The sequence below is a fragment of the Schistocerca nitens genome, chromosome 2 (genome assembly GCF_023898315.1).
Source record: "Schistocerca nitens isolate TAMUIC-IGC-003100 chromosome 2, iqSchNite1.1, whole genome shotgun sequence".
Taxonomy (NCBI): Eukaryota; Metazoa; Arthropoda; class Insecta; order Orthoptera; family Acrididae; genus Schistocerca; species Schistocerca nitens.
The window spans coordinates 862,267,109-863,420,541 of NC_064615.1; the positions used below are offsets into that span (position 1 = coordinate 862,267,109).

Sequence of the window (1,153,433 nt, forward strand, 5' to 3'; positions counted from 1 at the left end):
TTCAGTAGGACCAGGTGACGCAGTCCATTCCGTGTAAAAACAAAAAAAAAAATGGCTCTGAGCACTATGGGACTCAACGGCTGTGGTTATCAGTCCCCTAGAACTTAGAACTACTTAAACCTAACTAACCTAAGGACATCACACACATCCATGCCCGAGGCAGGATTCGAACCTGCGACCGTAGCAGTCGCACGGTTCCGGACTGCGCGCCTAGAACCGCGAGACCACCGCGGCCGGCCGTGTAAAAACAGCTCACACCTTTATGGAGCAAATGGTTCAAATGGTTCAAATGGCTCTGAGCACTATGGGACTTAACATCTGTGGTCATCAGTCCCCTAGAACTTAGAACTACTTAAACCTAACTAACCTAAGGACATCACACACATCCATGCCCGAGGCAGGATTCGAACCTGCGACCGTAGCAGTCGCGCGGTTCCGGACTGAGCGCCTAGAACCGCTAGACCACCGCGGCCGGCTTTATGGAGCCACCAGCAGTTTGCACAGTGTCTTGTTGACAATTTGGTTCCATGGTTTCGTATTGTCTGTGCCATATTCGACCCATACTATCAGTTCTTACCAGCTAAAATAGGGACTCATCTGACAAGGGCACAATTTTCCAGTCTTCTATGATCCAACCAATATGGTCACGAGCACAGGAGAGGCGCTGCAGGTGATGTCGTGCTGTTAGCAAAGGCACCCTCGTCGGTCGTCTGCTGCCACAGCCCATTAACACCAGATTTCGCCGCACTGTCCTAACGAATAAGTTCGTTTTTCGTCCGACATTGATTTCTGTGCCTATTTCACGCAGTGTTTCATGTCTATTAATAGCGACAACCCTACGCAACCGTCGCTGCTCTCGATCGATAAATGAAGGCCGTCGGCTACAGCGTTGTTCGAGGTGAGAGATAATGCGTGAAATTTGGTATTATGGGCACACTCTTGACACTGTGGACCTCCGAGTATTGAATTCACCAACGATTTCGAAAATGGAATATCCCATGCGTATAGATCCAACTACCTCTCCGCCTTGGTGCACGTCTTATTACATTCGACACCACATTGGGCCACCTGCGCGCCGGATGGGGATGACATGATGATGATGAAAACACAACACGCAGTCCCTGAGCGGAGAAATATCGAACCCGGGTCCGTAGGACGGAAATCCGGCACGCTGACCACTTCTCTCTTTTTTTGTTCGTTGTATCTGCTCGGGGCGGACGTTGCAAGACACCCGTTTCAGTTCGTCGTTGACCCATTAACTCAGTTTTTTTTTTATTACAGAGGGCAGCTAACCCTCTAACCGAACACGCTGAGTTACCGCGCCGGCAAGACCACTCAGCTATCGAGGCGGACCATTCCGTGTTAAAGTGTGTTAATTGCCGTCGTGCGGCCATAATCACGTCGGAAACCCTTTCACGCGAATCGCCTTAGTATCAATGACAGCTCCGCGAATGCACTGCCCTTTATACCTCGAGTATACAGTACTACCGCCATCTGTATATGTGCATATTGCTATCCCATGACTCTTGTCGAAGTGTATACATTTCTGTAACAGTGCGACAGCTCCTTGAAGTCTGTTTCAGTGCGGATGCGCTAATATCGTCCGAAAGCCTACAGAAATCAATAATTCGCGAATAGGGGATTAACAAATGAGGGGCCAGCCGGAGTGGCCGTGAGGTTCTAGGCGCTACAGTCTGGAGCCGAGCGACCGCTACGGCCGCAGGTTCGAATCCGCAATATATGCGTTGCAAGTTTTAGGTCATTCGCGATGCATATGTCATACGGTTGGTTCTGTTAAGCCGTTCGGAGTGTCCGCGCGGTTAGAGGTACCATGTAACGGATTGCGCGGCCCCTTCCGCCGGAGGTTCGAGTTCTCTCTTTGGCATGTGTGTGTGTGTGTGTGTGTGTGTGTGTGTGTGTGTGTGTGTGTGTGTGTGTGTTCTTAGCATAAGTTAGTTTAAGTAGTGTGTAAGTCTAGGGAGCGATGACCTCAGCAGTTTGGTCCCTTAGGAATTCACACACATTTGTACAAAATGGCTCTGAGCACTATGGGACTCAACTGCTGTGGTCATCAGTCCCCTAGAACTTAGAACTACTTAAACCTAACTAACCTAAGGACATCACACACATCCATGCCCGAGGCAGGATTCGAACCTGCGACCGTAGCAGTCGCACGGTTCCGGACTGCGCGCCTAGACATTTGTACATTTTTGACTGTGTTAACGCAGTTATGTTGAAATGGATAGCTGACAAGCAACAGAAATGATAAAATTGCCTCAAATTAACCTTAAAGTCATGTCTGAAACATGAGGCTCAGGGACACAGTACATATAAATTTCATTTTCTCGTAGATGTAGAAATATTAGAGGGCAAAGTTATAACGGCGGCAAGTTTTCCGTTTGGAGTGACTATTCTCAGTGCCAAATGACGTAAATAAATGGGGAAACCAGACACAAACCAGGAAACCATGTTATCAAACGAGGATATGAGCGCGTATTAACGTTTATGTCGTAAACCCAGACAAGGAAAGTAACTGGACACCGAGTGACACTTCATCAAATAATTGCCTTAAAATAATCGCCATGCAGCTGCAGCGTTAGCAGCTAGTTTGAGCAAAGTGGTACCCGAAGCGTACCCACTTTCACTTCTCCTGTTCTTGTTAGCGAGGCGTAGCAGCCAAAAATAACCAGATTTCCGCCGTCGTCTACCCAGTCTATTTCAGTTCTGTTTCAATTCTGATGCTGGCATGCGGCCAAGTGCAGTAATGTTAGCCTTTTACCTTCGTTGGTTATCTGGTAATCGGACGTAACAGAAAAACTTCTTGATTCAATTTTTTGAAATTCTTCATTTTCGTCCTGAAGTTTCCAGTTTGCGAAAACTATTTCTGCTGATGCTTTGCTCAGCATGGATCTTTTGAGGCCAGAGATCCTTCCTGACGTCGCAGCTTCACTTCAGTAACAGGTCAGGAACGTCATACACTCAACAATATACGGAACGTGGAAATTCTGTTCGCTGTGTTTCACATTTTGCTGTTTGTAGGTTTTATGTTACTCTAACGGAGAAGTGGAACCAATCGGTCACTTCTCTGAAAATTTGTAGTTAGTCGCCTAAGAACCACAATTCCAACGATCATTATTCCAGCAAAAACTGACGTTAATCCAGCGAGCAGATTGGATTGTTATCTGGCTCGCTTCCTTGCCTTACATATTGGCGCTGTACGCTCGCTGAGACAAGCAACACAGTTTTTTAAGTAAAGGGACACTAGCTTGTAAATGAGCGACGTAAGTATCAATAAAACCAAAAAAAGATAACGTGTCACTTATCAAGCGCACAGAAAACCGAAAGTCAAACGCAATAACGACAATTAGCAGTTGTCGGTAGGTAGGCCACATGTCAGTAAAATTAAAATCTAAGCATTCGATGATCTTTACCACAGTCTTCATTGACTAACTATAAAATATTACTGCTAGTTACCATTGTCTAGACCCGACTACATTCACAGAAGTCCTTGCTATCAGCCGTTCTTAAACATCGCTGAAATGCCACTGTTCAAACATCTTGTGTACATCTTTACACTGGCTGCTATACAACAACTCCTAAGTATAAACACACAGTACTTAAGGGCGAAAGTAACTTTAGCATGATGTGTCGCTTAACACAGCTCTACGAAACATGGACCATATATAGAAAGAGCTAGTACAGTATAGTACAGAAGTTAACTTGAAGAATTACGCAATCATACGAACAGAAATGACACTTTGTATCAAAGACAATAATTACACTGAAGTCATCTTCTGGACATTACAAAAGACAGAGCACGGATCTTACGGGGGGGCAGGACGTCAAACACGCCGACTTGGAGCAGGAGAGGCACCACAAAACATTTCAATTTCCACTGTCTATACTCTTACAAATGAATTCGAAAAACTTTGTCAGCATGACCAGGAAGTATTCAGGATTCACACTCATAGCAGTGGAAGTTCATAAACATATCAAAATAATTTTTTTAAATGTGAAATTTCATCGTTTTTTCACTTACTATTGGTTGCATTTGTTGATACAGATACATTTTTCTTCATAAGTAAGAGAGATTCTACCATAAATTTTGCACAGTATATAAATCGTACTTACAGGTGTATGAAACTCTAGAATATATTTAATTATTAAAAAAATGAATGAGGTATTACAGTTTAAACTTCATGTTTAGAAAAAAACTCAAATTCAATAGTTAATTATCTCAATTTTTACAACCGTTTTAATGGGTTTGGAAAATAATAGAGTTTTTCATTAAGGAGTTTGTGTTTAATAATCATACCAAGTTTGACAGTACACTACTAGCCATTAAAACTGCTACACCACGAAGATGATGTGCTACAGACGCGAAATTTAATCGACAGGTAAAAGATGCTGTGATACGCAAATGATTGACTTTTCAGAGCATGCCGGTGGCGACACCTACAACGTTCTGACATGAGGAAAGTTTCCGACCGATTTCTCATAAACAAACAGCAGTTGACCGGCGTTGCCTGGTGAAACGTTGTTGTGATGCCTCGTATAAGGAGGAGAAATGCGTACTATCACGTTTCCGACTTTGATAAAGGTCGGATTGTAGCCTATCACGATAGCGGCTTATCTTATCGCGACACTGCTGCTCGCGTTGGTCGAGATCCAATGACTGTTAGCGGAATATGGAATCGGTGGGTTCAGGACGGTAATACGGAACGCCGTGTTGGATCCCGACGGCCTCGCAGTCGAGATGACAGGAATCTTACCCGCATGGCTCTGAGTCAACAGATGGGGACGTTTGCAAGACAACAACCATCTGCACGAACAGTTCGACGACGTTTGTAGCAGCATGGACTATCAGCTCGGAGACCATGGCTGCGGTTACCCTTGACGCTGCATCACAGACAGGAGCGCCTGCGATGGTGTACTCAACGACGAACCTGGGTGCACGAATGGCAAAACGTCATTTTTTTCGGATGAATCCAGGTTTTGTTTACAGCATTATGATGGCCGCATCCGCGTTTGACGACATCACGGTGAACGCACATTGGAAGCGTGTATTCGTCATCGCCATACTGGCGTATCACCCGGCGTGATGATAAGGGGTGCCATTGGTTACACGTCTCGGTCACCTCTTGTTCGCATTGACGGCACTTTGAACAGTGGACGTTACATTTCAGATGTGTTACGACCCGTGGCTCTATCCTTTATTCGATATCTGCGAAACCCTACATTTCAGCAGGATAATGCACGACGGCATGTTGCAGGTCCTGTACGGGTCTTTCTGGATACAGAAAATGTTCGACTGCTTCCCTGCCAGCATATTCTCCAGATCTCTCACCAACTGAAAACGTCTGGTCAATGGTGGCCGAGCAACTGGCTCATCACAATTCGCCAGTCACTACTCTTAACTGTGGTGTCGTGTTGAAGCTGCATGGGCAGCTGTACCTGTACACGGAATCCAAGCTCTGTTCGACTCAATGCCCAGGCGTATTAAGGCCGTTATTACGGCCAGAGGTGGTTGTTCTGGGTACTGATTTCTCAGGATCTATGCACCCAAATTGCGTGAAAATGTAATCACATGTCAGTTTTAGTATAATATATTTGTCCAATGAATACCCGTTTATCATCTGCATTTCTTCTTGGTGTAGCAATTTTAATGGCCAGTAGTGTACATCACAACCGCGACGTCGCTGATAAATTGTGAACAATGGGACTCATCACAGTCCATGTCCTTTGCTGTTGTCAAGGAATAAATTTCGAGCGCGTATCACATACAAACATGTCATATGTACAAGAACATCACGAGCGTATCTGCCATTGAGTATGAGTCCTCAGCGAACTGACAAGATCAAAAGTTGATTTCTGTTTACTTTGTTAGTACAAATATAAACGCTGTGTGCAAAAGGCTCATACACCATTATATCAGAAATATAGACCACAGGCAGGTGAGAATTCTGGAAACGTGCCGAGATTTGCTCAACACACCACACTTGATTTGCTATATCTGCTTGAGACCATTATTTATCTGTCTCTTACACAGAAAAGTCTACTCAAACGGTTCTAAGCGCTGCAGTTTGGAACCGCGAGACCGCTACGGTCGCAGGTTCGAATCCTGCCTTGGGCATGGATGTGTGTGATGTCCTTAGGTTAGTTAGGTTTAACTAGTTCTAAGTTCTAGGGGACTAATGACCTCAGAAGTTGAGTCCCATAGTGCTCAGAGCCATTTGAATTTTTGAAGAAAGAAATTTCAGGGCACTTGAGGTTGACTTTCCATGGCTTAACCGTTAATCCGCCTCGCCCGGCCTACCCAGTACCTGACAGAGGTCTTCCAAATGCTTGGGAGACATTTTACTATATACCACAACGACGTCCAGATAATTGTAGATGAACTGGAACTTTAGGTCACCCAAAATAGAATCCAACAACCTAGATAGGACGGTTGCGCCGGTAGAAATACCAAAGGGTACCCGGCTAAATTCAGACAAGTTCCAGCCCGTCGACGGATTTGGTTTCCTCCGCCAGTGGCATCTGGTAATACGCTGATTCTTATCAAGTACGTAAAGTACTGGGCACCAGTGAACCAGTTGAAGCGCTGGAGGAGGTCAGGAAGAAGAACGGATTCAAGAACCACCTTCCGATTCAAGGCGCGATAATCCAGTACAGAACGGAAACCGCCCCCATTTGCCTTTTTGACCAAAAATGTGGGCGACGCAGAGGGGGAATTCGAAGGAGAAATCACTCCATCTGATAACATTTTGCTAACTACCTGTCTTAACGCTTTAATCTCAGACGGTAAAAGTGTTATTTACCGAATATTTTGTGTAAATCGTTTGAGAAAGATTGCAGGGGGTGCGCCTCGATTCCGTCATCACCATAAGGTGACAAACGCTTTTGGTCCCCCCTTCCGAACAAACACATGAACTCGCCCAGCGCTGTGGACGAAAACTGGCCACTGCGCATCGGTCACCGTATCCTGCGCGGACTCTACCTAGAGCTTCGTAGCCAAAACAGACCCCCAGCGACCTCTTTCAATGGCAACACCAGAAATCTCTCCCCGCGCGCTACCCTAGCCTGCTCTGTCTAAGCAAACCAATAGGAGCCTCACATCGCAATACCACAGACATACTCGCGAGTGGGACGCGATGTATCGACCTTGTAGCACGGTTCATGGATGGGGATTTCGCTGGCCAAGGGAGTACCTCAACATCACGAAGACAGGTCGCAGAGAAACGTACCGTGTGTGGACGAGAATTGTCCTGTAGATCAATGACACTATGATACTGTCGCATGAGAGGTAACACTTGAGAACAAAGCATGTCTGTGACATACCACTGTGTCGCCAGAGGTCCCTCAATCTCTACTGGCCGTGGTCTGGTATCATTCTCGATGGTTCCCCACTCCATGACGCCAGAAGTAACACTGCTGTGCCCCTCCAAAACATTGGAACAATGGGAACTCTCTTTCAAGATCGCCGCCATACTTGTCGGCGATGATCATCAAGGCTAGTTCAGAACCTTGATTCAACACTGATCACAAAGTGATGCTATTCATCAGGAGACCTGGCTGCTGCTAGTTCCCAACCAGTGGTGCAGGCTGAAACAGATTGTTGCTGAGAGACCAATAGTTGTTCTCAGATGACAGGCGCACATGTGCATGTGTTAGATGTGCCTAGTGCACTATACGGTGATCCTCCCGTGTAATAGTCAGTGGGCCAATCACTTACGAATGCCCCGCATACAGTGGCATGCCAAATTAATATAGTCACCATGTAGTGAAGTTTGGTTTGGAAGTACTAAAGAATTCTTCATGAGTCGTAGTGTTTCTGCAGAATTGTAGAACAGTAAAGAAGCTTATATCGTTTGTTTGACAATAATTTATGGCAAATCAATAATTTATTCAAACTGTTACCTCAATACTTGCCGAGATGTTCAACAGTTGTGGTTGTCAGAACTATCTTTGTGAAGTAAAACATGGCCTGTATTACATCCAGAGGACCAGTGAGTTTTTCAGTTATGATCGAACTTTCAGTCATTCATTACTTTTTTATGCAATTTATTCCATGTTTTACCCCTTAATGAATTCCTCAATTCTGAATATGTTCCAACGCGGCTGTTTTCAGATATGGGTACAGGTACTTACCCCACTCCACGGAAAAATGACAGAATATCGACTCTTTTGTCACACTGCCATGATAGTCAAGGAGATATTGCTCGTATGGAAGGAATTTCACAGTCCACAGTTCGAAATACAAGCAATAAACTGAAAAATGATTAAAGTCTCGAAAGGCAGCGGAAAGATAATTGCGGTCGAAAACGAACATCCCCTAGAACAAACAGAGAAATAAGACGAATGGTAGTGTAAAACCGAAGAAAACAGATATGGGTGATTAAGAAGATGTTAGAAGATGGTGGAATGCTGATATCTATTCTGATATTCTGCAGCGAAGGTTCAGTGAAATGTGGCTGCGATGCTGTCGTCCTGCCAAGAACGGGAACTTAAGCCAATGACGAAAAGAAGAAAAACGAATAGAATGTCCCAAGAAGCATAAGTACTAGCAGTAGATGGCTGGAATAAGGTAAATAAACTATAATAAATTATCATCCTACTCCTTCTTTTATGACAAGTGATTTCATTTCAAGTTTGCTTCTCTGATGAAACAAGTATTCAAATTCTGCAAGGCGAAACGGGATTTGTGAAACACGGGAGCCACGAAAAATTTCACGAAGATTGCACAGTTCAACGAGTCAAACATACTCTTTCAGTAATGGTTTCGTCTGTAATAACTAGCTACGAAAATTGACGTCTTTGTATTGTGAAAGGGACGATGCGTCAAGATCAGTGTAGGCCAGTAACAAAAACTCGGCTCCTTCTCCAGGGGAAGGAATGGTTTCCAGACAGTTGCATGTTTATGCACGATTCTGCACCATGCTACAAGCAAAAATCTTTGTCTAATTATTTGAATGAGACCGGAATTCATGTTTTGGAGTGGCTAGGGACACAGACATGAACCCAATTGAAAACGTCTGGCAAGGACTGAAGAGGGAAAATTCAAGGAAAAATATACCCACAAACGAGATCAGCCTACTGGAAAAACTTGTCATAGCTAGGCACAGGACACCTGAACTGGAGAATGTGTCGAATAAATGCAATATGAGAGAGACGTGATATGCTTCATTTTTAAAAAGTATCAGTTAGTAAATATGAACTTACATACCGAAAATTTTTGTACTGGACTAAGACTCTTAGCCAGCAAATATTGTTCCCGTTAACAAACCACGAAAGATGTTAAATGCAATTTCATTCACAAGTAACGTAAAGTGACGTAAAGTTTTATGCTGGGCTGCGAATCGAACCCAGATCCTATTCGAGTTATGAAATAAGCACAATCAAATGTCAGATACCGAATTTTCTCAACAGTAATGTTTGAAACTGAAATAACAAGACAAACGAATAATTTCTGACTTCCACAGATTCGATCCCAGCACCTATCGCCATACCGCGAATAGACCTTAAATATAGGTTTCTTTCAACAGTAGCGAGATGTGCACAAGTGTCAACTAGAAAGAGTTCAGTGGTGACTGGGAATCGAATGCCTCAACGTCGTCTTTGACTATATATGAAGATACGTTAAATATCTAATTGTTTTTCACCATCAGCTAGGAGAGTATGTTTGAACTTGACATGATGTAACGAAGAGTTCTGTGTCTCAGTGGGAGTCGAAACCGTCACATATCTTTATTTTTGTCAACGAATGGAGGGACAAAAATCAAAATTAATTTCCGTCAGCTGTTAGGTGTGCTTATGCTAGTGCTTGTAAAGATACGATGAAAACTTCTGTCGGACCAGGATTCGAATACAGACACGCTTCTTACGTGGAGGTCATGAGAAGGTTGAAATCTTGTGTCAAACAACGAACTGATGGAACTGTACCATCAGGAAGGGATCAAATCTCTTTAATGGGAAAATCCGATTTCGAATCCCATTCGAGAACCAGTGTATTCAACAACTCAAGATCAAATAAAAGAAGAAATGTGTCTTGTGATGTTACATGGCGTTTTGTTCAATACTAAAGCAGAACTACTCCTGTAAGATAGGTTACTGGTGACATGCCGCCACTTCTGCCTTTGTCGTGGCCCAAACTAACCTCTTGTCGGTAGCGACAAGCCATCAGAATTAATGTGAATTTGAAACCATGGCGCAATCGTACGTTTTTCACTTCGCGCAACCAGAGGGAACAGGATTTGTTGGTGCCTATTAAAAACCATTGCTTGATGTGGGAATCGAACTTAGACCTTGAGGGATATCGACCTAACATGAATCCACCAGACCACTGCATACCTAGAGCGCCAGGCTCCATGAGAATTCTGACTGACTGGTGTGGATTACAGTTTATTCAATACAGTAAACTTGCTAGATTGAGTCGCCATTAACCAGGTTCTTTGGCTGCCCAAAGCATACACCCGACTTGATTTTGTAAACACTGAAATAAAATCAAATAACGGCCATCTACAAAAACTGCCAGCGCTGTTAAGTTTCTACAGTATGTGTCCTGCCATTGAGACACTCTCCTGAGTAACCTGTTCGCGGTAAACATCGCGCAGAGCAAAGGAAAAGTTGAGTTACCGAACCCGACTTTTCCGTAATTTAATAAATCGCACCTCGCCTCTCTGCTAACAGCATCAATCTGTTAGAAGCTCAGAGATAATTTGCTTCATTTTCTAACCTGCCAATAATAGCAAAACCCTGGAAAAACATTTCCGCTAAAGAGCACGCAGATACCTGTGCTAATCTGAACAATTTCTGCTCGACCGGCATATGGCCTCTTGACGCTATCCAGCGTCAGCCCAGGTGATAACGACGTATTGCGCCTTGAGCGCCTACAACTGACGTTTTTGCACTCACAGTTGCAAGCATAAGATTGTTTACTATTGTAGTTTGGTTTTCTGTGTGAAATTTTTTCGATAAACCGAGTATATGCCATGCAGTAACAAGAATGTTGTAACCAGCGCTCATGCAGCGTATGACGTGGGAAGTACTAAGTATGTAATCTACCATTAGAAGCAATATTGTTGTTGCATAAATTAGTGGCAATTTTCTCTGTCTTGTTGGTACGCGGATTGCTGTGACTGTCATTATCAATTGTCATTTTTTATTGGAGGTTCTAGCATTGAACTTGCGATGGCAGCTTGAACAATGCATATCTGAAGGTGAGAAAACGGAGCATTAAAGGGAAAAGAAGTTTAACATTTGTGACATTTTGTTCTCTTTGAATTTACTAAAGGGACGCAGAAAGTAGAGCAACTTCGAATATTTGTGCCGTGTATGGGGTGATTGCTATCGAAGAAATGACGTCAGAAAACTGTTTTCTCGCTTCATGTAGGATCGTTTTGACATGAATTATTCACGGCATCTAGAAATCCCAACGGCTGTAGCTCTCTCATGTAAGAAGAAAAACGCTGGTAACCCACGAGATTGGAATGCAAAACCAACGCAGCCAAGGCTTCACACCACAATCACATTTCCACAGATTTAGTGAGCAACTGTGGTATGCGGTGCTCCCTCATTATCCTGGTGATAGCTAAGAGAGATGATTTGCAACTAAAAGACGAAATTAGTTGTAGTTTCTGTGTGAAATGACCTTCCTGGACTAAAAACGTGCAATTGATAGATGACACGCCATAAGCAAAAATCGTTTAGAATGTTTATTTGGAACACCGAGAAAATATCGAGTGAATTTAGCAGGATAATTCTGTGGCACTCCAATAAGTAACCCAATTATCACAAGTTTGCCAAAGAAATTCTATAATTTGCCAAGTCACAATCATCCTTGCAGCAGGGAAGAATACGTTCCCATAGCTGATGTGATTTTTGAGCGGGCAAGCAATACAGGAGTATAGCTTGCGCTTCAAAGACGCAGGGAAAAAGTTGGCAAATTGTCACGTACCTGAAATGCCGTAGGTGTACACAAATGTGCACAAGCCAACCGAAACACTATAAATTAAGATCAGATGAAATAATTTGGACGGCCCACCTCGTCTTCGTTGTCATTATTTTAGTTTTAATTTTTTGGTTATCAGCATATTCATATCAGAATTGTCGAGGAGTAATTGTTAGAATTAACTGCTTCACTAAAAGTAAGTTAGAAAATAACATAGGGCTGATTATAATGAAAGCCTCAATGTCAGTATGTCCTCAAATAAAAAGAAATTAAGAAATGTATCCTGTACTGACATTTACACACAGCGATCTGTAGCAACATCTGGGGATACGAACACGAGGGTATAGAATTGCAGACAATGCTGGAACGTGTGGAGAACATCCATATGCTATTGCTGATCATTAACTCAAATTACCATGATGCTTTAAGATGTTGCAAAATGTCTGACATATTTGTTAACTCTTTCCAGTTGACGACTAACACTCACAGAAAAATGACAAAAATGTTTAAAGCAAAAAGCTGCGCTGTTGCAATTATTTTTTTGCTCTGTCAACACCAAAGGTGGTATGTCGTGTTTCTGTCAGTATGAGATTTCCAGTTAAAGATCTTTTCTGTCAGGTTTCCCGCTCTTTAAAAATATTTGTATGGTAATATTAAGGTAATTACCAATAAAATAAATCTACTCATTAAGCATGTCAGTTTATTCATACAGGCGAGTGTAAGCAAAATTCATATCCCTCCAAGGGATCAAGATTCTACCCCTTGACTCCTCTGTCTAGAATGTTGCGTTTACCTTTCATGTCACTTAGTGAAAGTGTCGCACTGTGCATGTCACTTAGTGAAAGTGTCGCACTGTGCATATGGGTAGCTGCTGCTGATTCGTCGAAATGAATCAGGTGAAATATGTCCTTATGTTCTTTGAACCGTGTGTAGAAATTTCTATTTGTTTTTGGAACATAATTTAGGTATGTCACTTTTTTTATTTTCCTTTTATCTTATTTTATGGTATCGATCAACTAGTTGTTCACGTAGAAATAAATATTGAACTCAAATTTCCAGGAAAAATCCACATTTTCTTACCGTGTTTTTAGCTTATGTATATTGACATATGTCTTGGACTTTCTTTGCTTGTTTTGCTATATTTGAAAATCTTCTAAATATTTGTACTTATTGTATCATTCAGTTTGACTGAATAACTATTTTTGCATTGAATTTGATTAAGTAACACATTTTTAAAGTTTCCGTTTTGAATATTACGAACCACATTCAGCGGTTATGGAAAGACTACAAGAGCAAATAGTGTTTCATCAGAGCACGTTTAACGATGTTTGCTTGGTTAGAGCCCGGTGCTTTCTCAAGAAGGGAGATGCCTACCTATTCAGAAAGAAAAATAAAATAAAATACGAGTTATAACAACAAGTAATAAAATCTAATAGGACACTAGCAGTTTCTGAGGAACTAGCGAGATACTGCTTGAAGAATTCTCTCTGAGTCTTACAAGAGAGTTCTTTTTGCATTAAAGAACAATGTGCTTCCAGTTATTTTTAGGTCCTGAACAACCTTCACATTTTTGCAATAATATGGGACGCATCGTTTACCATTTTACATTGCGCTATTGGTGACGGTGTCTGGAATTTATTAGCATGCACAGAAACAAAGGACTTTTCTACAATCATAGTATTATCAGTCCCAGAACGTCATAAGAAGACAAATTACCAATGAAACCTTCATTACAATATTTTATGAATTTGATATAAACACTTTACTGCTGTTTTCGGGCTGGACTACAAGGATTACACGGTTCTTATCTCTGGAGATCTATCTTGTTTGCCCAGTAAGACTTTACCCTAGTCCTATGAGTGACTTTACTTCATTTTATCTATTTCCTTCTGAGTTCAGTGGGCGATGTAAAGTTGACAGTACATGAAGAGGTTTAAAAGTTTATCTGGTATGAATAAAAATGTAGTTCTTTCCCTGGAACTAGAAGAAAGCCACTGTTTATGAAATCACTTGAATACTGAAACTTGTATGAAAATAAAATACAGAAGAACGAAGTCTTACTAGAACTCCTAGCTCCATTTAGCTGTCGGGAAGAAAATATAGTAATCTTCTATAATATAGTACGTTATCAAGAGTCTCCTAACCTGCGGATTGAAATCAAGGTTTCGCTCCATATAGTCTTCCTGAACTAGACGAAGATCTTTATCGATAGCTTGAAGGCCACAGACGGAAACAAAGTAGGATGCGCAAAATACAACCCTGCAGAAAATTATCGAGCCCTATTTTCCTTACCTAAGGAGGCAACAATTTGCTACGCGGAAATAATCGCAATTATGGAAACAGTAAAGTACATCTGATCATGCACACGAAGCTGTACGGTGAAACTAACCAATTCGCAAGTGCACTAAAGAGCCTCAAAACACAAAATGAAACTAAAGCGTGTCGCCTATATTTGTAAACATTATTAAGGTAGTGGCTACCAATAAGCTAGCAAGATTAGTAACAAATTCCTTATGAATCGCAGGGCACAGTGGCATGCTTCATAACAAAATAGTAGACAGATCATCGAAGTGAGCAACTAACTTAGGCGAAATCCTAAATGATAGACTTTCTTACCAAGAGATACTGAGATTACCCTGCGAAAAAGCGACAAACGGCTGGCAGACGCAATGGGATTCGACCAAGATTTCAAAAGGACGACATTATGGTCAGCTGCAACCTATATTACCAAATGGTACGGAAGCAGACGATTCGTAACAACATGTGCTTAAATAATTGCAAATTTACAGCCTGTTTGTTCCGAATAGAACTGATAGAATCTCCATTATGTGACTTATGCTATGAAGAAGGAGACGTTTTCTTACCAAGAGATACTGAGCTTACCCTTATGTGACTTATGCTATGAAGAAGGAGAAACTTTTTTTATCCTGGCATTGGTTTACGCAAATGTTACCCTTCCAACATGGGCTGCAGTGTTGTTGTCGACGCAAAAGGATGAACTATTATTAAATGTTATGTTCAACCACTTAAATATGTGTTATTTAACTCTCTAGATACACTATGAACATGATGCGTGGATACTTTGTATGAAGCTATGTCCTTATTTTATTATTATGGCACAATTACTTCATGAGTAGTTTCTAGTGATGTCGTTCATGTACAGTCGTTTGTTCAGAGCCTAATTCTTTTGTAAATAGCAATTAACATAATACATAGTAGATTAACCATTAGGAATGATACTATGTAAACGTAATGGATGCCAATAAAGAAAAAAACTGTTATAAGTTTTTACACTTTCATATCATCGTTTTTTTCCTCTGGACACAATGTTATAGGTTCCTGAAGTGCACTGTTATTCCTCTGGTCATTTTATTGATTACTCTTGACGTGGGTTTTAGGCTGTCCATCCGAAGTGTTCACTGAATATTGCTCTCTTTTTTTCGTAGCTGTTGTGATGCTCTCTGTTTGCGCTACTGTTCTTTGTTTTATCTAAGTCTATACTGGTCTCTTTCCTAATGGAAAGACTATTTTATTGTACGAAGCAGTATTTATTTGGACCATGGCATGTCGAATATTCCGATTACCTTTAAGGACTGGCTACTGGTCCCTGATCTGCAGTTCTGTAGTAGACACAGACTTTTCAGAGGAACGCTGTGATAGGTTCCATCATCAAATGAAGACTGCTTGCCAGAGGCCAAACGAGGTGACGAAATTAGCCAAGAGGCGATCACCGCGCAATTACGTGCAGTGGCGCTGAAGTGGAAACGCCTCGAGGAAATTGGTCGCGTAACGAAGAAAATAAGATTGAATATGATCGTGACAGCAATTACAGGGACTTGCTTGGGGCAGTACAGGCCACAGATACATCCCCCCTTCTTCCTCTCAGGTTCTTCGCAAGTGTCGATCTTGAGGTATAACTTATCAAAATGAGAGCATCAGTTTTGATGGTTCTGAAAGTTGCAGTGATAGCAATCGAAAATTAATTCATCATCTCCTCATTCATGGTTTGGTATAATCCTGATTTAGGTGGGATACTTTACCTTTTTCCTAAACTACACAAACATTTATTTATTTCTCTTTTAATTTTAATAGACTTCTCTGGTGGATTTAGTATCTCCTTAGGCATTTTTAATTACCTCTTCAGCTATTTTCGGATGTTGAACAACTCTTCGGTTAATTTTTAGTTTTTACTTAGCGAATCTGAAGAAATCTTTAACAGTATTTTACTTACGTGGAAGACTACATTTCCTGTTTGGCTCATGTCAGTCATCTAGATTCACGTTTCGCTCACATGGGAAGACAAAGGCATGCTATATCAAATAGTCCAGATTTGTCACTCAAGCACTTCTGCACCCTCTTGCTAATAATATCATGTATCTTCGTTCCCATTGTTCGTGGTTACCTCATCTTGTGTGCTTTGTGTACTGTCCTCTGCTGTATGCCCATTACCGTTGCACCACTGACATATCAGAACAAAATAATTCACAGAACAGGAAACATTACGAAAAAAACAAGAAATACAAGTAGCATGTGCAACAAACAATACACTACAGAAAACATTACAAAAACACAACAGAACAGGTAAGTTCAACAAATAGTAGCAACAGTCTGAAAAGCTTTAAGGTTGTTGTAGAGCATGTTTTGCTGACAAATAGATGTTAACCAAAAAAATTCAATATGCAGAACCGTTTCCGAGTTAATTAGCACTAAAGTTAGCCGATCAGGCCGTTGCACAGGCAAGTTCAAGTGGTCCGCCAGGGACAATTAGAGTCAGTTACTCTCAATGCGTGGACGATAGCGCACAAGACTGTTAAGCCTTCCGCTCGGATTCCATCCTTACTACCGTCCCATCTCCAATATTTGTATCGCTTTCTTGCTTTAGGAAACCAAGCGAAGAACACTTTTGGCGACACCGTCTCTGGCGAGCCACTTGAATTTACGCGCGCAAAGACCTGATTAACTTGGAAACGGCTACGATTTATTAACACTAGAAGGAAACTTCACCTACTAAATAGCTACGATTTATTAACACTAGAAGTAAACTTCACCTACTAAATAGTTACACACACATACACACTGTGACGTACCCACTACAAATATGTAACGTACCTACAACAAAAATAGCCAATGTTCGTCTGTAAAAATGGACTCGATAAGCAATCTGAGCTACAGTAAACGGAACCTAACCTCCAAAACACTGTGTACGTGTTGTATGAGTGTGAGTTTCACTGTCATTTAAGCCCTCAACAGATCGTTACATGAAAAACTGAAAACTAACATTTGGATAAGATATCTGACTGCGTATTTCAATATGAAAAACTACAGGAACAAATGAACTTGTAACAACGATACCTAAGCGGTCTAACTGCGTATTTGAATAAGAATTTACAAGTGATACAGATTCTGGCATGTGCAACGGAATTTACTGGATTAAAGTACATGGTCAGTGTCAGTGTGGTGTGTCAGTGTCTCTGTTTTGGCCCTAAGTATTGCACTCACCTCTTTAGACGACTGTATTTTTCCAAGTGGTTTCCAGCAGTTCGCAAATGCACGCATCAGCAGCGGCTAAAGCTTATTGTTGCCAAAATGGATTTAATAAAAAGGAGTTTTCTTGGGTCCTGTTAACTACTAAATAACATGTAACAAGGGATTCCATAACTTAAGTCTATTTAAAGGCTTCAGATATCTTCATGAGCAATAACAGTTTGACAAGCATTAATAACAGCGAAATGCCTGTCAATGACCTTGTACGTATCAATAATGGCTGAGTGCCAGATTAACATATTATTTCAATTTCAAAGTTACATTAACATTTAGTAACCACAGCATATTTATGAATTAGATGTGAAGAATAATAATTACTATTATTTGGAGGATAAAGAGGCTTCTTTAACTGAAAGACAAAACATGGGATAATTGCAAACTCGGGATAACAATCACGGGCCTAACCCTGCAATTGGCTTTACGCTGTGCTTGCGGATTTTACCCCGAATTCCATCTTCAAGCGTAGTTGAGCCATCTAAATCTCTCCTGGCTATATGAATGACATCATGCCTTGCGTGTGGTAAGATCTGCCATCACCAACGTGAGGGCAGCGTGTCACGTCTTCTTTCTCCGAGCTCTCGACCAACACTACTGACTCGTCTCACAACAATGCTTAGAATAGCGCTCCCATGTTTCGCCCTCAGATTGTTACTATCGAGATCCGAGTGCTTATTTATTTTCAATCTTCCCCAATGCAAAGAATAGCCTTAAGTTGGCTATATTGTTTTCTATACTCAATGTGACATTTAATCAATGTAATGGAGAGTTCTGACACACTCCTTGCATAGCCTCCCTGTCGCTTCTTTAAGAATTTTAACGGGAAAAAAATAAGGCCAAAACAGAGACACTGACACACCGCAACATGTCATGTACTCTCATCCAGTAAATTCCACTGCACAAGCCAGATTCTGTATCGCTTGTAAATTCTTATTCAACTATGCAGTCGGATAGCTTAGGTATTCATTGTGACAGGTTCATTTGTTTCTGTAGTTTTTCATACTGAAATACGCAGTCAGATAACTTATCCAAATGTTAGTTTTAAGTTTTTCATGTAATGATCTGTTGAGAGCTTAAATGACAGTGAAATTGACACTCATATAATACGCACACAGTGATATGCAGGTTAGATTCCGATTACTGATAGCTCAGGTATATTTGTTGTAGGTACGTTACATATTTGTTGTAGGTACGTTGCAACACACATACAAGCTGAGCTGAAAATACAAGTGAACAATTTCAAAGCAGCGAAATAGTGTGTCCGTTATATAAATATGCATTGAAATAACAATTAGATTCCACCAATGGGTACAAGAAAACGTTGCGTGAATGCTGTTACAAACCAACAACATAGCTTGTAAAGAACATCATACGAGCTAACGGAATTTTACTGACGTCCACAGGCCGCTTTAAACAAGAAAGTACTAACGGCAACTCATTTATAAGCCAGATGCTAATGAAGTATAGATGGGAACTGTATCTACATCCACACTCCGCAAGCCACCTTGCGGCGCGTGGCAGAGGGTAGTTTGAGAACCTCAGTCATTCCCCCCAATTCCTGTTGCAGTCGCAAATTGTTCGCATACTCTATGTAGAGTCGTATTCGTATCCTATCAAGTCCAGTGCCCTTTGTGAGCGACTTCTGTTGCTTTCCATCTCATGGTCACTTGTTTTGATATCTTTTTGACTCACGTGCGACGGTTTTAGGAAGGAACTACAGTGCTACGTTCCTCAGTGAAAATAGTTTTGAAAAAGATATTTAGTATTTCGGTCTTTGAAGTTGCAACATAAAGTCGCGTAGGAATCCTGCAACCACTATGTAAGTCGAGATCACTTCATATATCACTGATGAATAGGTTACCTGAGATGAATAGATCACTTAGCTTTCAACAAATTATGTCTGACACGTTACGGGCGTAACCCGTCTTCAGCATGTCTGCCAACGAAATACAAAGTCATGAGAGCACAAGCATACTGTACAATAATCATTAAGAGTAAAAATATTAAAAGTGTAACAGAAACTTTCAAAATGAAAAATACACGGCATACAAAATGAATTCATACAAAGTGATTCAGATGGTTCTGAGCACTATGGGACTTAACTTCTGAAGTCATCAGTCTACTTAAACCTAACTAACCTAGGCAGGATTCGAACCTGCGACTGTAGCGGTCGCGCGGTTCCAGACTGTAGCGCCTAGAACTGCTCGGCCACCCCGGCCGGCATTCATACGAAGTGTAGCGTCGCAAATGTACATCCTCACTATGAGTGCTCAACTGACGGTGAGTCGCCGTTACGAAACGTAAATACCGAGACATACCATCAGGTGGAGTGACTGTATGACAGTTGTGGCGTTAATAGTATTCACAAAGGTAAATGAATAGAATGAAACAAAAATGGAATTTGAAAATTATAAGGAAAGTAAGGACGAAGACCTACATGCAAAACAATATGCAATTATTCAATTTGCACACGCAAAACACAAATCAAATCGAATAATTCATTTGAAGTGCGGTGGGGCAGAGGATGAAAGAACAGGATGGAGAATGTCAGGGAGGGAAGCAGTCCGCATAATGTGGTGGTAATGAACCAGTCATGATTCATGCGAATAAGGATCAATAATGTAAAGCTCAAAAGAGTTATATACGAAACATACAAACACCGAGTGGACATAGGGAGAAGAGGAGACATGAGGGACGGGAGAAGCATCTTCATTGGTGCCACTGCGCTAACAACATATTCAATAAAACTATGAAATATCTCAGAACATGTCCTAGATATTTCGTAGTTGTATTGAATATGTTGTTAGCGCAGTGGCACCAATGAAGATGCTTCTCCTGTCATTGGAGGGCAGCGTGGAGGGTAAAAATCGTAGAGGGAGACCAAGAGGTGAATACACTAAGCAGATTCAGAAGGGTGTAGGTTGCAGTAAGTACTGGGAGATGAAGAAGCTTGCACAGAATAGGGTAGCATGGAGAGCTGCATCAAACCAGTCTCAGGACTGAAGACCACAACAACAACAACATGAAATATCTGCGAATTTAGGTCCATGGAATTACAAGTGTCATTAAATATAGTTGCACCATTGAAGCAAAATACAGTATACGAACTAAAATATATTTACAAATGTGTTTAAAAATTATGAAGCAGTAACGAAATCACAAAGTATCAGAAAGCCTCATGCTAAAGAGTAGATGAATGCAGAGACAACGACTTTATATATTCGTGTAATTTAAAAAAGCATGGTAATACTGGAAGCTGTAACAGGTTAAGCTGTTATACGTGAACAAGAATATGACAACGTAACGGAATAACTAGGATGATCAAGTGAAGCTAACAAAGTTAAGAACTTCATATAAACTTAAAAGCATTTACACACTTGTTTACAAGAAGCTAACCTTTAGGGGAGAGCCATGCAGTATCGACCGGCTTACTGTACCGACCACTGATTTCTCTTTCCGTCTCCAAATAGCAGAAATGTAAAGCAAGCACAGTAAGCGTTGGAGTCGGGTATCTTCTTCCTCTCTTCAGTGCTTTGTCTGTTCCGAGCGCTGTATGATGCTGCTGCAGCTCTTAGCGCACAGAAAATATTTTGAGGCATGTGGTGCCCGTTTTTAGGAAAGTGATTAATTTCTTTCCTATTTTTCGATTATCTATGTTATGTAAGGAATGACATCTAACAAGCGCTTCATAATAATTTCTACAAAAGAACGTACAATATGACTACATCCTACTGCGTGTTTCTCGTATAGAACCGACCACCCGATTGTCTTTCAGTATCGGCTAAAAGTAATTTCAGTTTTTAAATTATTTCCTTTTCTTACTTCTTCTTAGATTCAAATGGCGCAAAACGAGGAAAAAAGTGAGAGAAAAATAGAATGAAGGTTGCATGAAAATGGCTGTGAACACGGTTATGTCTAATGAAATGACCGTAACGGAGGCAGCTGAAGCGTTTTCAACTATTTGGAAAAAAAAAAATATTGCCACCAAAGAGAAGAGACTAAAAGCGAAAAAAATAAAAGCTGAAGGAGAGTTGAAGAAAGATGTACTTAAATCGGGTGTTCCAAAATAAAATCAACTCGCAAAGGGTGGCCACCCAAAGCCAATTACAAAGCGGTGAAGAAAACTGGAATTTACTGGAAATAATGGGTCAGTAGAAGAGACTGAGAAATACATTAAGTGTTTAGAGTCATTTGGAGAAGACTGGGCGCTGTGTACCGAGTGTAGAGACTGGGCGCATGTTGGTTGTGTCTATCAGGAAAATATTTTGTTATTTGTTCGCCATTTCTGTAAACTGTGAGCTAAACATTGGTGAGCAGTGCATTATCATTAACAACGGACATTATCACAGAAAAGACAATGGTCGATACTGCAAGACACTTTCTACAAGCCTTGTAATTGTGGCTCTTTTACTTTCGATGTAGTTAAGTAGTATAAATATCAAATAAAATCATTACACTCCACTATTCATAGAATATGTCTTCAGGTAAGAGAATAGTGTATTAATATTCCGATTAACCACCACGGTTATACAGTAAAGACGAAAAAAATTAAGCAGGCCGATACTGCAAGACTCTCGCCTAATGGAAAGGATGATGTATACCTATCCTTATGCTGTGAAATAAATATAGACAGAGAAGTCATAAGCGTTGAAGAAGTTTAACATCATGCTTAAATTAAAAACAACCCAGGTCCTACTGAGTGCACAACCACATTTAACCAGTAATCTAAAAAGGCTGAGAGACGATAGATGCTTTGGTGTCAATATATTCATTTTCATGTGTGAACTTTATTAACGCCACTACTGTCATACAACCACGCCAGCTGGTGACATATTTCGATAGTTGTTTTCTGTAACGGAGAATCACCATTAGTTGAAATCTGATAGCGAAGATGTACTTACGTGATTCTGTATTTTGTAAAAATAATTTTGTATGGTATGTGTATTTTATATTGAAAGTTTTTGTACCACTTTTATCTTGACTCTTAACGGTTATTGTACGGTATGCTTGTGGTCTCATGACTTTGAATTTCGCTTCACAGATACTCTGAAAATATGCTACGCCGGAAACGCGTCAAATGTACTTTGTTGAATAACAAGTGATCTGTTCCTTGTAAGCGGCTTCGCAACTAAAGGGATATAAAGCCGCATGCATTTTCTTATGGTATGCAATATGGGCAAGCGAGATGTCGGGCTTACAGTGAACTAGGACGTCGAGAAAAGGAAGTTTGCAATCTTTCTTTATTTCCATGGTAAGCTGGAGGTTTCCGTGGACACCACAATGCATCCAGCTGCCACTATCCCTAGCAGAAGAGCAGTGGGCTCAGTACTCTAATAACAGGACATACTCCATTTCAGACGAACAAAGTCTGACAGCAGAGCTGCGGCACCTGGAATCCTGCTTCCACGAGAATGGATACAGCAGCCGACAGATTCGGACGGCCCTGAAACGCAAGAGCACCAAGAACGACAAGAATGCCGAAAATATGGAAGAAGGCGGTAAGCAGACCGCTTTCATATAGTTTTCCGACAATGTATCCAAAAAATTGTCAGGCTACTGCAAAAACGCCACATAACGCCAGTTATCGGCCTACCAGCCAAAATACGATGTTTTTAGGGACAATGAAAGGCGATTTAAGTCTCAAAAAAGTGTATATCAAGTTCCGTGTCAAACGATCCACACAATCGTGATATATGTAACATGAGTATCACACCCGTTTACTGCGACCCAATGGGTCTGCACTAACAGAACACATTGAGAAGGAGCGTGAAATGAATTACCGCCAAACGAAAGCCCTGGCTACAACCGATAAATTTTGGGACCCCATTTTCAAAGAAACGACTGAAATCCATGGGACTGATAATCTGATCAACAGGGATACGGGCTTCCAACTGGGCAAGGCATGGCAGCCAATACCAAGCTCCATCAAAGCAGAACACGACTTCTGGACGAGAATGCGCCCCCCCCCCCCCCCCGCTACTTCCGCTGCCCTCCCCCCACCCCCGCCACCCAGCATCGTAAGGACCGGCGAGGCTCGAATTCTGGACCAGCAGGCATAAATACCGCCAGCACATAGCAGACACATCATTCCATCAGCACTGCCTGATGATGGCGGAACTGTTACTCATACAAATATCACGGACCTTCGCCTATTGGATCCGGCAATACATCCGACAGTCTTGGAAGCACTACTATAATTATGTAAATTGTAGATGGTTGGGGGGGGGGGGTTGTTCTGATCGAGGACGGGTGGTCAACGAGAGTCAAAAGTTCGACGGCTGTAGAATCCCTTTATTACTACAGTAGTTCGGATGACTAGCTGAAGTTCACATCAGACGGTGCTAGAAGGTAGGCCTCGACCCACGGAACCGGGGCCGAAGTACTGTAGTAGATCACCAGCAGCTTCTATGCTCAGCGCAGCCAGGGCGTGATGCAATCTTGGTTAGTCAACATTTCCGTCCGGTGGCCGAACTGCGCCACCGCTGATGTTACAGGCTGACAGGCCTGCCAAGTACGAGATCGCTGGCTGGCAGCGACCAACGCTGGCAAGCGCTTCAGAGACTCGGTGGTTACGAGGGCCCTAGTTCGCCTCTCGGACCATCAGGTGGCAGCTTGGACCACCTCACACCGCCTTGTCAAAACGACGGTGAACCAGGGTGACTTCATGGGGGAATCCAACGCTGTGTCGGGCACTGACTCATAGCTCGACGATTTTGTGACCTGCCTGGCCGAATGGGTGATATTTATATGCGTCAGAGTGTCCCTGGTTTCGGCAACTATCCTGGTACGGGAGATGGACAGCAGCGCCCAGCAAGTGCCGTGGTGCAATGCTGTGTCAGCTTACTGTTGTAAGTAGCCCTCTTGCCTAGGCCTTCCTTCTTCTTCTTTCTTCCTTATCGTCGCCTTGTCCCACGTCACGTAGGGTCGGCCTTGCTCTTCTGGATCCTTCTCCTCCATAGTACTCTATCCATTGCCTCTTCCTTTTTCCATCCTTTCTCCCTTAGGTCCCCGGATATCTTATCCTTCCACCTCATCTTCGGTCTTCCTCTCCTTCTCGCTCCTTCAATCTTTATATCTTCAACTCTGTTTCCGATATACTCTTCCCCTTTTCTCTGTAAGTGTCCGTACCACCTTAGTCTGCTCTCTTGTATCTTTTTCCCCATGGGTCCCATTTTCACAGCTCATCTAACAAATTCATTTCTAATCCTGTCCTTCCTTGTTACCCCACACATCCACCTCAGCATCCTCATTGCCGCCACTTCCATCTTCCTTTTCTGGGCTACTGTGATTGGCCATGTCTCTGCCCTCTTGCCTAGTCCTTTGCCATTATAAAATTAATAAAATTGGTTTTTGCACTAAAGACTGAGTTCATGCCCTTTGCTACCTAAACTCAGCGGCAAAATTCGCAGGGAAGGATTGATCCATTTAAAGATGTGACATGTGTGTTGGCCGAATGTTCAGTTAGATGCGATGTATGTGGCGAGTCGACATAATATACTTGAGCACTCTGCTACTGGCAGGTGTGTAATGAACATGGAAGCATGTCATACGTTTACCAACGTCGAACGTGGGGTGATGATCACTGCAACACGCAAGGACCATAAAGTGTCAGAGATTACACAATAATGTGATTTTCACAGGTCAACAGCGTCTACGGTGGGTCTTTAGTATTTCAGAGACAATGTTTTGACACTCGTAAACCACCGCACGGGAAAAGCACAAGTGTTTCGCAGAGCCTAAGGTGTGATCGGCGGCGTACTGTATCAGATCTCCGGCGGTTTGAATGTAGGGCATCAGGAATCCATTTGTGCGAGCATTGTATGGTTGTACATGAATCGCATTTCATCAGCAGACGACCCACATCATAACCGTTGCTTTCCCATGACTTTCAGCAACTCATTGTAATATGCAACTGTAATAAGAAACCAAACGACACCAGCTCATCAGTCTGTAACATAATAAATGCAAAAAATTGATTGTAGGTGTGGACAATAGACTGGAGGATTTCGTCCCCAAGCTATACATACTTCGAGTTACTCTCAAAAGCGATAAAAGTTTTTGTAGTTTAAAGATGATGGCATTCTCTTATAGTCCTCTTATAGTCCACTCAACAGGAAGTTTTTGTCGGGGAAAAGAATCTACCTTTCTACGGGAAGGGGAACTGAATGTTATATCCCTTAATCGGGAGGGTAGGTAAGAAAATTTGAAAAGAGAAATGGGTAGCTTTAATTTAGATATAGTGGAATAACTGAAAAACGAGAATAGCAAGAACATGGTTTGTGTCATGTAGGGACAGAGATATCAACACAAATTCACAGATTATGCAGGAGCAGGTCTATCAATGCATATGAAAATAGGAATGCTAGTTAATTACCACGAACAGCACAGTGAACGTATTATTGTAGCCACGATAGACACAAATCCGAAATCCACTTCAGCAGTACAAGTAGGTATTAATGAATATTCAAAATGGATGATGCAGTTAAAGAAATGCTTCATTCTGTTAAGGAAGACAAAAATATTAATTGTGATGGACGCTTGGAATTCTGCAGTACTAAAAGGGAAGACTAGGAAAAAATAATAGGAGAACGTGGAATAGCGTAAACGATTGAAAGGATGAGCCAGTTGATGTAATTTTGTAGAGAGCACAATTTAATCATAGCAAATCTTGGTTTACGAATCATAAATTAAGAATCATAAACAAGGGAAGTAGGCTGTTTAGGTTTTTATGTTGGTAACGCCACGTAGCGCTCTATATGAAAATCACTGACTGTGCTGCGTGCAGTCTGTGGCTGGTTGGATTCATTGTTGGAATATTCGCTTGTGTAGTGTTGGGCAGTTGGATGTGAACAGCGCGTAGCGTTGTGCAGTTGGAGGTGAGCCGCCAGCAGTGGTGGATGTGGGGAGAGAGATGCCGGAATTTTGAGAGCGGACGATCTGGAAGTGTGTCCGTCAGAAAATATATATATATATATATATATATATATATATATATATATATATATATATATATATAAGGTAGGGCCAAACTTTCAGGAAACATTCCTCACACACAAATAAAGAAAAGATGTTATGTGGTCATGTGTCCGGAAACGCTTAATTTCCATGTTAGAGCTCATTTTAGTTTCGTCAGTATGTACTGTACTTCCTCGATTCACCGCCAGTTGGCCCAATTGAAGGAAGGTAATGTTGACTTCGGTGCTTGTGTTGACATGCGACTCATTGCTCTACAGTACTAGCATCAAGCACATCAGTACGTAGCATCAACAGGTTAGTGTTCATCACGAACGTGGTTTTGCAGTCAGTGCAATGTTTACAAATGCGGAGTTGGCAGATGCCCATTTGATGTATGGATTAGCACGGGGCAATAGCCGTGGCGCGGTACGTTTGTATCAAGACAGATTTCCAGAACGAAGGTGTCCCGACAGGAAGACGTTCAAAGCAATTGATCGGCGTCTTAAAGGAGCACGAAACATTCCAGCCTATGACTCGCGACTGGAGAAGACCTAGAACGACGAGGACACCTGCGATGGACGAGGCAATTCTTCGTGCAGTTGACGATAACCCTAATGTCAGCGTCAGGGAAGTTGCTGCTGTACAAGGTAACGTTGACCACGTCACTGTATCGAGAGTGCTACGGGAGAACCAGCGTGTGCAGGTACCATCAGCAGCTGATTGGCCTCCACAGGTACACTTCTGCGAATGGTTCATCCAACAATGTGTCAATCCTCATTTCAGTGCAAATGTTCTCTTTACGGATGAGGCTTCATTCCAACGTGATGAAATTGTATATTTTCACAATCAACATGTGTGGGCTGACGAGAATCCGCAAGCAATTGTGCAATCACGTCATCAACACAAATTTTCTGTGAACGTTTGGGTAGTCATTGTTGGTGATGTCTTGATTGGGCCACTTGTTCTTCCACCTACGCTCAATGGAGCACGTTATCATGATTTCATACGGGATACTCTACCTGTGCTGCTAGAACATGTGCCTTTACGAGTACGACACAACATGTGGTTCATGCACGATGGAGCTCCTGCACATTTCAGTCGAAGTGTTCGTACACTTCTCAACACCGCTACGGTCGCAGGTTCGAATCCTGCCTCGGGCATGGATGTGTTTGATGTCCTTAGATTAGTTAGGTTTAACTAGTTCTAAGTTCTAGGGGACTAATGACCTCAGCAGTTGAGTCCCATAGTGCTCAGAGCCATTTGAACCATTTGAACTTCTCAACAACAGATTCGGTGACCGATGGATTGGTGGAGGCGGACCAATTCCATGGCCTCCACGCTCTCCTGACCTCAACCCTCTTGACTTTCATTTATGGGGGCATTTGCAAGCTCTTGTCTACGCAACCCCGGCACCAAATGTAGAGACTCTTCGTGCTCGAACTGTGGACGGCTATGCTACAATACGCCATTCTCCAGGGCTGCATCAGCGCATCAGGGATTCCATGCGACGGAGGGTGGATGCATGTATCCTCGCTAACGGAGGACATTTTGAACATTTCCTGTAACAAAGTGTTTGAAGTCACGCTGGTACGTTCTGTTGCTGTGTGTTTCCATTCCATGATTAATGTGATTTGAAGAGAAGTAGTAAAATGAGCTCTAACATGGAAAGTCAGCGTTTCCGGACACATATCCATATAACATATTTCATCTACATCTACATCAACATTTATACTCCGCAAGCCACCCAACGGTGTGTGGCAGAGGGCACTTTACGTGCCACTGTCATTACCTCCCTTTCCTGTTCCAGTCGCGTATGGTTCGCGGGAAGAACGACTGTCTGAAAGCCCCCGTGCGCGCTCTAATCTCTCTAATTTTACATTCGTGATCTCCTCGGGAGGTATAAGTAGGGGTAAGCAATATATTCGATACCTCATCCAGAAACGCACCCTCTCGAAACCTGGCGAGCAAGCTACACCGCGATGCAGAGCGCCTCTCTTGCAGAGTCTGCCACTTGAGTTTATTAAACATCTCCGCAACGCTATCACGGTTACCAAATAACCCTGTGATGAAACGCGCCGCTCTTCTTTGGATCTTCTCTATCTCCTCCGTCAACCCAATCTGGTACGCATCCCACACTGATGAGCAATACTCAAGTATAGGTCGAACGAGTGTTTTGTAAGCCACCTCCTTTGTTGATGGACTACATTTTCTAAGCACTCTCCCAATGAATCTCAACCTGGTACCCGCCTTACCAACAATTAATTTTATATGATCATTCAAAAATGGTTCAAATGGCTCTGAGCACTATGGGACTTAACATCTGTGGTCATCAGTCCCCTAGAACTTAGAACTACTTAAACCTAACTAACGTAAGGACATCACACACATCCATGCCCGAGGCAGGATTCGAACCTGCGACCGTAGCAGTCAAGCGGTTCCGGACTGAGCGCCTGAACCGCGAGACCACCGCGGACGGCTATGATCATTCCACTTCAAATCGGTCCGCACGCATACTCCCAGATATTTTACAGAAGTAACTGCTACCAGTGTTTGTTCCGCTATCATATAATCATACAATAAAGGATCCTTCTTTCTATGTATTCGCAATACATTACATTTGTCTATGTTAAGGGACAGTTGCCACTCCCTGCACCAAGTGCCTATCCGCTGCAGATCTTCCTGCATTTCGCTACAATTTTCTAATGCTGCAACTTCTCTGTATACTACAGCATCATCCGCGAAAAGCCGCATGGGACTTCCGACACTATCTACTAGGTCATTTATATATATTGTGAAAAGCAATGGTCCCATAACACTCCCCTGTGGCACGCCAGAGGTTAATTTAACGTCTGTAGATGTCTCTCCATTGAGAACAACATGCTGTGTTCTGTTTGCTAAAAAGTCTTCAATCCAGCCACACAGCTGGTCTGATATGCCGCAGGCTCTTACTTTGTTTATCAGGCGACAGTGCGGAACTGTATCGAACGCCTTCCGGAAGTCAAGAAAAATGGCCTCGACCTGGGAGCCTGTATCTAATATTTTCTGGGTCTCATGAACAAATAACGCGAGTTGGGTCTCACACGATCGCTGTTTCCGGAATCCATGTTGATTCCTACATAGTAGATTCTGGGTTTCCAAAAACGACATGATACTCGAGCAAAAAACATGTTCTAAAATTCTACAACAGATCGACGTCAGAGATAGAGGTCTATAGTTTTGCGCATCTGCTCGACGACCCTTCTTGAAGACTGGGACTACCTGTGCTCTTTTCCAATCATTTGGAACCCTCCGTTCCTCTAGAGACTTGCGGTACACGGCTGTTAGAAGGGGGGCAAGTTCTTTCGCGTACTCTGTGTAGAATCGAATTTGTATCCCGTCAGGTCCAGTGGACTTTCCTCTGTTGAGTGATTCCAGTTGCTTTTCTATTCCTTGGACACTTATTTCGATGTCAGCCATTTTTTCGTTTGTGCGAGGATTTAGAGAAGGAACTGCAGTGCGGTCTTCCTCTGTGAAACAGCTTTGGAAAAAGGTGTTTAGTATTTCAGCTTTACGCGTGTCATCCTCTGTTTCAATGCCATCATCATCCCGGAGTGTCTGGATATGCTGTTTCGAGCCACTTACTGATTTAACGTAAGACCAGAACTTCCTAGGATTTTCTGTCAAGTCGCTACATAGAATTTTACTTTCGAATTCACTGAACGCTTCACGCATAGCCCTCCTTACGCTAACTTTGACATCGCTTAGCTTCTGTTTGTCTGAGAGGTTTTGGCTGCGTTTAAACTTGGAGTGAAGCTCTCTTTGCTTTCGCAGTAGTTTCCTAACTTGGTTGTTGTACCACGGTGGGTTTTTCCCGTCCCTCACAGTTTTACTCGGCACGTGCCTGTCTAAAACGCATTTTACGATTGCCTTGAACTTTTTCCATAAACACTCAACATTGTCAGTGTCGGAACAGAAATTTTTGTTTTGATCTGTTAGGTAGTCTGAAATCTGCCTTCTATTACTCTTGCTAAACAGATAAACCTTCCTCCCTTTTTTTATATTCCTATTAACTTCCATATTCAGGGATGCTGCAACGGCCTTATGATCACTGATTCCCTGTTCTGCACTTACAGAGTCGAAAAGTTCCTTTCTCTGTGTGTGAGGAATGTTTCCTGAAAGTTTGGCCGTACCTTATATATATATATATATATATATATATATATATATATATATATATATATATATATATATATATATATATATAAAATGACTTCTGGACACTATTAAGATATATACATTGCTTGTTCTCTATCAAAATCTTTCATTTGCTAACTATGACTATCAGTAGTTAGTGCCTTGAGTAGTTAGAATCTTTTATTTAGCTGTCAGTATTGGCGCTCGCTGTATTGCAGTAGTTCAAGTAACGAAGATTTTAGTTAGGTAAGTGATCCATGAAAGGTACACGTTATTGTTAGTCAGGGCCATTCTTTTGTAGGGATTATTGAAAGTCAGACTACGTTGCGCTAAAAATATTGCGTGCCAGTTTAGTGATGGTCAGAATTAGTAAAGAGAAAACTGTTTGAGTACGTTGAGTTTTACTGAGCTGTCTTTGTATCAAATAATGTAGAAGTTTACCATCAGAGTAATTCATAATTTTTCTTAGGGAACGTTTCAACATGATGGCCGAAAGCGGGTTTGAATCGTCATCCTCCCGAACGCGAGACCAGTGTGCTAGCAGAGACTCAATAACGCTGAGATCTGGTGATTGCAGTGGCCTGGGGAGATGTGACAAGTCATCCTCGTACCAATCCCGGACGATGCGAGCTGTGGGAACAAGAAAGCTGACCTCTTGGAACACAGCATCATCAGTGGGTAACAAATATTGTACTATGGGGTGGACCTGGTCACCCAAAATGTTCACCTAATCCTCGGCAGTAATGCGATCTTGAAGAGTAACTATGTGGCCCATGGAATACCACGATACGGCTGCCCAAATCATTACATGTTTCACTTTTGGCAGCAGGCAGTTTGCACTGTACACTTGGCAAGGAATACACCACACGTAAACTCGGCCAGAAACTGGAAACAATGCTCCGTAACCCGTGTTTTAAGGCTTCGGCACTACGTTTTGCTGTCGCGGGAACTTGCATCACTGGTGTGTGGTTTTGAAATTCCAGCTCGCCCTGCGATTACCAGATTATAGCTCTCCTTCGTGTTATTTTGGTGTTGGCAGGATTCACGAGCGAGGCTTTCAGTTCTGTACTGATTTTGCAGCTGTTATCGTCCTATTTTTCGTCACAATCCTCTTCAATAACCGTCTGTCGCGATCACGCAAGACACATTTACGTCCACGTTGTGATTTAGCGGATGATAGTTTCCCGCTTGCTCCTTATGTAGTGTACATCTTCGATATGGTGCCTCTTGAAACATCCAACACTTCGGCTCTTTTGGTTACGGAAGCACCCATCACACGAAAACAACAGTTTGTCACGTTCGAATTCATTTAGCTCCGACATAATTCACTCACAATTATACAGAAACTATTCTTACCACGAATGACACTTGCCACGTACTGAGGGAATTGCACAGGTGGTCAAATACAACAGCGCCACTGCAAGCATGTCTGGCATCTGCATTTACGTTCAAGCATGCATTTCCTGCGGTATTTCCTTATTTCTGCCCAGTAGTAGTATACATTTTGTTTACATTTGCTATATGTGGCTTCTGTACTACATTCCAACAGTGTACCGTTGAGTGGGTGGTATAAATTCAACAAATATTCTACACTGAAAAGCCAAAGAAACTGGTACATCTGCATAATATCGTGTAGGGCCCCGTGAGCACACAGAAGTGCCGCAACGGGACGTGGCATGGGTTCGATTAATGTCTGAAGTAGTGCTGGAGGGAGCTGAAACCATGAATCCTACAGGGCTGTCCATAAATCCGTAAGAGTACGAAGTGGTGGAGATCTCTTCTGAATAGCATGTTGTCAGCCATCCCAGATATACTCAATAATGTTCATGTCTGGAGAGTTTGGTGGCCAGCGGAAGTGTTTAAACTCAGAAGAGAGTTCCTGGACCCACTCTGTAACAATTCTGGACTGGACGTGTGGGGTGTCACATTGTCCTGCTGGAATTGTCCGAGTCCGTAGGAATGCACAATGGACATGAACGGATCTATGTGATCAGACAGGATCCTTACGTATGTGTCACCTGTCAGAGTCGTATCAGGCGGCCCATATTACTCCAACGGCACACGCCTACCATTACAGAGCTTCCACCAGTTTCAACAGGGTCCATGGATTCATGAGCATGTCTCCATACCAGTACACGTCCATCCGCTCGATACAATTTGAAACGAGACTCGTCCGACTAGGCAACATGTTTCCAGTCATGAATAGTCCAGTGTCGGTGTTGAGGGGTCCAGACGAGACGTAAAGCTTTATGTCGAGCAGTTATCAAGGGTATGCGAGTGGGCCTTCGGCTCCGAAAGCCCATGTCGATGATATTTCGTTGAATGGTTCGCACGATAACACTTGTTGATGAAATCTGGAGCAAATTGTGGAAGGGTTGCACTTTTGTCGCGTTGAACGATTCTCTTTAGTCCTCGTTGGTCCCGTTCTTGCAGGATCTTTTTCCGTCCGCAGCGATGTCGGATATTTGATGTTTTACGGGATTCTTGATATTCACTGTACACTCGTGAAATGATCATACAGAAAATCTCCACTTCATCGCTACCTCGGAGATGCTGTGTCCCGTCGCTCGTGCGCTGACCATAACACCACTTTCAAACTCACTTGAAATTGATGACCTGCCATCGTAGCAGCAACAACTGATCTAACAACAGCGCCGGACACTTGTTGTCGTGTATAGGCATTGTCGAACGCAGCACCTTATTCTGTTTTTTACATATCTCTGTATTTCTGTATTTGAAAATGTATGCCTTACCGGTTTCTTTGGAGCTTCAGTGTAGCACACAGCAGTAGCATAACTGCTATAAGGTATCGCATTGACAGTATGCCATATGTGCTCTACAAAATAGTTGTAGGCTCTATTAAACGAAACTCGTCTATGAGGAGGCGGTCACATCAAGGTTCAAATTATAGCAACAGTGGCCTTTCCACGGCAGAAAATTACCTTGGATGGAAACTTCAGCAACGCCATTCATCAGACCATTTGTGGCTAACGAGTGACGTTGGCAGGGGCGAGAAGCTGACCAAAGATGAAAAAGCCGATGATGGAAGCGTCGTATTTTTTAATAGGCGCTGGCCGCGAAGTTGCAGCTACAAATACGGATGCCTTCACGAGCCTGCAACTTCCTAATGAGTACATCCGCCGATCTCAAGCAAGCTTACGAAAGATCTCACATACTTCACCTCCCCTCTCCCCCCCCCACCCTCTCTCTCTCTATCTCTCTCTCCCCTTCCCTCTCTCTCTCTCCCTCTCCCTCTCCCTCTCCCTTGCTCTTACCTTTCCTTTCATTGCGCCCAGCTTGATGATGTGTGGTAGTTCATAATCAGTTTACTCTCTTTCCATGATTCAACACTCTTCTACAGACATGTCACGATGTAACGGTCACGTTACTGTGCTACAGATAATATTTCTTAGAATTTAGTCGGGGGACCGGAAACGCACGCCTTAGTTGTTTTTGTGTCGTGAACCGAAGCAGGAAGGGGCGAACATCCTCTGCAACAAACGAGAGGGGTGGAGAGGGAACGAGGCGAATTCAGCGAGCACTTCTCTGTAAAGTTAAATTTAAGACCGAAAAATTGTAGATACTTACCACAGACTGTAAATGCTAACTATACGCAATTTTCTGAACCATGCAAGGAATCCATACATTAATATAACAAGGAGGACGAAAACCGACCAAAGGGAGCGGCACTTGGTGGGGGAAGGCATAGAGGATGCGACGTTACTGTGAATCGCTAATGAGGAGATATATTCGGAAGGTTGCCTGAGACTGTAGCACGGTACAAGGTGAACGATCTGGAACGGCAAAGACATGATCGAGAGCCACAACCTCTCTCAGCTACTGACAACGTGGTCGAACACGCCATCTCCTATTGACATTATCGGGGAGACAGCTGCCATTCTGTGGGAGTCTGGCTAAGATTATGAGGTAAGGCTGCTTGTAAGATCTAGGAATTTAGTACGAGGGTGCAACTGTATTGGGGAACAGACTATGAATATTTGAATGATATTACCATCAAAAATGGTTCAAATGGCTCTGAGCATTATGGGACAACTTCTGAGGCCATCAGTCCCCTAGATCTTAGAACTACTTAAACCTAACTAACCATGCCCGAGGCAGGATTCGAACCTGCGACCGTTGCGGTCCCGCGGTTCCAGACTGTAGCTCCTAGAACCGCTCGGCCAGATATTACCATCATTTGACGGTACAAACTACTATATTTTATATTAGTGACATGATTTCGGCCTTAAACCATTATCAAGTACAGCCGCGAAGGGTAGCCGTGCTGTCTAGGGCGCCTTGCCACGGTTCGCGCGGCTTCCCCCGTCGGAGGGTCGACTCCTCCCTTGGGCAAGGGTGTGTGTGTGTGTGTGTTGTTCTTAGCGTAAGTTAGTTTAAGTTAGATTAAGTAGTGTGTAAGCCTAGGGATCGATGACCTCAGCAGTTTGGTCCCATAGAACTTACCACAACTTTTCAACTTACCAGGTCAACAATGTTGGGTTTAGCTAGACTTCATTAAGTGAAGTCACCGTCTACTGAACTGGGTGCCCCAGAGTGTAGATCAGTACAAAATTGCCGCAATGTGTAGTAGACAGGTAGCAAAGATGTTTTCCAGCCATAGAACAACTGAGCCACAGTATCAACAGAAATACGGTCGTATAGTGAACGTGGCCTGAAAATGCATAGGCTTGCGGGTCACGATCTAGTAGCGGTCGTTAACTGTGTAACGCTGGTTCAGAAGTGTTTCTGATGATTCACTTGGATATAACGTTGGTAACTGTTTTCTGAACTACTAACTTTTCTTTCCTCAATTTCTTAAAAATTACAAGCCACAAGCGTCACCACCTGTCTTATCAAACTCTTTGAAACGCGCAAGATAAGAGCAAGTAGGACACGGCTTCATATCATCACCTCGAGAGCAGTAACGTGAAAAATATCAATACCTATAAATATAGTCAAATGGTTCAAATGGCTCTGAGCACTATGGGACTTAACATCTATGGTCATCAGTCCCCTAGAACTTAGAACTACTTAAACCTAACTAACCTAAGGACACCACACAACACCAAGTCATCACGGGGCAGAGATAAATATAGTCATCGTCATTCACTTGAACTGTTGTTCTTCTGGTCTGCCTAGTCGCTGGAGCCACATTTATGCAAATGAGGACTAGAGCTCTTGGAGGAAGTCGAAAATTGTCTTTCGGTATTGCTGCTCTGTCAGCTTCACGCAGAGCTTGAGTTGAATGGGACATAGTGTACATAAAATGTTATGTACACTATGTTGTGCTATAGCGAATGGCTAGCCCTGAACGCCGAAACTGCGTGGTGCAGCTACGAAAATTGGAAATTTCGGCCCCCTGACTGAATTTTGGCTCATAGCGTAGTTGTTCTTTTTTGGCACGAGCGTGGCGCTGTTTGGTATCAGCTCTATGTTAACAAATAGTGAAATTCACACAGAGAGATGGCGTGGCGGGGGCGCGTCGCTTCGTCGTCCGCGCCGAGTCCGTTTGTCGTCAAGAGTGCCACGCCGAAGGGACGCGTGGTGGAGACGTCCAAGTGGCGTGCTGCACTTTTCATTAATTTGAAGTCATCCGATGTGCCTAAAATATTGTTTTGTAGATGAAGCAAAGCCTCATCCGTCTCTGTAGATAGTTTCTCAGTATAATTTCACTTTCCACGAAAAGAATTAGGAAACAACTGTTTTAGAATTCGCGTATGTTCTCCGCTAAGCAGCTTCTTTCATTCGATTTTGATGAAATTCTATGGCAAAAATAGTTCATTTTCATTATTGTCCATATTTATTGTGATGCTTCCCAAATAAGTAAACCACCAGACATATTTTGATAAGTTTGCAGCGAAGAATGTAATCGCTGAAACTTCCTGGCAGATTAAAACTGTGTGCCGGACCGAGACTCGAACTCGGGACCTTTGCCTTTCGCGGGCAAGTGCTCTACCAACTGAGATACCCAAGCAAGACTCACGCGTCGTCCTCACAGCTTTACTTCCGCCTGTACCCTGTATCCTACCTTCGAAACTTAACAGAAGCTTTCCTGCGAATCGTACAGAACTAGCACTCCTGAAAGAAAGGATATTGCGGAGACATGGATTAACCACGGCCTAGGGGATGTTTCCAGAATGAGATTTTCACTCTGCAGCGGAGTGTGCGCTGATATGAAACTTCCTGGCAGGCTAAAACTGTGTGCCGGACCGAGACTCGAACTCAGTTGGTAGAGCACTTGCCCGCGAAAGGCAAAGGTCCCGAGTTCGAGTCTCGGTCCGGTACACAGTTTTAATCTGCCAGGAAGTTTCATATCAGCGCACACTCCGCTGCAGAGTGAAAATCTCATTCTGGAATGTAGTCGCTGTCTACCTTTGGTGGGTTTTAGGACGTAGGTTACAGCGTACGAATTATACCTGTTGTGTTGTTGTGGTCTTCAGTCCTGTGACTGGTTTGATGCAGCTTTCCATGTTACTCTATCCTGTGCAAGGTTCTTCATCTCCCAGTACCTACTGCAACCTACATCCTTCTGAATCTGCTTAGTGTATTGATCTCTTGGTCTCCCTCTACGATTTGTACCCTCCACGCTGCCCTCCAATGCTAAATTTGTGATCCCTTGATGCCTCAAAACATGTCCTACCAACCGATCCCTTCTTCTAGTCAAGTTGTGCCACAAACTTCTCTTCTCCCCAATCCTATTCAATACCTCCTCATTAGTTACGTGATCTACGTGATCTATACATAACATATCTAATTTGTTTTCGACGGTAGAAGGAGAACGATGCCTCTTTTTAGTCCCAAGTAAATGAGTGATATATTTTGACATTTGGCAGTGACGAGATACAAAGCGCAACACTCGATGTCATGGCCGTGCCCTAAGCGATTTGTGGCTCTTGTTTCTCTATCGTACGTGCTTTATGATGACTTCAATTTCAATCACATTTTAAATTAATATTGCATTGAGAGTGATTTTCATTTTAAAACTAGAGGCAGACAATCACAGATCCAGCGGCAGAGTTAGCTATACTGTATAGCGTATACGTAAATTTTTCATGTCTACACTAGCAGTTTCATGCACGAAATATTCAACAACTGTTTTCGTTCACGTATTGTCGAACAAATGGCTTGTGTTCCAGCGAGCAATGAATGAGGAATGAGATTTCGCTATGACATAACTAAAGTATTCTATGTTCTGGATGTTTTATGCTTACCTATTTGTTTAATTGCATAATTATTTAAGTCATCTTTGAAAAAAAAATAGCACATTTTATTTTCCAACATCGTTGAATCTGTGCAAGTGCTGCTAAAACAGTCTGATGTTCCTGCGTTACTTACTGCAGAAATAAAAACCATATTTTGAGAAAGTACAAAAAATGGCTCTGAGCACTATGGGACTCAACATCTCAGGTCATAAGTCCCCTAGAACTTAGAACTACTTAAACCTAACTAACCTAAGGACATCACACACACCCATGCCCGAGGCAGGATTCGAACCTGCGACCGTAGCAGTCCCGCGGTTCCGGACTGCAGCGCCAGAACCGCTAGACCACCGCGGCCGGCCGAGAAAGTACAACACAGGTCAAAACACACAATGTTTACTGCAGTACACATCTGTGGAAGCAACAGCAGAAGATAAAAAATTTAACACCGATCCTGTTGTAATTACACTGAACATGAACAGACAGTATTACATTTTCTGTCCTCAATCAATGGTTTTGCTCGGGCTTGGATATGCTGTCACATGTCAAGTAAGCCTTTCTTCTTTGCACTTATTACTGACAGAATTTTATCAAATAAGATAGGAAAAACTGTAACGTTATCTAGCTGCAGATTTCTTTTCCTAGCTCCTCTCGGTTTCTTTGCAATGCTTTGACAAATCCACAGTTCAAAAAATGGTTCAAGTGGCTCTGAGCACTATGGGACTCAACTGCTGTGGTCATCAGTCCCCTAGAACTCAGAACTACTTAAACCTAACTAACCTAAGGACATCACACACATCCATGCCCGAGGCAGGATTCGAACCTGCGACCGTAGCAGTCGCACGGTTCCGGACTGCGCGCCTAGAACAAATCCACAGTTGCTGGACTTTTTCTTCCCCTTACTGTAGTAATACTGTCAGGTGAGACGTGCAGCTAGGCATAGTTATCTTGAATAATTCTCTGTGCAAGTTATGATCTAATGCTGTAAGATTCCTAGCAGAGAAGGAATCCGTTGTTCTTGGCGTTGGCAATGACAGGACTCCAGTTGTCTGGGTAAAGGATATTTTGTTTCTGTCTACAAGGGCAAAATCTGTGTACCGAGGAATTTCTGGTATACAGCAATGGAATGTCCACGGATGATAAGATTTCGGAAAGTACCGTAATATTTTGAACATGTCCCAGAAAATCAGCAATGTTTAGGCTTACGTTCAAATGAAAAACATGTGAAAAATAAAAAAATAATGATCAAAACATTCCAATTTCGTTGCTTTTCTAATGCAATATATATAATCACTTTTGAGACATTCTATTAAAAATGCTGCAGGGGTTCGGGATACATATTCCGTTCTTTAATTACGTCGAATGTATCATGTTTCTTCCCTTTTCTCCACCGTAACGAATGAACGCAATATCTTCTTCGCTGTTCAACATTTATGAGCTACAAAGGATCCAGTGCACTAATATCTTCGTCGGATGAAGAGAGGTATTCTGACCCATTTGTAGCACGACCGTTCCGCTTCTCTCTAACAGCGCCACATCGGTGCGAATTGATCGCGACCCATCCGCGCCAGCCGCGCGGTCTGGGGCGCCTTGTCACGAGCCGTGCGGCTTCCCCCGTCGTAGGTTCGAGTCCTCCCTCGGATGTGGGTGTATGACTTGTCCTTCGCATAAGTTATTTTAAGTTAGATTAAGTAGTGTGTAAGCTTAGGGACCGATGACCTCAGTAGATTGGTCCCATAAGACCTTACCACAAATTTCCATCCGCGCCAAAGTGTATCTGCTAGTAACTGAAAGTACTGTATTCTACGTATCATAATCTTTACCAGTGGCAGAGAGTAATGCAGCACTTCATGGTCTTACTACACTACTGGCCATTAAAATTGCTACACTAAGAAGAAATGCAGATGATAAACGGGTATTCATTGGACAAATATATCATACTAGAACTGACATGTGACTACATTTTTACGCAATTTGGGTGCTTAGATCCTGAGAAATCAGTACCCAGAACAACTACCTCTGGCCGTAATAACGGCCTTGATACGCCTGGGCATTGAGTCAAACAGAGCTTGGTGGCGTGTATAGGTGCAGCTGCACATGCAGCTTTAGCACGATACCACAGTTCATCAAGAGTAGTGACTGGCGTATTGTGACGAGCCAGTTGCTCGTCCACCATTGACCAGATATTTTCAATTGGTGAGAGATCTGGAGAATGTGCTGCCCAGGTCAGCAGTCGAACATTTTCTGTATCCAGAAAGGCCCGAACAGGATCTGCAACATGCGGTCGTGCATTATCCTGCTGAAAAGTAGGGTTTCACAGGGATCGAATGAAGGGTAGAGCCACGGGTCGTAACACATCTGTAATGTAACGTCCACTGTTCTAAGTGCCGTCAATGCGAACAAGAGGTGACCGAGACGTGTAACCAATGGCACCCCATACCATCACGCCGGGTGATACGCCAGTATGGCGATGACGAATACACGCTTCCAATGAGCGTTCACTGCGATGTCGCCAAACACGGATGCGACCATCATGATGCTGTAAACAGAAGCTGGATTCATCCGAAAAAATGACGTTTTGCCATTCCCGCACCCAGCTTCGTCGCTGAGTACACCATCGCAGGCGCTCCTGTCTGTGATACAGCGTCAAGGGTAACCGCAGCCATGGTTTCCGAGCTGATAGTCCATGCTGCTGCAAACGTCGTCGAACTGTTCGTGCAGATGGTTGTTGTCTTGCAAAAGTCCTCATCTATTGACTCAGGGATCGAGACGTGGCTGCACGATCCGTTACAGCCATGCGAATAAGATGCCTGTCACCTCGACTGCTAGTGATACGAGGCCGTTGGGATCCAGCACGGCGTTCCGTATTACCCTCCTGAACCCACCGATTCCATATTCTGCTTACAGTCACTGGATCTCGACCAATGGGAGCAGCAACGTCGCGATACGATAAACCGCAATCACGATAGGCTACAATCCGACCTTTATCAAAGTCGGAAACGTGATGGTACGCATTTCTCCTCCTTACACGAGGCATCGCAACAACGTTTCACAGGGCAACGCCGGTCAACTGCTGTCTGTGTATGAGAAATCAGTTGGAAACTATCCTCAATTCAGCACGTTGTAGGTGTCGCCTCCGGCGCCAACCTTGTCTGAATGCTCTGAAAAGCTAATCATTTGCATATCTTAGCATTTTCTTCCTGTCGGTTAAATGTCGCGTCTGTAGCACGTCATCTTCGTGGTGTAGCAATTTTAATGGCCAGTAGTGTATTACTGTAGCCAATAGGAAACGAGTGAAGGCATGTTGAGGCTGGATGTTATGTATTTTCCTTCCCCTTAGTGTAGTACGTCTACTGTATGGAAAGTGTTGCTAGACACCTCAGTTGTTTTGAAAGATCCCATGCATTAGAGACGGGCGCGTTAAAAAGGTCAAGTGACAGGGAGCGTCTCCAGTAGAGAATGAAAACAGGTCTTTAATTGTGTCAAAACATTTCAAGTAAAGAACCAACTCGGTTAGGGAAACTGATACAGTTCTTGGTGATAAGCCACCATGATTTGATCATCAAAAAATGGTTCCAATGGCTCTGAGCACTATGGGACTAAACATCTATGGTCATCAGTCCCCTAGAGCTACTTAAACCTAACTAATCTAAGGACATCACACAACACCCAGTCATCACGAGGCAGAGAAAATCCCTGACCCCGCTGGAATCGAACCCGTGAACCCGGGCGTGGGAAGCGAGAACGCTACCGCACGACCACGAGCTGCGGACTACGATTTGATCATCAGCCAAGATGAAATACAAAGTTTCATTGTATATACACTCCTGGAAATGGAAAAAAGAACACATTGACACCGGTGTGTCAGACCCACCATACTTGCTCCGGACACTGCGAGAGGGCTGTGCAAGCAATGATCACACGCACGGCACAGCGGACACACCAGCAACCGCGGTGTTGGCCGTCGAATGGCGCTAGCTGCGCAGCATTTGTGCACCGCCGCCGTCAGTGTCAGCCAGTTTGCCGTGGCATACGGAGCTCCATCGCAGTCTTTAACACTGGTAGCATGCCGCAACAGCGTGGACGTGAACCGTATGTGCAGTTGACGGACTTTGAGCGAGGGCGTATAGTGGGCATGCGGGAGGCCGGGTGGACGTACCGCCGAATTGCTCAACACGTGGGGCGTGAGGTCTCCACAGTACATCGATGTTGTCGCCAGTGGTCGGCGGAAGGTGCACGTGCCGGTCGACCTGGGACCGGACCGCAGCGACGCACGGATGCACGCCAAGACCGTAGGATCCTACGCAGTGCCGTAGGGGACCGCACCGCCACTTCCCAGCAAATTAGGGACACTGTTGCTCCTGGGGTATCAGGCGAGGACCATTCGCAACCGTCTCCATGAAGCTGGGCTACGGTCCCGCACACCGTTAGGCCGTCTTCCGCTCACGCCCCAACATCGTGCAGCCCGCCTCCAGTGGTGTCGCGACAGGCGTGAATGGAGTGACGAATGGAGACGTGTCGTCTTCAGCGATGAGAGTCGCTTCTGCCTTGGTGCCAATGATGGTCGTATGCGTGTTTGGCGCCGTGCAGGTGAGCGCCACAATCAGGACTGCATACGACCGAGGCACACAGGGCCAACACCCGGCATCATGGTGTGGGGAGCGATCTCCTACACTGGCCGTACACCACTGGTGATCGTCGAGGGGACACTGAATAGTGCACGGTACATCCAAACCGTCATCGAACCCATCGTTCTACCATTCCTAGACCGGCAAGGGAACTTGCTGTTCCAACAGGACAATGCACGTCCGCATGTATCCCGTGCCACCCAACGTGCTCTAGAAGGTGTAAGTCAAGTACCCTGGCCAGCAAGATCTCCGGATCTGTCCCCCATTGAGCATGTTTGGGACTGGATGAAGCGTCGTCTCACGCGGTCTGCACGTCCAGCACGAACGCTGGTCCAACTGAGGCGCCAGGTGGAAATGGCATGGCAAGCCGTTCCACAGGACTACATCCAGCATCTCTACGATCGTCTCCATGGGAGAATAGCAGCCTGCATTGCTGCGAAAGGTGGATATACACTGTACTAGTGCCGACATTGTGCATGCTCTGTTGCCTGTGTCTATGTGCCTGTGGTTCTGTCAGTGTGATCATGTGATGTATCTGACCCCAGGAATGTGTCAATAAAGATTCCCCTTCCTGGGACAATGAATTCACGGTGTTCTTATTTCAATTTCCAGGAGTGTATATATATATATATATATATATATATATATAGTGATGGAATCTTGGCTTAAATAACCGTAAATACACAAACCAATTAAGTCTGAAGCCTGATAGCAGAAATGTGGAGCAGTTATGGCAAGTGGCAACTTGCATGACAGGACGGTTTAATACTTATACTGTTTAACTGTATCACCAAAATTTTTGGATTAAAATTGTATAATGTCAAAATGAGGAACGAGTGGTAACTTGTCAACCAAGGGAAGTGTAAGCGAAGTAGAAGAGACTGTAGGTACAGGAGAAATCAAAGATGGATGGGATTGTCTAGATGAAAGTCAGACTGTAGTAATTCGATACTGCCAGACCAGAAGTTTTAACTGAAGAACATGCTGGCCGTGAAAGTCTACATTGTATGATTAGGTATAAGAAGTGTTGCAAAGCTATTTATATCTTTTAAAAGTCACTATTGCAGCTATAGGTCCGTTGGAAGCCAGGGTGACAACAGAAATGCAATTGAACTCAAAATCTCTTACGTTCATGGGAAACAAAAATGCAAGAAAATTCAGGATTTCTGAGGCCATAAATAGTTAATTGGAATCAAAAATGACCACAGAAATGCTAGAAAAGGCAGAATCTCTTACATCTCTAGATGCGTTGGAATCGAAAATGGCAACATAAACGTAAGTTATTTCACAAGCTCTGCGAACAGAAAAGAAAGCAGACAACGGGGCCTTGAGATTAGAAATTGCGGAATCTATGAACACAGACGTAGTGTTGTTGAGGAAGTAATTGTGTGTTATGAAACCGGATTTTGAAGTAAAAATCGAAGTAGTTGGTAAGGTTTGAATCAGTTAAAAAGAAGTGTAATGAATGAATAGAGGCGACTAAAATTAGTTCAGTGAGTACAGATAGGCGAGGTAGTAGGTAAATAACCATCGAAATCAAGAACCTTAGGAAAAAATGAAAGAAAATCTTGAAAAACAGATGTCAGAAACTCCTTCTGAAATGACTGAGAAGTAGATGAAATGAAAGAAGAGGCTAGTATTCTGGAGGGAACTATAAAGCAGGTGGACAGAAGTTTCGCGAACTGGTAGAACAACTGTAGATAGATACTACCGGAATCTGGGGAAAAGTAGTCACCAGAAAAAAACTAACAATAAGGGGCAGATCTTTCTCCTATCACTAGCGCGTCATAAGGCTGTTAATTATGATAGGAATTATATCCTAAAGATAATGTGCACACAGTGGTACTCATAAATAAATGGAATGTTTGTACGCAATGAGCACTGAGTAACCGTATAAAAGCGGAAAAATTTCGCTTTGTGGACCGTGTCTTGTAGGAAACGCCTGAGGAAGGGCAATTAAAGTACTGGAATGACGTGACACTTTCGAAGAATTAATTAAGTGGTTCAAAGTTAATTATTGTTCGAAAGATGTGCAAAGGGACAACGCATACGGTTCCATGAATTCCAAGATTATCGGCGTAATTTTAACATTTCCATGAAGGACTATACTGTAAAAGGTTGTCTAGAATTTACCCATAAATATGTGAGGAAGATTTAATCTAGTCCATACATCGGAGATTACCGAGAGAACTGCAAACGAACATTGATTTTGTTCAGCTCTTGGGTCAAGTCAACCAGGTGAATACATGGTACAGTGGATAAGAGTGCCCATGTAATAATGAAGGCCCAGAGACGGGAGATAGGGTAATGGTTGTGGAATGAGATCGGTTCAAGTGAATAGAGAACGTGGAATAGGAAAGAATGGAGGAAGAGACAAGATATTACAGAGGTCGATATAACCAGAGCGATCGGCAATACAAAATGAAAACGATTCTCCATCTAAGTAAGGGTATAAACTGGGGCGGAAAATGCAGAGTGGCCCAATAACGTTTACAAACAATTATGAGGGAACAAACACTTATCGGTTTGTCTAATGTGTCGAGCGAGATACTGATTTTTCTCCGACGTTCAGCCAAGGTCAAAACGGCAACGCTTAAAATATGCCGCGAACACAGCGAACAAAGAGATTACACAATAATCTTATGTGAAATTAAATGTTCGAATATATTTAAAAAAACTTGACCGTATTGTGCAGAAATGAACCAATAATGTCAGTTAGTTTACACAATTTCAACTTTTACGAAATTTTAAAAGCACGTACTATTGAAGTTAGGAAGTTATACCTTCAGATTTATACCAAATAAATTAATGAAATGTGGTGATGATGCCCCATGGTACTCAAAAAAGGTAAGAACACTGTTGCAGAAGTAACAAAAAAAGTATCCCAAATTTAAAACAACACAAATTTCAAAGATTGGCGATGTTTTACTGAAGCTCGAAACTTAGTGTGGACTTCAGTGTAAAATGCTTTTAACAGTTTCCACTATGAAACTCCGTCTAGAAATCTGACAGAAAACCCAAAGAGATTCTGGACGTATGTAAAGTACACCAGTGGCAAGACACAATCAATATCTTCATTGTGCGATTCCAGTGGTAATATAACCGAGACAGAGGCACTAAAGCAGAGTTATTTAATACAGTTTTCCGAAATTACTTCATAGAAGACGACGAAGTAAATATTCCAGAATCCGAATTGAGAACAACTACCAAAATGAGTGACTTAAAACTAGATACCCTCGGTGTAACGAGGCAGCTTAAAGCACTTAATAAATGTACGTCCCCATACCCAGGTACCATACCAATACAGTTCCTTTCAAAGTATGCTCCTACAATAGCCCCGTCCTTAGCAATCATATAAAACCGCTCGCTTGACGATAAGATCCGTACCAAAAGGCTGGGAAACTGCACAGGTCACATCAGTACTCAAAGAAAGGAAATAGGAGTAACACGCTAACTTATTGGCCCATATCACTACTGTTGATTTGCTGTAGGATTTTGGAACATATGCTTTGTTTTGACATTTTGAATTAAGTGAAGGTAACGGTCTATTGAAATATAACACAGATTCAGTGCACATCGTTCTCGCGATTCGCAGTTAGCTCTTTATTCGCATGAAGTAATGAGTGCTATTGACAGGGGACCTCAAATTGATTTCTAGGTTTCCGGAAGACCTTTGACACCGTTCACGACAAGAGACTTGTAATGAAATTGAGCGCTTCCGATATATCGCTTCATTTGTGCGACTGGATCCGAGGTTTCCTCTCAGAAGGTCATGTTGTTGTTGTTGTGGTCTTCAGTCCTGAGACTGGTTTGATGCAGCTCTCCATGCTACTCTATCCTGTGCAAGCTTCTTCATCTCCCAGTACCTACTGCAACCTACATCCTTCTGAATCTGCTTAGTGTATTGATCTCTTGGTCTCCCTCTACGATTTTTACCCTCCACGCTGCCCTCCAATGCTAAATTTGTGATCCCTTGATGCCTCAAAACATGTCCTACCAACCGATCCCTTCTTCTAGTCAAGTTGTACCACAAACTTCTCTTCTCCCCAAGCCTATTCAATACCTCCTCATTAGTTACGTGATCTACCCACCTTATCTTCAGCATTCCTCTGTAGCACCACATTTCGAAAGCTTCTATTCTCTTCTTGTCCAAACTGGTTATCGTCCATGTTTCACTTCCATACATGGCTACACTCCATACAAATACTTTCAGAAACGACTTCCTGACACTTAAATCTATACTCGATGTTAACAAATTTCTCTTCTTCAGAAACGAAAAAAAAAATGGTTCAAATGGCTCTGAGCACTATGGGACTCAATTGCTGTGGTCATCAGTCCCCTAGAACTTAGAACTACTTAAACCTAACTAACCTAAGGACATCACACACATCCATGCCCGAGGCAGGATTCGAACCTGCGACCGTAGCAGTCGCACAGTTCCTGACTGCGCGCCTAGAACCGCGAGACCACCGCGGCCGGCTCTTCAGAAACGATTTCCTTGCCATTGCCAGTCTACATTTTATATCCTCTCTACTTCGACCATCATCAGTTATTTTGCTCCCTAAATAGCAAAACTCCTTTACTACTTTAAGTGTCTCATTTCCTAATCTAATCCCCTAAGCATCACCCGATTTAATTTGACTACATTCCATTATCCTCGTTTTGCTTTTGTTGATGTTCATCTTATATCCTCCTTTCAAGACACTGTCCATTCCGTTCAACTGCTCTTCCAAGTCCTTTGTTGTCTCTCACAGAATTACAATGTCATCGGCGAACCTCAAAGTTTTTATTTCTTCTCCATGAATTTTAATACCTACTCCAAATTTTTCTTTTGTTTCCTTTACTGCTTGCTCAATATACAGATTGAATAACATCGGGGAGAGGCTACAACCCTGTCTCACTCCTTTCCCAACCACTGCTTCCCTTCCATGCCCCTCGACTCTTATAACTGCCATCTGGTTTCTGTACAAATTGTAAATGGCCTTTCGCTCCCTGTATTTTACCCCTGCCACCTTCAGAATTTGAAAGAGAGTATTCCAGTTAACGTTGTCAAAAGCTTTCTCTAAGTCTACAAATGCTAGAAACGTAGGTTTGCCTTTTCTTAATCTTTCTTCTAAGATAAGTCGTAAGGTTAGTATTGCCTCACGTGTTCCAACATTTCTACGGAATCCAAACTGATCTTCCCCGAGGTCCGCTTCTACCAGTTTTTCCATTCGTCTGTAGAGAATTCGCGTTAGTATTTTGCAGCTGTGACTTATTAAACTGATAGTTCGGTAATTTTCACATCTGTCAACACCTGCTTTCTTTGGGATTGGAATTATTATATTCTTCTTGAAGTCTGTGGGTATTTCGCCTGTCTCATACATCTTGCTCACCAGATGGTAGAGGTTTGTCATGACTGGCTCTCCCAAGGCCATCAGTACTTCTAATGGAATGTTGTCTACTCCCGGGGCCTTGTTTCGACTCAGGTCTTTCAGTGCTCTGTCAAACTCTTCACGCAGTATCTTATCTCCCATTTCATCTTCATCTACATCCTCTTCCATTTCCATAATATTGTCCTCAAGTACATCGCCCTTGTATAAACCCTCTATATACTCCTTCCACCTTTCTGCCTTCCCTTCTTTGCTTAGAACTGGGTTGCCATCTGAGCTCTTGATATTCATACAAGTGGTTCTCTTCTCTCCAAAGGTCTCTTTAATTTTCCTGTAGGCAGTATCTATCTTACCCCTAGTGAGACAAGCCTCTACATCCTTACATTTGTCCTCTAGCCATCCCTGCTTAGTCATTTTGCACTTCCTGTCGATCTCATTAGAAGATCATAGTACGTAGTAATTGACGGAAAATCCTCGAGTGAAACAGAAGTGACATCCGGCGTTCCCAAAGGAAGTGTTACAGGACCTCTGCTGTTCCCAATCTGCATAAACGGTTTAGTAGATAATCTGAGTAGCCTTCTTAGATTTTTTGCAGATGATGCTGTCATTTACAGTCTAGTAAAGTCATCAAAAAATCAAAACCAATCGCAAAATAACTTATACGCGATATTGGAAAGGTGCGAAAAGTGGCAGTTATCTCTAAGGAAAAATAGGTCATCCAAATAGGTACAAAAAGAAATCAGTTAAATTCAGAGTACACGAGGTGCCTCACAGATTCAGAGACTTTCAATTCGATTAAATTCCTAGGAATTACGATCACACAGGTAATGTGATGTGGAAGGAAAACCAAAGGCTGCGTTTTATTGGCAGAACACTTAGAAGATAAAACAGGTCTACTAAAGAAACTGCCCATAGTACGGTTGTGCGTCCTCTGCTATAGTAATGCTGTGCTGTATCGCATCCTTATCATGTAGGGTTGACGGAGGACAACGAAAAAGTTCAAAGAAGGGCAGCTAGTTCTATTTTATCGCCAAATAGGGCAGAGAGTGCCACGGATATGTAAGCGAGCTGCAGTGTCAGTTATTAAAACAAAGGCGTTTTCCGTCGCGGTGAGATCTTTTCATACAACTACAATCGCCCGCTTTCTCCTCTGAATGTGAAAATATTTTACTGTCGCCAACCTATATAGGGAGAAAACATCATCATAATAAAATAAGAGAAATCAGAGGTCGTAGAAAATGATTTAAGTGTTCATTTTTTCCACGCGAAGTTAGAGAGTTGAACGGTAGATAAATAGTCTGAAGGTAGTTCAAAGACTCTTCTATGAAGCACTTAAGTTTGAATTACAGAGTAGTCATGTAGATTTAGATATAGTAGATGGAATTAGATTAGATTTATCATAAAACAACATGCGGTTGAAGTTTTTGGGAAGTTACCTCCTTTACTTTTTGCATTGTTAAGTAAAAACCAGTTTTCGTGCCACAAACTATAAAAACGAGTTCGATTGACTTACCTTAGTAATTAAGAAAATGGCTCTGGGCACTATGGGACTTAACATCTGAGGTCATCAGTCCCCTAGAACTTAGAACTGCTTAAACCTAACTAACCTAAGAACATCACATACATCCATGCCCGAGGCAGGATTGGAACCTGCGACCGTAGCAATCGCGCGGTTCCGGACTGACGCGCCTAGAACCGCTAGACCACCAGGTCCGGTCAGTAATTAAGAAACAACGGTCATGAAACTGTACCAACTTTCATGACGATATTGTATATAAATAAAGGCACAGAAACTAGAAAGAGACAGCTCAGCGAGCACTAACTAGCGGGCGCTATCTACCATCTGTTATGTTTGATAAATTCTGAAGGTTAAAGTTTAAAAGTTATTGAGCTGGGAATTTTATGCAGTATAAACAGAGTAAAGATTGACCTAGAGAAAATTTGGGATTGTTATCCGTCTTTAAATAAGAACAATGTAAATAATTTTGTACTCAAAAAGGGTGCTGGACTAGCGCGGCTGCCGATGCTGGAAGCAATTTTGGAGCGAGTGTTTTATTCGCTGTACGCACTGCGAGTATATAAGGACTGCCGGGTCTGAACTAGGCATGTTTTTCGATCGGCGTCAGTCATACGGAATCTGTTAAGCTCCGCTAAAGAACGTGTTATCCGTGTTCGCTAGCCTGTGATGGGATTAATGACGACTGACATGATTGTTTTCTCGACCGAAAGAGACGTTGCATTTATCTTTATGTAAAAGTGAAATTGGATTAATAATTTAACTGAAAAGCCCCTGTTTCGGTTTTCGATGTTCTGTTCCGTGTGCTGCCTGCTATATTATAGGAAATCGCATGGCAAGTGATTTTCAAGGCGAGGAAGTAGCTTTACGTAATTAGGAAGAAAGAGTAGAAATCGTCTCTGAACCGTGTGGCATGCTGAGGATTTTCAAAACTAATTCTTGTGCTTGTGAACTTTTGCCAGAATATACTGCTCAATTAAACGACAGTAGACTTTTATTTATTGTCGTAGTTCCTGACTTCTCTGCATTACTCTTAGAGGGTCAGAACATTTTGTTTCAGTTTCAGTGGTCTGAATTGAGGACCTGTGGACTAAAGATTATTGACCAGCACGTTCTCCATCGCTTTCTGGCTATGTACACAATTAGTTATTAGACCCTTATGTAAGGTTGCGGCATTCAAAAATCGCACAAGACAACCAAACCCATAAATAATTTTTACCCGCGACCCCACATATGGTGCGAATCAGTCCGAGCAACTAAACAGTGAATGTGACCGGTAGAAAAAGTGAATTCGGTGGGCACACATTGGACACAGAAACGGAACGTACGGAGGCAGGATCCAGCGAAGCAAACAGTGAGAACAATGTTATTCACGAGTATAAAGCCGGAATAGTGAATGCTATCTACGTCGAGTTTGAACGTGACGGGAGGAAGAAAAAACCGCACGGCTGTGCGGCCACCATAGGCGCTGAGGACAGAGGGAGGCGGCGCGTCATCGCGGAGTTGCGTGGCTCTACGAGTTGCTGATGCGCTGGCTCATCGGTGCCAACACCCCCGGCCCCCACCATCCCACCCTCGCCATTGCGAAAGAAGCTAGACTCACCTCTATAACACTTCTCCGTGACGTTACTATGACATTACAGCACAGTCTAACATAACAGTCGCGACACTTCGCCTCGATTTTGTTGCCTGCCGCGCCAGCAGCGCCCCAAGCGGCCAGTAATTTAAACTGTGAGTTCGACGCGATCGTGAAAGCGAATAGTGGTTGTTTATTTTTATTTCTACAATGGTTTTTACAAGCGGGAGCGTTTGTAGCGCAATAAATTGCAGTGACAACGGGAAGAAGACACCAAAAATGTCTTTTTTTAGGTTTCCTAAGGATCCTGAGCGGTATAAACCATCATGTTACTAAACTGTATCGTCAAGATTTACTTGCAAACTACATGTGTTTTAATGATTAATGTTTCGTTTTAGGAGCAGAAAATGGCTAGTTAATAGCAGACGAGAAGACCTTTTGAAAAAAGATCCAGTTTACCTGTATAATAATATTAGGTTTTGTTCGCTGCATTTCGAACAAAACCCGTTCATGAACGCAGACAATAATAAACTCGCGTGGAATGCAGTACCCACACTGTTTGACATCCCAAATAACCCACCTCAACTGACGATGAAGAGGAAACTGCCACAAAGATTCGACACTCCATCTAAAGCTGTAAAACAGTCCTATGACAGAGAAGCAGCCAGTTCAGCTCTCCATGCATCAGTGCCAGATTCGTGTGAATCGTCAACACAGACCTGCTTTGACGATGAAGTGTTTAGATTAAGTGCAGTTATTCGTGTCTTACAAAAGCGTAATGTTTGGTATGTATCTCATTCACTTCTGTTGTCAGTCACTTAATTTTCCTTGCTTCCTTCGTGTGATGACATTATTTGTAAAACAGTCCTATGACACAGAAGCAGCCAATTCAGCTCTCCATGTATCAGTGCCAGATTCGTGTGAATCGTGAACACAGACCTGCTTTGACGATGAAGTGGTTAGATTAAGTGCAGTTATTTGTGTCTTACAAAAGCGTAATGTTTGGTATTTATTTCATTCACTTCTGTTGTTAGTCACTAATTTTCCTTGCTTCCTTCGTGTGGTGACATTATTTTGTTAGCACCTTGTTCACTGACGTATTGTTTGAAAATTATTCAAATATTTGGTTTTGGGTGAAATGTAATGTAATCAGCTCCTCATAATGTTTTCAACATATTTCACCCACTATTTGGCAGTTTCTTGTCCCACTTAAAATAATAGAAAGATGAAGGTCGTACTTGTGGCAACAGGCGACAATGACAAACACAGTCGGCCTACAGAACAATAAACGAGCAGTCGATCGCTTTTGCATGTAGAGGTACATGTCTGTGCTTCTTACTTGTGAATCTGTATGTTTATATTCTTTTGATATCAACGAGGTAAGGTGCAAATCTATCCAACGTCACAAATGTTTCTTCACGAATGTGTTGTAGCTTGCTACTCAATTCATGGTTTTTGTCCATGCTTGCGCTTATTTTACAATCATTTTAGAAACATATATGCCTTCTGATACTACACAAACCTTTCGAGGCAAGAAAATAGCACAAATATTTCGTAAATTACGTAGGAAATAGATGCAAAACAAACATTATGCTTACGACGCGTCTGCCGTTCATCTTACTCGCCGCTTGGAGCGCTAGTGTCGCTCCATCTGTCAAACGGTAACAAGTTTTACAGCAGTGAGTGTTACATGCTCAGTTTCGACCGTCAGGGACGTCAATCGACTTTCGAGACCGTTTCGAGTTCTGAGAAGTGGGAGAAGCCATATTGGATTTCGTCACTTAGTTGACTCTCGTATTTGATAAGCTTCAAATTATGGAGTATGTACTACGAATATATGCTGCTTCAAATATCTGGGCTCTCTCGAAAACGGATAGTTATTGATACGATTTGTTATAACGAAATGCATGGTAAAAATATATCAGCGGTTAAAAAACAATAACAGAGACCAGTTACCAAAAGTCCACAATGGCATAGTGCGTAGGGATATTTAGTTGAAATGTAGAATGCGTATTGTACGGTGGTTCGAATCTTGCTCCAGCTAAAAGGATTTTCGCTTTTCTAAAGGACTTTGAGACCTTCTTATTAATTTAAGAAAAGTATGTTCTGTAATATTCGATGGTTTGTACATATAAAAACGCTCTTCCCCAAGAGTTAGTTGTCATTGTCAATAATTTACAAATTAAGCATGAAACACTCAAATGCCAACAGATATTAGAAACACGATGATCGTCTTGTAAAACAAGCTAGATACCACTCAGAATAAAAAGCATAGAAAAGACTGATACATTTGAAAAATAACTGAAAAGTAACTTAGTCTTCACCGTCTGTAAAGTACAAAAGAAAATTTACAAGCTGCTTACTTTAGGAGGCTTCTTTTCCAAACAAGAACATCTTCAATTGAAATACATATGCAGACGAAGAGCATATGCAGAGCTTGGATGGCGTGTAGAGGTACAGCTGCCCATGCAGCTTCAACACGATACCACAGTTCATCAAGAGTAGTGACTGGCGTATTGTGACGAGCCAGTTCCTCGTCCACCATTGACCAGACGTTTTCAATTGGTGAGAGATCTGGAGAATGTGCTGGCCAGGGGAGCAGTCGAACATTTTCTGTATCCAGAAAGGCCAGTACAGGATCTGCATCACGCGGTCGTGCATTATCCTACTGAAATGTAGGGTTTATCAGGGATCGAATGAAGGGTAGAGCCGCGGGTCGTAACATATCTGAAATGTAACGTCCACTGTTCAAAGTGCCGTCAATGCGAACAAGAGGTGACCGAGACGTGTAACCATTGGCACGCCCCACCATCACGCCGGGTGATCCGCCAGTATGGCGATGACGAATATACGCTTCCAATGTGCGTTCACCGCGATGTTGCCAAACACGGATGCGACCATCATGATGCTGTAAACAGAACCTGGATACATCCGAAAAAATGACGTTTTGCCACTCGTGCACCCAGGTTCGCTGTTGAGTACACCATCACAGGCGCTCTTGTCTGTGATGCAGCGTCAAGGGTAACCGCAGCCATGGTCTCCGAGTTGATAGTCCATGCTGCTGCAAACGTCGTCGAACTGTTCGTGCAGATGGTCGTTGTCTTGCAAACGTCCCCATCTCTTGACTCAGGGATCGAAAAGTGGCTGCACGATCCGTTACAGCCATGCGGATAAGATGAATGTCATCTCGACTGCTCGTAATACGAGGCCGTTGGGATCCTGCACGGCGTTCCGTATTACCCTCATGAACCCACCGTTTCCGTATTCTGCTAACAGTCATTGGATCTCGACCAACGCGAGCAGCAATGTCGCGGTACGATAAACCGCAATCGCGATAGGCTACAATCCGGCCTTTATCAAAGCCGGAAACGTGATGGTACGCATTTCTCCTCCTTACACGAGGCATCACAACAAGGCAACGCCGGTCAACTGTTGTTTGTGTATGAGAAATCGGTTGGAAACTTTCCTCATGTCAGCACGTTGTAGGTGTCGCCACCGGCGCTAACCTTGTGTGAATGCTCTGAAAAGCTAATCATTTGCATATCACAGCATCTTCTTCCTGTCGGTTAAATTTCGCGTCTGTAGCACGTCATCTTCGTGGTGTAGCAATTTTAATGGCCAGTAGTGTACAAAGAGTTTTGGACGCACTAGAAAAATGGTATAAGATTGCAAATGAAAACATTACAAATCGTAGGAAAAATCAAACTAATTCATTTGTAACAAGTAGTAACGAATATGACGCTAGTGCTTATATTTATGATAATGACGAAAATCTGCAGGCCTAGATTCCTCTGTAGGAAGTAGACTCAGTATCACAAAATTAAGAAGTGAAAGGGGTAGCAAACGTAATAAGGTTGAGGAACCTATGAGCTATGATAACTTGTCGAAAGAGGCAGAAGCAGATGATAATTTATATGGCAATGATGCGAGGGAACGCAGTAGCTCAAAAATTTTAGCTGACGTGCAATAAACAGAGGTAGAATAGGTCGCAAATGCTTTGATCTGAAACTGCTGAACGGGTTATAAAAGGTAGTTGAATATGTAATTATTGATGGCCCTGTTAATCTAAGTGTAAAGGTCTTACAGTAAAATCACTTGCATCAAATAAATTAACTTCGACAACTTACGTGTAAAAACTTATCGGAAAGTTTGAAGTCATTTTCGTGCTGATTTTGTCAAGACTCGTGCTGGTGTCGTGATATACTGTGTAGTATTAAAACGCCAATTGGAAACATAACCGATGTTTTTCAGGAGCGTTTTCCATTGTGTAGTGTTCTATCGTCAGTTGTAGGTTTAACTGCGCTCTTCGAAAACCCTGACCACAATTTCCTCATTCATAACTAACAGTTCCCAAATTTCTTTATATACTTACGTGAGAAAGCTATATGTTGAGAAGTTTCGGATGTTTGCAAAGCGAGTGTTTTGTATAACCTATTTCCTAATAGACCGGTGTTTGTGATTTACAATTACTGGGAATAAGTAACATACCGTGTCACTAGTTCTCTCTTTTAACAGGAGTGTATATAGTCCACATTTATGTTAAGTAAAGGCAGCTGTCGACTTGTACTAAGTTTTCTGTAGTGGTAATAGATATCTCGTTTTTGCCTGCAAATTATTTAAATTCCAAGAGCCTAACGACAATATCTGTAGCTTATCAAACTCATAAATTAAAAGACATCAGCAAGCTTATTGTGAAGTTATCTGTTAACTATTCTTTAAAATACTGCGCCAGAAATAAATTGTTTACTGTTCTGCAAAGTATTGCGCCAGGTATAATGCAGTCCCACTGCGTTAGCTGTTCTCAGACAGGAGATGAGTTCATTGCTATTTGTATGCAGCTGGAAATCACCCTGACTGGTGTCAAGCGACTGGAAGCTGCTGCAAATGGGTGTGTTGGAGAGAGGGGGGGAGGAGGGCTACCAAGCGCTGTGTACCAGAGGCACTAAAGCTACCTTAGGTACTACCCCCTCCTGTCGACACTGTCTCTCCTGTAGGAAACACAAACTCCATCATTACCTGTCCACTTGACTGTGAGTGGCATGTCAGGTAGACAGGAACCAAGGACAGCTCAGAGTATTACGGGGGTTGAAATTCAATAGTGGCAACTATTTATTTACAGCTTCTTTCAAAGTTTTACTGACCTTCAAAGTAGTCACCAGTATTGTGTATAACCCGTTGCCAGCGATGTGGAAGTCGTAGAACACTCTTAGCAGTGCCAGTTGTGTTGACAGTTCGAGCGGCGCGGTCTATTGCTTGACGAATTTGTAGCAGTTCTGAAGCGAATACCGTGAAGTGTTTCCTTCAGTTTAGAAATCGAGTTCACTGTACGTGCTTGAGCATTGTTCTGCAAAATGATGGTCAAGTCCTGCAGAAAGTGTCATCACTTCTGTCTCTATACTGTTCATAACCTACGACCAGCTTAGAGACAAAAGTGATGACACTTTCTACAGGACCTGTCCATCATTTTGCAGGACAATGCTCAAGCACGCACAGTGCAAGCTGTTCCTGATTTGTCTGACTTATGGGGCTGCTAAGTGCTATACCACCTGCTGCACTCCCCTGACTTAAGCCCTCGTAAGTTCAACTCTATTTCTAAACTGAAGGAAACACTTCACAGCATTCGCTTCAGAACTGCTACAAATTCGTCGGGCAATAGACCGCGCCGCTCGAACTGTCAACGTAACTGGCACTGCTTCGAGTATCCTACGACTTCCACATCTCTGGCAACGGGTTATACACAATGATGGTGACTACTTTGAAGGTCATTAAAACTTTGAAACTCGTATCTATTTTGTTAGAGCTGTAAATAAATAGTTGCCACTATTAAAGTTCCAACCCTCGTATATCGAGGCCTCTAGCAAACAAGTTTGAGGTGTTGTCTTCCACTGAAACTTAAACTGAGCCAGTGCGGCTCACTTCACCTGCTTTATCCCGAGTCAAGGGGAGGTAAATGCATATTAATCTATCAATCGTCGGCAGTTCAAACTACGGCAAATAATGGTACCCCTTATGGAGATGGGAGCAAGGGACGGACAGGAACAGACCGATGACCGTTGCAGTCTGGTTCCTTTAATCCCACAAACCACGGACAGGAACAACAAGTACACGCAGTGTGCTTGCCTGGAGGTCTCATTCAGCATGCTGAAGAGGCTATTCAGGCAGCCATTGGGGGAACAGGGTGCAACCAACTACACATGTGGCGCACGTTGTAATAAACGATGCCTGTCGTCTGTCCTACGAAGTCATACTTGAGCAGAGAAAGTTAGGAATAACAGCCTTGCTCACAGAGTTTCAATGAAGCTCACAACGTGCATCATTGATCCTACAAAAGATGTGGCCCCCTGTTTCAGAGTCGAATGGAAGACTTCAACCAGAGACTTAGAGTGTTCTGTCACAAGCTAGACCGTGTTGAAGATAAGGTTTGTGAACGCATGAAGCTAAGCTGTGACTTCGTAGAATTGCGCCATAGGGTTGAGAGCTGTAGGGTGCCCAATCTAGATAACGCCAGCTGCGGGAAACCCGAAGCATCAGTTTAAGATCCAAAGCAATGCTTCTCAAAGATGAGAGTATCAAAATCCTAGTGGTTAAATACCAAAGCTTTCACAACCAAGTACCTGAGTTTGAAACGCCTATAAAAATACCTGAAGCTCACGTAATATTAGGCCCAGAAAGCTGATTAAACCTGAAGTTGCAGTAGTGAGACATTTAGGAAAAATTTAAGTGTATACCGAAAGGACAGGGAAACAGGAAATGGAGTTGGTGTATTTGTCACAGCAGACAAAAAAACTTAAATCCACCGAGACAGAAATTGAAGCTGCATGTGAGACTGTTTGGGCAAGATTCAGCATCAAGAGTAGGCACAAAATTATAATAGGATCCTTCCACTGACCACCAGATTCTCCTCCAGAGGTAACCGAATGCTTCAGTTCTCTTGTACATAATTTCCGTAACCATGCTATAGCCACTGGAGGAGACTTTAACCAAGAAAAAGTCAATTGGGACAATTATAGTTTTGTTAGTGGTCTAGGGGCGTTGGCTCATAGCCGTGACACGAGGCAGACCTACTCGGCGCTCCAAGCGGCGCTCCGCGGGCGTGTTTTTTCTTTTTACCTGTTAGTACGCGGTGCTATGTCGTCATCTTCGATCAAGATCTGATCTGCAGTTGCGTTATCTTATCGCTGTGCGTCTATAAAGATCACCTTTCAAGCAGAACTTGCGCGATCTCAAGCGCACAATGTGGGACAGTTCATATGTGACGCATCTCGAGATGTAGGAATTCACATCTCCATTGTGAGCAACGTCATGTTCAAAAACTGCACCCGACGTTTCACCCAGGGACTAAAATTCAGACAACCTGAGATCATGTTGGAGCCGTTTCAGTTTATCATGCAGGGCTTGTTCTCCACACCATGAGTGTTCTCGAACATCCTTTTGAGGTACCACATGACGTGGTCGTATGTGCCTTTCACGTTATGGAAATGTCAACAATCACATCGCAGAAAATGGCAGACTTTTGAGATCTACCACTTCTTAAATGGCATAGGTCAGATGAAACTTGAACTGATCTGTATGTGCCTTCTTATTTGATGATTGGCAGTGTGCGAGCGATGGTGATGTAATATGGCTAGCCGCTGACTTGTGGGGGCTGTGGCCAGGAAGGCAACATCCAGTTAGACTGCTGATTCAGGCGTCGGTAGGAGATGTCGCGCCACCCGTGATTTCTACAGTCCTTCCTATCACCTGCACTACTGTTATGAAGGTGTTGGATCGACCGACCCTGATCCCTTCCGATCTTCGATTGTTGCTGGACATTGATGGAGGGACGGGTCTTTAAATTCCCTCTCCATCACCTTTGCTGTAAAAGGTACTCTGGCACGCCTGTCAAAAACTGAGAAGTGACGGTACAGTAGGGATGCATGTCGAGTTGGGCATCGTACCAATCGCTGTTTTGTTTCCGGTTGGGGCAGCCTCGGATGACGGCTGATTCCACTCCGATACGGAACAACACATTCACAAGCACACGTCGCCGAGGATGGGCAAGTAACATATTTGTATACAATCCTCAGAATGGACACATGGGTCAACGAACAGAAGTCGGATGATGCATTGATTTTGGAAGGCATGGTGTTGAGCATGCCTCCTTTCCTATCTACCGTAGTGGTTTGTTCTCCGCTGCCTTCCTTTCTGCTGCATGCACCACCCTCTGTTGACAAGCTCTTTCTGGAAGTCGTCCCCATCTGTGGGATGGTCCTGAGGTGTTGGTGTTGAAAGACATAGGGTAGATTGCCGGCCGTGGTGGCCGAGCGGTTCTAGGCACTACAGTCTGGAACCGCGCGAATGCTGCGGTCGCAGGTTCGAATCCTGCCTCGAGCTTTGATGTGTGTTCAAAAAAATGGTTCAAATGGCTCTGAGCACTATGGGACTCAACTGCTGAGGTCATTAGTCCCCTAGAACTTAGAACTAGTTAAACCTAACTAACCTAAGGACATCACACACATCCATGCCCGAGGCAGGATTCGAACCTGCGACCGTAGCGGTCTCGCGGTTCCAGACTGCAGCGCCAGAACCGCGCGGCCACTTCGGCCGGCTTTGATGTGTGTGATGTCCTTAGGTTAGTTAGGTTTAAGTAGTTCTAAGTTGTAGGGGCCTGATGACCGCTGAAGTTAAGTCCCATAGTGCTCAGAGCCATTTGAATTTTTGAACATAGGGTAGTTTATTTTTCTGTATTTTGAGTGTTAACTTACTAGGAATTGGTGCGAAAAGCTCATCTTTCTCTGCTGTTTATTTACCTTTGGAAGTTGCAAGTGTTATCTACCTGTCGAAAAAGTAATTAAATACGCAAACAGACCGCTTTTTTTCCTTTCACACATGTAATACAGCCACAAAACTGGCGTCAATATCGACATAAACACTCACCAGATCGCAATCGTAGCACTAAATATAGTGAATCCAGACGTATCTGGAAAAAAGAGGTCTTTTTGGCGGTAAATCATACATATCGCGAAAAAACAGGTAGTTGGAAACGTCGTCGCAGGTAAAATAATCAGGAAAATCCACGGGAAACTAACTTGGCGCCACTTTACAAGAATCACAAACGTAGAAATTGGTGGGAAATCATATATATCTCGAGAAAATGGTAGTTAAAAACGTCATCACACGTAAAAATAATCACAAAAAATTGCGGGAAACTGAACTGACACAGCCTTAGACAGATCATGCGCGTAGAAATTGATGATAATTTTTTTATATTGCGAATAAACGATAGTTAAAAAACTTCGCAACACACAGCCCTAAAGATGGCAGAAGAAAAAACGTAATTACAGACATTGTGGAACACTTGCATCTTCCATGGGAACCGAGTGCTCCCTGTGTGTTGTAAAACACGCACTGAACTCGTAAATCCTGCGGAAGCGCCGAACTTTAGCGCGCTGCCACTCTGCGTCTGCTTATGTCGGAGTCAAGTTGGCTAATGAGGTAGTTGCGCACCTGCATGTTGTTATGTGCCTTTCCCAGAACAAGACGTTCACTCAGTCGGCGACAGTTTCAATGTTCTTCCTGGAAAGACGATATCGGTCTGTTTGCAGCGGCAGCGACCACTCTTTGTGGACTATTTTTTTCCCCCTACTCAGAGAGCCGATAGAAGAAGCAGCTCACCTTTGCCGGCGTATTGTGGCCGTTGTCTCGGTCTCACTTTGACGCAGTATGTTGGCTTGTAACAGTTGCATCAAAGGCATTTCCTGGAAGGAGTGCTCATTTAACAATGTAGTTGCTGAGTTCTTTCTGAAAGACGCCCTTCCCTTGTTTTACTCACCCCATCCGCCACCGTTTTTGAGCCAGCAAACCTATAGCAGCAGCTTCCTAGACAGACCGACAAAGAACGGTGCGTTTCCTGTAATCAGACACAAGCACCTGCTTCAGAGTCATCTGAATAAGTTGTATGGCAAACACCAGGATCCTGACCTTGGCTTTGAAGTAGCCAACAACGCGCCTTCTGGTGTGGACTGGTGGACACCGACGAAGATATTCCTGGAACGTTGATCTTGTGAGCGATATCCATCCCCAAGGATTTCACACCAGCTTGATGTAGCCGACAACAGTTGATTTTTTTTTTTTTTTTTGAGTGGACTGTTGAACAGTGAAAAGATATTACTAAAGGAAGGAGAACTGGTTGCTGTTGCTCCTGGAGGAAGAACTGGTTGCTGTTGCAGCTGCATCCTGTGGGACAACACCACCTAAAGTGTCTGAACCTGCTGACGAAGGTATGCTATCTGTAAAAGCATTCCTATTAGTTCAGATAGGTGGATGGAGCTTGAGCCTATATAACCCCCCTCACCCCCCCCCCACCACAGTCCTCATTCTGCTTTAGTCTGTGTGTCAAGCTGTCGATATTGTGTCTAACACCATGAAGCGATCAGCACCTTCAAGCAGCATCAGCAGCATCAGTGGCAATGGGAAATGTCCGACACAGTACTTGGAAGAATTCCCATCTAAGTATATATATTCGTAGCAAGTATTGATTAAATTAGAATTTGTTCATTGCTCTGAGTCTTCAGATTTCAAAGTATATTTTCGTTATTTCATAGCATGAGTTTATCAATTCAGTAGTATATTTTCGCTAGTAAAAAGTTTCCTTGTGGGTACAGCATTCATTTCTTAAATGTTGGCTGACCTCCATCGGCAGCTAGATGCTGAGAGGATGCAGGCAGACAAGCCTGTACAACCCCCGGAGCAGCCTCCAGCGGTGATTCTACCATGGAAGTACATATTATCGTTAATTTTTTCCATAAAGCTGTAATTTGTGAATGTATATAAGCTTCTTAATCGATATGTTCTTGCTGTTGTAGTTGATTTCGAGGAGATCGACGGTAGTATTACACTCTCCCCGATAGTCGTAGCACAGATGTTGCCTAAGTACATATCCTTTCTATTAAATTAATTTTTTGTAGTGTTGTAATTTGTTTTTTATAATTATTTAGTTGTTGCTGTAGGCGATATCAGTGAGCTGAACTGGTAGCTCCATGCCAGTCCAGATGAGAAGATGCCATAGTAGATAGAAGAAATGGGCCAGGAGCTTCGGCTCTATGAATTCCAGTCGCTAAGCATGACTGGGTGGAGGCGGTCCACAATGACGATGTCTGGGATGTGGTGTCATCGTGGAGGCAGGATGACATTGGCACTGCTTCAGGTAATTTCTATACCCATCCTTATTTTTTGTAGCACATAGTGTTCTTCCTTTCTTTCAGTAGCAGCAGGCGACTTTATAATATGTGTACATATTTTTCGGGATGCAATCCACTACATCATCCCCACAGCATGCTGTGGCACGGGTGCCATGGCAAGTGCAGACGGCATCTCCAAGTAGCGGTCCTGTGTGGCACGCCTCGCCTTGCAGGACGAGGCTCACGCATGCATGAACCACAGCTGCCTCAGTCGTCACCGTCTCCGTCGCTGTCCGCCCACAGCCTCCACCACGGCCTCTGCCGCCATGGCACCACTCTGACTGCCATAAGCTTCAACCCTCCGACTGCCAGGGCACTGCCACTGCAGGCAACTGAGCTGCAAGTTGCGGGCAGCTCAGTGAAGCCATCCCCGCAGTTCGCGTGCTCCTCCTGGCCCGAATCAGCATCTACTCTTCGTCGTCCAAATTGGTATTCTTGTAACACTGTGGCACGATGGCACATACCTCACCACTCCACCTCATAGCCGGCTTCACCCACTGGGCAGTCACAGTCCTCGGCTTCTAGTCATAGTGGTAGTAATAGTGATCCTGTGGCTAGTCGCATTTTCCTCTCCGACCCTTTTATAGACGGACACTAGGTTAGTAATGTGATGCCACAGTTGAACTATTAGGTGACTGAGAATGCAAGTGAGAAGTACATCTCAGTTTCTTGTGTAGAGAACCTGGCAGGAAGGCACAGAGACCCGATCGATGCTCTCAATGCGTGTCTTCCTGTTCTGGAAGCAGAGCTCCCCAGAATCATTAATGATCTGCAGTACTCCACCATTAAATGCAGCACTGGGCTGTGTTGTGAACTCACGCATTCCTCAAAACAGGACTCAGGCGTTGAGGAGGCGAGTATCGTATATATTTGAGTGGGCGGGTGGCTGGAGTGGGGAATGGGGTGGTACTGCGGAGCACCTCAAGTGGTTTCATAATTCCACCTTGAGTGTTATACAAGCCAAGTTTTCCGAGATGTAAGTTAGAGTTTCAGATAAAGCATTCAGTTGAGTACTACGCTTTGACATCCATACACATGTCTTCGATCCGATAAATGGGGGTTCAAGCTATGTAGAGCTTGCTAAAGATATGGTGGGCAAGTAGGCATGTATTAACGTCCACAATAAAAAACATAACTACTGTTTTGCATGGTCATCCTGGCTTGTGTACATCTCGATGCAGCAGAGATAGAGCTGTTCACGGGTTTTAAACTATCAAGGTATCAAGTTCCCCATTAAAATCCAGGACATTCCTAAATTTGAGGTACAGAACATCAGTATAGTGGTTCATGTTTATAGCCTGAAGGAGAATTTGACAGAATGCTTCATTTCTTTGAATTTGCCGCTCAGCATAAGATGCATGTAAATATGCTGCTATTTACCAAAGGAGTCGTTTATCACTATGTATGGATGAAAGATATGTCCCGACTCCTTTCATCCCAGTTGTGTAAATACAGGCATAAACAGTATATTTACCTAAGGTGCCTCAGTGGCTTTTCCACAAGTGACTTATTAGCAAATATTCTTGTAGATTGCTATACCGGAAAACTATCACATGTTATCATTCCCACTGAGGAAAAGAAAATATCAAAGTTTGAGAATGCCCACCTTCAGGAGAGTTGTTCTTTTGTAGTGTATGCTTACTTTGAGTGTATCCTCACTCCTGTGACACACTGTGGAGGTGACCCTACATGCTCACATACTATCTTCACGGAAAAACACGTAAAATATGCAGCAGCATACCAGGCTGTATGTTCGTATAATTCGAGTCTTAGCTGCCACAAATCACATGTCAGGAATAGTCCTGCGATTTGCATGCTCACTGAGATGGAAAAACTTCCATGAGAGGCTAATAAACTTCAGAGCACCAATATCCCCATAACAAGTTAAAGGAGAATGATAATTTGTAGAAAAAGGTGATTGTAATAACTGTGGGCAGCAATTAGGGACAACTTTCACCCAATGGGGAAGTTCTGCAGTGCCGCCCCTAAAATATGCAACCTGAAGTACAAATTGCCACGACACATACCTGTCTTTTTCCATATTTGGAGCGAGTACAATGCTGACTTTATCACTGAGCACTTGGCTGATTTCGGTATGGAGAATGATGAGGTCAGTGTCCAGCCTGACAGCGTTGAGAAATATATTTCATTCTCCAAATGAATGACGCCGAGAATTTGCTCCGCTTTCTGGACTCCTTACATTTCATGCAGCCACCACTTCAGAAACATGTTAAAACTCTTGCTCAGAAGGATATGCACATTACTTGAGGTGCGTATTCTGATGACACTAAGTTTCAACTTGTGACAAAGAAGCGGGTTTTCCCATGTGAGTATCTGGACAGTATGGGAAAGCTCAACGAAATGTGACTATCCGACAACTGTATTCACCGTTAACCTTACAGGCGATGCCATATTGGATGCAGAGGATGAGTATGCTGTGAATGTTTGGCAGGAGTTCAACATCCTAAATTTAGGGGAGTATGCGGAATTTTATATGGACACATACGTGCTTTTGCTAGGGGATGTTTTTGAGATATTCCGTAGTATATGCGTGACTACATATGCTCTATATCCCGCCTCTTATTACACAGCTCCTGGGTTGTCTTGGGACATTATTCTCAAGAAAAAGAAAGTCGACATTGAACTATTGACCGATGTTGACATGCTTCTTTTCTTTGAGCACAGCATCTGTGAAGGACTTTGCTAACGTGTCCATATGGATACTGAAGCAAATAACCCACAGATGGATGAGGTGTTCAGTGCACCCCTTGATTCAAGCTGCATCATGTACCTGGATTGAATAACTTATACAGGTACGCCATGCAACAATCGCTACTAATCGGCGACTTTCGATGACGGTTCAGAAACTAATGCAGGGGATTAGGTGGAAATATCCATAGTGCAGCGGCTGATTCTGGTGTAGGGTATGTTGTGGAGGTATGCCTCAAATACCCTATTAGTTTGCAAGATGTGCACAGCGATTTGCTGCTATGTCCAGAGCAACTAGTTCCATGAGGAGACTCCAGCCTCAGACTGATGACAATGATGGGGAGCAAGCAGAGATATGTCATGCATTACAGTAACCTCCAGTAGTATCTCAGATTAGAGGTGGAACTGTTTAGGGTCACCCATGCTATCTCCTTCAAGTAGTTAACCTGGTTGAAGGAGTACATTGACTTAAATTCCTAGAATAAGGCTTCTGCGAAGAATGATTTTTTAAAAATTAATGAATAACTCATTTTTCGGCAAGACAACGAAAAATTTGAGAAAACGCCGCAAAATTCTTATTAGGACGCAATAGGATGGGCGTTGGAGCGTAAGGAAATGTATCGAAAGACCAAATTTTAAACAGGTCACTGTCTTGAATAAAATGTTGTTGCTGTGAAGATGGCGAAGACTATAGTAGTGTTTATGAAACGTGTCTATGTCGGGATGTGAATATTAGACCTGTCCAAACACATCATGAACCGATTCCTGCGAAAATTCATTTCGCTGATCCGTAGTTACTTTACATGGATACAGATAACGTCATCTATTGGGTGAATGGCTGCTATTCATATGAAGTAATGAGGTGCCAAGCCAATGCATTCGACATACCTTTCTAAGCGGCCGATGCAGCTGGGATTCTGTTTTACATCTCCAGCCCAGACACTGAAATATTCGAGTCTCCAATACTTCAATCAATTGGTGGGAAGTCATTCGCATGTAATACTGGCGATCGTTCTTTTAAAGTAAGAGCATATGATATTGCACCTAAGCTCAACTGGTGAGTGGCTGCTTCATGCACCTCCTTATGTATCCTTCTTTGTGAATGTCAGGAGGAACGTGATGCGTATATGACCACACAGGTAAGTATCAAAGAACTGGTAGCGTCGAAAGTTGTAGGATCCTTATCTTCTGCTGGTGAAGTAATTGTAATTCTTCCAGGGGTTGCAGTTCACCAGATGACTCGAAACAGTAGACGTCATTTATATTTTTTTTAACTTACACCATCCAGTGGGTTCCAGGTCCTCCAGCAGTATCTAAACTCACAATTCCACATTCTCTGGGTTTCCACGTAGTCTTCCCACAATAACACATCACGGAATCTTTGAATGTTAAATTTTTTCTGACAAACTTAAGCATATCTGTATTTGTTAGCGTTGTCCGGTAGAATGGCTAAGGGGTATTTTCTTATTTATAAAGAGACCTAGCCCCTTCTTGTATGGTTTCAGGTATAATATTTTCCTTATGGCTTCTTCTTCCGTCATGTGGCTGTGTCTTTTTGTTTCCTCTAGTTGCTCATGGCAGTTCTGTGCGTTCTTGACCGTTGTGGTAATAGCTGCTGTACTGTCCAGAGTCCTACGAGGCCCAGAATGAGGGCATGAATAATTCCTCCTGACGTTTTGGGTATTGGCAGAACCTTTATGCTTCAGAGCGCTGCCAGGATACTGTTTTTTTAAACACCCTTGCTCTTCATCGTCACCTTCTTCTTCTTCCTCCTCTTCTTCTTCTTCTTCTTTAGTGCAAAACGTGCTGCATTCATAACTTTCTCGAAATTCATTCCCAAACTAAACCTAAATTTACCAAGCATGGTTTTTTCAACTGCAAATGCCGCAAGGCGTTCACCTATGCCAGTATTGCTTCTAGTATGCATTGCCTTGGCTTTATCAGTTAAAATTTGATCAGTAGCATGACGTCCTGGAAGATCTTTATTTTCTGCATATGCAATGTCATGTTCCACACACCCTCGTTAGGCAGATTATTCCCCTTATCACGATGTGCCAACCGTTTTTGAAGTTTTGTTCTAGGTCCACAGTAGTTATATCCAGGAATGTGTAATTCGATTGGCAGTTTTATCGAGAATACCACCACTGCCTTAAATATGCCTATTATCACGCATGTTTTACTACTGTGATGGTTGTAGGCTATGCACCATATTATCCATATTATATAGCAAATCGTCAGCATCAATCCAACTGTTCTGTGTTGCAGGAAAACCAAGCCATTGAACTAGTACTCTATTCCCTCCACGTCTTATGACCCCCTCTATTAGAAACACATCAGGTTCTTAGCTTTTTGCATTTCCTGTGTGTAAAAGCATCCTGCAATATCAGTCTCAATGCCATCCTTTAAGATATAAAATATAGGATCCCTTCTTTGCGTCTTGGAAACAGTAAATATCTCAGTTGACCAGTTTGGTAAGTATGACTTTTCAAATACTGTCTTGCGTTTTGAAATACATACTAAATCACCCATATTAAACGTTTGTCTGCGTGGAACCAGCAATTTAAGGCGATTGTATACTGTATCTGGGAGACCATTATCACGAACATCGATTGGTCTCATACGTTTGGTTCGACTGTATAGTGCATTTATTTGTGGGAGGTTATCTATCGATCTGTATGAACCACGAAGATTAAAATGCATCCATATTTCATCTAAAAATACCTATTCAGATCTTGCATTATACTCTCCTTCAGGAGGGTGACCGTTGAGTAGGAGTTATTCCATAGAGCCCCATCATAATCTTGAAATACCTACCGTAAAACTTACCATGATCTTTTGAAGGTTGTCCCGACATCGTTCCTGACTGTAACAAATGCTGAAGCAGCTCTGCATCATCGCTCCCCACTTTTTGTTTTCATAGAGAATTACCAGGAAGATTTAGAGTTTGTATCAAGCACCATCAAAATATACTAGGAACCATTATTCATACATGAATATTCTCTCACATCTACAAGATTAGCCTGCCTTTGGTCGTGAAAACCTTAAAAAAATGGTTCAAATGGCTCTGAGCACTATGGGACTCAACTGCTGTGGTCATAAGTCCCCTAGAACTTAGAACTACTTAGACCTAACTAACCTAACGACAGCACACAACACCCAGCCATTACGAGGCAGAGAAAACCCCTGACCCCGCCGGGAATCGAACCCGGGAACCCGGGCGTGGGAAGCGAGAACGCTACCGCACGACCACGAGATGCGGGCAAAAACCTTAAACCTTAGCGTGTTTCCGAGGGTATGTTTCCCATGTTATTTTGTGCAGTTCTCAAACTACTGTCTCCATACTTCTTTGATTTCTCTCTCTAAGCTCTGAAATTATTGAAACAACCTTATTTGAATGAGCTATATTACTAGCGGCAGTTGGTGTCATGAGCAATTGTAGCCGGTCTATTAGCTCATTGGGATCATCATAATATATATACTGTGGGAATCGATTGTTCACTCTTTTATGCTGAATGTCAATACCAACACCGCTGCTATTGTCACCATCTAATATAGGTTTTATAATGATTTTGTATTTCATGGTGCTTTGGCTTTCTAGTACTGCATTTGTTTTCTTATGTAGATGAGTCAAATGCAATATTTCACCACGTACTTCCAGATCTTTACCTGAATAATTTTGGGTTTTCGAAAATCTTGAAATAAGGTTAAGCAGACCTACTGTTTCTTGAAATTCTCTATCACTTAAACTTATAAGCCGTATGCCCAGCTTGTCTTGTTTTACCCCGGCGATGCCATATATTCTGTCTATGCTAGCATCGCTGATATAGTTAATGAAATCAGCAATATCATCATCATCTCATAATTTTACCGAGAGAAAGATTCCTCTTATTGTCTGATTCCACTCCAAAAGTCCTAACCTTGGCAGCTATAATTTCTCTCAAACAGCCTTCTGTGCCTCGAAGACTTTATGCTTAGTCAACATCTTGTTAGATACGAGGGCTATTCGGATAGTAAGGAAACGATAGGTCGCGAAATGGAAACTACATTGAAAATCAAAACTGTTTTATTTGCAACGGTTAGCTACACCTTCCAGTTACTTCTCTACACAGGCGCCGCTCAGACTTAGATATCTGTCGTAGCGTTGTACAAACTTTTTAGTTCCCTCATTATAGAAGACAGCCGTCAGTGCTTTTCGACAATTTTCTTCTCTGGACATCAGCTCATTGTCTGTGTCAAAATATTTTCTTCATAGCCAGCGATTCATTTGAGCAGAGATGAACCTCAGTTGTAGCCAATTAAGGGATGTTTTGTGGGTAATCAAGCACTTCCGATCGAAAACGCTGCAGGAGCATCTTCATTGCCCTGCAGAGTGCGGCCGGGAATTGGCATGTAGAACGAACCGTATAACAGTTATGTTATGTGGAGCTTCAGGTAAACTCTTTCTCCAGGCCCTGATACTTGGTGGAAGACGCTAATTTCTAGCCATCTTTACGTTCTCACTGTGAGCTTAGAACTGAAAAGAGCGACAGATGCGATTGACGGGCGCACTAGACACAGTGCCCAACGCATCTGTGCAAAGCTTCATCAGATTTTCACTGCATTTTCGATTTTGCGACCGATCGTTCCTTACTTTCCGAATAACCCTCGTGCTAACAAGGGAACCTCCCCATCGCACCCCCCTCAGATTTAGATATAAGTTGGCACACTGGATAGGCCTTGAAAAACTGAACACAGATCAATCGAGAAAACAGGAAGAAGTTGTGTGGAACTATGAAAAAATAAGCAAAATATACAAACTGAGTAGTCCATGCGTAAGATATGCAACTTCAAGGCGAACGCGAAATCTGGAGCGCTGTGGTCCCGTGGTTAGCGTGAGCAGATGCGGAACAAGAGATCCTCGGTTCAATTCTTACCTCCATTGAAAATTTTAATTTCTTTATTTTCGCAAAGTTATGATCTGTCCGTTCGTTCATTAACGTCTCTGTTCACTGTAATAAGTTTATTGTCTGTTTTTTGCGACCGCACCGGTAAACCGTGCGATTAGTGGACGAAAGGACGTGCCTCTCCAATGGGAACCGAAAACATTTGATCGCAAGGTCATAGGTCAACCGATTCCTCCACAGGAAAACGAGTCTAATATATTCTATACGACACTGGTGACGGCATGTGCGTCACATGACAGGAATATGTTGTCGACCCACCTAACTTGTACACTTGGCGAATGGGTAAAATTGATTCTCCTACCGTACCCGATTTCGGTTTTCTTGTGGATGTGATAATCACTCCCAAAAAAGTGATGAATACATAAGAGTTTGTCACATAAACTGAAAAATAAAATTAAAGTTTTCACTGGAGGGAAGACTCGAACCAAGGACCTCTCGCTCGGCAGTTGCTCATGCTAACCACGGGACCACGGCGCTCCTGTGCTTACATCATCCGTGATGTTGCCTATCTTACTCATGGACTACTCAGTTCGTATATTTTGCTTATTTTTTCGTAGTTCCACACAACTTCTTCCTGTTTTCTCGATTGATCTGTGTTCAGTTTTTCAAGGCCTATCCACTGTGCCAACGTATAACTAAATCTGAGGGGGGTGCGATGGGGAGGTTCCCTTGTAAGTAGTGCCCTGCATGGGGTACTTCTTACATACATCCTTTTTTTACTGCGTCAACCTTTACTGTTAAGTCATTTACATTTGTTTCAATAACATTAACCCTATCATTTAATTTCATGCTGGATCTCATAAGAGTCTGACAGTACATCACTAGAGCCTGAATTTTTCCACCTATGTACAAGCAACTGTTCTTTCTGGGTATACCAATCCTCTCACGTTGAGTGGTCGTCATGCATACTGACGTGTCCATGTAGCGATGTATACTGATGCAGTCACCTGTTTTTCAAAGCTATAAACATATGTATAAAAGCTCATGAAAGTTTCGTCTAGACCTCCACAATTCACTTTTCTTGTTTTACCAATAACAAGAAACCGATACTGAGTGTGATTCCAGCAATCTCCTGCCGGCCGCTGTGGCCGAGCCGTTCTAGGCGCCTACCTCGGGAATGGATGTGTGTGATGTCCTTAGGTTAGTTAGGTTTAAGTAGTTCTAAGTTCAAGGGGACTGATGACCTCCGATATTAAGTCCTATAGTGCTCCGAGCCATTTGAACCGTTTGAAGCAGCAATCTCCATACATCTTTACAAATTCATTGAATGACATCTTAGTTCCTACATGTGCTTGGTAAATGTGCTTTAATTCGAATTGCTTGTTTGAATGTTGTAATGAGTTTTCATTATCCCTCACCAAGTGTTTTGGGATTCTGGAACATGTTTGCCTGAAACAAAATATGTCCAACACCCATACGACGCCAAAACAGAAATACCTTCCAATCTGATCCTGGTTTTCTACGGCAACATCATCGAATATGAACAAGTGTCTGGCTTTACTTTTCTGGTGGGGGGACATCACTGATTTCAGTGAATGTTCTGTATGTCACACCATCGACACCTTGCGATGTCTCCTGTAATAGTTAGTATATGGGTTGAATCAGTATTTTTGAGAACACACATACATGCTCAAAGCGGACTCCATCTGGGTGTGTTAGCAGCGACATGAGAACACTTGCCGTCCCACAATTGGGTGGACCTACAATTATAACTCATATATAATCGGGAAGGAGTATTCCATACTTCTTCTTCTTCTGGTCTTCTGTCATAAGACCAACTTCTTACAACAAAGTCCCTTGATGAGGATGCTTTACCCACCCTGGGATGATACCAACGATATCAGATATTACATATGTTTTTGGATGGGATCCGCCTTTAGCAAAACGCAATTTTGTTTTTTATCCCAAACATGTTCCACTGCAGTTGCAGCATCATCAGTGGGTTTTTTATTTTATGGCTGTTAAACGCGAAGAATGTTCTTTACTGTTTATATACATGTAAATATTAGTTTTTAAATCGTAATTACAGATTTTTGAAGAGCACATAAAATTATGTATTCATAACCTTTTAACCACATGGTGTGCTTTTTCTGCTGTATTAATACGTATTAATTGTAATTACGATTTAAAACCTAATATCTACATGTATATAAACAGTAAAGAACATTGTTTATGTTTAACAGCCATAAAATAAAAAACTCACTGACGATGCTGCAACTGCAACGAAACATGTTTGGGATAAAAAACAAAGGCGGACCCCATCCAAAAAACATACGTATTGTTAAAGCAAACACAGACAAAAGAGCTTCGACCTCAAGATGATTACATCAGATATTAGCGTGCGGTGAGCTTTTACAGAAAATAGCACTTGTAATAATAATAATATATGTAGCTACTATAGCGCAATCACGTTACTGAATGAGCCACAATGACTACATTGTAAATGGCTCTGAGCACTATGAGACTTAATTTCTGAGGTCATCAGTCCCCTAGAACTTAGAACTACTTAAACCTAACTAACCTAAGGACATCACACACATCCATGCCCGAGGCAGGATTCGAACCTGCGACAGTTGCGGTCGCGCGGTTCCAGACTGTAGCGCCTAGAACCGCTCGGCCACTCCGGCCGGCTTGACTACATTATAATGAGAGTATTAATAAGTAAGAAGTGACATACAATTTGTTATAATACGTACATATTTTATTTACACTTCAGCAATGATACATAGGAGGCATTACATCAATTACAAAATCCACTGGTTCACTTGTCATAGTATTTGCGTTCTTGTGTGCACTAAATTCTGCACCTATTTCCCTCCAGCTGATGGGAGATCACAAAACTCTGGTATTTCATCTACAAATTTAGTGTGGATGGACTCCATAGCTACTGAAGTCGACTTTGACACTGCACTAATACACGAAATAAAGCACTGTTCTAAATCATTTATGTATACACTACATATTTGGAGATAGTTCACAATGTCATTGTACACAGCTTGAATATACAGTAGCCATATTTCCACTCTCTCTAACACAGGATATATCACCATCCTTAATTCAAATAAGATCGCTGCAGTGGGGTGCTGTAAATAAATGAATCAGTCCTCAGATTTAACCATGAGCACTGTGTCATCGTACATTGATGTGATAGGTAGTGTCTGGTCAACACAGTAAATGTCTGGGGAGACAGAAATGAGTATACTCTGTAGTCATCTGAGCATGAATGTAGGTATTTCACGACATAGTTCTTCCCATTTGAGCTCAGTAAACTGTACTTTAACACTCTTCGTTGCATTTTTGCTCTCCATCACCACAATCCATTCACTGTCTGTTGCTTCGATGCCTATATTCAAACACTTCGGCCCACTAGCGGTTCCATTATATGTGGAAGTCAATAGTAGTAGTGCACAGGGAGAACTGGCGTCTTCTCATCCTCTACATTCACACTCTGACAAGAATGTTACACAGTTCAATAGACGGTGCATATGTTGGAGCCCAGTACTGACCTGCATCATGCTATCTGAAACCCCCAGTGCACTTCTGTGAGTCAGGGGCAGGCTGGGTGTCTTTACTGATGAGTAACACAGACTACAGTAGCTCCTTATTCTGCTCCAACATACCAACCAGGTGTACTACATGATCCCACATCTGGCTGCCATTGCAGGTCATGACAAACTGGAGGTCGCTGCAAGTCCTAACAAGACAGAGACCGTTGCTGCTGCTGTAGGTCCAGACATGCTTGAGGTCACCTCAGCTGTCGAACAAAGGAGAAAAAGAACCGTTACATGTGGCACAATGAAATGGAGCTGGACGAAGAAGAAGAAGCAGTAGCAAGTACATGTAATGAATACTTACTTTTCCACTTCTTGTTATTCTGCTCGCAGGTTGCGGATGAACTCAGCTGCTGTTCTTGTTTACATCTCATGATTTTTCCAATGACTGAGGCCAGTAAGCTGCCACGCTCGCCTTATATCCCTGATATCACACTTGTGCGATTGGATGCGGCATTGTCATTGGTTGCTAGCAGTTTTTTCTCCCATGATGTCACAGTTTTGAGTGCACTCTGGTTGCGGTATTGTGAGCTAGATCAGTCGGTCTGAGGATGTAGAAAAGGCCAGCCTCTTAGGTATATTCACTGGGCATTTTAGAAAAGGTAGATAATTCCAACACAAGAATCCATCAGTATGAGTAGGGAACTGCATCTTCAAACCCTCTTGCTGCATCACCATTATGTCCTGAAAAATATTCTTCTTATACGGTCCTTCATTATCTTTACTTTCCAACCCTCATGTAGGGCGCTATGGATACAGTCCTCAGTTGTATGCTTACAGGTACTACGTACTTTTATTAACCCTTCTCTGTCGGATACCAACATTTCGTCAACTGACACACTGCGAACATTTCCCACCAATTTAAAACAGGATAACAGACAATGGTTTGATGTTGATCACCACGAATTCCTCTCTTGTAACAGTCCCTTCATCTCAGAGTGGCACTTGCAACCTACATCCTCAATTATTTTCTGAATGTATTCCAATCTCTGTCTTCCTCTACAATTTTTCCCTCTACAGATCCCTCTAGTACCATGGAAGTCATTCCCTGATTTCTTAACAGATGTCCTATCATCCTGTCCCTTCTCCTTGTCAGTGTTTTACCTTATCAGTCCACCTAAATTTCAACATTCGTCTGTAACACCACCTGCTTCGATTCTCTTCCGTTCCGTGTTTCCCACAGTTCATGCTCCAGACGGACATTCTCAGAAATTTCTTCCTCGATTTAAGGCCTATGTTTGATACTATAGACTTCTCTTGGCCAGAAATGCCCTTTTTGTCAGGGCTAGTCTGCTTTTGATGTCCTGCTTGCTCTGTCCGTCAGTGGTTATTTTGCTGCCTAGGTTGCAGAATTCCTTAACTTCATCTACTTCGTGATCATCAATCCTGATGTTAAGTTTCCCGCTGTTCTCATTTCTTGTACTTCTCATTACTTTCGTCTTTGTTCGATTTACTCTCAATCCATATTCTGTACTCGTTAGACTGTTCATTCCATTCAGCAGATCAAGTAATTCTTCTTCACTTTCACTCAGGATAGCAATGTCATCAGCGAATCATATCTTTGATATCCTTTCACCTTTAATTTTAATCCCATTCCTGAATCTTTCTCTCATTTCCATCATTGCTTTTTCGAAGTACAGGTTGAACAGTAGGGGCGAAAGACTACATCCTTGTCTTACACCCTTTTTAATCCGAGCACTTCGTTCGTGGTCGTCCACTCTCATTATTCCCTCTTGACTGTTGAACATGTTGTATATTACCCGTCTCTCCCTATAGCTTACCCCTAATTTTCTCAGTATTTCGAACATTTTGCACCAATTTACACTATCGAACGCTTTGTCCAGGTCGACAAATCCTATGAACGAGTATTGATTTTTCTTTAGTCTTGCTTCCATTATCAACCGCAACGTCAGAATTGCCTCTATGTTGCTTTTCCTTTCCTAAAAGCAAACTGATCGTCATCTAATACATCCACAATTTTCTTTCCCATTGTTCTGCATATTACTCTTGTAAGTAACTTGGCTGCATGAGCTGTTAAACTGGCTGTGGGGCTATTTTCGCATTTGTCAGCTCTTGCAGTCTTCGGGATTGTGTGGATGATATTTTTCCGAAAGTCAGATGGTATGTAGCCAGACTCACCCATCCTACATACGAACGTGAATAGTCGTTTTGTAGCCACTTCCCCCAATGATTTTAGAAATTCTCCTGGAATATCTATCCCTTCAGCCTTATTTCATCTTAAATCCTCCTAAGGTCTCTTGAATTCTGATTCTAATACTGGATTCCCTATCTCTTCTAAATCGACTTCTGTTTCTGCTTCTATCACATGAGACATATCTTCCCCCTCATAGAGGCCCTCAGTGTACTCTTTCCACATATCCGCTCTCTCATCTGATTTGGCAGTGTAATTCCCGTTGCACTCTTAATGTTACCACCCTTGCTTTTAATTTCACTGAAGGTTGTTTTGACTTTCCTAAATGCTGAGTCAGACCTTCCGATCGTCACTTCTTTTTCGATTTCTTCACATTTTTCATGCAACCATTCCATCTTAGCTTCCCTGCAGCTCCTGTTTATTTTATTCCTCAGTGACTTGTATTTATGTATTCATGAATTTCCCTGAACATTTTTGTGCTTCCTTCTTTCATCGATCAACTGACGTATCTCTTCTATTAGCCATGGTTTCTTCTTCTGCAGTCAGCTTTTTGTACCAATGTTTTTCTGTCCAACTTCTGTAATTGCTATTTTTAGATATGTTCATTCCTCTTGCTGTACTGCCTACTGATCTATTCCTTATTGAAGTATCTACAGCCTTAGAGAACCTCAAGCGTATCTCGACATTTCTTAGTGCCTCCGTATCCCACTTTTTTGCGTGTTGTTTCGTACTGGCTAATCTCTAAAACTGCAGCATTCTCTTCATCACTACGATATTGTGATATGAGTCTACATGTGCTCCTCGGTATGCCTAACAATCCAGTACCTGATTTCAGAATCTCTGTCTCACCATGATGTAATCTAACTGAAATCTTCCCGGGCTCCTCTCTCATACCTTGTCCCACTGCCAGATTCTTCTGTAACCTTTTCTTCTACTCCTTCCCCTAAAAATGCATTCCAGTCCCTCATGACTATTAGATTTCATCTCCCGTCACGTACGGTATTACCCATTCAGTATCCTCATATACTTTCTCTGTCTCTTCATCTTTAGCTTGCGATGTCAGCATCTCTACGTGAACCTTCATGGTCGATTCTGATAGAAACAACCCTATCACTGAACTGTTCACAGTAGCACACTCTTTGCCCTACCTTCCTATTCATAATGAATCCTACTCCCATTATACCATTTGCTGCTGCTGTCGATGTTACCCTGTACGCATCTGATCGGAAATCGTTGCCTTCTTTTCACTTCACTTCACTGACCCCTATTATATGTAGCTTGAGCGTTTGCATTATCCTTTTCAGATTTTCTAGCTTCCCTATCACGTTCAAGCTCCTGACTTCACACCCCGACTCGTAGAATGTTATCCTTTCGTTGGTTATTCATGCTCTTTCTTATGGTCACCTCCCTCTTGGCAGTCTCCTCCCATAGATTCGAAAGGGGTACTATTCCAGAATCTTTTTCCAATGGAGAGATCATCATGACACTTTTTCAATTACAGACCACATGTCCTGTGGATACACGTTATATGCCTTTAATGCAGTGGTTCCCATTAGCTTCTGAATCCTCATGCCGTTGACCATTGCTGATTCTTCCGCCTTTAGGTGCAGTTTCCCACCCCAAGGACAAGAGTGTGCCCTGAACCTCCGTCTGCTCCTCCGACCTCTTTGACAAGGCCGTTGGCAGAATGAGGTTGACTTCTTATTCCGGAAGTCTTCGGCCGCCAATGCTGATACTAATCAAAATTTAAGCGGTGGCTCCCATATCAGCTTTATTCCCCTACTATCGGCGTCCCTCATAAATTGGTTATGCACCACGATACATTTCGTTTGGTGGACTTAGATGTGGCTCTCTTACAAAAAATGCATATCAATGATTCTCTTAATCCAGTTGGGTATCATCCTTGTAGAGTCACCACCCGATGACATCGAATATCTTCCAGATCAGGATGGCAAATGGGATACTCCGTCTTCTTTGTGGTGGCAGCCTTACCTCTTTTCATGGGGTAGCAAGATGAATTGTTGCTTGATGGTGATCTTAATTCCACCCTTCGCCCCAAAGATCAGTTGCAACGTCATTCGCCTTGCACAGAGCTTGCCACAATTGTCGTTCATCTGCAACTTATGGACACAAGGGAATTCGTTCATGGCGACTGCCCTGGTTTCACACACTGCATCACACATTCTTCCAGTTGACTTGATCGCTTTTATATCTCATGCTCGCCGGTGGGACAAACGTGACTGGCTGAGATTTGGCCTGTCACTTTTTCCGACCATGCGACGTAAGCCCGCACTATCACCCTCGACTGACAGAGGGTCATGCATAGAAGGGGTGTTTGGAAGCCGAACGTGGCCCTACTGATTTCTTCCAACTGTCAGCAGTGACTTGCGACTGATGTCTCCGCCGTCATGGCACTTACCCGTCTACATTGTCGTTGTGGCTGTCTGCACAAAACCTGCCATCCACTGCGCCATGATGGCATACTGCAGAGACTCTGGGACTTGGAGGAGGCAGTCATTGAACTTTTATTACCAAATGTTGAGGCAATGCTCTATGATGCCTCTTTCTCCTGGACAATGTACAATAGGAACCACGCAAAGGCACAGGCCACAGCCCTCACACATCGCCACCTTGAAGGGATGGTGGTGCGAGCCTGTGCTTGTGGCCATATAGTTTCCTTTGATGTACCACATTCAGGCAGACAGCCGACGACGGCACTGGTCCCTGATTCAAACCATCACTGCTGACCATGGCAGGTAACATGACACCCAATGTAGCATTGGACACACCCTGCACTTCTACATTGAAAGTTCTACCATTCCACGTCCCGACTCTTAGAACGTTGTGCTTTCATTGACTATTCAATCTTTTCGCATGGTCTCCTCCGAATGGGGAACTAGACTGGAATATTTTGCCAATGCAGAGATCATCGGACACTTTTTCAGTTACAGGCCACGTGTCCTGGGGATACACGATACACATTATGTGTCTTTAATGCAGTGGTGTCCATTGCCTTCTGAATTCTCATGCCGTTGATCATTGCTGATGCTTTCACCTTTTAAGGGTAATTCCCAACCCAAGCGGCAAGAGAGTACCCTGGAAATAAGTCCGCTCTTCCACCCTCTTTGTCAAGGCCACTAGCAGAACGTGGGTGTCTTCTTATGCCGGAAGTCTTCGGCTGCCATTGCTCATGATTTTTATTCAACATTTAAGCAGTATCGAGGCTCGAACCCAGGACCTAAGACGTTTTGATTGCTAGTCAAAGACTTTATTCCCCTTTCTTTTAATGCAACGTTTTTTTAATGTCCTAGCAGTCCACTTTTATTTTCATATTTTTTTACTTACTTTTTCCTGGTTTTTCTCCCTCGCTTTCATAATTATAAATTTATTTATTTGCCGCCGTCAATTAGACCTAAAAAGAACCCAGATCACTTCAGGCGTTATCTTCTAATTAGCCATATCCCAACAGCTCCACCTAAACTAAGAAAGTAGGAATGGAAAGCGGGGAGGGGGGGGTGTCAAACGTATGTAACAGAGACGAAGTTTTTTTTTTTTTTTCCTCGGACCTATGGAGTGAAGACCACGAAAGCCGCCTGTAGCCATGAAAAAATCCACGCACGTCTTCTCGAAATAAAGGCATGTACCATTGTGGACCATTGTATAAAAAATAGTGCATCAGATCAACTGCAGAGACATTCCAACTACGCAGCTGGTCGCAGAAAGCACTTAAAAGGTAGTATATGTCACCTGGGGACAACATCGTGTGTGTTTTTATTCGATCATGAGTGACACATGTGAAGGAGGCCATAATTCGTAGATCCAAGGGCCACAAAAGAAGTGATGATCATCTGTGTCTCGAACCCCACACGTGACACGAAGTGGGGAGTCAGCGAGATGAACTTGGTGGAGACGAGAGAGACTTGGTTGTTTCTCGTTGTTGGTGGCATACCACACAGAATGTGCAGTAGTGTCAAGAAAATGGGGGCTCACTGCCTGCCATATATTGTGTGCCACCTGTACTGCGGGTGTTTCTGTTCTGTCACAATACGGGCATGGACCTTTGTCGATAACAGGCGCACAGACAGCAAAGAGGCAGGAAGATAACTGTGCTACAGAAAAGAGAGTCCGTTGTGATAGAAGGGGATGTCTGACAACGTCAACGGAGGGCGAACGCTGCCAGGACAGGTCCAACAAGTAGTAAAATGGTAACGCATGTCAGTGGGGTGCCGCCGGATGATCGACTGAGTTGTGCTAGGCTATACACTAACCACACTCATTCACCATCTGTCCCTGAAGAAGTCTCTCGGCTCACATTCAGCACGATACCAGATGACACTGCGGCATCAATAGCAGAAGACGAAGTACTCGATGCTATATGAACCGGGGCTGCTAACACATCATCTGGCCCTGACAGCATTCCCCTGTTATTTTTTCGTACTTCATGACATCTCTTAGTGCCCACGTGGACAGTTATACTTGGTGAATTGATGTCCCCCGTGTTGAGGGTCCCCAATACCTTTCTAGAGGGCCTAGTTATCCCTAATCACAAGCCCTACAGGGATCCGCAGTGAATATTGCCCCTTGACCCTGATAAACATCAACATGAGCATCTTTACAAAACTTTTGCCTGTGGAGAGTGCTGACGCGCTTAAGCTGTCTTGATATCCATTTCACGGCTGACCTGCGGCGCTCTGCAACTCTCAACTGCAGATGGCTGTTAACAATGGATCAGGTTTGGACTCGCTGAATATTGCCTTCACTCCCTTGATCTACCGCAACGTACATGCTACATTAATACCCACAAATCATTTCGAATCCCTGGTGCAAACTCCTCCGTTCCCACACATCCTGGCTGGCCACATGTTAGCTGCGATGGATTCCTTTGCTAGCCAGAGGATGATCTTTAAAGTCCGCTAATGAGTTCCTCACCCTTCCCCAGGCACGACGGGATGTAGGTCTTTAACATGTTCCAGACAGAGCTCCGGTCGTTTTTGTCAGCTCGCAGTCGACAGTGTGGCGGCATCCCCCCCAATGTGCCATACCATCTTACTTACCGGCCTCGTTCGCCCTCCGCTGACGTTATCGGACATCCCCTTCTATCACAACGGACTCTCTATTATGGAGCACAATTATCTTTCTGCTTATTTGCTGCCTGTGCATCTGTTGTCAACGAAGGCGGTCTACAGTGAGATGCAGCTGTGTCAGAACAGAAGCAAACGCACTACAGTGGCGCAATATATGGCAGGCAGTGAGCCCCCCCTTTTCTTGACACTGCTGCACACACTGTGTGGTGCAGCACCGACAATGGGAAACAACCAAGTCTTTCTCGTCTCCACCAGTTTCACCTCGCCGACTCCCCACTGCTTGTCAGGTGTGGGATGGGGGACACAGATGATCATCACTCCTTTTGTGGCCTGGCAGTAGACATCTGGCCTTCTTCACACGTGCCACTCATGATCGAATAACAACACACATGATGTTGTCCCCAGATGATGTAAACTACCTGCAGATAAAGACTCACACTGTGAACTAGTTCTGCGGCCTTGTTGTTCGATTTGTTTTGCCACTGGCGAGAAGAGTATCCTCGATTTCTGGGCTTAAGCGAATGAACGACAATGCGCCATTGCCCGTAATCCGAAATGCTGGTAGTACTTTCCCAACTTCCTTTGGAGTGCTTTCTAGGACCCGCTGCATAGTTGGAATGCAATGAGCAGTTGATCTAGTGCACAATTTTTGATACAATGATCCGCAACGGTACATCCCTTTATTTCGAGAAGACGTGCGTGGATTTTTCCACGGCTACAGGCGCCTTTCATTGATTTCACTCCATAGGTCCCAGGAAAAAATAAATTCGTCTCTGTTACATACATTTGATGCCCTCCGCCGCTTTCCATTCCTACTTTCTTAGTTTAGGTAGAACTGTTAGGATAGGCCTAGTTAGAAGAGCACGCCTGAAGTGGTCTACATTTTTTTAGGTCTAAGTGACGGTAGCAAATAAATAAATTCATAATCAGGAAAGCGAGGGTTAAAAAATAGGAGTAAATAACAAAACAAAAAAAGAAAATGAGACTTCTAGGACTTTCAAAAAAGGTAGCATTAATAAAAGGGGAGTAAAGTCTTTGACTGTTAATCAAAACGTCCTAGGTCTGGGTTCGAGCCTCGATACTGCTTAAATATTGAATAAAAGTCATGAGCAATGGCAGCCGAAGGCTGTCGATATAAGAAGTGCCTCGTTCTGCTAGTGGCCTTGTCAAAGAGGGTGGAAGAACTGACATATTTCAAGGGTCCTTTTGCCGCTTGGGCTGGGAAATTCCCCTTTAAAAGGTGGAAGAATATCAATGATCAACGGCATAAGGATTCAGAAGGCAATGGAAACCACTGCATTAAAGACAAATAATGTGTATCCCCAGGACACGTGGCCTGTAATTGAAATAGTGTCATGATTATCTCTGCATTGGCAAAAGATTCAAGTTTAGTTCCCCATTCAGATCTCTGGGAGGGAACCACCAAGTGGAAGGTGACCATGTGAAAAGGTTGAATAAACAATGAAAGGACAATGTTCTACAAGTCGGAGCGAGGAATGTAAGAAGTTTGAACGTGGTAGGGAAATCCTTTCACGTTAAATTTTAATCTCAATCTTGAAGCTTTCTTTTATTTCCTTTTTCGCTTCTTCGACGTATAGATTTAACTGTAGGGGAGAACGACTGCATCACGATCTTACACCCTTCTTAACTTCGTTCTTGGTCTTCCAGTCTTATTGTTCCCTCTTGTTTATGTAAATAATGTATAATATCCTTATTTTTCTATAACTTACTCCTATTTTTCTCAGAATTTCGAACAGCTTGCATTGCACCATTTTATATTGTCAAAAGCTTTCCCAAGCTCGACATATCCGATGAACTTGTTGATTTTACTTCAACCTTGCTTCCATTATCAACCGCAAGATCAGAACTGCCCCTCTTGTGCCTTTAACTTTCCTAAAGATAAACTGATCGTCATCCAACATATCCTCAATTCTTTTCAGTTTTCTTTTTTGCATTCTTTTGTATATTATTCTTGTCAGCAACTTGACTGCATGAACTGTTAAACAAACTGTGCTATAATTCTCGTACTTGTCGGCTATTGCAAACTTGGAAATTGTGTAGATGATGTTTGTGCTAAGGCCTGATGGTTTATAGCCGTTCTCATATAATCATATAATCAGCAACGTGAATAGTCCTTCTGTTACACTTCTCCCAATATTTTAGAAATTCCAATGGAATGTTATCGACCCCTTCTGACAAATTTGATCTTAAATCTCCAAAACTCTTTTAAATTCTCACTCTAATAATGGGTTCTCTATCTCTTCCCTTGCAACTCCTGTTTCTTCTCCTATCACGTCATCAGACAAGTCTTCCCCTTCATAGAGGCCTTCAGTGTACTCTTTCCACCTATCCACTCTCTCCTCTACATTTTGCAGTGCAACTTCAATTTTAATGTTACCATCCTTGCTTTCAATTTCACCGAATGTGGTTTCGACTTTTCTACATGCTGAGTCAGTCTTTCCAACAATAGCTTTCTTCACATTTTTCATGCAGCTATTTCGTCTTAGCTTCCCTTCACCTCCTATTTATTTCATTTATAAGTAACTTGTATTTCCGTACTTCTGAATTTCTCTGCACATTTTTGTATTTGCTTCTTTCGTCGATCAGTTAAAGTTACCCATCGTATCTTCGCAGTTACCTTCCTTGCCCCTATATTTTTCTTTCCAACTTCCGTGATTACCCTTTTTGGAGATGTGCATTCCTCTTCAACTGCAGGGTGTATAACCTCAGATAGCATATCTCTTCGGTCATTAGTACTTGCATATTCCACATCTTTGCGCATTGATTCTTCCTGAATAGGCTCTTAAACTTCAGCCTACTCTTTCTCATTACTAAATTTTGAACTGAGTCTATATCTGCTCCTGGGTACGTCTTACAATCCAGTATCATATTTCTGAATCGCTGCTTCAACATCACGTAGTCTAACTAAAATCTTCCCGTATCTTCCGGTCTTTTCCAAGTATACCTCCTCCTCTTGTGATTCTTGAACAGAGTATTCGCTATCACTATCTGATATTTATTGCAGAACACAATTAGTCTTTATCCACTCTCATTCCTAACGCCAAGCCCAGTATTCTCCCGTAACCCTTTCTTCTATTTCTTCCCTTATAACCGCTTTCCAGTCCCCCCTGACTGTTAAATTTCCATTTCTCTTTACGCATTGAATTACCCATTCATATACCTTCTCTACCTTTTCATCTTTAGCTTGCGACGTCGCCATGTTTACCTAAACTATCATTATAGGTATAGGTCTGCTGTTGATTCTGATGAGAACAACCCTATCACTACATTGTTCACAGTAATACACTTTCTGTCCTACTTTCTTCTTCATAACGAATCCAATCCCATTATACCATTTGCTGCTGCCGTTGATATTACCCTATACTCATCCGACCAGAAATCCTCTTTTCTTTCCATTTCACTTCACTGACCCCCACTATATCTAGACTGAGCCTTTGCATTATCCTTCTCAGTCCCCTAGAACTTAGAATTTCTTAAACCTAACTACTCTAAGGACATCACACACATCCATGCCCGAGGCAGGATTCGAACCTGCGACCGTAGCGGTCGCGCGGTTCCAGACTGAAGCGCCTAGAACCGCTCGGCCACACCGTCCGGCATTACTTCGCAATTGCTAAATATGTATGGTAGTTGGATATTATACGTTTTAATCTGGGGTATTCCTAGACTCAAATTTTGGCTCCTCTTTGCAATTTTGCCCATTTTGAATCTATGGAACTCGAAATTATAATAAATCATAGAGAATATGAATGAAAGAGGATCCTTTGTTTTCGTGTATGGTTTTTAATCTTTTTAAGATTTTTAAATTTTTTATACACAATACAATTACAAAACTTCAGAACATACAATATTTTTCTTTCTTTGGATACTATATGGTGAGAGTATGAAACGGTTTCCTGAGCTACCAGTTTCTGAAATTCCAACATAAATTGGTGATGCCAGAAATCTAGTTGTTTAAATGCTCAGCAATCGTAACTGAAACCAACTGCGAGGAGGAAAACAAGGCTGCTAATTTTTACACCAAATCTAATATATATATATATATATATATATATATATATATATATATATATATATATATATATTTATATATATATTTATATATATATTTATATATATATATATATATATATATATATATATATATATACTCCTGGAAATTGAAATAAGAACACCGTGAATTCATTGTCCCAGGAAGGGGAAACTTTATTGACACATTCCTGGGGTCAGATACATCACATGATCACACTGACAGAACCACAGGCACATAGACACAGGCAACAGAGCATGCACAATGTCGGCACTAGTACAGTGTATATCCACCTTTCGCAGCAATGCAGGCTGCTATTCTCCCATGGAGACGATCGTAGAGATGCTGGATGTAGTCCTGTGGAACGGCTTGCCATGCCATTTCCACCTGGCGCCTCAGTTGGACCAGCGTTCGTGCTGGACGTGCAGACCGCGTGAGACGACGCTTCATCCAGTCCCAAACATGCTCAATGGGGGACAGATCCGGAGATCTTGCTGGCCAGGGTAGTTGACTTACACCTTCTAGAGCACGTTGGGTGGCACGGGATACATGCGGACGTGCATTGTCCTGTTGGAACAGCAAGTTCCCTTGCCGGTCTAGGAATGGTAGAACGATGGGTTCGATGACGGTTTGGATGTACCGTGCACTATTCAGTGTCCCCTCGACGATCACCAGTGGTGTACGGCCAGTGTAGGAGATCGCTCCCCACACCATGATGCCGGGTGTTGGCCCTGTGTGCCTCGGTCGTATGCAGTCCTGATTGTGGCGCTCACCTGCACGGCGCCAAACACGCATACGACCACATTGGCACCAAGGCAGAAGCGACTCTCATCGCTGAAGACGACACGTCTCCATTCGTCCCTCCATTCACGCCTGTCGCGACACCACTGGAGGCGGGCTGCACGATGTTGGGGCGTGAGCGGAAGACGGCCTAACGGTGTGCGGGACCGTAGCCCAGCTTCATGGAGACGGTTGCGAATGGTCCTCGCCGATACCCCAGGAGCAACAGTGTCCCTAATTTGCTGGGAAGTGGCGGTGCGGTCCCCTACGGCACTGCGTAGGATCCTACGGTCTTGGCGTGCATCCGTGCGTCGCTGCGGTCCAGTCCCAGGTCGACGGGCACGTGCACCTTCCGCCGACCACTGGCGACAACATCGATGTACTGTGGAGACCTCACGCCCCACGTGTTGAGCAATTCGGCGGTACGTCCACCCGGCCTCCCGCATGCCCACTATACGCCCTCGCTCAAAGTCCGTCAACTGCACATACGGTTCACGTCCACGCTGTCGCGGCATGCTACCAGTGTTAAAGACTGCGATGGAGCTCCGTATGCCACGGCAAACTGGCTGCCACTGACGGCGGCGGTGCACAAATGCTGCGCAGCTAGCGCCATTCGACGGCCAACACCGCGGTTCCTGGTGTGTCCGCTGTGCCGTGCGTGTGATCATTGCTTGTACAGCCCTCTCGCAGTGTCCGGAGCAAGTATGGTGGGTCTGACACACCGGTGTCAATGTGTTCTTTTTTCCATTTCCAGGAGTATATATATATATATATATATATATATATATATATATATATATATATATATATATATTGCTGGGTATACAGTTGTTCTTTAAAAAGTATGTAGGCTATGTGCCGTAGTTTCTGTGATACTGTGTGGTAAGAGTTTTTGAAAGGACAAATACAAGTAGGGTTGCCATATCCCTCGTCGGGACACTCTGAGATGGGTTGTAGAAACAAAGTAAAAAATTTGTTTACTAGAATTGCTTTTTATTGTGAACACCATTACATGGAACTTGTTGTGGCAGAAGTAGTTGGTACACCATATTTTTCGAAAGTCTTTTTTCCCTATTATGTATTAACAAAACTCCAAGCAAGTCAGTTTGTAGTTAAACTGGCACTGTAAAATTGATTCCACAGTCCCTGGCAGCAGTTGATTTGTTCCATCTATCCACTTGGCCGACATCAGCGGAAACATTCTTTCCACAGTGGCGTTCTGTGCGTGAATAGGAAACAAATACGCGTATAATTTTAGCAGTTGGCATTTGCGTCCAGGAGTTTCTTTTTCCTTAAGAAAGTAAACCCACCTTTCCTTCCATGGAGTGTTCAAACTTCCATTCTTTCGAGTCACGCTTAGTTTCTAAAAAGCTCTTCGGATACGTACATTCGTGAAAACAGTTGACACCTGGAATCTTCACACCATTTTTAGTCAGGACACCATCCAATCAAATACTTGATATTTATTAAAAGAAATAGCAAATTTCTCTCAGTAATCAAATGCTATGGTATAGAATGCCATTGTCCCTTCCACAAATTTCAAAATAAAATAAATTATTTCTTGGTTAGGGTTCTCATTCTTTAATTTGTTCAAATTCCTCTTGGTCTGAATGCTCTTCCTTTCTTGTGAATTAAGATATTTCTTATTTTTCAATTATATAGACTTTATTCTTCTCCACTATTTACACACACACACACACACACACACACACACACACATATATATATATATATATATATATATATAATTCTTTTTTATTTTCAAACGGAGTCAAGTTTGACTGCAGACTGCAGAAACATGAAGTAAATTTCAATGATCGGACTGCCGAAAAAGAAATCTGAAATTATTTTAGATGGCCTGTCTTCGGCGTCAAAAAATTGTCTTAATGGAATCCAAAGCATAAGAATTGTCCCAACTGCTGGTATTAACGACAGCCGTCTTGTTTTTGAATGAGATAGAAGATTCTGATGACTCACATCAACGTGTAAGCAGAACTCATTCAGCTTCTCTGTCCTTACCTTGTACATTGAAAAATAATTACATATTTTCATGACGATTATTTCAATATCGACAGTTAAGCCTCCATCAGCGCTTGACATAGTATTGTGGAGAATATGGCGAGGCATCCAATTCCTTCTACTTTTTTCCAAGTTCTTCTTTAATTTGGTGAAACATATTCCGCTGGCCGCGTCGTTGAAGCCCTCCGAAGTTGGTATTGTCTCCACAAAAATGCTATTAATTTATCTAATGGAATTTTCAGTTGTCTTAAAGTGTCTAGACAAAACTTGGCAATTGTCTCCGATGTTTCGTTACTCAGCAAATCAAATTTCAGTAGCTTCTGTTGGTTTCCGTCAATTTCAGTAAAGTATTGAACCACTAAAAGAAACATCTTTTGAGCCTTGTGGTTCGATGCATCTGTGCCTATGCCATAAAATGAAACTTCTTGCAAATGTTTTATTTATTCGGACACGGAGTGTGGTGCGAGAATTTTTTTAATAATCGCTGTAGGTTTGGTCCTGGCTATAGACCGCTTTGTGGCGACTTTGGAGTCAGGATACATTGCGGCATTCAGTTTTACGGTACAGTCAAGAGAACTGAAGGGCTGATGATGCTTGACTTCATTATCTGTTATTAGTTCTGCAGCAGCAACAACTCTTCCTGTGTATTTTCTTTAATCATGAACAAAGAAATAGGCTTGTTGTCGATGCTGTCGCGAACCTATTTGTATAATTCTTCGTAGAAACGTGATGTCTCACATCTGCCTTACCTCAGTGAGTTACTGAGATGAAATAGCTACAAATCACGCACAACGCTTCCTGATCCGTACGTCCTTTCTTGACTAAAGATCACTCTTCTGCATAATCATCCGAAAAGTGACACTTTTTCTTTCCATCCTCAGGCATTTTTGTAAGCTGTGATAAGTTTATTGCACGGTAAACAGTCGACAGTAACACTTTAGTCATCACAGTACAGGTCACTATACACTTCACGCCCAATATATCATCAGCAAACACTTCAAACATGAATGATAATTAATTGAAACCCTTAGCTGCCGACAGGTGTTGTTGATATACCGCGATGGGGACAGCTGAAAATGTGTGCCCCGACCGGGACTCGAACCCGGGATCACCTGCTTACCCATCTTTATTTCAACTCGTTTTTTTTCTGCAAGACGCCCCCTTCAGTTCGTGGTTGATCTATTACCTCAGTTTTTTTATTACAGAGGGCAGCTAACCCTCTGACCGAACACGGTAAGCTACCGTGCCGGCTATGCATCTGAGCCACCGAGGACACCGATGAATAGCACGACTGCAGGGACTTATCCCTTGCACGCTTCCCAACTGTCCCCAATCTACATACGTTATATTTGTTGTTCTTATTACGTTTAGAAATAATCGTATTATCAGATCGCTACTCATATGGGAACTGCCTGATTCTTCCTTGCTGCGCTGTTCAAACACTTATACCTTTGTGCTACCGGTACTGGAGAAGTCTGGTATTTTCTCGAATTATGGCGCTAGATCTAGAAGGATCTTGCATCGTCGATACAGGATACGCAACATGCAATGCCATCTGTGAGATGACCTTGTCAACATAAACTTGTTGACATGAATAAGGCTAGGTTGCATTTACATGTTGCGCTAGCAGATGGCGTTACTTCAGTACTTGAGCCAACTCATAATAGTATCTTGCAAAATCGGGACAAAAATGGATCTTGCGATTTCGGGACAAGGAAGTCCAGAACGGTGACGGTCCCGATATATCGGGACGGTTGGTAACCCTACATACAATTGACCATGGAAAAACCCTCTGCTTGTAAAGCGATTCCAACGTATTTGAATGCTCGAGCCTGAGCCTTCCTTATTGTTACTGTAAACGAAACCTTGATTCGCTTACATTGAACGTGTAAACCGATCGAGATCACTAGAACAGGGGCTATGAGAGAGACGTACCAACATCTGAATCTGTGAGGATCATAGCTTCAATGACATTGCTTCGCATCGTTTTAATCTGTGAATGGGCAGCATTACAAAGTTTCGGACCGCTCAGACTGTGTAGTAGCATTCTAATCATAATCCGATAAACCATACATACAATTGTGCTAGTACGCAGGTTTTTTGTTAAAGCTGACTGCGAGGAATAAAATAAAACAGCTCATTGTTATGCTTCAATTTTTGTTTAAAATTTTATATGCAGAGAAGCGATATACATGGTAAAAACGATTTGTCTAATGGTTTTAAGCCTTGTTATCGCAATTAAAACTGACTGCGGAAAGAAAACGAAATCGCACATATTCGTAGCAGAGCACTGTATTTACCGAGCGAGGTGGCGCAGTGGTTACCACACTGGCTTCGCATTCGGGAGGACGACGGGTCAAACCCGAGTCCTGTCATTCTTATTTAGGCTTTCCGTGATTTCCCTAAATCGCATTAGGCAAATGCCGGGATAGTTCCTTTGAAAGGGCACGGCGACTTCCTTCCCCATCCTTCCCTAACCCGATGGGACCGATGTCCTTGTTGTTTGGTCCCCTCCCCCAAATCAATCAACCAACCACTGTATTTTCTATCTCGTAGTCTGTTTTAACAGAAAACCTGTGCATTATTGTTTACAAAAATGTATAGCTGATGCAGATGCGAATGTTTATTCGAGTATTGTATAAAAATTTAAAGTAAATCGGTCAAGAACTTTTCGGGATTTTTACTAACAACGTTTCTCCTTTATATTGATCTATTTATACATTATATTGATCAAAATATATAGCGTATGTATGTCCAAGGGCTGTGTAAAACTCTGTACTAATCGGCCAATAAGTTTTAGAAATTTTTGGAATCAACCTTTCCCATGTATATGTTACAATAGATTATCTAGTAGATATTATCGGGAGCTCCTTGGGGATATTTGCAGACTATTCTTTTATCTTTAGGAATGTTTTAACAACAGAAGACTGCTGCTGAATACAGTCGGAGGTCACACGGGAGTTTATCGACAGTTACTCTGCCCACGCGCCGTTTGCGAATTTAACGGAATCGATGGCCGGCGCAGAGATTGGCAGTTGACCTGCATTCAGCGAATAATCTCTGTGGCTTTAGGTCCTCCGTAACAGGCGAAATCAATCACTCTCCTCATTTCTTCCTTTGTGTTTGACAACAACGAGGCACTGACATCAACATTCTCTGAAATCGCTATGAACAGAGCTCTACACTGAACCAAATGGAGATAACGCACAAGAACAACACTGAGGTTAACGCGCGTCACTGTTGAACCAAAGTTGTGTAACTGTGACACAAGTAAAAAACTGCCTTCACTTACTGACTTGTCATCAGGCGATTTTATTCATCACTGCACAGTAGCTGCGACAGAGTGTAAGCAAATGGGCTACTCGGTTCCCATAATTCCGAGAATATCAAGATGCAACGTAAATAATAGACATAAGCAGATCAGGCAAGACATTTCGGTTATCCTAAAACCGAATACTGTACTCTAGTCTTCAGAAATGAGTTAAAATGCGATAATAGAAATCCACCGTCAAACCAGCTAGTGCTTTAGAAATGGATCACTTGAGAATTTTCTGACTCGATAGCGTAAAAAAAATTAGGAAATAACAGAAAGAACGCAGATCCATTATGTGAAGGTTATTTTTAAAAAAAAAAAAAAAAGAAAAGAAAAGAAACTTCCGATCGGTCGCTAAAGTAAAACCCCAGTGAAAATCCGCTGAAGCTCTGAGCAAATGAGTTGGCCCGCATCTCTAGTACTCCCGTCTATCGCTTTTCGTCACACTTTTCAGTTCCGAGTGCAATGCGAGGACGTAGAGATGTCTACAACAACAGCATTTTCCGCCAAGTGCGAAGAGCGTGCTGAAGGATTTCACGCAACCCACATAACGTAACCGTCATATGGTTTATTCTTCATGACAGTTCTGGGCTACACACTGCAGCTGCAACGAAGATGCTCCTGTAGCAATTTCGATGAGAAGTGTGTGATCACCGACCATATAGCCTGGATTTGATTTCCTCTGATGATCATCTGTTTGCTCACATGAACTACTGACGATGAGGACACCATTTTGGCACAAACAACGAGCTGCAGACCACCGCCGAGAATAGGCTGAAAGCACAGCAACCGCTTTCTACGATGATGATTTTGGAAAGTTGCTACAACGCAACGAGAAATACGAGGGTTGTCCAGAAAGTAAGTTCCGATCGGTCACTAAATGGAAACCACAGTGAAAACCAGAAACATTTTATTTGCAAGAGTTAGCCACACTTTCCAGATACTTCTCTACATAGTCGCCGCTCCGAGTTAGACATTTGTCGGAGCGCCATACCAAATTTCCAACACCATCGTCATAGAAGGCAGCCGCCTGTGCTTTCCGATAATTCTCTACGCTGGTCTATACCGAGTAGCCTGCGCCCGAGTGTTGTCTTCGTATTCAGCGTTTCATGTGAACAGAGATGATACACAGGACGAGCCAATTAGGGCTGTGTTGTGGATGATTGAACACTTCCCATCGAAAAGGCTGCAGAAGCGTCTTCACTGCCCCTGCAGAGTGCGGCTGAAAATTGCCATGAAGAAGGAAGTGCGTGGCAGTTGTGTTAGGTGGGCTGCATTCATTAAGGCGAATCCTCTCAGCGGGCCCTCCTACTTGGCGGGAGACATCGTTGTTCTAGGCACCTTTACTCGCTCACAGTGCACTCACAACTGAATAGAGCGTCTTGATGCGATCGACGGTCAAACTAGAGACATTACCAAATACATCTGTGCAAAGCTTCATCGGGTTTTCACTGTGGTGTCCATTTTGCGATCGATCGGAACTTACTTTCTGGACAACCTTCATATCTAAGTCGCAGAGGCAACTATGTACAGAAGTGGCTGGAAGGTGTAGCTAACTGTTACAAATAAAACATTATTGATTTTCTCTGTGGTTTCCATTTCGCGATCGCTCTGAGGCTGAAAAAAACATGTAGTATTATGGACACATTAGAATAATGCAGCTTGGAGGTTTAGAGCATGTCAAAAAATTGGAAGAAGGTGAGCACTTTCGTGGCAACTTCCTTGAAGGTGAATAAGTGGCAAACCACGAAGAGGGTGGCTGAGGGGTATCGAGGATCTGATGGAGAGAAGAAGAAGAGGATGAGAAAAAATGGCAAGATCGAAGCATTTGACGACAGAAAAGCGGGATGTGGTGACAGCTGCAGGGCTCCCGCTACTTTTAAAAAATGAAGGTACTTTACTGCAACGAGTGCTTGGGTACACAGTTTCCTCGTACGCAATTTCTTCCGCCGTGATAAGGAGGCAGCTACTATGATCATGTCACGACAACTCTTCTGTCAGTGTGGCGAGTGTACATTGCATCGTTATGTGCGCTTGTGCAATAATAACAGCGACGTCCTATGTGCATATCAGCTGGCTCATTATTACTGACGTGTGGATCCACTGGGGTCATAACTAGCCCATGAACAACAGTTTGTAGAGGCTTTGTTCTCTTACGAGGGTTGCAACTTAAATAGTGACAACTATTTATTTACAGCTAGTACAAAATAGATGTGTGTTTCAGAGTTTTACTGACCTTCAATGTAGTTACCAGCATTACATATAATCCGTTGCCAGCGATGTGGAAGTCTTAGGATACTCTTAGCAGTGCAAATGTGTTGACAATTCGAGCGGCGCATTCTATTGTCCGAAGAATTTGCATCAGTTCTGAAGCGAATGCCATGAAGCGTTTCCTTCAGTCGAGTTGAACTTACGAGGGCTTAAGTCAGGGGAGTGCAATAGGTGGCATAACACTTAGCAACCCCATCAGTCAAACAAATCAGTCACAAAAAAAAATGGCTCTGAGCGCTATGGGATTTAACTTCTGAGATCATCAGTCCCCTAGAACTTAGAACTACTGAAACCTAACTAACCTAAGGACATCACACACATCCATACCCGAGGCAGGATTCGATGGATCAAACGGCACTGAGCACTATGGGACTTAACTTCTAAGGTCATCAGTCCCCTAGAACCTAGAACTAATTAAACCTAACTTAACCTAAGGATATCACACACATCCATGCCCGAGGCAGGATTCGAACCTGCGACCGTAGTGGACGCGCGGTTCCAGACTGTAGCGCCTAGAACCGCTCGGCCACACCGGCCGGCGCAGGATTCGAACCTGCGACCGTAGCGGTCGCGCGGCTTCAGATTGAAGCGCCTAGAACCGCTCAACCACACCGGCCGGCACGTAAGTTCAACTGGATTTATAAATTGAAGGAACCACTTCACGGCATTCGCTTCAGAACTGCTACAAATTCGTCCGGCAATAGACCGCGCCACTCGATCTGTCAACACAACTGGCACTGCTAAGAGTATCCTACGACTTCCACATTGCTGGCAACGGGTTATACACAATGCTGGTGACTACTTTAAAGGTCAGTAAAACTTTGAAACACGTATCTATTTTGTACGATCTATAAATAAATAGTTGCCACTATTTAAGTTCCAACCCTCGTATGTACATCAATTTTCAAATTTTTTCAGCCAGTTTTCGGAGCGCTTGGTAGCATCAAAACTGTGAGTCTTGAAAACAGCAATACTGAAAAAATATTTTGTGCAACACAATTAAAGGATCAGTTTTTCGAAACCCTATAATTCCTACCCAATGCGACGCATAAGTTTCACATTTGGCTGAAAGGTGTGTACAGCCTCCTCCGTAGAGGTGCAGAAGTATGGTTCCTTGCGACCTCACCCTCGGGCTGGACGACGCTTCAAACATCAAGGTGTCAACACTTACAAAAAAAGGTCATGGCTTAGAAGTTTATGTGAATTGTAAGATGAGTTAATGATGTCACATTGGCACCAGATTTCACCACAATTTTGTCCAGTGCCATCGTGGACGTGTCAGACAATCGGCAGGTCATCACGCCCTCTCTCACCTACATTTCGCCTCTTCTTTTGACGCCTCTGCGATAGAGGTCAGAACCGAGACGCCCAGCATTGAAGTCACGTGGTTTTCTTATGGGTGGTCGAGGAAAACATTCGAGACCCATCGCCGCTCAGAATGGACACTAAAAGGCCGTATCAAGTGGCATAAATGGGTCAATGAAACCACCCCTTACTCTGTGCCGTTGATTCCGACACTTTCGCGGTCGAAAACGAAGTTTGCAGCGCGATGAGCAACAAGAATACGTTCTTTACAACTTGTATTCTCCAACAGTTTATTGAACGTAACTTCTTCTACAATACAATAGCTGGCTGTACAATAGGTGTAGACGTCCGTCGATTTAGCCGGAGATGTGGTTCCTCTCGGTCGGCGGGTACTTCGATCGGCGGTGCAGTACAGCGGCTTCGGTTATATCTTCTCGAAGACTCTGCTATAGCGGTTGCCATGAGCCGTGGACGAAGACTGGTCTGCCATTCGACTATATACTGAGCTGGAGCCAATAGAAACCCGGCGTAGGAATCCGTGGCCGGATATGTCGCGGCGACCTCTGCAAGGAAAGGTTCCTGTTAATCGACTGGAATCTTCGGCGTGTTTACCTGATGTCTTCGCCTGTTTGGCTGCTGGTTGTTTCCTTCATAGCTGGCTGTTATGCGGTGCTGCCTGCCATTTAGGGAACCCGATGGCAGACAGTACAACAACATTTGACACTGCTGACACCATCGGGCCCTCCGCCACGCGCCTTACGGTGGACTGCGGAGTATCACATAGATATAAATGTAGATATAGAAGTGCATCTGATAACTGCAGGTGATTGTAATGGGTGCGTGCGTGTGTGTGTGTGTGTGTGTGTGTGTGTGTGTGTGTGTGTGAGTGTGCATGTCATGTTTGTGATGGGAGAAGGGAGAGGGTGAAACCCGATGCCAACACATAGCCTACTCTTCTCTGATAGCACCAAGGGTGGTGCCGAGCTCAACGTCCCCACCCGGGGGACGGATCACCATCAACAGTCACATGCCCTCAGTTCACTAGACGTTCCGCCCCTTTAGCTGAACGGTCAGCGCGTTGGATTACCACTCACGGGGGCCCGGGTTCGATTCCCGGCAGGGAGATTTTCTCCCCTCAGGGGCTGGGTGTTGTGCTGTCCTCATCGTCATTTCATCCCCATTGTCGACGCCCAAGGTGGCGTCGCACTCAGTAAGACTTGCACTTGGTGGCCGAACTTCCCGCCTGGGGGACTGATGGCCTCAGATGTTAAAGTCTCAAAGTGCTGAGAGCCATTTGAACCATTTTTGAACTGACGCCATAAGATAATTTCCATTTCCAGTTCACGAGACACTGAGGAGAGGTTTGGAATTTAATTCAGAATACTGGCGTAAAGCGTAGTTATCAGGAACTTCAAGCAACCACCTCTCCTCCTCTTTGCCGCATGAGATGTTGCATACCCCGGCAATTACCCATCCCGACGTAGCTTAACTTCGGCGATCTGAAGAGAATCACTGCAGTCAAAGAGGCAAAGCCGTTGGCGTTTTTTGTGCTGATTCCATGATGTTCTGTACCCCTTCTTGAATTTGAGGCTCTTTCTAAATTTACTGTCTATTTCAGATGATACTGTAATATATCCGAGATATTTAAAAGAAGACACTTACAAAATTGTAATCTAATTATTACCATTTTTGAGCCATGCGCGGCTGGTGTTCATGCCGTTTATTGCTAGGCATCTTGTCATTGCGGTTTTGGCATCTCGTTTCTTATTCGATTTACTGGCGTCACTAAGTTGCTGGCTTGCTGCCCGTGAGTGGCAGCAGCAGCCTTCATCGATACGAGTACTGTGATACTATCTTTGGAGTGACACCTAGTATTTCCGGGTCGCGTTGTGTGGAGTGAGGAATTGCGAACGAACATCAGTTCGGTCGGGGCGCAGCAGCGAGCAGGTCCGTGCAGCACGATGGCAAGCCGGATCGAGGAGGGGTAGCTGCGAGAGCGACGACTTCGTTGCACACCGAACCCTGGACGTTTAAGCTGAGTGAAGAGTTAAGTGCTAATACAACCTCGACTATTCTGAGATCTCGCCTTTGGTCGGCGGCTTGTTGATCCCAGGGCGGCTGAGCCTGGTGGCAACGAGTGAAGTGTTTCGAGGGGGTGAAATATTGCAGCCGTCTTCCTCTATTTGTTATTCATCATTGAATTTAGTATTATTCTTATTAGTGAGTGCAACCAGCGGTATTTTCTGCCTTGTGGCCGCTAACGCCCCAGTTACCTGCCCTGGAGGTTAGCGTACTTTTCCGGCAGTGTACCTTTCCTCGTCGTGTTGATGCTGTCCGACATGGTGTGCAGTTCGATAGCTTCTTGTATTGTACTGTGCATATTTTTTGGGAGGTCTACCTTGTTTCTAATGTTTCCTTCGGCCTTGGGTGTTTTCTGAAGACGTAGTGCTGTCTGTCTCTTCGCCCTTGCCTAAAAATATTCCAGTGTTGTACCTGTGATCGGACGTTAGGCGGATTGGTTAGTCGGTCTGTCGGCGCTTAAGCTGTCCCTAGTTTGAGTTGCCAGCCAGTTACGTGAGTACAACTCTTTTCTGCCTGTCTCTCCTTACCTTGTGTTTGAGTTATCTTCCCAGGCCGACCCTAGGAACACTTGCTGAGAACCGCTTGTCCTGGTTTCTTACATTGTGATGTTTGTTTTAATGATATTTGTAATTGTCTAATTATTGTTGGTGTGGCCTTCAGAAGAGCAATAATTTCACTTCTTTCGTGATAAGGCCTTCAGCCGTGTTACAGCAAGTTTTTTTTTTTAAGCAAACTTGTTTTAAAAGCATGATATTTATTTTAAAAGTGCTATTTGGAATTGTTTTCCTGACTTGTAATTCAGGACTCCAGCCGTTTGTTATTTGAAATTGTTTGTGGCCTTCAGTTGAGTAATAATTTCACTTCTTTTATAATAAGGCCTTCAGCCGTGTTACAGTTTGTTTTAAACGAGGTATTTATTTTAATATGTGCTATTTGGAATTGTTCTTCTGATTTCTAATTCAGGTCGTCTGGCGTTTGTTGTTGAGGTTATTGTTCGTGGCCTTCGTCCCCCAAATTGTGGAATTTTTTTCTGTGATAAGACCTTCAGCCGTCATACAGTCAATTTAGTATTTTTTAAGAGATTGTTTTAAAATTTTAATTTCTTTAAACGAAGTTTACCTATTTGTTGTGCAACCGAGAGTAACTGATTACGGCCCCGTCCACAATCGTAACCTTATCCTGCCACATCCCGAGAAACCAGCTCTCAATTTTTGTTGCAATAAAATATATTACTATTGTGATCTTGGGCATTCACCTCGATAGTGAAGTGGCCAACGCGACGGAATGCCATGCAAAGGGGCCCGGGTTCGATTCCCGGCTGGGTCGGCGATTTTCTCCGCTCAGGGACTCGGTGTTGTCTTGTCATCATCATCTCCTCATCGACACACAAGTCGCCGATGGGGCGTGAAGTAAAATTACTTGCACCAGGCGACCGGTCTACCCGACGGAAAGCCCTAGCCACACGACATCTCATTTTTTCATCTTGGACATTTGTGACTCCTTTAAAATGGTGGTGATAGCAAATTATGTTTCAGAGAGGCGATAGGGGACTATAAGAACCTGCGACCCCCTCCCCTCCAAGAATCGAACCCTAGATGCGAGTCTTTAGTGTGGTAAATGGACCAACTTTCGGAGCCAGGTGACATGCTTGAAAGCTGCTGAGACTTCTGCATACAGAATCAGATTATGACCACTTCGTTGTTCCAGATTATTCCACTCGTCCCAGGCTACCAAGTGCACAAAGGAGGTGGCAATGAAGGAGACACACGTGAGCAGAGAAGAGTTCCCGCACTTTGCTCGGGGTTCACCGACTGCGCGGTCTGCCCACAGGCTAACTAGCGTGGACAGCGCAGGGCTCGTCCCTGCCGTGCCCGCCGCCCTTCGGCTGACGCCCTTCCGCTGCGCAGGGCCCGCCCACGCCTGCCTCGGCGGAAGCCGCCAATCGCCACGTGGGCCACACACGAGACTGCTGCTGCGCGGCCCCCACGCGTACACGGCAGGTGAATCTGCGGGAGTCCGACTGGACGGCGGCTCGTCTGAGGCGACGCTGGTGGTCCTGCGGTGTGGCCTACAGCGACGAGACTGTCGAGCACAGGACGTGCAAGCAATATTTAAATTGGCGGAGACAACGCAGACAACCAGAGGCCTGTTCTCGGCCTCAGTTGCGCAGCTGACAACCACGAAATAAACCGCGTTCTATGCTGTTATTGTTTCCTTGGTGTGTGGACCAGAAAGGGTACCACTGAGCTTGCTTCGTGACAACTGAGGAAATGCATGGAAGATAATTGGCGATTCTGGCTTTGAAATCATCAACGGCCGGATATGTGCTAGCCTAACCATGTTCCCCTTCTGTCGGTCTAGACATTTTGACGGCCGTGACCTTTTCGAAGGAATCATCCCAGCTGTGGGGTGAGTGGAAGACGGGTAGACGGGTTAGGGGTTTGCATACTCTAGTAAACGGTTCACAGAAGTTCGTGTTGGCACTTGTGGGCTCACTTTAATTGCTCTTATCTGTGCTGTGCAAGCTGTACCATCTGTCACTGCTGCCTATACAGTACGACGGGCGTCTGTGGTGGGTGGAAGTCCAGAACCTGGTCTACGAGCGTGAGAATGCTTCGTGTCCTCTGTTGCTACCATCGCTGTACACCTGACGTGGCACGTCCTCCTTCTGTAGCAGTTCTTCGAAACGATTATCCCGTGGCTCGAGAGGCGACAGTTTCACCCCTTTCAAACTTACTAATGGCTGCAGGAAGTGTGAGAGCGTCTCAGTGACACGGTGCCTCCTTGCTCTACACGTCTGCACCCCATTGAGCCTGGCGGCTACGCGCATTCCCTTTTAAAGGACAGACACAGATGGCGCTTTGGGAGCTACGCCACTAAGCCCTCTGTTGGTGGGTGAGACTCAAAGCATGATCAGAACATTTACCATCATTCCGTCGTTGTATCAAAACTGGTGTCGTTTTCCAAGGTATTCTAATTTTTTCTCAGCAGTGTGTACATAGTTTTAAAAAAATTTACAAGACCGTCGCTGTGTTTTCGTGAGGCAGCATGCCGTCAGAGTCTAGAAAAGTTTGACATCCTAAAAGAGCTAAAGTATGATTTCCAAAATAATTTTCTCTACAGTTTTCCTTTAGATCAGTCGTTTACGCTAAAATGCTATCAATTTAGTATTTTTTTAGAGATTTCGACATCACACTGCTTACAAATACTTACTCAAATTATGAATTGGATGTTCAATAATAATCTGCTTTTCCTTACAATATTAACGCCTCCTCTGCTTAAATTATAACTTGCTTTTTATTTATAGCTTTTGTAAACTTACTTTCGGTTTTCCATAGTTTCATTGATATAAATAGCAAAGGGACTAAATGACATCACACTCATAGCACTGCTTTGTTTACCCGTCTATCTTATACCTGCGTTTCAAACGATTTTCAACTTTTTCAAGTTGCCGGAATTCCATTATTTTTCATTGTTGCGGAAAGATTATTTATGTTTACATTATCAAATACTTTCACGTGGTCTATAAAGGCTATGTGTGTTTCTAATCTAATTTCTCATATGTTCCCTATGGCTTGTAGACGAGTCTGTAGCTGATTATTTTTACCTAAATCCAGTCTATATTTCATCAATCAGTATTTCTGAAGTCGGTCGAAGTGTGCTGCGTATTATTCATGTGTATACAGGATGAGTCACTAACTATTGCCACCTAGAATAATTCCGAAAGTATGATAGTAGCTGAAAAGTCTGTGGGACAAATGTTGCATGGGACAACGGGGGTCATAATACGACGTTGGTTTTTTGCTGCTAGGTGGGGTCGCGTCGGAGATATGAAAATCAACTATGTTTTTTTTCAATGGGATGCTATAGTTTGGTACTTATTTTGTGATAGCGACGATCGAGACGAGTCCAATGATGTGTAACAGTAAGGCCTTTGAAGGTCAGCGAAGGTCAAAAAGATGGCATGAACGGCGAACGCTACGGTCGTAGGTTCGTATCCTGCCTCGGGTATGGATGTGTGTGATGTCCTTAGGTGAGTTAGGCTTAAGTAGTTCTAACTTCTAGGGGACTGATGACCTCAGAAGTTAAGTCCCATAGTGCTCAGAGCCATTTGAACCATTTTGGCATGAACGTCCATTTACAGAAGGTGTTCGAAGTGATGACCATTGGTATCAATGCAGTGCTGCAATCTTTTTATCATGGATTGAGTGGTATTCCTTATCACGTCGGAACTTATCGAAGCACAGGCTCTGACAATTATCTCTCTTATATCGTGCAAATAGTAAATATTCACCGAATACGGCGCATCCATCTAACCTGCCATTGCCATGTAAACACCATTCGACGGTTTCACAATACAACATTAATAGGAACGGTAAGACTAGTATCGTTGAACCAATAGAATGTGAATGATGTATTCCTTCGAAGAAGAAGTCTATATGCTTCTCATTTACGGAGAATGCCAACAGAATTCAGTGAGAGCTAGAGACTTATACGCTGAAAGATATCCTCAACGTACTCACCGTACACGTCGTACATTTAAATATGTGTATGATAATTGAGAACAAATGGCTCGTTCGCAAGACTTGACGCCTCTGGATTTTTTCTTGTGGGGATTCGTAAAAGATATTTTGTAAAGACATTCCAACTACACCTGAAGATATGCGAGAGAGAATTGTCAGAGCATGTGCTTCGGTAAGTGCTGATGTGATAGGGAATACCACCCAATCCATGATAAGAAGATTGCAGCACTGCATTGATACCAATGGTCATCACTTCGAACACCTTCTGTAAAATGACGTTCATGCCCCCTTTGTGACCTTCGCTGACCTTCGAAGACCTTACTGTTACACATCATTGGATTCGTCTCGATAGCCGCTATCAGAAAATAAGTATCAAACTATTGCATCCCATATAGAAAAAAAAGTTGACCTTCATATCTCTGAAGCGACCCCATCTAGCAACAAAAAACCAACGTCATATTATGGTCCCCGTTGTCCCATGCAGCTTTTGTCCCACAAGCTTTCCAGCTCCTAACATACTTTCGGAGTTATTCTTGGTGACAATAGTTAGTGTCCCACCCTGTATAAGGCATGTGTCCCTACAATTTTGTTTAATTTTTGCAGTGACTTTCATGAGCAAATATACATTAGATCTGCTGTTTCCACTGCATAAAATATTTTGTTTATTTCCCAGCTTTGCATTCCCTGTAAACTTTAATAATTCTTCGTTTATTTCGCATGAACCTATTGCTTCTCCGTTCATAACTTCTGCGAATTTTTTAAGTCCTTCAATTTAAAGGGAACAAATTCATTAAGTTCGTCAATCTGTTCTTGTGACAGGTTTTTCTATTCTCTTTGCTAGCACCGAAGATCTTTGTGAAATTTTAGCTATCACTTCTGTTCTTCTTGTATCCTTATCTAAAAATGGTTCAAATGGCTCTGAGCACTATGGGACTCAACTGCTGAGGTCATAAGTCCCCTAGAACTTAGAACTAGTTAAACCTAACTAACCTAAGGATAACACACACATCCATGCCCGAGGCAGGATTCGAACCTGCGACCGTAGCGGTCGCGCGGTTCCAGACTGTAGCGCCTAGAACCGCTCGGCCACCAGCGGCCGGCAGTATCCTTCTCTCCCTACTGCATATGTTTTAAAATTTTATATGCGTAATTTTTCCCTCCTTGAAGACTATTGTCTATTTGATTCATTAAATTGTCCAAATGTGCTGCTTCTTTTTTTTATTTACTTCTTTAGTATACCCCAACTTTGCTGTGGATGATTTAAGTGAATAACGCGTTCATTTTTGGTACATTCTTCAGCTTCACCGTTTTATACCCTCGGATCTCCCATACGTTTTAATTTCTTGGTTTCTCGAGTGCTTCAATCACAGAACAGCGAACATTCTACCACTTTGTCTCCAAATCTTTTCTTTTACTCTTTTTTTGAAATATTTTATACTTTCATATTATTATTAGAGCATTCTGTACACTTCAACTAAATTGCAGTACTTTTGGATGTTATAATTTTGTTGGATGTTGTAATTTTTTCATTAGTCACACTTTCCTGTCAGACCCAAATTTATACAGAATCATTACAGATTTTGACCTTGCTAATTCGAACTAAAAGGACAGAGAAAGTCGACTGTAGCCTCAAAGAAGGACCGATCCCTTGCATTTTCTTGTGGTGATTAACGTAAAGACTTGAAAATTCTAATTACGGTACGCTCAGAGGAGCTTGAAGTCCTTCCCGAGTAATTACAATTATACTTCGCTCTCCGTCATCTGATAAAAACGATGTTCCGTTTCATATACATAATAAGAAATTTCGAAGAGAAGAAAGAGATATTCCAACATCTGTCAAAGAGGTCTTATGCACAGCAGCTCCCTCCACATAAGTTTAAAGAACACTTATTCGTTGCTCAAGGAGGATACTCATCTTCCATGTATTTTTTAGACTCTTAATTGTTAATTTACACCATTTTCTGATAACCGTAACTCTCCACCATCTATTCTACGTCACATGTCATTAAAAACCTTTATTTTTCCTCCCCCCTCCCCAACGTGATTTTTCGAAATGTTTCTGATGAGTAACATTACATTGGTGATGAATTACTGGCATCGTTTTGCATTGGCAAAGGGAAGAGTGAAATAAACAGCATATATATTTTGTAAGAACCAGATGTGTACCTATCGGTAATCGAGGAAGTAAAAAGGTCTGGGATGGTACAAGTAAATGGCCATAGCAAGATGTGTTAGTATATACCATATCCATATTTTGCAACTTTTAGACTTTCCTTCTGTAGAACCCAAATTTCATTAGCATTAAGTTATTGTCGAGGCAAGTCGCTAGCAGTAGACTTCGAGATATGATGCATGAGCGTATTTGGTATATTGTTTGGTTTTGCATTTGATTTCGAGTACTAGATGTTTCGAAAAGATTCATCCAATTTCACAAGAGTATATTTTCTGCGTGCAGGGAAATAGAAACTAGGAATAAATATACGCAACGTAGTTAACAGTTTACCTTGTCGTCAGCTGTAGCTCGTCAGTTCGTGTGGTTGCCAACAGAGGTATCGCTCGTGCAGTTAGCTCGGCCGCCCGCTAGATCTACATATGTGTGTCGAATCGAGATGGCAATAACACAGTAAAAAAGGCGGTTTGCTTTCTACGTTTCAGCAGCGGAAAATCGGTTCCAAATGTGCGATTCGATTTCTGTTGATAGTACTGTACTGTACATCATGTAGTTCAAAGCACTCGAAGATGGTACTATTAGTTTCAAGACAATGGTTGTTTAAGTAAGATGACATACACAGGTAGCTACAGCGTGATCGTGGAGTTCGCAGACAGAAAAGCAAAATTTTTGACATTTTACAAATAAATCCTACAATGTACTTCACTTTTTCCTGCACAAAATGGTTTATAACTTATACTTGTTTGACGTTTAGAGGTATTTAAATTTTTAATCTTACTTGCGTATCTCCGAAACTACTTAATTTCGGAGAAACATCTCTTTGTATGCGATTTCATAAATGTGTAGTTGAATCAAATCCATAGGAAAATGTGCAGATAAAGAAACTGGAATGTGTTGGACATGTACTAAAGAGGATGGGCACACTCTTCAGAAAATTGAAACAAACGCTTCGCACCACCATATTATCAGATGGTAACCCATTGAAGAGTCGACTGACTGATAAAATAATAGATAAGCTTCAGCAGTGTTATGGAATTGCCCTCAGGAATAACAGAAATTATTTATAAAGTATGAAGAAAGCAGTCTTGGCCTCGTAATTCCACAAAGTCTCAACTGATAGAAAACCGATACATTCACTTTGCCCACGTGGACCTGAATCATGGTGTTAAATTCCGCAAGGCTGAAGTTTCAGGAGTGTATTTTGAACAAAACAACTCCACTCGTGACGCTGTTATGGAAGCCATCAAGCGAATTTATAGGAACCTAGCTCACCGAGACATCCTTTGAAAGTGTCTAAATGGGTGGATTAAAAATCCCAGTGAATCTTTCAGTAATATTGTCTTGACGAGAGTGCCCAAAAATGTGTTCACGGGGTCAAATACACAGATACGGGGAGTTAGTTAAGTATTAATATTTAATTATGAGAACATGGGGAGAATAAGAGTTCTAGCACACATTGACATCACCCCAAGCTGTCATACTGTTAAGAGATTGTAAATATTAGCAAGTCCAGACATTCTGAGGTACAGCGTGCAGCGGAGTTCACCACCAAAGGAGCAAGGTCAGCCAGAAGGAAGAAGCTATTAGAAAAAGAAGGTGGCAAGGAAGACTATTCTGACTATTTTTCTGCTACCTTTGGGCCTTAATTTACAAATATGAGCGAGTTTTTATATTTCATATACTTATATACCAAATTGCGACACAGATAGGAGTACCGCGGGTGCACCTACAACGGAGGGGATCTGTTGAAGGCCAGACAAACGTGTGGTTCCTGAAGAGGGACAGGAGCCCTTCTAGTAGTTACAAGAGCAACAGTCTGGATGATTCACTGATCTGGCCTTGTAACTTCGACCAAACGGCCTTGCTGTAGAGGCACTGCGAACGGCTGAAAGCAAGGGGAAACTACAGCCGTAATCTTTCCCGAGGGCATGCAGCTGTAGTGTGTGGTTAAATGATGATGGCATCCTCTTGGGTAAAGTATTCCGGAGGTAAAATAGTCCTCCGGGAGGATGTCGTTATCAGGAGAAACAAAACTGATGTTCCGCGGATCGGAGCGTGGAATGAGACGAAGAAGTTTGCACACGATAGAGTTGCATGGAGAGCTGCATCAAACCAGTCTTCGGACTGAAGACAACAACAACAACAACACATCAAAAACTACTTGTTTTAGCTATATGAAACTTTGTGACCTGTTTCATTATAACATACTGTACCTACTGAAGCACAATCATGCTAGTGATTTGAATAGGTATCAATCTAGGAATTAACATGTACAAATATCCTCAAGAAAAATTGCATATTTTTTTTTTAAATTTGTCTCTCTGATTTTTTGTGTCCTATTTCTGAATCCCGCTTCAGTAGACATAAATAACATGGATAAGTTACCTGTAAAATTTGTAGTTTGTTATCTATATACGGTATATTGACTTGGCTTATTTAACAAGAACAGGATAGGCCCTGCAAACTCGCCTTAAGACTTAGAGCGCCTGCAAAAACGTTATCCACGTAGTCTGCAGACGTTTACTCCTCCTACCAGCCGAGAGTTGACCATACCTCACTTTTCTATCTGCCCTGTTTTGCGACAACCTTCGTATTTGACACCACACTATACTCAAGATGCCATAAGCCATTCATGACGACGAAAAACAACAACGGGTTGAGTTCGGTGAATTTATTCTGGCCGTGAAGCCGAAACGTAACAATCTTCTTTCATGTTGAGTGATGAGGCTAAGTTCCATTTAAATGGAAAAGTGAACCTACACAACGTAATATAGAGAACACGTACCGTTATCGAACACGAGACAGATTCTTCAAAGCTTTATGTATTTTGTGCTATTACCTGAGAATTATAGCCCCTTGCTCTTTTGTGGAAAAGATTACTGCAAGGAATCTCGTATATGCTGGATATGTTGCAAATCTAACTTTTTGGTCAACTGCGACAATACTCCGAAAATTTCATTTTTGAACAGCGTGGAGGACCATCACACGGGCATCAGCAAGTATGAACATTACATGTCAGTGAGCTGCTTCAATGAATCGCCCGTAAGAGCTGTCCAGGTCTTGCCTTGCACCATTGGTTACCACAGTCAGCAGATCTCAAGGTATGAGATTTTTTGTGGGGGATTGTGAAAGAACACGTCTGTGTGCCTCTCTTTCAAGCAAATGTATCTGACCCTGCGGCGTCGCATAGTTAACAGCAGCGAATGCAATTACTCAAGACATGCTTGTAAAAGTATGGGACCAGTTTGACCATCGCCTGGATGTTTTTCGTGTGGCCGAGAAGAACATATAATTGTGTACGGTGAATAAAAAGGATGATTCTAAACGAAATTCGGCAACGGCCTTGCCACAGTGGATACACCGAAGTTAAGCGCTGTCTGGCGTGGCCGGCGCTTGGATGGGTGACCATCCAGGCCGCCATGCGTTGTTGCCATTTTTCGGGGTGCACTCAGCCTCTTGATGCCAATTGAGGAGCTACTCGACCGAATAGTAGCGGCTCCGGTCAAAGAAAACCATCATCACGACCAGGAGAGCAGTGTGTTGACCACATGCCCCTCCTATCCGCATCCTCAACTGAGGATGACACGGAGGTCGGATGGTCCCGATGGGCCATTTGTGGCCTGAAGACGGGGTGCTGCGTTTTTTTAAACGAAATTCAGAAGGCATCTCAAGCTTGCATGAGCATCCATGCAACAAATATACCTTTGTAAAATCGATAGGTTCTTCTGAAAATACATACTTTGTAATCATATTTATAAGCTAAAATTAACCCCAAGTTCTTGTCTTCATTTACATAAAAGATATAGTGATGGAAAATCGGACGAATCTTTTTGAAGCACCCTGCATTTCTCGATTGTGAGTTCTGTGTTCAACTGTTCTGTGTCACTTGAATTGTCTCGACGATGCATTCTAGCATTGTCTCGATGTTGTTGGCTGGTTTTGTGAGAAACTAAGGTGAGTTTTTCCTTTACTTAATTCTTAGTCTCCTCACTCCGGGGCTTAGATTTTGCGAATGTAAAATTCATTTTGGAGGTCAATGCATTGTCATGAGACAAAATAAAACTAAAATACCAAGTGATGTGATGTGTTTTACCAAAATTTAAGGACATGTTCAGGAAGAATGCTATTTGTGTTAGAAAATAACTGAAATGTGTGAAATATTCAGAAAACTCAATGTCAAGCAACGAAAAATTATGGAAAGAATAATACTGGTATGTGAAACTGCAGGTCCTTGCCGAATGTAGACCCAGTGCCCAGTGCTGTATAAAAAAAAAATATGTCGCTATATTGTGATGAAATAAACACTAATTCAATAGATTAGATATATATTGCAACTGAAACGTCCCCTTTGGAAAATTAGGAATCACTGTGCTGATAAAACCTCTTACGTTATTTGATTTTCAAACAGCTGAGCAAAACTGAACGTACTCAGACATTTCTCTCTTTACTTATTCTGATCAACAGTAAACTGACACACAATATTTTTAGCGCAACGCAATCTGACTTTCAATAATCCCCACAAAAGAATGGCCCTGACTAACAATAACCTATACCTCTCATGAATCACTTACCTCACAAAAATCTTCGTTACTCGAACTACTGCAATACAGCGAGCGCCAATACTGGCAGCTAAATAAAAGATTCTAACTACTGAAGGCACTAACTACTGATAGACATGAAAGATTTTGATGGAGAACAAAGAATGTATTTACCTTAATAGTGTTCAAAAGTCATAATATATATATCAGTTCATGACATCCAGTCCTACAAATTTCCTTTTTCTAACGGACACACGTCCAGATTGTCCGCTCTCAAAATTCTGCCATCTCCCTCCCCACATCCAACACTGCTGTCTCTCTCCCCACATCCGCCACTGCTGGCGGCTAACCTCCAACTGCTCAACACTACAATAGCAAATATTACAACAATGCAAATCAGCCACAGATTGCACACATCACAGTCAGTGATTTTCATACAGAGCGCTACGTGGCGTTACGAACATAAAAAACCTGAACAGTCTACTTTCACAACTCATTCTAAACACATTTTAGTCGAAAATTACTAGAAACAGACAGAAACTCACTCTGTTTTTCGAAGACATACTGACTACACTATAAACAGCTTTCTTTAAGCAGATGCTACCACCTACTTGGAACATGCAGAAACAAAAACAAATGATTCACAGAGGCTACATCGTATAAAGTACATACTGCAATCGGGCTCAGCGAGTTTAGTTTACTCCTGGGCTAGATAAAAGTAAAAGATGTAGCATATGTGCTACATAACGTTTGAGGAGGGAGGGGTGGGTAACAAAATTAAAATCTGAATATTATTCATAACTTGGAGGCATCTGATTCCTGTGCAGACAGTTGCAAGGATCTACGTGCCGGTAAATCGTGCTTTATGATTATGTTGTAACTTGAAATCACATGTGTACACACATAGAGCAACGCCATTTGTCATTCGTAGAAAGAAGCAAGAAACCCGACAATAATTTTTGGAGTTATTAATTTTTATCTGTAACTTTTGGATTCGCATACGTGAACATTATCTACAAAATGTCTTGCGTTCACGCCAAAGCTGGTAAATAGAGCAAATTGTTCATGTTATTTTTCAGGTGTTTCAGTAGCTGTTCAAGTGGTGCGCCATGCTGCTCCTCTTCTGTTTGGCTAGGAAGACTTCCACACGCTTTGAGTTAGCTGCACGAGATAACCCGTTGCGTCATTTTTTTGGCAAGAGCCGAGTGCCAAGGTTAGGTGATAAACCTCATCCGCTGAAAAGGCTCGAGACGAGCAACTCAGGGAAAGGAATAGCTCCTGCTTGAGAATGAGGCAACAGCGTGAACTGACGTCTCGATAACTACATAGCAAATGAACCGTCATTCATCAAAAATGTTCGGAATTGCCTTAAAAGTCTTTATCTTTCGTGCTAAGAGGCAACAATTTATAAAAAAGTTTTAATGATTTGACATATCCAAAAAGTGCACTTAAAACGAATGTGGACTAACATTAATCCTCCGCTCTTGTTGATAACTGATAGCAAAAGAGCTAGTGATGATTGTTTGGTAGCTAGTTTCTGAACTTCTACCATTTCATTAAAATGTTTTGTAGATTGTAGCCGGCCGGTGTGGCCGTGCGGTTCTAGGAGCTTCAGTATGGAACCGCGTGACCGCTACGGTCGCCGGTTCGAATCCTGCCTCGGGCATGGATGTGTGTGATGTCCTTAGGTTAGTTAGGTGTACGTAGTTCTAAGTTCTAGGGGACTGATGACCACAGATGTTAAGTCCCGTAGTGCTCAGAGCCATTTGAACCACTTTTTTGTAGATTGTATTCCTTTTCTCAGTCGTAAACCCAGAGTCGAAAACTCGGCGGTATTCAGTACTTTTTCGTTATATCCGAATATAAAGGGCGAATATTAAATTTTCCGGAAAGCAAAAGGAACAAAAACGATCATTTTGTCACATTTCCGGAAATAGACGGTGAGTCTGCGAGAATGTAATTAGTTCTAGTAAATTACATGATATTAATTTATTATTGAATTATTGATGAACAACATTGCTCTCAGTGTTGCAGGTTGTATGATGTCTGCTACATCGAATCACAAGAGTGCGCCATTCATTCCAGGAACAAGCCAAGGTGTTTTGGCATACTCTCAAGTATTTGGAAACGGTCGAGATGCTGCTCAAATATGTCTAGCCACTGAAATGAAATGATCATATGGCGTTGCAGTCCAAGAGACCTAGTTGGCCGCCTTCTGCAAGTCTTCCTATTTGACGCTCCGGCAAACGGTATTTCTTTGTGATGATAAGATGAAATCATTAGAACAGCACAAACACCCATTCCCTGAGGGAATAAAATCTTTGCACCTGCGGGGGATCGAATTCGGGACCTCACGATCTAGAGGTAGCAACGCTCTCTCTCTCTCTCTCTCTCTCTCTCTCTTTCTCTCTCTCTTTTAAAAAAAAGATCTGTTGGGAATCAGTGTATCCACCCTTTTTTCTTGTAGCGGCAGGAAAGAACGGACACAGCTTCAGGCTGGCAAGGTGGGCATAGATCGAACCTAGAGGCCTAACCACGATGTCTCCCTCCCGCCTGTCACTGTGCTGGTCCCTCACATGGTAGTAGCCTTTTTTTAATTTTTATTTTTATTTTCTTTATATTTTTATTTATTTAATTTTTCTTTGAAACCATACAGCGTGCTACTCAAAAAAAGATAGAAACAAAATCGGATTGAATCCCACATGGTTTCTGCCACTGGTGTCCGCCCCCCGGTAGATGAGTGGTAGCCAGCACGGTAGCTCAGCGTGTTCGGTCAGAGAGCTGGTTGGCCTCTGTAGTAAAAAACTGAATAGAAGGATCAACAAACGAACTTGAACAGATGTCATGTGACGTCCGCAACGACCAAACACAACGATCAACAATATAAAAAAAAGTGGTCAGCGCGAGAGAATGTCAATCCTAAGGGCCCGGGTTCGCTAACCGGCTGGGTCGGAGATTTTCTCTGCTCAGGGACTGCGTGTTGTGTTGTCCTAATCATCATCATTTCATCCCCATCGACGCGTAAGTCGCCGAAGTGGCATCAAATCGAAAGACTTGCACCCGGCGAACGGTCTACCCGACGGGAGGCCCTAGTCACACGACATTTTTTTCCGCCACTGGAAAAGAAAAAAAATCATTTCCAGTCGTTGCCTGCAAGCAAGACAAACAGGGCCACAAAAATGAATTAACTGTGCAACAATACACCTGAGAAGGGACTATGACTAAAATAGCGCGAAGACTGGTTAATTCACTTTTTTTAATATATGTGACCAAAAGCAAGGCAAAAAGCGCACGATTGCGGAGCATCCTTTGCCACATCCAGTGGGCAGTGAACATATACTGGTAAAATGCACAAGGATCTGGGTCATACACGTTCCCGACCACGTAATGAATATAATGCACGACAAGCCACATAACTTTATTGTTCTTCGTGCTGGAAAAGAAGGTTGAATCGTGAAGCAGGAGAATCTCGCCGGAGCTCGCCTCTTCCGTCGTCCTGGCAAGAAAGGCCAATTGACGGTGGAGCCAATTTCAATGTCCGTGTGCACAGGCGACTAAGTGATGACGTTATGTATCTGTTTCGTGGTATGGACTGCATCGGTCTGAAGCCAATGCAAAAAAGTCGAACGCTCGTGAAGGCAAGACTACAAATGGCTTGGTACTATGAGAACGACATTGCCATCAGAAAAATAGGTAGGCTGACATTCGACCGAACAACCTTCCAATCTGTCTCTGCCGACAGGAACTCCCCAAAGGAAACGCGATTTGGAACGTCGCGCGGAATGGCCGCGCGGTTTGTGGCGCCATGTCACGGACTGCGCGGCCCCTCCCTTCGGAGGTTCGAGTACTCCCTCGGGCATGGTTGTGTGTGTCGTTCTTAGCGTAAGTTAGTCTAAGTTAGTTTAAGGGGCTCCGGAACGCCCTATACTTGCAATGTTAAAATAACGCTTATAAATTACATCTTTCCTCACAAAGTATTTGAGGTAGGAAGTTGAACTTTTTACAGATTATTTATTGGAATATGGGCTACAACTTAACACAGGGATTTTACAAAATTTTAGTTCAGTTATTAAAGATGATTTTTTTTCAATTGCAATGAAAATTCACAACATTTTTTTGCAATTTTTTATTTATATATTCAAAAATATACAGTTTTTTGGAAAAAGGCTGTGTTAAATTATGCAGAAGGTACTGTGTAACATTTACTGAAAGTCTGAAACAAATATGTTTGGAAGATCCTTAGAAAACATGTAATTAGTATGAGAAAATAAAAGTTTTGGGAATCGAGCGACAAATATTGGATTAACTTTTTAGTGCATTCCAGGTCCATAGGATGGATTATCTTCATCCTCTGCAAACTCCTCCTCCAGCTTCCTCTTGTTCCTCCTCCTGTTTACTCTTGCTTGTATTTCTAGACTCTTTACAGCCCTGTCTGCAGCCCGAAGGCGTTCCTTGTCTAAAGCAAGCATCGCTCGTACCATGTTAGAACCTATCTTCATTCCCATATTTCTAAATACCTTGCACCTTACAATTTTGCCATCATTGAAAGTCGCAACAGCATCATACACACCAAAGTGAAGTGTTTCTATTCCAACAAATACAGTCTTGGGGATTCTCGACCATATAACACTATTTACACTTTCGTTGGGGTTTTGAGTTTTTCCGTGAATACACTTTTTCAACAGTTCAGGTGCTGCTAAGTCTCTGAAAATAGGTTTTATCACCTCCATTATTGCATGAGGCAGACTATGCTTATGAGTGTACACTTCACCAGTTAGCAATCCTTTGTTATATTTACACCAACTGTCTTCTTCTTTGGGACACAAGCTATGTTGGGGATTTTCATCGTCTTTATTGTTTACAGTAATAACACATACCTTTGGCTTTCCAACATTTCTCCTTTTCTTAAAAGCCTTCAGAGGATTTCTAATAACTTTACTTTTACTCATTATTATACTTCAACAAAACAGAGACTCAAGAAACAGAATTAATTACGAATATTTTCGAGATAACGACAGAGTAAATAAACATGAAACAATCGACAATCACACCAGCGATATATATTGAACCATCACAGGTTATCTACAACACATACTTTATCTCACATCACTAAAATGTACCTGATGAACACGGACGTTAATAATAACACCATTTGGCAGCAGTTTAACAGCGCCACAGTGGGTCACGCCCATGTAGAACACATTTCAAAAAAAATTTAAAAATAGTTGTAGTCTTCGGAATTGAATAAATTATATATCTATTAAAAGGTAATAGTCTGCAGATTCAGAAAACGCAAAAAAGTAAAAATTGAACTTTTCATGATTTTGAGCCTTTCCGGAGCCCCTTAAGTAGTGAGACCGATGACTTCGGCAGTTTGGTCCCTTAGGTATTCACACGCACATTTGGAACGTCCAGCAACATACCAGCATTTTTACAGAGAGATGCGACTGAGGAAGAATAGCAACCACAAGATACCTGACATCAGTAAAAAATTCCCGAAATGCCTTAGTTTGCTATTTATCCTACAAACACCTACTGAATGTGTTAAGCTCGCAGATCAGAGACAGGCAAAAAGGCAAGCTGTAAGTCTGTTAGATTAAGAGCTGCATACGCTAGGCCAGTTACCATAGTGGACAGCAACACACCACTCACACAAATTTGGCGTCAATGTTTCGAGGTTTGTGTGGAAGTGAGCCCTAATAATGGTTGTGGGATATTCGCACACCAGCTGCGGAAAATAGGTGCTATACTTTACTGCGATCAACGCCACTACTAGCTCCAGGCACGTCGCCCACGAGCATGAAGTAAGCCGAAGTCACGTATCCCACATGAAAACGGACATTGCAAGTTTCTGTCAGGCGAGCGCTGTTCTTTATTTCAAACTGACTAGTTTCGGGCAATGTCGCCCCTCTTCGGACGGCATGTCGTAGTTTCACAGTAACCTGTATTAACGTAACTATCAGTTTCAGTGTCACGCACTAAACTGATCGTTCCGTGAAGACTGGCCTCTCTCTAACTACGACTTACTACCTGAAGGTGGGCAACATTGCTGGAAATCGGTCATTTTAAAATAAATACAGCGATCGACAAACAGAAAATAAACGTATTTTGTATGAATAATGATCGCGGATAGGTCCCTGTGGCAAAACTGACCAGTGTACCGCACAGCGTCGCTCCTCGACTTCCTTGGAGGCTGCGTCGGCAGATGCAACATCTGAGGGGGACGCCGGGAGCCGTTAGTACGGGACGTAGGAGGCCCTGCAGTAGCCATTGCCCCGGCGCCGCCTCCTGCGTTCCGGGTACAGTCAGTATCCGCGAGCGTCCCTCCGTATCATTCAGAGCCTGCTCCTACTTCGACTACAGCAGGCGCAGCGTCTGAAGAAGACGCCAGGCGGCGTTGGTGGGGGGATGTTTCTTCCTATTTGCGACTTCTTGGCCTCGTAAGGGTAACAGTACTTGCCTCGGGTCCTTTTGCAGATGCAGACGCCTCCGTCGACGATGTCGCAGGCGCCTACACTGGTGCCCACTGTTGACAAGGGGCAGGCTGCAGACGCTGCCAACCGATTCGGCTAGTATTTGGCAGGTCGCTTGTGTACAACCTGAAATGAAACACCCTAAGATATTTTGGCTCAACTTCCCCCACTCCCCTTTTTTTTAGAAAACAACCCCTAAAATTCATGACTCACTATCGACTCAAAATTGCCGGGATCGGTGTGTAATTAAAAGTCACATGTTGTGTTCCAAGAAATCGAGGAAAGGGAAATTTTTGCCAGCCGCTTTTTCATCCTTAAGATAAACACCGTGCCGCACCGCTGGAATAGCTACCAGGGCATCATTCTGGATAGCAGAAAACCTGTGTTCGACTTCCAAGTACAAACTTTTATTCTCCTTTATCTGTTCTACGTTTTAAAAGTGATAGGTATGGGTTAACCCTATCAATACCAATTCATAATGCGCGTTACCAAATGGGGGTACTTTATGCTCACCTTCAAAAAATTGAGGAAAAATACATCTCTTCCATCGTGTTCAAAGTGATGTTGAATAAACACATCTTAATGCGTTTCAAACTTAAGTTTCGAACTAAGGAGTGAGTAGAATGATAACCGGTAGTTCTGAACTTCATTGTAACGCTGGGTCAAACAGTACATCGATGATAAGTATGAAGTATGACGCATTTCACTTATTCCCATGTGTTGTCTTCAGTCGGAAGGCTGGTCTGACGTAGCTTTGTATCCTCTCCATCTCTGCATGACTACTGTTGCCCCAAACGAAAAAAACTCGTAATTATTGTTTTGCAATAACAACATACTTTTTAAAGATGTAGAGATACGTTAGAGGTGTCCTGAACATGAAAATACCTTTTAGTACTTACTAAGCAGCATCAACGCACTTTCAATAACGTGTGCTATCAAGGTCAATTTATGGCCACACTAAAAATACATTAGAATTGCAAATTTCTTTAGTTGTTGTTGACTCTTCCGTACTGTGTATTGAACCGGGGACCTAGTACCGATGGAGAGGTTTCGTCCCGCCGTAGCCCACAACGGTTCACAACCCTACAACAGGCCACAGCAGTCCACCCACCCCACCGCCGTCCCACACCGAACCCAGGGTTATTGAGCTGTTTGGCCCCCAGTGGATACCCCCCCGGGAACGTCTCATACCAAACGAGTGCAACCACAAATGTTCGCATGGTAATTATGGTGTACGCATACGTGTAGACAGTGTTTGCACAGCAATCGCCGACATCGTGTAACTGAGACGGAATAAGGGAAACCAGCCCACATTCGCAGAGGCAGATGGAAAACCACATTAAAAGCCATCCACAAGCTGGCCGACACACCGGACCTCGACACTAATCCGCCGAGCGGATTCGTGCCGGGGACCAACACCCCTTCCCGCTCGGGAAGCAGCGCTTTAGACCGCGCGGCTAGCAGGGCGGGCTGTGGACTCTTACTCACAACATACTTTTTAAAGAGATATTCACGTGTAAGTAAGATCATGAACCTGAAAATACTGAATATGAGATTTGTTGGGAAAAGTGACATGTACGACTAATTTTGGGTTACTTTGATTGAAAAATTCATAATATTTATGGAATCTGGTAGAAGAATTCATAAAAGACAATGTTTTTTTTCAGAATTTTAAAATATAAAGTAACTAACTGGATTACAATATTTTCAAAATATGGGCACAAAGTACACCCTCCGCCTTTGATACTGCAAGGATTAATAAGGTAAGTAAATCAAAAGGGAATATTAAAAATAAATTTCTTAAACTACCTTATCAAAAAATTTAAAATGTACTCGTTATTCAACAACGGCTCTTTCACTCACTGTGTTACATGTGCTCGATTTCTTTCGAACTAGATGGATGGTAATTATCGTATAAACATTAGAAGCAAGCATATTCGCGCCACCAAAACATCTAATGAATGCAATCTTCGCTCAGTTACATCGCTACTTTCGAACATTTGGCGGAAAACAGACGTGTTTTACTTTTAACAATATTTCTTTTCCAGAAATTAATTTTGATGCATAAGTTCCTTACGAAATCATTTCCTGAAAAATCGATGTTGAAAGTTGATTATGAAATGTAAGTTGATTATGAATTATGCTCTGAATCGTTACTAAATCCGCGAGTTTATGCATTTCTCGCTGGGCTTATAGAAGCAGACTGCAATTCTGAAGCCTCGAAATAAGGCTTATAATTTGAATATTAAAATAAACATCACTTGGCTGGCACACAGATCTGCAATTTGGCGGTGTTACTTCTACCGTGTAAGTCGGTTGACCCTCGCCATCTGTAAATATGCTATTACATACCACGGTATTACTTTTCCGATTCCATGAATCCAATATCAGACAAAACATACTATCACGAAAGTATGGTTTTAAATGTTCTCAAGATATGTTTTGTAAATTTAATTTGTCACTTTACCAGGTTTGGTGCAAGTGACGTAAACATTTCTTACCGAGTCAGTTAAACGGCTGGCATCTTCTATTGCCCGAGAACCAAATGAATCATTAGATTCTTATAAGAAAAAAAATATGTGTAATTTTGTGGGACTTAACTGCTAAGGTCATCAGTACCTAAGGTTACAGACTACTTAACCCCGAGGGAGGACTCGAACCCCCGCCGAGGTCAGCCGCACAGTCCATCACTGCAGCGCCTTGGAACGCTCGGCTAATCCTGCGCGGCTCTTATAAGAACAGGAAGACTTTAGGCAACAGTTTTCCACTCACTGTGATGAAACACCGCGCCGTGTACTGATACGTTATTTTATGTGTATTACTAACTGCAACAAAGGTTCATTTTTCTCCTTGGTGCGATAACGTGTATAGAATTCTCAATAAAAAAATTCTACTCGGAACCGTTTTCATGCAACGAGGATCAAAATTTTAGTTTCACGCTAGACCAAGAGACTTGAGAAACTTCTTTGCTTACCTTGTTATTATTCCTTACTGATTTACTGTCAATTACGAAAAGGAAAAAATTACAAATGGAAAGGGAAGAATTTATTCGGGAAACGTAGACAGGTTCTCTGTGTAAGTAGGCTGTTTATGTTTTCTTATTGGCAACGTTACGTAGCGCTCTGTATGAAAATCACTGGCTGTGCTGTGTGCAGTCTGTGGCTAGTTTGCATTGTTGTCTGCCATTGTAGTGTTGGGCAGCGTCAGCTGGCTGTTAACAGCGCGTAGCGTTGCGCAGTTGGAGGTGAGCCGCCAGCAGTGGTGGATGTGGCGAGAGAGATGGCGGAGTTTTGAAATTTGTAATACTGGATATCATGAACTGCTATGTATATTATGATTTTTCAACACTATTAAATACATTGCTATGTATATTATGATTTTTCAACACTATTAAATACATTGTTTGTTCTCTATCAAAATATTTCATTTGCTAACTATGCCTATCAGTAGTTAGTGCCTTCAGTAGTTTGAATCTTTTATTTAGCTGGCAGTAGTGGCGCTCGCTGTATTGCAGTAGTTCGAGCAACGAAGATTTTGGTGAGGTAAGTGATTTGTGAAAGGTATAGTTTAATGTTAGTCAGGGCCATTCTTTTGTAGGGATTATTGAAAGTCAGATTGCGTTGCGCTAAAAATATTGTCTGTCAGTTCAAACACAGTCATGTAAAATTTTTCTAAGGGGACGTTTCGTCTGCTTCCTAGCCAGATGGTTTGGCCGCTACTACATAAGCGGCAGTCGAAAAATTTTCTTTCCTTGATTTCTAGGAAAATGTGCTTTGCGAACCCCATATATGATCATGAGAAATGCTCAATTTTCAATTATCTGCCGATCTCGTCAATTTTGAATCGATTGCACGTCAAGAATTTTACGATGGTTTTCTGAAAAAAGGGATGTGTTGAGTCAAAATATCTTATAGTCTTTTATTTTATGCTGTGCACAATCGACCTGACAAATATGACCGAATCTGTTGGCTGTGTCTGAAGCCTTCCCCTTGTGAGTAGTGGGTTCTTTAATTACGCTCTATTAATGCGCTTATAAATGTCACGAAAAAAAGTATCTGTTAATATTTATACTCAACGTGTCTTTCTTTAATTGCAATTTACCAAAATAAAGTTCACCTCAACGGGAGTTTATTTTAGAAGAAATATGAAGAATAACAAAAGTGAGAAATTGATGTAAAAATGTTACAAATGCACCGCGATAGCGGTAGCAATATCTGCAATGGGCCAGATTTTTTACTACAGGCATGTGACATTCCACATGAACCTGCCTCGCGTATAAAAGTGACAGTAACGAAGCGCCTAAGCTGTCGGATTCTTGTTTACTGGAGGAGAAGAAAATGGTTCAAATGGCACTGAGCACTATGGGACTTAACTTCTGAGGTCATCAGTCCCCTAGAACTTAGAACTACTTAAACCTAAATAAACTAAGGACATCACACACATCCATGCCGAAGCGGGATTCGAACCTGCGACCGTAGCGGTCGCGCGGTTCAAGACTGTAGCTCCTAGAACCGCTCGGCCACTCCGGCCGGCGCTGGAGGAGACTTTGTTATTGTACGAGAGGTGAAGCAATACGTGATGTGTCCTACATTTTTACTGCTCGTCTTGTGTGCATCGTATAAAAGAATTCTAGATATTCCCAATACATTATATCTGACAGTAACCTAACACTCTCTCATCAAGACTGTTCAAGTCGACAATGAATAGCCTAAATCCAAGATCCTACGCTTCTACTTTCCTTAGATTTGACGTATCAGAAACTGGACTAACGTTCCAAAAGTCATACATAGACTTCCACTGGCCACCACGGACGTTAACTTCAAATGGTTCAAATGGCTCTGAGCACTATGGGACTCAACTGCTGAGGTCATTAGTCCCCTAGAACTTAGAACTAGTTAAACCTAACTAACCTAAGGACATCACAAACATCTATGCCCGAGGCAGGATTCGAATCTGCGACCGTAGCGGTCTTGCGGTTCCAGACTGCAGCGCCTTTAACCGCACGGCCACTTCGGCCGGCGGACGTTAACTCCTCGAGGAGTTTAATCCGAGGAATACATTTCAAATTCATATATTCACACGCTACCTGTTACCTCCGTGCCGGTTTCTGATGTCCATCGGGTCCGCCTTGTCGGCTTGGCATCAGCCTGAGCTCTGTAACACGCACACTGTGATGTTAGGCACATCGGGAAAATCGCACAACGATAACATGCATAGGACACAGAAATACACCGTCGGCCGTTGATGAGTTGATGTCCTGAGAGACAAAGTGAGGACAGGAGACCGCGTCCAGCAAGGTCATCCAGTGACGCTAAAAGCATTGAAATTAAAGGCCATCCCTTCCGCACAGTCTGAACACCTTCAGTGCCATCAAGTCAGTTGCTTGCATTTTTGCATGCATTCCATCAAATGCAGTCCCACCTTTGTTGCCGAAAGGCCAGGCTAGCGGCAGGCGCTTTCCCTGTAATTTCGATGCGCAGTAGCGTCATCAGATGACGTTACTGGATAGGCTCCTGTCACCAATTTGTCTCTCAAGACATCACCTACGGCTCCTCGAAGTAAGTATGACTTTTTTACACCTTGTAAGCGCCTCTCACAACGTTTAGGCTGATTCGAAACATGTACTACTGTTTATTTGTGCCATATGTGTATGATATCCTGTTTGTTACGAAAATAAGTCTGCATGATGGTTCAAAATGGTTCAAATGGCTCTGAGCACTATGGGACTTAACATCTGAGGTCATCAGTCCCCTAGAACTTAGAACTACTTAAACCTAACTAACCTAAGGACAGCACACACATCCATGGGCGAGGCAGGATTCGAACCCGTGACCGTAGCAGCAGCGCGGTTCCGGACTGACGCGCCTAGAACAGCTCGGCCACAACGGCCCGCTCTGCATGATTGCTGTTTGAGCTTCTGACTCTGTCGTTGGGAGCGCGACCATCTGTTAAAAGGAAAAATGGCTGCATCAGGGCAGGGGCAGGAAAAGCCGCAACGTGTTCTGTAACTGGCTGAGGCGAAATCTCCAATCAAGGGGCAACGAAGGTTCACGATAACTTACGATAAACTGCCCCAAAATACCAAAGCGGTTAAGGAATAGGTACAAGCATTTTTAGATGCGAGTACTGAAAGGTGGCTACACTGAGCCACAGCGCCAGAGATCGCTAGAGAGCATTGTTCGCCCGCCTCCACTGGCAGAGTGATTATTGAGATGTCGTAGTAGTCAGTGCTTGTCCAGGACTCGTAGTAGTCAGTTCGTGTTGAGATGTGCTAGTAGGGAGTGCTTGCTGAGATGTGATACTGAAAAATTCTTGTTGAGATGTTGTAATAGCGAGTCGGTGTGGAGATATATTGTAATAATTTGAGTGCTTGTCATCAATATATGAAGGTAACGAAACTTGATTTATTTTTCATTATTTCCATGTTTTAAATAATGCGTCATTACAGGTTCAGTCAACAAAGCATCTGGCTTGTGTTCTTGGATTAGAGTGTAATTGTGGTTCTCTTGAGTAATTATGGTATTTTTATTTCCTTTAATTAATTCAGTATAAATGTTATTTAAAAATTCTTGTGTTGTTGAAGAAGAACCGTGCCAGATGCGTACGTTGAGTCACACTCCCACACACAGAACAGTTACTCTTGTGCTTGTTGTTGCGTTGGTTTTATAGTTGCTGGGGACTTAATTAATTAATTGTGTTAATGAAAATTTCCATTTCATTCATTGTTATTGTTCAATGCAGTCAGATTGCGTAATAATACGAGTCAGGGCCAACCGTTTACGAGACTTCGTAATCGGACAGACAGCTGCTAAAGCAAGAAATCAAAATCATTTTCATTACATTTAATTAAGCCCCCATGCAGTACTATTGAAAAGTAGAATTGTCGAACACATCTGGATAGTATTTACACAATCATCATGCAAATCAGACATACAATCCTCACATCATCTACATGTACCATAGACCACGGTAAACTGACTGTCATGCAATGGTCGCAACTGTACCTTTTCGAAATTGAGATTTTGCGAGAACTGCAATGACCAGGCTATGACAACGAGAACAAATTCCATTTTTAAGAGAATGAATATTAATGGCGCGCTTCTGGGTGTTCTGCCGAGTTGCTGTTTCCATTTTATACAGAATAATTCGAGGACTTGCAGTGGATCCTGATTCAGTTTGGAATTCCTGTGTGATGCTCTGGATAGATGTCTGCGTATTAACATTACGACCCTCATCAACTGTCAGTGGTCTCTGTCAGTCAACAGACGAGGTCAGCCTGTACGCTTTTGTGCTGTATGTGTCCCTTCACGTTTCCACTTCACGACCACATTGGAAACAGTAGACCTAGGGATGTTTAGGAGTGTGGAAATATCGCGTATAGTCGCATGTCACAAGTGACACCCAATCACCTGACCACGGTCGAGGCCCGTGAGTTCCGTTGAGAGCCCCATTCTGCTCTCTCAAGATGTCTAATGACTACGGAGGTCGCTGATATGGAGTACCTGGCAGTAGGTGGCAGCACAATGCACCTAATATGAAAAACGTATGTTTTGGGGATGTCCGGATACTTTTTATCACATAGTGTACAAAAAGTTGCAAGCTACCTTCTCTTCTGTGTGCAGGAATTCTGCGTGAATATGAATATTGTTATAAAGAGCACTTACTTCGCATCTTGCTGGTCAAGGATTCACCGGTGCTGATCGACATCTATTCTCATGTTTGAGTGGCCTTGATTTTGAGCGCATCAGTTATTAACAAACCTACATCTTTCATAACTCAATCCGGATAAAGCTCCTACGTGCGATAAAGGCATAATACAGCGTTTTGATCGGAGAAATAACAAGCATTCTGTAGATTTAAATGAAAGTTTTTTCTACTTTTTTTTATTTTTATCAACGTAGCAACAGTAGCTGGGATCCATCTCAGATATCTTTAATAATTCCACCAGTAGTTTCAAACTAAGTTGGTAGTAAATGTCTGGTTCTTTTAAATTAAGTTAAACATAAAATAAATAAAATAAAAAATAATTCGACTGGAACCAGATAAATACAAATAATTATTCAACACAGTCATGATTCCTAAACTTAGCCAGTGTGGCTACAATTAAAGACTAATTGTGGTGTCGTAAGCACAGCACGCACCACCAGGCAGCATCACAAGCGTCAATAGATCGACGATCCATTCAAGAGATGGCGTATAGCCTAGTGATTGTCGCAGCGGTAGCACCGCGAGAGAAGCGATTTGCACCAGAGCCACAGCAGTACGGACAGTTCCTTACCTGGAACTTCTCGACTACTTCGCGCAGCATTATCTGCTTCTAGCGAGTCCACACCAGCCCACCTTCAGTGAACATTCTAGTGGGTCAAGAACTGTTTAGTATCCAGCATTAGCTTCTGAAAAAGTAATTGAACTTCAGGATATCCCGCCTGAGCTGATTTGTACAAAGTTGAGTATTCGTCAATAAATGTGTGTGTACTCGCCATTAATTGTTATTAGTGTTTCAGTGTTCTCGTTCTCCCCTCATTGTGTTTCCCTCAGTGCACTATAAATAGTTGAGGGTGGTGACGAGTAAAATCTCGAGTGGTTGTATCAAAAGTACGATACAACATTAATGACTCTTGTTTAACGTCTGCAAGGCGACCCTTCAATAATAACTGTACTGTGTTGGTAAGTACAGTCCTGTTCCAGTTTGAAAATTATTCTTTTGTTGTGCTATTTCATACTGTTCACTCCATGAACCAAATTTGATACCTCTTGTTTCCTTGTAATGTGTCAAAATGTTGCCCATCTTCGCTGGCAGTCATTTCAACAGCTGCTAGCAAATCCTTGATTTTGATTGCCTTCAGAAATGCTAAACCTTCTTGACAGTATATATTCTAGAAACTAGGATCGAAAATCATTGATAAGCTAATATGGTAACCTGTTCAGTTGGTAGTAATGGCTTTTTGTGTGGTGTCACTGTCAGACACCACACTTGCTAGGTGGTAGCTTAAATCGGCCGCGGTCCATTAGTACATGTCGGACCCGCGTGTCGCCACTGTGTGATCGCAGACCGAGCGCCACCACACGGCAGGTCTCGAGAGACGTACGAGAACTCGCCCCCAGTTGTACGACGACGTTGCTAGCGACTATACGGACGAAGCCATTTCTCTCATTAGCCGAGAGACAGTTAGAATAGCCTTCAGCTAAGTTAATGGCTACGACTTAGCAAGGCGCCATTAGCCTTAGATAGCTTGTATATAAAGAGTCACTTGTATCGCCACAATCTCCAGATGTCTCATCAAGAACGATGTATACAAGGACGGATTAAAAGTTAAGTAGTCCAGAAGCTACGTACTTTTCTTTATAGCATTCATTAAGTCTCCTGTTTCAGACCTCACTCCATCCTTCGTGAGGTAGCGCGTGCATCTTGGCCGCCTCTTTCAATTAGTGTGCGTAGTGTTGGCAAGTCTGCCGACACTACATTTTGATTTCTGTTATGATTTTACTCTTCAGATTTTCCCCAGTAGAGCAAGTGTACTGGTTCCTTACCAGATATTTTAACGTTCTGAATTACTTTACTGGTTGCAACATACTTTCCTATGCCAATTGCACTAGTAGTCACTTTTATACGCTACATAATGCCACAGTCATCTGCCAGATCTACAATATCTGTGGGCGTTATCTTGACAGTTAATGATATTATTAATCACTGACTGCAGCTGTGACGATCCTTTAATCATATATTACTTTGAATTTCTTCTAGTGGATACTACCTGAATTAGTTAGAGTCTGATTCTTTTCTTAGTTCATCACATGCTACTACAATTTGTTTAAACCACGTTACATACTTTTCAGAACAGTAATCAACTCAGCCAGTTAGTCAGGCTTTACCATGAAGTGGGCTAAATACAGTGTGACTTTTTTCTTCTAAGTGCTATTTCTACTCATTTAATCTCGGTAATGGTGTCATTACGAGATGTGTTGGAAAGAAGCTTAGTTTAAATGACGAAAAATTATTACATAAAACGGAAACAGTGGCAAGCACGCCGCCGTGAAGACAACAACGAGAGCTTTCAAACTGTGAGACCTCCAAGAACGCCATCCGGTGGCAACGCACTGAAGCAGAAGTTTTAAAGAGAGGGCTGCAGTAAGTTCGATGCTGCAGCCTCATCGAAGCCGGCGGATAAGCCTACACATCGGTAACGTAGCTCGCACAAGATGTGCATGCGCCCAACCATTCAGCAGTTTTTACCATAACTTCTATTAATTTTACTTAGACAATTCAACATTTCAAATTTTTGCAATGGGAATGGTTTGACACAGTAATGGCATTAAAGGAACAATGAAAGATAAAAAACCTAAACATGTAAATTAGTAACTAACCAACAAACAGAAGTATTTAGATTTCACTCATGAGAAGTCTTTCAAGTTCCACTTTCATCGACAGCAACCTTTTCGACAAATCCAGACCAGAGTCCGCATCAACACCCAATGACCGCACAGAGATTCCTTCTACACTCGGCTGCACCCGACAGTACTACGTGCAGGAGAGCTACTGAGCACCCTCAGCTCCAGAGAGAGAAGACTGCAAAGAAACTATACTGCACTGACAGAGGCAACCCACTCAAGAATACCACTGAGGCAAAATTTCCGCAGTAACAGTGGAATACCGTTTGAGATAACGTCTCGGTGCGTTTCTTATCACCAGAAATCGGCAGCGTTTAGTACAAGGTTGTTAACTGGAAGATATGGACCACTGAAAACCTGGTAGGTGTACATCATATACGGACAGATGCATCTGACACGTGCATTGAGCCTGACACTCTGGAGCACGGGATTTTGTGTCGAACTGTCGTACCTGTTTTTCAGACTAGCAAACAAATACTCAGCCTGACCAACAGAATCGCACCGAACCAGCTTGAAGCAGAACAACCACAGCACTACACTGAAAGCCATTCCCTGCCTGTAAGAAATTTTATTTATTTATTCGTGCCAGAAGCATTTACGATGTATAAAATAATGTAAAATATTTCCATGTCGTGTGTATATATATTTACAAGACAATTATTTACACTTTTGCCGCCCAGAAGTTAGCGACCTATATTGCATTTGGCGTTGCCTGTAGCAGATCTTCTGTTGTGCATGCTGCTGGACATTGGGTACACTGGAGCAGGTGGAAGGTCGTCTGCGTTGCTCCACACTCACAGAGTGCCGGCTCCTCTAGGAAACCCCATTTAGTCAGATTGCTCTTACATTTCGTGATACCCGAGCGTAGTCTGTTGAGGGATCTCCATGTACTCCAATTCTCTGTGTAGCCGGGTGGTAACCTTTCGCTTGGTGTAATCCATCCCACAGTACTGGTAAGCCTTGCACGCCATAGTTCGATTCGGCATTGCTGTGGTGCCCCAACTAGAGCCTCGGTAGGTATGAGGAAGCTCTTTCTGGATTTTAGTCGTGGGTTTTGCTGGTTGATAACCATACAGGGTGTGCCTGTAAGAGATGAGCGACCACATGCTCAGTCGCCCACACAGCGCACTCCATGTGTCACCTACGACGCACCGAGAGTCCGCGGCTTGTAACTTATGTATTGGATCAACATGAAAAAGCAAAGCAAACACCAAAATACAAAGAAATTTTCAAAAACAAGCTTATTAAGCATTCAAAAAATAGTAACAAAAGTCAGAAAAGACACCGGCCAACAAACGGTTTAAGAACAACACCAAACTGACGGCTGTTGTGATCATCAAGACGCAGCAATATGGCGCGTCAAGACCTGAGAAGAAAGCCGCAGTAGGCGGACGAACGAGGCACCTCTCTACGCAGGATCGGCTTCTAGGGAATGCCCAGCCACGACGAATCTACAGCTGTGGATAGCATAAGTGGACAAGGATCATGAATACGTAAATTGAAGAGGATATTTCTGAGAATGTACATTTGGAAGCGGATCATGGACTGTGAGAAAACCGGGAAAGAAGAGAATCGAAACATGATAAGATATTTCACCAACTGCGACATAATCGCTTGTACAAACAGTGATCCAATATTTTAAAATGCTTTTTTCTGATCACAAATGAATTCTTTAGACGTTGACCGGTTTCAGTCTGTTATGACCATCCTCAGATCTTTTTTGCACCATGTCCTAGCTCCTAACTAGTTTGCAATAATCACAATGTGGACGATGTGGCCTATTCTACACCATATTTTAAATCTATGTGACGATGCTATGCTGATTATATTTATATGTTTTGACGATGCCATTATGCCCGTATCACTTTAGGACATTGTGTAAAAAATATCTGGGGATCGTCATAACAGACTGAAACCGGTCATCGTCTAAAGAATTCGTTTGTGATCAGAGACTGGAATAAAAAAGCATGATAAGATGTGGTTCCACAGAAGGAATTTGAAAACGGTGCGTCTTGAATTTAAAGACAAGACTAGATTTTCCAAGGACATCTTTTGCGCAAGAGAATACGTAAGATATTTTCTTTGGTCAACTAATGTATCTCTTATGTGGTGTGTTGTCAATAAGGAATGGTGATTATAAATACATCGTGACTTCGGAACACTCGGTTGTGCTAAAAGCCAGCATTTACTGGCGAATACATAACTGCCTTTTCACTATCCTCAACAAAGTAAGTATATGGCAGTTCCAGGTAACTGGGTATTTTCATGTGTCTTATTATAAGACAACGCTTCAGTTGATATTTCGTACCAAATCTTAATTCATTTTTCATTAGAGTGCTGCTGTGAGGCCCGTAATACTGATCTAAGAGTCTGGTGCGAATGACGTAGTAAACATTAATATGAACCCTGTAAACCGTATAGGGACCTGTAAGTCTTCATGTCGATTTTTGTTAATGCAGAGGTGCTTTCAAGAAATCGTTTCCAGCTAAACCGATCCTCCCAGATGTTACGTAATTTATCACACACCACACGCTCAGCTCGACGTCCGTAATCTTCCTCAGCACCGTAACCTTGAAGACATATTTTTGTGATATCTTCGTCCTCTGCAGCTGATGCCAACACTAGCGGCTCTCTAAACAGCTACCAGATTGATACAAGCAAATGTTTCAGTCTGACGTCTCGGACAATAAATTTTCACTGTAAAAACGATGCTCTATAATATTTAGTACCAAATCATAAAACAAAAAGTCCGCAGCTGGTAGTCTAGTGGATAGCGCTGCTGCCTGTGGATCACGGGATCCCGGGTTCGATTTCCGGCCGTGTTGGGAATTTTCTCTGCCCGTGTACTGGGTGTTGTCCTCATCATTTCATCACCATTCCTGACAGTTGCTAGATTGGATTGTACAAAAATTGGACTGTGTAAAAATTATGACTTTGTACAGGCGCTGATGACCGCGCAGTTGAGCTCCCCACGAACCAAACATCATCATCATAAAACAGAAAGACACCTTTCTTATGACTTGTAACTAAATCTCTTACAAAATGTATCAATTCTTCTCTTCGCTTACTTCACAGATTTATGTTCATTATCAAAAATGGTGAAGCTTAATTTATTTTTATTTACTTATTTTTTGTAGCAAGATTGGGGCCATAAAGCAATCTCTTGCATCTAAAGAGACATTTTACATTATATTCATTATGAGAAGCATAAGAGACATGTACTATATAGTTCAACATTTAGAAATTACTAAGGCACAAATAGTTCTGAAAAAGCAGTTTATAATCGCCCCTGATGAGTACAATGACAAAGACAAATTACAGGCAAGCAGATATAAGTTAGGAGCGCTAGCAGTTGGTACGGAGAAGGGGTGGAAGAAGAGGAGACTGAGAGAGCTGTTAAAACAAGTAATAAATATAGAGGGAAAGGAAGTGGTGTGATTGACTGAGAAATGAGAAGCGAAAGATGCGCATCTGGAAACATATGGGAGAATTTGCCAAACTATTTGACAGAGGGAATCTGGCCATACTCGTAGCCGTTAATTTTTGGGAAAAACTATTAGGATGATACAAGGAAGTGCTTTACCCATTTCGTAAATGCAACAGGACATCCAATTGTACATAGTGTGCAAGGTAGATTGTTCGAGAGGTTAACAGTAGCAACAGAGGAGTTTGCGAATGTTTTTGTTTTTTTGGTGGACTCGGGCAGTATACTAGATGAGTGAGGCCTTGTGTTGCGATTATGTCGATAAGATAGGTACTTGAGATCCGGTACGAGGTACTTGGGTGCTGTGCACTCAGGAGCCGATGAAGTGGACATAGCCTATGGTAGCCACGTAAACGTGCGTGACTGCAAACGACTTAACTGGGCGTGTGGAACACTGCTAACATGGTCCAATAGACGGATGTTGCAGATGTAACACACACAAGCGTTCACGGTTCGTTCTAACAGAGTAGAGTTCACGACGCGTACCGTTTATATTAAATCGCGATAGTGGAGGGACTGCCCAATTCTCGTTTCACATCCTATAGAAATATGCTCCTAAACTTCTGGAGAGCATAGTGGCAGGTGAAAGGCTTTCTGCGTTTGACGACAGTACTTCCCGCCAAGTTGAGGGGCTCATCCAAACTTACACACCAGTTCTTCACTCTTTTCTGATAAAGTGCTAGGATGCCGTCAAGAAGAATAGGAACAATTTTTCGCGAATGCAGAGCTAACTAATTAAATTTTGACCGGCTACTAAAATTAGTTGGCAATTTTTCGCATTTCCTAGATTTTACGCCCACGTGCTCGATGACAGTGTTAGTACCTTCAGATAGAGATGGTGGTTATCGCTGAAAAAAAACTGATTTCGGTTACAACGGTTCCGGTTCTTTTTGTCTCCAGTTTAACGTGACTTAAAACCGCTCGAAAATAACCGGTTTCCGAAATAAACTATTTTAGGTTTTTATTGGTATTACTTCCAGCAATAAGCGTAGACTTCGAACAAAGATTGAAAAATTGTAATAAAAGATAAGGAGTAGGAGATCACGATCGATATGGGACAGAGGCTGCGGCAGAAATCGGTCTCACTGTCTCCAGCAATGTTTGTGAAGGTGAAGAGATGGGCGCGGCAACAGCGAGAGCGAAAGGTCACAAGTTGATGACCTTTCTGCATTGTCACTTTTGCATGGTACCAACATTTCACCCTCAAGCAAACAGAAAATTAAGGGATCGCTTTATCACCCCAAGTTTATGGCGCGTCAATAACCCATTCTGTAGTACAACTGATGTCCGAGGATAATACCGAGGAACTACCTATCTGAGAGCATTACCACTGAGTGTAATCACATATTGTTTAGTACCCCTCCCCCCCCCCCCCCCCCACCCTCCCATCACCATCAGCGTTAGGGGCTAACTAAACTGCAGAACATAAAACAATTTTTGATCAGTTTTACTTTTAAAATGACGAAAGATAAATGACTTTTAGATTTTGTAGGTGAAGTGTCGGCAGAAGTGCCAACACCGTGTTGTTTGAGGAAGCCGAAATGCACGCTATAAGCTCACGCAGGATGGCGTGAGGTCTGAAACAGGATACTTAATGAATGCTATAAAGAAAAGTACGTAGCTGCTGGAATACTTAACTTTAATCCACATTTGGTGAACATTGATCTTGTTACTGTACATGCTTCATTAGATACATAGCAAAGGAGAAATGGCGCCTTGCTAGGTCGTAGCAATGGACTTAGCTGAAGGCTATGCTAACTATCGTCTCGGCAAATGAGAGCGTAATTCTCAGTGAACCTTTCCTAGCAACGTCGGCTGTACAACTGGGGCGAGTGCTAGTAAGTCTCTCTAGACCTGCCGTGTGGCGGCGCTCGGTCTGCAATTACTGACAGTGGCGACACGCGGGTCCGACGTATACTAATAGACCGCGGCCGATTTAAAAGCTACCACCTAGCAAGTGTGGTGTCTGGCGGTGACACCACAGTAGGTGTATATTGAATCACGAGCTATTGAGACAGTCGGTACTACTACTTATTTCTAACAAATTTTTACAGAATTTGCCGCGGAGGTAACACCGGCTTCCGTCAGATCACCGAAGTTAAGCGCTGTCGGGCAGGGCTAGCACTTCGATGGGAGACCATCCGGTCTGTCGAGCGCTGTTGGCGAATGGGGTGCACTCTGTCCATGTGAGGCAAACTGAGGAGCTACGTGATTGAGAAATGGAGGCTCCCGTCTCGTAAGCTGACAAAACGGCCGGGAGAGCGGTGTGCTGACCACATGCCCCTCCATATCCAGTGGCGCCTGTAGGCTGACGATGACACGGCGGCCGGTCGGTACCATTGGGTCTTCATTGCGTGTTCGGGCGGAGTTTTTTTTAGGTTTTACAGAAAGATGAAGCAATTCTCAATGTATTGCAAATGCTAAGTACAAAATCTTTTCAGAAAGAAAGCTAACTGTCAACATTGAGGGTAGACCTTCAATGCAAAACATGTTTCCTCTGCACCACTCGTCTCCCTAACACAACTTCTTTCGCAGACTCCTTACTTCTGAACAGACAGAAATTGAAGACTTAGAGCTCGTAATGTTTTGTGTCCCACTACTGGCACTAATAATAATAATAATAATAACAATAACAATAATGCCGCGCGGGATTAGCCAGTCATGGACTGTGTGGCTGATCCCGGCGGAGGTTCGAGTCCTCCCTCGGTCATGGGTGTGTGTGTCTGTCCTTAGGATAATTTAGGTTAAGTAGTGTGTAAGCTTAGGGACTGATGACCTTAGCAGTTAAGTCCCATAAGATTTCACACACACACGATAATAACAATAATAGTAATAAATAATAATACTGTGTAGGTCCTACATCAGTGCGGTAGCCGTTACACAATTACTGTTGCGTTGTGCTGTCCATTAGTTTATTTATCTGTTGTGAAGTGAGTAATGAAGCAATTTCTGGTCTATTGCAGAAAATACCTACAATTCTGAGAGGACATATCTGTTTGATATTTAAACATACATCGCATATATTTCTCAGGTTTATTGTCGTAGATTCATGGTACAAAGTTCAAAGTATGCATGTAGAGATTGGGCTGCGTGAGGAAGATGTTGTTCTTAAATTCGTTTCACAGGCTGTAGCCTCCAACGTATTGGCCATGCGTTAACGTTAGTATGTGGAAGATATGTAATTATTGGTAACTTATGTACTCAGTATTACATTCTTATGAAATAATGATAAACAGGGAGTCCGCGCGAAACTTTGCAATTTTATAGTTTTATGATGAGAGTGTTTGGAATAAGGGTAGTCGTTGCGATAAGGATAGATGTGAGAATGAAGCGAAAACCTCTTTAGAAATGAACCGAACGACGTGAAATAATAATCATGAACTTATGATGCATTCTTGTATACTAGGTGTCTTTCCTTAGAGAGGTGCATTTACTCTGGTGTTTCGGCAGATGTTTGCAGTTTAGTTTTTGCATTGTGTAGCTAGAGACAGCCCAAACAAATAGTGCTCGTCACGTCTTCCAGTGTCGATTTATTTCCCATTACAAACAAATTTATTTTTGAATCGCAATTTTACGTGACCATTCGATAGGTCTGTCGAAGATTAGTCTAGTGCCACATTTGTTTTATCGATATGTGTTAACAGAGACAGTAACACACGAAAAATAAACAGCAGTCCTGCAGCGACTCAATAGCGCTTCATGCTTGCGGGTAGCAGTCAGCGCGGGCCAGTGTATTGCTGCCACTGCTGGTTTACTGATTATTCATCGTGTGTTACTGTCCCTGATAACACATGTCGATGAAACAAATGTCGCACTAGACTAATCTTCGACAGACCTGTCGAATGGTCACTTAAAATTCCGATTCGAAAATAAATTTGGAACGGGATACAAACCGACGCTTTCTATTGACACTGCACGTTCGATGGAAGATTTGACGAGCACAATTTGCTTGGGCAGAACTTAGCTACACAATGCAAAAACCACATTGCAAATATCTGCTCAAACACCTGAAAAAATGCGCCTGACAACTCTTAGGAGAGACAGCCTGTATACATTTCCATGAACATAATTTTGAACGAAATTCTTTATAGAGAAATACAATACCTCGGCGTAAACAATACCTCACGTAAGAATGTAATCTTCCTGTACTTTTCGTTTTTCATTTTCTTTAAGGGGTGCAAAAATGTTATTTGATTAAGTTAGCCTTGTCCGTGAGTAAAGATGGGGTATGGTAAATAATACAATCCTGATCTTTGAAGCGCACGTCCCTGTGACATGTTTATAGTGATCGCAAAATCAATTTCAATAAGCAACTGTCTTCCTATCAATTGAAAAGGCATGCTTAGATCATATGGTGTTAAGATTATACGTGGTATTACAACAGTTTTCCCGGTGTCAATCAGCTGAGAATTAGTTGTAAATAGGTGACCAGTACTAAACTTTCGCACTTTTATAGTTGTAAATAATGATAACATTTGGAACAAGTGTAGTCTTTGGGATAAGGGTAGTTGGCGTCAATGACAAATATATTTATCGTTTCGGAAAGTATATTCGTTTAAAAAAATTAGTTTGCACTAAGGGCAGAGATAAGTATATTCGTTAAGAAAAATTTAGTTTGCACTAAGGGCAGAGATAATGGACTACCGCAGTGATGACATTTATTATCTGTGACAACGCTATGCACAAATTTACAATTAATAAGTACTTTAGAACAAATAAGATCATATTTCTAATAAGTTAATATGAAAAGGAAGTCTCTTATTCGTGATTAATAAGGTAGCTTCGTAAAATATAGGTATGAAGCTCGGCAACTATGATGCCTTTTCGCCTATGATACTTAAAAGTCTCTTATTTTAAAATTTTCCACAAATTGTAAGTTTTAGCGCAAAGTCGGTATGCAAAGTCAGAAGCTGGTTAAAAAAGCTTTCTGAAGATACCCCATACATCTCTGTATGATTTGTATGTGTTGAGAAAAAGGGATGTTAACTCGAGAAATGATATGATAGTGATGGCCTTTTAAAAATAGTTCCGTGACCGAAACACAATCGAATCCTTTCGTTTCTAACCCTCAGAAAACTTCAGTTTATACCTCAGAGGGTAATTACCACACGTTTGGAATCACTGTTCTGTACGGTATAGACTATGTGGGGGCAGGTCTTGCACAATGCACGTACACACGTGACGTCTAAAAGGCCACGTCACACGGCAACAGGTACCTTTATTGTCTCTGCGATGATGTACCGATTCTTATGTCATGTGTTTATTGCTATGGTTGAAAGCAATGGAAATTTTACGAATAAACGATACTCGTCTTTGAAATAGTTTTATTTAAAAACCAAAAATTTTAGCACTGCTGCCTCGGCAAATTAATACACCGACTTTTTACCCGGTTATTAGTAAAAAACGAACGAAACTGCAACTATCGAGACCCAACAATTACCAAAAAATACCGGTTATTCAGAACTAAAATACCGGTGTCTGTTTTAACTGGTCTGTTTTTCCCATCCCCATTTTCAGATCTGGCACTTAGCTACAGATGGAGATCGTCGGCATGGAAATGATATTTACAGGAAGGCAGAACCGATGAGATGTGTTTGACATAAGAGGAGAACAATAGTTGGCCCTGGGCCGATCTCTGTGGCACTCTTGAGAGAACATGCATTCTGAAAAACTTTTAATTTCCACAGGAAGTACGTCGCTGTTTGTTTTTCAGTTAGCTTTCAAACCATTTCGAAGAAAAATCCGACAATTGTAGCTGGCGCGTTTTTATGAGCAGTACCTATCACAAATCTGACGGTATGAAATCCTTTGCTGCAGTCTAGTCACTAGCGTGATCTCCTGGTTTTCTACAGCTTATTTCAGGTCATCGCTTACCTTAATCAGTGCGGTGTTTGTGCTATGGTATTTACGAAAACTGGACTAATATTTTTCGACTAAGTTAAATTTGCGTAAGTATAAACTGAGTCGATTGCGAGCAATATAGTCTAGGACTTTGGATGCAGCCGGTAACATGCTGATTGGTCGGTATAGTAGTAAGGGTGGCTTTCGTTCTTAGGAGTAAATAGGTCTGTTTATTGTTTTTCATTTTAAGGGTCTGGGATGGAGGTTATTACATTTTAAGAGTAAAAATTGGTAGCACTCAGCTGTTTTATGTTCTTCACACAACTCAACAACTTGTTTCGAGAGACATTCCTGTCATCATCAGGTTGCCAAAGACATCTCATGAGGTTAAAACACTAAAATGTCCATTTACACATTTGGAGCATTCATAAAATAAAATAAAAATACATAAGACTGTGGTTCTTCGTCTTACTTAAAAAAATCGTTAATTTCTGTCAGTACTCGTCCCGTCTTGCACCGCACCGCGCACTTGGCCGCCTTCACCTAATCACCTGTGCGCTAGAAAGGTGGCAAGTCGACGTTTCTCCAGGTGTCAGGAGTTATAGACAATAGTTCAGTGTGTCGAAAGACATTTTAAAGTGTTCAGCAACCTTTGTAACCGATAAACCTTTAGTAACATATTGTTTTGCTTTTTTTCAAATCTTCTGTAGTCCATTGACCTTTCTCTTTCTTATATACAGTTTTAACCATGAGAAACATAAGAAAGTGTAAGCAAATAGATACTACAGGAGGCAATGACGGTTAGTCTTCAGGGTACTATCGTTAACCCTCCTGATACGATTTGGTGGGGATAAGATGGTCAGTTTGCATGGTGACTGCCGTTACCCTCAAATACCATTGAGTGGGACGAAATGATGGTCAATTTACATGGTGAGTCATTAATAGTCAATTAACAAGATGACTGCTATTACAGTTACCCCACATATTATTCTGTGATGGGCAGTTTATAGGGTTACTGTCATTGCTCTATGCACTTAAAATCCTTAATAACCAATTATGTGATATAAAATAGGGCTTCCGTTGATATGTAATCATTAGTTGTTAGGAGAAGCAGAGAAACAGATAATTAATTGTAAACTGTGCTATGGCTTTGCTTATAACAAACATTTTTATCTCGCTCAGCATTTAATCTGAAACTTCCAAGATGGCCTACACTACGTCTCTTAAACTGAGAAAACTTCTACGGAGCTGAGCACACCATCGTGAATGATAGTTAATTTACAGTGTGACCATAAAAAATGATTCAAATAACTCTGAGCACTATGGGACTTAACATCTGAGGTCATCAGTCCCCTAGACTTAGAACCACTTAAACCTAACTAACCTAAGAACATCACACACATCCATGCCCGAGGCAGGATTCAAACCTGCGACCGTAGCAGCAGCGCGGTTCCGGACTGAAGCGCCTACAACCGCTCGGCCACGGCGGCCGGCGTGCCCATCATTACCCCCGGAAAAGAACAAAATTATTTATTCATTTTCCCCAAACACGCTACTACTAATACTAGTAATAGTAGTAGTAGTTTATCTTTCTTTTCGTAAATCCTTGGTCTTTAACCAGTAACATTGCATCCTGAAATCCTTGTTGCTGAAATTATTTGTGCAATATCTGGGTACCTCTGATGTTTTCGAACACTTTGCGGTTTGTATTCGTATCCAACACATTTCCTCTAATAAATAAATGTCGATGTTATACGTCACCTTCTCTTCGACCTTAAGTCTTCTAACTGAGGTTTGATGTGATAACACGATTTCCTCTGCATTAGTTTTCCGTAACGTGAAATTTAATGCATACACTGCATAAAGTATTATATGAAAATAGCTTTCCACATAAGCTAATCAGAAAGGACACTAAACGGCTTTGTTAAAAACTATGGATCACTACAGGCGTTAAAGTATCTTGTGAAAGGAAAAAGGAAAGCTATATTTAGGCAGGAACAAGTAGGGATTGCGCAGTAGTTGTACACAACAAAAACCACTCAAAACTGCTAAGAAAGGTTATTAAAAATTAAGAAGCATGCACATAATGTCAGAAATCAGTAATTCCGACAACAGACTTAAGGCTATATGGAATGTAGTGAAACGAGAGACAGGACAACCAGCCACAGAATAGGATAACATCATCCTTGAACTGCTTAGAAGAGATGTAAATAATGAGTCATAGGTAGCAATTGTACTTCATAATCACTTCTTAAATACAGTAAAAAGCATAGGGACAAACAGTTCAAGAAGAAAATCATCATTTTTCCCGAGGGCATGCAGCTTTACTCTATGGTTAAATGATAATGGCGTCCTCTTGGGTAAAATATGCCGGAGGTAAAATAGTCCCCCGTTCGGATCTCCGGGAGGAAGTCGTCATCAGGAGAAAGAAAACTGGCGTTCTACGGATCGGAGCGTGGAATGTCAGATCCCTTAATCGGGCAGGTAGGTTAGAAAATTTAAAAAGAGAAATGGATAGGTTGAAGTTAGATATAGTGGGAATTAGTGAAGTTCGGTGGCAGGAGGAACAAGACTTTTTGTCAGGTGAATACAGGGTTATAAATACAAAATCAAATAGGGGTAATGCAGGAGTAGGTTTAATAATGAATAAAAAAATAGGAGTAAGGGTAAGCTACTACCAACAGTATAGTGAACGCATTATTGTGGCCAAGATAGACACGAAGCCCATGCCTACTACAGTAGTACAACTTTATATGCCAACTAGCACTGCAGATGATGAAGAAATTGATGAAATGTATGATGAGATAAAAGAAATTATTCAGGTAGTGAAGGGAGACGAAAATTTAATAGTCATGGGTGACTGGAATTCGAGAGTAGGAAAAGGGAGAGAAGGAAACATAGTGGGTGAATATGGACTGGGGGAGATAAATGAAAGAGGAAGCCGTCTGGTAGAATTTTGCACAGAGCATAACTTAATCATAGCTAACACTTGGTTCAAGAATCATAAAAGAAGGTTGTATGCATGGAAGAATCCTGGAGATACTAGAAGGTATCAGATAGATTATAATATGGTAAGACAGAGATTTAGGAACCAGGTTTTAAATCGTAAGACATTTCCAGGGGCAGATGTGGACTCAGACCACAATCTATTGGTTATGAACTGTAGATTAAAACTGAAAAAACTGCAAACAGGTGGGAATTTAAGGAGATGAGACCTGCATAAACTGACTAAACCAGAGGTTGTACAGAGTTTCAGGGAGAGCATAAGGGAACAATTGACAGGAAAGGGGGAAAGAAATACAGTAGAAGAAGAATGGGTAGCTTTGAGGGATGAAGTAGTGAAGGCAGCAGAGGATCAAGTAGGTAAAAAGACGAGGGCTAGTAGAAATTCTTGGGTAACAGAAGAAATATTGAATTTAATTGATGAAAGGAGAAAATATAAAAAAGCGGTAAATGAAGCAGGCAAAAAGGAATACAAACGTCTCAAAAATGAGATCGACAGGAAGTGCAAAATGGCTAAGCAGGGGTGGCTAGAGGACAAATGTAAGGATGTACAGGCTTATCTCACGAGGGGTAAGATAGATACTGCCTACAGGAAAATTAAAGAGACCTTTGGAGAAAAGACAACCACTTGTATGAATATCAAGAGCCCAGATGGAAACCCAGTTCTAAGCTAAGAAGGGAAAGCAGAAAGGTGGAAGGAGTATATAGAGGGTCTATACAAGGGCGATGTACTTGAGGACAATATTATGGAAATGGAAGAGGATGTAGATGAAGATGAAATGGAAGATACAATACTGCGTGAAGAGTTTGACAGAGCACTGAAAGACCTAAGTCCAAACAAGGCCCCAGGAACAGACAATATTCCATTAGAACTACTGACAGCCTTCGAAGAGCCAGTCCTGACAAAACTCTACCATCCGGTGGGCAAGATGTATGAGACAGGTGAAATACCCTCAGACTTCAAGAAGAATATAATAATTCCCATCCCAAAGAAAGCAGGTGTTGACAGATGTGAAAATTACCGAACTATCAGTTTAATAAGTCACAGCTGCAAAATACTAACGCGAATTCTTTACAGACGAATGGAAAAACTGGTAGAAGCCGACCTCGGCGAGGATCAGTTTGGATTCCGCAGAAATGTTGGAACACGTGAGGCAATACTGACCCTACGACTTATCTTAGAAAATAGATTAAGGAAAGGCAAACCTACATTTCTAGCATTTGTAGACTTAGAGAGAGCTTTTGACAATGTTGACTGGAATACTCTCTTTCAAATTCTGAAGGTGGCAGGGGTAAAATACAGGGAGCGAAAGGCTATTTACGATTTGTACAGAAACCAGATGGCAGTTATAAGAGTCGAGGGGCATGAAAGGAAGCAGTGGTTGGGAAGGGAGTGAGACAGGGTTGTAGCCTGTCCCCGATGTTATTCAATCTGTATATTGAGCAAGTAGTAAAGGAAACAAAAGAGAAATTCGGAGTAGGTATTAAAGTCCATGGAGAAGAAAAAAAAACGTTGAGGTTCGCCGATTACATTGTAATTCTGTGAGAGACAGCAAAGGACTTGGAAGAGCAGTTGAACGGAATGGACAGTGTCTTGAAAGGAGGATATAAAAAATGGTTCAAATGGCTCTGAGCACTATGGGACTCAACTGCTAAGGTCATTAGTCCCCTAGAACTTAGAACTAGTTAAACCTAACTAACCTAAGGACATCACAAACATCCATGCCCGAGGCAGGATTCGAACCTGCGACCGTAGCGGTCTTGCGGTTCCAGACTGCAGTGGGAGGATATAAGATGAACATCAACAAAAGCAAAACGAGGATAATGGAATGTAGTCGAATTAAGTCGGGTGATGATGAGGGAATTAGATTAGGAAATGAGACACTTAAAGTAGTAAAGGAGTTTTGCTATTTGGGGAGCAAAATAACTGAGGATGGTCGAAGTAGAGAGGATATAAAATGTAGACTGGCAATGGCAAGGAAAGCGTTTCTGAAGAGGAGAAATTTGTTAACATCGAGTATAGATTTAAGTATCAGGAAGTCGTTTCTGAAAGTATTTGTATGGAGTGTAGCCATATATGGAAGTGAAACATGGACGATAAATATTTTATACCAAAAGAGAATAGAAGCTTTCGAAATGTGGTGCTACAGAAGAATGCTGAAGATTATATGGGTAGACCACATAACTAATGAGGAAGTATTGAATAGAATTGGGGAGAAGAGAAGTTTGTGGCACAACTTGACAAGAAGAAGGGACCGGTTGGTAGGACATGTTCTGAGGCATCAAGGTATCACCAATTTAGTACTGGAGGGCAGCGTGGAGGGTAAAAATCGTAGAGGGAGACTAAGAGATGAATAAGCAGATTCAGAAGGATGTAGGCTGCAGTAGGTACTGGGAGATGAAGAAGCTTGCACAGGATAGAGTAGCATGGAGAGCTGCATCAAACCAGTCTCAGGACTGAAGACAACAACAACGACAACAATATGTTGAAAAAGTGACTCTCATAAAATTCAGTCCTTCTGAAATGAAAAAATTTATATATTCTCTCAAAAGTGAAAGCTCCGTTGGTTTTGATGGTGTTTCCAATAGAGTACCAAAGATTTTTTCCCATATAATAAGCCCGGTGTTAGCTGAAATATATAATGCATCAACTCAACGTGTTTTTCCAGAGAGACTGAAATATACCGTCGTTAAATCCATCTTCAAGAAAGATGATAAAAGAGATGTCCATAGTTATCGACCTGTTTTACTGCTGACATCATTTTCAGAATTTTTGAGAAGGTGAAGTATCCTGCAGTAGTAACTCACTTCAGAACAATAATATCCTCAGCAAATCGCAGTTTGGATCTCAGAAGGGTTGCTCTAGTAAGAACGCCTTTACATATTCATTGATTAGATTTTTCAAGCATTAAATAATAAAATAGCGCAGGTTAGTAATTTCTGCGACATTTCTAAGGCATTTGAAAGTGTAAATCACAGTATTCTCATAGATAAATTGAAGTTTTATGGAACCGATGATGCTGTAAACCATTCGACAATGTCATATCTAACCAAAAGAATGTAGAAAGTTGTAATCGGCAATTCAACCAATATAGTGGGGATGTAATTCTGACTGGGGAGAAATCGCGTATGGGGTTCCCCAAGGCTCAGTCTTAGGTCCACTACTATTCCTCATAATATACAATAAGCAGAATTTTTGCATATGGCAGAGTATTGTAATGAACCCAAGCATGCATACAGAAGCAGAAGAAATGGTAAACAAATTTCTTAAGAGTATCATTGACTGGTTTTCTGCGAATAATCTCACCCTCAATTTTAAAAAGACACACCACATGAGATTCTGCACATCTACAGGTACTACACCAATGATAAGTGTAACACATAGCGAGGAAATAATAAATAGGGTGTAAACTTCAAAATTGTTAGATATCCATATTGATGAGAATTTGAACTGGGAAAAGCAAATTTTTTAACTCCTAAAAGAACTTTGTTTAGCCACATTTGCACTTAGAATCATTGCAAATCTTGGGGAGGGACTAATCAGTATGCTGACATATTTTGAATATTTTCATTCAATATTCTTATAAGGAATAATGCTCTGAGTTAGCTCATCTTTAAGAAAGAAAGTCTTCATTACGCAAAAACGTGCTGTAAGAATAATATGTGGCACTTACCTAAGATCATCTTCCGCATATCTGTTTAAGAAGTTGGGCATTCTGACTACTGCTTCATAGTATACTCATTCCCTCGTGAAGTTTGTTGTAAACAATCCACTAAAGTTCAAAAGGAAAATTGATGTACATAATTATAACATCAGAAGGAAAAATTACGTTCATTAATCCACAGTTAAGTTGTCTTTAGCACGAAATTAGGTACATATTGCTCCAACAAAAATGTTTAATCACTTACCCAGTGATATAAAACGTCTGACACACCAGCAGAGTAAAACCCGCAAAAAAAAAGAAAAACTTTCTCTTTGAGAATACCTTCTGTTCCGTAGAAGAATTTCTATTACTATAAAGTGTAAAAGGTGGTGGGTAGGAGTTACTAACACACAACATTTGTATATCTTCCTTTCTTTTTGAAAAAAAAAAAACTTAGAGATGGTCAGCATGTAACCATATGCACAAATTAATCTGCGATGTGAATGTAAAATGACTCGTTCCACATCATTACACTCTATCGTACGAAATCACTGGCGGAACATGAAACTAACTATCACGCTGTCTCTGAGATTTCACTCAAACTGGAAGCAGGTGTGGGTAGCCGTACCTTGGCAAGCAGCAGCTGAGTGCGACAAAACGCTCCTATCAGAGCTTGCAAATTGCACTGTGAAATTATAATCACTGCCAGCCAATGTAATCCATGCAGCACAGGGATGAGGAAGCCAAACCTGCATTTGAGTTCCTTGAATCTGTATTTTTCCTGTTCTTTGATATACAAAATTGAAATATGATGACAACTTTGACTGAGTATGTGTATTTGAGACTGCGTTGTAGTTTCTTTGATTATGAGTCTCTCGAGGATACACTTGTCTTACAGATTATGTTTCCTGGAAATGTGGAAAGAAATCTGACATACATATGGACAAGACAGGGCTTGTCGCTTTTTTGCCTGTTGAAACACCCCTGGAACAGGTGGGAACTAGCTGATTAGGCGTTTCACACAAGATAAGAAATTCTGGGGAATCCTCTCCCCACTATTTGCTGATTCAGCAGGAAGAACTGAAGCTACTCAGAAGTATTCGGATTATTTTGTTGACTCAGAAAGGAGGTGGGTAATAAAAGTTGAGCTCCCGCTGGAGGTAAAGTATTGATGTTCAAAAAATGGCTCTGAGCACTATGGGACTTATCTACTGAGGTCATCAGTCCCCTAGAACTGAGAACTACTTAAACCTAACTAACCTAAGGACATCACACACATCCATGCCCGAGGCAGGATTCGAACCTGCGACCGTATCGGTCACGCGGTTCCAAACTAACGCGCTTAGAACCGCACGGCCACACCGGCCGGCAAAGTATTGATGTCATGTCATCATAAACGCCAACGTTATTTACCTGTTTTTCGTTCCAAGACACATGTGCAACCAAGAAATGTAATTCTGACACATACATATTACTACAAACAATCTTTGACCTATTGATTGCTTTTTGTAACTCAAGTAGGCTTTTTTATCATTCATTGTTGCAGATCCTGAATGCAGCTGGAGAGAGCAATGAATATCTGGCATCTTCCAGACAAATAATCCAATTATGACGAACTTCAACACACGTGGAAACTCTCTTCATAATAATTTAAGTCTTCTTCTTCCTGAAACGTATCTGCTTATGCAGGCATTCGTTTTACATGTTTCTGATTCTGAATTGCATTTATTTTGACAGGCGTTTGTTTTACATGTTTCTGATTCTGAATTGCATTATTTTTGGCAGTTTTCTCTACTCAAACGTTACAATGTCTATGCATGTGACTAAGATGTTTGCGAAATTCAATTCATACTACTATAATAAGTTTATACCTCTCACCTTTGATTACTCACTTTGATTTGTCACTCACGCATGCTTTTACCGCATTCAGTGTTGCAGGTTCTACAAGAATTTGGAGGGAGCAGTGACTGTTAGTCGTATCCTGAAAAAATACACCTAATGGCAACAAAATTTGACGCACGTGGCAGCTCTCTACAAAAAAAGTGTAAGCCTGCTTCTTCTTCTTGAAACATTTCTGCCTACGCAATCTATCATTCAGTAATTTGTTTTGTTCGTTTCTAAGTTGCATTACTATCATATCTAAGATTGCAACCAAATTCGCCTACTTGCTGTAGGCTAACTCAGACATGTTTTTCATTAAATATGGCAGAATCTGCAATTTGTACAGATATGATAGCTAACAGGTTGGTTTCTACAAGGCTATATATTTCTTGGATGCCTGTTATTACGTGCTTGAGAACACAGTTCATCTAACTAACAAACCTCTTAGAATCAATTTTTTGCTGTGTGGAAATTTCTCTTGTCCAAATCAGGTGAAGAGCAGCAAATATATCTGAATACAAAGAATACACGTTTTATGGCGTCTGAAATTAGTTTGGCACTCGACTAATGTCACTCATAAGCTGTTAAATAAACTTAAGACTTTCCCAGAAAGAGGTTCTGGCTGGGCATTGAAGGAAATGTACTCTAAGACAAACCAGGAAGGAATCATCGGAAGAGAATGGAAATCGGTAGACGAGATGTGCAAGTGCAGACAAACAAATGATTGCAATTTTAGAAAATCTGGGTGATTTATTCAAGAAAAGAGCTTCACAAATTGAGCAAGTCAGTAGCGCATTGGCCCACTTCTGGCCCTTATGCACTTGACATTGATTGACAGACTTGCTGGATGTCCTCCTGAGGGACAGCGTGAAAAATTAATTCCAACTTGCGCGGTAGTCAAAATGGCTGAAATGGCCATAACGCTCCAAACTTTCTCAATTGGGGAGAGATCCAGCGACATTGCTGGGCAAGGTAGGGTTTGGCAAACACGAAGACAAGCAGTAGAAACTCTGGGCGTGTGCGGGCGGCATTATCTTGCTGAAACATAAGCTTGCCATGATCGGCAACAAAACAGGGGATAGAATATCGTCGACGTACCGCTGTGCTGTAAGGGGGCCTCGGATGACAACTACAGGAGTTTTGCTATGAAATGAAATGCCATCCCAAACCATCACGCCTGCTCGTCGGGTCGTACGGCGGACTAATGTCATGCTGGTACCTCACCGACGTCTGGGGCGTCACAAGACATGTCTTCGGCCTGGAATCACACTGACTGGAATAGAACTGTCTTCCGTCACGAGCCCCGTATCGATTTGAGCCCTTATGAACAGAGTGTAGTTCCTTTGTGAGCTAATGTAAACATCGAAACTGCCCAAGTTAATAGCAGATAAACACGCAGCAATAAACATTCATTCAAAGGACAATGCTTGCAACTGACGTGAATACGCATACTCATACAGAATTACCCTTTTCTGATTGACTATATTAAACTCGTCATTAGCTGATGACGCATAGTACTCATGTTGGGGCTCTCCCAGAGGTGCGAGCCCAAACCTCTGTTCCCAACGGGAAGCGGTCGACGATTAGGATGGCATGGGCATCTTCAAGACCTCAGGTTATCCCAGGGGGACCCCATGCGGCAGCTCTGTCGCAGTGCGTCCCTGTATCGGTGTGGTGGTCCTTCTTCTAAAATATTTCTTCTGTTTCATTATCGCGGCTGACAGCACAGCGGCTGCCGCAGACCTTAACGGTGTGGACGAGACTTTTGGATTCACCATTGCAGACTGGGTGGAACGGCACTGTTGTTAGGTGCGTAATGCCATCCCGAAAACAGAAATCCTGATTATACTGAATAAAAATTGAGGGTCATGGCCCGAAAATATCTGTCCTTTCTACCTTATTAGATAGCTAGTCTTCCATAGCTCTATTAATCTCTGACCTATACTGGATCGTGTATGTCCTCCATATCGGCTTCCATTTCTTTCCCAACCACACCTTCAGACAAGTCCTCCATCCAGGCAGACAGCGAAGTTACTTTCAAGTAGGAGACGTTATCGTGAGATTAAATGGGGCCTCCGAAAAGACTGCAGTAGTCTCGTGCCAACGAACGGTACCTGAACCTACTGGGTGATCATGTGTATGCGGTTGTTCACCCAGAGCATCTCGCACGCAAGCTATTCATACGGTAGAACGATACGTGACACGTAAGCCTGCAGGCTTTCGTGCCCATTGTAACTGAAGTCAAAATCTTCTGGGTTGTTAGGCCGCGTCATATTTCTTCAAACAATCGACGTTTCGACCCCTCTTCGGGGATCTTCTTCAGGACATTGTCATGTACACTGTAGAGTGAGCGTACACTTGTAAAGGGGAGTTTCCCCGCGCTTTCGCTGGATTGGATTGGATCGGATTGATTTGGGGATGAGACCAAACAGCGAGGTCATCGGTCTCATCGGATTAAAGAAGGATGGGGATGGAAGTCGGCCGTGCCGTGTCAAAGGAACCATCCCGGCATTTACCTGAAGCGATGTAGGGAAATCATGGAAAACCTAAACCAGGATGCCAGGACGCGGGATTGAACCGTCGTCCTCCCGAATGCGAGTCCAGTGTGCTAAACACTGCGCCATCTAGGTCGGTCTTGTGCCGGAGAAATTAGATTACTGGGTAAAAAACCTATGGGCTACCATTGGTATACCATCTCATTTAACGGTAAGAGTACTTTTCTCGTGCTAATGCCGAAGAAGGGGGCTACTGGGGAAAACTCCTGTTGATATCATTGGCTGGCCAACGTCATTGGTTAGAAAGGGGTTTTTCCCGTACTTACAATGGAGATGAGTAACTGCTTAAAATTTCTCCTACTGCTATTGATCGACCCACGTCATTGGCTAGAAGCGAAACGGGCGGAATTTGAGAGCGGGAATATTTATGCAAAACATTATTGTTCGCAGAGGTGTCTTCCAGGGTGTTGTTTGTATTGCTCGCACGCCGCGGCTGCGTATTCACTTCCTTGATGGCAGGGAGTCACGATGCTGGAAGCTTATGGCCGTCTTCTCTATTGAAGTCACATGCGTTCTTAGAATTTTTAGTCATTTCTCGGAATTTTCTTCTATAAATGTTGGTTTCCTTAGCCAGCACACTTAGGTTACTGAAATCGCTGTCAAGGCCACAGTTCTCGTAATGTTCCGTTACCACCGATTTCATATTTCTTTCAACCGCGTCGGGTGTTCGTATCCCTTAAAACATTCTTTAACAGTCCTTTCCGTTTTGCCGAAATACAGTTTGCCGCAACCACACGTCATTTCATAGACGCCCACAGTGTGCAAGGAATCAAATGCACCCGTATTCCATCGGAAAAAGTTATTTTACTTTGTTTTTACTGAAGAAAGTGGTCTGAATACCATTTTTCCTTAGAATTCTGCTCATGTGGTCAGTAACCCCTGATACAGACGGTAACTTAACAGAGTAAGAATGCGGTTCTCCGTCTTTCCTATTAGCATAGTTACACTGAAGCACCAAAGAAATTGATATAGGCATGCGTATTCAAATACAGAGATAATGTAAACAGGCAGAAGACGGCACTGCGCTTGGCAACGCCTACATAAGGCAACAAGCGTCTGGCGCAGTCGTTAGATCGGTTACTGCGGAAACAATGGCAGGTTATCAAGATTTAAGTGAGTTTGAACGTGGTGTCACAGTCGGCACACGAGCGATGGGACACAGCATCTCTGAGGTAGCGAGGAAGTGGGGATTTTCACGTACGACCATTTTACTAGTGTACCATGAATATCAGGAACCAGGTAAAACATCAAATCTGCGACATCGCTGCGGCCGGAAAAGGATCCTGAAAGAACGGGACCAACGACGACTGTCGAGAATCGTTCAACGTGACAGAAGTGCATTGGACTGTCGAAGACTGGAAACATGTTGCCCGGTCGTACGAGTAACATTTCAAATTGTATCGAGTGGATGGACGTATACGGGTATGGAAACAACCTCATGAATCCATGTCAGCAGGGGACTGTTCAAGCAGGTGGAGGTTCTGCAATGGTGTTGGGCGTGTGCAATTGGAGTGATATGGGACCTCTGATACGTCTAGATACGACTCTGATAGGTGACACGTACTTAAGCATCCTGTTTGATCACCTGCATCTATCCATGTCCATTGTGCATTTCGACGGATTTGGGCAATTGCAGCAGGATCCCACATGTCCAGAATTGCTACAGAGTGTCTCCAGGAACACTCTTCTGAGTTTAAACACTTCCCCTGGCCACCAGTCTCCCCAGATAAGAACATTATTGAGCATATTTGGAATGCCTTGCAAAGTGCTGTTCAGATGAGGTCTCCACCCCACTACACTCTTACGGATTTATGGACGGCCCTATAGGATACATGGGTCAATTCCCTCCAGCTGTAGTTCAGAGGTTAGTTGGGTCCATGCCACGTCGTGCTGCGGCACTTCTGCTTGCTCGCGAGGGCAGTACACGGCAGGTGTACCAGATTCTTTGGTTCTTCAGTGTAACATTTCACTTAAAAGCCCTGTCGATGAACACACTGACATAATTGTTGGCATTCACTGTCTTTTTTAAAAAAAAATCCAACTCAGATTCCAAGCTGTTGTCATCGCTGATACGGAAGGCACGTGTTGCTTCTGGGCTGGGTGGCGGTGCGAAGTTGCACCTAAATACCTACACTACTGGCCATTAAAATTGCTATACCAAGAAGAAATGCAGATGATAAACAGGTATTCATTGGACAAATATATTATACTAGAACTGACATGTGATTACATTTTCACGCAATTTGAGTGCACAGGTCCTGAGAAATCAGTACCCAGAACAACCACCTCTGGCCGTAATAACGGCCTTGATACGCCTGGACATTGAGTCAAACAGAGCTTGGATGGCGTGTACAGGTACAGCTGCCTATGCAGCTTCAATACGATACCATAGTTCATCAAGAGTAGTGACTGGCGTATTGTGACGGGCCAGTTGCTCGACCACCATTGACCAGACGTTTTTAATCGGTGAGAGATCTGGAGAATGTGCTGGTCAGGGCAGCAGTCAAACATTTTCTGTATCCAGAAAGGCCCGTACAGGACCTGCAACATGCGGTCGTGCATTATCCTGCTGAAAAGTAGGGTTTTGCAGGGATCGAATGAAGGGTAGAGCCACGGGTCGTAACACATCTGAAATGTAACGTCCACTGTTCAAAATGCCGTCAATGCGAACAAGAGGTGACCGAGACGTGTAGCCAATGGCACTCCTTACCATCACGCCGAGTGATACGCCAGTATGGCGATTGACGAATACACGCTTCCAATGTGCGTTCACCGCGATGTCGCCAAACACGGATGCGACCGTCATGATGCTGTAAACAGAACCTGGATTCATCCGAAAAAATGACGTTTTGCCATTCGTGCACCTAGGTTCGTCGTTGAGTACACCATCGCAGGCGCTCCTGTCTGTGATGCAGCGTCAAGGGTAACCGCAGCCATGATCACCGAGCTGATAGTCCATGTTGCTGCAAACGTCGTCGAACTGTTCGTGCAGATGGTTGTTGTCTTGCAAACGTCTCCCCCTGTTGACTCAGGGATCGAGACGTGGCTGCACGATCCGTTACAGCCATGCGGGTGAGATGTCTGTCATTTCGACTGCTAGTGATACGAGGTCGTCGGGATCCAGCACGGCGCTACGTATTACCCTCCTGAACCCACCGATTCCATATTCTGCTAACAGTCATTGTATCTCGACCAACGCGAGCAGCAATGTCGCGATACGATAAACCGCTATCGCGATAGGCTACAATCCGACCTTTATCAAAGTCGGAAACGCGATGGTACGCATTTCTCCTCCTTACACGAGGCATCACAACGTTTCACCAGGCAACGCCGGTCAAGTGCTGTTTGTGTATAAGAAATCGGTTGGAAACTTTCCTCATATCAGCAGGTTGTAGGTGTCGCCACCGGCGCCAACCTTATGTGAATGCTCTGAAAAGCTAATGATTTGCATATCACAGCATCTTCTTCCTGTCTGTTAAATTTCGTGTCTGTAGCACGTCATCTTCTTGGTGTAGCAATTTTAATGGCCAGTAGTGTATTTGTGTTACTAGGCTTTCTATACACTCAGCGCCCCATAGTGTTGTCGGATGTTGTATACACCAACACATCCCTCAACTTCCAAGGTAAAGTTGATTTTGGGGTTTATACCATTTAAGAAATTGTGAAACCTATGATACGTGGCACACCACCTGCGAATATCGCTAGAACCGTAACACCATGACGCCTCCGTAGCCACCTGAACTAACAGGGGGAGGCCGCCAATTGTGAAATTCAGATTCGATTCATACTGCGCGTAATAAAAGCTCATGGCCAGAGGTGTAATGTGGCAAAGCACCAAGATGCACTTCTCAACCGTTGTCGAGAAAATCGACAGTTAAAAGAAACCGTTGCGGTGAAATACTCTCTACGATTAATAATTTTACGCAGCGTTGTGGCGCAGCGGTAAGCGCTCGGGTTCATAATCCGAAGGTCACCGGATCGAATCTCACGCCATACAACCTTTTTTTTTTAGTATTGGTTTTTTGTAATTCAAATGTGTGTACACACACACACACACACACACATATACAGGGTGAGTCACCTAACGTTACCGCTGGATATATATCGTAAACCACATCAAATACTGACGAACCGATTCCACAGACCGAACGTGAGGAGAGGGTCTACTGTAATTGTTTAATACAAACCATACAAAAATGCACAGAAGTATGTTTTTTAACACAAACCTATGTTTTTTTTAAATGGAGCCGCGTTAGTTTCGTTAGCACATCTGAACATATAAACAAATACGTAATCAGTGCCGTTTGTTGCATTGTAAAATGTTAATTACACCCGGAGATATTGTAACCTAAAGTTGACGCTTGAGTACCACTCCTCCGCTGTTCGATCGTGTGTATCGGAGAGCACCGAATTACGTAGGGATCCAAAGGGAACGGTGATGGACCTTAGGTACAGAAGAGACTGGAACAGCACATTACGTCCACATGCTAACACCTTTTTATTGGTCTTTTTCACTGACGCACATGTACATTACCATGAGGCGTGAGGTACACGTACACACGTGGTTTCCGTTTTCAATTACGGAGTGGAATAGAGTGTGTCCCGACATGTCAGCCCAATAGATGTTCAATGTGGTGGCCATCATTTACTGCACACAATTGCAATCTCTGGCGTAATGTATGTCGTACACGCCGCAGTACATCTGGTGTAATGTCGCCGCAGGCTGCCACAATACGTTGTTTCATATCCTCTGGGGCCAGCCCGTTCTCCTGATCTTACACCTCTGGACTTCTTTCTGTGGGGTACGTTAAAGGAGAATGTGTACCGTGATGTGCCTACAACCCCAGAGGATATGAAACAACGTATTGTGGCAGCCTGCGGCGACATTACACCAGGTGTACTGCGGCGTGTACGACATTCATTACGCCAGAGATTGCAATTGTGTGCAGCAGATGATGGCCACCACATTGAACATCTATTGGGCTGACATGTCGGGACACACTCTATTCCACTCCGTAATTGAAAACGGAAACCACGTGTGTACGTGTACCTCACCCCTCATGGTAATGTACATGTGCGTCAGTGAAAAAGACCAATAAAAAGGTGTTAGCATGTGGACGTAAAGTGCTGTTCCAGTCTCTTCTGTACCTAAGGTCCATCACCGTTCCCTTTGGATCCCTACGTAATTCGGTGCTCTCCGATACACACGATCGAACAGCGGAGGAGTGGTACTCAAGCGTCAACTTTAGGTTACAATATCTCCGGATGTAATTAACATTTTACAATGCAACAAACGGCACTGATTACGTATTTGTTTATATGTTCAGATGTGCTAACAAAACTAACGGGGTTCCATTTAAAAAAACGTAGGTTTGTGTTAAAAAACATACTTCTGTGCATTTTTGTATGGTTTGTATTGACCAATTACACTAGCCCCTCTCCTCACGTTCGGTCTGTGGAATCGATTCGTCAGTATTTGATGTGGTTTACGAAATATATCCAGCGGTAATGTTAGGTGACTCACCCTATATATATATATATATATATATATATATATATATATATATATATAATTCCCGGCAATCAGTTGCAACAATTATGCATATAATAAGTTGTTGAAAGTCGTTTGTCGTGGAAAAACTGGCGACTTCAAACATCATTATGTTTTCCGCAAACAAAGTTGTATTTCACAAATGTTATTAATTGTCTTCATAATGTTAACCATGTATAGTTAACGGAAGACATAGAAACGATATCCCGAAACGAATACGTATAGCGTAAGTTAAACGTTCGAATTAGATAGAGACCCCACGAACACAAATTTGCTGTGGCAGGTATGAAATATAAACACCGTTACTCGCTCGTTACACTTGAAGGACAGATGTTGAATGGGCCGAAACGAGCCGCCGCATAACAGCGTAGTTGCCTGCTAACTTCGAAAGAAGGCAGATGCGGTCCCTAGCGCAACTTATAACATCGACGAAAATCAGTGCGGACGTGAGAGCTTTGGTACAGCCTGTTAAACAAACGGAAAAATGGAGGCGGTACAATTGGAGAGCGATACGCCTTCACCAACATGCATAAGCAATTCATTAATAGTTTATATATATATATATATATATATATATATATATGAATTACAAAAAACTAATAATAAAAAAAATTGTATGGCGCGAGATTCGATCCGGCGACCTTCGGATTAAAAACCCGAGCGCTTACCGCTGCGCCACAACGCTGCGTAAAATTATTAATCGTAGAGAGTACTTCACCGCAACGGTTTCTTTTAACTGTCGATTTTCTCGAGAACGGTTGAGAAGTGCATCTTGGTGCTTTGCCACATTACACCTTTGGCCATGAGCTTTTATTATGCGCAGTATGAATCGAATCTGAATTTCACAATTGGCGGCCTCCCCTTGTAAGCCCTACTGTATGTGTGCGGGACGCCATCGACCGAGGGCTCGGCGAGCCAGTTCACGTCACGACGTGTCGCCGCTCGCGCCTGTAGGTGTGTATAATTCAGTTGCTCATGGGCGTAGCTCTCCGTGTGCACCTAAATGTTCGATACAGTTTTGTTGTTGTTGCTCCGGAATTTATTTCAGACCCTAAATGAATATTGCTTCTATTATGGCTTACCTCTTCTGAAATAATCTTCCTGGATGAAATGTGTGTAGGTATGCAAATCATATTCGCTCCTACTTGATGCCGTTACCATCTACGACACACAAAGGGAGATACAGAGACAAATGCAGTTAATACGTGGATTCTATCCGTTTTAAATCTGCTGTTGTTATGGTCGCATCCTTTCGCTTCGTTTTTCAGCAGTTGTGTGAGCCATGAGCGTTTACAGTGTAAAACACAAAAAAATCTGGACTAATGGGCAACATTATCCCGGATATAATCACACATATTATTTCTCAAGTCAACATCCCTTTTTCTCAACATATGCCAGTCGTGCAGGGATGAATAAGATATTGTTAGAAAGTTTTTTTAATCGGCTGCTGACACTGCATACCGATTTTGAGCTAAAACCTACTATTCGTGGAAAATTTTAACATGAGAGTTTAACTATCATAGGCAAAATGGAATCACGGATGCCCTGCTTGATACCTATACATCACGAAGCTATACTTATTAATCATGAAAGAGAGACTCCTTTTACATATTAGCCTGCCGGTCTGGCCGAGCGGTTCTAGGCGCTTCAGTCTGGAACCGCGCGACCGCTACGGTCGCACGTTCGAATCCTGCCTCGGGCATGGATGTGTGTGATGACCTTAGGTTAGTTAGGTTTAAGTAGTTCGAAGTTCTACGGGACTGATGACCGCAGATGTTAAGTCCCATAGTGCTTTGAGCCATTAGAACCATTTTGAACCTTTACAGATTATCTTATTAAAATACCATTTTATTTGTTTCAACGTACATATTAACTGAATCATTTGTGCACAGCATTATCAAAGGCAATAATCGTGACTACAGTGGTATTCCAATATCTTTGCCCGTCGTACGAGTTGATTTTTCTAAACGAAAATAATTTCCGAAGCAACAAACATATTTGTCATTGTCGCCTTGAATTTGGCTCACCTCATAATTAAAACTGTATAAATACGATGCTTTGCACGGTCTCCTGGTTAAAAATAGTTTCAACGGAAGATTCCGGCAAAGATCACTGGCTACGACCTTAATTATTCGTTGCACGGATTTCTCTTACGGTCTTTCCCTGCAGGTTCTCCATCTTCAACTCCCTCAACTACCTTGAAAGTTGTTCCCTGATGTCTTATCGCAAGTCATACCATCCTGTCCCTTCTTCTTGTCACTGTTTTCCACACATTTCTACTTCCGCTGACTCATTTCTTATCGATAATTTTTATCTCGGTTGGAGCCACAGAAATGGTAAGCTTTTTGAATGATTCCGCCGCCATTTGACTGTAATAGTTTGTATTTTGTTGTTATAGAATCCAGATTTCGGCCTTGGGCCGTTTTCAAGTACAAGAACTTATTTATATGTCAAGAGACATCAGACTGGGCTGAAATACAAGTCCTCGTCAGAAAAGCATATCTGGTCATAAGGTCCAGATCTGTCAATAGTAAAAGTGAGAACATCTCTAAAACGCATAAATAAATTGCAGATTTTCATTCCTGGATCTTATAGGACAGCTAACCAATAAGCAGGTAAACGCTACTCTATTATGTCTGAACAACAAATCGAATGAACCCGGGACCCAGAAATGAGATCTGGAGTATATGACCACATATGCTTTTCTGACAAGGCCGAAATATACAAGCTATTACAGTCAAATGGCGGCAGCATCATTAAAAAAATCATTTCTTATCGATTCAATCACTTTTCAACAATCTTCTGTAGCACCACATCTGAGAAGGTTCGATTCTCGTTTTCTCACCTTCCCCCATAGTCCGTGATGTATTCCTATCAATGTTGTGTTTCAGACGTACATTCTCAGAAATTTCTTCCTGAAGTTGTGGCAAACATTTGATACTAGTAGGCAATTGTGGCCAGGAATGCCTTCTTTGCCTGTGCTAATTTGCTTTCTTTGTCCTCTTTGCTTTGTCAGTCATATTTTGTTTTGCTTCCAAGGTAGCAGAATTTCTTAAGTTTGTCTTTTTCGTGGTCCACAATTGCAGTATTTTATCACTAATCTCTTGTCTGCTCTTCCTCATCATTTGCATCTTTCTTTGATTTACTCTCATTCCAAATTCGTTGCTCAGTACACTGTCCATTTCGTTCAGTACGTCCCATAATTCTTCCCCGATTCCACTGCGGATAGATTATCAGGTTCCTTAGCCTAATCAAGGAATAATTGGTTCAAATAGTTCAAATGGCTCTGAGCACTATGGGACTCAACTTCTCAGGTCATCAGTCCCCTAGACTTAGAACTACTTAAACCTAAGGACATCACAAACAACCATGCCCAAGGCAGGATTCGAACCTGCGACCGTAGCAGCAGCGCGGTTCCGGACTGGAGCGCCTAGAAGCGCTCGGCCACCACGGCCGGCTAAGGAATAATTCTTTATGAATTCTTGTTGTTGAGGATAAGATATTCCGGATGATTAGATCACGTCACGTTACGTAACACTGAGAGTCCATACACCTAGGAAGTTGATAATGCTCGTAAATATTACAAGCATAGGAGAAAATACAACGATAGCAACACTGGTCTCGATTCCTCGTTGTCTTATTCTCCCTGTTGTGGGAATCCAAGTATTGTTGCGAGCTTTTAAGTGATGAATTTAATTTAGTGGACTACGATATAAGAATGTAGACAGTGTGACATACGGAAGTTTGTGTCAGTCCGCCGAGCGTGAACGGGAGGCTGAAGTTGTTAATACGACCTCTCGTGATAAGTGGGAAACCCAGGTTCGAGTCACGGTCCGGTACAAAATTTTCATGTGTTACAGTTGGATGGTAGATCAATACCTAATACAGATAACGTCGAGTCAGCGAATAAATTTCGAAATATTTCATACAGTTGCGGATTGCCAACAGAGTCAGTTCTTTCAGAAATGCATGTAAAAAATTAATACCAGTTATCAAAAATCAGTTGCAAGGTAAAAACGTGTGAAATATTTGATTAGTGGGGAAGTTCATTGCGTTTATGATTTGCATGTTGGTATTCCGGTTGCTATGGGTTTATCTGTACTTAGTCGTTGCTATTTGAGTTTACATATTGTTATTTTGTCATTAGGATATAGTGAGTGGAGCTGGGGATGGTAGAAAATGGAGTGCGAAGTGGAGAGATCGGAAATTTCCGACATATTCTTCTGTTTAGAGGTGTGGCAACAGCGGAGACAGCCAGAAATTTTTGTGTCATGTAGGAAAATTCTTTTATAGTTTTAAGGAAGATCGTCAGGCAGCTGCAGCCGGCCAAGTCACAGGCAGCAACAGGGAAGTAACCGATTTTGTGACATTTTATGAGTTCCTAACCAGGAACGAACTGTATAGTTTCTCGATGCTTTGGAAGTATAGTTTCTTGAATTTTCACATGTAAATTTAATAGTTGTATTTAATAGACATAGTTCTCGCGTTTTCGTTTGCGTCGGAAAGAAAACCGATTTCGTGACTTATTAGATGTCTTAATCAGGAGCGAATTATTTAGTCTCGCCTGAGTGCTTTGGTACGTGATTTAGTTTTTGAATCTCTAATTTATTAGACACTGTTCTTACGTGTAATGTAGTTCTCCACGGCCTTTAGTATGGATAGGGACTGTCATTGCTGGATGCGGATATGAGCCAAGTTGGTGACACTTTGCTCTCAGCTCCAGGCTATAATGGCTTCAGTTACACGGCTTGGAGCTGCAGTGGATGGGCATCACTGTTGTGGGCCAGCTGTGGGGATCCAACGGGCGTCCAGCACATCTGAGTCCGGCGATCGGTCCACACCCATGGCCAGCCCATTCACTGCTGCACTGAGGTTGACCCCTCCCTGACCCTCGAGTGGGGGCCGCCCCGGGGCGAAGCAGGCGGCGAAAGGCTTCCCAGGGAACCTAACGTATAACCTCCATGGTTAGTCTGACAAACAGGTTCCAGGTGCTGTCTGTGGCTGACACTGTCCATCAGCCAGATGTAGTCGCTTGTCCTGTTTCAGAGGAAACCTTTCAGCCTGCAAGATCTGGGCAGTCACAGAGGGTGGAATTATATGCAATTTGGAGTTCCAATGTTAGCCACATTATGAGGCTCCTTAGGGACATGGCTACCATGGATGGGAAGGAAGCCAATATGCACTTCGTGTGCATACCAGGTGAAGTCATTTCGGACGTGGAATGGGTCCTTCTGGATGCCATTACGCAACCAACTGCAGGTGGTAGCTCACATCGTTACCAATGATGTGTGTCGCTTTGGATTTGAAGATATTTTCTCTGGTTTTGAGAGGCTAACGGAAGTGGTAAAGACTGCCAGTCTTGCTTGCGAGATGAAAGCAGAGCTCGCCATTTGCAGCATAGTCAACAGGACCGATTGCGGACCTCTGGTACAGAGCGAAGTGGAGGGCCTGCATCAGATGCTCAGACGGTTCTGCGACCGTGTAGGCTGCAGACTCCTCGACTTGCGACATAGGGTGGTTGGGTTTGGGTTCTGCTAAATAGGTTGGGAGTCCACTACATACAGGAGGTGGCTACACGGGTAGCAGGGGCTGTGTGGCCTGAATTGGACGGTTTTTTAGGTTAGAGGATTTTGGGGGAAACACAAAAATGGCTTCAGTTTCAGAGAGTGCAGCTCGAACACAGGAAGACCGTAGATCCAGGGACTATCGTATAACAGTTGAAAATTGTCGTAACGTTGGAAAAGTATAAGAGCTCCAAGCGCTAATAGAAAGCAATGATGTTCAAATCGCTATAGGCAGTGAAAACTGGCTAAAGCCGGGGATAAGTTCAGCCGAAATTTTTGCGAAGGATCTAACGGTGTTCAGGAAGGATAAGCTAAATACAGTTTTCAGTGACGTTCTTGTTGCTGTTAGGAGCAGTTTCTCATGCAGCGAAATTGAAGTAGGTAGTTTCTGTGAGTAAGTATGGGTAGAGGTCATTCTCGGCAACTGGAATAAAATAATAATTGTATCGTTTTACCGTCCTCCCAATTCAGATAATTCAGCTGCTGAAAGGTTCAAATAAAACTTCAGTTTAATTTCAAATACGTACCCGACTCATACAATTATGTTGGTGGTGACTTCAATTTGCCCCTGATATGTTGGCGAAAATATATGTTTAAATCCGCAGGTACGCATAAAATATCGTCAGAAATTGTGCTAAACGCATAAGCATGATCTGAAAATTCTTTCGAGCAGTTAGCTCATGAGCCCACACGAATAGTAAACGTTTGTGAACGCACATCGCATTGCGTTAGGTCGGGTGAATGTGGAGGCCATGCAGAGCGAACCCTGTCATTGGGCTATAGATTGTCATTGGCTATAGACTTGATGTGTGCCGTGTGACAAATGATGCTCACATTGGACATTTATAAGGTTCTTGGTAAAACTGTTTGAGTTGCTCTTTCATTTGACATACCTTTTATAACTGTAAGTGTAATATAATAAATATTATAAAGCGCTAAAACCCCGGTATTCATTTATAAACACCCTGTATTGTAACTCCCAAATCCTCCAACGATAAATATACCTATTCAAAAAGTCAGATAAAATTTCACTAGACGCCTTTTTGAGAGACAATCTCCACTCCCTTCAAATTAACACTGTAAGTGTAGACCAGATGTGGCCTGAATTAATAGAAATAGTATCGACAGCAATTGAGAGATTTATACCAAGTAAATTAACAAACGACGGTGCTGATTCCCTTTGGTGCACAAAACGGATCAGAACACTGTTTCAGAAACAACGAAAAAAGCATGCCAAATTTAAGCGAAAGCAAAATCTCAAAGATGAAGTTGATATCCTCGGAGTAGTGAAGCAACTTAAATTACTTAATAAAAGGAAGGTTTTCCGTCCAGACTGTTTACTAATTAGGTTCCTTTCAGAGTATGCTGATCCAATAGCTCCATAGTTATATCATACACAACCGCTCGCTCGACGAAAGATCCATACCCAAAGACTGGAAACTGGCAGAGGTCACACCAATATTCAAGAAAAGGCTGTAGGCTTAATCCATGAATTACCTCGAAAAGATGCGATCAGTACGGATATAGAAAACGTCGTTCTAGTGAAACACAACTAGTTCTTTACTCACACAAAGTGTTGATTGCTATTGAAAAGGGATTTCAGATTTATTCCACGTTTCAGGATTTTCAGAAGGTATTTGACTCTGTATCTCACACGCAGCTTGCAGCAAAATATCATACTCATTGAATATCGTCTTAGTTATGTGAAGTTTTCCTGATTTGTTGTGAGTCACCGGTCGTAGTAACTGAAGGAAAGTCATCGAGTGAAATAGAAGTGATTTCTGGCGCTCCCCAAGATAGTGTATAGGCCCTCTGCTGCTTCTTATCTACACTCCTGGAAATGGAAAAAAGAACACATTGACACCGGTGTGTCAGACCCACCATACTTGCTCCGGACACTGCGAGAGGGCTGTACAAGCAATGATCACACGCACGGCACAGCGGACACACCAGGAACCGCGGTGTTGGCCGTCGAATGGCGCTAGCTGTGCAGCATTTGTGCACCGCCGCCGTCAGTGTCAGCCAGTTTGCCGTGGCATACGGAGCTCCATCGCAGTCTTTAACACTGGTAGCATGCCGCGACAGCGTGGACGTGAACCGTATGTGCAGTTGACGGACTTTGAGCGAGGGCGTATAGTGGGCATGCGGGAGGCCGGGTGGACGTACCGCCGAATTGCTCAACACGTGGGGCGTGAGGTCTCCACAGTACATCGATGTTGTCGCCAGTGGTCGGCGGACGGTGCACGTGCTCGTCGACCTGGGACCGGACCGCAGCGACGCACGGATGCACGCCAAGACCGTAGGATCCTACGCAGTGCCGTAGGGGACCGCACCGCCACTTCCCAGCAAATTAGGTACACTGTTGCTCCTGGGGTATCGGCGAGGACCATTCGCAACCGTCTCCATGAAGCTGGGCTACGGTCCCGCACACCGTTAGGCCGTCTTCCGCTCACGCCCCAACATCGTGCAGCCCGCCTCCAGTGGTGTCGCGACAGGCGTGAATGGAGGGACGAATGGAGACGTGTCGTCTTCAGCGATGAGAGTCGCTTCTGCCTTGGTGCCAATGATGGTCGTATGCGTGTTTGGCGCCGTGCAGGTGAGCGCCACAATCAGGACTGCATACGACCGAGGCACACAGGGCCAACACCCGGCATCATGGTGTGGGGAGCGATCTCCTACACTGGCCGTACACCACTGGTGATCGTCGAGGGGACACTGAATAGTGCACGGTACATCCAAACCGTCATCGAACCCATCGTTCTACCTTTCCTAGACCGGCAAGGGAACTTGCTGTTCCAACAGGACAATGCACGTCCGCATGTATCCCGTGCCACCCAACGTGCTCTAGAAGGTGTAAGTCAACTACCCTGGCCAGCAAGATCTCCGGATCTGTCCCCCATTGAGCATGTTTGGGACTGGATGAAGCGTCGTCTCACGCGGTCTGCACGTCCAGCACGAACGCTGCTCCAACTGAGGCGCCAGGTGGTAATGGCATGGCAAGCCGTTCCACAGGACTACATCCAGCATCTGTACGATCGTCTCCATGGGAGAATAGCGGCCTGCATTGCTGCGAAAGGTGGATATACACTGTACTAGTGCCGACATTGTGCATGCTCTGTTGCCTGTGTCTATGTGCCTGTGGTTCTGTCAGTGTGATCATGTGATGTGTCTGACCCCAGGAATGTGTCAATAAAGTTTCCCATTCCTGGGACAATGAATTCACGGTGTTCTTATTTCAATTTCCAGGAGTGTATATGAAAGATTTAGAAGACAATCTGAGCAGCCGTCTTAGGTTGTTTCCAGATGATGCTGTCGCATATCCCCTAGTAAAGTCATCAGAAGATAAAAACAAATTGAAAAACGATTTAAAAATGATTTCTGTATGGTGCTGAAATTGGCAATTATTCCTAAATAACGAAAAGCGTGAGGTCATCCACATGAGTGCTAAAAGAAATCCGCTAAACTTCGGTTACAAGATAAACCGGTCAAATCTAACGGCCGTAAATTCAACTAAATACCTAGGAATTACAGTTACGAGCAATTTAAACTCAGAAGATCACGCAGAAAATGTTGTGAGGAAGGTGAACCAAAGACTGCATTTTATTGCCAGAACACTCAGAAGAAGCAACAGATTTACTAAAGAGACTGTCTACACTACGCTTGCCCGTCCTCTACTGGAGTACTGCTGCGCGGTGTGGGACCCTTACCAGATAAGATTAACGGAGTACATCGAGAAAGTTCAAAGAAGAGCAGCACGATTTGTACTGCTGCGCGGTGTGGAACACTTACCAGATAGGATTAGAGAGTACATCGAGAAAGTTCAAAGAAGAGCAGCACGATTTGTACTATCGAGAAATAGGGGAGAGAGTGGTACTGACATGATACGGGATTTGAGATGGGCTTCGTTAAAAAAAAAAAAAAAAGCAGCTTTCGTTGCGGTGGAATCTTCTCACAAAATTTCAGTCACCAACTTTCTCCTCCGAATGCGAAAATATTTTGTTGACGCTGACCTACATTGAGAGAAACAATTATCATAACAAGATAAGAACAATCAGAGCTACCACAGAAGGATGTAGGTGTTTGTTTTTTCCGCGCGTTTTTCGAGATTGGAATAACAGAGAATTGTTGTGAAGGTGGTTTGATGAAACGTCTGCCAGGCACTTGAATGTAATTTGCAGTGTGTCCATGTAGATGTAGATGTTTTGAAATTAATGACACTCCACCTTCAGAGGACACCGCCTTAACGTAGCACTATCCATGTGGGCGAAGAGGTTTGTGGGGAGGAGCTAGACAGGTGTGTCCCACAACGGCCTATCGCTCTCCCTTTCCTATCCCAAACCTGTCCTCACCATGTCCTTTTCCTGTCATTTCCTGTTATATGTATAAGACATCAACGGCAGCGACAGCGGAGAAAGTCTTTCGTAATGGTGAACCTGGCGGAAGAGGCACCTTTTCTCTTTGGGTACAAAAAAAGTACAAGTAGTGACAGTACCCCAGAGGGGCGGCTACAGACAGCGTCTCACTCATAGTGAGCGGCTGATATTAGGCTGCACAACCTACTGCCTGTGTGGAAAGTAACAGGAAACTACCACATTTCATTCCCAAGCAGTACATCGTATGTCTCTCCATGTGAAAGATTCCGGAGTTAAAACTTCCCCTCATTCGGATCTCCGGGAGGGGAACACATTGAGAGTACACATATTTGAAAGGAAGAAAGAGACAGTGAAGGAAGGAAAGATAAGGATTGGAACATCGAATGTGAGGACACTGCTGCAAGCAGGAAAGCTAGAGAATGTAAAACAGGAGATGAACAGGAACAGATTAGATGCCCTCGGTTTGTGTAATGAGATGGGGAGAGAATGGGAAGATAGAAAGTGGAGATTAAAAGCTCTTTTACTCAGGGGAAATCAAGAGTGGTGATAACGGAGTAGTAGTATTGATAGGACAAAAACTGAAAAATAAGGTAACGAAGGTACAATATATTGATGGAATACTGATGATCATACAACTGAAGGGTAGTTCAAAAGATTTGGTGTTAATACATGTATATATGCCAACCAGCCAGCATAGAGATGAGGAAGTGGAAGAATATTATGAGAAAATGCAAGAACTCATCGAGATAGAAAATAGAAATGCCTGCATTATCATCATGGGGGACTGGAATGCAGCGCTGGGTGAAGGAACAGATGAAGATACAGTAGGAAAATTTGGATTAGGAATAAGAAATGAGAGAGGTGAACGACTAATTAGCTTCTGTAAAGAAAATTCATTAGCTGTGGGTAACACATTATTTGAACACCACAAAAGGAGACGTTATACATGGATATCAAATTTGAATAGGGAAAGATATCAGTTGGACTACATCCTGATACAAAAAAAGATTTAGGAACTGTTTGAAGAATGCCAAAGCTCATTCAGGAGCGGATATAAATTCAGACCACAACCTAGTAGTGGGAGAAATACAAGTGAAGTTGAAAAAAGTCTGGAGAGGTAAAGCAAAAGAAAGACTAAACATAGAAAGACTCAAAGAGGTAGGAAAGGCATCAGATTTGGAGAACACATTTATGGAAAAATGGGAAAGAGGTAGTGTCGATGAAAGTGTTAATGACAAATTTATAAAAATGAGGGAAGGATTCATGGACTCTGCCATAGAAGTAATAGGAATTAGAGTATCCCAAAGTACCAGGAAAGAATGGATAACAGAAAACATGTTGAAAAAGATGGAAGAGAGGAGAAAGTGGAAAAATGTAGAAACTGAAGAAAGCAAGAAGAGGTACAGGAAACTGAATAATATTAAGAGGAGAAACTGAAGAAGCAAGGCAAAATGGATAAACAGAAATGCGAAGAAATAGAGAAAATGGAGGAAGAGGGAAAGTATGAAATGATGTATAGAGTGGCTAGTGAGATAGTTTTTGAACGTAAAAGAAGAGGAATAACATGGTAATAGAAAGAGCGGATGGTACTCTAGCAGAAGATCCACAGGAGGGTTTGAACAGATGGCAAGAATATATTGAATGTCTGTATAAGGGGGATGAAATACAAAGCGAAAGTAAGGTTGAAGAGGAGCAATACGTGCCGGAAGATGGAAAGGGATTCACCATCTTGGAAGTAGAAGTAGAAAAGGCGCTGAAGGAGATGAAGAATAGGAAGGCATGTAGAATTGATGATTTGCCAGCAGAACTGTTGAAGAGTCTGGGAAACAAGGCAAGAAAAGAAATAGTCTACCTGTGCAACAAGATATATGACAAAGGGGAATGGCCTGAGGACTTCCATTCAACAGTTATGAAAAAGAGAAACACTAAAAAATGTGAAAAGCATAGGACCATTAGTCTAATTTCTCATGCAGCTAAACTTTTGCTTAGAGTGTTGAACAGAAGGCTATATGGCAAGCTGGATAGAGGGATTGCAGAGCAGTCGTTCGACTTTAGAAGAGGAAAAGGAACAAGAGATGCTATTGGCCTATTAAGAACTATAGGGGAAAGATATATGGAAAAAGGCAGAGAAATCTTTCCTGTTTTTATAGATTTAGAAAAGGCTTTTGACAGAGTCAGTGGAGCTAGCTGATGGATATTTTGAAGAGGACAGGAGTGGATTGGAAAGAGAGACGACTGATAAAGAATCTATATTTACACCAGAAAATAAGGATAAGGATTGGAAATGAAATGTCAGAAGGAAGCAGCATTGGACGAGGTGTTAGACAAGGTTGTTACCTTTCTCCGCTGTTATTTAACGTATACCTTGAAGAGATTATTGAGAAAGGCTTAGATGGGAAAAGAGGAATATGTATTGGTGGAAAGAGAATAGAATGTATATGATTTGCTGATGACATGATATTAGTGACAGAAAGTGAGCGGACAGTGAATAACATGCTGAAAGATCTGAATGAAGCTTGTATGGAATATGGGATGCAAATAAACACAGCAAAAACAAAGAGTATGGTCAGTACAACTCTCTACACATCAAAAACTTTTGTTTTTGCCGGGCTCCACCGCCTCCAAATGCTTAATAAAGGTAAAAAAGGTCCGTAGCAGGCTGCAATGTAGACTATCGTTACTAAAATAGTCTACATTGCAGCCTAATACGGACTATGTTTTCTTTCATTAACCTTTCCACATCTCTGACGTCGGCCATCAACGCCATAACACACAAATCAAACAAAAGCTTTTATAGAGTGATTGTCAGTATTTGCGCTTTAGAAGCACAGCAGCTACGCTGCAGAGTATCGGATATCTGTGAACATCAGCCAATAGCCTTCGGCGTAGCGCATGACGCGAGCAGGTCCGGGGCAAATCGATAAGCAGGACAATGCAATATAGGGTCATTACATCGCGCTGGGATTGGCTCTACAGACGCCGCCCAACACCAATATTCTGGATGGTCGAACAGGGACATATGAGCTTAGAGATGAACTGTTCCTAGCAGGAATAGTTACCGACCGACTCGCACTCTTTTAGGATGAGTTTTGGAGACGTTAAACACCAATTCACATGTTTCACAAGTTACGCACAACAACTGTGTGGATGAGCTGCATGACTATTTGAAAAATCGTGTCGTCAATATTCACCCCTGGTGTTTCAACCACTAAAACTGTGGAGCTACTGTTAAAATTTGTAACAAAAAGGCACCAAACGCTATTTGTGCGGGATGTGCCTTTACAGTAATGATTTAGCATCGCTGTTTGTCTTGAAAATAAGAATGATTGTTGCCCCAGTCTTGCATCTGAATTTTCTGAATTTTTTCTGCTAAAATTTGTTTCATGTAACTGTTTAAGGCATTTTAAGTGGGTTTTTTAATCTCTTTTTTTTTACATCTATTGTCACTTCTAGCTTCAAGCATCTTCGGGTAATTGTTTTCACAGAACTGAAGAAAAATCGTTTGGTGCCTCTTCTTGTGCAAACTTTTCCGTCGACACTGTACCTAAACTACTTATGCGGATTTTTTGTATGGATTATTTTATGATTCTATTTAATGTTGAATTCGTGTCCCGTTAAAAATTCCAATCTTCTTACCAAATTCGTAAACCTTGACAAACTATGCATATGGAAAAATTTCTAACACAAAGACAATTTCGTTCCCAGAAAATACAGTAGTCCCTAACTGAGAACAAGCTAATTGTGCTGAAATATCTATCTAGATAACTTTGAACCATTCTTGTATTTTCAAACGTCTATTCAGCTAAAACCGAAGCTAGGAAATAATATATAGAGACTGCAGTCAGTACCACCGGCCAAAAAGAGATGTGGACGTGGAAAGACAACTAATAGGAGAATCTCTCGTCAGAATCCAACGGTGAGTATAAAATTTGTCTCTCAACAGTGTAGTCTCCTTCTATTCTTTTGCTGAAAGTGTGCTAATTGCTGTCATTAATACGCTTTAACAGAAGAAAAATTTGATGATGAGTGCCTTAAATCATGCAGGTGATGCACATGTGAAACTCACCATATATTATTCAAATCTCTATAGGCCTGCTAATACCAATCTGCTTCTAGATTTGCATACACTCTACAAAACTTCCAGATATTCATTGTGTTTTAATTTCATCCTTTCGTGAGTGAAAATGAAAAATGACTCCGCAGCAGAGTTATATTTCGCTCAAGTCAGCATGTACTCGAGTACAAAAGATAAAAAAAAAAAGAAACTAAACCGATTGTGTCGTATCGCGGACGCGCGAGATGTACGATATTCGAAAAAGTAATCCACTCAAGAGCAACCGCACACTCAAGTGCAAACAATTTACTCAGCAATCGCTGTTTGGATTCCAGAAGGGTGGCACGATTTAGAATTCTGTTTACACATTCACTCATCAAATAGTACAAACCTCAAGTAATAATAGATGCCAGTTGGTTTTTTTGAGCTTTCCAGGTGTTTGATTGTTTAGATCATAATACTCCCTTAGAACAATTCAGGTTTTATGGAATTGATAGTTTTACATACAGCTGGTTTGAATCATAATTGACAAACAGAATGCAAAAGGTTCTACTGAATAATACAGACAAAGTAGAAAATTTTAGTGACTGGGGGAGAGGGGAGGGGGGAGGAGTCACAAATTGAGCCTCACAGTGTTCTATTCCTTATACATGTGGAAGACCTTCCACTTAACACTCAGCAATTAAAATGGGTGCTTTCTGCAGACGATTTTAGTGTTATATTAAATATCATTAGAGAGGAAGCAACAGATGAGCTGGTCGATGATATTTTCCAAAGGGCTCTTAAGCGGTTCTCTGAAAGAGGGCTCTCCCTAAATTTTGAAAAACACACTACATTCATTTCTGTAAAAGAAATAGTCATACCAACAATTGATGTAGCACATGAGCAGAAGTCACTAAGTAGCGTAGAATGCCCCAAATTTTTTGGTGTTCATATTGATGAAAACTTGAACTGGAAGAAGCATATTATGAGCTTCTCAAACAGTGAAGTCAGCTACTTTTGCTCTTTGTAATCAAGAATCATATTAAACGGAAGACCACACATTCTGAAGCAAAAAAAAAAAAAAAACTATAGCCGTTATATTTCCCGAGAGTATGCAACTCTACGATGCGATTAATTGACGATGACGTCATTTTGAGTAAAACATTCCGGAGGTAAAATAGCCCCCATTGGATCTCCGGACGGGGACTACTCAGGAGGAAGTCGTCATCAGCAGAAACAAAACTGGCATTATACGGCTCAGAGCATGGAATGTTAGGTCGGAGAGGCAGAACAGAATATGTAAAAAGGGAAATGAATAGGCTGAAGCTAGATATTGAAGTGGTGATGATGTTCAGCGGCAAGAGAAACAGGACTTCTGGTCAGGTGAGTAACGGCTTACAAATACAAAATCAAGTAGCGATAGTGCAGAAGTATGACTAATAATGAATAAAGAAATATCACGCAGGTAACATACTAAGGATGAATAGTGAAAGCACTATCATAGCAAAGATAGACACGAAGCATCACAGTAGTGTAGGAAGTAGTTTGGTCCCTTACTCTTCCAAACCAACCAACCAACCAACCACAGTCGTACAAGTTTACATGCCGACTAGTTCTGCAGATGACGAGATAGAATAAATGTATGATGGGATAAAAGAAATTATTCCGAGAGTTAAGGGAAATAAAAATTTAATTTTCATGGGAGACTAGATATCGATAGTAGGAAAAGGAAGAGAAGGAAAAATAGTGTGTGAATATGGACGGGCGGTAGAGAGACAAATGAAAGAGGAAGCCGTCTTGTAGAATTTTGCAAAGAGTATAATTTAATCATCGCTGAAACTTGGTATAAAAAAAACATGAAAGAAGGTTGTATACTTGTAATAGACCTAAACACACCGGAAGGTTTCAGATTGATTATGTAGTTGTAAGAGAGAGATTTCTAAACCATATTTTAGACTGTAAGATATTTCCAGGGGCAGATATGGACTTGGACAAAAATTTAATGGTTATGAACTGTAGATTAAAGCTGAAGAAAATGCAAAAAAGGTAGGAAATTAAGGAGATGGGACACGGATAAGGTGAAAGTAGCAGAGGTTGTTGACACTTTCAGGCAACTGTTGATGAAATCAGGAGAACGAATACAGTAGGAGACGAATGGGCAGCTTTGAGAGATGAAACAGTGAAGGCACCAAAGGTCAAATAGGTAAAAAGATAAGACCTACTAGAAATCCTTGGTTATCACAGGAGATATTTAATTTAGTTCATGAAAGAAGAAACTATAAAAATTCAGCAAATAAAGCAGGCAATAGAGAACACAGACGTTTAAAAACTGAGATTGACTCAAAGTGCAGAATGCTTAAGCAGGAATGATTAGAGGACAAATGTAAGGATTTAGAATCACATTTCACTAGGGGAAAGATACAACTACAAATAAAGAGGCCTTTGGAGAAAAAAGAATATGAAGAGCTCAGACGGAAAACCAGTCCTAAGCAAAGAAGGGAAATCTGCAAGGTGGAAGGAGTACATTGGGGGGCTACACAAGTGAACTGAACTTGAACCAGTGTTGTAGAAAGGGAAGAGGAAATAGATGAGATATAAGATGCAAGAAGAATTTTGACAGAGAACTAGAAGACCTAAGTCGAAACAAGGCCCCTGGAATAGACATCATTCCCTCAGAACTACTGATACCCTCTAGAGAGCCATCAATGACAAAACTATTCCACCTGGTGTGCACGAGGTATGAGGCAGGCGATATATCCTCAGACTTCAAGAAAAATGCAATAATTCCAATTCCAAAGAAAACAGGGTCTGATAGATGTGGATATAACCGGACTACTAGTTTAATAAGTCATGGCTGCAAAATACTGACACGAATTATTTACAGTTGAAAGGAAAAAAACTGATAGAAGCCAACCCCAGAGAAGATCGGTTTGGACACCGGAGAAATGCAGGAACACATGAAGCAAAACTGACCCAATGACTTATCTCAGAAGGTAACTGACGGAAAGACAAACCCACGTTTATAGCATTTGTAGACTTAAAGAAAGATTTTGACAATGTTGCTGGAATGCACTCTTTGATATTCTGAAATACAGAGAGCGAAAGGATTATACAGTTTGTGTAGAAAGCAGACGTCTCTCTTGAGAGTCAAAGGACATGAAAGGGAAGCAGTGGTTGAGAAGGGCTTGAGACAGTGTTGTAGCCTATCCCTGATGTTATTCAATCTGGACATTGAACAAGCAGTAAAGGAAGCCAAAGAAAAATTTGGAGAAGGAATTAAAGTTCATGGGCCAGAACTGAAAATTTGAGGTTTGCAGATGACGTTGTAATTCTGTTAGAGACAACAAAGGACTTGGAAGAGCAAGAGCAGTTGAACGGAATGAATAGTGTCTTGAAAGAAGGATATAAGATGAACATCAACAAAAGCAAAACGAGGGTGATTGGAATGTAGGCCTACTCAAATTAAATCGGGCAATGCCCCGGGAATTGGAATATGGAACGAGACACTAAAAGTAGTGGTAGAGTTTTGCTACTTGGGCGGTAAAACAACTGATGACGCTCGAAGTAGAGACGGTATGGAATGTAGACTTTCAATGTCAAGAAAAGCGTTTATGAAGAAGAGAACTTTGTTAACATGGGACATAGATTTAAGTGTTAGGAAGTCTTTTGTGAAGGTATCTGCCTAGAGTATAGCCCTGTATGGAAGTGAAATTTGACAATAAACAGTTCAGAGAAGAAGAAAGTAGAAGCTTATTGAGATGTGGTGCTACAGAAGAATGCTGAAGATTAGACAGGTAGATCACGTAGCTAATCAGAAGATACTGAGTAGAAATTGATTGAGAAAAGTAATTTGTGGAGCAACTTGACTAACCGAAGGGATCGGTTGACAGGACACATTCTGAGACTCAAGATGATCCCCAATTTAGTGCTGGAGGAGGGAGACCAAGAGATGAATACAGTAAGCAGGTTCAAAAGGCTGTAGGTTGCAACAGTCATTCGGAGATGAAGAGGCCTGCACAGGACAGAGAAGCGGGGGGAGCTGTATGAAATCAGTCTTCGGACAGAAGACCACAACAATAACGATCAGTAAAACATTGAAAATTATTCCAAGTCAGATCTTAAGACGTGCAACGTTAAATAAACTTACTTTACAAAACAATTCAACAGTGGCACTTTATGCGTAATGCAGGTTTTACAATTTAAGACAGTCCAGTTTCGTCGCAGTTCCAGATGTTGAAGAAAGCTGAAACGATTTCCTCCAACGCTTTACACTAGAGAAAATGGTCTCTAGAAAAATAGTCATAAGGGCCATCAGTTACAAGAGAAATCAAGTCTTCATATACTGCGAAATTATATCACTTAGTGATTCTCTCCTCTTGATAAAGTTGACTGAGACATGTACATAATGTTCTACAGACCAGCGGACACACTTTCAAAGAAATGTATCAGGCATTTCACCCCGGCAGCGATTTGGAAGCATATAGAGCTACAGAGAAATGCTGAATTGACAAACTTCTTCATAAATGTAGATCAAGAACTGTATTGAAACCGACAACAAAATTAAACAGCCACTCATCTCTGCGATGATGGATCGATAGGACTCACTTCCATACAGCAGGTGCCTGCAAATTTTAGTGTAGTTGTGGTTTCTTATATGCGTGTACTGGAATTACGAAGAGAAGTGTCAACAACATGTAAGCAAAAACCGAAGGCAATGTAAACTTCCGTTTCAAAATACAAGAATGTGCACGACGGACGATGTATAGCTCAAACGTGCACACTTTATGCAACTAGTTTTAAAGATATACTGCATTTTTCTAACCATAAAATTCTGTAACTGAAGGAATAACAATATCTTGTAATACGACAGCTGTCCAGAAAGCAGTGCACAGCATTAGTTTTCTCAGCCGAAAACATTACAACTATTGCGAAACATTACATACACTCCTGGAAATTGAAATAAAAACACCGTGAATTCATTGTCCCAGGAAGGGGAAACTTTATTGACACATTCCTGGGGTCAGATACATCACATGATCACACTGACAGAACCACAGGCACATAGACACAGGCAACAGAGCATGCACAATGTCGGCACTAGTACAGTGTATATCCACCTTTCGCAGCAATGCAGGCTGCTATTCTCCCATGGAGACGATCGTACAGATGCTGGATGTAGTCCTGTGGAACGGCTTGCCATGCCATTTCCACCTGACGCCTCAGTTGGACCAGCGTTCGTGCTGGACGTGCAGACCGCGTGAGACGACGCTTCATCCAGTCCCAAACATGCTCAATGGGGGACAGATCCGGAGATCTTGCTGGCCAGGGTAGTTGACTTACACCTTCTAGAGCACGTTGGGTGGCACGGGATACATGCGGACGTGCATTGTCCTGTTGGAACAGCAAGTTCCCTTGCCGGTCTAGGAATGGTAGAACGATGGGTTCGATGACGGTTTGGATGTACCGTGCACTATTCAGTGTCCCCTTGACGATCACCAGTGGTGTACGGCCAGTGTAGGAGATCGCTCCCCACACCATGATGCCGGGTGTTGGCCCTGTGTGCCTCGGTCGTATGCAGTCCTGATTGTGGCGCTCACCTGCACGGCGCCAAACACGCATACGACCATCATTGGCACCAAGGCAGAAGCGACTCTCATCGCTGAAGACGACACGTCTCCATTCGTCCCTCCATTCACGCCTGTCGCGACACCACTGGAGGCGGGCTGCACGATGTTGGGGCGTGAGCGGAAGACGGCCTAACGGTGTGCGGGACCGTAGCCCAGCTTCATGGAGACGGTTGCGAATGGTCCTCGCCGATACCCCAGGAGCAACAGTGTCCCTAATTTGCTGGGAAGTGGCGGTGCGGTCCCCTACGGCACTGCGTAGGATCCTACGGTCTTGGCGTGCATCCGTGCGTCGCTGCGGTCCGGTCCCAGGTCGACGGGCACGTGCACCTTCCGCCGACCACTGGCGACAACATCGATGTACTGTGGAGACCTCACGCCCCACGTGTTGATCAATTCGGCGGTACGTCCACCCGGCCTCCCGCATGCCCACTATACGCCCTCGCTCAAAGTCCGTCAACTGCACATACGGTTCACGTCCACGCTGTCGCGGCATGCTACCAGTGTTGAAGACTGCGATGGAGCTCCGTATGCCACGGCAAACTGGCTGACACTGACGGCGGCGGTGCACAAATGCTGCGCAGCTAGCGCCATTCGACGGCCAACACCGCGGTTCCTGGTGTGTCCGCTGTGCCGTGCGTGTGATCATTGCTTGTACAGCCCTCTCGCAGTGTCCGGAGCAAGTATGGTGGGTCTGACACACCGGTGTCAATGTGTTCTTTTTTCCATTTCCAGGAGTGTATATATTATTTGGACTCTCCTGATTAAGCGCGCCAAGCTTCCATCACATCCGACTGATAGCGTAGCTGTAGGACAGTTTGAAAATGGCGTCTGTAGGTGATGTACGTTACAAGAAACGTGCCGTCATTCAATTCCCACTGCAGAGAAAGAAACTGTGGGGAGTATTCAAAAGCGCTTGCGTAAATGCTATGGAGCATCTGCTGTCAACAGAAGTACAGTTAGTCCCTAGGAGCGGAAGGTGAGGTCATCGGAAGGCGGTTCGGCGGAGCTCCACGATTTGCAGCGATCGGGGAGGCCATCCACGGCTGTCACACCAGACATGTTGCGGCGCACTAATGTTCTCATTCGCCATTAAATGATGACATTCGCGAAAGACATTTTGAGGACGATGAAGAGGCGATTCAACACGGTGAAGCACTAGCTCCGACAGGGCATACGGCCCTTGTTGTGCGCTGGAAAACGTGGAAAAATAGGATGTGTAGGTAAAACACCATTGTTTCGAGTGTGTAATTCTCATTATGTTCAATAAAGAATTGTTTAAGAAAAAAATGCTGCGCGTTACTTTCTGGGCAATCCTCGTATGTTATAAAGCACTTAAATTAGTAGTATCTATAATATTTACAAACTCTACACAAAACACAACCTCATGTCTCACAACAACAAAAAAAGCAGGAAATTCTGGAAGCTGCTTATGACAGTTTCTAGTACGCATTTCTTCGTCTGATTCTAATGCCAGTCACAAGATTGAAACACTGACCAGAAAACCTCATTTGTTCCTAGGTACACTATCCTGCAGCTATAACGCTTTCCCCCTACTGGAAAACAACGATCCCTGCACAATACATCTCCTGTCCGTGATCCAAGGCATTTTGAGCTGTTTCATTTCGTCATTTGTGTTGGTAGTAGCTCCAGTTTCGGCGTGAAGAATGCGTGTTTTGGGTACGTACCCCATTCCCAGTAACCCGTAAATGTCTGTTACGAGAGGTTAAATTAAACGGAGGGAAGTCAGACATGAACTTGAACCAGTAGCTCAAGATGACCTCTCAGCCAGAAGAGAGGAAATTCTGACACGGACGACCTCGTTCAGCTGGATGAGCGCTCCTGGAATTCGCCGTAGTTATTTAATTAGTTAGTTACATGCTCCATTGATCATTTGAACGATTCTTTTATCGAAATGAGGTGGAACGAGTTAGTTTACGGGATATGTATACATGATTAATATTAACATTAATGAACAGATTACTATTTTTAGTCCTTCTCAAACAGGTACGCTTATTTTTTTTTTTATTCGCTACCACTTATAAGTACAAATTCATCAATGGAATAGAAGAAGTTGTTCAAGGGTTAAAACCTGATTCGCTACCTGTCAGACATATTATGTTATTGGGCAAATGATCAAAGATTTTTATTGCTGCACATTGAACTCCTTTCTGAGCCACTGACAGGTTTAACATTGAGTAATGAAGCTCATTTTCCGCTCTAGTGTTGTAGGTATGGACATCACTGCTCTACTCATACTGTGGTGGATTATTTATGACGAATTTCATTTACGAATTTATCGTGGGTGAACACCACATATCACTCTTACTGCTCGCTTTTGTGCAATCGGTACCTGGTTTCTAAGTGATGAGTCACCCAAGAAAATTATTCCATACATTACTCAGTTGAAATATGTGCATTGCCCATTGGTACAACGATAAACACAAACAATTGACAGCTGCAATCATTTAAACAATTCATCGTATCTGCAGACCCAGTCTTAATGAAGAATGTTATACGTTAGATTGTTTATTTATTCTAAACAGTAACGGTCCTAAAACGCTCCTTTTAAACACTCTGTCCGTTTCGTCACATTAAGAACAACGAAATGAGTTCTACTTCCAAGGAAATCACAAATCTTGTCCGATAGCGGTAATCTCATTTTTACTCAAATGGTTCAAATGGCTCTGAGCACTATGCGACTTAACTTCTGAGGTCATCAGTCGCCTAGAACTTAGAACTAATTAAACCTAACTTAACCTAAGGACATCACACACATCCATGCCCGAGGCAGCATTCGAACCTGCGACCGTAGCGGTCGCTCGGTTCCAGACTGCATTTTTACTCAGTAAGTGACTGTGGAAGTGCATCGAATGTCTACCGGAAGCTAAGTTAACACATTAACGTGAGCGCCGTTGTCTTCGATAGTCGAACAGAGCGAGCTGAAAAGATAAGGAAAGCTAGAGGAGATTTATTTTGTACGATTACTCTTAAGTCTAGGACACCGTCAACTGAGAAACCTACTCAAACCTAATACTTATATAAAAAAAGAGAAATATTGAATACGTGCAATTGACAAAAAATATGCGCTAGACTGTATAAACAGTGAGTGAGCTATTAATAAAGAGCCTAACGATAGCAGAACATGATGTACAATACAATGAGTGCGAATGGTGATCCGTTAGCACATTTCGCACTTCAGCGTTTGTTTAACTTCGTAGTAAAGCATTTTCACCAGCAAAAGTCGTGCTCTCTTTCTAATGACCTTCCAACTTTGAGGAGAAAACCTGATAGGTTATATATTTAGATATGAACACCGTGAAGAAATTAATTTGTCTCAAAACTGTGGTACGTTATAACCACATTCTCTCTGTTATTTCTGGTTTGAACGACGAGCTGTGCGAACGACGAGCTGTGCGTAAACGTTTTGAATCTTTTTCATTTCCCTGCTTTTTCGCATTACGTTTATGTCTGATCCTGAAACGTGCTTTGGTTCCGCATCATAATTTCAGAGCTCAATAATTTCCTAAAAACTGATATCACACAACAATTTTTATGTGACGCACACTGAATGTGATGATAATAAACGCTGAAAGATTATTGCAGTGAGAATTTCTCCTTTATGCTTACTGTTGATGGACCGTCTTAGACTTATTATACTCAGCGAATTAGCTCCGTTTGCGTGGAATACATCAGTAGATGGTTCAGTGACTTCTGATGAGGACAGAAAATCGGTGATTTGCCTTACTTCAGTCATATGTGAGTTGACTTCCATGAAATAATAATAAAAATTTCACACCATATCGATTCGGAACACAGATCTATTCGTATTTTTTTATCAGAAATTACGTAAAAAGTTAAGGCTTTTTTAACATGGCTGTCAATCAGCGACTGTTGTATAATACAAAATTTTGAAAAACACAGCCCTCAGTCAAGAACACAATTAATTTGTGACCTAGGATTCGGTGTCACAAGGTGACTGTAGTAGAGGACACATGGCAGCCCCTAGCGGCTTGCACCTCTGTTGCATTTTATTTTAATTCTGACTATCTAACGCTGTCAGGTATGACCGCAGCTTTCGTATTTTGTAAGACACTATGCTGTAACATCTAGTTTTAATTTTGTCCGAAGAAGGTGTCCCTTGCGGCACCGAAACCTAGGTCACAAATTGTGTTCGCGACTGAGGGCTGTGTTTTTCAAAATTGTGTACGTAAAAAGTTATTTAAAATGCAGTGCTGCGTGATTGGGCGATTGACACAACAATATTCATCAAATTGCCCTTTCAGATGGCGCCAGTTAACCCATTTGGAGTTCCCTGAACTTAACAACAAATATCCATTGAATCTGATACACAATAATATCTATATAACAGTTGCATGAACTTTAGTATTGATACAGTTTGCATTATCATATGTTGCAATTATAAAAATAGTACTTTCTGATCTAATTACGCGTGTCTGATAAATAGAAAAACTGTGCATTATGAATTAAATCATAGCCAAATGATGGACTAACGTGAATAACTTCTACAACAGAATACGAAGGAAAAACTAATCTGATCATTAAATCAAAATGTGTGTCTAATACTAAAATTGATGTGACTGTCGTAAAAATATTATTGCGTAGCAGATTCAATGAATATTTTTGTTAAGTTTAGGGAACTCCACATTGGCTGACATCTGAAAAGCTAATTTGACGAGTGCACAACTATACTCATTTAAATCGTGTTTCGTAATGTGACATTGAATGTTTACATTTGAAAGACTATCTGTCTTTTTATAATTATAAAGAGAAAAAAGGGAAAAACATATATGAAATAAAAGATGAATGCAGCGTTCTCCACATTAGCACCACTGTTCTGCTAGAACTTACACATTTGTACAATTTTTTGAGCCAAGCTATTAGTTAATGCACCCATAAGGGGTACGTTTTTAGTACTGACATCGAATCTTGTTTCGCAAGCTCTTTAGGTGGATGTGCCTTTAAATATATTTTTTAGCTTTATAGCATTTAATCTATTGAAGTTTTCTGTTGTATTACAAACGCCTGTCGCCCTTGATGTTCCTTGAATCTTAACTGCAGACATCTGATGATTGCCATAGCCGAAAGATCTAATAAGTAAGAAATTTTAATAAGTGATCTAGACAGTTTTATTCACAAATATAGAAGCATTTGATGTAAGCATGCTTCAACACCAACAGTTTGAACTGCACAACCTGATCGAGGCTAAACTGATATCCCATTCTGTTGTCCTGCGGAATTTGTTTAGTTAGTTTCATGTTCCAAGAATCATTTGCACGATACATAGTAATGGTGTGGAACGAGTTATCTTACATTCACATCACACGTTTTTTGTAAATGTGCCTACATGCTGATCATTTACAAATGTTGAAGAAAAGACGTACAAATGTGGGTTGGTACCTGTAATTCCAATTCACCATCGTTTACACATAACAATAATTGAAATTCTTCTGTGTGACAGGAGTTGTCAAGAAGAAACTTTTCAGTTTATTTTCAAATTTCACTCTGCTGTCTGTCAGACATCTTATATCGCTGAGTGTGAGTGAACAGTTATCTACAAGATGACCATAAGTGAGCACCACACATTATTCTTATAACACGTTTTTGAACAATGAAGACTTTCTTTCTTAAACATGGGATACCCTATAACATACTCCTAAGACATTGCTGAATGAAAATATGCAAAATATTTCAACCTACTGACTTTTCTCTCCTCAAGATTTGCAACGATTCTAAGCGCAAATGTGGCTGAACGAAGTTGGAGTAGGAGTTCCAAAATTTGCTTTTTACAATTTAAGGTCTCATCAGTATGGATATCTAACAATATTTAAGTTTCTACTTAATTTATTATTATCTCACGATTTGTCATACTTTTCATTAGTGTAGTATCCATAGATATGTAGAACTGAGTATATCATGTCTTTAAAATTTAGAATGAGATCATCCACAGAAAATTAGTCAATGATAGTTTTCAGAACATTGTTTAGCATTTTTTCTCTTGTTGTATGTGTGTTAGTACTGAGTATAACACTAGTATCATCAGCGAAAAAAGACTAATTCAGCTTGTTGTGTATTAAAAGGAGGATCGTTTACATAACTGAGGAACAGCAGCAGACCGAAGATTGAGCGTTGTGGAACTCCATAGGTAATTTCCACTCAGTCAGAATAATGAATGTCCTGAGACTACATTTGATGACTTACTATGTACAGCTTTCTGCAATCTATTGGTTATATATGACTTTATCCTTTGATTGACTATAGCATTAGTTCCAGAATATATTAGTTTATCTAGGAGAATACTATGATTCACACAGTGAAATGCCTTAAATAGGTCGCAGAAATTACCAGCCGGTCCTATTTTGCCACTTACTGCTTGCAGAGATTGGTGACAACACGTAAATGCATTCTCAATAGAGAAACTCTTATCAAAACTGTGATTTACGAAGGATATTATTGTCACTCAATTGAGATATTACTCTAGAATGCATCACCTTCTCAAAGATTTTGGAAATTATGTCAGTAGTGAAACAGGTCGGTATTCATTGACGTCTCTTCTATCATATTTCCTAAAGAGGGATTTGACAACACCATATTTCAGAATCTCTGGAAAAATGGCCTGAGTTAGTTATGTATTAAATATTTCAGGCAAGACAGGGCTTATTATATAGGAGCAAATCTTTAGTTGTACTGGAAACACCATAAAATCCAGATAAGCTTTTTTGAGAGAATATATGATTTTTCTCAGCTTCAGAAGTAGAAGCTGATGATACATTCACATAATTGAATTTTGTGAGACACTCTTTTTCAGTATATTGCTGTGATTTTTCTCTCGAATTGTTTGTCCCTGTAATTTCTATTATATTTAAAATACGATATTTAAATATATTTGCGACCAATGGCTCATCATTTATAGCCCTTCCATTTAATTCAGTAGTGGCATCGTCTTTTTCTGTAGTTGGATGTTCTGTCTCTCGTTTCACTACATTCCATATAGCCTTAAGTCTCCTGTCCAAATTACTGATGTCTGACATAATGTGCATATTCCTTCATTCGTAACAACTTTTCTTAGTTATGTGAAAGTATTTTTGTATGTTTGCACTAAATTCTTGATCAAGCAATTTCTAGTATACATCCACTGCAGGATCTCTGCCTGTTCTTAGTAAAAAGATGCTTGAGTACCTTCACTAACTTTGCGCAAGTTTATTCAGATATTTAGTTTATTCGAGTGTAAGAAAACTAGGCTTGTCTCCAGATCATTATGTCGAAAGCTTATCATGAGGAAGTAAAGAATAATACTGTATACGGTCTACTTTTATAAAGTTATGTAGCAACTGACCCTGCTGTACAGATGCTACAAAAGACACAGAAGAAGCTTGGAATGCATGCAGTCATTGTCATGTGAGTTACGTCTGCGTGAATGTGTGTGTTTGCTTTGTAATTCTGTCGAAGGCCTCACCGATCGAAAGCTATTTCTTGTGGCAGGCTTTTTGTTGTGTCTATCTGCGACTGAGCATCTCCGCTATACGGTGAGTAGCAACTTTCCTTTTCACGACATTGAAACGTCTATGAAGTACATTTGAAGTCTTGTATTTACTTCCTGTCGTCAGAAGTATCAATGTTACTGTCGGTTTCCTGTTTGATGTTGCAACTTTAGTCCAAGCACTTACAGTTGCCAGAACGTTCAAATATGGTTTTCGTTCATCCTGAGAAAAGCTAACCGTGTGGATATAACATTAACTGAGTTCGTTAACATGAGAATAAGTTTTTGTTTTTACATCATACATCGTGTTTTCTCCCTTCTTTTATTCTCATCACAATACCGAACCTAGAGCATCGATGCAGCCCGAGCTACAGATTGAGGAACAATCCTGGACTGTGTGAAGGTGAAAGTATTTTTGTATGTTTGCACTAAATTCTTGATCAAGCAATTCACATTTGACAAATCTTCTTAAACGTCTGAGTCTAAACCCTGTAACTTTCCGTTACGAACAATAACAGACAATAGAAAAGAAAATGTGAAAAACTGACTTATTTTTCCTATTTTCATTCACTAATCTCTTATGTCAATATATATGGGGTAACTCATCACTGACGAAAAACGTTTTTGCTCTACAGAAGCGTTGAGACAACTCTTTAAACAGCTGGGCATGCTGACAAGTTTATAAGGTGTGTCGATGACTATTAGTTGCTGTTTGAAAACAAAAGTACATTCGTAAATATAATAGCAGAAGGTGAAATGTTTAACACTATTCATCGCTCAACTTTAGTTTGACACAGCAAGGAGTGAAGTATTCAGCTGTAAAACATCTTTGATCATATACCCAGGGATGTAAAAAATTTAATAGATAATGAAATTAATTTCAAACAGAAATTGAAATTATAGAAGAATATCGTAATGCGTACTGATACGATATTTGTGTGTGTACGTGTATGTGTGTGTGTTTAGGAGAGGAAGAGTATAGTTAACTACACGTCACTGTTTGCATGTGAGTAGGAAATAAACGTAAATTACGACGTTAAGTAAATTATCAGCATATTGCCACATTTTTCGCTGAGCAAGCGTTCTGTAATTATAATGTTGACTCGTTCCATAGCGAGTGGCTGCAGTTGTGATCCACGAAATACGCAAATAACTATCTAACTGGTTAACCTACTGCTAAGTTCACAGTTACTTGGGTTGCTACCTTAATGTTAGTACTGACTAGCGTAAGGGGACACTTAGACTTGAGTTCATCCAAAACGTCACAGATTAACCTTTATTTGTATATTCATCGAGTAGAATACGTTTCCGTTATATTTGTGAACTTTTCCTGCTGACTCATGACTCTCATTCTCGCAATGACACTTCTTATCCATAAAATTACCGCGTAAAGCGAAGCGTAATTGCTCTTAAGTCTATGCGTCCTTAATAGCTGTTTTCTTCAGACAAATACTTACACCTTATTTTCACGCAGTTGGTGGAAAATTAGCTTGAGCTGCTGGAGAACCCTTTGTCGGAAGAGAATCCAGGTTGTTCAGCGGAACACCTTGTTTGTTTCAGTTTTAAAAATGCGAAAAAACTTTTGTTATTCAGTGATTTCTACCATTTTAAATCACAACTAATAACACAGAAATTAACGCTGAAATCATAACAATTTTTTTAAAAAAATAATTCACATTCTCAAAATTTCGAGAAAAACGCCACGTGATTAACAGTTTTTTTTTGCGGAGCACTTATTTAGTTCCCGCAGAACACGAGTATCCCGAGGAACACAGTTTGGAACCCTGCTCTACATGTATATCCACGTTCAATCGTCTGGAGATGAGGGTTTATCCAGTAGCAACCGAGTATACGTTTTAAATAATCAACAAGAAACAAACTTTCAAATCAGAACACACTCAACTGCAGAGTGAAAATTCATTCCGGAACAATCCTCCATGCTGTGGCTAAGCGATGTCACGTAATATCGTTTCTTCCAGGAGTGCTAGTCCCGCAAAGTATGTGGGAAAACTACTGTGAATTTAGGAAGATGGCAGATGAGGTACTGGCGGACGTAAAGCTGTTAGACATGTCGTGAGTTGTGCTTCGATAGTACAGTCGCTAGAGCACTTGCTCGTGAAAGGTAAATGTCCCAGCTTCGAATCCCGGTCAGGCACACAGGACGTTTCAAATCAGAGCACACTCCGGAAATTTATTCGAGAAACAAAAGTGACTGGTTTTGGTTATTACGGTATCTAAAATAATCAAATCATCCGAAATATCATGCATCTTTGAAATCCGTTAATATCCCAAACACATCAGAATATTTGTCAGTAAAACATCATAAAAATGAAGTAAAACGTGCTGTAGTCACAGGTGCATTTCCTTCCCACCAGTGCTCTCAAAATGCTCTAATGAAGCCCCGGAGCATGCATATAGTTTGTTATCATGTTCGTAATGTGGCTTCAGCGAAATATCATAATCAGAATACGAAATTTCATTGATTTTGTTTCCCAGATAATTGCAGAAATAACTGAGAAATTTTTTGATTTAACAGCATCGCGCTGTACACTTGTTTAAGGTGAAGCATTATGTAGCATTATTGAAGCTCGTATAATGCTAGGTACATAAAGCTGGCTGAAACCTGAAACTGATCGTAGTGAGATTTTTGGGGAAAATTTAAGTGTATATCGAAAGGATAGGCAAATGGGAAATGGAGGTGGTGTATTTGTCGCAGCTGACAAAAAACTTAAATTCACCGAGATAGAAACTGAAGGTGGGCAAGACGCGTTATCGGGGACGTGTGTAAAATGATAATTGAATCCTTCTATCGCCCACAAGACTCATCTCCTGATGTAACCGAAAACTTTAGAGAAAATCTCAATCCACTTGTACGTAAGTTCACCAAAGAAACTGTAATCAGCGGTGGAGACTTTAATCATCCAACAGTTAATTGAGAAAATTACAGTTTCGTTAGTGGTGGGCGCGATAAGACATCTTGTGAAACTTTACTAAATTCCTTCTCTGAAAACTAGCTAGAACAGATACGAACTCCACTCACGACGGAAACGTATTGGATATAATGGCAACAAATAGACCTGACCTCTTAGAGGATGTCCACTTCGAAACTGATATCGGTGACCCTGACGTGATTGAGGCAACAATGATTACCAAAGTACAAAGGACAACTAAAACAAGCAGAAAGATCTATATGTTCAGTAAAGTGAATAAAAAATCAGTAATGCCGTATCTCAGTGAGGAATTTAAAACTTTCAGCACAGGTCAGGAGCAAGTAGAGGAACTCTGGCTTAAGTTTAAAAGAATAATCGACCACGCACTGGATAGGTATGTACCCAGTAGAACAGCTCATAATGGGAGGTAGCCTCCATGGGATACAGTCACTGTAAAGAAACTTCTAAAGAAAAAGAGATTCCTCTATAATAGGAGTAGAACAAAGTTTAGGGCTATAGATAGAGAGATCTGAATGAAACGCGTTTGTTTGTCAAGAGAACAATGCGTGATGCCTTCAATGACTACCTTAGAAAAGCACGGTGAGATGATATTTTACAAAACGTAAAGAAATTCTGGTCGTGTGTAAAGGCTGTTGGTGGCACCAAAGTTAGTGTTCAGTCCCCAAATGAGACAGGAATTGAAATTGAGGGTAGCAAAGCAAAAGCTGAAATGCTGAACTCCGTTTTCAAACGCCCCAGATCGATTCTCGTACCACTGAAAAGATGAATGGAATAACTATTTGCGTCAGTGGTGTTGAGAAACAGCTGGAATCGTTAAAATTGAGCAAAGCTCCAGAGCCCGACGGAATCACTATCAGATACTATACTCAATTTGTGGCTGAGTTAGTCCCTCTTCTAACTATAATCTACCATAGATCCCTTGAACAAAAAATCGTGCCTGGTTCTTGGAAAAAAGCACAGGTCACACCTGTCTACAAGAAGGATAGAAGAACTGATCCACAGAACTAACGTCCAACATCCTTGCCATCGATTTTAATCTTAGAACATATTCTAAGGTCAAACATAATGATGTATCTTGGACAGAATGACCTCCTCAATGCCAACCAGCATCGATTTCGAAAACATCGATCATATGAAAAGCAACTCGCATTTATCTCACATGACATACTGAAAGCTTTGGATCAAGGCACCGAGGTAGATGCAGTCTTTCTTGATTTCCGAATAGCGTTTGACACAATACCACACCTACGCTTATTGTCAAAAGTACGATCATATGGGGTGTCAAGTGGAATTTGTGTCTGGATTAAGTACTTTTTGGTTGGGAGGGCACAGCATTTTATCTTGGATGGAGAGTCATCATCAAATGTAGAAATAACTTCGGGTGTATGCCAGAAAAGTGTGTTGGAACCCTTGCTGCTCATGTTGTATGTTTATGATCTTGCCGACAATATGAATAGTAAAATCAGGCTTTTTGCAGATCATGCAGTTACCTATAACGAAGTACTATCTGAGAGAAGCTGCATAAATACTCAGTCAGATCTTGATAACGTTTTGCAAAGATTGGCAACTTGCTCTAAATGTTCAGAAATGTAAAATTTTGCACTACACAAAACGAAAAAATATAGTATCGACTATAACTTCAATGAGTCACTGTCGGAATCGGCCAACTCACACAAATACCTGGATTTAACACTTTGTAGGGATATGAAATGGAAGATTACATAGGTTCAATCGTGGGCAAAGCAAGTTGTAGTAGTTGTTGTTGTTGTTGTCTTCAGTCCTGAGACTGGTTTGATGCAGCTCTCCATGCTACTCTATCCTGTGCAAGCTTCTTCATCTCCCAGTACTTACTGCAACCTACATCCTTCTGAATCTGCTAAGTGTATTCATCTCTTCGTCTCCCTCTAGGATTTTTACCCACCACGCTGCCCTCCAATGCTAAATTTGTGATCCCTTGATGCCTCAGAACATGTCCTACCAACCGGTCCCTTCTTCATGTCAAGTTGTGCCACAAACTCCTCTTCTCCCCAATTCTATTCAATACCTCCTCATTAGTTACGTGATCTACCCATCGAATCTTCAGCATTCTTCTGTAGCACCACATTTCAAAAGCTTCTATTCTCTTCTTGTCCAAACTATTTATCGTCCATGTTTCACTTCCATACATGGCTACACTCCATACAAATACTTTCAGAAACGACTTCCTGACACTTAAATCTATACTCGATGTTAACAAATTTCTCTTCTTCAGAAACGCTTTCCTTGCCATTGCCAGTCTACATTTTATATCCTCTCTACTTCGACCATCATCAGTTATTTTGCTCCCCAAATAGCAAAACTCCATTACTACTTTAAGTGTCTCATTTCCTAATCTAATTCCCTCAGCATCACCCGACTTAATTCGACTACATTCCATTATCCTCGTTTTGCTTTTGTTGATGTTCATCTTATCCTCCTTTCAAGACACTGTCCATTCCGTTCAACTGCTCTTCCAAGTCCTTTGCTGTCTCTCACAGAATTACAATGTAATCGGCGAACCTCAACGTTTTTATTTTTTCTCCATGGACTTTAATACCTACTCCGAATTTTTCTTTTGTTTCCTTTACTGCTTGCTCAATATACAGGTTGAATAACATTGGGGACAGGCTACAACCCTGTCTCACTCCCTTCCCAACCACTGCTTCCCTTTCATGTCCCTCGACTCTTATAACTGCCATCTGGTTTCTGTACAAATTGTATATAGCCTTTCGCTCCCTGTAGTTTACCCCTGCCACCATCAGAATTTGAAAGAGAGTATTCCAGTCAACATTGTCAAAAGCTCTCTCTAAGTCTACAAATGCTAGAAATGTAGGTTTGCCTTTCCTTAATCTATTTTCTAAGATAAGTCGTAGGGTCAGTATTGCCTCACGTGTTCCAACATTCCTGCGGAATCCAAACTGATCCTCGCCGAGGTCGGCTTCTACTAGTTTTTCCATTCGTCTGTAAAGAATTCGCGTTAGTATTTTGCAACTGTGACTTATTAAACTGATAGTTCGGTAATTTTCACATCTGTCAACACCTGCTTTCTTTGGGATGGGAATTATTATATTCTTCTTGAAGTCTGAGGGTATTTCACCTGTCTCATACATCTTGCTCACTGAATGGTAGAGTTTTGTCAGGACTGGCTCTCCCAAGGCTGTCAGTAGTTCTAATGGAATATTGTCTACTCCCGGGGCCTTGTTTCCAGTTAGGTCTTTCAGTGCTCTGTCAAACTCTTCACGCAGTATTGTATCTTCCATTTCATCTTCATTTACATCCTCTTCCATTTCCATAATATTGTCCTCAAGTACATCGCCCTTGTATAGACCTTCTATATACTCCTTCCACCTTTCTGCTTTCCCTTCTTTGCTTAGAACTGGGTTTCCATCTGAGCTCTTGATATTCATACAAGTGGCTCTCTTTTCTCCAAAGGTCTCTTTAATTTTCCTGTAGCCAGTATCTATCTTACCCCTAGTAAGATAAGCCTCTACATCCTTACATTTGTCCTCTAGCCATCCCTGCTTAGCCATTTTGCACTTCCTGTCGATCTCATTTTTGAGACGTTTGCATCCCTTTTTGCCTGCTTCATTTACCGCGTTTTTATATTTTCTCCTTTCATCAATTAAATTCAATATTTCTTCTGTTACCCAAGGATTTCTACTTAGTAGACTCCAGTTTATTGGTAGAATACTGGAGATGTGCAGTCAGTCTACGTAAGACATTGCTTACAAGTCACTCTTGCGACCCATCATAGAACTTGTTCAAGTGTGTGGAATCTGTGCCAGATAGGACCAACAGGAGATATTGACTATCAGAATAAGTAAAGAGAGAAATGTCTGAGTACGTTCAGTTTTGCTCAGCTGTTTGGAAATCAAATAACGTAAAGGGTTTACCAGCACAGTAATTCATAATTTTTTTCCACGGGAGGTTTCAAAAGTCATTTGATCGGATGAGTCTTATTGCACACTGTTTCCAAATTCTAGCCGAGTTCACCGCCCAGCAGTGAAATATGGCGGGGGTTAAGTGATAATTTGGGCAGCTATATTGTGGTATTCCATGGTACCCATTATTAAGTGGAAGGTCGAATTACTACCAAGAATTATATGACAATTTTGACTTATTTCGTCCATCCTATGGTACAACGTTTATTTCCCAGTGGTGATGCTGCCTTCCAACAAGACAAAGCCTCTGTTCACACAGTTCACATCGTCCAGGACTGGTTTCGTGAGCACAAAGATGAATTGCCTCAACCTCTCTGGCCGCCACCACAGCCATCAGACTACCTACGTTGGAGAGAGAATGGTGCGTGGTCGCTCTCCACCTCCATCATCGTTAACTGAACTTGCCACTATTTTGCAGGAAGAATGGTATAAGAATCCCTTGAAAAACAATACAGACCCTGCATTTATTCACTAAGAAACGACTGGAAGCTGTTTTCAATGCCAAAGATTTTCCTACTGCTTATCAGGCACGGTAATGTGTTGTGTTTACGGTGTCTCCATTTTCTATCCACCTCAGATAAATGTGTTTTGACTAGTTTGATAATGGATTAGCTTTGACTCAAAGCTTCAGACAGTTCCGTTGGAAAAGAGTCTTAATTCATTTAGTCCACAAAAAAAGGAGATAAACTCACCTTACCAATTAAAATTTTCCAAAAGCATTACAAAAGAGGCTGGAAAGCCAACTGGAGCACCAATAGGAGAGTACTGAGGAGGGTTTTGAAAAGGACGATTTTGTGTGGAACAAGTTTAAATATGAAATTTTTAATCATATCTAGAAGAATGATATCCAAAATCATTATTATTATTATTATTTTCGATTATTCACATTTAAGAGAGCGTTTGAACTTGAATTCCTTTATGATGATTGTTTATGTTTTTTCTGAGCCCAAATTTTCTTCATGTGTTCACTGTGTTGTTTCTTTCGCTCCACTGTCCATTTGCATCCTGGTCTCTTCTGTGTTGTGGTGTCAAATTTATGTTTTTTGATGATGTTCCTGAATTCAGTTCTATTTTCTGCATCGTTGACTGTTATGTGTGCTTGTCTGAGGTCCTCTTCAACTTCTTTTATCCATTTTGTTTTTTCCCTGCCTGAGTTGATGACTTTAAGAATTCGCTTTGAAATTCCGTTTTCATTCATCCTGTGGATATGTCCGTAGAACTGCATTCTTCTTTTCCTTATTGTATCCGTAATCTTGTCTGTGTATTTATATAATTCTGATGTTGGTCTCTTCTTCCAGATTCCTTGCTCTTGTATCGGGTCAAAAATTTTCCTGAGGATTTTCCTTTCTTGTTTCTTTATTTCTTTGATTTTAGTTTGCCCAGCTATTTGTGTTGTTTCAGATGCATAAAGTGCCTCCTGAAGTACGACAGTGTTGTAGTGCCTCAATTTTGCGTTAATGGATATGGACTTTTTGTTATAATAGTCCCTCGTGAGCTTATATGCTTTCTGTAGATTTTTTATTCTTTCCTCATTGGCCTTTAGGTTGATCCCTGATGGCTGGATGATTTCTCCGAGGTACTTAAAATGTGGTACTTGTACGATTTTCCCATGGGTTGTGGCACTCTTTCTATGTACTGGGTTTTCTCATATGAGATTTGCAGGCCAGTTCTTTGTGCAACTTCGTGTAACTTCTCTATGGCGTTAGTGGCTTCTTTTCTATTATTTGTGAGGATTGCAAGGTCATCCGCAAAAGCTAAACACTTCACATTGAATCTATTATCTTTTCTAATGCCAATTTGGATTCCTTTGACTTCTTTTTCCCAAGTCCTGATAACTTTTTCAAGAATGATATTAAAGAGTAATGGTGAAAGTCCGTCACCCTGTCGTACTCCAGTTTGGATTTCAAATGGTTCAGAGATATCCCCCATAAATTTAACCTTGGAGACTGTCAGTTAATGTTTGCCGAATGATTTCTCTTGTCTTTCTGTCACTGCTGAATTCTTCCGTCTTGCAGAGCGCTACTCTGCCTATTGAGTCGTAGGCCTTTTTAAAATCTACAAAAGTGACCACTGTGTTTCGGGTGTTTCTCATCTGGAGAATCATTTTCAGATTCCAGATCTGCTCTATGCATGATCGTCCCTTGCGAAAACCAGCCTGGTATTCTCCTATTTGTGGGTCAGCTTGTTCTTCTAATCTATTCATGAGAACTTTTGATAGGATTTTATATGTGACCGGTACGAGTGAGATACCCCTGTAATTATTTGGTTCAGTTTTGTCCCCTTTTTTGTGGAGTGGATAGATGAGTGCGCATTTCCATTCAGAAGGGATCTGTTCTGTTTCCCAAATGTTTAATATGATTTTGTGAATTTTTCCTGTTAATCTTTCATCATTTAGTTTCCATAGTTCTGCAATAATTCCGTCTTCTCCTGGGGCTCTATTGTTTTTCAGTGTCTTGATAATTTTTACTATTTCGTTGTTGGTTGGCGGTTTAGCGTCAGGATTTGTTGCAGACGTCTGGTAGTGAATATCCTCTGTAGGTCTTTCGCAGTTGAGAAGTTTGTTGAAATATTCTGCGAGGATTTGGCAGTTATTCTTCGTGTTGGTTTCTAGTGAACCATCCGGTTTCTTGAAGCAAAGATTGGGTTGCTGGTATCCTGCAATATGTTCTTTAAACGTCTTATAAAAATTCCTGGTGCTGTTCTTCTTAAAGTCTTGTTCTATCTCATCTAGTCGCCGTTTGTCATAATTTGTTTTTTCCCTCCGGATAATTTTCGATGTTTGTTTTCAGATTACTAGAAATTGTTGCCATTTTTCTGATGTTTTGTGACTATTGAAGTTTTTCCAGGCGTTGGTCCTTTCTTCTATTGCTTGGTCACATATTATATTCCACCACCTGTGTTTCCTCCTTCTCGGGGGTCGACCCAATTTCATCGTGGATTTGAGGACATCCACAAGTTCTGCCCAGTTTGTGGTGTTTGTCTGACTAATTTCCTGTAAGGTTTTTTCCTTGTTGAGTTTTATATATTCGGGGTCTGGTCTCAGCACTTTGTTTAGTTTTGGCTTTTTTCTATTGGGTTGTAATCTGGTCTTTATCTGTAGAAGATGGTGGTCTGAGTCAAAAAATCCTCTTTTCGTTTTCACATTCAGAATTTCTGCTGTGTTACTCTTGGAGATGGCCACATGGTCTGTCTGGGATTCACCCAACATTGTGTTGGGCGACTTCCAAGTATACAGTTTCTTGTTGGGTTTTTTGAATTGTGTTGACATAATTACGAGGCCGAAATTTTCGCAAAAGCTTATCAATCTTTCCCCATTCTTGTTAGTTCTCTTGTGAGCTGTATGGATTCCGGTGATTTTCCTGTATTTTTTCTCGTTGCCTATTTGTGCGTTTAAGTAGCCTAACAAGATTATTACATGGTGTTTGACAATTTTGTAGAAATGATTAATGTAATATTTGTAATTTTCAAAAAATCATATGATTTGATTAACAGAGAAACCTTAAACAACACCTTAAAAGAGACTGGATGTGACAACAAATCAGCTGCATTTGTAAAAGACACACAAACAGATTCAAAATGCAGAATTAAATTTTTTGAAACCTCCAAAGCTTTTGAGGTCAAAATTAATGTAAGATTGTCCCTACTGCTGGTCAACTGTGTACCATAAAAGGTAATCAGGAAAAGGAAGTAAACAGCAGAAGAAGAGATAAACTTAACATAACTGGGAGAGAGAGGGTTAATCTGAGAAATGATCGTCTGGCTTTTGCAGACGATGTTGCCATCTTAGCTAATCTTATAGAAGACGCAACAATACAGATAAATCTCATGCATCAAAGTGCATGATAAATGCATAGGAGGCTCCGAAATACAATACATGGAAACCGGTTATGGATGAATAAAAAGGCTACAAAATTTAGATATCTAGGTGAAAAAAATGCAACCGAATGCTGTGGACAAAGAAGCTAACTTAGCAAGCGCAAGAAAACATAAATGGAAAACTCTGGTACTACAACACTGTCATTAGACCAGAATACCTTATACTTCAGAATGCCTTTCCTCAAATAGAAACATTTAGGTGAAATAGAAAAGAAGGAGGGGAAAATAGTCAGGAAGACGTCGGGACCAAAATATGACAATGGTAAATGGAAAATAAGAAGTAATAAAGTAGTTTATGAAAGAATATAATGAATGTTAGACACAATGAGGAAGAGATCTGTATCTTATGGACACCAAAAAGGCTAGATCGGGAAGGCAGAATAAAAAAGTTTTTTAACTTTTTTGACGGAAACCCTAAAACATCAATGACGTGGATCAAAGAAGTGAAAGCAGATCTGAGTCAAATGGAAATAACACAGGGGGAAATAGGAAAAAAAGAATAGTTCAGAGCAAAGGTAAAAAGTTTCAAGAGCTTCTAGGGGGAAAAAAGACAGGAGCAACATGGACAGAAGACAGAAGAGAACAACACAGGGAAAGAATGGAAAGCTACTGGAAAGAAAGAAAGGAAAAAAGAAGAAGACATAAATTATTTCATAATACAATAAAATCATACATTTGAGTGTGCTTCATAATTTTGAGTTTTTCTGCTGCTCTGTGCATTTTAGGCAAGAATCTTTTCTACATCGTCATGTACATCTACAGCCATAGACTGCAAACCACTGGGAATCGCATGGCAGAGGTTACTTCGAATTGTATCTCTTATTGGGGTTCCTGGGTGTTCGATTCGCGTAGGGAGCACGTGAAGAATAACTGTTAACTGCCACTGCGAGCTCTAGAACCAGTGTAATCTCGTCCTAGCGGTCCTACCCGCGGCGATACGTGGAAGACTGCAGATTTACTGCACAGCAGTTCCAAGATGACATCTGAGTTGGTGAGTTTGCTGGATGCACTCCTTGACAACTGCGTTGAGATAGCGCACGGTCACAGTCTGCATTGAAACTGAGTACTTACCTCTCGCAGATGGACGCTCAGGTTAATTACTATAAATCTGAAAGGAAAGTCTAGCACACAACAGACCGATGAAACACTAAATAACCGCGTGATATCAATTTTCTTTCTGATGAAAGCCTTTTCGTGTGCTCCGTGTTCCACGCTAAACAAACTGGCGTTAAACAAACTGGCTCATGGATCAGTTTACGTACGTGTTAAACCTCGCCATACGTGCACAAACAACCGTTCCTACAGCGTTCACCCCCCAAGCATTACATAGATATTAATGAATTGTTGCTTATTGTTGCGGGTGCTGACATACATCTAAATCACGGCTGCTAAGTCTACTTTTACCATGGAAGAACGGATCGAAGTGAGCACGTGGGCTCACGAACGATCTCATATAGGAAAATCAATGAGAGATATTCGTCATGTTTCACTGCAAGGTTTCAGAAACCTTCCCCGCCAAAACTAACAACTTCACGGTGGTAGAAAAAGCTCTTTGAAACTGGCTACACGAAAAATATGCCCCGCTCAGAACGACCACCAACACGACCGGAATCGTTTGTGGAGGCAGCAGCGTCTGTCGAACAAAAAAGTCCATTCAGTCACAGGAACTGTGAGCTCCATTTTAGAAATTACAAAAACACATAAAGAATGATTTGAAGTTAAAGGCATTTCAGCCTGTCTGTAAACGAATAGAGTGATGATAATATGAAAAAACGTCATCAGGCCTGTGGGCGAATGCTCGATGTCTTTACCAGTCTTCCTTCAAGAGGGAAAGTGTTTTTCTCAGACGAGTGCCCAATATATCGCAGTGCAAAAGCGCGAAACTTTTATTTCTGGAGTAAAGAAAACCAACATGTTTATGAAGAATTTGAACATGATCTGGGCTGCAATATCTGCAGTACCGTACATAGCGGAAAACATACGGATGCTAAACAAAATGTTGGAAACACCTCAACTGCCAGCGCTAATATGGTGCCCTGTAATAATATTTTACTTTCTTTGTAACTGCGAACTGTAGGGATATGGATTCTGAGGCAAAGGGCATACGGCGGCAGCCCTACTGCAGGGAATGCAAATAACAGTTTATAAAGCCATTTCTGTGTCTAGCATTCTAAACTTTTAAGATTGTAATTCGTTTTTCATCTTTGTTCGATTTATTATTTGCGTAATTAGGACTTCAACCGATCTCAGCCAATACAACTGAACCCACTTTGATATAGTAAGCATCATCATATTATAATTATAAGGAATACAGGTCATTTTTCATTGCCATCTCTAAAGGTGGAGATTCGTTCGGCCGATAACCGTCGAAAAATCAGTGACGTTTCAGCCAAATGCCAGGTGATCAGTTATTGGGTGCAAGGATCCCAACTGGGTATATAGCGGACCGTGTCCTATTCTCAGCATTTATATTGTTCTCACTGTAGATCCCGCCACGACAGCGAAGCGATTTATCGGTTGTGTCCTGGTTCTCTAGTCTTTGCTTGATTGTCATTTCGTCACTGGGTCGTTTAGTTGGCGGGAGAACGTTACGGAGATGCTAAACAAACTCCACAGGCAGACGTTACAAGAGAGGCGTTGTGCATCACGGAGAGATTTGCTATTGAAATTTCGGGACAGCACCTTTCAGGAGGAGTCGGACAATATTACTTCCCCCCACATGCTTCTTGTGAGGAGAAAATACAAGAAATTATAGCCAGAGGCTTACCGACAATCATTCTTCCCACGCACCATCCGCGAGTGGAACAAGGTTGGAGGGATGAGATAGTAGTACCGAAAGTACCCTCCGCCAAACACCATTAGGTGGCTTACGGAGTGTATTGTAGATGTAGATGTTGTCTTTTATAAAGCATTCTGCTGCGCACAGACAAGTCGTGTACTGTCTAAATGAGCTATTTGTGGAGACTACTGTGCGTCATCTACGTGTGATTTGCGTAACGTATATTTATACTGATTTTTGAAACTTTGTGGGGCTTAAATCACGCCAGGAAAATTCTGGCACGATTTTCAAGCAATCCGTAGATGTTTCTCTTCCTTTACACTCTCTCAAATGAGTTTGTGTCTTCTTTGAAACTATCGTTAAGTCGATGAAATAAAAATGTCGCTGAGGCATCTTGGCAATACTGTGGTTCAGGTTCAAACGTAGCTCGTTAATTCTTTTTCGTGTTTTGTTAATTCTTTTGTTCATTACGTTTCTAACTGATACTCCGTAATCCGCATAGTGACCTTATCACTCCAAGTAGCTCCAGTTCGTATAGTCTTACGAATCCTGATAGGTAAATAAATAAGTTACATAAATATCACAATTTAAACATGATGGACAGCAACGACCGTAAATAAACTTTCAATAAATGATGTATACAGTCAATCAGTTGTGTAAAGTTTATTGTACTTAGCCTTGACCAGGTTTAATTGGCGTTAATTTGATACAAGCCTTTTAGCTCATAATGTATGCCCATAATTTTTAGTGTAACGTAAGATATGTGACTTAATTCCTTCTGAAGAAGATACCCCTAGTGGTATTGAAACCTGGTTAAGGATTATTACACTGAACTTTGTGCAACCGATTGGCTGTATACACCATTTATTGAAATAACTGTCTGAAGTGAAAGAAGTGAAAAACCTCATATTATAGCATGAAGACACACAAATAACATAGAATTTCATATGAAATGACTACAGAATAAGCCAGTTTCTTCTTTAAATCGAGGAGTTTAGCTCATAATGTATGCTCATAATTTTTAATGTAACGTAAGATATGTGACTTTATTCCTTCTGAAGAAGATATCCTTAGTGGTATTGAAACCTGGCCAAGGCTTATTACACTGTACTTTACGCAACCGATTGGCTATTAACACCATTTATTTAAATAAATGTAAGAAGCGGAAGAAGAGAAAGACCACATATTCTAACATGAAGGCACACAGATAAAATAGAATTTCATATGAGGAGACTGCAGAATCGTCGATTAAATCGAGGGGTCGGGAACAAGAAAGAGAAGTAGTTGTGAAGAAAGTGAGACATGGTTGTATTCTATTTTCCATGTTATTCAATCTTTGCATTGAGCAGGCAGTAAAGGAAGACAAAGAAAAATTTAGAGAATAAATTAAAGTTCAGGGAGAAGAAATAAAAATGTTGAAGTTTGCCGATGGCATCACAGTTCTAACGGAGACAGCAAAGAATATGAAAGAGCAGTTGAACAGAATGGACAGAGGTCAGCCGGTGTAGCCGAGCGGTTCTAGGCGCTTCAGTCTGGAACCGCGCGACCGCTACGGTCGCAGGTTCGAATCCTGCCTCAGGCATGGATGTGTGTGATGTCCTTAGGTTAGTTAGGTTTAAGTAGTTCTGATGATTTCAGATGTTAAGTCCCATAGTGCTCAGAGCCATTTGAACCATTTTTGAAGAAAGGACAGACTCTTGAAAGGAGGGTACAAAACAAACATCAAAAAAGCAAAACAGTGGTAACGGGATGCGGTAGAATTAAATCAGGCGATGCTGAGGGTATTAGATCAGGGAAGAAGACACTGAAACTAGTAGAAGAGGTTTGCTAGTTGGGCAGAAAAATGACTGAAGATGGGCAAAGTAAGGAGGATATAAAATACAGAATGACATCGGCAAGAAAAGTGTTTCTGGTGGAGAGGAATTTGTTATCATCTAACATAGATTTAAGTGTTAAAAAATCTTTTCTGAAGGCGTCTACCTGACGTATAGCCCCGTATGGAACTGAGATGTAACGGTGTACAGTTCAGGCAAGAAGAGGAAAGAAACTTGTTGAAATGTGGTTCTACAGAATAATGCTGAAAAATTTGATGGGCGAATCGCGTAATTGTAGAGGAGATACCGAATATAATTGGGGAGACAAGAAATTTATGGCATAACTTGACTAAAAGAAGGGATCGGTTGATAGGAGCCGGCCGTGGTGGCCGAGCGGTTCTAGGCACTACAGTCTGGAACCGCGCGACCGCTACGGTCCCAGGTTCGAGTTCTGCCTCGGGCATGGATGCGTGTGATGTCCTTAGATTAGTTAGGTTTAAGTAGTTCTAAGTTCTGGTGGACTGATGACCTCAGAAGTTAAGTCCCATAGTGCTCAGAGCCATTTGAACTTTTTTTTTTTTTTTCGGTTGATAGGACACATTCTGAGACATTAAGGCGTCGTGAATTTTGTATTGGAGGCAAGTTGGGAGGGCTAAGAATCCTAGTGAGAGACTAAGAGATGAAAACTGTAAGCTGATTCAGAAGGGTGTGGTTTGTAGTAGTTATTCAGAGATGAAGTACTTTGGACGAGATAGAGTAGCATGTAGAGCTGCAGCAGAACAACCTTCGCTCTGCACAACACAACAACAACACATGTGTCATATGTACATTATGATACACTGTATATGAAAATTGTAATTTCCCTGGGAGTCAGGCCTTTTTTATTAATTTTCAAAATATTGCATTGCATTTTTCAAGATTTTATGCAGAGTGAAAATTACGAAGAAATTCTCGTGCACTGATCCATATGTCATGTATAACATATTTCAAGTCCATGTAATTTACTACATTGTTGATGTGGCTTTCTTTAGTTCGAAAATAATGTAAGTATACATGTCAGTATATTGTTAGCTGATCTCCAGTAAATATCTACGTTGTTGGAAAACATGCTCTCAGGAAAAAATCCGATGAATAGTTGTAACTTCTGAGGATCTATTCCCATCCGATTGCGACCTTTCATCTACCGATACACACAATTCACGGTATTCTGTTTTACTCAGTTTTAATTCCCCAGCTGCAGAGACATACGTGATATAATATTTCTTGCAACATCTGCAGGCTGTACCAACTGTGCCGGATATCGACTTACGGTACAGCAATATTTCTTGCTGTCACGCAGTTGGCGAGACTGTTGCGCTACGCCATATTTCATTGTCGGAAGAGGAGGCCCTTTGTAGGACCGCCCGCGCGCGATATTTTGCCCAGCATCGGCTGCCAAGTTTCGTGGAAGCCATTTACACGCTTCGACGCTGGTTAGGTATGCATCCGCGAGAAAACACACTGGTAGGAGAGCCATGGGAGGAACAAAAAACGTCGGTTTCTTAGTATTAGGCGCAGCGCTCTATGTTTCTAAGGTTGTGGCTCTGTAAACAACAGCTGTTTCATTGCGTCGCGACGTAATTGGAGCTGTGGTTCTCCGCTTGGGCACTGGGCGTTGCGTAGTCCTTACATTCGTATCGTCATAATTGACATTACTATTGAGATGGGTGAATAGGCACGCCCTGAAAGCCAATAAATTAAAAAAAAGCAATGATAACTGAAGATGTGCGACGATCTGTGAATCAGGACACTTACATTGTTCTTCTGGCGGACTCCCATATTCACGCGACAGGATCTAGTTCAAGTCGATGAAAACAGTAGAAGTATATACGTAGTTTTCCGGTCACTCCGAATGTTTATCTCACTGGAAAAAAGTTTCTATACATTTCCCGTACCACCATTTCTCATGGATCCTTATAACCCTCTGTTTCATTTTTCTACAAGTACCATCAACATAAACGAGGATGCAAAACTCTGTTCACATTAAAATGCACGACCTTCGGAGGAAAACAGAGTTCATCCTGTGCTGTGTTCTAGCTAGTGTTAGCGAATAACAAAGTGCCTGGTGTGTACCGATAACAGAAATGGAAAAAAACACTCAGTCAATGCAATGTGTTGGGTCATTCGTTATCCAGTAAAGAAATAAAAATTATTACGTCGTGAAATGTGCTATTGGAGTTCAGAAAGAGTTTTTAGCTGCACCTGGCGCTGTAAGTATATGGCTGGCCGGTGTGGCCGAGCGGTTCTAGGCGCTACAATCTGGAACCGCGCGACCGCTACGGTCCCAAGTACGAATCCTGCCTCGGGCATGGATGTGTGTGATGTCCTTAGGTTAGTTAGGTTTAAGTAGTTCTAAATTCTAGGGGACTGATGACCTCAGAAGTTAAGTCCCATAGTGCTCAGAGCCATTTGAACCATTTCTTTTGTAAGTATATCGTCTTACAAACAAATATGAATTAATCTGAGACGCTTCTTGCTTGTTAATAAATTGCTATCGCGGCCACTAATATTGATTTCACCATGTGCACCCAATGGGCTTGGGTTTTCCTTCCAATGCATATCGCAGTAGGGCAATGTTTGAAGTTATGTTTGTTAACACTTTCACTGCGATGCTACCGCATATTCAAATTCAGGTGGGTGTTTTTCGGCCATTCACACACAAACGCGCGCGCGAGTACGCAGTGTAACCGGCGGAGGGGGGTAAAGTGCACCACGGTTTGGGCATTTCCTGATATTTCACTACGAGAAATTCCTGAACAAATTTCTTTTGTGTTATAAAAATAAAAACCTTGTATAACCCTTTGAATGTTAAGGTCGTCCAATTCATATTAGTACAGGATGTATGGCTGAAATCGGGATTCGGAGTGCGTGTAATATCTGCTCAGCTATTCTCTGCAGTAGCTTTCACTAAATGTCATCAGTCGAAAGCTGTATTCGTTACGATGACTCGAAGTGTAAGAAGGGAAAATATTCCCTACGGCGTAAACTAATTAATTACCGCTGATGCAATCGATCTTTTCCTTTTCGAGGAAGATGTTCTTGTTATCGCTTTAAAGCTCCCTTAGCCTCTAGCAATATAAAAACAGCTTTTTCTTATCCTCACCAGAACTGGAGAACAAAACGAAAACTGTAATGTTTTAGATTCTTTTATGCACAGTGTGTGGGCTTGGCTCGCTGAGTCTGGAGGATTTAGCATTTCAATGGCACGATAATGAACTGGAGGGCCACGATGACATATTTATTTTTATTGCTGTTTTGTCCGGCTAGAACTCTTGCTACAACGGTACTAATCGATGCATAAAAGAGACAATATTGCATATGAGACATTTATCGTTAAAAAACAAAGAGCCGGCCACGGTGGCTGAGCGGTTCTAGGCGCTTCAGTCCGGAACCGCGCGACTGCTACGGTCGCTGGTTCGAATCTTGCCTCGGGCATGGATGTGTGTGATGTCCTTAGGTTAGTTAGGTTTAAGTAGTTTTAAGTTCTAGGGGACTGATGACCTCAGATAAGTCCCAAAGTGCTCAGAGCCATTTGAACCATTTTTGAACCCAAAAAACAGAGAACTTTTCCTTATGGTAATCGAGTATCACCATACCAGGCGAAATATCCTGTCCAGTACAATAACCACATTTAAACATTAGGATTTTTCTAGGGCTCTCGCTTGCAACGTAGTTCCACTATGTCTCCAGCGTTTTAGTGAATCCAACAGCACCTCTCCTGATGTTTTCTTCAACCCCAACAAAAGAATGCGATTTCTTTACATAACCTAAATCTGACTCAAATGACGTTCAACTTAGTACTATAGTGTCACCTTTAACTGTGATGACCTGTCAGCGTGTTCCTGCGACAGGTCGTGTCTGATGATGAAAATCCACATCAAATGAAAAATCTGTAAACGTTCTCCAGTAATTACCTGAATGTCATACACCTATCACCCGCAATGAAGTTGGCAGCTAAATTCGAATTACATATTTTACTATTCCCGTTTTACTGCTTCCGTTATTTCTAAAAGGTAGCGCTCTTATTGATGGGTCAACTGATAAAATTTTGTGTTTAGAAATGCTCTCATGATTTGTTGAATGAGAGAGCGTCTGAGGAGAGCGGGTACCTTTCACTACGGGGTGTACAGTAGGAAACTCGATTTCGAGAAAGTTACCATTGCCAGAGACTGCTCCCATGGGCAAAATCGGCGGGGGTCGCCGTCGACTGCTGCAAACAGAAAAGTCACAGTGCAGTAAGTTAAGGCTTCGTTAGGGGGCACAGAACCCAGGGTCTCACAGATTGGGTAGGTTAACCGCAGGCCAGAAAGGAAGAAAGAAAGTTAGAGTTTAACGTCTCATCCAGGACGAATTCATTAGAGATGGAGCACAAATTCGAAATGTGAAAAGTGAAATGGCAGATAGCACAGAACTGGGAGTGGTAAGATGTTGAACCCAACATACCCAGAAAAAAATAACTATTTTTACATTTATTCGCCTTCGGCATTCAAAGAGCACTGACAATAACGAACGATTAAATTACTAAGAGAGATAATATTCCATTTAACACAGAATTATTTTGCTTTCTTCCAAAATAAGCGTTTTAAGAGCCACTGTAAAGTTATTAATAAATCACACAATCAAGCTATTCAAGCTATTCTTTTAAATATTTAAAGAAAATATTAGAATTTTGCACACGCTTGTTTTAAATCCTTTAACCAGTCAGAGAATCAGTATTAACAGAATTTAAAAATTTAATTTCACAACAACTTGACGTTATTCAAGAGGTGAGATAATAAAATGCCAAATTCATACGTAAACAAGAAAGCATTAACAGTATTTAATCACAATTCAAAGAGCTGAAAACAAATAAAGTTAGAACAGTCAGATGATGACATAAGATGACCACCTTGGGCTTAGTACAGACATTGCTCGGTCCCTTCATTCATCTCATTAGGTAATCTGAAACACACATAGAGTAAAAATTACGAGTAAAAACTAGCAACAAGGTGACCACAACAAAAATTAATTACAGATCGTACGTTGGAAGATCTCATAAGGTCTTCTGACACCTTAACTATGAACAATTTTAGATTTTATTTTTCGTCTCAGTAATCTTGAATGAAATAAAATAACTATGGTCGTTTAACACAAGAGTGTTTAAAAAGGATTAAACAACTCAAAAGATTAATTTCTCAAGACAGTATTAACACATGGGCTTTTAGAACGGAAACAAACAATTTCAATATGTTTAAGTCTTTTTATACCCAGCCGTGATCGCAGCAAATAGTAAAAGAATTCCTGTAATATTAAAAAGGAAACCACTTCCAAATGTTCTGCAACATTATATTTATTTGGTCATGAACCGGCTTTCGGCTTCTCAGGCCATCTTCAGGTGATAACTGAATATCGCAAACACAGATAAATATGATGTACAACTTACGCAGATATTATTTGTACACAAGTTACAAAAATGACAAAGTACTTACGTAGGAAAACATTACAATAATTACTTTAGCTAAAAAGAGATAAACGAAGTTGTTGTGTGGAGATACATTTAGCAGATGATGCGAAATAAGACGAATTTACAGTCTGAATATAGTATTTGTAATGAAATCTTAAATTAACAAAGGGAAAAATGGAAACTGAGTTTGGTGATTTAATACTAGGCTCACATTCCGTTGTTGTTGTTGTTGTGGTCTTCAGCCCTGAGACTGGTTTGATGCAGCTCTCCATGCTACTCTATCCTGTGCAAGCTTCTTCGTCTTCCAGTACCTACTGCAACCTACATCCTTCTGAATCTGCTTAGTGTATACATCTCTTGGTCTCCCTCTACGATTTTTACCCTCCACGCTGCCCTCCAATGCTAAATTTGTGATCCCTTAATGCCTCAAAACATGTCCTACCAACCGATCCCTTCTTCTAGTCAAGTTGTGCCACAAACTTCTCTTCTCCCCAATCCTATTCAATACCTCCTCATTAGTTACGTGATCTACCCACCTTATCTTCAGCATTCTTCTGTAGCACCACATTTCGAAAGCTTCTATTCTCTTCTTGTCCAAACTAGTTATCGTCCATGTTTCACTTCCATACATGGCTGCACTCCATACAAATACTTTCAGAAACGACTTCCTGACACTTAAATCTATACTCGACGATAACAAATTTCTCTTCTTCAGAAACGATTTCCTTGCCATTGCCAGTCTACATTTTATATCCTCTCTACTTCGACCATCATCAGTTATTTTACTCCCTAAATAGCAAAACTCCTTTACTACTTTAAGTGTCTCATTTCCTAATCTAATTCCCTCAGCATCACCCGATTTAATTTGACTACATTCCATTATCCTCGTTTTGCTTTTGTTGATGTTCATCTTATATCCTCCTTTCAAGACACTGTCCATTCCGTTCAACTGCTCTTCCAAGTCCTTTGCTGTCTCTCACAGAATTACAATGTCATCGGCGAACCTCAAAGTTTTTACTTCTTCTCCATGAATTTTAATACCTACTCCGAATTTTTCTTTTGTTTCCTTTACTGCTTGCTCAAAATACAGATTGAACAACATCGGGGAGAGGCTACAACCCTGTCTCACTCCTTTCCCAACCACTGCTTCCCTTTCATGCCCCTCGACTCTTATAACTGCCACCTGGTTTCTGTACAAATTGTAAATAGCCTTTCGCTCCCTGTATTTTACCCCTGCCACCTTCAGAATTTGAAAGAGAGTATTCCAGTTAACATTGTCAAAAGCTTTCTCTAAGTCTACAAATGCTAGAAACGTAGGTTTGCCTTTTCTTAATCTTTATTCTAAGATAAGTCGTAAGGTTAGTATTGCCTCACGTGTTCCAACATCTCTACGGAATCCAAATTGATCTTCCCCGAGGTCCGCTTCTACCAGTTTTTCCATTCGTCAGTAAAGAATTCGCGTTAGTATTTTGCAGCCATGACTTATTAAACTGATAGTTCGGTAATTTTCACATCTGTCAACACCTGCTTTCTTTGGGATTGGAATTATTATATTCTTCTTGAAGTCTGAGGGTATTTCGCCTGTCTCATACATCTTGCTCACCAGATGGTAGAGTTTTGTCAGGACTGGCTCTCCCAAGGCTGTCAGTAGTTCTAATGGAATGTTGTCTACTCCTGGGGCCTTGTTTCGACTCAGATCTTTCAGTGCTCTGTCAAACTCTTCACGCAGTATCTTATCTCCCATTTCGTCTTCATCTACATCCGCTTCCATTTCCATAATATTGTCCTCAAGTACATCGCCCTTGTATAAACCCTCTATATACTCCTTCCACCTTTCTGCCTTCCCTTCTTTGCTTAGAACTGGGTTGGCGTCTGAGCTCTTAATATTCATACAAGTGGCTCTCTTTTCTCCAAAGGTCTCTTTAATTTTCCTGTAGGCAGTATCTATCTTACCCCTAGTGAGACAAGCCTCTACATCCTTGCATTTGTCCTCTAGCCATCCCTGCTTAGCCATTTTGCACTTCCTGTCAATCTCATTTTTGAGACGTTTGTATTCCTTTTTGCCTGCTTCATTTACTGCATTTTTATATTTTGTCCTTTCATCAATTAAATTCAATATTTCTTCTGTTACCCAAGGATTTCTACTAGCCCTCGTCTTTTTACCTACTTGATCGTCTGCTGCCTTCACTACTTCATCCCTCAGAGCTACCCATTCTTCTTCTACTGTATTTCTTTCCCCCATTCCTGTCAATTCTTCCCTTATGCTCTCCCTGAAACTCTGTACAACCTCTGGTTCTTTTAGTTTATCCAGGTCCCATCTCCTTAAATTCCCACCTTTTTGCAGTTTCTTCAGTTTCAATCTGCAGTTCATAACTAATAGATTGTGGTCAGAATCCACATCTGCCCCTGGAAATGTCTTACAATTGAAAACCTGGTTCCTAAATCTCTGTCTTACCATTATATAATCTATCTGATACCTTTTAGTATCTCCAGGATTCTTCCAGGTATACAACCTTCTTTTATGATTCTTGAACCAAGTGTTAGCTATGATTAAGTTATGCTCTGTGCAAAATTCTACAAGGCGGCTTCCTCTTTCATTTCTTCCCCCCAATCCATATTCACCTACTATGTTTCCTTCTCTTCCTTTTCCTACTGATGATTTCCAGTCACCCATGACTATTAAATTTTCGTCTCCCTTCACTACCTGAATAATTTCTTTTATCTCGTCATACATTTCATCTATTTCTTCGTCATCTGCAGAGCTAGTTGGCATATAAACTTGTACTACTGTAGTAGGCATGGGCTTTGTGTCTATCTTGGCCACAATAATGCGTTCACTATGCTGTTTGTAGTAGCTAACCCGCACTCCTATTTTTTTTATTCATTATTAAACCTACTCCTGCATTACCCCTATTTGATTTTGTATTTATAACCCTGTATTCACCTGACCAAAAGTCTTGTTCCTCCTGCCACCGAAGTTCACTAATTGCCACTATATCTAACTTTAACCTATCCATTTCCCTTTTTAAATTTTCTAACCTACCTGCCCGATTAAGGGATCTGGCATTCCACGCTCCGATCCGTAGAACGCCAGTTTTCTTTCTTCTGATAACAACATCCTCTTGAGTAGTCCCCGCCCGGAGATCCGAATGGGGAACTATTTTGCCTCCGGAATATTTTACCCAAGAGGACGCCATCATCATTTAATCATACAGTAAAGCTGCATGTCCTCGGGAAAAATTACGGCTGTAGTTTCCCCTTGCTTTCAGCCGTTCGCAGTACCAGCACAGCAAGGCCGTTTAGGTTAATGTTACAAGGCCAGATCAGTCAGTCATCCAGACTGTTGCCCCTGCAACTACTGAAAAGGCTGCTGCCCCTCTTCAGGAACCACATGTTTGTCTGGCCTCTCAACAGATACCCCTCCGTTGTGGTTGCACCTACGGTACGGCCATCTGTATCGCTGAGGCACGCAAGCCTCCCCACCAATGGCAAGGTCCATGGTTCATCCGTGTCATGTGTTTATTGATGTCCAGTGTTTCCAGTAGGGTCATCTTTCTGACTTTCTTGGCAGAATGTTAAACTTCACATTCTACATCATGTGAATGGTTTCTGTTAAAACATGATCAGCAAATGTGCAATCTTTCTTCCTTAACCGCCAGTTTTTCTTATGTTCACGTAGCCTAACTGCGACAGCTCTGCCTGACTAGCCAATATACACTTTTTCACACTGCTTTCAAGTGATTTTATGTACATCACTCTGTGCTAAAAGCTGCAATTTGTCTTTATTATTGAATCAAAATGTTGATGTGTTACTGATACAATAAAATGCAGGTCTGTAGTTGCGAGATTTCAAGTTTTTGCAGGATTGTCTGAAATGTTGCCAATATTTGGAATTTTGTACCGGATTTTGAAACAAACTGAACTATTTCTGTTGGCCAGCGCACAGAAGTGGTGTAATTTTATTCATTTTATTCCCGTAGAATATTATCGGTCAGGGCAAAGCTATAGCCATTGCTGGAAGCGATTTGTTTGATGGTTTGTGATTCTGTTTGAAAGGCCAATTTGTGTAATGGAACAGATACCAGGCGATCCACCACTGAATAGAAATCTGCATATTTGTATCTGTGTGGATGCTGGGAGCTTGCAGGGATTACCGTAACAGTAGCTATATTTTTTATAGTAAATGCTAAATATGTGTTTTCTTGTACAGATATCTATATTAAGGTCCAAGAAATTTATAGAGGAGCCTCCCAGCTCCATTGTAAAATGAATTTTCTTATGTTGTGGGTTTAAGTGCTGTAGTATTGTATCTAATTGTTTAGTGTTATCGGTCCACAAATACAGCATATCATCGACACATCTGAACCAGTACGTTATTTTACAATTCAATGACTCTTTCTGTAATAAAGTTTGTTCGAAACTGTCCATGAAAATTTCAGATAGTATAGAACTAAGAGGTGAACCCATAACTAGCCATCAGACTGACATTAACACTTATTTTGAAACTGAAAGTAATTCTGATTTACACACATTTGAGTAGCGTCGATTATGTCATGTAATTCTACAGGATTTACTTTGGATTTATGCAAAAGCTTTGTTAATATATTTATATATTCAGTATGAACATTTGTAACTAAGGTAGTGACATCCCTTTAGAAATAGGTGGGATTTGCAAATATTTAACTTGGTCAACAAGAGCCATAGAATTTTTGATACCAAACTTAGGTCTAATGCTGGTTTTCTTCTTAATGATATAATCAACCATTTTCGCTAGCAGGTGACATGGAGCAGAAAAGGATGACAATACTGAACGTAATGCAACATCATCTTCATGTAATTTTGATAGGCCATGTAATCTAGAAGCCACGGGATTTATAGTAATTAGCATACGGCTGTTGGTTTCAGATATAACAACACGATGTAGAATATACACTCCTGAGCCTCTGCCCACGTCCGCGAGAAAGATAGACTTCCCCAAATGGTTGCATGGTGTTTGCTTGTAGAAGTTTTCGACGTACACATCGGCGGCCATCTGTCCGACGGAGCACAGGACGTGATTCATCTGAAAAGGCCACCTGTCGCCGGCCGCTCAGTGGACATCCAGCTGCGTTATTGGCGTGCAAATTCCAGCCTTCGTCGCCGATTAATAGCAGTGAGCCTTGGGTTTATGAACCAGGTGCCTGCTGCGGAGACCCATACGCAGCGACGTTCCCTGAACGGTCGTTGAGGAGACACTGACCCTTGGTTGATCTGGGTGGTCAGTTCACCCCTGTTATCTATGGCCTGTGACGCACCACAATTGTCTCGGTGCAGGTTTTGGATAGCGCCATTTTGCCGTGTACGGTATACTTTAACCACGGTACCACGCGAACAGTTTACAAACATAGGCGCTTCGAAAACGCTTCCACCTTTGGCCCGAAAGCCAATGATCCTGTCCTGACGCCAGATAATTCGCTCCGTTTCCACATTACGACGTCACGTTTCATATACCCTCCACTGCTCGTGCTGCCACATGCCATGTGTGAGTGATTATTGCACGTTGGCATCGAACGTAGGCAGTGGTCTCATTAATGTGACTGGATCGTATGTAATACAAACAGAAAAATGATATATTACTTCCATCAGAGTATCCTCCCTTTCACTTAATGACAGGCTTGCGATAAATAGGTCTTTGTAGGACTTGGGAGTCTACACCTCCTTAACGACGTTCCAGAGATTTTCCTTGCTTGTTATCTGAACTTTCCGGATACGTCTTGTGGTGTCACAGCCAGACACCACACGTGCTAGGTGGTAGCTTAAATCGGCCGCGGTCCTGTAGTACATGTCGGACCCGCGTCTCGCCACTGTGTGATCGCAAACCTAGCGCCACCACAAGGCAGGTCTCGAGAGACTGACTCGAACTCAGCCCAGTTGTACGGACGACAGAGCTAGCGACTAGACGTACGAAGCCTTTCTCTCTCATTAGCCGAGAGACAGAATAGCCTTCAGCTAAGTTAATGGCTACGAACTAGCAAGTCGCCATTAGCCTTACAGTGATTGTAATCAGAGTCTCACTTGTGTTCACCATAGAGATGTACAAGAAGACATTAAAGATAAGTATATGAGAAGCTCCGTTCTTTTCTTCATAGCATTAATTACGTATCCTGTTCCAGTACTTCACGCCCGTCTGCGTTAGTCTAGCGTGCATTAAGCCACCTCTATCTACAAGGTGTTGGCCCAGCTGCCGACACATCACACGTCTGTCCACTTCATTCCAGATCATTTCAGTAGGATTACAATCAGGGTTTGGAACGTCCACATCATATCTTTCAGTATTTCTGCTTCTCCCTTTGACCGATTGTACTTCTTAAAAATTCCCGAGCGATATTTTGGCTCATTATCCCGTTGTAATGTGAACCCTTTCCCTGTCAAACGCGATCCATGTGGTATCGCATGATACCGAAGTATGTGGTGGTAGTTCTTCTGGTCCACACACCCTTCTATTTTCCCAAAATGGCTCTGAGCACTATGCGACTTAACTTCTGAGGTCATCAGTCGCCTAGAACTTAGAACTAATTAAACCTAACTAACCTAAGGACATCACACACATCCATGCCCGAGGCAGGATTCGAACCTGCGACCGTAGCGGTCACGCGGTTCCAGACTGAAGCGCCTTTAACCGCACGGCCACACCGGCCGGCTCTCTATTTTCCCAATGCCATCAATTCTTTCACCTGTATAACACCAGCAAACCATAATACAACCCCCACAGTGTTTTAATTGTAGATAGAATGCAATGCTGGGCCACTCTTTCTCTTTCAGATCGACGAACAAAAGTTCTCACAGTACCAAAAATGTTGAATTTCGATTAATCTATGAATAACACTTTCTTCCGCTCTTCATGTGTCTACTTACTATGTTTCCTAGGGCATTCGAGTCTCGTCTTTTTATTTACGGGCTTCAGAATGGGTTTCCGCGTCGCCACACATCCTTTCAAGTAGGCATCAATCAGTTTCCTTTTTACTCTTGTAACAGATATATTTTCTTGTTAATTCTGTGCTGTTTTGAACCTATTTTGATCAATTTCTCATCACTTTCAGTTGCTATACGAGATTATTCTAGTCTAGGTATTTATTGCTGCCTGTTGTCTTCTGGGGTTGAAGAGTGTATTACACTGCCGCTTGGAGTGGCCGCGCGGCTTGAGGCGCCATGTCACGGATTGCGACGCCCCTCCCGCCGGAGGTTCGATTGCTCCCTCGGGAATGGGTGTGTGTGTTGTTCTTAGTATAAGTTAGTTTAAGTAGTGTGTAAGTCTAGGGACCGATCACCTCAGTAGTTTGGTCCCTTAGGAATTCACACACATTTGAACATTTTTTTGTGTGTATTACACTGCCCCTCTCGGCTTGTCACATCGTTTCGTAATTTGGGAGATATATAAACCGGCTTGTCTGAGTACTACAATTGCAGCACTTTGTCTGTGGCTATGTCCACTTCCAATGGTTCCAATGGCTCTAAGCACTATAGGACTTAATATACGACGTCATCAGTCCCCTAGACTTAGAACTACTTGAACCTAACTTAACTAAGCACATCACACACATCCATGCCCGAGGCAGGATTCGAACCTGTGACCGTAGCAGCAGCGCCTAGAACCGCTCGCACACAACGGCCGGCTACGTCCACTCTTGGAGCCCCAATGACGATGTGCATCCTGTCAACCGTCACTAACAAACTGAAGTGCAGCAACCATGCAATATTTACTGTAGCACTACTTGAAGTTAATGAAGCAAGGAACAACAGGGCAGTATGGAATAGGCACTAATTCGTCACACAGGTAAACAACTATTTTGTACGTACACAACACTCTCCATGATAATACTGCACGTTAATGAAAACAAACACATGAACCTGAGAGATTCACGAATGTTGTTCTATTCCTTTGCTTTGCCAACCGTAGCCACGTTGTTATATGGTATACATGGTGTCTACAGGGAATTATATCTCATTTATCAGGTTTATTGAAATTAATGAACGGTAATGTACTTCGCCTTCAAATTGTGAACGTGGACAGAAATTCACCAGAGACCAGATCAGCAAATATCAGAGAACTTTTCCTCTTTACTAATTCAGCAAGACTATTCATAGTCGAAGACTCTATCCAGAGTGGTAGCCACATTTAAATATGAGCATTTTTCAGAAGCTCACATGTTCAAAATTGTTTGTGTGTGTCCAGCCTTGTGGCAGGAGGTCTGGGGGACTACGATCGATCACTATTATAAGAATATGAAATATCTACAGCCGCCCTTCTGATGGCATTTATTGTGTAACTACCAGTTTCGGCACTTGAGTGCACTAAACCTTAGGCCTTAGTTGATGCTGAAGGGGTTATCACGATCCATATACGGGGTGTTACAAAAAGGTACGGCCAAACGTTCAGGAAACATTCCTCACACACAAAGAAAGAAAACATGTTATGTGGACATGTGTCCGGAAACGCTTACTTTCCATTTAGAGCTCATTTTATTACTTCCCTTCAAATCACATTAATCATGGAATGGAACACACATAGCAACAGAACGTACCAGCGTGACTTCAAACACTTTGTTACAGGAAATGTTCAAAATGTCTTCCGTTAGCGAGGATACATGCATCCACCCTCCGTCGCATGGAATCCCTGATGCGCTGATGCAGCCCTGGAGAATTGCGTATTGTATCACAGCCGTCCACAATACGAGCACGAAGAGTCTCTACATTTGGTACCGGGGTTGCGTAAACAAGAGCTTTCAAATGCCCCCATAAATGAAAGTCAAGAGGTTTGAGGTCAGGAGAGCGTGGAGGCCATGGAATTGGTCCGCGCCCGCATCTCGTGGTCGTGCGGTAGCGTTCTCGCTTCCCACGCCCGGGTTCCCGGGTTCGATTCCCGGCGGGGTCAGGGATTTTCTCTGCCTCGTGATGGCTGGGTGTTGTGTGCTGTCCTTAGGTTAGTTAGGTTTAAGTAGTTCTAAGTTCTAGGGGACTTATGACCACAGCAGTTGAGTCCCATAGTGCTCAGAGCCATTTGAACCAATTGGTCCGCCTCTACCAATCCATCGGTCACCGAATCTGTTGTTGAGAAGCGTACGAACACTTCGACTGAAATGTGCAGGAGCTAAATCGTGCATGAACCACATGTTGTGTCGTACTTGTAAAGGCACATGTTCTAGCAGCACAGGTAGAATATCCCGTATGAAATCATTTTACCGTGGTCCATTGAGCGTAGGTGGAAGAACATGGGGCAAGACATCACCAACAAGTCCTGCCCAAACGTTCACAGAAAATCTGTGTTGATGATGTGATTGCACAATTGCGTGCGGATTCTCGTCAGCCCACACATGTTGATTGTGAAAATTTACAATTTGATCACGTTGGAATGAAGCCTCATCCGTAAAGAGAACATTTGCACTGAAATGAGGATTGACACATTGTTGGATGAACCATTCGCAGAAGTGTAGCCGTGGAGGCCAATCAGCTGCTGATAGTGCCTGCACACGCTGTACATGGTACGGAAACAACTGGTTCTCCCGTAGCACTCTCCATACAGTGACGTTGTCAACGTTACCATGTACAGCAGCAACTTCCCTGACGCTGGCATTAGAGTTATCGTCAACTGCACGAAGAATTGCCTCGTCCATTGCAGGTGTCCTCGTCGTTCTAGATCATCCCCAGTCGCGAGTCATAGGCTTCAAGCCTATGTTCCGTGCTCCCTAAGACGCCGATCAATTGCTTCGAACGTCTTCCTGTCGGGACACCTTCGTTCTGGAAATCTGTCTCGATACAAACATACCGCGCCACGGCTATTGTCCCGTGCTAATCCATACATCAAATGGGCATCCGCCAACTCCGCATTTGTAAACATTGCAGTGACTGCAAAACCGCGTTCGTGATGAACACTAACCTGTTGATGCTACGTACTGATGTGCTTGATGCTAGTACTGTAGAGCAATGAGTCGCATGTCAACACAAGCACCGAAGTCAACATTACCTTCCTTCAATTGGGCCAACTGGCGGTGAATCGAGGAAGTACAGTACATACTGATGAAACTAAAATGAGCTCTAACATGGAAATTAAGCGTTTCCGGACACATATCCACATAACATCTTTTTTTTATTTGTGTATGAGGAATGTTTCCTGAACGTTTGGTCGTACCATTTTGTAACACCCTGTATACGATGCATCATTAGCCAAAAACTGGTTTACGCAAACTACCTGTAACTGTGATGTCATCTCATGACATCACAGTTAAAGGTAGTCAGCGTAAAACAGTTGTTGGCCACTGATGCATCATATATATGGATCGTGATAACCCATTCAGCATCAACAAAGACCTGAAGATGGTGCATTGAAAACCCGAAACTGGTAGCTACACAATAAATGCCATCAGAAGGACGGCTGTAGATGTTTTTATTTTCTTACAAAAATGTTCAAAATACCTCTAATATGTTTCGAGTGTTGCTTGCAGCTTGCTACTACAAAGTCATCTTTATGGTGTCGTGATAGGCCGTGCCTGATGAAAAGATCGTTCAAATGACACGTAGTTAAACATTTTCCAACTTTCCACACGTAGTGAACACGACGGTAATTTTCCTCGAGTGTTCAGGGCGGTCGTAGTGGCGGCGACCTGGCACTGGAGCTGCAGGTAATGGATCGATACAGCGCGAGCTATTTTCATCCTCCAGCGTGGGATGCATCTAGCAGTTGGTATGGCGTTCGTGGGATTGCTTGGAGTACGGTCCACGCTGTGTCTTTACACGTGGATGGGAATTAAAGGTATGAAAACACTATGAAATGAACACAAGAGTGTCTTATTTCTGGAAATTTTTCAATCTTAATCGTGATCTGCAGTAGCTGCAAGAGTTCTGTTTTAACAAGAAACTACGAAAGAACGGTATTGTCAGTAGAGCTTGTGCATAATAACTTTTAGCGTAACTGCAGACTGTAGAAATAAGTTTATTTCATACAGAAATTAGACGAACAGCTGAACTGTAACACACACTATGAGCGTCTTCATTTTTCATTCTACCTTCGAATACTGTCTCGATAAAACATGACTGCAAACTATAACTTTTTGTTTACTAGCGCAATAACAATCTCTTTCCAAGAGCCGGTTCTTTGCAATTTGGAGATATTCCACAGATACACAGTGATAAGGCTACATCGTGTATTGCAACAATTGTATCTTTATGCCTAATTACAAAAAAATCTGTGTAGTGCTAAAATATGCGATTAAGAATGTACAGCGCATACCTCATGTGAAAAAACATGTAACGCAACGTTTATATTTGGAAATATTGCTCGAGGCTGCACCGCTAAACAGGGATGTACAGGGTGTTAGAAAAAGGTACGGCCAAACTTACAGGAAACATTCCTCACACACAAAGAAAGAAAATATGTTATGTGGACATGTGTCCGGAAACGCTTACTTCCCATGTTAGACTTCATTTTATTACTTCTCTTCAAATCACATTAATCATGGAATGGAAACACACAGCAACAGAACGTACCAGTGTGACTTCAAACACTTTGTTACAGTAAATGTTCAAAATGTCCTCCGTTAGCGAGGATACATGCATCCACCCTCCGTCGCATGGAATCCCTGATGCGCTGATGCAGCCCTGGAGAATTGCGTATTGTATCACAGCCGTCCACAATACGAGCACGAAGAGTCTCTACATTTGGTACCGGGGTTGCGTAGACAAGAGCTTTCAAATGCCCCCATAAATGAAAGTCAAGAGGGTTGAAGTCAGGAGAGCGTGGAGCCATGAAATTGGTCCGCCTCTACCAATCCATCGGTCACCGAATCTGTTGTTGAGAAGCGTACGAACACTTCGACTGAAATGTGCAGGAGCTAAATCGTGCATGAACCACATGTTGTGTCGTACTTGTAAAGGCACATGTTCTAGCAGCACAGGTAGAGTATCCCGTATGAAATTATGATAACGTGCTCCATTGAACGTAGGTGGAAGAACATGGGGCAAGACATCACCAACAAGTCCTGCCCAAACGTTCACAGAAAATCTGTGTTGATGATGTGATTGCACAATTGCGTGCGGATTCTCGTCAGCCCACACATGTTGATTGTGAAAATTTACAATTTGATCACGTTGGAATGAAGCCTCATCCGTAAAGAGAACATTTGCACTGAAATGAGGATTGACACATTGTTGGATGAACCATTCGCAGAAGTGTAGCCGTGGAGGCCAATCAGCTGCTGATAATGCCTACACACGCTGTATATGGTACGGAAACAACTGGTTCTCCCGTAGCACTCTCCATACAGTGACGTTGTCAACGTTACCATGTACAGCAGCAACTTCCCTGACGCTGGCATTAGAGTTATCGTCAAGTGCACGAAGAATTGCCTCGTCCATTGCAGGTGTCCTCGTCGTTCTAGATCATCCCCAGTCGCGAGTCATAGGCTTGAATGTTCCGTGCTCCCTAAGACGCCGATCAATTGCTTCGAACGTCTTCCTGTCGGGACACCTTCGTTCTGGAAATCTGTCTCGATACAAACATACCGCGCCACGGCTATTGCCCCGTGCTAATCCATACGTCAAATGGGCATCCGCCAACTCCGCATTTGTAAACATTGCACTGACTGCAAAACCGCGTTCGTGATGAACACTAACCTGTTGATGCTACGTACTGATGTGCTTGATGCTAGTACTGTAGAGCAATGAGTCGCATGTCAACACAAGCACCGAAGTCAACATTACCTTCCTTCAATTGGGCCAACTGGCGGTGAATCGAGGAAGTACAGCACATACTGACGAAACTAAAATGAGCTCTAACATGGAAATTAAGCATTTCCGGACACATGTCCACATAACATCTTTTTTTTATTTGTGTGTGAGGAATGTTTCCTGAAAGTTTGGCCGTACCTTTTTGTAACACCCTGTATAAAGTGTAGGCATTATTTGCTCCCAGGAAAACGTTTGATGCTAATACTTGGTAATCTTTGGGTATTGTGAGTAGATTTTTTCATATTGTAGCTGACGTTCGGAAATCGTTTCTTCCGGTGTGCTTCCCGTACGCTAACGACACTGCCCTTCTCATCGTCCCTTTGCCCCAACGATCCTTCCAACTTCACAGCAACAAGGCCACCTCCTGGTGTAACCAATGGTACCTATCGGTCAACCCTGCGAAACCCAGGAAAAATCATACTGTTCCCTAACCCGTGACAACCTGTCTACACATTGCCCCCCCCCCCTCTACCTCACTAAAATAACTGAGCCTAAGACCCGATGAAAACTAACTTGGTATCCCCACCTACAAACCATTAAAAAGGAAGCCCACAATGGACTAAAACTACTAACTAGTTGAACACTGGAACTAAATCCCATTATCATTATACATACATACAAAACACTCATCTGTCCCATCCTCACCTAGAAATATGCTGTTTCGGCCTCCATTTCTCCCATGTTTTGTCATTTCCTTCAAAGTCTGGAAATACGCACACACAGCCTTGTTTCCTGTATCCAATTACGCCTTCCCATGCACATCTAGTACTACACAACGAAGTTCACGCTTCTGCTCGAACACCTTGGATACCCTCGCCTGTCCTACTCATCCCACAAACTTAGATTCTAGCACCACACTGTATCTGTCATTGCTGAAAACGCTGGGCAGCAACCTTCTCTACCGAATCCCATCTTCTCACTATCTCCAAACCACAGCCGTTGCTAGGGTAATTTTTAGCAACACCTTTTTGCTGCGGTGTACGGTAACGTGTTTAAGTTGAGTGGCAATAGGAAGATACAAGACAACTTAGACAAAATTTCTAGTTGGTGTGATGAATGGCAGCTAGCTCTAAATGTGGAAAAATGTAAGTTAATGCAGACGAGTAGGAAGAACCAAACTTTACATAGTCAAATCGTTTAAATATCTGGGCTTACCGTTGCAAAGCGATATGAAATGGGACGAACATGTAAGAACGCTAAACGTCGACTTCGCTTTGTTGGAAGAATTTTAGGAAACAGTGGTTCAATTGTAAAGAGACCGCATTTAGGACGCTGGTGCGACCTATTCTTGAGTACTGCTCAAGTGTTTTGGATCCGTGCCAAGTCGAATCGAAGGAAGATATCGAAGAAATTCAAAGGACGGTTGCTTAAGTGTTACGGAGATGATTCGGGAACTCAAATGGGAATCCCTGGAGGGAAGGCGACGTTCTCTTCGAGAAACACCACTGAGAAAATATAGAGAACCGGCATCTGAAGCTGATTGTCAAACGATTCTGCTGCCGTCAACATACATTGCGCATGAAGACCGCCAAGATATGATAAGAGAAATTAAGGCCCATACGGAAACATACAGACGGGCGTTTTTGCCTCGCTCTGTTTGCGAGGGAAGGAAATGAGTACTAGTGATACAGGGTACCCTCCGCCATGCACCGAACGGTGGCTCGCGGAGCATCTATGTAGATGTAGATATAGATGTAGATGTAGATACTGTCATCTCTGGATTTATCCATCCTATCAACCACAACGTTCTGTACCCCTTTCCTTCTCACGTGAAGACACCGATACGAATCCTTCTACCGAATTAGAATTCTGCTCACTATCCAATATCTATATTTCACCTACGGGATCCTTGCCCCCGTAAACACACAATTTTAAACTTCTTTCAGTCCTATAAGTATTCAAATCCATAACCCACTGTTACGAGGATTATGACGGTTAACCAAAATTATCATCACTGATTGTCCAACCACAATCATCGTATTTATCATAACGAGCGCTCTATTCAGTTTTTTCATCGTACCAGTGTTGTGGATGCATGCGAACTGTCTTCTTCAGTGACTCAAAATGGAACCCTGGCCGCTGCCAGCGCTCTTCCTCTTGGGAATGCAAGTTGGTGATACATGAAAAATTTCGTTATGAATCAAAGAACATACTGATACACATGTATCTGTGAGACAGAGCATACCTTTAAGGCTTTGTTACTTTAAATACCGTGAACATGAAGTGATGTCATGAACCGCAAATTCATTGTTCTGCTTGGACGCAGTAAAAAGCCGGAATTTTTGTGTAAATTCTTTACTAATGTCTTGCATGAAGACAACTTTTTATGACTCCAGGCAAAAAGCCTCTAAGGAAATCTGCGACCAAACTGATCCATATATATGATGCATCAGTGGTCAACAACTGTTTTACGCTGACTACCTTTAACTGTGATGTCATCTCTCCAATCATCAAGTTGATGGTTGGAGAGACGACATCACAGTTACAGGTAGTTTGCGTAAACCAGTTTTTGGCTACTGATGCATCGTATACAGGGTGTTACAAAATGGTACGGCCAAACGTTCAGGAAACATTCCTCACACACAAATAAAAAAAAGATGTTATGTGGACATGTGTCCGGAAACGCTTAATTTCCATGTTAGAGCTTATTTTAGTTTCATCAGTATGTACTGTACTTCCTCGATTCACCGCCAGTGGTAAACCACTTTTCTTGATCGTCAACGTAATTGTATTTTATCATCTCATGACCAATTTTGGGAGAGCCTCATCATCATATCTGCGGCTTAAAACGTAATATATAAGACAATGTATTAAAAGCATGATATAACAACTACGGAGTAAAGCTGAGGATATACCTATTAAAATTACTAAAGAGTATCGTGTCACTGTGTACTTCATGTTACCATCATTGCCACCTGACATAGGCAGCTTGACCTCGTCCGAAGTAAACCATTCACCCAAGAATTGTTAATAAAGGAATTAAACTAATACTAACCAGGCCGCAGCTACAACATTCCAAAAATGCTACAATTTGAACACAGGAGAGTGGCACAAATCGCAATAACTCATTATAAAAATTGCAACTAAAATGTTTATAGGCAGTAGTAAGAACCTGGAGATACTAAAAGGTTTCAGATAGATTATATAATTGTAAGACAGAGATTTAGGAACCAGGTTTTAAATTGTAAGACATTTCCAGGGGCAGATGTGGACTCTGACCACAATCTATTGGTTATGAACTGTAGATTAAAACCGAAGAAACTGCAAAAAGGTGGGAATTTAAGGAGATGGGACCTGGATAAACTGAAAGAACCAGAGGTTGTACAGAGTTTCATGGAGAGCATAAGGGAACGATTGACAGGAATGGGGGAAAGAAACACAGTAGAAGAAGAATGGGTAGCTTTGAGGAATGAAATAGTGAAGGCAGCAGAGGATCAAGTAGGTAAAAATACGAGGGCTGGTAGAAATCCTTGGATAACAGAAGAGATACTGAATTTAATTGATGAAAGGAGAAAATTCAAAAATGCAGTAAGTGAAGCAGGCAAAAAGGAACACAAAAGTCTCAAAAATGAGATCGACAGGAAGTGCAAAATGGCTAAGCAGGGATGGGTAGAGGACAAATGTAAGGATGTAGAGGCTTATCTCACGAGGGGTAAGACAGATACTGCCTTTAGAAAAATTAAAGAGACCTTTGGAGAAAAGAGAACCACTTTTATGAATATCAAGAGCTCAGATGGAAACCCAGTTCTAAGCTAAGAAAGGAAAGCAGAAAGGTGGAAGGAGTATATAGAGGGTCTATACAGGGGCGATGTTCTTGAGGACAATATTATGGAAATGCAAGAGGATGTAGATGAAGATGAAATGGGAGATACAATACTGCGTGAAGAGTTTGACAGAGCACTGAAAGACCTGAGTCGAAACAAGGCCCCTGGAGTAGACAACATTCCATTAGAACTACTGACAGCCTTGGGAGAGCCAGTCCTGACAAAACTCGACCATCTAGTGAGCAAGATGTATGAGACAGGCGAAATTCCCTCAGACTTCAAGAAGAATATAATTATTCCAATCCCAAAGAAAGCAGGTGTTGACAGATGCGAAAATTACCGAACTATCAGTTCAATAAGTCACAGCTGCAAAATACTAACGCGAATTCTTTACAGACGAATGGAAAAACTGGTAGAAGCCGACCTCGGCGAGGATCAGTTTGGATTCCTTAGAAATGTTGTAACACGTGAGGCAATACTGACCCTACGACTTATCTTAGAAGAAAGATTAAGGAAAGGCAAACCTACGTTTCTAGCATTTGTAGACTTAGAGAAAGCTTTTGACAATGTTGACTGGAATACTCTCTTTCAAATTCTGAAGGTGGCAGGGGTAAAATACAGGGAGCGAAAGGGTATTTACAATTTGTACAGAAACCAGATGGCAGTTATAAGAGTCGAGGGACATGAAAGGGAAGCAGTGGGTGGGAAGGGAGTGAGACAGGATTGTAGCCTCTCCCCGATGCTATTCAATCTATGTATTGAGAAAGCAGTAAAGGAAACAAAACAAAAGTTCGGAGTAGGTATTAAAATCCATGGAGAAGATATAAAAACTTTGAGGTTCGCCGATGACATTGTAATTCTGTCAGAAACAGCAAAGGACTTGGAAGAGCAGTTGAAGGGAATGGACAGTGTCTTGAAAGGAGGGTATAACATGAACATCAACAAAAGCAAAACAAGGATAATGGAATGTAGTCGAATTAAGTCGGGTGATGCTGAGGGAATTAGATTAGGAAATGAGACACTTAAAGCAGTAAAGGAGTTTTGTTATTTGGGGAGCAAAATAACTGATGATGGTCGAAGTAGAGAGGACATAAAATGTACACTGCCAATGGCAAGGAAAGCGTTTCTGAAGATGAGAAATTTGTTAACATCGCGTATTGATTTAAGTGTTAGGAAGTCGTTTCTGAAAGTATTTGTATGGAGTGTAGCCATGTATGGAAGTAAAACGTGGACGATAAATAGTTTAGACAAAAAGAGTATAGAAGCATTCGAAATGTGGTGCTACAGAAGAATGCTGAAGATTAGATGGGTAGATCACATAACTAATGTGGAGGTATTGAATAGAATTGGGGAGAAGAGGAGTTTGTGGCACAGCTTGACTAGAAGAAGGGAGCGGTTGGTAGGACATGTTCTGAGGCATCAAGGGATCACCAATTTAGTACTGGAGGGCAGCGTGGAGGGTAAAAATCGTAGAGGGAGACCAAGAGATGAGTACACTAAGCAGATTCAGAAGGATATAGGTTGCAGTAGGTACTGGGAGATGAAGAAGCTTGCACAGGATAGAGTAGCATGGAGAGCTGCATCAAACCAGTCTCAGGACTGAAGACCAAAACAACAACAACAACAGTAAATGGCAAAATCAAACTCATAAATAGATTAATAAATGTTAAACTTCTAAAATGTGGAAACAAGAGAGTTTTTCCAAAAAGCGTCGTAAGATGACAATATACAACTGACGATCAAGACAAGGGTTTCGGCATTTAGAAGATAACGTTGTTAATTAACGTACACTGAGGTGATAAAAGTCATGGGATACCTCCTAACTTCGTGTCGGACCTCGTTTTGCTCGGCGTAGTGCAGCAGCTCAACAATACGTCGGAAGTCCCCTGCAGAAATACTGAGCCATACTGCCTCTATAGCCATCCATAACTGCAAAAGTGTTGCCGGTGCAGGATTTTGTACACAAAGTGATCTCTCGATTATGTCCCATAAATGTTCGATGGGATTCATGCTGGGCGATCTGGGTAGCCAAGTCACTCGACTAAACTGTCCAGAATGTTCTTCAAACCAGTCGCGAAAAACTATGGCCTGGTGGCACGTCGCGTTGTCATCCATAAAAATTCCATCACTGTTTGGGAACATGAAGTTCATGAATGGCTGAAATGGTCTCCAAATAGCAGAGCATAACCATTTCCAGTCATTGATCGATTCAGCTGGACAAGAGAAGGCACTCCATTCCATTCCAACACCATTATGGAGCGAAATCATCTTGCACGGTGCCTTGTTGTCAACCTGGGCGATGGCTTCGTGGGGTCTGCGCCACACTCGAACCTTACCATCAGCTCTTACCAACTGAAATCGGGACTCATCTGAGCAGGCCGCGCTTTTCCAATCGTCTAGGATCCAACCGAGATGATCACGAGCCCAGGAGAGGCGCTGCAGGCAAAGTCGTGCTGTTAGAAAAGGCACTCGCGTCGATCGTCTGTTGCACAGTCCATTAGCGCCAAATTTCGCCGCACTGCCCTAACGGGTGCGTTCGTTGTACGTCCCACGTCGATTTCCGTGTTTATTTCACGCAGTGTTGCTTGTCTTTGCCGGCCGTGGTGGTCTAGCGGTTCTAGGCGCTCAGTCCGGAACCGCGCGACTGTTACGGTCGCAGGTTCGAATCCTGCCTCGGGCATGGATGTGTGTGATGTCCTTAGGTTAGTTAGGTTTAAGTAGTTCTCAGTTCTAGGGCACTGATGACCACAGCTGTTAAGTCCCATAGTGCTCAGAGCCATTTGAACCATTTTGCTTGTCTGTTAGCACCGAAAACTCTACGCGAACGCCGGTGCTATCTGTCGTTCAGTGAAGTGTTGTCCTTGATGAGTGGTAATGCCTGAAATTTGATATTGCGGCACATTCTTGACACTGCAGATCTCGGGAGTATTCAATTCCCTAACGATTTCCGACATGGAATGTCCTATGCATCTAGCTCCAACCAACGTTTCGCATTCAAAGTCTGTTAATCCCATTGTGCGGCCATAATCATGTCGGAAACCGTTTCACATGAGTCACCTGAATACAAATGAGAGCTCCGCCAATGCACTGGCCTTTTATACCTTATGTACTAGATACTACCGCTATATGCATATGTGTATATAGCTATCCCAGGCTTTTGTCGCCTCATTGTATACAAGTAAGTATTCAGCATTGTTGAAGGTGTCGTTTATTGCTCTATGTATGAAATGGTTGCTCGTAATACAAATCATTCTCTGACAGACTGATTTTGTAACGTTGGGCCTACCTGGTGATAAACTCCGTTTTCGAAACGTGGAAAGATTTACAAAATCAGTTATAGCTTCTCTGCCTTTTTGAGGATTGTAGTAGGCGTGTTAGCATCTAATCTCATCTTGTAAACACAACACAATTGAGATAATTTTTGAGGACTGTCAGTTTCATTCGTCACTAAATCTGGATTCTGACTGAATGTACAGGGTGGCGCACGAAATGTATTACCAATAGTTTCTTTCACAATTTACGACGCACATTAGATATCCCGCTGGGATCTCTACAGCAGTACCAGCAGAGCTTGGAAAAACAAATGAGTTACGAAATGACGTGTAATTCACGATACTGCCGCTAAGAGACTAGTAAGCAGCAATGGCTGACTATGCGAGACTGACGACACAGCAACGATCGGCAGTTGTGTTACTTTTTCATGAAACGAAAAGCCTTGTTGTGACTCAGAGGCGCTTTCGACAACAGTTTAACACACGATGGGACCCTTGCAAGAAGACCATCCACAGGTTGTACGATAAATTTGTACAGGAAGGAACAGTATTGGAAGCGAAGCGACCTCAGCCCAAGCCTGTTTGTTCGCCGGAGAATACTGAAGCGGTACGAGTTACTGTACAGAGAAGTCCTGGGAAATCGTGTAGAAAGGCCGCAGTGTAACTGGGAATATCCAGACGCTCCGTTCAACACATTCTTAAAAGTGACCTCCATATGTACCCAACAAGATGACCTGTGCACAGAAGCTCACTGAAGAACACAAGCAGCAGAGACTATTGTTTGCTCAGTGGGCGGAGGATAGGGAAGAAACTCTCAACAACGTTTGGTTTTCGGACGAGGCGCATTTTCATTTAGACGGTGTGGTTAACAAACAAAATGTACGCTTTTGGGCCACTGAAAACCCACAAGTGCTTCATGAACGACAACATTATGCTCCGAGGATTACAGCGTGGGCAGCAATTTCCAGTCACGGACTTATTGGACCCTTTTTCTTTGAAGAAATGGTGGACATATTGAGCATGTACTGAGTTAGAACAAATCTCCATGGACGGCTCTTCAATGTAGTATATGTTCATTTCAGATTGTATTGACAATAAAGTTTATATTCAAAAACAAAATGGTAACACATTTCGTGCGCCACCCTGTATATTACGACAATTGCACAGCTTTATTGTACCGCAGCGATAGGCCTTAGAACTCGATGTCGAAACCGAGAAACAGCAAAAGCAAACATTTTTTTCTTTCTAGTTTCTGTCTTTTGATGTACGCGAAATGTGTTTTCTGTAAGGCTAGTGGTCAAACCGCAGATTGATGTAGTGTAATTCTTTTCTGTTTCTTATTTTTTTGTACGATTAAAATGGCTTGGAACTGCGTTATCTATAAAGAATAACGCAACCACTGGAAACGCTTATCTCGTCGGCCAGATCTGCGTGAAGTGCTCATCGGCTCACGTTCTTTTTGTCTTATTTATTGCATGCATTTAGGGAAATTGATATTTGTAGTTATATGAACTGTGACTCTTCGTTTTGATCGCTAATGTACAGCGAAGAAGATACTATTGAAATTATTCACGCGTGTTTCCACGTTGTAATAGATAAGGGACGGATTCGAAATCAATTAAGCTCACTGATTCACATTCTAAGGACCATAAATTGTCCATCTCACCCCTCCTACCAACATCCAACAGATTTCTTCCACCATCAGTACTCGAACTGGACGCCCGTGGACCGCGTTCCATCGCGTGAGCGCTGTTTAGCGACCTCGACCGCGGAGGCGGCTGCACGTTCCTTGGAAGCAGTAAATTTAGTTTTTTAGTTGCCCCTCTGCGTACTCCAAAACTGTGCTGGCCACATGTTTCTTCTCGATATGGAAGTTACTGTCTTCTTATTATTGCGACCATGCAGCGTTTAATTATGTAGGTAAAAGGCTTGCCAAGTTCTTAGCCCAAAAGTTACACTGATCGGATTTTTTTACAGCCTGCCAAACGCTTCACACGTCGTCGTTTGTAAGTACGACTAAATCGCTATCTAACACATAGATAAAGAAGATAAGGCTTGATTCTGCTATACATGTGTCAGGGTCTTCAGGCGCACTTTCTCTGTCATTCTGGCAGATATTTGCAATTTCTATTTTGCATTGTGTAGCTGGAATCAGCCCAAACAGATGATGCTCATTAAGTCTTTCATGCGACGTCCAGTATCGACGGAAAGCGTCGTTTTGTTTCCCCTTACAAATACAATGGTGAGTAAGATGTATGAGACAGGCGAAATTCCCTCAGACTTCAAGATGAATATAATAATTCCAATCCCAAAGAAAGCAAGTGTTCACAGATGTGAAAGTTACCGAACTATCAGTTTAACAAGTCACAGCTGCAAAATACTAACGCGAATTCTTCACAAACGAATGAAAAAACTGGTAGAAGCCGAACTCGGGGAAGATCAGTTTGGATTCCGCAGAAATGTTGGAACACGTGAGGCAATACTGACCTTACGACTCATCTTTGAAGAAAGATTAAGGAAAGGCAAACCTACATTTCTAGCATTTGTAGACTTAGAGAAAGCTTTTGACAATGTTGACTGGAATACTCTCTTTCAAATTCTGAAGGTGGCAGGGTAAAATACAGGGAGCGAAAGGCTATTTACAATTTGTACAGAAACCAGGTGGCAGTTATAAGAGTCGAGGGGCATGAAAGGGAAGCAGTGGTTGGGAAAGGAGTGAGACAGTGTTGTAGCCTCTCCCCGACGCTATTCAATCTGTATATTGAGCAAGCAGTAAAGGAAACAAAACAAAAGTTCGGAGTAGGTATTAAAATCCATGGAGAAGAAATAAAAACTTTGAGGTTCACCGATGACATTGTAATTCTGTCAGAGAGAGCAAAGGACATGGAAGAGCAGCTGAACGGAATGGACAGTGTCTTGAAAGGAGGGTATAACATGAACATCAACAAAAGCAAAACGAGGATAATGGAATGTAGTCGAATTAAGTCGGGTGATGCTGAGGGAATTAGATTAGGAAATGAGACACTTAAAGCAGTAAAGGAGTTTTGTTATTTGGGGAGCAAAATAACTGATGATGGTCGAAGTAGAGAGGACATAAAATGTACACTGCCAATGGCAAGGAAAGCGTTTCTGAAGATGAGAAATTTGTTAACATCGCGTATTGATTTAAGTGTTAGGAAGTCGTTTCTGAAAGTATTTGTATGGAGTGTAGCCATGTATGGAAGTAAAACGTGGACGATAAATAGTTTAGACAAAAAGAGTATAGAAGCATTCGAAATGTGGTGCTACAGAAGAATGCTGAAGATTAGATGGGTAGATCACATAACTAATGTGGAGGTATTGAATAGAATTGGGGAGAAGAGGAGTTTGTGGCACAGCTTGACTAGAAGAAGGGAGCGGTTGGTAGGACATGTTCTGAGGCATCAAGGGATCACCAATTTAGTACTGGAGGGCAGCGTGGAGGGTAAAATGCGTAGAGGGAGACCAAGAGATGGATACACTAAGCAGATTCAGAAGGATGTAAGCTGCAGTAAGTACTGGGAGATGAAGAAGCTTGCACAGGATAGAGTAACATGGAGAGCTGCATCAAACCAGTCTCAGGACTGAAGACGACAACAACAACAACAACACAAATAAAATGATCTTTAAAGCGGAATTTCACATCCTCTTTCGATAAAGCTGTCCCAGATTAGTCTCGTGCGATATTGTATTAATAGGGACAGCGAAACTCGAAAAATAAGCAACACTCCTGCAGCGGCCTTGCCCGCGCTGTCTGCTACCGCCAGACATGTGGAGCTTGTAAGTCGCTGCTGATTGCCTGTTTGCTAGCGTTTTACTGTCCCTAATAACACATATCGATAAAACAAATATCACACTAGACTAATCCGGGAGCGCTCTCTCGATTGGGCATGTGAAACCTCCATTTAAAAATAATTATTGTTGTAATTGGAAACGAACCGACGCTTTCTGTTGACACGGGGCACCGCTTGAAAGGCATGACGAGCAGGAATTGTTTAGGCTGGCTCCAGTTACACATTCCAAAAACAGAATTGGAAATACTCGCCGCAACAACAGAAAAAAATGTGCCTGGCGCCTCTTAGCAGAGACACCTGATATATGCATAGCAACAACATGAAAAATGGTTTTATTTATAAAACACTGAAGCGAATTTTTCATTCTAAAGCGGAGTGTGCGTTGTTTGGAACTTCCTGGCAGAGTAAAACTGTGCGTTGGCCGATTGAAACACTTCTAACTCGCCCTTTGTCATTTTTCAAGGTCTGAGTGAAAGTCTGTGAACTCGGAGAATATTTCGTCAGTATGCAACAAAACTTCCTGAGTTCATCAGTTCCAGTGAACTAACAAATTTACAGAATGTTCTTCGCATTACAACCATCCTAGTTTCCGGGTAAACTAAAGTGAGCCGAATCCTTACAGTTTCTGTTAACCAGCGATACTCACGGTACGAGGAATTACGTCTTGTATCGAACACAACTCAGGATGCCACACATGAATCTGTACCAAGAAATCAGTCAGCTGAAGTAATGGCATGCTTCGAATGTCACACACTCTATCTGCGCCTCATATGCAACTTCTCAAACACTCACTCAACGAACAAAACCGAACAAAATATTAATCGCCTCATTACGCTGGTCGCTTAGGAACTCTGTAAACGGTGTAGGAACTTGAAGATGGTGTAGAATAGCAGAAATAAAACAGAGGTTCAAGAGTGGAATTAAAAATGAAGTTGAAAGGATTTCGTTAATAAGATTCGCTGATGGATATTGCTTCATCAGTGAAACTGAAGAAGAATTCAAGAATCTGTTAAATGAAATGAACATCCAATGAGTACAGAATATCGACTGAGAGTACATCGAAGAAAGACGAAAGTAATGAGAAGTGGTAGAAATGAGGACCGTGAGAAACTTAACATCAGGACTGGTGATCACGGAGTAGGTGAAGTTAATTAATTCTGCTGCCTTGCCACTTGATGGACCGAGCAAAGAGGACACAAAAATCAGGCTAGCAACAGCAAAGAAGGCATTACTGGGCAACAGAACCTACTAGTATCAAACATAGGCCTCAATTTAAGAAAGAAGTTTCTGAGAATGTATATTTGGAATGTAGTCGAATTAAGTCGGGTGACGCTGAGGGAATTAAAGTAGGAAATGAGACATTTAAAGTAGTTAATGTTACTGTGCGCGTGAACCAAAATGTCTATTTCTTCATTCTCGGTGACCCAAGTGTTGCTCTTTCTTCACGCTGAGTTAACTGTGGACGCTATCACCTTCCAAGATGACAACGACTGTGTTCATAGGGCCGTACACGATCTTTTCTGGTCTGACAGACACTCAGGTACATTATCGTATCTCGACTAACCGCGTTTAACCATTCGATGTTAATTTCCTACAAAATGCCTCGGACGATTTGGAACGTCAGGTGAAACGTAGTAAACAACTATCCCTGAGTACAGTAGCTGTACAACTTTGAACATGGCTGACGTTTGCAGCAACCGTATACACAAATTTGAAAATTATGTAAAAATCTGCCAACCGGTTGCATAGGTTTTCTATATACCTTGACCAGGTTTCGTCACCTCTAAGGTTGACTTCATCAGAAGGTAAGGTAATTACCTAAAAATGAGTATGTCAAATTAAATATCTTACCTAATAAAAGTTTACATTATTGTAAACGAGAGTAAAACAAATAGTACTTACATGAAGAGCATATCGTCAAAGATGTACATCAGTTCATTAAAGGACAAAACTTTGAAAAGAAAGCTTGCATAACTAGGGCACAGAAGTCATCTGGTGTGTTAGTAATGAGCGTAACTTAACAGAGGTAAAATAATGTTTCTGAAAGGGAGGAGAGAACCTGGATTATAAGTATCATAAAACTGAGAGCACTGGTTTTAAAGCATTAAAGAAATGTCTATTTTTCAACTGTACTCGTTCATTCAACATGTCATCTTTATTTGCTGTGTGCCTGAAAATTTCAAGTTCTTCCAAGACATCAAGTTTTCTCCCTTTCTTTTCTCTATGCAAAATGGTCATTTCGTTTAATTCTTTGGGGTTATGCTCTGTTATGAAAAAATGTTCTGCAAATGTTGAATTGTGCACATTAGTGCCTTTTTTGCCTAAAAGATGTTCTTTGTATCTTACGTTGAAACCTCTGCCTGCCTGTCCAATATAAAACGCTGGACATGTATTACAGGAAATTTTTTATACCCCTGAGCCACGTAATGGTTCGTTTGAAGCTTTTAGATTATGAATTAAAATTTTTTGTAAAATTTTTATATGTGGAGAAAGCAACCTTGCAGCCGTATTTTTTAGTTAACAGACGCTGAATCCTATACGATCCTGGCTCTGAGACATTAGGCATCACATTATATTTTAGCCCTTTCTCCAGGAGAGTACTTTCTTCCCTGGTAAATTGTATTTCCGTTTTGTTTATCACTCTAGGAAAAAATTTATGGTCAGACATTTTAGACACTGTAACATCACGTTTTTCTACTTTGGGTACAAAACTTTTTAATTTACCTAGCTTCTTTTCGTGTCTAGCAGATATTACATTTTTACAATCGTTTAGCCATTCAGTGATAAAGATCCAGAATTGATCTATTTGAAAATTAAATTGTAAACGGAACACTTTAGTTAACTCTAAAACCAGATAATATGCCTCTTCATTTAAACTTTCATTCTTTATATGCAAAGCATTAATTCTGTCTGAAATGATTTTCTGCACTAAAGTTTTGAACATCTTGAGTTCCTTCGCACATTGCTTGCTGTTAAGAAAGGATTTTATGTAGCTCGCACTTCTTATTAAACGATCCAGCGACTTTGATGGCCAAGGTGGGTTTGGTAAGCACGAGGACAGGGGTAGAAATTCTCGCTGTGTGAGGGCGGGCATTATCTTGCTGAAATATAAACCCAAGATGGCTTGCCATGAAGCGCAACAAACGGGGCGCACAATATCGTCGACGTCAGCTGTGCTGTAAGGGTGCCGCGGATGACAATCAAAGGGGTCCTGCTATGAAAAGAAATGGAACTTCAGACCATCACTGCAGATTGTCGGGCCGTATGGCAGGCTTCAGTCAGGTTTGTATCCCACCGCTATACGGGGCGCCTCCAGACACGTCTTCGGCCTGAAATCTCATTGATTCGAGTAGCATTGTCTTGAGTGATGAGTTCCGCTTCGAAATGAGTTCTGACGGCCAGTGAAGGCGTGTCTGGAGATGTCCCGAACGGTGATGGGATATCAACCTGACTTTCGGCCGCCATACGGCGTGACAACCAGGACTGGTGGTCTGAGGTGCCATTTCTTTTCATAGCAGGATCGCTTTGGTTGTCATTCGCGACACCCTTACAGCGATATGTCGGTGATTTTGTTACCGTTCATAGCAGCCCATCCTGCGCTTACATTTCAGCAAGATACTGCCCGCGCGCACATGATGACACTTTCTGCTGCATGTCTTCGTGCTTCCCAAAACCCTACCTTGGCCAACAAGGTCGCCGGATCTCTTCCTAATTGAGAACGTGAGGAGCATTATCGACAGGACTCTCCAGGTGGCTCGGGAGTTTTTGACAGTCTAACGCGTTTCTTGGACAAAATTTGGTACAATATCTCTCAGAAAAACACTCAACAATTCTGTCAATCAACGCCAAGGGGCAGAGTTGAGCCAACACGTTATTTACTTGCTCAATTTGTGAAAATCTTTCTCTTGAATAAATCATCCAATTTTTTTGAAACTGTATGATTTGTTTGTCTGTCCTTGTACACCACATCTACCGATTTCCGTCCCATTCGAATAATTCCTTCGTGGTGCAACTTACTCCTTTTTTTCCTTAGAGTGCAGTTTGTACCATCCCAACTATATTTGTTTCTGTCTTTACCTCCCACTCTATGAAAACCTACGTATTACCAAAGCTGTGTTCTCACAAACTGTTGTCCAACTTAAACTCGTTTGCTAGCCTTTGACTAAACAGAAGCTAATTTGAACTGAACTGTATCTGATCTGAATGCAACTTGTCTTTTCATAACGTGTAGGCTCTCGCGGCCGGCGTCTTCATTAGTTAAAACTTCCGGACTGAGAGGAAGAAGTTCTACAGATCGACCATGGCCTCTCAGCCCGGAAGTTTTAATTAATGAGCAACTTGTCTTGATTAAATGGTAACTGAAGTAAAACAATTATCTGGCCCAAATCAAAATTTCCACTTACCTCGCGTCTTGACAACATTGTTGCAGATTTCTCGAAAGTACAACAGCAAGCAGGCAGCGGCTGAGCTAGATTTCTATTTCTAAATACATATTCAAACTGTTTCATGTGGTAATATGTAATGATAAACAGTGGGATGTGGAGAGTAACTGTTCCTATGAAATGGTATTCCAATACAACGATTTTAGAATGAAGTTTGTTTTAAAGAAAGAGTAGAACTTTGCATGGTCTTCACACATAACATTGGTCTGAACAATACTATGCTTAACACAAAGTGAACAATGCTTTAAAAAGGGTACAATGTTAACAGAGAATTTCTATATAAACCAAACAGCTTAATCAATTAATATGTTAATGCATGTCTCAGGAAAATGGGGTAGTCTTTCTCTCAGCTCTGAGTAAGTCAAGTAGCTGGTAATAATCATCCCTAGCTGCGCAGTGCTGCAGTCTTAGCTCAAACTTCTTCTCTTCAAAAATAATGACATTATTCTAAATACACATTCTCTTCGCTTTCTAATATATTCCTCTTCTCCGTCCTTGCTATCCTTTACAATCAATCTTTCTTCATCTAACAAAATGTTCAAATGAGTGTGAATTCCAAAGGGACCAAACTGCTGAAGTCATCGGTCCCTAGACTTACACACTACTTAAACTAACTTACGCTAAAGGACAAAACACATACACACACCCACACCCATGCCCGAGGGAGGAGTCGAACCTCCAGCGGGAAGGGCCGCCTCGTGATGACTGGGTGTTGTGTGCTGTCCTTAGGTTAGTTAGGTTTAAGTAGTTCTAAGTTCTAGGGGACTGATGACCAAAGATGTTAAGTCCCCTAGTGCTCAGAGCCATTTGAACCATTTGGAAGGGCCGCGCAATTCGTGACATGGCGCCTCTAACCGCGCGGCCTTCAGCTAACAGATACGATCACAAGTCAACACAGCACTACAGAATACGTCCATCGCCTACCACACATCATCTACGAAAGTATCAGACTGCGCAGAGGCAAAGACTGCACCACGATAAGACCAAAGATTGTTTAGCGCATCGATGACATATAAAAAAATGGTTCAAATGGCTCTGAGCACTATGGGACTCAACTGCGGTGGTCATAAGTCGCCTAGAACTTAGAACTACTTAAACCTAACTAACCTAAGGACAGCACACAACACCCAGCCATCACGAGGCAGAGAAAATCCCTGACCCCGCCGGGAATCGAACCCGGGAACCCGGGCGTGGGAAGCGAGAACGCTACCGCACGACCACGAGATGCGGGCGATGACATATAAAAATCAAAACGACATGATCACCTTACAAGGTTACTTATACAGGGTGACTTATAATGCAAATAGAAATATCGCCACCAAAAAGCATAGGCAATTTGCAGATTAAAATTTCTCTTACATTTTTTTGGTTGCTAAACGTTTTAGCCAATAACCAGTAACCCCCACCCTGACTTTTTAAAGAATCGAGCTCCTATGTACAAAACAGCTCCGATAGCTCCATTTTAACAGACGCCAGTTTTGCACGCAGCTCAATGTTTATGACGTCATATCTCCTGAGCTGTGTGCCGTACAATGGTGTAATGTTGCAGGTAAACGCGGGGGTATATGTGGATGCTGTGTTGCGAATAGACTTCGTGGTTAAGAATTGATAAGTGAAAAAGTCATATCTGGCGCTCAGTTTTCACTGCCGAAAACGAAATTAGGTGTTAAGTTTGTTGGAAGTGCTCTCTCATTCCCAAATTCTGGATGAATATAGCCTCAGTAATTTGCGCTCTTTGAATTAAGTCACCTGAAGATATATATACAGTTTTTAACTTACTTGACATACTTTAACATAAGATCATATTATTAATTAGATCATGACAGCATCTTAAAATTTTAAATTCAGTCAATAATTGTGTGAAATGTTGAAAATCAAATTTTCGTTGCCCCTGGACAGCATTAGATAGGCAACCTGCACCGTCCATCGTTTTATCCGCTTAGTAATACAGATTATCATCAAAGTTTATGTTTACTGAAACTACTTTTGCAAACCGCCAGTAGACGAAACACACTTACCCTGTCAATCCAAAAACTTTCGAGACTGGATTGCTGAAAAATACAGAAACATTAAGACGGTGTTTTCAGTGCCTCAAGTGTTGTAGACTGTCTCACTTCACTTTAGTACAACGCACAGAACATTCATAAAACCTTTTCAAACTGTCAGACATGTCCTTCTTCGGCTTGAATGGCGGCTATGCTGTCATAATGTCGATCCTACAAGTGAATTTCAGCACTTTGTCATTTTGTGGTAGGTTCGTATTGATAACACCAAATATCATCAACAGTGATGATTTTCTTCAGAAAATAATTATCCGCGTTTTGAATTTCATTCAATTCGGGGCATGCGTCCACGCGTCGTTTTTGTTCGGGAGTCAAGGTATGAGGCACAAACGTTGTACGCAGCTTTCTGTCCTTCATTGGAGAATGTATTGAACAATTGATTTAGAGACGTTGACCCATAGTGAGCTGTGATAAAACAACGTTGACATACTTCGGTCGCACGTCCAGTTCTTAACACTTCCTGCTCACAACTGAGAATTCGAATGCACACCTGTCGTTTGCAAATGTTAGTTCCAGCTGCCACCGTAGTTACTGAGCTGACGTCACTTTTTTTGAGTTATCAGTCTTCTGAGTGGTTTAATGCGGCCCACTACGAATTCCTCTTCTGCGCTAACTTCATCTCAGAGTAGCTCTTGCACCCTACGGGCTCAATTATTCGTCTTCCGTCACAGTTTTTACCCTCTACAACTCCCTCTAGTACTATGGAGATTATTCCCTGACGTCATAACAAATGACATATCGTCCTGCTCCTTCTTGTCTCTGTTTTCCATATGTTCATTTCTTCGCCGATTCTGCGAGGGAACCTCCACATTCCTGGTCTTATCGGTCCACCTGATTTTCAACATTCTTCTGTAGCATCTCACCCCAAAAGCTTCGATCTCTTCTGTTCCGGTTTTCCCAATGTCCATGATTGACTGCCATACAATGTTGTGGTCCAAACGCACATTCTCAGAAATTTCTTCGGAAAATGGGGATTATGTTTGATACCATTAGACTTCTCTTGGCCACGAACGCCCTCTTTCCCTTTTCTGGTCTGTTTTTACGTACATCTTACTCCGTCCGTCATGGCTTATTTTGCTGTCTAGGTAACAAAATTCCCTACTTCGTGATCACCCATTATGATATTAAGTTTCTTGTTACTCTCATCCCTGTTACTTCTCGTTCTTTGGCCTTTTTCCGATTTACTCTCAATCCATATTCTGTACTCATTAGACTGTTCATTCCATCAAACAGATCCTGTAATTCTTCTTTACTTCCACCCAGGATAGCAATGTCATCAGCGAATCTTATCATTGATATCATTTCACCTTAAATTTTAATCCCACTCTTGACCCTTTCTTTTATTTCCGTCATTGCTTCTTCGAAGTATGAACAGTAGGGGTGAAAGACTACACCTCTATATTGTTGTTGTTGTTGTTGTGGTCTTCAGTCCTGAGACTGGTTTGATGCAGCTCTCCATGCTACTTTATCCTACGCAAGCTTCTTCATCTCCCAATACCTACTGCAACCTACTTCCTTCTGAATCTGTTTAGTGTATTCATCTCTTGGTCTCCCTCTACGATTTTTACCCTCCACACTGCCCTCCAATACTAAGCTGGTGATCCCTTGACGCCTCAGAATATGCCCTACCAACCTATCCCTTCTTCTAGTCAAGTTGTGCCACAAATTTCTCTTCTCTCCAATTCTATTCAATACCTCCTCGTTAGTTATGCGATCTACCCATCTAATCTTCAGCATTCTTCTTACACCCTTTTTAATCCGAGCATTTCGTTCTTCATCTACTAGTCGTGTTTTTCCACATTCTGTATGTTACCTCTCTTTCCTTACAAATTACCTCTATTTTTCTTAGAATTTCGTACATCTTGTACCATTTTACATTGTCGAACGGTTTTTATCGGTCGACAAATCCTATGAGCGTGTCTTGATTTTTCTTCAGCCTTGTTTCTGTTATCAACCGCGACTTCAGAACTAACGCTCTGGTCCCTTTACCTGTCCTAAATCTGTCACCCAATAGACCTTCAGTTTTGTTTTCCATTTTTCTGTACATTATTATTCTCAGCAGTTTGGATGCGTGAGCTGTTAAGCTGATTGTACGATAATTCTCGAACTTATCTGCCCTTGCTACCTTCAGAATCATATGGAAGATATGTTTCTGAAAGCCTCATAGTATGTCGACAGTCTCACACAGTGTATACACCAACTTGAACAGTGTTTTTTTTCGTACATCCATAGTTGAAATGGATTACAGTGGGGCGTCAGCTGATATAAATTTATATTAAAAATGAAGAAATTCGTCCAGTTGTAATTAAGGTGTCGATTTTATTTTGCAACTAGGTTCAATGTTGTAACAACGTCACCTTCAGGCCCATACACTTGTTGACGTCAACTGCGTGCGGCTGATACTAGAAGTCAAACAGTGTTTGGTTGCCACTTCTCCAAATGAGCTTAGACATTCCGAGGGAATGTTATCTACACTTCCTGTGTTATTTGATCTCAAGGATACTTATAGGCCAGGAATAAAACCAGTCCCAGAACTTTTTGGACGGGCGGTGACAAGCAAGAGGCTTCTGGTTCGAGCTGACTAACTGGCAGACAAGGATAAGTGTGCCACATTTGATCGACGACATACCCCATGCAGCTCTGCCTCGGTAAGCCCGGACGACGTATGTTGCTTCCACAGTTAGGAGTTTTATCTGAAATACTCAGAAAATATCCGTATCCGTGAACAACTTCAGAAATTGTTTCAGTCTATATTGTGAATAGTAATGCTCCTACAACTTTCAGTCAGAATACACCTGCAGCTACATTTTTTTCTCAGACAGTTTGCGTGAAAAAGTGCTGAATTTGTTGTGGAACATGGTGGAACATTCCCACTTCAGCCTCTATAGTTTCATGAAGTTCCGATAGGTGGCGTAATCCTCAAAATTGCGTCTACAACGGAGGTGCGTTTCAGGCAGAGAGCTTTCATTGTGTTTCATTTGTTAAAAAGTCACAGCATCGCAGATATTCATAGGTGCTTGCGGAATATCTACGGAGACCTGGTGGTGAGTCGTTGGGCGCTGTGTCCGTCTTCATCGCAACAAGGTCGCGAAAACCTATTCGAACACCCGCATGTGGGCCGGCTGTGACTCCTGCAGTGTTGGAACGCGCTGACATTCTCATTCGACGTGATCGAAGCATCACAACCAAACACCTTGTTGCACTTGACGTCTGTGTTGGCAATGCCGACAAACTCATCCACCAGCTGAGGTACTCAGAGGTTCAAATGGTTCAAATGGCTCTAAGCACTATGGGACTTAACATCTGAGGTCATCAGTCCCTTTACTCAGAGGTGTGTGCCCGCTCGCTTCCTCGTCGCATAACAGAAGACCATAAAGAGCCACGAATTTACGGGATGGCCTGCGAGTTGAGATGCTGAGCGTGGCATCTTTTGTCGAAAATCGTCACGGGCGACGAAACATGGATTCACCACTTCTAACCGGAAACGTAACGGCAATCCATGGAGTAGCACCACACCACCTCTCCTCCAAAGAAAAAGTTCAAAGCTGCACCCTCAGCCGGTATATTCATGGTGACGGTCTTCTGAGACTCTGAAGGGGTTATTCTTTTTTATTTCCTCTGTCATGGTGCAATGATCAACTCTGAAGTGTGTTGTTCTATCCCTAGGAAACTGTCTAAACAACTTCAGCGTACACGTAGCCACAAAAGTGCAAACGACCTTCACCTTATTCCTGACAACGCAAGGCCACACTAGTCTGGTCACAAAACTTCATTGGAATGTTCCTCCTCATCCATCCTCCAGCCCGCATCTCTCACCTGCGACTTCCATCTGTTTGGCCCAATGAAGGATGCACTCTACTGGAAGCAGTACGTGACTCCACTGGAAGCAGTACGAGGATGATGGGGAGGTTATTGATGCAGCAAGACGCTGGCTCCGACGTCGACCAGTAGAGTGGTACCATGCGGGCATACAGGCCCTCCCAGTGAGGTGGCGTAAGGCCGTTGCGTTGAACGGAGATTATGTTGAAAAACAGGATTTTGTATTCAAAAGAGTGGGGAATAATATAGTGTATTGGAATCTTAAATAAATTCAGTCAAGTTTCAGGAAAAAAATGTGTTCCATCACTTATCGACCGCCCCTCGTACATTTACATCTGAGGATAGGCGTCAGGTTTCGTGTCGCATATTGTGAACAATATTGGTCCTATAACACAAGTTAACCCTGTGGTGCATGAATTTCACTGCAGTGGACAACTTATAATGGTCAGTTTTCTGGCGTTTTCAATCAATCATGTGGCTGCAAATGCATGCAGGACACAACACCAATAGGGGGTGCCCATTGCAGTGAACTGTGTGCATTTGCAGCCTCAGGAGTGGTTGAAAATGCCAAAGAAGCGAACATTAACAGCTGTCCACTGTAGTGGACGCTATGCCCCACAGGGTTAAGCTAAAAGCTATTCTTCAGTTGAAACCCGGGCTGAGAGGCCGTGGTCGATGTATAAAATTTCCACGAAACGTTTCGTCTCCATCTGCGGGAGACATCTTCTGAGGCTGTCCGGCTACTGCCACTGAGGCTCCAGATACTCTCGCATTTATAGAACGCATAGAGGGCGCCACTGTTCGTCACGTGATGCTGACGGTGTGCCTATCTTTGGAAGGCGTCATCAGTCTCAATTAAGAGTAATCGATTGTCATTCTGCTGGCGCAATGTCGACATCCATATTTTGTCCAACTTTAAAACTTCCTCGTTTCTATTAAAATTATTATAGTGTTAGTGAATCTCTATTGCTTCTCTATACAAGCGCGCATGATAATGGGATGTTCGTGCTAGAACGCTCGCCTCATTAAATTTATTTCTGCATGTGTTTCGAGATGGGAACCACGGGTTGGTAGGTCATGTACACTGTCTGATCAAAAGGAATCCGGACACACCGATGTAATGCGGACCTGACCACTTGATTTCACGTCAGGCGGGCCCTCGTGGGAGTTAGTATTGTGTAGTCAGCAGAGAAGCAGAAACAACAGAATAAAGCGGTCAGGAGAGCTTAGTGACTTCAAATGTCAACTAATCATTGGATGTCACCTGAGTAACAAATCTGTCACGAACATTTCGATCGTTCTAAAGCTGCCTGAGTCGATTATTGGTGACGTTATTGAGAAGTGGAAATGTGAAGGAACAACCACTTCTAAACCACGACCAGGCAGACCTAATGTACTGACGGACAGGGACATGGCGGAGGGTGATTGTACAAAATCGCATGAAATCAGTGGATGAAATCACTCATGAGTTACAAAGTGCTACCATCAGTTCAGCTAGCAGAATGACTATGCTAGGGAGTTAAAAAGAACGGGGTAATGTGGTCGAGCAGCTCCTCATAAGCCACATATTTCAGTAATCAACGCTGAGCGATCTTTGAGGTGATGTAACAGCTACTTTTCTGGACAGTGGATTACTGTACAGGAGTGATTTGCGGTGGTGCGTCACGCTATTCCCTGTGACAGACCCGTCGAAGGGCTTGGGTTTGACGTTGCCTGGACAACGATACCTGCCAGGTGCCAACAGTGAAGTACGTAGGAGGTGGCATTACTGTATGGGGGTGTTCTTCTTGGTTAGGGTTTAGGACCCTTTTTTACGCTTAAGAGAACGCTAAGTGAGAAAGAATATGGAAATATTTTACAGCATAGGGTACTGTGTACAGTAGAGAAACAGCTCAGAGACGATGGTCGCTTGTATCAGCATGACAACGCATCCTGTCACAAAGTAGCACCTGTGAGTCGATGGTTTATGGGCAATAACATTTCTGAAATGGACAGGCCTGACCAGGACCCCGACCTGAATTCAGTACAATAGCTTTGGGATGAGTTAGAACGTAGACTTACTTCCAGACCGCAGTGTACAGCTTCAGTACAATCTCTGGTTTCGACTCTTCAGGTAGAATGGGCTGCCATTCCCGCCCATTGATAGGTGTCCCTATAACTTTGAAATAGGGGTACCCGTGGTCTAGGGATAGCGTCTTTGATTCATAATCAAAATGTCTTCGGTCCCGGGTTCTATCCCCGCCACTGCCTAAATTTTGATAAATAATCAGCATTGGCGGCCGTAGACTTCCGGCATAAGAAGCCAGCCTCATTCTGCCAACGGCCTTGTCAAAGAGGGCGGAGGAGCGGATAGAGGTTCAGGGCACTCTCTTGTCCTAGGGGTGGGAAATTGCCCCTAAAGGCGGAGGAATCAGCAATGATCAACGACATGACGGTGCAGAAGGCAATGGAAACCACTGCATTAAAGACACGTAAGGTGTATCCACAGGACATGTGGCCTGTAATTGAAGAAGTGTCATGATGATCTCTCCATTGGCAAAAGATTCCGGAATAGTCCCCCATTCGGATCTCCGGGAGGGGACTGCCAAGGGGGAGGTTACCATGAGAAAAAGATTGAATAATCAACGAAAGGATAACGTTCTACGAGTCGGGGCGTGAAATGTCAGAAGCTTGAACGTGGTAGGGAAACTAGAAAATCGGAAAAGGGAAATACAAAAGCTCAATCTAGATATAGTAGGGGTCAGTGAAGTGAAGTGGAAGGAAGACAAGGATTTCTGGTCAGATGAGTATCGGGTAATATCAACAGCAGCAGAGAATGGTATAACAGGTGTAGGATTCGTTATGAATAGGAAGGTAGGGCAGAGGGTGCGTTACTGTGAACAGTTCAGTGACCGGGTTGTTCTAATCAGAATCGACAGCAGACCAACACCGACAACGATAGTTCAGGTATACATGCCGACGTCGCAAGCTGAAGATGAACAGATAGAGAAAGCGTATGAGGATATTGAAAGGGTAATGCAGTATGTAAAGGGGGACGAAAATCTAATAGTCATGGGCGACTGGAATGCAGTTGTAGGGGAAGGAGTAGAAGAAAAGGTTACAGGAGAATATGGACTTGGGACAAGGAATGAAAGAGGAGAAAGACTAATTGAGTTCTGTAACAAGTTTCAGCTAGTAATAGCGAATACCCTGTTCAAGAATCACAAGAGGAGGAGGTATACTTGGAAAAGGCCGGTAGATACGAGAAGATTTCAATTAGATTACATCATGGTCAGACAGAGATTCTGAAATCAGATACTGGACTGTAAGGCGTACCCAGGAGCAGATATAGACTCAGATCACAATATAGTTGTGATGAAGAGTAGGCTGAAGTTCAAGACATTAGTCAGGAAGAATCAATACGCAAAGAAGTGGTATACGGAAGTACTAAGGAATGATGAGATACGTTTGAAGTTCTCTAACGCTATAGATACAGCAATAAGGAATAGCGCAGTAGGCAGTACAGTTGAAGAGGAATGGACATCTCTAAAAAGGGCCATCACAGAAGTTGGGAAGGAAAACATAGGTACAAAGAAGGTAGCTGCGAGGAAACAATGGGTAACAGAAGAAATACTTCAGTTGATTGATGAAAGGAAGAAGTACAAACATGTTCCGGGAAAATCAGGAATACAGAAATACAAGTCGCTGAGGAATGAAATAAATAGGAATTGCAGGGAAGCTAAGACGAAATGGCTGCAGGAAAAATGTGAAGACATCGAAAAAGATATGATTGTCGGAAGGACAGACTCAGCATACAGGAAAGTCAAAAAAACCTTTGGTGACATTAAAAGCAACGGTGGTAACATTAAGAGTGCAACGGGAATTCCACTGTTAAATGCAGAGGAGAGAGCAGATAGGTGGAAAGAATACATTGAAAGCCTCTATGAGGGTGAAGATTTGTCTGATGTGATAGAAGAAGAAACATGAGTCGATTTAGAAGAGATAGGGGATCCAGTATTAGAATCGGAATTTAAAAGAGCTTTGGAGCACTTACGGTCAAATAAGGCAGAAGGGATAGATAACATTCCATCAGAATTTCTAAAATCATTGGGGGAAGTGGCAACAAAACGACTATTCACGTTGGTGTGTAGAATATATGAGTCTGGCGACATACCATCTGACTTTCGGAAAAGCATCATCCACACAATTCCGAAGACGGCAAGAGCTGACAAGTGCGAGAATTATCGCACAATCAGCTTAACAGCTCATGCATCGAAGCTGCTTACAAGAATAATATACAGAAGAATGGAAAAGAAAATTGAGAATGCGCTAGGTGACGATAAGTTTGGCTTTAGGAAAAGTAAAGGGACGAGAGAGGCAATTCTGACGTTACGGCTAATAATGGAAGCAAGGCTAAAGAAAAATCAAGACACTTTCATAGGATTTGTAGACCTGGAAAAAGCGTTCGACAATATAAAATGGTGCAAGCTGTTCGAGATTCTGAAAAAAGTAGGGGTAAGCTATAGAGAGAGACGGGTCGTATACAATATATACAACAACCAAGAGGGAATAATAAGAGTGGATGATCAAGAACGAAGTGCTCGTATTAAGAAGGGTGTAAGACAAGGCTGCAGCCTTTCGCCCCTACTCTTCAATCTGTACATCCAGGAAGCAATGATGAAAATAAAAGAAAGGTTCAGGAGTGGAATTAAAATACAAGGTGAAAGGATATCAATGATACGATTCGCTGATGACATTGCTATCCTGAGTGAAAGTGAAGAAGAATTAAATGATCTGCTGAACGGAATGAACAGTCTAATGAGTACACAGTATGGTTTGAGAGTAAATCGGAGAAAGACGAAGGTAATGAGAAGTAGTAGAAATGAGAACAGCGAGAAACTTAACATCAGGATTGATGGTCACGAAGTCAATGAAGTTAAGGAATTCTGCTACCTAGGCAGTAAAATAACCAATGACGGACGGAGCAAGGAGGACATCGAAAGCAGACTCGCTATGGCAAAAAAGGCATTTCTGGCCAAAAGAAGTCTACTAATATCAAATATCGGTCTTAATTTGAGGAAGAAATTTCTGAGGATGTACATCTGGAGTACAGCATTGTATGGTAGTGAAACATGGACTGTGGGAAAACCGGAACAGAAGAGAATCGAAGCATTTGAGATGTGGTGCTATAGACGAATGTTGAAAATTAGGTGGACTGATAAGGTAAGGAATGAGGAGGTTCTATGCAGAATCGGAGAGGAAAGAAATATGTGGAAAACACTGATAAGGAGAAGGGACAGGATGATAGGACATCTGCTAAGACATGAGGGAATGACTTCCATGGTACTAGAGGGAGCTGTAGAGGGCAAAAACTGTAGAGGAAGACAGAGATTGGAATACGTCAAGCAAATAATTGAGGACGTAGATTGCAAGTGCTACTCTGAGATGAAGAGGTTAGCACAGGAAAGGAATTCGTGGCGGGCCGCATCAAACCAGTCAGTAGACTCATGACCAAAATAAAAAAAATAATTTTGACCAGATGGTGTATTAAAAGGCCACGGTGTAACTTCCACGGCATCAGAGGGAGCTATAGAGTGTAAAGACCGTAGAGGAAGACAGAGATTCGAAAATATCCAAAAATAAATGAGGAAGTAGGTCGCAATTGCTACTTTGAGATGAAAAGTGGCACAGGAGGCGAATTCGTTGTGTGCCGCATCAAACCAGTCGGAGGACTAATGACTTAAAAACTCCCTTAGGTCCACCCAACCTAATTTTCGCCTGGAGAACGGTATCTGTTCACAAAAGTTAGGTATCTGGGTGTGTGTATTAAACTCGGGACCTAGTGTGATTAAAATCCATGGTAAAAACCTACCACCAGTAATATTCGCTTATGCCATTTCCATGTTCACTGAAAGTGAGGAAGAACTGAAGGGCCTATTGAATGTTATGGACTGTGTAATGAGCAAACACTACAGGGTGGTCTATTGATAGTGACCGGGCCAAATACCTCACGAAATAAGCATCAAACGAAAAAACTACAAAGCACGAAACTCGTCTAGCTTGAAGGGGTGTAAGTAGACTGTTCAGGTTTTTATGTTGGTAAGGCCACGTAGCTCTCTGTATGAAAATCACTGACTGTGCTGCGTGCAGTCTGAGGCTGGATTGCATTGTTGGAATATTTGCTATTGTAGTGTTGAGCAGTTGGATGTGAACAGCGCGTAGCGTTGCGCAGTTGGAGATGAGCCGCCAGCAGTGGTGGATGTGGGGAGTAGTTAGTGCCTTCAGTAGTTAGAGTCTTTTATTCAGCTGGCAGTATTGGCGCACGCTGTTGTGCAGTAATTTGAGTAACGAAGATTTTTGTGAGGTAAGTGATTCATGAAAGGTATAGGTTATTGTTAGTCAGGGCCATTCTTTTGTAGGGATTATTGAAAGTCAGATTGTGTTACGCTAGAAAAAAATATTGTGCGTCAGTTTAGTGAATGTCTGAGTACGTGCAGTTTTGCTCAGCTGTTTGAAAATCAGATAACGTAAGGGGTTTACCAGCACAGTAATTCATAAATTTTTCTAAGGGGAGGTTTCAGGGGGAAACCAGATGGCGCTATGGTTGACCCGCTAGATGGCGTTGCCATAGGTCAAACGGATATCAACTGCATTTTTTTTAAATAGGAACCCCTATTTTTTATTACAAATTCTGTAGTACGTAAAGAACTATGAATGTTTTAGTTGGACAACTTTTTTCTCTTTGTGATAGATGGCGCTGTAATAGAAATGTATAAGTACGTGGTATCACGTAACATTCTGCCAGTGCGGACGGTATTTGCTTCGTGATACGTTACCCGCGTTAAAATGGACCGTTTACCAATTGCGGAAAAGGTCGATATCGTGTTGATGTGTGGCTATTGTGATCAAAATGCCCAACGGGCGTGTGCTTTGTATATTGCTCTGTATCCTGGACGACATCATCCAAGTGTCCGGACCGTTCGCCGGATAGTTAAGTTATTTAAGGAAACAGGAAGTGTTCTGCCACATGTGAAACGTCAACCACGACCTGCAACAAATGATGATGCCCAGGTAGGTGTTTTAGCTGCTGTCGCGGCTAATCCGCAAATCAGTAGCAGACAAATTGCGCGAGAATCGGGGAGCTCATAAACGTCGGTGTTGAGAATGCTACATCACATCGATTGCGCCCGTACCATATTTCTATGCACCAGAAATTGCATGGCGACGACTTTGAACGTCGTGTACAGTTCTGCCACTGGGCACGAGGGAAATTATGGGACGATGACAGATTTTTTGCACGCATTCTATTTAGCGACGAAGCGTCATTCACTAACAGCGGTAACGTAAACTGGCATAATTTGCACTATTGGGCAACGGAAAATCCACGATGGCTGCGACAAGTGGAACATCAGCGACCTTGTCGGATTAATGTATGGTGCGGCATTATGGGAGGAAGGATAATTGGCCCCCATTTTATCGATGGCAATCTAAATGATGCTGATGTCCTACGTAATGGTTCAAATGGCTCTGAGCACTACGGGACTCAACTGCTGAGGTCATCAGTCCCCTAGAACTTAGGACTACTTAAACCTAACTAAACTAAGGACATCACACACATCCATGCCCGAGGCAGAATTCGAACCTGTGACCGTAGCGATCGCGCTGCTCCAGACTGTAGCGCCTAGAACCGCGCGGCCATTCCGGCCGTCTCCTACGTAATGTTCTACCGATGTTACTACAAGATGTTTCACGGCATGACAGAATGGCGATTTACTTCCAACATGATGGATGTCCGGCACATAGTTCTCGTGCGATTGAAGCCGTATTGAATAGCATATTTCATGACAGGTGGATTGGTCGCCGAAGCACCATACCATGGCCCGCACGTTCACCGGATCTGACGTCCCCGGATTTCTTATTGTGGGGAAAGTTGAAGGATATTTGCTATCGTGATCCACCGACAACGCCTGACAACATGCGTCAGCACATTGTCAATGCATGTGCGAACATTACGGAAGGCGAACTACTCGCTGTTGAGAGGAACGTCGTTACACGTATTGCCAAATGCACTGAGGTTGAGGGACATCATTTTGAGCATTTATTGCATTAATGTGGTATTTACAGATAATCACGCTGTAACAGCATGCGTTCTCAGAAATGGTAAGTTCACAGAGGTACATGTATCACATTGGAACAACCGAAATAAAATGTTCAAACGTACTTACGTTCTGTATTTTAATTTAAAAAACCTACCTGTTACCAACTGTTCGTCTAAAACTGTGAGCCATATGTTTGTGAGTATTAAAGCGCCATCTATCACAAAGCGAAAAAAGTGGTCCAACTAAAACATTCATATTTCTTTACGTACTACACGAATATGTAATAAAAAATAGGGGTTCCTATTTTAAAAAAAACGCAGTAGATATCCCTTTGACCTATGGCAGCACCATCTAGCGAGCCAACCATAGCGCCATCTGTTTCCCCCTTCAAGCTAGACAAGTTTCGTTCTTTGTAGTTTTTTCGTTTGACGCTTATTTCGTGGGATATTTGGCCCGGTCACGATCAATAGACCACCCTGTTTAAACTGAGTATCCGAAAAAAACGAAGGTAATGAGGAGTAGCAGAAATGAGGTTATTTACAAACTTAACATAAAAATTGGGGACCGCAATGTAGACAAAGTAAAGGGATTCCACAACCTTGGAAGTAAAATACCACACGAAGCGAAGAAGACTTAAAAGGGAAGACCAGCAAAGGCATAATTCGTTGGTTTTAATTTGAAGAAGACGTTTCTGAGAATGTACATTTGGATCAGAGATTTTGTAAGGAAGTAAATCGCGGATTGTGGGATCGAAGCATTTGAGATGTCGTTCCGCAGAAATATATTGAAAGCTAGGTGGACTGATAAGAAATGGGGAGGTTCCCTGGAGAATCAGCGAGGAGAGAAACGCGTGGAACACACTGACAAGAAGGAACATCATGATATGATATCTGTTAAGTCATCAAGGCGTAATCCATTGAAGCTGAGAGAGCTATATAGGGTAAAAACCGTAGAAGACACCGAAGATTGGAATATTTCAAACAAATAACTGAGGTCGTTGGGTGGTTTTGAGAAGAAGCAGTTGGCACAGGGGAGGAATTGGTGGTGGGCCACATCAATGCGGTCATAACGCAGGTGACTGAAGAGAAACACTACCTTGTATTATCTTCTTTCCGTCCAGAGACCCTGTCGCTAAACGGCCGGCCGCCGCGTCATCCTCTGCCAATGGCGACACTGGATGCGATATAAAGGGCCATGGGTTTTGCTTACCGCCTCCCAGTCGCCCTCAGTTTTCGTGACGTGGAACCGCTACTCCTCAATCAAATAGCTCACTATTTGGTATGAGGAGGCCGAGTGCACCCCTATTCCAGTGCCTGCACCAAGGAAAACACCTTGGCAGTGTCGGGAATCGAACTCAGGTCCTCCGCATGGCAGTCAGCCGTGCTGACTACTCCGCTACCGAGGCGGACGCCTTGTGATATACCCGAGGCTAACTTATCGACTGAAGTACCATACCTACCATCAGAGGTAAGGAGCTTGGTTCATAAGCAGTACTGGACCTAAAACAGTCCCTTGAGGTATCCTGAAAGCTAATTTCACGTCTGAAGGATACCTGTTCAGGAAAGGTAGAATTGTTGGACCTTTAATAATTGGCAACCAATGCTGTAAAATCGCAATAAAGTTGTGAGATGTTCAATTGACTCTTTTATTAGAATATGTTACGCGTTTCGGAAATACATCCATCTTCAAATATCACAAACTTCAACTCCTTCCTAACCAACCAGGCGTACACGTTCTTTAAGTTGTCAACGGTGTATGCGTGGTTGGTGATGTCAGAAGATGGGTGTAATCCTGAAACGCGTAACATGTTCTAATAAAAGAGTCAGTTGAACATCTCACGACTTTATTGCGATTGTACAGCATTGGTTGCCAATTATTAAGATAAAAACGATCTCAGGCCTCAGACAGGATTCTATGTCATGTATTTCATTGTTGGGCTGGACTTGACTCGTTCTGCTCTAATGTACGAGGATAGTTCCAGCAACACCTTGGTCTGTACGAACTACACTGAGGGAAAGAGAATCACAGCACCAAGAAGAAATTGTGCAGCATAACCGAAAGTTGGTAGGCGTGTTTCTACGTCTGCAGGATGACGTGTATACAAGTTTCGCGCCAGTCGCATAAGGGAGGCGTTAAATACACGACGTTAACGTTAGTTATTTTTTATACTGGACTTCGTGAGTTGATGTTAGCCAAGAATGCCGTAAGGGCGACAAATACGTCATTATCGAAATCTCACTCATTTTGAACAATGCCGTGTCATAGGACTACGAGAAGCTGGATGTTCCTTCGGCGTTACTGCAGAAAGACTTGGCAATAATGTAGCCATTGTACGTGATTATTGGCAGCGATGGTCACGGGAATGTACGGATGCTAGAAGACCGAACTGAGGACGACCACGTGGCGCTATCGAGAGAGACCATCGTGTTCGGGGTACGGTTCTGGTGCGTCGTATTGCATCTGCAGCAGTAATTTGAGCTCTGTTTGGCAGCACAGTGACACAGCAAACCGTTAAAAATCGGTTATTCCAAGGACAGCTCTAAGCCAGTGGCCCTGTAGCGTGAATTCCACTGATTCCATACCCCGCCATTTGCATCTTCAATGGTGTCTACATCTACATCTACATTCCGCAAGCCACCCAACGGTGTGTGGCGGTGGGCACTTTACGTGCCACTGTCATTACCTCCCTTTCCTGTTCCAGTCGCGTATGTTTCGCGGGAAGAACGACTGTCGGAAAGCCTCCGTGCGTGCTCGAATCTCTCTAATTTTTACATTCGTGATCTCCTCGGGAGGTATAAGCAGGGGGAAGCAATATATTCGATACCTCATCCAGGAACGTACCCTCTCGATACCTGGACAGCAAGCTACACTGCGATGCAAAGCGCCTCTCTTGCAGAGTCTGCCACTCGAGTTTGCTAAACATCTCCGTGACGATATCACGGTTACCAAATAGCCCTGTGACGAAACGCGCCGCTCTTCTTTGTATCTTCTCTATCTCCTCCGTCAACCCGATCTGGTACGGATCCCACACTGATGAGCACTACTCAAGTATAGGTCGAACGAGTGTTTTGTAAGCCACCTCCTTTGTTGATGGACTACATTTTCTAAGGACACTCCGAATGAATCTCAACCTGGCACCCGCCTTACCAACAATTAATTTTATATGATCTTTCCTCTTCAAATCGTTCTGCTCACATATTCCCAGATATTTTACAGAAGTAACTGCTACCAGTTTTGTTCCTCTATCGTATAATCATACAATAAAGGATCCTTCTTTCTATGTATTCGCAATACGTTACATTTGTCTATGTTAAGGGTCAGTTGCCACTCCCTGCACCAAGTGCCTATCCGCTGCAGATCTTCCTGCATTTCGCTGCAATTTTCTAATGCTGCAACTTCTCAGTATAATACAGCATCATCCGCGAAAAGCCGCATGGAGCGAGAGTTTTTGGAGGCCAGCGTGGAAATCAGTTGTGTTTTCTGATGGAAGCTGGTTCTGCCTCAGTGCCAGTGGTGGCCGTGTGGTGGTCAGAAGGAGGCCAGTTGAGGGCCTGCAACGGACGTGTCTGTGTACTAAATACGCCCGACCTAATCCTGGAGTGGTTTCATATAACAGTAGGAGCGCTCTCGTGATTATCCCACGCACCCTTCCTACGAAACTGCACCTCAGTCTGGTGATTCGACCTATTGTGCAGCCATTCACGAACAGCATTCCGGGGAGTATTTTCCAACAGGATAGCGCTTGTACAGAAGCTCTCCTGCGAACCTTGCAGAACTAGCACTCCTGAAAGAAAGGATATTGCGGAGACATGGCTTAGCCACAGCCTGGGGTATGTTTCCAAACTGAGATTTTCACTCTGTATCGGAGTGTGCGCTGATATGAAACTTCTGCAAGGTTCGCAGGAGACCTTCTGTAAAGTTTGGAAGGTAGGAGACGAGATATTGGCAGAAGTAAAGCTGTGAGGACGGGTCGTGAGTCGTGCTTGGGTAGCTCAGTTGGTAGAGCACTTGCCCGCGAAAGGCAAAGGTCCCGAGTTCGAGTCTCGGTCCGGCACACAGTTTTAATCTGCCAGGAAGTTTCATATGAGCGCACACTCCGCTGCAGAGTGAAAATCTCATTCTGGAAACATCCCAGCTGCGTTCAACATTCTGGCTGTTACGCTAGTTATTAATGTACCAGTATTTTACATTTGCAACGACTTATCTTTCATTAACCTGTCATTTTGCAATATTAATCACGTCAGTATGTGGCCTAGACAACGTATCCCCGAAATTTCATTACTCTACATTAATTATTTTTTGATGTTGGGATTTTTTCCGTCAGTGTATATTGCGGGGGCGCGGCCGAGATGTGAAGATGAGATCGTCGACCCCCGTGGGAGCGCAGCACGAGGCAGCGCGCTTCGCGGAAGGACGGCCGGTCGGTTCGCCGGGCCGGGCGCCGGCTGCGACTGCAGGTCGATATATAAAGGGCCGCGGCGAACGGCACCGCATCCGCCATGGAGCCCCAGCCGCGCTCTCTCTGCTCGGGACTGCTCGTCCTGCTTCTGCTGCCGCTGCTGGCCGCTGTCGACCCTGTTCCAGCCGACACCTTCGTCACTGAGGGATGCGTGCCCTACAAGCCGACGGGCACACCCGCGGACAGCGCGGTAAGTCGCAGCTGAGCTCGAGGCGCCTGCCGACACGCCCTCCTCTCGCACCGTGGGCTAACACAGTTGCTCAAGTTCCTCTACCCTCGTGTCTGCGCTCACGCATTTGTCTCAAGTGAGCACGCGCCGTCTGCAGTGTGTGTGTGTGTGTGTGTGTGTGTGTGTGTGTGTGTGTGTCGTTCTTAAGGAGGGCAGGTAGGGGGCGGAAGAGTTGGTCTTGTGGGGGCTGGGGGGGGGGGGATAGTTGTGGAGCAAACGGGATTTTAACTGAAGTGTTCGATACCACTTAGCCGACTCACCAACCTAGCTGCCGTCTTTGAACCTAACCTAGACCTCAGGCTACGATACAAATCAGTCTATCACTACATCTCACCTTATGTGGCTTATTCGTTGACATAGTTAACCCACAACCAAACTGTCACCTTCCACCCTAACATACACCTCGGGTACAGATCAGTCTATCACCACAATACACATTCTAGAAACTAAAATAGAAATTTTGTCAAAGCTACGCTCCCTTTCTGTCTGCACAAACACATATGGCGTCACGTAACCCACCATCGATACTTTATGGGATGAAGCCGACATCTAGTATCGGTAGGTTCAGTTGTCTCTTAAGCGAGTATATGTAATGGGAGAAGGGGCACAGAGGGACACTTAAGGAAAGAAGTATTGAAAATTCATGGCACATTAAAACTTTCTGCATTACTGAGACTCGAACCGGAACCTCGCCTTGAAAGCAATTCGTTTACGGACTGAGATGTCCATTCACGCCTCACCACTCACCTTCACACCCCTACTTCCGCACCTCTCTGCTAGTGAAATTTAAAGAGCTGCAACCGAAGCTCAACAGAAGCAGTCTTATTGTGGCATTGCCTTGTCGACTATTGTGGTAGAAATTTTTCAAGTGTCAAGAGTCCCAGTCCAGAAACAGTTTTAATTTTCCAGAAAGTTTCAAAGCACTGCCTGCTCCGCTGCACTGTGAAAGAAACATTCTGGAAGTAAATGTTGTTGGGTCGAAACGGGAAATAAAACTGAGGGTAAAAATTTTATACTGTCTGCTGTTTTAAAACACTATTGCTATGTGTCTACCTTCCCCCCCCCCCCCCTTTCCAAAGAATCATACTGTTCCTCCCTAGATTCTGCCATTCTGCAAATATTTTATGTTTATATTCATAAATGTCTGAAAGAGAATAAACAGGTAAAGAATAGAGAAATAACTAACATACGAGACATACTTTCCTTATTTCGAAATTAAAAAGCATTTGGTGTATATTAGTGTACATTTTGCTTCATTTGGGATGTTTATACCTTTATGTTCACGTATGTAATTGTGTCATGGGATGTGCATCTGATTCTGTGTCTACCTTGCTTCTGTAAGTAAGGGCGTCGTATACGAGAATATGAAATCGAATTTCTTCAGTGATACTCTACATTTGTTTGTGTTCCTCTGAGTACAATAAGAGGAAGGGTGTGTTTGTCTATGTGTGTCTGCGTGTGTGTGTGCGCGCGCTGTGTGTGGGGGTGTGTGGGGGAGGGGAAGGTGGCCAGGGCGGGATAGGCGTCAGCGGAAGTAAAGAAAAATAAACATTGAGATGAGTATAAAAGGATAATTGCGGACAAAACCTGTTACCTGCTCTTAACTTTCTTTTTAACACATTAAGTTACATACTTGCAGAGGTCAAGTGCCGCTATATGTGCTAACGTTGTTTTTATCTAACGTTGTTTTTATATACCGGATGATTTATCTATACTGTTAACCTAAATTTTTCCCAACCGTTGAAGATAACGCAACAAGGAATTCGATTAGTTATGGAACGCGTGTAAAATTTTCTCCTCCGAGATACTGAGGCAGATATATTAACTCAGTTCAGTTTTTTAGTATCGAATAGTGTATTTTAACGGCTCGAGAGGTCCACGGATATGTAAAATAAAGTGACGTAAAGAGTTTCCTCAAGGAGAGGCGGGAAAATGTGCTAAGTATGATGACAAGACTGCCAGAACCGCGCGGGTCCCGCGGCATTACACAATGTTTACTTGGAAAAGTAGCTGAAACCACGCAGTACATGACAGTCTTGTTCCTCACATTTAATATGTACCTCATTTTCCATCTCCTCCAACCCCCCCCCCCCCCCAAATCGCCTACTATCTTTGGTTTTTACTGCAATCGAAAGCCTTGAAAAAAGAAGAGAAGAGTAATATGATGCTTGTAATAGGTTGGAGAGCAACTATGTAACAGCGCTCTCCAAACTATAACAAGTGTCATATTACTCTCCTCTTCGTTTTCAAAGTTGTCAATTAGAGCAAAAGCCAAAGATAGTTGCTACAATATCTTGGTTATTGCCACTGACCACAAAGCACCTTTTTATCAACTGCCGAAAACGTCATTTCAGTAACAGTAGATTCCACTTAACGCTCATGGAGAATTTATCAAAAATTCGAGCAGGTATACTTTAGTTAAATCCTACATTCATTTCTCATTATGCAGAAACAGCTTTGCTCATACGTGTAAAAGAGAGAGGGGGGGGGGGAGGGAGGGAGATTTATTTGTGTGTTTGTTTTTAACACATAGTAACAGCTAAAATTAATCAGCTGACAGGTCACGGGGAAACAAGAGAAAGAAAATCATCAGTAAAGCATAATTCTCTGTGTTTTCGGCGCACATTAAATGATAGTTTACATCCCGCAGCAGTGTTTAACTTTTTGTCTAATTGATTACTAAAATATTAGTTTAATTTAAATGTACCGGACACAAAATGGCGGAATGGTATATATAAAGAAAAGCACGTATTTCAAACAAAATAACTTTGTGCGCTTAATATTTAATAAATACCTGGTGAGCTCAGTTTTTGTTTTGCTCCTTAAGGATTATTTTCTGTTCTAGGAGTTCTATCGCTAGTATAAAATACAGATGAATCAACAAATGACTATGGACTTTGTTAAAGAATCGTACTGCCACTACTCCGAAGCAACAGAGAACTCGAAGATATACCAGTTATGTTTGTAAGTGTGCTTTCAAGATGGTAAGGAGGGGCAGATTTCAAGATTTTTCTCCTCCTGAAACTAACATGGACGCTTAATGACGTACTGTTGATAATATACAATCACCTAAACTTTTACTAGAAACGAAATTAAAAACTTAAGTAACTATTGTCAAAAAATATTGAGCTTTAAATGCGTGCACTTTTCCGTTACTGTAGTTTCTTGGCCCACAATGTCTTTTCGTGTCCATTTTTAAAATTATGTTGTAATGTATGTTACCTAGAGTGCAAAAAATATTCACCCGCATAGTTTTTCCTATAATCGTGGCGTTATGTGTGGACGCCTTTGCGGAATATTTATAAGCAAGAAAACCGTGCCTAATGCTAACCTGACCACTAAACACAAAAACCTGACTTTTTTTGGTTGTTTGGTCGCCTTAAGATCAGTGTAATAACAAAGGCCTGTTTCAGCTCAGTATCTGCGTCTCAGGAATGAGGCTTTCCTGTCGGCCAATCATTTGCATTCCACACGTTACTCCACTCACGCCATCATTTCTGCACCCTGATGTCATTTCCTTAAAGTCGAAGCGCAACAAAGGAACGAAGTGCGCTCAGGCACATTTCCAGGATGCCGAAATCTTCGCACAGAAAGAGCTCTTTCAGAATGAAAGACGCATAGAGGAATGCTGATTTTTTCCCCATGTCGTTTTACCTTACTCTTGCGTGTACATTACTCTGAGACTTGGGCTTATGCTTCCACACGATCATTCGGCAGGTAAAAGTAAGTCAATCCTCAGGTTCCAGTGACATCGATTGCGCCGTGATGCTAGGCTAGCGCACGCCGCCGGCATCTGTCTCGTTTATTGATCCCACCTGTCTGCTTCCAGTAACAACGCACGTGCCCCACCGACCTCCCCTGCTGGGTCATACCAAACGTGTCTTACGCTTCGCGCAATATACTCGTTATCATTCGTTCTGTTACACACTGCACGTCCTGTCAATAACGGATTCGCTACAGACGTGATGGCGGAGGACAAGTTCTGGAACTGTATTTATGCTCTCCTATTCATTATAAAAAGCACGGCAGAGGCTAATTACTCTACCACATATAAGGAACAAACTGAAGGTATCAAAGCGAAAGGAGGAACGCTGAACTCGGTTTTCCAATATTCCTTTACAAATAAAAATCCAGTAGTATTACCCCAATTTAATCCTCGCAGCAATGCAAAGATGAATGATACAGATATTCATGAAATGTAATCGCAGTTGCGAATACGAACAACCATCAACTGTACAACGGAAGGACGACAATGAAAATCTGTGACGGACCGGGGCTCGAACCCGGATTCCCGCTTTACGCGAGCGGTTGCCTTAACTGCTTTGCTGTCCGTGCACGACTCACAGCCAGTCTTAAACTTCCGGGACGTGTCACAACCTGTTGTCTTACGCACGTTATGTAATCCCCGTACAGGTGAGAACACTTCAATAGGAAGTTGCTGCCCGGTATCGGCAAGAACTGCGACAATCGTGTGAGTGGTGTTGACAACGGGCTGAAATCGCTAAAACCGAACAAAACTTCGTGACTCATGGAATCCTCTGTCAGATTAGATTCTATATTGACTTTCCAGATGAGTTGGCACCTCTTTTAGCCATAATCTACTGAAGATCAAATGGTTCAAATGGCTCTGAGCACTATGGGACTTAACTGTTGTGGTCATCAGTCTCCTAGAACTTAGAACTACTTAAACCTAACTAACCTAAGGACATCACACACATCCATGCCCGAGGCAGGATTCGAACCTGCGACCGGAGCGGTCGCGCGGTTCCAGACTGTAGCGCCTAGAACCGCTCGGCCACTCCGGCCGGCTACTGTCGATCGCTCGAAAAAAAACTGTGCCCAATGACTGGAAGAAAGCACATCTCTCACCCGTCTATAAGACAGGTAGCAGAAGTTATCCACAAAATTACCGTCGTATCCCATTGACGTACGTTTGTTGTATAATCTTCGAACACATTCTGAGCTCAAATATACTGAAGAGCCAAAGAAACTCGTACACCTGCCTAATATCGTATAGGGTCCCCGCGAACACACATAAGTGCGCAACACGACCTGGCATGGATTCCACTAATGTCTGAAGTAGTGCTGGAGGGAATTGACACCATGAATCCCGCAGGGCTATCCATAAATCCGTAAGAGTACGAGGGGGCGGCGATTTCTTCTGAACAGCACGTCGCAATGCATCCCAGATATGATCAATAATGTTCATGTCTGGGGAGTTTGGTGGCCAGCGGTAGTGTTTAATCTCAGAAGAGAGTTCCTGGAGCCACTCTGTAGCAATTCCGGACGTGTGAGGTGTCGCACTGTCCTGCTTGAATTCACCAAGTTCGTCGGAATGCACACTGAAGAAACTGGCTGCAGGTGATCAGACATGATGCTTACATACGTGTCACTTGTCAAAGTCGTATCTAGACGTATCAAGGGTCCCATTTCACTCCAACTGCACACTACCGCCGGCCGGAGTGGCCGAGCGGTTCTAGGCGCTACAGTCTGGAACCGCGAGACCGATACGGTCGCAGGTTCGAATCCTGCCTCGGGCATGGATGTGTGTGAGGTCCTTAGGTCAGTTAGGTTTAAGTAGTTCTGAGTTCTAGGGGACTGATGACCTCAGAAGTTAAGTCCCATAGTGCTCAGAGCCATTTGAACAATTTTTGCACACTACCCACACCATTACAGAGCCCCCACCAGCTTTAACAGTCCCCTACTGACATTAAGGGTCCCTGGATTCATGAGGTTGTCTCCATACCTGTACACGTCCGTCCGCTCGATACAATTTGAAACATGTTTCCAGTCCTCAACAGTCACGGTTCGCACACTGATACTTGTTGATGGGCCAGCACTGAAATCTCCAACGATTTGCGGAAGGGTTGCACTTCTGTCACGTTGAACGATTCTCTTCAGTCGTCTTTGGCCCGCTCTTGCAGGTTCTTTTTCCGGCCGCAGTGATATCGGAGATTCGATGTTTTACCGGATTCCTGATATTCACGGTAAGCTCGTGAAATGGTTGTACGGGATGATGCCCACTTCATGGCTACCTAGGAGATTCCGTGTCCCATCGCTCAGCGCGGAATATAACACCACGTTCAAAATCACTTCAGTCTTGATAAGCTGCCATTAGCAGCAGTAACGGATCTAATAACTGCGCCGTCTCATGCGCGGCCTCACGGTAATTGCGCCAGGCACTTGTCTTATATAGGCGCTGCCGACCGCAGCGCCGTATTCTGCCTGTTTACATATTTCTGTATTTGAATATGCTTGCCTGTACCAGTATCTTTGGTGCTTCAGTGTACAATGAGATCTCCGGAGCAGAGTGACCATGTCCGTGGCAACTAGCACGGTTTTCGAAAACGGTCTTTTTTCACACGGATACTGAACGGTATGAATCAAGGCAACCAGGTGGATGCAGTATTTCTTGACTTCCGAAACATCTGACTCCGTACCACACCAACGGTTGCTAACAAAAGTACCGTTACACGGGGTATCAAACACAATCTCTGACATGATCAATGATTTCTTTGTAGGGAGGACGTAGCAGGTTACTTTGGATGGATGGTCATCGACAGAAGTAGACCTTCAGACGTGCTCCATGGAAGCGCTTTAGTACCCCTGTTGCTGTTATTTTATATTAATGACTTGGCAGGCAATATTATTAATAGCCGTAAATTTTTTGCAGATGATGCAGTTCTCTATAATGCAGTAGTATTTCAACAAAGTTGCACAAATATTCAGTCATCTTGATAAGATTTCAAAATGGTACAAAGATTGTCAACCTGTTTTAAATCAAAGACGTATAAACGTGCTTTTAACAAACAGCAGAACACTAATATTCTTTGCCTACAACATACGTAAATGAGTCATAATTGGAATCCATTAACTAATACAATTACACTGCCGGTAAAAAATGTAACGGAAAAGGTATTTTTTTTTTTTACTTTTTCGACTAATGAACTGAAATCATTCTAGGATTATGACAACAATTATTATTACAATATTATTATATATATTATTACATATATATAATAATATTAACAATCATTATTATTATTCTATGATTATAACAAATAAGGCCAAATGAAACATGTTTGTCTGGCTGCATACGATCATGCAGGTGGCGAATGGCGTCCTGCGATAAGATGTCCTCAGGATCTTGGAATTTCTGTTGTGATTCGATAATGCTTGTTGCAGGCTCTGGATAGTGAGTAAGCCCCACTTCATGGTGTTCCATGTGTGTTCATCGTGTACCATGTGCGTTCATCGTGTTCAATGTGTGTCCAATTGGCGTAAGACCAGGTGGTCTTGCTAGCCAGGACAGTTGTTGTACACCATAAAGAGCATGTGAACGTGCACTATGCTGCTGCAGAGGTACATCATCTTCCAGTCGAAGAAATGGCAGTAGCACGAGGATAACAGCGAGTGAAATGCAGAGGTCACTGGTTACTTTACCGTGCATAAGCACCAAATGTGACCCTGACTTGTAACTGCTGTCCCTCCACACCATGAAGCCTGCTGTAGGACCTATGTGTTGTGGGCGAATGCATTCTAGAATAGGTAGCTCTCCAGGTATACGCCATACACTTTATCGTCCATCATTCGCACACGGACAGAGCCTGTTCTCTTCACTGAAGACAGTCCAGTCATCTCTTTGACGAGACCAGAGTAGCTGTGCTTGGTGGTGTCTTGGTGTCAGCGGTAGCCTGCCCAGAAGCACACGTGGTCTTAATCCTGCTGCATGCAGACAGTTCCCAATGGTAACATGTGCCCGGATTTCGTCTCTGGATGATGTTCGTTCGCCACCGCTGCTCGCACAAAGCTTCGAACTCGACGTCCGTCTGTAGTACGTAGACTTCCAGAACCTGGTCTACAGGTGTATGAATGTTCCACAGACCACTCTTGAAAGCTGCGACATACCACCTATACGTTGTGCCCAATGTGGTTCCTTCGATACGTGCTTCCAGCTTCCCACCGCCCACTATGCGACCCCGTTAACCCTTTCAGGGGCAAAATAAAAAAAATTAATTTTTAATTTTTCCTTGTTTTTATTGTATTAATTTTCATACAGTGAGACAGAAAAATGTAAAAATTAAATTAAATATACATAAACTGAACACATACAGGGTGGTTTCAAGTGGAACCACCACAACATTCACTGAAATAAATGCATTATTTTGGTTATTATTACAGTACATATAGTATTAATGTAAACAGAACAGTATTCTGCATTTAATACATGCATAAAAGTTACCTAATACAGAAGAATACAGTCACAATTTGAGAACAAAGACGTTCGCTCACAGTTTACAAAAATGGCTATCAAACTCGCCTCACTGCTTGCTAATATTTACAGATTTGGAAGCGGTTCCAGTGACAGCCGCTAGAGGGCAGCACCAACTAGGCTGCTGAATGGTGTCCCAAAAGTAGCCACTGCCCTTTTGCCACAAAATGAGAAAATTGTAGGTGGTTTCAAACGGAACCACTTCCCCTGAAAGGGTTAAAAATGGCTAGAGCCCCACTGGACAATGTAACTTACCGGTCGGTCATGGTCGTACACTAGAATGATTGTTGCAAACACTCTTCACCCCTAAACTTAGCAACGTTATTGCCTGCCGAAGCAAAACGGAGGGTGCACACATATTATACCCTGGTGGCACTGAACACTGTCCTTGAGTGTGTTGCATTTTTTTTTTCCGACGGTGTTCATTGGTGTACCAATTCGTAAGGATCTGAAATGGGATAATCATATAGTCTCAGTCGTAGGTAAGACGGGTGGAAGACTTCGGTCCATTGGCAGGATACCGGGAAAATGCAGCCAGTCTACAAAGGAGCCTGCGTACAAACCGATTGTGCATTGCGTCTTATAATATTGCTCATGTGTAAGACCATATCAAATCAGACTACAGGAGATGTTGAAAGTATTTAAAGAAGCACACTGTGAGTGTTCACAGGTTTGTTTGACTCACAGGCGAGCGTTGCGAAAATATTGTAAAACCTCAATTGGTACGCCGGCCGCGGTGGTCTCGCGGTTCTAGGCGCGCAGTCCGGAACCGTGCGACTGCTACGGTCGCAGGTTCGAATCCTGCCTCGGGCATGGATGTGTGTGATGTCCTTAGGTTAGTTAGGTTTAAGTAGTTCTAAGTTCTAGGGGACTGATGACCACAGCAGTTGAGTCCCATAGTGCTCAGAGCCATTTGAACCATTTTCTGAATTGGTAAACTCTTGAAGATAGAAGCCAACAATCGCGTGACCGAGCGAGGTGGTGCAGTGGTTATCACACTTGATTCGCATTCTGGAGGACGATGGTTCAAATCCGTATCCGGACATCGTGATTTAGGTTTTCAGTAATCGCTTCAGGCAAATGTCGGGATGGGTCCTTTTGAAAGGACACATGGCCGAATTCCTTCCCCATCCTTCCCTAGTCCGATGGGATCGACGACCTCACTGTTTGGTCCCTCCCGCCAACCAACCAACCAATAATCGCGTGGAAACTCACATACAAAGTTTCAACAACCAGTATTAAGTGAAGAATTCAGAGATGAATATCCCGCTACTTTTCGCTGCCGTAGGGATCGGACCATACGATTTAGACTAACTATAGCACGCACAGACGCATTTAAGCAGTCATTCTTTCTGTGCTCCACAGGAGATGGAACGGGAAGAAATCCTAAGAGGCGATACCATACTAAGTACCCACTGCCGTACACTTCACAGTTGTTTGCAGAGTATGTACGTCGATGTAACTGAAGACTTATTCTGTTTACAAACGGACCATGTTAACTATAATTCCATAAGCCTCCGTGCCCGCTAAAGAAAGAATGATTAGGATTTAACGGTCCCCTACAAGCAGATCATTATCAGTTCTAGATCTAGTTAACAACAACGCTTGTCTTTCAGATCTATACATTTCACTAAGTGGCCATGGTGCTCTCATTGTAAATACCTAATATACTTAAAATGTGTAATTGAATAAAAACTGATTGTGTGATTAAAATAACAACCATATTGACGGAGCACAAGCTCGTACTGGAGAAGGATGAGGGAAATCGGCCCTTAAACTATAGACAATACTTGGCAAATTTATGTGCCAGTTCGTTCAGCCCTTCCAACAAAAACCGTCGCTACCACAGACATTGGCTGAAATAAATACTAGCAGTGACACGAACACACCGACTGCTCCACGAGCTACACACTTTGCATACATCATGTTTTAATCAACATCTACGCAGCTGATGCAGGTTCTGTTATAGGTCTGGCTCATGACGCCAGGACTCCACCGCCAAGCGAGTTACACATAGGTGATAGAAGGCGTGGGATGCCGATATGTACATATACAGATGGTGGTAGTATCGCGTACACAAGTACAAGGACAGTGCATTGGCGGAGCAGTCATTTGTACTCAGGTGACTCATGTGAAAAGGTTTCCGAAGTGATTATGACCGGACGACGGGAATCACCAGACTCTGAACGCGGAATGGTAGTTGCAGCTAGAGACATGGGACATCTCATTTCTGAGATCGTTAGGGAATTCAATATTCCGAGATCTACATTATCAAGAATGAGCCCAGGTAACCAAATGGTTCAAATGGCTCTGAGTACTATGGGACTTAACTTCTGAGGTCATCAGTCCCCTACAACTTAGAACTACTTAAACCTAACTAACCTAAGGACATCACACACAACCATGCCCGAGGCAGGATTCGAACCTGCGACTGTAGCGCCTAGAACCGCTCGACCACTCCGGCCGGCCAGGTCACCAAATGTCAGGCATTGCGTCTCACTACGTAAAGTGCAGGGCCTGCACTTAATGACTGAGAGCAGCGGCGATTGCGTAGAGTTATCAGCGTTAACAGATAAGCAACACTAGGCGAAATAACCTCATAAACCAATGTGGTATGTACGAGGAACGTATCCGCCATGAGAGTGCGGTGAAATGTGGCGTTAATTGGTTATGGCAGCAGACGATCGACGTGAGTGCGTTCGCTAACAGCACGACTTCGCCTGCAGCGCACTTCCTGGGCTCGTGACCATATCGGTTGGAACCTAGATGGCTGGAAAACTGTGGCCTGGTCAGATGACTGCCGATTTCAGTTGGTAAGAGCTGATGGTAAGGTTCGAGTGTGACGCAGGCTCCACGAAGCCATGAACCCTAGTTGTCAACAAGGCATTTTGCAAGCTGGTGGCGGCTTCATCATGGTGTAGGTTGTACTTACGTGGAATGGACTGGGTCCTCTAGTCCAACTGAAGCAATCATTGACTGGAAATGGATATGTTCAGACTTCATGTCCCAAACAACAATGGAATTTTCACGGATGACAATGAGCCATGTCACCTGACCACAATTGTCTGCGATTGGTTTGAAGACATTCTGGACAGTTTCAGTGAATGGTGTGGCCACCCACATCTACCAACATGAACCCCATCGAACATTTGTGAGACATAATTGAGAGGTCATTTCATGCAGAAAATACTGCACTGACAACCCTTTTATAATTATGGACAGCTATAGAGGCAGCATGGCTCAGTATTTCTGCAGGGGACTTCCAACGGCTTGTTGAGTCCGTGCCACGTCGAGTTGCTGCACTATGCCGGAGAAAATAAGGTCCGACACGATTTTAGGAGGTACCCCATGACTTTTCTCACCTTAGTGTACATCACAATGACGACATGACTCCTTACTCGATTAATACAGACTGTATCGTTGCTTCGGATTGGACGATAATATTGTTGTGGTATGCCGGTCCGATGACTGATTTAATGCAGCTTACCACGCTAGTCTATCCTGTGTACTCTTTCCTTGCATTCATATCAATTTTGATATATCAGATAACAGTCACGTTTTACTGAAATTTGTGAGCGATACTGTGTATCATGCAACTGTGATGTCTTGCAGGGACATCATTTTCGTTTCTCTACCAGTTTATAACAGCTTCCAGCAAAACCGACCTCCCTCGATTAGTCGTAAATCCTCTGTAACTGTGTCTGTTGCCCCGCAGGCTGAAGGCCGTTGGCTGGTGCTGATGGGCTTTTCGGCGTCCAACACAGTGCGCGCCTACTGCCAGAAGGTGACCGCCAAGGCAGGGTCGCGCCCGGGGCTGCTGCGTCTCTACTGGGAGCTCAGCAAGACAGAGGGTGAGTAAGGCCTCCTGCTGCAGCACGTCGCACGACACGAGCACGTCACTTCTGTTTCAGATCCAACGTGCAGCTGAAGGTTGTCACTTACATTTACTCCTAGCAATACCAGCGAATTTTCTGTAATGCGCCTTACGAAAGGGGTGTGGGTGGCGGAAGCGGGGATGGTGGGGGTAGGGGGGACGTAACGTTAGCGACAGCCCCGGACGGTGTACAAGTCCCGCCCAATCACCCCCCTCCACACCAATCCATATCCTAAGCTCCGTCCATGGTCTGCCGCATGTTCCAACATCAAAGTTGTTCGTATCACAGATATGCCGGTCATAACAAGGGAGAAAATCAGTAGTTAGTACGAAATACAGTTTTTCCGGTACCATTGTGAAAAGAATTAGAAATATGTTCATTGAATATGCGAGTTGAAAAATCATCAATAAGAAAGAAAAAGAAAAATGGTATCCACACTGTCTTTTTTATTTCATGAGCTTTCATCTGCACTATATCAAAAAATCTGATATTTGTTAACTGCAGTGAGCGCAAATTTCCGTCACTTCGCGTAGTGTAAGAAATTCTGTTGGGAAATATTAATTGGTAGTATCGCCAAGGATGCTGTCCATTATCTCGATTGTCTAAAGTCAATGTTGTGCATAAACAAGGCAAAGTCGATGTCTTGGTTTGTTTCTGATTACCTCATTAAGACTAAAGAATATAAGAGTGGGATAATGTAGAAATGCGTAATGCAAGCAGTCAGATATTTATACAGTGACATTCTTCATTAATATTTGCCTGTGTAATGGGTGAATTTTTACTTGTGAACTCTTATGACTTCTTGCTTATAGCAGACACGAGATTACTTTGATTTCTTCTTCAGTGTTTGAGAGCTTTAGAGCTGCCTATTCTTAAACGTATGTACATAATTTCGTCAGTGTCATTCCAACACATCTTATCGTACTTTAATGTCTGTTAGGTATCAGTTTTGACAGCAGTTGGCCACAACAGTCAAGATTAGGTACCTTGTGTATGATAACTTTATTGAGAGTGCATTACTATGCTTCATTTTGATAGTATTACACAAACTGCTAAGAAGTACTAACAGCACAACACTGCTAGTATGAACAACCGCGATAAAACAAAAAACGACGAACAAAAACACGACAGCGACGAGGACTACCAAAGATCATATTGATGCGCTCTTGGTTGGTGTGGAGGTGGGTAAATGGGTGGGGCTTGTGCAAATGTCCGGGGCTGTCGCTAACGTTTCCTGTAGGGGGGGGGGGGGGCCGTACCTTATGGCTTACCATAAAAAAATCGTTAATTGTGTTGACTTATATAAAAACTATACTTTTTAAAGAGACACTGATTTGTAAGTAGCGGGGATGATGGGGGTGGGCGGGGCGTACCTTATGCCTTCCATAAAAAAATCGTTAATTGTGTTGACTTATATAAAAACTATACTTTTTAAAGAGACACTGATTTGTAAGTAGGGTCCAGAACCCGAGAATCTTTTAGCTCACTCGTTTCAATATCGGCGCACTTTCAGTAACGTTTGCTACCGACAGGGGGAGGGGAGGGAGGTACTTTGTGCCTACCGCAAAATTTTTTTTAAAATTGAAAATTTGTTACTTGCTGTTTTTTACTCACAACATTTTTCTTAAAGAGATCCTGACGTGTAAGTAACGTCCTGAAACTTAAAAATAAATTGTAGTTGACATTCATTATGGAAAGTGACATTTATACAAAGTCTTAAATCTATTGGTTGAGTTTAACTGAAAAATTTAAAACATTTAAAAAATCTGGCAGAATTCCTTAAAAACTATTAATACTTTTTTTCAAAATTTTAATGTATAAATTAACTGACTACATTATATTTGCAAAAGACGGGCACAAAGTACCCCCCCCCCCCTCCCAGCTTTAGTATTGCGAGGGTTAAACTGCAAATACGTGTAACTTGTTTCGGCAGAATGTTACCAACATCATTTGCCTCTTCTTGACTTCTATTAGTACTCTGTATCAAAACGTACACATTATGTTGCGTCAGTAGTTTAGATTACGTCAGAATAGAATAAGGTAAAGGAAACACATTTTACGCATTACAGATCACTGAGAAAATGCTACAGGTCTAATGAAGAGAGTGCCTATACTGCGCTCTTCTGGAGTACTGCAGTGCGGTGTGGCATCCACGTCACACAGAATCAACGGAAGACATCGAAAAGGATCAAAGGAGGACTGCTCGCCTTGCACTGCTACTAAATAGGGGAGAGGCCGTAACGGGTGTGATACGTGAATTGCGGCTGCAATCATTAAAACAAAAGAGTTTTTCGACACGGCAGGATCTTCTCATGAAATTACAGTCACCAATTTTATCTTCAGAGCGTGAAAATATTTTGTCGGCGTCCACCCACATAGGGAGGAATGATCATCAAAATAAAATAAGAGAACTCAGAGCTAGCACAGGAAGACTTAAAAAAAAAAAGCACTCCGTCTTCAGGTCACGAGTGGCCTACCGGGACCATCCGACCGCCGTGTCATCCTCCGAGGAGGCTGCGGATAGGAGGAGTGTGAGGCCAGCACAGAGCTCTCCCGGTCATAATGATGGTATTCCTGACCGAAGCCGCTACTATTCGGTCGAGTAGCTCCTCAATTGACATCACGAGGCTGAGTGCACCCCGAAAAATGGCATCAGCGCATGGTGGCTGGATGGTCACCCATCTAAGTGCCGGCCACGCCCAACAGCGCTTAACTTCAGTGATCTCACGGGAACCGGTGTATCCACTGCGGCAAGGCCGTTGACACAGGAAGACTTAAGTGTTCGTTTTTCCTGCGAGCTGTCGGAGAGTAGAAGGGTAGAGAAATAGCTTGAAGGTGGTTCGTTGAACACTCTGCCAGACCCTTAACTGTGAATTGCAGAGTAACAATATAGATGTAGATGAATTTTTAGTCATCAGTTTTCCGACTTTTTTTTACGTAAGAGGGACCATCTGTTACAAAGTATACCATTAGTATGTTCAGGCCTTCCCTTTCTACCTCTGATAAAATATAACGCTATGTACCAGCAACCTTTCTGTAGCGACATTCATCCTCTAGGCCACCGTTTCTTAACTGTCGTGTTGCGACACACTGGTGTGTCGCGAATACATGTCAGGTGTGCCGCGAGAATTGTAATGTCTCCTAACCTTCCCCAGATAAAATATCTAGAACTTAAAAAAAATTATCATTAAATCATTTCTTGGAATAGCCCAATTTGCAAAAAACTGATCATCATTGTACGTGATTATACGCATCATACGAACGAATTTTTACAAATTCACCGACTTGGGGAAGCTCTGCGTGGCGAGCCGCTGGGTTAGCAGTTCATGGATTCGGGATGCGAGGTGATTTGATTCAATCCGCCGGAAATCTTGAAAATGGTTTCTCATTTTCAGTTTAAGCAAATGCCGGTGGTTGGCTCGTCACAACCAGTTTCTTCCAAAAACTTTTCTTTCCTGATGACAGATTCCAGTTCCCTTAAATATGCATCCCTTCTATTTAAATGAAAGAAACTGTATCGAAGGCGAGCCAAGCATCTCTTCGGAAACTCCCGGCATGAAAAGCCGTATGATAAATAAATAAATAATAATCAGAATTCCCCTGATTTAGACTCGTGCATTTGTCTGTCGGGACATTCTTTAATGCAGAAAATGATCTTTCTTACATTGCAAAAAGTGAGAGATGTATACATAAATGAGGTTGGATAATTTCAGATAGTTCGTATTTTCGCTACCAAAAATTGATGTAGCTTCTGTGTTGAACAAAGATCTCTTTAGTCCAAAAGATACTCACTGTGTCCCAATAGATTAGGGTTCGTCCATTCCTGATCACTTCCTAAGCTCAAATCAAGACTCAAAGATGAAGAGTGTACAATGACTTTGGTGGGTGAAAGGAGACTGAAGCATGACTGCTTCTTAGTGGTTTGCCAAAATGTAGCACTCCTAAGTAGCGATATTACACCTCCGCTTGGTGATAACGATCACATTAATATAAAATGGTTTATTGTTCTTTATAAAAATGTCCAGAATAAACGAAAAATATATATTTTTAAGGTCCTCTTTAACAAATCGGAACCTCCCTCCCCTTTTGAAAAAGTCTTGGCTACGTCTTCGTGTCGTGGCGACGGTTTCAGCGTTCTTTTGCAATCTTAGAGGATGTAAACCTTTAAAGAACATTGCCGAAATAGAGTTCCGAATCGTGTCTACGACACTTCCTTACATAATCCTTAATGAGGTATAGTTAGGGACAGTTCCAGCATCCAGCACAGAATAAACATCGCTGTGTTATATCTGCCGACAACTGTCCCAAGTTTCTAAAGAACTTCCCCTAAACTTGCGAACATCTTAACCTCAATAATATGTTTGCATTTGACCCGTCAAGGTTTGCTGGGACTTCATTTAGTTTTAAACGGTAGAGTGATTGTAGTATGTGTGTATTGTAGTATGAAAAACACAATCATGTTATGCTGTAAACGTATTCACCTATAATTCATCTACGGGTCCAAACAGACAAAAAATACAAAGTTTTGCACTCGAGGACAGGAAAAAATGGCTAAATATCAAGATTGGAAAGGCGTTTGGACCTTCTTAACTACAAGGTTCCTAAACAATATGTGGAATGTGACACTGCGTGACATCCAGCCATAGAGTTATAAGTTCTGTAGTCTCGCTGCCGTGTCTATACAATAACGTACCAAACCAGGGAGACAGACAATTTTGGTTGAGTCCTAGGCTGTTACGAGTTGATTCTGCCGACTAGTTTGGTGTTTTTCGAAGGTTTCCTACAGCCACACTCATTTTAATATTATGAAAAAACATGCAGAGGGGTCCAAAAAAATTTATCCGCTGTTTAAAAGTCCACAACTGGCAAACTAATTGACGGAGTTGTCTCATCTTCGGTAGTGTAATAGTTTGCAGTTCCGGCAATCACCACACAAGCGCTGTATTGCGTTGTTTTGTTTTGTCAGATGACAGTCGCCAGATAGTCAGTGTTTTGTTCTTAGTTACACCTAGTTACTCGAGTAAACATGGCTGGCGCAATGCTTACGTTCGATGAAAGGAAGTCAGTTTTGAAGTGATATTTTAAATACGAAAACATTAATGAGCTTCAACGGCAGTGGCGAAATGAGTACCAAACAGAGCCACCGACACATTTAACGATTCGTCGCATGCGAGACAAATTTGAAGCCGAAGGCTGTGTTAAAGATGTACACAAACAACGATCTGGACGACCTGTAACAGTAACAAGTCCAGCTAACTCCCGTCGTGTGTTACAACAATCCACTCGCTCACCACAGGAGTCTGTGAGATAGTGTGCCCGTGAAACTGGAGTGAATCGCTCAAGTGTTCGGCGAATTTTGAAGACAGCAAAGTGGAAGTGCTACATCCCACGATTGCTACACGCAATGAACGAGGACGACCCAGATCGTAGAACGGAGTACTGCGAGTGGTTTACTAACATGGTGCACAACGGTGAAGAGTTTGCAGAGATGATTGCGTGGTCTGATGAGGCACAGTTCAAACTTAATGGTACAGTAAATCGCCACAATTGCATCTACTTGGTCGCCGAAAATCCGACCGTCCATGTAGATAAAGCCGTGAATTTGCCAGGAGTAAATGTGTGGTGTGGGTTGTCTTATCGGGGCTTGATTGAGCCATTCTTCTTTGACGGCACAGTTACCGGTGAGGTGTACCTTCAGAAGCTTCAGACATCTATTTTACCTGCCATCCGAGACTTGTAAGGGGACGGAAGAGTTTACTTTCAACCAGATGGTGCCCCAGCCCACTACCAAAGTCGTGTTAGGGCGTGTCTCGACGAAAATCTACCAGGAAGATGGATAGGCCGTAGAGGTGCTGCGGAGTATCCACCACGTTCCCCAGACCAAACTCCTCTGGACTTTTACCTGTGGAGAACACTAAAGGACGTCGTTTATCGTCAAAATCCACACACATTGGATGAACTTCGAGAATCCATCGTACATTCATGTGCAAATATCCAACTGAACACGTTGAAGTCAGTAGTTCGTGCTACAGTTCGTTGGCATCGTTTGTGTGTGGATGTTAATGGTGACCATTTCGAACACCTGCAGTGATATATTTATGTTGGACTTTAAGCTACACTTTCACCAAAAATGAGACAATTCCGTCGATTAGTTTGCAAGTTATGGACTTTTAAACAGTGGATACATTTTTGGAACCCTCTGTATTTTGGATATACCAATGTAATATGCCTACCGTTAAGGTATAGCAGTGATCCACCTCCAAAATATGTTGAATGGGTAATTATGAAATGATCAAGATACAATCGCCTCGTGTACTTCCTCTCAAATTTATTTCTTGGGGCACGTTCTCAAGCTCAACTAACCAGTTGCATAAAAAATGAAACTTTTGGAATCTTGCCCGCACTTGGATAAATGTCTACGGACCCCCATGAGCAGAGTCCAGAAAAAATCACAAACTAGGCCTTTATATTTTTGTCTAGGAAATTCAGTCCCAGAATGAAATTACAAACAGCTTCAGATCCCCTGTTCCGAACAAGGTTTTTGAGAACTTTCCTAGGTTTTCAGGCAAATTCCGAAATTGGTAATCCCCTCCTAAGCACAGCCAATTGCGAACGCCTCCGTCGCACTACCATTTCGTTGTAATCCGGCTGAAAACAATAGCTGTCTGTAGTTTTTGTTGTTTTTTTTTAGTACTCTAAAGTGTTTATACACTTTCGAACCATCTTAACTAACCATTTTTCTTTATTCATGATACCACTGTAAATTCAAAAACAATTTTGGGACATTTTTTCCAGTAGAAATTATAACGTATTTTGGAATTCGTTTACTGTAGCATTCTCTGGAGGGACGTAGAAAGGAAAAGTGAATGATCTGCGTCGATTTGCAGCCATTAAAATGAGACAAGAAGATCTGCACCGAAAACCAGTTCGAATATTTCTGTGAAGAATGAACACGCCACATTTTCCACGGAAATCAAGGCTTAAAAACTATTCGAAAAATTACAACGTAACGGAAGAATAAAAGGAAACGTCTGCTGAAGCTGATTCTGTTGTACGGTACCGAAAGTTGTTTGGATATTAAAAAACTTGCTAGAAATTCTGTGCTTTGAAAGAAAGCGGACTACCACTATTTATGAATGTAATATTCAGCAAGTGCGGGAAATATTTTTTTGTATGACGAACAGCTTACATAAATCAGCGACACGTTCTCTTCCATTACCCCAGCCTCCCTCCAATCGTTTCATTAGTTTCTAGACCCTACGTGTGAAGAAACCTACTTGTTTGTAATGGAGGAAGTCATTAAGCTCAGAATGAAAAACGTCATTACCGTGGATTGTTAGATGACGAACGGAAATGTGAAATTCTGATGTAGCAAGATCGGAAGAATGTGGAGGACGTAGAATCGCTTTCTAACAAAATTCTTGGGTAGCTGCTTTCGTAATTTCTGAGGTGTAGGCTTACAGGATTGTTTTCTGTTGCTGCTGCCGCAGCAGCACTTAATACAGCTTCTTGGCCGTTTTCCTTCGACTGCAGCTACAGGGCGCTTAATCTGTTGACAATAAATGACAGCACTTACGAGATGGAATTCACACTACACGAAACTCTTATACCACCAGCCATATGCCATCTTCTGAAACGTTTTTATGAGATCTTGCTTTTGGTTCGGTATTCAGGAACATAATTCCCTTTTGTAAGAGTGCATAGCACCTCTTTTCTTGGCTACAAGTGGGCGAAATCGTTTAACCACTTATGAAAGAGACGCTAGCACAAATACGCTTATAGTGGTTGTGGACTCCAGATTTTTTCCTAAAAGTGCTCGCTACCTATACTTTTTCTTTCTTTTCACTCGTCAGCCTGAAAATTTGCGAACTGCACACCTTATTAACTGCAGTAGGACTACGTCTATACACTGTGAGGCACAATCGTAGCAGAAGATAGCTTTGCCCCAATTTTACCTACTCCCCTTCATTGTTCCATTCCCATAGGGAAGGGAGGGAGCAGAAAACCTGATTGTATATATGAAATTAAATGAGCGTATGGCATCGTTGGCCGGGAGGCCCCATTCGGGGAAGTTCGGCCGCTAACTGCAAGCCTTATTTCAGTCGACGCCACATTGGGCGACTTGCGCGCCGGTGATGAGGATGAAATGATGATGAGGACAACACAACACCCAGTCCCCGACCGGAGAAAATCTCCAGCCCGGTCGGGAATCGAACCCGGGCCTGCTTGCATGGGAGGCGAGCACTTTACCACTCAGCTAAACGGGCGGACATTGTATATACACTATGTGATCAAAGGTATCCGGGCACCTGGCTGAAAATGACTTACAAGTTCGTGGCGCCCTCCATCGGTAATGCTGGAATTCAATATGGTGTTCGCTCACCCTTAGCCTTGATGACAGCCTCCACTCTCGCAGGCATACGTTCAATCAGGTGCTGGAGGATTTCATGGCGAATGGCATGGAGTGCTGCACTGAGGAGAGGTATAGATGTCGATCGGTGAGGCATGGCACGAAGTCGGCGTTCCAAAACATCCCAAAGGCGTTCTATAGGATTCAGGTCAGGACTCTGTGCAGGTCAGTCCATTACAGGAATACTGTTGTCATGTAATCACTCCGCCACAGGCCGTCCATTATGAACAGGGCCGGCCGAAGTGGCCGTGCGGTTAAAGGCGCTGCAGTCTGGAACCGCAAGACCGCTACGGTCGCAGGTTCGAATCCTGCCTCGGGCATGGTTGTTTGTGATGTCCTTAGGTTAGTTAGGTTTAATTAGTTCTAAGTTCTAGGGGACTAATGACCTCAGCAGTTGAGTCCCATAGTGCTCAGAGCCATTTGAACCATTTTCATGAACAGGTGATCGATCGTGTTGAAAGACGCAATCGCCATCCCTGAATCTCTCTTTAACAGTGGGAAGCAAGAAGGTGCTTAAAACGTCAATGTAGGCCTGTGCTGTTATAGTGCCACACAAAACAACAAGGTGTGCAAGCCCCCTCCATGAAAAATACGACCACACCATAACACCACCGCCTCCGAATTTTACCGTTGGCACTGCACAGGCTGGCAGATGACGTTCACCGAGGATTCGCCATACCCACACCCTGCCATCGGATTGCCACATTGTGTACCGTGACTCGTCACTCCACACGACGTTTTTCCACCGTTCAGTCGACCAATGTTTACGCTTCTTACACCAAGCGAGGCGTCATTTGGCATTTACCGGCTTGATGTGTGGCTTATGAGCAGCCGCTCGATCATGAAATCAAAGTTCTCTCACCTCCCGCCTAACTGTCATAGTACTTGCAGTGGAACCTGATGCAGTTTGGAATTCCTGTGTGATGGTTTGGATAGATGTCTGCCCATTACACATTACGACCCTCTTCAACTGTTGGCGGTCTCTGTCAGTCAACAGACGAGGTCGGCCTGTACGCTTTTGTGCTGTACGTGTCCCTTCACGTTTCCTCTTCACTAACACATCGGAAACAGTGGACCTAGGGATGTATACGAGTGTGGAAATCTCGCATACAGAAGTATGACACAAGTGACACCCGATCACTTACCACGTTCAAAGTCCATGAGTTCCGCGGAGCGCCCCATTCTGCTCTCACGGTGTCTGACTACTGAGGTCGCTGATATGGAGTACCTGGCAACAGGTCGCAGCACAGTGCACCTAATATGAAAAAGTATGCTTCTGGGGGTGTCCGGATACTTTTGATCACACAGTGTATGTATCCCTACAATACCCAATTTCTCATATCTTATTTCATGATCATGATCTGACTATGAAGTCAGTAGAAGTTTTGCACTTTGCGGGAACATTACTACCTGTCTTTCACCGATACCCTTGCAACGTCCCTGGACATCTCTGATATTCTTAGACATCTCCTCTCTGGCCCGTCAGAGAAGAACGACAGGCACTGAAGCAATTCTCTGAAACATTTATTTATTTAACCTGCTCTGATTAGGACCATCAGGCCCTCTCTTGCATAGTACAATAGTTTCACACTTCAGTACATTTATTATATATTAAATTTACCTAATAAATAACAATTTTAATGACAGAGAGTATAAAAAATTATCTGACTGTCTCAAATGCCAGAGTGAGTAAACAATACTGACTAATGAAGTTAATACTGGTAGTACCTGTTCTACTGCAGCTGCTGCCACTAACAGTCATGGCAGTGATAATAATAATAACAATAATAACGACAGTAACAAAGAATGTTATAACAATAATAATAATGGTATATACATGAAGAATTTATATGTGTACAAATTGATGTTTTCTGATATAGCCTGTTCTGAGGAAAGGAAATTTAAGGAGACTGCATCGACTGAGAATACTGGGAAATGAAGCAGATCAGGTCAGAAAGAGGAATGTATAGGGTAACCGGTGGGTACAGGGACAATGGTAATCCTAACTGTTGCTTTAGTAGATATGCCATTAATGGTAATGAGTGCGTACAGGGACAATGATAAACATTATTGTTGCTTGAGTAGATATGTTATGACCTGACTTCTAAAGCTGGAGATATTATTTTGTTCTCTAGTATAAAACGAAGATTGCAATCATCGACAGTCAGATCAGGGTCGAGTCGGTAGGAAAATAGAACTTGTCTCATCTTTTTTGTCGACCCGACTGTTTTGTAGGTCGTGTGCTTGCCTCTATTACAATACATGATGTCTATTACAATCAACAAAATAGCCGGAGACCGACAGCCGATCGTGTGTGCCGTCCACAGTACCGCATTCTATTCTGCTCTGTCCACCGATGTCATATCGCCCTGCTACCACTGTCAGTTGCAGACGATGCTTGCGACCGGTAACTTAACACCTGTGATTCGTCTTTGTTGTTTGCATTGTTTATCTGTGCGGCGTGTCTATTTTACTTGACGTAATGCACTAAATTGCAGGAAAATGAGAAGACTACTATTACCCGGCGAAGCAAACCGATACTGTACGATAACGACCAGCATATTTAGAACGGAAATGCCCAGGTGTTGCTGCAATAGCCATATTGTGTGCGCTGACAAACTCACATCGCCCCTCCATAACCCGCTGCCATTCACGTTGTTATTTTGATCAGGGTATAGGTAACATCCTTGCCGTTCAATCTTATCTCACTCTTTAAGGACGGCCATCCTTGCATCATCCAGCGTCAACCTACATCATATTAGGCATGGTGATGTGTTGTGTTTTTCTTGTTTCCCTATTTTTGTCCTCCCCATACACATCGCTTACATAGAAGTCGATTACTGAAGTGATCAATACCCACTGGTGTCGAAGGGTTCCTAATATGCACCAAGCTTGATTATAACACTAGGTAGGTTGTAGCAGTTACGCAGAGATGAAAACTCCTACAGGGACGGACTAGCTTCGAGAGCTGCATCAAACCAGTGTCTGAACTGAAGACCACAGCAGTAGGCCAATAACAGCAGCAACAGCAGATAGTAAAATTAGGTCACTGGGGTTCCGTGCCTCAGTCTCTAAAACACACAACTTTTATACGATCGCTTTGTGGACCGTGTGTCTGACCGTTAATACACCTTTTCCTCAGTAACGGGTAGGCGTATCAAGTTCAAACTTACGTCGCATATTAAGGTCCAAGGTCCCTTGGCAGTACAAAAATCTGTAGCTTCTAAGTTAATGCAGTCAAAAAATTCAGACATTTATCACATATTTTGATACTGAAGAACTCACTCATCAAAACCTACAAAACTTGGCAAGGAGCAAGGTTTCGCATTAAAGGAAAGAAAATAAAATGCGAAAATTGTTAACTTGTAATTACATAAAACGAACAAATATTTTGACATTTTTCGTCCATCTCTTTGTTTGTGTCTGCCCGTGTCCTAATACCCCTTTTCTCTATAGCCGGTTGCCGTATCAAATTCAAATTTATGTCGCTTACTAAGGTCTAAACCCTTTGGAAGTGTAAAAATTGTAAGCTTCTATGTTAGTGCAATCAAAAGAAAAAGCCATTTATATCACATATTTTGATACTCGAAAACAACTCCCGTGCTTTCCGCTGCCCTAGCATCATGAAATTTAGCAAGAAGCAAAGTTTCACAGTACAAGTAAGGAAAAAATCCGAAAATTATTAATTTGTAATTACATGACACAAAAAAATATTTTTTGTCTTTTTATCCGTTTGTGTGTCAGTCTGTAAACAGGGTGGCTTATAAAATTCAAATTTATGTCACTTACTAAGTCCACGGTCCTTTGGCAATGTAAAAGATTCAAGATTCTAAATCAGTACAATCAAAATGTGCTTCCATTTATGTCATATATTTTAACACTCGCAAACTCACTCATCAAGACCTATAGGGTACTGCCCGTTGACGTTGAATTATGAAATTTGGCAAGAAGCAAGGTTTCACCGTACTAGTAAAGTAAAAAAAACTGGAAATTGTTATTTTGTAGTTACATCATATAAAAAATACCTTTTCGCCATTAGAACATTGCGTTCATCATTCATCAAAAACATGGTAGACGATCGTTACTGCATGGAAACATAAAGTGTAAGTTGTAGTCAAGTTTTAGTAAGTAAATAAGTGTTTTATTAAATCTTCTATATCTATATACGAGGGTAATCCCAAAAGTAAGGTCTCCTATTGTTTTATAAGTACAGAACTCTGTGTGACAGCTGGTCACACTGTTATGAAGAGTGCTTCATGCGCTGTGTGTAAACATGCGCACATCGCACTGAGGCGCTCAGCCTTGGCTTGGCAGCTGTTGTTGAGCTCCCGTTGAATGTTACCACCAAGTGCGAACTGCGCGCAGTTATTCGGTTTTTGAACACAAAGGGCACTGCGCCGACTGAAATCCATCGCCAATTGACGGAAGTGTATGGTGAGCCATGCATGGATGTCAAAAATGTTTGTAAGTGGTGTAGAGAGTTTGCAGCTGGTCGGAACGAAATTCACGACGAACAGCATGGCGGCGAGCTGGTATGACATGGGCACACAAAAACTGCCACAGCGTCTACAAAAATGCATCGACAGAAATGGTGATTATGTCGAAAAATAGCTAAATGTTCAAGCTGTAAACTGATGTAAACCATTGTAGAAATAAACAGGTCTATGTATTTACAAAAAAATAGGAGATGTTACTTGGGATTACCCTCGTATATAAACTGAAGTCCTCTGCTCGCTTCTTTCTGTATGTACGGACTAGTCTGACGAATTACTGTAGATATTTTGATACGATTTTAGAATTCTTGGGACCAATATCTTCCCAGTGTCTATAAGAAAACATGCAAAAATCTTGGAGAGTCTTATATATATATATATATATATATATATATATATATATATATATATATATATATATATATATATATATATATATATAATAGTCTGCGAACCGAGAATCTCCAAGATTATATACATAATAGTCTGCGAACCGAGACTCTCCAAGATTTTTGCCTGTTATACTCTACTGGCCATTGAAATTGCTACACCACGAAGATAACGTGCTACAGACGCGACACTAACCGACAGGAAGAAGATGCTGTGATATGCAAATGATTAGCTTTTCAGAGCATTCACACAAGGCTGGCACCGGTGGCGACATCTACAACGTGCTCAAATATGGTTCAAATGGCTCTGAGCACTATGGGACTTAACTTCTGAGGACATCATTCCCCTAGAACTTAGATCTACTTAAACGTAACTAACCTAAGGACATCACACATCCATGCCCGAGGCAGGATTCGAAACTTCGACCGTAGCGGTCGCGCGATTCCAGACTGTAGCGCCTACAACGTGCTGACATGAGGAAAGTTTCCATCCGATTTCTCATACACAAACAGCAGTTTACCAGCTTTGCCTGGTGAAACGTTGTTGTGATGCCTCGTGTAAGGAGGAGAAATGCGTACCATCACGTTTCCGACTTTGATAAAGGTCGGATTGTAGCCTATCACTATTGCGGTTTATCGTATCGCGACATTGTTGCTCGCGTTGGTCGAGATGGTTCAGGAGTGTAATACGGAACACCGTGCTGCATCCCTACGGCCTTGTATCACTAGCAGTCGAGATGACAGGCATCTTATCCGCATGGCTGTAACGGATCGTGCAGCCACGTCTCGATCCCTGAGTCAACAGATGGGGACGTTTGCAAGACAGCAACCATCTGCTCGAACAGTTCGACGACGTTTGTAGTAGCACGGACTATCAGCTCGGAGACGATGGCTGCGGTTACCCTTGACGCTGCATCAGAGACAAGAGCGCCTGCGATGGCGTACTCAACGACGAACCTGGGTGCACGACTGGGAAAACGTCATTTTTCGGATGAATCCAGGTGCTGTTTACAGCATCATGATGGTCGCATCCGTGTTTGGCGACAACGCGGTGAACGGACATTGGAAGCGTGTATTCGTCATCGCCATACTGGCGTATCACCCGGCGTGATAGTATGGGGTGTCATTGGTTACAAGTCTCGGTCACCTCTTGTTCGCATTGACGGCACTTTGAACAGTGGACGTTACATTTCAGATGTGTTATGACTCGTGGCTCTACCCTTCATTCGATCCCTGCGAAACCCTACATTTCAGCAGGATAATGCACGACCGCATGTGCAGGTCCTGTACGGGCCTTTCTGGATACAGAAAATGTTCGACTGCTGCCCTGGCCAGCACATTCTCCAGATCTATCACCAATTGAAAACGTGTGGTCAATGGTGGTCGAGCAACTGGCTCGTCGCAATACGCCAGTCACTACTCTTGATGAACTGTGTTATCGTGTTGAAGCTGCATGGGCACCTGTACCTGTTCACACCATGCGAGCTCTGTTTGACTCAGTGCCCAGGCGTATCAAATCCGTTATTACGGCCAAAGGTGGTTGTTCTGGGCACTGATTTCTCACGATCTAAGCACCCAAATTGCGTGAAAATGTAATCACACGTCAGTTCTAGTATAATATCTTTGTCCAATGAATACCCGTTTGTCTGCATTTCTTCTTGGCGTAGCAATTTTAATGGCCAGTAGTGTATGCAGTTAGGCCTGCACGTAAACCTGAGTACGCGAGCTCTACTCCCACTTGGCCGATTTTCCAGATGTTACAGTTTGTGTCCAGCAGCGTATATCTACATGGTAATACGATTTTCATTTGCTAGTGCTGAAGTTTGTCCGTGAGAGTGGGGCGTGTGGTGTTGCAGACGAGGTGCCGGCGTGGCTGATCCGCGAGAAGCGCGTGCTGGCGGTGAGCATCTGCAAGCCGGACGCGCCGCCGCACCTGCTGCTGCTGGGCCGCAAGCCCGAGTACCCGCTGACCGTGGCGGCGCGCCTCGGCCGCTCCATCACGGGCGCGCGCTTCCGCTCCGGCTTCCTCTGCACCGCCACCGTGCGCTTCACCTGAGGCCGCCGGCGCCGCCGCCGTCGCCGTCGCTGCACCCCATCCCCACCCCGCACCGTCCCACTCTCCCATCGCACCGTCTAACATGTAAAACTCGCCAATAAAACTTTTTTTACCCTACTTCTTTGTAGTTTATTACGAGCGAGCACTAAATCCTTCACTGAAATTAATCCGTGCAAATTATAAAAACGGGTGCACGTATATGTGTATACTCTGTAAACTCAAGAGCGAGCAGCGCTTTTGGTTGGGGAAGTGGCCTTTCCCAGAAGAACGCTGCCACTGGCCTACAGGGGCGCCCAAAATCAGTTGCCATTACCTGTCTAGCGGTGTAGATCGGCGTGCAGTGATATACGTCGTTTCTGTTCGTGGGATCTTAGTTGCCAGTGTCAGTTAACTGATATACTTCGATATCCGGAAGTGATGGATAATCGTCTAGCATTGCAAGAAAATGTGCAGAAGAAGAAGAGGAGGTATTTGCGGAGTAACGAGCGTTCGATCGTCTCTAATGTTAGTACAGCGTATGTTAAAGAGGCGACGCAAAAAGAACTGTTGGCTAATATTACCACTTCCAACCAAACGGCTGCAATTTACGCAAACGTCAGCCTCGACCAATAGGATGCATAAAGAAGGAACGCGGAAATAAGTCGCATGGTTTACTGGAATTGCCACGAAGGAAAACTAATAATTTTGTGAGGAAACCCTCGTTATAGACAGTTTCAAAATCACGTAAAGCCTTTGATGCTGACTAAATCTCTATCTCGGTCACTATTCACCCGATTCTAAGACATATTGCGTAAAACATGTGCGCAATAGCTGTTCTAAACACTGCTGAAATTTCCTTCGAAACACATACCCCGATTCTGGACTTCTAAGCAGAAAACTTGACATACGAGATGCGCTTACATAGTAACTTTTATTTTTTTGTAAGAACTTTATTTGTTGTCTACAGCAATGTTATACTCTTCAAAATATTCCCCATTACGTACTATACACTTATGCCAGTGCTTTTTCCAATTCCCGAAACACTTTAGGAACTATTTCTTCGGGATAGCTTATATAGGTCTTCTAACTGCGCATTTTTAATCTCATCCATACTTGTAAAACTTCTCTCCCTTAAGACCCACTTTGAAATGTTTATACCACTTGTATGCACTTCGTTTACTCATAACAGGCTCACCAAAAGCAATATTCAACATTTCTACAAATTTCGTACATTTTATTCCATTCTTGCAACAAAATTTAATACAGATTCTCTAATCTATTTTTTATACAAAACAAATAATCGTTGATACTACCAAAACACATGTAAACTTTTTGACAACAGACAAAATAGCCAATATGCATAACATTGTACACATACTTTTGAGACATGTTTACGAAGACAGTGACAAAAAAGTAGTGCAAATCGGACTAACACACAAAGTTATAAATTTCTGCTTACTTTTTAAACACTCTTCATGTTGCAAGAATTGTTCAGTTTCAATATAGTCCTTCAAGGAAAACTACCTTTCAGTAGAAACACAAAGTAAGAACAAGCCTTAAATTCTACAGATTGATTGCATTATGTGCGGTTCGTTTTACGAATAGCAATAGAGGAACATATATTCACGTGAACAGGCATTCGGTTCTATGTTTGTAGTAGAATCCTGACTTCCGTTCTTATACTAATACTATTTACTCTACTGATGTGTTTTTAAGAAGCTATAGTTTTTTTGCATTCCTTATGGTCTTAATGGATTTGTCTAAAAATAAACACAGCCGAGACGTATCTGTGCACGGCGTCGCCACAGATTTAAATTGCGCGCCGCGGCAGGGCCGGTACTACGTTGTGAAACAGCCTGTAGAAGCGCCTCGTGACGTAGCTGGGTTGGCAGAGTGGGGACTCGCTCACTCGCTCTTCAGTTTACCGACAGACTATATGAATGAAAGTATGTATGTATGCTCCACATCTCCTCCTAAACCACTGGACTGATTTCAACCAAACTTGGTACACATATCATCTACTGGAAAGGATCACTGTTGGGGTAAGAACCACCCACCTTTCAAAAGGGTGGGGGTAGGGGTGAAAAAGTAGTATAGTCTATGACGCGTGAATACCCATACTTTAGTTATCCAGTATTTAAGAGTGAGAGCACTTAAAGACTTGCAAAAAAATTTACATACAATTTCAAACCTGAACGAAATTTCTCTCGCGGAAAAGACTCACAAAATAACAAAAGGAAAAAAGTTTGTCGCTTACACCTTCGCTGTTCATGCAGTAAAACTGCTAGACTACAAGAAACATGACGTTTTAATTTGTTACTTCTTTACTGATACCTCTATTCGCAACACATTTCGCATACGGCATCCACATGTATCGTTGAAAGTACCTAGATAAATGTCGTCATAAACACTGAGATGTGTGAGAAGCTGCTGGAGCATGAATGACTTTAATTCATTACTTCTTTACTACTAACTCTCTTTGAATCGTGAATTTACTTTCAAAATCCTTTCTTAAAAAATTCACTTTATTTACTGGCGATTCATCAAGAACATTAACACACTATGTGAGCGTGGAAGTAGTTGCCAAGGAGTAACTGATGTAAAGAAATTACATTTCAACCAATGGAAATTTTATTCATAAAAGCCTTTTCAAAAACAGATTTAAAATGTATAAGCAGAAAAGCACCCTCGAAATATCAAGTTACAATTTAACAAATGTGAATTTTATTCCTAAGAGCTTTTTCAAAACAGTTTTAAAATTATAAGCAGGAAAGCACCCTCGAAATATCAAGTTACAATTATTCAGAGACAGAATAATTTATTTATTTATTTTTTATTACAGTAGGAGCCTTCGGGCTGAGAAGCTTCCGCCCCCTTTCAACACGGCCGTTGTCTCGACCGCTCACAACGACCTCTGAAAAACTACACTGGTGCAAATCTGCAACACAACAAATTACTTTAAACTAAAAATTTAACAACTCACACAAAAACATTAACTATGCACCCCGTAAGAGGGATGGAAACGGTACAAACACTCACACTAAGAACTTATTTTCCACCAAAAGTGCAATTTGTTTTTAAAAGGGCTCTTACGATGGAAGGGTGTCAACTTCATAAAAATGACTATTTAAATAAAACCTATGAAATTCAGATTTACATAAAGTGTACAACATGCTCTACATTACACATATACCGCTTCGAAAGATGATAGGCAAGATAAAAACATATTTCAGGAATTCGGCCCCTACCTTAACTCTATAAATTTGTTAACACCGAATTCGACAAACATGACAGAGGCAGCTATTAACGTACGGAAGACCGACAGATACACAGATAGACACTAACAGCCTAACAAATGCAGCCGAGAGACAGACGAGCAAGCTGGGGGACGAGAGACTGGCCAAGAAACAAGTAGAAGTTAACAAGTAAATGAAACAACATATCACAAATCACTTAACTTATAATAAACTGCGATGTGTGACGAAGACCTGGCGCAGCACCCTCAAAACGCTCACCCGAACAGTCCGCTACCAGCCGCTTCAACGGACGCAGGAAGGCGCTCCGATCTCACGGCGTCGCAGCTCGCCCCGGCCAGACCGATGTCGTGGGCTGGTTGGCTCCTGTTGCTCTCGTGTCGGCCGTGAAGCCACTGCCCCTCGCTATACGGCGCGGGCCACTGGACTGACGTGGCGACCTCACATGCGCCGATGCTCAAGACGGACAAGTCGTCTTGTGTCCCAGTGCGCGACCGACCAACAGATCGATCCAACCGCCAATGCCCATTGCCTGAACAAACTCGAGCAGACTGGCGGCCTAACACATACTAGCACTCCGGACGACCGACAGACACTAACCGCCTCACCAATGCGGACGAGAGACAGACCCAGACTAACTTGGCTAACCAACTGACCTGCGATTGCCACAGCGGCGCCACCGCCAGAAACGGAGGGCGACTGCTTAACACAACGCGCTGCGGCGCGCTCTTCAAAACAGCAAATTTTACTACGGCTCACTGTTCAAAATACATTTCGGAGACAGTACACACATATACCACTGCACGTACCTCCAAAATCATATCATTGCACAGCACATAGTTCAGGAAATTTGACGCCGTAGACATTAAGGTGCGTGAAAATGAAACTGCAGGGCGAATTTCGCTATACATACAGGTGAAACATGTGTGCAAATATGTTAAATATGTACGAAATACATTTGACATGTGCGTATCCCAGCAAAGTCACAGGTAGAAACCTCATCCTACACCCTGGGACGATTTCAGTCAAATTTGGTACATATATTAGTTGCAATCTGGAAAGAATTACTTTAGCCATAAGAACCACCAACCTCCAACTTGGGTGAGTACGATAACGTGAAGAGAGAAGCGAAGACGACGATATGGACAGGCAGCGAGGGAGAAGAAGGAGATAGGCACATATAGGAGGACATGGAGATGGACAGAGATAGGGGAGGGTGAAATGGACAGACAGATGGGACAGGACGAAATGGACAGAGAAAAGAAAGAGGAGGAGATCGGCAGACAGGGGCAGGAAGAGACAGGGAGAAAAATGAGGCAGGACGAGATGGACAGAGGGGAGGAGGAAATGGAAAGACAAAGAGAAGAGGAGGAGATGGAGGCAGAAAGGAAAGAGAAGGAGATGGACAGACGAGGAGGGAAGATGAGATGGACAGAGGAAAAGAGTAAAGAGGAGACTGACAAAGAAAGGGGAAGGAGGAGACTGACAAAGGGTGGGGGAGGAGGAGATGGAATTAGAGGGAGAGGAGGAGATAGACGGAGAGGGCAGGACCATATGGACAGAGGGATAGGAGCAGACCGACAGAAACAGGGGAGAGGAGGACAAGGACAGAGGGAGGTACAGGAGGAGGTGGACAGAGTGGGAGTGAAGGAGATGGACAGGGACAGGGAGCATAGATAGAGAGTTGGAGGACAGGTGGATAAGGAGAGGGGTGGATAGAGAGAGGGGGAAGAAGGAGATGGACAGAGAGTGGGTGCAGGAGGAGATGGATGGAGAGAGAGGGAAGGAACAGATCTAGAGCGACAGAGAGGAGGGAGGAGGGGATGGACTAATAGAAGACTGGTATAAATAAATACCCAGGTAACACTGGCATTCTTAGCCAGTAGAATTATACAGAAGCTCATATGGTGTTGATGGATTATGAAACAGATTTCTGAAAAGTCGTTCCACCTTAATACGTCATGTCCTTAGTTACAGGTACATATGTAATGCATCACGCACAGGGAATTTTTTCAGACTGGAACAACACATGCAGCTATTAATTGTCTTTGTAAGAAAGATGACAAGTAACACTTAAACCGTTATCGTCCAGTTTTCTTGGTGATATCTTTTCTCAGGATATTCGAAGAGTAATCTCACATTGAATTACAAACAATTTATTCACTGTACCACAGTTTGGATTCCAGAAGGGTTGCTCAACTGAGAATGCTGTTTACACATTCAACCACGAAATGCAGGGTGACGCACAGAAAGCCGGCCCTGAGCAGTGTTGCCAACTCTCCAAAAAGAAATACACTAAATGTTTATACAAGAAAAAACCAAAAAGAAAGCTGAAATAAAACAAGTTGCATTAGTGCGCTTTTTTATTTTTGCAATAATTATATTTTGTTACAGATTAGCCTGAATTTACATTTGTTTTCAAATTGTCGAATCTACTGGGTTAAAAAAATGGTTCAAATGGCTCTGAGCACTATGGGACTTAACATCTATGGTCATCAGTCCCCTAGAACATAGAACTACTTAAACCTAACTAACCTAAGGACAGCACACAACACCCAGCCATCACCAGGCGGAGAAAATCCCTGACCCCGCCGGGAATCGAACCCGGGCGTGGGAAGCGAGAACGCTACCGCACGACCACGAGATGCGGGCGAATCTACTGGGCATTACAGTAATACAAACAATTAACTGCGAGTGTGTAGCATTATTTGAATTACATATGCTTGCTAAGGTGGAAACAATAGATTTGCATTGTGAAAAGTTCAAAACAGATTATATGTGGCACTATACATATTAATTTAAACACTAATTTTTATCCATGAAACATACATTTAGAGAGAACGAGTTACTCTCGCTATTCTCCATATTCAAGGATACAATTTAACTTTGATTTTACACCCAAGACATTTTTGTGAGTTGAGTTATCGGCATGAGCAGACATTGATGGGAGCATGTATGTTGTTCATGTATGTGGGATCTTTACGGTGGTTCTCCTTCGAATAGTATTTTCTGGGGTAGAGAACAAGCAGGCAGTTTGGTCACTTAGTAATAAATCTTGCAGTGGACGTTTGGGGCTTGAAAGCCACGTGTAGGTATTAGGGAAAGGAACATCTCAAAGCACTTACCGGGGACAGAATGCTGGGCCCAAGAATTTCTTACACTGGTGTGCAGACAATGCATTCGTTCAAAGAGGCCAAAAAACTGTCTAGCTGGACCTATCTGTTAGATGCCTCTTGCCACAGCGGGGGCAGGGGCGTAAGAGGAAACTCGAAAATTTGCGAGTTTCCTTATTCACCATGGGCGGGACACTATAGGGGGAACCATCAGATGGTGTCATCCCTCTACCTACAGAGCTTTTTAGGAAGGCTCAGGCCTTCAAAACAATTTTAGATGGAACACAACATTGATGGAAGTTCTGAAATGATCTGTGTTGGGCTACAGAAACACTTCTCTTAGTTTAGCATAGGCCCCTGATGAGACATGCGGTGGAGGTTACACTCAACAACCGAGCTGGGTTAATAATTGGCTCCTTTTACCGACCTCCCGACTCAGCAGCGTTAGTGGCAGAACAACTGAGAGAAAATTTGGAATACATTTCGCGTAAATTTCCTCAGCATGTTATAGTCTTAGGTGGAGATTTCAATTTACCAGATATAGACTGGGACACTCAGATGTTTAGGACGGGTGGTAGGGACAGAGCATCGAGTGACATTATACTGAGTGCACTATCCGAAAATTACCTCGAGCAATTAAACAGAGAACCGACTCGTGGAGATAACATCTTGGACCTACTGATAACAAACAGACCCGAACTTTTCGACTCTGTAAGTGCAGAACAGGGAATCAGTGATCATAAGGCCGTTGTAGCATCCCTGAATATGGAAGTTAATAGGAATATAAAAAAAGGGAGGAAGGTTTATCTGTTTAGCAAGAGTAATAGAAGGCAGATTTCAGACCACCTAACAGATCAAAACGAAAATTTCTGTTCCGACACTGACAATGTTGAGTGTTTATGGAAAAAGTTCAAGGCAATCGTAAAATGCGTTTTAGACAGGTACGTGCCGAGTAAAACTGTGAGGGACGGGAAAAACCCACCGTGGTACAACAACAAAGTTAGGAAACTACTGCGAAAGCAAAGAGAGCTTCACTCCAAGTTTAAACGCAGCCAAAACCTCTCAGACAAACAGAAGCTAAGCGATGTCAAAGTCAGCGTAAGGAGGGCTATGCGACAAGCGTTCAGTGAATTCGAAAGTAAAATTCTATGTACAGACTTGACAGAAAATCCTAGGAAGTTCTGGTCTTACGTTAAATCAGTAAGTGGCTCGAAACAGCATATCCAGACACTCCGGGATGATGATGGCATTGAAACAGAGGATGACACGCGTAAAGCTGAGATACTAAACACCTTTTTCCAAAGCTGTTTCACAGAGGAAGACCGCACTGCAGTTCCTTCTCTAAATCCTCGCACAAACGAAAAAATGGCTGACATCGAAATAAGTGTCCAAGGAATAGAAAAGCAACTGGAATCACTCAACAGAGGAAAGTCCACTGGACCTGACGGGATACCAATTAGATTCTACACAGAGTACGCGAAAGAACTTGCCCCCCTTCTAACAGCCGTGTACCGCAAGTCTCTAGAGGAACGGAGGGTTCCAAATGATTGGAAAAGAGCACAGGTAGTCCCAGTCTTCAAGAAGGGTCGTCGAGCAGATGCGCAAAACTATAGACCTATATCTCTGACGTCGATCTGTTGTAGAATTTTAGAACATGTTTTTTGCTCGAGTATCATGTCGTTTTTGGAAACCCAGAATCTACTATGTAGGAATCAACATGGATTCCGGAAACAGCGATCGTGTGAGACCCAACTCGCGTTATTTGTTCATGAGACCCAGAAAATATTAGATACAGGCTCCCAGGTAGATGCTATTTTTCTTGACTTCCGGAAGGCGTTCGATACAGTTCCGCACTGTCGCCTGATAAACAAAGTAAGAGCCTACGGAATATCAGACCAGCTGTGTGGCTGGATTGAAGATTTTTTAGCAAACAGAACACAGCATGTTGTTATCAATGGAGAGACGTCTACAGACGTTAAGGTAACCTCTGGCGTGCCACAGGGGAGTGTTATGGGACCATTGCTTTTCACAATATATATAAATGACCTAGTAGATAGTGTCGGAAGTTCCATGCGGCTTTTCGCGGATGATGCTGTAGTATACAGAGAAGTTGCAGCATTAGAAAATTGTAGCGAAATGCAGGAAGATCTGCAGCGGATAGGCACTTGGTGCAGGGAGTGGCAACTGTCCCTTAACATAGACAAATGTAATGTATTGCGAATACATAGAAAGAAGGATCCTTTATTGTATGATTATATGATAGCGGAACAAACACTGGTAGCAGTTACTTCTGTAAAATATCTGGGAGTATGCGTGCGGAACGATTTGAAGTGGAATGATCATATAAAATTAATTGTTGGTAAGGCGGGTACCAGGTTGAGATTCATTGGGAGAGTGCTTAGAAAATGTAGTCCAGCAACAAAGGAGGTGGCTTACAAAACACTCGTTCGACCTATACTTGAGTATTGCTCATCAGTGTGGGATCCGTACCAGATCGGGTTGACGGAGGAGATAGAGAAGATCCAAAGAAGAGCGGCGCGTTTCGTGACAGGGTTATTTGGTAACCGTGATAGCGTTACGGAGATGTTTAATAAACTCAAGTGGCAGACTCTACAAGAGAGGCGCTCTGCATCGCGGTGTAGCTTGCTCGCCAGGTTTCGAGAGGGTGCGTTTCTGGATGAGGTATCGAATATATTGCTTCCCCCTACTTATACCTCCCGAGAAGATCACGAATGTAAAATTAGAGAGATTAGAGCGCACACGGAGGCTTTCAGACAGTCGTTCTTCCCGCGAACCATACGCGACTGGAACAGGAAAGGGAGGTAATGACAGTGGCACGTAAAGTGCCCTCCGCCACACACCGTTGGGTGGCTTGCGGAGTATGAATGTAGATGTAGATGTAGATGTAGATGTAGATGTAGAATCTTTGGAGCGTCCGGATAATGATCTCCATGATACATGTGTTGTTCAGAGTTTTATGGAAACTGAAAAAATGCTGTATAAAGTGGCCGTGGGGAAAAACAAGTTGGGTGTACAATGTCTCCTCCTCTCTGTGAAGGACTTTGCGAGTCAGAGATTGGCTGCTTCTCCTGAAAAGAGAATAATATTAACTTTAATTAGGATTGGCAGTGGAGTAAAGCAGATATGTTAGAGGGGAGACATAGAGTTCGTGAACTCTTGTAATTGGCACAAAACCCTTGTGGGGGAGGCTGCAGCAGTGCTTTTGTGGAGTTTACTGAGATCTGATGGAAAGTGAGGAGAGGAAAAACTTGGTCTTACGATTCAGACAATAGTCTGGAGTGGGTCTTGTGATTCAGACTAAGGTCTGGATACGATTCTGGTCTTGACTTTTGTTATGAGTGGACTGTACTTGGGACACTTGTCCTGAACCGTTACTTCGCGCTAGCACTGGTCTTGACTAGGGAGCCTGGGGTGAGTACTTAGCTGTACCGACAGTTCTGGCCTCAGTCATCTCGAAAAATTCGCTCTGTTGAGGGCAATCTTATTCGTGACAGGTCTGCCGCCTTGACGTTTGGTCTCCTTGTGTGCACTGCCGTATAAGTGAGTCAAATTGGTTCATGGTATGACCAGCGAACGGGAGTGTCACACTCTGGATCCTGACGAGGTTTCAGGACCCCATTAGAGAGTAATTGCGGAATTACACGCGCCGCACATCGCTGCTCTGCAGACACTACAACCACGACCGTCACCGGAGACAGCGCCACACATCAAGAAAACGGGTAAGTTTTTTAAGTGTAGGGACACCAACAGGACTGAAAGTGTCAAATGTTAAAACTAATTATGTGCAGCGTACACCTGTGAACTCACTCGTTCCACATCATTTGGATAAAAGAATCGTTCAAATGATCTACGGAACATATAATTAACTAATCACGTCGAAGCAAAGACAATGCGACGACTCGAAAAATTAAAACTGATTAAAGGGACCATTAGTGGCACTTCAAAGGAAACATTAGTTCACACACACTACCTTATTTAGACCAATTCTCGAATATGCAGCGCCTGCCCAGATGGCTAATCCGAATCAAAGACAGAGAGAAGTCTAAGAACAGTAACAATACATGGTATAATACGGCAAACAACACCACATACGAAATAGCCAAAATATATATACCTTTAAAATACCGACTCATCGAACTTTCTGGTAAATGCTAAAACCGGACTGCACAGATTAAGCACTAGTATGGTTACGGCAAAGTTATTTCATTTCAGTTACCTGTTACATACAACAGCCCATTACACGAAGAAAACATACGAAGTCTACAACTAAATAGAACTGAAAACAGGACTAGTCAGCGACATCAACAATACAGAAACGTTTTACACAGACTGCGTAACAATAACAAAGTTTCGTTGACTTACTAAAACTATTTAATGTGTGTGTGTGTGTGTGTGTGTGTGTGTGTGTGTAAATTCCTAAGGGACCAAACTGCTCAGGTCATCGGTCCCTAGACTTACACACAATTTAAAATAGGTTGTGCCAAGAACAACACACACACACACACACACACACATGCACGAGGGAGGACTCTAACCTCCGGTGGAAGTGACCGCACAATCCGTGACATGGCGCCTCAAACCGCGGGGTCACTCCGCGCGGCACTATTTTATGAAGCAACTTCTATCGAAGCACAAACCTCATCTTCAAGTTACAATGACAATACAAAAAATATTTAAGACATAGATATTAAAATTATAGTCTGGCCATGTCTGTGGTCATCCTGCGGAGAAAGAGAAGAAGAAACTATTTCGACGGAATATCCACTTCGTTTGTTGGTCTCCTGTTCACACAAAATAATTTTAAATAATCACTGAAGTCGTTCATATGAAAAAAGCTGTCTTCTTGTGGTGTGTTCAGTTACCACCACTGCTATGGTTCCTTGCAGGGCGGCCCAGGATACGGTGACCGATGCACATGATCAATTTTCGTCCGAAGTGCTGGGCGAGTTCATTAGTTAGTTCAGAAGGGGGGGGGGGTGGTTAGTGTTTAACGTCCCGTCGACAACGAGGTCATTAGAGACGGAGCGCAAGCTCGGGTTAGGGAAGGATTGGGAAGGAAGTCGGCCGTGCCCTTTCAAAGGAACCATCCCGGTATTTGCCTGAAACGATTTAGGGAAATCACGGAAAACCTAAATCAGGATGGCCGGAGACGGGATTGAACCGTCGTCCTCCCGAATGCGAGTCCTGTGTGCTAACCACTGCGCCACCTCGCTCGGTGAAGTTCAGAAGGGGAGGCCATTGTTTGCCCGACTTCGGCCGGTTGGCAAGGCGCTGCGATGACAGAGGCGCACGGCCTGCAGCCTTTCACGAAACTTTTATACAGAAACCATTCGGTACAAAAAAATCGTTTTTGCGTTATTTATACCTCTATCTGTCAATTTCATGATGACATGGCCATCATTTATTAATGGTCATAGTTACTGTGATTCTTGTATTTAAGTAAGATACTGCGCGAACTTCGAAATGGTTTGCAATCACAAATAGATGTCATGGTCATTATTATTGTGTTACTTGCATTTAAGTAAGATACTGTACGAACTTCGAAAAAGTTTGCAATCACAAACAGGTGTCACTATGATTTTACGTGTGGTGCGTATTGCGTAATATGTCGCTGTGTAAGAAATTTAGCTAAGATATTTAATTTCTCTTTAGACTTGGGTGGAGGTCTCTTGTCACCAATTTCAAAAAAAAAAAAAAAAAAAAAAAAAATCTTCTATGGCGCACTCATTTGTGATCATGCATGTCAGCGATAAATCCAGAATGAAATATCAGAAACAATTCTCATATTTCATAAACGATATGAGATATCGAAAAGAGCTTTTCGCAAATGATAGCACGCAAAGAGGAGAGTTCACAGGCGCTACAGTCTGGAACCGATCGACCGCTACGGTCGCAGGTTCGAATCCTGCCTCGGGCATGGATGTGTGTGATGTCCTTAGGTTAGTTAGGTTTAATTAGTTCTAAGTTCTAGGCGACTGATGACCTCAGAAGTTAAGTCGCATAGTGCTCAGAGCCATTTGAACCATTTTTTTGAAAAAGAGTTCACATGGCTCTGAGCACTATGGGACTTAACTTCTGAGGTCATCAGGCGCCTAGAACTTAGAACTACTTAAACCTAACTAACCTAAGGACACCACACACATCCATGCCCGAGGCAGGATTCGAACCTGCGACCGTAGCGATCGCACGGTCCCAAACGGTAGCTCCTAGAACCGCTCGGCCAAACCAGCCGGCAAGAGGAGAGTATTTGGCTATATTCTTATTATCCCATCTTCATTATCTACTGTATGATTCCATTAACCAAAAACTTTTCGTTGAAATACTTTAATTTTTAAGGCCTCATCGTCTCCAAACAGCTACTGCAACATGCATACTTCTTAAGTAGTTCTAAGTTGTAGGGGACTGATGACCTCAGAAGTTAAGTCCCATAGTGCTCAGAGCCATTTCAACCACTTGCTTTCGTTGATGTCCATTTTATACACACCTCTCAATACACTCTTCATTCCGTTCAACTGCTCTTCCAAGTCCTGTCTCTGACAATTACAGTGTCAGAGGCATATCTCAAAGGTTTTATTTCTTTTCCCGCGACTTTAATTCCTGCTCCAAATTTTCCTATCCTTTCTTTTACTGTTTGCTCACTGAACAGATTGAATATCATCAGGGATAGGCTACAACACTGTCTCACTTTCTTCTCAATCACTGTTTCCTTTTCATTTCACTTGTCTCTTATAACTGCCGTCTGGTTTTTGTACAAGTTGTAAACAGCTTTCGCTATTTGTATTTTACCGCTGTTACCTTCAGAATTTCAGAGTATTCCAGTCAACATTGTCAAAGGCTTTCTCTAAGTCTACAAATGCTACAGACGCATGTTTGCCTTTCCTTAACCCATCTTCTAAGATAATTCGTAGTACTCATTATATTAAGGTTTGAAGCTCCTCTTTTCGTTCTTCCGTGTTTGCGATTTAAAAACTGGGTTGTTTTGGAAGCCAGCCTTATGCAAACACAATTAGTTTATTTTTATATTTACCCAGACATGTCTCGACACCAATGTATCATCTTCTGTGAGTCAAATTTTTATTTCTGTAAAGTACAATATCTCATTTGTAATAATTTAACTGTTATAGGCCTAAGAAATAGAATATTTGCAATTTGCTTCTTTTTGTTTAGTCACTCACCTTAAAATTACATCGCTAACTGAACAGTACTTTTTTTATATCATGTCATCTGCAAACTAGCCTGTGCGACTGCTACGGTCGCAGGTTCGAATCCTGCCTCGGGCATGGATGTGTGTGATGTCCTTAGGTTAGTTAGGTTTAAGTAGTTCTAAGTTCTGGGGGACTTACGACCACAGCAGTTGAGTCCCATAGTGCTCAGAGCCATTTGAACCATTTTTTGCAAACTAGCCACGAAGAAAATTATTGCGTATTCGTGAAGAGATGCTTCGAGGGTAGAGGTTATGTACGTTTCTGTACTTACATTTTTAGTCCTGTTTCGTGTCCCTGGTTGGTGTCTTAATCAACTGCTATTTAGTGTATCTTTTTCAGTCATTTTTCTACTAAATTCCGCTCACCTCACACGCACTTACAGAAAATGTGGCGAAATGTGATCTAAGCAGACACTTCTGACAAAACACTCAGTGAGAGTAGGATCAGAATTGTACTGTGTTGTATTGTATGGAACTGGGGACGTAGAAACGTCGGAGAGGCTTCGTCCCCGCCGTAGCCCTCATAGGTTTACAACTCCACTACAGGCTACAGCACTCCACGCACCCCACCGCCGCCCCACAACGAACCCAGGGTGATTGTGCGGGATTGTGCGGTTCGGCCCCCAGTTTCCCTTTCCTTAATCTTTCTTCTAAGATAAGTCATAAGGTCAGTATTGCCTCACGTGTTCCAACATTTCTACGGAATCCAAACTGATCTTCCCCAAGGTTGTCTTCTACTAGCTTTTCCCTTCGTCTGTAAAGAATTCGCGTTAGTATTTTGCAGCTGTGGCTTATTAAACTGATTGTTCGGTAATTTTCACATATGTCAACACCTGCTTTCTTTGGGATTGGAAAGGACTTAAGTCCGGGGAATATGGTGGATGGTACAGTACTTCCCAGTCCCAACGACCAAACAGAGCAGCCACAGCTTGCGCTGTATGCGCAGGAAGTGTCGTCGCTTCTTTCGCAAAGCTGGTCGCAGGTGATGTTCCAAAAACGAACAGTACTACTGTGCACTGAAGGTCTGCCGTGGAGGAACGTAATGTGTTAGGATAACACCATCACAGTCGTACGCGAGAATCACCATAACTTTCACCTTACTGGGACTCTGACACACTTTTGTCTTTCGCGTCGACCCATAATGACGCCATTCGTTGCATTGGTGTTTCAAATGGTTCAAATGGCTCAGAGCACTATGGGACGTAACATCTCAGGTCTTCAGTCCCCTAAAACTTAGAACTACTTAAACCTAACTAACCTAAGGACATCACACACATCCATGCCCGAGGCAGGATTCGAACCTGAGACCGTAGCGGTCGCGCGGGTCCAGACTGAAGCACATAGAACCGCTCGGCCACAGCGGCCGGCTTAGTGTTTCAGTTTTGGCTCGTACGATGTGGCCCATGTCTCATCCAGTGTTACGATACGGCGTAAGAAAGCCTCTCCTTCGCGCTCATAGCGCTCCAAGTGCGTCTGAGCAGCGGCGTAACGCATCCATTGCGGCATTTCCGTCAAGTCATGCGAAACCCATCGTAATTTTTCGCATGCCCAGGCGTTCCTTCAGGATGCGAAGCACAGTCGTATGCGCTAATCCGGTGTCGTGGGCGAGCTCACGAATCGTATGGCGTCGATCACTGTCCACTAACGCGGCAACAGCATGCACTTCTTCCGAGACGCTAGGACGACCTGCCCGATTCATGTCTGCCACAGTTTGCCGACCTTCGTTGAAGGATTTTACCCAACATGCCACTGTTCTGTGCGGCAATGCCGAAATCCCCGCACGCCTCTTGAAGACCTTGATGACACTGCCGTGCTGTACGACCTCTGGCACATTCAATCTTGATCCAACTCCGTTGTTCCTGTTTCGAAAACATAGTGACACCGTTACGTTAGACCGCTCGCTCACAGGTGACTGTTTCCCTCGATTGTGCGCACGCCGGTGACGTGGGACGGGCGAGCCCATTTGCTCGGAGGTAAGGTAGGTATGTCAAAAACGTGTACTGTCAGCAACAATAGTAGATTCCATTGTATGATGCCTCCACAGCAGTGTTGCCACTATTTAAGTTCCAAGCTACGTATATTTACACAGCTGCTTCTCTATTCTCCAAAGTCCCCTTTAATTATCCTGTTGGCAGTATCTGTTATTCCCTTAGTGATATATGCCTCTAAATCCTTACATTTGTTCTCTTGCCATTCAGCTTAGCCATTTTGCACTTCCTGTAAGTCTCATGTTTCAGACTTTGTATTCCCTTTCGCCTGCTTCAGTTTATGTTTTCTCTTTTCGCCAGTTAAATTCATTATCTCTTCAGTTACCGAAGAATTTTTACTAGGCCTTGTTTCTTTACCTATTTGATCCTCTGCTGCTGTCACTGTTTCATCTCTTAAAGCTACCCATTCGTCTTCTATTGTATTCCTTTCCCCTGTTCTAGTTAATCATTGCTCAATGTTTTCTCTGAAGCTCGGTACAACCTCTGTTTCTTTCAACTTATCCAGGTTCCGTTTCCTTAATTTCCTACCTTTTTCCAGTTTCTTCAGTTCAGTTCATAACCAATAAAATGTAGCCAGAGTCATCATCTGCCCCTGGAAATGTGTTACAATTTAAAATCTGGTTTCAGCACAGCAAGGCCGTTTTGATTGATGTTACAAGGCCAGATCACCAGTGATCCAGTCTGTTTCCCGGGTTGCATGGGAGAACATAAGCGAACATTACATGTTTATTTTTGTACTGAGAATGTGCTTTTTCGTAATCGTTGACACGATTCCTCACTACCTCATTAATAAACTTAATAATCCACTGTTTCAGAATTCTCCCGCATTTGCGTCTGAGCAACATTTTGCTGAAGTGACATTGTGTAAACTCCATTGTGTTTTGACAAAAAAAGCAAATTTTAAAATGGCAACAAGAGGAATGTAAGTTATATTAAAAATTCGCCACTCACGACGCTCTCTGAAAATTACAAATGGTTAACAAGCCAAGCGAAAGTAAATCGCTTCTTTTCTTGCTTTTTCAGAGGAATTCTTTTTAGAAACTAACCAGAGCAGAGGCGACATTATATCTTTTTCAATGGTCACTACGCAAGTGTAAGTATGGAGGGGCTCCACACAATATTTAGAAAAGAAAGTTAACGGAGAATTCAGTTAAGAACGGCACTTCCCCTCCAGCGTTTGGCATTTTCCCTACAGCGCCCGCCCACAACCCCCACCACTAACGCTGTCTCCATAACGTGCTCTGCCGGTTGTGCTTCTATGTGCCACGTTATTTTGTGCACAGTTTTATATTGCTAATCATAGTAACAGACGCGCCACAAGAAGACAGCCATTTCATATTAACAACATGAATGATTATCTAAAATTTTTTGTGCAAACAGTAGACCAACAAACGAAGTAAATATTCCTTCAGCTTAGGCTACCCTTCTCTTACTCGACAGGACAACATTAGCACATGCCAAAACTATAAATAACACCTTAAATACTTTTGTTATATGTATTTCTATTGCCATTGTAGCCTGAATATGAGGTTTGTGCCTCAAAACATGTTCCTTCTTCAAATAATTTAAGAAAGTCAGCAAAATTTTGTGTGTCATAGCGATCTCAGTAAACCTTTTCATATTTTTGAAAGCAAGGGGAAACTGCAGCCGTAATTTTTCCCGAGGGCATGCAGCTTTACTGTATGATTAAATGATGATGGCATCCTCTTGGGTAAAATATTCCGGAGGTAAAATAGTCCCCCATTCGGATCTCCTGGCGGGGACTACTCACGAGGACGTCGTTATCAGGAGAAAGAAAACTGGCGTTCTACTGATCGGAGCGTGCAATGTCAGATGCCTTAATCGGGCAGGTAGGTTAGAAAATTTAAAAAGGAAATGGATAGGTTAAAGTTAGATATAGTGGAAATTAGTGAAGTTCGGTGGCAGGAGGAACAAGACTTTTGGTCAGGTGAATACAGGGTTGTAAGTACAAAATCAAATAGGGGTGATGCAGGAGAGGTTTAATAACGAATAAAAAAATAGGAGTGCGGGTAAGCTACTACAATCAGCATAGTGAACGCATTATTGTGGCCAATATAGACACGAAGCCCACGCCTACTACAGTAGTACAAGTTCATATGCCAACTAGCTCTTCAGATGATGAAGAAATTGATGAAATGTATGATGAGATAAAAGAAATTGTACAGGTAGTGAAGGGAGACGAAAATTTAATAGTCATGGGTGACTGAAATTCAACAGTAGGAAAAGGAAGAGAAGGAAACATAGTTGGAGAATATGGATTACGGCTAAGAAATGAAAGAGGAAGCCGCCTGGTAGAATTTTGCACAGAGCATAACTTAATCATAGCTAACACTTGGTTCAAGAATAATGAAAAAACGTTGTACACATGGAAGAACCCTGGAGGTACTAGAAGGTATCAGAGAGATTATTTAATGGTAAGACAGAGATTTAGGAACCAGGTTTTAAATTGTAAGACATTTCCAGGGGCAGATATGGACTCTGACCACAATCTATTGGTTATGAACTGTAGATTAAAAGTGAAGAAACTGCAAAAAGGTGGGAATTTAAGGAGACGGGACCTGGATAAACTGAAAGAACCAGAGGTTGTACAGAGTTTCAGGGAGAGCATAATGGAACAATTGACAGGAATTGGGGAAGAAATACAGTAGAAGAAGAATGGGTAGCTTTGAGGGATGAAATAGTGAAGGCAGCAGAGGATCAAGTAGGTAAAAAGACGAGGGCTAGTAGAAATCCTTGGGTAACAGAAGAGATACTGAATTTAATTGATGAAAGGAGAAAATACAAAAATGCAGAAAATGAAGCAAGCAAAAAGGAATACAAACGTCTAAAAAATGAGATCGACAGGAAGTGCAAAATGGCTAAGCAGGCACGGCGAGAGGACAAATGTAAGGATGTAGAGGCTAATCTCACTAGGGGTAAGATAGATACTGCCTACAGGAAAATTAAAGAGACCTTCGGAGAAAAGAGAACCACTTGCATGAATATCAAGAGCTCAGATGGAAACCCAGTTCTAAGCAAAGAAGGGAAAGCAGAAAGGTGGAAGGAGTATATAGAGGGTCTATACAGGGGCGATGTTCTTGAGGACAATATTATGGAAATGGAAGAGGATGTAGATGAAGATGAAATGGGGGATATGATACTGCGTGAAGAGTTTGACAGAGCATTGAAAGACCTAAGTCGAAACAAGGCCCGGGAGTAGACAACATTCTATTAGAACTACTGACAGCCTTGGGAGAGCCAGTCCTGACAAAACTCTACCATCTGGTGATGATGTAATGATGAACAGATGTATGAGACAGACGAAATTCCCTCAGACTTCAAGAAGAATATAATAATTCCAATACCAAAGAAAGCAGGTGTTGACAGATGTGAAAATTACCGAACTATCAGTTTAATAAGCCACAGCTGCAAAATACTAACGCGAATTCCTTACAGACGAATGGAAAAACTGGTAGAAGCCGACCTCGGGGAAGATCAGTTTGCATTCCGTAGAAATGTTGGAACACGTGAGGCAATACTGACCTTATGACTTATCTTAGAAGAAAGATTAAGGAAAGGGAAACTTACGTTTCTAGCATTTTTAGACTTAGAGAAAGCTTTTGACAATGTTGACGGGAATACTCTCTTTCAAATTCTGAAGGTGGCAGGGGTAAAATACAGGGATCGAAAGGCTATTTACAATTTGTACAGAAACCAGATGGGAATTATAAGAGTTGAGGGGCACAAAAGGGAAGCAGTGGTTGGGAAGGGAGTGAGACAGGGTTATAGCCTCTCCCCGATGCTATTCAATCTGCATATTGAGCAAGCAGTAAAGGAAACAAAAGAAAAGTTTGGAGTAGGCATTAAAATCCATGGAGAAGAAATAAAAACTTTGAGGTTCGCCGATGACGGAATTCTGTCAGAGATAGCAAAGGACTTGGAAGAGCAGTTGAACGGAATGGACAGTGTCTTGAAAGGAGGGCATAAGATGATTATCAACAAAAGCAAAACGAGGATAATGGAATGTAGTCGGATTAAGTCGGGTGAGGCTGAGGGAATTAGATTAGGAAATGAGACACTAAAAGTAGTAAAGGAGTTTTGCTATTTGGAGAGCAAAATAACTGATGATGGTCGAAGTAGAGAGGATATAAAATGTAGATCGGCAATGGCAAGAAAAGCGTTCCTGAAGCAGAGAATTTGTTAACAATCGGGTATTGATTTAAGTGTTAGGAAGTCGTTTCTGAAAGTATTTGTATGGAGTGTAGCCATTAATGGAAGTGAAACATGGACGATAAATAGTTTAGACAAGAAGAGAATAGAAGCTTTCGAAATGTGGTGCTACAGAAGAATGCTGAAGATTAGATGGGTGGATCGCATAACTAATGAGGAGGTATTGAACAGAATTGGGGAGAAGAGGAGTTTGTGGCACAACTTGACTAGAAGAAGGGATCGGTTGGTAAGACATGTTCTGGGGCATCAAGGGATCACCAATTTAGTACTGGAGGGCAGCGTGGAGGGTAAAAATCGTAGAGGGAGACCAAGAGATGAATACACTAAGCAGATTCAGAAGGATGTGGGTTGCAGTAGGTACTGGGAGATGAAGAAGCTTGCACAGGATAGAGTAGCATGGAGAGCTGCATCAAACCAGTCTCAGGACTGAAGACCACGAATACATTTTTGAAGCAATCACAGTCGATTAAACATCGATATGGCTTAAGCAAGAACAATCTGTTATAAGAAAGTCAAGGAAGGAAAACTAGGAAAATAAAAATCAAACCTAAGGAGCGCAACATAATCTTGTGCAAGGTTTCAGAAATGATACCTTCATCTGCAATGCGAATGTCGGCATTGTACCACATCCCCCACAATAACCAAAATCAAAATCAGTATCAGAAGCAGAAGCAAAGAACATGAAGTAAACTGATTATTCTGCGTTCTTTCCATTTACAAATAAACGGAGTCTAAAAATAACAACCAAACCCATGGCTGAAAAGGGCTATCAGCCCACTCTCTTCCTTCAGAAGAGAGAATGGAAATAAAAAAGCTACAACGTCCTCATTCCACTTCCAGGAACGATTATTTAATGCATAGCGACACATTGCAAACACCCACAGAGAATGTAAATGGCTCCACACACGAGCGACGGATCGCAACAGTTCGTCGCCAGGTCGCGCGATCTGTCTGTAGTTTCCAGGTGTGTGAGCAAATCGAAAGTCGTGCAGCGATATGGCCGATTGGTTGCAGCCGTTTGTCTAATAATTAAGCGCGGTTGTGTAATTTTGTTTCGTTTTGCTTAGTTCATATGGAGTAAGAACTTTTCGTTCGAAATGATAGTTATTCACATACTTAGATTTTGCAATGATTCGCATTTGAAGCTTGTGATCTACGTAGAAGCAGAAACTGAAGGGTAGTTCATAATAATATTAACGGTATATTAGGCTCCATCTGGTGAATTTGAGTTATTTAGAAAACAGCTAGACACGTTACTAAAGTTACCAACTTCCAAATAGATTGAGATAACATTAAGTGGAAGTTTTAATTTAAAGATTTACGACATACCTGCTCTACACTCTAAACTCAAGTCCCCTGTAATTTCATGTAATCTAACTCTCCCTCACACAATTTATACAACAGTTATGGAAACGAAGAGCGCCGCTATTCACAACATTTCTATAGACATATCAAGATTTCCAAAACATTGTGTAAATACTTGCAGTTACTCTACAAGACTAATAAATGAAAAATAATTGAGGAATGATAAATGAAACTGAATTGTATTAGCACATTGCAAAGAGGAGTATAAGCCACTTGGCTTCAATGAATTGTGTAATACGTTCTGTAAGATAGCCTACAGTTTCAAGGAAAGTGTTTCAGAACAAAATTATAATTTCAATTAGTGTTTTTTATTTGTTTATCTTTTCCAAGTATTGGTGGATATACGTAAATCAACTGCTGCTGCTGCTTAACATAGCATTTCATTTTCCAATTGCTTGGTAGATCACTCGTGTGCGGAGGGCTCAAGCCAGTAACAGATTGCAGGCAGTATCGCTGGCGAACGTCACTCGTGTGGCGACTCTTAAAAGAAAGTTCAAAATTTCGATCGTTGCGCAGTGAGAATGCGGCGCATGCGCATGCACGGTGATTTAGAAGCGAAAAGCTTCGTGTCATCAGCCAAAATGGCGGATCCTGTACAGAAAGCATTGTGTGTATAACATTTTAACAATGTTGTCGTTGTCCGGCCCCTGTAGCTGAGTGGTCAGCGTGACGGAATGTCAATCCTAAGGTCCCGGGTTCGATTCCCGGCTGAGTCGGCGACTTTCTCCGCTGTGGGACTGGGTGTTGTGTTGTCCTCTTCATCATTTCATCCCCATCGACGCGCAGGTCGCCGAAGTGGCGTCAACTTGAATGACCTGCACCAGGCGAACGGTCTACCCGGCGGGAGGTCCTAGCCACACGACATTTCATTTTTCAATGTTGTCGTTCTGTCAAAATTTAATCATATTTCACCAAGATGAAGCACACCCCCATATTGGTGCATGGAAGTTCGCACATTTTTAAATTAATATCTTCAAACCGCGTAGGTCGTACTGGACGTGAATACGCTGGTTTCTGCTCTTGACCACCTAGATCACCAGACCTGACAGCCATGAGAGACTCTTTTTATGGGGTTATGTGAAATATCTCGTGTATATTCCTCCTTTACTGAAGGCAGTTCCAGAATTCAAAACGCGCATTTCTAATGCGCTTGCGTCACTGAAATCACATATCCTTCAGATTGCATGGCATAAAACGGAAAACGGATTAGCGCTTAATTGTAGCCTGCGTGAACAAGGGGAGGCTCGTAAAGCACCTATAACGTATGTAAAAAATAAAAAAATCCTTTGAACTTTCTTTCAAGTTCTCTGTCATTCTTATAGATGCATCGCTCTGCGTTAAATAGTTATACCCTTATTTAATCGTTGTATTCCTCTTGAACTTCCCTGAGCTATAAGAAACATTTGAAAAGGAAGACCTGCCCTGTCATTACTACACTAGCGGGTCATAAAATGGTGAAAAAAAAGTTTTGCGTCACCTGCATATGTCCGTGTGTGGCCTTAGATTCGTGAGGGGAGAAAATGAAAGACCATGTCTTATGGAACTAAAAAAAGGAACTTTTCGTGTGAAATAAGAACAGAGCAATAGACACATGAAAGGCTGTCAGATCGAAAAAGCACATCTCAGAAATAAAAATCTGCACCTAGGTAAAATTCAGTGTGTGTTGGTCCACCCTATGCTCTGAGGTGTTCTGCATCACGGTGAGGTTTTCTTCTAGAATCCCGAGAGCATACGCCCATAGAAGAATCAACCAATACATTGCTCCCTCCTCCGTACATCTCGCGAAAAGACTGTGAACGTGAAATTAGAGAAATTCAAGCTCAGATGTGTGCTTACCAGCAATCGTTCTTGAAGATAACTATTCGCGACTAGATCAGGAAAAAGGTAAATGGCAGTGTTTCAGGAAGCACCCCCCCCCCCCCTCCCTACACACAAAGACCGTAAGGTAAGGTGGCTTGCGGAATATGGTCGTAGATATAGACTGGAACATGCTCAGATCCTCCTTGACAAGCTATCCACAAGGTGGTAGTAGCGCTACAGCCCATACAAGTCATCAACTGAGGTTTCCTGTGACGATGCACACTGAAGCAAGTTGTTGACTACGGGGACATGGTGTGCTGGTGCATCACTCTCTCAACGAACCCATCGCCGAAGTGATAACTGTCTGGGCTCGACAAAGAGGGCCTGACAGTACACCACCAGTATGTCTGCGAGCTTCGGTGCAGCTAGTTTTAAGACGAGCAAGAAATGCAAGAGCAGAGTTTATGAAATTAAAGCTTTTATGTAGTGTGAAATAAAAACAGCATAATAATCAAAACGAAGGCAGTCTGTGAAAGTGCAAATTGTGATATCAAATTCTGCAGCTGGAGAAAACCCAGTACTGCTAAAATACTCTTGGGCTTCCATCCGTGTCAAGTGGATTAAAATCCACGAGCTTTCTACCGAGAACTCCTCGGTCATTGTCAGATGGTGACTGACGTGTGGTTGTTGCTTTTATGACGCTATCCCAGAAACCATCAGTCCTTTTAGTAATAAACATTTCGTCGAATAAAATTCGATGTCCTTTTTTTCAGAACAAACTCTGCTGATGGGTACTGTAGGCGGAAACACCTTTCATGTCCCATACAACGCTGTTCAACAGTGCCCACATAACTATCCTCAGCATAACTATCCTCACCCATACAGTATTCTGTAATTACCCGCCGTTCTGAGATCTATATCATCTTTGGCAAAAGTCATGAGTTGCCGAAGTTCTGCTGGAGGCTTGCAGGATGAATAGATTTCGTGTTTCACTTCTTTTCGTGCCTTCTATAAAAATTCGACAACTACCCACGCAGATAACATAGCGTGTTAAAGCGCCGCTTCCAGGTTGTGGAGGTCACCGGTCGGATTAACGACAAGGATCCGTGTGCTCACCTGTCTAAATGTGCTTTCTAGGCGGTTTCCCATGTCCCAGTAGGTGAACACCACGCTAGTACCAAAGTCCTGCGTCAGTTACACGTTGCATAAACAATAAAAAAACGTCCCTCACTGCCACATGAGTAACACTACTTCCTGGGGAAGGGGAGCGGTAACAGGATGGCGGCCACCCCTTAAATTAACCACACCAAATCCGTTCGTAACAATGGTGGCGCTGGGCCGATGGGGAACAAAGGCACAGGAAAATGAAGAAGGAGGACAAAAATTCGAAAACTCATGAGGCCTGTGAAAGATGATGTAGTCCTCAGGACGCCGGGAATATTCAGAATGCAGCGTGCTTGTGGACAGTTTTATATTGAAGAAACTTTGCGCACTGTTGAACAGCGCCGTATACAACATGAGATCTGTTTTCCCTACAGTATCCTGAGAAATGAGCAATAGCAGAGCTTTCTCTGGAAAAAGGTCACCAAATTCTGTTTGACGAAACATTTATTACTAAACTTACAAAAAATGTCTGGGATAGTGTCATAAAAGAAGAAATCGAGATAAACATTTCTGAACACGCCCTCAACAAATACTGCAGTCCGCAATTAAGCACAGCTTAGGACCCGGCCATCGGAAGGATGAAGCCGCCACTGTAGTCGCACGATCAAAACATTGCCTTATGTATTGTTGGACGGGGGACCAATGAGGTCGTAAGTGGTGGCGCCACAATATAATAACGGCAGCAGCAAACACGCGTCATACACTCCAGAAATCCCAACAATCCCTCCAAATCCACCTCAATCAGTTTACTTCCTGGTATAAAAAATGTCTCCTCGAGATCAACCCCTCCAAAAACAAGGTAATAATTATAGGACGCACCCCATCTGCACCTCCCATCTCCATGACTTCTAGTTGCCATTTATGACTGTCCTATCCAGCTAATACAGTAAAATATCTTGGACTAACAATTGACTGGCAGCTAACTTGGAAACCTCACCTAATAGTTGTTGGAAAAGGAGGTTGGGGAAAGAAAGGCAGATGTGGAGAAAAGGAGATTAAGGACATGTGAGGAGGGGAAGAAGAGGAAGCCCTGATAAGGTGGACTGCGTGGGGTAGACCTGTAGCTGGTAAGATGGGTAAATGAAGGGTAGAGTTCCTGTGGAGGAGGAGATGGTTGAAATTTCTTTGGGAGAGAGTGTGAAGGGTGTGTAGGTGTAGGGTTGGTGTAATGTGTTGGTAAAGGCGCAGCAACATTTGAGAATTGAAAAGTAGAGGGAAATGATAGGATTATTGCAGTTTGCAGATGGTGTAGATTGTTCAGAGGTGTTCAATGTGAGTGAGGAAAGGCGGGAATTTGATGAGTTGGTGAAGAATCATTGTGGAGGGGGGGGGGGGGGGGAGAGATAAACGGGTGTGGAAAGCCGAGTGGAGTGCAAGAAAAAAAACCGCATGTCAGTCACCACTTGACAAAGGTCAAGGGGCACTCAGCCAAAAGCTCGTGGATTTTAAACCGCTTGACACAGCTGGAAGCCTGACAGCATTTCATCTACATTGAATGTTATCCATCTGTGTAATGATAACAGCGAGAGCAACTTTCATAATCGGAACACCATATTGGTGCAAATTGTATTTAACACTAAACTTCATGCAGCATAAATATTAATCTGTAGCACATTCAATGAATGCTTGTCGCTGAGTTGAGGTGATCTCCACATAGATTAACTGCCACCATCTGAAAAGCTAATTTTATGAGTATGCAACTACATTCATTTAAACCGTGTTTATAATTTTACTTTCAATGTTCGTAATTTAAAGCGTGTCTGCCTTTTTGTATCTATGAAGGGGAAAAAATAAATAGAACGAAATAAAATTCTAAGGCGATGTCCCTGACAATAGAGCCACCTGTCGCCTAGAACTTTCATATTCGTATAATTTTTTGAGGCAAAGTGTTATTAAGCGGCCCGATTAGCTGTATCTTTTTAGTACTGATACCGAATCTTGCGTATCAAGTTCTGTGCTTGGTAAATGAACTTTTTAAACATATTTTTAAGCTTTTAATTTTTCATGTTTTGTAGCTTCATATGTACACTGAGGTGGCAAAAATCATGTACAGATGAATGTAGTACCGTGTGCACAAGGTATAAAGGGGCAGTGCATTGTTAGAGCTGTCATTGGTACTCGGGTGGTTCTTATGAAAAGGTTTCCGACGTGGTCGTGGCCGCACGTCGTAATTAACAGACTCTAAACTCGGAATGGTAGCGGGAGCTAGACGGATGGGACATTTTCGTGTATCTTCAGGGAATTCATTATTCCGAGAGCCGCAGTGTCAAGAATGTGTCGCGAATACCAAATTCCAGGTCAGTGCTAAGAGACAAGCAACGTGAAATAATCACAGAAATCAATGTGGGACGTACAACAAGTGATCTTTGACGCTCCTTGAACCATATTTTCATTTTCCTTTTTTTCGCTTGCAGCAAAGTAGAGCAATTATCACGACAGCAGAATCTATCGTCCAACACTGCGAACCACAATATTATTGTGCTATTGTGCAATGTTGTTGCACAATACCTCTGATCAGTCTCGTGAGAAGTGACCGTCCAGGGGGCACTTTATATTTTTCTGGTAATTATACACATCAAAAGAAGTTATGCATTACCCAGTTCCCAGAACTCCTGAAGATAGACGTTGACTGTGGATATTGTATCACAGACACAGTCCCTTTGACTGTTCAGCGATGTCACTAAACCCGCCCAAAGATGTAAACAAACATGCATGAGCAGCGCCTATTAGACGGAGGGAGTCCACAGTCGATCTGTTCCAGTTATTCCACCATGAAGGAGGTACAAGGCTCGTGTTGTCTGTAGTTCAACGATTCCTAGACAGTCAGTAATGCGGTTCGATCGCGCCCATATTTTTACTTTGTGCCAGGAAGGGCCCTCAGCAAGGGAAGTGTTCAGGCCTCTTCGGTTGAACCAAAGTGATGTTGTTCGGACATGGAGGAGATACAGAGAGACAGGAACTGTCGATGTCATGCCTCGCTCAGGCCGCCCAAGGGCTACTATTGCAGTGGATGAGCCCTACCTTCGGATTATGGCTCGGAGGAACCCTGACAGCAACGCCACCATGTTCAATAATGCATTTCGTGCAGCCACAAGACGTCGTGTTACGACTCAAACTGTGCGCAATAGGCTGCATGATGCGTAACTTCATTCCCGACGTCCATGGCGAGGTCAATCTTTGCAACCACGACACCATGCAGCGCGGTACAGATGGGCCCAACAACATGCCGAATGGACCGCTCAGGATTGGCATCAGGTTCTCTTCATCGATGAGTGTCGCATATGCCTTCAACCAGACAATCGTCGGAGACGTGTTTGGAGGCAACTCGGTCAGACTGAACGCCTTAGACACACTGTCTAGCGAGAGCAGCAAAGTGGAGGTTCCCTGCTGTTTTGGGGTGGTATTATGTGGGGCCGACGTGCGCCGCTGGTGCTCATGGAAGGCACCGTAACGGCTGTACGATACGTGAATGCCATCCTCCGACCGATAGTACAACCATATCGGCAGCAAACTGGCGAGGCATTCGTCTTCATGGACGACAATTCGCGCCCCCATCCTGCACATCTTGTGAATGACTTCCTTCAGGATAACGACATCGCTCGACTAGAGTGGCCAGCATGTTCTCCAGACGTGAACCCTATCGAACATGCCTGGGATAGATTGAAAAGGGCTGTTTATGGACGACGTGACCCACCAACCACTCTGAGGGATCTACGCCGAATCATCGTTGAGGAGTGGTACAGTCTGGACCAACAGTGCCTTGCTGAACTTATGGATAGTATATGGATAGTATGCCAGGACGAATACAGGCATGCATCAATGCAAGAGGACGTGCTACTGGGTATTAGAGGTACCGGTGTGTACAGCAATCTGGACCACTGCCTCTGAAGGTCTCGCTGTATGGTGGTACAACGCGCAATGTGTGGTTTTCATGAGCAATGAAAATGGCAGAAATTATGTTTATGTTGATCTCTAATCCAATTTATGTACAGGTTCCGGAACTCTCGGAACCTAGGTGATGCAAAACATTTTTTTATGTGTGTATTAAGAATCTTTCCATACATGGGTCACTACGCAAGTATAGTAGTTATTGTAAGTGGTGCTACTTATGATTCAGTTACTGCGTTTACATGCAACACGTCTTCCGGAAGATGAAAAACGAATATCGGAAACGCTTTTTCCCTGTCGTGTTTACGTGCTAAAGTCTGAAGCGGATTTGCAAGCCCAGTTAAATATGGCGCCTGGCAAACAGTTGTTCCTGTTTCTGATTTAGTCAGCAAATCGCTATTTCTCTTCACTTAAATATTAGGTAGACAGCTTAACGCTCAATCTAATAACACAGGATTGTTCTAAACGATGGACCCATTTTCAAAACTTCGTATTTATTCAAGAGCAAATCCAAAATGAACAAGCTTTATACCAATGAAAAGAGAAAGTTTCAAAGTTTTTGCTCATATATCAAGTTAATAATTTGTAATTAATTAGTTTTTAATAATTATTTAGTTCCTTCGCGCACACTCACAGTCTGTTTAAATTGCTTAAACCAACGGCTAATGATTTGCGAGTTGGTGGTTGAATACCGAATTTGGTACGAAATGCCCGCTGCACTGCAATTAGCGACTCACTTTCCGCGAACTCAAGAACGCAGAAAACCTTATGCTCCACAGTCGGCAACCCACTCACAACTGACAGTGAAACGGAATGACGGCCCTATTGCCGCTCGAACTCTACCGGCCGCTTCAGAAACCATCACCACCCACCCACCGCCGCCTGCCAAAAACTTTGAAACTTCCTCTTTTCATTGTTATAAGGCTTGTTCATATTTGGATTTGTACTTCAATACATACGGATTTTTGGAAATGGGTCCATCATTTCGAATAACCCTGTATTTCTGCTTCTCCACTCCACAATAAGTCAGTCTGTCCATATTCGCAGAATATTTTGAAAACAAGATGTGACCTGAGAACCAAAGAGCATTTAAAAAACGGTTGAGCGTTTACTTCGGAGCAAAAATCGGTTTGCAATTCGAAAACCGACAGCTAGAAACGGATTTCCAGAATCGATTTTGAAGTGTTTACATGACCAACCAGAAACGCTATTGTGAAATCGGTTTATAAAATCCGGTTTTGGGAGCCACATGTAAACATAGTGACTAATTAAAAAGGAAAAAATTTTATCGCCTGCAATTTGTGATTACCATTTCCTTAAAGTCGTCCATGATTTACTCAAAAAAACAAAAAAGAAAAGAACACGGCTTGCTGTTTCAGTCACATTCGTGTGCATCCCTAGATAAAATAACGTTATGAACTTCTGCAGTTCACCGCATTTTTCAGGCGTGGGACTTCGGCGTAGCTATTCCTTAGTTCACATCTTCTTTAGAACGATAGTTATATGTTCATCAACTGCTCTGAAATTTGTCCTTAGAAATACAGTTTACAGTCGCTCCAGAAGTGAACACATACCGCTTGCATTCTCTGAACGATCTATGTAAAGCAAACGTATGTTGCAGATCGACCAGAAATCATTTAGCATAAGGTAAGTGTATAGATTAATTATAACGAGGGTTAAAAAACTATTTTACTGTACTTTTCTCACACGAATCAAAACCGTGATTAATCATAAAGTAATTTACTAAACGCTAAATTTCTCCTCCCCCAGGGATTAACTAGGACCAAAGACATATCTGAAAAAAAGATGTGGCCTGACTGACTGTGAGCTGCATTTCAAAGAGATCATTTTCTCTGAAAAGGAGAAAGTAAAAATGTGAAGTTAATCTAACAAGGAAGTTTTATGGGTATGATACCGTATCATATTGTAAATAATTGATGGTTTCATTAATATATAAACAGCCGACAACAGAATTAATTCATAAAATATACTTCTTCTTTGTTAGAATAACTGTCACTGATGATTTCTTATGACATGGTACGAGGCCCAGTAAGCTTTCGTGTTAAACTGTCTCTGGCCCGGAAAACTACGCAACTGATCTAATTTATTCAGGTAACATAATAATCCTTGAAAGGGCAGTGATGTGCAGCGATTAATGATAACGTTCCTTGAAAGTATCTTTGTAGTTTTAACGGAGAAGGGAATGCCGCATTTGCGTCGATATGCTACGAGTTGGTCTCTGGCAGTAAGTAGTAGTTTGTAGACACTAAAACGGATTCAATAGGCACTAGTTTCAACTTTTCACATACTACTTATGTCCCTTAGTTCAGAGATAAAGACTTTCAAAAACGTAAAAATGAAGTAAAAGATGGATCAAGCATATACAACAATGCTTCTGGAGCAGGTTTAAACTTCTACAAAAAATAAAGCACTACTACGGTGCTGGTGTACTGTCAATGCAGTTTATTCTGTTATAATAACGTAAACATAAACTCTGTTTAATTTTAGTTACTTTTAGCCAACCATTACCTCCTTTAAGATTCAAGATTCGAATATTTTACAGGAAAAGCGTTGTCTGTGTAATGTGTAAATGCTTAGCTTTGATGGAAGTAGAAAGTGCAGGACTGTTAAAGGTACGTCGCGTTGATAAGTTCTCTTTTGGTTAGTCAGCAAATTAGATGATTACGACTGCAGCAACGTGTCTAGATCAAAATTATTACTTTATGATAAGAAATTATGCATTGTAACAGTTCTACATTACACTATTTCTTTGTTCCGTTCAGACATAATGAGCTAAAGATTGCCTCGAAAACATTTTTTCCTTATGTTTAAATCGGCATAGAAAGTGTTTTTGATAGAAACCGATGTTCGGCGACGTTCTCTGGCAAATGAAAAAAAAAATAATGAAATGTTTCAGTGTCATGCTTTTACTGTTACATTAAGAGCCCTATACACGCACCAATTTATCAGCCGATCAACCGACCGATCAATTTCATGGCAGCTTAGTCACTGACCAATGAACTGCACTCAGCGGCTATAGTGCTGCCCTATACCCATCGCTGGTCGCTAATAGTTTCTCCTACGATCGTCAGGTTATGTTCTACGACATACCACTTAGTACTTGGTATTACACTGAGACAAAAATTGTGATTTGCCAAAGCCGTTCAAGAACTAAAAAGGCCAATAAAAAAAGAGAAATCTGTAGACAAAAAAAATGACTAATGTAACGGAAGGAATTCACTTTCGCTCTGTTACTTAAAGAGCTAGGAGCCGATGATGTTTGTTAATATTTAACAATAGATCAGTCATGCTTTTCCGGAGCTGCTAAACGTGAGCAAACCATACTTGACGAAAAGCAATACAGTCGTGAGAGAAACCGTTAAGTTGCAAGGAGAGACTGTTAACTACATGTCTAGCCACTGGCAGAAAAGGCCTAATTCAGTCAGTTGTATCCCCAAAATTACTATCTCAAATGGTTCTTGAAACTTGCGACGTGATTTATTGCCTTAGTAAATACGTCATGGTAAAGCAGAACAAATTAAAGGCATGAAGTTCGTGAAAACTTTATGAATTTATTTATGTAAGCAGCATTAAACTTGTCCCCTATAAGTTTAAGAAACTAATTTCAGATTAGAATAAGGACTACAAATGGTGGTGATGCACATCAGTATATATTATAAAAATGGATGTATGTTTCACATCTCCTTCTAAGCTACTGGATCGATTTCACCAAATTTGGTACAAATATCACTGTCTGGAAAAACCACTGTGGGGATGAGGCTGAAAAAGAAGCGAAGCTCACGACGCACAAACAGCCATACTATACTCATCCGGTATTTAAGAACCTGGCAATTTACAACAAATTTTACACATAATTTTAAGTCTTTACAGGACTTTTTCTCGCTGACAGTCCTCCCCTCCCTCCCCCACACACGCCCACAAAATTATGAAAGGAAAAAAGTTTATCGCTTACCAAATTTTCGCATTCACGCAGTAAAACTGCCCCTTCAAATATGGCCTTTTAATGTATTACTTTATTATTACTAATTCTATTTGCAACACATTATGCAGCCAGTATTCGCACATACCATTAAATATACTTGCATAAATATACCATTGTGCGACGCATATTTAAGTAGGTACGACGTGACAAACAATGAAATACGTGAAAAACTGCCACATCAGCAATGACTTCTTTACTACTAACTCTGTTCACAACGCACTTTGCAGACGGTAACCACATATACCACCGGATGTCTCCGCAAAATATTGGCATTGTACGATACATAGTTCCGCTGATATGACGTCATAAACATTGAGGTGTTTGAAAACGAAACTGCAGCGCGAGATTCGTTAGAGATGTAGGTGAAATATGTGTATAAATACGTGAGAAATATTTTAAATCTGTGTGACATGTGCGTACGTGGGCAAAGCCGAGTGTAAAAAGCTCCTCCTAACCCCTGAATCGATTTCAACCAAACGAGATACTGTGCGTGTAAGAACCTTTCACCTCCTAGATCACTGGTTCGCAACCTTTCTTGGACCATTACCCCTGAGTGCAATCAAATATTAGCTAGTACCCCAGCCCTCTCCTCCCCCCCCCCCCTGCCATCTGTTGCCACACTCCCTCCCCCTCCCCCATATTATCACCAACTTTCCCACCTAACTAAGCTGTGGAAAGAAAGACTTTTCTTGGAATACTTTTATTTTTAAAATAATGAAAGATGAATGATATTTTGTGTGTGCGTCCGTTTCTATCTCTCTCTCTCTCTCTCTCTCTCTCTCTCTCTCTCTCTCTGTGTGTGTGTGTGTGTGTGTGTGTGTGTGTGCTAGAATGAATGATGAAGGAATTCGTAGTGCATCGTAAGTACAACTCCTTCTCAGATAAGAAAGCTAACTATCCACAGTGAGGGTAGACAATTGTTACAAAATCGTTGCTCCTCTCCATTGCGGCATTTTCTTGACCTGAACACTGCAACACCATTTGAAGTCAAACAGGTTCAGATGAGTGCACTATGCTTACTGTCAGTAAATCACTTGATTCCTGGACTCCTTACTTCTGAACTGGCAGAAATTGGATGATTTCGCCGGCCGCGGTGGCCGAGCGGTTCTAGGCGTTTCAGTCCGGAAGCGCGCGACTGCTACGGTCCCAGGTTCGAATCCTGCCTCGGGCATGGATGTGTGTGATGTCCTTAGGTTAGTTACGTTTAAGTAGTTCTAAGTTCTAGTGGACTGATGACCTCAGATGTTAAGTCCCATAGTGCTCAGAGCCATTTGAACCATTTTTTGGATGATTTCAGTATGTTAATGCTTTGTGTCTAACGATCCTAACAATAATAATGATAATTCTGTGTACAGAACTATAGTAGCTTTTATGTAGTTACTGCTGTGTTGTGCTGTCAATTCATTTATCTGTCTCGACGCAAGTAATGAAGCAATTTCTGGACTACTGCAGTTACTATATGCAACTTGAAGAAGACATTCTCTTGAGATATTTAGCATCTGTTACGTACATGTCTCACTTTTGTCACCAGCGATATATGGGACAAAGCACAACATATGTATGTAAGGGGTGGACTCCGTGAGGAACCTGTAACTTTCACCGCATTAATGCTGCTAACTGAGAAAAGTAATTATTGACAACTTGTATAATCAATACTAGAGCCTTACAAAATTGTGATAATAGTAACGATCATTTGAAAATAATTTAGTTTCGTAACTGAAACAGAATCGAATCGCTTAGTTTTTATCCCTCAGAAAATTTCATTTTATCCCTCAGTGGGTAATTACCCCCAGGTTCGGATTCATTGTCTTAGATTAAAGAGTGAATGAAGAAGAGACGAATATTTAGCGCTCTCCCCACTTACTGCAACCCCCTCACAGTGCGCCAAGTTACTGTTCGTGAGTAGTAGCCTCACTGCGCAGGGGTGATAACGTGGAGAGGGAAGGTGGAAGGAGGGGATAGACGGACAGAAAGGCAGGAGGAGGAGACGGATAGGGGGAGAAGGAGATGGACAGAGAAAGGACGAGGAGACAGACAGAGAAAAACAGGAAGAGTAGATGGACAGAGATATGGGGAATGAAGAGATGGACAGGCAGAGGGAGGAGCAGGAGATGGACACACAGAGAGGGAGAAGGAGATGGAGAGAGAGAGAGGGTGGAGGAGGAGATGAACAGATAGTGAGGAGGAGATAGAATCGAGAGTCTGAAATTGACATAGAACGTGGTGGACGAAATGGACAGAAGGGGAAAGAACGTATGGACAGAGAGGGAATGAGCAGATAAACGAAGAGAGGGGGAAGAGCAGATGGACGGAGAGAGTGGCATTAGGAGATGCACAGAGAGTCGGGGACGTAGATGGTGGGCAGAGAAACGGGGTCGAGGAGATGGACAGAGCGAGGAAGGAGCATATGGACTAATAGAATTGGAATAGATATATACCCCGGCAACGCCGGGTACTCAGCTACTCATGTAATAAATACAGCAACAGCACTCAAGAAGTGATGCGTACAAATGTCGGGTGGTCGGACGATAAATTGGTGCGTGTGTAGGATCCCTTAGTCCTCACATAAATTACAGTAAAGAGGTCCTACGTTTTGGTCTTCAAAGAAAAAGACGTGGTAATACGCTGCATTTCTGTAATACTTCGAACAACGAAGCAAGTACACTATGTGATCAAAAGTGTCTGGACACCTGACTGAAAATGACTTACAAGTTCGTGGCGCCCTCCATCGGTAATGCTGGAATTCAATACGGTGTTGGCCCACCCTTAGCCTTGATGACAGCTTCCACTCTCGCAGGCAGGTGCTGGTAGGTTTCTTGGAGAATGGCAGGCCATTCTTCAAGGAGTGCTGTACTGAGTAGAGGTATCGATGTCTGTCGGTGAGGTCTGGCACGAAGTCGGCGTTCCAAAACTTCCCAAAGGCGTTTTATAGGATTCAGGTTAGGAGTTTGTGCAGGCCAGTCCACTACAGAGATTTTATTGTCGTGTAACTACTCTGCCACAGGCCGTGCATTATGAACAGGTATTCGATCGTGTTGAAAGATGGAATCGCCATCCCCGAATTGCTCTTCAACAGAGAGAAGCAGGAAGGTGCTTAAAACATCAATGTAGGCCTGTGATGTGATAGATCCAAGGAAAACAACAAGGAGGTGCAATCCCCCTCCATGAAAAACACTATCACACCGTAACACCACCGCCTCCGAATTTTACTGTTGGTACTACACACGCTGGCAGATGATGTTCACCGGGCATTCGCCATACCCAAACCCTGCCATCGGATCGCCACATCGTGTACCGTGATTCGTCACTGACACAACGTTTTTCCACTGTTCAATCGTCCAATGTTTACGCTCCTTACACCAAGCGAGGCGTCGTTTCGTATTTACCAGTATTACCAGCGTGATGTGTGGCTTATGAGCAGCCGCTCGACCATGAAATCCAAGTTCTCTCACCTCCCGACTAACTGTCATAGTACTTGCAGTGGATCCTGATGCAGTTTGGAATTCCTGTGTGATGGTCTGGATAGATGTCTGCCTATTACACATTACGACCCTATTCAACTGTCGGCGTTCTCTCTCAGTCAACAGACGAGGTGGGCCTGTACGCTTTTCTGCTGTACATGTCCCTTCAGGTTTCCACTTCACTATCACACCGGAAACAGTGGACGTGGGGATATTGTTTAGGAGTGTAAAAATCTCGCGTACAGACGTATAACACAAGTGACACCCAATCACCTGACCACGTTCGAAGTCCGTGAGTTCCGCGGAGCGCCCCATTCTGCTCTCTCGCGATGTCTAATGACGATTGAGGTCGCTGATATGGAGTACCTGGCAGTAGGTGGCAACACAATGCACCTAATATGAAAAACGTATGTCTTTGGGGGGGGGGGGGTGTTCACATACTTTTGATCATATAGTTTATATTTTATGAATAAAAGTTCGACGACTGTCAGTATTTCTGTTTTTATGTTTTATTTCCGACACGTATCAGAAATGAAACCTAAACATCTAATCTGGCGGTATTTCGGTTTTTCGGTTTTATTTCCTATGCTTATCGGAAATGAAATCTAAAAACCGATATAGAGACAGATTAGATTTCAGATTTATCGGAAATGAAATCTAAAGACCGACGTCGACGGACTTTTATTCGTGAAAATACATAAATTTTTTAAAGTATCTGTGTGCCACCCGAAACGATTATGGATTCGTTAAAGAAAGAAACAAGTGCTTCGTTTCTTGCGTCTGTATTGTTGTACTCCTCGCACGTTCCACAAACATCTGCAGTCTTTATACTTCTCCAAAGACCCTGCATCCAAATATTGTCTGCTTCGCATTCTGTCATGTTAGCCATATTTGATTAGCATTTAAGCCAGTGCGCAGTGACAGAAGAGGACTTTTGTTGGGCGGTTGGCACGGCAGCGGTACACACGCCAAAATTTCTTGAGTGAAATGGTAGGAGTGTCGACGACAAGAAAAATCGGTCTTTCGGCCAGACAACAAGCGTACACACGTACAATTTGTCAGACGGTCGGCAGATAAATTGGTGCATGTGTAGGGCCCATTAGTTCTCACATACCTGTACCTGGTTATGAAGTAAAACCATAAAATAGGAAAATCTAAGGAGTGAGCATAGTGAGTGTACTGCACATGTCGCCAACATCAAAACGCGATTGTCACACGACCTCAATATAAAGCCGATTGTTTACACGTTCCGCTAAGAACGGAACTTGGATATTACACTTACCTGTCCTTTTTTTATACACATTTATTTATTAGTAACAGCAACAGTGAATATTTGTGGCAGCTACAAATTTAGATCGAAATATAATGAGGGATAAAAAATCACTTTTCACAGATACGTACCAAAAGATGTAAGTAAACTAATCGTACTAGCAATAGGCGCTCTATGTGTTGGAAAATATCGATACACACTGTAATAAGGAGTTATATCGCATTTATGTGACTGTCCGGTTATATACGTATTCATGAGACAGTTGTTAGTTTTACAGTTTTTGAAGTTTTACCGTTTTGTAAATGGTGGGCGTGACATGACGTTTTGCGAAACATTACTAAATGCGTTCTCTGAGTACTAACTCGAACAGATTGTTCAGAATCGAGATATATTGTATCTAATAGTAATAAATAGACCTGACCTATCTGAGGAAGTCCACATAGAAAATGGAATCAGTGTCCATGAGGCAGTTGTATGATCAAAAACCTACAAAGAGCAACTAAAAGAGGTTGAAAGATTTATATTTTCAGCAAATTTGATAAAAATGTGATACTGTCGCATCTCAATACGGAACTCGAAACATTTAGTTCTGGAGAAGGGCAAGTAGTACAACTGCGGCTGAGATTTAGAAGAATAGTTGACCATGAACTTTATATACAATGTACGAAGAGTTTGTCAAGGAAGGGACCTTCCATCGTATACAGTCACTGTAAAGAAACTTCTAAAGAAATACAGGTTACTGTATAATAGGTATAAAACAAAGCAGAGAGCTAGAGATAGGAAAAAGCTGAATGAAACGATGTTTGGCTATCAGGAGGGCAATGTATTAAGCCTTCAACGATTTCCACAGCAGAATATTACCGAAAGATCTCTCATCAACGTGAAACCCAAAGAAATTCTCGACATATGTAAAGACTGTTAATGGTGCAAAAGTTAGTGCACACACTCTCATGCACGAGACAGAAAGCCGGCCGCACAGTGGGTCAGAATCCCAAACAGCTGGTCAAAATATAAGTAGTTGTTCAATTTGTACCAAACTTAGTATGTAAGGGTTTACGGAGTTTCTGATTAAGAATATGATATCAAAAAGTGAAAAAAACAAAATGGCGGACCCTACTATCATTTTTTACGTATAAAAGTGATTTTTAGGGAATTATCGACGTTACTGATGATGACAGAGTTCAAAAAATTTAAAAATGGTGGATCCAAGATGGCGGTCAAAATCTATGTCTTTTTATTTATTTATATTTATATATTTTTATTCATATAAAAGTCAGTATTAGGGGTTATTGTAGTTAATGCTTAAAAAATAAACCAAAAAAGTGGAAAACTCGAAGAAAGGACCAAATATAGGTTACAAGATGGTGTAAAATATTACAAAAAATTATTTCATTTTAATTACAATTATTTATTTTGTAAATTTTTTATAACTTTAATTTACAAGTTTTCATTTTCTTATTCTTTTTCATCTTCTGCTTCAACTGAATCGTCATCATCCTCAAACACTGTTTCCTCATTATCAGCATCTGCATCTGAATCTTCATAGTCTTCCGCCACAGGAACTAAGAGGGCAACGGCTTCTGGCGACAAACTCTTCAGTTTCTTCGGCGAAGATTTGCGTAAGGAAGAAACGTAGGGGTCTGTCGTTGCCAACAATCTCCTGAACACGTCTTCCATAGTCTTAACTCTTGAAAACTTTCGAGAAAAACTCAGGCGATATTGCTTTATCAAGTTATTGGTTGATTCCTGAGCATCCTCCAATAGTTGACCGATGGGTAAAATGGCCGAAGAAATAATGTCTGGACCGTGAATCAACAATCTATGGACTGCTGTTGGCATGTTGTACCAGGGGTATTCTTTCACGTAGTGCCTGGCAGTTACCAAGGCGTATGCTCGAAACTTTTCAACGTCGATCTGACGTCCGCTCGAAATCGTCTGCAAAATTGTATGGAAACGGTGGATTAGTTCTTCGGAAACTCCAGTTATCAGCGCTGATGTTGGAGTGTTTTCAAAAAAACGTCGAGCGGTGTTTCCGTCATTCGTACTGCCAAACCCTTGTTTCGGCATGTCAATTACAATTCCAAGCTGGTCTTTGAAAGCTGGAGTTGTTTGATCTGTTTGTCGTAATACGCTTTCTCATTTAAAGACGTTTGCTCTGTTTGCTTTGTAAATTCTAACTTCAGTGGTCTGCAAAAGAGGGTTGAAGACGGCTTCGGATTAATCCATAAGATCTTTTCTTCTTTAGTTTCTTCATTTACACCTACAAGTTTCAGTGGAACAAGCGAAGTGAAAAATAAAGTTGCATCTGAAATACTCGAATCTGAAAACTTCATTTTATACATGCTTTGCCCGGAGGTTCCGTCAAAGCCCCACTTACAAATAAGGGCCATATTAGACATTTCCGAATCACTCATATGTAAAATATCGTCTCGTTTCGGCAGTAGAACACGTTGTACAGTGTGGTCTAACAAAGCTTGCAACCGTACCTCAGCTTTTGATTCGGTAAAAGTGAGGGTTACGTCTGGAGGGCAGCAAGCTGTTTTTGCTACCAAAACAGCTGAATACGGTGGATATAGTGTGTTTAAGCCTTTTCCTTTAGCCCCATTTCTCAAATGCTGGTAAGATTCTTTTGACAATTTCAAGTCGAAAAGGAGTGCTAGACCTTCATTTGCATCATATGAGGATGGCGATGATGTTGAAAATCGCAAGCCTGCCTTGTATTTTTTCACCTTGGACGGACTTGAGAGTGTGACGTCTTTCACAATCTTCGCAGCATCTGGGTGCCCCGAAGATCGAAGACGCATTTGCGCGGCGAACGATAATTCGACAGGACTGAACTTCGTACGAATCTCCTCAGTTCTCCTTCTTTTAGACCTATCAGATAATGTTTCAAATTTTGTGGCGGGTCGGCCTGTTGATTTAGTCACACTTGCAGGTTTCGAATCAATCGGAATATATACTATTGTATTTAACCAGGTTTCGTTCTTCTTGAAAAAATATCCTTGTCGCCGAGTTGCTTCCTTATACTTGCTTCTTAACTTTGTTAACAAAATCGAAATGGTAGGCCTCATATCATAGGGAATTTTAATTGTATGTCCCTTTTTTCTGTCAACGACCTTTCCAAATGTTCTATACCCCTTCCAAATCATTTGACAAATACTCTTTTGTTATTAGAAAAATATCTTTCCTCGAAAATCCGATTTTGGAATACGCTGGATCAGATGAAACTGAAATTAAAAAAAAAAAAAATCTGTGTTACACTTATTCTTTACAATGCTTCTACGTGTCGATTGTAATTTAAATTGTACAAATAAAACTCTTAATTAATTGATTCTACTGTCATTTTTGAAGATGTCTGAACAATGACATTTTGCAAGTGTCGCTTAAAACGTGGCTCAAAGCCAGAGTCGCAACTAGTCGCAGGATTTGAAGCTTAATTTACAAAGGTAATAATATATACTTGCGTACACAGCGCAAAAGAAAGCGGAATGTCGTGGAATTCGTAACTTATCTCTATTTTTTAAGCGCATTTTACGATTTTGTCATTCATTTCCCTGTAGTACGTTAATTGAAATGTAAACGTGCATAATTGATGATTTAATAGTGATATAAGTGTTTTTCCACTAGTACATACCTCCTGGAATACATTCCATATTGAAAGTATTGGTTTCACTTGCACAAAACATAAATAACTTCCTTCAACAACACGACTGTTTTTGTAGCCTGGCCAGCTGCGCGCACGCTAACAATGAACTGCCGCATTTGACCTGAGATATTACCGAACAAATGAACATCTGGTCGTCCGCACAGCCGGCATTCAGTTGTCCCAGCATTGCTGCTGCCAACCTGATAGTCCAAAATCCCCATCTTTAAACTTTTTTTTTCCTTTTTGGCCACGTTTTCAAGATTCTGGCCCACTGTGGACCGGTGTGGCCGTGCGGTCTAGGCGCTTCAGTCTGGAACCGCGCGACCGCTCCGGTCGCAGGTTCGAATCCTGCCTCGGGCATGGATGTGTGTGATGTCCTAAGGTTAGTTAGGTTTAAGTAGTTCTAAGTTCTAGGGGACTCATGACCTAAGATGTTAAGTCCCATAGTGCTCAGAGCCACGAGACAGAAACTACAGCTGAGGGTCTCAAAGCAAAATCAGAAACGCTGAACTCAGTTTTCAAATGTACGTTTACAAATAAAATGCAGAGGTACTGTCCCAATTTAGTTCTCGCATCACAGCAAAGATGATTGACTAGTATATACACACTCATGGACCAAACATGAACTGCAGCTGAGAGAAACAAAGCAAAGGCAGAAGCACTGAACTCGTTTTCAAATGATCGTTTGCAAATAAAATCCATGGGTACTCTTCCAATTTAATTCTCACATTACTGCAAAGATTATCGATATAGTTAAAGGTATCAGTGGTGTTGAGGAAGAACTGAACTCACTAAAACTGAACTAAGACAAGGACCCGATGAAATCCCTGTCAGATTCTGTACCGAATCTGCAGGCTGACTAACTCGCATTCTTCTTAGATGACATCTTGAAAGCCATGGATCAAAGCAGTCAGGTAGATCAGTATTTCTCGATTTCCGAAAATCATTTGGCTCAGTACCATATCTACGTTTATTGTTATCAAATGTACGATCGTTTGGAGCATCAAGCGAAATTTGTGACTGGATTGAGGGTTGTTTGGTAGGGAGGACACAACATGTTATGTTGGGTGATGTTGATAGATGTGGACATAACTTCAGGTGTGCCCCAGGGAACTGTGTTGAGACCCTTGCTGTTCATGTTATGTGTTCATGACCGTGCAGACAACATTAACAGTAACCTCAGTGTTTTTGCAGTTGATACAGTTATCTATAATTCAGTACTGTGTGAAAAAAATGCAGTCAGATCTCGATAAGGTTTTAAAACTGTGCAAAGATTAGAAACTTGATTTAAATGTTCAGAAATATAAATTGTGCACTTTACAAAACATAAAAACGTAGATATATTATAACTACGTTATGACGAGTCACAGTAGAATCGGTCACCTTATAAAAATACCTGGGTGTAACACTTCGTAGGGACATGGAATGAAACAATCACATAGGCTCAGTGGTGGGTAAAGCAGGTAGCAGACTTAGTTTTTTTGGTAGAAAACTTGGGAAATGCAATCAGTCCACAAAGGAGATGGCTTACTGATGACTCGTGAAATCCATCCTACAATTTTGCTCTTTCCTTAGCGCAATTTTCTTTAAGTAGTGTCTAAGCCTAGGAACCATAACCTCAGCAGTTTGATCCCATAAGAACTTACCACAAATTTTTTCCATACAAACATAGATTAAATATCTTTTGTTGAGCAGTTCTTTTTAAAATGAGCAGAATTGTTCGGAGATCAGCATAACCTGGAGGTAACGACTCAGACTGTTACATATAAAACTTAATTACCGGCGAAAACAGCACGAAATGTGTGTAAATTCAACGGACTGTCTGGCAGCTCACTCCCATGCTACCGAATATGTCTAAATCTGCACCTACATCTAAAGCTACATTCGTACTCTGTAAACCACTATGAAGAGAATGGCAGAGGGTACTTCCTAGTGTTCCAGTTATTAGGATTTCTCTCCGTTCCATGTAAGTACGAACTGCAGGAAGAATGACCGTTTAAATGACTCTGTACGCTCTGTAATTAATTTGCCTGAGAAACTCTGCGTACAAAGTTCCAAAAACCGGTTTTAAGTGATGGTTCTAGGAATGTAGTACACACCCTATGTATCGACCACTTACGGATCGTGTGAAAAATATCACATTAATTAGAGAGCGCACAGAGGCATTTAAACGGTCATTCTTCCTGCAGTACGTACTTACATGGAACGGAGAGAAATCCTAATAACTGGAACACTAGGAAGTACCTTCTGCCATTCTCTTCATAGTGGTTTACAAAGTACGGATGTAGCGTTCGATGTAGGTGCAGATTTAGATATATTCGGTAGCATGGAAGTGTGCTGCCACACAGTCCGTTGAATTTACACACATTTCGTGCTGTTTTCACCGGCAGTTAAGATTTATATGTAACAGTCTGAGTCATTACCTCCAGATTATGCTGATCGCCAAACAATTGTGCTCATTTTAAAAAGAACTGCTCATCAAAAGATATTTAATCTACGTTTGTATGGAAAAAATTAAACAGCAGTCGGGGTAAATAAACAGAAAGTAGATGTATCATCACCAACAGGTTCAAATGTCGAAATCCAAAGAGGCGGCCCGCCATGAAGTTTATGAATTGTACTTAAAGAAGGTGAAGTAAACCAAAGTACTTCTAGGCAGCGTATTTCTGGCGAACGTCTGTCATTTTCCGCCTGGTTAACTGGTAATATCTCCGGGAAGACGTATTCGATAGGTCTCGCCGATGTTCCACGATGCGTAAAACTTGTACGTGGCGCTTTCACTTGTGGGTGAGTCGTAATTTTCGCTATTCCTCTTTATCAATGGACTTTTACAAGAGTACTTCTTTGTAGTTGATGACACGTGGCGCTTAGAATCGGGGGGATATATTTAAGGAGTTACTTGACAGTATTTTGAGTGTTGATTCTGCAACGTTTTCTGACGAGCGGATACACTTCATATACCCACACAAACACGTTGAAAAACATGACAGAGTACATTTAGCGACAATTACAGTACTGCTGGAAAAGAAAATTGATATCTAGTAGGCAGCGATCAGTTTGGTTTTAGGAAACGTAAAGCCACCAGAGGAGCAGTTGTGAAGTCACGGTTCATAATGGAAAGATTTTAGTGAATGAGGAAATCATCATAGTATTTGCCGCCTTACAAAGAGCATTGGACACTGTAATTTGTGCCAGATGTTCAAAATTCCCCCCATAAAACGTATAAGGTATGTGGAAACATGGGTACAGTACAACTTGGCCGGCCGAGGTGGCCGAGCGGTTCTAGGCGCTACAGTCTGAAACCGCACGACCGCTACGGTCGCAGGTTCGAATCCTGCCTCGGGCATGGATGTGTGTGATGTCCTTAGGTTAGTTAGGTTTCAGTAGTTATAAGTTCTAGGGGACTGATGACCTAAGAAGTTTAGTCCCATAGTGCTCAGAGGCATTTGAACCAGTACAACCTGCGAGAAAATGCTCCTGTCCGAGCACAAAAACGGCGAATATGATCCTGTTTAAAAGGTTCTTACGGAAAATTGGGGTACCAGCTGCCTCAGTCCACCTTCCTCAGCACTCTTAACATCTTCCTAAAAGTTTTGGCATGCGAACATATTCGCGCTCTTCTTAACATGCAACTCACTTCTCGTTCCTCAAGCTTCCTCAAGTGTCAGTCGCTCACACCAACCAGTCCATCGCTGGAAGACTCTCATATCCATCCACTCCCACTTGCCCATTCTCACTCACTCACTTAGCCCAACTCATTGTCATTATCTCTTTGTGTCTCTCTATCACTGTCTCCTGTATCACAGCCACAGTCTTCGTTATGTGCTACTACTACTGTCTCCTCTTCCTGTCACTGCACCCCTCTTGCTCTCTCTTACTGCCAGTGTCTCATTCATTGCTTCCCGCTGCTTCCTCCTTCTCATTGTCATAGACTCTCATTATCACTGGCTCTCACCCACTTCCTCTTTCTCCTTCTGTTTATTGCTGTCGCTCTGGCACTGTCTCATTCAATCTTTTCCCATCACTGTTCTCTCACTGCCAACTATGTACGAGGGTGGTTTGTAAAGTTCTCGGAATCACCACGAGAGGTCAGCGCTAGCGCAACGAGTTGTTCGCGTGACATTAATTGAACTGTTGCCTGTAAACACATCAGTGCTCTTGGAAGAGAGCTGTGTCGGTGACGTGCTCTGTTGTTCCCGCGTAGTGATTTGCGAAGGTGGAAAAAATCGAGATTCGAGCAGTGATTAAGTACATCGTGAAGAAAGGTATGAAAGCAAAGGACATTCATGACGATTTCCAGAACACACTGGGGGACTCTGCTACTTCATATTCAACTGTTGCCAAGTGGACAAAAGAATTTAAATTTGGTCGGGAGAGCTTAGATGATGATCCGCGCAGTGGTCGGCCAAGATGTGTAACTACTCCAGAAAACATTGCAAAAATAGTTATGAAAGTGCGTGAAATTTCCAGATGTCATTCGAAAGGGTACATCACATTTTAATTGAAGAATTAGAAATGAAAAATACTATCTGCAAGATGGGTGCCGCGGCAAGACAACGCGCGCCCGCAAACACGTGCCGTCGCCATGGCAAAATTACACGAACTAAGGTATGAATTGTTGCCACACCCGCCTTATTCACCTGATATGGCTCCGTCAGACTTCCATCTCTTCCCAAAACTGAAAATCTTTCTTGGTGGGCAAAGATTCACTTCAAACGAAGAATTGATAGCCGGAGTTGACATATATTTTGCAGGCCTGGAGGAAACACTTTTTCGAGATGGGATCAAGGCACTGGAACATCGTTGGACCATGTGCATTAATCTACAAGGAGACTACATGGAAAAATATTTAAAAAATGGTTTCAGTGATGTAAGTACTTTTTTTCTATTCCCTTCCGAGAACTTTACAAACCACCCTCGTATCACTGCCACTGTGGCCGTCTCTTTCCCTCACACTACCATTATCTATTCCTTTCTTTGTATGTCTAATATCTTCTGTCGCTTTCCTACTGCCACTGTCTTCTATTCCTCAATATTATAAATGCGAATTTGTTCACATGCCAAAATTTTTGGAAAAATTTTTAAACATGCTTAGGAAAGTAGAACGAGGCAGCTGGTATCCCACTTTTCGGTCAAAATCTATTAAACAGGAGCATATTCGACTTTTTGTGCTCGGATAGGAGCATTTTTCCCAGAACCCTTCCGATAATAACGGAGACACTTTACAGCATTTTAGGCTCGATTTTGTTACGAAAAAATGGTAAAAGAAGCCTTCTTTGTGGTTTTCTAAGGAACCGCCCATGAACTAATACAGATTTTTTTGATCTGAAAGATTTCGCTTTTAGATAAATGCCTAGAGAATACATGTTTAAAATTTGAGGAATTTGCTGTGGTTATTTGTTATTTACATTTCTCCTCTTACTGGATTTTAGGTGCGCATTTTACGTGTACTCTCACCTCTGTACCTTGGAAACGGATAAAAATAGCAAGAAAATTTTCAAGGTTGTTCGAGACGAGGATCTTAGGAATATATCGTAAAAATATTAGACATTTGTTGTGTTGGAATTCCCGGCTTGGTTTTGGTACGAAAAAATGGTAAAAAATAATTTTTGGAGTTTTCTAAGGAATCGCCCAATGGTGCCTCCATAAGCCTCTTGAGGCCCACCGTAGACTACTTATGAAAAAGGGACCAACCGATTTGCTCCTTTGCCTAATCAGAAGGAAGTGTGTAATATTCATACTTTGCCCCCATATTGTAGGATAGTGACACTAAAACGATCCTTCTGTTGGGTACACAAATGGTTCCTAGCCAAAGAGCTGTCCAAAACACTTGATCCTACCTTTCTCTCACCATCAGAACCCGAGGTATGAGCGCTGGAAGAATACCGTTGTTATGCGCGACATTTTGGAATATATAAGGTAATAAATGCCGTCCCATGGGTACCAACATGCATAAGAACCAAAAAAGAATAATCAGAATGGAAGACCAAAACGAAGTACTCCGATTAAAAATGTCGTAAAAATGGATGCAGTCTATCTCCCATGCTATTCAATACAAAATGATGATGATCTCCCAGAATCGCAGAGGGTAGGAATACGCAGAAAAAACTGACAAGAAGAAGGGACAGGATAATACGAAATGTGTTAAGGCATCTAAGAACAACTTTCATGGTAATAGAGGAAGCTGTAGAGGGTTAAAATAAAGTAGGATATTAGGTGCAAGTGCTGCTCTGAGGTGAAGAGGTTGGCACAGGAGAGGAAGTCGTTGCGGACGCATCAAACCAGTCAGATGACTGATGTAAAAAAACTTTAATAAAACAGCGGTTATAAGGGTTGAGGGGAATGAAAGGGAAATAGTGGTTGAGAAGGGAGTGAGACATGGTTGTAGCCTATCCGCTGCTTGTCAACGTACCAGCAAATTTTCCAAGTCCTCGCCTATAGATTCAGAGCAAGATGTACGCTGCAGGTTTGCTTTTAGCTTAAATAAGTCCTTTACGTTTTAGTGACTGTTGTTATTGTACTCTTCAGTCTGAAGACTGGTTTGATGCACCACTCCATGCTAGTCTATCCTGTGCAAGCTTCTTCATCTCCGAACAACTACTGCTACTTGCATCCTTCTGAATCTGCTTACTATATTCATCTCTTAGTCTCCCTCCACAGTTTTTACCCACCATACTTCCATCCAATACTATCTTAGTGATCTCTTCATGTCTCAGAATGTGCCCTACCAATCGATCAATTCTTTCAGTCAAGTTGTGCTACAAATTTATTTTCTCCCCAGTTATATTCAGCTCCTTCTCGTTATTTATGTGATCTACCCACCCGTCAAAAGGTTCTATTCTCTTCCTGTATAAACTTTTTATCGTCCATATTTCACTTGGATGCGTGGCTACACTCCATACAAATATTTCCAGAAAAGACTACCTAACACTTAAATCTATTTTCGATGTTAACAAGTTTCTCTTTTTTAGAAACGTTTTCCTTGACTTGCCAGTTTACATTTTATATCCTCTATACTTGGACCACCATCAGTTATTCTTCCGCCCAAATAACAAAACACGTCTACTACTTTAAGTGTCTACTACTTTAAGTGTTATTTTGCTCCCCAAATAGCAAAACTCCTTTACTACTTTAAGCGTCTCATTTCCTAATCTAATTCCCGCAGCATCACCCGATTTAATTCGACTACATTCCATTATCCTTATGTTGCATTTGTTGATGTTCATCTTCTATCCTAATTTCAAGACACTATTCCGTTCAAGTGCTTTTCCAAGTGCATTGCTGTCTCTGACAGAATTACAATGTCATCGGCAAAACCTCAAACTTTTTATTTCTTCTCCCTGAACTTCGATTCTTAAAACAAATTGTTCTTTTGTTTCCTTTACTACTTGCTCAATATCCAGTTTGAATAACACTGCGGATAGGCTACAACCCTGTCTCACTCCCTTCTCAACCACTATTTCCCTTTCATTCCCCTCAACCCTTATAACCGCCGTCTGGTTTCTGTACAAATTGTAAATGAATTTTTGCTGTCTGTGTGTCATCCCTATTACCTTCAGAATTTAAAAAAGAGTGTTCCAGTCAACATTGTCAAAAGCTTTCTCCAAGTCTACAAAAGCTATAAACGTAGGTTTGCCTTCCCTTGACCTTCCTTCTAAGATAAGTCGTACAGTCATTATTACGTCGCACGTTCCTATATTTCTACAAAAATTAAATTGATTTCCCGGAGGTCGGCTTCTACGTTTTTCCTTTCTTCTATAAATAATTCGTGTTAGTATTTTGTAATCTTGACTTATTAAATTGACAGTCGGTAATATTCACACCTGTTAGCACTTACTTTTTTTGGAATTGGAATTATTAAATTCTTTTTGAAGTCAAAGGGTATTTCGCCTGTCTCATACATTTGCATACATTTTATCATGGCTGGCTCTCCCAAGACTATCAGTAGTTCCGACGAAATGTCGTTTACTCCCTGGGCCGGCCTGGGTGGCCGAGCGGTTCTAGGCGCTACAGTCTGTCACCGCGCGACCGCCACGGTCGCAGGTTCGAATCCTGCCTCGGGCATGGATGTGTGTGATGTCCTTAGGTTAGTTAGGTTTAAGTAGTTCTAAGTTCTAGGGGACTGATGACCGTAGAAGTTAAGTCCCATAGTGCTCAGAGCCATTTGAACCATTTTACTCCCTGGGCCGAACTAGAACAGTAATTTACGATGTCCTATTGGAGTAAGAGAAAGATAAAATATGTCTTTGAAAACGGGTTTACTAGAACTTAGATTGTGGCACAATGTCTTCATTAAAATTAGTGATCGCAGTATCGAGCACCTGTCAAGGCAATGCAACAACACAGAGTTAGCCCCCACATGCATAGTGTGGATCATGGTTGACCTGCTCTCGAATATTTAATCTGTTTGAGGTTAATAAAAATAAAACTTGTCTTGCACAAACCTTTCCGATTTCATTGCTCCAACACTTTAAATACACTGGTACACACCAAGAGGTGGAACCAGCCAAGTACTCAGTTCTGCAACGGAATATCAAACAACCTACACGGGACGGAAAGCGGCGATCTAATTTCGGCACAGACCTACCTTCAGATAATGCGTCCTTTATCTCCAGACGCACAACCTCGACCTGTTAAGCCAACCTGCCTTTACCTATGGTACAAGAAAGATGGAAGATTGGGTTAACGCCCCGTCGACATCGAGGTCATTACAGACACAGGTCATTACAGACACAGCGCAAGCTCGGATTGTGTCAAGGATGGGGAAGGTAATCGACAGTGCCCCTTCAAAGGAATCATACCGGCATTTGCCTGGAGCGATTTTCGGAAATCACGGAAAACCTAAATCTGTATGGCCGGACGGGGGTTTGAACCGTCGTCCTCCCGAAAGCGAGGCCATTGTGCTAATCACTGCACCACCTCGTTCAGTACCTATGGTACAGCTGCGGTTGTGTTCCGCTCCCGTCTGTGCACGTAAATAAATCTTGCAGAACTACAATAAGACTCGGAAAAGCGTTGGTACACTACAAATCAACCTGGTAAAATCAACTACATTACCGAGGCCCTTTGTCCTCCATTTAATTTGGTGTACACATTCTCCAGCGTTTATGCAAAGTACACAGCAGCACTGATCAAAATTAGGAAACTTGCAATACTGAAACCAATACCGATTGATAAAACAATTCCGTCCTGCCGAATTTAGTTACTCACACATAACAGTACCGGCAATAAGGGACACTAATTATTCTAAACCCCCGCCCCCAATCTCATCCACATGGCCATCTTCGACAATCTATAGCAACACTGGGTCAATATAAACTGAATTATTAGCCTCGTCCCATTTACCAAACGTTCTTTTTGTGACGACGTTTGACGCGCCATAACATTTGTTCAGTTAAACTACCATGTAAGTCTCTAGATACCGTCAGTATCAAAAGTGTGCTTTAAAACATCATTTAAAATAACTGTTTATTTAATTGCAGATATTCAGATTTATTTAACATGAAGTGAACAATCTCAAAGCTTATGGCGTAATTAAGGTGGAGTGATATAGGTCGACCCTCAGCCAAGTCTTACGCGTTCTCCCCTACACAATGGTCTGTCGATCCTACTTATAACTAAATCAATTCCTTCAGTGGGAACTCTTTAGGAACACTCCCTGAAATAATTTTCGCTTCATTCTTTTTCTTATAAAATGCCTTATTCTGATAGACTATTATTCATTCCTGAGCCGTCCATCCTGAGTGAAAGTGAAGAAGAATTACATGATATACTGAATGGAATGAACAATTTAATGAACGCAGAATATGAATTGAGAATAAATCGAAGAAAGACGAAAGTGATGAGAAGTAGCAGAAATAAGAACAGAGAGAAACTTAACACCAGGATTGATGGTCACGAAGCAGATGAAGTTATGGAATTCTGCTACCTAAGCAGCAAAATAACCAATGACGGACAGGATATAAAAAGCAGACTAGCACTAGCAAAAAGGGCATTCCTGGCCAAGAGAAGTCTACCAGCATCAAATACAGGCCTTAATGTGAAGAAGAAATTTGTGAGAATATGCGTATGGAGCACAGCACTGTATGGCAGTGAAACAGGGACTGTGGGAAAACCGGAACAGAAGAGAATCGAAACATTTGAGATGTGGAGCTACAGACGAATGTTGAAAATTAAGTGGACTGATAGGGCAAGGAATAAGGAGGTTCTGCGCCGGATTGGAGAGGAAAGAAATGTATGGAAAACACTGGAGAAGGAACAGGATGATAGGACATCTGTTAAGACATCAGGGAATGGCACCATGGTACTAGAGGGAGCTGCAGAGGGCAAAAACTGTAGAGGAAGACAGAGATTGGAATACATTCAGCAAATAGTTGAGGACGTACGTTGCAAATGCTATTCTGAGGTGAAGAGGTTGGCACAGGGGAAGAATGTGTGCGGGCCACATCAAACCAGTCAGAAGACCGATGACTCAAAAAAAAAAAAAGTCAATTCCTTGGACTCGTCCATATGCTGGTTGCAAGAGGTGTCTGCCATCGGAAGTTGCGTCTTACTTTTAGTTTGCGACTTTTCGTAACATGAATCTTTCAATAAACACGCTCTGAAGTCTGCTGTGATGACACGGCGTCCTTGGTCGCACTGCTGCAATGCCAAGGCGACAATGATAGCTTCCTGCCTTTACGCAGCCTCAAGAATTCTGATTTCAATGTTTAATTAAAACAGATGCTGTTTTTACTAAACTTTCTCCAATAAAATTCTTTGTAGGTATACAGGCTGTACATAAATTCCGGGAACACTTTCAATTATTTATTGCACAAGAACTAAACATCGTACAGATGTCATACATATTGCATTTTGAAGAGAAACTCTGGAGGTTTTTTTTAAATAAACATTTGATATACGAACCATGAGCGACCCAGCAGACGTCAATACGGTAATCGAATTCTTGCCATACCCGTCCAAGTATGGCATCGTCGAATGTGGCACTCGCTTCCCGTATTCTCTCCGGAGCTCTGCTACATCACATGGTAGAGGCGATACATACACCAGATCTTTACTGTGTCCCTATAGAAAAAAAAGTGACACAGAGTGAGATCTGGCGATCGGAGAGGCCATTTCATGAAACAGCTGCCCCCTTCTGTAGCACGGCCGATCCATCGATGCGGAAACTTCACGATGAATATGGGGTGGAGTTCCATCCTGCTGTAAGATGAACGGAGACTGTGATTGCATTTGAGGCATCAGCCATTGCTGCAACATGTCCAAGTAGCAATATCCGGTGACAGTGCTCTCGGCGAAGAAGAATGGCCTGTACAGTTTTCGACATGACAAGGCACAAAAAACATTTACCTTTGGGGAATCAAGCTCAAATTCAATGCATTCGTGCGGATGCTTTCTACCTCAGATTCGACAATTATGCCTGTTCAGTTTCCCATTAGTGTGAAAAGTGGCTTTGTCGCTAAAAATTAAGCGGTCAACAATGCCATCCCCATCCTCATCCAACTGTTGCAACTGTGAACAAAACTCAAAATGCTTGTCTTTTGTCGTCGTCATTGAGCTTCTGCACTAGCTCCAATTTGAATGGTTTCAGAGGCAGCTTCTGTCACAGGACTTCCACACTATCATTGGAACCATTTCGAGTTCACGTGATGCACGATGCACTGATTTCTTTGGACTCCTAATAAATGTCTCTCGTACATTCTCCACATTCACTTCACTCACACTGGGATGTCCGCTTCTCTTTACCGGGCACAAGCTACCTGTCATAAGGAATTTGTTGTGCCAGTAGTAAATGGCCTTCGTTGTTGGTGGCTTCTTACCATACTTGGTTCTAAACATCCTTGGAACAGCTGCAGCACACTTGTTTTTGTCGAACTCCAACACACAGAAAGCTCGCTCCGCACCTTAACTCGCCATGTTTGCGACTAGCGCTGACTATCGGCAAATAACGAAACTATGCTGTAGTGGTATGCATGAAAAACAAAACTTCCAGGGTTTCTCTTCAGAATGACATATGCATGATATCTGTACAATGTTTGGTTCTTGTGCAGTAAATATTTGAAAATGTTCCTGGGCTTCATGTACACCCTGTACATATAATTGAACTTGATTAGCTAGTTCCTTTATTATTTTAATTTATTAACTTATTAACTAGGAGAGTGATGAAGATGCACAGTGGGCCACTGCCAAATCCCATCCTGCCCCATTGTTTTTAAAACCTCCATGAGTTTTGAATAACAATATAATAAACTCTTCTTTCTGCTATTTCTTCACCATGTAGGTACTGTATATTTCATTTTTACCCAATTTCTCCAAACAAAATATTTCGCTATATTTGACAGCCTTTGATTCTGACTTTCACTTTCTTTATATGGCATACCAATTTTTTAGAAGTCACTCCCATACTTAACACTAGTGATTTTAAGAAAACAATCGCTGATACTTAATAATACCAGTTCCTTTCCATATAAAATTTATGTAATCTAAATTTAATTCTAACACATCAAATTACATGAAGGCCATACATTTATATGATGTATGTAATGTTCCACATTTGCTTTGTTGCACTACCTAACACTTTACATCCTACTTCACCACACAGTTTCACATGCTAGTGTTAGTGTTATAACAGAAAAAAAATGGGGTGGGAAGGAGGGGGGGGGAGGAGTTACTCTAATTCTTCCCATAGGCATGGGACAAAGGCAGATACTGCTGCATACAGCATCTGCAGTGACATCGCCTTCTTCCTCATGAATGCTCCCATCTGCTCCAGTCCCTGCTCTTGCTATCTTTTTCACCTTAGAACTACTTCACAGATCTTAGGATATTGGTCTTACAGTGGTACCTGAAAGCCACCAATTGCCTTACCACATAACAAAGTTTGTTTTCGACTTACACCCAGGTTCGTTTGTTACATCACTTTTTCTAAACATTTTGAAATACCGTTACTCATGATTGGGAAATCGCCAGGATCTTACCATTATTACTCATCATAGTTTACTCTGACTGAGGACTACCACTCGTGACTCAATAGACTTTGTCTGCCCATTACTGAACTTTCCTATTTTTTTTTTTAGACAGAATGTCACATTTTCTTGATTGCGTTCGCCACATTTACTTAATCACTAGATCTTTATGTATGTATACCATATAGTCCACCTTTTCTGGGGCTTATGGCTGTTTAGTCTTTATTTCAATTTGTCAGACTTAGAATTATGCACATTGAAAACTTAAATCTACTCTGGCGCTTGATGCATAATTTAGCAAAAAAGTGACATTGCTCATCTCTTCCATATCACATTATTCTGGTACTCCACGCTTCTCAATTTCTCTTTACTTATCTTACTAAATAATATTCACAGATTACTCAGTTGTTTGTAAAACAAATCATTCATCTGCTTGACACAAAGCCCTCGCCCTTGTACATATTATATATTTTATACTGTTACCTTAGTTCCAAACTACATTTCCTCTACAGTTAGTCCATTTTTAACCTCTTTAACTTAAAACTACAGAAATTCGTACATAAATATCTTGGAGTGTTGCTTCCAATATCCTGGTTTACCCAGAGTTATGCCTCATTTTCATCTCCCTCGACCCCGTTATTTTCCTTATGTTTCAAAACTGTATTCACATTGATCTGCCTTTGGGACTTTACATATCTCTTGCTACCCTCACAATATTCCATATCCACCTTTTTGCTTCCTTGGGTTTTTTCTTGCAATTTCAATAACTTCTCTAACAAATACTCCAGGAAAAACTCTCTGAGGCCTTTATACACATTTGCAATACCACAAACTACAGATTAAACATGAGAGAAAGAGAATAGAGCAGGAAAAGAAGAATTTTGTCTACCCAGCTTGAGTCCACATGGTCACTTTATTGTGAAGTTTCCTAACGCAGAAACCTACTCCTGGTTCCCTTTCTGGAAGATAGTGCCTACATTCTCTTTCTGCTTCCCTTTGAAGTCTAAACCATATAAACTTATACTTTATTCGTCTGTTCCATTATTGATTTCCGCCGTGCTCTGAAGTTCAGAGGGTCCACTAGCTGGCATCCACTAATTGGATCCTCTAACTGCAAAAATGGTATCACTACCACCCTCGCTCAACAAACACTTTTATGTAACATAATTAAAGCATTTACGTCTCAGAAATACAAATTCATAAAATCTACAACTACAATCATGTTAACAGTGAATTTCGAAATGACCAGACATGTGTGCTCTATGACAACATCCTTGAATTACACAGGTTGCGTAACTCCCCATCGGATTGCTTTGAAGACCTATCTTGTAGCACCCAAACATTTAACACTGGAGGTTGACAGTCCTGTCCATTTTGCTTGACAAGCCTGTATAATATTCTTGCAAAATCACTGAACTTTAAGAATCACTATCGACTAATAATTCATTCTCCAAACCGCCAGATTGACATTGGCTGGAGAGTGTACCAGCCCTTCTTCATATAACATGATTTTAATTACGGCTTTTCCATCAAACTCTGGCCTATCCATCTAATTTTTCGTCTTTAATCTTCCTACAAGGAGATATTTAAACTTTCTAGGCTTTCTGCCAGTAAGTGATGATGATTTTCATATTCTGCATTGTCATCACAGTGATTCTTACTCTGTCGCCTGTTGTATGAGTCTAGCGTGCAGCCCTGGCTGCGTAAGATGCACTGGCCTTTCACCATCGTGTGTACACTGCTGTATGTTCTGTTGCTCGCAATAATCACCGTGCAAGGTGTTTGACTCTTTCTAGGAATGGTACATAATCATTGTAATTATTGCATGGCGCTACACCTCATTCCCTCCGAATATACAACAAAAACGTATGTTCCATACCCGCAGGAAACGGTTCAGCAACCTCAAAGTACTAGAATCATTTCCAGCTGTACTCATAGGATTTTTTCATTGTGCCACAATCTGGTTAATGCAACTTTTGGCCTATAATCCGTTCATCATAAGAATAAACCTGTTGTAAACATTGCACAATGTATTCTTCCGCGTTTTCTTGAACCTCGTTGGATTTCCGTTTCACGTGGGACTGCTGCCAAGCTGTCTCGAGTACTGTCAAGTACGATAATAAGGGTGCGTTTTGTGTTGCGCGTTACGCGCACATCGACTTAGCGATAATACGGGTCAAAAGCTTTACCTGAGCATTTAACTTGGACAACACTGGTCAGCTGGTACAGCTAGCCTGCAGTGACGTGGCCAGCTGCAGTTCACATGTAAAAACAGACGAGCAGAGGATCAATACTTCTTCGAACGTCATTTGATTTTGAAGCAGAATGAAATAATGAACTGCTGATCTCCCACTATACTCTCCTTAGATGACTAGACGAAAACCGCAACATGTTATCGTTTTTAGCTAACGTACTATTGACTTAACCACAGGGTAAGCTGTGTGTAACGTAACAGAGTACTGAAGGATTTCACCGTATAGTTAAATATTGAAGCCACTTAGCTCCTTTCTTAACCGAACTCGAGAAATACATTTCAGTTCTGGAAGTTTCAGCTGCCAAGTTGATAGCGAGCCTATCAACAACAGAATCCATGAAGCCAACCCGGCGCAGCATATTTCTCTTCTTCTTTTATGAAGAGCCGCTCTATATCCCGTCAGCGTTCGACAGTGGCATGTGAAAAAGCTGCATGCATTAGTTGCAGTACGTCTTGCAGCTTAACAATCTAGTTACTTCTCGGACCAAATCCCGCAGCTTGGCTCCAGATCAGTTCTGAGGGTTCATATTATCATGGTACAACAGCAAATGTAAAAATGCGCCATTTGTATGATGTGCTGCTGTGAAAATGATTGTTTTTCATGTTTCTACGAAACCTCTGTGGTATAAAACGATGGACATAGTCCTAATAAAAAGGAATTGGTCTTTCATTCTTGCCTTAAAAAATTAAACTTATATTTTCTTAATTCAAACAACTTTTATGAACAGTCTTTCATAAAACATCAATAACTAAGAATTTGTATTTGAAATGGAAACAGGAATTTCGCGCCCAATATGTAATTAGAAACAAGAATACGTGCATTATTCATAAAAAATGATGATGATTTTTTTATAATTATGAGATGTAGATATTTCAAACTGAACGAGGAAAAAAATCTTATTGTGGAGATCTGAACCAACGTACGAATACCCGCATTTTGTTCACATTCCATTACACTACAGACTACGCCAAATGTTCAGTGAGGTTTACCACTATCGACTATATTTATATACACTACTGGGAAAACTTCAAAGCCGATTATCTCCGTAAATATATGAAAAACATTAAGAACAGCCTATTTCTCGGCACTTTTTAACCGTGTTCCACACGCGTGTTTCACTGCGGTACAGAAAACAGCCTCAGCCATTTTCATACTGTGCATTAACAGCGCGACGATCAGAGCACAACGCTGCAGAGGCTGTGACTGTACACGAGTTTTGAAAAAAAAATAAAAAAAAACAACTATATAGCTAAAGCGTGATTAATAAAAACGTTGATGGCTGTTAATACATTTGAATTTCTTAGAGTTTCATTTAACGTAACTTAGTAATAAGATATCTAATACAGAAATAGGACCCACTTCAAGAGCGTAACAACACCAGTGTACGTGTGCTACGGCTTCTGACCAATCATCACGCTTGTGTTTGTTTACATCAGGTTCATTCTTATGATGAACGGATTATAGAACTCCTGTAAATCTTTACAGTCTTTGGCCACATCATTCGCCCACCGAGCAACACCACCCCTGGGATGTCTTTCTACAAAAGAAATTCGTTCTGGAGCAGACCAGGATACCGATAACACATCCCATAATTATTCCTGTGTGAATAGTTCCGGATGATCATTTCTGAGCGGATTTAAATAACTAAAATGCCGACAATAAACAAAAGCAGCTTCCGTTGAAGTAACAAGTGAATGCTGAAACACAGTTCTCGACAACTTACATGTCTCCTTGTCAGTTTTATCCAGTTTCTCGTCAACTAATGTATTATGCGCCATTTGCTCTGTGTGGAATGAGTCATGTGCTATTCCCTCAGCGCCCTGCATGCGACCCTTCTCGGTTATGTGTTTCTGAAACTTCGGTGCTTTGATCAAGCATCAATCACTGACATTACTTAATTGTTGGATCACTGCCTGCTCATGATCTGAATTCTTTTGCTCAACTTGGTGAGTGAATGTGCAATATACAACTTTATTAGCTTTCAATCTTTTCAATATCTTCCCTTCAAATTCCTTAGCTTATGCCTTGCCACTTTTGGGCACCTCATTAAGATCTTTTGGAACTATCTTCTTCAATTTTGCATCAACCTGATGCTATAATTGTACTCATCCATGTCACACTTTACCTCCAGTTTTAGCTTCATCATGAAAACTGACCACTTCATTACACTTACTTATTTCTGTTTGCAACTCTGTCTTGAGATTACCTGACGTTTCAATTAGTGACAACAGTAAAACATTTTGGCAATCCAATTTATAATTTTCAGTGGTTCCACTTTCACTGGTTCTAATGACAAAGTACTTGGAGATTCTAACCCCCTTTCCTCTTCATACAAAACTCTTGTCGAATCCATATCAGGACTGACAGCTTCTATGTTGCTTAGCCCCCTCTTAATTCTATACATGTCAGTTACACGTGCTATTTTACCTTGTGAAGTAGTATCTACTCTGTCTTAAATACTACATACTTGGTTAGCAACTATACCTCATCATTCCATGCCCTTTAATGGCTAATGAACCGTTTTGAAACATGGTTGTCCTTCTCTCGGCTGTTTAATGAATATGGGCTATAAATCTGGGGTTAATAAAAATAAAACTTGCATCACACAAACCTTCCCGAATAATTTGCTCCAGCACTTTAAATTTACAAAAGAAGAAAAACCAGCCTTACCATCAGTTCTGCAAAGTAATATCGAACAACCTGCATGTGACCATAAGTGGCAATCTAACAGGATTGGCAGGTCTTAATTTCGACACAGAACTGTCTTCAGATACTACGTGCTTTAAGTCTAGCCACACAATCTCGACATATTAAACTTACCAGTCCTTATCTGTGATGCAGTTGCGGTCATGCTGTGCTCTCATCTGGGCACTTAAATGAATCTTGCATAACTACAATAATATTCGGAAAGGGATTGCTACCATTAAAGAAAGAACAAACCAATCTGGTAAAATCAGCTATATTATTGAGGCTCTTCGCTCTTCAGTTAAGATGATGTACAGAACATACAGGAACTGTGCAAAGTAGACAATAGCACACATCAGAATTCAGGGACCTTGCGAGACTCAAATTAATCCAACTGTCATAACAATTGCGACCTACCGAATTTAACTATTCGCACATAATATTACCATTACTTTGCTGCTGTGCTATGCTGGACTTAAAACATGAACCAGCAGTATCACAAAAGATATCTACAAATATTAGTTAGTTTTTCAATCGTTTTATTTTGTCTCGAATGAACACACTTTGTCTCGAATGAAAACACTTATTCAAAGCTAAGATGAGCCACTAAACCTCGTAAACAGAACCTTTCTCTTCTTTCAGCTTCTTCCTTTCCTTTTTCTCTTTTCCTTACGCGATCGGCATGGTGTTATGGATGTTTGCAATGTTAGCGACAGCTGTGGCTGGCTGCCCTTCCTAACACCACCGCTTTCCAGGGAGCAAATTTGTGTACCACATCTGTCTGCATCCAGAGTAAACCTCATGTTCAAGTGTGAGGGTTTTCTAAAAGTTAGCATAGCATGTATCTGAGCAAGACGTGTGACCAGCCCTATTTTTACCTAGAAGGGCGTACGAAATCGTCCAAAAACCATGTCCAGGCTGGCCAGCTGACAATTCCTTGTCATTAATCCACGAGGCGGATTCGATACGGGGCAGGCTCGCCTACCCGAATCCCTGAAATGGCGCATTAACATGTTCGTCTATCCATATGAGTAAACCTCGTAAACATGTTAATAACATAAAACGTTGGTAGGTCTTTCATTCAAGCATACTAGGTACATTATTTCAGATCAATCAGTTGCTTTGCTGACTGGGTAATCCGTGGACAGATACTCTCGTTTTGTCAGTTACTACAGATTTCCTCCTATACCAATCATGTTATTCAATGATAATTTTAGAAGTAAGTAATCGTAATCCAAACTCATGCCTCTCCGAAAATTGCCTTGACATCAAATTGCATTACTCTTTTTGTGGCTTGAGCAGTATCAAAAAATGGTTCAAATGGCTCTGAGCACTATGGGACTTAACATCTATGGTCATCAGTCCCCTGGAACTTAGAACTACTTAAACCTAACTAACCTAAGGACAGCACACAACACCCAGCCATCACGAGGCAGAGAAAATCCCTGACCCCGCCGGGAATCGAACCCGGGAACCCGGGCGTGGGAAGCGAGAACGCTACCGCACGACCACGAGATGCGGGCTGAGCAGTATCGTTGGAACCACAAACGATGGCGGTCGAGTTTAGGCTTATCCTGTGCACCTACGTCACATATTCTCCAACAGCCAATGGGCAATCAGGAGTGTTCTGAGCGCTCTGCTGTGAAGGTCGTACCTACTGGAAGCATTAAATGCGAGTGTAGCGAATTATATAGTAAATCCTTATTCCATCGGTTGCGAGTTTCCATAGCTGATGGTGCTGGTAAGTGACAAATTCTACATAAGGAAGTGATATAAGCTTTCATCAAGTGCGAAGCAAGAGTGTGTGCGTACCGCAACGTCTCTTGGACCCGGCAACAATGCAATCCTCGTCCTTTATCGAGCTGCGCGAACCGTCATCTTTCGTGGTTTGGGCTAGAGTGCCTTCTCAGGTGGCAGCTAGACGATAAGCGTCCTTGAGAAAATTATTCATAAACGCTTCTCAGACAGTCAGTTAAAACGATAAGAAGAAAGACGCAGAGATTTATTCTCCTGTCAATGACGAAATCCTTGTGATCGACAGCAGCTTGGATCGGGCCTTTCACAGGAACCTCCCTAGCATTTGTCTGAAGCGATTACATGGAAACCATACGAGGCCTATGTTGAATCGTGGTACACAGTTCATTTATTAAACCCAATATGCTGGTTACACAGAAAACAAGTAAAGTGGTATTCATCTATGGGCTGTAAGTGAGAATCTGTCTGGCATAGTAAAACTCGAAAAGTCCAATCCCTTTGCAGTGGTCACTGCATAAATAACAGCCAGCTGTACGGCATAGTAAAACTCGAAAAGTCCAATCCCGTTGCAGTGGTCACTGCATAAATAACAGCTAGATAACTGGGTCTGACCACTGATCGAGAGCAACAGGCAATTGGTCCTCCGCTAGGCGTGTTGGCACCTGTATTCCGACTCACTGAAAGTTACTGCGTCACGTGATTCTACATGACGCTGGGAGGCATGTTCCTAGCTTGTAGAGCACCTTTCAATGATCTGTGTGCAGCTGGTGGGACAGCGCGAACCAGATCACATCTCTCTATGTCCGAATAGCTGGATACAGAAGCATATACAGGGTGTTTATTTTAACTTGAGACAACTAAATATCTCGGTGGTTCATGGTGTGGGTTCCTGTAGTCATGTCCTAGTTCATGAACCACGGGCAACGTATGAGTGGCCAAGTAAGTGGTCCCGACAGTCGGGATACCAGTTACTTTGGAATAAGGCAGGGCATCTCGGACATATTCTGAGTCGTGGTCACCTTTGTGCTCACACGGCAAAAACTACCAAATCCACCGGTTAGTCCCTCAACCGTTAGGGGTAAAACCCAATGGGACTTGGGGCAAGTAAGACTAGCAACCTGCTTCCCTGGTACTTTAAATATAATGCTGGCAACAAACAGAGCAAAATGCCTCGGAACTTTGGAAGTGACGGAGTCCCACCTCTAACTGACAAACCAGGCACTCCTAAGATACGACTTGGCAAACAAATGGTAATGAGATGGGGATCTATTAATATCAATGGGGGCTACTCTGGGAAGAAGGTAGAGCTGGTAGAGGCTGCAAGTACGATGGGGTTGGACGTTTTAGCTGTTACTTTCGGGTAAGGGGTGAGAAAGAAAAGGAAGTGGGAGAATACAAGGTCTACCTGTCAGGAGTCAAAGCAGGAATAGCACAATGGGGTGTAGGGCTTTACATCAGGAAAGAAATGGGACCCAGCGTAGTTGCAATAAGGTATGTAAACGAACGACTGATGTGGATAGATTTGACAGTGTCTAGCAAGAAAATTAGGATTGTGTCAGTATTATACGCATTGTGAAGGGACAGATCAAGATAAGATGGATAGTTTTTATGAGGCACTCAGTGATGTAGTTGTTAGAGTAAATGACAAGGACAGTGTTCTGCTCATGGGTGATTTTAACGCCAGGATTGGAAATCGAACAGAAGGGTATGAAAAGGTTACGGGTAAATTTGGAGAGGATATGGAGGCCAACAGGAACGGGAAAAAACTCTTGGATTTCTGTGCCAGTATGGGCTTAGTAATCACAAACTCCTTTTTTAAACATAAGAACATTCACTGGTATACTTGGGAAGGCAGGGGAACCAGATCTGTCATTGACTATATAATAACAGATCAGGAATTCAGGAAGGCTGTGAGGGACGCACGTGTATTCAGGGGATGCTTTGATGACACTGATCATTATTTAATCTGCAGTGAAATTGGGATTGTGAGGCCGAAAGTGCAGGAGGTCAGGTCCACATGTAGGAGGATAAGAGTGGAGAAACTTCAGGATATGGAAATCGGGCACAAGTGCATAACAGCGATCTCAGAAAGGTACCAGTTAGTTGAATGTAGTCAATTACAGTCATTGGAAAAGGAATGGACAAGGTACAGGGACACAGTACTACAAGTGGCTAAAGAACGTCTTGGAACAGTAGTGTGTAAAAGTAGGATGAAGTAAACAGCTTGGTGGAATGACACAGTCAAGGCAGCCTGTAAAAGGAAAAAGAAGGCATATCAAAAATTTCTACATACTAGAACTCAGACAGAGAAAGTTATGTTGAAGAAAGAAACAAAGCCAAACAGATAATTGCAGCATCCAAGAAGAAATCTTGGGAAGACTTTGGAAACAGGTTGGAGACTATGGGTCAAGCTGCTGGAAAACCATTCTGGAGTGTAGTTAGCAGTCCTCGAAAGGGAGGTAAGAAGGAAATGACAAGTATTTTGGACAGGTCAGGAAAACTGCTGGTGAACCCTGTGGATGCCTTGGGCAGATGGAGGGAATATTTTGAAGAGTTGCTCAATGTAGGTGAAAATACGATCAGTAATGTTTCAGATTTCGAGGTAGAATGGGATAGGAATGATGATGGAAATAGGATCACATTTGAGGAAGTGGAGGAAATGGTCAATAGAGTGCAGTGCAATAAAGCAGTTGGGGTAGTTGAAATTAAGTCGGAAATCATCAAATACAGTGGAATGTCAGGTCTTAAATGGCTACACAGGATAATTGAAATGGCCTGGGAGTCGGGACAGGTTCCATCAGACTGGACAAAAGCTGTAATCACACCAATCTTTAAACATGGAAACAGAAAAGATTGTAACAACTACAGAGGTATCTCTTTAATCAGCGTTGTGGGTAAAATCGTCTCAGGTATTGTTGAAAGGAAAGTGCGAGTATTAGTTGAGGACCAATTGGATGAAAATCAGTGTGGGTTTAGGCCTCTTAGAGGTTGTCAGGACCAGATCTTTAGCTTACGGCAAATAATGGAGAAGTGTTAAGAGTGGAACAGGGAATTGTATCTATGCTTTATAGATCTAGAAAAGGCATATGAATGGGTTCCTAGGAGGAAGTTATTGTCTGTTCTACGAGATTAGGCATTGGAGGCAAACTTTTGCAAGCAATTAAAGGTCTTTACATGGATAGTCAGACAGCAGTTAGAGTTGACGGTAAATTGAGTTCATGGTTCAGAGTAGTTTCAGGGGTAAGTCAAGGCTGCAACCTGTCTCCACTGTTGTTCATATTATTTATGGATCATATGTCGAAAACAATAGACTGGCTGGGTGAGATTAAGATATGTGAACACAAAATAAGCAGTCTTGCATATGCGGATGACTTAGTTGTGAAGGCAGATTCGATTGAAAGTTTGCAAAGTAATATTTCAGAGCTAGATCAGAAATGTAAGGACTATGGTATAAAGATTAGCATCTCCAAAACGAAAGTAATGTCAGTGGGAAAGAAATATAAACGGATTGAGTGCCAAATAGGAGGAACAAAGTTAGAACAGGTGGACAGTTTCAAGTACTTAGGATGCATATTCTCACAGGACGGCAACATAGTGAAAGAACTGGAAGCGAGGTGTAGCAAAGCTAATGCAGTGAGCGCTCAGCTACGATCTACTCTCTTCTGCAAGAACGAAGTCAGTTATCTATGCATCGTTCAATCTTTCGACCAACTTTGTTGTATGGAAGCGAAAGCTAGGTGGATTCAGGTTACCTTATCAACAATGTTGGGGTTACGGATATGAAAGTAGCTAGGATGATTGCAGGTACTAGTAGATGGGAACAATGGCAGGAGGATGTCCACAATGAGGAAATCAAAGAAAAACTGGGAATGAACTCTATAGATGTAGCAGTCAGGGCGAACAGGCTTAGATGGTGGGGTCATGTTACACGCATGGGAGAAGCAAGGTTACCCAAGAGACTCATGGAGGAATTTTATAAGGGGGCTATGCTCCAGACTGAACGCTGAAAGGCATAATCAGTCTTAAATGATGATGATGAACTAAATATCTCGAAAATGTTCTAGGTGAAAAGTGCTGCAACTTTTCACCTCCTAACCACCCCTTCTGTGTGGGTGGGGTCAACTTTGTGTTTTAAAACGGGAACTTCCGATTTTTATTGAATATTTGGCTTCTACACCAAAACATTCATACAGATTACTCAAACCACTGTTTCCCATTCGTGGTAGATGGCACTGTAATCGACAGATGTCAGGTGCGCGTCTTTTTGCAGATAGGAATCGAAACATTTGATTCTGTATTTCATTTATGATGTAAATGTAGATCTTTGTGTTTTAACAGTAGATATTTATGTTCGAAATTTACTGTGTTGCAGATTTGATGGTGTAGTTGTTGTTGATGTTGTGGTCTTCAGTCCAAATCCTGGTTTGATGCAGCTCACCATGCTACTCTATCCTGTGCTAGCCTCTTCATCTTCGACTAACTACTGCAACCTACATCCTTCTGAATCTGCTTAGTGTATCCATCTCTTGGTCTCCCTCTACGGATTTTACCCTCCACGCTGCCCTCCAGTACTAAATTGGTGATCCCTTGCCTCAGAACATGTCCTACCAACCGATCCCTTCTTCTGGTCAAGTTGTGCCACAAACTCCTCTTCTCCCCTATTCTATTCAATACCTCCTCATTAGTTATGTGATCTACCCATCTAATCTTCAGCATTCTTCTGCAGCACCACATTTCAAAAACTTCTATTCTCTGCTTGTCTAAACTATTTATCGTCCGTGTTTCACTTCCGTAAATGGCTACACTACACACAAATACTTTCAGAAACGACTTCCTGACATTTATATCTATACTCGATGTTAACAAATTTCTCTTTTTCAGAAATACTTTCCTTGCCATTGGCAGTCTACATTTTATATCCTCTCTACTTTGGCCATGATCAACTATTTTGCTGTCCAAACAGCAGAAGTCATCTACTACTTTAAGTGTCTCATCTCGTTTCCTAATCTAATTCCCTCGTCATCACCTGACTTAATTCGACTACATTCCATTATCCTTCTTTTGCTTTTGTTGGTGTTCATCTTATATCTTCCTTTCAAGACACTGTCCATTCTGCACAACTGCTTCTCCAGGTCCTTTGCTGTCTCAGAGAGAATTACAATGTCATTGGCAAATGTCAAAGTTTTTATTTCTTCTTCCTGGACTTTAATTCCTACTCCAAATTTTTCTTTTGTTTTCTTTACCACTTGCTCAATGTCCAGATTGAATAACATTGAGGATAGGCCACAACCCTGTCTCACTCCATTCTCAACCACTGCTTCCCCTTCATACCCATCAACCTTTATACCCATCGTGTGATTTCTGTGCAAGTTGTAAATAGCCTTTATATCTCTGTATTTTACCTGTGCTACCCATAGAATTTCAATGAGAGTAAGTCATAGAATCAGTATTGCCTTGCATGCTCCTACATTATCTGGAATCCAAACAGATCTTACAAGTTTTTACATTCTTATGTAATGAATTCGTGTTAGTATTTTGCAGCCATGACTTATTAGACTAATAGTTCGGTGATATTCACACTTGTCAGCTCCTGATTTCTTTGGAAGTGGAAGTACTATATTATTTTTGAAATCTGGGAGTATTTCGACAGTTTGATTCATCTTGCTCACCAGATGGAAGAATTTTGTCATGCCTGTCTTTCCCGAAGCTATAAGTAGACAGAATGTCATCTACTACCGGGGCTTTGTTTCGACTTATGTTTTTTTGGTGCTCTGTCAAATTCTTCTCGCAGTATCATATCTCGCCTCTCATCTTCATCTATGTCCTCAGCCATGTCTATAATACTGCCCTCAAGTACTTCTCCCTTGTATAGACTCTTTATGTACTCATATTCTTTCCACATTACAGCTTACTCTTCTTTACTTAAGACTGGGTTTCCACATGAGCTCTTGGTAGTCACTCTTTTCTCCAATGGCCTCTTTAATTTTGCTGTAGGCTATTTCTACCTTTCACCTAGTGATTCATGCTTCCAAATCATTATATTTGTCCACTAGACATTCCTGCCTAGCCATTTTGCTCTTCCTGTCAACTCATTTTTCGACACTTGTATTCCCTTTTGTCTGTTTCATTTACTGCATTTTTATATTTTCTCCTTTCATGAGTTTCAATATCTCTTGTCTTTTTATCTATTTGATCCTCTGCTGCCTTCACTATTTGATCTTTCAAAATTACCCATCCTTCTTCTACAATATTCCTTTCTGCCATTCTTGTCAATCATTCCCTAACGCTCCCACTGAAACTCTCCACAACCTCTGGTTCTTTCAGTTTATCCAGGTCCCATCTTGTACCTTTTTGCAAGTTCCACAGTTTTAATCTACAGTTTATAACCAATAAATTGTGGCCAGAGTCCACATCTGCCTCTGGAAACGTCTTACAATTTAAAATCTGGCTCCAAAATCTCTATCTTACCATTATATAATCAATCCCAAGTCTTCCAGTGTCCCCAGGTCTTTTCCACATGTACACTCTTCTATCATTATTCTTAAACCAAGTGTTAGCGATGATGAAAGTATGCTCTGTGCAAAATTCTATCAGATGGCTTCCCCTTTCATTCCTTTCCCCCAGTCCATGTTCACCTACTTCTTTTCCTTCTCTTCCTTTCCCTACTATCGAATTCCAGTCCCCCTTCACTATTAAATTTTCGCGTCCCTTAACTACCTAAACAATTCCTTCTATCCTTTGTCTATGATGACAAAAATCCTGGCTCCATTTGCAAACATTCTTGTTACAAGTCAGAAAGTTACCAATGTAGGATTCCTTTTATGGTGTTACCCTATCTGTGAATAATGAAACAGTATAGATAACATATAACCGCAATTTACTCAGAAAATACACTTTGACAGAGACACCAGTAACATGAGCTAATTACAAAATACATCAGAAAGGTAAAATATCACTTTGCACCATACTGCACAATGCACTTTGATCAGTCAGTCTCATGGTAGCCACACATCCTGATTGGTCCAGGTACCGTAATCATTTAGTTCATTTTGCTGTAGGATAAGTCAGTGTATATCAAAATATAATACTATAATACTGTATGATTCAAATGTACATTAATTACACTATTTTTTACATTAAATTATAATATTCTAGCATATATGGGACATCTGTTGTACAGGTAGACTGATACTTGTATTACAGTAACATTTACGTGGTGGAGCATTAATGTACTTAAGGACTACTAACATGTATATAACATATCACTGAGGCACAGGCACATCTATTTAGTGTACTTTCTGAAGAAACTTTTGCAGACATCCTGAATTGGGTATTCCGTGGTATTCCAAATTTTCTAAGACGAATGCCACACTGACTGATTCCATTGATTAGATCATGTACAATTTCCTGCCCTATCCTCACCGAATCCTATCATCTTTTGTTTGTGTTCTCTATGTGTATATAATTTCTTTATCGTCTATGGCATGTCCGATACTGTTGCACTGAATTGTCCAAGTACGAATAAGTAAATAAAAAATAATAACAATACATCCACAACAATTAGACATACAAACTGTAATGAGAAACTGGAAACATCTTTGCCTGTGATCTAAACTGCGCTGTTATAAAGTAGATAATTTCCTAAACAGGTGAATGGCACAGACTCAAGCATTAATTGATTCCAGAGAGTTAGATCAAGATTAATGTACATGCCACGTAATTTTCCTCTTCGTGTCAAATAAATAACGTCAGTTAATTTTGATTTAGAATCACGCTGAAGACAACTCGCACTCCACAGCTTATTTTTTCTCTTCCTGTTTTGCTCTACAAGTCCTGTTTTAAAAGTTTGGGATTACTAGTGCTTCTTGGTTCAACGACATCTGTAATGAAAGCTGTAAATTTATTCAATGATTAACCAGAGCTGAGTATTCAGACAGTTTAGCTCAACACCACCATCACTTAGCTATTTAACGCAATGATAGCGTGTACGATATAAAAAATTTGCTGATCATGATCCTTCACAGATATTAATATACAATTTTAGTTGATTAGTCTGGGACTTTATCGGAAACGTGTGAATCGCTGCAATACGGGCGATTCGAGTAGTGCTGCGCTATAATATCACTGGTTCGCGGGGTTGGGTTTGTTGTTTGGCGTGTGCTGTGTTGTGCGTGATAAATATACGAAGGTAACAGTAGGCTTTAATTCATGTTTGTTTTATTGAGTGGAGACGGTAAACAGATCTTGTTTACTTTTTCAGATGCCAGAACTAATTGAGGTATCGAGTAATCGTTGTTTCGGCGGGTATCAGAAAGTATTTTCTCATGAGAGGTAAGACGTTTTATTTAAGCGAGTGGCATGCGTAATATTTATCGTGTTTGATCACTGTGATTTTATGTGATAGTTCCGAGCTGCGATGTCAAATGAACTTTGCGGTTTACCTACCACCTCAATCGGAAGAACGTAGCCTGCCAGTCATATATTGGTTATCTGGTCTGACCTGTACGGAGCAGAACTTCATTCAGAAGGCCGGTGCTCAGAGATACGCAGCTGCACATGGAGTAATAATAGTTTGTCCAGACACTAGCCCTCGTAAGCTGCCTTCCAGATCTGCACAACATGTTTTATGTAAATTAATTGTTGACTGACACATAATATTTTATTACAGGGGGCGTGAATTTGCCCGGAGAAGGTGACAGTTGGGATTTTGGTAGTGGAGCTGGATTTTATGTTGACTCCGTGACGGATCCATGGCAAAAACACTACCGAATGTATTCTTATGTCACAAAGGAACTCCCAGATATAATAAATACTAACTTCCCTGTGCTTGCAGATAAAGTGTCTATAATGGGTCACAGGTAATAAACACAATGACTTTTATATGTATCTCAGAAGAGAACTCGCATATATCATACATGCCCTGTGCTTGAAAAACACAATTAAATAATTGGACACAGACAGTAAAGAGAGAGAGAGAGAGAGTGTGTGTGTAGGACTAAATGTAGTTGTTGAGTTCTATTGGACAATATGCCTTTTGATGTAAGCCTTGGAAATAATGCTTTTTGATTGCTTTATTACTAGATCTGCATCATTTACCAGTCATGACTGGATGTATGGATTCAAGATTACGTACATAGGCTTTTTTATGTGAAAATGAGGAAAGTTTTCACTATGAAGACATATATAACAGATGAAAGCATTATTTTGTCTAATCACGTTATTCACTTTCGAACAATTCCTCAATACAGGTGGAGAACATGTGCAGCATTTTTTTCTTTGGCAAAAATGGTGGCGTCATCAGCAAATTGTAAATGGTTGTTACAGCATATATCACTGACATAAATAAGAAACAGGAGAGGTCCAGTGATAGATCCCTGGGAGAATGCTCCATAGGCTGATACCATCTGTCTTCTGTTTTCAGGATCAGATTCAAGCAACTTCCTGGCAGATTAAAACTATCTGCCGGACCAAGACTCGTACTCAGGACCTTTGCCTTTCGCGGGCAACTGCTCTACCAGTTCTGAGCCACCCAAGCATGACTTGCGCCCCGTCCTTGCAACTTCAGTTCTGCCAGTACCTCATCTCCTACCTTCCAAACTTCACAGAAGCTCTCCTGCGAAACTTGAAGAACTAACACTCCTAGAAGAAAAGATATTGTGGAGACATGGCTTTGCCACAGCCTGGGGGATGTTTTCAGAATGAAATTTTCACTCTGTAGTGAAGTGTGCGCTGATACGAAACTTCCTGGTGCCCGCGAAAGGCAAAGCTCCTGAGTTCCAGTCTCAGTCCGGCACACAGTTTTAATGTGCCAGGAAGTTTCATATCGGTGCACACTTCACTGCAGAGTGAAAATTTCATTCTGGAAACACCCCCACGGTGTGGAACAGCCATGTCTCCGCAATATCCTTTCTTCCAGGAGTGGTAGTTCTGCAAGTTTCGCAGGAAAACTTCTGTGAAGTTTGGAATGTAGGAGATGAGGTAATGGTGGAATTGAAGCTGCGAGGACGGGGAGTGAGTCGTGCCTGGGTACCTCAGTCGGTAGAGCACTTGCCCACGAAAGGCAAAGGTACCGAGTTCGAGTCTCGCTCTGGCACACAGTTTTAATCTGCCAGGAGATTTCATATCAGTTCACACTCTGCTGCAGAGTGAAAATTTGGGATCAGAGTAAAGAGTTGCCAGAACACCACTTCCAGTACTATAACAACACTTGCGAGATGCAGTCAGATGTCTTGCTGAGGTGACAGAGTTTGAGTGCCACAGTTTCTCTGTCCTCGAACCACTGTGATTACATCCAGTGCTGTATAGTTGACTTCTATTTGTGAAAGCCATGCTGTGTGTCCAGGGAAAGTTTATTGTCCTCAAAGTAACTTGATATCTGCCCCATAACTAGCTAAAATTGGGATTTTGAAATTGATCTAAAACTGGACATTTCACATTGTTCACTTCTTTTTTGTAGAATAATGCAACTGTAAGATCTAAGCCTGATTCTGGAATATTACCCGTAGTACTTGTCTGTGGCCTAACAGAATACTGAATGAAGACATCAGGACTGGAATTTAAGGCAGAAGTAGATTTCTGCCTGTGCACATTTACCAGATTTCAAAATGCTATGTGTTGCGTTTTCTACAGCCCGAAGTTCTTTTCAAACGTTTTAAAACGCATTTTGGCAGGATCTGGCTGTAGGAGTGTGTGGGGAGAGTCAGAAAATACACCATATTATATAAACTAGTTTTGTCCAGCAGTGAGCATTAATCATTTTCAGAAGTTGCTCCTCAAATCAAGATGTATCATAAGGGTTTCAGTAAGAGAGTAGGCTTTAGTAAATGTCTCTCTTTTAAATATAAATTATTGAGTTCCATTTCTTGTGCAACCCATAATTCCAGTGTGGCATGTACTGAGAGAAGTATGCGTCTCGGTTAATGGTGCAGTCAGTTGGCTCTCTGTCAGAAGCTTTATGCTTTGTTTCATATCGTTTATGTATTAGTCAGTTTCTTTACAGCCGATTTATGGTATGGAGGGTTGCTGTCATCATGAGTAGTTATCTTAGGTACAGATCCTTACTGTGCTTGGTCTACTATGTTTAAACTTGAGCATGTTCAAACCAGAACTAACATTTTCAAGTTCTCCAGTCAGACATGATACTACCGCCTCTTTATCTAGTTAATTTTAATACGGACATCATGAAAGAGATCAGGTCTGTTTTTGCCATTAGCTGTAATATTTTTCCATCATGAGTAGGCTTCTGAACTATCTCTTGTAGTTAGTTTTCAGATAATGCATTTAGTATTATTCCACAGTTATCAGCTGTATGGCACAAGACAAGATAGTCACAGCTTAGCTTGTCACAGAACCTTTGAAGTCTCTGGTTCAGATCATCCACTTGGCTCAGAGGCAGGGTCTGTAATCTGTTCTGAGGACAGTGCTGCAGATCGTGAACTGTGTTGAAATTCTGTGAGCAGAGTTAGTCTTCACAACCTTCTTTGCTAGTCACTGAAATGAAAAAAGTTTGACCTCGGACACGGACAGTTTGTTCTACTGTGTTCAAAATGCACCGTCTTCACACACTCAACACTCAGAATACTATTATCAAAAAGGGTACCTTGAGGCATGTAGGAATATATCAACATTTTAAGAAACACCTTATAACAGAGAAAAGCAACCCAAGAGAAAGATATTTGAAGTATAAAAAAAATCAAACAGTGGAAAATCCATGATGGAATAATGACAATATTACGAAAAAGGTGGATTGATAATCACCATATAGTGGAGATATTGAGTCATAGAGAGGCACAATAGAAAGGCTACTAAACACGTGAGCTTTCATCCAGAAAGTCTTCAAGAAAATAGACAAAACGTGCAACCCCCCCTCCCCCCCCCCCCCCCACACACACACATATACTCGCGCAAATGCAGCTCACACACACATGACCATTCTCTCTGGCTGTGGAGACCAGATTGTGAGCAACTGTGCATGTTGGGAGAAGCAATCTGGGCGGTGTGGGTGAGGAGGAGGCAGGGAAGGGAAGTTAGAGCAAGAGACAGCTGGGAGACAGTGAAGTGCTGTTTGTGGGCTCATTTCATTTAAAATCACCCAAAATAAAAAATCTCGATGCCATCATGTCACAGATATTTGTGAAAATTTGGTGTAAGAAATTACATAAATAGAAAGTGATAAAATATTTTTTTTTATTTTTATTTTTTTTTTAATAGCAAAACTGTAGTCAGGGGCCATTTTGAAATGTCTAGTATTTTCTCCATCTGGTGTCAGTACGAAAGGTAGGTTGAAAGTTTTTAACTACTACAACTCCTTTATTTATAAATCAATTTTATTCAATTTGGTGTCATTAGAAAGATAAAAGGACCAACTGTATCACTAAACTATAAAAATGCTGCAACTGTGCATATAAATATGTGCAAATCTGTAATTTTTAAAAACTTCATGAATTTTTTTCGTCAAAATCACAAGTTTCACCATTGTAATTTTGTCTCAAAGAATTCCTATTGTCATACATTTCAGAAGGGTTTTTGTCCTGTTTAATCATTTAAAACAGAAAGAACATAAATAATAATATACACACTTCATTTTGTGACTTATCTAGTGGTCACAAACGGTGATCAGTTCTCATAAAACACATTCATAAAATTGTAAAAAGCATTCATTCTTTCAAACAAGTTTTCAATGGACAATAGTATGTCTGATTCAAAAGTATATAAATTACCAGTACTTGTGCTTGCACTAGGAGCAAGCAAAGTCATTAAAATGTTTTCATAAGGTATCCAGCAAACATCAGTGTGAAGTGGCCATGAATAACTTGAGGAAGGGCCGCTTGGGCTCATGAACTTGACTTTTGCATCTGTGTTCTTCACTTATCTCTAGAATTTTTCCAAGCCACCACTGGTTATCTTGGATAGCTGCGACAAATCTTTCTTCTTTAATTGTGTTAGAGGCAGTTTTTTTTAATTCTGAGATGATGAAAACACGCTCTATCAGCAATTTGTTTTCATTCAGTGGTTTGAAAAAAATGATTCACTCTTGTCCCAGGAATGGTAGAACAAGTCTCATATCCTTTTTGTAACATGTTTGTGGACTTTGTTATCTTCTCTGTTATAACATAAAAGGTTTCTATTCCTGGAACATGAGTTTTCGCAAATGTAAACATCTTTTGGGCTTAAAATGTGACTGTCATATGGACACTGTAAACTTGCTCTTGTTGTTAAACATTTTAATAGTACCACCAACTCCATCACATGCAGTTTTGCCATGGCTAGTGGCAAAAAAATGTCATTCTGCAGTTACTCCTTAATCTTGCTTGTGATGGCACAAATTTAAAAAATTCTGAAATTTTTTATATTGTGCAGAACTGCCATCACTGAAGTACATAACGTGCTGGATGTGTGGTGTTCCAATACATAAGTGCGAGCAGTTTTCCGGAAAACATAGAATGTGTTTGTATCATGCTGCAAACAGTCACTTATACAACGCAATGACATTGACTTAATGCAATCATGTTTTAAAGTACACCACAAAAGGATGAAGGGTGACTTGAATGTTCTGCCACTGAAATTCTTGTGCAGCATCCTGAAGCAAACAGGTATAGCTCTCTGCAAAATCCACTACATCATATGATGATGCATGTAGTATCAGGGAGGGTTTCTTTGGTTGATTTGAAGTGGTGACTCTGAGATTTTGACACATGATGATGATGTGTTAAGTTTTGAAGTTTTTGCATGAGATACTCAACAAATTCATCAGTCATCTTCATTAGTGTCTCCGGTGTAGTCGATCAGTTTGCATCCATTGTGTGAATACAACATTTTCACAATCTTGTAAGGACTCCAGCTTCATTAAAAAATTGTGCAGTTCATATTCATCAGGACACCGAGAACAGCGATGTAGCATGCACTCATCGTTTGCCAGATTGCACACAAGTTTCTGTAGAAGTTCAGTATACGGTTCTTTCACATGTGCAGCATGCATTAAGTTTTACATTTTGGTGATACGTGCATACACATACGTTATGCATTCCATGACTGTTTACAGTAACACATTCTTTTGGCCTAAGTTCACAAAATTTAGTAGGCCTAAACTAATCTCTGAAAGCTAAGTATACATCTTTAAGATTATGTAAAATTAGTGTTTTTGTCTTATACAATCTTTTGCCGTTTTCGGAAGGGACAGACAGACAGTCGGTCTTTTTTATTAGCAGAAATGCGACTTATATCATGTTCACAGTAAAAATTGTGGACGTTTTTCCACATCCTTACCTATTCAGTTTCCCACTTTATAACCCCCTTTTGACAAAATACCATCTTCTTTTAGCAATACCCTCGATTTCTTTACCATGTATTCGGTGGTGTTTAGAAACATTTGCATTTTTTCTGTACTCCATGAAGCTGGTGCTAAGGTAAGTATTTGTAGTTTTTCTTCAACAGAACTTCTGCTGAATTTCTGTTTAAGTTTTTGCATTAAAATATTACAATCTGTACATTCAGCACTGCCAGTTTCTTCAGACACATTTTTCACTGGAGCATGTAGCACCTCTGATACTGTTTGCCGGAATTTTAAAGCTAAGCGAGAAGACTTAGATCGAATGTCTTCTAGATGCCTGTCTTGTGCTCTCTTGTTAACCTTAAATGGTGAAATTTCAAGTAATTCACAACTTTCATTAAGTTTTTGAAGAGCTGTAGACGGCTCTGGTGTATATTCTTGATCTTCAACTTCACATTCATCCATTCCTGGAAGGTTATCCCCCATAGGAGATAAAATGTCCTTACGGCATGTTATGCACAGCTTGGTACCTGGGATAAGTCCAAGGGTTTTAAATTTCCTTGCCATGGGTAAAGAAATAGGTTTCGAAGATTTCTTAGCAGTCATTTTACCATGCTTCTTAAAAGGGTCACAGCAAATTCTTTGTCTGTCATCATATGTTCCCAAATAGAGCCTTTTGTGAGAAGAACAAACACTCTCAATACTTTCACAGGTGCTTCTTAGCTTCAATAATTCAATATTAGCTTGATTCAGGCTTGACATATCTAGTAAATCAAGCTCTTCACTGTTACTACTTTTCTTATGACACAAAACCTAAAGAACATTTGCTTTCCATTGTGATTGTTAATCAACTGTGTATGTTGCAAAAAAGAACTGGATGGTTTGAAACTTTTTCTTGTTCTCTAATTACCAGACAGAATGGCTACTTACGTAAGAAGCACAAAATCAAGATGACAAAAGTCCTTCAGATATATAAAGTGCACAGACACACAAAAACCTAATACACACACAGCCTGTGTTGCATATGAGTGTTGCTGCTAGACTGAATTTTTCATTGTTGTTTCATGTATTGTTGATTAGCTATTTGAAGCAATTAATTATTACAGCATTATTGAAAAAGTATAAGATCTAACAATAGAGGACAAACACCCTTCTGATTTTTTTATGTTGAAAAGTATGACAGTAGGAATTATTTGAAACAAAAATTCAGATGGTGAAACTTGTGATTCTGCTGGAAAAAAAAAATCCTTAAATTTGGAAAAAAAATGGTGACAAAATAACATTAATTACAAATTTTCAAACATTTGTTGCTTAGACACAGCACTTTAATATTTTTTTTATATTATAACTCTGTTCTTTTACTTTCCAATGACACCAAATTGAATAAAATTGATTCATAAATAAAAAAGTTATAGTGGTTACAAACTTACAAGACACTTCGTTTCTCAACGCCTGTTGGTAGAAGAGGCCCACATTTCAAAATGGTCTCCTAATTAAAATTTTCGTCAAAAAAGTCCAGAAGAAACATTTTAACCCTAATTCATTATGTACATTCTTACACCAAATTTTTAGAAAAATCTGTGACATAAGGGCAACGGCCACTGGGTGATTTCACAAGAAATTACCCATACAGGAACAAGTCTGAGAGAGTTTAGGACAGCTAGGCGCAGTCGGGAGGTTATATATATATATATATATATGGGGGGGGGGGCATCTGGAAAAGAAGAGACGTGAAAAGACTGTGAGTAAACTTGGGAATAGAAGGCTGTGTAGTGCTGAAGTGGAAACAGAGAAGGGATTGGTGAGTGCAGGACAATGACTAACAAAGATTGAGGCTTGGAGGGTTATGTGAAGATAAGATATATTACAGGGAGAGTTCACATCTGCACAGTTCAGAAAAATTAGTGTTGGTAGGAAGGATCCAGATGGTGCAAATTGTGAAGCAGTCATTAAAATGAAGAACATAATTTTTAGCACTGTTGTCAGCAACTGGGTGGGCCACCTGTTTCTTGGCCAAGATTTGTTGGCGGCCATTCATGCGGACACTCAGATTGTTGCTTGCAATGCCCTTGTAGTAACCCACAAGCTCAGCTGCAACCACTGTGCTCTGTTCTATGTGGACGTGATAACCAACAGGCTGTCTGTCCATTTGAATAGCCACCGACAAACTGTAGCCAAGAAACAGCTGGGCCTCCCGGCTGTTGAGCACGCTGCCCAACACAATGCATTTTATTTTAATGATTGCTTAACAGCCTATGCCATCTGGATCCTTCCTACCAACACCAGCTTTTCTGATTTCCACAAGTGAGAACTCTCCCTGCAATGTATCCTATATTCACATAATCCTCCTGGCCTCAACCTATGTTAGTCATTGTCATTCACCCACCTACCCCCTTTACTGTTCCACTCCGGCACTACACAGCCTTCTATTCCACAAATGCACCCACAATCGTTTTACCCTTCGTGTGTGTGTGTGTGTGTGTGTGTGTGTGTGTGTGTGTGTGTGTGTGTGTAGGCTGTATATTCCAAAAGAAGGTCTTTTGGCCCAAAGCTTGTGTGCTTAGTAGTCTTTTTGTTGTGCCTGTCTGTGAATCAAGATCTCTGCTCTATGGTGAGTAGCAACTATCCATTTCATAATATTGTCATATTATGAAAAGCATAGATTGCTAATCACCATCTAGCGGAGATGCTGAGGCACAGGCACAACAAAAAGACTGTCAAACAAAGCCTTCAGCTTCAGCCAAACAGGCCTTCATCAGAATTATATAACAAACACACTCTTACATGCATGTGTGTGTGCAAATGCAACTATTGTCATATTTGAAGTACAGGTAGTTATGTTTTAGGTGATTGAAATTCACATGTATTCAGAGAAGTGATATGATGTACTAGAGAAGTCTACTTATGAAAATAGATTAATGGATCAGAGTATCAGCGACTCAAAAGAATAACACTGCAGCTACGTACCCTGTAACTGTTCACAAGAGCAGAAAAAGAGGAAAACTATTGAATAAGAAAGAACTTATATTTTGAGAATGACTATATATTAACACATGTTCATTTATTGCCATGTTGATTTTGTGTTGAGGAGAGCAGAAAAATGTGGAAAACTACTAACATAGTGCTTGTATATTGAGAATGATGATGTATTAACACCAATTCTTTTATTGTCATGTTAAGCTTAGGTTGGAATGAACAATACAAACAAATCACTGATGGATTTAACTTAAAATTATCCAGTGTTACATTATTATCTATATGGGGCAGTGATATTGTGTATTATGGAGGTTTTTACTGTTATCTTTAATACTTTTAGTTGAAGATTAGTCATCAGATACTAATTAATCTATTGTGCTTTGTGTCTGCTGTCAGTTTTGATGCTGAACAATTTTTATTTATTGTGGGAAGGTTTGGACCGCTCACAGTATTGTAACTTTTTTCTTAACAGTCTGATCACATAAATCGTCAAAGAATTGTAATAGTGTTGTCTGTTTTGTGAAGAGCAAAAGTCGAAGATATACAAAATGTGTTCACACTTCTGATAATGGAGATTGTGTTACCTGCATATTCTCCTGTATTAACTTTAGCCAAAGCATAACAAGCCTTTACAGTAAAGATAATGCAGGCTTTATATCTGTGTTGAGCTGTAAGAAGGAATGTAATTTAAAATATTTTGAAATCATCTACAATAGCTTTGATACAAAGTCTTGCAGCTGACTAATATTCCCTGACAAAAAATAAAGTCTCTATATCTTTTTTGTTCGGTTAAAACTGAACTGTGGTTAGTCACTAATAAGTGCGATGGCCATGAGCTCTAGTAAAGCAAAGCTTGCTGTCACATAAAACAAAAATGGGAATCGTAGGAGAAACTTTTTGGGGGGAATAAAATAATCATCCGACATTTTGTTCAATATATTCTGTACATAATTTACATGACATACTCATTTTTACTTTGCAGCATGGGTGGTCATGGGGCACTGATTTGTGCCCTGAAGAATCCTGGTAAATACCGCTCTGTATCTGCATTTGCACCCATTTGCAACCCAATAAATTGTCCCTGGGGAAAGAAAGCATTCACCGGCTATTTGGGAGTGGGTAACATTCTTGAGTGGCAAAGATGGGATGCAACTGAGCTAGTCAAAAACTATGATGGACCACCCCTTGACATTCTAATTGACCAGGTCAGTACATGTAGATATTTTTGTCTGTTATTTTGGCATGTGTAAATTTGGAAACCTTATTTTGCTATTTGTTGGCAGTAGTAGCAATTAACTATTTCTGTTTTGTTTTGGTAGGGTGTGGAGGACCAGTTCCTGAAAGAAAAACAGCTGCTGCCTGAAAATTTTGTTGCTGCTTGTCAGGAATCACACACACCTGTAGTGCTCCAAATGTGTGATGGTTATGATCATAGTTACTACTTCATTGCTTCTTTCATTGGTAGACACATTGAATTCCATATGAAACACCTCAATGCAACATCCACTCTTCTGTGATTGTGATTTGTTATAAATACATTGTCCTGCTTGGCAAGCTCAATTGGGAAACTTACACCAAGTATATCATACTTATTTTGCAGCATGTGTGTGTATTATTTGGGCTGTATACTGGTGATTGCAACAAGTACAAGTACTATTTTCTTTTCATACTGCTCCTTTTCTTCCGTTATCAACCTGCATCCAATCTCCACTCATCTTCTCACAGTACGCCAGTCTAAATTGAGGGCTGACCTCAGTAGTTATTGATAGTAGAAACAGCTATTCAATTACTAAATAAGTGCTGTGTCTTCCTCCCTGGTTTCCATTGTTAATGTTTTCCCATTTATTTTGTACAGTGATTTGTATGCTCTGCCTAAGAGATCCCAAATACAGGATTTCTGATTCAATACTAGTGAGCAATGAGTGTCGTCAGTAACTATTTTGTTGTACTGCATTTATGGTCTTGAGGGGCATTTATAGTCGAACAATAAACACTGTAAGGTTAGGCTGTTACAACAAAATTCTTCTTACTGTATGAAATAGTGTGTTCAAATGACGTTTGTGTAAGAGAAGACAATTTTCCTCTTCCATTTGTATATTTTGTGGTAAAAACAATAAAGAGATTTAACTGCATATGACAATGATGATGTTCAAGAAGAGAACCTATCTCTTTTATAAGGCTATTTTATGTGCTACATGTATAAACTGTTAAAAACAGTATGTATAGTTACAGAGTTTTGTTAGTCTGAAATAGTTGCTTTGTTCATGGTAAATAAAATGTTTCTGGCATATAAATGGTTCATAAATGTACCCTATATATCACTAATAAGTCTTAAATTTCATACAGGTACCTGAACACCAAAGTAGAAGTTAGAATTGGTATTCTGTATTTAGACATCCTGAATACGTAGCCTGATACACACTATATTGCTACTATTGGTAAATGATACCACTTGTGAAAGTGAAAAATGTGTTACTAGCAATTTTATTCCTACAGTTAAGCTGAACACACGTTGGTGTTTACATTTTTATTGTCAATGATGATTACCTGTCATATCACAGAATATTCCGTAGACCTTCGAGATCAAAGTATAAATATCAACTTCTGAACTGAACAGGTAAAAAATATTCTTAATAAACTATGCACAAAATCTAAAGTGTAGGCCTACATAAAATATCGCTTTCCATTGGCTACTTCCTACAAGCCCTAAAGAATGAGTGGCACACTATTATCTGCCTTTTAATTCCTAATGTCACATATTTGCTGGATTCAGAAGTCAGTCAACATTTGCTGTAGAGTTGCAGAGTAAACTTGTGGCCATTGCATCAGCAAGACAGGTGATAAAACCCAGATTTCATTAATTAGTGATAAACTTGCAAAAAGAAAGCAGAAAAGATTGACCACAGTCATGCTGTACAAAACTACCAAATAGTAATCAGTGTCTTGTACATGGCACACCTTTTTTTAGAGTTGAACTGTAGTTGTTGAGAGAGAGGGGGAGGATGGGTAGGATGGAGGGAAAGGGGGGGGGGGTTGTTTCAAGTAGGTTGAATGCACCCAAGGCATGGAATGTTGGATGAAGTGCAGTGGAGAACATTAAGCACACTAAAATTTTGTAGATGGTATTGTCTTACTCTGTCTTATTACTGTACTTCAGACTGACTACACTGTGGGGGACAGACTAGCAACAGTTCACAGCTGCAAATGAATCATTTGAAGCTCTGATGAAAGAAGGTATAGGGCTGTGATGTGTGTCCATCACCAGTGTGTGTGTGTGTGTGTGTGTGTGTGTGTGTGTTTTGTAGTACATTAAATTAATGTGGCTACAGTATCAGACCAAATATTATATTCTTGGCCCATCCTCTATCACCACAATATCTACTGTTGTGTTGCAGCCATACATTTTTTAGTACATGTCATATTTTCTCAAGTACTTCATTTCTTTTGTAATCTTAACATGTGTTATGCAGCAAAAGCTGCAGTTCATGCCAAATTTTCCAACTCTCTTATTCCAAACAACATTTTCCATCACTTCATAAATGTACTATGCAGGACATCCAACAATCAGTTGGGAAAATTACAGCTTGGTTAGTAGTGATAAGATATCCTGTGAAACAGTACTAAATGACTTCTCTGAAAACTATGTAGAACAGATAGCTAGGAACCCCACTCATGATAAAAATATACTGGATCTAATAACAACAAATAAAACTGACGTCTTTACGGATGCCCACATCGAAACTGGTATCAGTGACCAAGACACACGTGGCAACAATGATTACCATCGATCATTTGAAACCCAACTTGCACTTCCTCATTTAACATACTGAAAGCTTTGGATCAAGGCAACCAGGTAGATGAAGTATTTCTTGATTTTCAAAAGGCATTTGACTCAGTACTGCATCAAAGCTTATTGTCAAAAGTTCGATCCTATGGCACATCAAGTGAAATTTGTGACTGGATTGAGAAATTTTTGGTAGGGAGGACACAGCATGAGGAGTCATCATCAAATGAAGTAACTTCAGGTGTGCCCCAGTGAAGTGTGTTGGAACCCATGCTGTTCCTGTTGTATATTAATGGCCTAGCAGACAGTGTTATTTTACTATTAGGGCTTCTTGCAGATGATGCAGTTATCCATAATGAAGTACTATCTGGGAGATAACTTCAAAAATATTCAGTCAGATCTTGATAACCTGGTAAAGAGATTGACTACCTGTTCTAAATGTTCAAAAATGTAAAACTTTGCACTTTGCAAAATGAAAAGAACCTAGTATCCTATGACTATAATATCAATGAGTCACTGTTGAAATCGGACAACTCATACAAATATCTGGGTGTAACACTTTGTAGGAATATGAAGTGGAATGATCATATAGGTTCAGTTGCATGTAAAGCAGATGATAGACTTCAGTTTATTGGTAGAATACTGGGGAAATGCAAACAATCCACAAAGGAAATCACTCGTGCGACCGGTTCTAGAATATTGCTCAAGTGTGTGTGGGCCCCATACCAGGTAGAACTAACAATGGATATTGAATGTATATAGAGGACAGGACGAATGGTCACAGGTTTGTTTAATCTGCGAGAGAGTGTTACAGAGATACTGAAGGAACTGAACTGGAAGGCTCTTGTAGATAGATGTAGACAATCCCAAGATAGTATGTTAACAAAATTTCAAGAACGCTTTAAATGATTACGAATATATTACAACCCCCTACGTATTGATCACCTTGGGAACATGCAGGTAAGATTATAATAATTACTGCACGCACAAAGGCATTCAATTACTCATTCTTCCTGCACTCCATATGTGAATGTAACGGGAAGAACTCCTAATAATTGGTCCCTCATGATAGTTTGCAGAGTACAGATGTAGATATATACTGCTCTTCAGTTTCTCCTTTCTTGAGAGGTAAATCAAAGTTTCTTTTGCTTCTGATGATACAAAACACTATTCCCAACTGACTGTTCTAACCACCACAGTGGAAAGTGGGTGTAGTCCCCACTGATAAGACTTTACACACTGCACAGTGTCTGAGACTTTGAACATAATTTTAAGTGTTACACATGCATATGTGTCGATAGATTGGTATAGGGAGTTCTCTCTTGCTACCCTCATGTAGCCATTGTTTTACTTTGCATGCAAGTGTTGCTAATTCACTTTGTACTTTACACAGCAAACACAAACATATCATGCTAAGTGTGAAAAGAATTTGGTGGTACAGTTCTGTTAGCATATAACCTCAACAGGTGAAATTTAGAGTGAATCATGCTGCTTATGGACAGTGTGTAGTGCATGAAGGGGCTCACATACTGGAAGAATTTTGAAATGTAAGAACAAGTATTCATAATTATGAATCTGTAGTCAATAATAAACACATTCAGAAAGTTACTGGAAAATTTAACTGTTTTGCACAAAGTCATCAATGGAAATTAAAAGCATGGAAGTTCATTACAAAAATATTAAGAAGATGTTGTTTTAAGATGTGATTAATAAAATTTCTCCATCTATGTGGTTATGTACAGCGAAATGTGGTTACTGTGAATAGATGATGATTGGTTTGTAGGGTGCTCAACTGCTCAGTTATCAGCGCCTGTACAAATTCCCTACCTTTGCTCAGTCCAATCTCGCCACTTTCATGAATGATGATGAAATGATGAGAACAACACAAACTCATCTCAAGGCAGGTGAAAATCCCTGACCCCACTGGGAATCGAACCCAGAACCCCGTGCTTGGGAAGTGAGAACATGACCGTGAGCTGCGGACGTTACTGTGAATAGGTCATCATAGGTATATGTCCTGTTAGATCATATTAGTATCTTCTTATGACATAGTGAAGTGAAACAATAGTCCCTAGTTACAGGTAGTAACTAACAACCAAACCTATGTCAGTCAGTTGGATCGGTACCAAATGTTGTATTTCAATAGAGTATAACTAGGACTCCAATAAAGATTGTGCTATGTGCTGTCGTCCAGGAGAGCTCACATACAAGGCAAGGAATAAGTAACACTTGACCTACGGACCGGAAGAAAAACTTAACTGTGAGCACTTGGGGTGTAGAGCTCCTCAGTACAGGTGGGCACTCCCTGGGCAACGTTGCACATTAGCAGTGGCTGATTCTTCCACCACTGGTCAACACAGAAGTAGTGATCTTCCTTAAGGGTCTTTTTTAAGACCACTTGTTACGATCTTGATAAATATTTAGGGATTTTTGTGTGCCAAAGAGTCCTTACTGGCTGATTTATGTGCGCAATATAAATGTGACATCCTTTTAGTACAAGAGACTCACCGAGGCTACAATAGCTGCCAGCCCAGAATTGCAGGCAGGAACTTGTTCTGGAACGGCCCCATGGTAAATATGGTAGTGCCTTGGTGATTACAACTGCAGAAGCACATGATGGGGATACCCAAATTGAGAAACTAATCATGAAAAACCTGAGACCTGGGCAGAGTCTCATGATCTTCAGCTAATTCATGATCCAAAGCTGCCAGCATCCTTCAACAGTGGTCAGTGGAGGAGAGGCTACAACCCTGATAATATATTCATGTCATCAAAAGTTACTGGGAGCTGTGTCAAGATGATGGGTACGCCCATCCCATCCACGGAACATAGACCTGTAATCTGCAAAGAGAATGCCATTGTAATGCCAGAGGAGGTGCCTTTCATATGAAAATTTAATTTCCAGATGGCCAACTGGGAAAGATTCACAAACTAGCTCAACACAGAGATTGCCAAGATTCCGCCGCAACCTGAGATGTACAATGCACTTGTCAAATGCGTCCTGACAGTTTCAAGAAGGACCATCCCAAGAGGCTGTAAAACAAGTTACATACCAGGACTGACTGATGACAGCAAACAACTAATGAACTGCTACACAGACCGTTTCAAGGTAGGCCAATTTGCTGATGACACTTTCTAGGTTGGTGAGGAATTGCTGCAAACTATCTCAGCAAATCGTAAAGCTAAGTGGACCTTGTTGGTAGAGAAACTTGACATGAAATTAAATAGTAGGCGGGCTTGGAATCTCTTGAAAAACCTGAGCGGTGACCCAATGAAATCTAGAAACGTCACCGCAATAACAGCAGACTACTAACGAATGGGAAGACTAAAGGTTGGAGTACACGGGAGCAACTGGAACAAACCCCAGGGTGTGAGAACCATAACCTCCGAGAACCATTCACCTTGGATGAACCAGACTCTGCCATCTCCACCCTGAAATTGAACAAAGCTGCTGGCATCAATGACATCAAAGTGGAACAGATCAAGAAGTTCGACCTACCACTCTGCAATGGCTGCTTAAAATGTTTAATGAAAGTGTATCAAGGTTATAAATTCCAAAGCTCTGGAGGAAAGCTTGTGTGGTTGCACTACTTAAGCCTGGTAAGGAGCCAAACAACCCTAAAACCTTTCGCCCAGTAACACTGTTACGCCACTGTTTCAACGTCTTCGAGCATCTTATCCTTAACCAAATTAGAGGCATCCTTGAAGAATCTTTCATCCCTCAACAAACTGGCTTTCGACCTGGAAAGTCACGCTGCAGTCAGATACTGAACTTCACTCAACACTCGAAGATGGTTTTGAACAGGGTAAGATAACAGGAGTTGCCTTTGTTGACCTAACAGCTGCATACGACACCATCAACCACAGGAAGTTGCTGAGGAAAATTTACCAACTCGCTAAGGATTACCAACTAACATCCCTTATTGGTACTCTCCTGCAGAACAGAAGATTTCAAGTCTCTCTCCATGGTGAGAAGAGCAGATGGCGCATACAAAAGAATGGCTTACCTCAAGGCAGTGTGCTCATCCCTGTGCTCTTCAAAGTTTACACTAATGACCAGCCCATAATGGAAAATTCCAGCCTTTTCATCTTTGCTGACAATACTGCAGTGGCTGCTCAAGGAAAGACTGAAGAAGTAGAGGAAAAGTTGGCTTCTGCACTAGATACGCTTGGCTCCTACTACAAAGCCAATTGCCTAAAGCCAAATCCCAACAAGCCTCAGGTGTGTGCATTTCACTTGAAGAACAATCCAGCTCAGCGGGAACTGGATGTTACATGGAAGGCAAACGACTGGAGCATTGCTCAACACCAGTATATCTAGGTGTTACCCTTGACCGAACTCTGTCCTTCAAGAAACATTGCCATAACACCAGGCTGAAAGTTAGTTCATGGAATAACATGTTGAGGAAGCTCGCATCCACCACCTGGGGAGCAAGTTCTCTTGTCCTGAGAATTTCGGCTTTTGCTTTGTGTGTGTCTGCTGCACAGTATGCTCCACCTGTGTGGAGTGCATCCACTCTCACCAAAAAGGTTGATATTGCAATCAATGAGACCGTCTGAATCTTGTCAGGATGTATGAAGCCAACTCCAGTCAATAAAATCTACACGATTGTTGGAATAGCTCCCCCTACTATTAGAAGGTGTGTTGCTGCTGATGTAGAGAGGACTAAGCAAACTTATGATCCCTGACACCCACTGCATGATCATCAGGCTGTAGTCCGTTGACTGAAGTCAAGAAAGAGTGTCATCACCTGGACTCAGCCACTAGAGGGAACACCAGAGTCTAACCGCATCACCAGGTGGAACAGTAAGCTGCCACCTGATATCCCTGTAAAGGAAGTCCAGGAAATGACTTGCCCTACCCAATTTGGAGATCGCTCAAGCGTCTTAGGCTGGGCATTCCCCTTTGCAAGACCAACATGTGAAAATGGGGCATTCTTCCAGCTGATGGAGATGCATCCTGCGAGTGCGGAACAAAACGAGACCCATCCTACCTGCTAATTTGTCCTCAACTTGAACAACCCTGCACAACACAGGACCTGATAGAGGGAAACAACAAGGGCAGAATTGCTACCTTATGGAAATGCTGACCGGACATAGAAATGAATGAATGAATGGGGAAGTCGGTACAGTGCTAGTTAGTAGTACCAAGGGTCCTGGGTTCAAGAGCTAGTCATGCCAGTTTTTGTACTGCAGCAAATGTGAAAATATTATTTGGGACAACATGTTAATGACACGTAAAAGGACTGTAATTAGGAGTTTATAGCAATGTTCTATTAGCTGTCTGCTTTCACTTCATTTATTTGAAAGTAACAAATCCATAGAGAATGTTTGCAGTTTCAAGAACAATCAATCAGAACATAAGAATAAAGAAGCAAATGAGTCACGTGTGTGGAAGCATTAATATTATTATTAAGTGCATAACGTTGAGGAATTGAAACAAACACCACCACCACCACCACCATACAAGCAAAGTGTTGTTCATTCAGAAATAAAGGTTTCAAGATAGTGGTTGATTAAAAGTGTGTGAAGCACCTTTGCATACCAAGCACATTTGATGAATCCCATATTTGCACATCCAACCTGTATGTAGACTGCAGAATGGAAGCATGTGTCTGAAGCAGAACTCTTTCAAAGCGTTTGGGTTCATAAATAAGTTTGTGTATTGTATATTAAACTGGGGACCTAGAAACGACGGAGAGATTTCATCCCGCCTTAGCCCTCAGTGGCTCACAAACCCCATAACAGGCCACAGCAGTTCACCCACCTCACCGCCACCCCACACCAAATCCAGGGTTATTGTGCGGTTCGGCCCCTAATGGACCACCCCTCCCCCTCCAGTAAAATCTCATACCAGACAAGTGTAACCTCAAATGTTTGCGTGGTAGAGTAATTATGGTGTACTCGTACGTGGAGACAATGTTTGCGCAGGCCGACATAGTGTAACTGAGGCGGAATAAGGGGAACCAGCCCACATTCACCTGAACAGTTCTTTGGTCACTTTGCTGAAGAAGTGAGAGCAGATGATTAAATATGATGCTATGTACATGGACTGTGTATATATGTCTCTTGAAGGGCTAAACACAGCTGTGGAGCAAGTCTGCCTGTCTGTGAAAGCAGTGGAATAATTGTGTACATATGGACTCTCATGTGAACGGATTCTACAGTCCCTACAATTTCTGTAGAACATCTAGCTGCAGAAGCCCACAGACATCTTGTTGAATCCACTTTTGTCAGTGTCGGAGATATTTGTATCTGTGTAGGCCATCAGTGCACAAGTTGCATTTTACCTGTCCTATAACATTTCTGTTCTAGTGGGTTTTCACCATAACAAAATATTTGATTTTATGGCGTATAGTATTGTTTTTACGCTTCCAGCACAAGACCCAACTGTTGCCTGTGTCAAAGTTTGGGAAATTTACTGTCTTGCTTTGGTTTTGTCCACAATTCGATGTCTACGTCATGAACACACCGACCCTTCAGGTGACACTGTTTGAAGGTCTCCATCAAATGCATTGTAATATGTTTGTACTTCTTTCACAGACATTAACTCTCCACTTTCCAACCACTGTTCCCATTGATACAACATACATCATGCAGGACTTCTAGCATGAAATCTGTTTTTTTGTTGCAGACATCGTGCAATGTGTGAATGTTTGCGTTGACTTTGGATGATTTTTGACATTAAGCCAATATTTGAGCTTTTTGATTTTCTTATTTCTGGAGTAAAGCACTTCCCTTTTCTCCTCTCATAGAATTTCATCATTTCCATCACTTGAGGACCTTCTGGTGCTGTATCAAAGATATTTGACCCTTTTTTTGCACTTGTGTCACAAATGAATGATTCTGCTCCATCTGGTGCATGCATGTTGATATCTAATGGTGACATTCGACACCGTCCACTGGTCAGTAATGTCCAGTAGGAATACTGCATGCTTTCTCTCATCTTAATTCATTTCTGTTGTTGTAGGTACACAACTGTCGCTATGCAACAATTTGACAAGAATATTGGTAACATTCCATGGATTCATATTTCAAAACATCACTGTCAGCTGCAGCAATACTAGTAGTGTGCAGACTGTACAGAAAGTTGAAAAAGAGAGAGCGGGAGAGATATACGTGCGTATAATCCCCTTCCCTCAAAAACATTTCTCTCCTTCATACCTCCTCTGTGTTACCACAGATGAGGTGTCACTGATCTTGATTATACTAAGATTGCAGTACACGCAAGGTGCCTATTTGCTTCCACTGCCCTGAGTGGAATGCATAAGTTCTAATAAAAGTACACCAACCTGCACAGAAAACAGCATGTAAGTCATGAATCCGCAATATTGAGGCTGTAAGAAACTCTTTGTGAGGAACTGTTATTTTAGAAATAATTAACTTTCCACTCAGTTTGTTTATACAGGATCCACTCACTTTTTATTAGCAGAACATGAGAAACTGCACAATTAAATTTCACTTGAGAGTCATGAATGATTTCTATTTTTCAACAAATTAATGAACGGCATATTTCTGTAATTAGTATCACACTGTTCTCAACTATATGTCCAAATAATCACAAATTGTTGATAAAGTTTTAACTACCACTGTCTGCAGCAGACAAGGCTTGCCAACCAGCTCTATATCTTTACAAACCATGGATTACTAATGAAATCTTGACTCACACTGACTGCGGCAGACAACATGTCTGTCCTCCGACACTTGCCAGCCTTGTTTTTACAAACTAGACATTACAAATGAAGTCTTAACTGATACCACAGTGGACAACACGTCCGTCCTCTGAGACTGCCAAACCAGCTCTGATCTTATAGCCGAACCACTTCACCCGCCATACAAGTTATGTGCAATCCGGAGATCACTGAAGTGCTTCATCTGCCTTTTTGTTTTGCAGTTGTTTATTACTCTGCTGCTTATTAATACTTGTGAAATAATGGAATGACAGCATGCTATTGAGGGATGCTTTAAATATGACATGCAAGTAAATATGATGTGTAGTTTGTTTAATATTAATAACAGAAGATTACTGTTTTGGCGTGCAACTTCCAAATGCAGCAGCCAATCACGGAAAAGGACCACAATTTAGGTGGTCTTTCTCACGGTACCCATACTGAACAAACAATCTGTCATCGGTACCTAATGCCACATTATGTTACCTTGCCACAGCTGCCTTCTCAACTGCTCTAAAAAGAGCTTCTTGTAGCCGAATATGATGGCTGCAAAGCCAGAAATATTACAACTGGACAACAATTTCAGACCCTATTGTTCATGTGTGCACAGACATGAGACTAACCACAACATACACATCTGATGGATGGCAGTGCTGCCATTAGCATTCAATTATTATTATTATCTGTTCTTTTTGGTGTTACTATTAATACTTCTGCACATATTGTTTCTTTATTCTTCTGTTCGGATGATTTGCTTATTCCATAAAACTACAAATGTACTCTATAGGTTTGCTACTTTCAAATAAATGAAGCATAAGTAGACTGTGATTAAAACATTGCTATAAACTTCGAACAATCCTTTTACGTCAGGAATATGTTGGTCCACGCAACACTTTCACATGTACTACAGTACGAAAACTAGCATGACCAGGGCTTGAACTTGGGATGCTTGGTCCAACAAACTGCTCTACTGACTTTCCCATATGAGCTCTACAAGACAGAGGCTCACGGTTACGCCTTTCCAGTGCTCCACAGGTCAGGTGTTACTTATTAATTACTGTTTGTGCATATTTATTGGACATATAGCACAAATTGTATCAGAGGTTTGGTTAATACTCTGTCAATATACAATGTTTGGTACCAATATGACTGAAATATGGAGGTTTGGATGTAATTCCTCATTTCCCAATTGGTATGTCGCCTCAATGTCATTCATGAGCAGTTTTACATTACGGAAGATTTATGCTCACCCTTTCATGTTCCCTTGATGCAGTGGACCTGCTCTGCAGTACCACTTCTTGTACCATGTCACTTTGTCTCCAGTTGCAGGGGTTTGAGGGCTATAAAAGATTTCATATCTATGCCAACTCACTACAAAACTATGTAACTGCCTTCTTTAGACACTGCTTCTGTATTTGGTTGCTCTCTTATTTAACATATACAACAGTAGGTGACAAATCTCTTGTTCAGAACAACATATCTGAAGTTAATCTCAGAACAGCACATAAGAGAATAACATTTCTCCATGGATTCCTGTCATTTTGTGGGTGTTTACATTGTCAGCAGAGGTGCTTGCTGTGTGCCTTCCAAAACACAAACAAGATGCGACACCAAAGTATAAGGGTCACCTCCAGAACAAGTAGAGACTCTCGACAGCATCGTGCCTCGATGTACTCGTGCTTCTCACATCGTCTCCATGCAAACCAAATCTGAAGCTTGCACAGTGGAGATTCTCTACATGCTAATGACCTAAATTCATGAGGAAGAGGTGGAACAAGCTGTTACACCACAGCAGAATATTTCTTTGAGTGCCAAACATCTGCCAGCAATTTGTTCTGTTTTGCTTTGCCACCTGGCTCTTTTATCTTCATACAAATATATCTACTCTTCAGCTTCTTCTGATATTGATGATCAAACAGTACAAACAGCTTCAGTAACATTTCTGTGTGCAATGGTTTCATTGTGCTCCTTTTGAGCATCTGGTATGAAAATGAGTGATGATGAAATTCCTGACATCACAGGTATAACTTATAACTCTTCTTTGTAGAAGAAATGTTAGCTATGATTAAATTTAAAGAAATAGCATTTGTTATTCTTGGATATCTGTTATTACTGGTCTCAAGTTTTCAGTATAAAGCATGCATTACTAAATGAACAAGGTGGAGTGAACTCTCCACTTCTTGTGGCTGTTACAATACAGAGAAACCCACTTTCACACTCCGATGTCATCTGAATTTATTAGTGAAGCAACACAACATTGATAAATAGAATGCACTAACTGTTCTTGAAATTTTTTAATCATGTGTTTCAAATTATTTTATATTGTCCAACTACACTGATCAGCAAGCACATTATGACCACCTACCTAGCTGGTATGGCCACCTTTCGCACAGATAACAGCGGTGACGCATTATGCAGGAAGCAATTAGGCATTGGTAGATTGGGAGCTGGCAACACATCTGCACACACAACTCATCTAATTCCAGGGAGGGGGCAATGAGGTCTGGTGCCACTTTCAATTGCATATCAGATGTGTTCGATCGGGTTCAGATCTGGTGAGTTGAGGGGCCAGCATGTCAATTGGAACTTGTCATTGTGTTCCTCAAACCACTACATTACACTCCTGGCCTCGTGATGTGGTGCATTATCTTATTGAAAAATGCCACTGGGAAACATGATGATCATGAAGGGGTGTACATGGTCTACAAACAGAGTACGATACTCCTTGGTCATCATGGGGCATTGCACGAGCTCCACTGGACCCATGGATGCCCATGTGAATATTCCCCAGAGCATAATGGAGCCACCACCAGCTTTTCTCTATCCCACAGTACAGGTTTCAAGGAGCTTTTCCCATGGAAGATGAAGGATTTACAACCTCCCATTTGCATGATGAAGATGATATTGGGATTCATCACACCATGCAACGCTCTGCCACTGTGCCAATGTACATTGTTACGAGTGTTCGGTGCACTGAGTGTTCAGACACCCTTCTGCTGTGCGCCCAGCATCAAAATCTGTATTAGTTCCATCACAGTTCACCAACTGTCCGGTTTTACCAGTCTGCCCAACCCAAGACATCCAACATGTATAATGAGGGGTGCCCCCCAAGCCACCCCAACCCAACCCACGCTGTTTGGACATGGCTTCACCTTGGTTTCATCACTTGTTGCAGACCCTCACTCAGCACTCCTCAAACACCTAAGTTCCGCAGTTTCTGAAATGCTCATGCCGAGCCTATGGGCCATCACAATCTGCCCTTAGTCAAACTCAAGATACACTGTGTGATCAAAAGTATCCGGACACCTGGCTGAAAATGACTTACAAGTTCATGGCGCCCTCCATCGGTAATGCTGGAATTTAATCTGGTGTTGGCCCACCCTTAGCATTGATGATGACTTCCACCCTCGCACGCATATGTTCTATCAGGTGCTGGAAGGTTTCATGTGGAATGGCAGCCCATTCTTCACGGAGGGCTGCACTGAGGGGAGGTATTGTTGTCGGTCGGTGAGGCCTGGCACGAAGCCGGCGTTCCAAAACATGCCAAACATGTTCTGTACGATTCAGGTCAGGATTCTGTGCAGGCCAGTCAATTACAGGGATGTTTCCAGAATGAGATTTTCACTCTGCAGCGGAGTGTGCGCTTATACGAAACTTCCTGGCAGATTAAAACTGTGTGCCCGACCGAGACTCGAACTCAGGATCTTTGCCTTTCGCGGGCAAGTGCTCTACCATCTGAGCTACCGAAGCACGACTCACGCCCGGTACTCACAGCTTTACTTCTGCCAGTATCTTGTCTCCTACCTTCCAAGGGTCGCAGGAGAGCTTCTGTAAAGTTTGGAAGGTAGGAGACGAAATCCAAGTTCTCTCACCTCTTGCCTAACTGTCATAGTACTTGCAGTGGATCCTGATTCAGTTTGGAATTCCTGTGTGATGCTCTGGAAAGATTTCTGCCTATTACACATTACGACCCTTTTCAATTGTCGGCAGTCTGTGTCAGTCAACATACACAGTCGGCCTGTACACTTTTTGCTGTACATGTCCCTTCCTGTTTCCACTTCACTATCACATCAGAAACAGTTGACCAAGGGATATTTAGGAGTGTGGAAATCTCGTGTACAGACATATGACACAAGTGACACCCAGTCACCTGACTGCGTTCTGTGGAGCACCCCATTCTGCTCTCTCACGATACCTAATAACTACTGAGGTCACTGATATGGAGTACCTGCCAGTAGGTGGCAGCACAGTGCATCGAATATGAAACGCACATTTTTAGTGGTGTCCAGATATTTTTGATCGCATAGTGTAGATAGCACACCTTCTGCATACTACATGTGGACTGCACACACACATATTACAAGCACCATGCATGTGTCTGATTAGCAGTCATTTCTGCCTGGTGACGCTGCTACCGCCTGTATGGGTTTATATTGATAATAGGTCAGTGGTCATAAAGTTCTGACTGGTCAACATTTGAAAGTAGAGAAATAGAAAACCTATTCCAGATTTCAGTAGCAGTTGGGATCAGAAGGGAAGGAGTGAAAGAGAACAGATAAAATGGTTCAAATGGCTCTGAGCACTATGGGACTCAACTGCTGAGGTCATTAGTCCCCTAGAACTTAGAACTAGTTAAACCTAACTAACCTAAGGACATCACAAACAACCATGCCCGAGGCAGGATTCGAACCTGCGGCTGTAGCGGTCTTGCGGTTCCAGACTGCAGCGCCTTTAACCGCACGGCCACTTCGGCCGGCAAAGAGAGAACAGATACAATGGAATCATAATGGACAGTGCAACATGTGAGAAAACAAAAGAAAAGTAGCAAGAAGTGGGTCCCAGTGGGTGGCAAGTGTTAATTACAGGTCTGAGATGAAATGAACATCTTTAAAAGTCAAGAATCTTGGAATCCAGAGGATGAAACAAAATTACCCATAATACAACACAAAAACTGCCATCTACAATAGGGGTTTAAGTGATTCATTTGCTACTTTGAATGTTTGAAGAGAATAAAATAAAGCTCTTATGAAATAAGCAGTCGATAAACACCACTGGGTTGCAGTAAAATATTATGTGACTTTAATGTTTGGCTGATCATCTTGCTCAAGAAGAAAACTGTTTCCACAAGTGATGTTAGAGGGATAAGACTACAACCATTAAAATCTTTGTCATCTGCAGATTCTTATGGTATGAAGGAGGAATTACTTGATGAGGAAAACTTCAAAATTAAGATACTGTTCTGTGTCAGCGTGTTTGATTTGAGCATGGGAAGAGGAACACTGGTGCCCAATGTTTGGAGTTACCTACTTACCTCTGGCCACTTCTCAATCCTATATTGAGTCTTAAGCACTCGTTCTGGCTCTCTTAAGGAAGGGGGACACAAAGGTCACAATGAAAATGTTACTTCTTGATAAAAGGAAGTCAAAATTGTGATATTTAATGCCTAAATTACATATTAAAACAATGTGTTACACTCAGAAAATATAATTCACATTTTTCCAGATTTACATATTTAGGCGTCTGGACTATCCACACGAAAACATTGGGAGCTGGAAAGTATATTGAGATACAGCTTTCAGTCTGCATCTTACTTCTTTGGTGGACCACGTAGAGCATGCCACCACTGGAGTAATGGTTCTCTATTTTTCCAAATGTAGGTGTTTCCCCAGTAGCACCAGAAACTGGAAGAGAATTTTGTTTAAAACCATACAGTTTAAAAGAATCAAAGGACAAGCAGAGGAAAATTATAAATGTACAGATGCCAGCACAAAGCCTTGTCAAAAATTTATTATTATTGCAAGGTTTTGAAGAGCTATGCCGTTTTCATTAGGAATTACATGTGGCTTGCATACTGGGAATAGTATACTGATTGTTATTATGAAAAAGTTTGAAGTAGAACATACATTACATTTAATATACTATGGTTAAGTTTTACTGCACATTTTTTAAAAACTATGGTAACATTACATGTCTTTTTTTTAGTTATTATTCTGCATTTGTAGCGCATTGCTATCACATTTGCAAATGTGAGCAATCTCCATTGAGAAAACACATTCTATATTGTAATAGACTAGCGCTACAGGAAATTTTGGTTATGATTGTTTTCTAGAAATTACTGAAGCAACAGTGAAGTGCTGTAGAAGTACACATTGCTATAATGCAGACATCAACCAAAGAAAATCATGTCCTTACAGGAAACAACATTTTTACCACTGCTTCTGAAAGGCTTCCATCTAACTTTGAGAGGCAGAACAGAACACTGCATGCCATACTCTGCTTGGAATAATTTGTTGGTTTAGTTCTGTACCTCAAAATTACAAGCAAACAGAAATGGACAAAAAAAAGAGTGCAGCTATACTGTTACAGGGTGTATACATGGGCGAGAACAAAAAATTCCAGATTTCCCAGTTAAAAATACACTTTTTCCTAGGTGAAAATAAACTGTTCCCTGTGTGAAAATACAATACATCCCAGTTAAAAGTACATTAATTTTTCCATGTTAAATGACAATACAATTTCCCCTCAGAGCTGTAAAACACATAGATCCTTTGAACGATAAAGATTTTACAGACCACCCTAGAACTTCCTGCCACTTTTGGAAATGAAACCCAGCAAAGAACAATGCATTTTAGAAAGACTTTTGATGCGCAGCAATGTGTACAATTCATATTTTCATATTTTGAAAGTACAAATATGAATTCCACCAGACAGTAGCTTCTGAAGCACTGAAAAAAGAGACTGTGATGCACATTTTGTCAGCCAGCCACTGCCTACATCATATAATCTCACCAGCCATTCAGAGCATAGGACGTGATGTAGTCAGCCAATAGCAAATCACTGACAAGTAGCGTGAACACACAAATAGGAAAATTTATTGGTTTAAAGTACTATACATATCGTACAGTTACTAGAAAAGCAAAGTTTTCACATATAATGTTGATCATCAAAATTTTTTTGCTGTTTTTTCTGAGAGTGTGGTTAGGCAGGATCCTAAGAGCACAGCTTAAATTGCAGTAGCTGAATATTTGTGACAAGCATGTTGTGAATTTCACTGAAGTGCATTACACATTTCATGGATTACCTCGCTTAATAAATGTTCTGCCAAGTGCCTTGACTTTTTCACAGAAAAGCTAATTATGTGTGGAACTGCTCAACAACGCGCCTTATCCTTTTTTTGAAGGTTTAATTATACTTTTTGCCACTGTAACTTCATAATTTGTAATCTACAAAAGAACTAAAGTAAATATGAAAAACTAACCTGAAGCTTCTTCTTTTAAGATACATCAAACATAAAAGTGTCAGCAAAATTTTAAATAATGACATAAATGGCTGGTCTTCTGGGCCTGAAATATTTCTAAGTGGCTGGACCTCAAAGTGTTAAGTTTTGAATGACATTCAAATGTTCTGTGCTTTAAAAAATTCATCACACATTCTCACATGTAATATAATTCATCTTGTGTAACAGGAAATTTACTATGAGAGTAATGCTTCTCAAACCATCATTTGAAATATTTTCCCCCGACCTATTAGAAATGTAAACAGTTGTGGCGTCATGCTCATCAAAAGGAGTTTGTTGTTATGTAGTATTGCACTGTGTTTTGTTTTTGAAACTGGTGTTATTCTCTCATTTATGTTTTATTGCCGAGGTATTACTCTGCAGTAGCAGTCTAAAGTAAAATTCTTTGTTAGAATATCATTTCTTAGCAGTCAAAATTACAAAAATTAACTGAAAACTAGAAGTAATAAAAATTTCCCTGAGTTCTAAAAAATTCCCAGATTTTTTCCAGATGAAAAAATTCCTGGGTTTTTCCCAGTTGTCCTGGAGCGAGTTAACTCGGGTTAAACTGTTTAGCCGGAAAATATTATTATGAGGTATCTTAGCTCCTGAATTTTGCATGCCCCTGCACCAGCTTCTCAATTACAATCTTTGTAGTTCCTTCTACTGCTACTAGTTGGTACCAGCATACGTATTGTAATCATTGCAATTGCTTCTGCTGCCGCTATTTAGTGTTTTTTTGCAATTTTGTTTCAGTGTATTGATACTGGCTTGTGCACATGAAGCCTTTAGGAGGATTAGGAGTTGAGGGATGTATTTCCAACAAGAAAAACTTGCATCAATAGAGTTTCTATAGTCATTGGTATTGCATCATTACCGTGTCCTTTAGTACCAACTTTGGTGCTGTTGTTGCAGTATTATGTCTGCTTGCGGTCTTCTGAAATGAACAGTGATTATTCCAATGACGTAGAGAAGTGGGGAGGCACCTCTGTTTCAGAATCTGATGATGACTCTCTTGAACGTTCATTAAATGAGGCAGACACAGATATAGATCGGTATCAGATGAGAGCATGGCATTTTGTTGATCCAAATACTGATTGCTCTGCTCCAAGATACCTGTTTTCTGTTGATCCTTACTGTACAACTCCTTTTGCCAATGATGAACTTGAAATATTTGAACACTTTTTTGACAGAGATTTGCTGGAAATTATACAGCTGGAAACAGCAATGTATATCAGCCAATGTGTTTTGATCCCAGCTGTAATGTTTTGCCCGTGATACGAAGAACCTAAAATTTTCTTTGTTCTAACCATTTTGCAATGTGTTGTTCATAAACCAGAATTGTAGATGTAATGGTTGCAGCTGGCAAGCATGTGAACTCCATTTTTCAATAACGTAATATCTTACAAGAGGTTCTGCCAAACAAAAAGGTATCTTCACTTTTCTGATAATGCAGTGTAGCAACTCACCCAAATCCTAAGCTGAACAAAATCTGGCCAATTTACCAGCATCTTGAAAGTAAATTTAAAACTTCTTATTTTTGAACAGGTCATTACGGTAGATGAAAGTCTACTTTTGTACAAGAGCCGATTGGGTTAGGAACAGTATATCCTGATGAAAAGGGCAAGATTTGGAATAAAATTTACACATCCCTGTACTTAGCAGATTTCCTACTTTTGACGTCCACTGATAGTTACGGAATGGTAAAAATAACTCAGAAATAGTTGTAACAATCTCCCTGAAATAAGCAATTACAAAAGGGAGAAATGCAGCTGACAGATGATGAAATGCGTCGAATGGACAAGAATGACATGGTACTTCTTTCAGCTATCCACTCTATGGATATGGTGAAGACTGAGAAAAGGTCAAAAAAAATAATAAAGCCAAAGCTTGTGATTGATTACAATGACACAATTCGAGGAGAGGATCAAGCCAATCAGAGAATGTCATCATATCCAATACCCAGAAAGCAAAGCAAAAAGTATTACAAGAAAATCTTTTTCCATTTGCTGGAAATTTCTGTGTGGAATTTATTTATTTTGTATGGCAAATTTGGAGAGAAAAAGGACTCACTGGAATTTATGTTGAACCTCTTGGAAAAAATACTTGGGGAGTACAAAGGGAGCATCTTTTCTCCTAAGCCAGGCCAACCAGGATACATGCCCCATCCTCTTTGGTTGATGGAAAAACATTTCCTAGAATTCATTGGGCCAACAGAGAAGAAGAGAAATTCATCACAAGTGTGCGTAGTTTGCTCCAAGAAGTAATATACACATGGGACGCATGTCCAGACAGAGAGACAATGCCCCAGTGTCAGGGCCCTTGTGCATCACATCATACTTCAGAACCTATCACACATAAACTGATTTCTAATATCATTCTAGTGTGTGTGTGTCTCACATGTATATCTCCTCTACCATCTTATTTGTACATCTGAATCAAGAAATTAATCTTTGTAATAAATAACATGTTTTAATGAATATCTGCAGAGATTTTTGTCAACCCGGGGCTATCTCGGGATAAGAACTTTCATCCACTCCCATCTTCAATATGTCCTTAGATTTTCCAGATAAAGGTAAAAATGAATTATTGGGAGAATGGAAATTCACACACAAGTGCGGGCGGGCACGCACGCCCACACGCACACGCAGGGACACTCGCGCGCGCGCGCGCGCGCGCGCGCGCGCGCACACACACACACACACACACACACACACACACACACACACACACGTGCGCGCGCACACACACACACACACACACACACACACATACACACACACACACACACACAAATCATGAAGGTGAAAGTGCAACCTAGTTGTTTCAACTACAGTCTCTACTAACAGTGAGGGGGAGAAAAAAACCTGTGAACTTCAACGCACGTAAAAATTGGTAATGAATACCATAAGTAAACTGTACCACACATTCACAAGCAAAAACCATTTTTTATCTATAAGTGGCAAAATGGATCTGGACTATAACATTCTAAAATTGCAGTACATTTATGACATTTAAAAATAACAAACAACCTGGGAAGTAACTCTGAAGATGGAAAGAATTAGTGAAATACATGTTGGGAAGAAAGGAAACAACTTAGAAATCAAGTGTTTAGTTTTTGTCAATGACCTGAAACCAGAAAAGTGCACAAAGAAGACTGGAGATTTTGGATGAAATTGCTGAAAAAATGGGTCTCAAAGTCTCATATGAAAAGAACTAATATATGGAACACAGACTCCAAGGAGAGAAATATTTAGAGGTAAAATATAGAAAGATTAGAAGGCCAAATAAATTCAAATACTTAGGAGAATGGATCCAGCTCAATGGACAGGATAAAGAGGCAGTCAAGACTTTGCCTACAAACTAACACAGACAAAAAACAACAAAGGAGCGATATCCTACAAGGCCAAAATCAGACACTATAATTGTTACAAAACTAAAAGGGACTCTACACTTTACAGTGCAAAGGGGACGGTTGGAAGAACTTGAAAGGAAGATTTCCTGGTAAATTCTGGGACCTCCTAAGACTACTCATGGAACTTGGAAGAATAGGAAAAATGAGGAGCTCTAGAACTACATCAAGAAATTAATGGACACAATGTGGAAACAACAGTTGAAATTTTATGGACAACTAGCAAGAATGGATGAACACCGACTGAGCAAAAAGATCTTCAGTTACATCACATCATTAAAGTGAAAAGGGACGCACAGAAACTGGTCTAGAGATGACCCAAAACAAAGAAGAATTCAGAAGCAAAGTCAACACCATAAAATCATTTGAAAAGAAACCACTAACAAGAAGGTCCACACATTACATTTTCAAGGAGGAGAGAAAGAAAAGAAATGAAAGAATGCAGATGTCCTGGGAAGAGAGGAAAAAAGGCCAAAAAACCTTAAGTTCTACACAGTCCATAGTTGGCCAAATTCAGAAGGGGGAAAATAGTAATAATGATAGAAGTAGTAGTAGTAGTAGTAGTAGTAGTAGTAGTAGTAGTAGTAACTGATTGGTAACATCTACTGTGGAGGACATTTTCGAGGAGGAGAGGAAGAAATGAAATGAAAGAATGCAGATGTCCTGGGAAGAGAGGGAAAAAAGGCCAAGAAAGGGGAAAATAGTAATAATGATAGTAGTAGTAGTAGTAGTAGTAGTAACTGATAGGTAACATCTACTGTGGAATAGGCCATTCAAACAAACATACTCAATAATTTAGCTTCTATATTGACTTAGAAATTTATCTGAAGTACATCAAGGTTAATTCTGTAGCTATAGTATTCTGCTTTGCTACACTCCCATTTGTGATTAGAAGTATCTGAACTGCCTCAAAATGAGTTTACATTAAAGTACAGCGAGGTTATAATTAAAGTTTCACTACATGAGATGGCCCCTATGAAAAACGAGTGATTGTGGGGCAATGAAATTTTGTGGAAACATTTATAAGGACACACAGAAGAGAAATTACCAATAAACCATTGGAAGACACACATTAATTTCCAATTGAGAGGGTAACATTTTTTAACTGCAAACTATGTTTACGTTCCAGGTTACAAACGTTGCTCAAGATGACAATCATCTGCATCTGCAAGAGTGTGGAGCTGCATTAGGGACACCATTTCACAATGATTCACAGCACTTTTTGAACAGTGGACCTTGGAATGTTCAGCTATCATGACACAGCTCGTGCACCTACTTGAAGATCGCATATTGTGTCCAGCATTCTCAGCCTTCTTCGACAATTTGGCACAACTGGTCATCGAGTGCGGAGACTGGACCTCTCCGTATTCCTTTAATGCACGGATACACTGATATTCATGAAGACCAGCAGCAGTACTGGTGTCGTTTTGATAAAACAGCTTTATGAGTAAAGCCCTGCTCACATTATCCAGATCCATGTTGAATGTCTGCAACTGTAATGCACACTGATGCTTGCGTTTCAACCCTGTTTCATCATACCAGTACTTGTGCATAACAGCAAGTCATGACACTTAACACTACTACTAACAACACAATCCTGCAGAGCACAGTGTGAACATCATTCAAGTTGAGTACTTATGCGGTAAATAGTTTTCTGTCTACATTGGCACAAATAGCAAAAGCTTAATTATCAGTAACCTGCATTTGTGATAATATGAAAAAGCATTTTCTAAGGCAGGTTTACAAAAAGCATAAATTTTCACTGAAAGCATGCCTTACTCACATTGACAAATGACAGAAATCAGTCTTTGCTTGAAACTAAATGTAATAAATTCCTCTTGTTCCAAGTACAAGGGGAAACTTGGAAGGGCGTAACATCCAAAGTCAATAACAGAGAGGGAAAAAGAACCTGGAGAGAGTGCAAACAAAAACCTTAACTCAATCTGCACAATTAAGCTGCAATAAAAAAATTCCTTTGTTGGGTATTTTCTAACTAGGTTCAAGCACAAAGAATTATTATTATTATTATTATTATTATTATTATTATTATTATTATGTAGTATTCTGCCTAGTGGCAGGTCCATGTCTTCGTACGGAGAATTTCTGATTCCACAGCTCCTTGTCTTCAGCTTCTTCCTTCAGTCTGTTGTATCTCCTTCCATCATTCATGTCATCCAGATGTTGAATTCTTCTTCTTCCTCATCCTGCGTTTCCTCTGAGTTTCCCTTCGATGACATCATGTACGAGTCCCTCGTGTCTTAAGTACATGTCCAATCCTGTTGGCCTTTCCCTGAAGAATTGTATGCAGAATACTTCTCTTCTCTCCTACTCTTCGCAGTAATCATCTTTTTTATGCGATCTGTCTACTTGATTCTCCTCCAGCACCACATTTCAAAGCTCTCTAAGTATTTATTTTCCTCCTTTCTCATGATGCATGTCTCTGCTCCATACAGTGCAATGCTCCAAATGTAGCACTTTACCAGTGTTTTCCTCAATGACAAACTCAACTTGCTGGTCAGCAGAGTCCTCTTCTTGTTGAGAGCAGCTTTGGCCATGGCGATTCTTGCTCAGATTTCGTTGGTGCAGTGGGCATCCTTTGTGATAAAACTTCCCAGGTACTTGAACTGATTCACGTTTTCCAGTTCCTGATTGTCAACAGTTATCTTCAATTGTTTCTCACGTTTTGATATGTGCATCACTTTTGATTTTTCGATGTTGATTTCCATGCCGTATTTTTTTCCCATTTCCACTAAATTGTTCATCATGTCTTGCAGCTGTCTCTGATTTTTGGCGAGCACTACCAGGTTGTCTGCATACTTAATGGTGTTGATGAGACGTCCTCCTACTTTGAAGTTTCCGCATCCTTTCAGCGCTTCTCTCGCCAGCATTTCTCCATACAGGTTGAAGAGACTTGGCGATAGACAACATCCTTGTCTCACTCCCCTTCCTATTTCCACACTGTTCGTTTCTCCATAGTTCAGTCGTACCTTTACCCTTTGTCCCAGGTACAGGTGCCTTATAAGTCTCCGATCTCTCCAGTTGATTCCTATTTCCTTAAGGGTACAAATAGTCGAGGGAGACCAAGAGATGAATACAATAAACAGATTCAGAAGGATGTAGGTTGCAGTAGGTACTGGGAGATGAAGAAGCTTGCACAGAATAGAGTAGCATGGAGAGCTGCATCAAACCAGTCTCTGGACTGAAGACCACAACAACAACAACAACAACAACAACAACAACAACAAGGATGTTCATCAATATATTCCAATTGACTCTGTCGAAAGCCTTCTGCCAGTCTATAAAACAAGTGCAAACTGACAATATCCTCATCATGCCAATGGCGTCGCTAGTCCCTTTTCCTTTCCTGAAGCCAAACTGGTCTTCTCCCATCACTTCTTCAATTTTGTTTTCCAACCGACTATTTAGTATTCTTGCAATGATCTTTGCCACATGCGATATCAGACTAATTGTTCTATAATCACTACACTTCTTGGCTTGCTTTTTCTTCTAAAGAGTAACCATTGTGACGTCCAAAAAGTCTTCAGGCCATTCTCCAGTTTCATAGATTTTGTTTATGAGTTGTGTCAGAACTTTCAAACTTTCATTTCCAATTTCTTTAAGCACATCCACTGGTATGTCATCATCCCCTGTAGCTTTCCTACTCTTCATGTCCTTTGTTGCCTTCTCTACTTCCCTTGTCAGTATACTGGGCCCTTTTTCATCTTCATCGATAGCTTCCTCTGGCTATATGTCAATGTCATTTGGGCAATGTTCTGTATCATAGTCATCTGGGCAATGTTCTGTATCATATAGTTTCCTTATAAATTCTTCCCATGTTTTCAGCACTTCCACTTGTTCAGTAACCACTTGTTCTCTAGAATCTTCTATTCCAAACGTCCTTACACTTTTGTTCCCTCCTCCTCCCAGTTTCTTCGTTTTCTGGTACATGAGGTCGTACCTTCCTCTTCTTTGTAGTTCTTCTATTTCGTCACACATTTCTTCTAAGTACTTTTTCTTCGCTTTGTCTTTTTCCCTCCTGAGGACATTGTTAAGTCTTCTGTATTCTTCTTCATTAACATTTTTACACTTCCTACTTTCCTCTATCTTCTCCAGCATCTCATTGGTGATCCAGGGTTCTCTCTCTCTCTCTCTTTCTGTTTCCCTACCAACTTCACTCTTCAGAGTATTGAACAAAACCATTTTAACATTTTGCCACTGATCTTCCGCACTTGCACTTGTATTTTGTGTCTCACTTCATTAAATTTTTTCTCTAACGATTCTCTTACTGCCACGTTATTCTATCATAGCTTTTCCAAGTCCCATCTCTGTTTTCTCCTCCCATGTTGTCAGATCTTCTTCAGCCTTGTGCTGATATCTGCAACCAAAAGGTTGTGATCCGAGTCGATGTCAGCAGCTGGCATAGTCTTGGTGTCCTTCACAATGCCCCTAAACCTCTGTTTGACGAGTATGTAGTCTATTTGATATCTTTTCATATCTCCTGGGCTCTTCCATGTGTACAGTTTACTCTTCCTTTTCTTGAACCAAGTGTTCCTCACCACCAAATTATTTAGGTGACAGAATTCCACAAGCATTCCTCCTCTGTTGTTTCTTTTTCCTAATCCATATTGTCCAACAATGTTTGCTTCATTGCTTTGTCCAACCACACAATTCCAGTCACCCATGATTTTCCTGTTCCTTCAGACTGAATGATGTCTTCTATTTCATCATACATTTTCTCCGCTTCTTCGTATTTGTGATCTGATGTTGGCATGTACATTTGGATTACTAGAATGTCTACTGGCTTTGCACTTATTTTCACTAACATTAAACGGTCACTATGACACACGACTTTATTCACACTTTGCACTAATTCATTTCCCATCACTATTGCTATGCCACGCTCAAAACTTTTACCACCAGAATAAAACATTGTGTAATTACCTGGTACTATTTCACCACTATCTGTCCACCTCACTTCACTTAAACCCATTATGTTCACTTTACATTTGTCCATTTCTCTCTTCAGATTTTCCAGTTTTCCTGCTCATTGAAGTGTTCTCACGTTCCATGTTCCAATCCTGAAATACTCCCCACCCGGAGATCCGAATGGGGGAGTAGTTTATCTCCGGAATATTTTACTCCAGGAAACACCATCATTATCCTCAGTCTTCCAACGTTCAGGAAATATAATAATGTGGTAGTCTTTCCATTTCCTTTCCACATCGCAGTATCATAGCCGAAGAACCAGACTATGGTTGGTTTCGCCCATGAGTCTTCGATCTTGATCCATCTGAAGCATCATTTGCTCTGTGCATCAATTCGATACTGGTGCCCACTGCTGCCTGGTACCAAAGGAAGTATAGGCTCGGGAAAAGAAAGACCCCTAGCCCTCGAAATCTAATAGCGTCGGGGTCGGGAAAAAAAAAGAGAGTTGGCTGAGGATGTAAATAATTTTGCCGTTTTTATCCGTACTCCGAAATTATTTACATTCTTCCAGGATTTCCTATTATCATTACATACATATGATGATTTTCCTGGTCTCTTTTTAGAGCTGCTCAGATTATTGTATCACAAACAATTAGGATACAATAATCTGAGCAGCTCTAAAAAGAGAACAGGAAAATCATCATAAGTATGTAATGATAATAGGAAATCCTGGAAGAATGTAAATAATTTCAGAGTACAGATAAAAACTCACTAATTAGTGGAGTCCTCACCCAGGAAAACTTTACTATTTTTTGGACGAATCCTTTATTGAGCTGGTCTCCGCAGTAAAGGTGGGGATGACTCAACCTCTACTACTCGATGAGTTGTTACCTTTACTCCTAAATCATGTATACGTGCTATGAATATATACTCACATTCCACAAAGTGCTCCTCCCAGGTGAGCAGCATGGTCAAAAAACTTCCAGCCAAGTAGAACACCTGTTGCATCTAAGGCCATTATTACTTTGATAGCCTGTAATATTAAAGAAACAATACAAGTTTTTGGAATACAGAGTTACAGACTGTGCTTATACACAAAGAAAATAAAAATTTGACTGCAATGTTACAAAAATTATATCTGCAGTAATTACCAGCCAGTACTATGTTCTACATTCTATTTACATTACATCTATGTCTACATCTACATAGATGCTCCGAAAGCCACTGTGCAGTGCGTGGCGGTGGGTACCCTGTATCACTACATGTCATTTCCTTTCCTGTTCCACTCGTAAATAACGCAAGGGGAAAACGACTGTCTATATGTCTCTGTATGAGCCCTTATTTCATGTATCTTATCTTTGTGGTCCTTAATGTGCAATGGATGTTGACGGCAATAAAATCATTTGGCAGTCAGCTTCAAATGCCGATTCTCTAAATTTTCTCAATAGTGTTTCTCGAAAAAAATGTCACCTTCCCTCCAGGGATTCCCATTTGAGATCCCGAAGCATCTCCATAATACTTACATGTTGTTTGACCCTACCAGTAACTAATCTAGTAGCCTGCCTCTGAATTGCTTCACAGTCTTCCTATGATCCAACCTGGAATGGACACCAAACACTCTAGCAGTACTCAAGAATAGGTTGCTCCAATGTCCTATATGCAGCCTCCTTTACAGGTGAACCACTCTTTCCTAAAATTCTCCCAATAAACCGAAGTCAACCATTCGCCTTGCTTATCACTGTTCTCATACGTTCGTTCTGCCTCACATTGCTTTGCAACGTTATGCACAGATTTTTAAATGACTTGACTGTGTCAAGAAGGACACTAGTAATACCGTATCCGAACATTACAGTTTTGATCTTCCTACTCATCTGCACTAACTTACAGTTTTCCACTTTTAGAGCTAGCTGCCATTCATCACACCAACTGGAAATTTTGTCCAAGTTGTCTTGGATCTTCCTACAGTCACTCAACTTTGACACATTACCTACACCACAACCTCATCACCAAACAACTGCATACTGCTGCCCAATTCTTTTAAACATGTTAAACAGGTGCCTCCCTTACACAACAATGTCGGCCAATGAAAAGTAATACCTCATGATTTGTTCTTACTAGCACTCAGTATTATAAAGATCATAAAAATATTAAACTGTCAGGGACAGGTTCCCAGACATGAGATCAACTTTGAAACCAATTACACAACTGTGATCTCAGGCATCACTCTCTACAGCCGTTCACATTGGTGGGCCTTGTTTGTGAATAGTTGGTAAACAAGAATAGGAAGAAATTAAATCAGAGTAAATAAAAAAATCACATGGTCAAATATTCCAAATGAAAAAAAGAATGAAGGGAAACAACGAGACTGAATAAAACAGTTAACATGAGGATTAAAATGAAGTGTAAAAGGATTAACAATAAAGAAAATATATTTCAGCCAATTAATTGAATAAAAGTAATGATGACAGTGATTTTGATAAAGATGTAAAAAACAAAATACTTGGTGCCTGAAGGGACTTGAATCAACAACATTCAGCACACCAGCCAGATAACTTAACTGCTCTGATATGATGGTGTTTCAAAAATTATCATTATTTTCAAGGCCAAACCACCATGAAGAATGACTTCCTATCTTCACAACTATATATGTAGTGTCAAAAAATTGATCCCACCCCTAGGGACCTTTCCATGAGAGCTCTGTGAGGTATGGGAGTAATGGTTAGATTATTTTGTTACTTTTTTAATCGACATAAACAACTTACACCTTGTACACAACAATTAACATTAATAGCAATTGTTCAAACAGACAACTGCCAGTCTCAATTCATACGTTACAATAGCACCTAAATTTTTGCCACACACTCGTCTACAACAATGTCATTAGTTGGACAATGCAACAGGCTGCTTGGACCTTACCAAGTAGGTTCTCTTCAGCTACTGATACTACTAGGGTTTCTTAGACTAACAACTTCTGCCCATAGAAAAAATTCTGCCATGGTCAAATTGGTGTCACATGTGTATTGTTTTTGAAGATAGTACCACCAACTTCGACACGAAAACATAACCAGATAAGAAAAGCATGACACACACTCTGCTCATTGAAGACCATACACCTGCTGAAATATTTCCAGTATAACAATCTACAGTCACATGATATTCAAGCTTATCTCCCTTTCTTGGGCTAATGCCTCAAACTATAGAACCAAAAACACAAAAAAGAATTCAAAATAGGCTTCCTGCTTTCTAGGTGTATATTTAATCATAATTTTTCCTTCATCTACAAAAGAATCTTTGTATTTCTTAAACTGCAAAACAAACTTCCAAAAACTGCACATTCCCTTGTTACTCGTATAGTAGCAATTGTCTGCAGCCTCTTTTTATTTCTATCTTTCACGCTATTAATTAAATGAAGTACTTAGTGTGTTGATGCAGAGAAACTACTTTTTTTTCTCTTTCTTCCCTATCACACCATCTACATCTACATCTACACTGTGCAAAACCTCCGTGAAGTGCATTGTGGACGGTATATTCCATTATACCAGTTATTAGGGTTTCTCTCCGTTCCATTCACCTACGGAGCATGGGAAGAATGATCATTTGAAGCCTCTGTGTGTGCTGTAATTATTCTCATCTTGTCCTCAAGATTCCTATGTGAACGATACACAGGGGGTCGTTAGTATATTCCTAGAGTCATCATTTTAAGCTGGTTCTTGAAATCTTGTTAGTAGACTTTCTCGGGATTGGTTGTGTCTGTCTTCAGGAGTCTACCAGTTACGTTTCTACAGGATCACTGTAACACTCTCACATGGGTCAAACAAACCATTGTGCTGCCCTTCTCTGTATACCTACAACATCCCCTGTTAGTCCTATTTCGTACAAGTCCCAAACACTTGGACAATGGAAAATCCAGGATGGAATAATGACAGTATTATATAAAGGACACACACACACACACACACACACACACACACACACACACACTACTCCAAATGCAAATCACACACATGACCACAGTCTCTGGCTGCCAAGGACACAACACAAAGTGAACACTGCAAAAACAGACGTATTACTTTGTCACATACATGCTATTTAGCTTTGTGAACTAATGTGGGTTCAATACATTTACACTTACTAAAATTCAAAACAAAATATGTAGTTGTTAGTTTCATACAGTGGCGTGAATGCACAATTACTCGTTTCGCTCGACTGGCTGGTGCTGGTGGTGCGCAGGTGGCAATTGTTGTTGCATTTGGCATTTTTTTGATTGACATTATTACTTTGATTTCAGTTTTGAATATTCTGAATAATTAGACCTTTATTAATAAAACAGATGTGCACTGCCAGGAGAAGACACTCAGTATGCACATGAGCTGCGAGTTGCTGACTGTGTTCTAGAGTACAGTTACCATGTTTGGAGTTCTTGGGAATTTTTGGAAGAAAGGCAACTTTATTGTTGTCAGATAAATTTGGAGAAAAGGTATTCCAGCACCAGGGTGTTCCATGTACAACACAATTGGTACGTTTTGGCATTATGCAAGAACCAATAACAGGGAGGCGATCTCCAATTGCCCTAAACACTCCAGCCCTATTGCAATTAACATACAATAGTTACTGTCATCAAAAACAAATCATAATACTGTTACAGACCCTTTGATGGTGTACGCTCTTGCATTGTCCTGCATGAAATAACGGAATGTCCTTTAATTAACTGCAAGTTCTCTGAAAAAAAGGTTGCAGTATATTGTTTACATATCTAACACAGTTATGGTTTGTTGGAAAAAGATGGGTCCAATAATCAATGTTGCACTATAACTTTTGGTATACAAAAAATTAACTAAAAACACAAAATTTATGTCTTTATTTAAGAAATAACTTTCTGACATGGTAATATGTTTTGTGTGGGTTTCAGTGAAGAATGTTAACTAAATACCTGATCTTTAAGTAACAGAGTACACAACATTTTGATGAAAACACTAAAAATCTACTGATAATTTCAGTTTCAGATTGTTGTTATAATTTCTACTGGACAATATTATTTGTTGTGTTGCCTGAGTAAATGAGGGAATGAATGAGATATGTATGTGAAGTATGAGTCACTGAAATTGTGAATAAGTGTAGGAATCAGATTCAGCAGCTTTGATGTGAGTCACATACAAAGGGGAAAATGATAATTGTGAAACAACCAGATTTTCGTATTTCAAAAATGTAAAATTTACTTAATTCCATCAGCTGATTTAAGATGGAGTGTTTTTATTTGTTTTTTGGAAATGTGCTGTTTTGTAATTTCACACAAATTGATTTCTGAATCAGGATTGGTTCAATGAAGAAGAGTATCAGGTTAAGTGAACTGCAATATGAAGCTGACAGGCAACTGTACTGTTCAGTTAATCCGAGACTCTTGCATACTCTGTTACTGCTAAAGGAATTTCTTGCAAGAGTTGGGAAGAGTACGTGGCCAGCTCTTGTGATGAGAAGTCATGTAGCTCAATGCATTTGCATTAAAATTGAGTAGTAGTAGTAGTAGTAGTAGTAGTAGTAGTAGTACTAGTTCTTTTGAGAATATCATTTATCAGTGAAATTTTACGATCTTTCATGGATGAAGGGTGCAAAAATTTGGGACCTTTCAGAGTCCAAAACAATAATCTGCGTAGTATTTTAGAAACTGTTTATTAACTGATGAAAAGTGTGATTCTATCAGTAACAAGTCTGAGTTAAAACCTTAAACTGGCTAATAGAAAGAGTAAGTGTATAAGGAATAGAGAAAACTGTTCTCACTTTTGTTCATTAATTTCTGGAACTGTATGCTAGAATGCACATGGAAGCAAATCTGTATACAAAAAGTTGCAATACAGAATAGATATTTTAATGTAAGGACTTTTCTTCATTTAGACCCAATGAAATTAACTAACTTTCTCAGCATAAAACAGTTAAACAAATCTGTCCATCCTGGCAACATATGTAGTGCAGCTAATTTTTTATAGCTTTTCTTAGCTGAAGAACATTGTATATCACTCAGAGCAGGCCAGATTTCTGCAGAACTAACTTTTAAAGTTGGTAGGAAGGCAGAACACAAATGACACAGTGTCAAACTGATAAGTATATTCAGAACTCCAAAACTGATTGTTTTGCGAGTTCATGTACTTCAATAATTGCAGCCATGCTTCATCAGAGGGGGGGGGGGGGGGGGGGGAGGAACAAAAAACACTTCAAGATCAATCTAGCAATCATGCATAGATTGCTGTAGCCAGTTACAGTACTGACATCACGAAACAATATCTGAATTGGTCAGTCAGTGCACTGCCATTAGTTTATAAGATTTCAGCCTGAGTTTGCAAACAGCTCTGTGAGAAGATGCTATTGACAGACCGGACCTCTCCGATTTCTTTTTAAGATCACCACTAACCTGTCTAGCTCATCTGAATCGGACACACCAACTGCGAGGAATCTGTTGAGGAATAGGATCTAGTATATGCAGCAGTGGGAGACTGCCTCCCTGGTATTGTTTCTCAGGCAATGCCAAACACATAACTTGCATTATGCATGGAACATCTCCATATCACATATTGGAGCCACAAAAATATGGTAAGAGATATTAGGGTATGTATGAAAGAATACAGACAGTCAGATTCCCCTCACTGCATGAACAGAATAGGAAAGAAACTGGCTAATAAAAGTATATAGTATTCTTTCTCATTCACTCTTTAGTGACTTTCATAGATATATATGAAGATGGCATGATGAACAATACCTTGCCCTAAACATAAGAAAATGTAATGTTAGTTAAGATGAGTAGTAAAACAATCCTGTAGTCTTCAAAAATAGTAATGGTGATGTGCTGCTTAACACAGCCACATCTATTAGACTTATATGTGAAACGCTGCAAAGCAATGTGAAATGGAATGAGGATGCAAGGCCAATTGTAGGGAAAGCAAAAGGTCAACTTTGATTTATTTCAGGAATTCTAGGAAAGTTTAGTTCAAATACAGAACACTTGTGAGACACAATCTCAAACACTGATCAAGAGCTTGGAATCTGCACCAGGTTGGATTAAAGGAATACATCAAAGCAATTTAGAGGCAGGCTCCTAGATTTGTTACCAGCACATTAAATCAAGAAAGGGAAAAAAGGCACTTTTCGTGAACACTGGTATTTATGACAGACTGCAGAATTATCCAACTGCCACCAACATACACTGTATCTCACATAAGGGCCATGAAGACAAGGTTGGAAAATCAGGGCTCATACAGGTACATTTTTCCCTCCCTACATTTGCAAGTGGCACAGAATAGGGAATGAGTAACAATTGCACAGAGTATCCTCTGTCATGCATTATATGGTGGCTTGCAAAGTACTCATTTATGTAGATGTAAATGGTAGTCAGCATTCAATCCTTTTGTCTCAGAATGCAATAATGATTCTAGCTGTGACTAAATATTAGCTTGTTTGGGAGATTTACAGCTTTAAAAAGCCTACTCGTAAATGGGGTCGACAGCCTCCCCTTTTCCATCATCTTCTCTATTTTGCACTCTTGTATTTTGTTTATCGTACTCTCATCTCACACTCTACTATTTCACATATCACACTTTCTTACAATAATTACTTATTTCCTACAAGCTCATCACATCTGTCTAATCTGCACAATTTTCATTTGCAGTTCTCTATTGTTATTCTGGTTTTTGGATCCCATTATTCTAACATCTTTTTCAGCACTTCTGCTGTAAATTGTTCTCTTGTGACCTGTGAATCTATCATGACATATAGTTCCTGTTATAAGTTCTGCCCTTTTTTTCTCTAAATCCCTCCAATTCTCCCATATCCCTTCTACTACCAAAGAATGTATCCTGGCTAGTTTGTGGCTCAAGACTCAACATCATATTTGCATGTTATGAGTGCTGCTGCTTGCTCATTACAACTTTGGGAGAATAATTATATGTGTATCCAATACTATGTACAACATTTTATTGTAATACAATTATCATTTGTTATCAATACAGGTCATTTGGTAGCTAATAAGTAAAACTAGGTGAATGGCTGAAATATTTTGTGCAAAAAAAGCTATCATCAAACCAGCTCCACTGTCTAGAACATGTATCTTTAGTCCACCAAAAACAATGGGAAAACTTCACAAATTACAATTTAAAATTTACTCTGTTGATGAGATTCAGAGCCTCAAATCCTTCTACTGAAAAATACAGAAAATAAAATAGATTACCTATTTTCAGACTGTGTTATGCATTATAAAACTGAGATTTTTACAGAAGGGCGATGTATCCAGCACAAATAATAATTAGACAATATGAAGGAAGTAAGATGCAAGATACTACAAAAAACTTGATGCATTGCAGAAATTTACAAACCATAATTGGATGTATCAGTAGCAAGATAGTTATCAAACTTTAGAGCTGTGAATGACTGTGAGGAAGTTTCATTATCTCAGTTTCAAATCACTAACTACACACAGTACTTGTTTTATTTTTATAACCAATGTATGTTAACAAGTGAGCTATGGAGTGCTACGAAGAGTTTAGCGGAACTTAGGTAACAGATATGGCAGCAGACTGTGGCACATAAATGGTCACTATTAAGTCATGTGTACTTTAGAGACTAGCATAAACTGGAGACATGTATTACTGCTATAACATTAGCCACATAAATGCAGATGCTGAGGTGGCTGATACATTAAAAATGGGAAGAAGAGAGATGAGAAACACATCATCAAATCTATCTGACAGTGCAAAAATCAGGTCTTTAAGGACATCAAGAAAGAATGAATCAGTTCAGAAAGCAACTGCATTCTCATAATTTCAAAGAAAACTGTTCACAAAGCTATATCATCAACTGGTTGCTGCCTCAATACCAAGTTTTATCTAGCAGCTGTACATTACATAGTCTTAACCACAAAAACTTCAGAGTTCAGGTACATTTCAGTAATAAGAAATCAAATAATTCTACGTACAAAAAAGAAGACACGAGACTTACCGAACCAGCAGTGAATGTGAAGAATGGCAAGAAAATTATACTGAGCCTAGTTTCCGGGTACTGCGTACATACAAAACTGAGGATTGCCATTATTGCCCCAGACTGCAAAATAAGAGAAACAAAGAAAATGTAGGCTGATGAGAACATTATACCTACATTCAATTATTTAAATACATCTGTATTTAACCAGAATAATATCTTCTAGAATTTTAGATCTTCACAACACACAGTTTCAGAAATGCTACTGAAGTTGCCCCACAGAGTAACAGCAGTAGGGCTTCGAATGCATAGAGGTTCTATAAAGAATCCAGTTCCTTCTGTCAACAAAACCACACAAAATGTAAGATATAGTACTTTTTGTAACAAACATTTTTAACAAAAAGATCTAGTGCCAATACTTGGAAACAGCCACACAGACCAATGCATATAGATTTATTTCCAACTTTGTCTACTTATGACACAATACCAAATAAACATGAAGGAAGGGAACCGCTCATCTACAGATGCGTGCATATGAAATTTCACAAAAATTTGGCATGTTTTTGAGTTATCATTTTTTTTTCATCCACTAGTGCAAATGCAATATCTCACACATGCAACCACAAGGAGAGTCAAACACAGTTGTGGAATAGAGGGTTTAGGAGTCATGCGTGCATCAGTGCATGTGTACATACATAAGAGAAGAGCAGTAATTTCAAAGCTAGTTAAATTTCTATTCGGTTATGTCTTCATGCAACACATCAACCATCTACAGATGTGTGGTTGCCTTCCATCATTTTTCTTTTTTCTTTTTATTCTGAAATTTCTGTTACTGTTTTGTGTTAAAAGTATTTTTCATTACAAATCAGATATAAGCCGGGTAGCATACAAAGACACGAAGCAATAAAGTGAAAAAGTACAGTTGATCACTATAAATATTATTCATAAATAAGTAAAGGACTAAAGGCAACAACTCATCATATAGTTGAAGTGTTGAGTCACCTACAGATACATAAATAAGATTAACAATATTGCTAAGCCTTTGGATGACTCCTTCTTCAAAGCTAAGAGAATACAGAAACACCTGCACGTCTACACTGTGCTGAGTAGATGTGTTAGCTGCAGTGGGTGAAAGGAAAAAGGAGGCAGGGGGAGAGAGGGAGACATGGAGAAGGGTGTCTGGCAGCGAAAAGCAGCAGGCACATGGGATAGGACCGTTACATCAGTGACCTTGATCTTGTGATAGGCAGGGGGAGTTTTATGTAGTGTACTGTGAAGTGTAGGAGTTGATTGGTAGGGGGAGACAGAACACAGGAAGAAGACTGTAGAGATGAAGGTATGAGTGGCCGTAGGTTTTGTTCCAAAAATGAACAGCATAGAGACAGAAGTGATGACACTTTCTGCAGAGCCTGACCATCATTTTGCAGGACAATGCTCAAGCATGTACTGTGCAGATGTTACTGATTTGTTTGACTGATGGGGCTGCTAAGTGCTATACCACCTACTGCATTCCCCTGACTTAAGCCCTCCTGAGTTCAACTCGATTTCTAAATTGAAGGAAACACTTCACGGCATTCGCTTCAGAACTGCTACAAGTTCTTTGGGCAACAGACCGCGCCGCTCGAACTTTCAACACAACTGGCACTGCTAAGAGTATCCTAAGATTCCCACATCGCTGGCAACGGGTTATACACAATGCTGGTGACTACTTTGAAGATCAGAAAAACTTTGAAACACGTATCTTTTTTGCATGAGCTGTAAATAAATAGTTGCCACTATTAAAGTTCCAACCTTCGTATATTGTCCAGGAAAGAATGATTTTGTCTCAATTAGAAGTCCTAATGGAACAAAACAGAAATGTCTTTTTCTTGTAAATTTGAAAGAGTTGTTTATTCAATATTGAAAATAAAACACAGAGCGAGAAATTGGGTTTCTTAAATTTTGTGATCTGCAACCAAAATGGTGCATTACCACTGGTGCAGCTGGAACACATTCAGCATGTGTTTGCACAATCCATCAAAATGTGAAGCTAATGTTTAACACAAGCCCTATTAACACTGACTACAAAGCCCTTCTTGACAAGATTGTCTGCAGTTTAGATATGAAGTTCATGTTTTGGTGATGTGAAAACTGCCCAGGAAGAATGGACTTAGAGGAATATTTAACAGAAGAGTTTTAAAAACTGTGATTTTGTCAATGTAACAGAATTAAAACAATGGACCCACACTATTGCGATACACTGTATACAAAGCAGATATCTATTGAAGAATTTCATGAAAATTTGATTGCCAAAATTTTGAAGCTTCCTATTCATGACTGTTATGAAACACCTCACTTACACTTGAAGAAAATCAAAGAAAATTTGAAGCCCAGTGAACTAGTCATTCTAATACATCTTACAGAAAATTATTCTTCCATCAGCCAATATTTGTTCAAGGATATCACTGAGACAACAGTCAAGCAACACTGCACCTGTTTGCTGTATACTATAAAGCTCTTCAGCGTATTAGCTTATGCGTTATCAGTGATGGTCTTAGACATAACACTACTGCCATCCACACATTTCTGGCCAAACTGATCAACAATTTGAAAAGCATGATGGAAGAAGCAGTACACAATCACTATTTCAGTGATCATTCCACTGCTCAATACAAGAACCACAAAAATTTTATCAGCCTGTGCTACCACGAAAAGGACTTTGGTATAACTGCTGAATGGATTTGTTTGGGCACAAGCCATGTTAAATCTCTGTGCAATGGAATTGTTGGAATGGGTACCAGCATGAGCACGCCTGCAACGAACTACAGATGATCAAGTTTTAACCCCAGAAGATTTATTCAAATTTTTGTTACAAGTCTAGAAATAGAAGATGAGGGAAAGCTACAAGAAGAACAATTTGCATGTGGCTATACTTTAGCTGGAACATTTTTTGGCGATGGATCTGAACCACATTCAAGTTAGCCAGGTTTCAAGTGATACAACTTGTTTTGTGGCTTTGGTTTATCAATCAACTGACACCAATGTGGCTTTTGTGACAGTTTTAAACCATATTCCTGGCCAATACATTGCCTGCATCTCCAACAATCACTGGTGGGTTGGTGACATGTGTGAAGTTAACAATGAAGAACATGATGCACTGGCAAATTCAAGTGCCCTCTTAGTCTAACTTGCTCATTCTATTGGTGTGAAAGATAAGATAAATGCTGGAATCCTGAATAGCAGATCATCATGAATACTGCATGATCTTCAGCAAGTAGAATAGGACAGTCGAATAATTTTTGAGAAGCTATGTTGAACATTTTTGAAGAAAAATTAACGTCTGTGAAGCACTAATTTTAAATAGCACCATCTTGGGGACCAACGTGAACCATACTTTCAGCTTTGGAACCATGGCAAGAAATCCAACTGAGGCTTTGGAACTTCTATGAAGAAACTACCAACACAGCTTGGGCACCAAGGCGAAAAACACAAATGAAACTTTGTAACATTGATGAAGAAACCAACAAACACAGCCATCTATACGTAACAGAATAAGCATGTTTCATGACAACATCACACTCCTCTTGCCTCGACCACACATGGCCACTATCACGATAGGTACAGAAACTGACTCAACTAATGGTTTTGAACTGGCTGAGTCCATGGTTTTCATGAGTAGCTGAAACACCAGCATTAATCTACGAGTTGTCTTTCTTGCTAGTCTTGAAGTTACAGATTCAGCAACATGCACCGTGTTGCAATCTTAACACACTACGCATGACTTTTGTTGAAGTTCAACCTCATATTTTGTACCTTTGCTGAGATGACTCTAAGATCTAACATGATGTGCAGAAAATTGTCCTCTTTCCAATGGTTTTGGAAAGAAGAATTTCTGGAATGGTCCTTTTGCAATATTTATAGCTGAACTTGCCTCATTTATTGCAATTTTACATTTGATGCCATATTTGTAACTGAAAATAATTGGCAAAGAAGGAAGATATGTAATAGAATCATATCCCAGTCTTTGCCAACAAAGATGTAGTTCCTTTGCATTTTTCCTTCTGGAGATATCTGACCCCAAAGGGGATAAAAAAATCTGTGCACCTTTCTCCACAGGTTTTTTGAGCCACTTTCATGCATTATAATGGTTCACAAAATGCTTCACATCCTGTTGCACTATATTTTTCTGATTCATAGCTGAAAGTTACCCAAGACGTGAAAGTAAGTGTTTCCTACTTTCATTTAAAATTTTGCAGTGGTTCATTTCTAGGATTGGTCTACACCCACAGCAAATTTCAGGAAAATCGAAGCTCAAGGAGCAGGAGGCCCAAGATCAGTTGTGATGGAATGACCCTTATGTGGAATAGTTAAATTATTTATTCTGACAGTGCTAAATAAAATGTTAACAAATGATATCTGCTGGCTCCCCATATCAGTTCATTCCTATTGACAATTAACGGTTTGTAGGCTAACATAGAAGGCTCAGTATTGGCTACACACAGTACACTATATCTCAGAGGAACCCAAGGTAACTCCTCTTTTCATTAAGTACAGACATGTACGAGCATGAAATGTAACTCAAGAATAGACAGTTGAAAGAACATATAGAATCTTCACTGGCATTTTATGATTTTAGGAGAGTGGCTGGGAATAACATGAGGACTTCAAAAAGTAAGTTACACATTTCATCCCACACTAAGACCATAGCGCAACAAGAGTGGTGCACTGTCAGAAGAAACTACGTTCTGGAGAGACAGTCCTGCTGCAGTGTGTATGATAGGTTCATCACAGTACACAAGTGAAATGGAGGGACAACTGGATACGTAGGAAGTACTTGGTACAGTACAATTCTTATGGGCAGAACACCTAAATAACACAGAGATTCACAGCAAAATTTTGGCAGTGTAATACTGCCAGTCAACGAAGATCAAAGAAAGACAAGTGGGGAGAAAATTTGTGTAGTTGTACATTTTATTACATTGAAAGGGGGAAGTGTCATGAGTAATATACTAAAAATCCTGACTAGTGTGGTGCGAGCATGGCGTTTGAGGAGGGGAGGGGAGGGGGAGAAAGGGTGTGTAAAGGTCCCTTTTCTATGTTTTTCTTGAATGTCCCTAAAACTATGGCATCTAGTGAAAAAGTTTCCCAGTACAAAATTAAACTACTCTGAATTTCCCACATAAAAGGTCCTATTCATTTTGTCTCTAGGATTAATAGTTTCTGCATTGCAGGGGATGGAAAATCACAGAGTATTAAAAATAGACTTTCTAATGAGCAATAATAATAATAATTATGTGGTATGGCACACAGGCCTGGTGCAAGTCTTTCAATTGGACACCCTTTTGGCAACTTGCGTGCCCTTCAGACAACGGCACCTGGTTTTCCTCAGACAGTCACCCATCCAAATACTGAAGGATGTCTGATGCTGCTTAACTTTGGTCATCAGGTGGGAACCAGTGTTACCAACATGATGAGGCTATTGGCTTAATGGAATAAAATTGATGTTTATTGTTAAATGAACTGGCTTAAGAACAAATATTAAATGTTTGCACCACGTCCATGTGCATTAGAACTGTATTAAGCGATAAATTGTGTTCTGGAGCTGTAACAGGGTGGAAAGGTGCGGACAGAGATTAGAAATAAGGTAGGTCACTAGATTGTGAACATGCACTTCCCTCCTTCACAGGTCTGCAAAATGAAGATCCAGCAGGCAATTTTCCCATTCTCTGCCATGCTATGCCACAAAAAGTAGCAACAGGCAGTTTCACAAAGTTATATCAACCCTTTCACAGCTCGCCATGTAAATCACTGATGATACAGTGTGCAGATATGTCCAGAAGTGTTTATTTTTCATGAAGTGTGTTAACACTATATGGAATACAGATATTACTTACTAATAACCGTAACACAAGAAATACACATGGACGGAATCTACATAAATCTCAGCACAATGTTGTACAATGCTAGAGGGAAATTTATTTTAGTCATCCTGTATGGGAGCCATAGCATTCTTCCGGAAAAGGCAACATCCTCCACCATGAGCACCAACTGTTTTTCAGTTTACAAGCGGAGTATATCTCCCTAGCATTTCTTATTGAGTTATGTGAGTAGACAAAATAACTTCACTGAGCTCACGATTATGTAGTAAAGTTATTTTCAGCTTATTAAGGGAATTCTTATTTGCCGTTATTAAGTGAGTTTTTATTTAAAGTACTTTCCTATAAAAATGGCTGAGAAGTGCTTAATCTGTAAGTGTCCTGTTGCCTGTGACCTACATAATGTTGGTGAGAAAGGGTTGGATTGGTAAATGTGGCATCCTGCTGCTATCTGTCACTTACAGCATATTGTAAAGCCATATAACAGTACTGCAGTCATTGGAAAGCCATGTAACGGTGTTGTAGCCACTTGGTAGTAAATTAATGAACGACCAGAAAGCTACTGCACTTCTCCCACCACTCATTGTGTTACTGGTAGATTGCACTAATCTCTCATAGTCAGGAATTGCTCGCATTTGTAGAGCCGATTGCACTGAATCAAGCCACTTACCCCTCTTACCAATTGTATCTTACAATGTATGTGTCAATACGCATGTTAGAATAGGACTGTTCATGTTCAAAACAAGAAAAGTAATCTGCTGTCTGCACTGCCTGACCTGTGCTGAAATCTCTGGAGTTCCATAACAGAGGGAGCCAATTTAAGCCTCTGGGCCTCTTCAAATGTTGCGAGAACTCAGGTACAGGGATGCACTTGATACCCTCATGCTGTGAAAAATATTCCAGCCATTAGTAGGAGAGACACACCGTGGTGGGGCTGGCTCTTCAGTGTGCTGGACAACTAACAGCCCCAGCTGTTGAGCTTTTTTTTACATAACAGCTTTTCTAACAACTGCAAATAAATACTCACTTAATGAACTGAAAATAACTCCACTAAATAAACACGAGCTCAGTGGAGTTATTTTGTCTACTCACATGAGAGAACTGGACAGGAAATGCTCAGGAGGTATGGTCTGTAAACTGAAAAGCAAAGCATCACTCGTGATGGAGGAGGTTGCCTTTCCCGGCAAAATGCAACACCTGCCATATAGGATGACTAAGAATCAATTTCCCTCTAGCAGTGTAGAAGCGTGCAGAGATTTACACATATTCTTTCCATATGTATGTCTTTCGTTAGTGTTATTAGTAATTCATATCCATATTCCATGAAGTGTGTATGCACTTTGTGAAAATAAACACCCCTGGACTTGTCTGCACACTGGATTGCCAGTGATTCATAAAGCAAGCTGCGGATGGGTCGGTATAGCTTTCTGAAGCACCCTGTAGTTGCTTTCTGTGACGCAGTGTTGTAGATACAATGGGAATTGCCTGCTCACTCTTCATTTTGCAGGCCTAAGAAGGAGGGATGTGCATGGCCATAATTTGGCGAACTACCTTCTCACACACACTTCTAGCCTTCTAACCTCCACCCATCCCCCCTCCCCCTTTTACACCCCGTTACATCCTCAAAACACAATTTATTGCTTAATATAGTTCTACTGGACTTAGATGTTGTGCAAACATTTAATATTTGTGTTTAACCCTCATTCTTTAGCAATATGAGTTATTTTTATGCCATTAAACTAATGTTTTTAATAATCTGTGATTTTTCCACCCCTTGAAGGCACAAACTACAGAAAAATGGAATAGGACCTTTTTTGTAGGAATTGTAAGGCAGTTTGACTTTTTACTGAGTAACATTTCCACTAGAAGCCCCAATTTTTGAGATGGTAAAGAAAGATTAAAAAAGTGGCCTTTAAACGCCCCCCCCCCCCCCCCCCCCATGCCTCACTCCCCACTGGTCAGGATTTTTAGTATGTTACTCACTACACTCTCCCCTACCACAGTACAAAAAATTTGTGAGTACACTTATTTTTCTATTAATTTTCCTTCGCTGAGTGGACTATATGAGCCAAATGCAACAGTGTGTGTGCAGCCGTAATGAAATGGTGCCAACAATTTGACCAAGGCTGCACTGATGTGGGTGATGTCAATCAGGAAAGAAGACCATCAAAATCAAGCATAGACAACAATGTCTAGACAATCAAGGAGACGAGTCATGCCGATTGATGATTTTCTGATGGTAAGCACTGAGCCATGCACATATTAGAATAGATTTCTGTTGCCCGTTAAACATCTCTGCTTTTCATATCCTAGTGACGAGTTACTCGATATCTTCCAAGAGGAAGCGTAGTTGCTTGCCGAGCTCACTTAACCAAATGCACGCTCCTCCCTGGCCTCAATGTTTGGTGGTGTTCTGTTTAGTAACTGATGTCACTGACTGAGGTTGGAGTTCCAGCTCATCATGTTATGGATGGCTGTGAAAAGGGTGCTTACGACACTTGAAAAATTACCCCTTCCTCTGCCTCGGTAGTCATGAGTTTGCATCTTTGGTGTCACAACATTTCTCATTTTAGTTGTCTTTGTTGTGGATGCCATGGTGTGGTATTTACTTGCAGGCAAAAATTATTGAACAAAAGAAATGGTGTGCATATGACAGTTGAAGAACTACTGTTTCCCTCTGCCTTCATGGTGATGGGTTTGAGCCTTCAGAGTGAGCACATTTCGCATTTCGGTTGTCTTGGTTGTGACTGCTGTACTGTCAGTAACTTACAGCAAAGATAGGTGTAACAAGAAAGATGGATAAGGTGATGTGGGAAATCAGCTTGTGCACATACTAATGACATGATTTTGAGAACTTACTGCAGTGATAATCCAGGATGTATGTTGCAGACAAACTCAATAAAAGAACAAAAACATTCACTATGCAAACCAAATCTCTGGATAAAGGGCTTCTGAAGTGAAGTGAGTGGCAACTGTCAATATAAATAAAAACAATGTTTTTATACATGGACGTTTGCACTTACGGTAGTCAATCAACCTATTTTTTATTTATGGTGATCGTAGTTCTCAAGTACAAATGTCTACACAGGCATAAATACAGCCTTACATTCAAACATCAAGCATCTACAAATGGTGTCTAACTCATAACATAAATATATCTAAAAACAAAGATGATAAATAAATAGTCACAAAACCAGATAAAGACCACTAAATAGTTGCCTTTAGTCAAGAATGAACGGAAGCAAGCACAAGCGAATCCTCATTTGCAGGCAATTTGCAGGTGTTCACTGTCATTCGCTTGTATCTGTGAACAAGTGTTTACACTAGAGGGAACAGAAGATAATACGAGATATCAAACGTAGCCTATGAATGCTGTGGTGTTGTTTTTGGTACTAATAATAGATACTACATTGATGGTAGGCAATGAAAATCTTATAATTCCAATTTGTTAAATATAGAGGAGAAGCAAAAACTGTTTCTTAAAAAATAATAACAAAGTGATACAGATAAAGCTGCTAAAGTTTAGCTACATAGTAAAGCCTAGTTATTGACAGATTAGAGAAATCCATGCATTTTCAAATCTCTGTTCAATAATGGAGTTACTGGTTACTGGAATTACTAGGTTTTCACATAGAGATAGAGTTATGAGGGTTTCAATGCCTACCATTGAATAGTTACAGCCACAATGCAAAATTTTGATATTCATAGATGATTATTTTGCATGGCGACCATACTCTTTTTGTTGATGTAAGGAAAATGGTGTAGGAAAGGAAGAATTTGGGTGCCTCAACTCGTATGTAAATAACTGAAAAGCACCTCTTTGCTTTTGTTCTACAGTATATGTATATGTAAAAAGTTGGTAAGCAGCACACTTAATGCTGAACTGCAGCTTTAGCTTTCCTGAACATTAGCCCAAAACTTTGCACATGTCAGGTTGACACTTTTCACTGGGTTCTCACTACAACTGTGAAGCAAATTTAAAAGCTGAACACTAATTACTGATGACCACCATAATCTGAAGAAATGCTAGAATTTATATTCTGGTTATTAGAAACTGGAGGCATTTACATTACTGTGGTGATTTTTCTGCATTTCAACTGCTGTTTGGATTCCGTGAACACGTGAGGCAATACTGACCCTACGACTTATCTTAGAAGCTAGATTAAGGAAAGGCAAACCTACATTTCTAGCATTTGTAGACTTAGAGAAAGCTTTTGACAATGTTGACTGGAATACTCTCTTTCAAATTCTAAAGGTGGCAGGGGTAAAATACAGGGAGCGAAAGGCTATTTACAATTTGTATAGAAACCAAATGGCAGTTATAAGAGTCGAGGGGCATGAAAGGGAAGCAGTGGTTGGGAAGGGAGTGAGACAGGGTTGTAGCCTATCACCGATGTTATTCAATCTGTATATTGAGCAAGCAGTAAAGGAAACAAAAGAAAAATTCGGAGTAGGCATTAAAATTCATGGAGAAGAAGTAAAAACTTTGAGGTTCACCGATGACATTGTAATTCTGTCAGAGACAGCAAAGGACTTGGAAGAGCAGTTGAACGGAATGGACAGTGTCTTGAAAGGAGGATATAAGATGAACATCAACAAAAGCAAAATGAGGATAATGGAATGTAGTGGAATTAAGTTGGGTGATGCTGAGGGTATTAGATTAGGAAATGAGAGACTTAAAGTAGTAAAGGAGTTTTAGTATTTGGAGAGCAAAATAACTGATGATGGTCGAAGTAGAGAGGATATAAAATGTAGACTGGCAAAGGCAAGGAAAGCGTTTCTGAAGAAGAGAAATTTGCTAACATTGAGTATAGATTTAAGTGTCAGGAAGTCATTTCTGAAAGTATTTGTATGGAGTGTAGCCATGTATGGAAGTAAAACATGGACGATAAATAGTTTAGACAAGAACAGAATAGAAGCTTTTGAAATGTGGTGCTACAGAAGAATGCTGAAGATTAGATGGGTAGATCACATAACTAATGAGGAGGTATTGAATAGGATTGGGGAGAAGAGGAGTTTGTGGCACAACTTGACTAGAAGAAGGGATCGATTGGTAGGACATGTTCTGAGGCATCAAGGGATCACCAATTTAGTATTGGAGGGCAGCGTGGAGGGTAAAAATCGTAGAGGGAGACCAAGAAATGAATACACCAAGCAGATTCAGAAGGATGTAGGCTGCAGTAGGTACTGGGAGATGAAGAAGCTTGCATAGGATAGAGTAGCATGGAAAGCTGCATCAAACCAGTCTCAGGACTGAAGACCACAACAACAACACAACTGCTGTTATATATCAAATGATGGAAAATTCAGGATGGAATAACAACAGTATAAAAGGATGGACAGATACTCACCACACAGTGGAGGCACTGAGTGGCAGACAGGCACAAAGGACTTAATCTGATATCTAAACGATATATAGCAGTATTTTTACTGTGCCTGTCTATCATCAACACCTCCTCTCTCTGTGGCGAGTACCTATTTATCTTTTCATATTGCTGCTCTATAGCACATTGTTTCTGATGTCTGCAATCACATATGTAGGTCACTTTCAGCATTTTATTAAAGTATGTACAAGGAAGATAATGTCAATAAAATATGAGTAATGAAATGTGAAACACACATACAATCTGTCACACAGGCTACTTGATAAAATTTGATATGTAGTTTGTTAGTGGGCAGATAGCATGATACTGGATAAATAATTTTTATCACCAAACATCTCTAACAGTGATACATCAGCCATGGAATTACAGATATCATAAACTTAAGAAATAAGATTAGTAAGGTCTTTCGCATATTTTTAGTTTTAATCAGCGCAATAGATACATATTTTCATTTGTTTATTTTCAAGGAATTTACTGTTCTTTACCTTCTTATTAAAAAGTATTACAAAGCTTGTGCTTATTCACTGTATTCCCACCTGATGCAAGCATCTAATGAATTTATTATCTTTCTCGCGTCCCCAGTTGGACCTTTGAGTCTTTTGGCAATTTTCTACCAATCATATTTCTTTTTCTATGGCACTTGTGCTGTGGATCTTTTAGATACCAGAAGCACATATGATGTCTGTATTCTTCTATCAGCAACTTACATTCTCTTTGGACCACTGCATCATGTCCACTCACACACACCTAGCATTTACATCAGAGAGAATGCTCATTCACTGTTGTATGTTTGCTTCAGAACAATGGGGACTTAACATCTTTTTAGCGTTTGTATGGCTCCCTTGACTGTTGGGTAACAACTGTTGCTGTGATGCCCTTTTATAAGCAACTATCAGACTGTTATTTGCTGATCTACTCATCATGTCACCATGCTGCAGAAAGTCATGTCGTGTCAGTGATACAGGAGTGTTAATGATGGCACAGATTCAAATCAATAGTGGTGTGAATGGAAAGAAGATGAGGATTTATGGTCAGACAAATGTAGGGTAATATGAACATCAGCAGAAAGTGGTATAATGGGAACAGGATTTACTATGAATAAGAAGACAGGCGGAGGTACCTGAAATGTTCAGTGACAGGATTGTTCCACTCAGAATGGACAGCAAACTGACACTAGTTCATGTATACATACCGACATCACAAGTGGAAGATAAAGAGGTAGAGAAAGTATATGATGATACTGAATTGGTAATTCAGTAAGTAAGGGAGATGAAAATCTAATAATCATGGTGGAATGGAACACGGTAGTTGGAGAACGAATAGATGAAAGAAACTTGAGAATTTGGGCTTAAAACTAGGAATGAAAGAGGAGAAAGATTAATTGAGTTATGCAATAAATTTCAGCTAGTGACAGCGAATACAGTACACAGTTCGAAAATCACAGGAGGAAGAGACGTACTTGAAAAAAGTCCAAAGACACGGAAAGATTAGCTGGATTACATCATGGTACGACAGAACACTGAAATCAAATATTGGATTGCAAGGTGCACCCAGGCGCAGATATACACTCAGATCACAATTTAGTAATACTGAAGGCTAAACTGAAGTTCAAGGGAATTGTCGGGAAGAATCCATGTGGAAAGAAGTGGGATACTGAAGTACTAAATATGAAACACTCCAAGGCTGTAGCTACTGCAGTAATGAATGCCACAGTACAATACCATAGTATTCAGTTCAATTGAAGAGGAATGAACATCTTTAAAAAGGTCAATTACAGAAGTTGAACAGACCAAGGTAAGTACAAGGAAGGCAATGCTGGAGAAACCTTGGGTAACAGAAGAAATGCTTCAACTGATCAACAAAAGAAGGAAAAATGAGAATACAGCTATATAAGTTACTTAGGAATTAAATACACTCCTGGAAATGGAAAAAAGAACACATTGACACCGGTGTGTCAGACCCACCATACTTGCTCCGGACACTGCGAGAGGGCTGTACAAGCAATGATCACACGCACGGCACAGCGGACACACCAGGAACCGCGGTGTTGGCCGTCGAATGGCGCTAGCTGCGCAGCATTTGTGCACCGCCGCCGTCAGTGTCAGCCAGTTTGCCGTGGCATACGGAGCTCCATCGCAGTCTTTAACACTGGTAGCATGCCGCGACAGCGTGGACGTGAACCGTATGTGCAGTTGACGGACTTTGAGCGAGGGCGTATAGTGGGCATGCGGGAGGCCGGGTGGACGTACCGCCGAATTGCTCAACACGTGGGGCGTGAGGTCTCCACAGTACATCGATGTTGTCGCCAGTGGTCGGCGGAAGGTGCACGTGCCCGTCGACCTGGGACCGGACCACAGCGACGCACGGATGCACGCCAAGACCGTAGGATCCTACGCAGTGCCGTAGGGGACCGCACCGCCACTTCCCAGCAAATTAGGGACACTGTTGCTCCTGGGGTATCGGCGAGGACCATTCGCAACCGTCTCCATGAAGCTGGGCTACGGTCCCGCACACCGTTAGGCCGTCTTCCGCTCACGCCCCAACATCGTGCAGCCCGCCTCCAGTGGTGTCGCGACAGGCGTGAATGGAGGGACGAATGGAGACGTGTCGTCTTCAGCGATGAGAGTCGCTTCTGCCTTGGTGCCAATGATGGTCGTATGCGTGTTTGGCGCCGTGCAGGTGAGCGCCACAATCAGGACTGCATACGACCGAGGCACACAGGGCCAACACCCGGCATCATGGTGTGGGGAGCGATCTCCTACACTGGCCGTACACCACTGGTGATCGTCGACGGGACACTGAATAGTGCACGGTACAACCAAACCGTCATCGAACCCATCGTTCTACCATTCCTAGACCAGCAAGGGAACTTGCTGTTCCAACAGGACAATGCACGTCCGCATGTATCCCGTGCCACCCAACGTGCTCTAGAAGGTGTAAGTCAACTACCCTGGCCAGCAAGATCTCCGGATCTGTCCCCCATTGAGCATGTTTGGGACTGGATGAAGCGTCGTCTCACGCGGCCTGTACGTCCGCCACGAACGCTGGTCCAACTGAGGCGCCAGGTGGAAATGGCATGGCAAGCCGTTCCACAGGACTACATCCAGCATCTCTACGATCGTCTCCATGGGAGAATAGCAGCCTGCATTGCTGCGAAAGGTGGATATACACTGTACTAGTGCCGACATTGTGCATGCTCTGTTGCCTGTGTCTATGTGCCTGTGGTTCTGTCAGTGTGTTCATGTGATGTATCTGACCCCAGGAATGTGTCAATAAAGTTTCCCCTTCCTGGGACAATGAATTCACGGTGTTCTTATTTCAATTTCCAGGAGTGTAGGACAGATAAGTGCAAGAACTACTGCATAATCAGCTTAACAGCTCATGCATCCTAGCTGCTTACAAGAACAATTTACAGAAATGTGGATAAGAAAATTGAGGATCTGTCTGATGATGATCAGTTCAGCTTTTAGAAAGGTAAAGGCACCAGTGAGCAGTTCTGACGTTGTACTTCATAATGGAAACAAGACTTCAGGAAAATCAAGAAACGTTTCACTTAGAAAAAGCATTTGACCATTTAAGATGGTGCAAGATGTTCAGCATCCTAAGAGAAATAGCAATAAGCTAGAGGAATAGATGAGTAATATACAATATGTACAAGAACCAATGGAAACAATGAGAATGGAAGACTAAGAACAAAGTGCTCGGATTACAAAGAGTGTAAGATAAGGATGCGGTCTTTCATTCTTACTGTTCAATTTATACATCGAAGAAGAAGTGATGGAAATAAAGAAAGGCTCAAGAGTGGGATTAAAATTCAAAATGAAAGGATATCAATGATAATGATTTACTGATGACACTGTTGCCCTCAGTGAAAGTGAAGAAAAATTACAGGAACTGTTGAATGGAATGAATGCTCAAATGATTACAGAATATAAATTGAAAGTAAACTGAAGAAACACAAGAGTAATGAAGAGTAACAAAGAGATTACTGATAGACTAAGCAACAAAACACACGCTTGGAAGATGAAACAAAGTAATTCTGCTACCTTGGAAGCAAAGTAACTATGATGGATGAATCGAGGAGGACATAAAAAGCAGACGAGCACTGGCAAAGAATGAGTAGTGTACGGGAAAAGTTCTAAGAGACAATAACAGGAATATGTAAAACAGATAATGGCGCATATTGGCTGCAGCACTTGTAAAAAGAGATTAGCGCAAAGAAAAAACTTAAAATCAGAACACTGGAAGCACCCAAGAAATCTCTGATTGATGTCAAGTAGGGCACCACCATGTGGACAAATTAAAGATTTTCTTTTGATCTTTTCACAGTACAGCAGACTATATGAAGGTTAGTATCTAATGTGTGTACATCATTTTTCTTACCGCTCCTAATGAAAGTCCCGGTTGACTGGTAACTGCTTTATAAATATAGCTTGCCATTGACGAGATGACTCCTGCACTCAAATAGAGACCTAAGAATTGCTCTTTTCCGAGTGCTGCAACAGCTCCTAAAAGAGGGAAAAATAATGACTGTTTTAAATAAAGTAAAAACATCTTCAGAATGCAAATTATTGAGCAGTGAACTTTGATAATTGATTTGGATGAATAGACATAAACTGTTAATTATGTAATACATGGCATAAATTTAAAACTGTATATTTGATAGAAATACTAGTATATAAAACACAAGTGCATAAGATGACATAGGATACACATCTCTTCCACCTTTGATATCAAGTCTTTATTACCTGGTAGAAATTGTAGTACGGGGTACAGAACATCAACACAGTATTTTTTGTAGAATTATTCAGATTGGTTAAAGCAGTAACAATACCAATAATGTTAAAAGAAGATGAGTAGATTTAGCTGTTACAGAATTATGAGTCCAGCATCCCACACTCCCCTTGATCTGTGCTTTAGTCAGCAGATACAGTATTCTGTCTACCACACCAGTTCTCAATGAAGTGATTCTGTGACACTTAGGAATCCAAAATCATCATGACAGATGGGTTCTGTAATTTATAATTCTTGGCTGATGGTGGTCTAGGATTGTAAATTCATAATGTGGTCTATGGAAGATAACATAAGACTGATAGGTACCAAACAAAGGTACCCTGGTGTGAAGAATGTCTGATAGTACAGTGATAGATACACAGTCTGCAAGGAGATGGATAGCCAGACAGCAGCAACATTTATGAGACCAGAACTTTCTACGTCACAGTGTGAAAGAGCACTGATGATCTGTTCCTGCTGCAGGTGAGAAGCCATAATGGTAAATCTTACGTAAAACTATGGAAATAAAATTTTGTCAACAGAAGACAAATCAAGCACTCCATGTTCCAACAAAACTATGAAAAATCAAATACATCAAAATGATCATGTCAATAAGATCACTTCATTGGCACAAACATTAAGGAAGTTATAACAGTTTACATAAATCAATTATAACACAATATTTATGAAAATTAAATGCACACAGATGCATATAGCCACAGTCACAAATGAGGTGCCAAATGGAAGCTGAGTGTCAGGTGTTACCACTGACTACTGTGTATATAAATTTTACAGTACATTTTATTACTGCTAATTATGTAAATGCGTCAGCCTGAGCTCCCAGTTGGTGCACATCGACAACGCAGAAAGATACGTATATAGCTTCTTTTCTGTGTTTACTTCGTAAATTCTTACTTAAATTGCATGTGAGTTTCGTATAGGAGGTGTGATTTCGAGTTTTAGTTACTGTAATCGTGAATTCGGGCAGATTTTAGCGCAGTTGTTAGGCATTTGTACAGGTTAGTTCACACATTCTTTGCGTGTTTCCCTTGCGTTATCTAGGCACGGACTCGTGTTTCAGTAACTGTTGTTCAACATCAATTAGAATGGACAGGGACTGTGATTGCTGTGTTCGGATGAGGGCCGAGCTGGCATCCCTTCGCTCACAGCTGCAGGCGGCGCTGACTCGGTCACGCAGCTTGAGGCTGTTGCCAATGGGCACCACCGTGGGGAGCCGGACTTGAGTATCGAGGGGATGTCAACCTCGTCCCGTCTGTCCCCAGATTGGTCTGCCGCTGTGGTTGCCCCGGTTACTGCCCACAGTGGGGCTCAGCCCTCACCTGTGGTTGATTGGGAGGTCGTTCCAAGGCGTGGCAGGCAGCGAAAGACGTCCCCGGAGGCTGATCAGAAAGCCTCCCCGGTGCGTCTGACAAACAGGTTTCTGGCTGAGCCAGATGCAGCTGTCTGCCCTGTTTCTGAGGATGATTCTCAGCCTTCAAGGTCCGGGCAGTCGCAGAGGGTGGGCTTACTGGTAATTGGGAGGTCCAATGTTAGGCGCGTAATGGGGCCCCTTAGGGATATGGCGGCTAAGGAGGGGAAGAAATCCAGTGTGCACTCCGTGTGCATTCCAGGTGGAGTCATTCCTCATGTGGAAAGGGTCCTTCCGGATGCCATGAAGAGCACAGGGTGCAGCCAGCTGCAGATGGTGGCACATGTCGGCACTAATGACGTGTGTCACTTTGGATCTGAGGAAATTCTCTCCGGATTGGGCTTACAAGATGAAGGCAGAGCTCACCATCTGCAGCATCGTTGACAGAACCGACTGAGGACCTTTGGTGCAGAGCCGGGTGGTGGGGTTTCAGGTTCCGCTGAATAGGTCAGGAGTTCACTACACTCAGCTGGCGGCTACACGGGTAGCGGAGGCTGTGTGGCGTGGACTGGGCGGTTTTTTAGGTTAGAAGGCCTCGGGAAAGTACGGGGTGGGCTGCAATCTCAAAGGGTGCATGGCAAATACAGGACGTGCTTGGATCAAGGAACAGTCGGAATTGTAGTTGTAAATAGAAAGCACAGAAGCTGAAATCATTATAGGTACAGAAAGCTGGCTAAAGCCTGAAATAAGTTCTGCAGAAATTTTTACGAAGTCTCAGACGGTGTTCAGGAAAGATAGATTTGGCAGAATTGCTGGTGGAGTGTTTGTGTCTGTCAGTAGTGGTTTATCTTGTAGTGAAGTTGAAGTAGATACTCCATGCGAATTGGTATGGGTGGAGGTTATACTTAACAGCCGAACTAAGTTAAATTGGCTGCTTCTACTGACCCCCAGACTCTGATGATATAGTTGCTGAACAGTTCAAAGAAAATTTGAGTCTCGTAACAAATAAATACCCCACTCATACGGTTATAGTTGGTGGGGACTTCAACCTTCCCTCAATATGTTGGCAAAAATACTTGTTCAAAACCGGTGGTAGGCAGAAAACATCTTCCGAGATTGTCCTAAATGCTTTCTCCGAAAATTATTTCGAGCAGTTAGTCCACCAACCCACGCGAATTGTAAATGGTTGCGAAAACACACTTGACCTCTTAGCCACAAACAATCCAGAGCTAATAGAGAGCATCATGACTGATACAGGGATTAGTGATCACAAGGTCGTTGTAGCTAGGCTCAATACCGTTTCTTCCAAATCCACCAGAAACAAACGCAAACTAATTTTATTTATAAAAGCGGATAAAGTGTCACTAGAAGCCTTCCTAAGAGACAATCTCCATTCCTTCCGAACTGACTATGCAAATGTAGACGAGATGTGGCTCAAATTCAAAGATATAGTAGCAACAGTAATTGAGAGATTCATACCTCATAAATTGGTAAGAAATGGAACTGATCCCCCATGGTACACAAAACAGGTCCGAACGCTGTTGCAGAGGCAACGGAAAAAGCACGCGAAGTTCAGAAGAACGCGAAATCCCAAAGATTGGCTAGAATTTACAGACGCGTGAAATTTGGCACGGACTTCAATGCGAGATGCCTTTAATAGGTTCCACAACGAAACATTGTCGAAATTTGGTAGAAAATCCGAAGAAATTCTGGTGGTATGTAAAGTACACAAGCGGCAAGACGCACTCAATACCTTCGCTGCGCAATGCCGATGGTACTGTTAGCAACGACTGTGCCGCTAAAGCAGAGTTATTGAACGCAGTTTTCCGAAATTCCTTCACCAGGGAAGACGAATGGAATATTCCAGAGTTTGAAACACGAACAGCTGCTAGCATGAGTTTCTTAGAAGTAGATACCTTAGGGGTTGCGAAGCAACTCAAATCGCTTGATACGGGCAAGTCTTCAGGTCCAGATTGTATACCGATTAGGTTCCTTTCAGATTACGCTGATACAATAGCTCCCTACTTAGCAATCATATACAACCACTCGCTCACCGATAGATCTGTACCTACAGATTGGAAAATTGTGCAGGTCGCACCAGTGTTTAAGAAGGGTAGTAGGAGTAATCCATCGAACTACAGAACTACATCATTGACGTCCGTTTGCAGTAGGGTTTTGGAGCATATACTGTATTCAAACATTATGAATCACCTCGAAGGGCACGATCTATTGATACGTAATCAGCATGGTTTCAGAAAACATCGTTCTTGTGCAATGCAGCTAGCTCTTTATTCGCACGAAGTAATGGCCGCTATCGACAGGGGATCTCAAGTTGATTCCGTATTTCTAGATTTCCGGAAAGCTTTTGACACTGTTCTTCACAAGCGACTTCTAATCAAGCTGTGGGCCTATGGGGTATCGTCTCAGTTGTGCGACTGGATTCATGATTTCCTGTCAGGAAGGTCGCAGTTCGTAGTAACAGACGGCAAATAATTGAGTAAAACTGAAGTGATATCAGGTGTTCCCCAGGGAAGCGTCCTGGGACCTTTACTGTTCCTGATCTATATAAATGACCTGGGTGACAATCTGAGCAGTTCTCTTAGGTTGTTCGCAGATGATGCTGTAATTTACCATCTAGTAAGGTCATCTGAAGACCAGTATCAGTTGCAAAGAGATCTAGAAAAGATTGCTGTTTGGTGTGGCAGGTGGCAGTTGACGCTAAATAATGAAAAGTGTGAGGTGATCCACATGAGTTCCAAAAGAAATCTGTTGGAATTCGATTACTCGATAAATAGTACAATTCTCAAGGCTGTCAATTCAACTAAGTACCTGGGTGTTAAAATTATGAACAACTTCAGTTGGAAAGACCACATAGATAATATTGTGGGGAAGGCGAGGCAAAGGACACTTAGAAGATGCTACAAGTCCACTAAAGAGACAGCTTACACTACACTTGTTCGTCCTCTGTTAGAATATTGCTGCGCGGTGTGGGATCCTTACCAGGTGGGATTGACGGAGGACATCGAAAGGGTGCAAAAAAGGGCAGCTCGTTTTGTATTATCACGTAATAGGGGAGAGAATGTGGCAGATATGATACGCGAGTTGGGATGGAAGTCATTAAAGCAAAGACGTTCTTCGTCGCGGACGAAATTTCAGTCACCAACTTTCGCTTCCGAATGCGAAAATATTTTGTTGAACCCAACCTACATAGGTAGGAATGATCATCAAAATAAAATAAGAGAAATCAGAGCTTGAACAGAAAGGTTTAGGTGTTCGTTTTTCCCGTGCACTGTTCGGGAGTTGAATGGTAGAGAGATAGTATGATTGTGGTTCGATGAACCCTCTGCCAAGCACTTAAATGTGAATTGCAGAGTAATCATGTAGATGTAGATGTAGAACTCAGAAATTCTCCATACACAGCAGCATGAGTGCAGAACTGTGTAGTTCTACTCAATTCCTTTTGCCTGATAGGTCAATTTTTTTTAGATTTAAGATGTGCATAATTCCCGTGAACCATGGACTTTGCTGTGCCGTCGATGGGGTGGCTCCTATGCCTCAGCGATACAGATAGCCGTACTGTAGGCGCAACGAGAACAGAATGGTTTCTGTGGAGAGGTCAGACAAACATACAGTTCTTGAAGAAGGGCAGCAGCCTTTTCAGTAGTTACAGGGACAACAGTCTGGATTATTGACTGATCTGCCCTTGTAACATCAAACAAAATGGCCTTGACGGGCTGGTACTGCAAATGGCTGAACACAAAAGGGAAACTATAGCCGTAATTTTTCCTGAGGGTATGCAGCTCTACTGTATGGTTAAATGATGGTGATGTCCTCTTGCATAAAATTGTCCCCCTTTCGGATCTCTGGGTGGGGACTACTCAGATGGATGTCTTCATTAGGAGAAACAAAACTGGTGTTCTACACATTAGATCATGGAATGTTAGATCCATTAATTGTGCAGGTAGGTTAGAAAATTTAAAAAGGGAAATGAATTGGTTATAGTTAGATACAGTGGGAATTAGTGAAGTTCGGTGGTAGGAGGAACACAACTTCTACTCAGGTGAAAAAAGGGTTATAAATACAAAATCAAATAACAGTGATGCAGGAGTAGGTTTAATAATGAACAATAAAATAGGAATGCGGCTAAGCTACTATGAACCACATAGTCTATACATTATCGTAGCCAAGATAGACACGAAGCTCGCATCTACCACAGTGGTACAAGTTTATATGCCAACTAGCTTTCCATACAATGAAGAGATTGAAGAAGTGTATGACGAGATAAAAGAAATTATTCAGATAGTTAAGGGAGATAAAAATTTAATTGTGATGGGGGACAAAAGGAAGAGGAGAAAAAATAATAGCTGAATATGGACTGGGGGAAAGGAATGAAAGAGGAAGCTGCCTGGCAGAATTTTGCGCACAGAATGATTTAATCATTGCTAACACTTGGTTTAAGGACCATGAAAGGAGGTTTTATATACATGGAAGAGACATGGAGACACTGGAAGGTTTCAGATTGATTATATAATGGTATGACGGAGACTTCAGAACCTGATATCAGACTGTAAGACATTTGCAGGGGAACGTGTGGACTCTGACCACAATTATTGGTTATGAACTGTAGATTAAAACTAAAGGAATTGTAAAAAGGTAGGAAATTAATGATACAGGATCTGGATAAGCTGAAAGAATCAGACGTTGTTTTGAGTTTCAGAGGGAGCACTGGACGACAATGGGTTAGAATAAGGGAAAGGATTACAGAAGAAAATGAATGTGTAGCTTAAAGAGAAGAAATAGTTAAGGCAGAAGAGGATCAAACAGGACAACACCTAATAGAAACCCTTGGATAACACAGGATATATCTAAAAAATGAGATTGACAGGCAGTGCAAAATGGCTTAGCGGAATGGCTAGACAGCAAATGTAAGGATTTAGAAGCACATATCACTAGGGGAAAGATAGACAATGTCTACAGGAAAATTAAAGAGGACTTTGGAGAACAGAGAAGCAGCTGTATAAATATATCAAGAGCTGAGATGGAAAACAAGTCCTAAGCAAAGAAGGGAAAGATGAAATGTGGAAGGAGTATATAGAGGGTATATACAAGGGAGATGAACTTGAGGCAATATTACAGAAATTGAAAAGAATGTAGATGAAGACGAGATGGGATGTATGATACTTTGAGAAGAATTTGACAGGGCACTGAAAGACTTCAGCTGAAATAAGGCCCTGGCAGCAGATGTCATTCCATAAGAACTACTGATAGCCTAGGAAGAGCCAGCCATGACAGAACTCTTCCATCCTTTGCAGTTGAATGTAAAAAATGGTACATCCAACCTCTGGGAAAATTAGTTTTGTTTCAGAAGAAATGTACCAACACGCAAGGTAATACTGACCCTATGAATTATCTCAGAAGATAGGTCAAGGAAAGGCAAATCTGTGTTTACAGCATTTGTAGACTTACAGAAAGCTACTGACAAAGGTGACGGGAAAACTCCCTCTGAAATTCTGAAGGTGTCAGGGATAAAATACAGGGAGGAAAAGGCTATCTGCAACTTACACAGAAACCAGATGGCCATTATAAGAGTCGAGCAGCAGGAAAGGGTAACAATGTTGAGAAGGGAGTGAGACAGTGTTTTAGCCTACCCCTGATGTTATTCAATCTGTACCCCGAGCAAGCAGTAAAAGAAATCACAGAAAAACTTAGAACAAGAATTTAAGTTTAGGGAGAAGAAACAAAAACTTTGATGTTTGCCAATGAGATTGTAACTGTGTCAGAGATAGCAAAGGATTTGGAACTGAATGGACAGTATCTTAAAAGGAGGATATGATGAACATCGACAACAGTAAGATAAGGATATCTGAATGTAGTCACATTAAATCAGGTGATGCTGAGGGAATTAGATTAGGAAACAAGACACTTAAAGTAGTAGATGACTTCTGCTGTTTGGACAGCAAAATAATTAATGATGGCTGAAGTAGAGAGGATGTAAAATGTAGACTGGCAATGACAAGAAAAACATTTCTGAAGAAGAGAAATTTGTCACCATTGAATAGAGACTGAAGCAATAGGAAGTCTTTTCTGAAAGTATTTGTATGGAGTGTAGCCATGTATGGAAGTCAAACACGGATGATAAAACGGTTTAGGCAAGAAGAGATCAGAAGCTTTTGAAATGGGGTGCTGTAGAAGAATGTTGAAGATAAGCTGGGTAGATCATGTAATTATTGAGGAGGTACTCAACAGAATTGGGAAGACAAGCAATTTGTGGCACAATTTGACCACAAGAAGGTATCAGCTGATAGGACACATTGTGAGACGTCAAGGTATCATCAATTTAGTACTGGAGGTAAGTGGGGCGGGTAAAAATCATAGAGAGAGACCAAGAGATGAATACAGTAAGCAGCTTCTGAAGGATGTAGGTTGCAGTAGTTATTTGGAGATGTGGAGGCTTGCGCAGTGTAGAGTAGTGTGGAGAGCTGCAGCTAACCAGTCTTCAGACTGAAGACCATAACAACAACAATATAATAAATAATTTAGTAATTATTTATTTTTGCTGATAACATCTGATATCATTTCAATATGATGTAACAACCCATTCAGTTTCTGGAAGCACCAATGAAAAGACCTGAAAGACACTCAATTTAAATAGACTATGCTAATTCATATGATAAGATTTAATTATATGTAGTTTAAAATACCAAGCACTTCTACACAAAATATGTATTTTTTAATTTATTAAGGAACTATTAGACACAGGATGAAGTGTGAGGTAAAAGAAGACCAGTGAAATGTAGCACTCCTCCCAATGTGTTTGCTACACATCAATCTTACAGTAATTATGAAATGTGGTCCATTTTATTAATATTCAACTGAAGCAAGGCTTTGTGCAGCCACACATATGGGTGAGCACTGGGGTCTTCTGCAGTATGTCACTCAGGATCTATGACAGTCTGTATAACACTTAGGTAATAGTTCTAAGCAGCTAAGAAGTCATGTTGGTTTCATATATTACAATTTGGTGAGTGTTAGTCTCTGAAAATCAATTTGAGACTTAAGGCCAACGTAAAAATGTGTGTGACAAAAACACTCTTATCTAGCTAACAGGTTTGTGAAGCAAGTCCATACACATTCAAACAATGCTTGTGTGCTTAACCTCACTCTGCAACAGATGCTATTCATGTTCGTGTGCATTGTGATAGTAGTGAGAACAGCCACACATGCAGACAAAGCTGCCCTGGCGTTGCCTTCGGCACTGCGTTTAAAGAAGAAGAAGAAGAAAACAAGACTTTGGTCCAAGGAATAGCTTAAAATGAGAGATTTATCCATGAAAATATCCTAAAGAAAAGACTACTCTTAGAACCCGATGATTACATTGACTTTCTTAGAATGGACAAAGAAACTTTTTAAAACTTGTTAAGGCCCTCCTGAAAGATCAAACATATCTGTCAAGTCATGGGTGTGTCAAACAAGCTAGTGCGCATACTAAGAAAGATTGTCAATTTAACCTTACTTTTGATGCAGACACTTTTCATGCATGCATGCATACATACAGAGGGACGGAGGACTGGAAAGCGAAATACAACAACGAATAAATTGCGGTTGAAACAACTGGAGGAAAATGAGTGGAGTGTTGTGTGACAAGAAGGTGAGCACTGGGTTGAAAAGGTAAGTACAAGTTGGTGGTAAGGCCTGCTATTATATACGGGGCAGAGACATGGCCAATCACAGTAGCCCAGAAAAGAAAGATGGAAGTGGCAGAAATGAGGATACTGAGGTGGATGTGTGGGGTAACAAGAAAGGACAGAATTAGAAATGAATTTGTTAGTGGAGCTGTGAAAGTGGGAGCCCTGGGGAAGAAAGAGACAAGAGAGTAGACTAAGGTGGTATGGACACTTACAGAGAAAAGGGGAAGAGTATATCGGAAACAGAGTTGAAAATATAAAGATTGAAGGAGCGAGGAGGAGAGGAAGACTGAAGACGAGGTGGAAGGTTAAAATATCTGGGGACCTAAGGGAGAAAAGATGAAAGAAGGAAGAGGCAATGGATAGATTACTATGGAGGAGAAGGATCCAGAAGAGCAACGCCGACCCTACGTGACGTGGGACAAGGTGACGATGAAGAAGAAGAAGAAGGAGAAGAAGAAGACACAGAACCACAGGAAGGGGAGACTTATCATACAAGATGAGAAGGAAAGACTGACTGTTGCACGAAACATATAGCCCACATCATCCATGGCAGAACTGGAGAACTTCGATTTCTTTTGTTTCATTCCACTCTGCTTGTATGTCATTGTATGCATAAAATACTGATTTTGTTCATAACCTCTGCATGTGCAATATATGACTGGGACAGACGTGGTACTCTATCATTTTGGTAATTGTCAGTGCTATTTTGTTTTTATACTTGGTCTTAGTTTTCATAGTAGTGTAAACTCGCAATACAGAGAGATGAACTGTAATAAAACAATTTTTCACTAAACATACACAGTGAGACATCAACAAAAACGTCTGCCATCTTGTCAACCTTTATGTCAATCAAAATTTCTCACAAACATGTCAAACACTATCATGCTTGACAAACACATCAAACTGCACCTTATCCGGCCAAATATTTGGCAACCATAGTCAAGATTGGCAAAATGTTTCATCGTTTATGAGGGCTTTTACAAAAGACAACAGTTATTCCATGACTGAATTTGGTTGAATGCAATGCTTTGACTTTCTGTGAATGACAGACCCCAGGATGAGAAACACCCAAGTGTAGTGAGGAGCAGGGGAAATATAAATGATATGAAAACCTGCCCCTCCTTTCTAACATGTCTTTATCTATTCTTCTTTCATGCCTGAGGAAGGAACCAATAGTTCAAATAGCTACAAACATTTTCTCTTTTTTTAACTGTGCGCACACGCACTACAGGAATTTCACCTGCCGAAGGTAAGTAACGGCATGTCATTCTGTCACTTTGTAATATTATAAATAACTTGATTCCATTTATATCCACGCATTTGGTGTTGGCTACCACTGTCCATCATCTTACTTAATCTGCAAGAGTAGCACTCCATTTTTTTGAAATATGATCACTTGTTAAACCTATTGCTAATTCAGCTACAATGCTGGTAGGGTACAAATGAAGTAATTTGTGCGCCTCCCCTAAGATCTCCTCTTTCCATTAAAAAACCTAAAACAGGTAAAAAATTAGTAGATGAAATGGCTTACTTGTTAAAAGAAGACAAACAAAATAAATAAAAAATTTGGTTTTCTTCTTTTACATTTTAAAATGTTTTAGATGCTCTCAGATGTTTTAAAAGAATAAAACCAATCTGCACTACTTGTAATATTGCTTTGTAATATACTTTGTAATATTGCCGATTATGTGTAACGTGCTCACAGAATTAGTTTGAAGTTTACTCACCTGTAGAGAAGCTGTGTAGTACATACATATTTGCAAGAAGATGAAATGCAGAATAGTGGCTGAAGGTTGATAAAAACATTGGCCAGCATAGTGCACCTGAAATTGATATGATCAGTTAAAAACTGACACAGTGAAACATGACAAAAGATAATGTGTCTATGTCCGTACTCTGCAAATCCATTTACAGTGTGCACACAATTATATGAAAATAGAATATGTCGTTACTGAAATTATACACTGAACAGGATGTGTTCTTGCCTTCTGACTGTCACTGATACACACCAAACTTCTTTCAAGACTTTCTCTCTCTCTCTCTCTCTCTCTCTCTCTCTCTCTCTCCCTCTCTCTATCGCGTTCGCCCCCTCCCCCCCACACCCCTTCCTTCTGAGCTCAATACATGTTCATGTATGCCCTGATTAACAGTTCTCCTTTCACAAAATTATAATAGAAGGAGTAAAGGATAAGGATGACTTAGAGAGAATTTCTGTTTCGTGTGATGAATGGCAGCTTGCTCTAAATATAGAAAAAATGTATGTTAATGGTGATTATGAGCATGAAAATAAATCCTGTGACATTCCAATATGCTATTAGTGGAGTGCTACTTGACAGAGTCATGCCAATTAAAAAACAGGGTGTAATGTTGCAAAGAAATGCGAAATGGATGGAGCACATAAGGACAGTAGCTGAGAAGGTTAACTGTTGACTTCAGTTTATTGAGAGAATTTGAGAAAGTGTAGTTCATCTATAATAAAGGCTGCTTACAGCACACTAGTGCAACCAGTTCTTGAGCATTGTTCAAGTGTTTGGGATCCTCACCAGGTTCAATTAAAGAAGGAAGTCAAAGCAATTTGAAGGTGGGCTGTTAGACTTGTCACCAGTAGATTCAGTCAACACATGAGCGTCAGGGAGATTCTTTGTAAACTCGAACTTGGAGAGAAGGCAGTATTCTTTTTATGAAACACTATTGAGAAAATTTAGACAACAAGCATATGCAGCTCAGTGCAGAACGGTTTTACTGTCACCAACATACATTTCACCTAAGGACTGCTAACACAAGACAAGAGAAGGTAGGGCTCGTTTAGAGGCATATAGATAAGTCATTTTTCTCCTGCTTCGTTTGCAAGTGGAAGACAAAAGAAAAGACTGATAATGGTACATGTTACCCTCTGCCATATACCACACTATGGTTTGCAGAGTACATAAGTAGATGCAGATGAATGCCCATGGATTTTGAACAGCCACTAAAGTTAAAAATGATTGTTCAGCAGTATGTCCTGCCATGGGCAGTCAACTTTGCTCTTGCCAGTGGCATTAATGTGGATGGACAAATGGTTGGAGGCAGTGTGCAAAATCCTCAAGGGGGGAGGGGGCTCTCGACACCCCCCCCCCCCCCGCCCGCCAATTTATTTTATCCCAAGAATTTCTCCCCACTAAAATACCCGGAGGGGAAGGGAGAGAGTTAATTATAATTAGACAAAACGCACAACATATACAATTAAAATATTTCCATTTCAAGAACAATTTTTTGTTAGATAATTAATAATAATGCATTAAACTTTATGAATATAATTTACATGTTTAAAATATCAGCAACAAAGTAGGGGATACATTAAATTCACTCTGATAATGTTATACAGAGTGACGGTTGAGATCATACGCTTGGCATCTATGCACGGAGCAGTGACAGAAATTGTAAATGATTGCTGGCACTCTATCTATTGAAACAGAGGAGGGAACACTGAAAATGGATGCAATGAAATGTACAAAACGTGGATTAAGTACCAGTTATTTAAACGTTATAACGTTAATATTAGTACTGATATACCACGATCCTCACGATTCAATATGTGAAACTGTGCGGGAAAATTTAAGTAAAATACCTAGAAGTCGCAAAGTGATCTCAGAAGTGGAATACTTCTCTTTCAATGAAGACAGAAATAAAGTTTTAAGTCATGGCAAAGGTGAACACACGTAATCAAAGAGTGACAGTGCAATAGAAAATAACTTGTCAATGTCCTGGCAGAAAAATCAACTATGGTTAATATTTAATAAAACTAATGAAAAAGATGGACTAAAGATGTTGCGCAGTGCTGGTTTTGAACATTCTCAGCAAGTGTGTAAAACAATTACAGCTTCATCTAACGATCTGCCTTGGTCAAGAGATGATGTAGCAAAGAAGAATAAAAAATAAGAACATTGACACCATATACAGACATGAAAGAAGTGTTATTTATTTGGACTGCATGTGGCATGAATAAGTATACAAAAAGCAGATTCTAGAAACTCATACAGTAAATGCTCAAGAGCTATATTTAAAAAAAAAAATGAAATGCAGCTGTTAAGGCATTAAGATTAAGGTGTTAAGATCAGTTTATGTGGCCACAAAAAGAGAGTGGAGTTTTCGTGGCCATCCAGAACTTAACAGTTACAAATTGTGAATGGCGTAGATACACGTACACATCTTCACACAGATAAGACTGCAGCAAGAATGACTAATTTTATTATGGAACAATTACTTTTAAAACTAGTTAATTTTTTGAAACTGGCTGACTTTTTCCATTTCTCTGGATGAGTCAGCCAACAGGTTTTCTGAAAAACACTTGGATTTCATACATTACGTATGTGAATGAACAAAACACAAGCTGCTCTTTCTATCAACTAGTAGCAGTGAAAAAAACCATAGTTGTGGAAATGCTTAAAGAAAAGCTTGTAAGATTTGGCTCAGATGGAACAGCAATGTTTACTGATAAAAAAGAAGATATTGCAGGTAGAATTAGGAAAACATGTCTCCACACCTGATTAGTGTACATTGTATGGCTCACAGGATGGGCCTCTTATGAGCAAGTTTTTAGTGACATAAATGCTGTTCATAACTTTTGAATGTTTGTTAGATGACCTTTACAAAATTTACAGTAAACCACATACAGCTGCGAAACTTAAAAACAATGTCACAGCTATACGTATCAAGGGTTGTCTGACAGTTAAGGAGCTGATATGAAACTTTCTGACAGATTAAAACTATGTGCCAGACTGAGACTCAAACTTGGGATCTTTGAATTTTACAGGCACTGCTCTACCAACGAGCTATCTAAGCACAACTCTTAACCCATCCTCAGAGCTTCACTTCTGTGAAGTTTGGAAGGTAGGAGACAAGGTACTGTCAGAAGTGAAACTGTGAGGACGGGTCACAAGTCGTGCTTTGGTAGCCCAGTTGTTAAATCAGTTATCTGCAAAAGGCAAAGGTCCCACGTTTGAGTCTCAATCCGGCACACAGCTTTAATGTGCTAGGAAGTTTCATACCAGCACACGTCCTGCTGCAGAGTGAACATTTCAATTTGGAGTTAAAAAGTCATTTCATAGTCTCTTGTGAGACGGATGCTTTGTTGGCAGTAATGAAAAGTTTTCATTGTATCATGCAGTTGCTAAACTTAAGATCTGAAAGCACTGAATTATTAATTAAGGATCATTGTAAATCAGCAAGGTTTTATAAGCTTTCGCTAAGAAAAAAATGTTCTATTGCCGTATTTCTTGTTAGATATATCACGTGCTCTGTCTCTAATTGCTAGAAAAGTTCAAAAAGTGGGTGTTTCTTGCAGTGAAATAAAAAATAAAATTAATTTTGCAACACAAACTCTTAAAGAAACACATGTTAAGGATGATATTTATTTCAGTCTTTGCAAAGAAAATTACTTAACATACTGTAAACTTCAACCTGAACAGGAAGATGAAAACAGGGAGTATGACAAAATAAGGACAAATAATTCAAGGCTTAACACATAAATTTGAAAATAGGTTTCTTTCAAGTGAAATGATAAAGTGTTTCTCAGCTTTTGAAGAAAATAAAATCAACAGTAAAAGTAGTTTGTACGGTAATTCTGACACATCTAAAGCAGCTGAGTTGCTTGGTTTGGATGGTGACATTGCTGTGTCACAATGGAGAGAAAACAAGTAAGGCTCTCTAACCTTAAATGCTTTGCGTTCAGTGCCTCTGTAAACTGGTGTGTTAAGCCAGCTTTCAGTGTGACTCACAGCATCAGAACTACAGAAAGAAATTGTTTCTTTGTGCAAAACTTTAGTCTCTAACAAACTTAAACTTAATGGGCAGACAATGAATTTATGGAATGCCTTTACTATTACAGATAGATGGGTCACCTCTGTACATCATTCGGCAGACAGTCTTACTTGCTAAAGGAAAGGAGAAGGGAGCAGGAGCAGCATGAACACAAAATTTTTGTATAAGGTACGTTTACTTTCATTGGGCATCTACCTTTCTTTTAAAATGGCAATGTTACATTGCATACATTTAAAAACCTAACGTACTTGTAACTTCCCAAACCATTATACATAATGCAGTAAAGATAAATGAACCCCCTGAACCACACCAGCTTTTAACGATTTTGCACACTAGTTGGCAGTCAATCTCACATAAAAAAGACTGATCAGAATTAACAGCAGAGTTGGTGTATGACATGATGGCTCTCAGATGTGGCCCAACTACACTCAATCCCTTGCAACAAGAGTTGTCTCTCTGTGGAAGACTCAGCTGCAAAACCTGTCCTACATACCCACTCAGCACATGTTATTGCAGTCTGGTCACAGATATATTCTTCCTTATCAGAGGTAGGGCCACCAGTGAAGGCAGTCATGTCACCTACCATCTACAACCGATGCACCATAAAGGAATTATCTGAATGTAATGGAAATCAGTAGATGCGATGTACATACACAGACAAGCAAATGATTACAATTTCAGAAAAATTCGATGATATTCTAGGGACAGAGCTTCACAAACTGAACAAGTCAATAACGTATTAGTCCATCTCTGGCCCTTATGCAAGCAGTTATTTGGCTCGGCATTGACAGAAAGAGCTGGATGTCCTCCTGACAGATATTGTGTCAAGTTCCGTCCAATTGACTTGCTAGATCATCAAAATCCTGAGCTGGTTGGATGTCCTGCCAGTAATGCTCCAAACGTTCTCACTTGTGGTGCGACACGATGACCTCACTGGACAAGGTAGAGTTTGATGAGCACAGAGACAAGCACTAGTAACTCTTGCCGTGTGATGGTGGGCATTATCAAGGATGGCTTCCCATGAACAGCAACAAAATAGAGCATAGAGTATTGTTAACATACTAATGTGCTGTAATGGTGCCACAGATGACAACCAAAGGGCCCTTCTATGAAAAAGTAAAGTCACCACATACCATCAGTCCTGACTGTATGGCCACATAGTGAGTGACAATCAGGCTGCTATCCCATCATTGTCTGGAGCATCTCTAGAACACATGTTTGGCCTGGAATCTCATTGACTGGAGTATAATTGTCTTCAGTGATGAGTCCTGCTTTGAACTGAGCCCCAACAACTAGCAAAGATGTGTATGGAAATCCCGCAGACAGCAGTGGGATACTAGCCTAACTGTCGTCTGCCATACGGTCCAACAACCAGGACTGATGGTCTGGGTTGCCATTTCTTTTCATTGCAGGACCTCTTTTGTCATCCGCAGCACCCTTACAGCACAGTGGACACTGACAATATTCTGTGCCCTGTTTCATTGCCCTTCATGACAAGCCTTCCTGGGCTTATATTTCAGTAATATAATGCACACCTGCACACAAACAAAGTGTCTAGTGCTTGTTTTCGTGCTTGCCAAATGCTATCTTGCCCAGTAACGTCATCGGATCTTTCCCCAAGTGAGAACATTTGGAACATTATGGACAGGACCCTCCCTTGGAGGGATTTTGATGACATAACATGCCAATCCCCCCCATGAACCATGGACCTTGCCGTTGGTGGGGAGGCTTGCGTGCCTCAGCGATACAGATGGCCGTACCGTAGGTGCAACCACAACGGAGGGGTATCTGTTGAGAGGCCAGACAAACATGTGGTTCCTGAAGAGGGGCAGCAGCCTTTTCAGTAGTTGCAGGGGCAACAGTCTGGATGATTGACTGATCTGGCCTTGTAACATTAACCAAAACGGCCTTGCTGTGCTGGTACTGCGAACGGCTGAAAGCAAGGGGAAACTACAACCGTAATTTTTCCCGAGGACTTGCAGCTTTACTATATGATTAAATGATGATGGCGTCCTCTTGGGTAAAATATTCCGGAGGTAAAATAGTCCCCCATTCGGATCTCCGGACGGGGACTACTCAAGAGGACGTCGTTATCAGGAGAAAGAAAACTGGCGTTCTACGGATCGGAGTGTGGAATGTCAGATCCCTTAATCGGGCAGGTAGGTTAGAAAATTTAAAAAGGGAAATGGATAGGTTAAAGTTAGATATAGTGGGAATTAGTGAAGTTCGGTGGCAGGAAGAAGAAGACTTTTGGTCAGGTGAATACAGGGTTATAAATACAAAATCAAATCGAGGTAATGCAGGAGTAGGTTTAATAATGAATAAAAAATAGGAGTGCGGGTTAGCTACTACAAACAGCATAGTGAACGCATTATTGTGGCCAAGATAGACACAAAGACCACACCTGCTACAGTAGTACAAGTTTATATGCCAACTAGCTCTGCAGATGATGAAGAAATTGGTGAAATGTAAGACGAGATAAAAGAAATTATTCAGGTAGTGAAGGGAGATGAAAATTTAATAGTTATGGGTGACTGGAATTCGCCAGTAGGAAAAGGGAGAGAAGGAAACATAGTAGGTGAATATGGATTGGGGGGAAGAAATGAAAGAGGAAGCCGCCTTGTAGAATTTTGCACAGAGCATAACCTAATCATAGCTAACACTTGGTTCAAGAATCATAAAAGAAGGTTGTATACCTGGAAGAATGCTGGAGATACTAAAAGGTATCAGATAGATTATATAATGGTAAGACAGAGATTTAGGAACCAGGTTTTAAATTGTAAGACATTTCCAGGGGCAGATGTGGATTCTGACCACAATCTATTGGTTATGATCTGCAGATTGAAACTGAAGAAACTGCAAAAAGGTGGGAATTTAAGGATATGGGACCTGGATAAACTGAAAGAACGAGAGGTTGTAAAGTGTTTCAGGGAGAGCATAAGGGAACAATTGACAGGAATGGTGTTGTGACAGTGCCACGACATTCAAAAGTGCTGCTACGTTAGTACGCGAACACGGCGATAGAAGCGCTCCGCAGCTCGGCCGAGCGCGGGAGCGCCACCTGGCTACGAACGGCGCCAGCCGCATGTCACGGCACGGCAGTCGAATGACGGATACGGAGTTAGTAGTATGTAAGCCGCTAGAGTTTCTACTTTTGCAGATCCACGCAATTTATTAGTGATTAAAGGTAATAACATTTTGGCAACGAGGTCGGATATTTTTTTTCCTGCGTCGTGGAATTGTGTGTTCATGTCGGGGCAGACATGGAACAGCTTATGCAAGCGCTCATTGAACAACAAACACAGCTGACGGCTGCTATTCAGGCACAACAAACACAGCTGACGGCTGCTATTCAGGCGTTGTCGACGTCGCTTACTCATCGTCTGTCTTCCTCTTCTCCGCCTCCGTTCCCTCCTTACGACGAGGCCGCTGAAGACTGGGAGGATTATGAGAAGCGTTTGCGGCAACACTTCTTGGCTTTCGGCGTTGTCGACGCTCCTATGTGTAAGTCGTTATTTCTATCTTGGATTTCCCCATGGATCTATCAGCTGCTATCTCAGTTAGCCCCTCTGCGGGAACCTGCCTCTCTGTACTTCCAAGAAATGTGTGAATTATTGTCTAACTATTACCGAAAAAACACCCACGTCGTTGCCGCCCGCATGGCGTTCTACCGGTGTCGTAAACAGCCCCATCAATCTTACCGGGCTTGGGCGGCGGAACTGCACGGTCTGAGTAGGAAATGTCAGTTTGCCATGGACACTCATCATGAGTCTTATGCTGATTCAATGGTTCGGGACGCTATTCTACGGCTTGCTCCTGATAAAGAAGTTCGGCAACGTGCCTTACAACTGCCAAACCCATCGTTGTTGGAAGTTCTCAGCATCGCTCAATCTTTTGAAGTGTCTCACGCTGCTGGTGCGCAAATAGACGCGTGGTGTGATGTGGGCGCTGTACAGACCACTTTCGACGCGGACAATTTGCCTGTTTCACAGGGGAACGACGATGTGGCGGCGGTTCACTCGCGTCAACAACGTCGCGTTGGGCCACCACGCTCGCAGCGAAAACAGCAACCACAGAAGCAGGTTCGTTCTGCACTTCCTTCTTGTCCACGTTGTTTCGTACAGCATGACAGGGCCGCGTGTCCAAAACGTTGGGCCACGTGTAATTCATGTAGGAAAAAAGGCCACATTGCTTCTGTGTGTCAGTCCCCTAAAGTTCCTGTCGACGAGGACGAGGCATCGGACATGGACGTTAACTGTGTGCTTTCTCAAACAGATAAGTTGTTTGTTACTGTTCGTGTTCTGGATAAAGACATTCGCATGCAAGTGGACACGGGCTCTGCAGTAACTCTCATTAATTCTCGCACGTATTTGGAGTTGGGCTCCCCTCCCTTGTCTCCCGTTACGCGAAATCTGCGAACTTATAATAAGCAGAAAATTCCTATCGTTGGCCAGTTTGATGCTTCCACTGCCTACAAGTCTGTTGTTAGGCCCCTCACATTTTATGTGGTGGATCATGCGGGAACGGAAAACCTGTTCGGTTATGATGCTTTCCAATTGTTCAGGTTCTCCATTGATGATGATGTGCACCTCATATCTGAGGATATTCCGTATCAACAACTGGATGGATTGTGTTCTGAATTCTCGTCCGTGTTCTCTGCTGGTCTGGGTAAGGCCAAGGATTTTGAAGCCCACATTACTCTTAAACCTACAGCTCGCTCTAAGTTTTTCCGGGCAAGCCCTATTCCGATGGCGTTGCGTGCGCCTGTCAAGGCTGAGATCGACAGGTTAACAGCTTCAGGGATTCTCCTTCCTGTTACCTCCAGCGAATGGGCATCGCCCATCGTGGTGGTTTCTAAGCCAAACGGGAGTCTGCGATTGGGCGGTGATTTTAAAGCCACTGTCAACGCTCAGAGCCTCATTGACACTTATCCTCTTCCCCGTCCTGAGGAGTTATTTACCAAGCTCACTGGGGGCCAGTTCTTTTCCAAACTTGACTTATCGGAGGCGTACTATCAGTTGCCATTGGATGCATCTTCCAAGGAATTTCTCGTCATCAACACTCCTTGTGGGTTGTATCAGTACCAGCGGTTACCATTTGGCGTCGCTCGCGCGCCGGCCATTTTTCAGCGGTTTTTGGAACAGCTCACGGCTTCCGTTCCCGGCTGCATCAACTACCTGGATGACATTGTTGTCACGGGGACCTCCACTGAGGAGCACCTTCGCAATTTGCGTTCACTGTTTCGGGTCCTGCATTCAGCTGGGTTGAAGTGCAATCTGGACAAGTCACAGTTTTTCCAACCCTCCATTGTGTATCTTGGTTTCCACTTGTCCCGTGAGGGTATACGTCCTCTATGACAGCACGTTGCGGCCATTACCGCTCTACCCCGGCCGTCTACGGTCAAAGAACTTCAGGCGTTTCTCGGCAAGGTTGCTTATTATCACAAATTCATTCCATCCGCGGCGGCAGTGGCTCATCCTCTACATCAGCTGTTACGCAAAAACGTTCCTTTCTGTTGGTCCGACGAGTGTGAGCACGCTTTTGTCCGCCTGAAGGCTCATTTGCAGTCGGCGCCTTATCTTGCCACATTCCGTCCGGGTCAGCACTTGGTTCTGGCGACTGACGCGTCACAGTATGGCCTAGGGGCTGTTCTCGCCCATCGGTATGAGGATGGGTCGGAACGACCCATCGCCTACGCTTCCAAGACCCTCAACGATGCCCAACGGCGTTACTCCCAAATCGAAAAGGAGGCCTTCGCTATCATTTATGCTCTCAAAAAGTTCAGCGTTTTTTTGTATGGTTCTAAGTTTCACCTCATCACCGACCACAAGCCGCTGGTCTCTCTGTTCAGCCCCTCGGTGTTGCTTCCGGTTAAGGCAGCTCACCGCCTGCAACGTTGGGCCTTATACTTGTCTCGTTTTCACTATGAGATTCACTATCGCCCCACGGCCCAGCACGCCAACGCTGACGCGTTGTCGCGTTTGCCGATGGGCCCCGACCCGGTTTTCGATCGAGATGAACTACTCTGTTTCCACATTGATGAGGAAGAACGTCGTGTGGTCGAGGGTTTTCCACTTACAGGTTCGCAGGTCGCGTCGGCTACTGCGCGGGACCCGGTCCTGCGTCAGGTGATCGGTTTTGTTCAACGGGGTTGGCCGGACAGGACCAAGGGCCGGGCATCGGATCCCCTTCGCAACTACCATGCCTTGCGCCTTCGTCTGTCTGTTCGTGAGGGTGTTGTTCTTCTGGCCACGGATGGCGCATCTCCACGGGTCGTGGTGCCAGCCTCTCTTCGCAAAGCTGTTCTCAAACTATTGCATGAGGACCATTGGGGGATTTCTCGGACTAAGTCCCTGGCCCGCAGGCACGTTTATTGGCCCGGTATTGATTCGGACATCGCACACATGGTCGCTGCGTGTGATCAGTGTGTTCAACAACTGGCTGCGCCTCGTACTATGCCCTCTCCGTGGCCTGATCCGGCGCAGCCGTGGGAACGGGTGCACGCTGACTTTGCCGGCCCCTTCCTCGGCACTTATTGGCTACTGTTGATTGACGCCTTCTCGAAGTTTCCGTTTGTTGTTCGTGTCCGTCGCCCACCACTGCGGCGACGACGCTGGCTTTGTCCAAAATCTTTGCGCTAGAAGGTCTTCCATCCACGATTGTCACGGACAATGGTCCTCAGTTCTCTTCGCAGGCCTTCCGTGATTTTTGTACTGGACAAGGGATTCATCATGTTACAGCACTGCCCTTCCATCCGCAATCGAATGGGGAGGTCGAGCACCTTGTCCGCACTTTCATAAGCCAAATGAAAAAATTCCTTAGTGATTTTTCCACAGATGACGCTCTGTTGCAATTTCTGAGTTCTTATCGCTTCACGCCTCTGGGTGATCGCAGCCCTGCTGAACTCTTGCATGGCCGCCAACCGCGCACTCTACTGCACCTGCTTCACCCTGTCAGGCCTTGTACTGTGCCCCCTCGGGCGGGAAAATACCCGGTGGGCGCCGCCGTGTGGGCACGGGGGTATGGATCTCGCCCTAAATGGATTCCAGGAGTGGTCCAGGCTCTTCGCAGCCGCCGGCTTTGTGAAATACGTACGGATGACGGCATGGTTGTTCACCATTACGACCAGATGCGCCCACGAGTGGTGGCCACACCGGTGCCACCGCCCCTTCTTTCGTCTCCACCAGCTCGAGAAGCCAGTCCTGTCGCTGCTGCCGATCTTCCGGGCGTGTTGCTGCCGCCGCCATCGCTACCGCTTCCGAGTACGCCGGAACTGGCCCCAGTCGCGACGCCGCCTTCTCCGGGACCCATCTCGCTGGAGCACACCCCGAGGTCCACGACATCTATGGATGCTGCTCCGGAGTTTTCACCCATCATCTCGTCCAGGAGGCACGTTCCACGCGCAAGCTTCCGTCCTGGACATTTTCGACCATACTCTCGTGTTTCTCCGCGGGATCTTCTCGGGGCCTCCCAAGAGGCCATGGATGTCTCCGCACTGTCCGTGTCTCCAAGGAATGAGTGTTTTTTTTTTTCAAGGGGGGAAAAGTGTTGTGACAGTGCCACAACATTCAAAAGTGCCGCTACGTTAGTACGCTAACACGGCGATAGAGGCGCTCCGCAGCTCGGCCGAGCGCGGGAGCGCCACCTGGCTATGAACGGCGCCGGCCGCATGTCACGGCACGGCAGTCGAATGACGGATATGGAGTTAGTAGTATGTAAGCCGCTAGAGTTTCTACTTTTGCAGATCCACGCAATTTATTAGTGATTAAAGGTTATAACAAATGGGGGAAAGAAATACAGTAGAAGAAGAATGGGTAGCTCTGAGGGATGAAGTAGTGAAGGCAGCAGAGGATCAAGTAGGTAAAAAGACGAGGGCTAATAGAAATCCTTGGGTAACAGAAGAAATATTGAATTTAATTGATGAAAGGAGAAAATATAAAAATGCAGTAAATGAAGCAGGCAAAAAGGAATACAAACGTCTCAAAAATGAAATCGACAGGAAGTGCAAAATGGCAAAGCAGGGATGGCTAGAGGACAAATGTAAGAATGTAGAGGCTTGTCTCACTAGGGGTAAGATAGATACTGCCTACAGGAAAATTAAAGAGACCTTTGGAGAAAAGAGAACCACTTGTATGAATATCAAGATCTCAGATGGCAACCCAGTTCTAAGCAAAGAAGGGAAGGCAGAAAGGTGGAAATAGTATATAGAGGGTTTATACAAGGGCGAAGTACTTGAGGACAATATTATGGAAATGGAAGAGGATGTAGATGAAGACGAAACGGGAGATAAGATACTGCGTGAAGAGTTTGACAGAGCACTGAAAGACCTGAGTCGAAACAAGGCCCCGGGAGTAGACAACATTCCATTAGAACTACTGATGGCCATGGGAGAGCCAGTCATGACAAAACTCTACCATCTGGTGAGCAAGATGTATGAGACAGGCGAAATACCCACAGACTTCAAGAAGAATATAATAATTCCAATCCCAAAGAAAGCAGGTGTTGACAGATTTGAAAATTACCGAACTATCAGTTTAATAAGTCACAGCTGCAAAATACTAACGCAAATTCTTTACAGGCGAATGGAAAACCTGGTAGAAGCAGACCTCGGGGAAGATCAGTTTGGATTCCGTAGAAATGTTGGAACACGTGAGGCAATACTAACCTTACGACTTATCTTAGAAGAAAGATTAAGAAAAGGCAAACCTACATTTCTAGCATTTGTAGACTTAGAGAAAGCTTTTGACAATGTTGACTGGAATACTCTCTTTCAAATTCTGAAGGTGGCAGGGGTAAAATACAGGGAGCGAAAGGCTATTTACAATTTGTACAGAAACCAGATGGCAGTTGTAAGAGTCAAGGGACATGGAATGGAAGCAGTGGTTGGGAAAGGAGTGAGACAGGGTTGTAGCCTCTCCCCGATGTTATTCAATCTGTATATTGAGCAAGCAATAAAGGAAACAAAAGAAAAATTCGGAGTAGGCATTAAAATTCATAGAGAAGAAGTAAAAACTTTGAGGTTCGCCGATGACATTGTAATTCTGTCAGAGACAGCAAAAGACTTGGAAGAGCAGTTGAACGGAATGGACAGTGTCTTGAAAGGAGGATATAAGATGAACATCAACAAAAGCAAAACGAGGATAATGGAATGTAGTCAAATTAAATCGGGTGATGCTGAGGGAATTAGATTAGGAAATGAGACACTTAAAGTAGTAAAGGAGTTTTGGTATTTGGAGAGCAAAATAACTGATGATGGTCGAAGTAGAGAGGATATAAAATGTAGACTGGCAATGGCAAGGAAATCGTTTCTGAAGAAGAGAAATTTGTTAACATCGAGTATAGATTTAAATGTCAGGAAGTCGTTTCTTAAAGTATTTGTATGGAGTGTAGTCATGTATGGAAGTGAAACATGGATGATAACTAGTGTGGACAAGAAGAGAATAGAAGCTTTCGAAATGTGGTGCTACAGAAGAATGCTGAAGATTAGATGGGTAGATCACGTAACTAATGAGGGGGTATTGAATAGGATTGGGGAGAAGAGAAGTTTGTGGCACAACTTGACTAGAAGAAGGGATCGGTTGGTAGGACATGTTTTGAGGCATCAAGGGATCACAAATTTAGCATTGGAGGGCAGCGTGGAGGGTAAAACTCGTAGAGGGAGACCAAGAGATGAATACACTAAGCAGATTCAGAAGGATGTAGGTTGCAGTAGGTACTGGGAGATGAAGAAGCTTGCACAGGATAGAGTAGCATGGAGAGCTGCATCAAACCAGTCTCAGGACTGAAGACCACAACAACAACAACAACAACAACAACAACATGCCAATTGCATAGAATTTTGCACAATCTCCCTCAGGAAGGCATCCAACAACTCTATCAACCAATGCCAAGTTGAATAACAGCTCACACAGGGGCCAGAGGTGGATCAAAGGATTACTGACTTGCACAATTTATGAAGCTCTTTCTCTTGAATAAATCATCCAATTTTTCCAAAACTGTAATCATTTTTTTTTGTCTGTATGTGTACATCACATTTACAAATTTCCTTTCCATTTCCTTTGTTGGTTGGTTGGTTGGTTGATTGATTTGGGGTTGGGGAAGGGGACCAACAACGAGGTCATCGGTTTAGGGAAGGATGGGGAAGGAAGTCGGCCATGACCTTTCAAAGGAACCATCCTGGCATTTGCCTGAAGTGATTTAGGGAAATCACTGAAAACCTAAATCAGGATGGTTTGAACTGTCGTCCTCCCGAATGTGAGTCCAGTGCGCTAACTACTGCACCATCTCCCTTTTCTTTGTCTTAGGAAGTATATCTACGTGACTACTCTGCAGTTTCCACTTAAATGTTTGGCAGAGGATGTACAGAATCACCTTCAGACTATTATAAGAAAATGAAACATCTACAGCCATCCTTAAGATGTCATTTATTGTGTAGCTACCAGTTTTGGCACTTCAGATCTTAGTTGATGCCGAAGAGGTTAACATGATCCATATAAATGAGACATTAGGTTTAGGCAGACTAGCTGTAACTGTGATGTCGTCTCTCCAGCCATCAACTGTTCCACTCCTGAACACCATGTGGGAAAAATATACCTTAAATCTATCCACGCAAGCTCTGACTTGTATTGTTTTATCATGATGGTTAATGTATGTGGGAGTCACAAAATGTTTTGGCATTCGGAGGAGAAAGTCGGTGACTGAAATTCCTTTGAAAGTTCTCGCTGCAACAAAAAACAACTCTGTTTTAATGACTGCCATCACAACCTGCTTCTCATATCTGTGACACACACGACCTTATTTCATGATGATAAACTTTTTCAATGTCCTCTGCCTGTCCTGTATAGTCCCACATTCTTGTAGCAATACTTAAAAACCAAACAGACAAGCATAATGTAGGCTGTCTATTTAGTAGATTTGTTGCAGCTTCTAAATGTTTTGTCAATAAAATAATTTCTGTTTCACCTTTGTCACAACATTTTCTTTGTGATGGTTCCAATTTAAGTTGTTTGTAATTGTGCAATCTCTATATATCTAGCTGAATTGACAACATTCCAGTTTTTATGATTTATAATGTACCCAAAATTTAGCAGAATTTGTTTAGTTCTCATGTGGAGAACCTCGCATTTCTTATTCTTCCAGATCAATTGCCACTTTCTGCACCAGGCAGATATTTTGGCTAAATCATGTTGTAATTCATTTTGATCTTCTGATGAAATTGCTACAAGGTAAATGATGGCCTCATCCACAAACCGTCTAAGAGTGCTGCTTAGTTTGTCTCCTAAATTGGCTATACAGATTAAGAACAAAAGAAGACCTATAATGCTTCCTTGGGGAACACCAGATATAACTTTTTCACACGAAATCACAAATTCAGTTGTACAGCAGACACAATAGTATATCCACAGACAATTTGGTCAGAAGCTGCTTGCGAGGAATGGTGTCAAAAGCACTTTGGAAATCTGGAAATATGGTGTCAATCTGAGACCCCCTGTCAATGGCACTCATTATTTCATGCAAATAAGGAGCCAGTTGTTCTTCACAAGAACAATATTTTCTGAATCTATGCTGGGTATTTGTTATTCTCTTTGTGGAGCACCAACTCTGCTGTAACTTTTGCACAATCACTCAATCAGATATGTCCACCAACCAGTTACCCAGTCGAATGACTGGTCACCAGCAAACTAAGGCAATGAGCAAAGCTGACCACACAGTGGCAGAACATGCTGTTGAGTACAACGTGCTTGACTTCAATGGCCACTTTTCACAACTCATATTATCTGGTTCCTCCGCTTTGATATCAACTTCTCAGAATTGCATAGATGGAAACTGTTCTTACAACACAACCTTCAGTCATATAATCCTCCTCGCCTCAATCTCTGCTAGCTCTTGCCACATACCCATCTCCACACTTGTCCCCAAGTGAATCTTTTAATTTACACTCACATTTTCTCTCTAGATAATTCCTCTTTCTGTGATCTACACCCTAACCTCTTTCCAACCTCTCCAACAGCACAACTCTGCTCCACTGTGTACCATGCCTATACCAGCAGAGCTACTCACTGGTTTTAAATTCCAGGGCTTAATTTCAGCTGGGACACTGTCCCTGCACACACACACACATATATATATATATATATATATATATATATATATATATATATATATATATATATATATATATATTTATTTTAACCCGCTAGAACAAGATAGCACCAGAGATTGAAAATAGTACACCTCAATCACTAAATGCTTTATTAATTAATACTGGACACACATTCATCGAGCAGCTACAATCCAACTGTTTGAACATTACGGCTGGCAGCAGCTGAAAACTAGACATCATAGTCACAAACACTACTGACTTGTCCTGATATGTACCGTACAGAACTAGGAGCAAAGTGCCACTTTATATTAAATCTTGAGGTTTTACTGCTTTGATTAAAAGAATTTATGTTTTAAAAATCTGAATTTCAGAACAGTATTTTGTAAAAAATGATTTCTCGTTGTCAGTTTTATCACAAAGATGGTGTGGTTGAAGATGTGTGTTACAGCACCTAAAATTTGAGAGATTATGCACTGCACATTACTATCCAGTTCACCTCTCCTTCCCAGCTGCCAGCCTCCTTTCCCTCCCCACTAATTTGTTAATTTCACCCACTCCACCAAACAGAGCCATACTGGAAATCCCAGACTGAGACTCCTATTTCTTAAACTAACTATAAATTTATTTTTACTTGCTCCTTTAAAGACCTGATAATGCATATTGATGATGCAACAATGCCAGATACTTTTTCAGAAATAAATTTAGTTATGGCATAATTATGTGTGTACTGAAAGCAGATAATGTCCAGAACAGAAAGAATCTGAATCTTAATAACGATGAAAACTTGGTTAGCTTTCTGAGGAAAGTCTATTTTGAAGGTAGGTGTGTGTGTGTGTGTGTGTGTGTGTGTGTGTGAGAGAGAGAGAGAGAGAGAGAGAGAGAGAGAGAGAGAGAGATATATATGAGGGATGAATGGAAAGAATCTTGAGTGTTGATACAACAGAGAACTTGACTACTGGTCCATTTTAATTCTGGTGAAACACAGAAATGAAAGTAGTAGTACTAAGTATGGTAATGGAAAGTCATCATGGAACGGCAATAATTTAAGGAGTACAGGTAACCACTCATCGCATATTGGATGCGTTGAGTCACTGAAAACATTATAAACAAGACCGAAAACTTTACTAGTTTTCCAATCAGTATTTCTTCAACATACAGAGTTCAACATATACCGCTGCATTATTCCATCCGACTTCACTGTACTGGCCCTGAGCTGCAATGCTGATGCAAGTGTGTGTGTGTGTGTGTGTGTGTGTGTGTGTGTGTGTGTGAAGAAGGGACTGAATGCACGCATGAATGAATCTGAGTCTTAATAACATTGGGCTGGCTTTCTGAGGAGTATCTATTTGGAATTAGAGAGAGCGAGAGGGGGAGAAAGAGAGAGAGAGAGAGAGAGAGAGAAAATGGATGGCTAGCCAAGTTCTCAGTGTTATAAAAATTCCTGTTCTTTCCGTCCATTCGAAAATTCTTTCTGTCAGTCGATCCGTGTCTCTCTCTCTCATTCCAAGTAGACATTCCTCAGAAAGCTAGCCAACAAGTTCTCTGTATTATTAAGACTCAGATTCATTCATTCATTCATTCATTCAGTCAGTCAGTCAGTCAGTCAGTCCCTCGCACCCCCCCCCCCCCCCCCACACACACACTTGTGCCAGCCCATCCAATATTCAATGAGTGGTTATCTTTACTCCTTAAATCTTTTACATTCCACCATGATCTTCCATTACCATATTTATCAAAATTTCACTTGTATATTTAGTACCAATACTTTTCATTTCTGTGTTTCACCACAATTAAGATCCAAAGTTTTTATGTCCTTAAAATTCTATATTCTGAACATTTGAATCCACAGGTTATATTCCCAGCAATCTTCAGCAGTCATAACACACACGCTCTTAAAACCCAAAAATCAATACAGTCATTACTGTTCTCTACACTAAAAGAAACATGTTTCACCTCAGAAAGCCATGCAACTTACAGGAAAAATTAAAACCTATGAGTTCAACTACTAAAACAGCCACTGTGATTACTGTTTTGCAAATGAAGGTTATTTTATAAATAAAACACCATTACGAAGAGATTGATGCCATAAGAACTAAAAGAATAAATCAAACCATTTGCAGCTACATATTCAAGAACCAACATACCCTCTCACGATTTCCTTAATGTATGTCGTTTGGATGCCGAAAGTTCCCCCTTCCCCCACCTATACACTCATTCCCCAACTGTCTGCCTCTGGCAAACAGTGCATGATCACAGATGTACACATTTAGAAAACATTTATATAAGAGTAAGACTTCCAAAGCTAATGTGGTTCTCTGATGATTCAGGTGGTACTATGTTAAATACGAGGGTTGGAACTTTAAAAGTGACTAAAGCCCTCATTAGTTCAACTCAAATTCTAAACTGAAGGAAACAATTCATGGCTTCACTTCAGAACTGTTACAAATTTGTCGGGCAATAGACCACGCCACTCGAACTGTCAACACAACTGGCACTGCTAAGAGTATCCTATGACTTCCATATTGGTGGCAACGGGTTATACACAATGCTGGTGACTACTTTGTTGAAGGTCAATAAAACTTTGAAACATATCTATTTTGTACAAGCTGTAAATAAATAGTTGCCACTATTAAAGTTCCAACCCTTGTATTTTTGGAATACTGTAGTTAGAAACTCATCATCTGTTTCAGTTCTACACTAAAAATTTGTATGAATGGAGAAACAAAATCTGCCAATTTCCAAAGTAAATCGTACTCATAAAACATAGATTTTTCTCCTTAACAGCAATGTACTAAAGTACAAAAGAGTTTCTTCAACAAAAGTAAACTGATGTGTTCATAATGTTCTGGAACTACTTTGTGTTGCATGACCTCACTCTCTATCACCAGGGTTATTCCGTCCCAGAAAACACTGACTTAAAGGCAAGTAAATTCTGCTACACACTCAGTTCTGGTTCTAAGAGGAAATCCATCCACTTACATGATTTCGTATTCCAATACATTAACAGATGTCTGATTATATTAACACTTTACTTCCTTTTTCTGCAATGTTTGAAACAGAAATCTGTGGCTGGTTTTCTTCTCTGAACAAGATGCTGAAAGTTTATTTGGGAAACCCGAATATCATATTTTCATTTTCCATTTTGTATCAATCTGATAAAGCAGTAAATGAACTGATGATTTCAAATCACTGAGGAATTTTATACGGAAACAGAATTCGATAACAGTTGCTGAGGAGTATTCAAATGAAAGATGTGTGTATTTTTCTTCTTCCCCTTCTGTTTGCTACAATTCATTAAAGTAGTATTTGCTTTGTCTCTGGCTTCCGATTTCTTCTGGTGCTTTGATGAGTTTGGTTTCCCATAAATTTTTAATCTTGCTTTTGAATCACAGATGATATTTATTAATTATAATATCAGAAATTCCACGATGGAATTTATTTAGCATATTTAGTGATTTAGAGGAGCAATGTCTGTTGTTAACTACTAGCTGTATTATCTGTGTTATTCTTCTTTATGTATTGGCATGTCACTTGTCACCAGCTGTGACGTCTCACTGTTACTGAATCAATTTTTTTTTTTTTTTTTTTGTTATACAGCACAACAGCAACCAAACTGGTTTCATCCTTTTCAGTGATCTGACATCTCTGCTACTTTGAATGAGTGGCTGCCTGATTTTTACTTATTTTCCTTCACATATACTGTTATCAGTTTCAGAAAAAGGAGTTTTGTGGTCTATAGAGATTGTAATTGACAAAACTCATTGTAAATTTCTCTGAATAAAAACATCCTTTTCCTGACTTAAAAATTCAATCTGATGGTTTTTGTTAGTTATTTGTAGCAATTTGTCAGTAAATTTCTTTAACTACACAACATACGTTACAAATTTTTCAGTCTCCTTGAAGACACTCCAGTTTTTCAATGTGTGTGTGGAAATAATGCCATCCAGTTCAGTAGTTTGTAAACTGTATCATAGTTACTGAGATTTTACATCATATTTTTATAGCTAACGTCTTTAACTATTATAAATTTTGTGACTGTATAGCAATAAAAGCAGAAAGCTACTAGAGCCAAAAGTCAATACAATATTTTATAGTTGTTAAAGATTTTTCAATTTCATTATCCCACATTTTTTGTGGGAGTTCTTAATCACAATTATTCTCAATGTTCCATTGTATAGATATAGGAGCTCAATTCACAACTAACAAAGAACATCAACACAGAAGTCTTACAGACAAGATTAACTCACGAGATGCTGGATTGGAGCAAAAGTAGCGCACCATTGTGCCCTGGAACTGAGGTATCCTCCATGCACAAAAGACCAACACATTAGCAAAGCAGATGGGAACAAACAGCTTTTCCCCCTGCGAGAGTCTATTCCACCAATCGTTTAGCTCCTGTCGCCATCGGAACTATAAATCAAATAAGTACATTAAGAAATTTCATATTTTACACCAGGAATTTCAAACTGTAATTAAAATGTTTCTCAAGTATTACAAGAAATGATATTAACTCTTGTGCTTGTTTGTATTTTATATTTGTGTTCCAGTTTCCTCATATGGTTTAACCTTACAAAATTATTCATACAGAAGGCTGAACTTCCACTATACATGCAACATTGTGCAGGTGCATAAACATTGCTTGGCAATTGTTGCTGTAAGATTTCCACATCTATCACTCGTTTCAGTGATGTATTCGCATGAAGTTGCTAGTAAAGAAGACAAGTGGCATCTCTGAAAGGGTTCACACAATAACCACATTTTAGTTCACTTACCAGGGAAAATCTCTCCTTTCCGTAAATTGTAAATCGTTACATTACTGAAAGTGGACACAATAAGTTTTGGTGTGATATTTCTAGACACAGTGAATAACTTTGACAGAAGATACCCACAAAGTGTTATATGAGCAGTCATGATCATGGAAGACAAGTGATTCCAAAAACTGTTGTTAAAAAAATATAGTTTGTGCATGTGCATCAAGAATGTCTTCAAAGATGTGCAACAGTTACTGAAGACCACTGAATAGTGAAACAGATAAAGGATATAGCTTTACTATTTCTAGACAAATTCTTTCTTATCTTCGAGGCATTTCAGATATATATGTTCCCTCACGGAAAGATTTCATGGTGAACTGTGCAGTACTGGGCAGCTCAGAACTGTGTGGCAATTTCAGTGATTTACACTCATGATCATCAAAATTGCCAGCATGAAATTCCCAGATGAATCTTAGTAAACTGGTATACAAGCCAATGGGCCAAGAACCAGGAAAGTGTGAGTACACAAAAAACATACTGGAACATGGCAATATAGAGTTACTATTTTCATACTCATCAAAGCTCATCTCCACAGATCTCACGTTGGAGCACTGAAAAATGGGGTCACTGAACAAATGGAATGGCCCATATAAAATGTTAACCACACAGACCATGAGTGGTACATTGTAGAGACATCTCTTGCACACACTGTTTCCATCTTTAATCCCATGGGATCTTCAGTTCATACTCAGGAAGAATGAGGGAGAATAATTATAAAACTTATGATCCATTTACTAGAGAATGTGCCAAATGGGCACACGCAGTGAGTGAATTGCTGTCCATGTAGGCAATCTCCTTACTGGAATGTGTATGATAATACCTGTTCTCGTCACTGGAAGATAATGTTCCAAGTGCAGCATTACTATTTTATTCAAAATACATCTCAGTGGTTCAAATAATATACTACAATAGTAAAAATGAAGTTTTCAGCCTCTTGACTGGACAGTGTCTGAACTCTTAAAATTACAACAGTTATCTGAACAACTGGACATCTTCCAACCTAGGGTAACAGTTGCCAATCTATAAGGTTGCTTAGATCATGGGCCAAGATTTTCCTCTCTTCTACACAAGCGGAGATTTTGCCATAACAAAGCACAGCTACAAAGCAGAATGAGCACCTAAGGCGGGTAGTATGGAAGGCAAATGGTCGACTTCAGTTTGTTGGAAGCAGTGTAGCTAAGAGTAGCTCACCTATAAAGGAGACTGTGTATACAACATTAATGTGACCATTTCTTGAGTACAGCTGCCAAACTGTTGGGGATTCCCACCCGGAAGGAAGACACAGAAGCAATTCATGAGTACTACTAGATTTGTTACCGCTAGATTCAGTCGACACACATATATTACAGAACTGCTCTGTGAACTCAAATGGAAATTGCTAGTGTGAAGACAATGTTCTTTTCTTGAAACAACACTGAGAAGATTTAGAGAGTCGGCATTTGAAGCTGAATTCTTACTCATTCTTACAACCAATGTTCCTTAATCATTCTACTACGACCAATGTACATTTTGTCTAAGGACTAAAAAACAAGATAAGAAAGATTAGGGCTTGTACAAAGACATTTGGACAGTCACTTTTTCCTCACACCATTTTTGAGTGGAATAGGAATGATTACTAGAGGTAAAAGGTCTCCTCTATCATACACTGTATGGTGTCTTGTGGAGCATGTATGTACATGTAGATGAACAAGGACTTTTCTTCTAAATGACAAGTTTTTGTCATGTTGTATGTTGGACAGACCAGATCCAACAGTTGCTGAGTCTGGAAGTATTCTGATTCCATCCATGCCTTCAACAAGTAGCAGTTCTAGAATTGTTTCACTGTAGGAAATTAGATCTTCCCTTACCAAGGAAGGAATCTTCAAGAACAAGGAAGAAAGCTAATTCCACTATTATAACTGCCACACCAAAAGGGGAGGCCACGGAGCTGCAAAGATCATATTTACAGGTTAGGAAAAAAAAGCAATCATCATCATCATTTAAGACTGATTATGCCTTTCAGTGTTCAGTCTGGAGCATAGTCCCCCTTATAAAATTCCTCCATGATCCCCTATTCAGTGCTAACATTGGTGCCTCTTCTGATGTTAAGCCTATTACTTCAAAACCATTCTTAACCGAATCCAGGTACCTTCTCCTTGGTCTACCCCGACTCCTCCTACCCTCTACTGCTGAACCCATGAGTCTCTTGGGTAACCTTGCTTCTCCCATGCGTGTAACATGACCCCACCATCTAAGCCTGTTCGCCCTGACTGCTACACCTACAGAGTTCATTCCCAGTTTTTCTTTGATTTCCTCATTGTGGACACCCTCCTGCCATAGTTCCCATCTACTAGTGCCTGCAATCATCCTAGCTACTTTCATATCCGTAACCTCAACCTTATTGATAAGGTAACCTGAATCCACCCAGCTTTCGCTCCCATGCAAGAAAGTTGGTCGAAAGATTGAACAGTGCACAGATAACTTAGTCTTGGTACTGACTTCCTTCTTGCAGAAGAGAGTAGATCGTAGCTGAGCACTCACTGCATTAGCTTTGCTACACCTTGCTTCCAGTTCTTTCACTATGTTGCCATCCTGTGAGAATATACATCCTAAGTACTTGAAACCATCCACCTGTTCTAACTTTGTTCCTCCTATTTGGCACTCAATTAGTTTATATTTCTTTCCCCACTGACATTACTTTCGTTTTGGAGATGCTAATCTTCATACCATAGTCCTTACATTTCTGATCTAGCTCCGAAATATTACTTTGCAAACTTTCAATCGAATCTGCCATCACAATTAAGTCATCCGCGTATGCGAGACTGCTTATTTTGTGTTCACATATCTTAATCTCACCCAGCTAGTCTATTGTTTTCAACATATGATCCATAAATAATATGAACAACAGTGGAGACAGGTTGCAGCCTTGACTTACCCCTGAAACTACTCTGAACCATGAACTCAATTTACCGTCTACTCTACATCTACATGACTACTCTGCAATTCACATTTAAGTGCTTGGCAGAGGGTTCATCGAACCACAATCATACTATCTCTCTACCATTCAACTCCCGAACAGCGCGCGGGAAAAACGAACACCTAAACCTTTCTGTTCGAGCTCTGATTTCTCTTATTTTATTTTGATGAGCATTCCTACCTATGTAGGTTGGGCTCAACAAAATATTTTCGCATTCGGAAGAGAAAGTTGGTGACTGAAATTTCGTAAATAGATCTCGCCGTGACGAAAAACGTCTTTGCTTTAATGACTTCCATCCCAGTTTGCGTATCATATCTGCCACACTCTCTCCCCTATTACATGATAATACAAAACGAGCTGCCCTTTTTTGTACCCTTTCGATGTCCTCCGTCAATCCCACCTGGTAAGGATCCCACACCGTGCAGCAATATTCCAACACAGGATGAACGAGTGTAGTGTAAGCTGTCTCTTTAGTGGACTTGTTGCATCTTCTAAGTGTCCTGACAATGAAACGCAACCTTTGGCTCGACTTCCCCACAATATTATCTATGTGGTCTTTCCAACTGACGTTGTTCATAATTTTAACACCCAGGTACTTAGTTGAATTGACAGCCTTGAGAATTGTACTATTTATTGAGTAACCAAATTCCAACGGATTTCTTTTGGAACTCATGTGGATCACCTCACACTTTTCGTTATTTAGCGTCAACTGCCACCTGCCACACCATACAGTAATCTTTTCTAAATCGCTTTGCAACTGATACTGGTCTTCAGATGACCTTACTAGACGGAACATTACAGCATCATCTGCGAACAACCTAAGAGAACTGCTCAGATTGTCACCCAGGTCATTTATATAGATCAGGAACAGCAGAGGTCACAGGACGCTTCCTTGGGGAACACCTGATACCACTTCAGTTTTACTCAATTATTTGCCGTCTATTACTACGAACTGCGACCTTCCTGACAGGAAATCACGAATCCAGTCGCTCTAACTGCTGCCTGACTATCTATGTAAAGACCTGTAATTGCTTGCAAAAGTTTGCCTCCTATTCCATAATCTCATAGAACAGACAATAACTTCCTCCTAGGAACCCGGTCATATGCCTTTTCTAGACCTATAAAGCATAGATACAATTGCCTGTTCCACTCGTAACACTTCTCCATTATTTGCCGTAAGCTAAAGATCTGGTCCTGACAACCTCTAAGAGGCCTAAACCCACACTGATTTTCATCCAATTTGTCCTCAACTAATACTCGCATTTTCCTTTCAACAATATCTGAGAAGATTTTACCCACAACGCTGATTAAAGAGATACCTCTGTAGTTGTTACAATCTTTTCTGTTTCCATGTTTAAAGATTGGTGTGATTCTTGCTTTCATCCAGTCTGATGGAAACTGTCCCGACTCCCACGCCATTTCAATTATCCTGTGTAGCCATTTAAGACCTGACATTCCACTGTATTTGATGAGTTTCGACTTAATTTCATCCATCCCAGCTGCTTTATTGCACTGCAATCTATTGACCATTTTCTCCACTTCCTCAAATGTGATCCTATTTCCATCATCATTCCTGTCCCATTGTACATCGAAATCTGAAACATTACTGATTGTATTTTCACCTACATTGAGCAAACTCTTCAAAATATTCCCTCCATCTGCCAAAGGCATCAACAGGATTCAGCAGTAGCTTTCCTGACCTGTCCAAAATACTTGTCATTTCCTTCTTACCTCCCTTTCGAAGACTGCTAATTACACTCCAGAATGGTTTTCCAGCAGCTTGGCCCAAAGTCTCCAACCTGTTTCCAAAGTCTTCCCAAGATTTCTTCTTGGATGCTGCAATTATCTGTTTGGCTTTGTTTCTTTCTTCAACATAACTTTCTCTGTCTACCTGAGTACTAGTATGTAGCCATTTTTGATACGCCTTCTTTTTCCTTTTACAGGCTGCCTTGACTGTGTCATTCCACCAAGTTGTTTGCTTCATCCTACCTTTACACACTACTGTTCCACGACATTCTTCAGCCACTTCCAGTACTGTGTCCCTGTACCTTGTCCATTCCTTTTCCATTGACTGTAATTGACTACATTCAACTAACTGGTACCTTTCTGAGATCACTGTTATGTACTTGTGTCTGATTTCCTTATCCTGAAGTTTCTCCACTCTTATCCTACTACATATGGACCTGACCTCCTGCACTTTCGGCCTCACAATATCAATTTCACTGCAGATTAAATAGTGATCAGTGTAATCAAAGAATCCCCTGAATACGTGTGTGTCCCTCACAGCCTTCCTGAATTCCTGATTTGTTATTATATAGTCAATGACAGATCTGGTTCCCCCGCCTTCCCAAGTATACCAGTGAATGTTCTTATGTTTAAAAAAGGAGTTTGTGATTACTAAACCCATACTGGCACAGAAATCCAAGATTTGTTTCCCATTCCTGTTGGCCTCCATATCCTCTCCAAATTTACCCATAACCTTTTCATAACCTTCTGTTCGATTTCCAATCCTGGCATTAAAATCACCCATGAGCAGAACACTGTCCTTGTCCTTTACTCTAACAACTACATCACTGAGTGCGTCATAAAAACTATCCATCTTATCTTGATCTGTCCCTTCACAATGCGAATATGCTGACACAATCCTAATTTTGTTGCTAGACACTGTCAAATCTATCCACATCAGTCATTCTTTTACATACCTTATTGCAACTATGCTGGGTTCCATTTCTTTCCTGGTGTAAAGCCCTACACCCCATTGTGCTATTCCTGCTTTGACTCCTGACAGGTAGACCTTGTATTCTCCCACTTCCTTTTCTTTCTCACCCCTTACCCGAAAGTAACAGCTAAAACATCCAACCCCATCTTACTTGCAGCCTCTGCCAGCTCTACCTTCTTCCCAGAGTAGCCCCCATTGATATTAATAGCTCCCCATCTCGTTACCATTAGTTTGCCGAGTCGTATCTTAGGAGTCCCTGGTTTGTCAATTAGAGGTGGGTCTCCGTCACCTCCAAAGGTCAGAGCCATTTTGCTCCGATTGTTGCCAGCATCATATTTAAAGTACCAGGAAAGCAGGTTGCTAGCCTTACTTGCCCCGGGTCCCATTGAAATTTACCCCTAACGGTTGAGGGACTAACCGGTGGATTTGGTAGTCTTTGCCGTCTGAGCACAAAGGTGACCACGACTCAGAATATGTCCGAGATGCCCAGCCTTATTCCAAAGTAACTGGTATCCCGACTGTCAGGACCACTTACTTGGCCACTCATACGTTGTCCGTGGTTCATGAACTAGGACATGACAACAGGAACCCACACCATGAACCACCAAAAAAGCTGTGTCAAGGAAAATTATTATGGACAGTGAAGAAGACATTAAGTGAATCTTTGTAGTGATTCATAGATGAGGATAATGACATTGACTATTCTTGTTGAAGTAGCAAAAAAAAACTTTTAAAGAAAGATTTGTCACTTTAGCTTAAGGCACAAGGACTTTGAAAGAAGTTTCTTCTTTAGGGAAAGTTAAACATAGAATAAAAGCATATGTCACATAAGAAATCGTGGATGTGGCCAGAAATGGAAGACATCCTGATATACCTGTGGGAAACACTTTGGGAAGCACTAGCCATCCGAAAGAAATTTCTGAAAAAGGGTTTTATGATGTATCAGAACTAAATCTACTTTAAAAGGACTGTGTGCATAAATACTCGTTTAAAGTGTCTTTCCCAAATACAATACTAAGTTGTTCCAAGGCACAATAATATATTTTACTTTGGGGTGGATGACACAAATGTGAATTTAATTGTTTTCCTTTGAAATCTTCTTAATTAAGAATGCTGTCAAAGTGTAAATCAGTCTACAGGAATAAAGATTCCCACAGCTATGCATCTAGACACCTTAAACTGGCAAAGGGGACAACTTACAGGTGAAAAAAGTAGACCAAACTTACTGCTTTCACAACCAAAATAATCATACATACATCTTTTCTGCCTCAACACGTAATTACAGTATGAATAATTTATTCTGGGTGCAGTGCAGTCAACTTAATCATCATGTAGCATTAATACCAATTAAACAACAGCTGGATTATAAAGGAAGCTTTAGGCCAGAAAATGACTAACTCAGTTATTTGTTTATTATTGCCCATGTTGAATGGCTAAAACTTACTGATGAAACTGAGTGAATAGTCAACAATTCAACTTGCTATGAAAAAGACACACTAAAGTTACATATTCATACACCTTGCAACATTATTAATTCTTGCAGCCATAAACAACCAAATATAAAATGTGAAACAAACTCAGTCATGCACAATTCTAGGTGATGCCTCACATGACTGCCAAAAATCTGAACTCTGAGCCACCATGGTTACCAAATGGCAGTAATGTGATGCAGACTTCAGTTATTGATAACAATTTCTGAATGTGAAGGCAAGTTTACTAGTGTCCAAGTCTAAGATTGTATACACATTTTGACAGCTGTCACCCTTTCCACCCAAGGAAATCACTGCCATACAGCCAGGTCACATGTAGGTAGCATATCTGCAGAGTTGGGAATTCCCCTGCCCATTATGCTGAACATCTCACAAAGGCCTTCACAGATGGGCACTACTCTTCCAAACCTAGTTCACAAATAGATTTCCGCATCATGTCCCCATACAACCATAATCACTCCACCAGCACCACCACTCAAGATTCAGCTGCAAAGAAGGGCCCCACTTGCCATTCAGTAACACTCTGGACTGGAGCAACTGAACCATATCATTCACCAAGGCTTTGTTTACCTACTATCATGCTCACAAATGAGGGACATCCTACCCCAGATCCTCCCTCCCCTACAACAGTAGTATTCTGTCACCCACCCAACCTAAACATCATCCTAATCATTATGCTGTTCCCACTTCCAAGTCCTTGCCAACAGGGTCATACCCCTGCAGAAGACCCAGATACAAGACCCACCTGACTCATGCACACAGCATATTCTACTCCAGTCCTGTCACATGGTTTGAGCTATCCCAATCAGAAGCAGGGCCCTCTGTGAAAGCAGCCATGTCATATACTGGCTACACTGTAATTACTACACAGCATTTTATATGGCCTAGACCATCAACCAGCTGTCCACCAAAATGGCCATTGCCAAACTGTGGCCAAGAACGAAGTTAACCACATGACCAGTGTGACACACTGCTGAGCACAGCGTGCTCAGGTTCAACGGCTGCTTCACAACCTATGCCATTTGGATCCTTCCTTCCTTCCAACCAAAGCTTTTCTGAACTACATATTGCAATGCATTCTTCACTCCTGCAATCCTCCCACCCTCAATCTCTGCTAGCCCATCATCCAAACATATTCTGCCCAATAGGTTCCCTGTATCCCTGCCATCCTCCCAATCCACAGAGCCATGTCATCACCTCTGCACACCACAGCTAACTGGCTCCGGCACCCATGGGCCACAGGCTTTTCCCATGTACCTACCATCCATCCCCCCAACGTTCCTAGCCTTTCACACATGCTGGCTCTCCAATCCCTTCTCCTGCTTCCTACCTCTTTCTCCCTCTAACCACTATACCTGACACAACGCCCAACCCAGTCCACCTGTTAAATTTTAATCACATTACTATCTGTCCACCTGGCACAATTCAGGTGCACAAAGGTGTGTGTGTGTGTGTGGTCTCCTTTTCTCCTGAATTATTTATTATTCATGCAATAAATGCAAAGCTTGCAACTTATTTTTTGATTCGTATGCCTGAAGCTTTCTGGTTTCACTGCCCTGCACAACATAAACAAGTGCTCTTCTGCTGTTGCATCACATGTAGAAGTGTTCTCAACTACATCTACATTGTTGCTCACTTTGGCTATGAACTATTGGTTTATTACTCTGCTGTGTACACAAAACACTGATTTTGTGAATGAACTATTGTTTAACTGTTCTGTTTATTTACATATTTATATGTAAAACTTCAGGTGATACGCAAACTAAATTTAATTCACTTCTAACATTTATTCATGGCACAGCAATTTCACAAACATTAACATACTAATTATGAGAAAGAAGATGAAAGAAATATACTATTTCTTCTGTTACAGGCATAGATTACCTCAATGGGCAAAGGGATGACACAATTCTTAACAAAGTTGACAAGAAGCGCAAATGAAAATTACTGTCCAAATTTGGTGATGACACATGTACATGTATAATAGCCAAAAATCTGATCAAAGTCTGACACAAATCACTGCCAGTATTTCAAATTCAGAAACAGTTCATGCAGGAGTGATTAAAGAACAACACCATGAAATAACATATGGGTTGCACTTCTTTTCAACAGTTACATTTGGTAACTAATGTTGTCTGCAGATTTAAAAGTGTGACTTATCCTGTAGGTTACTTAGTGCTTCAGCATGTAAGTGAGAAAGGGAGAACCGTATTCAAATCAGTTAAACTGAATAAGACAAAATTAATTTCAGATCATAACAGATATAGCCATTACAACTTCACATAGTACTTAAACTTACCTTTTTTCTGCTTTCAAACACTCTTTCTTGAACCCATCCAAAAGGATGTTTCAACATTTCTGCAGCATGAGCACGCATGTTTTCATATTGCCAGATTGCTGCACCAGCAAAACTTGCAGAACTAAACTGGATCACAAACAGGGATTAAAATGAGCATTTCTTTTTTAATAAATAAATAAATCAATCAATAACAGACAAAAGAGTCAATAAGCAAACACAGTCAGTCAAAATGAGATACACATTATGTGTGTATGGTTATTGGAGAGAAGAAACTGGAGAAGTTGCCGAAAAAAGACTAATGTGACAAATTACACGAAGTGAAGTGTGATGTCCTATTATTGCCCTTTAACATTTTTTCTTTTTTTAACTCAGATGGTGGGAGTCACACAGAGATTCATACGCTATAAGATCAAATGACCATACTATAGGATTGCTATCATTCTACATCTACTCATACTTACAATTCAAATGCCATTTATATAGTATCTGCAGCAATTACAGGTTAAAGACATACCAAGCTCTACATAAGAAAAGTGACAAGAAAGACAAACAATTATCTCCTAGTTTTCTACTGACATTTTTTTTTCCAAAATATTCGAAAAAGTAATGAACTCAAGAGAAATATCATCGCTTAAGTAGAAAAAATTTATTCAGCACAGATTTTGCATTCCACGAGCATTACTCAACTGAGAATGCTATTTATACATTCACTCATCAAATTGTGCAGACCTTAAACAATAAAATATCACCAGTTGATATTTTATTTTGATCTTTGAAGGCATTTGACTGAGAAGATCACATTATTCTCTTACAAAAAAAAAAAAAAAAAAAAAAAAAAAAAAAAAAAAAAAAAAAAAAAGTTTTATGGACCTGATGGCTTTACACACAGCTAGTTTGAATAATACTTCACATATAGAATGCAAAAAGTTGTGCTGAATAATTCAACACTGTTCAACAGGTTATGGGAGTGCAGCCAGGTGATTACATTGGCAACTGCTGATATTTCAATAGGTGCACACCCTGCCATTTTCAAGGCAAAACTGCAGCAGCATGTAAACTGCTGTAAAGGGAATTTAAAACCTCGGTTTGAAGAGCAATTCTGGAAAGAACTCTCTCTCTCTCTCTCAATCTCTTTCTGTAAACACTAGCACAACCACACAAATAAAGATGACCAAAGTGCGTGAAAGTGAAAATTAATAACGAACAAATGAGGTAGTATGAACTTGGTCCCTCTGGTTTACGACAAGGGCAAGAGCAAGATTAAACGCAGAATTTAGGCAAAAACCTCCACCTCTTTTTATAAGGTTACCTGCTAATTTAATTTCAAGTGCTTCCTTTATAACGCTATCCCAACAGACGGAAGTGCATGCCAGAATCTCTGTATTGTCACAGCCCATAGGATGACCAGAGTAAAGACAATGTTCTGTAATAGCAGATTTGTTCGGCTGTTATAAGTGTGTGTGTGACAAACTCAGTAAAAATAGGGTCCTAATAGTCTGACCAATATATGACATGCCAAAACAGGAAGGAATATGATAGACATCTGCCTTACAGAAACCAAAATCATCCTTAACGGAAGCTAAAAGGACTCTAATCTTAGATGCTGTTCGAAAAACACATTTCACATCATATTTCCACAAATAAAATGAAACTTATTGGAAATGCTCCATGTGCAAGACAAAAAGGCCATAGATTACGTTGCTAATTTACTACATTCACCCAGTGCAATGGTGCCAGTTCAATATGTACATCATTCACCCACTGCAAAGTTGGTCAATATCGCAATGCACATCTGATCTATGTTTCAATATAACCATTCTGATGAAAGATAACCTCAAGATGGGCTAACTCAGCTGACAATCTCTGAGGATCTGAGATGACAATTGCCTTGTGAACTGAGGTGCAAAGTACCCCTTCGTGCTCAGACAGATGGTTACAACTATCAGCCTTTAGATAAAAGTCAGTTTGAGTACGCTCCCTATAAATGGCACGTCCCAAGGTACCATGCATCTCCCTCTTGGCTAACACATCAAGGAAGAAAAGACAGCTATCCTTTTCCAACTCCATTTGGAACATATATTTTGGTGGATTGAATTCAGATGTCCTAAAAAAGTTGTTCAAACTCTGTCATGAGGTCACACAACACCAGTATCGACTACAAAGCAGATTTCATTGCCAACAACTCCAAGGCACATTCTTAAAAGCCTTCCAAAACAAATTTGTTATAACAGGTGACAACAGGCTTTACATCCCATCCCATCCCATCTTTAGAGTACTGGTCAATGAATGAAAAGTAAATACATGTCGAAATAGGTTCGTTAACTCAACACCGACCTAAAAAAAATGCTACTCACAATCACCCTAAAAGGAATCACTGAGCATCTCAAACAATTTAGATCAGTTACTTTTGCTCTTCATATAATTGCTAATCTTGAAACAGGCGAATTAACCTCCTGGCATATTTAGCATATTTCCACTTGATAATGTCTTATGGAATCATTTTCTGGGGCAACTTATCACTTAGAAAGAAAGAACTGACTGCACAAAAGTGAGCAGGAAGGATAATAGAGGTGTTCATTCATGGATGTCATGCAGGTCCTCTTCAAGGAGCTACATGTTTTAACCGCACTGTCAGAATATAAAGGATGTTCATTTTAACTGAAGACATTGAAATATCTCAAAAACTGCACACTACATCAAAAAAAGTTATTATTCCGCTTTGTTTGTCTTGGAGGGGGACATCCAACAATACCACACTCGACCCGCCACCCCACCCCGTCGTGTGGAGGCAGCTATGATATATTCAATGGGAACCCCCATTTTGTTGAAGATTACAATTCTTTGGCAAAATCTACATATATGCTGTCTGAAACATTTTCTTTGTTTTGCCACAGATGGCACTGTAATCAAAGAAATAGAAATGGGTACACAATCATAATTTACAACATGCTACTCAATGGCCCTTGAATATCCAATGGCAAGTGGACCCCACCTCCATGCAATGAGGGTAGGACAAATCAGTATTTCATAACCTCTACTTTAAAACCCATTCACAATGTTATATTCCTCCACCACATTGAACAGGGGACTACTTGATGCATCACTGTGGCCATGTAGTGAACTATGATGTATCATAGACTATGACTGGAGCTCAGGTATCATGCAGATGTAGAACAGATAGCAGTTCTAAACATTACAATACTTGCACAGTGTTTATTGCCCGCACGCCTACCTAGTATTTGGAGAAAAGATGTGCAAGTGGACGATGAATGTTGCAACCACAGAAGAAAAAACTGAAATGATCCTGATGTACAGAGAATGTTGGAGAAATGTTGAGGCTGCTGTTGCCTTATATGCCGAATGTTTTCCAGGGAAAGCTTGTGCTTGTTCTTTCTTTTAGTAGTTTGTGAACACTTTTACATCTGATGGCAGCATACATACCAACAAAAGGAAACGAAGCAAATGTGTTACACGAGAAGCTAATGAAATAGCTGTACTAGTGGTGGTGCTCCACAACCCATGGATAGGCATCCAGCAATTATATAACAATTCTAGTACACCTGTAGGTAGTATTGTCGCAATACTGCATCATCATAAGTATCATCCATACCATGAGTCACTGCAACTTAATGGCACCAGTTTCCATAACTGAGTAGTGTTTAGCAAATGGGCACTTCCACAAATACAAACAACCCCCACGTTCTTTGCCGAGGTACTATTTTCCAGCGAAACTAGATTCACAAACCATTGTATCATTAACTGGCATAACATGCATTACTAGAGTGTAGACAATCTCCACTGGTTGCAGCATGCTGACCATCAACTTCCTAGGTCAGTTAACGTATGGTGTGGCATCATGGGGAACAAACTCAATAGTCTGTATTTTATCGACAGCATGTTGAACTGACGCAAATATTGAATGTTTCTGGAACAGGAACTACCGATATTACTGCAGGATGTTCAACAACATATGTGGTTTAAGCATGACGGTTGCTCAGTGCATTACACAACTGAGGCATGGGAGGTATTAGACTGTGTTTACACTTGTCGGTGGATCAGCAGAGGTGGCCCTATTCATTGGACCACTAGGTCACCAGATTTGACATCACTGGATTTCTTTCTGTGGGGATATTTAAAAGATAAGGTGCACCTGCAAGCACCAACAGAACGCCCATGCTGACATTCCCACAGATATGCTTCTATCCTCTGTATAGTCATAAGTGTATCACTAAGTGTCTTGAGGTTGGCAGTACTGCATCTGACCACTTACTCTAACTGGAAAAGTAGAGTAGCATTCGCCTGGAACCACGGGCATATTGGGACATCGAGTAGTCCCTTGTTTGATATGTTGGAGGAATACAATGTTGAGAATGGGGTTTCCATTTAGAAGTTATCAAATATTGGCCTGTCCTCCCATTACAGCTTGGTGGGGGGTCCCACATGGCATTGGATATTCAAGGACCATGTCATAAACAAGGACCATGTCATAAATTAGGATTGTGTACCCATTTCTATTCCTCCGATTACAGTGCCATCTGTGGCGAAACAAAGAAAATGCTTCAGACAAAACGTACATAGATTTTACTGTAGAATCATAATCTGCAATAAGAAAAGGGGTTTCCCACTGAAGATTTTAAAGCTGCCCCTCGACATCCACATGGGGTGAGGTGGCGGGTCGAGCATGATATCGTTGTACGTCACCTTCCAAGGAAAACAAATTAGAATTATAGAAGACACATTAAGTTCCAGATAGGCACAATTAAATGACACTTATGTAAAGCTTTCAACCACAGCCTTCATCAGTAAAAAGAGAGACAACACACCTTTCATACACACAAATATGCACACGACTGCCAACTCCAGTGTCGTAGGCCTGAATTCTGTAGTTGGCGGTCATGTGTGCATGAGATGTGCTTCCTTGTGTGTATGAGTTGAGCATGTGTCTCTTTTACTGGTGAATGCTGTGGCCGAAAACTTACGTAAATGTCTTTTAATTATACTTCACATGTCTTCTTTACGGTAAGTAGCAATCTGCCTTTTCCTACATTGTTGATATTCCTACTTGGAGTTTCCATTGTTTGAATTGGAATTATAACTTTTTGATCTGATGTGTAGTTTTTGAGATACGTCAATGTCTTAAATTGAAATGAACACCTTGTATATGTTCATTAATGAAATCCAAGATAAACCATTCATCACAATTTGAAAAGAACAGTAGTTCCATCCCTCCAACATTTAGAGAGAAATATGATCTTTATTACCCTTCATTAAAGCTGTTAGTGACTCAGAAAGAGTTCAATGCACAGAAAGAAAAATATTTTGATCATTTGCCTGATAACTTAGAATGTCTGACATGCAGAAAAGCAAATTTTATATATAACCTAAATCCATTTCTCCTAGAAAACTCCTTGTGTCCCATGGATGAGTCTGTAAAAAAAAAAAAAAAAAAAAAAAAAGTTATCGTGATCTTGTGAGTGGTCATTTTTATTCCTCATTAAACCTGTCCTGATCTAACATGGGCAATATCCATTAACTTTGATCACAGATTGCAGAGGTGTAGATTTCACAACCGCATCAACATGTCATTTAGCCAGACACATGCACACGTTTCTACCAAAACACTACATTTGCACAAACAACACAAGCTTAGAAAACACCAATGACCTACTGACAAAATCAAATATATCAAAATGCCCAACACAGCTCTCTCTCTCTCTCTCTCTCTCTCTCTCTCTCTCTCTCACACACACACACACACACATCAATGTACATCCACATACCAACTGAAGAAACAATCAAAATAACTGAAAAACAACTACGAAATACAAACATTATCCCACAACCAGAGCCACAAGAAGTCTCAACCACTTTGAAAGTAACCAAAGGACAAAATTATTTCAGATTAAAAGATGAATTCTACATCTAACATGAAGGATTCCACATGGATCACCCATAACAGCATATGGAAAAAATAAACAGTTAAATCTTTCTGTACATGCTCTGATTTCTCTTATTTTATTATGATGACCATTTCTACTTGTGTAGGTTGGCGAAGATAAAATATTTCCACACTCAGAGGAGAAAGTTGGTGACTGAAGTTTCATGAAAAGATCTTGCCATAACTGAAAACACCTTTGTTTTAATGACTACCACCCAAACTCGCTTAACATATACATTACATTCCCCCCCCCCCCCCACCCCCCCTTTCCATCAGTCCTTTCTGGTAAGAATCCAATACTGCACAGCAGATGTCAAACAAGTGTAGTGTAGGCAGTCTCTTTAGTAGAACTGTTGCATCTTCTAGGTGTTCTGCCAATAAAATGCTGTCTTTGGTTTCCTTCCTCACAACATTTATCTTTGTAACTGTTCCAGTTTAAGTTGTTTATAACTGTAATGCCTAGGAATTTTGACAACCCTTAAATTTGTGAGACTTATCATGTAACCAAAATTTAATGGAATCTTTTTTTGTGCTCATGTGGATGACCACACACTTTCCCTTATTCAGAGATAATTGCCGCTTTTCACACCACAAATAAATCATGTCTAACTCATTTTGCAATTGGTTTTGAATTTATGACTTGACTGAATAGTAAATGACAGATTCTTTAGCAAACAATCTAAGGGGTGTCCTCAGATTATTTCCTAAATTGTTTACGTAGATTAGGAACAGCAGAGAGATTATACAGACTGGCTCTCTCTTCACCTTTCACAGCCTTGGATGAAAAAGGATGGATCATGGTGACAACCTAGGCAAGTCAAGGGTAAATAATTAGATATTACGGATAGGATGAGAACTGCCACATGGAACAGAAGAGGGATTATAAACAAATAAATGGGGCTACGCCATAAATTGATATATAAACAATTTGATACAGCTATTGCAACAGAATCAAAAAAGAAATTAAAAGGCACAACAGATCTTTAATACTATAAAATGATATACAGTGGAGTACTTCAAAACACAAGAGCAATATTTTGGTTGGAGGCACCAAAATAAGGGAAGAAAACAGAAACATAATTTAAAAAAAATAGAAACAAAATTGTTCTATGACAAACTGCAAATGGTCCTAAATAGATCAGGTTCTCATCTGTGGAGAGGAGGCAACATACACATCTCAGGAGCTCTGGGCACATTCACAGGACAACACAACAATGAAAGTGGTAAAGGACTTAGACACTTTGCAACCTTCAACCAGCTTAATATCATTAATACATTTATTAAGAAAAAAAGAGATACATATATTTACATGGAGTGCTAGGGTTATAGATCTTTAACACACTATGTATTAGCAAATGACCAGCTATGTAATCAAGTTTGGATGCGCGCGCACACACACACACACACACACACACACACACACACACACACACACACACACACCGAGGATGCAATATCTGTTCTGATCACTATTTAGTCATCACAACAGCTAAATGGAAGAAACTTAGACCACGAAGACGAACAAAACTTGAGGTTATCTTTTAAGGTGTATCTTCTGGAACAAGAAAGTATTACAAAATTTTATCAAAAGTCACCTACAGAAGTCTCTGCTATACACCCCACGATATAGAAAAAGAATGGCTAAATATTACAGAATGCATAGAAAGAGTGGCATATGAGACTGTGGGGAAAAACGAAGAAGTTAAAGAAAAAGAAAGGATCAAGAGCTTAGAACGAGGATATTGCAAAGGCCGTTGAAGGAAAGATAGGGCCCGCAAAAAACTCTTGCAGAATAAAACAATACAAACTGAAAAGGAGTATAAACAAAAAGGGAACCATGGGGGGTGGGGGCGGGGAGCTAGCACATCAAGGGTCATGGGATCATTTTATAACTAAAGCAGAACAAGATACACACGGAAGGCAAATATTTGCTATAAAATAATGAAATATTTAGACAGAAAGATACTTCACAACACAACTAGCAAAGACCAGTGGAAAAAATATTATTAAAAAAATAGAAGGTCCAGAACTGAAGGAGGAGGGGGCGGAGGAATCACATCACATAATAGTATGGTGGATTCAATCACAACAGAACAACTGCAAGTAGTTTAAGAAGTATAAAAAACAGGAAACCATATGGGCGAGATTGTATTAAAATGTAACTTTTAAAACATGTTGGTACCTTTTGTGATTTTAGATTATTACAATTATTTAATGAATGTTGGCACTGGCGTAAAATCCCAAGCTCTTGGAAAATATCTGAAGTGATATCTATTTTTTTAAAAAGTTCAAAGAAACACTTGTGAAAATTATAAAGAAATTAGCCTCTGAAACTCAGCATATAAAATATTTTCAAAAATAATCAATAACCATTTAAGAATCATAACAGAGACTCTCCTATTCTACAAAAAGAATTTTAGAGAAATAATGAAAATACAATTTAGATACACTTATCTTTTGTATGATGATCACCAATTTAGTATTGGAGGGCAGCGTGGAGGGTAAAAATCGCACAGGGAGACCAGGAGATGAATACACTAAACAGATTCAGAAGGATGTAGGTTGCAGTAGGTACTGGGAGATGAAGAAGATTGCACAGGATAGAGTAGCATGGAGAGCTGCATCAAACCAGTCTCTGGACTGAAGACAACAACAACAACAACATATCTTTTACTTAGTTCAAAAATTCTTTTGACAGTGTGAACAGAAAGAAACTATGGGACATAATGATTAAAGCTGGATATCTTATTGACGCTATGAAAAGCTTATACATTGACACAAAAGTTGGTAATAATAAAACTGAAGAAATCACTATCAACAAGTACAGATAGGAATACTTCACAAAAACGATAATATGAAATAAGAAACTGTACGGAAATAAATACAAAATCAGCAATTTTTATGAGGTATTAAGAAATTTGTAATTTTGCCATATAAAAGCGTTGACCATCTGGGAACGGAAGTGTTCTAATACACATATTCATAACTGATAATAATTATCGAATGTTAAAAACACAATTTGGCTTCTAATACTCTCAAGTCTGAGTAATCTTAAACTAGCAGTTAATTCCCTGTGTAATGAACTTTCATTTGACAATGAAAATTACACAGAATTTGGTCAGAAACACCAAATTAGATAAAAACTAATATCACATTTGACAAAAACACAGAATTTGACCAGAGATCACTGAATTTGGCTAAATTAAAAACACCAAACATGACAAAATAAACAACAGTAAATTTGAAAAAATAACAGCAAATTTGGCAAAAAGTCTATACCAAATTTAGAAAAAATAACATCAAATTTGGAAAAAAAGACTGAACTTTGAAAAAAATGCCAAATTTCAACAACAAATTTTGAAAGGGGGGGGGGGGAAGGAAATAGCAGGGTGTATACGTGGACAAGGAAAAAAAAAATCCCAGATTTTTCCCGGATTTCCCGGTTAAAAATACACTTTCGCCCGGATGAAAATACATTTTTTCTGTGTTAAGTAACAGTATACTTTTCCTCAGAACTGTTAAACTTATCAGTCCTTTCAATGGTAGTGGTTTTATACACTGGCGTAGAATTTCCCAGCACTTTAAAAAACGAAACTCAGGGGGGAAAAACACGTTTTCGAAAGATGTCTGATGTGCAGTAACATGTACACTGCATATTTTCGTATTATGAAAGTAACGAAATCAAGACTGCGATGCGCTTTTGTAAGCCAGTCGTAGCTCATGTCAAGCGATCTTGCCAGCCGATGACAGAGCATAGGACATGTGATGTAGTCAGCCAATAGCAACGTCACTGTTAAGAAGCACGAACACACAAATAGGAAAAGGTAATGGTTTAAATTAATATACATAGTATTGCTACAAGAAAAGCAAAGCTTTCACATATATATTGGTCTCTAAGGTTAATAAGCTGCAAGAGAAGCTATGCTGTCACACAAAGTTGATCCTTTTTGCGCGAGTTACACTTTAAGATAGATCACACAAATGTGCTAGTAAAATTTTTGACAACGTCATAAATGTCTGATATTTTGGGCTCGAAAACATTCTAAATGGTCATCCTCAAAGATCTGATTTTTGAATGAGAGTCAAACGCTCTGTGATTTTAGAAATTCATCGGACATTCGAGCACAGAGTTCATCTTGTGATAGGAAATTTACTTTGAAAGTAACGCTTTTCAAACAACTATTCGGAATATTTTCCCGCGACCTATTAGAAATAGATTTGTTTCGGCCGAGCGGTTATAGGCGCTACAGTCTGGAACCGCGCGACCGCTATGGTCGCAGGTTCGAATCCTGCCTCGGGCATGGGTGTTAGGTTTAAGTAGTTCTAAGTTCTAGGGGACTGATGACCTCAGAAGTTAAGTCCCGTAGTGCTCAGAGCCATTTGAATCATTTTTTTTTAGATTTGTTTCAGCAGCTGCCAGAGAGCACCGGGTAACAGGCGTCGCCGCGCTTGCGCAGCTACGATGACACAGGAAGTCTGTACATTCGTACGTATAAAACATTAAAAGATCTTACATTATGTCATAAAAGAAACAAGACATAGGAATTTTGTGAACCATACTAAAATGCCTAATTCGGCTTAAAGCGCACATTCGTATGTCCAGATTCAGATGTAAATTTTCTTGGAGGACCAGTACTGTATTATCTCATGTTTGGTTGTTTATTATGCCATAACGTCATACGTGCTAGAAGATGAAAACGTGAACTTGAAATGCAGCGAACAGTTGAAACTGTATTATCTCATGTTTGGTTGTTTATTATGGCATAATGCCATACGCGCTAGAAGATGAAAACGTGAACCTGAAATGCAGCGAACAGTTGAAACTAGCCAATAGTGCTGAATTAAACACTTCATTTCAAATAAATTGGCTGCAACAAACCGACAAAAATAACTTCACTGTTCTGCAAGGCGATTAACATTTGACTGTTAGAAAGGTGGAAACAAAATAATATCTGAAACTAATACCATATTTTACCCTTCTGTAATTATGTGAATGTATTTTAATTCACTTGATAGCTCCCGGCCACAGAAATCCCTGTTGTTTTCATTTGATGTGAGAGCAATAAACGAAGAGGAAACAGCAAAATCACTTAACGCAAACACAGGTCACGTGGAGACTACCACCTCCCCACTACAACTCAGATTGCTCTGTGCATCAGCCCCGGATCTACAATATTTCCAAACCGGGGCAATATTAGATAGTGGTACTCCCCTCCCTCGATCGTTTGAGGTAGCAAACCAAAAATTTTAAAAATCAACTTTTCATTTTTTAGCACTCATCTCTCTGACGAGTCTGTTACATAAAACGTATATGTTCGAGGGAACGTGTGCCGAAGTGCAGTGCCACGCCTCTTCACACAGCATTCTTCCATCGCACATCTCTGTATTTCGCTCTGTGGAATTCAAATGTGCAATACTTTGTAAACGGGCCATCAAATTATATTCAGGCAAGTGGAAATTAAACTCTCCTGTGGTGCCTCTCCTGCTCCCAGTCGGCCGGTTTGACATCCTGCCCCTCTTTTAAAAAATCTTGCAATTAATACTGGATGGGATTATTTGTAACCGGCAGAACAAGAGCTCTTCAGAAAATTTGCAGTCTTTACTGCCTGTTAGCTAATAACTGTTTCATGTGACATAAAATTAAATATAGGATACATAAAACGAAAAAAAAAGAGACAAGCAAGACAGTACACATTTCTTCAATCCTGAAGTCCTAGTTTTTTTTCTCTCTAGTCTTGCCACAGCTTTATATGGCGTACTTTCCTTTCTGGGAAAGAATCTAATACCTCATCAAAGTTCGTCAACATTTTGCTACATGAAAAAACGAAATGTTGTTGTCTAATACTAGAAACTTTGTTAATACAAATAGTACCCAAGACTGGTGTGGTTTCTCGATCTGATTATGTGTATTTTGTCACTGTCTGCTAGATAAAACGAAATAGGCCTGGCTAATATTGCAGCAATTGTTACACACACCAAATAAACGAGACTGTTTTGGCATAAATGGTCATTTTTATAACACGACAGAGTATAATTCACGGAGTACCAATATCAAATGCCTATTAGGCCTACTACAAGCAAAAAGGTTTATGTTAGGAAACAGTTTTACACTTCATTCATACTCTCTAGCTTCTGAAGCATGAGATCGAAAAGTAGTAGTACGAAATTCTTATATACATTTTAAATCGTCATATTCTTCCGTATTTTGTGTGAGTCCCCTTTTCTTCTTCTTCCTCGTTCTAACAGACAACCTTGTCATCACTAACTCTGTAACTATTCCTGCCTGTGTCAAAACTTATTCTCTGGTTAACTTCACTAACCCTGTCACAATCACCAGTTTAGTTATCCCGCATTTATTCTCCGGTTAGGCGTTATTACGTGTTCATACAACGCGTTTACCGTGCGACTCCCAGAATAGAACTTCAGCGGCTGCTAGCTGGGGACTGTATAACTGGCCCTTAGTAGTGTAGCGGTCTAGCCAAAAATTTTCTGTCAAAAATTCATTTCCTTGGAAACTCGGAGAAGACAATACATAATCTTTGTTGCCTGTTATTCCTGTTAGTCATTTATTTCCACTCTGGTAGTCTGAATCTATGGAATTCGCTAGTAATTATAATAATGCTGATCATTTGCAAACCCACTCAACCACATAAACAGTGATTGCTATTCACTCGTTCGGCTCTATTCACTCAGCTCGTATAGACCCGTCCTCTTTTGTCTGAAAGAAAGTTTATATCTAGATGCGACGGGGATTCCCCTGGCAGACACATCACGTACACTATGCACGTATTCAAAAATCAACTTATGATTCATTCAGAAATCGATTTAGAATCTGATCAAAAATGTAAAAAACAAACAGGGATGTGTTAAAAATCATATGAATAATCGATAGACCAACGTGTGCTGGATGCTAGGCGCTTTGTGAAACAAGGTCTTTTTCCTCAATAATATGAATTTGCCCCCCCCCCCCCTCTTGAAACTGCCACGCAGGGTTGATACCCCATTTGCCCTCGCCCCCTACCCCTAGCTCCGGGCCTGTTGCGCATACATGAATCTGGCAGCTTAGGCGCACCAGCAAAATTTTTCCGGATAGCATCTGGCTGCTTGCTGCTATTGCTTATAAAGCTAACTGTCACATTTCTGTAGCCAGAAGCAGGAGAAGGTACTTCTCATACTCAACTGTACATGCGCATAAGCTCTCTCACAACCGCTCAAACGAATCTAAGGTAAACAGTTGTGGCGTCACGCTCAACGGAGGCAATTTGTTGTTATGAAACATTGCACAGTCTTCCTAAAGCCTTTGACACATTTTACGCTTGTATGAGGACTGTGTTTTGTTGTATATGGTGCATTTCTTTTGCAACTTAAGTTTTACATTCACTTTTTTCTCTCGTTCGTGTTTTATAGCTGCAGTATTATTCTGCAGTAGTTAGATACAGTAATATTCTTCGTTAGAATATTGGTTCTTACCAGTCAAAGTTACAAAAATTTATCTGAAAACTAAAACAATGAAAACTTCCTGGAATTCTAAAAAATTCCCAGGTTTTTCCTGGTTTTTTCCCGGATGAAAAAATTCCTGGGTTTTTCCCGGATCTCCCGGTTGTCCCGGGTCGTATCCACCCTGAATAGCGAAAAAGATACCAAATGTAGCAAAAAATAATTCTCAATTTGGCAAAAATAACAACACAGTTGGCAAAAAATAACACCAAATTTGGCAAAGAAAATTAACATCCATTCTAGGGTAAAAATATCGATTTTGGTGAAAAAGTAGCTCAAAATTAGGCCAAAGACTAACAAAACATTTGGCAAAAAAATAACACAAAATATGGAAAAAAAATAACACTGAATCTGGCAAAAAATGACATCAAATTTGGTAAAGAAAAATCACCAAATTGGTAAAAAAACTACATTGTATTTGGTAAAAACAACACTGACTTTGGCAGAAAATGACGCCAAAAGAGAGACTAAATCTGGCAAAGAAATACATCAAATTTGGCAAAAGTACACCAAATTTGGTGAAAAAGACACTGAATTTGGCCAAAATATAAATGAGCTTTCCTGTCTCTACCAATAAGGGACTCAAACAAGCCTGTGTAACCTGCAGCAAATCTTATTTAATGTATACACACACATCAAAGAAAGTTTTGCTTCACCCCTGTTCCCAGAACTCCTGAAAATAAATGTTGACTGTGGATACTGCATCCCAGGCACAGTCCCTTTGACTGTTCAGAGATGTCACTAAACCTGCCCATAGACGTAAACAACCATCCATGAGCAGCGCCTATTAGACAGATGGGATCTGACAGCCGATCAGTTCCAGTCATTCAACCGGGAAGGAGGTACACGACTCGTGTTGTCTGTAGCTCAACCATGCCTAGACAGTCAATATCACGGTTCGATAGTGTCCGCATTGTTACTTTATGCCAGGAAGGGCTCACAACAAGGGAAGTGTTTAGGTGTCTCAGAGTGAACCAAAGTGATGATGTCCGGACATGGAGGAGATACAGAGAGACAGGAACTGTCGATGATATGCCTCGCTCAGGCCGACAAAGGGCTACTACTGCAGTGGAGGACCGTTACCTATGGATTATAGCTCGGAGGATCCCTGACAGAAATGCCACCATGTTGAATAATGATTTTAATGCAGCCACAGGACATCATGTTATGACTAAAACTGTGCACAATAGGCTGCATGATGCACACTTTCACTCCGGACACCCATAGAGAGGTCCATCTTTGCAACCACAACACCATGCAGCATGGTACAGATGGGCCCAACAACATGCCAAATGGACTGCTCAGGATTAGCATCATGTTCTCTTCACCGATGAGTGTCACATATGCCTTCAACCAATCATCGGAGATGTGTTTGGAGGCAACCCGGTAAGGTTGAACATCTTAGACACACTGTCCAGTGAGTGTAGCAAGGTGGAGGTTCCCTGCTGTTTTGTGGTGGCATTATGTGGGTCCGACGTATGCCGCTGGTGGTCATGGAAGGTGCCATAACGGCTGTACGATACGTGAATGCCATCCTCCGACCGATAGTGCAACCATATTGGCAGCATATTGGGGAGGCATTTGTCTTCATGGATGACAATTCGGGCCCCCGTCGTGCACATTTTGTGAATGACTTCCTTCAGGATAACGACATTGCTCGACTAGAGTGGCCAGCATGTTCCCCAGATATGAACCCTATCGAACATGCCTGGGATAGATTGAGAAGGGATATTTATGGACGATGTGACCCACCAACCACTCTGAGGGATCTACGCCAAATCACTGTTGAGGAGGAGGACAATCGGGACAAACAGTGCCTTGATGAACTCATGGATAGTATGCCACAATGAATACCGGCATGCACCAATGCAAGAGGACGTGCTACAGTGTATTAGAGGTACCGGTGTGCACAGCAATCTGGACCACCACCTCTGAAGGTCTCACTCGATGGTGGTACAACATGCAATGTGCGGTTTTCAAAGCAATAGAAAGGGCAGCAATGATGTTTACGTTGATCTCCATTCCAATTTTCTGTACAGGTTCCGGAACTCTTGGAATCCAGGTGATGCAAAACTTTTTTTGATGTGTGTATAAATGAATCGATTAAAACCTACAGATAGGAAGTAAATCAAGGTATACAGATTAATAGAAATAAATATGTTAATATCTTTATGTACACAGATGAAGTTGCCATTTGGAAGAAAGTGAAGATGAGCTACAAAAAGCAGTCTATAAATGACATCAATTAGGGAAGAGAGACAAAAACCTTTAAATATAAAAAAAGAAGTTCACAGCTCACATAGGAAATAGTCCATATGTCCAAAAATAGTGATAGATAATACACTTCATGAGTAGGTCTCTAACTTAAATATTTTATGACAAAACATAAGCCATTGTATGCGACACAGGCTATGACATAGATAAGGACATAGAAAATAAGATTGGCAAATATCAGTCAACATGTGAACTGCTAAATAAAATACGAAAGGAAATAAAATAATTTTTTCTAAAAAAAAAGGAAAAGAAAGCAAACTACAAGCACCAGAAATAAGATTTCTTAGGAAAGTGAAAAAAGCTGAACAAAATCACCTACAAAGAATGGGCGCAGAGAGAATACCACAGCTGGCCATACTGTACCAGCCAAAAGTAGAAACATAGGATGACCCAGAATGAGGTAGCAGTGAAAAGTGAAGATGGAAAAGGCACAAGCACCTAGGCCTTGGAGGGCAGAAGAAAAGGAATACATACTATAACACTTGCTTTGCAGACACTGAGTATGACTTCTGTTTTATTCAATGACTTTTTGTTGATGATGACATACTATGACCTTCCTGACATCACAAATCAAGTCACACAACCAAAGCAATGCTTTATAGGTACACAATTTTATTAGAAATTTCTAGTGAGGAATGATGTCAAAAGCCTTCTGGAAATATGGACTCAATATGAGATCCCCTGTCAACAGCATTCATAACATCAGGCAAATAAAGAGCTAGTTGTGTATCACAATAATGATACCTTCAGAATCTGTGCTGACTATGTGTCAACAGACAGTTACCTTTGAGATAGTTCATAATGTTTGAACACAGTATATGCTCCAAAATTCCACTGCAAACTGACATCAGTGGATTACTCCTATTTTCTTTCATGAGTATTTGTGTGACCTGTGCCACTGTCCCGTCTTTTGTTATGGATCTTCCATCGAACGAGCAGTTGTATGTGATTGATACGTATGGGGCTACTGCATCAGAGTACTCTGAAAAGAATCTAACTGGTATGCTTTCTGGACTGGAAGTCGTTTTATTAAGTGCTTTAAGTTGTTTAGCTACACCAAAGGTATCTACATGTAAGTACTCATGTTGGCTGCTGTTCTTGATTCAAATTCTGGAATATTTACTTCTTCTTTGGTGAAGCAATTTCAGAGAACTGTGTTTAATAATTCAGCTTTAATGACGCTGTCGCTGGTAATATTACCAATGGTATCATGCAGTGGAGATACTGATTGTGTCTTGCAGCTGGTCTAGTTTACATATGACCAGAAAATCTGTATTTTCATCAGCATTATGAATTACCTTGAAGAAAACGATTTATTGGCACATAGCATGGATTCAGAAAACATCATTCTTGTGAAACACAACTAGCTCTTTATACTCATGAAGTAATGAGTGCTATCGACAGGGGATGTCAAATTGATTCCATATTTTTAGATTTCCAGAAGGCTTTCGACACTTTTCCTCACAAGCATCTTCTAACGAAACTGCGTGCCTATGGAGATATCGCCTCAGTTGTGCAACTGGATTCATGATTCGTATTAATGACATAGAAGACAATCTGAGCCCTATTAGATTGTTTGCAGATGATTCTGGCATTTACTGTCTTGTAAAGTCATCAGATGACCAAAACGAATTGCAAAATTATTTAGATAAGATATATGTACGGTGCAAAAAGTGGCAATTGACCCTGAATGAAGAAAATTGTGAAGTTTTTCACATGAGTACTAAAAGAAATTCGCTAAATTTCGATTACACGATAAGTCACACAAATCTTAAGGCTGTAAATTCAACTAAATATTTAGGGATTACAATTACAAATAACCTAAATTGGAATGATCACATAGATAATGTTGTGGGTAGAGCAAACCAAAGACTGTAAGTCATTGGCAGAACACTTACAAGGTGCACCAAGTCTACTAAAGAGAGTGCTTACACCACACTTGTCTGCCCTATTCTGGAGTATTGCTGTGCGGTGTGGGATCTGCACCATGTGGGACTGGCGGATGACACTGAAAAAGTTCAAAGAAGGGCGGCTCGTTATGTACTATTGCAAAATAGGGGAGATAGTGCCACAGACACGATACGTGATTTGGAGTGGCACTCATTAAACAAAGACGTTTTTCGTTGCGATGGGATCTTCTCATGAAATTTCAATCACCAGTTTTCTCCTTCGATTGTGAAAACATTCTGTTGGCACCCGTCTGCACACGGAGAAATCATCATCATGATAAAATAAGAGAAATCATGGCTTGCAGAGAAAAAGTGCTCATTTTTCCTGTGCACAATTAGAGATTAGAACGGTAGAGAGACAGCTTGGAGGTGGTTCACTGAACCCTCTGTCAGGCACTTTATTGTGAATAGCAGAATAATCACGTAGATGTAGAAAAGGATAATTGCTATTCACCATATAGTAGAGATGCGACTCAACATCTCCCCTGTATATTGGATTAACAAAAATTTATCCACTATGTCCCAAGTGGGTAGTTTCACACTCATCTAGAGATATGTGTATTGCACAAATTTTGAACTTTGCATGTTAGCTTTGAGGAACCTACACGAAGCCATAACATAAGAAAAATGTTGCCACTGATACCTTCATTGACGAACTTAGAAAATAGGCAGTGGAAGCAGCAACATATTAAAATCTGGAGAAATTTCAACAACATATTGCAGAAGTGGACAACATCTAGAAGCCAACTAACTGTGTTAAATGCTTCACTGTGCTTTTGCTAAGAATCAGTCTGTGATTCTGCAACATTAAGTTTCAGGGTATCACTGGAGAAATTTTTACCGGAGTGACACACTTTTGAAAGGAAACACAAGTGCTGTCATCACGATTGATGACAGAGGACATAACTCCGCAGATGCATTCTTGGCAATACCTTTTTTTTTTTTACATCTGCTTCCACAGACAGAAAAGCTCATATTATGTCGATGGTGCTCCTAGTTACTTATTAATTGCTACCCACTGTTTGAATTTACAAAGCTGCTTGTACCAATGGAGTGGGCGTACAGTGCAACTGGTCACAAGAAGAGGCCTTGCAAAGGAATAGGAGGCCTGCTAAAGCACCAGGAGGCCTGCTACTAAAGCACTACACTAAAAAAGGTAATCTTTCCTGCCAAACAACAAGTGTAATCCACAATGTCGAAGATTTTACAAGGGTGATGAAGTCACAGACATTAATAGCCATGAGCCTGTTGCCCAAAGACAAAGCTGAAGAATTCTGCCAGCAGGAAACAGAAGAATGGCCCAAGCAGAATATCTCTGTGAGTGGAATTCAGAAGCCACATGTCTTGACTAACACTAATGAGAGAACTTGTGTTGTATGACTTTAAGGAGCAAGAAAAAAAATTGATTTGTCCAACAAGGACCTCAGAAACAGCACAATATTATTTAGATTCATGACCTACAAAGAGGGATGTTTGTGGCTGTGTGTTACTGTGCCCGAAGAAGTTGCAGATTTATTTATTTATTTATTTTTAAATATGTGAGTTAAATACAACTGGCTTGAATTTCATGCTACCACATGGGCTAGTTACTGAACCTACAGTAGTTTTTCAACTGCAAGAGAGCAACACTAGTGCCAGTGTTCACATCCAATACGTGATAATTTGAATATTCTGATTACCCCAGATCCAAATGATTCTACAGGAAGGCATCATCAACATCAAAAGTGGATATTACTCAATTGAGTACAAATTTAGTTTAAAATGAACATAAACAGTCTCAACCACAAGAAATTTGAGGTTAACGTAAGGATAAAAAATTTTTTACAGTTAAGACTGTTTACATTCTTTTAAAAAAGCCTCTGTTATCCAAGAGAAGCAATTTCAAAAATTACAAATTTAGTTAACTGAGTTCCTAATTTCAATTTTAAGCAAAGTTCATAAAAATACTATTTGTCTGGAATGTATTTATTTTGGAATCTGCAAAATTAGAATACTATGTTAAATAAAAATAGACTACAATTTCACAAGATCAATTTGTAGAATACTGTAACAGAAACTGTTTTAATATATTGCAAAATTTTCACTTGTTTGTAAAAACTAGTAAAAATTAAAGGTGGATGTATTTCTTTTCAGGGAACATAGCAGGTTGGTTGGTTTGATGTTTAAAGGGACCGAACTACATGGTCATCGGCTCCTTGTTCTATCAAACTAAGTCCATGGGATAAAACGTAAAACATATAGGGCATGAGTTCGAGATGGGGGGGGGGGGGGGGGGGGGGGGGGGGAAAGCTGAACACACTACAGACATCAGACAACAAGAAAAGCACAGACATACAAGAAACAGGCAAAAGAGCTTAAAACATTAGAGCAGATGTCCTGGGCTGGCTGATCATGGTGATAAAAAAGGGTGAGCCAGCCACTCTGCAACACATTAAAATCTCTACCCCGAAAGTACTAGGGTAGAAAGTACAGGGAGACAAAGGACAGGAACTAAAACTTAAATTGAAGAATAAAAACCAGTGGTCATGCAGAAAATTTAAGACCAAGTTGGCCATGGAGGCATCGTCTCCTAAAATCGAAGGAAGGGAGTCAGGGAGACTAAAATTCACTCTCAGAGCGGATAGATGTGGACAGTCCACTGTCAAACGTGAACCACAGTGACAACATGGTGGGGCCTCACGCCGGAGAAGATATCCATGCGCCAGCCAAGTGTGGCCCATGCAAAGGCAGCAGAGGACCACAGAGTCCCTGCGAGAAGCCCGCAGAGAAGACTTCCACTCATTTGTGCTCTCCTTGATGGCGCAGAGTTTATTGGGCATTACCAAGCTGCACCATTCAGCATCCCAAATCCGAAGAATTTTGTGGTGTAAAACCGATCGGAGATCAGGTTCGGGTATTCCAATTTCCAGAAGCGGCTTACGAGTGGCCTATTTGGTCAGTCTGTCAACGAGCTCATTTCCCAGGAGTCCGACATGTCCCAGGGTCCATACAAAGACTACTGAGCGACCAGACCGTTCGAGGGCATAAACTGACTCCTGGATAAAAGCTACCAGAGGATGGCATGGGTAGCACTAATCAAGGGCCTGTGAACCAGTCAGTGAATCACTTCATTGCACGTAGGACACACTGAGGCAGGAACGAATATGCTCAAGGGCACGAGAGATGGCCACCAACTCGGCAGTGAAGACACTGCAGCCATCCGGCAAGGAGCACTGTTCGATATGGGCCGAGTGAGCATAGGCAAAGCCTACACGACCATCAATCAGCGAGCCATCAGTATAGATGACTTCAGAACCCTGGGATTCGTCAAGGATCGAGAAGAAGTGACTGCGGAGTGCCTTAGGAGGAACAGAGTCCTTATTTATAGCGACCAAAAACAGTGGAACGTTCAATACAGAGCCCTGCGGGACCCCATTCTCTTGGATATGGGAGGAGCTAAAGGAGCCTCTTACTTGAACACGCAAGGTACGTAGGGAGAGTTCTGTATAAAAATCAGGATCGAGCCACGGAGGCCCCACTCGTGCAGCGTGGCAAGGACGTAGTGGCACCAGGTCGTGTCGTAGGCCTTCCGTAAATCAAAAAGACGGCGACCAGATGTTGGCGCCTGGAAAATGCTGTTCGGACGGCAGAGGGGGTTGGGTTGTTTGGGGAAGAAGACCAGACAGCGAGGTCATCGGTCTCATTGGGTTAGGGAAGGGTGGGGAAGGAAGTTGGCCGTGGCCTTTCAAAGGAACCATCCCGGCATTTGCCTGGAGCGATTTAGGGAAATCACGGAAAACCTAAATCAGGATAGCCGGACGCGGGATTGAACCGTCGTCCTCCCGAATGAGAGTCCAGTGTCTAACCACTGCGCCACCTCGCTCGGTTCAGACGGCAGACTCAAGGCACACCAAATTATCTGTCGTTGAGCGGCCTTGGCGGAAACCACCCTGAGATGGAGCCAGAAGGCCCCGAGACTCCAGGAGCCAACACAACCTCCGGCTCACCATTTGTTCAAGTAGTTTGCAGAGAACATTGGTGAGGCTAATGGGGCAGTAGCTGTCAACTACCAAAGGGTTCTTCCCAGGTTTCAAAATGGGGATTACAATGCTTTCCCGCCATTGTGACGGGACCTCACCCTCAACTCAGATACGGTTGTAAAGGTCTATGAGGTGTCGCTGGCAGTCCATGGAGAGGTGTTTTAGCATCTGACAGTGGATGCGATTGGGCCCGGGAGCTGTATCAGGGCAAGCGGCAAGGACACTATGGAATTCCCACTCACCGAACGGAACATTGTATGATTCAGGGTGGTGGGTATGAAATGAAAGGCTCCGACTTTCCAACCGCTCTTTCAGGGAGCCGAAGGCCAGTGGGTAATTCGCAGAAGTGGAACTCTGAGCAAAATGCTCTGCTAAGCAGTTTGCAATTGTGTCAGAGTTTTAATAAATAATTGGGAATTACTTACAAAATCACATCTGCCAACAGTATCAACAGAAACCAAATGAAGCAATCGATGAAGCTCCATATGTCCCTGACACAGAGCCTATCCCACCCCCACAGTTTCCACATATTATTTACATTACGCATCATGAAGCACACGTCAGGAGTTGAGTATTAATTGTGTAATTCACACAATGCATCTGCAATCCTGATATGTCTACAAAATATTATCAATAGCAGTGGTGGTGCTCCCCAGAACTCTGTTACTTATATCATGTTATTTGAAATGACAAAGGACTGTAATACAGCTCTAGAAGCTGCATAAAGTGAAAATTTCAATTAAAATCTCCAGTCAGTACTAAATTAATCGATAAAGAAGTTAAATATTTTAATAATGCACAAAGTTGTTTAATGAATAACACAAAATAACCCGACAGAGCCCTGCCTATTGTGACTAGTCCAATCAACTTTCTATGAGTTTCCACGAGCAGAAGATTCAGCACTGCAAAATTTAAGAGTATCATTTGCTTTTTAACATTCCTTAGCATATGTGCAACTCTCTTTTTCCAAATCTAATCAGCAGTAGTTGGACGTTAAACTCTATCTAACCACATTCAAGATCTCTATTTCAGCAGTCAAATGAAGCAATGAAAATTAAATGTGTGTCGGCAGGGCATACAGCCCAGAAAGTGGATGGTAGATGAGCCAAGAATTTCTGGTTTTCAAGAGATAAGAAAAGACTGAGGCAATGGCCTAACTGAAGGTGAATGGATATGTTTAAGGAGCAGCACAGATGTGTATCACATGCCAAATCCTACACACCGAAATGGATGTCAAGTGGCTAATTTTGATGGTGGCCAATACATGCATTAAAGTTTTACTCACAGCTATAGTAAATCCCAATGGTTTCCATAAACGTGACAAAGGTATAGGTCCACTGTCTATCTTCAGTCCTTCAAAAGAAGCATTCCCAGGACCTTCTGTTTGGTGAATTTTTCTTCCGTTTCTTGATGGCCATCTTGATTGCTTGTTTGTAGAGGTTCGGAAAGCTCTAACAGAAAATTTCTGTGTTGTACTTCGGCTTGTACTGCAACAAAAGGTTTGAGGTTAAATTTATACCATGACAATTAAATAATATTTTTTGTACACAAATGGTTAACTCCATAAAAAATGAAACTAAAAGGCGAAATTTTGAAATTCAATAGATTTAATCTTTCTGCACATCAAATCGAAAACAAGAATGTATAATTTCTGGAATTATACAATATATCAAACCATAATGATATGTAGATCATATTTTTACTGAACGAGTACTAATGAAGATTTACTCAGTAAAGTGGATAACAATTCATGACTCTTAGTACATTACATTTTGATACAAAATGTATTACTTAAGTTATTTCATTGTTCTCAATAAATCATACAAACACATAGCAAATTTAGTGTAAACATATGCTCCATATCCATAATTTTATATTCACACAAACAAAAGTTGTTATGCTTTTTTAACGAACAAAGGCAGATAAAATTCCAATGTTTTGTGTCATGGCTGATAGAGCGGTGTCTTCAATGTGCTTCAGTAGCAAGAACACATGAATTTTATTTATACTCAAAAACTGAATACAACAACACAGTAATATGGACACGAATCCACACTATTTCGTTCCATTCAACCGACAGTCACAGACATTGCACAGGGAGAGTTCTACAAGGGCAATATCACCACAGCGTATTGGTGGAGAGTGACAGCACTTGAGGCCAGTAGGAGGTAGCATCCTGCAGCAGATGATGCAGAGAGATGACTTCTGTCAGATGAGCAACAGTTGCAGCCAGTGTAACCCGGGAGTGACAATGATGGGCCATGGGTGCAGCCAATGCAGGGCCCAGCTTGGTGGACTAAGAAGAAACTCAAGTGTGAACACTCTGATGAGGCTTCAGAGTGTACAGTGGCACTGCATTGAAGGGAACTACAATTGAGGGATCAGCGGTCGGCCCTTGGCACGCAACAACTTCCAATGTGAATTGGCTCTGACTGACTGGGCAGCACCCTTTACAGCTGCCCAGCTGAGGAATTCTGACATAATCAATGAGCATGTGAACTGCAGAGAGAGAGAGAATCAGTACCTGACCTGGCAGTAATAACTGTGGTGACTTTTGCACTGCCAGGTGCAAAGCTGGTGATGTGTTACTGTGGTGGTTGCAGGAGATGAGGATGACAGCAACACGGTGTGCTTATGGTGTCATCAGACTGTTTTCCTGCATCTTCCACAATAATGTTGCCAGAAGCTGGAAATGTGGCAGCCCACAATACATGCCTGTGTTACCTGGAAGTGGATCCCAGGCAGATACAACATACCTCCTCCCTTAAGAAGAGATGGCAAAGCAATCCCAAAAACAATGTGGCTGCATCAGGAGAAGGCACCCTAAGACCATGACCCAGCAGCAGTTTCAAGGGTCATTGGGAGGTCACACTCCAACAGTAGCCACTCGAGATGAGATGATGCCGATGGGCTTGCAAGGCGGTGATACGGCACTGATGCAACTGATAGAAAGGGCTACCACAATCAGGGACCTGGAAAACAACAGATGGACAGGGTTGTCGATGACAAAGACAAGCCGACCACTGGGTGGCAGCAATGGTGACAGGGGCAGAGATGTCCCAGGGTTCAGTTTTGGAACTTTCAAGAGTGCCCCACCATACACCCTGTGAAAAGAACAGTGGAACAAACTGGAAAAGGGAACAATGGCTCAACAAAGGGCCAGGAAGCAAAAAAGCAGGCATTGGAGGAGGAACTGGTGCAGAAAACAAAATCACAGAAGTGGAGGACACGACAGTGGCATCGAGAGAGCTGATGGCACAGGGTGCTGTGGGAGTGGTGGAGGAAGCCATGCTGTAGGCAGAGGAAGCTGTGCTGGAGTTGAAAGAGCAGGCTGCACCAGCAGTGAAAGAGGAAGCTGCTCCTGCAGTGTAAGAGGAGGCTACACTGACAGCAAAAGAAGAGGCCATACCAGTGGCAACAGAGAAGGCAGTGCTAGAGGAAGGAGGCAACCGTGCCAGCAGTAAAAGAGGAGGCAGTGTCAGTGGAAGAAGTGGCTGTGCCAGTGGCAAAAGAGGAGGCAGTGTTGGAGAAGGAAGAGGACTGTGCCAGTGAAAAAAGAGGAGGTAGTGCCACTGGAAGAGGAGGCAGTGCCAAAGAGAAGGCTGTGCCATTGGAAGAGGAGGCAGTGCCAGAGGCAAAAGAGAAGGCTGTGCCATCGGAAGAGATCACCATGCCAGCAACAGAAGAGTCTGTTGCAGGGAATGTGATGGCGACCAGAGACCTGGTGAAAACCACAAGTGGTGTCAGGGGTGCCAGGGGAAAAAGGCATCTCCACAGGCACCTGACCTGGCAACAGTGCACTGTCTGGGCTAGCTGCAAAGGAGTTGGCAGTGACAGGGAGGAAATCAATGAGATATCAGCGAGCTGCTAAAGGGGTTGGCTGGGGGCAATGGGGATGGTGTTGCTCATGGTGGTGATCAGCAAGCTGGCTAGTTTCTGTTGAAGTTCACTATTCTGTTGCACATGCCTTAGCAACAGTAAATGCACGGATAAGGCCAAAGGGGGTGAAGCCATACTGAAATGAGACACACATATGCAGCAAGAGAAAAAATCAGCACTCTTCCTAAGCACTGCACACGGATGAGTGCCTACTCAGGATGAGCATGAGAAATATGAATAACGCCTACAGTCACTAGTGGGAAAAAACCTGCTCCTTCTTACCAAGTTTTGTGTCACAGTTCAGAGAGCCATGCCAATTAAAGTACCCCTGGCAGCTAGAATAAATGAACTTGATTTACATTCATATACTAACTATAACAATACAGTTAGCTGATGTGAATCCTCATTACCCAGTTCCAATAAACTGAAAGTCACTGCTACTGCAATGAGAGTTCTACAAAGACAACATCATTGTGGCTATATCGGTGGGGAGTAGCAGAGCCCAAGGATGCCCCGAGGTGGAAGCTCACAACTGGTCGGAGGCAGCATGGCTGCTGTGGAGGATGCAGAGAGATAACCTCTGTCAGAGGGGCCATAGGAAGGGCCAGTGTACTCCCAGAGCGATTGTGAATTGTGCAGTGATGGGCTGTGGGTGCAGCCAATGTCAGGCCCAATGTGGTGAATTCGGATGAGGTTCAGAGTGAATGGCAGTGCTGAGATGAAGGGCGCTCCAACTGAGGGACTGGCAGAACATGGTCAGCACTAGGCCTGGAGTGGTTATGGATATGAACTGGCTCGGGTCCATCAGGCAGCATCCTTTATAAAAACATGGCGGGAAAACACCGCCGTGACGATCAGGGGACATGTGACCTATGAAGGTGCTTGCAATAACAGTGTCAATTGCAGCAACTCTCATGCTGCCAGGGGAGAAGCTGGCACCGTGTCTTACCATCGCAACTGCAGCAGACGGAGTTGGCAACAACGCGGTTTGCTTTTGCTATGTTGCTGTTGGACTATTTTCCCACACCTCCCATGGTGGTGTCACCAGCAGCCAGAGAGGGGGCAGCCTGGAGTACATGCATGTGTTGCTTGGAGGTCAATCCAGGCAGATACAAAACAGTGAAACAGTATTTTCAAACACATCGCAGTTGCCTAAAAGCTGTCAAGAGACATAACACTTGCTTTTTCTCTAAAGTCTGAGATGATTAAAAAAAGCAGTTGGCAATAATCTTGGCAATGCACTGAGTGAAATCACAAAAAATACAGCAATAAGTTGTATGAATGTGATGATACACAACAGCACATCCAGAGCATAAAAAATAGTACTATTACTAAAACAGCTTTCTGTAAGGAGAAAAGACAAATGATAATTTCTGAAGTGTATGAATTATTTAAAATGGAACATATTGAAGTGAAAATTGCTTTCTCTTCCTTTGCAGCTCTTAGACCACAACATGTACTTCTTTCTGCCAACATCCCGGAAAATGTTTTCATCTGCACTTACCATGGTAATGTCAGTCTTCCAATGTTCCAGATAATCAAGAGAATCACCAGTTTTCCAAGGAGAGGAGGCAGACAGCTTTTAAAGTTAATTTTAGATGACACATTAAAAAAAAATAAATAAAAAGAAACATGCATATTTGGCACATGCCACTGAATATGGAAACTTAAAGAAACTATGAATAATTACTCAATCACTGATCCATTGCTCAGATGAACTAATCAGCTGGTATCAACTGAATAATGACAAGACAGGAAGCACAGTTAAAGGGATGCATGAAGGGCCTATGGATTTGATTTGATTTTTTTATTGGTCCAGTTTTATCATACAGCACAAACTGTACAATTGATACTGGACAGGTCAAAGATAAGTTACAATAATACACAGTACTAGCAAAATAGTAGGCAAATTAAAAATAGGTACATATTACAATTAATTTTGTTAATTATTGAGAAATTCTCTGACCTGACAGAATAGAAACAGTGCTTTATTAGAAATGCCTTTAGTTTAGCTTTAAATATTGGATGAGTAGCATTTTTTATTTCCTCTGGTATCTTATTGTGTAGTATTACACCAATGTTAATCATGCTCCTCTGATAGGTGGTTGTTCTGTGATATTTTTGATGTATACTTGATTTCTCTCTGGTACTATAGTTGTGTACATTTTTGTTCTGTAGCAGTTTGCCTGTTTTCAGGCGGTAGTCCCTAGTGAACAAGATAGTTTCATAAATGAATAAACTTGGAACATTTGGAACACCAAGCTCAGTAAAATGGGATTTACAGGACTCCATCATTTTAAGGCCACAAATTATTCTTAGAGCTCTTTTTTGCAATCTAAAAACCTTTACACTGTGAGTTGAGTATTCCTTGGAAACGATCCCATATCGGAATAGTGAGTGGAACTGTGCATAGTATGCCTGCAGTATTGTTGTTTTGCTTGTTGAAGCCTTTAAAATTCTTAGGCCGTAGCACACAGATGATAGTTTTCTAGACAAGTTATTTATATATGTGTCCCACTTTAAGTCTTGCTGAACCCATAGACCCAAAAATTGTGAGACATATTTTCTAGGGGATAATTTTTTAATTGTGCTCGAATAGACATTTGATTAGTTGGAGAAATTAAATGAAAATCGACACACAAAGTTTTTTCAGTATTTATAATGAGTTTGTTTTTTGTGAACCACTCAGAAAGTCTTTTCATAGAACTTTCTGCTGCGGACTGCAGATTTTCTGGACTGGATCCACTGAGCAATATGCTGGTGTCATCGGCAAACAGGATAGTTTTTGTGGGACCCATATATTCAACTAAGCCGTCCACATAAATCAAGAAGAGTGGTGGACCTAAGATTGAGCCCTGTGGTACACCATATATTATTGGTAATTCACTAGAAAGAAAGGAGTCGTTTCTTGTTTTATTCATTTTGTTGAATTCATACTGAAGTGATACTTTCTGCCAGCGGTTTTTTAGGTATGAACACAACCAGCTATGTGCTCCACCTCTTACTCCTCGTCTTTCTAATTTTTCTAGCAGAATGTTATGGTCCAGGACGTTTGATAGATCTAGAAAAATGCCTGCAGCTCATTTATGTTGATAAAGGCATTTTAAAATGCAGTCTAAGAATTCGAAAATTGCTGTCTGTGTAGATTTAGACTTTCTAAAACCATGTTGTTGTACTGTAAGAGGTGGATATTTATTTCTGAAACTTAAAAGCCTGTCATAGAAGAGTTTTTCTAGAATTTTTGAGAAGGAACTTAACTATGAGACGGATCAGTAGTTTGATATTTTTTCAGAAGAACCTTTTTTTTTAGCAGTGTTGAAACTTTTGCTATTTACAAAATATCTGGAAATACACCAGTATTTAAAAGAGAGGTTGAAAATTTTTGCAAAGGGGTTTGCTATGTGGTGAGCACATGATTTTAATATGAAATCAGGTACTTCATCAAGACCACTTGACATTTTATTGCTTAATAATCTAATTTTACTTATTATTTCATTGGGGGTTTGTTTCATAAACATACATAGAAGCAGTCAAGATCACTGACTTTCTGGAGAAACTTGGGACTGGTTCTTGACAGTGTACTTGAATGAGGTCTTCCGCTGGTGAAGTGAAGTATTCATTGAATTTATCCACAAATGAATTTGGGTCTGTGACTTTTAAGCCTTCTAGTGTTAATGATACATTCTTTTTCTTTGGCACTGAACCACAAGTTTCTTTCTTTATAACTCTCCACGTGGATATCATTTTGTTAGATGAGTCTCTTATCAAATTGTCATTCCACATAATTTTTGCCTCTTTGATTACTCTACCATAGATTCTTTTGTAGGCTTTTGAATAATCTGCGAATTCTTGGGTTACTCTGTATTTCTTACAACAGTACTGCAGAAACCTGTTTCTCTCAATGGAAATTTTTTAAGCCTTTAGTTACCCATTGCCTATTATTGTTAAGTTTTACTGTTTTTACTACTTTTGGAAATGCTACATTAAAATAGTGAAGAAAGATGCTCGAAAACTCATGTACACGCTATCAACATTGTTCTGAGTGGCGATGCTTTCCCAGTTTTCCTTCGCCAGTAAGAGATTAAAAATTCTAACGTTATCTTCAGAAAAGGTTCTTTTTTCAACTACTTTTTCAGAACTGCTACTACTTGTTGGCATTTCTATACACAGCAGTTGTGCCTCTTGATCACTATAACCCATACTCAGTAATCTGCTTGTGAATCTGTAATTTGTTTCTAAGGTTAATATTTGGTCAATAATGGAATTTGTGCATTCTGTTAATCTTGTTGGGCAGTGTATTGTGGGGATCATATTGAATGTGTTGGTCATATTTATCAAAGCATCCCTGGTTTTGATTTCAAAATGATGACGAACGCATTGCCAAAGTCTCTTATCCATTATTTTATCAAAAATAAGCAAAGTTCTTTCAATAAAATGATAACAGCTCAAAAGACAGATTTGTGTTCTACAATTTGATTTCAGTTAGAACTTCATGACTGCTTATCAGGATGAGGAGCAGAATGTGCACACTGGAGTAATGAACAAATCACTATTTAGACTTAGTGGCTTACACAGTTACTGTCCAGTGTCATGTTGTCCTCTGCCAAATGCGTTGCTTTCCTAGACATTAACTTTCAGCTCTCTGATGGCTCCATCCACACCTCTGTCCAAATTAAACCAACAAACCACTACTAGTCCCTGCATTTTGGCGGTTGCTATACCTTCTACACCAAAAAATCTCTCCCACATGGCCTAGCCACCTGTGGACAATATATCTGAAGTAATGAGAACTTCCTTGCTCAGAATGCTGAAGGTCTCAAAAGGCGTTCACAGACAGTCAATACCCCCAAACCTAGTCCACAACCTTACGATGGAGGTGACAAAGCAAAGGTACAAATGGGAAATAAAAGGTACAGATACCAAAGAGATGATGAATGTGAAATGAATATAAATGTTTCTACTGTAAGAATTTTACACCACAATATGCAGTAAGTATCAAGTAAATTAGATGAGATAGAAGAAGAAGAAGAAGAAGAAGAAGAAGAAGAAGAAGAAGTAGTAGCAGCAGCAGCAGCAGCAGCGGCGGCAGTAGTAGTAGTAGTGTTTACAACATACGGGGCTACAAAAAAGTGGTTTATTTCTGCAGACGTCAACATAAAGGTGGAGGAGTTGTGTAAATACACAGAATGAAATGAAGGATTGCATACCATGGACAGTCGACAACTGTATAGAAATGCTATTTGAATCAGTAGCAAAACAGATGATATTCTGAGGGGCAAAGTGTTTGATATTAGGGATCTACAGATTACCAAACAGTTACGTAAATAGTTTTCAAAAAGAGATAGAAGTTCTGTTAGTTACGGCTACTGGCCAGTTTACAAACCCAGTAGCCGCAAGTGCTCTAAATATCAAACAATGAAAGAAAGATGTTATACAAAGAGTTGCAGTGGTCTAATCAACACATATGACCTAAATCTAGTAGTAAATAGTCCCACAAGGCGCAGTAAAGACACACAGATATTAATAGGTCATGTAATTACCAATATCCCACAATACAGAGTAAAAGTACAGGTCATAAATACAGCCATTACTGACCGCCATGGGGTATTAATAAGAGTATCAGATGAGATAACAAAGTCAGAAAATATCTTTAAAGAGTTGCAACAAACAAAACAAGCAAACCTAAGGAAGCTACAATGATTAAGCAATCTAAAGACTGGAGTGATTTATACCAAACAGCAAATGTGAATAAGGGATGGGAATCATTCTTCAAAACATTATCCTATTACATAGATCTTGCATGTCCATTAATATGAAGTAGTACAAATGTTAAGTGCAATAAAAGTTGGATCACAGAAGGTGTAAAAAGGAAAAGGGAAGAGCTAAAAATTATGTATGAACAATCTCAGATAAATCAAATACAAGTACACTGTGGTGCCTGTAAGGACAACAAGAGATCATACAAGAAACTGATATAAGAAACCAAGAGGAAAAGTGTAGACATGAAAAACAGTGGGAACATAAATGTAAATAAAAACTACTGCAAACTATACGCCAATCAATATCACATCCACATTATCTAAAATTGAGGAAACTTTCTTGAAACACAGAATACTAGATATTTATAGAGAAGAGTAAGATATTCTGAGAGGTACAGCACGGTTCAGAACATAAGTCAACTAGCACAGTCACAGCTAACTTTGTATCTCATGTTATTGGGGCATTAGACGAGCAGAAAAGTGACTCAATAGAAGCACTGGAATCAAGTTCCTCTGCAACTCAGAGAGGTTTTTAGACTTTTAAATATTTCAGTGAAGACAATGTGTTTGTAAATACCGACAAAACACCATATATACAATTACTAACAAAACTATGAAGACCAATAATATCTGCCTTGAACTGGGTAATTTTAGTTCTAAAAGAAGTAGGGAATCACAAATTCTTGGATATCATTGTTGATAAACACTTGATATTAGATCGCCATATCAGCACGGTAGGCTATGCTCAAAAACAAGCAAAAGCATATTCTTAATGAGAAAGATATCTATGACAGAAAAAAAAACAGGCACACGCACAATTAACCACGTACTAACGCAATGTCTATCTGCACTTATCATACTCTACTATAACCAAGGAAATGCAGCATATATTTATACAAATAGGTTAGCAAAGTTCCAGAAGAAGGCATGCATTACAGATTTCACACCAAGAGAATCCTGTAGAAATAAACTGAGAACGTAATATCATGACTGTCCCTTCACTATGTGTATTTGGAACAATAACACACTTCAAAACAAATATTACTTTTTAGTCAAATAGAAATATACACCATAATCGGAAAACTAGTGACAATTATCATATTCAGAGGAAGTAGCTGAAATTAAAAATACCATTACTGTTAGGCACATTTTACACAATACATTCTGCCCAGAAAAAATGAACTAAATGAACTGAAGACACACCTACTTTCAAAAATAAATTAAAAAGTTTATAGTCTCATCATCTTTATGTACTCTAAAAGAAGACTAAGAAGCTAAACAGTAGATAAGATCACCTTTGCACAAGAAATTAATACATATAGTGTATATGTACAAGGAATCAAACATAAAATATATGTAATTGCCCTTTTTTTCCAGATGCCAGATGCTAAGTTAATATACGGTGTTTATTGTAAAAATGAAACTGTGAGAGTGTATAATAGAAAAAATTTAAAGACGAGTGTGTATAGCAGCAAAGCTATAAAGATGAGTGTGTGAATATTAAAGTGTGATTAATTTTTTTTTCATTGCATACTACTTATGTTAATGAAATCTTGGATTTATGTTGACACCTATCTAAGGGCGATTAAATTAAGTTTTGATTATGTTGTATGTATAAATGCAATTGAAACTGTGTATGTCCTGACTATATCAATACAAAGGAAACTGTCTACACATGAATTAATTAATTAATAAATAAATACTCTCACAGATATTACACAAGATTTTGAAATGCATGTGTGTAATATTTGTTTAGTTTAGTCTGTAACACTATCTTCTTACATTTCACATACAAATGAATACTGCTTGTTTCATGAAATCTTGGCTGTGTGTTGCTTGTATTAAGGTCTACCTATAAAAAGATTTGAAACATGTGATTTTTGTTTTCATGATGATATTTAACTTTCAATTGTACTTGTGTTACGTCCGAAGCAATAGATGGCCCGTATATTAACATGCAATTCACTAAAATAAAGCATCTGCTTCGTCTGAAACTAGTTATTTGGATAATTTTGAAACTTTCTACCAGATTACCTACCACAGACTAACGATTTCGCCATACAAATTGTAGCCACGACAGGCGTTCATAGTGAACAAACAATGTGTTTGTGAAGTTTAATTCACTATGGAATAACATTTAATGCAGTAAGTTCACTTCAACAAGAATACGAGAAAGTTTCTAAATTCACACTCCTTCCCCCTTATTGTCATTTTCCGATTTCTCTTGTCTGTTTTGTTTATCCCGCAATGTGTCAGTGTGGCCAACTACTTCTATTTGTAGGTTGGCTCGAATTCATAAAATGCGAGAGTCACCATAACATACAGAAGTATGAATGTTACACTCTCAGGCTGTTTCTACGCTAGTATCAATCATATCTGCAACTTTATTGACATATGAAGGTCAAAAATATTGCAACCATTATAAAATATTCTGATCGACTATTTTCCATACCAAAGATTGGATAAGCAAAAGTTCGAAAGCTTGTAAACAGATGCTGGACATAAAATAAACATTTGGGGTTGTGGGTTAAGGTCTTTACAATGAATTTTAAATGATATTTAAATGCTACCGTTTTAGATGTAATGGTGCGAGCGACAAGAGATTTAATTTATTTTCCAATTGCAGCACATGAATGTGTTGGATGTGCGGTAACGATATCTCAGGTACGGTAATGTGCGAAATGTCATTCAACGGAATGGGACTAACAGAAAGGAGTTCTGAAACTATATTCTTTATGAATTATAAATTGCAGGGACGCTGTATTTAGATGTCTGTCGGTTTTCTAGTTATATATGTAGACAACTGCTAAACTGTAAAGCAGTACAATTATGTACTCTGTCCGTTTTAAAAAGAAAAGTTTGTTTGTTTTGAATTTTTCTGACAGTTTACATTTGTGAAAGAGACCATCAGAACATTCATAGTGACTTCTCGTGTCAAAAGCGTTATGATTTAATCACAGAGCATCATATAGTAAAATATGAAACTTGCAGAAATGGGTGTAAGGTAAGTCTATTGAATCAGTTACTAGTGATTGCTATTACTTAGTGTGTCTGAACTGTGGGTAGTCCACAGGTGCGTGTGGTTCCATTTGCTTCCAATCATAATTGTATGAAAATATACGAGTAGTATTCATGAAATGTTAATGTGCACTGAAACAGAAATGCCTTGGTCTTGCTACAGAACCCCATCCATTAAAAATTTACCACGACATAATTTTTATACTTTTGAACAGTTTCTGGAACTGTATCTACTTTCTCAAGTAAACTTAAATTTATATCCTCAAGAGGTAAACCACTCTTATGGGTAGGCCTAAATTTAACAGCCTTTCTAACCATTAAATCTCTCACAGCATTTTTCTCCCTTACAATTTCATCATCTTAGCACACATCTTAGTGACATGTATTTTTCATTAATGCCTTTACTATTCATGTTATTTTGCTGTTATTGATTAGTTGCTCTCAAATTTTTGTTTGTTCTTAAGTAGATCAGTGATAATTATTTTTCTGGTGACATGTAGCATGTTGTTAGATATAATATGCTCTGAAATACTCACCAATTTAAAGTCTTAAATGAATGTTTTCTTGATAAAAATATTTTTTTTATTCATGTGACAAGTCTGTTGTGTTTCTTGCATCTTTGTGTACTTCCATTTTCTGTGATACATTCTCTTTTATTAGTATTATAATGGGCTAGATGCTTGACTAATTTGTCTGTGGATGATCTGGTGCTGACATAAGCCTTTAGTCACAACTTTTAAAATAGTGTAATATTTCCCATATAGACTAGATGGAAAATTTTGTTCCTGGTAGTCAGAGAAAGTATGACACTTAAAGACATTCTGAGAAAAAGCAGCTAAATATGATAATGTAATTGTCACGATACACAATCTCCCATTCAGGAGACTCATTTTCTCAGTGTTGTGTTAATGAACCAGTAGGAAAAAATGGTATATAGTAATGGAAAGACAACACACTAGAAAAAATAGGATTGTAAACAGTTGTTTTCTCTATGGACCTACTTGCATTTATGCAAAATCAGAGTATTGAAAATGTTGCATAGTCTGAACTCCCACCTGTCTTTGAATAGCTTTTTCACTTGAACTGAAATAATCTGATTGTAATATTATGCTAACTGTTTTGAATGTGTTCTTTTCTTTCAGTCTCAATTTTGTTACTTGTGAATAAACTATGATGGGGTTCTCATATGAGAAACGCCCTCTGAAACGACCACGACTAGGTCCACCAGATGTTTATCCACAAGAACCAAAACAGAGAGAGGTGAGTGTAATATCAGATGTCCACATTTACTGGGAAATTGTTGAATACAGAGAATATACACTTAAACAGTTTCTTGAAAAACTGTCATAGCCTAATGTTTTTCCTTAGTATATTTCTATAAGGGTTTTATTTTACTTTGTACTATTTGACTGAGGTACTTCTCTATTCATTTATAGGATGAACTGACATCAACAAATGTAAAACATGGATTTCAGACATACCCACAGCTTCAAGAGGAATTTGGAACTGCACGCACTTGTAGCATTACTGCGTCAAAGGTAATACCATGTTAAAATGTGGTGATGTTGTAGCCATACTTTTTTTTTTTTTTTTTTTTGGGGGGGGGGGGGGGGAGGGGCACTTGTATAACAAATGCTGTATTACATCAGAAAGCATTTGTTTTCTGCAAAATTCTGATATTGTTTTGTTAACACCTTCAGTAGTAATATTAATTGATCATAATGTACCCTGGATTCTTCTAACAAAGAATCATGTACAGTAGTTGGAAGAAAGCATAGGACACCCACCTAAAGAAGGATTGCAGAAATTACCCACAAAACTACCGTCCAATAGTCTTGATTTCAATTTATTGTAGAATCTTAAAACCTATTTGGAGCTCAAGTGTTATGAACTGTCGCGAACAGAATAAACTCACCCACGCAAACCATCATAGTTTCTGAAAACATTAGTCATGTGAAAAACAACTCATACTTTCCTCACATAACATTCCAAAATCTGTGGATCAAGGTATTCAGGAGTAAGTAGTATTTCTTGATTTCCAAAAGGCATTTGACTCTGTACCATACCTATGCTTAATTTCGGAAGTAAGATCGTATGTGATATGAAGCAAGGTATGTGATTAGATTCAGGATTTCTTGTAGGAAGGATGGAGCATCTTATCTTGTATGGAGAGTCCGTGACAGATGTGGAAGTAACTTTTGTTATGTCCCTTGGAAATGTGTTGATACACTTGCTGTTCATAACTTTGTAGACAATATTAACTGTAATAATGTGGATGGTACACTTATCTATAGGATTGTGATGTAAAAAAAAGTGACCTGAAAATATATTGTGCCCTGTGACTGCAATATCAACAAGTTAGGTTGGAATAGGTCAACTCATACAAATTCCTGGCTCTAACAATTTCAAGGGATATTACATGGAACTATCACATAGGCTCAGTCGTAGGTAAAGCAGGTGGCAGACTTCGGTTCATTGGTTGCATACTAGGGAAATACTACCACTCTGTAATGGAGATTGCTTGTAAAACACTCATGTGATCTATCCTACAATACTGCTCAATTGCTTGAGACCAATGCTAAATAGGACCAACAGCGGACATTAAACATACACATAGAAGAGCAGCACAAATGATCAAAGTTTTGTTTGACCCTTGAGAGAGTGTCACAGACATGCTGTAGAAATTGAAATGGCAGGCACTTGAAGATAATTGTAAACTATCCTGAGAACACCAGTTTTCAAAGTTTCAAGAACCAGCTTCAAATACTGAATCTAGGAATATAGCACAACCACCTTAAGTATCACTCCCACAGGGATTCTGAGAACAAGACCAAACTAATTACACCAATCACAGAGGCATTTAAACAGCAATTCTTCACCATGCTCTATACATGAATGGAACAGGAGAAAGCCTTAATAACTGGTACATTGGGAAGTACCCACTACTGTGTACTTTACAGTGGTTTGCAGAATATGGATATTGGTGTAGATTAATTCGCCTAGCTGCTAAAATTGTTTTCTCACATAAATGGATGGTAATATAATTGATTAAATACTAAAAAAAGAAAATTATATTCAGTTCAACTCTTTAATGTTAACATTTTAAATTATTAGTTTTAATCATGCATTCCTTTCTCTCTCTCTCTCTCTCTCTCTCTCTCTCTCTCTCTCTCTCTCCATAAAGTTCATGTGATACTAAGTCAAGTCATTAGCTATCTTCTAATGTTGTTCCCACACTTCAGATACCATAGTTAAAGCCATTTTTGTAGATAACTTCTCTCCTTTGTCATCCCCTTTCTTGACAGCTTGATGGAAGGCAACAAAATTCGATGATAGCATATATTCTCTCTTTGATTAAAAACCGGGTTGCAATTAAAGTTTGAGATATTGAAAACATTGTCATTTTACTATGTACTGAGCAGCTAAGGGCAATGAAATTGTAAGAAATTTTGGCGCATATCGGTGCTTCACCAATTTTTATATAAAGGCCCCCATAAACTTCTACATCTGTACTCTGCAAATCACCATGAGGTGCTTGGCAGAGGGTATGTCCCACTGTACCACTTATTAGGGTTTCTTCCTGTTCAATTCACTTATGGAGCTTGGGAAGAATGTTTGTTTGAACAGCGCTGTGCGTGCAGTAATTATTCTAATCTTATCCTCATGATCCCTGTGTGAGTGAGTGGTAGGTAGGTGATTGTAGTATATCCCTAGAGTAATAATTTAAAGCTGGTTCTTGAAAGTTTGTTAATAGACTGTCTCAGGATAATTTACATCTGTCTTCAAGAGTCTGCCAGTCTAGTTCCTTCAATATCTCTGTGACACTCTCCCACGAATTAAACAAACCTGTGACCATTTGTACTGCCCTTCTCTATATAGTTCAATATCCCCTGTTAGTCCTATCTGGTATGAGTCCCACACACTTGAGCAATATTCTATGATGGGTCGCACAAGTGATTTGTAAGGAATCTCTTTAGTAGACAGATTGCACTCCCCAGTATTCTATCAATAAACCGGTGTCTACCATGTGCTTTACCTATCACTGAACCTATGTGATCATTCATTTCGTATCCGTATAAAGTGTTACACACAGGTATTTGTATGATTTGGCTGATTCCAACAGTGACTCATTAATATTACAGGCAAGAAACATTTTTTCAAACTTAACTATGCCTGCCAAACATTTGACGATGAATGGCACTGTTTGATGTGATTGGCAAGCATAGAGTGTGTTTGATTTGTTTGTGAGAAATTTTGATTGACAGAATGTTTGACAAGGTGGTGGACATTGTTTGTGTCAATGATTCACAACATATGTTTAAAGAAAAAATGTTTTATTTCAATATAGCTCTCTGTATTGTAATTTTTAACAACTGTGAAAACTAAGATGAAGGATAAAAACAAACATCATGCACCATGGGACCAACAAAGGATTTGTTATGGTTAATAGTGACAAATTTACAACAGCAGCTCAACCCTTGTAATTCTGCAGCCCAGGCTGTGTAAGAATGGTTGGGCATTTGTGACAGTGCCAAAGTTCTACATGCATCGCAATGATATGCATTCTGTCACAGTAATAGATTGAGATAAGCTTGCACATTTCATCAAATAATAAGCTGGCCGGTTCTTGCAAATTCACAAGTTGGCACAACAACTGATAAGTGCACACGAAAGGCAGGATAGAAAGAAAGCCCTACACAAATTCGCATCACCCACGTGTAAAACCTGGAAATGTTGGCATAGCTGTGTCTCATAGGAGTCCCAATCTTCAGCTGATTCATCATATACCAGAAAGGATGATGGTTGCACTGACAGAAACATAACCTGCTTGCGTGTAATAGGGAACCGTGGTGACATAGCATACTGCTTAGCTAAGATAGAATTTGCGAACCGTCACATCTTTGTTAGACCAAAACAGAAAAACAATACCTTCCAGGTCACAGACATTGATACCAGTTGTCATCCGCTTTCTAGGGGAGTACTGCATGATGTTCTGAACAGACGAGATAGGTGCTGACACAACTACTTAGATCTGGAGGTAGTCCAGAGTGATCATAACATGTCATGTAATTAAAAAAGTGCAACAGAGACTGAATAATAAACAAGAACTGTTTTAGATGTCATTACCCTAGCATCGGATGTATGCATTTAAAATACAAATTACTTTCCAAAATCTGGGATTGCTGGAACGAATGCATTACTTAGAGCCACCTTTAATATGTGAAACACTGCCAGTTGGCTCTCAGAGCAGTGAAAAAGCTCACCATTTCTATGAAGTTGATTTAATGGCGCATGCAGCTGTGCAAATCTGAGGATGAGTTTTCGAAGAAAATGATCATATTGATAAGTTGAAATATTCCCATTTTATCTTTCAGGGGGAGTGGTGAAGATAGTTATGAATGGCTTTAGCTCTTTCCTGGTCAGCTTAAATTTCTTGGGCCACAACCAGATGCCCCAGGAAGAAAGTTTCAGGATGCGCTTAATAGACCTAGTTGGGCTTCACAATAAGAAAACTGGCCTCCCTTATGCACTGCAAAACAATTCTTAACAGATCAAGATGTACTGCAAAGACACTACTGTAAATGATCATGTCATCCAAATAATTATGTACAAGCTGAAAGTTTAAATTTCTACAGATGGAATCCATTAGGCAGGACAGCATAGCAGCACGCATTGCCAGTCCAAATGACACTCTAGTGATTTCAAACAGATTTGAGTCTGTACAGAAGACTGAAGAGTCTTAAACCTTTTGATTAAAGATATCTAATGATATGCCTCATTTAAATCTAGTACTGTGAAATAATGCGAACCACATGAAGCAGTTGTGTGGATCAAGTGATGAAACTGAATAATACAGTAAAATCTTGGTGATTTGTGCCCCAGAAATCCAGGCCTCGTTTTAGTCCAAGGTGGATGATGGATGACTACTGTTAGAACAAAACCAAAATAATAATATGGATGAAATACAAAATATGCAGGGAGTGGGTTTGATCAGCAAAAAAGATGCGCACAGATACATTGTTTACAATCATGCCTGCTATAGCAGCTATTGTTTCACCTGCCACCTGTCAGGCAGCTTTTGCTCATGCTCAGTGTGATGTGTATGTTTAGTCGGGTCATGTTTATTATTATTTCTGTGATTTTTCGGCACTACAAGGACTGACGCCTCAAAACAGAAGAGGAAAATTGTTTCTTTGGAGACAGAAATTTTAGCACGGAAAAGTCTGGACACTAGGGGGATATAAAAGAAGTGCTGGCAAAGTTGGGTGTATGCAGAGTAACAGTAGGTGACTGGCAGCAAAACAGAACCAAATTAGACCAGTGGTATTTTACCAAAGCGCCTTGTTCTTCTAAAAAAATCAAATTTCACATGTTGTAAAACCATGAAAACATTATATTATGAAAAGGCTAGTGAAGTCTTTTATTTGTCGTTTACTCAGCAGCGAGGTAAAGTAAGTCCAATAAGTGGACTGATGATTCAGGAAAAGACACTTTTATTTTGAGAAGAATTAGAGGAAGGAGACAACAGCTGTTCTGGTAGTTCTGGCTGGCTGGATAGGTGGAAGAAAAGATATGGGATGTGCCAGTCTGTCGGTGTGATCCAACTACAAATAAAAAATATAGTAAATCAGGAAAATCTGTTACTGGCTCAAGTGTATAGTTGTGATCAAACAGGGCTCAATTATGAAGTGCTTCTGATGGGAAATAAAAAGATAGAACAACAATCCTAGCTTGTTGCACTGCCCCTGGAGATCAGGAGTTGCCACTTTTGTTAACAAGGAGCAGAAGGAAATAGAAATAAAAGTGAACAATTGTTGGATTTCATTTGACACTTTTCTGAGTGTGAAAATGCAGATGAAGTGAATTGCCGATGTGGTTGAACCAAGACAATCAGTATGAAGCAGCCTGTTGTGGAAATGATAAATAAAGGACAAAGAGATTCTAATGATGAAGAGGAAGAGGATGCTGTTGGTGCCTACAAAGTGAGTCATAAAGATGAAGCAGCAGCATTAGAATAACACTGTGCTATGCAAAGCAATAGAATGGGACAACACCAGCTGACATTGTGCTTCTATGAAGACTATCAGACAACATCACTAAAAACAGACATTCTTTACAAAAACTAAAAACTGATGATTCTTTTCCCCAAAAATGAAGTATGTACGAAAGCAACAGTTGTACAGTAGTTTATGTCATATGTATGTGTTTATGGGAAATGTTTGAGTTTCTACTAGAACATTACTTCTGTAAGAAACTTTAAGTAATATTTTAACTGATGAAATAAATTTATTTACTTCAATAATACTACGAACATAAAGCTCTGAATCTGTCTTTAAATAAAAAGTGTCTAAAATTGTCCCTTTTTGTGTAATTCGAGCTTTCTGAAATTCAAACTCTGCTCAGACTCAGTTACCATAAAGTACCAAAGTTTTACTGTACAACATTCTGGTTCAAGGCCTGTTGATCCACCAATGGCCAGTATACCTTAGCTCCCCTTTTAGGAACAGAAAACATAGGAGCTACATAAGGCAACAAGGAAGGCCTAATAACTCCATTCTGTAGCAACAGATTAATAATCTGCTTCAACTCCTGCATCTTGGATGGAGACAGGCAGTAAGAGGACATCCATAGTGGCACGTGTTCCATTAATTGAGTGTCATACTTGATCTTGTTTGTAATACCCAGCTGGTCCATCAGAACACCAGGGAACTGAACCACCAAATTTAGCATTTCCTGAGCTAGTTGTGGTTTAAGATGATCTAATTGAAATTTAATCCTGACCCCTTTTGCTGCATTAGTACTATGGACGTGATTATGCTCACACAATTTATATTTCCTCTCCAACCAATATTTAAACAGGAAATTTTTTGCAGAATAATCCAGAACACATTTTGTCTTTATTATAATGTCACAGCCCAAAATACCACCTAAAGAAAGACCCCTAGCTAACTCCAATGGGCAAGACAAATTCTGAATTTTTTACACTGAGCTGCACCTACTGAGCAACAGCACACTTTCCCCATTCACAGTTCAGCATTTATGATTAACAAATTGCAAGGGCAGGAATTTAGGAATGTGCCTATGACTTTGGTACCAATGATAATCCATTAAAGAACAGCTACTCCCTAATCCAGTAAGCTACAAACCCACTCTTGATTAATAGCAGTGCAACTGAAAGAAAGGTGGCTGTTCACTCCTACAATCTTACTTACGACATTTTCTAGGTCAGCTGCCTCACTGATACCATGACCTGTTCTTAAGATCAGTGCTCCAAGACTTATCTGTAACATTGTACCACAACCAAAGACATCGAAAACAGTTGCCTGTGTGAAAATAACCTTGCCTGTTTCTTTCCATCATAAAAAAAAGAAGAAGAATAAGCTTTCCATGGGCACTACCAAATGATAAAGCTCCATGAAATTCTAAAGTTTCCCAGCAAAAAAAGAAAAAAAAAAAAAAAACTGTGAGTGGTCATCAGTGCTTGTGCGTTCCAAAATATTCTTAATTGTATCACTGTCAGTACTCTTGAAGTATAGTGAGTCTAGACCTGCAGGTGTCCACCTCATAATGGACAAATCTTCCATTTCCCAACTCACTCCACCTCCTGTCCTCCAAAATAATAGTTGCTAGTTAATTCATTTCTACATCTGCTGGAGAGGTTTTCATGTACAGTTACCCTAGACAGTCCCTCTAAGTACCTCTGCTCAAAGATAATTTGCTTATTAAATCTACTCTCTCTGCCACTGGCAAGAGGATAAATCATTGAAATATAAGAAGTGGAGAAAATTGGAGGACATTATCTTGATGTCCCCCCCAATGAACCATGGACCTTGCCGTTGGTGGGGAGGCTTGCGTGCCTCAGCGATACAGATAGCCGTACCGTAGGTGCAACCACAACGGAGGGGTATCTGTTGAGAGGCCAGACACACGTGTGGTTCCTGAAGAGGGGCAGCAGCCTTTTCAGTAGTTGCAGGGGCAACAGTCTGGATGATTGACTGATCTGGCCTTGTAACACTAACCAAAATGGCCTTGCTGTTCTGGTACTGCGAACAGCTGAAAGCAAGGGGAAACTACAGCCGTAATTTTTCCCGAGGGCATGCAGCTTTACTGTATGATTAAATGATGATGGCGTCATCTTGGGTAAAATATTCCGGAGGTAAAATAGTCCCCCATTCGGATCTCTGGGCAGGGACTACTCAAGAGGATGTCGTTATCAGGAGGAAGAAAACTGGCGTTCTGCGGACCGGAGCATGGAATGTTAGATCCCTTAATCAGGCAGGTAGGTTAGAAAATTTGAAAAGGGAAATGGATAGGTTAAAGTTAGATATAGTGGGAATTAGTGAATTTCGGTGGCAGGAAGAAGAAGGCTTTTGGTCAGGTGAATACAGGGTTATAAATACAAAATCAAAAAGGGGTAATGCAGGAGTAGGTTTAATAATGAATAAAAAAATAGGAGTATGGGTAAGCTACTACAAACAGCATAGTGAACGCATTATTGTGGCCAAGATAGACACGAAGCCCTCGCCTACTACAGTAGTACAAGTTTATATGCCAACTAGCTCTGCAGTTGATGAAGAAATTGATGAAATGTATGATGAGATAAAAGAAATTATTCAGGTAGTGAAGGGAGACGAAAATTTAATAGTCATGGGTGACTGGAATTTGAGAGTAGGAAAAGTGAGAGAAGGAAACATAGTAGGTGAATATGGATTGGGGCTAAGAAATGAAAGAGGAAACCTGCTGGTAGAATTTTCTGCAGAGCATAACTTAATCATAGCTAACACTTGGTTCAAGAATCATGAAAGAAGGTTGTATACATGAAAGAACCCTGGAGATACTAAAAGGTATCAGATAGATTATATAATGGTAAGACAGAGATTTAGGAACCAGGTTTTAAATTGTAAGACATTTCCAGGTGCAGATGTTGACTTTGACCACAACCTATTGGTTATGAACTGTAGATTAAAACTGAAGAAACTGCAAAAACATGGGAAATTAAGGAGATGGGATAAGGGAACAATTCACAGAAATGGGGGAAAGAAATACAGTAGAAGAAGAATGGATAGCTTTGAGAGATGAAATAGTGAAGGCAGCAGAGGATCAAATGGGTAAAAAGATGAGGGCTAGTAGAAACCCTTGGGTAACAGAAGAAATATTGAATTTAATTGATGAAAGGAGAAAATATACAAATGCAGTAAATGAAGCAGGCAAAAAGGAATACAAATGTCTCAAAAATGATATCGACAGGAAGTGCAAAATGGCTAAGAGGGATGGCTAGAGGACAAATGTAAGGATGTAGAGGCTTATCTCACTAGGGGTAAGATAGATACTGTCTACAGGAAAATTAAAGAGAGCTTTGGAGAAAAAAGAACCACTTGTATGAAAATCAAGAGCTCAGATGGAAACCCAGTTCTAAGCAAAGAAGGGAAAGCAGAAAGGTGGAAGGAATATATAGAGGGTCTATACAAGGGCGATGTACTTGAGGACAATATTATGGAAATGGAAGAAGATGTAGATGAAGATGAAATGGAAGATATGATACTGCATGAAGAGTTTGACAAAGCACTGAAAGACCTTAGTCGAAACAAGGCCCCCAGAGTAGACAACATTCCATTAGAACTACTGACAGCCTTGGGAGAGCCAGTCCTGACAAAACTCTACCGTCTGGTGAGCAAGATTTATGAGACAGGTGAAATACCCTCAGACTTCAAGAAGAATATAATAATTGCAATCCCAAAGAAAGCAGGTGTTGACAGATGTCAAAAACACCAAACTATCAGTTTAATAAGTCACAGCTGCAAAATACTAACGTGAATTCTTTACAGACGAATGGAAAAACTGGTAGAAGCCGACCTCGGGGAAGATCAGTTTGGATTCCATAGAAATGCTGGAACACGTGAGGCAATACTGACCCTACGACTTATCTTAGAAGAAAGATTAAGGAAAGGCAAACCTACGTTTCTAGCATTTGTAGACTTAGAGAAAGCTTTTGGAATACTCTCTTTCAAATTCTGAAGGTGGCAGGGGTAAAATACAGGGAGCGAAAGGCTATTTACAATTTGTACAGAAACCAGATGGCAGTTATAAGAGTCAAGGGGCATGAAAGGGAAGCAGTGGTTGGGGAGGGAGTGAGACAGGGTTGTAGCCTCTCCCCGATGCTATTCAATCTGTATATTGAGCAAGCAATAAAGGAAACAAAAGAAAAGTTTGGAGTAGGTATTAAAATCCATGGAGAAGAAATAAAAACTTTGAGGTTCGCCGATGACATTGTGATTCTGTCAGAGACAGCAAAGGACTTGGAAGAGCAGTTGAACGGAATGGACAGTGTCTTGAAAGGAGGGTATAAGATGAACATCAACAAAAGCAAAACGAGTATAATATAATCGAATTAAGTCGGGCGATGCTGAGGGAATTAGATTAGGAAATGAGACACTTAAAGTAGTAAAGGAGTTTTGGTATTTGGAGAGCAAAATAACTGATGATGGTCGAAGTAGAGAGGATATAAAATGTAGACTGGCAATGGCAAGGAAAGCGTTTGTGAAGAAGAAAAATCTGTTAACATCGAGTATAGATTTAAATGTCAGGAAGTCGTTTCTGAAAGTATTTGTATGGAGTGTAGCCATGTATGGAAGTGAAATAAATAGTTTAGAGAAGAAGAGAATAGAAGCTTTCGAAATGTGGTGCTACAGAAGAATGCTGAAGATTAGATGGGTAGATCACATAACTAATGAGGAGGTATTGAATAGAATTGGGGAGAAGAGGAGTTTGTGGAACAACTTGACTAGAAGAAGGGATCGGTTGGCAGGACATGTTCTGAGACATTGTGGGATCACCAATTTAGTATTGGAGGGTAGCGTGGAGGGTAAAAATCATAGAGGGAGACCAAGAGATGAATACATTAAGCAGATTCAGAAGGATGTAGGCTGCAGTAAGTACTGGGAGATGAAGCAGCTTGCACAGGATAGAGTAGCACGGAGAGCTGCAGCAAACCAGTCTCAGGACTGAAGACCACAACAACAACATCTTGGTGTTGTAATCTAACAGCTAACCACCAAAACTGCACCATCTCCACACTAGACTCAGCTGACAAATCCTCTACTCCCTGAGTAGTGTCCTAGCAATTGGATTGAGAAGCTTAATAAAGCACTGCCGCACTTCCATATTACTATTACCCAGCATACCACTGCAATCCACACTTACATTAACCCAGTCTTCCGACCCTTCCTGCAAATACAAGCCAGTGCTTAAAAGCTGAAGTTTCATCACATTACCCTGTAATTTCTCCAGATTTGGGATTTGCTCCCTACCTATATTCATTTGGAATAAATCTTGAACCCTTTTGGCAAAGTGGCTAAATTGAGTTTGAATATGCAATATTTACTTGCAGAAAGGACAGTTGTCCTATAAGAACTCTATTGGCTTGCACTACAGAGGGGCATTCAGAGCACAGGTTAGCAGCTGCACCAAGATTGCTTATATTATATTTACTCAGCTTTAAAAGGCAGTCCAAAGTACAGTGCAAGCTTATGTTAGTTCTGTCATGCTTCTCTGTGGCTTGGCTCTTAAATGTAGTTCATTTTGTAGGAATTCCTTCTTGAAATGGGAGATGCCAATCACTTCTTCATACCCATACTTTACAGTGTAATAAGCTGTAACACAATTCAAGAAACAGTACCAAGCGGTGGGATTTAATCAACCTAATTTTGTCAGTTTGACGAATCCCATATGTACCTCCTATCACACAACTGCACACTGCTACTATTGAAATGGTGTAGCAATGTGTGGAACAGTGAGTGATAACGTACTAGGCTTTAGAAAGTAAAGTTCTTACAGAAAAAAAAAGAAAATATTTGCCAGAGGCGCCCACAAAGGAAATATGGCACAATTTAAAAGACAGACTTCAAGGAAACTTTAACACCAATTAAGAAAAAGAAATTGCTAGCAAGGCTCAGTTAAACTTATCAGAGCTAAAGGAATTGAGAGAGAGAATCTTCACTCAACTTATTGGAGTTATAAAAGCAGTCATCAACAAAATTTAAAGGAATGTAGAAGTGCAATAGATTTATTTTACCACTGGCACGATTAACAGATAGAATAAAACTTCAGTGATTAAACAGAGTAATTGAATTATAATCTGTTTCTCTGTAATAAGACCACTGATTCAATACATCAAACAAGGTTGGCATCGTACAGGTGAGGGTGTTGTTGACAAATTATGAAGCCCACCATGCTAATCAGCCACTTTATTACAACATAAAAAAAAGAATTGTACGCATACCATACATGTGTTTGTGTAAAGGATTACAACTAATTAATGAGCCACAACTTGAGATCCACTCAAAAATACTTACATGCTAAGCAATACTCAGTACATGACAGCACATGAAAATTACAATATATATGTATTATCAATCCCTGTACAAAAGAAAAGTTCAGGTAACGCCACAGACAAGATTTGATACATGTTTTTAAGAGTAATTCATTTTTGGAGAAGTAACCAAATAAGAGCTTTAAGGGCCATCCAGCAGTAATATTCTGTCCATTGTGATGCACCACATACAGGGATGATTACTGCTAAATTGCACATTCCACACAGTATGCCTCACCCAACCCTACATCTGACTATAAACATTGGGTACAATCTGATCGTCATGTAGCACACCGCTTCAACATTCATGCACCATCAATACCAGGACACATACAGCATTAAATTTCTGTAGCCACATCTTTGCATGCTTCTTATCAGGATACTGTTAAATCTGTCACTTAACAACAAAGTGACAAGGTCTCTGGCCACACTCGGAATTCATTAATATGAGCTGTTGCAGTACTCAAAACTGCCACCCCCCAGCTAACCTAAAATTATATCCCATCATTGATTGAGATCCGACTTGCAATCGGCATCACTGAAGCCTTCAGTTTCAGTTGTTCCCCTTTTTCACAAAGTTAATCATACATTGACTGTGACTTTTACTTAATTTGTCAGCATTTCTGTGGATTTTTCAGTAATTGGAGTCCAAACAACATATGCAATATCCGGTCTTGTGCTTTGGGCCAAATATAAGGGTAAACCAAAGGTTTTCTGGTAACGAATGTGATGTAACATAAGTTCTTCCTTGCTTGTCAATTTTTTTCACATTTTTGTAGCCACAAACTAAGTTTGGGTGAATGTGGAATCAGATTGCAGTCATCCATACTAAATTTCTTGAGTACATTCACTACATATTCTGATTTTACCTTGTTTGCTATCACATCTGATTTTAATTTCAAAACACCAACTAATTTCACCAATGTCCCTCATCTTAAACTGATGATTAATTTTTCTTCCACTTATTATTTTTATTCCAGAAAAGTGCCTGTGTAAATGCCGAGAATGGGTGTAATTTGTTTCTCAGTTCTTTAGTAAATGCATGGATCATATGACTTATTTAGGTTCATTTTACATAATGTTATATCTAATTTCTAATACCAAACATGTGAGGCCTGTTTCCGACCGTACATTGCCTTCTTTAGTTTGCTAATCATCATCTGCTCCCCCTTCTTCGTGTAGCTTTCAGGTTGATGATTGTAAACTTCTTCGTTGAGATCATTAAATAGGAATGTGGTCTGAACATCCATGTGTTCAATGTCAGGATCAAATTCATCTGCGAAAACTAACAGGGTACAAAGTAAAAAATTATGGACAATGGGAATGAATATTTCATTAAAGTCTATCCCACATATCCGGGAATAGTCTTTTTGTGACAAAATGAGTGTTACATTGTTCAGTTTCACCATTTCCTGTTTCTTTGACTTTGAATACCCATTTGAACTGATTGCCAGTCCGCCTGAAGGTAATTTGATCAAAGTCCATGTCTCATTTTCAGGTAAGGTATTTGTCATTCAAGGCTTCCTTCCGTTGTTTAGAATCACCACATGTCATATGAATCTGGCTTAGTAACACTAGCAAAACAAGCGAAATCATCATTAAAATATGTGGAGTTCAATTCTCTTTGATGTGATGACTTTCTGATTTCTGCTTACAAGGGATATGCATCTCATTGATCAGAGTCACTGTTGACATTTTCATTCACCGTCTGCTCAATGTCACTGTGTCAGGTCAAGCTATTTTCAATTATGTTAATTATGCTGCCAGTTGAGGACCGTCCATACCTTTATTATTGGTCGAATTACCATTTGTGATGTTATTCCCAAAGCTGCAATTTGAATTTTCGATGAACTGCACATCAAGGGCCTTAGGAATTGTCTTTGGTGAATGTTGATAAATTACAAAGTTCACTTTTGAAGCTTCACAATAGCAAAAAAAGAAAAAGAAAAAAAAGGTGCTTTGGATTTGTTTTCTAACTTTGTTCATTTTTCTTTCAGTACGTACACAAATGCTCAGTATCAGAAGATTTGTAAGTTACTCAAATTCGTTTGCTGACTGCTCCACTACCCTTCAGGGGTAATTTTTTGAAGAGTTTTTGTCGGTGATCTGTTCATCAGTAAATTACTGTTTTCATTCTTCAGCACTAAAGTGTTTGCTTGGTCCTGCATCTGTTAACAGCAGACTTGCCTTATAAATGATCATCCAATCCAGGTGTTCTCCAACTCCGGTTTGTCCTAGTGTGCAAGAGATTGCAAGGGATTATGGTTTCATGTCATATTCCATTCATCTTTAACAATGCCTTCATACACTGATTGATAAATTCTTTTCCATTGTCTGGTTTGAAGTATTTTAATTTTTTGACCAGTTTCATTTTCTACTCATTCTTTGAACTCACTGAAAGTACCGCAGATTTCTTTTGTAACCATATGACTTTCTTTATGTATCATCATGGAAGTGAGATGATGATGTTGCTGTCACCACAAATCCATGCTCATTGGTCCACAACCATTGGAAGTACTGCATCAAGTAGACTGTTAAGAATATTTTACTGTTATGCTCGAAATTCATGGATCTAAATTGATGTTTATCCAATTCGATCAATTAGTCATCTTTTTCTTTAAGAAACACTTGCTTACATGATTCAAACCTTCCAGTTGTTGTTTTTGTAATTCATAATTGTAGAAAATTATATAATTATTGTTGTATATACCACATTGTAAATCATCAAACAAAATGCACAATTCATGTCTGGATGTTTGACTAAAATAGAGCAAATTTGTCCAGGGCTTGGAACATATGCAACATTAATAGTTTTTATCAACGTATTATTGTTGTCGTCACTAGTAACTGCAGGACGAACAATGCACTCTGTGATTGCTTGAAGATAGCTGTACTGCTACCATATTTTTTGTAATTGTCGTTGATTCAGAATTGTTGAAGGAGTCTCCTTTATTCCTCATATGTCACATACATTCAAAATCTGCAAACCAACCATCACTCAGATACAAAGTAAAAACAGTCAGTGCATATTTGTTTTCAGTTTTCATGGTATTTGTGAGAGAGTGTAGGAGATGAAAGTTAGTATGTTGGTAAGCACTGTCACAGCTTCAGTTCAGAGATAATAGAAGGGACAGAATGAGAACTAAAAGTGAACTAAAGACAAATATAATGAAAATTGGAATGAATAAGTCACTTAAGAAATAAGGGGAAAGGGAAAAAAAGGGATGAGGAAACAATTCCAAGTAGAGAGAGAGAGAGAGAGAGAGAGAGGAAAGAGAAATGAAAAATAAAGGTAAAGATAGGTCATTAGTAAGTAATTAAATACTGGTATTGGGGAAAAGGGAGAGGGGGGCGGGGAATTGTTAATGGTTGAGATTGATGGGATGTGAGGATACGTTGGACAGCAACTTCCCACCTCTGGATTTCAGGAGTGTTAGTAGTGAGTGGGAGGATCTAAATAGCATGTTTGGTGTAGCAGGCACCCAGGTTTCTTAAAACATTCTGTAGAGCAGGTTGTTTCAATGCTGTCCCATGGGGCACGGGCTCCATTGACCACCAGGCAGCTCACTTGTGGGCAGGCATACATAATACGGGCTGCCAACAGGTAGCCTTATTGCATGTGTTCTGTGCATGCATAACCCACTTGGCCACCCCTATCCGTATATTCACAGCCAGCGTAGTACAATTGCATAGGCTGTGTCCTAGCTGCCTGTCTGCCCAAACTTCATCTTTTCACCCACAGCTGCCTGTGTGTGTCCACTTGTCCATGTGCAGGCATTTGAGCAGTGACAAGGTGTTGTTGAGTTTTCTGGGTTACCCAGGGTGGATGGTTCTTCAGTGTCTGCTTATGCATTCAGCCAGTTTAGAAGTGTTCATTACTCTACAAAAATCTCTAGAGTGAGCACATATTACTTCTAATGGCTTACACGGTTTTACATGTTGCTGTAACCAAGTGAGGTGGCACAGTGGTTACCACACTGGACTCCCATTCAGGAGGACAGTCATCCTGATTAGGTTCCTTGGAAAGGGAACGGCCGACTTCCTTCCCCATTCTTTCGTAATCCAATGGGACCAGTGACCACACTGTTTGGTCCCCTCCCACGAATCAACCAACCAACCATGTTGCTTTGCCTTTAATGTGAGATTTTCAAATGGTGAGTGGAGTAAGTGGGGTCGAGGTGGACCTACATAGGAAAAAATGCAGGAGACAGGAATAATAATCTGGTTTTACAATGAATTTTAAGGGGATTAGGAGGGCAATAGAAGACAACGGTGTGGGAGTTGTCAGGAAGAGATGATCTCATTTCGATACTTGACTTGAGGAAATCATAACCTTGCCGGTGTAATGTATTGATGATGCATTTAAGCATTTTGGGTGGAAGGGGGCGTGTGAGTAGATAGCCTTAGAGATTTACATGTTACCTAGTACCGTCCATGCTTGGAGTGCCTGAACACAGACAATGCCAAAGCTATAACAGTCCCTAGTCAAGCTCTGACAGCATCCCCACAGCACTTACTGTTGCTTTTTAACACCCTCCTAACTTCCATAACATCCTTGTCAAACAATTATGCCATTTCCAGACCAATGCCCCTACCCCAATCTTCCTACCACTGTATTTGTTCCTACTGATAAACCCACCCCATTCACCCACCCTCTGCCACATACTCCAACCCTACCACTGGAAAATCCAACTACTTCAGAGGCAGAGCAGTATGCAAAATCAAACATTTTGTTTACTATCTAACATGTGTTGACCACATTTGTATAGGAATGATAACCACCAAAGTGGCTGTGCACATGAAATGGACACACAGAAATTGTTTGATATCTGGTATGCAGATCTCAAGAATTCTCTACAGTGTGCATCAAGAGATCTGAATGCATGCTGCACGAAACAAGTCATTAGATGCCCTGAATTATGTAGGTGGGAACCTTTTTTCCAATATATCCTCACATCTTGCATCCCCCGTGGACTTACCTTTTCCCAGTGGTAGAAACTCAGTATTTACTCATCTACATTTTTATTTTCATTTTCCCTTCTCTTCCTTTTTTTCTGTTTACCCCATATCCCCTTCTGTTTTTTTCCATTTCCTACTATTTCATAATTTGATTATTCATTGAGCTTCCTATTTAACCCTTTATTACTTCTCATCGTGGCCCTTCTATCATCTCTGCACTGAAAATGAAGGAGAACTGTCCACCTTGCAGATACCCAGTATCCAGTTGCTGAACATACTTTACAACAGACACTTACAAAGCTGCCCAATGGGACAAAGGTGCTGTGGTGCATTCGTCAGCTCTCAGTTGGATTATTCATGTAGCTCCCTCCTTAACCCTCACTTCTCATCCCGTCCCTTCTATCATCTCTGCACTGATGACATAGAAGAACTGTCCATCTAGCAAATACCCAGTATCCAGTTGCTGAATATGCTCTACAATAGAGTCTTCCAAAGCTGCCCTGTGGGACAAAAGTGCTGTGGAGCATTCGTCAGCTCACTTGTGGCCAGTCACAGCTAGTATAGGTTTAGCCCTATTGCATTGCATTCTGTGCATGCATGAACCACTTGGCTGCCCCTGCTCATGGGCACGAGGCCACAGTAGAATAGTTGTGTATGCTATAGCCTGTCTACCTGTTTGACAACACCGCAGCTGTTTGCCTACCCTTGCCTGCAGGTGCCAGGCTGCCCAGTGGCGGGCACTCGAGCTGGAATGACCTACTCTAGAGCCCAACTCCAGAGACATGCATTCCTGCTACACTATATCGGCCATTTGGATCCTCCTACCTGTTACTAATTTCTTTGAACTATGGAGATGGGGCCTTTCTTTCCAACATATCTATGCATCCTGGTATCCTTTTGGTCTTAACCACCATTAACATAAAATTTCCTCTTTTTTCTTTATTTTGTATTTTTAATTATGTATATTTATCATATTTATTATTATTTATATGGCTTTTTAAATTTTTCTTTGGCACAGTTTACTTCTTCATCTTAATTTTATTCCCAATCTCCAGCCTCTTCCCTCTCCCATTGGTCTCCCCCCCCCCCCCAATACTCTTATCCTCTTAGTTCTTAATTGCAATAGTCATTTCATTTCACTGCCTTTTAATTGATATTTACATCTCACTCTGTCCTTGACATCTCTGGACTGAAGTTGACCCAGTACTTACCAATAAACTCTCTTTAATATCCTGCTCTGCCTGATGCCTGTTCCTTCATCCTTGGTTCCCCTTATCCTCACATCAGTTGAGTGCCTCTAATCGAGGGATCTGGCTGATATTACCTTCCTTTATAACTTCCCCCATCAAATCCTCTTTTCTCACCAACGAAGGGACTGGTAGTTTCAAAGGCTGGGATAGTTTTGTGTCGTTTACTTTTTTATGTGTGTCTATTGACAGTACTAAACATTTTTCCTCTTGAACGTATACACTCACAAGCAATTCTGGCTCATAATTTTGTGAATCATAAATTTCTAGGCAATAATGTGTGGTGCTAGTGAGCTTACAAAATGTGACCAATCTTTACAGGTGGGTGCATACTTCAATGCTATACTCACAAAGAAAGAAGAAATAAATACATTACCAGATACTGGCCGGAAGAGACAGCAGATTAACCCAAAAGACAATTTTTGGCCAGCCACAGCTCGAACAAAAAATGCTGTTGAAGCATGGTTCAAAGACCTGGCTGGTAGTAAGCCACTTAGTAGTTTATCAAAAAAGGTAAATCAGTCAGTTTTATCAGTATATTATAAGCCTGTTTAATTTACAGTCATATAATATAAAACAATTACTTGTATTTTTCCCAGGCACCAAATTTTAATAAGAAAGAGGAAATCTTTATGATGTTGTGTGAATATCAAGTTCCAATGCTTCGTGCTGCCTGGTTTATTAAACTAAGCTATGCATATACTGTGGCTGTTTCGGAAGTCAAAATCAAAAAACGCCAACTTCCTGATCCTTCTCAAGGTACAGTATGGTAAATTGAGTGCCATTTTTATAATGTTAAGACATTCACTCCAACTCGAAATGTGTCTAGTGAAATACTTAGTGCTTCATTTTGTTCTGTGTTACTCTCTAACGTTCCTTCTCCCATCACTTCCTAACAGTAAGGTGTTTATGTGAAGAATGTGAATGGAAACAGTAGCACTGAAAGAACTGGATCCAACTGGGAATGAGAAATCCAGTTTTTATCAGTGGTTTCTATATTTCAGGGTAGGGCATGTTTCCTGTTATGTTTACACTGATGAGGCAGAACATTATGACTACTGCCCACCGTGAAGTATGCTGCCTGGTCGCATAGCAGGCATGTGACGCTATAAGGGAAGTATATAAGTAGAGCAGAGATTAATGGGGAGTCATTCTAGTGACGATACAGGTCAGTAATGGGGAACTGTACTGACATGTGACTTCGACAAAGGCAAATTGTTACTGCTTGACATCTAGAATGAGCATTTCAAAAACAGTGAAGCTGGTCAACTGTTCACGTGCTCCTGTCATGAGCACCTGTGGTCCCTCTGCTTGATGTATTACCTGTCATTGGTGGTAATGTCCGTCACAAATAACTGTCTGTGTTACAGTGCAAAGAATTGTGCTATAGTGGTTTCAGGAACATCTTGATGTCTGACTGGAACCTGTTGGAATACATCTGGGATGCTATTCGATACCAGTTACGCACCCACAAACCAGTGGCCTGTGATTTATGGGAATTGTGTGTACACATCTGATACTACATACCTCCAGAAACATACCAAGCAGTTGTTGAGTACATGCCATGCATTATTGCTGCTTTATGGTGTTCCAAAGTGGACCAACACTCTTTTTTAAGCAAATGGTCATAATGTTTTGGCTCATTGGTGTATTGCCTTCCTGACTTGGGTAAAACATTAACAGGGAATGGAGTGACATTCCTCATAAAAGAAAAGACCTCAGAACTTCTAAAGTCATCATATCCATAAGTACCAGCTGTATGAGTTGAGGTGGAGAGCAACTGTAGTAAAACTACTCCAAGTTTAGTTTAGGTTAGCTATTTACATTTTTACAATTATAGTATACATTCTCAATGAGATATATTGCATTTGTTGACCATTTATGTATTATCTCAAGTTACTTTTGTGTGTGTGTGTGTGTGTGTGTACACACACACACACACACACACACACACACACACACACAGTCTCGCTCTTTAAAAAGCACTATGTTATTAAATATTCAAAAACTCTTCATTGGAGTAGAAGTTGTTAAACAGGTATGTTTTCAGTGTGTGTGTGTGTGTGTGTGTGTGTGTGTGTGTGTGTGTGTGTGTGTAAGAGGGGGGTTTAAATGTGTCTGTTGATGCTCAGTGCCTCTTGTGTGGTGAGCAGCAGTCTAATCTAATTTATACTCCTATTTTACAATGAGGAGCCAAATAGCTTCCCCTATGACAATGCAGCTCAGTATGGCACACTTCAGCTGTCATTACTAGGCACACACATTGTTTGGGTGCATTATAATTTATGTTGTTTATTAACCTCATTGTAATTTGCCATAATATTATCTGAATTTTCCATCGGTGCTTGCCAGAACATGTCAATAATATTAAAAAGGAAAACACTTCCTAATGGTCTGCAAAATTATATTTATTTGGTTATGAACCAGCTTTCAGCTTCTCAGGCCATATTAAGGTGATAATTGAATGTCAAAAATACAGATAAACATGATGTGTGACATTCACATGTAGTATTTGTGTGAAAGATATAAAAATGAAACACAGTGTTTTCATAGTAAAGTGTTATATTTTTTACCGCATAAAAATAATTACATAAAAAAATCACTTCCAGCAATGACTACAGCGCTACCCTGATCAGTAATATGCTATGAAAAAAGGAAATGCATAAAATTATGCGACTTCTGCATGCTGCCCAACAGCAGTCACTCAGTAGTTACAAAGCCTGTCCCAAAGTCGTATATATTGGCAATATTTCAGACAACCTTACAAAAAAAGTTAAAGTCTCATAGTACAGACATGCATTTTATAATACCAGTAGCATATCCAAATTTTTATTCAGTAGTAAAGACAGATTACAACTCTTGGCATAGAGTGGTATGTACAAAATCACGTGGAAACAGTGTGAAAAAATACACTGCTGGAAAAAAATTAGTACATGTGGAAAGACGATGTCAGTTTTTATGTGATGAAATATATGCCACTTGGGGGATAGTAGAGTACTGAAAATGGTTTCAATATCATCTGCCAACAGATAACATAGTGACATAGCTACCAGACTGCCATCTGTGTCTACCCTTTATTAGGGGATGCTCACTGCCAGAAGGCTCAGTGTGGTGAAAATGTGTAAAGCAAGCAGGAAACCTTGTCATGGAGACACTCGTGCTCCAAACTGCCAATAAGTGAGTTTGAAAGAGGTCAGATTGTGGCCTTCTGAGTGGTGGGTTGATCCTTTCGGAGAACTACCACACAAGTTGCTTGTGCTGCATCTATCAGTGGTCACATGAACATTCTCACACCCGTAGATGATGTTTTGGACACCCACACAGCACAGACGCCCGCCAGGATCGTCATATTGTAAGGGCAGCAATGGCAGATTGTACAGCACAGACAAAAGGGCTTGCGAGCCCAGATGTGTCAAAATGAACGTTTGGGAACTGATAGCTCTCGTGTTTCTGGAGTGGACACTAACCAACACTCGATATGTGCAGGTGTTGTTAGACCCATTCTGTTGCTGTTCTTGCAACAGGAAGATGATGTATTGTTGCAGCCAGATAATGCTCACCCACACACTGCCCATGAAACTGAATGTACTCTGCAAGACATGCAGTAACTTCCCTGGCCAGAGCAGTCTTTGGACTTGGCTCCTATCGAGCACATATGAGATAAGATGGGACAAGAAGTGACTCGTGTGACTTGTCAACTAACAACTCTTTTTGTGAACAGGTTGAGCAGGTGTGGCATAATGTATTCCAGGACAGTATTCACCATTTGTGCAATTGAATGGCTGCCAGAGTCAACGCCTGCTTTGCCACCTGTGGAGGCAATGGGTGTTTCAGGATGGATTGATACCTGGTACATCAAAATTCCTTATGCTATTGATCTGTTAATCTAATATTTTTGTGTACTCCATATGCACTGTAGGGACAATAAATCTTGAGTGAATAGCAAACCCCTAAAAGGGTGTCCTTTTTTCTGGTAGTGTATAAAACTGACCAGTCAGGAATAGCTGTGGTAATTAGGCTAACTAAATTGAGGGCATTGGAAGATAAAGGAAGAAAGATTTATCATTTAACAGAAAACCATTCACATGACATGTAAATTTTTACATTCTGTTAAGAAAAGCTAAACGACAACCATACTGGAAGGATTGGAAATCAACAAACATATGACACAGAGGGCCAGCTTAGTTTTAAATGAGCAGACTCAATTTCCTTTTTCCCCTTTATTAAGTTAAGTTTTTGTTACAAATACTAGAGTCAGACTGTAAATCATTTTATTTCTTGTCAGTTATTAAATGGATCTCCACATAAAAAATTTTGTTTTCCCCATATTTTTAAGTTGTTGTTTGTTGTTGTGGTCTTCAGTCCTGAGACTGGTTTGATGCAGCTCTCCATGCTACTCTATCCTGTGCAAGCTTCTTCATCTCCCAGTACCTACTGCAATCTACATCCTTCTGAATCTGCTTAGTGTATTCATCTCTTGGTCTCCCCCTACGATTTTTACCCTCCACGCTGCCCTCCAATACTAAATTTGTGATCCCTTGATGCCTCAGAACATGTCCTACCAACCGATCCCTTCTTCTGGTCAAGTTGTGCCACAAACTCCTCTTCTCCCCAATCCTATTCAGTACTTCCTCATTAGTTATGTGATCTACCCATCTAATCTTCAGCATTCTTCTGTAGCACCACATTTCGAAAGCTTCTATTCTCTTCTTGTCCAAACTATTTACCGTCCATGTTTCACTTCCATACATGGCTACACTCCATACAAATACTTTCAGAAATGACTTCCTGACACTTAAATCTATACTCGATGTTAACAAATTTCTCTTCTTCAGAAACGCTTTCCTTGCCATTGCCAGTCTACATTATATATCCTCTCTACTTCGACCATCATCAGTTATTTTGCTCCCCAAATAGCAAAACTCCTTTACTACTTTAAGTGTCTCATTTCCTAATCTAATACCCTCAACATCATCCGACTTAATTCGACTACATTCCATTATCCTCGTTTTGCTTTTGTTGATGTTCATTTTATATCCTCCCTTCAAGACACCATCCATTCCGTTCAACTGCTCTTCCAAGTCCTTTGCTGTCTCTGACAGAATTGCAATGTCATCGGCGAACCTCAAAGTTTTTATTTCTTCTCCATGGATTTTAATACCTACTCCGAATTTTTCTTTTGTTTCCTTTACTGCTTGCTCAATATACAGATTGAATAACATCGGGGAGAGGCTACAACCCTGTCTTACTCCCTTCCCAACCACTGCTTCCCTTTCATGTCCCTCAACTCTTATAACTGCCATCTGGTTTCTGTACAAATTGTAAATAGCCTTTCGCTCCCTGTATTTTACCCCTGCCACCTTTAGAATTTGAAAGAGAGTATTCCAGTCAACATTGTCAAAAGCTTTCTCTAAGTCTACAAATGCTAGAAACGTACGTTTGCCTTTCCTTAATCTTTCTTCTAAGATAAGTCGTAAGGTCAGTACTGCCTCACGTGTTCCAGTATTTCTACGGAATCCAAACTGATCTTCCCCGAGGTCGGCTTCTACTAGTTTTTCCATTCGTCTATAAAGAATTTGTGTTAGTATTTTGCAGCTGTGGCTTATTAAACTGATTGTTCGGTAATTCTCACATCTGTCAACACCTGCTTTCTTTGGGATTGGAATTATTATATTCTTCTTGAAGTCTGAGGGTATTTCGCCTGTTTCATACATCTTGCTCACCAGATGGTAGAGTTTTGTCAGGACTGGCTCTCCCAAGGCCGTCAGTAGTTCCAATGGAATGTTGTCTACTCCGGGAGCCTTGTTTCGACTCAGGTCTTTCAGTGCTCTGTCAAACTCTTCACGCAGTATCGTATCTCCCATTTCATCTTCATCTACATCCTCTTCCATTTCCATAATATTGTCCTCAAGTACATCGCCCTTGTATAGACCCTCTATATACTCCTTCCACCTTTCTGCTTTCCCTTCTTTGCTTAGAACTGGGTTTCCATCTGAGCTCTTGATGTTCATACAAGTGGTTCTCTTATCTCCAAAGGTCTCTTTAATTTTCCTGTAGGCCGTATCTATCTTACCCCTAGTGAGATAAGCTTCTACATCCTTACATTTGTCCTCTAGCCATCCCTGCTTAGCCATTTTGCACTTCCTGTCGATCTCATTTTTGAGACGTTTGTATTCCTTTTTGCCTGCTTCATTTACTGCATTTTTACATTTTCTCCTTTCATCAATTAAATTCAATATTTCTTCTGTTACCCAAGGATTTCTACTAGCCCTCGTCTTTTTACCTACTTGATCGTCTGCTGCCTTCACTACTTCATCCCTCAAAGCTACCCATTCTTCTTCTACTGTATTTCTTTCCCCCATTCCTGTCAATTGTTCCTTTATGCTCTCCCTGAAACTCTGTACAACCTCTGGTTCTTTCAGTTTATCCAGGTCCCATCTCCTTAAATTCCCACCTTTTTTGCAGTTTCTTCAGTTTTAATCTACAGGTCATAACCAATAGATTGTGGTCAGAATCCACATCTGCCCCTGGAAATGTCTTACAATTTAAAACCTGGTTCCTAAATCTCTGTCTTACCATTATATAATCTATCTGATACCTTTTAGTATCTCCAGGGTTCTTCCATGTATACAACCTTCTGTCATGATTCTTAAACCAAGTGTTAGCTATGATTAAGTTGTGCTCTGTGCAAAATTCTGCCAGGTGGCTTCCTCTTTCATTTCTTAGCCCCAATCCATATTCACCTACTACGTTTCCTTCTCTCCCTTTTCCTACACTCGAATTCCAGCAGTCACCAATGACTATTAAATTTTCGTCTCCCTTCACTATCTGAATAATTTCTTTTATTTCATCATACATTTCTTCAATTTCTTCGTCATCTGCAGAGCTAGTTGGCATATAAACTTGTACTACTGTAGTAGGTGTGGGCTTCGTATCTATCTTGGCCACAATAATGCGTTCACTAAGCTGTTTGTAGTAGCTTAGCCGCGTTCCTATTTTCCTATTCATTATTAAACCTACTCCTGCATTACCCCTATTTGACTTTGTGTTTATAACCCGGTAGTCACCTGACCATAAGTCTTGTTCCGCCTGCCACCGAACTTCACTAATTCCCACTATATCTAACTTTAACCTATCCATTTCCCTTTTCAAATTTTCTAACCTACCTGCCCGATTAAGGGACCTGACATTCCACGCTCCGATCCGTAGAACGCCAGTTTTCTTTCTCCTGATAACAACATCCTCTTGAGTAGTCCCCGCCCGGAGATCCGAATGGGGGACTATTTTACCTCCGGAATATTTTACCCAAGAGGACGCCATCATCATTTAATCATACAGTAAAGCTGCATGCCCTCGGGAAAAATTACGCCGGTAGTTTCCCCTTGCTTTCAGCCGTCCACAGTACCAGCACAGCAAGGCCGTTTTGGTTATTGTTACAAGGCCAGATCAGTCAATCATCCAGACTGTTGCCCTTGCAACTACTGAAAAGGCTGCTGCCCCTCTTCAGGAACCACACGTTTGTCTGGCCTCTCAACAGATACCCCTCCGTTGTGGTTGCACCTACGGTATGGCTATCTGTATCGCTGAGGCACGCAAGCCTCCCCACCAACGGCAAGGTCCATGGTTCATGGGGGGATTTTTAAGTTATGGAATTATTTTTGTTTGGCAAAAATGTAAAGTTTACCTATGTAAACACTCTGTGTCTTTTTGTATCTTCTGTTCATATAATATCTGTGTATCTCACACATCGTGTTTATCTACGTTTGAGACATTCAGTTGCCATCTGAAAATGACCTGAGAAGCTGAAAGCCAATTTGTGACCAAGTAAATGTAATTTTGCAACATGAGGAAAGTTTTTTTTTATAAATGTTTGTCATAGTATTAGGAATTCTTTTTTTTTTAGTTTTCTTTCTTTGATATACAATAACTGTATGAATGTACTGAAAGTATGATGGAGTCCTATGGATGAAAATAATGAACCAATGGCAACCTTCACTGAAGAGCCAAAGAAACTGGTACACCTGCCTAATATTGTGTAGGGCCCCTGCGAGTATGCAGAAGTGCCACAAAATGATGTGGCATGGGTTCAACTAATATCTGAAGTAATGCTGGAGGGAATTGACACCATGAATCCTGCAGGGCTGCCCATAAATCTGTAAGAGTAGGGGAGTTGGTTGGTTGATTTGAGGGAGGGAATAAACAGCGAGGTCATCGATCCTGTCAGATTAGGGTAGGATGGGAAAGGAAGTCGGCCATGCCCTTTCAAAGGAATCATCCTGCAGTGGCCAGAAGCGACATAGGGAAATCACAGAAAACCTAAATTTTGATGGCCGGATGCAGGTTTGAACCATCGTCCTCCCGAATGCGAATCCAGTGTGCTAACCACTGCACACCTCGCTTGGTAAGAGTAGAAGGGGGTGGGAATCTTTTCTGAACAGCATGTTGCAAGACATCCCAGATATGCTCAATAATGGTCATGTCTGGGTGGTTTGGTGGCCAGCGGAAGTGTTTAAACTCAGAAGAGTGTTCCTGGAGCCACTCTGTAGCAATTCTGGATGTGTGGGGTGTCGCATTGTCCTACTGGAATTGCCCAAGTCCGTCAGAATGCACAATGGACATGAATGGATGCAGGTGATCAGACAGGATTGTTATGTATGTGTCACCTGTCAGAGTTTTATCAAGATGTATCAGGGGTCTCATATCACTCCAACTGCATACACCCCAGACCATTACAGAGCCTCCACCAGCTTGATCATCCTGCTGACATGCAGCGTCCATGGGTTCATGCGGTTGTCTCCATATCTGTACATGTCCATCCTCTCCGTACAATTTGAAATGAGACACGTCTGACCAGGCAATAGTTTTCCAGTCATCAGCAGTCCAATGTCGGTGTTGGTGGGCCCAGGCAAGGCATAAAGCTTTATGTCGTGCAGTCATCAAGGGTACCCAAGTGGGCCTTCAGCTCTGAAAGCCCCATATCGATGATGTTTCATTGAATGGTGCGGCAGAGGGATTGCTTAGAGCCAGGTCCCATGTTCATTGTCAAGATAGAATCAGATAGTACACTAGAAGTGGTAGTGCTTGATTAAACTACTTGGTCCCGACCACATCACCCGAGGCTGGATTTCTATTGATGCGAAACCAGTAGTGACGTTTTAATAAAAGTATTTTGACAGCCAGTGTGAGAGATGTTGTTCATCATGTGAAATTTTGCAGATGTGTCTGTACATGAAACATTTAAGAGCCATCAAGGCTGAAATGTGAAAAATGGGTGTTCAGAATCATAAAGAAATATTTGTATGTTTTGAAATTTAGTGACTCATGAAAGAGTGTGAATGTGATCATTAAATATATGGGGACTGTAAAATTTCATTGTAGAGTTTTATAATTGAGATTTTCAAGCAATGAGACTCTTTTACAGATCAAAAACAACACAAAACAGCGTACCCTGCCTTATAAAAATGTAAGGCATCCAGAAGGGGAGGATGAAACGATATGAAACTTCACTGGTTGGGAGGTTATGTGACGTCATTTTAGTGATTATAAAATTGAGTCAAATTTATAAAGAACTTCATAGTGTGACCTCACTTATCAGAGTGCCTTTGCATCCCTTCTGACCTGGATGCATGTACTGATTCTGCTGGTAAGGATGCCATAAACCTATTGTATCCTCTCCAAGGTAAACTGGCCCACAAACATTGTAACTGGTCCTTGATATCCAGGAGACTGACACAGGCATGTAGTTGATGTTCGAACTTGTCCCACACACGTTCTTTTGGGGCAGATCTGGAGATCTTGTTGTCCTTGGGAGTGCCTCAACATCATGCAGACAGTTTGTAGAGATATGTGTCATGTGGATAAACATTTTCCTGTTGAAAAGCGGCACCATGATACTATTGCATGAGAGCAAACACATTGCATGATGTTCATGACATACATGTGCAGTCAGTGTTTCCTCAGTCATTACTAGCTGAGGCCTGAACTCATACCCAATGGGTCTCCAAATGACGACACCAGGAATAACACTGCTGTACCTCTCCAAAACATTGGAAGAATGGGGCCTCTTTCCAGGTTGCCACCATATTCATCAGTGATGGTCATGCAGGGTAGTGCAGAACTGTGCTTAATTGCTGAACGCAGTGCAATGCTGTTCGTCAGCAATCCATGTTTCCTGGTCATGGCACCATTCCAAACACAACTGTTTGTGTTGTTTTAATGATGGCGTATGCAAGCGGTGGTAATTCCATAGTCCGGCTGCAGCTAGTCTCCAACCAATGCTGCAGGATTACAGAGAATGTTGTATGGAGTCCATTACTTGTTCTTGAATGGCAGGCTTAGATGTGAAGGGGTTACAGTGTGCTTGGTGCACAATACGGTGATCTTTTCTTTGGTGGTTAATCATGGTTGACTGCAATTTTGATGATGACTCTTCCTGCCCTTATGTTTCCACACAGCCATACATTGGGCGACTGTCACATCCAAACGCCCCACAAATCTGTTTATTGTACAATTCAACTAGCTGGCAAAATGGAGATGCACAGTGAAGCACCTTTCAAACTCAGGTAAACCTCTAGAGAATTATTTACTTGTTTCTCGAGTTGACTTTATTTATGTGAAGTTAAGTGTTATGCTTTAACTTCTTTTTCCTTATAAAAGTCTGCAGAGTTGAATACTTCACCTTAAGCTTATTTATTTGTCTGCAGAATGGACTGGAACACTCATCAAGTTCCTGAAGGATCAATTAACAAAGCTTCAAGAATATTATCAGCAGTCATGTTCAGGAGGTGGGGGTGCAGGCTCCACGCCGACAACAGCAAGCACTCAGCCAGGAGCTTCTCCTGCCTCTCAGACATCGCAGTCACAAACTCAGGGCTCCTCTATGAGTGATGAACTACGTACCAACTTACGGCAGTGGCATTACTGCGTGCAACTTGCCAAGTATCTTTATGAGGTTTGTTTTTTCTTACATTTCTTCTTCTGTTTTTGTTTACTGTACAATTGATGAGCAGTCAGGAAGATAAACATAATTATATTTATTGGAGTACCTGCCAAGCAATATGCTGTTGTGATTCCAAAACATAATGAAGATTTGTGTGCACAGAGATTTTATACCAGTAACTCAAAATATGTCAATTACAATCCAGCTACTTGTTTTATGATATGCTTGCTCTGTGGCTTTAATGTTTTTACCTACTTAGTTGACATTCAAATGATTTGAAAGGAGCTTTTTTTACTATGTAAACTATTCCACTGTAGTAAGAAGTAATCAAGGAATTCTTAAAATTTCCATTCTGTGTAAAAGATGATGTGTTGATAAGATTTGACATTGTTTCTACTGAAATTTCCATGCTGACTTACTGCATATTTTATAGCCATGGGTTTATTACAAGAGCAAATGTAAGAGGGCTGGAAGAAATTTCTCAGTCTGCCAGTGAGAGACCATGTTCTTATATGTAACAAATATGTTTGTTTTTCAACATAGTAAATTTTTTATGTCAGTGCACTTCGTCCATCCTTTATCCAGTTTGCAGATGCCATTTCTGAAGTGAGGTTTGTAAAGGACTACCAAAACCTCATGGTTGGATACAAAATGTATTTCAGTCTAGAGTGTTTATTAACAGCTGATGACTGCTGTATTTAACTTGTGTGGCAATGTTTTGACTGCTTGGGCAACATCTGTTCTAGACCTATAATTCCATGCAGTTACACCTAACACTATGCCTTAATGCTCCCTTATTAGCCTGGTGTAGAGATTCAACCTTGCAACTCATGTGACTTATCTCAGGGTCCAGCCATGATTTCTTTAAGTCAAGTGGCTATAAAACAAAACACTGCGTCTATACATAAATAAAGTGTAGACTGGTTCCATTTGACTCTGTATATTGCCGTAAACTTTCGCAAATGGTTAAACATTATGTGGGAAGTTACTACTCTCAGAACCAACTAATATTACTCTCTCAAAGACCTCTCATTAATGTGTCTGTGAATAGTATATAACAACAATTGCTTATAGTCATATTCATCTTCCTTGCAGCCAGAGATCTTCCATGGTACCAGAGTGCCTTCATTACTCCTTGCTCCACTGAAATTACAAATGCTCCCCAGGAGGTAGACTCCGCACTTGTTGAGTAATACTTTCCCATAGTATGTGGCCTGATGTTTACAAACTAATTGTGACCACACACATTTTTACTCTAAGCTCTATATTTGATGTACATGATAATGCCCTTCCATGGATGGCATGGATTACTAAAAGTCATCATTTTGTTTAAATGTGGCAGTCTGTGGAAGTCATAAATTGCCAATTGGCTGCATACAACAATTTGTCCCTTTTCCATTTTTCCATCAAATTTAGTGTGTTCCAGGAAATATTGACCATAATATTTTTGGCAGATGAAATCAGCTTCACTTTTTGGTACTGGGCCACTGACTTGCATCCACTGATTTACCTTTGACCACTGCTTCATTTCTGGTAGGGATTCATGGATCCAAGTCTGAACCACAGTAAGCAATTAGCACTTAAATAAGTTGGATCTTTGTAAAATAGGCCAAATGTTGTAATGGTTTTTGCACTTTCTTTTGGTCAGCATTCAGCATGTATGGAACCATCTTTTACAAAAGCCTATTTTGCACATAGAATGTATGATATTAATTGTTTCGATGTGCGAATCGTATCAGTTATTTCACATGCCTGTAGTCATGGATAATAATAATAATAATAATAATAATAATAATAATAATAATAATAATAATGTCGTGTGACAAGGGCATCCCATTGGGTAGACCGCTCGCCTGGTGCAAGTCTTTCGATTTGACGCCACTTCGGCGACTTGAGCATCGATGGGGATAAAATGATGATGATTGGGACAACACAACACCCAGTCCTTGAGCGGAGAAAATCTCCGACCCAGCCGGGAATCGAACCCAGGCCCTTAGGTTTGACAGTCTATCGCGCTGACCACTCAGCTACCAGGGGCGGACGTAGTCATGGATAATCTGATACCATATTATACATTTTCTCAGTGTTTTCATTTGTGGTTGCAGTTATGGGATGCGTTCCACAAGACTCATTCTAAGAGAAATATGTCTACATTTGAATTTGTTGTTATGATCCATCAAGTCATCTCCAACTCCTGGTGATATGATGAACGATACCCCTCCATACATCCCTGGACATTACCTTGGTTGTCAGTTCTTCCAGATCATTCCAGTGCTTTCATTGTCCATCTTCTTCTTGGTTTTACTCTATATCTTTGACCTTCCATTCTTCGGAACATACTTGGTGAGCCTTCTCCTCTGATAATATGCCCAAAGTATATTAATTTCATCTGAGGTATTTTGACCTCTGAAGGTAGTTTTTTTTTTCCAGGGCCATTTTATTTATTTATTCTTTTTTGGTCCATGAAACACTCGAGATCCTTCTCCAAACCTACATTTCAAAAGAGTCAAATTTCTTGCAATCTTTTTTTTCCATTACTCGCATCAGTACAAAACTATGAGAAAGATCAAAGTTTCAGCAATATTTAATTTAATTGTGGTAGTTTTCCCAAGTTGTACCCTCTTTCTTCTTTACTCAGTACAAAAGCTGTTATTTGTTTTCATAGATCCTAAAAATATGTATTTGTAGACTTCCTCAATGATATCTTCGTCTATCACCACATTAGTGCTCATTCCTGGTGTCAAAATTTTTGTTTTCTTCAGATTTAGCCTTAAGCTAACCTTTTCACTTACTTTTCATGTTGTTTACTAACATACTTTTAATGTCTTCTTCACTGCCTGCTGTAAGTGTTGTGTCATCTACACATCTTGAGTTGTTGATCAAATGTCCCCCAGTTTTAATTGGAATACATCTGACAGACAGTCTTGAAAGAACCTAGAACAGAACAGGACCGTAATATGTTGGGTAGTTTCCGAAAAGTAAAATTAAAATGTTTCATCAGAACATTAGGAGGCTAAAAAATAAGATATATCAGCTTCTTGTGTGCCTAAAAGATGTGGCAAATTCTGAGATGATAGATGTTTTGTGATTCTCTGAACACCGTGTAACTACAGGAATGGATAACTTAAATAGCAGGCATTATAGACTAGTACCATTTTCATGTAGAGTTAATGTGGAAAAAGGATGGGTTGCAACACACATAAAAATTGGAGACACAGTCAGAAATATTGAAACAAACAGTTTGTGTTCAAATCAGAATCTAGAGGCATATACCTGTGATATGTTACAGCAGAATATATCTCTGGTAATTGTAACAGTCTATAGATTCCCTCTAGGAAACTTTCAGATATTTATGAGAAATCTGTCACACAAGAAGAAACAGTTAGTAGTTTGTGGAGATTTCAGTGTAGATTTCTTAAAAGATACAGACAGGAAAAATGAACTGGAATCATTATTTGCATGTTTCAAACTAATTTCAGTAGTTAATTTTCCAACTGATTTGCAACAAGGCAGCAGGATAACACATTTGTAGACAGTTCTCAGGCTGCAACAATGTGTACCCAATTGTTATTGGCTATTTTATCATGATGCACAATTATTGAAATAAACAACATAACTCCTTACAGCACAGAAGCTAGTTTGTACAGAGCAATGAGAATAGGCTACAGTATTTTAAGAGTAAGTTAAAAGAGGTGGTAGGGGATGAGTTATATAGTGAAAGTGATGCCAATATCAAATTTAATTTATTCTATTATGAATTTGTGTCAGTATTTCAAAGTAGCTTTCCTAAGAAGTTACCCAGAAGATTCATTACAAAAACAAATAAGACTTGAACAACTAGGGGGATTAAAACCTTATGTAAGAGGAAGAGGGAAATTTGTATAAAGATGAAAATAAGTCATTATGAGATGTTACTTGCATACTACAAAAAATGCTGAAGTATTTTAAGGAAAGTCATAAATGTCCAGCAGTATGTATGTCCTGACAGAAATCAATAATGCAGATAATAAGATTAAAACTGTAAGGGATATTGTAAATTCACAAGTAGTGAGTACTTAAGTCTCTTTCAGAATTTAGCAGCAAAAATAGGATTAAATCGTTCAGTTTCCACATAACTGTAAGGAAATGGACGTTGCATCAACATCCTTCACTGAAATTAATAGAATTACAAAAACTCTACAAAGAAAAAGCTCATGTAGGATTTATTGAATTTCAGACAGATTTCTGAAAAGTTGCTCTTACATGATATGTAATGTCCTCAGTGACATGGGTAATACATCACTAGCACAGATAATTTTTCCAGGCAGATTAAAATATGCAATTGTTTAATCACCTTACAAGAAAGGTGACAACAAAGACATAAATCAGTATCCCCCAATTTCCTTGCTGACATCTTTTTCCAGAATATTCGAGACAGTAATGTACTCAAGAGTAGCCTCACATTTAAGTAGAAACAATTTACTTAGCACATCAGTTCGAATACCAGAAGGGTTGCTGAACTGAGAATGCAATTTCTACATTCACCCACCAAATATTGTAAGCCTTAAATAATAAAATTTTGCCAGTTGGTATTTTTTTGTGATCTTTCCAAGGCGTTAAATTGTGTAGATCATTTTACTCTTTTAGAAAAACTTAAGTTTTATCAAATAGTTGGTATTACACACATCTGGTTTGCATCATACTTAACAGACAGAATGCAGAACATTGTGCTGAATAATTCGAACAATGTTGAAAATGTAGAAAATTTTAGTGACTTGGGAGAAATCACAAAGTGAATACAATGGGTTCAAATGTAGGTCCAATCTTATTCTTTATGTATGTGAATGACCTTCCACTGAACATTCAATGAGCAGAACTGGTACTTTTTGCATATGATACTCCCATTAGAGAGAAAGCAACAGAAGCAATTTTAATGATGTTTCTTGAAGAATTAATTGTGAGAAAACGCACTGTTTTCAGTTCTGTATAATGAACAGAGTCTTACCAATAATTAATGTTGCACATGAACATGAGTCAGTAGATGGGGTAAAACACTCCACATTTTTGTAACAATATTTGAGAAGGAAAGTTGCTACTCATCATATAGCGGAGATGCTGAGTCACGATAGGCACAGCAATTATGTGAATCTTTTTGTTGTAGCTATAATTGTGTGAATCTTTTTGTTGTGCCCATCGTAATTCAGCATCTTCCCTATATGGTGTGTAGCAACTTTCCTTCTCTATTATTGTTACATTCCATCCTGGATTTTCGATTGTTTGAATTTTGACTCCAAATTTTTGGGTGTACGTATTGATGAAAACATGAACTGGATGAAGCATACTACTGAGTGTCTCAAACAGTTCAGGTTAACTAAATCTGCTCTTTCTATAACTGCTAATCTTGGAACCAAGGGAATCATCCAGCAGACATATTTTGTACATTTCCACTCAATAATGCAGTGGGGAATAATTTTCTTAACTCACTTGATTGCGCAAAAGCGAGCAGTGAGAATAAAATGTGGTGTTTACCAGCAGTAATGGTGTAGGTACTTCTTCAAAAAGTTAGGCATTTTAATTGTACCATCACATTACACATATTTACTAATGAAATTCATCATAAATAATTTATCACAATTTGTGGAGAATAATGATGTCCACTTCTACAACACTGGACAAAAAAAATGACTTTTATTACCCATTATCAAAACTGTCTGTGGTTCAGAAAGGAGTTCAATATGCAACAAGAAAAATTTTTTGATCATTTGCCTAATAACACAAAATGACAGGCAGCAAAGCAAGTTTTAAAACTAACCTGTCTTCTGGACAACTCAGTTTATTTGATGGATGAATTTCTATTTGAGAGACAGTAGCCTCTAAAAAAGGTACATATGTCCTTGACTCATTCCACATTGTTTCAATAAAAGATCCAATCAAATGATCTAGGGAACATGTACCTAACTAGCTAACTCATTCCACATTGTTTCAATAAAAGATCCAATCAAATGATCTAGGGAACGTGTACCTAACTAGCTAACTATCACCATTTATTAATTGTTGAAAATGAAGAAGTAGGCTAGATACACACATTTAACTTCTTGGGTCCCCCTTCTAGTCATGACTAGGTAAATCAGTTACTTGCCAGATAAAACCAAGAGCTTAACAAACCTTGTAAATCTTTGCAGTTGTGAAACCAACTTTTCAGTTGGGGACAGCTTTAATTTTACACTTGTGACAGCTGTCACTTCCTTCCCTGGATTGTCCTTATTATACCATGCTGTCATATCAATCCATGTCACATATGTGAATGAGATAGAGAGACTCTGTTTTTCTTTGGTGAAATACCAGTTGGCATAGGTGCTATAGTGGAAGAACCATGTTTTAGAAAATTGTCTTTTGCATCCTCCATTGCAGTGAGATAACTCTCAATTGGAATCTGAGCATCCATCTACAGTAACTATGGCTAACACCTTTCAGTCCAGCCATCAACCAAACAACAGAGTGCTGCAGGTTGCTGCATCCCAAGGCACCTGTTTCTCTACTGTAGCATATCAAAGCTTCAGAGCCATTGTGGTATCTGGTGACACCACATCTTCTGAATACAGTGGTGATATAGCCATCGCTAGCTCACCTCAGCATGCCACATGACATATCCACTGGACAGCTTTATAGTATGCGACTCGCCAATCAGTCGACATCAGGAGTTCACATCTATGGTTCTCTGGGCCAGGAACCGACTGCACAAATGGTCCCATAATAAAGGGTTCCATTCACTACATGGCAGTGCACACCAGTCAGAGCCTACAGCTTGACATACCGCATCTAGACTACTGAGTCTTTGCAAGTGCTTCAGCCATGGACTACGCTCACGTACAGATGTTTCCTGGCTATGTCAGTGCTATCCTGCTAGGATGTACAGTGTACCTAACTCAGTAGTGTAACAGTGCAGCTAGTACTTTCAAGATGTCAACCCTTATCAGATCAGGACAACCTTTTAGTTGAAGCTGTTTTCTGTTGTACTTGCTTAAGGCACTGTGTAACAAGGTTCAGTTATTCTTTTTGCTTCCTGGGCTCATCTGTGCATTGTAGCATGCACCTCTCACAGCATGATTCAGCATTGGCGACAAGGTAAAAGCTTATTTTCTGTAATACTCTCATCTCAACAGTGGCAAAGAGGGTACACATTTTAGTAATGACTGTTTGGTCCCGAGACTTCATTCCCTGTGTCGTCTTGCTTAACTGTGTAGCTCTCCTGTCTTGTATTTGTGTGCCCTCTGTGCAGTATTTTTTGTGGTTCTGCTCCACATTCAGATATAGACCAGTTATTGGCTGTTTCGTTTGGCTTACTTGCATTTGTGTGTTCCTTCCTTACATTCTGTGGCATTGTGTCTATTTTGTTTCATTGTCTGTTGCTTCTGAGTTACACATAGTAATTGCCTGTTCCGTGCTTTCCAGTTCTTTGATAACATAGTTTTGTATGAGAGTCTTTGCGCTGTGTGTATTACCTGTTATTCACTGTTTGCTCTTAGGGCGTAGTGCTTTGATCTTCATTTATGTATGCACAGTTTCCACTTTACACGTTCGGTGACTGAATACCATTTTTTTTATGCCTTGGTCCTTGCTAGTGATAGTGTACATTATTTCATTTGTTATTACAGTATTTTGCTGAGTTAGATGCTTGTACTGTTAAATGCTCCTGTTCTGCTCCCAATGCTTTACTGTAAGTGTTAGAAACTCTTTCAGGTGAACATGACTTTCATGCCATATATATGCTTTTCGCATTTTAGCCACCTGTGTGGGCATCGATTACTGTGTGTTCTGTGTGCTATTCATTTGTGTTGAGGTAACTGTCTGTGGTGAAACAATGTTAATAGAGACCAATTCATCACTGCTAGCTACAGACGGTTCAGCATTCGTTAATTTGAGATTGTGCATTTCTGTGGCCAGTTAGACTGTTCAGTGGTTTCCGGTTATGCTGTCATGGTTCTTGGACATTATGTGACTCAGTAGTTCTTCAAGAAGACCCGTGTCAGTCAAGTTGACTGATATCATATGCTTATTTGTCATGGCTGATCCAGCACAGGAACTGCCACGGACTCAGCTTGTGCAGTCATGAGGGCGGTCTATACAGCTGTTGCTCCACACACATTTCGTGCAGTGTGCAGTGACAGTGCCACTTCCAAGTGTGGGATATGTCATCACAGCTTCTGCTCGAAGTCTGGCAATTACAGCATACCTCCAAGCTTCTCTTCCAGCAGCTTGCCTGTCCCAACATTGCTTTGGCCCAGGTGTGTTCGACACAGACTCCGCCTCCTTGAATTTGTGGCCCACATTCCTCGCACAGCTGACATACTTCCTCCAGGCCTCTGCATTCCCCATTGATTGTCTTCTGTGTCCTCTGGCAGCTCAAGCAGTGTGCACTTCCTCTTTGGCTCCATCACTTGCACACGCCCCAGCACCTCCTCAGTCTCCACAGTTCCTCCTCCTCAGTCTTCATCACCTCTTCAGGTTCTAGTGCCACCAACACCCTGTCTGCCGGCCTCCTTGATGCCACCCCACCCCCTCCCCCTCATCTGTTATCTCCTCTCTTGTGCTTCCTATGCACTCTCCTCCTGTCCCCTTCGTGACCTCCTCCTCTTGGTCCAGTGGAAGCATCACTTGGTCCTCTGTCCCCTCCGCTCACTGCACCTTGTCCCCTCCACTGACCACACCTTGTCCCCTCCGCTGACTGCACCTTGTTCCCTCTGCTGACTACAACTTTTCTCGTGCTGTCATGTTACCCTTTATTTGGCTATCCGTTGTGCCTGGAGCAGCATCTCCTCCATAGGGAAGAGGGATGCAGGAGCTGTGGCTGATGGCTTTTGATCCACCCACCAACCAAATAGCAGACTGTCATGAGTTGCCACTCAACCAAGGTGCCTGCAACTCAGCCACAGCACATCATGTCTGCAGCAAGCATTGCGGTATCTGGTGGTGCCAAGTGCGCTGGATACAGTGCTAGCTCGCGCCTCACTTAGACACATGTTGCAGTTTCCTATTATTCTTCCTCTGTACAGCTATATAGGATGCCACTCAGCTCCTCGCCAGGCAGTTGGTGTTGGGAGCTTGCAGCTATGGTTCTCTGGGCCAGGAGCCGACCGTGCAAGTGGTTCCACAGTCAGAGTTCAATTCGTCACAGTGCAGTGCACACCAGTCGGAGCCTGCAATCTTGCATAGTGTCCAGACCACAGAATCTTTGCAAGTGCTTCAATCACAGATTATGCTCACATACAAAAGTTTTCCGACTATGTCAGTACTACCCTTTTAGGATGGACAGTGTACTCAGTGGTTGTGTTAGCATCACAGTGTGGCTTATACATTCAAGAAATTGTCATTGTGTTTGGTCTCAACCCTTATCAGACCAGGACACACTTTTAGTTGAAACTTCAAAAGCTTTTTTTTCTGTTGTATTGCTTGAGGTACTGTCTAATAAATTTCTATTGTTCTTTTGGCTACTTGGGCACATCTGTTCATTGTAGTGTGCACGTCCCACAGTGGGATTGATCACCATCTGTTCAGGGGATAATATTTTTGGGATTGTGTGTAAACAAATCTGCAATGTCAAAACATCATGCTGGTTATTGTGGGCAATCACATGTGATGAACCAACATGAAGTGTGATATCTTCAATTGTTTGTCACCTATCTGGCCCAATTAACTGACAAATATGTAGTCTGTACTGAGTTACATTATACGGTTACATGACCTGTATCCATTTGTGCTAATTAAACATACTCAAGCAGTGTGGGCACAAGCCAGAACCCAATGCGGAAATAAGAATGCTTACCAACACCTACAAGTTCAGCATTTATGCCATGCCAACATTTTCACAATTACAACCCAGTTTCTAGGGCAATAACCAGCAATTCAGGGTAGTTCAACAGCACTTGGTGTGCCATGCACATGACCTCAACTGCAATAAGACCTACATTGTCTTGTATAAAAGCAGGTAGTCCTGCCAGGGTGGATATGTTGATACAGCCTGCCATCCTGTCAGCATCTGCTATGTACACTGCTGGTGTGAGGCCGCCAATGTTCTTCCTGTTGGTGCACGTTATTGTCGGATGGGGCAAGGGTCAAACCATTGCCCTCCTAGTCACAGAGGTGCTGGGCACCTGGCAGCGCCTGTTACTACAGCGGGGTAGGATGCAGCTGCCCTGTCAGCAGTGTAACAATGTAAGGCTGCCGTATCTGATGCAGCACTACCAAGGTACGGTGACCGTACAAGTCCATGGCACTATTGGGGCAGCAGCGGCCATTGTCCTCTTGACACTGCTGATCGCCACTGTAGGACGCAAGATTGATTCTTGACCATGCCTATGGAACATGGACACTATGGGTCGGCATTGGGTCCCATCACCAGACAAAGGCCTGTAAATGCTTTAACTTGTTGGTGTACTAAATAGTTTACAGGCATGCCATCTGCCTTGTTGCAGGCACCTTCTCCTTATGCCAGTGTCCTGTAGCCTTTGCCAACCCATTGAACCCACAATGCCCAGCTGAGAGAGCTATCGTCGTCTTGACCACTAGAAGAATGGCACTTCCACCCCTGTGTACTGGTCTTGCACCGCTGATCCTGCTACATTTTGGCACCCAACGGGACATGTGATCAGCCATCTTGCTGCATCACTAGAATACTTAACACTGTCATCATATGTATGTTCCACAGGAGCATGACAGCACAATTGTACCACTAATTAAGGAAATAATTAATGATATGAATATAATAGAGGGAAACATTCCACGTGGGAAAAATATATCTAAAAACAAAGATGATGTGACTTACCAAACGAAATTGCTGGCAGGTCGACAGACACACAAACAAACACAAACATACACACAAACAAACACAAACATACACACAAACAAACACAAACATACACACAAAATTCAAGCTTTCGCAACCAACGGTTGCGTCATCAGGAAAGAGGGAAGGAGAGGGAAAGATGAAAGGATGTGGGTTTTAAGGGAGAGGGTAAGGAGTCATTCCAATCCCGGGAGCGGAAAGACTTACCTTAGGGGGAAAAAAGGACAGGTAAACACTCTCTCGCGCGCGCACACACACACACACACACACACACACACACACACACACACACACACACACACACACACATCCATCCGCACATACACAGACACAAGCAGGCATTTTGTGTGTGTGTGAGTGTATACCTGTCCTTTTTTCCCCCTAAAGTAAGTCTTTCCGCTCCCGGGATTGGAATGACTCCTTACCCTTTCCCTTAAAACCCACATCCTTTCGTCTTTCCCTCTCATTCCCTCTTTCCTGATGAAGCAACCGTGGGTTGCAGAAGCTTGAATTTTGTGTGTATGTTTGTGTTTGTTTGTGTGTCTATCGACCTGCCAGCGCTTTCATTTGATAAGTCACATCATCTTTGTTTTTAGATATAATTAAGGAAATAGATTGAGATACCTTATACTGTTCGTGAAGACTGATGTTCCAGCCATAATAAATATAAATATTACACTTGTAATTTAATATAATAGAGGGAAACATTCCACATGGGAAAAATATATCTAAAAACAAAGATGATGTGACTTACCGAACGAAAGTGCTAGCAGGTCGATAGACACACAAACAAACACAAACACAAACACACACACAAAATTCAAGCTTTCGCAACAAACTGTTGCCTCATCAGGAAAGAGGGAAGGAGAGGGAAAGACGAAAGGATGTGGGTTTTAGGGGAGAGGGTAAGGAGTCATTCCAATCCCGGGAGCGGAAAGACTTACCTTAGGGGGAAAAAAGGACGGGTATACACTCGCGCACACACACACACACACACACTCACATATCCATCCACACATATACAGACACAAGCAGACATCTCACAAGCAGACATATTTAAAGACAAAGAGTTTGGGCAGAGGTGTCAGTCGAGGCAGAAGTGAAGCGACAAAGATGATGTTGAATGACAGGTGAGGCATGAGTGGCGGCAACTTGAAATTAGCCTGGTGGGTAACGGGAAGAGAGGATATATTGAAGAGCAAGTTCCCACCTCCGGAGTTCGGATAGGTTGGTGTTGGTGGGAAGTATCCAGATAACCCGGACGGTGTAACACTGTGCCAAGATGTGCTGGCCGTGCATCAAGGCATGTTTAGCCACAGGGTGATCCTCATTACCAACAAACACTGTCTGCCTGTGTCCATTCATGCGAATGGACAGTTTGTTGCTGGTCATTCCCACATAGAATGCATCACAGTGTAGGCAGGTCAGTTGGTAAATCACGTGGGTGCCTTCACATGTGGCTCTGCCTTTGATCGTGTACACCTTCCGGGTTACAGGACTGGAGTAGGTGGTGGTGGGAGGGTGCATGGGACAGGTTTTACACCGGGGGCGGTTACAAGGATAGGAGCCAGAGGGTAGGGAAGGTGGTTTGGGGATTTCATAGGGATGAACTAAGAGGTTACGAAGGTTAGGTGGACGGCGGAAAGACACTCTTGGTGGAGTGGGGAGGATTTCATGAAGGATGGATCTCATTTCAGGGCAGGATTTGAGGAAGTCATATCCCTGCTGGAGAGCCACATTCAGAGTCTGGTCCAGTCCCGGAAAGTATCCTGTCACAAGTGGGGCACTTTTGTGGTTCTTCTGTGGGGGATTCTGGGTTCGAGGGGATGAGGAGGTGGCTCTGGTTATTTGCTTCTGTACCAGGTCGGGAGGGTAGTTGCGAGATGCGAAAGCTGTTGTCAGGTTGTGGGTGTAATGGTTCAGGGATTCCGGACTGGAGCAGATTCGTTTGCCACGAAGACCTAGGCTGTAGGGAAGGGACCGTTTGATGTGGAATGGGTGGCAGCTGTCATAATGGAGGTACTGTTGCTTGTTGGTGGGTTTGATGTGGACGGACGTGTGAAGCTGGCCATTGGACAGGTGGAGGTCAACGTCAAGGAAAGTGGCATGGGATTTGGAGTAGGACCAGGTGAATCTGATGGAACCAAAGGAGTTGAGGTTGGAGAGGAAATTCTGGAGTTCTTCTTCACTGTGAGTCCAGATCATGAAGATGTCATCAATAAATCTGTACCAAACTTTGGGTTGGCAGGCCTGGGTGACCAAGAAGGCTTCCTCTAAGCGACCCATGAATAGGTTGGCGTACGAGGGGGCCATCCTGGTACCCATGGCTGTTCCCTTTAATTGTTGGTATGTCTGGCCTTCAAAAGTGAAGAAGTTGTGGGTCAGGATGAAGCTGGCTAAGGTGATGAGGAAAGAGGTTTTAGGTAGGGTGGCAGGTGATCGGCGTGAAAGGAAATGCTCCATCGCAGCGAGGCCCTGGACGTGCGGAATATTTGTGTATAAGGAAGTGGCATCAATGGTTACAAGGATGGTTTCCGGGGGTAACAGATTGGGTAAGGATTCCAGGCGTTCGAGAAAGTGGTTGGTGTCTTTGATGAAGGATGGGAGACTGCATGTAATGGGTTGAAGGTGTCGATCTACGTAGGCAGAGATACGTTCTGTGGGGGCTTGGTAACCAGCTACAATGGGGCGGCCGGGATGATTGGGTTTGTGGATTTTAGGAAGAAGGTAGAAGGTAGAAGGTAGGGGTGCGGGGTGTCGGTGGGGTCAGGAGGTTGATGGAGTCAGGTGAAAGGTTTTGCAGGGGGCCTAAAGTTCTGAGGATTCCTTGAAGCTCCGCCTGGACATCGGGAATGGGGTTACCTTGGCAAACTTTGTATGTGGTGTTGTCTGAAAGCTGACGCAGTCCCTCAGCCACATACTCCCGACGATCAAGTACCACGGTCGTGGAACCCTTGTCCGCCGGAAGAATGACGATGGATCGGTCAGCCTTCAGATCACGGATAGCCTGGGCTTCAGCAGTGGTGATGTTGGGAGTAGGATTAAGGTTTTAGTTGTGGATGGATATGTGTGTGTGTGTGCGCGAGTGTATACCCGTCCTTTTTTCCCCCTAAGGTAAGTCTTTCCGCTCCCGGGATTGGAATGACTCCTTACCCTCTCCCCTAAAACCCACATCCTTTCGTCTTTCCCTCTCCTTCCCTCTTTCCTGATGAGGCAACAGTTTGTTGCGAAAGCTTGAATTTTGTGTGTGTGTTTGTGTTTGTTTGTGTGTCTATCGACCTGCCAGCACTTTCGTTCAGTAAGTCACATCATCTTTGTTTTTAGATATATTTTTCCCTGTATTATATTGATATCAGTAATTTGAACCCAACAATCACGTTGGTTATTGTCACTGTTGCATTTCGAAATCTTTTCTGTCGTCTTATTTTCTCTTTCTGTTTTTGCCAGTAGTTTCACTTTGTATTCACTTTCTCCTTTTTACCGTAATCTGCTATACAATTTTATCCCACCTATATAGACTCAATAATACGTAACCCACTTCCAAACCATAACAAAAAAAAAAAAAATTTTTTTTTTGTCGCTTTCAACACTACCGCCGCTATAAAATCCACCATTTCTAGTTCACAAACAGTTCCTTTCACCTTTTAAACAACCATTTCGGCTAGTTCTAATATCTGTCGCTTTATTTCGATTTCCGTTTTTTGCACATCACTGATAATTTTTATCCGCTTCCCACAGGTTTTAACGTCATTATTTCTTCGTCTGACAATTGTTAGCCTCATTTTCATAATCTGCCACCACAAAACCACTCCTTTTAATACATTTACACGTTTTTTCGAAATTTTCCCGAATTTCTCCGTCCTTCACCGTGTTTTGGCGGCAACACAACCACCTAACCTTTGTGCACATCGTTGTCTACCAACCCAAGTCCAACATAGCCCAGCTGTAACCAACACCTTCTCGCCTTTTTTCACACCAGATCTCCAGTTACTTTCAAGTTCACCTTTATCTCTCTCCATATATTTTTATTTTCATTTTCATTTCAGCCTCAGTTTACACTTTCCACCTTCTAATACCATGTCACCCTCACAACACCCCCACAACGACCCCATTAAGTTTTATTTACATTCCCTCTGCAAACATGCCTTCGCCCTAGCCAGATTACGCTCCCATATTCTATTTTCTCAGGCTTGTCTGACATTTGGCATTACCCCCAAAGGCCTCACACTTAAAGTTCCCATCTCTGGCTGCAACCCCTCTTTCCATCAGTCCCTATACCAGTTCCAAAACGAACAATCCATTGCCCTCACCCACCTAATCCTTCACCTACACATCAACTCAGCCAATGAACATACCCGTCAACTCCTATCCTTAATAAAAGTCCTTAATCTTTCCTCTCCCACATCCACACTGGCTGTTCAGAGCATCCTCCTGCAGGCCAACCGTAAATTAGAACAGCATGCCACCCTCCACCTCAAAAAACTATCCAATCTCCTGGTTTCCCACCTCCGGAAAGGCAACTCACTCACCCTTCACAACCTTTCCAGCAAACCTCAACCTCCTCTCATTGCACACAAACCCAGTCTCTCCCATCTACTCAGTCTCCCACTTCCAGCTCCACTCCCTCCAAAACCTCAAAATTCCAATCAACACAATCTGGAACCACAACACCCTAATTCAGTAGTTAACCTTTCCTCCAAACCTCTCTCCCAATCCGAAACCTCTGTCCTATCCAAAGGCCTCACCTTCAGCCCCACTCCCAGATTCAACCAAACAGCCCTCGTCAAAGATTTACTGTCCTACACTCGTACTCTCTGCTGGAAATATCACTTTGCCACGAAGAAAAATGATCCTAATCCTACTCCTAATGATCCAACTCCCCAAGACACCATCCAAATTGAACCCTGCCTGGAACAGTTCCGTCCTCCGTCGCAGCGGGACCCTCCTCCTCTTCCTCAAAATCACCCTCTCCAAACCTTCCACTGACTTCCAGCCTTGCATCTCAATCCTTCTTAAAAAACCTTAATCCTACTCCCAACATCACCACTGCTGAAGCCCAGGCTATCCGTGATCTGAAGGCTGACCGATCCATCATCATTCTTCCGGCGGACAATGGTTCCACGACCGTGGTACTTGATCGTCGGGAGTATGTGGCTGAGGGACTGCGTCAGCTTTCAGACAACACCACATACAAAGTTTGCCAAGGTAAACCCATTCCCGATGTCCAGGCGGAGCTTCAAGGAATCCTCAGAACCTTAGGCCCCCTGCAAAACCTTTCACCTGACTCCATCAACCTCCTGACCCCACCGACACCCCGCACCCCTACCTTCTACCTTCTACCTTCTTCCTAAAATCCACAAACCCAATCATCCCGGCCGCCCCATTGTAGCTGATTACCAAGCCCCCACAGAACGTATCTCTGCCTACGTAGATCGACACCTTCAACCCATTACATGCAGTCTTCCATCCTTCATCAAAGACACCAACCACTTTCTCGAACGCCTGGAATCCTTACCCAATCTGTTACCCCCGGAAACCATCCTTGTAACCATTGATGCCACTTCCTTATACACAAATATTCCGCACGTCCAGGGCCTCGCTGCGATGGAGCATTTCCTTTCACGCCGATCACCTGCCACCCTACCTAAAACCTCTTTCCTCATCACCTTAGCCAGCTTCATCCTGACCCACAACTTCTTCACTTTTGAAGGCCAGACATACCAACAATTAAAGGGAACAGCCATGGGTACCAGGATGGCCCCCTCGTACGCCAACCTATTCATGGGTCGCTTAGAGGAAGCCTTCTTGGTCACCCAGGCCTGCCAACCCAAAGTTTGGTACAGATTTATTGATGACATCTTCATGATCTGGACTCACAGTGAAGAAGAACTCCAGAATTTCCTCTCCAACCTCAACTCCTTTGGTTCCATCAGATTCACCTGGTCCTACTCCAAATCCCATGCCACTTTCCTTGACGTTGACCTCCACCTGTCCAATGGCCAGCTTCACACGTCCGTCCACATCAAACCCACCAACAAGCAACAGTACCTCCATTATGACAGCTGCCACCCATTCCACATCAAACGGTCCCTTCCCTACAGCCTAGGTCTTCGTGGCAAACGAATCTGCTCCAGTCCGGAATCCCTGAACCATTACACCCACAACCTGACAACAGCTTTCGCATCTCGCAACTACCCTCCCGACCTGGTACAGAAGCAAATAACCAGAGCCACCTCCTCATCCCCTCGAACCCAGAATCCCCCACAGAAGAACCACAAAAGTGCCCCACTTGTGACAGGATACTTTCTGGGACTGGACCAGACTCTGAATGTGGCTCTCCAGCAGGGATATGACTTCCTCAAATCCTGCCCTGAAATGAGATCCATCCTTCATGAAATCCTCCCCACTCCACCAAGAGTGTCTTTCCGCCGTCCACCTAACCTTCGTAACCTCTTAGTTCATCCCTATGAAATCCCCAAACCACCTTCCCTACCCTCTGGCTCCTATCCTTGTAACCGCCCCCGGTGTAAAACCTGTCCCATGCACCCTCCCACCACCATCTACTCCAGTCCTGTAACCCGGAAGGTGTACACGATCAAAGGCAGAGCCACATGTGAAAGCACCCACGTGATTTACCAACTGACCTGCCTACACTGTGATGCATTCTATGTGGGAATGACCATCAACAAACTGTCCATTCGCATGAATGGACACAGGCAGACAGTGTTTGTTGGTAATGACGATCACCCTGTGGCTAAACATGCCTTGATGCACGGCCAGCACATCTTGGCACAGTGTTACACCGTCCGGGTTATCTGGATACTTCCCACCAACACCAACCTATCCGAACTCCGGAGATGGGAACTTGCTCTTCAATATATCCTCTCTTCCCATTACCCACCAGGCTAATTTCAAGTTGCCGTCACTCATGCCTCACCTGTCATTCAACATCATCTTTGTCGCTTCACTTCTGCCTCGACTGACATCTCTGCCCAAACTCTTTGTCTTTAAATATGTCTGCTTGTGTCTGTATATGTGTGGATGGATGTGTGTGTGTGTGTGTGTGTGTGTGTGTGCGCGCGAGTGTATACCCGTCCTTTTTTCCCCCTAAGGTAAGTCTTTCCGCTCCCGGGATTGGAATGACTCCTTACCCTCTCCCCTAAAACCCACATCCTTTCGTCTTCCCTCTCCTTCCCTCTTTCCTGATGAGGCAACAGTTTGTTTGTGTGTGTGTTTGTGTTTGTTTGTGTGTCTATCGACCTGCCAGCACTTTCGTTCGGTAAGTCACATCATCTTTGTTTTTAGATATAAACTTGTAATTTATTTTGATGATGTTGAATTTTAAAATCTATGCCTTTTCTGATAGCAAAAGCTTACAATTAAAAAAATGTTGTTGTTATGCAAAGCAGGAGGGCCTTCTCGAACGACAAGAGTTTCTGCAATGGGTGCTGGAACTTCTGGACCGCATGCGTTCTTCGAGCAGCACAGATGATGGAGTTCTACGATTATTGCTTCCACTCGCTCTTCAGTACCTTGATGAGTATGTTCAGTCAGAACTCCTAGCCCGTCGATTAGCATACCTGTGCGCACGCAAATTAGCACAGATGTCACAGACACTGCCTGATCCTGCATCACCTGCTCTTGCATCTCCACAGAGTCCCAGGTAAGGATCAAGTTATCATTCCATTGGTAATTGTCAAATAAGTGTATTCTTTCAGCGTGAGGAAAAACTTAAATACTACACAGATCCACTGCCTAATTTACTTTGAAATATAAATTTTTGCAGTGTTTCTCCTGGCATTTGGAAATTTTCTGGAAGGGCTGTTTTGGCTTTTTCCTATGTTTTCTTGATTTTCATGTTATGGGTACGCAAAAATTTCAGGGGACCTTTGAGGTTATTTAACAAAACCTGTATCAGGTGGAGTAAATGAACCTGGGATATTCTTAAATGGAGGCCGTCATCTGCATGTGTATTCTGAAAGGAATGGGGTAATTACCTAAAGTCAATGGAGGTGGACAAATTTAGTGTATTGTAAACACTGTCCTATTGTTACATGTATAGGTAATAATTTTGTTTGAAGGTGGCAGCTCATGGTGTCGTGGTTCGGTTTGCTGACTCTCGATCACGGAGCCCCAGTTTCAGTTCCTGGCCAGATCAGGGATTTTCTCTGCTTGGGACTAGATGTTTGTGTTGTCCCCATCCCCATTTCATTATTATCAACATGGAAGTCACCAAAGTGGCATCAAATGAAAAGACTTGCACCAGGCAGCTCAACTTCCCACCCCCACCCCAACCCCAGATGGGGACTCCTGTTCAAAAATGCCACTTCACTTTTTTTCCTTCTTCTCTGAAGAATACTATGATAACCAAGTAAATATTAAGCTAGCAATAAAACATAAACAGCAGCTAATTAGTGTAACTGAAGAAGCAGCAGCTCTCTCTCTCTCTCTCTCTCTCTCTCTCTCTCTCTCTCTCTCTTTCTCCTCCCACTTCCTCCTCCCCCCCCTCCCCCCCGGTACCCCACCCTTGCCTCCGCCCAAGTGATGACTTACCTTCTAGTATGTTAATATGTGTGGTTATTTAGGTAATTTTGCTGGCATATGTATAAATAGCATTGAAGTCTTATAGTGAGAGAGTGTTTTTAATACAGTGACCAGTACATTTACATGCCTCTTTTCTGACCCCAAACTATGACTTTAAAACTGTGACAAGTTTCATCAAAATTCTCAGTGTCAGTGAGTGAGTATTTTACTACAGACATCTTCTTGTGCTCCATCAGAAAGTAAAACACATGTACCTCCTGCCCAACCTCGTAAAAAAAGTCTTGCATGTGTATGTTTGGACTCCTTCCTTGAGGGCCACCAGTGCCAGTCAAACACATTTTGTAAGTACAGTGAAACCCAGCTTTTACACTTCTCAAGGAGCTTCAAAAAAATTGTGTAAAATATGGGAAATAACGTTTTCAGGATACCCTCTTGCATTTTCGCACCTTGTGTATGATATATGTACATAACAGGCATCAAAAGACTTGTCAGGGACTTCTTTATTATCTAATAAAGGTTTGTTATCTAATAAAAACCACTGATGTAACTGGAACTGATAACTGCGTGGGAAGTAGGAATGTGTGACTCAATTTCATAAATCATAATTGATGTTTTTGAAATCCTGTAGCTGTCATTCATTATTTAAATAATGAAATACTGCACTAGTTACATATTTTTTCATGCTTAACATGACTGGTTTTGAGAATTTTTTCTTGTTGTCAAGTGCAAATATGTACATAAGTATTTTGTGTGGCGTTTGAATATGTGTTATTCTGTATCTCTTGCACTGTAGTCATCTTTTTGAGGTTATCAGGTACTATGCCTCCTCAGTTATGTAGAAAAAGACACACATGCAAACTATCATTTACGTTGTTTGTTTGTGTAACATCGCAAAAAATACTTACCTAAATACTGAATAAATCCTCGAAACACATTTTGCTCAGCATGAAAAAAATACATAACCAGCACTGTGTTTAAACTGAAAATATTTGAGCAATGCAAAGTGAATGACGGTGTCAACTAGCACTCCAAGTGGCCAAACACCGAAACACACTAAATGTGGTTTGAGAAAGGTGTCATAATGATCACAACAATCACAAAACTGTGTTTGCACAGTAGAGACAGTTTGGAAATGGTTGTGATCGGTCATGATATCTCCATTCGAACGAACCTAGTTACTCCCATCAGCCACCACACCAAGTAGAGCTTAGCAGCGGCAGGAGATACGGCACAAATTGTTCCAACTTTTACATGTTTACCATTTCTGATCCGCTGAGTAGTGTGTTCAGGTGTCAAGAAACCTAACCACATAATATTTGTAAAGACTACTGGATGGCCAACATAATGCAGAGTCATTTTTTCTCCACGAACATTTTTTCCTACTGCTTAAATCGCTGGAAAGTTATAAATATGTTGACACAAAATTGGGTGCAAATTAACATTGTGGGCATAGGAAATTGGACAGGAATGATAAAAAAATGTCATAAATGGTGGGAAAATGTTAATTCCAGGAATGTTAAAGAAGGGTTATACTGTACAAATATTTTTACGATCAGTCTTGTTTCTTACATGTCGTGCTTCCTACCAGGGCTGCCTCATGTACAGATTTGCAGGCTTGCATGTCCCTCAGCAATATTTTTTTTAACGCATTTCCATTTTGAGCTTTCTGTGCAAATGAAGAAGTAGCACACCATTTATTTCTTTTGAAATATGTGTGCTCTAAGTTCCAAATGCAGTCAAATGGGATGAAAACATGCTGACAGTGACTTCTGTTGCACTGTATTTGCAAACACGTATCTGGGTGTCAACATCTACATCCATACTCTGCAAACCACCGTGAAATCGATGGCAGAGGATAGGTCCCATTGTACCAATTATTAGGGTTTCTTCCTGTTCCATTCACGGATGGAGCATGGAAAGAAAGATTATTTGAATGCCTTTGTGCATACAGTAATTATTCTAATCTTTTCCTCACGATTCCTTTGTGAGCATACATAGCAAGTTGTTGTATATTCCTAGAGTTATCATTTGGAGCTGGTTCTTGAAACTTTGTTAATAGACTTTCTAGGGATCTTCAGGTGTCTTCCAGTTCAGTTCCTTCAGTATCTCCATGACACTATCCCAAGAATTAAACAAACCTGTGACCATTTGTGGTGCCCTTCTCTGTATATGTTCAATATCCCCTGTTACTCCTATCTGGTGCTGGTCCCACACTGAGCAATATTCTAGAACCAGTGGCACAAGTGATTTGTCAGCAGTACCCTTTGTAGATTGATTGCAATTCCCCAGTATTCTACCAATAAATCGAAGTCTATCACCTGCTTTACCCATGACTGAACATATGTGATCATTCTATTTCATGTCTGTACAAAGTGATATGCCCAGGTATTTGTATGAGTTGGCCGATTCAAATTGTGACTCATTTTCGTTCTATAAAGTGCAAAATTTTACATTTCTGAACATTTAGAGCAAGTTACCAGTCCCTGGATGACATTGAAATCTGATCAAGATCTGACTGAATATTTATGCAGCTTCTTTCAAATAGTACTTTAGTGTAGATAACTCTGTCATCTGCAAAAAGCCTGATTTTACTATTAATATTGTCTGCAAGGTCATTAATATACAACGCGAACAGCAAGGATCCCAACACACTTCCCTGGGCACATCAAGGCTACTTCTACATCTGACAATGACTACCCATCCAAGATAACATGCTGCATCTTCCCTACGAAAATGTCTTCAGTCCAGTCACAAATTTCATTCGATATCCCATATGGTCGTACTTTTAACAATTAGCTTAGGTGTGGTACTGAGTCAACTGCTTTTTGGAAATCAAGAAATACTGCATCTACCTGATTGCTTTGATCAAGGCTTTCAGTATGTCATGAGAAAAGTGCAGTTAGATTTCCCAAAATCAGTGTTTTCAGAATCTATGCTGGCTAGCATTGAGGTGCTCATTCTGTTCAAGATACATCATTATGTTTGAGCTTAGAGTATGTTCTAAGATTCTATAACAAACCGATCTCAAGGATGTTGGGCATTAGTTTTGTGGATCACTTCTCTTCTTGTAGACAGGTGTGACCTGTGTTTTTTCCAAGAACTGACAATGGTTTTTTTGTTCAAGGGATCTATGATAGATTGTAGTTAGAAGAGGGGCTAACTCAGTCACAAAGTCAGTGTAGAATCTGACAGGAATTCCGTCTGGCTCTGGAGCTGTGCTCAGTTTTAATGATTTCAGCTGTTTCTCAATACCACAGACTCTAATACTTATTTCATTCATCTTTTCAGTAGTATTAGGATTAAACTGGGCTAATTCTCCTGAGTTTTCCTTTGCAAAGGAACATTTGAAAATAGAGTTAAGTTTTTCAGATTTTGCTCTGCTACCCTCAATTTCAGTTCCTGTCTCATTCACTAGTAACTGGACAATAACTTTGGTGCCACCAACAGCCTTTGCATATGACCAGAATTTTGTGAGATATCATGTGACAATGTTCTACTAAGGTAGTCGTTGTAGGTATCATGCATTGCTCTCTTGACAGCTAAAGGTATTTCATTCAGCATCTCTGTATCTACATTATAGCCATACGCTTTGTTTTACACCTATTATGCAGTAATCTTTGTTTATTTAAAAGTTTCTTTACAATGACTATACCATGGAGATTCCTTCCCGTTGTGAACTGTTGTACTGGATACATATCTATCCAGTGTATGTTCAACTATTCTTTTAAACTTGAGCCATAGTTCCTCTACATGTTCCTACCCTATGCTGAACATCCTCATTGAGATATGACACTACTGTTTTTTACCTAGTTTACTGAGCATATATACCTTTCTGCTTGTTTTAGTTGTCCTTTGTACTTTGGTAATCATTATTGCCACGACTGTGTCATGGTCACTGATACCAGTTTCAATGTGGACATCTTTAAAGAGGTCAGGTTTATTTGTTGCCAGATGCTCTATATTTTTGTCACGAGTGTGATTTCTAGCTGCCTGTTCTAGGTAGTTTTCAGAGAAGGCATTTAGTAATGTTTTACAGGATATCTTACCATGCCCACCACTAGCAAAACTGTAATTTTTGCAATTGATTGTTGGATAATTCAAGTCTCCACCGATGATTAAAGTATGATTGGGAAACTTACATAAAAGTGAAGTGAGATTTGCGCTGACATTTTTGGTTACGTTAGGAGATGAATCTGAGAAGGATCCAATTAACATTTTATGCCCCCCCTCCCCCACCCCATCCATACTGAGTCTTGTCCAAACAATCTCACCTGCAACTTTAATTTCATTCGCATGGATTTGAGTTCCTTGTCTACTGCATCAAATACACCACCTCCAGTTCCCATTTGCTCATCCTATCAGTAGACACTCAAATTTACCCCAAAAATCAGACTGCTATCAATTTCAGGCTTCAAACGGCTTTCTGTATCTAGTATTATGTGAACTTCACTGCTTTTCAGGAGTGCTTCCAACCCTGGATCTTCATTGCAAATGCTTTGGCAGTTAACAGTTGGAATTTTAATGCTCTCACCTGTAGGAGGCGTTTCTTAAGATCTTACACGGATATTTTTTGGTTTCCTACAGCTATTGTTTGTTATCTGGATTGGATAGAGAGTTGCCTAATCTGAAAACCTCTTGTGTGCACCCCACATGTAATGCACACCTGACCAATTTATAGGGACCCTGCAGTTCTCAACCGTATGGCACAAGTACAGGAAGTTGCAGCCTAGCTTGTCATAGAGCCTTTGGAGTCTGGTTCAGTTGGGTGGGGGGTGGGGGTGGGGGGGGGGGGGGATGTGGGGATGATGTGGGGTGTGGAGGAAATCCTTGCAAAACTTTACTCATATATGGATTTGGGTGTATAAATACCCCACACGAGATTGGAGACTGGAGCCGACAGCAAGCTGAGCAACATTCATCCCTGATGTGTAGACAAGACAGCACTTTCTCGTCACGCCATGAGGATGACTGAATGCGCAGAAGTGAGCTGCAAAATCACATAAAGACATTGGTAGCTCCTACCATGATGTGATTGATGGAGCAATTTGCAAGCCCAGTGTGTGACTCCATGGTGACTGCACCTTGAGCAGTCAGGTAGCAACCAAAGATGGCAACACTAGCAACTCCATTCAAGGTCTTTGTTTATAAATCCCTAAGTAGGAGGTATAAAATAAAGGCCTCCTCTTTTACCCTAGAAAATAAATAAACAGTACCAAAACAGCTTAAGGTAGCTAGTGGCTTAAGCTCAATAGAGTGGATGCTTGCAGTGGCCCACCTTCATCCCTCCTTCTGAAGAGAACTGGAGCTGTCAGAGCTTCTAACAAAGTTGGATCTGGCACCTCCTTATCAGTCAAGCCACCCCCCTCCCCTTCCAGCCTTTGCAGTGCCTCATCCCTTTCCGTGCTACTGAGTGAGGTGGCACAGTGGTTAGCACATTGGACTCGTTTTTAGGAGGACGACTGTTCAAACCCGCGTCCGACCGTCCTGATTTAGGTTTTCCATAATTTCCCTAAATTGCTTCAGGCAAAAGCCAGGATGGTTCCTTTGAAAGGGCATGACCGACTTCCTCCCTACCCTTCCCTAATCCTATGGGACCAATGAGCTCGCCATTTGGTCCCCTCCCCCAAATCAACCGACATTTCTGTGCTTCATGCCTATCCTCCTGCTTTTCTTTTTCCCCTCCCTAGGGAAACATGTCTTGAATAGTTTCAGGACTGTGTTCTGAAGTTTCAGTAGTCTAGGGTCAGAGTAGTCCCTCATCTCTCTCTCTCCCTCCCCCCCCCCCCCTCTCTCTCTCTCTCTCTCTCTCTCTCTCTCTCTCTCTCTCTCTCTCTTTTCCCCATCTCCTCCCCTTCCTCCAACTTGGCATTTGAGGTTTCTCTTTGTTTCTTCTTCCTCCGTGTGTGCTCCTGAAGGCCAGCCCACACATTTGACCCACAACAGGTGATTGGGTAACACATAATTCCCACCCCAGGGTCGACAGGTAGGGTTCATACGTACCACCTGATACAAGCCAGGGTCAGGGAGGGGTGATTGCCTGAGCTGTTACCTTCCCAAATTGCCAATTGGTCTCTCTTGTCAGGGGTTCTGGAGGTATGACCTGATGCGTGAACAATCACCTAAGGCAGTTGATTGTCCCCCATCAGAGAGGGTTCCCAGTTGGAAGGAGCACACCTTCGGAGACACTGGCAAATTTTTTCTTTCTTTCTTTTTTTTCCTTCCCCCCCCCCCCCCCCTCATTATGTGCCCATCACCATTTCAGTCTGCATCTACTAAGCATAAACCAACATAAACAGCATGAGGCTAAGATTCAAAGGCTCTCGCAGCTGCAACTTGGTTCCTGTGGTATTGCATACCAAAGAAGATCAGACCTTTGCTATGGTTAATATGTTTATTATTCAGAAAGGTTTTGATGTAATTTCAGGCCATGCAAACTCCTACTCTCACTTATGTAATGGGATTCTGCTTATGGAGCAATTGTAATTTTCAATCCCAACAGTTGCTTACACTTTCGCTCCTCCAAGACTGTACTGTTCGTGTCGATGATGATGTTTGGTTTGTGGGGCGTTCAACTGCACGGTTATCAGCACCCATACAAAGTCCCAACCTTTGCTCAGTCCATTATCACCACTGCCATGAATGATGATGAAATGATGAGGACAACACAAACACCCAGTCATCTTGAGGCAGGGAAAATCCCCGACCCTGCCTGGAATCGAACCTAGGACCCTGTGCTCGGGAAGCAAGAACACAAGTGCGAGACCATGAGCTGCAGCTTGTTCGTGTCAAGGCCCACTGTATGCTGAATTCTTTGCTTGATTTACACTCAGCTGTTTGATGGTCTGACAAAGGGAGAAATCCAGACTTATCCCTGTGATCAGGGCATCACTCCTGTCCATCGGGTAGTGAAAAATATTGATAAAAACTTAGCACCTACATGCACTCTTTTTCTCGCATTTGTTAGAGTAATGCTTTCATTTAAGTTTAAGGCAGGCTGTGAAGTCATCGCAGTCAGACTGTACATTCCAAACCCGGTGCATTGAAACCAGTGTCAACATTATAATCAAACTCGCCTTTCCTGTAAAAACATGTAGACAAGTTAAATGGCTTGTCTGGAACCAAAGTACCATACGGAACCTTAGCCAGTAACCCTGTACTCTCTCAGCTATATTCCAAGTCTTCCAAGCCAAAATGTTTGCATCAGGGAAAGCTTCAAGGCCACCATAGTCTGCATGGTTCCCCCATACAACAGCCAACCATGTATTGCCTCCAAACACAGCTGATACATCACACGTGAACTTCATTCTCAGTCCACGAAAGACATTTGGAGCACCAATAAACTGCTGCTTATTGAATTGGCCAGCAAGGTCAGTGTCTGTTGCTTTCAATGACGTGTACACAGGAACACTCCGCCGCCAACGTGGCTATAACCACGTCGCACAGGCATTGCAGAGGTATGTTAACACAAGTGAGATGCTCACGAGGGCTATTCCCCGCCTTCTACTCCCACCTGTATCAATTGTAGTGGTGACTGTGCCATTTCATCCCATGAATGTCCTGTATATCTCAATGAGTGGCCTGTCCAAGACATCCAGGTGAAGGAAAAAGTGTCCTACTCTGTCACTCACGAGTTGTTGACGAGTCAAAAGGTCTGCATTTTACCGTCCTGCACTTATCATTCCATTGTTGCTATGCCTCACTCCACCGCCACGCCACTCAGACTGGCGACATCCACACTCCGTTTTTCTGCTCGGTATGTTTAATACCCACCATCCCCTTTGGGGCTCTTCAAGAAAATGTCCATGAGGCTCCCTCTTGGCTGAACTCCTCCATCAACTCATCCTCATCTGTCTTAACACTGGAGCACCCACATTCCTTTCAGACTCCACTCACATCTATTCTCATTTGGACCTCTTGTTCTGCACTGCCCTGCTTGCCCATCATCTTGAGTGGTCTGTTCTGTCTGACACGTACTCGAGTGACCATTCCCTGTGCACTATCCATTTGCTGACTCCTACCCACCTGCGTATAAATCCAACTGGCAGCTTTTTAAGGCCAAGTGGAGGCTTCGACGAACATTTCCCCAGTTGTGATGACCTTACAAATGTTATCCATACCTCTGCAGAATGTTCCACACCTCATACTTCATCTTCATCATGCTGTGTTGTGGTCCCGTGGTGGACTGATGCGTGCTGCGACACAATACACATGTGGTGACGTGCTCTCCATATTTTTAACCATTATCATATGAGGCAAATTGTATTCATTATAAACAGTTGCACATGTGCAGTGTGGTTTCATTCTTTGGGATAGCAAAAAAACTAGGTGGATTTCCTTTAGTTGGATTTCCTTTACTGGTTCTTTTAATGGTTTCATTCCTTCTTCCATTGTGTGGGGGCAGCCTTCGTTGGCTCTCTGGGACTGAGGCCCATATTCTTATTTTCGTCCTGAATGTAGCACATGAAGTCATTGTAAACCCTATTGCTATCTCCAACACCTTGGGCCACTATTTTGCCAATATTTCTTGCTCCACCTACTATCATCCCACCTTTCTCCCTCGGAAAGGAGTGAAGGCGGTTTGGGTGATATCCTCCTTCTCTCAGAATTGTGAATGCTACAATGCCGCATTTACTATTAGGGAGTTAGACCGCGCTCTCACTTCATCCCGATCTTCTGTCCTGGGGCCAGATGATATTTACACTCAGATATTGCAGCACCTTTCTCATGTGGGCAAGCCCTTTCTCCTTCATACATACAGTGCATTTGGGTAGAAGTCATGTTTCCCAGATGCTTGCATGAAGCCCAATAAGAACAAACATCTTGCTTCTAGCTACCGCCCCATTTCTCTCACCACCTGTGTTTGCAAGGTGGTGGAATATATTAATCAAGCCAACTGGTATGGTGGCTCGAGTCTCGCACTCTACTAACCACTGCACAATGTGGATTTTGAGTGTGCCATTTTGCAGTTGACCATCTCATCACTTTGTCAACCCATGCCATGAATAGTTTTCTGTGGGTATACCAGACTATGGCCATGTTTTTTGATTTGGAGAAAGCCTACGACACCTGCTGGAGGACCTGTATCCTCCGTACTCTATATATGTGTGGCTTCCGAAGACACCTGCTCCATTTCCTTCAGGAATTTTTAAAGCACTGAGTTTTCATGGTTCATATGGTCTCAGCCTTGTTGGACACCTTTACCCAGGAGAATGGAGTGCCTCGAAGCTCTGTCCTGACTGTCGTGTTCTTTGCCATAGCTGTTTACTGTATCATGGAATGTCTCCTGCCAGGCATCTTTGGCTCTCGTTTTGTTGATGAATTTGCGATCTATTGCAGTTCCCCACAGACTAGTCTCCTTAAGTGGCGTCTTCAGCATTGTCTCGATCGTCTCTACTCCTGCAGCTGTTCACTTTTCCACTGACGAAACCACTTGGCTAAATTTCTGGTGATGCAATAGGATTCTTCCACCATTTATACATCTTGGGCCTGTTGCTCCTCTGTTTGCTGAAACTACTAAATTTCTGGGGCTCATGCTCAATAGGAAACTTTGTTTGTCCTTTTACATGCCTTACCTGGTCGTACGCTGTACCTGTTTCCTTAATATCTTATGTGTCCTAAGCAATACGTTCTGGGGAGAGATGAGACCACCTTCCTCCATTTGTACTGATCCATAGTCTGTCCGGTACTAGGCTATGGGTGTTTTGTTTATTCCTCTGTATGTCCGTCCATTTTATACCATCTTAACACACATTGTGGAATACTTCTGGCCACTGATGCCTTTTACGTTAGCCCGGTTGAGAGTCTCCATCCAGAAGTTGCCAAACTACCATTTCCCTACCTATGTGATGTCCTCCACAGTGGATATGCATGCCATTTGTCTGCAATGCCTGGTCACCCATCTTTTGCCCTCTTTGTCGATGACTCCCTTGACCGTGAGTATGGGGCATGCCCTTTTTCTCTGTTACCTACTGGAGTTCACTTTCGACTACCCATCTTTTGCCCTCTTTGTCGATGACTCCCTTGACCGTGAGTATGGGGCATGCCCTTTTTCTCTGTTACCTACTGGAGTTCACTTTCGACTACTGCTCTGGCAGCTTAACTTCACACTACCTGCCACATTTCTGATGAGTGTTAACCCTTCACCACCTTGGCTTCATACAGCGACCCACGTTCATCTTGGAATTCATTCACTTTCTAAGGACACTGCTCTGGAGTTGATGTGTCACTGTAAGTTTCTTGACCTTTACACACAACTTAGCAACAGCATCTTCATATACACTGATGGCTCCAAGACTGATCCTGGTGTTTGGTGTGCCTTCGTCATTGACACTGGCCATTTTCGATTTTGGCTTCCAGAACTCTGCTTGATTTATACAGCAGAGCTCTTCGCCTTCTATCAGGCTGTCCAATACATCTGGCGACACAAACTTTTTAATTGTGTCATACACTTGACTTCTCTTTGTGCCCTTTAGAGCCTCTGTGTGCTACACAGTCAATCCCTTAGTGCAACAACAGGTCCAAGAAACCTTCCACTTGCTCACTATTTAGGGAGCCACTGTGATGTTCATGTGCGTTCCCGGTCATGTTGGTCTAGAGAGAAATGAGGCTGCTGATACTGCTACCAAGGCTGCAGTCCTCCTACTTTGGCCTGCTCGCTCTTTCGTTGCTTCAGATGATTGCCATGTTGCCATGTGTGAGCAGTTGTCACTTTGACATCACAACTGGTCTTCCCTACACGGGAACAAGCTCCTGGAAATTAAACCTCTCACTGTGGCTTATCGAACATCCTCTCGTCTTCTTGTCCCAATAAGATCACGTTATCCATTTTGTGTATTAGGCACTGTTTTTTTTTTTTTTTTAGCCACCACCGTTTGTTAAGTGGTGATCCCCTACCACTTTGTGCTCATTCTCATCAACTTTTGACGGTTCATCATTTCCTAACCGAATGTCCTTTTTCTTCCCACTTATGTTCCAATGCCTGTTGCTGTCTCAGTTATTGACTGTTCTAGCAAATGACGCATAGGCTGTCGACCACGTTTTACTTTTTATCCATCATAGCAATATGACAAAGGACATTTAATCTTCGGTCGGGGACTTCCGCTGTCTCTATGGCAAAATTTGTAGACCTCTTTCCAAAGGGAATTCCTTGTTTTTAGCTCTTTCCTTCCATCACATCGGCTTAACATGTAGCCGCTTCTGACTTCTACTTTCTCGTGTTCTAAGGTTATGACATGGGTGCATATGACCTCAGTTGTTCTTGTGTCCTAAAACAAAACACCCAAAACCCATCCATTTACACAGGTGTGAAGAAAAATTAGAAACTAAGAGGCTAGGTAGGCCGACTCCCAGTTTAACAGTTTTGCAGACAGTTGAAATGTCATGAATTTAGTAGTAAATTTAACTCCAAATTGTTCAACAAGCATGAACGCGTATGTGCTTGTGGTTTGGAAAAGAGCTTTATTTTGTTTTCCATGTTTATAATTTGTAGGAGAGCTTTCATGGGTTAAAAACAGAGTCTGTGACATTCATCATATCCAAGGCAAAATTAAGAAACCCTTATACAACCAAAAAGTTACCAGTTATAGGTAGATACTAAATCTAATTATTAACAGTATTCTTTTCTGTGGTGCCTTAGAACTTACTCTCAGATGACATGATGAGACCAAATCATCTTCCAATCCTGACATAGCTTAAATTTTAGTGCAGAATTAGAATCGCAAGGAGAGGTTCCCAGCAGTGGGATTGACTTTTTGAAACCGTCTATATCATTAAATAGGTTAAGGTACCAGGTATCACATACTGCAGCCATTCATCCTCTTGCGCCCTCATTTATGAGATGTTGATGAAAAAGAAAAATTTCAGACTTTTGCATGGCACTCAGTAGCGTCAAAAGAGGTGTGTTACATAGATTTGTTGCATGGTGTAATCGATAGGGTAAGGGCTTCACACACAGAAGCTTATAGGTTCAAATCTTGGTAGGTGCAGTAATTTTTTTTTAATCTTTATAGAACTGACTTTGATCATCAGTTTTATTAAGTTAATTGATTTAAACTGAATTTTTTATTTCCATTCCTTTGTCACACCATTTTAATCATAACATCAACTTCTTTATTTGCCCTCATTTTTCTTTATATCTTTCTTTTTCCACTTGAAATCTTTGTTCATGTGTTTTTAATTAATATTATGTATTAATGTTGATATAATTTCTTTTTATTGTATTCATAAATCTTTATCTCATTTTGCTTGAGTTTCATTTTACTTATAAACCCCTTTTTATTATTATTATTTTTTTTTAAATCTTCATGTGCATTATTTGGTCCATAGTGCTGTAGGAAATTAGGCTATGTATTAAACATTTCTATGACAATTACCATGCAAAAAAAAAAAAAAAAAACTGCATATCTTGTAATGAAAAATCTGTATTTCACATCATTGCACAGTCAGTATAAATATATTATTTCGTCTTTTGTTTTTTAACTGATAGATTGGAATTTTCAAGTAATTGAATATTATAATAGATACATATAATTAAATTTACATTCACAATAATTCCAAGTGGAACAAGAGTGATTAAAATGATGTGACAAAAAGAATACAAGTAAAAAACTACATTTCAACCAATTAATTGAATAAAAATAATGGTCACAGTCGTTTCGATAAAGATTTTAAAAATAAAAATATTTAAGGCATCTGATTAGATTCGAACCCACAACCTCCTGCATGTGAAGCCCTTACTCTATGTATTACACAACACAAACAGTGTATGTAATACGACTTTTTTAATGCTATTGAGCATCATGAAAAATTCTGAATTTTGTTTCGTCGATTACTTGCATGCAAGGGCCCATGCCATAAAAGAGGGAGAATTTGAGATGGAGGAGTGATACGTAATCTAATGCAGGAGGCAAGAGAATTATGTGATGATGTAAGTTATGAGGTAAAAGAAAGATTCAGGTTCACTGGACCCTTAGTTGTTCCTCTCTCTTTCTAGAAGAGAAATTTACCATTTACTCTTCCACTTTTTTAGCAACTTCTTTCAGAGCATCTATTAAATGCCGTTCTTTTTTCTAAACAAAGAATCTTTGACAGGAACTCCCTGTTACTTATAGATGAGAGTAGTAGGAAAGTATCCTTTGAACTTACTTTATTACATAAAGGGTATAATCTTTGTGATACATTGAGCAAATTGTGAAACTCATGAAAACAATAATTACAGTTACAATACCATGCCAGAAGCAAAATGTTGTTTATCATCACTGTAATGCATCATAACCTTCTTGTAACACTATGGACCACAAAAGACAACAGCTCTCGCACTGTACTGTATTGAATGAGACCTCATTTTAGCAGTTACTGACTTCAATCTTTAGTGATTGAAAAATTTGCAAATATGAAGGAAAGAAGAATGGAATTCCTCTACAGGTGGTCACTACAATGTTAAATGACAGAAATACAATCAAATGTCATTAACATCAGTCCTACTCCCCGCCCCCTCAGTCCGCAGCTCGTGGTCTCGCTTCCCAAGCACGGGGTCCCGGGTTCGATTCCTGGCAGGGTCAGGGATTTTCACTTGCCTCGAGATGACTGGGTGTTTGTGCTGTCCTCATCGTTTCATCATCATCATTCCTGAAAGTGGTGAGTTTGGACTGAGTAAAGGTTGGGAATTTGAACGGGCGCTGATAATATGGTGCATATAGTGTCAGCTGCAGTGTCACATGGTTTCACTGAAAGATGTCTAGCTTAAACCACAGGAAATACAGTGATCTCCAAAGCCACTTATTCACACATCATTGTTTACGGCAGATATTTCTTTGTGCATGTGTATCATGGTGAAATCACAGGATTTAAGGTTTATTTGAATTTAAAGTACATTGAAGCCATTTGTCCTCAAGTGATACAGAGTTGGAATTTGAATTGAGATTTATTCAAGCAGAATATTGCATTGGGCATTAATATGAGATAGAGGTTTGTCAGAAAATGTGTACAAATCTTTTCATTGTGAGCTTTGTCTTTTTATGTGACCACCTGTAAAATGTATTTTGTTTTATAATTCCAAATATTTCTCTCTGTTTGCCTATGATTTTATTGCAGTCCATACAAAATTTACAATTCATGGTTTCTTTTTATTACAGTAATGTTTTGGTGCCCAGTACCATTCAACCTGGTCTCAACCCTCTCACTGTTACTTTTAATGAATACATGAATTGCCCACATCATCGTGATATTGTGATGAGTCTTAGCGCAATACTACAGGTAATTTTCCTTACTTTGCATACTCTGTTCAAGAATGACATTAAACTTATTTCAAACAATGGAAAATCCAGGATGGAATGTAACAATAGTTGAGAAGGAAAGTTGGTACTCACCATATAGCGGAGATACTGAGATGTGGAGATGCGACTCAGCATCTTCTCTATATGGTGAGTAGCAACTTTTCTTCTCAAATATTATTAAACTTATTTCCAGTTTTATAAGAAATAAAAGCTCCAAAAGTACTTGTATAAAAGAAAATAATTTGACTATGGTATGAGGTAAATTTCCGAACCATTCTCACCTGAAAGATTAGTGAAAAAGAGGAAGAAAGAAAATATGTGGAGTGGTAGTGAATTTTTAACCTCTGCTCATTCCCCACTACTGCCATTAACATCACACCACCTCAACCAATATCAGGATTGAGATAATGAGACAATGATGATTTATTAAAATTTCATAAGTTTACTGTTGCCCTGCTCAAGACATACATTGATTTAGGTCATTAGTTTGCCTTTATCTTCATCATTATTAAGAACTTTCACTATGCTGTTCCCTAAAACTGCTATATTATTATGTATTCTGGCCAGAATGGCTGGAGATAGCAATCATGTGTGGATGAGCTGTGCTTGCTTGTGTGAATGTGAGTGTGTTTTCCTTTCTGAAGAAGGCTTTGGCTGAAAACTCACTGTGTAACAGTGTCTTCATTGTGTCTGTCTGCAACTTAGCATTCCATCTTTACAGTGAGTAGCAACCTATTCTTTTTGTAATATTATCATTATTAAGAATATTTTTGAAAGACTCACTTTTCATTTTTATTTAAACTTTGAAAATGTTTAGGGGACATTCTTTTTATTATTGATTCTACATTATTGTTGTGTGATCTCCTCATACACAAACAATCAGCTCATAATATCACTAGCCATTAATGAGCTTCCTCAATTTTGAAACTACTGTTTCATCTCAACAAAGTCTACTATGTAACAAATGCCCAATAATCTATCCAGAAAGAATAGCATTGTCTTGAAAAAATATAACTCCATTTTGGTAACTTGTTGATTTACCATAGTTTATTGTCATGTGTAGGTATTCCTTTACCTCTGCCATGTTGTTTGTTGGTTTCTATATTATGGTGTGGCACAAAACATTAAAATCAAACCTGAAAATACAAGGAACAGCAGATATTAAAGATGATGTTTTCACCAGATAAAATGAACATTACAGCATGTTCAAAAATGAAGTAAAAAGTTAGTAGTGAAATATGTAGTAAGCCAACATACACACTAAAAGGGTTAACACCACCCAGAATTTTGGATGTGGGTTGTGTGAATTGTGTGAAGTCCTCTGTATGATTACTTCCATTTTGTTGGTTGTATTTCGTATCGGTGTCTTATATGTCTTGCTTAACTTGCTCTTCAGAACATTTTATCCTTTTATATAAAGTTCACAGGTTTTCAGGTGTATGAATTCGTCAGAACTATGTGATATTTTAGTAAGTGTTTCTCTTATCAGCTTTGCCAGAAGATGATGCGGGTAATACTTAGCAAAATGTTGCCCCATTTGATTAATTCACCATCCTGGAAATCTGAGAACATTAATTACCTCAGCTTTCCAGAAATGCCAGCAATATCATTTTGCTCTTTTCTTTTCTTTACTATGTTTACTCTGTCATGCCGAGTGTGACCATTCTCAACACTAGCCCTTTTGAGCAAACATGTTCATAATTTACAGTCATTATATAATATGGTATATACTAGAATGAGCAATTTTAATACACAGAGTATTTCATTATATGCAAAGATGCCATGAGCAGATTCCATGCAACAAATAAATATGGAAGCCTAAACCTAAAGTGAATTTTGAGAGACTTGGTCGTCTCAGAAGGTGCTGACTTGAAATGTGTTACTCAACAGTAAATCGGAAACCAATTGCAATAAACCATATTACTAAAGACACAGAATCATGGAAACTACATCCTTTCATGTATTAAGTGGGAATAGCACCCTGAAATTGCTTATAACTTTTCAACCTGGGACTTGAAGGAAGTTTGCTCAATATGTTAGGAAGCAGCATGTACAACGCTTTAACAAAGATGAACTTGAAAGCAAGCATTAATCCTCACTGTTAAGACAGGACTAACATTTTATTGGTGAAAAAGAAATAGTTATGCAGCCCTCTCTACTGTTGTGTGTATTGTGTGGTCTGATATTTCAGTGTCATTCATAGGCTGGGGATGTAACCAACTGACAGCCTAGTTCGTACTTTGATCCATGCACTGGAAGTTAATCTCTTATTAAATAGTGATAGTGTGGGGTGAATGAAAAACTAAATGAGGTTTCCAGTATTCAGTATTAGAAATACAGATTTATGTTGTTACAGTATGATCCCAGAGTGGTAGCTACCACTCAGTGATGTGTAGCTGGTACAATACACATTCTTCACCATGCATAAGATGTTGTTTTTCAGTCCCTCAGCTGCATGCCACATTCACACAGTGAATAAAAATCTGCTCTGTAAACTGTCATCACAGTGTAAACAGGTAGGCAACACCAATACTGTGAGATATAGTAGGGCCTAGTAATTTCATAGTTTTCTAAGAATATGGACATTGGTCAGGATTTCATTTCACATGACATATGCAGCAGCACTATAGGTGTGATTTATGAGATAACAATAAAGAGTAATGCTTCCTATGAAGATGGCCCTTTCTATTCCTTTTTACATGCTGCTTTCTAAAAACCATGTAAACTTGTTTCAAGTACAGGTTTACAGAGTTTAAGGAAGTCAAACATGTGAATCACTGTTTAATACATGAAGGAGAGATGTACTACCTGTGATGTTATGTTGTGTGATTGTTTCTTGTTGCCTGTATGCCAGTTTTCAATGCTATGTCTCAGGAGGTTTCTAGCTTTAACAGTGGATGAGCAATTTGAAGTTATCACCCTTAATGATGTCAAACACCCTCAAAAATCTTTTTAGTCCCTACATATTGTAGGTCCCGGTCGCCTATGGTGGACTGGAAGCCGAGCGGTGACCTCTCCAGTTGTCAGGGCGCTAGGAAATGACTGTGTACGCGTCATAAATGCCAAAGAAACATTATTAATTCATGACACCTTTATTCCTGCTGAGTACAATGTGGCCCGCATAACACAGGCTGGCTGAGCTTGGTGATATCAACGACCTTCCCCGAGTCCTCGCTGACTCAGAGCGATGACACCAGCTCCGGGCCGCACCAGTCTTGCTAGCGCAGCGCCGCGTGCTGTGACGTAGCGGGGGAATGCCCTTACTTTGGCCGCGCCCGGCTGACCGGTTGGCTTGGCGGCGGACAGCAGGCCGCTGCCCGTAGAAGGCTCCGGGTTGGAGTCCGGGTGCTGTCGGTATGAGTGGCATTCTCATAGTGTGGAGTGTGTTCTATCTCACCCAGTCTTCTTCCCTGCTCCTCCTGGTGGCTCATCCGCGGTGGACGGGCGGAACGGGCTGCAGTCCCCCAGCGTCCTCGGCTCACCGAGTTGTGTCGGCGGACGCACAGGGCCTAGGCCCCGCACGATCTCGATGACGGCTCACTGATGTGGTCAGCATTGGCGACGAGCGAGTCTGCCGCGATGTCTGCTAATCCTGGGTTGATGATTGACAGTGGCAGCAGAGAGGACCAGAGCTGGTACTGTCCCCTCACATCTGCTGCTGGATGGGCCGCCCTTACTGCAACATCTCCTTAATAAAGATTAACATGTCGATCACCGAGCTGAGCGCTACACGGCGTCCAAGTACCCATCTAACTGCAAGTCTAACTGCGAGTGAATGAACGCATTCATTCCACTTATACTGCTGATTTATCTGTCGTACTCGCCCCTTAGGTGTTCTTGTGACAGAGTTATGTGTTGTTACGGCAGACTTACGCGAAGTTGTGAAATGCAGTACAGCTGACACTATACCTCTGTCTTACACTCTACGAAAGTCTCCATCTAACACAAACCCGTGTGCTAAGCAATTCTCTCTCGCCTGTTGTGTGTAACCAGGCTATTGCCCCTGCGTGACGACACATTCCAATACATGTGCAATCCTCTTACCTCTTGGCTAACCTACTGCCTCTGGCTCTCGGCATAGGCAACGTAACTTTGACAGTATTCCACATTTCCAACTCTTTACTATTCCGCGACACTACAATATGTTTTACTATTTATTTGTCCCAGCAAATCTGCTTGCAGTGGATTGGTATATAATAATGAAACACCCTCTGGTACTGATCCATAACTGATTTAAAAGTTTAACATTACTGTATTTACTCGAATCGAAGCCGCACTTTTTTTCCGGTTTTTGTAATCCAAAAAACTGCCTGCGGCTTAGAATCAAGTGCAAAGTAAGCGGAAGTTCTGTAAAATGTTAGTAGGTGCCGCCACAATTAACTTCTGCCGTCGAATATATGTAGCGTTACAGAGGCATGCTTTGCAGGCACAAAGATTAATACTGGCGCTAAAACCTCTGCATCAGTAAATAAATTAAGGTGGAAGACGAGATTTTTTTCTCCACCCCAAGTTTCGACCACTGCATTTTCATACATTATCCAACGAAGTAAATACAAATTCCGTATTGTTCATCTTCGAATGTAGCAGCCTTTCAATGTACTACGAAAATCCGACTGGCAAGACTGTTTGGGATGTTTGTCAATATGGCCAACTCTACATTCTGAATTTTTTCCGACTTGTGACAAGAGATTGTTGCTAATAGGAACTTTTATGAATTGTGAATCGCATGCAGTATTCTCTTCACCATAAGAATAATAGGAATGTAAACATTTTGCCATGTGTTCTTTCATGTTTGCTGTTATCTCATTTAAATCCTGTCTGCCTAATAAACTACGAAACTAGAGTGAGACAAAAGCAAACGCAGAAGAATATACATATCATGCCATGTTTATATTCGTATTATTCTTACGCCGAATAGTGATACAGTCAGAAATGAAGCACGACAACTGACTAGATTTTTAAATCTAGAATGACTAATTTCTGTGCAGAATCTAATGTGCTAAAGAGGCGCCTGCAAATATTTTCAAATGAAGAAAAATTTTCGCCAAACTCTTCTTCACAACATCTTCTATCACACGCAGTCTATTATTTGGTTCTTGTCGATTATTATCAAAGAAAACAGCAGTGTAAGTAACAACAAATAGCAGTCTCTTGGGATTGTTTCGCTAATGAGACAATTTCTCTCTCTCTCTCTCTCTCTCTCTCTCTCTCTCTCTCTCTCTTTCTCTTTTTTTTAAATTGGAAGCGGCGGTAGCGCACACAAAAGCAAGACATGCTGCGAGTGGCAACAGGTCGTAAACACTCATTATCAAAATGCGACAAACAATGCATGACACAGTACAATAATGCATTTTCAGCTTAGAGTGACGTAAACACCTATAACAAAGAGAACGGCACTTATCAGATCAAAGAAAAATAAGCAATCATTTCAAACTAGACGAAGCACGTGAAAAAGGAAGGGTACCCGTATAAAAACGGACGGAGCACCTGACGCATAGCAGTGGCTACCTGGTAAAGCTTAACTGCTAAGCTTACGACTCGAATCAAACTACTGTAGCTGTATCGTCATTCATTCGACCTAAATTGTGTCTCATATTACAATGGGGCAACTTTGTTTCAATTTGGAGGTGTGACCTAAAACTTTTCTCTCCCCTTGAATTTCGAGTCTCAAATTTCAGGTGCGGCTTAGATTCAGGAATTTTTTTTTTCCTTGATTTCGAGTCTCATTTTTCAGGTGTGGCTTATATTCGAGTGCAGCTTAGATTCGAGTAAATACGGTATATGGAACACTTGATAATACTCAAAATCTACTGCACATATTTCAAAGTAACGTTGGGGTGTAGTCCTCTTAACCACTGTAACATACCTTTAAGGATTGCTACCATTCTCTGGAAGCTTATCTCTGCCCACAATCCTTGCTCAAGTGAGGTTCCCCATAGGGAGACATTTTCTAGGCTTCTCATCACTTCGTAACAATGTACATCATCTTATCCACTTGCAAAGTACACATTAAAATGTCTATTACTTGATTTGCAAGGTTGGGACAGCAAATTATATTGGCATGGCCACTATTTAATCTTTCAGATGCAATGAATAGCAGCAGCCAATCCTCTCTATCTTGAAACACTCTATATCATACTGCTGAATATGAAACATAGTGTGTGGGACTTGTCTATTAATTTCACTTGAATACCAACTCCCAACATCAATTTTCTACATTGCTTATTTGACCATAAGATTGCTCTGTAATTTCATTATGATCATTCTCCATTCCTTTTTCTTCTATGCTGTTTGTTTTATGTCTTTGTTAATGTTGCCTCTAGATCTTTTTTGAGGCCTTGCATTCTGTTGCTACCCATTGCTCCTCTCAATACTTGTAGGAGAATATTATCTGAAGGCACCTTCTGCTCTAATAAGTTTTCTCTGTTTTATTTGCATAGTATTGGGTTGTCCACTTTCTCTAACATTTCCTCTTTGTACTCATATGTTTGGTGGTTAGTGTTTTACATGCATAGAACTCCTAAAATACTGCTTCAAAAATCCCCTATGGTAACTGACTGTATATCATTCTGGCTTTCATCATCCTCCTGGTCATATGTTAAATATGTTTTTTCTTCCACTTGTCTTCTATGTTATTCCTTGTGTCTATTTGCATTCTCTGTGTTTGTATTTCAATTAGTTTCTGTTTTCTTTCCAATACTGTTCTGCTTCCTCCCTCCATACCAGTCCTCCTCTTTCAAATGTACCTTCACATCTCTATGTTCTAACCATAACTTGCTCTCCTCTTTCAGAGTTCACTTCTTTTTATATTTTACTTTCATTTACACTTTATGATTCCTTTCAAGTTTTGCTCCCATGTTTGACATATCAATTGCTTCCAATCATGTCAGTTTTTTGCAATTTTAATCTTGTCTGTTGAGTCAGCTGTTACTTTTTTACAATTGTTATAATGTATTTCAGACCAAAGCCACACAAGTGGTATCATTAACAGTTTTGGCTTCTTGCCAAGTCATTATCACGTTATTTAAATATGTTACTGAGTGACTCTTTCAACTGACATGGTCACAGGGACAGTATGGCGGGTCTGTGTGTGTTACTTCTGGTAAATTTTTATGTACCTTGTATCTTTCTTGAACCATGGCTCATTCAGACATGCTTTTACCTCCTGTACCATCTCTCTCTCTCTCTCTCTCTCTCTCTCTCTCTCTCTCTCTCTCTCTCTCTCTCTCCCCCCCCCCCCCCCCCCCCCCTTCTCCCAGCCATAGAATATTTGAAACATTCTGAATCCTAAATTTTAGGTATGATTCAGCAGGTGGACTTGAGTGGGGACTGTGATGGATGGGGTGGACAGAGGAAGAAAGAGACAGGAAGCAGTAGGAGAGATTGGGGATGGGTGTGTGGTGGCTCAGAGGGAGGCAGTAGGCATACAGTTTAGAAATGCAGGAGAGATGGGTGGCAGGCACATGAACTAGGCTAGTTACAGACAGGCACTAGAGCACCACATGATACAGATGATGTGGAAGCATTGATTAGGAAAGGGTGGTTGGACAGAGGAAGGGAAAACTGTTGGGTAAAAGGTGTGGTGACAGTGGGGTAACAGAAATTGAGGCCCCACACTGGAGCAACTGAAAGATATCCTTCACCGAGCTTTATTATCTATCTTCATGCCCAGAAATGAGGGACATCCTATCCACAACCCTTCCCTCTGCCATAAAATGGTATTCCATCACCCACCCAACCAACACAATATCCTACTCCATCCCTCTGCCATTCCCACTCCCAAACCCTAGCCATAGGGTGCATATCCCTGTGAAGGCCCAGTTGCAAGGCCTGCCCAATTCACACACCAGTTCTTCCTACTCTCCAGTCCTGTCACAGGCCTATCCTATCCCATCAGAGACAGGGTCGCTTGTGGAAGGAGCCATGTCATAAACCAGCTTTGCTGCAATTTCTACTCAGCGTTTTATATGGGCATGATCGATACTCAACTGTCCACCAGAATGAATGAGCAATGTCAACTCTAGCACAGAACAGAGTTGATTACCCAGTGGCAGAACATGCTGCTGAGCACAACATGCTTAAGTTCAGTGGCTGCTTCACAACACTTGTTATCTGGATCTTTCCCTCCTGCACCAACTTTTCTGACCTACTTAGATGGGAGATATCATTGCAATACATCACCCACTGCCACAATACTCCCAGCTCCAGTGTCCACTAACTCATTGCCCCCACACCCTCAGATCAACATTTTGCCCATCCTCTGTCATGTCACCCTCCCAACTGATGCCTCCATGTCATCTACTTCGTGCGCCACAACTCACTGACTCTCGTGCTCTTGTGTCAAATGTCTAGCCTGTGTGCCTGTCACCCCTCCATCCTGCATTCCTGTCCAGCATGAATGCCGCCTCCCTCTGGCCCACTAGCTGTTCACTCCCAAAACCTCCTTCATCTTCTCACCTTTTACTCTCTCTACCCACTCTACCCAATGCAACCTCTCCACCCTAGTCCACCTGCCAAACTTCAATCTCAGCATTGTGTGTCCATTCAGCACATTTTAGACCCACAGTGTTCATCCATTTTCATAATTGTTTGTGTTCCAATGCAATGTAATTTATATTTTACTCTTAGTGTGTGTATTTTTATGTATTATAATAATCTTATATTGTTACATACAGTTCTATTGATTTGAAGAAACCTATTTTATCCAGAAGTTTCTTCATGTTATATAGGTCATCACACTTGAATGCCCCACAGCATTAGTATGGAACTGTGTGGGTGAGGGGAAGTCAAATTCTATGCTCAACGGATCACCTCTTGACCATTTATTGTGCACTCCATCTATGCTTCCAATGCCACAGAGAGCAAATAATCCAGAAGTAAGGTAAACAGAATTGAAAAGCTTTTACTTTGTTCATTATTGTCATTTATAAAGACAAATTTCATTTTCCCACATTTATTTACATTTAATTGTGCAGGAGTTTTCTTATTTCAAAAATGAAAACATTTGGGTAACAGACATTAGACTTCATATCTAATTGCTTTGAGTTTTCAGTTTGTCAGTTTTGTAAAATAAGGTATTCTCTTTATTGTAGCACTCAGTACAAAAGAGAGCTGACCAATTAATTGTTTATACAGTCAAATACGAGGCTGCGCAGAATACAATGATAAGGAAGCGACAGCCAGAGGCTTCTTAAGTCAGTAGCAATGTTCTAGCCCTAGTGTAATCAAGACCAAAGTCCAAACAGCATAGCATATCCAAGACTCGGTTGCGACCCTGTAGGATGACAGTGAATAGTAAAACAAAGAATGATGATTCCATAGATAGTCTTATAATGTGCATTTATTGTAGTATGACCACAGAAAGTAAAATATGCCATAAGATAGTAATAAAAGAAATGATCATCTTTTATCAGAGGTAGATACAACAGAAAGTTTGCTGTAGCACCGAGTCCTACAGAAGATGTATGGCAGCTACTGAATGGTTTTGCAGAGCAGTGTGGTATGGTGTGGAATCAGCAGGAGCTCCAAAAGATGAAATGTCATAGGCAACTGGTGTGAGCAGCATGGACAGGAGCTGCAGCTGCAGCTCTGTGCTGGAGGTTGCACCACTGATTAAGTACACTGTGGTAGAGGAATCTCCATTGGCTCTTGATGACCATGTGACCCATGGACACAATTTGTCTCATATTGTAGTTCCACTATAGGTGCTACCTGTGCTGTCCATGAATGATGATGGTGGGTCCTAGTGGCACCTGTTAGCATTAGACCTGTAAACATAATATTTGTAATCAGCACCAAATTAAAACAAGTGATACACAGGTGAGATGCATAAGCAGGGGGAGCTTGTCTGGGCCAAGATCCAACAACTCGTATAATGCAAACATCATGCCGGAAACAGGATTGACCATTATGCAGGGGCCTAGCCCTATTTACGATATATTGGGTCCGGTAAAAAGAGGGGCTGCTGCGTAAGTTGTGGTGGAGATACTGATGTGGAGGGGTTTCAGTTGATAACAGAGTACATGCTATTTTCAATAGGCACAATATATTGGCTAGCTGAGCATCATGCATTTGTTATGGAACAGTATATTCATGACGATGCTTTTGTGAGTCCCACTCGGAGAGCATTTCACTCGCACTTTGAACTTGGTCAACATGATTCTCTTCCTGATAGAAAAAATATTCACTCATCCATCCAGCAATCTCCATAGCGCTCAGCACTTAAAACATGTGGCTGTCTGGGAATTATCTGGTAGGGGTGTAAGAAGAATCTTGTACAGAGATCTTCACATGCACCCATGCATTATGATGGTTACCCAAGAATTAAGAGAGAGACATTTTGAAACTTGCAGAGCTGTACGTGAGGAAATACTTCCAAACATTTCCCCTGGAGCTGTTTTGATTTCTTCTGATGAGGCCCACTTACACTTGTCGAACACTGTAAATAAACAAAATTTCTTCTACTAGGCAGCAGAAAACCCTCAGGAACTTCACAGACAACCCCTTCACACCCATTGTGTGACAGTGTGGGGTCATATTTGATAAAAGAAGATGGCTTAATGGTGACAGTTAATTCAAATCGCTACTGCCACATGATAGAGACTTTCCTCCGACCTAAGGTAAACCCCTGTGTTGGTGAACATGAAGGAGGAGAAATCTGGCTCCAATACGACGGAGCTACAGCTCACACTACTCAGCATTGTCTAGAAATTTTGAGAGAGTTGTTTCCTGGATGTTTTCTCTCTTGTGGAGAAATTGTCAGGTCCTTAAGGCCACCTGGTGGTTTTTTTTTCTTTTTTTTTTTTTTTCTTTTTTTTTTTTTTTTTTTTTTTTTTTTTTCTCTCCTCTCTCTCTCTTTGGGGACACCTAAAGGCTCAAGTGAACAAACATTGCCCCACAACTTTGCAAACACTTAAGTAAGCAATCAGCCAGGAAGTGGCTGCCTGTCCACTGGAAATGAAACAAAGAACATGGACAACTTCCAGAAAAGGCTTTTTCAATGTGTCAAGATTGGAGGATGTCATTTACTGGAAATAATTTTTATAACCAGCGAATGTAAATTGGCATAGTTTTTGTTGTTCACAAATAAAAATATTTTCTCAATACCTTTGTTTGTTTGTAACTACCTTTTGAAATATAGAAGTTCTTTGTGCCATATCCTGTATTACACTCATGCTTCCTTTTAGTTGCATCATAATACGTTTAGTAGAAGAGGCATTTGATAATGTAACATCCATTACTTAGATGGCACACACAAAAAGAGAGAGGTGGGGTTAAACTACACTCTCCTTATGTACAAGTCCATTGCCCAGTAGACATAATAGAGAAATCTGCTGTACTTCATTGCAAGAGGTCACAGAAAATCTGATGAGCACTGAAAGTTACAGATTTCTGCGTAAGCATAATGCTCTCTCTTTTTAATCACACCATGATTTTCTTTAACTTGAGAGATAAAAAATCTGCTCAGAAGAAAAAAATATACAAAGATTAAAGAAATATGCAAGCTTTTGGAGCCAGTGGGTTGAAGGGGAAGGAAGAGGGATGAAGGTAAAGGACTGGCAAGATATAGGAAATGGGGAGGGTTCAGAAAAGTTACCCACAACCCTGGGTCAGGGGAGATTACCGGATGAAGAAGGAAAGACTAATTGTTGGGGACTGCACTGGAAGAGATTTGAAAACCCGAGAGCTTGAGAGTGGAAGATAGGGTAATAAGCAGCACAAAGATTACTTTACAAAACATTGTGGAAGAATTAATGAGGAAAGTCCAGTGCATTATATATGGTAGAGGTTGGGGATAGCAATATCAGGAAATAAAAAATATAGAAAACTAAAAGGGAACAAAGAAAGGAATAGTTACTGAGAAGAATTGCTGAGACTGAGGAAATTAATGTAAATTAAGGCCACGGGGGTGGGAAGAAACAAGGACATGTTGCAGTGCCAGTGCCCAATGCAGAGTTCTGAGAATCTGGTGTCTGGGGCAAGAATTCAGATGGCACATGTGGTGAAATGGGCGCCAATGTCACGACTGTTATATTGTAGAGCTTGTCTGTTCAGGTATTGGCTAGGTGAGCAAGAGTCCTTGCACTCTGTCACTGCCTGGGTTGTGAGCTCTCATGGAAAATGCGCTGGTCGGACGTCATTATGTACTGCTGGGGAAAGTGCAAACTGGGTGCTGTCTTCAGAGGACTTATCATGTGTTACATATGCCATAGCCTTAGGTGCAAGCAAATATACTCGTATGTAATGGCGCAGTAATTAAAGTGGAGAGCAGCCCTTTGTAAATCAGAGAAAAGCAGCATTGTGGCTGGGTTTATTTATTTATTTATTTATGCATTTATTTTACTTGGCAAGATTAGCGCCTTCAGGCCCACTCTTACACCTAACCAGGCATACTCAGATTCAACAAATTTCAGTTTCTACAGAACATTAAGGACATATAACATGTTATACAGTATTTATGTTAAAGAAAAAAATAGAGATTATAAACGTAGTACAATGATAATTATAACAATCAAAAAATAATTATAACAATCAAGAATAATAATAATAATAATAGGGACTATGTATATGAAAGTAAACATATTTTTCTTTTATGAATGTCAGTCCTATTGCTAGTTGGGAATTTTCTCGTTATATTCTTGCAGCTTGTGAGTTATTCTCATCAAGCAGAGTCGTAAGACGATAGAATGGGGTGAAAGAGATATAGAAGAGGTAGATAGGTTAGAGGAAGAGAAATAGAGTGGTAAAATTTGAAGCTATGATGGAGAGGAGAAAGAAAGAGATGAGAGGGGCACAACAATGGTGGCTATACCGTCCCTAATATGTAAGTCTTGAGTTCCCTCTTGAATGTTGAGTGGTTCTGGATAAGACGCAGATCACAGGGGAGCGCGTTCCATAGTCTTATGGCTGAGATGGAGAATGACACGGGTTATGTCAAGGCACAGCCAAGATGCTAGACATATCCGATCTGGTATTGCGGTTGTGGAATGATGATAGGTATTTAATGTGAGAAGATAACTATTGGGGGCACCAGTGGCTAAGAAATCGATGAAGTAAGCACATCGTGTGGAGATCGCGTGCCTTATGTGGGCGTATCCAACCAAGCTGGGAGTATGAAAGACTAATATGATCATACAACTGTATATTGCATACGTATCTAACGCAAGCATTCATCACTAGCTCGAGGCATCTCGAATTTTCACTATTTGTGCTGTGTTGAACTACATCACTGTAGTAAAGATTAGGCAAGACTAGTGTTTGGACTAATTTTTGTTTAACATGGGTTGGAAATATTTTTCTAAATTTTTGAATTGCATGTAGGGAGGAGAGCGATTTCCGGCAAGCTGTGACTGTTTGTTCTTCCCAGTTTAGGTGTTTGTCCAAGATTATTCCAAGGTCTTTTACTGTTTTTTGGTATGGTAGTTGGGTACCATTGAGAAGTATTTGAGGGACTGTTTCGCGAAAGTACCGACTGATTAACTTTGGATGAGATATAAGTATGACCTGGGATTTCTTGGGGTTTAGTATCAGACCTAGGTTCTGTGCCCATCGAGAAACAGAGCAAAGATCTGCGTTCATACTCGCTACTGTGTCAGCAATGTTCTTGGGGATTGCACTTATGTACAGTTGGATGTCGTCGGCATATAGATGGTAGTTGCAGGAGTGAATCACTGAAGAAATATCATTAATGTACAGTGAGAAGAGTAATGGACCAAGGACGGAGCCTTGGGGAACTCCAGAGCGCACATTTTTCCATGATGACTTTTCCGACCCACAAATGACTTGTTGACTTCTGTTTTTGAGGTAGCTGTCGAACCAGTGTATTGCACTGTTTGAGAAATTCAGCTGCTTCATTTTAATTAGTAATATATCAAAGTCAACTGTATCAAAAGCCTTGCTAAAGTCAAGCAGTGTTAGGATGGTAGCTTCACGTCTGTCCATAGCATGTTTAATGTCATCAGTTACTTTGATTAATGCAGTTGCTGTACTATGGTGCTTTCGAAAGCCCGACTGATATTTGTTGTGGATGTTATGAGTTTTGAGGTAATCCGTCAGCTGTTCATGGACGATGTATTCTAGGGCTTTAGATATTGCAGGTAGTATGCTGATCGGCCTGTAGTCACCAGGCGACTTAGGGTTGTCAGTCTTGGGTATAGGTTGAATTAAACTTTCCTTCCACTCAGTGGGATATGTACTACTGACAAGAGACAGGTTGAAGATGTCTGTGATAACTGGAGTAATAGTGTCTACGACGTTCTTAATCATGCCAATGCTCACTCCATCATTTCCTACTGCCTCGGAAGAGATTCTCATAATTGCCTTGTGTACTGTGCCGGTAGTGACATGTTTTAGGAAAAACTTGTCTCTCGAGAGATTGATATCTTGGGGCTGGTAATTTGTCGCTGTGTGGCAGTTTGCAGCTGTTGAGAAGAAATCGTTTAATTCTTGTGCAGACGCTTGATAAACAGCGTCAGCTCTTCGCTTCCCTATACCGAAACTGCGCAGCTTTTTCCACAGTGCAGCAGGTTTTGATATGCTGCATATGACAGAGCGGGCATGTCTGATTTTGGCATTCCTCACGCTTTGCTTGGTCCTATTCCAGAGTTTCCTATAAGCTTCGTACGCCTCGGGAGTTGGGTTACGTTTGAAGGCCCTATGTGCAGCATCACGTTTATTCATTAACTGGCGTAATGCAGTGGTGAGCCATGGAGCGGGAGCTCTCTTTACCTTGACAGTGCATTGAGGAGTATGTTTATCATACAGTGCAATAATTTTGCGACATAATTCCCGAATTTTTCCGTCTAAAGTCGGTTCATTGCTTATATCATGCCAAGGGATGTCTGAGCAATCCTTTTGAAGAGTGTCGTGGTTAACATTTTTTAGGTTTCTGTAGGTTACCAGGTGAGATTTTTCTTTGGTAGTATGCACTGAGTAATTTAAGAATATCACGTCATGAGCAGAGAGTCCCGGAGCGGATGTCTGATTGGCGTGAATTATTTTATCTGGTCGCTTTGTTGCTATTATATCTATGAGTGTTTGGCTGTGTGGCGTGTGATGAGTTGGGTCCAGCGGTGTTAAACTCATATCATTGGAGTGGAACAGTCTCCTTAGTTTTTCTGCAGAGGGAGATTTTAACTGTAAGTCGATGTTTGTGTCGCCCATAATGATTATGTGTTCATACAGTGTCACGAGCGAGGACAGGGCAGACTGAAAGGAGGACATAGCACCGACGTTTGGAGGTTTATAGATTACTCCAATTAGCAGTTTCTGATTTGATGTATTTATTTCGAAAAACAAGAACTCTGCTTCTCCTTCGCCCTTTGCATCCGATGTGCATAGTATAGTAGGTCTCAGATCAGAGCGAACATAGGCACCCACACCACCCCCACGTCGTGTTTCACGATCTGCCCTTAAGAGAGAGTAACCAGTGATTTGGATAGCGTCGGAAGAAATGTTTGGTTTCAACCAAGTTTAGGAACTTCAAAGCGAAGGTCAGGCATATCATCATCATCATCATCATAATCATCATCATCATTTACATGTCATCAGTGCAGGATGGTTAGCTACAGTTATAGACATTCAGTGTGACAGGCAGTTGCATGATAAATTTCTTGATAAAACAACCCTCGCAGAATCATTTAATAATTTTCGTCCTTATAAATTTCCGTAACTTCACAATTTTGCAGCTGTGATTATGTCGATGTTTGTAACTACATATTTGTGCAAGCAACTTTTTTCTACCGCGAAGAGAATGATGTCTACACGTAAAAGCTCAATCACAGCAGAACTAAAAAGCTAATCTTCGACTTAGCAATGCTTGGAAAGTGATACCAGACAGCGATGTCTTAGTGCAAAGCAAAATAAGCACAATTTGATGACACCAAATGTTTTTCTGTTTAATGTGAAAATAAACTAATCAAAAAATACAAGTTGATGTCAGTTTAAACATCGTCCAAAAATTTCATTCATCAGTCATAAGAAATATCATGTTTTGTATTTAGCTGTCCCATGGTCTTTGCCTCATCAATTAAAAGAAATGTAAGTTTCATTCCATTATCATTTATCATCAATGCAACAGTTTTAGAAGATAAATTTGCCACAAAATGCTTTAATTAGCCACAGTGAAATGATACATCTGTGTAGAATTAATGTTAGCGGTCATAGAATATACTTGTTGACAACAGTTTCTTGTGCTGAGGCACCTTGTTGCTGTTACTCTTTCCCTCTTCTCCTCTTCCCCTTCTGTTACTCACCGTGAGTGGCCAGTTGCTCACTGCTGAGGCTTCAGCACGAGCCAGCTCACACAAACAAACAGGTGAACAGGCCTGTTGTAGAGCCTGCTCTGCGACAGGATATAGTGTGTTGTCAGTGTACACACTCTGTCTGTATCCATTTATCATGACTGATAACTTGGTGGTAGCTACACTGATGTAGATAGCCAAACAGTGTGTACATAACATCTGGTACACGTGTGCTGTTTCACAGATGGATTTCCCTTTGATAGTATATGTTTTGCCAGTTACAGGGCTGATATAGGTGGTGGTATGTGGGACAGTCAAAGGGATGGGAGCCGAAGGGTAGGGAAATTGGCGCAGAAGGAGCATAGGGTCTGATATGGATATTACGACCTCCTATACCAACCCAGTAACTGGCAAAGCATATACTAACAAAGGGAGAACCACCTGTGAAATAACACTTGTCGTGTACCAGCTGATATGCAGACACGCATTCGGGAAATAATTCTGGTAATGATATGGGGAGAAAATTGGAAAATTTACTGACATAAGTGATTTTGACAAAAGGCTGATCATACAGCCAGTCTTCCAGGAACAAGCATCTCATAAACGGCAAGTTGGTTATTTGTTTGCATGCTGCTGTTGTGAGAATCTATGTAAAGTGGTTGAAGGACTGTGAAACCACAAGTAGGCGATGAATCATATTATTTGTTACATCAAGTTCAGGGTAGTGTCTGGATACACTGTCATCCAGATGAATGGTTGCTCAGAAATGCACCACATCATGGATACAGACCAGTGGGAGCATTATTATGCTACAAGAACATTGAGCTTGGCTTCGGTGGGACCTGTGATGGTAATCAAAGGCATCATGGCAGCTACAAACTGCCAACCACATAGAAATTTTACTCAGGAAACAACCTTTCATGTATTACATCCTTTCTTCCAGGAATGCTAGTTCAGAAATACATGCACTAGAGCTTCTGTGAAGCTTGGAAGCTAGGAGAGATAAAGTAGCAGACTTATGCTATGCACACAGGTTGTGAGTCTTATCTGGACAGATTGACTGGTAAGAGCATTGCTGATTAAATGCAAGGTTCCAAGTTAATATCTAGTGCAGGGTTTCAGAACAGTGTACATTCAGTGAGAGCAGGTGCAACTGATATTTAAAGGCTCTGGGGCAGAGCTGCCCCAATATATATACTAAAATAAATTTCTCAGTAATGTTACACAAAATTTAAACTATCAGAATGCGTTTCGCATATTTCCCATACAGATTTAAATAATGTTGACCTACGTGTTTAGAACTGTGGATATCTGATTACACACTCTGTTTTTCAGACAGGTAGTAGCTAGTTTCAAGGCTATGCCTTGAAATCCCACTTAGCTCTATGTAGCAGAGCTTTGGGGTATGTTTCCTTTGAGAACAGGTCTGATGGGTGTCTCGAAGGCTCTGGTTTTCAGCCTAAGGGTGTCCTACCAATCTGCACACAATTTTCATGTTCCACTGCTTATGTCAAAAGGGAATGAATACAGGGCTATTACAAATGATTGAAGCGATTTCATAAATTCACTGTAGCTCCATTCATCGACATATGGTCACGACACACTACAGATACGTAGAAAAACTCATAAAGTTTTGTTCGGCTGAAGCCGCACTTCAGGTTTCTGCCGCCAGAGCGCTCGAGAGCGCAGTGAGACAAAATGGCGACAGGAGCCGAGAAAGCGTATGTCGTGCTTGAAATGCACTCACATCAGTCAGTCATAACAGTGCAACGACACTTCAGGATGAAGTTCAACAAAGATCCACCAACTGCTAACTCCGTTCGGCGATGATATGCGCAGTTTAAAGCTTCTGGATGCCTCTGTAAGGGGACCTGCAATGAGCGAAGAAATGGTTGAACGCGTGCGGGCAAGTTTCACGCGTAGCCCACGGAAGTCGACGAATAAAGCAAGCAGGGAGCTAAACGTACCACAGCCGACGATTTGGAAAATCTTAGGGAAAAGGCTGAAGCAGAAGCCTTACCGTTTACAATTGCTACAAGCCCTGACACCCGATGACAAAGTCAAACGCTTTGAATTTTCGGCGCGGTTGCAACAGCTCATGGAAGAGGATGCGTTCAGTGCGAAACTTGTTTTCAGCGATGAAGCAGCATTTTTTCTCAATGGTGAAGTGAACAGACACAATGTGCGAATCTGGGCGGTAGAGAATCCTCACGCATTCGTGCAGCAAATTCGCAATTCATCAAAAGTTAATGTGTTTTGTGCAATCTCACGGTTTAAAGTTTACGGCCCCTTTTTCTTCTGCGAAAAAAACGTTACAGGACACGTGTATCTCGACATGCTGGAAAATTGGCTCATGCCACAACTGGAGACCGACAGCGCCAACTTCATCTTTGAACAGGATGGTGCTCCACCGCACTTCCATCATGATGTTCGGCATTTCAGGAGATTGGAAAACTGATGGATTGGTCGTGATGGAGATCATGATCAGCAATTCATGTCATGGCCTCCACGCTGTACCGACCTAACCCCATGCGATTTCTTTCTGTGGGGTTATGTGAAAGATTCAGTGTTTAAACCTCCTCTACCAAGAAACGTGCCAGAACTGCGAGCTCGCATCAACGATGCTTTCGAACTCATTGATGGGGACATGCTGCGCCGAGTGTGGGAGGAACTTGATTATCGACTTGATGTCTGCCGAATCACTAAAGGGGCACATATCGAACATTTGTGAATGCCTAAAAAAACTTTTTGAGTTTTTGTATGTGTGTGCAAAGCATTGTGAAAATATCTCAAATAATAAAGTTATTGTAGAGCTGTGAAATCACTTCAATCATTTGTAATAACCCTGTAGAGTTGGTGAAACTTTGTTATCGAATGCCTATCCCTGTATATCGCTATTATGCTTTGATGAACCTTTAATTGACGTTTAGTATTATTTTTTTGATAGTGTTTTTGACAGGTTTTTTGTTTCTGCCACTGGCTATCTATCTACTGCTGGAATAAGTTTGGAAATGTCTCAACAAGAGTACGTTAACATAAATGTCATCACCTAACGAGAATTTCACAACTGACTAGAGAAGGAGTGCACAAAATATACCTCATGTGCAAAGTATGTCCCGTTACTTTAGTTTCCTTGCTTGCTGACTATGGCTAATGTGCGTTATCAGCCAGTGTCATTTTGTGAGTGTATTAAGCATGAGTACAAACACAGCACAGTATGAATTCACTGTCCAATTTTGTCAGGTAAAATTTTGGAACATGCAATTAGGACGACATTGAAGAAACTTGGTTCAATGAGACTCGATGTAAATATGAATCAAGAATTAAGACAGTGTAAATCCAGGCAAGAGTACACACACTCTTTTAACAGAGAAGTGCACAATGCAGCTGAGTGGTTGTGTGCACTGTATCACTTACAATGCATAGTTTTGTAATACACAAGTGTAAATATGACAAATACAGTCTGTACATTTCCATGCCAGTTGCTCATGTCAGCCAGTCACAGCACAAGATCTGTGACATTGTCAAAACATCGATGTATCATCATGTGAACTCATGAACACCACAGTTTGAGTGCACAAAGCATTAAACTTCTGAAGTTCAGAAATGAACAAACAAAAAATTGTAATCACGCAATGAAGCTGATGTACACCGCATTAAGGGTACAGGGTACTTATAAATGGTGGAAAATAGAATTTTTTATGAGTTTATTAAATTCTATAGTCTTTCCTGATTACATTGATATATGCATTATAAGGTTTCAAATGAAAAATGACCTATATATACACCAAATTTTGAAGTTATTGTCGTGTATGCCGCCACACCCCCTTTATTTCTGTTACAGAAACCAGAATTATTTTGAAAGGAACTGTGAAATTTCTATTTCCAGCAATTATACGTATGATACATTGTATATGTTGGTAACAGTGCAGGTTTCTAGTGTCTGTAAATGATTATCTTTGCTAATATTTACTTTTGTTTCTCTGAAGTAGTTTGTTCGCATGTTATTGAATGTTTGTTGTCCAAGTGCTACATATATTTGTGGAAGTATACCCTTTAGTGTGCAATAAATATGAACTATGCCACGCATCAAGAAATTCAATAAAAGGAAATTCCGTGGTAACGAATTCACAGACAAAGCAAGCCACACTGGTGAAAGTAACCTCTGTATCAGTTCTCTAGGGAAGAAACTACGACAATGCACACCTCCTGGTGATTCAAATTTTTGTGTTAACAATGATGCTGTTTGTAGTGGATTTGTTGTTGTTGTTGCCGTGGTCATATTATCTTCTTTGATAAAGGAAGTGGAATGTAAACAATGTGATGGTGTAGGCTATCTGGAAATAACTGACCAACAAAATAGCAGGAAGCGTTTAGTGTCAAAATTAGTTGCTCTGTTTAGATCCTGCAATAAATCTACCTCGAAAATGACTTTGAACATTGTGCATAATTCATGTGATGTGAATTTGATGTTAGTGTATGCAGAGCAAGCAATAGAAAAAGGAAAAAAGGCTGCTCAAACGTTTTGTGGTTTGATGGACCTTCCTCCACCTCCCAGTAGGTTCAGCAAGTACATAAAAATACTTTTAGGTGCCTTGATCGTTGTGTCTAAAGGATCTATGAAATGTGCAGTAGAAGAAACTGTAAATATTAGTGGAACCAGGGACATTGCTGTTGCACTTGATGGGACATGGCAACATTGAGGACTTCGTTCCTTGAATGGTGTTGTAAGTGATACTTCTCTGGAGAATGGAAAAGTTGTTGATGTTGAGTGCTTATCTAAGTACTGCCACACCTGCCATGGTAACACTAAAGGACATATTGAACATAAGTGTTCTAAGAATTATGATGGTTACAGTGGAGGTATGGAGTGTGACGGAGCTCTACAAATATTTCAGAGGTCAGTGCCCGTTTATAACATTAGATGTACGAAGTACCTAGGCGAAGGGGACTTTCAATAAAATTAATGAGTTCAATGTTTATGGTGATACCTTGGTAACAAAACTGGAGTGTTGTGGACATGTGCAAAAGAGGATGGGTGCTAGATTGAGGAAGCTACAAAGAGAAATAAAAGGACACCCACCTACTCAGGGAGAAATGATCATCATAATAAAATAAGAGAAATCTGAGCTCGATCGGAAAGATTTAGGTGTTCCTTTTTCGCGAGCACCGTTGGAGAGTGGGATGGTAGAGTAGTAGTAGTATGAAATTGTTCGATGAACCTTCCCCCAGGCACTTGGGTGTGAATTGCAGGGTGGCGATGTAGATGTAGAAAGTTGCTATCTGATGTAAAATTTTTGTTTAGCCGAGACAGATTGACAGAAACTGAAATAGGCCTTCTTCAGTGTTATTATGGACTGGCCATTAGATGAACTGCACCTCTGAATGATGTTACAGCAATGCTGTATGGGCCACATACTTTCATAAGTTGTCCACAGATGACCACCCTGTTCACGGGCTTTGCCGTAAAGGGGCAGATTCTTGGTGTGGTTACCAAAAATCAAAAGAAAGTGGTCAGATATGCCACCATAGACATCCGATTCCTGAGCCTGTTATGAATGAATAAAACCAATTTTTAGAGACCTGAGTGACCCTGTTTTGCTTAGTAAATGTCTTCATGGGGGTACTCAGAATACAAGTGAAAGTTTCAACCATTGCAGATGGGAAAGATTACCCAAGAATGTTTTTGTAGGACTAAATACATTAAAAGTTGGTGTACTAGATACAGTGATACGTTTCAATGAGGGAGTGATAGGAAGGTTGGAAGTTCTGAGAAATTTAGGCATAAAATGTGGCTCTAATATGGAATATCAGTTGCTTACGTGTGACAGACAACGGGTGCATGAAGCTGAAAGATACGCTCTTCAATTTACCAAAGAAGCAAGAAGTGCTAAAAGGAATGCCAAGAGAAAGCTTGAAGATGAAGAAATGCTGCAGGATGAAGACTATGCTTCAGGAATGCTCGAGGCACAGTTTAATTGGACTCATATCTTCATTTGCAATTTCCCGCATGTTGCATTTTTACAGAATTCAGGTACAAATATTTCCTTAAGTTTACAAAGCACTGGTCTAATTTTTTTCTGTAACTTGCAATAGTCCATACTTATGCAGTAGACATAAGGTTTATTGCACAATCAACTAAATTATAGAAAAAATAACTTTTTTATTAGGAAACAAATTATAAAAATTAAAATGTAAGATGTGATATTTTTTATCCTTGTAATATACGTAATAGGTGGAATTAAATAGGTCTATAGGTCTAATACCTCAGCCATCATGTCATGTACATCTGGTAAAAATTTAGTCTCCTTCAAATATATAACATTGGATTAAATGGTACCTCAATTTGAGGAAGCATTTTGGGAAAAAATTGCATCAATTCCTTTGTGATTTTTTTTATTAAACCTAAGAAGGTTCAAAAATATTCAAAATACTGCTAATTTGTTTAGAAAGTTTGCTGCATTACCTGATATCAACAAAACTCTGCAAAACATATACATTATAAACAGTGCCTGAAATAAATAGACGTTGATTTTTACATAATATTGAGCCGGAAAAGTACACTGTATCCTTAAAGCTCTCTCCAAAACGTATCTTTTATTTTGATTTCTTGTGGTAAACTGTCAGAAAATGTGATGTTGGAGGATAAATAAGCTAACTGTAGATTTTGTCTTGGAGTTAGCATTTGATTTTATTTAGTAGCTGATTGTGATACGGGGAGAAGATACAGTATGTAAACATTTTGTTAGAGTGTGAGATTGTCTTTGCCCCCCCCCCCCCTCTAAAATTTGGTTGTGGTGTGACAGATTGATCTGCAGCGTAGCCTTAGGTATAGGTTAGTTCCGATTGATAAATGCTGCTGCCTTCCACAATACGGAAAGCATGAGCCATGCCTGAACTAGTGTGTTCTGAAAACTTTGTGTTTGTACTTTTACCTAGTATTTTGCTTTAACAACAGTTGCCCTGTTCTAAATTCAAACTCTTGCTGTATGTCTTGTAAAGAGTTTAAAATCCAAGAACTCTTCATAATTTTTCTATTGTTTAGTTTTTGTATTTTGCTAAAGGTAATATTGTTACTGTACAGATAATTGGTGCTCCAAACACTTATCTATTAAATGTAAATAACACTGATATTGCCTAATGGGATTGTCTCTTGTATTTCTACTGGCAGACGTCAGCTGATGGCTGCCGAAGAGCATGTGCGGCAACGAAGTCGAGCAGCGGAGGGCCGGTGGTCATGTGACAAGTGGCAGCAGTCATCTGCTGGTGTTACAACAGCAAGAGTCCTAGCTGCACTTGATGCTCTTGACAGGCACAATTTTGACCGTACTGATAGCACTAACTGCCTTGATACACTTTACTCTAAAGTTTTCTCACAGTCAACCACAGCAAAAGATGTCCAAGCCAGCCCCAGTGTTGATGTTCGAGAAGCCAGAACAGACAATGTGAGTTTGTACTTCATGGTATAAAAAATGTTTTAAGTTAACTTGTCTTTTTTTCTTCTTTGATGTAGTTCAGATGAAAATTCATTCATAGAATAAATATAAAAAATATTTAGCAAGTTCAGTCCTGGAAAGTCCCGTATGGAATGCGTATAATGAAAGGAGTAGGGGTAGCCACTCACCATATAGATAAGGTTTTAATACATGCACACATAGATACATGACTACATTTCCCATCCTCTCTTGGTCTGCATCATCATGAAAATGTATTCAGTGAACAAAATTTAACTGCATTTGTCTTTCTTGATCAGAAGATGATGAGAGTGACACTCACTGAAACATCACACCATTTCAAGGAACTCATCAGGCAGAAACTTGAGAATTTTATTTTAGTTCAACTTGCCAAGAAAGAGAACAATCTTGTTTACAATCCTACTTATGTGTATGTAGACTGCTTGGTGATTCAGTTATACTGTGAGTTGGTACTTTTACTCTTTACATTCTTTATAAGAGGTTTGAGTGTCTTCAAAAGCAATTTAAATGAAGGTTAATTTAAGAGAAAGGATAGACTAAAACCACTATTATATTGGCAGATAGCTGGAGGTAGGTAAGTCAGAGGCTTGTTGTAAGGTTTCATGGAGTCTTCGCAAGCATGCTGCCTGATCTTACGTCTTCTTGGCAATATATCAGCAACATAATGTGCCCTCATACACTACGTGATCAAAAGTATCCTGACACCCCCAAAAACATACATTTTTCATATTAGGTGCAATGTGCTTCTACCTAATGCCAGCCACTCCATATCAGCGACATCAGTAGTCATTAGACATCGTGAGAGAGCAGAATGGGGCACTCCACGGAACTCACAGACTTCGAACATGGTCAGGTGATTGGGTTTCACTTTTGTCATACGTCTGTATGCAAGATTTCCACACTCCTAAACATCCCCAGGTCCACTGTTTCCGATGTTATAGTAAAGTGGAAACATGAAGGACAAGTACAACACAAAAGCGTATGGGCGGACATCGTCTGTTGACTGACAGAGACTGCTGACAGTTGAAGAGGGTTGTAATGTGTAATAGGCAGGCATCTATACAGACCACCACAAATGAATTCCAAACTGCATCAGCATCCACTGCAAGTACTATGACAGTTAGGCGGGTTGTGAGGAAACTTCGATTTCATGGTCAAACGGCTGCTCAAAAGCCACACAACAGGTCGGTAAATGCCAGATGATACCTCGCTTGGTGTAATGAGTGTAAACATAGGACGATTGAACAGTGGAAAAACTTTGTGGAGTGACAAATCATGGTACACAATGTGGTGATCCGATGGCAGGGTGTGGGTATGGCAAATGCCCAGTGAATGTCATCTGCCAGCATGTGCAGTGCAAACAGTAAAATTCGGAGGTGGTGGTGTTATTGTGTGGTCATGTTTCTCATGGGGAGGGCTTGCACCCCTTGTTGTTTTGCATGGCACTATCACAGCACAGGCCTACATTGATGTTTTAAGCACCTTCTTGCTTCCCACTGTTGAAGAGCAATTTGGGGATGGCAACTGCATCTTTCAACACAATCGAGCACCTGTCCATAATGCACGGCCTGTGGCGAAGTGGTTACATGACAATAACATCGCTGTAATGGACTGGCCTGCACAGAGTCCTGACCTGAATCTTATAGAGCACTTTTGGGATGTTATGGAACACTGACTTTGTGCCAGGCCTCACTGACCGACATTGATACCTCTCCTCAGTGCAGCAACATATGGAACATATGCCTGCAAGAGTGGAAGCTGTCATCAAGACTAAGGGTGGGCCAATACCATATTGACTTCCTTCAGTACCATATTGAATTCCAGCATTACCGATGGAGGGCACCACAAACTTGTAAGTTATTTTCAGCCAGGTGTCCAGATATTTTTGATCACATAGTGTATGTACTGTGAGTACATCAGAGACCATGGTGTTGATGATGATAGTGATTTACTTAGTCAAATATTGTGTCAAGAAGAGCAGTACAGGTTTGCTGTGTTTATATTAAGAGGAGTTATTGAAATATTTAGTGAATGGCAGTATATTAAATTGATAGCCAGGATTCACAGTGGTCTCTCTGTTTTTACAAATTATACACAATTAGGGGTAAATCAAAGGAAGGATTAGCTCCAGTAGCAGTGCATTAGTACATGGATGTAGAGGCTGTCAGATATATAATTCTTATGAATGGAACAATGATTAAGAAGACTGACACACAATCCTTAGAATCAAGCAGGTTGGCAAAGAAGCACTAAACAGTGATTGGAATAAAGAAATCAGAGGCCAAGAAAATTTTCCTCTCCATTCCTTGTTATCACTAGTGTATGTACTGATCATTCTTTAGGATAATGTATGAAATGTTCCCACCATCCATAATTACTTGCATCAACAGAAGCATCTTCAAAAGCATGTATTTTGTAAGCAAGAAGTGTTCACATTAATGTTCCTATAAATAAGTCTCTGTCTCTAAAAGAAAATACTATTGTAATGTCATTCAGTGTCCACAAGATACTAAAAAAGTGTGATTTATTATTGACAGACAGCACAACAGGATGAACCAATTGTCCAAATTCTTTGCGAGTGGGCAGTAAGTAATAAGCGTTCTGGTGAACATCGTGCAATGGCTGTTGCTAAATTGTTGGAGAAGCGTCAGAATGATTTGGTGTTAGGTGATGCTGATGGACCTGATGAGAAAGATTCCGTATCATCAGCAAATGGTGCACCAACAGGACTTCCAGTTTTTCAAAATCTACTCATGAAATTTCTGGATAATGATGCCCCTGTTCTAGGTAAGCCTGTTTCATAATTTGAACATAATACAAGATATTTATTTATCATGATTCATATTTTCGGTACTGAGACAGGTATAACAATATTATCTAATATGTTTTGGTCTTATAAATATTATACATTTGCCATATTACAAGGCCATGCTGAAAAGTAATGCCTCTGAATTTTTTATGTAAAAACTCATAAAGCTTTCTAAATAAAACAAACGTTATTGACATTCTACATGTTTATTCTTCATATCTACATATTTATTTCTCAACATAGTCACCATTGTAATGAACACATTTCTTCCAACAAGAGACCAGTTTGTTGAAACCACCGATGTAAAATGTTTGACTTTATTGATGAACTCGCAACATTACCTCTGCTTGCACTGCTTCGTTACTGTCCAAGTGAAGTCCGCAAAGGTGTTCTTTAAGTTTTGGCACCACATCAAGACAGTATATAGGATGATTGATGGTAGTGAATCCAAGGTGTTGGATTGCTGGAGATGTCGCAGTGCTCTTGTGTGGTCTGGCATTGTCATGTTGAAGGAGAGGGTGCTCGATTTGTGGAGGAACTCTGAATTCTAACATCAATTACAGCATGCTGTTTCTCATGCACCAACATTATGCTGTACCATACACTGCAGTTCAGTGCCCTCTAGTGTCAGAGGGCTGAAAGTATGTAACCATGAAGAATAAAGTATGTTAATAACATTTGTTTTATCTCAAAAACTTTAAGAATTTTCATATAACAAATTTGGAGGCCTTACTTTTCAGCACAACCTTTTTAGATTGTCTATATCAATTTAAAAAAGATGTTTTTTACATTTCCAACAGTTTTAATAATTGTTGAGTCCCCTTGTCGATATTTGACAGAAGAGGAATTTATACAGCCTCCCATCAAAATGGAAATTATGAAATGAGTAATGAAATAGGTTATTAAAGTTGAAGGACATGGAAGGAAAGTATTAATTAAGAAGGGGGTGAGGTATATTTTTAGCTTATTCTCAAAGTTTTTCAATTTGTACATTGAGCAACCAGTAAAGGAAGTCAAAGACATTTCGAAAGAGAATTCAAGCTTTTAGCAACTTTTAGTTTTGCCAAGACCCTGTAATTCTATCATAGATGGAAAAGGGCCTGGGAGAGTAGTTGAATTGAACATATAGTGTCTTGAAAAGAGGTTGCTGTAGTGGCGTAACAAGCTAGCTACGCCACACTGAAGTAGCCGAAAGGGCATGCGTCAACTCACGCCGTCTTGCGTTAAGTCTGAAACAGGATACTCTATGAATGCTATAAAGAAAAGAACGGAGCTTCTCGTATACTTAACTTTTATTCACTTCTGCGGTACATCGCTCTTGATAATACAAATGAGACTCTCTCCAGATATGGTTAATGGCGCCTTGCTAGGTCGTAGCCATGGACTTAGCTGAAGGCTATTCTAACTGTCTCTCGGCAAATGAGAGAAAGGCTTCGTACGTGTAGTCACTAGCAATGTCGTCCGTACAACTGGGGTGAGTGCTAGTACGTCTCTCGAGACCTGCCTTGTGGTGGCGCTCGGTCTGCGATCCTGACAGTGGCGACACGCGGGTCCGACATGTACTAATGGACTGCGGCCGATTTAAGCTACCACCTAGCAAGTGTGGTGTGTGGCGGTGACACCACATTCCTCCCCCGCAAATCAGCGAACGGTCGTGTGATAAGGCTTCCACCCGCCGTGGGGAGGACCCCATGTTGACGTATGCGATGGGGTGGGGAACGTAACAACAGGCGAGGCCGTGCCACCCGCACCCTGCCATTCGGTCCGAGGGGAGCTAGGAAACGCCTGAAAACCTAGTCCAGGGTGCACGTCAACATGCGGTGTATGTGCCCGTAATGAGACAGGAGGGGCCGAAGGGTCGACCTCCATGGCGTCGGGGGATCCTACGCGCGATGACGACATCTGGGCCGGAGCGGGCAAGAGTTCCATGGCGGAGGACAGCTGGTCACGGGAAGCGATCGGTGGCGCGTGACCCAGGGAGGCGCTGGGCGGCTGCAGCGAAGCGTCCAGTGCAGGCGGCGCCGGCGGGAGAACAGGCGGCGGCGGCGGCGGCATGTTGCCATGAGGCAATAGGGAAGGCAGCGTCGGTAACACCTGGGGATGAGGCGAGCCAGTAGATGGGTCCCCAGGGCGCTGACCGGACGGCACCGTCGCTGAAAGCAGACGGGGAGCGGCAGAACCCAGGCGACGGCAGAGACGCAGCTGATTGAGATGCCGACGCACCTCACCAGAGGCCCCCAAAACCAAGTACATCGCGCGGCCGAGGCAGCGAAGAATGCGCCCTGCGAGCCAACGCCGTGAACCTCGATAGGTGCGATAGAAGACAACGTCGCCAGGAGCAAAAGCAGGAGTCTGCCGCTGCACAGGAACCTGATGCGGCGGATGCAGCAAAGACATCAAGGTTCGATGAGGATGACCGTGGAGCAACTCAGCCGGCGAGCGACCATCGCGGGGCTGAGAGCGATACGAGGACAAAAAGAGCAATAACGCGTCCTCCCGAGAATGCGACTCTTTCAACTTCAACATCTGTGACTTGAAAGTCCGGACCAATCGTTCAGCGGCACCGTTTGACTGAGGCAAAAACGGCGCGGATGTCAGATGTTGAATACCATTGGCCTTGCAGAATGACTGAAATTCTGCGGACATGAATTGTGGGCCATTGTCGGAAACAATAGTCTGCGGAAGACCTTCAATGCAAAAAATAGCAGATAACGCTTGGATGGTGGCAGAAGACGTCGTGGAAGACATCCGGACAACAAAAGGAAAAGTACTGAAAGAATCGACCACAACCAACCATCGAGCATTCCAGAATGGACCAGTAAAATCTATGTGCAAGCGTTGCCAAGGGGAAGTGGCTTTTGGCCATGCAAAGAAGTTCCGCGGCGGTGCGGATTGTTGTTCGGCACACGCCATGCAAGATGAGCACATATTCGTAATCGCAGCATCGATTCCGAACCAAGTACAGTGCTGACGAGCAAGTTGTTTCGTGCGCACTATACCCCAATGTCCTTGGTGAAGGAGCCGTAAGACAGAGGACTGTAATAAACGCGGGACCACTACTCTGGACTGATCATTATCAGAACGCAACAACAAAACACCACGTCGTACAAAAAGTCTCTCCTTGTGAGCAAAAAATCGGCGAACCAACGGATCCTCGATCCATGACTTCGACAAGGGCCATTGCGTAGCAACAAAACGCAAAACAGTAGCAAGGACAGGGTCAGCAGCTGTGGCTGTAGCTACACGACGAAAATCAATCGGAAACGATTCGACCACGTCATCGGTTTCCGAATCAATGAACATGCAAGCAAGTTCGGAAGAATCAAATGCTTTATCCTCAGCAACAGGCAAACGGGACAATGCATCAGCGTTGCCGTGCTTAGCAGTGGACCGATACAAGATATCGTAGCGGTACTGCAAGAGAAAAATAGACCAGCGAATGAACTTCTGCGCTGTACGTGGAGGTACAGGCTTGTGCGGATGAAAAAGCGATGTCAAAGGTTTGTGGTCTGTGATGATGGTAAAGTGACGACCATACAAGAAATCGTGAAACTTCGTAACACCAAACACGAGAGCCAAAGCTTCTTTCTCTATTTGTGAATAATTCCGTTGCGCTGACGAGAGCAATTTGGACGCAAAGGCAATAGGGCGATCATGCGAACCATCTTTGTGCGCAAGCACAGCACCGATCCCGAAATCCGACGCATCTACCATCAACAAAAGGGGTTTCTGGGGATCGAATGGCGTAAGGCAAGTATTTGAAAGCAAAGCCGATTTCAACTGGCGAAAGGCGCGTTCGCATTCCGCCGTCCAGACGAACGGAACACCTTTACGGCATAAGCGATGAAGCGGAGCTGAAATGGAAGAGGCATTGCGCAGAAAGCGATGATAATAATTTATTTTACCCAGGACACTCTGTAGCTGCTTCACATTCTGTGGCGAAGGCAAGTCCTGTATGGCACGGAGGTGCTCTGGACTCGGATGTATGCCTTGGGCATTGATTACATGTCCCAAATATGGTAAGTCACGAGCAAAAAACACACATTTGTCCTTCCTCAAGCGAAGACCATTGTGTCGCAAGACCTGAAATAACGTTCGGAGATTTTGTAAATGTTCTGCAGCCGTCTTTCCGGAGATCACAATATCGTCCAGATAGTTTGCAGCAGTAGGGACCGACACACAAACAGTTTGTAAATATTGCTGAAACAATGCAGGGGCGGAAGCGCTTCCGAACGGCAGTCTTTTGAAGCGATACAACCCAAGATGCGTGTTAACCACCAAGACGCGCTGGGATTCTTCGTCCACAGGTATTTGCAAGTACGCATCTGCTAGGTCCAACTTTGAAAAATACGATCCCGGGCACAGTTTGTCAAAAAGATATTCCGGGTGGGGCAAAGGAAAAGTAGCAGTCACAAGTTGTGGATTCACAGTTGCCTTGAAGTCCATGCAAAGTCTCAAGTTTCCGGAAGGTTTTTTCAAAATAACTAAGGGTGAGGCCCAGAGAGAAGCCTGCACACGTTCAATGACACCTTGTGATTCTAAATCGTTTAATGTTCTGGCGACCTCATCACGCAATGCGTGGGGAACATTGCGCGCTCTGAAAAATTTCGGTTGCGCGTTCACTTTTAGTTCCAAATGAGCTTCATAGTTCTTAGCGCAACCAAGGCCCGGTGCAAAAATGTCTGCAAATTCTTCACATAGACTAGAAACACTGGTGGAAGGCACAGTCTCGTTCACTGATAGGACCTGATTTACGATTGACAAGTTAAACAACTGAAATAAATCTAAACCAAACAAGTTCACTGCAGAAGAAGAACGAAGAATGTAAAAAGACACAAATTTTGTTTGTCCCTTGTATGTGGCAAGAAGAGTGCACTGTCCTAATACAGGGATAGCTTGTCCGGAATAACTATTTAACTTAACATTTGCGGCACGCAACGGAGGTTTGCCCAGTTGTTTGTACGTGTCGTGATTGATCAATGAAACTGCAGCTCCGGTATCGAGCTGGAACGGTATCACTTGTCCGGCAAAGTCCAAATCTACAAAAAGTTTATTGTCCTGCTGACGACAAGAGCGACTGTTTTGTGCAACGTGAACAGACACTGGTACAGAATCACGTGCGACGTGACGGGATTTGCGTCGACGTCGACGCACACTTTTTGTGGGACGAACACAGTCACTGTTAGCGAGAGGAACACTGGGCGGAGTGGCACTAACTACATGAATGTCCATGGGCGAAGGTTCCCGAGCCTGTGTGTCCTTGATTCGATTCCGGCGCGAAGCAAAGGGCCTGGAATGGTTGTGATTGTCTGATCTGAGCTTTTTCTGGCAAACACTTTGAACATGTCCTGTCTTATGACAGTAAAAGCAAATAGCTTGGCGTGACGGGCAATTGTCACGCGAATGTCTAGTTGCACACCGCGGGCATGATTTCACTGCATTTGCTTGCTTGCGCGGGACACGTGGCGGTGCGGACGTGCGCGAGGGCAGGTTAGCGTTCCGTGCAGCGGGCCCGGCGGGCCGGTTAATGTGACACACGGCTGGCGAAGTTGCAAATGATTCCTGAGCAAAGTCAAGTGTGTCTTGCCTATCCAATATGTCTATCACTTGTTGAAGGGAGGGATTAACTAGTTTCAAAATCTGTTCCCGTATGCAAACATCAGAAACGTTCTGTGCTATTGCATCACGCACCATAGTATCTGAATAAGGGAGTCCACAGTCACATTCAAATGCACAATCCCTAGTAAGTCCTTGCAAAGTTGCAACCCACTCCCTATTAGTCTGACCGGCCGTACGTTTTGTACGAAAGAACGCATACCTTTTTGCAACGACATTTACTGTTTCCTTGAAATAGGCATCTAAAGCAGACAAAATTTCTTCGTATGACAGAGTTGATACGTCGCATCGGGGAAACAATTTCACTATCACACGGTAGGTGGACACACCTACACACGAAAGCAAAAACGGCTGCCGCTCATTACCTTGAATTCTGTAGGTGGCGAGATGAAATCCAAATTGTCGCGACCATTCCGTCCATGACTCCTCGTCCACTTTATACGGACGAAACGGTGGTGCAACTGCGTGTTGTGGCTGCGGTAGCGATGAAGCGGCGGCCGCCGCAACGGTTTGCAGCGCACGTTGACCCTGGACGAGCTGTCCAAGGGCATCCAATAACGCCTGCGTCTGCTGATTCTGCAAGCGATAAAATTCGGACAGTACATCTGGAGAATGTGGCGAAGCCATGACACAAGCAAATTAGAGCAAAGTAGAAAGAACACGTTTACACTCGTCGCCAATGTAGTGGCGTAACAAGCTAGCTACGCCACACTGAAGTAGCCAAAAGGGCACGCGTCAACTCACGCCGTCTTGTGTTAAGTCTGAAACAGGATACTCTATGAATGCTATAAAGAAAAGAACGGAGCTTCTCGTATACTTAACTTTTATTCACTTCTGTGGTACATCGCTCTTGATAATACAAGTGAGACTCTCTCCAGATGGCGCCTTGCTAGGTCGTAGCCATGGACTTAGCTGAAGGCTATTCTAACTGTCTCTCGGCAAATGAGAGAAAGGCTTCGTACGTGTAGTCGCTAGCAATGTCGTCCGTACAACTGGGGCGAGTGCTAGTACGTCTCTCGAGACCTGCCTTGTGGTGGCGCTCGGTCTGCGATCCTGACAGTGGCGACACGCGGGTCCGACATGTACTAATGGACTGCGGCCGATTTAAGCTACCACCTAGCAAGTGTGGTGTCTGGCGGTGACACCACAGTTGCAAAGTGAACCTCCACAAAAGTAAAGCAAGAGCAATAACATGTATTCAGATTAAATGAGTTGAGGCTGTTGAAATTAGTCAAGAAGTGAGACACTGAAAGTATTAGATGGTTTTGTTATTTTGGCAGCAAAATAACTTACAATGGCTGAAGTAGAGAGGATGTGAAGTGCAGACTGGCAGGAGCAAGAAGAGCAGTTTGAAAAAAGAGAAATCTACTAATATCAAATATAAATTTAAATGTCAGGAAGTCTTTTCTGAAGGTATTTGTCTGCATTTTAACCCCTCGTGGAAGTGAAACATAAATGATTAATGGTTCAGACAAGAAGAAGGTAGATGCTTTTGAAATGTGCTTCAACAGGAGAATGGTGAAGATTAGATTGGTATATTGGGTAACTAGTGAGGTACTGAATCAGACTGAGGAAAAGAGAAATTTATGGCACAACTTGATTAAATAAGGGAACCATTGATAGCACACATCCGGAGGCATCAAGGAATCATTAGTTTAGTGATGGAGGTAAGTGTGTTGGATGAAAATGTAGAGAGAGAGAGAGACCAAGACTTGACTGTGCTAAAAAGGTTCAAATGAATGTAGAGAGAGAGAGAGAGAGAGAGAGAGAGAGAGAGAGAGAGAGACCAAGACTTGACTGTGGTAAAAAGGTTCAAATGGATGTGGTTATGCAGTGATGAAGAGGCTTGTGAAAGTGAAGGCTAGTGTGGAGAACTGCATGAAATCAGTGCTTGGACTGAAGATGTCAGCAACATATTAACCAAATTTGTTTGCATTATGAGGCCTGCTGTGCTGCAGAACAAGCTTCCATTGCTAGTAGATGAAACCAAAGTATTCTTAACCGCAGATAACCTCCATTTACTGCCTGAAATTTCACATACTAATTGTCAGTAGTGTTTACTGTTATTAAAAACTTATGAAGTCACTTTTATAATTAATTCCTCTGTATTTTGTGACTCTTTGGTTCAAGAGGGAGGAGAAGGGTGACCTGTTACACTACAAACCCAAATGTCTGTGGGTCAATCCTCAACAGATCCTGGCTTTTTTGCCCGTGACATCATTTCTTTCACATCTGGCAGTGATAATTTAAAGTGAACATACCAAGTTGCACAGTGGTTCTGAGTTCTTGTTAAACATTAGGTCGCTCTAAAGTGATGGGGAAAATCTGTGCAGAGATCAGAGGAAAGCGAGAACGTACTACCTCCACTAAGTCCACTTGCCTACAAAAGCAGTTTGGTGTTCAAAATAGTCTTCAAGCTGATAATAGCTTTATCTTACCACATTATTATTTGAAGTCTAGTGTCATTGTATCAACAACCTTTCATCATATGCAATGTGTAAATTATTGTGTAATATGTAGATTAAAGAGTCACACTGCTCTGGATCTGTTGCCATTTACTACAGAAGCTTAATGAGTGTGGGTCTTCAAGTGGACATCAGTTTTTATATAATAAAAAAGCAGTTAGTTTTATGGATAAAAGAAAGGAGTTTGTAGATAAATTGAAGGTGTTGGAGGTCATGATAGAAATGCATAGGTGGAGGATATCTGAGAATAGAAATAACTGGGCAGCCAGGATGATTATTCCACCTCTGTAGCTGAGTGTTCAGGATGGCAGGCTGCCATGCGGAGAACTATGTTCAGTTCTCGGTTCTGCCAGGGTTTTTTCCTTGGTGGGAAGACTGGGATGTGGTCAGCCTCATGGTGCCAATCGAGGAGCTACTGGAATGAGAAGTAGCAGCTCCAAGACCTGCAAAGCCAACAGTGGTCAGGGGAACTACTAACCACATGGCCTCCATACTGCATCCAAATATTGACATTGGCTGATGACATGGTGGTCTGTTGGTCCTGGTTGGCCCATCTCAGGCCAGAATGGCAGAGATTTGCTTGCAAGATGAAATGCTGATGTAATTAGGAAATATAAAAAAATACTGTATTTTCTGTAGTTCTTCATTTGTATATCAGGCAAGAAGCTTACTCTAAGACATTGTTCCTTGGTAAGTACCAGATAAACTGTGTGCATTGTATGAGGCTCTTTTTCTCACTGACACTGTAAAAATCATGCAATCATGTTCATTTAATGATGTTACTCCTGAACAGTTGGTTTTCAGTTTTGGAATTTAACTTTCTTTGTGATTCTTTCTTGTTTTGTTATTGTTGTAGTGTCACTTTAAATATATTCAGTGTTAAAACTAAATGTTACATGGCATTCAGTTTAACTAATATGCTAATGGCTAAAGAATGGGACACAGTCACACTTTATTTGTATAACCTTGTTGGGAAGGGTTGACTAAGTAAGAGATATTAGTCAGACTTTGGCACTCTGACTTTTAGCACATGATGTTATATTTGTGTTATATTACTTGCTGTGCTCAGAGGTCAAACTGCACCAAGTAACATGGAACATTAAATGTTTGGATTGTGATGCTTTACTAGTTGACTATGCAGGACTTCAGTGTTACCAAATAACCAAGGAGCCTACAATATATGGCAAGAGTTCATGAACATACTGATTGCTCACAGCTGTCTATTGCAAATCTGTCCCTATACATACAGTCTGGCTGAGAAGAGCTCCAGTCCATTGCTGACTACTGAACTATGTTAAATGCAGAACAGTGAAGATGATGTCTCATGTCAAAACTAACACCATGACCCCATGAAGAATATAGAAAGACACAAAACAGGCAAAATAAGTACACACTGCCAGTATCAGGCACTTGTCATTCCATATGTTGTGGAAGAAGTTCTGTAGTTTGCATGTCTGAAAGAAAAACGTTTTTGGATCTTAGCTAACAGCCATTGAATTTTTTTTTAGCATCAGTGAATCCCTAGCTGCAATGAGCCTATTATGTGGCAGAAATCCAATGCCTCATATCCATCACTGGCATTTTCCACTAAGAATACATCACAACAGACAGAACAAGAAATAATAATAATTGCACAGTCGCCCTGTGATTACCAGTCATCAGCATATTACCCATGGTATCAAAATCCTTAGAAGATACTGTTCATGCTCAGATGGTTGTATACATATTCAACCTATGTGAGAAATATCAGTCCTGTTTTCATAAACGCTGTGATACAAACACTGCATGAATTGAAATATCTGATGTAGTTAAAAATGCCATAGATAACTGTGAGGCCACAGTATGGACATTTTTAGACTTCGACTGGTTTCACAAGTAGTCCTGCCTTTGATGGGATAGCCAGTCATGTGATTTACAATCCAAGCTGCAACCACTGTGCTGCATTCTATGTGGGCGTGACAACCAACAAGCTGTCTGTCCACGTGAATGGCCCCCGACAAATGTGGCCAAGAAACAAGTGGACCACCCTGTTGCTGAGCACGCTGTCCAACATGACATCCATTATTTTAATGACTGCTTCACAGCCTGTGCCATATGGATCCTTCCCATCGACACCAGCTTTTCTGAGTTGCGCATGGGAACTTTCCCTGTAGTATATCCTAGGTTCCCGTAACCCTCCTGGCCTCAACCTTTGTTAGTCGTTTTCCTCACCCATCCAGCCCCTTCCCTGTTCCATCCCAGCACTACACAGCCCTCATTCCACCATCACACGCAGTCTTTTTACTTCTCACCTTTTCCGCTACCTTTCCACTGCCCCCCATCTAACCTACCGACTGCACACACCTACCCTAACCTCTCTCCACCTCATCTCTGCAGGCTCCCCAGCAGCATTTCACTGTCCCCTACCCCTATCCTAGCATCCCTCTCCCTCTCCTTCCCCACCCCGCCGGCCGCGGTGGTCTAGCGGTTCTAGGCGCTCAGTCCGGAGCCGCGCGACTGCTACGGTCGCAGGTTCGAATCCTGCCTCGGGCATGGATGTGTGTGATGTCCTTAGGTTAGTTAGGTTTAAGTAGTTCTAAGTTCTAGGGGACTGATGACCATAGATATTAAGTCCCATAGTGCTCAGAGCCATTTTTAGCCTTCCCCACCCCATCCTCCTCCGTACCCCCAACCCGTCACCACTCCCATCATGCACTTGTGCTGCTGCTTGCAGTGTGGCTTCAGTTGCCAGAGACTGTAGTCGTGTGTGCGAGTTGTGCTTGCGTGAGCGTGTGTATACGTGTGTGTGTGTGTGTGTGTGTGTGTGTGTGTGTGTGTGTGTGTGTTTGTTTGTTGTCTATTGTTGATGAAGGCCTTACTGGCTGAAAGCTTATTTGTGACAGTCTTCTTGTTGTGCCTATCTACAACTCAGCATCTCCGCTATACGGTGAGTAACGACTTTCCCTTTCATAAAATGTTCTGCAGACCTATATTAGGGACTTGTTATTGAGCTCCCTGAATATTTTTAATATGAAATATTGTTGAAGAAGCATCAAGCAGCGTAGTTCTTCATCCTACATTTATCCTGCATTGTCTATGATGATAGAAAATGAAAAATTTCCACTCTTGCTGAGGCGTACTGATAGTTTGAACAGAAAGGGAACAAATGACAGAGTTGGCTGAAGTACCATGCACTACAACCATTAATGAGTCTTGCAAAGTATAAATGTAGATGTGTGTGAAATAAAATTTGTAAATACTTTAGGAGTAAAGGATACCATTCACCAGAAAGTAGAAGCATCAACTCATCGACAGGTGCACACACACACGGAAAGAAAGGAAACTTGCTCGCTTTCAGAGTAATCCTTTTTCAACGATGCTCGCTTTCAGTGTAATGTCTTTTCAAGGAGTGTGTGCCCACGCCAATAGCCCCACCCCCCTGCCTACACACACACACACACACACACACACACACACACACACACACACACACACACACACCTAAACGGCACTGGCTGGACACAAATTGTCAGTGCTCCATTTCAGCAAGTGGACTAGGTTGGGATAGATGTCGTGGCGAGTGTGCTGAGTAGAGGGTGAGAGAGAGGCAGGAAGCTGGGGGAAGGGATTGGTGTGCATGGGTAGTGGCAGGGAGGGAAGCAGCCAATTTTACAGCTAGGAACAAGGAAGGAAGGTTTGGCAGGTGCATGAGCTAGGCATGTTATGTACGGGTATTGGAGTTGGTGGGGAGTGGTGCTTGCTGAAGATGATGTGGGTACGTGAATTGGGAGGGGGCGACAGGATGGAGGAAGGGGAAACTGTTAAGTGGAGGGTGTGGGGCTATGGGTTAGGAGAGATTGATGCCAGGATGATTATGGGAGCGAAGAATGTGTTGCAAGGTAACTCTTGTCTGTGTAGTTCAGAGCATCTGGTATTTGAGGGAGGGATGCAGATGGCTTGGCATGTGAAGCAGCCATTGAAACTGAACATGTTTTGCTCTGCTGCATGTTGTACCACCGCGTAGTCAACTTTGTACAGCTGTTTGGTAGTCTTACCAACATGAATAGCTGTGCAGCGTTTGCAGCAGAGTTGGTATATGACATGGCTGCTTTCACATATGGCACAGCCTCTGCTAGGATGTCACTGATTTCAGGGTATGATGAGAGATAATCAAAGCCCTGATGAAAGAAATGGTTCAGTTGTTCGAGTCCAGAGTGGTATTTGGTGATAAAGGGGAGAGGGGGGGGGGGTGTTTGCTCCATTGTAGCTGATTCTTTGGGTAGGCAGGAGGACTGGGAGTGTGTGAAGATTGTTGTTGTTGTTGTTGTTGCAGTCTTCAGTCCAGAGTTGATGCAGCTCTCCATGCTACTCTATCCTGTGCAAGCTTCATCATCTCCCGGTACCTACTGCAACCTACATCCTTCTGAATCTGCTTAGTGTATTCATCTCTTGGTCTCCCTCTATGATTTTTACCCTCCACACTGCCCTTCAATACTAAATTGGCGATCCCTTGATGCATCACAACAAGTCCTACCAATCGATCCCTACTTCTAGTCAAGTTGTGCCACAAATTTCTCTTCTCTCCAATTTTGTTCAGTACCTCCTCATTAATTACATGATCTACCCATCTGATTGTCAGCATTCTTTTGTAGCAACACGTTTCGAAAGCTTCTATTCTCTTCTTGTCTAAACAATTTATCATCCATGTTTCACTTTCATAAATGGCTACACTCCAATACAAATACTTTCAGAAACGGCTTCCTGACACTTAAATCTATACTCGATGTTAACAAATTTCTCTTCTTCAGAAACACTTTCCTTGCCATTGCCAGTCTACATTTTATATCCTCTCTACTTCGACCATCATCAGTTATTTTGCTCCCCAAATAGCAAAACTCCTTTACTACTTTAAGTGTCTCATTTCCTAATCTAATTCCCTCAGCATCACCCGATGTAATTCGACTACATTCCATTATCCTCGTTTTGCTTTTGTTGATGTTCATCTTATATCCTCCTTTCAAGACACTGTCCATTCTGTTCAGCTGCTCTTCCAGGTCGGTTGCTGTCTCTGACAGAATTACAATGTCATCAGCAAATCTCAAAATTTTTACTTCTTCTCCCTGATGTTTAATTTCTACTCCAACTTTTTCTTTGCTTTTTTTTTACTGCTAGCTCAATGTACAGATTGAATAACATTGGGGAGAGGCTACAATCCTGTCTCACTCCCATCTCAGCCACTGCTTCCCTTTCATGCCCCTCAACTCTTATAACGTCCCTCTGGTTTCTATACAAGTGGTAAATAGCCTTTCGCTCCCTGTATTTTACCCCTGCCACCTTCAGAATTGGAAAAAGAGTATTCCTGTCAACACTGTCAAAAGCTTTTTCTAAGTCTACAAATGCTAGAAATGTAGATTTTACTTTCTTTAATCTATCTTCTAAGGTAAGTCATAGGGTCAGTATTGCCCCACATGTTCCAATATTTGTACAGAATCCAACCTAATCTTCCCCGAGGTCAGCTTCTACCAGTTTTTCCATTCGTCTGTAAAGAATTCATGTTAGTATTTTGTAGCCTTGACTTATTAAATTGATAGTTCGTTAATTTTCACATCTGACAACACCTGATTTCTTTGAGATTGGAATTATTATATTCTTCTTGAAGTCTGAGGGTATTTCGCCTGTCTCATACGTCTTGCTCACCAGATGGTAGAGTTTTGTCAGGGCTGGCTCTCCCAAGGCTATCAGCAGTTCTAACGGAATGTTGTCTACTCCCGGGGACTTGTTTTGACTTAGGTCTTTTAGTGTCCTGTCAAATTCTTCATGCAATATCTTATCTCCCATTTCATCTACATCCTGTTCCATTTTCATAATACTGCCCTCAAGTACATCGCCCTTGTATAGACCGTCTATATACTCCTTCCACCTTTCTCCTTTCCCTTCTCTGCTTAGAACTGGTTTTCCACCTGAGCTCTTGATATTCATTGATATTCCCTTTTCTCCATAGGTCTCTTTAATTTTCCTGTAGGCAGTAACTATCTTGCCCCTAGTGATATACACCTTTACATCCATACGTTTGTCCTCTAGCCATCCCTGCTTAGCCCTTGTGCACTTCCTGTCGATTTCATTTTTGAGACGTTTGTATTCCTTTTTGCCTGCTTCATTTACTGCATTTTTGTATTTTCTCCTTTCATCAATTAAATTCAATATCTCGTCTGTTACCCAAGGATTTCTACTAGCCCTCGTCTTTTTACCCACTTGATCCTCTGCTGCGTTCACTATTTCATCTCTCAAAGCTACTCATTCTTCTTCTATTGTATTTCTTTCCCCCATTCCTGTCAATTGTTCCCGTGTGCCTTCCCGGAAACTCTTTACAACCTCTGGTTCATTCAGTTTATCCTGGTCCCATCTCCTTAAATTCCCACCTTTTTGCAGTTTCTTCAGTTTTAATCTACAGTTCATAACCAATAGATTGTGGTCAGAGTCCACATGTGCCCCTGGAAATGTCTTACATTTTAAAGCCTGGTTCCTAAATCTCTGTCTTACCATTATATAATCTATCTGAAACCTTCCAGTATCTCCAGGTCTCTTCCATGTATACAAACGTCTTTCAAGATTCTTGAACCAAGTGTTAGCTATGATTAAGTTATGCTCTGTGCAAAATTCTACCAGGCGGCTTCCTCTTTCATTTCTTACCCCCCCAATCCATATTCACCTACTACGTTTCCTTCTCTTGCTTTTCCTACTGTCGAATTCAAGTCACCCATGACTATTAAATTTTCTTCTCCCTTCACTGTCTGAGTAATTTCTTTTATCTCATCATACATGTCATCAATCTGTTTGTCATCTGCAGAGCTAGTTGGCATATAAACTTGTACTACTGTGGTAGGCATGGGCTTCGTGTCTATCTTGGTCACAATAATGCGTTCACCATGCTGTTTGTAGTAGCTTGCCTGCACCCCCCCCCCCCCTTTTTTGTTAGTAAAAAACCTACTCCTGCATTACCCCTATTTGATTTTGTATTTATAACCTGTATCCACCTGACCAAAAGTCATGTTGCTTCTGCCACCAAACTTCACTAATTCCCGCTATATCTCACTTTAACCTATCCATTTCCCTTTTTAAATTTTCTAACCTACCTGCCCGATTAAGAGATCTGAAATTCCACGCTCTGATCTGTAGAACGCCAGTTTTCTTCCTCCTAGTAACAACGTACTGAGTAGTTCCTGCCCGAAGACCTGAATGGGGGACTATTTTACCTCTGGAATATTTTACCCAAGAGGACGCCGTCATCATTTATCCATACAGTAAAGCTGCACGCCCTCAGGAAAAATTATGGCTGTAGTTTCCCCTTGCTTTCAGCCGTTCGCAGTACCAGCACAGCAAGGCCGTTTTAGTTAGTGTTACAAGGCCAGATCAGTCAGTCATCCAGACTTGCCCCTGCAACTACTGAAAGGGCTGCTGCCCCTCTTCAGGAACCACACATTTGTCTGGCCTCTCAACAGATACCCCTCCATTGTGGTTGCACCTACAGTACAGCTATCTGTATCGCTGAGGCATGCCAGCCTCCACACCAACGGCAAGGTCCATGCTTCATTGGGGAGGTGTGCCAAGATATGGCATGGAAAATCTGTTTGTGGAGTAGGTTTGGTGCAGAAGGGGATGGTAACTGCTAAAATACAGGTAGTATTGGTGGTTAATGGGTTTAATGTGGACAGTTCTTTAAACATGTTATTCATTCTTAAGTGTTTATTCATTTGTTCAATATTTTTGTGTTAGATAAAAAACATAATACTGTCTGTTCATTTTGGCTAGCCATTAATTTTATTCAAGTACACAAAAGGCAAAGTGACAAAATATTAACCTTGAACATTTGAGAATACTGATAATAGACAGTAGCCTGTTATTATGATGTGTGCATTAATGTTCAATATTTTTGGCTTAACACAAACATATTTTGTACTAACAAGTGAGTGAGTGTCTGATATTTGAAAAAAATTTCACAGATGACAACCCATCAACTCAAAATCGTGCAATGTTCACAAATCTTGTGCATCTCTTTGCTGAATTGATCAGGCATGATATCTTCTCACATGATGTATACCTGTGCACACTGATTTCTCGTGGTGACCTGAATACTAGTGGTCCAGGCACTCACCCTCCTGGTACTCCACATCCTACAAGCAACAAACCAGCCACTCCAGCAGATGGTCGTACAGGACATCCAAATTCAATGCTTCAAGATGATGAAAGCTCTACATATGCCCCACCTGTGAGTAATGGTAGTGTTGATACCTAGCCATTATTTTGTAGAAAATAAGTTCCTAAATGAAATAATTGCAGGCTTCCTGGACAGTGGATTTTGAAGCATCATCAAAAGTAGAATCCATGCACTTTGTTCTACATGCAAATACTTGGTTTTATACATCCTTAAATTACACATACTGGTTTTAGACTTGATTCCCAAGGTGTGTGTGTGTGTGTGTGTGTGTGTGTGTGTGTGTGTGTGTGTGTGTGTTGGGGTGATGTCATACAAATAAAAATGTGGGGTCAAATGCCAAGTCAGTTGTTAGTGTTCTATATAATTTCTTTGTTGTGTTTAGTATATACACTCCTGGAAATTGAAATAAGAACACCGTGAATTCATTGTCCCAGGAAGGGGAAACTTTATTGGCACATTCCTGGGGTCAGATACATCACATGATCACACTGACAGAACCACAGGCACATAGACACAGGCAACAGAGCATGCACAATGTCGGCACTAGTACAGTGTACATCCACCTTTCGCAGCAATGCAGGCTGCTATTCTCCCATGGAGACGATCGTAGAGATGCTGGATGTAGTCCTGTGGAATGGCTTGCCATGCCATTTCCACCTGGCGCCTCAGTTGGACCAGCGTTCGTGCTGGACGTGCAGACCGCGTGAGACGACGCTTCATCCAGTCCCAAACATGCTCAATGGGGGACAGATCCGGAGATCTTGCTGGCCAGGGTAGTTGACTTACACCTTCTAGAGCACGTTGGGTGGCACGGGATACATGCGGACGTGCATTGTCCTGTTGGAACAGCAAGTTCCCTTGCCGGTCTAGGAATGGTAGAACGATGGGTTCGATGACGGTTTGGATGTACCGTGCACTATTCAGTGTCCCCTCGACGATCACCAGTGGTGTACGGCCAGTGTAGGAGATCGCTCCCCACACCATGATGCCGGGTGTTGGCCCTGTGTGCCTCGGTCGTATGCAGTCCTGATTGCGGCGCTCACCTGCACGGCGCCAAACACGCATACGACCATCATTGGCACCAAGGCAGAAGCGACTCTCATCGCTGAAGACGACACGTCTCCATTCGTCCCTCCATTCACGCCTGTTGCGACACCACTGGAGGCGGGCTGCACGATGTTGGGGCGTGAGCGGAAGACGGCCTAACGGTGTGCGGGACCGTAGCCCAGCTTCATGGAGACGGTTGCGAATGGTCCTCGCCGATACCCCAGGAGCAACAGTGTCCCTAATTTGCTGGGAAGTGGCGGTGCGGTCCCCTACGGCACTGCGTAGGATCCTACGGCCTTGGCGTGCATCCGTGCGTCGCTGCGGTCCGGTCCCAGGTCGACGGGCACGTGCACCTTCCGCCGACCACTGGCGACAACATCGATGTACTGTGGAGACCTCACGCCCCACGTGTTGAGCAATTCGGCGGTACGTCCACCCGGCCTCCCGCATGCCCACTATACGCCCTCGCTCAAAGTCCGTCAACTGCACATACGGTTCATGTCCACGCTGTCGCGGCATGCTACCAGTGTTAAAGACTGCGATGGAGCTCCGTATGCCACGGCAAACTGGCTGACACTGACGGCGGCGGTGCACAAATGCTGAGCAGCTAGCGCCATTCGACGGCCAACACCGCGGTTCCTGGTGTGTCCGCTGTGCCGTGCGTGTGATCATTGCTTGTACAGCCCTCTCGCAGTGTCCGGAGCAAGTATGGTGGGTCTGACACACCGGTATCAATGTGTTCTTTTTTCCATTTCCAGGAGTGTAATTTTGAAAATTGATGTTGCATAACAGTTATCTGTCCTGCCTGCTTTTTTAAAGCTTCTACTTAAACAAACATGTAAGACGTAAGGAAATAAAAATTAATTTAAGTATCCTGATAGCAAGTTCACTTCTTTCTACAAGTTATATAGTGCAGTGAAACCTAACTAATTTGTTCTAATTGAGGCGAGTTCCAAAAATTTGTTCTAAAATAGTTATGTCTCTGGAGCTATAATTAGAAATATAACCTCCAGCTTATTATGGTGATTAAACAAAAACAGGATGTACTGTGATGTTCTATGAAATACCGTACAGTGTAATTTAAAAGCAACTAATGCAGTGATACTACAATAATGAACAATCAGATTAAACAGATGAAAGTTACAATACAAATTCTATGATTACATTAAAGAAGCCTCACATATACACTGTTACACATATGCATTACAGTACTTTACCAGTTATCTGCTGCTGTCATCTTGAAGTTATTTGCTGCTGTCATCTTGATCTACAATGATACAGTCCACAACAGCCAAGGAGGCACTGTTATCTGATGCTGAAGCTCTGGCAATATTTTCATCATTAATCTCTGTTGATAATGGCATAAAGAAGGAACTTATTTGTGGCTGAGACTCTGTTGTGCACTGTTCTTTTATCACTTCTTGTCATATGTCATTTCATGTAAGGTAATACCTTCGATAATTTGGATTAATGTCAGTAAAGGTGATAAGTCTGTCAAAACAGAAATTCCCTCTTCTAAAACAGTTTTTACTTATGTATGAAATACAATGCCCATTCTTTGACTTTCTCCCTTATGCTTTTGTGTTAGATAATTTGCACCAATTACAAAATCTGTGCACCCATCTACAAATCCTCATAGCATTTTTGGGCTAAATCTGAGGAACTACTGCAGGAATTTTGATAGTTTTTGCTAATATGTAGAGTGATTTATGAGGAAGCTTGTGTTTATGATTTGTAAATATTTTGTACAAATTAACTGAATTATGGTGATAGTTAACTGCTGCTGTGGACGTGATGTCATTGCCATCTAGTGGTGAATGGCAGAACTCGCATCACGGGTTTTTGCTGTGCAATCGAGAGCATCCATTTCATCTTCACTGCTTCCTGCAGTAGCACTAGTACTCAACTCAGTCTCAGATGCTACTTGACATTTGTGTGACCTGTTGTTGTTTTCCATTTGGGGTTTGTACATTTTGTGTTGCCTATGCAGCTTCATGGATGAAGTCAATGTTGTTCAGTACAGTCATGAAGTGACATCTAATTGAAAGACTTGCACTAGGCCATTGACCCACACAAAACTGTTATTAGCAGAGGCTGTACAAATCTTCTTCTGGTAGATATTTTACAAATTATAGTCTGCTGCTGTGTTTTTTGGTTTATACTTGAAGGTTAATCCCAGGAACTACTGTAGGGATTTCAATACAGTTTTTACTATTATGTAGACCGATTTAAGGTGGACGATAGCCTGCAGCTTCCATCATTGTCATGAGATGTCACTTTGAACACCAATTAAATACAGAACATACAACATTTGTGCCTCCTGAGAATTTTCCTTGTGTGTGTTGTGTTATTTGAAAGAGATATTCAGTTGCCTAACGTTCTTTCCTGAAATTCAATCATAATTCTATACAGTGCCCTGTAAATAAAGTTACCACCATGTGAAACAAGTCATGCAGCCATAAGTACTTAGTGCTATCAGTGCGAAGCCAGGGCGGATTTCTAGTTGATGTAGAATAATTACTGTAACTTAGATGCGAATTACTTGGCTGAAGGCATTGCTAGAGAAGATATTTTAAGTTTTAGTAAGTCTTAGTATTTGCATTTTATTATTGTTTAATTACTCATAGTTATTAAGAGTTTTTTGCTGTAGGACCACGGTCGCAATACTGATTATGATGACAGGAAGATAGATGATGAACTGGATAAGCTGTTGCAGCACATAAAAGAAGAGCAGCAGAATTCTTTGGTAATAATTAAATTCTTGTATGATGCCTTTATCACTTCTTTTAAGTAGCTAATTTAATAAAACTGATTTAAAATTATTTACTTACAGGATGCACCAGATTCGCCGAAAGATGATGGAGTTCCTCACCTTGTAGTGCCTCCACCTATGTCATCCGTAACTCATACAGAAGCTACAGATGTGGGTGGTATAGAATCTCAATCTCGTCATCTTTTGTATACTACTCACTTTCCTCTACCTCAGGTAATATCTGTGTTTCAATATATTTACAATCTGCATTTGTTGACAATCTATGATGGTATACTTCATAAAATTTGTGCATGAATTCAGTATGAGAATGTGTTACTTTACAGTATAACCTTTTATAAAATCTGGCAATTTATATTTAACCTCTTCATTGATGTTTTGTCCCCACACAAGAGTTAAAATTTACCACCAGTTTAGTTGAAGAAATTTATTTGTTTATTTATTTATTATCCTTTTTTTTTTGCATATAGTCACCAACTGGTGGCTGTTGCAAACGCCGTAGCATTTTTATACAATTTGTATTCACATGTACAAGAAGCTGCTTACAGGTGATACACTTGGCAATGTATGGTACAATACTTCATAATGCAACATACAGTTGTTACATAGTATAGGCATTTGAATTTACAGCATGTTGCTACAAAAATAACATCTATTACAATCACCTCAGAATAGTACATCGTATAGATAGAAGAGTTAGGCCTACATTTAAGAATAGCTACATTTTAATATCAGTATTCATTCAGTGAGTACAAACATTTGAGAGTTAGGAATGATTTTAATTCCCTTTTGAATATATTGAAAGGGGGATTGGGCATTATTCAGAAAGTTATTCTTTCCGCAGTGCTACTTGCCTTACAATAATTTTAGCTTCAGCTATTTGACACCAGAATCCTTTTTTTGTCCAGAATAAATTTCTTATGCCTTCCCTTTCGGGCAAGTTCTACGGAAAACTGGCAATGCAATAAAAGAGGCCTTCAATCTCATAAGACATTTAAACCACATATGTAAATTCCTTTTTATGAAGTTTAGACTTTAGTAAGTCATGTCTCAGTTCATAGAAAAAACATCTGAGTTAAAAAGTTTAGTTTTTGTTGATTTTCATGTTCCACTAAATATTTACATACTTCCAACACTTTGTTTTCTGTAATTCTGCATGATCCATTTTATTGGTTGAGTGGAGATTGATTTCACGGCTATTGTTAATATCTTGTTCATGTAGATTTACATACAGATGTTTGGACCATATGGTTGCAGTTCTGAAATTTTGGCTTCATTTCCATATGAATTGTGTTATCTTGAAATAATATGGATCAATATACATGTGGATCATTGGGTGGAGCAAATGGGTGTGGTTGGATGGTATATCTCTAAGACTCAGCAAAGGAGAAGATACTACTAAGACTCATCTCACCATCTATCATCAGATGTTTTGGAACGTGAAAAATCTAATAAAAATGAAAAACTTTTTACTTCCTGAGGGAAGAAACCGATGAATTAATCATTCATCAAATGCAGAGGTACCCTTTCTTTCTTGCCTCCTCCTCCTCCTCCTCCTCCTACTACTACTGTTGCTGCTACAGTACCGTTCTTCCCTTTCCGTGCAGCCTTTATTGTGGACTCCACATGTGTAAGACCTTGATATTATGAAACCACGAGTACAGTTTAGCATCCTTTTGGGTACAGTATTTCATCTGAATGTCAGTTAAAAGGGTTTCACCAGCACAGCATGGGTCAAGGCAGATTGAAAAGTTCTCGGCCTGATAGTGACCCGACAATTTATGCTTTCACAGAAGTTTTGTTTTTCAACATAATCTTCTGTAATATCAATACATTTCATACAGCGTTGTTCCTGTGTCATTATTCCCTCTCTGTGTTATTCATCTGCAAGTGCTGCAAAGTATCCATCTACAGTGACAATGGTTTCTCGATTGGAGTAAAAGTGCTGACCAGTGAGGAATGTCTTCAGTTTTGAGACTAGATGGAAGTCGTAGGGAGCCAAATCTACCGAATAAGATTGATGTTCCAGCACTTCGTAGTGCAAATCGCTCAGTAGCACCATTGCCGAGAACCTTTTGTGAGCAGGTGCATTGTCCTGGTGGAAGATCATTCTTTTCTTCTTTAATCCAGGTCTACTTTCGCAGATGCTTGCATCCAGTTTTGTTAGAAGTTGAGAGCAGGATTCTCCAGTTATGGTTTTACCTTTTTCTTTTCCTTTCGCATCCCAAAACAGTGATGCCATCATCAGTCCCACCGAGGACACTGTCCTTACCTTCTTTGGAGCTGAAGAACCGACTTCTGTCCTCTGTATAAACTTCTGTTTGGATTCAGGTGTATAGTGGTGAAACCATGTTTCGTCCACTGCCACATATCAATGCAAAAAGTCACTTATGTTTTTCTTGATGTGCACCAAGCTCTTTTTGAAAAAGTGTTATGTGAATGTGTTTGTCATCCACAATTGGCGCACATGGCACACATCTTCGGCAAAGCTTTCTCATGTTCAGTTCCTGGTGCAAGATGTGACCAACACGTTCCTTTAATAACCCTAGAGCATTAGCAATTTCAAGCACTTGTTGGGCGTCCTTCATGTATATCTTCTTGGACACTTTCACGGCTGTGTTTAAACTCAACTCCCTATTTTTCAGGTGGAAATTGAAGGTGAAGAGCCACCAAACACATGTACAAGCTGCAAATGAATTTTGGTCGATGTTAAACCTTCTTTCAGGAAAAATTTAATCATTGCACAATACTCAGTTTTTTCGTTTTCAACACCAAACACGCCACAACTGCTTCAAATGACTGGATAACATTTATACCAACTTAAGGGGGAAAAAAGGCAGGCAACTAGTGTGCGATATCTGGGCAAGGCCAAGAAACTTTTCAGACAGCTCTTGTGTATAGGTCCACTCACAATATCACCTGTGAGCATGCTAGTTTGTTGCTGTACCAACACATACAGCTTCCATTTGACTGTGTGCCGCTCTTGCACAGAGCACATCATCTACTGACACACATTTACATTGGCATCTACATCAAGACCTGGTTCTTCGGTATTAGCTCATATCAGAGGCCCACATCCACCATGGTAACACTTCTAGTTTAAATTTATGTTCTGTCCTTTGTTCATTTCTTTGCACTTTCCACAGTCTGTTTCTTCAAATATTGAATTAATTTCCAAATATTTTTATGGCTTAATAATTTGATATTCATATGAGTACCAATGTTCAGCATGTATTAACCTAATTGATTTATATCGCATGAGCATAATATGGTTTTCTTAGACAACTTTCTCGACACTATCATGATCGCAGATCAACCTACATCTACAACAAAAATCCCGTGTTTAAAAGATCATAATATGAATTGAAAATTTCCTTAAAAATTTTTCTAAAACCTTCAGTGCACATGTTCAAAGTGAACACTCTTCTCTGTTGGTTAAACCATTTGCACGGACGTTGACAATTCAGAGGGCATTTACTGTCGTTTATATCCTTGTCATACCAGGCCCCCTTGTATCAAGCTTCCTTTACTGATTAAAAGGACTTCTAACCCAGTGGATAAAGATTTTAATTGGAAAAATATCCAATACACTGTAGATTAGTTTTGAAGCCTGATCAAATTGTCTTGTTCAAGTTAGAATTCGTCACAGTCCTTCTGTTCCATGAGCCTGTCATGCCTACTGCACTGAGGTGATAAAATTCAAGGGGTACCTCCTAATATCATGTTGGTTCTCCTTTCTCCCAGTTTAGTGCAGCAACTTGACTTGGCATGGACTGGACAGGCCATTGGAAGTGCCCTGGTGAAATATTAAGCCACGCTAACTAGCCATCCATAATTACGAATATGTTGATGGTGCAGGATTTTGTGCACGAACTAACTTCTCGATTATGTCTCATAAATGTTCGATGGTATTCATGTTGGACAGCTACCTGACTTTCCACAAACCAGAACCAGTTGACCTGCTTCCGTAGTAAAATATGTAAGGATGTGGTGGTGTGGTGTGTTGGGGCTTATGGGCGCTCAACATTGAGGTCATCAGCGCCCTGACACACATTAAAAGGAACAAATGTGGACAGACCTAAGAAAACTAAAGCACACACTCAAAGAAAGCAGGAAAAGAAGGAAAATGCTACATAAGAAAGTAAAACCTAAGGAAAGGGGAAACATAGCAACAAGAATGTCACAGGAAATTGTTATTGGCTGGCCACTTACATAAAATATGGGCAAGCTTGTCACACAGTGAGCAAATTAAAAACCTCTCCCTAAAATCTTTGTAAGGAATGCTTTCAGTTGTGTCTTTGTCTTATGCACCTGAAAAATTTTTATTGTACTGATTTTACTTTCCTCTGGTAATATCCCTTGTGGTATCACAACATGTCCCAAAAATTTTTAATTTTTTGTCATTAAATCAGTAAAGCAGAAAGGTGGAAGGAGTATATAGAGGGTCTATACAAGGGCCATGTTCTTGAGGACAATATTATGGAAATGGAAGAGGAGGTGGAAGAAGATGAAATGGGAGATATGATACTGTGTGAAGAGTTTGACAGAGCACTGAAAGACCTAAGTCGAAACAAGGCCCCAGGAGTAGACAACATTCCATTAGAACTACTGACAGCCTTGGGAGAGCCAATCCTGACAAAACTCTACCATCTGGTGAGCAAGATGTATGAGGCAGGCAAAATACCCTCAGACTTCAAGAAGAATATAATAATACCAATCCCAAAGAAAGCAGGTGCTGACAGATGTGAAAATTACCGAACTATCAGTTTAATAAGTTGCGGCTGCAAAATACTAACATGAATTCTTTACAGATGAATTGGATAACTGGTAGAAGCTGACCTCGGTGAAGATCAGTTTGGATTCCGTAGAAATGTTGGAACATGTGAGTCAATACTGACCCTACGACTTATCTTAGAGAATAGATTAAGGAAAGGCAAGCCTATGTTTCTAGCATTTGTAGACTTAGAGAACGCTTTTGACAATGTTGATTGGAATACTCTCTTTCATATTCTGAAGGTGTCAGGGGTAAAATACAGGGAGTGAAAGGCTATTTACAATTTGTACTGAAACAAGATGGCAGTTATGAGAGTCGAGGGGCATGAAAGGGAAACAGTGGTTGGGAAGGAAGTGAGACAGGGTTGTAGCCTATCCCCGTTGTTATTCAATCTGTATACTGAGCAAGCAGTAAAGGAAACAAAAGAAAAATTTGGAGTAGGAATTAAAATCCATAGAGAAGAAATAAAAACTTTGAGGTTCGCCGATGACATTGTAATTCTTTCAGAGACAGCAAAGGACCTGGAAGAGCAGTTGAACGGAATGGACAGTGTCTTGAAAGGAGGATATAAGATGAACATCAACAAAAGCAAAACTAGGATAATGGAATATAGTCGAATTAAATCGGGTGATGCAGCAGGAATTAAATTAGAAAATAAGACACTTAAAGTAGTAAATGTGTTTTGCTATTTGGGGTGCAAAATAACTCACAATGGTCGAAGTAGAGAAGATATAAAATGTAGGCTGGCAATGGCGAGGAAAGCGTTTCTGAAGAAGAGAAATTTGTTAACATCGAGTATAAATTTAAGTGTCAGGAAGTCTTTTCTGAAAGTATTTGTATGGAGTGTAGCCATATATTGAAGTGAAACGTGGACGATAAATAGTTTAGACAAGAAGAAGAGTGTTGAAGATTATGAGGTATTGAACAGAATTGGGGAGAAGAGAAATTTGTGGCACAACTTGTCTAGAAGAAGGGATCAATTGGTAGGACATATTCTGAGGCATCAAGGGATCACCAATTTAGTATTGGAGGGCAGCATGTAGGGTAAAAATCATAGAGGGAGACCAAGAGATGAATGCACTAAACAGATTCAGAAGGATGTAGGTTGCAGTAGGTACTGGGAGATGAAGAAGCTTGCACAGGATATAAGTAGCATGGAGAGCTGCATCAAACCAGTCCCTGGACTGAAGACCACAACAACAACAAATTTTTATTTTTGTAGTTTTGCCATCACTCCATAATCTTAAGTTTTTGAAGATTTGACATATCAAATATTTTTCTCCTCCCACGTGGAAGTCACTATTAATAGATCATCAATGTATAAGGTAAGCCTGTGTAATAACTCCTGGCCAAGGACAGTATCTAGTGCAGCAGTAGAAACACCAACAATTACGTTCAAACAAACAGCAGAACTTTGAGTTGATAACTCCTTCCTACAAAAATGAAAGCCATATATTTGCATGAATCCTCATCAATTGGAACTGTCAATACAGTGTGCACAAGTCAATAGCAGTTAAATACTTCACGCTATGGACTCTCTGAATCTGCACTTCTGTGTTCTGTGAGCAAGTTTTCACTTGTACATTAATTTCGTTGATAGCCCTCACATCTGTTACCAGCCGAATACTACCACCTACTTTTGCCACTTCTAAATAACAGATTACAATACTGGCTCATCGAAGATTTTATCGTGTACCAGTTAAAATTCTTCTGATATCTTTAGTTACAGCAGAGCTTTTAGCCCAAGGAATGGAGTGCGACAGATAGCAAAATGATTCATGTGGCTTTACGTTTAGATGACATGTATATGCTTTGATTATACACAGTTTCTCTTCAAAAACTGTGATATAATTTAATAAAACACTTGGCGAGTCTCCTCACTGCTCTTCACTTGAATAAGTTGACTGCAACTTCTTTTGTTTTATTTGTTCTCTTAAATCACTGATATTTTCAACCTCCAGTTGCTGCAAGCGTAGTTCACAATTCTCTTTCGCTATGTATTATACTTGTGTGTGTTGCTAATATTTGCCTTAGCCAACCGCAGTTTTAATCAGGTCCATGACTACCTCTGTGCCATCAATTATTAGCATACAAATACCTGTTGAGAGGTCAGTCACAGCTTGTCTCTCACAGAGAAAATCAGTTCCCATCATGCAGTCCATCACTAAAGAATTTGCCTTTAGAGAACATGCCTATTGTTACTCAGTTTCCTAATTTTAAGAGGGAACATGCCTAGTGTTGCTTGATTTCCTAATTTTAACAGTAGGTGAACTTTCCATTTTATATTTCAGGACCTGGTGCCAACAGCTCCCAGTACACAACAGTTACTCAATGGCAAGATGCATATGTCAAGTTTCTCACAAATCCTACTATACAGTTCAGTCAATATTTTATTTGCTGCAGCTCCTATATCTATTACAATTGGAATGAGGATATCTCTACATAAGCCCTGAGTGCTGACTGCCACACTGTCTTACGTGTATTCTTACATTGATTGTCATTACCATCCAAGTCTTCTCTTATATTGAGTCCTTTATAATACCAGGTAAGTTGGATTTCTTTTATTTCACCCAAATTAACCTCACAGTCAGGACTCAACGCAGTCGAGTTTATTTTCCTACTGTGATGTTGACAGTTGGTTCATATTGTCTGTCCCCATTCTCTCAACATTCATGTCATTCCATTCTTGATCACATTATAATCCCCTGATGTGTGCTGCCACTGTCTATTGCTGGCATGGTTTAAAATACTCTGGATTGAAACTTTTCATTATGTGGAAATGACTTGGCATCTTCGCCTATCAAGTCTGTTGAATGTAAAAGTGACAGAAGTTCTTTGATATTAGAGTCTGCTACATTTATTAACTTTTCCCCAATGGGAATAGGTTCTTTTGCTTTTAATATGTGTACATCATCACACTGCAATAGTGGGTGGTCCCAGTATCTAGTTTTGTTCAATACTTCTCAAAGATTTTCGGTAAACTTCCTTGATGGGACTGGAAATTTTATAGATTAAACACTTCCTTTCTTATAGTCCGTGAGACGAGTGATTGGTACTGACAGTTCCGGCGGGCAGACGGCGCTGTTGCCGAACGTGGCTCACAGCACGCGGCGCCCTGTCTGCTACATGCATTCTCTAGCAGCAGAAATAAAAGCGAGACAAAATACAAGTCGTATTGGTACGCGTGAATTTATTTAAAGTTGATGCTTGAAATATATTAACTCGAAAACTGATAAGAGCTATTTAGTACAAGTATCTAAGATGCTGAAACATAATTAAGTTATTTGTTAAACTTCACAACTGAAATGAAAACTATTTTCGCAAGTTGTTGGACATTAGCAGTTTTGGTTTCCATTGTTAAGTATTAGCATTATTAATTTGTTCTACTACAAGCTACAGAATAATTGGTCAGTGTATTAAGAGTTATAATCTGAAGAAAGTACTCACAATATGATGATCTGGTTGTAGATCGATAGCAAACTCCCTCCTTACATTCCTGAATACGTTGTAGTTACTGTAATGGAAAAACACCACTCACATCACTGTCAGAATCTGATTTGACATTGTCTTCCTCAGCACTACTCGAACTATCACTGCTCTCTCCCAGATGTATAATTAAATTTTCGATGCATTCTTCCACAACCCCTTTGGTTTTGGCCGCCTCTCTGATGGCACTTGCAGTGCTGTTTACAATTTTAGCCCACGTCTCGCTTGTCACTTTATTGATAGCTGCTGGAAGGAGAGTTTCCACTTCAGAGATCGTGCATTTTTTATTGTTTGCAGCAATGTAATTTTTTATCTGCGCCCGCACTCCTTCAATTGCATTGAAGTGACAGTGGTATGGAGGAACCCGAACGATTTCATGCCCGTGCCTTTTAGCAATCTCGTCAATTACATATGTTGGAAATTGGGGTTTCTTTTGTGCCACAATTTCGAGCAGTTCCGCCTTCCTTAAATCTTCTCTGAAATCTACTTTTCGCCGTTTCAACCACTGAATGATATCGTCTTTTTTGTTGCCAAAGTTGGTGCCTTATCATGAACAATGGAATGATAAGGCGCATTGTCCATAACAATCACTGATGGACTTGTCAGATTCATCATAAGCGATGTCTCGAACCATTCTTGAAATACTACACTGTTCATTTCTTCATGGTAATCTCCCGTCTTTTTTGACCGAAACATTTTCAAGCAGTTTGGCACAAAACCTTTCGATGTTCCTGCATGTAAGACAATAATACGCCCTCCTTTGCCAACAGGCACTGCCATTGTCCCCTCGGGCGTTCCATCATTCCAGCCTCTATGTAAAGAATGGCTGGCATTGACCCAAGTTTCATCTAACCACACTATACTTTCGAATTCCACACCCATGATCCTGCGCAGAAATCTGCACCGCCATGCAACTACATCTGTTCTTTCCATTAATATTTTGCGTCCGTTAAACAGTGAATAGCTGAAGCCTATGTCTTTCAACACTGTACGCAATGAAAATTTGCTCCCTTTAAAAAGATCGTCTTTCTGAAACGACACCTGTAATTTAGATATAGTGGGATGTTCGCTTCTCTTATAATAGCTGTATATATGACGACGAATGGCGTCTTTCTGAAAATCGTCCAAAGCTGTCACCTGCTTATTTCTCGGTCGCTTCTTTCCTGGTGTGTGCAGCTTTGTTGTGCCACTCTCGTCACAATCTACACTATACTGTTCTTTCCCTATCTTTACAACAGTGTTCTTACTTATTTTCAATGCTGCTGCAGTCCTCTTCACAACCTGAACAACAGGAATTAAGGGCCCACCTTTGTCCTTTTCTTTCTCAAAGTAATCCCTCACAGAGCACACGAATTCACGGGCCTGGGTGTGTAGCACACTTTTCTTCCTCCGTTTCACTTCTTTTGTTGGGCTGGTACTACCCGCCGCACTAGACATTGTTTACAACGAAACATAAACAAAGAAACACTAAAAACAACAAAAACGAAATAAACTGCGAATTCAACTTCAGACAAACGACGAACGACCGCACCGCCTGCACGCGAGACACTGGTAAGTTTCATAAGCGCGCGTGACCGGGTTTCAGAACAGCAATGTGGCCCTTGCTACCCGCTCAAAGTCAGGCCGTCATTGGCTGCCTGCCTGCGGTCGCTAGGCAACGGAAAGACGCTACCGAGCTGTCAATACCAAAGACTCGTCTCCCAGACTATAGTCTCTCTTGTATACCAGTCACCAATGTTTTGCTAAGAAAGCCTTTTCGAATTCATCACAAGTCTGGCAGCATTCACTTGTTTCTGTTGCCCATAAAGCTGCATTGTCCAGTAGAAAGCCAATTGGAAATTCTGTCTCCTGAGCCTTGGACCATGACCTAAGCTTAACACCCTGAAATTCTTCTGCGAAGACAATTGGATGAAACATCCTTTTGTTAGGGTTGAAAATTTGAAATTGTCTATGCCTATCGAGGTTTTCCTCCATCATTAAACTCTTAAAGCATGGCACAGACTTCATATCACATGGCTTATCATGCTATACAGAAGCTAGCACTTCGTGTTGTGCATGATGAATTTTACTTCATGTTGGATCCTGAACAAAGGTTTTTTCAGAACCCTGTATCACTGTTTTATTATCGTTGATTACATCCTTCACATTACATAATTCCCTTTTTATTTCATTTAATTGTCTGTCTACTGCACTACACCATAGTGGCACATCATGTTTTAGTCCACAGCTCGTGGTCGTGCGGTAGCGTTCTCGCTTCCCGCGCCCGGGTTCCCGGGTTCGATTCCCGGCGGGGTCAGGGATTTTCTCTGCCTCGTGATGACTGGGTGTTGTGTGATGTCCTTAGGTTAGTTAGGTTTAAGTAGTTCTAAGTTGGCTCTAGACTGTGACTAACACTGCAAGAGGTACACTACGCCCCTCAGTTAAATCTGGAGAAATTTTGTTCATTGCTTCTTTGACCTTCGCATATGCCTTTGGAAACACCATTCCTCCTTGCCTGCAACCCAACAAGTAAATTCCTTGTTTAGCGATTTCCTGTTAGGCTCTTTCTGCTCATTCTGTAGCCTGTCTTGTTCAGCAGCCAAATTGTTGACTCTTTCCGATACCTCCTGAATGGTTCCCATTAAGTCAGACTATGCTTCTGTTACACTGCCTGCATAATCTGATAATGTCTGTACCCTTTCAGGTATGTTAGCATGTATTAACTTCAACACAGCTTTTTTGTTAGCTAGCTCTTTAGCCACCGTGTCATTTTTTGCTGGCAATTCTAAAAGCTTAGCCTGAATTACATCTTGTTTAGTAGCCATGTCATCCTGCTTTTTTGATAATTCAGATGCCATTGCCTCCTGTGTTTTCTATAACTCAGATGCATCCTGTTTGTTGGCTGTGTCATCCTCTTTTTTTTTTCAATAATTCTGGTCCTTTGCTTCCCTTTTTTTTTTTTTACTTCTAATGCCATTGCATCTTGTTTAGTGGCTGTGGCATCCTGTTTGTAAGCTCCCATAGTAGTTCTAACACTAGGGATGTGTGGACATTACCTTTTCCAGTTTGTAAATAATACTTGTAAGGGATGAGTAGGTTGTACTGTTTGCTGTACAGTCTGTTCCTCTACAATATGGACACATCCATAGTTCCTGCACTTCTCTCCATAATGTTCATCTGAGCAAATGAGCAAGTGTCCTTACCATCAGGCAAATTTAAAATTTTTCACAATTACATTGTAACATTTCACTCTTCAAAAACATTATTCTACTTCTTCCTTCTATATATCCATTTTTAACAGAAACAGTCTCACAATGCATATTGTGATTGTTGAAATTGTGAGTCATCTAATTTCAAGCAAAATTTAAAAAAATATACACTCTCTGGTCAAAAAATTGCTTAACAGCTAATTAAAACTATCATACTAGATTGTGAGCAATTCTAATTAAAACTTGAAACCCAGCATCAGAAAAGTATAAATGTAAACTTGCCCATGCTGCTGTTCTTGTGAAACGATCTCGTTGACTCTGCACACTAAAAGTTAAGTTCCCCTCCTTTAGGTTTCTCTCACCACTCAGCCTCAGTTATATCAGTACATGAAACAAAAAGTTACACAAATTTTGATTCCCTGGCGGATGTAGTTGGAGCTTTACTGTAGTCCATAGTTTGATCAACAAGGCACTGGTCCACTAGAATTGGAACTGCTGCTTCCAGGTGACACGGATGGTAAAGGTCTGTCAGTAACAACTTGCAAGAAATCTATTTCAATGAAGATATTGCAATCATAGGGCAAAATTCCACATTTCTTGAATGCTACCATGATGTTTGAAGGAGTAAGATTTTTCAGATGAGTACTCTCTCAACTGGCAGCAATTTCATAGATCATCACTGGTTTTCTTGGGTGTTGCATTAACCAAACATAAATTGCAACATCATATGTAAGATTAAAAGGTTTAAACATTCTGACATCCAATGGCTGAAGCCTGTTCATCGAATGTGAAGGAACAGCCAAGGTTGTGACGCCACTATGTTTTGCCAGGTTTCAGACATACTAGCAAGATGGCTCTCAGGGTTGTCATAAATTAATAAGAAGAATTTTCCTTTGAACTTGGTGATTGTTTTATGAATTGTTTCATTGCTTCTTAAAAAGTTCCACATTCATCCAATTACAGGTTGAAGCTAGACCCAGGCTTGCAGGAGGTGCTTCACTCATCGTGTGCTCTGTAAAACACAGTCTTGAAAAGACTAGGAGTGGTGGAACACTGTTCTTGCAGCACTCAATACACAGCAAGTTGTTACAAATGCCCCTTTTTCAGCACTTGTCACTTTTGGATACTTGCTTTATTCCTCATTCAGCAATAATCTTGGTATGTTCCTTCAGTTTTGTTGTTGTGCTGGTTTCATCCAGATTAAAGATCCATGTTTCATCAGCAAAACTGGGGCTTCTCTTAATAACGTCTTCTAGGTTACCAGAAAACATTTTTACATTGTAATTGTTGAATGCAGTTGCCCTTGACAGTCTGCATCCTTCTGGTGTTATATTGACAGTGTTGGATGCCTTTTAAGAAATCCCCGTATCCATTTTACTCAAGCACCTTTTTTGGCATTCCAGGTCTTGGGTATTTTCTAATTAATCTTTACAGCTGGTTCATAGGCTGGTTTTCTACACTCCTGGAAATTGAAATAAGAACACCGTGAATTCATTGTCCCAGGAAGGGGAAACTTTATTGACACATTCCTGGGGTCAGATACATCACATGATCACACTGACAGAACCACAGGCACATAGACACAGGCAACAGAGCATGCACAATGTCAGCACTAGTACAGTGTATATCCACCTTTCGCAGCAATGCAGGCTGCTATTCTCCCATGGAGACGATCGTAGAGATGCTGGATGTAGTCCTGTGGAACGGCTTGCCATGCCATTTCCACCTGGCGCCTCAGTTGGACCAGCGTTCGTGCTGGACGTGCAGACCGCATGAGACGGCGCTTCATCCAGTCCCAAACATGCTCAATGGGGGACAGATCCGGAGATCTTGCTGGCCATGGTAGTTGACTTACACCTTCTAGAGCACGTTGGGTGGCACGGGATACATGCGGACGTGCATTGTCCTGTTGGAACAGCAAGTTCCCTTGCCGGTCTAGGAATGGTAGAACGATGGGTTCGATGACGGTTTGGATGTACCGTGCACTATTCAGTGTCCCCTCGACGATCACCAGTGGTGTACGGCCAGTGTAGGAGATCGCTCCCCACACCATGATGCCGGGTGTTGGCCCTGTGTGCCTCGGTCGTATGCAGTCCTGATTGTGGCGCTCACCTGCACGGCGCCAAACACGCATACGACCATCATTGGCACCAAGGCAGAAGCGACTCTCATCGCTGAAGACGACACGTCTCCATTCATCCCTCCATTCACGCCTGTCGCGACACCACTGGAGGCGGGCTGCACGATGTTGGGGCGTGAGCGGAAGACGGCCTAACGGTGTGCGGGTCCGTAGCCCAGCTTCATGGAGACGGTTGCGAATGGTCCTCGCCGATACCCCAGGAGCAACAGTGTCCCTAATTTGCTGGGAAGTGGCGGTGCGGTCCCCTACGGCACTGCGTAGGATCCTACGGTCTTGGCGTGCATCCGTGCGTCGCTGCGGTCCGGTCCCAGGTCGACGGGCACGTGCACCTTCCGCCGACCACTGGCGACAACATCGATGTACTGTGGAGACCTCACGCCCCACGTGTTGAGCAATTCGGCGGTACGTCCACCCGGCCTCCCGCATGCCCACTATACGCCCTCGCTCAAAGTCCGTCAACTGCACATACGGTTCATGTCCACGCTGTCGCGGCATGCTACCAGTGTTAAAGACTGCGATGGAGATCCGTATGCCACGGCAAACTGGCTGACACTGACGGCGGCGGTGCACAAATGCTGCGCAGCTAGCGCCATTCGACGGCCAACACCGCGGTTCCTGGTGTGTCCGCTGTGCCGTGCGTGTGATCATTGCTTGTACAGCCCTCTCGCAGTGTCCGGAGCAAGTATGGTGGGTCTGACACACCGGTGTCAATGTGTTCTTTTTTCCATTTCCAGGAGTGTATGTTCTACAAATGGCAGCCCATAGAATATTTTTGTACATGTAATTAATTTTGACACCAAGACTGATTTTCCTTCATCACTCAAGATTTGTCTGATACATTAATTTGGAGTCATGCAAGTTCTTCATGGGTGATTCCTTACATTTCTTTACATATTGTGCCAATGTCTGAAATGGCAGCTGTAATTCCTTCCCCACAGATCAAATACTACACCCTCTTACTACCAAGTCAACAGCTTGCCTCATACACCCAGATGTAAATGTCCCTATCTGGATTTTCATTTTATGATCCCTTGGTATAATTCTAAAATGTAAAGTAAATCCAATCAAAACTATCAAACAATGGAAAATCTAGGATGTGTGTGCAGTCATGTGTGTGTGTGTGTGTGTGTGTGTGTGTGTGTGTGTGTGCGTGTGCGTGTGTGCGCGCACGCGTTTTCGCGCTCGTATGTGTGCCTATTGTTGACAAAGGCTATTGGCCGAAAGCTTTAAGTTTGAAAATCTTTTTGTTGTGCCTATCTGCAACTCGGCATTTCCGCTATATGGTGAGTAGCAACTTTCCTAAAATTCATAAGGAGCAATTTGAATTTTTCTCAGCATCAGCAGGAATTGCCATTTATTGTGCAATGCTTCCCTTACACAGGATAATGTATTGTGCAGTATATTGAGCATTTATCAGCATTAGTAAACTCTGCAAACTTCAATATATTTTAAAAACCATCATTACTGCTCTGACAGTGTCAATATTATTGCACCTACTCAATATTGTGTCAGGGCCCGTTAAGCCATACCAGACTGGCAATATATTTTGTAAATCCCAGCCTTCTGAGTTAACAAATTATTTGGATCTGTCAGGTACTTTTCATCACAGCTCCTGTGTATTGAGGGGAAAATGAATAGTACCTTTTACATCATGGAGGTTTTAGAATGTGAAATACTACCCCTCCTTCATACAGCTCTCCATGCCAGATTTCAGTAAGATCATTCCCAGCCATGTGTCGTGAAGAATGTACAGGTCTTCTTCAATAGACGCTACTTCTCTGGCCAGCATGTTTGTCTGATACATCATTTATCAAAGGTATTTGACATTTGGGTGTTCATCTTCAGGTTTCTCAAAGTACACCAGCAACCACTATTAATGTTTTATGGGCTCACATACAAACAGCGTGGCAAGTGTTTTTCCAGGAGCATATCCATTCCCCCTTTGACTTCAAACTACGATGTTTAGAGGTTCTGGCTGCTCCGCAAGTGAAATTAACACAATACTGCACTGTCAAAGTCAGGGATGTTGTACAGTTCTGTAATCGTAATCATTTTTGTATAGTCTTGTGCTGAGTCTGTGATTTAAAGTCTTGTTTACTCTTTGTGTCATTGCAATTTTGCAGATGTCAGTTTACACACATATATATGGCTATATGCTGGCTTTTTACAAGTGTGTTACTGTCTACTTGGATGGCTTGGTGGCTTAGTAGTTTAAGTGACAGACTAGAAATCCAAGGTTCAGGATTAAATTGTCAGTCAGTGCTAGTGGTTTTTTGTGCCACCTACCGTTTCTTTCACTTCTAGCAATGATTTTTTTGTGAAAAAATGTCAATTTGCACCATATTTTGGAGTCCATATTAAACTATAGACCCCTCCACCTATAATTGGGTGGATAAGTTGTTCAAAAGTAAGAGGAAAGGAGGACTACCACCTAAGTTTGAAGACAATTTTACACATTTTGATTTTTAATTAACCACTTACAAGTATTTTTGTCGATGAACTCAGGTGTGGTGTATAAGTTATTGTTGTTGTAAATAAGCATAAATCTGCTCTTGAACACATTTCTGTTGTCTCTGTTGGATATTTTAGTTCACTTGGCCTAATAGTGCTTTATAACACTTTGGTAAGCTGACTAGCTTTTCGATTGAACTACAGCAGTCGCGAGAAACGTATGGGATGTTAACTGTGCTGTTTTTTTTATGTAGCTAGTATCACAACTGTTCAAATAGATGGCTGCTAACTGTACTTATGTGAACTCTACCAATACGCATTACAGATTACGAGTTGCGGCTAGAAAAAAACCGGACTGATGCTGGAAAAAACATTTATTTACAATTATTTACAATTTCATGTTATCTCCTTCAATGTACTCTCCTCCTCGGTCTCTACACCGCTCCATACGAATTTTCCACTGTTCATAGCAATGCTGCAGATCATTTTCGGTAAGTCCATACATTACTTCCTTCGCTTTTTCTTTTACTGCTTCAACAGTCTCAAATCTAGTTCCTTTCAAAGCTGACTTGACTTTAGGGAAAAGAAAAAAGTCACAGGGGGCCAAATCAGGTGTGTAGGGTGGATGATCTAAGATGGGAATGTTGTGTTTTGCTAAAAACGTCTTCACTGACAACGCACTGTGAGCTGGGGCATTGTCTTGGTGAAGGATCCATGACTTTTTTCTCCACAAATCGTTCTGTTTTCTCCGTACTCGCTCACGTAGGGTAACCAGGACGCTAATGTAGTAATGATTATTCACTGTTTGTCCCTCTGGTACCCAATCAATGTGCACAATCCCTTTGATGTCAAAAAAAACAATCATCATTGCCTTGAATTTCGATTTTGACATTCGTGCTTTTTTTTGTCGTGGAGAACCAGGAGTTTTCCAATGCATCGATTGGCATTTAGTTTCGGGATCGTAAGTAAAAAACCACGATTCATCGCAAGTAATAACATTTTGTAAGAAGGTGGGATCACTTTCAATGTTTTCCAGGATGTCAGAACAAATCATTCTTCGGCGTTCCTTCTGTTCAATTGTGAGACACTTTGGAACCATTTTTGAACACACTTTGTTCATGTTGAAACTTTCATGAAGAATCTGCCTAACACTTCCCTTGTCAACTCCTGTTAACTCAGACACTGCTCTGATTGTTAAACGGCGATCTTGTCGAACAAGTTTACCGATTTTTTCAATGTTTGCATCAGGTTTTGCTGACAATGGTCTGCCAGTGCGAGTGTCATCACTGGTGTCTTCGCGGCCATCTTTAAATCGTTTAAACCACTCAAACACTTGTGTTCGCGATAAACAATCATCGCCGTAACATTACAAACGTTTCACTTGCAGATTTTCCTAGTTTGAAACAAAATTTGATGTTAACACGCTGTTCTTTCTGTACACTCAACATTTTCCGATGCACAGACAAAACGTCAACTACTTAAAACAGACGCCACGGGCAGACTGAGTGCAGGAGGCAGATGAAACTCGAGCAGTAGGCGGAGCGAGAGTCACGTGACAGGCCACGCAACTTTCAGCCTTATTACATTCGTTTTATTGTTTCACCAGTACTAGTCCGGTTTTTTTCTAGCCACACCTCGTATATTATCTATAGTCACCCCCCCCCCCCCCCCCCAAAAAAAAAAAAAAAGGAAAAGGAAAAGGAAGAAGAATTATGTTGGTCCCAAAGTTATCAATAACTCTTATGCCTAAAGCAACTGAATTCAAAGAGAACTGATGAAGCTAACATAAGCTACATGCAGATGAGTAACAGTAGTTGCTCATGTGAAGGACAACCATTTCTTGAATGCCAAACCCTTAGTGTCCAAAAGCATGGGTTTGGATAGCTAAACAAGAATCTGAAAAATAAGTCACTTCAGTCTGACAAAATAAACGGAGTAACATAATATTAAAATAAGAAAAAGAAAAGGAAGAGGCAGATAGGCAAAGGCAAACATCCACTGGTATCTTGCTGAAAATTGGCATTATGAGATCATGGCTGTTTGGAGAGACTGGTGAATTTACTGAAAATAAATTATGATGTTTAATTAAAATAGATCTGGTACTCAAGAAACAATATTATTTTGTTAAATAGCAGTACCAGTATGTATTTCATTTTACATTTTTCACAGTGAGTTGACAATGAAATGTTGAAAGTTTTCCAGTATGGTCAAAGAATTTTGGAGTAGCCTTTCCCTACAACAAGAACAGATCTTAGGAAAAAAGCATATTTTATACCAGGTCTAATGACTAAGTGTAACAATATATTGTGCTTTTGAAGTCATCAAATAATGGTTTTGTTGAAGACCCTTTGTCATTTTTGGATAACAAATGTCTGACATCAGAATATTTGCTATTGCATGGAATAGAAAGCAAAAATTAATACCTTTTTATTCTACTTTTGGAAACAAATGAAGCCTGTTTTTATTTATTATTCTGTATGATATGAAATAGTTTAACACCCAATGTCATTACTTCAGAAATAACACAATATTTTCAATGAAAATGCTGTGTGAAAGAAAATAATTTGTTCCAATGAAAACACAGTTTACTGTTACAGTTGCTCATAAGCCCTGGAAGGAAATAATCATTTTCCCCAAATCTGATCTTTCTCTAGCCCAAGACCCATACAACATGTATTGAGCATTGTGGTGAATACCAATATTTAATTGTTAACTCAGTGTAAAAGATATCTGTTGTGACAGTGCCACGACATTTAACAGTGCCGCCACGACAGTAGGCGCAAACGGTGATAGAGGCGCTCCGCAACTCGGCTGAGCACGGGAGCGCCACTTAGCTACGAACGGCGCCGGCCGCATGTCACGGCACAGCAGTCGAATGAGAGATACTGAGTTGTTATCATGTAACCAGCTATTGTTTCTAAGTGAGTGTGTTTGAATATCCACGGAATTATTGGTGATTAAAGGTTATAACACTTTTAGGCGACGAGGTCGGATATTTTCACTGCATTGTGGATTTGTGTGTTCGTGACGGGGCAGACATGGAACAGCTTATGCAAGGGCTCATTGAACAACAAACACAGCTGACGGCTGCTATTCAGGCACAACAAACACAGCTGACGGCTGCTATTCAGGCGTTATCGACGTCGCTTACTCATCGTCTGTCTTCCTCTTCTCCGCCTCCATTCCCTCCTTACGCGAGGCCGCTGAAGACTGGGAGGATTATGAGAAGCGTTTGCAGCAACACTTCTTGGCTTTCGGCGTTGTCGACGCTCCTATGTGTAAGTGGTTATTTCTATCTTGGATTTCCCCACGGATCTATCAGCTGCTATCTCAATTAGCCCCTCTGCGGGAACCTGCCTCCCTGTGCTTCCAAGAAATGTGTGACTTATTGTCTAACTATTACCGCAAAAACACCCACGTCGTTGCCGCCCGCGTGGCTTTCTACCGGTGTCGTAAACAGCCCCATCAATCTTACTGGGCTTGGGCGGCGGAACTACACGGTCTGAGTAGGAAATGTCAGTTTGTCACGGACACTCATCATGAGTCTTATGCTGATTCAATGGTTAGGGATGCTATTCTACGGCTTGCTCCTGATAAAGAAGTTCGGCAACGTGCCCTACAACTGCCAAACCCGTCGTTGTCGGAAGTTCTAAGCATCGCTCAATCCTTTGAAGTGTCTCACGCTGCTGGCGCGCAAATAGACACGTGGTGTGATGTAGGCGCTGTACAGTCAACTTTCGACACGGACAATTTGCCTGTTTCACAGGAGAACGAAGATGTGGCGGCAGTTCACTTGTGTAAACGACGTCGCGTTGGGCCACAACGCTCGCAGCGAAAACAGCAACCACAGAAGCAGGTTCCTTCCGCACTTCCTTCTTGTCCACATTGTTTCGTAAAGCATGACAGGGCCGCGTGTCCAAAACGTTGGGCCATGTGTAATTCATGTAGGAAAAAAGGCCACATTGCTTCTGTGTGTCAGTCCCCTAAGGTTCCTGTCGACGAGGACGAGGCATCAGACATGGATGTTAACTGTGTGCTTTCTCAAACAAATAAGTTGTTTGTTACTGTTCGTGTTCTGGATAAAGACATTCGCATACAAGTGGACACTGGCTCTGCAGTAACTCTCATTAATTCTCGCACGTATTTGGAGTTGGGCTCCCCTCCCTTGTCTCCAGTTACGTGAAATCTGAGAACTTATAATAAACAGAAAATTCCTATCATTGGCCAGTTTGATGCTTCCACTGCCTACAAGTCTGTTGTTAGGCCCCTCACGTTTTATGTGGTGGATCATGCGGGCACTGAAAACCTGTTCGGTTATGATGCTTTCCAGTTGTTCGGGTTCTCCATTGATGATGATGTGCACCTCATATCTGAGGATATTCCATATCAACAGCTGGATGGATTGTGTTCTGAATTTTCGTCTGTGTTCTCTGCTGGTCTGGGTCGTGCCAAGGATTTTGAAGCCCACATTACTCTTAAACCTACAGCTCGCCCTAAGTTTTTCTGGGCACGCCCTATGCCGGTGGCGTTGTGTGCACCTGTCAAGGCTGAGATAGACAGGTTAACAGCTTCAGGGATTCTCCTTCCTGTTACCTCCAGCGAATGGGCATCGCCAATCGTGGTGGTTTCTAAACCAAACGGGAGTCTGCGATTGTGTGGTGATTTTAAAGCCACCGTCAACGCTCAGAGCCTCATTGACACTTATCCTCTTCCCCGTCCTGAGGAGTTATTTACCAAGCTCGCTGGGGGCCAGTTCTTTTCCAAACTTGACTTATCGGAGGCGTACCATCAGTTGCTGTTGGATGCTTCTTCCAAGGAATTTCTCGTCATCAACACTCCTTGTAGGTTGTATCAGTACCAGCAGTTACCATTTGGCATCGCTAGCGCGCCGGCCATTTTTCAGCGGTTTTTGGAACAGCTCACGGCTTCCGTTCCCGGATGCATCAACTATCTGGATGACATTGTTGTCACGGGGGCCTCCACTGAGGAGCACCTTCGCAATTTGCGTTCACTGTTTCGGGTTTTGCATTCAGCTGGGTTGAAGTGCAATCTGGACAAGTCACAGTTCTTCCAACCCTCCATTGTTTATCTTGGTTTCCACTTGTCCCGTGAGGGTATACGTCCTCTACGTCAGCACGTTGTGGCCATTAACGCTCTACCCCAGCCGTCTACGGTCACAGGCATTTCTAGGCAAGATTGCTTATTATCACAAATTCGTTCCATCCGCGGCTGCGGTAGGTCATCCTCTGTATCAGCTGTTACGCAAAAACATCCCTTTCTGTTGGTCCGACGAGTGTGAGCAGGCTTTTGTCCACCTGAAGGCTCACTTGCAGTCGGCGCCTTGTCTTGCCACATTCCGTCCGGGTCAGCACTTGGTTCTGGCGACTGACACGTCACTGTATGGCCTAGGGGCTGTTCTCGTCCATCGGTATGAGGATGGGTCGGAACGACCCATCGCCTATGCTTCCAAGACCCTCAACGATGCGCAACGGCGTTACTCTCAAATCGAAAAGGATGCACTTGCTATCATTTATGCTATAAAAAAATTCAGCGTTTTTTTGTATGGTTCTAAGTTTCACCTCATCACCGACCACAAGCCGCTGGTCTCTCTGTTCAGCCCATCGGCGTCGCTTCCGGATAAGGCAACTCACCGCCTACAACGTTGGGCCTTATAATTGTCTCGTTTTCACTATGAGATTCACTATTGCCCCACGGCCCAGCACGCCAACGCTGATGCATTGTCGCGATTGCCGATGGGCCCCGACCCGGTTTTCGATCGTGATGAACTACTCTGTTTCCACATTGATGAGGAAGAACGTCGTGCGGTCGAGGGTTTACCACTTACAGGTTCGCGGGTCGCGTCTGCTCCCGTGCGGGACCCGGTCCTGCGTCAGGTGATAGGTTTTGTTCAACGGGATTGGCCGGACAGGACCAAGGGCCGGGCATCGGATCCCCTTCGCAACTACCATGCCTTGCGCCTTCGTCTGCCTGTTCGTGATGGTGTTGTTCTTCTGGCCACGGATGGTGCATCTCCACGGGTCGTGGTGCCAGCCTCTCTTCGCAAAGATGTTCTCAAACTGTTGCATGAAGGCCATTGGGGGATTTCTCGGACTAAGTCCCTGGCCCGCAGGCACATTTATTGGCCCGGTATTGATTCGGACATCGCCCACATGGTTGCTGCGTGTGGTCAGTGTGCTCAACAACTGGCTGCACCTCGTACAATGCCCTCTCCGTGGCCTGATCTGGCGCAGCCATGGGAACGGGTGCACACTGACTTTGCCGGCCCCTTCCTCAGTACTTATTAGCTACTGTTGATTGACGCCTTCTCGAAGTTTCCGTTTGTTGTTCGATGTCCGTCGCCCACCACTGCGGTGACGACGCTGGCTTTGTCCAAAATCTTTGCGCTAGAAGGTCTTCCATCCACGATCGTCACGGACAATAGCCCTCAGTTCTCTTCGCAGGCCTTCCGTGATTTTTGTACTGGAAAAGGGTATTCATCATGTTACAGCTCCGCCCTTCCATCTGCAATCGAATGGGGAGGTCGAGCGCCTTGTCCGCACTTTCAAAAGCCAGATTAAAAAATTCCTTGGTGATTTTTCCACAGATGACGCTCTGCTGCAATTTCTGAGTTCTTATCGCTTCACGCCTCTGGGTGATCGCAGCCCTGCTGAACTCTTGCATGGCCGCCAACCGCGCACTCTATTGCACCTGCTTCACCCTGTCAGGCCGACGTGTGGGCACGAGGGTATGGATCTCGCCCTAAATGGATTCCAGGGGTGGTCAAGGCTCTTCGCGGCCGCCGGCTTTGTGAAATACGTTCGGACGACGGCATGGTTGTTTGCCATTACGACCAGATGCGCCCACGAGTGGTGGCCACGCTGGTGCCACCACCCCTTCCTTCACCTCCACCAGCCCGAGAAGCCAGTCCTGTCACTGCTGCCGATCTACCATATGAGTTGATGCAGCCGACGTCGCTACCGCTTCTGAGTACGCCGGAACCGGCCCCAGTCACGACGCCGCCTTCTCCGGGACCCATCTCGCTGGAGCACACCCCCAGGTCCACGACACCTATGGATGCTGCTCCGGAGTTTCCACCCATCATCTCGTCCAGGAGGCACATTCCACGCACGAGCTTCCGTCCTGGACATTTTCGACCATACTCTCGTGTCTCCCCGCAGGATCTTCTCGGGGCCTCACAAGAGGCCATGGATGTCTCCGCACTGTCCATGTCTCCAAGGAAGTGAGTGTTTTTTTTTTTTTTTTTTTTTTTTTTTTCAAGGGGGGAAAAGTGTTGTGACAGTGCCACGACATTTAACAGTGCCGCCACGACAGTACGCGCAAACGGTGATAGAGGCGCTCCGCAACTCGGCTGAGCACGGGAGCGCCACTTAGCTACGAACGGCGCCGGCCGCATGTCACGGCACGGCAGTCGAATGAGAGATACTGAGTTGTTGTTATGTAACCAGCTATTGATTCTAAGTGAGTATGTTTGAATATCCGCGCAATTATTGGTGATTAAAGGTTATAGCAATATCAAACAAAATGTTCCTGCTATCTTAAATATGAACCTATAGTTTAAAAACAATGCTGAAGAGTCAGAGAAACTCGTACCCCTGCCTAATATCATGTAGGGCCCCCGCGAGTATCCGGAAGTGCCGCAACATGGGAATGGACTCTACTAAGGTCTGAAGTAGTACTGGGCGGAATTGACACCATGAATCCTGTTGGGCTGTCCATAAATCCGTAAGAGTATGAGAGGGTGGAGATCTCTTCTGAACAGCACGTTGCAAGGCATCCCACATATAATCAATAATATTCATGTCTGTGGAGTTTGGTAGGCAGTGGAAGTGTTTAAAGTCAGAAGAGGGTACCTGGAGCCAATCTGTTGCAATATTGGACATGTGGGGTGTCACACTGCCCTGCTGGAATTGCCCATGTCTGTTGGAATGCACAATGGACATGAATGGGTCCAGGTGATCAGACAGGATGCTTACGTACATGTCACCTGTCAGAGTTGTATCTAGACGTATCAGTGGTCCCATATCACTCCAACTGCACACACCCACGCTATTACTGTGTCTCCAGCAGCTTGAACAGTCCCCTGCTGACATGCAGGATCCATGGATGCATGAGGTTAACTCCATACCCATACACGTCCATCTGCACGATACAATTCGAAATGAGACTTGTCCAACCAGGCAACATGTTTCCAGTCATCAACAGACCAATGTCAGTGTTGACAGGCCCAGGTGAGCCGTAAAGCTTTGTGTCATGCAGTCATGAAGGGTACACGAGTGAGCCTTTGGCTCTGAAAGCCCATATTGGTGATGTTTCGTTGAATGGTTCACATGCTGACACTTGTTGTTGGCCCAGCATTGAAATCTGCAGCAATTTGCAGAAGGATTGCACTTCTGTCACATTGAATGATTCACTTCAGTCATCGTTGGTCCCGTTCTTGCAGGATATTTTTCCAGCCACAGCAGTGTCAGAATTTTGACGTTTTACCGGATTCCTGATATTCACGGTACACTCGTGAAATAGTCATACGGGAAAATCCCTCCCTACTTCATCACTACCTCAGAGTTGCTGTATCCCATCCACATAAGCCGACTATAACACCACGTTCAAACTCACTTAAATGTTGATAACCTGTCATTGTAGCAACACTAACAACTGCACCTGACATTCGTTTTATATAGAGGTTGCGGACCACAGCGCCATATTATGCCTGTTTTCATATCGAATATGCATGCCTATACCAGTTTCTTTGTCGCTTCAGTGTTATGAATAATGTGACTATTTAACAATGTCGTATAATGACATTATTTGTTATGTTGTGAGACCAAAGAAGCATCGCCTTTGGTCCCCCAACATAATGTGACAATATCCTTGGATGATACATACAAAGCAGTGGACCCAGATAAGTACAAATTTTTTAATAATGGGTAGTCACAGATTTATTTTCGGTAAAACTCTGTTTGCACCCATTTGGTTTCAATATGTATTTTTTTTTACAAGAAATCAGTGATTTTCTTGTAGTTTTATTAACTTTCTTTTTCCTATTCTCTTATTGCACTGATTTCATACAAGCAACTGGCACATGCATAGCAGTTCACGACATGACTTACAGTAGCAGTGGATTATCACAAAACTGCCTACAGTTTTATACTTTTTACAGCATTCCAAAGCCCCCAGTGTACTCTTTGAAGCAGGTTGGCTGATATTGTGTCCAATGAGTTAATAACCTATATAGCCCTCAAGACTCTATGAGTGTCACTGTAGTACACTACCTCAGTGTTATCATTCAAAACTGGAAATGTTGAGAGTAATTAATAAGTTCCTGAAGTGGCAGAAATTCAAAGAGAACTTTTTTTCATGTCCTTTGCCATTTGATCTGTATTTATTACGAATATATTTTCAGGATGAACCATTTAGTATGCATGATTGCAATCAGCGCCATGTCTTGCTGTATGGAGTGGGAAGAGTCCGTGATGAAGCCAGGCATTTGGTGAAACGCATGACAAAGGAGATCTGTAAGCTATTTAGCAAGAAGTTCAGCATTGATGTAGCTGAAGGTAAACTCACAAATTTGACTCAAGTAATTTTTAACTATCAGTTTAAGATGTATGCTAGCTTCTTCATATAATACTATATGTAATAAAATCAGCCACAATTTGTGGAAGGTATTAGTCAAAAGTTCTTGACCTAGGTTTCAGCCCATATAAATGGGCCTTCTTCAGAAGTCTTATTACATTTTATATGCGGACCATGATGTGCTGCCAATAGGCTTAGTCATAATTAAAATTTACAGTCATAAAAACAGCCATCTATCATACGTAAAATAATACACATATTAGATGTGGCGTGTGTGACCAGTAATGGATAAACGTGCAACTATCAGTATGACTAAGCCTTTTGGCAGTACATCCTGGTCAGCATGTAAAACATAATAAGACGTCAGAAGAAGGCTCATTTATATGGGCTGAAACCTAGGTCCAGAGTTTTTGACTACTACCTTCCACAACTGGTGGCTATATTTTTATTACATATGCACAGTTGCTGCTGCAGCCATGCTTAAGATTCATATAATACTGTTACATAACAGAAATACGTTGTGGGCAAATGTAAAATTTGCTCAAAGTTCTCTACCCAGCAGCAAGCAAAGGCAAGCAGTCCCCAGAGTGCTCCTCCAGGGCATCAAACACTCCCCTGCTTCGATGGGGTTGAACTCTGTCTTTCATGAACCACATCTTGACGAAATCAGGGTCACTATGGACATTATTCAGGTAGTGAAGGGAGACGAAAATTTAATAGTCATGGGCGACTGGAATTCGTCAGTAGGAAAAGGGAGAGAAGGAAACATAGTAGGTGAATATGGATTGGGGGGAAGGAATGAAAGAGGAAGCCGCCTTGTAGAATTTTGCACAAAGCATAACTTAATCATAGCTAACACTTGGTTCAAGAATCATGAAAGGAGGCTGTATACATGGAAGAAGCCTGGAGATACTGACAGGTTTCAGATAGATTATATAATGGTAAGACAGAGATTTAGGAACCAGGTTTTAAATTGTAAGACATTTCCAGGGGCAGATGTGGATTCTGACCACAATCTATTGGTTATGAACTGCAGATTGAAACTGAAGAAACTGCAAAAAGGTGGGAATTTAAGGAGATGGGATCTGGATAAACTGAAAGAACCGGAGGTTGTAGAGAGTTTCAGGGAGAGCATAAGGGGACAATTGACAGGAATGGGGGAAAGAAATACAGTAGAAGAAGAATGGGTAGCTCTGAGGGATGAAGTGGTGAAGGCAGCAGACGATCAAGTAGGTAAAAAGACGAGGGCTAATAGAAATCCTTGGGTAACAGAAGAAATATTGAATTTAATTGATGAAAGGAGAAAATATAAAAATGCAGTAAATGAAGCAGGCAAAAAGGAATACAAACGTCTCAAAAATGAAATCGACAGGAAGTGCAAAATGGCTAAGCAGGGATGGCTAGAGGACAAATGTAAGGATGTAGAGGCTTGTCTCACTAGGGGTAAGATAGATACTGCCTACAGGAAAATTAAAGAGACCTTTGGAGAGAAGAGAACCACTTGTATGAATATCAAGAGCTCAGATGGAAACCCAGTTCTAAGCAAAGAAGGGAAGGCAGAAAGGTGGAAGGAGTATATAGAGGGTTTATACAAGGGAGATGTACTTGAGGAAAATATTATGGAAATGGAAGAGGATGTAGATGAAGATGAAATTGGAGATAAGATACTGCGTGAAGAGTTTGACAGAGCACTGAAAGACCTGAGTCGAAACAAGGCCCCGGGAGTAGACAACATTCCATTAGAACTACTGATGGCCTCGGGAGAGCCAGTCCTGACAAAACTCTACCATCTGGTGAGCAAGATGTATGAGACAGGCGAAATACCCTCAGACTTCAAGAAGAATATAATAATTCCAATCCCAAAGAAAGCAGGTGTTGACAGATGTGAAAATTACCGAACTATCAGTTTAATAAGTCACAGCTGCAAAATACTAACGCGAATTCTTTACAGACGAATGGAAAAACTGGTAGAAGCCGACCTCGGGGATGATCAGTTTGGATTCCGTAGAAATGTTGGAACATGCGAGGCAATACTGACCTTACGACTTATCTTGGAAGAAAGATTAAGAAAAGTCAAACCTACGTTTCTAGCATTTGTAGACTTAGAGAAAGCTTTTGACAATGTTGACTGGAATACTCTCTTTCAAATTCTGAAGGTGTCAGGGGTAAAATACAGGGAGCGAAAGGCTATTTACAATTTGTACAGAAACCAGATGGCAGTTATAAGAGTCGAGGGGCATGAAAGGGAAGCAGTGGTTGGGAAGGGAGTGAGACAGGGTTGTAGCCTCTCCCCGATGTTATTCAATCTGTATATTGAGCAAGCAGTAAAGGAAACAAAAGAAAAATTCGGAGTAGGTATTAAAATTCATGGAGAAGAAGTAAAAACTTTGAGGTTCGCCGATGACATTGTAATTCTGTCAGAGACAGCAAAGGACTTGGAAGAGCAGTTGAACGGAATGGACAGTGTCTTGAAAGGAGGATATAAGATGAACATCAACAAAAGCAAAACGAGGATAATGGAATGTAGTCAAATTAAGTCGGGTGATGCTGAGGGAACTAGATTAGGAAATGAGACACTTAAAGTAGTAAAGGAGTTTTGCTATTTAGGGAGTAAAATAACCGATGATGGTCGAAGTAGAGAGGATATAAAATGTAGACTGGCAATGGCAAGGAAAGCGTTTCTGAAGAAGAGAAATTTGTTAACATCGAGTATAGATTTAGGTGTCAGGAAGTCGTTTCTGAAAGTATTTGTATGGAGTGTAGCCATGTATGGAAGTGAAACATGGACGATAACCAGTTTGGACAAGAAGAGAATAGAAGCTTTCGAAATGTGGTGCTACAGAAGAATGCTGAAGATAAGGTGGGTAGATCACGTAACTAATGAGGAGGTATTGAATAGGATTGGGGAGAAGAGAAGTTTGTGGCACAACTTGACTAGAAGAAGGGATCGGTTGGTAGGACATGTTTTGAGGCATCAAGGGATCACAAATTTAGCATTGGAGGGCAGCGTGGAGGGTAAAAATCGTAGAGGGAGACCAAGAGATGAATACACTAAGCAGATTCAGAAGGATGTAGGTTGCAGTAGGTACTGGGAGATGAAGAAGCTTGCACAGGATAGAGTAGCATGGAGAGCTGCATCAAACCAGTCTCAGGACTGAAGACCACAACAACAACAACATGGACAATCGGGATGAAATCATCTTCCAAAACCTTCACTTACCATTTGGTACTCACTGTGCCATAAGGAATGTTGCATTGATTATTCTGTGACTGGAATTATGTTGAGACTGGAACTGGGGAAAGGCAAAGGCAAAGGTCCTGAGTTTGAGTCTTGGTCTGGCACACAGTTTTAATCTGCCAGGAAGTTTCATATCAGTGCACACTTTGCTGCAGAGTGAAAATTTCATTCTGGAAACATCCCCCAGGCTGTGGCAAAGCCATGTCTCCACAATATCCTTTCTTCCAGGAGTGCTAGTTCTGCAAGGTTCGCAGGAGAGAGCTTCTGTGAAGTTTGGAAGGTAGGAGACAAGGTACTGGCGGAATTAAAGCTGTGAGGATGGGTCGTGAGTCGTTCTGGGTAGCTTAGATGGTAGAGCACTTGCCTGCGAAAGGCAAAGCTTCTGAGTTCGAGACTCGGTCCAGCACACAGTTTCAATCTGCAGAGTGAAACTTTCATTCTGTTAATGTTATAAATTCCTGTTTTGCTAATCTTGTATCATTAGTCCACTGCGTGCTGATCAGCCCACACCACTATACTCCATGCTCTGTCATCCCAACAACAGTAGCAGTCTCAACCCAGACCCCTAAAAATTGATGTCAGAAGTGTTTACATTTGCACCCACTACTGTAGCAGAACCACATCTACAACATAATCACCACCACCTTCTGGACCTCCATGCTGACACTGTGCTGTGCAATGAATGAGCAGTTTTCTGTTGGCCTTTCTGATTGTGTTATTGTTAGTGGCCATGTTGAATTGTACGGACATTAATTCCACTCCCAGAGTGTCATTTGTTAAACTGCGGGAACCAGCAGACTTGTCTTTTTCCAGCGAAAGTACTAGAGAAACATACTTAATGCCAGTGAGGTGCAAAGTTTGTAATTTATAAGGCCATGAGTTGCCCCGTACTAGGACTATAGTAGCTACAAGAGATATTTGTAGAAGTTTTGGGCACTTGACACAGGGCTGTTCAGAGTTACGTTGTGCTATAACCCGGTATATGAATTAATTTATTTTATTGTTGTGTGTAATATACATGTAGTTTTCCCGTATATTTATTTTGTAACAGCTGTAGTAGAATCCTCAAAATGGTGGAAACATGTTGCTGCTATGGCTGAAACTGTCACCACTTGAACAGAATAATTAAAAACATAGGAAAATGAAGACATACATAAGCAAGTTGAAACCTTACAGGCTGTTGTACATTACATGCAATCAGGGTCATGAGAAGCTAAGATCATGTTACATACACCCTGCTATCCTCTCAATCCATCAACAGCAAATTTAATAATTAATTTTTCCAGAAAAACAACACAGGATCTCACAGTGTTCATTAAGAGATTATTAGCTACCACCGAATTTTGCTATTGGACAAATCAAACATGATTGGATATAGCTGACTTACGGTTAATGGACAAAGCTACAACATTTTTTAATGTATTGTGAGGTACATAGCAAGGTAGGAATGTTCCAGGAGCTGGCTGATGGTTTGCTCTAGTGCTGCCAGAAGCAAAACATCAAAGATGAAGATTAGGTGCAGAGGTCTAATGGATCAGTGGAATCTTTTTTCAATAGAATCCAGTAGATTAATGTACAGACATAAGAGCTACACAGAGGGCAGGAGCTGAAGCAGTTACCTTGTGTGAAGCTGAAAATAGGGCCTTGGTGTTTTATTACAGGTTATGTGTGCCGGGATGTCATGCAGAGTCAGGACACAGAATATATCTGACCTGGCTGAAGCTGTAAGGATCACCCAGTTGGAAGAAATTGGTATTGCTAGGATAGGGTGAACACCATGTCTTCACTTTTGTAGTAAAATGCTACAGGTGTGGTCATAAGTTTCATCCGCAGAAGCAGTGTCCCCAACCATATTATTATGAGTGCAGTCGAGTTGGTCATAAGGTACAGAGTGCAGGAAAAAGAATAAAGGAAACATCAGGAAAGCGCATGTTAAAAAAAAAAAAAGAATGTATCACCCATTAGAAGGTGTTTCCAGTAGAACAGAACACTGCACACACATGTATTGAGGTGGAATGCTGCTTGTTACGCATCATTCAGAGCAACGAAGGTGCGAGGGGTAATATGCCTTTCTGCCGCTCGGAGTGTACAGCGGAACTCATTGCCAGTTCAGTGCCGCCTTTGTTGTCGACCTGAACAATGTTCAGCTGTAAAATTTTGTTTTCTACTTGGTAAAATGCTGCTGAAACTGTTTTATTGTTGAAAACAGCTTACTGAGATAAAGCTATGCGAAAAACTCAAGTATATAAGTGGTTTGCTTGATTTAAAAATGGCGACATGTTGATTGATGACAAACTTCATTCTGGATATCCATCAGCTGCTGGAATTGAAGAAAATATTGAAAAAATTTGAGAGCTTGTGCTCACAGATCATCAACAGATGTTGTAAGAAGATTACGCAACAGTGTTCATCAAAAAAAAAATTTGGGCAGACAGGATTCTGTTTCTTCCACCACGACAACACATCTTCACACACAGCCATCTCGGTTAGTCAATTTTTGGCTAAAAATGGCACACCATCAACAGAACAGGCTCTGCTAACGGTATACTACGCTTTCCACATTGCTGGCAACGGGTTCTACACAACGCTGGTGACTACTTTGAAGGACAGTAACAGGTGCAAACATGTAATTATTTTGTATCGGTTGTAAATAAATAGTTGCCACTATTTAAGGTCCAACACTCATAACAGTTGTACCGTATTTACTCGAATCTAAGCCGCACTCGAATCTAAGCCGCACCTGAAAAATGAGACTCGAAATAAAGGAAAAAAAAATTTCCCGAATCTAAGCCACACCTGAAATTTGAGACTCGAAATTCAAGGGGAGATAAAAGTTTTAGGCCACACCTCCAAATCGAAACAAAGTTTGTCCATTGTAATATGAGACACAATTTAGGTCGAATGAAAGACGATACAGCTACAGTAGTTTGGTTCGAGTCGTAAGCTTAGCAGTTAAGCTTTACCAGGTAGCCATTGCTATGCGTCAGGCGCTCCGTCCGTATTTATACGGGTCCCCTTCCTTTTTCATGTGCTTCGTCTGGTTTGAATCGATTGCTTATTTTGCTTTGATCTGATAAGTGCCGTTTTCTTTGTTATAGGTGTTTCTCACTCTAAGCTGAAAATGCATTACTGTACTGTGTCATGCATTGTTTGTCGCATTTTGATAGTACATGTTTACAGCCTGTCGCCACTCGCGGCATGACTTGCTTTTGTGCGCTCTACTGCCGCTTAAAAAAAAGAGGAATCGTCTCATTAGCGAAACAATGGCAAGAGACTGCTATTTGTTGTTACTTACACTGCTGCTTTCTTTGATAATGATCAACAAGAACCAAATAATAGACTGCGTATGATAGAACATGTTATGAACGAGAGTTTAGCGAAAATTTTTCTCCGTTTGAAAATCTTTGCGGCCGCTTCTTTAGTACATCAAATTCTGCACAGAAATTAGTCATCTTACATTTAAAATCTAGTCAGTTGCCGTGCTTCATTTCTGACTGTATCACTATTAGGCATAAGAATAATACGAATATAAACATGACACGATACGTATATTCTTCCGCGTTTGCTGTTGTCTCACTCTAGTTTCGTAGTTTATTAGGCAGACAGGATTTAAATGAGATAGCAGCAAACACGAAAGAATACATGGCAAAATGTTTATATTCGTATTATTCTTATGGTGAAGAGAATAGTGCATGTGATTCACATTTCATCAGGTTCCTATTAGCAACCATCTCTTCTCACAGGTAGGAAAAAACTCGGAACGTAGAGTTGGCCATATTGACAAACATCCCTAACAGTCTTGACAGTCGGATTTTTGTAGTACATTGAAATTCTGCTACATTCGAAGATGAACAATACGGAATTTGTATTTACTTCGTTGGATAATGTATGAAAATGCAGTGGTCAAAACTCGGGGCGGAGAAAAAAAAAGCTCGTCTTCTACCTTTTTTTTAATTTATTTACTGATGCAGAGGTTTTGGCACCAGTATTTATCTTTGTGCCCACAAAGCATGCTTGTGTAGCGCTACATATATTCGACGGCAGAAGTTAGTTGTTGCGGCACCTGCCAACATTTTTCAGAACTTCCGCTTGCTTTGCACTCGATTCTAAGCCGCAGGCGGTTTTTTGGATTACTAAAACCGGAAAAAAAGTGCGGCTTAGATTCGAGTAAATACGGTATACCTTGTGCACAGAAGGCTGATCTTAGCCACTGAAAAGTTCCATTGCAGAGATTTCCAGAAGCAAACAAACTATTTGAAATGATTGGGTTGGACGTCTCAGGGCAATTTAATAGAACTCCTGCAGGGAATAAGTACATATTAACTCTAAGAGAAAACTTTTCCCAATACATTAAAATGGAAGCAGTCCCAGACCCTGTAGCTAACACAGTAGCACAAGCCATAGTTGGCTAAATAATTGGATCTTCAAGTTCAGAGTACCAGATACCTAGTAACAGACCAAGGTATAAATTTGGTATCAGGTCTAATGAAGCAGTTGTGTGATTTGCTTCACATTTGCAACTTAAGAACAAGTTCCTTCCAGTCACAAGCAAATGGACAAACAGATAAGGTTCACAGTAACAGCCAACACAATAAATGGGACACATACCAAGCATTGATAATTTCAGTGCACAATTCTTAAGTTCACTCTAGTACCAGTCTTTCACCGTATGAGGGTGGTGTACATAGAAAAATGCCATGATAAAATCCAAGCTTGGAGCTGACAGCGAGTCAGTAAAAGAATTTGCAAAATGTTTATGTGAGGTTTGGCAAAAAGTAAAATGAGCCAATACAAAGGCATTAGAACATCAGGAACACCAAGCGAGGTGGCACAGTGGTTAGCACACTGGACTCACATTCCAGAGGATGATGGTTCAAACCTGCATCCGACCATCCTGATTTAGGCTTTCCATTATTTCCCTAAATCGCTCCAAGCAAATGCCGGGATGGTTCCTTTGAAAGGGCTTGGCCAACTTCCTTCCCCATCCTACCCTAATTCGATGAGACCGATGACCTTGCTGTTTGGTCTCCTCCCCCAAACAACCCCAACATCAGGAACAAATAGGGCAAAATAAACTATCATAATACCAATTTGGTCAGTGGGTATTACTAACCAACCCATATACACCGAAAGACAAAACCAAAAAGTTTTTAACTGTGTTCCATGGCCCTTACCAAGCCATTGAAATAACATCACTGGTAAATATGAGTTGCAATTGCCAAGGAAAACATTTGTTGTTTACATAAGCAGGTTTAAACCATTCAAAGGAACTGTTGGGGCTTTAGGGGCTTTACCACAATATCTGTAAAAAGGTGCCCAAAAATGTTAGGAAACAGGTGTTTAATGATGATCAAGAGATATTCAATACGTCTTACACACTAATATTGCTATTAAGAAGTTGTGATGAAACTGTATTATACTGTTTTAGAGTTTGCTGTACATTCGTCATCCTTAAGTGTAGTTGTGTATATGTTGAAATATCATGTATGATAGGGTTCAGAAATTTGTATTGAGTAGAGGAGAGTTTATTTTCTTTTGCTTTACATGTATGCACATTTTTGAAATAGGGAAAGAATTGATGAAACATCCCTTTCTCTTAGCTGGCATATCACTATGGATGTACCAGAAGTTATTGTAGTCCTGATAACACTTCACTTTGTCATGGAAGGAGTACCTTTGTCTACCATACAGCAACCCTTGAAGTTAGTTCTGATAGAGCAAAACTGCATGTATCCATTCAGTTTTGGATTGAGGGCATGAATGCACAGTTCTAGTGTTTTACAATTCACCCTTGTCTAGAATTCATAATAAAAAACATCACAGTTTGCCCAGTTAGAGCTTCAGACTAATGTTCAGGCATGAAATTACAATGAAATCCAGACCTTTAGCTGCTTACAGGCATTGATAAATATCAACAGGGACAGTTGTAAATGTGTGCCCCAATCGGGACTCGAACCTGAGATATCCTGCTTGCATGGCAGATGCTCTATCTGTTGGAGCCAACGAGGACACAGAGAATAGTGTCATTGCAGGAGGAATTATCTCTGGCATGCTCCCCATAAGACCCACATTCCCAACTTACTGTCCACACACTACATTTGTAGTGCCCCTGCACACTATACTCTTTACTCACAGCAGTCAATCTACCATTTCCCGTAAGAGTTCAGGCAATATTAGTGCATCCACACTGGAGAATATCATTGGCCGGTACGTCTTATCTATATGAAGATGGGATCTGTTCTTTCGGACATGTCCCAAAGAACAGATGCCATTTTCATATAATGTTCAGGCATGTGAAGTATAGTTGTTATAAGGAGAAACGGAAGTATCAAAGTGTCAGAGGGAAGTGCTACCCCACAATCACTTTCTCAAAGAGTGGGAGCACATTGAGTGTTTTCAGTTTTCTTACCAGAAGCTGTCATCATAAACTGTTACCAAAATGGAAACCCATGGACATGACCAAAATAGAACTACAAAACAGTGGTATATTAATAAATGATATAACTGGTGATATGGCAGGAGCAAAATTTTGTCTTCCAGCTACTATCACAGGTATGACAACAATAGCATTCTCATAACCTATGTTGGATTGGGTGGAACATCAGCTATGATGCCAAACTGTGATGTGCTGCTACCATTTGCCAAGATGACTTCCGCCTTCAAAACTGTTACCTGTCTGGTCTACTGCAGTCATTTACTGTGAGCTGTCAACCTCGCAGCCACAGATGGAAACAGTTGGAGACTTCTACTTCCGACTTGCTGGGCCAAAATGATGGTGTCTGATGCACTGCCCACCTATTACAGTGCGCAGGCTGCGCACTAACAGCTACTCCTCACAACTAGTACCTATAAGCAGTCATCAACAACCCCGGCCTTTCTTGGCCTGAGGAGTATGTTGTTATCCAACCCCACACTTTGCAGAGCTGTCAAGAGATTAAAACACAGCCCTTCAATGTCCACATGAGTGCTCTGGTAATATGTAGCTGCTGTCCCAGGCAAAAACACCTGCTGTACAGGCTACAGTGAATGCTACCGTGACCTGCCACCCACCCAGCACCATGTTTATGTGGACACCACTGGGGCGACATCCACTGAGACTCCTGAAACAGTTTCAGAATGTTCTGACCCCATGCACTACACTGCTGCTGGCCTGGATGCTGCCACAGAAGAGTATACAATTATAAACTTTAATAAATAAATTTTTGTTCCACTAGTGTTGTTTCATTAGTGTCCAACATACTGACCAGCCTGCACCACTGCACTCCGCGCTTCGTCATCCTGACAACAGTAGGGGGTCTCAGCCTAGGCCCCTTCTATACTTTAAATACAAACTATAAAATGTATGCAGCCTAACACTACATGATGTGTGATTATTTTATTTTTGTACACTGCAATCTACTTCCATTTGCAGCTATTGGGTTTCATGTTTCAAATAAAAAGATGGTTACTATACAAAAAAAATTAGAATTTGAGTGATTTGCCTGCTGTAGTGTATTTGCTATTCATTATACCCACTGTTCTATGAAAATTATGTGTAGTTGTTGACTAGCATGAAATAGATGTGCATCTTTAAGATCTATGATAATTAAAAGAAGAGATTCATTTGACTTCAAAGACTGCTTTCAAGATTCACTGTGTTAACATGTGTTTGTTTTTGTATTATTTTGTGTATTTAAGTTCATTCATGTGTAGGATTGAAACTGATATCTGGGTACAAGGTAATTGAAGTATTTCCCGACATGCTATGACCACAAATTATAAGTCTAAACACAAGTTTTTGAGAAATATTTCCTGTGTGCGCACCCAGAAGAAAGCAAAAATTGATGAATATGGTGATCAACATTGTTGTTATTGTTTAATGCTTTTCTTATGAGCCACACTTCAGATGCTCACCACTATCAAAGTGTTATTTTAGGCTCGATGAGAGAAACAGAGATGTGAAAAAATGAGTTTACCTCCCCAGTTGATGTTACAAGCTTATTAAAAGTCGGTGTAGTGTATTTCTGTATACTTTGTAAAATGTAAATTTGAACGAAAACTCAGACGCTACAGTTTCACTTCAAGTCCTCTATCACTGCTGCCAGTCTTTATGATCTACAGTGTGTGGTGCAAAGTATATATGTGAGTAGTCGGTGTTGTTGTTACAACTGTATCGTGTCAGATTTGAACTTGAAAGTCTTTAAAATGTGCTATCGCAACACCCTTGTTCTATTTCTGTGTGACATCTGTGCCAGAGCACATCACCTGTACGAAAAGTATATTTTCAGCACTTCACAAAATGCTTTCACCCTTACATACACTCCCGTCATTGCAGGGCCACTCCCGCTCTCCACACATCCAGCAGGCGAGCTCTTTTTACATGTGTTAGCGTGGTGGCTGCACTGGCTGTTGGGTGACTTGATAAGTCACCAGCCAATAAAAGCTCACTAGCCGGAAATGGCCGACATTTCCTCGATTATGACTGAGCATATTCTTCGAGGCTCGGAGTTTGAATTTGAAAGGTTGATAATCGATATTGTTGCTGAATTTAGTACATCAGAAATACATGCAACAAGATGAGTCTCAGTTATTATAAGTGGCACAAGAAAAGGTGGCAACTGATATGCTTCATTCATATTGGCTGGGTCTGAAACACTTCTTATCAACTGTCTTGTTTTTCCATTGCTGCTTGCATGGTGAAGCTAAACATTGCAAGTTGTGTTGGCAACACTGATCATGGATTATATCAGCATTTCCTCTCTCATGTCTCCCCCCTTTCCACAATGACCTAAAATATTCCCTCAACTCCACCACCACCCGTGGAGAAAACCATCTGTCTTTTGGACCACGTATAACTCATTCAGTCACATCAAATGTCAATAGGGGGAAACTGGGATGAAGTCAAGGGAGATGTCGAGTAAGAACTTAGACCGAGGTAAACCTTACTAGGAAGAAATTTAAAATTGGGAAACTTTCAGCAGTGATCTTATGGGTTTTTCGCAAGGGCTATGAATTTTTGGCGTAGAATTGTGAAAAATGTAAAATCGGCGAATGTAAAATCGAAGTTCCACTGTACATTTACTCTCTTAACGCAACTATGGATAAAAGACTCTGTCTCCACTTGCTCACTTTTGACACCCCCTCACGCTAATATCCCACCTCACAGCTTTTGCCTGTATATGCCTTCTTTTCATAATTTGGATCCAAAACAGTACCAAATGTAAAATATAATACCATTACATAGAATAAAGAGCTCTATACATATTCTATAATACATAAAAAATAGATACATATACAGAGTATAAATAGTAATGATACCACAATGCCGTAGTATTAATAAAGAGAACATTAAAAAAGTGTCATATTCATCTTCATTTTTCCACATTCTTGTATTAAAATATAGGCAGGTTAGTAGTATAGATGATGCAGTATTAGCTCAGCATTTGCATAATATAAAGCTATAATTAAGTGAAGTTTTAACTGAGGACAGTTTGATATTAACTTAAAATAAAACCATGGAAAGTCCAAGTAGAAATAACAACAATATAAAAAGTATAGATTGCTGCTCACCATAAAGATTGCACTTTGAGTTGCAGACAGGCACAGCAAAAGATTGTTACATATTTATCTTTCGGCCAGAGCTTTCTTCAGAAAAGGAAGCACACAGATTCACACAAGTAAGCACACCTCAAGCACACACTACTGCTATCTCTGTCTGCTCTGGCCAGAATGCAGTGTTGTTGCATCAAATGCAAGCAACATTCCACAGTGAGGCAGGGAAGAGGGAGGGATAGCTGGATCGCTGAAGAAGACACAGGTCCAAGAACCACTCAATCCACTCACTCAGCATTTCCTATCCCAATTCCTTCACAGGCTCAAGGCTCAGAGGCCACACTACATTTGAAAGCAGCCACGTCATATACAAGCTCTGCTGTAATCATTTCACAGTTTTTGATACTGGTATGACTACCAACCAGCTGTCCATCACAACGAATGGTCACTGCCAAACTGTGGCCAATAGCAAAGTGGGCCACCCTGAGGTACAACATGCAGCTGAACAAATGCTTGATTTTGATGGCTGTTTCACAACCTGTACCATCTGAATCCTCCTCTCCACCACCAGCTCTTTTGAACTGTATAGATGGGAGTTATCTTTACAACACATTCACCAATCCCAAAATAATCACAGCCACAACCTACGGCAACCAACTGTTCCCATACCCTCCACCCAACAGTTTCCACCCCCTCTGCCCTGCATCTCCCTCTAATCCACATCCCCTCGCCCTCATAGTGTGCTGCACTCTGCCAGTGCACAGAATGGTGTTTTTCCCCTTCTTTGACCCCCTCCTTTTCCACTCCCTGTTCCCCCCCACTCCACCCCACCCCTCCCCACCCTCCCCCACAGCCTCCTGATGCTGCACCTGGAAGCCTTCTCTAGCTACCATCTAGTCCCTGCAGGCTCTACCGGACAGCGCTGACTCCTCTCTCCCCAACTGTACCCTGTTATCCCTCCCCCTTTCGCGCCCTACTGTGGATTGCTGTTTGCACTTGATGGAGTATCATTGTATTCTGACTAGAGTGTCCGGAGATGGTGGTCATGTGTGTGTTAGGTGTGCTTGCTTGTGTGAATGTGTGTGTGGTTGCTTTTCTGAAAAAGGCTGTGGCTGAAAGCTAAATGTGTATCAGTCTTTTCATTGTACCTGTCCACAACTCAAAGGGCCCCCTGTGTGGTTAGTAGCAATCCATCCTTTTACTTTTGTTAATACTAACTTAATAAACTTGTCTCTTAACTGCTATTAGCACATGAGGAATTCAGTGACAAATTTTTATTTATTTCTGCAAAAGAATTCTAACGTAGTCAAGCAGGTGCTTCTTTAAATTACTCCTACACAAAAACACATTGTCCCTTGAGCATTTAATATTACTAGGGAGTGCAATGAAGATTTTAGTACTACCCTCCTTTACCCCTTTTCTTACGAGTACCACCTGGTTCAGTTCAGGGTGGAAATAATCTCTTCTTCTAGAGTTATGGCCATGATGTAACCAATTACTTTCATACCGAACAGGGTTATTCATGCTGAAAAAGTAGATTGAAGAATATATGTACTGAAATGATGATGTCAATATCCCAAGTCGATTGAAGAGAATACAACATCAACATGAGGTTGGTGGGTGTAGGCTGTATCTCACATGTGACCCTAGGTGTTCTTTTTTGTGCTGTGAGGAATTTTTTACACTAGCTCTTGCTTCATAAGATTGTGCTATAACATATTATGGAGTGAGGTGAATTATCGTTATGTGCAATAACTACTTCTGGCTGTTTGTGGTTAGTGTGGAAGGGATGACATTAGCCTTCATTAAATTTATTGGTGGAGAGTTGCATGTGAACCAAGCCAAAACTTCCTTGAGGATTTCATTGTCACCAGATTCAAACTGAACCTCTTAGATGCTATCCACACAATACTTCGGGCATCTGCAACTATTCTGAACCATATTTGTTAATGGATAGAGGCAGATCAGTTAGACATGTCGGGAACAGCAAGGACACAAGCAACAGGTCTCGGGGGACTACATGCATTATTGTGCCCCATTCAGGGACCACCACATCTTGCGATTTCCCTTTTGTGACATCTGTAACTATCCTCCGTCTTTAAGGTATGATGAAAGTCAGTTGCTTATAGGCCCTGTGAGTTCATAATGACATACCTTCTCTAAACATATCTCATGGCTACACAGTCAAAAGCTTTGACGAGACCACACAACACACTAACTGGCAACTTATTTCTATTTAGGTATTGTAACACATCATTGATGTATGAGAAAATTTCTTGATCTGTAGAAATCCCTTTTTGAAAACCAAACTATCTATGGTTAATGATGTTAAGGTTTCTAAGATATGCCAGTATACTGTTACACAGAATCTGATCTGTTGTTCACTTGTTTTGTGTGACTGGAATGGCTTTGAAGTAAAATAAAGTAATTGTTTTATTGCCAAAAAAGTCAGAAACACTAAACAGAATAGGCAAATAACTGCTCAAAAACATAGTTTCAGAATATGGCGCAGGGACATCAACTGTTTTGGACTGGAAGAAGAATTGAAAAGAAATAGTGATGGCTAAAGACAGTTTGCAGAACTGCGGTACAATAAAGAAAGCAAGAAGTGAAACATTGGATGAAGTATTATTCATTTTGTTCAGTGGGAGAACAGAGTGTGGTATTCCAACATCTGATCATTCCTGCAACGAAAGACACCAACTTTAAACAATGGGCACCTGGTGGCAATTCTAACTTCACAGCCCATCAAGATTCGTTGGAAAGATGGAAAGCCTGTTATGGCATATCCCAGCTTTCAGTAATGGGTGAAAGTTTTTCAGGGGTACGGTGGATGCAGGATGCATAAAAAAAGAATTTGAAGAAATAATTTCCTCCAAAAATTTAGCCCCATGTCAGATTTATAATGCAGATTAATCTGGCCTTTTAATCGCGTGGTACCCAGTAACATACTGGCTTCCCAATTAAGTGACTTGGCAGGGAGTTATAAGAAATTTAAAGATCAAGTTAAAATTATGGGTTCCAGTAATGCATCTGGAAGACACAAATTCCCTCTCCTTTTAAACAAGAAAACTGAAACATCTACATTCATTGAAACATGTTAATCAGTCTATGAATCTCAAAATAATTCATGGATGGATTGTTGGTTGGATTATTAAAACCTGGTTTTGTGATGATTTTATGTCAAGTGTTAGACGATATTCAGAGGAAGAGGGCCTTCCACCAGGCACGGCCTACATCTCAACAGGAAAGGGAAGGGGAAACTGGCTGGGGTAATAGCAGGAAATTTAAGGGGGGGAGGCACTGCCATGAATGGTAAAATACCAGTGGTTACAGGTGTTGGAGCAGCACCTTTTTTAGGATAGGTAAGACAGAAAGATGTCAAGTTCTACGAGAGGTCAGGATTGAAACAAATCTTCAGTTTAGGAAAGAAATTAAACAGCACAATTCTAGCACATTGGATCACCAATCACAGCTATCAATTATAAATTTTCACCAATCACCAGAAATTTTATCTCCACCAAGTTGTATCTCAGTCCTAGGTAATTGCATTGATGAATTAAAGTCACCCAACCCAGTTGACATAATCTGCCTCTCTGAACACCGTGTGACCACTGGTATAGGAACTAGCCCTAAGCACAATGAGAAACTCAGACAGGAGAGTACTGCAAATGTTAGAATAAGGAAAGGTTCTCATAAAAGTATAATTAAAAATAATGTAAGTATATTTCATCAAAATATTGGGAGTTTAAAGAATAAAGTAGATGAGCTTCTGGTTTGTTTAGAAGATTTAGAAGCTGAGAATGAAATAGATATACTATGCCTGTCTGAGCATCACATTGTTACTGATATGGATAAGGTAAATGTAAGTGGATATAAGCTCTCTGCACATGTAAAGAGAGAAAATATGGAGAAAGGAGGAGTTGCCATATATGTCAAAAGTTATCATTGTGCAAAAAGTATAGAAACAAAAAAGTTTTGTGTAGAGAAACATATAGAAGCATGTGCCTGTGAGCTTAAATTAAATAAATGCACATTTATAATTGTAACTGTATATAGGTCCCCATCAGGAAATTTTCATCTATTTCTGAAAAATTTGGACTCCTTGTTGTGCTATCTGTCAGACAGGGGGAAGCAAATTATTATTTGTGGGGACTTCAATGTAGATTCTCTGAAAGAGGGTAATAGGAAAAATGACCTTGAAGTATTACTCGGTTCTTTCAATTTGACACCCGTTATTGATTTTCCTACTCGGGTGGTAAAGGATAGCAGCTCACTGATAGATAACTTCTTTATAGACCAAGATAAGTTTAACCAGATAAATGCTCAGCCTGTTGAGAATGGTCTTTCTGATCATGGTGCACAGCTAGTTACAATATATGACATAGCTCCATTCAGCAATACCAAACAGTCCTCCAAAGTAGTACGTCCAGTCAACGATTTAACAATTGCAAATTTCAGGGAAAGCCTACAGCAGTTAGACTGGGATGAGGTGTACCGTGAACCTGATGCCAATTTAAAATATAATTTATTTCATGACATTTTTGTAAATGCATTTGAAAACTGCTTCCCCAAGAAAATAGTTAAATATACTCGTAAGAAACCTTGTAACAAACCATGGCTTACTAAGGGTATAAAAATATCTTGTAACCGGAAAAGGGAAATGTATCTGACAGCAAGAAAGAGTAGTGACCCAGAAACTATCAAAAATTATAAAAACTACTGTGTTATATTAAGAAAAGTTATTAAAAAATCCAGGAGTATGTGTATCATGTCTGAAATCAGCAACTCTGATAATAAAATTAAAGCAATTTGGAATATTATTAAAAGAGAAACAGGTCAACCAAGAGCAGAGGAAGACAGTATTACCATCAAATTGAATGAAAACTTTACGAACAAAAAGTCAGAAGTTGAAAATATTTTTAATAATCATTTTCTAAATGTTGTGGATATAGTAGGATCCAGGTGTTCATTAGAAGATGCTAGGCTGTTAATGGAAGAGGCCATACCTATGCAATTTGATACAATTGAAATCTCACCCACTTCTCCCTCTGAAATTAGGAAAATAATAAACTTGCTTAAAAGCAAAAACTCACATGGAATTGATGGCATTTCCAGCAAAATACTAAAAGCTTGTTCTCAACAGATAAGTAAGATTCTCAGCCACCTGTGTAATAGCTCTCTGGAACAGGGCATTTTCCCTGATAGACTGAAATATGCTATTGTTATACCTTTGCATAAAAAGGGGGATAGATCTGATGTCAACAATTACCGTCCAATTTCCCTTCTAACAGCTTTATCCAAAATTTTTGAGAAAGTAATGTATTCAAGAGTAGCTTCACATATCTGTAAAAATGAAGTACTAACAAAATGTCAGTTTGGTTTCCAGAAAGGTTTTTCAACAGAAAATGCCATATATGCTTTCACCAGTCAAATTTTGAATGATCTGAATAACCGAACACCACCCATTGGGATTTTTTGTGATCTCTCAAAGGCTTTTGATTGTGTAAATCATGAAATTCTGCTAGACAAGCTCAAGTATTGTGGCATGAGTGGGACAGTGCACAAATGGTTTAATTCGTACCTAACTGGAAGAGTGCAGAAAGTTGAAATAAGTAGTTCTCATAACATGCAAAGATCAGCACATTCCTCAAACTGGGGAACTATCAAGAATGGGGTTCCACAAGGGTCAGTCTTGGGTCCTTTGTTGTTCTTATTATATATTAATGACTTGCCATTCTATATTCATGAAGAGGCAAAGTTAGTTCTCTTTGCTGATGATACAAGTATAGTAATCACACCTGACAAACAAGAATTAACTGATGAAATTGTCAATACTGTCTTTCAGAAAATTACTAAGTGGTTCCTTGTAAATGGACTCTCACTGAATTTTGATAAGACACAGTACATACAGTTCCGTACCGTGAATGGTATGACGCCATTAATAAATATAGACCTTAATCAGAAGCATATAGCTAAGGTAGAATATTGCAAATTTTTAGGTGTGTCCATTGATGAGAGATTAAATTGGAAGAAACACATTGATGATCTGCTGAAACGTTTGAGTTCAGCTACTTATGCAATAAGGGTCATTGCAAATTTTGGTGATAAACATCTTAGTAAATTAGCTTACTACGCCTATTTTCACTCATTGCTTTCATATGGCATCATATTTTGGGGTAATTCATCACTGAGGAATAAAGTATTTATTGCACAAAAGCGTGTAATCAGAATAATAGCTGGAGTCCACCCAAGATCATCCTGCAGACATTTATTTAAGGATCTAGGGATATTCACAGTAGCTTCTCAGTATATATACTCTCTTATGAAATTTGTTATTAACAACCAAACCCAATTCAAAAGTAATAGCAGTGTGCATAACTACAATACTAGGAGAAAGGATGATCTTCACTATTCAAGATTAAATCTAACTTTGGCACAGAAAGGGGTGAATTATACTGGCACTAAAGTCTTTGGTCACTTACCAAATAGTATCAAAAGTCTGACAGATAACCAACAAGTATTTAAGAAGAAATTAAAAGAATTTCTGAATGACAACTCCTTCTACTCCATAGAGGAATTTTTAGATATAAATTAAGAAAAAAAAAAAATAAAATAAAAAAAAATAAAAAAAAAATAAAAAAATAAAAAAAAATAAAAATAAAGAAAAACAAAAAACACAATAAAATAAAGATGTTATATTAACTTAAGTATGTTGTTAAATTAACCTAATTATGTCATGTATTGGAAAATTCGACTCGTTCCACATCATTACGAAATATCGTATTCATGATCCATGGAACTAGTATTAATCTAATCTAATCTCTAATCTATAGTACATCATCCATTGTATCGATATCATTTGTTTATTTGAAAAAGTAAATTGTGATTTCTGTGGCATGTACGCAGTGCAAGTGACCTTTTTTTTTAATTGCCAAACAGTTTTTACTAGCTGTAGTGCAAGAAACAGAACTTGCCTGCAAGAGAGGTCAACTCTCTCAGAACCCTGTAGAGATTAAATTTCCTTGTCATGTTAACGTGATGAAGTGACTCTCTTTTTTCTTGAGACTCGATGAGGGAGTACGCTTTTGGGCTTTCTTTCAATTTGTATAATTAGGATATTGTTGCCAGCAGCCATTAAAGTTTGTAGGAAGTTAATTCAGTTTCAATAGCACAAATAGTGTCAGTTAATATTTCGTTTTCAAACTAATGTAAAGGACTCAATAATATGCTTTCTTGGTGAAATGGTATAAAACAATTAATTTTTATAAAACAATGAAAAATCCAGGATGGAATGTAACAATATAATGAAAAGGATAGTTGCTACTTACCCTATAGCAGAGATTCTGAATCGCAGAAAGGCACAACAAAGACTGTCACACAATTAGCTTTCAGCCAACAAGGCCTTTCTCAAAATTAGACAAAACACACACACACACACACACACACACACACACACACACACACACACAGAAATGACACACACACACAAGGCCACAGTCTCTAGCAGCTGGAGTCAGACCCAGTGACTCATTTACTATTGGGACTAGACAAGTAGAATTTTCAAACGATGGTCACTGGATATTTCATTGGCCAACTATGCATGCATGATCATTTGTTCTTTGGGACATACTATTGTCCTGTTTTATAATTTATGAAATCCTATGCTGCCATGTATCCAAATCTCATTGTACAACTGTAATTATTCCTCTACAGACTCTGTTGATTCTATATGGACAATAAATCATATTTCTAGATTATTGGTGACCAATAAAATTTTAGCAGAGTTACTGCTGAACTGCTAGGTACTTGGAACCCAGCACGATGATTTCTAGCAAGTTTTTGATATCTGATAGCATCAACAAAAGCAATTCATCATTCATGATATCAATATACAGGGTGTACATAAAGTCTAGGAACACTTTCAATTATTTATTGCACAAGAACTAAACATTGTATAGATGTCATACATATTGCATTTTGAAGAAAAACTCTGAAAGTGTTTTTTATACAAACATTCGATATGCGAACCATGAGGGGACTCTGCAGACGTCAATATGGTAATCCAATTCTTGCCACATCCATTCCAGCATGGCATTGTCGACTGTGGCAGTCGCTTCCCATATTTTCTCCCGGAGTTCTGCTACATCACGTGGTAAAGGCAGTACATAAACTAGACCTTTAATGTGTCCCCACAGAAAAAAGTCACATGGAGTGAGATATGGTGATCGGGGAGGCCAGTTCATGAAACAGCTGTTCCCTTGTGTAGCATGGCCGATCCGTCGATGCGGCAGCTCCGTGTTCAGGTATCCACAACCTTTATGATGAAGATTGGGTGGAGCCTCATCCTGCTGATAGATGAATGGAGAGTCTGATTGCATTTGAGGCATCAGCCATTGCTGCAACATGTCCAAGTAGGAATATCCAGTGATAGTGCTCTCAGCGAAGAAGAATGGTCAGTACAGTTTTCGACGTGACAAGGCACAAAAAACACTCACCTTTGGGGAATCACGCTCAAATTCAATGCATTTTTGTGGATGCTTTGTACCCCTGATTCGACAATTATGCCTGTTCACTTTCCCATTAGTGTGAAAAGTGCAATCGTCACTAAAAATTAAGCAATTGACAATGCCATCCCCATCCTCATTCAATTGCAACTGCGAACAAAACTCAAAACGCTTGTCTTTGTTGTCGTCATTGAGCATCTGCACTACCTCCAGTTTGAATGGTTTCATAGACAGCTTCTGTCACAGGACTTTTCATACTGTCATTGGAGCCATTTTGAGCTCAAAGGATGCACGATGCACTGATTTCTTTGGACTCCTTATGAATGTGTCTCGTATGCGCCTCACTTTCACTTCTCTCACACTGGGACGTCTGCCTCTCTTTGCCTGGCACAAGCAATCAGTTGTAATGAATTTGTTGTGCCAGTGGTAAATGGCCTTCGTTGTGGGTGGCTTCTTACTGTACTTGGTTGTAAACATCTCTTGAACAGCTGCAGCATACTTTTTTTAGTCGAACTCCAACACACAGAAAGCTCGCTCCGCCTCTGAACTTGCCATGTTTGTGACTAGCACTGACTTTCAGCAAATTACCAAACTACGCTGGGTGGTGTACATGAAAAAAACTTTCAGGGTTTCTCTTCAAAATGACATATGTATGAATCTGTACAATGTTTGGTTCTTGTGCAATAAATAATTGAAAGTGTTCCCAGACTTTATGTATATCCTGTACTTTAGCTAAATGATGAAGAGAGATTTAAATAATAAACTGAGCTCTAAATAAACCCTAATGAAGATGATAGTAAAATTTTAAATAAATAATAATATTTTTTTATTTTACTTTACACCAAAGGCCACATTGTTTGTTGACAATGCACTGTCACTTCTGGGAGCAGAGCAGCTTGTCAGTGGTGACATCAGAATGAAGTTCTTCCCTCTTCTACAACCAGTAGATCAAGTACACTGAAGAATATGAAATTTGTATATAAAAGACAGCTACTGGGTCAATTAATTCTAGAAGAGGTAGAAGCTGGTGTGCTTTCTGAATTGAAATCAGTAAATATTAAAGATGTGATATGTATGGTTGGATCTTTTTCGGATCAAAATACTGAACTGTCAATTCTGAAGTCAGGAAAAACATTATGGCCTGCTATTTATGATTCCACTACTCAAGTTTGTGAAGTTGTCAGCACCTCTGAATTCCTGGCAAACATTCCTGATTGTTCCGATGCAGATGATACTGACATAGGTGTCTGGTTGCAGAATGGCAGTGATGCTGGCTATCGCTTGATGAGAGATGACAAAATTTGCATTGCCACCAGTTTTAATACAGAGAATGACAATGATGGTAAAGTGGACAATGAAAGTGGTGTCACAGGAGAAAAAATAATGCCTCATGTAGAGGCAATGGCACAGCTGGAAAAACTAATGGTTTACGTAGAACATCAGCCTCAAACAAGTCCAATCAAACTGTTGTTAGTGAAATGTTAACACAGTTATGCTGCTCTCATATGCTTCACAAGTCTGAAACAAAATAAACTTACACAACTCCAGTATATGAACGGTCTACCTAGTACAGATAAACAAGGGTCTTACTTATTGTGTTGCCAGTGAAGAAACGGTGACACAGGATGGGTTGGTCAGGAGAGCTCAATGACTCTGATCGTGGACTAGTCGTTGGATGTCACGTGAGTAACAAATCTATCAGAGACATTTAACAAAAACTTGCACAAGTTTGCTTCTCTAAGTCTCTTGTGCAAGTTAACTTCAGCAATTTCCTATAAATAGTTGCAGAAGTGTTTCCACTTGAGATGCATTGTGAGATTGGCAAGTGCATGTTTACAGTGTCATGCTAAAAGCCCAAGCAGCCACACCTTCATTGTTGCATTATTATTATTGAAGAAAAATAGTGACAAAAAATCTAAAAGTGAAGGAACCTGAATGTTTGGATGAAGAAATGGATACAGAGATGTACATGAAACTTCTTGGCAGATTAAAACTGTGTGCTGGACCGAGACTCGAACTCGGGTCCTTTGCCTTTCGCGGGCAAGTGCTCTACCAACTGAGTTCAAGTCTCAGTCCAGCACACAGTTTTAATTTTCCAGGAAGTTTCATATAAGCGCACACTCCACTGCAGAGTGAAAATCTCATTCTGGAAACATCCCCCGAGCCATTACAAAGCCATGTCTCCGCAATATCCTCTCTTCCAGAAGTGCTAGTTCTGCAAGTTCGCAGGAGAGCTTCTGTGAGGTTTGGAAGTTAGGACACAAACTAGTGGCAGAATTAAAGCTGTGAGGATGGGTCATGAGTAGTGCTTGGGTAGCTCAGATGGTAGAACACTTGCCCGCGAAAGGCAAAGGTCCTGAGTTCGAGTCTCGGTCCAGCACACAGTTTTAATCTGTCAGGAAGTTTCATATCAGTGCACACTCCACTGCAGAGTGAAAATCTCATTCTGGAGAGATGTACATATTTATCAAAAAACACTACTGAATGAATTAAAATCAGAGGACTTCAATCATTATAAGAGTTTTATGGTAGTGTCATATGCAGTCTTCTAAAATCTCTTCTCTGCTGTACAATAAAATATTTAAAACCATGGTATCAAAATGCTACAAGATAAACCCTCAAACTTCAAAAAGAATGTATAATTCCAGTTCCAAAGAAAGCAGTTGCTGACAGCTGTGAAAATTACTGAAGTATCAGTTTAATAGGTCATGGTTGCAAATTACCTATAAGAACTCTTTACAGAAGAATGGAAAGACTAGTAGAAGGCAACCTCGGGGAAGATCAGTTTGGATTCTGGAGAAATGTAGCAACTCGCAAGGCAGTACTGACCCTATGACTTATCTTGGAAGATAGGGTAAGGAAAGGCAAACCTATGTTTATAGAACTTGTAGACTTAGAGAATGCTTTTTCCAATGTTGATTGGAATACTCTTTTTGAAATTCTGGAACTAGCAGGAATGAAATAAGGGAGTAAAAGGCTATTTACCACTTGTACAGAAACCAGAGGGACGTTATAAGAGTTGAGGGGCATGAAAGGAAAGCAGTGGTTGAGAAGGGAATGAGATAGGTTTGTAGCCTCTCCCTAGTGTTATTCAATCTGTACATTGAGCTAGCAGTAAAGGAAAGCAAAGAAAAATTTGGAGTAGGAATTGAACATCAGGGAGAAGAAATAAAAACTTTGAGATTTGCTGATGACATTGTAATTGTGCCAGAGACTGCCAAGGATTTAGAAGAGCAGTTGAACGGAATGGACAGTGTCATGAAAGGAGGATGTAAGATAAACATAACAAAAGAAAAACAAGGATAATGGATTGTTGTTGAATTAAGTCAGGTGATGCTGAGGGAATTAGATTTGGAAAGGAGACACTTGAAGTGGTAGATGAGCTTTGCTATTTGGGCAGCAGAATAACTGATAATGGCAGCATTAGAGAGGATATAAATTGTAGACTGACAATGACAAGAAAAGCATTTCTTAAGAAGAGAAGTTTGGTAACATCAAACATAGATTTAAGTGTTAGGAAGTCTTTTCTGAAGTATTTATCTGAGTGTAGCCGTATATGGAAGTGAAACGTGACGATAAACAGTTTAGACAAAAAGAGATTACAAGCATTTGAAATGTAGTGTGAAAGAAGAATGCTGAAGATTAGGGGAGTAGATCACATAACTAATGAGGAGGTAAATAGAAATGTGGAGAAAAGAAATTCGTGGCATAACCTGACTAGAAGGAGGGATCAGTTAATAGCACACATTATAAGACATCAAGGAAACACAAATTTGGTACTGGTGGGAAATGTGGGTGGTAAAAATCATAGAGGGGAGACCAATAGAGAAATGCTATTTGTAGGTTATCAGCGAGTTATTGCTTATATTGATTCAGTCGTTAATTGCCCTCTTTTTCATTGCAAGGGCTCTTTGTATGTGAAAATTTTCTTCTAATGTCAGGAGTTTTTTGGTGTGCTTGTTCACGTCTTGTTTTATGTTGGATGGTTCAGGCCTCACTCATTTCTTTTGACATAGAGAACATGTACACCTTGATACCCCTTGGAGACACAGTAAAACTAATTGAAAGAAAACTCGCTGGCATACAACAAACTACCTGCGGGCAATATTAATAAAATAACCAAAACCCTCAAAGCAATCGTACACCAAAATTACTTTAAGGTTGAAAAGGAATATTACTTACAAAAATATGGGTTTCCAGTGGAACCTCCAATATCAGGAACATTGGAAAAATATGGGTTTCCAGTGGAACCTCCAATATCAGGAACATTGGCAAACATATTCATTAACCACATTGAGAACACAGTGTTCAATACAGTACTCTCAAAGAAAATATAGAGTTGTGGAATTGGAATAAAAAATTGTTTATTGGTACAGATATGTTGATGACATAATTTGTATGGTAGATGAACCAACAGAGAAAATAGATAAGCTTCACACAGACACAAGTAATATACATAAAAATGTTCAGTTTGCCCTGGAAAAAGTAACACAAAAGCAAATACATTTCTTGGATACAACAATAGAGACAACAATACACACGCATTTAACATCTTCAGGAAATGAACAGCAACAGTTACAATTATACATGGTTCATCCGACCACCCATAAAATAAAAAATTAGTGGCCCTATGACACCTGTTATGAAGACCAAATAATATCTCACTCAGCAAAGAAAACTATACAAAAGAACTACAAACAGTACAACTCATAACCACAAATAATGGTTTCAACACCCGTCTTGTACAAAGACTCAACCAAAAAAACAAAACACAAATAAATAAAAATAAAGCAAGTAGAGAACACAAACAGCAAAAATCCCCACAGACATTACAGCATGCACGAAACACAAAGTGGTAACACTCATGACATGACTACGCTTTAAGAGACAAACACAAATCAACACACTGGAAAGCAAAAATATTAAAGAAACAGGGATTATACTTTGCCTACAGAACAAGAAACACGCTCCAGTCACACTTACAAACAACAAAAGACAAATCAGATAAATACCAAGGAGCAGGTATATACCAGTTAGAATGCCAAGAATGTGCGAATCAGTATATCTGGGGATGACAAGCAGGAATTTCAAAACTAGGGATAAAGAACATATAAGAGGCTGGAAGGATGAAAACGGCTGTTCTCCCTTTGCTGAATGCCTGATAAAACATGGACATGAACCATCCAACATTGGAAAAAGATTTGAACAAGCACAACAAAAACTCCAGACATTAGAAGAAAACTTTCACATACAAAGTCCTTTGCAGTGAAAAAGAAAGCAATCAATGACCAAATCAATAAAACAACAACTCACTGATCATGTTAGCCCCTAACAAACAGAAATCTGAAACACAAACAGAGAAGTGATTAATGAATCACCCTCCCCCCCCCCTCCTCTCTCTCTCTCTCTCTCTCTCTCTCTCTCTCTCTCTCTCTCGCACACACACAGCCCCTAAAAAACAAAACTTAACAAGGAACGACATGTTCACACATAACAAAATACATTTGTGCGCGTACACACACACACACACACACACACACACACACACCAAATGAAAAATATCAAACCACACACACCATGAACAAAAGACAGGAGATGGACACACAGCAACAATTGGCAGTACTACATACTGTAAAGATACACTTGTCGATCACAAAATTAAATATGCAGGTGATGTGTTGTAATAAATGTGGCTGAAAATCAGCCAGCTGGAGCAAGGGGACCGAATGAATATGACTCCAGGAGCACATGTATGGACTAGCCATACTGGAAATCGTAACACCAAACAGTAATTTAACCTCACAAAATTTGTGCCATAAAAGTTGTTTCTAATCTGGAAAACAAAAGAAAATAATGGCATAATATAACATGGTAACAGATTGTAAGTACAAAATAGTCCCTTTATTGTATGTACAAAAAGAAATCTGTATTACAGGGCACTGAAGCTGCTTCATAAATAAAAGAATCGAAACACTTATGGCAAGAAACAAACTGTCTTTCATTTAGTTGCGTAGATATAACGTACCTTCATGAATTAAGAAGCAACTAAGAAATGACAGAAAACAGAAAATATGAGTATGTATGCATTTTTTGTTCATGTATGTCCAGCATCTTCTGCTAAAACAATGGATCAATTTCAAGCAAATTTGGTACACATACTACTCTGGGAATAGGCACTGTGGAGCTTAGAACCTTCTGGCCTCCGTAGGATAGGCTGAGTAGAGAGGGAGGGGGAGGTGGAGATGGAGATGGGCAGAGAAAAGTGGTGGGAGGGGGGGGGGGGGGGGAGAGGACATGAGGGACTGAGGAGGAGGAGGCTGACAGATAGAGGGGGGATTAGGAGATGGACAGGAGAGGGTAGGATGGGACAGATAGGGTGGGGGTGAAGGAGCAGTTGGAGAGTGACGGGGGCAGTAGGAGACGTACAGAGAGAAGGGGGAGGTGGAGATTTATGCAGTGAGGGGAAGAGGGAGGGAGAGATTGATGCAGTGAGGGGAAGGGGGAGATGGTCCGAGAGAATGGAGATGGACGCAGAGAGATGGGGATAACATAAAGAGACGCTGGAGAGGGAGATGAACTGGACATGTATTTAATGGGCCGTGGATACACATGAAGGGTGTCATCAGGAGTGCCCCAGGGAAGTTTGATAGGACTGCTTTTGTTCTCTACAGCGTGTTACAAAAAGGTACAGCCAAACTTTCAGGAAACATTCCTCACACACAAAGAAAGAAAATATGTTATGTGGACATGTGTCCGGAAACGCTTACTTTCCATGTTAGAGCTCATTTTATTACTTCTCTTCAAATCACATTAATCATGGAATGGAAACACACAGCAACAGAACGTACCAGCATGACTTCAAACACTTTGTTACAGGAAATGTTCAAAATGTCCTCCGTTAGTGAGGATACATGCATCCACCCTCCGTCGCATGGAATTCCTGATGCACTGATGCAGCCCTGGAGAATGGCGTATTGTATCACAGCCGTCCACAATACGAGCACGAAGAGTCTCTACATTTGGTACCGGGGTTGCGTAGACAGGAGCTTTCAAATGCCGCCATAAATGAAAGTCAAAGGTCAAGAGAGCGTGGAGGCCATGGAATTGGTCCGCCTCTACCAATCCGTCGGTCACCGAATCTGTTGTTGAGAAGCGTACGAACACTTCAACTGAAATGTGCAGGAGCTCCATCGTGCATGAACCACATGTTGTGTCGTACTTGTAAAGGCACATGTTCTAGCAGCACAGGTAGAGTATCCCGTATGAAATCATGATAACGTGCTCCATTGAGCGTAGGTGGACGAAACTAAAATGAGCTCTAACATGGAAGTTAAGCATTTCCAGACACGTGTCCACATAACATCTTTTCTTTATTTGTGTGTGAGGAATGTTTCCTGAAAGTTTGGCCGTACCTTTTTCTAACACCCTGTATATACGTAAATGATTTGGCAGACAGGGTGAACAGCAATCTGCGGTTGTGTGCTGGTGATGCTGTGGTTTACAGTAAGGAATCAAAATTGAGTGACTGTAGGAATATACAAAAATGACTTAAGCGAAATTTCTAGTTGGTGTGACAAATGTAGCTAGCTCTAAGTGAGGGGAAAATGTAAGTTAATGCCAATGAATAGGAAAAACAAACCTGAAATGTTTGATAGAGCATTAGGTGTGGTTTCAGTTGCCCGAGACTGCAGCTATGTGTGTGAGTTGTCTTTTTGTTGTGCCTCTCCGTGACTCAGCATCTATGCTATTTGGTGAGTTGCAACTTTCCTTTTCATAATATTATTAGTTGTGTACTACTTGACATGGTCACATTGTTTAAATATCTGGGTGTAACATTGCAGAGTGATATGAAATGAAATGAGCAAGTTTACAGTTGCATTGCTCACATTTACCATTTGGCTCAATTATACACATTTCGCTTTGGAAAGTACACCTGAAGTCAAATGACAGCTTCGTGTATCTTTGGATACTATTTCTGTCAACACATTATTGGACTTAAAATTGATATTCAAACTTTATACAAGGCAGTGTATGAATGAACAAATAAAATTACAAACAAATTTGATGTTATATTAATTGCTTAACATAGTATATTTTCGCTGCACTGAATAGGACTGCCTTATTTCACAGACAGAGTTTTGGTAATTTGGACCTATGGAGCTAAGACTTTTGGGTGAAACAAGTACAAGTTTAACATATTGGATGAATTATAGAAAAAATTTCATATTTTATTCTGGGCCATTCAGGCTATGGGACCTCAGAGGATGTAACCAGCTGGAACAATGTAGTCAAGCAAGTACATGTGTCTTGTTGTGTTAGTCGGTCAGCCCTGAGGGAGAACATTGTTTGAAAAATTAGCGGCAATTTCAGTTTTGTTTATATGCCTGTCAACCACTAGTGCCTGTACAATATTTTGAGTGGTTACCGTTACCCATTCATTTATTCATTGAAACAATATTGTGAGAGTTGTTACACACACACACACGCACACACACACCACACAACTACATTTGACCAAACTGATTTTGATAGTACACTCATGTGGGCTTGGAAGTTATCAATTATTTACATCTGATTACAATTCATAATAGGGTAGAAGCAGTCAGAAACATTTATGTAAGTTTTTTTTGCAATATACTGTTCATTTATTTCAGATTATGTGAATAGAGGCACTAATACAGATGTCCAAAAAATAATTGGATTAACTCTGGCTCAGAGATACTGTCCCAAACTGAAAACAAATGTAATTCTTTTTGTGTTCTTGTGGAAATAATCTTGAAATAAGTGTCTCATTTTAGGTGGTAAAGTGAAGAAGCATTCCCGTGGAGAGTTCAATTTTGAAGCAGTGACAGCCAAAGTGCAAAGTATGTCATTTTTTGATCAACATGCAGTCACATGGCAGTGTGCAGTAACTGTTATTGAAATGCTGAGTTCTTTTGCAAGTGGTGAGTACATTTCATTAGTTTTTGCTAGAAACATTAGTTACAGTCTTTAAATTTCCATAAGTTTTAGAACATTGAAATGAAATTTCAGTAAATAATAGGAGCATAAAATGGAAATGTCTGTAACTTTACTTAGGAACTTGTTTCTTTTCAGGAAATTCTAATTACTTACCAGTGCAAGAACATGTGGCATTTTTGTTTGATCTAATGGAATTGGCCTTAAGCATTTACAATCTCATTGACGTGTGTATTCAGGTAAGAGGTTGACATTGATCATGAAATTCATATGTTTCTTGTGTGATGAGCAGGAGCAGTTAAATTTGTACTTCCTCATAAATAAACTTCTAAGTTTAGAAGCTTAAAACCTTTGTGATAAATGCTCCATGCATGCTGTCCATTATATTTAGTCTCTGCTTGCATTGTAGCAGAGACATGACATACTGGTGTACTTCACACACTGTATTTCATATGCTTTCTCCTCTTCTCTTGAATCTGTTATAGTTCTTGTGATTTCTGTCATCTCCATAAATAAATAGGTATGAGAAGTCTTTACCGTTTCAGATAGTAAATTCCATTCGTATTTGTCTGTGTTCAGTCTGAAAAGTATTTTTCTCTAGCCCCTGTCGGTTCTTTGCAGTAGCACTATAAACAGATTTTGTACAGTGACTGACAATACTTGCAATTACATTTTAATGAGAAAAAAACACTTTGATGCATAGTATTTAGATTTCATAACCTCCGTTTAGCAGCTGAAGGTCATAATCTAATTCTAATTTCAATTTAGAGCTGTTTTCACCTGAAAAAATAATCCCTGCTAAATGCTATAACCATAAAAGTAGATTTGTTTACATTTATACTCCACAAGCCAACATACGGCTGGTGATTTAGGATACATAGTGCACCAGCCTCATTCCCCCTTACCTATTTCATTCTCAGGTGGTACACAGGAAGAAAGACTGTCAGTATATCTTCATAAGGACCTTAATTTCTCTAATTTTACCATTGCAATCGTTGAGTAAGGTGTATGCTTTAGGAAATCATATATTTTGTGCTCATTTTCGTATAACAACTCTTAGACTTCTGTGCATGAGGCTCTCTGAGAAGCAAATAATCCCTCTTGTAACCTATCCCACTGTTTATTGAGCATGAATACAATTACTTGCGGAAGTGCATTGGGAGAGGTGACAGTAAAAAAAGGGGGGGGGGGAGACTGCAGGGAAGAGGGTGTCACACATCTATCCCTTACACTTGCTGCTTCTCACTCATGCATTCTTCTCCCTTGCACGTGCTGTCTCCGTCCCAGTCATCAGCCACCCTTTCCCAGCCCTTCTTCTCAGTTGCTGCCTCATTCTTGCCTCACCCACTCCACCCAACACAACCCCTCATTCCAGTCAAGCTGCAGAACTGCTGTGCCTCACCCGACACAATCCCTCACCCTAGTCAAGCTGTAGCACTGCAGTCCCGGAACAGCACCTTCAGCCAGCGTTTTTAGACTTATTTATGTATCTATCAATGGCTAATGTTTCTACTCTTTCGAAAATGTAAATAAAATTTTCTTGGCAAGCAATAAATAGATCTCTGCAAATGATTTTTCATTGACCTTAGATAAAATACAGTAGGGGGAGGAGGAGGAAATTAGTGTTTAACGTCCCATCAACAATGAGATCATTAGAGACAGAGCACAAGCTCGGATTAGGGAGAGATGGGAAAGGAAATCGACCAAGTAATTTCTAAGGAACCATCCCAGCATTTGCCTGAAGCAATTTAGGAGAATCTTGGAAAACCTAAATCATAATGGCTGGATGCGGGTTTTAATCGTTGTTCTCCCAGATTCTAATCCATTGTACTACTCACTGCAAAAATACAGTAAATGCAACTGTATACTGCCAAAGGGTTGCCACACAAGTGGAAATAATGCATGAGGGAGTATCAATAAATGAAAAAGAATATTCCAAATATTTAGTAATTATGTTGTTAACATCCTGAACCTGAAATCATATGTTACAGATGATTTTAAACATGAAAGCTCTGCAACTGTTGCATTATGGAGGAAAATGCTTCTCTCTCCTACTTTCATTCACAGTTATTGCATCATATTCTGGTACTAATCTTCATTAAAGAAGAAAGTATTTGTTGCATAGGAGCTTTTAATATTATGTGGTGTCCACTTTAGAATCGCTTGGAGACAACTTTTCAAACAATTGACCATACTGGCAATAGCCTCACGCTATATTTACCCTTTCTCTGGAAATTTGTTGTCAGTGATCAATCACATGTCAAGAACAATTATACCATTCACAAATACATTACTTCAAGGGGAAATGACTCACACTATCCCTCACTTAGTCAAATTGTGGTGCAGAAAGGAGTGAGGTATTTCACTATAAAAATCTTTGACCACTTAAGCAGTGATGCGAAGAATCTAATACATGGTAAATATAGAGTGAGTGTGAGTGAGTGTGTGTGTGTGTGTGTGTGTGTGTGTGTGTGTGTGTGGGCGCACATTGAAAGGGGGGAGAGAAAGTAAGTCATCAGAAAGTGTATTATTGTAAACTGACTTGTTCGTAGTGAGAGATATAGAACATGCATAGTCTCTTTCACTTACACTGTGGTATGGTACTTACTCCCAGAGATAGACGTCTGTTCAAAAAATTCCAGAACTTTGTCTACAAATTTTTTTATGCTTACCTTTTACTTATTTTACATGATCTCATTTGAAATAGTCTCCTCCACAATTGGTACACTACTCCTAACACCATTTCCACTTCCGAAAGCAGTCTTGGTATGCCTCTTATTGGATTGCGTGAAGCGCCATCTGCAAATTTTCTTTTGTCTGGTCTATTGTTGCAAATCTTTGTCCTTTCAACAGGGTTTTCACCTTTGGAAATAAAAAAAAGTGCACAGGGGCCACGTCTGGAGAGTATGAAGGATGAGGCAGCACAGTGATTTTGTTTTTTGTGTAATAATCACACCAACAGGGATGAGTGTGTGGGTGCATTATTGTGATGCAAAAGACATGAATTGTCTCGCCACATTTCAGGCTGTTTCCTTCTGACATTTTCTCACAGGCGCCGCAACACGTCCCAATAATACCATTGATTAATAATTTGTCCCTGTGGCATGAATTCATGATGAACTAATCTTTCAAAGTCAAAGAAAACTCTCAGTACGGCTTTGACATTTGACCTGACCTGACCAGCATTTTTGGTCTTGGAGAACCTTACCTGAGCCTTTGGAAAGATTGAACCCTGATCTCAACATCATAACCTTAGACCCACGTCTCATCGCCAGTTATGATTCTCTTAAGGAGCATCTCGTTCTCATTTGCCCAATCCAGAAGCTCTTCACACATTACCAGGCGATGGTCTTTCTGGCCTTGACTCATAAGCCATGAGACGAACTTGGCGACAACATGATACATTCCTAGATGCTGTGACATGATTTCATGACATGATCCAACTGAAATGTTACATTCTTCTGCAATCTCTTGGACAGTCTGTGTTCTATTGGCACGCAGAATTTCATTGATGTTCCTGACGTGTGAATCGTCAGTAGACGTCGAAGGGCGTCCTGAATGAGAGTCATCTTTAAATTCCATCTGGCCATTTTTAAACCGTGTGAAGCATTTGTAACACTTACTACTCATCACCATAGGCTTCCTGCATCATTTGGTTTATCTCTGTAATGGTTTTCTTGAGTTTCACACAAAATTTAATACAGTCATGTTGCTCCTCTAACTCTGCCATCTGGAAATTCGCAAACTGTGTGACACAACATTTTACTCAGTACAGCACTGAACAACAACTAACAGACATGCAACAATGAAACTTCCAACAGTTATACATTGAACACAGGCCTGTGCAGGGATGCCAACCACATTGTTGTCCAACACACCATTGGCACGAAACTACGAATGTTTTGGAATTTATTGAACAGACCTCACATGTTTTAGGTGAAAATGTGGTACTGTTAAGATAAATATGCAGGCAGTTACTCTTTGCCAGTTACACTTAGGTGACAAAAGCATTGTCAGACCTCCTTCTTCCTGGCTTAGCACAGCAACTCAACCTGGCATGTACTCAACAAGTTGTTGGAAGTCCCCTGCAGAAATATTGAACCATGCTGCTTCTATAGCCCTCCATAATATTGCGAAAGTGTTGCAGTGCAGGATTTTGTGCATGAACTGACCTCTTGATTATGTTCCATAAATGTTCAAAGGGATTCATGTTGTGTGATCTGGGTGGCCAAATCATTCACCCAAGGTCCAAAATTTTCTTCAAACCATATGCTAACAGTTGTGGCCTAGTGACATGGCGCATTTTCATCCATAACATGATGTCCATGAATGGGTGCAAATGGTCTCCAAGTAGCTGAACAGAGCCATTTCCAGTCAGTGATCAGTTCAGTTGGACCAGAGGACCCAGTCCATTCTATGAAAACACAGCCTACACCATTATGGAGCCACCACCAGCTTGCACAGTACCTTGTTGACAACTTGGGTCCATGGCTTTCTGGGGTCTGCACTGTACTTGAATCCTGCCACCAGCTCCAACCAATGGAAATCAGGACTCATCTGACCAGGCCAGGGTTTTCCAGTCATGTAGGTTCCAACCGATATGGTCACGAGCCCATGAGAGGTACTGCAGGCGATGTCGTACTGTTAACGAAGGCACTCGCGTTGGACGTCTGCTGCCATAAGCCATTAATAACATCCCACACTGATTTCTGATGGTTATTTCACACACGTTGCTTATCTGTTAGCACTGACAACTCTACATAAATGCCGCTGCTCTCGGTCATTAAGTGTGCAGGCCTTCAGCCATTACATTGTCCTTGCTGGGAGGTAATGCCTGAAATTTGGTGTTCTCAGCATACTCTTGACATTGTGGAACTCAGAATGTTGAATTCCCTAATAATTTCTGAAACATAATGTCCCATGCACCTAGCTGCAACTATCATTCTGCGTTGAAAGTCTGTTAATTCCTGTCATGCGGCCATAATCACATTGGACACCTTTTGACATGAATCACCTGAATATGCACGACAGCTCCACCAATGCACTACCCTTTTATATCTTTTGTATGCGATATTACCGTCATCTGCTTATGTATATATCACTATCTGATAACTTTTGTCACCTCAGTGTATACTGTCTATGAAAGGTCAAAATGTGTTTAGATCAACAAACAAGTATTGCCTAGTCATTTCTGAACATAAATGACAATAATTAATACAAATAGGGGCAAAGAGATGAATTATACTGGTACAACAGAAATTTTACTTCACATGCCAAGCATGTATTTCACTTAATTCTCATAAGACATATTTATTCCTTCTCTCTTATATATTATTGTAATTTTGTCACGCACAGTGATGTCACAAAAGTCTGTTACAGAAATAACAGCTGCTGCCAGCCAGTAGCTGGCACTACTTGCATTTAAAATTGAAACATTTAATCTTATGCTGTTGTGTGACTGACTAACTGCACTTTTGTTTGTACCTACCCTTGGTTTAAACTTTTAGTTTAAAACCTAAATTGCCTGTCTTGGATTTTTTTTTTATTTTTTCATCTCACAGCATCAACTTTCAAATGTACTCACCTTGTCATCCTATTGCAACAGTGAAAATGTGCACTGAGCCTAAGAATGAACACCTCTTAATAGCTTGTTGGTTCACCTTTAGAAACCAATACAGCAGTGATTCTGCTCAGCATGTATTCAACAAGTCCTTGGTGTATTTCTGTAGGGATGTTGCACCAGATGTTTAAACACAGTTCACGCAATTCCCATAAATTGCAGGTTGATGGGTTGTGGGCATGGAGCTGATGCCTGGTAGCATCCCAGATGTGTCCCACCTGGTTCAGATCTGGTGAATTTGGTAGCCAAGACAGCATTGTGAGGTCACTATTATGCTCCTCAAATCACTGTAGCTCAGTTCTGGCCTGAACAGTTATTCTGCTGATGAATGCCTTTGCCATTAGAGGAGACATGAAGCATGAAGGGATGCAGTTGGTCCACAATAATGTTCACATAGGCCACATCTGTCATAGTTACTTAAATTACTGCCACAGATCTCATAGAATCTAAGGTCAGTGTTCCCCATAGCATAATACTATCTTGATCATTCTACCTCCATGGCATGACACGTTTTGAGCAGCCATTTACCTGTATTACAGTGTGTGGTGTAACAAGAAACATGATTCATCTGATCAAACATCACGTGTCTATTGATCTGTGGTCCGATCTTGCGGATCCCAAGCCCATTGCAATCATAATTGACAGTGTCATTGGGTTGACATGGAAACACAAAGGTCATGTGATGAGGAACTCCATATATAATGAAGTACACACAATATACAATTATGGAAAGGGTATATTGCTACTCACCACATAGAGAAGCCACTGAGTCACAGACACACACAACAAGAAAGAATGCTGGAAATATTCAGCTTTCAGACAAAGTCCTTCATCAGAATTAGAAAACACACACACATTCATACAAGCCCGACTAGTGCCCGGAGGTGACAGTGGTCATATGTACATGTGTTGTGATTGTGTGAATATTTGTGAGTTTTCTACATTTTATGAATGACTTCGTCCAAAAGCTGAACATTTCTAGCATTTTTTTCATCATGCCTCTCTGCAACTAGTTTATCCTTTCCATAAACTACATTTGTTTATATTGAGGGTTAACTACAAGTCTTTGCAACACGTGATCCCTTGGTGGTCATCCTGCATTTTGTTACAATGTTCTGCCATTGTCACTTCCCTGTATTCAACAATATTGTCTGTGAACAGGCTCAAGAAGCTTCCTCTGTTATCCACCAAATGGATTGTAAGTATCACAAACAGTAATGACCCTCTAATACACATGAGGTACTCCAGAAGTTACTTTCATGTCTGATGATTTCTCTCCATTGAAAATTACATACTGAGTTCTATCTGCAAGAAAGTACTTAGTCCAATCATAAAGCTGGCCATTATTCTGTAAGACTCTTATTTCATGAAGTCAGTGGCTGCGTTGAAATGTATAAAATGCTCTATGAAAATTGAGAAGCACAACATTAAGCTGAGTGTACCTGTCTTCTGCCTTCTGGGTATCATGGATGTTTGCAAAATTCATGTTGATTCCTATAGAGGAATTTTTTATCTTCAAACAACTTATAATACTCAAGCATATAATCTGCCTCATAATTCTATAACAGATTAAATATTGTGATAAAGATCAGTAGGTATGTGTGTCTTTTTGATGACTCACCTTGAAAACATTTCCCAGTTATTTGGAACACTTTATTGGTCCAGTAACCTACAGTTAATTGCTGCTGTAAAGGGCATGAGTATTGTTACATAATCTATGTTGGAAAATGCAGTTGTCTCATTTAGCCCATTTTCCTTCTTGTTTATTGAGCAAGTTAACTTGGTTTTCTTATCTGCAATTACTTATCAGTATCTTTTATTTCATAAATTGTGCAGTGCTTGAAACGAAAACTGTATTGGAGACATTCTCAGTGAAACACTTTCTACTTCTGCCAATCCAGGATAAGGCCTTATAGCCTATTCCTGTCTCACCATCTTTTCCTCATCCATCCCACACTACTTCTTCCAATATGTCTGCCTCCTTAGGTGGGTGGTAATGTGTTTGCCTCTCATGCGAGCGGGCCTGGGTTTGATTCCCAGCCAGGTTGGAGGTTTTCTCTGCTCAGGGACTGGGTGTTGTGTTGTCCTTATCATCATTTCATCCTCATCAATGGCGCACAAGTCGCCCAATGTGGCGTCGACTGAAATAAGACTTGCACTTGGCAACCAAATTTCCCTGCATAGGGGCCTCCCGGCCAACGATGCCATACGTTCATTTCCATTTCTTCCAATATGATTGTAACAGTTTTTAAGAGCAAATTCAGTACTTCTTCTGACTGAAGTAAAAGAAATAAAAATAAAAATTAAAGACGTGTGACACATACTCTGCTACCTGAATATCCATTTTCTGTATCTAGTGCATGCCTGATGACGCATTCACTGGGGAAAGGGGTGGTGGGTCTGTCTGCACCATTTCAGCTAGTATCTAAAGAAACTGAGGTTGGCCCCTGTAGCCAGGGAGCAAGTGTCATTCATGCTTACATGAGCTACAATTTGAAGACAGTCCACATTATAGCTGTTGGCAGTCCGATTTCTGCATCTTGTATGGGAGCCCCCAGCAAACAACAAACATACCAAGTACAGGATGAGATTTTCACTCTGCAGCGGAGTGTGCGCTGATATTAAACTTCCTGGCAGATTAAAACTGTGTGCCCGACCGAGACTCGAACTCGGGACCTTTGCCTTTCGCGGGCAAGTGCTCTACCAACTGAGCTACCGAAGCACGACTCACGCCCGGTCTCACAGCTTCATTCTGCCAGTATCTCGTCTCCTACCTTCCAAACTTTACAGAAGCTCTCCTGCGAACCTTGCAGAACTAGCACTCCCGAAAGAAAGGATATTGCGGAGACATGGCTTAGCCACAGCCTGGGGGATGTTTCCAGAATGAGATTTTCACTCTGCAGCGGAGTGTGCGCTGATATGAAACTTCCTGGCAGATTAAAACTGTGTGCCCGACCGAGACTCGAACTCGGGACCTTTGCCTTTTGCGGGCAAGTGCTCTACCAACTGAGTTACCGAAGCATGACTCACGCCCGGTCTCACAGCTTCACTTCTGCCAGTATCTCGTCTCCTACCTTCCAAACTTTACAGAAGCTCTCCTTTCTTTGGGGAGTGCTAGTTCTGCAAGGTTCGCAGGAGAGCTTCTGTAAAGTTTGGAAGGTAGGAGACGAGATACTGGCAGAATGAAGCTGTGAGACCGGGCGTGAGTCGTGCTTCAGTAGCTCAGTTGGTAGAGCACTTGCCTGCGAAAGGCAAAGGTCCCGAGTTCGAGTCTCGGTCGGGCACACAGTTTTAATCTGCCAGGAAGTTTCATACCAAGTACAGTTTGGCCTTCGTCCTCAGTCTCTAAATTGTTTCACTGAGGGGTCCCGTTACCCACCTGACATTGTAGCTCCCAATGCAAAGCCACGTTCAATAATTGTCTAGATATTATAAGATGAATCACAGTGCAAACAGTAGAGGCATGTACTGCTCAACAAATTTTCCTTATTTGTTGAAATATCATATATTTCCAAGCCATTGTATGTGAGTCCAGTAGTTTCCAAGTTCATCAAAAAATGTCTATCACATTTATTATATGAAATTCACTATCTGAATATTTGCTTATGAATTTACGTGGAAAGGATGCACACAGTTATAGAATGCAGCAGTAGATGAAGAATGAAACAACTTTGAACAGGGGCATAATTCTTGACATAGCTCCTATGTTTACACAGGACTCCCAAACCAGGTTTTTGTGAATTGATTTCCCAGTACTGCTTATGATTGCTCAGGTAATCATGCCAATATTAAATTCATTTTGTAAATAAACATAGCTGCTAAATTTCCTTTACACAATCGATTTCTGCCCCCATGTAAACACTCAACCATTTTCAAAACATTCTTGGGTTGTCAGGTTCCATTTTTAGGTTTTCATTCTCCAGAAGCTGTGTTGCATTTACATTGAACTAAAACATCAAATAACAGTTTCCACTGTGCCCTCGCAACTCCCACCCCACAAAAAAAAAGAGTGATTATGACAAGTCAGGCACTTATTCTTGCAATCTACCAATGTAAGATAAAAATGTAAATGCCAACTAAATAAATTTGAAGTGAAGAACATTGACATAAACCCATAGTATTTAAGGTTAAGGTATAGTGAGCCTATCTAATACATCTTTTAGCCCCATTGTGTTAAATGTATTGCGATACCAAATGCAGAACATGTAACATACAAGAATTCTACAGTTTCTCAGTGTGATAATTACACAGTATATATGCTACTGTTTCAGATCCTCAAGGAGTTACCAGAAGTGGAATCCCAGCTTGCAGCAAAGGGCTCAAATCTTGTTCGGAGTTATACAACTTCACTCAGCCTGTATGTTGTTGGAGTATTGCGTCGTTACCATTCTTGCCTTTTGTGTAAGTAAAGACATACTTCTCAACAGCTCTTCATCATCAGTAAGGAACAATTCCAAAGTCGTGAGTGAGCAATAAAAAAGTGCTGAGATGTAGTCAACTGGTCAAGATGACATGATTTTGTACACCATAATTTATCCCAGAATCATGATAGGATGCAAATAAAACAACTTACGTACTAGAATGGTTATGCAATCAGTTCCAAAGTACCTGTCACATTCAAAATCTGTCTTATTTAATGTTTAAAATGCACAAAGGTTTCCATTAGTAAAAACAGGAATTACAGTTTTGGAAACTCTACTTGAGATTGTCACTCTGTACTAAGTCAAGAGCATGTCACCATTAGCTTTTTTATGGGGTTTAAACAAACAAAATATAGTTTTTAGTGCTCTGACATTTATTCATCTACATCTATGTCTACATGGATATTCTGCAAGTAACACTTAAGTGCCTGGGATAGGGTTCATCAAATCACCTTCACAATAATTCTCTATTATTCCACTCTCATACAGCGCGCAGAAAAAATGAACACTTATTTCTTTCCGTGCAATCTCTAATTTACCTTATTCCATTATGATGATTGTTTCTCGATATGTCAGTTGGCATCAACAAAATATTTTCACATTCAGAGGAGAAAGTTGGTGATTGAAATTTCATGAGAAGATCTCCCCACAATGAGAAATGCCTTGTTTTAATTGTCCACTCCAAATCCTGTATCATTTCTGTGGCACTCTCTCCCCAATTTCGTGATAATACAAAACATGCTGCTCTTCTTTAAACTTTTTTGTTGTTCTCCATTAATCCTATCTGGTAAGGATCCCACACCACACAGCAGTACTCCAAAAGAGGATGGACAATCGTAGTATAGGCAGTCTCTTTAGTAGAACTGTTGCATCATGTAAGTGTTCTGCCAATAAACCAGTCTTACGTTTGTCTTCCCCACAAAATTTTCGGTGTGTTCTTTCCACTTTAAGTTGTTCATAATTGTAATTCCTACGCATTTAGTTGAATTTACGGCCTTTAGAATTGATTGATTTATTGTGTAACTGAAGTTGAATGGATCTCCCACTTTTCATTATTTAAGGTCAATTGCCAATTTTCGCACCATACTGATATGCTTTATAAATTGTTTTGCAATTTGTTTTGATCCTGTGATGACTTTACTAGACGATAAATGTCAGCATCATCTGCAAACAACCTAAAACGGCTGCTCAGATTGTCTCCTAAATCGTTTATATAGGTAAGGAACAACAGAGGGCCTATAACATTACTTTTGGGAATGCCAGGAATCACTTCTGTTTTACTTGATGACTTTCCATTAATTACTGTGAACTGTGACCTCTCTGACAGGAAATCGTGAATCCTTTTGCGTAACTTAGACGATATTCCATAAGCATGCAATTTGATTACAAGCCACTTGTGAGGTACAGTGTCAAAAGCCTTCTGGAAATCTAGAAATACAGATTCAATTTGAAACCCCTTGTCAATAACACACAACACTTCATGTGAGAACGATCTTTCCTAAATCCGTGTTGTCTACGTGTCAATAGACCATTCTCTTTGATGTAATTTATGATGTTGGAACACAGTATGTGTTCCAAACTCCTGCTGCATATCAGTGTTAATGATATGGGCCTGTAATTTAGTGGCTTGCTCCTATTGCCTTTCTTGAATATGGGTGTGACCTGGGCAACTTTGAATATGGGTGTGACCTGGCCAACTTTCCAGTCTTCGGGTACAAATCTTTTGTCAAGCGGTCAGTTGTATATGATTGTTAAGTATGGGGCTACTGCATCAGCACACTCTGAAAGAAATGTGATTGGTATACACTCTGGACTGGAAGACTTGCTTTTATTAAGTGATTTAAGTTGCTTCGCTACTCCGAGGGTATCTACTTCTAAGTTACTCACATTGGTAGCTGTTCTTGATTCGAATTCTGGAATATTTTCTTTGTCTTCTTAGCAGCACTGTCATTGATAGTATTTCCATTGCTATCACACAGAGAAGACACTGATTGTGTCTTGCTGCTAGCATACTTTACATATGACCAGAATCTCTTTGGAGTTTTTGCCATGTTTCGAGACAGAGTTTTATTGTGGAAACTGTTGTAAGCATCTCACATTATGGTCTGTGCTAAACTTTGAGCTTCTGTAAAGATTGCCAATCTTGGGGATTTTGCATTCATTTCAGTTCGGTATGCTATTTCGTCGTTTCTGCAACAATGTTCTAACCTGTTTTGTGTACCAAAGCGATCAGCTCCATCATTTGTTAATTTATTTAGTATAAATCTCTGAATTGCTGCCAATACTATTTCTTTGAATAGAAGCCATATCTGGTCTACACTTACATTGTTAATTTGGAAGGAGTGGAGACTGTCTCTCAAGAATGCGTCAAGCAAATTTTTATATGCTTTCTTGAATAGGTATATTTTTTGTTTCTTTTTGGAGGATTTGAGAGTTATCGGTATTTAGTCCCGCTATGACAACGGTGTGTTCACTAATCCTGATATCAAGTGGGTTTTCACAAACATTTACTATTCAAGTGGGCTCACAAACTAACTGTGCGAAGTTTCAGATGATGTTTAATGCATACCTCTGGATTTAAACATATATTTTCAACAAAATGTCGAACATAAATTGAAGTCACCACCAACTATAATTGTATGAGTCAGGTACGTGTTCGAAATTAGACTCAAGTTTTCTTTGAACCTCTGAGCAGTTGTATCATATGAGTTGGGAGGTCTGTGAAAGGATCCAATTATTATTTTATTCCAGTTGCCAAGATTGACCTCTACCCATACTAACTCACAGGAACTATCTACTTCAATTTCCCTACAAGATAAACTACTTCTAACAGCAACAAACTCACCACTGCCAACTGTTTTTAGGCTATTCTTTCTGAATACTGTTAGATCCTTTGCAAAAATTTTGGCTGAACTTATCTTCGGCTTTAGCCTATAATGATTTGATCATCAGTGTTTTCTATTAGCACTTGGAGCTCTGGTACTTTCCCAACACAGCTACAACAATTTACAACTATTATACCAGTGATTCCTAGATCTATGTTCTTTCTGTGTTCGACCTGCGTCCTTTGAGACTGAAGCCCTTTTTGTGTTTCCCCGAAGTCCTCTAACCTAAAAAAACTGCTCAGTCCACAACACACAGTCCCTGCTACCTGTGTAGCTGCATCTTGCATGCAGTGGACTCCTGACTTATTGAGAGCAACCCAAAACCCTACCACGATTTGGCGCAAGTTGAGAAATCTGCAGCCTACATGGTCGTAGAACCCCATCTATGCCTCTTATTCACATCCCCCACTAGGTCTATACCAAAGATCCGCAATTGTTCCTATCGACTGTACTGCAAATGGGGAGCTCTGCTTTCACCTCACAAGCAAGGATGGCAGCCTTTACCACTTCTGACAGCCACTCAAAACCAGAGAGAATCTCTTCTGATCCAAAGTGTATCATATGCTCTTCATGGCATCCAGAATGATCCTTTCCATGTCTGGAATGACTCCATCCTGTATGCACATGGAGTGCACAGTGACTTTCTTCCCCTCCTTGTCAGCCATGTCCCTTGTGGGAGGGAGATGGGGGGGGGGGGGGGCATAACACATCTAACATCGGAGCTCCCAACTACCAATATCTCCCCCTCTGTGATTACCCATATCTTGTAGTCTGAGAGGTTTCCTCTGAAACAGGACAGATGACTGCATCTGACTGAGTGAGTGTCAGCCACAGACAACATGTGGAACCTGTTTGTCATACTAATCAGGGAGGTCTTATGTTCAGTCCCCTGGGAAGTCTTGCATCACCTGCCACATCCCGAGGAGACCTCCCAGTTGACCACGGGTGAGGGGTCAACCTCACTGCGAGCAGTAATGGTGCTGGCCACAGGTGTGACAAGTGGCTGACTCATGGTTCTTGCTGGACGTCCACTGGATCCCCATGGCCGGCTCACGACATTGTCACCAACTAACTCGCACCTACATACAACAATCACAGTCTCTGACCATACTAAAGACTGTGGAAAACTACACTACACAGACAAACAAAGAACTACTGAAACATGCTACAGAACTCTACTATAGACACTGATGAGAACACAAAAACTGTGTCTAATAAATTAGATTAACTCACAGAGATTCAAAAACTAAACTGCCAAAGCATTCAGATGACACTAAAAAATTCACTCCTGGTTAGGATCTTGTAATATGTCACAAAATTGATTTACTTTTGACACAAATGAAAATGCGAGAGTTGTGTCTATTAAATATTAAATTAACACACAGAAATTCAAGAAGATAAACTACCAAAGCAGACAGATGAAACTATATAATTCACTCCAGGTTAGAAACTAATAAAATGTCACCATATCGGTTACTTCCCAGTTTCTGCTTGTGTCTTGGCCGGCTGCTGCTGCCTGACTGGCTGACTAACGCCATGAGTGGTCAGTAGGTTTCAAAACAAACATAAAAACGCCCATTGACACTTGCAGTGGAACTTTGTTTTGCTAAGTTTGGAAAGGAAAAGTTCAGGGAGAAGAAATAAATGTTTGTTGATGTAATTCTGACAGAGAGGACTGGTTTTCCATCTGAGCTCCTGATAATCATATAGGTGGTTCTCTTTTCTCCAACGGTTTCTTTAATTTCCTGTAGGCAGTATCTACCTTACCCCTAGTGATACATGCTTCTACATCCTTACATTTGTCTTCTAGCCATTCTTGTTTAGCCATTTTGCACTTCCTGTCAATCTTGTTTTTTAGACGTTTGTATTCCCCTTCACCTGCGTCATTTACTGCATTTTTATATTTTCTCTTTCCATCGATCAAATTCAATCTCTCTTTGTGTTACCCAAGGATTTCTGCTAGCCCTATTTTTTTTACCTACTTGATCCTCTGCTGCCTTCACTATTTCATCTGTCAAAGCTGTTGTATTACTTTCCCCTGTTCTTTGCAATCATTCCCTAATACTCCCTCTGAAACCCTCTACAACCTCTTGTTCTTTCAGTTTATCCAAGTTTCCATCTCCTTAAATTCCTGCCTTTTTGCAGTTTCTTCAGTTTTAATCTGCAGTTCATAGTCAACAAATTGTGGTCAGAGTCCACATCTGCCCCTAGAAATGTCTTACAATTTAAAATCTGGTTCTTAAATCTCTGTCTCACCATTATATAATCAATCTAAAACCTTCTGGTTTCTCCAGGTCTCGTCCACACATAAAACCTTCTCTTATGATTCTTAAACCAACTGTTAGGTGTGGTTAAATTATGTTCTGTGCAAAACTGTATCAGGCAGCTTCCTCTTTCGTTCCTTTTCCCCATTCCATATTCACCTACTAATTTTCCTTCTCTTCCTTTTTGTACTATTGAATTCCAGTCACCCATGGCCATTAAATTTTTGGCTCCCTTAACAATATGAATAATTTCTTTTATCTCATCATACATATCTTCAATCTCCTCCTCATCTGCGGAGCTAGTTGGCATATAACTTGTACTACTGTGGTAGGGTTTGGGCTTCATGTCTATATTGGCTACAATGATGCATTTGCTATGCTGTTCATAGTAGCTTATCTGTGTTCCCTTTTTTTTTTTTTTTTTTTTTTTTTTTTTTTTTTTTTTTTTTTTTTAAACCTACTCCTGCATTACACCTATTTAATTTTGTACTTATAACCCAGTATTCACCTGACCAGAAGTCATGCTCCTCCTGCCACTGAACTTCACTAATTCCCACTACATCTAACTTAAACCTATCCATTTCCTTTTTTTAATTTTCTAACCTATCTGACCAATTAAGGGATCTGACATTCCATGCCTCAATCTATATAATGCCAGTTTTGTTTCTCTTAATGAAGACATCCTTCTGATTAGTCCCCAACCGGAGATCCAAATTGGGAACTATTTTACCTCCAGAATGTTTTACCCAAGAGAGTGCCATCATCATTTAACCATACAGTAGAGCTGCATGCCCTCGGGAAAAATCACGGCTGTAGTTTCCCCTTGCTTTCAGCTGTTTGGAGTACCAGCACAGCAAGAATGTTTTGGTTGATGTTACAAGGCCAGATCAGTCAATCATCCGGGCTGTTGCCCCTGTAACTACTGAAAAGGTTGTTGCCCCACTTCAGGAACCACACATTTGTCTGGTCTCCCAAGAGATACCCTTCTGTTGTGGTTGCACCTGCGGTATGGCTATATGCATCACTGAGGCACGCAAGCCTCCCAACCAACGGCAATGTCTGTGTTTCATCGAGGGAGGACCCAACAGCTTAGTCCACTTTTATATGTACTTTGAGAGTGACTGTCTGCCATTCAGTACTTCCTGTATGTGGTGAGTAGCAATTTATCCGTGTTATATTAATGTTATTCAATCTTTTTTTTTTTTTTAAATGTAAACATAGGCTAAAACTTCAAAAACAGATATGCTACAGCTGCATACAGTGCTTGAGTGGAGCAAAGAAGTAAGATACAGTGCTTGAGTGGAGCAAAGAAGTAAGATACAGGTCTGTTTTCAGAAGTATTAGGATTCAAATCCCTATCCAGCCAGCCTGATTTTGTTTTTCCATGTATTTCTTAAATCTCTTCAGGCAAATGTAGGCTAGTTCACTCGCCAATGCCACTGCTGGTTTCATTCCCTATCCGAGCTTCTATCCCATTGATAAAAAAACTCGGTGTCAATGAGATGTTAAAAGCCTAATTTCCAGTTATTATGGCTTTTTCCCCATTCCACTCACATATGCAGCCCAAGACGAATGAATGTTTAAATGTCTCTGTGTGTGCTGTAATTAATCTGATCTAGTCCTCACGATCCCTATGGAAGTAATGTGTAGGCGCCTTTAGTATATTCCTTAAGCATCATTTAAAGCTGGTGTTACTGGAAGAAAAAAAGGATATATCCTTTCACTTAGGAATGAGATTCTGTAAACTATAGGTTGGGACATTAAAATGTAGCATCTATTTTTGGCAAATTGGCACTTATTTTGCCCAAAATAAACCTGTGTCTTTGGCATAATGAGCATCTATTTTTATTGAAACAAGCATCTTTCTCTTTTGCAAATCTTTATACATATAAATTTAGAAGTTTGCCTTCTACGTAAGTGAAGACAAAATTGATTTCAAAAATATATATATATTATTGGAGATAAAATAATAATAAGAGAATAAGTAGTTTTTGCTTGTTTTCTTCTTTTGGCTTTATTTAAGCTTTCAGCAAATGATTGTTTCTTTTGAGAAGCAGCTGCATTTCTTTGCTGGTGGACCGAGTGCTTCTCTAATTTAATGTGTTTCTTGACATTATATTTCTTTTTCCACTCAGTTCAATAATTGCAAAATCTGCAGAACACAGATTTCAAATCTGAAGTCTCAATTAGCATATTGTAGAGCCCTTTCATGGGCTGTGCAACTCATACTTAACAACACTACAGGCAGAACTAACAAGGTCCTTATAATGAAAGTAGAAACAAAAATATTTGCACTTTAGAGGAAAACTCTCGGTATGCTTAATAAAGTGTAGACACTACATTGTAGCAAGTGGCTGTGAGTGTAAACAAATGAGTTATTTGAAAGCATAATAGTTGAGCAATGTGTGTGTGTGTGTGTGTGTGGGGGGGGGGGGGGGGGGGGGAACAAGCCCTACCTTATTCTTGCAGCTCAGCCAGACTACACCCATTTTCTGGGTCTCTGTGAAAGTTGAATTGACGCATCATTTGCTGATACTTTCTAGTGTAATGAAAATCATACTTGAACCCCATGATGGACCAGGATTAGTCTTTGTGCTCAATTACAAATAAGAAAAGAAAATAACTAACCACACATAACTCTAAGCCAAGCAGAGTGCAAAAAGTACAGGGTGTCCCACTGAAACCTCCCTGATTTCAAAGACCCAGGAAAAAAACCACAGTAGACACGACAATTAAAAATGCACCACATTGTAGAGCATCTCAAAGAATTTATTTATTTATCATCAATACACCTCTTCATGTGAACCCTTTGTAGCACGAAGAATATCAAGTCTATATTCAATTTCTTGAACCCTCTGTTATCGTTGCAATCACATTAATGATACGATGTCGCAACATAGGAATATCATTCACTTTGGTCGCATACACGCAGTCCTTCATGAATCCCCACATGAAGAAATCAAGCGGCTTAATGTCAGGAACGTGGTGGCCAGGCAGTGGGCCCTCCGCGTCCAATCCAACAATTGGGAAATGTCCTATCCAGGGACTTGCGAACAGCCGTTGACCAATGCAGTGAAGCTCCATCTTGTTGAGAAATGATGTTGGGTTGCAAGTCTTGTATCTGAGGGTACACAAACTGCTCCAACATGTCCAGATACACTGACCCATTCACTGTTTGTTCCGCAAAGAAGAACGCTCCAACAGTCCTGCGTTCATTAGCCCACACCAAATGTTTAGCTTAGGGCAATTACAAACATGTTCAATGACAACATGTGGATTTTGCGATCCCCAAATCCAGACATTGTGACTATTAACCCTTCCTGATAGATGAAAGGTTGCCTCATCTGAGAATAAACATCTTTCCAGGAAGCTGGCATCCTTATCATTCGGCTGCAGCATATCCACAGCAAATTGTTGGCGGCATGGTTTGTAGTTCGGTGTCAGATGTTTCAGAATTTGCACTTTGTAAGCACACATACGAAGATGCTGGTGAACTACACGATGTAACGTTGATCGAGGTACATCAAGTTGCCTATTCTTGACGAATTGACTTACATGGGCTTCTGAGAAACGTTTGTCTAATGTCCTCCACTATCTCTTCTGAAACTCTGTATCGTGCACCGTCAGAATGTTTCAGAACATTTCCTGTTGCCAGAAACGTCCTATACCATTCCTTAACTGTTTTCACATCAGATGGATCACATTCATGCACATGACGATAATTTCTTTGCACAGTAATCAGCGATTTTGTTCCTGCAAACCACTCTACTGCTTGCGTGCACTGTTGTGGAGTCGCCTTTTTCACTTCATGTGACCATGCTGCACTGTGGCAATGATATTTGGCACTTCTGGTGCAGGGATATAAATTCTTTGAGATGCTCTACAATGTGGTACATTTTTCATTGTCATGTCTACTGTGGTTTTTCTCTCCTGAGTCCTTGAAATCAGGGACGTTTGAGTGGGACATCCTGTATTTGGACATGTCTACCATGAAATTGCTTGCTGAGATTGAGAACTTTGTGAACAAGTTGGTTCAGGCCCAAATTCTCCTGGTATCTTATGCAATCTTAGTTCAAAATACCCTGCACTTAAAACTGCCACGTTATAGTGTACACAATTTTTCATAATATCACCTTTATTTAGCAGACAAATGTTCACACTTCTTTGTTCTAAGATGTTAAGTCCCACAGCAGAGTAGTACATTGGCATATGCAGCATGTATTTCATAGGGACCATTCAACTACCCACTTTTTGACATGGGACCAGAGTGTGACTTTGTTAGAGTACACTGATGCATTGTTGTGTTCATGCAAAGATGTGCTGTTTATTTTATAAATGAGTTCTTACACACTTTCTCGATCCAAATTGGGCTTTGCCAGTTGTTGCGCAATACTGGTAACTGAAAAAAGGTTTCTGTTTTGATATTTACTTGTAGAAAATAAAGCTCTATCAAACTACCTCTAATAAAATAGTTCATCTGGATACAGTTTACTATGAAATAGCATTTATAATGTAAATTTGCATTTTTATGTTTTGAGACAGAAATTGCATCTACATTTGCATTTGAGGTTTTCAGGTCCTTGCCATTGGGTATATACAAACAACTGTATCCTACAAAAGCGAAATAACTGTATTAAATGTAGTAAAGCAGCAGACATCAGGAATATTGTGTACATCACCTCAAGTAAAGCAAGAACATTATCATGTTGCTGCAGGTTTGTGTAAAGTCAAATAGTGACGGATCAAGACTCTCTCGTGAAGGACAAAAGATAAAGGCCATGAAGTAAAAACTGTAAAGCAGAAAGAAAGAATCAGTTGCATGAAGCGTACAAATTACTTACCATTGTGCCTCCATTAGCTTCTGTGATCGAGAACAAGTTCCTACAATGGAGTTTTAAACCATAACCCTTATAAGCTGAAGTGACCACATCTCAAACCATCACAGCACCTTATGCTGCTATCTCACGCTGAAGATGAAATATGCCGTTTTGAAGCTCCCATATTGTGAATTACTGGAGATTCAGTTCTTAAGAACTTCCACCACAAACAACTGCAGTCATTAGCTCGGAATGTGTACTAGATCAGGGCTTGGACACAGATCTTCACCTTTTATCTTCACACTGTGCTGTGGTTAAACCTTATGGCAGATTAAAACTGTGCTCTGGACTGGAACTAAAACCAGATCTTAGTGTTCATTCTTATCAACTCAACAGTTTGCTCATCTCTCATGATCTGACAGAGTTTTATATGGTGACATGATAAGTTAGGAGATGCTGTTGCACTGATAAATGCAAGTCTTGAGGCTAGGTAAAGAGGTATTAAAACTCGGAAAATATTTCACCAGAGCTATTGGATGGTTTACAAACACTTCTGGAGGCATACTGTTTTCAGATAGTGTTATTATTTGCAGTGTTAAGTTACCTTTATACTATGTTTTCTTTCCCAACAGTTTTAAAGATATTGAGATAGTGTCTTCTCAGTGTATTATAAACAAGAGAATGATATATCTCAGGTTACCATTTCAGTTTGTGATCAACAGTACAACATCCATGATGATTCATGTATTTCACTCTCTGCTTCCTTTCTTATGCATAATTTTGTGTTTTATGCTCTTCATCCAGCTTGCCAAAAATGATGTCTCAATTACAGCCAGTGATCAAAAGGTTAACAGACTAAACTAGCTTATTATTATCAGATGATAAATCTGTATGTCCACTTTTTGCTGTTCATATCACATTTCGGACCTTTGAGGTAAATGTGGAGAATTGTACTTACAGATACTTACAAAAGATATAAAGAATAGCAGATTTGGAGGGGAGAACTCTGTAGCTTTTAAAACCAAAGCTATCTGTGTAAGGTGAAAGGGGACGAAGTGATGGAGACAGTATAACTTTCTCAGGAATAAGTGGAAAATTCAAAAGTTTCAGAAGAAAATGAAATGCAAGCAACGAACCAGGTCTGAAAACCAGAGACAATAAATAGTATTCGTAGATAAGAACTCAGTTGCAAATATGTAAGAGACAAAGTTTTCCTTCAACAGATAAACATGAGGAAGGCAGGAAAAAAGAAACAACAGTAAATAGTGAATACGATTAAACAATAAAGAAAAAATAATGAAACAAATGTGAAAGAGAAGTGAAAAGGAGACACAAATAACTAAATATGGAGGGTAGGGCAAAGAAGAAGAAGAAAAGGGAGGAGCAGGACAAATAGAAAGTTAGTAGAAAGCACAGTAGAAGCTGAGCCAGGTGCATGCTGTACAGGGGCTTTTGATTTGTGATGTTCTAAGGTATTAATGCAAGGCAGAAGAATCTACCTTTTGTAATAATATGTGGACCTGTAAATGTTAAGACACAAAAAATGTAGGAAAATAAAAATGGAATGACATGCAAATGAAATAAACTCAAACTCATAAAGCAGGTCAAAATTTTTATTTCTTACAATTGCTCACAAAACATCATACAGAAATCTCAAGGCTGGTTTGATTTGCATACACACAACTTAACTTGGTAATTGGCCATATAATAATTGGGGGCAGACGGGAGTGTGGGGGGGGATTAACCACTTTATCTCACTATTTAACATAATCAGAGTTGCATGAAGTCATGAGTGGCTGGCATGGTCTCGGTGCGACATTTCAGCTTCCAGGTAAGTCAGCATGGTGTCACATAGCCATAGGTTACAGCCAGCATCTTTTATCTCTGCAGCTCCAGCTTTAACTGCACTGCTTACAGAACATTAACTCATTTCTCATTCCTCACTTCCTACATAACTGCTCTCCAGGTAAAACAGATACCCAGGGTTCGATGCAGTCCACAGCAGCCACTTTACAGATCCCAATACACATCTGGCATCTGTTGTCTGCAGTAATTAGACTGCAGGGGCAGTGACCAAAGAAGGGGGAATTGGATGGTGGGAACACAGACAAATACATGTATACTCAAGCAAAAGACTGACAGAAAGACCATTCAACATGGAATGAAAAATGAGTCTGTCACAAAGTGACAATAGATATTGGGATGAAGCAGGAATCGAGGTCTCAAAACTAAGTAGAAGGCAAGCAGACATACCTCAAGAATGTAAAGTCAGAACAAAGAAGCAAGCCCATCACTTAGCATGACATTGCATGAACATCTCCTGAAAGTATATCTCTAAGTTGTCAAATAACGAATCCAAATGAACTCAGAATCATCTGTGAAAAGCTCCAAGTGAACTTGGAGTGACTAGAATAAAAATAACTCAGAATGAAAACTTGAATAATTTGATAATATTCTCTGAAAGAGCTCAGAATGTTCATCAGCAAGATCATAAAACAGATTCCATTCTACCTCTGACCAGCAGTTTCATTCTTCTTTCCCTCACCATTACCTTTCAGGGCATGTAATTTCCCATTGTATTGTCTTTTTATTTTGCTACTGATGGACCTAATTTGCAGTGTCGTTATCCCCCCCTCCCCCATCTCCCCCCCCCCCCCTCCCTCCCTCCCCCCTAAATGAATGATTGACACTGAGAAACTCCCCCTGTTGGTCTTGGTTACAGGGTGCCAACCTCTCTGATCTTGCTTTGTGCTTTGAAAAGTCCTTGGACAGTGGCTAGCATGGATCACAGTATTTAGTGTGGCATTCTCACCCATTTCCTGCTGCGATGCCTGCCACGGTTCGTGGGCAGTTCCTTAGCAGCTTACATGCCAAATTTTGATGATAAAACCACTAAGAATGCCTCCAAGCATTTCTCAGTAAGCTGAGCCATGAAGAGAGCTGCGACTTAACAACAGGTCTGTTTATTCGTAAAGAGAAGGCAGAAGGCCTTTAAGTGTCCCTGCTCAAGCATCTCAGGTCCTTGAGCCTGGTGGTGAGCTGATTTTGGTTTGTGGGGTGCTCAACTGCGCAGTCATCAGCGCCCGATCTGAGCCTGGTGACCCCCTCAGCTGTCAGTCAGTCTTTAAATGAGACACCCCTTCCAGAATAAAAGCACAACACTTGTAATCATACCTGTCTGTCTTCTGTGGTTTTCAGGATGTCTTTCAGGAAAGTCTCATAATAACAGGACGTAGCTTAACTGGAACTTTTTGTCCATAGCGGATCGGGTTACAAAGTATTACAATATCCAGTGTGATAAAGAGACGAGGAGTGGACAATGATTGTTAAGGCTATTGTTTAGGTTGGGAGGACAATCCAAAGTTGCTCTGAATGATGTGAGCATAACTTCAGAAAATCATAACTATGTCATTGATAATATTAAAGATGGGACCATGCAATCACACACACTTCCCAAATTGTATTAATCATTTGCTTAATTGGTGTACTGGGCAAGAAAACTAGAAAAAAACTTGTTTATGACTGACTTATATGTCATAAAGAAATGACAGTTTGGATTTTTGCGGAGTAAATCAGTGGAAATGTGATTCAGTGGTCCGTAGAACTGGTCAGTATATCACCATTCAATTACACAATTGAAATTGTGTTTGATATTTTGAAGATCATCAACAATCTTTGATGACCTTTGCTACTTTTTTGTTTGTGGAATATGGAGCACCCACTGCTGTGATAGTGCTTTGTGCTTGCAGTACTCCTGTTGGAGAATGACTGTAAGCACAGAGTGATGATGATGTTGTACCCATATTTATCGCTGTGAAACAACATGGAACATAAGTTCTGATTTAAACTGTTGTTTTTGTACTAAAATCTGTAGCCTTAGATTAGGTCTTTGTAGGTTAATATAATGCTTTCTACTTTGAGCACGTTATTTCTGGTAGTTGTATTTCCCTATTAATGTTGTATATTTAAATATATTATTTGTGCAAAAACTCGTAAATTAGTTTTACTTTTTATTTATTTTTTTATTTTTTAGTATTTCCAGAACAGACAACAGCAGTATTTGAAGGTCTTTGCCGCATTGTTAAACATGTTACGAATCCAGGAGATTGTTCATCAGCAGAACGATGTGTCTTAGCACATTTGTATGACCTGTACTCAACTTGCAGCCTACTAAAGTCAAAACCTCATAGTGTGGAACCATTCGGCAACGCATATCCAAAAATTCGCCAGGCATTGTATTCATCACTTCAACCATCAACACCAAGCACAATGATTGTCTGCAACACACAGTTTATGGTGGAAGTGCTCAGTAATCCACGCAGAGGAGGTAACTTTCATGTGGCATCAAACAACAATACAAATCTTTTGCTTATTTTGTTTTTATTACTAAGTAGCAATTCTGTCACTTTCTGAAAGTAGTATCATAGTATCATAGTGATATATGGTTACAGATGTAAAATTACTTATTGAACATACATTCCAGGAGTTAGATATGTGTGAACAAATATGTGACTTTCTGAAGAGTGGGAAATGAAGTCTGGTAAATAGCAGCCTCTTATTTGACTATATCAGGTTAAGAAAATCACTTTCCAATTGCCCTGCCCCAGAAAAAGAATGAAGTGCTCACCAAGAACTGAACCTGAAACCTCTGAATTAGTAGCCAGTGACATTAACCACTAAACCACACAAGCTATTAATGCTGAACTGAAAATCTTGAAATGTAGATCAGACAGCAGATGTAATGTGGAGCCACCTACTGCAATTAAAGATTGTAATAACCCTCATTAATGGGTCACATAAGCACCAATTCCTATCATTTGACAAAAGAGTGAAAAAGATTGCAGGAAATAAGACTTTTAAGAGGTTAAGTAGAGAACTCTTGAAATTTTAACTCCAAGAAAAATAATATGAACCAGAGTGGGTGTTTCATGAAAAAGTAGGAATTCTCATGTAGAATAAAATGTGGAATACTTTTACCAACTTTTTCAATGAAATTGTGTGTGGATCTATAGCTGTAAAATTGTTTTGAATCCTGACACATACTTTATGATGATACTGGTGCAAGTGGTATGAGCATATAAGTGAGGAACACATAGAATGGAAGTAATCATGTTGGCAGTACAGAGATTAAAAACCTCCAAAATCAAAATAATACTGAATACTTAAACAAGAAAACAAGCTTTTTTGCACCTTTCCCAGTGTAATTAGGAGGGTGGCTATGTGTCAACAAGCTCTCAGTAAATAAATTGCATCCAGCAGGCTATCATTGTGAGATGAAATCACAGTTGTAATCAAGACTGTTGGATATTGTTTAATTTATTGTTGGTGGCTGTGCAGGTATTCATGGAGATGGAGCTATGTGTCATACTGTGAACTTACATGAGTAGAAAATATTGGAAGAATGTGTATAATTCACTTATTGGAGTAAGAATTACCATGTTATTTGAACAGTAAAGGAGAACTCACTGTGTTTAGAGAGATTTCCTGTGACAGCATATGAGTGAGCAGAGCAATACAGAGGGATTGTTGAGTGGTATTGAAATGAGAGGAGTGCATTATGAACAATCAGTTCAAAAAACAGAAGGAATCGCAATGTCAGAAAAAATGGCAGGCCAGAGAATTGACATCAATATTTTGGGATTCAGAGTCTGCATTTGTACTATGTCATCAAGCAACCTGTAGTAACAGTTCAATTACAACAGTTGTAGAGAAGAGTATTTTCACAAAACATTCATATTAAAATCCCATTTGAATGTCTGCAACTATGGGAAGCAGAATCTAATAAATAGTTATACATTCAATTAAAGGTGATAATTTTGTTATGACTGAAGCTAGTATACAGTTCTTAGAACATCCATCCAGCCCAGAAAGAGTGTTTTTACATCTGAACAAAGGAGGGGGCAGTTGCCACCATGTTGCTGTTTCCAAAACGAGATACATCATACTTCAAAGCCAATGGATTTCTTTAAATATGTTCTAATGAAGAATCTGAAATTGAAAGTACAACTAATTATTTGCATTAATATCTAAGCTAATAAATCATGGAATGAAAATATTTGACATGTGGAGAGAGAAATTCTCTCATAGTCTGCAACAGATGGAAACATATAGAAAGATTTAAAATTGTATACGCAGGAGCTATAGGATCTTTCTGCTGGAAAAAGAGAAGTTGTAGGAAAAGAAATTAGTAGAGTTAGTCATCCTGTTTCCTGGATAACTTGTATCCTTGTACCATACTATCTTGTTTTCCTCCAAATCTTTTGTCTCTTTTCACAGGAGGAGGTATCCATCATGAAAATTAACAATTTTAAACCTTTTTATGCTTCTGCTGCTACTACTACTACTACTACTACTATTCTTCCTCCTCCTCCTGCTGCTGCTGCTTGGGAAGCAGTTTTCTTTATCCATATGGCAAATAATTGTTGCATTCAAAATTATTCTATTCTATCAATTTTCTACCATTCATTCTTAGTTATCCTGTTGTTATTTTACAACATGTCTTCTGTATTACTATTTGTTACATAAAATTGAGAGTATGGTTTCATTATCATAATGTATTATTTATTTTGTGCAACAGGTAAAATTGAGCCTCAGTGGGCTCGCCAGCTGGCTGAAACACCAACAAACCGCTACAGTTTTGTCTGTAACGCAATAGTGGCAGTCTGTAATGAAACAGACAGTGACAGGCTTAATGACATTGCTGTGCTTTGTGCAGAGTTCACTGCATGTTGCAATGCCTTATCTGCTGAATGGCTGGGTAAATAGTTTTTGTTGGTTTTACACATATTTTTGTATTTATGATTAAGTGAAACTGACAAACAACTTATTGGTTGGTCACATTCGAAATATTTTTAATCAGTTTTTGTGCTTCCCAAAAGGTGTGCTGATGGCTCTCTGTTGTTCATCTAACCATTCTTCCCATTTTGTTGATGTCCTGACTCAGGTTGACATTCGAGATGTTGCGATTCACAACTCTTTGGCTGTCTTTACATCTATTCTCATAGGTGAGTATTCTGTAATCTGTGTATATTTGCTTTTGTTTAGGAAAAACATGCTAGCTGTGATGAATTTTTGTTTGCTCTCATTTATTTACATTTTTCATAACATTGCTACATTCCATGTTGCATAAATGAAATGGTTCTTTTTAAGTCTGTGTCAGACTGGAGAAAAGTAAATATATATTGTGGTGAAGCTTTCAGACATTGAAACTTTTGTGGGTGCTGGCTGTTGGCACCACTCTGTCATGCACTGGCAGCACTCTGTTCGGGTGACATCGATTTCAGGCACCACTTTGTAGGGTCAGCAGTGGAGTGATGGGCTACTTGGGCTCAGTGACAGATTGGTTGTCAAGATAACTATTTTATTAGACTTCAGTTACACATCTTGTCACTGACAATGCGGGGCAGACACACACCACTCCAGTACTATAGGACGACAGTGGCCCATGGATCTCTAGCTTCCACACTGCAAAGAGGTACGTGCATCAGCATCCTGCAGTGCCGACATCAGGCCAGCAGCAATCCAATGGCCTGTCAGTCGATCAAGTCTCTGACATCAGTGGCGCTCTTTTTCTTGTGCGCAACTGCATTCTGCTGTAGAAAGCAATGCCCAGGTAACTCAGGCCTGTCTCGCATCCCCCATCGTGACAAGGGAAGATGCCATATATGGGTCATGTCCCACTGCCCCTGCCAAGTCCCACAGGGTGGACTTAGTGTGGGAGGCAGCTGCCCTGAGGTGGTCTCAAACCCACAGGTACTCGTGTTGCCCAGTCATCTCTTTGTGTAGCTCCCATAAGCTTCCCTTGTTCAGAGCAACTTTCCACCTCTGCTATATTGTCACACACCGAGTATACCCAATGTAGACTTCAGTGGAAGTATTACTTTGGTTCCATCACCTTCTTTCAACATGGTCAACCATCTGCATTGCTCCTGAACAACTGCATGGTGCATACATTTCCTCCCATCTGGATCTTGTAAGTAATGTGGTGACCACCCTGCTTTGACATTGCTGTAGCTCTCCCTCAGTAACCTTCCTCATCCATCTATCCATCCCCTACTCTTCCTGCACTGTTCATGTGGTACCAGTCCTGCTATTTCCTGCATCTTCTCCTTCAGTCACACGTACGCTATGTGTAATTTCCTGTGCTTCTCTGACCCTTTTCTGAGCATTCCATTACTGGTCGCTGACTGTTGCAAACCTGAAAATACCTTTTCCAACTTCCTTATATCATTTTGTATTTCCGTTACATTAAATACTAAACTTTGTGTCCAGTTTTGACTAGATGATACCGCATCCTACAGTTGGAAAACAGAACTCGTCCAACTAGGTGATGATCTTGCAGGTGGGCCTCAGGTGAAGAAGTACAGCACCACCAAAATTAGCATTCTTCCTTCTTCACTCTCACAGAATGGCAACCTTTATCATCTCCCCTCAACCCAGAAGTCTGATATATCTGAGAAGTATCTCGCACACAATAGTTAAGGATAACATTTATCCTACGTTAACAACACACACACACACACACACACACACACACACACACACACACACACACACACACGAACCACAGAAAACAAACTGCATTGACCACCTCCTTGCCTTAACAAATGTGGCATATGAGATACATGGCCCTGCTCTTCCTGTTGCTCTCTCTTCACTCCTTATTTTTCACTCTTTTCATTTATTCTACCAATATATCCCCTGTGATCAAGTCTTGTGCACCCTTGAATGGTCATAAGCATTCGACATGTACAATAATTGTTGATCTTGTTGGTAATTCACAGATAACATGGTTTCAATCACTTGATATGGGCCCTGGTGCCATGTTACAAACTTCTTTGTGTTCCCATTTGGAGTATATGGCTTTGACAACATCACCCACTGGCCCAACTTGTATTGAGATATAGTTCCTGCAAACTTGACTGCCTCTTCTTGACATTCAAGTGCCAAACTTCTCACACCATTCTCACAAATTCTCACATTAACTCCCTTTCTGCTTAATTGTATTGAATGGCAGTGGCATATTTTTATCACACACCACCTTGAATGGTGACAACCCAATGCTGGTGCATACTTTCAAATTATACGCACTCACTGCAGTAGATAAATCGGTGTCCCAATGTGTATGGTGGGAGTTAACGTGATAATTAAACATTCTCCCAATCGTCCAATGAACCCTGTCTGCCCTGCCATTTGATTAAGGATGAAGTAGACTAGATCTTCACTTTTTCAGTCTCAACACCTGACACAACTCGTTCATCAGCTCCGATGTGAAGTTCGTCCAGTGATCCATTTTTATTGTCTCTGGCACCCCAAACTTCTACACCCATGTATTCACCAGTGGTTGTGCAGCTGTGACTGCCAGCTGGTCTGGCATTGGCACCATCCCAATATAATGAGGAAAATGGTCTATTATATTCAGTGCAAAACAAATGGTTCCATCACTTCTGGCAACCTCTGCAGCAGTACTTGTTTTTGACTTAGATCTGCATGTTGCCTACCTTTCCTTCCTTTCCACCAAGATTTCTCCATCACTCTTCGATTCATTGCTCTGCATGCCCCATGGTCAGAAAAAACATGATCATTCATTTCTCTCAGCACCTCTTCCCTTAGGTTCACTGGTACAACCACTTGTGGTGCTAATCTCATCTCCTTGCATCACAACACATCATACTTGTTGAACTGCTTCTGCTTATTGTACTGCTTATGTTAACCATCAGCATCAGCACTCGGTAATGCTTGCTGCTCAGCAAGTTCCCAATATAGTGCTTGTATCACAGCTACCTTCCTGCTTAGTGTATCCACTATTCTAGCTCAGTTTTTGGATTACTTTGTGCTGAAATTCACTGAGTTTCGGGGCCCATCTCGTCAGTCTACTGGATGGGTCCTTCAAGCTGAGTAACCACCTCAAAGCAGCATGAGCAGTTATTACTTTAACTTCCTCCCGTAAAGGTAACGCCAGAAGCATGTTACTCCATACACCAGGCTAAGCATCTCTCTCTCCATAGTAGAATAATTCCTCTCAGCTCCATTCAATTGTCTGGGGGCAAAAGTAATAGGGTGTTCTTCTTCTTTGACCTCATGGCTCAAAACAATGATAATATAAATTCCTTCTGAAAATCCAGGAATACCATTGCCAGACATGACATCAATACTTCCTTTACCTTGTCAGATGCATTTTGAAGCTCCTCAGACCATACAAATTTGATACCTTTCCTAAGTAATTGTGTAAGCAGGTGTGTTATATCCATAAATTCTATCAAAAGTTTGCTATAACAATTCACGAGGCCTAGAGAGGACTGTAACTCTTTGCTTGTACCTGATACTGGAAAATGTTGCACCAACTGTATCAATCTCAGATCAGTCCTCACACCACCCTTACTAATTAACTGACTCAAGAAATTTATTTTTTCGAACACAAAATGACACTTCTCAACACACATTGTTAAATGTGCAGCTCACAACCTCTTAAACACTTCCTCAGTTGCTGCCTATGCTCGTGTTTATCCCTTGAAGAAACAGTTATGTTGTCTAAATACACTGAACACTGACAAGGCTTTAATCCCTTCAGCACTCTGTCTAACAAGCACTGGCATGTCGAAGGTGCTTTCTGCAAACCATATGGCATTGTTCTAAACTGATAATGTCCCAGGGGTACTGAAAATGCAGTCTTTGATCCGCTAATGGTACCCACTTCTCAAGTCCGTTGTCGAGCACTGCCCAAGATTATCAACAGTTTGTGTTATGTGTGGAATGGGGTAAGCATCTGTTAGTGTCTTACTGTTCAAACAGTGTTAATCACAGCAGAATCAATACTTCCTTGAACCATCCATAGATGTTCTTGGTATGATTACAATTTCTGCCCTCCAGGGGCTACTACTCTGTTCTATTATGACTTCAGTTAATTGCTGATTGATAAACTCTTCTAAAATCACCTGCAGAGACCATGGTATTCTGTATGGCTTCCGGTACACCGGTGCTTCATTCTCCATAAGTCTCCTGTGTTGCTTCACAGACATTGCAAGCCAAGAACAAGTCTTGAAACTCAAACAACAGTTCTTCCATCGGTACCCACTTTGTTCCTGTCAAATCCTTACCCTTGTCATGCAATGCTGTCTTATTAGTGGCATCCTGTGTCTTTTCGTGGCTTACACCTTCTGTGCAGCAGTCTTCCTCTTCCGGAATTTCTGACATTGCCATTAATGTTCCCTCTAACAGTTTAACCTCCTTGGTGCCAAAATTATCCACATTAACAGGTATTACCTTACCACCGTCCATTTCCTGTGTGCATGCAATACTTCATCTTACTAAACAACACACTGTACCCAATAAATCACTATCCTCCAGCAATTCCACTATACACAACATACCAACTGGTAAATCAGGCTCCACATTCACCCATAGTGACTTTCTGGTGCCTCCTGACATATAGTCATGCGAATTAAGCCTTAATGTCATTGTTCGTGGTTTAATTAGATTGCCTTGTACAACAGACACTCCTTGCGACAGATCAGCATTAACTACATTTTTAACGGGTGCTTATTACCCCCGACCATCCCTACCATTATTTCCATAATACTGCTGTTGGTTCACACCATCCCTACTGTTATTCTCATAACACCGCTGATGGTTCATACCAACCCATTTATTCTGTGGCTGTTGGAACTGTCCCTGCAAATGCCCCATAAGCCCACAGTTTAAGTACTTGTATTCACTTCAGACACATTGTTTTCAATCCGTTACCCCTGTTACAACAGAAATTTCCTCAAATTCCATTGCTAACTTAACTGCTGCATTCAGATTCCTAGGTGTACCAGTGTGCCCCTCAGAGACATTGCTGATGATAAACCCTTCAGGAAAACATCGAATGCCCTTTGCCCCATCACTCTGTGTCAGTTCATATGCATACACATTAATTTTTGTAATATTTTCTGCAAAATCCCCCATGGCTTCATTAGACATCTTTAAATTATACTTAACTGCTAACAGAAAAACTGTGCACTAATCTGCTTCTTATATCTTTGCACCAATCCTTGCCTGAGCTGCTCAAAAGTTTCTGCCTTATCCACTGTCTCCGTGCACTGTACAAAGGACTTCAAGTCTCCTGAGAGATACAGTCTTGCTATTTGCAACAACTGTTTGTACGACCAACCCCCTCTGTCAGCCAGTGATAAGAGATCCTTCACAAATGGTAACACATCCTCTGATGACCTACTGGAAGAGGGAGTACCAAGATTCATAATAGCCGGATTTACTTCTCTGACTGCGAATTCAACAACCTCAACTCTTCTTCATTCTCTGCCAGCTTATTATTCACAAATGTATTCTCTTTTCTTAATCATGCCACCTGATCAGCTAAGAGTGCATAGCTTCCTCGCCCATGATGTCTTGTGTCCCTGATTTCACCATTGCACCACCCTTACTCATATTTACGAATTCAGCAATAACAGTCCAAAAATAAAAAGAACAGAGCACTTCGTAGTTAATAACACTACCACACTTATTTTGTATGTCTAATGATGAGCCACCTGGACTCCCCGCGTTGCCATACCATATGGCCAAAATGTTGACATGTAAAACAAATGACTATCACAGGTTCGGTGCAAGGGCAGAATACCAGTGTAAACTACACTGTGCACATCACACAGGCTGTAACAACTGATTGTTACAGTTACCCTTGAACTGGGAGACATCCACTGGTTCCTCCAACTTTACAAAAATAACTTTGCAGTTACTTACTCTCAATCACACATGTAGCACCAAAACATAAACAATAGTCTCACTCACCTCAGAACGAAGATACCGTAGGCTGCAATTCAGATGCTGCAGTGTGGGTATTGTACACCCTCCGCTGGCCACTGGTGGTGATGCCAGCTCTCCTGACAGTTCTCTGTTGTCTTGGTTGAGAGTAACATTTCATTAGACTTCAGTTACACACCTCGTCATTGACAATGCAAGGCAGACATGCCTCACCATGACATGGCAGGCAGGTAATGGCCAGCAGACAGCTAGATTCTACCCAATTGAAGAGATAAACGTGTCAGCACCTTGTGATGCTGACGTTGAACTAGCAGGAATCAAGTTACTCATCAGTCAGCCGAGGCTCTAACATCAGCAGCACTCTACTTCTTGTGCTGCAAAAGCATTCCACTGTTGAATGGATGTGCCCAAAGGACTCAGGCCTGGCTCACCTCCATTGCAGTGAGGAGAGGAGACAGCCACATATGGTCATGATCTGCTGCCTGCTGGTATGAGTAACGGTGGCAGCTGCAGAAAGCAGATCACTGGCACTGAGGCACCAAGTTCCACAGGGTGGACTTAGTGTGGGAGGCAGCTGCCCCAACCTGGTCTCGGACTCATGGCTGCAGCTGGTGGTGCCCAGTCATCTTGTTGTGTAGCGTAACCCTGCCATTGTGGTGGCACTGCTGGACTGTGAATGAATCTGCCTCAAAATTCACAGCTATTTCTACAGCCCCAGCATGCATTTGTTGCATTATTACCCAGTCACATAGCTCATAAAATGGTTCTTAACCATGGTGTGGTGACACCAACCTCCCACTCTGGCTGTTAACATTGCCCGGTGTGGTTTCACCAAGCACAGCTAGCCCATCTCTCAATCCTTGTGTGTTCATGTTGCCACAACATTTATGTTACCACACTGTGCTTACCGACCAACTGTAGCTAATGCAATGCTCCATGGTGGGATTCTTACAAATTCGTGCAAGTTTTACCTAAGACTGTGTAACAGCACTACAAAACTGTGTGGAAAATATAAGACTTGAACTTCAGTACCTCATTTAACTATCAGCAGTTTTCAGACTGAGCTAGTCAGAAGTGCCTCATAGCTCAACTCAATTGGAAAAATAGTAGAGAGATACTGCTAACAGGTGAAATCCTGAAGTTAGATAAGCTCACTTGGCAAGAGCATTGCCTGAGAAAGGCAAGGATCCAGATGCAAGTCATAGTGTAGTGCACAGTTTTAACCAGTAATAAGTTTTGAATAAATGAACATATTTGTACAAGAATGACACTATTTAAGAATTTGAATAAGGAATATTGACACTGAAATGTTTATTACAATACGTTTTCTTTCCATTTCTTTATGCAGCTCGACACTGTTTTTCATTGGAGGATTTTGTAGTGCATATTGCACTTCCATCTCTTGTCACAGCGAGTAATGAAGGTGAGTAGATGATATTTCACTCATAAACATGTATACATTAGAAATGAAAGCACAGTGTTTCATGTTTAGGTGGCAGTGTTGATGTTCTGTAAGCTTTCAGAAACAGACATCAAAATTATGACAATTTATTCTTCTGTGTACTCTTTGAGTTTGTTATTTCTTTACTGTACTCTTTTTTCCTTCTCTCTGTCTCCCTTGAGTGCTAACTGAAAGCAGAAGAAAGTTAACAGAAGCACAGGATTCAATACAATAATGACATAATTCATTCACTCGAACAACTATGCAGAACCAGCAGTTCCACTTCCAGCTCATAAATTGAGAATGGCAAGGAGTTCATGTAATAAAGGATCAACTCCCTTTGGTATTTGGCTGCCCATCTCTGAACCTTTCAAGCAACCACTGAGACATTTAACATTTTGCAGTATTTTTTGTAAAGATAGCAAGGCAGTTACGTGTAATTAAAGAAGAGAGGATATATACTCCTGGAAATTGAAATAAGAACACCGTGAATTCATTGTCCCAGGAAGGGGAAACTTTATTGACACATTCCTGGGGTCAGATACATCACATGGTCACACTGATAGAACCACAGGCACATAGACACAGGCAACAGAGCATGCACAATGTCGGCACTAGTACAGTGTATATCCACCTTTCGCAGCAATGCAGGCTGCTATTCTCCCATGGAGACGATCGTAGAGATGCTGGATGTAGTCCTGTGGAACGGCTTGCCATGCCATTTCCACCTGGCGCCTCAGTGGGACCAGCGTTCGTGCTGGACGTGCAGACCGCGTGAGACGACGCTTCATCCAGTCCTAAACATGCTCAATGGGGGACAGATCCGGAGATCTTGCTGGCCAGGGTAGTTGACTTACACCTTCTAGAGCACGTTGGGTGGCACGGGATACATGCGGACGTGCATTGTCCTGTTGGAACAGCAAGTTCCCTTGCCGGTCTAGGAATGGTAGAACGATGGGTTCGATGACGGTTTGGATGTACCGTGCACTATTCAGTGTCCCCTCGACGATCACCAGTGGTGTACGGCCAGTGTAGGAGATCGCTCCCCACACCATGATGCCGGGTGTTGGCCCTGTGTGCCTCGGTCGTATGCAGTCCTGATTGTGGCGCTCACCTGCACGGCGCCAAACACGCATATGACCATCATTGGCACCAAGGCAGAAGCGACTCTCATCGCTGAAGACGACACGTCTCCATTCGTCCCTCCATTCACGCCTGTCGCGACACCACTGGAGGCGGGCTGCACGATGTTGGGGCGTGAGCGGAAGACGGCCTAACGGTGTGCGGGACCGTAGCCCAGCTTCATGGAGATGGTTGCGAATGGTCCTCGCCGATACCCCAGGAGCAACAGTGTCCCTAATTTGCTGGGAAGTGGCGGTGCGGTCCCCTACGGCACTGCGTAGGATCCTACGGTCTTGGCGTGCATCCGTGCGTCGCTGCGGTCCGGTCCCAGGTCGACGGGCACGTGCACCTTCCGCCGACCACTGGCGACAACATCGATGTACTGTGGAGACCTCACGCCCCACGTGTTGAGCAATTCGGCGGTACGTCCACCCGGCCTCCCGCATGCCCACTATACGCCCTCGCTCAAAGTCCGTCAACTGCACATACGGTTCACGTCCACGCTGTCGCGACATGCTACCAGTGTTAAAGACTGCGATGGAGCTCCGTATGCCACGGCAAACTGGCTGACACTGACGGCGGCGGTGCACAAATGCTGCGCAGCTAGCGCCATTCGACGGCCAACACCGCGGTTCCTGGTGTGTCCGCTGTGCCGTGCGTGTGATCATTGCTTGTACAGCCCTCTCGCAGTGTCCGGAGCAAGTATGGTGGGTCTGACACACCGGTTTCAATGTGTTCTTTTTTCCATTTCCAGGAGTGTATTTTAAACTTAAAGTATAATTTTTCCCAATTATTTTGCATTATGACAAGCAATGGAAAATTAATCACTAAACATATTGTTACTGTCCAGATAACAACCGTTATTTTAAAATGAGAAATTGTTTAAAAACACAATTCATTCATGATGATTGTAATCTTCATCAATGCCATCATCAGTATCATCATTTGCTTCACATGGACACATCTTAGATGAAGTGAAATATCTAATAACGGAAAATCCAGAATGGAATGTAACAATATTGCAAAGTGGAAAGAAGGTCTTTAACAAGTCCTGCATGATTGAATTTGGGAGTGGGGCAAAAGGTGAGGCTTTTGGAAAGGACTGATATATCTGTGGGGCTAAGGCTTCTGGAGGGAAGGTTCATGATTGTGTTGCGGGTCTGTTTAGGTTCTGGACCCACAACACAGTCATGAACCTTCCCTCCAGAAGCCTTAGCCCCACAGAAATATCAGTCCTTTCCAAAAGCCTCACCTTTTACCCCACTCCCAAATTGCATTATGTCTGCCAAAGCAGAGTTACTAAACACAGCCTTCCGAAATGCCTTCACAAAAGAAGATGAAGTAAATATTCCAGAATTCGAATCGAGAACAGCTGCCAACATGAGTAACGTAGAAGTAAATATCCTCGGAGTAGTGAAGCAACTTAAATCACTTAATGAAAGCAAGTCTTCTGGTCCAGACTCTATACCAATTACTTTCCTTTTGGAGTATGCTGATGCTTTAGCTCCATACTTAACAATCATATACAACTGTTGGCCCGACGAAAGATCCATTCCTAAAGACTGGAAATTTGCACAGGTCACACCAACATTCCGGAAAGGTAGTAGGAGTAATCCACTAAATTATAGGCCCATGTCGTTAACGTCGATATGCAGCAGGATTTTGGAACATATATAGTGTTCAAACATTATGAATTACCTCGAAGAAAACGGTCTATTGGCACACAGTCAAAATGGATTCAAAAAACATCATTCCTGTGTAACACAACTAGCTCTTTATTCACGTGAAGTTTTGAGTGCTATTGACAATGGATTTCAGATCCATTCCGTATTTCTGGATTTCCGGAAGGCTTTTGACACTGTACCACACAAACGGCTCGTAGTGAAATTGCGTGCTTATGGAATATTGTCTCAGTTATGCAACTGGATTTGTGATTTCCTGTCAGAGAGGTTACAGTTTGTAGTAATTGACAGAAAGTCATCGAGTGAAACGGAAGTTATTTCTGGCATTCTCCAAGGTAGTGTTATAGGCCCTTTGCTGTTCCTTATCTATATAAACGATTTGGGAGACAATCTGAGCGGCCATCTTAGGTTGTTTTCAGATGACACTGTTGTTTATCGACCAATAAAGTCATCAGAAGATCAAAACAAATTGCAAAATGATTTAGAAAAGAAATCTGAATGGTGCGAAAATTGGCAGTTGACCCTAAATAACGAAAAGTGTGAGGTCATCCACATGAGTGCTAAAAGGAACTCGTTACACTTTGGTTACATGATAACTCAGTCTAATCTAAATGCCATAAATTCAACTAAATATGTAGGTAATACAATTACCAACCACTTAAATTGAAAGGAACACACAGAAAATGTTGTGGGGAAGGCTAACCAAAGACTGCGTTTTATTGGCAGGAAACTTAGAAAATGCAACAGATCTACTAAGGAGACTGCCTACACTGTGCTTGTCCTTCCTCTTTTAGAATACTGCTGCACAGTGTGGGATCCTTACGAGACAGGAGTGATGGAGTAGATTGAAAAAGTTCAAAGAAGGGCAGCACGTTTTGTATTAGGGGGGAGAGTGTCACAGAAATATACAGGATTTGGGCTGGACATCATTAAAAGAAAGGCATTTTTCATTGCGACGGAATCTTCTCACGAAATTCCAATCATAAACTTTCTTCTCAGAATACGAGAATATTTTGTTGACACCGACCTACATAGGGAGAAACGATCACCATGATAAAATAAGGGAAATCAGAGCTTTTACAAAAAGATGTAGGTGTTCGTTCTTTCCGTATGCTAAATGAGATTGGAATAATAGAGAATTTTGAAGGTGGTTCGATGAACCTTCTGCCAGGCACTTAAATGTGATTTACAGAGTATCCCTGTAGATGTAGATGCAGGACTTGTTAAAGATCTCCTCTCCTTCTGCCAATCCCTAAAGGGGAAACACTTTTTCGCCACCAACCCTAATGGTCAGACCCAATCAAAGACCAATATTGAACCTTGCCTGACTCAGTTCACTCTTCCATCCAAACTAGATCCATCCCCACCGCCCCCAAACCACCTCCTGTTAACTTTCCAGAATTTCTTAACCTCGAACCTTGCCTTATGCACATTCCCCAAATCACTCAACGTACAAACTAACCTTACATCCACAGAAAAAACCGCAGATCCCAACCTTATAATCCTACGTGCAGACAAAGGCTCCACCACTGTTGTTTTGAACTGCAAGGATTACCTGGCGGAAGGACTCTGCCAGCTGTCAGATACTTCCATCTACAAACCTTGTCACAGTGACCCCATTCCAGTAATCCAGCAGTCACTACTCAAATCCTTAGGCCCATCCCACAACCTCTCTCTGGAGTCCATCTCTCTACTCACCCCTACTACTCCCCGCACTCCTACCTTCTACATGCTTCCTAAAGTCCATAAATCTAACCACCCATGACACCCCATTGTGGCCGGTTACTATGCCGCCACTTAGAGAATCTCTGCTCTCATAGTCCAAACACCTTCAACCTATTACCTGGAACCTACCTTCCTATATAAAAGATACCAACCATTTCCTCCACTGACTCTCCACAGTTCCTGTCCCTTTACCACACGGTGCCCTGCCCATCACGATTGATGCCACCTCCCTGTACACTAACATTCCTAATGCCCATGGCCTTAACTGCTATTGAACACTGTCTTTCCCAACGCCCAACAGATTCCAACTCAACAACCTCCTGCCTAGTCGCCATGACCAACTATATCCTCACCCACAATTACTTGTCCTTTCAAGGCATTACCAACAAACAAATCCGGGGTAAACCTTTGGGTACCCACATGGTACCATCCTATGCCAACCTGTTCCTGTGCCATCTAGAGGAATCCTTCCTAAAAACCCACAATCCTAAACCCCTCACCAGGTTCAGATTCACTGATGAAATCTTTGCTATCTGGATCGAAGGTGAAGATACCCTATCCACATTCCTCCAGAACCTCAACAGCTTCTCCCTCATTTGCTTCACCTGTTCCTACCCAACCCACCAAGCCACCTTCCTTCAAAGATGGCTACATCAATACCCCCGTCCATATCAAACCTACTAACCACCAGCAATACCTCCACTTCGACAGCTGCCACCCGTTCCATACCCAGAAGTCCTTTCTGTACAGCCCCATGGTCATCACATCTGCAGTGATGAGCAGCCCTCTCGAAATATACTGAGGTCTTACTGAAGCCTTCACTGACCATAATTATCCTCCCAACCTTGTACAAAAACAAATCTCCTGTGCCTTATCTTTCCAGTCCCCCACCACCCCCCCAAAGTCCCACTGTCCGGCCACAGAGCAGCATTCGCCTCATAACTCAGTACCACCCAGGACTGAATCAACTGAATTACATTCTCCGCCAGGGTTTGAATTACCTCTCGTCATGCCCTGAAATGAGAAATGTACTTCCCACCCATCCCACAGTGGTATTTCTCTGTCCACCGAACCTACACAATATACTCGTCATACCCCTGTAATAGATCTAGATACAAGACCGGTCCCATGCATCCTCCCACTACCACCTACTCCAGTGCGGTCACTGACATCATGTGAAACCAGTCATGTGGTCTACAAGCTAAGCTGCAACCACTGTGCTACATTCTATGTCGGCATGACAGTCAACAAGCTGTCTGTCCACTTGAATGGCCACCGACAAACTATGGCCGAGAAACAAGTGGACCAGCCTGTTGCTGACCACATTGCCAAACATTATATCCTTCATTTCAGTGACTGCTTCACAGCCTGTACCATATGGATCCTTCCCACCATCATTAGCTTTTCTGAATTCTGCAGGTGGGAACTTTTGCTGCAATACATCCTACATTCCCGTAACCATCCTGGCCTCAACATTTGTTAGTCACTGCCCTCACCCCATCCAGCCCCTTCCCTGTTCCAATTCCAGCACTATACAGCTGTCATTCCACCACCACACCCAGTCTTTTTATTTCTCTCCTTTTCTGTTACTTCTGCTCCCCCCCCCCCCCCCCATCTCCTCCCCAACTCTCCCCTGCCCTCTGTCAAACCTACAGCACTTTACTCTCCACCACCCCCACCATACTATCCCTCCCCCTCCCCGCCCCAGCCTCCTCCTTACCACCACCCAGTCGCCACTCCCATCATGCCCTCTCTCCTCCAGCTTACTCATCATCCCCACCCCACCCCATTGCCATTCCTATCATGCAATGCACGGGTGCCGCTGATTACAGTGTGGCCTCAGTTGCCTGAGACTGCAGTCGTGTGTGTGAGTTGCGTTTGTGTGAGTGTGTATGTGCGTGTTTGTCATCAAATTTTGACAAGGACCTTATTTTCTGAAAGCTATATATGTGACAGTCTTTTTTTGTGCCTATTTGCAACTCAGCATCTCCACTATATGGTGAGTAGCAACTTTCATTTTGATTAAGTGAAATATCTGTAATAGATAGATGGTAGGAATTTCAAGAGATCCAACATTTCTTCTTCTTTGTGCCAATAAATCTCCGATTATAATACAATTAAGTGTGTGCCACAGGTAAGAATTGCCTTGGTCAGCTCTATTTTTTTCTCCCAGATTCATTTGATTAGATGTGAAAAATTAGAGCATAAGTGATTTTCCAGGCCTTCCTGACGGATCTGTTGCAAATACACTTCTCGGGTTTGCTGCCGAATTGTTATATGTAAATCCCACAGTATTTCATTGATACAACTGGTTGACATCTTCAGGTGGTGGTAGTTGCTGCTGTCACTGCTGCAAGATTCGACTGATGATAATAGCATGGGAGCACCACTTTCTTCCAACTTCAAGTGTCATCCTGCACATGCGTATTGCCTGCTCCTGACTTGATAAATTTCAGTGCCCCCATGCGATTATATCAGTCGCATATTGCAGGAGTGACAGCAGCAACTGCCACCACCTGAAGATGACAAGCAGTTGCATCAATGAAATATTGTGGGATTTACCCACTATGACCCAGAGACAAACACGAGAAGTTTATTTGCAAATACTGTAGAACATAGTTTTTAAAGTGAAACCAAATTCACTGAATCTGAAGTCATTTTGTTTCTCCATCTGTATCTCTTAGTTCAGGCAATATTATTTTTGAATTCTTTTATTGGCTGATCTAAAATCATCTTGCTTCATTGGGTAAGCAATAAAAGCAATTCTTCCATGAGCTCACTGAGACAGTAGATAGTAAATTTAGCTTTTCATGGCAGCTTCAGTATTTCTGTGGTGCAAGTTATTTTCCAAGCAAGAACGGCCAGAAATAAGAAACTTACAAACTAACCTCATCCACAAGAGGCATGCATGTATGTTTCTATTCAATCCATACGTGAATCACAAGAAGCAATGGTATGTTTTGTTGATGGAATTCAGCTCTACGAGCTTTGTTAGAAAGAAGCTATCTCTTTGAGATGTATGGATGGTTGGGTTTAATCACAAATATGTTGTAAAAATTTCCCGTTAAACAGATCATGGCAAACAAATTTGAAGTTGCATAAATTGTGATTATACTATCCAACTGGGGCTGTAGGCATTGAAAATTGAGATACTTTTTGTATTTTGAATCATAAAATGTAAAATTTATAAACTTATTCCTCCTTGTAAAAAAATATGCCTTTCAGCCTCCTGTACATGCAGTTCATGCTCAGATTTTATTTTTGCTTCCTCTGCCTCATTGGATGAAATTTCATACTCTACTCATGTGTTACGTGCACGCACCAGATTTCTGGCAATACCCCTTGATTACTGAATGAAGGATGAGGTCCATTGTAGAACATTTTGCTAGACATTTGTTCCTTCTCGTGCTTAATGTTTCTACTTAATAATGTTCCACATGCAGTCCATGTTGTTCACTTACTTTATATTCTTAATGTTCTGATTTGTAGCAAGACAGTTCCAATAAGGATTGTTAAGTCAAGTGTAGTGACTGGTGTGACATAAAAGAATGTATTGCATCACAGAAAAGTTCCCTCATCAAAACTAACAAATATGAGACAAAGTTTCCTTCAGGAGGAGAGTTATACAGAGTATTTCGAAGTCTTTGCATCAAATTTCTTTGTGTGATAGATCACGTCATGGGAAACTACTTAGAGACAAAATGTTTGATGACACTTCCTTGCAGTGTTCAGAGTCCTTTTGTATTGCTTATGCCCTTGCCTATAATCCAGTCATCTGCTCCATATGAAAGATGGTAGGCCCAGAAAAATTGAAGTTGCTGATTCTCATATAAAATATCTTTCTCCACTTAGAGACACTCTTTTTAAGCTTAACTTTTTGAAAATCACTCTTGTCAATTTACTGGTGTGGATAGTATGCAGTGCACCTGGTTAGTAGAACATGCTGGTTCAGTGAAATCTCAGGTCCCAAGGCCAGCAAATACTAGAGGATGCCTAGCATCACAGGAAGAAGTGTCAGTGAACATGTCTCGAGAGAAAAAGGTTGTTCGTTGTGACGTGATCTACACTGTGTGATAAAAAGTATCCAGACACCCCCAAAAACATACGTTCTTCATATTAGGTGCATTGTGCTGCCACCTAATGCCAGGTACTCCATATCAGCGACATCAGTAGTCATTAAACATAGTGAGAGAGCAGAATGAGGTGCTCTGCGGAACTCATGGACTTAGAACGTGGTCAGTTGATTGGGTGTCACTTGTGTCATATGGCTGTATGCGAGATTTCCACAGTGCTAAACATCCCTAGGTCCACTGTTTCCGATGTGATAGTGAGGTGGACACATGAAGGTACATGTGCCGCACAAAAGTGTACAGGCCGACCTTGTCTGTTGACTGACAGAGACCGCCAACAGTTGAGGATCATAATGTGTAACAGGCAGAAATCTGTCCAGACCATCACACAGGAATTCCAAACTGCACTGGATCCACGGCAAGTACTATGACAGTTAGGCAGGAGGTGGGAAAACTTGGATTTCATGGTCGAGTAGCTGCTCATAAGTTACACATTACGCTGGTAATTGCCAAATGACGCCTCGCTTGGTGTAAGGGGCGTAGACATTGGACAACTCAACAGTGGAAAAACGTGTGGAGTGACGATTCACGGTACACAATGTGGTGTGGGTATGGCGAATGCCCGGTGAACATCATCTGCCAGCTTCTGTAGTGCCAACAGTAAAATTCAGAGGCAATGGTGTTACACTCATGCAAATGCAACTCCCACACACATGGCCACAGTCCAAGGCCTTGGCTGCCAGAGATTGTGGTCACATATCTGTGAGTTGCATTTGTGTGTGTGTGTGTGTGTGTGTGTGTGTGTGTGTGTGTGTTGTCTAATTCTGATGAAGGCCTGTCGGCCGAAAGCATTGTTTGACAGTCCTTTTGTTGTACCTTTCTACAACTCAGCATCTCGGCTATATGGCGAGTAGCAACTATCCTTTTCATAATGTTGTCATTAATTTTTTTTCCTATCTGTTTTCTTTCTTACTTTTGGACAAATATTTCACTAAACATTTGACCTTACTTTTTCAATTTTTTTAATTGTGAAGAAGTGCAGATCATATGCTGAAAAATAATTGTAAGAACATGCCTTCCCCTTTCTGATGTGTGTGATTTACCTCCATTATGACTCTTTTTTTTCTCTTTACTCCTTCTAAAATTCAACCTTTTTTCCATTTGCGCATTTTCTGTTCTCATTGCACCCATCTACATGGGCACAATTGTTAATGATTGCCACTGCAGTGGTGTTCGGACTGGAGGTTGCTTGGTCAAACACCAGTAGTGCAAGAACTTTCAATTGCTAGTATTTGTCGGGCAGGTAGAGGAGAAGTGGTAGTGGATGGGTGTTTAGCACCAGATTATGTACCAATTATAAAGTCTCTCTCTCTCTTCTTTGGTATTAAAGTGTTTTGATTTTACTGTAAGATGTGGTCAGGGTTCTTTGGAAAAAGGTAAAGGATATTTAATATAATGTTGGTGGCACGTACATTGTGCATGCTTGTAAATGCAGCTTACGTGTACACCAATGATAATCAAAGTTGCTACATGGGCAAAAATATTAGTAAAAGCGGGTACAGTTTTGCTTGCAATGGTTTAATTGTGTTATCCAAACTCACGACTAGCACAAAAACAGTCAGAAGTAACATGAAACTATCACTGTTATTGACGGATAAATTAATTGTTGCGAAGAGAAAGGTGTAAGGATTTCTACTCGTGATAAATAATTTCATTTATATCACACTGGCTTCAGTTTGGTTAAGCATTTACTTGACAGTAATAAATTTGATTGTAGACTCAAAGATATCATGAAGCAAACCTAAGCCTTGTCACCTACTACAGTTAAATTTATCTGTGAAATTCTGTAAAAATTCTGAAAAATGAATTTTGCAAATACAATCCTGGAAATGGAAAAAAGAACACATTGAAACCGGTGTGTCAGACCCACCATACTTGCTCCGGACACTGCGAGAGGGCTGTACAAGCAATGATCACACGCACGGCACAGCGGACACACCAGGAACCGCGGTGTTGGCCGTCGAATGGCGCTAGCTGCTCAGCATTTGTGCACCGCCGCCGTCAGTGTCAGCCAGTTTGCCGTGGCATACGGAGCTCCATCGCAGTCTTTAACACTGGTAGCATGCTGCGACAGCGTGGACGTGAACCGTATGTGCAGTTGACGGACTTTGAGTGAGGGCGTATAGTGGGCATGCGGGAGGCCGGGTGGACGTACCGCCGAATTGCTCAACACGTGGGGTGTGAGGTCTCCACAGTACATCGATGTTGTCGCCAATGGTCGGCGGAAGGTGCACGTGCCCGTCGACCTGGGACCGGGCCGCAGCGACGCACGGATGCACGCCAAGACCGTAGGATCCTACGCAGTGCTGTAGGGGACCGCACCGCCACTTCCCAGCAAATTAGGGACACTGTTGCTCCTGGGGTATCGGCGAGGACCATTCGCAACCATCTCCATGAAGCTGGGCTACGGTCCCGCACACCGTTAGGCCGTCTTCCGCTCACGCCCCAACATCGTGCAGCCCGCCTCCAGTGGTGTCGCGACAGGCGTGAATGGAGGGACGAATGGAGACGTGTCGTCTTCAGCGATGAGAGTCGCTTCTGCCTTGGTGCCAATGATGGTCATATGCGTGTTTGGCGCCGTGCAGGTGAGCGCCACAATCAGGACTGCATACGACCGAGGCACACAGGGCCAACACCCGGCATCATGGTGTGGGGAGCGATCTCCTACACTGGCCGTACACCACTGGTGATCGTCGAGGGGACACTGAATAGTGCACGGTACATCCAAACCGTCATCGAACCCATCGTTCTACCATTCCTAGACCGGCAAGGGAACTTGCTGTTCCAACAGGACAATGCACGTCCGCATGTATCCCGTGCCACCCAACGTGCTCTAGAAGGTGTAAGTCAACTACCCTGGCCAGCAAGATCTCCGGATCTGTCCCCCATTGAGCATGTTTGGGACTGGATGAAGCGTCGTCTCACGCGGTCTGCACGTCCAGCACGAACGCTGGTCCAACTGAGGCGCCAGGTGGAAATGGCATGGCAAGCCGTTCCACAGGACTACATCCAGCATCTCTACGATCGTCTCCATGGGAGAATAGCAGCCTGCATTGCTGCGAAAGGTGGATATACACTGTACTAGTGCCGACATTGTGCATGCTCTGTTGCCTGTGTCTATGTGCCTGTGGTTCTGTCAGTGTGATCATGTGATGTATCTGACCCCAGGAATGTGTCAATAAAGTTTCCCCTTCCTGGGACAATGAATTCACGGTGTTCTTATTTCAATTTCCAGGAGTGTATTAATGCTTGAAAATTATCATCAGTACTCAAATTATTTGTTATGTTAATTTCAGGGTCAAGCCCAGTATTTAATATTTTAATTAAATTCCATGTAATAGCCGCCTGCGCACCATTAATACAACAACAACAACAACAACAACAACAGAGGAGGATGGGCAATCTTTTACAAACCTCACTTTAAATAATTATTTTCACGTAAATATTTCTGCAGGGAGAGAGATGTTTTGAACGAGAACAGGAGAAATCCACGTTTTACCATACGTACATCAAATACCTAGTGCGTCAGAACAGCTAAGCGACTAAATGCTTCAACAGCAGAGATAAAAGTAATATTAGATCACTGAACCAAGTCTTTTTAATGTTAATGAGATAGGATCTCCAAGGTTACGTAGAATGTATTTACATTTTATAGTTGTTCTTTGATACCAAAATACATATTTTTTAACATTTTTAACACAAAAAATATCATAATAATTATCTACTGTATTTTATCGACAGAAATACACTCAGTTGTGACCTTTCTTTACTTTCCACAGTTACATGTCTGGCACAGATTTAGTTTAATTTTTATAGAGTTTTCCAGGAGATGTCACACAATGTCCTAGAAAAATTTCCTGTCCATTTGTGTTCTTCATATGAATGAGGAAACAGCAGCTTTCTCCTGCCCTATCGGTTCTATATTATGCAAATGGCCATATCTTGTGGAGTTTTGAATCTCCATTGGTGTCTTACATTATTTTCTGTGCATATTCACCTATAACATACTGACTGACAAAATCAAATTAGTAGTAGTACTTTGAAGTTGAATTTCAGATGTTTACCCATTGCTTCCACATAATTGTTTCCCACAATATGTGTGTCTCCTGATTCAGATCTTGGAAGGAAGTAAATTCCAAATTTTATGTACCAGTGTCATTGTGGCTATTAGAGACAAAGCACCAGTACTGTTCATTGAGATCAGGGCAAGAAATCAGTCATGAAAGGATCACCATGGCGTCCGTGTCAAATGAGTGGGAACCTAAACCAAGGTAGCCAAATGGAAACTGGAACCCATTCCTCCTGAATGATTCCCTTGTCTTAGCTACTGCATCACTTTTTGTAGTCACAATATTTGCCTTTTGTACAATGTCCAAATGACTTCAAAATAATTTTGTGATAAAAAATTTGTAGTTCCAATTTTGTGCTATTATCTGGATTATTCATATTCCTTAGTTTGCCTTTGAAATAGTGATTGTAAACTTTTATATTAAAATATTCTTGCCAAAAGAAATAGTTGTGTGACCTACTAACATATTGCTGTCTTTTTGATATGTTTAAGGTCATGGTGAAGCTGATGTTGGAGCAGAAGCTTGCGCTCGACTAACATGTCACTTGCTTCTGCGACTCTTCAAGACTGTGGAATGCCCTCAGCCATCTTTGTATTCAGTTGGTGAGTAATATTTAAAAAAGCCCCATTCAATCCTCACTAAACTGAACACTTGTAGATTTATTATTGTCATATGTAAGTTCTTGCATCTTATGTATATTCTCTTTCTTGGATAGGTTGTGACTGTCATTTTCATATGTTTGTGATTACTTCAGTTTTGTGAACATTTTAGGAACATCACCACACCCAATGCCACCATCTGGGGGTATAGGTTACAATATTCACCTGAGCTGTGACAGGCATCTGTTGGCTGCTGCACACAACAATATACATGTCGGTCCTGTCCTTGCTGTACTTAAAGTGAGTCACATTACAACATTGTAGAAATAAATTGCAATTAATTTCAGTTTTTCTAAATCGTCTTCTATCTTTTTTGTTGACATTATTTAGTTATATCAGATTGAATAGACATGAGGCTCATGTTCTGAAAGTCAAAAGAAAAAGATTGAGCAATTATGGAGACTTATTTGTTAAATAATGATTATTTATTTCCCTATCGATCTTTCTGAAACTGATTCTACTCATATGAATACATTATAGTTACAACACATCAGTATTTTCCCTCAGAACAAACTAAGTAATTTTTGGTTGCCACGGCATCTAATGACAGAAGTTTTGGCAGCTATCGTTTTTCTGGGTGTAAGTAATTTAGGAACAAAGGTAAAACTCACTGAATATTGGAAGTGTTGAATCATCAGCAGGTACCTGAACAAGACTGAAAACTTGCTAGGTTTCAGACAAATTCTTTTTCAGGTAGAGTACACACAAAACTCTCTCTCTCTCTCTCTCTCTCTCTCTCTCTGCAGACTGAATATACAATTCCAGGACTGTAGATCTGCAGCTTCGCTGTGGTAAGAGGCTGTCTCAGGGGAAGTAGGAGAGGAGAGGAAGGAAATAAGGAATGGAATGGGAGGGAGGGTTGGAGAAACGTGTGTAATGGCATGGGCTGTCTCAGGGGAAGTAGGAGAGGGGAGGAAGGAAATAAGGAATGGAATGGGAGGGAGGGTTGGAGAAACGTGTGTAATGGCGTGGAGGGAGGCAGCAGGTGCATGGGGTAGGAATGCAGGAGTGTCATGCAGCACATACAGTGAAAAGGATGTGTGACAGGCACAGGCACCAGTGATTTCGGAAAGCACACAGTGAAGATGTTGTGGAGGAGGTGATTGGCAGAGGGTGATGGAACAAAGGGAGACTGCTGAGAAGAGTGTGTGGGTGCAGAATGAGTGAAGTTTGGGTCCTGGGGCAGGCTGGAAGGATGTGTGAAGCACAGGGCTAGCGGAGATTGAGGACAGGACAAGTGTTGGAGCAAGGAAGTGTTACAGGAAAACACCCATAACCTAGTTCCAAAAATATTGGTGTTTGGGGGAGAAGGATCGAGATGGCAGTTTGTAAAGCAACCATTGAAACTGAGCATATGGTGTGTGTGTGTGTGTGTGTGTGTGTGTGTGTGTGTGTGGGTGGGTGGGTGACAGGGTTCTTGGGTCCGGTCAGAGGTTTAAGTATGTGTGAGAATATGACATGGGAAACCTGTTGTAAAGCAACCATTGAAACTGAGCATATGGTGTGTGTGTGTGTGTGTGTGTGTGTGCGTGTGTGTGTGTGTGGGTGGGTGACAGGGTTCTTGGGTCCGGTCAGAGTTTTAAGTATGTGTGAGAATATGACATGGGAAACCTGTCTATAGACTGTGTTTGGGGATAGCGTCTGTCTGTGAAAATCTTAGTAAGATCTCTAGTGTACTGGGCAAGGCATTTCTCATCATTGCAGACAAACTGCCCATGCTTGGGTAGGCAATATGAGTGTGATTATTTGGTATGGAAGGGATGACAGCTATCAAAAAGCAGGTACTGTTGGCAGTTAGGGAGCTTGATATGGACAGATGTATGGATGGAGCCATCAGAGAAGTGGAGGTCAGTGTCCAGGAAGGTGGCATATTGGGCTGAGAAGGACAAAGTGGAGCAGATGAGAGAGATTGTATTGAGGCTATGGAAGAATGAGGATATGGTGTCTCGTCCCTGGATCCATATCATCCAAATATCACCAGTGAGCCCGTGCCAAAAAAGAGGTTTGACATTTTGCGTGGCTAAGAAGGTTTTCTCTAAATGCCCATAAACAAGCTTGGCATAGAAGGGAGCCGTGCAAGTGCAAGTGCCCATGACCGTGCCACAAATTTATTTGTTTATCCTCCCCTCATAGGAAAAGTAGTTATGTGTGAGGATTTTGTTAGCTATGTGTATACGAAATAAGGTGATGAGTTGAGATGTGGAAGGACATTGGAAGAGATAGTGTTCAATAGCTATGGCTGTGGGCATGGTGGATGTCGGGGTGTACATAAGTGGCATCAACAGTGATGAGCAGGGATCCAGACGGAATGAGTTGGGAATGATTAGAGCTACTGAAGAAAGGGACTTGTGTCTTTAATACATGAGGCCAGGTTGCATGCAATTTGTTGAAGGTGTTAGTCAACAAGGGCAGAGATTCTTTGGGTAGGAATACAACAAACAGCTAGGATGTTCTGTTATGGAGGTGTGCTGTGTTAGCCATTCCGTCCAATGTTCTTGGCCCCCTCCCCCAAGGAGTGGCTGCAGTGCTATTTTCAGTCCGATTGTGTTCAAATTGTCGCTCAAGACTTGGAAGAATGGCCTGAGATATTGTGTCTGTTGTCTGAGCTACCATTTCATGTAAGTCCTGGACTGTTATCTGTAATTCCATCTTTATACTTGTGTCCCTTGGAGTTTGGATGTTGCCTAGGTTATGTCCTCAGAAGATCGATCAATGGATTCCAAGCCGAGCTCAGCTGGAAACTGGTGTCCCGGTTAATGAGATTCTCCACAACCTTAATCTCAATAGATTCTTTGATGCTGCTGTTCCAGTATCTCGATGTTTGTGTTAAATTCTCAGCATCATTATACTTCATCAAATGGTTGAGTTTTAAACAATGCTCTGCAATCGCTGACTTGGTTGCCTGTCTCAGTCTGGTGTGCCTTTGCTGCTCTTTGCACTTGATGTCAACAGTCCTGGTCATCTGGCCGATGTATGCCATACCACATTCACGGGGTATGTGGTAAACACCCAGTTTCTGTAGATGCAGGTCATCCTTCACTCTCCCTCGCAGAGCCTTAATCTTGGTGGGTGGATCAAACACGCTTTTAATGTTATGTTTGAGGAGAATTCTGCTGATTTTTGCAGATATTGGCCCAACATATGGCAAATGTGCAACCTTTTGCATTTCTTATTGTATCTCTTCAGGAACCTCTGGTGGAGAAACCGGGGCAGTGCCTTTTGAACATCCCGAGAAGAGTATCCATTTTTGTAGAACACAGATTGTAGATGTTCTGTCTCAGTCGCCAAATTATCCAGATCTGACAGAGTTCGTGCCCGATGAACCAGTGTTCTGAGTACACCGTTTTTCTGTGCTGAGTGGTGGCAACTGCTGGCTTGCAGGTACAAGTCAGTGTGAGTGAAGTTTTTCAGTACACACCGTGACTGAAGGTACCCTCTCCCTTCCTCTTAACTATTACGTCTAGGAAAGGGAGTAGTCCATCCTTCCCCAGTTCCATGGTGAATTTAATGTTACCGTGGTGTGAGTTTAGATGGTCCATATATCTAAAAAAGCATTTCGGTTGATCTGGGGCCGATCAAATCTTTCCATAAACAGACTGGCCACCACTGGTGAGCATGGGTTGCCCATTGCTGCTCACTGCACAACACCTTAAGAAAATGCTCTCGCCATATGTGGGGAAGTGTTCCCATCACACTGGCAACTCAGAGGACTTCCTACAATGCCACGGACACTGACATTATGGTCAATTTGAACACAATTGGCCTGAAAATAGCACTGCAGCCGCTCCTGGGGGGAGGGGGGGGGGGGGTAAGGACTTTGCACAGAGCACCTAACACAGCACACCTTGGTAACAGAACATCCTAATTCACAGAGGGACTCAAATGATGACAATCAGAGGATAAAATGTCCAGCACAGCTTGGACGCCATTCAGAACATAATTCAGCTATATTAACAATGGATAATAACCAAAAACTACACACACAGTGTTCGGAACAGCGACAGCTAGAAGAAAACGCTACGGCCGTTGCTATTGGTCGGCGCATACCACGGACAGAGCGCCAGACACGGCGCGAACGGCAGAGGGAACACCTAGCATAACATAGGCATAAATACCGGACTCATTCCACACTGGAATCAGAATCGGACATCACTTGAAGAATATTGCGAGTCATGCAGTTGAAATATTGTGCAGGAAAGACGTGAATAACTGGCAGAGACCCGATTAATCAGCATGACAATGCCTCACCGGAAAGCCTGAAGAATTACAAAGTGTTGCATATTGGAATTAAATAACAGATTTATTAACCATTGAATATTGTGGAGCATATTCATCATACACCTGCACATCAACTTTGGATGAATTTCCTTTGGTTGTAAACATTTTGGAATAAATAATTTAATACGGAATGGTTTTCCATTTTAACTGTTTGAATGAAACATGCACAACACATGGACTTTAAAGCCATACAAACAAAACTATTCCACGTATAAAGTTAAAATGTGACCACATTGTTGCCCACATACCAACACAGCAGTAAAAAAATTTCACTTATGTGGCAGGGCAGAATCTTTCATGTTGCCCTCATAGGTGAAGAAGAGATCTTAATGTAGAGGTAAACTATTATTCGTATACCATGTACAGAGACTTTATTTGAGTGGCAGAGTTATTCAGGTATTGTATACTTTCTAATACACTATTTTGATCACTGTATTTTTATTTAAAACAAGGGATCAAATATGTTGTTATTTTATTTGGAAGCTCTCTTCCGTATGTTTCATAGTTGTTTGGCTTCATCTTTCACTGTAGGCAATACTTGTGGTGGCTGATGCCACTGCTCGTGACTCCAAAATGCTGAGCAAGAAGTCAGATCAAGCACAACAGAGCCATGGGTCTGTAGGAAATAAGACTCCTGGGCAAGGTGGCAGTGCAGCTGAGTTAAGCATCAGCCATATTTTGGGCACTAGTGACATCTTAGGAGGTGGAGATGACACATTGATGGATTTGGCGTAAGTGTTACACTATTATGTTATAAAGCCTATGCTATTATTCACCTGTCTAACTCAATAACTTCAAAAACACTGCTCACAAATTCAGAAATTCAAAATCAAACTCAAATGATGATAAATTATGTTAAATAAGAACTGCTGTTGAAGTGACATGCAAAAGTTTGAGGCAGAAAAATAGAAAAATCAAGAAATCTATCTCCTGAAAGCTGACATTACTTCTTCTGGAACTAATAAATAAATGAAAATTTGTTGAAGCTGATAAATCAGAGGATAGGTGTTACGAAATGCAAGACTAAAATGAATCTGTGTAGTACATCTCAGCTACACCAGAGTCCTGCTAATCCGAACCCCGGTAATCTGAATGTTCAGTTAATCCGAACATGAAATATGTTGTTCTAAGTATGGAAAACTGTGCAGTAAACTGCTGTACATACACATTATTTTAATTTACACAGTAAAGTAAACATGTATTAAAAAAATTGGCAAGAAAACATAAGGTTTAAACATTGCATAACAATGAAAGAAAAGCTGTCAAACTTACTAAAATACAATGGACATTGTATCCCTACTTTTTAGATGACAAAAACTCAGTCATTGTTTTTTGGCATAATGAAGACAGTCTGTTATATGATGCATAGTTGTGCCATCGTCTCATAAACATCAAAGCAGGTGTAACAGTAAGCTGTTGCTCCAAATAATGTAGCGCGAGGTCAAGGGCTTCTGTTGCGTCACTGTGTGACAATAGCTCTCCTTTGTCACTTTCAGGCTCATTGTCACTTCTGTCACACCAGTCCACTTCTTCCTTGTCTTGAGTCACAGCAGCAACTAAATCAGCGTCAGTAAGGTTCTCCGGACATGCCCCATCTGCTGCCATCCACTCATCTGCATCTCCTTCACTAGCTTCTTCACAGCCAGAGATTGTCTGTATCATTTGTAGTAGATTTTCCTCTTAATTTTCAACTAGGTTGTCCTGAAATTCAAGAGTTGTCCACAGTTTTCTCCACGATTTTCTCAGAATATTTTCTAAAATATTCTGCCATGCTTCAGCCACCCAATGAACAATGTCCTTCACATTGGTCTTCTTTATTTTGTCCACTAAAGGAATGCTATCATCTTGGATCAGCATTCTTAAAAATTGTTTTCTGTAAATCACTTTTAATGTTTTCAGTATGGCCTGGTCCATCAGTTGTAGAAGTGGTGTAACATTCGGCGGCAAAAACTTCGCCACAATTTCTCCATCACATAATTCCTTAGTGCTGGGGTGAGATGGCGTGTTATCAATCGAAAGGATTGCACGGGGAGACAAATGATTTTCCTTAGAAAACCATCAAACAGAGGGAACAAACTGGCTATGAAACCATTCTTTGAACAGCTTACCATCCATCCATGCCTTTTTCTGGTTGTGATAATATTCGGGCAAGGACTTGAAGTTGCAGTTTTTAAAAGCTCTGGGCCTAGCAGATTTGCTGATTGGCATTAAAGGCAGCTTGTGATTACCAGCAGCATTGCTGCACACTAATAAAGTAACATGACCTTTGCACATTTTAAAACAAGGAGCCTGGTCTTCTGCTTTTGATGCCAGGCTTTTTGTTTGCAATGCCCTAAAATTAAGGCCAGTCTCGTCAGTGTTATAAATTTGTTGGGGAGAATACTTTCCCTCTGTTGTCATTTTTTCAAACTCACCCCAGTATTCCTTCGCTGCATCATGGTTGGAAGAAAGCTTCTCTCCAGTAATTATTAGCTGCAGATTCCATGACGTTTTATGAATCTGTCCAACCAACCCGTACTCTCACTAAAAGACTCATCACCATTCATTAACTTCTTCAGGTAAACAGCCTTCTCCTGAACCAGTTTTCCACTCAAAGGAGTTCCCTTTTCTCTTTCCTGCATAAACCAAAGGAAAAGAGCTTCATCCACTTTATCATACTGGGACCGTTTCAAAGTCTGCTGAATTTCAAGTGTTTTTCTGGAAGACATTGCACAGGACTGTTCAAGCTTCATTCAGTTCTTCTTCCAATGACAAATGATTGCTTTACCAACACCCAGTTTCGTTGTTAGTTTAGATACATTCTCACCATTGTCTATCTGCTTCAAAGCATTCAGTTTTTATTTGATAGTCAACATTGTATGTTTTCGTTAACTCATGACAAAGATATGTACACCACTACACCTGAACAAATACAATACAAATGTTACATGTGCCAACAATCGATAACTAACATAACTAAGTGCTTTGCGAGCCAACTTTCAGTGCACTGACCTCAGACACTACAAAGGTCTCAACAATGCACAACAACAAGGGCAGGGAGTGAGCCATTGTTTCCACACTTATTCCCATTTGTTACCATGGTGTACCTACTTATCTGCTTGGTATAATTCATTCTAGAAACTCATCACAGCAATTCCGGCTAATCCGAACAAATCGGTAATCCGAACAAGGTCCAATCCCAATTAGTTCTGATTACTGGGACTGTACTGTATAATCAAACAACATAGTCTTACAGCCAAGATTTGGATTCTTGAAAATGATATCAATTGCTTTTTGAAGGCAGGGGATTGCCATCTCAGAGAATAAAAGCTGTGCTAAAGGAAAGTGTCTGAGGCTAGAATAGTAATGGGGTGAAATCAGTAGATAAATAATATGTTTATGATTACTTTACTAAACAGAACCAAGAGGAAAGAAACAGAATCAAGAGGAAAGTAAAGGTAGATGAATGGAAAAGAGAAGTGGTGTGTTGTGTCTGAAATGAATACATCTTCATGTTTACACATTCTTCTCCTGTTTCTCGTTTGCCAGAAGTAGAATATGATTTCCAAAACCTTAAGTAAGTCAGTGTTCTTTCGTTCATCCTTGTCTACCTCACCACATTGTCATTTTTTGCAAGTACAAGCCCGTGTAGTTCATTGTATTCTTTTTTATTTGTTTTCCCTTTCTATTCCATATTAGCTGTTCATATTTAGGAATATTAATGTAGCACAACATCCAGTTTTTTATTTCCAATTCAATTCTGTCAACATGCACAGTTTTTGTCCAGAAACAATTGCCCTTACTAAAATAATTTTCGTTTCAGTCGATCACTTACAACATTGCAAGGTGTGTCATCAGGTCCAGAATCGGCTAACACTGGTCTATCACACTTTGCTCAACATGTATTACGTCAGATTTGTTCACAACAGTGGGTCCTTGAACGTTGTTTACAGAATCCTGAAGAATTGTGTCATCAGGATATGTTACTTGATAGCATGTTAACTCCAAAACAGGTAAGCCAAAAGTTTGACATTCTATTAATTGAATTGAATTTCAGTCATAATATATCATAAGGTTTAGATGAACTTTAGTAATGATTTATGGAAAAATTTCCAGTGTGTCTTTAAAGCAATATGTGTCACACTGTAAAGTCCATTATGTTTTTAGCGAAGTGTCCCTGTTGATTGCAATGTAGTATATCGCTTAACATTTCATTATTTTTTGAATGTAATTGTGATATGTTTCAACATAGGTGAAATTTCTGTTTATTGTATGATATATAACACTACTTACACTAGTGTTGTCTGTGGTATCTACATTAGGTCCATGTACAGTGACAGAAGTGGAAAGTGTTAGCCATGGAGCACTAGTGTCATATTTATCAAACTTTGTAGAGATGTTCATCACATGATGTATAATTTGATTAAACTTAAATTCCATTTGAAACTGGTTCCTGTCATCATCGCCAACAGTTACAGCAGCAGCATGAGACAGGTGTGATTCCCACAGGCACAAATACACTTTTGTATTCATTCGGACATAGAAGCAAATTGCCTCCAAATGTCATCTTGACGGATTCTTTGCCCTGCATGAAAGACACGTTATGTCAGTTCATGAAGATCACTGGCTGGAGGCTGGTATGAAAGTGTATGTCTTCCCATTGCATCCCAGACATGGTCTATGGATGGCGATCAGGCGACTGAGAAGACCAGTAACTCACAGCATTTGTGGTGTGAACTGCATTGTCCTACTGGAATATCCCATTTGGTGCCCTGATCATGAAGGATATGAGAACAGGGTTTATCATACTTTCAATACATTTTGAGCATTCAGGCCCCATTCAGCAATTACCAAATCAGTTATGTTGTCGTATCCAGTAGCCTCCCATATCATGATTCCAGGAGTTGGACAGGTATGAGTATTGAGATTCACTGTTTACTGTAACATTTAGACCAGTTATCTATGGTTACATTTGTGTCGATCTGACCACTACTACCAGAACTAGACACATTGCTAAATACCACAGAATACCACTAAATGTCTCAGTTGACTCTGGCTCTATGCCATGTAAGTTTGTCTGTGGTATGGTGTAGCAGTAAATGGCCCACTGAAACTGCAGGAATGGCTTTTTTCTGTACTGAAAATAAGCTAGAATAAGGAATTTTTTATCAACATATGCCACTGACATGGAGGTAATGGAGTATCAGTTTGACACTGTTTGCTCAAGGTGTTAATCAAGGGTCAATTTTAAGCAGACTCATCATTGAAAACAATTCTCCAATCAATGAGATTGCATGTCAGAAACATGTCTGAAGGTGACCCAGACAGTTGTGGATTACCAACCTGAGTGTCTCTCACCATACAGCTCAACACTGGGGAGTGATGGTGTGGGACGACACTTCTTTTCATAGTGGGACCCCTTTGGTTGTCATCTGCGGCTGCTTACAGCACAGCAAAACATCGGCAGTATTCTATGACCTGTTTTGTTGCACTTCATGGCAAGTCCTCCTGGGCTTACATTTCAGCAAGATAATGTCCGCCCACATTAGGCAGGAGTTTCTATTACTTGTCTTTGTGCATGTCAAACCCTATCTTGGCCTGCAAGGTCGCCAGATCTCTCCCCAGTTAAGGATGTTTGGAGCATTAGAGGCAGGGCCCTCCAACCAGCTCAGGATTTTAACAATCTAACACATGAGTTGGACAGAATTTGGCACAATATCTCTCAGGAAGACTTCCAATAAGTCTGTCAATCAGTGCCAAGCTAAATGACAGCTTGCATGAGGACCAGAACTGTACCAACACATTATTGACTTACTCGATTTATGTGGCTCTTTCCTTTGAATAAATTATCCTATTTTTCTGAAATTTTAATTGTGTGTGTGTACATGTACATCACATCTACTGATTTCTGTCTCATTCAGGTAATTCTTTCATGGTGTGTGTCTTTTCTTAGATTTTAGCTGATATGTTATGCATTTTGTTGAGTGTCTGTAGCACAATAGGCAAGATTACTGCATTGTAGCATAAATTTGACGTCATTAATTTGATTCTCATTGTTGGAGCTTAATTTTCAGTCCCTTCATCGCATTGCAAACATATAAGAATTATGCAGGTACTAATGAATTTATAAAGGCAAATGATGTGTAATTTAAGTGGTGTAACTATGAACAGTTCATGCTTTACTATCATTATCTATCAAAATTTTTTTGAGTTCCTATGAAGTATGTTGATATATTGACCGATCTTTTCTATGTGACGTTTTTTCTGGTTCATCCTGCTGTTAAAATTAGGAGTCGAAATGACTGGCCGACCTAACTTCAAGAGGTTAAATTCCACATACTGCTGAAAGTAGAGGAAAAAACTATACTAGCTTTTGCAAAAAGGCATAAATTTGGGATAGTTGGAAAGGATGGACAAGTCACTCAGACCCTAGATGCCTATCTGTTGTGAGGTCTAGCGGAGACAAAGATTTTGTCTGACTAACATCTTTGTACAAATATTTACTAAATATTACATATGTTGGTCCAGTACAATCTGTAGGTATTTTGGTGTTTCTGTTGATCTCCTGCCCATATTCCAAAGCCTAAGCACAATGTTCAGACCTTCTGTTAGTAAGATATAATTTAAACAATGGAAAGTGCAGGTAGGAATATCAACAATGTATGAAAAGATGGATTGCTGCTTACAGTAAAGAAGACATGTTAAGTTGCAGAAAGGCAAATTTAAAAGACACTTACATAGCATCTCAGATCATAATGCTAGAGTTGGCCATCATGGGTGCATGAGGTGTGCTTACTTGTGTGTATGAATGGTGTGTGTTTCTGATATGCTGATGAAGGCTGTGGCTGAAAGCTTTATGTAGGTATCTTTCAGTTGTGACTTTCTGCAACTTAACATGTCTTCTTTACGGTAAGTAGCAATCTGTCTTTTCCAGTATTGTTAAGCATGTAATTTATTAATCATATTGCTGCTGCTGCTGCTGTTGTTGTTTAACAACAATATGAAATAGATAAAGAGCTTCTCACCACATGGAGGAAGCTTTGAGTCACAGACAGTATAACTGGTTTTGTTGTATGATGTGTTTGAACTGTCATGAGAGAAACTAAACTAGGCATATACTTTTAGGAATCCTACATTTTAGGGAACTTTTACTACATGTAAGAAATTTTAGCACCATACTTGTCTAATACACAGGGTTCATATGCTACCACACAGATTTCTGGTAGCTGATCATACACTCAAAAGTTATTTATAAATAAAATTACATATGCAGTTAAAAAGCTGATAATGGGCACAACAAATGACTTATCAGAAATAATATGGTAATGAAAATTCAGGCAGAATACAAATGCCCCCCTCCCTCAGACACACACACACACACACACACACACACAGAGAGAGAGAGAGAGAGAGAGAGAGAGAGAGAAAAGAAAAAGCTGTGCAGCTACATTGTGTCCTCTTAACACGCAAGACCAGTTAGGCAAGTGGACTGGGCTAAGGGGCTGTGTTGTGTCGCATGTGATGGGTAGAGGGAGAAAGAGGTGAGAAGTGGAAGGAGGGATGGGGAGGGATATCTGGTGGCTCAGAGGGAAGCAGCTGGAGTGGGGGATAGTAATTATATATAGTCATAGCTACTGAATCGTGTCCTTCGCCAGGGCTACAACTATCGTATCAGGGACATACAAGATCTGCCCAATTCATTCACCCAGCATATCCTGATCCAGTCCTGTCACAGGCATATCCTGTCCCATTGGAGGCAGGGTCATCTGTGAAAGCAGGTGTGTCATATACCGGCTCAGCTGCTATTCTTCCACAGCGTTTTATGTGGGCCTACCAACCAACTAGCTGTCCACTAGAATAAATAGCCACTTCCAAATTATGACCAAGAACAGAGTTGACCTCTTCCTGTGGCAGAACATGCTGCTGAGCACAATGTGCTTAAGTTCAAAAGCTGCTATACAACCCATTCCATTTTAATCCTTCCCTCCACACTTTTCTAAACTACATAAATGGGAGTCAGCATTGGAACACATCCTTTGCTTCCATGATCCTCTTGGCCTTAATCTCTGTTAACACTCTGTGCCCATGCTCTTTACAGAGCAGTCTGCTCTCCTCCTGTTCTGTCACACTCTCCCAATCCACACCCTCATGTCATCATACACCACACTGACTGACTGGCTCTATTCTCCCTGTGTGCTCATCAAAGGATTTTCCTGAAAGATATCTAGCTTTTTTTTTTTACATGTTGGCAATTCAACACATCTACTATTTTGGTGAGTGGTGTTCTTTACTCCTAAATTATTTACCACAAATAATGTTATTTGGTAAGCAATTTGACAAGAAGAGGATAGAAGCTTTTGAAATGTGGTGCTAAAGAAAACTGCTGAGGATTGAGTGAGAAGATTGTATAACTAATGAGGAGGTACTGTATAGAACTGTGCAGAAAAGTAATTTGTGGCACAACTTGATAAGAAAAGGGGGGGGGGGGGGGTTCAGTTGATAGGACACATTCAGAGACAGCAAGGAGTCATAATTTTAGTATTGCAAGTAAGTGTGGAGTTAAAAATTGTGAAGGGACACTTCCCATAGCCATATCACATGTTCTTCAATATCCTTTCCAAAACAGTTATGTCATTCAAGTATACAATACGTAGCCTCAGTTTTATAACTTGCAAAGCTCCATGTTACATATGCTGAAATATGGCTGGTGCATTCTTTAGACCAAGTGGCATATGAAGATATCGGTAGCATCTCTAAGGGAAGGAAATGCCATTTTCGACTGGTTCTCCAGTGCTACTTCTAACTGATCATAATCACTCCACAGTCCATGGTGGAAAAATACATGTACTAGCCAAAATTATCCAAAATCCTATTATATTTGAGGTCCGATAAGTGTGCAACTATTGAGATATCCGTATAATCACAACAAAACCAGTATGTTTTATAAAATGCATTTTGACCATCAGTTGTTTATTTGTCCCATTAGTCATCTATTGGATTCAGTTATTAACCATCATCCAGGATCCAGGGTACAAAAGATTAGTTTAAAAAATTCCATATTCCATTGAAGCAGACCAAGATCAAAATTATCCAGTGAAAGTATACAAACACCACAGAATGTGTCTTAGAATACTGATAGTTATATCTCATGTCAAAAGACAAAAATGCTTGAAAAGTTCTGCAGATGTCATGACATCATGTAAGTCACCAGTATGTATACCTTTGTGACTGTTGTGCTTCTCTGTAATACCAAAATCATGATCACATGAGAGGAAATTGTGGCCCATGGTAAGGAATTTGTGTGCAGAAGGTTCAAACAGGCCAAGAGAGACAATGTTCACCAGAATAAATACTAGCATTATATTCTTGTTCTGATCTCTGCAGTTATCACACCAAATAGTCAGTTGTTTCTTTGTGGTGACTCCCATGTTCACCACAGTTAAAAGGCAAGAGGCTATTTTATATTGCCTCCTCTTCCATCAACAGGCTTATCCCATACATACATGTATGAGTGCCTGATATCACTTATATCAACATGGGAGGTGAAGCAAGAGATCTGCCTTCCAGAAAACATTTCACAGAGCATTAGAATAGGCATGTATACTACCTGTACAAAGTCAATATAGATAGAGTATACATCACTACCTGGTTGTTGCGAAGCAGCTATATTCTCTCTCACCACTTCTTTGCTCATTCAGTTTTGCATAGATGAATTCCAGGATTCTTTTAGCTTCCAGACTCATTGTGGTTCGAAGTCTAATTTGGCACTGGAAACAATCACATAGCTTCCATGTCTCCATTCTAGGTTTCTTAAAAGACAAATTCAGAAAATCCTTCATACGTACAGTGTCGTAACATTTGAAGGACAAAAGAGAACTTGGATGTATTTTCTTGAAAGCTGCATACCAACAACTGATGTGTAAATCAGATCTATGGCATACTCTTTCTGTTTTTGATGTGGTATTATGACTGATATCTCTTGGAATGGACTAAATGTGGTCCCTGACAAGCTGGCGATCAACGCATGTAAACTTACTACCGACAGATCTATTTCTATAGCTCACTAAATGTAACAGCCAGCACAACGGCACATGCCCCGTTTGAAACTACAAAGACCTGTGAACTATGCACACAAGCCTTTTATCCTTGCTGGTGTGACAGCTTACAAGGCTCATGGCATTTGACTTAATTGATATGTAGTGTGCATTGGTACATCGCACCTAGCTATATGGTAATATATATTGTTGACCACAATGGCACTTAGCCCCTTCGACATTTCGAGGCTTCAACCAACAAATTTTTTATGTTGGGCATAAAGTAACGTTGGTAATACACATTACTGAAAATATATTGGTATTGCGAGGGTTAAGGCCCATCATCTTCATAACAAAAAATTTAAAACTTTATATTTTAGTGCTGGCAGTGACTTTATGTTTCCATTATGTATAAAAGAATATATGTCTGAAGTAAGGATGCTTTATTCTCCCTGAGAAAATTTTTTTCTCCATTTTGCCTGTATGATTTACTATATTGTCTCTGACACCTACAACCTATAGATTGTGTGTATTTGCTATGAGTGTTTCGGTATTTTATTTTATGTATAGACTCATTGCAAGTTAACTTATAGTTGACAGTCAGCACATTAAGAATACATTTTGGCTGGAGTTAACACAGTAGGATGTCATGGCCAGAGTGGGAGATAAGGAGAGAAAGCAAAAAGTACATCAGCAGCCCATGTGAAATCTGTCAATCAGGAACAGGCTACATTCTTCCACAGGCAGAACTGAATATACAGTAAATACGAGGGTTGTTTCAAAAGTAAGGTTTCCAACTCTGTACCCTTACCGTGCATGGCGCAGTGCAAAATCTGGCAACACCACCGTGTTCGCCGGATCCCCCACCACCGATTCCAACAACCAGTGTGGCTCTGCAATGATCAGTACTGGCCTGACAGCCATAAGCGATGAAGCCCATCATCGCCGTCACTGCCAGTTGTGAAATTCATGCAGTCATCCAATTTTTGCATGCAAGAAAGTTACCACCTGTAGAAATTCATCGGCAATTGAGTGAAGTGTATGGGGAAACGTGTAAGCATTCAACATGTCTGCAAATAGTGTAGGGAGTTTGCCAACAGCTGTACGGATGTCCACGATGAACAACAAAGAGGGTGTCCATCGATCTCCGACGAAGTTGTGGAAAAAGTTGAGCAAATCCTTCTTGAAGATCAGCAAATCACCATCCGGCAACTGGCTGCTCAAATTCCTGAGGCGACTGAAGCTTCAGTTGACAGGATATTGAATGAAAAGCTAGGCCACCACAAGGCATGTGCGCGCTGGGTGCCACACATACTTTCAGAAGTCCACAAACAGCAACGCGTCGACTGTGTTTGGAAGTTCTGGAGTGAATGCAACGAGAATAAGGAAGACTTCCTTGATTCCATTGTTACGGGGGATGAATCGTGGTGCCATTATGTTACTCCGGAAACAAAACAACAATCGCACCAATGGAAACACACCGGATCGCCACCAGCAAACAAGGGAAACACACCAGATCGCCACCAGCAAAGAAGTTTAAGCAGCAGCTGTCAGCAGGAAAAAACATGGCATCGATGTTTTTGGACCAGTGTTGTGTATTGCTCATTGATTTTATGCCTAGAGGGACCACCATAAACTCGACAGGTTATTGCGAGACCTTGAGAAAGCTCAGACGGGCAATCCAAAATCGTCATAGGGGAAAACTCAGCAAAGGCGTAAGGCTGCACCACGACAATGCCCGTCCACATGTGTCACAATAAATGAAGAAGTTAATCGACAAATTTGGCTGGGGTGTCATTGACTGCCTCCCTTATAGCCCTGATTTGGCACCCAGTGATTTCCATCTCTTTCCAGAATTAAAGGAGCGCCTAGGTGGTCTAAGATTCCAGACAGACAAGGAGTTGCAAGAAAAAGTTTCCACATTTCTCAATGGGTTGGCGGCGGACTTCTTTGAGGTAGGAATGCAAAAGTGGATTACTGGACAGAAAAATGCATAGAAAAAATGGGGACTATGTGGAAAAAGCTTAAAGATCAACGTTTCCAATGGTGTAATCGTTTTTTCGAATAAAAAATTCCTTGTGTCTAAAAAAAATGTGGGAACCTTATTTTTGAAACAATCCTCATAGGTCATACTAAGTGCTTACTTATGTATTGGGTATTGATTATAAATGTATACATATGCTTTATGTGAAATTAATTAGGAACCAAAAAGTAGAATAAGGAGACACCAAGGACAGTTGTATAGTATTAAATGCACGTACAAAAAAAGTAGCATGAAGCAGAAACATACATTTAGGAAGTATGGATGTGAACATTTTGTAAACAAGATAGAAATATATTCTATGGGTCACGAAGATGCAATGAGCATTAAAAAGTGATTAAAAATCTGAGGGTTAAGTTCATGGCTAAGATATGTTAATATGTGCAAGCATTCATTCATATTGTTAGGTACATCATCACAGCACGAAAAAAGTATACAATAATAATGTTTCACCCCATAAAGAAAAATTTTGTGGAAGATTCATAATTGTTTTTGTGTCTTGCAGGCTCAAAGATTGTTGCACATGATCTGTTACCCGGAAACTGCATCAGCCAATGAAGACCTAGACCACCGACAGATAATTACTAGGATTCTAGAGGTACTGTAATTTGACATTTTTCACTCTCTAACATGTAACAGTTTCTGAGCACAAATACTTTAGTAATGTGATGCCAGATTTATTACATATCTAACAGGAGAAAAGCAAGCTAATACTAGTATTTCTGGGTTTTTCTGTGAAGGCTGTCAGATACTTGAATTACTCTTGTAGTCTCTATATCAGTTAACAGAGGCAGTATCTGATGGGAATGAATACATAGTTTCACAAACATTAAAAAGGTAAATGCGGTAACACAATATATTACATGGAGTAAAGAAACAGATCATCCCTAGGTACACCATAGCAACACTAAATACACTTAAGAAGCAAGGCATATGTTCTAAATTTGCATACACTCAATAGAATCATGCCTGAGAAGATCACGAACAAAGAATTAAAAAAACCTACATTTTCAGTGCAAAATCTTGTAGCAGCAAATGATGGTAAGGCTTTGCTAAAAGTTTTGTCATCATGTCTGCCAGTGTTTGGCCTGAAGGTATATGCTCGACAGTGACTTGGCAGACGTTGTTTTTTCTCAGAGTCGTGTCTTGTGTTTATATGTTTGGTTTACCCCATGTAGCCACTATTCTGAGACAAATCATTGCTGGCTTGTTGTAACTTTATAGTTTGACAGGATCCTTCTTGGCATTTGGTAATACTTCCCTGTCTAAACTTTGAAGACTCAGAGCCTTTTGACATATTGAGATGAGGGTCTTGTATCCACCCCCACCCCCCATTTGTAGATAAGGCTACTGCTGGCTGGTTCTTACTCTGCCGGAAAATCACTGCTCCTTGAGATTAAAACAGATATCCAGATGTCAGCTTTCTGTCTTTGGCACCATTAGCCTAATGTGCATCACAGTAACCTACACTCCTGGAAATGGAAAAAAGAACACATTGACACCGGTGTGTCAGACCCACCATACTTGCTCCGGACACTGCGAGAGGGCTGTACAAGCAATGATCACACGCACGGCACAGCGGACACACCAGGAGCCGCGGTGTTGGCCGTCGAATGGCGCTAGCTGCGCAGCATTTGTGCACCGCCGCCGTCAGTGTCAGCCAGTTTGCCGTGGCATACGGAGCTCCATCGCAGTCTTTAACACTGGTAGCATGCCGCGACAGCGTGGACGTGAACCGTATGTGCAGTTGACGGACTTTGTGCGAGGGCGTATAGTGGGCATGCGGGAGGCTGGGTGGACGTACCGCCGAATTGCTCAACACGTGGGGCGTGAGGTCTCCACAGTACATCGATGTTGTCGCCAGTGGTCGGCGGAAGGTGCACGTGCCCGTCGACCTGGGACCGCACCGCAGCGACGCACGGATGCACGCCAAGACCGTAGGATCCTACGCAGTGCCGTAGGGGACCGCACCGCCACTTCCCAGCAAATTAGGGACACTGTTGCTCCTGGGGTATCGGCGAGGACCATTCGCAACCGTCTCCATGAAGCTGGGCTACGGTCCCGCACACCGTTAGGCCGTCGTCCGCTCACGCCCCAACATCGTGCAGCCCGCCTCCAGTGGTGTCGCGACAGGCGTGAATGGAGGGACGAATGGAGACGTGTCGTCTTCAGCGATGAGAGTCGCTTCTGCCTTGGTGCCAATGATGGTCGTATGCGTGTTTGGCGCCGTGCAGGTGAGCGCCGCAATCAGGACTGCATACGACCGAGGCACACAGGGCCAACACCCGGCATCATGGTGTGGGGAGCGATCTCCTACACTGGCCGTACACCACTGGTGATCGTCGAGGGGACACTGAATAGTGCACGGTACATCCAAACCGTCATCGAACCCATCGTTCTACCATTCCTAGACCGGCAAGGGAACTTGCTGTTCCAACAGGACAATGCACGTCCGCATGTATCCCGTGCCACCCAACGTGCTCTAGAAGGTGTAAGTCAACTACCCTGGCCAGCAATATCTCCGGATCTGTCCCCCATTGAGCATGTTTGGGACTGGATGAAGCGTCGTCTCACGCGGTCTGCACGTCCAGCACGAACGCTGGTCCAACTGAGGCGCCAGGTGGAAATGGCATGGCAAGCCGTTCCACAGGACTACATCCAGCATCTCTACGATCGTCTCCATGGGAGAATAGCAGCCTGCATTGCTGCGAAAGGTGGATATACACTGTACTAGTGCCGACATTGTGCATGCTCTGTTGCCTGTGTCTATGTGCCTGTGGTTCTGTCAGTGTGATCATGTGATGTATCTGACCCCAGGAATGTGTCAATAAAGTTTCCCCTTCCTGGGACAATGAATTCACGGTGTTCTTATTTCAATTTCCAGGAGTGTATTATGTGGCAGTCCCCTGCTTTAGGAAACGTTTGACTGCCTGGCAGTATTTTATATGTGTATTATTGCAGAAACAGCGGACAATTTCTATCAAAATAAGCTAGGTGTAGCCTTGTTCTTAATTAACAATGTAGGAAAAGACAAATTCCTATGAGGATGGTTTGTAAAGTTCTCAGAACAAAATAGAAAAAAAAATACTTACATCATTGAAACTTCTTTTACTTTTCAACGTAGTCTCCTTGTAGATTAATGCACTTGGTCCAATGATGTACCAGTTCCTTGATCCCATCTCGAAGATGAGTTTCCTCCAGCCTGCAAAATAGTTGTCAACTCTGGCTATCAGTTCTTCGTTTAAAGTGAATCTTCATCCACCAAGAAAAATTTTCTGTTTTGGGACGAGATGGAAGTCTGACGGAGCCATATTAGGTGAATAAGGTGGGTGTGACAAAAATTCACATCCTAGTTCATGTAATTTTGCCATGATGACAGCACATGTGCAGGCACGCATTTTCTTGATGGAAGATGACTTTCTTCCTTGCTAAACCTGGCCTTTTTTCACGTATCTTTTGTTGCAATTTGTCCAGAAGGCTAGCATAGTATTCTCCAGTAATTGTTTGCCCAGTGGGGAAATAATCTATAAACAGAATCCCTTCACATCCCAGAACAATGATGCCATGACCTTTCCTGCCAAAGGAATTGTCTTTGCTATCTTTTGTGGCAGAGAATCAGCATGTTTCCACTGATTTGACTGTTGTTTTGTCTCTGAGGTATAGTAGTGCACCCAAGTTTCATCTGTGCATCTGCGCAAAAAATCTTGTTTGTTTCTCTTAAAATGGGCCAACCATTGTTCCGAAGTGTCCATTCTCATGCGTTATTGAGCCAGCATCAAGAGTCGCGGTACCCTTCTTGCAGATATTTTTTTCATTTCTAATTCTTCAGTTAAAATGTGATGTTCCCTTTGAGATGACATCTGGCAAGCGTGAGCAATTTCACACACTTTCATGACCATTTTGTGCACTTTTGCAGTGATATCTGGAGTAGACACACATCTTGGCCGACCACAGTTTGGCGGTGGCTGTCCATTCTGGTGGATGGCTGGGTGGTAGTTATACCAATATAAAGAGCTGTACAATGATTGCAGCAGAGCCGATAAATGACATGGCTGCTTTCACAAGTGGCCCAGCCCATGGTGGGGTAGGCCAGTTAAGGGGGGTAGGTGGGTGGATTGGGCAGGGTTTGCACCTGTGTCTTCCACAGGGATATGATCCTTGTGGCAAGGTTTTGGGATTGGGAGGGGCTTGGGCATGGGCTAGGATGTTGTGGAAGCTGCGTTGGGGATGGAACATCACTTTAGGGGGGTTGGAAGTATCTTGGCTAGTACCTCCCTCATTTCATGGCATGATGATGGGTAATCAAAGCCCTGGCAAAGGATGTGGTTCAGTTGTTTCAATCTGAGGTGGCACTGGGTAATAAAGGAGACACTCCTTTGTGGCTGTTTTCTTGGGGGTGGTGGAAGGATTGGGGGTGTTAGGGGAAATGGCACAAGAGATCTGTTTGTGGACTAAGTCTGGGAGATAGTACCTGTCTATGAAGGTCTTTGTGAGACCCTCAGCATACTAAGCAAGGGAGTTTTTGTCACTGCAGATGTGCTGTCCCCAGGTGGCTAGGCTGTATAGAAGGGATTTTTTGGTGTGAAAGGGATGAGAGCTGTCAAAATGCACGTACTGTTAGTGGTCAATGGGTTTCATTTGGACAGAGGTGCAGAAGGGGCCATCAGAGAAGAGGTGGTCAACATCTAGGAAAATGGCACACTGGGTTGAGGAGGACCAGGCGAAGTAGATGACAGAGAAGGTGTTGAGGTTGTGAAGGGAAGAAGATAGGGTGTCTTGACCATGAGTCCAGATCATGAAGATATCATCAGTGAGCCTGAACCAGACTAGGGGTTGGTGTTTTGGGCGGCTAGGAAGGTGTTCTCTAGATGGCCCATAAAAATGTTGGTATAGGAGGGTGCCCATGGGTGTGCCGCAGATTTGTCTATACACCTTCCCTTCAAATGTGAAGTAGTTGTGGGTTAGGATAAAGTTAGTAAGGTGTGTGAGAAATGAGGTAGTGGGTTTGGAGCCTGAAGGATGTTGGAAAAGATTGTGTTCAATAGCAGTAAGATCATGGGCATGAGGGATGTTGGTGTATGGGGAGGTGGCATCAACAGTGACAATTAGGGATCCAGTTCCACAATTTCAATCCTTTCTTCTATCAAGAAAGTCATTTTGCAGACCACAAAGAGGAACCTCTAACTTCACTGATGAAATAAACTGAAATGCTGATAGAAGAATCCTAAAAACTGATTATTCCATAAAACTGTCCACTCGACACTTGTTTCTAATTACGTATACATCAAATTTTCTGTTGCTTCATGATAGGGTACGGTCTTCGTAGCTTCTTGCTCCTGTTCTGTTTTTGAACTTGTATCATGAGTGTGCACTTAGCCATTGTCCAGTGACATAGATATCAGATTACTCATTTTCATATTGAATCTGCTGAGAATTTTGTATCACATAGTGTATCTGCTCTACCCACAAACAACCTTATTCGCTGTTCCTACAAATTCAGATGCCTATACAGTTATCAGCTTCACTAAGATCTTTCAGCTTGAATTAGTCTCTTAACGTGTTTTTAAAACATCTCTCTCTCATGTATTGTTACTGAAAATTAGCATATCATTGACATACACAGCAACTATTAAAATCTCTGAATCCTGAGTTTTGTAATAAACACAAGGGTCAGCTGCTGTAGTTTAGATTCAACAGTGTACTGTCTAATTTCAAGTTCCAGCAGCAGTCACCTTTCTTCAACCCATACACTGCCTCCTGTAGTCTTTTAATACCAGTATATTGTACTGTCTTCATAACTGGATCTATTTGTAGAGCTTTCAGATAAATCTCTTCATGTAAGTCGTCTTGTAAGATGGCCATGACAACAAATATGTGACCAATGTGAAGGTCATCTTTAGCAGCCATATCAAATAACTACCTTAATGAGCTGTACCTTATAACTGATGTGCATGTTTCATCATATTGTAGATCTTGCTTCAGAGCATGACATTTTATTACTAGCAGTACTTTATAATGTACAGTGTGACCTATCAGATCTTTCCTTGGTTTTAGAAACCAATTTTGCAATTATTGGTATGCTATTTGAAAATAAAATGGCAGATTCCCATGTGTCGTTCTGTTTGTGAGATTGTAACTCTTCTTATAATGCTTTCAGCCAGTTTCAGCTTTGTCCGACATCAATACTTTATTCAATGCCAAAGGATTGGACTCAGTTGACTGTTTAGACTGAAAAGTAATTAAGTCATGCCACTTCTTTAGCACTGGAATTTATGTTGATTTTCATAATGGCTCACATTTCTGTGGTTGCCCATTATCATTAGTTGTTGTGTATGGACTTGATTCCTCACTGCATCTAGTTTTCATTAAATTACTATCTTATGTGATAGTCTTAGTTTTGTGTTCTATTTCTTTTAGTTCACTCGTTGTTGTTTCTTTCTGTTTGTGTTCTATGAATTTGCTTGGTTCCTGTTGCTCGGCATCTTCTTTATACTATTTAGAAGTACCTTCGTCAAAAGTAATTTCCCTGATTTTTATGGTTGTTTGGTGATTAGGTTCAAAAAGCCTATATGCTTTTTATTCTTCACAGTATCCTACCAAGAAACACTCAGTACATTTTTTGTCTCATTTGGGACAGTTGGCTGACAGAATTTGAACATAAGTCTCCAGTTCCAAATATTTTGAGGTGTTGGACATCCAGCTTCTTGTTTGTCCAAGCTTCTTGTTGAGTTTTGTTTTATAGTTCCTTAGTTGATGATCTGATACTTAGGCAAACTGCAGTGAAGACTGCTTCTGCTCTGAATTTATTTGGCAAATTTGCTTTAAAGAGCAAGCAACTTCATTCTCCAATTGTTGTATGGATGTGGTGCTCATCTACTTCATTTTGTTCCGACGTACATGGCATTGTAGTCTATTGTTGGACCCCTTCTTGTCTGGAAACAATTATCAGACTTCTCTCGGTGCATAGAGTGCAGATCCTTTTTCCAATCTGGTTTTCATCTAGATTTTTAAAATCTCTAATCAGCTGTGGTACTTGATTTTTATTTTTGTGAATAAATAAAAATACTTTCCTGGAGTAGTCCTCAATGAAATTAACATTGTACAGGATGGTAATTAAAAGTAGCCTCTACCCCCTTGAATGCAAATGCAATATTTCAGCTTCTGAAGTGGACTAAACAGCTACAACAATGGACAATTTTAAGGAATAATCAATTGTTAGCATTCTTATGTCAGCATTTCATTTTATTTCATCAGTGAAGTTAGAGGGTCCTCTTTGCGGTCTGCGGAATGAGTTTCTCAAAAGAAGAAAGAATTGAAATTGTAGAAATGTTCGATTAAGGAAACTCGGAAATTTTCAGGGTCAAGAATCCAGATAGAGGGCTACAAGCAAAGAGAGCAATACAGAGTCTCTCTAAAAATTGGTGCACCTGTAGATCTGTGCAGAATGTAAAATGAAAAAGAATTCCTTCAGTTCGCACACCAGAAGTTATTGCAGACATTCGCCGAAGAATTATTCAGAGCCAAAGAAGTTCATACATAAATTGGTCCAACAGGCACATGTAAGTATGAGGAGATGCCAGCAGATATTGAAAAAGTCTTAATTTGAAGCCATACTGTGCAATGGTTGTACAGCAGTTACAGGAGTATGACAGTCGGAAACATGTAGATTACTGCACATAGTGTTTGAATAACATCAATCATGGTATATGAAAGACAGTACTGATTCTTCCAGTGAGGTGGGGCAATGTGTCACACAGCTAAGGTATTCTTGGAACGAGTCCATGATGTCTTCACTGAGAAATGAACTGTAAGCAAACATTTATGACACCACATTCCTAAAATCTAACAACATGTGATTTTTTCCTGTGGCGACACATGAAGAGCAAGTTCTATGAAACTGATCCACACACAATGCATTAATTGAAAGTAAGCATCAGGTATGAAGTTGCCACCATTGAATCCAAACTTTATGCCAGATGTATCTGAATATGTTTAGACATACACGGCTGTGTATTGATGTTGCTGGAAGTCACTTTCAACATCTTCTATAAATGTATTTTTCACTGTATTTTTCATTGCAAATAGATGGTAAGCACATTTCAGCTCCACATTTCTGTAATTTCCCTGTGCATTTCCTTTACTTGTACTACAGCCTGCTTTCATCTGCATTGCCTGTTATTTGGCTTCAATTGACCTAGGTCGCATCAGGCCACACAAATCTTTGTGTACCAGCTCAAGTATTTTTGTGACCATAGAGCTGGATCTTGAAAATGGAGGTATTGTTCATGTGGCCCCTGTGCAAATTATTCTTAGTTTATTTAAGTTGCTCTTATATGAGATCTTACTAGCTAGACCTTTGTGTAGTGCAGCCATAGTTTCAGAATGCAAATGACTGAACCTTTTATGCATCAAGTCTGCACTATTTGATTGCAGTATGAATTCTGCTTCAAAATTCTGCTCTATGGTTGGTCTAGGAGTACATTCCATTTGATAATGACACACTAGCAATCACATTTTTGATGTGATGTAAATATGACAACCTTGACTGCTAAATAAAATTTTATGACCTTTTTGTACTATTTTACTAACACATAGTAGATTTGTGCTTGGATGAAGTACATACAGAATATCCTCTACTTTAATTCTAACTTTTTTTGTTGCCTGTCAGAGCATCTACGTGTGAAGATATTAGTCCTTTTACACATAAGGTGTCATTATTTGCTACTACTGTTTTAACTCTATTTTTGTTACATGGATATTTGGACATGTACACTGACATGCCTGAGTGTATATACCAACAATATATTGTGAAAAGGATAGATTGCTATTCACCATATACAGTCACGCTCATAAATTAAGGATAATGCTGATAACTGGTGAAATAACACTCAGGTGGGCGATTTGCAGATTTAAATTGCCTTGGGATATGACCATGCGGTACATTTGACCTGCGGTCATCGCACGGTGGCGCTGGCAGCAGTCCACATACACAGAGATGTGTTGGTGCACGTCAGAGTATGGTGCAGTGAATAAGTGTGCAGACGTTTTCAGATGTGCTAATGGTGACTGTGAGTTGAAAATGGCTCAAGGAACACATATTGATGACGTTATGAGGGGTAGAATACTAGGGCGTCTGGAGGCTGATCAAACACAGCAGGTCAGAGCACGGGCCCTCCGTGTGCCACAAAGTGTGATCTCAAGATTATGGTAATGATTCCAGCAGACAGAAAATGTGTCCAGGCGCTACATTATGGGACATCCACGTGTACAACACCACAAGAAGACCGATATCTCACCATCAGTGCCTGCAGACGGCCATGGAGTACTGCAGGTAGCCTTGCTCGGGACATTACCGCAGCCACTGGAACAGTTGTCTCCAGAACACACAGTCTACAGACAACTGAATAGACATGGTTTATTTGCCCGGAGACCTGCAATGTGCATTCCACTGACCCCTGGTCACAGGAGAGCCCGTAAATCCTGGTGTCAAGAATGCAGTACATGGTCATTGGAACAGTGGTCCCAAGTTATGTTCTCGGACGAGTCCAGGTATAGTCTGAACAGTGATTCTCACCGGGTATTCAACTGGTGTGAACCAGATATCAACCCCTTAATGCCCTTGAAAGGGACCTGTATGGAGGTCGTGGTTTGATGGTGTGGAGTGGGATTATGATTGGTGCATGTTCACCCCTACATGTCTCTGACAGAGGAACTGTAACAGGTTAGGTGTATCGGGATGTCATTTTGCACGAGTACGTCCCCCTTTTCAGGGGTGTAGTGAGTCCCACCTTCCTCCTGATGGATGATAATGCACGGCCCCACCGAGCTGCCATCGTGGAGGAGTACCTTAAAACAGAAGATATCAGGCGAATGGAGTGGCCTGCCTGTTCTCCCGACCTAAAGCCCATTGAGCACGTCTAGGATGCTCTCGGTCGATGTATTGCTGCACATCTTCAAACTCCTACGACACTTCAGGAGCTCCATAAGGCACTGGTGCAAGAATGGGAGGCTATAACCCAGCAGCTTCTCGACTACCTGATCCAGAGTATGCCAACCCGTTGTGCGGCCTGTGTACGTGTGCATGGTGATCATATCCCATATTGATGTCGGGGTACATGCTCAGGAAACAGTGGCGTTTTGTAGCACATGTGTTTCGGGACGGTTTTCTCAACTTATCACCAATACCGTGGACTTACAGATCTGTGTCGTGTGTGTTCCTTATGTGCGTATGCTATTAGTGCAGCTTTTGTGTAGTGCCACGTTATGTGGCACCACTTTCTGCATTTATCCTTAATTTATGAGCATGAGTGTATATGGGAGACACTGAGTTGCAGACAGGCACAAAGAAAAGACTGGTGTACGTTTTAGCTTTCTGGTAGAAGGCGTTCATCTGAAGTAAAAAATACACACAAGCACAACTTACGTACACATGACCACTATCTCTGGCTGCTGTATGGCCGGAATGAGTTGTAACTGCTGATGGAAGTAGTAATCCAGTGGTGGAGGTATGCTGGAGGTATGGAACTGGAAGAGGGGGTTAGTAAGATGGAGCGGGGGAAGATGTAGTGTTGCTTTTCTTGCAGAAGTGTGCAGGGATGTAGTGGGAACTGGTAGGGTGGCTAGGTACAGTCGGGAGGCTTTCATAGAAGACTGTGTTGTCTGGAATGGCAGCATGGAATGGGATAGATGACAGGCATTAGCAGAGGCTGAGGTTTGGGGGACTACAGATAAGGGGGATGTACTGCAGGGACAGTTCTCACCTGCGCAGTTCAGAAAAGATGGAGGTGGTAGGAAAGATCTAGATGGTGCAGGCTGTGAAGCAGTTATTTAAGTGAAGCACACTGTGTTGAACGGCATGTTCAGCAACTGGGTGGTCCAGTTATCTCTTGGACACAGTTTGTCAGTGGCCATTCGTGCAGACAGAAAGCTTGATAGTTGTCATGTCCACATAGAAAGCAGCACAGTAGTTGTAGCTTAGTTTGTTGATCACGACTGCTTTCACAGGTAGCCCTCCCTTTGATGGGGTAGGAGACACTTGTGACCAGACTGGAGTAGGTGATGGTGCAAGTATGTATGGGACAAGTCTTGTATCTAGGTCTATTGCCAGTAAATGAGTCAAAAGGCAAGGGATTGGGTATAGGGGTGGAGTAGGAATGGACAGGGATATTGCATAGGTCTAGTGGGTGGTGGAATCAATGTGGGTGGGCTGGGAAGGACAGAGAGTAGGATATTCCTCATTTGAGAGGATGACAAGAGGTTGTCAAAACCCTGTCAAAGAATATGATTCATTTGCTCCAATCCTGGATGGTACTGAGTTATAAGTGGAATATTCTTTTATGACTGGATGGCGGGTATGTGGGGGGGGGGGGGGAGATAGATAATGACTGGAGAGACAAGGCATGTGAGATCTGTTTCTGTACAAGTTTGTGTTGGTAATTTTGGTCTGTGAAGACCTCAGTGAGGTCCTAGGTATATTTGGAGGAGGACTGCTCATCAGTGAAGATGTGACAACCAGAGATGTTTAGACTGTATGAGGACTTCTTGATATGGAATGGCTGGCACCTGTGGGAAGTGGAGGTTTTGCTGGTGGTTGGTAGGTTTGGTATGGATGGAGATAGTTCAGTGTGGCTTGAGATATTGATGTAGCCATCCTTGAGGTGCTGGTCAACATCACAGAAGGTGGGTTGCTGAGTTGTAGAGGATCAGGTGAAGTGAATAGGGTAGATGATGTTGAGTTTCTGAAGGAATGTGGATGGGGTGTACTCACCCTTGGTCCAGATCTCAAAGATATGATCACTGGATCAGAACCAGTTGAGGGTTTTGGGATTCTACATGGCTAGGAAGGATTCCTCAGATGGCCTGTAAATATAGGTTAGCATGCCATACTAGTGCCCATTTTGTACCATGGATTGTTTGTAGAGGATGCCTTCAAAGGAGAAGTAATCATTGGTGAGAATGTAGTTGGTCATGGTGACCAGGAAGGAGGGTGGTAGGTTTGGAGTCAGTTGGGCATGGGGAAAGGTAGTGTTCAGTAGCAGAAGTGTAAAGTGTGGTGGCATCAACAGTGTTGAGCAGGGTGCCATGGGGTAAAGGAACAGGAACTATGAGGAACTGGTGGAGGAAGTGATTGGTGTCTTTTATGTTGGAGGCTATGTTACAGGTAAGAGGCTCAAGGTGTTTGTCCACAAGAACAGAGATTTTCTCAGTGGGCACACAGCAGCCAGGCACAATGAGGCATCCTGGTTGATTAGGTTTATGGACTTTCGGAAGCACTTAGAAGATAGGAGTGCGGCAAGTGGCAAGTCGCAAGTGGAGGGGGTGGGGGGGGGGGAGGAGACTGGTTCTGGGATGGACCTAAGATTTTGAGAGGGGACTGGAGATCCTGTTGGATTTCTGGAATGGTGTCACAGGGGCAGGGCAGGGTTTTTTAGGTGGACAAATCTGAAAGAGTCCTTCCACCAGGTAATCTCTTGAGGTTCAAAACCACAGTGGTAGAACCTTTGTCGGCAGGTAGGATTATAAAGTCAGGATCAGTTTCTAGATGGCACATTGTAGTTCTTTCTGTGGGTAGAAGTTTGGTTTCCTTGTTTAAAGATTTGGAGTATGGTGGCAAGGTTGAGTTTGCGATTATTGAACCCTGGAATGTTAACAGTGGGTGATTAGGGGGCAGTGGGTTTGGACCAGGGATGTGTAGAAGAGTGAACCGAGTCAGGCAGGATTCAGGATTGGTTTTGGGTTGAGTCCAATTGGTGGAGTTGGTGGCAAAAATTTCCACTGCAGAGATCTGGAGAAGGTGAGAAGGTCTTTAAGAAGTCCTCCATGGTTGAATTTGGGAGCAGGGAAAAAGGTGAGGCCTGTGGTAAGGACTGTTACTTCTGTGGGACTAAGGCCTTGGGAGGATAGGTTCATAACTGTATTTTGGGTCTCTTTAGATTTTGGGTTCTATATGGTGGTGGGAGGGAGTTTATGAAGGTGTGGTGAATGTAGTATGTCTGTGAGGCAGGTTTTCTCAGCTATGAAGGGACGTGGGGGAGGTTCGGAGGCTCTTGTAGAGGTGGTGGATAGATAGTAGTCCAAGGCAGGAGTTGAAGGTGAACAGGTTGGAGAGTTTTTCAAGGTGGCATTGTACGTGCTGTTCTAGTTCCCGGAGTTCAAAATTTTCAGTTTGAAAGATGGGATTTGGAAATGTGGTATTGCAGAGAAGGAAAATTTTGTGGGTGAAGAGGACGCATTGGAAGGAGGCTTGGATGTGAATTACATGGTTTTAGAGTACTGGGTTGGTGAGTACTATGGACTGACAGAATTAGAACAGATAATGGTCATTGTGGAAGGAGGAGTTGCGGTCGAAGATGGTTAGTTTGGGGGATTCAGTGAGCTAGGCAACAAAACAAGAACAGTATGTGGGACTGTGCTCTTGCAAGGGATAGGAAAACTTTTCTGTGTTAGTGCTGATGGAAGATGCAATGATCCGTAGTGAAGGATAAAAACACATAAAATGAAATTAAATGATCATCTGGTATCGATGGCTGAGAATCCCCACTTGGGGAAGTTCGGCCAACGAGTTGCAAGTCTTTTCAGTTGGTGTCACATTGGATGACCTGCATGTCAGTGATGGTGAGTGGTATCAGGGCCCGCTGTATGGCAGTCAGACGCACTGGACACTCAGCTAAGAGGGTGGACAAACATGTACAGATGGCAACTCTCCTTGAAATATGTTTTATGTTTGCGTAATGCCCCTAGCCTCAAGTTAACTATCACCTTTCCTTCTTCCATTGCAACACAGCACAGCCATCTACTCCACCAACACACTCATAGTCCTCATCCCCTTGTCTATTTCTCTCCTTTTCTGCTAACCTTGCTCCCCCCATCCCTGCCATTCCAAACCTCTTGACTGCACCTAGCAGCCCTATCTGTCCCCAAGACAACTCTACATGCTCTCACAAGCAGCACTATCCTTCCCCCCACCCCACCCTGCTTTCCCTTCTCCCCAACCCATTTCTCCTCCTTCACTCCACCACTGGATTGCTGCTCCCATCAGGAGCAGTTACGACAAAATATGACCACAGCAACCAGAAACAGCACTCATTGTTGTTATTCTGTCCTAGACTTTCCATTTTTTGAGTCCATATACCATTCCATCTGTGTATCTGCAGCCATGCTTGAAAGAATGCCTGGTAGCTTGCTGTCTTGGCTTTAGTTCTTCCATCAGTTCTGCTCCTGCTGTGCCAATTTTTTGCTAGGTGCCTGTACTTTTAATTATAGTATGTGGTACTCTTTTTTGAATGTAAAAAGATCTGGATTTTCTGGTGAACTTGCAGAACAGGGTCACTAGTTGATGGTTTATTAGAGGCAGTGTCATTTATTTCTTGCAGTATTTTATTTTTTATGGAGTGTCCCATGATTCAAGTTTGAATTTTTTAAGCTCGTGATCAAAGGTCTGGTAGTCCTTCAAGTAGAATACACCCAAGCCATTCTTCTTTGACTTCAAAGCTCAGGGTATTTAATATTTGTTGGTTGATTTTGGGGGAGGGGACCAGACAGTGATGCAGAAATTATCTTCAACTCATAGTCTTTCACTGATGAACAATTTTCATGTTTTATTGCCAGCAGTGTCTTTAGTAACTATATTCATTGGAAGAGGCCAGAGTCTTCATAACACTTGTGTTAGCATGTCCCGCACTTGTTTAACTGTACAGATGTCTTGCAAATCAACGTGTATCGACAGATGTATGGAGAGTATAATTTTGGCTCTTGCTTTGCACACTTTAGTTACATCCATCACTTTGCCATTGACGCAGTCCCACAATGGTTTGTGTTTTAGATACTTTTGCATAGTGAACTGCCAGATAGTATAGTTTTCTCTTCCTAATCATTTTTCGACCAGAGGCAATGAATTGAACCATTGTATTTAAGGTCATCCCAAATTGCCATGTGCTGCTGCTAATTTTTGCCAGCCAATGATCTCATATTTTTTTAGTATATTACACTAAATTACGCAACCTGGGCCTATTACATTTGTAAGAGAAAGAGAAATTCAGGTACTCAACACAATGTTTCAAGATGAGGAACCACATACTGTAAACTGTTACTGTCCTTATCACATAGAGTCCATTTTGCATCTGTTCCCTGCTACATTTAGCCAACTCACGTGTGGAGCTCCTTTTTGGTCAGATAAACTTGAACTTAAGTTCAAAAAATTATTTTTTGGAGATTTGTCATGCAAGGGGAAAATAGATTATCAGAATCATGCTCTATTTCAGCCATTAGAAACTACCTCCACATATTCAGTTTTCATACCCTCAGTGACAATAAATGTCATATTAATTTTTGAAAGTCACAGTATACAAAATATCAAATAATTTAAATATCTTTAAGTGTCCACACACCCCTGATTCAATAGTTGTATCTGAATGTTGTAACATTAGTATGAGATTTTAATTTGTTCCTAAAAATTTAGCAGTTTTTGCATCAACTGTTACATCAACAATAAAATGCAAAACTCTTATTGTCATATACTTTGTACAGAAGCTGCACTTCCAATGACTTATCTTTACATTGTTGTGCAGTGCTGTGTCTGTATCATTACAACATCTGATGTTTATAGGATCTTTCACTGACTAATTTTTATAGTGCGATTGTGAATGTATCTCCTCACTCGCACTGGGTTGTCCATTCATCTTTTTACAGACACCAGCTGACATGTTTCAGTGAATCAGTTTTACCAAAGGATAAACTCACTTTAGTAACGGACTATTCTTAACACTTGTTAACAAAATGTTACATTGCACAGCTATAGCAAACTAATTGTTATGTAATTCCATACTACAGAAAATTCTAATTTTGAAGGTAATTCCAACTCTTAGCAAATAGACAGTAATTAGACATACAAATTTCCATAGCTTGTCTTCAGAATGAAACTCATCTGAAATTCATTTTCTCTGCAGCTTACCAATGAAATTTTTCTTACACTTCAGGTACACCCCATAGATTAATTCAAGTTTTATTTCCTGATACAGGCTGCCCTAATACTTTAAACATCTCTTTCTTCAAATCATTCAAAGACACAGTGCTACTTATGAGAATACTGGATCCAGGGATGATTATGTAAAAGATTTTTACATTTGTCATCTTTTTGTTGGAGGCAAGTTAATTTAAACAGTATCTTCTTATATTTAAGTTACAAGAAAGCCCTTCAACATTGCACACTGTGAGCTTAAGAGTTTACTGCATTTTCTCATGTCAGTGCAACTCTTAAATAATTGTCATCACAAGTGCAGCTTCATTGAACATTGTGTTTACATTTATATGTACCGAAATCGATTTCACTATTCTGTCAACTTATCTCATGGCCAATAACCTGTAGTAAATAAAGAGAAGGAAGTGGCAGTGCATTTGGCTGCTTAACTGTAATCTAAATATGTCACTCCATTACACATCCATTACCCCTCATCTATAGAAATATTAATAGTTTTTGAGAATAATTGTGAGCAAACGTCTGTCTTGGAGCATATAGATTATATCTCTAAGAAAGTCAGTGCAAACGTGTATTTATTAAAATTGGTCTCAGCCTACCAAAACCAGAATAAATTATGGCATGTGTATTTTGGACTGCTAAATCTGCATCTGCTGTACTGTATTGAGATTTGCAGTGTGGCACCAGTAATTTACACAGACAGGCTTTCTCGACTACACAAAAAAAAAAAAAATAAATAAAAAATAAAAAATAAAAAAAAGGCAATGAGAAGACACAAATAAGTATACAGCAGCCACAATGAACCAAAATTTATTCTTCTTCCACATTCAAGTGAACAACAGTTGAGAACATAGCCACAAGTGTAGAAACAATCCAGGTACTGACATAATCAGTTACTGACAATAAGTAAGAAAACAATATGAGAGCAAGTGTCAGCTGCACTGTGCTTACAAGGAGGCGGTTTCTAGTAGACAGCGTGGCTGCTGCTGCGCCCTGTGCACAAATCATGTGGCCACTGCAGGCAGCCTCTGATGGCCAGCTCACGCAAATGCTGTTGGCAGATTATTCAGCCTGCAGTGTGGTGCATATCCAAGTATTATGAAAAGTGTTGCAGCAAGTGGTAGCTAAAGTAAACAAAAAGACAGCCTCATAGATATATTTTGAGGCAATATAGAATACTTACTATCTACTCTATGTACACTCTACAGGCAACCATGTTTGTGAAACTAAATCCAGAACATGTAATGAACAGTTATATACATAACCACAACATGTTTGGAAAGAATTCACAGAATTGTAAAGAATAAAAAGGCTGCAGACATACAATACCAACTTTTTTTCTTTTTGGTAATTTAAATACCTTAAAACTAAATTAAAGCAAGTATGATAGAGAAAAGCTTATATTCAACAGAAGATTTCAAATTGTTATGTCTCGTTGTAAATTTTTTACTGAGTATAGCCATTATACTTTTTAAAATCTTTTTTACTGGAAAGAGAGGTACAATTAGTACAACATTGTATCTTGTCACATATCTAAAATAAAACTATGACATTGTCAACAACTGACTGTTCTACAGACAAAAAGTAGAGAAATAAAATTTTAGTAGAAACAAACTGTTAAGCAGAGCGTAAAGTTTGTTATATGATGTCCAAATTCACCACACTCTAATGAATACAGCATGTGTGTAGTTCATAAATGTCATTTGTTGTAGAGGATCTCAGATTGTAACTAGTAAATAAAATAAATTCCATTAACAATTTGAAAGGGTTAAGCAAGTATGATACCCATTTGCTTGTATAACAATGAAAACAATTAATATTTGACAAAATAATTATTTTGTCAAATGCCACTGCTTGGTGAGTAGATTTTTTACCTGTCCAATTAAACCATTTGCTCGCATGTCACATACTCCACATTTTTCAGAACACAGCAGTATAACCACACTGCAAACATATTGTTTGAAAATTTGAGGATACACCCCTGAATTTAAGCAGGAAAAAACTAAGGGATTACCTGACTTGTCATCGTTATTTTCATGTAGCATGTTCTTAATCATACTGCTTTATTAAGAAAGCTTATTTCATTATCAGGTTTCAGTCTATGTTCATATGCAGCAAATAATATTACAGTCTTATGGATTGGGACATGTACCATATTTTAAATTGCAGAAAAGAAAAAAAAAAAACACACACACACACACACACACACACACACACACACACACACACACACACTGAGAGAGAGAGAGAGAGAGAGAGAGAGAGAGAGAGAGCTACAGTTTCAAAATAAGCATCAACTAGAACTTTGATTGTTCAAAAACACCCCCTTACACATTGTTGTATAAAAAGATTGCTCTCAAATTTGACATTAGTCATTTTTTACACCAAAAAATTATTGTAAATTGCTACTCATGGTAGTTGTTGCTTGTACAGAATTTGGACCTATGGACACTCCGCATGTCATGGTTGGATCTGCAGTTGATGTTCAAGCAGTTTCCCAGCAACTCACCAGAATTGAACCATTGGTTGGATACCGTTGCTAAAGCCGTCATAGATGTTTTCCAGTTGACAGAAGATAAACAGCGACCACCAACTGTGCCTCAGCGCTCAGGATCAATATGGTTGGTTGCACCACTTGTTGCTCGGCTACCCAGCGCTGTACAGGGCCGTGTGCTTAAAGTCGCAGGTAAAAATTCAAATACTAGTTATTTTTAGTCACATTACATTAAGATGAACTAATACAAATAGAAGAAATACGCAAAAGGAAATAACAAATAATGACACATTGATGAGGAAACAGACTTGGTCTGTCATGTAATTGAGGTAACTCTTAACTTAGTGAAAATTCAAACTCATGATTTTATCAATGGTTTTGATGTATCTCATTGTCAGTATGAATAAAATGACTCTTATTTATTTATTATATATAATTCAACTTTAATGCTTGCCTCATCTTGTTATCTGTTGAGAAAATAAGCTACAGAATTTGTGTCCTACCATTTCCCTCTATTGTGTTAACATGCTTGTGGCTGCATGTACACACACACACACACACACACACACACACACAGTAGTTTGCTATACTATTGACAGGTCTTTTCAGGTATTAATGTCACTGATTTTCTAAAAATTAAGGGCAGGTATTGGAAAGTGGCAGCTGGTCAAAAAACCGCAGTGAAAAAGAGCGTAGCAGTGCAAGCACTACTCGAAGTTCTTCTCTTCTCAGCCATCAGCCCTTCCTTTCACTAGTTCTCACATGCCTTAAAGGACAAGATGATCAGCGGGAGGGTCTGCTGACATCTCTTCATTCACAGCTTTCACAGACAAAAGAAGTAAGTTAAGCAGATTTACTTTGTTCTTTATATTGTCAAACTAATTTGATTTTCTTGCATGTAAATGCCTCTTGGGACTGAAATGCAATGCAAATATAAAAGTGACAGAACCAGTTTCAAACCTCAAAATATAATACTGGGCTCTTGAGAAACTGTAAATGTTTTCGTTGCCTTTCCTTTGCTGTGCATGTTATTCCATCCAGGAATTTCCATTGTTATTTTAAATGTTTCTATTGCTCTAGGTATAGCAAAAACAAGGTACAAAAATATTGTTTCATATATAAAAAGCACATAGAACAGTTTCCTTTGTCCCTGTTAATCATAAGAAACAAGGCTTCATGAGAGTGGGTGTCTATCCCCATTTGTATGTATTAATTCCAGCATGTAATTTCTATACCATAACCTCTTAAAGATGGCATTGCTCAAATCACAACTGACACTGGTGACACACTGGAGACCATTCATGAAAACTGTCTGTACCTTTATGCAGTGTCATCAGTATTGTGGTGACATATGGTGACTCGTTAATTTGCAGGCAGGTGCAATTAAAAGACACTTACACAAAGCTTTTGGCCACAGCCTTCACCAGTAAGAGACAGACACACACACACACACACACACACACACACACACACACACACACACACACACAATTCATGCCCACATTAATGGTGTGTGTGTTTCTTTTACTGATGAAGGCTGTGGCTGAAAGCTTTATATAAATGTTTTACATAAAGCTTTCGGCCACAGCCTTCATCAGTAAAAGAAAGACACACACCGCTCATACACACGAGTGGTGTGTGTCTCTCTTTTACTGTGAATGCTGTGGCTGAAAACTTTATGTTAGTGTCTTTTAATTGTGCATGCCTGAAACTTAAAGTGTCTTCTTTACAGTAAGTATCAATCTGTCGTTTCCTGCACTGTTATTTATTTATTGACTCGTCAAGTTCCATAGGACCAAATTGAGGAGCAAATCTCCAAGGTCATGGAACGTTTCGGTACATGAAATTACAACATAAAAGTAATAATAGATAAAAATAAATGTTTATGAACCCGAAAGAAGTCAGTCCGTAAGTTTAAGTAAACACAGTCAACAATACACCAAGAATCAGCTTAATTTTTCAAGGAACTCCTCGACAGAATAGAACGAGTGACGCATGAAGAAACTCTTCAGTTTCGATTTGAAAGTGCATGGATTACTGCTAAGATTTTTGAATTTTTGTGGTAGCTTATTGAAAATGGATGCAGCAGTATACTGCACACCTTTCTGCACAAGAGTTAAGGAAGTCCAATCCAAATGCAGGTTTGATTGTTCCTTGACAAGGCTTAGAAAGCTCTCTATTGCTGTTGGATTAACTTTCCTACATAGTTTGTAATTAAATTTGACATTTGTTTGATTAATAAAGCCTTTTAGTGTTAAAATTTGTGCATCATGATCTGAAAGGCCATTCACCGTTTTACTAAAAGAATGCACACCTAGTAATGAAGAATGAATAAAAATATTGTCCACAGCTGTGCTACTGTTTCCTTGCAACCTAGTTGGAAAAAACATTCTCTACATCAGATCATATGAATTTAGGAGATCTACCAACATCCTTTTTCTTGCACCATCATATAAAAAATTTATATTGAAGTCACCACATATAAATAATTTCTGGTATTTCCTACAAAGTGAATCAAGAACCCTCTCTAGCTTGAGCAGAAATACTCTGAAGTCAGAGTTAGGGGACCTATAAACAACAACAGTAAGAAGTTTAGTTTCACTAAATGCAATTGCCCTTGCACAACATTCAAATATCCATTCAGCGCAGTGCCGTGATATGTCTATGGACTCAAATGGAATACTGTTTTTTACGTACTTATCCACTCCCCCACCCCACAAGGAATTCCTTGGAAAAACAGCCAGCTAATCTGTATCCTGGTAAAGGAAGCCTCTGAATTGTCGAATTATTTAATTAGTGTTGTGATATACCAATAATTTCAGAGTCAACATGTATAAGCAGTTCACTAACTTTATCTCTAATACCTCTTATATGTTGATGAAATATGCTAATTCCTTCTCTGCTTGGAAACATTACATCCTCAGAAGGTGAGCCCTTAGTTAGAGGGACTTCCTTGAAGCAGGTATACCTATCAGCTGACTTCAATCTAAAAATGGTGCAGCTCTAACACCAACTACTACAGGAATTTTTCCATGAGTGATCCCACCACCACCACCACCACCACCACCACCGCCCACTACACTGTCACCTATAAGCATTGCCAGCCTCCCTTTCCCATACCTATTGAGATGCAGCCCACGCCTAGTGAATCCCAATCTACTTATAGACCCAGATGGCACCACTGAGATGTGACCCATGCCCTCTGCCATCAGCACCCTCCCCAGCCCCATGTTAACACACCTAACAGCCACATTAAGATGAGGCTGATCATGATGCTGAAACAGTTGCAGGAAATGCACATTAGTGCCACCAGTTTCAGTAGCTATCTTTACCAGGTCATCACCTACATCATATTCTCCATCCCAATCAGGACTGTTCCCTGTTCCACCCACTATCACTACCTGATCCTCCTTCGTAAAATTCCTACATAACTCCCCTATGTTGTCAGTCACTTGAGCCAACCCTCCACTAGGCTTTACAATGTTGGTGACCTGGTACTCACTCCCCAACACTTCTTGCAACTGCTGGCCCACACCTCTACTGTGTGAACTACTTAGCAACAGCCCATTCTTCTTTCTGTTAGCCTTTGCAACAGACCTAGGCCTCCTAACTGCTGAGGACTGCTGCATGTTCCCTACATCTACAGCTATACGAGGCTCCTCTCCACTCAACTCTGACAGTTGGTCAAATCTATTGCATATACGTGAAGTATAACTGTCTGAATACCTCCTCTTCCTAGCTGCCTTCTTGTCAACTGCCAGTTCCCATTCTCCAGCACCCTTCACCCTCCTCAACCTATTTAGTTCCTCCTTTGCACATTGTAACTGCACCTGAAGGCACAGATATTATGCTCCTGCTCATCTATCAACTTATTTCTAGTACCTGGAGTTTCCATTTTTCAGTGTTGTGGTGGCCACTTCTTATTATATTACTAACTTTGATCTGTAAATTATATTGTAATAATGGTATAGTTCTTAGCTTTTAAGTATTTCTATGAAAGAAGTGCTGATGGACTGATCAGGTGCATAGATATACCAGTTACTCTTGCCACTTAGAGGTTTTTTGACTAAACAATAGCTTTCATAAAACTCAGACAGGACAGTTAGAAGTATGATTCCATCATGTTGAGATCACTTGTAATTTGTATGTTCATCCGTTACGAGCCTAAAAAAAGAGTTGTGAAATGATACAGTAGTAATCAATGGTTGTAGTTGCCATTATAGTTTGTTGCTTGAAAAAGTCAATTTTGTACATCAAACAATTACTTTGAGGGTATGTAGTAGATGTTCATGAAGTTAGCAAGAATTACCAATCACCCAGCACTGAACTTTTTGTATTTGCTGTTCCACACAGATGATTATAGGCCTTATTGACAAGCAATATGTGGAATGTTTTATTGCTTGCTACATACATTTCCCAGACACTCACACTTAGTTATTGTACTAAAGTCATGTTGTGTTATTATTTTCCTGTTGCGTCATTCATCCTTTACTTAAACTGAAAATCTCTAAGGACAGCAATGAAATTATTTGTGAAAAACCTTAAAAATTAGTTGATTAGTCTTCTCTCCTATAACATTGCTGGACACTCTGAAGTCCACCAAGTGGTTTTGTTTTAGTATTTATCCAATAATTCACTTGTTAGCTACCTGCAAGGTAATTTTTTAATCAGAAAGGAAATGGTTTCACCAATCTTGAAAGCTTTTTATGTCATTGTCACAGGGTCATTGTTCTTGAAACATGTTTCAGTGATGAAAGAACAGTGCTTTTGCCATGGATTGAAAATGGCAATGCTGGAGATGACCCTCTAGATCCCCCCAAAAAACTCATTGCACTGTTCCCACTGATTTTCTTTAATATATATATATGCTTGATGAACAAATTGAGTGTGTTGTTGTCTTACAAATCTGCACTGCTGAATCTTGAATAATTGTTCAGGTAAGCCCATGTAGATCACATTATCGTGGAGTTTTCCATTGCAGTTGTACGCTAGAATCTGAAATTTTGATAAGTTTGCAACTTTCTACTAAATAATAGAAAATACTTTTGCTGAGAACTGTTGTATTTTTGCTACCTTACAATTGATGAATACAAGGGAATCTGGCATATGTAATTAGTGTTCATACATTTGATCTGACATTCCATGAACTCTACCTGTTGAATGATAGTTCTGTCAGATTTGACACATAACTCCCCGTCTTATGATTTTAGTGACTTCAGCAGCATTGTCATGTCACATTCTATATTTGATAGCACCCTCTGCTTCTCCAAGCTGTGGTGCCAAGCATGGAGTAACTGCCAGACCAGCAGGTACCACAACACATAGTAAATCATAATCACTGTCACACTTACAGCGTCCATCCACTCCGGTTTACATGCACACATAATAATAAAAGTCTCCAGACAGTTTGATATTCTAAATTATGTAATTAATTAAATGCGTCAGCTGTCATGATCTTCATTCCTGAGCTGGGTAGAAAATGGGCAACACATCACATTACCAAAGTGATAAGTTACACCACTTCTCCTCCTCCCCCCCCCCCCCCACTTTAGATGAATGGTGTCATCATAATTCCATTATATAAACAAATAAATAATATTTGCCTAGTGTAGCATCAATTTATCCTATGAAACTAAAGTCCAGAATGACAAATTCCTGTTATGACCCTATTGTTAAATTACTTTAACCAGAAGATGCTCAAATATTGCTACAAAGTAGCCACTCATTTACTACAGTTTTAATTTCTTTAGTAAATTCACAATCATAAATTGTCTTGAACATGATCTATTTGTTTATGGCTTCAGTTCAACTGTACATGTGAACTAACTCCAAAGAGGGCTGGTAAACCAGTTCCACCTCTAGCTTAATCTCAGACCTTCAGTTAAATTGGGATAAGAAACCAATGTTTATTTGTTCCTGGTAGGAATCAAGTAAGTATCGTTTCATGTTATAATTTTTTTCCATTGTCTAATCTTTCTCTGGTAACTATTTACCTGTTGCTACATCTCGAGCACTCCTGTGAAAACAGGTTTAAATATCAGATAAAACAAGATTTCTGCAATGGAAACTATTGAATGTGGAAAGAGGGAAGATAGGCATTGAACTGCTGGTGGAGAAGAAAGAAAGGAAAAGAAAGACTAGGAATGTTGGAAAATAAGAATAAAAAGAAAATAGGCCCCAGGTAAGACACTTCCCCCCCACCCCCACCTCCCCTCCAATCCCAATGATCTGTCCCTAGGAGGTACTTCACCAGTGGATCACAGTACAATGACCGACAGTAGTCATACAGAACATACACTACCAGCTTCACCCCCCAAAGGCCCCAAAAATTGTTTCTAGCTCTCTGCCTTGAAAGCTTATGGAGATAGTAGTGACAAGAATAGTAACCTTCATCCGATTCACAACCAAAATTCACAACTAAACTCCTAATAAAACTCTGACTCTTGGACCACACCTCTTACTTAGTCTCTGAATCCTTCAACTAAGATAGAGGAGATAAATAGCTATACCTTTACCCTAAGTTAAGCCAATCTCCACTAAAAAAAATCTGTATAAAAACATCCATAAAACTTAGTAGATTTCAAATAGCTTAAAACTCATTTGTAAAAACTCATAGCAACGATTATCATTACCGTCGAGTAGGAAACTGTACAAACACTCACCAAATATTCACATTTAATAAATGAAGTATACAAAACCATTACAAAATTCGATAAAACATGCTTTCAAAATATGCTTTCATATTGATTCATTGGATATACACTGATCAGCCAGAATGTTATGACCAGTGACCTACTATCAATATAAATCCATCCAGACAATAGCAGCGTCCCCTGGCAAGGAAGACTGCAAGTCAGACTCACACACAGTGCATGTAGGATTAGTGAGCATGCCGTTCTTATGTAGAATGGGAAATGCACGTGATGAGTGCAGATTGTAATGGTCCGGAGGCCTGGCATGAGCATTTCGGAAACTGCTTGACTTGTCGGGTGTCTGAGGAGTGCTGTGGTGAGTTGCAGCCACCCCTCATTGCAGATATGGGACGTCATAAGCTGGGCAGAGGGCTAAAACATGACAGGTGGTGAAGTGTGGTAGTACTAACATCAGACTTTAATGCTTGGCAGATTACAAGTGTGTCTGAACACAGAGTGCACTGAACGCTCCTAACAATAGGCCTCCACAGCTTATGGCCCATGCATGTGCCAATGTTAACACCACAACATCAGCAACTATGACTGGAATGGGCACTTGACCATCGGCACTGGACATTGGCACTGTGGCAGAACGTTGCATGGTCAGATGAGTCCCAATACCTTCTTCTTCATGCTGATGAGAGAGCATGAATTTGTTGTGTTCCAGAGGAACAGTTCCTTGACACCGATACAGTGGGACAGAGACAAGCAGGCGGTGACTCAAGTATACTCTGAGGACCATTCATGTGAGTGTCCATGGGTCCAATGGAGCTCATGCAAGGCACCATGACAGCCAAGGAGTATCGTACACCGGTTGCAGGCCACATACACCCCTTCATGACTATTGTGTTTCCCAGTGGCAGTGGAATTTTTCAACAAGATAATGTGCTGTGTCACTACACTAGGAGTGCGATGGAGTGTTTCGAGGAATACATTGATGAGTTCCAATTGATGTGCTGCCCCCCCCCCCCCCCCCAGCTTCCCCTGCTTGACAGATCTTAACCTGATGGAACACATCTGTGATGTGATTGAATTTGACATAGAGCTCATCACCTTTCTCCCCGGAATTTATGGGAATTAGGTGATTTGTGTGTGCAGATGTGGTGCCAACTCCCTCCAGTGACCTACCAAGGCCTCATTGTTTTCATGCCATGACCTGTCACCGCTGTTATCCATGCCAAAAGTGGACATAGCAGCTATTAGGTAGGTGGTCATAAGGTTCTGGCTGATCAGTGTACACAGTTGTTCTTGTAAGTGATCATATTTATCAGTAGATATTTTACTTTTACCACAGCACATGTTTATGGTAATTTTATTCCTTCTGTCGCCGCCATCAAGCTGTAGGAGTTGCATTTTTAGGGCAACTAGTAACCTTTTGTAGCACTGCATACTACACTGCTCTACTGCTCTTTACCTACATCAAGAGCAGCACTCAAAGCTCAGACACTTGCATCCTTATTATTCATTTATTAACCCATTACATTAAGTGGACTCTGATAGTTTCCCCTAAATTGCAACTTTAGAGTAACCTATTCATTACACAATTTATAGGGTAAAGTATCCTGTTTATCATTATACACCTCTCTCCTCCTGTATTTTGAGCTAGGCTTGCTCCTCTATTATTGAGGATACATATTGATTATGGAACTTCCTCACATGCTGTCTCCTAAGTACTCCTCTAATTTCCACTAAAAGTGACCAAAATATTTTACTTGTTTTTTGTAAACATATAATTGTGGAGTTCCATTTGCTTATCACTTATGACATTAGTTCAAGTGGCTGTGGATCTTAATGATCTTATTTGGATTTATCTTGGATGTTAGCACATCATGCTCATAGTCTAAATTTAGTACCTTTCCACCTTTCTTTTCTCCCCCCTTTCAGTAAGATATTGGTAACATTCAGCTTCCATAAAGTTGTCTTTGGACAAAAAAAAAAATTACTGAGGTAATGTACCTTTTCCATGGTTTGATAATAACATCAGTGGTCCACAGGTTTATATACAACCTTTTCATCCAAGCACCTATCATCAATGTAAGTATTCTATAATCTGTTTATGACAAGGTCAATCATGAGAAAGCTCTCAGTTGTAGGAGAAGTCTATATCATCATCCTATAATTACCTAAGTCAGTGAGATACTACACAGAAAATAATTATCCTTAAGTTGGTTGATTTGGGGGGAAGGGTCCAAACAGCGAGGTCATCAGTCCCATCGGATTAGGGAAGGATGGGGGAGGAAGTTGGCCATTCCCTTTCAAAGGAACCATCCCAGCATTTGCCTGAAGCAGTTTAGGGAAATCACGGAAAACCTAAATCAGGATGGCCAGACACAGGTTTGAACAGTTGTCCTCCAAAATGTGAGTCCAGTGTGCTCACCACTGCACCATTCCGCTCAGTATCCTTAAGTATTATGTAATTAAGTAAAGGTAAGGTAATGCACTATGTTTGAATATGTGGCTTTCATAAATATATGATCCAAGTACATGACTGAAGCCAAGTTATTGTGTATTTGAGCTTTTCCCAAAATTTTTCCAACTTAGGTTGTGATAAAAAAACAACTGCATGGCTGTAAAAGTAATTCTTATTGCATATGCACTGACAAGTATGATTTCACCTAAGTATTTGTTAATTCAACCTTATCTTCCCTATGTATACGTATGCTCATGTAACAGCATGTTATTTATAATTACTTACTAACACACAAGTATGTACAGTGCTGACACACCTTCCATAATAAGTACAATGGTCACATAAATACACTGTGTGATATACTCAAACTATGTGTGAGCCGTTGCCATTGAATAAGAGCTATTTATATTCAAAGTTACGTTATAAACACCTGCAAACAACCTGCTAGTAGCTCTGTTGTTACTGTAGCTTTAGCTAGCTTCCAGATATTTAATCATTATAGGCAGGATAATGAAAGGAAATATAATTTAAAGAAGACAGAGTAGTAAAAGATGAAGAGACTGTTATATGGAAACCAAAATGGGAGATAATATAACAGGCAACTGGGGCCTTCTAGATATCACTCTACAAAGTTCATACAAGGCATGAACCCTGTGAGGTCTGTACCTTATATTACACACTTTTTTACCATGTACATTTTATACAACCCTTTTTCTTTTCCATGTGGTGGGTCCATTAGAAACATAATTTTAGTCTTTGGAATATGCATTCATTATCATATAGAGACTTTCATATTTGGTGGAAGAAATCGCTGGTCTCTTTCTTCACATTAGAATTAGGATGGTATACTTTGATTATAACCTTATCATTGACCTGGAATTTAAGCACTGTAACATTTTGATTAAGTTCTCATGCATATTGCCTTTATCTTGAATTCTACTGCATGACCAATTAAATAATTTTAATAAGGGTTCCCTAATGAATTTTGTGTTTACTACTGACTGGTGATAGCCCTGTAGATAAATGATGCAGTTCATTTAAAATAACCTGAAATTTCAGCATCATCTGACCCCAGGTAGTATGCCTAGTAGAACATTGTATATAACAAAATCTTCCAATCTGTATCGCTACCCTCTCTGAGAGATTTTTTTGGCAGTGATACTTATGAGGGTGTACTGAAAAGTAATGCCTCCGAATTTTTAATATGAAAACTCTTGAAGATTTTTAAGTAAAACAGGCTTTTAATATTCTACATCTTTATTCTTCAAGTCTACGTATTTATTTCTCAACATAGTCATCCTGGCAATGAACACATTTCTCCCAGTGGGAAATGAGTTCGCTGATACCTCACCTCTGCATACAATGCTTCATCACTATCAAAGTGATGTCTTCAGAGGTCTTCTTTCAGTTTTGGAAATGATGAAAATTGGGTCAGTCCAAATCAAGGAGAATGATCGATGACAGTGAACTCAAGACATTGGATCATTGCAGATGTTACAGTGCTCATGTGTGGTCTGGCATTGCCATACTATAGGAGAGACTATTCCGTGTGTGTATTAACTCTTCAAACTTGTGCTTTAAGTTTTCTGAAGGTCCCACAGTACACTGACATAGATTACACACCACCATGTTACACACTACAATTCATAGTTCTCTTGTGGCAAAGGGTTGCAACTTCCATCAGCAAAGCAGGAAAGTTGACTGACTAATATGTATGATATGTAATACATCACCCAATGTTGAGAACAGAATACAAATATCAGAGCCATCTTTTTTCAGCATGCACTTGCAAAAACAGTGATATGTCTTATACTTTCCCGTGCTAAAAAATCTGTGAAACTATTACTTATAATTTTTATTCCATTATGAGTGAGCAATCTACTGGGCTCACCTACATCCACAGAATACCCCCTTAAACAATTAACTATAGTAGCCATGTTTGTCAGTTTTATGGGATATAGTTTAACATATTTTGACAAACATTCCACTGCAGAAAATATAAACAGTATCCCATATCTACCTTTAGATAAAGATCCTAATAAATCCACCACTTTTGAATCATTTAAAACTTTTAATATTACTGAACACATTTTATAAAGTCACCTAACTATTGTCTTCCTTAACCTTTTGATATCATTTACATGTTCTAAAAACTCTCTGTACTTCTCTACTTTATTTGATCATACATGTAATACAGTTTCATGTAGCGAAATGTCCATACCCCATATTTAAAAGCAAAATTAAATCTTCTATCACTATTTGAGGAATACACAACATCCAGTGGCACAAGATTCTTGTTTACTATCCAAAACAAAGTATCTTCACTTAATGTGTCAGTTACTTGTCTCTTTTGATGTTCCTTGTTCATAAGACCTGATAGTATCCCCAAAATAATTGTCCATTTCCAATCCTCCTTTACTATTTGTCACTAGTAATCTTACTTCGTTATTAGAGTAACTAATAGGCAAAAAGTTGACTCTGATATTACTCCAGGATCTTCTATTTTGCTTCCCTTATTCAAGCCTATAGGTATTACAGAAAGAGTGTCGGCATTATATTAGGTGAACTTCTAATATAATTTATCTCTATATAAAATTCTTGTAGAGATATAACCCATTGCATTATCCTGCAGTGTAGTAGCCTACTCTTCATCAAAAATGCAATGCTTGGTAATCTGCATATATTATTTTGTTTGAATCCCAGGTTAGTGTTTGGATCTTCTGTGAACTCCAAACAATAGATAATAAGTCCTCATCAGAAGCTGCATGGTTTATTTCATGTTTAGTAAGGCTTCCACTGGCAAAGGCTATATTTCTGTATTCTCCCTTTCAGTTCACAACCTAAACCATGTTCCGATGCACCTGTGGCAAATTTAAAGGCTTGATGGATCCTAGGATGACTTAAATCTTGGCATCTAACAATGCTTGCTTGATATTATTAAACGCTTCAGCACCCCAAATTCACAGATTGTTGTTTCAGTAGACAAAGTAGGTATAGATTGTTCATTGCCTGTACACTTAAAAATGTCTGTAGAAACCAGACAAAGCCAGAAATGCACATAGTTGTTTTACATTTTGTGGTTCAGGACATTCTTTTATTGCTTGAACTCTATCCAGATTGGTTGGGATCCCATTTGTATCCTCTATGTGATCCAGAAATTTCAATTCCTGCCTTCTAAAATGAGACTTAGACAGTGTTATTGTTATTTATTTTTCCTGTAATCTTTTTAAAGTTATAATCAATAATGCTTGATGATCCTTCCAGGTCTTAGAAACTAACAGCAAATTATCTTTGTACATAATTAGTTCTTGTAATAATTCTCCACCCAGTTACTTGTCCAAAGCCTGGACAAAAAGAGCTACAGATATGTTCAGCCCAAAAGGAAGTACTTGAAGCTCATCTTCAAATTTCTATAATAATTATTATATACTGACAGGCCTATCCCATTCCACTTCTATGTGTTTATTTGAAGTGTACACATCCAACAATAACGAAACACATCCTGCAAGTTTTTTATCACCAACAAAGGATTATTGCACACACTTACGAGGTCATCATACACTCAGTATTTATTGTGCAGTAATCAGTAGTGCACAATAATATTGACTATCTGAGAGCAGTATTGATATTTTGCACAATACATTGAAGGAGACTGCAGAACTCTAAACATGTTGACACTCGCTCAATATATAGTACTTTCTGAGGACGATGTTGTGCAGTACATGCCAGTTTCTGCCAAGACTTCATGATATGTGGACATGCAAGCAGCTGATATAGCAATGCCATATGAATTTGAACATGAGGAAAGACAGATGAAAGAAGTCATCTGATGAATTCTATTCAGAGAGTAGTTAGTTTGATTATATATTTAATATTTATTCAGTAATTAGCCATAGAAACATTCAGCAAAAGTGTTTAAATGCAGGGAAATAACACTGCAACTGTTTATGTGCTTGTTTCAGAAGCATGAATTAGTTATTGTAGAAAAGCATAACCGCACTGTCTACGAATCCTGTACAATAACAGATCTTATTCTTTTCGGGTTTATAGACTATTTCCAGCATTGTGAAAAATGAAATTCAATGAGTATGTGAACAGTATCTTTCTTGTATAAACAAGTTGTAATGACATTCACCATTTCATTGGAACAGTCCTTGTTCATCCATAAAAAATACCAATAGCCTTCTGGTTCTGCTGCATATTCTCTTAGCATGTTAGTATGGTCCTGTATAGAATGCCTTGCAAGCCATTTTTTTACCCGTCACTTCTTCCTCTTGTTTCTCTTTTTGCAGCACACCGTGTTTCTAATCTTGATACGTGAAAGTTCCACATCGAGTACTGAATGTGTTCGCTATGGAGACAGAGTTCTAACGGATGCATTCCAAGCATAAATATTGCAGAATATTTTTTTCCATTCTCAGCCTCAAACTTTCACACAAATTGTTGACACAAAATTATGGCACAACAAATACTGAGCTTGTGAGGAGCCTTTTAGATTACGTTCAATAACACCATTATTGACTACCTTCCTGTACTGCTGCTCGAAGACTTATAGTGATAAAATATGGTTTACAGAAGAAAGATTTTTCTTCTTACACACATATTCACTAATAAAACTCAGTTTATCAAAAATATTTCTTTATATGTTACTAAGATCTCTTACTATTCCCATGTCAGTATATTATATTCCTACAATTTTAATTTTAAACTTTTGAATAATTCTTTCCTTGCTGTGTTCGTTTCCTAGACTTCTACAGTATTAGCTGTAGCCACAAAATGCACGTGTTTCACCATTTGATGTTCTTGTTTTAAAAACTACTGAATTATTTTTAAATAGTACTCTGTAGGTATTGTCTTCTCTTTTCCATAGTACTCTGTTCTCATTAGAATCTAGTGACACTTTATTGTTAAGTAGTCAATTTAAAACTACAAGTATGTCTAAGTTAAGATTCGATACAGTCAATGTAGTTTGGTAAAAAGTAAAGCATTTGTTGTTATTGGTAATCTTGTTTATTCATTTATAGGCTTCCCTTTACTTCCTGTTACATCTATGACATAAAATCTGATCATGGTGTCAGGCACATGTTTATTTCATACTGTTAGCATTAATTCATGGGATATTAGGGATATCTCAATACTTGAATCTAAGTGAAAATACACCTCCATTCCAAAACTTTTAACAGATACAATCAGTTTTAATTGTCCCTTTGTGTTACGGTTTTCTTCTTTCAGCAACTACTCATACATAGACATCGGACAGGTGAGGGCTACTAACTTTTCCACTCGTGGGTCTATGACTCTATCATCACTGCCACGGAACGTGTATTTTTTCCAGATTCGAATGTTCAAATTACCTATTTGGAGGCCTATTTATACATGCACAGTTTTCATTATTGTGAACAAACACTGCACTTCTATTTCTTGCTTTATTAATTGTTCTACTTTTGTTATTAGGTCTGCAGATATTATATTATTTTGTCTCATTTTTACATCTGAAATACTGTGCGTAACGATTTCCATTGTTTTCCTCATGACTATAGTCCCCTCGTTCTTTATTTAATGTATCTAATACTTCTATAAATCTTAATAATTCATTTGAAATGGAGCAATCTTGAAACCATATTTCTTTCCTCATATGGCAGGGTAATTGCTGAAACAATGCTTTTATTAAACCACTCCCCTCTTTTGAATCTTCTGAGAATTTAGATCATGTCAGGTGATATTCAGTATAATTCTTTTACCTTCTCTAACTGTTATTATAGTACCTTAACTTTCCTTGAATACGTGCTGACTAACACTTCTTCTTAAACTTTTCTCAAACCCCCCCCCCCCCCCCCCAAAGAAGAGAATTATTCTGAATGAGCAGTTTCCTATTTGGTAGGATCCCATTCTAAATAGCCCAGGATAAAATCAGTTTTCTTTGAGTCATCCCAACTCTTCAAAGATTTAGAAAATCCTCTGAAAAATAAGTAGGAAGAATATTTCCTTCTGGTATAAATCTGGGGAACCATATAGATAAGTTGTCCATCTTCTGTGTGTAATTCCTCTACTAATTCTATAAGAGAACTACGATTATCCTAATATTTCTCTCTGTTAACATCATCCTTTGTTTTAGCCAACTCATTCCATAATTTTTGTAATTCTTATTTCGTTCTTTCTGCCTCCACTAACAAAGTTGGTGTTCCCACAGATGAATCATTCTTTTCCTGAACCTTTTGCCCAGTTAAATCAGGGACACATTCCTCCAAAGTTGCAAGAGTGGAAACTGATATTGCACCTGCGTTTGAATCTTTGTTATGCTCTAAGATGTTTAATAGGACAGTCATGTCCTAGATTTGCTTATGCACTTCTGTAAACTCTTGTTCAGTGAAATATTTAATTTCTTTTAAATTTTTACTCACATCTCTATATTGTTCGTTAACCTTATTCCTTATTAAATCATACTGCGTAATATCTCCTATTGTAGCTCACCTGCTAAATTTGACACTGCTGATTGTGATTTACAAATAATATGATTTATTTCTACTTTTTCTTGATGTGAGTCAATTTTATGTTTTTCTAGGTTGGTACTAGTTCTGTCTGGACTGATGACCTCAGATGTTAAGTCCCATGGTGCTTAGAGCCATTTGAACCATTTAGTACTGTCTGACTTCATACTGATTTTAGCACTAGCTTACTCGACCTCAACTCCATGAGTATTTATAGGCCTGTTTAATTCTGCATTTGTCTTGTCAAGCACTTCTTCAAATCTGATACCTTGGACCTTTAAATTCACTTTTAAATCAGCAGTTGACTTATCTAGTTTAGCACTGAAGTCTGCAATACCTTTCAACTTCACTTCTATTTTCTTGGTTCTCACTGGCATAAAGTCCTAATACTTGAATGCCACTACCTCAAATTTCAGTTACCATAAACATGCTCTAAAAAACTTCTAGCAACAATAAATTAACTTTGTCTCCATTGGACAGAAAGCATGTGTGAGAAGTACAATGAAGGCTTTCACGACCGGATGGTACTGTTATTGATAATTCTTCCGGATTATATGGACGTGATCCATGGAATTCTTCTATTCCTAACGTTTCGTCCAATACTTTGGACGAATTGTTAGGAATAGAAGAATTCCATGGACCATGGCCATATAACCCGGAAGAATTATCAACAACATGTGTGAGAAGGTTTCAGTACAGCAGCTTTCTGTGTCATGATGACAACTGGGAAACCAGATTGTTGCCCTGGGTGAATTGTGTCGCTGTAGGATGGTAAGCAGCAGACACTATTACCACTGGCTGATGTGGTGTTGCTATGGAGTAGATGAAACAGTCATAGCCCTGTGTGACATAGGCCACCAATCACGCAAGTCAAAGACTTTATAAACTCTTCTCGGATGTAATTGATGTTGATTGATTGATTTCTGCAATTTCATTGATTCTCAGTACAAATTTTTTCTCAATCCAGCACCAGTATGTGAGAACTCAGTGTTCTCATTAGTTTTTGAGTAACATATATGCTTGTACTAACAGAACATTGTTGGATTTCAGCTCTGAACTGCTGCATCGTGAATAAATGTTCAGATGAAACCATGTAGACCAAATTAGCTTGGACTTCTTCTCGATTGCAGCTGTGTGCTGGAATCTGAAAGCTTTGATAAGTGTGCAACTTTCTACTAAATAATACAAATTTGTTCTTCTTAGAACTGTTGTTTCTTCTGTTACATTTCGTTAATATTAAGGAACCATTATTATACAATATTAGTGTTTATACATTTGAAATGACATTTTGTAAACTATCTGACAGAATCATGTGACAGTTTTCTCAGATTTGACAGAACACTCCTCATCTTATGTTTTTGGTGACATCAGCAGCATTGTCACAGTGTACTCTATTTGATGGCATACCTTGCTTCTCCGAGCTGGGACACTATAACATGGAATAATTGCCAGACCAGCAATTATAACACACAGTAAACTGCAATCATCATCCAGCCTTAACTAATAAATATCCATCACCTGTCACGATCATCATTCGTCAGCTACTTTGTTTCAAAAATTAAACAGTTTATGGTGTACTTGTTTCGTATAGAATGACTGCAGCTGATAACATAGCCCAGTCATTCGTCAGCTAGTTTGTTTCAAAAATTAAACAGTTTATGGTGTACATGTTGCATACAGAATGACTGCAACTGATAACATAGCCCAGTTGGTGAACAGTTCATGCTTTGACATCCCAGAACCCTTGAGAAAGAGGGGGCGGGGATTTGGGGGGGGGGGGATCTCGGTAAGTGGTGTACACATCCTTTGGTCATCGTCAGAATAAATGTCATACTTGTGGAAAAATTGATTTAAAGAAAGACTTTTGGAAATAATTATATTAACGTCTTCTGCTTCAAGTTAAAAGGCAGTTATAGGGTTGCCCCAAAATAATGCAGTGACTCCTTGGAACTGGATATGCCTGTAATTAAAGCAGATAGAAATGAAAAGTTATTGGTGTATTATACATTAAGATGTAATGTAAGGTGGTATATGCTCAAAACATCCATCTTCCACTGCAGCAAATTGTTGACGGCGACTTAGAATAGAGTGACTTACCAGATGTATTGTTTCTAATGGAATAGTGTCACAGGCTTGCTCAGTTTACTCTTTTAGACTATCATGTGTTTTGTGGTTTTGCGGCGTATACTGTGCTCTTAAGATAGTAAGTAATCTTAGGGGTTAAATCCAATGGCCATGGTGAATACTCCACAGTACTTCATCCTCATCCTATCCATCTTGCAGGAAACATGCAGTTGAGAAAGCCCCTCACATCAAGTTGAGAGGGAGCTGGCTGTCCATCCTGCTGAAGGTAATAATCTTCATTGATGAAGTTATTACATGCAGTACTTCTACATAATAGTCGCCTGTAACAGTCTCTTCAAAGAAGTATGGCTCAAATAATCCTCCAGGCAAGAGACTGATATTTTTGGTAAATTAGCATGCTTTTCTTCAATTAAATATGGAGTTTCGCTATCCCAGCACATTGAGTTATGGCAGTTAGTTGTTCCTGTATGTTTAAAGATCACTTGATCTGACTACAGAATTATATCTTGGAAATCTAGATCTTCTTCATACATGTTGATGAACCACTAACAAAATTCAATTCACTTATCAGTTCATCCTTGTTCTGAGCAAAGAGATGTGTTGGAATGTAAGGCTTCCATCTCTGACTCTGCAAACTTCTGTGAACACTGGTTTGCTGATTTCAGCCTCATGATAGCATTGCCTCGTAGACTTTTATGGGGATTTTGTGTATGCCTGAATCACTGCATCAACACTTCTGTTTTCCATTGAAATCTCTTTCTTCTGTTACATCCCTTCTTCACATCATGCACCATTCTATGGAGTTCAAACTTGTCTCAGATTTATGTACTTGTTAACCGTGTAGATGGTGGTATTCTGAATCCAACTCTACTTCGTCATTGAACCTCATCCACATTGTCTGTTTTCCCGTAACACTTTAACACCCACTTCTGTTCATAAAATGAAAATTTCATGTTTATTTACACTAATGCTTCAAATGAAGGTGTTGCTAAGTATTTTACTATGTCTGCATTAGTACCAACAAAAATGATTTATTTGCTGTAATTAAAGAGAGATACATTTTCAAACCGTGTTCACTTTATGTTGGTAATCCCTGTATTACAGCTAGGACAAGAAAGCTTCCAAAGACAATGTGTTAGTTGGATTTCAACTACCCTTAGTGAAATGGAACAAGGTTTTGATATTTGAAATAATTGCCTTAGACCTGTAGGAGGAATAGAATGACACAGGTGTCAGTGGTGCAGGAGAGAGATGTTGTGGGATGTCAAGATGCAGCAGCCTCCAAGTGGCTGCACTTTATTTAAAACATGGAGCCAAAAGAGACCAAGTCTTTGTACATGCACAACAGTCCCTTTGATCAGCTAGCCATGCATCACAATAAAAGTGGCTGCGGAAATGTGATCTAATGCTGTCTTAGAAGCATTGTTAATTACTGAGACTCTCGGCACATACAGCCTTCTTTAGATACTGTAATATACACTGTTTCTATGACACATGTATCCTAAGTTTACAACACTGAACATAACAAATACATGGTTAGACAAATAAGAAATAGACGGTTGAAACAAATGACCTGTCATAGGACAGAATAACTACAAAAACAATATCAGTTTTGAGATGCTAAGGTGATAGCACATTACAATAACACAACATTTACTTGTCATTTATACTACATGTAATATGAGTGCTCAGATGTTGCACATTAGCAACCAGTGACAATAATAATTTCTATATTAATGACCATATGACCTTCACAACTGAATACATTGTCCTCAGAACAACAGATGCTCAAAGCGACCTCCCTACACGTCCAAACATTGCGCAACCCACCATATCATACAGCTCTGGACCCTATACAGCAAAGATGTATCCACAGTAATAAGACCAGCATGAACATGCGCTACCACTTCTTCCACATTTGTCACCGGAGTAGAGTACGAGTGCTCCTTTAGGTGTCCCCACAGGAAGAAATCCAAGGGGTTTAGGTCAGGTGAGCACAGTGGCCATACAACTGCACCTCCACATCCAAGCCATTTCACTGGAAATGTTCTGTCCAAATAACTATTGCACATTAGTTCCAGAGTGTGGAGGTGCACTATCATGTTGGAACCGTACCCTCTGCCGAACATGTAGTGGAACATCTTCTAGCGCTTCAGGCAAATAGTGTGAGAGGTCTGCATGATACCTTCGTGCAGTCAACCGGTCAGCCAACATGTAGGGTCCCAAACACCTGTTGCACAATATTCCAGCCCAGACGTTGATACCAAATCGTACTTGATATCCACGGTCATGCGGGTGACATGCGGGTTAACCTCACACCAATGGTGGGGATTGTGCATGTTGAAGACACCCTCACAAGTGAATGCTGCTTCATCTGACCAGATTACAGTGTTCATGAAGTCATCGTTGGCTTCCTGTTGTTGTTGGAACCATACATAGAATTGCATCCACTGATGGCCATCTGCAGGATACAGGTGTTGCATGAAAGCATAATGATAAGGGTGCAACCCAAGCTCATGCAGCACATTAATGACCGTGCGTTGCGAGACATGCAGCTGTCTTGTTATGCTGCATGTACTTCGCTGAAATTCTTGGTGTGTGATCTCCAGAATAGCTTTCTCAGTAGCTGAAGTATGGCGAGTCTGTGGTTGACCTCCGTCATGTGATTGTGGAAGGAGAGAACGTGACTCCCAAAGGCGCAGCTCCAGACGATGAAACACATTTTTATCTGGATAGTGTCGATGAGGATATCTAGCAGCGTATTCACAAGCTGCAACACCAGCCCGGTTATCAGATGTACCAAGGACCAGAAGCATATCCACATATTCATCGTTTGTGTTTGCCATATGTCTGCCATACTGGTTTTATATGTGTATGCATGTACACTTCAGATTATGTGTGTCACCCACTTATGCAGAATGTATCACTTACTATCACCATCAGCAATGACAGCTCGCAACAAATGAAATAGAAACTCACTAAACAATTCCCTACAATCACATTTAATGCTCACATTAGCTACAGCATTCAGAGCAGAACACTACTGAATGTTCATTGGCTGTCACCTGAGTATACGTGACATAGGTGCGCAGAACAAACCTAAACTCGACTGCCATCATTCGTGACTCCGACTATAGTATAGTTGAAAACAGAACTGACCTTACTTTTTCCACATCCCACTAATTACTGATAGCTGGACTTGAAATGCAGTACAGCTGTTTTAATTAATTGATGTTTTTGTTACTATCTTAATATGTGTGTTTCCTTCAGGAACGTCTAATGATTCTTGAAGATCCAAAGGGCAGAGCAATGATGCAAGGAGCCTTGCAGCTGAGATTCAGCCTTGTTGGTGGCATGTTTGATACAATCCAACGCAATACAACTGTAACAACAGACTGGGCAATTCTACTTGTGCAGCTTATCAGCTATGGAATCATTGATCTGAATAATAATGCGTAAGATGTCAATGTTTTATTTTTACTGTTTTCAAATGTTTACACTCTGTTTATTAGAAATTTCTCACGAATGTATTCATCTTTTAGGGAACTATTCACAACTGTTATTGACATGTTGGCAACACTTATCCATTCTACACTGGTATCAGACAACCAGTCTGAAAAAGATGAAAATCGAAAACACTATCAGAATCTAATGAAAAAACTAAAGAAGGTATGTACAAAATAAAGTGATGAGAAATAATTATTTTATATTCTCTTGTCTACTTTTCTGAATTTTGAAATATAACAAAAAGCCTGGATCGCGTTCCATGTAAGTACAAAGCTTGAACAAATAAGTGAAGCACCCAGAAGACATGGTAGGATGTCAATGTAACTTCTTTCATGACACACTAAGTGAATATTTAAATGATTATAGAGTCGCATTTCTTTGACAGGTAGAATGGCCATCAAAATGTTTGGTTTTTGTGTTGCTACTAGGCCTCGTAGGGTCAATAAGGGGCATGAACAGTATCATATTTTGAGTGATCACTGTGAAGGACATGGAGATGCTGTGTACTCATAGTGGTGGTTCGAGAACATTTTTTCATAAATCAATTTATCATTTGGTGCCCCTCTTCTTCTGCCCCCACCCCCCCCCACCCCCCCTCCCACTCCTCTTTTTCCATTGTAAGCTTTTTCCAATAACAGTTTTTGCTATTTATTGTGAAAAGCACTGTGTTCAAATCCCCTGCACTTGGGCAACCCTGGCACCCCTCTCACATTTGTGCCCCAAGCATCTGCTACTAATTGTGACACATCCTATATAGATATCTTACAGTTGTTGCACCCCTGGTGCTCCCATGTGGCAGCTTGTGGTGCTTGGACTTTAAACTGAGCCTGTTTACTCATGTGAGACAGCATTATCAACACCTCATTGTGAGTTTCCATTTGGCCAGCTGGTTGAGCCACGCAAAATCCATATTTGTGGGGCGTCCGGATGTGACAGTGGCCCAGTGTTGGAGTGCATGGGAATGTGAGGGCACACATACTGATTGTCAAGGTTCCGGTAAACCACATCTTACCATCACAAGAGAGAGTCATCATATTGCGCACCCAGCACATTGTAACCCCTTCATGTCTGTGCCTTCCATTCAAGAACAAGTAATGGACTCACCAAAATATTCTGTGTTACCCCTACCACTAGTCAGAGACTAGTATTAACAGGACTAAGGAATTACTGTCCCATATGTAGGAGGCCATTAACACCACAAAATAAACAGTGGTGTTTCGAGTGGTACCATAACAGGGAAGCATAGACTGCAGATGTGTGACATCACATTCAGCAATGAACTATGGTTCTGCACTACCCTGGATGACCAGCATGATGAGGTGGAACCATCAGGTATGACTTCAGGTCAGGGCTGGTAGTATTTGAGCAAATCTTGACAGCACAACATGGACATCCTGTATCCTTATGTTACCCCCTTCTGCAACAGTATTGTGTTGTCATTTTTCAGCAGGAGAATGTTCATCAATAGGTACCTGCCTCTATGAACTGTTTATGTGACATGAATGTATTCCAGTAACCAGCAAGATCCCAGATCTGTCCCCAATAGAACATGTGTGTCCAGCTTAGGCATCAACTCCAGTACCCAGGATATCAAGGACCAATTACAAAAGTGTCTCAGGAAAAAATACAAAATTGTTATGATGCCCTTCCCCACTGAATTGATGCATGCATCCAGGCCGGAGGGCATGCAGTATCATATTGATAACTAAGCTGTTACTACCAAGTTCTTTGTAAATTTGACTCATTTTTGTAATTGCTAAAAGAGCATAACATACCCTCTCAATCCTCAACACCTTGTGAGTACTTAAAATTTTTTATTTTTTTCAGGCAGTGTAACTGCCCACATCCTTGGACTGTCTTGATGCACAGCAAGCAGGTTGTGCTGTATTAATCGTGCAATTTTATGTTCAGAAAAGACTAAACCAAACAGTTTCGCTTAGTGGTTAAGAGACTCAACTCACATTCATTAAGGTAGTGGTTCAAATATCCCTGTCCAACCACCCCGATTTAGGTTGTCTGTGGTTTCCCTAAATCATTTAAGACAAATATGAGTATAATTTGTTTGGTAAAGAACATGATCAGTTTGCCTTATATCTTTTCCCAATCCAAGTTTGTGTTGTTCTATCTTTAATGACCTCATCATTGATGGAATAGTAAACCCTAATATTCCTTCCTTACTGCAAGCCATGTTACTATCTTTTTATTTTTTTCTTTGGTCTCATTGTGTATTCGTGCCAATTTCAGTTGGTGGACACCTTTCACTGTCAGCCTATTCCCTTAGATTTCATCTTATTTCCCCTTACTTCATCCATTTGATTTTTTTCTTGGTTGTTTCCCAAATGTTTGGGTGTATTTTTGGGAATTTTGGCACACATATTTCTACATTATTTATGCATTTTTATGTGATTTTATCTTCCACCATAGGTCCTTGTTCCTTCCATCTGTGTCAGTACAGAAAATTTCCTTATCCCTAGCCAGAACCCAATCCACATACTGTTCCTGCGTTGTTGCTTGCCTCATGGAATCCAATCAAATTACCAATCTCCAACTGCCACCCTTTCTCCCACAATGACCTCCACCTTTTCAGATTTTGCCATTCCTTAACCCTCACCAACATAATCCTGCAAAACCATACCAATCAGGCCCAAACCTCCTTACAATACCTCCTCTCCATGCGTAAAATTCTCCTATGCAATCTGAAATTCATGGATCCCATGTCACACATTGAAACTCTTGCCCTCCAAGAACTAGAGCAACATGCAGTATGCCACCTCAAAAAAAGTCTCAGCCCTGTTCATTTCCTACTCCCATCTTGGACTATCACTATCCATCACCTCTACAACATCCTCCAACCCCCCCCCCCCTTTTCCCCAAAAATCCCCTCTTAGTTGACAAACCCTGCTTCACAGGCATGCTACATTTACCCCACCCTCAAAAACTCCTTCCCATTGCCATACAGAATCCAGAATCTAAACAGACCCAAAACACAGTCATGAACCTTTTGTCCAAAAACCTTAGCCCTGCAGAGGTATCAGTCCTTTACAAAGGCCTCACCTATTGCCCTACTCCCAAGTTCAACCTTGCAGAACTTTTTAAAGACCACTCCTTCTCCTGGACCATAAAGTGCGAACACTTTTTTGCCCCCAACCTAGCAATGAGACTCAACCAAAGACCTACTTGACTCAGTTCACTCCTCCACCCAACTGTGATCCAACCCCATTGCCCCCAGATCACCTCCTCTTAACTTTCCAGAATTTGTTGACCTCAAAACTTGCCTCAGCTTCATTCACAGAAACAACTGCAATTGACCACCTAACAACTGATCCTGACCTTATAATCCTACCTGCTGACAAATGCTCCACCACTGTTGTTTTGAATTGCAAGGATCACCTGGAAAAAGGACTTCGGCACCTGTCTGATTCATCCACCTGCATTTCCTGCCACAGTGACCCCATCCCAAGATATGCAACAGTATCTCCAGTCACTATTGCTCGCAGTCTGGCCTCAATGGCAAGAGACTGTAGAAGTGTGTGTGTGTGTGTGTGTGTGTGTGTGTGTGTGTAGCAACTATCCTTTTCCTATTATTGTTACATTCCATCCTGGATTTTCCATTGTTTGACTGTGCGATCCAGATGTTCATGACATTCATCTGTTAGGGTGTGTGTGTGGGGGGGGGGGGGGGGGATATTTGAGAAAATGACGCTAGGACAAAAGTTGAGATTATGCAGTAGATCCAGCAGGAGAACAGTCTTAACATCAACTGGGACCATGCTTACAATATGAATATCAATGTTGTGTTTGAAAGTTCAGTGGTTAAAGCTATGAGTGCTCATACTAAAAATAAACTCTTCACTGTTTCTGTATCTCCATCTGCAAGAGAGGAAAATGTGCAAGGTGGCAATGATAGCCATTTGAACAGAAAGTACTCTTAAAATATTCTTGTGCAACAAAAATACATTAATAAAAATCTGATTTTGTTGGCTGACCATGTACTTTCAGAAAAACATCAAGTTGCTGTGGATGACAATTTATATGCTCAGTTAAATATGATCCTCCAAAGTCTTACCAATTAGTATGTAAGGCAAGGTTTGGAACAGATAAAAAAGTTAAGACATATTGCTGTACACCGTAAGGCCTAATATTCCACTTGTGAATTTTATTGTTAAACATGTATTTTCAGATTCCAAGAAAACATTACTTATGCAACAAATGTGTCTAAACATGTTTGGGCAAGAAAATAAATGTAAAAAAATTTTTGTAGTTTGTGGAATGCAGTTTGTGCAGTATTGATTGATAAATGGTTCACCATGCATAAGTATTGGAATGCCATAAAAATAGTGCCAGAGGAATATAGTAAAGAAACTGTAGTATTTGCTATGCTGACTCAAAGATCTCATCCAGAATATAATGCTTGCATCCAACAATGAAAATGCTAATTCTTCATGTTGGTAACAGTCATCCTTTCATATCAAGGGCAACTACAGTAATCTGTGACATGATTTGCAATTACCCTTCTGGGAAACCCTTGTGACTCTTATTATGGAACTGTCTGATACAACATGTCGAATCCTGCCCCGAATTTTTTTTATACAGGAAGAATGCGCTGAAAGAACCACAGTGTCAGAATTTTAGCTGCTAAGAGACACTGCAAGATTTTTTTTTTTTAAATGTTGAAATTTGCCAAATTCCTAGTTAGCTAGGCAGCTCGAGAAATGTACATCCTTGCCATAGCTGTAGCAGACAGTGCATGTGCAACATGGCAGTCACATATCTTTGATACATGGCACATCAGTAAACAGATAACATGGCACATCAGTAAACAGATAACATGGCACAAATCGATCATAATTTGTAAAGAAAATTTCAGTTTCAATTGATAGTTTCTCTGACACACCTGTTCACTGTTAGTATTCACTCAAATTTGCAGCTCATTCAATATCCATAATAATTAGCAGTTGCCTTTGTGGTATCACTAAGTGTTAACAATGGCAATAAAACTGAATTAATTTTCTCTGTGATTTCTTGGTATATGATTGAACGTAGCATCTGTCTTTGTGCATGTTTTGAAGTTTCACAGTAAAGTGGAATCCAATTAATATTTTCAATCTTCCAAAGGTAAAATATGAAGAATATGGCATGCAGTCGAAATCACCCACTTCTACTGAAGACAGCACGTGTGTTACTTATTACTTAATTTCTTGAACATTCATTCCAGTGACGTCATAATTTCATTAGAAATTGTGATAACATTAGAATGAGCAAGAAAAGACTCAGTTCTGTGACTTGTGGATCAAATGATAATCGTTCTAATTAAACTCCAGAACAAAAATAGAGCACCTTCCCAAACCCAAAAGAAACATGTACAGCAATAGCTTTCAGTGACAAAGAAAAGACTTTAAAATTTTTAGTTAAATGAAGGAGAAAGAAAATGCTTAAACTTAAGCAGTGCGCAAAGCTGGTTTCATTTCATAAAATTTGAACATCAATTTTATAAATGGAAGAAAGATTTACACAAACTCAGAAAAGTGAGAAAGAAAAGTGATTCAAAAGATTTAGAACTGCACCTGAGAGTCAGTACACCATTACTGAGAGAGATCTTTGAGACTGGATGCTCTGTTGCAAGTGAAATGAACATTGCTGATTTCCAGACTTTTTGAAGTTGTTAAACAGATTCAGAAAAATAAGCTGCAAAATTATGAAGGTTACCTGAAGTTAATGTGTAGAGGAAATGTCATTAATAGTTGATACTGTAGAGAAATTCATAACAGACAGGAAGACATAGCTTCTCCTTTTCCCTAAAAGCTGCATATAAAGCCAGTCTGCCTGATTTCGTGCAAACCACACTTTATCACTTCAAACCAAAAAAAGACAGTCACTTGTGCAGTTCATGAATACTATGACACATTCGTATACAACAATTTCAGTGATAAGTGTCAGTGGATTACTGTTTCTGCAATATTATCTCTGTTTCCAGGAACATCTAGGCAACTTAGGAGAAAAAATTAAAAACCAATTTTGCTTACTTGTAAAAGTTTTATAATTGACGTAGCAAAATCTGGAAAAATCAGGGAGAATAATTTTCAATGTTACATTCAAAGTGTCTTCTTAGCTTCCACAGATAATAATTCCTTACTGTTGTTGGACTCTTGGCCTGAACATAATGACACCTCTGTCTTTAGTAGGATAATGAAACAACCGCCAATATGATTCAGATATTCTACCCAAAACTAATAATGTGATTCAGACTCTTGAAAAAATATGTTTTTCACCACTTTAATGCAATTTTCAGATCATTGTTGGACAGTATAATTTCCAGTAGCTCTTTCTCTTTAAGGCCTTTCAATGGAACAGTATTGTTTAACTGCAATCGCTTCTACATGTCAGTTTGCGTCACGACAAATTATAGTCCTGCTGTGTGGAAGTTGTTTGTAATGTAACAGCATACACTGCCTTGATTTTCTTTCTTCTGCTAGTCGCTGTTGTAACAATTACATCTGCAGCAGTTTAGCTGTTACATGAACTGCGAGTTATTTGAAAAACTAATGATGTGGTATGATTTAAATGGTTAAAATATGCTTGTGTGCACTTTGAACTTCATGCTATATGGGGCTACATCCTCTTGTCACATCTCAATCTACTTATTCACTGATTTGAGTGCTAGGCAAGAAGGGCTGTACAAGCCACTGCTGTAAGAGGTTCTTTGTATGGCAAAAATGAGTAACTTTAAATTAAATAAAATAAAAAAAGACCTTGCCGTGCACCTTAGCAGCTAAAATTTTGGCAGTGCACTTCTTTCAGTATGTTATATCTGCATGAAAATTTTCAGGATGTGTTTTGAAATGTCGGAATGGACCGTGGCACTTTTAGTGCGATGACTTGGAAGACATGCAGAGAGTCAAACAGCTGAAGTATAATATTGACGGACAAATTAATGTGGTATAGGGCAGAAACTGATCAGTTGTTTGTATGAAATATTGTCACGGTATAACCTGACCTTTACAATAGTTCATGTTTGCACTAATTATCACCGATTTCTTTTGTAAGTCTCTGAAAGGTGTGTCTACTAACAACTTGAGCAGGGTAGAACTGTTATTAAAATCCTAGCAAGGATTAATTTAACTGATTGGGGTACATCCCGTTGTGCAATCCAGATACTCATGCCACTCATCTGTTAGTATTTGTGAAGTAACTGTTATGATGGAAACCTTTGTGAGGAACAAATACAGATGGGCTACTCACGTACTTATATTGCAGGCTGAGTGGGGAGTTAGTGTTGGCAACTCTCTTGATTGGAATGCTTTATGCCTTGCACAAAGAGGAACTGACTGTTAAGTGACAATATTGGCTTGAAACTTGGCAGGGGTATGAGGTGAGTTTGTGGTGGCTTTTCTGTCCCATGATCAATATATGGACTGATGATTTAGTTGATTCCACTTACAAAGACTTAAAGGCACTCTGGATTTGGCTGAGACTAGTGTGAACATTGCTCTATCAAAGTTTAACACTATTTATGTATCTCTTTAGACCCAGGTAGATTATTGTACCAAGGGTGGGATTGACAGAAGCCTATTGCCACATTCACGTTCCTTTATTGCCAAGTGCATGTTTCTTGGGTAAGTATATTATGGCTTGGGGGGAAAGAACGTTGGGTGAGGCAGAATGTGGAAACTCAGACAATGGCTTTAGCCCATGGGGCCAATCTAGCCATTTTTGCACCTGCACCTGCTAAGTTAACAGTAATGTGAATCTTAAGACAAGTGTCTTATTACAAAGGGGCAGAGGAGGGAGGCAATTCAAGTATAGGCTTCATTGTGGATAAGAAAATTAAAAGTAATATTACGGACAGAATAACAAGATTTGTGTTAATGATAAAAGATATTTCATGGAAATTATTCAATTACACTGACGTGCAAAATGTAAGAATGAAAGTAATTTTCATGAAATATTATTCACATTTGTCAATGCGGACAACCATCAGCTGTAGAATAGAATGACAACAATGAAAATTTTTTTTGTACTGAGACTCGATCCTGAATTTCCCACTTATTGTGAGCACCATGATGTAGCTGATGGTTGTCCATACTCATAACTGCAGATACATTTCACATATTTTATAACAGCTGCAGTCACCACAGTGCCTGTTCCTTCAGACATACATGCATGTCCAGAGAAACATTGCGTCATACTACTGAGCAACACTGATACTGTAGTATCATGTATTCATAAAGTAACTTTTGTATGATGTGTCACTGTAAAAGTAACATAGCTCAGTGAAACTTGGACTATATGTGGAAAGAAGTGCTACAGTATAGTACAGAAGGTAACTGAAAAAAATATGCAGTGGCACAAACAGATATGTCACTTTTATTGGAAGACAATAATTACACTGAAGTCATTGCAGTTTATGATGGTCCACTGAACATTACAAAATGTGCGATATGGTTCTTAATAGGGGGTGTGATCACCACGAGTATCAGGGAATGCTCTGAAGTGTACTCCTGTACTGGCCACAGGGTTGGCAATGAATTCTTGTGGTAAGGTGTTCCTTTTCTTCACCAGCATGTTTTACAACTGCTGGATGGTCATTGGTACATGTGGGTGTGCTGCAATGCATCTCCCCAACAACTTCTGCATGTGCTCAATGGGATTTAAGTCGGGGGAATGGGCAAGCCAGTCCAATTTGTCGAATAGCCTCTCATTCTAAGAGCTCCTCCACTGGTGCTGTTCAGTGTGATTGTGAACTGCCATCCATAAAAATATGCTGGTGAAGGAACGGGACACCCTACTACAAGAATTCCTTACCAAGATTGTGGCCAGCATGGGAGGATGTTGCAAAGCATGCATTTCTGTCCATGGTAATCACACACCCTACTGAGAACCATGTCCTGCCTTTAGTAATGTCCATCATGACGACTTCAATGTAATTAGTGTCTTTGAATAAAAGTGACATTTCTGTTTGTCTCATTGCATGAGTTACCTTCTGTGCTATACTGTAGCCTTAACTGATTGGGGTACATCCCGTTGTGCAATCCAGATACTCATGCCACTCATCTGTTAGTATTTGTGAAGTAACTGTTATGATGGAAACCTTTGTGAGGAACAAATACAGATGGGCTACTCACGTACTTATATTGCAGGCTGAGTGGGGAGTTAGTGTTGGCAACTCTCTTGATTGGAATGCTTTATGCCTTGCACAAAGAGGAACTGACTGTTAAGTGACAATATTGGCTTGAAACTTGGCAGGGGTATGAGGTGAGTTTGTGGTGGCTTTTCTGTCCCATGATCAATATATGGACTGATGATTTAGTTGATTCCACTTACAAAGACTTAAAGGCACTCTGGATTTGGCTGAGACTAGTGTGAACATTGCTCTATCAAAGTTTAACACTATTTATGTATCTCTTTAGACCCAGGTAGATTATTGTACCAAGGGTGGGATTGACAGAAGCCTATTGCCACATTCACGTTCCTTTATTGCCAAGTGCATGTTTCTTGGGTAAGTATATTATGGCTTGGGGGGAAAGAACGTTGGGTGAGGCAGAATGTGGAAACTCAGACAATGGCTTTAGCCCATGGGGCCAATCTAGCCATTTTTGCACCTGCACCTGCTAAGTTAACAGTAATGTGAATCTTAAGACAAGTGTCTTATTACAAAGGGGCAGAGGAGGGAGGCAATTCAAGTATAGGCTTCATTGTGGATAAGAAAATTAAAAGTAATATTACGGACAGAATAACAAGATTTGTGTTAATGATAAAAGATATTTCATGGAAATTATTCAATTACACTGACGTGCAAAATGTAAGAATGAAAGTAATTTTCATGAAATATTATTCACATTTGTCAATGCGGACAACCATCAGCTGTAGAATAGAATGACAACAATGAAAATTTTTTTTGTACTGAGACTCGATCCTGAATTTCCCACTTATTGTGAGCACCATGATGTAGCTGATGGTTGTCCATACTCATAACTGCAGATACATTTCACATATTTTATAACAGCTGCAGTCACCACAGTGCCTGTTCCTTCAGACATACATGCATGTCCAGAGAAACATTGCGTCATACTACTGAGCAACACTGATACTGTAGTATCATGTATTCATAAAGTAACTTTTGTATGATGTGTCACTGTAAAAGTAACATAGCTCAGTGAAACTTGGACTATATGTGGAAAGAAGTGCTACAGTATAGTACAGAAGGTAACTGAAAAAAATATGCAGTGGCACAAACAGATATGTCACTTTTATTGGAAGACAATAATTACACTGAAGTCATTGCAGTTTATGATGGTCCACTGAACATTACAAAATGTGCGATATGGTTCTTAATAGGGGGTGTGATCACCACGAGTATCAGGGAATGCTCTGAAGTGTACTCCTGTACTGGCCACAGGGTTGGCAATGAATTCTTGTGGTAAGGTGTTCCTTTTCTTCACCAGCATGTTTTACAACTGCTGGATGGTCATTGGTACATGTGGGTGTGCTGCAATGCATCTCCCCAACAACTTCTGCATGTGCTCAATGGGATTTAAGTCGGGGGAATGGGCAAGCCAGTCCAATTTGTCGAATAGCCTCTCATTCTAAGAGCTCCTCCACTGGTGCTGTTCAGTGTGATTGTGAACTGCCATCCATAAAAATATGCTGGTGAAGGAACGGGACACCCTACTACAAGAATTCCTTACCAAGATTGTGGCCAGCATGGGAGGATGTTGCAAAGCATGCATTTCTGTCCATGGTAATCACACACCCTACTGAGAACCATGTCCTGCCTTTAGTAATGTCCATCATGACGACTTCAATGTAATTAGTGTCTTTGAATAAAAGTGACATTTCTGTTTGTCTCATTGCATGAGTTACCTTCTGTGCTATACTGTAGCAGTTCTTCTGTGTCTGGCCCAAGTTACCTCGCATTATGTTACACATCATGTGAAAGTTACTTTCACCCTTAAGTTTTACACACCTGAATAAAATCACCAGTCTATTTGTATTCTCTTTAGAAGGCACAAGACTTGTGAAGAGTTACAGAAACTGATAAATGACAGTAAAATCCTGTTAGATTGTTGTTGTTGTTTTATTGTTGTATCTAGGACAGTGGAGACTATAGTGGAGATTTTTAATGCAAAAGTGTGAAAAATGTAAATAATGATTCTTCAAGGGCAAAATTTTGGTATGGTCGCAGAAATGGTAGAGGTCTTACATAAGTAGAATTTGTAGAGAGCATACTCACTCTTCTAGTAGTAAACAAGGACTTGCCAAGAACTATATAAAACTAAAAATTAAATCAATGATATGAATATAATAGAGGGAAACATTCCACGTGGGAAAAATATATCTAATAACAAAGATTCTGTAACTTACCAAACGAAAGCGTTGGTACGTTGATAGAGACAATAAACACAAACACACACACAAATTTCAAGCTTTTGCAACCCACGGTTGCTTCATCAGGAAAGAGGGAAGGAGAGGGAAAGACGAAAGGATGTGGGTTTTAAGGGAGAGGGTAAGGAGTCATTCAAATCCCGGGAGCGGAAAGACTTACTTTGGGGGGAAAAGGGACAGGTATACACTCGTGCACACACACATATCCATCCGCACATATACAGACACAAGCAGACATATGTACAGGCAAAGAGTTTGGGCAGAGATGTCAGTCGAGGCGGAAGTACAGAGGCAAAGATGTTATTGAATGACAGGTGAGGTATGAGCGGCGGCAACTTGAAATTAGCAGGGTTGAGGCCTGTTGGGTAACGGGAAGAGAGGATATATTGAAGTGCAAGTTCCCATCTCCGGAGTTCTGATAGGTTGTTGTCAGTGGGAAGTATCCAGATAACCCGGACGGTGTAACACTGTGCCAAGATGTGCTGGCCGTGCACCAAGGCATGTTTAGCCACAGGGTGATCCTCATTACCAACAAACACTGTCTGCCTGTGTCCGTTCATGCGAATGGACAGTTTGTTGCTGGTCATTCCCACATAGAATGCATCACAGTGTAGGCAGGTCAGTTGGTAAATCACGTGGGTGCTTTCACACGTGGCTCTGCCTTTCATCGTGTACACCTGCCGGGTTTCCGGACTGAAGTAGGTGGTGGTGGGAGGGTGCACCCTCCTTGGCTGAAATTAAATAGTAATGAACTCGTGAAAGTTGTAATGGAAAAAAAAAGAAACTATGTCTGATTTGGATTAACAGGGAGAAACTGAAAGGCATGACACAGTAAAGGAAAGAGCTAGTTTGCAATCTTGGTAGGCAAACAAACGGTGAGAAATCCTGAAAGATTTAACTTTGGCTCAAAAGTTTGGATTTAAAACATTCAAAATATTATGTTGTGAAAACCATGACAAAGCAAAGACAGATACAATAACAGGAAAGGAATGGTTACAGTATTACAAGCACTGTTAGTCAAGAAAGATTAGCCTTACTATACAAATATTGTGAATGTTGGAGAATACAATGTAATCAAAATGTCAGACATTGAAAGTATTTAAAGGCCAGGAACAGGAAGGCTACAGATAACAGACGAAATAAATCTGAAGTTTATAAAATGTGCCAGTATTAAATGGAAGAAGTTATTTGTGCAGTTGCTGAATGATATTTGGTGCTTGGGGAAAATTTCAAAGGAATGAAATGTAGTGAAAATAATAAGCATATACAACAAAAGAGTTAAAAAAAGAATGCTCAAATTACAGTGGTATATTCATTTTAAATACTGCTCATAAAATATACTCGTCTATTATTAAAAGGAAACTCCAGCCAATAGCAGAAATATTTTTATGATTGGAGCAATGCTGCTTTTGTAAAGGCAGGTCCTCTGCAGATGCAACATTTGTTTTAAAACAACTCACAGAAAAGAGTAAAGCCACTTTTCTGGTCATCCTAGACTATGGGAAGGTAAGAAGAATGAAAATATACTCTATGGTAACACTAAAATTAGTATAAACAAAGAGTTGTTGACTGTAACCCAGAGATTGAAAAAAGGGTGTAGCCTCTCACCAGTCATTTTTTATATATACATCAACAAAGTCTTAAAAGAATGAAATTTTAAAAGCCCCAAGAAGATGAAAAAGGGAAGGAACAAATTTATTAACACTATTTTATTTTTCCAAGGAGAGAGTGAATGTGATTTACAAGAAAATGTGTGTAAACATAATAATGTTTTATAAACTTATCAAATGATTATATGTGTAAATAAAACAAAAGTCATGGCAATGGAAGGAAAACACATAAGATCAAAAATACTGATAAACAGTAACACAATAGAATAGGTAAGATGATTTAAATATCTTGAGACAGAGATATCAGTATACAAACCTAATTCAGATGTGATTCAAAATATGCAGAAATATAATGCTGTAAATGGTTTTATAAGGATGTAACTTGGCATTACTGCATAAAAGAGATAGCACTAAGATTACACAATGTGGTGGCTAAGGCTAGTCTTGTGTATGGTAGTGAAAATTGAATTCTAAGAAAAAGAAAGGAACAAAGGATTGAAGCAGCTGAGGGGAGATTTCTGTCACTTCTTGGACTAACTTTAAGAGACAGAGTGATAAGTGAAGACATAAGACAGCAACTAGACATGAAAAAACAATGAAAAAAAGAGACTAGGCATTACATTTGAACCAAACTCTGAAGACAGGATATAGGATGGCCAGCAAAAAGATGGAGACAATGCCAACACCCCCTCCTTCAAATGGAAGAGGAATAAGAAGAGGAAGAGGAGGAGGAGGAAGAAGAAGAAGAAGAAGAAGAAGAAGAAGGTCCTTATGTATCAACAAAAAATGTCACAGAGATGGAAGAAGCCAAAACAAACAAGGTAACCATAAAGTAATGATGAGAGTTCAAATGGTATTAAGAGTATCATGGAATACACTGAATTAAATGAAAGTACGAAAAGGGCACAGCCAATTTCTCATCCTTGTCCGATCCAAGTTTGTTCTCTGTATCTGACAAACTCATGGTCCATACGATGTTAAAGGCTAATCTTCTTTCCTCCTCTCTCCAATATATTTGTCAAAGTCATTGTTCAGAACAATCACTAAACCTTTTCCGCACTAAGTTTGTGTGGACCACCATCTGGTTTTCTCTTCATTACTAACAACATCCCTAGACTGCTTAAAGCAAATATGGAAGTGGTGTAGAATGATATCTTCCAAAAATACATTTGATGTCTTTGTGATTGTTTCTATATACAAATGCAGTATTGTATTGCAACTAGGAGAGACTGTACAGGTTATTGAAATTGTTGTCCAAGACGATCTGATCTTGGCTATGACCCTTACATATTAAGTTGTTAAATTTTCATAAAGTTTCAGCTGAGCTCTCTTGAGCAGTTGTAAAATGACAACTGATGGCTTCCTCTAAACTATAGATAATTATTTTTTGAAGATATATCTACACCGATATTGAAGTGCTTCATGATAACTTCGTGATAAGCCACAAAAATATTTTGCTGTCAAAAAAAGTGAAGCAGCCAGAAGACATGGTCAAATGTCTTTGTAATTTTGACCACATACACAGTTTTGGCAAGTATGTTTCATTTCTCTGTGACAAGTAGAACACCCTCCAAAGTGCATTAGTGTTGTTCATGTTCAGTGTTGTGATCTGACCTGGTGAGGTACATACAGAGTGTGAACAACACACATTGATTGATCACTGTGAAGGGTACAGAGATGCCACATATGTGTGTGAGACCACATTATCAGCTCCTGACAGTTTGAAAGGGGCCTCACTGTGGGCCACCATTTGGTTAGCTAATTGAAATGTGCAGTATCCCTATTTGTGTGGCGTTTAAATGTTACAGAACCCCAATGTTGCACTATATGGGACCGTGAGGATAGGTATAAACATACTCATTGTCAGTGTTCTAGTCAACCATGCATGTCCACCACAAGGAAGTAACAGCATATTGTGCACCAAGCACACTGTAATCCCTTCACATTTGAGACTGCCATCCGAGAACAAATAAAGAACTTCCTGCAACATTCTGTGTCACCTCATACTGTAGGTCAGAGACTAGTGTCAACCAGAGTTAGCAGTTACCGAACCACAACACAAATGACTGCATTTGGAGTGAAGCTGTGAGTGGGAAGCATAGACTGCTTATTAATGCCATTGCATTGTATTCAGTGATGAATCACAGTTCTGCACTATCCCAGATAGTGAGAATGGACAGTTCAGCACTATGCCAAATAGCAAGAATGGCGGCACCTGGGGAGAGATCCCATTCTTCCTTGAGAGGCACAGCTGTATCACACCTCTTACCTCTTGCACGAGAGTATCATAGTGCCATTTTTCAGCCAGCCAATGCCCATTCACACAATGCACATCTCTCCACGAACTATGTGTGATGCTGAAGTACTCCCATGGTTAGCAAGATCCCTGATCTGTCCCCAATAGAATGTGTGGGACCAATTTACACATCAGGTCCAGTTACATCAGCCATGAAACAGACTGCCTCAGGAAGAGATACAGCAGCCTTATGATACCCTTCCCAATCCAGTCAGTGTGTGCATCCAGGTCAAAGGGGACAGGGACTGCCACATCACTGGTAAGTGGGCTCATACTGCGGAGTTCTTTGTAAATTTGATTTGATTTGCAGTCACTGAAGTAATATCGCATACCCTCACAACCAGTGAAATTTCATTTCTTTTCATTGCTTCCTTCCATTCTGGGTGTTTTACTTCCATTGTTGGGAAATGTACTTTTAACAACAGAGTTTTCTGTGACAAAAGAGTACTGCAGCTGCTGGCAAGGTTTCCAAAGCTGGTATAATATAATATAAGTGATATTTTGAATTTATCAAGTAAGTATTAAATGTTTCATGCAAGATTTTAGATGAATACCCTTGTATTATCAAGGTATTTTTAGACAAATGAGAATTCATTCAGTGATCTGCCTCAGGAACTTGGAGAGCGAACATCTCCATCTATCCAGCACGTGCGACAGTTGTTGCCCTTAACAAAAGTATCAGCAGAAGTTGTAGCTTGTGAACCAATGGGCTGTCTCACAGACACAAAGGGTAACAAAATAACAGGATTTGACTCCATCGATAAGAAACAGGTAAATAAATCAGATATAGTAACATTTCCTTTTTTGTGAGGGAAGGTGTGAAATACTTTAATGTGCTTCATTTTTAATTCTACTGTCTTTTATGTTTCCACATGCTCTCTGCAAAGACAGGTAATGCATAATTTTTGGGTGTCAGATTTTTTTGTGACTTCTCCATTTATCAACTATAGGCCATTTTATTGTGCCTACTGCACATTTTGCATATGGTATACACTTCTTATACTGCACAGACAGTATATTTCAGGTAATAGGTATTATAACACTTTTATTTCTGTTCTACTTTGTCATATTACATTATTGTGAATATTGTCAGAAAAGTTTCTTATTTTTTACCTTTGTTTTGTAATCTGTTTTCATCATTTAATATTTGAAACTGATTATTACTTATTCAGTTCCGGTCACAGAAAACCATCATAACGACCGGGAGAGCGGTGTGCTGACCACACGCCCTCCTATCTGCATCCTCAGCTGAGGATGACACGGTGGTCAGATGGTCCCAATGGGCCACTTGTGGCCTGAAAATGGAGCGCTTTTTTTTATGACTTATTCAGTTAAAGTTGTATTTCAAATAGCAAAATATGAAACACGTAGCTTCACTTTGTTGTTACAAAATAAATTTTTCAAGTAGTTGTTTCAAATTAGCATATATATCATAAAACTGGTGTGAGATGCATAAAAGCAAAGAATAATGAGTAATGAGCAATCAAATGTACCTTGTTGCTAGATATTTGTGGTACAGATTATGTGCTCAGTGCCATAACATTACTGACATCATAGTGGCATTCATTAGAGCAGTGTGTGCAACAAAACTATCAAAATAAAGATAGTAAAGTAAATTCAAGTCATTGAGGCTATAGATGGTGATTATTCACCTTGTTAATCATAAAAAGGACATTAAAGTACATTTAATAGCACAGAAACTGGCTGGAGCTGAAATTTGAGCTACCTGCCCTGTTCCTAAGAAGCAAGTGATAATGTATACAGTTATGTAAATAAAAGTAAAGAGCACTGGTAATTTGAGACTAAAGGAGCTGCACTTTGATTCTCGCCATAAAGACACAAACTGTAAAAACATACAAGAAAGAAATTTTGTGCCATTTGATTCATAAAATTCCAACCTGGATGCACTTGATGTAATGAGGTAGAGACAAAGATGAACAGTGGAACAAAGCACCTGGATGTTGTCCTGGAAAACGTGATGCATGAGTAGTTCAGTGAAGAAGGCATCAGGCTTCTACCATTCCACTTTTTACTATATTTGGTTTGATCCCATTTCAAATTATTTCTTTTATCATGTTCTCAGTATGTTTCATTAATAGGTAATACAGAATTTAGAGAGCATTACAGTAAGATAGTTTGGGAGCGCATAGCATGTGACTTTCTCACCATGTAATATCTCATAAAAAGCCTTGGACTCTAGCAATTAGCTGCATACTCCTTGAAAATTAGTGTATGAGGTGGGCAACAAATTGCTGTAGATTAGATTAAATGTAATTTTCGTTTCAAGAGATCTATGCCAAAGAGATCCTCCAGGATGTAGAACACTTCAGAAAAACAAGAATACACAAACAAATAATATGCTTATGTATGGATGCCAAGAGAAATGATCCTCATGGATGTGGAAAAAGTCAAAAATTCTTAGACACATTTTCATTTAGAAAATAATAAATAACTTGTCACAAAACATGTAAATGTTCAATACATTGAGGTGCATATGATAATTCTTAGGCTATTGAAGCCATGCATCATCAAATAGAAAAATCATTTTACAGCACTTATTTACAATGATCATATCACTGCACTGAATTTGTATAAAGTCAGAAAGTCAGATTATACTTGCATTATTAAATATTATTAATAACATATAAGCATCAGTTGGTGCTACTAAGAAATTCATCAGTGGAGTATAAAGAGTTGGCCACCAATGAATCCTTCAGGCTTTTAGTAAACTGAATTTTTTTAGTAGTTAAACTTGTTGTGGCTGTTGGCAATTTATTGCAAATTTGTGTTCCTGAATAATGGACATCTTTCTGGTCTGAAGTAAGCGACTTTAAATCTTTGTGAAGATTATTCTTATTTCCACGTCCCTATATGATCCTACAGGTAGCACAGCATCAACTACCACCTCCACCCTGTTATTCCTCCCTGCCCCTTGCCTCCTCCTTATCCCCACCACCCCTCCCAGCAGATTGCTATTCACATCAGACACAGGTGCAGTCAGGCCCCAGCATCCGGACACAGTGGCCATGTGTGCATAAATTTTGATTGTGTGAATGTGTGTGTCTTCTAGTTTGGGAGAAGGTTCAAATGGCTCTGAGCACTATGGGACTTAACTGCTGAGTTCATCAGTGCCCTAGAACTTAGAACTACTTAAACCTATCTAACCTAAGGACATCACACACATCCATGCCCGAGGCAGGATTCGAAGCTGCGACCGTAGCGGTCGCGCGGTTCCAGACTGTAGCGCCTAGAACCGCTCGGCCACTCCAGCTGGCTTGGAAGAAGGACATTGCCTGAAAGCTTATGAATAAATATTTTAGCAATCTTTTTCATTGTGCCTGTCTGCAACTCAACGCCTTCTTTATGTGGTGAATAGCAATCTGTCCTTACCGTAATAATGTTGTTACTCTTATTTCTAGTATTGATTCCATGAACTAAGTTGATGGTTTTAAAAGTGGATATATTTTTAATGACAAATTTCACCAGCAATAAATATATCTTGAAGCATTAGTTTTTAGTATCCCTAATTCCAATAAAAGGTCTCTGCAAGATGTTCTTAGGTTCACATCGCTAATAATTCTTGTTACACATCTTTGGCTCTTGAAAATTTTAGCTTGGGTTTATGAGTTTTGCCAAAAAATAATTCCTTGTGACATTATTAAATGAAAGTAAGCATAATATGTGCACTTTTTTATTTTTGTACCACCTATGTGTGACAGCATTCACAATGCAGATAGAGATTTGTTTAGGCACTTCAGCAGTTCTGTGCTATGCACCTCCCAGTTGAATTTATTATTAGGCTGTAATCCCAAGAATTTAACACAGTAAACATCTTCTTTCAGTTTGTCATCATATTTTTGCAGGATACCTCATATGATTTCTAAACTGCATATAGAGTGTTTTTCAAGGTTTAGTTATAAAGGATTGACTATGAAGTATTTATTAAGGTCTATAAAATTTAATTAACCAATCTTTCCAAAACAGTATATGATGTGCTACTTATTGTAATGTATGTATTATCTGCAAACAAAACAACTTGGCATCTGGTAATGTTACAGATCATTGAAATGCACAAGAAAAAGTAAGGGCCATAATGTGGAACCTTGTGGGACACCATATGTAACTAGTTCCCAGTTGGAGGATTCCTGATAACTTTCATGTCTCTTTGCTAATAACAACCTTTGCATTCTGTGAGAGATATGTAATTTGAACCATTTTGTAGCATTTCCTGTTACACCATAATATTCTACACAGAAGCACCAAAGAAACTGATGTAAGCATGTATATTCAAATACAGAGATATGTAAACAGGCAGAATATGGCACTGTGGTCGGCAATGCCTATATAAGACAGCAATTATCTGGAGCAGTTGTTAGATCAGGTACTGCTGCTACAATGGCAGGTTATCAAGATTGAAGCGAGTTTCAACATAGTGTTATAGCCAGTGCACGAGCCATGGGCACAGCATCTCTGAGGTAACGATGAAGTGGGGAATTTCCTGTATGACAATTTCACGAGTGTACCATGAATATCAGAGATCTGGTATAACATAAAATCTCCAACATCGCTGCAGCTAGGAAAAGACCCTGCAAAAACAGGACCAGCAATGACTGAAGAGAATTGTTCAATGTGACAGAGGTGCAACCTTCTGCAAATTGGTGCAGATTTCAATGCTGGGCCATCAAAAAGTGTCAGCGTATGAACCACTCAACAAAACATCATTGATGTGGGATTTTGGAGCCGATGGTCCACTCATGTACCCTTGATGACTGCACATCACAAAGCTTTACACCTTGCCTGGGCCCATCAACACCGACATTCGACTGATGGTGAACAGAAACATGTTGCCTGGTCGAACGAGTTTCGTTTCAAATTGCATCGAGCAGGTGGACGTGTATGGGCAAGGAGTCAACCTCATGAATCTATGGACCCTGCATGTCAGCAGGGGACTGTTCAAGCTGGTGGAGGCTCTGTAATGGTGTGGGGCGTGTGTGGTTGGAGTGATACGGGACCCCTCATACTCTTACAGATATATGGATGGCCGTGTAGGATTCATGGTGTTAATTCCCTCCAGCACTACTTCAGGCATTAGTTGAGTCCATGCCATGTCGTGTTGCGGCACTTCTATGTGCTCGCAGGGCCCCTACATGATATTAGGCAGGTCTACCTGTATTTTTTTTCCCCCTCTTCATTGTAATTTATTTGAAAGGACAGTACCCAAAATATACCAGTGGCAAGTAATTTCTTGTCTAATGAATTAAGTACATTCTGCTGTATGTGTGGATTGCCTTCCCAGTATCAGAACCCTTCAGAAATCTGAACTGTCACATGGACAATAAATTATTTATTGTCAGATGGTTAGGAAACCGATTGTATATTACATTTCCTAAAATTTTTGAAAATGTTGACAAAAGTGAAATTGGATTGAATTTGGATTATACTTATTTAGCTCATTTCTTAAACATTCATTTCTTAAACAAAGACTTAACTTCAGCACATTTCAACCATTCAGGAAATGTTCCATTGAATAATGACTAGTTACACAGATGACATGTTATTAAACTCAGAGACACACTCATTAATTAACATTGTTGATGTTTGATTATAACCACAAGAATTCTTGTATTTTAAACTACTGGTGTAGTGAGCATCATATTCATATTCCTGAAATTATTTGTACTGCTGATTTAAGCTTATCAAGTGGCACCTACTTACAGACAATTAGAGGTCAGTTTTCTCCCATTGACTGCTGGCTGGCCACTATCAGAGCTTTCTTAGTCTGTCAGTTACTGTAGGCTGTGCAGCTTAGGCAGTACAGGAAGTTCCCTGCCACTTGAACAGTCCATTGCCAGAGGCCGTATAAGTGCATAAGCACATTGTTTGTGGTCAATTACTCTGTTATTTTTGAAAAGTTGTATTTTAAATGTATGTAGCTAATCAAAGCTTGGTAATATAAGGGCAATCAAAAAGTTTCCATTTGAAGACAGCATAATCCAGAATCTTTATAACAATCACGCAGAATCACCATGAGCATTTGAGGCAATCATCCCACCGACCAGGTTGAAAATTTGCATTTGGTAAAATACCATGTCTTGCTGTGTGAAAAGGACATAACTGCCCGCTGCACATCTACATCTCTACATCTACATCTACATCCATACTCCGAAAGCCACCTGACGGTGTGTGGCGGAGAGCACTTTGAGTACCTTTATCGATTCTCCCTTCTATTCCAGTCTCTTGGGCTCTAATCTCTCTGATTTTATCCTCATGGTCTCTTTGCAAGATATACGTAGGAGGGAGCAATATACTGCTTGACTCCTCAGTGAAGGTATGTTCTCGAAACTTCAACAAAAGCCCGTACCGAGTTACTGAGCATCTCTCCTGCAAAGTCTTCCTCTGGGGTTTATCTATCATCTCCGTAACGCTTTCGCGATTACTAAATGATCCTGTAATGAAGTGTGCTGCTCTCCATTGGATCTTCTCTATCTCTTCTATCAACCCCATCTGGTACAGATCCCACACTGGTGAGCAATATTCAAGCAGTGGGCGAACGAGTGTACTGTAACCTACTTCCTTTGTTTTCGGATTGCATTTCCTTAGGAGTCTTCCAATGAATCTCAGTCTAGCATCTGCTTTACCGACGATCAACTTTATATGATCATTCCATTTTAAATCATTCCTAATGCCCACTCCCAGATAATTTATGGAATTAACTGCTTCCAGTTGCTGACCTGCTATATTGTAGCTAAATGATAAAGGACCTTTCCTTCTATGTATTCACAGCACATTACACTTGACTACATTGAGAATCAGTTGCCATTCCCTGCACCATGTGTCAATTCGTTGCAGATCCTCCTGCATTTCAGTACAATTTTCCATTGTTACAACCTCTCGATATGCCACAGCATCATCCGCAAAAAGCCTCAGTGGACTTCCGATGTTATCCACAAGGTCATTTATGTATATTGTGAATAGCAGTGGTCCTACGACACTCCCCTGCGGCACACCTGGAATCACTCTTACTTCGGAAGACACTTCTCCATTGAGAATGACGTGCTGTGTTCTGTTATCTAGGAACTCTTCAATCCAATCAGATAATTGTTCTGATAGTCCATATGGTCTTACTTTGTTCATTAAACGACTGTGGGGAACTGTATCAAATGCCTTGTGGAAGTCAAGAAACACGACATCTACCTGGGAACCCGTGTCTATGGCCCTCTTGAGTCACATGGACGAATAGTGCGAGCTGGGTTTCACATTATCATATTTTTTGAAACCCATGCTGAGTCCTACAGATTAGATTTCTAGTCTGCAGAAAAGTCATTATATTCGAACATAATACGTGTTCCAAAATTCTACAACTGATCGACGTTAGAGATATAGGTCTATAGTTCTGCACATCTGTTCGATGTCCCTTCTTGAAAACGGGGATGACCTGTGCCCTTTTCCAACGCTTTGGAACGATACACTCTTCTAGAGACCTACGGTGCACCTCAGCAAGAAGGGGGGCAAGTTCCTTTGCGTACTCTGTGTGAAATCGAACTGGTATCCTATCAGGTCCAGTGGCCTTTCCTCTTTTGAGCGATTTTAATTGTTTCTCTATTCCTCTGTCGTCTATTTCGATATTTACCATTTTCAGAATGAGATTTTCACTCTGCAGCGGAGTGTGCGCTGATATGAAACTTCCTGGCAGATTAAAACTGTGTGCTCGACCGAGACTCGAACTCGGGACCTTTGCCTTTCGCGGGAAGGTGCTCTACCAATTGGTAGAGCACTTGCCCACGAATGGCAAAGGTCCCGAGTTCGAGTCTCTACCAATTGGTAGAGCACTTGCCCGCGAAAGGCAAAGGTCCCGTGTTCGAGTCTCGGTCCGGCACACAGTTTTAATCTGCCACGAAGTTTCATCTACCATTTTGTCATCTGTGTGACAATCTAGAGAGGGAATTACAATGCAGTCTTCTACTGCGAAACAGCTTTGGAAAAAGACATTTAGTATTTCGGCCTTTAGCCTGTCATCCTCTGTTTCAGTACCGTTTTGGTCATAGAGTATCTGGACATTTTGTTTTGATCCCCCTACCGCTCTGACATAAGACCAAAATTTCTTAGGTTTTTCTGCCAAGTCAGTACATAGACTTTACTTTCGACTTCATTGAACGCCTCTCGCATTTCGCTTTGTGTAATTTTTGTTTGTCTGCCAGGCTTTGGCTATGTTTATGTTTGCTGTGCAGTTCCCTTTGCTTCCGCAGCAGTTTTCTAAGTCAGTTGTTGTACCACGGTGGCTCTTTTCCATCTCTTACAATCTTGCTTGGCACATACTCATCTAATGCATATTGTACGAGGGTTTTGAACTTTGTCCACTGATGCTCAACACTATCTGTACTTAAGACAAAACTTTTGTGTTGAGGCGTCAAGTACTCTGAAATCTGCTTTTTGTCACTTTTGCTAAACAGAAAAATCTTCCTACCTTTTTCAGTATTTCTATTTACGGCTGAAATTATCCATGCAGTAACCACTTTATGACCGCTGATTCCCTGTTCTGCGTTAACTGTTTCAAATAGTTCGGGTTTGTTTGTCACCAGAAGGTCTAATATGTTATCGCCGCGAGTTGGTTCTCTGTTTAACTGCTCAAGATAGTTTTCAGATAATGCACTTAAAAAAGTTTCACTGGATTCTTTGTCCCTGCCAGCCGTTATAAACCTTTGAGTCTCCCAGTCTATATCCGGCAAATTAAAATCTCCACCCAGAACTATAACATGGTCGGGAAATCTACTCGAAATATTTTTCAAATTTTCCTTCAGGTTCTTTGCCACAACAGCTGCTGAGCCAGGGGGCCTATAGAGATATCCGATTACCATGTCTGAGCCTGCTTTAACCATGACCTTCACCCAAATTATTTCACATTTCGGATCTCCGTCAATTTCCTTCGATACTATTGTACTTTTTATGGCTATAAACACGCCTCCCCCTTCACTGTCCAGCCTGTCTCTGCGGTATACATTCCAATCTAAGTTTAGAATTTCATTACTGTTTACATCTGGCTTCAGCCAACTTTCTGTCCCTAGTACTATGTGGGCATTGTGACTGTTTATTAATGAGAGCAGTTCTGGGACCTTTCTATAAACGCTCCTGCAGTTTACTATTAGCACATTAATACTGTTATTCCCTGTTGCGTTTTGCCTACTACTACCTTGCCGCGTCTCAGGAGGCATCTTGTCGGGCCTAGGGAGGGAATTCTCTAACCTAAAAAACCCACATGTGCACTCCACACGTACTCCACTACCCTTGTAGCTGTTTCATGCGTGTAGTGCATGCCTGACCTATTCAGGGGGACCCTACATTTCTCCACCCGATAGCGGAGGTCGAGAAATTTGCACCCCAGATCTCCGCAGAATCGTCTGATCCTCTGGTTTAAGCCTTCCACTCCGCTCCAAACCAGAGGACCGCGATCGGTTCTGGGAACGATACTACAAACACTTAGCTCAGATTCCACCCTGTGAGCGAGGCTTTCCGCCTTCACCAACTCCGCCAACCTCCTGTTTGAACTGAGGATGACCTCTGAACCCAGACGGCAGGAGTCATTGGTGCCAACATAAGCAACAATTTGCAGTCGGGTGCACCCAGTGCTCTCTATCGCTGCTGGCAGGGCCTCCTCCACATCTTGGATGAGAACCCCTAGCAATCAGACAGAGTGAACACTGGCCTTCTTCCCCAGCCCTTCCGCTATCTCCCTAAGGAGCTGCATCACCCACCTAACATCATCATCCATCAAGAACTGACAACCCTTCAAAGCCTTTTTTTTTAAGGAACTATAGATGTGATAATCACTAGCAGAGAGACGAGGACTATAGGGCATGTGATTGAGTGTCTCCCACTTGAGTTGGCATAACTTCTGCTTTTCTATATTGGCTTCCTAAATTGACATGCGTCATATGTCAAATCATGACCAGCATGGAACCAGCACACCATTCCTCAGTGGTGGTTTTCAACAGACATGCCGCCCAGTGCACATCCGTCATTCTCTGATGGATGTGTACCGGTGTTTGTCCTTTGGCATCCAAGAAAAAAATGACAACACATTGGTCCTGTTTGGATGCATTTGGTAATAACATCACCACAGTTCGTGTTACCGCCTTTACTGCATGCACGTTGGAAATACATAAACACCACACTAATCCCTTGCCTACATTTTGGTGCTTATATACCTGCATTGGAATCATGCTACATTGCCTATATGCTGCAGCAACACCCTCAAATGAATGCTTTTTGATCACCCCTTATAATTTATTTAAGTTTCTGATCTATTGTTTATAGCAGTTCTGCACATAAATATTTTCACCAAAGCTGAACACTTTTTGTTCTTGTTCTGCTGGAATAAATGTTACAGGCAGTGGGTGCTGCTACTCAGATATTGTTATTATATTATAGTGACTGTCTCTGACACCCCAATGCCAAATACTGCTGATTGACAAGTTTAAAATCCTTTATTGCTTTGTGATGTTATAATTAAAATGTGAACACTAAACAAAGAAAATTAATGCAGTCCTCTTTTCTTAGTAACAGAGATCAGTTGGCCAGTTTTGAAAGCCCTATTTACAGTAATGGTGAATGTATTGGGAAAGCAAAAGGAAACTTACTGTATGCATCTAGTGCTGACGACCATTGCATGTTCCATAATGAACCCATGAAATCAATATGAGTGTGTTGCTGTAATCTAGATGGACATAGCCACACAAACAAATGTTGTGCCAGGGCTGATTGATGTTCCGCACAAGCTTTGCAGTGAGATCTGAGTGTCCATGCCCAGCCACGTACAATCATGTCAGGTGAGTTAATTCATGCGAACTGTGCCCCAGTATCTTGATGCAATAAAGACAAAACTCTCCACTGTATGGAGTGAGCAAAACACCCAGTAGTGCACGATGATGCAAAAAATAGCAACACATCTGTGGTGCGGAATTTCCTTCAAACTATGTGGTCACCCATGGTACATTTATTGCAAAACAACCTGAAGAGCTGATTCATAAATGGTTGCAGTAGCAACAAACCAAAAACTGAGAGGAAAATTTTGAAGACTTTCAAAATCTGGAGAATCGATTTGAAAACATGATTTCTCAGGCAAATCAAATGTGGTCAGTATTCAAATGTTGCACAGTGAGGCTGTACAATAACTCATAGTGATAATTAGACATATCAGAGCCCAATGTCACAATTTTTGGTCTGTCCAATGTGTAGCAGGCTTAGCAGAATTGAACAAAGCTGTCAAAGGCCAATGGCCTGTCAGCAAATAGAACTAAAAAACATACAAATATTGATGGAAGTGTGTAATACCATAGATAAAAGTGAGTGTCTCTTTTTCAAGGTGATAGTAGTCACACTGCAATTTTTAAGAGTTTTTGTGGCAAAAGAAATAGATCTATCAGAAGACCCTATTCTGTGAGAGAGCACAGCTCCAGTTCCATAAGAAGGTGCATCCACAGGTAACATGACAGGCTTAGCTACAATGAAATGATTCAAACATTAGTGACTTAACAGTGTGTCCTTCAGTTGCTGAAATGCATTCTGGCATTCTTGGGACCATATAAAAGGAACATTTTTCTGGCACAGCCAGTTTGAGCGGTGTAGCAATTTGTGCTACATTATAAATATATTTGATACAATAGATGAGCTTCCCCATCACTGACTGGAGCTCCTTAATGTTACAGGGCACGAACAGATCTCTAATTGCAGACAGGTGCAAAGTAGCAGGATGAATAACCTTTGCCTTTATCGCATGTCCTAAGTAGTTCAGTTCTTCCCAGAAGAAGGAACACTTTTCTTTGTTGCACTTTAAGCCAAGAACAGAAAGAACTTAAAACAAACAGTGTAAACTTTCTAAATGTTCAGCCAGCGTATGATGCACAACTACCATACCATCCCAATAGTTTGTACAAGAAGGGACTTTTGCTGTTAACTGTTCCAAGAACAGTTGAAAAATTGCAGGAGCTGAAGCATTTCTGAATGGTAGTGTTTGATACTGGAACAAACCTAGGTGAGTGTTTATTATAAAGTATTGCATTGACTGCTTGTCTAGCAGTAATTGTAAATACCATTCACATAAATCAATCTTCGAAAAGTATCTGCCCCGTCCCAATCCATCCCTCAGTTCCTACGGATGTGGAAGACGAAGGAATCTGTGACTGTTTGTGGGTCTACTGTTGCTTTAAAATCAGCACACAGATGTAAACTGCCTGATAGCTTCTTTAGAATGAACAAGGTTGAGACCCAGTGGCCTGCAGAAACTGGTTGGATAACCACATTGTCCTTCCATCTTTGCAGCTCCTGAGCAGCTTGCTCACAGATTGTGTGGTCAACAAACCCTGTGCAATAAAATTGCATTTGTGCATTGTCTTTCCCTGTAATGTGTACTTCAAAATCTTGAGCCCTTCCGTAACCTGATTGGAACAGTTTCTTGTACATGCTACACAAGTCAGAAACATTAGTGTGAGGCACTGAAACACTGATTTGTAACGCGTTGTTGTTTATGCCCATGTTGCACAAATCATCAAACAAGTCTAACTCATATATGTTTGCACTGTCTCTAGGACAGGGTACATGGAATGAAACACATTTTATCATTCCATGGAAAGTTGCAGGCAAACTACACACCAAGTACTGGAATTTCATGTCCGTTGTAGGCAGACAAAATAGAAGTAGTTGTTGTAACAGTGGGCTAGTGATTGTCATATGTGTCTTTATTAGTTCATGATCATAAGCACAAATGTCCAAGTGTAATTTAATTGAGGAAGTGCGAGGCTTGGCTTGTGCCATTGTTAATGGCATTGCTATAACCATTTGCACCATTGATAGCTTTTCTGTGGCTGTGCACTCGCACAGTGGCAGCTGTTGCCTGTGCCTGGTTTGCCTTGTAAACACACTGTTTCATTGTGACCATGCCATCCCCACAGGTAACATTTTGCATCATGAATGATTTGAAAAGCACTGAGGGCAAGGCTTCCTCACAGTCATGTACCACAAGAGTGAAAATTTTTACTTTTAAATTTACTGTTTATCTGAACCCTATTTTTAATCACTTTAAAACTACCAATTACTTGAGACAAAGTGTCTTGTGCACTACAGACAGCATAAATACAAGAAGCCACAGAATCAACCTCTGTTGAGTCCACAATAGTTTAATATACCACAAGAGACAGAACTGTTCTTAGATCAGGAGCTTGCAGTTTTAGAATTGCAGTGTGAATGCATGTGTCTGATATGTTCTTTGTGATTGAGTCGCATTCATGATATCACTATAACTGATTCCACAAGAACACTTTAACTTACAATGCCTTGTTAGTCCTCTGAGTTAGGCAGTTTACTGTTTTAGAATTTGAGAAGGCTGCTGCTTTAGATCAAAAAATTTAAACCTTGATGCTGTGATATGTAACTGACTATCGTAATGATCGTCTAACAGCGTAACAAGGTCATTGTACCTGACTGATTCAGGACAAGTGTCTGCACACAATTTTACACACACACGGTAGACGTTTCCTTCAACTGTGAACAAAAAGATTGCACTGTGCTCCATACTTATAATGTTGTATGCTGCAAAATGGGCCTCCAATTTCACATGACATTCTGACCATTTTTCTTCCTTACATGGTATCATTGAAAGTAAGGTGCAGCAACCCATGGTGGTGCCGTTTGGTGAGAGAGTACTGTCATCGTTTGCTGAACACTGAGCCACAGGTGATCAATCTGCAGCACCTGAAACTGAACAATTTCGTTTAGAGACATTTCCTGTGGCAGCTCAGACGTAGTTAACCACTTGATATGATACACAGATATTAAGAACAGAGTGAAGGCAACACCAGGCAGTTAAAGCACATGTATGATGTGCACTCAATAAACAGCAGGTGAAGACCTATGGTACGAACAGTGTCATAGCCATTCTTTGTGCCAGACGAAAATATTCTCACCGGTAAAATGATGGGTTATATACTTTGCTCTAAGAGGAGACTGAGCAGAAACTGCAACACTTAAAATGTTAGTCCACCTTATTACAGCAATAATAAGAAGATGTACTTAATTTTGTACAATCCATTTCCACAGGAATGTTGTGCATATTTACAGCCTTCTCTGAATATTAACATATCACTTGATATAAATGACTTACAAGTCTTTTCTCTCGCAGGACATTTGACCTTACATTCACAAATAGTTCTGCCTAAGACAAGTTGGAATTTAAACTGAATAAAATATTCAAATGAGTTGCATTGTGCATCACGATTAGCTTACAGCAAATGTTTATTCAAGCAAAAGAAAGTACAAAACAATTTTGCCCAAAAGTCATAAAGCAGTACTACACTTTTTTTGTTTCTGCGTAAGCTGATAAAATTTTCAGTTTGTTTTTGTGAACATTCAGTTTGTGATTACTGCAAAACATTGCATAATTTGTTTGGTACTTCAGTTTCTTAACATGTCTGCTCCTGTACATTTTTCTACATTTTTGTGATAGTCCTGCAATGCTTGTCATATAAGACACAAAACTTCACAAGGGGAGATTTCTATTTTGATGTCCACCTTAGAGGCTCTTGTTGACAGCCACAAAGTAGCTTTCAAACTACATATTTATGAATGAAATATAGTTGAAAACTGTCATATCACTTAGTAAATACTTTAGGAGTAAAGGAGACGACTCACTGAATAGCAGAAATGTCAAATTGTCAGAGCACGCACCCCCCCCCCTCCTCCACACACACACACACACACACACACACACACACACACACATACATACTGTGCCAGCTGGATAGACAACACCAGGATTACTATTCCAATACCGTGATTGCAATTCAGCAGGCTGGCTGGGATGGGGGTCTTATTGAGTAGGGTGGATAGAGGGAGAAGAGGTGAGAAGCAAGAGGAGGGGTAGCCAACAAGTACCTAGTGTCTATAAGGGAGGCAGCTTTGCTGCCTAGGGACGGCAGGTGTACGGGCTAGGCATGTGAGCCAGTGAGGTGCGGCACACAAGAGGGATGAAATGAGTCATTGATTTTTGGAGAGGGTGAAAGAACAGAGGCAGGGGAAACTGGTGATTAGAGTGTGTGGGGACAATGGGTTAGTGGAGACTGAGGCCAGGAGGGTTGCAGAAGCCAATCATGTGATCCGGAGATAACTCCCACCTATGTAGTTCAGGAAAGCTGGTGCTGGAGTGAAGGATCCAGGTGGCACTGAACTCATGCATGTTCTCAGCTGCATGTTGTTTCATGATGGTCAGCTTTGTTCTTGTCCACAGTTTGGTGGTGGACATTCATTTTGGTGGACAACTGGTTGATCGTCATACCAAAATAAAAAGCTGTGCAGTGTGCAGCAGAGTTGGTATATGACATGGCTGCTATAACTGGTAGCCCTGCCTCTGAAGGCTAGTGTTAACCTGTGACAGAACTGGAGTAGGAAGTCCTGTGTGGTTGGATTGGTCAGGTCTAGCGCATGGGTCTTCTACAGGTATATGACCCTTGTGGCAAGGGATTGGAAGTGGAAGTGACATCAGGATGAACCAGGATGTTGCATAGGTTGAGTGGTCGACAGAAAGTCACTTTAGGAAATGTGGGAAGGATCTTGGGTAGGATATCCCTCATTTTAGGGAATGATGAAAGGAGTGGTCAGGAGATTAGGCATATGTGAAGAGATGGCAAGGGAAACCTGTTTGCATGCTAGGTTTGGGGATAATGTCTCTATGTGAAGTCACTCCTGAAACCTACAGCAAAGTAGGCAAGGGATTCTCATCACTGGAGATAAACCATCGATGAGTGACCATGCTGTATGTGGGTGCCTTTTGGTGTGGAAGGAGAGAGAGCTGTCAAAATACAGGTACTGTTGTGTTTAATACTGACAGAAGAGCAGATGGAGCCATCAGAGAGGCGAAGGTCAATATCCAGGAAGATGGCACGGGGTGTGTGTGTGTGTGTGTGTGTGTGTGTGTGTGTGTGTGTGCAAGCAATAGGGACATAGTACTGAATGGGATGAGGTTCCAGTATATGTCCAAAAAAATAACAAACAAAGTGCACACTACCAATATTTCATAGGTTATTAGTTGTAGTGACAGTGTACAAGAAGTATTTTCAAATGAAAGTGCTAGTCGGTTTTTAAAACTTGAATTGTAAGAATCACTGTTGTGTACACTGGTATCCCCCCCCCCCTCCCACACACACACACACACACACACACACACACACACACACACACACTTCTATTTCTTGGGTGTAAACATGACCATGGCCACCTTTACAGTTTTTTTTTACTGGCTGATATTTGTTTTATTGCTGACATTTTACATGGGAAACAATAATGCATGTTATGCCCAAGTTAAAGGTGAGTACTGACTCGCATTTATGGCCAAAGATTGTCATTACAGTGCCAGAGAATACCCATGTACTACACAAGTGATCAAGTGACATCAGCTACCTGGCAGATCTCTGGAAGATAAGGTATTTGAGAATGGAATGCCCTCAAGAACACCACTGTGAAAATATTTTTGGATAAAATTGCCTCTCACCAACATTTCATAAAGTGAAATTAATTATGATTGTCCTTCCATTAAGCACTCACTTTCATTTAACATGTAGAAAAAAAATATGGTGTAAAATATTATTTCAATGTGACTGGTCCAAACACCGAACTTAGATGTATAAAAAGGGAAGTAATGAAGAAGTCTCCAACTATAGACCAATATCATTAATTCCCACATTTAGTAAGATATTCGGAAGCATTATCCTTTCTCAGCTAAGTGCCTTGTTCACAAAACACAAACTGCTTGTAGATTCGCAACATGGCTTCAGAAAAGAGCTTAAGTACAACCACAGCAGTTACACAGTTCATCCATGAAGTTTACTGTCTGTTGGACCAGAAGATGCAGACGGCAGTTATATTTTTGGACCTGACATTTGATACGGTAAACCGTTGGGTACTTCTTAAAAAACTAATATCTTATAATATTGGGGATCAAGCCATGAATCTTCTAACCACGTACCTGTTGAATCATAAGCAAAGCACTAAATTGTCATACAAACTAGATAAAAAAAATCGTGAACTCCCAGTCCACCAGTGAACCTGTATTACAAGGTGTACCACAGGGCTCAATCCTTGGACCCTTTCTCTTCCTTACATATATTAACGACTTTGCACAACCCATTAACTCCCATATTGTAAGCTATGCAGATGACACGTCAATCTTAATCTATGGGAGTGAATCTAAAGAGCTAGAATCTCTTGCTACTAGTAGTGTAACAGAAGTAACAAAATACTTCAGTGATCAGGGACTCAAGGTGAATGTCACCAAATCTCAACTACTGACATTTAAAACAGGCAGTTCTCATCACAACAATATGAATAGTGTGTGTAATATCTCTGCAACAGAAAATGGTAACTGTAAATTCCTGGGTGTATATGTTGATGAAAATTTGCGGTGGACATACCACATTAATTTCATATGTGGAAAAGTCAGTAGTGCCATATATCTCCTCAGCCAGCTCACAAAGATAGTTCCTAGCCAAGCACTGAAATTAGTATATTATGGAACACTTTACCCCTTCCTCAATTACGGAATTGAACTATGGGGCTGTGCAGCTGATGTACATTTAAAAAGAATACTACTACTACAGAAAAGAGCAGTAAGACTTATACATGGGATGGGAAATAGAGATTCAAGTCATGAAGTGTTTATGCAGCATGAATATCTGACAATATATTCTCTGTACATCTTCAAAATAGGTGTATTTTTTATAAGTCAACCAACGGAAGCTATCAAGGACAGTGATGTACACGATCACAACACTAGAACAATGTGTAACTATTTCTGTAACAAGAACAACATTAAAAATGACTGATAGAAGTCCATATATCAGTGGTTTGATTTGGTATAACAAGCTACCAAACCCTCTAAGAAAGTACACGGGAAATATTTTAAAAACAAAATTAAAATCTTTTCTAATAGAAAAATGTTTATATTCTTTCAATGAATTTTAAGATATTGATTGTAACATGAGGCATTAGCATATCAGTTGTAATGTGATAAATGTAAAAAATAGACATAAGAAGCAACAGCTACAGAATATAGTGTATTTTATAAGTATAAATATAACCATAGTATTAAGTCTGACGATTGCAAAAGCCATCATTACGATGGCTCCACGCAGAAGAAAATGTAAATAAATAAAATAAATAAATAAATGTTTTTACTGCTGCTCCTGTATATAAGGGCATTGTTGGATATAGCTACACATAACTTGAAGAAGACAAGACCTACCTATGCAAATGGCTGCAACCTACAATTCCTGGACATAAAACTCAGAGTATATTCAAATTTATTGTCAGCTGTATGGAAGGGCATCACTTTCAATGTTAAGTATTCAGCTTTAGAATCCACCAGTGACAATAACAGCTGTTCCATCTTGTTGTTGTTGTTGTTGTTGTTGTCTTCAGTCCTGAGACTGGTTTGATGCAGCTCTCCATGCTACTCTATCCTGTGCAAGCTTCTTCATCTCCCAGTACTTACTGCAACCTACATCCTTCTGAATCTGCCTAGTGTATTCATCTCTTGGTCTCCCTCTACGATTTTTGCTCTCCACGCTGCCCTCCAATGCTAAATTTGTGATCCCTTGATGCCTCAGAATATGTCCTACTAACCGTCCCTTCTTTTTGTCAAGTTGTGCCACAAACTCCTCTTCTCCCCAATTCTATTCAACACTTCATCATTAGTTATGTGATCTACCCATCTAATCTTCAGCATTCTTCTGTAGCACCACATTTCGAAATATCGTATTCTCTTCTTGTCCAAACTATTTATCGTCCATGTTTCACTTCCATACATGGCTACACTCCATACAAATACTTTCAGAAACGACTTCCTGACACTTAAATCTATACTCAATGTTAACAAATTTCTCTTCTTCAGAAATGCTTTCCTTGCCAGTCTACATTTTATATCCTCTCTACTTTGACCATCATCAGTTATTTTGCTCCCCAAATAGCAAAACTCCTTTACTACTTTAAGTGTCTCATTTCCTAATCTAATTCCCTCAGCATCACCCGACTTAATTCGACTACATTCCATGATCCTCGTTTTGCTTTTGTTGATGTTCATCTTATTTCCTCCTTTCAAGACACTGTCCATTCCGTTCAACTGCTCTTCCAAGTCCTTTGCTGTCTCTGACAGAATTACTATGTCACCGGCGAACCTCAAAGTTTTTATTTCTTCTCCATGGATTTTAATACCTACTCCGAATTTTTCTTTTGTTTCCTTTACTGCTTGCTCAGTATACAGATTGAATAACATCGGGGAGAGGCTACAACCCTGTCTCACTCCCTTCCCAACCACTGCTTCCCTTTCATGCCCCTCGACTCTTATAACTGCCATCTGGTTTCTGTACAAATTGTAAATAGCCTTTCGCTCCCTGTATTTTACCCCTGCCACCTTTAGAATTTGAAAGAGAGTATTCCAGTCAACATTGTCAAAGTCTTCCTCTAAGTCTACAAATGCTAGAAATGTAGGTTTGCCTTTCCTTAATCTATTTTCTAAGATGAGTCGTAGGGTCAGTATTGCCTCACGTGTTCCAACATTTCTTTGGAATCCAAACTGATCTTCGCCGAGGTCAGCTTCTACCAGTTTTTCCATTCGCCTGTAAAGAATTCGCGTTAGTATTTTGCAGCTGTGACTTATTAAACTGATAGTTCGGTAATTTTCACACCTGTCAACACCTGCTTTCTTTGGGATTGGAATTATTATATTCTTCTTGAAGTCTGAGGGTATTTCGCCTGTTTCATACATCTTGCTCACCAGATGGTAGAGTTTTGTCAGGACTGGCTCTCCCAAGGCCGTCAGTAGTTCCAATGGAATGTTGTCTACTCCCGGGGCCTTGTTTCGACTCGGGTCTTTCAGTGCTCTGTCAGACTCGTCACGCAGTATTGTATCTCCCATTTCATCGTCATCTACATCCTCTTCCATTTCCATAATATTGTCGTCAAATACATCGCCCTTGTATAGACCCTCTATATACTCCTTCCACCTGTCTGCTTTCCCTTCTTTGCTTAGAATTGGGTTTCCATCTGAGCTCTTGATATTCATAAAAGTGGTCCTCTTCTCTCCAAAGGTCTCTTTAATTTTCCTGTAGGCAGTATCTATCTTACCCCTAGTGAGATAAGCCTCTACATCTTTACATTTGTCCTCTAGCCATCCCTGCTTAGCCATTTTGCACTTCCTGTCGATATCATTTTTGAGACATTTGTATTCCTTTTTGCCTACTTCATTTACTGCATTTTTATACTTTCTCCTTTCATCAATTAAATTCAATATTTCTTCTGTTACCCAAGGATTTCTATTAGCCCTCGTCTTTTTACCTACTTGATCGTCTGCTGCCTTCACTACTTCATCCCTCAGAGCTACCCATTCTTCTTCTACTGTATTTCTTTCCCCCATTCCTGTCAATTGTTCCCTTATGCTCTCCCTGAAACACTCTACAACCTCTGGTTCTTTCAGTTTATCCAGGTCCCATCTCCTTAAATTCCAACCTTTTTGCAGTTTCTTCAGTTTTAATCTACAGTTCATAACCAATAGATTGTGGGCAGAGTCCACATCAGCCCCTGGAAATGTCTTACAATTTAAAACCTGGTTCCTAAATCCCTGTCTTACCATTATATAATCTATCTGATACCTTCTAGTATCTCCAGGATTCTTCCATTTATACAACCTTCTTTTATGATTCTTGAACCAAGTGTTAACTATGATTAAGTTATGCTCTGTGCAAAATTCTACCAGGCGGCTTCCTCTTTCATTTCTCTCCCCCAATCCATATTCACCCACTATGTTTCCTTCTCTCCCTTTTCCTACTATCGAATTCCAGTCACCCATGACTATTAAATTTTCGTCTCCCTTCACTACCTGAATAATTTCTTTTATCTCATCATACATTTCATCAATTTCTTCATTATCTGCAGAGCTAGTTGGCATATAAACTTGTACTACTGTAGTAGGCATGGGCTTCGTGTCGATCTTGGCCACAATAATGCGTTCACTATGCTGTTTGTAGTAGCTTACCCGCACCCCTATTTTTTTTATTCATTATTAAACCTACTCCTGCATTACCCCTATTTGATTTTGTATTTATAACCCTGTATTCACCTGACCAAAAGTCTTGTTCCTCCTGCCACCAAACTTCACTAATTCCCACTATATCTAACTTGAGTAATCCCCGCCCGGATATCCGAATGGGGGACTATTTTACCTCCGGAATATTTTACCCAAGAGGACGCCATCACCATTTAACCATACAGTAAAGCTGCATGCCCTCGGGAAAAATTACGGCTGTAGTTTCCCCTTGCTGTTCCATCTACTCTGTTGATATAAATTGTTTTTGTAGATGTCTGTGTATTCCAACTACCAATACACTTTTGTCTTCTGAATGCAGGTCTCGGATATTAACCAGAGCATTTTTGCATAATATTCAAGTAATGTTACCAGTTTTATATTTCTTCAATACAAACTAAAAGGAAAAAAAAAATGAATGCTGGATTTTACCCATATCAGTTTTAGGACTCCTACTTGGTCTGGAAAATTTTTGTTTTGTGAAGTGTACAAATTGCCAAAATGGTAACATAGAAACCAAGTTTTGGAAGATGTCAGATCTTTATCTTTTGAAAATAACTGTTCTTCCAAATATTTGTTTCCAGTGAGATATAAATCATGTATAAGTAATATATAGTTTATATTATGGAATTGTTCTAATCATGTATACTATGCAAAATGGTTCCACAGGGACTTCAAGTGGCTGAGAAACAACGTGTCAACCCTTGGGATCTTCTCGAAGGCCATAAAAATCCTGCTCCTTTATCTTGGGCTTGGTTTGGTGCAGTGCGCATGGAAAGGAAACCGTTATTGTACGAAGATACACATCGTCTTCTTAAATATCATACACATGCTATTGCTTGGCCAGTATCGTATTATCTTGATGCTCCACCTCTGCCACCCGAAGACTTGGAACCACCACAGGAAAAACCAGTAAGTTTCTGCCTTCTAGTTATATTGTATTGTTATGGGTTAATTGTCAACTACCACCAACAGTTTTTTAGGAACTCATGAAATACAGCAAAATCAGGATTCCCAGTGGCAACCTGAATCAACAGTAAATGATTGAATCAACTGTAAGTGGCTGAATCTGCAAGGATATCGTCTGATATTGGTTTGCATTATATATTGCAGATAGTTAAAGTAGAGGTATTTGTGAAATTGGAGGGAGAGCAGGCCTGTCAATCCTTAAAATGTAATACTTTGTTGTTGCACAAGACTATGAGGATTTCAGACCCAATGCTTGGGCTGGGCAATACACCTGATTTCACCAAGCAGGGAGGAATTTCATTTTTCCTCACACGGGAAATATTTAAATAAGAGCATGGGAACTCTTATATGTCTTCTGTTGTTGCTGGCAGACAAATAATACAGGGACTTGCTGTTAGATGATGAGCACTTCTACTTTTTCATACAACTTGTTAACAACACATATTGCTGCAAAACAACACACCACTTTATCAGTTGGGAAATGTTTCATTCATTTGATCACTCCATGGACATGATGTTTTATGACTGTCTGACAGTTCAGTTCTACTTAACATATCTCAAATGCTTTCAAGACGGATGCTTATGCATTAGACCCAGTCACCCTTCATTACTTTTCTGTTGCCATTATGTGCTCATGATTCAGGATGGTTCCACATCATCTTGTGCAGCCAGTGCAATGATGAGTTGCTGCTGTCATTAACCTGTTGTTGTGCACACAGTTAGGCTGACACATACGTTTCAGTTGCTAGATAGTATGTTAACTTCGTAATTATTGTTCCTTTTTGATCATATAAATGTGCTATTACATTTTCATTATCATTAAACCTGAATTTCTTCATACTTAGCTGAGTGACAGCAATCAACATATATTCAGGTTGAATATGGTTCAAATCTCCACACAATTAGACAGGTCTTCACCAATTCAGGTGATTGACACCTCCTAAATCCAGTCTGAAATTGAGTGTAGATCTTTCGTATGTAGCTGTTGAGGCAGTTAATTCAGTAGATTCTCAGATCATTTTGGTTTTTGTAGATTTAATTATGAGAATGAAAATATCTTCAAGAAATTGCCCTGTATCTTTTTATTAAGTGGAAAAAATTAAGGAAGTTTTCTTCAGGTGACAATTTGCCAAATTGGAATATGTCACAACCTCTTACAATGTCAAATATTGTGAAAAATAGAGAATCCATTGAGAAGGAGCAGTTGTAAACCTGTTAATGTGTGGAATTTAGGCCCCCACTGCTCCCTTTGGTCATCACACTGACAGTGACAGTAGTTTGGTTGAAATACTCTTTTGTGGCCTGATCAACAGCTTCTGTGATATTATGAAAACTTTCATTCATTACAGCAATTTTTGTGTGTCAGAAATTTTCCTATTAGTCTCCCATATGATATAAGGCTTAAAGTCATAATCTGGGGAGTTGGGGAATTTCTGGTGTAATCCCTCTCTGTTCTCCTTTATTCTCCAGTGATATTTTGCTTTCATCATCCAAATGGCTAATGGAGGCTCTGAAGTTGTTATACTGGTGTGAGAGCTCATTATGTAACACCTGTATATTGCATACAATTAGTGAACAGAGAGTATTGAAACTAGACTGGGAAATGTTACTTTGAGGTGAAATGTTTGCAGGCCTAGGGACGCATATGGTCTTAACTTTAATAAAATCAATGTTCCATTTCCATTTTGCCTATATGTGTTGAGGGGGTTGTTTAAAAAAATAAGAAATGAACAAAACTGTTATTTAACACAATATGCATCACGTTGATAATTATATGTATTTCATTTATATTTGTACAATCCATTCGTGTGTGTGTGTGTGTGTGTGTGTGTGTGTGTGTGTGTGTGTGTGTGTGTGTTCCATCTAATGTTCTAGTTATTGCTATATCTGCTAAATGGTGAAACAAATTCTGTGAGTGTTTTTTCTTTGTGTTATTCATTTGAATTTTGTGCAGCATGTATGCTTTCAATTCCTTATTTTATTGTTTGATTGTTATTGTAAAAGTCTTTCACATTTAAGTTTTCTGTGTTGCCCATACGGCTTGTCCTGAATTTGGAGTAGTGTACTGGCTTTATTTGGTGTCTTTTTTTATTTTGCATTCTAGAAGGGCTACTTGTGTTTGAGATACATATTTCTTATCTTCTTGATGTCATCTAAATATTTCCTGCTAAACTTTGCTCAGGCAGCTGCTTTTGTGTTGTGCTCCTCTCTCTGCGTCAGTGTGAAATGCGTAGTGTGCTTCCGTGTGGGCGAACTCATTCTAATCCTGAAGTGTAGTGTTCATGTGTGTACTGCACCCAGTTGAAGGATGAGGGCAAGGCAGACACACCAAATTCGGCGGACCAGTCACCGCGGGGAACTGGAGGCAAACGACCGAAGGCACAGCGCAATCGGAGACGTGCTAAAGTTGGGCCAGGACAACCTGTTATGGGAGCAATTCAGCAGCCAGTTCAGGTTAGTACTGTACTTTTAGCATGCATAATGTTTGTTATTCAGTAATACAAGTTACAGTGTCGTCCTTGATTTTTTTTTGTATCACCTACAGCACTACCTATCCATCCCTCACAATGCCTGTCATATTTCCCTTCCTCTTACACCCTCCTGCCTCCCCCTAAATAACTGAGAACCTGAGTGAAGTAGGTCGTATTAGAGTCCCACATGCTAGAGTGGCAGTAGATGCACTTTCTGTGTATAAATTTATATACTGTATGACAATGGAATGGACCACATGGATATTTTTACAATTATTCCAGTTATGGAGCACAAAATTTATACATCAGGTTATTAATTTTGGTCTATAATGACTATCTCCAGACCTACAAAACAGTAAGATGGGGGCATCTTGCCATAAAAAGTGCATCAGATTTGCAAGTAGGGATATCAAAAATCAAATTATGGGTATATAACTCTTTCACACACCCAAGTAAACATTAATTTTTGATCACATCTAGTCAACATATGTAAATACAGTACAGTCAAAGTAATAAGCCAAATAAGTTTAATTATTTTATGTAAAATTATGTGCACTACATACATTACTCTAACAAACATATTGAATTTGTATAAACTCAGCAGATTGACATGCAGCAATGATTGACATGTCTGCAGCACAACGCACCATGCTCATCCAGGTTACATGAAATATACATTAGCCATTTATGGAGTAAGTAGGTGCTTGAAACAGTTTCAATAAGAGTCAATAAAACCTTCTACAAATGTGCTAACCAGAATGCTAGCATATTATAATATAAATAAATTCAAAAGAGGAAAGAGTCTTTATTGAATAGAATTAACAAATACTGTAAAACAGACTGTTAAAGTATAACACTACAGTATTTAAATCAGTGGTTTAATTAAAGTCAATTTGAAGCAACAATTTTAATACAATATGAGCACAATTTCAAAAAAAGATTTATTTTGACAATGTAACAGCTAATCATGGGCCAAGATTTCATGTAGGACTAGCACAGTAAGAGAGTCTATCTTTTGGCAAAATGTAATATGAATTAACTATATCATGAATATGGAGAGGCTACTGTCAACAGAACTTATATTTAGCATGACTGCCCTACATGCCAATTGTTTATAGTAACTGTAGACTGAGGGTTCAATAATAACTAAATAAACAGCTATAAAATACAAACTCATAAACTATGCCTGTGCAAAATTGTATTAGAGGTTTGATATGTTTACACTCTGCTTAACAGAACTGTAGCATGAAACAAAAAATATAGGTGAAGTGTATACAAAGGGCAATATATAATCACCTGATATTTGCCACACATCTCAGTCAATTAAATATGGTTCTCCTTAATGATATAGACAGACTATTAGTTGAAAAGACAAACGCTCATATGCTAACCGTTATTAAAGTTTGTCTGTTGTATGCATTAGTTCACAAGTTACACACAAAACACTGCCCACTGTGACATTGGATGCCACTTGGTGACATTGCAAGCATGCGATGCGGTAACAGAAGTATGTAAACGGTGTAGACATGGATGGAAAATCACCATGGTGAAGAAATGGGCTGCAAATTGGAAAGCCATTGATGTAAGAGATTTTGACAAAGGGCAGATCATTATTACATAGAGCTTGTCAACGAGTATCTCGCAAATGGTGAAGTTGGGCGAATGTTCATGTACTACTGTTGTAAACATCTACAGAAAGAGGTAGATGGACAGTGAAACTACCACCAGGTGCTAAATAGTGGGATGCCCACAACTCTTAACAGAACGTGGGGTTCGGAGACTTACCTGATCCATAAAGTGGGATAGATGGTGATCTGTGGCACCTCTGCCGAAAGAGCACAGTGCTGGTGCATGCACAAGTGTTTTGGAGCACACCGTTCATCGTACATTGTTGTACATTAAGCTCCGCAGCAGACCACCCCAATGTATTCGTATATTGACCCAATGGCATCGTCAATTATGATTGAAGTGGACGTGGGACAATCAGGATTCAACCATCAATCAATGTAAACATGTTGACCCTTCAAGTGAATCACATTTTTGCTACACTAGGTCGCTCGCTAATTGTCTCCACAAATTCCATCATCAGGTGAACAGTGGCTCAGAATGTGCAGTACACCATGGCCGTGGGAGCAGTACTATGCTATGAGAGACATTCTCCTGTGCTTGCATGGGACCTGTGGTAGTGATCAAAGACATTCTGACAGCTGCAAACCACCTGAATCCCTTCACGCATGATGTCTTCTCGACGGCAGTGTCATCTTTCAGCAGTATAATTGTCCACAACTCAGAGCCAGAACATGCTGCATTGATTTAAGGTGCATTATAGTGAACTCATGTTGAAGTCTCGGTGACCAAATTTGCCTGATGTAAGTCCTATGGAACCCATCTATGTTGCTGTCAGGCACCATCATTGCGTACACAAATCAGCAGCCCATAATTTACATGAATTAAATTTATTTATTTATTTATTTATTTATTTATTTATTGTTCCGTGGGACCACATTTAGGAGAAGTCTCCATGGTCATGGAACGAGTCAATACATGAAATTATAACACAATTGTAGAAACAGATGAAATAAAATATAAGAAACATATTCAGGCGACAAGTCGTTAGTTTAAATAAAGAAAATCAAGAATGTAACACTGGAATTTGCTTAATTTTTCAGCTCTTCCAGGAGCTCCTCGACAGAATAGAAGGAGTGAGCCGTGAGGAAACTCTTCAGTTTAGACTTAAAAGTGTTTGGGCTACTGCTAAGGTTTTTGAGTTCTTGTGGTAGCTTATTGAAAATGGATGCAGCAGAATACTGCACTCCTTTCTGCACAAGAGTCAAGGAAGTGCATTCCACATGCAGATTTGATTTCTGCCTAGTATTAACTGAGTGAAAGCTGCTAACTCTTGGGAATAAGCTAATATTGCTAACAACAAAGACATTAAAGAAAATACATACTGTGAGGGCAATGTCAAAATTCCCAGACTATTGAATAGGGGTCGACAAGAGGTTTTCGAACTTACACCATACATAGCTCGAACAGCCCGTTTTTGAGCCAAAAATACCCTTCTTGAATCAGAAGAATTACCCCAAAAAATAATACCATATGACATAAGCGTATGAAAATATGCGAAGTATACTACTTTTCGTGTTGAAATGTCACTTATTTCAGATACTGTTCTAATGGTAAATAAAGCGGCATTTAGTTTCTGAACAAGATCCTGAACATGGGCTTTCCACAACAGCTTACTATCTATCCATACGCCTAGGAACTTGAACTGTTCCGTCTCGCTTATAACATGCCCATTCTGTCTGATTAAAATGTCAGTTCTTGTTGAATTGTGAGTTAGAAACTGTAAAAACTGAGTCTTACTGTGATTTAGCATCAAATTATTTTCCACAAGCCACGAACTTATATCATGAACTACATTATTTGATAATGTTTCAGTATTACACACAAGATCCTTCACTACCAAGGTGGTGTCATCAACAAACAGAAATATTTTTGAATCACCTGTAATACTAGAAGGCATATCATTTATATAAATAAGAAACAGCAGTGGCCCCAGCACCGACCCTTGGGGAACGCCCCATTTAACAGTGCCCCATTGGGACTGAACATCATTACCACTCTCAATATTGCGAAGGATTACCTTCTGCTTTCTGTTCTTAAAGTAGGAGGCGAACCAATTGTAAGCTACTCCCCTTACTCCATAATGTTCCAACTTCTGCAGTAATATTTTGTGGTCAACACAGTCAAAAGCCTTCGTTAAATCAAAGAAAACACCTAACGTTTGCAACCTTTTATTTAATCCGTCCAAAACCTCACAGAGAAAAGAGACTATAGCATTTTCAGTTGTTAAGCCATTTCTAAAATGACCTGCGCATAGACATCTAATGCCACATACCTCCACAAACCTACCAACAAACTATAGGATCCCTGATATGTGATGTATTTTGTTCCAGAGAGAGGGAGAAAGAGACAAACAAGCTATTAAGGAGGTGTGTTTTGGCTTATCAGTACATATGAAACACGTACAATTTTAGACACAAATAGAAAGAAAATAGATTGAGTAAAAACAATAAGATTTATAAAATCTGACAGGATGAGATTCACATGAATAATCTAGAAACTCCCTAAACATAAATTACAAAAAGCTGCATGTTTAGAAAGCTGTAGTCATACAACCATTGTCTTACAGTGTCCCACAGTAATCAATAAAATACACACTGAAATCAACCTAGAAACAGATACCATTGGTGGATATGTAAGTTTAATTACTTGCTCGTTATGACTCTGAAGTCAAGAGAAGAGCTGGGTACTTCATCAATATGCTATCAAATATGCCAAAATATGCGTTAGATGGAAAATCAGTTTGTTCATTAAGTATTCTCTCAGGGTGAGCTTTCTTATATTTGTTAATTGTTTCCATAAGCGGCCATGTATGTGATTTATTGTTGCATTATTAGTTCAACAAAAATCATACAAAAAACTTAAACTCCAATACACTGTATCTTCCAGTTTTTTTTTTCTTTTTTACTAAGCTGCATAATAGGCAGTAGTTTATTCTTTAAGACTGAGCAATTCGGATTTCCATTATTGTTTTCTCAATGATATTTTAGAGCTCAAATAACCAGTGTGTTTATTTGTATTATGAGGTATATTGAAATACATTTAACAAATTTGAAATAAAAATTGCGTACTCCAGAAAGAATGGCCTGAATAAATACAAATTCAGGGAATATGTAAAATATTGTACTAATGGGAAGTCATTAAGACTGAAAAGAAATTTCTAAAATGTACTGCAGTGTCATCTCTTTTGAGACCAGAAAGGATAATGTTATATCATATACAGTGAATGAAGAGGTATGAAATGATATTGGAACTTGGAAGCAAGTATCAGTATGCCTCTTGATGTCAAATAGTGCGATATTAGCAGACAAGTGAGTTCGAACAAAGCAGAGTGATTAGTTTCTGGGAAATTTCTGTCATAGCAAGGACATTTCACCTTGTAAGGGACATGCCGCTACAACATTGATGCATGTGTGGAACTGAAAGATAAAAAAAAGTTGTATGTGCAGTAAGCACAGGACCACAGTATGTGATCTTAGTACAGGTTAGCAATGAGCATATGAACACAATCAGTGATGTCTTAAGGGACAAATTGTATGTCTTTTGGATGATTTCCTACTTCAGGGGTCGCCACATGCCATATTTCAGCAGCACTGTTTGCAGCAGCGTGTGAGGAGGTATGTACTAACTTCATTTGGAGAATAAAGGGCATCGGTACTTACCTTGTGAACACAGTCAAACATGTATGGATACAATTGGTCAAAAACTTCTTTATCACAATCTTCCAGCAAATACTGTTGATGCTTTATGTACTCATTTATAAATCACATGTCTGATTGTTCTCTGAGAACACATCCAGCCCTCTTTGATTCCTATCTTAAAAACACTAACATTCAAACCATTAAAGAAAGAAACATATTGTAGAATTTACAGAATTCTTGCACAGATGCTGTAAACAACGCTCCTCTCTTTACGTTAATCTGTTATTGTGGCTGTTGGAAAGACACCCAACCAAAGATACAAGTTTCAGTTCAGTTTTCAGTATACACACCAGACAAAGACAACAGTTTGATAGGAATAGTGCTATAAAGAAAAGAAAATACAGAAATTATTAATACTGGGCATTTTTTTCCTCTTTCAGTCATCCAGTGGGATATTTGTGTAAATAAAGCACAAATAAAATTAAATGATTGAATGAGATGTTTATTATCAATGTATCCATACATGAACATTGTCACTTTTGTAGCATAAAATGTTGAACTGTAAACAGAATCATGCATTCAGCAATGTCCAGTCACTAATTAGTAATTAGCATATCCTGTATGCTCTCAGTACTTCCATAAATAATTCACCAACATGAAACATCCACTCCACTTCTAAAACACATTTATGCTATATTGTGTGAGGTACATAAGAAAATTGGCTAATCTCCTTAACAAAGCATTATTAATTCTACATTAAAAAATAAGTAGAATATTCATTGCCATCTGTGTTTCAAATCTAGAATAGAAAAAAAATATATTGCAACCATAATTCTTAGGTTCTATGTGCTTTACTAAAAAGCCAAAAAATATTCTTCATATCATTAATATGCACATATTAATTGATATTGTTTGAAACAACTTCCATATGAAACTGGATAATCAAAAATATGAAATTTATGTGTATTCATTGGATTGATTCCGTGCACGAAAAGTTCTTAAGTTTGAGAAATTCAAGGCTATATCACATCTTGAGATAATTAACATTTCCACTATGGTAGCTGTTTTGTGATCAATTAAATTCTTGTTTAATTCTTTTTGTCTTACACCACATAAAGTTAATCTCATGCTGTTTCCTGACATCTGCTCCATCCAACAATCATAGTCAAGTCCCTTTTTGTGTTGTGTATTTCCCAGAAGTATGTTCAGAGACTAACTCCATAACAATAAAAGTATGAAAAAAATCTAGGATTGGTCACATGTGAATGGTTGACAACATAATACTTTCATCACTTAATAATGCTTGATTTTCTAATGAGTTATATATTTTGCAACATTTAGTTGAAAACACAGTCCAAAAATTTCCATTTCTGCAATGGTGCATGTGTGCCCTTAAGAAAATGTATGTTATGACACATTTATACAAATGAGATAAAAGTTTGGATAGTTACAAGAAATGTTATGCTAAAAATATCACTGATGTGAGGTGGTAAGCAACAAATTTATGTCTTATCTTGGCAACAAATAAGAAAAAAATATTAAGTTCCCAGAAAATTGTGTGTCTGTTAGAAAAATAAAATGCAGTACTCCGTGTCACAAACGACAGTTAAATTTAGGTGCAGCTGCTGTGACAATGAATAATTAATTGAACAATGGGAAATAAAGGAAGGAATAATGATGATATTATGAAAAGGATAGATTGCTGCTCACCTTATAGTGGAGATATTGAGTTGTAGACAGGCACAACAAAAATACTGGTAAAAAAGTAAGCTTTCAGCCCAAAGCCCTTCTTCTGAATTGGACAACATACACACACATATTCACAGGAATGCATCACACACAGTCATTAACACTGTCTCTGTTGTGCTTGTCTGTGAATAATTAATTGGATAGATAAAAACATCTAATCACCAAGCAGCGGCAGGAGAAAAGACGTATAAAAGTTATGTACATGAGTTAGCTTTCAGAGCCAATGGCTGCTTCTTCTGGCAGAAAAGTTTAAGGCAAAGGAAGAGGGATGAAGGAAAAGGACTGACAAGATTTAGGAAATGGAGAGAATTACGGAAAAGTTGCCTGGAACCCCAGGTCAGGGGAAGATTACCATACGGGATGAGAAGGAATGGTGAGTCTTTCCTTCACATCCCATTCAGTAAGTCTTCCCTAACCTGGGGTTCTGCACAACTTTTCCATAACTTTCCTCATTTGTTAAACTTACCAGTCTTTCACTTCATTCCTCTTCCTTTCCTTTCAGTTCTTGTGCCGGAAGGAGGAACCACTGTCTCTGGAAGCGTGTACATTTCCATAACTTTTGTATGTGTTTTCTCCGTCTGCCATTTCATGAGTAAGTTTTTTTATGTATCACATTATATAATATTTTCAAAAATTGGTTATTTTTGTTGGTATAATTACACAATTAATGTTGTACCTGCCACTCTCCTTCCCAAATCATTTCAGCTAGATAAAAACTTGAATTCACACTCAAGTCATTCAAGTGAAATTAACTAACTTTCATTTGTACATAAAGTACTACAGAATGAGTAAGAAAAAAAGGGCTGTGATTGCCTTTTGACAACACAAATGGTAAGATAAAAAAAAATTGAGCAGTGTGTCCTTTATAGTAAAATTTGCATTATTATTATAGTTTTTTCCATTCTTGACACATGGCCAATAACATAGTATTCTTTTATGAGGTTCTGTCTGTGATTATTTGAATAGTGCAATTTGAGATTGACAAACATCATTGAATTTACCAGAATGAGTGTTTCACTCTGCAGTGGGCTGTACATTGTTTAGAATCTCCGTGGCAGATTAAATGTGTTTGATGCGCTGGAACTCAAACCCGCAACATTTTCTTTCGTAGGTAATGGTCTTACAAATAGCTTTCCAAGTTTTAATCTGACAGTATGTTTCATCAGTTGAGTTGATCGTTGCTCCATGCGTTCTACATAGCAATGGATAGCAAAGTTTTTGACAGTTGGCAGAGCAACACCTATCAATAAATGACTCCCTGTTGTGTGGCAAATGTGAAAAAAAAAGGAGACTCAGCATAAGAAAACTGATATGAAATGTTTGACTACAATAATTTTCATAGCAAGAATGTTTGAATATACCGGCCAGCATGCCAGCAGAGATAATATTTTAATCAAACTTAACATGAAAAACCCTTGAGAAAGGCAACTCTGGGTCCTAATGAATATTAGTTCATTCATTGCATACTTGAAAACAAGTCTGCACACTGTTCTGCTGCTCACATCTCTCAGTTAACCTGCATTAACTTTATTTTAAAACATATTTTTTTTAATGGCACAGTGATGTAAATAGGTTTGACACTGGATCTGCAACATGAAAATCACGCAGTATCTTCAGAAGTCATTCCAAATTGTATCCCAATTGTGTTGATAATGTAGGAACTTACTTTATGTGAAATACCTACAATATCTCCATTATTAATGTTTATTCAGTAATGTCCTTTTCATTGCATAATTATCAATACTATTATCAAACTTCACCATTTCAAATTTATTTGACATATTAAGTTCCCATGCATAAGTTTGTACAAACAAGAGGCTTGTGTAGAACTAAAAGGAAAAAATCTGCCTGTTTATGTTATTTGACTTATATGGGTGTTACGGACTCTCAGATTCTGTGAAATCTGTTTGATTCTGTTCATATTTTCAGCTCTTGTATTTTTTTCCTCTCTCTTAACCAAGAGGTGTAATTGATTTTCCTCGTTCTGTGAGTTTGTGCCCTCTTTCCACATATTTTTCTGCTCTCTTTTTTTTTCTTGTGGCTGATTATGACTTTTGTTGTCATGATGTATAAGGACCACCATTTATAAAATATTTTTGTTGCATCCCTTGCTCCTATATCATAAATTTTGCTTTAACTATCACAGATTTGTCTGCGTTACTAAATTTTGTGAAGTGTAACCTTCTTATGATTTGTCTGCATCACATAATGTTTAATTTACCACAGCAGCCACAACCGCAGGTTCAACATATGAACTACCCAAGTCAGCCAGGCATGTTTCCATCCCAGCCCCAGTGGGGATACAATCAGCAACAGCAGCAGCAACAACAGCAGCAGCAGCAGCAACAGCAACAACAGCAGCAACAACAACAGCAGCAGCAGCAACAGCAGCAGCAGCAGCAACAACAACAACAGCAGCAGCAGCAGCAGCAACAGCAGCAACAACAACAGCAGCAGCAGCAGCAACAGCAGCAGCAGCAGCAGCAGCAACAGCAGCAACAACATGGGTATTATTCGCAGCAGTTACCACCAGGTTGGTCTTGTGACACATTACACATTATGATCATTAAGCAAATTACTTAGTCTTGTGGCAGATTATACACTGTGTTCTTTAAACAAATGATTGATTATGTTCTGTTGCTGTTTTAAAGTCAGTAAGATTAGAGGTATGCAATTAAATATTGAATGTAAAATGCAAGTGCCCACATTTTGATCTACCAAAAAAAGAAAGGAACTAATACAATGGTAACATTTTCTGTAGTTTCTGAAATCACATCTGGAAAATAATGGATTGGTTTTTTTGAGCAGGTTTAAATCAACCTTTCTCCAACTGAGCTAACTGAATGGGTGGTGCAGTGCTTAAGACACTGGATTCAGATTCAAGAGGACTGCGGTTGAAATCTTTGCATGGCCACCCACCGTTAGGTTTTCTGTAGTTTCCCTAAATTGCTAAAGACTAATGTTGGGCTGTTTCCTTTGAAAAAAGTTGGAGCCAATTTCCTTTTGCATTTCCTGCTGTACGAACTTGTGCTCCTTTGTTAATGACCTTATTGTTGACAGGACATTAAATGTCAATCCTTATTAAAAATGGACTGCTGTTCTATCTGTAATGGTCCATGTTAAACTCTTATTATTCCTGTTTTCCTTTCTCGCCAGTATTCAGCGTTTATAGTCAAATGTCAAGATGTATATGTTATCTGTTTACAGACAGTCCTTGTACATTTTCCTCATACTCTTACATCTCAGCAACATTTTCTTGTTTGATGTTACGTCTGACTTCTCTGGAAAAGACCATCACAATCTAATAGGTTCTGTTTTGGATGGTGTTATTTAAACTTTGCAACATTTCAGTGGAACAAATGCTTATCGTCTTCAGTTATCACCTTAATCTTCTGCAAAAATGAATTTTAGCAACACTTAAGGGCTTCGGCAGTATTTGTTATCAGATGTTAGCCTTAAATAGCATAGTCTAAAACGTGTTTGTGATTTATTTATATCTGCAATATTAAAAACTTCCTGGCAGATTAAAACTGTGTGCCCGACCGAGACTCGAACTCGGGACCTTTGCCTTTCGCGGGCAAGTGCTCTACCAACTGAGCTACCGAAGCACGACTCACGCCCGGTCCTCACAGCTTTACTTCTGCCAGTATCTCGTCTCCTACCTTCCAAACTTTACAGAAGCTCTCCTGCGAACCTTGCAGAACTAGCACTCCTGAAAGAAAGGATATTGCAGAGACATGGCTTAGCCACAGCCTGGGGCTAAGCCATGTCTCCGCAATATCCTTTCTTTCAGGAGTGCTAGTTCTGCAAGGTTCGCAGGAGAGCTTCTGTAAAGTTTGGAAGGTAGGAGACGAGATACTGGCAGAAGTAAAGCTGTGAGGACCGGGCGTGAGTCGTGCTTCGGTAGCTCAGTTGGTAGAGCACTTGCCCGCGAAAGGCAAAGGTCCCGAGTTCGAGTCTCGGTCGGGCACACAGTTTTAATCTGCCAGGAAGTTTCATATCAGCGCACACTCCGCTGCAGAGTGAAAATCTCATTCTGGAAACATCCCCCAGGCTGTGGCTAAGCCATGTCTCCGCAATATCCTTTCTTTCAGGAGTGCTAGTTCTGCAAGGTTCGCAGGAGAGCTTCTGTAAACTTTGGAAGGTAGGAGACGAGATACTGGCAGAAGTAAAGCTGTGAGGACCGGGCGTGAGTCGTGCTTCGGTAGCTCAGTTGGTAGAGCACTTGCCCACGAAAGGCAAAGGTCCCGAGTTCGAGTCTCGGTCGGGCACACAGTTTTAATCTGCCAGGAAGTTTCATATCAGCGCACACTCCGCTGCAGAGTGAAAATCTCATTCTGGAATCTGCAATATTGTTTGTAATTGCACCACTAATCTGCCTGCAGTTTTTCCCATTTGTTGACTGAATGTCTTATTCCATTACAACCTTCTTTTCATTCTGAGTGCAATTTTATGCCCCTATTATGTTCCTTTATGTTGATAAATACAAGATGCTATGCAGCCATCCCTTCTGTTAGCTTGATTATATCCTAAAACTCTAGGGTGAGGAGCCAGTCACCTTTCTCACCTTTAGTCTGCTTTTTAAACTTTTGTCACTTTTTTCTACCTTTTTTGCCATTATGGAAAAAAATAAGTTATTGCTTTTTCTTCCAATTTTCTATATACAGTTGATTCACCTAACTTTTTGGACTGCTCCAGCGGTAAAAGTAGATAAATTTAAACCAAGGGGCTTCTAAAATTTGAGATAAATTGTTCTTTTTTGATTTTTTATAATAATTTGCACTACCGCTATTAGTGTCAACTATTCCTCTATTACAACTGCTTCTATTTTGGATTAAGATTCTAATTTTGCCGTAAAAACAAAATTGCTGCTGTGACATTTTGTTCAATTTTGAAAATAAACTTAAAAAGATAGTCAGTTTCAAAAGTAAAATCTCTGAATAGGGGAAAAATTAGTGAAAGTGAACTATTTTGTAGTGTGTGTTCTTGCTCTGTTAACTTTGAGATGAAAGATTTTCAGGCAGTTTTTAACCACTCACTTTCAACAAAATGTAAGTGTAACTTTGAAATAAAGTGTGGACCTCATCAGTTACATTTAGAACTTCAGCTCTAAAGACAGCCTCAAGTTCCTGTACATGCCCTAGCAATACAGATGTTAAATACAAAGGATAGTGACACCATTGCTGAATTGATTTGCCCAATGGAGTCAGTGATTTTGAATTACTCTGCGGTGCACCAAATGATATTTGTAATGTTTTTTAAATGATTTTCCCCCGATAGTTGTCCTGAACATTTTTCACATTCATCTAAGAAAATGAGATAACCAATAGCTGATGCATTGGCACTGTATTTTGTGGAACTTATGTATGAAGCATGTTCATTATATTCTTGAGTTTTGATGAAACTATGATGTTAAGGAAAAAAATTGCGAACAACCATTACATTTTGGTTGGAGAGTAAGTGTTGCATAACAACACATCACCTATGAACTACCCTTATCAGCAAAGCAGACGGTGGACCATTTCATCAGAAATTATTTAAAGTACCTTCTGAATCCAACTTGTCCCTAAATAAATGACTTGTGCTGGGATCATACAGACCAAAGTCAATAAAAAAGAGTTTAGGCTTTTAGATAGTCATGGCCAGGATACCTGAGGCAACAACTCATAAACATCAAAAGTTGCAACATTCATTCACTGCATAATGCCTATGTAAAGCCTTTGGAGTGTTTAGGTGAAGGAGCACTGAAATTTTTGATTAATATTTAACATTGTTTTGATGGTTGGCCTGTTTGCTGGGAAGAATTTGAAGGAATTCAATCAAAGTTGATGTTCCACATCACAAGTTTTGAGGCATACAGCAACAAGGTGGCTTACTTTAGGACCTTCAGCCAACAGGGTTCTGAAACATTGGGATGGTATTCAATATTACTTTCTTAAGCATATACTTCTAAAAAAGAATTCTTTTACAGTTCAGTCCAAATTGTACAGTGTCATTGTGAGTGCTTTAAAAAAGTCTCTAATGAAAGCAGAACTTCATTTCATGAATTCATCTGCAGAGCTATTCAGTAAGTTAAAAAACACTTGAAAGCCAAACGCCTTTGATTCAAAAGTTGCATACAGAAATAGAAACCATACTTCAAGGTTTTTTGGGTCATGTGTTGAAGGTTTCTGCTTGGAGAAAAATTGCGAGTACTTCTTAAGTGCTTCATAATGACCTCTTTACATTGGAGTATCTGCTTCCTCATAAACAGCTAGTTGTTAGTGGGCAGGTAACTGAAGAGCTTAATAAACTGGAAGAATATGACAAGCCATGATTTATAAAGAATGCTATGTGTTTAGATCCCGAGAGAGAATAAAGAGCAGAAGCTGCAGTGACGTGGTAAGTGTATCCAAAATGATGCCTTTTGATATCTGGCAAGGTTACTTATTAGACATATGGAAGGTTCTACAGTTTGAAAAAGATGACCTAGCATTAGATAACAGCAGTATTGACATTTACTGGCAAATGTTTCAAAACTTGTTAAGGCTTCTCTTACTTTTTCCCATGGAAATGCAAACATAGAAAGAAGGTATTCCACTTCGAAGCACACAGAAGGAGAAGACAAGACAGCGATCGCTGAAATATATTTAAATAATGCTTTGACTATGAGGGACACTTTGGAACAATACCCTCATTTCCTTTTTGTGTCCATTGACTCACAGCTCATAAGGTAAGGACAGCAAACACATGCAAGTTATGCTGTTTATAAGGAAGTATGTGAAATGAAAAGAAAACTTGAATCGGAAGAAAACCAAAAGAGGAACAAAACCAAAAGGCATCTTGAAGAGGAGATTAAAAAGATGATTAACATGAAAACTCAATTGACTATGAGACAGCTGCTCTGAACGAAAGGTGGAAAGAACATGAGCTATTGAAGGAGGCACAAAGAGAACTTCTCTCTCAAGCTTCAGCTATACTGGAAAAAGCACTAAAATGATTTAAAGGCAGCAAAATCAGTCCACAGTATGCTTGAGGGTGCACAAACCATGAAAGTAGAAGAAAGAATGAAAGAAAGGGAGGCAAAAACCATTCAGAGAAACCTTGAGAAAAGAAAATCGAGCACGTTTACTTCATTTTTTTCTAAGATTCGTAAGGAACAGTCACTCAAAAATATTTTGCTAATCTTTTTCCAGTATTGTAGTGTAGAACATCATTGTAAAAACAGAATGTAGATTTTGTTTGTGATTTATGATTACCAATATTGAATTACCAATGTACCTGCATGTAGTAATGAATTTGTGTGAAGGAAAAAAATGGCCATATCCCATCCAGAATCATAATAGATAACTCTTTTGGCATGGGATTATTAAAAATAAAAGCAATTCATTTGTGCCATATCTGTTTGTTGAAATACAAGTAATGTGTCACTTTTCTCACCTTTTTGAAAAGCCACCATGGCTCCCAAAGTCTGAAGTAGGTGATTGACTGCATTGTACTTCAAGTGGTCTCTCTCTCTCAAAGTTAATGACTGCCATAGACTGTGCCATTTGAAGTCACACACACACACACACACACACACACACACACACACACACACACACACACACATCTAAATACTGATTGAGAACATTTGTACTGAGAGAGAGGTTCTGATTCAGTCAGTACTTATGAGAGACAAACTGGCTAGTGTTTCCCCTTTGGTAGATATAATACATGGCATCATTGTACTGAATGAGTGCTCTTATGTTCAGAATTTGCCTTCATACTGCATAGTGGCTATGCCTCTTTCCCTACGATATTCTGCTGTATCAATGCTAGGCAGTTCATTACTCCAGAATACATAATAATATATTCAACACATCATTTATCTTGAACCATTGATATTTCATTTCATAAATGTTTAGGGAATCCATAAGAAAACTTCTCCACCACAAAAAGCAGAGGTACTTGGGGCCAGGTGTCTCATTTGGGAAATCACATCTAAATTCATTGAAAGAAGGCATTTCACTGTTTTAGCTTTGTGGCACATGAGTGCATAACTGTTTAATGGAAAAACTTATCGGAGGGGGGAGAATTGCATCAAGAATAACTGAGAGAAATAATTTTCTGCTTTTCCTACAATGTATTTTTTTAAATGCAGGCAAAAAAATGAATACTGTAAAAGTATCGCCCACAATGCTATAAAACTATCCAAAATGCTGCAATAATGTTACTGCAATTTTGCAATTGCATTTAAATTTATTGAGATGACTCACAGAGTTTTTCTTAAGCAGGATACATTAAATTTGTATCTCATCATTTTTTAAAGTTCAGTGATCTTGTCTCCACAGTTTGGGTTAAATCTTTCGTGATAAATCCCCAGAAATTAAGTGGTGTCATTTTGAGCGTATGAGATTGCCAAGCAGTGTACACAGTTCAGCTTATCCATTGACTTGAAAATTGATCACTGTGGAAACCATTGTTAGGATAGTACAATGCTGTACAATTTTGTTGGACAACTATACAGCGTTCTTGATCATCATCGTTGTCATGTGAAATTAGAAGACTTCTTGAAGCTTGAGGTACATGAGTCTCTTAATTGAAGGCAGTTTGTAAAGTTTGCTCGTCCTTATGTCACTAAAGACAATAGCACTAAAGACTAATGTTGGGCTGTTTCCTTTGAAAAGATAGAGCCAATTTCCTTTGCTCATTTCTACCACCTGAGCTTGTGCTCCATCATTAATGACTTCATCATTGACAGGACATTGACCCAGTCTTCCTCATGAATGGAGTAGTGTTTCATCTGCATTGACCTATGTTAAGATCGTAATATTGCTCTTCTCCTTCTCCTCTTGTATTTAGGTTTTTACAGCCAGATGTTAAGATGCATGTGTTACATGTTTACAGATAGCCCTTGTTCATTTGTTAGCATCCCAGCAACATTTTCTTGTTCAGTGTGGGGTCTTGGACTTTTCTGTCAAGGATTGTTGTAATCTAATATCTATTGCTAAGATACATAGGTAATGCTTTGGATAGCATTATTAAAACTTGGCAACATTTGGGTGGCGTAGATTTTCATCATCTTCAGTTGACAGTAATTTTAGCAGTTTTGAGATGTCACAAATTGTTAACTACAACAGGCAGAAGACATGCTTTGTTGGTGCTGCACGTTTTAGTGATTTTGTCCAAGAGAAACTCATGCTGCAGTGTTCTTCTTTGCCATGCCAGTGTTGAAGTGTGCACAGAATCAGCTAAGTGAAAATCTGAGCAATTTGCAAAGCTAACTTCAGAATTTTCCTTTGTGTGAGACTGCGTGCACAATATTGTGTGCCAATTTGAAGTTCTAGAGTTGCATATTTTACTGTTCCATGTCGCTTCTGCATAATCTTTCATGGATTGTATCAGTACCTGTTTGTATTGTGATATGTTGTGAAATTTCGAACATTCATGAGTGTTGCAATAAACTCTTAGTGTTATCATCAATTGTAGGCTTAAACTTAATAGTGCTCTTCTAAAACTTTTGAGAATCATAGGCCTATCCTCATTCAAAACAATTCTTCTCTTATTTCATTGTACAGTTACGTCAAATAGGCTATTTTTGAGAATTTTCGGACGCTTACAAATCTATACAAGTGTTGTCCATACATAATTTATTTCATAGCAAATCAGCATTTGTGATTTACAGTTCAGCCAGAGAATATGTCACCCCTGAATTTCATTGTGTATCAGAGCAAATAAACATAATAGAGGGAAACATTCCACGTGGGAAAAATATATCTAAAAACAAAGATGATGTGACTTACCGAACGAAAATGCTGGCAGGTCGATAGACACACAAACAAACACAAACATACACACGAAATTCAAGCTTTCGCAACAAACGGTTGCTTCATCAGGAAAGAGGGAAGGAGAGGGAAAGACGAAAGGATGTGGGTTTTAAGGGAGAGGGTAAGGAGTCATTCCAATCCCGGGAGTGGAAAGACTTACCTTGGGGGAGAAAAGGACAGGTATACACTCGCACACACACACATGTCCATCCGCACATACACAGACACAAGCAGACATTTGTAAAGGCAAAGAATTTGGGCAGAGATGTCAGTCGAGGCGGAAGTAGAGGTAAAGATGTTGTTGAAAGACTAAACATGTGTTTTTGGGAATTTTCGGAAGCTACCATTGTCCTTTGCATAATCTATGAGCAATTTGTAGTAAATTGGCATTTGTGATTTAGTTCCTGTCACAGATTTTCTAACTAATATATAGTGTTACATCTAGTTGTCTGTTACAGAGGAATAACCCTATATATTATCTGCATTTATTATCAATTAACCCTGTTTCCAAGTTTGTTAACAACTATAACTAGCCTCAAAACATTTTAGGAAACTAGTATTTTTTACCACAGGCTTTTATGTTAACTTAATAGGAATTTCGTTTTGTGTATTTGCTTCAATTCTTATTGGGAATTAGCAGCTTCTTAGCTCAACAGAATAAAAGATAATCAATGGAGACTTATAGTTATTTGTTCACTGCCTTGTAACACATTGCACCAGCTTAAATGCAGCCCCACTGTGAATGCAGTTCTCGAACACAGGACAAGTTGGTTGACATTCATAAGCAACTGGAAATCACCCTAATTACTGTCAAATGGTTAGCAACTGTTGTGAATCGGTGTGTTGGAAGAAATCTCCTGAGTCATACCTGTAATACCAGTACCAGAGGTACCTACCTCAAGTACTATCCTCTCCTGTGGATCTGTCATTACTCGTCCACTTGACTGAAAGTGGTATGTCAATAGCAGATCCAGGTGTCCTTTACAGGATGGACAGGGACCAGGGAGGACTTAGGATGTTATTCCGATCCTCCTAAACAACAAGTTTGAGGTGCTGTTTTTCACTTAAACTAAACCAGTGGGACTCAGTCTGTTTTGGGGAAACCTGTTTTGTCAGCTTTCAGGAGGAGGCAAATGCAAAAGAGTAGTGGTCTATTAATTGTAGGCAGTTCAAACGTACAGCGAATGATGTTACCACTTAGGGGGAAACCACATCAAGGGACAGGAGAGGACACTAGGCTCACTCAGTGTGTATTCCTGGGGGCCTCATTCAACATGTTCAAGAGGCTATTCCAGCGACCATTGAGGGAACAGGATGCAGCCAACTGCTGAGTTTGGTACACATTCAAAAAAATGATGCCTATCGTCTGAGCTCCGAGATCATATGTGGGTCATTCCAGTGACTGGCAGAGAAGGTTGAGAAGATCAGCCTTGCACATGGAGTTTTATTAAAGCTCCCAATCTGCAGCATTGCCCCCAGCACTGATCATGGCCTTTTGATTCTGAGTCAAGTGGAAGGGCTGAAACAGAGACTTTGAAGGTTCTGTGACAAGTTAGACTGCGACTTCCTAGATTTGCGCCATAGGAGAACTATAGGATGCCCCTAAATGGCGTAGTGTTTTGGGATGTTTGTAAACATCCCAACACACCATTGGAAAACCATCAAAAAGAGATGTTCGTGAGTAAATTGAGCAAGGATAAATGTAGTGGGAAAGGGAAACTATGTATTTTCCTTTCTTGTATGCTGTGAATGTGGAGTAGTGATGGAGCTGGCAAGAAGAGTACCAGTAAAAATGGTATTACAACCACTGGTCATCCAGGAGTCATTTGTGCCATGGTGCAGCAAGTGCCAGAATCTGAGAGCCATAAAGTAAATGACGCACCAACAAGGGCGTAATGAACAATTAGAGAGTGGTAGCTGTTTTTCTGGTTTTCTCTCAGGTCCTACAGTATGCATGTACAGACGTTTGAATGTACTCAAGTGAGTGGTATTACCATAGCAATTGTTAATTGTGTTGTGAAAAGTAATAATGAAAATGGTGGGCAAAATATACCCCTGTTTTTGAGAAATGTGGCTATTTATTTAGTAGAGCAAATAGAGAGAAATTACCGAAGCATTCAAGGGATCTCAAGCGCAGTTGGATTGACAGGGAGTTGGCACACTCTGAGAAGAGAGGATAAAGGTAATACTACTTTCATCTGGTAGTGTATTGGAGTTGGCAAAATATTGCTCTGTTATAGCGGCCAGGGATGCAACTTCCTGTTAGTGCTGGTATAATTTCACAAAATAAACAACAGCAGGGAAAGAAGGAAAATTACATCCCAATGGGTCAGGTGTGCACCACACATCAGAGGCTGTGACACAGGTAGCTGACTGTGTGTGAGGTGCACACAAGGGTTTTTTAGATTGGACAATACTCCATCCATTCCAAATAACAATAGCTGTAGAAAACCCAGAAGTATCAGTGTAAGAGCAAAAGAAATGCCTCCCACAAGTGAGAGTATTAAAATCCTAATGGTAAACTACCAAAGCATTCACAACAAAATGCCAGAGTTTGAAGCTCTCATGAAAAGTAGTGAGATTTTTGGGGAAAATGAAAGTGTATATTGATAGGATATACAAAAGGGAAATGGAGGTGGTGTATTTGTCCCAGCAGACAAGAAACTCAAATCCACTGAGATATAAATTGAGGCTGCATGTGAGATTGTTTGAGCATGACTCAGTATCAGGAGTGGGCATAAAATGATAATTGGATACTTCTATTGTCCACCAGATTCATCTCCTGATGTAACCAAAAACTTTAGAGAAAACCTCAATTCACTTGTATATAAGTTCCCCAGTCATACTGTAATCATTGGTGGAGACTTTTAATCATCCAACAATCAATTGGGAAAATCATAGTTTTGTTAGTAGTGGGCATGATGAGACATCCTGTGAAACATTACTAAATGCCTTCTCTGAAAACTGTCTAGAACAGATAATTAAGAACCCTACTCATGATGGAAATACTGTATATTGGATCTAATGGCAACAAACAGATCTACACTGTTTGAGGATATCCACATCGAAACCGGTATCAGTGAACATGACACAGTTGTGGTAACAATGATTACCAAAGTACAAAGGACACTAAAGCAAGCAGAAAGATATGTATGTTCAGTAAACTAGATAAAAAAAATCAGTATTGTCATACCTTAACGAGGAATTTGGAACTCAGCACAGGGCAGGAGCATACAGAGGAACTATGGTTCAAGTTTACAAGAATAGTTGAGCATGCACTCAATAGATATTTACTCAGTAGAACAGTTCATAATAAGAGGGAACCTCCATGGTATACAATCTCTGTAAAGAAACAGAGATTACTGCGTAATAAATGTAAAACAAAGCGTAGTGCTGTAGATACGTTGAATGAAAGGTTGTCAAGACAGTGATGTGTGATGCCTTCAATGACTATCATAGCAGAATGTTATCAAATAATCTTAATATTTCGCAGAACCCAAAGAAATTCTGGTTGTATGTAAAGGCTGTTAGTGGCACCAAAGTCATTGTCCAGTCCCTAGTGAATGAGACAGGAACTGAAATTGAGGGTAGCAAAGCATAAGCTGAAATGCTTAACTCCATTTTCAATTGCCCCTTTACAAACAGAAACCCAGGAGAATTGCCCCCAATTTAATCCTCGTATCATGAAAAGATGAGATAAGTACTAATGTCAGCCGTGTTGATTAACAGCTGAAATCATTAAAATTGGACAAAGCTCCAGGACCCGATGGAAACCCTGTCAGATTCTATAGTGAATTTACAGCTGAGTTAAGCCCCTCTTCTAACTACCATATCATCTATCATAGATCCCTCAAACAAAAAACCATGCTCAGTTCTTGTAAAAAAACGCATGTCACACTCATGTACAAGAAGGGTGGTAGAAGTGATCCACAAAACTACTGTCCAATATCCTTGACATCAGTTGGTTGTAGAATCTTAGAACATATTCTGAACTCAAACATAATGAGGTATCCTGAACAGAATGACCTCCTCAATGCCAGCCAGCATGGATTCTGAAAACATCAGACACGTGAAACCCATCTCGCACTTTTCTCACACAATCAAAGGAATCAGGTAGATGCTGTATTTCTTGATTTCTGAAATGCATTTGACTCTGTACCACAACTACACTTATTGTCAAAAGTACAATCATATAGGGTATCAAGTGAAATTTGTGGTTGAATTGAGGACTTTTTGGTAGGGAGGACACAGCATGTTATCTTGGATCGAGAGTCATCATCAGATGTAGAAATAACTTTGGGTGTGCCCCAGGGAAGTGTGTTGGGACTCCTGCTGTTCATGTTGTTGGTAATGACCTTGCAGACAATATTGGTAATAACATTAGGCTTTTTGCAGACGATGCAGATGTCTATAATGAAGTACTATCCTAAAGACACCGCATAAATATTCAGTCAAATCTTGGTAAGATTTCAAAATGGTTTAGAGATTGGTAACTTGCTGTAAATGTTAAGAAACGTAAAACTGGCACTTCACAAAACGAAAATTAAAAAAAAAAAAAACATAGTATCCAATTACTATAATATCAGTGACTCACTCTTTTAATCGACCAACACATACAAATATCAGGGCATAACACTTTCTAGGAATATGAAATGGAATGATCACATAGGTTCAGTCATGCATAAAGCAGGTGGTAAGACTTCGGCTTAATGGTAGAATACTGGAGAAGTGCAATCAGTTCACAAAGGAGATTGCTTACACATTAATCGTGCTACCAGATTTATAATATTGCTCAAGTGTGTGGGACTCGTACCAGACAGGACTAACAGGGGATATTGAATGTATACAGAGAAGGGCAGCATGAATGGCCACAGATTTGTTTAATCCATGGGAGTGTGTCATAGAGATACTGCAGGAACTGAACTGGAAGACTCTTGAAGATAGATGTAAACTATCCCAAGAAAGTCTGTTAACAAAGTTACAAGAACTGGCTTCAAATATTTACTCTAGGAATAGACTGAAATCCTCTATGTATCGCTCACATAGGAATCATGAGGATAAGATTAGAATAATTACTGAATGTACGGAGGCATTCAATCAATCATTCTTCTCACACCCCATAAGTGAATGGAATAGGAAGAAATCCTAATAACTGGTATAGTGTGATGTACCCTGTGCCATACACTTCACTGTGGTTTTCAGAGGATAGATGTAGATGTAAATGTGTTCCAAAGAAGTCCTTGGAATTTCGTTGCTTTAAGTCCGATAGTTGTTTCTGTTCACTTTCTGTCTTATATGGAAACTGGAGTCATCACAAAAGATGGACGTGTTTTTCTTAGTTCTTGCACTATCATACATCCATAAAGCTTAAGCTGAAAGCACTAGCTTGTCTCATGCCAAAGAGTGGTACTTGCTCAACACAATTTGACACTTAAACACTTGAAGATGCCATAAGGATTTGTTATGATGAATGTAACAGGTGGTTGCAACAAAACAATTACATCATTCCAAAACAATATGTAATTCGGAAGAACTCTACTATATGTACTACAAAACAATCTATAGTACAGTTGTAAATACGTTAGGGTAAAAGGAGACCACTCACCAAAAAGCAGAAGTATTGAGTTGTCCATAGATACACACAAAAGAAAGAAAACTTGCCAGCTTTCAGAGTTATCATTTGACAAGCTTGAGTAAACTCTCTCTCTCTCTCTCTCTCTCTCTCTCTCTCTCTCTCTCTCTCTCTCACACACACACACACACACACACACACACACACACACACACACACACACACCTATGCCCCCATGTGGTACCTGCTTGACTAATAGTCCAATGCTGTTTTGTGGCAGGTGGCCTGAGTGTGGTGGGGATAGTGTCAGTTGGGGTAGAGGGAGAGGGACTGGGACTGGGAGTGGGTGACTAGTGGCTCAGAGGGAAGCCAGGTTACCGGCTATGAATGCAGAAGGGAGGGGTGGCAGGCGTAGTTGGAGCAGTCGGTGGGAAGCAGCAACCGCTGAAGGCAACATGAGGACGTGAATTGGAAGGGGGTGACAGGATGGAGGAAGGGGAAACTGTTGGGTGGAGGGTGCAGGGGCAGTGGGTTACCTGAGATTGAGGCCAGGACAATAACAGCAGAGGATGTGTTGTAAGGGTAACTCCCATCTGCATAGTTCAGAGAAGCTGGTAGTGGTGAGAAGAATTGAGTTGGCTAGGGCTGTGAAGCAGATGTGGAGATTGAGCATGTTGTGCTCAGCTGCATGTTGTGCCACCAGATGGTCAGCTTTGTTTTTGACAACAGTTCGGTGGTGGCATTCACCCTTGTGGACAGCTGGTTGGTAGTCATACCAACATAAAAGGCTCCACTGTGTTTGCGATTTGGTATGTGATATGGCTGCTTTCACATATGGTCTGTCCTCTGAGGGAGTATGATAAGCTCGGAACAGCACTGGAACAGGAGGTGGTGGATGGGTGAATTAGACAGGTCTTGCACCTAGGTCTGCCACAGGGATATGATCCCTGTAACAAGGGGTTGGGATTGAGATTGTCAGTGGCACAAGGATGGATTAGGATGTCGTTAAGGGTGGGAAATGGAATACCACTTTAGGAGGGTGGGAATGATCTTGAGCAAGATTTTCCTCATTTCACGACAGACCAAGGTGCAAGGTCTGCCCAGCCCACCCACCCAGTACCTCCTACTCCAGTCCTATCACAGGCTTATTCTATCCTATCGGAGGCAGGACCACCTCTGAAAGCAAGCCATGTCATATACCAACTCTGCTGCAAACTCTGCACAGCCATTTGTGTTGTATGACTACCAACCAGCTGTCCACCAGGATAAATGGCCACTGCCAAACTGTTGTCAAGTACAAAGTTGCCCACACAATGGTACAACATCCACCTGAATACAACATGCTCATTTCCATCACTGCTTCACAACCTGAACCATCTGAATCCTTCCCACCACCAGCAGCTTCTCTGAACTGCGCAGATGGGAGTTATCCTTGCAACACATCCTCTGCTCCTGTAATCATTCTGGCCTTGATCTGAGGTAATCCACTAGCCCTGCACCCTCCAGCCAACAGCTCCCTTTCCCTCTGCCATGTTATCCCCTTCCAGTTCACGACCCCACATCGACTTCAGCATGTGCTGCTCCCCACCAGCCACTACAATTGTACTAGCCCATATACCTGCCAACCCTCTCTTCTGCATTCCTGGCTGGCAAAGTGGCCTCCCTCCAAGCCACTAGCCCCCCACTGGCAGTCCATTTCCCTGCTTCCTCCCATCTTCTCCCTCTACCCACCCAACTCAACACTACCCCCACCACAACCAGCCCACCTGCACAAAACAGCATTGCCACTGTCAGTCTAGCTGGTTATATGTAGGGGCATAGGCTTGTGTATTCTGCGAGAACTTTCCTACAACATTTACATTTTCTGTGAGAACTTTCCTACAACATTTACATTTCACAATTGTGACAGGCTTATGAAAAACTAGTGAATGTAGTGATCGAAACAATGGGTGCAAATGCTTAATAACACTGGTATGGTGCTTTGCTACTACATCAATAACTACTTGATATGTTTGGCTTATGAATTACACCAAAAGTAGATCTGCAGTAAATTTCTATGCAGTCCCAAAGTTGTGAGGTCGTTATTGTGGCATATTGTATAATGATAACTAACCAGTTAGACTGTCACTTCCAAATGATTTCCTGTACTTTGTCTCTCTTGAGTTTTGGGTAGGGAGTGACTCTTCCTTCACTTCAGCATATGTGTATTGCACCTTTTAGTTCTTTCTGTTTTCATTTTTCTTCCTAATGATGGAATTAACTTGGTAAAATTAAACATATGAGCACAATTTGAATTTGTTTGTCTGCTAGGTCTTTTTAAGTTTATCCTGTTTTGACAGCTGGTCAGTAAATAATCCTCATGTGTGTAATATGTTAACTATTCTTATTTATTTACTTATTTCTTTCCTTAATAATGTGTTAGTAACATTGTGAAAGTGAACTCCATTTCACATGTGCTTTCAGTACCTTTTGATATTTTTGTCAGTAATATAACAGTTTCTAGAATAAATTTTCACCCTGCACTTGAGTGTGTGTTGTTTTGAAACTTCCTGGGCAATTAATACTATGTACCGGACCAGGGCTAAAGCCATAGACCTTTGCGTTTTGCAGCAAGTGCTCTACTAACTGTGCTATCCAAGCATTACTCACACCCCAGCCTCACAGCTATACTTCCACCAATACTTCTTCCCCTACCTTCGAAACTTCACAATAATTTTCCTGCACACCTTGCAGGACTAACACTTCAGGGAGAAAAGATGTGTAAGTTAAAAGAAGTAAAGCTGTGAGGGCAGGTTGTGAGTCTTAGTTATATTACTCAGTCATTAGAGTGTTAACCCACAAAAGGCAAAAGTCTCAGGTTCAAGGCTTTATAAATATTGTCACTAATAAGACTAATTAGGTGCAGATACTAGTGAACAGTGAACTCTGTTCCAGTAGGCGGTCCACGATTTGAACGGCCTCTGAACCAATCGAAGCAGGCACTGTCGCAGATGTTGCGCAACCGTATGCCTTCAACCCAATTTATGGGTCCCCAGCAGCCACCACCTGGCTTCCCACAAATCATGCAGCGCCAGCAATTCATCAGGTAAAGTTTTCCATGTGTGAATGGTTAACAAGAGTGAATAATTCAAAGCCTGTAAAAAGAAATTTGGTATGACAACCACCATAAGTGTATTTTATTTATTAAATGAAAATTTAAGTCAAATTTCCAGTTATACTTCCTTTGTCCTACATATGTAGCTGAGAGGGCCAGAAAGTGAGAAAGTAAGTGTTTTAGAGACATGGAATGTGTTAAGTTATACATTAACAGACAGACTTAAGATACTTGGAGGTTTCTCCTCTGGATTGTAATTCTCATTACACTTATGATTGCTGCATTAAGAATGTTCAGCAACTGTGAGCCCAATTGAATTATTTTAATGATTTGGGGTTCATGAAGGGACACACAAAAGTGCTCGATATTTGAGAAGTGATCTGAGAAAACTAACTGTAGATGTATCGGGGGGAGGGGGGGGGAGGGGGGGGAGGCAGGAAGAGGGGTTGGGGTGGGTAGCTGGCACCTCAAAGGGAGGTAATAGAATTGCTACAGAGGAATGTGGGAGGGAAGAGTGGCAGGTGCACAGGCTAGGCACGTGATAGTAGATATTTGGACCTGGTGCGGATAGGGAGGGAGTAACGTGACAGAGGGAGGGAAAACTGATGGTTAGTGAGTGTGGGGACAGTGAATTAGCAGAGACTGAGGCAGGGGCCAAGGATATGTTGCAAGCATATCTCCACAATAAGTGCAGTTAAGGAAAGCTAAAGCTGGAGAGAAGGGTTTAGATGACACAAGTTGTGAAGCAACCACTGAACTTGAACATGTTGTTCTCAGCTACCTGTTGTGCCACCAGTTGATCAGCTTTGTTCTTGGCCACAGTTTGGCAGTGGACATCGATCTTGGTGGACAGCTGGCTGATTATCATACTGAAATACTGTAATGATTGCAGCAGATTTGATATATATGACATAGGATTGGCCTGTGAAAGGGCTGAAGTAGGAAGCACTGGGTGAGTGTATTAGTCAGGTCTTGCAGCTGGGTCTTCCTCACGGCTATGACCTACGTGACAAGGGTGTGTGTGTGGAAGTGGCATAGAGATGAACAAGGATGTTGTGTAGGTTGGGTTGGTGATGCAATGCTACTTCAGGAGGTGTGGGAAGGATCATGGATAGCATTTCCCTCTTTCCTGTACATGATTATAGACCGTCAAAGCATTAGTAAAGGGTACGGTTCAGTTATTCCAGCCTAGGGTGATAGTGGGTGATGGGGGGGGGGGGGGGGGAGCACTCCTTTATAGCTGATTCTTGGGGTGGGAGGATTAGGGGTGTGTGAAGATATGTCAAGGGGAATAGATTTTGGCGTAGTGCTTCTCTGTGAAGGCCCTCATGAGACCTTCAGGAAATTTTCATCACTGCTGATACACCGTCCCTGCGTGACCAAGCTGAATGGAAGTGATTTTATTGATGTGCAAAGGGTGACAGCTTTCGAAATCCAAGTACTGTTGTTGTGATAGTGTCTTCAATATGAACACTGGTGTGGATGGAGCCATTAAAGAGAGGGATTTCAACATCAGGAAGGTGGCATGTAATGGTTGAGGAGGACCATGTGAAGCAGGTAGGTGAGAAGGTGTTGAAGTTATGGAGGAATGACGATAAGATGTCTTGGCGCTGAGTCCATTTCATTAAAATATCATCAGTGAACCTGAACCAAACAAGGGGTTACCGATTTTGGAGGCTTGGAAAGTCTCCCCATAAAAAAGAGGTAATAGGAGAGTGCCGTATCGGTACCCATGGCTGTGCCACAAATTTGTTTGGGTATTTTCCTCTCTAAGGAGAAGTAGTTGTGTGTGAAGATATAATTGGTAATTTGTATGAGTAATGAGGTAGGGGGTTTGGAGACTGTAGGATGTTGGGGGAGGTAGTGTTCAATAGCAGCAAGGCCATGAAAGCTTTTTCAAGGTAGCTGTTTATAAATAATAAAGAAGTAATTACCACAATTATCAACAATATGAGAAAAATAGATTGCTACTCCCCACATAGAGGAATTGTTGAGACACAGACAGGCACAGTCAAAAAGACTGCTAACCATTTAGTTTTGGACAAAAAAAAGTGCTTCTTCTGAAACAGAAATAATGGTCATGTTTGTGTGAGTTGCACTTGTGTGAATATGTGATGCTTTTGTGTGTGTGTGTGTGTGTGTGTGTGTGTGTGTGTGTGTGTGTGTGTGTGAGGAGGGGGGGGGGGGGGCGCACGTGATTGCGCATGCATGTGTTTTCTATTTGGGAAGAAGGACTTTGGTCAAAAGCAGAAATGTTTAACAGTCTTTTCATTGTGGTCTTTCCCTTGTTTGATTTTACCACAATTATCAGCTTTTGTAGATTAGCTCTAGTCACAATTTTTTGTTGTTAATAAACTTTACAGAACTAGTCAGCAGTGGTTTCTCTTGCCTGTTAGTGTAACCTGACTCATTCTGCATATCTGAAGTCTCTCCTTCATGATGGAGTTTATGGAATACGATATGTGAATGAATGAATAAATAACTGTCTTAGGTTGAAACTGTTAACATAAATTTCAGAGTGAATACTGTTCACAATATTGTGTAAAATAATCTATTTATATTGAATGTGCAGTGGTGTAAAAAGGTATTTTTGGTTAAAGATGAGCATTTTTTGTATGGTAATTGTTGTATGAACATTTAAAACATAGCCTGAATTCCTACTGCACTTTGAACAAATGAACACAGATGAAAATTTAAACAGAAGAAAGGATTATAATTTAAATGACATTCAAGTAAAATGAGAAATAGAAATAATGAATGCAATAACATGGTCAAAAAATAGGATGATAAGACAAAACAAATTAAATCAAAATTAATATGTGAAAGTAATTAAAATCACATCAACAAAGATTTCACACAGAAAAAGAATTATGGGAAGAAAAATGAGCACATATGGAGAAGTTAAACTGATGTGACAAAGGAATAGAAATGAAAAATTCCATTTAAACCAGTTAATTGAATAAAACTAATGATGAAAGAAATTTCTATAAAAATTTAAAAATAAAATAAAATAAATTTAAAGTACCTGATGAGATTTGAAGCCACAACTTTCTGCACAACGAGGCCTTACCCTATCCATTACATCATGCAGCCAGTCAGTGTGATACTATTTTTTATGCTGTTGAAAGTCATGAAAAATTCTGAAATTTTTCTTTTTATCAGTAACTTGTAAATGAGGGCCCACCAGGATGAATGGTAAAGGTGCTCTAGCCAGGATCTTAACCTGCATCACCATACAGATGACTATAAAAAGTCTATCCTACCAGCAGGGATCTCTCCTTGTTAGAGCAATGTAGTGTGTGTACTGCTATTTAAATGTAACCATTTCTGTAACTGCAGCTGTAAAACAATAATTTAGAAACAGAAAATATGAAGTACCTACACAGGGTGTATACACCCTGGGAAAAAACTGGGAATTTTTTAGAATTCCAGGAATTTTTCATTGTTGGTTTTGAGTTAAATTTGACTGGTGAGAACTGATACTGTAATGAAGGATTTTATTTTAGCCCTCAACTGCAGAATAATACTGCAGCAATAAAACATAAATGAGAGAAAAACTCCAATATAAAACTTAAGTTGCAAAGAAAATGCACTGTTTTGCCAACAGCAAAATGCTTCAAAGTCTTTAGGACAAAGACTATGCAATACTTTGTAACAACAATCTGCTTTCGATGAGCATGGTATCACAACTGTTTAAATTAGGGTCATTGGAGCAATTGTCATCGGGCTCATGCGCATGCACAGAGCTGAAGTCGCGCATGACCAGCACTGTGCCTCTTCTTGCTGCTTAAGTGTGCCTGTTAGATGTACAAGCAGTAGCTGCAAGCAGCAAGTTGCTACCCGGAAAACTTTTCCGATGCGTCCAAAGTACCAGATTCCACATGCACAGAGAAGTTGGGAGTTGTTGTGGTGAGTAATCTCCATGTGATCCACATTTATGTTTCATGGTTTTGTTGTTCTCTCTTCTTTTACAGCTCTCACATCAAATGAAAACAAAATGGATTTCTGTGGCTGGAAGCTATCTGATGAATTAAAATATGTTCACATAATTACAGAAGACTAAAATATGTTTCAGTTTTCTGATTTTATTTTATTTCCAAATTATTTTCAATCGAGCATTAATCGCTTTGCAGAACAGTGAAGTTACTTTTGTCAGTTTGCTAAAGAAATTTGGCTTTTATTCATCTTTCCTTCAGAGTGTCAATTTATTTGAAATGAAGTATTTCATTCCACACTATTAGCTACTTTGAACTGTTTGCTGAATTTCAAGCACAAATTTTCATCTTCTGGCTTGTATGGCATTATGTCATCAAACATGAGATATCGGTAATACAGTACAAAATTGGCTCCCCAAGAACCACACTGAAGAACTTGAGCAGAATTTTACATATCTACTCTCCGTGAAACACAATGTTTTTCGATCATGAGACATGTTATGACTCTTTTCTGGTACCTCTTCTAGGCTTGATGTTATTTCTTAATTTGTGTTGTTTACATCTTAAATTTACAGAATGCCATTCTTCAGTAAATTATAGACTGGAAGCACGCCGTGTTTTATCACTGTATTCCCGGAATAGGATGTAAAGCGTGAATTATTCAGTTTCTTGGCTTCATAGGTAACCTTGTTAATTTTTATACAATTTGAAAAAGTCATGAAAATCTTATTACTGTTAGTTCTGGTGTACACAAACAACTGGTTTTTTTCCCAAGGAATTTTGTATTCATTCCATCTTACTAGTTTTTTCAGTGCTGTGTGAATGTAAACCTGCTACATAACGGTATAGCTGAGTACGAATTTTAAAACATTCTATGTTAAAGTCACCATATAGCAAAATATTAGGATACTTTTATTGTAAAGTCTAGTTTTGGAACGAATATTGTGCCAAGGCCTGCTTTCTAATTTTGCATTCCTTATCTGGATAGGATAGGATAAAGCAATTGCCCTAAGTGCAATAACTCCTTATGCCCTCTTTGAATAGCATGCTGCACTCCTGCATGTGGTCATGTGATGCCCTACTACACAAAAAATTCCAAACACAAATGCGAAAAAAGGTGTATGAGCAGACCAAACACCAGGCTTGGGCTTCCTATGTCATCGAAGCTGCACATGCAGAGTAACGCCTGCCTTCTGATACTCTCTGGCAACTGTGCAAATGACTTATTTCTAACAGGTTGCATGAAAATATTAAGGATTGTGCTTTGAGAAGTGTTACTTGCAAAGTAAATTTCCTTGTCACAAGATGAATTATGTTATGTGTGAGAATGTGCGATTAATTTCTTAAATCACAGAACATTTGACTCTCATTCAAAACTTAAGACTTTGAGGACAAGCCTCTTGGAAAAATTTCGGGTCTGGAAGACCAGACATTTATGTCACTATTTAAAAATTTTCTGGCACGTAAAGGGTAACACAAGCAATTTAAACCATGAACATTTCCTGTTTGTGTGTTCACGGTGGTTAACAGTGATGTTGCTATTGACTGACTACATCATATGTCCTATGCTCTGAATATCTGCTGTCATTTGCTGGCGAAACAACGTGATGTGAGCTATGATTGGCCAACAAAAATGCATTGTAATCTAGATTTTAGTGCTTCGGAAACTGACATACTTTGCTTGGTGGAATTCATATTTATACTTCCATAATACTAAAATATGCATCATACATCAAGGATCTTTCCAAAACATGTTGTCTTTTTGCTGGGTTTTGTTTCCTAAAGGGCCATGAAGTTCTACATTGTTGTATAAAACCTTTACAGTTCAATGATTGATAAGTTTTACAGTTCTGAGGGAAAGTATACTGTCACTTAACACAGAGAAAGTGCATTTTCACATGGGAAAATGTATATTTTCACTGGGAAAATGTGTTTTTTCACTTAGGAAATTTGTATTTTCACCAAGGAAAAAATGTGTTTTTGACCAGGAAATCTGGGAATTTTTTCCCCCCTTGTTCGCATGTACACCCTGTTATATACAGTGCCAAGTTGCATGGGTCCAGTCAGGTTCCAGCAGTCACCTCTTATTCCCGAGCAAAGTAGAAGTTACATTTAGCTTTTTCTGTGTTTTCTTCTTAATTTAATTATTAAAGTCCATGCTTGTCTTTGTACTTAAGTGGTGTAATCTCGTGTTTTAGAAACTGTGAAGTACATATTTGCGCAGTGTATAGAACAGTTATCATTCCTTTTGAACAGCCAGCTACACAGTTCAGTAAGGCATCAGCCTCCATTGGTGACACATTAGGAGGACAGCAAGTTGGGTAATTATGTTCCTCTGTGTGCTTTTATAATTTATGTCTTAAGTTAGTCGTGCTGGGATGAACAGGAAATGTGCATGTTGTGTGCAGATGCAGGAGGAGCTAGCCACAGTTTGAACAACTGAAGACTATTTTGGCTACATTCGATTATCTTCAGGCTGCTGCCTCAGGGTATAGTGGTGATGGAAAATGTTGTGTGTCGCATGGGACACCTCAAATGCTGCTTATTTCATTTAAGGGCTCTTCACCTAAGACACCTTCCAGTGCACCCGACATGGTGGATCGCGGGTCAGTGTGGAGGCTGACCATACCCATTCACCCTGTGCGTGGACAAGTGGTCACTCCTTCAGCAGGGTCTCAGCAGGCACACGATGGGGGGCAGGATCTTTGCTAGTTATGGAGAGCTCCAGTGTCTGGTGCCTTATGGAGCCCCTTTAGCAAACAGCATTCAGGGATGGAAAGAAATCCACAATGCACTCATTATGTCTGTCAGTATGTGGAGGACGCCTTCCCTGTGGCTACTGAAAGTGCAGGGCGCTGTCATCTGCAAGTTGTGGTGCAGCTGTCTGCAAGTTATGGCCCATGTTGCACCAGTGATGCCTGTCACTTGGGTTCTGAGGCCATCCTCAGTTCATACCATAAGCCAGCTGAAGTGAGGTCTGCTGGCCTCATGTGTGGGGTGCAAGTGGACTCTGCAATTTGCAGCATTGTTCCCAGAGTTGATTGGGTTCCTTTGGTTTGGAGCTGAGTGGAGGGTCTCGTCCAAAGGCTTTGTCAACTCTGCAACGGTCTTGACTGCAGATTTCTGGACCTGCATTATCGAGTAAAGAATTTTAGGACTCCCCTTGATAAAGATAAGGTGTTTACTACCCAAAGAAAGCAGTTACTCAGGTAGCAGAGTACTTCTGGAGTGCACATGGGTTTTTTTTAGGCTAGGCAGTAGTTTGAGGTACTCCGATGAACACTTGCTAATCAACATGCAGCGAAATCAAACTGTGTTCAGAATACAGACACTTGTACTGTCAAAATATTGTCAGTAAATTGTCAGTGTATTCATAACAAAGATCCTGAATTTACTACTCTTCAGGAAATGTGTCATGCTCATATGATTCTCAGGTCCAAGAGATGGCTGAAACCAAATGTAGAAAGCTCTGAAATATTTAATGAATCATGGAATGTATATATATTAAAAGGATTAGACACCATAGGAAAACGATAGTGTGTGTTCACTGCAGTCAACAAAAGTACTGTCTCTATTGAGGTCAAATTTGAGTGTGACTGTGAAATTCTCTGGATTCATATAACAGGTGTAGGTGAAAACAAGTTAATTGTTGAATGTTTTTACCAGCCACACAATTCCACCGTGACAGTTTTAGAATCGTTCAAAGAAAGTCTGTGTAGCGCACAATTACTCAGATCATGCAATATTAGATGCAAGTGACTTTATCCTAATGATTATAGACCGGAACATCTATAGGTGCTTTGCAGGTGGTGCAGACAGGCAGTCTTGTGAAACAATTTTGAACACAATTTTCCCAACACTGTCCGGAGCAACTAGTTTGAGAGCCTAAATGCAATGAAAATATTTTAGAACTTACAGCTACAAACGGGCCTGACCTTATTGACAGTATTAGTATAGAAACAGAGATTAGTGGTCATGACATAATGATAGTGACAGTGGTTACTGAAGTTAATAAATCAGTCAAGAAGGCTTGAAAAGGTTTTTTTCCCTAGAAAGAGCAGATGAGCAGTTGCTAGCATACCCCTTAGACAATAAATGAACTTCATTTAGCTCCAATTTTATGGACAAAAAAGGAATTATGGGCAAAATTTAAATGGAGTTTAAGTTTTGCCCTGGGGGAAAAGTGCCAAGTAAGTCAGTTATGGATAGAAAAGACACACTGTGGTTTGATAACAAATCAGAAAATTTTGAGGAACCAGTGCAAACAATGACAGAAAATTGTTAGTAGGGATCCTTGCATCTGTAAAATGATAACAAATGAATCACACAACTACTACCACCCGTATACATAAGCAAAAGATCTTGCCAAGAATCCGAGAAAATTCTGCTCCTGTGTAAAATCGCTAAGTGGATCGAAGGCTTCTATCCAGTCACTCATTGACCAGTGTGGTGTGTCAATAGAAGATACTGTAAGGAAAAAAGAAATTTTAAAATTCTCTCTGTAGAAATCATTTGCGCAGGGAGATTGTACAAACTTACCATCATTTGACCATTGCATTGACTCCTGTATGGAGGACACAGTAATAAGCAACCCTGGTGTAGAGAAGCAACAGAATGAGTTGATAATAAATAAGTTGCCAGGTCCACATGGAATCCTAGATTGGTTTTACAAAAATTACTCTGCGGAATTGGCACCATACATAGTATGCAATTATCATGAATCTGTTGCCCATCACAGTGCCCCAAGTGACTGGAAAAAGTGCAGGTGACTCCTGTGTATAAGTAGAATAAAAGAACAGATCCACAAAAATTACAGATCAGTATCCTTAACATCAGTTTGCTGCAGAGTTCTTGAACATATTCACAGTCTGAATATAATAAATTTCCTTGAGACAGAAAAGTTTCTGTACACAAATCAGCAAGGTTTCAGAAAGCATCACTCGTGCGAAACTCGGCTTGTCCTTTCTCACATGACATCCTGTGAAGCATGAATGAAGGACAACAGGCAGATTCCATATTCCTAGATTCCAGAAGTGTTTGACTTGGTGGCCCACTGCAGACTTTTAATGAAGGTGTGAGTATACAGGATATGTTCCCAGATATTTGAATGACTTGAAGACTTCTTAAGTAATAGAATCCAGTATGTTGTGTCGACAATGAGTGTTCATCAGAAACAAGAGTATCGTCAGGAGTACCCCAGGGAAGTGTGACGGGACTGCTATTATTCTCTATATACATAAATGATTTTACAGACAGGGTGAGCAGCAATCTGTGTCTGTTTGCCAATTATGCTGTGGTGTTCATTGAGTAACTGTAGGAGGATACAAGGTGACTTAGATAAAATTTCTAGGTGGTGTGATGAATGCAGAAAAATGCAGGTTAGTGCAAATGAGTGGGAAAAACAATACAGTAGTGTTTGAATGCCACTTATGCAACCACCTCAAATAAATATGTAGGTGTAACATTGCAAAGCAATATGAAATGGAATGAGCATGTAAAGATTGTAATAGAAAAGTGAATGGTCAAATTCAGTTTATTGGGATAATTTTAGAGTATGGTTCATCTGTAAAGGAGACCTCTTATGGAACACTAGTGTGACTAATTTTTGAGTACTGCTCAAGTATTTGGGATCCCTACCTGGTCAGAATGGAGGAGGACATTAAGGCAATTGAGAGATGAGCTGCTAGATTTGTTAACGGTAGGTTTGATCACCATATGAATATTATGGAGATGCTTTGGGAACTCAAATGAAAATCTCTGGAGGGAAGGCAACCTTCTTTTCAACAAACACTGTTGAGAAAATTTTGAGAACCATAGTTGAAGCTGACTGCAGAATGAGTCTATTACCATCAGCATACATTTCGTGTAAGGGCCACAGAGATGAGATAAGAAAAATTAGGTCTCGTTTGGCAGCATATAGACAGTTGTTTTCCCCTCACTCTATTTGCGAGTGGCTGCAGAGTATGTAAATAGCTGTAATGTAATGGTACAAGTTTAAAATTTCATATGATTATGTATCAAACTTTCAGTGAGTGTAGACTTTCAGCTAACTTAATGTTAAATATGAAATAAACCTCACAAAAATGGCCAAGAGCTGTAAATAACTCATTGGGGCTAGAGTATGTGAGTGGGTTATGACAAAATTTGGAAAAATTCCACCTAAGGTCTCAGTAAAAATTTTAGAATTTCCCACAACATGATGTGTATCTCTTCTGCTTTACCTTTGGAGAGTAAAACTGCTCATAATGTGGCTAATTCAGCATGTGTTGTATTATCTTGCTAGGCTTCATATTTTCATCTATCTTCTGAGGTGAAAATCTGATAGGTTAGGCCTGTTGATTCTGATGGTGACTGAGATTGACCAAGTAATTTGCCAGATAATGTTAAATTTAAATCCTGTGTTACGTGATTAGTAAAAAGAGCATGGTCTCTGCCCTGCTAAGAGAATTCTTTTGGTCTCATAACCAAAGTAACTGCCTTCAATAGTATGGTAACTCAGTTTGTAGGAAGGCTGCAAATCCAGTCTTTTTAAAGATGTTGTGGTTAGACAAATTTTGCAGTTATGTATGCATCCATCAAGGCAAACCACATTTACAGAGAAGTAAATGAAATTTGTTTCCTACTAGCATGTGGATTTCCACCACACCACCAATATGAGCTACAGATGATGATGATGCTATCAATTGTGAATTTAGGCTCTGTGATTAGTAAAATTGAATTAATACATGCTTAGAAATAAACTATCAAGACAATTTCATTATTCAGTCCTAGTTTGCATTCATTGGTACAATAATTTTGTATATGGGGCACTGAGACGCGTTGAAATGATTTACGTGCTTGTCATAGGACCACGTTCCACCAACTGAGGAATGGTTTGTATGCTGCCCACATTTTATTCACTTGCTCACTCATAATAAATTTGTGTGTGAGAAATGGTGCTAGTCTCAGAAGTTTGCTGAAAATGCCATTGAATTCAGGTATTCTGATTAAGAAAACATTTACACCATCCAAAGAAAGCTTTCATGACCAGTTGCTTAGTTACTACTGAATTTTTGGGCTGTATTACCAAACTGTCTGTCAAAGATAAAACTTATGTATCGATTCCGTAGCACCCTGGCCCATATACCACTAAAGAAGAAGCCATAAAGCTTAGAGATGTATGGACAGTGGTGCTATTGAATTGATAGACAAATTTTGTGTTTGATAGATAGTGCAACATTTAAGTTTTGTCTCTAAAAAGGATTATCTCTGCCAATCATATTTTCACCATGTCTTCTTTCCACAGTATTTGTGTTGCTCTCCAGTGCCTAACAATTAGTCAGCAAGAGCTAGTAGTGTGGAAGGAAGGAAGAAAGAAAGATTGAGTTTAACATCCCTTTGAGTTGGAGGTCATTAGAGACGGAGAACAAGCTCGGATTGTGTCAAGGATGGAGAAAGAGATCAGCCATACCCTTTCAGAGGAACAGTCCTGGCATTTGCATACAGTGGTTTAAGGAAATAACGGAAAACCTAAATCTGTATGGCTGGATGTGATTTTGAACTGTCGAACTTCTGAATGTGAGTCCAGTGTGCTGACCAGTGCACCACCTCACTTGGTCTAGCAGTGTCAGCAGGTGGCCCTACAAGTTACTAGAACGCCAGTGTGCATTAGGTGTACTGCCTAGCACCACCAAAGATGTCCAGCGCAGCCCTCGATGAAACATTGTGAACAGCAAAGTGTCATGGACCACGACCATACATCCTGGAAGATTTACCAGCAACATTTACTGTATGCTCCAGGGGTCAGTGAGAGCATTTCCATTTCAGTATCCATAAAGAAATACTGTATCTGCATAATAAGCATGTTTAAAGCTTTTCAGTACTGTTTTAAATCAACTACTGCAGTATAACCTGATTCAGCTGTCAGAGCCACAAGTGTTGGTCATCTTTTTCAGATTCAAGTACACTTCAGAACTGTATGCATGGATACATGTTACAGGATTGTTTTTAACTCAGATCTTTCTGTGAAAGTCCATTTTGCAATATTTACAATTTATTATTTAATATTTTGTATTGATGAAAAGGCCGTTATCATATACAGCAGGCCCTCCAGTTCTGAGGTGACTCATGCAACTGAAGGGCCTGCTGGGGGCAGAGAAACTGATGGCCAGTGACCAGACTGGTGAAGGCAAAGTTGATTTCCACAAACAGCTGGAAGCTGTGTTAGCCATGGTTGACAGGCTTCAGGCCTGGGCTGTGGTGGCATTGTGGCACCTGAGATAAATGCTTTGAACCTCTGGAGCCAGTAGCTTCACCTAGGATCCCTGATACTACTGTCCCTTCTGATTTGCATGTCCCAGCCAGTCGACACTTACCTGACAGTGACTGGCGAACAGTGGCAGGGTCACAGATCTCTAGGCGAAACGTGAAAGTGGGTACCAGCCATACAGAAGAGCAGAGGGTGTGATTGCTTGTCGTTGGGAGCTCCAGTGTTATGTGGATTATATAGCCTCTCAGAAAAATGGCAGGCAGATCGAGAAAGAAAGCCAGTGTCCACTCTGTTGGTCTACTGGGGGGTGGGGTTCTTGCCTGAGATTTAGAGGCGACACTGCCAGCAGCTTTTGAGTGTATTGGGTCCACCTAACAGCTAATTGGGGCTCATGTAGGCCTGCTGCCTTGGTTCAGAGTCCACCCTTGGTTTCCTGCAGGTGGCTGGCCTGTTTGGTGAAGACAGCTAGCCTCACCTGCAGGATGAAAGCAGAGCTGTTGTTTTGCAGCATCATTCCCAGAACTGATTATGGTAGTCTGGCTTGGAGCAGAATGGAAGGTCTAAACCAGAGGCTCAGATGAGTCTGTGACAGTATCAGATGCCAGATGCAAATTTCTCGACCTGCAGTATTGGATGGAGAATTGTAGGGTTCCACTTAATAGGTCCGGCATACATTACATGCAGGAAGCATATACTGGAGTAGTGGAGTACATGTGGTGTGCACATGTGAGATTTTTAGTATAGAGAAATCCCTCCAAAGGCCCATTGAGATACCTTCTGAGTCCAGAGACAACAGCATTCATCATAGCAGATCGGAGAAAGAAAATGTTAATATAGTATTTTTAACTGCAAGAGCATCTATGGAAATGTTCTGGAACTAATCTCACTTACGAACAATAACAGTGCCCACATAGTACTCCAGGCAGAAAGGTACCTGACACCAAACTCAATATCAGTGTAATTCTGAATTCTGATTGGAATGTATATCACAAACATAACTTGAATGCTGGTGGTGCAGACATGTTTGTAGCCATGAAAAATATGATAATATCTAGTGAGATTAGCACAGATAATTTGGGTGAAGACAAGTGTCAAAGATGGATCAGACATGGTCATTTGGTGCTTTTATAGACCCCATGTCTCAGTAGCAGTAGTGGCAGAAGAGTTGAGGGGAAATCTGAAGAATTTTTGCGTAAATTCCCTGGACATGCTACAGTTTTAGGTGGAGATTTTAACGTACCAGATATAGACTGGGAGATGCAAGTGATTAGGACAGGTACCAGGGACAGAGAATCACGTGAAATTGTTCTAAGCACTTTATCCAAAAATTACCTTGAGCAGTTAATCAGAGAACTTACTCGCGAAGATAATATCTTAGATCTGCTGGTGACAAACAGACCCAAACGTTTCGACTTGGTTAGCGTAGGACAGAGAATCAATGATCATAAGGCTATTGCAGCATCACTGAATACAGTTATAAATAGAAATACAAAGAAAGGCAGGAAGATATTTGTGCTTACCAAAAGTGATAAGAAACGGATTTCAGATTACCTGAAGAGGTCAACATGAAAATTTCACCTCCTGCACTAACAAAGTTGGGTGTCAGTGACAAAGTTCAGGAGCATTGTACAATATGCTTTAGGGAGGTATGTGCCGAGCAAAGTTGTGAGGAATGGGAAAGGCCTGCTGTGGTTTGACAGCCATGTTAGAAAACAAAGCAGAGAAAGCTTTGCTGCAAATTTGAATATAGCCAAACCCTCACAGACAAACAAAAACTAAACAAAGCCAAAAATAGCACAAGGAGAGCCATGTGTGAAGAGTTCAACAAATTTGAAAGTAAAATTCTGTCTATGGACTTTACAAAAAATCCTAATTAGTTTTGGTCTTATGTTATATCAGTAAATGGATGTAAGCCATCTGTCGAGACACTCTGTGACCTTAATGGTGTTGAAGCTGATGACAACACTGAAAAGTCCAAAATACTAAACTTTTTTTCCAAAACTGTTTCACAGAGGAAGATCGCACTGTAGTGCCTAATTTAAATCATTATATGCAAGCAACTGAAATTGTTGATAGAAGACCACTGGGCCTTGTGGGATACCAATACCTACATAGAGTATGCGAAAGAACTTCCCCATCTTTGAGCAGCAGTGTACATTAAATCTATCGAGGAGTGGAGTGTTCCTGATTTTAAAAAATCACAGGTCATTCACGTTTTTGAGAAGAGTCATTGAGCAGATGCACAAAACTACAGGCCTGTGCATATATCTCTGACATCACTAGGTTGTAGAATATTGGAATATGTTTTATGCTTGAATATTGTGACATTTCTGTATACCAAAAAAATCTCCTCTTTAGGATCCAACATGGATTCCCAAAACTGCAGTTGTGTGAAATCCAGCTCACTCTATTCATTCATGAGACCTAGGTAACTGTAGATACAGGTGCCCAGATAAATGCCATGTTACTTGACTTTTGGAAGGTATTCAATGCAGTCCTGTGCTGGCACCTAACGAACAAAATATGAGTGTACAGAATATAAGACCAATTGTGTGAGTGTACAGAATATAAGACCAACTGTGTGACTGGATTGAAGAGTTTCCAGCAAAAAGAACACAGCATTTCATTCTGAACATAGAGAAGTCTTCAGATATAAAAGTAACTTTGAGCATGCCCCAGAGGAGAGTTATAGGAGCATTCCTTTTCACAGTGTTTATAAATGACCTAGTAGGTAATGTTGGAAGTTGTGTGAGGTTATTCGTGGGTGATGCTTTTGTATACTGAGAAGTTATGACACTAGAAAATTTAAGCGAAATGCAGGTAGGCCTGCAGAGGATTGACACTTGGTGCAGGGAGTGGCAGTTGACCCTCAACATAAACAAATGTAACGTATTGTGAATATAGTGAAGAAAGACCCTTTATCATATGGTTATACAATTACAGGGCAGTCACTGGAAGCAGTTACTTTCATAAAATTTACAGGAGTCTGGACAACATAAAATTAATCGCAAGTAAGACAGATGCCAGACTGAGAGTCACTGGACAGACCTTCAGTAAACATAGTCTGTCAACATAAAAAGTAGCTTCAAAAACACTCATTTGACCAGTACTTGGTATATTGCTCATCAGTACGGGATCCCTGCCAGATAGGACTGATAGAGAAAATAGAGAAGATCCAAAGAAGAGCAGCATGTTTTGTTACAGGTTCATTTAGTAAACACAAAAGTGCCACATAGATGATTAACCGACTCTAGTGGCAGACACTACAAGAGAGGTGTTCTGCATCACTGTGTATTTTACTGTTAAATTTCCAAGAGCATACTTTCCTAGAAAACAAATGTACTGCTTTCTCCTACATATGTCTTGTGAAAAGATCATGAAAATAAAATTAGAGATATTCTTGGAGGCTTAACAGCAATCATTCTTATCACGAAGTATTTGCAACTGGAACAGAATAGGGGAGAAGTGACAGTGGTACACAGACTACCCTCTGCCACACACTGCATGGTGACTTGTGGGTATAGATGTAGATGTAGCTGATGCCGCAGAAGCCCATGGGTGGAGGTGACGAGACACATCATGGACCCTTGGCGAGTGATGATTGTCCTACGGATACTAGTTGAGGAGCATATGAGCTTGTAAGCCCATGCTGAGGTGCCCAGCTGTATTGGTGAAGCATTGTTGACCAGTTGCATTGGCAGCAGACACAAAATGTCCAAGATGGTATGGTGATGGGCAGGCATGAAGCACTGTGCAAGTTGCTATAGTCCAATTCACACAGCACAGCAAACAGTGGGAGGTTGCACAGATTGAGGCATGGTCAGAGATTGCATTGTTGTCAGTTCCAAGTGGCTGTTGTGGTATGCACATACAAGTGCTTTGCAGTTGAAGAAAGTGCATATCCTACAATCTATCTCTTTTGCTCGCTTATGTAGAACTTGTTGCATACCACCACCAACAATGACAGTTTGCAACAAATTAAATAAAAATTCACTAGATAACTTGCTGTGCTCAGGTTTAATGCTGGCATTGACTAAAGATTCATAACAGAGTGCTCAGAACACTATTGAATGTTCATTGGCTGTTGGAAAATGCATGATGTAGGTGCAGAACAAGCCTAAACTGGACCTCCATCATTCGTGACTCCAACTATAGAAGACTGCAGTGTGCTTTAGGTACGGTTTTAGGCAACATCTTCACACAAGTGGTGGCCATGACCTAATCTTCCACCTGTTTGAGTCCACTGGCTGAGAGTTGAAATCCAAGTTTATCACTGGCAGTTGCTCAAGTTGCATTTGAGTCCTTTCACTGTTTCACGAATCATAAATTCGAAAGAATGAAAAGAGTCTATCTCAAAAATATTGTACACTGTGGGGTCAGGTACCTCAAGGAAATTTACTGGAAGTGTGACTTTGTTCTAAGTAAGAAAACTGGAAATTTTCCTACCAAAGCCACCTGATGATATCCCTAGGTCCACAGATTTGTCTAGACTGTTTGCAAGGGTGGCTGCCCTAAAAATAAGTCAGTTTAAGATTAGTTTACCAAGGACATGAAAGTACCCGAGTCCAGAACTAATTTTACAGGGTATTTGCTATGAATGCATTCAACTACATTTGCTGGGTTTTGTCGTGAGAAGACTGCTCCTCCATAAATTATCACTCACTTGGTGCACTTCCATCAGTTGGGATGTATCTGCATTAGAATTGCTAAAAAATATCTCTTGCATATGCCCTTTATTGCAGCACCTGTGACATTTTGTGCACCATTAGTAGCATACACAGCATGTGTGGCATATAAAGCAATGTTTACAGCTAGGTAATGCTTCTGCTAACAGCAGGAATCGCCACCACTGGCATGGCTCTTCATAAGGTTGTCCAAGCTGCAGAACAGGTGGGCCCCCAGCCAGAAGTGGCATAATATCCTGCGTGACCAGTGCCAGAGAGCTGACAGTTACGACATCTTTTTCCATCATAAACAAACTCTGGGCTACGTGGGTAGTTTCATAGGCTTGAGCTGCTCGCATTGCTTCTACCAGAGGCAGATCTGATTTCATCAGTATTTAGTTCACCACTTCTCCATCAGGGGTAACACTCACTATAATGTCCCTGATTAGAGAGTCTGCATAATTGTGTCCTTATAAATATTTATATTTTCAATTCCTACTTAAACCCTGGGAGGCCAGCACACATTTTATTGGGACCCTTTCTCAGCTACCAAAATTCTGACCTGACTGCAGTGATATGTGTCTTTGATAACAGATGTTCTTCCAGCATATAAAACAATATAGACACTCACATTCCAACAGATTTGTTTATGTCTCTAATTTTTATATTAGATGGTACAGTTCAGGGTTTCCTGTCTTTCTGGGTCAGAAATTTGACAAGCCTGAAAATGTAATTACAGTTGTTGGTGTTGTCTCACTCTCCACACTGTTCATTAAATGGTGGAAGAGCTGTGAACTTGAGTGGTGCGGCAAAACATTCCTGCAACATTCAGTAACACTTGCACTGTCTGTAATAGACTTCATTAGGTCTTTATAAGCCTGCATGGTTTGGATTAGGTGTTTAAATGCTCCAGGGCTGAAAACCTGCACTTTTACCTAATAGTTCAGAGTAAGTATTGGAAAATATTTTATGTTTGCTTAGAAGAGAGCCCAGATGCAGGAAGAAATAGAATACAAATAGTGGAATACAATAGTAATTAAAGTTCATATTCCACAGTAGCAACAAATCACTTTATGTTTTCCATGTCACCAAGGGATAGTGGTTATGAAAAAGAGTAATTATTAATAAATAAGCAGTGAGACAACTGATGTGGGTGGAGATTAAAATCAAATGTGAAAGCTATGCATTTAACATTAATTGAATTTTCTGTTGGTGCTTGGCAGAACAGGATAATGATATTAACACCTGAGCAGGTGTGCCGTTTTTATAACACGAGTGAGTGCGTGGTGTAGTTTGTACACATGTAAAGAATAGCTGTCTTTATGTTGCCAAGGTAAACATGTATGAGCAAAATCATAGTTGAATCTTAGTTTAATTGAACAATGATAAAATAAACACATCTTATATGAGCTAATCACAGTTGAATTAAACAATAGTAAAATAAACTTTCATTATATCACTCTGTTGCCCCATACAAGTATTACCCCGCAGTAATGACCCACTCGAAGGATTAAACAGTGCAGCTGCATCAGATTCCAGCCAACCACTTTTTCAATTACTAATTATCTTGTAGTTTACTGCCTCATTGTGGGATTGTGTCACTAGCTCAGAATGTGGGTCATTTTCATGCAAGGATCACAAATTTTTCCTCACTTAGCTCACTGTTTATTTTATATTACTGCTGCTCTCTTCTATGTATGACAGGATAACTTAGCACTATGTAAGCTGAAGCACTTGTGACAGAATAGGTATAAGCTTGAAGTTGTAAAACAACAATAGAATGGTACAATACAATGATATTTGTGGTTGACCCACTTCGTAGATAGGCATGCCCATTCGAGGGTTAAATAGAAAACACTTCCTAACATTCTGCCAGATTATATTTATTTTAGCGTGAACTGTCTTTTGGCTTCTTAAGTGATCTACAGTTGTCACCTGAAAATGGGGTAAGAAACTGATAGCTGGTTTGTGACCAAATAAATATAATTTTGCATAACATTAAGAAGTGTTTTGTGTTTAATATTATATGCATTTAAGATGGTATAAAGTGAATTGCTGCCATATGTTAAGGAACAGTCATATACAGGGTGTCATATGCTGAATAGTCAGTATTCAGGAATCTGACAAGAACAGTCATTTAAAGTAAAAAGCTTTATATGAACATCTGCCCTGTTCCAAATGGGTTTTGAGATTGCTCTCATTTAATGTACATTGTTATTTATTTTCTGTAGTATTCAGTACAGTGTCAGATGTACGCATGTACAACAGATAGTAAACATTATAATAAGCATTTTACAATGTATCAGTTGGAAAGCACATGCTTTTAACACTTTCACCTCTGAGCATTATCGTATACATTATCACATTACAGCTGTTGTACAGTTCACAAGAAATGTTTAGATATCCCAATATGAACTTCACTGCATTTATGCACTCTTGGAAGAACATCTGTTGCTTATCTGAGTACTGCTGCACATACCCTAATGAGGGTGGCAGTGTCCTTAATGTGATCAGGCATTTCATCTTGTGCTATTTACCTTTTGTTTGTACAACTCAGATTTCATCCAACCCCATAAACAAAAACGGAGTAAGGTCTGGCGATATTGGTGGGCAGTTAATTGTACTACCAAGACCTATCCAGCAGTTCACAAAAGACACATATGTGCAAGCCACTAGCCCAGAAACAAATATATATTAAATGTACTCTATCTTGGAAACCATTCAGAATAGAGAATATGTCCATATGAAATTTTTTGTTTCAAAATGTATGTAACTGTCATATCCCTGAATATTGACTATTCATCCTTGGGGATACACTGTATTGTGTCATAGTTCCTTTTCTTTTTTTAGAAACGCTATACATCAAAAAATCTTCTAAACATCTAGAGAATGTGATGTGACTTTAGTTTACAGTACCGGTAGACTTTCCCATTATTTAAAGACACACAGAATAGATAACTACACTTATAACAGTGTCATACAACAAGTATTTTCATTGCCCTTTGTATACTAGCAGATCAATAAGGAGTATACTCACATCAGGCAGCAACAACCTTGTGGGTCCACCCATGTTGCCAACGTTGTTTCCAGTACACTGCAAAAGTTTTGTTGGGAAGCCCTCACATATCCTCCACATAGTCGCAGTGTCTCCACATATGATTTCCATATTTCTGGAGCCCTGAAGGAAGACATGTGGCTGTCGATTTGCTTTGGATGAAGAGGTGCATGCCTGGATACAGTCATGGTCCTGCAGGAAAACACAAATATTTTTTGATGAAGGCATTGACCATCTTGTCTCATTGTGAGATAAATGTATTAACATTTATGGTGATTACTTTTGAAATAATGAACAGTTTACTTACTATTTTTCCATCTGTCTTGGTTTCATTTGACTTCCACTAATTGTTACCCTTTTACAAAATATCTAAATGATAGTCAAATTTAAACTCCGAAATGCTAAGCATATAAAAAATAAGGAAGAGAGACAATTGATATAATCTCCATGACACCATTGTTCATTCGATCTTCTGGAGTTTTTAGGAGTCTTAAAAGAGCGATTTCATATGTTTTGAGTAACTGTTACTATCATTAATTGGTTGTGTTCCAAGAAATATTACACAACAGCAAAAATAAACCTATTGGGTCATGTGTATCATCCATATACTGATTCACCAACAGCTTCTGACATCTCAGAGGGTGAACCATGACAATAGAGGGAGCTGCAGTATAATCAAAACTATATATGTATAAACATTCATTTGCTGCCGGTTGCTATAATATATATCTTCGATATGCTAGTGTACTATGTGCGGCATTCTAGGTACTTTGCGTTGCCCATTGGGCGTTCTAGCGCGACGCTACTAGTATTACTTAGCGTCCCACGCGTGTATAAAGCTATTGATAATATATCTATTACTACGAAGAGTGGAGTAGGTGCGCAAGTTATTCTTCATGGTCCTTCAGTGTTCTGTGGATGCATACTGAATTTTACACTTACTAATACTGATGCTAGTGCACATGGTAATGGTTGGGTTACTGTGGTTTTAGTTTGTGGTGGTAAAGTGGAGAGTGTATCAGGGCTAGAGACTTTTAACAGCCAAGAAGTTATTGCTTATCATACATTTCAGATATGTGAAGTGTGTAACAGAGATCGTGGTTCATCTTACTATATGTCTACAATGACTTTGGTTCTTAGGACAAGGAATCATAAAATTAATGAGTCTGTGTCCGTATTGGTTAAAAGTGCACTGAATTGTGCCAAGATTAAAGTTGTTGGTGATGTGACACATTACTATAGAAACTGAAATAAGCTTTATACTGTCTTGTTAGGAACCAGCATGCCAGGTAAATGCAGTCAGTAATTAGGATCTGTGGAATACTTCCTTTTTTAAAAAGGTACATGAATTCTTAAACTAGTGTTCAAAATCCTTTGAGCAGATAAGTAGTTATTCTTCTGTTAATAGGCACCTGCTGATCTATGTTATTCCATTTTCCCTTTTGCTTTATTCTCACATTCCATTTCTCATTGTATACCATTTGGAGTTAATAGAAAATAATTCAATTTGTGACTTAAATATTTGTTTATTATAAGCAAAATTTAATTGGTGGGTCTTTCTTTCAAAGGCAGCAACTGAGAGCCCAGCATGGGGGACCGGGTTTGCAGCCACCTCCACAACAGGGAATGTTCCCACAGCAGCAGGGGCCACTGTACAGTGGTATCCAACAAGGTAATATTCATGACTTCAAATGTGTAGTAACAAACATAAGAAAGTGAGACAAATTGATTTTCTGTTAAAAAGGAAACATAGATTCATTGGAAGAAAGGAGGTAGCTTACAAAACCATGGTTTCAACAAAACTTGAGTATTGCTTGAAAGTGTAGGACCGTTACCAGATAGGACTAATACGGGAAATAATGAAGATTCAAAGAAGATCAGAGCATTTTATCAAAGGTTAGTTTAGTAAGTGTGAAAGTGCTGTGGACAAAGAAGTCAGTAGGGAGACCAGCAGAGGGCGATTCCGGTAGTCACATTGACTCCACAATCGTCGTGTGCAGCTAGAATCAGTGTGCACATATTAGAACAGCCCAGCTCTGCAGCCAGTCAAAATGAAGTAATCCTCCACAAAGCGAGGATTTAAGCTCTCGCTGAAGCAGCAGAAGGCAGTGTCATCAGCTGCCTGGAACTGATTATCATGACCAGAGCTGCTGCCACTGTAGCTATCATCATCCAGTCCACTGTTCACTGCCGCTTTTCTGGCCAAGACAATGTGCTACCGGGGACTGGACCCTACCAGCTAGGTGGGTCTGGTCCAGGACATCCTTCTGGGGATTTTAGTGTGGAAATTTAACTTTACATCACCCGTACGCATAAAAGAACTTAGTATTAGAGATGAGTGGACTAATAGCATTTCGGAATTTAACTTTTGTTCCCACTATGTAGTCTAGCAAGTGACTTCATTCTTGGCAATAACAAGGATGGCCTTTTATGCCATCTGTGAATTACGTAAAAAGTGTTTCTTTATTTGGTGTTTAATCCGGAAGACTCTCCAGGTACATTTAAATTGTTTGTTGAAATAATAAGAATTGTGTGAATAAACAATTAGTCAGTTCAGTTGAGAGTGTGTGTCATGTGTTGGACATAAAAAGAAAGCATTGTGTAGATGCTCAGTCAACTCCATTGGCAGATGCTGTCAGAGAAATGTCTTGCATCACCGTGTGGTTTGCTGTTAAATTTCTGATTGCATACATGTCTATAAGAGGCAACCAATACATTGCTTCATTCTATGTAGGTCTTGCAAAGGGACCATGAATGTAAAATTAGAGAGAGACTAGCTCACATGGAGTCCTACCAACAATCATTCTTCCTGCACAGAAATGAGAAAGGGGAGGAGTGACTGTGATACACAAAAGTACCCTCTGCCATACACCATATGTGGCTTGTGGAGAGTAGATGTATCAGAACATATATTTTCTGTGCATTACAGGAACAAGCGTACACAGTTGTGGATTACAGCAGTCATGTTTTACTTTGAGGGAGGATGTTTTTTCATTCATTTGCCTTGCTTTTAAGGCAGATGCCACAGAAGAATAATCTGTGATTTTCAGACAGCAGCTGGCAGTCATTGGAAAGAAAGCATTTAAGTCATTTCTGGAGGAGACATTTGCACTTGGGCCATCATAATAAAGGGTGTATTCCTCTAAGCTTAAATGTAGGTGACACCTGGGAATTTTCTCAGAGCAAGCTGAATACTTTTACAGGCATTTCTGGGCTATTTAAGCATCAGAGGTTTTCCCATAATGTCAACGGAAATTTTTCTCGGCACTCATGTGAGGTACATAGTAGTGGATGACAAGCAGTGGGTGTTCAATCTTTACAGGAGGCAGAAACAAGTAGAAATGTTCATTTTTGAGATCAACGCCCATCACAGTTTAAATAACGAGCAGATTGGCTGAAAGATCAAACGTTGAATGACTTGTGGAAGCTCCACTGGACAAAAGCAATCAAGGACTAAAATCTAAAGTTTTACAGAGTGAAGTTTTCTCTTTCTGTTGTGCTTTTGGATGCGAAAAAGTGGTGATAGTTTTTAAGTACTCTGCATTTTTTACAAGCGTTGTCCAGAGGTACTGATGTTGTTAGAAAAGAAATGTGTAGAGGGAGTAGTAGATGATTGTTAAAATTCCTTTCACAGGCTGCTGATTTAGAAGGCATTACGGCAGGTACTTGGTTGTGGTTTAGCCTTGGTGTGTGATACATTTTGACAGTATCCTTGTGCTGGGTTATAGAGCAAATACACTGCAACTTTTCTTTGCTGACCATTGCTTAATTACACCAGAAAGATGAATAACATGTTTGCACATTATCTGAACTCTGTGGGTGACAGCAATGGGTGTTTATCTACCACAACTGCAATAAATTATAATGCATAGTGATATTTATGGTAACAGTTGGTTTTGTGCATTTCTAAAATAAATTTATAACAAGTCCAATATGTAAATCACAACAAAAACAGGAACAGAATTACCTATTTGTCAAGAATAATGTTCTTCAAGGATAGCGTCTTTTTTGTAAATAAACTGCTTTTTTGTAATTATGACAGTTCTCCAAGTTTTCAACTTGTGAATAGTTTATTGTGTTATCAAAGCAGAAGTGTCAAAAACCAACAGCATAAAAAAGTGGAGAATTTACTCATATAAGATAAGGATAAGTTACTTGAGGAACTGTGGTCAAGTAGCAGCAGGGGTGTTGTTTCTAGAAGGATGCAGCATTTTTCCCTGTCTGGTCAAAGAGAAGGTTGCATTGTGCATAAACAAGAACACAAAAAGTTTCATTAAAAATGTTAGGGGCAATCAAAAAGTTTCCATTTGAGGATGTTGCCGCAGTATATATGCAACGTAGCATGACTGCAGTGTGGGTATATAAGCACTGATGTATAGACAAGGGATTAGTGTTGCATTCATGTCTTTCTGATGTGCAGGCAGTAAATGCAAAAACATGAACTATGGTGATGTTATTACGAAATGCATCCAAACATGACAAACATGCTGTTAGACTTGTAAACAGTTTAGCAATACTTGTGTTGTAGATACGAGTAATTTTCAAAGAGAGTTGTTTACCAGACACAGCATGCACCTTAACAGGTCAGGTAAACAAACCTTAAGTACTCTTTTAAATGCAGCAATCATGAAAAAAATCAACAAAATATCTCCTCACTTGGAACCTATTTCCCTTATATCGCTCCAGCAATCCCATCAGACTAATTTTCAAGCTCAGAATTTCCGCGAAACAGTTAACAATGAGCCTATTGTTTCGAGCCCACAAATATTTTTTAGGCGAAAGCAGCTGCTTGCAGCAAATACCAAAGGTATGACAATTTTTCACCATAGTGTAGGAGAACTTATATTGAAAGTTAACGAAATTTCTGTTCTCTTAGATGACCCACAAGAGATAAAGGATGCCGATGTTTTATGCTTTAGTGAACACCACATGAGAAATGTTGAAATGTTACAGCGCAGTGGTTACTGTCTAGCAACACATACTGTAGATCTTTCATGAAGAATGGTGCAGTAGTAATTTACTTAAAAAATAACATATCATATTGCACATTGAATTTAAAGAGTCACTATATTGAACAAGATATTGAAATATGTGGCAAAGAAATTACTGTAAGTGACGGTAGAGTTGTAGTGTTAGCACTATACAGAGCTCCCTCAGGTAACATAAAGGTGTTCCTGAAGCAGTTAGATTCTGTCTTATCACAAGTGTACTCAGAATCCAAGGATCTAATAATTACAGGTGATTTCAATGTAGATTTCCTAAATGAAAGCAATGGTAAAGCAGATCTAGAACATCTATTTGATTCTTATAATCTGATGACAGTTGTAAATTTTCCAACTAGAGTTACCAAGAACTGTCAAAGTCTGATTGACAACATACACTATTGGCCATTAAAATTACTCCACCAAGAAGAAATGCAGATGATAAACGGGTATTCAATAGACAAATATATTATACTAGAACTGACATGTGATTACATTTTCACGCAATGTGGGTGCATAGATCCCAAGAAATCAGTACCCAGAACAACCACCTCTGGCCGTAATAACAGCCTTGATATGCCTCATCATTGAGTCAAACAGAGCTTGGATGGCGTGTACAGGTACAGCTGCCCATGCAGCTTCAACACAATACCACAGTTCATCAAGAGTAGTGGCTGGCGTATTGTGACGAGAAAGTTGCTCGGCCAGGGCTGGCCAGGGCAGCAGTAGAACATTTTCTGTATCAAGAAGGCCCGTACAGGACCTGCAACATGCGGTCGTGCATTATCCTGCTGAAATGTAGGGTTTCGCAGGGATCGAATGAAGGGTAGAGCCACGGGTCGTAACACATCTGAAATGTAATGTCCACTGTTCAAAGTGCCGTCAATGCGAAGAAGAGGTGACCGAGACGTGTAACCAATGGCACCCCCATACCATCACGCCGGGTGGGATGCGACCATCATGATGCTGTAAACAGAACCTGGATTCATCTGAAAAAATGACGTTTTGCCATTTGTGCCCCAGGTTCGTCGTTGAGTACACCATCGCAGGCGCTCCTGTCTGTGATGCAGTGTCAAGGGTAACCGCAGCCATTGTCTCCGAGCTGATAGTCCATGCTGCTGCAAATGTCGTCGAACTGTTCGTGCAGGTGGTTGTTGTCTTGCAAACGTCCCGATCCGTTGACTCAGTGAACGAGACGTGGCTGCACGATCCGTTACAGCCATGAGTATAAGATGCCTGTCATCTCGACTGCTAGTGAAACGAGGCCACTGGGATCCAGCACGGCGTTCCGTATTACCCTCCTGAACCCACCGATTCCATATTCTGCTAACAGTCACTGGATCTCGACCAACGCGAGCAGCAATGTCGCGATACGATAAATTGCAATCGCGATAGTCTACAATCCGACCTTTAACAAAGTCGGAAACATGATGGTACGCATTTCTCCTCCTTACTCGAGGCATCACAACAACGTTTCACCAGGCAACGCGGGTCAGCTGCTGTTTATGTGTGAGAAATCGATTGGAAACTTTCCTTATGTCAGCACGTTGTAGGTGTCGCCACTGGGGCCAACCTTGTGTGAATGCTCTGAAAAGCTAATCAGTTGCATAGCACAGCATCTTCTTCCTGTCGGTTAAATTTCGCGTCTGTAGCACGTCATCTTCTTGGTGTAGCAGTTTTAATGGCCAGTAGTGTATTTATAGGTAAGTCAAGAGCCAACAATATCAGTGTACATCCAATTATTGGCCTTTCTGACCATGCTGATCAATTGCTTACTCTCATTGACATCAATCTGAGCAACAGTTCTGAAAATTCTTGCAAATCTTTTAGGATAATAAATGGTGAAACCCTCCAAAATTTCAACACCAGCCTGCAAGAGATAGACTGGAGTCCAGTTTTCAATGAAACAGATGTGAACAAAACGTATAATACATTTCTGAATGAATTTATGTCTATCTTTGAAGCCACATTTCCCAAAAAAAGTAATTAGAAGCAGTCATGTAAGCATTGTCAATAAGTCATGGATCACTGCAGGAATAAAAACACCCTGCAGTGCAATGAGGATGCTATATTATTCCCTCAGAACTTGTAATAATCCAAAGCAATGTCAGCATTACAAACTTTACTGCAGCATCCTAAAGAAGGTAATAAATAAGTCAAAAAATATGTGCATTAAGTCTGACATTGATAAGTCTGACAACAAAATAAAAACAATTTGGAATGTAATAAAGTGGGAAACTGGCAAAAAAAAAACGAGGAACAGGTACCATTATTGTAAAGAAATCTGAAATGGTTGCAGAAATCTACAACAGGCACTCTTTGTCAGCAGCAGAGAAGACAGGCTGTAAAGGTTCTGGGGACAAGTCATTGGCTCTTCTACAGTTATCCTTACCTCATGTTACAGTAAAAGAGATTGAAAGAATTATTACTTCATTAAAAAATAAAAAGTCTGTGGTATGGACAATATTTCCTATAAAATAGTGAAATATTGCTATAAATATATAATTCCAGTCTTATGCAACATATTCAATACATCTCTACAAGAAGGAATAGTCCCCAACAGGCTAAAACTAGCTGTAGTGATAGAAAAACAATGTTACAAACTATCACCCAATCTCCCTCTTAACCATTTTTTCAAAAATTCTTGAAAAACTCATGTGTAGGTTCATTGTCAATCTTCTTAGCTTTCACAATATCGTAAATGAGAGTCAGTTTGGATTTTGTGCTGGTCTTTCTACAGAACAAGCAGTATCCTGTTTCACCAATCAAATTCTGGAAGCCATGAACAAAAAATGTCTCCAGGAGGTATTTTTTGTGACCTCTCAAAAGCCTTTGATTACGTAAACCATCTAATCCTTTTGAAAAAGGCAGAATATTATGGTTTGGGTGGTACCGTTGGTTTGTGGCTCCAATCATACCTAAAGGACCAAAAGCAGACTGTAATACTGAATGGCTCATCCAGAGAACCTGCCTCATCTGAGTGGGGCTCAGTAAGTTGTGGTGTGCCACAAGGCTCTGTTTTGGGTCCACTGCTATTTCTCATCTTCATTAATGATCTCCCACTTTGTCCTGATACAAACAGTAAATTTACTCTTTTTGCAGGTGACACTACAATTCTAATTGACGATTTTACAGACAACAATCTTCAACAAACTACGAATAAAGTTTTCAATGAAATTGTAAACTGGTTTTCTTCAAATGGTCTCTCACTCAATACAGATAAAATCCTTTATATGAGATTCCATACTCCACAAAGAAATCCGGAAGAAATTAACATTAAGGGCAGAGGTCAAGAAGTACAAAAAGCTGAGGTTACAAAATTCCTGGGTGCTAATATAGACAGCAAATGTAACTGGTCAGCACACATCCTTCATCTTTATAAAACACTTAGCTCAGCAATATTTGCACTATGGATTATTGCTTCAGTGGCTGAAGTAGACAATTTTAAGTTTTCGTACAGCTATTTTCATTCATTAATGTCATGTGCTATCATATTCTGGGGGAACTAACCTCTCGCAAAGGAAGTTTTTACTGGAAAAAAAAAAGAAAAAAAAATAATAAGTGGTGTCCATAACAGGCACTCTTGCATGCGCTTGTTTCAAAAGATGGAGATCCTTACCACCTCCTCACAATATATCTTTTCCTTGTTGACTTTCGTTTGTAAAAACTCTTCTATCTAGAAAGATAACAGCCAATTTCACGACTATAACACAAGAACCAATAACAGTCTGCACGTTGAACTGAAAAGCCTCACTAAGGTTCAAAAAGGAGCTTATTACTCCAGCATTAAGTTGTTTAATGCTCTCCCACCACACATCAAATGCCTTCTCAAAAGATTGCCAGCATTCGAACAAACTCTTAAGGAGTACCTGATAGAGAAATCTTTTTATACAGTTGATGAATATGTGAAAGAAAATGTATATAATCAATAAATTTGTAAGTGTTGTAAACTTAGTGTAATTAATTATATTTTGAGTACTATCATAGGCATATGACAGTTATTTATTGGTATTCCTGTATTTCCTTTGGAATATTTAGTTTATCTTGACTCCTGTATATATTACACATCCTTAACATGTGAAACAAAAATGTTCTGTTAATTGAATGTGCTGTTGTTTAGCTGATATCTTATTTACATTGTATCTTTTTATTTATGTAAGATATATTTCAACTGTGTACAATCTGACACATTCCATATCATAAATATATTACTCATCCTTAACATGTGAAACACAATTTTCTGATAATTGATTGTGCTATTGTTTAGTTTATTTTTATTTAATTGTATCTTTCTATTGTATTTATGCAAGTTATATTTGAACTATGTAGAATCTGACAAGTTCCATATCCTTGCGGTTCACTCGCTACAAGGATCTATGGAACATGAAATGAAATAAATAAATAAATAAATCTTAGCTGCTGAAGGACAAACACCAGTAGCCATTCATTAGAGAAGAAAAAATTTGTATGGGGCTGCATGTCTGTCGGAAACCACCAGCGTGGAAGGTGCACCAAGTTCTGTGCTGCTGGTTTATGATCACACAAATCCCCATATCACAAATGTTGTCACTCAGAAGTTATGCCAACTCAAGTGGGAGACACTTGAGCACCCATCCTATAGTCCTGATCTCTCTCCATGTGATTATCACACATTCAGTTCCTTAAAAAAGGCCTTGAAAGCTTGACAATTCCAGTCACACTGGGATACACAGCAGGCAGTAATGGACCTCTTCACGTAGTGGGACACGGCACCTTAGTTGGATGATTACCTTAATTCTTAAAGCAATTTTATCTGGTTGGAATATCAATTCTGGAATGTACGGCCTTCGAATGGAAACTTTTTGATTACTCCATTTATCATTTTTAATGGAGAAAATGTAACTGTGTTAAAAGAGAAAAATACTGTTTTTTTTACATTGTTTGACACTTTGATGTGTGTATGTGTATGTATTTTCACAAGCTAGTAAAAGTTTTTGTCTTGTTGACACGTTTCAGCTGTGTGAAAATTTACCATATAATTTTTTCAGAAACAATCATTATTAATTTTTCTTTGGTCAAACTCTACTATTATAGCTAGTTCCTTAATGCTGCTACTATATTCTGACATTGACTGACAGTATCTCATAACCTCACTATCACCATCAGTACAGGGCTAAGCTTGAGATGTTATCCTAGCATCTGTGTGAACACACCACCATTTTAACATAATGTTCACTTCCATGAATCAGATTTATTCTAATAAAATGTCAGAATTATTTGACAGGTGTACACTACAAAGAAGTACATGATACTGATGCCGTACTGCAACATCCCAGGTGGAATACAAACAACAGGATTATGGATAATGACTCAGTGTATAGTTGATGTGTTGAGTAGTAAACAGGTTCCTAAACCAGATTTGGCCCTTAGATTTAGGAAAATATCCTGTTTAATAGCTCTAAAGGAGGACGTTTCCATAAAGCTAACTGCCAAATATTGTTTATAAGTCTGTCCACTAATCAGTGCATCAATTATGTTATTAGTGATTATCTTTACTCATTCCATTGATAGAAGTAAGTGATATATTTACTTACTACATAAAATAAACGAAAGACAATCCCTCACTATAGCTGACTGATGGGTAGCACACAGAAACTCACAACAGTGAACAGTATTTATACTGACTTTTAAGCTTTTGCTCTTTTACTAGTGGAAGTACACACTTTCACACAGACACACAACCCCACAGACACCTAAACCTACACAACCACGGCCTTGGCGAGACTGACTGTCGATTATCAATTGCAGTTGCTTGGGTAGATGGAGGTGAGAAGGTGTAGGGAAGGGCACACGACGCAAGAAGGAGGCAGCGGGATAGTGTGAGGCAGGTCTTTCAACAGATGATTCGGTGGCTGCATAACAAGACAGAAGGAATTGAGTGTATGGAGCACATCTGAGTTAGAGAGTATATCAGAGGGAGAGGGGGGACGGGAGGGGAAGAAAGGAGAGGAATATGGAGGTGAGAGAGATAGCTAGGGAGGAGATAAAGGGAGAGGGGTGGGAAAGGGGGACGGAGGAGGGGGAGTGGGTACTGTCATTACCCCTTCCTCTCCACATTTGTCCTTCCCTACCCCCTCCCTACCACTATCTGCTAAGGCAGCTGCTCTCACTGTGTTCATTTGCTTTGAAATATACATGAGTAAGAGGCAGTTCTATAGTTTTTCAGAGTCAACATGAAAATCCAAAGCTGTATTATATGCTAAATATTCAACAAGATGATTCCCATTTATCACTTCAGCAGATTTACAGTTGCTACAGTTGTTTACAAGTGGTGCATCGCCACTTGATGATGCAGCTGAGTCGTGGCAGCCACTTACCAGACAGATTTCTTGTCACATGTCAGAACTTATGTGCACTGGTGACAATATAATATTTAGCAGAAGAGCTTTGTTGATTATTTCCCGCACTTCCCTACCAACCCTAATGAACATACTTGTAAACTGTCATTCTTCTGATTACAGGCATGAATCAAGGATATGGTGGCTATGCTGGACAAGGTGCTCCTCAAATGGTGACTCAGCAGCAGTTGATGGGCCAGCAGCCACAAGGAATGATGGCAGGATTCCAGGGTGGAGGCTTTGTAACACAGCAGCAGCAGCAACCACAACAGCCGCAACAAGCCCAGCAACAACCTCCACAGTCTATGATGGCTGGGCAGCGCACTGCTGCCGATTACATGACTGGTCCACAGGGTGCCCTCGCTGCACAACAACAGAGAGCTCTTGGGCAACCAAGTGCACGCCCTCCTTATCTGCAGGTATGCATCATATGAAAATCATATATACTGGCTTTACAGTAGTGATGAAAATTCCAGGTTGAGAAGAATATACCAAAATGACAATAACCGAAAATTCTCTTGCAGATAAATCATTGGTGGTGCATAAGCACACTTATTAAAGGTTGTACAAACTCATTAGATTCTGAGCCTTGACTGATCTTTCTACTTTTAATACACACTTAAGAGCTTGCGTGAACACATACATACAGATATGCTCACATGCACATTTGGTACCACCTTCCACTCTCATTCCCTCACAAATACTGTTTGATGGAAAGTGATGGAGGACATACTCTTCAGAAATCACTTGCCAATCTGGCAGCCTTCCTGAAAGAGCATAACCTGAAAGCAGACTGCCCAAATGTATCCTCAGTTAGGAAATTGGGGCTGTTTGCAACCAACTGGTTGCATTTGAATAGCAATACAGTCATAAAGCTTGTGCAGAACCTGTTGAAAGTTTAATCCACTAGGTTGCCGAGCCATCAACACTGAAAACTTTGGAACATTGTAGAAGAAAGCCTGTCTCGTGCTGGTATGAGCAATGCTGCTCTGCAATAACAGAGAAGCAGGCAGCTCCCCTCTAAGCAGTTTGGCACTATTGGAGGCGGGTATACAAGACTTGTTTCTGTGCATATATCATCTTAAGAGATCCTTTTGTATCTCCCCAGGTGTATGACATTACTCAGTAATCATGTTTTGTTGCATTATAAAGGGCCTCCTGTTGTCTCCTCCTCTAGCTACTGGGATCCTTCTATCACAAAGTGCTATTATGGATGCAGAGTTGGGAATCAGTCTGCAGACAAGTTCCCTCAGAAGAAGAACACCACCAGCTTAGTGCTGCGAGTTTACACCACTGATAAAAATGTTATTTGGCTTTGTTATTTTATGTCAGGAATTGGGAAAGGGGGTTTGGTTCATAGACTCAGCAAATTACTGTCCAGCAGTTGTGTGTGATTGCACCATGATGTCTAATTTATTTATTTATTTATTTTGATCCAACATCAACTGATTACAAAAAAAGTTTTTTTTTGTTCCAGTCTTCTGGATAAGTCAGAGCTTTACTTACTAGGGTTACATATTATTGGCTACACAACTTCTTCTAAATTTAGTTGAAAGAACAGAGTTACATATATGGACTATACATAAAAAAATTGTTATTGCCATACTTATATTAAGGAATCTACAGTTTGTGACACAGTATTCACATCTGACATTCAAATACACTCCTGGAAATTGAAATAAGAACACCGTGAATTCATTGTCCCAGGATGGGGAAACTTTATTGACACATTCCTGGGGTCAGATACATCACATGATCACACCGACAGAACCACAGGCACATAGACACAGGCAACAGAGCATGCACAATGTCGGCACTACTACAGTGTATATCCACCTTTCGCAGCAATGCAGGCTGCTATTCTCCCATGGAGACAATCATAGAGATGCTGGATGTAGTCCTGTGGAACGGCTTGCCATGCCATTTCCACCTGGCGCCTCAGTTGGACCAGCGTTCGTGCTGGACGTGCAGACCGCGTGAGACGACGCTTCATCCAGTCCCAAACATGCTCAATGGGGGACAGATCCGGAGATCTTGCTGGCCAGGGTAGTTGACTTACACCTTCTAGAGCACGTTGGGTGGCACAGGATACATGCGGACGTGCATTGTCCTGTTGGAACAGCAAGTTCCCTTGCCGGTCTAGGAATGGTAGAACGATGGGTTCGATGACGGTTTGGATGTACCGTGCACTATTCAGTGTCCCCTCGACGATCACCAGTGGTGTACGGCCAGTGTAGGAGATCGCTTCCCACACCATGATGCCGGGTGTTGGCCCTGTGTGCCTCGGTCGTATGCAGTCCTGATTGTGGCGCTCACCTGCACGGCGCCAAACACGCATATGACCATCATTGGCACCAAGGCAGAAGCGACTCTCATCGCTGAAGACGACACGTCTCCATTCGTCCCTCCATTCACGCCTGTCGCGACGCCACTGGAGGCGGGCTGCACGATGTTGGGGCGTGAGCGGAAGACGGCCTAACGGTGTGCGGGACCGTAGCCCAGCTTCATGGAGACGGTTGCGAATGGTCCTCGCCGATACCCCAGGAGCAACAGTGTCCCTAATTTGCTGGGAAGTGGCGGTGCGGTCCCCTACGGCACTGCGTAGGATCCTACGGTCTTGGCGTGCATCCGTGCGTCGCTGCGGTCCGGTCCCAGTCGACGGGCATGTGCACCTTCCGCCGACCACTGGCGACAACATCGATGTACTGTGGAGACCTCACGCCCCACGTGTTGAGCAATTCGGCGGTACGTCCACCCGGCGTCCCGCATGCCCACTATACGCCCTCGCTCAAAGTCCGTCAACTGCACATACGGTTCATGTCCACGCTGTCGCGGCATGCTACCAGTGTTAAAGACTGCGATTGAGCTCCGTATGCCACGGCAAACTGGCTGACACTGACGGCGGCGGTGCACAAATGTTGTGCAGCTAGCGCCATTCGACGGCCAACACCGCGGTTCCTGGTGTGTCCGCTGTGCCGTGCGTGTGATCATTGCTTGTACAGCCCTCTCGCAGTGTCTGGAGCAAGTATGGTGGGTCTGACACACCGGTGTCAATGTGTTCTTTTTTCCATTTCCAGGAGTGTATTTACAGTTTGTGACACAGTCTAAGATCTGAGATTACATATATTTTTAGATAGATGGTCTTCTGTCATAAGAGTGTACTAAATCTAGAAACTCATCTATTGAATATACAGGATTGTTTAGGAGCCATAATTTTAATTTCATTTTTAGTTTTGTAATGGGCAATTTGGAGATATTAGGATGGAAGTAATTCAGTAGTTTTATGCCTGCATAGAGAGAGCTTTTCTCAGAAAGTTTTGTTCTATGAGAGATTATGTGGTCTCTCTCTACCTCTAGTGTTGTGATCATGTATTTCTTTATTAAGTTTTTTGTTACTCTTTACTGCCATAATGATTATCTTCAGCACATACAGGTTATGAACAGTTAGTATTTTAAATTCTTTAAACAAATTTCTGCAGGACTCCCTGGCATATTTCTTTCCCATAATTCTAAGTGCCTTCTTTTGTAAGATAAGTACACTTTTCATGTTACCTTTACTGCTGGATCCCCATACCTCTATCCCATAGCTTAGATGGGATTCAAATAGTGCAAAATATATTTGCCTCAGAGTGGTGATGTTACAAAAAGGTGTCAGTTTTCTCAGGTCATATATGGTAGTACATAGCATTTTGCAAATATCATTCACATGATCTGACCAGTTTAACTCTGCATCAAGTGTCAGGCCAAGAAATTTGGTCTAGTATTGCTTTTTAATGTATTTGTCACCCATTAAGATTTGGCTTTCATGAGTTTTTTTGCCTCCCAAGATCAAATTCAATATAGACAGATTTATTTGTGTTTAATTTTAGTTTGTTTTCATTAAAATACTGCAGAATTAAGCCTGCTGCAGTATTGGATTCCACTTCGAGCTGCAAATAGCTTGGATTTCAGCATATTAACGTGGTATCATCTGCATATAAGATAGCTGTTGCATGGTTTGTTATGGACTGAATATCATTAACATAAATAATAAAAAGAAGTGGTCCTAATATTGACCCCTGTGGAATACCAAAATTTATGTCAGTGGTGTTTGATTTGTATGCTCCCTCTGTAGTGCTAATAGACACAAACTGCTTCCTATTTGTCAAGTAGGACCTCATCAGATTATGGGCTGTACCTCGAATGCCATAGTTCCACAGTTTGTCCAGCAATATGGTTGTATCCACACAGTCAAATGCTTTTTGTAAGTCCAGAAAGATGCCACATACATGTTCTTTATTATCTATTGCTTGAGTGACACCTTCGATTAAGTTGGATGCTGCTGTAATGGTGGACGACACCTTGACAAACCCATACTGCCCCTTAAAAATCACTTTTTTGCATACCAGGAATTTCCAGATTCTTATGTATATTACTTTCTCAAAGATTTTGGATATTATTGGAAGAACAGAAGTGGGTCGAAAGTTTTCTAGTAGATTCCTGTTTCCTTTTTTAAAAATAGGCACAACTCGAGCAATTTTCAACTCATCTGGAAATACACCATCTTCCATATGAGAGTTGATAACTGTTGATGAAGTTGATGCAATTTTATGTATACATTTCTTAATAGTGTCCAGACTAATACCATCATATCCTGCTGCATGGGAATTCTTTAAGCTACTCACTATTTTAATTATTTCTTCTTTACTTGTTGGCACCAAAAATATACTGTCTGACACTGGTGTTCCACTGAATTTGTATTTATGATTTTTAAGCTGATTGTTTATGCTGGAGCCAACAGAAGCAAAGTAATTGTTAAATAGATCTGCTATCTTATTCTGATCAGTTTCTAGTGTGCTGTTTTATCAGCAAGTGATTTTCAATTGTATATTTCTCAGATTTACCTATTTCTCTATTTACTAGTGACCATGATGTTTGGGAGATATTATTGGAGCTCTGAATGACACTTTAAAAATGTTTCTATTTTTCCCAAATTAGGAGGTCTACATAGTATTTTTGATACTTTTTGAACTCTTCTTTTAATTTTTTATTGTTCAAGTCATTTAACATAGCATACTCATACCATCTTAGTTTTTCTGTAGTCTCAGTGACTGAACTTGATATCCAGTTTCGGGTTACAGCATGTGACTGAATTCTCTTTTTTATTAATGGGCAGGCTTGGTTTAGAATGTAGAATAGTTCACTTGAGAATTTGCCATAACTATGAAGTGTCGTTAGAACACTGTTCCAATCCACATTCCTTAGCATATTATTCAAATTAGTTATATTTTGGTCTGTATTCATCCTAATATATCTATAGCAACTGTGTGTAGGAACCTTTCTTATGTGCACACTTAGTTCTACTGCATGGTGGTCTGACAACGCACTTATAATAACAGAAGATGTGAGATCGTAAAGACGAATACCAGTGATTATGGTATCTATTGCAGACTGGCATGTTTCAGTCTCCCTGGTTGCAGTGTTTATCAGGTATCTTACATTATATTCAAGCAGAGTATTCTTGAATTGTCTAGTGTTTAACTTATCTGCTGATACATTTATGTTGAAGTCTCCTATAATTATTAACTTGTTCAGGTGTGATATAAAAACATTCTCTATCATGTCACAAAACTTTGTTAAGAAAACTTCGAAGTTCCACCTGGTGGTCTGTATAAACATATAACATAAATTTCATCATGTGCTACCTTTATATGTGCTGCACATAATTCAATTGTTCCTTCTAATGCATATTTACTTACATTTACAGAATTTAAATCAAATGTGCTTTTTACATACATTGACACACTCCCACCTCTGATAGTAGATTTGCAAAACTTATCAGCTAGTACCATGTTTAGAGGTTTAAAAAGTTCTAATTTGGCATCAGATAGCCAGTGTTCACTAATACCAAGCACATCAGGCGTAGTTTCATTTACAAACATGTCTAATTGTTCATATTTCTTACTCAAGCCCTGTACATTCTGGTGGATTATTTTAAATTTGTAAATACCTTGTTGTAGATTTCTCTGCTTTACTGACTTAAATAAGGTCATATCTCTGTTTCTCTTGTGGGCTTCCTCCTCTTTCTGGTTTCCACTACAAAATCACTTAGATGGGATGGAGGCACTGGCTTCCTTCTGCTGTCTGAAGTTTTTTTAGTTGACAGTACTGGTTCTGCTAATGTTGGAGTTGATTCTGCTGCTATTGTGGATGGTTCTGCTGTTGCTAATGATGGTTCTGTTGCTTTTGCTGTTGATTTTCCTGCTGGTATTAGGGATGGCTCTGTAGTTGATGGAACTGTTACTGCATTTGTTGTTGTTAGTGTAACTGTTCTTGATGTTTTTACTACTTTTGGTGGAGTTGGTCCAGCTACCATTGATTCTATTGCCACTGCTGGTACCAGAGGCGGCTCTGCTGTTGATGTAGCTGCTGTTGCTGCTTTTGTTGTTGTTGTTGCTGTGATTGTTTCTGATGCTTTTAGCATTTTTTGTGGAAATACTTCTGCTGGTGCTTGCTTTAAAACTGTTGGAGCTAATGGTAATGACATGCTGTCACTATCTTCGTTCAGTCTCTCTAACATTTCACTGATTTTCCCACACAAAAGTTTCTTGCCCTTTTTGTTCAGGTGCATCCCGTGTTTCGTGAAGCAGTCTCTCTTAAGAAAATCTGTACAAAGAAAGTTTGTATTTGGATACATTTTGCATATTTCCTGAAATTGTGAGTTGGCTTCCCTAATTTCAGTGTTTACACATGAAGTAGGAATAAGGTCATGTCTACAAGGAATGCTAATGACAATTGTGATTTCATAGAATAGTTCAGTACTATTTAATAAAAGCATTGGAATGCAGTATGTAAAATTCAGTCAGTGGTCTACTTCGCGAAATATTAACATTGATGAATGATGGGCTTCTTTTTCACCTGGTACCGAATATGTCCAGACATTTACTAGTTGACCCATGCTCCAAATTAATAAATATAAAAGATCCAGAATCAGCACATAACTTTATAAAGCACACCACCTCATTCAAAACAATAATACGAGATAGTGCTTAAACTGCATGTCAGCTGATCACCATTCTGTCTCTTAAGTCCCGCTACGTGGAATAGTCTACCATCATAGCAGTGCAGCATGCCATGGCCCAGCATTAGATTCCAGATCATGAAACAAAAGTCATATAGTTCCGTTGCCTATGACTGCACATGAATAACTGACCTAGGTCCGCTGGACAAGAATGCTTTTATACTCTCTCTCTCAATTTGTACAGAGAAGTTTTTTAGTGTACAAACTGGGAGTATGTAAATCATATTGTTGCCTGGCATGTGTATTATTGTCTCTGCTGTGTAACTGGAGTGTTTGAGGCTTGTCATAGTATAATTCCGAATCACATGTTCAAACCATTTGGTTTGATTCTGCAATACAAAGTAAATCTTGTTGAGATCTTCAATTTAAGGTATTTCGTTGCTCTTTAGCTTCATGAGTTTAGCAGCCGTGACCTTAATTTTATTGGCTATTACCTGTCTGATTAGATACATTGCAACTTTTATAATTTTCATCATACAGTTAAGGGGCCACACCGTGGTTCAGGTCGAAAAACATCGATTTTCAGTTTTCATCATATTTCAACAGATTAAGGTTTTATTTAAGTACTCTGAAAAGGATTTTGCTGAAAAAAAATTTTTTTAGCATTTTCCTACGAAGTGTGTTTATGTGCCACACCCACTTTTCTGCATATATTTTAGATCTTTATATTGCCTACATTGCACGTTAGGGATTTTCTTTTTTACTCCCAAGTGTGTTGGCTATCCTTGGAATGCAACGGTCGGTATTCTTTTGTTTCTGCTGTTTGTAAGCAACACGCAGTCAGTTTTGTTCAAGTGTGATTGCGAATAGTTGTTATGCTTACATTTGCACTGCTTATTTACGTGTGTTTTGTTGTGTTTATTGAAGATAATGACACGTAAAGCCATTTTCAAGAAATGACAATTTAGAGGAAACAAGTTTAGAAAGCTTTCTGTACAAGATGTTATGTCGCCTGGCAACGATGTTTCTAATTGTAATTATTCAACAAGTGCATCATCAAAGAAGTTCTCACCATTTCAATAGAGTTAACAATGAATTTACTGTAAGTGACAAGAGGTGCAGTAACGTTATTATAAATTTGAGAATATTATCAGATGTAATTTCTAAATTTGCACAATGTAGACAGTGTGGTGAGGCACAGAATGTGAAAATTTGTGAAAGTGCCAGTGGGAGAAAAGGCCAAGCAATTGCTTTGGATTTAATTTGCACTAAATTCTCAGCTGTGATTTCATTTATGGGTTCTTCAAAACCAGATGCAAGTGGCCCTTATGAAATCAATACTAGATTAGTTTATGCCTTACGATCCATTGGCAAGGGCATGGCTGCAGGGAGAACATTTTGTTCAGTGATGAACTTACATCAACCACCAAATAAATTTGAAAAACTGACTGCAATATTAGAGAAAGCTGTATGTGAGGTCAGTGAGGAAAGCATGAAACTGGCTGCTAGGGAAGCATTGGAAGAAAATGATGGATGTTCAGATATTGCAGTTGCACTGGATGGAAGTTGGCGGAAAAGAGGACATACTTCTCTGAATGGAGTAGTGACTGCCACGAGTGTAGACACTGGTAAAGTGTTAGATATGGAGATAATGTCTAAATATTGCAAATGTTGTAAAGTCAATTAACATGAAGGACACAACTGTGCGGCTAATTTTAGAGGAACAAGTGGTGGTATGGAAGTTCATGGAGTACAACAAATATTTCATCGCTCCGTAGAAACAGGAAGCACATGGTACACCAAATATTTGGGTGATGGTGACAGTAAGGCATACAACAATGTGGTGAACTCTAAGCCACTTGGAGATGCCATTATTAGCAAAATAGAATGTGTAGGCCATATTCAAAAACGTTTGGGAACAAGGCTGAGAAAAGTAACTGTTGCTATGAGAGGTTTTCCATCTTCTATTTTTTTTTTTTTTTTTTTTTTTTTTTTTTTTTTTTTTTTTTTAAATAGAAGATGGAAAATTCTTGACCGCACACGGTCAGTTAACTAAAACTGAAATAGAAAACTTGCGGGTATACTATTGGCAGGCAATTACGAGAAATAAAGAAAATCAGGAGGCAATGAAGAGAGATGTTTGGGCCATTTTCTTCCTTAAGTCCTCTACTGATGATAAGCCATGTCATGGATTGTGTCCATCAGGAGAAAATTCATGGTACAAATACAATAGGGCTCAGGCAACTGGAGAATCTTACTCTCACCAGCATTCTCTTCCTGCTGCTATTATTACAGCAATTAAACCTATTTTCAGACACTTGGCTCATCCTGACGTTCTAAGGAAATGTCTCCATGGGGAGAGACAGAACCCAAATGAATGTTTCAACAGCATAATTTGGAACCGCCTTCCTAAAACTGTATTTGTAGGCATGCATACAATGAAATTAGGAGTTCATGACGCTGTTATTGCATTCAATTGTGGTAATATTGGAAAGTGTTGGGTACTGGAAAAGTTGGGAATTAATCCTGGTGAAAATATGATCACTGGGCTGCAACATTGCGATAAAATGAGGATAACCAATGCAGGCAGGTCTGCATCTAATATGGACAAGAAAGCAAGACAAACATCCAGGAAGGTGAAAAAGAAGCTGGAAGACCTGCTAATGGCCAAAGAAGGGCCATCATATGCAGCAGGACAGTTTTAATTAACTGTAAGTAACAAATTTCAAAAGTTTTTTCTTTAAAGTCAATTTCCCACAGACTAAAATTTTCAGTACATATGCCCCATTATATCAGAAACTATCATAGATAAATGAATGAAATTTCCAGAGGCTCTGCATAACATAAAAAGCCACCTCTGGTACTACATTCATTAATATTCCGCCATTAGGAAGTTCACAAAAAAAATATTTTCTGCAGAAAAAACTTTATATTTTTTGTTAATAAATTTTTAAAAAAGTATTTCTTAAAAACTATAAAATGGATAAAGTAGATTTTAGAACAATTGACTCTGTTAGCACCATTTAACATACTGTAAAAATTTTAAGGTCCTGCATCAAATAGTTTTTTTCAGAAATGGGTCATATACTTACCTAAATTAACATGGGTTAGATAGGCAGGGTGTGGTCCCCTGAAATGGTTTATATTACTGTACATGTCTTTGCGTTTCTTGGACTGTGTGCATTGAATGTGGCATAAATAACTAATGGAAAAAATTGCAGCACCAAGAAGGAGCTGTGCGACATAAATGGCATTTGGCAGACGTGTTTCTACATCTGAAAGATGGTTTCTGTTTAAATTTCATGCGAGTCGCTTAAGAGTGACACTATTAGCACCACTGTGAAGATGCATATCATGTCTGTTTTTTAAATACACACTGTAACAGTCATGAGTGTTAGTTACCTTTGTGACTGGACATAGTGAGTTAATGGTAGTCAATTGAGATGTTTATATTTTCCCACCTCCGCGTTGCAAATGTTTTGACTTTTGAGTGTAATGCCCAGTCGATGTGCTGTTGTTTTCATGTCAATTCTACCAACATTGAGAGTTGTTTAGTTCTCGGGGTTTTGTAAAATTCCTGGATTCATATCTCGTCGCTGTGCAGCCTATGAAAAGGATTGCAGAAAACTCCCAAATAAATTCCAAAGTACAGTGCAGTTTTAATACCAATATATTTCCAGGACTCTGGTGACCGAGCCTGGTGAACTGTACCAGTTACACCACATGTACCCAAAGTTGACATCAAATGACACAGTGTTCACAACAATCAACAAACGAGTGAGCCTACAATACATTTGCTCGCAACCCTAGCCAAACAACGAGTGCCCCAAGGCACCTGCGTGACCTCTATTTATACTTTTGTTAACAATTACCTACAATGAAAATTACAATTTTATGTAAAATCACAATTAAAAGTTAAACCAAATATGAGATACACATTTCTAAAAATTTACAATCTCAGTGCTGAACAAGGTGAACCTATTTTCAACTTGGTTACGAGTTAATATAACATTTTCTGACTAATTATGTCACAGGTAACAATTACATTTCTAAATTTGTTTATAACAAATCAACTATTGCCTGAATTTTAGTGCTAACATATATCGGAGATTCAATTAACATGCTTTATTTATATGTTCTATTTAAATTGCTGTAGTAATTTTATAATGATAGGTTTACTGGTACATCCTGACCATGTGCTACATTTCTTTCGATTAGTTACAGTATTAATTTCACATTTATATTGTGTTTTTCACATAAGAACAATGTTAATCAGCAAAGCATCATTTTCGAATTATAGGTATACTGAAATAGTGGTTATTTTTGTATGTAATTTGGAAACAGGTCACTTTACAATCAGGCAATTAGGACTGGTGTTTATCTATAATGCTCTCCAAGGGGTTCTGATAGGTAGCAATGAGATACAGTAATATTTCACAACAGTGCCTTTAAGGTGACAAAGGCACCATTATCAACTCCTTATTGAGTTTGAACAAGGTCGTGTAATAGTATTATGAGAAAGTGAATGTTCCTTTTGTGATATTGCAGAAAGACTTGGCAGTGATGTAGCCACTGTACATGATTGCTGGCAGCGGTGGTCACGAGAATGTACGGTCGCAAGAAGACTGGACTCTGGACAGCCACATGGCGCTACCGAGAGTGAAGACCACTGTGTTTGGTGTATGGCTACAGCATATCGTACTGCATCTGCTGCCGCAGTTTGAGCAGCAGTTGGCATGGCAGTGACACAATGAACTGTTACAAATCGGTTACTTCAAGGACAGCTTCAAGCTAGACGCCCTGTACCATGCATAAAACTGACCTCAAACCACCTTGTTTGTGATGTCAGTGGTGTCAAGTGAGAGCTTGTTGCAGGGCAGGGTGGAAGTCTGTTGTGCGTTTTATTGAAAGCTCAGAGCCAGTTATGACTGTGTTGGTTAGGAGGAGGTCCTACAACCAACCTGTCTATGCGCTAGACACACTGGACCTACACCTGAAATTATGATGTGGGATGCGATTTGTATGACAACAGGAGCACTCTTGTGGTTATCCCTGCACCCTGACTGCAAATTTGTCACCAGTCTGGTGATTCGACCTGTTGTGCCGCCATTCATGACCAGCATTCGAGGGGGTGTTTTCCAACAGGATAATACTCACCCACATACTTCTGCTGTAACCCAAAATGCTCTGCAGAGTGTTGACATGTCGCCTTGGCCTGCTCAATTACCAGATCTGCTTCCACTCGAGCACATAAGGGACATTGTCGGATGATGACTCCAGCATCATCCCCAAATAGCATTAACTGTCCATGTCTTGAACAACTAAGTGCAACAGGTAAGGAACTCTATCCCACAAACTGACACCAGGTACCAACATCTTGCAATGTTAATCACCTGAATATGTTACCTAGACAAAAGTGTTTCTGAAGTTTCATTAATGTAGAACATTAATTATTTTTTAGTGTTGTGATTTTTTTTCCATCAGTGTATATACACCAGTAATAAATCTTTCTTGATATATGTATGTGTGTTTATACTTTCACAGGTATGATTCTGAAAAGAGATTCAATAATTGTGTAGCTGTTTGATTGCCATTCATCTGCAGTGACACCGATTTTCGTGTTTCCTCATAGTAAGGTTCCATAAATCTATTTATTGCTGGTAAAGTTACAAAATTCAAGAGCTTGCATGTCACTCCACTGTTCCTGATATGCTGTGTTTTCAAATATCTTTTCTGGAAATGGAAGTGACAAATGAATATGGGTTTCACGACATCCAAAATTTTGCGATCAGAGCATTATGCATGAGAAAGAGTTTATGTCACATGAAGGAGTGAGCTTCATTGGCAACTTTTTCACTTGTAAAGAATGTTTGGCAGGTAAACAACATCGCTTGCCTTTCCCTGACAGTTCGTGAAGAGCTAATGCCATGCTGGTTCATGCAGATATCCGTAGATCCATGGAGATGCCTTTGCATGGAGGAGCAAGATATTTTTTGCTTTTGAAGGATGACTATTCTGGTTATCACAAAGTACTCTTAATGAAACAGAAGAATGAAGTTAAAGATTTGATTAGGTCTTTCACTGCAAAAACTGAGTGATAATGGAGTGGAGTTTATGAGTACTGACTTAGGTAGATTTTTGAGTGAGAATGGCATAATCCATCAAAGAAGTGTTGTGTGCATACCATAGCAAAATGGTAGAGCTGAAAGGGAAGTGTGCACCTTGGTTGAAGCTGCTCATTCAGTGATTTTAGGAATAGCCAAACATTACTGTGCTGAAGCAGTCAATACGGCAGCTTATGTACTAAATTGAACTGGTCCAAGTCCTGTAGAAGGGAAAATTCCTTTTGAAGCTTTTAATGGCAGAGAATTACCCATAGCATATTTGAAAATATTTGGAACTTGTGTGCCTGTCCATGTATCGAAAGAAAAGAGTCTGAAACTAGACCCCAAAAACAAGATAGTATGTTTATGGGTTATGATAATGATGTGAATGGTACAGAATATTTATACCTTCCACAAAGAGAACTGAGGTGCGTCGAGATGTAGTTTTCTTGGCACCAGCAGTACCTGAAGGGAGAAGAAAACTGATCTTCATGTAAAAGAATCAGATACTATTTGTTGTGATGAAGAGAACATAGATAAAGCATCAGATTCAAAGGAACAGAAAGAAGAAATGAGGACTGGAGTGGTGGAAGAAAATGCAAATCGGCCCAGAGAAGAACAAGAAATTAGTGAAGACAGAGACATGTCTTTTGAGGATGCAGAAGAAGATGCAGTTTTTGATGACGAGAAGACATACCCAGGAGGAAAATTCAACACATGATTACTTGGAGGATTATGAGCTGGGCCTGCTGACAGCAGTGAATAATAAAGACCCCAGTACCTATGCTGAAACAGTGTCTTGTAGTGAATCAAAAAATTGTAAAGATGCCATAGCAAGAGAGCTGCAAGCCCTGGAAGAAAACAACACGTGGAATGATGTACATAAGCCAAATTTTTGTGATGTTATTGACACAAAGTGGGTTTTTAGGCAAAAAAGGTAATGTTGTTTCTTATAAAGCTCATCTTGTAGCAGAAGGTTTCCATCGAAGCTTCCATTACGAAACTAACTTCAGTGAGGCCTTTTCTGGGTTTTTTGTAATGAGAATAACTTTCCCATTTATCAACTGGATGTTTGAAGTGCATTTGTCTGTGGAGAGTTAGTTGGAGACTTTTTTGTTAAGTTACCTACTGGATGTTGCAATAAAATGAATGTTAAAGTTTGTGAACTTAAAAAGGCTCTGTATGATTTAAAGGACTCACCCAAAAATTGGAATGTTTAAATTTCACACAGTAATAACTGGTGTAGGATTTGTAAGAACTGGTTTTGAGTATTACTTGGATGTAAAAACAGAAAATCACCATAAAGCATACATACTTGTATGCATTGATGATCAGCTGATAGCTTCAACTTCCCAGAGTGAAACTGACAATTTAAAGCTGTTATTCGGTGATAACTTTAAAATGAAAGGTTTGGGTATGATTAGGAACTGTTTGGGACTGAATATTGTTCCAAATTTAAGGGAAGGTACTATTACTATTTGCCAAAATACATATCTTGAATAAGTGTTGAAAGCTTTTGATATGTTTGAATGTAATTCTTTTTAAACCCCATGGAGGAAAATTTTGATCACAGTTTATTAAAAAGAGAAAAACCTGAAGATGAAGACATTGAGAATAAGTTGTAAAAAATTAATAGGGCCACTGATTTATGCTATGTTAGGCTCCACACCAGATACTTGTGTAGTTATAAGTGTTCTAAGCAGGTACCAATCGTGTGCAAGCCTGGTTTTATGGACCGTTTTGAAACGTGTCTTGCACTACATCAAGGGAACCCTTAAACTGAGTCTGTCATATGCTAGGGAAGAAAAGTGTACTGATCTTATTATTGGTTATGTAGACTCTGATTGGGCTGGTGACAGAGTACACAGGAAGTCCACAAGTGGCTATCTTTCCAAAGTTTTGGATTGTAGTGTTTCATGGGCCTCTAAGAAGCAACCCACGGTGTCTCTGTCATCAACAAAATCTGAATTTGTAGCCTTAAGCATGGTAACTAGTGAAGCCTGTTGGCTCAGTAATTTGTATCATATTTGGCAGTCAAAGAGCTGTTGTACTTTATGAAGACAATATGCCAGTAATAAGCCTTTGCAAGAACCCACAATTCTGTCATAAACTAAAGCTTATAGAGTCAAAAATTTTATTTGTGAGAGAGAAAGTTTTTACTAAGAAAATTATTTTAAAGCTCATTAACACAAATGACCAACAAGCTGATGTTCTAACAAAGCCCCAAGGTAAAAATAAAATTTGAAAAATTTAGAGCCTTGTTAGGACTTACTTAGAGCTAAGAATTTGTTGTTGTAACACTGATAATTAACAAAAGAGGTAGGGTGTTAATGGTACAGCATTAATGTTATCTTAAAGAAGCAACACTGTTTTTCTTTGATTTGTGTTATCTTCCATTCTTTAGATGCTTTGGCTTTTGCTGTTTATTCTGTGTGTGTATCATTGTCTGCCTTCAGTTGTAAGATGTTACACATTACTATTAACTCTGCACAAACAGCTTTATTTCCATGCTTCATTTACTGCACCAAATCACATACCCCTTGAAGCTTATAGCTGTGTTAAATTGCAGTCAGTGTGATCTTTGTACCTTAAAATGCTGGGATCAGTTGAATGACGAAGACAGACATACTGAGCCTTATTGAACTAGCTCCACATGTGACCTGTGTGCAAAGGGCAAGGGAGCTACTGTTAAACCTCTACTGGCATCTAGCATATCTGCAGATCACCCAAGCCCATTTGGGAGTCTAGTAAAGCACCATCTGACCAAACAGGCTGGCAAATATCACAAAGTTCCATATTGATAAGATACAGGGTCACTTTAGATTTTCTGGAGTGTAGATTTTTTTCTGCATATCACACTCAGTCTTTTAAGATAAAATTTTATGATATTTTAAGTAAGTACTATAATTTGGAGATAGGGAATGTAGATGGGTCCAAGCAGAGAAGGAGGGAGGAGGAGGGGGGCACAGATAGAAACTCTATCAGTTCAACTGACTATGGTCTTAGTATTCACGTACCTGATAATGCACTGTACTTAACATTAAACAATACATATGATATCAGAGCTTATCACATGTGATCAGATGTGAAAACTGCTCATCCAATCAGATTCCCTGAGTTCATGGTAACAAGCTCCAGATTTATAAATCCATATTTTATCACCTGTTATGAAATGCTTCAAAAGTTCATCATTGTTGGCTTAATCAAGTAACTCCTGAGGAGTACCCATTGCAGCTGTAGACAGCAGGTTAAGTCCAGTCTTCTGCTGCAAAGTAGGGAAGGTTTAGCCACTTTTCTGAGTGCCAGGCCATATGGAAATCTGGTAAAATTAACCAGCAGATATCACAGAAAGGAGTTATGGGTTCTAAAATGCATAGGTCACTATGCATCCCACTCTTGACTATGATATTGTTTTTGAGGAAATTTGTTTTGTTCTTCAGTGTTTCTTTTCAACCTTTATGCAGTGTAGCTAAAAAAGGATTTTTTGTGAGAGCAATACTGCAGATTCATAAATCCATGATTCATCACCCATTATGAATTATTTCAAAAGTTCTTCATCACAGTTGGCATAATCTAGTGACTTCTGAGTAGCTTGCATTAGAAAGAGGGAGGGTAAAAATGATACAAGAAAAGTCAAAAGAAATTTTAAATAATCATTAAATATTTTTTCTGAGGTGAGAGGAGGGCACACATCTTTCTGGGCTGGTGCAGAGTGACATGGCCTAAGCAGTATGAAATTATGGAAAATTGAAATTCATAGCTCAAAGATAAATGGAGATCAGTTTAGTCAGAAATAGTGTCCATCTTTTTTGAAAGGGAAGAATGAAGAGAGTAGTGCAGTGAGGGATATTTAGAGAAGGAGAGAGAAAAGTTGACATGGGGTCCATAAGCAAACGAAAAAAGTTTAAATGTGAAAAATAAAAACGGTGTCAAGTAACAAACTCGTGAATATGAGTGCAATGCTTTAACCACTGAACCACATCCCTCAGTGGGAAAGGAACTTGCAGTATGGACAGTATGAAAACCAAATATCAATGAAGACAGATAATTACTTACTGTGAACAAAGGTGGTCTTGGGCAACAACGAGCATCTTTAAAAATGACTTTTCTTTAACAGCCGATCTTTCAGACAATTCAGGATGGAAGAATGACAGTATCATGAAAGGGATACATTGCTACTCACCATATAGCGGAGATGAGTAGCAACAGGAGCCACAAAAAGACTACCAAACATGTAAGCTTTCAGCGAGAAGGATCTCTCCTGCATTAAACAACATACACACACATTTTCAGGCAAATGCAGCTCCCACACATAATGTGTGTGTGATCTGTGTTTGCATGAATATGTGTGTGTGTGTGTGTGTGTGTGTGTGTGTGTGTGTGTGTGTGTGTGTGTGTGTTTTGTCTAATTCTAATGAAGGCTTCTTGCTGAAAGCTTACTTGTTTAGTAGTCTTTCTGTTGTACCTGTCTGCATTTCAACACCTGTGCTATATAGCGAGTAGCAATCTATACTTGTCATAATATTGAAGTTTATCATAATTCATTTAATCTGACAATTTAAATAATAGAAAGTCCAGGATGGAATGACAACAGTTTGGAAAGGAGAGATTGCTGCTCACCAAATGTGGGTGGCTTTGTGTCAAAGAAAGAAACAATGAAAAAGAATGCAAGAAATATTTCAGCTTTTGAAGTCCTTCTTCAGAAGTAGAACAAACACACACACACACACACACACACACACACACACACACACACACACACACACAATAGCAGCTCTCACTTTCAGTGCCAATTTCACCAGGCACTAAAGCCGGACTAATATTTCTAGCATTCTTTCTTTGTGTCTATTTGCTCCTCTGTGTGGTTAGTAACACTTTAACTTGTTTTATTTTTTCATATTGATGAAGAATCAGGCCCTTCTATTTTTTGACAGCTATGGATTTAAAAAAAGAAATTATTGTTATTTGTTCGTACAGGCTCCAAACGTGACAATGACAACTATGGGTGGCCCAATGGCACAGCAGGCCCAAGCACAGGGACAACCAGCTCCTCCATATGGCCGGACCCCAGGTGGCCCTGGTGCAGCCCAGGGCCCAGGACAACCACATCCTTCACAGCAACAGACTCAACAGTTCCAGCAGCAAGTGGTAAGCCATGCACATCATGTTGCTTATGTTTGTGCTTTTAAATAACTATGCACCATGCAGCCAAAACTGTCTGGACAAACCACTGGAAAAATTCCATGGGTGTAAGGGAGTTGCATTGCATCAACATTTCACATGTGTTTTCTTTCAGAATGGGTCAGTTTAAATGGGATATTACTGTGGAATTTTTAAAGTATATCATGATCACCTTTAACTGTAGAATTATTTATTTATAAAATGCACTATTGCAATTTTGGCCATGTGGCCATTATCAAATTGAGTATTGAAAAATTGTACAGTAATCTACTTGATAATGGCCACATGGGTGAAAAAGCAATAGCAGATTTTTTAAATAAATAATTTTACAGTCAAAGGGGACTGTGATGTCCACCATAAATGTTATTCACTGTCAACACCAACTATGAGAAGGTAATTACTTATTATGTAAATGAAGGCATCATAGCTGCAGATTTTGCATTGTGTCTGTTCTTTTGAACATGTCCACAAGGACAGACACCACACATTCACATAAGTTAATTACTGCCGAAGCCGTAAGTTTGATCATTCCATGAGAAAGATTATATAGGAGATAAACGAGTCCAAGTCCACTGCTACTGACATTATTGCGGGATGGAGACATTAAGGAACCATTAATCTTATCATCCTTATTGTATGTCAAAGAAATAAACATATAGGAATTGCTGAAATCTAAAATACACTGTATAAACTAATTAACAACTATGTGAAAAGGATAGATTGCTACTCACTACGTAGAGGACCCATTAAGTCACACACAGGCACAATAAAAAGAATGTTACAGATATTCAGTTTTCAGACAAATTTCATTTCCAGAAGTAGAAAACCCCAGACACATCCACACAACCACAATTCACATCCACATAGCTACCATTGTCACTGGCCGCCAAAGCTGTAAACCAATTGTCTGACATGCATTTCACTTATTGCAGAGGCTCTTGTTACATCTCAGTTACTGATCTCAGAGAAAGAATGACTCATCAGTAATATATCAGAGAACATTTGGTTTTTAGCTGCTGGTCAGAAGGCACTTATTACAAGAATAAATGTGTGACATTGATTGGAGAGTGTGAACAATATTTTAATTTGTCAGTGGAGCAGTTGGATAAGGTTTCATAGAGTAATGAGTCACACAGTATATGATGTGGATGGCATTAATGTTTAATTGGTGGATGGTATGATTGTCTTGGACTTTTCTCCCTGGGTTGGGCTTGGAGCATTATTTTTGGTTGGTTGCTAAATGTTATGTGCTTACATAACATTTTATGCAAAAGCTTGCTTTCCATTCAGCAGCCACAGTTGGATTCACTCCTTTCCTGTACTGACATGATAACAACCCTGTCCAGGAAGTTGTTTCAAGAAAACTAAGTGGATTTTCTGGGCAGGAAAAAACAAAGCCCAGATATGAGCACCGCTGAACATTATTGAATGAAGTAAGAGTGCTCGTATAGCATAATGTGATAGCTTGTGAGACAAGCAGCTGAGCAAATGTACCCAGGGGATTAACAACTGGGGGCTGGTAAACTGACTGACCAAAGTGTGTGGTGTCTTGGTGGTTTCCCACACTTTCGTAGGCAAAGGCTGGGCTGGTCTCCAAATTCTACATCAAAGGCTATGATACACAAACAGTTAAAATATGATAGCAAACAGAACAAAGTGTTCTTGATTCATGGACAGATAATGCATGTTACTGTGTTACTGTTCTCCCTTGACATCAGTAGCATCAGGAAGGGTATGCGAACATAAAATTAAATAACAACAAAACATTTGCCAAATCATGAAAAAATAGATCCCATACTAAACAGGAGAAGAAAAAGATGGAGGAGGGAGAGGAGGAGAATAATAATAAGAAGAAGAGCATTGGTTGCATGCCAAATTAATTCCCCCAAGACCCAGCAGTTATTATGGTCATTCTTCTCATTACCTAATGCATTACAACATAATAGGAAACACATGCAACAATCTCTCTCTCTCTCTCTCTTTCTCTCTTTCTCTTTGAGAGGGGGAGGGGGAGGGATGGGACAGAGTTGTATACATTGAACTAGTAACATTGAAAATATTTAAATCTCTGTTCCTTATGAATCGGATGGTTGTTTGTGTAACATGGCTTGTTTAAATATGACCACTTCATTCAGTCCATATACTACGAAAGGTAGCAGATTGTTAGCATTTCATTAAACTACTGTTTTTAAGTAAAAAATGCATCTCCTTTTCAATATACTTCCCATTCAGGACAATGAAATATGTTAAATACTTTTCTTTTGAGTTAATTCAACCCCTCAAGTGTAATCCTTATGAAAAATAAATAAATAAAAAAATAAATAAAAAGTCATCTACAGTTGCCATAACATCTTCATTGGACTCAATATATTTTCCAATAATAAATTTCTTTAGAAGTGAGAACGTATGTGAGATGGGGGATGTCACATCTGGTGAATAATATGAACTTCCCAACAGTAGGTACTTCAAATCCTTCAGTCTGGTCTTAGCAGCCAGAAACTGTGGTCTTTTGTGTGTGTGTGTGTGTGTGTGTGTGTGTGTGTGTGTTTCTGATGAAGGCCGTGTGGCCAAAAGCTTACCAGCTGGCGGTCTCTTTGTTATGCCTATCTGCAACGCAGCATCTCCGCTATATTGTGAGTAGCAACTACCCTTTTCGTAATATTATCACATTCCATTTTGGACTTTCCATTGTTTGAGTTTCCCATTTTTCACATTTACAGGCAGGTGTGTTGTCTCTATGGCAGATTGTTTCCTCTTATTTTGTCTTCACCAGTCCAGATCTCTTCTCATGGTGTTTGTCATCCAGTAGGTAATCATTTGTTGTTTTTTCCTCCCTTTGCAAATAAACTTATTAGAATAATCCCTTTTGTATTCCAGGAAACAATAACTGCAACCTTTCTGGCACATGAAATTATATTTGCCCATTTTGCTGTAGTGCCACCATCTTCCACCCATTTCTTTGGTTATTGTCTTATTTTTGGCGTTAAGTGCTGTGCCAGTGTCTGTAACAGATTGGTGCAAAAATGTAGTTGGAATCTATTTAAAGGAGTCCAAACATTATTGAGAAATTTGTTTCCACATTTGCTATAGCTCATAATTCAAGAACTCCAGCATCCAGTTTGCACAAAGATTTTTCAAACTTATGTCTTCGTGTAAAATGTACTGTACTCTTTCTTCGGATATGTCTTTGGCAGCAGCTATTTCATGTACCTTTTAATCACTGATCATACAATACTATACCGTGTAATTTGACAGTACTTTCATATCTGTGTGCAATATTAGAACATCCTTCATGTGCATCTTATTCAAGAGAAGTACAGCATGATTGAATTCAATAAACCATATCTTAATTGTTGAAAAATGAGATGCATCCTTGTATGTATGTACCTTCACTAACTTGAGATGAATTTCTGATGGCAATTAATTGTCCAAAATAAGGAATTTGATGGTAACTCAATATTCTAATTTAGTCATTTCCATGAAATACACACTACATGCCTGATGTCAGAAAGCTTTACAACCAAAATTATTTTCTAAAACTATTTTATGCATTACCTGTTTTGTTATTCAACATGTACCAACATAACAGGAGCAAAATTTCTGTGCTGTTGGTGCTATCACAGTGACAGGCTGAGAACTTTTCAACTTGTCCTTGTATGTAATACAAGAGAAGCAAAAAGATTGAGTTTATTGATGAAGTAACAAAATGTCAAAACTAACCTGTGCCCCTCTGCAACTTGTAGTCACTGTATTTCACAGATACTTCCTAGTTTCAATGTTTCATTGATTTCTGTTCCCAGTTTTATTGTGTGAAAAGTGTAAGAGAAAGGACTGATTTTCCTGCAAAACATACAGGTTGAAAGGGAAAAAAAAATGTAGTTACTACGTCTTGCGTATGTTTTCTTAAATTTTGATATGCACTTTAGATGCAATGTAGAAATGTTCCAGGTGTTAAGAATGAAGTATTTGAGATGTTCAGGTGAATATAAAATATATTAACTTATTGGTATTTTTTCAGGCAGTCATTGTGATAAGTTGTTGAAAATATTTGTTTAGAAAGCCACATTTTTTTAAAAATTTCAATCCTCATCCATCCATACACCAAAAAACTTTAAGGATGCTGCCCTACATATTACCACCTACACTATGATTATTGTCTTTATTATAATAATAAAAATATAACATTAAGACTAAGTTTTTACAGTTTCTAACACACAGTTCAACAAAACCTGACATTTTAATTTCACAGAAAGGGCATATGATTAGTGAAACAGAACAGTTCAAATTTCTAGGTGTTCAGATAGATAGTAAACTGTCGTGGAAAGCCCACATTCAGGATCTTGTTCAAAGACGTAATGCTGCCATTTTCACTATTCGAGTGGTATCTGAAGTGAGTGAGTGTTTGACATGAGAATTAGTCTACTTTGCTTATTTTCATTCGCTTATGTCATATGTCCTTTCTAAAAGGATATTTTTGGCTCAGAAATGGGTGATTCGGGCAATGAGTGGCGTAAGTTCACAAACCCCTTGTCAACCCCTTATACTGTCATTTCTTGTAAACAAAATTAGCTTATTCCCAAGAATAAGCAGCTTTCACTCAGTTAATACTCAGCAGAAATCAAACCTGCATTTGGATCGGACTTACTTAACTCTTGTGCAGAAAGGTACCGCTAGAATTTAAATATCTTAGCAGTAATCCACATGCTTTCAAATCAAAACTGAAGAGTTTCCTCGTGGGTCATCCCTTCTATTCCATTGAGAATTTCCTTGAAAAATTAAGCTGATTTTTGTTGTATTGTTGATTGCATTTACTTAAACTTATGGCTTGACTTTTTTTAGGTTCATAAACATTTTATTTTCATCTGTTATTACATTTAGGTTGTAATTTCATGTACTGACACATTACATGACCTTAGAGATTTGCTCCTCAATGTGGTCCTATGGAACTTGACGTGTAAATAAATAAATAACAATTATTATTATTATTATTCCCCCCAGGGGCTCAGCATTCATTTGCTGGGTATGGGCTTGGCGACCCCGGGGTTCCTGAGCTGGGGACTGGTAAGCGCCGCCAGTCCCCTGTCACCGTAAGCTCTGAGCATACTTCAGCGACCACCGTGCGGCGTGGCGGTGGAACGTTGTGTATCTCAGGGAATGGGGATCTTGGCTTGACCGCCCGGATCGCGAGGATGGAATAAACCTCTATAAAAACCCCTCAATCTTCCGGTGTGCTCTGCGCCTATGAGATGCATGGCTGTTGAGGTGGAACAGTCGCCAGCGGGCAACCTCTGGGGCACCTGCCACACCCCAGTTGTATAAGGCTTATCCAGGCATGCGGGGCTCTGTCTGGATGGACATAAGTTTACCTAGCTGCTCGTGGGACGACCATGGATACCACGAATTCTTCCTCTTTTCCTCCTCCTAATTTTTCGCTGGCCAGTGGGATGGGTGGACCGCTGGTAGGCACTACCGCCCAATCCAACAAGAGGGCTCGGTTAGCCAGTCCTCCTGACTCAGGCGTCAGTAAACGTACAGCAGTTCAGAGTAACAGAGCACATACTGACAATCAGAATGTGTTTTTAATAATAAAAAGGAAAGAGGGTTCCTTTGAAAAGGTTTCGCCATTCTATATCCAAAAGGGTCTAGAAGGAATAGCTGGCACTTTAAAATCAGTGAAGCGTTTACGGAATGGGACACTGCTTGTTGAAACATCAACCGCTCAGCAAGCAGTTAACCTTCAAACAGCTAAAAGCTTGGGTGAATACACGATCGATACAGAGCTTCACAGCACCCTGAACTCCAGTAAGGGTGTTGTTACCTGTAGGGATCTTGTTGACATTCCTGTAGAAGAATTAAAGAGTGAGTGGGCGCAGGAGGGAATTTTTGACGTTCAGAACATCATGAAAAGGGTGGATGGGACCCTGGTGAAATCTGACTCCTTCATTCTTACTTTCAATACCCCCAAACTCCCAGAACACGTCAAGGCAGGATTTCTTCGACTAAACGTCCGGTCGTATGTCCCAAACCCAATGCGCTGTTTTAAGTGCCAGCGTTTTGGGCATACAACTCTAGGGTGTAAAGGAGAAGCGATGTGTGGCAACTGCAGTAAGGCTGCCCATGACGGAATTAACTGTTCGTCGCCTGTCAGATGTATAAACTGTTCTGAAAGCCACCCTGTTTGGAGTAGGGACTGTAGAATCTTCCTAGAGGAACGTAAAATACAAGAAATAAAAACAACTAAGCGTATCCCCTACAGTGAAGCCAAAAAGATCTTTAAGGCCATGCAGCCACCCACATTCGTTACGTCTTTTGCTTCCATTGTTCAGAAGCCGCCTCCAAAAGTCGATGCATCTACACAGACGGAGGTTGTTAGTGTTGGCACGAACACCTGCACGTGTCAGTGCACTTGCACGGCAGCAAGTGTATCAGAGCCTGTAGCCCCTCCTCGAACAGCAGAGAAAGGTACAGTAGCTAACATTGAAGAGCCCCAGGCATCTCCGATTGCTGAGGCTGTTCCAAAGCCCAGCGTGGTCATAAACACCCCTGCTCCAGTTCTAGCAAAGCCGCCTAAACAAAGGAAAGCACACATCAAGCAGCACCAACAGATTAAATTGTCTGGTAAACCCTCGGATCATGTTAATGTGGTCCCGCTAGACGCTTCATCAGACTCTTCCCCAGAGCTGATGGAGTCTGAGAATATGGGGCAATCATCTCGCCCCAAGACTGAGCCTCCACCTGCTGCAGTCTCCCCACCTCGGTGGAAAGAGAGGCAGAAAATACAACCACCGTGATGGCTCCCATATTGCAGTGGAACCTGCAAGGGTTCAGGACACATGTGGAGGAACTACGTCTATTGATTCAGGATAGACCTATGTGTGTATGTCTGCAAGAGACAAATTTCAGTGAAACATACACCCCTGAGCTACGTGGTTATCTCCTCCACAAAAAGGACGACCTGAGTGGACAGAGAGCTCGAGGAGGAGTAGGTATCTTCGTCAACACCGACTACCACTCCTCGCCTCTCTCCCACACGACGAACTTACAGGCAGTTGCAATATTAGTACATGTGCGTCATATGCTAACAGTATGTTCGCTTTACCTGCCCCCACATGATGTGCTCGACGAAGAGGCTCTCAGTGATCTTCTTACACAGCTCCCCCACCCCTTCATCCTCTGTGGTGATTTTAATGCACACAATGTGCTTTGGGGCTCTGTGCGTACTTGCCCCAGGGGTAGAGCAATCAAGAGGCTTCTTCTGTCTTCCAGTGCCTATTTGCTAAATACAGGTCAAAGCACGCATTTTTGCATTGCAGCTGGGTCGTTCTCTGCCATTGATCTATCGCTTTGCTCTCCAGCCATCGCCCACACTGCTGCATCGGAAGTGGTTGATGACTTACATGGCAGCGATCACTTCCCCATCTGGATTCACCTGCCACATGCAGTGGCACCGGAAAGGAAACCGCCTCGATGGGTGCTCCGTAGAGCCAACTGGGCACTGTATAGTCAACTAGCCCAGTTTGAACATCGGGTCAGTGTCCAGGAATGGGTGGATCATATTACTGAAGTGATCCACCGCGCCAGTGAAGCGTCCATCCCACAGTCCATGGGACAACCGAAGTGGCAGCCTGTCCCTTGGTGGAGCGACGAATGCCGCTCCGCAGTCAGGGCTAGGCAGGCAGCTCTGCATAGGTTCAAATGCCGGCCAACTGTAGAGAACCTTCCAGCCTTTCGGGTGGCGAGGGCAAAGTGTCGCCGGGTTATACAAGAGAGCAAGAAGAGGTCGTGGCAGCAGTTCCTGAACACCATTAATCGTTCTACACGAAGTTCCATTGTATGGGAGACCATAAGGAGGATTTCTGGGAGAGGTGGGAGGTGCCCTATGGCTGCTATAATGTGGAATGGTACTCTCCAAACGACCCCAAAAGATATTGCCCAGTCTATGGCGGCTCATTTTGCAGCTATTACTGCAACCGCCAGTCAGAATCCAGCTTTCCAGCCCCACAGAGTGGCTGCTGAGAGGAGCAGTTTTGACTTCCGCTCACCCAATACAGAAGAGTACAACTGCCCATTTTCCATGTGGGAACTGGATTCTGCATTATGTGGGGCTCGTGATACATCCCCTGGTCAGGATAGAATCCACTATAGCATGCTGCGGCACCTCACAGGGAGAAATAAAGAAATCCTCCTCCGACTTTTTAATCTAGTTTGGATGTCTGGTCACTTCCCCGACTCGTGGCGTGAAGCAATTTTAATTCCTCTTTTAAAACCTGGGGAAGACCGCACGTGCCCGGGTAGTTACCGTAGTGTTGCCCTCACTAGCTGCGTGGGGAAGACCTTGGAGCGGATGGTCAACCGCCGCCTTGTCTGGATGTTAGAATCCAGACAACTCCTTAGTCGCTTTCAGTGTGGGTTCAGGAGGTATCGCTCCACCTTTGATAACCTGGCCCTCCTGGAGGCGGCTATACAACAGGCTTTCCTGCGCCAGCATCACCTGTTGGGAATATTTTTTGACATTGAAAAGGCATACGACACTACTTGGAGGCATCTTATCATCAGGCAGCTCCACAAATGGGGTTTTCGTGGATGTCTTCCCAATTTTATTCGGTCCTTCCTGTCGCCACGTTATTTTCGGTACCGAGTCGGAGACGTACTGTCTAGTCGCTTTGAACAAGAGAACGGTGTCCCTCAAGGTAGTGTTTTAAGTGTGACGGTCTTTGCTATTGCTATTGACAGTATTACGTCTGTTGTGAAAAGTCCTGTGCAGTGTTCCTTGTTTGTGGACGATTTCTCTGTATTTTGCTCTTCTTCAAGCCTTGCAACGACGACTCGTCAATTGCAACTCACTCTGCGACGTTTGGATGAATGGGCACAGAAGAGTGGTTTTAAGTTTTCAACTGATAAGTCGGTGTGTGTTCTTTTTAACCGTTCTCGTTCCATTTTTGACTTGCCTGAGTTGAGGATGAGGGACACCGTTCTGAATTTTAAAGACACGGTGAAGTTTCTGGGCCTCACTTTTGATTCTAAGGTTACGTGGCTGACACACATTAAGGAACTGTAAAAACGGTCTCTTAAGGCGCTGTCTATTTTAAAATGTCTTAGTCACCACACATGGGGAGCAGACAGGACTTTTCTGCTCCGCTTTTACAGAGCCTTCGTGCGGTCCCGGCTTGATTATGGATGCACGGTGTATGGGTCTGCAAGACCCACTTATTTGAAGCTGTTGGATGTGGTGCACCACGAGGGGATTCGGTTGGCCACTGGGGCGTTCAGAACCAGCCCCATACCGAGCCTCTGTGCAGAGGCAGGTGAACCGCCACTTCACCTCTGGCGGCGTCTACTAATGGTGCGCCAGGCCTATCAAACATTATCCACACCATACACACCTGCATACCACACTGTTGCTCGGCCTCCACTGGAAAGGCTTTTTCGCAACCGGCAACGAGCAACAAGGCCCTATGGGATTCATGCAAAGGATTGCCTTTTAGAGATGGGTGTGGCCGGTTTTAATGTTTCACGTCGAGGTTGGAGCAGATATCCACCTTGGCTCCCCCAGAGACCTGCACTGATTTTAGATTTGGCAAATTTTAAGAAAGACAGTACATCAGATTTTACTTTCAAATTTTGTTTTTTAACATTTTAGACAGGCATCATGATTTTACAGTAGTCTACACTGATGGATCCCAACAGGGGGATCTTCTTGGCTGCTCAGTCGTATTCCCCGACCGTGTCATCAGGATTCGCCTTCCCCAGGAATACACTGTTTTTTCCGCAGAACTTCACGTGGTCCTGAAGGCATTGGAGCAGATACGGTTTACTCAGGGCAAACACTTCCTAATTTGCTCTGACTCACTGAGCGCATTACAGTCACTGCAGAACCTGTACCCAGCGGAGAAGTTGGAACAGCTGATTTACGACCAACTGTACATCCTCCAACGACAGGGCAAGCAAGTGTCCTTTTGCTGGGTGCCAGGGCATGTGGGCATACAGGGAAATGAACAAGCTGACAGAGCTGCCAAGGACGCCTGCAGGTCACCAGATGTGACACAATGTTCTATTCCTTTGCAAGGTGTCGTTTCTGTGCTGCGGCGGAAGTATATGCAATTGTGGGAGGAGGAATGGCTGGCGGTGAGGGAAAATAAGCTGCGGTTGGTGAAACCCACCATCCAGCCGTGGTGTTCCTCCTGCCGGTCACCTAGGCGTGACGAAGTGACCCTTACACGTCTTCGCATAGGGCACTGTCCTCTTACGCATGCCTTCTTACTACGGCGAGAGGAACCCCCTCTGTGTGATGCCTGTGGCGTACGAATCACTGTACGCCACATTTTAATTGAGTGTGATTTATATCGTTTTGTCAGGGCGGAAGTTAATATTAGTGGGGATCTGCCCTCGATTTTAGCCAATGACGAGGCGAGTGTCAAGAAAGTTTTAAGGTACTGTGATGTTTCTGGGCTTCAGCCAAGAATTTTAGGTTGGAATTTTTAGTGTGTTGCCGAGTGTCTTACCACTCCTTTTTTATTCTTGTAATAGGCCAGTTCCAAACATGTGCTATGTCTTTCATTTTACCCCTTCCCCTCCGTTCTCTTGCAGTTCTCCTCATTATATGCTGCTTTCCTCTTTGCTACTGTTGACGTGCAAACTGCCTCTGTAGACTTTCACCTATAATTTTAATCCTATTTCTGCACTTGCTGCATTTTAGTGACACTCGTCCATTGTTGTTTCCGTTCGGGCGCTAAAGACTACACTGTTGAGCGCCCATAACACCATATCCATCCATATTATTATTATTATTATTATTATTATTATTACTGCTGATGAGCCCTTTGTAGAAAACCACATAGTAATTATTTTTAATACATTATTAACCATTTTTCTATAACTGTACATCTGTTAGTATTGCTAGTAATACAGTTGTCATCCATTAAAAAAATACATGTTAATTATTGTGTTGGAGATCATCTGTAGTAGACTGCAGATTGAATGCTGTAGGACACTTATCACCCTCCTCTGCCCTAGAAAACTCTCTCATACCTCTGTGAGTTGAATTATTTTCATGACATCCTGAACAGATTTTATTAAATATGAATTGAGTAAGATATACATTGAAGCATTAATTCCGTAACAACAATTTCTTAAACAAAATCTGTTATTTACACAGTATATGCCCTGAATACGCCATAAAAAATACCACAATGCCCCCTTTCCTTATTTTGTCCTTGTAATAGTTGTTGAGAGAAGGTGTAAAAGGTATTCTCAGTTGATTAATCTTTATGACATCAAAAAAATTTGATATCAGGCCATTTGAATAAGACCTTTCACCAAACCTTTCCTAATATCAAAATCATTTGGCTGAAACTTTGGGTCTCCTATCCAGAATTTTAAAAATTTATCATTTTAGTCATTTCTCAGATATTCTATAATGTTGTCCATTGTAATTAACCCTTAGTTTCTTCATTGAGGTCATTTCTCCCCCCTCCCCCCCCCCCCTGACCCTCTTAGTTTATACTGACCATTAAAATAACTCTTCAGACCATTTATTTTGCAAAGGATCTTTCTAACTTATGAGTGAACAGCAAATTATTGTGATTCGTTTTACATTCTGCCATATTTTCGTTAAAATAAATTTAAAATCATGCTTTGAAACACTTTGTATCCAATTGTATCGTATGATCATTTAATTTACCACATTTTCCTTTGTTACCTATGTACTTACGTGCTATTGCTTTTAAACTAAGTACATTACACATTTATTGTGTTTTTGATTCAAATTGATTTACTTATTTATATTTTATGATATTGGATCCGACTTCTTCTTTTCAATTAATAAATGCTATCACTCTCTTCATTTGCGCATATCTACAGGCTAACCAGCGGATGCGGCAGCAGATGATGCAGCAGATGCAGCAACAGCAGCAGCAGCAAGTGGCAGCATCTGGGCAGCAGCAAGCTCAGCAAGGCCATACACCAGCACTTGTGGCACATTTGCAACGGCAATTAGCACAGGGTGCTACTAATCAGTATTCCCATCAACCCCCACCTTATTGAACTACATACATAACAAATTTTATTGTTTTATATGCCGTACTACTGGCGAAGTGTATGAAGAATGGTGCAGGAATGAAGGATCATTTTACCATTACGTGTTCATGACTCTGACGTGAAGTGGGAATCAAGAAAATTGTAGATAAAGAAACTTGTTGATGGATTTTAAATGTTTGCAGGAATTATGTCTGTTTATGTACTGACATTGTTTACATTGTAAAGATCATGGTATTTTATTTTATTTATATTTCTTGACAGTGAACGATTTACTTCAACAATATAAACAGTTATTGCTTCTGATTTATATTAAGCAAACAGAATTCTGATGGCAGGAGGTAACATCATGCTTCATATTTAACTTCGTTGTAAGAAAAGATTCACTAGGTCTTTACTTTGGAAATTTGTCCTCTATGAAGAATTTACTTCATTTTAGAAACGTCAGTACTGTCTTCCATTTAAAGTATCACTATTGCAAATTGCAACTGTACACTCAAGTGACACTGTATTGTAGTTTGAGAACACAGTACTAGATTCACATTTGGGTAAACTCAGGTCATTGTGAGAAAACACATGTTCTGGTGACAGAAATAATTTAGAGGAGCATATTTTTGTATATATGAAAATTTTTCCCTCGCTACCTGATTTAAGAAGCTAAGGCCTCATGAAACATTTAGGGATGGAGAACTACTACTTGTGTGGAAGATGTAATGCCCCAGTCAGGACACTTGGGAAGTGGAACCTGTAGTAAGGAAATTCTTCCAATAGTGGCTTATTATTATGATTGTAATTTACTTTTCCACTCAGTCTGTATCAGCAGATGTTGTAAGTATGGACTCAAAACTGAAAACTTCAGTAATCAGTGGGAAAAGCAATGTACATCATCCTTTTCTGTGATAGTGGAAACAGCTAATACATATGAGACCTAACTTTTCAATCTTGATTATCTTAAAACTGAAAATAATTGTTATTAAACTAAGAACAAAGTCGTTACAATGTGATAATTTTTTTAAAAAAAGGTTGTATTTTGTTTTATTGTGTTACGTGCACCACATTAGGTGTGGGGGAGCTATTAGTAGTTAGGACAGGGGCACTACATGGATAAAAGAACTTATCCAGCTATATAGGCCAAATTATGCAATATGGTAATTGTTAAATGGATGGATAGTTCAGTTGTGTATCTTATTTCTGTTCATACTGGTCATCTCTAACATTAATTGAATTGTAAGAGTTAATTTTCTCACATTTTGCAATAATGTGAATGAAATAGTGCCTGTCAGGATAGATCCTGTTTTGTTAATTTTTCAACTATCCTCTCTACTATTTATTTAAAAGCAAATAGCCATTCTGACACATCTTAGACATGTGTTAGTAGAATTGAAAGGCCACTGCTAAAATTTATTCTCATATAAACTTGCAGTTCCCAGTCTTGATTAAACCAGTCAGTCATTCCATTTGCCAAATCAGTAAGTTTAAATATGTGTGTGGGTGTGCATGCAAGTTTCTGTTTTAACAATGCTGACTTGTTGTAAATATAACTGGAGAGTTAAAAAATCTACTCACCAAGCAGCCATAGGAGACAACACATATGAAAGTTAAGGAAATGTGCAAGCTTTCGGACTCGGTGGCTCCGTCTTCTGGCAGAAGGGTTGAAAGGGACGAAATATGGATCAAAGAAACTGACTGGGGAGGTTTAGGAAATGGGGAGTTACAGAAAAGTCACTCAGAACCCCACGTCGGGGCAGACTTACCTGACATGATGAGGGAAAGACTGATTACTACTTCTTCCCTTTTCAGCCATTCATCTTTGAAATAAAAGCATTTTGCTTCCTGGCAGTTTCCAGTGTGTTGGTCCAGTCCACAACTGTAGCTCCTCCATATTAAAACAAGAGCATTCCAAAGGCTTTGTTGACCAATGCTTTGTTTTATCAATAATTCTATCAAATGGTCTCTCTGATATAAAAGCTGCTAAACCAACAGCTGATTGGCTGTCAGCCTCTGCCTCTTTATCATCAGCCTTCTCATCCCATCTGGTAACCCTCCCGTGACCCAGCATTCTGGATGACTTTTCAATCTCTCCCCATTTCCTAAATCTCAGCAGGTTTTTTCCTCCATCCCTCTTCAACCCTTCTGCCAGAAGAAGGAGCCACTTGCTCTGAAAGCTTGCACATTCCCTTAACTTTTATGTGCATTTTCTCATGCCGCCACTTGGTTAGTAGATTTTTTATCTATTGAATTATATTTTCAAAAATGGATTATTTTTGTTGACTTGTTGTAAAGTCATTTTGAAGCTCAGACATGTATTTATCAATGTGACATATTTCTAGCAGTTAAGTACATACAGTTTTCAATGAAACTGTGTCATTATTGCAGTCTGTATTAGCAATACTATTCTTTCTTTTAAAAAATCTTTAAATTTCATTTGAGCTTTTTGAACTGTACTTCTGTCTTTAAAGCATAACATGAAACTGCTGTTGTAGATTATTCTCCAAAATTTTCATTGAATCATTTGCCTGTTTCATTTATCTGTATGGCTTCATTTGATGACATTTGTGTAGTTATGTCATTTATGTGTTAGTAGTCATATAATAAGATCAGAGTCTACATGGGGAAAAAGAGAAACTAATATACAGTGTCAATATACTGATAGTTTCTTGTATTTAAGTAAATATTTATTTTCCACATACATTTATCAAGGGATCAATTTGTAACAAATTGAGTATGTTGTTAAGGTCACAGAATATTTATTTTTTTCTAACCAGTTGTTCTAAAGCTGCATAGCTATCAAGGAAGCCAAGTTCATACACTGAGCCAAGCCAGCAACTGAGCAATAAGCCCTCCCGTCTTTTCAGTTAATGTACAGAGTGTGCTATAAGTAATACAGCAGGTAACTTTGTTTCACAAGATTTTTCTAAAATAGGTAACGTGCTTTTGAGCAAGCTATGTATCAAATCACAGCAGTTCCTATGATTATTCTCTTATAATGGGGAAAAGTGCAAATAAATAATGAAATTTAAGAAGACCTTTTGATGCAACAGATCTCAATGTCAATTAATAAAGTTCAATGAAAGAAAACCATTAAACTGTTCATTGTACAACATGTCAGACCTTTTAACATATTACTGCCAATAAAAATATTTTTCTCTTTCCTTTTTTGTTCCAATTTTGAGGTGTGTGTGCGTGTGTAATTACTGATAGAAAGGTTACTACAAAAAAAAATGGCTTCTCAATACATTCTGCTTATTTATCTCCGTTTACTTTTATTTAAAATTTGTTATTGAAACAGAATGACACACAAACTGTACTCGTTAGTTGATTGTATGTATGCAAAGGAAGACTGGTTTTCCTTTGGGATTGGAACTCTCCTTGCTAGACAAACCCTAAAATAAACCATAGCCTTTGCATTCAAAACAGCTTGTGACAGGTATTTTGAAGTATGTAACCATAGCGAGTGCCCTCAGAACTCCTCCATAGGTGTATGTCAAGGCAACTGAATATTGTGTGTCACTTTCTACCACGAGTTAAAGGTGCACAGATCACTATGTCTTGCCAGTGTCAGATAGTGGCTGACTAAGTCACAAGGTTTGAATGCCTGAATTTTGTGAATGTCATTTGATACATATTTTTTTGTAGGTACATTCTTAAATAAAGGTTTCATGGAGTTATTGTGGTGTCAGACTTGTATTCAGTCTCAAGCTTTCACTGACTTCACTTGCCATCATCGTCAGGAGATTTGAGTAGGCTGTTTGGAACATTATTTTTGCTGGCCTACTGAAAGTTCATAGAAATGATGGAGAAAGTCATGGAAAAATTGACAAGCCAAGAATACTGTGAAGTGTCTGGTTTGCTTTATGTGGTGTCACCGCCAGACACCACACTTACTTGGTGGTAGCCTTTAAATCGGCCGCAGTCCGGTAGTATACGTCGGACCCACGTGTCGCCACTATCAGTGATTGCAGACCGAGCGCCGCCACACGGCAGGTCTAGAGAGACGTCCTAGCACTCGCCCCTTGTACAGCCGACTTTGCTAGCGATGGTTCACTGACAAATTACGCTCTCATTTGCCGAGACGATAGTTAGCATAGCCTTCAGCTACGTCATTTGCTACAACCTAGCAAGGCGCCATTATCATTTGCTATTTATCTTGTGATGCATGTAACGTCAGACCGATGTTCACCAATTATGGATTAAAGTTAAGTATTCCAGACGCTACGTACTTTATTTGCTAGTCTCAAGACATTGTCCTGTTCCAGACCTCACGCCATCCTGCGTGAGCTTTAACGCGTGCCTTTCGGCTTCACTTCATAGTGGCTTGGCTGTCTTGCCAAGTCACAACACTTTATATTGAAACTGCAGGCTATTTGGGACTTTTTTCCCCACAAGAAGCCACTTGCCACATCAAACACTTCAGTGGCTTCCATGATCTTATCCATACTGTGCCAGTTGCCAATAGATCACTTATTTCATTTGAGACTTACACGATCATTAAAACACACAGTGTGATGGTTGAGGGCATTCTCCTATATCACCAAGCAAAGTGATTGGGGGGGGGGGGGGGGGGGGTTGGCACATTGGACTCCTCTGAAAGGGCACAGCCAATTTTCTTTGCTAACCTTGAAACAGTTTGAGCTTGTTGCCCATCTCTAATGACCTTGATGTCGACAAGATGTTAAACCCTAATCTTCCTTCTTTGTTCCTACTACACAGTCCAGTCATGTTAATGTGACCGCCTGTCAAAACCTGAATAACCACCTTTTGCAGTGAAGATGTGCAAGAAGGGAGTCACTGAGATTCTGGAAGGTACGGACAGGGATTCGGAGACATGTCAACTCAAGTGCCATGGCCAGCTGTACTAGGTTTCTCAGTTGAGGGTACATGGCGCAAACAACCTGACCGAGGTGATCCCACAGATCCACAATTGGGTTTAGACCCACAGGGTTTGATGGTGAGGGAAGTATGGGGAACTCATCCTGATGCTCTTCAAACCGTGCACATATGCTGTGATGTCTGTTGGTAGATACCTTCTGCTGAGGAAAAAACGAACTGCATGTAGAGGGTGGGCACGATCTCCAAGGATAGATACGGACTTGTGTTGATCCAGTGAGCTTTCCAGAATGACAAGATCATCCAGGGAATGCCACAAAAACATTACCCAGACCATAATTCTCCCTCCTCCAGCCTAAATCCTTATGACAATTGTTGCAATGCCATACAAGCCAATAGCCACCTGTCCAATGGAGCATAAAATGTGATTCATTTGAAAAGGCCGTCTGTTGCCACTCACTGAACATCCAGTTATGGTACTGGCATGCAAATTCCAGCCTGTGTCACTGATCAGCATGGGTATGTGATCCAGGCTCCTGCCACGGAGGCCCATACGCAGCAATATTCACTGCATTGTCATTGAGGAGACACTGTTGGTAGCCACTTGGTTCATCTGGGCAGTCAGTTGCTAAACAATTGCAAGTGTATTTACCCATACACATCTCCCCAGCTGTCATTCACCCCTGTCGTCTGTGGCCTGTTGTGTATCATAGTTGCCTCTGTGCCGGTTTTGGATAGTAGCCCTTTGCCATGCACTGTATACCTGAACAATGGTGGCATGCTAATAGTTTACAAACATAGCCCTTTTGGAAATGATTCCGTCCTTGGCCCGGAAGCCAATGTAAATGCCCTTGTGGATGCCAGATAAATTGCTCTGTTTCCAAATTGCTCTGTTTCCAAATTATGATGATAGCTGAACTGTTTCCTGTGACCCCAATGTACTTTGTATACCCTCTACTGCTAGTGCTGCCTCCTGCCATTTGTGAGTGGTTATCACATGTTGACGTTTAACATAGGTGGCCGTCACATTTAATGTGACTGAACTGTTTACATTTTGGAATGTTGCTTTGTGTATTTGTGACAAGAAGCAGTACTGTCTCGGGCTCAAATATTTTTGAAATTTTGTGCGCTGCTGCTTGTTTCTGCATCAAGTATATAAAATAGATGCAGGCAAATGGTTCCCTAAAATGATTTTCTTTATTGCTTCCGTTGCGAAATTAGCTCATGAGTCTCCACATGCACCTCCACGAATTATCAATTATAAATAATAGAGCCATTGTTGATAGGACCTCCAAATGTGTGTTTGTATTTCTAAGAGTTGGCTGTGCTAAATTCTTGGGGCCATTACCCTTAAGAAAAGTTAGATATAGTGGGAATTAATGATGTTCAGTGGCAGGAGGAACAAGACTTTTGGTCAGGTGAATAAAGGGTTATAAATACAAAATCAAATAGGGGTAATGCAGGAGTAGGTTTAATAATGAATAAAAAAAATAGGAGTGTGGATAAGCTACTACAAACAGCATAGTGAATGCATTATTGTGGCCAAGATAGATATGAAACCCACGCCTACCACAGTAGTACAAGTTTATATGCCAACTAGTTCTGCAGATGACAAAGAAGTTGAAGAAATGTATGATGAGATAAAATAAATTATTCAGGTAGTGAAGGGAGACGAAAATTTAATAGTCATGGGTGACTGGAATTCGATAGTAGGAAAAGGTAGAGAAGGAACTGTGGTAGGTGAATATGGTTTGGGGGTAAGAAATGAAAGAGGAAGCCGTCTGGTAGAATTTTGCACAGAGCATAACTTAATCATAGCTAACACTTGGTTCAAGAATCATGAAAGAAGGTTGTATACATGGAAGAAGCCTGGAGATACTAAAAGGTATCAGATAGATTATATAATGGTAAGACAGAGATTTAGGAACCAGGTTTTAAATTGTAAGACATTTCCAGGGGCAGATGTGGACTCTGACCATAATCTATTGGTTATGAACTGTAGATTAAAACTGAAGAAACTGCAAAAAGGTTGGAATTTAAGGAGATGGGACCTGGATAAACTGACTAAACCAGAGGTATAGAGTTTCAGGGAGAGCATAATGGAACAATTGACAGGAATGGGGGAAATAAATACAGTAGAAGAAGAATGGGTAGTTTTGAGGGATGAAGTAGTGAAGGCAGCAGAGGATCAATTAGGTAAAAAGACAAGGACTAGTAGAAATCCTTGGGTAACAGAAAAAATATTGAATTTAATTGATGAAAGGAGAAAATATAAAAATTCAGTAAATGAAGCATTCAAAAAGGAATAAAAACGTCTCAAAAATGAGATCAACAGGAAGTGCAAAATGGCTAAGCAGGGATGCTTAGAGGACAAATGTAAAGATGTAGACTTATCTCACTAGAGGTAAGATAGATAGTGCCTACAGGAAAATTAAAGAGACCTTTGGAGAAAAGAGAACCACTTGTATGAATATCAAGAACTCAGATGGAAACCCAGTTCTAAGCAAAGAAGGGAAAGCAGAAAGGTGGAAGGAGTATATAGAGGGTCTATACAAGGGCGATGTACTTGAGGACAATATTATGGGAATGGAAGAGGATGTAGATGAAGATGAAATGGGAGATATGATACTGCGAGAACTGTTTGACAGAGTGCTGAAAGACCTAAGTTGGAACAAGGCCCCGGGAGTAGACAACATTCCATTAGAACTACTGACAGCCTTGGGAGAGCCAGTCCTGGCAAAACTCTACCATCTGGTGAGCAAGATGTATGACGATTGAAGAGTTTTTAGCAAACAGAACACAGCATGTTGTTCTCAATGGAGAGACGTCTACAGACGTTAAAGTAACCTCTGGCGTACCACAGGGGAGTGTTTTTGGACCATTGCTTTCACAATTTATGTAAATGACCTAGAAGATAGTGTCAGAGTTTCCATGTGGCTTTTCGCAGATGATGCAGCATTAGAAAATTGCAGCGAAATGCAGGAAGATCTGCAGCGCATAGGCACTTGGTGCAGGGAGTGGCAACTGACCCTTAACATAGACAAATGTAATGTATTGTGAATACATAGAAAGAAGGATCCTTTATTGTATGATTATATGATAGCGGAACAAACACTGGTAGCAGTTACTTCTGTAAAATATCTGGGAGTATGCGTACGGAACGATTTGAAGCGGAATGATCATATAAAATTAATTGTTGGTAAGGCGGGTGCCAGGTGAGATTCATTGGGAGAGTCAGAAAATGTAGTCCATCAACAAAGGAGGTGGCTTACAAAACACTCGTTCGGCCTATACTTGAGTATGGCTCATCAGTGTGGAATCCGTACCAGGTCGGGTTGACAGAGGAGACAGAGAAGATGCAAAGAAGAGCGGCATGTTTCGTCACAGAGTTATTTGGTAAGCGTGATAGCGTTACGAAGATGTTTAGCAAACTCAAGTGGCCGACTCTGCAAGAGAGGTGCTCTGCATTGCGGTGTAGCTTGCTGTCCAGGTTTCGAGAGGGTGCATTTCTGGATGAGGTATTGAATATATTGCTTCCCCCTACGTATACCTCCCAAGGAAATCACGAATGTAAAATTAGAGAGATTTGAGTGCGCACGGAGGCTTTCCGGCAGTCGTTCGTCCCGCGAACCATACGAGAGTGGAACAGGAAAGGGAGGTAATGACAGTGGCACGTAAAGTGCCCTCCGCCACACACCGTTGGGTGGCTTGCGGAGTATAAATGTAGATGTATATGTAAATGTAGACAGGCAAAATACCCTCAGACTTCAAGAAGAATATAATAATACCAATCCCAAAGAAAGCAGGTGTTGACAGATGTGAAAATTACCAAACTATCAGTTTAATATGGCACGGCTGCAAAATACTAGCACGAATTCTTTACAGATGAATGGAAAAACTGGTAGAAGTGAACCTCGGGGAAGATCAGTTTGGATTCCATATAAATGTTGGAACACGTGAGGCAATATTGACCCTACGACTTATCTTAGAAAATAGATTAATGAAAGGCAAACCTACATTTCTAGCATTTGTAGACTTAGAGAAAGCTTTTGACAAAGTTGACTGGAATACTCTCTTTCAAATTCAGAAGGTAGCAGGGGTAAAATCCATGGAGCAAAAGGCTATTTACAATTTGTACAGAAACCAGATGGCTGTTATAAGAGTCGAGGGGCTTAAAAGTGAAGCAGTGGTTGGAAAGGGAGTGAGGCAGGGTTGTAGCCCCTCTCCAATGTTATTCAATTTGTATATTGAGCAAGCAGTAAAGGAAACAAAAGAAAAATTCGGAGTAGGTATTAAAATCCATGAAAAAGAAATAAAAACTCTGAGGTTCGCTGATGACATTGTAATTCTGTGAGAGACAGCAAAGGACTTGGACGAGCAGTTGAACAGAATGGACAGTGTCTTGAAAGGAGGATATAAGATGAACATCAACAAAAGCAAAATGAGGATAATGGAATGTAGTCAAATTAAGTCAGGTGATGCTGAGGGAATTAGATTAGGAAATGAGACACTTAAAGTAGTAAAGTTGTTTAGCTATTTGGGGAGCAAACTAGCTGATGATTGTCGAAGTAGAGAGGATATAAAATGTAGGCTGGCAATGGCAAGGAAAGCATTTCTGAAGAAGAGAAATTTGATAACATCGAGTATAGATTTAAGTGTCAGGAAGTCGTTTCTGAAAGTATTTGTATGGAGTGCAGCCATTTATGGAAGTGAAACATGGACGATAAATAGTTTGGACAAGAAGAGTATAGAAGCTTTTGAAATGTGGTGCTACAGAAGAATGCTGAAGATTAGATGGTTAGCTCACAAAACTAATGATGAGGTATTGAATATAATTGGGGAGAAGAGGAGTTTGTGGCACAACTTGACTAGAAGAAGGGATCGGTTGGTAGGACATGTTCTGAGGCGTCAAGGGATCACTAATTTAGTATTGGAGGGCAGCGTGGAGGGAAAAAATCGTAGAGGGAGACCAAGAGATGAATACACTAAGCAGATTCGGAAGGATGTAGGTTGTAGTAGGTACTGGGAGATGAAGAAGATTGCACAGGATAGAGTAGCATGGAGAGCTGCATCAAACCAGTCTCAGGACTGAAGACCACAACAACAACAAGATCAAGAAAAGTAGTAACAAAGTTCTAATACATGCAGGTAAGAGTTTGTGGTGGTCACTACTCACAGTGTTTTTAGGATTCAGGAAAACTTAGTTTATTCAGTTCACTGTAACACTTATGTGTTAATATTTGTTTATTAATGAATGTCTACGTGAGAGCTTAAACCAAAGCGGAGCCATATCCCACATTGTGTATAACACAAACTTCCAGAAAAATCTTGGAAATTAAATCAAAGTCTGTTTAGTGCAAGTTTAAAAGATCACAATTGTGAACTAGTTAAATTCAAAGTGCAGATCACTCACAAATATCCACAGTAAAGTTTTAGAATTAAGACTAATGCGAAACATTCAAAGACCACAAGTTGAAAATATTTCAGAGTATTCACTAGCATCAGGTGCGAATATTAGAAGTCCAAGATTCAACACTTAGAAAAATTTCAATACACTAGAGACACGACCTGCTGCTGCTCATATGTACTGCCTCTGCAATATCTGCAAGCTGACTGCTCCAAAAATCCAAGCAAAGTGCCATGCGCAAAACGTCTGCCACTATTTCAGCCCTCTCTGTGATGTGAGTCAAGTGTACACACTTATGATTTCCACAGCATGCTTAAAAACTATAAATTAAACATTATACACATGTATCATACAACAGTTTGTATGCAAGTTTCCTCAGCTGTCTATTGCTGAGCTTGGATTTTCCCTAACTTAAATAGTTTGTTCAGAAATAATACCTCAACAAAAATCTTTTTTGTCAAGGTAAACATTACTTCATGCTGTTTTGTTGCAAATAAATATAAACAACTAAAATGAAGTACATTCCTACACCCCTATCTATGTTTAATACATAAAGCTGCTGCCACTTTCAATGTTTTATTTATTATTTGAGTGAAAATTCATGTTTTTACATGCAGAATGTACACGACTTTAATTTAAAATAGTAATGTTTACAAAAAATCTACTACAATCTCAACAGTGCTCAATGAGATCTGTCTGTAGACACTTCGTTTGAGAAAATCGCATAAGGATTGTTGAGATATTAATTTCTTAAGATCATTTTCGATGCAAAACATTTAACACTAAATAACTTCAGAACTGCTTTAGCAATTGAGGGTGTCTTTTACCCACACATGCATCTTAATTTTGTCTTTATATCCATGTTGCTTGTCAGGTACAATATTTATTGAATTTAGTTTTATTTCATATTTATGCTGGTCACTCCATTCATGGCAATTAACCTTTCCATGTTTCTCACCAACAGCCAGACATCCAGGTTTTCCCAACCATACTGCCAGAGCATGTGTTCACCTGCTAGCCATTCTATGGACTTGGTAATACTCGTACTCAGCGTGTCTGCCAATGACTGAGGCTCAAAGGGCTCTGAGTTCAGCCCAATGTGGCCTCCATGCCGTCTCAATGGTCAAAACACACTAGTCTGGCCGTGCCTGCTCCTCACATCACAACAAAAAGCACATGCATGGCTGCATCTGCCTTTCTGACAGTTTTTGGTCATTCATAGAGGTTTGTACCCTCTCAACCCCACTTGTTGCTCAACAAACACAGTGAATTGTGTCACTAGTAGCACCAAGCACTGTGACATACCCACAAAATTATATTCAAATCTTTTGGCAGAAAAAAATTAAGAAAACTTATCATCTAAGTTATGCAGCAGCATCTTCTACCGTAAACATTATCCTACACTTATTTGAATATCTGTCTCTGTGTTCATACCAAAAGTCAGAACGTATCTGTAAATAAAACATAAACAGCAAAATAGATCCTAGTAAACTAATGCTTATAAACTCTTGTTTTTGTGTAGGTGTGCTTGCACAAAACTTGTCTGACAAACACAATAAACAAACAAAAATCAACATTCTGTGGTCACGGTACTATGATTGAATTATTCAGAATTCTCTGTGTATGACCATTTTTAGTAATGGCTTATTAATTTGACCATATACATTGTCACACTTCCTGTATATATTTTCATAACACAAACGAAACACTTATCAGAAACATCTGTGCTGTCTTCATAGGTGCCTCCCAGGCTCGTTACAATGTTGCAGCTCAGATCGTAGGTGATGTTTCAAGCTGTCCTGCTAGCAGGTTGACGTGACACTGGCAAGAAACAAAAATCACCCAATCAGTCACCTGTTATTTACATGTCTCTGAATACCGAGGACCAGTCGGATCGAAACCCATCACCTCTGCTATCCTGACTCAACACAAAACAGATATTAGTGTTTGCGAAGAATGCATGCTAAGTACAGAATTTCATTTCAGTAGCAACGCTCATTTCATTCGAGATCAGAATGGACTAAACCAGGGTGGACAGTAGTTTCGCTCAAGGGCCGCACCTTTTAAAATGACTGCATGCCTTAGTTAACTTAGCGTTTTAGAAAAGTTATAAATTGTTACATAAAAATTCTGACTGTCTAGGCAGGCCACGCAAAAACCATTGGTGAGCTGCATGTGGCCTGCAGGCCACTATTTGTGCACACCTAGCCTAATCCACTGCAACTGTACACCATCAAGATAATGTTTCTCCAACCAAAATGAAATCAAGATATGATAAACAGATGACTGGTATCATGTACAAGCCTCAGCAAACAAACTAATTTTTCCTTTAAATAAACTCAAAATTACTATTGTACCTTACTGATCTGCAACAAGCTTAATAACAATGAATTAAAAAGTGAAACAACACTACACAAATAAACTAATCACACCCCAGTGAATAAAGGACACCACAAACCAAATAACTTCCCGAGGTGCGACAATAAAGTAATGAGACTGATTTTTTTCCTCCCTAGGGTGCCAGCTCTGCAGCCTGCTCCCTCAGGAAAAGTGTGACTTTTCTTTCTCCGCCAAAACCACAAGTGGTGCGCACCTGCAATGTTTCAGTCAGGACTAGCAGCTTGAAGAGTGAACTCCTGTGAGAATGTTATAGTAATATATGGGAAACTCCAGAAGGCTGTTGGAAATGAGGTTTTATCAAGGTCACAAGTATTTCATTGGCACTAATGTTTTCTGAAGGCAGAAACAGTGTTGAAGATGAACACCGCAGTTGGTGGTCATCAACGGCATGAAGAGATGACAATACAGCGAGGGTGAGCTGATCAAAGATTAACTGTGAAAATGATTGCAAATGAACTGACCGTTAATCAGGAAATTGTTCACCTGATTTTTGTCTGAAAATCTGGGAGTGGGGAAACTTAGTGCCATAGTGGTTCCCAAAAATCCCACACAGTAACAAAAAGATCAATGCAGAACTACTGAACCGAGTTGTCACAGGTGATGAAATGCTTTCCAGTATTGTCCGAAAATGAAACATTCACTGTAGTGTTTGAAAGATTCGCCGAGACCAAAGAAACCATGCGTCGAAGTTAATGGGGAAGTGCCTGCTTGTATGTTTCTCTGACTCCATATGTACTGTGCACAAAAAGTGGTTACCTCCAGGCCATCCGGTACACTAAACCAATGCTATTAAAGAGATTCTCAAAATACTTCAGAAAATGGGTCCATTCCACTCGTCCACACATTGCTAACAAATGGTTCCTATATCACCATAACACACTGTACTACTGAAATGTGTCAGCCAGCAGTGGCTAGGCTGGCATCTCCTAAGCACAGTGACAGAGTACTGTGCTCAAAAGAGACTACTTCTAGACTCACAGGTTATGGGAGACTACAACACTCCTTCAGACAGACAATCAGCGGAGGCTCAGGGGGTGTTTCAATACAAAGGGAATGGAGCTTTAGTATAATAAAGTTAGTAAGATTCATTACATCCTACAGTTTCATAGTTCTGTCATAGAACAGTTATAATGGGAAAGAATAAGTGGAGGAAATAGTATAAATTGGCTGCTTAATCATATATTTCTTCCAATTAACTAATCACTTTAACACATTAACATTTTTAAAAATTAATATCAACTGTTAAATCCCAATTTTCCCATGAAGAATTCTTTATTTTGTCTTTGAGCAAGTACAGTGTAATGCTCTGCATAATATTCCCATTATTGATGAATGACAGCTAATACACTTTCCGTAGTACAGAATATGTAAGTAGGACCAACATATCCAATGAAAGTTAGCTAACGCATATGAACATTTGAATCCATAATGCTTAGCAGTCAAGGAGAGTCATTCTGGGATATTACCATGTTTGAAAATGCCTTTAAGTATGATAATCATGTGACAGCTACTGCATGGGCGCAGCTGGTGTTGGAAATTTGTATTGCTCCCAGTATCCTCTGTTACATATGGTCAGTATACAAGGGCTATTTGAAAATTAAGGAACAATTGGTCACAAAATGGAAAACACAGAGAAAATCTGGTGATTAACCCATAGTTATACTTGGCTGCTATATTTAGTGTGTCAAGTTAGAACCTGACTTCACTGTGAAGTATTTGCGTTTTATTTGTTGGCGTTAAATGCATATATGTGCACCACACTGCAAGAACAGGCACTTGGATTGCAGCACCACCAATGCTGAGATGCATTTGGCAGCACATGGCCCTTCCATGCTACACTAGCAGATTCTTTAGAGTCATCAGTCGCTGCCAGCATGTTGTCCACAACACACACCATGTTGCAGCACTGTGTGGTACAGCGCAGCCTGAGCCACGGTCATAAACTTCTGGAGCCTTTGCCAGGTCACATAACACCTGTTCGATGAGGATCTTGGGTGTTGCAACACCCGCTGACGCAGTGCTGCTGCTGCCGACATGCATTGTACCGTCACCATAACTGCCACCACTGTTTCCACATGTCAAAATTACTATAAGTGTCTCACTAGCACTGTGCACTTTATCCTCTGCCATTGCCTCACCATGATCATTCTTTGAACATTGTTTTATTTTCTGTTTGGATAACAACTTCCTCTGCGAAGTCATTTCTAGTGATCATTAATTAATTACCTTTCCCTGATTTGGAACCATGCCTTAATTGTGTTCTCAGCAACAAGAAAGGCAAGAACCTATTGCCAAATGTGGTAGCGTTGGCACTTTAAATGAAAAGATTAGTAGACCTCACAATCTGAGGCAGTGAGGTCTCTAATCAGACTACTGCAGAAATCCCTAAGAAATCTGCAATTAGTGCTGGGACCTCTCTCTTCACTATGTAGTTTTCCTGCTGTAACACTTATTCCCACTTTCTCAGAGAAGAAAAACTTATATGTAACTATCTTTTTGTAAAGTGTCCAAGATGTACGATGTACCTGTTCCTGGCTAAAGGCATTGTTATTAAATGTAGTAAGGTTGGAGCTGTCAGGAGATGCATGTACTTATGTTGAATCTCTAGACACCTTGAGAGACCCAGAAAAGTTTGAAGTTCTAGTGCGAGGGTTAGCAGAATGCTACTCATCTAAGAGAGGCGTTAGCTATTACAGGGACCGTCTTTCGATGCTACAGCTAAAACCGGGTGAGGACTTCGAGGCTTTTGCCAACCGGATATGGACAGTTTCATTTCGCACATATGTGTTGGGACCAGATGCAATGTGAAACAATGTACTATTAGAGGATGTGTTTATAATTGGTATAAACTGACAAACAGGTGGTGAGGTTAAAGCGGCTGCACCAGACTGTTTACATGAAGTGGTCAAGCTGTAGGTGTTATAGAAAACCAGGGCATACCACCAGTTGGTGCCAGGCACCACATTGTGTCCTTATTTGCTGTGAAGTAAGGCACATTGGCAATAGCTGCCATTAGACACCAGGGCAGTATAATTCACAGAGGAACCCTCCATGAAATTACAGACAGTATGACAGTATGAGCAACCTCAACAAGGAAACGGCAGGTGGGGGGGGGGGGGGGTTGAACAGGCCCTGCTACCCAATTCCACCTCCCGTAAAAATGACGAACCCGGTCCATTACAGGGCTGTAAATGAGATGGCAAACATTGTATTAGAAGGAAAATTTCATGGGAGGACTGCCAAAAGTTTTAGTTGAAACAGATGCACAAACTAGTGGTTTGTTTGTCTCTCACTGTGACAAGTGGGCACTGTAGTTGCTCAGTTGCTGTGTTGCTACATTAGTGGGCTGGGTGAGGAAGTGATAGTGTCAGCAGGGATGTGCCATGTGAAGTTGCAAATAGAAGGTAGGAGTTACAGTTTTAACATGTGAGGAAGTGCAAAAGGTATTTTGGTGTCATCCTAGGGATGATTTCTTACATCATTTTCAGGATGTGATAGATTATAGGACACAAACTGTACAATTCAGTGAGGCAACTCACTTTTTTTGGCAGCAGTCATGCCTCACAATCATGATGAACTTGCAAAAGTATGCCTGTTTTCCAGGTTTCCACACAACCAAAAACTCAGGCATTAAAACCTACCACCCCTGTTACAATCAGTGATTAATTGGGAAAAATTCTCTGGATAAGCATCAAAACCTGAAAACAGGTGGGATCTGTCTCTTTTGTTGATTTGTTTAGCTAAAATGACTTTCTCAATAGGTTACAAATACATGTAAAGAGCAGTATAAGCAAAGTGGAAGCAGTAGTGAGTAAATTGTGTGTTTCAGTATGCATTGAATTTTGGGCAGAGAGAAATAGAGATACCCTGTGGAACAATACTTGTAAGTGATTGGGAAGTAGAAGAAAGAAGCGGTTACCAGTGAGAAAAATGTGTTCAGTTTTGCCACTGCCTAGGAATCAGATGTATGAGAAGGTAGTGCACTTATCCCAGTCAGAACGAAATCTGTTATAACCTGTTTTAGAGGGATTTGCTTGGTTGATCAAGAAATGGCAATATTTGCCAGGAACCGACTTTGTGCACCACAAAATTCTGACTGAAGATGCTAGGCCGGTAGTGCAGAAACCATACTAAATTCCTAATCATATACAATCTGTTGTGAAAAATACTATCACACAACAGTTAGATGCAGGGATAATACAGCCTTCAGGCCAAAGAAATCAATCAGTGGGGTAAAGACCTATCATCTGTGCATCGATATGAGAGCTGTAAATAAGATAACTACACCTGATATTTACCCTCAACCCCATATCACCAAAACATTGGAGAGATATGGTTTCTGGTTACCACAAGATTCCGATTGCTCTCCAAGATTGGCCAAAAACCACTTTTGTGGGGGGTTGTAAGAGTTTTTATGCATGCCTTTTGGTCTTCTAAACACATCTGTCACATTTCAAATATTTGCTGAATTGTTGCTGCAAACATTGAAGCCTACTATTGTTTAGTTCATCTAGATGACATTATTGTGTTCTTCTGGACTATTGAGGAACATGTAGAAAGGTTGAGAAACATATTTTCAAGGTTAAAAGGTGCTTGTGACGTTCAGTTATCATGTAGTACAGCACACTGTAAACATCACACTGAAATTATGCAATTTCCCTTCGAATGTGAGCTCTTCGAATACATGTTGGTATGCAAATAAAATAGGAGAAAATATGTTTCGTAGTACACTCTCCATGATAACTAGAAACAAATGTTGAGTGCTGAAATGATGGTCAGCCACACTATGATCAACTCATAAAAGGAATGAAACTGACTGGTTTCAACGGCCATGCTCTGATATGACATCATCCTTCTGCTGCTACAGTGCTTTGTTCCTCTCACACCTGGTCAGTATTTTTCTTTGAAAGTGTAAGTGTAGAATAGGAGGGATTTTTGAGGAACAGTTAATGTACAAGTTGTACTCACTTTGGCAGTACATCATATACTAAAATTGGAATGATACAGAGAAGATTAGCATGGCCCCTGTGCAAGAAAGGAGGGGGGGACGGGGGGGGGGGGGGGGGGGGTCAAGCACACTGACTGGCAATTTGTCAACTTAGGCTTGATTCCTACTGCTACCACCATTTCCTTTTTTTTTTTATTCTTTGCAATGTTAAATGATTAATTATAAATTTAAATATATTTAAACAGTTCAATTCATACACACAAAATTAATATATTCAGTTTAGTTACAATTAGCACCCTTGCAGATCAGAAGGCTATATAGCACATTGGTAAAATATTGCATGAGCTGCCATTGAAACGTGTACATTTAAGTTTTAAGATAGAGCAGTGCTCTTTTGAAGAGTCACAGGTTCAGTACCTAGAGCATATCATATCATTATGTCATCCAGAATGAAGCCAGACTCCCAGAAGCATTTAGCAGAAGCAGAGTTTCCCACTACTCACTAATGTTAAAGAATTGCAAAACTTCTCCGACTCACACATTATAGCTGTTGATTTGTGAAGGACTATGCCAAGCCAGCTAAACCACTGACTAAGTTGCTGAAAAAGGGTGCAGTTTTTGAGTGGACAGAAGAGTTGTGAGTGATCTATGAGGCAAATCAAGGATGTTTTGACAAATTCTTCACTGTTCTTCTTCTTTCTTTCTTTCTTTGTTTCGGTCACGGGTCATCTAAGGACCACACACCAATTTCAATGCTTCCTTCTTTGTTGTTCTTTCTTTTTCCTCCAGTATTCTTTCATCTATTCACTATGTATCCTTTTTCTCTCCTCGGACCATTTTGACCCTGTTTTCTCCTCCCTCTTGCCTTGAAGTCCTTCCATTTTTAACACTTTCCTCTTGAAACTCCCTCTTTCCGTTGCATCTTTTTCACTTATGTTGTTTCTTTCCCAACCTTTCCTAACTTCTTGAATCCAAGCTATTGTTGACATCTTGTGCCAAAGATAATTAAAAATCTATTTGGTTAACCTGTTGTGTTCGTTCTGTATAAGTGTCGAAAAAATAGCAGTCACCTCTTTCGTAGTGTTTCATTTATGTTTTCTATGTTGCGATAAACTTCTTCATTGCTTCTTAAATTTCCATACCTCTGTATTTTTTGTTGGTCCAAGTATTTTTTGAATGATTTTTCTTTCTAGGACTTCAAGTTGTGTAATTTGTAGTACAGTACTAAACATTCACTTGCATAAAGACTGGTTTTACTACTGCGTTGTAGTGCTATGTCTTCAAATTTTTAGACAGACAGATACCTTTTGTTGTAGACATCCCTAGTTATTCCATAAGCTCTCTCCATTTTATGTACTCTTTCTTATGTAGCAAATTTTTCTAAGCAATTTTCTTGGATAATTCCTCCCAGATATTTCAATTTATTTATCCTCTATATCTGGTCAATATCTGTTGCTAGGGATTCCAGAGCATTTTTTATATTTGTCATAAATTTTGTTTTTTCTACAGATATTCTTAAACCTGCTTTGTTGGCTATTTTTTCTAAGAGATTGATTTCTATTCCAGCATTTCATTTGTTAGGTTTTCAGAAAGAATGGCAAAATCATCTGCAAATGCTAAACAGTGAATTTCAATACCTCTGTTTTTAGTTCCCAGATAAGCTCGCATGTCGCTAAGCGTCACCTCTCACTCAAGTACACGGTCTGCTGGATCTGGAATGAAATCTTTGCAGAATATAGCTATGTGGGTTCCTGAACATTAATCCACTATCTGACCCATGATTACATAAAACAGGCGTTGTTGTAAACTTTTGAAATTTACCTGTAATGGATTTGGAAAAGTAACCCTACTGTGTGACTATGGGAATACATAATTCAAGTTTCCCGTAGTGAGATGTATCCATTGAATGAATCAGTCTAGGGAATTACTTTTCCGAAGCCATAGGTGTGCTCTGCCCCCGCCACCTGTGTTGCTATCTGAACTGTTTTACTTTGTCACCGTCTGATTTTCCCCAGTCGGACATGAATATCACGTGCTTTTCACTTATGCTATATAATATTCAGTTTTGTAAACCTGTTTGTGCTATCAGTAGTAAAAATTAGTGTTGCCTTCTTAGGTTGGTAACCCTGCTAATCTCTCTAATGAAGGAGATAGAGAAACAGGAATTTTGTAGGACAACATAGTTAAACCTGTTTTGTCAATGATTCATTCTGTACTAACCATATAAATGTTTTATTAGAGCATTGAATAGTGAGTGTCAACTACTTCTCTATTACTATGACAAAGTTGTCGACTATAATAGATGACAAGGAAATCCAAAGGCTCAGTAAGTAGCAACATTGTCTATCGGATTTCGGCCAGTCTCACTACCCCTGTGACAGGCATGTTCGGCAGAGGAACATGTTCTTAACAAGACCAGTCACTTTGGTACGTACTTTGCGTGCAGCCTATTTACAGGTGGGGAGAGGTTAGTCCTGGCATTCTACTAAAAATGCTTATATCAATTCACTAATCGCTATCAATTTACTAATGAATCTCAATATTATAGTTCCCTTTTTTGCTCAAATTTTGCCAGCGTCATCATCAGTTGCATTCCTAACAGAAACGATGGCACAATGTTTGCAAAATTTTGTATGTGTAAATGGGAAGGGACTTGGATGTAGCTGTATTTGAAGTGTGTCAACAGGTTATCGTAATCAGTTGATGGTCCCTGTGTCACAAGTAAATCATATAGCACCCAACAATTGAACCTTTAAACAAACTTTGAGAAAAAATCCAAGAATTTAATCCTAATACAGTACTTGGTACAATGGTTATTTTAATGGACTTCATACTTTGATCAAATTTTAAAATGCTGATTAAAATAAAAGACAAATGCAAGTCAGTTATGGTTTTCTCTGGTTCAATATGCCTTGTACTATTAATAGTACTGAAGTGTGACATGACATTTTTATGAAATGTCGTTCCACTTCCAGGCTTCTGTGATGACAAATGTTTGTGACATTTAGCAGTAAATAAGTGTTGGGACATGCCAGAGTGAGTGATATTATTATGACATGTGCAGATGGGAGAATATCTCGAACCCATCACACCTATAAGGCGGGGCGATGAGTGAGCATCTCAACCTGCTGCGTGGGGCCACTTGTTTCTTGGGGTCATGGTTTGAAGGTGTTTAGAAGACAAGGAGAAAAAGAGAAAAGATCATGGCTACAATGGACATCATGACAAATGACTGTTGAACTGGCTGGTGTAAAGAAAACTTCTTGTCTTGATCTTGTCAGAGCAACATCAGTTTAAAAATATCTGTCAACCTGCTTTGTATACAAGGGTTTTTGTAAGAGAAAGTGTAGATACAGAAGGTGTAAAGTTCAACAATATTAGGCACAGGATAGATCACTACACAGCATGAAGATGACCCACTGAGTTGTAGACAGGCACAACAAAAAAGACTGTTACATACTTAGCTTTTGGCCATAGCTTTCTTCAGAAAAGAAAGTGCACACACATTCATACACAAAAGACCGCCATTTCTGGCAGGTTGCAGTCATGTGTACCGAAGGTGTGCTTGCTTGTAGGACTGTGTGAATTTTGCAAGCTCTAGATAAATATAAGCCCTGTAAGGCTATGTGGACATCATGTTTAAGTGTGGAATTTCTAAATTTCTCTGTTTTATCACAAATTTTGCTGACCTGTCATTTGGGCCCAAGGACTGATCAGACCCCATGTATCCTGTTACACCTGCTACCCCTGTTCAGTCTTAACTGTTCCATAGTTGTAAGCATAGGAGAGAGTTAGGTTAACTCAGATAATTTTTTTACATTCCATTAAATTTTATGGGACGTATGTGTTACATGTTTATTTTACAATGAAGTGTTCAAGGATTCTGTATTACTTCCAGCTTTTGTTAAATCTGATCTAATTAATTCATTTGCAAAGTGGTCACTTAACCTTACCGGCAAGGTTAACTGCTCTGAGCTAGTAAGATTAACTGGTCTAGCTAGTAAAATCAGTGGAAATGCATTGAATAAATTAGATTTTATCTTCAAAACATTGTAAAAGTGCATTGCAACAACATTTAGTTGTCGACGCATCAAATAAAACTGACTGAAATTTTAAATAAGAGCAGTCTTAGCGAAGGCTCTATTCATACAAATCAACATTGAAATAGAATGAGATTTTCACTCTGCAGCGGAGTGTGCGCTGATATGAAACTTCCTGGCAGATTAAAACTGTGTTCCGGACCTTTGCCTTTTGCGGGCAAGTGCTCTACCAACTGAGCTAGCCAAGCGCGACTCACGCCCCGTCCTCACAGCTTTGCTGGAAGGTAGGACACGAGATACTGGCAGAAGTAGAGCTGTAAGGATGGGGTGTGAGTTGTGCTTGGGTAGCTCAGTTGGTAGAGCACTTGCCCGCGAAAGGCAAAGGTCCCGAGTTCAAGTCTTGGTCCAGCACACAGTTTTAATCTGCCAACATTGAAATAAATCGTCGTCTTCTTTGACATGAGTCCTTATGTGGATGAGGAAGGTATGTGCCACTTATAGAAAGTCACTTGAATGCCAGAACAAAGAGATTTCTTCACAACAACTATGAAATTGCAACCTGAGTCCCTTTTTACTCCATGCTCTATAACTATTATGAAACCCCAGCTTAATTTATGAAAAATCCTTTTTTTCTTTGAAGTCTTCATTCCAAGAACAGTCTGATTCTTCTAATACCAAGTGAGCACTTTCATCTGACAATGAATCTGGTTTTTGTGGGGTATGTTTCTTGTTTTTATTTTTCTTTGAAAGTCTGACATTTTCCTTTCTTTGGCCGCGACTATCCCTTTTTCTGGGACCACACTGTGGGAGTAGAAGCAAGGCTTAAGGACGTACAAAAAATTCTGCTTCAAGTTCTGGTTCATGAGGACAAGAAGGAATGAGATTTACCAGCAGAGGTACCACAAGTTGAAGGAACTAGCTCACTAGAAAGAAGATTCTGGATAATATGGAGGAACTGTAGTAGGGACATTAGTACATTCTGAAACAACTTTTTCATTCTCAGATGGCTCAAAAGGCTGGTCTGTCACATACACAAAAAATCTGTTTCACCAAATGTTTCATCATTGAAACGCATTATTCCTGTAGCTTTGAATCTTTGCTGATACTAGGAGTGAAAGCGCATGAAAATGCTTCACCCACTAAACCTGCTACACCAGAGCTACGACGTGTCTGACCAAGATGATTTAGTACTCACCTGTCACAAGCTTTGTTGTACGAAATAGGATTTGAAAGACCCATAAATGGCAACATCCAAAGGTTGTGTTTATGGCTCCAGTGAGGTACTATCCTTAATAAAACTATGCCATTTTCTTTGATAAATGTTATTGCCCTTATTGACATGTGGCTTTCATGATTGTCAATGATAAGCAGTTTAGTCTTTTCTTTGCCTGGTCATTCATGTTTGACATGTTGCATCTAAAAGTAAACACTTATAACACAACTAAAATAGGTCTAAAATACACTTTATCACAATTTGTATGATGTAAAATCTTTTGAAATTAAAATGATCTGTAAATTACAAAAGTAAAGAACTATATTGGGGTTAACTGGACCGGCCCACATAACCTAACTGCCTTGGAGCCCCGTTAACCTAACCACACATTTTTTCTTTCTAACTCGCTAAAACAGTTGTTTAACTGGAGTTAATAAAAACCAGAACAGTCTACTGTAAAGAGTAAAAACATAAATTATTTGTTGTTTATTTGGCTTCTCTAATGCTCTTCTTGAAATAACAAATAAACATGAAGGAAAATGAACAGGAATAAAACTTCTGACCTCTGGAAACAAACAAACCCACTCAAAACCATGCTTGCTGCTTTTCACCCGTTTCTAATAGCTTAAGGTGTTTGACCTGACTAGTTTCTTGAGCCATCTGGCAGAAGACACAGGAAACAACTTCCATTACAATTTGCATGCAAAGACCAGTTGTCCTGACCTATCCAGTTAACCCAACTGTCACCGATTCAGTATGAAAGTGCCCCCTCCTCCTCCTTTATGCTGCCTTAAATTCCTTTCATATATTATAAATGGTGTATGATCCTTGATCAAGTACTCAAGTTCAAGACCCCAACAAACTTACCATCATTGAACCATCTTTACTTGCTCCCCACAAAACACTACAGATAAGCACCATCTTCATTTACTGCCAGATGTCTTCTAGGAGAATACACCTTTTTATTGTTTTAAATGTAATCCAGTCCTGCGAGTTTCTTTTTATGTTTTAACGCTGTATGTTAGTACATTTCCAAGTAGTCAGTTCATAGCAGTGACAACATACCCAAAACTGGCCTTACTCGATTCAACTGCCTGAGATGTATTGTCTTTGCATACTGTCACCAGTCAATGGAGATGAGGTCTATTCTGTCTACTGTGTTTTCATTCTTCTTGGTGCTCCACCATTCCAAAATCATCGTTTAATTACTGGTGTAATGTTCGAGCAGGTGAACAATCTACTGTATATCTCTCATCGGGTTGTGACAATATATTATGTTAACCTTACGTTACTGAAATTGGCACCTTAAATGCACAGATCTTTTTGCTGATCACTTTGTTAGTTTTGTGTGTGAGAGTTACAGTCTCCATAGCATTACTGTAGCTTGGGCTGCCGTGTGGAAACGTACTGCTTGGCAGATGAAGGAAATCCCGACTGCCAGCAAAGATCGCCAAGCTCATTCTGTTATGCAAACACATTGCATTTTAGTTTTATATTCATGTAAATAATTACATGTGCCTCACTGTAACCTTACACAATGGTGTCACCAATTGTCAAACGGACCTTTTCCTTGCAAAAACAAGGACTCCCACTTACTCTTGCATCATTGTATCAGTGAACATTCCACTGTTTATGACAGTCAATAATATCTTATTGTACACTGTATCAATAATAGCTTGTACAATGTACCACAGAACACTGTGGTGGCACTCCTCTGTTATGGCCATGTTTTTGTGTCTCGGAGCTACCGTTAACTTTAACTAACAGTGGACTCTTAATTAACAGTCCCAACAGCGACTTGATCACACCTTCTGTTGGATCGATTGATGGGATAATGGACCAAACTACAAGGTCATCGGTCCCCTAATCCTTTGTATGTCAAGCTGAGAATAGTTCCCATAGAGGAAAGGTACAAAAGTGAGATAGAGATAAAAGGGTGAAGGTGCAAGAGTTGCCCTGTCCAGAAAGCAGATGGAGGCCCCCGGGGCACGTTATGCAATCAAACACCTTCTGCATCCAACCAGTGCTTCGGTACCATCCATTACCACAAGAAAACTAGCTATACAGACAAGATAAAATCTCAGGAACAACGATGATGAGTCTGTCAACTAATGATGGATGTAAAAGAAGATAAATTAAAAAGGTGAGAAGGGCAGGAACCAGGCCGTACCACTGAGAAAGGGCAACCATGTGCCTCTTGCGCCAGAGCAGGCAATGAGGCAGCCCTTCAATCCCTCAAGTGGCTGACGAGGTTAACGTGCCCTATGTTGTGCTCCTATGTCACAGACAGGATTGTTGTTGTTGTTGTTGTTGTTGTTGTTGTCTTCAGTCCTGAGACTGGTTTGATGCAGCTCTCCATGCTACTCTATCCTGTGCAAGCTTCTTCATCTCCCAGTACCTATTGCAACCTACATCCTTCTGAATCTGCTTAGTGTATTCATCTCTTGGTCTCCCTCTACGATTTTTACCCTCCACACTGCCCTCCAATACTAAATTTGAGATCCCTTGACGCCTCAGAACATGTCCTACCAACCGATCCCTTCTTCTGGTCAAGCTGTGCCACAAACTTCTCTTCTCCCCAGTCCTATTCAATACTTCCTCATAGTTGTGTGATCTACCCATCTAATCTTCAGCATTCTTCTGTAGCACCACATTTCGAAAGCTTCTATTCTCTTCTTGTCCAAACTATTTATCGTCCATGTTTCACTTCCATACATGGCTACACTCCATACAAATACTTTCAGAAATGACTTCCTGACACTTAAATCTATACTCGATGTTAACAAATTTCTCTTCTTCAGAAACGCTTTCCTTGCCATTGCCAGTCTACATTTTATATCCTCTCTACTTCGACCATCATCAGTTATTTTGCTCCCCAAATAGCAAAACTCCTTTACTACTTTAAGTGTCTCATTTCCTAATCTAATTCCCTCAGCATCACCCGACTTAATTCGACTACATTCCATTATCCTCGTTTTCCTTTTGTTGATGTTAATCTTATATCCTCCTTTCAAGACGCTATCCATTCCATTCAACTGCTCTTCCAAGTCCTTTGTTGTCTCTGACAGAATTACAATGTCATCGGCGAACCTCAAAGTTTTTATTTCTTCTCCATGGATTTTAATACCTACTCCGAATTTTTCTTTTGTTTCCTTTACTGCTTGCTCAATATACAGATTCAATAACATCGGGGAGAGGCTACAACCCTGTCTTACTCCCTTCCCAACAACTGCTTCCATTTCATGTCCCTCGACTCTTATAACTGCCATCTGGTTTCTGTACAAATTGTAAATAGCCTTTCGCTCCCTGTATTTTACCCCTGCCACCTTTAGAATTTGAAAGAGAGTTTTCCAGTCAACATTGTCAAAAGCTTTCTCTAAGTCTACAAATGCTAGAAACGTAGGTTTGCCTTTTCTTAATCTTTCTTCTAAGATAAGTCGTAAGGTCAGAATTGCCTCACGTGTTCCAACATTTCTACGGAATCCAAACTGATCTTCCCCGAGGTTGGCTTCTACCAGTTTTTCCATTTGTCTGTAAAGAATTTGTGTTAGTATTTTGCAGCTGTGGCTTATTAAACTGATTGTTCGGTAATTTTCACATCTGTCAACACCTGCTGTCTTTGGGATTGGAATTATTATATTCTTCTTGAAGTCTGAGGGTATTTCGCCTGTTTCATACATCTTGCTCACCAGATGGTAGAGTTTTGTCAGGACTGGCTCTCCCAAGGCCGTCAGTAGTTCTAATGGAATGTTGTGTACTCCGGGGGCCTTGTTTCGACTCAGGTCTTTCAGTGCTCTGTCAAACTCTTCACGCAGTATCGTATCTCCCATTTCATCTTCATCTACTTCTTCTTCCATTTCCATAATATTGTCCTCAAGTACATCGCCCTTGTATAGACCCTCTATATACTCCTTCCACCTTTCTGCTTTCCCTTCTTTGCTTAGAACTGGGTTTCCATCTGAGCCCTTGATATTCATACAAGTGGCTCTCTTTTCTCCAAAGGTCTCTTTAGTTTTCCTGTAGGCAGTATCTATCTTACCCCTAGCGAGATAAGCCTCTACATCTTTACATTTGTCCTCTAGCCAGCCCTGCTTAGCCATTTTGCATTTCCTGTCGATCTCATTTTTAAGACGTTTGTATTCCTTTTTGCCTGCTTCATTTACTGCATTTTTATATTTTCTCCTTTCATCAATTAAATTCAATATTTCTTCTGTTACCCAAGGATTTCTACTAGCCCTTGTCTTTTTACCTACTTGATCCTCTGCTGCCTTCACTATTTCATCCCTCAAAGCTACCCATTCTTCTTCTACTGTATTTCTTTCCCCCAGTCCTGTCAATTGTTCCCTTATGCTCTCCCTGAAACTCTGTACAACCTCTGGTTCTTTCAGTTTATCCAGGTCCCATCTCCTTAAGTTCCCACCTTTTTGCAGTTTCTTCAGTTTTAATCTACAGGTCATAACCAATAGATTGTGGTCAGAGTCCACATCTGCCCCTGGAAATGTCTTACAATGTAAAACCTGGTTCCTAAATCCCTGTCTTACCATTATATAATCTATCTGATACCTTTTAGTATCTCCAGGGTTCTTCCATGTATACAACCTTCTTTCATGATTCTTAAACCAAGTGTTAGCTATGATTAAGTTGTGCTCTGTGCAAAATTCTACCAGGCGGCTTCCTCTTTGATTTCTTAGCCCCAATCCATATTCACCTACTACGTTTCCTTCTCTCCCTTTTCCTACTACCAAATTCCAGTCACCCATGACTATGAAATTTCATCACCCTTCACTATCTGAATAATTTCTTTTATTTCATCATACATTTCTTCAATTTCTTCGTCATCTGCAGAGCTAGTTGGCATATAAACTTGTACTACTGTAGTAGGTGTGGGCTTCGTATCTATCTTGGCCACAATAATTCGTTCACTATGCAGTTTGTAGTAGCTTACCCACATTCCTATTTTCCTATTCATTATTAAACCTACTCCTGCATTACCCCTAATTGAATTTGTATTTATAACCCTGTAGTCACCTGACCAGAAGTCTTGTTCCTCCTGCCACTGAACTTCACTAATTCCCACTATATCCAACTTTAACCTATCCATTTCCCTTTTTAAATTTTCTAACCTACCTGCCCGATTAAGGGATCTGACATTCCGCGCTCCGATCCATAGAATGCCAGTTTTCTTTCTCCTGATAATGACATCCTCTTAAGTAGTCCCTGCCCGGAGATACGAATGGGGGACTATTTTACCTCCGGAATATTTTACCCAAGAGGACGCCGTCATCATTTAATCATACAATAAAGCTGCATGCCCTCGGGAAAAATTACGGCCATAGTTTCCCCTTGCTTTCAGCCGTTCGCAGTACCAGCACAGCAAGGCCGTTTTGGTTATTGATACAAGGCCAGATCAGTCAATCATCCAGACTGTTTCCCTTGCAACTACTGAAAAGGCTGCTGCCCTTCTTCAGGAACCACACGTTTGTCTGGCCTCTCAACAGATACCCCTCCATTGTGGTTGCACCTACGGTACGGCTATCTGTATCGCTGAGGCACGCAAGCCTCCCCACCAACGGCAAGGTCCATGGTTCATGGGGGGACAGACAGGATTACACACCACTTTCACAGGTAAAATGTAAAACATAATTAGCCACTCTGGCGTCATCTACTAGCATCAGAGGTAGCCTGTCAGGAAGTTTTAAGATTTCGCCATAAGGTAGTCAAATTAGGGCAGTCCAGTAGGATCTGAGCCACCATGAGATAGGCACCACACTGACAGAGTGGGGAGGATCCTCACGCCGGACAGTGCGGCAGTGGATCAGCCAAGTAAGGCCAATGCGAAGCACAGAGGACAGTAGCATGAAGGAAAGGCTGCCATATGGTTGTGTTCTCCTTTATGGCTCACAGTTTATTTGGAGAAACTAGGGCATGCTACTCCACATTCCACGTCTCCAACAATTGCCGGTGCAGTGTCGACCAAAGGTCCAAAGAGGTGGAGGTCATGCAGGAGATTCTGAATAGTCACGACCAATGGCTATCGAGCGTAGCACTGGTTGACAGGCTGACAACCTCTCAAGGAGTCATTGCCAATGAATGACAACTCACTAGTGCAAGAACGAAGACGGATAAGGTCTTGAGCAATGGCCACCAATTCTGTAGTGAATACACTGCATCCAATCAGCAGGGAGTGTAGTTCACTGCATCTTGCATGTGTGTAGGTAAAACTGGGTCATCCATCAACTATAGAGCCATCAATGTATACCACGTCTGAGCCCATAAATGTGTATAGGACATCCAGAAAAAGATGGCAAAAAACTTAGGGTCTTTTGAATCTTTCAGTCCAAAGAAGTGGTCGAGGCAGATCCGAGGACATGGTACGCACTGTGGGGATGCACACGATTTCTACATGACAAGTGACAGTAGGGAAAGATAGATTTCAGAGCAGAGATTCTGTATACAAATTGCGATCGTAACTCCAGACCTTGGCCTCTGTTAGGGGAGATAGATATCCCTACCACGAAAATGGACACAGTGGTTCAGATGTTCAAGAGAGAAGTAAATTTGTATTGCATGGTTGAACAGCAGCTGTTAGGGCCTGATCTGTAATGGAGGGTGCCAGCCTCCATGAGTAGGCAATTAACAGGGCTGGTCCAAAAGACACTTGTTGCAAGGTGGACCCCACAATGGTGTATTGGATTTAGCATACGCAGTGTTGAAGGTGATGCTGAACCATACCCCATGTTTCCACAATCAAGACACAACAGGATCAGAGCTTTGTAGAGCCATAAAAGTGTAGAGGAGTCTGCACCCCAGCTGTTGTTACTAAGACAGCAAAGAGTATTATGATGTCAAAATACGCAAGCCATGTCAGTCGGGCATTCAAGACAATCCCAAAAAACGATAGGACTCCACCATATTGAGCATTTGCTCATCGAGATAAGAGTTCTGGTTGGGGACGGCCAGTATGACGGCAACAGAAGTGCACTGGGAACAGCCAGTATGATGGCAAAAGAAGTGCATGAAATGTTTTGGCTTCAGAAAACCAGAAGCCATGGAGGGTGAGAGGCCAGGACGGTGCCTTTCTCATGGCCCCCTGCAGTCAGCGATCAGTAACACCCACATTTGAGGAGCAATAGTACATGCAAAGGTCATCAGCCTGTAGGGCGGGTGACACTGTAGACCACACAGCTGCAGCTAGACCATTGATAGATGCTAGAAAAAGGGGCACACTCAATAAAGAGAGAGGGGGGGGAGGGGCATTCTCTTGTATATGGAGAGTACCATGGAATGCATCAACTTGAACCCGGAGAGTATGGTGAGACAAAAAGTTCCAGACAAAAATCGGGAATTGGCCCTGGAGACCCCGATCATGGAGGGTAATGTCATGTGGTGTCACTACTCTTTTGTAACTTGAAAAAGACGTCTATAAAATGTTGACACTGGGCAAAAGTTGATCAGACAGCAGACTCCAGGCAGACCAAATTGTCAGCAGTAGAACAGCCTTGGTGAAAACTGCCTTGGGACAGAGCCAAAAGACCCCGAGATTCAAGGTACCCACGCAGCCATTGCTCATCATACGTTTAAGCAACTTGCAGAGAATGATGCTAATCTGGGTAATAGCTGTTCACCTCAAGGAGGTGTTTACTCAATTTCCATACTGCGACAACCACACTTTCTTGCCACTGTGATGGGAATTTATCCTCACTCCAGACATGGCTGAGAATGGCAAGGATGTGACATTTGCAGTTCATTGACAAGTGTTTGAGCATTTCACTGTGGATGCGGTCTGGCCCTGGAACCTTGTTGGGGCAAAGGTCTAGGGCATTGAGAAATTCCCACTCACTGAATGAAGCATTATAAGGTTCCAGGTGACATGTAGTAAATGGTAAAGGGAGTTGCTCTTCCTGCTGTTTGAGGACATAAAATGCAGGCTGATAATTCTCAGATACAGTGGCTTGAATACAATAGAAAGCAAAATGTTTGGCAAGAGTGTCTGGGTCAGTGTAGACATCACTACTCAAAGAGCTACCAGGTACTCCTGCAGGTTACTGGTGTCCATAGAGGTGTTGAATCCTCACTCAAGTCTACAAAGGAGGGGTACATTGTCAAATGGTAGCAGCATAGCATTCTCTGCATTCTTGTTTCTTTAGTTTTACGAGGTGGCAGACCTGGGCACAGAGCCATTTAAAGGCAATGTTGTGCTCCATTGTGGGATGTCACTCATGGCATTAGAGAGCCTGCCTGTGATCTCTCATGGCCTTGGCAATTTCAGGTGTCCACCAAGGTACTGTCTTCTGATGGGGTAGGGGGATTCCAAGGAAGAGGAGGTTGCCAAATTATCTGCCAACTGAATGGCTGCAGTTGTGCTCTGAAAACAGCACCGATAACTTCATGAGGCAGGGTGTGGAGGGCAGTGGCAGTAATGAAAGCATAGTGGCAGTAGTGAAAGCATCCCAATCAGCTTTGGAGAGAGCCCATCTAGTTGGACACCCAGGTGAGTAATGCCGAGACAAGGTCAAAAAGAACAGAAAATGATCACTGTCGCACATGTCATAATGGACTCTCCAGAGGATGGACAGGAGAAGAACTGGACTATGAGCAGAAAGATCGATGACCGAATAAGACCCATATGCCACAGTGGAGTGTGTGGGAACACCAGTATTAAAGCTCAAGCTCTGCAAGCAAGTTTTCAACAGCTTTACTGTGGCCAGTGGTTATAGTTCCACCGCTCTAACAGTTGCTGGGATTGAAGTCACCCAGTATTAGGAATGCTAGCGAGACATCTTCAACTTTTGTAGTCCTGTCTTCCTCAGTCGCGTGTAATATTACGGTATATTGATAATTTTTACTTATGGACCGTCCGACAGCAACTGAATAAAACACAATTTTAGTGCCATACACGTTTCGCCTTCATTTTCTGTAAGGCATCATCAGTGGCAGGATGCGTGGACCATTTCTTACATATTACGCTCCTGTTGCATTTTTAGTGTTGTTCTTCTTCTTATGAATGCCAATTTGCGGTTTTCTTCCCACATTCTGTTCAGAAACCAACTGGACGCTTGTTTCAATGCAATGTTTTGGTTTCTGTTCAGAAACCAAACCATTCCATTGAAACAAGCGTTCAGTTCATAGTGCTGTGGAATGTGGGAAAATCGGGTGCCGCACCGACACTGAGGTGGGTCTTCACGGCGCAAGAGATAGCCGTGGGTGACCCAAGCTTGGCCAATGCAGAGCCAGCAGAGAACCACAGAGTCCCTGTAAGAGGCTCGCAGTCTCCTTAATGGCACACAGTTTGTTGTGCATACTGTTATGCCATTCCATCTCCCAAAGCCGAAAAACCTTGCGGCGTAATAATGAACACAGGTCAGTTACAGGAATGCCAATCACCATAACCAGTTTCCATGTAGTCTGTTTAGCCAGCCTGTCAGCAAGTTCATTGCATGGAATGCCCACGTGTCCCGGGGTCCAGACAAACACCACTGAATGACTGGTCCGTTCCAGGGCACAGATGGACTCCTGGATTGTCGCTACCAAAGGATGGAGAGTGTAGCACTGGTCGATAGCTAGGAGGCTGCTCAAGGAGTCAGTACAGAGAAGAAACAACTCGCCAGGGCATGAGCAGATGTGCTCAAGAGCACAAGATACGGGTACCAGCTTTGCAGTGAAAACATTGCAGCCATCTAGCAAGGACCTGTCGGTGTAAACCACTTCAGAGCTATGGGACATGGTAACAATCGAGAGGAAATGACAGCGGACAGCCACGTGAGTAACTGAGTCCTTAGGGCCATGCAAAAGGCCCAGACAAAGCTGCAGCCTAGGATTACACCATGGAGGAGTAAGTGAATGGGCCTTGAGTAGAGGTGGTAAAGGAAAGGACTCCAGTTCATATAGAAGGGATCGGATGCGAACCGCAATTGTAGGCCCTGATCTGAGATGCCAGTGTGGGAGATGAACTGCCATGGTTGGGAAACACAGACGGTAATTTGGATGCCCAAAAGAACTATGAATGTGTGCAAAGTAATTGGTGAGCAGTTGTGCATGCCTGATCTGCAATGGAGGGACTCCAGCCTCCACCAGTACGCTGGTCACTGGACTCATCCTGAAAGCTCCTGTCACTAGTCGAACACCACAGTGATGCACTGGGTCAAGCAACCACAACGCTGAGGGTGCAGCTGAACCATCAACTATACTCCCATAGTCAAGGTGGGATTGAACAAGGGCTCTGTAGAGCTGCAACAGTGTAGAGCGATCTGCACCCCAGGTGGTGTTGCTCAGGCAGCACTTCCATTTCAGCTGACAAAGGTGAGGAAGCCAAGTCAATCGAGCGTCAAAAATCAGTCCTAAAAATCGATGTCTCCACTACTGTGAGGAATCGTCATCAACGTAAAGTTCTGGTTCCAGATGAATCGTACGACGCCGATCGAAGTGCATGACATACGACTTCGTGGCTAAAAACTGGAAGACATGGACCAGAACCCATGACTGCACCTTGTGGATGGCTCCCTGTAAGTGTCGCTCAGCAACACCAGTGCTGGAGGAGCAGCAGGAAATGCAGAAGTCGTCTGCATACAGAGAAGGTGAGACAGACGGCCCTACAGCTGCTCCTAGACTGTTAATGGCCACTAAAAATAGAGATACACTCAATACGGAGCCCTGCGGGACCCCATTCTCCTGCATATGTGAGGAACTATGGGAGGCACCAACATCGACACGGAAAGTACGGAGTGAAAGGAAATTTTGGATAAAAATAAGGAGCGAGCCACAGAGACCCCATTGTGTCATAAGCTTTTTGTAAATCAAAAATGATGGCAACTAAGTTTTGGCGTCTGGAAAAGGCTGTGCAAATGGCAGACTCGACGGACACTGGGTTATCAGTGGTAGAGCTACCCTGGTAGAAACCGCCCTGGCATGGAGCCAGTAGGCACATGACTCCAGGAGCCTACACAGCCACCGACTCACCATACGATTCTAGCAGCTTACAAAGAATTTTGGTGAGGCTGCTGGGTCAATAGCTATCCACATCAAACAGGTTTTTACCAGGTTTGAGCACTGGAATGATGGTGCTCTCCCACCATTGCGATGGAAAGATGCCATTGCACCACATCCGGTTGAAGATGATGATGAGATGTCACTTGTCATTGGACAAGAGATGTTTAATCATCTGACTGTGGATCCGATCTGGCCCAGGAGCTGGGTCGGGGCAACGTGCAAGGATGCTGAGGAGCTCCCACTCAGTAAATGGAGTGTTATAGGGTTCACTGTGGCGTTCAGTGAAGGAGAGGACTTTTCCTGCCATCCGTCGTTTGAGGGTGCAAAAGGCTGGGGGGGGGGGGGGGGGGGTAATTCTCTGACACAGAGGCCGAGCATAGTGCTCAGCAAACTGCCTTGGCAATTGGGTTTGCATCAGTTGATAACACGCCATTGGTGTTAATGCCAAAAACAGTGGAGGCAACGTGTTTGAGATACTCCATTGTCGGAAGTGAGATACATATTACAGATGATAAATTCAAGAGATGTCTTCATATGGACCGCCACAGCCTCCAAAGCATGTATTTGCTGTAGATACAGTCTCGAATGTACGTGCAAAAAATACCATTCGACACTCTTTCACAGTCAGTGCAATTCTTAAAACAGCCTCAATGGTTGCGTAAGGACGGGGTCCGCATTGCTAAGAAACACGTTTCCTGGAGGGCGATGCAAAAAAACGAGAAATACAGAAAAGCCAAATGGTGGAGAAAACAGCAAACAGTTCCTCTGGAGGACCATGCTATCAGTACCCTGCAGGGGTGTGAAGGGACCAAGGAGGTAGGTCATGCCTCAGGGCCACCTGCTGCCATTCATTGCAAGAGTCACCATCTTACCACATTTGTTCCTGATCAGGGTATGTGTGGGGATTCTGGGGCCATCAGGAATGCTGCCTCGCATATACAGGTGAAATATGGTGTCTGGCAGCATGGAAGCAACAGTCGCCCTCTTTTCAGATGACTTCTTCTAGTCCTTTTTGTTGTTAGACCATTGAGACTTCCACAAGGGCTTTTTTTCCCCTAGAATCTGAGACGGACGAGGAACATAAAGTCCTTTGACCTGCAGTTTGTGGCTCCTTCAGCCACTGGCTGATTCCAGTTGCAGGTCAGCCGAGTCCTGGGAAGGGAGTGTCTTGTGGGACTCCTCCTGGTAAGAACTGCTGATGGAGGGCATTGCTCCTCCAGACTGACATCCTTGGTGGATAGTGAGTCGACACTCCCAAATGTGTGTGTGTGTGGGGGGGGGGGGGGGGGGGGAGCACTAGGAGGAGGACCTCCAACCACCAGGGGAGCAGATGTAGTCGAGCAGCCCCTGAGGGTCCCATGTAGAAGACACAGAGGGCGATGGTACAGTCACTACAGATGATGATATCATAGCAGTTGCATATGTCATTGTCATACATGTAGGATGTAGGCGATCATATTTCTCCTTGGCCTCTTGATATGTGAGTCAGTCATGGGTCTTGTATTCTTGGATTTTCCTTCCTCTTTTTAAAACAATGCAGTCTGGTGAACAGCAAGAATGGTGCTTCCCACAGTTGACACAAATGGGAGGGTGGGGGTGGTGGAACATAAGGAGTGTTTGTGTGCAACTGACAGCAAAACTCCCTACAGATGGGGCTGGTGTTGCAAAGCAAAGACTTATGCCCAAATCACATACATTTGTAGCACCGCAAGGGAGGATGAATATACGGCTTGATACCACAGCAATACATCATCATCTTGACATTCTCGGGCAATGAGTCACCTTCAATGGCCAACATGAAAGCTCTAGAATCCACTGTGTTATCTTTTGGTCTCCACTGGACACGGCAGACAAAATGCACACCTTATTATTCCAAATTAGCACACAACTCGTCATCAGTCTGTAAAACGAGATCTTGGTCGAAAATGATACCCTAGGCTTTTATGGGGGAGTTACAGTGACAGGAATGTAATCCAGTTTGTGATAGGTGAGCAGTGCCCGTGAGCAGGGGAGGCCATTTTAAGCAGAACTGAGTCACTTTTCATTTTTGAAATTGATGCCATTTCAGCAAACCTGTCCTCTAGGTGTTCAATGAAGAACAATTGCTTTGTACTCAAAAAGGAATACCCATCCATTCTAGAAAAAAACCAGTATTGTGGGGACAATTTCTCACCTTGTCTCTGTCCAGGGAAAGGAACATATCTCTCTGCATTGGAATATGTCTTAGCTTCAGAAGAGACTGCTGGGGCTGTTCAGCCACTAGTGGAAGAAAGTTTAATTCACTTCATGTGTGAATCTTCTGCCATGGAACCACCCAGTCTGAACAGGTGCTCTCCCCATGGGCATCATCTAGCCACAGCAATGTTTACCTGGCTAGTAAACTGTTGCCCGTAGTCCCTGCCCCAGCCATGACAGGCAAATACTCCTTGGCATGTGTGGGGAGTTTCCAGCTCAATCACCAACAGTGCAACCCCTGAATGGTCAGGGGGGCTAGCAATGTCCAGATACTTGACCCCCCTCCCACAACGGAATGACTACCGCGCTGGGTTTTGGGCATAGTACCACTGCAAGAAAGAAGGGTGCAAAGAGGGAAAGGCACAAACGGTGGAATGTACACTGTACTATGCAACCTTCCCTGCACAATCTGTACTTCTGTAAAAGCTAAGAAAGTAGTAGCTAGCCAAACTTAACAAGGGAGCCACATAATTAATCACAAAAATTGACAATACTATGAAAAGGACAGTTGCTACCCATCATATGGTGGAGATACTGGAGGGCCTTCTGCTAGATTATCAGCTCATTTAAATTATGTGCAAAATGCCTGTATAGTCTTTTCTATTGCATTTACCTGTTGTCCTGCCACAGCCTGACAGCTGACCTATGCTACCTAATCATTCGAAAGACCTCCTACTTCAATCAATCAATAAGCTTTTAGCCCACAAACAGTGACAAATTACGATTGATTATGCCACTGAATCCATTGCTGAAAGGTATATGAATGAATACATAAATAGTGATCGTACCATACACTGTATCTGTTCCTCTCACTCTAGCCGACTTAGTACTGGCTGTATGGACCGTTTATAAAAGGGGATATTGTAAATGACTACGATTGCCAATACCGGTCATCCCCGAACAGCAACCTCTGGGCAACTACCACACTTAAATGTGTAACACTAGCCAGAGGGAGGACTGTCATGAAGGGATGCCCCTCCAAATAATGTTAGGCCATAGAATTCAGGTGCTGGTACATCAGTATTGCTTCCATTGTGTGTTTGGGAACAATAATCCACAGTAATTGTTTTTTTTCTGTACTTTGATCCTGATGTGTTAATGGTAAAAGACTGATTCTGTAACAACAGTATATTCTTTTAATTGATACTGTGATATGTAACTGGGATGAGATACTACGATGGAGTTAAATATGGTGTATTTCAGGGCAAACATGCTACAGACTTACATCAACTGTAGATGGGATTATTGTACTATTAAACCACCTGGTCTGATGGCCAATTCGATAATTCTTCTATAAGAGCTTAGAAATTGAACCATCAACTTTTCATGTTTCATTAACTTTAATCTTCATTGTTAAATATAAAGAAAAGCTTTTGTGTAACTGGTCAGCTCCCTCCTCCTCTGAAATCTGCCTCCTGATCCCCTCTAAAGTGCCCGCTCCTTGGAGTGTTACAGCCCTGCGGCCAGTTACACACAAAGACTGGCCACCGCACTGCCACCCCACACCCCCACTCAGCAGCTTGGTGCCCATCCTCCATCACTGCACACAGTGTCGTTATCCCACGGCTACACTACCATTAGGCCTCATTGACTTTGTCGCCATCACTGTAACCACCATTATTGACCTGAAGCCACATCAGACAAATATATTATTGTTTATTGTTGTTATTATCAATATTATTACAATATCTAATCAAATTAATGTGACCACCTGTCAAAAGCCTGAATAACAACCTTTTGCAATTAGGAATTCTGCAACATGTGCAGGAAGAGATTCAAAGAGATTCTAGAAAGTGCCAATAGGGATATGGGGCCATGCTGATTCCAGTGCTGTGGCTGGCTGTGCTAGATTTCTTGGTTGAGGATACATGGTTTGAACAGCTCGGTTGAGGTGGTCCCACAGAGTCTCGATTAGGTTTAAATCTGGCAAGCTTGGTGGCCAGGGGCATATGTTTGTTGTGGAGACACTGTATATACCCTCTTTGTTCACCTGGGCACTCAGTTGCTCAACAGTTGCATGTCTATTTACCAGTACATACCTTCACAGCTGTCATTAATCCTAGTTGGCTATGGCCTGTGATGCACCACAGTTGCCTTGGTGCTGGTTTTGGATACTGCCATTTCACAAACTTTCGGAAATGTTTCCACCCTCGGTCTGAAAGCCAATGATCATGCCCTTTTGGACATCAGACAAATCACTTTGTTTCCACAATACGACGATTACACCCCACACACACTTTATATCCTTCACTGCTAGTGCTACCACCTGTCATCTGTGGGTGGTTATTGCACATTGACGTTGAACATAGGTGGTGGTCACGTTAATGTGACTGGATCATGTATATTTTACTACATTGTACCATGACCCATTTTTGTTTAAAAAAAACCAAATGAAATTTGATTCGCCCTCCCTTGGTCCCAATAAATGCTGTGTCATAGTGACAACATGTCATTTGCAAGAGAGAATTGGTTCACTAGCAATTGGCAGACCAAACAGATTTTTAAATTTCCTTTTGATAAACTTTTGGCTGTACTCTCTAACATCTATGTGTGTTGTTTACACTGATTAAACTAAAAATGAAGGATAGTGTTTCAAATGCTGATGATTTCATGAAATTTTTGTCCTTCATTTTTATTAAAAGCTCACCTTACATTGTTTCTCCTAGCATTACTAGCACTGTAAGGTATGCACAAGAACATCTAGAGACACAGGAAAACAGGAGAGGTATTGAATGATTGGAGCTGTTTGGCAATCTGTGTGGTATGTCTAGATATCTGTCACCATAATCATTTCCCACAAGAAGCAAGTGTCTGTCCAGATTCAAGTCTCAGTTCCCAACATAGTTTAGTCTGTTCGGACATTTACTATCAACTGCACTTGCAGTTAGCTTTGATGAGTCAGATGAGTAGTATTTTTGGCTTTGGAAATGCTCAGCCTACTAACATTTACATTGTAAGCATATGGATTCTCCAGAAGAGTACACTTGTTTTTGCTTGGTTAAGCAAGTAAAATCCAAATACATAAATTTTTGTCATAATTACTCATCATATTTTTGAAAAACAAAGTGATATCAGAGCACACCTCCCACATATGTTGTCAGCAGTAGTGAGGTGTTAGAATTAACACATTGTTAACATTCGTGTAATTTGTTTTGAAGTTTAAAAAAAGTCTTACATATGATTTGCATTATATTCTGGGATAATTCTGACCAGACGACTTAAGAAAATGAAACTAAGCACACTACAGAAATTTTGTGTGCATCAGTTCCAGTAATGGTGTGATGAATTATGTAGACAGAAATCTAGTTCCATTCTACAGACTGAATGTGCAACTTGTGACAATGATTTTCCTGCACATCAGTATGAATTTAAAATGTTAAGCTTTGCTGATAGCCTGTGTTACATAAAGTATCTCTGGCAATGTATCAAAGACTGAATACACTACACCACATTATAGGAATCATTGTTTTAATGTGAGGTAAATGTTGATTCTAATTTTTTGTTAAACTGTTTACATTATACAATTACATTACCTGTAGTAGCAAATATTGACTGTGGCCCTTAGACATGTGGAAAACATCTGTACAAAACTATCTCCAATTTCCAGCACTACACTGATAAATGAGTTGCTTAACTAGCTAGTAGTACCCATTAAAGAACTTTATCCTACTTACCGTAATGATATGTTTGCCTTATTACAGTCTTCACAGTGTCCTAATATGGAAATAACCCCCCCCCCCCCCAAAAAAAGCAACAAATAATACACTAGTTTCATTTTTTATGGTTGGCTTTAATTTTTTAACAAATAGATAACCTAATATTATCAAATTTAAGAAGAACTGTAATCATTAAAGGCTGCTGTGACCACTTACTCTCTAAAGTAGATGTGTGTGTTCCTTCCTGCCCATAGCATTAGTTAATGCTACCCGACAATCAGAAAATGAATGGCGTTATGACTAATGTATTGCAACACAAGTTCACAGCCCTCTTGTGTACATTTGTGCATTCAGCAACAAATACAAACAGTTATGGCTTGTATTCACAGCAGTAACACATAGCGCAATATGAAATAATCAAGACATTTTATAGTAAAAGATAAAAACATGGCATTTATTCTATAAGACAATTTCACATTAAAGTATCTAAACAAGTTTTAGTAAATAAAATTAATAAAAGCAAAAACAGTTCACATTTGAAGAGTATTTATGAGGGCACAGCCAAGATCCAGCAGTTGCAGATATTCACTGGCTCCATCCTGCAAGCGCCAGGTGCACAGCTATAAAGGAAAAGTTCATTACCATCAACAAATGTAAATCAGCATGAAATACAAGTAGCGAAAAATCTAATTTGTTTGAAAAAAATAAATAATTTTTTTATTTGAGATACTCACAGCAATTTTATCACAAGTTAAGGCCTTTTGTTTATCTGTCATCTCCATATGTGATATTACCACTTCATTCAGCTGTTCGAGGAGCTATGAAGGTAAAAAAGAAAATAAATTAGATATTCTGTGAATATTTTGCATAGAACCCCTGCCTTCCTGCAAAGAGAGAGAAAAAGAGAGAGAGAGAGAGAGAGAGAGAGAGAGAGAGAGAGAGAGAGAAATGGCAACTGAAAGCACAAAACTTCCTGTACAAATTGTGTTTTGTGTAATTGTACACATTGTGTTTGAAAATCAACATTATGCCAGCTTTGGAATACAAACATACATGATTACAGGATGTACTACACATTTTATTCAAAAATACACACGCACACCTCTCTTCTATACAGCATTTACCTTCAAACTGAAAAATCTTTAAAGGGAGGCATGGGAGGGGGTGGCAGTGGGGGGGGGGGGGCTGAGTTTATGTTATTTCCAATCACACTCTGACCCTAAGGCTAGGGCTTCTTTAGGGTAAATTCAAATTTAATACATCAGCAATTAAAACATATTAGTAAAACTCAAAAAAATTTAAGCTAGAAATTTAAAATGAAAATAAAAGAAGTTTGAAGTACATTTAGGGCATCAAGCTAAAACAGAGCAAAAATAAATTAAAGCATCTGACCTTTTTAGATGAATGACAGCCTGCAAATCACGCCTTATTTAATATAGGAAAACTGTGGGACACCTAAATCTATATGCCACATGGGGACATGAACCCCAGACGTCCTGATAGCAAGTCTGATTCTGAGGGATATGTTCTTTTGACAAAGTAATTGACTATCGTATGAGCTGATAAGAATCACATTGTCAGTCAAAGCAAAGTCTGCCAATTACAGAACATAAGCCATCTACTGGCAGAAGCAGGCAATGGGTTAGCACTGATTGGAAGCAGCCTGGTAGCTAATAGAGTGATGAACTCTCCCATATTTCTCTGATCTCCCATATTATAGCAATTTCTTATTAATCACCCTAGATCCATTACTGACCTGTATACATTGTCAGTGATCACTGTTATACTTTTTGTGTAGTATTTGATACTACTGTTGACATATAGTCATTTTTCTGTTTGTTCTTCTATGGAAAGAAGACGGTTTTGCTCACAGGAATGCAAGGAGCAGAGAAGAATGATACAGTCTACGCACCTAAAGGAGTCACAAGATGAGAAATACTTACTTGTTTCTCCACCAGTACTGGCGACCCACGAATGCTCTGTTCTTGTACCGATCAGCAGCAATGGCGTAAATAACACATGCAAGTCTCTATGCAGAATGTTTTTATTCCTAGTACTGATAGTGTGTATTGAGCTATTGGTTGGAAGAAAGAGACATATTACTTAGCAAACTTCATTGGGGAATATACAGGGTGTTTCAAAAATGACCGGTATATTTGAAATGGCAATAAAAACTAAACGAGCAGTGATAGAAATACACCGTTTGTTGCAATATGCTTGGGACAACAGTACATTTTCAGGTGGACAAACTTTCGAAATTACAGTAGTTACCATTTTCAACAACAGATGGCGCTGCAAGTTATGTGAAAGATATAGACGACAACGCAGTCTGTGGGTGCGCCATTCTGTACGTCGTCTTTCTGCTGTAAGCGTGTGCTGTTCACAACGTGCAAGTGTGCTGTGGACAACATGGTTTATTCCTTAGAACAGAGGATTTTTCTGGTGTTGGAATTCCACCGCCTAGAACACAGTGTTGTTGCAACAAGACGAAGTTTTCAACGGAGGTTTAATGTAACCAAATGACCGAAAAGCGATACAATAAAGGATCTGTTTGCAAAATTTCAACGGACTGGGAACGTGACGGATGAACGTGCTGGAAAGGTAGGGCGACCGCGTACGGCAACCACAGAGGGCAACGCGCAGCTAGTGCAGCAGGTGATCCAACAGCGGCCTCGGGTTTCCGTTCGCCGTGTTGCAGCTGCGGTCCAAATGACGCCAACGTCCACGTATCGTCTCATGCGCCAGAGTTTACACCTCTATCCATACAAAATTCAAACGCGGCAACCCCTCAGCGCCGCTACCATTGCTGCACGAGAGACATTCGCTAACGATATAGTGCACAGGATTGATGACGGCGATATGCATGTGGGCAGCATTTGGTTTACTGACGAATCTTATTTTTACCTGGACGGCTTCGTCAATAAACAGAACTGGCGCATATGGGGAACCGAAAAGCCCCAGGTTGCAGTCCCATCGTCCCTGCATCCTCAAAAAGTACTGGTCTGGGCCGCCATTTCTTCCAAAGGAATCATTGGCCCATTTTTCAGATCCGAAACGATTACTGCATCACGCTATCTGGACATTCTTCGTGAATTTGTGGCGGTACAAACTGCCTTAGACGACACTGCAAACACCTCGTGGTTTATGCAAGATGGTGCCCGGCCACATCGCACGGCCGACGTCTTTAATTTCCTGAATGAATATTTCGATGATCGTGTGATTGCTTTGGGCTATCCGAAACATACAGGAGGCGGCGTGGATTGGCCTCCCTATTCGCCAGACATGAACCCCTGTGACTTCTTTCTGTGGGGACACTTGAAAGACCAGGTGTACCGCCAGAATCCAGAAACAATTGAACAGCTGAAGCAGTACATCTCATCTGCATGTGAAGCCATTCCGCCAGACACGTTGTCAAAGGTTTCGTGTAATTTCATTCAGAGACTACGCCATATTATTGCTACGCATGGTGGATATGTGGAAAATATCGTACTATCGAGTTTCCCAGACCGCAGCGCCATCTGTTGTTGACAATTGTAACTACTGTAATTTCGAAAGTTTGTCTGCCTGAAAATGTACTGTTGTCCCAAGCATATTGCAACAAACGGTGTATTTCTATCGCTGCTCGTTTAGTTTGTATTGCCGTTTCAAATATACCGGTCATTTTTTAAACACCCTGTATATACTGGGGAGCAATAGTTAGCATATGAAATTCTTTGAATATGTTTTGGCATGCTGTTCTTGAATTTACAACAGAAATGGGTCTTATTACATGCTTTTGCACTCGAAGACTTTCTCTTCGTTTGTGGAGTTACCCCACAATGTGGTACTGTATGACGTAACAGAATAAAAGTATGCAAAGTATGCAGTTTCCTTTATATCTCCGTTGCTACCCATTCCAAGCACATATTATGTTTTTGTGTAGTTGACATTTATTTGTTATCAAATGTTGGTCACCCTAGTGGTTAGCGACCTCTGCAGTCGGTTTTGCAAAGGAAAATAACTGCAATGAAAGAGAGCAATTTCATGTAAATAAAGATAATAATATGAGTAATTTTAATAATGTGTGTTATTTAAATACAACAATACCAATGTTTAAATGTATGTGCATTTCTCTTGACCAGTTATAAAAATCGTGATGAAAAAATTGTGTTAGGAATTTTGTATGGAGGCAGGGTGACTCCCCACTCACAACAAATGATAACGGCCAATTGAAATATAATAGTAAAAAGTTAAGGAGAAAAAAATAAATCAGAAAAATAACAAAATTGATTTATATGTAAACAATAATTATGATAGATAGGCCACATATTGCAGATACTTATTGCGAGAATTCAAAGGGCTATCGATTAATGGATCCATTGAATAAAAGGATAGTTACAAGCAGAGATGTAGTATTCTTTGAAAATAGAATGGACTCTGAAGTGAGCGGTCTGAACTCTCAAGAATGGAAAGAAGCAACGGAGAGGGAATTGGAATCTTTATCTCAGAACAAAACCTTTGAATGTGTAAATACGCCAGCAGATAGGAAACCACTACAGGCAAGATGGGTATTCACTTTAAAGAGTCCCAAAAATTCATCACCAAGATATGAAGCACGACTTGTAATAAAAGGATATTCACAAAAAAAGGGGTAGATTACAAAGAAAATTTTTCACATGTAGTCAAGTATGCCTCACTGAGATATCTTTTAGCCTTGGCAGCAAAACGAAATTTAACAATACATCAAACAGGTGTAAAAAGCATATTTAAATGGAAAATTGGCGGAGGAGATATATGTCATTCCACCATATCAGAAAGGCAAAAGATTTGGTGTTTGCAAAAAAGTATTTATGGATTTAAACAGAGTGGACATTGCTGGAATCTATGTCTACATAAAACTCTAATAAATCTAAAAACAAAGATGATGTGACTTACCGAACGAAAGTGCTGGCAGGTCGATACACACACAAACAAACACACAAAATTCAAGCTTTCGCAACAAACTGTTGCTTCATCAGGAAAGAGGGAAGGAGAGGGAAAGACGAAAGGATGTGGGTTTAAGGGAGAGGGTAAGGAGTCATTCCAATCCCGGGAGCGGAAAGACTTACCTTGGGGGAAAAAAAGGACAGGTATACTTTGCACACACACACATATCCATCCGCACATACACAGACACAAGCAGACATTTGTAAAGGCAAAGAGTTGAAAACTCTTTGCCTTTACAAATGTCTGTTTGTGTCTGTGTATGTGCGGATGGATATATATATGTGTGTGTGTGTGTGTGTGTGTGTGTGTGTGTGTGTGTGTGTGTGTGTGTGCGCGCGCGCGAGTGTATACCTGTCCTTTTTTCCCCCAAGGTAAGTCTTTCCGCTCCCGGGATTGGAATGACTCCTTACCCTCTCCCTTAAAACCCACATCCTTTCGTCTTTCCCTCTCCTTCCCTCTTTCCTGATGAAGCAACAGTTTGTTGCGAAAGCTTGAATTTTGTGTGTATGTTTGTGTTTGTTTGTGTGTCTATCGACCTGCCAGCACTTTCGTTCGGTAAGTCACATCATCTTTGTTTTTAGATATATTTTTCCCACGTGGAATGTTTCCCTCTATTATATTCCTATCATAAAACTCTAATAAATATGATTATGAAGCAATCTAAGGCAGAACCCAATATATACTGTAAAAGGGGAAGAGAAGGGATAATAATAATGGCAATATTGGTGGATGACTTCTTTATCCTGACTGAAAATGAATGCCAAATGAGAATTTTTAAGAAACAACTGCAAATCAAGTTTAAGGTACATGATTTGGGAGAAGTTAAATGTTATTTAGGTATGCAGATCACTAATGATGAAGAGTGACAAGAATTGAGCATAAATCAATCATCATATACAGAAAAAAATCTTAAAGAAATTTGGCATGAGTGACTGTAAAGCCATAACTACTCCAATGGAAGTAAGAGTGAGGTTAAACACAAATGAGACAGATGGAATGTGATAAGAATGTTCCACATCTAGAAGCAGTAGGGAGTCTGTTATATTTGTCTCAAACGTTATAACCTGACATTGCTTTTGCCACCAACGCAGTGAACAGATATTGCAGAGACCCAAAGGAAAAGCACTGGAAAGCTGTGAAAAGGATATTGCGATATCAAAGAGGAACTTCAAACCACGAATTAAGATACAATAGAGCAGGTAGTGCAAAGCTAGAATGTGATGCAGACTGGGGGAGTGAATTGGGAGATAGGCACTCCACTACTGGCTGCTGCTTTAAATTAAAACTGTTGCATTGAGTACCGTAGGGGCCGAGTATATGACGCTATCTTACACCACACAAGAAGCATTGTGATTTAGAACATTAATATGTGAAATAGAACCCAACTTAATCATGGAACCTATAACGATCATCTGAGACAATAAAGGAGCCATTAATCTAGCTAAAAATGTTGCCACTAGTGTTAGGACAAAACATATTGATATAAGGCACCATTTTATTCGGGACCACATAGATCGACATAACATCATCGTGGACTACTTGCGCACAGTAGACATGTTGGCTGACCTTCTGACAAAACCCTTGGACAAAGAGAAGTTTGAAAATATTGTGGGGCTATTTAGTTTAGCTTGTGAAGGCAAACCACAAAATATATGTTCAAAGGGGGTGTTAGAATTGTATGAACAATATATTTCTTGTGAGAGGGTGGCAAAGAGCACCGTGTCAAACATAATAGTCCTCTCATATTGCTATTGTATGCTGTGAGTTTTACATATGTAATATAATGTTCTTTGGAACTTTTTCTGGCAGTCACAGATAATTTTTCAACAAAAACACATTACAAATTATGGTATTACATGGTGCCCTGTAGCAGATGGAGTCCATTTGAAAAGAACAATGTTCTATGCATTTTCTCTGTGCCCTAATTCACAGAATCACCCAAGAATACGTAAAAACAAAATTCCTGATACCACTACCACTTTCTCAACTATTGCCTTCAGTGTGCTTCCTCAACAATGAATTTTTGACAGTGTCTGACAACAATTATTCTTATCCTGAGTGCAGCAACTTGACACCTTTGCCATTACATGAATGCCAATTGTAACTGACGTCCAAAGAGCAAAGTGTTAAAAATAGTGCTATAATTATAAGGTGGAACATTCAAGGATCCCTGATATTTGGTAGCATTAACTGGAACTGAAACCAGTATCAAATATACAATATATTGCATGCCAAGACTAAAGCAACTGGAGCACAGATGAATGAGAACGACATTGTGCAACTAGGGTGACACAGAGTGGGCACTAGTGGGATCAGAGTAGACATGTCACACACACACACAAAAAAAAAAAAAAAAATGCAAAATATTATATACACAATGATGTAAGCATATCGTATGTAGAGTTTCGTGCTGTTTTCTGTGGGATGTGAGAGATGAACTTGCAGTTTTGCTGAGTCGCCCCACTGTTATAAGCCAGGAAGAAAAATGTCTGAACTCTACACAAAAGTATTGGTGATGTTAATATCTGAGAAGGGTAAAACACCATTTCAAGGAAGTGTGTTTATTCACAAAACAAAGAAGGCAAAATTTTAATGTAATGAACTGTTCAATTCAATATTTAGTGCATCATTCTTACAAGCATAATTTTGGATGTAAATACAGCAAATTTTGCTGTGGTTGTAAACTGAGAATAGAGAACAACTGCGAAAAGGTTACTGTGGTATCAGGTAATTGACAGCAATTACATTTATGTGCCAATATGTGATCTCTGATGGTTATCGTATACTGAGGACAATTCACAAGAATGCACCCTCACAAATACTATATCTGGATCAGAATAAGAAAATGATTGATGTCTAGCTGTTTACTGGGCTGTTATCATATCAACAGCCAGTGTTCCATTCACTGTTGTCAAATCTCTCTACTACAGCTCCTATTCAGTCGCAGACAATGCTTGCAGCTGTAACCTTAACTGTTGTGATCTGTTTGGTGTGCTTTATTCCAGTGTGTGGCAAGTTTATTTTGTGCTACTGATGTCTGAAGTTTCCAGCAGAAACAAGCAGGAAAGTATAGTTGATAAATGAAAAGTTCAGTGATCTGCTCACGTTTTGCATGGCCAGACATGTGAGTCTGTGTGCATGAATATTTTAAGAAGGATAGAGGGAATGGTGCAACTCTACTGCTTCTAACGAAGGTAGTTGATAGAGCTGCAGATGCTTTTTAGATACATAAAAACACTGCCATCGAAGTTTGTAAGGGAAAATATTGCACAGAAGAGGAAGAGGCTGGTTCATCTAAGCTACAGATGATCAATAAAAAGAGAACAGAACCACGAGTAACAAACTTGGACTCATCCCAACAAGATGCTGTACGTTGCCACATATATGGATAATGTGACAGAAGAGAACATCCAACTATTGGACAGGGTAGGGTGGGGGAGGGGCGCAGGAGGAAAAGAGAATAAATAAAATTTCCGCATGGGTGAAAGTTCTGGGCAATTTACGTGAAAAAGAAGGGGTATATTCTGGATGAGGTGGCTGAAGAATGTGGCAACAGGGTTTTTAGGATTCCATCATACCACTGCCATTGAAATGATTTGGGCACAGATCAAACATTATGTGGCAACAAATAACAGCTTCACTGTGACATAAATTTAAAAATTGTTAGAGGAAGCAGTACCATAAATAATGTCAGGGAAGTGGAGTGATGTTGTATGTCAACAGAAATGGTTGTCAAGGAAGCATGGAAAACTGGAATTAGGGTAGAAAGTGATATCAAAAATATAATTATATCTTTGTGCAATTCCAGTGACACTTCCATGGACCACAGCCAAGATAGCGACAGTGTTGAGGAAGAAAGTGACTCTGAATCAACAATAAGTAGATAGTAGATATAATTTGTCTTTATTTTTGTGTTTGTGTTCCATATTTTTGACTGAAAAATGTCTATCACATTTCCACAGTAAATCTCATTTAGTATTAAGGAGTACCCCTCTGCATAAGTACCCCTGTGATTGGTAAGTACTTACACAGTCTACAACATTTTAATGTTGTTGGTTATTTTATGTAAATGAATGATTCAGAGCTATTTCAGCACCCATTTCATAATGAATATATCAACTAAACATGAATCATTCTGCTTATTGTAAAAGACACTGTGATTCCCATTGTTTTGCTGAGATCCAGCACAGAAATAATAAGAATAAGGTATCATTTTATACACAGGAGTATGTTCATTAAGCAACAAGGATATCACAATTCTGTAAAGCAAACTCAATATTGCACATTAAAAAGCAGCATGAGGAGGTAGTAAGTATGGAATAACACTGCTGTTGCCACTAAACCCATATAGTGTGCATGTGATGATGACTATCAACATCGCCCCCCTTCCGTGGTCAACAGTGCTCCGCTGTCAATAACAGTTATTTTGATCGAAGTATACAAAGCAAATGCCTACACAAATGTTTGGTGGAAAGAATCAGTTAGGCTTAGCTCTGTTGAGGTATCATTAGATGATTACATAATAACTGGTGCTATGTTAAGTAATTATGCACCCACTAGGCATAGTAAAGGTGGCACCATACAAGACAAGATGACTCAGTCAGCACAGTCTCATGCTAACCAAAATGTGCAGATTAAACCATCAAAGACAGATTGGTCAACATTTTAAGTCATGGTACATCACCTCCTACTTTTTCACAGCTATTGTAGTGTCAGCAGACTTGACAACACTACGCACACTAATTGAAAGAGGCGACCAAGATGCACGCGCTAACTCACGAAGGATGGAGTGAGGTCTGAAAGAGGAGACTTAATGAATGTGATAAAGAAAATACGTATCTTTGGAATATACTTAACTTTTAATACATCCTTGTATACATCGTTCTTGATGAGACATCTGGAGATTGTGGCGATACAAGTGACTCTTTATATACAAGCTATTTAAGGCTAATGGCGCCTTGCTAAGTCGTAGCCATTAACTTAGCTGAAGGCTATTCTAACTGTCTCTCGGCAAATGAGAGAAATGGCTTCGTCCGTATAGTCGCTAGCAACGTCGTCGTAAAACTGGGGCGAGTTCTCGTAAGTCTCTCGAGACCTGCCGTGTGGTGGCGCTCGGTCTGCGATCACACAGTGGCGACACGCGGGTCCGACATGTACTAATGGACCGCGGCCGATTTAAGCTACCACCTAGCAAGTGTGGTGTCTGGCAGTGACACCACAGCTATTATCCCCCTTCGCCCAGCTCCATAGCCAAGTGTTCAGTGTAGATGCTGTCATGTGAAGGACATGGATTTGATTCCTGGTACTACCAAGTATTTCCTTGGGTTGGTATGGGGTGCACTCAGCCTCATGATTACTTGATTAAGAAGTAGCAGCTCAAAGATCTGCAAAATAGTTGGGCATGTTGAGTGCTGACACGTGCCCCTCCATACTGCACCTGACTGACACTGCAAGACAGAGGATGACATGGCGGTTGGTTGACATCTGTTTGGTCTTCAAGGGCCTGGACAGGGAACTTATTCTATTACCCTACTTCTTCATGCATATTGACTCCATATACTTCACCTAACTAATATGCACTTATTCTCTGAAAGAGTGACAGATTTTAGTGCTGTATTTATGTTTCATAGTCAACACTGAGTTCTGCCTACATTGTTTACATTTTCAGCCAGTTCTTCTCTGCAGTGGTCACCATAACTATATATTTGTTAACAGAATGCACAATTTTTCCATTGGGGATGCATTTACACAGACTACTACTTTGCTCCAAAACTAGTTTTGGCTTTTTGAGGCACTATCAAGTGTTTAGCTGTATAACAAAGAATACTACATTACCACCTATAAATGCAAAAAGGTATGTGCATAGATCTCTGAAACTGTTACTCTGTCCTCAGTTTCATTCTTTCAACAGCATTATACAGGGTGTCCCACTCCAAACTCCCTAATTTCAAGGACCCAGGAGAGAAAAACCACAATAGATACGACAATGAAAAATGCACCACATTGTAGAGCATCTCAAATAATTTATATTCCCACATCATAAGAGCCCAGTAACCTCGCCAGAGTGCAGCATGCTCGCGTGAAGAGAAAAAGGCGACTCCACAGCAGTGTGCGCAAGCAGTAGAGCGGTTTACAGAAACAAAATCGCCGATTACTGTGCAAATAAATTATCATCATGTTTATGAATGTGATCCATCTGATGTGAAAACAATTAAGGAATGGTATAGGAAGTTTCTTCAACATTCTGGCAGTGCACGTTACGGAGTTTTAGAAGAGACAGTGGAGGACATCAGACAAATGTTTCTCAGAAGCCCACATAAGTCAATTTGTCAAGCATCTAGGCAACTTGATGTACCTCGATCAACATTGCATCGCATAGTTCACCAGCGTCTTTGTATGTATGCTTACAAAGAGCAAATTCTGCAACATCTACATCTACATCTACATCCATACTCCGCAAGCCACCTAACGGTGTTTGGCGGAGGGTACCTTGAGTACCTCTATTGGTTCTCCCTTCTATTCCAGTCTCATATTGTTTGTGGAAAGAAAGATTGTCGGTACGCCTCTGTGTGGATTATAATCTCTCTGATTTTATCCTCATGGTCCCTTCACTTGATATACGTAGGAGAGAGCAATATACTGCTTGACTCCTCGGTGAAGGTATGTTTTCGAAACTTCAACAAAAGCCCATACCAAGCTACTGAGCATCTCTCTTACAGAGTCTTCCACTGGAGTTTATCTATCATTTCCGTAATGCTTTCGTGATTACTAAATGATCCTGTAACGAAGTGCGCTACTCTTAGTTGGATCTTCTCTATCTCTTCTATCAACCCTATCTGGTACGGATCCCACACCGGTGAGCAGTATTCAAGCAGTGGGTGAACAAGTGTACTGAACCTACTTCCTTTGTTTTCGGACTGCATTTCATTAGGATTCTTCCAATGAATCTGTCTGGCATCTGCTTTACCAACGATTAATTTTATATGGCAATTCCATTTTAAATCACTCCTAATACCTACTCCCAGATAATTTATGGAATTAACTGCTTCCAGTTGCTGACCTGCTATAGTGTAGCTAAATGATAAAGGATCTTTCTTTCTATGTATTCGCAGCACATTACACTTGTCTACACTGAGATTCAATTGCCATTCCCTGCACCATGCGTCAATTCGTTGCACATCCTCCTGCATTTCAGTACAATTTTCCATTGTTACAACCTCTCGATATACTACAGCATCATCCGCAAAAAGCCTCAGTGAACTTCCAATGTTATCCACAAGATCATTTATATATATTGTGAATAGCAACGGTCCTACGACACTCCCCTGCGGCACACCTTAAATCACTCTTACTTCGGAAGACTTCCCTCCATTGAGAATGACATGCTGCATCCTGTTATCTACGAACTCTTCAATCTAATCACACAATTGGTCTGATAGTCCATATGCTCTTACTTCGTTCATTAAACAACTGTGGGGAACTGTATCAAATGCCTTGCGGAAGTCAAGAAACATGGCATCTACCTGAGAACCCGTGTCTATGGCCCTCTGAGTCTCGTGGATGAATAGCGCAAGCTGGGTTTCACACGATTGTCTTTTTTGAAACCCATGCTGAGTCCTACAGAGTAGATTTCTAGTCTCCAGAAAAGTCATTATACTCGAACATAATACGTGATCCAAAATTCTACAACTGATCGACGTTAGAGATATAGTTCTATAGTTCTGCACATCTGTTCGACGTCCCTTCTTGAAAACGGGGATGACCTGTGCCCTTTTCAAATGTTTTGGAATGCTACGCTCTTCTAGATACCTACGGTACACCGCTGCAAGAACAGGGGCAAGTTCCTTTGCGTACTCTGTGTAAAATCGAACTGGTATCTCATCAGGTCCAGCGGCCTTTCCTCTTTTGAGCGATTTTAATTATTCTTCTATCCTTCTGTCATCTATTTCGATATCTACCATTTTGTCATCTGTGCGACAATCTAGAGAAGAAACTATAGTGCAGTCTTCCTCTGTGAAACAGCTTTGGAAAATGACATTTAGTATTTCGGCCTTTAGTCTGTCATCCTATGTTTCAGTGCCATTTTGGTCAGTGTCTGGACATTTTGTTTTGATCCACCTACTGCTTTGACATAAGACCAAAATTTCTTAGGATTTTCTGCCAAGTCAGTACACAGAACTTTACTTTCGAATTCATTGAATGCCTCTCGCATAGCCCTCCTCACACTACATTTTGCTTCGTGTAATTTTTGTTTGTCTGCAAGGCTTTGGCTATGTTTATGTTTGCTGTGAAGTTCCCTTTGCTTCCATAGCAGTTTTCTAACTCGGTTGTTGTACCACGGTGGCTCTTTTCCATCTCTTACGATCTTGCTTGGCACATACTCATCTAATGCATATTGTACGAGGGTTTTGAACTTTGTCCACTGATCCTTAACACTATCTGTACTTGAGACAAAACTTTTGTGTTGAGCCGTCAAGTACTCTGAAATCTGCTTTTTGTCACTTTCGCTAAACAGAAAAAATCTTCCTACCTTTTTTAATATTTCTATTTACGGCTGAAATCATCAATGCAGTAACCACTTTATGATAGCTGTTTCCCTGTTCTGCATTAACTATTTCAAATAGTTCGGGTCTGTTTGTCGCCACGAGTCGGTTCTCTGCTTAACTGCTCAAGGTAGTTTTCAGATAATGCACTTAAAAAAATTTCACTGGATTCTTTTTCCCTGCCACCCATTATAAACGTTTGAGTCTTGAGAGACTCTATATCTGGTAAATTAAAATCTCCACCCGGAACTATAAGATGGTCAGGAAAGCTACTCGAAATATTTTTCAAATTTTCCTTCAGGCGCTCTGCCACAACAGCTGCTGAGTCAGGGGGCCTATAGACACATCCAATTACCATGTTTGAGCCTGCTGATGCTGAACAACAAACCATGCTGACAACAATTTGCTGCGGATATGCTGCAGCGTATTGATATGGATGCCAGCTTCCTGGGAAGATGTTTATTCTAGATGAGGCAACCTTTCATCTATCAGAAAGTGTTAACAGGCATAATGTTCGGATTTGGGTTTCGCAAAATCCGCATGTTGTCACTGAACATATTAGTGATAGCCCTAAACCAAACGTCTGGTGCAGGCTAATGCATGACAAGATTGTTGGACCGTTCTTCTTTGCAGAACAAACAGTGAATGGGTCAGTGTATCTGGACATGTTGGAGTAGTTTGTGTACCCTCAGACACAAGACTTGCACAACCCAACATCATTTTTCATCAAGACGGAGCTCCACTACATTGGTCAATGGCTGTTCGCAAGCTCCTGGGTAGGAAATTTCCCAATCGTTGGATCGGACGCAGGGGAACCATTGCCTGGCCACCATGTTCACCCGACATTACGCCGTACAAAGAACTTGGCAAGAAATCGAATACGGACTCTATATTCTTCGTGCTACAAATGGTTCACATGTAGAGGTGTATTGATGATAAATAAATTAATTCTTTGAGATTCTCTACAATGTGGTGCATTTTTCATTGCCATATCTACTGTGGTTTTTTTCCTGGGTCTTTGAAATCAGAGAGGTTTGAGTGGGACACCCTGTATTTTTGGACATTTTCCCACCTTATGTGCACCAGCTATGTGTCAAACCATCAAGAACAGCACAGTTTATACACTAAAATGAACAGAAGCACATCATGTGAATATATTGCCATTTTCACATGTATGGAGCCTTTTTCTTTGTAACTATTTTTCTGTTAAATTAAATTCACACTATTGTTTCTATTTTTGTTGTGACAATATAGTATGCTTTTTTGTATAGTTAAAAACCTAACAATGGCTAAAAATCCAAAACTAGTTGTTGAACATGTATGATGTCTAAAGAGCTACAACTTAAGTGAAGAACTGTCGTATTTGTTTAATTTATCCAGTTGCTTGTTTCTTAATTTTATATAACATTAAAACTGCCACATTTAAGTTATTCTGTTACGCCCCAAAACAGTAACATTTTCTGTTTGATCATTATTACAAAAAACATCATGTAAAGGTAAGGCTTTAATGCATGCTAACATCAGTGTCATCTGAGATGACCTTGTACTTTGTACAGAAACCATCCTGATGTGCCTTATTACATTTGGAAAACCACAGAAAATCTGAATTCGGATGATAAGATAGATGTCTGTAACTCCTCCTCCCAAAAGCGAGTCCATTGCACTATCCTGTGTTACAATGCTTTTTAAAACAATATCAAATTACACTGCACTGCCTCCACTAAACAGATTGATAAGATGTTTCTGTCTCTTCTCATACAATGACAGTATAAGTCATGTTACTGAATGAATCACAGCATCTCTTCTTTTTAAAAATTAATAACATATTCATGAAAATACACTGTATTAGCTTACTGTGTAAAGTTTTAAACAATGTGTTATTGCTTCATACATTTAAAAAGTAATAAATAAAAAAAGTCCAAATGTCAGTGGGCTACTCCTTCTTATGCAATTTTCTTGTGTGGACATTTTCCTCTACACAAACTTGAAAACAGTAAAATCTTACACACTTTCTAGGCAAACACTGAGCAACACTTTTAATAATAGTAAAAGTGAGCTATGGCACCAAACTTCATAGAAAGCCACTAAAAAGAAAAAAGAACACCACTTTCTTAATAGATAACTTATCCACATTTCAGTACCTCAGGTAGGGTTTACTCAGTTGTAAAACATTAAAACATCTTATGGTTATCAAACTATACTGCTGAATGCACATTATTTAAAGAGCTAAGTTCTTACCTGTGCTGCTGAATATGCATCCTTAAGATAGTCATCCACAAACACTTTGCACTGTTTGAAATCATTCTTCCTGCAGACTTCTATGAGTCCGTTTACAAGTTTTTCTGGCACCACCTACACAAATGCCGTAGAACATACAATAAATAATCATTTTATCACCTATGGACATGCTCTATAAAGATACAACCTCTGATTCAATCAGCTGACATATTTCTTAGCGATTTACACTGGGATCTACATTACACCTTAACTTTCTTAACTACTGTTGTCACTTTCAAAACACGTTAAATGGTAATGCCATTGATGAAAGATACCCTTTTCTCCATAGCACTTGGGCTTACAGTTTCATACATGACCCCAGCCACCGGCAGCAATGAAGCTATTACAGCAGTGAATGTGTGTGTGTGTGTGTGTGTGTGTGTGTGTGTTTAAAAGAAATACTTTCTGATAAGGCAACAACCTTTGCCACTTAAGTAGGTATGGCAGGCTGGGAATGCCTTTTGTTTTGTACCAGAGACATGAATATATTCTTGTACTTAACCCAGATAATCAACATGAAGAGCTAATCCAACACATGATAAAAAGTTTCTTGGCATATCAAATTGTGCATTTTAATACAAACATTATACGCTGTTTTGTCATTACTGCTCATGTCTTCTTCAAGAAATGTCATCACATCATCTTATGGGGCTGATATCTGTGCTGGGAGCTCCTCAAGGAGAAAGCACTAGAATAACATCATTTGTCTGGTAAAAGTCAGTGTGCTGCTTCTGGAAAGCTTTTCTTTGTATGAACATGGTTATCAACAAATTTTCTTCTTGTCTGATATTGCACATTGACAGCTGACTAATGACTGAGATTTTTGCCATCACCTTGTTCACTAGTTGAAAATGGCTAACAAGGGATGCCTTGGTGTGCACTTGATTTGAGAAACATGCAGTAAGCAGCTTCAAACCATCTTCACCCCATTAAGTTACTATATAGCAATGCTATCTCCATGAATTACTGACCTTTCCTCTGTAAAAGTGAATTTGTCTGACGAAGTCCTACACTGGTACACATTCTTGCTCATGTTCATACATAGCTAACTGGATGAATTGTTGAAAAACACACTCACACACACACTTATCTTTGACACAGTTCCTTAGTTGCCTTCATATAGTTCTGTGGGAATATTCCAGTCAAAAACTGTGCATCAGACACTCATCCTCTGTGTAGCAGATATGCTAGTTTCTCAGTTTCAAGGACATACCATTCCCCTTTAGCCTTGTTTTCTTATGGCTAATATCTTTAGCTTTACATTTTATCCTCTTTCCTATGGTTCTGAAACTATATCCACACTGTTTCTTCAAGCAGCTTAATTCCCTTTGGAAGAAGGAGGTGGGATGGTTTATGATCATCTAGTCCTCAGAACGTAAACTCTTCCAGGCAGTTTTACACACGAGTTGACAACTTGCTGCACAGTAGATTTAGTCCACATGATAAACTGCCATATTTAAAACACAAATGACTAAACATCTTAGCAACTGTATACATCACACACCAGTTAAATGGTTTTATAGTAGACATTAACAGGTTGGCAAAGAAATAATAGGTGGATAATAGTGACTGGGTATACCTAACATTTACATCCCCGTTATGAAAAGTACGCCGCTAGCTATTAAAACTGCAAACTAGGAAGGGTACTAAATAACAAAATTTTTACTCATTGTGTATAACATAGTATAAATAATATATGATTCAATTTGCAGATGATTTGGGGGTATAAAGGGTGCAAAATTATGTATGCCGCAGTGCCACCTCTGGTGGCAACAATGGAGCTAACCAAGCTGGGTGCTAAGTCAAACAGAGCTGGGATAACACATAATGGTATGTTGCTATGTACTGCTTCAACTCTTTGAAAGAGTTCAAGAATCGTAGTGGCTGCTAACCAGTGACCTCCAAGTCTCTCGGAAACCCATGATCACATGCTTTCAACAGGTGAGAGATCTGGAAAGCATGCCGGAAAGAGCAACAGTTGAACACATTTGCATTGATGTGGGTCAGGACAGAACGGCCAACATGTGATACTGCATTATCTTGTAGAAATACGTCACGGAGACCTCGAAGATAGGACACAATCATCTGCCTCGATAGGTCAGAAATGTAGTGGCTACTGTCCAAATTATCAGCTAAGCAAACTACAGGTGATCATGCTGTATACTGAATGGCAACCCACATTATTACATAAGACGATGATGACTGCAGTCTGACACTGTTTGTTCTTCTCAGGACATCCACAGACAAATATGGATATCATGGCGCTGTATGACTATTTTAAAAAGAAATGTGGTGCCACCCCTGTATCTAGTGTTGTCACTGGGAGCACCATTGTCAATGTGGTTCTCCCAGCTACTGTGTCCAGGGAAGACACAACAGTGGCCCCTGTGATAGCAATGCACTTTGCTTCAGGTGTCATCTCATTGTCTGTGCTGATATCTGTTTTGCTGCAAACAAGCCTATTTTCTGACACAAGGCATGTGACATTGGCTGTATTGTGCTGCATGGCTGAGTGAACAATACTTCTGGACAATGAACTGCAGTCTCAATACTCGACAATCATGTTGCTGTCTAACTCTGATAAATGCTAGTAGATGTTTCTTCTTCTTCTTACACATGGCATAACACAATCCTCTGGCATACAAAAAACGCTCAAATATGATTTCTGAATGAGAAATCCACTGTGGCATCTTACTTTACATACAGAAGTAGATGCCATTACTACTACTTTATCGGGTAGGGATGACAGTCTAATCATTTGAATATTCAAGCATATAGTACACTGTATGCAATGTGATGATTTTTATGTTCCATCTTCATGTTGTTGCAATTGTAATGATCAGCAGCGTATATATTGTAAAATACATCAGTGTGTCAGTGTAATTTTTCTATGTAAAATACAGTTGCTTGTTTGATGTATTTTTCTCTCACTGTATATGTACTACAGTTGAGGTTTTCTGTCTTAACTTCATGGTTATTTTGAACCCTTACTACAAATCTTTTGTTTCAATTCTCATTTTTAAATAAGATTAAATAACACTTCTCAAACACTTGATGAACTGTATGAACTGTCAGTATTTTCCCATGACATAATCAAAACACAAAGAAAATGTATTCTAATTTCTTGTGACACACATCTGCAGAAGCTGCTCACCAAACACTCCTTATTGTCAAAAGGACACTATACTCTGGGAAAAGAATGGACTGACAAGACCATAAGTGCATATCACAGTTCACACAGTCAGACTTGTTAAATACTTATTATTATTATTATTATTAACATATGGGTCGAATAGGACCACGCGAGGTAAAAACAATCAATGTTGCTTTTGATGGTTGGTCTTCCTTTGTGTCCAAATTTGTTTCATCCTTTCAGAATGAAGTCTCTTTCTATCGTCAGACCGTAGTGTCCCAGTCTGTTTTCTAATTTCCCTCTGAACAACTTTCCAATCATGTATTTTTGTCTGAATGTTTTTCTATCTGTAACGGCTACCCGAGTTATTCCATCTACTTTAATATCCTCCTCAACCACAGAGATCAATTTAATTGGCTCCATTTTCACCTTACTTCTGTTTTCATAGCATTATACTATTTGTTTTGTCAACCTAGTGGGTGCCATTCTTTTAATGTGCCCACAAAATTTAAGTTTTCATTTTCTCATGTCACCATGTATCTCTCTAAGCCTCTGTCAAAATAAATGTAACTGTGAATAAAAATAAACATTTGTGTGAACACTGTTTTTCCACATGGCAGTATTTGTTTCCAACACTCTCAAGGGACCCTTAAACCTAGAGAGCACATCTCTAGGTGGCATACCAGGGAATACTCATCAGCAGCTCCTGGCTGTTGAAGAGCGGAAGGGAAATGCAATATCTCCCACAGTCCAAAAATGCCAGAGAGAAAATTCTAATAGCAAATCCAATTAGAATAGGCCCAGCAAGCCAGTAGTGGATGACATACATGCTTACAAGCATGAAGCAAACCTCAGAAAGAATGCATATAATGGAAGATGAGCCAGCTACTCCCAACAACTAAGATTTCATACATCGAACAGATGTGGACTGACAGGGTAGGTGAAGGTGGTGGAATTTGTGAACAGGAGCAGATAGGATATTCTAGGATTGTCAGACAACAGGTGGGCGTGCACATTGGAGTAGTGAATACAGGCTGTGCTGGAGTGGGAATGAGGAAGAAGGAAGAAGTGGAGTGGCTGTAATTACAAGAGGAGGATTGAAAATGGAGCTGACGGCAATAAGAGAAAGGATGGCGCCGGTCAGAGTGAAAGTGAAACGGAGGAATATGAAAATTCTGCAAGTATATGCACCACAAGTTGGATGTTCAGCTGAAGAGGAGTAGGGCTTTGAAGAGGAAATGTGGAGACAACTAACTGGATAAAAGACAATGATGATCACAGGCATAAATGTACACATGGGCAAGGAATGAAAAGAGTATGGGCAAGTATTGGGAGTGGAAGTGTGGGAAAAGAGAAATGAAGAAAGAGGAAAAATTTTAGTCTTTCATAAAAGAATGGACTAGCAGTCAACAACACCTGGTTTAAGAAGAAGTAAAGTCATAAAATGATCAGGTACAGCTACAATTTGGCAACAGACTACATATGTCCATCGACCCTCATAACTGCCGTTTGGTTTCAGTACAAGTTGTAAATATCCTTTTGTTCCCTGTATTTTACCTCTCCTACCTTCAGAACTTTGAAGATAGTGTTCCAGTCAATGGCTTCATCTAAGCCTACAAATGCCACAATCACAGGTTTTCTTTTCCTTAACTTATCTTCTAAGAGAAGACATGTGGTGTTCTTGCATTACACAAGCACAATGGAAGAAGTGGAAAATGAATTCATTGGACCACCAATTACCAGGTCAGTATTCAATATCGCTTTAAACCCCATGAACAACAATGTAGTGACTGGAACAAACAATATCCATGGTGAGTTTTTAAAGAATGCTGGAGTTTAGGTGAAAGAGCGACTGTAGAAATTTGTGTGTGTGCTTTGAGGATGGAAGGCTAGTAAGCTAATTAACGAAAAGTAAAAAAATTACCTAACCCAACAAAAGTAACTGAGCATCTAATTTGACACAATAACTTTATAAAAACATATTGGAAAGAAAAATCCTGGGGGTGATAATATTGGTAAGGTTCACTTATTCTGCATACATGAAAGTGTACAATTCATTACCTCAAAATCATATATGAAGAAAGTTTTGTGCATGGTAACGGATGAAAAACTGAAGCTCAGTGCCTAGTGGGTTAAGTGCGAGACTATAAATCCAAATATCTGGATCCAATCCCCAGATGCTATCAATCATCAGCACTTCTTTCGCCTTTGGCAAAGGTTTAAGCTCACGAAAAATGCCAAGCTGCACTGTGGTTTGGAATCCATGTTAAGCTGAAAGTCACACTATAAGTGATTGACCACTAAGTCAGTTCAAATGTCATGTACCATGATAAACAGCTCTTGTGTGTAGGAAAGTTTTACCTTAATGAATGATAAGTATCATAAATCATGCACAGTATGTTAGCTCTCAAAGTCACGTCTACTGAATTGTAGTAATTGCACATGCTGTTAATTCTTACTATCAATGAGATGTTACTCACACTGAGAAATGCGCATATTTTTAATTTTAACAGGCACATGTATCATATTCACAAAATAATACCCACAGATTAAAATACAGTAAACATTGAAAGAATGCTTCACTTGAATTTTACTCCTTCCTTGAGTATAAATCTTTACTTGATTTTCACCACAAACTTCTTTATAGTTTCCAGGGCAAAGCATAAAAAATGAACAGTTCTATTACAAAAATTGATTCAGTAGTCAGACCTCCAGAGGGCAAGAATACTTGATCAACAATACAGTGGACACACCGTATCTACACAAACACTTGTCATTTAAGGGATTACACTTGGCCAGCTTGCATACTAACAGCAATAAAAACAAAACAAATTACCCATAATTCTGTGGCTGCAGACTACACTCTAATGATAAATAGTCTTGGTTTTCCCTCCAATATCCATCATTTTTCCAAGCCCCAAAGAAATAGGTTATTATGACCTATAAACATTAGTAACTTCACAAAACATGAAGTAAAATCAATCGATTTAGAAGAGTTACTTTTCTTGCTCCTGGCTGATCCTGTCGAAACATGTGAAAACCTGTGAAATATGCCAGTCTGTCATTGTCCACCCTTTGAAGTGTCCAGAATGATCTAATTATTAAAACACTTTGCTGGACTGCTTAATGGCTGATATTTTGTATGTTTGGGAAATTTCTTTATCAACAGCAAGGCATCTAGCACTTTCTTCCAGCTCATCAGGGCACTTACATAACACTTATTCCATGCTGTCTTATCTAACATAATTGCTGTCTTCTGCTAACCTTCTCAAAATTGCTCAAAAATACTGAACATTATTGTCCTATTATTCCTCTGCCAACCTTTTTATCACTAAAATTTTCCATACCCCAGTGACTTCTAGGACATCACTCTTGTGGACCATTCTTTCCTTCCCACTTAATCTAACACATGATTGCAGGCATGTAATTGCACGGCGCATGTCACCACCAGACATATCCACAAGACATTCCAAAGCATCATTGTTGTATGTCACTTTCTCTTCTGTGCAAATATATTGTAACCGTTCCAGAATCATAGACCGATCTGCAACACAATAATTCATTCACATGCATTAATTACACTGGGCAATAATATAATAGTGCTGTTGAAACACAGGACAAGAACACTAAAGTCCAATCACAACATGTAAATGAATATTTTAAATTCTTAATCCTGTGGTTGTTGGCAAGTGTAAAAACCATAATCTGATTACCAGCATCTTTGAAACCAAAAATTCCAAACTATCTTTGTTCTTGGGGTAATTTCCCTATCTTTGCCTCTCTCTAGTTATTGGAAACTATAATTAGTGTTGTATTAACTAAAAATTCTAACCATTTTCATAAGAAGCCACTCTTTGTGAATACAGCCATCTTAATGAGTTCTTAATAACTACATTTCCCATTTTTGATCCACTTTCTCTCTTACATTCTCTCCTGTGGTAACATATACGGCAGGAGAAGACTGAGGGATGAGTCATGAAAATAAACAGCAGAAAAGTAACTATCATAAACTGTGTGTGCATACTGCAGAAACAACTATGCCTTGTTTTTGTTTTAAACCCATCTCTGCTGCCATCATCTTTTCCAGTCCCATATCATCCATCTGCCCAGGCAACCACTGAAACAATCTGTGTATGTTTTTGAACTGATGTTGGAAGAATAGAATGCTTGAAAGCTAGTGCAGTTGCTGATATTTGTGTGCAAGGCAGATGAGTGATTCACTGTCCTGAGTTTTAATTTACTTTCTGTTGTGGAATGTTTATTATGAACATACTATTATTCTAATAATAAAATAATTACATATACCACAAAAATGCAAATTTCTTGTCCAGACACACTGTGCATTGTTGCAAGCAATAAAATGGCACAGCCACCTGTAATTTTATTTAATACAGAAATATTTTTAATGTAGAAGCTATTAACAATTTTACGCATTTTAAAAAGCAACCAAATGCAATATGCACTCCTTACCTAGTGGCTTAAATCTAAATTTCGTGCATCTTGACGTGAGTGGCTCAATAATACGGCTAACATAATTGCAGATAAGACAAAACCGTGTTGATCTAGTTTCTTTCTCCATTGTTCGGCGAAGTGCTGCTTGTGCTGCACTTGTCATTGAATCTGCTTCATCTAAAATGATGATTTTGAATGCAGGACACGGTCGACCACTGAAATGAAATGAACGTTATCTTCAACATATCTTGAAACAGGATACACAAGTTTCCTAAAATTTCTGTAGTGAACAGAATATTCCATCATCTTTCAGGCATGCAGCCAGGACAGTGTTATTTCTTCCTACAATATTTCAGCTGACAACCTTACAGCCATCTTCGATGTGAGTCACTGACAATTTAAAACCCTTGACACAATGCTGTGGAATAAATGTATGTGTGCACCTTTGCTTCACAGCTCTGTGTCAAGTGGTTTAAATTCTGTCAGTGACTCAACTCGGAAGATGGCTGTAAGGTTATCAGCCAAAATGTTGGAAGAAATTACACTCTCTGGGATGCATGTCCGTAAGATTATACTATGAAAACATATCCAGTCATAAATTATCAACTACAACAAACCGTAACTTGCACAAAAATCAAAATATTCGAAGAACGAAATTAACACCAATATTTAATGAACAATAAATCTGAACTACACCTGTGAGATTGGCTATAACAAGTTCAGTTGCCACCTATACAGCAACTCCCCTATTTGCAATCAAACATTCATATTATTGTGTGTGGGTGGGGAGGGGGGCGGGGGAAGGGGGGGAAGGCAGCGGCACATGCGCGCTTGTGTTAGCAGGGCTGGCTCGTGAACATTTTTCCCACACAAGCAACTTATCATTTGTCATTTGCCTCCCCTTCTTTCCCTCGCACCCTGTCAATTTTCACTACTAATTGTGATATGCACTATATACAAATCTTGCAGTTGGGTACCCCTCTCAGCTTGATGCACAAACTGGCCACTACTTCCTCCACATATATTTCTCACTTTTTGATATTGAGATGTTCGTACTGGTACTGAACGCACAAATTGTTTGCAAGTTTTAGTGTGAGAAGAACTTCCAGCAACTGGCAATTTCAGCAAGTAATTGTAGCAAGATGCAAGAAACTGTTTCCTCTCACCTACGAAAGATACTTCTCGAGGTTGACAAAATTTACAAAAGTCAATTTGCTGGTGATGTTCCCGTGTCAAAAACCTTGCAGCAACAGCTTCTGCAAGTGACTTGCAGCAGTTTACTTGCTACTGGACATATGCCTAAATGAAAGAATTGAAGGATTCATGGTCTGACAGTGAGTGACTTAATTTCTAACTTCAAAGCACAACAATAATTACCCAGTGAAGACAGCAATCAATGTGAAAACATGGAGTAGAATTCATATGTTATAAATAACTGAGGAGTCTTATTCAGGTGTAAATATATACACAGAGTTGGATTATAAAATAAATAAAATGTAGCTATTGGGTTCTCCCACAGTTATAGACTATTATGTCTCGATATCTCCCAGAAATGATTCAGTATAATTCCCAACTGCACTCAGAAAATTAATAGTGACTGACTGTCCCTAACTTTTTGTGCATGAACAATGGATGAAATGAGACACAATCATATCCGATTCTCCAAAAGTTAAAGCATTATTTGAACAGCTAACTGCTGATGAGAATAAAATGTTACTTCTTTTGTTAGTGCTTAACGCCTGAATAAGGAGTTGAGTCACTGCCTTTCAAATCGGCATCTGTATCCCAGCAAACAGAAAACTGTCCTTGCATTCTGACATAAGAGGTTGTAGAGTGGGCAAAATGACATAACGAAGCTCCAGCCTGGCACTAAAGCGAGAGTGATTAACACATGACCAACCCTCACTGCTGCTGGGACTGGAACACTGTTTGCACAGCATAGCACGAGGGCCAGGTAGCCATAAGGGTGACAAGGATTACGTCACAGTTGACATTGGCTCTGTGCCGCTTCTTGGGCCTACATAATCAGAAATGGTACCTTGTCAGAACAGGGGTGGGTTGTGAAACCATAAAAATCACTCATTTCAGCAATGCAGTTTCTGTCATCATCCACAACCAGCTGACAGTTACTCTGTGGCAGTCGTAGACATCATGTGGGTCAGTCATCCTTCTGGTAACAGACTCCGCTTCTGCTGCTTGTGGATCTTTGGGCTGCACCAAATCCTGATGCTGATGGGAGCTGAACTGGTGCCTTTCAGCTGGAGGCCATCTGCTGGCTGACTTCACCCGCCTTCAGGTTGCCCACCCAGAGGTACAGGGCCACACCAGCATGTGAGTTGCTGCCACCTGCCTGCAAGCCCACACTCTGCTACTGCAGACTTGCATACATAGACTGCTGTCACTGCATCCTATAGCGGGATCATGAGTTCCAGAGCATGGCGCATCTCTGCTCTTTGCTGCCGCTTGGGTGGGTTGACTGTACTGACGCAGCATAAGACAGTGTGTTGCAGGGGACCCAGTTACAACACGAGCCCAGTATCCTGCTGAGAGCATCGCCGTCAACTGGCTTTGCTGCCATCAGTGCTGCTGTCTGGACCAGCTTGTGCCACTGGGTGCTGCCCACAGCAAGCCAATGCCCTCGACTGATATATTAATTATTAAATACATAGTTGTTTTCTCACTGCTTCTATGATTCTAAGACAGTCGATCACTTGGTTCACTGTACCTGCTACTCTGTCAAATTATGGCCTATAGAGAAGTCATTAACATTCGAGCCACCCTGACCTCAATGTTCAAGGCTTTGAATAAATCATGCCAGTATTCACAAGAAATGCTCTAATAAATCAGAACAGACAACAAGGATCGAATTCAAGACGAACTTTACACGAATCCCAGAATGTGTTAACACACTACTTGTAGCAGTATAAAAGACTTCTTTAATTATGCATGAATGACATATTATTCTTTATCCTATTATGGGCTTTTTTTAAATTACTGGCACTCTCTTTGCTCTTTACTCTTGTATAACTGAGGACCTCGTATTCATATACATAAATGCAAATGCAAAACAGGAAGTGAATAAGTTGTTTAGAAAGTGGGAACAGTTTTACTTTAAAGACCTCTGCCTACATAGAAGAACACAATAGAGCAATGAGAGTACATTGTGAGTTTCCCAGTTGCAGAAATAAATGCCAACAAGAAAAAGCACACAACTTGCAAAAAACAAATATGTAAATAAATAGTAAGCACATGTGCATGCTTCGTTTACTATGAAAAAGGTTGATGATAATAATAAAGCTAGTTTTAGGGCAGCATTCTTGCTGAACATTAATTTTTTACAAATGGCCCAAGTAAAGCTTTCCTTAAAAGCCGAGTTACTGCAGAAGTGTACCACGGAAATAAATTAGTAATTTTTTGACAAAGTGTGGTAATATCTATTTACGGGAGGCAGTGAAGGGCCGTCCCTCCTGGAAAGACATCCAGAGAGAGCCATTACCCCACCAAAGCCAACACTGCCCCATTCAATTTTGTCTGAAGTTAAAAATTATACTGGACCAGTGAGGCTACAACATATACACGGTTACTAGTTAAATAATTTAAAACACGGTTATTCCATGTCAAAACAAACAATTTTGTGAATCATCCCCACCAGAACCCGTCCAGTTTAAATGAAATTTTCATAGCTGTTTCATAAAGAATAAAACTAAGCTGTGTAAACTTTATGCTCTTGACACAAAAAATTAATGGTTTTAGGAGACTTGCAGCAGGGGGCTAAGAAATGTCTTGTGAGCCCTAAACAGTTTTGATGAAATTAAAGCTGCAGTAATGTAGGTGAGATATTTGAAATAACTTCTTGTAATACAGGTCTGCAGCCTGTATGAATTGTTCAAAGGACATCATTTACAGCTTTTGGCTGTAAATGTTTTGCGCAGTAAAAACTTCTACAACTAAGTGCAGGAAATTACGTTCTTTAAATATCTGGAATAGATGCAAAACTTTTGGTGTGCCTCATACTGCTAAAATTTCAAGGTTATGATGCTCACTATATTCACACTACAGGAGGTCAAAATTCCAGAAAAATCTATTGCTACAATTTTTCGCCTATTTTGTGACTCCAACATATTGAGTGCCCCATAGCAGTTCAGCAGAGAAGTTACTTGTCAATGCTAGTGAACTACAACAGTTATTTGTGAGTATTCAAGGAGTTATTAGTATGTAAACATGCCAGCAAAATATTTTGCAACCAATTTTGGCATACTTTGATGTCATTTTGCTATTGCTAAATGGTATTACCTCACTTTTTTTTTATTCCTTTAGAAAGATCAGTGCTTTTGTATTGTAATAGCTTTTGTTTGTTTTCTAGATCCTCTACAAAAATTTCAAAAAATGAGCTGGAAAATACCACTATCAATTATTCACAGACTATTGTTATATTTAGCAATATAGATTTTTGTATCTTCAGGTGGCATAATTTGGTTTATTTGTTAATATTTTTACTTTTTATCAATATTTAATCAAAACCAGGAAATTAATACAACAATGGAAATAATTAAAAAAGGAAAACATGCTACCACTATCCTATAGACAATTTGTAAAATGTTTATAAGACATATCCACAATAACTATTTACAGACAATCACTGACTAACATGTTAAAGTGTACTGTATTTTTGTTTTTTATAGCAGCCTGTTTGTTATGTTGGTTGCCACTAATGATTAAATCATATCACACGTTGAGTGTGGGTCAGGAAAATGACAAGTATGGAAGAGTCCAGCTCTTAAAGTATATTTGTACAGATCATCTAAAAGTGAGTGGTAGCATGCTCTCCTTTTCGAATTGTAACCAAGAAATTGGTAATTTTTTAGTCCAATGGCACAATGCCTGCAAAAAAGATACCCTCTTGTTTCATTTAGTAAGCAGCTTTGAGATGTCGTAGCACAAGAGGTCTAATTTTATACTGGGAATGACAAACGATCCAGATTTTGTTGCTGACTTCCTAGCTTGTTCAATTGGCCCTTCGGTCAATTCAGAGGATCATCAGTCCTGTTGCAGTAGTTGTAAAAAACAACTGGCGTCCCTAAATGAATTCCACCTTTATCAACAAAGACTACCAAAATTACACTCAGGTTATAGCCTACAAATAGATTAAATGACCTGCTTCTAGCATAAAGCCTTGTTTTACTTGTTTCATTTCATACAAAAGTAATGCTATAAGCCTTTTGCAAAAACAAATCATTTATTTAAATGGGTTCTTGTTTTATAAAGAGCAGCTGAATTAAAAAAGCTCACAAATGTACAGGTTATGTCAGAGTGAGTTCACAAGAAACTTGCTGCACTCTTGTCTTTCCAAAAGGCCTCATGCTCATGGTGATGAACAAATTGTAATGGCATAAATTGTCAATTCAAGCTTGCCAAATCTGTGTCATTCTCCTCTAAAATGTCATCCTCGAAATAAGATCAACAAGTCTAATAAAAGCATAAATTTTCACACATGCAAAGTGAAATTTGTATGCAGACTGCAGTTTCTTGTGGGTGTAAGCCAGATACATTTGTATGGCACAATTCTAATGATCAGTAATGCCTATGTTACGCCCATTATGATGACCTATTTAGTGAGTGGAAGAAAAACTGAGTACCTTCAAGTGCTGAGATTTGTAAATGTTAACACTCACCACAAAACGTTGGTGAATACCATGTGTCACCAAATTTACAGTTGCAAACAGAATGCTACAAGACTAGGAAGTGTAAACATTAGGCGGCACTGCCTAGCAATAAGAAGACAAAAGTCCTTTTTGATAATATAAAAAGCAATGTTAAGGCTTTCCGGGAGAGCAACAAATTTAGCTGGAATGAAAATGTCTGTAGGGTGTTGAGCATTTTTTTACAAGATCTTTTGCTATAAGTTTACTCTATTATCCAGTTAATGCATGTAACTACTATAAATAAATAATTTAGGAGCAAGTGTAATAGCTAATCGATTAGTAAAGACGTTGAGTCATTGCTTGGCACATGAACAAGACTGAAACTTCGCAGGCTTTCCAATGAATCCTTTTTCAAGTTAGAGTTTAAATTATTTACATTCTACCAGGACTTTGCATTGCCATATTTCTAACTATTGCTCAAATATTATTAAGTTTCTTATACATAATGTGATTGTTAGAGTATTGGTTCATGAATGTACAACTGTAGTATTTTCAAGCTCATATTTAACCTCACTTAGAGGGTCTCCAAAACAAACAAAACCCCTGCTCTTTCTAATGCCACAAAATTACAGATAATATAGCAATATGACATCAAATCATGCACAAGTACGATAAAAAAATTTTATGACATTGTTTCACATAAATAACTTCAAGAATACTCATGAATAACTGCCGCAGCTTGGTAGAAATGATGATAATTAATTTATCTGTGGCACTACTAATGGACACTCAATATAATATGTCAAAAATTAGTCACAAAATTATTGAAAAATTGTAGTAGTTGTTTTTTCCCCAACTTTGACCACATACGATGCAAAAATTGTGAATGACTTAGTCTTCAAATTTTAACAGTGGGCTGAGCACTAAAAGTTGTGCTTCTTATCCAAATATCCACTTGGTATTACTACTAGTTTCAATATTAAGCCTTCGTAAAATTGGCAATAACTGTCACAGAGTTCATCCAACATTTTGCATCTCTCTACGGAAAGCATTATAAAACCGTTAATTTTGTTCATCTTGAGGTAAAGTTTTGCACCGGACATTTGTACACAGTTTCATTCAGTCCGCAGTTGGTATGAAATGGCACAATAATAATTATATTAAAACAAAGTATAAGTGTGTGTGTGCGTGTGTGCGCGCGCGTGCAGGATGTATTTCATTTCCGTCCTACCATATACATCTGGGATAAAATCCCTGAAAAGTGAGGAATAAGCCCTGTAGGAGTTACAGGCCCTTTCAGCAAGTATATAACAAATCAAAACAGATCAAAAAAATGCAGAGAGGAGTGCACACAGAAAATGACAGATTACTTAACAACAGATTACTCATGTGGGAGGAACAGAAGATTGTTAAGTTTCAGCACTGTAAACACTGCAAAGACAGGGAGAAAATTGATACACAACAATATGACATACTAGTATCTGTTAATTTCCTGAAATAATTGCATGAAAAAAAGCAAATGTCAGAAAAAAGTAACATGTTACAGCATTGTTAACAAGCAGACTCAAAGGGCTAGGTAAAAAGAGTTTCCTTCTTCATACACAATGACACCTTTCCTTTGTGAAGTGTGAGAGTTCTACATCTAAAAAAATACCCTATAAGCCACAGTAACAAACCTTGCTGAGTGTACTTCATACAATTTTAGCAAATTTCTGTCCTATTCCATTACATACAGCTAGGAAAAAATGACTATCTATATGCCTCTATATGCGCCCTTATCTACCTTAGTCTAGTGGTCCCTATATGAGGTGTATGATGGTGGCAGCAGAATTATGACATGGTCTACCCTAATGTTATTTACATAACAGGTTTCATGATAATGAGAGCAGTAAGCCTGAATGTATCACAGTACCATCTTGTCTGTAAATTTCTCGTCACAGACGCCACTGTTTCCCACAACTCCTGCAACAAATTTAGGCTTTCCTTTCACTTTCCCCACCACTGCTTTTTAATCTTACATTCCCTTCCATATGACTCGTAACAAGGAGACCAAATACCAATTGGATTTTTGTAATTTCTTATATTTATGGTATGTGAAGTTGAAAACTTAAATATCAATCTTTCCAAGTAGTTTGATGCAACTCTCAAAAAATATTGAGAAAATCTACTTTGAGGTTTTCAGACCATCTTTAATACACAAGAGTACGGTTGATTTATTAACAAGCAGCATAGTTCCGAGTTAGTTTGCTCACCTGTCACATGGGATGCACGAGTTCGATTCCAAGTGGATTCAAGTTTATAAACAAATGTGATGGGTTTCACCACTAATGTTGCAAGTGGATATCATCTCAGTTTTTCTCTCTTTGTTATGGTGCATTTATACCTGAGCAACTTTCCATGGTGACCAAGTGCGTGTGGTCATTGCACAAAGAGGCAAGAAGGCACATGCACCTGTATAAAGTTACTCATACTTATGACATGTGCACACAGACCATCATTAACAGGTGCAGGAGTCTCCCAATCTCAGATGGGGAGACACATGCAACAGACCTGCAACTGCCTGGAGTTCTCTCTGTTTGGTGCTCCAATTCACTATTTCTCACTGTTAAAGGATTCAGCTTTTCGCACATATTCAAATTTACCTTTGTGTTAGCACTTTGGCCAAATGATATAGCATGAGCACAAGAAATTTGAAGAGTGTTATCATGCACCCCCCCCCCCCCAAAAAAAAAATCTGGTTAATTCATCAGATTATAAGGACAGAATGAAATAACTGTCTACAGTTCCTCACAAACAGAAACAAGTTAGAAATAACAAAGGTAGGTCTGAACAAAATAAAAAGGGTTCATTTGTACTTCTGACAAACACAATTTTAAAAGAAGAGTGATTCTGGAGATCTTGGTGTGCCGAAGCTGTCTCAATTCTTTTACAAACCAATTTGATTCACAAATAATTTGTGTCATGGAGAGCAAATAAATGAACACTGAAATCATAATTCAAAAGGCTGCTTCCACCATTATATGAGTACTGCAGAACCATATTTTCACTATACAGAGGCCTCAAATAGCCCAGGGAAATTCCAGTTCACTTAAAACTCTCGTGACATCTAATCACTTCTTGTTAGAGTTAGAAGGCTGAAGATAAATAAGAAACAAAAAAAAAATATTTAAATGTTTTTGACAAAATCAGAACACCAATTTCCTATGAAGACTATATTTCTAAAAAAATTAGAAACTTTAGCAGCACATGTATCCAGTCTCTAGCAGAAATGCGCACCCATAATGTACTTTTTGATTTGAAAATAGAACCTGAAACCGAACATCTAATGTCTGGTATTTCTTCGTTAGACACTGGACAGTCCTTTAGTGTTGAAGAAACTGCTCCCCTCTATGCTTCAAGAGTTTCAACTGTCAATCCATCCAGCTCAGCCAGCAAATCAAATCCATCACAGCAACAACAAAATCGAGCACCACCTGACAAGCGTACATTAGTGGCCTCATCTTTGGTAGCATGTACAATATCAAGTGATTCATGAGGTAAAAATTCATAATTACACATTACAAAAGTATTTTTGAACACAGATTCTCATCACTGTAAGAGACTAAGAAAAGAATACAGCATCTTTTCACACAAACTGAAAGCACTACTATCGTTAAAATGGAGAAGCTTCAAGCTGATTCAATTTTACACAAACAAACATTAGCAACAGGTGCACCCATTCACATAAAAAGTGCCTGTTAAAAATGAACACTATATTTCTGCACAATATTACTGTAAAATATTTAAAAGCAATTAATATCAGAAGTGTGAAAAGCCAAGGTCGTTTCGACTACACTGCCCAAGTTTTGCTGGGATGCCGTCACACATACGCTATACAGCCCTGATCTCTCCCCATGCGATTCTCATAATTTTGGAGCCCAGAAGCAAGACATTTGTGGCCTTTGATTTCCTTTGGACGAAGAGGTGCACACACGGGTACAACCATGGTTCCATGGGCAACCACAAACATTTTTCTATAAACGCACTGACCATCTTGCATCACAGTGGGATAAACATACAAATAATTATGACAATCACTTTTGAAATAATAAGTCTACTTAATTTTTCACTTGTCTTGTTTTTATTTGACTTCTGCTACTACTACTACTACTACAGTATCCAAATGTCTTGTCTAGATCTGAATGACAGTACTTACTCAGGGCGAGTGCCACTTGCTGTTAATTGAGCAAAAGTTTTCACTTTATCTCTAATGACTTGAATACCTCGTTCGTCGGATGCATTCAGCTCCAGAATCCTATGCAGAACAAAAATTTCAGAAAATGGTGTTGGGACATGCATGACAAAATAATTTCAAAAAATCACATTCCTCACATTAGGTTCTGTAGTCACTATGAGCTTTTAACAGGTTTAAACTATGCTTCCAAAGTAGTTTTAAATTTTATTGGTATACAATAACTTACTAATTTCGCCCTTGAAGCCACATTTAAGGGGCACCACAAAGCTGCCAAACACTACTGCTGTCATTATCTAGTTAGCAGGACCCAGTATGTGTCTTAAAATTTTGTCATGTTGCCATAAATATCCTATCAGAGTGTAATGAGTCTGTGTGCATCAATGGCCCCAAGGAGACCCTTGGCAGGCCTCAGGTTAGGCTCTCTAACTTTTATAATAAAGCACTCCATGTCTTCCTTAATTTTTCTAAAGACCTGTAAGTGGGCTATGACACTATTTTGACAACAGAAGCTCTGTTTTATTACAGAGTATGTCATTTAAGTGTAACTATTCAATGGTAATTCAGTAAATGATGATCAATTTGTTTTTAAAGTTGTTAATGTATACAGGAAAATGGGTCATTCCATGCCAAGTGTCTAAAGGTTCCTGCATGATCACCATGTATTTTAATGATATTTTGTGTGAACACTGGCAGATGCTCCCAATAACCACTGTTGAAGTTTCACTATCAACAGTTTAATGCTTGTAGAAATATAGTCATTAGTTTCACCCTATAGTGCACTTGCAACAATGTACTTATGAGTTCAATTTTCATATAACTAATAACAATTTTCATGCAACTAATGTGAAGCAAATTGGGCCAAAAAACAAAGTGCTTGAAAAACCATGAAGAAAGTATGTTATAAACCTGAAACTTTGCTTGTGATAACTTATCACAAGATCTTAAAATACAAAATTTAATTCTCCTACTGTTTTCCAATAGTTTACAAATTAAGAGCAAAGTTGATGAGTTTCGCAAAAATGTCAAAAATGGGTATTTTCATTAGATGAAACAACAAGTTTACTGTTACCAGTCACTGTTTATCTCTACTATATGTATCAAAGGTTTAAACTTCCAACGGCAGATGAATTTACATTTGTTGGTACGGCGTGTGTGTGTGTGTGTGTGTGTGTGTGTGTGTGTGTGTTTGTGTGTGTGTGTGCGCGCGCGTGTGTTACGATATTTTGAAGGAACTTGTGGCACTGTCAAGTGGAGAAACAAAACACTATTTCAGAACACGGTTTTGGGTTTCTTCTGACAAAATTTTTTTTTAACATATATCTAATGGTAAACATAAAATAAGTGAAATAGAGTACATCCAGTGGTCACAAGTTCCTTTCACTGTCGTAACACATCACATGTATACTGTCATATTTCGTAAACAAATAAGGCGTCTGGAGACTATTGGTGCAAGGATTGTATAGCAGAAGAGAAAACATTATCACAAAGTACAAAGAATCTACATCGTAACAACATTATTAGAGAATACATTTTAAAGGATTTGGAGGCATTTGTTTTGAGGTGTCGAATACATGCGTTGGAATAAATACTTCTGGTGGTATATAAATCCGATTTTGACAAGTTAAAATAGCTTAGACTTGATACTCATTTATACAATCAGGTGAAATGTTACAAACTTTAAGTACTATAATCCTACTGGCTACAGTGGTAAAATGACACACAAATAACAATTTTGGTTATGATTCACAGATAGATATGAAAGGCTGGAATCAGAGGGAGAAGGATAGAAAAAGAATGTGAGAGGGGGAGAGAGAGAGAGAGAGAGAGAGAGAGAGAGAGAGGGAGAGAGAGAGGGAGAGAGAGAGAGAGAGAGAGAGAGAGAGAGTGAGTGAGTGTGGAAAGAGTGATTGTGTGAGAGCGAACTTTACAAACTTGTACACTTGACAGCTGTCATGGTAACATAACTAAATATTGTTAGCAAATATTAAGGTGTGTGTGTGTGTGTGTGTGTGTGTGTGTGTGTGTGTGCGTGTGCGTGTGCGCGCGCGCGCATTGTAATTTTAATGGTGTAGGCAGTTGATGAAAACAGAGATGATACTATTGTAAATATAGTCATTCTTGTCATTTAAGATGGATTCAGGTTGTTTTGTTTGGTGTTTGTGTATTTGGAGTGTTTCAATGATGTCTAGTTTTTTGCTTTTTGGTTTGATGTGTAAGATGCTGATACACTTGATGTTAACATGGTGTTTTGTTTCATGCAGGTGGGTGGCTATTGCTGATGTGTGGTAATTTTTGTTTTTTAGTGCTGCCATGTGTTCTTTGAATCTAATTTCAAATGATCTGCATGTCTGGCCTATTTAGAAGCAGTCACAGTCCAAACATTCAATTTTGTAAACACCTGTGTGAGATGAAGTGGGTTTTGTGTGCTGATGATGGGTAATTTCTGTCCAATCTTGTTGTCTGTGGTAAAGGATATGCTTATGCCTGTTCGTTTGAAGACATTGGCACTCTGATATGTTACCTAGAAAGGGGATTGTATGGAAGATGCTTTTTCTCTTTTTGTATTTTGATTGCTTTGTCATTATTGAGTGTTTTAGGGTGTCTACTATGGAGCTGTTATAACGATTTGCAATAGCTGTTTGTTTTATTATTATAATTTCTTGATCACATTTGTCTTCAGAGAGTGGTAGTTGGACAGCTCTATTGATCTTGTACAGAAATGCTGCCATTTTGTGTGCTGTGGGGTGACAAGAGTAGTTGTGGATTGTAGTATGTTTTGTGGTAGGCTTCCGATGAATTTCAAACTAATGTCTGTTATCCTTTATTCTAATGCTAAGGTCTAAGAAATTTACACTGTCATCTGTTTGGTGTTCAACTGTGAATTTTATGTTTTCATGGGAGTTGTTGAATAACTTGCTCAACTCACTGATGTCATCTTTAGCGCCTTTGATTAAAATGATGGTATCATCTACATACCTGTAGTAGTGGTATTTTCAGCCCACTTAAAAAAAAAGTACTTTCTGCAAGATCATTTCAACAATTTTCATTGGGAAAACCATGGTGTAAACTACCTGAAACTAGATTTGGTTTTTGCAATGCGAGCATGTAAGGCCCTAAAAATTAATGACAAGACAAAGAAGCAGTGAGGTATTCTGAATGTACTCAAATCTGATATTTTTTGTCATTTTACTGATACTCTGTGGGGAAGATAATATCAAAAATCCTGGTGAATAGGAAGTGCAACCAAGTCAGAAAAACTCAAGAAAGCACAAAAAAGTGTGTATTTTGTCGTGACTCATCATGATATACTTCATCCAGTTCTTCTGCTGTATTACTACAGACTCAAACTAATTGTAAACTACAAATTTGACTGTGCATTACTAATGCACTGGAGGTCACAGTAGTAAAACTGTCTTAGAACAGCTGGAACACACATTCTATAAACTGCCTTCAAGTTTTATGCCTTTGTTACATGTGAAAAGTTTGGTAAAGTTCGAAATGTGACATTTTTTTGAAAAGGATTCATGTTAATGAGCATTCTGAATGTGAATTTTAATAGGCCAGCCTCACCAAGAGTCCATATGGTAAAGATGCCATCAATGTATCTAAACAAAACCAGGGGCTGACGACATCTTTACTATATGGACTCATGGTAAGGCTGACTGCTAATATTTCTGAAATCTCTTAATACCTTCTCCCAGTTAAATTTCACATGGTCCTATTCCAAATCCTGTGCTACTTTCCTTGATGTTGATCTCATCCCCACTTAAGGCCAGTTAAACACTTCTGTCCACATTAAACCTACTAACAAACAACAGTACTTACATTTTGACAGCTGCCATCCTTTCCACGTCAAACAATCCCTGCAATACAGCCTTGGCATTAGAGGCAAATGTATTTGTTCCGATGCAGATTCTTTACAGCAGTGTACCACCATTCTCATCTCGCCTTCACTGTATGTAACTACCCCACCAGCCTAGTTCAAAAGCATATTTCCCGGACCATCACATCTAACCCTGGTCCCGCCAAAGAAAACTTCATAGCACACCACCGGTCACTCAGTATTATCCTGGTATGGAATGTATTAATCAGCTACTTCAACAAAGCCATGATTTCTTACAATAAAGCCCTGAAACGAAATCCATTCTGTCTGAGATTTTGCCCACCACACCTAGAATAGCTTTTTGTCGCCCCTCCCAATCTCCCTAATATTCTTGTCATATCCTATGCTCCTTCAGCACCCATCTCCCTACAGCATGGCTCCTACCCCTGTGACCATCCCCACTGCAAGACTTGCCCTATACACCCTCCTACCACCACCAGCCCCGTAACTGGCAAAAGGGAGAGCCACCTGTGAAACGACAGCCCTTATGTAAACACTGTTCGGCCTTTTACATCGCCATGACTACCACCAAATTATCAATTAGGATGAATGGGCATAGGCAGAGGGTGTGTACTGGCAACACACAATATCCTGTTGCAGAGCATGCTCTACAACATGATAAGTGTGAACCTGGTACCTGTTTCACCACACACACCATCTGGATTCTTCCCCCAGACATCAGTCTATCAGAACTCTGCACATGGGAACTAGCTCTACAAGATGTCCTTGGTTGTCACCATCCACCTGGCCACAATTTACGTTAATTTCTTCAGTCTCTGCACATTTCTTCAGTCTCTACATTTCTTCACAATAACTACTCTTTTCTCACTCCGTTTTAGTTTTCTCCATCTTTCATTGTCTTATCCATCTGTTTTTCACCACCACCCTCCTAGCTCTGTTACATACGATGCACTTAGAATTTCACTCTTCTTAACTCATGGACGATGTTTAATCAGTAATCTCTGTCTTGCATATTACCCTGTCTTCCACCTTTAAGCTCTCAGGTATTCAAATCTCCTCTGATGCAGTCCCCAACTGATAAGTCTCCCCTATCCCACAGTTCTGGGTGACTTTCCCAAAATCTACCCTTTTCCTAGACCTCTCCAGTTATTTTCCTTCACCCCTCTTCTTTCCCCTTCAACCCTTCTGCCTGAAGAAGCAGCCACTAGGTCCGAAAGCTTGCCTAATTATAACCTTCTTTTATGTGTGTGTTTTGCCACTGCTTGGTGCATAGATTTTTTATTTATCCAATTACATTATTTTATCAAAAATTGATTGCTTTCACTACAGTATAAACTATGGCAGATGGGGTGGTAAGATGCAACAGCAAGCAGTAACAATTCTGCATGATTGCTGTATGTTGCTGCTTTTTTGTTGGACTATTTACATATGTTCAGAAGAGAAATAACAGTGGTGTCAAATTGACCCCTTCCACTGTTCTAGGTATTTTGAAGGAAATGTGTGTGAAAATATAAATATTTTGTAGATTCTAATACTTCATCATTAGAGGAGAAAAAAATTTAAGTTCCAAGTAACAAAATTGGATAGGTCATTCAAGAACAACATATGACACATCATTTCGAGTCCTTCTGTCATCCTAGTGTTAGCAATATTTTTGAGTTTGTTAATACCTATAACCTCAAAAAAGTTTCAGGATATTAACTTCTATCCCACGTTTTTCTGTTGCCTTAACAAAAATCTCATTCTACCTACTAATTCCTTCAGTTCTTCTTTTACCTTAACAGATCCAGAAATTGAAAGAGAATCAGCAGGTTTATTTTAAAGTTATTTGTTTATTGGTTTGTAAACCACTGCACTAGCCATATTGATGCCCGATATGAATGCTGTTCTCCAACACGGGATGAGTTAGATGACATTCGCAGGCAGCTGGATATTACCCTTCACTGTCAAACAATTGAAAGCTGCTGCAAATGAATGTGTTAGGAGAATTACTGAGAGCCATGTACCAGATACCAGGTACTTCAAATACTATTCTCTCCTGCAGATCCTGCCTCCTCTACATGAAGTATAAGATCTGTCATTGCTCATTCACTTGACTGTGAATGGCATGTCAGTGGTACAGTTAGGTGCACTATACAGGGAAGACAGGGACTAGGGAGAACTCAGAATTGAGCCAGTGACACTTCATCTGTTGGAGGAAAGAGGCGGCAAATGCAGAATGGTAAGGGTTGTTAATCATCATATATATGATGCATATGGTACTTTTTAGGGAAATGTCGGCTAGGGATGCAAAGGAACACTACATGCACTCAGCGTGTATGCCTGATGGCCTCATTGAATATGTTGAAGAGTCTATACCAGTGGCATCCATTAACGGAACATGTAGGAACAAATGACGCATCTCCTCTGGTCTCTGAGGTCATACTTGGATCAGTGGATCATTCCAGCGGCTGGCGCAAAAGATTGAGAAGAGCAGTCTGGCACCAACAGTTTCAATGAAGTTCACAGTTTGTAGCATTGTCCCCCCAAACTGATCATGGCCCCTGGTTCTGAGTTGAGTACGAGGATTGAACCAGAGACTTCAAAGATTCTGTGATGTAGTAGTCTGCAACTTCCTGAACTTAGGTCACAGGTTTTTTAAGGTCATTCACCATCCCATTTTGATTACAATAACAATAGGGAACCAGGACATGTCAGTTTAATATCCATAGAAATGCCAACTTCGGGTGAGAGTATTAAAATCCTAGTGCTTAACTATAAAAGCATTGACAACTTAGTGCCAGAGTTTGAAACACTCCTAAGAATCTGTAGAGCCTAATATTATACTGTGTACAGAAATCTAGTTAAAACCCAAAATTGATAACAATGAGATACTTGGGAAAATTTTAGGTGCATATCAAAAAGATAGCCTAATGGTAAATAGAGGTGTATTTCTTGCAATAGACAAGAAACTCATATCCACCAAGATGGAAACTGAAATTGCATGTGAAATTGCCTAGGCAAGACCCAGTACCACAGATGTGCATAAAATTATAATAGGGTTCTCCCATCGACCAACAAACTCACCACCAGATGCAACCAAAATCTTTAGAGAAAATTTAAGTTCACTAGTATATATTCTCAAACCACATTGTCATCATTGGAGGTGACTTTAAATCATCCAACAATCAATCTGAAAATATACAGTCTTTTAAGTGGAAAGTGTGACAAGATGGCCTGTGAAACATTACTGATTACCTCCTTTGATAACCAACTTGAACAGATTGTCCAGAAGCCCACTCATTATGGAAATATACTGGATCTGATACCAAAGACCTGACCTCTTTGAGTAAGGCCACATTGAAATTAGTACTACTGACCATGGAACAGTTGTACCAATAATGATTACCACAGTAAAAATGGCAACTAAAATATGTAGAAGATTTATATATTCAGCAAACCAGATAAAGAGGCAATAGTGTTGCCCCTCAATAAGGAATTCAAAACATTCAGCTTTGGAGAGGAGTATGTAGAAGAATTGTAGCTCAGATTTTTGAATACTTGACCATGCATAGGACTAGATAGGGAGATGCTGATGCCAATGAAACTGAATTGTCAGACATGTCAAGACAGATGCACCCATGAAATCCTACTTACAAAGCTTCAAGAAATAGTGTTAAACAGTCATTCTTCTTGTGCTACATACATGAATGGAGTTGGAAGAAGCCCTAATAACTGGAACAACAGTAAGTACTCTCTGTAATGTACTTCACAGTGATTTGCAGAGTACGGATGTATGAGGGAGAGTCAAATGAAAATCTTAAATATTTTTTTTTAAATATTATTTATTGTGAAGAAGTGGTACAAAGCTGTATCACTTTTCAACATAATCTACCCCATGCTCAATGCAAGTCCTCCAGTGCTTCCAAAGTGCATAAATTCCTTTAGAAAAAAATTCTTTTGGTAGTCCGCGCAACCACTCATGCACCACATGGCGTACCTCTTCATCAGAACAGAACTTCTTTCCTCCCATTGCATCTTTGAGTGGTCCAAACATATGGAAATCACTTGGGGCAGGTCTGTGATTGTTGTAACTATTGTACGGGCAGTGTGGGGCCTTGCATTCTTATGTTGCAAAAGGACACCTGTTGACGGCAATCCAGGTCGCTTTGATTTGATTGCAGGCTGCAGATGATTTTTTAGGAGATCTGCGTATGATGCACTGGTGACAGTGGTCCCTCTAGGCATGTAATGCTCCAAAATTATGCCTTTTTCGTCTCAAAAAAAGAGTCAGGGTAACCTTCCCTGCTGATGGTTCTGTTCAAAACTTCTTTGGTTTTGGTGATTAGGAACGGCGCCATTCCTTGCTCACTCTCTTCGTTTCCTGTTGGTGGAAGTGAACCCAGATTTCGTCCCCAGTAACGATTCTTGCAAGGAAGCAATCACCTTCTCGTTCAAAGCGCCGAAGAAGTTATTCCCAAGCATCAACACGTCATTCTCTCATTTCAGGAATCAGCTGCTGTGGCACCCATCTTGCAGACACCTTCTGAAACTGGAGCACATTATGCACAATGCGGTGTGCTGTCACATGACTAATCTGTAAACATGCTGCAATGTCATTCAGTGTCACTTGGCGGTTTTCCTTCACAATGGCTTCAACTGCAGTAATGTTCTGTGGAGTCACAACTCATTGTGTCTGACCTGGACGAGGAGCATCTTCCACTGAAGTCACACCATTTGCGAACTTCCTACTCCATTCGTAGACTTGCTCCCATGACAAACATGCATCACTGTACTGAACCTTCATTCGTCGATGAGTTTCAATATGTTTCACACCTTCACTATGCAAAAACCGAATAACAGAATGCTGTTCTTCACAAGCATCAACACGTCGTTCTCTCATTTCAGTGGTGCCATCTTTATACTGATACTGTGACGGTATGTGTGCATCTGCACTATGCTGCCACCTACAGGCCATTCTGCAGGTTGTTTGTAGCACGCTTACCAACTTTCAGGATAACGGCGTGAAATTTCGATTTGTTATTACAAATTTAAGGTTTTCATTTGACTCACCCTCGTAGACACAGATGAAAACCTTGATTCATTATCAGTTTCTATTCTTAAACAGAATCACTTTTAGATTCTTTTCCAAGCAATGGAAAATCTAGGATGGAATAACATTATTATGATAATGATAAATTCACCATGCAGAGGAGTAGCAAACCACCATTTTCATAATATCATATTTTTAGTTCCTATATTTAATGAACATCAAGAGAATTCAACTGGAAGCCATTACAATGATGCATATGCCTGAGTTTTTACATTACTGTATGGAGTGAAGTGTTAATATGTGTAAAGAATAAACATCTGAAGATGATTCAATACAAAAGCTGAAACTGGTAATGAAAATGTATTCGCGTGGCTTGTGATAAATTTTTTATAATTTATCACACAATGCAGTAACTCAAGCCAAGCCAGGTCAACCCTAAAAATATGCATGATCATTGTTTCTGGAATCAACAGAGTCTCAGTTCTAGTCTAAATATATAGTCCTTGGAGGAACGTTCTCTTCTTGTTAAATAAACATAAAATAACCCAACATATCTTATGTAAGTATGTTACACTTTATACCTGATTTATAAAATGGCATTCTTTGATGGCTTCTGCACAATGATAATAAACTCATGACAAGGGCAACTGTGCTTTGATTTGCATGGCACCATTATATTAAATTTGAATATCCTAGCAGCACTGCCACATATGGTCAATGTGCGATATAGAGGGCACTGTTGTCATCACCTGATGTGGTCAGATAACAATGTGCCTGTGAGGAGTCTTTGGCGAGAAAGACACTGAACAGCAACCAGCAGACCAGCACGTCAACAGTGGGTGTGACTGTGTTGGTGTGAGTGGCAGTGATTGATTTGGAGATGTGGTCTTTGATGTGTCCAAGATGTGGCCACAGAATATTGTTGAGACCCTTCTGCAGAAGTTACATGTATTTTGGGTCAGTTATTCGAAGTAATCTGAGTGCCTCAATCATTTCTACTATGTCACCAGTTACATCTCATCCCTAAATAGTGGTTCCTGGCTTTACTATTCTGTTGGTGGTCTTGTTCAAGTCCTTTCTGATATATATTATAAAGCTTGTAATAATTCGTCCACTCCCCTTCTTTCTTTTAACACAATGCTCCAAACATACTCAGCCTAAAGTTCTTGCTCACCTTGCACTTGTGTACAGTGCACATTAATCAACTCTTGCAATGTGTGAGCAGGTCTAAATTCGTAGCATACCTTAACATGAAATCCTTTAATACTTCCTCCAGCCATAATGATGTGTTGCCTCAAACACCCCGTGACTAATGGTACAAGAGCTGATAGTCTGCTCATCGGCTAACCCATGAGTACTACCATCTTCTTGAACTTCTATAGAACACCATAAAAATGTTTGTACTCACATTACTATATCACGCCAAAACCTCCCCACTTCTGTCAATAATCCAAGGAGTGTGTGGGGTAACATCACAAACAACTTAGGTTCAAGGGCATACTGAAACTATGTGCTGGACCCTTCCTCATGGGGAGGAGAGCTTCTGTGAAGTTTAGACAGTAGGAGATGAGGTACTGGTGGAAATACAGCTGTGAGGAAGAAGCATCATGAGTCACATTTGGGTAGCTCAGTTGGTAGAGCACTTTCCCACAAAAGGCGAAGGTCCTGAGTTCAAGTCCCGGTCTGGCACACACCACTGCAGAATGAAAATTTTGTTCTGGAAACTTAAACTTTTTTAATGATTGTTGATCATGATGGAAGACTGACAATGAATTCCAGTTACCAGATACCAGTGATATGTCTCACTGCCAACAATATTGCAAATAAGGCATAGGGAAGATGCATTGGCAAAAAAGAATGACTTTTTTCATCTTTCTTTGTTTCGCAGTACAGTAGAAACTCAGTACTGTGGAAGGGTGAATGACTTGCCAACAAAGGAAACACTAGATCCATAATCAAATACCTAGTATTAATGTTTCTTAATACTTTATAAAAGAGAATATGGTAGGCTCCTTTTTTAATACAGGCACACTTAAAAAGATATTTGAACATTGTATCAGACTGGCCCCTTGTATTATGTCCTCACCACAGGCAGCAGTACTGCAGTCTTCACAGGGTTATAACCCCAGTTGTCTACCCTAGTACCCCTTTCTTATCAGGCCTATGGACATAAATATATTAGATATACAGTTTGTGCCCTATTTTCTGACACATTTGGCAGCTTTTTGTTGCCACTTGAAATTGGCTTCCGAGATGAAAATTAATAGTGGTGATGGAGCAACTAATCTTAATTTTTGACAAAAATCTACAGCCTCAATGGAATCATACTTTTAATTTTTATGAAGTACACTTACTGCTAACAGATGACTAAAATAAAAGTACTTTTAATAAGTACCTTTCCCTGTAAATGTCTCCAAAAAGTTGTTTGGCTGCTGCAAGAATTGTGCTTGTCTTACCAGTACCTGGAGGTCCATAAAAAAGCAAATGTGGTAGATCTGAGCCACTAATGCATTTTCTAAGCACAGCAACTACTTCCCCTTGCTCTACAACATCATCCACTGTTCTTGGCCTGCTGCAGAAAGAAGAAATCTTTACACTTTTCACTAAAATAAACAGGAAGTCTACAATAGGTACATATATTTTCACATGACTCAATAATGTGGAAGTGGGTACGACATCCGATCACTTCTTGTATGCTCAGGAGAAAAAAAAAAAGGCACCATGTGTATTTACACTAAGGGTCAGTCCATGTCAATTCAGCCAGTTTTAGCAATGGTCTCCACTAATCATCTCCAACTTTGTTAACTTTTACTGTAGCTGCAGGCACATCTCAAAGGAAGTTCTGTAAAGTTTTAACTTAATATGTGCTATACTTTCTGCAACAGGGCCATCAGCTTGGAAGCCACTCAGCCGATGGGCGTATCATCATGAATAAATTGTCATGTTTGACAACTCTTTATAAGTTGACTATTGCAGTGAGAAACATGCAAATTGGTTTCAGTATTAAGAAAAGGACAGCAATCAGCTGCAAAATAAGTCATTTACTGGAGAAGATCTTGACTTCAAATATTAGTCATCATCAGTGTTAAAAAAAGTATTAGGATAGGTGGAATCAACAAAAGATACAAAATATATCAAGTATCAAAGGTACAGGAATCCACAAGTAAGTACATGGTACTAACATACTAGTTGCAACAGTGTGTCAGAGAATAAACACTTATACATGATGTGGGCATGCATGGGACTGATAGAACTATGGTCTTTGCTTACATCATCGCAAGCGGCATGTGGTGCCCTCTATTGGAGTATATATTGATTTTTTTAAAATAAAACCACAGCTGGTAAGTGTATGTACAGGGTTTACAAATTCAGAGAAAATACATGATCCATAAAAACAAACAGCCATTTTACATGTGAGCAAGGACAGGATGACATGTAGCATGCTCTCAATTGGTTTACAACAAATATGCGGTGCATTTCATATTAAAACTACTGGATTAGAATCGATTCGCAAAATTTCACACAATAATAGTTTTAAAATATGTGAAGATGCTTCACACAATTTAAAACTCAGGAATGTATACAGTTAGGTAAGATAACAGTGCGCAATTTACAACCACTTCATAAAAATAATTTAACTTACTATGTAATGGAAGGTGTGCACACAAGTAGTGAGTAAAATCTGACATACATAAAATACTAAGGTGCATGAAGCAGCATCATAAAAGTCTTAAGCCGCCTTGTGGTCTTAGATGCGAATAAAGTGTATTCTGAACAAAATTAATTATACGGTAGAATCTTTGAATGCACGTTATACCCTATCATATTCATGCCTCTGATATAGAGTCCAAATGGGACAAAATTTTTTTTATAAAATAATGTATGTAAAACAAAATTCTACGTATACTCTATTACAGGGCACCAAAGGCCCTTAACGATTTATGTTCATGGCATTTGCATTGATGTAAACAAAGGCTGCAGTTCTCTGTCAGTCACATGCATGCCCACCTCATGTATTGGTGTTTTTATTCCAACGTGTTGTGAGTTACGTCACCTGTTGGCAACTGGTATATTGTTGCTATGAGCTTACTTATGGATTCCTGCACCTGTGGTATTTGATATATTTTGTATCTGTCTTTGTATTTTTTTAGTACCGATGACTGTGTAATAATCTACATTTAGAACACTCCAATAACTGAAGAATATTGCGACCAATTGCTGTCTCCTTCCTAATGCTGAATTTCTCAACAGTAGTTGTGCACACAGGATCTAATGAATTCCAATTCAGCTACAAACTGGTGTTTTACTCAGCCTTTGGTGTAAAGTTCCAATATAACATGGACAAAACCAGTGAGACAGCACATTTTCCACAACTGCTACTCAAAGTGTGCGCCCCCCCCCCCCCCCCCCAGTTTCTACCATTTGTACCTTCAGTCTGAAACATTTTTATGTAACAATTATTTTTCACTGAAGAAGTTGTGATACACCACATGATAAATATGAACCCTCATGCTTGTTTAGTTATTGCGATATTTGGACCTAGATTGGGCTTCTTAAATTTAATCATCATTTTTGACCAATGTTTAGGGTCAAACATCTCAAAACGGTTTTTAACTAGTTCCATTAAAAAGAGCACATTTTTTATCCCCTAGATGTTTGTTGGTATGATTGCTTAAGGAATCATTTTTAGTTTCAAAAGCAAGCAACTATGGTGCAGTAAATGCGAATTTTATGTAAATGGATGCATGACTCAGTTTATTTTTAAGGCCATATAATGAGGAAACTTGCACTGGTACATGGTAGCTTAGCACCTATAAATTTAGAAAAAATAGTAGTAACTCTGCTACTATTGGTTTTAAATGAAATTTGTGGCAACCCTCTGCTAAGGAGCCATGCCTGATAGCCTTGCAAGAATAGCCATGAGGTGTTTCTTTGTAAAGGTTTCCACACCTGAACTGGATTGTACTGCCAGATTCCCAAGCCTGTTACACAGTTTCCGATCAGATTCCCAAGCATAACTGTGTGCCTGCCAGGTTATCAGGCCCGAGCTGCTCTGACTGGACCTGAATTTTTTTACAATACTGGATAAAGATTGCTCGCACAACTTGTATTAGTGCCTTGTCAATGTACTGGATGGAGCAGGAATGGCGATAATACACTGCTCTGGAATCCAACAGAATTAATGTGCACGACCCTCGGGATACATGAAGTCTATAAGTACATCTATCTATTCAAATGACACACGGTAAATATTCCCAATCCACCACTTACTGACATAAATACAGGAAATGTATTGTCCTGGTTGGAAATTCAAAATCTTTTCTCCAAAGCAGGTTGTGATGGACTTGTCAATGTTAGCTATAAAAGACACTGTATCACTTGAAACTTTGTTAGGCCTAATATGAATTCATTTTTCATCAGTTGATACAAAGTGGTAATCATCTCTTGTTCTTGAAATGATTTGGCCAACCTTTCTTCTTGAATCCATCTTGCAGTATCAACTTTAGCCTTTTCAATGAAGAAGCTGATTCTATGCACATTCTAATTACAAAACATGAAAAAGTCAAACCAGGTCAAAATTAGGCTTTTCTCAGGTCGTAGAAGACCTGCATGAGCTCAAAGTCAATTTGGTGTTCTACCAATTCCATCACACAGTGACTTAACATGGTTTGTCAAGAAGCTCCATTCAACCTTTCATTCCAAAATCATTTTCATGATTACATAAGGCGATGAAGTTCTTGAAACTTTTGTACCCAGTAGCAGAACTCCCAATGAAATAATAGAAGTAGTTGATTTCCTGAACTGTATTCTTCAAGTGCTCGCTCAACCTTGTCAAATAAACATGCACAGCAACAATGTCATGCCTAACGAAATTACTGATTATGCTAATATTGGATATCTTTGGTAACTCTGTAATAAACCACGAATGGCTGTGAAATGGCCTGGCTATTTTCCCCAGTGGAGGACTGCATAACATATTGCATCACAAATAAATAATTTGATGCATTTTTTTAAAAAACTAATTACTCACACCTACCGGGCTGTGGCTAAACAATATCCCCATAATATTGTTTTCTAGGAGTGCTAGTCCTGCAAATTTCTCAAGAGACCTTTCATGATGTTTGACAGGTGGTGCTGGCAGACATACAGCCGCGAGGACAGGCCACGAGTCGTGCTTGGGTAGCTCAGTTGTCACAGCACTTGTCCGCAAAAAGCAAATGTCCTGACTGAGTCTCAGTCTGGCGCACAGTTTCAAACTGAGAGTAAGTTTCAGTTTCTTCAATTTTCAAATTGTCTCTGATCATGTTCTAATGATGGCTTTATTGCTTCATGATGTAGTGATGTAGAATGAATTTCTTTTTAGGGCCATATAAACTGGAATTTAAACAAATTCCAGTTCATAACTTTATATAGTCTTAAAAATAAATTGGTTCTCATCCATCCATAAACATCAAATACGCATTTACTGTGATGAAGTTGCTGAAAAAAAGATATTAACAAGCACTTTGGAGAAAAAAATTGTTCTTTCTTATGGAACTAGTTGCAAAGAAATTGATTGGGCATAATTTGTATGTATTTTACACCAAACATTTGTCAAATTTGATGATTAAACTTATGACACCCAAGCTAGCCCATATATCACAATAACATTTTACAATTAATATTCATTATGTGGTCTAACGTCAACTTTCTCAATAAACAAATCAAATATCATGACATAAAAATGTTTTAGGATGAGATATCAAATGTTCGACCCTGAGGTGAAATGCATGTAGTAATCCCCCCCCCCCCCATTTTAACAGCAACTGTGGAATATGTGCTACCTCATTGACCTGGTCCACATTATATTTGTACTTTTAACAAAATTAGATATGGTCAGATCAACCTCTGGTTGACTTGACATGACCCATAATACAAAATTTAAGGCAACAATACAGAAACAGTGTTTACAATGTGTGAACCAAAAAATGGGGTGATATTTACTGGTTTCCTGATAAAATGTTGAACAGATAGTATAAACAGAGGAAAACTATTTTGCAAGACAACAGCTCAATAAAATAGCCTCTTGGAACATGCAAACATGAAATTTACATAAAATGCTACTTTCGCACACCAGAACTAACATTTATCTGTAGTTCGCATTATGTAGAAACTACGGATTTAAACATTTCAAATATCTCAATATTTAGTCACTGAAATATTCAAACATACAAGTATTTGTTTGCATTACCTTAACAAAATGGTGTAAGCACATAAAATCAAATATCTAATAAAATTAACATTACCGACATATTCTGTCTGTACAGGACTTTCTGTTCTCCCAGATATAGTATATGCTTATATAACTCTCCTTTTTTGAAAAAAAAAAAAAACCGGGATATGCTGTCTTTTCTGAAGTTCTTTTAAAATATTCAAAACAATAATGATAATGTGAAAAACATCTAAACATTTTTCAGGGGCATTAGAACTATAGTGTCTGAAACCAGACAAGTTTATATATTATTTGCTGTTCCTTACTTGTCAACTTTCACACTTTGAACATTTATATTCAAAAAGGCTTGTGATCCAGGAAACACATGTCTCTTTTAATCATTTTATTGATATCAAGGGTGAACACTTATGGTTTGCATCGCAAGATTCAGTATTTCAGTTTTTCGAGCATCACTTTATAGAACGGTTATGTACAAGAAAATAAGGAACAAATTGCATTTTTTGAAACAATTTATCTAGTTTCTATTGGCAAGTCAGTTGTTATGTCAATGCAGCGGTTATATGCCTCCTAGAATGGCGTCTGCTTCTCGCCAGCTTCAGCAGGCTCACATGGAGTAGGTGGTCGGGCCCAATCATCAGTAAATAAACATCTCTAGGAGGTTGACTGTTTTATCGTGTTAAAAAACAACAAACTGCGTATCTCAATTAACGGGCATAATTGATAGACGGAATGGTTTACTTTAGTTCACAAACAGTAAATGCACTGAGTTACAATATCCACACAGAAACTTACTACTTCTCAACCCATGGTGTATGTTCCGCCTTCTTCGCACTATGTGAAGAACTCTGTTTGGCATCCTTGCTCGTAGATCCAGCCTGACCCAACTTCCCAGTTTTTAAAAACGACTGCATAGTTCGTGTTCACGCTAATTACAATGGCTTTCCAAATCCGAAAACAATAAATTAAATCACATTCGAACACTGCATCTACTACACGTCAAAAGCTGAAAACTCCCGCCAACTTGCAGTTGTAAACATAAATGACATCTTTGCGTTACATGAACAACAGATGCTGCGGCGTAGATGTTAGCAAGAAATCGTGTATCTGTTACAAGTCACAGCGATTGAGAAGTCACAGATATCACAATAGGTTCGTTTAAGCAGCTGCCAGACAGCTACTTTCAAGCGCTAAAAAAACAGGCTTTTGTGCGCACGCGCAGCTACGGTAACAGAAATCCGTCTTTGGTCTTTGTACTGCTTCAACGCTTCTCGTCCCATTTCTAGTTAGATTCCGCGCAAAGTGGTGGATAAATATCCAACTTGCTTACCTTACTATTAACAATGAAGTGTAAACGTGAAATAGCCGAACGCGGGACCTGCAGTAGCTTCGAAACGGCTGAAAAACGCGCCACAAACAAAACACGAGTCACTCTAATTCAGACAGCTTGGCAGCACAAAAAAATATTTCCAGGTATATTCCTGCTGCTTGCTCTAACTGTTTATGTACCAATCAGCTGCACTCCCAAGTAGCCAGAAGCGGGAAGAGGCGCTGCTTATACGCTATTTCAGCTCTGCGCATGCGCGTCAAGCTATCTGGCAGCTGCTTAAACAAACCTAATAATAACACTTAACAGAATCTGGCTGTGGTTTCAGTCACAACTAGGAGTCGCAGGTAATATTTAACATTCAACGCTGTGTGCCATCTGTTGGCCAAATTTCGTACTTCTTCCTGTGAACCTTGTGTCATACTACCGAGACTAGCTGCGATTTCAGTGGCAAGTCCAAGTGGCAACTAAAATGCGCAATTAACATTCAACGCCGTGTGCCACCTCATGGCCTAAATTCGTGCTACTGTTTTTCTTTGAGACACGCTGTCGAGTCTACGTGCGATTTCTGGGACAAGTCGCAAATAAAACTCGCAAGTAATAACTAAAAACCGCAGTTAAAAATTAGATGCCGTATGCCACCTGTTGCATCTCCGGCGGTACTCCGCAAGGATACCGCCCTTCGATTGTGCCATTCCAGCATTAATCGAAGCGCTAGGTTTCAGGAGCCAGCCAGCCAGCCAGCCAGCCAGCCAGCCAGCCAGCCAACAGTCCAGCCGAGCAGCAGCAGCAGTCGTCCTGGCCAGCAGCAGCGGTTCAGCCGGCAGCAGCGGTCCAGCCGGCAGCAGCCCCGTGTGCCCAGTCACACCCCCATCCTTCCATCCCACCTCTTCTCACTCTCCCTTCGCCCTCGCTCTTTGTCGCCCCCTCTCTGGCTTCTTCCTCCCGCTCCTCTCCCTCTGATCCTTTCCCCCCACTCCCCCAGCCTGTCACTGCAGCTCCAGCTAGGGTGGTGGCCCGTCGGGCCACTGTCCATGCCCAACTCTCCCCGGACTGCTGCGTCCACGCCAGGACCTGTCCCTTCCCACCACCTCCCTATAGCTCCCATCCCTCATATCACCACCCGCCCTTCTGCCGCCGTTAAACGCCCTAGTGGCACCACCACCTCCTCCGCTCCCAAAAAGGCCCCGCCCCGTCCTCCTCCCCCCCCCCCCAGGGTGCCATGGATGTCTCCCCACCTGGCCCTGCTCCCTCCTCCTCCTCCTCCTCCTCCTCCTCCTCCTCCTCTTCCTCCTCCTCCTCCTCCTCCCCCCCTCTTTATACAAATACCTCCTCTCCCATCCCGATCCTTCCCTTCTCGAGGCCCGGAATCTCTTTCTCCTCCGCCAACACTTCCCTGGTGCCCCCATCTCTCTCCTTACTCCCAGATGGGATTCCGTTCTCATCTCCTCCTCCAGTCCAACCCTCCATACTGACATCCTCTCCCGCCCCCCATCACCCGTTTTGGCCCCAACGCCTCCCTCACCCCTGCTCCTTCTCCATCTCCTACCCGCCAACCCCAACCCCCGCATCGCCCGCCGACCCTCACCGCCGTGATCACTCGGCTCAGTCCGTCGATCACGGAGGAGGAGGTGTTGGCGGAGCTCAAGGCGCATCCCACGCTGGAGGTGTGGGCGGTCCGCCGCATTTTCAACTTGGCCGGCCCCACCCGCCTTATGCGGGTTTTCTCCAAGGACGACCCCTCCATTGACCGTCTCCTGAAGGAGGGTGCCCTCCTCTTCAACCAGCGCTACAAGGTCGACCCCTCCCGTTCCCCTCCTCAATCCCTGCACTGCCAGAGGTGTCTGCGCTATAACGCGCACCCTACAGCTGAGTGCCGCGAGGCCCCCACCTGCCCGCATTGTAGGCAAGCGCACTTCCTCCGGCAGTGCCCCAACCCTCAATCCCCTCCTTCCTGCAATACCTGCCATCTCCCCCATCCCACCTACTCCCAAAAGTGTAAAGCCCGACCCCCTCCGACCACTCCTGAACTCACCGTCCATGTCTGTCCTCTAGACGCCCCCACCCCTCCTGGCAATTCCCTTCGTCCCCCCCCCCCCCCGCCGCTGAGGACATCATCAGGTTCCTCACCATCGTCCTTCAGAATGTTCATCCCTTTCAGCGCCCCCACACCCTCCAACAGATATCCCTCGCCGCCCGTTCCATTTTCCAACTCAAAATGTACGCCACCTACTCCAACAACCAGGCCAAAATTCACCTTCTCCCGCCTTGACACCCTCGTCTAAATCTCTGTCATGGCGCAACAGCATCGTATCCTTTTCAACAATATCCGCTCCCTTCCTGCCAACAAGAACCTCTTCCTGCACACCCTTGCCACCCACCGCGTGGATGCCTTCCTCCTTAATCAAAACCTTCCTCCAACCCCACCACACCATCCACACTTCGCCCTATCTCCTCCACCGCTCCGATAATCCCCTCCCAATTGCGCGTGGCGGAGTTGCCATTGGTCACCACCGCCAGATCCCCGTTCGGCTCCAACCTCTCCTTCCCGACCCCACCGAACACCTGATCCTTAGTCTCTTCTTCCCCGGCCTTACCGTTACCTGCGCCACCATCTATGTCCGCCCCAACGCCCCTATTCCCTTCGACTTCCTCTCCCACATCGACCGTACCTTCTCCTCCTACGTGATCGCCGCCGACCTCAACATCCATAGTCGTTCCGCTGCCCAGTTACGGCGGTGGCATCGGTTCCTCTCCTCCCTTCATGGCGACCTCATCCCCATCCCCCAGCACACCTGCCCCGCATCCAACTCCACTCCCGATGTTATCCTCTCCTCCCCCAACCTCCTTGGCCGCATAACGGTGAATGTCCTGGAGCCTATTGGTAGCGACCATCTCCCTGTCCTCCTCACCATTTCAGACGGTCGTCGCCCCCGCCCCGACCCTCGTAATGACCCTTCCCCTAAGTATGTCCATGACTATTCCCGTGTCAACTGGAATGCCTACCAGGATACCCTCTCCACCCGGGTCGATAGCTACCCTTTCGCCTACCACCACCCCGACGATGTCACACATGCCGCTTCCTTTCTCCAGCAGACCTTGTCTGAGGCCGTGGAGGCCCACGTCCCTACTGTCGCCGTCCACCCCCACCGTCCTACCTTACCCCCACAGGCCGTCCTCCTCCTCCGTGAATCCCGCCGTCTCTACCGTGCCTTCCTCCGCACGCGTGACCCGGACACACGACGCCACCGGCAACTACAGCGACACATTCGAAATTTGCTCGCGGCTAAGAAACGCCGGGACTGGCGACAGACATGCACCCAATTAGATGCTACCCTCCCTATCAACTCGTCCAAGTTTTGGTCAGCCTTCCGTCGCCTTACCGGAACTAAACCCTCCCCCTACTATCCTCTTCTCCATGATGCTCACCCCTTCCCTGACACCCTTAGTAAGGCCAATCACTTTGCCTCCTACCTCTCCGATGTCTTTTCCATCCCTGATGATCCCCAGTTCGATTACTCCCTCTTCCCGGATATCCGCGATCGAACTGACACCTCTGTCCCTCCCCTCGCTCCTGGTTTCCAGTACTTGGACAACATTGCACACACGAAACTCAATGCCCCTATCACTACACAGGATCTCATTGATACACTCTGCACGAAACGCAACACTGCTCCTGGTCATGATCATGTCACCTACCGTCACCTTCGTGAAGCTCCTGTCTCTTTCCTCTCCACCCTGGCCAGGCTCTACAATGTCGTCCTGTCCACCGGTTACTACCCCGACCTGTGGAAAACCTCCCATATCCTCATGTTCCTTAAACCTGGCAAACCACTGTCCGCCGTCTCCTCTTACCATCCCATCAGTCTTACCTCGGTCTTCAGCAAGGTCCTGGAATTTATCCTCACCCGCCGCATCCACCAGCATCTCCGCCAGCACCGCCTCCTTCCCGTTACCCAGTGTTTCTTTCGGCCGTCCTTCTCTTCCGACGACCTTCTCCTTCACCTCACTCATCTCCTTTCCGACCAGCTTAACTCCTGTCGCTCCGCAATCTTCCTCTCCCTGGACCTCGAACGTGCTTATGACCGCGTATGGCATTCCGGTCTCCTCTTCAAGCTCCAAACCTTCGCCCTTCCCATTAACTACGTCCGTCTGATCGGCTCCTTTCTCTCCCGCCGTCCTTCCTATGTCACCATCCATAACACAGATTCCTACACATTTTTCCCCTCCGCAGGTGTGCCCCAAGGCTCCGTCCTCTCCCCCTTCTGTACCTTTTGTACATGGCGGACATGCCGCCGCCGTCACCCCCCCGCCCACCTCCTCATGACACCGCCTTCCTTGCCCTTGCCCCCACCCTGCAGCGCTCCCAACACCTTCTCCAATCCCATCTTGACCGGTTCACCACTTGGTGCAACCAGTGGTTGCTCAAGGTCAATCCCTCCAAAACCCAGGCGATCATTGTAGACAAAACCACCCCTTCCTTCCGCCTCCTTGATTTCTATCTCACCGTCTATGGCCGTCCTATCGCCCTCACTCCCACCCTTAAGTACCTTGGCGTCACCCTCGACCGTCGCCTCTCCTGGACTCCCCACCTCCGGACAATCCAAGCCAAGGCACGCTCCCGACTCAGTCTCCTCAATCTCTTCTCCGGCCATATGTGGGGTCTGGACCCCTCCACCATCCTCCACACCTATAAATCTCTCATCCGCCCTATCCTTTGTTACGCCCATCCGGCCTGTATCTCCGCCCCCCCTACCTTTTATAAATCCCTCCAAATCCTTCAATGTCATGCTCTCCGCCTCGCCTATCGCATCCGTCTCCCCCCCCCCCACGCGGATCCTGTACGATCTCATCCCCTTCCCCCACCTCCTCCTTTTCCTTGAAAGGATACGGATCCTGTACACCTCCCGCAAACTCGATCCTCCTCATCCGCTTGTCTCCCCAATCCTCTCCCACCCCCGGCAGCTGCCGCGCCTGTATTCGCACGTCCCACCCGGTCTCCATCTCTCCACCCTCCTTACCCTCTCCCAAGGTGGCTTCCGCTAGCTCCCTCTCCCTGATGATGCCCTCTTCCCCTCCATCTACCCCTCCTACCAACTTTGATCCTCCCACCGTCCTCCTGTGCTTGCTCCTCTGGGCACCCTCCCTCCCTTCTCTCCCTTTTCCCTCCCTCCTCCATTTCTCCCCACTCCTCCCCCAGGCTTCCCCTCCCCTGTCCCTCTCCTTCTGCCCCCGTATCCTTGGCCATTGGCATCCTTGTTCTTCCCTCTCCCCCACCTCACCCCTGTTCCCCTCTTGGCAGGTCCCCGGACTCGCACACCCTAAGTGGACATTCGCGCCATCAGTGTCTCGTGTGTGCCGTCATGTTTAGTGTTCAGTGTTCACCGTCACACTCCATCGTTCACCAGTGCCATCGTCTTCTTCAGTGTTTGTGCGTCGTATCAACAGTTTGCAGTGTGGATTATCGTCGAGTGTGAACGGCTCTGTGTTTGTCTTTATGTGTCTACTGTTTTATTGCCCACCGTTCTGTAACTTATGTGTCTTCTCACTGTTTTTTTTCATTGTGTATCCTATGGCTGAAGAGCAGCGTAGAATGCTGCTGACAGCCTGCCTGTTGTATGGCTTTAAAATAACAATAAAGAAATAAAAAACAAGCCACCTGTTGAATGCCTACCGGGATACCCTTTCCACCCAGGTGTATAGCCACCCCTTCACCTACCACCAACAGACGATGTAACCCATGCCGCCTCCTTTCTCCAGCAGACCTTGTCTGAGGCCGTGGAGGCCCACATCCCTACTGTCGCCATCCACCCCCACCGTACTACCTTACCCCCACAGGCCGTCCTCCTCCTCCGTGAATCCCGCCATCTCTACCGTGCCTTCCTCCGCACGCGTGACCCGGACACACTACGACGCCACCGGCAACTCCAGCGACACATTCGTAATTTGCTCGTGGCTAAGAAATGCCAGGACTGGCGACAGACATGCACCCGTTTAAATGCTACCCTACCTTTCAACTCGTCCAAGTTCTGGTCAGCCTTCCGTCGCCTTACCGGAACTAAACCCTCCCCCTACTATCCTCTTCTCCATGATGATCACCCCTTCCCTGACTCCCTTAGTAAGGCCAATCACTTTGCCTCCTACCTCTCCGATGTCTTTTCCATCCCCAATGATCCCCAGTTCGATTACTCCCTCTTCCCAGATGTCCGCGATCAAACTGACACCTCTGTCCTTCCCCTCACTCCTGGTTTCCAGTACTTGGACAACATTGCACACACGGAACTCAATGCCCCTATCACTACACAGGATCTCATTGCTACACTCCGCACGGAACGCAACACCGCTCCTGGTCACGATCGTGTCACCTACCGTCACCTTCGTGAAGCTCCTGTCTCTTTCCTCTCCGTCCTGGCCAGGCTCTACAATGTCGTCCTGTCCTCCAGTTACTACCCCGACCTGTGGAAAACCTCCCGTATCCTCATGTTCCTTAAACCTGGAAAACCGACGTCCGTCGTCTCCTCCTACCGTCCCATCAGCCTTACCTCGGTCTTCAGTAAGGTCCTGGAATCTATCCTCACCCGCCGCATCCACCAGCATCTCTGCCAGCACCGCCTCCTTCCCGTTACCCAGTGTGGCTTTCGGCCGTCCTTCTCTTCCGACGATCTTCTACATCTACATCTACATTTATACTCCGCAAGCCACCCAACGGTGTGTGGCGGAGGGCACTTTACGTGCCACTGTCATTACCTCGTTTTCCTGTTCCAGTCGCGTATGGTTCGCAGGAAGAACGACTGTCTGAAAGCCTCCGTGCGCGCTCTAATCTCTCTAATTTTACATTCGTGATCTCCTCGGGAGGTATAAGTAGGGGGAAGCAATATATTCGATACCTCATCCAGAAACGCACCCTTTCGAAACCTGGCGAGCAAGCTACACCGCGATGCAGAGCGTCTCTCTTGCAGAGTCTGCCACTTGAGTTTATTAAACATCTCCGTAACGCTATCACGGTTACCAAATAAGCCTGTGACGAAACGCGCCGCTCGTCTTTGGATCTTCTCTATCTCCTCCGTCAATCCGATCTGGTACGGATCCCACACTGATGAGCAATACCGTATAGGTCGAACAAGTGTTTTGTAAGCCACCTCCTTTGTTGATGGACTACATTTTCTAAGCACTCTCTCAATGAATCTCAACCTGGTACCCGCCTTACCAACAATTAATTTTATACGATCATTCCACTTCGGCCGGCCGCGGTGGTCTCGCGGTTCTAGGCGCGCAGTCCGGAACCGTGGGACTGCTACGGTCGCAGGTTCGAATCCTGCCTCGGGCATGGATGTGTGTGATGTCCTTAGGTTAGTTAGGTTTAAGAAGTTCTAAGTTCTAGGGGACTGATAACCACAGCAGTTGAGTCCCATAGTGCTCAGAGCCATTTGAACCATTTTCATTCCACTTCAAATCGTTCCGCACGCATACTCCCAGATATTTTACAGAAGTAACTGCTACCAGTGTTTGCTCCGCTATCATATAATCATACAATAAAGGATCCTTCCTTCTATGTATTCGCAATACATTACATTTGTCTATGTTAAGGGACAGTTGCCACTCCCTGCACCAAGTGCCTATCCGCTGCAGATCTTCCTGCATTTCGCTACAATTTTCTAATGCTGCAACTTCTCTGTATACTACAGCATCATCCGCGAAAAGCCGCATGGAACTTCCGACACTGTCTACTAGGTCATTTATATACAGGGTGTTTCAAAAATGACCGGTATATTTGAAACGGCAATAAAAACTAAACGAGCAGCGATAGAAATACACCGTTTGTTGCAAAATGCTTGGGACAACAGTACATTTTCAGGCAGACAAACTTTCGAAATTACAGTAGTTCCAATTTTCAACAACAGATGGCGCTGCGGTCTGGGAAACTCTATAGTACGATAGTTTCCACATATCCACCATGCGTAGCAATAATATGGCGTAGTCTCTGAATGAAATTACACGAAACCTTTGACAACGTGTCTGGCGGAATGGCTTCACATGCAGATGAGATGTACTGCTTCAGCTGTTCAATTGTTTCTGGATTCTGGCGGTACACCTGGTCTTTCAAGTGTCCCCACAGAAAGAAGTCACAGGGGTTCATGTCTGGCGAATAGGGAGGCCAATCCACGCCGCCTCCTGTATGTTTCGGATAGCCCAAAGCAATCACACGATCATCGAAATATTCATTCAGGAAATTAAAGACGTCGGCCTTGCGATGTGGCCGGGCACCATCTTGCATAAACCACGAGGTGTTCGCAGTGTCGTCTGAGGCAGTTTGTACCGCCACAAATTCACGAAGAATGTCCAGATAGCGTGATGCAGTAACCGTTTCGGATCTGAAAAATGGGCCAATGATTCCTTTGGAAGAAATGGCGGCCCAGCCCAGTACTTTTTGAGGATGCAGGGACGATGGGACTGCAACATGGGGCTTTTCGGTTCCCCATATGCGCCAGTTCTGTTTATTGACGAAGCCGTCCAGGTAAAAATAAGCTTCGTCAGTAAACCAAATGCTGCCCACATGCATATCGCCGTCATCAATCCTGTGCACTATATCGTTAGCGAATGTCTCTCGTGCAGCAATGGTAGCGGCGCTGAGGGGTTGCCGCGTTTGAATTTTGTATGGATAGAGGTGTAAACTCTGGCGCATGAGACGATACGTGGACGTTGGCGTCATTTGGACCGCAGCTGCAACACGGCGAACGGAAACCCGAGGCTGCTGTTGGATCACCTGCTGCACTAGCTGCGCGTTGCCCTCTGTGGTTGCCGTACGCGGTCGCCCTACCTTTCCAGCACGTTCATCCGTCACGTTCCCAGTCCGTTGAAATTTTTCATACAGATCCTTTATTGTATCGCTTTTCGGTCCTTTGGTTACATTAAACCTCCGTTGAAAACTTCGTCTTGTTGCAACAACACTGGGATCTAGGCGGTGGAATTCCAACACCAGAAAAATCCTCTGTTCTAAGGAATAAACCATGTTGTCTACAGCACACGTGCACGTTGTGAGCAGCACACGCTTACAGCAGAAAGATGACGTACAGAATGGCGCACCCACAGACTGCGTTGTCTTCACATCACTTGCAGCGCCATCTGTTGTTGAAAATTGTAACTACTGTAATTTCGAAAGTTTGTCCGCCTGAAAATGTACTGTTGTCTCAAGCATATTGCAACAAACGGTGTATTTCTATCGCTGCTCGTTTAGTTTTTATTGCCGTTTCAAATATACCGGTCATTTTTGAAACACCCTGTATATTGTGAAAAGCAATGGTCCCATAACACTCCCCTGTGGCACGCCAGAGGTTACTTTAAAGTCTGTAGACGTCTCTCCATTGATAACAACATGCTGTGTTCTGTTTGCTAAAAACTCTTCAGTCCAGCCACACAGCTGGTCTGATATTCCGTAAGCTCTTACTTTGTTTATCAGGCGACAGTGTGGAACTGTATCAAACGCCTTCCGGAAGTCAAGAAAAATAGCATCTACCTGGGAGCCTGTATCTAATATTTTCTGGGTCTCATAAACAAATAAAGCGAGTTGGGTCTCACACGATCGCTGTTTCCGGAATCCATATTGATTCCTACATAGTGGATTCTGGGTTTCCAAAAACGACATGATACTCGAGCATAAAACATGTTCTAAAATTCTACAACAGATCGATGTGAGAGATATAGGTCTATAGTTTTGCGCATCTGCTCGACGACCCTTCTTGAAGACTGGGACTACCTGTGCTCTTTTCCAATCATTTGGAAACCTCCGTTCCTCTAGAGACTTGCGGTACACGGCTGTTAGAAGGGGCGCAAGTTCTTTCGCGTACTCTGTGTAGAATCGAATTGGTATCCCGTCAGGTCCAGTGGACTTTCCTCTGTTGAGTGATTCCAGTTGCTTTTCTATTCCTTGGACACTTATTTCGATGTCAGCCATTTTTTCGTTCCTCGTTCACCTCACTCATCTCCTTTCCGACCAGCTTAATTCCCGTCGCTCCGCAATCTTCCTCTCCCTGGACCTCGAACGAGCTTATGATCGCGTATGGCATTCTGGTCTCCTCTTCAAGCTCCAAACCTTCGCCCTTCCCATTAACTACGTCCGTCTGATCGGCTCCTTTCTCTCCCACTGTCCTTCCTACGTCACCATCCATAACACCGACTCCTACACCTTTTTCCCCTCCACCGGTGTGCCCCAAGGCTCCGTCCTCTCCCCCCTTCTGTACCTTTTGTATACGGCGGATATGCCGCCGCCGTCACTCCCCGTCCACCTCCTCCAGTTTGCTGATGAAACCGGCCTCCTTGCCCTTGCCCCCACCCTGCAGCGCTCCCAACACCTTCTCCAATCCCATCTTGACCGGTTCACCACTTGGTGCAACCAGTGGTTGCTCAAGGTCAATCCCTCCAAAACCCAGGCGATCATTGTAGGCAAAACCACCCCTTCCTTCCGCCTCCTTGATTTCTATCTCACCATCTATGGCCGTCCTATCGCCCTCACTCCCACCCTTAAGTACCTTGGCGTCATCCTTGACCGTCGCCTCTCCTGGACTCCCCATCTCCGGACAATCCAAGCCAAGGCACACTCCCGACTCAGTCTCCTCAAGCTCCTTTCTGGCTGTACGTGGGGTCTGGACCCCTCCACCATCCTCCACACCTATAAATCTCTCATCCGCCCTATCCTTTGTTACGCCCATCCGGCCTGTATCTCCGCCCCCCCCCCTACCTTTTATAAATCCCTCCAAATCCTTGAACGTCATGCTCTCCGCCTCGCCTATCGCATCCGTCTCCCCTCCCCCACGCGGATCCTGTATGATCTCATCCCCTTCCCCTACCTCCTCCTTTTCCTTGAAAGGATACGGATCCTGTACACCTCCCGCAAACTCGATCCTCCTCATCCGCTTGTCTCACCCATCCTCTCCCACCCCCGCCCGCTGCCGCGCCTGTATTCCCACGTCCCACCCGGTCTCCATCTCTCCACCCTCCTTACACTCTCCAAGATGGCTTCCGCCAGCTCCCCCTCCCTGATGATGTCCTCCTCCCCTCCATCTACCCCTCCTATCAACTTTGATCCTCCCCCCCCAGTTCCTGTGTCATTTCCTTTAGGCACCCTCCCTCCCTTTTCTCTCCCTTTTCCCCCCATCCCTCTTCCTCCATCCCTCTTCCCCTGGGCTTCCCCTCCCCAATCCTCCTTTCCACCTATCTCCTCTGCCCATGGCATCTCTGCTCTCCCCTCTCCCTCTCCCACCCCCCCTCCTCCTTTCTTGGCAGGTCCCCGGACTCGCACACGCTACGTGGACTTTCGCGCGCCGGAGATCATCGCCATTAGTGTCTCGTGTGTGCCGTCGTGTTTAGTGTTCAGTGATCACCCTCGCACTTCATCGTTCACCTGTGCCATCGCCATCTTCAGTGTTTGTGCGTCGTATCAACAGTTTGCCATGTGGTTTATCGTCGAGTGTGAACGGCTCCCTGTTTGTCCTTATGTGTCTACCGTTTTATTGCCCACCGTTCTGTAACTTATGTGTATTCTTCCTGTTTTTTCTCATTGTGTATTATATGGCTGAAGAGCAGCGTAGAATGCTGCTGACAGCCTACCTGTTGTACAGGTTTTAAAATAACAATAAAGTAAAAAAAAACCACCTGTTGAACTACTTCCGTACTTCGTTCTAAGAACCTTGTGTCTCATAATGTGGATGTATTAAAGACTTATGGTTGATGAAATGAACCAAGAAACTAATTTGCTCTGAGAAAAATTTGGTACTCTGTGGCGACTGCGGAGATCGCGCTTTCTGCAGCGCGATCAGCTGATCGTCACAATTTGGTTGAGAATTGATGCAGCCAAGGAATATGAATGCCAAAAACGGTTGTGCCAATAGATAGACCTATAGCGTAGCCTGGAATTTTCTTGACATATTTAAACACACTTTTCATCATAAAAGCTGAAACTGCAGGGTAATTTCAGAAAACAAACGGATATGGCTCCAATGAATATTTTGACTTAGATTGCAGACATATATCGTACACAAACAACTAAAACTGCAATCTGGTGTCTGCTATGTAACTTTTATCAAATGTTTAACAAATATATGCACAGGACAGATATTTTTTTCCTGCAGTACAATGTGCAGTTAAACATTTGTCTGTACTTTCAAATATTGCATTGATACTGTTCCCAATGTCAACTTTTAACTGTAAAATCAGTACTTCCCACTATTTTTATTTGCACATCATCAACCTTAAAACACACAACTTTCCAACCTGACCTAGACCTCGGGCTACGCTATAGGTCAGCCTGTCATCAAGTATTCAAGGCATGAGGGATGGACATATCAATATCACACTCTGTGTGGTCTCGCGTGTTTACCTGCAGTGGTCGTCATGCGAGGATATGCCTTGCTTACGACCTAGCGGTGCAGCAGTGGTCAGGAAAGACAAACACGTGTGCAAATGTTTTTTTAGAAATAATAAAAATACCTAAATAAATAAGTTAATTTTTTTTGTAACCAGAAGTCAATTATTTTGTTTTTCAATTACTGGCCAAATTCTGTAACTTTATATCTTCTCTCCTCTGAGTCCGTATTAAGTTGAACTTACGTCCATGTTGTCGAGATTTACACACTTCTGTTAGGTGCTTCTTCTTCCGACGCCGCAAAACTTCTTATTCTTGACCGTGCAAGTAATGTAATTTTCTTTTATCGGACTTCTTCCTCATATACAGGCAGCAGATGTGACATGGCGTTTTCGTGGTGTGAGGAAGAAAATAAAAAGGCTTTATATTTTTGCACTGAGAGAAATTATTATTCAGATACCGTGAAAGCTACTACACGCATCTCATATCTAAACACGTCCTCTCTACACGAGAACTCAAGACATAAGGTGACAAAAAATTGAATGCGGTCTTTATCGTTTGTTTTCGCCTTCTGGCGTAGCAAAATACATCTTCTGCGGGCGCTTACAGCAGTTATCCTTGGCTTTTCGTATGTACCAATACACACATTGCAGGAGAGTACTGAGGCTAGGTCTTTTGACTACAGCAACTGTAAATAAAAGCCTGCTAAGAACATGCAAGTACTTCAGGAGAATATGATCAGGTTTGCGCCAAACCGCAGATAGACGAGATTGATGGCTGAGTCACTGTGAAACTAGGTTTACATTCAAAAATATATACAGATTTCAGTTTGATATACTTCAGAACGCAATTTTTGTTAATTCACATCAGAACCAACATTCCAACGATTCGTGGACAAGATTAATGGGAAGGCTGGTTTTGTGACTCCTCTCAGGTGAAATTATCCAGGTCTCAAAATCATTGGCTGGATTGAGAGTACACACTATAAAGGTACATAACGTTCCCTTTGAAATGCTTGATTGACACATTCAGTCAGCATTGATGGCTTGTGGTGGTGTTTCCAAATCAAATAAGAGAAGTGGAAAATTAACATTCACTTAAATGTTTTGACAGTGTTCCAGAGGTCTCTATTGATTTAGAAAACATGTCCCATTTATAATTAATGTGAAAGGTTTTGGGCCTTGGTCATATATGAAGGTGATCCCAAAATGTGTGCCATATGTGAACAAGCTGGTCATTTACGGAAGCAATGTAATCGCATTCATAGACCACTGAAGCAGAAGCATGGAAGATGCCCACAAAATGATAACAGATCCAACATATGCTGCCATAAATACCAATTCTGTCCAACTAGTGAAACTGGCTAGCGACACATTAGAACTACAGATCACAGACCTAGCACAAAGACACACGTGGAGATTAAGGACACCCACCACATCCACAGTCGAACCATTTAGAACACAGGCAAAATAGTCACTGACACAACAACCTTCAGTCTATTTGCAGCTGCAATCGTATCTGGCAGAATTTCAGCAATGGACAGAAGAAACCTACTTTCATGAGGTAGACATGAAATCACCACCAGATGATGAATTTCTGATAACCACATAAATTCAAAAGGGTGCAATCCTGCCAGTACATAAGTTACAAAACATTTAAGCAATCTGTAACAAGCTACCAAGCTATGCCTTTCTCTCATCCACATACACATCAGAGACAGTCAAGGTTTAAACGAGCCTTGGCTTCACAAGAGGTTACTTCTAAAGACCACGTCAGAAAACAACTAAAAATCAGGAAATCTAGTAAAAAAACAAACTGGAGATCTTCCAATGTCAGTATAAAAGATACCAAGATGAAGGCACCTCTGAAAAGGCATTCGACAGCTGAACTGCAACAGGAAAATAAATTTGTACCGCGAAGTTTGCAGTATGACCCAAAGATTCCCTGGTCTCAAGACATGCCTGCTTAGGCGAGAATCATGAATACATAGGCATACTGTTTATCTACCATACATGTAAACAGTATCTCTTCTACCACCAAAAAAACTGAAATTATAGAAGCATATATGGGAAACAGACGTCGATGCCACAAACGTCACTGGATTTGACTCAGTCAACAATATCAGATCAGAAGCTAGTACAGATAACATGTTCAGGCAAGAAATACCATGAACATCTGCAGTTTTCTAACAGCTGGTTGAGACATCATTTGCAAACATACAAACTTTAAATACTTATGCCTAATCTGGGTCAGGGGCTCAGACAGAGAGAAAACCATTCCATAAAGTGCAGCTAACCCAATTTTAGACTGCATGGATTAATTGTTTTGATGAAACAATGGAACGAAAAACGTAATTTTAATTACAGTGCCACACTACAACAAATGACAAGCAATCTACAGTTAGTTTTATGTGTGCCATCAATGGCACACGTGACATCCAGCCTTCGCCTGCATCACAGCTACCATCGTTAGCAGTGTTGATAGGGTATAAATTCATATGCAAATGTTGCCAGATACAGTAGACAGTCAATATGGCTCTGTGCACTATGGGACTTAACATCTGAGGTCATCAGTCCCCTAGAACTTAGAACTACTTAAACCTAACTAACATAAGGACATCTCACACATCCATGCCCGAGGCAGGATTCGAACCTGCGACCGTAGCGGTCGCGCGGTTCCAGACTGTAGCGCCTATAACTGCTCGGCCACTCTGGCTGGTCGACAGTCAATACTTTCTCAGATCATTCCAACTGTCACTTTCTGTGGTGTCATATGTTACAATCTAGTTAAAAAGCCAGAAATGCATGGCTGCCTAACAGATGGAGAACTACAGCAGGGGATGGTATCACAGTATTTTCCCCATTATCAGTATATACTACTCTGTCTGTATCAAAATATATAACAGTTTCTCGAAGTTTACCTACCATAGCATATCACATAATTTGAGTCATGCATTTGATGTAGTCAATAATGATATAAAAATATTCTTAGATGTCTTATTTTCCACATAATAATCCATGAAATTGTATTCATTTGAACTATTTTTCAAAGATTTATATTTATATTATCTAATAGATCATCCAACAGTCTCTCAAAAAATTTTATAAATCTGTCACCTTCTCAATTTAACTCTCGTTTAGACTTCCTCCCAAATTAATTCAGACATGACTTAGCAACAGCTAGTCTTCCAGGCTTTACTTTTATTTTGTCAAGATCTAAGTAAGTACCAATTTTTTCTTTGATATATTTTGTTATACACCTCATCATCATGAAAAGCATTAGGAATAGTTTGTAATTTTATTTTCATGAAGCCTTTTACCTAATTGTTGAACAACATCTTGCTTTTTTCCTCAAAATTCCCCAATTTTTTTAGATATCTAAAACTTTATATACTTCTTCTATAGCTTTCTTCATTTCATGAGTAGTCCAAGTTCCAATAAAAGTTCTTTTGTCAACACTAGGTTTATACTTTTTTTTTCTTATGCACATTTCACACACAAAGCAAACAACAGTTTTTAATTTTTATTAATTTTTATTTGTACTGGTAAAGCTCGATGACACAAACACCTATGTGCTAATACTTTACATTTTATTATTCCATACCATTCATTGTTATAATATTCTTGTCTACATATTTTTACTGGATGACCTGCAGGATAAAAATTATAAAATTATACAATAGAATGAAGATTACATACTCGATGTATTTTATTTTTCTGCTAATACCATCTGATTTAGCACTTAATTTTATCGAATTTGTATGACCATCGAAAAAAGCATCTCTTGAATTGAATGGTTTGTCAAATTCCATATCTCAGCTAAAGTATAACCAGAATTTCGTATTTGTATACTTCTTGTTAATGTCTTTTTTAAATAATCATCCATTGTCTCTTTATCTTTGTTGTTAATTTTTTCAGTTTTAAGCAATTTTTACCACCTTGCCAAAAACACCATGATATTGATAAAAAGTGTTGGTTTCCTATCAAAAGCGTCTACTTTTTGTTCTTACTATTTTTACTTCTCTTCATTAAATGTGTGTCGAATATTTTTCTTGTTTAAACTATTTAATCAGCCTACAGATTCTTTACTATAAATTTCTTTTTGTTCTTTATCCAATACAGCAATTTTCAGGTAAATATTTAGATCTGTAAGTAGCCACACAAACTCCAGCAACCGTTAAATAACAGAATGGATCAATATTAACTATTTCTAGAAATTGTTTCCTCAGTTCTAAACAACACCTCCTCAAAATATCTACATCAGAATTAAAATATTCAACAATTTTTTTCATATTGGATGAATAATTTTCTTTAACATTTTCAGTATGTCATTTCATAGTGTCAGCACAATAATATTTGATGTCACGAATCGGTCCAATGTAATTTTCATTTTATGTGTATTCAATAAATGTGGAAAATATCCAATCTTCAATTCCTTCAAATCAGATTTTCTTCCCGAGGACATGCAGCTTTACTGTATGTATAAATTGAGATGGCGTTCTCTTGAGTAAAATATTCCGGAGGTAAAATAGTCCCCCATTCGGATCTCCGGGAGGGGACTACTCAAGAGGATGTCGTTATCAGGAGAAAGAAAACTGGCGTTCTACGTGTTGGAGCGTGGAATGTCAGATCCCTTTATCGGGCAGGTAGGTTAGAAAATTTAAAAAGGGAAATGGATAGGTTAAAGTTAGATATAGTGGGAATTAGTGAAGTTCGGTGGCAGGAGGAATAAGACTTTTGGTCAGGTGATTACAGGGTTATAAATACAAAATCAAATAGGGGTAATGCAGGAGTAGGTTTAATAATGAATAAAAAAATAGGAGCGCAGGTTAGCTACTACAAACAGCATAGTGAACGCATTATTGTGGTCAAGATAGACACAAAGCCATGCCTACTACAGTAGTACAAGTTTATATGCCAACTAGCTCTGCAGATGATGAAGAAATTGATGAAATGTATGACGAGATAAAAGAAATTATTCAGGTAGTGAAGAGAGACGAAAATTTAATAGTCATGGGTGACTGGAATTCGTCAGTAGGAAAAGGGAGAGAAGGTAACATAGTAGGTGAATATGGATTGGGGGGGAAGGCATGAGAGAGGAAGCCGCCTTGTATAATTTTGCACAGAGCATAACTTAATCATAGCTAACACTTGGTTCAAGAATCATAAAAGAAGGTTGTATACCTGGAAGAATCCTGGAGATACTAAAAGGTATCAGATAGATTATATAATGGTAAGACAGAGATTTAGGAACCAGGTTTTAAATTGTAAGACATTTCCTGGGTCAGATGTGGATTCTGACCACAATCTATTGATTATGAACTGCAGATTGAAACTGAAGAAACTGCAAAAAGGTGGGAATTTAAGGAGATGGGACCTGGATAAACTGAAAGAACCAGAGGTTGTAGAGAGTTTCAGGGAGAGCATAAGGGAACAATTGACAGGAATGGGGGAAAGAAATACAGTAGAAGAAGAATGGGTAGCTCTTAGGGATGAAGTACTGAAGGCAGCAGACGATCAAGTAGGTAATAGAAATCCTTGGGTAACAGAAGAAATATTGAATTTAATTGATGAAAGGAGAAAACATAAAAATGCAGTAAATGAAGCAGACAAAAAGGAATACAAACGTCTCAAAAATGATATCGACAGGAAGTGCAAAATGGCTAAGCAGGGATGGCTAGAGGACAAATGTAAGGATGTAGAGGCTTGTCTCACTAGGGTTAAGATAGATCCTGCCTACAGCAAAATTAAAGAGACCTTTGGAGAGAAGAGAACCACTTGTATGAATATCAAGAGCTCAGATGGCAACCCAGTTCTAAGCAAAGAAGGGAAGGCAGAAAGGTGGAAGGAGTATATAGAGGGTTTACACAAGGGCGATGTACTTGAGGACAGTATTATGGAAATGGAAGAGGATGTAGATGAAGACGAAATGGAAGATAAGATACTGCATGAAGAGTTTGACAGAGCACTGAAAGACCTGAGTCGAAACAAGGCCCCGGGAGTAGACAACATTCCATTAGAACTACTGATGGCCTCGGGAGAGCCAGTCATGACAAAACTCTACCATCTGGTGAGCACGATGCATGAGACAGGCGAAATACCCTCAGACTTCAAGAAGAATATAATAATTCCAATCCCAAAGAAAGCAAGTGTTGACAGATGTGAAAATTACCGAACTATCAGTTTAATAAGTCACAGCTGCAAAATACTAACGCGAGTTCTTTACAGACGAATGGAAAAACTGATAGAAGCCGACCTCGGGGAAGATCAGTTTGGATTCCGTAGAAATGTTGGAACACATGAGGCAAACCTGACCTTACGACTTATCTTAGAAGAAAGATTAAGAAAAGGCAAACCTACGTTTCTAGCATTTGTAGACTTAGAGAAAGCTTTTGACAATGTTAACTGGAATACTCTCTTTCAAATTCTGAAGGTGGCAGGGGTAAAATACAGGGAGCGAAAGGCTATTTACAATTTGTACAGAAACCAGATGCAGTTATAAGAGTCGAGGGGCATGAAAGGGAAGCAGTGGTTGGGAAAGGAGTGAGACAGGGTTGTAGCCTCTTCCCGATGTTATTCAATCTGTATATTGAGCAAGCAGTAAAGGAAACAAAAGAAAAATTCGGAGTAGGTATTAAAATTCATGGAGAAGAAGTAAAACCTTTGAGGTTCGCCGATGACATTGTAATTCTGTCAGAGACAGCAAAGGACTTGGAAGAGCAGTTGAACGGAATGGACAGTGTCTTGAAAGAAGGATATAAGATGAACATCAACAAAAGCAAAACGAGGATAATGGAATGTAGTCATATTAAGTCGGGTGATGCTGAGGGAATTAGATTAGGAAATGAGAAACTTAAAGTAGTAAAGGAGTTTTGCTATTTAGGGAGTAAAATAACCGATGATGGTCGAAGTAGACAGGATATAAAATGTAGACTGGTAATGGCAAGGAAAGCGTTTCTGAAGAAGAGAAATTTGGTAACATAGAGTATAGATTTAAGTGTCAGGAAGTCGTTTCTGAAAGTATTTGCATGGAGTGTAGCCATGTATGGAAGTGAAACATGGACAATAAACAGTTTGGACAAGAAGAGAATAGAAGCTTTCGAAATGTGGTGCTACAGAAGAATGCTGAAGATAAGGTGGGTAGATCACGTAACTAATGAGGAGGTACTGAATAGGATTGGGGAGAAGAGAAGTTTGTGGCACAACTTGACTAGAAGAAGGGATCGGTTGGTAGGACATGTTTTGAGGCATCAGGGGATCACAAATTTAGCATTGGAGGGCAGGGTGGAGGGTAAAAATCGTAGAGGGAGACGAAGAGATGTATACACTAAGCAGATTCAGAAGGATGTAGGTTGCAGTAGGTACTGGGAGATGAAGAAGCTTGCACAGGATAGAGTAGCATGGAGAGCTGCATCAAACCAGTCTCAGGACTGAAGACCACAACAACAACAACAGATTTTTTGGGAAACAACTAAGTGATGTGTGTACAAAATTGTTACCATTATTTTTAGACATAACTGTTCAAGCTATAACAACAATAACTTAGTTCTTGAGTAGATAGTATATGATTGTATTGTATTTTCAATACAAAACTTCAGAATAAATTGTGAATCATAACTTTGAGCATAATGAGCTGAGAATATGTAATTTTCCTTTTCTTTAGATATCAAACTATTACAGAATTCCTCATTTGTCTTAAATTTATAAACAGTAGCCCAATTAAAATTGTGAACAATTAAGAGATTTGGAATATGTGTTCATGTTTCTTGTTGAAATCAATAAAATATTTATTTCTTCAGAATAGGTACAATGAGATTTCTTTTGTTTTCCTTTTCCACAACACATAAATTCGTTATATTTCATTATATTATGGCATTCAAAACATTCAAAAACACAATAATTGTTATATTTGTCATTAAAATACGAACCATTTTATTACATTTTGGAAAATCTTCGACATTATATTGTTCAATTTTTATTTCACACATTCCACGTATTTGTAATCTTCTTGGTTACAGTTTTCACATTTTTCAACACTGCATTTACATTCTTCCGATCTTAAACAAATCTTTCTACGATCTTCTCATTTATAAGCTTTATCACAAACTACTTGGTGATTGTTTAAACAATCTTCATTATAACTATATCTATTACCGTTTTCACAATATATCTTATTTCTGCAGTTTTGCATTCAGGTCAGTTCCATAATATACATGTTTTCACTTCCACTTTACATTCATTTTTCTCATTGTTTTTAAATAGTTTATTACTTTTATTACAAAAATATGATGATTCTAAAAATACTGTCATACTGTTCATTCTGTCATAATGTTTTTATACAAATACAATTTTATTTTTTGTCAGGAGCATGATAGGTAACTGAATTGAGATTTTCAGCATAAACAACATTTATCAGAATATTAAACAATTTTTCAACTATTCTTAATAGTGTCTACAGTAAATCCTTCTTCGTTGCATTCACCTAACTGATTACATAAAATTGTTGTTAGCTGTTTTTGTGATTTGTAATTATCGCCTTCACTAATTTTCTTAATTTAGTTGTTTGCCTAAGATAAAATTTGTGTGTCACATGTTAATGCAACTATTACTTCTCAAGACAACACAGATTATCATCATTTTTAATTCTCGTAATCTATCTTTTGGTTCTTTTATCATCAGTTAAATTTATTATGTTATTTCCTTTACCACCTCTTGGAATTTCCAACATTTGAATATTAAATGAAGTATTTGCTATACGAGTAGATTCATCAGATGTTAACATATCTGTATGTTTATTACGTAAATAATGAACATATTGTTTAGTATTATTTGATGGTTTTATCCTGTAGAAATTGAATAATGCATTTTTTGATTTGAAATTTTTGTGTTCAATGTATCTCCTTTTTTGAAGTTAGTTCTTTTTTTAGCTACTTGTAGCAGACAGTTATGTGATTTCATTATATATTCTGCTTACCCAATAGCTGTATCGAGTTTACTAATACTGTCATCATTAAAAACAATTTTATAGCCATCAAGTTATCTTCCATTATAAACGTGAAATGCACTCAACAACTGTGATATGACTTACAAAATAATGGAGCACAGTAATCAGTTGTCCTTTCCTTTCAGGTTTTATTAAAACAAATCTAGATTTTGGCATGTAAATAGCTATTATTAATGTTTAAACATACATGAAGTACATAGTCAGGCGATAGTATAAAAATTAACAATACGTTACAATAGATTACGTACCACTGTTTTAGAATTTTAATACATGTATGTCAGGTACTTTTTGTTCGGGTTCCTGTCATAGTTCATTCAAGATTACTGTATAAAGAAGGTAGGCTTTGGTGAGAACACATTGGTTGGCTATATGGCTGTGTCTATATGAACTATGTAATACATGACATTCATGGTATAGCAGTTATGGACTCTAATAAAAAAATTATAGTCAACAGACAAAGCTAGAAGATTTCATTAAATCTAGATCCCATTTCTTTAACCCTTTGACTGCTGGAGGTGCACAACCTGTTTGGTGCGCTGAGGCGCCGCCGTCTGCGGCGCAATCCAGCTACCTGTGCTGCCTGTCTGTACCTTGGAGCCACCGCCGGAACCGGAGCGACCCGCGCTGCCCAACCCGCCCTGTGCTGAAGACTTCTCAGCTGATTACAACTCACCCAGAGCCAGCGCAACTTTGGGCTGTAATATCTTGGGCAATAGTTTTTGTAAGGAAATCAAATTTGCCCATCTTGTACAACTTCATTCGTTCTCTTAAGAATAATAATGAAAAGAATTTTACAAGCCATATGGAGCTAGGAAATAGTAGGTAAATCGGCCAAAAAATAGCGCCGGAAAAAATTTCGAAGTTTGGCTTCTTGCATCTCATAACTGGAATGAAAGTTGGGACAGAAAATCAGGCCCGAAAACAATGTAAATTTCGGATTCGCATATTTAGTACAGTGAATGCATTATGAAAATGAAATTTAGAGTGTAATAGATCGACAGCACAACGATAGCACAACAGCACAACCATTTTTCAATAATCTAGAAATTAGTCGAAAATATGTTGATTTTTATGAAAAGATAAACCAGGGTGTATTCGATACTTGTTTTACAAATACCGTTTTCTATTAATGTTCCAAACCCAGTCTCATTCGAGCAACAAATTTTAAACCCCCAACACTCCCCAGAACAATGAGTTTAATTTCCTATATTGGCTAACAACAGAGGCAAAGTAGCAAGAAAAATCGCTCTGAGAACAGAGTTTTAACTTTGGCATGTTGTTTCGCATTTTGTACAGGTAGACCGAATGTGATTTATATTTGTACTACTATCGATAAAAGAATATAACTGTCCATGTTACTTGTTAATAATTTGAAAGTATCATATGTAGATTAATATATAGGTTTTGTTATACTGGCGCAATGAACTCGGTGTAATTACATTTGCCACAGTACAGATATTGCGCCATCTCAATCACCAAGTCCGTTCATTTGCCAGTAAACCGCTACATATGAAGAAGTCAGGCCCTGTTTGAATAATTTTATACTTTTTGCATCTATTTCCCATCCCTCTTTTCGATCCTGGCTTTGGAGCGGCACTGGCAAAGTTAAAAATAGATTTATATTATTTTACATTTTTCCCTTTTTTCGGTAATTCATGCAGAAGTATCAATAAGTTTTCTCAGATTTAGTTCCCGATTACTTGTAATGCTTCTTTGTATCTTAAGTCTCAAAGCAGGGTACAATACATAATGGATCATTGCAAGTTTTGCATTGGTATCTAGTTTCCTGGCGCACTTTGTGTTTCGTACAAAGCACGCAACTGCACATTAGTGTACTTTTCTGCGGATGTTCACTCTCGATAACAGCTGGAAACTGTCTCCCTGTGAATCGCAGAGTATTCTCACCATCGTAGCGCCTTCCCCTACCAGCTTTTTTCCGTTCCGTATGATATTTTTAACAATCTCCATTACGAGAGAAAGGTGAAACTCTGCGAGTGCCATTTTTCGCCCTGTTAGTGACCGGTGGAGAACATGAGCATTTAGATTGCACAAATCGAGAATGTGAAAAAATATTTCTTGTACCATTTTACAGTCTTATGCACTGATCGCACTGAGCTCAGTAACATGTCACAATTGTCAACTGTACCCATACTCGAATTGTAATCTACAACACATTGCGGTTTCTTTGTTTTTCGCCAGTATTTCTGTCAGTCTTCTCTGTTTCAACTATTTGTGTTGTGTGACTGGTGGTCAACATGCACACCTCTCTCTTATCGCACCACTTGCTAGCAAGGACCTTGTCAATGGACATAAACTTAATTTCTCCCCGTTTTAATGTCTTCTGCAGTTTTGGCATGTTGCGCCTATTCTTACGATCAGGTCCGAGCTGGAGTACCAACTATCGACATATAGTATATGACCCTGTTCCCAATATGCTCCCATAAGAGTTGCCACTACATCGCCACTTTTTCCCAAACTGTGGAATACATTTTCTGTTGTTGCACCTGAATATACAATAAAATCCAAAAACTCTGACAAGTCACACAGTAAAAATGTCCTTATCCCGAATCTACTTCACTTGGTTGGAATAAATTGCTTGAAAGATAATCGTCCTTTGAACAGCAAGAGACTTTCATCTATACAAAGCTTGTGGTGTGGGCGAAATGAATTACGAAACGTCTTACGAACTTCGTCAACAATCGTCTGAATTTTAAATAGTCTGTCGCCTCCAGTATTTGCATAGTTATCACTGAAGTGTAACATTCTCAGAAGTAGACAAACACGGTCTCGGGACATTATTTCGCAGAACACTGGTGTGTTCAAAAGAATATCTCTGGAACAATAATCACTTAATTTTATCTTCTTAACTTGTACCATTAGAAGGCAAACAGCAACAAAACAATACATTTCCTCAAATCCAGTTTCTCTCTACTTCGACCGTCGCGAATTCGCGGATTCTGTAGTATTTTCTCTGGTGTAAACATAAAAAAGATTTGTTTCATCTGCAATAAAAAGCAACAGTTCTTCAGATATAAATATCACAAAAATTGAAAGAATGCTTGGGTCAGTATGTCATTGACATTTGTGTCCTGAACTTCAGTCATCGAAGTAATGGTTCAACGGCTGGAAATCGGTTTCTTTCCAGTCAAATGTGTCAATTAAGGGCGTTCTTTTCCGAACCGTTTCAATGTCAGTTTCTGATTCCTCGGATTCAGAGGAACTGCTGACTTTTATTCTTGATTTCCCTTCTGATGTAAAGGACTGAGGGCTTCTGCTTCGAGAGTTTGTTGAAGACTCAACACTGCTAGCAAAGTCCGATAATTCACACTCACTGTCGCTCTTAGCGAGCATATCCAGGATTTCATTATCTGTACAACCATGGCGATGTAACGTTTCTCATGTAGAAAACAAGTAACTGAGGAAAACACAGAAATCGAAGTCGAATTCTGCAATAAGGGAACAGAGCAACAACCATATACGCACTCTCGAACTACACAGTCAGACCACTGAACAGCTTCTGGGAGAACAGGGTGGAAAGACAGCTCCAAGTGTTTACCCGTCTGTAGCGCTGAGGTAGGTGTGACTCAGCATGTCTAAACTCGTCCCTAGTGGCGCGATACGCTTCAATATGTGCTTAGCTCTGTAGGGAAGACCCAAGGGCTGCGCTTACACATGTCAAGTGTGCCAGGGGAACAGTGAGGCATGACGAGTTAACACATCCCCAGCAGTCAATGGGTTAACACCAAATAAAACCTTTCTTCAACTATTTGCTCTCTCTTTCTTGTTCAAATTGCTTTCTACTAAATGCATAAATTAGATCAAGACTTATTATTTTTTGTCTCGATTTTTCAAAGACGCCATCTTCAACTCTGTAAAAATACTTCATATTTGACACACGTTTCAGTCTCGATCTAGTCTTTCGGAATAATTCTCGAGAAAATGGAATATCATGTAAAACAATTAAATTAATTAATTATGACCTGTTTAATTTACTGTATCCTCTAATACCGAGATTTTTAGCTCTAGATTTGAGTCCTGATACTTTCAAATGATCGATATTTCTTGTAGGATGGGAAAATTATCTGAAGTAATTAAATTAATTAATTCATCCTTTCTTAATCTGGTGTAATTAGATAAATTATATCACAAAGCTGAGTAACTGTGAATTGCTCCAATTTAGTATTCTATTTATGAAGGGGAAAATATTAGACTTATGAAAAATGAGAAACATTGGGCTTTCTAATTCATCTTTGTTTATAACATTCCTTGAGACAAATCTTAGTCTGCTAGAGAGTTTTAGTCCCTAGATGTAGGATTTAAGGAAAAACAATCAAAATCCTTAAATTCTTGACAATTTAAACATTTCTTGTTTGAATTGTCACAGTCATCAGTATTTTCCAGTAGTTTTGAATATTCATCATTGGAAACTATTTCTAAATGATTCTTTTAATAGTCTGCTGAAACATATTTTTAACATACATAAAGAACTTATTTAATATTATACATATTATTCTGATGATTTTTGTAGCATTCTTTATAAATATGTATATGCCTGCCTTTTGTATATTTACTTGAGTAAAAGTTATTGATCGACTTCTCTATATCATATTTTTTACACTTCTTGACTTCCATTTATTGAGACAATTGTTATTAGTTTAACTAAAATTGTTGAGGTGGATCAAACAAGTTAATTGTTGCTTGTAATATTCGTAAACAATAAGAATTTCTTCTCCATGTAGAGTATATAAATAATTCACATTTCGTCAGTTACTTGATTTATAAATTAAGATATGACATCTTCATCAGGACAATATTCAGTGAGAGAGAATGCAATGCAAATGCAGTTCTTTTCATTCGTATTGCAACCATTTATATTTAAAAGTATTTACAAATAAAATTTAAAATGAATTGGAAGAGCTGCAAAACTATGGAAGGACCAGATGTAGCTGCAACAACCTGAGGGAAAGTGTAATGTATGACAGAAGAAGAAGAAGGAGAAGAAGAAATATAAAATGTAATAAATTTTCTTTTATAAAATATATTTATATTCTGTATCAATGGAGTTGAACACTGACCTCGTCAACAACAAGCTTAGATATAACAATAAGCAAGTGTTTAAGATGAATGATGATCAGAATAATCCTTGGTTTTTATGAAGATCAAGTTGCTGATCTTTTAGGACATAAACATTCTGGGAATGCAATTAAAAACCATGTTAAAGAAAAACTTTGTAAAAATGCAAATTTCAGTAGCACTGAAATGGCATTACCTAAATATGTGCAAAAACCAACAAAATTTATCAATGAACCTGGTCTATATTCTTTAGTTATGAGTTCCATGATGACTTTTGCACAAAATTTCAAAGATTACCCTTATGAAAAAGTTTTACCTTCAATTCGAAAACATGGTGAATATAAGATAAGGAAACAAACTAAATAGAATGTGTGCAATAAATAAATTAATTGGAGAAAAACGAATAGAAAATTTGACAGAAACAAGTAATATGGCTTTAGAGACATTAAACGAAAGACAAAGAGAAACAAATGCATTATTACCTAATGTTATTCCTCAAACTATTGATCACAGTTTAAGACCAATCTTTCTTCTTTTAAAATTATTTGACAATGGGTTTGAATATAATTATTATGTCATTAGGACACAATGGGAAATTTTACAAAAACAGTTGTATAGAACTGAAGACAGACATCCTAATTGTGAAGAAATGTTAAGACTTAGTTACAATCCTAATTCAATAAATCACTATGACAGAATAAAAGAAATTTGAAGAATTGCTTACCAATATAGTTATTTTAATATCTTGGATGGATATTCAAATGAAAATATAATTAATGATATAATTAATCTTCATCAGAATGAGTTGTAATTTTCGCATTCTGAATAAGCCTCCCACCATTCAGTCAACTTGAAAAAAATTGAAATTTTATTAATAAATTTACTGGGTAGTTAGGTATTCATAGCTCTCACAAAAGATTCTTAATAAAATAAAAGGACTCATCTTTCCATCCATCCCACAAAAATTCAACCTTTTAATAAAATTTTATGATATAAATAGGTAGTAATAACTGATAGTTATAACAACATCTCCAAAGTACAGAATAAAGAACTTTTAAAGAAGGAATATTTAGAACTGCATGAAACAGCAAAAGATGTATACGTAAGAGATTATTCTTACAGATGTAAGCAAAATTTAATAGATGGTAGTGGTAAAGTGTAACACAACCACATAGATTCGAAAAAACTCGTAACGATATAGAAATAAAGCTTTGAGTGTAAAACAACCCTGTGCAATTGCAAAGATTTTAAAGATAGAAAAATACTATATCTGTTGGATAAGAGAACGAATAGTGAAAGTTATCTGAATAATCAAAAATGTAGTCAGACGTACTAATGTTTCTCGTTGCAAGCCTGAGCTGTGATAGTAAATCAACTTTCGTAATACGAAAGCAAAGCTCCACTGTAAAAGTAAGTAATTGTCATAATGAAACGGGTAGTCATTCATACCGTAAAAGTTAGCAATCTGACTGCAAGAATTTTGGACAGTATAAACTGTCTGAATAATTAACTTGCACATGTAACCTAGAGTCACTGGCTTTGCAAAATTTGATCACAAACACGCTCTGAATAACATAAGTTGGCCTTCATTGAATAAATAATATAAACATAATATTGTGACTGCAAATGTGCGCAAATCTGGATAACGTGTTGCAGTACTTCTCTGACTTGCATGGCGCTATGCTAAAACTGTAAATTACTGTATCTACTCACAGACACTCAAGAGGTGCAATGAGTTCTCTGTTAATTGCGTATCAAACACACTTGGTTGGTAAATCCATCAAAAAGAATTGTAAGAGTAGGGTTGGTAAGAACATGGAATATGCACATAAAATGACAACACTCTGTTTTTTGCATATTGAGAAAAACTGCTCAAGGTAGATTTTAAATTTAATGAACTTTTCAACATCCAAACATTACACTTTCCTATTTATCATATCTAACAACTTTCAGTACAAAAACCAAATTCGTTCATATGGCGCAGCAATAGTGAAAAAAAAATTGAAAATCATTATTCTGTTTAAGTGACATTCCATTACACTTCTTCCTTCACAAACCACTTTTGTAATCATGTTGACTGAACGAAAGACAAATTTTAACTTGAATCATAATATCGCCATAGCTTCCTCACAAACACTGCTTAAAATTACCAGCTAAACTCTAACACAGTTGTACTTCGACTGCACTTGCTACCAGAGCTAAGCATTTTCTGCCCCACCGCGCCCTTGTGTAGCTGAAAGATGTTAGCTGAACTTCTGCAATACAGCTTACAATATCGCTGCTCGCTCACAATCGATTCAGATACAAAAATTCACATATCAAAATTATACATGATACCTCTCAATAGATTTAACAAAAAAACTATAAATTAGTATTAAAACCATTTTGAAAGGATTTAGAGAGGAAGAAAGTTGTCAAATTTAAACCAAATGGCAAAAGAATGTAAAATATGTGGCTGTTCTTGTATTAAAGGTAGTAATGGCATTCAAAATACAGAATTTATAAAATTAGTGTTGCAAGAAGAGGTAAGCCTTAAAAAATTACATAAATGTAACATAGATGATTGAACATTTTTAGATTAGTTATTGTAGCAACGTTACAAAAATAAACCCCCACCTCTTTGGTACCCTCACAGAAATTCAACTTTTTTAGTAAAATAAAAGGACACAGACTAAAAAATTAGTATTTCTCTGCTTTTTCATTATATAATTATAAGATTTGCTGTGTGTCGAGCATGGGAAACAAAAAACAGTCAGATTATAACCATTTTCTTATGGGAAGTCAGCAGATAGAAAAACGATTATTAAATACAGATTCTCTTGCTGTCCAGTAGCTGAAATTTAGAACAATCTTTAAATCATCAAAATCCACTTGTCAAACAGATTTTTATGAAATTACATAACTTATATTTATCCAACTCTTATCAAATCCACAATTATTTCCCACATACGTTATGTCCTTTCTTTCTCAACAAGGTAGATACCTGGATAATTTGTGTTTGTAGTCAGTTTTCATAAAAACCTCCTTCGATATGTTTCATTTTATAGCGGACTGAATCTGAATGAATAACATCTGCATTTTAAAAATTTAAGTTGACCGTTTGGAAGTACGTTCTTTCACGAAGATACCTTTTAATTTACTTGATTTTACATTATTGCCTAATTCATATTTATTTATTTTTTTTTCATTTTCTTTGATTACATCTTCTGCCTAGAGTTTTATTGGTGAATGCTTTGTGTTGTTGTATTCATCAAATAGATTTTTCACTAAATCAACACATTTGTAATTTCTGTGATTTCTCTTCCATAACTTTTCTTTCCTTTAAGTGTTCTATTAAATTTCTCAACAAGAGATGCTTTTAACTCACAAAAAGATGAAAAATAATTGATGTCGTATTTCCTCAACAATTCTTGCAATTCTTTATTATAAAAATTTCTATAATATATTCGTAAATTTCTTGGTTTTCTAGTAACAGGTGAACCAGAATTTGGACTGCATATATCCCTGACAATTTTCACAACAATCTACCCATTTATGTAGATTAATAATTTAATAAGTTTTAAATTATTCTTCCATTCTATCATCATCATTTGAGTCTAAAATCAGTTATCCAAACGTGTGCAATTTACGTGAAACAAGTACAGTTTTACACACTGATGTAGAGACATAAGAATTTTACCTTTAAATTTATTTCAAATGATGGATGTTTGAATTGTGTGGGATATACAATTAGTAATTCATCGAGATTAAACCTTTTTATACCTTTTTTTAAGATCAGTAATTAATAAGTCACCATTTATATTGGCTCCAAATAAAATAAAATAATTCTTTTGATTGTTAAAACAATCTCAAATGTGTAATTTAATATTTCAGTTTATGTTTGTCACACATTCTAACTTCAAGATCGCTTGACTGACTTAGGTGCTGTTTTAAATCTTCTTTGAAAAATAATCTGTAAAACATCTTTCTACATCCTTTTTTTGCAAAATGATTTGTTTTAAATCTATGATATTGATTAAATTTTTCATTGAAGAATGTTTTTGTCACATAATTATTGAATTGTGTTAGAATACTTGTATATTCATGTTTTCAACATTTTCTTTTCTTAAAAATTTTTTGGTAACTGCATCGTAATTATTTATTGGAACTTCAAATCTACTAACATTCAACCTATAAAATCGATGTAACCTTATGTTACTTTAAAAATCTTGCTTAATTCTTTTTTTAATCGTTTGATTTTGTTTTCTACTTTTGGATCTGCTATTTTTTTCTATATTGTTTTGTATAGTACAGCTCACCTGATCCAAGATATTTGACCAATTCTTTATGAATATCTCCTCCAAATGATTCAAACAAAAATTTTTATCTTCATGCTGGTAGTAACAAATTCATTGTGTACTGGGATTATTAGATGAATCTAAACTTACTGTTCCAGATTCATATTCTCTATTACGTTTAGGTAATTCATGAATCGCAAATACACCATGAAAGTATTTGATTTTTAATTATTGAGCAAGTTTTTCAGTCTAGAAGTTAGTTAACGCATATGAAGACGTATGGATTATTTTTTGCAATTTTTCTTTTTAGGGCAGCACCAGCTAAATCTAGCTTAGGACTGTGTCCAATTCCTTTCCTCTCCATTGCTAAATTGTGGCTTTCGTGTTCTTCAGAGTCTTTATCAACTGTTTTCTAGTTCATTACTGCATTTGCAGTAGCTGCAGATCCACCAGCTAGTGAAACAATAATTGCTAAGTATGGTAATGAGGTAAATAGTAATGGATGAAATTCACTTTCACGTATTGTTAGTCCTGAACCTTCTTTCTTTTTTGCTAGACATTCAATAATTTTTTTTTTGGAACAGGAATATGTTATGTTTTAAGCAAATTTCCACAAGTCCTTCATCCTTCCTTCTTTTTTGAGCATCAGTTAGAAATTGATCAATACTCTGTAGTTGTTCGTTATTTATATTAATTTTAATTGATTTTGGGCTTGTCTTACCACCAGGTAGCAAAGTATAAACATTGCTGAAGTTATTCATTTATTTAGATCAAAAAATTTTAAGGATGAAAATTTTTTAGGTAGTGCTGAAATGATGCTACTGAAATTTTTATATTTCTAGTCTACATAATTCCTTGAAAGCTTCTTTTACTAGCTTTTCCTAGTTGTGATATATTAACATTATTTCTATTTTTTCACTTTCACACCACTCTGGATCTTGCATATGTCTATGATACAAATCTCTCCAAATTTTACGTTTTTTATCTTGGACTGTTGTTTATTCGCACGACTGTAAGAATATGCTAAAAAGAACATTCGATAAAACTGACTCATCACAATTTCAGTCTGTTCTACATTAATAGGCAACAGTCTTGCTGCAGTGGATACACTGGTTCCAGTGAAATCACCGAAGTTAAGCACTGTCGGGTATGGACGGCACTTGGATAGGTGACCATCCAGCCCCGCAGTTACCAAATACCATCTTACGACCAGGAGAGAGGTGTCCTGACCCCATGCCCCTCCTATCCGCATCCTCCACCGAGGATGATACGGCGGTCGGATGGTCCCAGCAGGCAACTTAGGGTGTGATGATGGAGTGCTTTTTTTCTACATTTCTAAGTTGTTCCCTTCATGAAACTACAACAAATTATACAGCTTCAATTATAAAAATTTTCAATTCCTAAATTTCTTAATAAGATGATGTAGGTTTTTCATTTCCTTGTTTAGCATCCTTGCAATGACATGCCACTCTGCACATAATGGTGTTTTACTTCCAATATATATATTATTGGCTGTACTACTTGTAACCCTGTATCTTGTGCTATGTATTATATTCATAGAAATACAATCATTTATTATTGCAGAAAATATTAATTCCATATACATTTTATTCAGCATCATTGCCCATACCTGATTTTCGTTTTTCAAACATTACACCAGCTACTGAGGTAGAAGGAAGTATTTAATCTAATTTTGCATCCACACTAAGTAATTTTTCTTTTGCTGTTTTTTGAAGCTGCCTCATGCGTTTTCCTTAATTTTTAATATTACTGTGTTCATGTTGTTTACAAGTTTCGTCGATAGGATTTTCACCTTAAATGCCTTCAATAAGTTGATAATCTAGTGGGATCAATAGATGAATTTTTACATACAAAATATTAATTGCAAAAAATTACTAATTAATTATTTTGTGTAAGGGAAACTTATGTTAAAGTGACACATTCCACATCATTACGACGTTTCGTGTTCATGGAACAAGTATTAATGTGTGTATGTAAGTATATGTATGTGCATTACCCAGACAACAGTACCAGTACATAGTAAGTGATACATCGATATTATGATTTGGAATTTGATTAATCATTCAGCTTACTAATCCTTTATCATATAATTCACTTTTCCGAAATTTGTGAGGCAGATTATTCAAAAATCCAATCGTATAGGGAATTTCTTTTGGATTGATGATGATGAAATCACTAAACTTATTAGTTAACATCTGTCTTATGCCTACTTTTTCATCATGATAGTTTTATTTCCAGCTAAATCTTGTCTGTGAATTACTGCTAACCTGCCAATTAAATGTATAACATTATTCATCCAAAAACATTCGACTGGTCCTTCTGAACATTTTTGTCATACGTTCACCAATTTTTTCATCATCACTTATCAATGAATCATCTAGATTTTTTGTCTCAGTGCTGGGAAACAACCATCAACAATTCCTTTTCTCAGTTTGTTATATTGAACACATTTACTTGATTTGATTTTATTAGGATTTTTTCAGTATATAATGCTCATGATTCACATATTTTGTTCAGTTATAATCCATAGGAATCTGTTTTTTAGTTCCTATGTGCTTTCATAGTCTTTTCTACCAATAATTCATTTATCCCCATTAAATTTTACAGGTAATTTATCAATGTATTTAATTCTATCAACAGGTCTTAATCTAGAAACGGTATTATGATTTTTGTTGATAAATTCTGACATTATTTCACTTATGTTTATCTTTTCATTATTTCATCCTTCTTCTTCATTTTTAATTTTTTATCTTGAATCTCTTCTCCATATTAATTCAATAAATCTTGCATTTCTGATTCACTTAACATATAGTTGTGCTGTCCAACATAATTAAATTTTTCGAAATAATGTTGATGACAATATAGAACAATTTGGTCTTTCACATTTCTATTTTCTTTAATTGCTCTCAGGAAATTATCATCTAAACCTTCAATTCCTTGTTTCCCTTGTTAGATAGGGCCAGTAACTGGTTGATATTTTTTTTGTATTTTTCATATTTTGTTCTTGGTTGTTTTTTCCTTTTTTTAGATTCTCCTTTCATTTCTCTTTTACTTTTGCATTTCGTCTGGCTTTTTAACAGTCTCTGGGTCGTATTTTGCAAACATTTTATATAAATGAAAAATCACTAACAAATTATTTTTAAATATTTTGTTGCTAGAGAATCAAGAGTAATAATTCATTACTGTTATGTTGTTATTTTCTTTCTGAACATGCTCTCATTTTTCATTTTAGTCATGCCTATTTAACTTTGTGTCATCATGTAATTTTAAAACATAAGATTATCTCTGACTAATTGGCTTCTTATTTTAGAGTAAGTTTGAGCTAAATAAAAACAATGTATTCCTTTGTGTCTACCTCTAGTAAAATATTCGCAAAGTTCGAGAATAAAGTCATCGAATACTACAAGTAGATTACCTTGGCATTGATCTAGTATTATAATTTCATCGTTATTTGCAATAAAACTAGCAGTCTCCTTATTGTGCTTGTCTTCAATATTTTGCACATTTTTATAAATTCTTGGTATTTCGATTGATCCAAACATTTAGAATAGCTATTCAGTGGCTGATTTTATTCCGGGTCAGCGATCCTGCCACTAGAATGTAATTATCGATCATTACTGTTATTTTTCCACAAATGTTTTACAACATCCACTTAAGAAGGAAGACATGGGAAGAGATTGGTTGGATCTGTTAATTTTGTTTCATAGAAAACGGACAAACATTAATTACTTCTATGATATAATGTGTGGGCTACCGTATGACCATAGAAGACGATTGTCCAGTGTAATTGGTCATCGTTGAGGGGGAAATTCATGTATATTTGGACTTTTCTGAACATGAACGATTAAAATCGCACAGTGTTCCATTGCTAGGCCTGAATTGATAGCTAGTAATTCGTTTCATTCTTCTGCAGTGATTGGCATTATGCTAACCCTGCCGAACTCCATCACCTTGTGATCACTGCATTGACGCCATTTTTATATATCACATTGAAGGACAACAAACATCATCGTCACTACCATTTCAAACACTCCTTTGTACTTCTACCTAAATTTCACTCACAATAATACAGTATATGGCCTAAAATGCAGTAATTAGTAATCTGCATGCTATCACACTTTTTCAATATGAGATCTGCAAATCTAGTTCATGTGCTAGATAAACAGTGTCATTTCACAGTGATTGCTGTGAATTATGAAAAGGTAAACGGTCTGTTAAGAAGTTGAGATTTCACACTATCAAGTGTGAAAAAATCAGATTTATTAACTGCTTATGTTCTTCAAAATTGATTGAGAATCATTGTGGAACTAAAAAGTCATCTGAGATGAAAATAAGCAGCTTCCTTTTTTCAAAAGGAAAGTAAAACTTTTGATGACAAAATACGTCATAAAACGATGTAGTGTAGTTTTATGTAACTTAAAGTGTTTTTACAGCATTGAAATCGTAATACTGTAATTTTCCCCCTTTTCCAGACTTGACGATCAAGCTATTTGAGTATGTAATGCTCAGACAAGTGCGTAGGAAATCGAAAGTGGTTGCTCCCAGTGTGCAAAGGAACTCTATTAACATCTACTGCACTTTCACAGAACGAAGTTTGCTGAACAACTCCAGGGGGCATAAACGATAAATGCATTTCTCTACAAGGTGCATCATTTAAACCAAACGCCAACCAAACACCTAATTCCAGCTGTAGCTCACTACGGTAATTGGCACAAACCTGTTTCATTGACTCAGTTCTAGATTCAGATGAAATAAAAAACGATAATTAGTATCAAAATAGCAAAATCAGTTAGGGAAGAATAAATAGTTGGCTTTGTTTAAAATAACTGAGTTTCAATAGACGCATGAACCATAAATTTCTCTGGCATTCCATTGGCTGAAATTCTTCTAAGAAAAAATTAACTGCTCTTCCACTTCGTTTTAACTATCGATCTTAGTTGATGTATAAATGTGAAAATACAGGGGGCTGGCAATATGGGTTTAACAATAACGATTTACAAGCGAAACTTAAGTGATTTATACTAGCATATTAAGTGTAGAAGAAAAACTCACAATCCTTCATAACTCAAGATTAAATGACATAATCTTACAATGATAGCTGAGAAGGTGTTTTTAAAACTTGTTATAAATGCCAGTTTATTTTAAACCTCTATAGGCTGGAGTCATCCCAGACAAATACTGATTAATCACGCCTTTTTGTGATATCCAGAGTCAATGAAACACTTCGGTTTTTCCCATTACAAAAAAAAATTATTTTTAAAACAGGAATTTTATGTGCCCATTCGTTAGACCGTTCTCAGATTAATCTAGATCTATATGTGTTTCATCAATCTGTATTAACAGATACAGTAAAACAGGAAGAATACCCAGTACTTCAGCAGCAACAACACTGCCCTGGTCTGCACTGACTGCTACTCCCATGCATTAGCGCTGCTGAGTCACTGCTGGAGTACCTGTTATTCTTTGTGTTTTTCTAATCTGTTAATACATATTTATTTATTTATTATTTATTTCTTCATTCATGTGTAGACAAATTTCTTTGTATGGATGGCTGGCCATGGTGACGAAGCGGTTCTAGGTGCTTCACTCCGGAACTGTGCGACTGCTGCAGTCGCAGGTTCGAATCCTGCCTCGGGCATGGATGTGTGTGATGTCCTTAGGTTAGTTAGGTTTAAGTACTTCTAAGTTCTAGGGGACTGATGACCTCAGATTGTAAGTCCCATAGTGCTCAGAGCCATTTTTTGTATAGATGTGTCATTGGACATACACATATGGATCACTTATAATACAGGTATGTAAGGTAATGGTAAAAACAGGGTATACATGAGAAATTCATAATATATATAAACAATTTATAATTGAGTTACATAAGGCACAAAGAACCTTCTTTAAACAAGAGAAACGAATCATAAGACTCCTTTGATAATACGCTTTGGTTTCAAATGGCATGGAGTAAATTACACACTACAGTATATTGTGTTACTTACAAACATATATAACTGCTGTAACGTAATATTTGCGGTAGTTCCCAAAAGATGTTGCTTGACGATATTTAGTCTAATTTGAAATCACCAAGAACGCACGCCACTTGGCCTGCTTGAGACTTCTTTATTGACTTTACTTCGCAGCTATCCCAGAATCATCACATCTTTGCTACCAAAGAATAAACAAAAAAATTAAATTTTAAAGATATTACATCATGTTGTCAGTAATGAACAATAATTATTAACGGTCTTGGCAACTTCATAAAATATAAAAATTCCATTTAGATTTCATCACTGTTGCCTTTGCAGTAGTCCTCCACCAGTAACATGGTTACGAATTAATATATGGTGAAAACGAATTTTCTTAAAAAAAATCAGCGCAACATTAACATAAAACAATAAAAAACATATTGGAATGACAAAAGATATGATAAAAAATAATTACAAAAACTTTTTACAATGTCTGGTATATTTGATTAATTCTCCACAGAGACAACTGCTTTAAGAATCGAGGTGGGAACCTTATAATCCGTCCTGACTTCGATACTCTGATATTTGGAGATGGTTCCTCTGTGGGATGTTGTGGTTCAGTGTCCTTGTAAAAGTTTGGAAGTTCCTCTCTGATTCCCATTTTTCTTGCTGGAGATAAGCTGGTTTAAGTCTGTCCACTGACACATTTATGTGTTTGCACTTCCTTTTAATGGTGAAACATTTTTCATATCTTGAAATGGCAGGAAAGGGACCATCTTAAGTAGGTTCTAATGGTTTTCTAACCCTGTCACATCTCAGGAAGACATGGGAACAGGTTTTATGATCATTTAGAACAAATACTGATCTTGATTTGCTTTGTGTAGGCCTACTAGGCTACAGATGAAGCATTTGCGTTTGCATATTAGATGCAAATGAATCAAGGTCAATCTTTGTAGTGGGCTCTTCAAAAAATTCACCAGGAAGTCTTATAGTTTTTCCATATACCATCTGTGCAATGGAATGGTTCGATGTTTCTCACTCTGCAGAGCGCAACCCCAATAGAACAGTAGGCAGAATTTCTGTCCAATTAGAACTGTTATAGGCCTTGATTGCAGACTTCAGAGTTCTATGTAGTCGCTCAAAATTTACCATTGCATTGAGGATGATATGGCGTAGTTTGCTGAATTTTCATTCCATATACTATGCCCAAATTATTAAACAACTGTGATCTAAACTGTGTTCCTTGGTCAGTGATTACCTGTGACGGTACACTAAATCTTGCGATCCAGTGCTGGTAGAAGGCTGTTGTCAGTTTTTCAGCTGAAATATCTTCAAGTGGTATGACTTCCAACCAAGATGTTAAATGGTCAATACAAGTTAAACAATAAGTCATGCCATTAGGAGGAAAAGGTCCGATGAGGTCAATGTGTACAACACTGAAACGTTCATCAGGCTCTTCAAACATCTCTAGCAGTGATTTTGTTTGGCGAGTGACCTCTTTTTTTGACAACTGGCACAGGATTTAGTCCACTGTCGCACATCGCTTTTGATGTTTGGCCACATGGCTCTGCTACTCAACAGTTTCACTGTTGTCTTTATGCCAGGATGAGCTAAACCATGAAAATGAAAAAAATATTTTATAACGAAAAGGTTGAGGAAAATAAAGTCTGATATTTGCTGTGGATGTGTCACACCACAATGTTTTCCCTGATGGAAGTTGATATTACTTGAAGTTGAAGGAGTTGTTCCCTGTTCGAAGTTGCTGTAGTTCTTGACCTTGTTGCTGGTTTTTGGCAATTTCATCATAGTCCAGTATTACTACTTCATCAACTCTGGATAGGGCATCTGCAACAATATTGTCATGGCCACTGACATGACGAATATCGGTCGAAAATTGTAAAATGAACTGCAACTGTCTCATCTGTCGAGGAGATGCCTTATCATTGTTTTGCTTGAAAGCAGATGTGAGTGGCTTATGATCAGTGAAGATCATGAAGTCTCTTCCTTCCAGTAAATGCTTAAACTTTTTTACAGAAAGGTAAATTCCCAATAATTCTCGATCATAGGTACTGTAACCCTTCTGTGATTTACTCAGTTTCTGTGAAAAAATGCAACAGGTCTCCAATTTCCATTTTCCAGTTGCTGGAGCACAGAACCAACAGCAATATCTGATGCGTCTGTACATAGTGATAGGGATAACTCCAAGTTAGGAAAAGCCAATAAAGCAGCGTTTACTATATCTTGTTTAGATTTCTCAAACATTTCTTTGCTTCTTCAGTCCACTGAATTTGTCTATTATCCTTCTTTCTTGCTCCCTTAAGATAGTCGTGCAAAACAGATTGAGTCTGTGCTGCATCTTTAAGGTAGCGACGGTAGTAGTTGACAAAGTCATGAAATCTGCGGAGCTCATGCAGTTTGTCAGGTACCTTATACTCTAAAATTGCTTGCACTTTCTCAGGTAGTCGACGGGATCCCTCTGATGTTATCCAGTACCCCAGAAATTCAATTTTATTTACTCCAAAGTTTGATTTTGATATGTTGATTTGAAGTCCATAATTAGACAATCGCTCCAGGACTAGTTTCAGGTGTGTTCGGTGTTCTTCAATACTGGATGAGGCGATTAAAATGTCATCGAGGTAAGGAAACACAAAATCTAGCCCAAACATAACTCCATTAATGAATTGCTGGAATGTTGAAGGTGCATTCTGCAGGCCAAAACAAATGACATTAAATTCATACAGTTAAATGGTGTGATTACAGCTGTTTTGTGCTTATCTTCTTCGGCAATAGGTATTTGATAATAGGTCTTAAAGAGATCGATTTTAGAAAATATGTTTTTGCCTTGAAGAAACAATGGAAATCTTCTATTCTAGGTACAGGATAACGGTCTGGAATTGTTCTTTCATTTAACCATCTATAATCTCCACATGGACGTATGGAGCCATCATTCTTAGGTACAATATGGAGACGACTTGCCCATGCAGATTTAGATGGTCTAATGATGCCATTGTCTAACATGAATTTAAATTCTTGTTTTGCCATCGCCATGCGCTTTGGGTATAATTGTCTTGCCCTAGAAAACACAGGCCGGCCTTCAGTGGTAATATAGTGTTTGACATCATGTTTAATTTCGCTAGGTACCAAATTAGGTTTAGCTATGTCTCGACACTGTGACAGTAGATCTGTAAATTTTGTATTTTGGCTCATGGTGCTCAGGACGTTTTCCTCTGAGACTGACATAATTTTACCCTCAGCATTGAGCTTGGTTACATCATCTATTAATCTTTTATTATGGACATCTACTAATAATTGAAATTTATTCAAAAAATCGGCACCCAATATAGCTTTATTGATTTTCGAAACTATAAATGGCCATTGAAATTGATGTCGCAGTCCCAGATCAATAGTACGAAGTTCGATTCCGTATGTAGGAATTTCGGTACCATTTGCAGCATGCAATTTATATGGTGACTCACCATTAACATTTGCGTGAGTGGGAATTACAGGAACATCCGCCCCACTGTCGACTAAAAATTGCTATCCCGTCTTTTTGTCGGTAACAAATAAGCGGATTTTGCGGCAATGGACTTAGTCAGCAGAACTTGCCGCTAATTCAGCTGCTGGGTCGCGTTTCCCTTTTCAGTCCAGCTACATGGAGGTGTGCATTTTCCAGGCTTGCAGTTCTGCCCAAAGCCCCGAAATTCTTCTCATCAAGTCACTCATTGTTATCGAAACATCCTGTAGGCTAGAAGCACCACTTTTTGTGATGAACAGTTTGTTATGGGGATTTATTTTTGTTATTCTATCAGCCATTATAACCACGTTTTCGAGTCCCTCGTCACTGAAATTAAAATGTTCCTTATAGAAACCGGAAGTTTTTCTAGCCAAGGTGTCTTTAGGACCTTTTCTGACACATCTACATCTGCCAAGGCTTGCATTTTGCGTAATAACTGACTAGGTTTTTGTCTCCCAAATCAATTCCAGTAACTAATCTCTTAATTCGCTTATCTTCACTTTCTTTGAAAATATTCAGTAGACGTTCCTTAGACAACGAATATTTTTTCGCATCTGTGCCACAAATAATGTCCCAAATATTCTCGATGTATTTTGGTTCTAATTGTGACACTAGGTGGTTAAATTTAGTTTCTTCTGTGATAATTTTGCAAATGATGAACTGTGCTTCTACTTGATAGAACCAAATTTCGGGTTTTCGACTCCAAAAAGGCGGAATTTAGATGCTAACCTTGTTAGCTTCCAGGCGACCTTTGGAAACTCTCCAATTTGTCGTCATATCTTCTTATTATCACGTTGGGGTCACCTAATACAACTGCTGTAACGTAACATTTGAGGTAGTTCCCAAAAGTTGTTGCTTGACGATATTTAGTCTAATTTTAAATCACCAACAACACACGCCACTTGGCTTGCTTAAGACTTCTTTATTGACTTTACTTCGCAGCTATCCCAGAATCATCACATCTTTGCTACAAAAGAATAAACAAAAAAAAATTAAAGATATTACAACATGTTATCAGTAATGAACTGTAACTATTAACGGTCTTGGCAACTTCATAAATTATAAAAATTCCATTTAGATTTCAACACAGTTGCCTTTACACATACTCCATCCTCTTTGTCTACCTTGTAATTGGTCTACCTGATTATTTATTTGTAATAATTGTATGTTTCATGAACTCTTTAATCGAGTGAAAACTATTTTTTATTAAATATTCTTTGAAATATGTTTTAAATTTATAGAGTTTCTTTACGTTTTTGGTCCTTTCGGAAATTTATTATATATCACGATTCCTTGGTAAAACATTGTGATTTGGGTCATTGCTCTATTCAGTCTGTCTAGGTACAAGCAATCGATGTATTTGGTTTGATGTCCATGAATGGAGCAGTTTACTGCATACTACTAAGGGTTTTTTGTACGAAGACTGCGGTTTGAAATGTGGATTCACTTGGAACTGACAGAATACCCTTTATTTGAATAGCTCAATGAAATGGGTTTTTTGATACTCTCACTCATTATTCTGAAGGCTCGATTGTGCAGTTTGATCACATTTTCCACATTCCGAACATTACATCAGAGAATATTATGATAGATTGTATGTGTACAAAGTATGTTGGTTTTAAGCATGAGTTATAATAGACTGTGGTTAATATTCATAAGGCACAGCATGTTGTGCAAATTCTGTTTCCGAGAACCCTGATATACTCACACCATTTCAATTATTGAACTACGTACATACCTAAAAATGTTGTGGCAGCAACATACTCTATAGTTTCATTATGTATTTAAATTTTGTTATATTAGTTTGTTATTTATGAAAAATTTAATGTTATTAACCTTTTTTACACTAAGAGAGACTTTACTTTTATTTGAAAAATTGTGGACTGACATAAGGGCTTTTTAAAATCTTATATGTTTCATTTTTGGTATTCTATCTGTAATTACTAGTCTGCTATCATCAGCAAATTACACAGTTTCTCCTTGTGTGGCCCATAATGGGAAGTCATTAATGTAAATGAGAAACAGTATTGGCCCTAATGCGATCTTTGAGGGACCTCAGTGTTCAAAAATTCTTAATGATGTTACGCAATATAATCTGAACCACTCAAAATTTCGGATATCTCTAGCCTCTGCACTCTGTCAGCTTATTTTCAGCCCCTGTTATTATTACAGTTTCAAGTTTACCTAGAAGTATTTAATGATCGGCTGTGTCATAAGCTTTACTGAGACCTAGGAAAATGCTTGTTTCTTGTTTGCCTTTATCTAGGGCCTTTAAAACTACGATTGTGAAATTTGTTACAGCTGATTCAGTTTTCTTTCTAGACCTGAACGACATTGAGAAGAACTTTAATAAATTTCAAGCTTTCTACCTAATAACTGGAAGAACTTTGGGAAAAACAACAAATATACACTAATGAAATTCTTCGAAGTTATCGCTGTACCTACACTTGAATACGATTATGAATCATGAAGAATAATAAAAGAAGAAAAATGATATATATATAAGCAGCACAAATGAATTTCTGTAAGTTGCCAAGAGTTTTATGTCTACCAAGGAAATGGAAAGATTGTGAGAGTAAAGAGGTTATGTTTACGTCATACTATGCTTTTTCCATACACAAATAGAATATGAAATACTTCTTTGAGGAAATGCTCCTGGGACAAAAGAAGCATCCCCTGGCAGAAGAAAGCTATAAAATGTATTATTGTTTTAAGTAACTTAACTGCTTGCAGACAGTACTTTGTTGAGTGCAATATACTTATTGTTCCAAGTCTACATATACTCAAAGTACTTATGACTGCCAAACAGAATGTCTACTGTATGAAACGATATGAGATGTACACTCATGTGTAACCAGAAATCAAAATTTGCTAGACTTCCTTACACTTGATTATGTAAAGTCAAAAATATTTTCAATAATATATCATTACCCACAAGGGAATTGCATGCAAATAAATTTAAAATTGTAATGGAGTCATTGGTAAAAGAATAAAGGTGTTGCATAACACAAACGACTTTGTGGGTCATAAAAAACCATGATCTTTTATTGTAAATGTGACTATGAACAACCACTTTGTAACTAGCAGTATTCAACTTAATTTGTGGCCTATGCAGTTTGTGCAATAAAATTAACTATGTAATGAGGACTGGTACAATACAAGATTAACTATGTAAAAGTATTTACACATGTAAATCATTTGTATAATGATATATATATCCAATGATACACATTGTTTATGAGGAGCTGTTGAGAATTCTGCAGAGTATCTCGCAGCTGTGCCGCTACCAGCACAAACAGAGCTATCACTGCTGGTGCAACTGACTCGTTACCACATTGGAAGGATGAGATGGACAACTGTGTCCAGCCACAGCAAAGATCCAGTCTTCATGCACAAAGTAATGGCGGATTGTCACCTTCATGCTGTCCACAGAGACTGTTAGGGCTCTTCTACAACCCTCTTGTACTGGGTCTTGCCAAATACTACAATGTGGTGCCCATGCTATAGACATCATGCAAAATGGAAAATGCATTGAAAGAGTGAAGCCACCAGGGATCTTACCATCGCCAGCACTCAACAATGTTCATTCGTTCAGGATGGCTGAGGTTCAAATGAGTATAAACAGGGTCAGACTGAAGAGTCAGTGCCAAGGCATCAGATGACCATGAAATAGTTGGTCACATTTGCATGCACACTGTCACAACAAACATTCGTCTGTACAAGAGCTGTACAACAAATCAAATTCAAGTAGCGCTACACGTGCTCTGCAATTTAAGAGAGGGAGCGTTGTTTAATCCTTGCAATTGCAGTGGACTTTGGAGCAAGTCTTTTCTTCTTTCCTGATTTAGAACAGTTACTTATAAATTTGATCGAGTAAATGTTGTGAAACATATGGGGTTTCATTTCTGGCCTCCAATGTTGACGTTGGATGACAGGAAAGTGTTGCTATCTGCTAACATTGCAAGTTCATCTAATCTCATTGTGCTCACTCATGTTCCAGTAATTGATTTGTTATTGTATGTCTTCTTAGTCTTTATTTCATTATTTTGCTTTGTTTTCTTGATACATTGCAAATATTTCAAGAATACTTGAAAATTTTTTCTTCCACAAGTGATGCGAGAAAACGAAAAATGATTTAGTTTTTAAAATACCAGGACATAGGAAAAGCCTACACTATGTATAAATAAGAACATAAATTGGTTAAGCAGTAGTCAGTTTATTTAACATCGAAAACTCAGCTCTGTTGAAGGACAAAGATATAGTTCTTTTTGACTTTATTTGATATTTAACAAAAAGGATAAATATCGTTTGAAGTGTTAGTATGTACATAAATGACGATGTTTTGAAATGTTTGGATGGCAGTTTTCCTACTGTTTCACAAAGTTATTTATTATAAATTTTTAAGCATATAAATCTAATTGATATCATATTTAATTTATATACACACATAAATGTACGAATATGTTTATGAATAATGAAAGAGATACAATAAGGTACAATAGCAAATTACTAGCACAATATATTAGACTGTGCATAAGTTTGTGGTGCTTCTCCATAACTTTAATATAAACAATAGATACACATAACAGAGCCTTTAGTCATCAATAACATATTTTCCTTTAGTATCAACGCTGGGGTAACTTTTCGTCTGTGACTGTAGAAATCACATGGTTTTGGGATGAAGACCTAAACAAACCATGTTCAGATTGCACTTTCATCTGGAAAGGAAGTTCCTTGATGGCTGTTCGGTAGAGAGAGGTAAACATGAAAATCTAAGGGCGGGAGGGATGACTTCCAAAGTCAACTCTTGTATAGCGTTTCTTTTTCAGTCTAGCAGAAAGAGGGATGGCGTTATCATGGATTAGCTTCACTTCATGCAGTCTTCCTGGTCGTTATTCTTGGACTGTGTCTGCAAGACATCTCAGTTGTTGATAGTAAATGTCAGCTGTGATGATTACGTGTCAGGGAAGCAATTCCTAGTACACCACACTATCCCTAGTCCACCAGATGCATAACATTACCTTCTGCTGATGAGCAAAGGTCTTTGTACAGGGAGTTGCTGCTTTGATTGAGCTCAGCCATTCGTTTGCTTTCCTTATGGTAGCATTTCTCGTCACCAATAACGATACAGGACAGGGACGGTCAGTGTTGTTCACGAACCAGTTGATGACGAGCAAGCAGAAATGCATATATCGGCGCCCACTTATTTTGTGATTTTGGCTCAGAGCATGGAGTAGACAAACGTGATTTTTGAGACTTTCTCATTGCATGCAAATGTCGCACAGTTCAACACATCTGCCAGTTCTCAAGTACACTGACGTAGATCATTGCGGGTTAATGGTTTTAAAGATCTCAAACAGAAAAATATGTCAGAAATGCTCCAATTTGTATACACTTGGCACTCGATTTTCTAATGTTCACAGCTCCACTCATTATCTCCAGATGACAAAATGACAACATATAATCTCAAACAGCAACAGTGAACTACAAATAAAAAATGACAATCGATAAATAAGCCTTAGCGATCGGTATACCAACATGCAGAACAAAAACGCTACGAACTTGCACCAACCTAATAATTCCTTTGAGAAACAAACATTTCATGTAAACACATAACATAAATCAAGGTTAATATTCAAGATCTTATTTGAGAAATGTTTCAAATTCTTCTATTGAATAAATCGCCTTTGTCTAAGTCAGTTTTGTGTGGTGTTTCTGAATGAACTAATTGTCACACCATATACCTCTGATGGCAAGATGTTAAATAATCATAACCCAGTTGGTTGCTACTTTGGTTATCTCAACTCCGTCACCTGGGATGTCAGTCTGATGTATTTGGCATGTCATGTTGTTGAACAAACTCTTGAAGTTTTTGGTTCTGCTGGTTTCCTTTGTGTGTAGCAAACAGTTTAGAACATTGAAGGACATAACAGATGATCTTCCACGATCTTACAAAAGCCTTTGACTCTAGAAATCATGCCTTGTTTGCCTGCAAATTAGATAAATATGGGATTAATGAAAATGCTCTGAAATGGCTTACATCAAACCTCCAGAAAGTAAACAAAGGATAACTGTGCATTGGCACATGGTTCACCAGACGTGGCAGTACATCGTAACTGATACACAGTGACAATGAAGTACTGTGCCCAATCAATACGCAATGTGCTAGTTTTGAGGTCTAAAACTCAGTCCTCATCTCTTTATAACAAAAAAGTAATCATAAAATGTTCCATGACACTGATGATCGAAATAGATAAGGACTTGTTGATATTTGTTACTACTTGATTAATCAATGGGCTGCTAGCTGTAAATGTATATGTCTCTCCACAACTTAGATACAGGGTTGACACAAAAAAATTAGTCTTCATGACTATGTTACTTCCTCATATGATAGATTAAGTTCAATCTTGCGGATACTTCTCTCATATGTAGAGATCTTCTGCTAGTCATGTGAAATCATCATTGTCACAAAAGTTGCAGTTTTCATGAAAAAATCCGCCATCGCTATAATATCTGTCTTTAAATGTTCTCTCTGTTAAGTTCGCTTTCCTCACAACTTTGAATTATCGTAATTGGATAAATCATCTTTTGAATTTCAAATAAATATCTCCGATTAACAAAGGTGATGCCTTAGTATTACTCAGTTTATCTACTGTCCCAAATTTCCTTAATTATAAATTATAGTCAGAGCTGTTAATTATTGGAGAAGTCTAGTATCTACCTGCAATGTTATCTCTCTTTTAAATCGAAAACGATAAACTCTGCGCAGTGCATCCCCAATTACTGAAAGGTCTTTCGATATCACAGAACTATTTGGATTCTGAAAACATCTGAATATTCTTCACAAATTTTTGCAAGTGCTTAATCTTTACTAACAGTATAAATACACACAGATTGAGTGAAACTCACACAATTTCATGTTCACTGTATGATCATCTCTCCTGAATTGGTTATAACATTGTATTTCATCAATTATTTGGACCCTTTGTGAATGTGATTAAAGTATTAGTAAAATCTTCCAAGTCATCCTCCCATTGAGTGGCTGCAATATTAACTGACTGCAAACAGGGTCACAAGAGTGGCACATCTCTGGAACACTTGCCACTGTTATAGTTAAAATACAAAAAAAACAGAACAAACACACCCTTCTTGAGTATAACAAAATGGAAAAAATGATAACTACAAATAACATTAACAACATACTTGATGTTACACAGCGAAAATAATCCTATAAGGTTTCATAGTTCGTCTGAAATATTACTATGACTTTAACTGTAGTGAATTATTATTCTAAGGTGTACCTCAAGGCTCAATTTTAGACCCTATGCTGTTGTTATTCTATGTATATGAGATACCCATAAATATAAATTCACCACCAGTTCTGATTGCTGATGATACTTCTGTTTTAATTAACTGCAAATATAAATTCCACATGAATTCTGTTTGCATAAGATGATGTAGAAAAAAATCTGATCTCTATTGTCAGCACACTGCGTATCCTAGAAAACTGGTTCCAGTTAAATGGGTTGAAGCTGAACATCGTAAAACCCCATATGGTATATTTTAAAATCAAACATTCAAAATGGCTGGAAGTTAAAATACAACATAATAATCAACTTATGGAAGAAGACTTACTAATTAATAAATAAAGCAGTTCTTCATTTGGAATTCAAATTCTAACAAATTATACTAAAATGAGGGCACAAAAATAGAAAATCATTGTTATTTTGAATCTGTCATTAGATATGGTAGAATTTTCCCAATTGTGCATCTTGAATACTGAAACTGAAACTGAAAAAAAGTATCAGGTATGCAGATACTGCACAGAAAAAGTATCTGTCACCCACAATTTTGGAAACTGCAAATCCTAACTTTTCTGTCCATGTACATATACGAAATTATAATCTCCTCTACAGCAGAAAAAAATTATTTGAAGAGAATCATTTTAAACATACACATCCCATTTACATGCGGCTCCAAAAACCGGATTTCGCAAACCGATTTCCCAATACCACTTCTGGGTGGTCATTTAAATACTTCAAAATCGATTCTGAAAATGCGCTTTTAGTTGCCGATTTTACAATTCAGCAATCGACTTTCGCTCCAACGTAAACACAGCTGAGTCTAACAAGGTACATGTTGTTTTCAGGGTTAACCCTTTCCACCCTGGCCTGCACGATCATGTGGGTTTGGTTTTAAATTTGCTGCGCCTCAAATACATAACTTTTCTGCGTCACTCCAGACTGAAACGACTGTGTGGGCTCCCAACTTGCGTTGGTACCTGTTTTGTTGCATAATGCTACCACCAGAGGGCAGCAGATGACTTCAGACTTCGACGAGAAGACAGAGACATGCGTCTGCAAGGTAAATACAATATATTTTCCTCCATTTCATTCACTTAACATAGTGATGCATTATTTTTGACCAAGAATGTTTCACTTAACGTCTAAACACATGCATGAAGTGCCAGTTGGATTACATAAATGTTTATATTTGAAGTAGCACGATCGTGCATCTTAGGTGTTAATGATGCCAAGCTTTGACTCTAACCTCACTTTCACATGCAGAAACTACAGCAAACATGCGCACTAAGATCTATGAACAAATTGTATGACACTGGTCTTTGTATACAAATAAAATATCCTTTTCTCTTTTCTGCGCGTTTACGGTGGTATCAACATTCTCTTTTAGGGTTAACAGATGAAGAAATATTAAAACTTGTTTTGGAGGATTCCAATTTGAGTGACCTCTCTAGTGACGACAATGACGACGATTTTGAACCAAGTGGAACTAATGTTTGTGTATGTACAAGGAAAAAACTGCTTTCGTTTATTACATATTAAAAAATTTGTGTGTGTGTGTGTGTGTGTATTTGTGTTTGAGTTGGTTATTTAACAACATATTATGTTTATACCACTTTTGTCATAGTGTTGTATTCAAATTCCATTAAAGAAAAATAAATAAAAGCACTTCTTGAACAGCACAATGTATAGTATTTGGACTGGGATAAAATGTGTGGTGGTGGTGGTGGTTAGTGTTTAACGTCCCGTCGACAACGAGGTCATTAGAGACGGAGCGCAAGCTCGGGTTAGGGAGGGATTGGGAAGGAAATCGGCCGTGCCCTTTCAAAGGAACCATCCCGGCATTGGCCTGAACCGATTTAGGGAAATCACGGGAAACCTAAATCAGGATGGCCGGAGACGGGATTGAACCATCGTCCTCCCGAATGCGAGTCCAGTGTGCTAACCACTGCGCCACCTCGCTCGGTGGGGGGGGGGGGATAAAATGTATCTAGCATGATACTGCTAGTGGGGTTTTGAAAAACTGTCACCCTGATAATTTTTTCAGTATTTTTACCTGACTCCACATGTCATAATGCATGGGAATTGGCATATTTCAGATAAAGGTTTGAAAAATTTCTCTCAGGATGGAAAGGATTAATTTGGACTTGTTATGCAGTGAAGAAGAAGCGAAAATATTAGGCTGATCACGAATCTATCTACCTGTTATACTTAAGTGAAGAGGAATAACGATTGTGTTGACTGAATCAGAAACTGGATCAGCTGTTTTCGAGAGAACCTATTTAACTGGGGAACAAAATCCGCTTCAGACATTAACATGTGTCTCATGTAATTGTAGTGACTTATAACACATGAAATAAAAAAGATAATGCTACTCACACACCAATTCAAATTACATGCATGGACCCAACAGTATATGGGGATGAAAATATAGCAAATTAATAGAGAAATATATATTGGATATGGAGTCACAGGTTCTAAAAATAAGGCTACAGTAGATTCTATGTAAGAGGTGCTATTATTTGGTAGAGGAACTCATACAGCATGATATAATTTGATCGAGAGTAAGTGGTGGTGGTGGTTAGTGTTTAACGTCCTGTCGACAACGAGGTCATTGGAGACAGAGCGCAAGCTTGGGTTAGGGAAGGATTGGGAAGGAAATCGGCCGTGCCCTTTCAAAGGAACCATACCGGCATTTACCTGAAACGATTTAGGGAAATCACGGAAAACCTAAATCAGGATGGCCGGAGACGGGATTGAACCGTCGTCCTCCCGAATGCGAGTCCAGTGTCGAGAGTAAGTTAATGTTATATATACAGGGTGCGTCACCTAACGTTACTGCTGGATATATTTCGTAAACCACATCAAATACTGACAAACCGATTCCACAGACCTAACGTGAGGAGAGGGGCTAGTGTAATTGTTTAATACAAACCATACAAAAATGCACAGAAGTATGTTTTTTAACACAAACCTAGGTTTTTTTTAAATGGAACACCGTTAGTTTTGTTAGCACATCTGAACATATAAACAAATACGTAATCAGTGCCGTTTGTTGCATTGTAAAATGTTAATTACATCCGGAGATATTGTAACCTAAAGTTGACGCTTGAAACCTCCGATGTTCAGTTGCGTGTTGTAACAAACACGGGCCACGGTCAGCGAGCAGCATCTGCAGGGACATGTTTACGATGATGACCGTGTTTACGAGTGTGGCTGTAGTGCACTGTTGTGGTTTGGTCTAGCTGTCGCAGTGTCCGCATGTAGCGCATGCTGCTATTGTTATTCTGCATTCGTCTCCGCACAGAGACCAACTGTAGTAAACCGTGTTACCAGACGTCTGTGATAGTGTAGTGTTGTAGGAACTGTGACCATGGTGTATTCGAACTCTGAAAAGGCGGAGATGATACTCATCTATGGCGAGTGTCGACGAAATGCAGCTGAAGCCTGCAGGGTGTATGCAGAACGGTACCCGGACAGAGAGCATCCAACGTGCCGCACATTGCAAAACATCTACCGCCAACTGTATGCAACATGTATGGTCGTAGCACGCAAATGGGTCCTTAACAGGCCCGTCACAGGAGAAGCGGGTGTAGTTGGTGTGTTAGCTGCTGTTGCCATGAACCCGCACATGAATACATGGGACATTGCGAGAGCCGGTGGACTGAGTCCGAGTAGTGTCATGCGCATACTGCATCATAACCGCTTTCACCCATTTCATATGTCGCTACATCAGCAATTACATGCTGATGACTTTAATCATCGAGTGCAATTCTGTCAATGGGCATTAACAGAGAATGCGTTGCAGTTCTACCTGTTTACCGATGAAGCGGGTTTCACAAACCACGGGGCAGTGAATCTACGGAACATGCATTACTGGTCCGTGCACAATCCTCGCTGGCTCAGACAGGTAGAGCGACAGCGACCGTGGACTGTAAATGTATGGTGTGGAATCATTGGCGACCACTTCATTGGTCCTCACTTCATTGCAGGGGCCCAAACAGATGCAACATACATCGCGTTTCTACAGAATGATCTGCCAACGTTGCTCGAAAATGTCCCACTGGAAACGCGTCGACGTATGTGGTATGAGCATGATGGTTCACCTGCACATTCCGCAATTAACACTAGGCTGACCCTTGACAGGATGTTCGACGGGCGTTTCATAGGACGTGGAGGACGCATACATTGGCCAGCCCGTTCTCCTGATCTTACACCTCTGGACTTCTTTCTGTGGGGTACGTTAAAGGAGAAAGTGTACCGTGATGTGCCTACAACCCCAGAGGATATGAAACAACGTTTTGTGGCAGCCTGCGGCGACATTACACTAGATGTACTGCGGCGTGTACGACATTCATTACGCCAGAGATTGCAATTGTGTGCAGCAAATGATGGCCACCACATTGAACATCTATTGGCCTGACATGTCGGGACACTCTATTCCACTCCGTAATTGAAAACAGAAACCACGTGTGTATGTGTACCTCACCCCTCATGGCAATGTACACTCTTTGACATAAAACTTGACCGGTGGCCGGCCGCTTCAGAGGCTAAGTCCGCGCCGATCGCGACATGGGACAAAAAAACTGGCCAACTCGCTAATTCTCCAAGTCCGGTTATCTGCACAATCTGGCAACACTGTAGACTGCGGCACTTCCTGGAGGAAAACTTGTCCCATGATAGAGAAACTCTAGGCTGATTACGCCTGTGGTCTAGCGGTAGCGTGCGTTGTTTCCGTTCATAATGTCAGTGGATCGAGAGCAGCTGGCATAAAATATTTTTATAGCCTCTTCTGTCTGAATGCTGAAGACGTGAATGTAATGGTAGCGCAGATTCAATCTATTTCGCTTTGTGACACACCGATATCAGAATTTTATCCAGTAACGATTTTGCGGCAGATTTCCTGCAGACTGTCCTCCTCTGGACGCCGTGTGCGGCAAAGCTCCGGGATCCATTTGCTGGCTACTGGCAGCGGCCGTGGCGACAGCAGCGGCGCTGCACTCCCCCGTTCTTTATCGAAAGCGCCTGCTACCGCTACACACAAAGAGACGTCAGCTACCGAATTTTTCTCCACCAGCTGCTCAGAATAGCATCTTGAACTTACAGTCATCTCGCAAATAGTTCTGTGTCTCACTGGGAGTTAAAAACGTCAGATATCGTTAGTGTTGACAACGAATGAAAATACATTAAAAATCAAAATTATTATCCACCAGCAGATAGGTGTTCTCATGATAGAGCTTGATAATACATAATTAAATCTTTAGTGCCGGGACAGGATTCGATCCCATTCACGCGTAATATGTGAAGGTGTTGAGGAATCTGCAGTTTTGAACAAACAACAAATTGTAGCCGAGCTGTATTGCCACGAAGGGATCAAATTCCGCGTTAAGGGCGGTCTGAGTTGCATTCCCAGTTTAGAACCAATTTTATCGACATACAGAAGCTCAAATAAAAGATGGAATAAGTGTCCTGTGACCATACATAGCGTTTGTGTCGTCACTTGAAATAAATAACTAGTATAAGAAAGGTTACTGGTGATAGAGTTTCTACATGTCGCCACCCCAGACTTTATTGTGGTTAAACCTACCGTCTACTTGGTAAAGAAGGAATATCATCTTTAATGTGAATTTTCAGACCACGCAGCCATTGTATCTCCTTCACTTGGTGTAGCCAGGAGAGAATGGAATCTGTCTCTCCCTATCTAAAATCATTGACGGAAGTGGGAATCGAACCCAGACCATAGGTATAACAACCTACCATCCGTCCAACAGACCACGAAGTCCTCTTCTCTGCGAGTCATTTTTCTATCGTAACGCAGTTGCGCCACACTGGATGAGAATTCTGACACACAGGCTCCCTGTAGTAATTTGCAGCATGTTCAGTAAATTCATTTACTTGGTTGACCGAATCACCATGAACTAGCTGCCTCGGCTACCCAGTGCATACATTCGACTATTTTGTAATCACAGAAATAAAATCACGTAACTGCCACCTACACACAACTGCCAACAGTGTAGGATGCAGAAGTTTAAATAGGACGTGTTCCTTTCCACTTGAGCTATTCTATTGCGCTATCTGTTACTAGAAAACGTCGTTCAGTCCAAAAGAAAAGCTGTAACTGTTTGTCTCTTTGAAGTCAAGACCTGGCCATATGCATAATCTCACAGTGCTGTGGAATCCAAAAGTTCTGGAGGAATAGTTGCCGAGCTCTGGAGCTACTGTAGCCACGTGTCAGCTTGTAGCATAGAAAAGATGTCGCGAGTTCGAATACATTCAGTGCTACATTTTTTAAAACGCAATTCTGCTCTCTGCTGAAGGTATCAATCTAATGGAACTTTGAACATAATTCCCTTCACTTCTCAAGCCAAAGTAGTCGCATGTGGAAAAAGGGCTAACTACTGTGACATTTTGTTCTATTCAGGTTTAATAGACAGCAGGCAGCAGATGCATCTCGAAGATGTGCAGGGAGAGCGCATCGTGCCATAATATGTCAGAAAAGTATTTTCTACATTAGCCGTCGTGTGGTAGTGATATTTTATTCTTCTTCAAACTTTGTTTGACAGCTTTAACTCAGAACAAGTTTTCTACATGCATGTAATCAATAAACTGCATGTGCATTGTCAGACTGTCATAGGTAACATCAGAGAATTCGCATATATCGTTGATGATTAATTTCTCTCTCATGTTTACTATTGTTTTAACAACACTAAAGGAAACCTTACGAAAATTGTGCACTGTATTATACGAAATGAAATAAAACTAACCATGATAACCTTACGACGAAAGTATCTGTACACAAGCATGCCTCTATCGACACGAATTAGTAAAATACTACTCACTTAGATTTTGATTGGGTCTGTGTTTAATTGGTATGCTGTGTCATACTCAAGAGGTATGCAAATGTGGCATTTCATAAATATAGTTACGTATTCCTAGAAACCCAAAATTCGCTTGTCAGCAGCGGAAAGAGGCCTTACCTGTTGTGCAGCATTGTAAGTTTTTCAACATTGCACTATGAGCTGAAAGCATTTTATTGCGATTTCCTTATTGATGGTGGATCTGACTGCTTGTAGCTCTTTCACAGAAGGGATAAAAACGTTACAGTCAGTGAGACTGGAACTGCGAACCGTAACAGACGCCTTTTCACAGGTCAGCACGTTACCACAGAGCTGGCGAGGAGGTATGGGTCTTAGCTTCCTATTACGAAGGCAATAGTAACTAGAACTCGTAAACCGCTATTTGAAGGTCGAGATTAGTTGCGGTTTCCACCTGCAACGACTTTCCTGGGCTGAAAACCGTAAATTTTCAATCTTTTGTTACCCTTCAAGCGATAATAACTCAGATTATTCAATGGAAATGACAGGTAAAATCAAGTGAACTTTGAGGCTTAATTCCGTGCACACCAGGAAGTAACTCGTCGATCACAGAGTTGCCAAACATACGTTGCCTTGTTGCCAAATCTCAGTTACAGTACCAGCAGGAAGAAGACGAACCGATGTGATCCTACAGCGGTCTGGGAAGTGACCATAGCTGGTGTCTCCAAGTCGCGGCTGCTACGGCCTGGAATACGTAATGCGTCTGATTCGCTTTCTGTAACTAGGTTTAGGGACTGGAGCGTAGTTACTAATAATACTCAGAACTGACTGCAAACTGAGCATCATAAATCAGTAACTCTCATTGTTGTTTTTATATTTCTTTCGTAAGTGTACTCAAAACTAAGAAAGTCATTCACAGGCGTTTTCGTGCCTCGCCGATAGTCGAGCACAACATACAAATAAAAATAAAAAAGAATGTGTGTGTGTGTGTGTGTTTGTGAGAGAGAGAGAGAGAGATAAATAAAAAGCAATGAGAGAGAGTGTAAAAAATTGTTGTAAAGAAATTGAATCATGGTATTTAAAGAAATCTTTCATTAAAATGACACGTTCCATTCATGATCTATGGAACAAGTGTTAATCTAATCTAATCTAATCTAATCACATCATATTGATGATTAGCCATGAAGAGTCATGAATTACCGAAATTTTGGCCAATACCAGTAACCAAATCTAAACTTGAAAATAAAAGACGACAACTTTTGTAATAAACCGTGACTCCTATCAAGACCCTTTCGTCCCTGTTATCTAACCACGAAAGATGTCTGATATACCTCCATTCTGAAGTAACAAAGTGTGCATGCATTTAAAGATGAAGTGCATGATGTGAAGTTCTGTGACGGAGATACGAACCCAACACGTAATCCGATTGTTAACTAAGAAAAATCAAATGTTACGTATCGGTTTTTCTTACGAGCCGCTAGGTGTATGAATCTAAAATAAGGATACAAACTTTTGGCCTAAGCGACAATCGAACTGCACACCTACCGTGCATCCACGAATATAGCTTAAGTATCAGTTGCTTACTCATGAACAGTAAGATGTGTGCGTGTTTGACCAGAAATAACGACACCTGTTGCGATTGTTAGAAACACATGAACAGACATTGAAATTGCGCGTTAATTTTCACTAGCAGGTGGGTGTGCACTTGATAAAGCTAGAAATGAAATTATGAATATTTTTGTACTGGATCAGGTTTCAGACCAACATTCTTACCTTTGGAGGAGACCTAGAGAAGATTGCAGTCTTGGGAAAAGGAACGAAATGACTGAACTATACTGTTCCGAGAGATTCAGATCCTCGAAAGAGGAGATACGAATTCGAATCACAGTCCAGCACCAAATTTTTAAACCTCTCTAGTTCAATCAAGTACAAGTAAAATAAGAGCCCTGTCCCTTTAAATGGCTATCGGTTCATCAAATAAAATAAAATTTTCTAATGTAAGTAAGCTTACTGGCGACTGTATTTCTGTTTACCATGACTTCCGCTGTGTCATTTCCCAACGTAAACCGGCTCTGCCCAGTTGGTAATGAAGGAACGTGATGTTTAATGCGGATTCTGGATTATAACGTCTTTCTCTTGAGGTTACCAGAGGTAAAATAAATCTGTTTGTGCCTCTTAAAAGTAAATGCCTGAACCCACGCATTGCACCTGTGATAGCTCGTTCCACCATACCATTGTGGCCACATTACCCAGCCCCAAGAGTGTGCTGTAACGGATGATGTGCTTAGCTTACAAAATTAGTCACGGTGGAAAAAATGCGAGTCTATTAAATGGTCAAGTAGAAGCAAGCTTCTGACGCAGAGATTATGCTATTCTCATGTCAGCAGGATGTAAAGACTCTTCTAGGCATCATAGGCTGGATGTGAAGCCATTTTGATTTTTCACAAATTCAGCAAATTTCTTAGTTCGAGAAAATCCACTGTGAAGTGTGAAGTTGCCGGATAATTCGATTATTACTGTTATTATTAATATCATTTTATTCATACCGCTGCTGTAACACAAGTGCTTGAACATCATTTAATGCCTTTTGGTCACTATAGATGTAGTTTCCCAAGAACAGGTTCTTTCCCTGTCTACGGAATCCTTTTCATGTTAATATCAAACACCAGCAATTACTCGTAGATTACTTTAAAACTAAAGTAATTGACGAAGACGTTACTTGGTAACAAAAACGCACTGCCTTTCTTCATTTACTTTCGCCTAAAAATGGCTATCGAGTACTGACAAACCAAAAGGCAAGAGATCTTACTGCCTTCCGATATACGTTGCTGTTAGTTCTTCCACATGATTTGGTCGACATGACCTGTTTCAAGTTGTGTATGACAGACAGTGTTTTAGAAAATCTAATGTTTCCCTTTGAAATAAACAGAAGTATTTTCATTCTAAGCTGTCCAAGTACAAAATTTTCGCAATATTAGTTCAAATTTAATATTCGCTTCTATAATGTAGGAAAGTATTTCACAGTCGCAAAACTCGCATCCGAAACGTTGACCTTACACTTAGTCGCTGACCATAAATTCTAGCTCAGAGAGACACCAGTTTAAATAACCTAATGTAGCGAAGACTGTTTGCCAGTGCTCTTTCTCACCGGAAAATACGCAATTCACTCATTTGGCTCCATAAGTACACTGTAACAGTAATTTCTGTGTGAAATTTGTCAGTAAGCTTTTGCCTTCCAACCGGCAAAATACGGCAGAGTACGGCCGGTAAACAATTCACAAACCACGATTTAGTGCCAATAAGACGATTTCTTTAAACATTGTCGAAGCTGAGGGAATTTAGTTTCTGCTTAAATCGTCTTAAGCAGCAACGTTCACAGATATCTCAAATAGGAAAAAGCTGAATATCCAAGTACGAAGGTTGTAAAACAAACTTCCCACAGTTTGTGTCAGGTTGATCTTTTCGTCTGATAACACTGCTTAAGTATTTTGTCTAAGAGGTATCACAAGTAGTATCCCTGTAGCCGTGGGAATCATTGGTTGAAAACGAGTTTAACACCAATGGGTACAGTGCTGCTAAATTTTCACAATTATTATCAACCTAAGTCTGAGTTCATCCACAAACTGAGGCGTATTTATAATATTGGAGCTAGACTGTGTATCCTTGTCTTTCTTGAGTGGTCATTGGAAGGCGTTTACACACACGTATACAATACTATGAATACTTCGAACACTATGGTTAACGTTGCTCTCATAAACTACTTTTTTTTTAAATTCTTCTGGGTCTTCAGCGTGCAATATGTGTTGTAGATACAGTCTCAGACCAAAAAATTAACCGCCGAGTCGTTCACGTAAGGTGGACAATACAGTCGTGCTCCTCTCAGAATTCTCTGTCTGGCAATATGCTCGATCTAGCAACATGTAGACTGCGGCACTTCCCAGAGGAAGTCTTGACTCCAGTCTTAGTACATTACTCTTGATTACGACCGCAGTCTTGAGGTAAAACGCGAGACCAGCTAATATGATATTGTAGATTCGCTTGAATTACACTCATAGCTTCAGCACCGAGAGGAAAGGGGCGATAAAAATTTTGTCGATATGTGCTTTCGGTCGCCAGACGTCATATTAGCTGGTCTCGTGTTTTACCTGAAAACTACGGTCGTGTTCCAGCAGCGGTATGAATAAAATGATAGTAATAATAACAGTAATAATCGAATTATCCGGCAACTTCACACTTCACAGTGGATTTTCTCGAACTAAGAAATTTGCTGAATTTGTGAAAAATCAAAATGGCTTCACATCCAGCCTATGATGCCTAGAAGAGTCTTTACATCCTGCTGACATGAGAATAGCATAATCTCTGCGTCAGAAGCTTGCTTCTACTTGACCATTTAATAGACTCGCATTTTTTCCACCGTGACTAATTTTGTAAGCTAAGCACATCATCCGTTACAGCACACTCTTGGGGCTGGGTAATGTGGCCACAATGGTATGGTGGAACGAGCTATCACAGGTGCAATGCGTGGGTTCAGGCATTTACTTTTAAGAGGCACAAACAGATTTATTTTACCTCTGGTAACCTCAAGAGAAAGACGTTATAATCCAGAATCCGCATTAAACATCACGTTCCTTCATTACCAACTGGGCAGAGCCGGTTTACGTTGGGAAATGACACAGCGGAAGTCATGGTAAACAGAAATACAGTCGCCAGTAAGCTTACTTACATTAGAAAATTTTATTTTATTTGATGAACCGATAGCCATTTAAAGGGACAGGGCTCTTATTTTACTTGTACTTGATTGAACTAGAGAGGTTTAAAAATTTGGTGCTGGACTGTGATTCGAATTCGTATCTCCTCTTCCGAGGATCTGAATCTCTCGGAACAGTATAGTTCAGTCATTTCGTTCCTTTTCCCAAGACTGCAATCTTCTCTAGGTCTCCTCCAAAGGTAAGAATGTTGGTCTGAAACCTGATCCAGTACAAAAATATTCATAATTTCATTTCTAGCTTTATCAAGTGCACACCCACCTGCTAGTGAAAATTAACGCGCAATTTCAATGTCTGTTCATGTGTTTCTAACAATCGCAACAGGTGTCGTTATTTCTGGTCAAACACGCACACATCTTACTGTTCATGAGTAAGCAACTGATACTTAAGCTATATTCGTGGATGCACGGTAGGTGTGCAGTTCGATTGTCGCTTAGGCCAAAAGTTTGTATCCTTATTTTAGATTCATACACCTAGCGGCTCGTAAGAAAAACCGATACGTAACATTTGATTTTTCTTAGTTAACAATCGGATTACGTGTTGGGTTCGTATCTCCGTCACAGAACTTCACATCATGCACTTCATCTTTAAATGCATGCACACTTTGTTACTTCAGAATGGAGGTATATCAGACATCTTTCGTGGTTAGATAACAGGGACAAAAGGGTCTTGATAGGAGTCACGGTTTATTACAAAAATTGTCGTCTTTTATTTTCAAGTTTAGATTTGGTTACTGGTATTGGCCAAAATTTCGGTAATTCATGACTCTTCATGGCTAATCATCAATATGATGTGATTAGATTAGATTAGATTAGATTAACTCTTGTTCCATAGATCATGAATGGAACGTGTCATTTTAATGAAAGATTTCTTTAAATACCATGATTCAATTTCTTTACAACAATTTTTTACACTCTCTCTCATTGCTTTTTATTTATCTCTCTCTCTCTCTCTCTCACAAACACACACACACACACACATTCTTTTTTATTTTTATTTGTATGTTGTGCTCGACTATCGGCGAGGCACGAAAACGCCTGTGAATGACTTTCTTAGTTTTGAGTACACTTACGAAAGAAATATAAAAACAACAATGAGAGTTACTGATTTATGATGCTCAGTTTGCAGTCAGTTCTGAGTATTATTAGTAACTACGCTCCAGTCCCTAAACCTAGTTACAGAAAGCGAATCAGACGCATTACGTATTCCAGGCCGTAGCAGCCGCGACTTGGAGACACCAGCTATGGTCACTTCCCAGACCGCTGTAGGATCACATCGGTTCGTCTTCTTCCTGCTGGTACTGTAACTGAGATTTGGCAACAAGGCAACGTATGTTTGGCAACTCTGTGATCGACGAGTTACTTCCTGGTGTGCACGGAATTAAGCCTCAAAGTTCACTTGATTTTACCTGTCATTTCCATTGAATAATCTGAGTTATTATCGTTTGAAGGGTAACAAAAGATTGAAAATTTACGGTTTTCAGCCCAGGAAAGTCGTTGCAGGTGGAAACCGCAACTAATCTCGACCTTCAAATAGCGGTTTACGAGTTCTAGTTACTATTGCCTTCGTAATAGGAAGCTAAGACCCATACCTCCTCGCCAGCTCTGTGGTAACGTGCTGACCTGTGAAAAGGCGTCTGTTACGGTTCGCAGTTCCAGTCTCACTGACTGTAACGTTTTTATCCCTTCTGTGAAAGAGCTACAAGCAGTCAGATCCACCATCAATAAGGAAATCGCAATAAAATGCTTTCAGCTCATAGTGCAATGTTGAAAAACTTACAATGCTGCACAACAGGTAAGGCCTCTTTCCGCTGCTGACAAGCGAATTTTGGGTTTCTAGGAATACGTAACTATATTTATGAAATGCCACATTTGCATACCTCTTGAGTATGACACAGCATACCAATTAAACACAGACCCAATCAAAATCTAAGTGAGTAGTATTTTACTAATTCGTGTCGATAGAGGCATGCTTGTGTACAGATACTTTCGTCGTAAGGTTATCATGGTTAGTTTTATTTCATTTCGTATAATACAGTGCACAATTTTCGTAAGGTTTCCTTTAGTGTTGTTAAAACAATAGTAAACATGAGAGAGAAATTAATCATCAACGATATATGCGAATTCTCTGATGTTACCTATGACAGTCTGACAATGCACATGCAGTTTATTGATTACATGCATGTAGAAAACTTGTTCTGAGTTAAAGCTGTCAAACAAAGTTTGAAGAAGAATAAAATATCACTACCACACGACGGCTAATGTAGAAAATACTTTTCTGACATATTATGGCACGATGCGCTCTCCCTGCACATCTTCGAGATGCATCTGCTGCCTGCTGTCTATTAAACCTGAATAGAACAAAATGTCACAGTAGTTAGCCCTTTTTCCACATGCGACTACTTTGGCTTGAGAAGTGAAGGGAATTATGTTCAAAGTTCCATTAGATTGATACCTTCAGCAGAGAGCAGAATTGCGTTTTAAAAAATGTAGCACTGAATGTATTCGAACTCGCGACATCTTATCTATGCTACAAGCTGACACGTAGCTACAGTAGCTCCAGAGCTCGGCAACTATTCCTCCAGAACTTTTGGATTCCACAGCACTGTGAGATTATGCATATGGCCAGGTCTTGACTTCTGAGAGACAAACAGTTACAGCTTTTCTTTTGGACTGAACGACGTTTTCTAGTAACAGATAGCGCAATAGAATAGCTCAAGTGGAAAGGAACACGTCCTATTTAAACTTCTGCATCCTACACTGTTGGCAGTTGTGTGTAGGTGGCAGTTACGTGATTTTATTTCTGTGATTACAAAATAGTCGAATGTATGCACTGGGTAGCCGAGGCAGCTAGTTCATGGTGATTCGGTCAACCAAGTAAATGAATTTACTGAACATGCTGCAAATTACTACAGGGAGCCTGTGTGTCAGAATTCTCATCCAGTGTGGCGCAACTGCGTTACGATAGAAAAATGACTCGCAGAGAAGAGGACTACGTGGTCTGTTGGACGGATGGTAGGTTGTTATACCTATGGTCTGCGTTCGATTCCCACTTCCGTCAATGATTTTAGATAGGGAGAGACAGATTCCATTCTCTCCTGGCTACACCAAGTGAAGGAGATACAATGGCTGCGTGGTCTGAAAATTCACATTAAAGATGATATTGGTTCAAATGGTTCAAATGGCTCTGAGCACTATGGGACTCAACTGCTGAGGTCATTAGTCCCCTAGAACTTAGAACTAGTTAAACCTAACTAACCTAAGGACATCACAAACATCCATGCCCGAGGCAGGATTCGAACCTGCGACCGTAGCGGGCTTGCGGTTCCAGACTGCAGCGCCTTTAACCGCACGGCCACTTCGGCCGGCTTAAAAGATGATATTCCTTCTTTACCAAGTAGACGGTAGGTTGAACCACAATAAAGTCTGGGGTGGCGACATGTAGAAACTCTATCACCAGTAACCTTTCTTATACTAGTTATTTATTTCAAGTGACGACACAAACGCTATGTATGGTCACAGGACACTTATTCCATCTTTTATTTGAGCTTCTGTATGTCGATAAAATTGGTTCTAAACTGGGAATGCAACTCAGACCGCCCTTAACGCGGAAATTGATCCCTTCGTGGCAATACAGCTCGGCTACAATTTGTTGTTTGTTCAAAACTGCAGATTCCTCAACACCTTCACATATTACGCGTGAATGGGATCGACTCCTGGCCCGGCACTAAAGATTTAATTATGTATTATCAAGCTCTATCATGAGAACACCTATCTGCTGGTGGATAATAATTTTGATTTTTAATGTATTTTCATTCGTTGTCAACACTAACGATATCTGACGTTTTTAACTCCCAGTGAGACACAGAACTATTTGCGAGATGACTGTAAGTTCAAGATGCTATTCTGAGCAGCTGGTGGAGAAAAATTCGGTAGCTGACGTCTCTTTGTGTGTAGCGGTAGCAGGCGCTTTCGATAAAGAACGGGGGAGTGCAGCGCCGCTGCTGTCGCCACGGCCGCTGCCAGTAGCCAGCAAATGGATCCCGGATCTTTGCCGCACACGGCGTCCAGAGGAGGACAGTCTGCAGGAAATCTGCCGCAAAATCGTTACTGGATAAAATTCTGATATCGGTATGTCACAAAGCGAAATAGATTGAATCTGCGCTACCATTACATTCACGTCTTCAGCATTCAGACAGAAGAGGCTATAAAAATATTTTATGCCAGCTGCTCTCGATCCACTGACATTATGAACGGAAACAACGCACGCTACCACTAGACCACAGGCGTAATCAGCCTAGAGTTTCTCTATCATGGGACAAGTTTTCCTCCAGGAAGTGCCGCAGTCTACAGTGTTGCCAGATTGTGCAGATAACCGGACTTGGAGAATTAGCGAGTTGGCCAGTTTTTTTGTCCCATGTCGCGATCGGCGCGGACTTAGCCTCTGAAGCGGCCGGCCGCCGGTCAAGTTTTATGTCAAAGAGTGTACATGTGCGTCAGTGAAAAAGACCAATAAAAAGGTGTTACCATGTGGACGTAATGTGCTGTTCCAGTCTCTTCTGTACCTAAGGTCCATCACCGTTCCCTTTGGATCCCTATGTAATTCGGTGCTCTCCGATACACACGATCGAACAGCAGAGAAGTGGTACTCAAGTGTCAACTTTAGGTTACAATATCTCCGGATGTAATTAACATTTTACAATGCAACAAATGGCATTGATTACGTATTTGTTTATATGTTCAGATGTGCTAACAAAACTAACGGGGTTCCATTTAAAAAAACGTAGGTTTGTGTTAAAAAACATACTTCCGTGCATTTTTTTATGGTTTGTATTAACCAATTACACTAGCCCCTCTCCTCACATTCGGTCTGTGGAATCGATTCGTCAGTATTTGATGTGGTTTACGAAATATATCCAGCGGTAATGTTAAGTGACTCACCCTGTATACACACATCAAAAAAGATTTAGATCACTTCAGTTCTGAGAGTTCCAGAACCTGTACAGAAAATTGGAGTAGAGATCAACAAAAACATCATTTCCTCTCTTTTTATTGCTCATGAGAACCACACATTGCATGTTGTACCACCATACAGCAAGACCTTCAGACGTGGTGGTCCAGATTGCTGTACACACCAGTACCTCTAATACCAGTAGCACCTCCTCTTGCATTGATGCATGCCTGTATTCGTCATGGCATACTATCCACACGTTCATCAAGGCACTGTTGGTTCAGAGTGTCCCACTTCTCAACGTCGATCCGGCGTAGATCCCTCGGAGTGGTTGGTGGCTCATGCCGTCCACAAACACCCCTTTCCAATCTATCCAAGGCATATTCGATAGCGTTGATGTCTGGAGAACATGCAGGCCATTCTAGTCGAGCGATGTCGTTATCCTGAAGGAAGTCGCACTATGGGGGCGTGAATTGTCGTCCACGAAGACGAATGCCTCACCAATATGTTGCCAATATGGTTGTACTATCTGTCAGAGAATGGCATTCACATATCGTACAGCTGTTCTGGTGCCTTCCATGACCACCAGCGGCGTACGTCGGCCCCACATAATGCCACCTCAAAACAGCAGGGAACCTCCACCTTGCTGCACTCGCTGGACAGTGTGTCTAACCCTGACCGGGTTGCCTACAAATACATCTCTGACGATTGTCTGATTGAAGGCAAATGTGACACTCATGGGTGAAGCGAACATGATTCCAATCCTGAGCGGTCCATTCGGCATGTTTTGGACAGATCTGTACTGCGCTGCATGTTGTCGTGGTTGCAAAGATGGACCTCGCCATGGACGCTGGGAGTGAAGTTGCGCATTATGCAGCCTATTCTGCTCAATTTGAGTCATTACACGACCTCCTGTGGCTTCATAAAAAGCAGTATTCAACATGGTGGCATTGCTGTCAGGGTTCCTCCTAGCCATAATCCATAGGCAGTGGTCATCCACTGCAGTAGTACCGTTGGGCGGTCTGAATGAGGCATGTCATCGACAGTTCCTGTCTCTCTGTATATCCTCCATGTCTGAACAACATCCCTTTGGTTCACTCCTAGACGCCAGGACACTTCCCTTCCGGGCAGAAAGTAACAATGCGGACGCGATCGAACTGCGGTACTGACTGTCTAGTCATGGCTGAACTACAAACAACATGAGCAGTGTACCTCCTTCCTGGTGGAATGACTGGAACTGATCAGCTGTCGGACACTGCCCATCTAATAGGCGCTTTTCATGCATGGTTGTTTAAGTCTTTGGGCGGATTTAGTGTCATCTCTGAACAGTCAAAGGGACTGTGTCTGTGATACAATATCCACAGTCAACGTCTGTCTTCAGGAGTTCTGGGAACTGTGGTGATGCAAAACTTTTTTGATGAATATATATATATATATATATATATATATATATATATATATATATATATATATATATATATATATATATATATATATATATTCCTGGAAATGGAAAAAAGAACACATTGACACCGGTGTGTCAGACCCACCATACTTGCTCCGGACACTGCGAGAGGGCTGTACAAGCAATGATCACACGCACGGCACAGCGGACACACCAGGAACCGCGGTGTTGGCCGTCGAATGGCGCTAGCTGCGCAGCATTTGTGCACCGCCGCCGTCAGTGTCAGCCAGTTTGCCGTGGCATACAGAGCTCCATCGCAGTCTTTAACACTGGTAGCATGCCGCGACAGCGTGGACGTGAACCGTATGTGCAGTTGACGGACTTTGAGCGAGGGCGTATAGTGGGCATGCGGGAGGCCGGGTGGACGTACCGCCGAATTGCTCAACACGTGGGGCGTGAGGTCTCCACAGTACATCGATGTTGTCGCCAGTGGTCGGCGGAAGGTGCACGTGCCCGTCGACCTGGGACCGGACCGCAGCAACACACGGATGCACACCAAGACCGTAGGATCCTACGCAGTGCCGTAGGGGACCGCACCGCCACTTCCCAGCAAATTAGGGACACTGTTGCTCCTGGGGTATCGGCGAGGACCATTCGCAACCGTCTCCATGAAGGTGGGCTACGGTCCCGCACACCGTTAGGCCATCTTCCGCTCACGCCCCAACATCGTGCAGCCCGCCTCCAGTGGTGTCGCGACAGGCGTGAATGGAGGGACGAATGGAGACGTGTCGTCTTCAGCGATGAGAGTCGCTTCTGCCTTGGTGCCAATGATGGTCGTATGCGTGTTTGGCGCCGTGCAGGTGAGCGCCACAATCAGGACTGCATACGACCGAGGCACACAGGGCCAACACCCGGCATCATGGTGTGGGGAGCGATCTCCTACACTGGCCGTAAACCACTGGTGATCGTCGAGGGGACACTGAATAGTGCACGGTACATCCAAACCGTCATCGAACCCATCGTTCTACCATTCCTAGACCGGCAAGGGAACTTGCTGTTCCAACAGGACAATGCACGTCCGCATGTATCCCGTGCCACCCAACGTGCTCTAGAAGGTGTAAGTTAACTACCCTGGCCAGCAAGATCTCCGGATCTGTCCCCCATTGAGCATGTTTGGGACTGGATGAAGCGTCGTCTCACGCGGTCTGCACGTCCAGCACGAACACTGGTCCAACTGAGGCGCCAGGTGGAAATGGCATGGCAAGCCGTTCCACAGGACTACATCCAGCATCTCTACGATCGTCTCCATGGGAGAATAGCAGCCTGCATTGCTGCGAAAGGTGGATATACACTGTACTAGTGCCGACATTGTGCATGCTCTGTTGCCTGTGTCTATGTGCCTGTGGTTCTGTCAGTGTGATCATGTGATGTATCTAACCCCAGGAATGTGTCAATAAAGTTTCCCCTTCCTGGGACAATGAATTCACGGTGTTCTTATTTCAATTTCCAGGAGTATATATATATATATATATATATATATATATATATATATATATATATATATATATATATGTGTGTGTGTGTGTGTGTGTGTGTGTGTGTGTGTGTATGACGATGATTTTGAAGCCAAGTCACGTTGCATCAAGTGTGACTAATATTTGTGCATGTACAAGGACGAAAACTATATATATATATAGTAAGAACAAATATAAGAAGAGCAAATCTATTATAGCGTGACAGAGGGAAAACAGATGGCGCTATAGATGGACCTCTAGATGGCGGTGCCATAGGTCAAATTCATAGAAACCGCATTTTACTACATATTTGTATAGTACTAAATAAACAGGAATGTTTGATGTGGAACATTTGTTTAACTTTGTGATGGATGGCGCTGTAACTTCCTCACAAACGTAGCAACACATAAAATAGCACTGTGTGCAATTCATTACTTAAATTAGTTACGATAATATGCTTGTCTAATCATAAATATTACACAGAAGACACAATCTTGTTAAAATGGAATGTTTAAAAGTTGCAGAAAAGGTAGATGTGGTATTTATTTATTGCTTTTGTGATCAAAGTGCCCAACAAGCTTGTACTATGTATGTTGATCGTTATGCTGACAGACAGCATTCAAGTGTCCGGAACTTTCGTCAGATAGTTAATGTATTTAAAGAAACCAGAGATATTCAGCATCAGAAGAAGACGCAGCCAAGAACTTCAACGAATGAAGATGTCAAAATAAGTGTTTTAGCTGCAGTTGAAGCTAATCTGCACATCAGTAGCAGACTAATTGATCGTGAATTGGGCATTTCAAGATCGTCGGTTTCGAGAATTCTACATCATCATACATTTCAATCTTACCATATTTCTGTGCACCAGGAATTGCATGGAGACGATATTGAATGTCGTGTAAATTTTTGCCACTGGGCACAAAATAAATTACGAGATGATAACAGGTTATTTCAAGAGTTCTACTTAGTAACGAAGCGTCATTCACAAACAGAGGTAACGTAAACTGGCATTATATGCATTACTGGGCAACGGAAAATCCACGATCACTGCGACAAGTGGAACATCAGCGGCCCTGGTAGATTATTGTATAGTGTGGAGTTATGGGAGGACATATAATTGGCCCTTGTTTTATTGATGGCAGTCTAAATGGTGCAATGTATGCCGATTTTTTAATTAATGTTTTACTGATTCTACTACAAGATATATATATATATATATATATATATATATATATATATATATATATATATGTTTGTGGTGAAGTTTGACCACAATTTTGTATATGAATCAAATGGTTTAAGTGTGTATATTATGAGACTAACGAACAATGGAGATTGGCAGTAATTATTAGTTTCTCATTTGTCACTTTTTGAATAGAGCATTAACGACTATTATTTTAAAGAATGAAGAGAAACAGTCATTACTAATTATCCAGTTAGTCAGCAAACATAGTGTGTGTACTATTTTTTCACAAAAAATAGGAGAGACTGTAAATGTTGTCCAATTTTGAGTGACTTAATTTTGCTATTGCTGTAGCAGTATCACTTCAATTTCTTTTCACTGAAAGGCTAGAACAGCTGTGTTCAAATGCTTCAGGAAGTTGGTAACATAATTTAAATTCAGTATGTTGTAAAATTTTGGACTTTATTCATCGGTAGCACTATTACTTCAATCACAGTGATTAATATAGAAAGTCATCTGCAGTGATACTAGAATCAGAGGAAACAGTTTTGGAATTCTTACTAATATCTTACTTCTGAGTAGTTTTCCATAACAATATTACCAGGAACATACTTTAAGATATTTGCTTTCGGTATTAACAAACTTTGTCATTGCTAGTTTCTTAACTCTTATATGATATTCTTACTTTTCATATTACTGACGGTTTCTAGTAACCTTACTTACACTGTTCAGTAGACCCCACTGCGCTAAATTAAGTGACATTGCGTTGACATTGCTTCTGGTGGGGAATGTCTTGTGTCAGTAAAACGCCTGGCTGTGTTGACATTTCGGACCAGAAACTAGTGTCACGTGCCTGGATGCTGTACATGATTGTATGCAATGGTAGATGAACAGCTGATGCAGAACTCTATGCTCAAATGGAAAATTATTGTACATTTGTAGCTATAAAATGCGTGTACTTCTCGTCATTTTGATCCCTCAGTTATTCATATGCAACTGACAAATCAGAGAGTATACTAAAATGGCTGACTGCTATTAAATGGAAAAATATTGTGCTAATTACATTTCATTTGTGCTTAAGAACTTTCACTTGACACAGAGAAAGCGTGTGATGGCTTTTCTTGCAACAGATGTGTGTGCCTTGGTTGTAGAAGTAGACTCAAGAGTCAACAGTAGTCAACATTTGTTGCAATGTATGTGACTAAGTTAATTATTATTGTGTGTTAAATATTGAGAAATGTATTACTGTATTGAAACTTTTCTCACAAAATTAATACAAGACCATACCATACACTACTGACACATTGGGGAATAAACTAAATAAATTTATACAAATATTTTAAATCTAATTATTACTCTATGCCCATATATTATTTTAATGGTTTTTAATAGTTTGTTGAAACCAAGTAAACAATTTTCGGATTTCAAAAACACTTCTCCATTAGCACTTGGTGTATGATATGAAACTCTCATATTTTTCTAGGATAGTGTCACTGTAAAGGTAGTTCATTGACATCTTCATCCCAGTGAAGTGAAATCTATTAAGTTTTGTTCAGCACAAAACTGAAATATAAATTACTGCCGTATGTAGGGTCTGTGAACATCACATCTTTATGGTAATCCCTCACCCAACTTTTGTTTTCTTATGGGACATGTCATTTTTTAGCATACGATGGTAATACAATTAATGATGGAAATCACTGAGAAGATCGCCCTGTATGACTCACTCATATGTTAAATTTACCTTTGATAGCTTTGGTAGTTATCATCTGCCACAGGAATACTGTTAGTGCACAATATCATTTGCACAGAAACTAATACAGAGAAGAAAATTTTATCATACCATAGTGTTGCATTTAAGTAACTGTTTTTCACTTATAATGGCAATGGTTCCTAATTTATGGAAGATTTAACCAATTTTAATACTCTGCTGTATACCTGCTGAGTGTGTGCCTACCATGTCACTTTGAGATTTATGTGTATGACTAGCCGACAGACTGAGCACACTTACTATCTCATTCACTGAGTTCGTGATGGAAAATGTAATTAGTGTCAGCTTCAATGTATTTAAAATATAGGTGCCAGATGAAAAGAAGCACTTATGAGGCCTATTATGTGTACTTTCTGCCCCACCTTAAATATTAAATCATATTATGGGGTAATTTTGCAGCAACTTAGCTAGTTTTCAGAAAACAAAAGGAAGCCATTAGACCTATAAAAGATGTAAACTTCTGTAAACCCCTGTTTAAGAGTTTACATATCCCAACTTCATTTTGTATTTTCATTATGGAGATTCTTTTTTTTTAAAAAAAGTAATGTAATGGGCAAGGAATAGCAGACTGTTTACACAGTGACCATTATCAGCTTTTGAGTACATTTATTCCTTAATGAAATTTCTTGCAAGTAATATATTTCTGTTTCCAACCAATAACTAAATGTACAGGGTGGTCCATTGATCGTGACTGGGCGAACTATCTCACGAAATAAGCGTCAAAGGAAAAAAGTAGAAAGAACGAAACTTCTCTAGCTTGAAGGGGAAAACCAGATGGCCCTTTATTTGGCCCGCTAGATGGCGCTGCCATAGGTCAAACTGATATCAGTTGCGTTTTTTTCAAATAGGAACCCCCATATTTTATTACATATTCGTGTAGTACATAAAGAAATATGAATGTTTTAGTTGGACCACTTTTTTCACTTTGTGATAGATGGCGCTTTAATAGTCACAAACATATGGCTCACAATTTTAGACAAAGAGTTGGTAACAGGTAGGTTTTTAAAATTAAAATACAGAGCATAGGTACGTTTGAACATTTTATTTCGGTTGTTTCAATGTGACACATGTACCTTTGTGAGCTTATCATTTCTGAGAACGCATGCTGTTACAGCGTGATTACCTGTAAATACCACAGTAATGCAATAAATGCTCAAAATGATGTCCATCAACCTCAATGCATTTGGCAATATGTGTAACGACATTCCTCTCTACAGCAAGTATTCGCCTTCCGTAATGTTCACACATGCATTGACAATTCGCTGATGCATGTTGTCAGATGTTGTAGGTGGATCACGATAGCAAATATCCTTCAACTTTCCCCACAGAAAGAAATCCAGGGACGTCAGATCTGGTGAATGTGCGGGCCATGGTATGGTGCTTCGACGACCAATTCACCTGTCATGAAATATGCTATTCTATACCACTTCAACCGCACACGAGCTATGTGCCGGACATCCATCATGTTGGAAGTACATCGCCATTGTGTCATGCAGTTAAACATCTTGTAGTAACACCAGTAGAATGTTACGTAGGAAATCAGCTGGGGGGGGGGGGGGCTATCAAGTATGGGGTCCCACAGGGTTCGGTCTTAGGTCCCTTACTGTTCTTGATATACATTAATGACTTACCATTCCACATTGATGAAAATGCAAAGTTAGTTCTTTTTACTGATGATAGAAGTATAGTAATGACATCCAAAAACCAAGAACTAAGTCATGTAATTCTAAATGATTTTTCACTAAATTATTAAGTGGTTATCAGCAAACGCACTCTCTTTAAATTTTGATAAAACACGGTATATACAGTTCCGTGCAGTAAATGGCACAACTCCAGTAATAAATATAGGCTTTGAACAGAAGACTGTAGCTAAGGTAGAATTTTCAAAATTTTTAGGTGTGTCCCTTGATAAGAGGTTAAACTAGAAGCAACACACTGATGGTCTGCTGAAACGTCTGAGTTCAGCTACGTATGCTATTAGGGTTATTGCAAATTTTTGTGATAAGAATCTCAGTAAATTAGGTTACTATGCCTACTTTCATTCACTGCTTTCGTATGGCATCATATTCTGGGGTAATTTATCGTTGAGTAGAAAAGTATTCATTGCTCAAAAACGTGCAATCAGAATAATTGCTGGAGCCCACCCATGGTCATCCTGCAGATATCTATTTAAGGATCTAGGGATCCTCAAAGTAACCTCACAGTAACCTCACAGTATGTATATTCACTTATGAAATTTGTTGTTAATAATCCAACTCATTTCAAAAGTAATAGCAGTGTGCATAGCTATAACACCAGGAGAAAGGATGATCGTCACTATGCAGGGTTAAATCTGATTTTGGCACAGAAAGGGGTAAATTATGCTGCCACAAAAGTCTTTGGTCACCTAACAAACAGCATCAAAAGCCTGACAGATAGCCAACTAACATTTAAAAATAAATTAAAAGAATTTCTAGATGACAACTCCTTCTACTCATTGGCTGAATTTTTAGATATAAATTAAGGGGGGGGAATAAAAATAAAACAACAATGACAACAACAACTTAAAAATTAGTGTCATGCAATATTTTGTGTAATGTAATATCTTGTACAGACATCTTTTATTAACCTGACACATTCCACATCATTACGAAGTGTCATATTCATGATCTATGGAACAAGAATTAATCTAATCTAATCTAATCTAATTGCACCATTTAGATTGCCATCGATAAAATGGGGACCAATTGTCCTTCCTCCCTCCCATACTGCCGCACCATACATTAACCCACCAAAGTCGCTGATGTTCCACTTGTCGCAGCCATCGTGGATTTTCCGCTGGTCAATAGTGCATATTATGCCGGTTTACGTTACTGCTGTTGGTGAATGACGCTTCGTTGTTAAATAGAACGCGTGCAAAAAATCTGTCATCGTCCCGTAATTTCTCTTGTGTCCAGTGGCAGAACAGTACACGATGTACAAAGTCGTCGCCATGCAATTCCTGGTGCATAGAAACATGGTATGGGTGCAATCGATGTTGATGTAGCATTCTCAACACCGACGTTTTTGTGATTCCCGATTCTCGCCCAATTTGTCTGCTACTGATGTGCGGATTAGCTGCGACAGCAGCTAAAACACCTACTTGGGCATCATCATTTGTTGCAGGTCGTGGTTGACGTTTTACATGTGGCTGAACACTTCCTGTTTCCTTAAATAACGTAACTATCCGGCGAATGGTTCGGCCACATGGATGAAGTCGTTCAGGATACCGACCAGCATACATAGTACACGCCCGTTGGGCATTTTGATCACAATAGCCATACATCAACACGATATCGACCTTTTCCGCAGTTGGTAAACGGTCCATTTTAACACGGGTAGTGTATCACGAACCAAATACCGTCCGCACTGGCGGAATGTTACGTGATACCACGTACTTGTACTTTTGTGACTATTACAGCGCCTTCTATCACAAAGCGAAAAAACGTGGTCCAACTAAAACATTCATATTTCTTTACCTACTACACGAATATGTAATAAAAAATGGAAGTTCCTATTTAAGAAAACGCACTTGATATCCGTTTGACCTATGGCTGCGCCATCTAGTGGGCCAACCATAGCGCCATCTGGTTTACACCTTCAAGCTAGACGAGTTTCGTTGTTTGTAGTTTTTTAGTTTGATGCTTTTTTCGTGAGATATTTGGCCCGGTCACTATCAATGGACCACCTGTACAGTATCAATACTAGGAATAAGAACATTATACGTAAGGACCTAAAATCACTTGCCTTAGTTCAAAAAGGTCTTCAGGGACACTCATTTTCAATAAGTGGCCAGCAAGCATTAAAGACTTGGCTTCAGATAAAGCATGGTTTAAATATAGTTTGGAAGACTTTTTTGATAGACAACACCTTCTACTCTGTAGATGAATATCTTAACAGGGACTATTAGACAAGCCTAAGGAAAAAGGATGTTAGATTTCAGTATTGGCAGCACTTGGTCAGAACAGTCAAGATTAGGTATTTTGTGTATGATAAATTTATTAAAAGTGCATAACAATGTTTTAATTCTGTAAAAATACCAGTTTAGTTTACTGTAATCTATTCACCTATACTGGCAATCTTCTGACAAATGATCAGGGTAGTAAGTGTTATATTCAGATGTTTTATGATATAATTTCTGACATGTTCCATACCCACGAGAATCATCTCATTTTTGGGTCTATGGAACGAAAAATGAATGTAATCTAATCTAACAATGTTGTTGTTGTTATCTTCAGTCCAAAGATAGATTTTATGCAGCTCTCCACGCTACTCTATTTCGTGCAAGCCACTCTGTCTCCGAATAACTAGTGCAACCTACATCATTTTGTACCTGCTTACTGTATTCAGCTCTTTAATAGCATAAACTATATAAAAATTCTGTAAATTCCAGCAGCATATATAAAACAACGAAGAAAGCAATTGAAATGAGAATAAGCAAGCGTTATGGGATTAGGAATGCAGAGCACATGTCTTAACAGCCACTTTCATAATGGTAGAATACACCTAGAATACGCACAGTGGTGTTATCTGAATTTCATTGCTCCTCGAATCCACTCAAATGAAAACTCATGTTTTTGTACACTGATTAGGAAGCATAATTACACTCTTACGGCTGTTGGTTTCCACGTCACAGACGTTAAGTTTTATTTGTAATGAATTTGACACCTGTAGATTTGTGGGGTAATTCTACGGCATAGACTTTAGCTATGTTAACTTGGATTGAAAGATATATCCGCGAAAGATCATAGATATTGTTGTTTGTTGACAATGTAGTTGGATGTAGGATAATTATTTTGTTTTCGTTTGTGTGAGTGATTATTTGGAGCTCTTATGTTTTCTCAGTTTAAACAAAATGACAAATTTTTCTTGAACTGATTAAAAAACATTGTGTATTTTTCATTTTTGCTGCTCATTATGTCCAGTCGAAGGCGGAGAATGACGTTTTACCCGAAAGATTTAATTGATGTTTTCAAAATACTCAAACAGGTGAAAGAAAACTGTGTTACGGTGAAGTGCTGTGGAGGAACGTATCCAGTTAGTGAAAACGGAGATGTGCTGATATATCTAAACAATTTAAGACGTATCCTATGGTACGACCCTGCGGAACAAATTTTGACTGTAGAAGCAGGAGTTACACTTAAAGAAATTTTGAAGTGCGTCGAATATTTCAACGCTACGCTAGAACTGTACGGAACATTGCCAGATATGGCTGTTATTGATGCTGTTTCTATAGGCCTAATTGGTGCCAATGGTACAATTGCACAATGTATTAAAGCGTGTAAAGTAGTGTCCTTACACGGCGATACCATTGATTGTATGTGGCCCTGTGCAGAACATGTTGTTGATCAGAGTGGAAAATGTGAAGGAAACGGAACTGTGTGCCCAACATTGCAGCATGTTGTGTGTGGCCTTGGTTGTGTAGGTATTGTTGCATCTGTTACTTTGAAATGTGTACCAATACATCTAGCTCAACAGGTCACATATGTATGCACAGTGAAAGAAATACCAGGAATATCTGAGAGACTGTCAGCAGCTCTTTACAGTGAATTACTGTGGTACCCTCTTATAAACAGGATAGCTGTCACAAATCATTACCCAATACGTTTACATCAAGGGTTTTACCAGCCATTGTGGAAGAAAGTTATAGAGACAGCATATATACTTATGCATCAGATAGTAACTCGTGTCAGCCCATACATTTCGTGGTATTTCCCTGAAGCTTCAGCATACCTTTCACGTCAGCAGTTTGGACTGGTGATGAAAGCAGCATCGCGCAGAACTGGTTTTTGTTTTAAACCGCAGAAATTTGTGTCTGTTGAGAGTTATTGCAAAGGGATAAAATGGTCAATTCCTACAGAACATTTACCTACACTGATGCAGGAGATCAGGAGTTGGGCTGAGAAGCATAAACATTTCTGTTCAACCCCCATTGTGTTGTGTTTCCAGACAAACAAAGATCTAGATCTGCGCAAACCATTGCTTTGCCCATATACAGATGTTAGTACATGCACAATATGGACTGACTGGTTCTGCAACAAGAACTTGATGATCTCTTATTCTGCAGAAATGGCAGAGTTTGAATCATTGCTGCAGAAAAATTGTGGTCGTAGATGTTGGTCTGCTGGTCCTGTATTTATTTCACCACTTATTGGACAGATGTATCCAGGTTTCAAGCATTGGTGTTCTGCAAAGTCGGTGTTGGATCCTGATCTGATTTTTAGAAGTCCGTATGTAGAAGGCAATCTTATTATTGAAAACTGCTAATGTATGTCCTCAATGTATGTTATTCTCTTCACTGCTTATGCAGTGTGTCATGCGCTTTGAGATGTATTATAGCATATCAAGAATCATCATTCTAATGACTTTGAAAACGCTTTGCATCACTATATCTGTGGAAGAGGCTTGGTCGCAGTGAAGTAATAATAAATAAATAAAATATAAAAAAATACCCACAAAGTGTGAATCAAATTCCAGACAATCTTATCAACTGTCTCCATTGTTGAGGTACTTGTAACTTGTTACATCTTAATGTTACTGTTTAGGAGTTGGGGTTCATTGATAATCAAATGTGTTTTATGTTTGAACAGGACCATGGACTGATCACTACACAAATAATTAATTTCAGCTTTGTTGTGGTTGTAGCACGGAATAATTCCAAACAAGAAACTTACTGATGTCATGTTTACAAGCATTAACTGGCACAACAGTCATTAAATTCAGCAATATTTTTGTACTGTAAGTAAATGAAAATTGAGTTAAACATATTATGTTACTTGTGTCACTCTTATTCGTGGTAATGTATGGAAACCTAATAGATTATGCTCTATTGGTGTCACAGATTTTCTCTGGTGTTGAAGTAGTATGGGAAGCTCATAAGTGCTAGGAATGAGGTGCTTTTAGTTCAGCTGTCACATACAAATTTATTGCTTATGTAACATTGTTCTAGGGCATTAACCTGAGGAAAAACATGACTCAAATGTCATCATGCTCAGTGACACATTTGTTAAGCCACTGGACATGCATTTGGGGGGACAGGTTGAAATTGGTGTCCAGTTATTCAAATTTAGGTTATCTGTTATTTTCTGGAACATTTGGTGCTTTGCAGTTTGGAAATGTGTAATTTATATACATTTTATGTAAAGCACATCACCATTGATAGTATACAATACCCTAAATTAATTTTGTAGAGAAATTCAGGTAGAACGTAAATACACAAAGGAATTAAAGACATTAGCTGCCAGTCGGCATTGATTTAAATCAGTGCCCACTGGCAGCTAATGTCTATAATTCCTTTGTATCTTGATTCATAGTGGCTGCAGGGTCAAAATGGTGTTTGTTCTTTATGACATGCCCAAAAGAACAGACACCACATACATTGAACTTAGGTAAATTCCTTAGGAGTGAAGGAGACAGTTCGAGTTGTCAAATGAAGTACAAATTAACAACAAGGATCTGCACATGATCATACCAGATGTCATTCAGGTTTGGTGTGCAGGTTTACTAATCGACCAAAGGATCAGCTTCCAACTTTGTGAGCAGGGGCCTTTTATGTGAAAGGTACATGAGTGCTGTAGTGAAATTTCAGAAATTTTTGCCAGTTTTGAAATGCTGTAATTTGGTGGATGATTGTGATAAAGGTGCACAAACCCTGGAAAGATAGTTTAATAGTTTGAGTTGTGAGCATTCTGTAAATTTTATATTGCATTTGTTTTCCAGGTAGCATTGAAAGTTGTTAATGCACCTTTATGCAGTTGGTTTAGAAATATATCTTTCTGTGAAATTATTGCTTACTAGCTTAAATCGAAACCTGTTAGCTTTATCTCTTCTGGGTTCATAGTTTTTAAGATATTCTATTGAAGATATCCGAAAACAAATTTCCTGGCAAAGTGATATTTTAAACCTTGTGTCTCAGAAGGGACACTTGATCCAATCTTGTGTTAAAGAACATCTTTCCCTCTGTGGCATTAAATTCCCATGAATGCTGTGTTTCTTTGAAATTCTGCAATATCCAGTAAAGTTTCTTGTGCAAATGACTGTTGGGTTTTAAAGATGAAAAGTTAATTTTTATCAAACTTAGTCTTCTCTCACATCGAATATACTCTAAAAGTTTTACATTTTTATTGTTTAGGTATTATTCTCCCAAAACCAAGAATTTTTAGGCAAAGTGCACTTGTGGTGTACTAAGCCCTCCCACTGTATGCTGCTGTTGTAATTTGTTTCTGTCAGTTGTAGCCAATCAGGCGATAGCTTATGACAGCCAGTCAAAATGACTGAATCTAATGATTGATTTTGAGGGAACATGCAGATTAATTTGTTCCTCTTATAGATGTAAGGAAGAAAACTCGACTTGCTGGCAGGCTGATTTGTAGTGATTGCTGGCAGGCTGACTTGTAGTGAGGCCCAAAGCCTCGATTAGTTTGGAATGTGAGTTTGATTGAGATTTGGCAAAGCCAGGGAAAAGGAATGGTAGAAAACAAAATGTGCAGACAGATTGGCCTGTAAAGAAACCGAAGGCCAAGGTTAGCTTGCTATGTGACAATTTGGCTTTGAGTTTGCGAAGCCAGTGGATGTCATCACGAAAATGGGATTGCTGTCATAGTTTGATGTATAACGTTGTCTGAGATGTAGGTATGTCATTGCAATGATCTACTTCTACGTCTTATTTCTAATTTCACCAAAAATTCCAGCAGTGTAGTTAATTCTAACTTAATGGAACAAAATACTGGCTACCTCAATTTATGGACAATAGGAAATTATAAAGAAGCATTCTAATTACCTACTGAATTACTATCCATCAAGTTCACTTAACATCATTCATCTGCTATCAGTTACCAAGAGCAACACACAATGGAAAAGCCATGGTGCACTAGTAAGTCCACTTTACCCAACATTAGGTTTATTTTTTATGTTTTCAACTTTCTAGAATCATGTCACACAAGAAAAAAGTAATCCACTTTAAAAATTAAATCAAAGTGTACTTTTGTAGGTAAATGATTTGTATACCTGATGGCTTCAGTAAGTGAAGATATGCAGAACTATTGTTTTTAATAGAAGAGTTATCGTGGGGAAATTTGAGGTTGGTTAATGCAACTCTGACAAGTCAGCCGAAAAATTTAATCAAGCATTGTTCAATTGGGCGACAGTGGATCCTAAAAAAAATTGGCCTATGTTACAACTTTGGATTCCAGGGCTGCTTCAAGAATACTTTTCCACACTAGCAATGTATCATCTTGGTGCTGTTTCAACAAATCGAACACAGTATATCAAAAGTGTGAGGCAAAATCTCAAGCCCAGTGAAGTAATTGCACTGCTTTATTTTGCAGAGAATTATGCCTTTGTTGTCCAGGATGCTGTAATACGATAGACTGTGAGAGCTAGCCTACAGCGTCCAAAGGTCAACCAAATCCTCACACCTTTGGTTTTCACAGATTCTGCGAGCAAAACTTGAATAAAACTTAATTTTTGTTGATAAATCCCACATTGAATTCCAGAACTTGTCAGGAAGAAAGGTTTTCTTTGGTTTGTTGGAACAGGAGAAAATCTCCAGTGCATTCCAATTGATCTGAAAACACTGCCATGTGTTGCCGAAATATCAGAACAAACTGATGATGCCCCAGAATTTATGATTTCAACACTACAATCATGGCAGTATATTGTATACATGTATGAAAACAGCTGGTAGGTTGGAAGTGTTTGCGAAATCTCATGACACACTTATCTACTTCATGCATGCTTGTGGCCTGTTGAGATTGTTTCGCCTGTCAATTCAAAAAATACAGGCTGAATCCCTGATCAGCACATTATCAAAAGTCTACTGGAGCTATCTTCAACAACATTGGGTCGGCAGTACAGTTTCCGAGTATCAGTCATCACTATAATTGATGAAAAATTTTCAAAAATATAATTATTTCGCCACGGCAATCATAAAGATACCCAAACATCATGCTTGGGAAATTCCGCTTACTTCCTCCAAAGGCTTGTGAACCTTTACTATGCAAACCACTGGCAAGGTTGGAAACCTGGAAGAAGTCCCCAACCATTGGTGGTCTTGGGCCTGGTTATTGGGTGTGATCCAATGGCTATAGGGATGCTAATTTTTTATTGACTTATCATGGAAGAAGCCATCATGGATCAACACAAGCTTTTAATTATATTGCGACTTACAACTGCTTTAAAAAATCCTTAGTTTTTTGATACTCCAAAATATTGATTTGCGTGTCAATTTAACAGGATAATTATAGACCTTCAAGGAAAAGAGCATTATTGGAAATTAACATAAGTCTGGGACAGGTGTCCGTTCCGAGATATAAGGGTTCAAAATTCACTTACCTTGGCAGCAAATTTGTTTTCGGGTGACTTCAGTCCTGTGTATCCTAAAAACCTATGAACCCAACCATGATAAAGCTTAAAAGATTTTCTAAACAAGCTACTAGGCAATAAGAGCACAAAAGGAGAGATTTCTAAACCACCTGCATAACAAGATCAAGCTACTTCAACTTGGGAGAAGTTTTGTTACAACAAAATTTACTAATTTACTGACAACTGTCAGTGACATTTGGAGCAAAATTAGTAAGTCAACTGACAGAACTTACAGAATGTGCACAATCCAAACTGTTAAACTATCTTGCCAAGGTGTGCAGCTCTATGTCAATTATCCACTGAATCATAGCGCTTTGAACATTGCTGAAAGTTTTGAAATGTTGCCTTGACATTTCTTTACCCACCGCTAAAGTTGCAACTACTTACAAAGTGTTAAAATTTGGAAGCTAGGAATTTGTAAATCATCCTTTGGTTGTTCAGCAAAATTGCTCACCAAATCTGAACAAAATCTGAGGTGATCGAGTGAGCAGTTTAGTAGACCACTTGGCTTTGAATCACCCAAAAGCAATCTCTTTTGAGCAGCTTATGTCTTTCTACATGCTTTTGTTCACTGCCATACCAGTATTAGGTGAATACGCCTATAATCAGTAGCATCTTGAACCTTCTGGAATATGAACCGACATTGTAAAACACGTGGATCAACTGAAGCTTTCAATACCTATTCATCAACTCACAATCAGATTGTCACCTTTTAACCTGACCTACACATTGAGCTATGGAACAGATCAGTTCGTTCATAGTGTTTCATTGAGCCCATCAAGAAGGAGAACCTTTGTTTGCACATATACATCATCACATGACAAAAGAGCATTACATGCCATGTTAGTTAGAAATTCTCCGTTGGATTCTACATATACATATATACTCTGCAGTCTGCGTTATGGTGTGTGGCAGAGGGCACATTGTGTACTAGGGTCGCTTCCCACTATTCTTGTTCCAGTCGTGTACGGTTCTCGGGAGAAACGATTGCCAGTAGGCCTCCAGGGAGGCTCTGATCTCTCTGATTTTATGTTCATGGTCTTTTCGCGATGTATACGTAGGAGGAAGCAATAAGTTGGTTGACTCTTCTAGGAATGTGTGCTCTTGGAACTTTAGTGGTGGACCATAATGTGATGCAGACTGCCTCTCTTGGAGCTTCTGCCACGGGAGTCAGCTGAGCATCTCTGTGACACGTTCGTTCTTACTAACTGAACCTGTAACAATGTGTACTGCTCTTATTTGAATCTTCTCTATTTCCTCTATCAGTCCTATCTGATACAGATCCCATACTGACAAGCTGTGTGTGGATATTAGTTGAACAATTTTTTTTCTGTTTCGTAAGCTACATCCTTTGTTGATGGAGTACATTTACTGAGGATTCTTCCAATGAATCTCTGTCTGGCATTTGCCTTTTATGTGGTGGTTCTGCTTCAAATATATTTGTATTCCTAGATATTTTATGGAAGTAACTGCTTCCATTGATTGTTCTGCAATTTTATAATCACATGGTAACTGTCAAGGTATTCACAACACATTACATTCACAACACAGTACATTTGTTTATGTTGAGGGTTAATTGCCACTCCCTACACCAAGTGTTGGTCCTCTGTTGGTCTTCCTGCATTTTACTACAATTCCCTATCATTGCAACTTCTCTGTATAAAACAGCATCATCTGTGAAAAGCCTCATGGAACTTATGACGTTACCTAACAGGTCATTTATATGTACTGTGGAAAGTAACGGTCCTGCAACACCCCTCTGAGGTGCGTTCGAAGCTACATTTACATCTGAAGATTACATCTGAAGATTACATGATAGCCTTTTGGAAGTCAAGGAAAATGGTATCTATATGGGTGTCTGTATCAACTGCTTCCTATGTCTTGTGTTCAAACAAAGTGAACTAGGTTACACACAAATGTTGTTTTCGGAATCCATGTTTGTTCCTACAGAGGAGATTTTCTGTCTCTAGAAATGCCATAATACAATAGCATAAAACATATTCTAAAACAATCCACGTCAGAGATAGGCATAATTTTGTGCATCTGTTCAACGACACTTCTTGAAACGGGAATGATCTGTGCTTTTTTTCAATCATTAATAATGCTTTGCACCTCAAGAAACCTACTGTAAGCTGCTGCTAGAAGCGGGACGTTCTTTCACATACTCTGTGTAGAATCTATTTGGTCTCCCATGAGGTCCAGTGGTTGTTGAGCAAATTCTGTTGCTTTTTATACCTTGTCACTTATTTCAATATCTGCTGTTTTGTTGTTTGTGCAAGGAGAGAATGCAGTCCTCCTCTGTGAAGCAGTTTTTGAAAAAGATGTTTAGTATTTCAGCCTTTTCTGTGTCATTTCTGTTTCAGTGTCATTTTGTTCACGGAGTGTCTGGACAGATTGCTTTGATCCATTTACTGATTTGACATAAGACTAAAACTTCTTAGGGTTTTATGTCAAGTTGGTAGCTAGAGTTTTACTCTTGTATTTGTTGGACACTACACGCATAGCCCTCTTTATGCTAGTTTAGGCTTCATTTAATTTTTGTTTATCTGTGAGACTTTGGTTACATTTAAATTTGCAGTAAAGATGTCTTTTGCTTTCGTAGCAGCTTCCTAACACAGTTGTCAAATCTTTGTGGTTTTTTTCCATCCCTCACAATTTTACTCAGGACAACTTGATTAAAGTGTATATGCTATTCTCGTGGACTTTTCCCATTTATGCTCAACAGTGTCAGTGCTGGCCATGAAATTTCCATGATGACCTGTTAGGTAATGTGAAAGCTGTCTCTTGTTGCTCTCGCTAAACAGAAATATTTTCCTGCCTTTCTTTGTATTTCTATTGACAACCATATTCGGTGAAGCTGTAACAGCCTTATAATCACAGATTCCCCGAGTTGAAAAGTTCGAGTCTCATTGTCATCAGCAGGTCTAAGATGTTATCTTGACGAATTGGTTCTCTGATAAACTGCTCAAGGTAATTTTTGAATAAGGCACATGATTGTTTGTTCCTACTTTTCATCATAATCACTTGAGCTCCCAGGTCTATAAATGGCAGCCGGCCGAAGTGGCCGTGCGGTTAAAGGCGCTGCAGTCTGGAACCGCAAGACCGCTACGGTCGCAGGTTCGAATCCTGCCTCGGGCATGGTTGTTTGTGATGTCCTTAGGTTAGTTAGGTTTAACTAGTTCTAAGTTCTAGGGGACTAATGACCTCAGCAGTTGAGTCCCATAGTGCTCAGAGCCATTTGAACCATCTATAGATGGCAAGTTGAAATCTCCACCTGAAACTATAACGTGACCAGGTAATTTACGTAAAATATTCTCCAAATTTCCACCCAATTGTTCTGCCACTACTATTGCTGAGGCAGGGGTCTGTAAACATAAAGGTTTATGTTTTAGAATTGAACGAGGAATGTGAAGCATAAACATAGTTGTGATTATACGGTATTACCCACTGCTGTTTGCTGTCTGCTTGTTGCTGTCATTTTTCACAAGGAATGTCATTAAGACTGACATTGTAATACAACCACTGTATTGGTCCATAAGGGGAGCTGGAAAGCCCTATATTGACAATTTTAAATTTTGTTTCTTGGCTTCCCCGTATTTCAGAAGTTACTATTGTAGCGGACATGATTTTGTTACAGAACAGTACACGCTATGTTCTTAGTGTACAGAACTGAAATTGTTGCATTTTAGCCACTGGTTAGGGAAATACAAGTCTTTAACTATATCATTAAAGTTATGTAAAATGTTATGTACTTTCTCCTAAATAATTTTAATTATTCTTAACATTATGTTTTTATTGTAGTTCAGTAGACTCAGTGTGTTGGGACTCCCGGAAAATGTGAGTACTCAAACAAACAATTTATTTTTTGCCATCTTGGTCACACTTGATTATTTCTAATTTGAGAACACATTTTGCCTGTCTACCATCATTGGATCTGTCATAAAATAAGAAGTGTGAACGTGGAATATACAATTAGTTGCAAATATTCCAAAAATATTTTTCATAAGAAAATAAAAATAACCATATTTTGCCAATTACCTCAGAAGATCAAAAATTGAGAACTACAGCAAAAAATGTAAATGTCATGTGACTAGGGCCTCCTGTCGGGTAGACTGTTCGCCGGGTGCAAGTCTTTCAATTTGACGCCACTTCGACAACTTTCGCATCGATGGGGATGAAAGTGATGATGATTAGGACTACACAACACCCAGTCCCTGAGCGGAGAATCGAACCCGGGTCCTTAGGATTGACATTCTGCCGCACTGACCACTAATGCAGTAATACACACGAGTAATACGCACCAAATACTAAAAATCAGTACTGTGTATATGTCAGATAGTACAGTTGGTGTATACTGGCAGTGACACAGTCACCGGTAAGAAGGTAAATTATCCAGGTGCCTTCAGATGGTGGTCAAAGCACAATAACAGTTCACTCTATTTAATAGATGACAGATAAGTGCAGACATGAATAAAATGTGAATTAGCTTACAGATATACTTCCCATTTTTGGTAATGTGTTAAAATAACAAACCACATGGATTAATGTATGTGCATTTTTATACACTCGGGAGATTTTTACAGACTTTGTGAAACATAAGATTTTTACAGTTTGCAGCTCCAAGTTCAAGGCCACAAATCAAAAAGAGATAAATCATTGAACATAAAAACAGCATAAACAAAGTCAATAACAATATAATAAAAGGCACTGGCGAAATCATAGGTAAAATGACTCCAAGGCAATCAGTGCATAATCCACATAGAGCCACTAAACTAACATGGGGAAGGGGGTTGGTTTGGTTTGTTAAAGCACTCAAATGTTGCAATAAATCATGGATAATCTTACAAAAATCAATTTTTCCTAAAATGTGTTTGCTCGTTTATCACTTGTTGTGACTGCCTTTTTCTAAGGGAATCTATCTCAAGTTCTTCCAATTTATTGAGTTCTTGGCTTTTGGTTGCTTCATGTAGTATTTTAAGCTTTCTGTAATATTCTTTCTGGACTTGTACATGTACTCCCTATAACTTTTTGCACAATTCCTACTGGTCTGGACCATATAAAGTTCATTGAAATACCTGATTTTGAGCTTATACACTCGATACTTTAAAAATTGTTTTGTCCATTTTCTATAGAATGATGTAATCTATTACCTAAGTTTCTGTTGGTAGCAAGCCCAACTTTTAGATTCAATTTTTGTAATGATTTCGCAGTGCACAATGTGGGCCATTACACGTCATAGAAATAAGAATGTATTGTACTTTGAGCCCCACCTGATGACAGTTGAATAATTGACCTTCTTAGTGCTGACTGTGTCGCCAATAGTATTCAATTACACTTTGTATTGATATTGTAAATTATTTGCTATGCCTTAGTCACCTGTATTACTGCATTTGTACCCTATTAGTTGTGAGCACTTTCAGTTCGTGATCTATTGTAATAATTTGCATCATATGGTTATTTTTCTTTTCTTATGAAAAATATTTTTGTAATATGAGCAAAGAATTGTATATCCCTCGTTTATGCTTTTTGTCTTTGACAGACCAGATAATGGCTGTTAGCTGGAATGTGTTTTCAAGATAGAAATAATAAAGTTTGGCCAAGACAAGAAAAAAAAAGAGTGTGTGTTTGTGCAGGATTATTGCCAGTGACCTCTATAAAGGTGCCCCTTCTGCTGTTTTACATTTGAATACTCTACTCTAATTCCAATCCCAAAGAAAGCAGGTGTTGACAGATGTGAAAATTACCGAACAATCAGTTTAATAAGCCACAGCTGCAAAATACTAACGCGAATTCTTTACAGACGAATGGAAAAACTAGTAGAAGCCAACTTTCGGGAAGATCAGTTTGGATTCCGTAGAAATATTGGAACACGTGAGGCAATACTGACCTTACGACTTATCTTAGAAGAAAGATTAAGGAAAGGCAAACCTACGTTTCTAGCATTTGTAGACTTAGAGAAAGCTTTTGACAATGTTGAGTGGAATACTCTCTTTCGAATTCTGAAGGTGGCAGGGGTAAAATACAGGGAGCGAAAGGCTATTTACAATTTGTACAGAAACCAGATGGCAGTTATAAGAGTCGAGGGACATGAAAGGGAAGCAGCGGTTGGGAGGGGAGTGAGACAGGGTTGTAGCCTCTCCCCGATGTTATTCAATCTGTATATTGAGCAAGCAGTAAAGGATACAAAAGAAAAATTCGGAGTAGGTATTAAAATCCATGGAGAAGAAATAAAAACTTTGAGGTTCGCCGATGACATTGCAATTCTGTCAGAGACAGCAAAGGACATGGAAGAGCAGTTGAATGGAATGGACAGTGTCTTGAAAGGAGGATATAAGATGAACATCAACAAAAGCAAAACGAGGATAATGGAATGTAGTCGAATTAAGTCGGGTGATGCTGAGGGAATTAGATTAGGAAATGAGACACTTGAAGAAGAGAAATTTGTTAACATCGAGTATAGATTTAAGTGTCAGGAAGTCGTTTCTGAAAGTATTTGTATGGAGTGTAGCCATGTATAGAAGTGAAATGTGGATGATAAATAGTTTGGACAAGAAGAGAATAGAAGCTTTCGAAATGTGGTGCTACAGAAGAATGCTGAAGATTAGATGGGTAGATCACATAACTAATGAGGAGGTATTGAATAGAATTGGGGAGAAGAGGAGTTTGTGGCACAACTTGACTAGAAGAAGGGATCGGTCGGTAGGACATGTTCTGAGGCATCAAGGGATCAGCAATTTAGTATTGGATGGCACCGTGGAGGGTAAATATCATAGAGGGAGACCAAGAGATGAATACACCAAGCAGATTCAGAAGGTTGTAGGTTGTAGTAGGTACTGGAAGATGAAGAAGCTTGCACAGGATAGAGTAGCATGGAGAGCTGCATCAAACCAGTCTCAGGACTGAAGACCACAACAACAACAACAACAACAACTCTATAAGTGGTTCCTGAGATCTCTGGTAATAATGCAACTGAAAATGTAAATTTTCTGAAACAGCTTCTAAAGTTTGAAACAACTAAAACTTGCTTAATTTATGACTTTTTAATTTTTCAACTCAATGTGAAGTACCCTCCACCATAGTGTGTATCATTCTCTTGATAATTATGTGTTGATGTCATTCTTTTCTTCCGTCTGGACTCCTTTATAGCAAATTCTGCTGCATTCTGTGCTTTGTCAGTGAAAAGCTTGTCATCCATTGAAGTTCTCAGATGCAGTTTACTCTGGGATTAGTTCCCATATGCAGTAGCCCCTTCCATCTTACCAGTGTTGTTGTAATTTAAAGCAATAACAGTAAAGCAAACAAACCAACCTTACCTTTCTTTCCCCCGCCCCTCCCCCCCTCCCCCCTCCCTCCTCAACCATGCCACAATTTTAGTGTTTTCCTCCCAGCAAAGACATTGTTTAAGTGTGCAAGTCGATTTGAGATCATTGAAAGACTCATTTGGATTCTGAATCTCTCTATGTAGAAACATCTCCAACAAGTCGGGTGTAGTGTGCTGACTGGGGGGAAGAACACACTACGATTGAAGTGCACAGGTAGCAAAGAACAACTGTATATTCATTAAGTCTAAGCAACAGAATGCAATAACAGTTTCCTAAACAGCACACACTGAATGTCAATCATTTCTGTTGCACTGGAATGTTCTTACACAAATGTAGTCCTTGAGGCCTTGATCGGTGGAGATTATTAGGCTGCTTGAGGATGGTTGAGAGGAGGTCTAGTGAGGTGGGAGCCTTAAAGACAGTTGGAGCCTGTGGATACTGCAGTGAAATACACCTTATAAGATTGGTGATGTTAAGTCAATTAGGTGAGAGGTAGATGCAACTGGCTTACGCCCAGTCTGTGAACTGCCTCATTAATTTCAACAGGAAGCTCACCTTGCTGTGAATGTGATGCAGAAACTGCTCACTTTTTCCGTGATCCCAACTTCAGCCATGAATCCATGTTGGAAGTAATAAACTGGTCAAAAAGTGGTGATGAAACAGGTAGTGCACTCATAAAGGAAGTTAAACATTGAATGATGTCTCAGACTGCATACATTCCAGCGAGTGCTCTGATTGGTCGACTAAACTCAGGCCATTTCAGAATAACATGTGCAATATGTTTCTGCACTACAAGTACCGTGAGCCAGCCCACATGTGATCCCTGGAGTGTTTCAGAAACAATTGAGCAGGAGGCCACATTCACCAGCACTAAACTACAAGTCCCAAATCGGGAAACACAGCCGCTGCTTGGGCAGATGACCTAACATATTTACCAAATGAAAAAAATATTATAATGATGAATTTGCTTTTTACCTTTTTTAGTTAATAATTTTTCTCATTTTTTTACAAGTTTTTGTCAAAGGTTGACCACTTACCCCTTAGAAAGAGCTGGTGGGCCCCAAAGGGGTCCATGGACCACACGTAGGAAAGCTCTGGGCTATCCCATAGTATTGTCATAGTTCATTATTAATTTTGTCTGTCAGCCTGTCCTTCTTGGATTTACATTGGAGAGTTTCTTGTTTCTCAAACTTTGTTTCAACTTTCTCAACCTGGTGCACATCCTCTTGTGAACGTGACCCTCACACTCCATTTTTGCGCTAATCTTATCGACTGAAAATTTCAGTAGCTGCAGTGGCCTCCATACCATCACTTGTTCCTCTGTAGTTCCTATCACAGATATGTTGTGCTTGGTTCCTTGATTTACATTTATAATAATATTTTGTTGTAATCTGTAAGTCGATTACCTTCGCAGTTTACATACTTAGTTGGCACTTATACATATAACATGTTTATATTATGAAAAGCTAGGATATTGTTTTTGACAATGCTCCCAATAGAAACAATGTAATAGTGCAATCCACAGCCTTCTATATAAAAAGTTATGTAAAATGTTTACCATTTTAAACAGATGAAGACAATATTTAAAAAAAAGAAAAAAAAAATACTTCCCATTTGAGTTTACATGTGATTTATATATCATTTTATTAAGAAAATGGTAAAATCCTAAATGTAGAAATTTTATTTCTGTTCTAATCCTCTTCTTAACTTCTAGTGGTGCTTCACTTTGCATTCTTGTTTGCTTGTGGATTGTTATACTCATTCGTCATGTATTTCAGATCACTGTTCTTAGTTTTTGCTTCTTCCTCTGGATAGAATATCTTTAGCATCTTACATTTAACCTTTTTCGAGATTTCAAAATTATCCACCTCTTTGCATCTTGATTATATAAATTTCCAGAGCACCCAGTCTGAAGGTAATCTTTCTGCTCTTTTGTTTCAGGGCTGTTTATATACTGTAATTCTCGTGGAGCTTTGTTTGGGTCTATAGTCTGCTTCAGTGGTATTTTTTCTCTTAGTTTGCAGTTTTCTCTTGCTGCGTTTCTGAAAATTTGGGTATTTGCATCCTCTGTCTGCTTACATATCACCAAAATGTGATAGTCTGCATTTTCTCTTTCTTTCACAAACTTTTGTGAAACATTTGTGTTATTGGCAACTGCTTGAAGAAAATGTTTGTTTTCTTTTTCTGTTGTGTGTCTCCCAAGAGATATCACTCAGTAAGCATGAGTAGATTTACTTTCTAGATGACACGTAGGCCTATTTAATTCCATTCCATTCATTTTCTCCTGTACTGTCAGCTAAGCACTCTGACTTACTGTAGGTGTGGTTCTTCAAAAATACAACTTCCAATCAGTGTGAGCTTAAAATTATATCAGTAAATGTAGACATATTGGAATGGTATTACCTTTCACTAATATGCTCCATGCGTCAGTTATGAGGACTTGCACACACTAACAAAGTGGAACATTAATTTTCATTTTTGTAGTAGTATACTATTCATGCTTCCATCCTGTTTTAGTGTGTGTCTCTTCTTCTTTAGGTGTATATGTTTAAAATTAGACTACCATATTTTTGCCCATCCTTCTTCTGCCTCTTCGTCTGTCTGAAATGCATATACCAAAACATTCCATGTTAGTTAATTAATAGTTTGAAGTTCTGTGGGTCACTTTACACATTATATTGTAATGACTTGGAATGAGTTAGCTTCAAAATATTTGAATATCACATTCTGTGTTTGCTAGTTTCTGTACTGCCAAGATATTTTCTAACCTGCATCTGTTAAATCAGTTTCTATTCTCTATATTATGGGTGGCTACAAACAGTGTCTGTTTCCCAGGTAGAAATTGCAGAAAGCAGTAAGATACTGCTGCATTAACTTCCTACAAAAGCAGGATTAATGAAGGACAGTCGAGAAGGAGACACAGTTGCTGTTCTTAGCCTTTGGAACTCAAGATTTAGCAGGAAAGGTAACACAATAGGCATTAAGATCTCTCCGATCACCAATTCATTATATCCTTGTTGCAGATGACTGAAGAGTTTTATTTACCAAAATTGCTACTCGGAATATACAGAAATGTTAAGAGTTGGTAAACAAGAGGAGTTAAAAATGAAATACAGCAATGTGTTAAAAGTTAATGAACTTGGGTGGAGGCAATTGTGAATTCAGTTCTGGAGAATGCGGAGTAGGCTAATTCACAGTGCATTTGAAGAAGTAGGAATGAATGGAGTTACAGTAGTAGTAAATTGCTAAATTAACTAGTGAAATGGTGAACACAATTTCAGTGGCAGATTATTAATGGCAAAGATGAGCAGTAAACAGAAAAACCTAGTTATTTTTCAAGCATATTTTCTAACTTTGGATCATCATAATGAAGAGGTTGAAGAAATGTATGAACAAATTGAAGATTACCGGATGATAAGAACAGCATAATGACAAATGTATGAACAAATTGAAGAATTCTTGATGCCAAGAATAACATAATGGCAGATTTTAGTAGTAGGATAGATAAAGTGCATGCTGTGTACAAATGTAGGAGCTGGATGCAGTTTGTGAACATCTGAAGATGCCATTGGCTATGCCAGCTGTTGCCTCATGGTTTGTAGGTGCAGGGAAACTGTAGGATTGCAAGGGGCTTTTCGGATGTCACTTTTTTTGCCCCTGGACACGGCTGCTAAGTCATCTTCCAGCTTATCTGATTTGCAGAATAAGTGGAAAATTGTAATGTGTTTAGGTTGCTTGAGACCTGGAGGGGGGGGGGGGATGTGGGGACTGGCCGTCTGACCTTATCCATTCACCTTACAAATGGACAAGTCACCACTCTTTCAGCAGAGTCCGAGCAGGTGCATGGTGTGTGTGGGAGGGTGGGTGGGGGTGGGGGGTGGGGGGGGGGGGGAGATTGCTAGTTAGTTGGAGCTCTGAGCTCCAATGTTAGTAGTGTTGTGGAACCTTTAAGGGAAACAAAACAGCATCCAGAGCTGGAAAGAAGTCCAGTGCACACTCAGTGTGTCTGTTGGGGAAGTCTCATCTGAGATGTGGAGGACAACCTGCCTGCAGCTATTGTGGGTGTGGTGCAGTCATCTGTGAGTTGCTGCTCATGTTGGCAGCAGTGATGCCTGTCGCTAGGGATCTGAGGCTGTCCTCAGTTTGTATCAGCAGCTAGTGGAAGTGGTGAAGACACTGACCTTGCTCAGGGGTGCAAGTAATGCTTACAGTTTGCATTGTTGTACGCAGAAATGATCGAGGTCCTTTGGTTTGGAGCCAGAGGCTGCAGATTTCTGTACCTGCATTATAGGCGAAGAATTGTAGGCTTCCCCTTGACAGGTAAGTGTCATATGGCGCGAAGAAAACAGAATACTTTCGGAGTGCATGTTTTCTCTCTCTCTCTCTCTCTCTCTCTCTCTCTCTCTCTCTCTCTCTCTCTCTCTCTCTCTCTTTTTTTTTTTTTAAAAAAGAAAAAGAAGGTCCTCTGATAAACATCTGGCATTTGATTTGCAGAGACCAAGTTCATGTAGTTTGCAAAGTAAAGACACTTTGAAGTAAAAATTGTAAAACAATTTGTTGAAGCATTTGTAACGAAGTCCCTGAACTTACTGCCTTTCAGGAGACCTGTTATGCTCAATGTATACTTGAAAAGGATAGCTGGATGAAAGCCAAAGTAGAAAACTGTGAAATACGTAGTGAGGCATGGAATACATATCAAGAAGACAGGTTAGAGACCATATGAGGGGGAATCGACAAAAATATTGTCTCTATCGAGGTTGAAATGGAGTGTGACTGCAAAGTAATCTGGACACAAGTAACCAGACTAGGTAAACTTAAGTTAATCGTTACATGTTTTTATCGGCCACCCAGTTCTGATTAAACAGTTGTAGAATAATTCAAAGAAAGTCTGTGCTCAGTAGTGCAGAATTACTACGATAAAGCAGTGTCAATTGGAGGCGATGTTAGCCTACTGAATGTGAACTGCATTGGCTATGGATTCATTGCCTGTGGTGTGGGCAGACAATCTTGTGGAGTAGTTAAGAACACATTTTCTGTATACGGCCTCAAGCAGCTAGTTTGTCAACCCACACGAAATGGAAATACTTTAAACCTTGTAGCTACAAACAGGCCTGACTTCACTGACAGTGTCTGTATAGAGGCAGGAACTAGTGAACATGTCATTGCAGTTACAATTGTTACTAAGTTAATGAATCCATTCGAAGAGCTAATGCTGGAAAGAGCAGGTAAGCAGATGTTAGCATCCTACCTAGACAATGAGTGGAAATCATTTACTTCCAATGTGATGGTCACAGAGGAATTGTAGGCAAAGTTTAAACTGATTGTAAATTGTGCTCTGGAGAAATATATGCCTAGTAAGGGATTAAATGACAGAAGAGACCTGCTGTGGTTTAACAGAACTTGGAAAATGCTGAGGAAACAGAAATTGTTACACTCTATGGTCAAAAATGAATGCAAAAATTCATTAATCTACAAAAAGATTGCTGCACAAAGCGTGCACCAACTTCCACTGTCATATCTTAGCAAGAGTTTTTGCAGAGAACTCAAGAAAATTTGAGTCCTATGTAGAATCACTAAGCCGGTCAAAGGCTAGTATTCAGTCACTTGTTGACCAGTCTGGTATGGCAATAGAAGGCAGTGAAAGGGAAGCTAGAGTTTTAAATTTTATAATTAAAAAAGGCATTTGTTCAGTAGGATCATACAGACATGCCATTGTTTGACCATTGTATGATCTCCCATATGGAGGACATAGAGATAGATGTCCCTGGCATTGAGAAACAACTGAAAGAGTTGAAAAAGGATAAATTCCCAGGTCGATGCAGAAACCCAGTAAGGTTTTTACAGAGAATTCAGCATTGCTCACCTTACTTAGCTTGCATTTATTGCAAAGCTGTTACACAGCTCCAGGGCCTAAGCGACTGGAAAAAAATGTGTGTGACTGTTATGTATAATGAGAGTAAAAGAACAGACCCACAAAACTAAAGATCCATATCCTTATCTTCGGTGCACTGTAGGGTTCTTGAGTATGCTTTAAGTTTGAATACAACAAATTTTATTGAGACAGAAAAGCTTCTGTCCACAGATCAGCTCAGATTTAGGAAGTATCACTCATGCAAAACTCAGCTTGCCCTTTTCTTGCACAATGTCCTGTAAACCATGGATGAAGGGGAAACAGGTAGATTTCATACTCCTAGATTTCTGGAAAGCATTGACATAGTGCCCCACTGCATGCCGTCAATGAAGGTCCGAACATGTGGAATACATTCTCATATATGTGAATGGCTTGAAGACTTCTTACAGAATAGAACCCAGTATGTTGAACTGGTCAGCAGGTGTTTATTGGAGACATGAAAATTGTCAGGAGTGTCCCCGGGAAAGTGTGATTAGGACCACTCTTCTTCTCTATGTACATGAACAGTATGATGGGTAGGGTGAGCAGCAGACTGTGGCTGTTTACTGATGGTGCTGAAGCGTATGGAAAAGAGTCATCATTGAGTGACTGTAAGGGACCACACCTACTTCCCTTCACCAATTTTGTCCAAATTTGTGGTATATGCAGGGCTTGGCCAAAATGAAAGTGACAGAAGTGGGAGCTCCTGATGGCAAAGCATTTAGAAAAAATAGATTTTTTGGCATGGGTTCAGTAAGGCACAAGTCATTTCTGTTAGTGTTGTTTCCAGATAGCAGTTGGTGCAGGGAAAACTTCAGAATGGTAACCTGATGGTAATGGAATTGTCTCCCTATACACAAACATTTTTATTTTCTGTTTTTGTTATTTATACTGTTGATAAACTGGAATAATGCTAATTACATTGTATATATTAATATTTTCATTAAAGGCATGAAAATCAAAGATGAAGAAAATTTGGAATTGCAAGTAAATTTCCAAGATGGGATTGTAGGGTGTACACAAGAACTTCATATATAACATTAGATTCTTTTATTATTTTGCAGGTGATGGTTAAAATGTATTGGAGTCATATTCATTGTAAAAACAGAGGAACATTTTGTTTGCATGCAGCTACAGAGGGCTGTTTGAAGGTCAAAATCTCATTCGATGCAGTCACCAACAATCTGTCTTTCCTTCTCATCCCATTCAATAAGTCTCCTCTGACCCTGGGTTCTGAGAAACCTTGCTAGTCCTTTTCCTGCACATCTCTTCTTTCCACTTCAACTCTTCTGCTAGAAGAAGGAGCCACTGGCTCCAAAAACTTGCGAATTTTGATACCTTTTATATGTGTATTCTCCTGCCGCCACTTGGCAAGTAGATTTTTTTTTATCTATCCAATTATATTTTCAAAATTTGATTATTTTTGTTGATATGGAATTTCTATTTGGTATGATGAATGCCAGCTTGTGCTAAATGTAGATGAATGCAAGTTAATGCAGATGAATAGGAAAACCAATCCTGTGATGTTCAAATACAGTATTGATGGTGTGCTGTTTGACACAGTCACGCCAATTAAATATTTAGCTGTGATGTTGCAAAGTGATATGAAATGGAATGTGCATGTAAGGTTGCAGTGTGAGAGGTGTATGGTTGACTTTGGTCTATTTGCCCTCAAATTCAGTTTGTTGGGGGATATCTCCTTTCTCTTCTTAATCGGACTAAGTGCAGTTTGCAAGCCTCATGAAGGATGTAGCCACAGTCATGTTTGATCAGCTGTTTGCTTACACAAATCTTGAAAAATTCTGTAGTGACACTGCCCCAGCAGTGAAGTGTGTGTGTCAGAAATATAGTATGGTCATAATCCATCCTATGTTATTCCGATAGGCAGTTTTCTATGACTGCCAGATTTTTAGGTAGTGCAGTCTGTTGTGCCACTGGTATTCACAGCAGTGATCCTCAACAGTACATACTGTCTTACCTATGTATGTCATTCAACATTGGAACATTATCTAACAAACTCTGGAAATCTTTAGTCTGAGTGCATCCTTATATTAACAAGCAGTCCTCGTGTTTTAGCTTGTTGGCAGGAAACAGTCTTCACTTGTTATTTCTGGATAAGTTGTCCTACTTATAAGGATAATGCACCTCAAAATAGAATAAATGCAGTGTGCACATCATCCTGAGTTTCCTCTTCTATTTCTGCTAGTTGTACAGTTGGTATAGGACTTCCGGCTCTGCTCTCCAAATTTGCCACCTTTTGTAGCCATTCTTCTGGAACCCCATCCTCAGATGTTCTAGTTCTTGGTTGTGATTGCTTGGTAGACAGGTTCAAAACCTATGAACCAATGTTTTGAGCAGCCCGTTCCTCTGCAGCAGATGTTAGCAGTGGGTGATGGTATGTGACAAGGCGAAATTTCTGTCTGTAAAGGAATAATTTAAATTCGTGGACAGTGAAGATGATAGTGTAGGCCTCATGTTCTATTTGAGGTAGCATTCCTGGGAGGCAAATAAAGTCTTCGAAGCATGTGCCATAGGACTTTCTGGGCCATTTGGGTAGTTATGGGAGTGGGTGAGACCTATACCATGGCCATACAATGTAGGCTTTCACGACTGGTATTGTCTTCACTTAAAACTTCCAGGCTGATGGGCGTGGTCGATGTATAAAACTCTACCCTTTACCTACATTGTCCATGGCCCATCAGCCTGGAAGTTTTAAGTGAAGCCTATTCCATGGGTTTATGCATTGGTGGTTACTATTCAGAGACAGGCCAGGGGTGTATGTTGACTAACATGGTGTTTTCCTACGGAAGTATTTCAGAGTATGGAAAGCCTGAGTGAGGTGACCATTCAGTACATGAAACTTGGAATCATAGCTAGTTCAGTGAGGAGAGATATCAGCTATACTTGCAACAAAGCTGCCATAATAGTTGATCTTACGAGAAAACAATTGTAGGTCTTTGACAGTTGTGGGTGGCTACATGTTGTGGATCACTCGACATAGTCTTCCTCTGGTTCAAGTCGATTAGCTCAAAGTTTGAACCCCGATATGTCAAGGATGATTGCACGAAAGAACACTTTTGCTGGTTGCATTTTAGTCCTTTTGTTGCCAGCCTCTGGAGCAAGTGTTTGAGGTTGTGAAGGTGGTCCTCTGGAGTGAAACCTGTAACCAAGATTTCATTGAGGTACGGGGTACAGTTTGAAATTCTGTGTAGAAACTGATCCATAACACTCTGGAATATGGCAGGGGCTGATTGGTTTCTGAAAGGTAATCAATTATAACAATAGAGGCTGTATGGTGTATTGAGCACTAGGGAAATTCGTGGCACTGCATTCAAGGGAATTTGAAAATATTTCTCTGTGAGCATGATTTTACCGAATAAAGTGCTGTGACCTAATTTGGCAAGTAGTTTACCAGTGGTTGGTAGAGGTAAGTTTCCATTTCAACTCATATGTGTTTAACATCACTTGAAGGAAACCACAAAGACTGAAAGTGCAATTTAAGTAGAGTGACTCATTGACCATGAGGAATATGCATTAACACATCCTCATGAGTGCGTCTGCCCAGTCACTTTGAGGGCATCCTTCGGAGTCAGGGGCACCAGGTGAGCTTTGATGAAGCATGGGGTAGCCAACGCTTAAAAGTGATGTGAGCTTCAAAATCGGTCACCTTCCCTATCTCAGGTAAGAAGATTTGAGGATATCTGTCACAGAGAATCTTTAGGGTGGTGGAAAGTCCTTCGGATTTCATAGTGTGTACTGTTTCAAGAATCGTAAACCCAGAAGCATGAAAAGGGTCCACTCCATAAACACTGTCCACCTTGGGAACCTCTAACACTGAAAAATTTACTGGGTGGTGGACTTAATTACACATAAGTAAAATTGAAAGTTTTCCTTACAAGGACACATGATGGTGTCCATAGGCCCAAAAGTTCAGGCAGCAACCCCAAATTTAAGTAAGTGGCTTGGTTTAGCAAGGACACAGAAGCACCAGTGTGAAGGAATAACTTCACTGAGTGCTTGCTGCTTGTGGATGCATCTAAGTACTTTTGTTGGGGCTGCGTACTGAGAAGTCTGTTCTTCCACAGATTTATTACTCATGTGGTTCACTTCTACAGGTAGGGGCATGTTTGTGGTAGAACTGCTAAAAGATACCTCTTGCAAGTATCCCTTTTTGCCACACCTGTGGCATGTTAACACCGAAGAGGGCATGGTTTGCGTATGTGGTGAAGGGAGCAATATTTACAGCCGGGCAGTGGTGCTGTTGCTGGCATGGCCTGTCACCACTGTTGTGGTTATTGATTGGATCATCTGAGTCATGGAGAAGGTGAGGGTTGTAAACAAACTCTGGGCTGCAAAGGCAGTTTCATAGGCTTGAGCGGTTCACATTACCTCCATTAGAGAAGGATCTGATTTCACTTCTATTAGAGAAGGAGCTGATTTCCTCAATGCATGATTCCAAACATCTGAGTTGGGAGTAAGCTGCACTTAACATCAATGATTATAGAATAGTTCTGTGCACAAACATTCAGAATTGCAATTCCTGCCTAGTCTTCCTAGGTCGGCAGTCCAGTCCGTATGAGATTGATGGGGGCGATTTTTGTGCTGCCAAAATTCAGTCCTGGCTGTAATAACATGTTTCATTGTCTTGTAATAGAGAGAATTCTCTAGGCACTCCAAATCACACTGGATTCATTAGTGGCTGTAGTTTCTGTATTAGGTAATACAATTTAAGATTTCCTAAAAAAGAATGTCGCCTCTCATCTTTCTGTGTCGGAAATTTCGCAGTCATAGAATTTAACTGCAATTATTGGCTCTAAGCATCCCACTCTTCACTTTGTTCATTAAATTGTGGGGAAACCATAAACATGGGTGGCACGAAGATGTACTAATTGCATTTCCTAACATTTAAGTGAGTGGTAATGTTGCTGCTGTTGGCGCTTTGTAATCATGCGTGGTTTGTATTAGTAATTGCTGAAGTTGCTGCATGGTAGGAAACTTACATCTACATCTACATAGATACTCTGCAAATCACATTTAAGTGCCTGGCGGAGGGTTCATCGAACCACCTTCACAATTCTCTATTATTTCGATCTCATGTAGCGCGCGGAAAGAATGAACACCTATATCTTTCCGTACGAGCTCTGATTTCCCTTATTTTATCTTGCTTATCATTCCTCCATATGTAAGTCGGTGACAACAAAAAATTTTCGCATTCGGAAGAGAAAGTTGGTTATTGGAATTTTGTGAGAAGATTCTATCGCAACGAAAAATGCCTTCCTTTAAAGATGTCCATCCCAAATTATGTATCATTTCTGTGACACTCTCTCCAATATTTCGCGATACTGCAAAACATGCTGCCTTTTTCGATGCACTCCGTCAGTCCTATCTGGTAAGGATGCCACATCGTGCAGCAGTTTTCTAAAAGAGGACTGACAAGTGTAGTGTAGGCAGTCTCCTTAGTAGATCTGTTACATTTTCTAAGTGTCCTGCCAATAAAACGCAGTCTCTGGTTAGCCTTCCCCACAAAATTTTCTGTGTGTTCCTTCCAATTTAAATTGTTCGTAATTGTAATACCTAGGTATTTAGTTGAATTTACGACTTTTAGATTAGACTGATTTATCGTGTAACCGAAGTTTAACGCATTCCTTTCAGCACTCATGTGGATGATCTCACACTTTTCGTTATTTAAGATCAACTGCCACTTTTTGCACCATTCCGATATTTCTTCTAAATTGTTTTGCAGTTTGTTTTGATTTTCTGATGACTTAATTAGTCGATAAACGACAGCGTTATCTGCAAACAACTGAAGACGGCTGCTCAGATTGTCTCCCAAATCGTTTATATAGATAAGGAACAGCAAATGGCCTATAACACTACCTTGGGGAACGCCAGAAATCACTTCTGTTTTACTCGATGACTTTCCATCAATTTCAACGAACTGTAACCCCTCTGACAGGAAATCACAGATCCAGTCAGATAATTGAGACAATATTCCATAAGCAAGCAATTTCACTACGAGTCGCTTGTGTAGTACAGTGTCAAAAGCCTCTGGAAATCCAGAAATATGGAATCGATCTGAAATCCCTTGTCAATAGCACTCAGCACTTCATGTGAATAAAGAGCTAGTTGTGTTTCACAGGAACAATGTTTTCTAAATCCATGTTGACTGTGTGTCAATAGACCGTTTTCTTCGAGGTAATTCATTATGTTCAAACACAATATATGTTCTAAAATCCTGCTGCATATCAATGTTAATGATATGGGCCTGTAATTTAGTGGATTACTCCTACTACCTTTCTTGAATATTGGTGTGACCTATACAACTTTCCAGTCTTTGGGTACAGATCTTTCGTTGAGCGAACGGTTGTCTGCATCAATACTGCAACAGAACTACAGCTGGCTCAAACCAGCCCTAGGCTGGCTTATATGCAGGATTCTGGTTGGTGTGGCCTCGTTAGAGGGCACTCCTAATGACAAGTGCCATGGCAGTTGATAGTGATGTTGTGCCATCTACTTGGTTTCCATAGTGACATTGGTGCCACCATAAAGGGGTTTGAAAGAGGATAGATTGAAGAATTAAGGACTAAAAAGTTGTTTGGGGGAAAAGACAAGTGAAATTACAGACTTGAATGAAAATGACTCAGAATAGAAAATGCAAAAGAATGGAATTAAGAAAATTGTGGATAAGTTTATAGGCAATAAAAAACTGTAGCTAAGAACACATCTAATTATAGAGCTGATATTGCATCTATGGAGTGCAGAGAATCATCTGAAAGATTACAGAAACCAAGTTAAACTAAACTTTGCCCGAACATGCCATGAAGGCGTAACAGTACCGACCAGCCACTGTGTCATCCTCAACCCACAGGCGTCACTGGACGCGGATATGGAGGGGCATGTAGTCAGAACACTGCCCTCCCAGCCGCATATGAGACTGGAGCTGCTACTTCTCAATCAAGTACCTCTTCAGTTTGCCTCACAAGGTCTGAGTGCACCCTGCTTGCCAACAATGCTCGGCAGACCGGATGAAAGTTTACAAGAGAGCTAATAATCTTATTATTTGCAAGTACAAAGACGCAAAGGAAAAAGCAAACAACTGATATTGAAAAGGATACTGAAAAGGACGCAAAAAAGTAATTGTGATGCAACATTCTTCAGTGCAACGGGGAAGAAAACTACAAATGTAACAGCAGAAAATGTGAACAAAAAGATGTTGAAGACGTGTGAACACTGACAAGTACCACAGCCAGAATTGAACATGCTCTGAAGAATCTGAGGGATATAAAAGCAGTAGATTTCAATGATCTATCAGCAGATTTTTGTGAAAAGGTGAAGTATTTCTTGTTCAAGATAATTATAGACAGCCACTAGAAAGAGGAAATTGGAGATCTGTAAGAGTAAAACAATTGCTTTGTTAAAAAAAAGGAAATGTAATTGCATAATGTGATAACTGGACAATGTCTGTGTATCATATATACATGTAATGAAGATGCTAAAAAGTGAGATGGAACTTAGCTTACAAGATCACTTTAATTTTAATAGTGGAACCAATTTAGCAGTGCATACGATACCGGAAAGAAGACCTTGTAAAATCAAGAAAGGAAACAGACAAAGCATCCCCCTTTCACCACACATGTTCAACAAATACTGCCTGAGAAGAAAAAGTGAACCACCCAGAAGGGGAGGAGGAAATGAAATGAAATTTCATGGGTTGAGACAGTATCTGATGTTATTTCAATGATTGCAAACTCAAGTGAAATTTATGAACTTGGCAATATGAGCCCACCTATCTGTATGAAGTTGCACCTCCAATGGTGTGGGTGCATGCACTAATTCTGTCAGGACAGGTGTCAAAAAGCCTTCATATTGTCTTCTGAGACAACCTGGCCCATGACTTGTAACAGGTCCTTAATATCCAGGATACTGACACTGGGCCAGAATTGCCACCTGAGCTGGTCTCACACGTGTCCTGTCAGGGACATATCTGGGGGTCTTTAATGGCCACAGGAGTAGCTCAACATCACACAGACAGTTCATAGAAACATTTGCCATGTATAGGTGGGCATTGTCCTGCTGTCAAATGGCAGCACAATTCTATCACATGAGAAGTGACATATGAGAACACAGGATGTCCGTGACATACCACTGTACCGTCAAGAGTTCCCTGATCACTACCAGCAACTATGTGAAGTAATAGCTGATGGCTCCATGCACCATGATGCCAGTAATAATACCACTGTGCCACTCCAAAACTTTTTTAGAATGGAACGTCTCCTCAGGTCACCTTTGCATTTGCTGTCGATCGTCATCTGGGGTAGTGCAGAACCATGATTGTGGTGTGAATGGCAGCCTACACGTAGGCCAGTAATTCCCTAGTCTGCTGCTAGTCTCCCACTCATGGTGGGGGATGACACAGAATGTTGCTGGGAGTCAATACTTGTTCCCAGGCAGCAGGTGCTGATGTCAATGGGTTACAGTGTTCTTTAAGCACAATACAGCAGTCCTCCCTTGGGGTGGTCAGACATGGTCGACAAGAACCTTGGCGATGAATATGATTACACACCGTGAAAGTCCTTTTAAATTCTGTCAGGTGCTGTCTTACATGAGTATGCAGAATCTGCATGTTCTTCACAGTGATCACTCAACATTTGATACTGTTCCCACCCCTTATATACCCTACCAGCCTGGTAACACTACTAAACACAAACAACGGTAATACTCTGGTGGACTGTCTACCTGTCACAGAGAATTGCAACTGTCTTCATTTACATACCAGCCAGTGTACCACGAGTTCAAAGTTACATTGACATCTGTCCATATCTTCTGGGTTCTTCACTTTTTTTGTCAGGCATTATACAGAGTGTACATAATGTCCGGGAACACTTCCAATTCTTTATTACTCAAGAACCAAACATTCTACAAATATCATACTTATGTCATTTTGAAGAGACAGCCTGAAAGTTTTTTTTCACGTATACCGCCACAACATAGTTTGGTAATTTGCTGAAAGTCAGCGCTAGTCGCAAACATGGCGAGTTCAGAGAGCACTTCGCCGACAGTTTTGTCACTGGATATTCCTACAAGACCATGTTGCAGCAATGGCTGATGCCTTAAATGCAGTCGTACACTCTGTTCATCTTTCAGCAGGATGGGGCTCCACCCCATTTTCATCGTGAAGCTCGTGGGTACCTGAACAAGGAGCTGCTGCATCAATGGATCAGCCGTGTTACAGATGGGGACAGCTGTTTCATGAAATGGCCTCCCGGGTCACCAGATCTCACTCCATGTGACTTTTTTCTGTGGGGACAGATTAAAGATCTGGTGTATGTACCGCCTCTACCACGTGATGTAGCAGAGCTGCGGGAGAGAATACAAGAAGTGACTGCCAAAGTCGACAATGCCATGTTTGGATTGGTATGGCAAGAATTTGATTACCATATTGACGTCTACTGGGTCGCTCATGGTTCACTTATCAAATATCTTTTAATGAGCAAATATATGGACATCAAATGTTGAAGGAATTCACTAAAAATTGTAGAGGACTAACACCTCATGCAAGACACATTTGCAGTTTTGTTTTCACACAGACATGATTCAACACTTTTTGTGCTATCTTCAGTGGGTTTATTTATTTGTTTTCCTTCTGCACAATTGTTGTTGCATGTTAACTTTTAAAGAAACTTTTGGTACAAAATATTTACATTTGGAAAATGAGCAATTATTGTAAAAATATTTTACCTTTGTTGGCATATGGTACAGAGTTTAGAGATGTGTCACTGAGTTGAGACATTCTACACTCCTGGAAATGGAAAAAAGAACACATTGACACCGGTGTGTCAGACCCACCATACTTGCTCCGGACACTGCGAGAGGGCTGTACAAGCAATGATCACACGCACGGCACAGCGGACACACCAGGAACCGCGGTGTTGGCCGTCGAATGGCGCTAGCTGCGCAGCATTTGTGCACCGCCGCCGTCAGTTGCAGCCAGTTTGCCGTGGCATACGGAGCTCCATCGCAGTCTTTAACACTGGTAGCATACCGCGACAGCGTGGACGTGAACCGTATGTGCAGTTGACGGACTTTGAGCGAGGGCGTATAGTGGGCATGCGGGAGGCCGGGTGGACGTACCGCCGAATTGCTCAACACGTGGGGCGTGAGGTCTCCACAGTACATCGATGTTGTCGCCAGTGGTCGGCGGAAGGTGCACGTGCCCGTCGACCTGGGACCGGACCGCAGCGACGCACGGATGCACGCCAAGACCGTAGGATCCTACGTAGTGCCGTAGGGGACCGCACCGCCACTTCCCAGCAAATTAGGGACACTGTTGCTCCTGGGGTATCGGCGAGGACCATTCGCAACCGTCTCCATGAAGCTGGGCTACGGTCCCGCACACCGTTAGGCCGTCTTCCGCTCACGCCCCAACATCGTGCAGCCCGCCTCCAGTGGTGTCGCGACAGGCGTGAATGGAGGGACGAATGGAGACGTGTCGTCTTCAGCGATGAGAGTCGCTTCTGCCTTGGTGCCAATGATGGTCGTATGCGTGTTTGGCGCCGTGCAGGTGAGCGCCACAATCAGGACTGCATACGACCGAGGCACACAGGGCCAACACCCGGCATCATGGTGTGGGGAGCGATCTCCTACACTGGCCGTAAACCACTGGTGATCGTCGAGGGGACACTGAATAGTGCACGGTACATCCAAACCGTCATCGAACCCATCGTTCTACCATTCCTAGACCGGCAAGGGAACTTGCTGTTCCAACAGGACAAGGCACGTCCGCATGTATCCCGTGCCACCCAACGTGCTCTAGAAGGTGTAAGTCAACTACCCTGGCCAGCAAGATCTCCGGATCTGTCCCCCATTGAGCATGTTTGGGACTGGATGAAGCGTCGTCTCACGCGGTCTGCACGTCCAGCACAAACGCTGGTCCAACTGAGGCGCCAGGTGGAAATGGCATGGCAAGCCGTTCCACAGGACTACATCCAGCATCTCTACGATCGTCTCCATGGGAGAATAGCAGCCTGCATTGCTGCGAAAGGTGGATATACACTGTACTAGTGCCGACATTGTGCATGCTCTGTTGCCTGTGTCTATGTGCCTGTGGTTCTGTCAGTGTGATCATGTGATATATCTGACCCCAGGAATGTGTCAATAAAGTTTCCCCTTCCTGGGACAATGAATTCACGGTGTTCTTATTTCAATTTCCAGGAGTGTATTTTGTTTATTTATGACATGTCTTAAGTTCTGTTGTACATTTGGAAATAAAGTGGATGTATGCATTTGTTTACACACCTCACCTGAAGCTATTGGATGCTTATGCTAGTAGCTTTAGGTCTACTATGAAGTCTACAGCATGTAACCCGGAAACAGCAAAATGTTATTATATTTTTCTGTTTATTGTGAATTTCCGACCAAGAATAACTATGTATCACATTAGTTAGCATGTTACTTACAGTTTTTGATGCTGTGGTGTTTTTACTTTATTTATGTTGGGGGTATATGCTTATTTCTGTCACTTTTGTCATTACACATGCATTTTCTGTGATGTGTTAGCCAAGCAAAGAGTTTTTGCTGCCACTGCATATTGTGGCTGTATAGTGTTCAATTGTTTCGTGGCATATGTGTGTGGTGGTATTTAGTTTGTGTGTGTGCCCAAGAGAGGGGAAGGAAGAGAGAGAGAGAGAGAGAGAGAGAGAGAGAGTGAGCTTTGGGGCAGGGGAGGGGTTGGATAGGATAGGCATGTAGAGTGAATGGTGTACAGTATGAGGAGAAGGGAAGTTAATTTTGAAGGCTGATCATATGCAGTTTTGGGGTGGTTATTCTATTGTGGCAAAGAAGGTTTTGTAGCACAGTGGTGTGTATTCATTTAGTACTTTCTTTCCTTGGATGTGATAGTTTTCTTCTGTTGTTAATTTTTGGTGTAGGCTGATACTGATTTATAGTTTTCTTCTGTTGTTAATTTTTGGTGTAGTCTGATACTGATTGTAAGGATTTCTAAATCAGCTTCTATGTTCGTTGCGTAAGATTCTGTGTTGTTATGTGATCTGGAAATGTTGAGTGTGAGCTATTGCTTTTCAGTGCTCTGAGATGTTCTGTGTATGTAGTTCTAAAATTCATGCATGTTTGACCCACATATACACATTTACAGCAGTTGCAAGTTAGTTGATATATACCAGACTGGCTGTATTTGTCAGTGTTGGTGGTATTTCTTCCAAATCTGTTCTGTATTGCATTGTTGGTTCTGTATACTTGTATATTGTGTTGAGTCCTTGTCTCTTTAGTATATTGCATCTGCCCTCTTTCTCTCTCTCTCTCTCTCTCTCTCTCTCTCTCTCTCTCTCTCTCTCTATCTCTCCCCCTCCCCTTCTCTCTCTCTCCCCCCCTCTCTCCCTCTCCCCCCTCTCCCCACCTCTCCCTCCCCCTCCCCCTCCCCCTCTCCATCCCTACCTCCCTCCAAGCGAATGAAATAAGCATGTTACCCCAACATAGAGAAAGTAATAACACCACAGTGTCAAAAACTGTAAGTAACACGCTAATTGATGTGATACATGAGTGATTCTTGGTCAGAAATGTATAATAATCATAAAAATAAAATACCATATTGCTGTTTCCAGATGACAAGCTCTAGACTGTGTAGTATACCTAAAGCTACTAAAAGAAGAATCCAGTAGCTTCATGCCAAGTATGTAAACAGATGCAAACATCAACTTTATTTCCAAATGTACTGCAAAACTTCAGACATATCATAAATAAACAAAAAAAGCCTCTCTCAGCTCTGTACTCTATGCAAACCAATGTAAAATATGAGGTGTGATCAAAAAATAATGGGAATTTTTTAATTTTCAGGGCTTTGTACTTCTGATTCTCAATTTTATTATTCATGTTAGTACACATATTCCTGATGAATGTTTGCATTTTCAGCTGTTTTGAATATTTAGTTTATTGTTGACAATCAAAAATGTTTTTTGTATTTTTGAGTGATTGGAGAATTTTTACTTTCGAGAAAGATGGATCAATGAATTTGCATTAAATTTTCCTTGAAAAACTGAACAAAGTGGAGCACCACATTCCAAATTTTGACTGTGATTTTTGGCGAAACTACTATGAGTAAGACAAGAGTTTGCAAGTTGTTGGACCATTTCAAAGAGGGTCGAGAGTAAGTTGAAGATGACAACTGTCCTCGATGCCCTAGCACATCTATTACTGACAACAATGTGGAAGAAGTAAAGAAAATGATGCTTAAAATTTGCTGACCCACCATCAGAGGGGTTGCTGATGATGTTGGCATCTCCTTTGGCTTATACCAAGCAATTTTTTGGATGTTTTGGGCATGAAACATGTAGCTGCAAAGTTTGCTCTGAAATTGTTGAAGTTCGATCAAAAACAATGTTGCCTAGACAATGTTCAGGAATTACTAAATGAAGTCAACAATGATCCAGAATATCTAAAGAAGGTTGTAACAGGCGTGGAAACATGGGTACATGGGTATGACGTAGACACCAAGTCCCAATTGTACCAATTGAAACAGTCTTGAAGAGCCAAGACCGAAAAAAATTTGATAAATTGTATGACATGTGAATGTTATTCTCGCTATTTTCTTTGATTACAATGGATATTGCATCATGAATTCCAGCCTTGTGTAGCCAATAAGGAATACTACTTTGAAGCTGTGTGCCATTTATGTGAAAGAATCTGAAGAAAAAGACCAGAATTGTGGCAAAACCACTCAAGGGAAATTGCATGATAATGCTCCCACTCAAACCTCAGTACTCCTCCATGATTTGGTGACAAAAAATAAAACTGTTCCCCCTGCATCTTCTTTCCATTTCTGAGGCTGAAGAGAACCGTGAAATGACGTCATTTTGCCACCATTGATGAGATAAAACTGAATCGCTGAAGAACTGACTTGATGATGAAAAGTGACTTTCAAAAGTGCTTCCAAGATAGGAAAAATCACTAGCACAAGTGTATTATGTCTGAGAGGGGTGCTTTGAAGGGGGCAAAGTTGATGTTGATGTATAAACCATTATTCTTTAAGGAAAACAAAAAATTCCATTTATTTTTGATCACATCTCAAATTTGACAACCGAGCGAGGTGGCGCAGTGGTTAGCACACTGGACTCGCATTCGGGAGGACGACGGTTCAATCCCGCGTCCGGCCATGCTGATTTAGGTTTTCCGTGATTTCCCTAAATCGATTTAGGCAAATGCCGGGATGGTTCCTCTGAAAGGGCATGGCCGACTTCCTTCCCCGTCCTTCCATAATCTGATGAGACTGATGACCTCGCTGTTTGGTCTCTTCCAAAACAACCAACCAACCAAATTTGACAACAACTGCTCATTTTACAAATGTAAATATTTTGTACTTAAAGTTTCTTTTTAAGTTAACATGTAACAACAATTTTGCACAAGGAAAATAAACAAATCCACTGAAGATAGCAAAAACAAGTGATGGAAAGTGTCTGATTGAAAATGAAACTACAAAGGTGCCTTGCATAAAGTGGAATTCCTCCCCAGTTTTCTTAGCAAGCACGGAAATAAGAAGAACTGCAACATTCTTAAGATAATCAGTTGTTAAATCTCTTATCTGCAGTGTGCCTCTCTATAGGAGTGAGAATTGGACAATGATTTAAAGTAGAGAAACAGCAGGTGAAACAGCAGACACCTGAAACTGAAATTGTCACCTGTATTAGCTAGACCAAGAGATAAACATTATCTTTAGGTACCAGTAAAAATAAAAGAAAGGCAACTCCTCAAGGATGTAGAAAGCATAATGACAAATGTTTTTCACGATGTACTGAGACATAATGAACAGGTGACAAACATTTTTGAAAGCAAAATAGTGGACTGAAGAAAAAGCTGACATCTACCCAGTGTAGCTGAGTGGTGTGACTGGCAGGAGTGAGGTACACACTTTGCAATAACAACTGTTTATTAACAATATAAGAACACAACTCAAATACAGTGTCGTGGGTGAATGTCCATACAACTGAACTACAGACAGAAATGTCTGCCTGAGTTGCATCTACATCATGAAGTCCATAATTTGTTGTAGGCAGTGAAGCGGGAGGAACTGAGGGTGATTGATTGTAGGTTCCAACCTGGAACTTGGAATGTATTTTTGAGGATGACGGTACTTCTGGGACATTGGGCACTGGCATGTGGTGGAGGCTGCTAATGTGATGATGTGTGGCGAGACAGGGCACCTGGGAAATCTTGATGGCAGTCCTGCATAGTGTCAGTGACAGGTTGTCGTGACGAGTGCGATAACTCTACTTAGTGGGCTGCTGTTGTGGTCTGCATGAAGCGCAGAGATGTAACTGGTTGTGCCACAGTCAGGCGGCGATCTAAGTAGTCTCCAGCAGAGCAAAATTAATGTGGTGCTGTATGGCTAGGATATGCTAGTAAACAGCTTGGTAACTTGTGTTTGCATCCTCCTGCAGAGGTGGCAGCCCACCATACTCATGTGACATGTGGAACAATGAAGTTCCAAATGGATACCATATCCCACCCCCCTCAAAAGACATGACACAGCCAAAGGCGAAGTGGCTGTTGTCGGGAGCAGGCAATCTGGGATTGAGGAGCCGATGATGGCAGAGCAGGTGTTGGCAGTCGATGAGAGTGATGCTTGATCAATGGCAGCCAGTTAGGAGGTGACAACGCTGCTAGGCTAGTGAGGCCACCTCGAAGGGGGACCTGTATAAGCCAGAGATGAATAGGATTAGCATAATGAGAGACTGCATGGTTGCCAGGCGGAGAGGGGGGGGGGGGCAGGACATAGGCCTGGCATTGCCCGAGATTTGTAGCAAAATTTCCATAATGCCAGAACCAGATCACAGCGACAGACAGGAGCTACCCATGGTCAGTGCATCCGAAGGAGGGAGCAGCATGGAACAAAAGGAGAAAGCCCCTGGAGCGAGCATGCACATTGGATCCAGGAGGCACAGGGAACCAGTTGTGAGATGACGCCTATGGCACCTAACTAATGAGTGATTTGACAGGTATGCCGAGACTGGCTGCAGGGTCAGCAGTGGCAGTGGGAATGGCAGCAGGGCTGTCTACTTCTGTGGTGGGGACTGTGGCAATGAACTTGTGGTGGTGGCGGCTATAAGGCCAGCTGTAATATAGCAAGTGGCAACCATGCTGACAGCAGAAGGGCTGGTGTCTGCGGAGATAGAGCTGGTCATAACAGGGCCAGCAATGAGAGGGCTGGTGACCTTGCAGCCGGTCATCTCAGTGCTGAAAGTGGCGGTGGCAGCAAGAACAAGATTGGTCACATTGAAGCCAGTGGGGACGACTCCAATGGCTACAGGAGCAGCAGAGGCAGCTAGAGGGCCAGCTGTGGCAGGGCCAGTGCTGACACACTGGCAAGACAATTGGTGTCAGCATTGACAGGGCTGGCGACAGCAGGAAGGCTGGCTGGAACAGGGCCAGTGATGACAGGACTGACAAGAAGACTGGCAGTGTTATCAACAGGACGAGGGGCCAGAAGACCAATGACTAGGACAACATTTTCGATGACAGGCTTGGCGATGACAGGAGTTATGCCAAGAGCAGGGCTGGCTGTGACTTGGCCGGCTGTTGCAGCGCCAGTTGAGGCAATGATGGTGTCATCAAAGAGAGGGCTGTCTGTGAGAGGAACAGCGCGGCAACACAGATGGAGGCGCAATGTCGTTGAGGAGAGGAGCAGTCATAAGAGGGACGACTGTGGCAGCATCAGGGGAGGCTTCATCGCGGAGAGGGACAGCCGCAGAGAAGGCACCAGTGACAGCGGCCATTGTGGTCTGGGTGTCAGTGAAAGGTCCACAAAGTGAGGGACACAAAAAAGAAACCAGTCTGAAGAGACAGACAAATACGTGAAAGTTGCAGTATGACAACAACGTGGAAGGGAATGCACATAGGAAGAACATAGTAATGGACCACCCAAGTTTCTTGGAGGAGAGAACAGTGCCAAAAATGTGCAACACTGAGAGGAACTGTGAAATTTAAAGGAATGCCTATCAAAAAACAAAAGCGAACACAGGTGCAAAAAGCAGTGTCGATGTGGTTGAAAATCACACAAACAGTTGAAAAAGAACGAAACTTTTTTTCCAGCAAAACAAAGGAAGAGACATCCGGAAACATGGAAATGCATGTGAAGAGTGGCCTCGTTGTCCACATCCTGTTGGGCACCACCATCCTTGGGAAGAGAGCTGGCCATGGTCAGAGCAGATGGTGGATGAATTGGCACGGCCAGAACAGGTGTTGCTGGAGCAGAAACCGGCAGGGTTTGAGACGCAGGAATTGGTGGGACCTATGGTACAGGAGCCAGCTGGGCACGTGATGCAGGAATGAGGAGAAATGCCTGGGCCAGAGACATGAGGGATGGCCACATGGAGGGGCTGGTAGAGGCAAGTCAGTGGCATAGGAATGTGCAGGCCAGCCAGCAGTGTGCAAGCCAGCAATGCGCAGGCTGACGATGCATGTTCCAATGGCTGGCTGGCCATTGGAGTACAAGCCAGCATTTTGCTGGGCAGTGACTAGGGCACCAGCAGAGCAGGAGGAGCCTGAGCCGGAGGCACCGCAGTGGAAGGTTTTGCGGAGCGTGGTCCAGGGGGGGGGGGGGAGGGGGGCAGCGGAGGAAGAGGCTCTCCACAAGTGCCTCACGTGACACTAAAGTGGCATGAAATCTGCTGTCCACCTGCACAATATCTGTAGCAGCTCCTGCTGTGAGATCCACAGTTATTCCCAGTGTTGGAGAGAGCAGAATCCATGGTGGTCACAGAGAACAGCAATGCACTGAGAACCCACACAAGACATTTATCGTTGCTGTTAACTGAGTGGAGTGACTGGCAGGAGTGTTTATTATAGATATAAGAACAGAACCTCAAATACAGTTTCCATGTATGAATGTCCCACAACAAAAGTACAAACAGAATGTCCCTCTGAGACATTGCCTGAAATGTGCTTGCACGATGAAGTCCATGAGTTGTGGTAGGCGGTAGAGCAAGAGGAGCTGGGGTCGATTGACAGTAGGATTCAACCTGGAACACTGAGTGTATCCTTGAAGATGACCATACTTCTAGGACCTTGGGCATTGGCGTGTGTCTGAGGCATAGCTCGATGACATTGGCTGCATGTGGCATAACATTCGGCAAGACATGCCACCTGGGAGCGATGGACAGAAGTCTGGCTTAGTGTCAGCGACAGGACATGGCACCATGAACAGTGGACAGTGGTCTGGTTTAGCATTAGTAACAGGTGCTGATGGTGAGGATGATGATTCCATTTAGTGAGCAGCTGTTGTGGCTAGCATGAAGCCCGGAGATGTAACTGGTCACAGCATTGTCTGATGACGACGTAAGTAGTCTCCAGTGGAAGGTTGTAAATGTGGTACTGAGTGGGCACATGATGTGATGTACGGAAGTAATAGACTGAGTAAAGCATGCTCTGACATGATAAGCATGCTGCATATTGGCGATGTTGGTCCTGCTGCACACCATGGAGACTGTGCAAAGCCCCTGAGGTAAATAACCTGAGCTCTGTGAGGCTTGATGAACCTATGCTAATTAATTTGAGCCATTTATTTGCATCCTCCTGGAGAGGCAGATACTCCAGGGCCGGCCGGTGTGGCCAAGCGGTTAAAGGCGCTTCAGTCTGGAACCGCGCGACCGCTACGGTCGCAGGTTCGAATCCTGCCTCGGGCATGGATGTGTGTGATGTCCTTAGGTTAGTTAGGTTTAAGTAGTTCTAAGTTCTAGGGGACTGATGACCTCAGATGTTAAGTCCCATAGTGCTCAGAGCCAGCCACTAACTCCAGGAATGAATTTTTTGAAGACGTGAAGAGAACACTTAGATATTGGAACTGCCAAGTAGGGAAGAAGGAAACAGAAAATCAAACAAACTGGTTTGGTGGCAATGCTTTGTCTTCAGAATACAAAGATTAAAGTGTTAAGTTTTTCTACAAAAGGAACTCATGAAGCAAAATGACCACACGTTTGTAGATTGCACAAGTTATGTCTGACTCATCCCTTTTTTCACATTAAAAAGGGAAATATTAGAACTAAACTCTTTAAATATGGAGGTGAAAAGCCAGTAGAATATTTGTGTATAGTTTCTAACAAAGTAGAACAAGAGGAGGATATACATAGAGAGTGGAATGGGTTTTATTAGTAACGTCTATCAAAAAGGGGGACAAAAAGTCTTGCTCATATTACAGGGGAATTAGTGTAATAGCCTTAGCAAAGCTGTACTCTAGTATCCACAAGGAAAACACTGAACAGAATATAAGAAAGTTCTCAGAGGAACAGAGTGGCTTTAGGGCAGGTGGCTGATGTTTGGATACATTCACTCACTTACATTAGCAGTTGACCAGAACAGAGCTAGTAACAGGGCAATGGATGTGAGTTTTGTAAATTTGTAAAAAGCATATGACAGTATCCCAAGAACTGAGATTACACCTGGCATGAATAAACTGAAAGTACAGGGTAAATGGATTACTATAGTTATAAGAAGTATAAAGAGACAGAAGGAAAAGAGAAACAGAATAAGAAAACTTTAAAACCACCAAAGGCATTAAGTAATGTTGCAGACTATCCTAATTACTTTTTAACATTTACATAGACCAAGAGCTTCAACCATGGTATAAAAATTCTTCAGGGATGGATATGTGAGTTGGATAGGAAAGAATGCATTGATTACTTTTTGCATATTACCAGACCACGGACAAGAAATGGAACACATACTGGATAAATTGCAGAAGAAATAAGCAAGGTGGAGTCTAAAACTTAACAACAACAATGTAGGAAAAGATAGATCGCTAATTATTGTAAAGATAACAAGCCAAGTTGCAGACAGGTACAATTAAAAGACACACATAAGCTCTCAGACACAGCCTTCATCAGAAAAAGAGCAACACACACCATTTATTCACACAAGCAAACACAGCTGAGGCACACCTGACCACCCACTCAGGCAACTTGGGCCTGAGCAGCCGGAGTTGGCGGTTGTGTGCGTGAGGTGTGCTTGCTTGTCTGAATGAATGGCATGTGTTTCTCGTTTTCCAATGAAGGTTGTGGCCAAAAGCTAATATGTGTCTATTGCTTGTGCCTGTCTGCAACTTAGCTTATTATCTTTACAGTAAGTAACAATCTACAATTTCCCAAATGACAGGTATTCCTGCTTGGGGTCAAAAAATTAATTTTGATAAGACTGAGTACATATGTCTTTTGTGAACAAGGAATGAATTTAATTCTTGAAACTGAAAGAATTATAAAATTGAAAATTTAAATATTTAGGTTCTGTTATATGCAGCAACAGCACCTGTGACAAAGATACTGCAGACCAAAGTAGTGATGGATAACTGAGTGATGAAGTCCCTACATGGACTCATTTGAACAATAGTAATACTCAATAGTCCAAAAAAAGCATATTCTGTAGTATTATTGAGAATATAGTTACTTATAGCCAAAAATGTGGCCTTGTACGAATAAAAGGAGTGACAAGGTTGGAATAGTGGAATTAGATTTTATGAGAGGTTGCCCACATAAATGAGATCAAAACATCTAAAATATGGGAAAAAATGGAAGTGACACTGTCCATAACGAACAGACTGGAGAAGGGAAGTCTTCAGTGGTTTCAGCATTTTAAAAGAATTAGCCATGACAGGTGATCCAAGATGATAGTGATGTGGACCCTGAGGAGAACTGCAAGGGACAGTCACATTTGTCATGAGAGTTATATAATGATCAAGCAATGGATGAGAAGGGTTTAACAGTTTACGACTGAAGTAACCAAGACTACTGGAAGAAGAAAATGACTAACCTCTAGTAGGAAAAGTCAAAGAAGAAGAGGAAGAAGAAGAAGAAAAGGGAAATTAAAACTGCGAAGTATAGTAATGTAGTATCAACACAGCTAGAAGGGTAATTTAATCCTTTTTGTGTCATTGTTCAATAATTTACTCTCATAGTTCTGATAGAATGAAGGCTCATATTGTTATTTGCTGTATATTTTAAGCCCTCCTCCATCTTCTAATCTGTAATGAATAAAATTTTCATTTTCATAAAAAATTGTTGTTAGTTATACATTTCACTCATTTTATTCATCTCCTATTGAAAATAGTTTTTTGTACCTCACTTACTCCTCGCATCTTCTTTATTGTAGGAAGCATAAGAAAGTTTCACTAGATCTATTTGAAAAGTGAAGAACCTTTTGAAAGCAAGGAGATTGAACCAGTAAGTAGAATTAGTTTTTTAGATTAATTAGATTAACAGTCATTTAAGACCCTGGAATTTGTGGGTCTGGCAACAGTTTTTGTTGTTGTGGTCTTCAGTCCTGAGACTGGTTTGATGCAGCTCTCCATGCTACTCTATCCTGTGCAAGCTTCTTCATCTTCCAGTACCTACTACAACCTACAACCTTCTGAATCTGCTTGGTGTATTCATCTCTTGGTCTCCCTCTATGATATTTACCCTCCACGGTGCCATCCAATACTAAATTGCTGATCCCTTGATGCCTCAGAACATGTCCTACCGACCGATCCCTTCTTCTAGTCAAGTTGTGCCACAAACTCCTCTTCTCCCCAATTCTATTCAATACCTCCTCATTAGTTATGTGATCTACCCATCTAATCTTCAGCATTCTTCTGTAGCACCACATTTCGAAAGCTTCTATTCTCTTCTTGTCCAAACTATTTATCATCCACATTTCACTTCTATACATGGCTACACTCCATACAAATACTTTCAGAAACGACTTCCTGACACTTAAATCTATACTCGATGTTAAGAAATTTCTCTTCTTCAGAAACGCTTTCCTTGCCATTGCTAGTCTACATTTTATATCCTCTCTACTTCGACAATCATCAGTTATTTTGCTCCCCAAATAGCAAAACTCCTTTACTACTTTAAGTGTCTCATTTCCTAATCTAATTCCCTCAGCATCACCCGACTTAATTTGACTACATTCTATTATCCTCGTTTTGCTTTTGTTGATGTCCATCTTATAGCCTCCTTTCAAGACATTGTCCATCCCATTCAACTGCTCTTCCAAGTCCTTTGCCGTCTCTGACAGAATTACAGTGTCATCAGCGAACCTCAAAGTTTTTATTTTTTGGCTGGTTATTTCACTATTGAGGATAATGGTTCATTGTGGATTTAGTGTAAGTATGGTAACTGCAAATACTTGCATGTAATTAAAAATTGGAAATTAATTCCCTAAATTAAAACATCAGACTACATTAAAGTTTAATTAAATGATTGTATTTAACAGATTAATTAACATAACAGATTATGACAACAAAAAAGTAAAAAAAAATCAGTCTTTTGCTGTCATTGAGCCGAGGAAGTACAAAGTTAACTTTGGTGTACAGTTTCTGTTTGAAAAGCTTAAGATTGCTTCACCTTTCTAGTCTGTTACTAGTTTGATGACATCTTGTTTCCTGTGTATATACTTCTTTGTGTATTGAATGATATCTATGTGTTGTATACAATTTATATTACATAATTTACCAGGTGTAGAAGTATGAAACTGGAATTTCCCTATAGATGGTGCTAGCCATCAGTGTAGGTTCCATGAGATCGCACCTGTAGCACCATCTGATTCCTGTAACGGCTGATGATGAATGTCAACACACAGTAACCCAAGTTCAATATATTGGTATCTGTTTCAAACCTGTAAACATGTTGAGTTTTGCGTCTATGAACTACAATTTGCGGACAGCATTGGTTTTCTGTTATCATTTGAAGAAAACTGCTGAGGAATCACTTTGAATGCTTGTTAAAGCTTTCGATGAACATGCTCTTGGGGAAACATAGTCTTTCAAGTGGTTCAAAAAATTTAAAAGTGGTGATTTTGATCTGAGAAACGACAAGTGCAGGAAACTACCGAAAAAGATTGAAGACAATGAATTGTGGGTGTTATTGGATGAAGATGATACTCAAACTCTACAGGAACTCATGGAACAATTGAATGTGATGCAGAAAGCCGTTCCTCTTCAGTTGAAAGCTATGGGAAAGGTGCAGAAAGTGAGAAAATGGGTTCTGCATGAACTGAATGGTAAAAAGCAAGCAAATCGAAAGACCACTTGTGAAATGCTGCTCGCCAGATACAAAAGAAAGTCGTTTCTCCATTGAATAGTGACAGGTGGTGAAAAATGGATATATTTTGAGAATCCTAAGCATCGTAAGTCATGGGTAAATGCAGGAAACCACTGATCTTTGCTGCAAGACCAAATCGCTTTGGAAGGAAGACAGTGCTCTGTGTTTGGTGGGATCAGGAGGGTGTCATCTATTATGAGCTGCTAAAAGCTGGTGAAACTGTTAACACTGATTGCTGCCTCGATTTAAATTGGGCATTATGTGAAAAACAACGGGAATATGGAAAAAGGCAACACAAAGTCATATTGCTCCATGATAACGCCCCATCACACATAGCAAAATGGGTCAGGGAAATGATCAAGGTGTTCAGTTGGGAAATACTAAGGCATGCGACTTAGTCTTCAGACTTGATGCCATCCTATTATCACCTGTTTGCATCACAGGGACACATTCTCGCTGAACAGTGCTTCAATTCATATGAAAATGTATGAAAGTGGCTCTCTGTCTGGTTTGCTTCAAAAGAAGAATTTTTATTTATTTATTTATTTATTTATTTTGCAGTGGGAGAAATGTATAAATAGCAATGGAGATTATTTTAAATAAAATATTATTTATCAGTTTCAAACAACAGATGTGTAATTATTGCAACCAAATTCTGGTTGCATACTTCTATGAAGGCTGTTCAATAAAGAACAGTCATAATTTCTCACACTAAAATATAATCTTATGATATCATTTAGCCTAATGTGCAACAAACATGCTGTAGTAGTTTCATTGTTGCGACTCCTGGTTCCTGCCTGTGAGAGGCAGGCGAGGTCAGACATGTTCAATATTGCCTACCGCTGCAATGGAGGTAAAACGTGAGAAACAATATGTGGCTGTGAAATTCTGCTTTTGGCTCAACAAATCTTCAGCTGAGACCTATACAATGTTATAGGAGGTCTATGGCGAGCCTGTTCTTCCTTACAGCACAGCTTGAAGGTGGTTTAAAATGATTAAAGAGGGGAGACAATCGATTTCAAAAGAAGGTGAACCCAGTGCTCCAGTTACTGCTCTTACAGAAGAAAACATCAACACTGCTGCTGTCATTGTGAGAGAGGATTGACGAATTACCTTAAGATCACCTTCTGAAATACTGAACATTTCATTGGGTGCCACCCACACGTTGGTGACAGAAAAATTACACATGACACGTCTTTGTGCGCGATGGGTTCCAAGACTGTTAATTCCCAAACAATAGGACATTTGCGTGCAGGTCTGCATGCAGTTAAAGTTGATGTTAGAGGAATATCTGGAGTTTCTTTCAAATGTAATCACTGCTGATGGAACTTGGTTACATCATTTTGATCCTGAGAGCAAACAGCAAAGCTCAGTGTGGAGATCTCCTTCATCACCAACCCCCAAAAAAGCAAAAGTGGTTGCTTCTGCTGGGAAAGTTATGGTCATCTCATTCTTTGATATTCAGGGAATGTTTTATCAGCATGTTGTACCTGCACACACATCAGTAACTGGACAACACTACAGGGATGACATGAAAACATTGCAAGTCCATATCAGGCACAAAAGATCACATTTCCGTGAAGCAGGCTGAATGCTGCACCATTATAATGCACGGCGGCATATTGCCAATGTTGTTGCTGAATATCATGCAAACTCAACATGAAGTGCATCCCTCGCCCTCCAAATAGTCCTGATTTAGCGCCATGTGACTTTTTTCTATTACCTAACATGAAGAAACGCCTTCGCGGGTGGTATTATCAATCATCAGAAGCAGCGGTGAAGGCTGCGGAGCCGATTTTGAAGGACCTGTCAAAATATGGTTTCCAGCATGTATTTGGTATTTGAAGACTGGCATAAATGCTGGGACAAGTGCATTACATTCATGGGAGTCTACTTTGAGAAGCACCATCAAAATTATGAGGATGAGTAAAGGTAGGTTGTCAAAAAAAAATTATGATCATTCTTTATTGAACAGACCTCGTACACCTAGTGTAAGAGAAAAGACTAGTTTGAGGACATGGAAGATGTGTCCAACCACAGCAACCATGTGTTAGAACATGCACCATCATAAACTTCCAAACATAATGACAATTATAGTGTTAACTCATGCTCATATGCAAAGCTGAAGTGTATTGTCACTGCGTGCACATTATGTTAGTATTAAAACAGAGTCCAGTGAACCTTGAAATCATGAAAACCTGTCAGAAGTTGGGAATTTTCAAAATTATTTTATTTAAAAACTTTGATGTGTTTAAAAATTTTTTATGGTACCATACCCAAATGGATATGTTATCAGTTTAAACCATCTCTGATACTTCAAATAGCAATTTACATGTTATACACATAATATCCATTGGTGATCCAGAGTTGACACAATGATTCGTGACTGATTTATAATCGTCGATCTGTTGCATGGAGTGGGGATCTGAGGAAGCTGATTGGTACTACCATGTGAGAGGTGGGGAGAGAATTCATTGCTTTGAAGTCTGGCATAAAGTATAGATGAGCTACTATGGTAGAAAAACACAGAAGTAATAAGTTTTGTTAAAGCGTTTTATAGAGACGTTCATATTCAGTTTAGTGCAATGCCTGAAATTACGTTAACCCTGTTGTAACAACTGTTGTATTAACTGTTAAATTGTAGTAGTTGGCAGCAGTCAAAAACAAGATGTCATAATGACAAAGATTAATGACTTCTACCGATATGTATCAAACAGATCTATGGGGCTGAAAGACTGCTTGACGCTGACAGACTGGCATAATATTATGAATGAACGAGTTAAAGCTAGCCATCAGTTTTACTGTGGAGTAATCTACAATATTCTATTGATAAATCTGTAGCTTGTGAATGCTTGCTTGGCCATTTCTTTGAGCAGAGTAGCAATGACATTAAGTAGTTATTAAATTAAATCATGGCTGTTGTAACACAATAATTATTCAAATAGCAGAAGATGAATGGCATTTTACACATTTGTAATTGTGTCTTGCTTTGCAGCATTTATACAATTATTAGTACTGTTTGGCCACAATAAGTTGACGATTTTACTAGTGCTGCCAGAAGCATAGAAAATCAGCACTAGTTGAGAGATATTCATTTGTCTCCGAGTACTGTCAACGTCAATCTGCCCACAGATAGACACGAAATATTACTGAACGCATTGGAAAACTTGTGTCCACTAGCAAGTAACTTTTGCAAGCACTTGTTAAGGTGTTTGCATTAGAACAAAACTTACTCAAGTTTACTTCTTCAGGTCGCTGGGGCAAGTTAATTTCAGAAAATTGCTTCAAGAACTTGCAGAAATGCTATCATGCTTAAAAACAAGAACTGTCGCCACTCTTGTTGCATTATTATTATTATTGAATAAAAATTTTGACAAAATGCAAAAATAAAGAAAGAGGACGAAAGAAATGTTACAGGAGTACATATTGATGTTACCAAGAAATACTATTAACTAAAAATCAGAGAACTTCTCTGAGATGAAAAACTTTCTGAGCATGTAGTATGCAAAATTCAAACATCTCTTGTCTATTGTATAATGAAATACTCGATAAAAGGGAACAAAAATGTAGTGAGCTGTCCCACCAAAAGACTGCCTTTTAATTACTGCTCGATTTTTGCAAGCAATATTTGTAACTTTTGTTACAAACATAATGCATTTATGTTGATAGTATTGATAGTAACATTAAAAACAGCAAAAAATTAAATGCATCTGTACTGCCATTGTACTTTCCCTCCTGGTGAACCAAATTCACTAGTAAACTAATTTCACACTTGCTTGACTGATGGTGCCAATTATATGTTTTTAAGGGTCCAAAAAGCACATTTGTTTTGGCCCATCTGGCTTTGTGCTATTCTCCTTGTGGACACTAGTATTTTCGCACCAGTGCTAAACACACACAACTTCTACAAGTTTGACAAAAAAACTTACAGGAACTGAAATTTTGTCAAGTACTTGCAGCAAGATGCCAAAACTAGAGTGAATTTTCATCCTGCAGCAGATTGGGCACTGATTTCAAACTTCCTGGCAGGTTAATATTGTGTGCCGGACAGGGTACTCAGAACTGCGAACTTGGTCTGCCATACAGTTTTAATCTGCCAGGATGTTTCATGCAATAAACCGTTTTCAATAACATGCGGAGACAACTTTTTGAAGTTAACCGAAGTTAGCGGACGTTGACAGGTATGCGGTGGGTGGGTGTTGGAGTGTTTCCACTTCAGGGAAGTTGCAGAAGTAGCTACAATAGCACTTCAGCATTATTTACTGCTGTTTATTGTGTTGCTCTTGTGTTCTGTTGTGTTTGCATGTCTTTACTTTATAAAATGAGTCAAAAGACCATCCCTGGCTCATACAACAGGGTTCTTCTGATGCACTGTTGACCCCAAGAGGAAAAGAAAAACACTGTTTCGCAGTGGTGAATGAAAAATGATGGAGAATATATTAGAGCGTTGTGATGCAGAGAAGGAAAAGAAAGACCTACTCCATCCAAGTATGCAGTCTCAATTAAGAGCTGCTATGTACACAGCAAAGAACATCTCCAATTTTATACGGCTGGGGGGGTTTTCCACATCTCATCCAGGCAAATCACCTAGTACCCCTGAAAAGAAAAGGTAACTGCTTGTTACATTTAATTTACAATTTTTTCATAAATTTGAAATAAGTGCTTATAAGGTCACAGTTACTTAGAGAAGTGCATTCCATTTTTCAATAATATGTATCATATTATTCCTAAAGCCAGCTCAGTTGCGCATAAAGAGGATTACTGTAGGCGTACCGTAGTTTTGATGCATTGCATGGCAGGATGGGAGTGAATATACAGGAGTCTCCTACCGGTATTCCTCCACTCTCAGCATTCTTCGTGTGAAGTGTTGAACAGCCATGTGTGTGTAGTTGCACTGAAGTTTTACTTTTGACATAAATACAATGCTGTCCAACTATCTGATAAATATGCTTTCTATCACTTAGGATGAGGCACACAGAGGTCATATACACAAAACAGATGATTTCAATAGGCGGGTCTACTGAAACACCTTGGAGGAGCTCTACAACATCAAGCGGATTGTACCTAGCTCGTGGAAGCTTCTGCCAGTTTTGTTGGAGAAGATAGGATGGAGATGGAGATGTACTTCCCTCGCAAAAGTTTTGAAATCAATGGGGTTTGTTTGGTGCTGAGTGCATAATTGTGTTGTTGAAGCGTCCTGACATTGTGTATTGGCATTTTAGTTTCATAGTGCAGATGAAAAAAATCAGGCAAGGTGCTAGTGAGGTGTTCTACTTGGACAAGTCTGAGATAGATAACATGACTCTTAGCAAATGCTGGCAAGCAGACAGAGTCACGCGTGTTGCTGCATGGTTATTGCTAGCTTGGGATCCAAGAATGGATGTGTCAAGCAATCACCTCTTGTTCTGGGCGAAGTCAACTGTGCATGATTATCATGGACCAATGAACTCAGTTAATTTTGAAAAGTATTTTGCAGATCTGGTGGTTCCTAAGTCACCTAATTCTGTAGTTGTGATGGATAATGCGGATACTACAGCATGTAGTTCGATGGGGTGCATAATAAATACGATTGCAGGGTTACTATGTTAGAGTGGTTGCAAGACAAAAATAATCTGTGATGCCTCAATGAGGATGGCCGAACTGTTAACTAAACTAAAGGAAAACAAACCAGTTGAGGTGTACATTGTGGATAAAACCACTGAGAGCAGAGATCACAGAATAGTCCACTTACCGCCATACAGCTGCGATCTAAATCCCATAGAATTGGCATGGGCCAAAGTAAAATGCAGTTTCAGAGAGAAAAATGCCATAGGTGACATGTCAAAGGAAAGACTGCAGAATCTTGTAAATCTGCTTTCCTTTCATTTACTGCACAGGACTGACATGGTTACTGCGGGAAAGTGAAGCAGCTGGAGCAAGAGTATTGGACAGGAGATGGAGTAATGGAAAGGGCATCGGTGAAGTTGTCATCAATATCACGCCCTCAGGCGATGGTGATGATGACCTCGAATCAGATACACGATTTTGACAGTTGTTTTGGCAGAGTCAGTTATACTTTGTTAACATTACTGCTGGGATGTGTTTCATAAATGCCATGTGCAGACAGATTCCAAAAATCAGTTTTTGACCGACAATTCAAAGTGTTGTAAGTTTTACGTTCATCTACTTTCATTTTTCATTATTTTTGATAAATAAATAATACATAAGTTGTGGGTAAAACTCCCGTACATGAATATGTCAGCATAGTAAGTGATTTACAATCCATTTCAGGTCTCACGCCAATCGTCAATTTATCATGGCCAGGCAGTATTAAGTAATTATTCACTCTTTTTTTTTTAAAAATGTTCTCTCCTGTTTGTGTTTTCTTCTGTTCGCAACACTGTGCGGCATTTATAATAATTTTTCTCGCTTCACCCTGTGTTGATGTCGTAATAGAAATGGATGGGTCAGAAGTAGCTTCCTCATTCATCATTTCTCAGCTCACGCACCTGTACGGATCAAGTTGAAACAAGTGGCTGTTAACTCATTAATGGCTATTTACTACAATGCCATACACTGTTGGATCACGCTATTGTGCAGTAGTTCCAAGCGGAATGAAGTACAGGGGCTAAAATAAAATAAAATAAACACTTTCCTTCAAATGCCTTTGTGTATTTGGTAGTACATTCACTTTTAAGCAATTGAATGGAGGTAGAGAGCCCCTTAGAACATAATTAAAGAAAATCTGTAAAGCTCATATTACATGACACACCTAACGTATACAAGTCTGCACCAGTGCCCCAAGAAAACACATTTTTAACCACATGCTTGTTTATGTCAGTTACGTCATTGAGTGCGAAAGCTGATATTTTTGTAAAGTTGCTATTTACTCATGTTGAATATTTTGAGAGATCTAACTTTGTATTTATTAAGCAGTTATTCTTATCTTGTGCAGCTGTAATGAAATTACATTATGATTATACAGAATTACGGACACTGTGTTCACTTTATGTCATGTTGGTATAAGCAAATGATTATCCGTGTTTAAGTATCACAGCATTTAAGACATGGAGAATGCAGTTATCTATGCAGCATTTACTATCATAGTGTTTGCCATACTCGTTAGGTGAAGGACAGAACAACAACATAATGCCAGGTGCAGGAATTGGGTTCACCACTCGCTGGAAATAATGGGTGAAGGTAGGGCATATACCTCCTTGTTAACAGAGGAGTTGAGGTTCAAAGATCCACTGCAGTGTAGGAACTTCATCAGAATGGTTGTGTCTTGTCAGTGGTACATGACGGGTTGCGCACAAGTGACAGAGTAATGAGGGACACTGTTTCACAACAGTGCGACCGCAATGGTGCAAAATGACGTTTACAGCCTTCACTGGTCGTAGCTGGCACAGCTGCTCTGACTCTTGTGGCTATTCTTACAACACTACCCTTCTTGGCATGCCGAAGTAATACAAAAGATGCAATCAAATCAAATAAATGTGGCCCTTTCACCAATTAAGGCGATACATACCTATCTAAAGTAAAATTAGATGCACATTTATGTAAAACATAAACTCAGAATTAACCATGTGTAGACCTTCTGTATTATGTTACAGCATATCTAGAGGACCACATAGACACCTTTCCTTGCTGTATGTCTCTGTAAGCAAGCTTACAATTCTTTATTTCGTTCCATTTCTACAATAAGGAGCTATCATTATATGAACAGCTTTTGTCAACAACAATAAAAAAAGGGAATACTCATTTGTTTTATTACTATATTAATAAAAAAATTGCTCAATGAAGAATGTGTAGAATATTTTGCGTAATAGCCAAAGAGTCCTCAAGAGCTCATCTATTTCTCATCTGGCGAACACACATGAAAGCAATAACAAGCAGAAAGCCTGCTCGAAATGCTGTGTTTTGCAAGTGTGCGCATACTCTTCTTCTAGAAGAATAGAACTGTTCCTATTTTTCCCTGGTGGATAAACCGTCTGCTGAAATCGTAGCTTCACCCAATTTGGTGCTATGTGGCAGGCCGTCTACACCTGACTTGTACACATTAGGTGTGTCATGTAATATCGCTTAACTGTGCAGACCGCCAAGTAAAACAATGCAAGCTTGATAACCACAGTTGGTAATATTGTATGCCCAACAGTAATTGAAAAGAGAATGAATGGGGCAAAACAGTAGTACGGCTTTGAAAAAAGCCCGCACCAGCAATTTTTTAAAAATAATGTTTTCGCTTTGGGGATGTTGAAATCTCAAAAGTGTCAAAATCACATACAAGTGCAACACAATATCAAAAGTCTTATGAGCTGCTTCTGTTTCCATGGGTTTCCACCACCAGCACCACCACCAACATCACAATCATGTAGAGGTGTATGTAACTTAATTAGGAATGCAATTAGTAATTCCTAATCACCACTGACTAAACCTAAAGTGCAAACTCATGTGTCATAAAACAATGCAGCATGAAAAAGCTGTGCCTCCACAACAAGGTATGCAGGCATAAATTTGTGTAGCGTGCAAAGCGAAGTGAAAGTTTTAAAATAAAATACAAGATTAGTTCTGTCATCACAGCCACAACAACTACCCGTATCACAGTGTCACATGCTACGCTTGTACTAGGCTTGGTCATATAGCTGCTAGTTCAGCCATCTCACCTTGGTGCGGCAACATACTTCACAGCATTAGACCAGCACAAACAGCTGCAAACAAAACAAGACAACTGATGAACCTATTGGCTGAAATGGATTCCTAAGTGGATGATGGAGCCTCCCTGTCCATAATCTACATATTGATATATCAACTCATCTTAAGAGACCACAAAACGATCTGCAGAACTGTAAAATAACTATACTTGTTGTAAAAACAAAAACATTGTTTAAGAAAGCTACAAAGACAAAGGGAGACCAACAACATTTTTCGTAGTTCTTTCGCTAGCAGCATCTAACATTTATGGGTTGGACACTTTTACTGCCCTTGTTTTAGAGATACTATATTTCAATTCATGTTACTTTCTACAGTATTCCATTTAGTGACTTGGATTCACTAAAGTGGAGGCATCACACTGATAAGCCGATTAATCTGAATTTAATTTGAGATTGCATTTCTATGAAGCTTAATGTAATTTTTTAAACAATGGAAATTCTAGGTTTTTTTAATTTTTCCAGGATAGCCCAATGGCAATTTCCATGCAGGAAGTAATTTCAGATGTACTTAATCAGTTACACAGCTCAGATGTAGAGAAATCACCATGGCAGATCATAAGTAATCATGGTAGACTACCACCACTGCTGCCTATGAGCCCATCAGCCAATGTCTGCACCACTAACTCTCAGTAACACACAATATCACAGCCAAAAAGATTTCTCACCTTAGTCCCTAGCAAATAAGTACTACCTTTGTCCACACCATGGGCCAACACCACCGAAATTTTGGCATGGCTTTCATAATAATTTGATTATATTAATCAAGAATTTATCAAGACGATTTTCACTTCTCTTGTAACATTTAATCTCTTCTTCAATTCTTTTTTCCCTCCTTATCTCCACAAATTCAAGTTTGACAAGGTCTGCCTTTGAACACAACGTTCTGTTTTTGGGATGGTGGTGGTGGTGCTGGTGGTGGTGATGATGATGATGATAATGATGTTGAAGCACTCTGGGAGAAATGATTTAGGTACATGTAGAAATTAAGAGATGGATACTGGCACAAAAGTGAAGTGATGAAGGTGGGTTATGAGCTTTAGCTGCATAGTTCAGCCAGTAAGAGCAGTTCCTGTGAAATACAAGTTTCTGTCTTGAGTCTTGGTCTGGCACACATTTTAATCTGCCAGGATGTTCCAAAAAAGCACACATTTCTTTACAGAGTTAAAGATTCATTCTGGAAACACCTGCTAGGTTGCGGCTAATCCAAACGCCTGCAATAACATTTCTTCTAGGAGGGTTAGTCCTCCAATATATGCAGGACACCTTTTGTGGAGTGTGAAAAGTAGCTAGCTCTAGGGGGGAGGGAGGCGGGGATGGGGGGGGGGGGGGGGCGAGTGGCAGGTAGTGGCTAGTGCATGGATAGCTAAGCTGGTAAGAGCATTGCTTGTGAAAGGTGAGATTGTGGATTCAAGTTCAGTTTCAGCACACAGTTTTGATCAGCCATGAAATTTCAAAAACAGTGCACACCCCACTACCAAGTCAAAGATTCATTCTGGAGACCAAGGATGTAACCAGGATTTTGTATGGTCCAGTTTGTTAAGGATGACTTTAAAAGTGCTTATGTTTTTCTGTTATTTTGTAAACACATTCATTTGTTTTTTTTAAGTACATAATTTGCTTTCAGAAGGCGTTTATACATATAGTATTTCATCTATAAAACTAAACAAGAAAAGTTTTTCCCAGAAACATATAACACATATGGCAATATGCTAACTTTATTGCCAAATGAATTATAATTCTAATATAAGATATTGCCTCTTTGTTATCAAGACACATCTTAGTCTTCTAACATAAGGTTCCTTGAATTTCGAAGTAATGTGTTAACGGATCAGCCATCCATGTGGGTCAGATAAAATTTCAGTCATTTTAAACAAATCAATACTATGTGTGCCATGTTATTGGAACAGGCAGCATCAGTGTTTTATCGTGCATATTTTAGCCCTAAAAGAAGTAAATTCATGCATATTGCTTATTTTGATTTGTTCTACTTAATACGAGATATTTTATGCTTTAATCCTGTGAATTAATCACTTTTCTCTGCCTTTAGTGCACAATATTACACTATTGTGCATGATAGTGGATTTTCTCACTTTTGCTCCATAAAATATGGAATTTCCGTAAAGAATGATAACAATAAACCATTTTGTTTGGCAATGATCTCGGAGGTTTCGCCAAGCAGGTACAATTATAATCTTGTGGCGTAGGAATGCTGTATTTTGGCGAACCACTAAGAAGAAGTCATGCGCTAATCTCCGTTGAAGGTCTTTTTATGCCTCCTTTCAAACGGGATTTGAGCTGAGGAATTTAGGAATGAACGAATGAGAATTTGTGGGACACTGTGATTATTAAATGACGGGGTTGTTGGAAGAAACAGATATGACATTGTGTTCAACAGAGAATCTAGAACAATTTTTAGTGGAGAAAATGCAAAGGATCTGGAATTCTTCAACTTGACACTTTCCCAAATGTCCTCATTTCTTGAAATGTAGAAATATAATTTTCTGCATTAAAGAATGTCCTGACTGATAAATGAATCAGCATAAATGAGGAGAATTTGGAGTATTATTTATTTATGGTGTGACTTTTAGTGCTGGAAGTCTCTGAAGAGCTAGTATGCTTGCCTTCGATGCAGCTATTTTCATTTAAGCAGAGGGGCAGTATCTTTAAGGGAATTGGAATCTGTCATGAAAGAAAGGAATTCAGAAGGAATTGGCTGTGGCCTATAGTAAGGGACCAACCTTGGCTTCTGCCATATTAAAAATGGGAAACCACAGAGACCCAATTTCAAGGTTGCTGGCAGATGGGTTCAAACACCTCGCCTCCCAAATCCAGGTATTGCTAGCTCATTGGCTCAAAACCCAGAGCTACCCCGGTGGTGGAGAATTTGGAAAAACTCGTTGTACACTGTTTTAAAATAAAATAAAATGCATCACTACAAAAGAAAGAATGCCTCATATTGTATATTTTTCCTTTAGTTGTGCATGTCTGCTCATTCAATAGTGTTGAATGCTTGCATGTTTTTACATGTAATTACACATGGAATTCGTGGCTTCAGGTATTATAGCATTACAAGAGTGTAAATAGATTCTGGACAAAAACGGGGGAGGGGATGCATGACGCGTTCGCCTTGGATGAATTCAAGCAGCCTGCTGATAAAATCATTTAGAAATGAAGGCGAGCTATAGAAGATGCTATCATCACATACCCCTTCTTCTCTCCACAACAACCCCCCCCCCCCCTGTCATTTGTATCTGAACAGGTGTTCATAACTGAGTACCACCCGGGTGACCAGGGGCAATATTTTGGCATTTGGGCTACTAATCATAGAATTTTGAGTAAATTTTCCAAGAAATGCAACCATTGATGTTTGAGTGACATTTTTGTTGATCAATGTGATTTTATGGTGATGGAGGCAAATGCAGTTCACTCTGCAACATTATGAAATACTGAAAAATGGCAACCCCAAAGTTCTACCATCCAAATAACTCCAGTGCTAACAATTAACAGCTGTAGATAGGTAATTACACTTTTATAGTAGTGTGCACATATTTTTAACTTATCGTAATGCTAGTGGATGATTCAAACTCACTTTTCCTTTTTTTCGTGTTACAAACATACCTAGAATTAGAAACTAACACAGCACAAAAACAACAAACAGTAGCACTTACATTAAATTCAATTTCAAGTAAGAACTGAACTGATTAACAAAACAGCAACTGAGCTCAAATAAGGCTAACAGTGTACAGTAGTTTATCTTGGCTAAAGTAGGAATGGGCAATAGCCGATAGTGCTATTAATATTTCAGTAACTGAAATCTGTTGATGGCCTTGTTGACTGTCAATAGTGCGTATCCCATTTTTCGTCGTATGATTGAAAATCAATATATCTTTCAGTTTCACTACACAGCAACTATGCCATGTTCTATTTATAACACACACTGTTCTTCCTCTGTGACTGCTTCAACTATTTGCAATTATTGTACATGTACATAGAAAACAAGAAGAGTGATCAATTTGATTCCCATAAAAGGCTACTGGTTTGACACTTTACTTACCATAAAAGGGCTATGCTAAGAGTGAAGTACTCAAACACCTTTTAATGCTTCTTCCTTAAACGGGTGAGAGAGAGAGGGGGGGGGGGGGGAGTGTGATATTGTTATCAACTCCAGACACATTAATGCAACTAGTGATAGTAATATTCCAGGTTGCAGTGCTACAAAAAGCAGGCACATGACATCACACTCATAGACCATTCTCTATCTCCTCTTTTCTTTTTAAGAGGTTGTAGGAAAGAAAGAACAAGAGTAAATATGTATAATTTAATATTTTTTCAATTTGTAAATTTGTATGTCAAGTTGACATGTTTATGTTGAAATGTTTTATGAACATGCATATAAATTTTTAGCTAATAAAATGTTTTCGTGTAGATGAACAAATAGAGAATACATTTTAAAGAAGAAGGTGGGCAGAAGCTACAGTTCCTTCAGATGGACACATACAGTTTGAAGTTGATCTAAAAGACACTTAGCCACAATCAACTGTGTTATTGAATGTCAGATCAAGTTTGTGTACTAAACCATTCTTGTACAATCTGGAAATATCATTTCTATTTTATGCAAGAGCAAATGTAACTGTTTGCTTACTGTGTAGTTGCAAAGTTCTCAACATTTGTGTTTTATTCAGCTGTAACCTAAGTGACCATTTATTCATTTTTGTTTATTACATTCAAAGCTGCATTGTTACTAATAAAGCATCATTTACACAAGCCTTATTGAAATTTGGTATTTTCTGTAACATAGCTTGTTTAAAGTATCCTCCCACCTTCAACCTGTTAACTCGTCCATAACATGTACAGAATAAGAGAGAAATGCAGATTCAGTTGCAGTGAATGTAGATGCTATAGCAACACTCCGAACTGGCTGAGTCCTCAAACAAGCAAATGATAGCAATGACATCGTGATGACAGAAGAATGCTCTTATACTGGTGACTGCACAAGGTGTCACAAGAAATCCCAGATCTATCATAAGATTAACTATTCAGTTACAGAGACATTAGAAAAGAGCATCTGAAAGCCAAAGCTGACAAATCCTGAAGTGTCCAAGAGAGCTGTCCAAATGAGGAAACCAGGATGCATGATGTCATTGCTGCCTCACCGTATCAGAGCACACAAGTGCACCCATCATAAATACTACTTATGTCCAGATGGATTTCTATTCGGTTGCAGCAGTCCTGTCAAGAGGAGGCTTATATTGGTTGACACTCTTCTTGTCTAGTTGCCTTCGAACTTCCGTGGTGCACCTAGTCCTGTTGGAGGGCCATAGCTGCTGTGAGCTGCAGCGAGCTGCAGCACCTACAACCCAGCCAAGACTGATTTGGTGCTGCGACTGTCTCCATCCAGCCGGCATTCTGGAAGCCTAATTAACAGGGCCTAGGAGCATATCGTCGTCCGGCATTGTGGAGGTGAGCCACTGCTGCCATTCGTTGGACCCTGATGCTGCCAGCCTCTCTCTCCTAAAGGGAGGCTGCAACGTTCCTCTGCATAGATACATGCACTCTAAGTGGCTCTGGAGGATGCCTCTCCTGGGTGTTGAGTTCTGATGTTAACAAGAGTAATCTGGCGACCGTTCAGCAGAGCTGCAGACTACTGGCCCATGCTGGCTGTGTTGGTGGTGCAGGGTCATCGTCCACCCATGACATAGCAGTCTGCTATGTGAGCCACTGCTGCTGCTCCGATACTGTGAGGCATGCGTGCTTCAGCATCCTCTCTCCTGACATGCACTCCAGCAGCACACCAAAGCTGCTGGTATCGTGGGAAGACTACTGTGTACTTGTAATTAATAAATATACAGCTGACAGTAATGTTTTCTTAACCTTTTCAAACATCTGACAGATCCTCAACACCGCATCTCGCAGAGCACAGACCTGATCGTTGTGATTATTCATTATTGTGTTTTGCAGCGAATATCCTGGATTTTCTTTTTGGCAATTTTATATGTGATCAGTCTGATTGATCGTATATACAATCAATCAGATGGATCATATGCTTATAGATGAGAGGTAGAAGACGTATATGGCAGGTGTTAGGTCTGTCAGGGGGCTATACGGACACAGACCATTATCTAGTAACCGACACACTACAACTACATTTGTGTTACAAAAGAAAGAGGAACAACATGGTCAAGAGACAGTTTGATGTTCAGAAGCGTAAGGATCTAGAGTTGTGCCATCAAATCGCAGTGCCAAAAAATGTGCTAACAATCAGTGGGAAGATATAAAGAAACTTTAATAGAAGTGCCAAGGAAATTCCAGGAGAAGCAAAGCCAGTAATCAAGAATAAATGTAAACAAGCTGTGAAGGCCAGGAAGAGAGTTAGGGAAACATTCATGGTGGATAGAAATTGTGCAGCAAAGTAAGAAGAGTTCAATAACATGGAAAGAGGAATAAACAGGTTTCTGAGGGCAGAGAAAAGAAAATTCATGATCAACATGATTAATGCAATGGGGAAGGCAAGTACAATATTTGACAGCAGAAAGATGTTTCAGTTATTAATGATAAGGATGGAAATATGCTTAATGTACAAGCAAAGAATTCTGGGTAGGTGGAGGGAATGTTTTGAGCAGTTACTGAATGTAGAAGATACTAAAAATATCCAGAAGGAATAATTGGAGAAGCTGTAGAGGAAGATGTAATCGAAGAGGATGTAGATAGAGCAATTTAGAAACCGAAGAATAAATAATAAGGTCCCACCACATGAAAAGAATAGTAAAAGGATTTGTAGTAATTATAAAGATATTTCTCTTCTAAGTTTATCATAAAAGTGCTATCATTAATAATTGAAAAGCTGAAACCTTTTGCTGAAAATATTGTTGGAGAGTTTCAGGCAGGAAGATCAACCATGGATCAAATTTTCACCATGAGACAAATCTGGGAGAGTGCTAGAAATTCAGCCATTGGTTCCTGGTAACATTTGTAGATTTCTCAAAGGCGTATTATAGTATACACAGATTAAGTATGTACAATATCCTGAGGGAGCTTGGCATACCAAGGAAGGTAATTAACTTGGTGAAGGTTTGTAGAGCAGAGACAAAAGTGAAGGTGAAATACCAGGGGGAGCTATCAAAGTAATTCATCACAATGGGTGTGAGAGAAGTTATGCCATTTTACAATTGCTTTTTAATTTGGTCCTGCAGAAAGTAATTCAGGAAATGAAAAGAGAAGGTAAAAGGGTGAATCTAAGAGGAAGAATACAGTATTGGGATATGCTGACAGCACTGCAGTCAGAGGAAAAGAGGACTTAGAAGAGACTGCCAGTAAGGTCAGACTGAGAATTGGTATGGAAAAGACTGAAATGATAGAAGTACCCAGAGAAGCCATTGCAGGATGAAATTTGGAATATAACCAGAGTGGAAAATTTTAAGCAGCTTGGCAGCTGGTGCAACAGGTATAACAACCTAAATCAAGAAATTAATCAATGTGTTGTCAATGGGTCTAAAATGTATTTCAGCCTGAAGCACATATTGTCATAAAAAAATCTGTCAGTTAAGGCTAAACTTAAAACCTATAATGCAGTATTGTCATGTAGGACAGAAATGCTAGAACACCACAAAAAAAGATGAAGAGAACCTGCTGATCCTTGAACAGAAAATCATGGGTCCTTGGACAGAAAATCATGGGAAAGACCTCTGGACCAGTGTGCAAAGAGAACACATGAAGGAATAGAAAGAACTCACAACTGTATGACCTCATGAAACAATCAAACTTTGTGCAGAAAATGAAAGAATAAGCCTGACAGGATGTATTGCTAGAAGCCCAGAAATGTGCTGGGATAAAACTGATGGAACTCGTCCAATTGGAAGAACAAAGAAGTGATGGGAGGATGAACCACTAAAGGATCTTCAGCAGTTGGCTGAAAGTGCACATCACCATCATCTCTGGAGGAACATTGTAACGGTTCATGTTCTTCAGTGCCCTCGATCACTGTAAGTTTGAAAGTAATTTTATACACATGAAGTGGAACATGTTTTATATTTTTTAAATAAATTTTGAGATCCAAGTTTTGTAATTTCCCCGAGATCGAAGCTATGTAATTTCCTTCGTTATTAACTGTTTTCACTTCCATCATTCCCACTATTTTGCAACAACTGCATAACAACAACTAAACTACTGTTGCATAACACCAGCCCTTGTGTAAGATTCTGAAAATATCTCAAACTTTTAGCATTATTACAATTAATGTTTTATTTGAATTACAGTGAAAAAATAATATAATGAAAAGATTGATTGCTACTTACTGTAAAGGTGACACATTAAGGTGCAGACAAGCACAGCAAAAAGAAAATTACACATTTAACTTTCGACCAAAGCCTCATTCTGAAAAGGAAATGCACACACACTTCACTCACAAAAGCAAGCACATTTCACGCATAACTGACCAGCAGCTCAGAAAGTCTGAGCTGCCAGAGAAGGGTGTCATGCGTGCGTGAGGTGTGCTTGCTTCTGTGAATGAATGTGTGTGTGGTTTCTTTTCTGAAGAATGCTTTGGCTGAAAGCTAAATGTGTAACTCTTTTCATTGTGCCTGTCTGTGACACAGCATGCATCTCTACAGTGAGTGGAAATTTATCTTTCCCTTATATTGTTAATATTCCAACCTGGAGTTACCACTATTTGATTTTACAGTGATGAAAGGTTAATATAAATAATTTCACATGTGATACCTAGGTCAAGAAGAAATGGAAATATGTATGTTTTGTCAGGTACAAAGTTTTTCTGTTCTAAATTTCATAAGATAAACCGCTTTAACAATTAATAATACACGATGCAGGTTTCATCAGAAACAAGTTATTATCTAACTGCATACAATAATGTTAACTCCAATGTAAAATCTTTATTCTTCTACGAGGTGCATTCAAGTTCTAAGGCCTCCGATTTTTTTTCTCCGGACTGGAAACAGATAGAAACATGTGCATTGTTTTAAAATGACGCCGCGTTCATTGTCAATACGTCCCAGAGATGGCAGCACCGTACGGCAGATGGAATTTTACCGCCAGCGGCGAGAATGAGAACTGTTTTAAATACTTAAAATGGCGACGTTTTCCTTACTTGAACAGCGTGCAATCATTCGTTTTCTGAATTTGCGTGGTGTGAAACCAATAGAAATTCATCAACAGTTGAAGGAGACATGTGGTGATGGAGTTATGGATGTGTCGAAAGTGCGTTCGTGAGTGCGACAGTTTAATGAAGGCAGAACATCGTGTGACAACAAACCGAAACAACCTCGGGCTCGCACAAGCCGGTCTGACGACATGATCGAGAAAGTGGAGAGAATTGTTTTGGGGGATTGCCGAATGACTGTTGAACAGATCGCCTCCAGAGTTGGCATTTCTGTGGATTCTGTGCACACAATCCTGCATGACGACCTGAAAATGCGAAAAGTATCATCCAGGTGGGTGCCACGAATGCTGACGGACGACCACATGGCTGCCCGTGTGGCATGTTGCCAAGCAATGTTGACGCGCAATGACAGCATGAATGGGACTTTCTTTTCATCGGTTGTGACAATGGATGAGACGTGGATGCCATTTTTCAATCCAGAAACAAAGCGCCAGTCAGCTCAATGGAAGCACACAGATTCACCGCCACCAAAAAAATTTCGGGTAACCGCCAGTGCTGAAAAAATGATGGTGTCCATGTTCTGGGACAGCGAGGGCGTAATCCTTACCCATTGTGTTCCAAAGGGCACTACGGTAACAGGTGCATCCTACGAAAATGTTTTGAAGAACAAATTCCTTCCTGCACTGCAACAAAAACGTCCGGGAAGGGCTGCGCATGTGCTGTTTCACTAAGACAACGCACCCGCACATCGAGCTAACATTACGCAACAGTTTCTTTGTGATAACAACTTTGAAGTGATTCCTCATGCTCCCTACTCACCTGACCTGGCTCCTAGTAACTTTTGGCTTTTTCCAACAATGAAAGACATTCTCCATGGCCACACATTCACCAGCCGTGCAGCTATTGCCTCAGCGATTTTCCAGTGGTCAAAACAGACTCCTAAAGAAGCCTTCGCCACTGCCATGGAATCATGGTGTCAGCATTGTGAAAAATTTGTATGTCTGCAGGGCGATTACGTCGAGAAGTAACGTGTTTCATCGATTTTGGGTGAGTAGTTAATTAGAAAAAAAAAATCGGAGGCCTTAGAACTTGAATGCACCTCGTACTAGCCCCCACATGTGTGTGTCACTTCTCTTCTCCCCTGCCCTCCCTCCCCCATTGCCCCTTTGTCCTTTTCCTCCTAAGATGCATAAGACTATATCACACTTAAAACTTAAATTACACAGAAGAAATACAGTATGCACTAACCAACAAGGCATACTGTAATGATGCCTTGTGCCAAATTATTGCACTAACTTACTACCTTCTTCCATGCGTGCGGGTATGTCATCCAGTCTTATAAATAGCATCAGATGGTAAGCTTATAACAAGTCCTTAGCACAGTCAAATATCAATCTGGAAGGGTACTGCAATACCGAACTCAAAAATAAGACAACTTAAGAAATAATGTTTTGAGAGTACAATTGTGAAGCTGCCCCAAGGCATTCACATAGCAAGTTGCAATGAGATAACAAGGTAAGTAGGATCACTGTGTGCCAACTACAGCGCATCTTCAATCGCCTGTCAGTAGATAATGGGCAATGTTTGCAGAGGCGCACAACTAAATAAGGCCATCAACGTACCTCACTGAATCCAGAACAAGTTCAAAGCTGTCTATTGCACCTTACTTGGGTAGTGCAGTGTACGTGACACACAGTACCAGTCATAGTGGCGTCCCTGCACTCCAGACACAAGTTTTCCTGGAAACCAGCAAAACACCATTTTGCTACTATTCTCTCTGTGTTTGGCACCTCTCACTCGGTGTTTGTGGTTGCCAGCTGTCACTGAGCTCTGCAGGTGTACATTTCCAGATTTGGCCATGTCGCAGCTTCGCAACCGAACATCAAATGTCTCATCCACTATATGTTTGCTGTAAGCCAGCAACCAACCATAGCCTTGGCTCCAAGCTCTGGCTATTCCACTGCTCACAGTATGCCTCCAGGAACAGACCTTCTACGATCCAAGACAGTACCGGGTGGTGCATTCATTGCTGCTGTCGTTGTGTTGTGAGTCAGCAGCCATTCATCCTTTTTCCAGATGTTGTCTTCAAGTTCCATCTGTCTCCTGCATGATACAAGATCTGGAACCAGCCATGCTGGAATGAAGACTACACTTGATGGTACTTCCCAGATGCACTCACCACCACGTACGATGTGTTATCAGTAGGTTGCTGCCCATGGCCGCAGAGCAGGCTTCAAGATGCAGCTGGTCCACTGTCACAAATGACACTCTGTAACAATGTCACATTTGCTCTCTCATCAACTCCAGTGGTGCTGTGCTTTGATACTCTGTGCGCCCTCTACAGTGACGGGATGAGACCTGCAGCCTTGGTACCAACTGCTGACTGTGGCGGGACTTTAATTGTGCCGCATAATCATAGGACACAAACAGATCTTTTCCCAAAACAAAGCCCAAAGAATGAACAAACTCAGCAACAGGTACAGTAAATCCAAATGGTACCTGCTACTCTGTTGTAACACGTATCCACATACAAGGAAGTCATATATTTTCTAAAATCAAGCTGAAGTGAAATTTGGTGAAGCCCAGAATAAGATCTAAACTAGTCATGGATTTAATATGCTTAAATTAGTGTAATCATTCATCAGCATTCATAGGGTGATCAGTTTCTCTCTGCCTAGAGTCTAGAACAAGTCTTATGGCCCCATAATTTTTAGAGGCAGCGATAAGTGGGTTGTTTTACTCTCTACTCCTACACTCTATTATCCTCCAGCTTTACATTTTTTGCAATTCTCTTTCTACTACTTCTGTTTTTGAAAGAGGAATACAATATGTTTTTATAAAGAATGGGTGACGAGGCCTTAGCTTTAACATACACTCATAGTTTCTAACTTTTTCCGGTTTTTCATCATAATACTCCCAATGAAATTCTCTCAGTTCTCTATTCTGCCCAAATGTAAACTTTCTGATCCTTTTAATTTGACTTCTACAGTACATGATAGAACCAAAATCATCAAAATGTCTGCTTTCATTAGCATGTGACTCCCTGATCTGACTATTCCTATTTGAACAATTGTTTTTGTCTTTGAAGAAATTCTGTTCATAGGATGTGCAAAAACTAACTGTTTGTTAGAGCAATTGAAATCTACATCAGCCTTCACAATCCAATCCACTCCCAAAATAATGTCTTCAAGTAGATAATTTCTTATTTACTTGTCCCCTGAATAATTCTTGTAAGAAATACCATGGTGATGCACAAAACATGCAGGGGTTGGATAAAAATACGGAAACATCATGAGAAATGTATGTTTGAACATAAATGCAGATGCTAGCCAAGCCTGCACTGCTGCATTTTTCTGTACTTACCGTTTATGTATTGTGCATGGTCTCCTTCGAAATACTCTCCTCCACAATTGATACACTGCTCCCAATGCCGTTTCCACTTCCAGAGGCAGTTTTGGTAATCCTTTTGCTGGATCGCATGAAGCCCCATCTGCAAATTTTCTTTTATCTCGTCTATCATTGCAAATCTCCGTCCCTTCAACATGGTTTTCAACTTTGGAAATAAAAAAAGTCCCCAGTGGTCAGGTCTGGAGAGTACGGAGGATGAAGAAGTGCAGTGATTTAGTTTTTTGTGCAGTAGTCATGTACCAACAGGGATGAATGTGCAGGTGTGTTATCGTGATGCAAGAACCGTGATTTGTCTCACCACATTTCAGGCTGTTTCCTTCTCACATTTTCTAGCAGGAATCGCGACACATCCCAATAGTAGCATCGATCAACATTTTGCCCCTGTGGCATGAATTCATGATGAACTAATCCTTCAAAGTGAGAGAAAACTATCAGCATGGCTGTGACATTTGATCTGACTGACGAGCTTTTTTGTCTCGGAGAACCTTTTCTGACTCATTGTGAAGGTTGAACCCTGGTCACATCATCTCACAACATGTCTCATCACCAGTTATGATTCTCTTAATGAACATCTCATTCTCATTTGCATGATCCAAAAGCTCTTCCTGCGAGGCAAAGGTCTTTCTGGTCTTGACTCATAAGCCGTGGGACGAACTTGGTGGGAACATGATGCTCAAAAATGGTTCAAATGGCTCTGAGCACTATGGGACTTAACATCTATGGTCATCAGTCCCCTAGAACTTAGAACTACTTAAACCTAACTAACCTAAGGACATCACACAACACCCAGTCATCACGAGGCAGAGAAACAACATGGACCTTCCAAGCTGCTGTGTCGGGATTTCATGACATGATCCAACTGAACAGTTCCATTTTTCTGCAGTTAGCATGCCAAATTTCATTTATATTCCTGACGTGAGCATCATCGGTAGACATCGAAAGGCATCCTGAACAAAGGCCATTTTTAACTTCCATCCGCCATTTTTAAACTGTGTGAACCATTCGTAACACCAATTACATCTTAAGCACTCATCACCGTAGGCTTTCTGGTTTATTTGGTGTGTCTCTGTAAAAGTTTTTGTGAGTTTCACACAAAATTTAATGCAGACGCATTGCTTCTCTAACTCTGCGATCTCAAAATTCGCAAACCGTGTGACGCAATGCTTTACTCAATATACCACTGAAAATAACTAACAGACATACAAGAATAAAACTTCGGGCAGTTACACATTAAACACAGGTGTGTGCAGTGATGCCAACCACATTTCGCTTCAACACACCATTGACACAGAATTACTAATGTTCTGGAATGTTTTGAACAGACCTCATACATTGCAAGTGTCGATCGTGGTCAGTGTACTTGTGAGGTAATTACGTTGGAGCTAAGAGAACTCAAACATGGGCAAATTGTTGGTGCTCTTATGGTGGGTGCTTGCATAACAAAGCGAGCCAAAATGTTTGGTGTTTCAAAAGGCATCATAGTGAATATTTATACTGCATATTAGGAAAGTGGTAAAACTTTACCTGCTAAGTCACAGTGTGGACAAAAGTGTGTGTTGAGTGATAATGATAAATGGCCACTGAAGAGGAATGTGATGATGACAGCTGAAAAAGTCATTGCAGAATTGAATGTCACATTTGCAAATCCTGTCAGCACCAAAACAATATAAGAGGATCTCCATAAGAAGGAACTGGAGGGTGAGTTGGAATTCCGAAACCACTCACCAGCGATGCAGTTGCCCCAAACACGAAAACGTGGTGCCAAAGGCATAAGAACTGGACTATGGAGCATTGGAAGAAAGTCATTTGGTCACGTAAGTCTTGTTTCACATGGTTTCAAACTTCAGGCCGAGTTCACATCCCAAGAATGAAACATGGCAGAAGTTCAGTGATGATTTGGCCAGCCATAGTGTAGTACTCCTTGGGTCCCATGATTACTTTGAAGGGACACATACTGGCAAAGATTATGTGACCATTTTGGATGATCAGGTTCATCCCATTGTACAGTGTTTGTTTTCCAGTAGTGATACTGTGTTCCAAGACGACAGGGTTAACACAACCCGCATCATCCAGGATTGGTTTTGTGAGCATTAGGATGAATTGTCACATCTGCCCTTGTCATCATAGTAATCTGATATCAATATTATAGATCCTTTGTGGTCTGCTTTGGAGGCAAGGGTGCATAATTACTATCCACCTCCACCTTCGGTACCTGAACTTCCAACTAACTTTCAGGAAGAATGGTAAAAGGTTCCCTTCGAAAACCATACAGGACCTGTATTTATCCATTCTGAGATGACTTAGAAGCTGTTTTGGATGCCAACGGTTTTCCTCCACCATATTACACATGATAATGTGATATTTTTTGGTGTTTCCATATTTTTGTTTATCACCTGTACATTCTGAATTTGGAAAATTCATAGTACTGTATGATATGATGATTAATGACATGTGTCCACAGCTCGTGGTCGTGCGGTAGCGTTCTCGCTTCCCGCGCCCGGGTTCCCGGGTTAGATTCCCGGCGGGGTCAGGGATTTTCTCTGCCTCGTGATGACTGGGTGTTGTGTGCTGTCCTTAGGTTAATTAGGTTTAAGTAGTTCTAAGTTCTAGGGGACTGACGACCATAGATGTTAAGTCCCATAGTGCTCAGAGCCATTTGATTTTTTGACATGAGGTGATGTGAGAAAATACAAAACATGATTTTACATTATTTATTACAACATTATTTTATTTCATGTCCCACTCGTATAAAACAACTACCTATTAGGCATAGCTTTAGATTACGTGTTAGAAGAATATTACAGTTTCACATCTCTCTCTCTCTCTCTCTCTCTCTCTCTCTCTCTCTCTCCCTCCCTCCCTCCCTCCCTCCCTCCCCCCCTCCTCCTTCCTTGACCACTGTCCTCCCTCAGTCCCTTTGTAGTAAGGCACACAATTGGAGTAGTTTGGAATGTGCGTATCTATGATTTCTAGTGTGCCCACTGTATCTCATTGATGGAAGTTAATTAAATTGCTGTAAATGATTTTTCCACATTTTTGTCGCTCCTGCCAATACAATGACCAGTTTCAGCCCGTATGCAAAATGTTGTTCACAAGTAGACACTTCCAACATCCAATTATTCAGCATGTCAAACTATTCAAAGTGCACATTCATAAACATGTTCTGACAGTAACATAACTCAACATTGGTTTCAGTTTACACTGGCAATGAACAAATCGATTTCTTGATATAATACACGAATATGCAAAAATTAACGTTGTTCATAAAATCTTCTCAGACCTCCAGCCATGTCAGGTCATTAAAATCCCACGAGCTTTCAACCAAGCTCTCCTCGGCCATTGTCAAGTGATAAATGACTGCCGTGTCCTTGCTGTTATTTAACTGCAGTGCTGACTGTGATGTCACTGATGCTCTCTTCCTCACCATGGTTTTGTCGCACATCCATTGCACCCACTTCAACCTCGCAATGGCTGGGTCCCAGGATGTGCTTAGCTGCAAACCATCATCATTGTTAATGGTATTTTTAGATATTTTTATTTCTACCATTTCTTTTATGATGCTATCCCAAAATCTCTTTGTCCTTGTAATGACAAATGTTTCATCAAATAAAATTCATTGTTGATTTTTTAAAGTATGTTGTGTGACACTTGATTCTTCAGGATAGTATAGGTGTAGTTACCTCTAATATTCTATCCAGTGTTGCTCCACAGTGTGTACTGTTTGGCCAACATAATAGCAGCCACACTGACATGGTATTTTGTACACTCCAGGCATTCTAAACCCTGGATCGTCCTCTACAGTCCTCATGAGCTATTGTATTTTTACTGGGTGCCTGAACACTGATGAGATATTGCCTCTCTTCAGGAGCTGGCTAATCTTTCCCTACACTATGTCACATAAAGGCAAAAATGCAAGTTTCTTGTTCTCACCCTGTGTGCCTCACCAGTGTCTGTAATACCTGGCGGTGATTGTAGCTGTTTTCTGGATGACTTTACGGAGGTGGCGTAGCTCTAGTGACAGATTTTCAGCGTCTGAGATGACTTTAGCACTATGTAAGAGAGTGTTCAGAGTGCCACATTTTTGTGCTAGATGATTGGGGCTAAGAGTGTGCAGATACCGATCTGTGTGTATAGGTTTCCTGCACATGCTGTGGCTGAGTTGTCCATTGTTTTTCCGGCGAATGAGGATGTAAAGGAAGGACAATGCATCATCTATGTGTACTGTCATCGATAGTACACTTATGGGATCGACATCATCGTATTTCTTATGTGGTGACCAGTATTTCGACCAAATTAAATGATGTGCCAATGGAAAGTCAGCTTCACCGATAGCCAACCTTTTTATAGCGAAATTTGGAGACATCGCTTTGGACACAGCTCCAGATAAGCCAAGTTGCTTTTATCTTTATGTTCATGACACTTTCTAATGCTGTGCGACGATAAGAAGCGGTGTAACTGTGGATTGCAAGTAAAATCCACACCTCTCTCACATCAGTTGACTTACTTGGTAAGCACAGCCGATCTTCTTCTCTGGATAGCTGGCTATGTCGATCTCCAAAACCTCCTTCTCCGAAGAATAATGCTGGTTATGGGAATTCATCAGACTCTCTCTCTCTCTCTCTCTCTCTCTCTCTCTCTCTCTCTGCTCTGCTCTGCTCTGCTCTTGAAATAAGTGGATACTCGCAGAATACTTTTAGTTTAGCCTTGGTATATTTCAACTTCCACAAAGAACAAATTCACCACTTCTCACATAAATATTTGAATGATTGCAAGTCAACCAATTCGTCTAGCATTAGATTCAATTAAATACATTTTTAGTTTAGTTTTTTTGCAACCACATAATTATGAACATGTCTTACTTCTAGCAAGTCCAACACATGAACTATAATTAAATGTCTATAATCAATTGTTCATTTTTCTTTAACAATGATCACAGACTGTAAAACAGCAAGGAATACTACATGATTATTTCTTGCTCTTCCAATGCAACTTCTGTGGCATGAGCGGCAAACACTTATCGATGCCGTTCGACCGTCGCTGCTCGTGGCTCCTTTCCAGGCTGCACACACAAACATGTGTCACACAGTATGTACATTCTCTCACACTTATTTTTAAAATATCGTGTGTTTTAGACAGTAGAAGGGCGAATGGTTCTGGAATTTACACAGCATTTCTTGAGGCACTACATTTCCCTCACCTCAGCTCAAACACACAATATTTTGTACATACCCATTATGTACCTTGGTATTACATAGAATAACAATTCATAATTCCACATTTTTGTAAAATGTGCATAACCCTTTTATTTACTATCTAGCTTTTCTTTTTTCGTTTTACTTTGATTATAAAACGGGAGTATTTCACTCAATGTTGGAGTCAATTCTTTTATATCAAGGAGTTGTGGGGCCTAAACCTTTGGGTTTCCAATCCTAAGCTCCAGCTGTTCATGGCACTTGAGTATTTTACTCTTTATTCTGACTCTTTGTACTGCTTCTTCAGTAGGTAATAGCCTCGTTACCAGTAATTATGGACTGTTTGTAATCTGGAGGAACTCTGGGCAAATGAAGGTGTTCTTCTAGACACTTGAAAACTCACATAAAACATAATAATGCTAATGGAATATAGAATTCGTGCTTACCAGAATAATTCCTATTAAATATGTGACTTCTGCCATGATACTGTCCTTTTCCCCTAGAATCAGCATATATACCTTACACCTGAGTTGGACCCTATGAGTGCACTTCCTCCTACTGTTTCGGTAGGTACGCCCATCTTAATTCCTATGGTACAGGTCTTGGTGCCCCTGTCCGCACAACCTTTCTTACGTCTGCCTTTTATATTCAGTAAATGCTGGGTGTGCCTCCCTTATCCTTCTCAAGAAGGCCTTGTGGTTCATTGCCCTAGTATACTTCTTTATTTCCTGGAAAAAATAAAAGTCTATTTCACACTTCACACTCACTTCTTAACAATTCATTTAATACGCTAGAGTTCTCCTCTAGTTTCCACCCTCTGCAATCTTTGGTAGATACTATGTCTACCCATATTATTCAACTCTTAGTAGATCCTATGTCTGCATGTGATGATCAAGTCCCATTACTCTATGACTCATCACTCCATCAGACTATACTTAATTAAGCATCATAATTAACTCCAATCTGGCTTGCGTTCTCCTTCATTACTCATGCCTCCTCCTTATGTACATACCATTCACAGTAAACAACAATCTGTGCATATTTCCCGATGTACACATACCTTTCCTCTGCAACACTTGATGGTTCATACCTCTCAACATGGTTCTAGTTAGTAGTTTCATTGTTTGCGTACTCATGTATCTTTGTGTGTTGTGTGTATGATGACGTGTGTTTGTGTAGCCTGATTCTTCAGCCTGCTTATATAAAATAAGTTACAGATTATTGGAAACCACAGAAAATGAGAATTACTTCTGCAATAGAAGTAGATGAATATGGAAAGAGGGAAAAAATAGGCAGGTACTCAAAAGAGAAGTAAGAAAGGAAAAAATAGAAATGGTTGCTAAGATCAAAGAAGAGAAAGAAGGTAGCCCCAAAGACAGGAAACCCTTCTCAGTCCCCTTCCCCAAGATCCTTACTTTGCCGGTACTTGGTGAGAAACCGGAGGTGGTATGATGTTAAACGTCTCCTACAGAACAGACATTCTCATCTTCACCTTTGAAGTCCCTGAAGAAAATCTTAGCAAGCCCTATGGAATGTCAAATGGTGAAGAATCAGTCACACTTGTCTACGAAGGTTGTCTGGAAGGTGTGGTGTGTATTCTGTGTTAGCCATGATTTATTAGTTAGTGTGAATCATGCTTTAATCTATCATACCCACTCCTTCCAAAATCAGTACAAACTCTCCCCTTTACATCACATCTCATAAAATTATAAAATGTTGTATAAAAATAGAAAATTATGCACTACAATCAAACACTTGTTTAGTTAATCACTTTACACTATATTTTATACACACACAAAATACTCTGTTCAGTTTATGTCTTCTAGACGTCACTTAGTTTAAATAGTTCCATCATTTTACACCTTTCACTCAAATAATATTTTATTCATTTCATTTCATGTCTAGAAATCACTGTTCATCTGTCATTCTCTTAAATTGGTCCTAATTTTGTGGCCATATCCGGTTTCCTAATTTCTAACATTATAAGATAGTTTAAGAATTCAAGAATAGATTACAGAATAGTTTAAGAATTGATGGGAATTCGGCGTCCCTGGTGGATATATGACTCCTCCTGGGTCCCATGGATCTGATATTAACTTCACTTTAAGAGCAAGTTCAGGCCAGTACTACTCGTTAAATTTTGTTTGAAAGTCTCCCCATTGCAAAACAATCACCACTTCCCTACCTAACACAGCATTAGGTGACGACACATTTTTTTCTACTTTGTTTTGGATAAGCTTGAATTCTTTCCGCATGTCATCTATAACCTTGCTAGTATCATTAAGTTTGGAAGAAGCAATAGTCGAAACGTTTCCGGAGGTTATACTCTCGGTAACTTTTCAATCTGTAATTTGTTCAAATGGTTCCCCCAAACTACATACATTTATAATATCAAAGTTAGATATATTCTCTTTGAAGTATTTATTGACATTATCCGCTTGAGTACTGAAACCTGTAATTTGCGATTGAATAATCGGTATTAATTCCTTAGGCTGATCTACACTCTGTTTCAAAGTATTCATTCCCTGTCTTACATTATTGTATTCACTATTGTACATCCAGAATGAGATTTTCACTCTGCAGCGGAGTGTGCGCTGATATGAACGTTCCTGGCAGATTAAAACTGTGTGCCGGACCGAGACTCGAACTCGGGACCTTTGCCTTTCGCGGGCAAGTGCTCTACCAACTGAGCTACCCAAGCACAACTCACGCCCTGTCCTCACAGCCTCAGGGGTAGCTCAGTGGGTAGAGCACTTGCCCGTGAAAGGCAAAGGTCCCGAGTTTGAGTCTCGGGCCGGCACACAGTTTTAATCTGCCAGGAAGTTTCATATCAGCGCACACTCCGCTGCAGAGTGAAAATCTCATTCTGGAAACATCCCCCAGGCTGTGGCTAAGCCATGTCTCCGCAATATCCTTTCTTTCAGGAGTGCTAGTTCTGCAGGTTTTGCAGGAGAGCTTCTGTAAAGTTTGGAAGGTAGGAGACGAGATACTGGCAGAAGTAAGGCTGTGAGGAAGGGGCGTGAGTTGTGCTTGGGTAGCTCAGTTGGTAGAGCACTTGCCCACGAAAGGCAAAGGTCCCGAGTTCGAGTCTCGGTCCGGCACACAGTTCTAATCTGCAGGAAGTTTCACTATTGTACATGTCTTCCAAGGATACTAAGTTTTCAATTGGTTCTGATTCTACATTATTACATTTGGCGTCGAATTCAGTTTTTAAAGCACCCATGCCTTCCCATAGATTACTAGATTCTTTGCTTTGAGCATCTACTTTGACATTTAACGAACCTATATTTGTCATTTGAATATGTAGAGTTTCATTCTGAGCCTTTAATAGAGAATTTATTAAATCTATTCCTTTATTAAGTCTAGCTTTTTTTTTAATTCGCATCTAATGCTGTACTTTCAGCATTGAAATGAGCTTTTTTTATTTTTTGACTAAAGCTCAGTCTTGATCACACCATTTTTGTTTCAATGAGATAGGTAACCGGTTTCGGTTATTTTTACATAACCATCATCAGACCCATGGCTCCCTCAGGATGGTAGGCGGAGCTCTCCTCGCTGCTACGAAGTCAACTGATCAGCCTGTGCCTCTTCAAGATGTGCCTCACCAACTTTTGCAAACCTCTGTAGAAGCTGGCGAAACTGAGGTAGAAACGCCGAAAACACCTCAATCCCTAGAAGCAGAAGAGATTCCAGACGAAGCACCCACTGAACAGCTCACGGTAGTAGAGGCTGATGGCGGTTAACTAGAAGTTCCCCAGCAAGAATCAAGGGATATACAAGTTGCTGGACCTTCATGAGTGATATCGTTTCCATCCACGTTTCCTAAGCTGTTAATGCCTCCTCCAGAGATAAATTTGGAGGCGAGAGCCAACAGACCAATGAAAGCAATACGAGAAAAGGGTAAAACAGCGATAGTCACGTCTTCACCATACAAAAATGAGTTGCAAGAAGAAGTAAAAAAGAAACAAGAGCGAGAAAAAAAATTTGAAAAGAACACTTTTCAAGCCTAGTAGGCTATTAGTAGACCTAAAACAAAATTCCAGAAAGGCAAATGTTCCAACATGATTAACTCTGTGGAGTAGCAATCAATCTCAACAACATGTAGCCTGGCGAAAAAATCAAAGAACATGTTTGATGAGAGTTCTAGCTCTTCAGACGAAGACAACCCTAAGGAAGCTTGCATATTTTGCAACGAGTTGTATACACAGTCTAGTTTGAAAGTAGGATGGATTCAATGTATTACCTGTCAGGGTTGGGCGCGAGGCGTGCTCCAATGCCGAAGAAGAGGACGACACACTTGTTTGTGACTTCTGTTCGTAGTTAATTAGGGCTAAGTTTTGTTTGCAAAATTTGTTCAGTTCTTCAATATTAATAATTAAATTTAAAGATTTTTGAAATATTCCAATTATGTTTATTTTATAATATTATAATCGGACAGTTTACCTTATAAAGTAAAAATGGCCTAATAACATTGATTTGTAAGTATTTTTGGCCGAAATATTTAGTAAAGGAACTTGTGGGAGTCTAAACTATTACGTTTATTGACAATTCCGAAGTTTGTATTGAGTTAGAATGTTTTCAATAAAAGTTTTACAATACTGTACATTGTTTTGTATTGATTTAAATGGGTACCCGATTTTACCCAACCCATGGGGTAAAACCGAGTTTTTGCACCTGCTGAACAAAAAAATTGTATGTTAATTTTAAAGTAAAAAATAATAATATGTTGATAACAAATAAGTCAGAAACCTCAAAAACTATGGTTTGTTGATCTATTGCTAATAGAGATGTTTTTACAACAATTTTAAGTTATGGTACCTAGTTTTGTCTGACTCTCCCCTACCTATCAACAGAGATGAATTGTACACATTGTCCGCAGCTCGTGGTCGTGCGGTAGCGTTCTCGCTTCCCGCGCCCGGGTTCGATTCCCGGCGGGGTCAGGGATTTTCTCTGCCTCGTGATGACTGGGTGTTGTGTGATGTCCTTAGGTTAGTTAGGTTTAAGTAGTTCTAAGTTCTAGGGGACTGATGACCGTAGCTGTTAAGTCCCATAGTGCTCAGAGCCATTTGAACCATTTGAATTGTACACATTAGAGACCAGTGAACCCAGCAGTGCTTCACAATTGCTCAATATGCATGGGAAATCGATATACATCTTAAACTTCTTCCCCCTTTTTATCAGTCCATATACTCCCCCTCCCCCCCCCTCCTCCAACCCAAATACTCTTGTACCTCACCTCCAGCCTTGTTTATTCTTACTGCAAATAAAACCTTTATTCAGAATTGAAACTGCTTAAAATGTATGGGTAAATCGTTTAGAATCATTGGTATACTGGGTATGAGAGAAACCTCTCCAGCTGCTGGTTCTGTGAGTATAATAGTTTCAAAGACAGTATTTTGCATAGTTTTAATCTACAAATGTGTAGTATTATGAAGTTACGGACAATTCAGGCTCTGTAACCGCATAGTATCACATTGTTATCAAGTAGGCAAAATGTTCATGTATAACCGAGCAAGTGTGTTATATGGCTCAAAGAATCCTTACAAATGAGAGAGACGCATTATCTCTGACTCGTGATATATAGACTCTGTAGATCGAACGTAGAACATTACGGGTACACACAGACCATACATTAAATATGGTCTGTTCGGGTACAATGTACTTACCTACCTCTGACTGAGAATTGCGAAGAATAGGATCGCAGTGGAATTGTAATTAGCGTCATTGTTATAAGCTGCCATTTTAAATACTGAATGTAATTTAGTGAATTGTGACGACATTTCATCCCATACGTGAGGATGATGTATATTGGAATGCAGCTAGGAAAATCGTTTATGGAAAATTATAATTTCATAAATGGAAAAGGTACATTCAATACTCCGGTTAGTTTATGTTAGCCCTTTGTTTGTGGCTCGGAACAGTTTTTGGTGTGTAGTAACTCGTAGTGAACTTTGTATTCTGGGAAATCAGTACAGCCTGCACCACTGTCGTTTATGCTCTACTTCAAGAGATTAAATTCTGGACGTTACTGAAACTGATACACAACTTGGACACTGATTCCCATGCTGAATAGTGAGTGAGTATGTCTTGGCACCCAAGACGACTTCCCCTCTGCATACTATTTTGCCTCTGATTATTTCAACAATTTTCAGAGTCGACGATCGCCGGAATTCTGTGGAGTCACAGAGATTTTATTCCAGGTGGAGTAATTAATTTTATACCTGGAAGAGTGGAAGATAATGGTGTAAAAATATTGGGAAAGCGACTTCTCTCACCCAAAAGTTTCCATTCAAGTACCTGCATAATTCAGTCATAATGATTTAACTTAAAATTTCAGAGGGGGACAGAAGTTAAATTGGCAATCATTTAGGCCAGGACTCTGTACAATATTTGTGTGTATCTGTTTCATGCCACAACGGAACAAGTACTGCTGCTATGACATTGGCTGCAGACCAGTGGCTGATACAGAAAAAACTGAAGGAGGCGCTGAAGATATCTTGAGGTACCTTTACTTTTACCGTAATAAAAAATAATCAAGTCACATGCAAAGTTTAAGAATGTTTTATTAAAATTGATTATACACATATACAAGGCAGTGCCATCTTATGATATATAAAAGTTACAGTTTTGGTTCTCTTCCTTAAATGATGAATTCTATGCGCCAATTCTTCCCGGCAAATTGGTTAATTACATCGTCAACAGGACAATCAATGTCAGGTTAAACAGACACAAAATCCCCAAGATTGGCGATCTTTTACAGAAGCTCGGAACTTAACACGGACTTCAATGCGAGATGCTTACAATAGTTTCCACAACGAAACTTTGTCTCAAAACCTGGCAGAAAATCCAAAGAGATTCTGGTCGTATGTGAAGTATGTTAGCGCCAAGAAACAATCAACGCCTCCTCTGTGCGATGGCAATGGAGATACTATCGAAGACAGTGTTGCCAAAGCAGAGTTACTAAACACAGCTTCCGAAATGCCTTCACAAAAGAAGACGAAGTAGAAATTCCAGAATTTGAACCAAGAATAGCTGCAAACATGAGTAATGTAGATGTAAATATCCTCGGAGTAGTTAAGCAACTTAAATCACTTAATAAAGGCAAGTCTTCTAAACCAGACTGTATACCAATTGGGTTCCTTTCAGATTATTTTGATGCATTAGCTTCATACTTAACAATCATATACAACCGTTCGCTCGACGAAAGGTCCGTTCCCAAAGACTGGAAAGTAGCACAGGTCACACCAATATTCAAGAAAGGTAGTAGGAGTAATCCACTAAAATACAGACCCATATCATTAACGTCGATATGCAGCAGGATTTTGGAACATATACTGTGTTCGAACATTATGAATTACCTCGAAGAAAACGGTCTATTAACACACAGTCAACATGGGTTTAGAAAACATCGTTCTTGTGAAACACAACTAGCTCTTTATTCTCATGAAGTGTTGAGTGCTATTGACAAGGAATTTCAGATTGATTTCGTATTTCTGGATTTCCGGAAGGCTTTTGACACTGTACCACACAAGCGGCTTTTGTGAAATTGCATGCTTATGGAATATCGTCTCAGTCATGTGACTGGATTTGTGATTTCCTGTCAGAGAGGTCACAGTTCGTAGTAATTGACGGGAAGTCATTGAGTAAAACAGAAGTGATTATTGGCGTTCCTCCAGGGTAGTGTTATAGGCCCTTTGCTGTTCCTTATCTACATAAACGATTCGGGAGAAAATCTGAGTAGCTGTCTTAGGTTGTTTGCAGATGACGCTGTCGTTTATCGACTAATAAAGTCATCAGAAGATCAAAACAAATTTCAAAACGATTTAGAAAAGATATCTGAATGGTGCGAAAGTTGGCAGTTGACCCTAAATAACGAAAAGTGTGAGGTCATCCACATGAGTGCAAAAAGAAATCTGATAAACTTCGGTTATATGATAAATCAGTCAAATCTAAAGGTCTGTCCATCCTCTTTTAGAGTACTGCTGCGCAGTGTGGGATCCTTACCAGATAGGATTGACGGAGTACATCGAAAAAGTTCAAAGAAGGGTAGCACGTTTTGTATTATCACAAAATATAGTAAAGAGTGTCACTGAAATGATACAGTATTTGGGCTGGACATCATTAAAATAAAGGCGTTTTTCGTTGCGACGGAATCTTCTCACGAAATTCCAAACACCAACTTTCTCCTCCGAATGCGAAAATATTTTGTTGACACCGACCTACATAGGGAGAAACGATCACCACGATGAAATAAGGGAAATCAGACCTCGTACGGAAAGATATAGGTGTTCGTTCTTTACGCGAGCTCTATACGAGATCGGAATAATAGAGAATTGTGAAGGTGGTTCGATGAACCCTCTGCCAGGCACTTAAATGTGATTTTCAGAGTATCCGTGTAGATATAGGGTGAGTGTTCAACAGAGCTAAGCCATTTAGTCTATCCTCCTCCATTGTCGACCTTAGCCATGTCTTTGTAGGCCAAAATGTTGAAAAACTACACTAGTACACTTAGCGCTAAATCACACACGGTCACACTCCGCGTATTTCTAATATCATTAAGCACAACACTGACTGAAGTCCGTGCTAATAGCCAATAATCGCAGTTGTTCACTTTTTATCACTTCCAAGTTATCGCAACGGTTGTACGAGGGTAATCCCAAAAGTAAGATTTCCTATTTTTTTTATAAGTACATAGACCTGTTTATTTCTACAGTGGTTTAAATCAGTTTACAGCTTGAACATTTCGCTATTTTTCGACATAATCACCATTTCAGTCGACGCATTTTTGTAGACGCTGTGGCAGTTTTTGTGTGCCCATGTCATACCAGCTCGCCGCCATGGTGTTCAGAAAGTAATGAACCTCTTCTTTCACCTCATCGTCGGCGCTGAATCGCTTTCCAGTCAAATGTTCTTTTAACCTAGGGAACAGTTGATAATCACTGGGAGCCAAGTCAGGACCATAGGGTGGGTGGGTGATTATGTTCCACTGAAACTGTTGCAGGAGAGCAACGGTTTGCCGAGCGATGTGTGGACGAGCGTTGTCATGGAGAGTGTGTACGCCCTTGCTCAACATTCCTCTTCTCCGGTTCTGAATTGCCCGTTTGAGTTTTTTCAGAGTCTCACAGTACCTGTCGTCGTTAATTGTAGTCCCAGCGATTCAGCTCCGACGACAAGGTGAAATTAGAGGTTCATAACCTTCTGAACAGCATGGCGGCGAGCTGGTATGACATGGGCATACAAAAAGTGCCACAGCGTCTACAAAAATGCATCGACAGAAATGGTGATTATCTAGAAAAATAGCTAAATGTTGAAGCTGTAAACTGATGTAAGCCATTGTAGAAATAAACAGGTCTATGTACTTATAAAAAAATTAGGGGACCTTACTTTTGGGATTACCCTCGTAGCTTTTAAACTAAATGGCAGCGACTCTGCTTCCCTTGTATATGTGGCTCGATTGTTTCGAGAAAATTCGCCGTCAGAATGTTCGTTTTGTAACACCCCACTTACAGAAATCCTAATAAACAACCCCTGTTGTAAAAGAAGTAGGAAAATTAGTCATCCTTACAGTGATGGCAGCTACTGACGACAAATTTTACACTTGTGATAATTTGATCAACAGTAATGTCATGTGGATAATAATATTTATCATGAAATAGAGACCGAATGAAGGAATCTGATAAAATACGCAACAAAACATCAAAGAAAAAATTGCAAAATAATTAATAAAGAAAGTTAAAGCCCAGATGGTAAATTGGCCGAAGAAACCATAGAAGAGAGTTGTAGCCGCATCGAAAAGGAAGTTCGATGTGACTACAATGTAGTTCGGAAATGTAGCTTCAGTTGCTATCTAGTCGCTCTCTAGTACTATTGCGATCGTAGCGTGCATGTAAGCGCTAATAGATTGTTTTAAGCTAATCAGAAGTTTGAAAGTTTTGCGATATAGACTGCACCATTATTCAGAGGTCATACTAAAGCGAAGTCATCTTTACCATTAGCAAGATAACGGGATACGGAGATTCGCGACGACGTTAAATCGTGTGAGATTTGGGATGGGACTTAGCCTTTCAAGATACTGAATAAGCACGAACATTCAAGGGCACTGAAAAAGAAAGAACGCCGACAGAAAACAATTATTAGTCTCGAGTAGGTAACATACAAACGCCAACACGAAGAACGCATAATTGCGCCGAGTTGTCAGAAGTTGTCGTCAGTGACAGGATTATTGATGCAAACGGAAGCAATTCCCTAAGTGAGAAATCGGTGTGCGTGCTCGGTGTAGGGACAATTAATTACTAGGAACAATAAAACCGGATTCAAACTTTAATTCTTCGTGTCGCCTACATAACTGAATAGACATTATCAGGTGTATTAGTGAAAATTAATTGACTATTAGAATATTAGGAAGTGAAAAGTGAATTCATGATAATTTAACAGTGAACAGTCATCGATTTGTCCCAAGATTGCGAACATTGCTTAAGTATATGTTATCTCTGGAATTACGTCGTGTAGTTATCGAACACGCGACGTAGCGACGTCTTGACGACGGAATAACAATTTATCAACTCAACATCCTCGCAATTCCATAATGTGGGAACGACTTGGGTGTTGGATTGAAGATTCAAGACTCTATATTATTAATATTGAACATCCATTATCTAACCGGGCATAATAAAAGGAAGAACTACAGTTAGCCAGTTCGCGCAAGCCGAAAAGTCTGTCGCGGACTCACAACAAAAGAAAACTGGTGGTCACAATTTCAGATCAGCCAGTCATCGCGTCATCGATGTTTATCAGTGAAGAAGCAAAAGCGGCTACACGTTCTGACGCGCTGCTCTATCGAAATATTGACATTAATCACGAAAGATGGTATCTGAAATATGACCAAACCAAGCGAGGAGTTTGTGTTTTTCTATTAGTTACAGGGTGGCGTTGTCGTGAGCGACTGACGCCGTTTCACGTTATACCGACTGGGACAACCATCACCTCCTCGTGTCAACTCTAAGGAGACCCCGACGCCACGGGTTCCAGACTTTTATGGAGTGTGAACTAATACGTACGGTCAAAGCGACAAAGCAATACGTACCTTTCGACGTATAAAGACGTCATCCGGCAATTCATGCGTGTGGAACTTTTATTCTCGATTCCGTTTCTTTCTAGTGAATTCAATAGGGGGTCAATATAGTAACAATGAGTTTTTAGCAATATTCTCGAAAGTCACTATTACCGGAGACATAGGCATCAATGGTTTCCCAAACCTAACTCGTATTACGAATAGATATGGGAAACTATTGTTATGTTATTAGTAAAAATATTGTTACAGTCTCTATTACTATGAATTACTATTATTAGTTCTTCACAATCAACTGATCACTCTCACTCGTGACTAATCTTCACACTTGCGCTTGCTAAAACTAGGACTTTTTACTTATTTATTCTTCAGTCTTAATATTTCTGCTTCTGAATGTAAACTAGCTTCCTATTCGGCGAATAGTCCGTATTTATAACGCCACGTATGAAGGTTCTCTATATAAGAAAACAGTAGAATATTCACGACTTTTCTCGAACAAATGTCAGACAGAATAACGTGTCGAGAACACTAGAATGGCTGTGGCTTTTCTCGTACGTATGTGTTAGCTATCTAAATGCCAGACAGAAATGTATAAAATACGATGACGCGAACGCGCGTGCTGCATAGGAAAGTACAACTACTCGATAACTCGATTCAGTCGAGTCGACTGACGAGAGAAACGAACGAATAGCGTGCGGGCTGACTGGCGTGGCCGGCCGTGGTGGCCGAGCGGTTCTAGGCGCTTCAGTCCGCAACCGCGCGACTGCTACGGTCGCAGGTACGAATCCTGCCTCGGGCATGGATGTGTGTGATGTCCTTTGTTAGTTAGGTTTAAGTAGTTCTAAGTTCTAGGGGGCTGATGATCTCATATGTTAAATCCCATAGTGCTCAGAGCCATTTGAACCATTTGACTGGCGTAGGTGGCGCGGGTGGCAATGCCGGCGGCACCGCAAGGGGGGGGGGGGGGGGCATATGTATCCGCCACTGGTGCAGACTACTCAGGTCCGTCACATGCGAATTTCAGACCAGAATCTCGAGAAGAAAACATATAAAGGCAGGGCCTCTAACCAATTATCTTTCAGCATCTTCTGTGCCACCAACTTGGTTCTTGCAGTAAGCAGAAGTGGCAAGGACTCTGTTGCTGTTCTGTGTAAAGGATAGTTTTCCATTTTCGCTATCATTCTAGATACAAACTTCTGTAGCGGTAGTTTGTGAAGTGCTACGATATTTTAGTTACGTGTGAAGTAGTGACTCAATTTATTGTGTCGCTAATCAGAAAAGTAGAATTTTCGGAACTGTTGGCAGCATTTCATGGTTTTAACTCGCGTGCTTTTTAAAATGTAATCGGAACAAGAAGGCGAAATGCAGTCAGCTAACGTAATGGACGCTATAGACGACCCCCCACAGCTGCTGCGCAGGATCTAGCTTGCTCCTCAGCGCCCGCGATTGACCCCGTCACCACAATTATGCAAAAGCTTAATTTGCTATCTGATAACATGTCTCATATCGTGCAAGTGCAGTCAGCCATGGCGATTGGAGTAGTGATTTGATGAGATCTGTGCACAACAGGATGTGAGTACAATCAGCCAACGCTTTGTGGATGAGAACAGGGTGTTCACCATGGCACTAAGCAGGCAGGCAATGGATCTTGGCTATGTACTCTCAGATCTGTTGTATCATCCACTGTAGATGGCAGTGGTGTGGGTGTGAGTTAGTCTGCCAGAATGCATAATGGCTCCCCATGCGCCATTTCTGCTAATGATGCTCTGATGCCCAGCCTGTGTGCTGTGAGAAAGCTTAAAAGGACCAAGGGAAGGGCCTGTGCCTGTTTCTCACAGTGGCACATGAAAGCTGCCTTTAGGGTCAGATGTCATCTTTCTACCATCCTGTTGCTGATAGGCTGCTCATGATGCTGGATGCTGCACAACTTGGTCAACTCTTGGAATTCGAATTTTCTGCCCTGATCTGTAGTGATGTGGAGGAGGAAACTGAATCGTACTACCTACGTAGCCCTTAAGATCTTTGCTGTTGTTTCAAAAAACATATCTGCAGTGGGTTTAGCTTCTGCCCATTGACTATATCTTTCCACTTCTGTGAAAAGGTATCTGTAGCTGTCTGCAAGTGGAAAAGAGCCTACGAGATTAATGTGAATGTGCCAGAAACTGCTCGATTTTGGTGAGTCCATGTCATCTCACTTTTCATTGCTGGGGCATTCAACACACGAACATACTCATGTATGGACATCTTTTTTAATCAGTGGCCACGCAAAATGTTAGGTCAGTAGCTTCATGGACACGTTTGGGTTTAGGGTGTTACGGATTATGAACACTGACAAAAGCAGTTTTATGGAGCTTTGTCGAAATTTAGGGCCTTGGCTTCTGCTACAAGACGTTGTACCGTAGTGTTAACTTGGTGCCTAGCACTGAGATTTGGGCGAGCTGAGTCCTGTAGAATGATTGGCCAATAAATGCTGTAATTGTGGGACTGCCATCTGAGTGATGGCCAATTTTTTGTAGCTAATGATATTTGTCAAACCACAGATGAGTGAAAAATAATCACCTGCGATGCTTTTTGTTGTTTTTCTGTGAGACACATCAGTTGTAAACTGGCTGACAAACTCTATGTGTCTGACTGTGGGGGAGGGGGGAACACTTTTCACTTGCGTTCTGGAAAGTGGAGACTATTGATTTGCGGTTAGTCTGAATAATCAATTTGTAGTTGGAAATATTTAACAGCTTCATAAATTGCGCGCAGTTCTCTGTCATAGGCGTTCCACTGCTTCTGCACTGGTTGTAACGCTTTGGAAAAACAGTGTAATGATTGCCAATGTTTTTCACTTTGTTGGCATAAGACTGCACCTGTTGCTGTTTGGCTATGGTCTGCAACTATTGCCAAGGGCGCAGATGGCATTGTGTGGGCGAGAAGCACTGCACAATATAGTCTCACCTGCAATAGAAAGCTTTCTCCATCTGTAGGTTCCACTTGAGAGGCGATAAAAGTTGGCTGTTCCTAAGAAACACTGTAACTGCTGATAGTGTGTCGGCTTTTGAAGTGGAGAGGGAAAGCCAAAAGAAAATAACGTACGGCACCCTGAGAAAAAATACAATTTTCGAGGAATGATACATCGCATTTTGTTACCTTACATCCCCCACACTTCTGAAACAGAAATGGCCAGGATCCGCTGACGATACTCACTGATTGCGTCTGGACTTCATTATCAAAACCATTTGTGGAACAGACATTATGCTCATGCAACAAGGGATCATTGCGTCATGCGATTTTGAGGCCAGCAAACGTGGACTATTGATGCTCACTTTTAACAACAAAAATATTTTTTTTTCGAGTGCGTCTAGTTCCAATGCCATTCACATCATTCTACCCCTCATTTTCTCCCAAGAGGTACAAACACATACATAACCTGTAGCAACCACAAGTGTCAAATAACATTACATAAAGCTATTGCCAAATTCAAACAGAACATATTGGTGGGGAACACGTGACTGAATAAACCAAATCATATAATTAATACAAGGTACAACAATAAATACAATGATCGTAAAGTGTCAATGCGTTCGGATTTGAGAAGTCTTGTGTCCCAATTACTTTCTTCATCGGCAACATGTGAAGGTTGGCTGCATTTGCAAAGACCGGGCATTTTATCCAGATTGGCCACATGTACAGGGAGAATAGCCTCTGTGATTTATTTTTCACCTTGCAGAAGTGATGCTGGTTTCTCACCAACACATTCTGTCTCACGTAAAAGAAATGTTGCTTCACATTCTTCGCATCCCTCCTGTGACGTTGCAGTGCTGCTTTCCTGATATTTGCAGATGCTTCTGCAATGACCTGACTATGCGTGCGACCACTTCTCTGATTCTGTCCTCTGTTTCCTGATTCATGAGAACTTTGACTGGCGACAACTTGGTTGACACCTCGGAGCTGATTCATCATAACTCGAAATTCTGGACCTACCCTCCTCTAGTCTTTTGTTGCAGTAGATTCAACAAAGCTTTCCCAGCTCTCTCATGATACACCCTGCTGAATTGACTTGTGGGTGGTAAATGGCGCTGTAAATTCTTCTTTCATCCTTCTCCATAGCATTCCCCTCCATATCTTCAAAACGAATTGTTTCCCATGGTCTGAAAGTATGTCTTTCTCATGCCCAATCACACCCAGGAAGTTTTTGATGAACGTCTTTGTGACAGAGCTTCCGGTGGCTGTTTCTATTGGTAGAAGTGTGAAGTATTCCGCTATTAACTCGACGGCTACAAGGATCTGGTGGTGTCTGATTTTTGCCCTCACAATCGGAGTCCACAGAGTGACGGGCGTGTAATCAAGTAATTTCCTAGTGAAAATAGGGGAAAAGGGAACGGCTTGCCTTGTGGAAGAAGCTTTTGCCTTACGGCGCTTCACACAAACTGCCAGCACCTTCCTCACTCGCCAGTCCATGCTGCTAAAATACGACGTGCATTCAAGTTCTAAGGCCTCCGATTTTTTTTCTAATTAACTACTCACCCGAAATCGATGAAACTGGCGTTACTTCTCGACGTAATCGCCCTGCAGACGTACACATTTTTCACAACGCTGACGCCATGATTCCATGGCAGCGGCGAAGGCTTCTTTAGGAGTCTGTTTTGACCACTGGAAAATCGCTGAGGCAATAGCAGCACGGCTGGTGAATGTGCGGCCACGGAAAGTGTCTTTCATTGTTGGAAAAATCCAAAAGTCACTAGGAGCCAGGTCAGGTGAGTAGGGAGCATGAGGAATCACTTCAAAGTTGTTATCACGAAGAAACTGTTGCGTAACGTTAGCTCGATGTGCGGGTGCGTTGTCTTGGTGAAACAGCACACGTGCAGCCCTTCCCGGACGTTTTTGTTGCAGTGCAGGAAGGAATTTGTTCTTCAAAACATTTTCGTAGGATGCACCTGTTACCGTAGTGCCCTTTGGAACGCAATGGGTAAGGATTACGCCTTGCTGTCCCAGAACATGGACACCATCATTTTTTCAGCACTGGTGGTTACCCGAAATGTTTAGGGTGGCGGTGAATCTGTGTCCATTGAGCTGACTGGCGCTTTGTTTCTGGATTGAAAAATGGCATCCACGTCTCATCCATTGTCACAACCGATGAAAAGAAAGTCCCATTCATGCTGTCGTTGCGCGTCAACATTGCTTGGCAACATGCCACACGGGCAGCCATGTGGTCGTCCGTCAGCATTTGTGGCACCCACCTGAATGATACTTTTCGCATTTTCAGGTCATCATTCATGATTGTGTGCACAGAACCCACAGAAATGCCAACTCTGGAGGCGATCTGTTCAACAGTCATTCGGCGATCCCCCAAAACAATTCTCTCCACTTTCTCGATCATGTCGTCAGACCGGCTTGTGCGAGCCCGAGGTTGTTTCGGTTTGTTGTCACACGATGTTCTGCCTTCATTAAACTGTCGCACCCACGAACGCACTTTCGACACATCCATAACTCCATCACCACATGTCTCCTTCAACTGTTGATGAATTTCAATTGGTTTCACGCCACGCAAATTCAGAAAACGAATGATTGCACGCTGTTCAAGTAAGGAAAACGTCGCCATTTTAAGTATTTAAAACAGTTCTCATTCTCGCCGCTGGCGGTAAAATTCCATCTGCCGTACTTTGCTGCCATCTCTGGGACGTATTGACAATGAACGCGGCCTCATTTTAAAACAATGTGCGTGTTTCTATCTCTTTCCATCCGGAGAAAAAAATTCGGAGGCCTTAGAACTTGAATGCACCTCATATACCGATTCTTTCAGTTTTTTAATGCACTTCCCTGGACCAAAATGTGCGTAGCTCAATTGGGTGTAGAAGATCAGGTTGTTAATCAGCTACTCTGGCACACATACCAACCATTCTGATCTCTTTGGACTCCTACAGCAGAATAATCGATTGTTTCTCAGCAGATAAAACTGCCTCAACGCCAGGGGATCCTTATTTTTCATCTTCTCTTTTACTTCATATATCGCCGCATCTCTATCTTGTTCTTTCCCTATATTTTTGCAGGGCATCGTGAATGTAGGTATCGTATGTCACGCCTTCCAAGAACGTTGAGTCAAACTTGTTCTCGTTGATTTCCTCCTCTGTGCCACAAGTTAAACCAAATGGCGAGCATGACACCGCATAGGTAACGACGTTGTTTTTCCAGGAATGTGCTTAATTTTAAAGTGCCCGGCGAGATAGCCGTCTGTGCGTGAATTTTGTGAACATCTGAAACTGCAGAACCATGAGGTCCGTGTACGTGGTTGTAGTGCTTCCATACAAATGATACCAGAATTTATGGATCAGTTATGCAATGGCTAAGGTCTCCAATTCTGTAAAAGCATAGTTTGTTCACTCCTGTTTAGGACATAGCTGTCTAATGTGATTGTTTTCCTACATCCACCTCCTGGAACACATCCCCAGTCCTAATTTTCATGCAATATGAGGTAACACAAAATGGAAGGCTCACATCATTTTGGGGTCGAAGGTATGTTCATTCCTGTAATTGTGCAAAGTCTGGGTGACCCCAAGATCTCATTCCCCAGAAATCTTCGGTAGAAATTTATTAAGCCAAGGAAGTTCCTTATCTGCATCTCGGCCGTTGGTGGTGGGAACTCTCGTAAAACCTTTAATCGAGACAGATTACGTGTCACGAAATTACATCTCCTTGAAACGCAGTCTTCTTCCTTCTGAACCCAGACTTCTCACTCCAGCCGCCTACAGCACCTGCAGCAACTTTAGCGCATAATAATTGTGCTCTTCTCAGAACTCCACGGTAAACATTATGTCATCAGTATACTTAGTGACAAAACTCTCCGCTTCCTCATGGACTGCCATGTCTTAGGCCTGAACAAACATACGTGAAGATGTCGATGGTCCAAAGGGTAGCTACTTAAATTGGTAACATTCACCATAGCATAAAAATGCAATGTAGAGCCGACAGCAACGGTTTAGTTCGACCTGCCATAAACTATATCGAAAACTGAACACCAAGAAGATACATTTACCATGAAATTTTTGCAACGGCTCTTCTATAGTTTTGGGGTGGCCTGTTTCAGGCATAATGATGGAGTTAGTTGTAGCTACAGGTTGCTTTTTCAGTGATCACTTGCTCCAGCATTCTTTGATTTGTTGTTCCACTTGATCTTTATAGATTAGTGGAATACTATATCATTTTATGAGAAACTTATTATGCTCCCTAACTGTAAATCTATATCAGCTACATGTACACTACTGCATTAATAAAACTGTGAAGCTGTCATGCCTGTCTGTTTGCCGGTTGATCACGCTAATCTAGAAACCTACTAGACGAATTTTGCCAGCTATTTTGACTGGAGCTTAGGGAAACGTACATGCTTTACTTAATCAAAATCGGATCACAGAAAAAAAGATATTGTGATTGAAAGTTTTTTCTAAAACCGCCACGTCCACCTGCCTGAACATGCTAATATCCAAAACTATTAGACGAATTTTCGTGGGGCTTTCGCAGGTAACTTGAGCGGCGCTGAGGGCAACGAATAAGCTTTATTTCGCCAAAATCGAAACACGATATTGCAATTTAAGGTTTTATATCAAATCGGCCGCTCAGCATAGTAGTTCGTATGTTTAATCATCACCGAGTAGCATACCAAACAAGTAATAGATGGCGCTGTTTTTTTTTTTTTTTTAAATCTCTGAAAAATTTATTTTCGAAAGTTTATATGTCAGTTACAGAGTTAACTGTCACAATCTTATCTTTACGAAGACAAATGAACACCGAATTTATTTGGCTATAGTACAGGGATTTATTGACTTCACTTTGTGTATTTAAAACTTACTGACATTGCTCTGCTTCTTTCGATAGATGTTATGTATATTTTTGACTAGGAAAAACAATTTATTAAGTTTGTGTTGTGAACTGACTTCCTACTCATCACATTTTGATTTCGTTTTTTCTCTCTTTTTTTCTTTTTCTTTTTTTTGCGATTAAAAAAGCGTAGAAAACGGTCGAGACTTTCTGAATACACCAGAGCTGCTATAAGACTGAGGACTACGCAGTCCCAAGAATCCAATGAAGATCGTTAGGTGAAACTTGCTACGGCTCGAGAACATCAAGCTTAACTCACTCTTTAGAAGCTCCTTCCGAAAGTGATCGAAGGCGCCGTGCAAACCCTTCACTCACAGCGGCTTAAAATTACTTCTCTCCATAGAAAAGGAAATTTTGACGGGAAGTGGCGCAGGTGAGCGAATTTTTATACCTTGAATCCCACTTATTTCTAAAAATTTAGCATTTCCTCTTAAACGTGTACAATTACTGGTGATTTTATTGTATGCCATGATCGTATACATAGCACAAGGCCAGTCGCTGCGTGTTGTGGGTGTGGAACTTAATGTCAGCTGCTTAATTTTAGTGAAGCAGACAAGCTCTTCATCCATGTCCCTAGTCATATCCCTTCAAACGTTGTACGCAGAGAAGCTTTATAAGCCAAAAATAAATTCCACTCGTACGAAGTCTCGGCACAGCTATAAATAAACACCCGTCAACTCCGGCATAGAGAATATCAGCAAGCTCCATCACAACGCTTTTCATGCTTCCATGGAGGAAAGACGTTACTGCCTAACTAGCTACCCTTTGCTAGGAATGCCATGGTTTCTAAGCAGTATGTGAGAGCATCACTGGTCGGCTTCATCCTATTGAAGCTGAGTGTCCCCCCCCCCCCCCCCCCAGTATCATTTCTGTCATTAAACATGAGATTATGAGGGCATCCGTGACGAACGCTACGCTCTGGCACAAGTGTGAAAACCTTACCCGCTTTTTCACGTCAACAGTCTTGTCGTTAATTGCTCCCTTCACGTGCATTCTTTGCAGCGGGAAAGCTGCCCAATTTTCTGCCTACTCACGGGCTAAAACGTAGTTTCAGGGATACTATTTATGGGACTAGCCGCGTCCATCGTAGTGGAAAGTTCTTACGTATCAGTTTTATTGGACATAACGGGACACACCGCTCCTTAAGCATTGCCCGACTCACTCAAAAGGTCATCCCTGATCTCATTATAGCTTGCATTCTTTGAGTTTCAACTGAAAATATGAGCTTGATAATTCAAAATCGTGATCAGGTGCAGAGTAAATGTGGAAGAGTGAAATTATATCTGAAGGGGAGTAAGCTAACTGCATGATTTACAGGTTTGTCTCTTACTTACTATGCCTTATGAGTGATCTTGCATTAATATCAGCTTTTGTCTTTTGGTATTATTCTGCAGTGGAACATTCAACTTCTTTAAGCATCTCAGTGTATGGATAAATCTGACGAGGGTATTGAAAATGCTGATTTTCCAATTTCCTGCGACTGAATTTCGACTATTACAGAATTTGGTCACACAGCAGCGAGATCCTGCGACACTTCGTTCATTGCAACCATCGCTGCCATCGCAGCAGGATTACATTCCGCGCTTACAGCAGGAACAAGGACACTCTCCCGTTTTACATATAAACTTCTCAGGTGCGTTTCCAATTCCCCTGCAGTCTTGCACGTCTCTGCCATAGCCAACGTGTTTGTTTTTGCTTTATCTGGAAGATTTTAGTGCCTGGAGTAAACATAATTCTCAGAAGAGTCTAGTCGGTGGTCAAAATGTACCCTCTCATAAGGTATAGCTTTCTGTAAGTCTGCCATTTGTGCATGACACTATTGAATCTAAATTAAATCCAGATTACCATTCTTCAATTCTACCAATTACTAGTGTCTGAAATAATGTCGTGTCTTATTGATGGGGTCGTGCGGTAGCGTTCTCGCTTCCCACGCCCGGGTTCCCGGGTTCGATTCCCGGCGGGGTCAGGGATTTTCTCTGCCTCGTGATGACTGGGTGTTGTGTGCTGTCCTTAGGTTAGTTAGGTTTAAGTAGTTCTAAGTTGTAGGGGACTGATGACCATAGATGTTAAGTCCCATAGTGCTCAGAGCCATTTGAACCATCTTATTGATGGGACACTTTCTTACAAATACTGCAAGACATCCCACTGGACATAAAGCAATCCCTGTGGTACCACCGAGTGAGGTGGCGCAGTGATGAGCACATTGGATTCGAATTCGGGAGGTCGACAGTTCAAGTCTCTGTCTGGCATTCCAGATTTAGGTTTTCCGTGAATTCCCTAAATCGCTCCAGGCAGATGACAGGATGGTACCGTTGATAAGTGCATGGCCAATTTTATTCAACTCCCTTTTGTAAAATAAGCCTGTGATACGTTTCTAGTGTCCGCACTGTTGAAGGGACGTTAAATTCTACTCTTCCTTCTTTCTTTCCATGTAGTAACATCATAAATGATGCCCCAACCATTCCACAGAGATATTTGGAGATCGTTTGATCGGACAGCGAGCAAACACAAAATAGCTTGCAGTCACCAGGCTTAGCGCCAAAAGGTTTTTATGTGCGAGGAAAATTGAAACAAAAGGTCTAAAAAGAAGTAACGATTCCCATAGACATGAGATGCCGTACAGCATGGGACTCTGCTGCAATCAGTGCACGAATATTGTCTGCCTGGAATCGTTTTATAGCTTATACATGTAAATGCTGAGGGTCAATAATTGAGCACTTTAGAAGGCAGTCACTGTAATAAACACATACACTGTATCTGAGTCAGTTATCTGCTTATGAGAACATTTATTATTAGGGCAGACAGTTTTTGGGGCCTCTTTTCCTGACAGAGCGACAGTTGTTTTGCGGCATTCCTCACGTTTAAGAGAATAAATAGGACAAGTACACCAGTAATTGATAACTGTAGTATGGCGACGTGCTTTCGAAGTTATCTGAGTCTGCCGCTAAGGCAATGCTGAATACCACAGTAGGTATTTCAGTTGAAGAGGGATGAATAAACCTAAAAACAATAATAGCAGAAGTTGGGCACACATATGTAGGTATAAGAAAGCTAATAGCGAAAAAATTGTGGTAGTATGAGAAATAATTCAGTTGATCGACAGACTAAGAAAATATAAAAGCTGAGAGTTACAATATCTGTGTTTATACAGTATCTGTATCTTCACATTGCAATGTCCTTCAGACTTGTATGCCTGTATGACACTGTTCTAACGATCACGGCTGAGGTAAATTTCATTATTTGGCGAATTCGGATTGACTGTAGCTGTTTGTGACATATAAAATTTGCACCAGACCAGGACTCAAACCCAGATTCCTTGCTTATTGCGAGCGATCAGCTTAACCACCTCAGCTATCTGAGCACGCCTCCAGGACCAATCCCAATTTTCAAATGTCACAGAGTGTAAGAGTTGCGGACTCCGTGACACATGAAAGTTTGGATCGGTCCTAGAGATGTGCTCGGGTAGCTGAAGTGATTAACGCAACTGCTTGCAAAAAGTAGAAAATCCAGGTTTGAGTCACAGTCTGCCAAATTTTCATTTGTACAAATGGCTGACATTAATCCAGAATTGCCAAATGTGAAACCATTATGTAAATATAACACTATTCAGAAAAAGAAGGCATACTGCAATGTTGCACAGTAGTGGAACAAAGTCAGTGCCGGGCCACTTTGATTAACAGGTCCCTCTTCCCTCTCCCTACTAAGGTCACAGTCAAAGCCAAGGTCAAGGTCAAAGTCAAGGTCAAGATCACCTACACACCAAACCTCTGAAGGTCTATGTCAAGCTCACAAGATAGCATAACCAAGATGGTACACTGTGGCAGACAAGACAGTGGCAGACTATGACATCAGATAGTCGGTGGCACTGCAGTTACGTACCATGACGCACTATAGGCTTCTGTTCACCATAGTGGCAGGATTATGAAGTGTCAAAATACATCATCTCAGCCGAGTAAGAAGAAGAATGTAACTGAATGTAAATATTATTAACCACCACCTCTTATTGTCATTGTATGTGTGTACAAGTACTTATTCCTTTTTTTCTTCTTTTTAGCAACCCAGCAGCAGTCTCCTGATGTGGCACTAGCAGCCACGTTGGAGCAGGACACTCATCTGTTTGGGAACCTATTGGCCAAACTGCCACTCACCAAGCTGCAGTTAAGTGTACTGCACGCATATGTGCTACCAGATATATGTGATGATACACAATCATTCATTGAGCCACAGACAAGTGGTTTACTGATGTTTGCCATAAAACGTGTAAATATAGGCATAAAAGCAGACAGTGAATTCCAAGTAGTAATGGAGACTGAGAATGTCAAACACAATGTTAAAATGCAGTTTGGTCACGTGGGATGGAATGAGCTATGTCGTGCAATACCATTCATTGATACTCAAATGATGACAGAGTATTACTCATCGCAATCTCCTCCAGATATCCGCTGCTTTGGTTTGGAGTTGCTTGTCATAGAGATTTATGGGGATGTGGCATTCAAGATGGCATTTGAGAACTCATCTATTCTTCTATGTCATTCAAGTATTACGAACTTACGTGACATAGTGGGTGCATTATGGGATGTGTTAGGCAGACTGAGTGGATGTCAGCCGTATGTTAAAGCTGCATTCAAAGATGCTGTGTTACCTGTATGAGCACAGTGTACATGTGAATGACTTAGAGCCGTGTATAAGATTTTGTGTGTGTGCAGTGTCAAAATCTGATATTCTTAGTGCCATAAGTATTAACTCCATACAAGTTGAATTTTTGATGGAATATGAAAGCTTCCTTTTGTCTGCAAGTCATACAGGCCGATTTCACAGCGTATAAGAAAGAGTTATTTGGAAACTATTGAGATAATGTACTGCACCCTATGTATGTTGTATAGTAATAAAATAATATTTCATGCAAAATTGTTTTTATTTCAAATATGAGTTTTCAAGTTTATAAAGACGAACAGCCACTGTAATTTAACCGCATTGGTAGTGACTACTTCTTTTTGCTACCTTACTCACTGATCTACAATGGATCTACATCTTCATAAACTTTAAAACTCATATTTGAAATAAAAACAGTTTTGTGGTCTAATGTTCTTTTATTATCATACAACATATGTGAATTGCTTATTTTTGAATGGCCTCTTCTCAAAAAATCCAAATTGTCGGTAATGAAAGAAAAACTGTTTATTTTGTGAAGAAAAACTGTTTATTTTGTAAACATTTTAAACAAAACAAAATTTCAAAATTTAATACGATTTTAGATATTCTCAGGACACTCAGTAATTTTTTTTTGAAATTTCTTCATAACATTTGAATCTTTTTTCCATGTTTTGAAAGTCACTGATATGAAGCATTACATAAACAAAGGTGAAAAAATATATAATACAGTTGATTCTCTCATAGTATAAGTTTAAAAAGAACACATTTTATTTGTTCTATTTGTTATCGAAATGAACTATATTTAATATATAATACATTTTTTATCAGCAAAATAGCAATACAATATTTTTTTGTCTCTGATTCTTTAGTTTTCCGTTTTGGAACTGAAACAAATCTGACTTACTGCAACTAAAGTAAATAATTTAAATTAGTATGTCTCTGTTTATTTTTTGAAAAATAAAAACTGTAACAGTATGTAACTACAAAGATAAAAGTAAACTTCTTGTGGTTCTTAAATTTTCTTTCATTCCTTCTTTATAGCTGGCCACTATAATAACTCACTGTAAAACTAGCTATGTTCACATAGTACATAATGCAACGTCTTTTTCAAGTCATTGATCTTTTCTTCACAGATTGGCCTTTTTTCGTTGATGCTCTTTCGTTGGTAAACTGACTAAAACTGATTTACAGGAAGTAATCTGGAACGTTTTCCTCACGATTCCATCACTGAAGTCAGATACTGAGATTTCTCCTTCCCTTGAAGTTTCAAAGATAAATTCGTGGTATACTGATACAGTAAAAAATTCCCTTTTTCCTTTATTTTGTTTCTTACTTTCTTCAGAAGCTATAACTTTTTGTAAAATTGATGCCACAGCTTTACGAAATCCAAAATATCTTCTTTTTGAACAAGATCAACCATAAATTTCCTTTTGTCGTTGAGAACATGATCATAGAAGCAACTTCTTTTACAGTGCAGTAACCGTCTTATATATCAACTTCCTTTTAACCAGCCCAAAATTTCTGTCATAGGACCTCTGATTGGTCGCCTGAAAACTACTTTAAAAAATCCACCACTGTCAGTAAGAGACATTAAGGATTTTTATCACAGCACGATCATTGTTCTGCCTGGTACAGTCGTCACTTTATAGGTGAAGTTCTTCGACAGTAGAGTGAACATTTCATTAATATATCTCAATAATATGGTGCATACTTCATTGCTTCCCTTTTGCGCAGCCCCCTCGTGATACAAATAGAAAGTTGATTTCTCTTTTTTGGAATTATATACGTCAAAAGAGAGAACGGCTAGTTGTCTGAGATACAATGTCTCTTGAACAGGGATTGTTGATAGCGAGATGTTTTACATGCAGTCGATACATATAAGGAGTGTATTTTCTTGAGAGGTAGAGTACTCTTTAGTATTCAGCAAACTACTATAAAATTTATTACTTCTCATTTTATGGACAAGGATCTGTGCTGCCGCTACGCTTTTTGCAGTACCATTGAAGTGTGGGTTTTTAAGTTTTATACTGAGCTGCTCATACTCACACCACATATCTACTTGAGGCCTACCATAACGATAACTGAAATGTTCCATGTAAATTTTATAATAATAACTGTATTTACAAGCTTAATCTTTTAAACTGCATTTCTCTTTGAACGAAGAATGCATCCTTTTGATGTCAAGCTTTGCGTCCAAGTACTTGATTTCCTTGGAAGTATAGTGACTAGTCTTAACCGGAATGATCCTTAGTCATGTCCGTAAAGTCGTTTTGGAAACGTCTTGCTACTGTTTTGCTGTCTCCTGAATCTGTATGGCTCTTACACATCAATAATAATCTTTTAGCCTCCAGTCTTTTTTTCACTACACCAAGAAGACTTAAAAACGCTCTTTTATGGAACTCAGTTCTTGACTGTCAAACCATTACAAAAGAAAATTACAGGAACTAGCATCACCCACAGAGTGATTGGTCAAGGGCTGCATTTCAGCTGTCTCGTTGCCTTCTGTAGCTCTAAGCCTGGAGACTTTGGTATTCACAGGAAGTGCTTCCCTTGAGGACAGAAAAAACTGGTCTTGTTCGTCTTGTTAAAATCTCCACTTTTGTGTAGGATTTCAATTTGGTTATACTGAGTTATTTTATTGAAACATTCCGGTCTGGACCTAAAAAAAAGACAACAAAAAACTAAAATTAGCTACAGAAGGCAATGGGAAAGCTGAAATGCAAACTACTTGTAGCGACTTGTCAAACATAGACTATTTAAGCTGTGTATTAATCTGGTTATGTGTAAGGCAGTCCTGTTTTCTAGGCTTCCACAATATTTCCTTTATAGCTGACATACTAAAAGCCATGAATTCTTGCTTTTTTATTCACTTGTCTTCGTAGCTCATAGGCCTATGAGCATCTTTCTTACACTTTTGACATACTTCTAAATCAGCTTCATTAGCACTTTAACCTTCTCTGTTCACATTATTAAAACAACAGAACACTTTAAAAGAGTGTTTATCATAAAACTAAAATGATCCTTGCTTTGCACAGTCACGTTGTAAACGAGAAGAGAATGCTCAGGAAACTGTGACAGAAAACAATTGCGACCAACACAACAAAACCAAATTAACAAAAAACAGCTGGTTCCCAGTGCAACCACAACACTTTCAGTTATGAAAAGCGTCTTATCTCTGATACGAAGCCTTTCTTAAAGAAACACACATTTCATGTTGTCTTCCCTCTCAGTAGTGTCACTTGGCCGGCCAGAGCCCTGTCTTCATGCGACCGTGCATTCTAGTGACCATCGCTGCCAGCAATCATGCACAGTAGCTACATCCTGCCAAGTCTTTCTGCAGTATCCCAGAAGGAACACACAAGTTCCCGTAGCCATGTTACACGACCTCATTCAAACTCAGTAAGGTGTTGATAATGGCGTCTTTTTCGCCTTAGCGGCATTCTTGGCTAACATCAACTCAGCACGTCTAGTGTGAAAGGTAATTAACGCTCGCGACCGTTACAGCGTGTCTTTAAAGCAAACGTGATTTGCATCCTCATAGTGGCGCTTCTAGCGCCTCACTTATGCGACTGGAGTGAAATTTGAATAGATGACATCTTTCAGATGTAGAAACACGCGTACCAACTTCCGTTTATGTCGCACAATTCCTTCTTGGTACTGCGATTTTTTTTTCCAACAGTGCATTTCGATTATGCAATGATACACCTTTGACGCTTCGTGTGGCAGTCATTAAAAAGGCTCATTTCAAGGGGGTCGTATGATTAACTTTTTGATGACGTTGCAGTCAATCAAAGATCCGTTTGTAGAGAATAGACGAACAAATTCTTTTTTCTCTACCTGTGTGACACAAAATGTGATCCTGATGCTAGTAAGTTTTTACTTTTCAGTCGGGATTCAAATAGTCCATCAGATTCCTTCGACAAATTCAGATCTCGAACTAGTTCATTAAGTGCGCTCTGAGAGGATATTGAAGAGAAAAATCGTGTTTGGGCTTGCAGGAAAGTCATTATTTTGCTTGCAGGTTTCACTTTCAACCTCATCTCCTGCCACATTCTGCAAATGAGCTAGGAGAAAAAGGAACAGGCAGATCTTCTTCAAGTGGTACTGGCCTAATGGCTGAGGGAATACTTGGATGCACAATTTGCTGGTTATTTTTCGAATTGTTTCCTTGTTCATTAAACCCGACAGAAGAATAAGGTCTACAATGTTGCTTCTGCCGTTTTTTATCGAACTTCGAGGCTTTACTGTGAAAAAGCTACAAAACATTTACGCTTCAATGTACTGGCTATCGGTGGCCACTACTTTCTCCCACCTTTCGGACAGGACACGAATCCCGCGGCGGAAGAAGTGGGCATCTTGTGAGGAGATCCATGAATCGATCCAGTTTCACAGTAGTCAGAGGGAGCGATGTCTAGAAGATACGGCGGATGAGGCAGGACTTCCCATTTCAACGTTTCCAGCTGTGTTTTGACGGTTTTTTTCGACATGGGATCGAGCACTGTCATGCTGCACAATAACCTTTTTGTGTCTATCGCTGTATTAGGGCCGTTTGTCTTCAGTGCCCAACTCAAACGCATCAGTTGCTTTCGATAACGATCTCCTTGGATTGTTTCTGTCAGTTTCAGTAGCTTCGAAAACCTTCTCTCTTACCGCTACTACCATGTATTGCAAAACGGGGGAAGCAAAGATGTAGACCTAATGACAATCGTTAGTGTGATTTTTACCCTCTCTCATTCCAAAAGGATTGAAGAAGACAGTCAAGTTATCTTCCCGATTGTCCTTAACATAAATCTCTCAATACAGCAGCGGCGAACTTTCTGAGGTACCAATGCCTTGTCCTGTTCTCCAAGTTTTACTTTAAAATAGGCATAGTAAGCTTTATTCACAAAGTCTGTTACGTCGATTCTTTCCTTAAGCATTGAATGCTGTCCACAAATGCAGCAAAATACATGGGGATTGTTTACCCACTTATGTGTAGACAATAGAACACTGCAATTATCACGACATAGATACAGACTCAGAAAAGTTTGGTCCAGAATCATAAAGGAACAACAGTTACATAAACCTAAAACCAATACGATAAAAGCATATATTAGTTCTCTATTGTGAAACATTCCAGAAACATTGCCTTTACGAGATCTCAAGAATGATTTTTTTAACATTATCGAAAGTAATACGAAATAAAATTAAAAGTAAAATAAGCTTTATTCCATTTTAAAAAAGACTTCATAGACGAAAACTAACATTTGAAATCACGTCAAAAGTTAGTTAAGGAAGCATACAGATTTTGAATCATCTGATATGCAGACGGATGTAATGGATGAGACTGACGCAAGAGAGTAATTATTGGAGGCTGGCCTTGTCTGATTAGTCAGAACACTGATGCTGTGAAAAACATCTTTTCAAATAATACTCGACTTGTTATAAACTTCGTTCGTCAAATATTACATAGCTGAACTGGCAACTAATAGCCTCTGCATATGGTGTAACAATGGTTGTGACTGAATGACTTAAGAGAATCAGAATAGGTTTTGAGCTCATAATTACATAAAAAATATATAATGTAGGCTTTTGTAGAAGATAAACTACTGGAAAAGAGAAATTCGAAGTTTATTCAATAGAATACGTAACGAAAGTTTCGTAATTACAAATTGTTAGGATCTAATGGACAACGGCAGTGTAGTTAGTATAATGATCATGATGCCATTATAGCAACTATGGTTGCGAAAGTTAATAAAGCAATCAAGAAGGCTAGGAGAGTGTTTCGGCTAGGAGAGTGTTTCTGCTAGGAACAGCACATAAGCAGTTGTTAGCATCTCACTTAGACTGTGAACTGACGTCACTTAGTTCCAGTACGATGGACGTGGAGGAATTATGAGCAAAGTTCAAGCAGATTGTAAATCGTGGTCCTGAGAACTACGTACCTATTAAGTGGATGAAGGACGGAAAAGACTCACTGTGGTTTAACAACGACATTCGGAAATTGCTGAGGAAGCAAAGACTGTTGCATTCTCGGTTCAACACAGAAAGCACAAATGACGACAGGCAAATGTTAGCGGGCGCTTATGAAAAGATCTACGCGCGAAGCATGTAACAACTACCATCGCCATATCGTAGCAACAGATCTGGGCGAGAACCCGAGAAAATTCTGCTCCTATGTAAAATCGCTAAGCAGGTCTAAGGCTTCCATCCATTCCGCTGTTGACCAGTCTGGTGTGGCAGTTGAAGACAGCAAAACGAAAGTCGAAGTTTCAAATTTCACGTTTAAGAAATCGTTCACGTAGGAGAATTGTACAAACATACTGTCGTTCGACCATCGAACAGACTCTCTTATGGACGACATACTAAGAAGAATCCCTGGTGCAGAGAAACAAACAGTTGGACACAAATGAGTCGCCAGGTCCAGATGGAACCCCAGTTCGGTTTTGCAAAGAGTACTCCATGGCACTGGCTCCTTACTGAGCTTGCACCTGTCGCGAATTTCTCGCCCAGCGCAAAGTTCTAAGCGACTGAAAAAAAGCACAGGTGACTCCTGTATATAAGAATGGTAAAAGAACGAACCCGCAAAATTGCAGGCTAATATCCTCAACATTAGTTTGTTGCAGAATCCTTGAACCTATTCGAATATAATAAATTTTCTTGAGACCGCGAAGCTTATGCCCATGAATCATCATGATTTTAGAAAGTATAGGTCGTGCGAAACGCAGCTTGCCCTTTTCTCACATAATATACTGCGAACTATGGATCAAAGGCAACAGGCAGATTCCATATATCTAGATTTCTGGAAATCATTTGACACTGTGCCCCACTTAATGAAGGTACAAGAACGTGGAATACATTCTGTGATTGTGAGTGCCTCGAAGACTTCTTAAATAATAGGGCCCAGCATGTTCTCGTCGACGGCGAGTGTTCATCAGAGACAAGGGTATCGTCAGGAGTGTCCCAGGGAAGTGTGATAGGACCGCTATTATTTTCTGTATACATAAATGACCTGACGGATAGGAGGGCAGCAATCTGCGTTTGTTTGCAGATGATGCTGTGGTGTACGGGAAGGTGTCGAAGTTGAGTGGCCGCAGGAGTATACAAGATTACAAAGACAAAATTTCTAGTTGTTATGATGAATGGCAGCTGGCTCTAAATGTAAGAAAATGTAAGCTAATGAGGATAAGTAGGAAAAACATGCCCGTATTGTTCGGATACAGCATTAGTAGCGGCCTGCGGGACAAAGTCACATCGTTTATAAATCTGGGCGTAACGTTTCAAAGCGATGGGAAATGGAACGAGCACGTGAGGATTGTGCGGGGGGGGGGGGGGGGGGGAAGGCGAACAGTCGACTGCGGTTTATTGGGAGAATTTTGGGAAAGTGTATCTCGTCTGTAAAGGAGACCGCATATAGGAAGTTAGTGCGATCTATTCTTCTGCTAGAGTGTTTGGGATCCGTACCATGCCATATTAAAGGAAGACATCGAACCAATTTAGAGGCTGGCTGCTAGATTTGTTACCGGTAGATTCTAACAACACGCAAGTGGTACAGATATGCTTAGGTAGCTCAAATGGGAATTCCTGGAGGGAAGGCGACTACTTTTCGAGGAATTTAGAGAACTGCCATTGGAAGCTGACTGCAGTATGATTCTACCGCCGCCAACTTAGATTTCGCGTAACAGCCACGAAGTTAAGATACCAGAAATTAGATCTCCTTCGGAGGTATATAGACAGTCGGTTTACCGTCGCTCTATTTGCGAGTGGAACAGGAAAAGAAACGAATCGTAGTGGTACAGGGTACTCTCCGACACGCACCGTACGGTGGCTTGCGGAGTATGTACGCAGATATATGTAGATGTACAAGGTACTGGAGCATACTTCCTTTATATTACAAACAGATATTGACTTCTTCGAACACTTTGCTCCATAATTTGTCGGTATAGTCTCTTTTCGTGTCTGATGCCATTTTATTGTCATACTGTGCAGAGCATTTCTTTGTTCCTTTCACAAATTTGATATTTGCTTTTCGAGACTGATTCACCGAGTCCGCATTCGCTCATATATTTTTAATTCATATTGCCTAACATTTTTCAGGAGAGTTCTTCCCTTTTGCAGGTCGCCTACATTTTTTGCGAAGAGTGCGTCGTCATCTACATACGATAGACAGTTTAGCCCAGTGTATATGTATCCTCACACTGTGTTTTTCACTTCGAAAATACGTCGACTACATACATGTCAATACTTGTGGAGAAAAACTACATGGCGACCAGTATTTCGACCAATTGGACGGCGTGGCTATGGGAAGCCTTTCTGTGGTACAGTGTCTGGAAAGATTAATCGGCTCCTGAAGAGATATAACGTTCCATCGGTGTTCAGGCCCCCAGCAAAAATTCGTCAGCTCATGAGGCCTGTGAAGGACGATCTAGGGCTTAGAACGCCTGGAGTGTGCAGGATACCATGTCAGTGTGGCTGTTACTACGTCGGCCAAACGGTACGCACGGTGGAGCAACGCCGGACGAAACACGAGAGGTGCTTACGCCTACGCTATCCAGGAAAATCAGCTGTGGCAGAACACGCCTTAGAAAATGGACACCGAATTCTATTCGACGAAACATCTGTCGTAATGAAGACGAAGGGATTTTGAGATAGCGTCATAAAAGAAGCTATTGAAATAAAAACCTCTGAAAACACCATCAACAAGGACGGAGGTTTGCAGCTCAGCACAGCCTGGAACCGGGCTATCGCGATGTTAAACCGGGCGCGACGGACGCGGAATATAAACATTACCATATATGGCGAGGAAGAGAGCACCAGTGACGTCACAGCCAGCAGTGCGGCTATATAACGACGTGGCCGCGGCGACACAGCAGTCAGTCTTACCACTCGACAGTCACCGGGGAGAGCTCGGTCGAAAGCTCGTGGGATTTTAACCACCTATTATTAAAACTACACACCATTGGTTTCTGTGGTAGATTGTATCCGACTGCCATTTAGAACCACAAATAATTTTCCAAGAAGTGTATTCGCATTGCAGATATGGACAACCATCAACTACATAATGGAATGAAGACAATGAAAATTTGTGCCGCACCGGAACTCGAACCTGGATTTCCCGCTTATCTCATGCATGTCAAAGGAACATTGCAACGTAATTAGGAATAACATGGGCACGGAACTATCATGCAAATAATTTGTTTTTTGTACAAACTTCTTGAAGTATTCGCCAGGTGTGCTCTATTCCCATATTCGTCATAATGCGTTTCTTGTATGTAATGAGTTTCTTGTGACATTTTTATGTTGTTATGTCACTTGTTTTATCAACAATACAGCACCAATTATTGATTTGGCTTTTCTGATATCACTCGTAGTATTTGTTTTTGAAACAGAATTATATATAAATCGGTTGTTTCAAAAATAGAGGGCTGAATTTCAGGCATGCATTACCCATGCGTGTAAAATTAAAAAAAATATTTGGTTTCTGAATTATAGCCTTCAAAACAATGATATTCATAGGGACGCTTTTCTTCCCACAAGTAGTTGTCTTTACAGAAGATATTCCAAATGTCCGCCTCCTGCTTCAACATAGGCCTCACATCGATGTTTACGGCCTTGCGAAGATGATCCCCAATTCAAAGAGTATTGCGAATTTCCTCACAACCTGCCACAATTCGATTGTGAAGGGTATCTATGTCATAGTAACTATGTCACGCACGGAGACGAATATACTAACGATTTTAAATGGTCCCACAAGCGGAAATCAGTAATGTTCTAAATCAAGTGAGCGTAGAGGCCAAGCCGGCCGGAGTGGCCTTGCGGTTCTAGGCGCTACAGTCTGGAGCCGAGCGACCGCTACGGTCGCAGGTTCGAATCCTGCCTCGGGCATGGATGTGTGTGATGTCCTTAGGTAAGTTAGGTTTAATTAGTTCTAAGTTCTAGGCGACTGATGACCTCAGAAGTTAAGTCGCATAGTGCTCAGAGCCATTTTTGTAGAGGCCAAGCAATTGGGCCACCTCTGCCTACCCCTCGATCAGGGAACATTAGATCCAAGTTCTGGCGAGTCGTCCGGCTGAAGTGTGCAGAAGCGCCATGGCACAAGAAGTGACCTTGTTGAAGAATGACCAGGAGAGTACCTTCAAATGAGGTATCTGTCCCAGGGAGTTTGTGTATATCTTCCCCGTATTTCTGCGTACAAGTACCTGGGGTCCAACTAAACGATCACCAGTGATACCAGTCCACAAGGGAAGAGAGATTTGCAGTTAGCGATGAGATGAACAACTACCCAGGGAGGAGGAGGAGGAGGGGGGGGGGGGCGAGTTCATATGTCCATACATACTGATTGTAGAAGTTTCTAATGCCATCTCTTATGAACGGTGTTCCATCTATGAATAATCCTGAGGCAGCAAGAACCACTGACTGAACACAACTCGTTCTAGGTAGTCTGCTCGTGAGGGGGCCTGGGCACGCTGCAAATAATAAGGATACAACTGTTGCTCTCGCAACAGTCTCCAGGCAGCCGTATGAGTCGTGTGCAAGGAATGTAGAATCTCCTGCTCCACATCTGAAGCTGAAATATATATTCTTTCGCATCTAGTTTGAGGAATGCAGCCCCATTCTCAGCGCTGATTCTTGCATAAAGCCAAACGCTCGAGCTAGAATCTGGCACCCAATTACGATTCCAAATTAGACATCGACAGCTGACTTTGTACATGAATGAACACTTGGAAATGGGGCTGCGTCCCTGAAAGTAGTCGCGGAAAAAATTAAATATAAATAAATAAAATTAAAACAAAGCGATGCTGTGGAATTTCTGTTTCCAAAATAAATACGCCACCAGATACTGACCCGCAAATAGAAGTCTCCTTCGAAAATTATGTAGAAGATCAGCTGCTGTAGTGTACTCTTCAGACTTCTAACACATACTTTAGAAGTCGCGCCTGGTACTCTGATTGGATTGTAGTTTCCAAAGCAGCTGCGATAATCTTTTTTAAATAATGATATTGCCTTTGTCCTTTGCGATCCATCTATAATGACCCAATTTTCCCAGCCTGTACTAAACAAAGGCAGCGGTCTATGGTTCAGTAAAATATCTCTGTACTGAGAGAATTCGCTGCGTAGGACCATCGGCAACTGGTGCTTTTGCATTTTTGAGGGTATTATAAAATATTAATAAATTAATAAAAAGGTTGTGGACAACATTACGAAGAAAAAATTATATATAAAAGGAAACTATGTACTATTGATTGATTTTTTTAAGTAATACTATGAGACTATACTGAGTCGTCGATCTTGAGAAGCTCTATATATTAATTAGTTCGTTGACACACTCACACAGTCCAGAGTCCGTAAATATTTTAAGTTCGATTTTTTACCTTTTAGATTCTTGCGAACCTTGTAAGGTCTATTACGTCGCCACTCCTTTTAGTAGTTGCTTCCCTGTTAGCAACAACACAGGCAAATCGGATATTACTAAGTCTTCTTGGTTCAGAACTGACTTGGATTGATATAGTCGACGATTAACTACAGTCAGTTCCACAACAAAGTGTACGCCACAATTTTAAATGTTAAGCCCGCAGTGACATCTCTGGTAGTGGTCTCGAATATGTAATAAATGCGCTGTTGCACATTGTATAAATAAACAGTGTGAGAGCTTAATGTTTTGTTTTGTGGGTTCCTGTTTAAAATGAGTGCAGAATATCTGCAGCGTCGCTTATTTATATTTTATATTTATCAAAATGCCTTCTGAGGTTTGTTAAAAAGCTGTTTGGTTCGAACTGACTGCTTCAAGAGGACAATGATCAGCCACATCGTAGACAGCTCTGTACAGCGTGGAAACAAGGCAGTGGGTATCCACGATGGATTGGCCTGCAATGTCTCCGGATGCAAATCTGGAAATGTTTGGTCGTATATTAAGATGAAGCTTAAAGGAAAGCCAATATACAGGGTGTTACAAAAAGGTACGGCCAAACTTTCAGGAAACATTCCTCACACACAAAGAAAGAAAATATGTTATGTGGACATGCGTCCGGAAACGCTTACTTTCCATGTTAGAGCTCATTTTATTGCTTCTCTTCAAATCACATTAATCATGGAATGGAAACACACAGAAACAGAACGTACCAGCGTGACTTCAAACACTTTGTTACAGGAAATGTTCAAAATGTCCTCCGTTAGCGAGGATACATGCATCCACCCTCCGACGCATGGAATCCCTGACGCGCTGATGCAGCCATGGAGAATGGCGTATTGTATCACAGCCGTCCACAATACGAGCACGAAGAGTCTCTACATTTGGTACCGGGGTTGCGTAGACAAGAGCTTTCAAATGCCCCCATAAATGAAAGTCAAGAGGGTTGAGGTCAGGAGAGCGCGGAGGCCATGGAATTGGTCCGCCTCTACCAATCCATCTGTCACCGAATCTGTTGTTGAGAAGCGTACGAACACTTCGACTGAAATGTGCAGGAGCGCCATCGTGCATGAACCACATGTGTCGTACTTGTAAAGACACATGTTCTAGCAGCACAGGTAGAGTATGCCGTATGAAATCATGATAACGTGCTCCATTGAGCGTAGGTAGAAGAACATGGGGCCCAATCAAGACATCACAAACAATGCCTGCCCAAACGTTCACAGAAAATCTGTGTTGATGACGTGATTGCACAATTGCGTGCAGATTCTCGTCAGCCCACACATGTTGATTGTGAAAATTTACAATTTGATCATTTTGGAATGAAGCCTTATCCGTAAAGAGAACATTTGCACTGAAATGAGGATTGACACATTGTTGGATGAACCATTCGCAGAAGTTTACCCGTGGAGGTCAATCAGCTGCTGATAGTGCCTGCACACGCTGTACATGGTACGGAAACAACTGGTTCTGCCGTAGCACTCTCCATACAGTGATGTGGTCAACGTTACCTTGTACAGCAGCAACTTCTCTGACGCTGACATTAGGGTTATCGTCAACTGCACAAAGAATTGCCTCGTCCATTGCAGGTGTCCTCGTCGTTCTAGGTCTTCCCCAGTCGCGAGTCATAGGCTGGAATGTTCCGTGCTCCTTAAGACGCCGATCAATTGCCTCGAACGTCTTCCTGTCGGGACACCTTCGTTCTGGAAATCTGTCTCGATACAAACGTACCGCGCCACGGCTATTGCCCCGTGCTAATCTATACACCAAATGGGCATCTGCCAACTCCGCATTTGTAAACATTGCACTGACTGCAAAACCACGTTCGTGATGAACACTAACCTTTTGGTGCTACGTACTGATGTGCTTGATGCTAGTACTGTAGAGCAATGAGTCGCATGTCAACACAAGCGCCGAAGTCAACATTACCTTCCTTCAATTGGGCCAACTGTCGGTGAATCGAGGAAGTACAGTACATACTGACGAAACTAAAATGAGCTCTAACATGGAAATTAAGCGTTTCCGGACAAATGTCCACATAACATCTTTTCTTTATTTGTGCGTGAGGAATGTTTCCTAAAAGTTTGGCCGTACCTTTTTGTAACACCCTGTATACCGGGTGAACCAAAAGTCAGTATAAATTTGAAAACTGAATAAATCACGGAATAATGTAGATAGAGAGGCAAAAATTGACACACATGCTTGGAATGACATGGAGTTTTATTAGAAAAAAAAACAAAGTACACAAAATGTCCGACAGATGGCGCTGGATAGCAAAACGTCAGTGACTGCGCATGACAATCGTGTATAAAAGGAGCTGTAATGAGAGAGAGAATCAGATGCGCCAGCAGTCGCAGCATGTGAACGTTACCTGAAAAGGCGCATTTAGTGAAGCTGTATTATCAGAATGGGGAATGTGCTAGTTGAGCGTTACGATCCTATCGCCATAGGGAGGGGATTCGAGCGGGTAAAGGTCCGTTGACAAATGCAGCTGTGGCGAGAATGATTTCGAAGTTCGAAGCCACGGGTTGTTTAGACGATAGACCCCGTAGTGGCCGACCGAGCACAAGGCGTAATGCTTCTGAGACAGTTCAGGAAGAAATGGAAACTATAGCCGGTTCGTCTATGCACGGGGAAGTCAGCGCTCGTGCAGTCGCAAGTCGCACGGGCATTCCATACACTACTGTTTGGTTGGCACTTAGGCGTACCCTCCGATTCTATCCGTGCAAAATCCATCGGCATCATGAACTGTTACCTGGCGATTTAGTGAAGCGGAGGGCATTTGCGGTGTGGGCGTTTCAGAAGATGGCGGAAGATGACGATTGGTTGAGTAATGTGTTGTGGACCGACGCTCCGAGGGTCTGTCAACGCCCACAACTGCAGAATTTGGGCTACCGAAAATCCTAGAACTGTCGTGGAAACTCCATTGCATGACGATAAAGTCACGGTATGGGTTGGATTTCAAAATGGTTCAAATGGCTCTGAGCACTATGGGACTCAACTGCTGAGGTCATTAGTCCCCTAGAACTTAGAACTAGTTAAACCTAACTAACCTAAGGACATCACAAACATCCATGCCCGAGGCAGGATTCGAACCTGCGACCGTAGCGGTCTTGCGGTTCCAGACTGCAGCGCCTTTAACCGCACGGCTACTTCGGCCGGCTGGGTTGGATTTACCACATCTACCGTTATCGGGCCTTTTTTCTTCGAGGAAATGCGTGATTCTGGTTTTGTAACTGCTTCTGTGACGGGTGAGAGGTACGCCGATATGTTACAGAATCGCATCATCCCCAGCCTGGCTGATAAACACCTGCTGGAACGTACGAAGTTCATGCAGGATGGCGCTCCACCCCATATTGCTAGACGCGTGAAAGATCTCTTTCGCGCGTCGTTTGGTGATGATCGTGTGCTCAGCCGCCACTTTCGTCATGCTTGGCCTCCCAGATCCCCAGACCTCAGTCCGTGCGATTATTAGCTTTGGGGTTACCTGAAGTCGCAAGTGTATCGTGATCGACCAACATCTCTAGGGATGCTGAAAGACAACATCCGACGCCAATGCCTCACCGTAACTCCGGACATGCTTTACAGTGCTGTTCACAACATTATTCCTCGACTACAGCTATTGTTGAGGGATGATGCTGGACATATTGAGCATTTCCTGTAAAGAACATCATCTTTGCTTTGTCTTAGTTTGTTATGCTAATTATTGCTATTCTGATCAGATGAAGCGCCATCTGTCGGACATTTTTTTAACTTTTGTTTTCTTTTTGTTCTAATAAAACCCCATGTTATTCCAAGCATGTGTGTCAATTTGTACCACTCTATCTACATTATTCCGTGATTTATTCAGTTTTCAAATTTATACTGACTTTTTGATCACCCGGTACTTTGAAGCAACTGTTATATCAATCAGGACGATATGGAGATCGTTACCGAGAGAATATGCAGACAGTGTCGTGGAAAGCATGCCAAAAAGGCGACAATCAATAGTGATGGAGACTGGCATAACTATTAGGTAATTGTGCAGTTAGTAATAGTACGTATTTTGATGTAAACATATATTTATAATAGTGTCTTTTATTTCATACAGGTGATGATGGAAATAGGATCACATTTGAGGAAGTGGAGAAAATGGTCAATAGATTGAAGTGCAATAAAGCGGCTGGGGTGGATGAAATTAAGTCGGAACTCATCAAATACAGTGGAATGTCAGGTCTTAAATGGCTACACAGGATAATTGAAATGGCGTGGGAGTCGGGACAGGCTCCATCAGATTAGACGAAAGCAGTAATCACACCAATCTTTAAACATGGAAACAGAAAAGATTGTAACAACTACAGAGGTATCTCTTTAATCAGCGTTGTGGGTAAAATCTTCTCGGGTATTGTTGAAAGAAAAGTGTGAGTATTAGTTGAGGACAAATTGGATGAAAATCAGTGTGGGTTTAGGCCTCTTAGAGGTTGTCAGGACCAGATCTTTAGCTTACGGCAAATAATGGAGAAGCGTTACGAGTGGAACAGGGAATTGTATCTGTGCTTTATAGGTCTAGAAAAGGCATATGACCGGGTTCCTAGGAGGAAGTTATTGTCCGTTCTACGAGATTATGGAATAGGAGGCAAACTTTTGCAAGCAATTAAAGGTCTTTACATAGATAGTCAGGCAGTGGTTAGACTTGACGGTAAATTGAGTTCATGGTTCAGAGTAGTTTCAGTGATAAGACAAGGCTGCAAGTTGTATCCACTGTTGTTCATATTATTTATGGATCATATGTTGAAAACAATAGACTGGCTGGGTGATATTAAGACATGTGAACACAAAATAAGCAGTCTCGCATATGCGGATGACTTAGTTGTGATGGCAGATTCGATTGAAAGTTTGCAAAGTAGTATTTCAGAGCTAGATCAGAAATGTAAGGACTATGGTATGAAGATTAGCATCTCCAAAACGAAAGTAATGTCAGTGGGAAAGAGATATAAACGGATTGAGTGCCAAATAGGAGGAACAAAGTTAGAACAGGTGAACGGTTTCAAGTACTTAGGATGCATATGCATATTCTCACAGGATGGCAACATAGTGAAAGAACTGGAAGCGAGGTGTAGCAAAGCTAATGCAGTGAGCGCTCAGCTACGATCTACTCTCTTCTGCAAGAAGGAAGTCAGTACCAAGACTAAGTTATCTGTGCACCGTTCAATCTTTCGACCAACTTTGATGTATGGGAGCGAAAGCTGGGTGGATTCAGGTTACCTTATCAATAAGGTTGAGGTTACGGATATGAAAGTAGCTAGGATGATTGCAGGTACTAGTAGATGGGAACAATGGCAGGAGGGTGTCCACAATGAGGAAATCAAAGAAAAACTGGGAATGAACTCTATAGATGTAGGGGTCAGGGCGAACAGGCTTAGATGGAGGGGGCATGTTACACGCATGGGAGAAGCAAGGTTACCAAAGAGACTCATGGGTTCAGCAGTAGAGGGTAGGAGGAGTCGGGGTAGACCAAGGAGAAGGTACCTGCATTCGGTTAAGAATTATTTTGAAGTAATAGGCTTAATATCAGAAGAGGCATCAATGTTAGCACTGAATAGGGGATCATGGAGGAATTTTATAAGGGGGACTATGCTCCAGACTGAACGCTGAAAGGCATAATCAGTCTTAAAGTATGATGATGATGAAGAAGAAGAAGAGGTAACGGCGTACATTGTCTTGTGGAGCTGACTGTAACTTAAAACACACTTGTACGTTTTATATCGTATATTTTTCACGTAAACTATACAAAATACTATTCTATTTTGTCATACAAATCAAGAAATTTATACAGCTCACACGCGTTTCCTCAGAAAAAGAATGTAAAGATTCACATCTTTTGCAGTTATGATTCTCTGAAACTTACAGTGATTGTCTGTGTTTCTTACACATAACGTCGCAGTTATGTTTCTCTAATAAATTTTTCCTTCTTAAAAATTTTTAGAATGACTGTTTTCATAAAATTTTTATCATCTACTAAGTAATATCACAGTATTAATAGCCGTTACGAACCTTCGTAGACGTAAGTCCCCTAAATGTTGTTTGACTACTTTTTTGCTATTGCAGTACGTGTTGAAACTGAAGAAATGAGTTACGGAATGCAGGAGTCTACGAAGGAACACGCAAAGAGAAAAGCTTTTCCGCGCCATTGCGTTAATCGTTTTGCTGACGATACCAGACTTCGATAACAAGTCCAATCTACTCGGTAGCCCGGGACGCGGCTGGAGGGCGATCGATACAGCTTGCTGCGTAAATGAAAACGAATCCTAGAGCAGCAGTCGGCAGTGAGAACAATTCCACAGGAAGCTTCGCCTGACCTCCCAGTGTACTGAAATATTTTTGTCGCGTCGAATACGCAAAGATCGTGGGAAAGGTACGATCCCTTCGCGTAAATTGTACAGTCTTTTGTCACTTTCACGTAAGTTCGATGTAACAGAGCCCCAGGCTACGTATTTACTATAAGGCGTTCGATGAAATGCAGTAAGCATTTGACGAGGTGGAAGCACGGGCAATTTCTAGCAAGAAATATCCTACAGAAACATACGTTCAGTTTTTAATAGGGTTATATCTGTAACTACTTAACTGATACGCATGGGCTTTTAAATTGATTACTAAAACGTACGACTCAACGATTCACTTATTGCCTCAAACGGTATTGAAATCCCTGGGCTAGCAGGACAGAGCGGATGCGGTTATATTTGTGGAAAGGGGCCAAAATAAGTTACTGTCAGTTGCATCAACATATAAACTTTATTTCTTAAAACACACACAATCACAGTAGCAAGAATCAAAAAGTCTCAAAGTTTTAACGAAAGACTTCCTTTGATTTAATTTAGGTCGCCTAAAGGCTACATCGAAAATCGAAGGCACAGGGCCTAAGCAAGGAATTGAGTACAGGAGTTCTCCTGGAGGTTTCACTTCTTTAGAAAAATTTTTTTTATCTTCAGTATAAATGGCTGAAGGTCTTACCTTAAATCTTTCCGATTTAACTCGGCTGAAGGCCACACATTAATCAAGAACGGTGTTACGGCTTAAGGCCTAGACAAAGATTTTCAATGTTTAATCTAAATAGGCTGAAAACGCGGCTGAAGGCCGCAGATCAACCAAACAATTTAACGGCTGAAGGCCTAGGAAGAAGAGCTTTCAATTTGAAAAGGCTGAAGGCCTTATCTTAAAATATTTCGTGCAAAACTCGGCTGAAGGCCTCATACTAAAGAATAACAATGTTATGACTTAAGGGCAAGACAAGGATTTTGTATTTTTAAGAGAGAGTAAAACTCGGCTGAAGGCCACACACCATGAAGAAAACAATTTTACGGCTTGAGGCCTAAAGGGAAGAGCTTCTAAATTTCAACTAAAATAGGCTAAAGGCTTTATCCTAAAATGCTTCACATAAAACTCGGCTGAAGGCCACACACGGTACTCAAGACTAAAAAGGAAATCACTATGTAAAACACAAGGAGCGGCTCTCAGAAGGTTCCATAGGTCGGCCTGGGAAGGTAACACTAAAGCACTTGTAGATGAGACAGGCAGCCAGACCGACAACCTCTTAATTGGAAGGCAACCCAACGGAAAGTCAGCCAAAGTACCAACCAACAAGATCAGTTCTGCTCCACCCAACCGGCAAAACGACAACAAGATGTCAATAGCACAACGTTCTGGATACTGGTGCCCAATCCAGCCAAGTCAGAATAAACTACCAAAACTACCAACCTACCAACACAGCTCAGCTGTTGAACTACACGCCGTGCTGGACAGCATCAACATGACGAGGAAAATAAACGCCCAGGGCAGGTAACCGGAACATCAACGGCCTTCATTAATGAAGGAATGAATTAAATTAAGTTAAACACCACACAGGAGAATGGCTGCAACTCTAGCCGACTTCAATGCACACACATTGTTGCTCGTGAGAATCTCCCAGAAAGCGACAACCAGGATCAAATGAAGAGATGTGATAGCAGTTGAGGCTTGATAGTAGGTTAAGTGAGCACTCAACCTTAGTGTCCAGGATTGGTGGGCGACGAACTTCGTAACCCTCGCAAGAAGTGCCTCACAACTCCAACCGCGCGTGCGCGTCGCCAGTGGCTCCGGCCTGACTACGCGCCACAGAGACTTCCTCGCTGCTCTGCCCCAACCGACCGACCGGTTACACCCGGAAACTGTCAAAAGACCAAATACACGGCGGCCGATGAGACGACCCACCGAACGACCAACCAACGGTCGTTCCCACTCCAGCTCCTTCCGTTGGACAGTGCATGTGTGTCGCCAGCGGTCGGCAAGTACTAGCTGTCCGCACCTCACTAGCGCTGTGTCCCCGACTGCTGCGTTCCGACTGAGCTTCCAACTAAACTTCAGACAGACGACGACCCGGAAATACTTATCGATAAGCGCTGCTGCTGCCACTCATGGGCAGGTAAGGCAGGAAGTTAGTGACGCCAGTAAGTGGAAACAATAAACGGGATGAACACGAGCCTCGCACGGCTCAGGTATGATGTTTTTAGTTTAGGTCTCATCTTCCACACTCTACACTGATTTTGGAGATCCGTTCAGTTCTCGCCACAAACATACGAGAACCGTAATAACTTGTAATTTCATTGTTGATGTTTGGTGAAACATTTTTGTACGGAAAAAACACACATACATTGATTATAGTAAATAATACCCTGATGAGTCATAACATTAACACCACTACCCATCGCGTGACTGAATGTCTTCTGGTGGCGCTGCAGCCGCGTGATCCTGTTAAGGCAAATATATAAGCGGAGCAGAGACGGATGACGAATCATTCTGACAATCATGCGGGCCGAAAATTGAGAAATCCACTGACATAAGCCACTTTGACAAAGGATAGAGTGGTAGAAGTCTGCTGCTTGTCCGACCTGTAAAGCAGGATAGAGGGCAATCTGTGGACGGAGTACAATCCTGGTGTAGGCAGAAGCATTTCGGAACATACCGTTCAGCGCACGTTGTTGCACATGGGGCTCCACAGCTGGATGACCTCTTCGAGTTCCAATGTTGAAGTACCGACATCGCCAATTACGACTGCAGTGGGCGGGGGATCATCGTGATTGGACTATTGATCAATAGAAACGTATCGTTTAGTCGAATGGCTCACGTTTCTTATCACACCACATCGAAGGTCGTGTTCAGATACTCTGTCATCCAGGTGAACGACTGCTCGAAACTTGGACTGCGCCACGGACGCAGGCCTGTCGGGGGAAATATTTCGCTGTGGGGGCGTTCACTTGGACATCCGTGGAACCTGTGGTAGTAATTATTGTGTACCACCTGCACTCCTCCATGTTTATTGACATTCCCGACGACGATGGCATCTTCCATCAGGATTACTGTCCATCTCATATGGCCAGAATCGTGCTACAGGGGCCTTCGCAGGGAGTTCGTACGTGAGGGTAAACATCTGGTACTACATACGTCCAGTAACTTACAAGAACTTTTCGAGTGAGTGCCACACAGAATCGTTGCTGTATTGCTTCCCATAGGTGGACTGGTACGATATTAAACATGCCGTCATATTTTGGCTCATCAACGTGTATCTGCCACTTATTCACGAGTTATTTATTCTTGATACCTAGTTTTGGGTTGTTTGCCAAATCCAACCTCCACAGAAGTTTTTCTGCATACCTTGCGGGATTAACACTGCTGGAAGAAACGATATTGCGTAGAAATGACTTAGCCACAGCTTAGAGGATTTGGGAATGAGGAGTAGAGGTGCTGGCGGAAGTAGAGCTCTCAGGACTGGTACTGACTCGTGCTTGGACAGGTCAGTCGGTGGAGCATTTCCCGAGAAACACAAATCCCCCAACTTCTAGTCCCGGTACGGCCCAAAAATTTTAATCATCCAGTAAGTTTCATAGCAACGTACACCCCACTGGAGAGCGAAAACTGACGCTGGAAACAATTCCTTAGGCTGTGGTCATGGGCAGCCGCAATTTTTAGTGTCAGTAGGAGCAAAACTTTTTCCACTTACATGTGTTCTGGGCAGTTTTCACGACATTGTGTTCTGCTCATTCCCCCTCACCATTATATAACTCTTTTATATTCCAATTTCACGTACTCCCGCCATTAACGTTATTCTCTGTTGGTCTCATCAAAAGCTCTATTCCCTCCATAAAGTGTCTTCTTGCCATTAAAAATCGTTTGAGCACGTAAAAACAAATTTAAATGTTTATTTTGCATAATATTCACCTATCACGCAGTGAACGCAGTTGGATATAAATTAGTAACTCGGAAAAGCGGAAAACAGATCGTAACATTCAACTGTGTAAAGTTGGTCAAATTTATTTTCATTAGAGCCTCGTCGAGCGCACCTGACAACATTTTTCTACAACTATGTTTGTAGTGACTGCGAATGCTTGTTACAAGTGACATCGTCCCATTTCGGAGGACGCGTGTCCCGAGGGGGCTTACGCTGCTTCAAGCAAGATGCAGAAGCTGCCGGGTGCTGCAGATCATAGTCTTGCGGCGAGCGTTACACGGCCTG

General features: G+C 40.7%; 6 protein-coding genes and 1 pseudogene across 12 annotated transcripts; 5 read left to right on the forward strand and 2 right to left on the reverse strand.

Annotated features, from left to right (window-relative positions):
- Positions 1 to 244,833: 244,833 nt before the first annotated feature.
- LOC126234677 (uncharacterized) lies at positions 244,834 to 272,706 on the forward strand. Its single transcript, XM_049943416.1, has 3 exons — positions 244,834 to 245,055; positions 257,082 to 257,217; positions 272,390 to 272,706. Exons 1-3 carry the CDS (start codon positions 244,906 to 244,908, stop codon positions 272,587 to 272,589), a joined length of 486 nt encoding a protein of 161 aa, XP_049799373.1. The 5' UTR covers positions 244,834 to 244,905; the 3' UTR covers positions 272,590 to 272,706.
- Positions 272,707 to 340,730: 68,024 nt separating this feature from the next.
- LOC126237129 (S-formylglutathione hydrolase) lies at positions 340,731 to 352,012 on the forward strand. Of its 2 annotated transcripts, none has more exons than XM_049946949.1 (6): positions 340,731 to 340,815; positions 340,896 to 340,966; positions 341,040 to 341,227; positions 341,304 to 341,493; positions 350,863 to 351,085; positions 351,200 to 352,012. In XM_049946949.1, the coding sequence occupies exons 2-6, from the start codon at positions 340,896 to 340,898 to the stop codon at positions 351,395 to 351,397; spliced, it is 870 nt and encodes a 289-aa protein (XP_049802906.1). In that variant the 5' UTR covers positions 340,731 to 340,815; the 3' UTR covers positions 351,398 to 352,012. The 2 variants fall into 2 exon arrangements, with proteins under 2 accessions (XP_049802906.1, XP_049802907.1); XM_049946950.1 differs by having other exon boundaries at positions 340,737 to 340,823.
- A 14,726-nt stretch (positions 352,013 to 366,738) lies between these two features.
- On the reverse strand, positions 366,739 to 476,717 carry LOC126237130 (presenilins-associated rhomboid-like protein, mitochondrial). The gene is made up of 9 exons (XM_049946951.1): positions 476,506 to 476,717; positions 466,115 to 466,316; positions 443,153 to 443,278; positions 433,125 to 433,287; positions 412,703 to 412,798; positions 401,529 to 401,653; positions 385,928 to 386,029; positions 377,884 to 377,981; positions 366,739 to 367,015 (listed from the first exon to the last, which is right to left on the reverse strand). Exons 1-9 carry the CDS (start codon positions 476,553 to 476,555, stop codon positions 366,922 to 366,924), a joined length of 1,056 nt encoding a protein of 351 aa, XP_049802908.1. The 5' UTR covers positions 476,556 to 476,717; the 3' UTR covers positions 366,739 to 366,921.
- Positions 476,718 to 477,334: 617 nt separating this feature from the next.
- Positions 477,335 to 877,745, forward strand: LOC126237131 (mediator of RNA polymerase II transcription subunit 12). Its single transcript, XM_049946952.1, has 40 exons — positions 477,335 to 477,471; positions 478,628 to 478,745; positions 478,922 to 479,023; positions 497,382 to 497,573; positions 497,660 to 497,819; positions 507,764 to 508,011; positions 526,231 to 526,484; positions 541,498 to 541,618; positions 550,368 to 550,519; positions 565,051 to 565,324; positions 567,892 to 568,141; positions 584,224 to 584,489; positions 588,136 to 588,231; positions 588,319 to 588,471; positions 613,716 to 613,869; positions 643,963 to 644,109; positions 644,261 to 644,361; positions 654,014 to 654,143; positions 668,163 to 668,456; positions 670,707 to 670,886; positions 671,008 to 671,133; positions 678,237 to 678,311; positions 691,550 to 691,660; positions 691,830 to 691,957; positions 696,527 to 696,726; positions 699,798 to 699,987; positions 708,555 to 708,647; positions 726,456 to 726,708; positions 727,158 to 727,354; positions 747,462 to 747,646; positions 747,734 to 747,860; positions 763,599 to 763,757; positions 784,774 to 785,016; positions 787,375 to 787,527; positions 796,787 to 797,093; positions 812,855 to 813,005; positions 834,485 to 834,588; positions 844,399 to 844,694; positions 862,357 to 862,527; positions 874,420 to 877,745. Exons 2-40 carry the CDS (start codon positions 478,656 to 478,658, stop codon positions 874,600 to 874,602), a joined length of 6,816 nt encoding a protein of 2,271 aa, XP_049802909.1. The 5' UTR covers positions 477,335 to 477,471; positions 478,628 to 478,655; the 3' UTR covers positions 874,603 to 877,745.
- A 14,439-nt stretch (positions 877,746 to 892,184) lies between these two features.
- LOC126237749 (U6 spliceosomal RNA) lies at positions 892,185 to 892,265 on the forward strand (annotated as a pseudogene).
- Positions 892,266 to 914,738: 22,473 nt separating this feature from the next.
- Positions 914,739 to 964,740, reverse strand: LOC126237132 (replication factor C subunit 4). The gene is made up of 8 exons (XM_049946953.1): positions 964,433 to 964,740; positions 958,823 to 958,999; positions 947,513 to 947,611; positions 937,694 to 937,890; positions 936,571 to 936,767; positions 930,052 to 930,165; positions 915,040 to 915,123; positions 914,739 to 914,925 (listed from the first exon to the last, which is right to left on the reverse strand). Exons 1-8 carry the CDS (start codon positions 964,549 to 964,551, stop codon positions 914,836 to 914,838), a joined length of 1,077 nt encoding a protein of 358 aa, XP_049802910.1. The 5' UTR covers positions 964,552 to 964,740; the 3' UTR covers positions 914,739 to 914,835.
- Positions 964,741 to 1,039,639: 74,899 nt separating this feature from the next.
- On the forward strand, positions 1,039,640 to 1,130,966 carry LOC126237134 (L-gulonolactone oxidase-like). Of its 6 annotated transcripts, XM_049946956.1 has the most exons (6): positions 1,039,640 to 1,041,394; positions 1,041,478 to 1,041,625; positions 1,055,407 to 1,055,536; positions 1,079,606 to 1,079,676; positions 1,085,896 to 1,086,148; positions 1,094,656 to 1,094,975. In XM_049946956.1, exon 1 carries the CDS (start codon positions 1,039,805 to 1,039,807, stop codon positions 1,041,152 to 1,041,154), a length of 1,350 nt encoding a protein of 449 aa, XP_049802913.1. In that variant the 5' UTR covers positions 1,039,640 to 1,039,804; the 3' UTR covers positions 1,041,155 to 1,041,394; positions 1,041,478 to 1,041,625; positions 1,055,407 to 1,055,536; positions 1,079,606 to 1,079,676; positions 1,085,896 to 1,086,148; positions 1,094,656 to 1,094,975. The 6 variants fall into 6 exon arrangements, with proteins under 6 accessions (XP_049802913.1, XP_049802911.1, XP_049802912.1 ...); XM_049946954.1 differs by lacking the exon at positions 1,085,896 to 1,086,148; XM_049946955.1 differs by lacking the exon at positions 1,085,896 to 1,086,148 and having other exon boundaries at positions 1,055,411 to 1,055,536.
- Positions 1,130,967 to 1,153,433: the final 22,467 nt, after the last annotated feature.

Bases quoted from the DNA above. Each gene is read 5' to 3' on its own strand.
- LOC126237131 (XM_049946952.1), top strand. From the start codon at position 478,656: ATGATGGGGTTCTCATATGAGAAACGCCCTCTGAAACGACCACGACTA. The intron at 526,485-541,497 runs GTAAGGATCAAG...TTTTTATTACAG, and splicing joins GCATCTCCACAGAGTCCCAG to TAATGTTTTGGTGCCCAGTA. The intron at 834,589-844,398 runs GTAATATTCATG...TTCTGATTACAG, and splicing joins GTACAGTGGTATCCAACAAG to GCATGAATCAAGGATATGGT.
- LOC126237132 (XM_049946953.1), bottom strand. From the start codon at position 964,551: ATGCAGTCGTTTTTAAAAACTGGGAAGTTGGGTCAGGCTGGATCTACG. The intron at 947,612-958,822 runs GTACTTATTAAA...TGTTCTGCATAG, and splicing joins GGAGACATTTACAGGGAAAG to GATTCTGGAGCTGAATGCAT. The intron at 915,124-930,051 runs GTAAGAACTTAG...TTACCTTCATAG, and splicing joins ATGCATATTCAGCAGCACAG to CTCCTCGAACAGCTGAATGA.
- LOC126234677 (XM_049943416.1), top strand. From the start codon at position 244,906: ATGGAGCCCCAGCCGCGCTCTCTCTGCTCGGGACTGCTCGTCCTGCTT. The intron at 245,056-257,081 runs GTAAGTCGCAGC...GTTGCCCCGCAG, and splicing joins GCACACCCGCGGACAGCGCG to GCTGAAGGCCGTTGGCTGGT. The intron at 257,218-272,389 runs GTGAGTAAGGCC...GTGGTGTTGCAG, and splicing joins GGAGCTCAGCAAGACAGAGG to ACGAGGTGCCGGCGTGGCTG.
- LOC126237134 (XM_049946959.1), top strand. From the start codon at position 1,039,805: ATGTCCAGTCGAAGGCGGAGAATGACGTTTTACCCGAAAGATTTAATT.
- LOC126237130 (XM_049946951.1), bottom strand. From the start codon at position 476,555: ATGAACGCCTGTCGTGGCTACAATTTGTATGGCGAAATCGTTAGTCTG. The intron at 466,317-476,505 runs GTAGGTAATCTG...CTTTTGTTGCAG, and splicing joins GGCGAAATCGTTAGTCTGTG to TACAAGCCGAAGTACAACAC. The intron at 433,288-443,152 runs GTAAGTTTAAGT...TTTGATTTATAG, and splicing joins TGTTTGAAAGCAGAAAAAAG to TTCCGATGGCGACAGGAGCT.
- LOC126237129 (XM_049946949.1), top strand. From the start codon at position 340,896: ATGCCAGAACTAATTGAGGTATCGAGTAATCGTTGTTTCGGCGGGTAT. The intron at 341,228-341,303 runs GTAAGCTGCCTT...ATTTTATTACAG, and splicing joins TTGTCCAGACACTAGCCCTC to GGGGCGTGAATTTGCCCGGA. The intron at 341,494-350,862 runs GTAATAAACACA...TTTACTTTGCAG, and splicing joins GTGTCTATAATGGGTCACAG to CATGGGTGGTCATGGGGCAC.